General features: G+C 47.7%; 1 protein-coding gene across 2 annotated transcripts; it reads left to right on the top strand.

Moving 5' to 3' along the window:
- The first annotated feature begins 335,200 nt into the window (after positions 1 to 335,200).
- CTU2 (cytosolic thiouridylase subunit 2) lies at positions 335,201 to 1,108,385 on the top strand. Of its 2 annotated transcripts, none has more exons than XM_069635914.1 (15): positions 335,201 to 335,347; positions 380,912 to 380,986; positions 384,401 to 384,479; positions 459,900 to 459,959; positions 558,133 to 558,193; positions 576,772 to 576,881; positions 692,507 to 692,820; positions 776,097 to 776,232; positions 817,167 to 817,298; positions 893,993 to 894,084; positions 911,292 to 911,392; positions 977,745 to 977,901; positions 978,382 to 978,448; positions 1,058,364 to 1,058,422; positions 1,108,043 to 1,108,385. In XM_069635914.1, the coding sequence occupies exons 1-15, from the start codon at positions 335,277 to 335,279 to the stop codon at positions 1,108,113 to 1,108,115; spliced, it is 1,587 nt and encodes a 528-aa protein (XP_069492015.1). In that variant the 5' UTR covers positions 335,201 to 335,276; the 3' UTR covers positions 1,108,116 to 1,108,385. The 2 variants fall into 2 exon arrangements, with proteins under 2 accessions (XP_069492015.1, XP_069492005.1); XM_069635904.1 differs by having other exon boundaries at positions 1,108,034 to 1,108,385.
- Positions 1,108,386 to 1,153,433: the final 45,048 nt, after the last annotated feature.

The following is a 1,153,433-nucleotide window of genomic DNA, read 5'->3' as shown; positions in this document are numbered from 1 at the left end:
CTAATGGGGCAAAATCTGCATTTGAAGGAGCCAAGCATCTGAGCTGGAAGGTGAAGCCGGCCCCCACCAAAGGCCAACACTCAAGGCCACTGTCTGATCCAGTCTCTGCCGGGCTCATGGTGGGACAGGCCCCCTTTCCCAACAGAGAGACCCCCAGCAGCCCCAGGCAGAGAATCCAAATTTTCCACAACCACTACTAACCACTACTACATCAACTTCCAAAATGGCTGCCGCCACGCCTGAGTGCATACCTGGCTCTCAGGCAGAGAATCTGAATTTTCCACAACCACTACTACAGCTACAGCAACTTCCAAGATGGCTGTCGCCATGCCCGAGTGCATACCTGGCTCTCAAGCAGAGAATCTGAATTTTCCACAACCACTACTACAGCTACAGAAACTTCCAAAATAGCTGCCGCCATGCCCAAGTGCATACCTGGCTCCCAGGCTGCCTTGAGACTGCTACAGCCTGCTGGGGCAAAATCTGCATTGGAAGGAGTCAACCCCCTGTGCCGGAAGGTGAAACCCGCCCCCACCAATGGCCAACACTCAAGGCCACAGTCTGATCAAGTCTCTGCCGGTCTCATGGTGGGGCAGGCCCCCTCCCCCTACAGGGAGACTCCAAGCAGCCCCAGGCAGAGAATCTGAATTTTCTACAACCACTACTACAGCAACTTCCAAAATGGCTAACGCCATGCCCAAGTGCATTCCTGGCTCCGAGGCAGAGAATCCAAATTTTCTACAACCACTACTACAGCTACAGCAACTTCCAAAATGGCTGCCGCCATGCTCGAGTGCATACCTGGCTCCCAGGCAGAGAATCCGAATTTTCCACATCCACTACTTACAGCTACAGCAACTTCCAAAATGGCTGCTGCCATGCCCGAGTGCATACCTTTTCCTCAGGCAGAGATTCTGAATTTTCCACTATTACAGCAAATTCCAAGATGGCTGCCACCATGCCAGAATGCATACCTTGATTCCATGCTGCCCTGTGCCTGCTACAGCCTGATAGTGCGAAATCTGCATTTGAAGGAGCCAACCCCCTGCGCCGGGAGGTATTGCCGGCCCCCACCAAAGGCCAACACTCAAGGCCACTGTCTGATCCAGTCTGTGCTGGTGTCATGGTTGGACAGATCCTCTTCCCCAACAGGGAGGCCCCAGGCAGACAATCCGAATTTTCCACATCCACTACTACAGCTACAGCAACTTCCAAGATGGCTGCCGCCATGCCCGAGTGCATACCTGGCTCTCAAGCAGAGAATCTGAATTTTCCACAACCACTACTACAGCTACAGCAACTTCCAAGATGGCTGCCGCCATGCCAAAGTGCATACCTTGCTTCCATGCTGCCCTGTGCCTGCTACAGCCTAATGGGGCGAAATCTGCATTTGAAGGAGCCAAGCCTCTGTGCTGGAAGGTGAAGCCGGCCCCCACCAAAGGCCAACACTCAAGGCCACTGTTGATCCAGTCTCTGCCGGTCTCATGGTGGGACAGGCCCCCTTTCCCAACCGGGAGACCTCCTGCAGCGCCAGGCAATCCGAATTTTCCACAACCACTATTACAGCCACAGCAACTTCCAAAATGGCTGCTGCCATGCCCGAGTGCATACCTCTTCCTCAGGCAGAGATTCAGAATTTTCCACTATTACAGCAAATTCCAAGATGGCTGCCGCCATGCCCGAGTGCATACCTGGCTCCCAGGCAGAGAATCCGAATTTTCCACATCCACTACTAGAGCTACAGCAACTTCCAAAATGGCTGCCTCCATGCCCGAGTGCATACCTGACTCCCAAGCTGCCCTGGGCCTGTGACAGCCTCATGGGACGAAATCTGCATTTGAAGGAGCCAACCCCCTGCGTCGGAAGGTGAAGCCGGCCCCACCAAAGGCCAACACTCAAGACCACTGTCTGATCCAGTCTATGCTGGTCTCATGGTTGGACAGGTCCTCTTCCCCAACAGGGAGGCCCCAGGCGGACAATCCGAATTTTCCACATCCACTACTACAGCAACTTCCAAAATGGCTGCTGCCATGCCCGAGTGCATACCTCTTCCTCAGGCAGAGATTCTGAATTTTCCACTATTACAGCAAATTCCAAGATGGCTGCCACCATGCCAGAATGCATACCTTGATTCCATGCTGCCCTGTGCCTGCTACAGCCTAATGGGGCAAAATCTGCATTTGAAGGAGCCAAGCCTCTGAGCTGGAAGGTGAAGCCGGCCCCCACCAAAGGACAACACTCAAGGCCACTGTTGATCCAGTCTCTGCCGGTCTCATGGTGGGACAGGCCCCCTTTCCCAACAGAGAGACCCACAGCAGCCCCAGGCAGAGAATCCAAATTTTCCACAACCACTACTAACCACTACTACATCAACTTCCAAAATGGCTGCCGCCACGCCTGAGTGCATACCTGGCTCTCAGGCAGAGAATCTCAATTTTCCACAACCACTACTACAGCTACAGCAACTTCCAAGATGGCTGCTGCCATGCCCGAGTGCATACCTGGCTCTCGAGCAGAGAATCTGAATTTTCCACAACCACTACTACAGCTACAGCAACTTCCAAGATGGCTGCCGCCATGCCCAAGTGCATACCTTGCTTCCATGCTGCCCTGTGCCTGCTACAGCCTAATGGGGCGAAATCTGCATTTGAAGGAGCCAAGGCTCTGAGCTGGAAGGTGAAGCCGGCCCCCACCAAAGGCCAACACTCAAGGCCACTGTTGATCCAGTCTCTGCCGGTCTCATGGTGGGACAGGCCCCCTTTCCCAACCGGGAGACCTCCTGCAGCGCCAGGCAATCCAAATTTTCCACAACCACTACTACAGCTACAGAAACTTCCAAAATAGCTGCCGCCATGCCCAAGTGCAGACCTGGCTCCCAGGCTGCCTTGAGACTACTACAGTGTCAGAAAACGGCCCCGGGTTCGCAACATCCCTCCAGTTACCTTGTCCGCTCGCAGGCAGCAGCGGGTGCTTTTACCGGACGAAAGACGGGGGGGCGGTCGTTTCTCATCCACAAACTGCCTTTCGCAGACGCATTCGTCGGAAACCGTGTTTCCGACGCTTTGCGTGGAAGTTACCATGGAGATTACGGCAGTGGGCGCGTAGTTTCCCACGTGATTCTTTACGCACTGGGTCACGTGATCGACTTACTGCCGGTAGTCCGGTATTTAACTCTCCCACGCCCTCCAGTCGCTGCTTCTGATCGTGTTTGACAGCAGCTCTTGTTTATGCTTGGATTTTCTGGTACCTTTTGACCTCGGATTACGTTTTTTGGATTTCTCGCCCGGATTGCCCCTTCATATAGTTTCTAGGAATTTTGACCTTGGATCGTTCTAGGATATTCTTGCTCAGTGATTCTGTGTTGGTAGATTTTGGACCTTGGAGGCTGGTGACCGCTTTCTCTCTGATTCTTTCTTCTGGTTCTCCTCTCCCTGGGACTTGTACTAGCTTGCTTATTAATTTCTCTCCTATCTTGTACCACTGTCCTTTCATTTCCGTATTGTCTTTAGGCGTCCTCGTGCCGGCGGGCACAGGTTAGGCGCTGGACTAGAGACTTCCTAGCACTCTAGGCGTCCTCGTGCCGGCGGGAATAGGTAGAGGTGCTGGACTAGAGACTGCCTTGGCACCATAGGCATCCTCGTGCCGTCGGGACAGGTGATTGGTGATTTGGACACAAACCTCGAACTGGAGTGGATTCCGGAGAGACGACAAGGACAAGTCCTCGCCTGGGATATCGCACATCCTGAGAACACTGGTAAGAAACCTCCACTTCTCTTGCCATTTCTCTTTTCTCTGTACCTCTTGTTACCTTTTTGCTAAATACCTTTTTTCTTGTGGTCTCCAGAACTCATCAGTCTTGAGGAGCAATTTGTATGGAACTTCTTGCTTAATGCCATGTTTATCTGCAGGTTAGTCTTTTGATTATTGTACATTATTATTAGAGAGTTCAATATTAGCTGGTAATTAGTTGTACTTCTCTACAGTGACTTGGAGTAACCTGGATGTCCTCTAAATCGTGAAGCAGCTGCGGTTCCAACGAATTCACAACATCTTTCGATCAATTAGTTTCTCAGTCTGTCCTCTTGTACCCCTGAGAATCACATTGATAGGAAGAATAAATTACTCCACGTGTCAACAAGGAGCAGTTCGCCTTAGGGATCTGACAGAATCAGAAGCCTTCCTTATGGATACAACTAGTGACCCGTTGGCCGCCTTATTGCAATTAGTGGCCGACCTACGTGCTGATATGACAGCTGCCCATGCTGACACCCACCGACGCATTGATGAAATGCAGGCTGGGATCAGGGAAGTGGCCGTAGGTTCACCGTCTTTGGCTTCCGTGGGGACTGCAGGTCAGGCAGGGTCTTCAGCTAGACCAGGTTCTGCGCCTGTTTATATGGCCGCCCAGTTTCTGCTTGCTCCTCCCGAAAGATTTACCGGAGATCCTAAAACCTTTCGGACCTTCATTAATCAATGTAGGTTACATTTTTTGTGCCGGCCTACCTCGTTTCCTGATGCAACTACTAAGGCAGCCTTTGTTTTATCGAATCTCGGAGGTATGGCCGCAGTTTGGGCGAACCCATTATTGGAACAGGGCAGCCCGTTATTGTTTGATTGTGATGCTTTAATTAATGCTATGACTCGGGTATTCGATACGCGGTATAAGACTCAGGCCACCGATTTGGATTTATTGAATCTCCGCCAGGGAGACGCTCCTTTATTAACTTACCTAGCTAAATTTAATCAGTTGTCTGCTGAAACCGGGTGGCCAGAAGAAAAGAAGGCAGCCTTGTTCTATAAGGGGTTATCAGACTCATTGAAGGACACTATAGCCACGGTTCCGGTGGTTCCTACATCTTTCCCTGACTTCCTAGATTTAGTACTCCAGATTGACGCCCGACGGGCCGAAAGAAAAGGGGAAAAGAGAGTAACCCTGTCTAACCCTGCGGGTCTTCCAGTTCCCGTAACTGGCGCTGAAGAACCCATGCAAATCGGTGCAGTTAGAGGCCCGTTAACAGTGGAAGAAAGAGAAAACCGGAGACAAAATAATCTGTGCTTTTACTGCGGTTCTGCTAACCATTTACTTCGTGCATGCCCTAAGAAGCCCCGCAAGTCGGGAAACGCCAAAGCCCGGCAGTAGAAGGAACCCCTACTCTGAGCTGTTCTATGCAGGGTTCCTGTATATCTATGCCCTTTTATGTTAACATTACTCTGAGCTATCAACAGGCCGTGCCATGGAGTTCTGAAGCTGTCTTAGACTCCGGGGCTACTGGAAACTATATTGATGCCCAATACGTCCAAACATGGGGTATACCTCTTCTACCGAAGAAAGTTCCAGAGGTGGTTAATGCTGTTGATGGTTCTACTCTTCTATCTGGGCTAGTTACTGAACATACCATACCTTTGCAGTTAACCATTGGTGTCGAGCATTCGGAAACTATCAAATTGACGTCATTATGGCACCCCAATACAAATTGATTTTGGGGTTACCTTGGCTCAAGCTCCACAATCCGGTAATTAACTGGGAGACTGGGGCTATTGCCTTTAGCTCCCAGCGGTGTCTTCAAGTTTGTAACTCGGCAGGTTCGATACTTCAGCTCCTAGTCGGGCCCTATTGGATTCCGCAGTCACTGTTGGAGCAGTTGTTAACACTGTCCTGCCTGTCGAATATACACAATACATGGATGTATTCGATAAGGGTAAAGCGGAGAAATTGCCTCCGCATCGGCCATACGATTGTCCGATTGATCTCAAACCAGATGCTAAGGTACCATCGGGACGCATTTATTCTCTTACCCAAAAAGAGGATGCCGTCATCAAAGAATACTTGGATAAGGCTCTTGAGTTGGGTTTTAATCGTCCTTCACATTCTCCATTTGCTTCCCCGTTGTTTTTTGTGCCTAAGAAGGAGGGTGAATTAAGACCTTGTATAGATTACCGCGAGCTTAATGCAAGTACTATACGAAACCAGTATCCTATTCCTTTGATATCTGTCTTACTAGATCAGTTGGGTTCTTCAGAGTTCTTTACTGAATTGGATCTTAGGGGGGCTTACAACCTAGTGAGGATTCGTCGTGGAGATGAATGGAAAACGGCATTTAAGACCAGATATGGCTTGTTTGAGTACTTGGTAATGCCATTCGGGCTTTGTAATGCCCCGGCCACCTTTCAGAATTTTATCAACGACGTCCTTCGTGACATGATCGACAGGTTTGTTATCGTTTACCTCGACGATATACTCATTTACTCTCCATCCATGGAATTGCATGTGCACCATGTTTCGGAAGTTTTACAACGCCTGCGTGATCATCATCTTTTTGTGAAGTTAGAGAAGTGCATTTTTCATGTGACCCATGTTGAGTTCCTTGGATATGATATCACCAATAAAGGAGTGCAGATGAGCAGAAACAAGATCAAAGCTGTACTAGATTGGCCTAAACCTTCTACCAGGAAGGAGTTACAGTCGTTTTTAGGCTTCTCCAACTTTTACCGTTGTTTCATTAGACAGTTCTCTTATATATCCGCGCCACTCACCGAACTGACCAGCAACAAGAAACCTTTTCTATGGAACGATAACGCTCAACGAGCATTTGAGACTTTGAAAGCAGTTTTTACCTCTGCACCTGTTTTGTTGCATCCTAATGTCAAACAATCTTTCTACGTCGAAGCTGATGCTTCGGATGTAGCCGTAGGAGCAGTTCTATCCCAGCCTTGCTCTGATACGGGCGAGCTGCATCCAGTTGCCTATCATTCACGGAAGTTAACACCTTATGAGCAGAACTATACCATCACTGAACGTGAATTATTGGCTATTAGAGACGCATTTACGGTCTGGCGGCATCACCTTCTTGGTACTGAAATACCGGTCCAAGTATATACCGACCACAGAAACCTATTGGCCTTGCAATCTTTGACTTGTACTACTGCCAGGCACGCCCGCTGGCATGAATTTTTTTCTATGTATAACTTCACCTTGACTTATCGTCCAGGGGTTCTGCATTCCAAGGCCGACGCTCTGTCCAGAAGTCTTGGGGGTTCTGTTTCACGTCTACAGGATGGGTCTTTGATGTTACCAACACAAGTGGTGTGTGGATGTGTATTACAGCCCACTTTGAAGACGACGCTCCAAACCTGGGTAGCTAAGGAGCCAGCGGAATTAGCAGAATACAACATGGACGTCGTGCATGGTCTGCCTTACGTCCAGGGTCGCGTTTATATGCCCGATCATGACACTCGCTATGCGGCTATTGCATTATGTCATGACGCTGCTATTGCAGCTCATCCTGGTTCACAGAAGACACTTGAACTCCTCAAACGTTGGTGCTGGTGGCCTTCGATGCGGCGAGATGTCTCGCAATATATATCGACCTGCGCTATTTGTGCCCAATGTAAATCACACTCGGCGGAACCTATGGGGCTACTACAGCCTTTGCCAGTACCAGTGAAACCATGGGCGATGATCACTATGGATTTTGTAGTGGAGTTACCCTTGATCGATGGTTATGATACCGTGTGGGTGGTGGTGGACAGTTTTTCGAAAATGTCCTTGTTTGTTCCTTGCCAAGGTCTGCCTTCTGCTTCTAAGCTTGCAGAAATGTTTTTGCAACACGTATTTCGATTTTTTGGGCTTCCTGAAATTGTGGTGTCTGACAGGGGGTCCCAGTTTACGTCTCGTTTTTGGAGGCATCTCATGTCCTCATTGGGGGTCGATGATCGATGTTCCACAGCCTTCCATCCGCAAACGGATGGCCAAACTGAGCGTGTTAACGCTACTATGGAACAGTATCTCAGGTGTCTCATCCTTCAGCATCAAGAAACTTGGTTAACGGTCCTTCCCTTGGCGGAATTCGCATATAACAATTCGAGTCATTCGTCTACAGGAACGTCACCTTTTTTTGCCTTATATGGGCAACACCCTCGCACACTACCTCTGGACTGGGAGCTTCCTGCAGATTGTCCGGCTGTGCAGTCTTGTATCAAGGATCTGTCTGTGGTCCATGCTAGCGTTTTGGAACACCTAGTACAAGCTCAGAAGCAGGCCAAGTTATACGCAGATCGTAACCGCCGAGTTTCACCCGATTACGTTCCAGGCATGCGGGTCTGGCTTTCCACAAGAAATCTGCGCATCCCGGGGCGTCGGTGTCTGCTACCACGCTTTGTTGGTCCTTATGTTATCAAGGATGTCTTAAGTCCGTTGGTGGTCAGATTGGACCTACCATGCTCTTGGAGGATACATCCAGTATTTCATGTATCCATGGTTAAACCTTGTGTCGACCATACTAGGATAGTTACGCCACCGTCTCCGGTGATTGTTCAAGGCGTGGAGGAATATGAGATTAACGCTATACTTGATTCTAAGATTTCTCGTGGGGTCAGGTATTTTTTGGTGGATTGGAAGGGGTACGGTCCGGAAGATCGTACATGGGAACCGGAGCGTAATGTACATGCCCCTTTGTTGGTTTCCCAGTTTTTGGCCTCTCGGGAGCATGGGGGTCCTTTGGGGGAGGATACTGTCAGAAAACGGCCCCGGGTTCGCAACATCCCTCCAGTTACCTTGTCCGCTCGCAGGCAGCAGCGGGTGCTTTTACCGGACGAAAGACGGGGGGCGGTCGTTTCTCATCCACGAACTGCCTTTCGCAGACGCATTCGTCGGAAACCGTGTTTCCGACGCTTTGCGTGGAAGTTACCATGGAGATTACGGCAGTGGGCGCGTAGTTTCCCACGTGATTCTTTACGCACTGGGTCACGTGATCGACTTACTGCCGGTAGTCCGGTATTTAACTCTCCCTCACCCTCCAGTCGCTGCTTCTGATCGTGTTTGACAGCAGCTCTTGTTTATGCTTGGATTTTCTGGTACCTTTTGACCTCGGATTACGTTTTTTGGATTTCTCGCCCGGATTGCCCCTTCATATAGTTTCTAGGAATTTTGACCTCGGATCGTTCTAGGATATTCTTGCTCAGTGATTCTGTGTTGGTAGATTTTGGACCTTGGAGGCTGGTGACCGCTTTCTCTCTGATTCTTTCTTCTGGTTCTCCTCTCCCTGGGACTTGTACTAGCTTGCTTAATAATTTCTCTCCTATCTTGTACCACTGTCCTTTAATTTCCGTATTGTCTTTAGGCGTCCTCGTGCCGGCGGGAATAGGTAGAGGTGCTGGACTAGAGACTGCCTTGGCACCATAGGCGTCCTCGTGCCGTCGGGACAGGTGATTGGTGATTTGGACACAAACCTCGAACTGGAGTGGATTCCGGAGAGACGACAAGGACAAGTCCTCGCCTGGGATATCGCACATCCTGAGAACACTGGTAAGAAACCTCCACTTCTCTTGCCATTTCTCTGTACCTCTTGTTACCTTTTTGCTAAATACCTTTTTTCTTGTGGTCTCCAGAACTCATCAGTCTTGAGGAGCAATTTGTATGGAACTTCTTGCTTAATGCCACGTTTATCTGCAGGTTAGTCTTTTGATTATTGTACATTATTATTAGAGAGTTCAATATTAGCTGGTAATTAGTTGTACTTCTCTACAGTGACTTGGAGTAACCTGGATGTCCTCTAAATCGTGAAGCAGCTGCGGTTCCAACAAATTCACAACATCTTTCGATCAATTAGTTTCTCAGTCTGTCCTCTTGTACCCCTGAGAATCACATTGATAGGAAGAATAAATTACTCCACGACGTGTCAACAAGGAGCAGTTCGCCTTAGGGATCTGACATACAGCCTGCTGGGGCAAAATCTGCATTGGAAGGAGTCAACCCCCTGTGCCGGAAGGTGAATCCCGCCCCCACCAATGGCCAACACTCATGGCCACAGTCTGATCAAGTCTCTGCCGGTCTCATGGTGGGGCAGGCTCCCTCCCCCTACAGGGGGACTCCAAGCAGCCCCAGACAGATAATCTGAATTTTCTACAACCACTACTACAGCTACAGCAACTTCCAAAATGGCTGCCGCCATGCTCGAGTGCATACCTGGCTCCCAGGCAGAGAATCCGAATTTTCCACATCCACTACTACAGCTACAGCAACTTCCAAAATGGCTGCTGCCATGCCCGAGTGCATACCTCTTCCTCAGGCAGAGATTCAGAATTTTCCACTATTACAGCAAATTCCAAGATGGCTGCCGCCATGCCCGAGTGCATACCTGGCTCCCAGGCAGAGAATCCGAATTTTCCACATCCACTACTACAGCTACAGCTACAGCAACTTCCAAAATGGCTGCCTCCATGCCCGAGTGCATACCTGACTCCCAAGCTGCCCTGGGCCTGTGACAGCCTCATGGGACGAAATCCGCATTTGAAGGAGCCAACCCCCTGCGTTGGAAGGTGAAGCCGGCCCCACCAAAGGCCAACACTCAAGGCCACTGTCTGATCCAGTCTCTGCCGGTCTCATGTTGGGACAGGTCCCCTTCCCCAACTGGGAGACCCCCTGCAGCGCCAGCCAATACAAATTTTCCACAACCACTACTACAGCTACAGCAACTTCCAAGATGGCTGCCGCCATGCCTGAGTGCATACCTGGCTTCCAGGCAGAGAATCTGAATTTTCCACAACCACTACAACAGCTACAGCAACTTCCAAGATGGCTGCCACCATGCCAAAGTGCATACCTGGCTCCCAGGCTGCCCTGGGCCTGAACACCCTGATAGGGTGAAATCTGCATTTGAAGGAGCCAAGCCTCTGAGATGGAAGGTGAAGCCGGCCTCCACCAAAGGCCAACACTCAAGGCCACTGTCTGATCCAGTCTATGCCAGTCTCATGGTGGGACAGGTCCCCTGCCCCAACAGGGAGACCCCCCAGGAGCCCTGCAGCCCCAGGCAGAGAATCTGAATTTTCCTCAAGCACTACTACAGCAACTTCCAAAATGGCTGCCGCCATGCCCGAGTGCATACCTGGCTTCCAGGCAGAGAATCTGAATTTTCCACAACCACTACAACAGCTACAGCAACTTCCAAGATGGCTGCCACCATGCCAAAGTGCATACCTTGCTCCCAGGCTGCCCTGGGCCTGAACACCCTGATAGGGTGAAATCTGCATTTGAAGGAGCCAAGCCTCTGAGATGGAAGGTGAAGCCGGCCTCCACCAAAGGCCAACACTCAAGGCCACTGTCTGATCCAGTCTATGCCAGTCTCATGGTGGGACAGGCCCCCTCCCCAACAGGGAGACTCCCAGCAGCCCCAGGCAGAGAATCCGAATTTTCCACAACCACTACAAACAGCTACAGCAACTTCCAAGATGGATACCACCATGCCTGAGTGCATACCTGGCTCCCAGGCAGATAATCTTAATTTTCCACAACCACTACAGCAGAAACTTCCAAGATGGCTACCACCATGCGCAAGTGCATGCCTGGCTCCCAGGCTGCCCTGGACCTGCTAGAGCCTGATAGGGCAAAATCTGCATTTGAAGGAGCCAAACCCCTGAGCCGGAAGGTGAAGCCGGCCCCCACCAAAGACCAACACTCAAGGTCACTGTCTGATACAGTCTCTGTCGGTCTCATGGCTGGACAGGTCTCTTTCCCCAACCGGGAGACCCCGAGCAGCCCTGCAGCACTGCAGCGCCAGGCAGAGACTCCGAATTTTCCACAACTACCACTACAGCTACAGCAACTGCCAAGTTGGCTGCCGCCATGCCCGAGTGCATACCTGGCTCCCAGGCTGCCCTGGGCCTGCGACAGCCTGATAGGGCAAAATCTGCATTTGAAGGAGCCAACCCCCTGCACCTGAAGGTGAAGCCGGCTTCCACCAAAGGCTAACACTCAAGACCACTGTCTGATCCAGTCTATGCTGGTCTCATAGTTGGACAGGTCCTCTTCCCCAACAGGGAGGCCCCAGGCAGACAATCCGAATTTTCCACATCCACTACTACAGCAACTTCCAAAATGGCTGCTGCCATGTCCGAGTGCATACCTCTTCCTCAGGCAGAGATTCTGAATTTTCCACTATTACAGCAAATTCCAAGGTGGCTGCCACCATGCCAGAATGCATACCTTGCTTCCATGCTGCCCTGTGCCTGCTACAGCCTAATGGGGCAAAATCTGCATTTGAAGGAGCCAAACCCCTGCGCCGGGAGGTGAAGCCGGCCCCCACCGAAGGCCAACACTCAAGGCCACTGTCTGATCTAGTCTCTGCCGGTCTCATAATGGGACAGGCCCCCTTCCCAAACAGGGAGACTCCCAGCAGCCCCAAGCAGAGAATCTGAATTTTCCACAACCACTACTACAGCTACAGCAACTTCCAAAATGGCTGCCGCCATGCCCGAATGCATACCTGGCTCCGAGGCAGAGAATCCGAATTTTCCACAACCCCTACTACAGCAACTTCCAAAATGGCTGCTGCCATGCCTGAGTGAATACCTGGCTCCCAGGCAGAGAATCTGAATTTTCCACAACCACTACTATAGCTACAGCAACTTCCAAAATAGCTGCCACCATGCCCGAGTGCATAACTGGCTCCCAGGCAGAGAATCCGAATTTTCCACAACCACTACTACAGCTACAGCAACTTCCAAAATGGCTGCCGCCATGCCTGAGTGCATACCTGGCTCTCAAGCAGAGAATCTGAATTTTCCACAACCACTACTACAGCTACAGAAACTTCCAAAATAGCTGCCGCCATGTCCAAGTGCATACCTGGCTCACAGGCAGAGAATCCGAATTTTCCACAACCACTATTACAGCCACAGCAACTTCCAAAATGGCTGCCGCCATGCCCGAGTGCATACCTGGCTCCCAGGCTGCCCTGAGACTGCTACAGCCTGCTGGGGCAAAATCTGCATTGGAAGGAGTCAACCCCCTGTGCCGGAAGGTTAAGCCGCCCCCACCAATGGCCAACACTCAAGGCCACAGTCTGATCAAGTCTCTGCCGGTCTCATGGTGGGGCAGGCCCTCTCCCCCAACAGGGAGACCCCCCAGGAGCCCTGCAGCCCCAGGCAGAGAATCTGAATTTTCCTCAAGCACTACTACAGCAACTTCCAAAATGGCTGCAGCCATGTCCGAGTGCATACCTGGCTCCCAGGCAGAGAATCCGAATTTTCCACAACCACTACAACAGCTACAGCAACTTCCAAGATGGCTGCCACCATGCCAGAATGCATACCTTGCTTCCATGCTGCCCTGTGCCTGCTACAGCCTAATGGGGCAAAATCTGCATTTGAAGGAGCGAAACCCCTGCGCCGGGAGGTGAAGCCGGCCCCCACCAAAGGCCAACACTCAAGGCCACTGTCTGATCCAGTCTATGCTGGTCTCATGGTTGGACAGATCCTCTTCCCCAACAGGGAGGCCCCAGGCAGACAATCCGAATTTTCCACATCCACTACTACAGCAACTTCCAAAATGGCTGCTGCCATGCCCGAGTGCATACCTCTTCCTCAGGCAGAGGTTCTGAATTGTCCACTATTACAGCAAATTCCAAGATGGCTGCCACCATGCCAGAATGCATACCTTGCTTCCATGCTGCCCTGTGCCTGCTACAGCCTAATGGGGCAAAATCTGCATTTGAAGGAGCCAAAACCCTGCGCCAGGAGGTGAAGCCGGCCCCCACCAAAGGCCAACACTCAAGGCCACTGTCTGATCCAGTCTATGCTGGTCTCATGATTGGACAGGTCCTCTTCCCCAACAGGGAGGCCCCAGGCAGACAATCCGAATTTTCCACATCCACTACTACAGCTACAGCAACTTCCAAAATGGCTGCTGCCATGCCCGAGTGCATACCTATTCCTCAGGCAGAGATTCTGAATTTTCCACTATTACAGCAAATTCCAAGATGGCTGCCACCATGCCAGAATGCATACCTTGCTTCCATGCTGTCCTGTGCCTGCTACAGCCTAATGGGGCAAAATCTGCATTTGAAGGAACCAAGCCTCTGAGCTGGAAGGTGAAGCCGGCCCCCACCAAAGGCCAACACTCAAGGCCACTGTCTGAACCAGTCTCTGCCGGTCTCATGGTGGGACAGGCCCCCTGCCCCAACAGGGAGACCCCCCAGGAGCCCTGCAGCCCCAGGCAGAGAATCTGAATTTTCCTCAAGCACTACTACAGCAACTTCCAAAATAGCTTCTGCCATGCCCGAGTGCGTAACTGGCTCCCAGGCTGCCCTGTGCCTGCTACAGCCTAATGGGGCGAAATCTGCATTTGAAGGAGCCAAGCCTCTGAGATGACACGCTAGAAAACACGCGCTCACTTGAATACGCACGCGACAGTCAAAATCTCGCGCTAAGGAACACCGCACTGGAAACACAAGCACACTCCGATAGTTCAACAGTTTTAGTAGAAACACTACTTTTAACGAATTTTCAAGGAGACTGTTATTAAGATGAACAGATCTACAGTAGAAATAAAGTCACTTATCTCCTGAGCGAATTCACAAAGATTTCCTGCTTTTCCTATCTTCAAACGAATTCCTGCCAGCTGAAGACTTCTCCTGAACCCCCAAGAAAGTAGCCGCTCAACTGCTGAGATCTGAAGGATAAAATCCACCAGGCCTAATACTAAAGCAGGAGCAGCCACTGAACACGTCCTCTCAGATGGGGTTTTGATGATGAAAGGCACAGAGTGACAGTTTAGAATGTTCATTGTTGTTCAACATTGTCTTCTAGCCAATCAGAGCTGTCACTGTGAGGCTCCATCTTGCCTTGGGTCAGAACCAGGATTCTGAATCAACAAGTTAAGGCCTAACCAACTATAATGGAAAACTTCCCACCCACACAAAGCTAATCTGAAAAGGATAATAATAAAAAGGAAACTTGAATAAGAGAAGGAAACCTGACAGTACCCCCCTCCTAATGCCCAGTCTCTGGGCCTATCTTGTGTGGGTTTTTAGCATGAAACTTAGCCACTAAACGGGGGGCATGTACATCAACTGAATCTTCCCAAGATCGTTCCTCCGGTCCATATCCCTCCCAATCAATCAAATACTGCAACCTTCCCCTCACTTTCCTAGAATCCAAAATTTGTTTAACCACAAATTCCTCAGATGAATCCTCCAAAATCACAGGGGAAGGTGGTGTTCTGAATCTAGTTCCTGAACAAACTGGTTTTAAAAGACTAACATGAAAAGTAGGATGTACCTTCAACTGCTTGGGTAATTTCAATCGTACTGCCACAGGGTTGATGATTTTCTCTACCTCAAAAGGGCCCACAAATCTTGGACTGAACTTATTCTTCCCCTTAATTTTCAGGTATCGGGTAGAAAGCCAAACTAAGTCTCCCACCTTATATTCAGGTCCAGTTTTTCTTCTCAAATCGGCATATCTCTTATATTTCAACTTATTTTCTCCCAGAACCTTTTTTGCTCTATCCAAGTTATTTTTCATTATCAACAAACGATCTTCCACTCTAGGATTCCCGGAATCTTCCTCCAACACCTCAAAACTCAGAAAACGAGGATGAAACCCACGACCCAACAAGAAAGGGGACATAGAAGTAGCATCTTTTCCACAATTGTTGTAAGAGAATTCTGCCAACCACACCAAATCCACCCATTCCTCTCTAGCTTGTAAATAACACCTTAAAAACTTCTCCAATTCTTGATTTACTCTCTCCACTTGTCCATTACTTTCCGGATGATACCCAGAAGTCAAACTAACTTCCACTCCAAGTTTCTTACAGAAGGCCCTCCAGAATTTTGAAATAAATTGAGATCCCCTGTCAGAGATAACTTGACTTGGGAGTCCATGTAGTCTAACTACACCTTGCAAAAAACTATGAGCCAGTTTTTCCGCGGTAACCTCTCCCTCTATTGGTAAAAAATGTGCTTCTTTAGTAAGAAGATCGACCACAACAAGAATGGTAGTACAACCCTTATCTTGAGGGAGATCAACTATGAAATCCATAGAAATTGTGTGCCAAGGACGAGGAGGAACAGGTAATGGCTCCAATAAACCATGCGGCTTCCCAACTTGACTTTTCTCTTGTGCACAGACTACACAAGTTTTAACAAAATTCAAGGTGTCTTGGCAAATTTTTTCCCACCAAAAATTCCTTCGAACCAGTTCCAGAGTTTTTCTGAACCCAGGATGTCCTGCTAAAATGGATTCATGACAATTTCTCAAAACCTTTTCTCTCAACTCATCAGAAGGTACATAAAGCTTGTTATCAAAAAAAGGAAGATTGTCTTTCAACTTTCTAGCTGGATCCAGTCTCACCCACTCCTCCATCTTCTGCAAGGACATATTTTGACGAACTTCATTCAAAAAATCAATTTCTTTAATGGCTCCAGCTAACAAAAAACGTTCTTGAGCAATTATAGGTTCTGGTTCTATAATCTCTTTGTCTTCACTTCCAGGAAATTGGCGAGATAACGCATCAGCTTTTTTGTTTTGACTTCCGGGTTTAAAAGTCACAATGAAATCATAATCTGCAAAGAACAAAGACCAACGAAGTTGGCGTGGAGACAAAGTTCTGGCAGATTTTAAAAACAATAAATTTCGATGATCAGTAAAGACCGTTACTGTATGTCTTGCTCCTTTAAGAAAATGTCTCCATTCTTCAAAAGCGGACTTTATTGCTAACAGTTCCCGATCAGCAATTGTGTAGTTCACTTCAGCAGCAGAAAACTTTCTAGAAAAGAATGCAACTGGATGTATTTGACCAGTAGTTTCATTCCTTTGAGAAAGCACCGCCCCCAACGCTAAATTTGAAGCGTCCGCCTCCAAAAAAAAAGGTTTAGAAAGATCTGGATGAATTAGAATTGGACTAGAAGTAAATCTTTGTTTTAACTCTTGAAAAGCCTTTTCTGCTTCAAGGTCCTAGTCAAATTTCACTCCTTTTTTCAAAAGCCTCGTTATAGGAGCAACCAGCCGAGAAAAACCTTCTATAAATCTCCTATAAAAATTGGCAAATCCTAAGAAACTTTGTATTTCCTTAACCTTAGTAGGAGGGGGCCATTCAAGAACGGCTTGCACTTTTTTAGGATTCATTTCTAAACCCTTAGGTGAAATTATAAAACCTAAAAACTCCACAGAATCGGTATGGAATTGACTTTTTTCCAATTTGGCAAACAAATGATTTTCTCGCAACTTTTTTAACACCAAGCGCACATGTTTCTGATGTTGATCTAGGTCAGAAGAGAAAATCAAAATATCATCGATATAAACGACAACAAAAATATCCAAGTATTCTCTAAAAACCTCATCAATGAAAAATTGGAAAGCCGCTGGAGCATTACATAGACCGAATGGCATAACTTGATATTCAAACAGCCCAAATCTGGTCTTAAACGCTGTCTTCCATTCGTCCCCTTCCTGCACACGTACAAGATGGTAAGCTCCTCTCAGATCTAATTTTGAGAAAATATTTGCTCCTTGTATTTGATTAAGCATTTCTGAGATGAGAGGAAGAGGATACCGGTTCTTAATAGTGACTTTGTTAACTGCTCGATAATCTATGCAAGTTCTAAGCGAGCCATCCGGTTTTGGTACAAAAAATAAAGGAGAGGCCACAGGTGACTTAGAATGACGAATAAATCCTTTGGCCAAATTTTCTGACAAATATTCTTTTAAATAATCATTCTCTTTCTCAGTAAGAGCATATACCCTACTACTAGGCAAAATGGTTCCTGGCTCCAGTTCAATTTTACAATCAAAGGATCTATGGGGTGGTAATTCTCCTGCCACTTTCTCATCAAATACATCCCAGAAATCTTTGTAACACTGGGGAAGTTGACCCACTACAGCTCCCACATCATGACCTCCAATTCCAGTCTCAGCCAGAAAACTAGACACGGAATTACTTTGTTTTACCTCTTCCTCTAAGAGACTTCCTGAAAAGCAATTCTCTTTACAAAAATCGGATTGCATGTCAATTGTCCTAGCACTCCAATCAATTAGGGGATTATGGAGAGTAAGCCAAGGCATGCCCAAGATAATCTTCAACAAAGGGGCATCAATTAACTCAAACGAAATTATCTCTTTGTGACCTCCTGATAACTCCAAAGTTAAAGAACCAGTTCTATGAGTAATAGGACCAGAAGATAAACATGTACCATCAACAGCCCTAGTCTGCTCTACAACCTCCTTCAGAATAATTGGAATTCCCAACGATTTGGCCAGACCCCAATCCATGAAATTCCCAGTCGCACCCGAGTCAATCATTACAGGACCATTTCCCTTACACTCCAAATCAAAAAATAAGGATACATTTATGGTTATATGAGGAACCGCTGTCTGCACCGTATTAGCGATCTGTTGTACCTTGACTGCTGAGGAAGAAGTCTTCTTGGGAGTGTAAGGACAGTTTCCTAAAAAGTGCCCACCTCTTCCACAGTATAAACACAGATTATTATCTCTCCTCCTAGTCTTTTCCTCCACTGTTAACGGGCCTCTGATTCTTGGAGATGAATTATTCCCTTTGGGTTTACTCTCTATTTTAGGTCTATCTACTCTAAGTATAGACTTTACATCACTCTGACCATGACGTCTCTCTGCCTTCCTTTCACTCAAACGGAAGTCCAATTGAATAACCAAATCAATCAGACCTTCACAAGTAGGAGGGCGTTCTACTACTCCAGACAAAGCATCCTTTAACTCATCTCTAAGGCCCCGATAAAACAACGAGGCCTGTTTAACCTCGGGCCACTTGCTTTCTAACACAAGGGACTTAAATTGTGTTATATAAGCAATCAAGTCTCTATTACCTTGTTTTAATTCTAAAAGTTCACCATCTACTTCCAGAGATAACTGTCTTCTATCAAACATTTTTCGCAATATCTCTAAAAAACTGGTATAATTTTCTAAAACCGCACTCTTTTGACTCACCAACAACCCAGCCCAAGCAGATGCCTCCCCAGAAAGATATGACAACATAAATGTTATCTTAGAAGCATCCAATGGAAATAATTCTGGTCTACTCATAAAATGCAATTCACATTGTGTTAAGAACACCCTAAATCTCTTGGAATCCCCATGATAACGTTCTGGGGGCGCCAAAGGAACTGGCATAATTATACTCCTTACCCCTTCTGCCACTGAAGGCGCCCGTTGTATGTGTGGTAACTGATCTTCTCTTTCTAACTCAGGTGGAGAACCTGCGCCCCCTGAAACCTCATCCTCTCTCCTTTCTCCCCTCTGTTGAATTTGTGTAACTTTAACACTTAAGTCATCTACCTTTTGACTAAGTAAGGCATTTTCTTCCCGAGAAATGTTCAACTCCTCCCGTAACTCCCTAATCAAAGATCCTAACATCTCCATGGATTCGTCGGGGTTCATGACAGCTCGGGCGGACTAAATTATTGGCCTTTCATTCTGTCAGGCTGAGAGGTCCTGTATCCGCGGAAGCTGCTGAACCCCCGACAATCCCCCTGAGATGTATTTCCCAGAACTAGTTTTCAATACAGCTCTGTAAACTACACCCCAAAGGGAAAGGGGGAATGGGACAACAAAACAACACCAGGCAGACTGCGTCAAGGCTAATCAGTGCTGAACCTGCAGAGGATAAAGAATAACATATACACTTCCTTAATTCACTTACTTAACCTTATGAATGGGAAGTCATTAATCCTTAACTAATAATTGAGAATCCTACCTGGTTCTTCTCTTGAAATTTCTTAGAGAAGCAGATAAGAAGCTGAAAATCTCTCTTACTTGCGATACTTGAAATTCCCAGCAACTTCTTACATTAGGCAAGACTGGAAGACTTAGTTCTTTGTTTGTCTTTTTTCCAACATGCACTGGTAGTTCAATTAGATTTTCTTTAAAATGTTCTTTCTTGTCATTTCAAAACTTTTCAAACTATTTATAATTATCTTGAGTCTTTGAATCCTTGAAGAAAGAGGAAACACGTGCTAACTAACTGCACACGCAGGTTATTTCCATTAAAATTATCGATGAACTTCACATAGAAATCTTCCTGGTTGAAGAACACGCGCAAACGGATGAAGACGCGCGATCAAAATAATCCACACGCGCAATAATTCACACGCGCAATAGTCCACACGCGCAATAATGTTCTCCTGCGAGACACGCGAAATAAGAACACCCACGCTATTGAGTTCAAACGCAACGAAGTGATTCTCACGCGCAAAATCACTTGCGATGGAAAAAACACACGCGCACTCACATGGCACGCGACGAACAGATTCTCGCGCTTTGTACCCCCGCGCTAAAAATCACACGCGCTTTGTATTTCACACGCGCTTTGTACACCCGCGCTAAAAATCACACGCGCTTTGTATTTCACACGCGCTTTGTACACTCGCGCTAAAAATCACACGCGCTTTGTATTTCACATGCGCTTTGTACACTCGCGCTAAAAATCACACGCGCTTTGTATTTCACACGCGCTTTGTAGTTCTCACGCAGCGTATAGCTTTTTGCGCAAAGGATCACCCGCGCAATAAAACACACGCGCGTTATAAATTGCACAAGACCAACCTCTACTCGCGCTCGGAATACACACGCTAGAAAACACGTGCTCACTTGAATACGCACGCGACAGTCAAAATCTCGCGCTAAGGAACACCGCACTGGAAACACAAGCACACTCCGATAGTTCAACAGTTTTAGTAGAAACACAACTTTTAACGAATTTTCAAGGAGACTGTTATTAAGATGAACAGATCTACAGTAGAAATAAAGTCACTTATCTCCTGAGCGAATTCACAAAGATTTCCTGCTTTTCCTATCTTCAAACGAATTCCTGCCAGCTGAAGACTTCTCCTGAACCCCCAAGAAAGTAGCCGCGCAACTGCTGAGATCTGAAGGATAAAATCCACCAGGCCTAATACTAAAGCAGGAGCAGCCACTGAACACGTCCTCTCAGATGGGGTTTTGATGATGAAAGGCACAGAGTGACAGTTTAGAATGTTCATTGTTGTTCAGCATTGTCTTCTAGCCAATCAGAGCTGTCACTGTGAGGCTCCATCTTGCCTTGGGTCAGAACCAGGATTCTGAATCAACAAGTTAAGGCCTAACCAACTATAATGGAAAACTTCCCACCCACACAAAGCTAATCTGAAAAGGATAATAATAAAAAGGAAACTTGAATAAGAGAAGGAAACCTGACAGATGGAAGGTGAAGCCGACCACCACCAAAGGCCAACACTCAAGGCCACTGTCTGATCCAGTCTATGCCAGTCTCATGGTGGGACAGGTCCCCTGCCCCAACAGGGAGACCCCCCAGGAGCCCTGCAGCCCCAGGCAGAGAATCTGAATTTTCCTCAAGCACTACTACAGCAACTTCCAAAATGGCTGAAGCCATGTCCGAGTGCATACCTGGCTCCCAGGCAGAGAATCCAAATTTTCCACAACCACTACAACAGCTACAGCAACTTCCAAGATGGCTACCACCATACCAGAGTGCATACCTGGCTCTCAGGCTGCCCTGGGCCTTCTACAGCCTGATAGTGCGAAATCTGCATTTGAAGGAGCCAACCCCCTGCGCCGGGAGGTGTAGCCGGCCCCCACCAAAGGCCAACACTCAAGGCCACTGTCTGATCCAGTCTATGCTGGTCTCATGGTTGGACAGATCCTCTTCCCCAACAGGGAGGCCCCAGGCAGACAATCCAAATTTTCCACATCCACTACTACAGCAACTTCCAAAATGGCTGCTGCCATACCCGAATGCATACCTCTTCCTCAGGCAGAGATTCTGAATTTTCCACTATTACAGCAAATTCCAAGGTGGCTGCCACCATGCCAGAATGCATACCTTGCTTCCATGCTGCCCTGTGCCTGCTCCAGCCTAATGGGGCAAAATCTGCATTTGAAGGAGCCAACCCCCTGCGCCGGGAGGTGAAGCAGGCCCCCACCAAAGGCCAACACTCAAGGCCACTGTCTGATCCAGTCTGTGCTGGTCTCATGGTTGGACAGGTCCTCTTCCCCAACAGGGAGGCCCCAGGCAGACAATCCGAATTTTCCACATCCACTACTACAGCTACAGCAACTTCCAAAATGGCTGCTGCCATGCCCGAGTGCATACCTCTTCCTCAGGCAGAGGTTCTGAATTTTCCACTATTACAGCAAATTCCAAGATGGCTGCCACCATGCCAGAATGCATACCTTGCTTCCATGCTGCCCTGTGCCTGCTACAGCCTAATGGGGCAACATCTGCATTTGAAGGAGCCAAAACCCCGCGCCAGGAGGTGAAGCCGGCCCCCACCAAAGGCCAACACTCAAGGCCACTGTCTGATCCAGTCTATGCTGGTCTCATGATTGGACAGGTCCTCTTCCCCAACAGGGAGGCCCCAGGCAGACAATCCGAATTTTCCACATCCACTACTACAGCTACAGCAACTTCCAAAATGGCTGCTGCCATGCCCGAGTGCATACCTATTCCTCAGGCAGAGATTCTGAATTTTCCACTATTACAGCAAATTCCAAGATGGCTGCCACCATGCCAGAATGCATACCTTGCTTCCATGCTGTCCTGTGCCTGCTACAGCCTAATGGGGCAAAATCTGCATTTGAAGGAACCAAGCCTCTGAGCTGGAAGGTGAAGCCGGCCCCCACCAAAGGCCAACACTCAAGGCCACTGTCTGAACCAGTCTCTGCCGGTCTCATGGTGGGACAGGCCCCCTTTCGCAACAGAGAGACCCCCAGCAGCCCCAGGCAGAGAATTCAAATTTTCCACAACCACTACTACAGCTACAGCAACTTCCAAAATGGCTGCCGCCACGCCTGAGTGCATACCTGGCTCTCAGGCAGAGAATCCGAATTTTCCACAACCACTACTACAGCTACAGCAACTTCCAAGATGGGTGCCGCCATGCCCGAGTGCATACCTGGCTCTCAGGCAGAGAATCCGAATTTTCCACAACCACTACAACAGCAACTTCCAAGATGGCTGCCACCATACCCAAGTGCATTCCTGGCTCCCAGGCTGCCCTGTGCCTGCTACAGCCTAATGGTGCGAAATCTGCATTTGAAGGAGCCAACCCCCTGCACCGGGAGGTGAAGCCGGCCCCCACCAAAGACCAACACTCAAGGACACTGTCCGATCCAGTCTATGCTGGTCTCATGGTTGGACAGGTCCTCTTCCCCAACAGCGAGGCCCCAGGCATACAATCTGAATTTTCCACATCCACTACTACAGCTACAGCAACTTCCAAAATGGCTGCCGCCATGCCCGAGTGCATACCTCTTCCTCAGGCAGAGATTCTGAATTTTCGACTACTACAGCAAATTCCAAGATGGCTGCCTCCATGCCAGAATGCATACCTTGCTTCCATGCTGCCCTGTGCCTGCCTCAGCCTAATGGGGTGAAATCTGCATTTGAAGGAGCCAACCCCCTGCACCTGAAGGTGAAGCCGGCTCCCACCAAAGGCTAACACTCAAGGCCACTGTCTGATCCAGTCTTTGCCGGTCTCATAATGGCACAGGCCCCCTTCCCAAACAGGGAGACTCCCAGCAGCCCCAGGCAGAGAATCCAAATTTTCCACAACCACTACTACAGCAACTTCCAAAATAGCTGCCGCCATGCCTGAGTGCATACCTGGCTCTCAGGCAGAGAATCCGAATTTTCCACAACCACTACTACAGCTACAGCAACTTCTAAAATAGCTGCCGCCATGCCTGAGTGCATACCTGGCTCTCAGGCAGAGAATCCGAATTTTCCACAACCACTACTACAGCTACAGCAACTTCCAAGATGGCTGCCACCATGCCAGAATGCATACCTTGCTTCCATGTTGCCCTGTGCCTGCTACAGCCTAATGGGGCGAAATCTGCATTTGAAGGAGCCAAGCCTCTGAGCTGGAAGGTGAAGCCGGCCTCCATCAAAGGCCAACACTCAAGGCCACTGTCTTATCCAGTCTATGCCCGTCTCATGGTGGGAAAGGTCCCCTGCCCCAACAGGGAGACCCCCCAGGAGCCCTGCAGCCCCAGGCAGAGAATCTGAATTTTACTCAAGCACTACTGCAGCAACTTCCAAAATGGCTGCAGCCATGTCCGAGTGCATACCTGGCTCCCAGGCAGAGAATCTGAATTTTCCACAACCACTACAGCTACAGCAACTTCCAAGATGGCTACCACCATGCCAGAGTGCATACCTGGCTCTCAGGCTGCCCTGGGCCTGCTACAGCCTAATAGTGCGAAATCTGCATTTGAAGGAGCCAACCACCTGCGCCGGGAGTGGAAGCCGGCCCCCACCAAAGGCCAACACTCAAGGCCACTGTCTGATCCAGTCTTTGCTGGTCTCATGGTTGGACAGGTCCTCTTCCCCAACAGGGAGACACAGGGCAGACAATACAAATTTTCCACATCCACTACTACAGCTACAGCAACTTCCAAAATGGCTGCCGCCATGCCCGAGTGCATACCTCTTCCTCAGGCAGAGATTCTGAATTTTCCACTACTACAGCAAATTCCAAAATGGCTGCTGCCACGCCTGAGTGCATACCTGGCTCTCAAGCAGAGAATCCGAATTTTCCACAACCACTACTACAGCTACGGCAACTTCCAAGATGGCTGCCGCCATGCCCGAGTGCATACCTGACTCGCAGGCTGCCCTGTGCCTGCTACAGCGTAATGGGGTGAAATCTGCATTTGAAGGAGCCAAGCCTCTGAGCTGGAAGTTGAAGCTGGTCTCCACCAAAGCCCAACACTCAAGGCCTCTGTCTGATCCACTCTCTGCCGGTCTCATGGTGGGACCAGCCCCCTTTCCCAACAGAGAGACCCCCAGCAGCCCCAGGTAGAGAATCCAAATTTTCCACAACCACTACTACATCTACAGCCAGCAACTTCCAAAATGGCTGCCGCCATGCCCGAGTGCATACCTGACTCCCAGCCTGCCCATGGCCTGTGACAGCCTCATGGGACGAAATCCGCATTTGAAGGAGCCAACCCCCTGCGCCGGAACGTGAAGCCGGCCCCACCAAAGGCCAACAATCAAGGCCACTGTCTGATCCAGTCTCTGCCGGTCTCATATTGGGACAGGTCCCCTTCCCCAACCGGGAGACCCCCTGCAGCGCCAGGCAATCCAAATTTTCCACAACCACTACTGCAGCTACAGCAACTTCCAAAATGGCTGCCGCCATGCCCGAGTGCATACCTGGCTCCCAGGCAGAGAATCCGAATTTTCCACAACCACTACAACAGCTACAGCAACTTCCAAGATGGCTACCACCATGCCAGAGTGAATACCTGGCTCCCAGGCTGCCCTGGGCCTGATGCACCCTGATGGGTGAAATCTGCATTTGAAGGAGCCAACCCCCTGCGCCGGAAGGTGATGCCGGCCCCCACCAAAGGCCAACATCCAAGGCCACTGTCTGATCCAGTCTCTGCCGGTCTCATATTGGGACAGGTCCCCTTCCCCAACCGGGAGACCCCATGCAGCGCCAGGCAATCCAAATTTTCCACAACCACTACTGCAGCTACAGCAACTTCCAAAATGGCTGCCGCCATGCCCGAGTGCATACCTGGCTCTCAGGCAGAGAATCTGAATTTTCCACAACCACTACTACAGCTACAGCAACTTCCAAGATGGCTGCCGCCATGCCCGAGTGCATACCTGGCTCTCAAGCAGAGAATCTGAATTTTCCACAACCACTACTACAGCTACAACAACTTCCAAGATGGCTGCCGCCATGCCCGAGTGCATACCTGGCTCTCAGGCAGAGAATACGAATTTTCCACAACCACTACAACAGCAACTTCCAAGATGGCTGCCACCATGCCCAAGTGCATACCTGGCTCCCAGGCTGCCCTGTGCCTGCTACAGCCTAATGGGGCAAAATCTGCATTTGAAGAAGCCAAGCCTCTGAGCTGGAAGGTGAAGCCGGCCCCCACCAAAGGCCAACACTCAAGACCACTGTCTGATCCAGTCTCTGCCAGTCTCATGATGGGACAGGCCCCCATTCCCAACCGGGAGACCCCCTGCAGCGCCAAACAATCCAAATTTTCCACAACCACTACTACAGCTACAGAAACTTCCAAAATAGCTGCCGCCATGTCCAAGTGCATACCTGGCTCCCAGGCAGAGAATCTGAATTTTCCACAACCACTATTACAGCTACAGCAACTTCCAAAATGGCTGCCGCCATGCCCGAGTGCATACCTGGCTCCCAGGCTGCCCTGGGCCTGCTACAGACTGCTGGGGCAAAATCTGCATTGGAAGGAGTCAGCCCCCTGTGCCGGAAGGTAAAGCCCGCCCCCACCAATGGCCAACACTCAAGGCCACTGTCTGATCCAGTCTCTGCCGGTCTCATGGTGGGGCAGGCCCCCTCCCCCCCACAGGGAGACTCCAAGCAGCCCCAGGCAGAGAATCTGAATTTTCTACAACCACTACTACAGCAACTTCCAAAATGGCTAACGCCATGCCCAAGTGCATTCCTGGCTCCCGGGCAGAGAATCCAAATTTTCTACAACCACTACTACAGCTACAGCAACTTTCAAAATGGCTGCCGCCATGCCCGAGTGTATACCTGGCTCCCAGGCAGAGAATCCGAATTTTCCACATCCAGTACTACAGCTACAGCAACTTCCAAAATGGCTGCTGCCATGCCCGAGTGCATACCTCTTCCTCGGGCAGAGATTCTGAATTTTCCACTATTACAGCAAAATCCAAGATGGCTGCCACCATGCCAGAATGCATACCTTGCTTCCATGCTGCTCTGTGCCTGCTACAGCCTAATGGGGCAAAATCTGCATTCGAAGGAGCCAAGCTTCTGAGCTGGAAGGTGAAGCCGGCCCCCACCAAAGGCCAACACTCAAGGCCACTGTCTGATCCAGTCTCTGCCGGTCTCATGGTGGGACAGGCCCCCTTTCCCAACAGAGACCCCCAGCAGCCCCAGGCAGAGAATCCAAATTTTCCACAACCACTACTACAGCTACAGCAACTTCCAAAATGGCTGCCGCCACGCCTGAGTGCATACCTGGCTCTCAGGCAGAGAATCTGAATTTTCCACAACCACTACTACAGCTACAGCAACTTCCAAGATGGCTGCCGCCATGCCTGAGTGCATACCTGGCTCTCAGGCAGAGAATCCGAATTTTCCACAACCACTACAACAGCAACTTCCAAGATGGGTGCCACCATGCCCAAGTGCATAACTGGCTCCCAGGCTGCCCTGTGCCTGCTACAGCCTAATGGGGCGAAATCTGCATTTGAAGGAGCAAAGCCTCTGAGATGGAAGGTGAAGCCGGCCTCCACCAAAGGCCAACACTCAAGGCCACTGTCTGATCCAGTCTATGCCAGTCTCATGGTGGGACAGGTCCCCTGCCCCAACAGGGAGGCCCCCCAGGAGCTCTGCAGCCCCAGGCAGAGAATCTGTATTTTCCTCAAGAACTACTACAGCAACTTCCAAAATGGCTACAGGCATGTCCGAGTGCATACCTGTAGAGAATCCGAATTTTCCACAACCACTACAACAGCAACTTCCAAGATGGCTGCCACCATGCCAGAGTGCATACCTGTCTCCCAGGCTGCCCTGGGCCTGCTACAGCCTGATAGGGCGAAGTCCAGATTTGAAGGAGCCAAGCCCCTGTGCCGGCAGGTGAAGCCGGCCCCGACCGAAGCCCAACACTCAAGGCCACTGTCTGATCCATTCTCTGCCGGTCTCATGGTGGGACAGGCCCCCTTCCCCAACAAAGAGACCCCCAGCAGCCCCAAGCAGAGAATCTGAATTTTCCATAACCACTACTACAGCTACAGCAACTTGCAAAATGGTTGCTGCCATGCCCAAGTGTATACCTGGCTCCCAGGCAGAGAATCAAAATTTTCTACAAGCACTACTACAGCTACAGCGAATTCCAAGATGGCTGCCGCCATGCCTGAGTGCATACCTGACTCCCAGGCTGCCCTGGGCCTGCTACAGGCTGATAGGGCGAAGTCCAGATTTGAAGGAGCCAATCCCATGTCTGATCCATTCGCTGCCAGTCCCATGGTGGGACAGGCCCCCTTCCCCAACAAAGAGAACCCCAGCAGCCCCAGGCAGAGAATCTGAATTTTCCACAACCACTACTACAGCTACAGCAACTTGCAAAATGGTTGCTGCCAGGCCCAAGTGTATACCTGGCTCCCAGGCAGAGAATCCGAATTTTCCACAACCACTACAACAGCAACTTCCAAGATGGCTGCCACTATGCCAGAGTGCATACCTGGCTCCCAGGCTACCCAGGGCCTGCTACAGCCTGATAGGGAAAAATCTGCATTTGAAGGAGCCAACCCCCTGCACCTGAAGGTGAAGCCGGCTCCCACCAAAGGCTAACACTCATGGCCACTGTCTGATCCAGTCTTTGCCGGTCTCACAATGGGACAGGCCCCCTCCCCCAACAGGGAGACTCCCACAGACCCAGGCAGAGAATCTGATTTTTCCACAACCACTACTACAGCTAGAGCAACTTCCAAAATGGCTGCTGACATGCCCGAGTGCATACCTGACTCCCAGGCTGCCCTGGGCCTGCTACAGACTGATGGGGAAAAATCTGTATTTGAAGGAGTCAACCCCATGTGCCGGAAGGTGAAGCCAGCCCCCATCAATGGCCAACACTCAAGGCCACTGTCTGATCCAGTCTATGCCAGTCTCATAATGGGACAGGCCCTCTCCCCCAACAGGGAGACTCCCAGCAGCCCCAGGCAGAGAATCCGAATTTTCCACAACCACTGCTACAGCAACTTCCAAAATGGCTTCCGCCATGCCCGTGTGCATACCTGGCTCCAAGGCAGAGAATCCGAATTTTCCACAACCACTACAACAGCAATTTCCAAGATGGCTGCCACCATGCCAGAGTGCATACCTGTCTCCCAGGCTGCCCTGGGCCTGCTACAGCCTGATGGGGCGAAGTCCAGATTTGAAGGAGCCAAGCCCCTGTGCCGGCAGGTGAAGCTTTCCCCGATCAAAGCCCAACACTCAAGGCCACTGTCTGATCCATTCTGTGCCAGTCCCATGGTGGGACAGGCCCCCTTCCCCAACAAAGAGACCCCCAGCAACCCCAGGCAGATGATCTGAATTTTCCACAACCACTACTACAGCTACAGCAACTTGCAAAATGGTTGCTGCCATGCCCAAGTGTATACCTGGCTCCCAGGCAGAGAATCAACATTTTCTACCAGCACTACTACAGCTACAGCAAATTCCAAGATGGCTGCCGCCATGCCCGAGTGCATAGCTGACTCCCAGGCTGCCCTGGGCCTGCTACAGCCTGATAGGGCGAAGTCCAGATTTGAAGGAGCCAATCCCCTGTCTGATCCATTCTCTGCCAGTCCCATGGTGGGACAGGCCCCCTTCCCCAACAAAGAGAACCCCAGCAGCCTCAGGCAGAGAATCTGAATTCTCCACAACCACTCCTACAGCTACAGCAACTTCCAAAATGGCTGCCGCCATGCCCGTGTGCATACCTGGCTCCAAGGCAGAGAATCCGAATTTTCCACAACCACTACAACAGCAATTTCCAAGATGGCTGCCACCATGCCAGAGTGCATACCTGTCTCCCAGGCTGCCCTGGGCCTGTGACAGCCTCATGGGACGAAATCCGCATTTGAAGGAGCCAACCCCCTGCGCCGGAAGGTGAAGCCGGCCCCACCAAAGGCCATCACTCAAGGCCACTGTCTGATCCTGTCTCTGCCGGTCTCATGGTGGGACAGGCCCCCTTCCCCAACAGGGAGACTCCCAGCAGCCCCAGGCAGAGAATCTGAATTTTCCGCAACCACTGCTATAGCAACTTCCAAAATGGCTGCAGCCATGTCCGAGTGCATACCTGGCTCCCAGGCAGAGAATCAAGATTTTCTACAAGCACTACAACAGCAACTTCCAAGATGGCTGCCACTATGCCCAAGTGCATACCTGGCTCCCAGGCTGCCCAGGGCCTGCTACAGCCTGATAGGGTGAAATCTGAATTTGAAGGAGCCAACCCCCTGCGCCGGAAGGTGAAGCCGGCCCCCATCAAAGGCCAACACTCAAGGCCTCTGTCTGATCCATCTATGCCAGTCTCATGGTGGGACAGGCCCCCTCCCCCAACAGGGAGACTCCCACAGACCCAGGCAGAGAATCTGATTTTTCCACAACCAATACTACAGCTAGAGCAACTTCCAAAATGGCTGCTGACATGCCCGAGTGCATACCTGACTCCCAGGCTGCCCTGGGCCTGCTACAGACTGATGGGGCGAAATCTGCATTTGAAGGAGTCAACCCCATGTGCCGGAAGGTGAAGCCAGCCCCCAGCAAAGACCAACACTCAAGGCCACTGTCTGATCCAGTATCTGCCGGTCTCATGGTGGGACAGGTCCCCTTCCCCAACAGGGAGACTCCCAGCAGCCCCAGGCAGAGAATCTGAATTTTCCACAACCACTACCACAGCAACTTCCAAAATGGCTGCCGCCATGTCCGATTGCATACCTAGCTCCCAGGCAGAGAATCCGAATTTTCCACAACCACTACAACAGCAACTTCCAAGATGGCTGCCACCATGCCCAAGTGCATACCTGTCTCCCAGGCTGCCCTGGGCCTGCTACAGCTGATAGGGCGAAGTCCAGATTTGAAGGAGCCAAGCCCCTGTGCCGGCAGGTGAAGCTGGCCCCAACCAAAGCCCAACACTCAAGGCCACTGTCTGATCCACTCTCTGCCGGTCTCATGGTGGGACAGGCCCCCTTCCGTAATGGGGAGACCCCCAGCAGCCCCAGGCAGAGATTCCAAATTTTCCACAACCACTACTACAGCTACAGCAACTTCCAAAATGGGCGCAGCCATGCCTGAGTGCATACTTGGCTCTCAGGCAGAGAATCTGAATTTTCCACAACCACTACTACAGCTACAGCAACTTCCAAGATGGCTGCCCCCATGCCCGAGTGCATACCTGGCTCTCAGACAGAGAATCTGAATTTTCCACAACCACTACAACAGCAACTTCCAAGATGGCTGCCACCATGCCCAAATGCATACCTGGCTCCCAGGCTGCCCTGTGCCTGCTACAGCCTAATGGGGCGAAATCTGCCATTTGAAGGAGCCAAGCCTCTGAGCTGGAAGGTGAAGCCGGCTCCACCAAAGGCCAACACTCAAGGCCACTGTCTGATCCAGTCTAGGCCAGTCTCATGGTGGGACAGGTCCCCTGCCCCAACAGGGAGACCTCCCAGGAGCCCTGCAGCCCCAGGCAGAGAATCTGAATTTTCCTCAAGCACTACTACAGCAACTTCCAAAATGGCTGCAGCCATGTCCGAGTGCATACCTGGCTCCCAGGTAGAGAATCCGAATTTACCACAACCACTACAACAACTTCCAAGATGGCTGCCACCATGCCCAAGTGCATACCTGGCTCCCAGGCTGCCCTGGGCCTGCTACAGCCTGATAGGGCAAAATCTGCATTTGAAGGAGCCAATCCCCTGCGCTGGAAGGTGAAGCCGGCCCACACCAAAGGCCAACACTCAAGGCCACTGTCTGACCCGTGTCTGCCGGTCTCATTGTAAGACAGGTCCCCTTCCCCAAAAGGGAGACCCTCAGCAGCCCCCAGCCCCAGGCTGAGAATCTGAATTTTCCACAACCACTGCTCAGCAACAGCAACTTCCAAGATGGCTGCCACCATGGCCGAGTGCATACCTGTCTCCCAGGCTGCCCTGGGCCTGCTACAGCCTGATGGGGCGAAGTCCAGATTTGAAGGAGCCAAGCCCCTGTGCCGGCAGGTGAAGCTGGCCCCGACCAAAGCCCAACACTCAAGGCCACTGTCTGATCCAGTCTATGCTGGTCTCATGGTTGGACAGGTCCTCCTCCCCGATTGGGAGGCCCCAGGCAGACAATCCGAATTTTCCACATCCACTACTATAGCTACAGCAACTTCCAAAATGGCTGCCGCCATGCCCGAGTGCATACCTAATTTTCCACAACCACTACTACAGCAACTTCCAAGATGGCTGCCACCATGCCAGAATGCATACCTTGCTTCCAGGCTGCCCTGTGCCTGCTACAGCCTGATGGGGCGAAATCTGCATTTGAAAGAGCCAACCCCCTGCGCCGGAAGGTGAAGCTGGCCCCCACCAAAGGCCAACACTAAGGCCACTTTCTGATCTATTCTGTGCCGATCTTATTGTGGGACAGTCCCCCTTCCTCAACAGGGAAACCCCCAGCAGCCCCAAGCAGAGAATCTGAATTTTCCACTACTACAGCAACTTCCAAAATGGCTGCCGCCATGCCCGAGTGCATGCCTGGCTCCCAGGCAGAGAATATGAATTTTACGCAACCACTACTACAGCAACTTCCAAGACGGCTGCCCCCATGCCCAAGTGCATACCTCACTCCCAGGGCCTGCTACAGAGAAATCAGCATTTGAAGGAGCCAACCCCCTGCGCTGTAAGATGAAGCCGGCCCGCACCAAAGGCCAACACTCAAGGCCACTGTCTGATCCAGTCTCTGCCGGTCTCATGGTGGGACAGGCCCCCTTCCCCAACAGGGAGACCCCCAGCAGCACTACAGCCCCAGGCAGAAAATATGAATTTTTCTCAACCACTACAACAGCAACTTCCAAAATGGCTGCCACCATGCCCAAGTGCATACCTGGCTCCCAGGCTGCCCTGGACCTGCTACAGCCTGATAGGGTGAAATCTACATTTGAAGGAGCCAAACCCCTGAGCCGGAAGATGAAGCCGGCCCCCACCAAAGGCCAACACTCAAGGCCGCTGTCTGATCCAGTCTGTGCCAGTCTCATGGTGGGATAGGCCCCCTTCCCCAATCGGGAGACCCCCAGCAGCCCCAGGCAGAGAATCCAAATTTTCCACAACCACTACTACAGCTACAGAAACTTCCAAAATAGCTGCCGCCATGCCCAAGTGCATACCTGGCTCCCAGGCTGCCTTGAGACTGCTACAGCCTGCTGTGGCAAAATCTGCATTGGAAGGAGTCAACCCCCTGTGCCGGAAGGTGAAGCCCGCCCCCACCAATGGCCAACACTCAAGGCCACAGTCTGATCAAGTCTCTGCCGGTCTCATGGTGGGGCAGGCTCCCTCCCCCTACAGGGAGACTCCAAGCAGCCCAGGCAGATAATCTGAATTTTCTACAACCACTACTACAGCAACTTCCAAAATGGCTAACGCCATACCCAAGTGCATTCCTGGCTCCCGGGCAGAGAATCCAAATTTTCTACAACCACTACTACAGCTACAGCAACTTCCAAAATGGCTGCCGCCATGCTCGAGTGCATACCTGGCTCCCAGGCAGAGAATCCGAATTTTCCACATCCACTACTACAGCTACAGCAACTTCCAAAATGGCTGCTGCCATGCCCGAGTGCATACCTCTTCCTCAGGCAGCGATTCAGAATTTTCCACTATTACAGCAAATTCCAAGATGGCTGCCGCCATGCCCGAGTGCATACCTGGCTCCCAGGCAGAGAATCCGAATTTTCCACATCCACTACTACAGCTACAGCAACTTCCAAAATGGCTGCCTCCATGCCCGAGTGCATACCTGACTCCCAAGCTGCCCTGGGCCTGTGACAGCCTCATGGGACGAAATCCGCATTTGAAGGAGCCAACCCCCTGCGTCGGAAGGTGAAGCCGGCCCCACCAAAGGCCAACACTCAAGGCCACTGTCTGATCCAGTCTCTGCCGGTCTCATGTTGGGACAGGTCCCCTTCCCCAACTGGGAGACCCCCTGCAGCGCCAGCCAATACAAATTTTCCACAACCACTACTACAGCTACAGCAACTTCCAAGATGGCTGCCGCCATGCCCGAGTGCATACCTGGCTTCCAGGCAGAGAATCTGAATTTTCCACAACCACTACAACAGCTACAGCAACTTCCAAGATGGCTGCCACCATGCCAAAGTGCATACCTGGCTCCCAGGCTGCCCTGGGCCTGAACACCCTGATAGGGTGAAATCTGCATTTGAAGGAGCCAAGCCTCTGAGATGGAAGGTGAAGCCGGCCTCCACCAAAGGCCAACACTCAAGGCCACTGTCTGATCCAGTCTATGCCAGTCTCATGGTGGGACAGGTCCCCTGCCCCAACAGGGAGACCCCCCAGGAGCCCTGCAGCCCCAGGCAGAGAATCTGAATTTTCCTCAAGCACTACTACAGCAACTTCCAAAATGGCTGCCGCCATGCCCGAGTGCATACCTGGCTTCCAGGCAGAGAATCTGAATTTTCCACAACCACTACAACAGCTACAGCAACTTCCAAGATGGCTGCCACCATGCCAAAGTGCATACCTGGCTCCCAGGCTGCCCTGGGCCTGAACACCCTGATAGGGTGAAATCTGCATTTGAAGGAGCCAAGCCTCTGAGATGGAAGGTGAAGCCGGCCTCCACCAAAGGCCAACACTCAAGGCCACTGTCTGATCCAGTCTATGCCAGTCTCATGGTGGGACAGGTCCCCTGCCCCAACAGGGAGACCCCCCAGGAGCCCTGCAGCCCCAGGCAGAGAATCTGAATTTTCCTCAAGCACTACTACAGCAACTTCCAAAATGGCTGCAGCCATGTCCGAGTGCATACCTGGCTCCTAGGCAGAGAATCCAAATTTTCCACAACCACTACAACAGCTACAGCAACTTCCAAGATGGCTACCACCATACCAGAGTGCATACCTGGCTCTCAGGCTGCCCTGGGCCTTCTACAGCCTGATAGTGCGAAATCTGCATTTGAAGGAGCCAACCCCCTGCGCCGGGAGGTGTAGCCGGCCCCCACCAAAGGCCAACACTCAAGGCCACTGTCTGATCCAGTCTGTGCTGGTCTCATGGTTGGACAGATCCTCTTCCCCAACAGGGAGGCCCCAGGCAGACAATCCGAATTTTCCACATCCACTACTACAGCTACAGCAACTTCCAAAATGGCTGCTGCCATGCCCGAGTGCATACCTCTTCCTCAGGCAGAGATTCTGAATTTTCCGCTATTACAGCAAATTCCAAGGTGGCTGCCACCATGCCAGAATGCATACCTTGCTTCCATGCTGCCCTGCTACAGCCTAATGGGGCAAAATCTGCATTTGAAGGAGCCAACCCCCTGCGCCGGGAGGTGAAGCCGGCCCCCACCAAGGCCAACACTCAAGGCCATTGTCTGATCCAGTCTATGCTGGTCTCATGGTTGGACAGGTCCTCTTCCCCAACAGGGAGGCCCCAGGCAGACAATCCGAATTTTCCACATCCACTACTACAGCAACTTCCAAAATGGCTGCTGCCATGCCCGAGTGCATACCTCTTCCTCAGGCAGAGATTCTGAATTTTCCACTATTACAGCAAATTCCAAGATGGCTGCCACCATGCCAGAATGCATACCTTGATTCCATGCTGCCCTGTGCCTACTACAGCCTAATGGGGCAAAATCTGCATTTGAAGGAGCCAAGCCTCTGAGCTGGAAGGTGAAGCCGGCCCCCACCAAAGGCCAACACTCAAGGCCACTGTCTGATCCAGTCTCTGCCGGGCTCATGGTGGGACAGGCCCCCTTTCCCATCAGAGAGACCCCCAGCAGCCCCAGGCAGAGAATCCAAATTTTCCACAACCACTACTACATCAACTTCCAAAATGGCTGCCGCCACGCCTGAGTGCATACCTGGCTCTCAGGCAGAGAATCTGAATTTTCCACAACCACTACTACAGCTACAGCAACTTCCAAGATGGCTGCCGCCATGCCCGAGTGCATACCTGGCTCTCAAGCAGAGAATCTGAATTTTCCACAACCACTACTACAGCTACAGCAACTTCCAAGATGGCTGCCGCCATGCCCAAGTGCATACCTTGCTTCCATGCTGCCCTGTGCCTGCTACAGCCTAATGGGGCGAAATCTGCATTTGAAGGAGCCAAGCCTCTGAGCTGGAAGGTGAAGCCGGCCCCCACCAAAGGCCAACACTCAAGGCCACTGTTGATCCAGTCTCTGCCGGTCTCATGGTGGGACAGGCCCCCTTTCCCAACCGGGAGACCTCCTGCAGCGCCAGGCAATCCAAATTTTCCACAACCACTACTACAGCTACAGAAACTTCCAAAATAGCTGCCGCCATGTCCAAGTGCATACCTGGCTCACAGGCAGAGAATCCGAATTTTCCACAACCACTATTACAGCCACAGCAACTTCCAAAATGGCTGCCGCCATGCCCGAGTGCATACCTGGCTCCCAGGCTGCCTTGAGACTGCTACAGCCTGCTGGGGCAAAATCTGCATTGGAAGGAGTCAACCCCCTGTGCCGGAAGGTGAAGCCCGCCCCCACCAATGGCCAACACTCAAGGCCACAGTCTGATCAAGTCTCTGCCGGTCTCATGGTGGGGCAGGACCCCTCCCCCTACAGGGAGACTCCAAGCAGCCCCAGGCAGAGAATCTGAATTTTCTACAACCACTACTACAGCAACTTCCAAAATGGCTAACGCCATGCCCAAGTGCATTCCTGGCTCCCGGGCAGAGAATCCAAATTTTCTACAACCACTACTACAGCTACAGCAACTTCCAAAATGTCTGCCGCCATGCCCGAGTGCATACCTGGCTCCCAGGCAGAGAATCCGAATTTTCCACTTACAGCAAATTCCAAGATGGCTGCCGCCATGCCCGAGTGCATACCTGGCTCCCAGGCAGAGAATCCGAATTTTCCACATCCACTACTACAGCTACAGCAACTTCCAAAATGGCTGCCTCCATGCCCGAGTGCATACCTGACTCCCAGGCTGCCCTGGGCCTGCTACAGCCTGATGGGGCAAAATCTGCATTTGAAGGAGTCAACCCCATGTGCCGGACGGTGAAGCCAGCCCCCACCAATGGCCAACACTCAAGGCCACTGTCTGATCCAGTCTATGCCAGTCTCATGGTGGGACAGGCCCCCTCCCCAACAGGGAGACTCCCAGCAGCCCCAGGCAGAGAATCCGAATTTTCCACAACCACTACAACAGCTACAGCAACTTCCAAGATGGATACCACCATGCCAGAGTGCATACCTGGCTCCCAGGCAGATAATCTTAATTTTCCACAACCACTACAGCAGAAACTTCCAAGATGGCTACCACCATGCGCAAGTGCATGCCTGGCTCCCAGGCTGCCCTGGACCTGCTAGAGCCTGATAGGGCAAAATCTGCATTTGAAGGAGCCAAACCCCTGAGCCGGAAGGTGAAGCCGGCCCCCACCAAAGACCAACACTCAAGGTCACTGTCTGATACAGTCTCTGCCGGTCTCATGGCTGGACAGGTCTCTTTCCCCAACCGGGAGACCCCGAGCAGCCCTGCAGCACTGCAGCGCCAGGCAGAGACTCCGAATTTTCCACAACTACCACTACAGCAACTGCCAAGTTGGCTGCCGCCATGCCCGAGTGCATATCTGGCTCCCAGGCTGCCCTGGGCCTGCGACAGCCTGATAGGGCAAAATCTGCATTTGAAGGAGCCAACCCCCTGCACCTGAAGGTGAAGCCGGCTTCCACCAAAGGCTAACACTCAAGACCACTGTCTGATCCAGTCTATGCTGGTCTCATAGTTGGACAGGTCCTCTTCCCCAACAGGGAGGCCCCAGGCAGATAATCCGAATTTTCCACATCCACTACTACAGCAACTTCCAAAATGGCTGCTGCCATGCCCGAGTGCATACCTCTTCCTCAGGCAGAGATTCTGAATTTTCCACTATTACAGCAAATTCCAAGGTGGCTGCCACCATGCCAGAATGCATACCTTGCTTCCATGCTGCCCTGTGCCTGCTACAGCCTAATGGGGCAAAATCTGCATTTGAAGGAGCCAACCCCCTGCGCTGGGAGGTGAAGCCGGCCCCCACCGAAGGCCAACACTCAAGGCCACTGTCTGATCTAGTCTCTGCCGGTCTCATAATGGCACAGGCCCCCTTCCCAAACAGGGAGACTCCCAGCAGCCCCAAGCAGAGAATCTGAATTTTCCACAAGCACTACTACAGCTACATCAACTTCCAAAATGGCTGCCGCCATGCCCGAATGCATACCTGGCTCCGAGGCAGAGAATCCGAATTTTCCACAACCACTACTATAGCTACAGCAACTTCCAAAATAGCTGCCACCATGCCCGAGTGCATAACTGGCTCCCAGGCAGAGAATCCGAATTTTCCACAACCACTACTACAGCTACAGCAACTTCCAAAATGGCTGCCGCCACGCCTGAGTGCATACCTGGCTCTCAAGCAGAGAATCTGAATTTTCCACAACCACTACTACAGCTACAGAAACTTCCAAAATAGCTGCCGCCATGTCCAAGTGCATACCTGGCTCACAGGCACAGAATCCGAATTTTCCACAACCACTATTACAGCCACAGCAACTTCCAAAATGGCTGCCGCCAAGCCCGAGTGCATACCTGGCTCCCAGGCTGCCCTGAGACTGCTACAGCTTGCTGGGGAAAAAATCTGCATTGGAAGGAGTCAACCCCCTGTGCCGGAAGGTGAAGCCTGCCCCCACCAATGGCCAACACTCAAGGCCACAGTCTGATCAAGTCTCTGCCGGTCTCATGGTGGGGCAGGCCCTCTCCCCCAACAGGGAGACCCCCCAGGAGCCCTGCAGCCCAAGGCAGAGAATCTGAATTTTCCTCAAGCACTACTACAGCAACTTCCAAAATGGCTGCAGCCATGTCCGAGTGCATACCTGGCTCCCAGGCAGAGAATCCGAATTTTCCACAACCACTACAACAGCTATAGCAACTTCCAAGATGGCTACCACCATACCTGAGTGCATAGCTGGCTCTCAGGCTGCCCTGGGCCTGCTACAGCCTGATAGTGCGAAATCTGCATTTGAAGGAGCCAACCCCCTGCGCCGGGAGGTGTAGCCGGCCCCCACTAAAGGCCAACACTCAAGGCCACTGTCTAATCCAGTCTGTGCTGGTCTCATGGTTGGACAGATCCTCTTCCCCAACAGGGAGGCCCCAGGCAGACAATCCAAATTTTCCACATCCACTACTACAGCTACAGCAACTTCCAAAATGGCTGCCGCCATGCCCGAGTGCATACCTCTTCCTCAGGCAGAGATTCTGAATTTTCCACTATTACAGTAAATTCCAAGGTGGCTGCCACCATGCCAGAATGCATACCTTGCTTCCATGCTGCCCTGTGCCTGCTACAGCCTAATGGGGCAAAATCTGCATTTGAAGGAGCGAAACCCCTGCGCCGGGAGGTGAAGCCGGCCCCCACCAAAGGCCAACACTCAAGGCCACTGTCTGATCTAGTCTATGCTGGTCTCATGGTTGGACAGGTCCTCTTCCCCAACAGGGAGGCCCCAGGCAGACAATCCGAATTTTCCACATCCACTACTACAGCAACTTCCAAAATGGCTGCTGCCATGCCCGAGTGCATACCTCTTCCTCAGGCAGAGATACTGAATTTTCCACTATTACAGCAAATTCCAAGATGGCTGCCACCATGACAGAATGCATACCTTGCTTCCATGCTGCCCTGTGCCTGCTACAGCCTAATGGGGCAAAATCTGCATTTGAAGGAGCCAAGCATCTGAGCTGGAAGGTGAAGCCGGCCCCCACCAAAGGCCAACACTCAAGGCCACTGTCTGATCCAGTCTCTGCCGGGCTCATGGTGGGACAGGCCCCCTTTCCCAACAGAGAGACCCCCAGCAGCCCCAGGCAGAGAATCCAAATTTTCCACAACCACTACTAACCACTACTACATCAACTTCCAAAATGGCTGCCGCCACGCCTGAGTGCATACCTGGCTCTCAGGCAGAGAATCTGAATTTTCCACAACCACTACTACAGCTACAGCAACTTCCAAGATGGCTGTCGCCATGCCCGAGTGCATACCTGGCTCTCAAGCAGAGAATCTGAATTTTCCACAACCACTACTACAGCTACAGAAACTTCCAAAATAGCTGCCGCCATGCCCAAGTGCATACCTGGCTCCCAGGCTGCCTTGAGACTGCTACAGCCTGCTGGGGCAAAATCTGCATTGGAAGGAGTCAACCCCCTGTGCCGGAAGGTGAAACCCGCCCCCACCAATGGCCAACACTCAAGGCCACAGTCTGATCAAGTCTCTGCCGGTCTCATGGTGGGGCAGGCCCCCTCCCCCTACAGGGAGACTCCAAGCAGCCCCAGGCAGAGAATCTGAATTTTCTACAACCACTACTACAGCAACTTCCAAAATGGCTAACGCCATGCCCAAGTGCATTCCTGGCTCCGAGGCAGAGAATCCAAATTTTCTACAACCACTACTACAGCTACAGCAACTTCCAAAATGGCTGCCGCCATGCTCGAGTGCATACCTGGCTCCCAGGCAGAGAATCCGAATTTTCCACATCCACTACTTACAGCTACAGCAACTTCCAAAATGGCTGCTGCCATGCCCGAGTGCATACCTTTTCCTCAGGCAGAGATTCTGAATTTTCCACTATTACAGCAAATTCCAAGATGGCTGCCACCATGCCAGAATGCATACCTTGATTCCATGCTGCCCTGTGCCTGCTACAGCCTGATAGTGCGAAATCTGCATTTGAAGGAGCCAACCCCCTGCGCCGGGAGGTATTGCCGGCCCCCACCAAAGGCCAACACTCAAGGCCACTGTCTGATCCAGTCTGTGCTGGTGTCATGGTTGGACAGATCCTCTTCCCCAACAGGGAGGCCCCAGGCAGACAATCCGAATTTTCCACATCCACTACTACAGCTACAGCAACTTCCAAGATGGCTGCCGCCATGCCCGAGTGCATACCTGGCTCTCAAGCAGAGAATCTGAATTTTCCACAACCACTACTACAGCTACAGCAACTTCCAAGATGGCTGCCGCCATGCCAAAGTGCATACCTTGCTTCCATGCTGCCCTGTGCCTGCTACAGCCTAATGGGGCGAAATCTGCATTTGAAGGAGCCAAGCCTCTGTGCTGGAAGGTGAAGCCGGCCCCCACCAAAGGCCAACACTCAAGGCCACTGTTGATCCAGTCTCTGCCGGTCTCATGGTGGGACAGGCCCCCTTTCCCAACCGGGAGACCTCCTGCAGCGCCAGGCAATCCGAATTTTCCACAACCACTATTACAGCCACAGCAACTTCCAAAATGGCTGCTGCCATGCCCGAGTGCATACCTCTTCCTCAGGCAGAGATTCAGAATTTTCCACTATTACAGCAAATTCCAAGATGGCTGCCGCCATGCCCGAGTGCATACCTGGCTCCCAGGCAGAGAATCCGAATTTTCCACATCCACTACTAGAGCTACAGCAACTTCCAAAATGGCTGCCTCCATGCCCGAGTGCATACCTGACTCCCAAGCTGCCCTGGGCCTGTGACAGCCTCATGGGACGAAATCTGCATTTGAAGGAGCCAACCCCCTGCGTCGGAAGGTGAAGCCGGCCCCACCAAAGGCCAACACTCAAGACCACTGTCTGATCCAGTCTATGCTGGTCTCATGGTTGGACAGGTCCTCTTCCCCAACAGGGAGGCCCCAGGCGGACAATCCGAATTTTCCACATCCACTACTACAGCAACTTCCAAAATGGCTGCTGCCATGCCCGAGTGCATACCTCTTCCTCAGGCAGAGATTCTGAATTTTCCACTATTACAGCAAATTCCAAGATGGCTGCCACCATGCCAGAATGCATACCTTGATTCCATGCTGCCCTGTGCCTGCTACAGCCTAATGGGGCAAAATCTGCATTTGAAGGAGCCAAGCCTCTGAGCTGGAAGGTGAAGCCGGCCCCCACCAAAGGACAACACTCAAGGCCACTGTTGATCCAGTCTCTGCCGGTCTCATGGTGGGACAGGCCCCCTTTCCCAACAGAGAGACCCACAGCAGCCCCAGGCAGAGAATCCAAATTTTCCACAACCACTACTAACCACTACTACATCAACTTCCAAAATGGCTGCCGCCACGCCTGAGTGCATACCTGGCTCTCAGGCAGAGAATCTCAATTTTCCACAACCACTACTACAGCTACAGCAACTTCCAAGATGGCTGCTGCCATGCCCGAGTGCATACCTGGCTCTCGAGCAGAGAATCTGAATTTTCCACAACCACTACTACAGCTACAGCAACTTCCAAGATGGCTGCCGCCATGCCCAAGTGCATACCTTGCTTCCATGCTGCCCTGTGCCTGCTACAGCCTAATGGGGCGAAATCTGCATTTGAAGGAGCCAAGGCTCTGAGCTGGAAGGTGAAGCCGGCCCCCACCAAAGGCCAACACTCAAGGCCACTGTTGATCCAGTCTCTGCCGGTCTCATGGTGGGACAGGCCCCCTTTCCCAACCGGGAGACCTCCTGCAGCGCCAGGCAATCCAAATTTTCCACAACCACTACTACAGCTACAGAAACTTCCAAAATAGCTGCCGCCATGCCCAAGTGCAGACCTGGCTCCCAGGCTGCCTTGAGACTACTACAGTGTCAGAAAACGGCCCCGGGTTCGCAACATCCCTCCAGTTACCTTGTCCGCTCGCAGGCAGCAGCGGGTGCTTTTACCGGACGAAAGACGGGGGGGCGGTCGTTTCTCATCCACAAACTGCCTTTCGCAGACGCATTCGTCGGAAACCGTGTTTCCGACGCTTTGCGTGGAAGTTACCATGGAGATTACGGCAGTGGGCGCGTAGTTTCCCACGTGATTCTTTACGCACTGGGTCACGTGATCGACTTACTGCCGGTAGTCCGGTATTTAACTCTCCCACGCCCTCCAGTCGCTGCTTCTGATCGTGTTTGACAGCAGCTCTTGTTTATGCTTGGATTTTCTGGTACCTTTTGACCTCGGATTACGTTTTTTGGATTTCTCGCCCGGATTGCCCCTTCATATAGTTTCTAGGAATTTTGACCTTGGATCGTTCTAGGATATTCTTGCTCAGTGATTCTGTGTTGGTAGATTTTGGACCTTGGAGGCTGGTGACCGCTTTCTCTCTGATTCTTTCTTCTGGTTCTCCTCTCCCTGGGACTTGTACTAGCTTGCTTATTAATTTCTCTCCTATCTTGTACCACTGTCCTTTCATTTCCGTATTGTCTTTAGGCGTCCTCGTGCCGGCGGGCACAGGTTAGGCGCTGGACTAGAGACTTCCTAGCACTCTAGGCGTCCTCGTGCCGGCGGGAATAGGTAGAGGTGCTGGACTAGAGACTGCCTTGGCACCATAGGCATCCTCGTGCCGTCGGGACAGGTGATTGGTGATTTGGACACAAACCTCGAACTGGAGTGGATTCCGGAGAGACGACAAGGACAAGTCCTCGCCTGGGATATCGCACATCCTGAGAACACTGGTAAGAAACCTCCACTTCTCTTGCCATTTCTCTTTTCTCTGTACCTCTTGTTACCTTTTTGCTAAATACCTTTTTTCTTGTGGTCTCCAGAACTCATCAGTCTTGAGGAGCAATTTGTATGGAACTTCTTGCTTAATGCCATGTTTATCTGCAGGTTAGTCTTTTGATTATTGTACATTATTATTAGAGAGTTCAATATTAGCTGGTAATTAGTTGTACTTCTCTACAGTGACTTGGAGTAACCTGGATGTCCTCTAAATCGTGAAGCAGCTGCGGTTCCAACGAATTCACAACATCTTTCGATCAATTAGTTTCTCAGTCTGTCCTCTTGTACCCCTGAGAATCACATTGATAGGAAGAATAAATTACTCCACGTGTCAACAAGGAGCAGTTCGCCTTAGGGATCTGACAGAATCAGAAGCCTTCCTTATGGATACAACTAGTGACCCGTTGGCCGCCTTATTGCAATTAGTGGCCGACCTACGTGCTGATATGACAGCTGCCCATGCTGACACCCACCGACGCATTGATGAAATGCAGGCTGGGATCAGGGAAGTGGCCGTAGGTTCACCGTCTTTGGCTTCCGTGGGGACTGCAGGTCAGGCAGGGTCTTCAGCTAGACCAGGTTCTGCGCCTGTTTATATGGCCGCCCAGTTTCTGCTTGCTCCTCCCGAAAGATTTACCGGAGATCCTAAAACCTTTCGGACCTTCATTAATCAATGTAGGTTACATTTTTTGTGCCGGCCTACCTCGTTTCCTGATGCAACTACTAAGGCAGCCTTTGTTTTATCGAATCTCGGAGGTATGGCCGCAGTTTGGGCGAACCCATTATTGGAACAGGGCAGCCCGTTATTGTTTGATTGTGATGCTTTAATTAATGCTATGACTCGGGTATTCGATACGCGGTATAAGACTCAGGCCACCGATTTGGATTTATTGAATCTCCGCCAGGGAGACGCTCCTTTATTAACTTACCTAGCTAAATTTAATCAGTTGTCTGCTGAAACCGGGTGGCCAGAAGAAAAGAAGGCAGCCTTGTTCTATAAGGGGTTATCAGACTCATTGAAGGACACTATAGCCACGGTTCCGGTGGTTCCTACATCTTTCCCTGACTTCCTAGATTTAGTACTCCAGATTGACGCCCGACGGGCCGAAAGAAAAGGGGAAAAGAGAGTAACCCTGTCTAACCCTGCGGGTCTTCCAGTTCCCGTAACTGGCGCTGAAGAACCCATGCAAATCGGTGCAGTTAGAGGCCCGTTAACAGTGGAAGAAAGAGAAAACCGGAGACAAAATAATCTGTGCTTTTACTGCGGTTCTGCTAACCATTTACTTCGTGCATGCCCTAAGAAGCCCCGCAAGTCGGGAAACGCCAAAGCCCGGCAGTAGAAGGAACCCCTACTCTGAGCTGTTCTATGCAGGGTTCCTGTATATCTATGCCCTTTTATGTTAACATTACTCTGAGCTATCAACAGGCCGTGCCATGGAGTTCTGAAGCTGTCTTAGACTCCGGGGCTACTGGAAACTATATTGATGCCCAATACGTCCAAACATGGGGTATACCTCTTCTACCGAAGAAAGTTCCAGAGGTGGTTAATGCTGTTGATGGTTCTACTCTTCTATCTGGGCTAGTTACTGAACATACCATACCTTTGCAGTTAACCATTGGTGTCGAGCATTCGGAAACTATCAAATTGACGTCATTATGGCACCCCAATACAAATTGATTTTGGGGTTACCTTGGCTCAAGCTCCACAATCCGGTAATTAACTGGGAGACTGGGGCTATTGCCTTTAGCTCCCAGCGGTGTCTTCAAGTTTGTAACTCGGCAGGTTCGATACTTCAGCTCCTAGTCGGGCCCTATTGGATTCCGCAGTCACTGTTGGAGCAGTTGTTAACACTGTCCTGCCTGTCGAATATACACAATACATGGATGTATTCGATAAGGGTAAAGCGGAGAAATTGCCTCCGCATCGGCCATACGATTGTCCGATTGATCTCAAACCAGATGCTAAGGTACCATCGGGACGCATTTATTCTCTTACCCAAAAAGAGGATGCCGTCATCAAAGAATACTTGGATAAGGCTCTTGAGTTGGGTTTTAATCGTCCTTCACATTCTCCATTTGCTTCCCCGTTGTTTTTTGTGCCTAAGAAGGAGGGTGAATTAAGACCTTGTATAGATTACCGCGAGCTTAATGCAAGTACTATACGAAACCAGTATCCTATTCCTTTGATATCTGTCTTACTAGATCAGTTGGGTTCTTCAGAGTTCTTTACTGAATTGGATCTTAGGGGGGCTTACAACCTAGTGAGGATTCGTCGTGGAGATGAATGGAAAACGGCATTTAAGACCAGATATGGCTTGTTTGAGTACTTGGTAATGCCATTCGGGCTTTGTAATGCCCCGGCCACCTTTCAGAATTTTATCAACGACGTCCTTCGTGACATGATCGACAGGTTTGTTATCGTTTACCTCGACGATATACTCATTTACTCTCCATCCATGGAATTGCATGTGCACCATGTTTCGGAAGTTTTACAACGCCTGCGTGATCATCATCTTTTTGTGAAGTTAGAGAAGTGCATTTTTCATGTGACCCATGTTGAGTTCCTTGGATATGATATCACCAATAAAGGAGTGCAGATGAGCAGAAACAAGATCAAAGCTGTACTAGATTGGCCTAAACCTTCTACCAGGAAGGAGTTACAGTCGTTTTTAGGCTTCTCCAACTTTTACCGTTGTTTCATTAGACAGTTCTCTTATATATCCGCGCCACTCACCGAACTGACCAGCAACAAGAAACCTTTTCTATGGAACGATAACGCTCAACGAGCATTTGAGACTTTGAAAGCAGTTTTTACCTCTGCACCTGTTTTGTTGCATCCTAATGTCAAACAATCTTTCTACGTCGAAGCTGATGCTTCGGATGTAGCCGTAGGAGCAGTTCTATCCCAGCCTTGCTCTGATACGGGCGAGCTGCATCCAGTTGCCTATCATTCACGGAAGTTAACACCTTATGAGCAGAACTATACCATCACTGAACGTGAATTATTGGCTATTAGAGACGCATTTACGGTCTGGCGGCATCACCTTCTTGGTACTGAAATACCGGTCCAAGTATATACCGACCACAGAAACCTATTGGCCTTGCAATCTTTGACTTGTACTACTGCCAGGCACGCCCGCTGGCATGAATTTTTTTCTATGTATAACTTCACCTTGACTTATCGTCCAGGGGTTCTGCATTCCAAGGCCGACGCTCTGTCCAGAAGTCTTGGGGGTTCTGTTTCACGTCTACAGGATGGGTCTTTGATGTTACCAACACAAGTGGTGTGTGGATGTGTATTACAGCCCACTTTGAAGACGACGCTCCAAACCTGGGTAGCTAAGGAGCCAGCGGAATTAGCAGAATACAACATGGACGTCGTGCATGGTCTGCCTTACGTCCAGGGTCGCGTTTATATGCCCGATCATGACACTCGCTATGCGGCTATTGCATTATGTCATGACGCTGCTATTGCAGCTCATCCTGGTTCACAGAAGACACTTGAACTCCTCAAACGTTGGTGCTGGTGGCCTTCGATGCGGCGAGATGTCTCGCAATATATATCGACCTGCGCTATTTGTGCCCAATGTAAATCACACTCGGCGGAACCTATGGGGCTACTACAGCCTTTGCCAGTACCAGTGAAACCATGGGCGATGATCACTATGGATTTTGTAGTGGAGTTACCCTTGATCGATGGTTATGATACCGTGTGGGTGGTGGTGGACAGTTTTTCGAAAATGTCCTTGTTTGTTCCTTGCCAAGGTCTGCCTTCTGCTTCTAAGCTTGCAGAAATGTTTTTGCAACACGTATTTCGATTTTTTGGGCTTCCTGAAATTGTGGTGTCTGACAGGGGGTCCCAGTTTACGTCTCGTTTTTGGAGGCATCTCATGTCCTCATTGGGGGTCGATGATCGATGTTCCACAGCCTTCCATCCGCAAACGGATGGCCAAACTGAGCGTGTTAACGCTACTATGGAACAGTATCTCAGGTGTCTCATCCTTCAGCATCAAGAAACTTGGTTAACGGTCCTTCCCTTGGCGGAATTCGCATATAACAATTCGAGTCATTCGTCTACAGGAACGTCACCTTTTTTTGCCTTATATGGGCAACACCCTCGCACACTACCTCTGGACTGGGAGCTTCCTGCAGATTGTCCGGCTGTGCAGTCTTGTATCAAGGATCTGTCTGTGGTCCATGCTAGCGTTTTGGAACACCTAGTACAAGCTCAGAAGCAGGCCAAGTTATACGCAGATCGTAACCGCCGAGTTTCACCCGATTACGTTCCAGGCATGCGGGTCTGGCTTTCCACAAGAAATCTGCGCATCCCGGGGCGTCGGTGTCTGCTACCACGCTTTGTTGGTCCTTATGTTATCAAGGATGTCTTAAGTCCGTTGGTGGTCAGATTGGACCTACCATGCTCTTGGAGGATACATCCAGTATTTCATGTATCCATGGTTAAACCTTGTGTCGACCATACTAGGATAGTTACGCCACCGTCTCCGGTGATTGTTCAAGGCGTGGAGGAATATGAGATTAACGCTATACTTGATTCTAAGATTTCTCGTGGGGTCAGGTATTTTTTGGTGGATTGGAAGGGGTACGGTCCGGAAGATCGTACATGGGAACCGGAGCGTAATGTACATGCCCCTTTGTTGGTTTCCCAGTTTTTGGCCTCTCGGGAGCATGGGGGTCCTTTGGGGGAGGATACTGTCAGAAAACGGCCCCGGGTTCGCAACATCCCTCCAGTTACCTTGTCCGCTCGCAGGCAGCAGCGGGTGCTTTTACCGGACGAAAGACGGGGGGCGGTCGTTTCTCATCCATGAACTGCCTTTCGCAGACGCATTCGTCGGAAACCGTGTTTCCGACGCTTTGCGTGGAAGTTACCATGGAGATTACGGCAGTGGGCGCGTAGTTTCCCACGTGATTCTTTACGCACTGGGTCACGTGATCGACTTACTGCCGGTAGTCCGGTATTTAACTCTCCCTCACCCTCCAGTCGCTGCTTCTGATCGTGTTTGACAGCAGCTCTTGTTTATGCTTGGATTTTCTGGTACCTTTTGACCTCGGATTACGTTTTTTGGATTTCTCGCCCGGATTGCCCCTTCATATAGTTTCTAGGAATTTTGACCTCGGATCGTTCTAGGATATTCTTGCTCAGTGATTCTGTGTTGGTAGATTTTGGACCTTGGAGGCTGGTGACCGCTTTCTCTCTGATTCTTTCTTCTGGTTCTCCTCTCCCTGGGACTTGTACTAGCTTGCTTAATAATTTCTCTCCTATCTTGTACCACTGTCCTTTAATTTCCGTATTGTCTTTAGGCGTCCTCGTGCCGGCGGGAATAGGTAGAGGTGCTGGACTAGAGACTGCCTTGGCACCATAGGCGTCCTCGTGCCGTCGGGACAGGTGATTGGTGATTTGGACACAAACCTCGAACTGGAGTGGATTCCGGAGAGACGACAAGGACAAGTCCTCGCCTGGGATATCGCACATCCTGAGAACACTGGTAAGAAACCTCCACTTCTCTTGCCATTTCTCTGTACCTCTTGTTACCTTTTTGCTAAATACCTTTTTTCTTGTGGTCTCCAGAACTCATCAGTCTTGAGGAGCAATTTGTATGGAACTTCTTGCTTAATGCCACGTTTATCTGCAGGTTAGTCTTTTGATTATTGTACATTATTATTAGAGAGTTCAATATTAGCTGGTAATTAGTTGTACTTCTCTACAGTGACTTGGAGTAACCTGGATGTCCTCTAAATCGTGAAGCAGCTGCGGTTCCAACAAATTCACAACATCTTTCGATCAATTAGTTTCTCAGTCTGTCCTCTTGTACCCCTGAGAATCACATTGATAGGAAGAATAAATTACTCCACGACGTGTCAACAAGGAGCAGTTCGCCTTAGGGATCTGACATACAGCCTGCTGGGGCAAAATCTGCATTGGAAGGAGTCAACCCCCTGTGCCGGAAGGTGAATCCCGCCCCCACCAATGGCCAACACTCATGGCCACAGTCTGATCAAGTCTCTGCCGGTCTCATGGTGGGGCAGGCTCCCTCCCCCTACAGGGGGACTCCAAGCAGCCCCAGACAGATAATCTGAATTTTCTACAACCACTACTACAGCTACAGCAACTTCCAAAATGGCTGCCGCCATGCTCGAGTGCATACCTGGCTCCCAGGCAGAGAATCCGAATTTTCCACATCCACTACTACAGCTACAGCAACTTCCAAAATGGCTGCTGCCATGCCCGAGTGCATACCTCTTCCTCAGGCAGAGATTCAGAATTTTCCACTATTACAGCAAATTCCAAGATGGCTGCCGCCATGCCCGAGTGCATACCTGGCTCCCAGGCAGAGAATCCGAATTTTCCACATCCACTACTACAGCTACAGCTACAGCAACTTCCAAAATGGCTGCCTCCATGCCCGAGTGCATACCTGACTCCCAAGCTGCCCTGGGCCTGTGACAGCCTCATGGGACGAAATCCGCATTTGAAGGAGCCAACCCCCTGCGTTGGAAGGTGAAGCCGGCCCCACCAAAGGCCAACACTCAAGGCCACTGTCTGATCCAGTCTCTGCCGGTCTCATGTTGGGACAGGTCCCCTTCCCCAACTGGGAGACCCCCTGCAGCGCCAGCCAATACAAATTTTCCACAACCACTACTACAGCTACAGCAACTTCCAAGATGGCTGCCGCCATGCCTGAGTGCATACCTGGCTTCCAGGCAGAGAATCTGAATTTTCCACAACCACTACAACAGCTACAGCAACTTCCAAGATGGCTGCCACCATGCCAAAGTGCATACCTGGCTCCCAGGCTGCCCTGGGCCTGAACACCCTGATAGGGTGAAATCTGCATTTGAAGGAGCCAAGCCTCTGAGATGGAAGGTGAAGCCGGCCTCCACCAAAGGCCAACACTCAAGGCCACTGTCTGATCCAGTCTATGCCAGTCTCATGGTGGGACAGGTCCCCTGCCCCAACAGGGAGACCCCCCAGGAGCCCTGCAGTCCCAGGCAGAGAATCTGAATTTTCCTCAAGCACTACTACAGCAACTTCCAAAATGGCTGCCGCCATGCCCGAGTGCATACCTGGCTTCCAGGCAGAGAATCTGAATTTTCCACAACCACTACAACAGCTACAGCAACTTCCAAGATGGCTGCCACCATGCCAAAGTGCATACCTTGCTCCCAGGCTGCCCTGGGCCTGAACACCCTGATAGGGTGAAATCTGCATTTGAAGGAGCCAAGCCTCTGAGATGGAAGGTGAAGCCGGCCTCCACCAAAGGCCAACACTCAAGGCCACTGTCTGATCCAGTCTATGCCAGTCTCATGGTGGGACAGGCCCCCTCCCCAACAGGGAGACTCCCAGCAGCCCCAGGCAGAGAATCCGAATTTTCCACAACCACTACAAACAGCTACAGCAACTTCCAAGATGGATACCACCATGCCTGAGTGCATACCTGGCTCCCAGGCAGATAATCTTAATTTTCCACAACCACTACAGCAGAAACTTCCAAGATGGCTACCACCATGCGCAAGTGCATGCCTGGCTCCCAGGCTGCCCTGGACCTGCTAGAGCCTGATAGGGCAAAATCTGCATTTGAAGGAGCCAAACCCCTGAGCCGGAAGGTGAAGCCGGCCCCCACCAAAGACCAACACTCAAGGTCACTGTCTGATACAGTCTCTGTCGGTCTCATGGCTGGACAGGTCTCTTTCCCCAACCGGGAGACCCCGAGCAGCCCTGCAGCACTGCAGCGCCAGGCAGAGACTCCGAATTTTCCACAACTACCACTACAGCTACAGCAACTGCCAAGTTGGCTGCCGCCATGCCCGAGTGCATACCTGGCTCCCAGGCTGCCCTGGGCCTGCGACAGCCTGATAGGGCAAAATCTGCATTTGAAGGAGCCAACCCCCTGCACCTGAAGGTGAAGCCGGCTTCCACCAAAGGCTAACACTCAAGACCACTGTCTGATCAAGTCTATGCTGGTCTCATAGTTGGACAGGTCCTCTTCCCCAACAGGGAGGCCCCAGGCAGACAATCCGAATTTTCCACATCCACTACTACAGCAACTTCCAAAATGGCTGCTGCCATGTCCGAGTGCATACCTCTTCCTCAGGCAGAGATTCTGAATTTTCCACTATTACAGCAAATTCCAAGGTGGCTGCCACCATGCCAGAATGCATACCTTGCTTCCATGCTGCCCTGTGCCTGCTACAGCCTAATGGGGCAAAATCTGCATTTGAAGGAGCCAAACCCCTGCGCCGGGAGGTGAAGCCGGCCCCCACCGAAGGCCAACACTCAAGGCCACTGTCTGATCTAGTCTCTGCCGGTCTCATAATGGGACAGGCCCCCTTCCCAAACAGGGAGACTCCCAGCAGCCCCAAGCAGAGAATCTGAATTTTCCACAACCACTACTACAGCTACAGCAACTTCCAAAATGGCTGCCGCCATGCCCGAATGCATACCTGGCTCCGAGGCAGAGAATCCGAATTTTCCACAACCCCTACTACAGCAACTTCCAAAATGGCTGCTGCCATGCCTGAGTGAATACCTGGCTCCCAGGCAGAGAATCTGAATTTTCCACAACCACTACTATAGCTACAGCAACTTCCAAAATAGCTGCCACCATGCCCGAGTGCATAACTGGCTCCCAGGCAGAGAATCCGAATTTTCCACAACCACTACTACAGCTACAGCAACTTCCAAAATGGCTGCCGCCATGCCTGAGTGCATACCTGGCTCTCAAGCAGAGAATCTGAATTTTCCACAACCACTACTACAGCTACAGAAACTTCCAAAATAGCTGCCGCCATGTCCAAGTGCATACCTGGCTCACAGGCAGAGAATCCGAATTTTCCACAACCACTATTACAGCCACAGCAACTTCCAAAATGGCTGCCGCCATGCCCGAGTGCATACCTGGCTCCCAGGCTGCCCTGAGACTGCTACAGCCTGCTGGGGCAAAATCTGCATTGGAAGGAGTCAACCCCCTGTGCCGGAAGGTTAAGCCGCCCCCACCAATGGCCAACACTCAAGGCCACAGTCTGATCAAGTCTCTGCCGGTCTCATGGTGGGGCAGGCCCTCTCCCCCAACAGGGAGACCCCCCAGGAGCCCTGCAGCCCCAGGCAGAGAATCTGAATTTTCCTCAAGCACTACTACAGCAACTTCCAAAATGGCTGCAGCCATGTCCGAGTGCATACCTGGCTCCCAGGCAGAGAATCCGAATTTTCCACAACCACTACAACAGCTACAGCAACTTCCAAGATGGCTGCCACCATGCCAGAATGCATACCTTGCTTCCATGCTGCCCTGTGCCTGCTACAGCCTAATGGGGCAAAATCTGCATTTGAAGGAGCGAAACCCCTGCGCCGGGAGGTGAAGCCGGCCCCCACCAAAGGCCAACACTCAAGGCCACTGTCTGATCCAGTCTATGCTGGTCTCATGGTTGGACAGATCCTCTTCCCCAACAGGGAGGCCCCAGGCAGACAATCCGAATTTTCCACATCCACTACTACAGCAACTTCCAAAATGGCTGCTGCCATGCCCGAGTGCATACCTCTTCCTCAGGCAGAGGTTCTGAATTGTCCACTATTACAGCAAATTCCAAGATGGCTGCCACCATGCCAGAATGCATACCTTGCTTCCATGCTGCCCTGTGCCTGCTACAGCCTAATGGGGCAAAATCTGCATTTGAAGGAGCCAAAACCCTGCGCCAGGAGGTGAAGCCGGCCCCCACCAAAGGCCAACACTCAAGGCCACTGTCTGATCCAGTCTATGCTGGTCTCATGATTGGACAGGTCCTCTTCCCCAACAGGGAGGCCCCAGGCAGACAATCCGAATTTTCCACATCCACTACTACAGCTACAGCAACTTCCAAAATGGCTGCTGCCATGCCCGAGTGCATACCTATTCCTCAGGCAGAGATTCTGAATTTTCCACTATTACAGCAAATTCCAAGATGGCTGCCACCATGCCAGAATGCATACCTTGCTTCCATGCTGTCCTGTGCCTGCTACAGCCTAATGGGGCAAAATCTGCATTTGAAGGAACCAAGCCTCTGAGCTGGAAGGTGAAGCCGGCCCCCACCAAAGGCCAACACTCAAGGCCACTGTCTGAACCAGTCTCTGCCGGTCTCATGGTGGGACAGGCCCCCTGCCCCAACAGGGAGACCCCCCAGGAGCCCTGCAGCCCCAGGCAGAGAATCTGAATTTTCCTCAAGCACTACTACAGCAACTTCCAAAATAGCTTCTGCCATGCCCGAGTGCGTAACTGGCTCCCAGGCTGCCCTGTGCCTGCTACAGCCTAATGGGGCGAAATCTGCATTTGAAGGAGCCAAGCCTCTGAGATGACACGCTAGAAAACACGCGCTCACTTGAATACGCACGCGACAGTCAAAATCTCGCGCTAAGGAACACCGCACTGGAAACACAAGCACACTCCGATAGTTCAACAGTTTTAGTAGAAACACTACTTTTAACGAATTTTCAAGGAGACTGTTATTAAGATGAACAGATCTACAGTAGAAATAAAGTCACTTATCTCCTGAGCGAATTCACAAAGATTTCCTGCTTTTCCTATCTTCAAACGAATTCCTGCCAGCTGAAGACTTCTCCTGAACCCCCAAGAAAGTAGCCGCTCAACTGCTGAGATCTGAAGGATAAAATCCACCAGGCCTAATACTAAAGCAGGAGCAGCCACTGAACACGTCCTCTCAGATGGGGTTTTGATGATGAAAGGCACAGAGTGACAGTTTAGAATGTTCATTGTTGTTCAACATTGTCTTCTAGCCAATCAGAGCTGTCACTGTGAGGCTCCATCTTGCCTTGGGTCAGAACCAGGATTCTGAATCAACAAGTTAAGGCCTAACCAACTATAATGGAAAACTTCCCACCCACACAAAGCTAATCTGAAAAGGATAATAATAAAAAGGAAACTTGAATAAGAGAAGGAAACCTGACAGTACCCCCCTCCTAATGCCCAGTCTCTGGGCCTATCTTGTGTGGGTTTTTAGCATGAAACTTAGCCACTAAACGGGGGGCATGTACATCAACTGAATCTTCCCAAGATCGTTCCTCCGGTCCATATCCCTCCCAATCAATCAAATACTGCAACCTTCCCCTCACTTTCCTAGAATCCAAAATTTGTTTAACCACAAATTCCTCAGATGAATCCTCCAAAATCACAGGGGAAGGTGGTGTTCTGAATCTAGTTCCTGAACAAACTGGTTTTAAAAGACTAACATGAAAAGTAGGATGTACCTTCAACTGCTTGGGTAATTTCAATCGTACTGCCACAGGGTTGATGATTTTCTCTACCTCAAAAGGGCCCACAAATCTTGGACTGAACTTATTCTTCCCCTTAATTTTCAGGTATCGGGTAGAAAGCCAAACTAAGTCTCCCACCTTATATTCAGGTCCAGTTTTTCTTCTCAAATCGGCATATCTCTTATATTTCAACTTATTTTCTCCCAGAACCTTTTTTGCTCTATCCAAGTTATTTTTCATTATCAACAAACGATCTTCCACTCTAGGATTCCCGGAATCTTCCTCCAACACCTCAAAACTCAGAAAACGAGGATGAAACCCACGACCCAACAAGAAAGGGGACATAGAAGTAGCATCTTTTCCACAATTGTTGTAAGAGAATTCTGCCAACCACACCAAATCCACCCATTCCTCTCTAGCTTGTAAATAACACCTTAAAAACTTCTCCAATTCTTGATTTACTCTCTCCACTTGTCCATTACTTTCCGGATGATACCCAGAAGTCAAACTAACTTCCACTCCAAGTTTCTTACAGAAGGCCCTCCAGAATTTTGAAATAAATTGAGATCCCCTGTCAGAGATAACTTGACTTGGGAGTCCATGTAGTCTAACTACACCTTGCAAAAAACTATGAGCCAGTTTTTCCGCGGTAACCTCTCCCTCTATTGGTAAAAAATGTGCTTCTTTAGTAAGAAGATCGACCACAACAAGAATGGTAGTACAACCCTTATCTTGAGGGAGATCAACTATGAAATCCATAGAAATTGTGTGCCAAGGACGAGGAGGAACAGGTAATGGCTCCAATAAACCATGCGGCTTCCCAACTTGACTTTTCTCTTGTGCACAGACTACACAAGTTTTAACAAAATTCAAGGTGTCTTGGCAAATTTTTTCCCACCAAAAATTCCTTCGAACCAGTTCCAGAGTTTTTCTGAACCCAGGATGTCCTGCTAAAATGGATTCATGACAATTTCTCAAAACCTTTTCTCTCAACTCATCAGAAGGTACATAAAGCTTGTTATCAAAAAAAGGAAGATTGTCTTTCAACTTTCTAGCTGGATCCAGTCTCACCCACTCCTCCATCTTCTGCAAGGACATATTTTGACGAACTTCATTCAAAAAATCAATTTCTTTAATGGCTCCAGCTAACAAAAAACGTTCTTGAGCAATTATAGGTTCTGGTTCTATAATCTCTTTGTCTTCACTTCCAGGAAATTGGCGAGATAACGCATCAGCTTTTTTGTTTTGACTTCCGGGTTTAAAAGTCACAATGAAATCATAATCTGCAAAGAACAAAGACCAACGAAGTTGGCGTGGAGACAAAGTTCTGGCAGATTTTAAAAACAATAAATTTCGATGATCAGTAAAGACCGTTACTGTATGTCTTGCTCCTTTAAGAAAATGTCTCCATTCTTCAAAAGCGGACTTTATTGCTAACAGTTCCCGATCAGCAATTGTGTAGTTCACTTCAGCAGCAGAAAACTTTCTAGAAAAGAATGCAACTGGATGTATTTGACCAGTAGTTTCATTCCTTTGAGAAAGCACCGCCCCCAACGCTAAATTTGAAGCGTCCGCCTCCAAAAAAAAAGGTTTAGAAAGATCTGGATGAATTAGAATTGGACTAGAAGTAAATCTTTGTTTTAACTCTTGAAAAGCCTTTTCTGCTTCAAGGTCCTAGTCAAATTTCACTCCTTTTTTCAAAAGCCTCGTTATAGGAGCAACCAGCCGAGAAAAACCTTCTATAAATCTCCTATAAAAATTGGCAAATCCTAAGAAACTTTGTATTTCCTTAACCTTAGTAGGAGGGGGCCATTCAAGAACGGCTTGCACTTTTTTAGGATTCATTTCTAAACCCTTAGGTGAAATTATAAAACCTAAAAACTCCACAGAATCGGTATGGAATTGACTTTTTTCCAATTTGGCAAACAAATGATTTTCTCGCAACTTTTTTAACACCAAGCGCACATGTTTCTGATGTTGATCTAGGTCAGAAGAGAAAATCAAAATATCATCGATATAAACGACAACAAAAATATCCAAGTATTCTCTAAAAACCTCATCAATGAAAAATTGGAAAGCCGCTGGAGCATTACATAGACCGAATGGCATAACTTGATATTCAAACAGCCCAAATCTGGTCTTAAACGCTGTCTTCCATTCGTCCCCTTCCTGCACACGTACAAGATGGTAAGCTCCTCTCAGATCTAATTTTGAGAAAATATTTGCTCCTTGTATTTGATTAAGCATTTCTGAGATGAGAGGAAGAGGATACCGGTTCTTAATAGTGACTTTGTTAACTGCTCGATAATCTATGCAAGTTCTAAGCGAGCCATCCGGTTTTGGTACAAAAAATAAAGGAGAGGCCACAGGTGACTTAGAATGACGAATAAATCCTTTGGCCAAATTTTCTGACAAATATTCTTTTAAATAATCATTCTCTTTCTCAGTAAGAGCATATACCCTACTACTAGGCAAAATGGTTCCTGGCTCCAGTTCAATTTTACAATCAAAGGATCTATGGGGTGGTAATTCTCCTGCCACTTTCTCATCAAATACATCCCAGAAATCTTTGTAACACTGGGGAAGTTGACCCACTACAGCTCCCACATCATGACCTCCAATTCCAGTCTCAGCCAGAAAACTAGACACGGAATTACTTTGTTTTACCTCTTCCTCTAAGAGACTTCCTGAAAAGCAATTCTCTTTACAAAAATCGGATTGCATGTCAATTGTCCTAGCACTCCAATCAATTAGGGGATTATGGAGAGTAAGCCAAGGCATGCCCAAGATAATCTTCAACAAAGGGGCATCAATTAACTCAAACGAAATTATCTCTTTGTGACCTCCTGATAACTCCAAAGTTAAAGAACCAGTTCTATGAGTAATAGGACCAGAAGATAAACATGTACCATCAACAGCCCTAGTCTGCTCTACAACCTCCTTCAGAATAATTGGAATTCCCAACGATTTAGCCAGACCCCAATCCATGAAATTCCCAGTCGCACCCGAGTCAATCATTACAGGACCATTTCCCTTACACTCCAAATCAAAAAATAAGGATACATTTATGGTTATATGAGGAACCGCTGTCTGCACCGTATTAGCGATCTGTTGTACCTTGACTGCTGAGGAAGAAGTCTTCTTGGGAGTGTAAGGACAGTTTCCTAAAAAGTGCCCACCTCTTCCACAGTATAAACACAGATTATTATCTCTCCTCCTAGTCTTTTCCTCCACTGTTAACGGGCCTCTGATTCTTGGAGATGAATTATTCCCTTTGGGTTTACTCTCTATTTTAGGTCTATCTACTCTAAGTATAGACTTTACATCACTCTGACCATGACGTCTCTCTGCCTTCCTTTCACTCAAACGGAAGTCCAATTGAATAACCAAATCAATCAGACCTTCACAAGTAGGAGGGCGTTCTACTACTCCAGACAAAGCATCCTTTAACTCATCTCTAAGGCCCCGATAAAACAACGAGGCCTGTTTAACCTCGGGCCACTTGCTTTCTAACACAAGGGACTTAAATTGTGTTATATAAGCAATCAAGTCTCTATTACCTTGTTTTAATTCTAAAAGTTCACCATCTACTTCCAGAGATAACTGTCTTCTATCAAACATTTTTCGCAATATCTCTAAAAAACTGGTATAATTTTCTAAAACCGCACTCTTTTGACTCACCAACAACCCAGCCCAAGCAGATGCCTCCCCAGAAAGATATGACAACATAAATGTTATCTTAGAAGCATCCAATGGAAATAATTCTGGTCTACTCATAAAATGCAATTCACATTGTGTTAAGAACACCCTAAATCTCTTGGAATCCCCATGATAACGTTCTGGGGGCGCCAAAGGAACTGGCATAATTATACTCCTTACCCCTTCTGCCACTGAAGGCGCCCGTTGTATGTGTGGTAACTGATCTTCTCTTTCTAACTCAGGTGGAGAACCTGCGCCCCCTGAAACCTCATCCTCTCTCCTTTCTCCCCTCTGTTGAATTTGTGTAACTTTAACACTTAAGTCATCTACCTTTTGACTAAGTAAGGCATTTTCTTCCCGAGAAATGTTCAACTCCTCCCGTAACTCCCTAATCAAAGATCCTAACATCTCCATGGATTCGTCGGGGTTCATGACAGCTCGGGCGGACTAAATTATTGGCCTTTCATTCTGTCAGGCTGAGAGGTCCTGTATCCGCGGAAGCTGCTGAACCCCCGACAATCCCCCTGAGATGTATTTCCCAGAACTAGTTTTCAATACAGCTCTGTAAACTACACCCCAAAGGGAAAGGGGGAATGGGACAACAAAACAACACCAGGCAGACTGCGTCAAGGCTAATCAGTGCTGAACCTGCAGAGGATAAAGAATAACATATACACTTCCTTAATTCACTTACTTAACCTTATGAATGGGAAGTCATTAATCCTTAACTAATAATTGAGAATCCTACCTGGTTCTTCTCTTGAAATTTCTTAGAGAAGCAGATAAGAAGCTGAAAATCTCTCTTACTTGCGATACTTGAAATTCCCAGCAACTTCTTACATTAGGCAAGACTGGAAGACTTAGTTCTTTGTTTGTCTTTTTTCCAACATGCACTGGTAGTTCAATTAGATTTTCTTTAAAATGTTCTTTCTTGTCATTTCAAAACTTTTCAAACTATTTATAATTATCTTGAGTCTTTGAATCCTTGAAGAAAGAGGAAACACGTGCTAACTAACTGCACACGCAGGTTATTTCCATTAAAATTATCGATGAACTTCACATAGAAATCTTCCTGGTTGAAGAACACGCGCAAACGGATGAAGACGCGCGATCAAAATAATCCACACGCGCAATAATTCACACGCGCAATAGTCCACACGCGCAATAATGTTCTCCTGCGAGACACGCGAAATAAGAACACCCACGCTATTGAGTTCAAACGCAACGAAGTGATTCTCACGCGCAAAATCACTTGCGATGGAAAAAACACACGCGCACTCACATGGCACGAGACGAACAGATTCTCGCGCTTTGTACCCCCGCGCTAAAAATCACACGCGCTTTGTATTTCACACGCGCTTTGTACACCCGCGCTAAAAATCACACGCGCTTTGTATTTCACACGCGCTTTGTACACTCGCGCTAAAAATCACACGCGCTTTGTATTTCACACGCGCTTTGTACACTCGCGCTAAAAATCACACGCGCTTTGTATTTCACACGCGCTTTGTAGTTCTCACGCAGCGTATAGCTTTTTGCGCAAAGGATCACCCGCGCAATAAAACACACGCGCGTTATAAATTGCACAAGACCAACCTCTACTCGCGCTCGGAATACACACGCTAGAAAACACGTGCTCACTTGAATACGCACGCGACAGTCAAAATCTCGCGCTAAGGAACACCGCACTGGAAACACAAGCACACTCCAATAGTTCAACAGTTTTAGTAGAAACACTACTTTTAACGAATTTTCAAGGAGACTGTTATTAAGATGAACAGATCTACAGTAGAAATAAAGTCACTTATCTCCTGAGCGAATTCACAAAGATTTCCTGCTTTTCCTATCTTCAAACGAATTCCTGCCAGCTGAAGACTTCTCCTGAACCCCCAAGAAAGTAGCCGCGCAACTGCTGAGATCTGAAGGATAAAATCCACCAGGCCTAATACTAAAGCAGGAGCAGCCACTGAACACGTCCTCTCAGATGGGGTTTTGATGATGAAAGGCACAGAGTGACAGTTTAGAATGTTCATTGTTGTTCAGCATTGTCTTCTAGCCAATCAGAGCTGTCACTGTGAGGCTCCATCTTGCCTTGGGTCAGAACCAGGATTCTGAATCAACAAGTTAAGGCCTAACCAACTATAATGGAAAACTTCCCACCCACACAAAGCTAATCTGAAAAGGATAATAATAAAAAGGAAACTTGAATAAGAGAAGGAAACCTGACAGATGGAAGGTGAAGCCGACCACCACCAAAGGCCAACACTCAAGGCCACTGTCTGATCCAGTCTATGCCAGTCTCATGGTGGGACAGGTCCCCTGCCCCAACAGGGAGACCCCCCAGGAGCCCTGCAGCCCCAGGCAGAGAATCTGAATTTTCCTCAAGCACTACTACAGCAACTTCCAAAATGGCTGAAGCCATGTCCGAGTGCATACCTGGCTCCCAGGCAGAGAATCCAAATTTTCCACAACCACTACAACAGCTACAGCAACTTCCAAGATGGCTACCACCATACCAGAGTGCATACCTGGCTCTCAGGCTGCCCTGGGCCTTCTACAGCCTGATAGTGCGAAATCTGCATTTGAAGGAGCCAACCCCCTGCGCCGGGAGGTGTAGCCGGCCCCCACCAAAGGCCAACACTCAAGGCCACTGTCTGATCCAGTCTATGCTGGTCTCATGGTTGGACAGATCCTCTTCCCCAACAGGGAGGCCCCAGGCAGACAATCCAAATTTTCCACATCCACTACTACAGCAACTTCCAAAATGGCTGCTGCCATACCCGAATGCATACCTCTTCCTCAGGCAGAGATTCTGAATTTTCCACTATTACAGCAAATTCCAAGGTGGCTGCCACCATGCCAGAATGCATACCTTGCTTCCATGCTGCCCTGTGCCTGCTCCAGCCTAATGGGGCAAAATCTGCATTTGAAGGAGCCAACCCCCTGCGCCGGGAGGTGAAGCAGGCCCCCACCAAAGGCCAACACTCAAGGCCACTGTCTGATCCAGTCTGTGCTGGTCTCATGGTTGGACAGGTCCTCTTCCCCAACAGGGAGGCCCCAGGCAGACAATCCGAATTTTCCACATCCACTACTACAGCTACAGCAACTTCCAAAATGGCTGCTGCCATGCCCGAGTGCATACCTCTTCCTCAGGCAGAGGTTCTGAATTTTCCACTATTACAGCAAATTCCAAGATGGCTGCCACCATGCCAGAATGCATACCTTGCTTCCATGCTGCCCTGTGCCTGCTACAGCCTAATGGGGCAACATCTGCATTTGAAGGAGCCAAAACCCCGCGCCAGGAGGTGAAGCCGGCCCCCACCAAAGGCCAACACTCAAGGCCACTGTCTGATCCAGTCTATGCTGGTCTCATGATTGGACAGGTCCTCTTCCCCAACAGGGAGGCCCCAGGCAGACAATCCGAATTTTCCACATCCACTACTACAGCTACAGCAACTTCCAAAATGGCTGCTGCCATGCCCGAGTGCATACCTATTCCTCAGGCAGAGATTCTGAATTTTCCACTATTACAGCAAATTCCAAGATGGCTGCCACCATGCCAGAATGCATACCTTGCTTCCATGCTGTCCTGTGCCTGCTACAGCCTAATGGGGCAAAATCTGCATTTGAAGGAACCAAGCCTCTGAGCTGGAAGGTGAAGCCGGCCCCCACCAAAGGCCAACACTCAAGGCCACTGTCTGAACCAGTCTCTGCCGGTCTCATGGTGGGACAGGCCCCCTTTCGCAACAGAGAGACCCCCAGCAGCCCCAGGCAGAGAATTCAAATTTTCCACAACCACTACTACAGCTACAGCAACTTCCAAAATGGCTGCCGCCACGCCTGAGTGCATACCTGGCTCTCAGGCAGAGAATCCGAATTTTCCACAACCACTACTACAGCTACAGCAACTTCCAAGATGGGTGCCGCCATGCCCGAGTGCATACCTGGCTCTCAGGCAGAGAATCCGAATTTTCCACAACCACTACAACAGCAACTTCCAAGATGGCTGCCACCATACCCAAGTGCATTCCTGGCTCCCAGGCTGCCCTGTGCCTGCTACAGCCTAATGGTGCGAAATCTGCATTTGAAGGAGCCAACCCCCTGCACCGGGAGGTGAAGCCGGCCCCCACCAAAGACCAACACTCAAGGACACTGTCCGATCCAGTCTATGCTGGTCTCATGGTTGGACAGGTCCTCTTCCCCAACAGCGAGGCCCCAGGCATACAATCTGAATTTTCCACATCCACTACTACAGCTACAGCAACTTCCAAAATGGCTGCCGCCATGCCCGAGTGCATACCTCTTCCTCAGGCAGAGATTCTGAATTTTCGACTACTACAGCAAATTCCAAGATGGCTGCCTCCATGCCAGAATGCATACCTTGCTTCCATGCTGCCCTGTGCCTGCCTCAGCCTAATGGGGTGAAATCTGCATTTGAAGGAGCCAACCCCCTGCACCTGAAGGTGAAGCCGGCTCCCACCAAAGGCTAACACTCAAGGCCACTGTCTGATCCAGTCTTTGCCGGTCTCATAATGGCACAGGCCCCCTTCCCAAACAGGGAGACTCCCAGCAGCCCCAGGCAGAGAATCCAAATTTTCCACAACCACTACTACAGCAACTTCCAAAATAGCTGCCGCCATGCCTGAGTGCATACCTGGCTCTCAGGCAGAGAATCCGAATTTTCCACAACCACTACTACAGCTACAGCAACTTCCAAAATAGCTGCCGCCATGCCTGAGTGCATACCTGGCTCTCAGGCAGAGAATCCGAATTTTCCACAACCACTACTACAGCTACAGCAACTTCCAAGATGGCTGCCACCATGCCAGAATGCATACCTTGCTTCCATGTTGCCCTGTGCCTGCTACAGCCTAATGGGGCGAAATCTGCATTTGAAGGAGCCAAGCCTCTGAGCTGGAAGGTGAAGCCGGCCTCCATCAAAGGCCAACACTCAAGGCCACTGTCTTATCCAGTCTATGCCCGTCTCATGGTGGGAAAGGTCCCCTGCCCCAACAGGGAGACCCCCCAGGAGCCCTGCAGCCCCAGGCAGAGAATCTGAATTTTACTCAAGCACTACTGCAGCAACTTCCAAAATGGCTGCAGCCATGTCCGAGTGCATACCTGGCTCCCAGGCAGAGAATCTGAATTTTCCACAACCACTACAGCTACAGCAACTTCCAAGATGGCTACCACCATGCCAGAGTGCATACCTGGCTCTCAGGCTGCCCTGGGCCTGCTACAGCCTAATAGTGCGAAATCTGCATTTGAAGGAGCCAACCACCTGCGCCGGGAGTGGAAGCCGGCCCCCACCAAAGGCCAACACTCAAGGCCACTGTCTGATCCAGTCTTTGCTGGTCTCATGGTTGGACAGGTCCTCTTCCCCAACAGGGAGACACAGGGCAGACAATACAAATTTTCCACATCCACTACTACAGCTACAGCAACTTCCAAAATGGCTGCCGCCATGCCCGAGTGCATACCTCTTCCTCAGGCAGAGATTCTGAATTTTCCACTACTACAGCAAATTCCAAAATGGCTGCTGCCACGCCTGAGTGCATACCTGGCTCTCAAGCAGAGAATCCGAATTTTCCACAACCACTACTACAGCTACGGCAACTTCCAAGATGGCTGCCGCCATGCCCGAGTGCATACCTGACTCGCAGGCTGCCCTGTGCCTGCTACAGCGTAATGGGGTGAAATCTGCATTTGAAGGAGCCAAGCCTCTGAGCTGGAAGTTGAAGCTGGTCTCCACCAAAGCCCAACACTCAAGGCCTCTGTCTGATCCACTCTCTGCCGGTCTCATGGTGGGACCAGCCCCCTTTCCCAACAGAGAGACCCCCAGCAGCCCCAGGTAGAGAATCCAAATTTTCCACAACCACTACTACATCTACAGCCAGCAACTTCCAAAATGGCTGCCGCCATGCCCGAGTGCATACCTGACTCCCAGCCTGCCCATGGCCTGTGACAGCCTCATGGGACGAAATCCGCATTTGAAGGAGCCAACCCCCTGCGCCGGAACGTGAAGCCGGCCCCACCAAAGGCCAACAATCAAGGCCACTGTCTGATCCAGTCTCTGCCGGTCTCATATTGGGACAGGTCCCCTTCCCCAACCGGGAGACCCCCTGCAGCGCCAGGCAATCCAAATTTTCCACAACCACTACTGCAGCTACAGCAACTTCCAAAATGGCTGCCGCCATGCCCGAGTGCATACCTGGCTCCCAGGCAGAGAATCCGAATTTTCCACAACCACTACAACAGCTACAGCAACTTCCAAGATGGCTACCACCATGCCAGAGTGAATACCTGGCTCCCAGGCTGCCCTGGGCCTGCTACAGCCTAATGGGGCAAAATCTGCATTTGAAGAAGCCAAGCCTCTGAGCTGGAAGGTGAAGCCGGCCCCCACCAAAGGCCAACACTCAAGACCACTGTCTGATCCAGTCTCTGCCAGTCTCATGATGGGACAGGCCCCCATTCCCAACCGGGAGACCCCCTGCAGCGCCAAACAATCCAAATTTTCCACAACCACTACTACAGCTACAGAAACTTCCAAAATAGCTGCCGCCATGTCCAAGTGCATACCTGGCTCCCAGGCAGAGAATCTGAATTTTCCACAACCACTATTACAGCTACAGCAACTTCCAAAATGGCTGCCGCCATGCCCGAGTGCATACCTGGCTCCCAGGCTGCCCTGGGCCTGCTACAGACTGCTGGGGCAAAATCTGCATTGGAAGGAGTCAGCCCCCTGTGCCGGAAGGTAAAGCCCGCCCCCACCAATGGCCAACACTCAAGGCCACTGTCTGATCCAGTCTCTGCCGGTCTCATGGTGGGGCAGGCCCCCTCCCCCCCACAGGGAGACTCCAAGCAGCCCCAGGCAGAGAATCTGAATTTTCTACAACCACTACTACAGCAACTTCCAAAATGGCTAACGCCATGCCCAAGTGCATTCCTGGCTCCCGGGCAGAGAATCCAAATTTTCTACAACCACTACTACAGCTACAGCAACTTTCAAAATGGCTGCCGCCATGCCCGAGTGTATACCTGGCTCCCAGGCAGAGAATCCGAATTTTCCACATCCAGTACTACAGCTACAGCAACTTCCAAAATGGCTGCTGCCATGCCCGAGTGCATACCTCTTCCTCGGGCAGAGATTCTGAATTTTCCACTATTACAGCAAAATCCAAGATGGCTGCCACCATGCCAGAATGCATACCTTGCTTCCATGCTGCTCTGTGCCTGCTACAGCCTAATGGGGCAAAATCTGCATTCGAAGGAGCCAAGCTTCTGAGCTGGAAGGTGAAGCCGGCCCCCACCAAAGGCCAACACTCAAGGCCACTGTCTGATCCAGTCTCTGCCGGTCTCATGGTGGGACAGGCCCCCTTTCCCAACAGAGACCCCCAGCAGCCCCAGGCAGAGAATCCAAATTTTCCACAACCACTACTACAGCTACAGCAACTTCCAAAATGGCTGCCGCCACGCCTGAGTGCATACCTGGCTCTCAGGCAGAGAATCTGAATTTTCCACAACCACTACTACAGCTACAGCAACTTCCAAGATGGCTGCCGCCATGCCTGAGTGCATACCTGGCTCTCAGGCAGAGAATCCGAATTTTCCACAACCACTACAACAGCAACTTCCAAGATGGCTGCCACCATGCCCAAGTGCATAACTGGCTCCCAGGCTGCCCTGTGCCTGCTACAGCCTAATGGGGCGAAATCTGCATTTGAAGGAGCAAAGCCTCTGAGATGGAAGGTGAAGCCGGCCTCCACCAAAGGCCAACACTCAAGGCCACTGTCTGATCCAGTCTATGCCAGTCTCATGGTGGGACAGGTCCCCTGCCCCAACAGGGAGGCCCCCCAGGAGCTCTGCAGCCCCAGGCAGAGAATCTGTATTTTCCTCAAGAACTACTACAGCAACTTCCAAAATGGCTACAGGCATGTCCGAGTGCATACCTGTAGAGAATCCGAATTTTCCACAACCACTACAACAGCAACTTCCAAGATGGCTGCCACCATGCCAGAGTGCATACCTGTCTCCCAGGCTGCCCTGGGCCTGCTACAGCCTGATAGGGCGAAGTCCAGATTTGAAGGAGCCAAGCCCCTGTGCCGGCAGGTGAAGCCGGCCCCGACCGAAGCCCAACACTCAAGGCCACTGTCTGATCCATTCTCTGCCGGTCTCATGGTGGGACAGGCCCCCTTCCCCAACAAAGAGACCCCCAGCAGCCCCAAGCAGAGAATCTGAATTTTCCATAACCACTACTACAGCTACAGCAACTTGCAAAATGGTTGCTGCCATGCCCAAGTGTATACCTGGCTCCCAGGCAGAGAATCAAAATTTTCTACAAGCACTACTACAGCTACAGCGAATTCCAAGATGGCTGCCGCCATGCCTGAGTGCATACCTGACTCCCAGGCTGCCCTGGGCCTGCTACAGGCTGATAGGGCGAAGTCCAGATTTGAAGGAGCCAATCCCATGTCTGATCCATTCGCTGCCAGTCCCATGGTGGGACAGGCCCCCTTCCCCAACAAAGAGAACCCCAGCAGCCCCAGGCAGAGAATCTGAATTTTCCACAACCACTACTACAGCTACAGCAACTTGCAAAATGGTTGCTGCCAGGCCCAAGTGTATACCTGGCTCCCAGGCAGAGAATCCGAATTTTCCACAACCACTACAACAGCAACTTCCAAGATGGCTGCCACTATGCCAGAGTGCATACCTGGCTCCCAGGCTACCCAGGGCCTGCTACAGCCTGATAGGGAAAAATCTGCATTTGAAGGAGCCAACCCCCTGCACCTGAAGGTGAAGCCGGCTCCCACCAAAGGCTAACACTCATGGCCACTGTCTGATCCAGTCTTTGCCGGTCTCACAATGGGACAGGCCCCCTCCCCCAACAGGGAGACTCCCACAGACCCAGGCAGAGAATCTGATTTTTCCACAACCACTACTACAGCTAGAGCAACTTCCAAAATGGCTGCTGACATGCCCGAGTGCATACCTGACTCCCAGGCTGCCCTGGGCCTGCTACAGACTGATGGGGAAAAATCTGTATTTGAAGGAGTCAACCCCATGTGCCGGAAGGTGAAGCCAGCCCCCATCAATGGCCAACACTCAAGGCCACTGTCTGATCCAGTCTATGCCAGTCTCATAATGGGACAGGCCCTCTCCCCCAACAGGGAGACTCCCAGCAGCCCCAGGCAGAGAATCCGAATTTTCCACAACCACTGCTACAGCAACTTCCAAAATGGCTTCCGCCATGCCCGTGTGCATACCTGGCTCCAAGGCAGAGAATCCGAATTTTCCACAACCACTACAACAGCAATTTCCAAGATGGCTGCCACCATGCCAGAGTGCATACCTGTCTCCCAGGCTGCCCTGGGCCTGCTACAGCCTGATGGGGCGAAGTCCAGATTTGAAGGAGCCAAGCCCCTGTGCCGGCAGGTGAAGCTTTCCCCGATCAAAGCCCAACACTCAAGGCCACTGTCTGATCCATTCTGTGCCAGTCCCATGGTGGGACAGGCCCCCTTCCCCAACAAAGAGACCCCCAGCAACCCCAGGCAGATGATCTGAATTTTCCACAACCACTACTACAGCTACAGCAACTTGCAAAATGGTTGCTGCCATGCCCAAGTGTATACCTGGCTCCCAGGCAGAGAATCAACATTTTCTACCAGCACTACTACAGCTACAGCAAATTCCAAGATGGCTGCCGCCATGCCCGAGTGCATAGCTGACTCCCAGGCTGCCCTGGGCCTGCTACAGCCTGATAGGGCGAAGTCCAGATTTGAAGGAGCCAATCCCCTGTCTGATCCATTCTCTGCCAGTCCCATGGTGGGACAGGCCCCCTTCCCCAACAAAGAGAACCCCAGCAGCCTCAGGCAGAGAATCTGAATTCTCCACAACCACTCCTACAGCTACAGCAACTTCCAAAATGGCTGCCGCCATGCCCGTGTGCATACCTGGCTCCAAGGCAGAGAATCCGAATTTTCCACAACCACTACAACAGCAATTTCCAAGATGGCTGCCACCATGCCAGAGTGCATACCTGTCTCCCAGGCTGCCCTGGGCCTGCTACAGCCTGATGGGGCGAAGTCCAGATTTGAAGGAGCCAAGCCCCTGTGCCGGCAGGTGAAGCTTTCCCCGATCAAAGCCCAACACTCAAGGCCACTGTCTGATCCATTCTGTGCCAGTCCCATGGTGGGACAGGCCCCCTTCCCCAACAAAGAGACCCCCAGCAACCCCAGGCAGATGATCTGAATTTTCCACAACCACTACTACAGCAACTTACAAAATGGTTGCCGCCATGCCCAAGTGTATACCTGGCTCCCAGGCAGAGAATCAACATTTTCTACAAGCACTACTACAGCTACATCAACTTCCAAGATGGCTGCCGCCATGCCCGAGTGCATACCTGACTCCCAGGCTGCCCTGGGCCTGTGACAGCCTCATGGGACGAAATCCGCATTTGAAGGAGCCAACCCCCTGCGCCGGAAGGTGAAGCCGGCCCCACCAAAGGCCATCACTCAAGGCCACTGTCTGATCCTGTCTCTGCCGGTCTCATGGTGGGACAGGCCCCCTTCCCCAACAGGGAGACTCCCAGCAGCCCCAGGCAGAGAATCTGAATTTTCCGCAACCACTGCTATAGCAACTTCCAAAATGGCTGCAGCCATGTCCGAGTGCATACCTGGCTCCCAGGCAGAGAATCAAGATTTTCTACAAGCACTACAACAGCAACTTCCAAGATGGCTGCCACTATGCCCAAGTGCATACCTGGCTCCCAGGCTGCCCAGGGCCTGCTACAGCCTGATAGGGTGAAATCTGAATTTGAAGGAGCCAACCCCCTGCGCCGGAAGGTGAAGCCGGCCCCCATCAAAGGCCAACACTCAAGGCCTCTGTCTGATCCATCTATGCCAGTCTCATGGTGGGACAGGCCCCCTCCCCCAACAGGGAGACTCCCACAGACCCAGGCAGAGAATCTGATTTTTCCACAACCAATACTACAGCTAGAGCAACTTCCAAAATGGCTGCTGACATGCCCGAGTGCATACCTGACTCCCAGGCTGCCCTGGGCCTGCTACAGACTGATGGGGCGAAATCTGCATTTGAAGGAGTCAACCCCATGTGCCGGAAGGTGAAGCCAGCCCCCAGCAAAGACCAACACTCAAGGCCACTGTCTGATCCAGTATCTGCCGGTCTCATGGTGGGACAGGTCCCCTTCCCCAACAGGGAGACTCCCAGCAGCCCCAGGCAGAGAATCTGAATTTTCCACAACCACTACCACAGCAACTTCCAAAATGGCTGCCGCCATGTCCGATTGCATACCTAGCTCCCAGGCAGAGAATCCGAATTTTCCACAACCACTACAACAGCAACTTCCAAGATGGCTGCCACCATGCCCAAGTGCATACCTGTCTCCCAGGCTGCCCTGGGCCTGCTACAGCTGATAGGGCGAAGTCCAGATTTGAAGGAGCCAAGCCCCTGTGCCGGCAGGTGAAGCTGGCCCCAACCAAAGCCCAACACTCAAGGCCACTGTCTGATCCACTCTCTGCCGGTCTCATGGTGGGACAGGCCCCCTTCCGTAATGGGGAGACCCCCAGCAGCCCCAGGCAGAGATTCCAAATTTTCCACAACCACTACTACAGCTACAGCAACTTCCAAAATGGGCGCAGCCATGCCTGAGTGCATACTTGGCTCTCAGGCAGAGAATCCGAATTTTCCACAACCACTACTACAGCTACAGCAACTTCCAAGATGGCTGCCCCCATGCCCGAGTGCATACCTGGCTCTCAGACAGAGAATCTGAATTTTCCACAACCACTACAACAGCAACTTCCAAGATGGCTGCCACCATGCCCAAATGCATACCTGGCTCCCAGGCTGCCCTGTGCCTGCTACAGCCTAATGGGGCGAAATCTGCCATTTGAAGGAGCCAAGCCTCTGAGCTGGAAGGTGAAGCCGGCTCCACCAAAGGCCAACACTCAAGGCCACTGTCTGATCCAGTCTAGGCCAGTCTCATGGTGGGACAGGTCCCCTGCCCCAACAGGGAGACCTCCCAGGAGCCCTGCAGCCCCAGGCAGAGAATCTGAATTTTCCTCAAGCACTACTACAGCAACTTCCAAAATGGCTGCAGCCATGTCCGAGTGCATACCTGGCTCCCAGGTAGAGAATCCGAATTTACCACAACCACTACAACAACTTCCAAGATGGCTGCCACCATGCCCAAGTGCATATCTGGCTCCCAGGCTGCCCTGGGCCTGCTACAGCCTGATAGGGCAAAATCTGCATTTGAAGGAGCCAATCCCCTGCGCTGGAAGGTGAAGCCGGCCCACACCAAAGGCCAACACTCAAGGCCACTGTCTGACCCGTGTCTGCCGGTCTCATTGTAAGACAGGTCCCCTTCCCCAAAAGGGAGACCCTCAGCAGCCCCCAGCCCCAGGCTGAGAATCTGAATTTTCCACAACCACTGCTCAGCAACAGCAACTTCCAAGATGGCTGCCACCATGGCCGAGTGCATACCTGTCTCCCAGGCTGCCCTGGGCCTGCTACAGCCTGATGGGGCGAAGTCCAGATTTGAAGGAGCCAAGCCCCTGTGCCGGCAGGTGAAGCTGGCCCCGACCAAAGCCCAACACTCAAGGCCACTGTCTGATCCAGTCTATGCTGGTCTCATGGTTGGACAGGTCCTCCTCCCCGATTGGGAGGCCCCAGGCAGACAATCCGAATTTTCCACATCCACTACTATAGCTACAGCAACTTCCAAAATGGCTGCCGCCATGCCCGAGTGCATACCTAATTTTCCACAACCACTACTACAGCAACTTCCAAGATGGCTGCCACCATGCCAGAATGCATACCTTGCTTCCAGGCTGCCCTGTGCCTGCTACAGCCTGATGGGGCGAAATCTGCATTTGAAAGAGCCAACCCCCTGCGCCGGAAGGTGAAGCTGGCCCCCACCAAAGGCCAACACTAAGGCCACTTTCTGATCTATTCTGTGCCGATCTTATTGTGGGACAGTCCCCCTTCCTCAACAGGGAAACCCCCAGCAGCCCCAAGCAGAGAATCTGAATTTTCCACTACTACAGCAACTTCCAAAATGGCTGCCGCCATGCCCGAGTGCATGCCTGGCTCCCAGGCAGAGAATATGAATTTTACGCAACCACTACTACAGCAACTTCCAAGACGGCTGCCCCCATGCCCAAGTGCATACCTCACTCCCAGGGCCTGCTACAGAGAAATCAGCATTTGAAGGAGCCAACCCCCTGCGCTGTAAGATGAAGCCGGCCCGCACCAAAGGCCAACACTCAAGGCCACTGTCTGATCCAGTCTCTGCCGGTCTCATGGTGGGACAGGCCCCCTTCCCCAACAGGGAGACCCCCAGCAGCACTACAGCCCCAGGCAGAAAATATGAATTTTTCTCAACCACTACAACAGCAACTTCCAAAATGGCTGCCACCATGCCCAAGTGCATACCTGGCTCCCAGGCTGCCCTGGACCTGCTACAGCCTGATAGGGTGAAATCTACATTTGAAGGAGCCAAACCCCTGAGCCGGAAGATGAAGCCGGCCCCCACCAAAGGCCAACACTCAAGGCCGCTGTCTGATCCAGTCTGTGCCAGTCTCATGGTGGGATAGGCCCCCTTCCCCAATCGGGAGACCCCCAGCAGCCCCAGGCAGAGAATCCAAATTTTCCACAACCACTACTACAGCTACAGCAACTTCCAAAATGGATGCCGCCATGCCTGAGTGCATACCTGGCTCTCAGGCAGAGAATCCAAATTTTCCACAACCACTACTACAGTTACAGCAACTTCCAAGATGGCTGCCACCATGCCCGAGTGCATACCGGCTCCCAGGCAGAGAATCCAAATTTTCCACAACCGCTACTACAGCTACAGCAACAACTTCCAGGATGGCTGCCACCATGCCCAAGTGCATACATGGCTCCCAGGCTGCCCTGGGCCTGATACACCCTGATAGGGTGAAATCTGCATTTGAAGGAGCCAACCCCCTTCGCCGGAAGGTGAAGCTGGCCCCCACCAAAGGCCAACACTCAAGGCCACTGTCTGATCCAGTGTATGCCAGTCTCATGGTGGGACAGGTCTTTGGCCCCAACAGGGAGACACCCCAGGAGCCCTGCAGCCCCAGGCAGAGAATTCGAATTTTCCACAACCACTACTACAGCAACTTCCAAAATGGCTTCCGCCATGCCCGAGTGCATACCTGTCTCCCAGGCTGCCTTGGGCCTGCTACAGCTGATAGGGCGAAGTCCAGATTTGAAGGAGCCAAGCCCCTTTGCCGGCAGGTGAAGCTGGCCCCGACCAAAGTGCAACACTCAAGGGCACTGTCTGATCCACTCTCTGCCGGTCTCATGTTGGGACAGGTCCCCTTCCCCAACCGGGAGACCCCCTGCAGCGCCAGGCAATCCAAATTTTCCACAACCACTACTACAGCTACAGAAACTTCCAAAATAGCTGCCGCCATGTCCGAGTGCATACCTGCATACCTGGCACTGCAACAGCAACTTACAAGATGGCTACCACCATGCCAGAGTGCATACCTGTCTCCCAGGCTGCTCTGGGCCTGCTACAGCCTGATAGGGTGAAATCTGCATTTGAAGGTGCCCACCCACTGCGCTGGAAGGTGAAGCCGGCCCCCACCAAAGGCCAACACTCAAGGCCGCTGTCTGATCCAGTCTGTGCCAGTCTCATGGTGGGACAGGCCCCCTTCCCCAATCGGTAGACCCCCAGCAGCCCCAGGCAGAGAATCCAAATTTTCCACAACCACTAATACAGCTACAGCAACTTCCAAAATGGATGCCGCCATGCCTGAGTGCATACCTGGCTCTCAGGCAGAGAATCCAAATTTTCCACAACTACTTCTACAGCTACAGCAACTTCCAAGATGGCTGCCACCATGCCCGAGTGCATTCCCACCTCCCAGGCAGAAAATATGAATTTTCCACAACCACTACACAGCAACTTCCAAGATGGCTGCCGCCATGCCCAAGTGCATACATGGCTCCCAGGCTGCCCTGGGCCTGATACACCCTGATAGGGTGAAATCTGCATTTGAAGGTACCAACCCCTTGCGCCGGAAGGTGAAGCCGGCCCCACCAAAGGCCAACACTCAAGGCCACTGTCTGATCCAGTCTATGCCAGTCTCATGGTGGGACAGGTCCCTGGCCCCAACAGGGAGACCCCCCAGGAGCCCTGCAGCCCCAGGCAGAGAATACAAATTTTCCATAACCACTACTACAGCAACTTCCAAAATGGCTGCCGCCAATCCCGAGTGCCTACCTGGCTCCCAGGCAGAGAATCTGAATTTTCCACAACCACTACTACAGCAACTTCCAAAATGGCTTCCGCCATGCCCGAGTGTGTACCTGGCTCCCAGGCAGAGAATCAGAATTTTCCGCAACCACTACTACGGCAACTTCCAAGATGGCTGCCGCCATGCCCAATGCATACCTGACTCCAAGGGCCTGCTACAGAAAAATCCGCATTTGAAGGAGCCAACCCCCTGCGCTGGAAGGTGAAGCCGGCCCGCACCAAAGGCCAACACTCAAGGCCACTGTCTGATCTGTCTCTGCCGGTCTCATTGTGGTACATGGCCCCTCCCCCAACAGGGAGACTCCCAGCAGCCCCAGGCAGAGAATCTGAATTTTCCACAACCACTTCCACAGCAACTTCCAAAATGGCTGACACCATGCCTGAGTGCATACCTGGCTCCCAGGCAGAGAATCCAAATTTTCTACAACCACTCTACAGCTACAGCAACTTCCAAAATGGCTGCCGCCATGCCAGAGTGCATACCTGGCTCCCAGGCAGAGAATCCGAATTTTCTACAACCACTACTACAGCTAAAGCAACTTCCAAAATCCAAAATGGCTGCCACCATGCCCAAGTGCATACCTGTCTCCCAGGCTGCCGTGGGCCTGCTACAGCCTGATAGGGCTAAGTCCAGATTTGAAGGAGCCAAACCCCTGTGCTGGCAGTTGAAGCTGGCCCGACCAAAGCCCAACGCTCAAGGCCACTGTCTGATCCATTCTCTCCCAGTCTCATGGTGGGACAGGCCCCCTACCCCAACAGGGAGACCCCCAGGAGCCCCAGGCAGAGAATCTGAATTTTCCACAATCACTACTACAGCTACAGCAACTTGCAATATGGTTACCGCCATGCCCGAGTGCATACCTGGCTACCAGGCAGAGAATCCGAATTTTCCACAACCACTACTACAGCTACAGCAACTTCCAAAATGGCTGCCACCATGCCCGAGTGCATACCTGGCTGCAAGGTAGAGAATCCGAATTTTCCACAACCACTACTACATCTACAGAAACTTCCAAAATAGCTGCCGCCATGTCCGAGTGCATACCTGGCTCCCAGATAGAGAATCCAAATTTTCCACAACTACTTCTACAGCTACAGCAACTTCCAAGATGGCTGCCACCAAGCCCGAGTGCATATCTGGCTCCCAGGCAGAGAATCCGAATTTTCCACAACCACTACTACAGTGTCATGAGGCCTACCCCCGGGGACCCAGACCAAGTCCAGCAACCCCGGAAGCAGGCATGAAGTTATCCTAAGCAAGCCCAACAACCCCTGCTAGGGGCTATTTGGGTCCAGTCCTGGCGCCTGTGGCGAGTCAGTCCTGGCACCATAGATTAAAACTTACCTGATGCAGACCATGCTGCAAGAGCTCCAAGCCAAAAGAGGCTTGGAAGGGACTACTTTACTTAGGGACTATTTTTTTACTCGGGCAGGGCTGGGGAGGAATACTTACCTGGGACTACTTTGGAGGCTATTTAAACCACGCCCGAAGAGCAGCACCCGCTACGCGTTATTCTTCATCCAGCAGCGTAACGCTCACCGTGCCTGCAAGTCTGCATCCAGCCTTCTGCCACGCCCGCCTCGAGTTTGGAGCTCCTAGAAAAAGGGAGAAAGAAGGAGAAAAGGTTAGAACAAGAGCAATATCTTTGATCCTTACCTGAATTCCCGATCCATCGCGCCTTCGAGCTGGAAGAAAGAAGTTATTTTATGCGCGTCGCCTCGCCTGCTGCAGCGCCGCGCTGAACTCACCGGCCTTCGCAGCATCTTCACATTCCACCGCATCCTCCTGCATGTTCCCGCCGCACTCCGGCACCTAAGGAGAAGACAAGAACAGCAAGGTGAGCCAAGGGAATACACAGAGGAATATTAGTTACCCCCCATAGACTTAACTGATTTTACCACCGGGGGTACTATTCCTCTTCACGGGTCGGCGCAGCTTCCACTGCATCTTCGCCGAACCCGGGCCCCTAAGGGGAAACAAAAGGACAAGCAAAGGGACTAACAAGGGGAACCCTCCTCACCACAATAGACTTACCTGATTTTACCGCCGGAGGTATTTGTCGAACTGTGTTGGAAAATACAAATCCTTACCAGAATACTACCGGTTGCCACGAGGAACTCTTCATTAGGGTCAAGCTGCAACCTGCAAGGAATCGGACACGAGTGAAAGTCAGGCATTTGAACTCTTACGAACTTTATACTTACGGCGTCTTGCTGGGAATCTCGAAGTCAATATTGTTCTGGAACTCACCAATTCCTTCGAACCAGTGAAGCAACTGGTTATCAACGCGCCCCTGCTCTCAATGCAGGATGGAGAGCTCATCTTTTCAAACGATCAGAAGAATATTCCTACGGGCCAAGCAAACGAAGCTAGGTGGGCCAGTCCAGTCCGTCAACTCGGCCCTACACGTCACATTGGTGGAAACCGCAGCTGTCCAGTTCCGATCGACGCCTCTGTGGGAGCCAGGTCAGCGTAACAGACGGCTACAGTAACTTCCAAGATGGTAACCACCATGCCAGAGTGCATGCCTGGCTCTCAGGCTGCCCTGGGCCTGCTACAGCCTGATAGGGTGGAATCTGCATTTGAAGGAGCCCAACCCCTGCGCCGGAAGGTGAAGCCGCCCCCACAAAAGGCCAACACTCAAGGCCACTCTCTGATCCAGTTGTTGGTCTCATAGTGGAACAGGTCACCTTCCCCAACAGGGAAAACTCAGCAGCCCTGCAGCACTACAGCCCCAGGCAGAAAATCTGAATGTTCCTCAACCACTACAACAGCTACAGCAACTTCCAAAATGGCTGCCACCATGCCCGAGTGCATACCTGGCTCTCAGGCAGAGATTCAGAATTTTCCACAACCACTAATACAGCAACTTCCAAGATGGCTGCCACCATGCCAGAATGCATAACTTGCTTCCAGGCTGCCCTGTGCCTGCTACAGCCTAATGATGCGAAATCTGCATTTGAAGGAGCCAACCCCCTGCGCCGGCAGGTGAAGCCAGCCCCCACCGAAGGCCAACACTCAAGGCCACTTACTGATCCAGTCTCAGTCGGTCTCATGGTGGCACAGGCCACCCTTCCACCAACAGGGAGACCCCCAGCAGCCCCAGGCAGAGAATCCAAATTTTCCACAACCACTACAACAGCAACTTCCAAGATGGCTGCCACCATGAGCAAGTGCATACCTGGCTCCCAGGCAGAGAATCCGAATTTTCCACAACCACTACTACAGCTACAGCAACTTCCAAGATGGCTACCACCATGCCCAAGTATATACCTGGCTCTCAGGCTGCCCTGGGCCTGCTACAGCCTGATAGTGTGAAATCTGCATTTGAAGGAGCCAACCCCCTGCGCCGGAAGGTGAAGCCGGCCCCCACCAAAGGCCAACGTCTATGCTGGTCTCATGGTTGGACAGGTCCTCTTCCCCAACAGGGAGGCCCCAGGCAGACAATCTGAATTTTCCACATCCACTACTACAGCTACAGCAACTTCCAAAATGGCTGCCGCCATGTCCGAGTGCATACCTGGCTCTCAGGCAGAGATTCTGAATTTTCCACAACCACTACAACAGCAACTTCCAAGATGGCTGCCACCATGCCCGAGTGCGTACCTGGCTCCCAGGCCGCCTTGGGCCTGCTACAGCCTGATAGTGTGAAATCTGCATTTGAAAGAGCCAACCCCCTGCGACGGAAGGTGAAGCCAGCCCCCACCAAAGGCCAACACTTAAGTCCACTTTTTGATCCATTCTCTGCCGGTCTCATTGTGGGACAGGCCCCCTTCCCCAACAGGGAGACCCCCAGCAACCCCTAGCAGAGAATCCGAATTTTCCACTACTACGCTACAGCAATTTCCAAAATAGCTGCTGCCATGCCCGAGCGCATACCTGGCTCCCAGGCAGAGAATCAGAATTTTCCGCAACCACTACTACAGCAACTTCCAAGATGGCTGCCGCCATGCCCGAGTGCATACCTGACTCTCAGGGCCTGCTACAGCTTGATAGGACAAAAAACGCATTTGAAGGAGCCAACCCCCTGCGCCAGAAGGTGAAGCAGGCCCCCACCAATGGCCAACACTCAAGGCCACTGTCTGATCCAGTCTCTGCCAGTCTCATGGTGGGACAGGCCCCCTTCGCCAACAGGGAGACTCCCAGCAGCCCCAGGCAGAGAATCTGAATTTTCCACAACCACTACTACAGCAACTTCCAAAATGGCTGCCGCCATGTCCGAGTGCATACCTGGCTCCCGGGCTGCGCTGGGCCTGCAACAGCCTGATGGGGCAAAATCTGCATTTGAAGGAGTCAACCCCTTGTGCCGGAAGGTGAAGCCGGCCCCCACCAATGGCCAACACTCAAGGCCACTGTCTGATCCAGTCTCTGCTGGTCTCATGGTGGGACAGGCCCCCTTCCCCAGCAGAGAGACTCCCAGCAGCCCCAGGCAGAGGATCTGAATTTTCCACAACCACTACTACAGGAAATTCCAAAATGGCTGCCACCATGCACGAGTGCATACCTGGCTCCCAGGCAGAGAATCCGAATTTTCCACAACCACTGCAACAGCAACTTCCAAGATGTGTTGCCACCATGCCCAAGTGCATACATGCTCCCAGGCTGCCCTGGGCCTGCTACAGCCTGATAGGGTGAAATCTGCATTTGAAGGAGCCAACCCCCCTGGGCTGGAAGGTGAAGCCGGCCCGCACCAAAGGACAACACTCAAGGCCAATGTCTGACCCGTCTCTGCTGGTCTCATTGTGGGACAGGCCCCCTTCCCCAACAGGGAGACCAGCAGCAGCCCCTGGGCCCAGGTAGAGAATATGAATTTTCCACAACGACTGCTACAGCTACAGCAACTTCCAAGATGGCTGCCGCCATGCCTGAGTGCATACCTGGCTCCCAGGCTGCCGTGGGTCTGCTACAGCCCGATGGGGCCAAATCTGCATTTGAAGAAGTCAACCCCCTGTGCCGGAAGGTGAAGCCAGCCCCCACCAATGGCCAACACTCAAGGCCACTGTCTGATCCAGTCTCTGCCGGTCTCATGGTGGGACAGGCCCCCTTCCTCAACAGGGAGACCCCCAGCAGCTCCAGGCAGAGAATCCAAATTTTCCACTACTACAGCTACAGCAGCTTCCAAAATGGCTGCCACCATGCCCGAGTGCATACCTGGCTCCCAGGCAGAGAATCCGAATTTTCCACAACCACTACAACAGCAATTTCCAAGATGGCTGCCACCATGCCCGAGTGCATACCTGGCTCCCAGGCAGAGAATCCGAATTGTCCACAACCACTACTACAGCTACAGCAACTTCCAAGATGGCTGCCACCATGCCCGAGTGCATACCTGGCTCCCCGGCAGAGAATCCGAATTTTCCACAACCACTACAACAGCAATTTCCAAGATGGCTGCCACCATGCCCAAGGGCATACATGGCTCCCAGGCTGCCCTGGGCCTGCTACAGCCTGATAGGGTGAAATCTGCATTCGAAGGAGCCTGCGCCGGAAGGTGAAGCCGGCCCCCACCAAAGGCCAACACTCAAGGCCACTGTCTGATCCAGTCTATGCCAGTCTCATGGTGAGACAGGTACCCTGCCCCAACAGGGAGACCCCCCAGGAGCCCTGCAGCCCCAGGCAGAGAATACAATTTTTCATAACCACTACTACTGATGCAGCAACTTCCAAAATGGCTTCCGCCATGCACAAGTGCATACCTGGCTCCCAGGCAGAGAATCCAAATTTTCCACAACCACTACTACAGCAACTTCCAAAATGGCTTCTGCCATGCCCGAGTGCGTACCTGGCTCCCAGGCAGAGAATCCAAATTTTTCACAACCACTACTACAGCAACTTCCAAAATGCCTGCCGCCATGCCTGAGTGGATACCTGGCTCCCAGACTGCCCTGGGCCCGCTACAGCCTGATGGGGTGAAATCTGCATTTGAAGGAGCCAACCCCCTGCGCCGGAAGGTGAAGCCGGCCCCACCAAAGGCCAACACTCAAGGCCAATGTCTGATCCAGTCTATGCCAGTCTCATGGTGGGACAGGTCCCCTGCCCCAACAGGGAGACCCCCCAGGAGCCCTGCAGCCCCAGGCAGAGAATACACATTTTCCACAACCACTACCATACATGCCAACATTCAGACACAGCTGGGAGGGAGATTTCCAAAGGGAAATCGGGAGACCAACATTTCCCCATAGGAATGCATTGGGGCTACAGCTATTTCAGGCCGGAGACAGTGAAAAATAGCCCGATTTTTTTGCTGAAAATTCGGAGTCTCCCGCCTAAATCGGGAGGGTTGGCATGTATGCCACAACTACTGATACAGCAACTTCCAAAACGGCTTCCGCCATGCCCGAGTGCGTACCTGGCTCCCAGGCAGAGAATCCGAATTTTCCACAACCACTACTACAGCAACTTCCAAAATGGCTTCTGCCATGCCCGAGTGCGTACCTGGCTCCCAGGCAGAGAATCCGAATTTTCCACAACCACTACTACAGCAACTTCCAAAATGGCTGCCGCCATGTCCGAGTGCATACCTGGCTCCCAGGCAGAGAATCCGAATTTTCCACAACCACTACTACAGCAACTTCCAAAATGGCTTCCGGCATGCCCGAGTGCGTACCTGGCTCCCAGGCAGAGAATCTGAATTTTCCACAACCACTACAACAGCAACTTCCAAAATGGCTGCCGCCATGTCCGAGTGCATACCTGGCTCCCAGGCAGAGAATGTGAATTTTCCACAACCACTGCCACAGCTACAGCACTTCCAAGATGGCTGCCACCATGCCTGAGTGCATGCCTGTCTCCCAGGCTGCCCTGGGCCTGCTACAGCCTGATAGGGCAAAGTCCAGATTTGAAGGAGCCAAGACCATGTGCCGGCAGGTGAAGCTGGCCCCCACCAAAGCCCAACACTCAAGGCCGCTGTCTGATCCAGTCTCTGCCGGTCTCATGGTGGGGCAGGCTCCCTTCCCCAACCGGGAGACCCCCAGCAGCCTCAGGCAGAGAATCCCAATTTTCCACAACCACTACTACAGCAACTTCCAAAAGGGCTGCTGCCATGCCCGAGTGCATACCTGGCTCCCAGGCAGAGAATCCAAATTTTCCACAACCACTACTACAGCTACAGCAACTTCCAAGATGGCTGCAGCCATGCCCAACTGCATACCTGGCTCCCAGCCTTCCCTGGGCCTGCTACAGCTGGATATGGCAAAATCCGTATTTGAAGGAGCCAACCCCCTGCGCCGGAAGGTGAAGCCGGCCCCCATCAAAGGCCAACACCCAAGGCCACTGTCTGATCTATTCTCTGCTGGTCTCATTGTGGGATAGGCCCCCTTCCCCAACAGGGAGACCCCCAGCAGCCCCAGGCAGAGAATTTGAATTTTCCAGAACCACTACTACAGCAACTTCCAAAATGGCTGCCGCCATGCCCAAGTTCATACCTGGCTCCCAGGCAGAGAATCAAATTTTCCAAAAGCACTACTACAGCTACAGCAACTTCCAAGATGGCTGCCACCATGCCCAAGTACCCAGGAAGCCAGCCCCCACCAAAGACCAACACTCAAGGCCAATGTCTGATCCAGTCTCTGCCGGTCTCATAGTGGGACATGTCCCCTTCCTCAACAGGGAGACCCTGAGCAGCCCTGCAGCCCCAGGCAGATAATCTGAATTTTCCACAACTACTACAGCTACAGCAACTTCCAAGATGGCCACTGCCATGCCCGACTGCATACCTGGTTCTCAGGCTGCCCTGAGCCTGCTACAACCTGATAGGGTGAAATCTGCATTTGATGAAGCCAATCCCCCTGCTCCGGCAGATGAAGCTGACCCCCACCAAAGGCCAACACTCAAGGCCACCGTCTGATCCAGTCTCTGCCGGTCTCATGGTGGGACCGGTCCCCTTCCCCAACAGGGAGACCCCCAGCTGCTCTGCAGCCCCAGGCAGAGAATCCGAATTTTCCACAACCACTACTACAGCTAGAGCAACTTCCAAGATGGCAGCCACCATGCCCCAGTGCATACCTGGCTCCCAGGCTGCCCTGGGCATCCAACAGCCTGATAGGGCGAAATCTGCATTTGAAGGAATCAACCCTCTGCGCCGGAAGGTGAAGCCGGCCCCACCAAAGGCCAACACTGTTACGCTCACTTGGTCTCTGCGGAGGCATTGGGGCACGCTTGCTGTGCTTATATGGTGACTGGTGGTAATAGGTGATGCTGCTTGGAACTGCTCCTGTTGATTAGTTTTGGCGAGCACTCCATCCTGCTGCTTCTGGCAGGGGCGCTTGTATGATCTGGACCAAGTTCCTTCACTGTTCCCTTGCATGTGGTCATCCAGTCCTGCTGCGACTAAGTCACTATACTTCAGGGAAGTGTTCATGTTTGCCTTTGTCTTTCCTCGTCTGTTTTTGTTGTATTGTAAAGTTTGTTGTCTTGTATTGCTGTCCGTTCCCCTTTTGATGTTTGCTCTTTTGGTTTCGTCCCTTGCAGGTGATGTTTCTGGCCCGGCAGAAGCTGCAGAGCCCGAGGCGGCAGCCGAAGGGAACGAGGAACGAAGCTGCAGCGGTACAGTAGCTGGTAAATTGTTAACTAGGGAGCACGCGGGGTTCAAATGCAGCGCGGCCCTAGGACGGATGTTCTGACCTTGTCTTTCTTCTTCTTCACAGGGTCCAAGTTTGTGGATGCGGAGCGCGGTGCTGTGGCGTCGGGATCAAGATCACTGGATGTCAGGAGATGAGTTTTCAGATGAAGCGATGAAGCACCGCTTTCCTGGAGGTGAGTATGCAGAAGAACGCCTAGTTTCAAAGGTAAGTAATCTGGTCCAAGCGGCGGTGAGCGTCACGTTGCATGCGAGTGCACAGTAACGCGAAACACCGGCCTTAAGGATGGAGCAGCTTATATAGCTGTGCTTCTGAAGCCACGCCCACCAGGTTCAGCCTGCCTGCCACACCCTGCCACACCCGATGAGTCAGCACATGAGTATGTTCTCTGGAATAAAGGTTTTCAGCTCCTGGAAAGTTCTTGTAAAATAAAAGCCCTCCTGCACTGAAATAAAGTAAAAGCACTCCTGTACTGAAATAAAGTGTTCCTGCTCACATGTCTATATGAGCCTGGCGCCAAAGGTGCCAGGACTGAGTCCAGCCAGGTTCCGTGTGTTTATGGGTTCCAAAGGGACATAAGTGAGTCAAGTGATCCATTGCCCCCATCAGTAGATGGTTTGGTTTTTGTGTTCTGGGGCCTGTGGCCATGACAGCACTCCCCCTCAAGGCCCCTCTCATGCGTGGTTCCCCCCTGGGCCTGGTTTAGTGGGGTTATTGCGGTGGAAATGCCTGATTAATCGTGGAGCGTGGACATGCTCACTGGGTTCCCAGGTCCGATTGGGGTCCATAACCTTTCCAGTCTATAAGGTAGTATAACTTGGACCGGACCATCTTAGAGTCTAGGATCCTTTTGACTTTGTATTCTGGTTCTCCTTCAACTATTTCGGGATCTGGTGGAGTATCGGTCCTCGTACCTTGTCTCAATGGTTTTAGGAGGGAGACATGAAACACCGGGTGGATCCGCATGTGGGCCGGTAATTCAAATTTCATGGCTGCAGGTTTGATCACAGCCTTGATAGTGTAGGGTCCCAGATATCTGGGACGGAACGCCTGTGGTCCTTTCAGGGGGATGTTTTTGGATGCTAACCAAACCTTGTCTCCGACTTGGTAGTTGGGAGCTTCCCTTCGGTGTCGATCTGCAAACTGCTTCTGTTTCTCTTTGGCTCTGGCAAGATGCTCTGTTGCTTCCTTAAGAACCTTGGTGATGGTTTGGTGTAAGGTCGTTACAGCGGGCATTTCTAATGATTCGAGTGGGTCGAAAACGGATGTCCTTGGATGTTGACCGTACACTATGTAGAACGGGCTTTGTCCTGTACTGGTGGGAATGGAGTTGTTATATGCGTATTCTACTAACCAAAGTATGTCTTACCAGGTATCCTCGGTTTGTTGCAGCATACACCTTATGTATTGCTCGAGGGTTGGGTTAGTCCGTTCAGTCTGGCCGTCGGTTTGGGGGTGTTAGCTTGTAGATAACCGCAGTTCGATTTTGGCAATTTTACAACACCTTTTCCAGAATGCAGAGACAAACTGAGTTCCTCAGTCTGATATCATTATTGATGGGAACCCGTGTAGCCGGACAATGTGTTCCAAAAACACGGTAGCCAGAGTAGAAGCAGTTGGGAGACCTTTCAGGGGAATAAAGTGGGCAATTTTGAAAAACAGATCTACGACGAATAAGATGGTATTGTATCTGTTAGGAAAGATTTCATAATTGTATGTAATTTTCCCTCCATGTGTCAACCTCCAAACCTTTTGCTGCTGTTTAGACACCATTGACTGACTTTGCCAGAGAAGCACCTTCTTCAGCTGCACTCCTGGGCTTTCGCTCACTTTTTATGGGGAAACTGACATGCCTTTAAGACAGTCAGTACTGGGAGACTTTGTTTCCCTTAGTCCTTTCCTCATGTTGCAGCTTTTGTGCCACATGTAACAAGTGTGCAATGTATCTTACCATACAGCACACTTGGGTCTATATTCATTTCCAAAGGCCCTAAATACTCTCGCTGGACTTTTTAGGAACTGTGCAGATGTGTCAGGGACAGGACTGGTGGCAGCTATCTTTTCGCATTATTTTTAACCCTTTCCTGCCATGTTAACCGCGTTTGGCATGAATAGGTGGCCTGGCTCCAAAATGGCCATGCCACAAGGTTCTTTGTCCTGTCATTTGGCCATCTTGCCCCTTCACCTTCCCCAGGTCGTGTCGGCCCGGGCCAGTCCTTATTTGGTCATGCACTTTCCAGTGAATCCCAATGCTTTTGCAGGCTTCTGCATGCCTTGTGTGTGTGCCTCCAGGATGTGGGCTGGAATGTCTCATTCCAATACACATCCTGGGTGCCAGAGAGTCTGGAATGCCATGAATGACTGGGACCACCGTGATTGGTCCACGTATGGAGTGTGTGTTTGTGAGCAGATCTCCCATTGGGTCCTCTCCGTTTTGGCGCAAAGGGAACTTTGGATAAGAGGAGGCTGAAAATATCACTACCAGGTGGATCTCCTGAGTTCACACCAAACAAAGGATAGGATCCAAGTATACTGCAACTACGAAGCTGAGTCGAGGAACCGCTGGTGACCGGCTGGAAGGTTTGGCAACCTGAGCCCGCTGTCGTCATGTGGGACCCCTCTGCATCTGGTCTTCCTAGAAGGTCTGCGAAGACGCTTCGACCCATTGGAATAGTGGGACAAACTATTCTCGGCACCTTTATCAAACCCTGCAAGTAAGCTTTCTCAGAAGTGTCGCTGGGATAACCAGTGGACTGACCCTCTTACCCAGTTGCTTTGCTCTGTCACCGCCACCATTTAGAGGAGGGCATCAAAACTTGGTATACTTCTAGTTCTGTGTCCACGGCACCCTCACACTGATTTCTTTACACTTGGCGTTCCCAGGTCTGAAATGAGATGAGTGCGCCAGGACAGGAGTAAGGGCGGTGACCATGTTGCCCTGCCACGGCAACATCCTTTGCAAGTTCGCTGCATTTGTGACCCTCTTGCCCCTGAAGCCTGCTGCAGTGAAACTGAGTCAATTCATCCACCCAGAGCAGACATTGCCACTGTCCCGTTTGGGAATCATCGCTGTATCTCAGGAACTGAAAGGTTCCGAGATGTCCTTTTTGCTGCATTCGAACCTGCAAGCGAAGTGGACTGACCTGCTGTTAGGGAGAATTCTCTGTTTAGGCTGAATTGCCTAACCTAGTGAGTCCCCCAGCAGCTTTGCTGGATTTTTGGAGTTTGTTTTTTTTCTCCTGCCAAGAGTGAGACTCTTTTTCTCCCACTCTTGGACATGATTTATGGTGTTCCTTTGACTGTTAAAGTGTTTTATGGGCTATGGGGTCCTTTACTCCATAGGGTCTCATGTGTTTTTACTATGTGTGTTACACAGCACCCTCCGTGCAGTAACACAGGGGTGTCATAGTGACACCCCACCATAGACTCCATACCCTGGGACTGACTACTGTCTCCCAGGGCATGTAAAGTCACCATTGGCTTTACTAGTCCCAAATTATTAACAGAAACCAGTACAAACCATCATATTGTGGACGTACTGGTCGGGGCAATTCGACTGCCCCGGGGTCTGTTAGTTGAGGGGGCACGTCTCTGTCCCCCCTGATCAAGTTTTGGCTGGTGGCAGTGGATACTACTTTTTATATTCGACCGCAAATATTTCCCTATGGGATTTTCCCATTGTTCGAGGCTACCGACTTTAATTATTTAATTCTCATAGCCTCGAACATACCGCCGGTTTATTTATTTAAAATAAATCGCTGGTTGGTATTTTTTGCCAGGACTCGATTCTAAAATGGCGTTTGTGTGCTCTTCTTTGACTCCAAGCCAAGTCGAGCCCTTTGTTCCACTTTTTGGCGGGCTTCTCCACAGAAGCCTCCAAAAGTGGTGCCACTCTGTCTGGGTACCACAGGAGGTGTGGGAGGGGGTTTAGGCACCCTGGACTGAGTTACCTTGGTAACTCAAGTCGCACTCTTGTGTGATTGGCCCAAGTGGTGAGCCGGCCGGCTCACCACTTAGCATGTTTGATTGACAGCTAGGCTGAGTGAATGGGGGTATGCTGCATAAAAGCAGGGCTTTTGGGACTGGAACTTCAGGAGTCGCCACAGGACCTGAGAATCCGACGAGGGAGAAGCTGAGCCGACCTACCACGACGACACCACCGGTGGAGCCCTGCGGAACCAACTCACCACTTCCCGACGACTGAAGATCTCCCGGCTGGAGAGGCTTCTTCCCCTGACTGGTGGGCACAACCAGTTTACCTTCTTCTTTCCTTCGCACCCCAGACCGGTTTGTGGTCGAACTGCCCGTGCCAAGCACCTCGGCAGCCGGATAGCCACTTAGCACTGAACCGCGAATCAACGGACCGCGCCTTGTACCTGAGAAACTCTGCGGCTGGTTTCTTCCCTGGCAGTGCAACAGACTCCTGTCTTCCTCCCCGACGAGATCCTCTCTTCCCCCGGACGAAGCACCGACTTGCATCTGCTGCCAGGAACAACTGCCCCCGCTGGAGTGTTCTCACCACTTTAAGGTACCGTGTCTGCCAGGCCTCCCTTTCTAAAGATTGCTACAAGGTAATAATAACCCCTTAACCTTCTGGACTGGGCTGGCCGCCTTGACCCTCTAACTGGTCCCTTTCTTTGATCCAACTCCTTTTTGAACCGTTACAAGACTTTTGTGCACTGCAACCGTGTGACCTTGGACACATTTCGTTTTGATCCTCTTAAAGCAGATCCGGCCTACTGACTCTGAATTCATGGTGTTACTTTGCCTTCGTCTCTTGTTGTGTCCGTGAAAAAGTGTTGGGATCTGTTTCCATTTATTCTCTGCTTCTCTCTCCCTTTTAAAAACGAATTATTAGAGTGCCATCTACGTTAAGCGCTCACCGCTGTATGAAAATAAGTGGGGCTTTACTTAAGACTTGTCTAATATTCTTTTAAGGTAGTGTATATCTTTTAGTGACCGTGTTTTTGAATTGCTTACTATTAGTGTCTCTGTGTTTTTCTAGATGTGGTTTTAAATAAATAATTATATCTCTTTTACACCAAGCCCTGGTCAGTGTTTACTTGTTCTATTGTGTTCTCTTGACCTATTGTGAATACTCTGTATACTGCCTAACTCTTCTTGAGGGAAGTCTGACTGCTCAGCCACAGCTACCAAGTGAATCTGTGTGGTACAGACTGCTACCAAGTGGGTTTACTGCCAAACAACTGTAGTCCTAAATCTTTTGCAGTGGTCCCAGAGGGAACTGCACAGGTTTCTGCCTAACACTGGTGTACAGCGGTTGGATTTGTATTGAGTATACACTTTACAGTGCTTGTTGAACACTTTAGGACAACTAACCACAGAGCTTAGCACTAAAAAAGCTGATTTTCTAACTATGTCTGCTATGGAGAGTTATACCCTAGAATCATTGTCTGCCAAAACTGCTGATTGCTTAAAAGTATTGTGTAGACATAAGAATCTCTCTGAGGAGGGCAAGAAAATGGAACTTATAGAAAGATTGTTAGAAAACCAAAGTCTGGGTGGTACAGAGGAATCTACCCCCCCCCCCCAGCAAATGTAGAAAACAGTGATGGTATTGATCTGAATCAAAGTCTTGATAATGAGTCAGAAGAGGAAAGTGAACATAATGAAGTTAGCCACTCTGAGCCTCTGTCTGCCTTACCTACTGGGCCTATACCAGGTCCCACATGTAACCCTGCTTATTTTGAACTTGAAAAAATGAAGCTTGAATTAGAGTACAAAAATTTTATTGCTCAATCTGAAAGAAACCAAGAGCTAGAGTTCAGAAGAATGAATGCCCAGGCTGAGCAGAAGCAAGCTGAGTTAAGCCCCAGAGAAATAGAGCTTAATCATGAACTAGAAATGAAAAAGTTGTCTGTGGAAAATGCTTCTCTCTCCTCTGGTTCTTCTAGGAGTTCCAGTCCCAAAAGACCCCGGATGCCTAAGGAATTAGTGGGTATGTATGAACCTAAGTTGGATGTGTTGGATTGGTTAAAAATGTTTGAGTATAATCATGGGCTCCAGGACATCACAGGGAATGAGTTACTTCCCTGGTTGTTCTCTAGGCTTCCCCCTGTTGCAACTGATGTGGTAATGGAGTTGGGGGGAGGTGGATAAGAAGGATTATGAATGTGTGAAACTAGCTTTGATAGCTAGATTTGGGAAGACCCCTTCCCAGTACCTTAAGAGGTTTAGGACCCTCAAAAAGCATGATGGTATCCCTTGGGCTACCTGGGTGAGTGAAAGTTTGAAAAACTTAGAGGGATGGATTAAGAGTTACAGAGTTAACACTTATGAAGGAATGAAGAATCTTGTAATGTTGGAGTCAATTTATGATGCCTGCTCTCCTGAGCTCAGACAGCACTTGGCTGATTCAAAGGAATTAGATTCCAGGAAGTTAGCTAAGGCTGCTGACTTGTGGGTTACCAACAGGGCCACTCACAAGGATTCTTGGGCTACTCAGAAAAAGGATGAGGGAAAACAGGCAAAGAAGGACTCCAAAGAGAATTCTAATAATTCCAATTCCAAAGAGGGCCCCAAACAGAACCAAAAGGGTAAGCCACCAGGGAAACCAAATCAGGCTAGTGTACCTCCTGGTGCCAAACCAGAAGGAGGTCAGAACAAGCCACCATTCCAGAAAGCATTTGGTAAATGCTTTGTTTGTGCCTCTACTGACCATGTGAAAGGAGATCCCAGATGTAAGGGTAAACCTTCAGGGGTCCAGCTTGTCTCCTTAGCCTTCGCTCCAGAGGAGGAAGTACAAATGGCAAGTGGAAACTTTCTACTACTGGCTGATGAACCCATTGGAGTCTCAGCCAGTGTTTCTTTAGTGTCTCTGGGTTTGTGGGAACAACAGAACTTAGATGTCTATAATTCTATCGCAGATAATACTAAAGAGTATTATAAGGACAGTGTCCAGGTGAATGGTCAGGAGACTCCTGCCATTAGGGACACTGGGGCCAGCATAGCTGTGGTGGACAAATCGTTTTTTCAGGCTGAGGATGTTGCTTAGGCACCCACACGCCTCACCAAGTTAGCTGGAGGGCCTGTGCAGATGCTTCCCCAATTACCAGTTCTCATCCAGTGTAATGACATGACTGTGAAGGTACCTGTCAGCATACAAAGTGAGGTGCCAGGAAGGGTTCTGCTGGGTAATGACTTGAAAACTCTTGGAGTAGTGTCACATGCCCCCAGACCCCCTAGTAAAAGGTTACAGGAGCTCACCAGACCTGCAAGGGAGAGAACCATGAGAGGTACTCCCAAGGAGATGATGAAGAAAGAGATCACTCCTGCTCCACTGGAGATATCAGCTGCTGTCTCTAAGCAACAAGAAGCAAAGGGGAAACCTAAGACTTCTAACAAGAAACCAGCAGCTAGCACTCCAGTGCAGCCAACAAGGACTTCCCCTAGGTTGTCCAAAATTACACCAGTAACTCCCCCTCCAGCTGAGGCTGAGAGGGAGGTACAACCCTGTGTGGTTGAACTAGACTCTGAAGAAGAGCTAGTGGAAGGCCAGGAACTCATTGGAGATCTGGATCCTGTTGACCATCCTGAGCTGCAGTCTCTACTGGCAGAAGGGGGACCCAACAGGGAAACTTCAGTAAGGGACAGAGAGAAAGTCCAACTCTCTCTGGAAGGTCTTCGCCACCAGGCAGATGCTCAGGCTGAAGGGCAAGAGCCTGGGAAATAGAGGTTACACTGGGAAGATGGCCTCTTCTACAGTGAACCAACCGAGTCTGCCCCTGGGGACAACAAACGACTTGTAGTACCCCAAGAGAACAGACCACAGTTCTTGCAGTTAGCCCATGAGATTCCTTTGGCTGGTCACTTGAGTTTCAAGAAGACTAAGGAAAGGCTCTTACTCTACTTTTATTGGCCAAAGATGGGGGCTGAAGTAGATAAATACTGCAGGATCTGCCACACCTGCCAGACTTCTGGTAAGGTTGGCTCCAAGAATGCGGCACCTTTAGTGCCTCTCCCAGTTGTGGGAGTCCCATTTGAGAGAGTAGGGATTGACATTGTTGGTCCCCTTGATCCTCCAACCTCCTCAGGCAACAGGTCTATACTTGTTGTAGTAGACCATGCTACTAGATTCCCTGAGGCAATTCCTATGAGGACTGTTACAGCTCTGGCTGTGGCTAAGGCCCTCCTTGGTATTTCTACCAGGGCTGGGTTTCCTAAGGAAGTAATCTCTGACAGGGGGTCAAATTTTATGTCCCACTACATGAAAGCCATGTGGAAAACCTGCGGAGTTACTTACAAGTTCTCATTCGCATACCACCCTCAGACAAATGGGCTGGTTGAAAGGTTCAACAGAACCATGAAGAGCATGATAGGTGCTTTAGAGGACCCCCTTAAAAGAAAGTGGGACCTTCTACTGCCATGCCTTCTCTTTGCTTATAGAGAAGTCCCTCAGGAGAGAGTAGGTTATTCTCCCTTTGAACTTCTTTATGGTCATCCGGTCAGAGGTCCATTGGCCCTGATCAAGGAGGGGTTGGAGAGTGTTCCTTCCCCCCAAGCCAGTCAGAGTGACTGACTACGTGATAGGTCTCCGAAGGAGAATGTCACAAATGATGGCAGAAGCAAGTGATAACTTGAAAGCTGGACAAGCATTGGTCAAGCACTGGCATGACCAAAAGGCTAACATGGTTGAGTTTACTCAGGACCAGCTAGTTCTTGTTATGATTCCAACAAGGCAGAGGGCCATGCAAGACAAATGGATGGGCCCCTTCAAAGTTGTGGGTTAACTTGGAGAGGTCAACTATCTGGTGGACTTTGGCAACCCCAAGGAGGCTCCAAGTGTCTTCCACACCAACAGACTAAAAGCGTATGTCTCCCGACCTGATGTAGGAGCTTTGCTTCTAGCATCATCAAAGGAAGAAGAAGAGAGTGAAGCTCTTCCTGATCTCCTCAGAGGCTTACCTTTAGACGAAAAGATTGAAGGAGTAAATCTCTCTTCAAATCTGACACCTGAGCAACAGGAAGAGTGCAAGTCTATGTTAAATCAGTTTGCCTCTCTGTTCTCACTTTCACCAGGCTTGACCCCTTGGGGACAGCATGACATACTCACTGGTGACTGTCTGCCAGTCAAAAGCAGAGGATATCGAATGTCAGAAAATGTAACAACCCACATCAAAGGTGAGGTCAACAAGATGCTTGATCTCGGGGTAATAGAGCCCTTTACTAGTCCATGGTCTAGCCCAGTTGTGTTAGTACCAAAGGCAGGATCTAAAGAACTTAGATTCTGTGTGGATTACAGAGCTCTTAATGCAGTCACTAAGACTGATGCCCACCCTTTGCCAAGGGCAGATGAGTTGGTGAATAGACTTGGTGCAGCCAAATTCCTCAGCACATTTGACTTGATGTCAGGCTATTGGCAAATAGCTCTGACAGACCATGCCAAGGAGAAAACTGCATTTTCTACCCCAGTGGGCTTATACCAGTTTAAGGTTATGCCTTTTGGATTGAAAAATGCACCTGCTACATTTCAAAGGATGGTAAACCAGGTTCTGAATGGGATGGAGGACTTCTGCATGGCATACTTGGATGACATAGCAGTGTTCAGCAATTCCTGGGAAGAACATGTGGACCACCTGAGATATGTTTTGCAGGCTCTTGGAAAGGCCAATCTGACCATAAAGGCAAGTAAATGCCAGATTGGACAGAGTAAAGTGGTCTACCTTGGACATGAGGTAGGAGGTGGAGAAATAAGGCCTTTGCCCAGTAAGACTGAAGCTGTGCAAAACTGGACAACACCTACTACTGAGCCTTCTTAGGTCTCACTGGGTATTACAGGAATTTCATTGAGAACTATGGGTCCATAGCTTCTCCACTGAATGTCATCTCCTCTCCTAAATTCCCTAAAAAGGTTAGGTGGAATGAGGAATGCAATCAGGCCTTTGAAACCCTGAAAAAGGCTCTTTGCCAAGCCCCAGTACTCAGAGCTCCTGACTACCACCAAACTTTCATTGTGCAAACAGATGCTTCAAATGTAGGAATAGGTGCAGTCCTCAGTCAACTGGATGGGAAAGGTAGGGCGCACCCCATTTGCTTCATCAGTAGAAAACTGAAGGATCCTGAAACAAGGTGGGCAACCATTGAACGAGAGTGTTTTGCTATTGTGTGGGCTCTGAAGAAGTTTAGGCCATACTTGTATGGTTCTACTTTTGTCATTCAGACTGACCACCAACCCTTGAGATGGGTAATGCAAATAAAAGGGGAAAACCCAAAACTATTGAGATGGTCAATCTGCCGGCAAGGTTTTGATTTCACCCTTGAGCACAGGTCAGGGTCAGGGACAGGAGGATTTAATTCATCCAGGAGTGGATTAAATCCTCCTGTCCCTTAGTCTGGGGGGGGCGAGTGTTAGGGAGAATTCTCTGTTTAGGCTGAATTTCCTAACCTAGTGTGTCCCCCAGCAGCTTTGCTGGATTTCTGGAGTGTGTTTTTTTCTCCTGCCAAGAGTGAGACTCTTTTTTTCCCACTCTTGGACATGATTTATGGTGTACCTTTGACTGTTAAAGTGTTTTATGGGCTGTGGGGTCCTTTACTCCATAGGGTCTCATGTGTTTTTACTATGTGTGTTAACCAGCACCCTCCGTGCAGTAACACAGTGGTGTCATAGTGACACCCCACCATAGACTCCATACCCTGGGACTGACTACTGTCTCCCAGGGCATGTAAAGTCACCATTGGCTTTACTAGTCCCAAATTATTAACAGAAACCAGTACAAACCATCATATTGTGGACGTACTGGTCAGGGCAATTCGATTGCCCCGTGGTCTGTTAGTCGAGGGGTCACGTCTCCGTCCCCCCTCATCAAGTTTTGGCTGATGGCAGTGGATACTACTTTTTATATTCGACCGCAAATATTTCCCTATGGGATTTTCCCATTGTTCGAGGCTACCAACTTTAATTATTTAATTCTCATAGCCTCGAACATACCGCCGGTTTATTTATTTAATATTAAATCGCCGGTTGGTATTTTTTGCCAGGACTCTATTCTAAAATGGTGTTTATGTTCTCTTCTGTGACTCCAAGCCAAGTCGAGCCCTTTGTTCCACTTTTTGGCGGGCTTCTCCACAGAAGCCTCCAAAAGTGGTGCCACTCTGTCTGGGTACCACAGGGGGTGTGGGAGGGGGTTTAGGCACCCTGGACTGAGTTACCTTGGTAACTCAAGTCGCACTCATGATTGGCCCAAGTGGTGAGCCGGCCGGCTCACCACTTAACATGTTTGATTGACAGCTAGGCTGAGTGAATGGGGGTATGCTGCATAAAAGCAGGGCTTTTGGGACTAGAACTTCAGAAGTCGCCACAGGACCTGAGAATCCGATGAGGGAGAAGCTGAGCCGACCTACCACGACGACGCCACCGGTGGAGCCCTGCGGAACCGACTCACCACTTCCCGACGACAGAGAAGATCTCCCGGCTGGAGAGGCTTCTTCCCCTGACTGGTGGGCACAACCAGTTTACCTTCTTCTTTCCTTCGCACCCCAGACCGGTTTGTGGTCGAACTGCCCGTGCCAAGCACCCCGGCAGCCGGATAGCCACTTACCACTGAACCGCGAATCAATGGACCGCGCCTTGTACCTGAGAAACTCCGCGGCTGGTTTCTTCCCTGTCAGTGCAACAGACTCCTGTCTTCCTCCCCGACGAGATCCTCTCTTCCCCCGGACGAAGCACCGACTTGCATCCGCTGCCAGGAACAACTGCCCCCTAAAGTTCTCACCACTTTAAGGTACCGTGTCCGCCAGGCCTCCCTTACTAAAGATTGCTACAAGGTAATAATAACCCCTTAACTTTCTGGACTGGGCTGGCCGCCTTGACCCTCTAACTGGTCCCTTTCTTTGATCCAACTCCTTTTTGAACCGTTACAAGACTTTTGTGCACTGCAACCGTGTGACCTTGGACACATTTCGTTTTGATCCTCTTAAAGCGGATCCGGCCTACTGACTCTGAATTCATGGTGTTACTTTGCCTTCTCCAGCATGGGGTCTGGCATGGATTCACATGCTCATGAATATTCCCCGTCGTCAGGCTGGGAATCCTCGGTAAAGAAAAAACCAGTATCAGTTTCGTTTCTGATCTGTCTTTCGTAGTAATAACCAATCACTGGTCTCTGCGTCATACTGACCACAGCCAATGACTGCCCTCTACCTAAGCACCGCCTCTGGCAGCCATCTTCAGATTTTTACCGCACGTTCATGTGTTGGGATCCTCGTGCTATTGCTCTCGAGCGTTAGTGCTATTTTTTCGCGCTTTTTACAAAAAACTTCGATTCTTTCGGTCAAAAGAGCCTCAAGCTCCACCGATCCTACATCCGATCAACGGGGACCCGTGTCGGATTCATCTGTGCCCCTCAAGGGTGAAGATTTCGTCGAGCTACACTTCGGAGGACTCCAGAAGCTTCTCAGGCCCTGTCTCGGAGATGGCCCAGGAGAAGGGAAGCTCGACGCCCGGAAAGCTGTTCAGGGTCTGCCCTGGATGCCAGCTGCAGAACGTCTTCAAGGAGGACGAACACTCTTTCTGCCTTTACTGCCTTCATGAGGACAAGACGCACGTGGAGAAGGACTGTGCGTTTTGCGGCAACATGTCGGAACGGACCATGAAGGACCGCCATCAACGTCTCGCCAACTGGCTGGAGGGTAAGAGCCCGTCTGGCGAGAAGAAGAAGAAATCCGAGCGGTCTTCTAAGACCTTTGAGGGCGCCCCGGCGACGGGGGCCCAACATAAGGCCAAGCACCGCGAGTCCGCTGGCACCGGGAGCGCCGAACGGTCGGGCTCTACGGGCGCCAGGCAGGGCGCACCCTCCCCGGCACCATCAACCACGAGCCAACGCTCTGGGTCGGGTAAGAGGAAGGCCGAGCACCCGGCGAAGCTCCTGGAGAGGCCCCGGTCGAGCTCTAAGGCAGAGGAGGAGCGTGGCAGTGCCCCCTCCCTCAAGGATAAGGCGGTGAGCGCACCTAAGGTGGTGAAGGCCTTGATCCATCCGACCAAGCCCTCTATCGAAACGGTCGCGGCGGCCCTGGCTCAGCCTGTGGTGGCTGCACCAGTGGTGGCGACCTCAGGGCCCAGAATCTCCCTGCCTCCTCGGAGGGAGTCTTCCTTTGTGCCCATCGATAGGACCCCCGTGAAACCCTCCGTGGGGAAGAAGAAGGGGGGGCAGGGCGTCGTCGTAGAGTCGGCCTCAACCTCAGAAGAGGAGCTGATCGAGGTCTTAAGCCACGGCCTAGGCGTGGAAGAAGGCCAGCCCGTCGGAATGGACCCCGACGCAGGTGACGACGACGACATCGTCGAGGATACCGACGGGGCCCCTGCTCGCCCGTCGGATTCCCCTCTGCCAGCGCCGCAAGACAACTCGGCGGCCATTTTGTTGGCCATACAGTCCTTATGCTCCGAGATAACGACGAGGCTACCGTTACCGACGGAGGAACCTCTCCCGTCGGGGGATCCAGAACCGGGACCTTCTGGTGTTCCCCCTACCAAGAAAAGAAGGATCCATCCATCACCTCCTTTTCAACCGTCGCGCCCCTTCCAGCCCTCCTCCCCGTCCACCCGAGGGGATGATACGGGGACTGACACGGCAGCGACGGGTACAGACGACGAGGCATACGACGAGGATTTTCCGTCGTCGCCTCCCACCAGGGCCTCTCCGCCCGACGAGATCGGATCTTTCCACTCCATGATCTCCAGGGCTTCCGAGCTTTTCCAACTCTGCCCTGAGGAGAAGAAAAAGGAAGGCTTCCTTTATCAGCGGCGCGAGGCCAAGAGGAAGACGGTCCTCGCAGTGCCTCTGTTGGACGACATTTGGGATGAGGGCCTTTCCCTCCTCAAGAACCCTTCCACGACGCCAGCTAGAAGAGACCGGTACGAGAAAAAGTACCGGGTCCCGGACACGGCCCCCCTATGCCTCCGGGCGCAGCCTACCCCGGACTCCGTCGTCTCCGCGGCAGCCAGGAAGAAAGCGGGGGGGGGGTGCGGCCTCCACATCGACTTCCCCGCCGGACGGCGAGGGAAAGAAATTGGATACTATGGGGCGTAGAGTCATCTCGTCGGCAGCGACGACGATTAAAGCGGCCAACGCCTTGGCTATCGTGGCCCGCTACGACAGGGAGCTCTGGTACAAGATGGCTCCCCTGCTGGATTTTCTGCCGGACGACAAGAGGGCGGAGGCCCTTGAGATCCTGCAGGAAGGTGAGGTGGCCTCGGACCACGCCATCACCGTGGCGACGGACATCGCCGGCACTGGGTTCCGCCAGCTGGGCAACGGTGTTTGCCTTCGACGTCGTGGATGGCTCAAAGCTACGGACTTCCGGCAGGACGTCCAGACCAGAGTCCTGGACATGCCCTTCGACGGGAACAACCTGTTTGGGAAGACAGTGGACGATTCCCTCCAGGCCATCAAGGCGGATACTGAGACGGCCCGGGCCCTTGGAGTCCTGCAACGACGGACGCCCTTTCGGAGCGGCGGAGGCAAGGGCGCCTCCAAAGGTTCCGGCGGCGGTTTCGCTTCCTACCGTCAAGCGGCCCGCTCGTCGTCGCAAGAGGCCTACAGAGGACGAGGCAAGTCTAGCGGACCCCGCCGTCGTCGCCAAGGAGGTCAAGGCGGCAAGGCCTCGTCCAAGCAGGATTGAACCGGCCGTGGGGTCGGGCCCCCACCGAAGCACCCCGGTGGGAGGCCGGCTGGCGGGCTTCGTCAGCGTGTGGGAGTCCATCTCCACCGACCGTTGGGTGCTGGACGCCCTGGCCCGGGGCCACGCGCTCAAGTTTCAAAGAAGGTGCCCGCGCGTCCCCCCCGTGGCCAGGAAAGAACTTCACGTCCCTCAACTTCTCCTGGAGGTAAAGGCGATGCTCAGAAAGGGCGCCATCGAACTCGTCCCAAAGAGGCTTCGGGGCTCCGGAGTCTACTCGAGATACTTCCTCGTGAAGAAGAAGACGGGAGGATGGCGCCCCATCCTGGACCTGCGACGTCTGAACAAGTTCATCAAGGCGCAGAAGTTCCGGATGGTCACCCTCCAGCACGTCCTGGGTCAGCTGGAGGAAGGAGACTTCCTATCGTCGTTGGATTTGGAGGATGCCTACTTCCACATTCCCATCCTAAAGGGGCACCGCAAATTCCTCAGATTCGTGGTCCAAGGGCGTCATTACCAGTTCAAAGCCCTTCCCTTCGGACTACGGTCGGCACCCAGGGTATTCACCAAGTGCCTTGCACCGGTGGCGGCGCAGCTGCGCCGCGAGGGGATCCACGTCTACCCCTACCTGGACGACTGGCTCATCCGCGCCAAGACGAGGGAGCTCGCCGTGGTCCACACGGCAAGGACCGTCCAACTCCTCACTGACCTGGGATTCTCCGTGAACTACGCCAAATCCCACCTGGTGCCCGCGCAAGTCGCACTGTTTCTGGGAGCGAGGCTCGACACAGTGTCCCTTCTGGCCTCCCCGTCGGAGGAGAGGACCAGGACCATCTTGGGCAAGGTGCAACGGATGTTGGTGGCCGACGCGGCCAAAGTGAGGTCCATCAAGTCCCTCCTCGGGATGATGTCTTCCTGCATCTACCTCATTCCCATGTGCAGGCTCCGGATGCGCCCGTTGCAAGAATTCCTGGATGCGCGCTGGATCCAGACGACGGGCAGCTTCGAGGAAAGGATCAAGCTCGACGAGAGTTTCCGACGAGCGATACGGTGGTGGGGCACCCGCGCGCATCTGACGGCGGGCATGGACTTCCAGACCCCAGCCCACCAGGAGACTGTGACCACGGATGCCTCCCTGGAAGGGTGGGGAGCGCACACCGAAAATCTGCACGCAAGGGGACTCTGGCTCCCGACGGAGAAGTCCCTACATATCAACGTCCTGGAGCTCCGTGCAGTGTTTTGGGCCCTCAGGTCCTTCCTTCCGTCCCTCAAGGGCAAGGTGGTGAGGATCTTCACCGACAACACCACCACCATGTTTTACATCAGGAAACAGGGCGGAACCAGGTCCCCAGCGCTGTCCAAGGAGGCGCAGGACCTGTGGCATTGGGCCGTCGCCCAAGGGATTTTTCTGGTGCCGTTTCATCTGGCAGGGATAAAAAAACACCATCGCCGACTCACTCAGCAGGGAGCTGCGCTCGTGCCACGAGTGGGAACTACGGCAGGATCTGGCGGATCGCCTCTTCCGACGGTGGGGCACACCCCAGATCGACCTGTTCGCGACGGCGACGAACACCAAGTGCCGGAGGTTCGCCAGCAGGTTTCCCCAGACGAGGAGCATGGGCGATGCTTTCTCGTTCCCCTGGGAGGGCCTGTTCCTCTACGCGTTCCCTCCCTTGCCTCTGCTAATCCGGCTCGTCAACCAGCTCAAGAGGTCACGGTGCAGGATGATCCTCGTCGCACCTGCGTGGCCGAGGCAGATATGGTTCCCGGACCTTCTGGACTTGTCAGCGTCCCCGCCGATCAAGCTGCCGGCGGACGCGGATCTACTCTCCAGGGAAGGAGGCGCCATCCTCCACCACGACCCGAAGTCGCTGAACTTGCAGGCCTGGCTCCTGCAGCGCTAGAGTTTGGAGGATACGACATACCGGCCGATTGCAGAGAGGTTCTTGCAAAGGCCAGGGCGTCCTCGACTCTTAAATGCTACGGACACAAATGGAAGAGGTTCTCTGTCTGGTGCCACGCACAGAAGATTAACCCTCTACGGATTACGGCTCCCCAAGTACTGCCGTACCTGCTGACGCTGGCCAAAGCTGGTCTGGCACATGCGTCCATCAAGATTCATCTTGCTGCGATCTCCCGATACACCAGAACCACGGGCCGGACGTCCTTGTGGTCTCATCGTCTGGTGAAAGAGTTCATGAAGGGACTGTTCAGATCGTTCCCGCCGGTGAAGGCTCCGGCCCCGGCGTGGGAGCTCAACGTGGTGCTGACCAAGCTCATGGGACCTCCGTTCGAGCCTCTGCACTCGGCCCCGTTGAAGTTTCTATCGTGGAAAACAGTTTTTCTGGTGGCCATCACCTCCGCACGACGAGTGGGAGAGATCCAGGCCCTTTCCTGCAAGGCCCCGTACTTGACTTTCCACGACACGAGGGTAGTGCTCAGGACGCACCCCTCCTTCATGCCCAAGGTACCGTCGGACTTCCATCTCAACGAACCCTTGGTGTTACCTGTGTTCTTCCCGTCGCCTTCGTCGCCGGCTGAGAGGACTTTGCACTCGCTGGATGTAGCTAGAGCGCTGAAGTTCTACGTGGACCGCACGAAGGGTTTTCGGAAGACGTCACAACTCTTTGTGAACTTTGGACCTGTCAATCAGGGGAAGGCTCTCTCGAAGGCCTCCATCTCCAGATGGCTCTCCGGCTGTATCATGTGCTGTCACCGGTTGGCAAACCGACCGCTGCCTGGCCGTCCGAGAGCCCATTCCACCAGAGCGATCGCAGCTACCACGGCGTTCCTATCTGGTGTGCCCCTGCTGGACATATGCAGGGCTGCTACGTGGAGGTCGACGCACACCTTCACGAAATTCTACTGCGTCGACCGGGATTCCAGGGAGGAGTCCAGGGTCGGCCAAGCAGTGCTGCGCAACCTGTTCGCCTGAGGTGAGCCTGGTGAGGAGGTAAGATGCTTAATGTTGAGTTGATGTGATGCTTAATGTTGAGCCTTTGCCACCTCCAGTGGTTGTGCATGTGTGTACTGCTATGTATTCTTTATTCATGAGCATGTGAATCCATGCCAGACCCCATGCTGGAGAAGGAACAAGTTACTTACCTGTAACTGTTGTTCTCCAGCATGGGTCTGGCATGGATTCACATGCGAACCCTCCCGCCTACCCCTCTGCGGCTCTTCACTTGGTCATACTGCCACTTCACGTGCTTCCAAATCTGAAGATGGCTGCCAGAGGCGGTGCTTAGGTAGAGGGCAGTCATTGGCTGTGGTCAGTATGACGCAGAGACCAGTGATTGGTTATTACTACGAAAGACAGATCAGAAACGAAACTGATACTGGTTTTTTCTTTACCGAGGATTCCCAGCCTGACGACGGGGAATATTCATGAGCATGTGAATCCATGCCAGACCCATGCTGGAGAACAACAGTTACAGGTAAGTAACTTGTTCCTTTCTCTCTTGTTGTGTTTGTGAAAAAGTGTTGGGATCTGTTTCCATTTATTCTCTGCTTCTCCCTTTTTAAAACGAATTATTAGAGTGCCATCTACGTTAAGCGCTCACCGCTGTCTGAAAATAAGTGGGGCTTTACTTAAGACTTGTCTAATATTCTTTTAAGGTAGTGTATATCTTTTAGTGACCATGTTTTTGAATTGCTTACTATTAGTGCCTGTGTGTTTTTCTAGATGTGGTTTTACATAAATAATTATATCTCTTTTACACCAAGCCCTGGTCAGTGTTTACTTGTTCTATTGTGTTCTCTTGACCTATTGTGAATACTCTGTATAATGCCTAACTCTTCTTGAGGGAAGTCTGACTGCTCAGCCACAGCTACCAAGTGAATCTGTGTGGTACAGACTGCTACCAAGTGGGTTTACTGCCAAACACCTGTAGTCCTAAATCTTTTGCAGTGGTCCCAGAGGGAACTGCACAGGTTTTCTGCCTAACACCCCTGTGATCCCCATGTCGCCTCTAATCGCAGTGGCAAATGGCTCCATTGCCAGAGCATACAAAAGGGGGGAAAGAGGACATCCCTGGCGAGTTCCTCTAGATAACGTAAAGCTCTGAGATGTACTACCGTTAACTAAAACCCGTGCCTTGGGACCATTGTACAGGGCCGAGACCCACCCACAAAAACAGTGACCAAACCCCATTTTACGGAGCACTTTTCCCCATATATGGCCACTCCACGCGATCAAAGGCCTTTTCGGAGTCCAGCAAGAGGAGGTAAGCTTCAGACTCTCACAAGGACACCTCATGCATAAGGCCCAACGTTTTCCGGATGTTATCAGAGCCTTGACACCCTGGGATGGAGCCGACCTGGTCCCCATGGACCAGCAAAGGGAGGAACCTGGAGGGCCTAGTCGCCAAAATCTTGGCTAATATCTTGACATCGGTGTTGAGGAGGGATATGGGTCTGTACGACTGACATAGGGAGGGGTCTTTCCCTTCTTTCGGGATGACCACAATTAGAGCTGACATCATGGAGGGGGGGGGGGCAACCCGCATCCAGGGCCGCATTAAATACCTTCACCAAGAAGGGTGCCAGCGCGGATCGGAATACCTTGAAGAATCGGACAGTGAACCCATCATCTCACGGAGCTGTGCCACTCTTCAGGGACGCGATTGCATCAATCACTTCCTGAGAAGAGATGGGAAGCTCCAGGGAGGCCGAATTCTCTTGAGTAAGATGCAGAATTGGGAGAGAGTCAAAGAATCGGTCCACCTCAGCCCCATCCCCGGTATATTCAGAGGCATAGAGATTTCCATAATAATGCCTTAACTGCGCCGCTCTTTGCTCATCTCCCAGAAGCCTCTCACCCTCCCGATTGCAAAGAAAGTTGACTTGCCTACTTTTATGTAGCTCCCTCAGCCTCCATGCCAAAAGCTTGTCCGCTTTCTCACCCTTCCCCATATAGCGCTGTTTTAAGAACGCAAGTTTTCTCTCAGTCTGGCCTACAAGGAGGGCCGACAACCTCGCCCTAAGATTTTGGAGTTTCTCACGCTTGCCTGGACCCATCTGTGACTTCAACTTACCATCCGGTTGAATGGCAAAAATCTGCTCCCTCAACTTAAACTCTTCTCTAGTCCTTTCTTTCTTCCTCCTCGCTCCCATCTCTATCAGGATACCTCTCATCGTGGCCTTGAATGCATCCCACACATTTTTAAGTTCCACTTCCCCATTGTCGTTCAAGGAAAAAAATTCAGTGATAGAGGCCAATAGGGATTTCCTCATCTCCCCATCCATTAGCAGGGAATCATTACACACCCATATTGATTTACCTCGGGCCAACAGTGGAACACCCAATGTTACTCTAACAAGATCGTGGTCGGACCAGGGGATGACCTCCACTTTAAATTCAGAGATGTAGTCACAGATGGAAGAGTCTAAAAGCACATAGTCAATCCTGAAGAAGGATTGGTGCACCGCAGAATAATAAGTGTAAAGGGACTCACCATTACACCCAACGGGGTGCGCATCAACTAGACCAAGCTCCTCATTAACTCGGTGGAATACCTCTGCACATTTTGACTGGGACCTGAGATCTGGACAGGGTTTGGAGGATTTTCTGTCTTTGCTAGGATCCAGGACCATATTAAAGTCTCCCCCAACCACCAAAGCACCCTCTGCAAATTCTCTAATTTCTCCAGCATGGGGTCTGGCATGGATTCACATGTTCATGAATATTCCCCGTTGTCAGGCTGGATAAAAACACAGTTCACCCTGAGAATAAATCAGTAAGTGACGCTAAAATTATTTCTCCAGGGCCCCAGTTAGTAAGAATGGAGTTATACTGATTGAGGACGACCCCATTGATGTTGAACAGCTCTCTAAAAAAAGCAAGGATATGCTACTTCCAGTGAAAAGCATTTCTATTGCACAACCTCCCACAATCAATCGAACTGCTCCTACAAAGTACCCATGTACTGGCAAAATGCTCCCGGAACAACCGAGTGCCATACAAGCACATAAATTGACTATGAAAACCAAACAATCCAAATCTGATATGGGTGAATTACCACTAAAAGCACTAAAATCCAACCTAAGTGCATATTTTCCAGTAACTGGAAGAACCTGCACATCACACGATCCTCACCGAAATGAACGGAATCTCCAAATGCCTTCATTAATAGAGCCAGTGGGGCAACCGGGTCCAAGCCTGCTTCCAAAAAAAACATATAGTGCAGCCTGTATAACAGATCTAAAGAAAAGTATAATACCCCCTCTTACTGAAAAGCCTGCTTCAATGGCTATCAATGGAAGTAGCAAAGTCCAATTTTTACCAGACGAAGCGATGATTAAATCCTCGGAGGATAATGTAAATTTACAGAAACCTACCTTACCCCAAATTTCCGGGAACACGCTCTACCTACCGTCTCATGGGACAAGCTTTCCTAGGTCCCTCCCTCGGAGTGATTCAACACATCTCAATGACAACGTTGGCGAATCTATCCTAATATCCTTGAGAAAAGCAATCAATAAGGGTGAAATTCCTGTTGAGGCAATCGCACAGCTCTTCTCTTCCAAAGACTCTTTGCTACTCCCAATCGACACTCTACTCTCTAATATGCTACACCCCGAGCTTCAAAGTAATAACTTGCGGTCTGTGAGTGAACAGCTTTCAATGACTCTGTGTTAGGCACTCTGTCAATCATCCGCACACACCCCAGAACACCGCTAGCATTTCCGCTACACCTTCCTCTCACAACATTTCCAGGTTACGAGACTCACCTGCTTTGGTTGCCCCGCAGGACCGATTACCGCATGCCGGGTGCAATATGCAGGCCTGCCTGCATCCCTTTTTGCACTGGCAGTTGCCATGGAGATCGCACACTAGGAGGATCGGCAGAACGCTTCCGCATCGCCCAGCTGATTCTACCAGATCACGTGGTGCGTGGCGTCCGTCACGTGACAGCAGTATGCGTCACGTGATCAGGAAGCGCCCAATACAAAACGCTTGATTCCCGAAACAGTCCTCGCTTCTCAGCTGTCTTCTGGACCCTGTTTGGCGTTACGTCTTGTTTAGCTTCCTGGAAATACCTCGACCTCGGATTACTCACCTGGACTTCTTTTGGATTTTCCTTTTGCTTGTCACCTTGGAACTGTTACCTCGTTGCCGACTCTTGGACCGTCCTTCACACTGCACTTGGATTTCCTGTAACGCTCACCTGATTCTCGCAGAGGCGCCGGTCTTGACTGGGCGACTACCGTATCTTCAAAGGTGATGTGTAGCACCCGGTTGGCTCTTTGGGCTGGACCTCTGTGCACTGTATGCCTGACGTGTAGAGTAAGATGTCTGCAGATAGAAAATATGGGGTTAATGAACTGGGGTTATTGGGGTGTCCCTATCTCTTTCCTCTTCTCCTCTCCTGTAGACCCCCAAAGGTTAACACTCTCACCTTAGGTAAGTGAATGCCGAGCTCTCCATCTGCCTCGGGGCAGGGTGCTGTAACCAGTTTCTTCACTGGATAGGTAGCGCAGGCCTCTTGACTTCAGAGGACTGCTGTCCGTCGTTTACTGCACGAACGGTAAGTTTCGAGTCATTCAAATGTCTTTAAAGTCTTTAGTAATGATGTCTCTTGTTTTGCAGGGTTCCGGCGATGGCGGATGACGGGCTGAAGTGAGTTGAAGATGGAGCCCGTGTGATGAATAGAAGCGCCTGGAAGCACGTAAGTAAGCGCTTGTTGCCTGCTTCACGATGCGCTCTAACTGTCTTTTTATTTTGCAGGTACGAGTTCGGAGCGGCTGCAGGGTGCCGGAATACCCACTGGATTAGATGTGGAAAGGAGTAATGGCACGTGAGTATTAAAGTTCCCCAATGTCTTTAAACGCACCTTGTTTTGTCTTTCAGATGCGGGATGCAGCGCCGAAGGCCTCCGGAGCGTGCGAAGAGTTGGTAAGCTTTTGTCTTTCAGATGCCGGAATGCAGTATGAAGACCTCCGGAGCGCACGAAGAGTAGGTAAGCCTTTGCCTTTCAGATGCCGGAATGCTAACCTGTTCTTTCTTGTCTTTATAGGTGTTGCTGAAGACTGGATTCAGGATGGTAAGCCTTTTTCCTTAGGCCCAGGACCGGATGCAGAAGACACGATGAGCGTTCTGCTGCAGAGGGTGCAGAATAACGCAAAGCAAGATTCATCCACCGGGTGTGGTTTAAATAGCCTCCTGTAGTGCTTAGATGTCTCCTTCCACAGCCACGCCTAAGTAAGAAAAGAGTTCCTGGTAAGAAAAGAGTTCCTGCCTTCCAGAAGAGTTCCAGTGTTCTGAATCTAGGGAGTGGCTCCAGCCCCACGCAACAGGAAAAGTAGTTCCAAACAGAAGAGGATCAGAGGCTCAACTGGCAGGCAAGTAAGCAGCATGGTCTGCTGCAGGTAAGTCCACCCAAGCATTATGAGCCCGGCGCTTCCAGCGCTGGGACTGGGCATATTTATGAGCCTGGTGCCACTGGCGCCAGGACTGGGTCCAAAAGGTCCCAATTGGGACTGGTTGGCACTCGGAACCTGGGTTATGGATCTGCTTCCAAGGGAGTTGGGAAAACCCTGACCTTTCGGAAGCAGAGATCATGACAGTACCCCCCCTCAAGGCCCCTCCCAAACCGGGCTTCTCCGGGGGTTTTGGCTTGTCAGGAAATGTTCGGTGAAATCTTTTGATTAGACGAGGAGCGTGGACATATTCAGCAGGTTCCCAGGATCTCTCTTGGGGGCCGTAGCCTTTCCAGTCAATTAGGTAGAATAGTTTAGATTTGGAGATCTTGGAGTCCAGAATGTTTTTGACTTCAAACTCGAGTTCTCCATCAACTAGGATAGGTTTTGGAGATTTGGTTAGTCGGGTTTGAGGTTGCACGGGTTTTAATAGAGAGACGTGGAAGACCGGATGTATCTTCATGTGCGGGGGCAAGTCCAACTTGACCGCTACTGGGTTTACTATGGTAGTGATGGAATAGGGACCAAGGTATCTTGGGTTGAATGTGCGTGACCCTTTTAGAGATAGATATTTGGTGGATAACCAGACTTGATCCCCTATTTGATAGTGAGGGGCTTCCTTCCGATGTTGATCTGCTCCTTTCTTGTATTGTTCTTTAGCCCTTTGAAGGTGAGAAACAGCTTCCTTAAAGGCTTGGGTGATTGTAGAATGCAGGTAGTCTACTGCTGGTGTTTCAAGATCTTGGAGGGGATCCAACTCCGAGGTTCGAGGGTGACTGCCGTACAAAAGAAAAAACGGGGTTTTCCCAGTTCCCGAATGGACAGAGTTATTGTAGGCATACTCGGCTATCCAAAGGATATCTTTCCAAGTTTTTTCAGTTTGTTGCAGCATGCAGCGTAAATACTGTTCCAGAGTTTGATTGGTCCTCTCGGTTTGTCCGTCGGTCTGAGGGTGGTGACTGGTCGATAGTCTCACATCAATTTGAGCCGACCGACAGCAACTTCGCCAAAAATGAGAAATAAATTGACTACCTCGATCCGAAATTAGAACCGAAGGAAAACCGTGCAGTCGGACGATGTTTTCGAGAAATTCTCGGGCCAGAGTTGCTGCTGTTGGCAAGCCTTTGAGCGGAATGAAATGCGCCATCTTGGAGAATAAGTCCACGATTACTAGAATCGTATTGTATCCGGAGCATGGAGGTAGATCGGTGATGAAGTCCATAGAAAGCGTATGCCAAGGGCGAGGTGGGATGTCAATAGGGCGTAAGAGGCCTGCTGGTCTTTCCTTTTGACTCTTGTTTTGGGCGCATACTCCACAGGACATTATAAAGTCTCTGATATCTTTTTTCCAAGACGGCCACCAGAAGTAGCGCTTGATCTTTTCTGAGGTCTTGGCTATACCGGGATGACCTTCCATTAAAGAGTCGTGATAACAAGAGATTACTTTTTTCTGTAAATCTGTGCTGGGTAGGTATAATCGTTCTTGGAAATACAATAAGTTGTCCTTTACTGCAAAGTCCTTTCCCTGCAGATGCCAATTCTGTATGTCTGCTGGAGTTACAAGTTGCCTGGCTTTATCCTTAACTTCCTCTATGGATTCTGTGGCGATTACACCCAGAATTCTTTGTTCGGGAATGATTGGTACAGGTTTAGGGTTGATCAAGTGTTCTTCCACTCCCATCCGAGAAAGGGCATCGGCTTTACCGTTCTTTGTACCAGGTCGATAGGTAATTATGAAGTCAAACTCGGCAAAGAATAATGCCCAACGGAGTTGTCTAGAGGATTGGGCTTTTGCGGTTTTCAAATATTGCAGGTTTCGGTGATCCGTAATCACAGTAACGGTGTGTCGGGCCCCCAGCAGATAATGCCGCCAAGCCTTAAAGGCAGACTTGATAGCCAGAAGTTCCTTGTCAGTAATCGTGTAATTGACTTCAGGAGGCGAGAATTTGCGGGACCAAAATGCCACGGGATGCAACTGATTGGTTACCGGGTCCTTTTGTGATAGAACTGCCCCCATGGCAAGGCTTGAAGCATCAGTTTCCACGATGTAGGGGAGTTCGGGGCGAGGGTGTTTTAAGATTGGTGCAGAGATAAATTTAGTCTTCAAATCCTGGAAAGCTTGTTCCGCCTCGGTAGACCATTCAAAACGTTTGTTTTTCTTTAACAAGGCAGTGATGGGCTGGACTATTCGAGAGAACTCGGGGATAAACCTGCGGTAAAAGTTAGCGAAGCCTAACATGCTTTGCACACCTTTTACGGAGGATGGTGATGGCCATTTGAGAACTGCATCGACCTTCTTTGAATCCATACGCACTCCGCCAGGTGATAATATGAATCCCAAGAATTCAACTTCAGTCACGTTGAAAACACATTTTTCCAACTTAGCGAAAAGTTTGTGTTGACGCAATCTTTCGAGGACCATTTTCACGTGTTTCCGATGTTCAGATTCCGATGAAGAATAAACGAGGATGTCGTCAATGTAAACAACAACACACACATCTATGAGCTCTCTGAGGACATCGTTCATAAAATATTGAAAGGCGGCCGGGGCATTGCAAAGTCCGAAGGGCATGACCTGATATTCAAATAGCCCATACTTGGTGCGGAAGGCCGTCTTCCATTCATCGCCCTCTTTTACTCGTACCAAGTGGTAAGCTCCTCTAAGATCCAGCTTTGTATATATGCATGCTTTTCTGACTTGGTCCAGGAGTTCAGGGATCAAAGGTAACGGATATCTATTCTTAACGGTGATCTGGTTCAGGGAGCGATAATCTATGCAAGTTCTAAGGTCTCCTTCCTTTTTTGGAACGAAGAACAAAGCTGAAGAAGCAGGGGACTTGGAAGGACGAATAAACCCATTTGCCAGGTATTGATCCAGGTATTGTCGAAGGTGAAGGTTCTCAGGCTCGGTGAGGGGATAAATTCTACTACAAGGAGGAGTAGATCCAGGTATCAGGTCTATCTGGCAGTCATAAGACCTATGAGGAGGTAGAGAGTTAGCCTGATCCTTCCGGAAAACATCTTGGTATTCTAGGTATTCGGGAGGTAACTGGGGAGTCTCTGAAGTAATTGCTGCCAGTGCAACACCAGGTGGAGGGTGACAAGTAGAGACACATTCTGGAAACTGGACCGTTCTTGCTCGCCAATCGATCAGAGGATTGTGTTTCTCTAACCAAGGTATTCCTAGAATAATCTGAAACTGAGGGGCCTTGATCACATCGAACACGATCTTCTCATGGTGTCCATCTTGACTTACTAGCGTCACCTCTTGAGTGGTATGCGTTACTGGCCCGGAGGCTATCTCTGTACCATCCACCGTAGTAATGACGTCCTTTACAGCCCTGGGACAAAGAGTTAGATTCATCCTCAAAACCATTTCATGATCCACATAATTGCCGATGGCACCGCTGTCGACGTAAGCTTCAATTGCATGTAATCGATCCGGATTATCAGGGCTAATGAGGACCATAGGTATCACGAAATGCGAGGTCACGGAACTGGTTTTCACGCTCGGCAAGAGGACCTCTATTCTTGTCGGGCGAGGTCGTTTCCCTGCTCAGAGTTTGTAACTTTGGTAACTGCAGCTCCTACTGCCTTCTTGGCAGGTTTCACCGGACAGTCTCGAAGAAAGTGCCCTGAGTTTCCGCAATATAGGCATAATTGCAACTGTTTCCTCCTTTCCCGCTCCCTTTGTGTTAGAGGACCTTTCAGACCCCCTATTTGCATGGGTTCCCCGGAGTCTACTCCTTTGGAAGGAGTTGGCGGTTTGGAAAATACTCGAGCATCAAACTTGGAACGATCGGCCTTCCTGTTCTGCAGCCTGTGATCTATTTGAACGACCAAGTCTATATAATCCGAACAGTCTTGTGGGGGATTCACTACTTGGGCTAAAACGTCTTTGAGCTCTCCACGTAGACCTCTATAAAACAGCGTAATCCTTTTGTCCTCAGGCCATTGAGTTTCCACTATTAGTCTATTGAAAGATGCAATATAAGCCAAAAGGTCTTGATTACCCTGTCGCAACGATAGAAGCTCATTGTCCAAGGCCTGCCCCTGTGAATGTCTTGCGAACAGTTTTTCCATACTAAGCTGAAAGGCTTGAAAATCATGGAGAACCGGATCATCTTGATGAACTAGAGGGATCGACCAGTCTGCCGCATTGCCACTAAGGTACGAAAGTACAAAAGCTACTTTAGCTTGATCAGTTGGAAAGGCTGCTGGCCGGCATAAGAAGTGCAACCAGCACTGATTGATAAATACTGCAAACCTCTTTGGGTCACCAGAAAATCGTTCGGGCGGAGCCAGAGGTACATTCCCAGGTAGGTTGATCTGCACTGGATTCATAGAGGATGTTGAAGAAAGATTTGCCCCTGATGCGGGTAACGGGGTCTGTCCGGCTTGTGACTGTAGCACTTGTCTAGCAAGATTGTCTGTTCTCTCCTTGGAAATAATTAGTTCCCTTCTTAGAGCATTCGTTTCCTGACGAGCTGCATGCACTTCTGCCCTTAGTTCCCCAAGTAACCGGGCTAGGGGGTCAGTATCCAAGGTTTCCATAGCGCCTGGGCGAGAGTTTTGCGTCTGGCTTTGCGTTCTGTAACGCTCACCTGATTCTCGCAGAGGCGCCGGTCTTGACTGGGCGACTACCGTATCTTCAAAGGTGATGTGTAGCACCCGGTTGGCTCTTTGGGCTGGACCTCTGTGCACTGTATGCCTGACGTGTAGAGTAAGATGTCTGCAGATAGAAAATATGGGGTTAATGAACTGGGGTTATTGGGGTGTCCCTATCTCTTTCCTCTTCTCCTCTCCTGTAGACCCCCAAAGGTTAACACTCTCACCTTAGGTAAGTGAATGCCGAGCTCTCCATCTGCCTCGGGGCAGGGTGCTGTAACCAGTTTCTTCACTGGATAGGTAGCGCAGGCCTCTTGACTTCAGAGGACTGCTGTCCGTCGTTTACTGCACGAACGGTACGTTTCGAGTCATTCAAATGTCTTTAAAGTCTTTAGTAATGATGTCTCTTGTTTTGCAGGGTTCCGGCGATGGCGGATGACGGGCTGAAGTGAGTTGAAGATGGAGCCCGTGTGATGAATAGAAGCGCCTGGAAGCACGTAAGTAAGCGCTTGTTGCCTGCTTCACGATGCGCTCTAACTGTCTTTTTATTTTGCAGGTACGAGTTCGGAGCGGCTGCAGGGTGCCGGAATACCCACTGGATTAGATGTGGAAAGGAGTAATGGCACGTGAGTATTAAAGTTCCCCAATGTCTTTAAACGCACCTTGTTTTGTCTTTCAGATGCGGGATGCAGCGCCGAAGGCCTCCGGAGCGTGCGAAGAGTTGGTAAGCTTTTGTCTTTCAGATGCCGGAATGCAGTATGAAGACCTCCGGAGCGCACGAAGAGTAGGTAAGCCTTTGCCTTTCAGATGCCGGAATGCTAACCTGTTCTTTCTTGTCTTTATAGGTGTTGCTGAAGACTGGATTCAGGATGGTAAGCCTTTTTCCTTAGGCCCAGGACCGGATGCAGAAGACACGATGAGCGTTCTGCTGCAGAGGGTGCAGAATAACGCAAAGCAAGATTCATCCACCGGGTGTGGTTTAAATAGCCTCCTGTAGTGCTTAGGTGTCTCCTTCCACAGCCACGCCTAAGTAAGAAAAGAGTTCCTGGTAAGAAAAGAGTTCCTGCCTTCCAGAAGAGTTCCAGTGTTCTGAATCTAGGGAGTGGCTCCAGCCCCACCCAACAAGAAAAGTAGTTCCAAACAGAAGAGGATCAGAGGCTCAACTGGCAGGCAAGTAAGCAGCATGGTCTGCTGCAGGTAAGTCCACCCAAGCATTATGAGCCCGGCGCTTCCAGCGCTGGGACTGGGCATATTTATGAGCCTGGTGCCACTGGCGCCAGGACTGGGTCCAAAAGGTCCCAATTGGGACTGGTTGGCACTCGGAACCTGGGTTATGGATCTGCTTCCAAGGGAGTTGGGAAAACCCTGACCTTTCGGAAGCAGAGATCATGACATTTCCCTTAGACTCTTGAAAATACTTTTGCTACGTTCCTGTTCTCTGGCAGTTACGCTACGCCACCAAACCCTTCGTTCAGGTGGGTTAGCCTGCGACCACACGCAGCACTGGTCCCTGCAGGACTTGGGGCTGCCTCGCACTTGAGTCTCGAACCACCACTAGGTTTACCTTTCAACTTTCAACCCTTTTCAACCCTTTCAACTTGTTACACTCTGCATTGCATTACTGTTATTGCATGGTACTTAATATTGTTTTTCCTACAGCGGCTTTGTGGTTCTCGAGGCTCCGTGGATCCAGGCAGTGACATCTCCCACCTGTGGCCCCAAAGGTCGCATAGGGAGTACTTTTGGTTCCCCTGTGCGTCACTTGAGGACGGAGGTATCTTCGGTCTACACGACTCTCAAGTCAGAACAGACTGAGAAGCCGTATAGTCATGTTGGACCATGCAGGGATCCACGGATGAACCCATGGCCGCGCTAGTTCAGGCCATCACAGTATTACGCGCAGATATGGCCGCGGCAAATACGGTCATACACCAAAGGCTAGACTCCATACAGAGCGTACAGCATCCCCTCCTGCAGACCCCGAATTCGGGGATGCTGCCGCTCCACCCACACCACCTCCGGTGCCCAGCACCCCCGCCCTGGCTCCTGTAGTTCTCCCAACACCCTTCCCGTTGGCAGCCCCTGAACGCTATCATGCCGATCCCAAGAAATTCAGGACCTTTATCAATCAGTGTAAACTACATTTCTTGTGTAGACCTCTGGCCTTCCCTGATGCAACCCCCAAAGCAGCCTTTACCTTATCGCATCTGGCAGGTACAGCCGCTGCCTGTGCTAATCCATTGTTAGAGAATGACAGCCCTGCACTCTATGACTTCGACCTTCTCATGGCTGAAATGTCCAGAGTCTTCGACACCAGGCATAAGGTGCAGTCCAGGGACTTGGAGTTCCTCGAGTTAACCCAGAGCAGGGGTTCACTAATAGACTACATCACACACTTCAACCAGTTGGTCGCAAAGAGACCTCATGGCCAGAGAATAAACGGGCAGTGGTGTTCTACAGGGGTCTGAATAATCCTAGGAAGGATGCATTACCAGTGGTTCCCTCCTTGCCCACTCAGTATCAAGAACTCGTCGATCTGGCGCTGCAGGTTGACGCACGTCGATCTGAGCGCAGGGCCGAGTTGGGGTTCTCTCAGTCAGCACACGTCACTCCAACTGCATCCGTCTCAGAAGAACCCATGCAAGTGGGGGGGATACGGAGCCCCATTACCTCGCTAGAAAGGGAACGAAGGCGGGTGGACAACGCATGCTACTATTGTGGGTTAACAGGACATTATGTTAAGGAGTGCCCCCGACGACCAAATAAGCCTCAGGTTTTTCGGACTGCTCGGCCCTAGTTCCGGGGACTTGGACGAGTGCTCAACCCTCATCCTCGGCCACACCTCCTGCTTTTGGTCGCATACATCCCATTTTTGTGCAGGCCATCCTACGTCCCTCCTCGGGTGTTTCTCACTCAGTCATGATAATCATAGATTTGGGTGCCACGGGGAACTTTATGGACATTGCCTTGGCTCACACTCTCAATTTACCTTTAGTAGTTACGTCCCGACCCGAACCAGTACAAGCCGTGGATGGGACTGCTTTGATTTCTGGTCCGATCAAGCACCAAACTGCCCCCCTTTTATTGACCATTCAGGACATCCACACGGAGACTTGATTTTCATGCCCCAGTTTGGCATCATATTGGGAATACCCTGGTTACGTGAGCATAACCCACTCATCGACTGGAAAGAGTACTGTTGTCTTTGAATCGGAGATCTGTCAAAACTACTGTCTCCTGGATCAACAGGGGGTTGACACGCCGTCGCAGGCCCTGGGCACTATAGCAAATCTCACGGTGGAAGACAATGGGCCCATGTTCCCGAGCACACACACTATTGGGGTGATTGCCAACGGGGTTCCGCCTGTGTATGGGGATTACGAGAAGGTGTTTGACGGTGGCTCCTCTGAGGCGCTTCCCCCTCACCGGTCTTATGATTGTCCGATAGAACTAGTCCCTGACTCTGTCATTCCCTCGGGTAGTATCTATTCCTTATCCCCCTCAGAGGAACAGGCCTTGAAATTATACATACAGAAAGCCTTACAGCTCGGTCACATATGCCCCTCTCCTTCACCAGCCGCGAGTCCCATTTTCTTTGTCCCAAAAAAGGAAGGGGACCCTGTCCCTGTGTGGACTACAGCCGCCTCAATGCTATTACCAAAAAAGATAGATACCCGATCCCTTTGATCACGCCACTTCTGGACCGCTTGTCTCACGCATCCATTTTCACCAAACTACACTTACGGGGTGCGTACAATTTGGCGCGCGTCCGTGAGGGGGATGAGTGGAAAACCGCCTTCTGTACTCGCTATGGATTATACGAATACCTAGACATGCCCTTTGGCTTGTGCAATGCCCCGGCTACTTTCCAGCGTTTTATGAACGACATCTTCAGGGACATTCTGGACGTATTAATGGTAGTGTACTTGGACGATATCCTTATCTTTTCACGAAATCTGGATGAGCATGTACAGCATGTCCGAGAAGTTCTGTCTCACCTTAGGGAACATTCTCTATTTGCCAAACCTGAAAAATGCCAATTTCACCAGAGTTCTGTTGAGTTTCTGGGCTTCCACATCACTCCTGGAGGACTAGCAATGAATGAATCTAAGGTACGAGCGGTCCTGGAATGGCCGGTTCCCCAGACACTGAAGGCTTTACAGGCGTTTTTGGGCTTCGCCAACTTCTATAGGCGCTTCATTTCTTCATTTTCTGCTAATGTAGCACCTCTTACAGCTTTAACCAGTCCCCAGGTACCCTACCATTGGCAGAAAGAGCAGCAGGATTCCTTTGAGGCACTCAAAACCGCTTTCACCACAGCCCCGGTCCTCCAACACCCCAATCCTGAGCTCCCTTTTGTAGTTGAAGCTGATGCTTCTTCATTCGCCCTCGGTGCTGTCCTGTCACAGATCTGTCCTACCTCTGGCAAACTACATCCGGTAGCATATCATTCCCGCAGGTTCACCAGTACCGAGGCCCATTATACGGAGAAGGAGCTCCTGGCGATAATGGATGTCTTTCGGGTTTGGCGACACCACCTCCTGGGGGCCAGACATCAAGTCACTGTATACTCTGATCACCAGAACTTGCAGGACATGGCTTCATTGAAGTGTATCAATAGTAGACAGGTCAGGTGGCATCTTTTTTTTGCCACTTTTGACTTTCGCATCATGCATCGCCCTGGGGTCGCGCATGGTAAGGCGGATGCCCTATCTCGTTCTCCAGGCGGGGTCTCCCTGCCAAGTTAGAGAACAGAAGAAATCCAAATCTTGGAAAGCTGCGTCCCCTGAACACTGTCAATGAGGCAATAAGGGTGAGTTCTCCTTCTCCCCATCTCTTCCCTACTTTATATTCAGGCTCTATTTATTTATTTGAATTTTTTCTAGGCATTATTATGTCTCAAGATAGCATATCCATGTAAATTAAAGGTTCTTAATGTGTAGAAATCTTGTTAAAACTACATTATTCTCAATCTTGGTCTCACATGACATAATATTTCGGTACCAAATGTACAACATGAATCGAATCATTGCACTCTTAACAATTGTACCCTAGCAAGGTCAGTACCCACCTCACCCTCCCTACCCCACAGGCAAAGCCACCCTCATCATTGCCACCCACCTTCTCGGTCATCCGACCCATGAAGCGCGTGTCAGTTGAGGAACTTGTAAGGGGATGCCCCTCTTTAAGAATAGTCTGTTTTTTATAAAAAGTGATTTAACTTGGTTAATTATTCTTCTTTTGACCTTCTGTAAAAAGTAATTAATGCTTGATTAATTATTTGTAGATTAAAGTGAAAGAATTATTGAAGATTTATGCCCCTGATGAAGAGAATATGAATCTCGAAACGCGTTGGGCCAACCTGAAAATAATAAAAAAGATTCAGCATATGTCGGCAAGCCCTGCTAGGCCCCCGCGGGCCTCCGTGAGTCCTTGCCTGTGAAATTGTTTTTTGTTTTAATTGGCATTCGCGCTCTGAGCGCGCGTTGTGTGTTGCCTGCTCACCCCCACCCACTTCCTGGTCCTGGTCTCCCTTCCCGCCTTCCTGAATCTGATTGGCTGACTGGTCTTCCTCCCCCTGGCCTACTCGGCGGCTGCTCCCCCCGCTCGCCTCTTTGTGCAGCCGAGCGTTGGAGAGCAGTCGCCGGTGGCCTGAGGGATTCAGCAGACGTCGGCAAGCCCTGCCAGGCCCCCGCGGGCCTCTGTGAGTCCTTGCCTGTGAAATTGTTTTTTTGTTTTAATTGGCATTCGCGCTCTGAGCACGCGTTGTGTGTTGCCTGCTCACCCCCACCCACTTCCTGGTCCTGGTCTCCCTTCCCGCCTTCCTGCCCGCCCACCCCCCCTCTGATTGGCTGACTGGTCTTCCTCCCCCTGGCCTACTCGGCGGCTGCTCCCCCCGCTCGCCTCTTTGTGCAGCCGAGCGTTGGAGAGCAGTCGCCGGTGGCCTGAGGGATTCAGCAGACGTCGGCAAGCCCTGCCAGGCCCCCGCGGGCCTCCGTGAGTCCTTGCCTGTGAAATTGTTTTTTTGTTTTAATTGGCATTCGCGCTCTGAGCGCGCGTTGTGTGTTGCCTGCTCACCCCCACCCACTTCCTGGTCCTGGTCTCCCTTCCCGCCTTCCTGCCCGCCCACACCCCCCTCCCCTTCCCCTTCCCCTCCTCCCTCCGCCTATATCCTTCCCCTTCCTGGGCAGCCCCCCTACCCGGCAGCCCCCGGCTAAGGGCCCATCAGGCAAAGGGCGGCTCCTACGGTTGCGGCACCCTGTGTGTCTGCAGGTGTCTTCAGGGGACGCCAGGCGCCTGGACTCTCTCGCCACCTGCTCGTGTCCCATAGTTGTGGTAAACTTGTTTTTTTTCCCCCTCGCAGGATTCTCAAACTTAGGTGGCATTTGTACCTAATACGCACTCACTGTCTAAATGTGGTAAACTTGGTTTTTTCCCCCTCGCAGGATTCTCAAACTTAGGTGGCATTTGTACCTAATACGCACTCACTGTCTAAATGTGGTAAACTTGTTTTTTTCCCCCTCTCAGGATTCTCAGACTTAGGTGGCATTTGTACCTAATACGCACTCACTGTCTAAATGTGGTAAACTTGGTTTTTTCCCCCTCGCAGGATTCTCAAACTTAGGTGGCATTTGTACCTAATACGCACTCACTGTCTAAATGTGGTAAACTTGGTTTTTTCCCCCTCGCAGGATTCTCAAACTTAGGTGGCATTTGTACCTAATACGCACTCACTGTCTAAATGTGGTAAACCTGGTTTTTTCCCCCTCGCAGGATTCTCAAACTTAGGTGGCATTTGTACCTAATACGCACTCACTGTCTAATTGTGGTAAACCTGGGCTTGCCGCTCACTTCCTGCCTTCGTGCTCTTGCTTCGTCTGTCTCCCCCCCCCCTTTCCCCCTACTCCATGGTGCTCTCTATCTCGCCTATCTTCTCTAACTGCTTCTCTATTGACTATCCTGCTCTCCTCACTAAATCTGGTAGGAAAAAGTTTAAAAAGGACATCCTGGTCTCCAACCCAGGCCTCCCTATCGCTGACAACTACACTAGTGCCTGCTCCAAGGAAACTCTTACTGACATCCTCTTTTTCGTGCCCTCGCCTGACCTATGGACCCTTCATATGGTCTCTGTGCTCTCTCCTTTCTCCTCTTCTCCCATTAATGGTGGCACCCGTTGGGATGTCCTCTTGGCCTCCTTCCTCTCCTCTAAGGCCATCATTAATGCCTACGCTAATGGGACTGTCCTGGTCCAAGGCCCTCAGGCCAACCTTCACCTCTTTGATAGACGCTTCCCACGCCTCATCAACTTCCTTTCCTCTCCTGCTGTCCCCCCTCATCTGTCCTCGGCTACCTTGCCTCTACCCTCCCTCCCTGCCCCCTCTCTTGCTCCTTCTTCACCTCCCTCTTCTACACCTCCGTAGGGCGTACCTCTGATCTGTACCCCTCCCCGGAAATCCTTCAAGGATGGCAACCTTCTCCACATTGCCACACTCAACGCTCGCTCTGCCATCAGGCATTCCTCTGATATCTGTCACCTTCTTGAGGAACTGGACGTTGACGTCCTCGGTCTTACTGAGACATGGTTCACGGCCAGCTCTGTCACCAGCTTTGACACACTCCTACCTGATGACTACAAGATCCTCTCCTTGCCCAGACCCAACCGTGCGGGGGGGGTAGCCCTTATCTTCCCTGAGTGGATTCCTGCCACTGTCACTCCTACGCAGACCTACTCCTCTTTTGAATGTCTTGTCTGCCGACTCTCTCTCTCTCCTACCCATTCTCTTACCGTGGCTACTATCTATCGGCCACCTGGTCAAATTTCCTCCTTCCTCTCTGAGTGGGCTGACCTCTCCTCCTCACTCCTGTCCTCTACCACTCAACTCCTCTTTCTTGGTGACTTCAACATCCACCTAGATGCCTCCTGTCCCCCCACTGGACTCTTTCGTGACCTCTGCGACTCTCTCTCACTCTCTATTCTCCCGTCTGGGCCTACTCATTCAGCAGGGCACACTCTTGATGCTCTGATCTCTTCTGACCTTCCCCTCTCTGTCCCTCTCTCCACTCCTCTCTCCTGGAGTGATCACTTTCTCCTATCCACCCACCTCACCCTCCCTACCCCACAGGCAAAGCCACCCTCATCATTGCCACCCACCTTCTCGGTCATCCGACCCATGAAGCGCGTGTCAGTTGCGGCTTTCGCTGCCACCTTCTTGCCCCCACCTCCCCCTTCGGCTGACTCCCACCCTGACACAGCCCTCTCCTTGCTCCACTCTGCTATATCTGATACTCTTGATATCCTTGCCCCTGTCATGAAAATCCGCCTGAAGCCCAAAGCCAAATGTAACTCCTGGTATGATTCGGATCTCGTCACCCTAAAACGCAAGTGCAGGGTGGCAGAGAGGAAATGGCGTGCTTCATGTTCATCCTCTGACAAACTGGCCTGCCGCCTGCTCCAAAGGCAATACCGTCTCTCTGTTCTCACCAAGAAGAGAGCCCTTATCCAAGCCTGCATCTCTGCGGCATCTAACAGCTCGGCTGAACTCTTTAAAATCTGCAAGGAGCTTGCCAACCCTGCTGCAGTCTCTACCTCTCCTGTCCCCTCCCAGGCCCTCTGCACTGCACTGGCCTCCCACTTCATCTCTAAAACTCAGGACATCCTGTCCTCACTCTCCTCCTATCACCTCCCCCCCTCTCTTCCCTGCTCTTCCTCTGGCCCTTCTGCAGCCCTCCCTCCTCCCTCCTTCTCTGCCTTTCCCCTTTTTTCTGCTGACGAGGTTTCCAGACAAGTCCGATCTATGAAAGTCTCGTCTAAACAGATTCACCCCTGTTCCTCCAAAACTATCAAGGACCACATCGACTCCCTGGCTCCTGCCCTGGCTGACTTTTGCAACCACTCCTTGCCTCTGGAGTCTTCCCATCCCCCCTCAAGCACTCCCTTGTGCACCCTCTCCTTAAGAAACCCTCTGCCGACCCCTCCTGTCCGGCTAACTATCGTCCAATCTCCATCACTCCCTTCCTGGGCAAGCTCCTGGAGAAACTGGCCATCTCCCAGCTTAACCTCCATGCTGAAGCTGTTGACAGTCTCCATGACCATCAAACTGGCTTCAGAGCGGCCAGAAGCACGGAAACTGCTCTCCTGAACATCCGTGAGGACCTGCTCTTGAACCTCGACTCCAACACTCCGTGTGTTCTCATTCTGCTCGATCTCTCTTCTGCCTTTGACACTGTCAACCATGCCATCCTGCTCAACCGTCTCCGTGATAACCTGGGTATCACTGGTCAGGCTCTGGCGTGGCTGACCTCTTTCCTTTCCAATCGACCCTCCCAGGTCCAACTTGGGTCCTTCCTCTCTGACATCTTTTTCTCCACCTGTGGCGTTCCCCAGGGATCTAATCTCTCTCCCTGGCTGTTCAACCAGTATCTGGCACTCCTTGCCCACCGCATCGCCGCCCTCTGCCCCAACTTTCAGTGCTATGCGGACGATACCCAGCTCATTTTCAGGCTACCCTCGGCCTCCTCCTCTCCCTCCCTCATCTCTGACTGTCTGTCTGCTATCCAGGAATGGTGTGCTGCCAATGACCTCTGCCTTAATGCTAGTAAGACTGAGATCCTACTCATCGGCACACCCACTCCCTCCTTCCCTGCAGCTCTCTGGCCGGCCTCTCTTGGCCCTCTTCCTGCTCCTACCTGCAAGGCAAAAAACCTCGGGGTCATCTTCGACTCCACACTCTCCTTCTCTCCTCATATATCTGACGTCTCTAAGAAGTCACATTACCAGCTGCACCTCCTCAGAGGTATTCTTCCCTTCCTCTCCTTCCCCCAGAAGCTCACTGTCTCCCGAGCCCTGGTTCTCTCAAAGCTGGACTACTGTAACAGCCTCTATCGTAATCTGCCTGCCTCCACTCTCCGCAACTCATCCAGAACAGAACTGCAAGACTTGTCCTTGGCCTCAAGCCCAGGGACCGTATCTCTCCAGGACTGAAATCTCTACACTGGCTCCCAGTGGCTGCGAGGATTAAGTTCAAAACCCTCTGCATTGTCCACAAGGCCTTCTGGGGCCTGGGGCCTAAATACCTTCAACTCTCTCTTCCTAAATATCTTCCTTCCCGAGCCCTACGCTCATCCGTCTCCAACTCCCTCAGGGTCAGCCGCTTCTCGAAGCAACAAGCTGGGGGTAGATCTCTCTCCGCGGCAGGGGCCTCCCTCTGGAACAGCCTTCCTGCCTCCCTGAAACTTGAGGAGAACCATCTCCGGTTCCGGAAGCACCTCAAAACCTTCCTCTTCACTTCTGCTTTCTCTCTCCCTCTCCCCTGCTAAATTCTTCACCATAACTGCACTGATTCTGCAACTGGTCCACTCTCACCGACCTCGGTCCTGGGCCCAGTCACTCTTCACTTGCACTGCCTCCCTGGCAACCCCTGCACTGCGGGACTGTCTCTGTATCACTACAGCCCCCCCCCCCCCAGCACTTGTCTGCACTTACCTTGCACTTGCCACCAGCTGGCCCTATTTATTTATAATTTTATTTCTATTCTACTATTTGTACTGCACTCCCCCCCCATCCCCCTTGCACTTTTTCCCTTCCCCCTACCCCTGCACTTGCGCGGTCTGAATGACACCTGGCCTAGTAGGATCGTTGTCTGTCTTCCCCTTGTTCCCCCCTCCCTGCCTCGTCGCGCCTTGAAACACTTGTGTATAGGCGCGTTACAAATGCCTTATCATATCAAGACATCTTTTCCTCCAAAAACTAACAGAATCATTGTATGTCATTCTTTGGATGTAATGAACTACATATCACTGTCATTCTAAAAATTGTATACACTGTATGTGTGTAAAATATACAAAAAGTCTTCTTGAAACCAGTCAGACCTGTTTTTACATCTCCTTAGGCTTATTGCCTCATTGACAGTGTGCAGGGGACGCAGCTTTCCAAGATTTGGATTTCTTCTGTTCTCTAGTATATTCCAGCCTAGATACCAAGGCTGAGTCTTTCTCCCCTGCACCTCAAATTCTTGTCTGAAGTTATTTATCATTAAGCATTATAAAAGATCTGTCTTTAATTGTCATTAACAATTTAGTGTGCAAGTGCATTTCAGCAACTTCTCCCTGCCAAGTTACCCTGAGACTTTTCTCAACAAATGCCACGTGATTTGTCTTTGTACGCCTTCTCTCCCTTTGTTGGATTCAGTGCAGGAATGGACAAGAGGACACCCTGACCAACTGCAGGAGTGGGACCCGATTTACCATGAAGGGTTGCCCTTTGTTCACGATTGCCTGTTTCTACCCACACCCGACACCCGCAATTTGGCCCTCAAATGGTCTCATGACGCTCCCGTCAATGGACATCCCGGCCAGAAACGCACCATGGACTTCCTTAAGCGCTGGTGTTGGTGGCCCTCCATGAAGCGTGATGTAGAAAGTTATGTGAACACTTGCTCTGTTTGCGCACAATGCAAACACCGAAGGGGTTGTCCGATAGGACTACTGTTACCACTACCCATACCCCTGAGGCCATGGCACACGTTAACCATGGATTTTGTGACCGATCTCCCCAGGGTTCGCGGTTTTGATACCATCTGGGTGGTGGTGGATTCATTTACTAAGATGGCCCGATTCGTTCCATGTAAGGGGATTACCACAGCTCCTGTCCTGGCAGACTTGTTTTTTTGAATCTGTGTTCTCTTTGTTTGGGCTTCCCTCCGTTCTCATCTCTGACCATGGTTCTCAGTTCACCTCACGCTTTTGGCGTGCTTTGACTAAGCTGCTTGGCATTGATACATGCTTTTCCTCGGCCTACTATCCCGAGACCGACGGACAGTCTGAGCGGACTAATCAGTCCATGGAGCAGTATTTGCGCTGCCTGGTTATGCAGCAGCAGTCCTCCTGGCTGGGTGTTTTGCGACTCGCAGAATTCGCCTATAACAACGCGACTCATTCTGCTACGGGCCAGTCCCCTTTCTATGCCCTTTACGGTCAGTATCCCAGGGTATTGCCCGTTCCTGATTTTTCCATGGCTTCGAATCCTGCTGCTGCGGCTTGCCTTAGGGACCTGTCTTCTGTTCATGCCCGTACTCTTGCTCACCTTGGAGAGTCGAAGGTGGGTGTTGATGGGAAACACTTGGCTGCCCCAGCCTTTTCTGTGGGTTCCCGTGTTTGGCTGTCCTCTCGTCACCTGCGCCTGGTTGGTTGTCGCAAACTTCTGCCCTGCTTTGTTGGTCCCTATGTGATCTCTCAGGTGATCAATCCGGTGACTTACCGTCTGGTTCTCCCAGCTTCCTGGCGCATTCACCCCGTTTTCCATGTCTCCATTCTCAAACCCTGCCCCGATGCTTCCCGTCTCCGTTCCCCGGTGGCCCCGGTGTCCTTGTCCACCCCTGATGTGTTTGAGGTGTCTGCAATCCTGGGTTCTCGTTTCTTTAGGGGCCGTCTGCAGTACTTGGTGGACTGGACGGGGTATGGTCCAGAGGAACGTTCTTGGGTCTCGGCCGTGGATGTCCACGCTCCCCGACTGGTGGCCCGTTTTCATCTGGACCATCCATCTTGCCCACGGGGTTGTGGGCTCTTGGGGGGGGGGGGCTCTGTTAGGCACTCTGCACACACCCCAGAACACAGTTAGCATTTCCGCTACACCTTCCTCTCACTCGCACATTTCCAGGTTACGAGACTCACATGCTTTGGTTGCCCCGCAGGACCGATTACCGCGTGCCAGGTGCAATATGCAGGCCCGCCTGCATCCCTTTTTGCACTGGCAGTTGCCATGGAGATCGCACACTAGGAGGATCGGCAGAACGCTTCCGCATCGCCCAGCTGATTCTACCAGATCACGTGGTGCGTGGCGTCCGTCACGTGACAGAAGTACGCATCACGTGATCAGGAAGCGCCCAATACAAAACGCTTGATTCCCGAAACAGTCCTTGCTTCTCAGCTGTCTTCTGGACCCTGTTTGGCGTTACGTCTTGTTTAGCTTCCTGGAAATACCTCGACCTCGGATTACTCACCTGGACTTCTTTTGGATTTTCCTTTTGCTTATCACCTTGGAACTGTTACCTCGTTGCTGACTCTTGGACCGTCCTTCACACTGCACTTGGATTTCCCTTGGACTCTTGAAAATACTTTTGCTACATTCTTGTTCTCTGGCAGTTACGCTACGCCACCAAACCCTCCGCTCAGGTGGGTTAGCCTGCGACCACACGCAGCACTGGTCCCTGCAGGACTTGGGGCTGCCTCGCACTTGAGTCTCGAACCACCACTAGGTTTACCGCATTCTGACCCATTGGATAGGTAAGACCCTTTCAACTTGTTACACTCTGCATTGCATTACTGTTATTGCCTGGTACTTAATATTGTTTTTCCTACAGCGGCTTTGTGGTTCTCGAGGCTCTGTGGATCCAGGCAGTGACATCTCCCACCTGTGGCCCCAAAGGTCGCACAGGGAGTACTTTTGGTTTCCCTGTGCGTCACTTGAGGACGGAGGTATCTTCGGTCTACACGACTCTCAAGTCAGAACACTCTGAGTAAAATGATCCAAGGCGGAGAAACGGCTACAGGTATACTTACACAGACTTCTTTTGCGGAAATTTCTGCACAGGAGATTCCCGCGGCTGTCCCCCCTGCAATCCTAAAAACTACCACAAGATTCAATGATGATGCTCCGTATAGGAAAGGAGACTTTTCTCAACCCTTACATCTACTAACACAACCTCCTGTGGAAATGCATCACTTGATTGGATTTGAACCAATCACCCACGATCCGCGATCCGCAATCTCCTCCTTTAAATCCTTCTACTTTGCTGGGGTTACTCTTGCATATTCTACAACTAAGAAACTTGAAATTTGAAGACATCCTTAGAGTTTCACTAGCAAAGGTGAATAATAACCGCTTGATCTGCTATCTGTCGTCAGTACATATACTTAAATGTATCTGGTCATGCAGAGCAGACATTAGAGCCCAGGGTCTCATCCTTTCAACTTTCCTGAATGAATCTGCTGCCCTGGACTACTTAGCCTACACTCCCCCTCACACCAGAGAAAACGCAGAAGTTAATAATTCTGGGAACACAGCCCACGCTCCGAAAAAGTTTCTGACCAATGATTTCCTGACTCTTTTAGGTGAAAACAAACATATGACATTGCTTAAACCCATGTTAAAATCACTCCTAATCACCCAACCAAAGATTAACCAACAATAGCCACTGAAAACTGGTGGCCTACGAATTATGTCATGGAATTCATGTGGCTTCCGTAACTTTTTCACTTGGTTTAGCACTTTGCCTCCGGCTGACTATCCCACTATAATTTTACTCCTGGAAACAATAGTTTCCACCAATAGCCACTGGTGTTAGAGGGTTTTACTTCATATTGCTCACTGGCAACTCGTTCATTAACGGGACGACCTTCTGGAGGATTAGTGATTACAATAAACAACGCGTATGGAATTTATTCGAAATTACTATGGGAATCTGCCAATATTTTAGCGATTGCTCTGACACTTCCGAAACAGAAATGCAAATGGATTCTAGCTATAACTTTATATTGGAATCCCGCAAACACGCTACAGGATGCTATGTTTGATGAGTTAGATCAATGCTTTCAGACAGCTATGACAGAATTGGGTGATTGCGATATTCTAAAAGCGGGTGTCTTCAATTCAGATTGTTGTACTGGCCTTAAAGTGCAATCAACAAAAAGTAAACAATTAATGAAAAAGAGGGGCTCCCTTTGGATCTCATATTTTGAAGATTGGGACATTGACGTGATGCAAGCCCTAGGTAAACAAGATCACCCAACATGGAGTAGAGGTGATACTTCTTCAATGATTGACTACATATTTCTATCACATCATATTATGCAGCTGGCATCCCCGCTAGACATTAGCCCGATAATTTACAGTGACCATGCCCAGCTATCCATTTCCCTTAAGCTTGACTGCATTCTGTTACCCTTAGACCTTTCGATAGTCCATCTTGAAATCAATCATCCCTTTATATCACTCAGATGGAATACAATCGAGCACTTCTCTGCATATGTCTCAAAGCATATAGATGAAACCTTAAACAAGCAGATTACATCCACATCTAACATGGAGATAATCTGCTCTGGGATAGTTCACTTTGCATTACAGCACTTTCAGACTAAATATAAGCCCAAAATCCATAATCACTCTTATGATCCGACTATCAAAGCTCTAAAACGTGATAAGAATATCGAAAATACAAATATATTTTTTTTAAAAAGCAATCTGAAACCACCATATAGTCCAAGACAGCCCTCTTAGTGCCCAATGCCCAAGTAATTTGGCCTGGGTTATCCCCAGTCGTACTCCCATTCAGGAATGTGCACTTCCATTCCCTAAGAAAGTCCATCCATATCTGCCCTTTGTGATTAGATCTACCCTGCGGCTTACTGCAATAATCTGCCGTATTTGGATACTCCTCCCAGACCAGTGGATCCACACATCTTGCGTTTAGCCCTCCACATAAGATAACCGGGTTGCTACCCAAGTCGGTGTTCCAAGCCATGAGTATGGTATCCAATTGATCACAAATAGTCTCAGGGGATGAATCACCCGGGGGATCATATATACAAATAAGCAAGATCTCCCGTTGGGAACCCCCTCTCTCAGGTGGGGTCACCGCTACTGTCAGTACATTACCTCCAGATGTAGACTCACTAATCGGTTTGGGGTTATAGGCAGATTTTACACGAATCATCAAACCACCTTTAGGGCGGGCCAGCTCCCCCTTGGTGGCCATCTCCTGAAAGGTTACATAGCCATCAAACTTAACATCAAAAGTGATCCAGGTTTCCTGCAATATAAATATCTCATGTGATAATAGGATATCTTGAGAGCCACCATCATTTAGCCAGTGGTTGAAACCCTTAGCGTTCCAACCATTCACTGACCAATTTCAATCCCCAGCTGTTTTCAGGGCATTCATATTATTCAACCACTCCCACCCCTGATTATCATTGTAAACAGCTGTGGTCTTAATAGCATTCTCGGGGGCTTCCACCTTTGACCCAGTAAAAGTACATTTGGAGCAACCTTCAGTTTTAGCTTTCCTGGCTATAGGTATGTCCAAGACGTAACATAGGCAGTCCAATGATGCGTGTTGCAGACTGATCAGAGCAATAGTCACAGGCAGATTGCAGTGAATTTTAGTTAACTTTGTAACCAGGACTCGAAGAGGTTCCACAATTCAAAATCACCTGTGTTTAATATCCTAAGGGAGGGTATTTTGTTAAACAAAGATAAGAGAGAGGGTCGATTTAGCTGTCACCCATTAGCAGCTACCTTAGGTGCTATAGTCAAGGTTTTCAGTGGCAAAGGCAAATCTGAGGCTATCACCTCATCTTCAGCGCTGTAGATAGCAGGCACCGGTTTCACGAGGGGCGGGTGAGTAGCCTGTAGTGGCATACAAAAGCCAGCATCGTGTGTACCCACTGCTAGAGCCTGTGTAGAGCCTTTTCTATCCACCGCAGGTTGTGTTGGATTAGTGGAAACCTCTTCTATTAACCAACTGGTAAGGGTACCCACGGTCTGGTCCGACCGCCTTTTTCGCAGCACGGCTCTTTTACGCTGTTTATTTTAGATATTGGTGAGGCACGGTCGTAGGGTAGAGTTCAGGGGTGGGCCATCCCCATTCTGTGTGTCTCTCAAAGGTGGTAAGTCAGGGACAGCTTAAGGTTGTATCCTTGGTGATAGCCTCTTAGCCAATTTCACCTGTCATTTTGACAGGCACGGGGCAGCAGGCGCAGGATCAGCCAGCCCATTTATTAGTGAGGCAAGAGAAGGAGGCAATGGCGAGTCATAGCTCACCCCTGGGGCTTCTAAAGTTGCACAGGCCAGTATTTCCTTAGCGCGTTGGGGTTGTTTTTGAGTGGCTTCCCTCCATAGGTCAATGACTGGAGTTTTTGTAGGCGGTTTAAGAGCAATCAAATGTTTGTGTAAGCTGGCAATGGCGGCCCCCTGTAATTTCAAGTCTTCATGGATTGTTCCACACAATTTTAATAAAATATTTATAGCAAAATTTTAAATACCATTATTCTGATTCGTTGCTGATGTTTCATACGTACTGTTTTCTTCCTGGGCGCCACTACTTCCGGTAATACAGTATCATATAAAAGATTGGGGGTAGCTGATAGCCTTGCTGTCGCCCCTGAAGTAGGCAGTGGGGTATCCCCTATTTCAGGTGCCATAGAGTTCCCCTCCACCCTTTCCACAGGGAGCTCTGACCCTGGAGCCAGATCTGTTTTTTGCTCCACTGCAACTTGTTTGTCCTGCCCCTGCGGGGGCTGTGGCCCAAGTGGTTGCATAATTTGTTGGCCTTTATCCATGCCCCCCCTTCACCCCTCCTCCCCTCCGGGGCGGTAGAGCGTTCCTGGAGAGCATAACATAGTTGCAGTAAAGAATCATTGTCCAAGTCCAGTGGTAAATAGCTGTTTTCAGCTTCTGACAGAGGGGGAATAATGTCCGGACCAGGAGGGGCTAGGACTGGGACTGGGGACTTAGCTTGGAGGAAAATATCCATCAGGCCTTTTAATGGAACCTGCTCCTGTAGGTTAGCCCTTTTTTTCCCTACTTTACCCGTTTTCACCACCTCTTCACTTAAATCATTAAGTTGTTTGGCCAAACGTAGTCCATAAGGCTTCTTGCTCCTGAGCCCGCCGTTTTGCAGCGGCTTGCCGCTTTACCCGGCATTAGTAATTAGCAATTGAGTGGCAGTGTTTAATCAGTGCTAATAAATGCAGTGGGCTATAAAAACACGATGTCGTCACACTCCCTCCGCACAATGCACTTAGCAATAACCACGTTACTCTCTTTTCCAACTGTCAGCTCTCAACCGTGTGTTTACTCTTCATGACCAACTGCCAGAATCAACAATCCTCGTGGAAGTGACACCCGCAGATTATATTAAAAAAGGCTATGCGCCCACACAGCAATTATGCAGCGCGCATCAGTCACACTAATACAGGGAGTACCTGGATGTTTCCATGTACGTCTCCACCGGCTCCACAGGGAACACTGGAAACACACAGCGCGCTCCGCGTGAGAGGGGGTTTATTATTCCAACCCCTCTCCGGAGTAGAAAGTAGAAACGAAAGACAAACTGCTCACACATGTCGTGCAGCTCCTCTGGTCATTGGAAACACACTTCAGTCATAGTTGTAGACGCTCCTGCCTCCATGCTCCGGACACCAGACACTCTGCTCACACTCTGCTACGCTTCGCTCAGGGGGCAGATTTTGAAGCATTGTAAGTGTAGACAGAGGTGGAGCTTGGTGTCCAGCAGCAGCACAGGAGCACAGGGGGAATTGTAGTCCCTAGGCACTTGTAGTTTGCCAAATCCGCTGCTCGAAATTGCCGATTTATGCCGATTTGTTGCATTGTAAAAGTCTTTCCACCAAATATAAAGCTGCTAGCAGAGTCCTTCCAGCACACCAGACACTCTGCTCACACTCCTCTAGGTCTCTCAGGGTCTCTGCAGCTCTACTTGTCTTCCTCTGGCTTTGTGCACCTTCCAGCATCCCCAACTCACCACTTAAAAATAATAGAGTCAAGATGGTTCCAGGGCAAGCGCTCTTACAACGAACAAAAATATGAAATGACAGGTTTGCTCGGTTGACTTTATAGATCTTTTACTAGATATACATTGTTACATCACAAAGAGATGATTATGATCCACGAATAGTTCACAGGGATTCATCCTCAGATAAAAGGTTAGGTCTGCTAATTCACAAAGCCAGTTCAGTTACACTGTTCCCAAAAAATCACCCTGCTTATTCAGCAGTGTATTGTTTCCTAATTATATAAATTACTTTCGCAGTATCTCTGACAAACAGATCTATAAACAATCCAATATTGTGTCTTTAACAAGCAAGTCTACAAACAAGCAACTGCATGCGCATGGGGTTTGTCAAGGCAAGGATCTAATACGGTGATACATTCACAATGTGCATTACTGATTAGCTCATGATACATTCACATTAAAAGTGATCGACGCATATGTTCTTTTTTAGTTAGTCCTTGGAAAAGAGTTTAGAGAAAATTATTAGACCATGTCCGTATTCACATATTTTGCTTAGAAGTAGTAGCTGATTCTCCTGAGACTTATATTCTCTATCGCTTTTAGTTGTAGTGGTTCTCGTCCTGTTAATTTCTTTTTTAAGTGTATTCTGTCATCTTGCTGTACGGCAAAAACCGGCATTCTGCATGTATCACCCATTTATTTAACATGGATGCATTGCAGACAATACATTAAGGATAGTCCCATTGTGTGCCGCAAGGCACCAACCCTTCGTAGTAAATTATGTCCCAGTTTCATTAAGACCCTAGACCACAAAGCTACTTGGCTTGGTCAAGGATGGCCAATCAAGGTTTTTTCAAATGTGGGCACTGCAATATGTGCCAATATGCACTTCATAACAGTTTTCTCTAATATGAATAATCTTATAGTAAATGTCAAGACACCTTTCATCTGTCCTAGTACATTTGTGGTTTATGGAATTGTGTGTGTATGTAAAATGTTATATATAGGCAGAACATCTCAGCATGATTAGTAACCAGGACCAAAGCTACCAACATTTCAGCGAGATGTATCAAATTGACCACAAGAAGGACATTGTCAAACCATGGCCAAGAGGAGGTAACAGAAAACTGAAAATAAGAACATTGGAGGCCAGATATATTTCTAAAATGCAGACAACTATTGGTAGTTCGAACAAGGATAACATCTTTTTATGATGATGCAGTGGCTACCTATGAGTATGAGTCCATTAAGAATCATTGAGTGACAACATTGAAACAACAATCTGCAGTATGAATTATGTATATTTTGATTACACAATTTGGATTTTTCTTCATATATAGGTGGTACTTAAATGTTCATATCTGTCAATATGTTGATTTACTTAGCCAGTTTTGTTTTTATTAGTAATAAATTGAATGTTCAGTTGTTTGATTATCTTGATGATATAGAAGAATCTTGTAAATAGCATTTCACTAGTTTGTAACTGACAATTTAGTGTGATAGAATATCGTACATAACAATCTTTCAGTCGACTATTCTAATTATATATGAAATTCCTATTCATGTAATATAAATAGAACTTACTAGGTTCATTAAAACATTTATAATACAATTAACAAAATCAGTATAGGTATGTAAGATTGAAGATTAAGATGGTAACTTTATAGTATACTGTGCTAAATTACATATCACACGTTTACAAATTAGTTTTAGATTAAAAAACGAATACTTGAATATTTCGATTGTGGTGTAATAACATACTCTGGTATAATTTGTTATCCCGATTCGATGCAGGGTTACCATGCTTTCATTTGTTTACATATGACATCACATGCATTGCATGATGACATTATATATACTACAAGAACCTAACTTAAAGAAAATGGCAACTGTGTAAACACGCAGTATGACAGCATTTGCTGTTATTTGCAGACTACGGCTGGATATAGGCAGCTTAGATATCTATATATATATATTTTAAACTTTATTTTTGGTATTTTCAATTAGTCAACAATAATCAAGACAATGGCAACATAAAGAAACATGGAAGTAACATGTGCTTCGTTCCCCACGCCCCCCTCAGCCTCTTGCTTCTCTTGGTTGTGACGAAGCCTTCATTTAGTAGTCAATGACGATTTGCTTTCGCTGTTATAACCGGGCCTGGTGCCTGGGTTATGTATTCTAGGATTCTTGAGATGATTTCGGTGAGGAAACACTGTCTTCGGTGGACATCAAATAGGTGATGTATGGACCCCAGATGTCGGGGGTTTGTGCATGTAAAGGTAATAGTTTGAGAAAGTTCGACTCTGTGTCCTGACAATAGGTTATGTCTTTCAGCCATTGATGTACAGTCGGTGAGGGGCCCCTGCCCCATGACATTGCGATCCTTCTGCGTGCCAATAGCAGTAGCAATCCTCTGAGTTTCCGTGTGTGAGGGGGGAAGTGTTTGCTAAGACCGAGGAGTGTGGTTTTGGGATTGTGTTCTATGGACACGCCAATGATTGCGGCCGTTTTCTCGAGTATTGAATCCCAAAAGCGATTGATTGCTGGACAGTACCAGGCTAGATGGACAAAGTCGCCGATTGGGCGCCGCAGCGACCGCAGGACTGGGGAACTGAGGGGTGGTATTGGTGGGTTCTGGCGGGGTTGTGATACACTTGATGGGTGAATTTTAGGTGTTTAGTTTATGCCTTGTGTTTAGCGAAACTCTTTGGGTTTGTGCTAGGATGCAGTCCCATTCCTCATCAAGGAACGTCATCTGGAGGGATCTCTCCCATCTCAACTTGGGTGTCAATGGGTTTGGGGAGATTTCTGTTAGCAGTGATTTGTATATTACCGACACTAACTTGTCTTCCCCTTGTGATTGGATAACTCCGTGCAGCAGTTGCCAGGTAGTGGGCTGTTGTGGAAACGATGGCAGTATAGCACAGAGGGCTTGTCTAAGGTGGAAATAGATAAAGGTGTCAAGAGATGTGGTAGCTCTGCGGGTTTTGGCCTGTTGGGGAGTGAGGAAGGTCTCTTCAATGAATCGGTCACCCAAGGGTTTTAGTTTTAGTTTTTCAACCCAGTTTAAGTACGCCCTCTCTGTGGATAGGGGGATTCCAGGGATGAATTTTATCGGTAGGAGAGGGGGGGAGTACCTAGTCTGAACATCATATTTATGCGCAGTTTTTTTCCATATTGCTATGGTAGAAAGAACTGTGTTTAACGTGTTGTGTGGGGTGTGTGATTGGCCGAAGATCATTGCTCTGAGTAGGAAGGGGGATGCCAGGGCTCGCACCAGCTGGACGTGGGGCCGAATGAAGTGTGTGGCATACCAGTGCCCCAGGAATTGGGTTTGGGCTGCTCAGTAGTAGCGTTCGAAGTCGGGGAGTGCCATACCACCCTTCTTCACTGGCTGGATTAGTGATTTATATGCTATTCTGGCTGGTTTACCGGCCCATAGGAGTTCCAGGATCAGGCTCCATAGGCGTTGGAGATGTACTTGTGTTACTAGTAGGGGGAGATTAACGAAAAGATAGAGAAGTTTGGGGAGTATCACCATCTTCACCAATTATACTCATCCCCATAGGGTGAGTTGTAGAGATTTCCATCTGTCGATTTTTCCCTGAAGTGTTTGGAGTACTCTCTCGTAGTTATCTTGGAACAGGGTTTGGTGGTCTCTCGCCATTTGGATGCCCAGGTACAGGACGTTGGTGTGTTCCCATTTGAATGCATAGTCGTCTGGGAATTCTTGGGTCTGGGGAGTAAGCGGGAAAATAATCGACTTGCTATGGTTGATTTTTAGGCCAGAATAGTTGCCGAATTTGATTATGTCGCGGATGACATGCTTCAGGTTTGTAGCCAGGTCATGAATATAGAGGGCGATGTTGTCAGCGTACAAGGAAATTATTCATTTGTGGGGCCCAAAGGTGAGGCCTCTGTGTATGTGCTTGGCTCGAAGGTCGGAGGCGAGTGGTTCCATTACTAGTGCGAAGAGCACCGCGGATAGGGGACACCCTTGCCTGGTCCCTCGCTGAATGTCTAATCCCTAGGGTTATGTGAGATTTAGGCTGGTTGTATAAGAGGGAGGTTAACTGGATAAATCTTTTGCCGAGCCCCATTCTTTGTAGGATCTCGAAGAGAAAGGGCCACTCGACGGAGTCGAAAGCCTTCTCGGTGTCGAGGAGGATCGCTGCTGCTTGTTGTGAGGAGTTTAGCGCTTCCATGACCCCAAACATGTGTCTGATGCTGAACGTTGTTTCGGCCTGGTACAAAACCGGCCTGGTCTGCTAGTACCATCGCTGGCATCAGGGGGATCAGTCTGGAGGCCAGGATCTTCGCTAATATTTTGTTATCGAGGTTGATCAATGAGATCGGTCTGTAGGATCCACATTCTTCGGGAGGTTTATTGGCTTTGTGAAGTAGAATTACATTCGCTTCACGTAGAGTAGGGGTTAATGAACCTGTCTCTGTAGCCTCTTCATAAACACGTAGCAGCAGTGGTGCGAGAATTGGTGCAAATGATTTATCGAATTTCACCTGTTAGCCCGTCAGGGCCTGGTGCTTTGGTACTTCGTAAGTCTTTGATGACCTGAAGGATTTCCTCTTGCGTGATTGGTAAGTTTAAGGGTTCTCTCAGTGTTGCGTCTACCCAGTACAATTCAATGTCTGCTAGATATTGCTTTAGTTCCTCTTGGGTGGCAGTGTAGCTGGTTTTGTATAAGTTTTGGTAAAAGGCGCGGAATGTTTCAGCAATTTCCTTGTCTGTTTGCACCATAGTGCCATGAGGGTTTCGGATTTGTTCGATCTGTGTTGGTTTGCGGTCTGCTGCTATCAAGTTCGCGAGGAGGGCGCCTGGTTTTTGTCCTTCTCCGTACTGGCGAATGCGGTGGTTGTGTGATATAAATTTTATTTCACGCTCAGCAGTTGGTCTGAAGTTGTTGAGATCTTTTTTCAATGCTGCCAATACATGTGGTTCTGGTGTCGTGATCTGTAAGTGTTCAAGTTCTTTTAGTCGGGCCTCACTTGAAGCCAGTTCGCGTTTTATTAGTTTGAGGATGCCCTGTTCTTTGGTCAAACAGATCCCTCTTATGTAGCATTTTAGAGATTCCCTTAGTGTCCCGGCTGATGTCACCGAGTCCTGGTTGAGTTCCAGGAAGGAGATGATTTCCGCACAGAGTTCGTCAGTGAATACTTGGTCTTGTAGGGTGCCGGGTTTGAACCTCCAATGCCTTCTCCCCTCTGATGGGTCCGGTGGATTGCAATCTATTGTGACAGCTGAGTGGTCGGATATCGTTCTGGCAAGTATTTGGTTGTCTGTCAATTGGACTCGGCTGTGTGCGGAAACCAATATGTAGTCGAGAAGGGAGCTTGTCTTGTGGACCCAGGAGTGGAAGGAGTAATCGCGGGTTTCACTGTGTTGGCGTCTCCATATGTCTACCAGATTGTACGCCTTACAGATTTCGATCACTTGGAGGGCTGCTTTAGGGATGGTTGTGGATAATGGGTGGGACCTGTCCCAGCGAGTATCTAATGTAGTGTTCATGTCGCCGGCCCAAATGATTGTTGCGGACCTGGCCTCTCCCAGGTGTGTCATTACCCAATCAAAGTTGTTGCATCCATCTGTGTTTGGTCCGTAGGAGTTTATCATAATAAATTCTGTGTTTTCCAGGATCGCATAACTAGGAGTGATCTTCCTTTCTCGTCGTTTTTGGTAGAGATTACTTTGCATTTTAAGGATTTATGTATAAGGATTGCCACTCCTCTGGCGTATGAAGAGTAGGATGCAAAATATCTGTGGCAGCCCCAGAGTCGGGCCCAGTGGTTTTCTGAGCCTGGGAGAAGATGGGTTTCCTGAATCAATGCAATGTCTACTTTGTCTTCGGAGGTATTGTGACATCTTTCTGGATTTTGCCAGGTTATTGCCCCCTTTAATATTCCAGGTAGCTAACTTGAATGTGATTGCTGGTAGCCTATTTGGTGGTTTTTGGGAACAGGAAGGCGGTTGATCGCAGCAGGCCAGGTTGCTGCAGTAATATTCTCAGGTGTTAGGTTTCTTGTACGGAGGCTGATTTCGTCACATTGACTAGGTGATTTAGGGTATATACGGGGGGCGTGGACCCCGGGTAAGCACACTTCCATAACTTTGAACATAAACCCTCCCAATCATGGGCAACCCCCAACTTGCCCATCAGATTTCCCCAACCCATTTCCCAAAACTTAATTGAACTGTACTTGGGGCGCTTGGGAACTTCCAAGGTTGGGCGCACCTTGACATTCGTTGTGATTGCAAAAAGTCCAGGGGCTTTTTGAGCGGCAGGAGGCCGCCTGGGTGTAAACGATAGTGGGTATCATGGCGGGTCTCCTACGTCACGGTCTCTTCTTGGGGGTCTTGGATTGTTACTGGTTTGTTTGCACCCCAGTTTGTTGAGGAATGTGTTTGCCTCCTCGGGTGAGTTGAAAAATTGCGATTTGCCGTTGTGTTGAATACGTAATTTGGCTGGGTATGGCATGGAAAAGAGTAGTTTGTTGTCTTGCAGCCTACGTTTCACTGCAGTAAATGTTCTACGTTGCGCTTGGACTGCTGGGGAGAAGTCAGGGAAGAATTGAATGTCGTCACCATCGTATTGTAGCTTCCCTTTCTCCCTGGCAAGGCGGAGGATCGTGTCCCGGTCTTTGAAGTTGAGTAATTTGGCTATTATTGGGCGAGGTGCAGTCCCTGGGATGGGCTTGCTGGTCGGGACCCTGTGGGCTCTTTCCACTACAAATATATTGGAGAGCGCGGGGCTGCCAAATGTTTCTTTGCAGATGGTCTCCACAAAGTCTTCCATTTTCCTCGTGTTTTGTTGTTCTCTTACCCCAAGATTCCTAATATTATTCTGGCGGGAGCGCCCTTCGAGGTCTTCGTTTTTAGCTAGGACGGCTTTCATTTGGGATTCTAGTGTAGTTACTTTGGTGGTTATGTCCTCGGCATCAGAAATTCATTGTTCTGCGGTATCTAGCCTGTCTCTGTGCTTATCGAGGCGATGTTGCAGTTGATCAACTTTAGTAGAGAGGGAGTCCAGTTTATTGTCGATGTTTCCAATGCCGGCCTTTAAATCAAGAAGGATCTCCCTGATGTCTGTGGCATGGGCGGGGTCTTCGTCTTGAGGCATGGCTTCCTCTGGGCACTCCTGTCGATCGTGTGATTTTGGGGTTTTGACTATGGTTCCTGCTTCAAAAGTCAGCTTTCTTTGTGACTTGTCGGCTTTCCCCATCCTGGTGGCTTTGTTGTTTCCAAATGTGAGTGGAGCCTTGACCTTGGGTTTACTTCTGTGCCGTATCTGGTGGGTTTACCGGGTATTTTAGGGGAGCGAGCTGACTCTGTGGTGGCTGGCCGTAGCAGGAAAATGGGGCTCCCCGCCGGGCTCTGAGCGATTGCCTGCTGTTGTTGTTTGCGGTGGGGGGGGGCTGACAGTTGGTTTTCACCTTGTTCTTGTGGGGATTTTTTGATGCTGTTTGCCTGGTGGGAGGTCAGGCCTCCTAGGCTGGTGGAACTGCTGGCGTTTGATTGGGCTTAGGTTGCCCCGGTTGATCGCCGCCGTGAAGGGTTGGCGCGGCAATGTTTTTGGGGCAGTAGTGGCTCCACTCTGCGGTCTGTCTTATCGGGGGGGCGGTGCCGTCCGACGGTATGGGGGGGCTAGGTGGCCGGGTGTTGAGGCTGGCAGCCTGTTGACTGGGGCGTCAGGTTTTCTCAATCCCCCTTTGCTTCTCTCTGTGTGGGGCTTAGTCGCTGGGTAAGGGTGACTCCTTGGCGGTGGGTCGGGCTGTGACACAGTGTTTAGCCCGGAGCACCTAGTGTTTGTTGGGCTTCTCAGAAATATGGGGAGGGGGAAAGAGTCCGCTCACCTGAGCTTTCCTTCGGTGCCGTCCTGTTGTGCAGTCCGGTGCCGGTCTGCCGGATTTGTAGCTGTGTTCTACCAAAGCTCGGGGTCCACCCGGCTGAGGGGCCGTGCCGGAGCGCCACTCTCCCGCCTGATGCGTTGGGAGGGTGCGAGCCGCCAAGGCGGGATGGCAGTCGCCGGATCGTCTCCTTGTGGGGGGTCCTGTGCGGGGGGGTGGGGCGGGGGCTCACGATGTCACCGAACTCCGCGGCTAAGGGATTTTGGGAGCTGGTGCAGTGGAGCGGGCAGCTCCTCGCTGCTGTGGTCCTCCGGATGTTCCTGCGGGAAGCCGTCCCCGTGCGTCCCGCACCCAGTAGGGCCTGGAGCCCGCCCGGCAGCTGTGGGGGATCTCGCCACCCTCGGCAGCCTCAAAAGGGTTGTATTTCTCCCAGGGATGACACCCCGGACACTGGGGGGGTGGATGGCCCCTGGATCCGTTGTTTTAAACAGGATTAATGTGGTGCGCTCGCGGAGCTCACAACAGAGCCGCCATCTTGGTTGTGCTCTAGCGCCCTCTGTCAGCTTAGATATATTTATAAAACTATACTAAGTTACAAATAGGTCTGGGGACTCGCCACTTGAAATTACAACTCACCTTAGTCTGTTATATTTGTTCTAGTAATCGAAGGTGAAACAATGATGAAAATATTTTGAAATATAATGAACACCATGTTTTAAGACAGCAAGAAATAGTAGAAATAGATGAGTCTCTTACTCTAGTATTATGGACATACAACTTTTTCTTGACACAAGATGCAAGTCTTAGCAAAGAAAAATGGAATTTAAAATGGATAGAAGTGGAAGCATATGGTTTGGAATGTGTAGTGTTTAGAATTTCAGTGAATACAGTTGAGCTATTAATAACCTGAGAACAAATATGGAGACTCAAATATATCACTGCACACCTTCATTATACAAGTGATCCCTTTTTTGCCTCGTGTGTTACCTTCTATGTAATCGAATCAGTATAAATGAAAATGCTTTAAAGAATCTCGTGAAATAGTTTATTAAGATCAAAATCCATAAACCAGCGCAAACATACAAATATACACAGTTCAATATAAAAATACAGTTAATAGGAGCAGGGTAAAAAAATGCACAGTCCAAACTAATAACATACAATTTACGAAAACATGATGAGACAAGCAGCAATATAAAGCCTTGCATCTGGACAGGAAGAGAAGGGTTAACATTTGATATGAAACAATTTATATTAGATTGTCCACAATGCGTTTTGTTCTAATTCCATGCATTCCTCAAATATTCTAACAGGCCCCAGGCAATAATCGGTGGTTCGGTGCACAACAAGAACATAAGCGCCAGACGGCACTGAGTAAAATTAGCTTCTCTCAAGAGTGGGATAATGGTTCGTTTCTTGATGTCAAGATAACAAGAGCAAAACAAGACAAAGTGTGCAAGATCTTTTTTCACAGCACCACAACCTGGACAAGCAAAATTCTGCTCATACCCCTGCCGATTTTTCGTTTTATCTCTCAACAGCAGTAAATTATCTAAAAATACTTTGAACTCAATGTTTGCCTTGAAAAAGCGCAGTGGGAGAAAAACACATTGATATTGATATTTTATTCATATCGCGCTCGTAAACAAGTGTTTCAGAGCGCGACGAGGCAAGGGAGGGGAACAAAGAAGTACAAAACAACGATCCTACTAGGCCCAGTGACATTGAGAACGCGCAAGTGCATGGGAGAGGGGAAGGGGAAAGTGCAAAGGAGGGGGGCGAAGTGGCAAGTGCTGAGCAAAGAATACAGATAATACAGATAAATAATAAATAGTAGAAGCAACAAATAAAAGTAGTGTAACCAGCAAAAATAAATGGCAAGTTAATAAATGGCAAATAAATAAGAGGCGACAGACAGGTTGTGTCTGATAAGTGCAGAGAAGAAGGGGGACTGAATGGTTACAGATACAGACCCCTAGTGCAAGGGATTGCCAGGAGGCAGTGCGGGTAGGTGGCAGGGTGAGCAGGTACCTGGGCCCGAGAGTCAGAGGGTACGCCAGGTGCACGATGCCAAGAGCAGAGCAGCAGTGGAGAGGAGGAGCGAAGGCAGAAGCAAAGAGGAAGGTCTTGAGGTGCTTCCGGAACCAGATATGGTTCTCAAGTTTCAGGGTGGCAGGGAGGCTGTTCCAAAGGGAGGCCCTGGCCGAAAAAGATATCTACCCCCAGCTTGTTTCTTAGAGAAACAACTGACCCTGAGGGAGTTGGGAGGTAGAGGAGCGAAGGGATCGGGAGGGAAGGTATTTACGGAGGGAAAGCTGAAGGTATTTTTGACCCAGGCCCCACAAAGCCTTGTGGACGATGCAGAGGGTTTTGAATGTAATCCTTGCAGCCACTGCAAGCCAATAGATTTGAGGGCTGGAGATATACGATCGCAGGGTTTGAGGCCAAGGACAAGTATTGCGGTCCTGTTCTGGATAAGTTGCGGAGAGTGGAAGCAGGAAGATATAAAAAGAGACTGTTGCAATAATCCAGCCTAGAGAGAACTAGGGCTTGAGAGACAGTGAGCTTCTGGGGGAAGGAGAGGAAAGGCAGAATACCTCCTAGGAGGTAGAGTAGAAAGTTTGACTTTTTAGAGACATCAAAGATGTCATGTTGATGTCATTGCCATGTTGTTGGCATAACAGATGTTCCCATTTTTTGTGTTATTTGATGATTGTAATGATTTGCTGACTAATTGTACAGTGTAGTAGAATTTTGAAGGAAATTGAGAATTATTAATTAATTTGGCATAACTGAGAATATTAATGTTTGAGGCATAACAGAACTTCTCATATTCTCTGTTATTTGATGAATGTTATGATTTGATGTCCAATTTTACAGTGATTTCTACTCATGAAAGCAAATTAGGATTATTAATTAATTCTATCTATCTTTGGGAATGATTATGTCTGAAACCCTTGTAGAAGATCAAACTATATAACATTTGACTGATTGATACATTTCTAATAAATGCTAGATATCAGCTTAATCAAGTTAGGGCAGTTAATGTTAGGCCGCACAAAATGTAATGCATAAAGAGCCTGCACACAGCCATCTAGATGGGCATTTATTTGGTTAATACCTTTTAATGTTGAACTTGTGAGTGACAGTGCTAAAGTTGTAAAACTATATATTACATTGGACTGGATCGCCCCGACTGGATCACCCCTAGCACAGTCAGTCTTGTGATTCACTGTTTCAGCGTCCTCTAGACACATGACAAGCAGTGGGAAGACTTACATAGTATGCAAACCAGCAGCTCTTTTTACAAACACATGTGAACAAATGTAATGTTGTAGGCTGGGTGATGGGATTGGGGAGATCTGAACAGCCAGCTCCCATCACCCAGTCTGTGATGCAGGCCGGAGGTGGTAAGGAATTAAGGCCACCATGGGAAGCCCAGCTAATCTCTGGGCAAGACACCCCAATATTGTCAGGTTGGCAGAAACCCCAAAGCTGGGATAACCTTTCATGTCAGCTAAGGGTCTGGTGGAGGTATGCCACCTGAAACCCAAGGGAAAACTAGCAGCAATGGGCCCCTTTAGAGTGATTGCACCCCAGAATATACTTGCTGTAAGGTAAGGGAAAATGCATCATTCCCAAATTGCCTGATACTGCTTCTTTGTGAGTGTTGAGACCACTGGCTCCCAGGCTGCCCTGGGCTTGCTACACCCTGATAGGGCGAAATCTGCATTTGAAGGATCCAACCCCCTGCGCCGGCTGGTGAAACCTGCCCCCACCAAATGCCAACACTTAAGGCCACTGTTGGATCCAGTCTCGTGGTGGGACAGGTCCCCTTCCCCAACAGAGAGACCCCCAGCAGCCCCAGGCAGAGAATATGAATTTTCTACAACCACTACTACAGCAACTTCCAAGATGGGTGCCGCCATGCCCGAGTGCATACATGGCTCCCAGGCTGCCCTGGGCCTGCTACAGCCTGATAGGGCGAAATCTGCATTTGAAGGAGCCAATCCCCTGTGCCGGCAGGTGAAGCCGGCCCCCACCAAAGGCCAACACTCAAGGCCACTGTCTGATCCAGTCTCATGGTGGGACAGGGCCCCTTCCCAACAGCAGAGAATCAGAATTTTCCACAACCACGACTACAGCAACTTCCAAGATGGCTGCCGCCATGCCCGAGTGCATACTTGGCTTTCAGGCTGCTCTGGGCCTGCTACAGCCTAATAGGGCGAAATCTGCATTTGAAGGAGCCAATCCCCTGCGTCGGCAGGTGAAGCCGGCCCCCACCAAAGGCCAACACTCAAGGCCACTGTCTGATCCAGTCTCATGGTGGGACAGTTCCCCTTCCCCAACAGCAGAGAATCAGAATTTTCCACAACCACGACTACAGTAACTTCCAAGATGGCTGCTGCCATGCCCGAGTGCATACTTGACTTTCAGGCTGCTCTGGGCCTGCTACAGCCTAATAGGGCGAAATCTGCATTTGAAGGAGCCAACCCCCATCGCCGGCAGGTGAAGCCGGCCCCCACCAAAGGCCAACACTCAAGGCCACTGTCTAATCCAGTCTCATGGTGGGACAGGTCCCCTTCCCCAACAGCAGAGAATCAGAATTTTCCACGACTACAGCAACTTCCAAGATGGCTGCCGCCATGCCCGAGTGCATACTTGGCTTTCAGGCTGCTCCGGGCCTGCTACAGCCTAATAGGGCGAAATCCGCATTCTAAGTAGCCAACCCCCATCGCCGGCAGGTGAAGCCAGCCTCCACCAAAGGCCAACACTCAAGGCCACTACCTGATCCAGTCTCTGCCAGTCTCATGGTGGGACACATCCTCTTCCCCAACAGGGAGACCCCCTGCAATCCCAGGCAGAGATCAAACATTTCCACAACCAATACTACAGCTGCAGCAACTTCCAAGATGGCTGCCGCCATGCCTGAGTGCATACCTGGCTTTCAGGCTGCTCTGGGCCTGCTACACCCTGATAGGGCGAAATCCGCATTTGAAGGATCCAACCCCCTGCGCCGGCTTGTGAAACCTGCCCCCACCAAATGCCAGCTCTTGCCGAAGGCCATCACTCAAGGCCACTATCTAGTCCAGACTCTGCCAGTCTCATGGTGGGACAGGTCTCCTTCCCCAACAGGGAGACCCCCTGCAGCCCCAGGCAGAGAATCCACATTTTCCACAACCACTACTACAGCTACAGCAACTTCCATGGTGGCTGCCACCATGCCCAAGTGCATACCTGGCTCCCAGGCTGCCCTGGGCCTGCTACAGCCTGATAGGGCTAAATCAGCATTTGAAGGAGCCAACCCCCTCTAAAGTACTGTCAACCATGGACTCAAATTCTCTTAAATTCTTTACATTTGAGACACCATCTCTTAATAAATCACCTTAAATGTACTCATTAAAAATCTGGATATTGGCCCTCATCGCAAGTCCTTTAAAAGCGGCGGTAACAATAATCGCACCACCAATACCGCTCCACTGGCTCATGAGCCGGCACAAATACCGCCGACTGTAAAAGCAGATGGCGCTATTACAGCCGGTGCAAAAACAGCCAGCGCTATTACAACCGCCCATACGAGGCGCAAATACTGCTGCATCACAAGTCCATTCTCGGCAGTATTAGTGCCGAAAACCGGCACAAATACTACCGTAAACACAGCATAGTTACCTCCAGCCATCAGCTGGCGGTAAATGGGCACGGCAAGCAGAAAACAAGGCACAGGTGCAACCAATGCACTCCAAATGGCTACATAAGGCACCCCCCTACCCCAAACACTGTTTCCCACACCATGCTGCCATTAGCCACTATGAGCTAGCACAGGCAGTTGCTCATACGACTGGAAGCAGAGAGGCAGGAGGAGCAAGCCAGGGCACACTGGGGTGGAGGAGAAGGAGAAGAAGAAGAAGAGCACAAGCAAGGCGTGAAGGCCCTCACTCTGGACCCGCACTGACACCAAGTTGGTGACCCTGTACCGCCTCAACAGGGAGACCATTACTGATCTGCTCAGTACAATACATGAGGACATAGGGAACATGATAAACATCTGTACATCTGTGCCCCCATTGCTCTAGCTAGTGTCAGTATTACAATTCCTAGGTTCTGGCACCTTACAGCACTCTGTGGCCATGATGCATGTCATGGCACAACCCACATCCTGTGCAGTCCTTGCCCAGTTGATGGGTGCCCTCCTGCGTCAGGTGCAACACCACATCGCACTGCCCACCAGCCCAGGTCAATGCCATGAAGGCAAAGTTCTATGCCGTGGCCCAATTGCCCAATGTGATTGCAGCCCTAGACTGCACCCATGTTGCATTGGTGGCACCCCAGGCCCACAAAGCAGTGTACCAACATCGCAAGCACTACCACTCACTCAATGTGCAGGTAACCTGCGACCCCAACCCCACCATCACCCATTGCTGTGTCCGCTACTCAGGTTTCACCCACGACTCCATGGTTTTACGGATACATGGAGAGGCTCAGTGGGCCTGGATAGTCTGTGGGTAAAACTGTCAGCACCTATGCCCATTAAAGCACCTGACCAAATTGGAGAGGGGTGCAGGGGTTTTGGATAATGACAAAAGGCATGGCATGACAAGGAAATGCAAAACTAGTACACGGCCAGCTCCCGCACCAATGACAGGGGTACAGCCCTGGGAGCATGCACATTTTGAGCACACCTGGACAGACATGCAGATGGACACATACAGCCGCAATTCATTCCACACACATGACTACAGGTGTCAAGGAGTTCCCCCCTTCTCACCTGGGTCCGTTCTTTGCTGGAGTCCTTGGTTGCTGCCTTCTTGTGGACGGACCTGGTTTTGAACAAGGCTGCCTGAGTATCTTCCGACTCCAGAGTGCGTTCAGTTTCCTGGGCGCAGATCCGGGGAACTAGGAAAGGTGCAACTAGCACACGAGTCCAGGAAATAGGAGGAAAGGAAGGGGCAAGGAACAGGTAGATAGACAGGTACAAAGACACAATACCGCGAGCTACGGGACACACATCGGATCGCTATATTGCAATAGCATTGAAATGCGCGGAGCCGCAGAAGGCGTGGTCTATTAATAGAATACATTACGTCCAGCGCGTGGAACGAGAAAGGGGTTTCACGCTGGACGACCATGTTGGGAGTATTATGGAGTGCACGTCCCGTTGTGACAAGGACCCGGAAGTCCAAAAGGGACATGTTCTGTAGTTCATGACAGCATGCCTCCTCCGAAGACCCTTTCCTCCAGGTTTGCCCGGGTGTATGAGGTGAAATCCTATGAGCAACCGAGGGGCCTTGATATTAGAAATAGGTTCCCAGGTTCTTTCACTAGGAAGGTATCCTTTCCATTCAACCAGGTATTGAAGCTGGCCCCGTTTATACCTGGAATCGCAAATCCGGGATACCTCATATTCCAGTTGGTTGTCGACCAGCAGAGGAGGAGGTCTACAGCATTTCCGGGCGGATGAAATGTAGGGTTTCAATAAGGAGGTATGAAAAACTGGATGAATTTTCTTCCAGGAGTCTGGTAGTTTGATCCGGTGTGAGACGGGGTTAATAAGTTCCTTCATGGGAAATGGACCATAGTACCGGGGAGCCAATTTGTTTGGTCGTAGATGTCGGGGTAGTAATTTTGATGACAACCATACTTGGTCACCGACTGCATAAGAGAGGCCTGGTCTTATTTTGGAAACCGCATATCTCTTGGTCTGCGTTCTGGCCTTCTCTGAGTATTCTTTGGCCTCCTGGTGTATGTTGACGAGGGTTTCGATCCAGGAGTCAAAAGTAGGTACCGGTGTAGAATGAGGAAGAACAGACGGCAAAACCGATGGATGGAACCCTTGACTACAATAAAAAGGACTGGTTTTGAGCGCTGAATGTTCGGAGTTGTTGTAGGCGAATTCAGCAACGGGTATCAGGAGTGACCAGTCATTCTGGACCTTGGTGGCGAAACATCGAAGATACTGTTCCAGGTTCTGATTCGCACCTTCTGTGGCTCTGTTGGTTTGGGGGTGATACCCTGAAGAGAGGGCACGTTGAATTCCCAGAATTCGACAGAGATGTTTCCAGAATTGTGAGATGTATTGAGGTCCTCTATTAGATGTGATCTTGGAAGGAAGACCATGCAGGCGGAATATGTGTTCCAGAAAGATTCCAGCTAGTTCAGAGGAGGATGGTAGTTTACTGAGGGGCGTAAAATGAGCCATATGAGTGAACAAGTCTATGGTAACCATGATAGTAGTGTATCCTTGAGATGGTGGTAGTTCCACAATGAAGTCTGTAGCGATGAATTCCCATGGCCTAGTTGGCAGTGTTGGTTGCAGTAGAAGACCCGCCGGTCTCTTGTTATCATGCTTATTTTGAGCACAGACAACGCAAGCTTGGACGTACTGCTGTACGTCAGTCTTCATCTTAGGCCACCAGAACTGTCTCTGTATAAGACGGAGAGTATTAGTGATGCCACGATGCCCGGAGTGAAGTGTGTCATGACAGAGGTTTATTATTTTCTGTTGTAATTTCTGTGTAGGAATGAGCAGTGCATTGTCCTTGAATAAATATCCTTCCTTGGCTCTTAGATTCCATTGATTTTTCCTTGACATATCCTTCCATAACTCAGAGGATTGGGTTTGCGCTCGGATTTCTTCCAGGAGGTTGACTGCTTGAGCTACGAAGATCGTGGGGGAAAACATCTTAGGATATGCCTTATCTTCAGTGGTTACGTAGTCAGGACGTCGAGACAAGGCATCAGCAATCAGGTTATGTGATCCGGGAACATGAGTGATGTGGAACTTGTACTGGGCAAAAAAGTAGGCCCAACGTGCCTGACGACTATTTCTACATTCCAATGACTGTACAATCTGAAGATTCCGATGGTCCATACGTACTTGGACTGGATGTCTAGCTCCCAGAAGTAGATGCCGCCATTCAGTGAAGGCTTGGGGGATGGCTAACAATTCCTTTTCCAGGACGGAGTAGTGTGTTTCACTCGGAGTCAGGGTTCGTGAAAGATAAGCAATGGGGTGTTCCAACTTATCTTCTAATTTCTGTTTCAACACTGCTCCTACGGCATAATTAGAGGCATCCGTTTCCACTAGAAATGGTTGGCTTATGTCGAGTTGGGCTAAGATAGGAGCGTGTGTAAACTCGGTCTTTAAACGCTGGAACGCTGTGTCTTGCTGTGTGGACCAGATAAAAGGGGTGTCCTTCTTTAAGAGAGCAACGATCGGTTGAACAATCTCGGAAAAGGTGGATATGAACTTTCGGTAGAAATTGGCAAGCCCCAGGAAGGATTGAACTTGTTTCACGGACGTAGGAGCAGGCCATGCCAGAATAGCCTTTACCTTTGAAGGGTCCATACCAATTCCCTCTGGGCTAAGGATAAATCCTAGGTAGTGAACAGAGGTAACGTGAAACAAGCATTTTTCGGGTTTGGCTAAGAGTTGGTGTTCACGGAGTCTTTGAAGTACTGCCTTTATGTGTTCTTCATACCTTTGAGGGTCCTTGGAAAAGATCAATATGTCATCCAGGTATACAATGAAGAAGAGGAACAACATGTCAGAGAACACCCTATCCATAAAACTTTGGAAGACTGTAGGGGCATTAGCTAGTCCAAAGGGCATGACCAGGTATTCGTAATGGCCAAAGGGTGTTCTAAAGGCGGTTTTCACTCGTCTCCTTCCCGGATACGGATCAAATGATAGGCACCCCGGAGATCCAACTTGGTGAATATTACCGCGCCTCTTACAGCTTCCAGGATATCCGAAATCAAGGGTAGTGGGTATCGGTCTTTGAGGGTGCATTGATTTAGGCCATGATAATCGAGGCAGGGAACTGAGTTCATGGGTATCCTTTTTGGGAACAAAGAATAACGAAGCACCTGCTGGAGATTTTGAAGGTCTTATGGTGCCATTTTCAAGGTTGGTATCCAGGTATTCTTTGAGGGCCTTTTTCTCGGGTTCAGAAAGGATGAACATCCTGCCGAAGGGAATCACTGCTGAGGGTTCTGTTTCTATTGCGCAGTCTTCAGGCCTGTGTGGGGGTAAGGCCTGGACTATGGCAGTCGAAAACACATCAGTGTAACTCTGGTAGGCCTCAGGGACTTGTATGATATTGGAAACCATGAGTGGTGGTTCTTGGTCTTTATGCGGTTCTTTAGGGGGTGTTAATGAAGGTTCCAGGAATAGACAGTGAGACATACAAAACCCTGAGTCTAGGAATAGTGATCCTGCAGTCCAGTTGATATACGGATTGTGTTTTTGTAACCAGGGCATGCCCAATACCATGGGATAGTGGGCTGATTTAATGATGTCGAACCTAATCAGCTCTTGATGATGATTTATTGAGAGCTGGATCTCCTTGGTCTGCAGGTTAATGGGCCCTGAAGTGAGGGGTCTTCCGTCGATGGCTTCCACAGGCTGCAAGATACTTTGTGTCTCATACGGAATCTGGTGACTAGAAACCCAGTCATGATCAATGAAGATCCCCATAGCTCCACAGTCTACCAAGCCCAAAATGGGATAGGTCTTGTTCTTGGGGGGTGATAGAAATGCCTGTAGTATGACCAATTTGTTTTGTCCAGGAGGGTTCAAGGATAGAATTGATGTGGAGCAAACATCTCTCTCCCGAAGCTCTGCTCCATCTAAGATCAGGAGCTGGCATTTCCCGAACGCCGAGGGGGGGCTAGAGGACATTCCCTAACCAAATGTTTGTCCGAAGCACAATACATACACAACCCTGTGTGAATCCTTCTCATCCTTTCTTGCGGGGATATGGGTCCACGGAAGGCTCCTATCTGCATGGGTTCTGGTTCTGTGACTGAGCCTGTGTTTGTGTCCGTTCTGACGGTGCTCTCAAAGGACACCTTGGAAGAATTTCCCCTGGATTCCTTCTTTTCAGCCTTTCTTTCCTGGATACGGAAGTCTATTTGCATGGCGAGGTCCATTAGTGCCTGGAATGAGTTTGGTCGAGCCACTCTGGCCAACTCATCCTTAATCTCATCATTCAGTCCTCTCCTGAACAGGGTGAAACTCGCCTCAGAGGACCAATCAGCTTCCTTGGCCAATTGTTTGAATCGGGTCACATAAGTGAGCATACTTGGGAACCCTGCTGAAAGTCTAACAGACATTCCTGGGCACTATAGACCTGTTCAGGGCAATCAAACATGTTTTTAAGGGCCTCTATGAAGCCATCATAGTCATCTAGGAGGGCATCGCCGGAGTTAACGAGGGGTGTAGTCCAGTTTAAGGCATTCCCGGAAAGGTGGGAAATTATGAAACCCACCTTAGCCCTGGGAGTCGAAAAGTAATATGGCTTAAATGTAAAGTGGACCAAACATGAATCCAGGAATCCACGAAGGGTTTTTGCCGACCCATTGTATTTGTCGACAATGCCGCCCAACAAGACGCTTTCTTTTGTGGCCGAATCCCGGGATAGGACCAATTGTTTGAGTGCAGCGTTTTCCGCCTTTAGATTTTGGACCTCGGTTGATAGTTCTTGCATGCGACGCATCAGGTCCTGAACGGCGGCTTCCATGTCGCTATCGAGTTCGGTCGGGTGGCGTCTCAAACTGTCAAGGAGTTCCCCCCCTTCTCACCTGGGTCCGTTCTTCGCTGGAGTTCTTTGGTCGCTGCCTTCTTGCGGGCGGACCTGGTTTTGAACAAGGCTGCCCGAGTCTCTTCCGACTCCAGAGTGCGTTCAGTTTCCGGGACGCAGTTCCAGGAATCCCGGGAACTAGGAAAGGTGCAACTAGCACACGAGTCCAGGAAATAGGAGGAAAGGAAGGGGCAAGGAACGGGTAGATAGACAGGTACAAGGAAACAATACCGCGAGCTGCAGGACACACGTCGGATCGCTACTTTAAAATAGCATTGAGACACGCGGAGCCGCGGAAGGCGTGGTCTATTAATAGAATACGTTACATCCAGCGCGTGGAGCTAGAAAAGGGTTTCACCCTGGACGACCATGTTGGGAGTATTATGGAGTGCACGCCCCGTTGTGACAAGGACCAGGAAGTCCAAAAGGGACATGTTCTGTAGTTCATGACAACAGGTACCGCAATGCATCATGCATTATCAAAAGCAAAATCAAACAAAGTCCCACATCGCAGCACACAACAGCAGCACTGCCAGTGCCGTAACCATGTACACCCACCCTGCAATACTGACCCACTGCCCCCAGAAGCGTCTTGAATGCCGGAAGGCAACCCAGCAAGCCACATGCACAAGAGAAATACCCAGGCACAAGACAGCAACCAGGGACACATGTCACCAACAGAAACATCACAATACTTCTGCTGCAACGTAGGATGCATGTGATGGCAATACAATGCATGATACCAGTGACACAGCATGCACAGACATTGTATGGGCACATGCCATGGGATGAAGGCCCATATGCATGCACATGATGACTAGTTCCATGATGCTGTAAGTCCACCCCCACAAATAGTATCACAGTGACTAATGTATGTGCCTCTCCCCATGCAGGTGGCTCCAGGCACCTGCAGCTGCCTTGTCTAATGACCCCTGTGCATGATCCATGAACACAGCCCGACATAGCCTACAACCATGCACACAGCAGAACCCGTGGGTGCATTGAGCGCTCCTTTGGACTCCTGAAGGCACGTTTTTGCTGCCTAGATCATACAGGCGGAGCCCTTATGAACGCTCCAGAGAAAGCCGGAAACATAGCACTTGTGTGTGCCATGCTACACAACATCTGCATGAGTAGGAATGTGCCCCTGACGTGGACATGCCATCCCCAGAAGATGATGACATAGTGCTTGAGGCAGGGGTCACAGCAGGCAACGTCAGAGACGATGTGAGGGATGAGAGACTGGCTCGCCAGGCACTGTTTGACATTTCCCTTGAACAAGCCATGCACCACTGTGTGACTGTCACGTCTGTAAATAAACTCCACAATGATACAATCAAGAACGTCCTTGCATTGATGTATTTCAACTGTTTTATTCTAACTATGTGCCCTGCCTATCCCCTCCCCCTTCCTACCACCAATTCCACAGCACACTATCCCCCCTCCTACCACCAACTCCCCAGCACACTATCCCCCCAGCACACTATCCCCGTCCCACCACCAACTCCCCAGCACACTATCCCCCCCTGCCACCACCATCTCCCCGGCGCGGCCACCCATGGCGGCCAGTGTCGTTCACAGTCGGGGCCTCTTCTCCATGCCAGCCCCAGGTCATTTTGGGCACAGAAGGCCCTGTGATTGCTGTTGTGGCATGCCCTGTTGTGACCCCTTTGTGGGTGTCGTGGAGGTGGGTGGAACAGAGCCGGCAACAAGGTTCTGCTGACGTTGCAGTTCATTGCCCTGCCAAATGGCTTTCACAAGGGCAGACACCCTCCGTCAGTTCACGCACACGTTGGGCATATAGCATCAGGGCGGACATGGGGCTTGAAGAGAAGGGGCCCCCTTCGCAGAGGTGGCCTTCTTGCTCTTCCTTCTTGCCTTAGGCCTTGCCTTTGGCTTGGGTAAGTGACACTCAGTCAGACTCGGTGTTACCTGTGACCTAGTGACTTCAGCAGCAGTCATGAGTAGACCATGCGAGATCAACCCCAACTCCACTAGATCATTGCCTAACAAAATGTTAGCAGGTACATTGTCCTGAACCAGGACAGGAAGCTTTGCTGTCTTGTCTCCAATCATGATCGTGACTAAGGCTACAGGAGATCATTTGGGAGGCCCACGAGCTAACCTGGTAATTCTCAGAGGAGCACCTACATAGTCCTCTGGCCTGAGCAGGGTCCTGTCCACCACTGTCATGCTTGCCCTAGTGTGTCTCAAACCAGTAGAAAGCTGGCCATTTAGGAGGACACTTCTCAAAACCCTATGGGTATTCTGTGGGATTGTAGCCAGTACTTCTGTGTACTGGTCCGAGACCCCAAGGGACAGTAGGGAAATCTCTGCAGGAATGTTAGGCAAAGTTTGTATGCAGTACCCTCTGGGAACACTACACACAACTATGATTACAGGTGTAAGCAAACCAACCTTTGGTATAAGTCTGTACTACACAGTTTTGGTAGCGTGTTGAGCAGCTAGGCTTATCTCAAGAGGAGAAATGTGAGCAGTAATGATGTTATACAGAGGTCTACAATCACAAGTGTTCAAATAAACTCTTACACTCAAGTTTTATTTGATAAATTCTTATTAATTTATTTATCTGTCAGTTATAAAACATTCATTAGAAGGAGGCGATTATATAATACTATTCTCAAAACGGCTTGATCCACAGTGGGGGGTTCACAACTTTTTACTCCATGGAGAAGTACTTATATTATACAAAAAGAAGTTTAACAATTCGAAAGTGCCTATCTGAAAGGATATCCTAACTAGCAAACAATAACATACCATATTATTTCATTAACATATACTTACATTTTTTTACTCACATGTAGTGAAAATTCTCAATAAAAACAATCATAAAAAATGATCATATCACATAAAACAATTACAAAAGTAAAAAAGCAACACAAGTTATCTGTATAAGTGGGTCCTAATGGTACGATTTTTCTAAGGTCAATACAGTGTCAACAATTCACACTCAGATCCTTAAGCCACAGAAGAATCTGGTTGTTTCTTATTCTTTGATGTATTCAATAGGTTCCCAACTTGCACAAGTTTCTGTCCCTTAGACACACAGAATGTAAGACATTCTTCAGGGGTATAAAATGTCTTGTGTCGATTGTATTCAAAAAAGCTTCTAACATTGAGGGGATACCCTGCAGGTCAAAAAAGAAGGCACTAATTAGTACTGTATCTCTTTATATAGGTCATTTTAATTTAACCATTTAATAACCCTAACCCCCAAGGGTGCACGGTATATTATTAATCACATACCTCTCTGTCTCGTGGGATAATTGTCCCGGAGTCTCTTAAACCTTTAACTTGGTTTATAAATGGCAGGTTCCAATTGATTGTGGAAATATTTCCTTTGTTTTCCTCTAGCTCCCAACCTAGTGCATAATAGATAATCAGACTTAGACGTTTCTAATGTCAAAAATGTCACCCTAACTCACTTAATAGAAAACATGAGAAAGGGAGGGCCTTACCTAATATTGGCTGGGTCTTCAATTGTCCGCTTATTGTAAAACACCTACTGGGTGTTGCTGGTCTAAAGACACCCAAAATAGTTCAGGAATAATGCTTGTTGTTGTCTGCAAATAAAACAAACAAGCCACAACATTTGTCAGCTATGGAGGTATATAGAGGTACCCCATTCCTAACGTAGATGTCCAGAATCCCACTTACTTGCATATGAAAATGGTTTTCTCCACTCTATTCTTCTAATCCTCCCAGTGGAGTAGTATGCAGTACAGGCAAAACCACTCTTCTTAAGGTCTATCCAGCCAGATAAAAAACCCAAAAAGACAAAGAGACAAATAGCCCCCACCTCTAGGTTAAATAATTGAATAAGTATTCACTCTGTCTTATGGCCCCTATTTTTTTAAAAAAAGGCCTCTGAATACTCACATGGGCTTTCCTTTAGTTGTAAGCCACACTTTCTTTAAATGGAACTCCTGTTTACCAGCAGAAAAATGCCGCGAATGTAAATTCGGCACTTTATATGACGTCACTGCGTCATCGCGTATGCGTAAAAAAAATGTAATTTTTTATTTTTTTTATTATCCTGGGAATTGAAGTCCCAAGTGTATAATAACCATGAGGGACATCGGAAAATGGCAAATATCCTCCCAAGTGTCTAGATGCTTTTTTGAAATAAGCCTGTTTAATTTTATTTAGTTACATATAATGTTAGATGCCGGAGAATCCTAGTCTACTATTCACATGAAATATTCATTATGGCCTCAATTCCATATCAATCTACCCAGGATGCCAAAAGGAAAAGGACTCCTTAGTATGGGTAGCAGCCTATATTATATGAAGTATACACCTCACTGGCAGTACTGTATGTTACCAATAATTGTATTTTGAACGTTCCAGGAGACTCAAAGAGGTTGGTTAAACAGGTATTCAGTCTTAGAGGAAAGTCGAAGTTTCATTACATAGTGCAGGTCTTATCTCATGGAGCATCTACATATAGAACAAATATAGCATCTCTGGTGTGGAAACCATTGGTCTCTACTAATGTATACATACACACATATCAAATGTATCCCTTATGATGTGATCCCAGGGTATGTGGAGTCATCAATACTCTGTAACGCTTTATACAACAATTATGCGTGGACTCAAAACAGATGGGAACCGTCCACTATTCCAACATAGACTTCATAATGATTGCAGTTCAATTTCTACTGCCCAAGGATGATCCAGCACCTCAAAGTTGTTTTATGCGGTGTGCCATTCCACATTTTTGTTAAGGCCTTGGATATGGCTTTTTGTCAAAAAAATCCATTTTTGTTCCAAATGTAGCAATTTTTTATTGATCTCAATTTGTGAATGACCTTTAATATGTTTAAGTATCACCCATTCGAAATCATTACGGCCATGTTTTTTTTTCTAAAAAATGTTTTACAAGGGGAGCCTGTTCTACTTTGTTTTTTATGCAACTTTTGTGCTCAATCATCCTTGTCTTACATTTTCTGTTAGTCTTGCCTATATAGATCTTCCTGCAAGGGCATTTGATTAGGTAAATTACATTACTGGTATTACAGTTTGTCTGTTCACCGAGTTTCCACATTTTATCCGAACCCAAATCTACATTCTGAGTTTTAGTCGTTTGGGTGCACATTACACAATTGCACATGGATAATGATCTAAAACCGGGGGGAAGACCCCATATGTTAGTCTGTTGTTGTTTGCTCTTTTTGTTGACTATATCATTTCTCATGACTAGATTTCGTACAGTGGTACTCTTCTTGAATGCTACAAGTGGTCTACCTGCTTCTTTTGTCATTATTTTTTTCCAATTTCTATTGATGATGCTTTTGATTTTGTATGATAGATTACTAAATGTGTTCACTAACACAAGAGGTCTCTCTTTTGTCTTATCGTCTCCTTGTATTTGTTTGTCTAGTAAAGCTTCACAATTATTTAATAAACGCTCTTTTAGCTGCTCGCTTGACCATGGGTACAGGGTACCCTCGATGTACCAATTTATCAAAAGATTATTCGCTCCTCTTTCATAGGATTTGCTGGTACTGCTGTTCCTTTTCAAGCGCAAAAATTGCCCAAATGGCAAGTTATTTTTCACATGCTGGGCATGATGGCTGCTAAAGTGCAGTAATGCATTCTTGTCGGTATCTTTAGTATATGGCCTTACCAACAAACCTCCTTGGTCATGATATATACAAATATCTAAATAGTGTACTTGTTCATTACTGGTGACGCTAGTAAATTTCAAATCCCTATTTTGGTGGTTCAACCACTTGACAAAAGCTTGTGCTTCTTCCTCATTCCCTTTTCAGATGACGAAAACGTCATCTATATAGCGTAGCCAACAAACTATATTGTCTTGAAATGGGTTCAAATTGGTGTACACTACTGTTTCCTCTAACATATTGACATATAGATTGGCCACATTGGGAGCCATGGCTGCCCCCATTGCTGTACCCTCAAACTGTTTATAGAATTGACCCATGAACTGAAAAAAGTTATTGATAAATGCCATTTCAGTACACCATTTTATGAAGGAATTAGATACAGGATGCTGATCTTCTCTCATAAGTAGAGTCTCCTCCACAACCTCTAACATTGCTAGTTGGGGTATATTGGTATAGAGGGCTTGAATATCTAAGCACATCAATAGATTTTCATTTGGGTTGAATGCATTGCCTTCCATCCTTTTGATGGCATCTGTGGTATCTTTTATGTAACTTTTCATATTGGGAATAAAGGGTCTCAAGTAGTAGTCCACAAATTTGGAAAGTGGCTCCAACATAGAGTTAACACCAGAGACAATGGGTCTCCCAGGGGGTTTCGTCAGGTTCTTGTGTATCTTAGGGATAATGTATAATACAGGCATTCTACCATTCTCTCTGATCAAGTACTCTCCTTCTTGTTTACTAATCATATGGAGGTCAACTGCTCTAGTCACTTTCTCCTTGATTATGAGGATTAAGTCGCTACTGGGGTCTTTGTCTATTTTCTGATAGTGGGATCCATCAGATAGGAGGTTCACAGATTCCTCAATATAATCAGTTCTGTTTAATATTACTATGGCACCGCCTTTATCAGCTTGGCGAATAATGATCTTTTCATTGGTGCCTAGATTTTGCAAAATAATTTGTTCTGATTTACTGAGGTTTGAGTGATGTGGAATCCCTTTGGATTCTAAAATGTTTACCTCCTCCATTCCCTTCTCTCAAAGACCAAATATTCTGGGGAATAAGTACTAGAGGGAGCACAAAACGTGGAAAGATTTCTGAGACCACTACAATTTTGCCCTTTGTTGAAAGGGCTGTTGTCAAAAAAATCCCTTAGGTGTACCTTGCACATAAATTGATTGAATTCCACCCTAAATTCAAAGGGGTTGTGGTACTTGGATATCACAAAATTGAGTCCCTTGTTGAGCACATCTTCTTCTTCCTTGGATAAGTGGACAGCATAGAGATTTGCTACCAGCCCCTGTAGCAGCGTGTCTGCATCCGTTCTGGTGCCCATTGTCTCTGATGGCTGCCCCTTCCTAAAAAAAGACTGACATTGATTCTGTCCTCTTCTGTTGTTACCTCTAGGTCCTCTCCCTCGATTCATGTGTGTGTCTCCACTCGTACTCTGGGCATAAGCTCCTTGCTCGTTGTATTCCTCATACTCAGTGGAGCCCCCATCGCTAGAGCTATTGAGGTGTTACAAAAATGCACGGTTTTGCTTTGAATTGGGTCTTGATTCTCCAAATTTATAGGCCCTCATTACAACACCGGCGCTTAACCATGGCGATATTAGCACCATGGTTGGTGCCGGTGTTGTAACGGGTCCGCCATGGTTCAATGGGGAATTACCACCCCATTTCAAGGTTGGCGGGGCGGTAATTCCCCATTGAACCATGGCCCTTCCCCATTCCCATTTTCGGCCCATAGGGCTCTATGGGAATGGGGAAGGCGTTAAGTATGGTACCGCAAATTGCGGTACCGTACTTAGCACCAAGGTCCCTTTGCGGGTCCCTACTTTAACGGCTGGTCTAGACCAGCCGTTCAGGTCGGGTCCCGCAAAGGGACCTCGTAGGAAGGCGCTAAGTGTTAGACGGCGCCGCAGCCTTTTACGGCGCCGTTAAACACTTAGCGCCAGGGTCCTAATGAGGCCCATACTCTTTGCTGATGTACCCAAATGCTTTCTCATGTGTGACATTTTGTATATCTTTTTTCATTCTTTTCACACGTTCTGAGATTGTTTCTGTTTGAAAATCCTGCATTTCTTTTAGATGTTTCTCTAAGCCCTTTTCAATGCCTCGATGTCAAATCTTTTCTTCATTTCATCCTCTAGATTTTTAAAATCAATTTCTATCTTTTTAGCTGTTTCTTGTACTGTTTCTATGATTAGTATCAGCCAATCACTGCAACATTTTTTAGCAATATAGCTCCATTTCAACTTAAATTCTGGATTATCTATAAATAGTCTGGGTTCATTCCTGACAGTCAGACCTTGGGGTAATGCTTGGTTTTTGACATATTCCAGCTTAATGATAGCATGTAACTCAGTGTGAATTAATCTTTTCCTCATTTGCACAAGTTCATTCCATTGGTCATCTTTACTAAGAGCATCCAAATCTTTATTCAAGCCCACAATGGGCAATGATTCCATAACTTTGCGTACATATTCATCATTGTATGCTAAACATTTGTCTGAAGCCATAGTTGAGGTTCCCTGTTGTCTGATACCGTTATGCACTAGCAATAGGGGGAGGACATGTAAATAACCACGTGTGCCACCGAGACCCTATTGGTCTCTGAAAACAATATTCTCAAAACGGCTTGATCCACAGTGGGGGGTTCACAACTTCTTACTCCATGGAGAAGTACTTATATTATGCAAAACCGTACCATTAGGACCCACTTATACAGATATACTTGTGTTGCTTTTTTACTTTTGTAATTGTTTTATGTGATATGATCATTTTTTATGATTGTTTTTATTGAGAATTTTTACTACATGTGAGTAATAAAATTTAAGTATATGTTAATGAAATAATATGGTATGTTATTGTTTGCTAGTTAGGATATCCTTTCAGATAGGCACTTTCGAATTGTTAAACCTCTTTTTGTATAATATAAGTACTTCTCCATGAAGTAAGAAGTTGTGAACCCCCCCACTGTGGATCAAGCCGTTTTGAGAATAGTGTTTTCAGAGACCAATAGGGTCTCGGTGGCACACGTGGTTATTTACACGTCCTCCCCTATTGCTAGTGCATAACGGTATCAGACAACAGGGAGCCTCAACTATGGCTTCAGACAAATGTTTAGCATACAATGATGAATATGTACGCAAACCTATGGAATCATTGCCCATTGTGGGCTTGAATAAAGATTTGGATGCTCTTAGTAAAGATGACCAATGGGATGAACTTGTGCAAATGAGGAAAAGATTTATTTGCACTGAGTTACATGCTATCATTATGCTGGAATATGTCAAAAACAAAGCATTACCCCAAGGTCTGACTGTCAGGAATGAACCCAGACTATTTCTAGATAATCCAGAATTTAAGTTGAAATGGAACTATATTGCTAACAAATGTGGCCCTCATTGGCTGATACTAATCATAGAAACAGCACAAGAAACAGCTAAAAAGATAGAAATTGATTTAAAAAATCTAGAGGATGAAATGAAGAAAAGATTAGACATCGAGGCATTTAAAAAGGGCTTAGAGAAACATCTAAAAGAAATGCACAATTTTCAAACAGAAACAATCTCAGAACGTGTGAAAAGAATGAAAAAAGATGTACAAAATTTCACACATGAGAAAGCATTTGGGTACATCAGCAAAGACTATAAATTTGGAGAATCAAGACCCAATTCAAAGCAAAACTGCAGAATGCGTTTTCATAACACCTCATATAGCTCTAGCGATGGGGCCTCCACTGAGTATGAGCAATACAACGAGCAAGGAGCTAATGCCCAGAATACGAGTGGAGACACACACATGAATCGAGGGAGAGGACCTAGAGGTAACAACAGAAGAGGACAGAATCAACGTCAGTCTTTTTTAGGAAGGGGCAGCAATCAGAGACAATGGGCACCAGAACGGATGCAGACATGCAGCTACAGGGGCTGGTAGTAAATCTCTCTGCTGTCCACTTATCCAAGGAAGAAGAAGATGTGCTCAACAAGGGACTCCATTTTGTGATATCCAAGTACCACAACCCCTTTGAATTTAGGGTGGAATTCAATCTCTCCCTCACCTTTTGTTTTTCTCCGGCTCTATCAGAAATGTCGTCAGGCCTAGTACGGTAGTCGCCTGTCTGTTTCCATGTCATTCCCACTCTCCCCCTCCCTTCCTTATCTATGTCTTAGCTCTTGCACTATCTGAAATGTCGTCAGGCTGAGTACGATAGTTAATTTCACATCCTTACTGTGCATGGCCTGTAAGAATGTGGTTGTATTTTCCCTTGTTCCCTCCCTTGCCTTGAAGCACTTTGAAACACATTGTGTATAGGCGCGATATAAATATACGATCATATCATATCAATCAATTTATGCGCAAGGTACACCTAAGGGATTTTTTTTGACAACAGCCCTTTCAACAAAGGGGAAAATTGTAGTGGTCTCAGAAATCCTTCCACGTTTTGTGCTCCCTCTAGTACTTATTCCCCAGAATCTTTGGTCTTTGAGAGAAGGGAATGGAGGAGGTAAACATTTTAGAATCCAAAGGGATAACACATCACTCAAACCTCAGTAAATCAGAACAAATTATTTTGCAAAATCTAGGCACCAAAGAAAAGATCATTATTCGCCAAGCTGATAAAGGTCGGTGCCATAGTAATATTAAACAGAACTGATTATATTGAGGAATGTGTGAACCTCCTATCTGATGGATCCCACTATCAGAAAATAGACAAAGACCCCAGTAATGACTTAATCCTCATAATCAAGGAGAAAGTGACTAGAGCAGTTGACCTCCATATGATTAGTAAACAAGAAGGAGAGTACTAGATCAGAGAGAATGGTAGAATACCTGTATTCTACATTCTCCCTAAGATACTGTTACGAACTGCGCAACACCGCCCACCTCCCAGCGACACCTTTCCTGCGGCGGTGGCCTTTCCCGGGTGCACCCCTTCAGAGGCCGTGGCGCCGGGCTCCCCGTAAGAGGGAGGCGGCGCACGGCGTTCTGGAAACTGTGGCCGCGATGGCGCTGTGGTGGATCGATCCTCACCACCCCGGCTTCCTGGTCACGTGGGCAACGCCCACGCGTTGCTGTAGGAGCGGCCCGCCCAACCAATCATGTTGCCACTTCCCGGTTGCAAGGGTCACGTGATACGCGACGCCACTCACGTGACCCAGTGAAGAAGGGATCACGTGACCCAAGCACCGGTTCAAAAGAACATTGAAGCCGAGCTTCCGCGCTTCTCAGCTGTTTTCAGCATTTCAAGTGACGTTGTGTTTTTCCTGGATCTTGACCCTCCGGCTTTTGAACCCTGGCTTCTGGTGTTTCTGGACTGTTTTGCCTGCTCCTTGGATTTGGTTGCCTGAACTTTGCCTAGTGAATTTTGGGACTCTCTGGCTTGCATCATTGGACCTGCTTCTTACGGATTTCGGACTTGGCTCTTGGAACTTTCAAGTTTTACCTTCCTCGGATCTTGGACCCTTTGGCTTTGGACATCTCTTGGAACTGTTTCTGGAACTCCCCTTTGGCTCAAGGTTGTTTTGTTTGGACTTCGGCCCAACACCACGTTAAGCCCCTAAGTGAGGGGGTTCTGAACCCAGCCCCCCCCGGCTGTCTTCCCATCCTGGTTCTTCTCCATGTTAGGTAGGTCCCACTCCATTGTCTTGATTATTGGTCATTCCCAAGTTACTGCCTTGTACTCACACTCACCTGCTTTTCCTTTGAGCACCTGGTACCCGTGTTCCCGACTCTTTACACCTGTGGCCTCAATAACTGGTGAGGGAGTATATTATTCTCTCCTTCACTGGTGCTTGGGGACGGAGGTACCCATAGACATCGCAGAGGTTCGTAGTGACAGATACACAAGAACCTGACGAAACCCCCTGGGAGACCCATTGTCTGTGGTGTTAACTCTATGTTGGAGCCACTTTCCAAATTTGTGGACTACTACTTGAGACCCTTTATTCCCAAGATGAAAACTTACATGAAAGATGCCACAGATGCCATCAATAGGATGGAAGGCAATGTATTCAACCCAAATGAAAATCTATTGATGTGCTTAGATATTCAAGCCCTCTATACCAATATACCCCAACTAGCAACGTTAGAGGTTGTGGAGGAGACTCTACTTATGAGAGAAGATCAACATCCTGTATCTAATTCCTTCATAAAATGGTGCACTGAAATGGCACTTACCAATAACTTTTTTCACTTCATGGGTCAATTCTATAAACAGATTGAGGGTACAGCAATGGGGGCAGCCATGGCTCCCAATGTGGCCAATCTATATGTCAATATGTTCGAGGAAACAGTAGTGTACACCAATTTGAACCCATTTCAAGACAAGATAGTCTGTTGGCTATGCTATATAGATGATGTTTTCGTCATCTGGAAAGGGAATGAGGAAGAAGCACAAGCTTTTGTCAAGTGGTTGAACCAACAAAATAGGTATTTGAAATTTACTAGCGACACCAGAAATGAACAAGTACACTATTTAGATATTTGTATATATCATGACCAAGGAAGTTTGTTGGTAAGGCCATATACTAAAGTGTGATGATTCCTGCCCCTCCTGTCCCCAGCCCTCCAAGATGTCAGGCTGGAGCCAGGCCACAATCACCTACATGGCCCTCAAGGGCCTCTCCATCCCTCCAAAGACCCAGTTGGAGTCAGACTTGGCGCTTGTGGCACCAGACTCACTCCCTCCCATAGGATAACATTGAGGATTGGACTTGTAGTGCATTGATGGGGACAAGATGGATGCCCCCACATATTTCGGTTCCCAGAACTGCATGTGCGGTCTAGTCTTTTGGGTGTGGTTCAGCCCAGAGCCACCTGGGATACCCAGAGATTATTTAAGCCACACCCAGGCTGAGAAACATGCTTTGCGTTTTCTGCACCTGCAGCGTGACACTCACCGTGTTCGGATCGGTCTCCAGTAGGCCTGCATCTTTCTTCTGCGCTCAGCTCCTGCAAGAACACCATTAGGAACAGCCTTACCTTGTGGCGTTTCTGCCCATCAGTCATCGCTCCTTCTGGTCTACGGGCATCTTCGGCGGTTTCATTCCCATCCCAGCACACCGCTTCCTGAGAAAAAGGGAAAAGAACAGAAAAAAGGCATTAGAAAGCATTCTACAAATCTTCGCTTATTTTTAAATACTGTACGGGCTTCAAACGCTTACCTGAATCCCAGCCGCTCTGGGGGAACTCTGTCTCCGGAACTTCTCATCCATCTGCAAGAGGGAAAAGACACTCCAGGTTAGCGTGGAAACATCTAGAGGCGCTGCATACCGCGCTTACCCACCGCATTTGTTCTTAATAACCGGCATCCACGCTGAAAACGTCGTGGCACCTAAAAGACACAGAGAGCGCTCTGTCTGACAATAGCAAAGACAGGCGTATATATTTACAAAAAGCGTCATTAGAACCTACATGCTATAGGGGGCACACGTTTGTGGGGATTGGGTAGCAACGACTAACTATAGGTGCTGCTGCGATGTGGTTTGCCATGGCTGGAGGACGTCACTGGTTACCCTCGTGGGTTGGGCTGTGCCTGGCAGGTCAGCCGGGCTCATCTGGACGGTGTTGTTGTGCCAACCGTGACCAGTGTCAGAGATGAATGTCTTTCCTGACTTTCTGCCCTAGGGCCACGCACACCGCAGTCATTCAACATTGCAATATTATCTTCTCTGGTAAATCTTCCAATAGGTTATTCTACAGGTTAATGCAACACAGGAGGAATGCACCTAGAGTGGGGTCCTTTGGCAATACATCAATACATGGTTACCATTGTCCTGTTGACCGGGTATCATAGGTCGCGGGGTTGGATCTCAGGGCATGGGACAGGTGGTCCGCGTTATCATGTCTCGTTAGAAGTCATTGTGGATGTGTTCCTGCAGTGTTGCCATAATATTGGGTGTCCTAATTTTACAGGGGCCATTAACCTAAGGTGAGCCGGTGGGTCGTGGGGCCTAAGGAAGGGCGCCTTTGGATCTGTGTTTTAAGGCCGGGGTTTACTGCTGGGTTGTAAATAATTCAGGTGGCAGGCCGTGGCCTTGGGTGCTGCGGGGGAATGTGAATGTTTGAAGCGGCTCCAGCCGAATTGGGGGAGGTTGAGCAGAGCAGCACAGACCTCTGCTTTTTCGTCTGACAGGCTTCACTGGGGGAAGGGGGAATGGCCTTGCATGTGCTCTCAAAGGTATTTTCCTCATGTGTGGCAGATTTAGGTGGAAGAGACATAAACATTTACATAATATACAATACTCATTGAGTCTTTTCAAAGGTCACGTTTTTGACATTGCTAGTGCCATCCATATGGCCAATTCGAACATATTACTTATACGCTAAGTTTTTAACAACTACAACATTTTGTTACATGTCTATACATGTGCGTTAGTGAGGTAGCAGTAAGGTTGGTGGAGCACGCAGGGACAACCCACCAATGAGACTGACGGCAGTGGCACATGGTGAGCTTCGTCATACATATGGTGCATTTTCATGCACCCCTTCCGTGAGCTTTCAATATGGTTGCATTTGTCTTCCTTTGCACTCTAGCAGCATTAGTTCATTTATGGCGCGGGACCGTGGGGTGCAGTCTTCTTGATGAAACACATAACACGAAAAACCCCCGGGACGCTACAGGGATGTGGGTGCTTCATCCCTAATGTCATATAAGCGCACATTCTGCCATTTTTATGTAGTTTACAGGTTTTTAGTCAGAGGGGTCGTGGAGAGAAAAGTTTCACCAGAGGTGGTTTGCTCATTAGTATTTGGGGACTCTGCCTTTGTCAGGGGACCGTTTTACAGTTCTTTTCCACCCAGGCCCTGCTGGCCGGGTCATGCTGGAAACAGCGATACACTGCGGAAGGTGAAATGTTACAGTGTTGGTATCTAACACTAGCTCATGTCCGTCTGTTCGTGGGAACGGGCTCTCAGCGGATCTGCCAGAGAGCTGCGGCCACAGGGATAATTGAAACTCTCCAAGGGTGGGGGCCGCGCTGCGGTGAACAGCGCTCAAACCATCTTTATTTCACAAAATGGTTTTCAGGGCCTAGCTAAATTCAGCAGGTTTGGTCAATGTCTTCAGCCAGTGGCCCACCCACCACCTGGGCCCTGGTGGCAGGGGGACCCCTGACGAGCCATGGACTTCACCAGGGGAGAGGATGCAGGGGAGGGGGGGTCTCTTGGACCAATCCTCCCATACAAACAACAACAGACTAACCTATGGGGTCTTCCCCCAGTTTTAGGTCACTATCCATAAGGCAATTGTGTAATGTGCACCCAAACGACTAAAACTCAGAATGTAGATTTAGGTTCGGATAAAATGTGGAAACTCTGTGAACAGACAAACTGTAATACCAGTAATGTAATTTACCTAATCAAATGCCCTTGCAGGGAGATCTATATAGGCAAGACTAACAGAAAATGTAAGACAAGGATGATTGAGCACAAAAGTTGCATAAAAAACAAAGTAGAACAGGCCCCCCTTGAAAAACATTTTTTGGAAAAAAAACATGGTTGTAATGATTTCGAATGGGTGATACTTAAACATATTAAAGGTCATTCACAAATTGAGATCAATAAAAAATTGCTACATTTGGAACACAAATTGATTTTTTGACAAAAAGCCATATCCAAGGCCTTAACGAAAATGTGGAATGGCACAACGCATAAAACAACTTTGAGGTGCTGGATCATTATGAAGTGTATGTTTAAATAGTGGGCGGTTCCCATCTGTTTTGAGACCACGCATAATTGTTATATAAAGCGTTACAGAGTATTGATGACTCCACATACCCTGGGATCACATCATAAGGGATACATTTGATATGTGTGTATGTATACATTAGTAGAGATCAATGGTTTCCACACCACAGAAGCAATATTTGTTCTATATGTAGATGCTCCATGAGATAACACCTGCACTATGTAATGAAACTTCGACTTTCCCCTAAGACTGAATACCTGTTTAGCCAACCTCTTTGAGTCTCCTGGAACGTTCAAAATACAATTATTGGTAACATACAGTACTGCCAGTGAGGTGTATACTTCATATAATATAGGCTGCTACCCATACTAAGGAGTCCTTTTCCTTTTGGCATCCTGGGTAGATTGATATGGAATTGAGGCCATTATGAATATTGCATGTGAATAGTAGAATAGGATTCTCTGGCATTTAACATTATATGTAACTAAATAAAATTAAGCAGGCTTATTTCAAAAAAGCATCTAGACACTTGGGAGGATATTTGCCATTTTCTGATGTCCCTCAGGGTTATTATACACTTGGGACTTCAATTCCCAGGATAAAAAAAAAAATTATTTTGTTTACACGATGAGGTCATGACGCATAAGCGATGAGGTCATGACGCATACGCGATGACGCATTGACATCATATAAAGTGCCGAATTTACATTTGCAGCATTTTCGTGCTGGTAAACAGGAGTTCCATTTAAAGAAAGTGTGGCTTACAACTAAAGGAAAGCCCATGTGAGTATTCAGAGGCTTTTTTTTAAATAGGGGCCATAACACAGAGTGAATACTTATTCAATTATTTAACCAATAGGTGGGGGCTCTTTGTCTTTTTGGGTTTTGTATCAGGCTGGATAGACCTTAAGAAGAGTGGTTTTGCCTGTCCTGCATACTACTCCACTGGGAGGATTAGAAGAATAGAGTGGAGAAAACCATTTTCATATGCAAGTAAGTGGGATTCTGGACATCTACGTTGTGGCTTGTTTTATTTGCAGACAACAACAAGCATTATTCTTGAACTATTTTGGGTGTCTTTAGACCAGCAACACCCAGTAGGTGTTTTACAATAAGCGGACAATTGAAGACCCAGCCAATATTGGGTAAGGCCCTCCCTTTCTCATGTTTTCTATTAAGCGAGTTAGGGTGACATTTTGACATTAGAAACGTCTAAGTCTGATTATCTATTATGCACTAGGTTGGGAGCTAGAGGAAAACAAAGGCAATATTTCCGCAATCAATTGGAACCTGCCATTTATAAACCAAGTTAAAGGTTTAAGAGACTCCGGGACAATTATCCCACGAGACAGAGAGGTATGTGATTAATGATATACCGTGCACCCTTGGGGGTTAGGGTTATTAAATGGTTAAATTAAAATGACCTATATAAAGAGATACGGTACTAATTAGTGCCTTCTTTTTTGACCTGCAGGGTATAGAAGCTTTTTTGAATACAATCGACACAAGACATTTTATACCCCTGAAGAATGTCCTACATCTGTGTGTCTAAGGGACAGAAGTTGGGAACCTATTGAATACATCAAAGAATATAAAACAGCCAGATTCTTCTGTGGCTTAAGGATCCGAGTGTGAATTGTTGACACTGTATTGACCTTAGAAAAATCGTACCATTAGGACCCACTTTTACAGATATACTTGTGTTGCTTTTTTACTTTTGTAATTGTTTTATGTGATATGATAATTTTTTATGATTGTTTTTATTGAGAATTTTCACTACATGTGAGTAATAAAATGTAAGTATATGTTAATGAAATAATATGGTATGTTATTGTTTGCTTGTTAGGATATCCTTTCAGATAGGCACTTTCGAATTGTTAAACTTCTTTTTGTATAATATAGGCAATTATATAATAACACACAAATATACTTCAATACTATTTCAGAATTCTTTTCAAGAGGAGTAAAAGGCAAAGGTTATTAGAACTTGAAAGGTTACAATTATTCTTAGACAGTACAGATATTTTGAGTTCACCAGGAGAGGCACAGAGCACCCCAGACAAGATTCTCTATTTGTTATCGTGGACGAGCAATCAAGGCTTAAGCTCTCAGGAGGTGATGCGAGCTGGTTCTTAAGTACAGTGTAGTCCGCAAGCACCCACAAAGGAATGTCCACATACTATGTTAGTGATAACACAGTTCTTTATATAAATAAGGTTCAAGTTATATACACATACAATAACACACTTTGTGCTCAGACAATTCTAAAATAATAAATATATACAGTCTCAATGTGGTACCACAATTACTTCTTAGATTCCATTAAAATGCATCAAATGTAGACAGTTTCAAAATGGCATACAAATCAATTAATAAAGTGAACCAACAGTAGACCTAGTAGGAAAACAATTTGGTTAGACAATTGGCAGAATACTAGGCCCCTACCACCTGGCACAGTTCTGTATGAGGATCCCCCCACCTAGGCAACCTGTAAAATAAAGTATATTGACAAACCCAGTCCATATATTGTATATTAGAGTCTTATCTCCTTCTACAAATGTTCTACCACCCCTGGTTTAGCAGAGTTCAACATTGGGTCCTCGACGGATCCTTCTTGAGTGACTACCTTTAAGGCAGGAGCCATGGATCGTCGAGATCCCACGAAGAAAAGGTTGAACAAAGGCGGCGAGGCAGCAGCTTTGGTCCTGGCGGTGCTCGTTGACTATCGGTCGTGGACGTCCTGCGAAGATGAGGCATGCGGTGCACCTCAAAGATGATAGTTTGTTGCCACAAAGAGTCAATGAAGAACTTTGGCCCAGCAAGGGTGTCAGGCCATCAGTGTCTGGCATCGGCGAATGGGACGTGACCACGCCTGGCTTCTGGATCCTCGTTGGCGTCTGTGAGGTCTTCAGGTGGCGGGAAACCCACGGGCGGATTCTCCTCGACGGTGATGGACTTCAATGTCTGGGCGCTTTGCTTCGTGATTCCGCAACGGTCCCCGTCTCCGGTCAGCAGCCTTTCAAGGACTGACTTCCACAGAGCCTTGGCGAAGGTTAGCTGGTGCACGATGATCCCTCGTAGCTCAGGAAGCGGTCCCCTAGCCAGGTCCTGTCTTGGATCAGTTCCTTGATCGTCACGCAGCTTTCAGATTAGCGAAGGACAGCAGCAGCAATTCTTCTTCTTCCAGAGGGCCTTAAAGTTGAGCATCAGTTTCGACTACAGCTTCTGAACGATTTCCATCAGTGAGAGGCTCCCAGATATACTGTCTCATTCACTCTGCTGGGTCACACTCAGGCAACCAATCACTCGGAAGGGCATTCAGGCAGGCAGGCAGCCAATCAGGCTCACAGTGCATTCAGGCCATTCACTTCCCTCCAGACACTCACAACAAGGAATGTGTATTGGGACAAGTACTCAGCCATTCAGCACTCCACACTGCATTCATACCAGTTTCGGGCAGGGCTGTCTCATTCATTGTGTTTCATACCAAAAACCAGGCACCCATAACATGAAGTGCCTATTGGTCACAAACTCCATTCACCCAGTTCCCACCCCACGGGCATACCCACAACATACAGTCATTGGGAAGGCTCCAGCCAGTCTGGCCTGGACTTCCCACCACACTAGCATATATGGAACTTCCACCCAACAGCCAGTCAGGGGGAAGGAACAGAGTCAGGGCTTCCCAGGACTTTGGGAAAACAAGGTAACAGGTGATAGAAAGCAAGAGGCCACAATGGCCATCATGTCTCCCATCAGGAATCAACTGATTCCAGTGGCAGGGACTGGGTATCCCAAAATGGAGGATACTCAGAGAACCTGTCAAATTCAGCAAGGACCTGCCACCAGCCCATACCCTGCTCTGTGGGCCACACACAGGTGCCCAAAAACATACACTAGGGGTACATGGTTGTACCCCCACCGATGAGTGCCAAAAGGGAATCCCAAGGGTCTGATCACCATGACCAAAAAGAGGAAGAGCCGCACCGCCAGGAGTCCCACATGAACTCCTGCGTGGAGAACAAGACAAAACACATGATAAAAGGCAGAAAGGATACGGAGGCCCTGTCCCTCCGATGCATTTCTGGCATCACAGTTGCCCCCCCCCACTAAGGTTAGGGTGGTCTAATCTCCCACGAGATTGACAACCTCATCCAGACGGTCAACATACCTTCTGGAAAGGCCATCTGCATTAGCATGACTCTTCCCTGGTGTATGCTCAATGGTGAAGTCTAGCCCTTGCAGGCTAATGGACCACCTGAGCAGTTTCGATTTCCCCACAATACCATATATGGAACTTCCACCCAACAGCCAGTCAGGGGAAGGTACAGAGTTAGTGTCATGAGCACTACTCCCGAGGAACCAGGACTGGCCCAGCGCCCCCGGAAGCAGACCCTTCTTCCACCTCTCCAGACCCAGCAGACCCCTACAGGGGCCCTTTGGACCGTGTCCTGGCGCCTTTGGCGCCAGGCTCATAAAGGACTTCAGTCCCGGCGCCATAGGCGCCGGGCTCATATAGATAAACTGTGTAATAATGCTTGGGTGGACTTACCTGAGGCAGACCATGCTGCATACTTACCCAGAACAATCCAGTCTGGCTGAAGTCCCCAGCCATCAGGGCTGGGAAGAACTATTTCCTCTATTCAGGAACTCTTTTCTTACCTGGGTGGGGCCGGTGGAAGAACACACACCTGAAGCACTTCTCTGCTATTTAAACCACGCCCGATGGAATACACGTGCTTCGCGTTATTCTGCATCAGCAGCAGGACGCTCACCGAGTCGGCTCCTGCATCCTGGCTCCTGACACGCCCGCCAGCACCCGGAACACCTGCAAACAGACAAGAAAAGAGAAGGCGAGCATTAGAAATTATACTTACCGGAATCCGGCCTCAGCAATCCTACCTCCGACGATCCTGCAAAGGAAAGGTACAAGATTAGCAGCGCTCTCAAACGCTCGCACCCGCACCGCCTTGCCTTACCCATCCGTGGCCTCGCCGAACTCCACCACGGCCACGACGCCGGCAGCATCTCGGCACCTGAAAGACAGAAAAAGACAATCATTAGAAGTAAGCAGTCGCTTTTCTTTCACTTACCTTCCTCCACCTCGGCCACGACGCCAGCTACATCCCAGCACCTGCATAAGAGGAATACATGGTGAGCACTAACTAAGCACGGAGAACAAATACTCACCAAGAGACTTACCTGCTTTAGGTTTCTGGGCCCCGGCTCCTGTGGAGAAAAGACACTCATACTTACGGCTACCGCAGGAGAGACGAAAGGACACAGTGTCCGCAACTATTTCCCATCCAATGACGTAACTGGATCCTATGCACCCCTGTTCCTGAAGCAGGATGGAGAGCTCATCTTTACAATACCTAAGGTGAGAGCTCGCAGAAACCAAGTTGGGGGTCAAGAAGAGTGAGAAACGGGAGATTGGTGGGAACACATATCCACCCCAGCTGGTAATCAATCCCTTTTCTTCCACCTGCAGAAAACTTACTCTACAAGCCAGGCAATCCAAATTCGGAGGCCCCGTCCAGAGCATCTTCCGGGCCCTGCGCCTCACGATAGAAGAAACGGTAGCAGTCCAGTTCGGGTCAGCATCTCTGTGGGAATCAGGTGAGCGTTACAGAACGCGAAGCCTACCAATCTCATATCCAGGCGCTATGGAAACTTCTGATACAGATCAACTGGCCCAGCTACTGGGGGAATTAAGGGCTGAAGTTCATGCTGCTCGCCAGGAGACGAACGCCCTCAGGAGAGAGTTAATAGTGTCAAAGGAACGAACTGACGATCTTGCCAGACAGTTATTACAGAGCCAAGCGGGGCAAATCCTCTGCCCAATCCAGGGGGGAATTTTACCCCAGTTACTTCAACCAATCCCGTTCAAATCAACCTACCTGGAAATGTGCCACTGGCACCACCTGAACGTTTTGCTGGAGACCCTAAAAGATTTGCAATGTTCATAAATCAATGCCGATTGCACTTTCTCTGCAGGCCCGCGGCCTTCCCGAATGACCAGACCAAGGTAGCATTTGTACTTTCGTATCTTAGCGGCAGTGCTGCCGATTGGTCAATTCCACTGGTTACACAAGATGATCCAATCCTTCGGAATTTCCAAGCCTTCCAGACGAGTATGGAAAGACTTTTTGCAAGGCATTCCCAGGGGCAGGCCCTGGACAATGAACTCCTTTCCCTACGACAGGGCAACCAGGATCTCTTAGCCTACATTGCATCCTTCAATAGGTTAGTTGTGGAAACTGGATGGCCCGAGGAGAAAAGAATCACGCTATTTCACCGAGGTCTACGCGGCGAACTCAAAGACGTCCTGGCCCAGGTCGTAAATCCACCTCAGGACTGTTCGGATTATATTGATTTGGTGGTCCAATTAGATCACAGGCTTCAAAACAGGAAGGCGGATCGATCCAGGTTTGAAACCCGAATCTTCACTAAGACTCAGAGCAACTCCAAAAGTGTCGATGGCACCGAACCAATGCAGATTGGGGTTGTAAAGGGCCCCTTAACCCAGAAAGAGCGTGACAGAAGACGGCAAATGCAACTGTGTCTCTATTGTGGGAACTCGGGACATTTCCTTCGAGACTGCCCTGTAAAACCACCTAAGAAGACCGTAGGAGCTTCCGACAAGAATTCCGGGAAACGACCTTGCCCGACAAGCGTAGAGGTCCGCTTGCCGAGCTTAAAAACCAGTTCTTTGACCTCGCACTTCATTATGCCAATGGTCCTCGTAAATCCGAAGCAGCCAGAAAGATTGCATGCAATTAAGGCATACGTGGACAGTGGAGCTATAGGAAATTACGTGGACCGCGAGTAGGCTTCCAGGATGAACCTACCTCCTTGCTCAAAAGCTGTTAAAGATGTCATCACCACTGTGGATGGGACTGAGATCGCCTCCGGGCCGGTAACCCATACCACTACTGAAGTGACATTACTAGGCCAAGACGGGCATTGGGAGGTAATAGTGTTCGACGTGATGAAGGCTCCGCAATTTCAAATAATTCTGGGAATCCCTTGGTTGGAAAAACACAATCCTCAGATTGATTGGCGAGCAAAGACGATAACGTTCCCAGAGTGTGCACAAACCTGCTATCTACGATCAGACATTGGCCTAGCGTCAGTAAGGGCCGACAGTTTGCAATTACCGCTAGAGCAGTGGTCTTCAAACTTTTTTGGCCAGGGCCCCCCTGAGCAAAATTTGGGCAGGTCGGGACCCCCCAGAAATGCCAAATGGACAGTATATATTGCGCGCCGTCACCTGCTCCCATCAAAGTCGCTGGGCTCCCTCATCCCACTCCTACCCAGTCGCTGGTCTCTCCCCACCCCATCACACACCCAGGGCTCTCCCCACTCTGCTCCCATCACTATCCCATGGTTCCCGCCCATTGTGCTCCCACCATAGTCCCTCGGTTCCCCCATCCCGTTCCCAACACAGTCTGAGGGCCAGTGGCGGCTGGTGAATCTTTTTTAAGTGGAGGGGCATTAAGGGGAGGTTCGGGGGGGTTTCCCCCTGTGAATTTTTTTTTAAATAATAGGTTAAAATGTTGCATTGTAGAGCATACTTTTAACAAAAAATGGGTAAATAGCCAAACAGTTTGCAATTGTTGCTGGGAGTCCAGGGGGCAGGCATTGATATTTTATTTCTATCGCGCTCGTACACAAGTGTTTCAGAGCGTGACAAGGCAAGGGAGGGGAACAGAGGAGAATAAAACAGCGATCTTACTAGGCCCAGTGACATTGAGAACGCGCAAGTGTGAGGGGAAAAGTGCATGGAAGGGGGGGAAGTGGAAAGTGCGAAGCAGAGGAGAAACAGATAAATAACAATAAATAAATAATAAAGGCAACAAACAGTGGTAGTGCAGCCAGCAATTTGCAAGTGCTACGTTTAAGGCAGCAGACAGGGTAGGTCTGATAAGTGCAGGAAGAAAGATGGTTCTCCTCAAGTTTTAGAGTGGCAGGGCGCTGTTCCAGAGGGAGGCCCCAGCCGAAGACGGAGATCTACCCCCAGCTCGTTTCTTTGATAAACGACTGACCCTGAGGGAGTTGGAGGTAGAGGAGTGAAGAGCTCGAGAGGGGAGGTATTTGCGGAGGAATAGCTGAAGGTATTTTGGACCGAGGCCCCAGAAAGCCTTGTGGACAAGGCAGAGGGTTTTGAATGATAGATGTCCGGTAAAAAGATACCATCCCTGTCCCCTGGGCCCCACTGTTCCTAACACAATGAACATGATTATGTGTATATGCAAGGCGCTGCACATTCATACAGCAATCACTCTATCATTCACATGAGCATCCATCACCATACACTCACTCATAACGCATCCATACACATGTTTAAATAAAAACAATGAACATAAACGTACCTTCTGCATTGGCCTGTGTGTGGGTGCTGCTCCAGCTGCTCTGTCCGTATGTGCGAGGAGGCGCAGGAGCTCCCCCTCGGACATACAGACATGCAGTGCCCCAGCCAGCATTTCCAATGAGCTATGCAATGCTGGCGAAGCAAAACGCCCCAGCACTTGCATGGCTCAGTGAGCATGTGCGGCTGGGGAACTAAACTGAACTGTCAAAGGGAAACAGTGTTTCCCTTTGACAGTTCAGCCAGCCCAGGAGCACTCCATTAGCTGGATAAAGCAGCTGAGGGAGTGCTCACTGTTTCACTGGGCTGGCTCCTTAGCTCCTCCATAATGGGTGAGGGGCCACTATGCAGTTAGTAATGTTGACCATTGTTGCTGAATATATCACAATTTACTTACATTTTAACACAAAGCACCCCTTTGGGTACTATTGAAACAGTGGGCTTCATAACTACTCTGGCGGTAGCTGTGCCGGTAAAACCGGCACGGCTGCCATTGGAGTTGCATCCGGGTCTGGCACCCGCGAATGGGCAATTACTAGGTCATGCCGAGTTAGGCGGACATGATAATTGCCCTTTCGAAGGTGCCGGTAGATCCCCATTCCCATTTGAGCCCCATATGGCTCAAATGGGAAGGGGGAGCTCGGATGCACCGGCACTGTTAATAACGGTGCTGGTGCATCCGACGAGCTGAGGTCAGACCTGGCGGGGGCTGTCAAGCACCCACGAGCACAACTCTTACTATGGCGGAACGGTAGCAACGGTGCCGGTAGCTTACCAGCACCGTTGTTACTGGTCCGCCATAGTAGTAATGAGGCCCAGTCTGTGACTAAAGGACTGAATATCCATTTACAACTGTGGGCCACTTTTTCATTGTTGCCTGAGACAGTTTCATGCTTCAGCCCGCCCATGTGGGCCACCCCTGCCCATTTCTTCCAATCTAAAAAAAAAAAAAAAAAAAAAAAAAAATCTTTTTTCATGCTGAGCTCTCAGGGCCCCCCTGGGATGCACCCGCGGACCCCTAGGGGGTCGCGACCCACAGTTTGAATACCACTGCGCTAGAGTATCGAGAGTTTCAAGATGTTTTCCAAAAGGAACAGGCTAACACCTTACCGCCCCACAGGTCATACGATTGCCAGATAGATCTACTACCCAGTGCAACTCCTCCTTGCAGCAGGATCTACGCCCTTATCGAGCCCGAGAACCTTCACCTGCGACAGTACCTGGACCAGTACTTGACCAATGGTTTTATTCGAGAAGTCCCCTGCATCCTCGGCTCTGTTCTTCGTGCCAAAAAAAGGTGACCTCAGAACCTGTATAGACTACTGCGCTCTGAATCAGATAACGGTAAAAAACAGATACCCTTTACCTCTGATCCCGGAACTCCTTGACCAGGTGAAGGATGCTTGCATATATACAAAACTAGACCTACGGGGGGCTTATCACTTGGTACGGATCAAGGAAGGCGATGAATGGAAGATGGCGTTTCGCACTAAATATGGGTTATTTGAGTACCAAGTGATGCCTTTCGGACTATGTAATGCACCGGCCGCCTTCCAATATTTTATGAATGATGTCCTCAGGCAGCTCATTGACGTCTGTGTTGTCGTCTACATAGATGACATTCTTGTTTACTCCTCTTCGGAAGCAGATCACCGAAATCATGTTAGAACAGTACTTGAAAAACTTTGCCAATACAAACTATTTGCCAAACTTGAAAAATGTGTTTTCCATGCCACTGAAGTCGAATTTCTGGGTTTTATCCTGACACCCAAAGGAGTCCACATGGACTCGCGAAAGGTGGACGCTATTCGCAAATGGCCATCACCTACTTCTGTAAAAGGCGTTCAGAGCATGTTAGGCTTTGCTAATTTTTATCGCAGATTCATTCCGGAGTTTTCACGAGTGGTACAACCCATCACGGCTCTCTTAAGAAAGAATAAACGTTTTGAGTGGTCTGAAGAAGCTGAACAAGCCTTCCAAGAGCTAAAAGCCAAGTTTACTTCTGCGCCAATACTGAAGCACCCACGCCCAGATCTCCCTTATATCGTCGAAACTGACGCATCCAGCTTAGCAATTGGAACGGTCCTCTCACAAAGAGACCCAGAGACTAACCAATTACATTCCGTGGCGTTCTGGTCTCGAAAATTCTCGGCGCCTGAGGTTAACTACGCCATCACAGACAAGGAACTGTTAGCTATTAAATCCGCCTTTAAACCCTTTCGTCATTATCTCCTTGGGGCCAGGCACACCATCACGGTGATCACCGATCATCGGAATTTACAGTATCTGGAAACCGCCAAGGCTCAATCCTCTCGACAGCTCCGCTGGGCCCTGTTCTTTGCCGAATTTGACTTTGTGATTACTTACCGCCCCGGCAGCAAAAATGGCAAAGCAGATGCTCTTTCCCGGATTGGAATGGGAGACACCATTGTCAACCCAGAGCCTGTACCAATAATTCCTGAACAAAGGATCTTGGGCCTGATTTCTTCACAATTCATCGAGGACATTGAGGCAAAAGTTAAACAATTTCTGAACCCAACAGACTTGCAGAACTGGCTACAAAAAGGAATGGATTTCACTTTAAACAATGACTTGCCTTATTTGCGAGGACGATTATTCCTACCACATGCCGATTTGCAAAGGCAAGTAATCTCCTGCTATCACGATTCATTGATAGAGGGCCACCCTGGCATTGCCAAAACAGAAGAGAAAGTGAGAAGACAATTCTGGTGGCCTTCGTGGAGAAAAGATATAAAAGAATTTGTGGTGTCCTGTGGTGTGTGCGCTCAAAACAAGGGTCAAAAGAAAAGACCGGCTGGTCTTCTCCAACCATTAGACATTCCACCGTCTCCCTGGCACACCCTTTCTATGGATTTTATCACAGACTTACCCTCCTGCTCCGGGTACAACACTATTCTAGTTATTGTGGATTTGTTTTCCAAGATGGCCCACTTCATTCCGTTAAAAGGCTTACCCTCAGCTTCGGTAATAGTCAGAGAATTCCTTGAAAACATTGTCCGGTTACACAGATTCCCATCGGTACTAATCTCAGATAGAGGAAGCCAGTTTATTTCCCATTTTTGGCGTAGTTGCTGTCAATTGGCTCAAATCGATGTAAGACTCTCAACCAGCCATCACCCCCAGACCGATGGTCAAACTGAAAGAACTAACCAGACTCTCGAACAATATTTACGATGCATGCTACAACAGTCAGAGAGCAACTGGAAGGACATCCTTTGGATAGCTGAGTATGCATACAATAATTCCGTTCACTCTGGAACCGGGCAAAGCCCCTTCTACACTTTGTACGGAATTCATCCTCGAACTTCCAACCTCGATCCACCTCAAGATCTTGGAACACCCGCCGTGGATCAGTTACACACTGCTATTACCAAAGCCTTCAAAGAAGCTGCTGCACATTTACAACAAGCTAAAGAAAGGTACAAGAGAGGAGCAGATCAACACCGAAGCGAGGCCCCTCAATACCAGATTGGGGACCAGGTCTGGTTGTCCACCAAACACTTATCACTCAAAGGACCTCGCACTTTTAATCCCAAATATCTGGGGCCATATCCAGTTATGGCCATAATAAACCCAGTGGCCGTTAAACTAGGATTGCCAGCTCATATGCGAATACATCCTGTTTTTCACGTATCGCTTTTGAAACCCATGCAATCTGGAACCAGACTAACCAAACCTCCAGAACCAATTCAAGTGAATGGAGAACCTGAATTCGAGATTAAAAACATTTTGGACTCTAAGATCATCAGATCAAAGCTGTTCTACCTGATTGACTGGAAGGGTTACGGGCCTCAAGAGAGGTCATGGGAACCCTATGACCACGTCCATGCTCCTCGTCTAATCAAGAAATTTCACCGAACCTTTCCGGATAAACCAAAACCCCCGGGGAAGACAATTTTGGGAGGGGCCTTGAGGGGGGCTGCTGTCATGAGCACTACTCCCGAGGAACCAGGACTGGCCCAGCGCCTCCGGAAGCAGACCCTTCTTCCACCTCTCCGGACCCAGCAGACCCCTACAGGGGCTCTTTGGACCGTGTCCTGGCGCCTTTGGCGCCAGGCTCATAAAGGACTTCAGTCCCGGCGCCATAGGCGCCGGGCTCATATTGATAAACTGTGTAATAATGCTTGGGTGGACTTACCTGAGGCAGACCATGCTGCATACTTACCCAGAACAATCCAGTCTGGCTGAAGTCCCCAGCCATCAGGGCTGGGAGGAACTATTTCCTCTATTCAGGAACTCTTTTCTTACCTGGGTGGGGCCGGTGGAAGAACACACACCTGAAGCACTTCTCTGCTATTTAAACCACGCCCAATGGAATACACGTGCTTCACGTTATTCTGCATCAGCAGTAGGACGCTCACTGAGTCGGCTCCTGCATCCTGGCTCCTGACACGCCCACCAGCACCCGGAACCCCTGCAAACAGACAAGAAAAGAGAAGGTGAGCATTAGAAATTATACTTACCGGAATCCGGCCTCAGCAATCCTACCTCCGACGATCCTGCAAAGGAAAGGTACAAGATTAGCAGCGCTCTCAAACGCTCGCAGCCGCGCCGCCTTGCCTTACCCATCCGTGGCCTCGCCGAACTCCACCGCGGCCACGACGCCGGCAGTATCTCGGCACCTGAAAGACAGAAAAAGACAGTCATTAGAGGTGCCCGCTCTAAAGCGGCCACATTTCTTCCACTTACTTACGTGCTTCATCACGCGCGACAGCGGCTGTGTCGCCGGCAGCATCTCGGCACCTGTAAGCAGAAAAAGACAATCATTAGAAGTAAGCAGTCGCTTTTCTTTCACTTACCTTCCTCCACCGCGGCCACGACGCCAGCTACATCCCAGCACCTGCATAAGAGGAATACATGGTGAGCACTAACTAAGCACGGAGAACAAATACTCACCAAGAGACTTACCTGCTTTAGGTTTCTGGGCCCCGGCTCCTGTGGAGAAAAGACACTCATACTTACAGCTACTGCAGGAGAGACGAAAGGACACAGTGTCCGCAACTATTTCCCATCCAGTGACGTAACTGGATCCTACGCACCCCTGCACCTGAAACAGGATGGAGAGCTCATCTTTACAATACCTAAGGTAAGAGCTTGCAGAAACCAAGTTGGGGGTCAAGAAGACTGAGAAACGGGAGATTGGTGGGAACACATATCCACCCCAGCTGGTAATCAATCCCTTTTCTTCCACCTGCAGAAAACGTACTCTACAAGCCAGGCAATCCAAATTCGGAGGCCCCGTCCAGAGCATCTTCTGGGCCCTGCGCCTCACAATAGAAGAAACGGTAGCAGTCCAGTTCGGGTCAGCGTCTCTGTGGGAATCAGGTGAGCGTTACAGTTAGGGCTTCCCAGGACTTTGGGAAAACACGGTAACAGGCAATAGAAAGCAAGGGCCACATGGGCCATCTTGTCTCCTATCAGGAATCAACTGATTCCAATTGCAGGGCCTCGGTATCCCAGGTAGAACACCTCATATAGGAACTGTCTGGAGGGTAGTCATCCACTAAGTGTTACGTACTGCCTACTCAATATCAAATCTAACATGCAATGTCACAAATATAAAGAATTTCATTATATCATCAACCTAAATCTAATAAAAAAACATCTTTATTTATTAAATTCTTCCTTTATTAAAAAGACATTAAAAAATCAATTACATTAATCATACCAATTTTGTTAAAGTGACTCATGCAATACCATATGTAATATACCCAAAACATTTTTTTTACAAAGAGAACATTTGCAGGGTTTCTGTTGCCCTTAATATGACACTAACATCTGCTAGATTAATTAAAACATACGTTCATCTAGCACCAAAATCTCATACAATTGTCGGGTACCTATATCCAGGTTCTAAAATAGACATAAATGTCATATTCTTTTGTACTGCTGAATTTAGCAGTAATTACACACCCTTTATGTTTCGTTCTTGTCTGAGTCAAAAACCATTATAAGAACTTCTTCAGGGGAAATTCTTGTGCCAAAACAAATTGTTCTCGATGTTCAACACATCACCACTGGATGTCCAGCACAGAAAGTTCCAAAGGCAACTTCATTGTTTTTAAATAAACAAAAACCTGGGAAACAGTGCAAACAGCTATAATTAGCGCTGTTTATTTCATTCTCAAAAACTTCCCCCAATAGCAATCCATTGACTACAGGGGAACTTACAGCGAAATGTTTGAATTATTGCAAACAAGCGGTGGGATAGAGCACCTTCTGAGTAGGTAATGATCTATAAACAAAACAGGCAGAAAACAAAGAGGGAAAAGCTGTGAGCAAAAGTATTCCTTTAAGACCAATCTTATTAACAACCATTAAAAATATCGATGTAACGTCTCCATAGGTGGTGGAGGTTGGGTAAGTAAGGATTGGTTTTGTTGTAAATTACCGCCAATTCAAAAGATTCAACATACAAATTAGCCACTGAGTGGGCTACATTGCGGTGGCATGGATCTGATGGAATATTTTATTATTGAAGCTAAAGTAATTCTCTGTAAAGGCCATTTCTGTACCCCACAGTATAAAACTGTTAGGTTTGAGGTACTACATTCAATCTAAAGCTTATTGCATGTTGTACCATCATTCTAGTCAGACCAGCCAGGTATACTGTGATAGCCAAGCTATGGTTCTATCTGAAACCAAGACAACGTACCCAAACATATACACTAATGTGGACATCCGTAGGATCTCTCCCTACAGCCCAATATAAGAAGTGCTTTACTCTTCTTTTCAATCTTTAAAGACATTCATTATACAATACAATTATATAATCCATCAGCATCTGTACACTGGTGGTCAGTGAACACACACCGCAACAAATCGTTGTCACTGCTTCACACGACTTCCATTCTATGCGTAGTTCTTTACATTCGCGCTGCGCTTCTGCTGTTACTCGTCCCTTAATGCACTGCACTGGAAGAAAAGAGCAATAAGCATTCACTTTCCGAGTGGTCCTTATCACACGTAATAAGCCGGTACGCGCACAACAACATAACTCTATTCTTTACCTCAAATTGTGAGGCAGCGTTAAATTGGCCATCCAAGTTCTTTCTTCCTTGAGTTATCGACACCAAACATACAGCGAAACATTGCGAATATGACTTTATGCTACTCCTGCTTAGGAGAACGAGACGGCAGAGCTGCACGTTAGGAAGTCTACCCATCTACCGACTCCTGCGAAACTGACGTCCCGCAGTGGCGGCCAATTTGGAAAGGTGAATTCATTGCGATTTGCATTTGGTACGGTACCTAATTCTTATACAAAGTAGCAACTACAACAAAAGTGACCTCAAACAATGGCTTGCAGTATTTACAATAGTCGTGCAAACCTGCCAGGCTTGTGTTACCTCAACGTTCCTATACTCCATTGCAAGGTATCCAAACCCCCACCACGGTATTTATTTACATACACACTTCAGTACGGTAAATGTTGTAAATCATTTAAACGGGGCAACCTTGGAATACCATATCTCCCCCAATCATTAAGAATGGGTAAGTGCCACCATGCACGCACTTAACACTAAATGCACATCTATTATCAATTAGCATAGTGGCACCTATATATGTAATCTGCATGGTAAAGTGCAATTAATAAGAAGCTACTGAAGATTTAGCCAATCGAGAGTCTCTCAATACTAGGCGGATAAACAGGTCTGCTTTCGGGGACTGTGCAAGTATACTGTTCCGAAACTCTGCTTGTCTTGCCCTTTCCCTCCTCCTCCTCCTCCTCACCTGAAGTTATGGAGCTGTCCTTTCTTCGCCTTTCTTTCTTTGGCTTTGGATGTCTCCGGTCGAAGAGGAATGGTCTTCCTCGGTCGGAAGCCACCCTGATGCCCTTTTGTAGTTGGCAAGCAGGAGGGGCTTCCTTCCGAAGAAGTCCGGTTCTCAAGAGGACAAAAGCCCAATGCAGAAAAAAACCTCTTGATGGTAGCAGATCCGGAAAGGTAGGTACTCGAACTACGGGTCCCAGAATGCAACAGAGGAGGTCGGCGATTCCTACCCGTGTGGTTAATGGTCCGGAAAGCTTCTATAGCAGATGAGGATCACGTGGAACTCCGTGAAAAGTAGGAGCACACCCGGGAGCAGCAGCCGGGGGCAGCCCGATGGAAGACACGAGCCGAGGGAAACCCGGAGGAGACCTCGGCTGCAGCGAGAGAAGCGGCGGAGCAGGAAACCCGCCAGGACAGAAGGCAAAAGAACTAGGAGGCAAGGGAAAAAAAAGGAGGGAGCCGGGGGGAAAGCAGAGAGGGAGAAACTGGGAAGAGCCCAGAAACGAACGTATAACTCACGGAGAGGAGCACAGTGAGTTGCAACGCACAGAGAGGGGGAGGGGAGGGGTTAAGAGGGAACCGGGAAAGAAAGACTAGACCCACACCCAAACCAGGAAGAGGAAGGGCAATCATCGGCTATGCCGTAGCCAACGAGGCCAAAGGCGCCAGGTAAAGCGGCGCATGACAGTATGACCCCCCCCCCCCGAAGAGATGCCACCCGGTTTCCCCGGGTGGGATCGATGGAATCGGCGCACCAACAAGGGAGCATGGACATGTGATCTTGGCTCCCAGGAATCCTCCGTATGAGGATATCCCTTCCAGTGAACGAGATATTCCAGTCTTCCCTTCCGGTACCTGGAATCCTGTATGGAAGCTACCTCGTATTCCTCTGGGTCGACTCCTAAGGGGGGTTTTATGGTAGGGGAAGACCTCTCAAAGGGATCTGATCGATATTCCTTGAGCAGAGAGGAGTGGAACACCGGATGGATCTGTTTCATGTGATCAGGTAGGTGTAGTTTATAGGCTACTGGGTTGATCCGTTTGGAGATGGTGAATGGGCCCACGTAGCGAGGAGAAAGTTTTGATCTTTTCAACCAACGAGGTAAGTATCTTGTAGAGAGCCATACCTTGGTTCCTTCCTGCCAGGAGGCGGACGGCAGTCGATGAGGGTTGGCTTGATCGCAGTAACGTTGGCGGGTGTCTAACAGACTCCTTTTGGCTATCTTGTGGGCTTCAGCGATGTTTGTGAGCAAGTTATCAACCGAAGGAATGGATGTAGCCTGCAGATCGCCCGGTAATATAGCTTGAGGGTGGATTCCGTTGGAACAAAAGAATGGACTGAGAGATGTAGAACTGTGTTTACTATTGTTGTACGAAAACTCTGCCAAGGGAAGTAGCGCCACCCAATTATCTTGCTGATGATTTATAAAACACCGGAGGTATTGCTCCAGTGAGGCGTTCAGTCTCTCGGTCTGTCCGTTGGTTTGTGGGTGGAAACCTGACGATAACGCTCTTTGTACACCTAACTTGGCACAGAGAGTCTTCCAAAATTGAGAAGTATACTGACTTCCTCGGTCAGATATGATCTTAATTGGAAGACCATGTAGACGGAATATGTCTCGGATAAACACCGCGGCCATCTCGGTAGCAGTAGGCACCCCAGGTAGGGGAGTGAAATGTGCCATCTTGGTAAAAGTGTCAATTGTAACCATAATACATGTGCATCCTTCTGATTGCGGTAGTTCAACTATGAAATCTGTGGTTATGGTACACCAAGGTCTTTCAGGGATAGGGTCGTGATGTAACAAACCCAAGGGCCTTCTGGTATCATATTTTGACATACAACATGTGGGACAGGTCTGCACATAGCTTTGAGTGTCTCTCCGTAACCCAGGCCACCAAAACTGCCGTTGCAATAACTCGATGGTATTAGTGACCCCTCTGTGTCCTGCTACCGGACTGTCATGACACCATTCAAGTGCCTGGCGTCTGGTCACAGGATCAGGCAGAAACAACCTTTGGTTACGAAAGCACAGACCTTCTCTGTGAGCCACATCTAGAGGTAAGGGAGAATAAGAAATCGTGGCCCTTCTCACCTTTTGGAGAAAAGAGGATATCGCATTGATGATCCTTTTTGGATGGAACATATACTCCGGCCTGCTATAAACAACCCTGCCTGGCATAGGTTGACGTGAAAGGGCATCTGCTAGGACGTTTTTAGTTCCAGGTAGGTACGTTATGCTGAACTCGTACTGGGAAAAAAAATGTGCCCATATGGCCTGCCTGGAATTCACACACTCCATTTGTTGCAATACCCTTAAGTTCTTATGGTCCGTTCTTATGATGAAGGGATGAGCCGAGCCTTGGAGTAAGTGACGCCATTCTTCACACGCTGTCTTCATCGCCAACAACTCTTTTCAAGGACTGAATAATTTGTCTGGCTGGGTGTCAACGTCTTCGAAAGGTAGGCTATGGGATGTTCTAAACCCTCATGTTCCTGCAAAAGGACTGCCCCTAAGGCAGCCGCTGAGGCATCCGTCTCAACGATGACCGGTAGGGTTTGGTCGGGTTGATGTAGAACGGGTGCCGAGCAGAAGGCGATCTTGAGTTGGTTAAAAGCTTGATTGGCCTCCTCAGTCCACTTGAAAGGATGGGTCCCCTTTTTGAGAAGGGCCGTTATGGGTAATACTGTCTTGGAGAATCCAGAGATGAATTTCCGATAAAAGTTGCTCAAACCCAAGAATCTTTGAACATCTTTTACTGAATTTGGTGTTGGCCAATCTAGGATGGCGGTGACCTTTTTGGGATCCATCCGGACTCCTTCTCGTGACAAGAGAAATCCTAAGTAGGGAATAGTGGATACTTGAAAAAGGCATTTGTTAAGGTTTATTAACAGCTTGTGTTCTTGGAGCCTTAGAATGACCTGACGTAGATGAATTTGGTGTTCAGTCTGCGATGTAGACAAGGATATCGTCTAAATAAACAATGGTGTTGAGAAAAAGGAGGTCTGAAAAAATACGGTCCATGAACCTTTGAAATGCCGCAGGGGCATTAACCAGGCCAAATGGCATGACACGATACTCAAAGAGGCCGTCCGGAAAGCCGTCTTCTATTCGTCTCCCGCTCGGACCCTTAAGAGATGGTAGGCTTGTCGGAGATCCAGTTTAGAAAATATCGTTGCCCCCTGTACGGCTTCCAATGCATCCTTTATCAGGGTCATGGGGTACCGGTCTCGAACAGTGACACTATTGAGACCACGATAGTCTATGCAGGGGCGGAGCTCTTGAGAATCTTTCTTTGGGACGAAGAATAGTGAGGCCCCAGCAGGAGAACGGGAGGGTTGGATCAGACCGTTCTGAAGGTTCTCATCTAGGTACTTCCGCAGCACTTCCTTTTCTTTGAGGGACAAGGAGAACATCCTACCGAATGGTACAATCGCATCCGGAACTAAATCAATAGAGCAATCCTCTGGCCTGTGTGGGGGTAGTGCTTGAGGACCTTCGCAGTCGAACACCCCCTTGAGGTCTGTCAAGAAGGCTGGAATAGGAATGAATTCTGCAGCTGTTATAGCCATAGATTCTGCTGGGACCATGTCTATTTTGGCGAAGTTATTCTTCAGGAGGCAAGTTTGATTACAGTAGTCAGAAGAAAAGGCCATCTGGTTCTTCATCCAATCTATGACTGGATTATGTTTCCGGAGCCAAGTTATGCCCAGTATGACTGGAAAATGTGCTGCCTTTATTAGGTCGAATTGGATGGTCTCTTCGTGGTGCGTGACCGACATAGTCAAGGGAACCGTGGAATGAGTTATAAGACCGGAACAAAGTGGCTTGCCATCAACTCCCTCCACCTTCTGATTCTCTTCCATCTCTTGTGTCTCGATGCCCTTCCGTTTGGCCCAGGATATGTCCATAAAACAACCAGCGGCCCCGCAGTCCACTAGTGCTAGTTCTTCTAGTCTTCCATTCTTGGTTTGAAGCTGGATACCCATTACCATGAGTCGGTTATCATCAGAAGGCAAAGTAGTGGTAATGGCTAAGGTAACATAGGGACCTCTTGATGACCTCTTGATGTACCTCAGAAATCTTGGGGGTACAAGAGGGCAGTCCCATAATAAGTGTTTGGCCGAGCCACAATACATACAAAGGTTATGATCCTTTCTTCTCTTTCTTTCCTCCAAACTTAAAGGACCTCTCATGATACCGATCTGCATTGGTTCTTCATGTACCGTGGCAGGTGAAGAAGGTGAGGAGGAACTGGGAATAGGGGAATCCAATCTGATGGAAATGCTGCGGATCTTGCGGCGCTCAGACCGTCTTTCATTCAAACGGAAGTCAATCTGAAGTACAGTGGAAATCAAGTCGGAAAGAGTTGCTGGTCTAGGTGACCGTGCCAGTTCGTCTTTGAGTTCCTCCCTAAGTCCTCTGCGGAATATGGCATATTGGGCAGTGTCTGGCCATCCAGTCTCCGCTGCTACCCGTTTAAAGTGGGATATGTAAGTCAGCAGTTCAGAAGTGCCTTGCCGGATATCCAACAGCTCTTCACTGGCTACCTGGGCTGATTCCTGTTGTTCAAACGCAGCCTTGAACTGGGCGGTAAAGGCGCCATAATCCTGTCGCAGGGGACTGCCGCTAGTAACTAAAGGCGCAGCCCAGGCCAACGCATTGCCTGTAAGGTTAGAGATCAGAAACCCTATGCATGCCTTATCGGAGACAAAGGACTGAGGACGGAAAGCAAAATGTATTATGCAAGCTTCCATGAAGTCTTTGAACTTGGGAGGTGATCCATCGTATTTACCGGAAGTAAGGGGTAGTGGAGGTAATTCGGACCGCAATTGCTCCCGGGCATCAATGGTTTGTCTAAGAGTAGCGTTCTCATTCTTTAAAGTCTGCAGTTCTTGGGTCAAAGCCTGTACGGCATTGACAACTTCCTGCAACTGTTTGGCTGTAGCCATCACAATGTTTTTGTTGTGGCGTTGCAATCTCTCAATACTAGGCGGATAAACAGGTCTGCTTTCGGGGACTGTGCAAGTATACTGTTCCGAAACTCTGCTTGTCTTGCCCTTTCCCTCCTCCTCCTCACCTGAAGTTATGGAGCTGTCCTTTCTTCGCCTTTCTTTCTTTGGCTTTGGATGTCTCCGGTCGAAGAGGAATGGTCTTCCTCGGTCGGAAGCCACCCTGATGCCCTTTTGTAGTTTGCAAGCAGGAGGGGCTTCCTTCCGAAGAAGTCCGGTTCTCAAGAGGAAAAAAGCCCAATGCAGAAAAAAACCTCTTGATGGTGGCAGATCCGGAAAGGTAGGTACTCGAACTACGGGTCCCAGAATGCAACAGAGGAGGTCGGCGATTCCTACCCGTGTGGGTAATGGTCCGGAAAGCTTCTATAGCAGATGAGGATCACATGGAACTCCGTGAAAAGTAGGAGCACACCCGGGAGCAGCAGCCGGGGGCAGCCCGATGGAAGACACGAGCTGAGGGAAACCCGGAGGAGACCTCGGCTGCAGCGAGAGAAGCGGCGGAGCAGGAAACCCGCCAGGACAGAAGGCAAAAGAACTAGGAGGCAAGGAAAAAAAAAAGAAGGAGCCGGGGGGAAAGCAGAGAGGGAGAAACGGGGAAGAGCCCAGAAACGAACGTATAACTCACGGAGAGGAGCACAGTGAGTTGCAACGCACAGAGAGGGGGGAGGGGTTAAGAGGGAACCGGGAAAGAACGACTAGACCCACACCTAAACCAGGAAGAGGAAGGGCAATCATCGGCTATGCCGTAGCCAACGGGGCCAAAGGCGCCAGGTAAAGCGGCGCATGACAGTCTCATTGAGGCCACATTTAATGGTGTTAAATAAAAAAATCAACTGCTGTTCTTTGCCGTATAGTCTTATCTTGTCCTTAGGAGTAGTACCAAAAGGCGTGATCTGCAATAACACTGTCCACTTTAAAGAGTCATTAATGACCCATCACATTGAAATGCCCCACTAAGGGTGCAGTAAGTACTTGATTTTTAATACAACTCTTATGCTCTATAATACGTGTCTTAACTTTCCTTTCTGTCATTCCAATATAAAGTTTGTTACACCGACACCAGAATGCATAAAGAACCATTTGTGAGTTACAGTTAGTAAACTGTCGTTGGGCCCAACATCTCTCGAGTCCTAGGTCCACCTCCTTTGTTCTACTGGTGGAGCTAAAACAACTACACATACCACATGTTGTGTGCCCCACTGGTTTTGGTAAACCCCAGGATTCTATAATAGTCAATTGTGACTGATTAGATCTCGAGATATTATTTTTTGTCAAAAGATCTTTCAAATTGGCACCACGTTTAAATGCAGAGTGGCGGTTCTAAAGGGCAGTCATCACCATTAAGAATATGCCAATTCTTTTTGATAATTCCATTGACCTTATTCGACATTGAGTTAAACATGCTCACAAAAATGTTTGTTATTAGTCTATGTTTTCCTCTTAAAGTCTTCTTAACAAAAGAATTCGGATATCCCCTTTTTTCAATTTGGAGCACAGGGTCATTGCTTCAGACTCAAAAGTCTCTTTCACAGACCTATTGTGCTTCAATCTCAAGAATTGGCCTATAGGAAGATTTTCCCAGGGATGGCAGCTGTTAAAGAAGAGTAAAAAGTTCCTATCGATTGGTTTGTGAAACAGTTTCACTCTCAATACATTCTCTGATGTGTCCGCCCAGATCGTAATATCCAAAATGTTGATTTCAGTTGGACTACACACAGCTGTAAACTTCAAGAAGATGTTTTGTTCATTGATCCATTGTAAATAACTCAAGAAAGTTGCTGAGTCTCCATCCCAAATAATCAGGATGTCGTCGATGTAACGTCTTCATAGGTGGAGGTTGGGTAGGTAAGAATTGGTTTTGTTGTAAATTACCGCCAATTCAAAAGATTCAACATACAAATTAGCCACTGAGCGGGCTATATTGCGGTGCCATGGATCTGATGGAATATTTTGTTATTGAAGCTAAAGTAATGCTCAGTAAGGGCCATTTCTGTACACCACAGTATAAAACTGTTAGGTATGATTTTGTTCAGTCTTTTGGCCACCAGCAATTCCTCAATTACTGACAAGGTAATATCTTGAGGAATACACATATACAATGAAACAATATCCAAGCTCACCAGCAATTGGTTTTTACTGTCGAAAGGAAATTCTTCGATTAAATTAATAATCTCGGTTGTATCTTGAACATGAGAATACATTTCCAAAACAAAGGGTTTTAGATGCCTGTCTGCAAATCTGGATACAGGTTCTAGCAGGGATCTGTTCCCGACACAATAGGTTGACCGGGTGGTTTTTACGAGTGACTTATGTATCACTGGCAGGATGTAAAATGTAGGAACATTAGGTGCTGTCGCTATAAGGAGATCGGGTTCCTGTTTACAGATTCAACTGCGTTCCAACACTTTATTAATTTTAGTATTCATTAGAAGTTGCAAACGTCTTGTTGGATGTTCCTCAATCACTTCGTAAAATGTAGTGTCACCCAGTTGTCGATCACATTCATCTTTATTTGCTTGTCAGTCCAACATCACTATAGCCCCTCTCTTATCAACCTTATGCAACACAATTAGTTAATTATTCATTAGACTCTTGACAGCTAACCGTTCTACTCTAGTGAGATTCTGAAAGGGAGTTTGTTTACAGGAACCCTCCAATTGTGCTAAATCATGCAGTATTCTCATCTCAAAAACCATTGCTTCTGGTGTATAACTAAATGCAGCAGGGGAAAAAGACGAAGGATTTCGTAGCCCACTGGCATTTGTCTGAACCTCATCGGACTTGTCTTGAAATAATTGCCTCAGATGGATTTTGCGAAATAATTGCTGGGCTTAAACTCGTGTTCTAAACTTGTCATAACATAATGTTGGAACAAGGAGCACTGAATAAACCTTTATTCAGTACATTCACTTCGGCTTCAGTGAGTACATATGCTGACAAGATGACTAGTAGGTCTGATGGCTCAGTGTCTGGCATGGAGCATAGTCCCAATTGTCCCTCAGCGGTTCTTGTTCTAAGAAATGTGGCTGATGTTGCTGTGGGGGACATTGCCTACCATGATTCGGGTGATTAGAGCTCCTTCTATTTCCACTGTTTGATCTCCCCCTCCCTTGAAGCCGACTGTGTCTACCAGTATTCGATTGACCTCTTGCGTTGGACGTACTCATCACTAGAGCTCCCTGAACTATACAAGGTATTCCCGAAGCGTACTCTCCATTGTTGCTGAAAAGACCCAGATTGATTTCCAAAAGGGTCATACCCATCCTGGGTATACCTAAAAGCCTTTTCATACGCTTAATACATTATTTTGTCATGAAATTTTGAATTCTTCTATTTCTTTTAATATTCTGTCCAATCTTCTCTTGAAGGTCTCAAGAGGTACTAGTTTCTTAATCTCTTCCTCCATGGCTAGAAGATCACCTGTTGTTTTTAATGACATTCTCTGTGATCAGCATACTGCTCTTCTTAATTTGTCTAATATCCACTTTTAATTGTTTTTTGCACACCCATAATTGCTCTATCACTGACTAAGTTATTCCTATTATTTTTGGACAGTGATTTATTCTGCCTCTGATGCATATACTCTAAAGTACTGTCAACCATGGACTCAAATCCAGTCCGGCGTTAAGCCTTAAAAGCGGCGGTAACAATAATAGCGCCGCCAATACCGCTCCACCGGATCATGAGCCGGCGCAAATACCGTTGACTGTAAAAGCAGATGGAGCTATAACAGCCGGTGTAAAAACATCCGGCGCTATTACAGCCGCCCATACGAGGCGCAAATACTGCTGCATTACAAGTCCATTCTCTGCAGTATTAGCACCGAAAACCGGCACAAATACTGCCATAAACATGCCAAAATAAGGCACAGGTGCAACCAATGCACTCCAAATGGCTACATAAGGCACAACCCTACCCCAAACACTGTTTCCCACACCAAGCTGTCATTAGCCACTGTGAGCTGGCACAGGCAGTTGCTCATACGACTGGAAGCAGAGAGGCAGGAGGAGCAAGCCAGGACACACGGGGTGGAGGAGAAGGAGAAGTAGAAGAAGAAGAATAGCTCAAGCAAGGACGTGCAGGCCCTCACCCTTGGCCTGCACTGACACCAAGTTGGTGACCCTGCACCGCCTCAACAGGGAGACCATTACAGAGCTGCTCAGTACAATACATGATGACATAGGGAGCAGGATATACATCTGTACAGCTGTGCCCCCACTGCTCTAGCTAGTGTCCGTATTACAATTCCTAGGTTATGGCACCTTACAGCACTCTGTGGCCATGATGCATGTCATGGCACAGCCCACATCATGTGTAGTCCTTTCCCAGTTGATGGATGCCCTCCTGCGGCAGGTGCAACACCCCATCGCACTGCACACTACCCCAGGTCAATGCCATGAAGGCAAAGTTCTATGACGTAGCCCAATTACCCAATGTGATTGCAGCCCTAGACTGCACCATGTTGCATTGGTGGCACACCAAGGCCCACAAAGCAGTGTACCAACATCGCAAGCACTACCACTCACTCAATGGGCAGGAGACCTGTGACCCCAACCTCATCATCACCCATTGCTTTGTCTTCTACCCAGGTTCCACCCACGACTCCATGCTCTTACGGAACAGCACACTGCCAGGATACATGGAGAGGCACAGAGGACAATGGGCCTGGATAGTGTGTGAGTAAAACTGCCAGCACATATGCACTTTAAAGCACCTGACCAAATTGGGGAGGGGTGCAGGGGTTTTGGATAATGACAAAAGGCATGGCATGACAAGGAAATGTAAAACCAGTACCCGGCCAGCTCCCACACCAATGACAGGGTACAGCCCTGGGAGCATGCACATTTCGAGCACCCCTGGACAGACATGCAGATGGACACAAACAGCCGCAATTCATTCCACACACATGACTACAGGTACCGCAACGCATCATGCATTATCAAAAGCAAAATCAAACAAAATCCCACATTGCATCACACAACAGCAGCACTGCCAGTGCCGTACCCATGCACACCCACCCTGCAATGCTGACCCACTGCCCCCAGAAGCACCTGGAATGCCGGAAGGCAACCCAGCAAGCCACATGCACAAGAGCAATACCCAGGCACAAGACAGCCACCAGGGACACATGTCACCAACAGAAACATCACAATATATCTGCTGCGACGTAACGGGATGCATGTGATGGCAATACAATGCATGATACCAGTGACACAGCATGCACAGACATTGTATGGGTACATGCCATGGGATGAAGGCCCATATGCATGCACATCATGACTAGTTTCATGATGCTGTAAATCCACCCCTAAAAATATTATCACAGTGTCTAATGTATGTGCCTCTCCCCATGCAGGTGACTCCAGATACCTGCAGCTGCCTTGGCTAACGACCCCTGTACATGATCATCGAAAACAGCACGACATAGCCTACAACCATGCACACAGCAGAACCCGTGTGTGCATTGAGCGCTCCGTTGGACTCCTGAAGGCACGTTTTTGCTGCCTAGATCATACAGGCGGAGCCCTTATGTGCGCTCCAGAGAAAGCCGGAAACAAAGCGCTTGTGTGTGCCATACTACCCAACATCTGCATGAGTAGGAATGTGCCCCTAACCTGGACATGCCACTCCCAGAAGATGATGACATAGTGCTTGAGGCAGGGGTCACAGCAGGCAACGTCAGAGATGATGTGAGGGATGCGAGACTGGCTCGCCAAGGCACTGATTGACATCTTCTTTTAAGTCATTTCCCTTGAACAAGCCATGCACCACTGTGTGACTGTCACTTCTGTAAATAAACTCCACAATGACACAATCAAGAACGTCCTCGCATTGATGTATTTCAACTGTTTTATTCTAACTATGTACCCTGACTATCCCCTCCCCGTTCCCACCACCAATTCCACAGCACACAACCCCCTCCTACCACCAACTCCCCAGCACACTATCCCCCCTGCCACCACCATCTCCCCGGCACGGCCACACATGGCGGCCAGTGTTGTTCACAGTCGGGGCCTCTTCCCCATGCCAGCCCCAGGTGATTCTGGGCACAGAAGGCCCTGTGATTGCTGTTGTGGCGTGCCCTCTTGTGACCCCTTTGTGGTTATCATGGAGGTGGATGCAACAGAGCCGGCAACAAGGTTCTGCTGACGTTGCAGTTCATTGCCCTGCCAAATGGCTTTCACAAGGGCAGACACCCTCTGTCATTTCACGCACAGGTTGGGCATATAGCATCAGGGCGGACATGTTTGCACTCGTCTCTGCCCTGTTGCGCACCATCTGCCACACTACCCTCTAGGGGGGCCCCATGAATGGTATGCCTGATGGCCTGCAGGTGTACAGAGTACATGTGCCTGATCTGTGACTTTTGGCACTGCCTGTGCTCCATCTCTTCCTTCCTCTGGAGGATGGTGTTGCTGGGTGGTGTGTGCTGGATGGGAATGAGGCTGAGGAATGGCTCTGGGCTGTAATCCGGTGACCCATAGGATGGCATGCCGACTTCCTGCTGCAGTGTTGTGTTGCCCCGGTGGTAGTGAGGGCTCTCGGGGGGTTGTGTTCCTTCTTCGTGCTGTGACACAGGGCTGCTGTCCCCCTGTGCCTGCACTGTGGCCCTGCCAGCAGGTGTGGCCTCTGTGTGGGACTCTGAAGCTGCGGGAGTGGGTGCAGTGGGCCAGAAGGTGCCCCTGGTGGCCTGTGGTGTTGCCGTGGTGCCTGTGCTGGTATTTGCAGTTTTGGCCATGCTGGGCGGTGGTGTCTTGTGGAGGTCCATGCGCTGTGCATTGCCTGTGTGCGCCTCTGTGGGATAGTGGTGGTGGCAGGCCTTGAGGGCCTGGAGGCACCACCTCCAGATGGCCCTGCCCCTTCATCCTCCGCCGATGCCTCCGGTGATCCATGAGGTAATCCTTGAGTGCCTGTAGGGGGCATAGGATATTCCATCAGGCCTGGTTCAACCTTGTGCATTGGCATACAAGACACATTTGCAATGGAACACAGTGGGACCCCACACATTTTGACTGATGGGCATGGTTGGTCTGGGTACATTGCATGTGTGCACATAATTGTGGCGATGGTTGCGAAAATGTGCGTGCGACACATGGCAAGGTGGCCTATTGCATGTGTGTGGGGATGGCAGGATGTCCATGCTGGGTCTGATGATGTGTGCCATGCATGCATGTGGTCATTCATGGCCCCTCATTCCCTCCCCAGGAGCACACAACTTGAGGGTATGGGCATGGTGGCTTTGTCCATGGCACTGCCATGGCTCTACTGGGCGCTGCTGTGCAGCCAGCAGTGTTGTGCTGTGGGGTACTGTGATTGGCTAGCTGCACCCATGTCGGTGTAGAGGGACATGTACTTCCATGTGGGTCACCAGCAGGGGTGTAGTGTGCCTGGCACTGCTGTGTTACTCATGGATGCCCTTGCTGTCCTGCCCCATGGCTGTTGTGGATAGGGGGCTCATGTGGCACCCCATCACTTCGCCCTGATTGGCCTGCTCAGCTGCTGGGTCTGCTGAGAGTTGTCTCTGTCCACTGCGGCATCTTGTGCTAGGCTGACATTGGTGCATAGACTTGTGCTGGGGGAGAGGGGAGGAGTTTGACTCACCTCCTGCCTCCTGGCTGCTGGCACTCACCTCTACACCTCCAACTCCCTCAATGGCCTCCATGTCCAGGACCGTGCTGCACTTCTCCTCCCAGGGTGACTGGGAAAGTGGTTCCACTGTCCCACCTCCAGTTGCAAGGGACACCTGGCAGTCTTGGGACAGGAGTCCTCACACCCTGACCCTGAGATCATTCTAGCGCTTCCTGCAATCATCCCCATCACGTGGAACGCTGGACACCACTGTCACCATCTGGCTGATAGTGTGCCAGATGGCTGCTCTGTGCTTGGCCGCTGTCTTCCTGTGGCTGCTGCTGTACAGTTCCTCACCAGTGAGGGCCACCAATTATCCCTCACTAAACTGTGGCTTCTGTAAACGATTTTTGGCCACCTTGCCACTAGTTCCCTCCTGAGACATTTTGGATGACTTGCAGGTCCGGATGGCTGCAGGAAGTTGAGATATTAATGGATTGTGTTTTTCGAAATGGCCACCACGATGCTTCCTTTTGTGGCGATGATGCAATTTCAGCCAGCGCTAATAGTGCCTGGTTTGCCGGCGGTAGCACTATTAGCACTGGTTTTCCAGCTGCAGCCATTATTTCAGTGCAATTACGTCGGGCACTAATAGCGTTACCGGCGTATTCGAGGGGTGCATACATGCCAGGCTGTGTTATGGCACTAATTGCGCTGCACGACTCAGTGGTAACGCTATTTCCACCCGGCAGAAATTGTGCCGATTTACCACCCAACTCCTGATGAGGCCCATTATCTTTGGTCCAGGTTATATGATTTCCAGTAGTATTAAATGGTATTATTCCCCAACAAATCTGTTATGAGTCTTAACATCATTGTGCAAATAGGCAATTTGCAGTATTGCATGATCCCTTAAGCATGTACGAGTTGGTCTAAAATCTAAAATGCGCTCATACATTTGTCAGGTTGTCAGTATATAGTCAATTCTGAATGTTTCTCCCCATTAAACCGCGTGTATGGTACCATATCAGACCCTTCTTACTAATTGATAAATTGCCCCAGATCATATGTCATCATAAATGCCAACCAGTTTCTTGGATTATATTCTAATTCCTCTATAGAAGAGAGCAATGTTTTCACTCCTTAATTATTTTCCATCATTCTAAAGCAGTTTGCTTCAATCAGGTCTTGTTTCACAAATCTTTGGTCATTTAAATCCCCCACAAGAAGATAGCTTCCATTTATATTATCAAAAAGCCATCAATCTATTATCTTCTCAAATCTTTTTGTGATGGCTTCTGTCATGATAATGTGTGTTGGGTTGTATACATTCATAACCAATATCCTCTGACACGTGTTCTCATGTTCTGCTGAAATTACTATTGCCTGCATGTTTGGGTGGCTATCCAGGCAATCCAATTCCACAAGTGAAATACGATTAGGGTCTCCCATACCATTGTGTTCTGCTTTCTTCTGAATAATCGGATACCCTTCTAGATATAATACCTCTCAAGCATCCATGTCTCCTGTAATAAGAAGATGTCAGAGGATAATAAGTATTCTAGACCCACTATATTTCGAGTAAATGAAGCGAATCCCCTGGTATTTCAACTCAACCATCTTATGCCCATTTTATACAAGATGTTGTCTCTGGGTTTAATCATGCTACTGTATCCCAATCTTGATTCTCTTGGCATTGGCTTACAGAATTTTGGGTCATTTGGCAGTCCTTACCAAGGACTGCCAACACCTGTTCTGCCAACATGTTAATGTCCACCTGGGGCATCATGGGGGCATTTTCAGCTATATCATACAAATTACTAATTTTTCTTATGGGGGTTTGCTGTTTTCTTTATACTATATATCCTGCATCACTCAATTCTCTCACATGCCGTATCATTAACTCTGTACCACTATAGGGGAGATCAAATGCACCACCACCCAGTTCACCTCCATGTGGGAATGTGGCATCTCTACCAGACTAATATCCTTAGATGTTATCACTATCCGTGCATCACACGAATATAGCAGTGATAGTACATTATGTCTGTTTATGAATGGACTGCTTATTGGGGCTTCTGGTTCCCATATCATCACTCTACTGGACAAGTATTTGGTACCCCATTGTTCTTCCAATGCCTTATGTAACCCATTGGTAAATACAACTGGTTGTGACTTCCTCCAATCATTATGCGCATCATCTGTGCTTTTTCCTCTTCTGTTTCATTCATCATACTTCTACGTCCTGTCCCTTTTCCTCCATACTCTATGGGCGTTGCTCGGTAGGGACGGGAACAGAACCTTTTTCACCAGAAAAAAACATATTTTCCCCATTAAATTTATTTGCGCGCGTAGAGTGTGGCCCCCAGGAGCTTGCGCTCCCTTTACTCCACCCCCTGGCGCCACACCTCAGTCCTCATTTCTGCAGCAATGGGAGCGGACCTACCTCACCAACACCATGGTTGAGGCCTTTAAGTGGCACCGTAATTCCACACATGTTAAGTCTTCTCTAGGGATATTTGTCCCAATAATCTTACCTTTCTTTCTTTATTTTCTCTAGTATTGTGTGGTACACCATCCTCCAGTGCCTCGCCTCTCCCCGGCGCATGTCGGATGCAACGGTTCTTTCCCTGCATCAGACCTGCAGGCGCTCTGCCTCCGTTACCTGGACGAAGACCACAGCTGGGAAGGTTGTTCAGTGTGCAACGCACTTACACTGCGGTCTCTGAAGAACCGGTTGGCAAAGTGGAGAGAGCCGTTTGCCAGATCTCCTTTGGACCACATAAAAGGAGTACGTAAGGAGAAAGACAAAGAAGGTAAGTATCTTGTTCTCAAAAGCACCCTGCAAAGGCGACTCCTTCCCCGGGAAGCGACCTAGTGGGAGGGGCCTTGTAGGCTCTGTTACCGAGGCTCAGATAGCTACCAGCCTCCCAGTCCCTTACCTGAGGGGCCATGCGACTCTGACACCGGCCAGATCCTGAGGTGCTTTGCTCTAGTACCGGGCCTATGCATGAGGGGGCGCCTATACACAGTGATAAAGGCACTACCGGCCCCATGTGCGAGGGTGAACTGCCCACCGGGTCAACACCTCAGGTGCAAGGCAGGTCTGAGCCTATGCGATCAGGCAAACAGACAGAGGCCAAGCCAGTACCTCCATGGACTCGCAGGCTGCACGTGGGGTGGTACCCAACAAAATGGCGGCGCCTCCAGTCAAACTGGCGGCACATTCAAAAGCACGCCATTCCAGCGAACCCCAGAGGCCAGAATACACTACATGGGGGGAATGGTCTCCAATGTTCATGCAGCAGGTCACATCGTGCACTCCTACCCAAGGCCATCGGGGCAGGTGCGCTACACCCAGGACATTTACAGTGCAGGGAGATCTCAGCAGTACATGCCAGCCCCTACAGCTGTACCGGTGCAGGATCGTGCCTCGCCAGCGTGTGAAGAACACTTTTTTGATAAATTCCTCACACTCATGAAATCGCCACAAATGGGGAACATACTCAAGGGACTCATTCAAGACATGATCCCACCTATGCACCCTCAGCCGCCAGCTCCATTACTGCAACCAGCTTCTGGTACAGTCACTGGCTCGAATTACTGTTGTGGCCTTGCTGCAGCCCACGCAGCCTGCCAGCATGGCCCAGTTTCCGACTCCTGCGGTCCCCCAGCACGCGGCTCCCCTAAGTACGCCGTCCACAGACACTACAGACCCGTAGGACATAGCCGACCAGGTCGACATGGATTATGATGAGGAGCAGGACACCTCCTCCCCCTCTGCAAGGGCTTTCCATGACAGATTAGCCAGACTGGTGGAGTACCTGGGCTTTCCTCATCCACGAAAAGCAGCAGCCAGAGGCGGGGGTCCTAGCTGAAGTATGGACCATCCGCTCATTCACCAGATAGGGTATACCGCTCCAAAGGGATATGGAGGTCCTGGTGAAGAAGGGCTGGACAAAAACCCATTCTATGCAGCCAACCTAAAAGGGGCTGGATGCAAAATACAGGCAGAGGGCGATTCTCTCCTCCTGTCTGTGCACCAACAGCTGCACTCGTTGGTCATTGAGGCGGCATCAATGTATGCCAAACCTCAGACATCCATCACATCTGCATCCACTTTGGCCCTCTTAAGCAAGCAGGAAAAGGTCCTGGAGGCCTATGGAAAAAAGGTGTACTGCAACACCACTCTCCACCTGCGGCAAGCCAATGCAGATGCTATGCTAGCTCTGCAAATCAGAGATTATGGAGGGAGATTGCCGAATTCCTCCCAGACTTGCCGGTTCACAGACAGGCTTGTTTCAAGGCCGGTCTTGCAGAAGCCAAAATGGTGGCACAAGACTTAATGGAGTCCTCTCTGGCTCATATTGATACATCTGGTGGGGCCATCTGTGTGGTTACAGACATGAGGCGGACTGCGTGGCTCAAGGCCACCAGGTTGAATCCAGATGTGCAAGACCATATCCTCAACCTCCCATTTGAAGGAGGGGACTTGTTCCACTCTTCTACTGATAAAGATTTGGACAAGAAAAAGAACAGCTCGCAGACAGCCAAATCACTGGCTATATTGCAAAGCCGGTATCTAAGAGCTTTGGGCAGGGCCAGTCGCCGTCTGACACAAGTCATCCCTTTGGCAGGTTTAGGGGTTTCCAAGACCGCCATGTTAGCCCGAAAGGTCAGCCAGCCAACATTGGCACAAACAGCAGAAAATGACACACAAGGTCTTCTTCCAGTCCCCCTCCCAGGCACCAGCCTCAGAGGGAAAGAAGCAATGACTGGGTCATCAAGGTCCACAGCTCTCTGGTGGGTGGCAGACTTCCTCTCCACATTCATTCCTGGCAGACATGGTTCACGGACCCATGGATAATGAGTGGTATCCCAGGGCTTCCGGCTTTCTATACCACAAGTACCCCCTTTGTCCCGCCCTCTCACAGATTGGTACACCATCTCTCCTTGCAGAGATCCGCTCTCTGGTAGTGAGAAAGGCAGTAGAGGAAGTCCCCCCTCGCAGAGAGGCTCTGGGCTTTACTCTCGTATCTTCGCAATACAGAAGAATAACTAGGCAGGCCTGCGGGTCATCCTAGATCTGTCCTTCTTAAACCTTTACCTACCACTCCAAAAGTTCAATATGGTTACACCAGCACTGATAGCAGAGTCTCTGTGTGGGGGAGCCTGGACATGCTCCCTGGATCTAAAGGATGCATACTTACATGTCCCGATTTGGCAGCCCCACCACTCCTTCCTAAGGTTTTGGGTCATGGGCTCACACTTCCAATACCAAGGTCCTTCCATTTGGTCTCACTTCAGCCCCAATAGTGTTTACAAGACTCATGAATGTGGTGGCCACGCTACTTGGGTCAGAGGGCCACCATGTATACCCATACCTCGACGACTGGTTGGTTCACACAGAATCGCCAGCGGAGGTCAAGAATACAGCAGCCAGGCTAATGCATACGCTCTACGAACTGGGGTTCTCCATCAACCTCCAGAAGTCACAGCTCCAGCCTACACAGTCCTTGACCTTCTTGGGTTGCCAATGGGATACAAAAGCAAAGATGATATTCCCCACTGCGGAGAAGGTTGCAGCGATCAAAGCGGCAACAGGGCATTTCATCAGCAGGGCGGTGACTTCGGCACTGTGGTACCAGTACTTGCTAGGGATTATGGCAGCATACCTCCTAGCAGTGCCTCATATCAGTCTCAAAATGAGGAGGCTGCAGTTACATTTTTCAGCCAGGAAGCTGCTTCTCAAGCAACATTAATCACCATACCAATGCATCTATACCAGGACCTGCTATGGTGGAGGATTGACACCAATCTGATGGCTGGCAAACCATTCAGACAGCCCCAATTAGCATACACCATTATGACAGACTCCTCCCTTGAGGGATGGGTAGCCACTCTGGGCAACCACAGTGTGCATTGCCTATGGTCGAGAGAGGACCAGGGCAGTCACATCAATTTGCTCGAAATGATGGCCATATGGGTAGCTCTATAAGCTTTCCTCCCAATTATCAGTAACAGCCCAGTCTGCATTCAGATGGACAGCTCTACCTGCATGTACTGTCTCAACAAACAGGGGGGCACCAGATCACTGCCCCTCTGCAGGCTAACCATGGATATATGAGAATGGGCCTTAGCCAACAACATATGGCTCACGGCGATCCACCTTCCGGGGGAGTCCAACCTAGAGGCAGATAGTGTCCTGACTGAGATCTTCAGCAGGTGGGGGCAACCCCATATATACCTATTTGCCACCAAGCACAACAGGAGGTGTCAGCAGTTTGTGTCCTGGATGGGACGGGGCAGAGGCTCACTGTGGGATACCTTGCAGCTTTAGTGGGATGACATGTGGGCAGATGCATTCTCGCCACCTCCGCCGATCCACAAGGTCATCTGCAGTGTCAAAGAGGCACATCACCTATGCATCATACGCATCATTTTGATACCGCCACTGTGGCCTGCCAGACCATGGTTCTCAGATCTCTTGCGACTGTCGAATCAACCACCAATTCCTCTCCGTCTGGGGGCGCATCCACTGTTATCCCAGCAAGGGAGGGGGGAGGCGGTAGTGCACCCCTCCAAGGAGAAATTAGCCCTAGCAGCCTGGTTCCTGAGCACATAACATTGCAGCACCTCCAATTGTCACAGGTCAACCTGGAGATCATCCAAAGGGCATGAAGCGCTTCCACTAGGAACCAATACAGAAGCAAATGGACCAGGTTCTGCCTCTGGGCCAAGGAAAGAAGCAAATATCCTTTGGGGTCCACCCTCGATCAGGTGCTGTCCTTCTCTGCACATCTGGCATAGTTGGGGGTACAGATTGACGCATGCTGTACCTACCTGGCGGCCATATCCTATCGGGAGGATAGCTCAGGGGCAACAGAGGTTCGATCCCCGGGTCCGTGCTTAGAAACCTCTGGGGTATTAAGCGCGTTATAAATAACCTATCATATCATACCATGTCATACAAAAATTCCAGCAATAATGTTTTCTCCACCTCCAACCCTGTGGTCAAAAGACATCTGGCGGGATTAACCAGGTTGTACCCACCTGTCAGACGCCCGCACCCAGTCTGGGACCTCAAAGTGGTTCTGGGTGCCCTTGCGCTTAAGCCATTCGAGCCCATCTGTAGACATCAGATAGGTCACAATCAAGACTTTGCTCCTGGTGGGCCTTACCTCGGTGTGCAGGATCAGTGAGATTCAGGCGCTTGTGGCATCAAAACCATATAGTGCTTTCCATCAGGACAAGGTGGTGCTCTGTACACACTGCTCATTTCTCCCCAAGGTGGTGTCGTCATTTCACCTCAATGAAGAAATAGTCCTTCCAACTTTCTTTCCAAATTCGAAAGATGAAGCAGAAAAGGTGTTACATTGTCTCGACGTCAGGAGAGCGCTGAGATTCAGGGACGTCATTTCACCAAAATGCCTGGGGTAGCAGAAGTGACATCACATGACCCTTGACCTCTGATGACATCACAGGAAGAGATGTTATTTGACCCCACTCCCAAGTGACATCACGGGAAGTGATGCCACACGATCTATCACCCCTTGACAAAACAGGAAGTGACATCACATACCATTGTTCTTCACTGCACTAAAAAAAATACGGTTACTGTAACATGATATACATTCTGTAAACTGATGTACATATACAAATTGTGTCTTGAACCAAAGAGTTGATATGTAGAATGTATTTTGACTGACTGAATGTTAATTTATTTATTTGTATGAAATTTAAGTTATTGTTTTGTAAAGTTGATTTAATTCAGCTATATCAATAAAATAAAAAAAACTTATATATATACATTTCATAGAAGAATGGAACATCAGTGTGTATAGGCCCATATTACCAAATTAGTGTGAATGTAAGCAGACGTCCAAAGCCAAATGATGCCATGCAATGGAAAGAAAATACATGTGGCTGGTGCATGAAATGAAAGACAGTATGACAACAAATTCAACCCTTAGAAACTGAGCCAGAACCAAGCATATCTACAGTCATCCCCTGTCAGGATATGAAAGAAAGATTGTAGCAGGTTACATACATTTACAGGTGTTGGACATTTTCTGAAGCATTTTCACTTGTTAGACAGTTCTCAGATCTTGAGTGCAGCAAGGAATCCCTCGTTAATTTCCTTCCCTTTTGCCTAAAGCCACATGGAGACTGAGCCAACATAAGACAAGGCCTGTTCACAAGCCCGCATTCCTCACTAGCAGTTGTTTATGGTCCATGCTGGCTGCATGAATATGTGCCTTTTTTCCATATAAGAACACACTCAGGTTGGCTTTAATGCTAGTCATGATACTATAAGGAAACGTGTCCAAGCTGGTTCAGCCAGTATGCCAGTAGCCCCACATAGCATACTACTGTTAGCTTTACCATTAAAAATGCAAGCCATACTAAGCAAACATGTCCAAACTGCCTCAAATATAGGCCAGTCTAGACATGTAAGAACACTCATCATGCGTGTCACAATAGGAAATTGCTAGACTGACTGCATGAACATGCCAGAACATTCACACTGCCTTCTCCCCATGGGCACCCACCCAGAACATTCACACACAAACCCATTCATACCCATTGGCCCCCCATTCACGTACCCATACCCCTTCTCTCACACTGCATTCTCGGGTCCTCATTTCTATGGTGATGTTCTATCACCGACCTGTTAAATATTATTTATGCATGGGAGGGTAGCAGCTGAGCTTGTCGCAGGGAGCCAGTTTATATTTTTTAAACATCTCTGTGCCCCTCCATGTCAGACCCTTGTGTAAGGCTCTGGGTGTACGGGCGCCACTAATTGTGGGCACATGGTGCCACATACTTACCCATCTTGTTTGCAGTCTGGTAGTTTTTGTTAAAGAGAACATACACTTTCAGTTCATCGTTTCTTTCTGGGAAGTCTGTGATTTTCATGACGAAGTCTGCCATTGAAAGCCTCCTTCTCTTTCTAGTCACATTCGGTGATACCTGAGAGGGGTCTGTTTCCTCAAAGGGCGATCCTGCTCCTCTGCCTCCACCTGTCAGTTGTGCCTGGTACAGAACAAACCCCCCAGCATGCCAGGCCAACGCTCTGAACGTGATGCCAACATCGGCCTGTGCTACATGACACAGGCTGAACATCACAGCATGCCAGCTCTTACTGTTCCCCTGGGTGATGCTACGATCGCCCTGTGTCCGCCTTGCACACAAACAGAGCCACCGCGCATACCAGGCCAATACAGAGTCGGGACTCCTGAGCAAAGCCATGATCGGCCTGTGTCTAGCTGGCACAGGCCTGTCCTCTCAGCATACCAATCCAATGTCCAGGTCTGCATTCCTGGTGATACCACGATTGGCCTATGTTTGGCAATGCTCAGATCTGTACTCCTGGGCGATGCCGATGCCACGGCTGGGCAGTTTTGCACAGACCCATGCACAATCGGGCGATGTTGCAGGTTGTGCAGCGCGTGTGCATTGGCTAAAGATATTCTCGCAAACGCCCAGCATTTACAAAGAAAAATGCACAATGGCACTTTTCGAGATTTTAGCAAAGGGGGTTAAATGGAAATGTTTAAAACCATGAGTAAGCACAATAAGACATAATACAAAGTCTGGGTATTTCTGCGAAAGTACCCCCCCATATTCCTGTAAAAGAACATAAAAACTACCCTCGACCCAGATATACCCACAAATTACAGACCCATCACCACTGTCCCATTCCTACTAAAAATTCTTGATAGAGTGGCCTATCTACAAATCCAGGATTACCTTGAGACAAACCATCTACTAGGAATTCGCCAGTCCGGCTTTCGTCCACAACACGGGACAGAAACGGCCCTGGTCGATCTCAAGTGCCAGATAGACGACCTCAAAGACAAAGGTAAAGCTGGCATCCTTCTTCTTCTTGACCTATCCGCTGCCTTTGATCTGGTTGATCACAAAATCCTGTGCAACCATCTGTCATCGGCAGTACACTTCTCCCACTCCGCAATTTCATGGATCCAATCCTTCCTGGACAATAGGACCATGCGGGTCTTCTCACCCCTAGCAGCGGCCGACCCTATTCCTATTACTTGTGGTGTCCCACAAGGATCGTGTGTATCACCCACTTTGTATAACATTTTTACAAAGCCCCTATTGAACAAGCTGGACCATCTGGGTGTCACCTACACCAACTACGCAGACGACACCCAGATACTCCTCACCTTAACCGGCAACTATAATTCGGACGCCATTTGGATCAATGAAGTCTTCTCCATCATTCAGGCATGGATGGCCACACATGGCCTCTGCCTGAATGATGACAAGACTGAACTGCTCCTTGTCGGCTCACCCAACACCATTCGGAAACTTAGTCCTAGCTACACTAGCCTTACCATTGACGGCAACACCATCACTATCGCCAAGAGTGTAAAAACCCTTGGCTTTTACCTCGACACGAACACTAACCTAGCCAAACAAATTAATATGACTGCCTCAGCCACGGCCTACACAGGCAAACTAATCAGGGCCTGTAGACCGCTGATCTCCCCTAACAACTGCCTCACCTTAGCCAGAGCACTTATACAATCTAAACTAGATTACTGCAATAGTCTCTACGTAGGTGCCAACAAAACGGTAATCAATAAACTGCAAGTTATACAAAATAATGCACTCCGTGCCGCCCTGAATATTCCCAGAAGAGAACATATTTCGGCTACCAGAATCGCATGCAAATGGCTATCCATCCAACAAAAAATAGATCTAAAAACTATCTGCCTCACCTATAAAGCACTCCACGGCCTTGCCCCGCCCTATCTCACCAACAAATTCACACTAAGACAGAACACTAGAACCACTAGATCCTCTAATACACCACAATTGACTGTGCCCAAATTCTCCCTCAAAAGAGCTGGTGGTTCCAGCTTCCCAGTTCTGGCTTCACAACTTTGGAATACCATTCCACTGGATATCAAATCTACACCCACCTTCCAACCTTTCAGAACTAAGGTCATCACCTGGTTACTCAACAATTAACCTACCACGATTGAATGCATACCTCCTGCTTGATTGTATTTTGCACCATGCCAGCATATTACTGTCTATGCACGAATTGCTATATTACTGTCTATGCACGAATTGCTATCCTGTCTTGTATACCTTTGCTTCATCACTGTATAATTGTACCCTACCTTGCCTGTAACTCGAAGATTAAGCGCCCATATACCTTTGGGTCAGGTGCGCTATACAAATTAATAAACAAACAAACAAACAAACATGTGGTGACATTGCTGTAATAAACAGCATGGCTATTCTGTAACATTTGCCTGCAAAGTCCTGCAAATAAAAAGGGGATGGAACGCTTGGAAACGTGCACGAACATTTCTGTGAACATGTTGCCTTTTTATAATAAGTACACAAGCAAATTACACTACACACAGGAACTTGTAAACCGTTCGCCCAACTCTGGAGCAAGTAGGTATGAATTTGAAAACAAGGATAACTGTTTCTAAAACGTGTCCATAATCTTTTGCGATAAGCATAGAATTCGGTAAGCAGGAGTAGACATCAGCCAACGCACCACATAATGGCAGAAAACGAGACAATGCAGCTGTGTTAACAGTGCTTGTGGGCACTGGCAAACAGGCCACACCCACGTTTCAGTAATTCCACAAATTTGTGTAAAAAGTGCACCGACAATTTCTGTAATCTGAGTTCCAGGGAAGGCACCACTTTGCACATTTCGCTTTAAAAATGCACACACTTTTGCATACAAAGTGAGTGATGTTTTATATTTTTTTTTAAAAAGTGCATTGAATTCTATTGAACCTGAACAGAATTCGGAAAAGGTAGCAAGTCTTTCAGAAACGTTAGCATGACTATAAACAAAGAGAATTTATCTTAGTAAAAACACGTTTCGAATTTTGTGAAGTGTGCTTGCAGCGAACCTGAATCATGATACAAAGGCACAAAATAAACAACAGACTATTTTTAAGAGCGCAACGGCTGTTGCGAACCTCGCATTAACAAGTTCAATGCAAAAACTAAAACCCTACCTTGCTGTGATTAAACAATCTCCCCTGTACGCACCCGAGCTGGTGCTGCTCCTGTCTGCTCTCAGAGCTCTGCCCCTCAGCCCCGCCCGATCTCTGGATGAGCTCAACTCCAGAAGGATACATTCACAATCACAGACAGACACTGTAACCCCGCGCCCGCTGGCCAGGCATGGCAGCAGGCAATCTGGAGCTTGCACGCTTTTTAAAATAGTTTGTTGTAACAACAAACTATTTTTAAAAGCGTAACCTCCAGTCCAGGAACACTAGAACAACAGAGGTCGCACAAATATTCCAGAGGTTGCTGGGGAGACAGCAGAGGTCGCTCTTACGACCTCTGGCGACCCCCAAATGACGTCCCTGCTGAGATTCTACCTGGACAGGACAAAGGGCTTCCACAAGTCGGATGCCTTGTTTATCACATTCAGTGGTTTGAAACCAGTTGTCAGTCTTCAAAAGCCTCGATAGCTAGGTGGATGGTAATGGCCATCCAGGAAGCCTACGAGGGGCAGCACATGAAGATACCAGCAAACATGCATGATCATGCGGTCAGAGCCAAGAATACAGCAGTCGCCTTCCAAAGGCACGTGCCATGGCAAACAATCAGCAGCGTGGCCACCTGGGCTACCCCCTCAGCTTTCTGCAAGTATTATTGCTTAGACCCAGTGCTAGATCAGATGGGGCCTTCGGCCAAGCGGTCCTGAAGAACTTGTTTTCTTAGGGATTGCAACATCTCTCCTGCTTCAATCAGTGGTAATCGCCCATACAGTATGTAGGAAAGAGGACAGGACGTAGGAGTAATTACAAGTTACTCACCGTAGTGACTAACGTATTCCTAGTCCCTAGTCCTGTCTCCTTCAAACGTCCCACCATCCTTCCTCCTTAAAGAGCAGGGATGTTAGGCAAATTTAATATAGCTGATGCGTCATAGGGGACTGATGTGTGGCACCGGTGGACAGAGTCAAGTAAGCGCATGCTCCTGGGGCTGCGCCTCCACATGCAACTAAATTTAAAGGGAAAAAGACGTGGTAAAAAAGGTTCAGTTCCCGTACCATACAGTATGGAGGAAAGGGGACTATGGTCTAGGAGTCCATGGAATTGATATTGTTTACTGTAGTTAAACCAGGGACAGGTTTCCCACTCAGCCATGTGTCCATGTTTAGTGGCATTACATATCAGACTTCAGTAATCTCATTACATGCGTATGGCGGGATCCATTACTAAAAATTGTTCTAGAAACTGTGCACTTTTTCGCAATTAAGAGCTTTATTCAGAGTGCTGCCAGCAATTCTACTTATATGTTGGTCTCGTATTGTGCACATTTTGGAAGCTGCAGACAATAGTTTCAGTAGCAATCCTTACATAAAAAGAATCTCACTGCTAGGAGTGGTCAAGCCATGCTGAAGTATCAGCTGCTTCTGACCTGACGGCCGCAGGTCCCTGACCGGCCATAAAGGGCGGGAAGGTGGAGGTCCGGTGGGGTTAGGCATAGGAGGCAGGCAGGCTGCTCTCACAGGGCGAGGGCGGTCGGTGGGAGCCATCACTCAGGGCTCTCATGGCAACAGAAAGGTGGCCGGGGAGGGGGCATAAAGGCAAGAGGCAAGAAGGTGTGAATAAAGACAGCGGGAGGTTCGGCCCCCAGGTGCATAATAAAAGCAGGGATGTGAATAAATAAGGCAACCAAGGAGGTAGAGATCACAGTGAAAAACAAGCATACCCAGTTCGGGTAAGCTTGTTGGAAGGGGCAGAGGAGATCCTCGTTTTCTGTAATAAAACTCTCTGTTCCAATTGCAGTGCGGGCGAATCCTGTTGGCGGATTTGCGTAGTTAGGAAGACGCGAGTGAGCACTTCGCTCTGCCGGCAGCAAGGAGAGCCAGGACGCGGACTGGGGGTAGCCAATGATGTTGTATGCCGCGCAGGTCTAGGTGCAGCGGACCGGAGCCGGAGAAGAGCATGGGCGAACTGAGACACAAGGTTCACTAGCGAGGCATCCAGTTACCACTGAATGACCGAGGCTCGGTAAAGAAAGACAGGGTCCAGAAGGTCCAGGAGCCGGCCACCAGAAGGAGCCCACAGCCAAGCGGTGACATGCCCAGCCAGTAGGAAGAAGGCAACCGCGGCAGAGCAGGAAGCAGGAGAATGGGCAAACTGAAGAGAAGGACGCATCCGAGAGGAGGACCAGGCAAAGTCGCAATATTGTTGTGAGGTAAAGCGCGGCAAAGAGGGGTGAGGCACACCACATGGCAGAGAGAAAGCAGGCCTGGACAAGGGGCTGCAAGTCTAGAAGGTTCAGGCATGGACGGTAGGCTCGGGTAAAGGAGCCCAGAACTTTTTTTTTCAAAAAGAAATTATAAAACACTTTTCGCAGGCAGGGGCAGAGAACGCAGCTAAAAAGACATGGGGCTGGTGGGAGAAATACCGGCCAAAAAGTGTAATCTGGCAACTGTTCCGCAAGGGGTGCCAAACCCTCCATCACTTAAGAAGTGCATAGGGGCCCACTGGCGGCAAAGTCTGATAATACCAGCCACAAACAAGCAGTGTCAATGGTTTTAAGAGAACACACAAATGTCAGCACGCAAAACAAGGGCAACAGTTGCCAGGTCAGCCCAGTGAACAATAATACCGGCCACAGGAATCAGTGGCTACGGTTAGGCACAACCCAGAAGCTGGGGGGAATGGCGGAGGAGCAGCACCAAACAGAAAATGAGCTGTGTGCTTGGGTAAAAGCAGCAGAAAACGGCGGGCGAATGCGCCGCGGGACGCGGCATGGCAGGCGCCGCCCCTTAGTGGGGGCTGCCGGGCCAGAGACTCGCCCCCCCCCGAGCCTCAGCTTCCTGGCGGCACACGGGGGCGCGGGGGGAGGGGTCAACTCACGACCGCGGGGAGGGGGAGAGGGAGGGGGCCGCCCCGGAAGTGGCTGGGGGTACCTGGGATTGTTTGGGGGGGGACCCTACAAAAGGGTAGGATCGTCGCAGGAACGATCTCAGACGGAGTGGAGGAAGCAGTTGAGAAGTACCTCGCAGATCACGGAACCGGGCTGGGAGCAGAAGACATCAAGGAGTGCACAAGCTCTGAGGTAGCAGGACTTGCAGAAAAGCTGGCGAACGGCAAGGCACCGGGGAGCGACGGAATAACCAACCTGGCAATCAAGAACCTCCCACCAGCATCAATGGAACATCTCACAGAGATCTTCAATGCATGCATGAGGCTCCAGCACTTCCCGAGTTCCTGGAAAGAAGCAATGGTCATCGTTTTTCCAAAGGCCGGCAAACCACTGAGGGATCCAGCAAACTACCGCCCCATCAGCCTGCTTTCTGGATTATCGAAGCTCCTGGAGAAGGTCCTCCTCGCTCGACTCAGCGACTTCACCTCCGAAAGAAATCTACTAGCAAAGGAACAGTTTGGATTTCGAAAGGAGCATGCAACGACTCATCAGCTACTGAGAGTGGTGGACACCATCAGCCACGGATTCAACATCAAGAAGTCCACAGGAATCGTCTTCCTGGATGTAGCCAAAGCATTCGACCGAGTCTGGCACAAGGGACTGCTGCACAAGATGATTGGCCTGGGATTTCCGAACTACCTGGTGAAGACGATTGCAAGCTACCTGGGAGGCCGCACCTTCCATGTCGCCATGCGGTCTGAGATGTCCTCTTCACATCCCATCCGAGCAGGCGTGCCACAGGGATCGAACCTCGGACCCTTCCTGTTCAACCTCTTCACCAACGACATCCCGACAGATCTCCACAAGACGAACCTGGCACTGTATGCAGACGATGTTGCAGTAATCTCCCAGTCTTTCAGCGAAAAGGAAGTGGCGAAGAACCTGCAAGCTTCATTGGATACCATCGCAAAGTGGTACAGCGACTGGCGGATAGAACTCAACACCAGCAAGACAACTGCAACGCTGTTCACCAGAAAGAAGATCAAGGAGCACCCACACATCAGCCTCAACGGGGAGACCATCAAATGGGAGAGCAGCAGCCGCTACCTCGGTGTGACCCTGGACAGCAAACTCAACTGGGAAAGCCACATCGAGAATACTCAGCAGAAGGCAACAGGAAAGATGGCAGCGCTGTACCCACTCCTGAAGAGCAAGTCCATGCCCCTCCGGACAAAGATCAACGTCTACAAGGCGATCATCAGACCAACCCTGACTTATGCCTCCCCAGCATGGATGACCTGCCATGAGCGACACCGGAAGAGTCTTCAGTTAGTCCAGAACAAGGCCCTGCGGATATCGTCTGGAGCTCCAATCTTCACAAGGATAGCAGACCTTCACAGAGACCTGGACATCGAGATGTTGGATGAACATCTAGCGAAGCTGAGTAAGAACTTCTGCCAAGAACTGGATCAGAACCCGAACCCTCTGATCAGAAGACTCACTGCCACCACTGCAAACCCCTTCGACCGCTACCCGCGGCCCATCACTGCGAAGACCCAGTGAAACCAGCCCTACTGTGACAAGACCACACAGACCAAGAAGAATACAAACCACGACTACACACTCAACCCGAGAAGATGGAGTAATGAGGCTCAAGCCTCGGTATCCAAAAATCACCGCTGATGGATAAAAATCTATCAGCAAGAAGAAGAACAAGCGCAGGAACGATCTCTTCCTCCGGCTTCCTGCCCCCCTCCCACGTGTGGCACAAGAAGAAGCATTTTTACTCTTCTTCCAGTTTCCTGTTCCCCCTCCACGTCCGTGGACAAGAAGAAGCTTTTCTGTTCCAGCGGCGGTTGCGGTTTGGCTTCCCGTGGTTCCGGTGGAGGAGTGAGGAGTTCGGGCACCGTTGGCGAAGGTTACTGCCACGGGGAACGTTTCTGGATACGCGGTGGATTCGCAGGTAAGCGCGAGGGCGTTTGGTCGGATATGCTTGGTGTGGTATAGACGGGTTCGTAGGGGGCCGAATTTAGAGGGAGAGAGTTTGCAGGGAGGTACAGGCTGGCCCGGGTTACATCGCCGAACTGTGGGAAGTGGGCAGCCGTGTTGATGCTCATGGGAGCAGCGGTGCAGTCGAGTGGTTGGGCGGGGGCGACACGCAGTCTGAATGGTGGTGGGGGGGGTTCCGTGGTACGCAGCCAGGTGCTTCACTGCACGCGGCCGTTTGTTTGGCTGACTCCCATCCGCGTCCGGCGGGGGCCTCGCGGGTTCCGGTCTCGGAATTCCAATAATGTCATGGAATTAAATGTTGCCAAATGTGCGTAGAAAATGGCGGCTTATTGCGCATGTGAACGAGGTCTCTTGTTACGTGTGCCACCATGAAGCCTGAATCTTATAATGAAATTATGAGGTGTTCCGGTGTTCAGAGGTACAGGGGGCGATATAGTGCAGTTGTGAAGTGACCAGCTGCAACCCTGACAACTGCGGTTCGATCCTCAAGATCAGATGTAATTCATAAATTCGATGAGGGCAACAAAATACTTTGTCCCCATTGACTGTTATAATATATGCTATGAAAGACAAGGGTTCAGGGTGAGGGAAGCCCTTCCGCAATACGAGGGCAGTGCCTTCTTATAGCTTGGCGTTTAGGCGTCAGACATGGAGGCTTTCCAGTGGGGTCTCCCGAAGGCTTTCACTTTAGACAGAGGATGAAAAGGACCTCGGTGGTGGGGACAGTCAAAGGCTAAGGTTCTCAAATTCAACTGTTGCTACAGCCGGTCAAGTGGCACAGCGAGTAGAGCGCTCGCTTTGACACCGGTGCGGAATCTGCTAACGCAGGTTCGAATCCCGGCGGGGCCAAACTCAGCCTTTCATCCTTCCGAGGATATAAATGCAAAAAATGTTATCATGCAACAAGTGTCTCAAATAGGTGGGACTGCTCAGAGGCAAGGCGTGTGGCTGGGAAGCAAGGCACCACAACACAGGTTCGAATCCCGATCCAGCGCTTAAAAACCAATCTCGGATAGGAGGCGCTCTGTAAAAGGGCAATTATAATTATGGGTGTTCAGTCCAACATCTCAGTCGGGGGGAGCTGCGTTAGGGCAACCGTTGTGGAACTAAGAGGAGTATACAACGAAGGGAATAATTGGGGGTAGGGGTCCGAGTTTGCACATTAATAAGCGCTTCAGCAGAACGTACGGTGTAAATTACATATGGCAAGCAGGCGGTCGGACGGGGGTACTGATTTTATGCCCACCCAGGACACATTTGGGGGGAATGTTGAAGTTGGGAACGGAGGTTGCCCACACACAAGTGGCACAAGAAGAACCAATTTTGGGTCAGTATGCAGTTGTCCGTTCCAGGAGAAGCTGCAGGACTACCGGCTCCAGTGAGGGAGGAGGTCCCGTTGCAGCAACAAGGGCATGGAACCTGAATACGGTAGTATGGAAAGGCGAGCGTGGCACAGGCGGGAACAGAGCGTTTGCGGGAGAGGTGTTGTAAATGGGTTAGACGTTTATGGCCATGCTTACCGGGCTAGCGGCGGAAGCGGCGGCAGCTGGATGTGGTGGGAGGAATATCTACAGGGCTTGCAGAATGTTTACGCTGGCTGAGAAGGGGATGGGGCCTCGTGGTTACTTAGCCGCGCTAAGATTGCCATGTAGGGGGATTGTTGGAGTTGGGGGGTCGGCGCGAGGCACCGGTGGTTGTCGCGAGGTCTATGCGCCGCGGTCATTCCCTCTGTCTGCAAGTACAATGAGGTAGGGGGTGCCGCCACCGTGAACCCGATCTGTCAGGGTTGCCACACGAGGGGTTGTTGAAAAATGTCCACACGTTAGGGAAGGAAAAGGCGGTTGGTTGTACTGCTGGGGACGATGGCATGCCTACAATGCACCACGGTCGTTAAAGCAACAACCAGAGGGCTGGGGTCTGATAGCCCAACGAAGGTCTGGGATGTTAGGTGGTTAGAGTACATGGCAGGGGTGAGCGCCTCGTAGCACGAGCTACCACTGAGGCGCTATAGGGTCGTTTATGCATGATGTTGTTTGACCGGAGCGGGGCTGCACGCGGGTATGGACCGGTTTTGGTTTGCCAGTAGGGTGCCGTGATTCTCCAGACGCATGCAGGTAGTAGACATAGGACTTGCTACCGATGGTCGGGCCCAGGAGTGGCTGCATTGGGTGAAATGGGAAAACGAGCAGCTGCGGCTAAGTATGCACTGGTTTTCCGTTGTCACCTTCAGAAGGGCTGGAAGATGGCCGAGTTGCGAGCGGCTCATGTATTGATGGGAGCAGCAAGGCCACGCATGGAATGTTAAGTCAGGGAAAAATTTTCAAGTCATTTAATCTAAAGGTGAAATCATGGTCCTGTATAATATAAATACGCCACTCTCCTCTCAGTGATACAAAGTGCACAGGCTCAGGCGAAAAGCTGGGAATTTGTCGGACAGGCGACTAGGGTGCCTCGTGTGCGTTTTGCATATTTCAGTAGGGCAGGACTTAATGCGGCCGCCGTGCTGCGAAAGAATGCTCCAAGAGTTTTCTGCTGATCAGGAGCGTTTGTTGCATTGCACAGGAAGCATGTAGTGTGGGTTTTTCACCTTTCGAATGTTCTGTAAAGGTATGGTTGCAGCACAAGCCAAGCGGCGCCTTGCTCTGCATTTGGTTCGCCGGGTGCAGGCCCATGAATTTCATTACGAGGTGGGTTTCTGGGGTCACATCCAACCCCGGTGCACTAATTCCGGAAACATACCTATGATGTATTTGCTTGATGTCAATATGTTCGGTGCGAATACGGCCGCGTTCGCTGTGGGGACACCGCAAGGTGCTGTTTTATTCTAACAAACACATAATTCAGAGTAGCGCAAGCACACGTGGGTACAGGACGTCCTTTGTAGTAGTGCAAGGCACGAAATTATGAGGTTGTCCGGCAGGGTCTTTCAGGAAGCACTTCTAATGTGAACAGTTCATAGATTCACAAACTAAATGCTTGACATAAATTAGTTCGTTCTGCCGCGGATATATGGGAATAGTTACAAGGGGCACATACAATGACCTCCGCCATGCACATGGCGTTTAAAAATTCGGCAGGTGGCGCATGGGGAAACAAGGGTCTTGGGGTGATTATGGGATTGAGAACTAGGACGCCGGTCCAGGTTTTCCAGCCAATATCAGGGTTGATTAGGAAGGAGCAATGGATGGGGAATGTCCTGTGTGTTGCTATCAAGGAAACGGTTACACAGTGTTTCACGGGGGCAGGGGTTAACGGGTGGCACCAGGGAGGGGGCGCTATGCCTGGGCACCAGCTGGCGCTCTGAAATGAGGCCGCAGTAACTGCCCCTGGGGCCAGTTAACATGGAAAACATCTTCCCAGGTAAAAGAGAAAGGAGGGAGCGGGTCCAAACGTGGCGATGCATCGGGTATTATAGAGAGACAATGCGCTGAGAGCTGTGTAAGAGGCCGGTGCTCGGTATGCGAGGAAGGGGGAGGGGGTCAAAGTAGCGGCGAGCAAGGGGCAGGAGAGGTCAAATATTAGTATGGACAGGCGCGGGGGTAATGGCGGCATACCAACGACGCAGGGAAAAGAAGGGGGTGGGAAATATGAGGCAGTAGCAGCGTGCAGCCTGCGTCATGCGAGGTAAGTTCAAACATGTTGCCAGGACGTGGGGAGGTGCGCGCTGGAGAGACAACAGAACGGGACACGGGTAGTTGGGGGAACATGAAGGAGACAGGTTGGATGGTGAGGGGACTGGAGGTAGCAGCACAAACACGGTGGGAACGGAGGTGGGCCGAGTAAAGCAGCTCGGTAGGCAGACTGTATTTACTCACATGCACAAAGGCAATACAGCAGGTTTCTGCGCATTTATGGCCGCCGCGCAACGGGTATTATTTCAGGTATGTCGGCAGTTTGGGAAGTGTATGGCCGCCGCGCCACGTGTGGTGGTCCAAGCTTGTGGGCGCTAATTGGGTGCCCGCCACGCCAGCACCAAGTATGTTTATAGTATGGGGACACAATATTTGGTGTCAGGATAGGGAGCGTTCGTCTTCAATGTGGCAATGTCGCGGTGCAGTCATTGAAGTTAGGTATTCGATTTTGGTGCTAAGTTACCAGTGAGACTCAGACTGATATATTAAATAATCTCGACATCGGGTCATATTCAGCGGGTGGTTGGCGGGTATATCTTAATATGCTCAAAGGGTGCCAACAATGTTTGCCTGTGAGTTGCGAAGGGGGATAAGGCTGTCATATCAAGGAATTACGGGAGCAGGGGGCCGGGGTGCACTTTGGGTCTCGTTTTCGCGCCAGGCTCTGCGATGAACGCATCATTTTCTAGGTTGCACGCCCTCCCCATCCCACTTTTATGGTGCGGTTAGGTATGCGGGGGCGCGGGGGTGTCCAGCGCGAGGGAGGGTCCGGCTGGGATTATACGGATCCTCTCATCCCGGCAAGCAGTATTGAGGTAACTGGGGGTGAGACAGTGAATTTTAAAATAAAGGGGCAGTCCGCCTGGGCAACGATTAAACGGATGTTTCGAGACTGCTTTTAAGAATCCTGGTAGGGCTAGTGTGGGAACGGAACCCCCCACTGGAGCAGGGTAATTAAGTGCATGATTTACTATGATGGCGGCAGGTAATTTTCGCTGCTGGGCGCCCCGTACACCTTAGTATGCCTCGTGGGTAATGGCGCCTGCCGGAAGGGGCTATTTATGGCAGGGTGCGCCGATTGGCCCTGCACGGCTCGGCGATGAAAAGGTGTAGGTAACACGTTCATGGTTATGGGGCCTACGTAGGTAAAGGGGTAAAGCGCCCAAGCGAAAAAGACACGAGGTGCGCAGGTATAAATGATGAATAATGGAAACAGTCACAGCAGTATGCAGGTTGGTTAATGTCGTACCAATTGCGGTTGGGGGATATGGCACGTAATATGTGCACTGTAAAGCACTGTTACTACTTCTTTTCGTACACTTTAACCACCGGAGGGGATATAAAAAGGGCAGCACCCGCTCTCGATAAAGGGGTCAAACACCAGTGTGGGGCCAGTCAATGCTTCAGGAGGATATTACGTTGGAGTTTAAGGGTAAAAGCGCAATGCGGAGGAGGGATTTCAACAAGGGGATTGTCCACAAGGGGGGGGTGGTGGGTTAAGGGGGGCCGATTCCTCACTGTGCTTCCCCACTCCCACAAACATTGACACGCTAGGGTATGTGTAACTTTATCCTTCCTACCAATCGGTCTCCTCTATCCATACTCAAACATGTCTGCATTCGGCGAGTACTGGCCACGATGGCACGGGTGAGGGTAGGAGATGCAGGAAGGAAAAAACGGGGGAACTCTCTGCCGCCGGCAGCCCGCAGAGAGTCTTGGAGGAGTTACATTGCGATCCCTGTAGCAAAGCGCTGTCAGGCCCATAGGGGAATGCACAGCCAACAGATTAGACCTTACGGTGCCCCAGGAGTACTAGACTCAGGGGAGGCCCTGGGAAAAGGGGAGGGAGATAGGGGTCTTGGAAACCATTCCAAACCCAAAAGAGAGGGCCGGGGGGGGATCAAAAGAACGAAGGTCAAAATACAACAAAGGTATACAAGGGGAAGCCCCCCGGGGGGGGGAAGGAATTGGGGGATGAGGGTCTCGAGTAGAGGCTGTGTTAGAGAAGAAGTTGGGACTGTGAGTCTAAGTAGTATGGGACACTAGTACATATGGACATCGCAGGACGATGACTTTTTAGGCAGGGAGAAAGTGGTGGTGGGTCGGCACCGGAGGTCGGGGCCGGCCCGGTGTATGTATGTGATGTTGGGACACTGTCGGTGGTGTCTGTATAGGAACTTGCCAGTCGCAAGGCGCCAAGGGGCGGCCTGCGTTAGATAGAAGGGGACCTGGGGGACCCAGAGAGGGGAGGGGGCGGGCAGAGCTGCATTTTGGGTCAATGGACCAAAGTTAAGAGGAGAACTAAACGATATGGATGGGGGCAAGTGGCAATCAACGACAGATGAACACGGGGTAGAGAGAAGATAGACAGGGCCGGGGTACCCCAGAGGCGTCCGCACGACGCCGACGGGGAGGGGGGGGGGCGACCCTAGGTAACCTCACACGGAGTAGAAGAACCTGTGGTGTGGTGAATTACGGATCGTATGTAAGATAACTCCAAGACTTTATGCAAAATAAAGCTGCTGTGGCATTAACACTTCCAATCGTACAACTTGTCTCCACCTATTATTGCGTGCACAGGGAATGTGGAGGAGGGAAGGCCGGCACGGGAGAGAGGGTGGGAGGGGACCGGGGGGGAGCGGCTGGGGGGAGGTGCCGGCCTACACGATACCGGGGCTACAGGTTGGTTGGGTGGTGGGCGTGCAGTGGGGGGGAGGTGAATGGCGTTAGGATGCCCCCGCTACGGCGGGCGAATGCGCCGCGGGACGCGGCATGGCAGGCGCCGCCCCTTAGTGGGGGCTGCCGGGCCAGAGACTCGCCCCCCCCCCTGAGCCTCAGCTTCCTGGCGGCACACAGGGGCGCGGGGGGAGGGGTCAACTCACGACCGCGGGGAGGGGGAGGGGGCCGCCCCGGAAGTGGCTGGGGGTACCTGGGATTGTTTGGGGGGGGGACAGGAAGCCGGGGGGGGGGAAGACCCTACAAAAGGGTAGGATCGTCGCAGGAACGATCTCTTCCTCCGGCTTCCTGCCCCCCTCCCACGTGTGGCACAAGAAGAAGCATTTTCCCACCCGCCCTCCCTTTATGAAGAAATGTGTTGTAATGAATTTGCTTCCTTTTCAGGTCGCCCGGCGGAGTTACATTGCGATCCCTGTAGCAAAGCGCTGTCGGGCCCATAGGGGAATGCACAGCCAACAGATTAGACCTTACGGTGCCCCAGGAGTACTAGACTCAGGGGAGGCCCTGGGAAAAGGGGAGGGAGATAGGGGTCTTGGAAACCATTCCAAACCCAAAAGAGAGGGCCGGGGGGGGGGTCAAAAGAACGAAGGTCAAAATACAACAAAGGTATACAAGGGGAAGCCCCCCGGGGGGGGAAGGAATTGGGGGATGAGGGTCTCGAGTAGAGGCTGTGTTAGAGAAGAAGTTGGGACTGTGAGTCTAAGTAGTATGGGACACTAGTACATATGGACATCGCAGGACGATGACTTTTTAGGCAGGGAGAAAGTGGTGGTGGGTCGGCACCGGAGGTCGGGGCCGGCCCGGTGTATGTATGTGATGTTGGGACACTGTCGGTGGTGTCTGTATAGGAACTTGCCAGTCGCAAGGCGCCAAGGGGCGGCCTGCGTTAGATAGAAGGGGACCTGGGGGACCCAGAGAGGGGAGGGGGCGGGCAGAGCTGCATTTTGGGTCAATGGACCAAAGTTAAGAGGAGAACTAAACGATATGGATGGGGGCAAGTGGCAATCAACGACAGATGAACACGGGGTAGAGAGAAGATAGACAGGGCCGGGGTACCCCAGAGGCGTCCGCACGACGCCGACGGGGAGGGGGGGGGCGACCCTAGGTAACCTCACACGGAGTAGAAGAACCTGTGGTGTGGTGAATTACGGATCGTATGTAAGATAACTCCAAGACTTTATGCAAAATAAAGCTGCTGTGGCATTAACACTTCCAATCGTACAACTTGTCTCCGCCTATTATTGCGTGCACAGGGAATGTGGAGGAGGGAAGGCCGCCTCGGGAGAGAGGGTGGGGGGGGACCGGGGGGGAGCGGCTGGGGGGAGGTGCCGGCCTACACGATACCGGGGCTACAGGTTGGTTGGGTGGTGGGCATGCAGTGGGGGGGAGGTGAATGGCGTTAGGATGCCCCCGCTAAGAATTTGGGGCGCAATGCGTGGTGGATACACTGCGTGGCATGGACCAGAACAGCAAAATGTCACCTCCACTAATCGATGAGAGCAGTGGCAGTGAGTCAGGAGAAGCAGAAGAGGCCATCCTTTCCAGAGTGCAGAAGAGGAAAGCTGAAGCACTCAGGACAGCAGCAGGGAAAGCAGCGGATGAGGGCACAACGAATGAAAAGCAAGAAAGAAAAAAACACAGGTACTGTAAAAACTGCATTAGAAAAACTTATAATCAAAATGTTACGCTCATGCAGGGCTTTTTCCAGCAAGATGCGCAAAAGGGCGCTATGAGCAAAATAGAAAGGGTGACACTAGAAATGGGGAAAAGCAAGTAAACGCAGGGCCCATCTGACTCAGACACAAGCACTGACAGTAGCGGGATGAGGAGACGGATCACCTGCAAGCACGACTTAAAAAGAAGAGCATGATAAATAAAGGGAAGAAAAAAGAGGGCACTAGAGCCCATGTATTAGGAACATGCAAAACCAAAAAGCAAGGACAAAACGAGGGGAAGGGCAGAGCATTGGGGAAGACACAAGGAGAAAACGAAGGGCAAGTGACAGCCCAGGGCCAAAATGGGGTTGCAGACAAAACTATACGTGTTGCACTGGCACAGTACCTGGCCAGGCCCCAGGCAGCCAGGACGGGGGTGCTTCTGTGACTAAATTCGGGAGAGCATCAATGCGGAAAGACGTGCACAGAAGAACAAAAAAGACGATGGCATGGCACAAAGACGAAAAGGTTCAGACAAAAATATGGCTCAAAGAGTTCATAGACATCTTTTCACTATTGGAATACCAGGAGAGGGATTATGATGTCTGTAGGGAGGAGAAGAAGATGAGGACAAGGGGGTCAGCAGAAAAGTGATAGTACAGCAGACATTTGAGAAATCGATCAGCATTGTACATCCTATCCACCATGATAATGCAGAAATATCCGGAGGAGGGAATAGCTTTGTAGCATACGAGCAGAGGAATTTTAAGGTCCTCAAATCCCTTGGGGGAGACGCATGGCAGGAATAGGAACATGAATTTCGCATTTGCAAATGGATTGTTACCCAGACCTAGGGTGGGATGAGGAAGATTCCAGTATCTACATCTTTAACATACTGAAATAGAAATGGGAGCAAAACTCAGGGAGCTACCAAAGGAAAACTTATTGGCAGAATAATTACAGGGGTATCAATAACGGGTACTAGCAGGCAAGGGAGCAGTCTTTTTGGAGAAAGCAGTTCGGAAACCAGCAGAGCTGGCAGCATAGCATGCCACCCACTACTCAGTGCGGTGGGGGGGCCTGGTCAGCCCAGGGGCCACCCGCAATTTGCTGAAAATTTGAAAAAGGGTCTTGCAGCTGGGGGAAGGACTGTAAATTCAGACATCTGTGTGGTAGATGCAACGGGGACCACAGCAGTGCCAAATGCACCAAGGCAGCCACATCGGGCTCATACCCTAGAATTTGAAATCAGCAAAGGAAAACCCCAGATCTTGTACAGGGAAAAATATAGGAGGAGTTTGAACTGGGCAGAATGGAAGGACCATTTGGAAAAACACTGTTCCAAGAATTCATCTCTTCACTCCTGGGACTAGTACCTAAGAGGGAAGAAGGGGAAATCCACCACTTCTCTTACCCCCTGGGAAGATCGGTTAATGACGGCATCTCACCTCTAGAAGCAGCAGTGATATACACTGATTTCCAGGAGGCAGTGGAATTGGTCAGGGGGTGTGCAGGGGAACATGGCTGTCAAAAAGCAGACATTAAATCAGCCTTCTGGCTCCTCCTGGTGCACAGGTCATCATACCCGTGGCTATGTTTTCAATTATAGGTTAGTTACTACTATGACAAGTGCCTACCCATGAGGTGCGCAGTCTCGTGCTCATATTTTGAGAACTGAGCTCATTTATACAATGGGCACTCAGTAGGGTAATGCCAGAGGCACGAGTGGTGTATTACCCGGATGACTTTTTATTTGTAGGTCCACAGCATTCTGGTATATGCAAAAAAGCACAAATAAATTCATAGGCTTGTCAGGAGAGTGGGTCATCCCACTAGCGCGGGAGAAAACGGTGGCACCGGCCCAGACAATTCAGTTCTTAGGGATAGAAATTGACTCCAAAGAAGTGGTGTGCCGCATCAAGAAGGACAAGGTGACAGACTTAGCTTCCATCATGAAGGGGTTGAAGGCAAAGGATAAAGGAACGGTAGTACCTGGCAGGAAAGCTAAACTTTGCAGGGAGAGTAATACCACAGGGTTGGGTATTTCAAAGGAGCATCGAAATCAGAAAAAGAGGGGCCGCAAAGGAACACCACAGGCAGGCTGGGCACATGTGCTAAGAAAGACCTGGCAGTATGCGAAGAGTTTCTGAGGGATTTCAATGGCACGGTTATCTGCAAACGGCTATCAACCAGGAAGACAAAGGATGTCTGTTCACAGATGCAGCATGAGCAAGCAGGTTTGGAGCAATACTGGGAACTAAATGGTGCACAGAAGAGTGGACAGAAAGCTGGCAAGCCCTGGGATCGACCAGGAACATCACGCTGCTGGAACTATTTCCAGTATTGGTACCAGTATGCGTTTGGTACAGAGAGCTGCGTAACAAAGAGGTGGCTGTGTGGTCCGATAATATGGCAGTAGTGCAGGTGCTCAACAAAGGGAGCGCATCGAGCCCACTGGTGATGGAGGTGTAAAGAGCAATAACTATGAAAGCATTGAAGAATAACATAGTGTTGAGAGCCAGGCATATCGCTGGCTAGGTGAATTATGTTGTTAACGCCCTGTCTCGTTCGCTGTGGGGAGCATTCAGGCAGCTGAGGCTGGACGTAGAACAACAAATAAACAGCCACACCAGAGGAAGCATCGGCAGCGCTAAAAAGCCAACAAAAGAAGGAAATCACAACTCAAGGCAGGACACTGCAAAGAGAGAAAAAAACAGAAAAGGCAAAGAAAAGCCAGAGAGAGGGACTGGGCAGGTCATAAGAAAACTCGCCAAGAATGCTTTGGCCCAGAAAATGGGTAAGCAATATGATAAGTACCTACAAAACATAAAAAAGATTATTGAATAAAGCAAAGATATGTGAAGATTTCTGGAGTGGGCAATCCACACAGGTGAAAAGAAAAAGTTGGGCAGCAGCACACCTGGTGGCAGTGGCGTATGCAGTAAAAGTAGCCTCTTAATAAGATATGCACTCAAGGGATGGGCGAAGTTTGAACGGACCAAACCACCAGGAGGCCCCTGAATTTTGGGAAATTGGTATGCCTGTTGGCAGCACTCGAAACAACATGCACCAACAAGGTAGCGTTTGCCCTGGCATACTTTGGGGCATTCAGGCTAAGGGAACTAGTGGCAGGGGATGGGCTGGGGACAGGGGATCCTTAGCATGGGAACAGGGAGCATGACAATATATTTAAGAAAGTCCAAGGCTGACCAAATGGGAAAAGGGTGGTTGATAAACCTACAATGCATCAAAGAGAGTGGCCACTGCCCCAGATGCATCACACATAATTTCCTAAAAGTACAGCCAAGGGGGACAACTGCTGATACACGAAGACGGGAAAGCCCTCAGCAGGTACCAATTCCAGGCATTATTGAAGAAAGTGATTGGGAAAGTGGGCAGAGTTTGGCACACACTCATTCCAGATAATAGGAGAGGCATGGGATCCAGAGGAGTAAAAAGAATAGGGGACTGGAAATCCTGTTTTAAAAAATATGTGAGGGAAGAACTGATCTAATAGCAGCATGTTCTCCCCTGCGGATGACAGCCCATACAGATCGGCATGGATAGTGGGCCACTCGTTCGTGGCCTGGGCAGGGCAGTAGATAGAAGACGTGAAGCAAGGGTTACACTTCCCAAGAACAATTACCATCAGGTTGGAGATGCCAGGGATAAACTGGGAGGGTATCCACGAGAGACTGTCCCGATTTAATCAGCTTCAAAGACCCCCTGAATACTTGGCAATACATCTGGGGGTAACGATTTGACACTGATGGGAAGGGGTTATTTGCAGAGGGACATATGTGAATCACTGGACAGCATATCACACTGCTTTAGGGGGACCAAAGTATTTATGTCAGAAGTAGTTCCCAGGAGGAACTGGCACGGGGCAGAATGCAGAAAAGCAGTAGACACTTCTAGGAGGAAATTAAACAAAGCCCTTGAAAAATTCCGCAGGGACACAGGGCTATACTTAATCAGGCACGGTTTGTCTCAGAACAACCCTGACCTGTTTCACCAAGACGGGGTACACCTTTCACCAAAAGGGATGTAGGTATTTATGGATAGCATATTTAGGGCCCTGGCAGATCTGGGGTGCAAATAAGGGTACTTTTGGGGGAACCTGAGCAGCCGAGGCTCCCACTCAGGTTTGGCGGCACGTGTCTAAGGAGCGAATGCCAGTTGGTTTCATAAGAGGCACCAGCCAAGAATACAAGAGGAAACTTGAGAAGCAAAAGTCCAGCTTGCATAAACGCAAAGGAAGGACGTGCCTCCAGAGCTCGAAGAACAGTGGAAAGACCACTATCAACGAGTGAGCTCTGCAGAACAACATGGCTGGTGGAGTGCATCACTCCCCTTGGACACAAGGGGCCTCAATACGAGTATGGTAGTATGGCAACAACGGCGCCTGTATCGCTACCAGCACCATTGCTACCATAAAGCCATACTACGAGTTCTGCTCATGGGTGCCCTTGCAGCCACCAGGTCTGACCTGGTGGCCGTACCAGCACACGCGAGCAGAACATGATGGTAGCACCGGTCCCGTTATTAACGGGACCGGTGCTACCACCCTCCCCATTCCCATTCAGCCCTATGGGGCCGAATGGGGATGGGGAGTCTCTTATTACCGGCACCCACAAATGGGCAATTACCGGGTCCACCAAACTCGGCATGACCCGGTAATTGCCCATTTGCGGGTGCCAGACTTTTTCGCAAGTTTAGAGGTAGCCTGCCTGTATTACAGGCATGGCTACCTCCAAACTTGTAATGAGGCCTAAGGTGTCCAAAAGCACACCTTTTGGTTCTGGTTTTGAATTTTTGTTGTAAATAATAAAATCCTACGGCCAATCTTTTATGCCACACAAAAATGGTACACAGGGCCTGAGCACAAGTTGGGCAGTATCCCGGCTGGGGTACCGGCCAACTTTATTAGTTTCTATCCTTAATTGTTTCTAAACAATTTCTAGCCTGCAGGAAAGCTATGTGGTGGAATGCAGGGACAGGAGAGTGGGCAACTTTATGTTGATGTCGCCTCCTAGCAGGCCCTATTTTTAGGGTTCTTGAAGCTAAAAACATTGTACTGTGCAAGTGTTGATTGTAACTGTGACAAGACATCACTAGGTTGACAAATATGATGTAATATTTTGCAACATTGCACACAGACAATAGAACACAGTACCAGTATAGGAGTGTGGAGGTAACACACTATACTAACTTTACAAATGTGCCTTTTTGATGAAATGTTGGCACATTGCTAAAAAGTCACTTTAGAATTCTGCACTGTACGGACTATAACAGGCTTAATTAAGTGACCTCCTGTCACCAGTGGACATGTAATGCTATTTAAAGATGCACTAAATATCGGTAACATATGTGTCCTCTTTTTACAAAGCTGGTGACAAGGTTTATTGTTTATTCTTTCTATGTGTAAATCTTTCAGCTATCTACATTGAATTATCTATGCTTAAATATGCAGCCTAAGTAAAAAAAGGTCTCAACAACTGTTTTTCCAGTTTTTCCAGAATTTGGATTTGTACTTTCCTCCTATGATGCATACTTATGAAGATGTATTAAACATAATATGGAGATGTGTTAGAATTGTTACTACGGTAAACTACTGTAGTATAAATGTTTGAGGTCAGGACTACCCCATGTACTAAATATCCTTCCAGCCTTTATGTCCTGCCCGACCACAGGCTATCCCTCAGGTTACAAAAGTTATAGATATAGCGCTGCTATAATAGGGATCCTAACTTGGATTCACCCATACACTAATGTGAAACTTCTTTTCTTTTACCTGTGAGATTCTCGCACGTTTCCAGCTACACTCCTGGGGCGTCCCCTTCCCCGGCCCCCACCTTTGCATCCCTTTCAACTATCATGGAACACACACTCAGCTTCTCGGAGGAGCAAATCAATGATATGATCCAGGGCCCGACACTTTTCAATATGGAAGGGGCACAAGCACATCTAGATTCAACTGCCACAGGTGAAGACCTGCTTAACCTTAAGAAACGATGCTTCAGGACAGAGGTCGATGGACACTTTTTACGGGAGTACCTGCGAGCAAACATGGCACACCTAGGTCTACTAATACGTAATGAACCAGCACTCTTCTTAGATGACAGGGCACATATGGAAGATTTCAGCAAAATTGCCACTAAATGCAGTAGAGACTTAATGGCACTTACCATCACCACAGCCAAAAGAATACATACTAAAATGATGGGGGACTTGAAGAATGAGGAAACCAAGTTCTTAAATGATGACACCATTACCAACGCAAGGGAAAAACTCAAAGAAATCGATGCAACCCTTGAAACCTTCTCAGCACTAACACTGGAAATAAAACATAAGAAACTTGCTAAGGACATTAAAAACTTCAAACTGGAAAATGTGTATCCCTACCTTGCAATATACTACAAAGACACCAAGGAAAAGGAAAGAACGGCCAGACAGGGAGGCATGAACAGGAACCCTCGGAAGGGCGTATCATTCTCTGGCTCAGACAACTCGAGCTCAGGTTCGTCAGCAGGAGAACAAAGCAACTCCAGAGGCACCAATCCTAACTATGGCCTATTCCAACCACCACCCATGATGCTTTTTTTAGGGCAAGGGGGCCCCAGAGGCGGATTCTGGGCCCCCCCTCAACTTCAAATGCCATTTTACAACTAACCCCAATGGGGCCAACCAGGCAGGAGACGCAGGGGCAAAAGAAGACGCCAGACCTAATCCCGATATTCAACCTCTCAGGTACACCACTCTCCACAGAAGAAATCTCTCTCTTGGCGAAAGGCCTTTCATTTGTACCCACAAATACCACTGATTGGTTTAAATTGGATGGAGAACTCTCCACTTTCCTTCGCACTATTAGAAGAAACATGTTCTTCAAGGACAAAGATGGTCCCTTGGAAATAGAGGACACAGGACTTAGACCAAGAAGTGACTTTTACCCAAGAGACAGTGACATCCCTGCTACATATCTTGCATTTGAAAAATGCCTCAGACAAGAAATCAAAAAACTCAAGTCTACAAAAAATCATCAGAGAAACAACTTAACGATTGGGGAACATAAAGCCCTCAAAACCTTGTCCAACAAATCTGAAATCGTGATCAAAATGGCAGATAAAGGAGGAGGTATTGTTATACAAAGCAGAGAACAATACACGCTGATGGTCATGACCCTACTGAATGAAGACAACAACTATAAAAAAAACTCAATAAAGATCCTACCAACATGTTGAAATCAAAAATACAAGAAATGACAAAGTTTGCAGCAGAAAGAAACTGGATTACACACAAAGAAGAGGCTTTCCTTAACACCACCGAGGGGAGGATACCGGCGTTTTACGCCCTGCCTAAAATTCATAAAAACAGGACCTCACCTCCAGGGAGACCCATCGTCTCAGGATGGGGCTTCATACTAGAAACTCTGTGCAAATTTATCGATTTTTTCCTAAAACCACTATGCCAGAATACACCCACATATCTCAAGGACGCCATGACGACCATTACTATTTTTAAAAATCAGCCCTTTGACCCCACCAATGAAGAAATAGTCACCATGGATATCAAGAGCCTATACACCAGTAGCCCCCAGGAACAAGCAATGGACTGTATAAGACAACACCTAGCCCTACACATGACCCAGAGGAGAGTCCTGGCCAATTTTATATCTGAACTATTGGACTTCGCTCTAACCAATAACTACTTTTCATTCAATGACATTTTCTACCAACAGACTTGCGGAACTGCCAGGGGCGCGGCGTCCGCACCCAGCTTAGCCATAATTTTTATGGTCGAATACGAGAAGACCTTTATATTCAGTGATGCGAACCCATTCCACAACAACATCCGCCTCTGGTATTCATATATCGATGATGTCATCTTTATCTGGCACGGTAATAAGCAAGAACTGGACAACTTTCTTAACTGGACCAACAGCCAAACACAAGAAATTCAATTTACGATGAGCCACAATAATGAGAAAATCAACTTCTTAGATCTCAACATACTGGCCTCGGACGGCAAACTAACATGCTCCATCTTCAAAAAGGAGACAGACCGCAACACTACACTGCACTATAGGAGTAATCGTCCTAAAAGTCTCCGGGATAATCTGCCCTACGGGCAATTCCTTAAAATCAGACGCAATTGCATGGACACTAAGGACTTCAAAACGCACGCATCAGGACTTCAACATAAACTTGAAGACAGAGGTTACCCCAAAAAATTACTCAAGGATACCAAGAAAAGAGCATTCTACACACCAAGAGAAGTTTTATTGGTTCCTAAGGCCCACAACCGCAACACTGAAGACCCCATGGCTTGTGTCACCACCTTTAACGCCAACACATCCCAACTCAGAGGCATCATCAAAAAACTCTGGCCCATCGTCCAGCTGAGCTTGCCAGAAGAACCTTGACCTAGAATGGCCCTTAAGAAATCCAAAAATCTTAAAGATCTCTTGACTCATGCTAGAAATAAACACAAGGACTCAAGATCTACTCTTTGGAATATGCGGGAGATCCGCGGACACCATCCCTGTGGGAGTTGCTCAATTTGCAGTCAAACCAAAAAACTACGATCCTTCCCTATAGACGGCAAAGAATGGGAAATTCGCCACTTTTCTAATTGCAAGACATCCAATGTCATTTATCTCATTGAATGCCCTTGCCATCATAGATACATAGGCCAAATATCGAGGCCAGTGAATAAAAGAATAGGGGAACATAAGTCCAGAATAAGGTGTAGAACTTATAATGCACTCCTGGTCTCACATTTCCTTGAGTTTCAACACAACTGTGACTCCTTCAAATGGTGGGTAGTAGACAAATTGACGGACTGTTCCAATGCCACCAATGCTTTGAATTTCAAAGAAGCCTGGTGGATATTCAAGCTACAGACCATCTCTCAGGGTCTCAATGAACTTGCACCGTTTCAATATCTGTAACCATTCATATACACCCCCTTTAGTTGCCCACCCTCCTGTCCCTGCATTCCACCACATAGCTTTCCTGCAGGCTAGAACACTGTTTGCCCCCCCCTGGGTACCCAGGATACGCCCCCCGGCCATCCCAGGGCTCCCCTTCTGCAAGCCCGCCCACTAAGCTATATGAGCCACCCCTACCCTAGATGCCCTTCTCATTATCACTTTTTCGTAGTCCAAGTGACTCAGGCACCAGTGCTTGCCCCACTCGTCTTTCTACACCTGACAGGCAGTACAGCTGGAGATACCCCCTGTTCAGTACACTACAGGTTCCACTGCTACGCTCCAGCCTTGTAGCTCAATTTCTACTTTTATAATTCCCTTATTTGCATTTTTTCACTTGCCATTACCGCATCCTACTTATCTAGCCGGACCGCACATTTAGCTCTGGTTTCTTGACAACATCAGCTGCCGAGTTTAGACTACGCGCTGATCCGCGTCTATATTTCCTTGGAAACACGGCGCCATTGTTTGTGCGCAAGCGCGAGGCACAGATACAATCTTTACACGCATGCGCTCTTTACATACCTCACAAAGCTTCTTCCCATTCGAACGTGAGCTCCATTACTGTGCGGATTCAACGCGCGCGTTCCGACCCCAGCCTCGAGGTGAGTCCACCCAAACCTGACAAAGGGCCCCTTTTTTCTCCAAGCCTGAGATCCCCCCTCCACCCAGCAACCAGTACTTACAGGCAGGCTTTCCTGGTTTTTTGTCTCCTCTTCCCACCCAGCAGCCTCGATCTCCAAGCTCCCTTACCTTACAGACAGGAACTGAACTCCTGCCACTGAGACTCTAAGCGCACCGAGGGACTACTGCAGTACCACGTCCTGCTTTGCCCAAGCTACCAGGTACCCTTAGTGAGCCTCTCACATCACTAAACCACAATTAGGTGTTTCAGCCACATTTGACAAAACCCACTTTATGTGTTTTTTCAGACTGCACTACAGTGAAGATCCTGCATCCCTCAGTTAGCGGGCCACCGTATCTTATCATGAGAACTCCAACTATCAGCTCATATACCTAAACCTCCGAATACAAGGTCAGTGCCCGGGACCGGAGGGTTTTCCTCAGAGTGTAGCCTTTAACAGGCTTTTTAAACATTCACATATATGGTCCACTTCCTGGAACATCCAACAATATCTTTTATATTGTGTTTTAATCATAAGGAGACCTGCTTAACCTGGCCCCAGAAGAAGGCTGCCACCCCCTTACAGCCGAAACATCCTAGGCCATCGTGTCTTGCCCTTACATCATACAGACCAATGACCAGAATCTTCATTATCACCTTTATGTTGACGTCGCCTCCTAGCAGACCCTATTTTTAGGTTTCTTGAAGCTAAAAACATTGTACTGTGCAAGTGTTGATTGTAACTGTGACAAGACATCACTAGGTTGACAAATATGATGTAATATTTTGCAACATTGCACACAGGCAATAGAACACAGTGCCAGTATAGGAGTGTGGAGGTAACACACTATACTAACTTTACAAATGTGCCTTTTTGATGAAATGTTGGCACATTGCTAAAAAGTCACTTATGAATTCTGCACTGTGCGGACTATAACAGGCTTAATTAATTGTCCACCTGTCACCAGTGGACATGTAATGCTATTTAAAGATGCACTAAATATTGGTAACATATGTGTCCTCTTTTCACAAAACTCACCGAGCTGGTGACAAGGTTTATTGTTTATTCTTTCTATGTGTAAATCTTTCAGCTATCTACATTGAATTATCTGCGCTTAAATATGCGGCCTAAGTGAATAAAGGTCTCAACAACTGTTTTTCCAGTTTTTCCAGAATTTGGATTTGTACTTTCCTCCTATGATGCATACTTATGAAGATGTATTAAACATAATATGGAGATGTGTTAGAATTGTTACTACGGTAAACCACTGTAGCATAAATGTTTGAGGTCAGGACTACCCGCCCATACTAAAAGACTAATGGAAATACAGCAGTATTGAGCTCTACTCAAAAGAATGAACCAACTTTGAATTGCCGAATGACAGTAGAGAAGACTTTGAGTATCTATGTTCTACCCAGAATTACATATTAATTTGCAAACCATTCCCAATACAGATATAAGATGAAAAGCAAAAAGCGGGGCATATTACTAATAAGACCAAGCGGTCAAGACCGGACAGCAAAGTGTTCACTACTAAACTTCTTGGACACAGGACTGCAAACAAGTGGATCAATATATCTGATCTGCTAACCATGCTCAAACAAATTCCAATAGAGTACTCGATACTAATGATTTTGAATTTGTAGAGACGCTCGACTGTACTAACCCTAATGTGTCTCGCATTCAATGTTTTATTGCTGAAACTGCCCATATGATACATATGTATATATATATATTTATTAATGTGATAGTTTTGTACAAACGTAAAAAACTTTACACATATTTAAACCAATAAATTATAAACATTTTTTAAAAGATTTACAGAAAACCATTATATACCTAATATGCACATCAATTGAAATCATTGAAATCATTCCTTCATTAATTAAAACAACTGGATACACATAATTGTACATTCCGGCCAGGAAGACACACTTGAACACAATTCAGATTAACATACTCACATTCTAAAGATTTAAACAACCATTAACTAAAGAAGAGAGGCTCTCTGAGCACCAGGGGCCACCCTAGTACTTATTTTCATGCAAGTAGAGGCCTCCCGCCACACCTGGAAAAGTGCTAAATGCAGTTTGGAGTTAAGAGTATTCACACACTGATTCCAGAAATCTGCCTGCTCTATGAACTCTGGATTATGGAGAAACTCACCTAGATATTTAATACACTTTATTCTCATCCTGGGTCATAATGTTAGGACATGACGAGCAGTTTCCGGTTCAGTAGAGAGTTCACATATTCTACAATACCTTTCTGCTACAACTATACCCATTCCCGGACCTCTAGCTGCCAAAACAGGCAAATAATTGAAGCGTAAGAGTGGAATAAAAGGCCTCAATTGGTCCGACGGGCACAGATTTAAGTAGGGCTGCACCTTCATAAAGGTACAAAGAACACGTGTGATAAAGTTGTAGCTTTTCAAACTTTCAAGATGGATAAAGTTATTCTGCCAGTCCCACAGATTCAAGCGTCTGCGCATGCTGGCAAACAGATGCTCAGTTTCCCTGCCCCATTCAGGAGACCAGCTAATTTCTTCAATCAAGGCATTCATCTGCGTTTCCAGTGCTTTTTGTCTGCCAGCCACTAAGTCCTCCTTTATGGTCAAGAGAAGCCTGTTTGTAGAATTATTATTAAGCCGAATATAAAATTCCACCCGCTTTCTCAGAACAATAGACCTGAGAGAGGTGATTCCAAGTTCCAGCCTAATCATGGCCATAGGGATGCATTGAGGGAGGCCTAGGATTTTCCTCCAGAACTTACCCTCCACAAGTTGTTGCCATCCTATATTCATCTTAATAAGGGGGTCAAGAGCATACGTGACCATGGGAACCAAACATTGGACGTACAATTGGCATGCTGCCCAAATTGAAAACCCACTCTGTTCGCGCGTGAACTTATATATTAATGCTGTAAGTTGGGCAGCTTTGGTTCTGCGCACCTGAATGCATGTGGAATAATTTCCTTTGTGGTCAAATTCTACACTTAAATATTTGTACTTAAGAGTATATTTAATTTCATTCAGTCCCACCATCATGCGAGGCCTGGCCGCTCTTCCAGCAGAATATAATAGGAGGTTTGTTTTACTGTGGTTTATGACAAGTTCATTGGCCTCAGCATAACACCATAACTGCTCCGCGGATCTTAGGATCCCACTAAAAGTGTGGTCTAGGATCACTAAGTCGTCCGCGTACGCCAGTATAGGACAGTGGCAGGAACCTATCTTTGGGGGACAGTTATTAATCCCTGCAAACATTCAGGCGCATCAGATACAAACAGGTTATAGAGCCTGGGGGCCATCACGCACCCCTGCTTTACCCCTCTCAACTGCAAGATAGGTTTAGTCACGGCACCTTTATTGTCAAGCCGCACTTGTATAGTATTGTTCGTATGCAGGAGTTCCAGGTAATACAGCAGGGATTTATGGCAATCCAATTTCCTCAGTTTATTCCACAAAAGGGTACGGTTTACAGAGTCAAAAGCTGCCATAAAAAATCCACATAGAGTGCATATAACGGCGGGTTAGCACGAACCAGGGCTTTCGACCTCTGTGCATTCATAACAAACAAATTATGAGAGGTCGAATATTCAGCTCTAAAGCCACTTTGGAATTTATCTAATACACCCGCACCTTCAGCCCATTTCTGCAGTTCTTTAAGTATAAGAGCAGCAAACAATTTACCGGTGCAATCCAGCATAGAGAGCAACCGATAATTCTCGGGTTCAGATCTGTTGCCCTTTTTAAAAACTGGTAGGAGGATGGCGGCCTGCCAAGAAGTAGGAATTTGACCCTCAGTCAATATTTTTCCAAATTGGATTTTAAGGAGGCCAGCCTAGAAAGGGGGGTTGGTTCTCAACACCACATTGGAAAGGCCATTAGGCTCGGGGGCACGTGACGAATTCAATTCTTCGATTCTCCCTTGCAGCTCCTCAATAGAAACCCTGAACGGGGGGCATAGGGGTTTTGTAAAGATGGGACAATAGCTCTTGTTACTTATGCCACCGTTCCGACTTTCCAAATAGGCAGTCCATTCGGCACTACCTATAGGGTTCACCATATAGGTGGTCTTTTTCCCCCTTAGCCTCCCCCAGGACAGACCAGATTTTCCGGGTATTCTTACTACATAGGGTTCTAACCATATACTGCCAACTCTCCAGTTTCCTTTGCCTTTTGTGTATTTTTAACCATAATTGGTAATTAGATTTCAATTTCCGCGTTTTAATGGCTAAGGTATCTGTAGAGTGGAAACCCTTTCTGACAAGTCGGATGTCGCCTCTGAGCTTACGCTTCCTGTCTCTTATAGCTCGGTCGTAGGTGATCTCTTTCGTTACCTTCCCCACCATCAACCGAGCTTTACAAGAACCATGCATACCAGAAAAATCACTTATCCACTTCTTAATTTGTTCAGGTGACATTTGGTTAAACTGCTTGATCTGTTTTGTCCCCCATTCCCCAGTTGCCTTAGAGGCCTTAAGTACATTCTGCCCTGACCAGGAAATGCGATTTAATGAGTGGTTTACTATCAGATCACCCAGGTTGGCCTCACGCTCCAAAGGGGCGGAGCACCCCAGACTCATAATCAGGGGATCATGATCGCTCCATTCGCTTTCCTTGACCATCATATCTAAGACAATGGATGCAATCTCCGCACTGGTGAAAACATAGTCAAGGGTACTCCCAGACCTCCCATTACTCCAAGTATGCTTGCGAGGCCTATCGCTTCCTGTTCACCCATTAATTATTTCAAGATCCCAGCATTCGAAGAAGCCCCCTCCAACAATCCCCCTCCCTATCGGTAAATGTATGCTTCCAAAGGCTATCATGACTTAAATGCAGGTTATTACCAGTGCCACCCCCACAATTAATCCGACAATTTAGATCCCCAGCCACAATAACAAGATATTTCTCATTACTCAGCTTCCAATTGCCCAGGAGTTCGTGCAAAGCTTCTTGGATATAGTCTCTATACTTAGCACCAGGGGGGATATATATGTTTATTACCAACAATTCTTCTCATATAGTTTTTATCCTAAGGGACACTGCCACCGCAAATATAAAGTTACTACCCAATGGGATCATTTTGCTTTGGATCTTATTTGAAACCCCAATGAGTAAACTCCCATAAGGGCGTCCACGCGGACCTTTATGGGCCAAGATATGGTGCATAGAATAACCGTCTATGGCCGTAGGAGACAACAACCAAGTTTCTTGCAACAAAACAATAGGATACTTATTAATAAGGGCAAGAGAGTCTTTATCCGTGAGAAAATGTTAGTGGCCGCGAGTATTCCAACTCAATAAAGAATAATCTCATGGCTGTTGTAATACCATAGGCAGCGAATCTGCCAGCCATTTCAAAGTGTTCTGAATGTCAGCCATCTGAACCTTCTTTGTCAATAGTTGAGCTGGTCTACAGCCCTTATTCTTAGATGCCACATATTCCTCACTAGGGAGGGTGGGGTCTTCCTTCTCCTTTTTAGCATCAACCTCCATACCCACCTGCATTAAACACTCCTTATGGGTCCGGATCAATTGGGCTGAAGCCAGAACGCGATAATGTGGGGCTGTAACATTAGGGTTACAAACCCTAAGTGGTTCCATGAAGGAAAAGTCTTCTGAGCGTATAACACGCAACTGTGGGATCAGATGTAATTTGGTCAAGACCTCAGATTTGTTCAGCCACTTGTCCCTTTTCTTTTGATTTAGATTTTTAATAATGCAGATTTTGCTTGCATTGGGGTCATCTAATTTCATTTCCACTAGAGGTTTCCTCTTCCTCAGCTCTCCCGTTCATACAAGGTGTTGAGCATTTTGTGGATTCACCGATTATGCTGGCCAAAAGTTCTAATTCTGCGTCTTCCAGGACCATACTTGTGGCATCCTGTGTTGTGTTTGGGATTATCCAGCTTGTCAGAGTCCCAGATCCTTTTTTCGTGCGCTTCTTTGCTTTGCGACCCCTTTATTTTGCTTTTTTAGAACGAACAGCAGGCACATTAGTGGCTGGTAATGGGGAAGCAATTTCAACCACTGCATTTTTAGCGGCTTCCCGTTTCAATTGCCGACGTTGTTTTTTTATTCAGACGAGTTTTCTCACTGGCATCATCAAGCTCCTCCTGATTACACTTTTCCAGCGGAGCCACAGGTTCAGGATCCACCATTGGTGCAGAGAGTGTTCGTTGCACCCGCTCCATATTCCCATTCGGGTTGGGTAGCACTAGCTGGATAATGGAGTTTGTGTGGATCCTCCCGCACAGTTTTAGTAAAATCTGTAATGCAAATTGTACAGAAGCCATAGATGCCTGCAATTCAACTATAGCTGTGCTATTTAGGCCTTCAAGGGCCCCGCACCCCCCCTATCAGAGTGTTCCAGCACCTCAGGATCTATGAAAAGATTAGGGGAGGCCGATAGTCACCCCATGGTAGGTACTACTGGTGAGATAGGGGTGGGGTGAATAGGGTGAATACCTGACAGGTTTGAGGTCGAATTACCCATTTGTTTGGGGCTTTGTGTCCCTCCAACCCTCTGCGGATCCTCATCTGCAGGAATCAGGACCTGCGCTTCCCCCACTATTGGGCTTTTTTTTGCTGGTGTAGGGGGCCTATTTACTGTGGCCATCGATTTTTGAATGGATAAGCAGAAGTCCAATAGTGAATTATTATCAATGTCATTAAAGTTAGTAGAGTCAAAAGCTCCACTGTTATTATGTGGTGATGAGTGAGTCCCATCTTCAGATGCAGTTTTATCTACAAGGGGGTGTCACTTTTGGAGTGCTTTTCCCAAACATGGCCGGGATAGTTCCTTTGTCCGGTACATCACCCACCCCTTTCATCATACCGTTCTTTGCAACTTTGAGGGGTGGTTTCACCGTTTTTTCCAAATTTCCTTTGCGCAAATTATACCTGGAATTCGCAGATTTTGTTTTAGTCATTATGCTTTTGGTCGACACAGTTATACTCTGATCCCTTATAAGCACCACGGTCCGTATCAGAAAAATGATATAAATAGTGATGTGTAAGTGCCGCCAATCTTATGTGGACACCCACTCCGTGCATTTTACAGTCCACTAGCACTGTTATAACCGGATGGGATCAAAAAGGGAATACACCCTCTGCAGTCTCCCGTCCTATAGTGAATAATCACAATAACACATTTACAAATGTTTTCTCCTATTTCCTCTCTTTTTTGTACAATATATACAAATAAACAAATGAAATGATAAAACAGCTGCTCCTTTGCAAAAGTATTCAATTTTAACATGGAATACTAGGGGATTCTACCATCTGTTTTTTTTTTGCTTTACTTTATTGTGCATTTGGTTCTATAAACAAACCCTAAGCACATTGCATACATCATCATTGCATTGTTATGCAGTATATGGGTACATAGTTGCAATAAAATCATATTCATACGTTTAGCTCAATGAACAAATCGTAATAAAAGAGCAGGAGAGAAGACAGTTATAAAAGAAAAAGAACAAAATAGAAAAGACATCGGGGTTCCCTCAGAGCACCGTAGCAGCGTGTGCAAAAGTCTCTAAGGCCTTAAAGTTCGTTAGGCCACAATGGATATCAGTGCTTCCCTCCATATATTGTAAGCTGTAGCTGTCATCACCATTGATTCAGCACTGATAAAAATTAATTATCTTGCACAATATGACTGCTGCCACTTACAAATGATTTATAGATTTTCCTGTACTGAGGTCCCAGCACCAGGCAAGCAGTTAGCAAGTGGCGGCTGGTCTCCAAGCTCTTGCAACGCAGCCGACAAGTACGCATCTCCGGCGGCGCACCCTTCCAAGCCCCAAGATATTCGACTGTGGGCAGAATGTTGAATCAAAGGCATAGGATAAAACGTTTCAAGTCCCTGGGACAAGGTTTTTTTAAGTATGACCTGGGTGTTTCTGGCACAAAGGCCTGATGGGAATATTCATTATATTTCTTTTTTTAGAGAAAGATGGTCGACATTGGTGATTCTATCATAAATTTTAGTCTGTTTCTGTAGAGTAGATTCTACTACAGGCGAATTCTGCAGCAACGCTATTGTAAGATGTAGAGAGGCGAGATGAGAGGCTGCAGACAAACACAACTCCTCCACAAAACTATTGCCGGCTTGACCATCTTTAGGTGACCCAATTAATTTCATCAGGGCGTTTGTATTCACGTATGGCAAACACATTTGCAATATAGCAATGTGTGTTGAAGGCGCCAGAGAGCTTTAAGTGATACAAAGCCATACTCAAGTCTCTGCCTCAACCGGGGTGGCTGAAGGTACGTTGATGATGGCACATATGATTTTCCCCTCAATTGTGTCCAACCATCCTACCTGTTTCAAGGGGATTGATTACAGACCATATAACAGGCTAGGGTTATGCATACTCTGTATATCTCCAGCAGACCTTCAATGTTGTAGCCGCATTGGCTGTTTACAGAATGTTTTACTGCCAGCCATTTCCTCCAGATTTTCGTTGTAAGAATGTTACCATAATATGTGTCAGGAATGCTCAGGTCCAAGGTGCAGGAGCGATGCAGAACCAACCACCCCCTTTATGGTCTTGGTGCCTGTAAGTCAAAGCTTGCACAGGCCTCTTCGACCAGAGCGGGGAAGGAGGGTTAGGGTCTCATTGTTTTCGATAGGCAGGGGGATTGTAGGGTAACCGGATTGAGGGATAGTGAGAGGTTATGGATGGGATTGGGGAAATTAGGGTAAAGGCGATGATTTCACACTTTTTGTTAAGCCAATAATTTGGCTGGAAGTTTTGAGGGGTCAATTTTCCAACACCTCTACATGTAAAGGTGTTCCCCTGCACACATGGTTAAAGAATCTAACATGAACCTGTTAACCCCAACATAAAGGTTGACCATAATGCCACGGTGGAGTATCAATCAAAAATGTAGCCCATATACATTAGCATCACAGTTAGTCAACATGCACTTGCACAGTTAACTTTTTCATAGTCAGTGAATCCTGTCCTGCAAGAGCTGTCGAGTCCTGTGCCACGTCCCTGAAGTCTGTGGGTCCTTTTCACACTAGAAGAAAACAAAAGACAGCATTAGCGTATGCCTTTAAGTTTGGTGGTCACCCGCTCCTCACAACACATTCAACACACACACATCCCGCACTCGACCTGCGTAAGACCTCCAGGTTCCATTGGTGTGCGTTGCCTCACGTGGCTTGTAACACCTGATGATGTTTATCTGCCCAACACGGTCCTTCTTCAGACCGATCGTACATTAGCAAGACGCCCTTCGTTTCATGTGCCCATTGGGCTTAGCGTTCCACGAGGCGAAAACGCGTGGTACTTCAACCGAATACCAAGTTACCTTGATTGCACTTATCCTTTGCACCAAAATAATGCTTTCCCAAACACCCGCCCACTTAGCTTTAGTCGGCGGCGCAGGGACTCTGGAGGGGTTGGTAAATGCCCCCTGCGCTTTCCCCTTCTCTCCCACGAACTCCCGAAGTCAAGCAGTACTTATCTTTCAAGAGCGAGGGGCCGGATCGCTGCTCCGGAGGCTCTGGGCCCCTCACATGTGATTTCCTTGGAGCTCCTGGGTGCACGTCCTGTCTCCTCGGATTCTCGAGCACAAGCCCCGTGCCTCGGGGCTTGCGCATGCGCGTCGGCCTGCCACACCCAACACGGCTTCTCATTGGCCCGCGGGCCCGCAAGACATGCTGGGTAATGTAGTCCTGGGGTGCCTTTTGCTGGGTCTTCTAGTTTTTTAGTGTCTGTTGTCTGCAGAAAGGGCACAGCAGCCGTCTATAGGGCTGTAAGCCTTTAAACAAAGGTTTCTTCAATGTTTCAGGCCCAACAACCCCAATAGTCCTTGGTCCACGCCCTATCATGCCCCTGACAGCACTCCCCCCCACGGAAGGCAGGGCCTCCAGGTTTTATCACGGTAGTTTTTATGAAAAGTGCACAATAATCTTGGGGCATGTACATAATGAGAGGGTTCCCAGGAGCGATCCTCTGGCCCATAGCCCACCCAGTCAATCAAATAATTTAGAATGGCCTGGACCTAATATTCTGGTTCCCCTTGTACGAGCACTGGAGGTGGTTTTTGTGCAATAACGCCATGGAGAGCTGGTTTCAAAAGTGACGTATGAAAGGTGGGGTGAATTTTCATCTGGGGCGGTAAAGTTAGTCGAACTGCCACTGGATTAATAACCTTTTCGACACTAAATGGGCCTAAGTAACGGGGTTGCAATTTCTTGGATCCTGTTAATCGTAAATATCGGGTGGATAACCATACCAGGTCGTTTTTACGATACAATGGGCTGGGGCGTCGATGTTTGTCAGCATAGATCTTGTAGATATTTTTGGCCATTAAGAGATTTCCCTGTATCTCCTTCCAAACCTGATCTATTGCGACCCTCTGTCCTGCCAGTGTAGGCAGTTCTGCTTTTGCTGTTGGGACGGAATGAGGTAATATCCGTGGATGTCTGCCATTCAGGCAAAAGAAAGGGGATTGTTTTGTGGATGAGTGAGCGGCATTGTTGTATGCCAATTCTGCTAGCCAAGTATGTTGGACCCAGGTTGTCTCTCTTCCAGCGGCCAAGCAATGCAGGAATTGTTCAAGTCCCTGGTAGACGCGTTCGGTCTGGCCGTCCGTTTCAGGGTGATAGCCTGAAGATAACCCGACTTCCATACCTACGATGTTACAAAACTCGCGCCAGAACCTGGAGGTGAACTGTGGACCCCTATCTGTTATAACACGGCATGGGAGTCCATGGAGGTGAACCACATTCTGCAAGAACAACTCCGCAATCTCCTTGGCCATTGGGACCCCTTTGCAGGGAATGAAATGGGCCATTTTAGAGAAGGTGTCCACAACCACTAATATGGAGGTGTAACCTTGGACTTGTGGGAGTTGTACTATAAGGTCCATGTTAACTGTATGCCAAGGTACATTAGGAGTCGGCAAAGGCCAGAGAAGAGCTGCTGGTTTCTGATGGTCGGCCTTATTTTGGGCGCATATTGCACATTTCCGCACATATAGCTTGACATCGTGTCGCCACTTCAGCCACCACAAATGCCTCGCTACTAATTCTAATGTTTTAGCCTTACCGGGATGACCCGCTAGCGATGAATCATGGCACCCCGACATGGCTTTTTTTTGCAATGGAGTTGTGGGCAGGTACAAAGAGTGCGCATGATAGGGGAGCCCGTCTATAATAGCATGCAGTGGATCTTGTTTGCACCATTGGTGAAGATCTTGCATGGAAAACTCCTTTTGGACACTCTCAAAAAGGTTAGTGGTTAAGCTAACTATCCTTGTCAGAGGAACTATTGGCCGGGGTACATTTTCTACTTCTTTTAACCCTTTCTCCGGATAGCGTGATAAAATATCAGCTTTCCAATTGCTAGTTCCAGGTCTGTAAGTAATAATAAAATCAAACTCAGCGAAATATTGGGCCCAAAGCAGTTGGCGCGGGCTCAATGTCTTGGCAGTTCTAATAAACTGTAGGTTGCGATGGTCGGTGATTGACATCACAGTGTGACGTGCCCCCATCAAATAATGCCGCCATTCGCTGAAAGCTGCCTTTGTCGCCAATAGCTCCCAGTCGGCAATGATGTAATTTGCCTCAGCGGGAAGACAATTTTCTTGAATAATACGCCACAGGGTGTAGAAGGCCTGTCTGAGCGTCTCTTTGGGACAAAACGGCTCCTAGAGCATAACTAGAAGCATCCGTTTCTACCACGAATGGTTGGGATAAGTCTGGGTGCTTCAGTACCAGTGCATCGGTAAAGGCCTTCTTGAGCCGTTGAAATCCCTGCTCGGCCAGGGTATCCCAAACAAAAGGGCAACCCTTACATAGAAGTCTCGTGATCGGGGTAACCAATTCCGAGAAATTCTTGACAAAACGTCTGTAAAAATTTGCAAAGCCTAAAAAGGATTGCACGTCCTTTACATTGGCCGGGGGGCCCAATCGAGAATGGCCTGCACCTTCTTGCGGCCCATTTGTACGCCTGTTGGGGTAAGATAGTACCCTAAGAATTCCACAGTGGTCTGGTGGAACTCGCACTTTTCTAAATTGGCGTAGAAGTGATGTTCTCTCAACTTTTGTAAGACAGTGTGTACGTGCTGGACATGTTCCTGGAGGCTATGCGAGTAGATGAGGATATCGTCGATATACACGACGGCACATACGTTCAGATACTCATGTAGAACCTCATCAAGGAAGTGTTGGAAGGCGGCAGGTGCGTTACATAGACCGAATGGCATAACTTGATATTCATACAATCCGAATTTTGTCCGGAAGGCAGTTTTCCATTTGTCACCTTCGCGCACCCGCACCAGATGGTAGCGCCACGAAGATCCAACTTCGTATAGATAACCGCGTCCCTCACTTGGTCTAACAGGACAGGGATAAGGGGGAGCGGATAACGGTTCTTGATGCTTATCCGATTTACCCCGTGGTAATCTATGCAAGTCCGAAGTTCCCTGGACTTCTTCGGTACGAAGAACAGAGGCGAAGATACTGGTGAGTTAGAGTGTCTTATAAAGCCGTTTTGTAAATTGGCTGCTATATACTCTCGGAGGTGTTCATTTTCAGCCTCAGTTAAGGCGTATATACGACTGCAGGGTAATGTTGCCCCGGGCTCCAAATCTATTCGGCAGTCAAATGGCCGATATGGGGGTAAGGATTCTGCAACCTTCTTATTGAAGACGTCTACGAAATCAGCATATTCCGCGGGTAACTCCTCGGGGCGTACCTCTGGTTGGTTACCCGTGACGCTTGCAATGTGAAGGGGCGACGGTCCCAGATGCCTACAATGCTCTAGACAATAAAGAGAATCCAAATTGACCAACCCGGTGTTCCACTGCATCTGAGGATCATGCTTTCTTAGCCAAGGCAATCCCAAGATAAGCTCGAATTGCGGGGCGGCAATTATATCAAAGGCAATGTTTTCCCAATGGTCATTCCCACATTTTAACTCCACCAAATGAGTGCTGTGCGTTATTGGCCCAGAGGATAGAGGTGTACCAACTACTGTTCGCACGGGTTCGGGCTTGCTTTTTGGCTGTACCGGAATACCCAGCTTAACCGCAAACTTGGCATCTAGGAAATTGCCTGTTGCTCCTGAATCAATTAACATGGTAACCTCTTTATGCATCCCAGGAATCCTAGACACCCTTTTAGAGTGACATGTGGGGCGAAATTGGGACAGCCTTCAATTGGGGCCCTGCTTTCAGTCAGGCTCGACTGGGTGACCCCCACTACCAACGAGACGAGGCGTTTCCCTGCGTTTTGGGCTTAGTGGGGCATTCCCGGACAAAGTGTCCTGACTTCCCACAATACATACATACGCCATCTTTCCTCCTCTGTTCCTTTTCTTCTTTAGACAGGGGACCTCGAATAGAACTGATTTGCATCGGTTCATCTCCATCAGACTTGTCCACAGTCCCTTGCGACCCTTTGAACTGGTGCAAATGAGCTACCGGATGTGGCTCCCCTCTTCTCTCACCCCCCCCCCCCCCATCGTTCAGCTAAACGATGATCTAAGCGCATGGCTAGATCAGTCATATCTGAACACTCCCGGGGTTGGGGATCAATCTGAGCGATAAGGTCCTTAATGTCATCCCTTAGTCCCTGATAAAACAAGGACATGCTTTTGTTGCGTGGCCACTCAGCTTCAGCCACTAATCGATTGAACTGTGTGACGTAAGTCACCAATTCTTGATTACCTTGCCTCAAGGCTAGTAATTCCCGATCCTTACACAACGTGGCTGCCTTCTGATTAAATATCTTCTCAAACTCACTGAGAAAATCATCCCAGTCGTACAGGACATTATTTTCCTTCTGAACTAACGGGTTAGCCCATGCTGCAGCATCCCCCGTAAGATATGAAATGACAAACGCTGTCCTCAACTGATGTGACCGGAATGCTGCCGGTTTCGTGAGGAAGTGAAGACGGCATTGAGTTATGAAGGTAGAGAATTTCTGTGGGTCTCCTGAATACCGCTCAAGCGGTGCTAGAGGGACAACTGGGTCTGGGGTAACTTGTACCTGTACTGGTGCTTGACCCGGCAATGGCGAGGTTTGAGCTGCCAGACTGCGCACTTGCGCAGACAGGGTAGCATAGTCTTGTCTGGACGCAGCCAACTCCCCCTGCAAGTCCTGCAAGGCCTTGGCAATTTCTTCCATGACTGAGATGGGGCTGGCTACACCACTCAAGCGCCTGAATATTCCGTGGCTTTGTGCTTCTGTCAGGAATGCTCAGGTCCAAGGTGCAGGAACGATACAGAACCAACCACCCCCTCTATGGTCTTGGCGCCTGCAAGTCAAAGCTTACACAGACCTCCTCGTCCAGAGAGGGAAGGAGGGTTAGGGTCTCGTTGTTTTGGATAGGTAGGGGGATTGTAGGGTAACCGGATTGAGGGATAGTGAGAGGTTATGGATGGGACTGGGGAAATTAGGGTAAAGGCGATGATTGCACACTTTTTGTTAAGCCAATATTTTGGCTGGCAGTTTTGAGGTGTCAATGTTCCAACACCTCTACATGTAAAGGTGTTCCCCTGCATACATGGTTAAAGAATCTAACATGAACCTGTTAACCCCAACATAAAGGTTGACCACAATGCCACGGTGGAGTATCAGTCACAGGTTTAGCCCATATTCATTAGCACCACAGTTAGTCAACATGCACTTCCACACTTAGCTTTTTCATAGTCTGTAAGTCCTGTCCTACAAGAGCTGTCGATTCCTGTGCCACGTCCCCGAGGTTTGTGGGTCCTTTTCTCACTAGAAGAAAACAAAAGATAGCATTAGCGTATGCCTTTAAGTTTGGTGGTCACTCGCTCCTCACAACACGTTCAACACACACACATCCTGCACTCGACGTGTGTAAGACCTCTAGGTTCCATTGGTATGCGCTGCCGCACGTGGCTTGTAACACCTATTGATGTTTATCTACCCAACGCAATCTTTCTTCAGACCGATTGTACATTAGCAACACGCCCTTCGTTTCATGTGCCCATTGGGCTTAGCGTTCCACGAGGCAAAAACACGTGGGGCTTCAACCGAATACCAAGTTGCCTTGATTGCACTTATCCTTTGCACCAAAATAATGCTTTCCCAAACACCCGCCCACTTAGCTTTAGTCGGCGGCGCAGGGGCTCTGGAGGGGTTGGTAAATGCCCCCTGCGCTTTCCCCTTCTCTCCCACGAACTCCCGAAGTCAAGCGGTACTTATCTTTCAAGAGCGAGGGGCCGGATCGCTGCTCCGGAGGCTCTGGGCCTCTCGCGTGCGATTTCCTTGGAGCTCCTGGGCGCACGTCCTGTCTCCTCGGATTCTCGAGCACAAGCCCCGTGCCTCGGGGATTGCGCATGCGCGTCGGCCTGCCACACCCAACACGGCTTCTCATTGGCTTGCGGGCCCGCAGGCATGCTGGGTAAGGTAGTCCTGGCGTGCCTTTTGCTGGGTCTTGTAGTTTTTTAGTGTCTGTTGCCTGCAGAAAGGGCACAGCAGCCGTCTATAAGGCTGTAAGCCTTTAAACAAAGGTTTCTTCAATGGTTCAGGCCCAACAACCCCAATAGTCCTTGGTCCACGCCCCATTCCTGCCCCTGACAATATGAAGTCGAGGCTTTACATTTTATGGAAATCCAAATCCCAGATATTGGTACTCTTCGACTACATCCAAGATGTTATAGCCCAACAGCCACTTAAAAGCAGTTCTTTTTTTGGAATTCCTCCAGCCAGACACATGATCTTTGTTTTTGAGATATTTATTACCATGCAACTATCTCTGGCATCTGTTAAGTAATGATGGTTCGTTTAATCTGGTAACTGCTAACAAAATATTAGTTCTTGCTAGTAAGGGAGACTTCGGAAGACCTTATGGGGGCCTGGTAGTGGGTGTTTGTAAACATATACGATCCCCCCAGTGGGGCCTGCACTGAATCTAAATTTGAAACCCTCACAGTTATTTATTGATTTGAGTGAGGGAGATAATGGTGATGTGATAATTCTGGGCGGTGATCTAAACGCCTCCTGCATTTGTAATGCTAATCAACAGGAAGCCAGTAATAGCAATATTAAAAGTAGAAGTGTCATATTGCAAACAAAACCCAATAGAACCCAATAGAACAGGAAAATTGGGGTATGATTTCCTGAGTGATTGGGAGCTTGCCATGTTGAACGGTCGCACTAAGGGAGACATACCTGGCAATTTCACTTGGTTTAATGGTAAGAAAAAAGATACATACATCCCAGGCAGTGGACAGGGTTGATGAACTTAAAGTAAATCATGCTGGTAATGGTAAATCTTCACAAGGCAGCTAGAACTACCAGTGACCTGGGATACCAGTGGATGGAACATTTATGGAAATTGAATGTTGAAGAAATAGAACAATGGATACAGTAATTCACTGGAGAGGTTGCCATGGTCAGAATTAAATATATCGTTCATGATGCAAAGCCTCTAGCTGTTTTTGGTTCTAAAATTAGAGTCGCAGAAAGGCGCATGCGCCGCGCCATTTGCCACATTACTAATCCCAGTGATAACGCTACATGGCGTATGAAATTAATAGAAAGAATAAAAAATCGCTATCGTAACTGAATTAATTGGTGGCACATGTCAGGCATCAATGCATTTTGGCAAACAGTGGTAGCTGCACTTAATAGAAATAAAGGGGAAATTCGGTGATGGTTGGGTACAGCTAAAGGGAATAAAAGTAAGATGGTTCCTAATCCTATAAGTGAGTCACAATGAAGAACATTTAAATTATTTATGTAATAATTTTAAGAACAGACATTTTAGACTCCTCTCTATTAAATGATAAAACTATATCCAAAGGTGACACATTGTTAACAATTATGAAAATAAAAGCATCTAGGGCTGAACGGGTTAGCTAATGCTGCCTTAAAAAGTGATGTTGATGCTTGGTCTGGTATACTTGAAGTTTTGTTTAATAAGGTACTGCATACAGGATGCATTCCCAGTACATGGAGAAAAGCGATACTGGTGCCCATATTTAAGAAAGGCTCATGAACAGAGACATCGAACTATAGACTTTTATCGATGTTAGATAGTATAGGGAAGTTGTTTGCATATTTTCTTCTGGATGAGCTCACTAAGTGGGTCGACAGTGCCGGAGTTCTCGACCAATACCAGTAAGGTTTTAAGGTCGGCTCCTCTACAACTCATAATTTGAGGTTGTTAGACATGTTGATTGAAAAGACAAAGAAGCGTTAAGCCCCAGATCTCTATGTCTTGTTTGTTGATTTTAGAGCCGCTTTCGACTGTTAATAGAGATAAACCTTGGTCAAAGCTGGCTCATTACGGCTGTCCTCACTTTTTTCTTTACTTCTTGAGACTTGTACATGAGGACATCACTGTGCAGATTCGGCTGGACAGCAGAGAGACAATATCTGACCCGATTTAAACTAATGGGGGGGTCAAGTAGGGTTGTGTCTTGGCCCCCCTATTGTTCAACCTGTATATTGCAGATTTGCCCTCATGTCTTAAGCAAGTAGAAAGTTGTCCACCAAAAATTGGTATTTTGCATATGACTAGTCTCTTACATGCAGATGATTCAGTCATTTTTAACCATACTTATTGTGGCTTAAACTGGACCAATGGTGAGTTATGACAATACTGTTATGCTCACCTGGCTCACACAGGGGCGTCGGTCGGACCCGGACTGCTGCGATCTCTACCAACGTGATGCGTAGTGCAGAGATGACAGTCTGGACTGGCCCTCCTAATCTCGTCTGCTTGACCCGTAGAAGGATTCTCCTGCAAGTGGAGAGAGGAATTTAGCCACCTGTGGATTCTAGTGATGGCACCTCCCTGCTCTCCCCACTAATCACCTCCGAAATCCCCTTCCAGTACTCTCACCTGATATTCTTGAAAGAAGAGCTCTCCATCCTGCGTGGATTGCAGGGGTACATAGATACCAGTTGCTTCACTGGTTAGAAGATGTTGGGGGAGTTTCGGACGAGAGTTGACTCTGAGGTTCTTGGCGAAGACCAGTAAGTATAGAGTTCATAGAGTTCAATTTGTCCGATGTTCACTCTTGTCCCATTCCTTTCCTATCTTGCAGTGGAGTTCGAGAAAAGATGGTCTTGTGGCGGTAGATGGCATTCAGGTAAGAGTCTGTATTACCCGATGCTGTCCGGTAAATAATGCATGTATTTAACATGTTGTTTTCTCTCCATTTTCAGATGCAGCGTTTGAAGAAGTGGAGAGTTAAAAAATAATGCCTCCAGTGGTAAATCAGGTAAGTCTATGGTGGTAAGAAAGATTGTATTTGTTGGCTCTCTCGTCTCACCTTGTTATTTCTTTTGTCCCCAGATGCCAGAGCCCGGTGAAGAAATGATGGAGGCAGTGCCGGATCGTAAGGTGCTGTGAGGACTGTTGAGTATGGCATGGCGCTTCAGCGGGTGATGCGACGCGTGTAGAAAGAATGTCCTTTCCAGGTGCTGAGACGTGATGGTTTCGGAATCAGGTGAGAAACTGGAATAAAGTTTGTTTTCTAACCTTGCCTTCTGCTTTACTTCTTTTCTAGGAGCTCCGGATTCAGGACGGACGTCGCAGAGGTCTGGATGCTGACTTGCAGGCACGGTGAGCGTTACGCTGCTGGATGCAGAATAACGCGAAGCGTGTGTTGCTGGTCGGGCGTGGTTTAAATAGCTTCAAAAGTAGTCCCAGGTAAGAAGTCCCTAGAACCACACCCAAGTAAAAAACAGTCCCTGTAGTAAAAAAGTCCCTTCCAGGCTTCACGTTGGATTGGAGTCATTTGCAGCATGGTCTGCCTGAGGTAAGTAATGACTATGAGCCTGGCGCCTTAGGCGCCAGGACTGATTTCTACTATGAGCCTGGCGCCCAAGGCTCCAGGCCTGAACCCAGATAGCCCCTAGCCGGGGCTGCTGAGGTTTTAATAAATGTCTTGATGCCTGCTCCCGAGGCTGATGGGCTTGGTCCAGATGCCTGGGGGTAGGCATCATGACAGCACTCCCCCCCAAGGCCCCTCCTAAAGTTGTTCTTCCCCTGGGCCCTGGTTTGTCTGGGAAGTTCCGATGGAATCTTTTCACCAACCGAGGTGCATGCACTTGGTCACTGGGCTCCCATGACCTTTCTTGTGGTCCGTAACCTTTCCAATCGATTACCATCTTAGAGTCCAGGATATTTTTTACCTCGAACTCTGGTTCTCCATCTATCAGGATGGGGTCAGGTGGTTTGGTTAATCTTGTTCTGGGTTGAACTGGTTTTAGAAGTGAAAAATGAAAGACAGGATGGATCCACATATTAGAGGGTAGTTCTAATTTGACGGCCACCGGGTTGATAATGGCCTTAATGGTGTAAGGTCCCAAATATCTAGGATTAAAAGTTTGAGTTCCTTTTAGTGGTATGTGTTTCGTAGCCAGCCAAACTTGATCTCCAATCTGGTATTGGGGAGTGTCACTTCTAAGTTGATCAGCATTTTTCTTTTATTTCTCTTTTGCTTGTTTCAAATGTTCAGTTGCCTCCTTAAAGGCCTGTGTAATAGTAGAGTGCACATGGGTCACTGCGGGCATTTCTAAGTGCTGGGGCGAATCGAGTTCTGAGGTTCGAGTATGATGTCCATACATGGTATAAAAGGGGCTTTGTCCGGTTCCTGAATGTACTGAGTTATTGTATGCGTATTCAGCAATCCATAAAATTCCTTTCCAATTGTTTTCAGTCTGGTGTAGCATGCAACGTAGGTATTGTTCAAGAGTCTGGTTGGTCCTCTCCGTTTGACCATCGGTCTGGGGATGGTGACTGGTTGATAACCTCACGTCGATTTGCACCAATTGGCAACATTTCTTCCAAAATTGCGAAATGAATTGACTACCTCGTCAGAGACCAACACAGAAGGGAATCCATGTATTCGAACAATGTTTTCAAGACATTTTTTGGCCAAAATTGAAGCGGAAGGTAATCCCTTTAAAGGAATGAAGTGGGCCATCTTGGAAAAAAGATCAACAATAACCAGAATGGTGTTAAACCCATTACACGGAGGTAGATCTTTAATAAAGTCTAATGACAAGGTGTGCCAGGGTGCGGGTGGAATATCCAATGGTTGTAAAAGACCGGCTGGTTTTTCTTTTGACTTTTGTTTTGGGCGCAGATACCACAAGACAGCACAAATGATTTTATGTCTTTTTGCCAGGTGGGCCACCAGAATTGTCTTTTAATTTTAGCTCCAGTCTTTGCAATACATGGGTGTCCTTCCATCAGAGCATCATGGTAATTGGAGATGACTAGTTCTTGTAGTTCCTTGAGTGGTAGAAATAGACGCCCTTGTTAGTAAGGTAAGTCAATGATGACTGAATAATCATGGCCCTTTTTCACCCAATCTTGCAGGGCTGCTGAATCGAAAAGTTCTTGGATTTTTAAATGAATATCTTCTAGAGTGTGTTGAGTAGTTATACCAAGAATTCTTTGTTCTGGAATTATAGGCACCGGCTCTGGGTTCAAATATGCTTCTCCCATCCCAATTCAGGACAAGGCATCTGGCTTACCATTCTTGCATCCTGGTCAATAAGTGATCACGAAATCGAATTCGGCAAGGAATAATGCCCATCGAAGTTGACGCGATGATTGGGCCTTGGCTGTCTTTAAATACTGCAGGTTCCTATGATCGGTGATTACAGTAATGGTGTGCCTTGCACCGAGAAGATAATGCCACCAAGCCTTGAAGGCGGATTTGATGGCTAACAATTCTTTATCGGTAACTGCATAGTTTAACTCGGGGGCTGAAAACATCCTGGACCAAAATGCTACTGGATGAAGTTGACCGGTTTCCGGATCCTTCTGGGACAGGACAGCTCCCATGGCTAAACTGGATGCATCGGTTTCAACTACATATGGGAGCTCGGGGCGTGGATGCTTCAAGACAGGTGCCGCCGTGAATTTCAATTTCAGCTCTTGGAAGGCCTTTTCAGCCTCCTTGGTCCACAAGAAGCATTTGTTTTTTCGCAAAAGTGCTGTGATGGGGTGTACGACATGTGAGAGGTCAGGAATAAATCTGCAATAGAAATCCAAGCATGCTTTGTACCCCTTTAACTGAACTGGGTGATGGCCATTTCACAATTGCATCCACCTTTCGAGAGTCCATTCGGACTCCTTTTGGAGTCAGGATAAATCCAAGGAATTCAACTTCTGTAGCATGAAAAACACTTTTTTCCAATTTTGCATATAACTTGTGCTGACGTAGTTTACTGGAAGGCTGCTGGTGCATTGCACAACCCGAAGGGCATCACCTGATATTCGAATAATCCGTACTTGGTACGAAAGGCAGTTTTCCATTCGTCCCCCTTTTTTACACGTACCAGATGATATGCCCCTCGGAGATCTAATTTAGTGTAGATGCAAGCATCCTTTACTTGGTCTAGTAATTCGGGGATTAGAGGTAATGGGTATCGGTTCTTCACCGTAATCTGATTTAATGCGCGGTAGTCTATACACGTTCTGAGGTCACCTTCCTTTTTAGGTACGAAGAATAAAGCTGAGGATGCAGGGTACTTGGATGGACGAATGAAGCCGTTAGCGAGGTATAGATTCAAGTATTGTCGTAGGTGTAGGTTTTCAGGTTCTGTATGGGCATAGATCCTACTGCATGGAGGTTGCGCACCGGGTATGAGGTCTATTTGACAATCGTATGATCTGTGAGGCGGTAAGGTGTTTGCCTGTTCTTTTTGGAAAACGTCCTGGAATTCTAGGTATTCCTGAGGTAACGGCTCGACTGCGTTAGTGACTGTGGCCAGGCCTTTGTTCAAGGTTTTTTCCGGGTAACGTGTGCGCACAATCCGGGAAGGTTATTCTCTTCTCGCGCCAATCAATACAAGGATTATGTGTTTCCAACCAAGGTATCCCCAGTATTATTTGGAACTGCGGGGCTTTGATTAAATCAAACACAATAGTCTCTCGATGCCCATCTTGACCCAGCAATGTCATCTCTGTAGTGGAATGAGTTACAGGCCCAGAAGCAATTTCAGTTCCGTCGACTGTGGTGATGACATCCGAAGTGGTCTTTTTGCAGAGAGGTAGATTCATCCTAGAAGCCAATTTGTAGTCCATATAGTTTCCTACGGCCCCGCTATCGATGTATGCCCTTACTGCGTGTATACGTGATAGCTGCCTTGGGTCAATAAGAACCATTGGTATAATTAGGCGCGAGGTCTGAGTGTCCTTCTTCAAGTTCGGCAAGCGGACCTCTACGCTTGTCGAGCGTGGTTGTTTCCCGAGTCAAGCTCTGTTCGATTTTTAACAGCCACTCTAACTGCTTTCTTGGATGGTTTTATAGAGCAATCCCATTGGAAATGTCCTGCAACCCCACAGTACAGATACAATTGCATCTGCCGTCTCCTTTCTCTTTCCTTTTGAGTTAGGGGTCCCTTAACCCCTCCGATCTGCATAGGTTCTGATGTATCAGTTCCTTTGGGGTTAACATTAGGTTTAACCAATACCCGATTCTCGAACTTAGCTCGATCAGCCTTTCTATTCGGAAGTCGGTGGTCTAACTGGACCACTAAGTCTATATATTCTGCGCAATCCTGAGGTGGGTTCACAACTTGGGCCAAAACATCTTTGAGTTCACCCCGAAGTCCACGATGAAATAATGTGACACGTTTTTCTTCTGGCCACCCGGTTTCCACCACTAACCTATTGAAGGTTGCGATCCTGATTACCTTGTCGTAGGGATAAAAGTTCGTTATCCAGGGCCTGTCCTTGTTAATGTCTGGCGAATAGTTTTTCCATGCTCAATTGAAAACCCTGAAAATCCCGAAGAAAGGGTCATCCTGGTTGACTAGTGGAATTGACCAATCCGCTGCGCTACCACTAAGGTATGATAGTACAAAGGCTACTTTAGCTTGATCGTTTGGGAAAGCCCCAGGTCTGCATAAAAAGTGCAAGCGGCATTGGTTCATGAACACGGCAAACCTTTTCGGGTCTCCAGCAAAACGTTCGGGTGGAGCTAAAGGAATGCTCCCTGGTAGAACCACTTGCACAGGATTGCTCGATGAAACAGGAGTTGGATTCCCCCAAGTCCAGGTAGCAGTGTTTGCCCAGCTTGGTTTTGCAGCAGTTGTCTAGCAAGATCATCAGTGGGCTCCTTTGACATGATCAGTTCCCTCCTGAGGGCATTAGTTTCTTGGCGCGCGGAGTGCACTTCAGCCGTAAGTTCCCCTAACAATTGGGCTAGTTGGTCAGTTTCTGAGGTTTCCATGGCACCCGGGTGGGTGTTTGTAGAGAGGCTTCACGTTCTGTTACGCTCACCTGGCTCCCACAGGGGCGTCGGTCGGGCCCGGACTTCTGCAGTCTCCACCAACGTGATGCGTAGTGCAGAGATGACAGACTGGACTGGCCCTCCTAATCTTGTCTGCTTGACCCGTAGAAGGATTCTCCTGCAAGTGGAGAGAGGAATTTAGCCACCCGTGGATTCTAGTGATGGCACCTCCCTGCTTTCCCTACTAATCACCTCCGAAATCCCCTTCCAGTACTCTCACCTGATATTCTTGAAAGATGAGCTCTCCATCCTGCGTGGATTGCAGGGGTGCATACATACCAGTTGCTTCACTGGTTAGAAGGCGTTGGGGGAGTTCCAGACGAGAGTTGACTCTGAAGTTCTTGGCGAAGACCAGTAAGTATAGAGTTCATAGAGTTCAATATGTCCAATGTTCACTCTTGTCCCATTCCTTTCTTATCTTGCAGTGGGGTTCGAGAAAAGATGGTCTCGTGGCGGTAGATGGCATTCAGGTAAGAGTCTGTATTACCCAATGCTGTCCGGTAAATAATGCATGTATTTAACGTGTTGTTTTCTCTCTTTTTTCAGATGCAGCGTTTGAAGAAGTGGAGTGTTCAAAAATAATGCCTCCGGTGGTAAATCAGGTAAGTCTATGGTGGTAAGAGAGATTGTATTTGTTGGCTCTCTCGGCTCACCTGGTTATTTCTTTTGTCCCCAGATGCTGGAGCCCGGCGAAGAAATGATGGAGGTAGCGCCGGATCGTAAGGTGCTGTGAGGACTGGTGAGCATAGTGCGGCGCTGCAGCTGGCGATGCGACGCGTGTAGAAAGAATGTCCTTTCCAGGTGCTGAGACGTGATGGTTCCGGAATCAGGTGAGAAACTGGAATAAAGTTCGTTTTCTAACCTTGCCTTCTGCTTTCCTTCTTCTCTAGGAGCTCCGGATTCAGGACGGGTGTGGCAGAGGTTTGGATGCTGACTTGCAGGCACGGTGAGCGTTACACTGCTGGATGCAGAATAACGCGAAACATGTGTTGCTGGTCGGTCGTAGATTAAATAGCTTCAAAAGTAGTCCTAGGTAAGAAGCCCCTAGAACCACACCCGAGTAAAAAATAGTCCCTTCCAGGCTTCACGTTGGATTGGAATCATTTGCAACATGGTCTGCCTGAGGTAAGTAATGACTATGAGCCTGGCGCCTTAGGCGCCAGGACTGATTTCTACTATGAGACTGGCGCCAGAACTGAACCCAGATAGCCCCTAGCCGGGGCTGCTGAGGTTTTAATAAATGTCTTGATGCCTGCTCCCGAGGCTGATGGGCTTGGTCCAGATGCCTTTGGGTAGGCATCATGACAGATACGCAGTGGAAAATAACCTAACAATTAATTGAGAAAAAATTAGGGTTATGTTATTTGCAAATAAGTGCCTGAAAAGAACTAGGCTAATTTCACTGGATGGCCCAATTGAATACACAAACAGCTATAGATATCTCGGCATTGATGTAGATTCTGCGTATGGTTACCAACAAAGTCTGTAAGTAAAGAAAAGAAATGCAGTTTTGCTTACACAGACCATATACAAATTCAGTAAGCAAACTGCTGGTTTTAGCCTTCACGGAATATTACGGTTATATAGGCAATGCTTTTCTGCCACACTCACGTATGGTCTGGAGGCACTTACCATTGATGACTTACACTGATTAAATGTCCTTGAGGGCTATTTTTGGAAAGAAATTAGGGGACTGCCACTCTGTGTCCCAATGGCTATACTTATATTGGAGCTTGTCACCCTCAAAAGTAATGTTTTTATAAAACAGGGCGTTTTATATATAAAATCTATGACAAACCCTAGCTGTTCATTGCTAACAGTGCTTGGAAGCACGATGCAGCTAAAAAGAAATGGAACTGAAAGATATGTTTCAAGTGAAATTGATTTTTTCAATAAGATTAGGCTTTTGGCCTTGAGTGATCTATAAATGTTCGAAAAAGAAAAATGTATAACTCTAACACAAAAGTTCCAGAAGGATAGAGTTCCTTGTTCCAGAGGGTGGTTCCCTTCCCCTGGATTTCTCTTTCTCTTCACTCTGTTGCAAGTTCAAAGATATCAGTTCCTTGAGTTTCTCTTGATCAGCAACACAACTGGTACACAAAACAACTTGTTTCTTTGTCTTTATCTTGTTAGGATACGTGGTGTATTCTCCTGCCAGGCTTTCACTCCTCTTCTCTTGATACACGACAGGTAAACAAAACGGTATTAGCATACTTGGTCGAAAAATCTTTGACCTTTTACTTTTGACCAAAAAAAAGAGCACAAACAATTCGGTCAAATGTGAAATATTTTAGACCAAGTAGGCCCAAACCAACAAAACAACTAGGCTATAAGTCTGTATATCGGTAGGATACCTGCGGTACTTCGTTGTCAGATTTTCGCTTCTTTTGTCTTGATCAACGATATAACTAGTACACAAAAGAACTTGTCTGTGAGTTTTGTATCTTGGTGGAATACCTGGTGTACTTCTTTGTCAGGTTCACTCCTCTTTTTTTGCTCAACAATACAACCAGTACACAAAAGAACTTGGCTGTGAATTTGTATCTTGGTGGGATACCTGGTATACTCCTTTGCCAGGTTTTCACTCCTCTTCTCTGGTTTCACACAGCCTTTTTGGTAGTCCTGATATATCCTTCTCAGGACCCCCTTAGGTGATGTATTTCTTATACACTGTTCAGTTTGTCCTTGCCTGGTGTGCTTCCCTACCAGGGCTTTCTTATATGAACACACTTGCATTTACCTGTTATACTCTCCTGTCAGGGCTTTCTGAAATGAACATACTTGCAAATGCCTGGTAATCATCCCTTCCAGGACTTTTCCATATGCCCACACGTGTAGCTGCCTGGTATATTCTCCTGCCAGGACTTTCCTATAGGCACACACTTGTAACTGCCTGATATATTCTCCTGCCAAGACATTCCTCTATGCACACACTTGCAACTGACTGGTATACTCTCCTGTTAGCGTTTTCTCATAAGTGCGTTTTCCTGGTGTACTCTCCTGCCAGGGCTTGCACACACTTCCAAACTTGATATTCTCTTGTGTGCTGTTTTTTCTGATATTGTATCTGCCAGGTATATTATCCTGCCCAGGCTTTTCTTATATGTGTATTGCGTACACTCACAAACTTGAAAGTCTCTTACTTTTGTTCTGTTTTCCCTTTTAAAGAAATGCTCACTTGCTCTTTCTTTCATGTACTTCATTTGCTTCCTTAACAGTAATTTGGGTTTGGCATGGCTGCCAATATGCCCCCGTATCACTGCTTCCTTTGGGTGGACACACCAGCTCTTGTGGCCTACTCTGTTTCTCCGGTGGCACACCAGTGGTGGTCTTTCTGCACTTTCTTCCATTTCGCTGCTTCCATTCCTCAGCTTCTCTGCCTCTCGCGGTTCCTGCTGTGCTCATATGCTTAGTTTTGGACTTCGGTAAGGCAAACACTGCCTCTCAACACCTGCAAACGCCCAGGAGCCATGCGTCCGCTTCTGGTGTTCCTGCAGCGTGTTCTCTCTTGCAGTCAGCTTTCCTTTTCTTCTCCCCCAAGCCGGTTTGCTCCATGGAACTCTCTGCAGCCCCACAGTCTCTTGGTCCGTACTGAGAGGATCAGCCTTCTCCCTCCAGCAGCGCGCCTCAGTCTCCTGCTTCTGCTGTTTAAATTTGCTAGCCACAGGTATGCGCTCGCAACAACTAGAGCGCAGCCTGTGCTCTTGTTCTTCTTTTCCCTGCATTACTCAGCTCATCTTCCTCGTCCCAGTATTCTTGTAGTTATGGGAATGGATGCTGTGAGAAACCTGAGGCGTTTCTCTCAGGTTATTCCCGAGGATCGTTTGTTCAGGTGGCCAAAGGAGGGCCATCCCTCTTGGATCCCAACCCTGGGGGTTGGCGAGCGAGGGAGAATCACCTGGGCGGGCAGGGGGTCCTTAGAAACTGTGAGAGGAGTGCCCTTGGGCGAGATGCAGCATTCCAATTTTTCCAATACACCCCTACCCGATTTTCCAGCCGTCTTTATGGGATGTTGCCATCAAAATCCCCCTCTACCCCCCAGTACTTTCCCTTACGGAAAAGACAGAAAAAACAACAGGGGAACTCCAAATTACCTCTGAACCCCAAAATGAATTTTACCTCTCCACAACACTATAACGCCCATAATCCCATTCCCCCATTGAAATCCACAAGGACTGGGATGAGGAACAGGCAGATGGGAGCCATGAGGATTACCCATAGGAATCCATGGGCAATGGATTCCTATGGGCAGTCTCCACATTGTCCCGATAACGAGGTCAGTCAAAGTCGGGCAGGGAGGGACAACTATTCACAACTGACACCAATTAACTCTAGCTCGGAGTATAAAAGCAGCAGCAAGGAGAGTCTTCAGATAGTCCAGAACAAGGCCCTGCGGATATCATCTGGAGCTCCAATCTTCACAAGGAGTGCTGACCTTCACAGAGAACTGGACATCGAGATGTTGGACGAACATCTAGCGAGGCTAATTAAGAACTTCTGACAAGGACTGGATCAGAACCCAAACCCTCTGATCAGAAGACCCACTACCACCACTGCAAACCCCTTCGACTGCTACCCGTGGCCCATCACAGCGAAGACCCTGTGAAACCAGCCCTACTGTGACAAGTCCACACAGACCAAGAAGAATCCAAACCCATGACTACATACTCAACACGAGAAGTTGGAGTAATGAGGCTCAAGCCTCGGTATCCAAAAATCGACACTGATGGATAAAATCTACGAGCAAGTAGAAGAAGATGAGAGAGAGCATTGTGAGCGGGTAGGGGATGCTGGAAGGTACCAGAGAGCAGGAGAGAGCCCATGAGACCCTGGGAGGCCTGGCGGAGAAGGAGAAGGAGACAACTGCCCAAACACTGGCCCTGCTACCAGAGAGGAGGTTGCAGTGTGGAGGAGGAAACCATCCCTCCACAAGGCAAGACCAGGGACAGCTGGGGTGGCCACGAGGTACCAACAGTTAAACTCCTCCCCTGGGCCAGGAAGGTGAACCCAGGTCTCCGAGGGGCAGAGAGAGAGACCCTGAACTCCTACAAACATCCCCTTTTAGCTCCTGCAGCTCCCAATGACAAAGTCATTTTGGGGAGCAAAGGAAGTGGGAGCAAAATCAGCCAAGTGCATTTTGGGACTAGAAGTCCCACAACCTTTTTTTGTTAAAATTATGATTTTTGCAAGCAGGGTCCGTCTTGGAAGAGGGGCACCTTTGTGAACCTAGAAAGGGGTCCGAGCCCAACCGAGGGAGAACCTTGAGGAGCTTTAGGAATGTTCTGAGCCTGACAGAGGGAGACCCAGTGGTGAAACTATAAGACACAAATCAAACCTTCAAGACCAGCTGCAGAGTGTTCTGGCACAACGTGGGTGCTCATGTGAAAGACTCTGGCTGATCCCCTTTTGTTTTGAAGGAAACTACAGAAACCAGAAGGGCATAGGAAAGCCGCCAGAATGGGTAAAAGTGATTATACTGGAGGTCTAGTAAGATCCTCTTACAATCAAAAGACTTTGATCCACAAACTTAAGAAAGTAACAGGGAAGTGAATCCCGCATAGTGAAAGTAAAAAGGGGAAAGTGAATCCTGTGAACATTACAAGTGAAAGCAAAGGTGAAGTGGCAAGAATGAACCCAGAGGAGGGATGCCTGTAAAGAGGGGCAAAGTCTAAAGTCCCACGAAACAGTGTGTTGACAAGAGTCAGCCCAGCAGAGGGATGTCCACTATGAACTGTTTCAAAAAGACATTGACATTTGAGAGGGGTTTGCGCCCGGAAGAGGGGGACCCCGAGGTGAGGAACAATCAACTCAAGTGCAATCCGAAAGGAACTTTTTGTTTGTTGTTTTTTAAACCTTTCAGGCCCTTGGAACTAGGAGACTCAACCACTGATGGCCCTGATATTGATAGGTATTGTTTTGAGATTGGAGAAGGGTCGGCACAAAGAAGAGAGGGACCCAAGCCATAGTGAACCCGGTGCAGGGGGGCTGAAAGAATCGAAAGGGGTCTACGCCCAGAAGCGGGAGACACAGGGGTGAATCATTACCGCCCCACTACCGTGTGAACAGAACTGTACATTGAGGTAACAAGAAGGGTCAGCGCCCGGAAGAGGGGGACCCAAGGGTGAACCATTATCACCCTAAAGAACTTTCATTTGGTTAAAGGAACTTTTGTTCTGTTGTTTGAATAAGTTAGGCCCTCGAAGGCAAGAGACTTTCAAGAGAAACGACACTTGGCCATCGACAGTCCTGAGAACCTGATACTTGCAAAGGAACTGTCAGCTTGTGCTTGGAAAGCTCGAGCGTGTTAAGTGCACCGGACTGCCACCTAAGCGTAAGGATTGGCAATAGGTTTTTCTTAGAATAGGACCTTTTTATTTGACAAGACTGCCTTATTATTATTTGATGGTCGTAGCTTCCTCTTATCTTAGATTTAGATTTAGATGGTGTTTTTCCAACCTAACTACAGTTTAATAAACACCCTTGAACTGTGATCACTGTGTCTGCTGTCTTACTGTTGCCACCATGAGTTCCTCACAAAGCCCATTCTTGAGGATTTGCATGTAAAGTCTGGGTAAGTGTTCTCATTGATCTCTAGGGGCAAGCCAGCTCTGGATGACTTGTAGGTAGCGTCTGAGAAGGTGTTTTCATCAGTCTTAAAAGGTAAGTCAGATTCTGATGGCTTAAATACAGATCTTATGAGAAGGTTTTGAATACCCTTTCTAGGTGGGTGAGGGGAGGTATAACAATATGACATTAAGGCATTAGGGATGGATTGGGTAGCCTCTAAAGAAGAAGGGGGATACCATGTCTTGTCCAATAGTGCCCTGATACTCTCCCGGGAGTTTTCAACCCCCACATGATATTCCCTCAAATAGCCGCCCTCAGGGTCTGGATCAGGTAGCAGCTGCCATCCCCTGGCCACATGGGGAGAGGCCATCGCCGGGAAAGAAGTGATGACACCATTGGATTCATCACAAGAAGTACTTTCTCACACAAGCAGTAGTTAACGTTTGGCACCCTGTGGCAGCATAGCCTTGAAAGAGGGATTAGTACACAGTGACAGAGCAGCAATACAATACAAAAGAGACCACTCTTTAGCAAGCAGGGGCCATGTAATGTCAGTTGTAATGCCCCTGTGACAACCTGACCTCCTCTCTGCACGCATCTGCTCAGAGTTACGTCAGGTCAGTCACAGTTCATCTTGTATCAACAATCAAATAAATGACTTGCCACCGACCCACCAGCCGAAAAATGTACAAAGTCTGACTCTTTCATTCTTCAGCTCCGAGTTCTGCAGCTAATGGCTCTGTGTCCTGAGATCTCGGTCTGAGGTATCAGCTCCTGGTGAGCCATAAACCAACTTGACAGACACTCTAAAAATAGCAGTAGGATCAAAAACACACATTTGTAGGCGGGAGGAGTGCTTAAAAGGTAGTAGCCTACCACCTAAATCGGTAGGGTTGGCAAGTATGGTAACCTGATCTGCAGAACCTTCTCTCCAATGGAACAGAGCATGCTCAGGTGTCACAGGTGCCCTCTGACAGCTGCTGTGACAGCCAAGTCTCTGCAGTGAAGGTGTAGCATTTACGGTATGCACCCCTGTTCCCAAAACCACATGACTATGATAGTTACTATCCCAGTGGCATATATATTTATATATAAGCCATACCTCTGTTTAGGTATGGTGGCTAGTTTCTCTCATAATTATTCCAGCCACATCAAATGTATATCATACATGTTACAGCCCTGTGAGCTCAGCCTAGCTGTGGAAGGCTTATGTGTATTCTAGCCAGACAGCCTTATCCTGCCAAGTGACAGGGCAGGAAACATCCTTTTGATCCTTTGTGAAGTCGGATAACAGGGTCGGATAACACCCCTCTCCAGTCAGCCAGCGCCCCAGTGGGAGCTAGGCTGGGAAGCATGAATCAAAAGGCACACCCATCCCAAAAGGACTGGCCTCATGCCAGGGTGCTGCATAACAAAGTGCCCTTTGATGCTATCGACAAACAAAGGGGTAGGGTTAGTTTAGACAGAGGGAGCTCTGCCAGCTGGAGGAAGATTCCACCATCTTGTTTTCTCTCTTTATCTCTCTTCCTTCATGTCCCCTCCACTTACTTTAACACGAAGTACTTTGGGTGTGATGTCAGAAGGCAAAATCCTCTTGTTCCAAGAGAAGGGATTAGACACTTAAAGCAGGCTAAAAGAAGGGGCCTCACACTCCTTATTTGAATCGTCTCTGGACTTCAACCCTTACAGAAGATTTCGTTTAGAACATGTTGGGAGAGCAGTCCTTTTCAAAAGTCCTCCAGTTGTAAGGTCAAGACAGGTAGTCCAAGGCAGAGACAAGCTCTGACCCCTGACCATCCCCAGGGAACATTGGTGATGACCTGCTGCTGGAACAAGACTTGCCTCACTGCTACCCACACTGGTACCCAGGACCTCACTTTGCTGAAGGACCCCTACTGGTGTGTGCCAGCCTCCCCATGTTTGGGAGCCTGAGAAAAGGGCTACTTTTGCCCCTGAGACCCTGGAGTAGGACTTGCAGCACTGGAGAGCCAAGACAGCTGGGATTTCTGCCATTTCATCAGCAAACCACTGCGAACCGTGATAAGAGCCTGTTCGACTTTGTTTGAACCAACAGGACCCTCCAGGAGCTGCCCAACCTTCGAACCGATGTCCCAACAGGTTCGAACAGTTCACTGCCGCACTGTGCCAGCTGAAGCTTGAAGAAAGATTCAATGCTACCCTCGAAACCATCGAACCACGGGCCCCCTGTTATGATGCATTTCTCTTATTCCTCCTGCTGTTTTCCCAACAACTTCTTTCTCCTTTTCCCTTCCCTGTCTTATCCCTTTAGGATGTCAAAGCTTCAGAACTTCATGATGGTCTAGATTTGTTAGAAGTTGCTAGGTTAAGAATGTACAATTAGTCAATTAAGAGAGATGGCTTGATGAAGGTAGCTGCAGCCATATGATACCACTTACCTAACCAAATAAATGCCAGCATTTGGTTAATGGATTTCTTGGCTGGTGTCAGGTATTTCACTGGCGACGAGGACTGTTCTCCCTAACAGCAGCAGAGCGTGCAGGACAGCTGGTCCTGCGCACAACTGCCCAGCAGATCCCTGAAGTATTTGTCCTGCAGGTGAGAGCGTGGAGAGACTCCCTAGAGGATCACACAAAACAAGCGCCATGATCCCTGCGGTCCGCACTGCCCTGTGTTGTGATTTCCCAGCTCAAAGGTGAGGTGCGCTGCCCGTGACAAGTCATAACCAGCTGGAGGGGAGGCGTTGTAACATGTGACTTCCCCACGCAACGCACTGTTGACTCAGCCTGCATCAATTAAAATGGTTGGCACTGCCAAGAGGGCCGCCACGCCTGGAGTGGGGGTGCAACCCTAGAGCGCTGCCACGAAGGAGGAGCAGCATGCTCCTATGGGCGTCCTCCTCCCATGCGCGTCCTCTATGCTAGTGGAGTAGCATAGGAGGAAGCAAGTCAGGGGCAGTTAGAGGAAAGGAGCTCTACTTACAGCCCTGCGGCTTGGATGTTTACACGGAAAGCTCTGTGCCGGCGTTACTTGGCATGCCCATTGCCATAGTAACTATTTAATGCCCTGGGAAGCAGTACTGATTTGCAGTGAAAGGCATACAGCGAGCAGGCAGAGACAGTTAACATGTTATGATATTCTACAGAAGAGAGTGCTGATTGCTGTTTGTTGGGAGCAGGCAGACATGGACAGCGTTATATGAATGTATTCAGCAGAGAGTGCTGATTGCTGTTTGTGACTTTCAAAAAAAGGGGGGGAAACAAAGAAACCTTCCTCACTCCTTGCAATTCTCCACTTCTTCTGACTGTCCTAGAACAAAAAGCAAGGTTTTCTCTTTGTGCACTCATTCATATTCTACTTGTCTGCAAAAGAGGACAGTTTAAGAGTCCATAATGGCCAGCATACCAGCACCGGTCTTTTTCTTGATGCACCCTGGAGAACCACTCATCAAATGGAAGGAGTGGAAGAAAGATTTTTTAACGTTCATGTTGGCAGTTTATGGACCAAATTATTCAATCGACAGAAAAGATGCTCTCTTGTACCATTGTCTAGGGAGTGCAGGGCAAGATGTATTTAAGAGGCTTCCTGAACCTGTACAACCGAGTGATGCCAACTCCTGGAATAGCTTTGATATAAGTAGTAACCCATCTGAAGGTCCTCCCTCGCCGACACCCTTCACCAAGCCACTTTAGTTCCGGCTGGGGAAAAAGGTGTGTGCTGCCCAGTGCTTTCCACATTTCGTTTTTCCATCTGTACTATCTTTGGGCCTTTACCCTTCTTTTCTTGCTTCTTGCTCTGCTGTTTTTTAATTTCCCTCCCCTCTGAAGCCCCACTCTGAACCCGCCCCCCTCCCGCCCCAGCAACACGTGATTGACGCCTTGTAGGCCGTAGTATCTGTGGCGTTGCCCCGTGAGGGAGACGCGCACGCGGCGACGTGACGTTGCACGTCGCCGCGTGCGCCTTAAATAAACGGGGCGTTCCCGGCCGCGTCAGAGCGACCGGGGAGCCCGAAGCACACAGACGTGTCTGGTCTGAGTCTGTGGGTGGAGGGGCTCACGGGCACGCGTGGGGGCACCCAGAGACCCCCAACAGTGGCGACGAGTGTTGGATGCCCGGGCCCGGCGGTGAGAGCGATCCCAGATTATTTTTCTCCGACGACGAAACATCCGCGGATGTTTTGTCTCACGCTGTGGCCGCGGACCATACACGCGGCTGGCGGCCATCTTGCGCACGTGGCTGAGGAACTTCCGAAAGCTCCGGTTTGGAGTCGGAAGGCCATCCAAGCCCAATTTTTGGATTAGCTGACTGCGGGCAGCCTAACCCGCAGGCCCATGCCTGAATTTTGATGTTTTGGCCAATTTTCAGTCTGTAATGTCGTGTGGTAGCTGGAAGATGGACTGAGGTGGCTGGGCCTTCTCAGCCCACTCCATTTTTGAAGCTCAATTTTTGGAACATTTGGTTCAAGGACCCTCTTCAACCCCTTCATCATCACGTGGGTGATGGCATGCCCGCTCCTGAGATCCACGTTGGAACGAGACGCCTCGAGGTAGCTTCTTTAACCCTTTCATCATCAAGAGGGTGGTGGCAGTGTGGAGAGAGGTGCAAGTTGCGGCCCTCAGGACTAGAACGAGGGCGCCTGTGCGCTTGGGCCCATGAGTGATTTCGGCGCCCTGGAGGGTGCGACTGCCACGGCCTCGGAGGATTCGCAGGACGAAAGCCTGGCGGATTTGTTTCAACAGAATGCCCCACAGCCAACCCCACATCCTGTGACGTCTGGGCTGCCTACACCCACGGTTGGTGCCGCTCTTCCCCCGAACCAACCACCACCCCTGGCCATGGCCCAAGCCAGGGCGCAAGCGGCCTTGCAGCCCATTCCGGAGTTTGACGCTACGGGTCCTCCGTCCAGCCTGGGCCCCCGATGGAGAAGATGGATTGGACGGCTGGACATGTACTTTCGGGCCGCCCAGGTCACGGACAATGACAGCAAGGTGGCTACGATGCTGTATTCGGCCGGAGCAGCTGTGCAGGAGATATTTGAGTCGTTAACTCCGGTGGACAACTCCTATGACCAAGCCAAAGCCGCCCTCCTCGCGCATTTCATTCCCCTTGCCAACGTGGACTATGAGAGGTTCGTCATGCTCTCGGCCAGACAAAAGGAGGATGAAACGCTCGACACCTTCTATGGCCGCCTACGCCGCCTATCCCAAGGGTGTGCGTGGGGGGATGCGGAGGATATGATGAGGACCATGCTAATCCAGGCATGTTCATCTGGCAAGCTGAGGCGACAGGTCCTGAGAGAGCCCGGACTCACCCTGCCCAGAATCCTGGAGCTCGGGCGGTGCCATGAGGTGGCGGAGGCCCGTGCCAACAAGATGGAGGCCGGATCCCGCGCAGCGAGGCCGGAAGAGGTGTGCGCTGTCTGGCGAGGCGGCAGAGGGGTGCGAAGGCCCGGTGGGGCTCCCAGAGACAGAGCTGGTAAGCCAGTGGAGTCATGCCAGAAGTGCGGCTATGACCTCCCCCACTCGTCTGAGTGCATGGCAATAGGAAAGATCTGCAGACGCTGTGGGGTGCCCGACCACTTCTCGAGGGTGTGCAGGGCGACCCTGCCTGTACTGATTCCGAGGGGACAACCCCGTCTGTGGACCCCTCGCCAAAACCGCCCGCCCAATGTAGCTCAGGTGGAACAGGCGGGAGAGGAGACGCCGGCGGAAGAAGCGGAGGAAGAGGATGAGGAGAATATCTTCTTCGTCTCCAGCATGGAAGTCCTCAAGGGGAGGAGCAGGAGACAGCCGAGATGCGTCGTGGAGGTGAACTGCTCGCCGGTCCCGGTGCTGGTCGACACGGGGGCCTCAGTCAACGTAATGGCGAGAGGACATTATGCCGCGCTCAACCCACCCCCGAGGCTGGCGACGCCGAGAGCCCGCATTTTTGCATTTGGTGGGCGGGTGCCCCTGCCACTGGACGGTGCGTTTGTCGCCAAGGTGGAGCATGACGGGACGAAGATCAAGGCCCGCTTCTACGTGACTCCGGTGAGCAGCAACACCCTGTTGAGTTGTGCGGCAGCGGAGGCTCTTGGCATAGTGAGCTTCGCGTACTCAGTCTACTTAGAGGACATCAACGATCTGCTGGACAAATACGCTGACATCTTTAAAGGGATTGGGAGAATGAAGGGTGACCCCGTGAGACTCCACATTGATGGGTCGGTGCAGCCCGTGGCTCTGAAACACAGGCGGATCCCGTTTCATCTAAGGGACCAGGTGGACAGGGAACTAGACAACCTGGTGAACCTGCATATAATCGAAAAGGTGGAGGGCCCCACACCATGGGTATCCCCTATCGTAGTGGCGAGGAAACCAAAACAGCCGGACTCCGTCCGGATCTGTGTGGACATGAGGCTGCCCAACAAGGCCATCAGGAGAGAACGACACCTGACCCCGACAATCGATGACATCATTGCTGAAGTGCAGGGGGCCCGGTTCTTCTCTAAGTTGGACTTACGAGCTGGATACCACCAAGTTGTCCTCCACCCAGAGTCCCGATATATTACAACCTTCACTACCCACAGGGGGCTCTACCGATACAAGCGGCTGAGTTTCGGAGTGTCGTCAGCAGCCGAGGTATTTCAGAACTTGATCCGAGGCGCTCTCGCAGACCTGGAGGGCGTCCTAAACATTAGTGACGACATTCTGGTCTTTGCCAGGACGGAACTTGAACATCTGAGACATCTGGCCAAGACCCTTGAGAGGCTGCAGTCGCTGGGGCTCACTCTCCACAGGGACAAGTGCGAGTTCCTCCGCCCGACCATTGAGTTCTTTGGTTTCATCTTTAAGGAGGGCGGTGTATCTCCGGACCCCAGGAAGGTCCAGGACATCAGGACCGCGCGCCCCCCTGAGTCGGCGTCAGATGTGCGGAGCTTCCTGGGAATGGTAACATACTGTGGGCGCTTCATCAGGAATCTAGCCTCGAGGTCGGAGCCTCTGAGGGCCCTGACGAAAAAGGATACCACCTGGCAGTGGGGCCCGTTGGAACAGTCGGCGTTCGAGGACATCAAAGGCGCCCTGACAGCAGATGATACCGTGGCTTTTTTTTGACCCCGCCCTGGAGTCCGAGATTGTGGTGGACGCCAGCCCGTTTGGCCTCCGTGCTGTGCTCACCCAAGTGGGCAGAGATGGGGGGATAAGGCCAGTGGCATATGCCAGCAAAGCCCTCTCCGAGACCGAACAGAGATACTCGCAGATTGAACGCGAGGCCCTGGCTGTCTTGTGGGGCTGTCGGCATTTTCGGCTTTATGTGCTGGGGAGACCCGTGACAGTGGTAACGGACAACAAGCCGCTGCTTCCGATCATGGCCGGATCATCTTCAAAACCACCAGCCAGAATCGAGAGGTGGATGTTGGCCCTGCTGGAGTATATCGTCACCCTAATCTACCGGCCGGGTACCAACAATGCTGCTGACTACCTGTCCAGGCACCCGGTGGGCGGTGGAGGACCCGCACAAGACTCGTGTGCTGAGGAAGCCGATGACCACGTCAGGATGGTGGTAGAGGGTGCCACCCCCAACGCAATGCCGCTACCCGAACTGGAGAGTGCTGCGGCCAAAGACGAGTGTTTCCGCATCTTGAGGAGCTCGATGCGGTCGGGGTCCTGGAAGTCCGTGCTGGAATTGGTGGCAGGGCGCACTCAAGAAGCTAAAGTGACCCTCGAGCAACTCTGGAAGGTAAAGGACGAACTGTCCTTCACGGAGTCGGGCCTGCTGCTGCGGGGCGATCGCCTGGTGGTGCCGGGCTCCAAGATCCATGAAGTCATCAACCTGGCACACCAGGGACACCAAGGGGCCGCCAAGACGAAGGCGAGACTGAGGATGAAGGTGTGGTTTCCCGAGCTAGAGAAAAAAGTGGACGAATTTGTAGCGGCCTGTGTGTGGTGCCAGGCGGCCTCCCCAGTCCAGCGGGAGCCTGAAATCGAAGTAATGCCACGAGGGACCCGGCCATGGGAGGTCGTACATGCGGACTTCGGATCCACGGCCGTAGGCACTCACTTCCTGGCCATTGTGGATGAATACTCCCGATACCCTGAGGTGGAATTCGTCGAGTCGGTGGCATTTGAGCACGTGGTGGGCGCTGTGGAGAAAATCTTTGCCACCCATGGGTTTCCCGTGACTCTGTGCTCGGATAATGGGTCCCCATTCCAGAGCGCTAGGTTCTCGGAATTTCTGGAGAGCTGTGGAGTGGCGCACCGGAAGGTGTCCCCGCTGTGGCCCCGTGCGAACGGGGACGCGGAGAGGCTGATGAGGACATTGAACAAAACATTCCGGATAGCCCAGGGACAGGGCCAGCCCCTCCAGCGGGCGCTATACCAGTTCTTGAGAGTGTACCGCACCACCCCACACGCCTCAACGGGGGTGGCCCCGGCTGAAGTCCTGTTCCGAAGGTGCCCCCGAGGTCTCCTCCCGGAGGTACATGAAAAGGAACCCGGCGTAATAGATGACCAACGGGTGGAAGCGGAGCGACAGGCAAGGACACATCAAGAGAACATACGGCGGGGTCTTCGTCCGCAGCGGCTGGAACCGGGCGACGAAGTGCTGATCAGGAATCGGCATCCCCACGGAAAGCTCTCGCTCCCATATGAACCGGAGCCGCTGGACGTGGTGGCAGTAAAGGGATCGATGGTAACGGCCTCGGACGGGAAGTCGGCTGTCACTCTGAATGTGAGCTTCTTTAAGAAACTGGGGGACTCTCGAGCTGAGCTCCCGCCTGACCCGGATGAGACTGTCCTCCCGGATGAAGATACCCCCCGGGGGGAACTCGTGGGGTCGCCAGAACGAGGCACTGGAGCAGCTGGGACTCCTGCGGCTGAGGTAGGCGGGAGGTACCCCCAGAGGGCTGGGCGAGGGAGACCTGCCTATCTCGGAGACTATGTGCTGGGGCCGATTGTCTGTGGTCCGGAGTAAGGGGAATCGGGAGGCTGACATTAAAGGGGCATGGGCTCTGAGTTTGCAATTGTTATGTTGTGTGCAGTGCAATTTTTGGAAGTATCTGTTGTTGTTGTTCCTCCCGGAAAAAGGAGGAGTGTGGCGTTGCCCCGTGAGGGAGACGCGCACGCGGCGACGTGACGTTGCACGTCGCCGCGTGCGCCTTAAATAAACGGGGCGTTCCCGGCCGCGTCAGAGCGACCGGGGAGCCCGAAGCACACAGACGTGTCTGGTCTGAGTCTGTGGGTGGAGGGGCTCACGGGCACGCGTGGGGGCACCCAGAGACCCCCAACAGTATCCCATCTGAGGGTCCTCCCTCGCCGACACCCTTGACCAAGCCACTTTAGCTCCAGCTGGTGAAGAAGGTGAGTGTGCTGCCCAGTGCTTTCCACATTTTGTTTTTCCACCTGTACTCTCTTTGGGCCTTTATCCTTCTTTTCTTTCTTTTTGCTCTGCTGTTTTCTCGTTTCCCTCCTCTCTGAAGCCCCACTCTGACCCCGCCTCACTCCCGCCCCCGAGCCACGTGATTGGGCCTTGTAGGCCGCAGTATCCCATCCGAGGGTCCTCCCTCGCTGGCACTTCACCAAGTCACTTTAGCTCAGGCTGGTGAAGAAGGTGTGTGTGCTGCCCAGTGCTTTCCACATTTCGTTTTTCCATCTGTACTCTCTTTGTGCCTTTACCCTTCTTTTCTTGCTTCCTGCTCTGCTGTTTTCTCGTTTCCCTTCCCTCTGAAGCCCCACTCTGGGCCCGCCCCCGAGCCATGTTATTGGGCCTTGCAGGCGGTAGTATCCCATCTGAGGGTCCTCCCTCGCCAACACCCTTCACCAATCCACTTTAGCTTTGGCTGGTGAAGAAGGTTTGTGTGCTGCCCAGTGCTTTCCACATTTTGTTTTTCCCTCTGCACTCTCTTTCGGCCTTTACCCTTCTTTTCTTGCTTCTTGCTCTGCTGTTTTCTCGTTTCCCTCCCCTCTGAAGTCCCACTCTGGCCCTGCCCCCCTCCCGCCCCAGAGCCACGTGATTGGGCCTTGTAGCCGGTAGTATCCAGTCGGAGGGTCCTCCCTGTTAAGACGGATTTCTGAACTCTGACCTGGTGGGCTAGAGGTTCAGGAGGCCAGCCTAGTTTCTTGGAACAGGGTAACCTTCTGGACAAGCCAGGCCAATCAAGGTAACTTGGCAGCGGTCCAGACTAGGTCTCAGGAGGGGTGAGGGTGAGGAGGGTCTCCGCTTGAGGGCAGAGTCGATTCCAAGAGTTGGGAATCTCGCTAGTTTGCACTGGCAGTTGAAAGGAGAGGGGCCACTCGTGCCTAAAAATGGATCGAGGCGCTAGGGGCCACCGGCTAGGGTTGCGATTACTCACCGACTCCCGGCGCACTCCAGACCAATCTTCGGCAGTCGAGTCCACTTCGGTTGCATGCTCAAGTGTGGCAATTTGGCAGCTCTGCGGCTTTCAGCGAAGATACATCGATGATTCCCAAACGAGACAGTGGCGATTTCTCCGCTCCTGGTGGATGGATCAGGCCAGTTTTACTGCAGCAACCTTCAGGGGCAAGAGGGGCACAAATGCAGCGCACCTGCAAAGGTCATCGCCACGGCTGGGCAACACGGTAACCGCGTATGCTCCGGTTCTGGTGCACTCGTCTCACTTCAGACCTGGGAACGCCAAGTGTACACAATTCGGTGTGAGGGTGCCGTGAACACAGAACTAGCAGTATACCAAGTTTCAAGGGCTTCCTCGAAATGGCAATGGAGACAGAGGAAAGGTCCTGCGTAAGATGGTCAGCCCACTGGTTGGCCCAGGGATACTTCCAAGAAGGTTTACTTGCAGGTTTTGTTGATGGTGCCGAGAATAGTTGGTCCCACTATTCCAATGGGTCGAAGCATCTTCACAGACCTTCTAGGACGACCAGATGCAGAGGGGTCCCATGGGACGACAGCGGGCTCAGGGTGCCAAACCTTCCAGTGGGTCACCAGCAGTTCCTCGACTCGGCTTCTTAGCTTCAGGATACTTGGATCCTATCCTTCATTCAGTGAGAACTCCAGAGATCGACATGGTATGGCTGTTTGGGGACTTCTCTTATCCAGAATCTCCTTCGTGCCAAAATGAAGAGGACCCAATGGGAGATCTGCTCACATTCAGGCATACCATATGTGGACCAATCATGGACCACGGTGGTCCCAGGCATTCACAGCACTCCAGACTCTGTGGTACCCAGGATGTGTATTGGGGACAAACATCCCAGCCTACATCCTGGAGGCACACACACAAGGCATGCAGATGCCCACGAAAGCTTGCCGTTTCACAGGAAAATACATGCCCAAATAAGGACTGACCCAGGTCGGCTCGACCTGGGGAAGGCGAAGGGGCAGATGGCCAAAGGACAGGACAAGAAAACCTCGTGGCATGGCCATTTTGGAGCCAGGCCATCTATTTGTGCCAAAGGTGGTAATCACAGTTTACCTGGTAGGAAAGGGTTAAAATTATATGAAAAGATAAGCTGCCACCAGCCCTGTCCATGACACATCTGCACATCTCCTAAAAATCGAGAGTATCTACGGCCTTTGGAAATTACTAAGAGACCTAAGTGCACTGTACTGGAAGGTACATTGTACACTTGTTACATGTTGCAGAAAAGTTGCAACATTGGAAAAGGACTATGGGAAACAAGTCTCCCAGTACTGATTTTCTTAAGGGCATGTCAGTTTCCCCATAAAAAGTGAGCGAAAGCCCAGATGAGTGCAGCATAAGGCTGGGCTCCCCTGGCAAAGTCAGAATATGGTGTTAAACAGCAGCAAAAAGTTGGGGGGGTGCACAACTGGAGGGAAAATTACACATAAATGGAAATCTTTCCTAACACTCGCCCCTCCCAGACCAAGGACAGGGGGAATGAATCCACCCCTGGATGAGTCTCTGTTAGGCAGAAACCTGTGCAGTTCCCTTAGGGACCACTGCAAAAGATTTAAGACTACAGGTGTTGGCAGTAAACCCACTTGGTAGCAGTCTGTACCACCCAGATTTACCTGGTAGCTGTGGCTGAGCAGTCAGACTTCCCTCAAGAAGAGTTAGGCAGTATGCAAAGTATACAAAATAGGCACTCAGATACATTAATACAAGCAAACACTGACCAGAGCTTTGGTATCAAAGTATATAATTATTTATTTAAAAACACACAGTTTGAAACACTCCAGCACTCTTATTGTAAAAATATTCTAAACACAGTTACTATTGTAATATATACACCCCTTTTTCCTTATCAGATAAGTCACAGTAAAACACCACTTATTTTCATACAGAGGTGAGCACTTAACTAGATTGCACTCCAATAAGTTTGTGAGAAAGGTAGTGAAAATGACAGAATATGGAAAGGTACACCACTCTAAGATTCAGGAACACTATGAGCAAGGCAGAAGAGCAAAAGTCACTGGTGAGCCAAAGTCCAAAGGCTGGGCCCACTCTTAGAGAGAGCAGAGCGCAAATGCGCCCAAGATCGCACAGTTACACTAGGCTTAGAAAGTCTTGCAGAAGGTTCAAAACGAGTTTAGAGAGGCTTAGGAAAGTCTAGCCATGGTGTCCCAGGCTAACCCAGGTTCGAAAGCCGGGGGCTAAATCTACCCCGTACAGTCGGTAGCAAGGGAAGCCAGGCAGGACACGGTACCTTAAGTGGGAAGGATCCTCCAACGGTGGCAGTTGTTCCTGGTAGTGGGTGCAAGTTGCGTCGTCGTCCAGGGGAAGAGAAGATCTCGACTTGGAGGAAAGATGAAGGTCGTTGCACTACCAGGGCAGAAACCAGCCGCAGAGTTATCCGGTTAACGGTGGTACCTTTGTTTCGCGGTCGTGGTAAAACTTGGTATCCCGGTTGCCAGGGTGCTTGGCACGGGCAAGGCGGCCACGAGGTACGTCGGGAAAGCAAAAAGACGGTGAAACTGGTTATCCCCACCAGTCAATGGAAGAAGACTCTCCGGCGGGAGATCTCCTCTGTCGTTGGGAAAAGTGGTGAGACAGTCCAGCAGGGCTCCACCGGTAGTGGTGTCGTGGCAGGTCGGCTCAGCTTCTCCCTCGTCTGATTCTTAGGTCCTGTGGTGACTTCTGAAGTTCCAGTCCCAAAGCCCTGCTTTTATGCAGAAAACCCCCATTCACTCAGCCTAGCTGTCACTCAAACATGCTAAGTGGTGAGCCGGCCGGCTCACCACTTGGGCCAATCAGGATGGAGTGCGACTTGAGTTGCCTAGGCAACTCAGTCCAGGGTGCCTACATTTCCCTCCACCCCTCCTAAGTACCCCAGACAGAGTGGCACCACTTTGGAGGGCTTCTGTGGTGAAGCCCGCCAAAAAGTGGAACAAAGGGCTCGACTTGGGTTGGAGTCACAGAAGAGAACACAAACGCCATTTTAGAATCAAGTTTTGGCAAAAAATACCAACCGGAGAATTAATATTAATTAAATAAACCGGCGGTATGTTCGAGGCTACCGTAAATAATTAAATAAAGGTAGTAGCCTAAAACCATGGTAAATCCCATAGGAAAATATTCGTGGTTGAATATAAAAAGTAGTATCCACTGCCACCAGCCAAAACTCGATCAGGGGGGACGGAGACGTGCCCCCTCGACTAACAGACCCTGGGGCAATCGAATTGCCCCAGCCAGTACGTCCACAATATGATGGTTTGTACTGGTTCTGTTCAGAATTTAAGACTAGTAAAGTCAATGGTGACTTTACATGCCCTGGGAGACAGTAGTCAGTCCCAGGGTATGGAGTCTATACTGGGGGGTCACTATGACACCCCTGTGTCACTGCACTGAGGGTGCTGTGTAACACACATCACAAAAACACATGAAGCCCTATGGAGTAAAAGACCCCATAGCCCATTAAACACTGCTAGATTCAAAGAAACACACTCAAATCATGTCCAAAAGTGAGGGTAAAAGAGTCTCACTCTTGGCAGGAGAACAAAATGAACCCAAAAAATCCAGCAAAGCTGCTGGGGGACTCACTAGGTTAGGAAATTCAGCCTAAACAGAGAATTCTCCCTAACAGTCTCATGTTCAGGTCGGTTAAACATTCTGGACAACCCATCAGCATTGCTATGTTGGACACCTGGCATATGCTCAATAGTGAAGTCAAAGCCTTGCAGACTTATGGACCACCTGAGCAACTTTGGATTCTCTCCATTCATGTTCATTAACCACTTTAAGGGTTTACGGTCAGTTTTCACAGTGAAGTGTGTCCCATAGAGGTAGCGCCTCAGCTTCCTTAGGGCCCACACAACAGAGACACATTCTTTCTCTACTGTGGACCATCTGAGCTCTATGTCCGTAAGCAGGTGACTAATGAAGCCAATAGGGTGTTCCTTAACCTTCTCATCTACTTGTGATAGTACAGCTCCTATCCCAGTGTCAGAGGCATCTGGCTGCACAATAAAAGGTATTTGGTAATCAGGGACCCTGAGAACAGGGGCCTGGCACAAGGAATCTTTTAAGCCATTGAAGGCCTTCTCACACTCTTCAGACCAAGTTACCTTCTTGGGTCTCTTAGGAGTGGTGAAAGCAGTCAGAGGGGCAGCTATGGTGCCATAGTCTGCCATGAAAATTCTGTAGTAACCAGTGAATCCTAAAAGGGCTCTCACTTGAGTCTGAGTAGTGGGGGTAGACCAGTCTTGTACTGCTTGTACTTTACTGGATAGAGGCGGTATCCTCCCTCCACCTACATCATGTCCAAGGTAGACCACTGATCCTTGACCAATCTGGCACTTACTGGCCTTTATGGTCAAGTGGGCCTTCTGAAGAGCCTGTAGCACAATCCTAAGGTGTTTCACAACTGCTATATCATCCAGATATGCAAGACAGAATTCATCCAACCCATTCAACACATGATTGTCATGACCCTTGCCCCTGGCCCTCACTGGCAAGTCAGCCTTCCAGTTAGGAACAGGTCAAAGGCCTTAAAACCTCATCCAAGTCTCTCTTGGAGTCAGTACTGGCGCCTTTGGTGCCAGGCTCATAACCATCATGAAGACCAACATTAGAATGGGACTATTTACTTGGGACTATTGAACTTGGGGGGGGGGGGGTTCAGCCAACATGGAGGCACACACATAGCTCAGTTACAAGGAACTGAGCTATGCGGTCTAGTCTTTTGGGTGTGGCAGGCCTGGGACTACTTTACCTGGACTACTGTGGGTGTGGCAGGCCTGGGACTATTTTACCTGGACTACTTTACCTGAGACTATTTAAACCACACCCAAACAGGAGAACATGCTTTGCGTTATTCTGCTGTGGGCAGCGTAACGCTCACCGTGTCCAGTTCTTTGATGCCAGTTTACCTGAAACCAAGGACCTGCAGAGAGAGAAAGAACACTACGAAACTTACCTGGAACAGTATCCCAATCCATCGCTGTCTTCAGTTCCACTCACCTGAAGGTACGAACTCCATCATCCGGCACCGCATGCATCCTGGAATACCATAACCTGGAAAGAGGAGAAAGAAAGACAGCATTAGTAAGCGGTTACTCACGTTTCCTCCCGAATGAAGAAAGCCACACAATTCTTACCTGAGTAGCCATCTCCTGGTCAGTATCATTGCTGGAACATTACGGCGCTCGGCGAGGAACATCGCAACCTGCAAGGAGAGAAAAGACACAGGTTAGAAATATAAAAGGCAAAACAGCGCCGCGCATCGCGCATTACTCACCGGACAGCATCGCGCACACCGCGCTTTCGCCTACCGGCCCATGCTCATCTTCAAACTGCATGACAACACCAAAATCCCTTTCCATACCTAAAAGGAAAGAAGCAAGACATTATTATTTGAACTAAGGGGAACATAAGAACTGCATATAAAGACTGTCAAGCAGCAAACCTACGGAGTCGCAGCAGGCCTGGATTCCCACAGGGGGGCTTGCACCAATGAAGGAACTTGGTCACTGCTCGCCCCCACATCTATGCGCCCCTGCCACGAGGAGCGGAATGGAGAATCCACCGTTTACAATATTAAGGTGAGGAGAAGGCCCAAAGGGGAGGAAGGAGTTGAGGCCAAGGGAGGTGGGAAAACATAAAGACAATCTGGTATTGAATTCAGCTCTCCTATATTGCAGACCGATTTTTAAGCAGAGGCATTACCAAGGGACCAGGAGAGGGTTCGAGAGTGCAAATCATCCAACCAGGGCTGGGTGGCGTCCCCGTGGATACCAGGTGAGCGTAACAATGATCCACAAGCCTCTAGAAAGTGACAGGGGCATTCTTCAACCCAAAAGGCATGACCCTGAACTGGTAAAGACCCTCTGGTGTTGAGAAAGCTGTCTTCTCCTTGGCATGTTCTGCAAGAACTATTTGCCAATAGCCTGCAGTGAGATCAAATGTGCTGAGGTATTTGGAGGTACCCAAAGTATCCACCAGCTCATCTGTTCTAGGCAAAGGGTGTGCATCTGTCTTGGTGACAGCATTCAGAGCCCTGTAATCCACACTGAACCTCACTCAGAAGTACCTGCTTTTTGAACCAAGACCACTGGGCTGGACTAAGGACTACTATAGGGTTCAATTACCCCAAAATTGCACATTTTGTTGAGCTCCGTCTTGATGTAAGACCTTACTTTGTCTGACATCCTGTAGCCCCTACTTTTGGTAGGTACACTGTCTCCTGTGTCAATGTCATGTTTGCACTAAGGTGTCAAACCATGTGACTGTGAGAACAAGGGGGAAAATTGCCTCAGCAAACTTTTCCCCTCTACTTGTTGATCAGCAGTCAGATGAGGGGCCACATGGACACCCTCAATGGAGCTGTTTGAAGGACTGCTCTGCAACAAATCAGTCAGAGGTTCTGACTCCTCTTCCTCAACATCTGAAGCCAGCAGCAGTGCAGCGATTTCAACTCTTGGGATGAAAGCCTTCAGTCTATTCACATGAAACACTTTCAGAGCCTCACCAGCTCTTCCAAGGTCCACTAAATAGTTGAGCTCACCCAGTGACTCCACCACTGTGTAAGGGCCTGACCATTTGTCCTGTAAAGCTTGAGGCCTTATAGGATTCATGATCAGGACCTTCTGGCCAGGTGTAAAATTGACGAGGCAAGCCTTCTGGTCATACCAATGTTCCACCAGTGCTTGCCCTGCTTTGAGTTTCTCACTAGCCAGACCCATCAGGAGTACCATCCTTTTTCTGAGCCCTAGCACATAGTCTACTACATTGGTAGTAATGGGGGGAGTGGGCATCACCCATCCCTCCTTGACTAATGCCAAGGGTCCCCTTACAGGGTGACCAAACAGAAGCTCAAAGGGGCTGAAGCCAACACCCTCCTGTGGTACCTTTCTGTAGGCAAACAATAAACATGGTAGCAGAAGATCCCATTTTCTTCTTTGGGGTTCTTCCAGAGCCCCAATCATGCTTTTTAAGGTTCTGTTAAACCTTTCAAGCAGACCATTGGTTTGTGGGTGATATGCGGATGAAAACTTATAGGTGACACCACATTCCTTCCACATGGCCTGCATATACTTTGACATAAAGTTGTTGCACCTATCAGACACAACTTCTTTAGGGAAGCCAACCCTAGTAAATATGCCAGGTTAAGCTTTTGCAACTGATTTGGCAGTCACAGTCTTCAATGGGATGGCCTCAGGATATCTGGTGGCATGGTTGACCAGCACCAGGATGAATCTATTTCCTGCGGATGTTTGGGGGTAAAGGGGACCAACAATGTCGATCCTTACCCTCTCAAATGGTACTCCCACAACTGGGAGTGGTACCAGTGGAGCTTGGATTGTTGAGCCACTCTTACCAGATAACTGGCAGGTGGCACAACTCTTGCAGTGACTTTCTACTTGCACTCCCATCTTGGGCCAGTTGAAATGCATGGGTAACTTTTGCTTGGTTCTCTTGATACCAAGGTGACCAGCAAGGGGCACTTAATGCGCCAGCTGCAGGAGGAAGGGTCTTACAGCAAGGGGAACCACCAACCTCCCATGGTCTCCTTCTGTAGACTCTTTGAGCTCACTGTAAAGGAGCCCACCTTCCCAATAAATCCTGTGCTTCCCAGAAGGTTCACCCTCAAGCTGGGAGCAGGCCTGTCTCCTTAGGCCTTCCGGAGATGGGCACTAACGTTGGCCTTTACTGAATTCCTCTCTGTCAGGACCACCTTCTACTAACAAGTCTTTTAGTTCAGGATGGTCATTCGGATCAAATACTTCAGGCAACACCTCTACCTCGTCAGGTCCTGGTATTTGACCAACTACCTCCAACTCAGTGGTAGATGAGTTAGGGGGAATATTCTCTTTCCCTCTTTTGTCTTTTCTGACTCCTTTAGCCTTGGGTTTCCACTTTGGCTTGGGCACAGCAGTGGTCTTGGCCAGTGCTGCCCTCGTTTGAGACCTTGTGCAAGGTCTTTCTGCTGTATCTCCCACAAGCCCTAAGGCTCTGAGATCATTTCCTAGCAAGACCTTTCCTGGGACATCTCTCTGAATGCTCACTAGAATCCTGACTACTGTACCATTTAAAGTAGGATTTACAGGTATACTGCGAACTGGAGAGGTGGGCCATGAGCCAACCTAGTGGGCATTAGAGGAGCTCTGGCAACCTCCTCTGGGTCTACCAAGGTAGAATCCACTACAGTTCGACTGCACCCACTATCCCTAGGAGCAGGAGTATCAACTCCATCGATCAGCACACTGTCCTTAAAGTAGTGCTTGGTATTGTCTGAAATCCTAGCATAAGCCTCGGAGACTTTAGGCTCCCAGGAACCCAGGGAAACTAAAACTACCTCAGAATCTATCCCACTGGGGAAGGAGTCTGAGGAGAAGGATGCCCCTGTAATATCTTCTTCCTCATAGGAGGAGAAGGCCAGATTAGCGGATTGGACCCCCCAAGGTTTTGACTTTACATCTGTGGCCCCCCTTCACATGGTCACTTGCTCCACAAGCCACACAAGAGCCACTGGGTCTGTTGGCATAGGGAGGCTTGCTATAACCAGTTCTGTTTTGGAGGATAACCTCCACTACCCTGTGTGTTCTCATGTGACTTACCCCTATTTTTCTTTTTGTGGCCCTTCTGAGAGGAAGCTTTATCACGTCCCCCACCCTCCTTATCTTTGGGCTGTTTCCCCTCCTCCTGCTTACCAGGAGGAGTCTTGTCCTTATGGGACACTCTATGTGACACCCACAAATCTGCTGCAATGGGCAGCTTCTAGGATCTAACTTCTTTGAATCTGCCCAATGCTGCTTAAGCTCAGGCGAACAAGATGCAAAAATATGTTCAAGCATGACAAGCATGACAAATATGTCCAGCCAGTCAAGTTTTTTAAAGAATCAGTCACATTTGACACCCAAGCAAGTACTTCCTTCTTTCTTTCTATACTCTCTGAACCTTTTAAGGTATTGGGCAGGAATCTTCCCCAACTTCAAAATGAGAGTTTGCTTCAACATTGCAAAATCAACTCTCTCAGCTTTTGACATTTCCATAATGGCACTGCAGCCAGAATGGGGCAGTCTACTGAGCAACCATGCAATCATTTCAGCAGTTACAACCTCCTGAACTTCACATGCATACTCAAATGCATTCAACCAGTCCATAATGTCATTCTTCTCATCATACACACTGAGCAGATCTTTAGGAAATCTTGGATGAGAGGAGGACCCAGACCCATATCCAGATCACTTGGATCCATTTGAAGCTTGGCCAATTCCAACTGGTGATCCCTGTGTTTCTGTTTTTCTGCCTGCTCTATTCTCAGTTTATCTATGTAAGATTCAAGATACTTCTGATTAAACAGCAGTTCTTGTTTCTTGAATTCCAGCATGACCTCATCATAAGAGCTTGCAGATGAAACATTAGACATAGCATCCTCCATGTCATCATGGGCACCCCTGATGAGGCCAGCAACAGTACTGTCAGTTCTGCCAGTGGCAGCTGCTCCACCCCCTTCTGCACTTTCATCAGAGGCTATGGCATTGAGTTGCAACTTTTGCCATTCCATGACTCTGGATCATTTCCAATTTTGTTCCTTGAGCAGAGATCCCTCTCTCTGTAGACATCTTTCTCAATGTTTCTGACATAGAAGCATTTAAGGTCATAAAGGTACTTGTTTCCATTATATTAGATAGGTATATGGCCTTTTACAATTATCACTACAAAGTCACTATGTGTCCTGGATAGAAATAACTTGAAATGCCTTCACTAGTGTGCAACACTGGATACCTTCAGTCCTAGCCCATCGCTGTACACCAATTTGTTAAGATTGATTTCTGAACTCTGACCTGGTGGGCAGAGGTTCAGGAGGTCAGCCTAGTTTCTTGGAACAGGGTAACCTTCTGGACAAGCCAGACCAATCAAGGTAGCTTGGCGGCGGTCAAGACTAGGTCTCAGGAAGGGTGAGGGTGACTGAAAGACCTTAATGGACACTTACAAATCACTACCAGTCAGGTGTATGATATGATATGGTATTTTATTTATATTGCGCTCATACACAGGTGTATCAGAGCGCGACCAGGCAAAGGGAAGGGGAATAGGGGGGAAAACAAAAACAAACAATCTTACTAGGCCCAGTGACATTGAGAACGTGCAAGTGCATGGAAAAGGGAAAAAGGGGGATAGTGCATAGGAGGGCGGAGAGCATAGCATAGGAGAGACACAAGTTAAATAAAAAGTTAATAAATAAATAAATAAGGTGATCAAGAACAGTGGTAGTGCAGCCTGTGAGTGGCAAAGTGCAAGGTTAGTCAGATAGGGTATATCTGAGAAGTGCAGAGGAAGAAAGGGAGGGGACTGTATTGGTACTGATACAGGCCCCAGGGTAAGGGATGGCCAGGAGGCAGTGCGGGAGGGTGGCAGGGTGAGCAGGTACCTGGGCCCGAGGACAGGGGGTGGCCAGGTGCAACAGTGCAAAGAGAGAGAACAGATCAACAGGGGAAAAAAGGTGCATAGGCAGAGGCGAAGAGGAAGGTCTAGAGGAGCTTCCGGAACGTAGATGGTTCTCGTCAAGTTTCAGGGTGGCAGGGAGGCAGTTCCAAAGGAAGGCACCAGCCGAGGACAGAGATATGCCCCCTGCTCGTTTCTTTGAGAAGTGACTGACCCTGAGGGAGTTAGAGGGGCGAAGGGCTCGAGAGGGGAGGTATTTAAGAGGGATACATATACATTTATTTCAAGGCCTTTGAGTTTCAAACACACAAATCAAATCACAGTAATACTATTTTTTTTTTTTTTTAATATATTTTTATTTTATCTCAACCAAACAACATTACAACGAAACATAAATAAAACACCTCAAACAAATAAACCAAACAAACAAAAAATAAGGCACTGCAATCCCCAACCCTCCCCCCTATGAGCCTGTAGAGTGTCCGCCCTCAGTGTCCGTTCCATGCGGTGGGGCCTCATCGCTCTCAAGTCCAGCCGAGGCCGACCCCATACCAAACAGCTCAGCTAACAATAACTTCCATGCCTTGAGAGAGCCTGTTTCTTCCTCCTCCCCTGTCATACTGCCATCCTGCCACGCTGCCGTTTCGGCATCAGCCCATTTCTGGAGATCTCGCCACCAGACCTCCACTCGCGGCTTATGACATTTTTTCCACCCCATGGCTATCCTACGTTTGGCAAGCACATAGGCCAGATCTTTAAGTTTCTCAACATGTCGAAGCTTACGCGCCCTGGGATACCCTCCCAGCAGACAGGCCCAAGCCGAATCCACCTCAAGTGTGACACCCCTCCCTGCCAGCCTCCGCGCCACTTCACCCCAGTAGGTTGCAATCACTGGGCACGCCCAGAACATGTGTATCATGTCCGCATTCTCTTCGTTACACTTGGGGCACGCCTGGCGCCCATTATCCAGAAATTTGGAAATTCTGAGGGGGGTCATATATGCCCTGTGCGTAATATAGAGCTGTATCTGCTTAAACCTGGCGTTCCTCGATACCTTTTTGTGGTACCCCAGGGCGCGCTCCCACATCCCATCCGCCATCGGGGCCCCCATCTCCGCTTCCCATTCCAGTCTCAGGTGCCCCAAATCCTTCCCAACCTTTGTCATCAACATCTCGTACAACCTAGAGACCTCGTGCCCACCCTCTGATGCGTCATACATTATTTCCAGCGTGGCATCCGGTTCACCGGCCAAGGTAGTTTCGGGCCACGTGCTCCGGACCTCCCGGACCACCCTATGATATGTCACATATTGACCCCTGTGTAGCCCCGACCCTGCCTCCAGTTCATCGAACTCCATCAGGGTCCCATCCTGCCAGATGTCGCCCATAGTGATCAACCCCACTGACTCCCAGTATGTCCGGAGAATAGCTCTCAGCTGCCCGTCTTCTTTCGCTAGGGCAACCAGAGGTAACTGCGGCATACACTGCAAGGGGTCACCCATCATCCGACAGGCACGCCGCCATATGTTCCTGCCAAGGGCTAGCATCTCAGGACGCTCCCTCATCCATGAACCGGTCACCCAGATCACCTCCCGCAGATAGAAGGGGGAACAGTCTTTCCCTAGCAGCCTGTGTTCGGAGGTCTCTTCATCCGAGAGCCACCTGGCCACATATTGCAGTTGCGCCGCCATATAATAGGCCTCAAAGTTTGGCAGCTTCACGCCACCTTTCTCATAAGAGTTCTGCAATTTCCACAATGCGACCCTGTTGCGCGTGCCGTGCCATAGGAAATTCCTACATACACTATGTAACCTAGCAAAAAACTTCCTAGGTATCATATACGGGATGTTATTAAAGTAATGCAGGAGCCTGGGCAGCACCACCATTTTAAGCATAGCTCCCCGACCCATCATCGCTAAAGGCAATCTTTCCCAGAACCTCATACACTTCTCAATCTTTCCCACAGCTAGTTCGGTATTATGCCTGTGTTCTTCCTCGGTAGTGTGATACACGTCAATGCCCAGGTACCGGAAGGAGCTCGTCGCCCACGGGATCCGCAGCACTGGCAGCCTCTCCACCGGTATCCCCACATAACTGCCTAGCGGGAATAGTGCGGATTTCTGAGGGTTGACCGCTATGCCGGACAGCCAGGCGTACCTCTCCAATATCTCCAAGATATACTGCAAATTCTCTTCCGGATGTTTCAGGTATAACAGCATGTTGTCTGCATACAGGGATATAAGATGGCACTCCCCTCCCACCTCTATGCCCACCGGATCATACTGCTGCCGGAGGTAAATTGCCAAGGGTTCGAGGGCCAGTATGTACAACATTGGGGACCAAGGACACCCCTGCCTAGTGCCTCTGCCTAACTGCCATCTGTCTGACACCACTGCGCCCGTACGGACCCTAGCCAGGGGCGCACTATATAATAGCTCGGCCCACCTCATGTAGCCTGGTCCCAGTCCAAACCGCCCCAAAGCCGCCAGCAGCCACGGCCATCGAACAGAGTCGAACGCTTTAACCGCGTCCAACGCCACTATCGCCATTTCGCTGTCCTCATTGCACCCCCATTCAACCACCCTGTGAAGGCGTCTATGATTCTGAGTAATATTCCGATTCGGGACATAGCCCGTCTGGTCAGGATGGATCAGTTTGCCTATCACCCTCCGCATTCTGGCCGCCAGGACAGCTGTTAGGATCTTGCTATCCTGGTTCAGCATCGATAGGGGCCGGTAGGAGCCACAATCATGTCCCGGTTTATTGGGTTTGGGGAGCGGTACTATAATCGCCTCCCTGAGCGATTCTGGCAGCCGCCCCACCTCGAACGCTTCATTAAGCATCTCCAGCATGGGCGGGAGCACCTCCTCTCCATACGCTTTATAAAATTCACTGGGGAACCCATCCGCTCCTGGGGCCTTGCAAGTGGGCAGCTGCCGCACAATCTCCTGCAGCTCCTCCAGGGTGATCGGAGCATCCATCTCCTCTCGCTCTTCGTCACTTATCCTGGGCAGGCCTATGTCTTCAAGTACTACCTCTATCTCCTCCCGGCTTCCCCCTTCTCGATCCTCATATAATGCTTGATAATAATCCGCGAATGCCCCGTTCACCCCTTCCTGGGTGTCCTCCTCCACGCCCTTTTCAGTGATAACTGATCGGATCGGGGATCTCGGGGTCTCGCTCTTATACAGCCAAGCAAGAAGCCTGCCCGTCTTGTCCCCACCCGCATGCAACCTCTCAATGTACTTCCTGTAATTCAGGTTACAGAGCCTGTCCCAGTGTTCTGCGCACCTCTGCTGCAGATTAGTGACCGCCTCCGTATCAATCCCACCCTCCCCCAGCTCTTTCTCCAACTCAATCTCGGCCTTACGCAGATCAACCAGGACTCCACCCATTAATCCCTTGGACTTCGCAATGGCAACCCCCCTCATTACAACCTTAAAGGCCTCCCACAAAGTACCAGCCGACTTGACACTACCTGTATTCGCCTCAAAGTAAGCAACTATCTCCTCCCTCACGTCCTCCCTGAAGACTGGATCCTTGAGCGCTTCCGCCCTAAGGCGCCATGTTGGAATTCGCGCACGTGGGGGACAAAGCTGCCATCGCATGACCAGGGGCGAGTGGTCCGAAAGGACTCTCGCCCTGTAGTCTATCTGGTCGCACTCCGCGACAACGTCCGGAGTGGCGAAAAAGTAATCCAGCCTTGTGTGTAGCTGGTGCGGGGCCGAATAATGCAAATATTGCCTCACGCCAGGGTGTCTCGTCCTCCACACGTCTGCCAGGCCAAGGTCTACCAGCAGCGTCTGCAGTACCCTAGCTGCCGGGCTGGGCCTGACCACCCTGTCATCCGACCTGTCCTCCCTGGGGTTTAGTACACAATTAAAGTCCCCACCCCAAATCACCGGACCCCCATCCCTTCACCAAGTCTAGTGATCAGCGTCCTAAAGTACATCGCCGTGTCCTGGTTGGGAGCATAAGTATTTATAATACACACTACTTTATTTTCCACAAGCCCCCTTACCATGACCAGCCTCCCATCAGACTCCACAACCTCCCCAAGTAGCTTAAACGGGACATGTGGTGCAATCCAAACCAGCACACCTCTAGCATAGGCCGAAAATGTAGATCCCACTACTGTCCCTCTCCACTTCCTCCCCACCAGTTCCAGTTTATCCCTTGTCAGATGCGTCTCCTGTAACAAGGCGACATCTATCTTTTGCCTTTTTAGGTACAACATGACCTTGTTACGCTTAAGATAGCTGTTAAGCCCTCTAACGTTCCACGTTAGTATCCTAAGGTCCCCCATGATGTATCAGTAGCTCCCTCCTCCCTCCCAGGTCTGCTCGCCTCCCCCCCACCTCAAAGACCCCTATTTCCAGTTTCTCTCCCAGGCTCATACAAAAACTAACACACCCCACCCCCCTAACCCAACCAACTGCCCAGCTCCATCCCTGGATCTCAGGCATCCCCGTGTTCGGTTCTCTCTGGAGCCCAAGTAGAGAACCCGACAGGGTGTCACCCCACACACAGTGACTAACCTAAATTCAAACTGGGGTACAAAGAACAGCCCCTGGAGGCTCCTCTCCCTCGTATCCGTATCCACGCACACGGACCGTGTTCCAAACTCCCAACGCATACACTTCCACAACAAAGTCACAAAGACTATATTCCAGTCCCAATGTTCATAGCCCAACCGGGCCCGCAGCGTCACTTATCTCTTCCCGTTCCGTCCGCCGTCCGCTCATCTGGCTCCTGAGGACAGTTTTGTGCATCGAGCCACTCCACGGCCTCCTCCGGAGTGTCAAAGAACAGCATCTTAGTCTTGAAGAAAACCTTCAGTCTGGCCGGGTAGAGCAACATATACTTGTACCCAGCTGCCCGCAATCGCCTCTTAACCGCCCCAAAGTTCATGCGACTGCGCTGCACTTGCAAGGTGTAATCGGGGTAAGCAGTAATGGTCGCCTCTCCTCGCCGTATGGTGCCCCCCTTACGAAAGTGTTCAAGGATCCTTTCCCGATCCCGATAATTGAGGATCTTGGCAATCACAGGCCTAGGCGGGTTCCCCGGCGGTGGTCTCCTGATCAAGGCCCTGTGCGCCCTCTCCACCGCAAACCCCTGCGACAGGGCTCCCCCAGTGATCTCCTGCAGCAGCAAGTTCTCAATAAACTCCGTGGGATTCTGGCCTTCAGCCCCCTCCGGCAGGCCCACGATGCGAACGTTGTTTCTCCGGGCACGTCCTTCCGCCTCTTCAGCCCTACTTTCCAAGTTGCCCACCCGCTGCACCAGGGCATGGATATCGCGCTTATGTGCAGTGCAGTCCGCCACAGTAGGGCCCATCTCCTTTTCCAGAGATTCCGTGCGCTCAGCCAGGGCTCGCACATCCTGCCTCAGGAGGTTCACGTCCTCCTGCACCGCCCCAACCTGTAGTTCCATCGCAGTTTTCAATTCGGCCACAGCAAGTTGGAGCTTGGTCTCCCACGTCGCCTTCAGGTCCGCGATCGCCGCGAGGACCTCCTGGTTCGCACCACCAGCAGCCATCTCCTTGGTCTGAGCCTTATCCTTGCTCTTGGCTCCTTCCGGGCCGGGCGGTGTCTTGGCGTATTCGTCGAGCGTGGGCTGTTTATTCTTCGCTCTCAAAGGCTTGTTCGACATATCTCCAGTCAGGAGCGTCCTTCTGGCCGCGCTCAGGTCCAAGGCAGGGAGGCACTATGCCCATACACCACAACTCAGTTTGAAAGTCACAGCTCGCCCAACAATCTCAGGCACCGCTGTTGTCCGGCGCTCCCCCCAGATGGGCCGGGTCGCGCTGCCCCCTTCGTAACGCCGAGAGGGCGCACGTATGCTGTGGTCCCGGTCCACCGCTCCTTTGTCCCCTTGTCAAGCGACGGCGGCCATTTTGTCGTCCGTCGAGGTCTCGCCACAAGCGCTTCACTCGGCTCCTAAGTACACGTACGCAATGCGAGCCCGTGTAAAAATGTATCCTCGCGTGCAGCCGAACTTCATGTACACAGTCATCCCAATATTCGCCAAATCGCAGGGGTCCTTGCGCGGTATCAGTCGGATAATGTACGGATCAGCGGGAGCCCCCGTACAGGCACGTCTTTTCACATGGCTTCCAAGCCACGCCCCTTCAGTAATACTATTTAGACCAACTCAATACTATCAAAATACATATATACAAGACCAATGGGGTCTAAAGGGTTACCAAATGGGTGGGTCCACAACCTAAAAGGGGAAGGACACAGGCAGTGCAAATAGTCTTTAGCCCCTTCTACATCCCACACACTCCTAACTAAGAGGCAGTCCTATCCCTAAGAAGAGAGGAGCCAGGAGCCTAATGCTCAAAAGTACAGGCAATGCAAGCGCACGCAGTAATTCCAATGGGCAAAACGGCATCTCTTCAGGGGTCTCTAGCAGCTCAGGAAGGTGGGTGAGGCGATAAAGAATGGGTTCCCACTATTCGAGGAGGGTCTCCACTTGAGGGCAGAGTCATTCCAAGAGTTGGGAATAGTTTGCTAGTTCGCACTAGCAGTGGAACGGAGAGGGGCCCCCAGGGGCCACTCATGCTTAAAAATGGATGGAGGCGCTAGGGTCCATCGGCTAGGGTTGCGATTACTCACCGACCCCCGGCGCACTCCGGACCAAACTTCGGCAGTCGAGTCCACTTCGGTTGCATGCTCAAGTGCGGCAATTTGGCGGCTATGCGGCTTTCAGCGACGAAGATACAGCATTGATTCCCAAACGGGACAGTGGCGATTTCTCTGCTCCTGGTGGATGGATCAGGCCAATTTCACTGCAGCAGGCTTCAGGGGCAAGAGGGGCATAAATGCAGTGCACCTGCAAACGTCGTCACCACGGCTGGGCGACACGGTAACCGTGTATGCTCTGGTTCTGGCACACTCGTCTCACTTCAGACCTGGGAACGCCAAGTGTACGAAATTCGGTGTGAGGGTGCCGTGAACACAGAACTAGCAGTAAACTAAGTTTCGAGGACCTCCTCGAAACGGCGGTGGAGACAGAGAAAAGGTCCTGCGTAAGCTGGTCAGCCCACTGGTTGGCCCAGAGACACTTCCGAGAAGGCTTACTTGCAGGTTTTGGGGAAGGTGCCGAGAATAGTTGTTCCCACTATTCCAATGGGTCGAAGCATCTTCGCAGACCTTCTAGGATGACCAGATGCAGAGGGGTCCCACGCAACAACAGCAGGCTCAGGGTGCCAAACCTTCCAGCGGGTCACCCGCGGTTCCTCGACTTGGCTTCTTAGCTTCAGGATACTTGGATCCTATCCTTCGTTCAGTGAGAACTCCAGAGATCGACATGGTATGGCTGTTTGGGGGCTTCTCTTATCCAGAATCTCCTTTGCGCAAAAACGAAGAGGACCCAATGGGAGATCTGTTCACATTCAGGCATACCATACGTTGACCAATCACGGACAACAGTGGTCCCAGGCATTCACAGCACTCCAGACTCTCTGTCACCCAGGATGTGTATTGGGGACAGGCACCCCAGCCCACATCCTGGAGGCACACACACAAGGCATCCAGAAGCCTGCGAAAGCTTGGTTTTTCGCTGGGAAATGCATGCCCAAATAAGGACTTATCATTTGTGAACACTTCTTTCTTTTTTGTGAACCCTATACACCACTCTTTTTGTATTTAGTTGTAAGAATTAGCAATAGGTGTTTTTAGAATGGGCCCTTTTTATTTGACAAGACTCATTAGGACTGCCATATTATTATTCATGGTCGTAGTTTTCTCCCATCTTAGATTTAGGTTTAGATTAGGCATTTTTCCAACATACCTATACAGTTTAATAAACACCCTTGAACTGTGATCACTTGTGTCTGTCTATTCTTGCTACCATGTCTTCTTTACAACAATGAACTAACACTGGAGCCAGAAGAAAACGCTATAATCAAGAAATGCTTCTTCTCCTACACGCAGTAAAAAGGGTCCTACCTTTCCTCTCTTTCACCCATAAAATAATCACCCTCATAGCTCTCATCCTGTCTAGGGTAGACTATGCCAATAGCCTATGCCATGGGGTGCCAGAGCGATTACTTAAGAAACCTCAGCGCATCCAAAACACTGCAGCGAGACTCCTGCTCAAACTACCACGAAGAGAACACATTACCCAAGCACTGAAAATGCTACATTGGCTACCAATTAAACAGTAAATAAAATTCGAAGCAATGTGCATAATTCACAGAGCAATCCACAACCAAGGAGCAGAGTTCCTAAATAAGAACATAACCATCTACCACCTGACAAAACCACTCAGATCAAGCAACGACATTCGCCTGGAACCAAAACCATTCAACAATAGAAAATTTGGAGGATATTTTTTCTCTTACGTGGCATCAATAACCTGGAATAACCGACCAAAAAACATACACAGCACAAGGGATCATCTGGAATTCAGGAAATTACTCAAAACCTGGCTATTTGCTCCAGAACTTTAAAGAAACGACTAGGAACCACAAACCCATCGGGAAACTAGACTCCCAACGAGGAACCCACGACTTCACTTAATCCTCTTGATCCAGAGGGCAGGAGAAAGACACCCTTTCAACCCATGTCCACATACCGGTAGCACTTAGAGGAAACCTAGATAAGTAAGAGCCCCCACACTGATGGGTAGGAAAGGACCAACAATCCTCTGACCTAAACCACACAAACCCTGAATGGGAACACGCCTGCACTAGCCAGATACACATACCACTAGAGTAAAACAAAGAAACTCATAGCATCCCACTTATTCCTCCCTAACCGGAGGTCTAGGGAAGGACGCCCTGTCAACCCTTGTCCTCATTGTGACTATCTCACAGAGTAACTTAGATAAGTAAAGACCACGCACTAGATGGGCAGGGAAAAACCAGAATAACCCAAGCTAAACTTTGCTATCCCAGGACGAGGGAACTCATCAGCACCAGCCAGGTACACATCCCACTACAGTAATACAAAGGAAACTACCACTCTGCAACGTGCCTGCTAACTAGACAAACAATTTACAAATGCCAAACACACAGGATAACCATACATGCTGAACGCAGAAGCGCAAAGAAAAAGGCAAGAAAAGCCTGAACCTTCTGCATACACTCCTCATACTGGAACTCACACAACCACCTCTCTGCACAGCGATCCACACATTCTTCACCACATTGCAACAACAGGCGAACAACTCATAACCCAGCACAACAGCACATGGGAATTCGCACCAACCGGTGAACGCACTTAAGCTCGGCGAACAGTGCTAATCCAACTGAAGCGGCCAACAGAACATCACTACTCTCACTATCCTGTGCCCACTACACCCTACTAACCCCACCCACCTCCCTTTTCAGATCCGCCAGAGCGCCTGGGGACCACTTCCGGTGGTGATGGTGCACGGTAGAAATACCTTCAACATTAACATAAGTATAGCTAAGCTTGACAAACACTATGGGGGTCATTCCGAGGTTGGTGCTAAGGGAACAACGATGCTGGTAAAGGAATATCGGCATCGAATACCGCTGCGGGCTATTCTGACCAGCCCGACCGCCATTAACGGCATTGAAAAGTACGGTGCCGTTAATAGCGGTCTGGGCGCAGGCACGCGACCCACCATGCCGGCAATAGCGGCATGCCGTAAACTGGAGGAGATCACAAGGTAAGCGGACATGCAAATAACGGCTTCATGAAGGCGTTAAAAGTGCCTACCGGCATTGCAGACCTACCGTAAAATGCCATTTGCAGGGATCCCAAATGCCACAGGTGCACACAATCAGCACAGGTGGAGGCAATGGAGTTTGCCCCACTACAAAATGAGCACACCCACACACCACACCCATTACCACACCAAGATCAATACAATAGCAGCATCAACACTTCAGCTGGAGGACATGCATGCTTTGCAACACCAGCAACAACACCAACGATAACAGCAGGCACAACAGAGGAGACACAGCAGCAGAAGGAGGGTGAGACAGTCCCTGCATGCCCCACCAGTGCAGCCAGCTTAACCCCGCATGCAGCCCCCAATCCCAAACATCAGAGCCAGTCCCTCCAACCCAAACCCACAGCACAACCATACCCTGTACCGTCTGGACTGTGACACCATCAACACCATTGTGGACATGATATATGACTGTCAGTATCATAGAAATATCCACTGCCATCCCCCCTCTACTGAAGGTAGTGTCGGTGCTCCACCTCAAGCACACAACAGAATACATATCTCTACCACTGACTCCCCAGGAGATACTAGAAACAAAAGGTGGCCTCCAGGCCATAGAGGTGGTTTAACATAATCACAAACTATACCACCACAAACAGGTGGAGATGGAAGGTGACGCAAGCAAGATCTTCACACTTGTGGTGGCCCTTATCCCGGATCAACCACAGGAATGCTGCATGTCACCATGGGAAAAATCAGTGCAGAATGCCAAAAATTGCAGAGGCTACTGCCAACGCTCACCATCAGAAAATCCTACATAACACAACAAATCACTAAATTCACACAAACACAGAAATATGCGTATACAATGCATGAGCTACAATACAGTAGAGCACACTGTGTATCATCTTGAAGATGCAAACCGCACCATTATTCCATGGCACAGGACACACTGAGGGCCAGAAAATAGCTTGCATACAACCAGGGACATGTGCATGTGACCAACGATAATCTGCCGGCATGTGTGACTAGTACAGCTATCCATCATTATTTGCATGACATTTACCTTTAATTGCCTCTCATGCAGGTGATAGTGGCTAATCCTTGAAGCCGTGGCTCCTCACTCCTGTCTGAAACCCACAGAACAGGCACGAGGAGGACTACAATTGTTCCCAATTCCGTACCCGTATGGACATCGAGCAGACCTTTGGTCTGTTGAAGGCACAATTTCACTGCCTCAGCCGGTCGGGTGGGGCACTCCGCTACAGGCATGAGAAGGTGGCCAATATCATCATGGCATGTGTCAAGCTGCACGATATGTGCATCTGCCGGAACGTGCCCCTGCCCCCTGACATTGAACTGCTACCACCTGGTGATGATGAAGGGGAGGACGAAGATGTGGCTGGACATCATCGCGGTGGCGATGCACACGAGGGCCGTACTGTGCGCAAGTCAGTGAATGCACAATATTTGTGACACACATGGCAGCAGAGGGTGACATGATGGTTGGACAGAGGGCACTGGGTGTGGGGGTACATCTACACCATGCACTGTAACTGAATAAATGACACATGCCCAATAATGAATGTCCACTCAGGTCTTGTTTTTCACACAACCGGTGTATTAATGTAACAAAGTAAACGTAAGTGACAAAACCCTCAACCACCCTCACCCTCCCTCCCCCACAACTCCCCATCACTTTACTTTACTTTACTTTATTGCATTTGTAGTGCGCAGCCATAGACCCGTGGGTGTGAGGGCTGGGGCAAGACGGACATGACATGAAAACAAGCAGAAGCTGTTCTAGGACAAGTGAATGCCATAAAGGGGGTGTCAAGGAGGATACTAATTATAGAGGAGGTTTTTAGTCCCTTCTTTAAGTTGCTCAGGACTGAGGAACCTCTCAGGTCGCTTGGCAGAGAATTCCATAACGATGGAGCCACAAAAGCAAAGGCGCCAAGTTGCGCTTTTTTAGTTTTGAACCTAGGCTGGTGGAGAAGGTTATGGTTGTTAGAGTGTACATTTCTAAAGCAAGATTTCTTTCCAATGTAGCTTTGTAAATATGGGGGCATCGTTCCCATAAGACATTTGAAGGTAATGACAAGAACAGAGACGTCATTTCACCAAAATGCCAGGGGCAGCGGAAGTGACATCACATGACCCTTGACCCCTGGTGACATCACAGGAAGTGATGTCATTTGACCCCACTCCGAAGTGATATCGCGTGATACGATGGAACGTGACCTTTCACCCGTTGACAAGGAAGTGCTATCATATAGTATTGTACACTACAACAAATATGGTTACAATATCACTATAATGTGATGTACATTTCATACAAGAATGGATCGCCATATGTATCGTTAAGATCAGTGTGTATAGGCCTATATTACCAAATTACTGTGAATGCAAGCAGACGTTCATGACCAAATGATAATGATGTGTTATTATATAGCACTTACGCTTAAGCGCTTTATATAGAAAAAATATACACCCAATATCACCCAACCTGTGTTGGTACTCATTTATCGACCTCAGAAGGATGAAAGGCTGAGTTGAGGCGTTTAAGAACATCCTAAATCAGTGACTCACCCCCTGAAGTGTGCCTTAAATAAACCTTTAATGAGTCTAGCAATTATTGTATAGAATTCCAGAAAGACACATTATTTGTTATTCCTAATCTTTCTTATTTAGTGTCAGTGCTGTAAGTGTTAGACTTGTGTCACTCCTATTCTTCTTTTTTTAAGGGGCTTTAACAAGAAAGCCAGCCACTCTAGAACTAAAGAGCCACATGGTGCTGGCCACAGCCCATGAGCCTGCATTACAAAGAAAAAAATACTTTTTTTTCTATTTTTTTTTCTAGAGGTTGCAAGGGTGACCACAGAGGTCGCAGTTGCGACCTCTGGCGGCCTCTAAATGATGTCCCTGGACAAGAAGTCTGAAGGAGATACGAGCTTCCACAGGGAGCCAATGCAGGGCTAGCCGTGCTTCAGAGACATGGGACCGATAAGAGAGGCCAGCTACAAATCTAACCGCCCCGTTCTGAACTACCTGAAGTCGATTAATGGTAGATTTGCTGGAGCCTGCCAACAGACTGCAACGATAATCTAATTTGGCTCCTACAATGGCTCGAGCAATAGACTCAGCATTCAGTTTGGAGATGAACGGTCTTAAGTGGGCCAGCAATTTAATATAGTAGGTGGAGGATGCGACTGTGCTGGCTACGTAGGGCTTCATGTTAAGTGACTGATCCAGAACCACTCCCAAGAATTTTACTTTGGGGAGGGTGGAGATTTGAACATCCCCTAACTGGAAGTGCATGAAAGATGGGTCAAGTTTAGCTAAGATGCCCTTGGAGCCCACAACCATGAGTTTGGTCTTACCACGATTAAGTGCGAGGTTATTTAGCATCATCCACTGCTCAATGATGGAGAATATGCGATTTAGTTCACTCTCATCTAAGTCATGATGACCAGTGAGAGGGATGACACATTGTGTGTCATCTGCATAGTTACAGAAAAGTATACCCTCTTGAGTGAGATGAGCAAAGAAAGGCGCCATAAAGATATTGTAGATATAAGGTGATAAACTGGCTCCTTGCGGAACTCCAAAGAGTACCTGCATGGCAGGTGCCTTCGCCTCGTTGGCACACACTCTACTGAATCTATTTGAAAGGAAAGAGAGCAGCCATTTAGTGACGGCCTGGGAGCAATTGGCTACTGACATGAGCCTGTCCACCAGGATAGAATGATCGGCCAGGTCGAACACCGCAGATTGATCTAGGGAGATTAGGAGTGAGATCTGCTGGTTATCCAATCTCTGAAGGAGTTGAGATTTAAGGTCCAGTAGTGAGGTCTCGGTGCCAAAACCTTGTCTGAAACCCGATTGAAAGGGGTTGAGGATAGGGTGCGAATTGAGATGTTGAGCGATTTGAGAATATGCAACTCGGTCCAATATTTTTAACAGAAAGAGGGTGTTAACACACCCTCCCCACCCTCCCCCTCCCCCCACAACTCCCCAACACACCCTCACCCCTTCCCACTCCCCCCACAACTCCCCAACACACCCTCACCCCCCTCCCTTACCCCCACAACTTCCCCACACACACTCACACACTCCCCCTCCCCCCACAACTCCCCCACACAAGTCCCATTGAGTCCCCGAAGCCTACATGAGGCTGCCATGACAAGTACTCGGCACTCCCTGGCCCAGGGGGCGGCATGTCTTGTGGGCGCTGTGTACGGGCCGACCTGCGGAGCGGGCTTGTTTGCGTGGAACTGCAGGACGATGGTGTGGCCGCCTGCTGTGCTTGAGTGGCGGGATGCCCTGCCTCCATGGCATTCGCGATGCGGCCTAACACCTGCCGGAGGGCTGAGACCTCCTCGCAGAGGCGGCTGGTGTTGTCCGAGAAAGATCTCACCATGGAGGCAGTGTTGTCGGTGATGGATCGGCCTAGTGCGGCTAAGTCTGTACGCCACTCCTCTCTGGCCAGCCTGTTGGCCTGGACGAACTCACGTACAAGGGCAGTTAGCAGGTCAGCCCGCTGTGGCCCTGCGGGTGCACCTGTGGTGGCATTGGGCCCCTGGCTGTCATGCCCAGCCTGCTCAGCGTCTTTAGCCCTGAAAACTGGACTGAAGTGTCCCTCTGTGTGCTCATGACCGGACTGCTCTGGGGTGGTGGCGTTTCCCGTATCGAACAACGATAATTGGGGGGATGCCAGTGGAGTTGGGGTATGGACCAAATCCAAAAGATCGTCCTCCATGGGGACCCAGATCTCCTCCTGTGTGCATTCCCCAGTCAGGGGTGCTGTGGCTGCCACCTCCCCAGCCAAACTCGACTCCTCCGAATGTGGTGCCTCGCATGTGTCATCAGGCTGTCCAGTGGGTGGAGGTGGTGGTGGTGCTTTGCCCTCCACGGGCCTTGGTGGCACAGGTGCAATGGGTACCTGGGGTGGCTTGGATGCTGGTACATGGCGCCCCCTGGGTTGTCCCCTCGAGGTTGATAGTCGGTTGCTTTCATCCTGGGACTTCTTCCTGGGTGTGGCCTGTGCAGGGGTTGCGTCCTGGCCATCTCTGTCATGATCTGTGCCTGTGGGGGTGGAAGAGAGGGACGGCATGAGTGATGTTTTGATAGGCATCATACATACATTGGGACAATTGCTCATCCACACAATTGGGGGTAATAGGCATTTGTGTTTGGAATAGCACGTCATTTGATACTGAGTGGTTAATGCAGGTATAGGTCGGCGTCACTCATGTTGGCCAGGAACAGTGCTGTCTGACATGCATACTATTTTGGACATGCACGCTGTGTGACTCGTGGAATTTCCTACTTTGTGTGGTATGTGTCATGTACGATATTGCCTTGCACCAGGCATATGCATGTGTCTGTGATGCATCAGCCTACTTTGCGGGGAGTGTGTGTGTGTGGGCGACCATAGCTTGACTCTTCAAAATGACATTCGGGTTGACTTTCATCAGATTTGGCATAGCAGTGTTTACTTTGGACACTCACCTCCATCGCCCGATGTTGTGGTGCCACACACCATCTCGCCTACACCTTCGATGGATTCCATCACAATCATGCTTGCACATACGTCCTCCCATGGGGTGAGCTTTATCGGGGAACTGGGACCTCCTCCTGTTCCCATGGCCTGACTGCGATTGACAAGAGAGGATGTTGAGCACCCTTAGTCGCAGGTCGTCCCAACGCTTGCGACAGTCTTTTACTGTGCGTGGTGTGTTCCCCACAGCACTGACCTTCTGGGCTACAAGTGCCCAGATCTCTTTCTTCCTTAGCACTGCCTCTCTCTTCATGTTGCTAGAGAAGACAGTGGCAGCATGCTCCTGCAGTGTGTCCACCAGCATCTGGAGCTCATCCTTGTTGAAACGTTCTTTCCTCAGGCGGGCAGCTCCCTTCTTCAGGGCCTTCGGCATTGTGGTGTTGGAGGTGGATGTTTTCAAACAATCAGCAGTGTCCCAGGGGTCCTGTGTGGCGAGGATGGGAATGGATTGTGTTTTTAAAGATGGCCGCCGTGCTCCTTCCCGTTCCTGTGCGACGACGCTACTTCCGGTTCCGCTTATTAGCAGTGACTGTAAATAGCGGTGACTACTAACTACGGTCACCGCTAATGACGCATTGGACAATGTCGGTAGTGTTATCTGCACGATGCTTGATGCCGGTAAGGGCTTTTTGGGAGCCTTTTACAGCATGGCGCTAGATACCTTACCGGCATGGTGTAAAGCTTGTGCCCGCGAAGTCGTAATAGTCCTCTATTAGCGGACTCGTGCCAGCACGGACACGCTATTTGCGCCATGCCGGTAAGAGACGTTACTTACCTCCAAACTCGGAATGACCCCCTATGAAGTCAAGAAAAACAAAATATTGGCCAGGTACCATTTTGGGACCAGAGGACAAAAGAGCAGGGAGACCATTGAGGACTTTGTTACAGCATTGCCTGGTCTTGCAATAAAGTGCCTCTTCAGTCACTGCCATGATGAACACATTCGGGATCAATTGATGATCATGTGCACTGATCACAGAGTCAGGGAGGAACTTTGGAAAGAACTTGATCCAAACTTGCACAAGACTATAGAGATTGCCAAGCAATTGGAACACACAACACAGTGTATAAAGCAACTCAGCACAGAAACTGAGAAGCTCAGCGTTGAAAAGGGTCATGCATGTGTAAGCGCAGTCTCTGCTGGCAGGAGCAGCAAGTAGAGGAATAGGAAATTCAACGAGACCAAACCAACAGACTCCAAGAGACCCAAGAACCTGGGAGGAAGAAGAGAATACAGAGGATTTTGGAGAAACGAAGGACGAGAAGATGATTCGCACAGACGAGAGAATCGGGACTCTCAACAAAAAAGGTGCTTCCGATGTGGGAGTTTACAGCATCTTGCTAACTTTCGTAAATGCACTGCAGTGTATGTCGAGTGTCGTTTGTACGTAGCAAGAGGTCACCTGGCAGAATGTTGCAGGATGGCACCCACTGGAGGCAGTGTGCGTGATATGATATGATATGATAGGTTACTTATAACACGCTTAATACCCAGAGGTTTCCAAGCGTGGACCCGGGGATCGAACCTGTGTTGCTCCATGTCGTCTTGCTTCCAAGGCGAACACGCTGCCGCTGAGCAATCCTCCTATGCCTGCATGAGAATGAGGGTGACGAAGACAACTCTGTCTGCGAGTTTGTGGGAGGTGTGCATGTTATTCATGTCATAAAAGCCGCCACTGTCCCAGAACCAGCGAAGGTGGACCAGTGCTGGGCAATAGGAACACACAACGAGGACGAGGGACATCTGCGCTTCCCCACAGGGTAGCAGGCTCCAGCCCGGGCAGCCGCGTTGAGTGAGGCTAATGCAGGCCCTCTGCCTGGAAGAGAGAGTGCGACACCCGGCAACAGGCGAGAAACAAAGAAGCACCTAGAGCGCGCCACATGGGCAGCCCTGCGGGTCTGCACGCACAATCCAAGACAAACCTCCCTGATCCGTGGCAACAGGAGGGGCATAGCCTGTGACCACAGCATGCAGGGGCACTCACCCACAACGGTGGTGAGAGACACTGGGAAGCCCTCCCAGGCATATTCGGGGACCCAATCAAGGTACTCAGGGGGAAGGAACTATTGAGTGCTTGGACTTGCATCAAACAGATGCAGACGAATCATCCCACAGAGCTCCTCAAGCTCAATGGAACACCGGCAGAAGGACTGGGCAGAGCACTGTGAAACATCATACAACATATAACAAAGAATACCCCATGTGAGCAGAATGGCATTAGCTCCAGGGTGCGACAGGCAATGAGACCTATGCAGGACGTATCCACGGAGAAGAGTGACATGGAATGATAGACACAAGATTGGAACCCAACAGTGCAGTGGTCCGCAATGCGGCAACAGGGCCGAGCTGGGCTCTAGGATGGAGAGGAGCGGAATACCGGCAGGACACCTAGGGGGTGCAGACTCAGAGTCATTGCAGCCCAGAATCAGAGGAAAGCGGGCAGCAATCGAAAAGGAACACGGCGAGGAGGAGACGGCTCAGGCATACGCCACAACAAACAACAGTAAGAAGTCCATAGACATCCCCTGGCAAAAACCACTGGGCATCAGAGGGCTGAGGCGAGGCTGATGCAAGCAGGGTCCGCTTCCGTATAACAGGCGCGCCTGACCATAACGAGAAGGCAACAACACTACGTGTTGTAGGGAACACGCGTGAAACAAACAACGAAGTCCAGGGGCTCCGGCAAGTCCTGGGCGCACTGCGGCGCCCACTGTAGGTCCTCTGACCCAATAAAAAGTGGCCGGAATAAGGACACCCACACATTGGCAGGTGGAGGACTCCTTCCAATCACAGTCTTCACAGGGATGCAAGGTGCACGACACCCGAAACAACAGGGATACAAGTAGATCCCACCCTGGGGGGTGCACTCCGTGCATGGGAGGAAGGTCCCAGTAATGGTGTGATGGCAAGGGAGGGGCCGTAGGACAATAACACGTAACAAGCGACGCCTGAGCATGCGCAATACTGCCTACAGCATCCACATTGGGAGGGAAATGACTTATGGGGGCTGATCTGCCAGAGGCCTGAAAACTACTGATAGCTGCCTCCAAACAGGAGATCAGGAAGCCGGGCGAGTGAGGGTGGCTGGCAACAGGGTTCACCAACACAAATAAGCTGCTCAACAAGGAACAGCAGTAAAGGGGAACAGAGGGGGCTCGGACGGCCCATCAAACCACAGACTGAGTGTGGGGAGCGAAATAAGTGGGACTGAAACCCCAAGGGATTGCCTTAATGAGCGAAGGGAGCAATAAGCCCTTGAGTGAGAATCTTGGAGGACACATTCAGTGAAATGGGGCGCACAAAGGGCCGGGAGGAAATGTAACGTGGGAGGTCACAGTCCACCTGACAATTAATTCCGAAAGAAGACGAGAAGAAGACTGCGGAGAAGCACAACAGATCAAAGGGGAGCGAAGGGCCCAGGCGGGGGATAATGCCAAATAGGACAAAAGGAACAAAGAGTAAACAGACGAGTATACACTCCTTCACCAGGAAATCTGACAAAGGGCAATTGTCCCAGTCAAATTCAGCGATGGCTACAAGGTGTGCCACACAACAAGTGGGAAGCACACGTGAGGGTTCTATACTGGAAGCAATTGCTGCCCAGAAAGCGTCCCTGGGAAATAAAATGGATACAGCGATAGGGGCCCTAATGTTGTCCCTGGAGAATAAGTTAGACACAGTCATGGTGGATGTGGGCCTCCTCCGCCACGACGCACGTAACCTGAAGGATCGAGTGATGACAGCAGAACAGCAGGTGCAGCAAAACACCACAGATGTCGCAGTCACGCATACGCAAATGACGGAAGTGATGCAGAGTCAAGATCCTGGAAAGCAGAGCGGAGAATGCGCGAGGGAGAGCACGAAGGAATAACATCCATATAGTTGGACTGCCGGATGGTGAAGAAGGCAGAGACCCCACAGAGTATGTGGAAAATCTGTTGCTCCAGGAAATAGGGGTGGGAGTGCTGTCCCAGGGCTTTGTGGTAGAGAGAGCTCAATGAGCCCAGATCAAGAGGCAGGCACCTGGAGTCCCCCCAAGATCAATGATCGCCAAGATCATGAACTTTAAAGATAGGGCGAAAATACTAACATTCTCGAGAGAAGGGGGAGCGATCACGAGGAACTCTTCCAGAATCACCATATACCCAGACTGCACAGTAATGGTCCAGAAGCAGAGAGCGCGGTTCGGACCCACAAAAAAACGCATCAGAGCGGCTGGCATGCGCTACATGCTGCTATATCCGCCTAAAGTTAAGGTGATATACCAGGATATACTTTCTTCGAGACAACAGAGGAGGCACATATGGATGGACCAGCAGGGCATCCCCCAGCAAAGACCCAGGAATGCAAACAACGACGGGAATTCGCCCCAGCGATGATGAACAGCACTGAAACAGTAGCAGAGACACTTAAGATAAAGGAATTAAGCAAGCCAGAAGGAATTTAAGAGGCGCAACGGAGCCTGCTGCCGCAGGGGCTGACAGGACACGCAACCCCAGAGTGTTATTATGAGTTTGAGATGCCAGTTTTGGGGCATCACGCTGCTGCGGGCCGGTGCCGCTTTGGCGGGAGGAGCAAGAGAAGCAGCGGAGCCCGAGCAAGGGGAGGGTGGATGGGCGTTGGTTTGATAGTTATATGTATAGTTGTAGTTACAGTTAGTCGAGTGGTTGGTCCGGTGGTAGGCGGCACTAACAGTGGAGGAAGCAGCAAAAACAGGAATAATGAAAGTGGAGCTAAAAGCGGCAGAAATGAGGGGGGAAAGGAGCCGATGCTCAGAGGAACACCCCTGGCCAGAGACCCATGGAGTCGACAATACAGGTGGACACTATAGAGAAGATGATGATAACTGGTCTACAAGAAGTTGGATCACCCCATGTAGGAGCAGTGCAATGGAGACAGGGAGTAGAGGGCATACAGAAGGCTATGGGACGAAAGAGCCGAAAGACATACAGCGGCTATGAGCTCGAATGAGATAACGATTGCAACTTAGAATGTCAGAGGGGTCAACACCTATGTTAAAAGACTTAGAGTATATGCCTGGCTGATCAGAATGAAAGTAAAAATAGCAATGTGGCAAGAGACCCACTTAGCAAAGGAGAGACAGACCAAAGTGTATAAGAAATGGGGAGGCCAGATCTACAGCTCCAGATATTGAAACTATGCGAGAGGAGTACTGATATGGGTGGCCCCAGGGGTACCATTCCAGCTCGTAAAGCAGGAAGACGACTCAGAAGGAAGACTAGTGGTGGTGCATGGAATGCTGGAAAACAAGTAAGTATGCCTGATAAATACATATGCACCAAATCACGATGCAACAGAGTTTTTCTAAAACCTAGTGCCTAAACTGGCCCAGTATAGAGAAGCAACGTTCATCTGGGTGGGGGACTTCAACTGCACGTTGGACCCACTCCTGGATAGGTCAGATGACAAACACAAGAAGCCGGCACACCCAGCCAAGGTGCTACAAACGATCCTGACCTGATTGCAGCTGGAGGACGTCTGGAGAAAGGTACACGGTGGGGAAAGAGGGTACACACATTATAGTACACCCCACAGAATATTCACACGTATAGACTATCTATTTACGGGTACTGAATCTCTGAAAGATTTCACGGGGACAAATATAAAAGCATGCACACTCTCCGATCACACACCAATACTAGCAACATGGGCGCACACTCACAGAAGGGCTCCGATACCAACATGGCGGCTGAGGGCAGAGGCACTGAAGGAGGGCGAGTTCGAAGAATATTTGCATGATGTGATAGAGGAGTATTTTGAGCACAATGAGGGAAGCGTAGAGAGTGATGGCACGTTATGGGATGTTTTCAAAGTGGTAGTGAGGGGGCAGCAATAGGTTAGATGGGGGACTGAGAAGGGAGGCCCTGGCTGAGCTCGGCAAATTGGAAAAGGAGATAGAACAGGGGGAATATCAGGCAGGGATTATGGGAAAGGAACCCAGAGAACTACTGGCACTGAGACTGAGATGTGTAGAAGTTTGGGGGAAACTGGGAAGACTGGACTATGGGAAATACATACAGCGGTTGCATGCGGAGGGGGACAAACCAGGAAGGCTCTTAGCCTGGCTCACTAAGCAGGAATGTAAAAAAGACCCAATTAATGCAATACCCGATGAAGGCGGGACAGACGTTAGGAGCCAGCAGGGCATTAATATATTTTCTCGCTTTTATGAGCGATTGTATGCCCCTAACCCAGAGGTGCAACCGGGAGATATAGCAGATGCCCTGGCAGAGATAAGATTGCCGAAACTAGAAGAACAGGCCCAATTCCTAGATGATCCCCTTACAGTGGAAGAAATAAAGTCCATCATCACTGAACTTCCGTCAGGCAAATCCCCAGCGCCTGATGGGCTCCCGGTTGAATTATACAAGAAGTACAAGGGCACTATAGCATCAAGATTGCTTGATAGATACCAGGAGGCGTATGAGAGGGAACAGCTATCAGACAGCATGTCGGAATCAGTGATTATACCGATCATAAAACCAGGGAAATCACCGCTGGAGTGCACTTCCTGTAGGCTGATCTCCCTCATTAATCAAGACGTCAAAATCCTTACGGATTGAAACGGGTAATACCCACGCTGATCCATTTGGATCAGACAGGTTTCGTCCCGGGGAGAAACATGTCAGGAAATCTTCGCAGGCTCCACCACGTAGTGTACCGGACAAACCTCACTTGGGGCAAATGCGCTATAGCGTTGCTGGACGCGGTTAAAGCATTTGATTCTGTAAACTGGGGTGGCTGTTGAGTGTCCTTGCCCACTTTGGAATAGGGGAAGGGTTCCTTCAATGGATTAGGCTGCTGAATAAGGATCCCAGAGCCAGAGTTAAAACTGGATGGCATGTCTCTGAGGTCTGCAGGATACATAGAGGTACCAAGCAGGGTTGCCCACTCTCACGCATGTTGTATATATTGGCCCTGGAGCCACTAACGGCTTTTCTTAGAGCAGACTATGGGGACACAGGGATAGATATAGACAGAGTAGAGCACCAAATTTCGCTGTATGCAGACGATATGCTCCTTTTTGTAGGGAACCCGCAAGAGAACCTACCCTGCTTGCTAGAAGCGATTGATGTGTACACTCGGATTTCGGGAATAGCTATCAATAAAGAAAAGTCCTCACTGTTCCCCCTGGCTGATCTGAGATGTGTCCCTGCGGACCAACTCCCTGACCTGGGTCTTAGGTGGCAACGCACTCCTTCCGATATCTGGGGGTAGAAATACACCATGACACAGCAGACACACACAAAATCAACACGCATGCAGCACTGGACAGAACACAGAAGGCCATTGACTTCTGGGGGACACTTCTGCTGGGGATGATGGGGAGGGCGGCCCTCTTGAAGATGGTGGTACTACCACGTATGTTATATTATTTCACGAACAGCCCGTATAACATACCTAGGGCCTTCTTCATAAAACTAAATACAATAGCACGAAAGCTCCTATGGGGACAGGGGAGGTGCAGGATAGCTATGACGACTCCGCAAAGGGACTATGAAGCAGGAGGCATTTGATGGCCAGACTTTGAAAAATGCTACTTTGCAGGGCAACTGCAATTTGTGGTCAAATGACTGGGGGAAGAGACAACAATAGATACACTACTTTTCCAGCCAGCGCTGAAGCCATATTATCTGAGGAAACTGCCATGGATTGACAAATCATTGATTAAAACTTTACCAAACATGGTCAGACTTGCAATAACCCTGTGGGGCAGAGTGTGGAAACTCCAGGGGAGGAAAGATCCCTGTTCAACACAGATCCCCTTAGCAGGCTTTGTAGGCAAAGACACAGGAACTCTTGCAACCTATCGATCCCAGTGGGAGGCCAAGGGTGCAGCACAGATAGGAGATCTGAGAAAGGAAGGACAATGGGCGGAATTCCAGAACATTGTGGAGGACCACAGTATCCACGGAGGTCAATTTCCCCTACATGACAGCATGATAACAATGTTCAAGAAGAGATGGGAAGAATGGTCAGAGGAAGAGGATATGGAGGGAGGGTTGAACACATGGTACAACATCTCTCGAAGGAGGGCACATGGCCTCCAGGATCTATGAACAGTTGTTAACATCCAGTAATGCGCAAGTGCTACAGATAAGGGAACGCTGGGAGGGGGAGCTCCAGAGGCCCTTTAGCGAGCAGGAGTGGACCAGAGTGCTGAAATATCCAAAGAAAGTGTCCAGGAGTGCAGGGTTTCGGCAAGCACAATTGTACCTCATGCATAGGGCATACCTTACGCCCAGAAGGATGACCGTGATGAAACTTGGCCGACAAAGAGGCAGACATCTTGCATATGTTTTGGACCTGTCCAGTGATACAGACCTTTTGGGAGGGAATCAAAGAGAAAGTGGCGGGAGGAGGCATCCAGTTGAAAGTATGGAACCCCGAGTCGTACTTACTGGGCCTTTTTCCAAGAGGAGGCAGACAAAGAACACACCTGGCCAAAATGAAGGTCCTGGTGTGTATACTGGCTAAACGACAAATTGCAATGGCATGGACCTCCAGGGCGTGGCCAATTATAGACTCATGGTGGTCGGATCTTCAGAGGTGGACACTAGCAGAAATGGTGATGTGGACGAAGGCGGTGCAGAGGGGAGAAGTGGAAAGCGGACAAAAGATACTGGCATGGAATTCCCTGATGCAAGACCTATTTGGATCAGGGGCAAAGAGCAATATAGATGACCCCAGGAGCGATGACGAACATTAACTAGGCAAAAAGATAGACATATAGCGTCACCCAAATGGGTGAGGAGGAGTAACAGAAACGGATTTGTGAGCCGACCAAAGTACAGCGGTAGACCAGGATAACATGACCGCAAACAGCTCCATGAGGACAAAGCAGAAGCGGACTCCACAGCAAAAGTGCCAGTGATGTTTATGTTTTGTTTGTTTTCCAGCTCTTCAAAGCAATACCAGAAATAAAAGAACTCACCACAAGGGACATTCAGACAGTAGAATTTACTGATGACTCAAAATTAGATAGAGTGCGAATAAATCTCACATCCACTATCGCCAAACAGTTAATCATCGATAACAGGAGTTAATTTTACCATCTGGGATTTGAGTTACAAGGAACGGAAGAATCGAGTGAAAAAGAAGCAGAAAAAAGGAATGAACAGATTTACAACCTAGAAAACTCCTGCCAGTCTCAAAAGACACTATATGATAACCCCCGACAGAGGAACGTAAGCCGCAATGCAATCAACAGAGACAGTGAAAAAAAAAACAAGAGGAACAAAATTCCAGTAGACAACGAACAGAATATACAAAACATTACATCTGGAGAGATATGGAATGGTCACAAACCATGCATTATGAGACAGGAAACCAAGATCAATAACCATCAACCAAAGTTGTAAATCATCAAATCTCTATATTATCATGGAATACCCACGGAAATACCCACCTATTTACCAAACAAACACAAGACCTCGCCAAATTTGACATCATATGCCTCCAACAATCATGGATCTCCCATCAACCAACATGTGATGGCTACATCACTTTGATGAACCCAACCATAAAAAAGCTAGGGGTCCCCCATCGACAGGCCTATTGACCTTAATCAAAGTAGGAGCGAATTTAGAAATTGTGGAATCACTCAACATTCACGCTTGGATACAACTAACTATTCTTCGACAATTAAGGCCACAAAAGCAAAGAACAACGGACAAAGATCTACCGCCAACAATAGAGATACTCGGAATAGTAAACATTTACTGGAACCCGGCCACAATCTCTGATGAAGCTTTTATAGATCATGTATGTTCAGCAATCGAAGAAGCGGTAGCAAAATATACACGCATACATTTTATAGTATGCAGCGACTTAAACATTCACATGTTTGACAAGGCAGGAGCTGTACTTTTAAACCACATGCTATCTCCTCGAGCACTGCGGTAGAATAAAGAAATGGCGGCCAGAGCCCTGACCAGAGTAAACATCTTAGATAGAGATACATACCGACCGAGCCAGACACGGGCTCGCGGCTCATCCTCAGCAATAATTGACTATATTTACCTCTCAACACAAATTCATGAAAAAAATCAAGAATACCAAAACTATCAAATACACAAGCAGTGACCATGTCATGATGACCATCTCCTGGAACATGACAAATACTTAGAACGACAAACTTAGGTTGCCAGACCTTGCAGGGATGAACAGACTCAGAATAACCCAAGCGAATCAGAAAAGCTGGCCGGAATATTTGAGAGTCAAAGACTCAGCGATCTAGACAGATTGATCTATTCTTGGCTTCTATGCCCTTTCAGACAGCCGTCAAAACAGTTCAAAACCAGCACACAGATCCACCCCCATGCTTACAATCCATGCATTGCCGAAAAAAAGAAAGGACCCTAAAACAGATAAAACAGACGGCTCCAGTGAATTTTGAAAAGATTAGACAGGCCAAGCAACGCCACAGAAATTGGATAAAGAAAACAAGATCAACGCAAAGTCAACTCGACGCAGAAACAATGCTCTTATCACTCAACAAAAACAATACACAAGACCTATGGGGCCTTCTAAATCCTCAACTCCCAGGACTCCAGAGGATGATCACAGATGTACCAGAAATTAGCTGGATGACCAATTTTACGGAACTATACAAAGACCGGCCTAACACCAACCAGCAAACAGATGAAGTCCAAAACAAATGCTGGATCCTCGCAGGGGATACCGATGACATCGAAAGGGCAATTGTTAAACTAAACCCCTCCAGGGCACCCGGACCTGAGGGACTTTCTAATGATACAATCAAATCTAACCCCAGGATCTGGACAGAAATCTGTGGCAAAATCTTTACACTAATTGCCAAGACAAATACCATCCCTCGTTCTTGGTAACAAGCTGTCCTGATCCCTATATTTAAGCAGGATGAAACGAAAGACCCAAGGAACTACAGGCTGATAGCTCTCCTAGACCCTCTAGGAAAGATATTCGCCACACTTCTCCTAGAAAAGCTCAACAACTGGGCCAAAAAGGGAAACATATATGCCATCAGACAAACGGGCTTTGTAAAACAACTAGGAACAAACATCAACATCCTACTGCTCAATCTCGCTAAACAAGAAGCAACAAGGAACAGATCACAGATTTTTGCTGCATTCGTCGATCTTCAGCAAGCATTTGACCTAGTAAACAGAAACCTATTATGGAACAAACTACATCTGTGGGAATGCCAGAAACGACATATTAGAACCCATAAAGCAGCTATTGTCATGATCTCTGCTTCCAAAAGATCAGGACTTGCCCGACTCCCTTGGAAGCAGACCCATAACCCCGGTTCCGAGTGCCAGCCAGTCCCAATTGGGACCTTCTGGACCCTGTCCTGGCGCCAGTGGCACCAGGCTCATAAAGATGCCCAGTCCCGCGCTGGAAGCGCCGGGCTCATAATGCTTGGGTGGACTTACCTGCAGCAGACCATGCTGCTTACTTACCTGTCAGTTGAACCCCGGATCCTCTTCTGTTTGGGACTACTTTTCCTGTTGGGTGGGGCAGGAGCCACTCCCTAGGTTCAGAACACTGGAACTCTTCTGGAAAGCAGGAACTCTTTTCTTACCTAGGCGTGGCTGTGGAAGGAGACACCTAAGCACTACAGGAGGCTATTTAAACCACACCCGATGGATGAATCTTGCTTTGTGTTATTCTGCATTCTTTGCAGCAGAACGCTCATCGTGTCTTCTGCTTCTGATCCTGGGCCTAAGGAAACAAAGGCTTACCATCCTGGAATCCAGTCTTCAGCAGCACCTGTAAAGACAAAGAAAGAACAGGTTAGCACTACGGTCTTCAGTGGCAGTGCATCTCTTACCTGGTCCATCGGCTGTCACCAACGCCTCGCGCTGCATTCCGGCATCTGAAAGACAAAGGCTTACCTACTCTTCGCATGTTCCGGAGGTCTTCGCACTGCATTCCGGCATCTGAAAGACAAAAGCTTACCAGCTCTTCGCACGCTCCGGAGGCCTTCGGCGCTGCATCCCGCATCTGAAAGACAAAAGAAGGTGCGTTTAAAGACATTGGGCAACTTTATTACTCACGTGCCATTACTCCTTCCCACGCTGAATCCAGTGGGTATTCCAGCACCCTTCAGCTTCTCTAAAGCTCCGAACTTGTACCTGCAAGATAAAAGGGACAGTTAGTGCGCATCGTGAAGCAGGCTACAAGCGCTTACCTACGTGCTTCCAGGCGCTTCTATTCCTCACGCGGGTTCGATCCTCAACTCTCATCAGCCCGCCATCCGCCATCGCCGGAACTCTGCAAAACAAGAGATATCATTACAAAAGACTTTTAAGACATTTGAAGCGCCCAGAACTTACCGTTCGTGCAGTTAACGACGGACAGCAGTCCTCTGAGGTCAAGAGGCCTGCACCCTTATCCAGTGAAGGAACTGGTTACGGCACCCTGCCCCGAGGCAGATGGAGAGCTCGGCGTTCACTTACCTAAGGTGAGGACGTTAACCTTTGGGGTTCTACAGGAGAAGAGAAAGGGAAGAGGAGAGAGGCACCCAATAACCCCAGTTCATTAATCCCATATTTTCTATCTGCAGACATCTTACTCTTCGAGTCAGACATACAGTGCACAGAGGTCCAGCCCAAAGAGCCAACCGTGTGTTACACATCACCTTTGAAGATACGGCATTCACCCAGTCAAGACCGGCGCCTCTGCGGGAATCAGGTGAGCGTTACAGAACACAAAGCCTACCGCAAAACTCCCACCCAGGCGCTATGGAAACCTCGGATACCGACCAACTAGCCCAGTTACTTGGGGAACTAAGAGCAGAAGTGCATGCAGCCCGTCAGGAAACGAATGCTCTAAGAAGGGAACTGATTATGTCCAAGGAGCGAACAGACGATCTCGCTAGACAATTGCTACAGTCACAAGACGGACAAACTCCGTTACCCGCATCAGGGGCAAATCTTCCTTCAACATCCTCTACGAACCCAGTGCAGATCAACCTACCTGGGAATGTACCTCTGGCTCCGCCCGAACGATTTTCTGGTGACCCAAAGAGGTTTGCAGTATTCATTAATCAGTGCCGGTTGCACTTCTTATGCCGGCCAGCAGCCTTTCCAACTGATCAAGCTAAGGTAGCTTTCGTGCTTTCGTACCTTAGTGGCAATGCGGCAGACTGGTCGATCCCTCTAGTTAATCAAGATGATCCGGTTCTCCATGATTTTCAAGCTTTTCAGCTCAGTATGGAAAAACTGTTTGCAAGACATTCACAGGGGCAGGCCTTGGACAATGAGCTCCTTTCATTGCGACAGGGTAATCAAGACCTTTTGGCTTATATTGCGTCTTTCAACAGACTGATAGTGGAAACTCGATGGCCTGAGGACAAAAGTATTACGCTGTTTTATAGAGGTCTACGTGGAGAGCTCAAAGATGTGTTAGCCCAAGTAGTGAATCCCCCGCAAGACTGTTCGGACTATATTGACTTAGTCGTTCAAATAGATCACAGACTGCAGAACAGGAAGGCCGATCGTTCCAAGTTTGATGCTCGAGTATTTTCCAAACCACCAACTCCTTCCAAAGGAGTAGACTCCGGGGAACCCATGCAAATAGGGGGCCTGAAAGGACCACTAACACAAAAGGAGCGGGAAAGGAGAAAACAGTTGCAATTATGCCTCTATTGCGGAAACTCAGGGCACTTTCTTCGAGACTGTCCGGTGAAACCAGCCAAGAAGGCAGTAGGAGCTGCAGTTACCAAGGTCACAAACTCTGAGCAGGGAAATGACCTCGCCCGACAAGAATAGAGGTCCTCTTGCCGAGCGTTAAAACCAGTTCCGTGACCTCGCATTTCGTGATACCTATGGTCCTCATTAACCCTGATCATACGGATCGATTACATGCGATTGAAGCTTACGTCGACAGCGGTGCCATCGGCAATTATGTGGATCATGAAATGGTTTTGAGGATGAATCTAACTCTTTGTCCCAAGGCTGTAAAGGACGTCATTACTACGGTGGATGGTACGGAGATAGCCTCCGGACCAGTAACGCATACCAACCAAGAAGTGACGCTAGTAAGTCAAGATGGACACCATGAGAAGATCGTGTTCGATGTGATCAAGGCCCCTCAGTTCCAGATTATTCTAGGAATACCTTGGTTAGAGAAACACAATCCTCAGATCGATTGGCGAGCAAGAACGGTTCAGTTTCCAGAATGTGTCTCTACTTGTCACCCTCCACCTGGTGTTGCACTGGCAGCAATTTCTTCGGAGACTCCCCAGTTACCTCCCGAATACCTAGAATTCCAAGATGTTTTCCGGAAGGATCAGGCTAACTCTCTACCTCCTCATAGGTCTTATGACTGCCAGATAGACCTGATACCTGGATCTACTCCTCCTTGTAGTAGAATTTATGCCCTCACCGAGCCTGAGAACCTTCACCTCCGACAATACCTGGATCAATACCTAGCGAATGGGTTTATTCGTCCTTCCAAGTCCCCTGCTTCCTCAGATTTGTTCTTCGTTCCAAAAAAAGAAGGGGACCTTAGAACTTGTATAGATTATCGCGCCCTGAACCAGATCACCGTTAAGAATAGATATCCGTTACCTTTGATCCCTGAACTCCTGGACCAAGTCAGAAAAGCATGCATATATACAAAGCTGGATCTTAGAGGAGCCTACCACTTGGTACGAGTAAAAGAGGGCGATGAATGGAAGACGGCCTTCCGCACCAAGTATGGGCTATTTGAATATCAGGTCATGCCCTTCGGACTTTGCAATGCCCCGGCCGCCTTTCAATATTTTATGAACGATGTCCTCAGAGAGCTCATAGATGTGTGTGTTGTTGTTTACATTGACGACATACTCGTTTATTCTTCATCGGAAACTGAACATCGGAAACACGTGAAAATGGTCCTCGAGAGATTGCGTCAACACAAACTTTTCGCTAAGTTGGAAAAATGTGTTTTCAACATGACTGAAGTTGAATTCTTGGGATTCATATTATCACCTAGTGGAGTGCGTATGGATTCAAAGAAGGTCGATGCAATTCTCAAATGGCCATCGCCATCCTCCGTAAAAGGTTTTCAAAGCATGTTAGGCTTCGCTAACTTTTACCGCAGGTTTATCCCCGAATTCTCTTGAATAGTCCAGCCCATCACCGCCTTGTTAAAGAAAAACAAACGTTTTGAATGGTCTACCGAGGCGGAACAAGCTTTCCAGAATTTGAAGACTAGATTTATCTCTGCACCGATCTTAAAACATCCTCGCCCAGAACTCCCCTACATCGTTGAAACTGATGCTTCGAGCCTTGCCATGGGGGCATTTCTATCACAAAAGGACCCAGTAACCAATCAGTTGCATCCCGTGGCATTTTGGTCCCGCAAATTCTCGCCTCCTGAAATCAATTACACTATTACTGATAAGGAACTTCTAGCTATCAAGTCCGCCTTTAAGGCTTGGCGGCATTATCTTCTGGGGGCCCGACACACCGTTACTGTGATTACAGATCACCGAAACCTGCAATATTTGAAAACCGCAAAAGCTCAATCCTCTAGGCAACTCCGTTGGGCACTATTCTTTGCCGAGTTTGACTTCATAATTACCTATCGACCTGGTACAAAAAACGGTAAAGCTGATGCCCTTTCTCGGATGGGAGTGGAAGAACATTTGATCAATCCTAAACCTGTACCTATCATTCCCGAACAAAGAATTCTAGGTGTAATCGCCACACAATCCATAGAGGAAGTTAAGGATAAAGCCAGGCTACTGGTAACTCCAGCAGACATACAGAATTGGCATCTGCAGGGAAAGGACTTTACGGTGAAGGACAACCTATTATATTTCCAAGAACGGTTATACCTGCCCAGCACAGATTTACAGAAAAAGGTAATCTCTTGTTATCACGATTCTTTAATGGAAGGACATCCCGGTATGACCAAGACCTCGGAAAAGATCAAGCGCTACTTCTGGTGGCCGTCTTGGAAAAAAGATATCAGAGACTTTATAATGTCCTGTGGAGTATGCGCCCAAAACAAGAGTCAAAAGGAAAAACCAGCCGGCCTCTTACGCCCTATTGACATCCCGCCTCGCCCTTGGCATACGCTTTCTATGGACTTCATCACCGATCTACCTCCATGCTCCGGATACAATACGATCCTAGTAATCGTGGACCTATTCTCCAAGATGACGCATTTCATTCCACTCAAAGGCTTACCAACAGCAGCGACTCTGGCCCGAGAATTTCTCGAAAACATCGTCCGACTGCACGGTTTTCCTTCAGTTCTAATTTCGGATCGAGGTAGTCAATTTATTTCTCATTTTTGGCGAAGTTGCTGTCGGTCGGCTCAAATTGATGTGAGACTTTCGACCAGCCACCACCCTCAAACCGACGGACAAACCGAGAGGACCAATCAAACTCTGGAACAGTATTTGCGCTGCATGCTACAACAAACTGAAAAAACTTGGAAAGATATCCTTTGGATAGCCGAATATGCCTACAATAACTCTGTCCACTCGGGAACTGGGAAGACCCCGTTTTTTCTTTTATACGGTAGTCACCCTCGAACCTCGGAGTTGGATCCACTCCAAGATCTTGGAACACCAGCAGTAGACCACCTGCATTCTACAATCACCCAAGCCTTTAAGGAAGCCGTTTCTCACCTTCAAAGGGCTAAAGAACAATACAAGAAAGGAGCAGACCAACATCGGAAGGAAGCCCCCCAATATCAAGTAGGAGATCAAGTCTGGTTATCCACCAAATATCTACCTCTAAAAGGACCACGCACATTCAACCCAAGATACCTTGGTCCCTATTCCATCACTACCATAGTAAATTCAGTAGCGGTCAAGTTGGACTTGCCCCCTCACATGAAGATACATCCGGTCTTCCACGTCTCTCTATTAAAACCCGTGCAACCTCAAACCCGACTAACTACATCTCCAAAACCTATTCTAGTTGATGGAGAACTCGAGTTTGAAGTCAAAAGCATCCTGGATTCCAAGATCTCCAAATCTAAACTATTTTACCTGATTGACTGGAAAGGCTACGGTCCCCAAGAAAGATCCTGGGAACCTGCAGAATATGTCCACGCGCCTCGTCTAATCAAAAGATTTCATCGAACATTTCCTAACAAACCCAAACCCCCGGAGAAGCCTGGTTTGGGAGGGGCCTTGAGGGGGGGTGCTGTCATGATCTCTGCTTCCAAAAGATCAGGACTTGCCCGACTCCCTTGGAAGCAGACCCATAACCCCGGTTCCGAGTGCCAGCCAGTCCCAATTGGGACCTTTTGGACCCTGTCCTGGCGCCAGTGGCACCAGGCTCATAAAGATGCCCAGTCCCAGCGCTGGAAGCGCCGGGCTCATAATGCTTGGGTGGACTTACCTGCAGCAGACCATGCTGCTTACTTACCTGCCAGTTGAACCCCGGATCCTCTTCTGTTTGGGACTACTTTTCCTGTTGGGTGGGGCAGGAGCCACTCCCTAGGTTCAGAACACTGGAACTCTTCTGGAAAGCAGGAACTCTTTTCTTACCTAGGCGTGGCTGTGGAAGGAGACACCTAAGCACTACAGGAGGCTATTTAAACCACACCCGATGGATGAATCTTGCTTTGTGTTATTCTGCATTCTCTGCAGCAGAACGCTCATCGTGTCTTCTGCTTCTGATCCTGGGCCTAAGGAAACAAAGGCTTACCATCCTGGAATCCAGTCTTCAGCAGCACCTGTAAAGACAAAGAAAGAACAGGTTAGCACTACGGTCTTCAGTGGCAGCGCATCTCTTACCTGCTCCATCGGCTGTCACCAACGCCTCGCGCTGCATTCCGGCATCTGAAAGACAAAGGCTTACCTACTCTTCGCATGTTCCGGAGGTCTTCGCACTGCATTCCGGCATCTGAAAGACAAAAGCTTACCAGCTCTTCGCACGCTCCGGAGGCCTTCGGCGCTGCATCCCGCATCTGAAAGACAAAAGAAGGTGCGTTTAAAGACATTGGGCAACTTTATTACTCACGTGCCATTACTCCTTCCCACGCCGAATCCAGTGGGTATTCCAGCACCCTTCAGCTTCTCTAAAGCTCCGAACTTGTACCTGCAAGATAAAAGGGACAGTTAGTGCGCATCGTGAAGCAGGCTACAAGCGCTTACCTACGTGCTTCCAGGCGCTTCTATTCCTCACGCGGGTTCGATCCTCAACTCTCATCAGCCCGCCATCCGCCATCGCCGGAACTCTGCAAAACAAGAGATATCATTACAAAAGACTTTTAAGACATTTGGAGCGCCCAGAACTTACCGTTCGTGCAGTTAACGACGGACAGCAGTCGTCTGAGGTCAAGAGGCCTGCACCCTTATCCAGTGAAGGAACTGGTTACGGCACCCTGCCCCGAGGCAGATGGAGAGCTCGGCGTTCACTTACCTAAGGTGAGGGCGTTAACCTTTGGGGTTCTACAGGAGAAGTGAAAGGGAAGAGGAGAGAGGCACCCAATAACCCCAGTTCATTAATACCATATTTTCTATCTGCAGACATCTTACTCTTCGAGTCAGACATACAGTGCACAGAGGTCCAGCCCAAAGAGCCAACCGTGTGTTACACATCACCTTTGAAGATACGGCATTCACCCAGTCAAGACCGGCGCCTCTGCGGGAATCAGGTGAGCGTTACAGCTATATTCGAATACGTCAATCAGAATTACAATGTCCAAAGATGGCTCACTAACAGATACCATTACAACATGGAATGGATTGAAACAGGGCTGCCCTCTAGCAGCAACCCTTTTCAATTTATTCACTGCAGACTTTGAACAGAACATCTATACACCCCAGACGAACCCTCCGAAGCTGAACGCAACAACCCTAGCTTGCATAATGTATGCGGATGACATTGTCCTTTTCTCTCAAACCCCCAGAGGGCTGCAAATAGCCCTATGCAAACTTTAAGCATATATGGAAACAAACGGGCACAAAATAAATACCCAAAAAAACAAACGTTATGTCCCTTACACAATGTCATCCCACAAAACAGAATCCCAGAGCTCTGTTCCTTCATAAACAAAAACTGATAGAGGTTAAATCTATGAAGTATCTAGGTATATGGCTTAACCAATCTCCAGTAGAAAAAGACTGGGCCCATGTTACGAAATCCCCTCGCCTCGGTGCCTCCGCCGTATGGCAACGCTGGAGGTTACCATGGAGACGGGGACTCCCGTTCTCACAGTCCCGATTCCGTGGAAGTCATGTGACTTCACTGTCACGTTTACGGCGGGATAGGCTCCGCCCCCCTACACCTAAGAGGTGTTCAAAAGAAGCCCGCGGAGACCAGAACGCTGCTTCTAATTAGCGTTACTTTACCGGACTTACTTACCTTTGTGCTGATCAATTGACCTCGGAATTCCTTCACCGACCCTTCTTTGCCTGTTCCTTGGATTTGTCGACTCGGCTTCTTCGACAGTGGTCTCGCCCGTCTGCCGAACCCCTCGCCTCCGGGCACCATCCTACTCTTCCCTTCCGCTGTCTCTGCAGAGTATTTCCTTACCTCTACAATCCATTCCAGCCTTGCGCAAGCGGCACTGTGAACTCCCAGCCGCCCCGACCCTCCAACCTTGTGCAAGCGGCGCTGTGAACTCTCAGCCGCCCAGAGATCTCTATTCATCACGTCTTCATAGCTGCCTACGAAGAACTGCTGCCTTTCATCCTTACAGTAAGACTTTTCTTTCTTTTTCGATTTCCTTTGTCAGTACTGTTGTATATTCGTGGTTTGGACATTTTTCTCAGGATTGAGATTCGAGCTACTGTGCCTGCCCTGCTTTCCTTTGGATCAACTGGAATACTTCAACATCATAGTGATTACTGTGCACCTGAACGCTATCCTGAACCAGTGCACCATCCCGGACCTAGTTGCGTCCCTCGTGCCGTTCGGGGTAGTATCCCATACTAATTACCTATTTTCTATTTTATCCTGACGTTGATTTTCCTTTCTCTAACTCTCTCCTATTAGGGTAAGCTGTCCAACTATATTCTGTACATTCTGGGATTCTGTACGGGCATAATTAAGGTTAACCCAACATTTTCTTTTTCTCTTTTCTTAGTAGTTGCCTCTCGACTACTCTCCTTGATACCTTTTACCAAGCCTTATCAAGCCTCCTTTTCAGGTATTGTTCTCTCCTGCAAACACCGTATTTGTGTTGTGTTATCCAATCATTGCCTTGTAACAGTGTTTCCTTTTTTCCACAGCTTGGTATAGCGGTGTGGGTATCTCCGCTCTTTTGGGTAACCAATTCCTTTGCTTGTATTAACTCAAACAACAAAGGGGTGTGTTGCATTAAAGAGCTCATCAGGTTGAGGAGGTCTGGTTCTGGAGAGTTCAATATTTTGAACATACCAGTTTAGACTGAAGGCTTACCGGAGCTGCTCCCTCTACCCTAGTGTCCAAAGGTTGAGCAACGCCCCGGCCTGTTCAACTAGCGGTGAGTAACAGCCCAACACCTCAAATCCAAGGCGCTCTCATTAGCCCGGCAAGGACGTATACTCCATCAGAAATACGGGAAATTCTCGGCACGACCCCTTATTACATTCTAAAACCAAAAGGTGGCAGCCATTCTAATATATGGAGGCGAAACCATGATCAACATCATCCTGAGAAGCAAAAGCAGCCTTCAAGGGTATTCCAGAAATCATCTTTTAGTCCCATACAGGTCTTTCCACCATACATTAGTGAAGGTACGACCTTTTGCCAATAGAATATAATCAATGGTTGCAAAGAAAACTTCCCATATCTTTTATTCATCATTTTCGCTTGTGATATTAATCTTTTTGCTTTGTTATTCAGCTCGTTCTTCTATGGGTCTTCTTTTTTTACAGCCCTCAGTTGTACTCCTAAGTATCTTATATCACTACTTTGTTCTATAAAGTTGCCATTTAGAAACCATTTCAGTCTTTTTTTGACTTTCAATCTTCTGTCACCAAAAACTAATATTTCCGATATTTTAGTGCATTTATTTTCAGCTACATATTTTTCAAGTAAGTTTAAAGATCTTTGTAGGCCTATCATTGTCTGATCCAAAATGATCAGATCATCAGCATATAGTAGTCTTCCTACTGCTGTTCCATTTATTTTCGGTGGAAATGACAAGGTTTCTTCTGGAATTCTTTGTAAATCTTCTATATAGAAGCAGAACAATGTAGCTGTTAAAGGGCATCCTTGTTTTAGCCCTTTTCTTGTCATAATTGTTTTGGATAGGTTACCATGCTGATCTAGTTGTACTCTTATCGATGTATTTGTGTATGGATCTTTTATTGCTGTTAGGAGCTCTTCCGGACAGCCCTTATTCTTTAGATTTCTCCAGAGTAATTCTAGATTTATACTGTCAAAGGCCTGCTGAAGGTCAATACTCGCTAAGTATAATTTCTGATTTTTATCAAAAGTTCTTTTTTTCAGCAGTGCCAGTAAAGGTTTAAGTTACAACCCACTCTTTCAATAAAATTTGATTGCCCTATGTCATAGTACTCAGACTCCTTAATTCACTTCTTCCGCCTGGTCAAGATTAATGTGGCAAAAATCTCACCCAACAGTCCAACAAAGCAATTTGGCGATAATTTGACATATTCAAACGGTCCCCCTTTTTAAAAATGGGGACAATAATTGCAGCTCGTTAGGACTCTGGAACGCGGTCCATTTTGTTTATTCTCTTGAATAACATCTCGCAATATTCCGCCCATTTCTCTGGGTTTTAGGGCTGCATTTGATAGCCCGTTGGGGCCCGGAGCCCGCAAGATGCTTGCTTTGGTAATCAATGTCCTAATCTGTTCTTTGTCAAAAATCATATTCCACTCTTCTTTTATTTTGTGCTCTTCCATGTTAGATTCGGTGATGTCTCCTAAATCATTTAACACTTTTCCGAAGTGACTAATGCAGGCACTTTCTGTTTTCTGGTTAATTTGACATGAGGTTTTTACATGTTCTTTCTCATTTAATAAATCCCACAGATTTCTAGTGTTGCTATTATTAAGGGCTCTGCACATGTTTTTTGCATCATTCTGAAGAAGGATTATGTTGTGTGATTTTTGCCAATTTTTGTATTGTTGATTTCTTTTTCGTATCAGTTCTCTTTTCTGTTGATGTTTACATCTTTTTAGCATTCTTATGTCTTATCTTAATTTTTTCTTTTGTTGTGACACTTCTCTGTCGTAGATATGATTTTGCTTGAAGCGTGATTTCATTGTTTTCACATTTGTTTCTTTCAAACTCTTTAGCGTAAAACTGAATTCTACAGAGTTTGGATCCTCTGTTTGTAGTAATTCTAAGCTCTTTATAATTGTTGGTATGTCCTTTGGTTTTATTCTCAAACGATTTTTCCAAATTCCAAGTCCACCTTCACATCCCACCTCTGGTTTCTCGCTTTCTTGCCTTTAACTATCATTGCAATGATAATATCATGGTTGCTGTGTAAGGTTGGTGTCACACGTAGACTCACGGTCCTTTGGAGTAGATTTTCTGATGTGAACATGTAATCCAAAGTTTCATTTGTTTTGCCATTTGACCACGTAGTAGCTTGTGGTATATCTCCTAACATATTTCCATTTAATCTGTGGATTCCACGAGCTTCCATTTCTTCCATCCAGCTTTTTCCATGTGCACATTTTTTTCCTTTGTGACTGGTTTTTGTTTTTGCATTTGACCATTCCGCCTCAAAGCAGTTTGCGTTAAGGTTTCCACATATCATAATATAGATAGACTTATGTTTTTCTCTCATTTGGTCAATCCAGTCAGTGACTAGATCTATAAAGCTATATTGTTCTTTGTTTATTGGGTTCCAATACACGTTTAACACCAGTAATTACTCAGTTGTTTTATCCGCCTCAGAGTTTATCTGTAAGACAGTTAGCTGTATGTATGCACTTATATTCAATGATTCCACTACAGCGAGGTTGTCGTGATATACAAAGTGCCAATTTGCCAATCAGGGCTTTAGATGACAGCATTAGCCGCTGAAAGATAATAGTTTATTCAAAGTCTTTGCTAAATGCTGAAAGTAATGCTGAAAGTAATGTGTGATAGCACCTCCATTACGCTTTAGGGAGCTACAAGGAATATGCATGCAGGCCTAGTAGGGGTGACAGGTCACATTATGCATTGTGCATAGACAGGCAGGGCGGAGGCCCCAGTTCTGTAGCTAATAGAGACATTATTGGAGTGTTTGGAGCATTATGGAACCTATATAGCCCTTAGATAGCCAATCTTAAGCGCTATGGACACTAAGCTATGAGTGCATGCCTTTTAGGGCTTGCTCACATGGGGTTAATTGATTTTGGCTTCTCTTAGAATATTCTGCCTTTCTAACTGTAGCCCTGCATGCCTTCGTAAACAAATCCTGTTTCCCTGAGAAGGCCTGGTACGGCCTTGCCCACACGCTCATAAGGACATTCCAGTGCTTTTGCAGAGAGGGCTCCAAGGGAGGAGTAGGAGCGAGCAGGGAGCATCTCAGAGAGAGTTGGGTTTTTCCATGAGCAAGCCTATATTTTGCACAGGGAAAGTTCTGGAACTGTGCGTCATTGTGACTGACGGCACGAGATTACAAAAATGCATGCCCACATGAATCAGGTGGGAGATCGATCCGTGGACTTGGTTCGAGCAAGATCGAGTGTCCGGAACCTGATGCTCTGTCGGCACACTGCAGCACTGTCATCTGAGCGGGGCTGGCAGCAGCTAGTTTATGAGGGCCAGGGTCTCCCAGCGCTGATTGAAGGGGCGTAAGACTGTGTTTCTCTGTTTCTCTAAGTTCTATGTCTCTCTATATTTTGTGTTTGCTCTAATGAGCTTTGTAATCTTCGCTAATACTTGAATTCCAAAGTGTTGCTAAATTCACTGTTTATGCTTTCTTGTCTAATAAATGCTAAACATTTTGAAGGTGTCATATTTCATTAGCATGAGTTCACTGCTCAGCACGATAGAACCTGTACTTTGTGCTGAATTGGGTAATTTTTGCTCTCAAGGGCTGGTCCGGAGGAAGATTTTCCCCTTTTCAAGACATTTGGTGGCAAGCTTTGGTGGGATCGTGCAGAGCAGTGCCTTGCTATGAAATGATAAATTGTGTGAGAGAACACAGTGCAGATTCATGAGCAGGCTGTCGCATTTCCTTGGTCGTCTCACTGCAGCTCTGAGACACCCAATAAACAGCAGTTTTGTGTCGGCCTGCCGCGGCCGATAGCTTGTGTTGTTAAGACTTTCCCCTTCAGTAAATCAGTCATGGCTGACTTACTGCTTAGGAACGAAGCCAGGGAGCAGAAGGCGATGAACAAGCAGGAAATGGCTATGTTCAAAGCGCTCCGATAGATGGTGAAGAAAGATTTATGTTCACTTAGGAAAGAATTTTTTCATGCGGTTTCCCTTGACAAAGTTGTAATTTGGATTGCAAAGTGAGACGAAAGTTCTTGCTCTATTTTGGCATGAGGGCAGAGAAAAGAAAAATAGTTGCGAGGATTTGACATGCAAATTGTGAATAGTGATTTAAACATTGAGATCCAGCCCCAGTGTGCTAGCAAGTAGGGGGCTGTAATGTAAGGAGGCGAAGGTGCGACTTTCTTATAATGTATGTTTTTGAAGTGTTGACATTCCTGAAGATAAAGTGGGAATGAGCCGAGGTTCAGGAGAAAGAGTAACATCTGTGTTGAAAGCCTAAAGGGTTTTTTTTTTTTGGCAAATGTAAATTCCATCTGCGGGTGGTGCATTCTGTTTAAGGAAACACACTAAAATGGCTACATTGCGTTTTAGCTGTGCCATGCTTACAATGGGTGAGAGACTGTTATGCTTGAACTAAAATGGCGCTGGTGCGCAGTGTATTCTGGGAGCGCTCGGAGCCATGATGGATATTTACTTAATGCCACAGTGAAAAGCTGCACACATTTTGCTGAGTGTTAGATTCACGGTGCTGAGGAAAACATGCTTTCCAAACCTGGTATGCGGTCAAGGACATTTCTGCTGGGAAAGCTCACTTTGTTATGGTTTGTTACTGTTTTCCGCGGAGCGTGTTTGTAGAGGAGGGAGGCACTCTGCTCCTTGAGGGTGGCTCTCGATTGACCCAGCTGGCAACCGACGGCTGCTCATCAACTGCACAAGTACCATTTCCAGAAGGTTCGAGAACTGCCACCCCTTTGCGGAGTGTGTATATATGCGGAAACCCGGAGGTGGTCAGGTGAGACTTCAGCCGGAGGAGGACGCTTACGTCTGGCACTCCTGTGAGCTGTGGTGCTCTCGGCCTGGCTGTTCCCGGGGTCTTCCAGGTGCTTCTAGGCGAGATGAGGAATCCAGTTATGCTCACGGTGATGTATTTCCTTTTGAATTCTTTGTTTCTTCTGTGATTTATGTCTATGTTACGTCTGTGAGTTATTTCTCTGTTATCACTGGTTGCTTCAAAACTTTGAATAAATAGCCGTAAAAGTGCTGAATATCTTCTAAGAGTGTGTGGTTGCGAGTTATTGCGTCTGTCTGCGTTCAAAATATTTGCTCTATAATTGCATTGGTGATTTGTGTTTTTCCGTGCACTTTGGGGAGAGCAATACAGAGACTCACTTGAAAAAAAAAAGTGAGTGAATGGTATTTGGATTTTCGATTTTTGTGTATTGATTTGGAATTGCAGAATCAGTTTGCAATGGTTTGGGGGAAAAGACCATTTATATTTTCTAAATTGCCCCTAAGTTGCCCCTAGAGTATGACTGTTCCCACGCTGTGCCATGGATTAAAGTACTGTTGCTATTAAGTGATATATGTTTTGAAATTATAGTGACCTGTTGGCTGTGATACATGGTGAAAAAAGTTGTTGACAAATTAACAGCCCACAAGCAACACAGAGTGTGGGTTATTCATGCATAAATCCTGCAGGGAGCTGCACTAAAAATGACACTAAATGCACTATGGTTTGGCGCTGTAAAGGAAATAATTGGTTTTAGTTTGGCAATGGTACAACAGAATGAAAAAATCTGTGTGTGATAAGACAGCACAAAGATTCAGTGGGTTGCGGGCTCTTTTGAAAGATCGCAAATTGCATTGGAGTGAGTTTGTGAAGCCAAACTACAAAGTCACCAGAAAGAAACAGGATTTCACATGGGGCCTAGAGCAACAGTCTGTTTTTCAGCAGGCTAAGGACGCTTTGCAGAATTTGATCACACTGGGCCCCATGATGAAAACTGATCCTTTTGAACTGGAAATGTTTGTCTACAATGATGTTGCTGTGCAGAGCTTGTGGCTTGAAGATACCTTGCACAGAAATTCCTGTCATGGGCTGGCTGCGTAAAAAAGGACTGTGGGAGGATGCCGTGCACTGTCCAGTGAAATGGTGTTTACAGAAGCTGGCAGATATGGGAGCTTTTTTTTGAGTTGATGAAGCGGTGCTGAAAACAGTTAATCTGGATGAACTGTCTGAAACTAGTGCCTTCCATTGAAGCCGCCCCAGCTTATGAGTTATAGGCAAAGAGACAAGCTTGCCGTGTGCTGTATGGCACTGCCATGTGCACAGGAATGATAAACAATGGCCGACATTCCTGCATTCCATCCCCTGTGAGAGACACTGTCAGTGTGAGCAAAGAAAGAGGTGGGGGTGCAAAGCCGGAATGCTGAAACTGAACTGAAGGCAATAATTGGCGTGAGCGAGGAGATGAAAAAGAGCGCAATCTACCTTACACATGCTGACGTACGCATGCTTTCTGACACTGGCATGCAATAACAGAACTGATCAGAAGTAAGGAATTTGCCCAGTATCAACACTGGAAGAAAAAGAAATGCTGCATGCAGATGGCAGACTGGGCGCATTGCGCATTTGAACATTTGGGGTAACTGTGCACCTGTGAATGGGCTAAGAAAAGACAGCTGCCCATTTCAAGAGACATTGCCGTGCAAGCTGCATCCCGTGCCCCATCTGATGTGAAGTGAAGAGACATTGCCATGCAAGCTGCATTCCAGTGCCCCATGTGATGTGAACTGAAGTAAAGCGCTGTGCACTGGAGAAGAAACCTCTAGGCACTTTAAGAAGTGAAAATACACAGCTGGCAAAATGCAAGCTACATTGCCAGGGCTGGAGTAACTGACAAAGACATTATGGCGTTCCAGATGGAAGCAAAACTGACAAAGGTAGCCGTTTTGCAAGAAACAACATGCAGAGCGGGGCTTTGGAGTATAACATGAACACTGCACAATAGCCATGATCCAGAAGCCTCACGGATGAGTGCAAGAATGAATGATGTGTCGAAGCAAATAAAGAAACTGACTTGGACTATCGCTCTCAAAGGGGTGGCCCAAGAAATCAGCAGACACTCTTTGGGAAACTGACAAGTGGAAAACCAGAGGCTTTAAAAGCACTGGCTGTATGGAGTGATACCACTTTGAAATATGGAGTGATGCCAGTAGGGCAACCTAAATCAAGATCATGAAACACTGGAAGCAAGTTGGCGGCGCCTGGCATTCGTGATCGCTTTGGTGACAAAGAAAAGCATTGATCCATTGAGAAGTGCGACCTGGGTACTTATTATATGGCTTTTGCAAAATCACAGATCAGTCTGAAGTACCATTGACCAACTATGATCGCATTGCAAAAATGAATTTGTGATTAGCCAATTACACCCCGTATGGTTGAGTGTAAAAAATCCCCAAGTAACACAAAGAAGGGTGAGCAATAATTGTGGTAGCAATGATAAAGTGTGTAGTTACCTGATGAGACTTCTCAAGGCGGGGGTGGTGTTAAGGGAAGGGGTGGATAACACTGATATTGTAGTTTTGATGACATCCTAACGTGGATAACAATGATATTGTACTTTTGATGAAATCCTAACATTTCTGTTTGTATTTTGCCTAGGCAAAATAAACCAAGACAGTTGCTCGCCATGATTGGGGTAGACGTGTGCAATTGCCGGGTGACACTGATCAGTCAAGCAGACGCATTCTCAGAGAAAGCGGGTCACTGCGCGGTGCTATGTCAACTTTGAACCTGTCCTGCACCGCACTCAATGCTGCTAAAGTGCGTGACGCGTGAGGACATTTGTTCTGCAACCTGCGAGAAGTGTCCAACAGAATAATAACTTTTGCTGAACTGGCACGGTGCAGACTTGTCTAGTTGTCAAACATTTGATGCTGCACATTCAAATGACTCAGTTGAAGGCTTTAAATAACCCATTTGATATGTTTTGCCTTTCTTGTTTAAAGGACTGTGGACAATGGGTTGTGGACTGTGACATCATGCACCACAAACCGCTGTGGGAAACAGCACTTGAAAAAAAAATGGTTTTCAAATGCATTTTTGAGATGAATCTGAAAAAACAAAATGTTTTGATCTTCCAACTGAATTGCTTTAACCAGAGTTTTTGTTTTAAGAATTACTACAGTGAATGTAGCCAGGAGTATGATTTATGAATGGTGGGGGCAGCAGGATTATGCAAGCAGGAGCGTAATATATTTTGAGATAAAATGAGTGCGCACACCAAAGTTACCTGTGCGTAGGTTAAGGTTCTTAATTTGAAGGAATGCTGCCAAGTATATGAACTCTAATTTGAGATGGTAACTTTTGAAACACGAGGATACTTTTACAGCCAGCCTTAAGGCCGGTAAAGGAAACTAAGACACGCCATACTTGATTTTATGACAGAGTGTATGCACACGGTTTATGTTAAAAACCAACTGTTTTTATGGGGACGGCTGTCTCCAGCACACTGATGCAAGGGGTCACATTTTGATTGTAGACATTTAGAGTAATTCATTAGAAAAGCGCTACAAATGAGTATCCACATGGAACTGCTGGCGTACTGGCCTGGCCTGGCACATTGTCGGGCATCTTTTGTCACGGACTCATATGACTGGTGCTTATGAAATCCTAGGCCCAAACGTTTCAGTGAATGGATCCAACGATTTGTTTGATGTTTGATGTTTTTTTTCTGACCAAAGAACTGCAGCGAGTGTCCTCGCAAAGATTTTATGGACTATAACTTGACTAAATGCATTTCATACAATTGTACGATGAAACAGCCACTGCCGGATGGTAGTATGGTGTTTGTATCTAAAACTAATATTGTGTATGGTAGGCATCCCACTTGGAGAAGGGTATTCTCCAAGTCACACAAGGTAGAAACTGTGAACATGCTAGATTTTCCAGTAGTTAGACATTTAAATTGCAAACACGTAATGCACACCTCTATTATTACAGTGATACACTTAGATATAGATTTGACACGAAGCAGTGTTTCCTTAGTATTACCAAGCTGCTACAAATGAAGTCAATTTCTATGGCCCATCACCAAAGAGCGCGAAGCTAGGGAGCTAGATTCATTAATTGCGGAAGCAGCGGGGGGTAACAGGAGCTTTAAACGATTTTGACATAGAAACTGTGCGCAATAAGCTAGCCACTATGGGTTCTGATGCCAGCGCCGCTATAAAACCTATGGCCTAGTGGGGCCCATTGATAAGCCCTACCCTGCGCAACACTGCTACAAGTATTGGCCACCACTGCAGATGGCAAAACTTTAGCTATGAAGACATTTTTTCTGCCATAGGGCAGGTCAACAAGACTGCAAAATACACACGATGCATTTTATGGCAAACATTGTTAAATCAGCAGGTGTTGGCTTTTCGCTCCGAGTGGGGGTGACTATCCTCAACCCACTGGCACACAGAGCTACAGTTACCAGCAAACATATGGATTAAACTGCTTGCTTTTGATTGCATGAATAACACATGCCATGCTTTAATGCAAATTAGTAGAATTGTTTTTATTTAGATAATTTGGTGCCCATATGTTCACCTTGCTCATGAAATTAGATGGTTTTTGGTTGGGTTCTACTAACATGGGGGAAGTGTTTAATCACACAGCCCATAGTCACGTTTGAATCCCCTGGGATCAGGGGGGAGGGTAGACCCTTAGAGTGGAAGGATGCCAGGTTTAGAGTTGGTAACCATATATAAATGCAATAGTGCATGGTAGAATAGACTACACCAGATTGCCTTGATATTTTAACTGCATGCTGCTCTTTAACTGACAATCAGTTAAATGATTTTTTTTTGGTATTTTTGTGTAGGCCAGGTTTTGGCTAGAGTAAAGGTCCATGTTCACTTTGTGTACATTTTTGTTTAGGTAGTGTTTTTAGTAACCTTGCATGCCACGCTGACTAACCGCTAGAAGATAGCTTGCTTAAACCTCTTGCAAAGCCCCAAGGTTTTTTACTACCTCATTTATCACTGCACTACATACTATGTTGATGGGTACTAGCCAGCATTGTCGCCCACACTTTGAAAAGGGGTGGAATGTCGTGATATACAAAGTGCCAATTTGCCAATCAGGGCTTTAGATGACAGCATTAGCTGCTGAAAGCCAATAGTTTATTCAAAGTATGTGCTAAATGCTGAAAGTAATGCTGAAAGTAATGCTGAAAGTAATGTGTGATAGCGCCTCCATTACGCTTTAGGGAGCTACAAGGAATATGCAGGCCTAGTAGGGGTGGCAGGTCACATTATGCATTGTGCATAGACAGGCAGGGCGGAGGCCCCAGTTCTGTAGCCAATAGAAACATTATTGGAGTGTTTGGAGCATTATGGCACCTATATAGCGCCTAGATAGCCAATCTTAAGCGCTATGGACACTAAGCTATGAGTGCATGCCTTTTAGTGCTTGCTCACATGGGGTTAATTGATTTCGGCTTCTCTTAGAATATTCTGCCTTTCTAACTGTAGCCCTGCATGGCTTTGTAAACAAATCCTGTTTCCCTGAGAAGGCCTGGTACGGCCTTGCCCACACGCTGATAAGGACATTCCAGTGCTTTCGCAGAGAGGGCTCCAAGGGAGGGGTAGGAGCGAGCAGGGAGCATCTCAGAGAGAGTTGGGTTTTTCCATGAGCAAGCCTATATTTTGCACAGGGAAAGTTCTGGAACTGTGCGTCATGGTGACTGACAGCACGAGATTACAAAAATGCATGCCCACATGAATCAAGTGGGAGATCGATCCGTGGACTTGGTTCGAGCAAGATCAAGTGTCCGGAATCTGATGCTCTGTCGGCACCCTGCAGCGCTGTCATCTGAGCGGGGCTGGCAACAGCTAGCTTATGAGGGCCAGGGTCTCCCAGCGCTGATTGAAGGGGCGTAAGACTGTGTTTCTCTGTTTCTCTAAGTTCTATGTCTCTCTATATTTTGTGTTTGCTCTAATGAGCTTTGTAATCTTCACTAATACTTGAATTCCAAAGTGTTGCTAAATTCACTGTTTATGCTTTCTTGTCCAATAAATGCTAAACATTTTGAAGGTGTAATTTTTCATTAGCATGAGTTCACTGCTCAGCACAATAGAACCTGTATTTTGGGCTGAATTGGGTAATTTTTGCTCTCAAGGGCTGGTCCCGAGGAAGATTTTCCCCTTTTCAAGACAGAGGTTGCTTCCGTTCTTAATTAAAGTCATTAGTCCAGCTGACGGTATTCTAATCTCTCCGCTTTTTGCTGGATTGAACACTACAGTGTAGCCATCGACTAGGGGTTGGTCCTTGAGCCAAGACTCCTGTATACAGATGATTTCTATGTCACTTAATTACTGTTTTTTCTCATTAAATAAGTGCTGTTCCAGCTTCCTATCTTCCAAGTCTCTTCGTTATCAATCCACTTTCGCTAGGCTGCACTTTTTTTTTTTGCCAATGTGCCAGCCAGCCAATTCCTTTGTTGTGGATCTTTATTTGCACCTGGCTTTGAGGAAGGTACTTGTTCCATGATTGGCATACCTTTGATCATGATCTTAAGTTTATTTAGGTGATCTTTTTCCTTACTAAAATGTTGGTATGCGTCATTTTCTTTGTCACACGGATAGTTAGAATTCACTTGAGTTATTTCTTCTATACTTTTACTCTTTGTGGCTTCATGTTGAATACTTATTTCAGGTTTTTTAACATCCATGCATCTGTTTGTGTCATTAGAGCCTTCATATGTCACACTTTTCTCAATTTTGAATCCTAGCAATCGAAAAAGTTCTCTTGCTTCCAACATTATAGAAGCAAGAACTGCTGAATTTAAAATAATTTCATCTATATCATTTTCACTTTAATTTGGAAATCTCACTGTCAGTATTTCTTCTGATCTTATCGTTCTTAGTTGTGGTATATTTTGTAATATTTTCATGATTGTTGATCTGTTAAGGGTCAGACCATCTGTGGTTTTTGTGATTCTTTCTAACATTAAGACCCTGTGGTGTCTTGAATTAGTGATTTTGTTTTTGTTTGTCTGTTATTTCAATTTTTTCTGGTATCTTTGTTGATTTTGCATTTTTTTGTGTACATTTGTACTGTTTTGTGATATTGTTTTCTCTTTAGTCTGTTGGACCTTTTGGGTATCCGTTTCTGGCATTTTGATGTGCACATCTTGGAGTTTTCGATCACATCCCTCCCTTTTTTCACTCATTGTCAGGAATTCTAGTTCCTCTTTATTCATGTCGTGCGATGGTACACAAACCTGTGGTGTTTCATAAACATTAAAGTCACATATTCTCCTTTCTTCATTCCAATTTTCATTCGTATCTTCTGTTTCATAAACTGATAGATCCATTAGCTCTTGCATAATTTTATCAGATTCTTTGGTTTCCTCAAACAAAGTTTCTTTAGCTTTAGTTGATGGACCCTATGTTACTTTTGTTATGTGCATAGAGATCACCAGCATTACGGGCATTTTATCCACAATCTTTACAGACATCCAAGAGCAGCCCGGCTTTTGATTTGCTTCTGAGATTGTGAGCTTCCTGAGAAAACTTCTAGAGCCACACAATCTCTTTGCATCTTGTTTCTTTATATTTTTAGTTTTGCAGGTATGTTTGCCTCCGCTCTTTTTTGAGTTTAGCTTTTTTTCCTCTTCAGGTTTATTTGGGCCGCCTTTCTCAAAAACTGAAAATGAGTTTACCATAGTAATGTCTTCTCCCTCTTTTTCAGTCTCAGTTAAGATCTTTGTTTGTTCTCTATGACCTGATTCCTCTGGTATTTTTGCTGTTGGGGCACTGCCCGCGGGAATGTTTTCCTTTTCTTCTATCAGGATCACCGCATTGGAGTGCACCATATTTGGCAATTCGATATTGCTTGCAGGCAAGCCATTTGACATTCCGTCTCTGGTTCCAACTGGTTTTTCCAGAATGTTTGAGTGTTCAGCTAGAGTTTCTTTTTGCACTACATGGAAGTTGGATACAATTTCTTTGATTGCTTCTAGGAATATCCGCTTGTCCGATTTTGCATCCTGCAGCAGATCAATCAAGGTTTTGAGAACAACATCTTCCATTTCTTTCTCTCCCCTGCGTTTTTCTTTTAGCACTTCCATTACTGATTCCACGTAGATCAGCTTGCTATTCATCAAAGCCAGCAAGGTTGATTGATCTCTGCAGTTTTCATTCAAGTTCTCATACATTTTGAGAAACGGTGCCAAAGTTATTGCCACTGAACAGGTGATTGCTTCCTGTGTTTCTTTGATCCATTGCTGCTCTTTTAATTCCGACTCTTTGGGCTGTTTATTTTGTTTTAGTCTTTGGTGATTACGTCTTTTACTGTTTTCATTGCTTGAACTATTGCTTTCTGTAGTGCATGAAGATACTGTTGACTCATCGCATGTTTTGCGCCTTTCTATAGAGGATTCCAAATCCTCGAAGGGCTTTTCAGTTAGATCACATTTTGTTTGTTTTGTCTCAACGCTTGCAGCTTTGTTACCTTTTGTCATCTCTATTGGTTGGAGTGGATCAGGTTTTCTGTTTTCCGGGGCTCCAATTTTCTGCATGATCGAAATTATGTGCCTCTGCTGCTCTTCACTAGTTGTGTTACTCAGAGTGGCCATCAGTCTGGGCTATTTTGGAGCCCAGGAGTCCAGATCTTGCATATTTGTTTGTGATGGCTCTGCACACTTTATTGCGACATTGGTGATTTTTGCCAAGTTTGGCTCCAGCGCATTTTCTGTTGGCACTAATGGTCTTACTGTTTTCATGTTCTGACAGCCCATAGATGGCTTAACAGGTGTGGATGTCCATTTTTCCACCTGTTCTACGCACGCTGTTTCTGATGCCAGGCATTTGTCTGGTATCTTATGTTGCGTATAGGGAGAGGAAGTGGAATTTGTGTTTTTTATTGGAGCAGCTGACTCGGCTTGCTTTAGAAGGGTGCTGCACGTTACTTCTGAAGGAAACTCCTCAGTACATGGCAGCTGTTATCCGGATATTAGATCTTCATCTGTCAGCTCAATTCCATTTATTTCCTTTCCAGTTTTTTTCTAAAGGTATTATATCATTTGTGTTGTTTGTTTCTAGTGTTCCTTGTAGTTTCCCGGTGGTTGTCAGTAATTTCATTTTGAAATGCCATTGTAAGGAACCTATATCAGAACCAGAGTAGCTCCTCTAATTTGTTTCTCTTTGCTATATTCAAAGGTGTTTTCCACTGGTTTTCAAGTTCTTTTGTGAATTGCTATTCACATTTCTATCCACCTGAACTCCTGACATTTCCTTAGTTAACAACGGACAATCTTCGGTATGTGCAAATTTCCCATTTTTAACATGTAGGCTCTGCTGCAAATCCGAGCCAGCAGCTATGTCCGTTGTTTCAAGCGCTGCCTTCGGGCTTCCAATGCCTGAAGACGCTGCAGCACGCGAGTCAAAGGTGACTGCTCTCTGAAAGGACTCGTCTGGGGACACGGCCACGGGATCCACCGGCAGCTCTGATGGAACCCGAGAGCTCGTGACTTTGCACGCTTGAAGCTCCTCAGGGAAACAGGTGAGCCCTTGCTCCGGGGGGGGCTCGCCCAGCGCCGCGGGGACAGGCGAGCTAACGGCGGTCACAGCCACGGTAATAGTTAAGAGAGCCGGAGGGGGCAAGGCGAGCGATGCAGACAAAGGCGCGGCAGATCTAAGATCTGCAAAGAAGTGCTCGAACTCGTCTACGCCATTTGTGTTTACGGAGCCTGCACACAGCGCGGGCATGTTTGTGCATTTTATTGAGATATCTTTCGGCAAGCCATTCAGAGCATTAGAGCTAAAAACAACTGGCGAGCTGGTGCTTGCTTTTGTGTGAACGTTTCTAGCATCAGTAACAGTGTCAGGTTGTGCTTGTAGTTTATCAGTGCTGATCACTTTCATATTAGTTCATTGTTCATGTGCCCGTACCTGACTCCTGGTGCGGTGGCTCAGGGATTCTTGCTCCATGTCAGTTGTAACCTCTGAGTCTCCACTCCGGCGAACACTCAGCAAACACTGTGATGCTCCACGTCCGGAAGTGTTTTTTTTAAGATTTGAAATTCACTGCCACTATAGACAGATGTTAGGAAAGATTTCGTAATTGTAGGTAATTTTCCTTCCATGTGGCAACCCCTAAACTTTTTGCTGTTGTTTTTCACCTTGTTCTCGACTTTGCCAGAGAAGTGCAGCCTTCTGCCGCACTCCTCTGGGCTTTCGCTCCATTCTTACGGGGAAACTGACATGCCCTTAAGACAGTCAGTACCGGGAAACGCTGTTTTCCGTAGTTTCTTTTATCATGTTGCGGCTTTCATGCAACATGACACAAGAGGGCATTGTAAGCTAAGTTACTGCTCTCTTGGGTCTCTAGCCTTCTACAGGCCCTAGATACTCTTTTAGGATTGTAACTGATCGGTGCAAGTGATTCACGGACGGGAATGGTGGCAGCGATCGTTTCTTGTGTTTTGAGCTCCTTTTGGCGTTCTAAGCGCGTTTCTCGCGCTTAACCCAAAATGGTGGCCTGGCTCCCAAAATGGCCAGACCACGAGGCTCCTTTGTCCTGTCCGCTGACCGTCTTACTCCCTTCACCTTCCCCAGGTCGAGCCGACCCGGGGCCTTCCTTATTTGGGCATGTACTTTCCCGCGAAAAACGGATGCTTTCGCGGGCTTCTACATGTCTTGTGTGTGCCTCCAGGATGTGGGCTGGGATGTCTGGTCCCAATACACATCCTGGGTGCCAGAGAGTCTAGGGTGATGTGAATGCCTGGGACCACCGTGGTTCGTGATAGGTCCACGTATGGTGTGAGTGTTGATGAGTGGATCTCCCATTGGGTCCCCTCCGTTTTGGCGCGAAGGGAACCGTGGATAAGAGGGGGCTGGAAACACCACTACCAGGTCGATCTCCTGAGTTCTCACGAAGGAAGGAATACAGGAGCCAAGTATCCTGCAACCAAGAGGCTGGACCGAGGAATCGCTGGTGACCCGCTGAAGGACTGCTCCTCTGCACTGCTGTCGCCTTGTGAAACCCTTATCACCTTTGATCGAACCAGAAGGCCTGTACTGGTACTTCGACCCTTGGAATAGCGGGGACAGCTATTCTCGGCATCTTCACCATCTCCTGCTAGTAAGCCTTCGGAAGCGTCTATGGGCCATCCAGCAGACTGACCAGCCTACACAGGAGTCTTGCTCTGTAACCGCCGCCAGGTTGTGTAGTATTTCGAGTCCTTGTCACTCTCACACGCTTCGTACACTTGGCGTTCCCAGGTCTGAAGTGAGTAGTGTACATTTGGCTCAAATACACACGGCCGCTCCGTTGCCCTGCTGTGGTAACAAACTGTGCAGGTTCCTTCGTTTGGGACGTCTTTTACTCAACTCTGCTGCTGCAGACTCAACACGACGACGAGACGTCCCCTGCTCTTCTGAACCTGCCAGCGACTGAAACTGACGCGGAGAAGCCTGGGTCTGCTTGCATCGGGGACCGGTGAGCATAGCTAGGAACTGGTCGCCCTCCTGCAGGAGCCCATAGCTTTTCCTCGCTGTGTCAAAACAGCACGCCTTTCCGTACTCGCGCTCTGCTTCTGCCCACAGTGGAGGCTGCGCTTGAGTTGCGGAACACTGTTCTTCTTCATTTGTGCACTAAACTGAACTGCCTGATTTCCCTCGAAGAGACTCCCCTTTTGCCCGTTAGCACCAGCGTGTGCAGGTACTTTTGAGCACAAGGCTCCACTCTTTGTAGGGCTCGGACTTCCTTTTAGTTAGGTGCCTCTGAAGGCGGACTGGGTCTAAGCATTATTCCGCACTGCCTGTTTTCCTTCCCTTTTAGGTGGACTACACATTTCGTGCATCTAACGCTTGAGACTTGTTATATTTGTATATATTTTGTATTGGTATGGTATGTGTTGGTTTACTAGAGTTGTATTGTGATTTCTCGCTACGGTCATTGTTTTAAAGGCCTTGGAATAAATGTGTATATATTTTTCATATAACACCTGTTTGGAGTAGTTTGTAAGTGTCCTTGCTTTGTGTGCTCATTGCGGGCTTTCAGTCACCCTCACCCCTCTTGAGACCTAGTCTTGACCGCCGCGATCGCTACCTTGATTGGTCTGGCTTGTCCAGAGGTTACCCTGTTCCAAGTAATTAGGTTGGCCTTCTGAACTTCTGCGCCACCAGGACAGAGTTCAGAAATCCGTCTTAACAACAGACTTCCAGTCTTTCCTCTAGAAGAAGCAGGTCCTTGCAACAGAAAAGTAGAGATTCTCCTTCCTCCTTCAACACTCGGCAAACACTCTGCGACGCTCCGCGTCCGGAAGTGTTATTTTAAAGATTTGAAATGCAGTGCCACTATAGACAGACTTCCAGTCTTTCCTCTAGAAGAAGCAGGTCCTTGCAACAGAAAAGTAGAGAGTCTCCTTCCTCCTTCAACACTCGGCAAACACGTGCAGCATTTGTTTTCTCTGATCTTCACCATCACAGAAGATGAACCACCAGCAAGGGATCATCAACAAATTGGACACACACCACAGTTGAGGATGAAGGCAGTCAGGTCCCCACCATTTATGCAAAGGTGAACACCCCCACGCACTGCAACATGGCCAGGGGATTTGCCACACCCAGTGCCAGTATGCCGGCAAGGCTGGCAGCAACACTGTCAGCCCAGACGCCACTGCCCGTCACCATGGGGGCGTAACAGCAGTGCTTGGGCCATTTGACCCCTACATGGTCCCATCATTTGTGGGGCTCACTGGACAATATGGATCCAGAAGTTTGAAATGGCCATGGACTGCAAGGATATCACCACACCAAGGAAAATGAAGTCACACCTGCTGCTGAAAGTTGGTGATGATGTATTGCACATTTTCAATTCGCTGGTGATAGGCGACGGCACAGACACATACCAACTGGCCAGAGATCCTCTAACCGCACACTTCATGCCACAACTCAATGCAGACTTTGAGACTTTTAACTTCTGCACCACAGTGTAATCAGAAGAAGAGGCCCTAGATGCATACCATACAAGGTTGAGGCGGTTGACACTGTCCTGCAAATTCGTGGACAACGAGAAAGAGATAAGGCGCCAAATAATAAATGGCATGTCTTCTGAGAAACTGTGCAGAATGGTCCTGAGTGAAAGAAGGATCACATTGGCAAGGATACTTGAGTACGGATGCCAGAGGGAGCTGTTACATGCAAGAGCGGCCCAAATGGGCACCACCCTTCAGAAACTGCAGGTGGTGCAAACAACAGCGACAATTGCGCAGATAACAAACGGGACCTCACAAAGGGAGGACAACATCGAGATGCACAACTCGCCAATGATGGCAGCAGAGAATCCCCGGCCCAACAGAGTGTGGTTTGTGCGAAGGGGCATGGCATGGGAAAAGAAATGTCCTAGCACAAGGGACCATGTGCGGAGCCTGTGGCCGAAGAGACCATTACGCATGTGTCAGCAGGGCATCAGCATGCCAGAACCAATGCCCACAACCAACGCCCACAAAACAATCAACAAAGAAGAGGCACGCCTTGTAGTACGGACAACAATCCATCGACGGATGAATCAGGGGATGAAGACGAGGAAGCGGCAACAGCAATCGCAGCAGGACGAGTGAAGAAAAGAGGGAAGGTCCATCTCATCTTGGCACTGAACCAAGGCGGTGACACCCAGAAGAAGAAAAGGAAAAGGCCAAAGTGCCTTGTGAACATACAGGAACAAGAGACGTTGATGACCATCGACACAGGGGCATCAGTGAACGTCATTCCGACAAGCATGTTCTGAAACCTGAGCCCCCAGCCCACACTCAAGCACACAGACACCCAACTGTTCGCCTATGGCAGCAAGAAACCGCTCCCTATAGTGGGGCGATTCCGAACCACATTGAGTAAGGGTGACACAAGCATCAACTCCAAAATATACGTGGTCAACACTGGCACTGAGTGTCTACTCAGTTGGGAGGCCGTGGAAAACCTGGGACTCATCCAATTCATTTGTGACATAACCGATTCCACTGAGATCACCAGCCTACTAGCCAAACACCCGAACATTCTACAGGGCATTGGATGCCTCAACGGCAAACCGATCAAGCTCCACATTGATCAAACAGTACAGCCACAGGCAGTCCGACACAGAAGAACCCCCTTTCACATGAGGGACATCGTAGCTAAAGAACTGGGTGAACTTGAAAAGGCTGGCATCATCGAGCAAGTGACTGGCCCAACTCCCTGGGTTTCCCCGATGGTTGTCAACAAAAAGCCCAAACAACCCGGGGGGTGCGGATATGCATAGATATGCGCCTATGCAATGGCGCCATAAAAAGGGAGAGACAAATCACCCCAACTCTGGACAAGATCATCACGGACCTCACCGGGTCGAAGATTTTCTCTAAAATAGACCTCAACGCTGGCTATCACCAGTTCAAGTTAAATCGGGACTCGAGAGACATAACAACTTTCTCAACCCAACTGGGCCTGCGGCGCTATAAGAGGCTAAGCTTTGGGATCTCCTCAGCGGCAGAAGTATTCCAACAGGCCATCCAGGAAGTAATCCAGGGCATCCCCGCGTACTAAAACTCTGTGACAATATCCTCATCCATGCTGAAAACAAGGAGGACCATCTGTGCCGCCTCCTCGACAGGTTGGAGAAAGCAGCGCTCACGATACACAGGGATAAATGCGAGTTCCTGAAGGAGGAGATCACATTTTTTGATTATGTCTTCAATAAAGAAGGGATATCAGCTGACCCCCAGAAGGTAGCCAATATTAAAGAACCCTCCCCTCCAACCACACCCACGGAAGTGTGCAGCTTTCTAGGCATGGCCACGTACTGTTGACAATGTATCCCCAATCTGGCCACCATGTCAGAGCCGCTCCAAGAACTCACCAGGCAGAATGTCAAATGGGAATGGAGCCCACAATGTATGGAAGCGTTTCAGTGCATCAAGAAATCACTGCCAGCTGACACAATGATGGCTTAGTATAACCCAGCTTGGGGAAATCCTAGTGCAGAGGTCACGGACAGCGGAAACACAACTGATTGCATACGCATCCAGAACTCTAACACCGACTGAACAGAGGTATTCCCACATCCAGAAAGAAGCAATAGCGTTCCTGTAGGGATGCCCACATTTCCATATCTATCTTTACGGACAGAGATTCAAGACATTTACCAACCACAAACCTCTCCTCCCGATCTTCACAGGATCATCAGCACACCACCCGGCCAGGATAGGAAAGTGGTTACTGCACATGCAGCAGTACGAGTTTGAGTTGGTGTACCAGGCGAGGGTGGCAACCCCACAGACTTTCTGTCCAGGCACCCGTACCCGGCGACACAAGGAGAAGTGGACGAAGCAGAGGAGACAGAGGAACACATATGCCAAGTCGTCAATGTCACGAAGCCCAAAGAAGTCAGCATCGCAGACATCGTCGAGTGCGCAAGATGACCCGTGCTGTGACATCATCAAAAACACGATCATAGCAGGGGAGTAGAACTCTTTTCTCTGAAATGTTCACAACCGCACGCCGGCAGCCAGAGACTTCCTGACAGGGATGTTCCCTATGTGGCAGGAACTGTCCATTACCAGCAACACCTGAGCCTAAGAGGCACCCGGCTAGTGATCCCCTGCACTCTACAAGATAGGATTGTCTCCCTTGCACACGAGGGACACCAAGGGACGGTCCGTACGAAGGCCAGGATTAGACACCGGGTGTGGTTCCCGCACCTAGATACAAAGGTAGAGGACATTGTTGGGGCCTGCCTCCCATGCCAGGTCATGGGGCACCACCACACCCAGAACCGATCCAATCGGTGGAAAGCGGATCCTCGAGGTGGGACGCCACCAGTATCAACTTTTGTACTGTACAGGAGGGCATCTATCTCCTGTTAGCAATTGACGGTACCCCGAAGTGGATATAATCAACTCAACGTCAGCTGACACAGTCATCACCCTGGAGAAAATGTTCGCAAAGCATGGTCTACCACGGCATGTCACGAGCGACAACGGACCACCCTTTCAGGGGACAGACATGAGGAAATACATGGAAGAACTCCATATCCATAGCCACCACATGACCCCCCTGTTGGCCACAAGCTAATGGGGATTTGGCGAGATTTATGAGGACAATATCAACAAGGTACTACGCACCTCCAAGAGCTAAAACAATAACTGGAGGGTGGACCTATACTGATTCTTGAGGAACTACAGAGTCACACCTCATAGCTCCATAAATGTACCCCCGGCAGAACTCATGTACGGGACATTAGTAAACTCGTCCATTTCCCATCACCCGAGCAAGGGTTTAGACGATATTGACAGTGGACGGACCTGCGCAAAAAGAGTTGCAGCGAATAAGTACATGAGCCACAAGAGGAATGCCAGGGAACCCAGACCCAAAGTAGGTGACAGTGTATTGGTGTTGCGAAACCCCAAAATGTCAAAACTGGAGTCGAGATATGACCACCAACCATGGAAGGTGACAAAGACTGAAGGGTTGATGGTGACGGCAAGTAGAGGACAGCAAACCATCACGAGAAACGCCTCCTGGTTTAAGAACGTGCCAGAGGAGATGTGGATGTACGGAAGCAAGCGACCAGAAGGAGACGACGACCCTGCACAGCACCATCCGGCGCCAGTGATTGAGGAGGACATTCAAGGTGGCAGCCCAGGTGAGCCATCGGACGAAGAATATGCACCCGACCAAAGAGAAGGTGAGCAGGATGGGGAAGGTGAATCAGAGACAATCCCGGCCGCAGTTCCATAGATAAAGTCTGAGGGCCGCCCCAAAGCCCCAGCGAAGTTGCAAGACTATTAGTGGTGAAAGCCACAAAGACTGATGGGGACTTTTGTTCCGTAGAAGCAAGGGGAATATTTTGCCTGCATTGGACTTGAGTATGTAGGGGCGAGCCACCATGGTTAACTGTTATTGTTAAAGTTCTGTTCATTTGAAATACAGGAGGAATGTTGTATCCACCTCACGTCTCGTGTAACGCCATAACGTGAGGCGTAATAAAGGGTCCGCCCGCCAGAGCGGAGCACGACTAATATGCAGCATGATGTGTTTGATTAAGCTCCCGAATCGCACCCATGCTGACACCCTGGTGCGGCCTATAAGCAGCGCGTCCCCCGCCGGCACAGGGATATAACAGCAATGTCAAAGCTGAGTGCATACCCCAGCCCAGCGCAAGGCTATCACTGCACACCAAAACAGTCTCGTTCAGATCTTCCAGAGCGTCTAGAGACTGTGAAATGACAGTGATGCCCAGTAAACATCTTAATAACAAAGATTGCAGTGCTTGTTTGTTTTCAAAAATAAAGCTAGTACACGTGTTTATCAGTGTCGCCCTTTACCCACGTAGGAAACAAAACAATACTACCCTTGGCATACTTCTCAATCGACTGGCTGTGCGTCATTCCACACATGGTGTCCCCGTCCGTAGACTTCAATGGGATGTCAGCCGCCGAAAACAAAATCCTCTTTCACACACCATGGTAAAACACTGTTGAGCGGTATCTAATGCTTTAGCGATAGTATAAAAAGAAGACATGCAGATCATTGTGCACAACTGAGAAATTATATGTCTTTTGTACACAGTAGATAGCATGCGTTCCATGGTCATCAAATAAAACATACATGCCAACCCTCCCGATTTAAGCGGGAGACTCCCGATTTTCGGTGAAAAATATTGCTATTTTTCAGTCTCCCGCCTAAAATAAATGTAGCCCCAATGCATTCTTATGGGAAAATGTTGGTCTCCCGGTTTCCCTGATGAAATCTCCCTCCCAGGTGCCTCCATGTTGGCATGCATGATAAAACGAAATAATATAAGGCATCCCCTTACTGCTATAGCTACTAGTAGTAAACGCTGGTCTATTTTTGTCACTAAGCAACGCTAGTTGCATAGGAAAGTGAAGAATTATATTTTGTGTTTCATTTGCCACTGTGTCCAGATCTGTAAAGCGCAGAGGAGCAGCAGGACGTAACTTTCATAGAACGTAACGTGTAAGAGTCACGCGATGAGAATACATTGCTAGGTTCATTCCTCTAATGGGAACTAGTCTCACAAACACTGCCCCGACATTGCTAACACACAGAAACTGTCAGAACTTACGTTTACTGTTCAGCCATGTGTCAAGTGCATGACGAGGAGGGTGGCCAGTACTACCCAGAGCTTCAGGACCAGCAGCCCACGGTCAGGTGAGGAACAGGAGGCATAGATAATACAGATAGAATGGTAAAAAGGCTTTAACGTGCAATGGGTGGCATTGTGTATATTGCTCCTTTACACGTGTGCACAGTGCTGGTGCGTGACAGCAGCATGTTGACACGTACTGTTAGACACTCTCGCTATACACTTGTGCTCGGTTGTACACTCATAATCAATGATTTACTTGCATTCTCCTGTACATAGTAAATGGTTTACTTGCTAACCTATTGAGCTTTTTAACACCGCCCCTTAAAAGCGGCTGTGGCGAGTCTGTGGAAGCTTTACGATGTATGATACCCCTATGCTCGTCCTCGGCAGTGTTGCCACTTTTGTGTGAAGCCAAAACCGGGTTTGAAGCTCCGCCCACAATTTTAGAAACCACGCCCCTAGATTTGTAATCTAGTAAAATAGCATGGGGAGAGAAAACAATGCTTTTAGTTTTTTTTAACATGCTATATTTGTTTTGTTAAAGCAGTCTGCATTATTCAAATTAAAAATAAGTAAGGCTGAAGATGACATTGCACTAAATTATATAACGTACATTTTTTGACCATGGAGCAATGAAGAAAAGACCTGATTCGGACAAAATTGGATCCAGTCACTGTCCAGCTGCTCATATTTTAACAACATGTGAATTAAACAACTTGGACCATCTTGCCAGATGCATAAATGACATTGATCATTTAATTTCTTGAAATGTTATTAGTTTTAAAAACAGCTGTAACAACCTCCCTAGAAGATTTATATTAAGCTTTAAACGCTGGTGAATCATTGGAATAGCTCAATGAGTTAAGAACCTACATGACACACCTAGCTGCCGGTTTCACATAAATCACTGCAGCAGGCACATTAACCCATCAAGCAAACACTCCAAAATAATGTTATAAGTCACATGACTAAAATGTGACAGTGATTCTATGATAATTTTCTAAAGTGCACCCCAATAACCGAATGGTCTGTTGCAATTTTTAGAGGCATAGCCGTACTTGGGACTGATTATTTTCCTTTTTTACCCCTGTTCCTCAAAGCCTTTTGCAGGAAATGTCCTATTAGTAAATGCCCCCATTCAATATTTGTGTTTATACTTGTTAGGCATATCAGATAAGATTTTGAAGTGAGAGTATTTTACTCCGTATTTTTTTTTTTACAGTTAAGTGAAAAATATTTTTTTAGGGAGTAAAAATGTAAGGCACATTCCCAAAGCGAGTAAAACATATGTTTTAACTGTAGAACCGAAACAATTTGTAATACGTATTTCATTGTACCAAGTTATTCATGCACATCAAAAGATATATTTTCACCTCTTCAGATCAGGCAGTAATAGTCGTTTTTTCCTGTCGAACTATGTGCGCTAATGCAAATGTATCCGTGGACCTGTGCAGGTGAAAGCAGGTGAGAGACAAGTGTCTGATTACAATTTTAGCTAGGAGTATTTTTGAGAGTATTTGCCTATTTTTTTTAGAGTGCCTTTTAAGTTTCTCAATTAAACGCAGATCCAAAAGTAGCAGGCTTGAAGTTTGATGCAGGTATAGCGCTTGTAGGTTTTTAGCTATTTACCCGCCCATTCACTGCTCATGGCCATGCTAATCCCTATGGTCATTCCCACCCACTTCCGTCCCCTCCCCCAACACACTTTGAGCTAGCTAGCTTCTTTCCAATCATAGTAACTTGCTGTGTTATTCCCAATCATTCTTCTGAGAGATAATGGCTGAATTGGAGCTGTAAACATGTTACTGGTGTAATAAAAATGTTAACCAGGTCTGCCTTCAGCCACTTGAATTATGAGTAGTGTGTGTGTGTGTGTCTTTCACTGAAGTCCTGTGAAGACAAGCATTGGCAAAGCCAACCGTTTTGGTTTTTACATGGGCATTTGCCAGGTACTACTATTATATGCCCAGGTAATCCCAACGTTTTGCAAATGCTATCATTAATGGCCAGTTAGAGCCATCACAGCAGTGCCTGGCAAATGCCTTTTACAGGCCTACACAACAGCCTAAACTGTTGGCATTGCCAATGCTTGCTTTTCTTGGGACTGCCTGTTTCCGGGCATATTGACTGTGGCCAAGAGACCCCCCCAGACCTTTACTATATCGACTACTATGGATCAAATCTTCACATGGGAGGGGAAGGTGAACAACCATACTGTGACGAGGAAGATTAGCACTGGGGGAAATGGAGATTACCATGAGGAATTGAAACATTACCCGCACGTTCCTCATTCTCCATGTACTTACTGTCTAAAGTATGCCACACACTAGATCGGTCCGACCCCCGAATAAAACACATACAACTGAATGCTGCACTCCCAGTGAGAGAATTGATTAGCATGATTCATCAATCATGAACCTAATCCATTACAAATATGTATAGCTAAATAAGGGTAGCCTCCATCTTTCATTTGTCAATCTCAAGGCTGCCTTTGACAGCTTCCCAAGGCTAGGTTTGTGGGAGGCCCTATATGATAAAGTCAGCCCGCTGGATCTTTTGAAAGCAATAATTGATCTAAATGTTGACACTTCAGCAACAATAAAATGGGGTTTAGCAGGTGAAGCTTCTAGTACCTTTGGGGTTGAAAAGGGAGTTAAGCAAGTATGTACGCTTGCCCCCATAATTTTTAACATATTCTTCGATGGAGTGCTCAAGTATTTCCCGATGGGTAAATCAGATGCTTGAGTAATTGAGGAAGATTAGGGACTCCACAATGAAAACGAAGGACCCTATTAATTTACACCATTAATAAACACATCCTAGAGATTATTATGGGTTCGCTGTGTGGACTGATGACTAGCCTTCTGAATGGAAGATGAAACCTGGGGAGGGGGGGGACCTTGTCTGAGTAAAACTTTCCACTCTAGCACCATGGCAGCAGAAACCAGCTGTTGCTGTCTGGCCAGGTAGAGAATGCAAATACTGGTGTGGCACATTCAGGACTATTAAAGAAGGACCAGTGAACAACCTGAGTAGAAAGAGGAAACCAGGTCCTCCAGGGCAAAAATGGCATAATCGGTAGGATCCTGCAACAGGACGGGTTCCTTTCAAATGAGAGGAATTGATGGAAACTCCTTCATCACCTCCTGGGGCCAAGAAGTTGATGGATCCTCCGTTTTCAAGGTAAATGTTCTGGCAATCTGGACGTAAACCCAGGGAAGTAAGGCATCACCCCCCCCCCTCTGCCCCCGAGATGCAAAGAGAGATCTACAGAGACATAGCATACGAGTGATGTGAAGCAATGCTGCAGGTTTCAGTTATAGCTCCTAGAATGAAGGAAACCTCCTGCTCAAGGCATCAGCCTTCACATTCTCCACCCTTTGATGTAGATCACTGCAGGGTATAGTACATTTTGCTATACCCACTCTCCTAGTGAGATCAACCCTTGCCAGGGAAATTGAATGCGTCCTTCCCTGCTGGTTAATGTAGGCAATGGCTGCGATGGTGTTTGACCCTATCAGCACTCAGAACGTCTGACCTGAGTGGTAGAAATCCGTAATGTTCCCCTCACTACTTCCAGATGAAATGTAATGGATGGTCTAGGAGATGCCAACGCCTCTAGGTAGGAACATCCCCCTGGAGTTCTGCCCCACCACAAGCCGCTGGCACCCATGGTGACTATTACTGAGTCTGAAGGTAGAGGGGCAGGCAGGGAAGAAGAGAGCCCCTTGAGCCGATTGCTCCAGTTCAGACACCAGCACTGGAACATGGAAATCTATGGATGCTGGTCTCCAATGCCTATGCAATTAGGCAGCCAAGGTCTTAAAAGAAGTCGGGGTCATGAAAACCACAGGTAACCAAATGGCCTTTAACTCTGCACCATTGCCTCACAGGGGATACTTTCAGACTGCAGAATGTTTCCACTTCTTTCATAATAGTCAGAAACCTCTCTCCAAGGAGCTATGCTGTGCCGAGCTGGTTGAGTAATCATGCACTGATGAACGTAAGTTCCTAGGCAGGGTAAAGGTGAGATTTTCCTAGGTAGATAACAAACCATTTGGTGGTTCTCAACAGCACAAGTCCAATACATTTCTCATCCGCCCTGTATGAGCTAGTCCTCGAGGTGAGCAAACACTGCTATCCCCTACGGGTCCAGGTACCCCACCAAGAGAGCAGGAATCCTTTGTTTAGTCCATCAAGAAAGATTAAGTCCGAAAGGGAGGGCAGTGTACTGTACATGCTAGCCCCGGACTGAGACGCTCTGGTCGCTCTGATCCTCCAGCCAAGTAGAAACTAATAATTCTTCAGATCCAGTCATGCCAACCAATCGGTTAATGCCTTTAGGTCCAGAACCAAAACTCAAACTAAGGCTTTGGAACGAGGAATGCTCTAGAATTGCACTTTCTTGTGGCCTGGTATTGTAGAACCATATGTAATGCTCCCTTCCTCAGAAGATTCTGGGTCTCGTAGAGCAACGCCGATCTCTTGAGAGAGCCCTGGGGCCAATGGTTCCTGATTGTTCCAGTAATGTCTGAATGAAAATGAGATTATTGCGTTCCCTCTTTGAATGATTTCCTGAACGTGGGGGGGGGGGGAGGGGTTTGCAACTGTGACAAAATTACTGACTACGGCTCTGCATGCGTACAGTGATGAGTGGTGGTTAATCCGCCTACTCGGCCCACACTACTACTAAACCAGCAGTGATCCCAATAATAAAGGTGAAACGGGCACAACCCGAAAGATATGCCCACTTCACTGTGTGGTAGCGCAGACTGAGGGCGAACTGTATCTTCTGAGGGGTGTGACCTGATAACTTAAGTACAAGGGTTAAAAAATAAAAGAATGCCTAGTCAAGTCTATAAAAATATAGACCAGACAGAAATTCAGTCTGTAGTTGCCTTCTGTCAACTAATTATTTACAGTTTTTACCAGTGCTGATCTCCTTTATCTGGTTGCGGAAGTCATCCAGGAGAATCTTAGTGGTGTAGCAGCCAAACACATTGCTTCTCGTGGCCGTATGTGCACTGATGTATTTCTGAAGGACTGCATCGACCCGCTTGTCCAGTGGATCTTTTACTTCTGCCTCTTTTAGAGGCACGGGCGGTGCCCCATCAAGGATGAGTCTTGTAGGCAATGCTTTATCCTCGCCAGTTGGAGGATATAGTTTCACCATAAAACGACAAATGGCGATGCATTCAGGACTCTTCCAATCTCTTAACAGCTCAGCCTTAATGCCCTTGATAAACCTAAAGTCCCCTCTTTGCTGTTACTTGAAAGTACATCTCAGGTGGGCTGTCCCCATTCTCAGACTGCATACTGTTATTTTCGTGTTAATACCACGCCCATAGCCAAACATTTCCTGTAGACTCCTCTCCTGTACTTTGAGGCAGACTCAGAAGCAGTAGAAGATTAGGATTTGAGGAAAACTGTCTAGACACCCTCTTAACAGGAGGCTTGGGGAAGGAAGTGAAGAAGAGGAAGACACAGGACTCTGTTCAATGTACTTCCTCTTATCAGCATGTTTCCTCATAACTCTTTCCTTTTCCTCTCTGAATGGGCTGACCTGGCCTCTTCTCTCCTTTCCTCCTCCTCCTCCCAACTCCCCCTGTTGGGGGATCTTAACATCCATCTTGATTCTCCTTACTTTTCAGGTCCTTTCCACAACCCATGTGACTTTCTTTCTCTCTCCATTCTTCCTTCTGGCCTGACGCACACCGCTGGCCACACCTTAGATGCTGTTATCTTTTGCAGACATCCAGGTGCAGGCTGGTACCTGATAAGGTTGCCATATACACTGTCAACGTTGAGGATGTGTTAGAGTTGTTTTCTTTGCTGTTTGGAGAAAGGGAAGAACTCTGCTCCTTGAGGTTACTTCGGCTGGGGACAAGCAGTCAACCACCAATGTGCAGACACTAATGCCAGAAGGTTTGAGAAAATGGCACCCACCTTTGCAGAGGGCTTATAATGTGGTGCTTTGGAAAGGTCAGGCAGAAAGCTAAGGCCTCGGTCGGAGGGGGGACGCTTCACTCTGAGCCTGTTGGTTGCTGTGCTCTGTGCCTGGCTGTGTTACTGGGCTTTCCAGGCATTTCTGGCAAAATGCAGACAGAAGTTGCACCAACGGTGGTGTGTTCTCTTTATATTACTGTCTTTCCTTTGATTTATTTCTGTTGCAGTTTATTCACTTATGTATGCTCTTTAAAAATAAGTAGCTGTATAAGAGCTTACTTATCATCGTAACTGCATGTGTATGTGTGAATCATTGCATTGCCTACCTACGTCCAAGGTTTGCCCTTCAGTGTAGTGGTGATAAAAAGATATGTCTGTCTGTGAACTTTTTGGCAGGCAATACACTAGGTTTAACTGGTCGTGTTACCAGAGTCTGTCTTCCACCTTCACAATGGTTTTCTGTCTGACGTATAGTACTGCAAATGCAAAATATTTAACCAATTTTTTAACGGGGCAATGTCAGTTGCTATTTCAGTGTGTCATAGGTTTGGTTTGTGCCTAGACTCCAAAGATTTCTGTTATCCGTGTCCTATATTCCTTTTTTTTGGGCTTGTCTGTCCAAAACCACTGCACTGCATATTCCAACTGCGATGCCAGGTAGAAAGCTTAAAAGTCAGAATCCCCTAGAACGCCATCTTCCTATTGCTGATTGATCATGGGAGTTGTAATAAAAAATCTGGAGAGAACACGTTTTGAGACTTCTGCTCTATAACTTCCAAAATGCCTGGAATAATTTGTGTAGGATGCTTCACAAAGCCCTCATCCAGTTGCTGCTGTCTCTTGAACGAAAAGTTTGCTCTGCATAATATTGAACAGGAGCTCCACCACAGTGAACAAGAGTGGAGATGGTGAACAAGCCAGTCTCGCTCTTCTCTGCACACTGGAGCTGTCTGAAATAGCACTGCCTTTGTTAAGTCTAGTATATGGTTCATTAGACAGCAGTGTGAGGAGACCAAGCACACTTGGGGACACATTTGATAGACTCCAGGAGGTCAAACAAATAATTTTTGTAATAAACCCATGCACATGTGCTTTACTGACTAAGGGATGTAGCCTGGGGGGGGGGTGGGTGTGTGTGTGTGTGTGTGTGTGTGTGTGTGTGTGTGTGTGTTTGCAAGCTCAAGGTGCGAATTTTGCAACATGTTAGAGCCATCATTAACAAAGATTGCACATATCCAATGGCCAAGTTCTTTTCTAAATTCCACAATGGAGACCCGGCCAGTCTAAACATTCTTTGGTATCTACAAGGTCATTGTTGGCCCTAGGGGAGGGGATAACGAGAGAGTACTCCGGCATGAAGAGACAACATTTATCCTCGATTTTTGAGTGCAAGACACCCGTCGGTCATAACGTTGATGAAGAACTATACACATTTCTGGGGACATAAACCCGGATTATATTATATACAATGAATTTAGGAGAGACTATCAACAACTTTAAGGACCTGGTATTGAAACCTTCCCTGTACAGTTGTTCTTATGGGTTTCTTTTCCTTTCTTTTGGTTTATATATTTTTTAATTTATCACCTATTTTTAACCGTGGCTTACAAAAATATGTTTTCTCACACTTATATCCATTGTAAAAATGTCTGCATGTATGGTATAGAAGCCTGAGGGTAACAATGTTAGCAGTTTGGTACGTAAGCAGTTTTATCATTGTATTTCTGCTTCACATGAACAGTCCTTACCATTATGAAAGTTCGATTTCCTCTTTGAGCTAGAAGTGCTCGAATATTTACTATTGCACTAGACATGCTGCATTTTTTTAGCATCTCTTATCATGGTTCTCATAATGTTACATGTCGTACATTTATCATAGGAATGCACTACGCACTTTGTACTAGCTGTTTTTAAAATCATATGCGTCTTATTGTTCATAGGAATGTATGATGCACTTTATTATATGCAATCATTGTTCTAGGAAAATGAAATCCATTTATAACTTGAGCCAGGCTTTAAAAACCGTTTTTGTTTTCTAAATATTAAGAAACGGAATTGGAGCACTGTGCCCTTCATCCCATTAACCTAAATAGATATGCATGATGTAATATTTGCATATGTAGATTTATGATAACATTGAACAATGAGCATAGTTTTAACTGATCCGGCACTATGCACTTTGGTAGCCGCATTTAAGTTACAACTCTATGGAACTCAGTGTGCATTTTAACTTTTAAATGTCTGAATGATTGCACGATCAGAGGAATGTCGACCATTGGTATTTAACTGAACAATGTGTTAAATAACCATTTAAGGAGGCAATGGCTACTCCTCACTGATGAGCCCCAACAAGGGTGAAACATGTTTGGGGATGCTTGTGGTCTCGTGCTTGGGGTGGGGCCAAGCCTGATTTGCATATGGTCTTTTTCCTTCTGTAATGGCTTGGCAGGCAAAGAACGATGGTCTGGAGGGTTGCCCCGAGCAATGCCAGTGGTTAAGATTCAGTCTAAACCTTCCAGCCATCACCTCTTTGTTTTTGTTTTGGCAATGGCTAATCACCATGGCCTCAATTATACACAGCCTACTTGAATGCGCATGTCTATGTGAAATGCAAAAAAAGAAGAAAGAAATATTGCACTGCGCTTTTTCTAAAATCCTTCTTCTTTATAAATTATATGGGCATATATAAAGGCATGGAATTGTTTGCAAAAACACAAATACAATTAGTATCAGACAATATTGCAATGGAATAGGCTCGGAACACATATATTTGTGGGGACTTTGATACATTCGTGAGCACAAATCAACATGGCCACCAGACACAGAGTGTGTGGTTTGGTTTAAGTCACCTTTACTGTTTTTATCACTTGGGTGTTGTTTTAAAATGAACTCCCTCATGTGGAGGAGGTACTGTGAACAAGCCACTAGGTTGTGGCGAAACGCGTCAGGCTGCCGTCTGGTAAAGAACGTTACTGGGAGAATTTAATTTTCTTTTTAAAGAACTGTGGATATTGAAAATAAAGGTTGTTTATTTTGTACAACCCGCGCAGTCTTGTTGTTTTTTTTCGTCTGCGACAAATTGTTTTGGAACCCACAGTGAGGAGTGCTGCTCGGCGGATTGGCGTCCTGTATGCTATCCAAAATGGAAATATATATGCATCTTACTACATGCCAAGGAGGAGTGTAAATCACTGTGTGCATGTCTTTAATATTCTGTAGCATTTACTAGTAACTTGAGGGCATTCATGCCTTTTTATTCTAAAGTCGCATTTAGGATAATTTCATGGGTACATTAAATGGTGTGGCAGATATACATAACGCAAGGCTTTAGTTTTCAAGTGTAATTTATTAAGAAGTCGGTGGAGGGTGGTATCATCTTAGGAGGTAAACCGGTCTTTCCACCACAAAATAAAGCTACTGTTCTTGCGATGGGTCTAAAACAGGGACAGAACTCTTCACGTTGTCTGTTTTACCACTGTCCTTCCAACTTACCCTTCAGGTCCTTGGCGTAATGCTCTCTCCTGCCTTTATCAAGCAGGGGCCAAATTTGATAGAGGTCTCGAGTGTCCTTAGTTCTAGCGTATCATCTTTTTTTGTTGCGATATATTTCCTTGTGTGCACTGTGAGAAACCTGAAGGTGTCTCACCCGCTAGTCCCCGGGGATCTGTCATCCAGGTGGCCAGGACATGGCCATCGCTTTTGGATCCAGTTCCTGGGCGTGGACCAGTGCAGGAGGATCACCTGGGTGAGGGAGACGTGGTATCCCCTTCCGTGTAACACCTTTTCCCCATCCTACCAGGTAGGATACCTAGGAACTCAACCCGCCCCTTTTTCCGACACAAGCACTTTGTCACAGACATTCCATCGTGAGCGACAACGGACTAACATCAGGGCCATATACGTGACATTTCCCACCACCAGGGTCAGGCAAGGTCAGACAATTATGGATTATTACACACACCTGACTTCCATCACACTTCCCCACACGGATAAAAGGCACAGCACGAAAGCACACTGGGAGCAAGGCAAAACACATGAGGAAACAGCAGTTCCAAGATGGCACTTTACAGTTTAATGCAAGGAGAAAGACGGCGAGACCAGAGAGGGTTGCAAGGAGGGAAGTGCCCTTGACCTCTAAAGATCGCTTTTGTGAGCCTTGGAAAGTAAGAAACCTATGACCAGGAACTAAGGCTGATCAAACCTGCACAGTGTGTTGGAGGTACCTGGGGGTCTCCCGCATCGATAACCAAGGCAGGGAGGAGCGATTGCCGCTGTGGTACTTGCATTGGCTCCTACAACAAAGCAGCGTTGAAAAAGACTGCATAGCCGGTGAGTCGGAGAGACTGATACCAAACCAGCTTGTGTTTTGAACCAAGGTTGCAAGCGGCAACATTGTATAAAGAGAAAAGTGTGTGCAGCGTTTGTGAAGAGCGGCACAAACATAATTGGAAACCAAAGGAGTAGTTGAACACTATAATGGAACTTTGGCAGGCCAAGAAAAGATACTATACACAGAGTGGTCCGGCACCACGTGGGCGCTCATTCGAAAGTCTCTGTTAGGTATCTAACTGATGCTGAGTGTGAGAAAAGGGAATATTGCGATCAAAGTGGTTATGCAATGGGTCAAGCTAAACCCTGTGCATGTTCGAAAGACTTCGATAGTTTAATGTACAGCAGAATTGGTCCGAACCCGGCTGCTGGAGTCCTAATTGAGTGAAAGAAAGAGATCTGAGCCCGGCTGAGGGGCATCCGGGGTGAACTTTGAATCATCCGAGAAGGAATTCTCAGAACATTCGTTGTGAAACGGATCTGAGCCCGGAAGATGGGGATTGAGGGTGAACACCCAAATTGAACTGTGATAAAGGGAAAAGGATGTTTGCGTGTGTTTTTTGTACACCAGGCCCTCTGAGTGAAGAGACTTGCAAGAAGTAAAGAGGTTTGAACACAGAAGGTCCTGAACTGTGAAGATTGAACTATATTCACGTGCCGCAGAAGCCAGAGAGTGTGCTTTGCTCAAGTGAACCGTTTTGCCCCATGCTGAAAACATGGGGAAGGGAGGCAAACGGCCCGAACATCCTGACTTATCATTTTGTGAACACTTCTTTCTTTTTCATGAACATCACCCCCACATGATTTGTAAATTAGTAGTAAGGATTGGCAATAGTTTTTTTTTGTATAGGCCCTTTTATTTTGACAAGACTCCACTAGTACTGCATTATTATTATTTGATGGTCGTAGCTTGCTCTCATCTGTATATTTAGGTTTAGATAGTGTTTATCACCCCCTTGTGATGTTGATACCATGCCTTACTTGCAGCACTTTCTTCATGTTCTTTACCTCGATTTTACTTTTAATTTGGTCACAATATTTTTTGGTAGGTGTGTGTGTGTGTGTGTGTGTGTGTGGGGGGGGGAAGGTAGGGGGGGAGTTAGCGGTGGGGTGACATGGTGTGGTTGTTGTTTTGGGGACGAAGACCCCAATAACATTTTTTTTAAAAAGAACAAAAAAATTGGTCAAAATCAAAACGAGAAGTGCACAAAGAAAGGATATAGAAGGGGAGGAATACATGTCTAACCAGTTATAAGTATGCATGGTTTTTGCTCAGGTGTCATCTTTGGGGGGCAGAGAGGGGTGGTACCAATGATCATATGAACCAGATTGATTGCCACTCTAGCAGGTCTCCCCAAACCACAATCTCTTCAAAGATCCCAATATAGCCATCCACCAATAAGCAGACGATATTCAGTTGTACATGTGGTTAAATAGCTCTCAGGACATCACTCGCCTGTGCGATTACCTTGCCATCATCCAATCCTGGATGTGGACTGCCTACCTCAAACTAAACCCATCCAAGACTGAATTTGTCCTAATTAGTCAGCCTGCTAAACAACAATATGTCCAACAATCGCTCGATGATATGCACCTACAAGGATTTGATCCACAACTCTCGCACTCATCAAAATCCTTAGGCTTCACCATTGACAGCAGCCTGTTCTTTTAGAAGCGCACAGCCAAGAAGGCCCAAACAGCCTGGCTTGAGGAGGCAAAGTGAGCCCTCTGGGTCAGAACAGGTCCTTTACCTGCACTCCATTGTGTAACGCACATTTACTGTCACCCCCCCCACCTCCTCCCATTATTGTATGGCACATTGTGGTGTGTATAAATAATCTCCACTATTTATTGAAATCGGACCTTATGGACCCCCCAACCCTGTTTAATAACACTAAGACAACAGTGTACACTGGGACTTATGTACACCCCCTGGCCACCCTCTATGATACTGAGAAGAGGAAGAGGGATGGAGTAATGAAGATCACTAGACGCGGCAAGCCAATGTTGTGTTCTAGTCGTTGGAAGATAGCGGGTGCCTGGACATTCAAATATGGAACACCTGAACAAAACCAGAGAATCAGCGCTCCCGACGCTGGTTGGGACACAGGAGGAAAGCGAGCTGCAGACCGGAGAAGCTGGTGAGGATCACGTCCAAGGAAGTCAGGTGGAAGAGTGTTTGCTGGGCTGCCATTCCGAAAGCAGGAGCTGACTAGTGAAGGAGGCTGGGCAGGAACCGAGAAGCCAATGAGACGCACTGCCAGGCAGCAGACCGACAGCAGCGAAAACGTTGGCATGGGAGGGATGCCAAATCTGTCAGAGTAGAGCGGTAAACCCAGAGAAGGAGATTGGGATACCGGGGTGCTTCAGGGCGGATGCTCCGTGCCGTTAGTAAAGAGCAAAAACCCACACAAGGGAGCTGGGTCATGCAACACAGTTGGAGAAGGGTTGTGGCCCGACATATGAAAGATATCATTTTATGTATGGGTTTTTATGGTAAAGTTATCAAAATAATAAAGCGGGAATGAACAATATAATTACTTGGAAACAAAATTGAGTGAATGCTAATGAAGAGTGTGAAACTGGAATTTGCACTTGAATATTGAGAGGACTCAAAAACCCTGCAAAGAGTAAATTGGGCATTCACGCGGCAGGTTGAGACTCGCACACAAGTGAAAAGACAAAACACACTGGCAAGAGAGTAAACCAGGCATACAAGTCTGGGACCAGCACCTAAGTAGTTAAATCAAACCATGGCAGGAGACTAAACCAGGGATTGGAGAAACTGGGAATAGAATCCCTCCCCTCAGTGCTGAGAAAACAGCAGAAGAAGCCACCCCCCCTTTATGAATTGTGGACCAAAAGGGCAGAACCATACCCCTTTCTGAAAAAGGCCTCAGGAGTCCATAGAAAAAAACTGTTAGTGTTTTGTAAATTTAAGGAAGAGCCATCCCCTTTGGGACTGTGGAATATGAGAAGTGACCATTTGAATAACCAGAAAGACTCTAGGGGAAGGCAGGAACTTTATAAAAAAAAAATTGTTTTGCACCTTAGAGACTTTATATTTGGAACTTTGGAAGGAAACTGCAGGTGTTCAGCCAAGAGACATTCCCCATTTCATGTTAGACTGAGGTTAGTGTTTGAGGGTCAGCTTAGGATTTTGGGACAGGACAGGGAACTTTTTGCTTCAGACATCCTGACAGACATTCCTTAGTTTTATTGAGGCACGGAAAACCCTATTTGAGTTAGGAATAAGTAGAATTTCCCCAATCCCTCTTTACGTTTTGATAACAAAAGAAAATGCCACTGTATCCGAGTCTTACTCTTGATCCCTCACAGGTACTAAACGCACTAATGCAGAGATTGGCAACCTGTTACAGGTAGTAATGATTTACTGCCTTATTTGAAGGTTGAACTTAAGTAGTGGAACATTACCACCTGGTAAAGCATGCATGTGCAATTCTTAATATTGGCATCCGAATCTAATGTCTGGGAAGCTTTTAGTGCTGGCTCTTAGGTGGCGCTGAAAGTGCTACCCTTAAGCCCAAACTATTGTCATTAAAATAAGAGCTTTAACATAAGAGCTTCAAATGGGGGCTTTGAATGAGGGCCTGTAATGCTTTTCAATGGAGATGACATATGAGGATGGATACATAGTCTTTTCGTGTTTGGCTATGTGTCCACCAAGTTAATGTCCAGCTCCAAGTCCCATCTATATGATTTTCCACCCATCCCCACCCCAAACCACACCACTTTTTCACTCTTTCCTTGCATTTGTTTTGTGTGCTGATTTGGCAGCCATTTTTACTTCCAAAATGCCGGCCTCCATATGTTAATGTTTCTAAAAAGTGAGTTGACTTGTTTGATGCTTTAAAAAATATGTACTAGGTCTTTTAGGTTTTGTACTATATTTGTATTTATTTTGTATTAAAAATAAACATGTTACTATTATAGATTCATTTTGTTGCAAAATCTCTCTGAAAATGTGCATGTACTTATTTGTGGGTGTTGGTGCAGTGTTGTGATGTAAGCAGTACCTGACTGGTTGTGCAGTTTTGTGATGTCAGTATGATGTGATTGGGTGTTCATTCTGTACTTTTTTGCCCAAGGCAGCCATTTTCTTTTACCGAATCCTGTGGTTTGTTTTTTTAACATCCAAGTGCAATTCACAGGGCCATTTCACGTGATGGTGCAGGTATGGGGGTGCTAGTTTGGGTAGAGTGGGAAGGGAAGCTGGCCTGCATGTAGAGTGGCATTGGGTTCAGTCTTGTGGCTTAACAGAGTGTCCAAAATGTAAATTCAGCATCCCCAGCGTGTGCCTGAGTAATTTGTGTGTTTCATTTCTCTGACAGAGGCTCCTCTGTAAACGCCCTTTGGAACAGGCCCCTTTAAAATCTTTACATTGCAAATCATCCAGAGTGCTCATTGGCAAACCAGTTTCTCATGGAGTCCATCAGAGAAGGCATATAGGAACTCTGCAAAGACTGCTCTGGGGTCATTTAGCACCGGCGCTTTATCGTGATATTTCCTTACATGAGTTCCGATAGCGAAACATCCTCATTCAAGGTTATTTTGGTCAATGAACACGCCCATATACTATGTACTGAATATGTAGAGAAGTCAAGCGATGACAATTAAATTGCACGTTTTGCAGCCAAGTCAAGACATCTCACCAATTTGGAAAAAGGATAGTCTCTGCACATGTACAATGATTTTGGTTTAGAACGCCTCCATATGCAGCGTACCATCTTGCTATTCTCTTACTGGGTCACAATGTACTGTGTGCACACAATTCTCATGGAGCTGGAATGATAAAACGTCCATGGTAACCCTGTGGGGAGAGACAGATTGTGCCTTTTGTAGCAGAACACTCTCGCAGCGGCTGTGAAATGGTTAACTTGGAAACTGTCCCAAAGGTTACATAAAGCATGGAATACCCGGCTGCATGCAGGTTTACTCGCCTCTTTTAAATTTTTTAATGCCCCAACCCCTCCCCTTCCTCTGTATGTAAAAACATTGACATTTTATTTTTAAGATGCTTTTAGCTGATTTTTGGTGAGATAGCCTTTTGTAGTTTTCGTTTTACAGAAAAGGGAACCTGTAAAAAGCGGTATTTCATTTACACCAAAGTGTGGCTCATGCCAAAACGTGGTGTACCGCTCGCAGCGTTGTTGGACCCTCTTCCAAATGGTCCCAGTACATGATTGGAATGCGGCTAGGCTCCAGCGGCTGCCTGCTGCATTTGAAATGGAGCCTGGCTCCCTGCTCTAAGAAAGGGCTTTTGGGTGGTTAGTTACAAGCACAGCCGTCACCTAAGTATTTGCGGCTGCTCGACAGCCTTTGTCTTTTAATTTGCAATTTAACAGTGAGACAGAGCATCGACCGAACAGCAGCGCTCCATTCCAGTGGCCCTGAAGAGCAGACGAGGAACGGCGGCGCTTGCTGGGAGGAGCATTGTTCGCTGGCAGACTCTGGCCTCCGTTTTCCTGTAGTGAGAAAACCAGTAATTCGCACAGAACTCGATAAGCCCTGCGAGCTTATCGGATAAGAAAAGCAATACATCAAAGAAACCCTGTATTTTCTTTTTTTTGGGCCAGTTTATCTGATGTCTGATAATGCCACGCCTTTATTTAACAGATGTATTCTCCGAACTGCATGTTGCATACAAGTCATAAATAGCCATACACAGGGCAGTTTCTAGCCAACTTGGTACCCAGGGCGAAACATCAGAATGTGCCCCCCCCCTCACATTGGCACACGTCCCTCCCCAAACTACACCTCTGTTGTGAGACCAAACCCCTCCTCAATATGAATAAATAATTGCTTTATAAATTCTTCTGGTTGCATTGCTTTACAGAAGTATTCTAATGTGAAAACACTTTTACAAAGGTAGCGGGCGCCCCTCTCTCGCAAGAACAGACATGATAACCTGTTCAGTGGTTATTAACCACTTGAGAGTTCGCAGCCACTGCTTTTACTCACTGTGCCTTTCACAGATGGGTAATATCCATTTGCATATCAGTCTTTGTCCTGCCCAGGGGCAGTCCAGCACCGAAATACAATGGCAATTCCAATCTGAACGAGAGTACCACCAGCAACCCCATACACGTGTTTCACCCTTGTTGGGGATCATCAGTGAGGTGAAGCTGATGCCTCTCTAAGCACAGTGAGAGGGAGACCACGTCTGGTTGCCCCCAGGAGACCTAGGGTTACCAATCCCAGGTTCCTTAAAAAATAGTTTTACAAAGGTAGCGGGCGCCCCTCTCTCGCAAGAACAGACATGATAACCTGTTCAGTGGTTATTAACCACTTGAGAGTTCGCAGCCACTGCTTTTACTCACTGTGCCTTTCACAGATGGGTAATATCCATTTGCATATCAGTCTTTGTCCTGCCCAGGGGCAGTCCAGCACCGAAATACAATGGCAATTCCAATCTGAACGAGAGTACCACCAGCAACCCCATACACGTGTTTCACCCTTGTTGGGGATCATCAGTGAGGTGAAGCTGATGCCTCTCTAAGCACAGTGAGAGGGAGACCACATCTGGTTGCCCCCAGGAGACCTAGGGTTACCAATCCCAGGTTCCTTAAAAAATAGTTTTACAAAGGTAGCGGGCGCCCCTCTCTCGCAAGAACAGACATGATAACCTGTTCAGTGGTTATTAACCACTTGAGAGTTCGCAGCCACTGCTTTTACTCACTGTGCCTTTCACAGATGGGTAATATCCATTTGCATATCAGTCTTTGTCCTGCCCAGGGGCAGTCCAGCACCGAAATACAATGGCAATTCCAATCTGAACGAGAGTACCACCAGCAACCCCATACACGTGTTTCACCCTTGTTGGGGATCATCAGTGAGGTGAAGCTGATGCCTCTCTAAGCACAGTGAGAGGGAGACCACGTCTGGTTGCCCCCAGGAGACCTAGGGTTACCAATCCCAGGTTCCTTAAAAAATAGTTTTACAAAGGTAGCGGGCGCCCCTCTCTCGCAAGAACAGACATGATAACCTGTTCAGTGGTTATTAACCACTTGAGAGTTCGCAGCCACTGCTTTTACTCACTGTGCCTTTCACAGATGGGTAATATCCATTTGCATATCAGTCTTTGTCCTGCCCAGGCATCAGCTTCACCTCACTGATGATCCCCAACAAGGGTGAAACACGTGTATGGGGTTGCTGGTGGTACTCTCGTTCAGGTTGGAATTGCCATTGCATTTCGGTGCTGGACTGCCCCTGGGCAGGACAAAGACTGATATGCAAATGGATATTTCCCATCTGTGAAAGGCACAGTGAGTAAAAGCAGTGGCTGCAAACTCTCAAGTGGTTAATAACCACTGAACAGGTTATCAAGTCTGTTCTTTCGAGAGAGGGGCGCCCGCTACCTTTGCAAAACTATTTTTCAAGGAACCTGGGATTGGTAACCCTAGGTCTCCTGGGGGCAACCAGACGTGGTCTCCCTCTCATTGTGCTTAGAGAGGCATCAGCTTCACCTCACTGATGATCCCCAACAAGGGTGAAACACGTGTATGGGGTTGCTGGTGGTACTCTCGTTCAGGTTGGAATTGCCATTGCATTTCGGTGCTGGACTGCCCCTGGGCAGGACAAAGACTGATATGCAAATGGATATTTCCCATCTGTGAAAGGCACCGTGAGTAAAAGCAGTGGCTGCGAACTCTCAAGTGGTTAATAACCACTGAACAGGTTATCAAGTCTGTTCTTTCGAGAGAGGGGCGCCCGCTACCTTTGCAAAACTAATGTGAAAACACAGCTGTTGCTGCCCAAGTAAATGGTTTTTCTGTCACCTGCTCTTCGGGAAGGCCTTGCCTGAATGCAGTTTCAAACTTTCCGTACTGGCACACTGGTGTGAGAACAGCCTACAGGGGGCCGAGGGCCCACTGACCTGGCCCTGTGTTGCAGGTGTACCACCTCACTTGTATTTTGTAAGGGGCAATACTAGACTAACCATGTGAATTATTTTCTGATAGAAGGTTATAATTCCAAGATGGACAGTCTGGTACACTCTTATTGTACTCTTTCAAAATACCTCTCTGAGAGTGGGAAAGGGGACAAATGGCACCAATGAGGATGCCGGTATGCTTTGCATTAAATCACAGAGCATTTTAGGACTATAACAGTGATCCGAGATCTCTACATTTGATACACAAGTCTGTGATAAATGGATTGTATGTGTGAAACTCTGAATTCATAACTGATGTTTTGCTTGATGCTCACATCACGGTTCACAATACTCACCCTAACATTAAGTTTGTAACCATGAAACATACATGCTCATTTGGACAGTTTACGCTTTTGGATGAGAGTATAACATGGCTGGAACATCAGCCACTCAAGTGGGCTAGAAGGGCTCTTTTGCTTCTTGTTTCTGAAGAATTTTAGAGGGGGAACGGCTGGTTCTCAGTGTGGGCATGCCTAACTGCAATACAGAAATATATTTGGGGAATTATAGCTACAGACAGGGCAGGATACTGCACAAGAGGGACCCCATTCAAACTTTAGCCTGACCAGTAATAAGCTGATGAAGCGTTTTAAACAAAACCGGCTTCTAATGCATGGTAAAGAGTCCACAGTTCCTCAGCCGCTATCTCCTCACTATAACGCAGGTGTCTGGGGTTATTTCGGCAAACAAGAGCAGGCTCATGATTTATCTAACAGAGCTGACATTCGCATCTCTTAGTGCTGGCCTGCAGCTAGTGAAAATCACGGTGTGCCAGTGTAGAAAGGGCGTTTGGCCTAGTGGATTTACAATTTGAGGCAACATTTTTGATTCCTTTGTGTTTTTAAGTGTGGGCACAGTATGGCATGCTCGTCGGAGTCACATACACAAAACATTCCAGCGTGCTCTTTTATGGACTTTGGGTACATCAGACAAAAACAAGGTATATGTGCAGTTACATAAGGGAGCACCACATAGACGCCATTAACCAAAAGGCTGGTGACTTGTGCAGCACACAAATCATTGCTGCACACATATCACTGCATTGATTTGCCATGGATACTGTCTGCATGCTGACACGCAATGAACCCTGCTTTCCTAATCAAGGTGCCGAGTGACATTGAGTTGCCTGCTGGTGTGCGCAGTGGCTGGCTTGATTAGACCATTACAAGACCTTTGATGCTGAGAGGATGCATTTAGGCCATGTTACAAAGCAGCCACTAGAATACTTGCACAAGAAAATTTGAGTTAACTTTCCGAGGTATGCGCCATATCCAACTTAAAAGTAATATACACAAAAAAGTGCTTGGGTGTCAAATAAAGAGACATGGAAATAAAGACAATAGTTAAAACTTTTCTGTGTGGCACATTAATTCTCTTTGAAGAATGCATAGGTTTGGTCAGCTAACTGATACTTGTTCTGCCCTGGTGAATACAAATTCCCCATGTTCAGTTCTTAACACTGAAATGTTAAACCCATGCTGTGTAAAAACAATGGCTTGTTAAGTGAGCTGCACTCATAAATTGCCCCACTTGACAGACTGTCGGCACAAAGAATGAGGGGCACGGGGTGTGTGACCCCAGAGCATCTCACACACTGCTTTTGGAATATGCATGCTTTTGTTTGCATATTTCGAACGCATCGCAGTCTGCAGAGATCAACCAGTCGTACATAGCAGAGGAGCACTCGCCGTCACAGCAGGCTGCCCGCCCCACCCGGGCCAAGAAACAGGACTGGCCATACAACTCGTACATGGCAAATAAAGAACTAACTACTTACTCTAAATTATGCGGACATAGGATGTCACCGAGGAGATGTATGATCATATGGTGACTTTAGAAGGTCACAAACATTCAGGTGCCTCCAAAATATCTTTTTTAATGATAATGTTGATGTCACTTGCCACAAAATACAGACAGGAGGGGGCATTGACCATATATACATACGTGCACTTGTTTTGTGCTGGGGATGTATGAAGGTAAAACGTATCCTCTGTCTGAATGGTTCATGAGTTGATGCTTCATATCCTTGCGCAATCCGTTCCAGCTGAAAGATTTGTTCAATGTGTTTGAGCCCAACGTGGTCTTAGTTCCTGTGCCAGAGTAGAACGGCACTAAGCTTGACCCACCTCTGGTTAGTAAGTGCTCTAAAGTGATAGTGAGCAGTGCTGACAGTGTTTTGGCTTCTGTATGTATATATTCGGCATTTCCCAGGACTGCTATTTGATGGCCATATATTCACACCATTTTGTATCTGCTTTCATGACATTCCCACCTTTCATGTCCCTCCCCACCCAAAACACATCCTGTTGGGAACTTTGAGCTAACTTTATTAGGCCTCATCATCAAAGTTTGTGCTTGAAGTGTGTGAAAGTGTTTTCTGAAAGCAGTGTAATGTGAGATACAGTGTACTGGTGTGATAACACATTTTTATGTATTTGGCATTGGCCAGATAGTGCTATTAAATGGGCAGGTATTTGCACCATTTTGCATCTGCTTTCATGCATTCCCACTCATTTCATGTCCCTCCCTGCCCAAACCACATCCTGTTGGGATCTCTGAGCTAACGTTATCAAGCCTCACCATCAAGCTCATAGTGTTTGACAGTTTTTTCTTTTTCTTTTTAAACAGTCTTCTGAGAGTTAGTCTGCTGGTGTGATAACAATGTGTTAACCAGGACTGTCTTGAGATACTGTATTTAAAAGCATTATATATGTCTTTCTCTGGGGTCCTGTTAAAAACATGCATTGAGAATGCCAACTATTTTGGCTTGTGTAAATGTATTGGGCATTTGCCAGGTACTGCTATTAGATGGCCAGGTACTTGCACCATTTTACATCTGCTTTCATGAATAGCCAGTTAACAATACTATGCCAGTGGAAGATAGATATTTTCTTTTTTAAAGCCAAAACGATAGGCTTTGCCAATGTTTTTTGAACACTTTTTTTATATGAAATCGGCCGCAGTGAGAGCGCCACTCGTGTTTTCACATGACCACCATAGAAATGGTGGCTGGGGCCCCTTGCAGAGCTTTCCTCCATTTCATTGGCAGGCACGGGTTGATGCTGGTGGGGAGTGGGGAGTCTGATCTGTAAGTGCAGTTAGGGAGTGTTTTTTTTAAAAACATTTTTTTATTGAAGGGGAAGTTTGAAGTGTGGGGAGAGGGCTGCAGGCAGAGGGCAGCACAGAAGGTAGACCGCAGGTGCGAACAGCTTGATCAGAATTCACACATCTACCACTAGTTTGTGGCCCGCAATATGGTTGGATGTGATGTCTGCCCAGACTGTGCATTCTTAAGTAGAACAGTCTCTTCTTTTAAATGGAACCGTCCACTCTGTGGGTGGAGTACTGCCTTTTGCTGCATCAGCTGTTACATGTCAAGACCTTTGTCTTGGGCCTAACAGTTGATCAGTGAGTATTGTGATGAATCAAAGATATTCGTCCCTTCTCCCCAAGGGGGGGGGACCTCCCCCTTTGACGCCAGGGAGGAGAGCCTGCTCTGCAAGACCCTTCCTAGGGGTCTGGGCAAGTGGGCCTCACTGGGAGAGACTTCTTACTAGGGGACAAAGACTGCCGTTTCTGTGAGGTACTCCCTAAGGCATACAGCCTTGTAGCATACGTGGGACTAATTGTTACAAAGACTACTGTACCATATACCTGTTTGGCTGAAGGTAAAGCTGGAACCTACCAGCATGAAGAAGGAAATTACAATATCCCTTTAAGGCGAGTGGAGGAAGCGGCATTCTATACCGGGGAATCCCCCTTACATGAGCACGCCTGAAAGAGGCGGACCTAAGCGCATTCGCAGGCCCGCTACTTTTGAAAAGTGGCAGAGTGGGAAACCGAAGACCTAGCGTATCTAACAAAGGGAGAACTGTTGTACCGCAGAAAAGCGGAATCCTGCTGTAAGTGGTGGTGAAACCATGTAACTACCGTGGTGCGCAGGATGCCCAACCAAACACGCAGAGACTATCCGAGAAGGCAACAGGAAACGTGAGGAGAGGTAACTGAGAAATCGGGAAAAGCAGGTGGTCACCGGGGGAACATAAGACAAAAAACTGGTCCCAGTAGTCGCAAGGAGTTCTTGAATATAGACCTAGGTCATTGGAACTGTATAAAGCTGAGCAGGAGGGGATTGAATTAACCTGGCTGGGAAGTCTACGAAGGGTCCAAACCAGAACCTAATCACATAGGGAAAACACTATATGAGCAACAAGCTGCAAAGATGAGAAACTTTGACCTAAATCCTTGTAAGAGAGAAGGACAGACAAATTTGTTAAGTGCAGAAAGTGGTGACAAAGAGAAACCCATAAGTGTGGAAATATCGAGTGGGCAGAAACCCCAGCCAAGGTGAGGGAGGTGTGGGAGATCTAAAACCTCCAACCAACAAATGAGGAAGTATCACGAGAAAGTTTGACATAAATATTTTGCTAAAGAAAATATCAAAACCAAGAATGTTGTAGAGGAATTACAAGAGCTAATTCAAGCGATAAAGAGGGATTATTACTGAAGATCCAGCTAGAGAAATACTAACAAGATTAAAGACATTGGCCCTCATTACAAGTGTGGCGATTTGGGAAACAACGTGCCAGTAATTCCGATTACTGGCACTCATTCCGGACCATCGCGCTACGAGAGGGAATGCCGGTAACCACAGCTCCCAGTAATGGCAAACACTGAGCCACCGTTGCTGGTAGCACAGGTACCTGAAACTGCAGGAGCCTCGTGAAGCATAGCCAGAAGCTCGGGCACCGTGGAAAGAAGGTGGCATTGCAACATAAGTTTTCCCAGAAACACTGGCACAAAAATGACCGTGCCACCAGGAAAACCGTACCAGGAACACTCGCTCTGCCGAGAAGGCAGTGACCAGGCCCAGGTGTGCAGGAGCAGGCCACAGGCGCACCCAATTGACGCAGCTGCACACAATGAGCACAGGGACTGCTCAAAAGATCACACACACTTGCTCGAAAGATCTCTCTCTCGCACACACACACACTCTGCATGAAGGAGTGCAGCTCTATGCAGCCCACTGCTAACTGCAGCCCACTTCTCTGACAATGCCACTAATTGGATTAAATCATTCCTGGACGACAGACATATGAGAGTATTCTCCCCAACATCTTCAGCCGACCCTGCGCCAGTCGCTTGCGGGGTCCCTCAAGGATCGTGCGTATCCCCTACCCTCTACAATGTTTTCACTAAACCTCTGTTTGATGTGCTTGACTATCTGGGTGTCACTTACACTAATTATGCCGATGACACCCAGATACTCATCCCCATCATGGGTGATTACACGGTAGACTCGAAATCTTTAAATTACATCTACCATGTCATTCAAGCCTGAATGGCACAACATGAGCTCTGTCTTAATGACGACAAGACGGAGCTCCTCATCCTAGGTACACAGCAAAGACTCAACAAGTTGAACCCAATGTTCAGCTCCTTCAATATTGACGGAAACTCCATAAAAGTCTCCAAAGATACTAAAACCCTCGGAATTTACCTTGATTACACTCTCTCCCTCCACAGACAAACGAATGCAGTTGCAGCCGCCTCTGCCTACACATGCAAGTTGATCACAGCATGTCGCCCTTTCCTCTCTACTCAAAACTGCACAACCCTTGCTAGGACTTTGGTCATGTCCAAACTTAAGGCACTAACCAATGTAACCTTGACAAACTCCAGGTCATACACAATAACGCCATCAGAGCAGCCCTCAACATCCCCAGATCAGCTCACATCTCTGAAACTAGGAAGAACCTTCAGTGGCTGTCAGTCTCCCAAAGGATTTCACAAAAATCTCTTGCCCTGACTTAAAAATGCATGAATAACCAGGCACCTATCTACCTATCCTCACAGTTCACTCAATATACTCCACCTCGTTCACTAAGGTCTGCCATTAACCAGAGCCTACTGATCCCTAGGTACAAGCTCCAAACAGCTGGAGGGGTCAGCTTCCCAGTTCTGGCAGCCAAACTGTGGAACTCTATGCCTCTCACGATCAGAAACTTGCCCTCCCTGAACTTATTCAAACACAAAGCTAAACTTTGGCTAGTCACTTCAGACGACCAATTGACACACTGAAAACCTGATTACTTTGTATTGCTTGCCTAACCTGTAATGTGATCGTACTCCACTGTTTAATTTAATGTTCTTTGTAATGTCAGACTGTTATGGAACCACTGTTTGAAGATGTGCGCCCGGTAGCCTCCGGGCCTGGTTTGCGCTATACAAATAAAATAAATACAAATACAAATACAAATGAAAAGGAGGTGTAACAGGCCGACAGGCAGAAGAGGAGGAGGAAGATGCAGAGGAACAATGGGCAGCAAGTTGTGCCCCGGAGGCATGCACCCATACCCTGCAAAAGGGCCACACCCTGGTCCCTGACTGACAGACCCACACACTTTACCGCCTGAACAGGGAGACCATCCTTGCAATAGTGGACTTCATCCAGGATGACATCCTTGGCATCCGGACTGCCATACTATCCTCCCGCCCCCCGGTTGAAGGTGTTTTCTGTGCTGCATTTTCTTTGCCACAAGCACATTCTAGCACACAGTCGGGGAGCTACATGACATCTCCCAGCCAGCATTCTCAAAAGTGCTTATGCAGATCCTGGATGCGCTCATGTGTCCCAGCACATTGCCCTACCAACGACACAGGTGAATGCCACCAAGGTCCGCAGTCATGCCTAATGTATTGGGAGCACTGCACTGCACACACACAGAGCTAGTGACTGGTCACGCCACAGAGGTGTATCAGAACAGGAAGCTGTACCACTCCATGAATGTGCAGGTCGTCTGTGATGCAGACCTGACGATCACACACTTCTGCACATGCCTTCCGAGATAAACGCATGACTTGATTGTCCTGCGCAATAGCACGCTGCCTGGGTACATGGTGCTTGCGGTGGACACAATCACCATGCAAATGCAGGGACACAATCTGCACGCAATAGTGGGTGCCCACAATTGGCATGTACCACATGAGTACATGGAAGGACACATCAGCACATTCTCGCCATGGATGGACAGGCACATGTAATGCACCACTACCATGTCATAAATCAAAGCGTAACCTCACTTTGCCCCACCCACCACGAACCCATCCCAGGGAGTCCGATCCCACACATGTCCCGACCAGCATTACCTGGTAAGGTGATTGATGGGCCGCAAACAGCACAGACTCGGATGCATGTGCCACACATCCACATGAATGCACTGCCCAGTCACCTCAGTGGCACTGCCAACCCTCCTGTGTCCCTTTCCATGCAGGTGATTCCGGCTACCCCTTACTAACATAGCTGATGACCCCTGTGAGACATCAACAAAGCCACCAGGAAACAACGTACAATCGTGCTCCCATCAGAACAAGGTTGACAATTGAGTAGACCTTTGCACTGTTGAAGGCACGGTTTAGCTCCAGTGGACGAATATGGTGACGGCGAAGAGGATGCAGCTGCAGACATGCGACTACGCCATCACAGGGATGACGGGGATGGGCGTGCACTCATATAAAACTACCTCTAAGCATATAGCACCTGCACACGACGCATCGCACACACTGCATGAGAATCAGCGCACAACTAAAGCACTCCTATACACAAATTGAATGTCCAGACCTGAATTCAAATGCAGAACCATGTGTAGTTTTGCATGAACAAACAAACGTGCAGCCTCTCCCCAATACCCCCTACCCAACTCCTCCCTCCCCCGCCACTCCCCAAATGATACTCACTGACTAAGCCTACAAAACGCACCATTCCAAAAACAGCCCCTAGGTAGCATCAGTGTCCCTTCATGTCTCCAACCGGCTCACTTTCGTGGCTTCTTAACACCTGGCCTGCCCTTTTGAGGTGAGCCTGACAAACGCAGGGATCTGCACCTCAGGCTGCTCTGTTTTGAGCTGGCAGGCATGGTGATGGTTGGGTGGTGTGGGAGGGTCTCTGAACATGCCATGTCCCTGCTCTCTAGTGCCGCCTGCAGGGAATGGGTGAGGTACTCAGTCAGTGCCGAGATGGCCTTGTTTCATTCCCGGCCTTGTTCCTTTCCCGGACCCACTATGCGAGCAGGACCATTGTGCATGATGATCTTCCCAGGGCACGTGCATAACGGCGGCTGGTAGCATGCATGCTCTCCCGCATCAAGCTGGTCGCCTCACACATCAACCTGGTCTCCCACAGGTGCTGGCGCACTAGTCCCGCCATCTGCTCATGCCGTTCTTCGATGCGCCGGAGGTGTGCATACATGTCTCTGATGCTGGGGATGGGTGGTGGAGGTGGGCTGTGGATGTCGGAGGGGCTGAATGAGGGACGGTGGTAGTGGGGTGTGTTCAGATGTGCCCTCCATTGTGTCCCCTGCATCCTCATCTGTTGATGTGCCGATGTACATGGGAGGCTGGTGTGGGGGATTGGGAGGGGTGCGGTTATGGCTGTCCTGTTGGTGCAGCAGGAATTGTTGCAGGCTGTGTTTGTGTTGGGCCTGCAGGAGTTGCTGCAGGGGCAGGCGGCATGATCACTGGGCCTGTGCCTTACGTACGTGACAGTTGCTGGTGTTGCCTTTGCACCGGTTTTGCGTGGCGTGGCTCTCCTCTGTGTGGCTGTCCGTGAGGTGCTTGGTCCACCTTGATTGCTTTCAGATGATGTGCCTGTGGGGGTGAGATGGGCATGTCGTTAGTCACCTATGTGCCATCCTATGGCCTTGCTACATGCAGTTCAGACAGTGTGTGACATGATACCTGTGCATGATGTCTACAGTTCATGTATTGAAAAATTGTACGGTGTGTAAACACAAGTGTTACCAGGCGCCACCAGCAAGAGGGTGGTGGACATAGGTGGACAAATTAGGAGATGCGGCCGTACTGGGCCTTGTCAGTGTTACCATTGAAGTACAGGGAACAATGTTGTGCAGGGGAGTGAGGGTACCGGGATGGGAGGGGGTGTATTGCAAGAGGTGGGGGCCACGAGGGGCTGGGCACGTGTTGATGGGAGCCACAGGGGCAGTTGCAATCGATGTTACGGGGTAGAGGGGAGTACAGTGCAAAGGATGGGGTGGTTCAGATTTTGGCTACTCCAGGGAAGGGTGGCTGTGGGCAAGGGCTGGTGAGGGATGCTGGGGGTGACTGGTCGAGGATGGGCAGGCACCAGTGTGACTCTTGAGGGACCATGCGCAAGACAGCCTTTTGTATGGGGCAGGGGTCTTGGAATTGATCCTTGCGGTCACGGGGAGCCAGTGGAGTGATTCCAGGGCTGTAGGGAAGCAGTCCCAGGGCTTGGGGCCTAGGTTCAATCACGCAGCACTATTCGGGATTTGTATTAGGGGATAAAGGGGGTTACGAGTATAGTGAAGGAGGGCTGTTGCTGTTGTCAATCCCAGTTGGAACCTGGACACTGGAGACTTTGGGCTTCTGGGGGTAGGCGAGGTAAGGGAGGGTGCCTCTGAGGAGGTGGTGCTGTAAGTCGGACTTCTTGCCATGGTCTGTGATGTGCGGTTGCGACCTGTGGGATGAGGCAAAGGTGACGTCAAGGTTTGTGGCATCTCAGGTAGTGTGGGGAGGGGGTCTATGGAGGGTGGCCAGGTAGTGGTTGGGTAACAGGGCACAGGTGTCGCAATGAGGGGCTTCTCTGTCTTGCTGGGATTGAGACCGGAATCGTCAGCAGAGCATGTTGCATGATTGGCAGTCAGGCACTCATGTATGCGAGAGGATGGAGAGGTAGTACAGGATAGGAGTTTGAAGGTGGGCGGTCTGTCATCAGCATTACACTGGGAGTGGGGTGCAGTGGTGGTGATCGAGTGGGCCAGAGGGGCAGGGTAGGTATTGGGGAGCCATGGCGATTGAATTGTGCCCTGAGGGACGCCACAGGTGGGGAGTGAGGCGGTGTGGGGACGGCACTATTGCACTTGGGGATGTCGGTCTGACAGGTATGCGTGCAACCATGCCAGGGCCATCAGTAGGGATTGGATGCGTGCATGTATGCGAGTTTGTCACGGGTGCACATGGTGCATTCATGCCACCTGGGAGGGCGGGGGGTGCCTTTTGTATGTGTTGCTTCTCATGCCGTCAATGTCTGCACATGTACAGTACTTATGTGGGCATATGTGTGTTTGGATGTGTGGGGGGCGGCAATGTTTGTGTACCCTTGGCCAACATCCATGGTTCGTTGGCCACTGTGTGGGTTGGATGTGGTCTTGTGTCATACAGTTAGACATGTCGCTGTGTTTTCTTTTTGGTGTGGCACATTGTACTCCCTGCCCTCTCCAGGTGTCCCTGCTCCAGCTTCTGCGGCTAAGACTCCCTCGATCTCTTCAAGGTGCAGAACACTGCTGCACTTCTCCTCCTGTAGCATGAGTTTAATTAGTGAGTTTGTCCCACCGCCAGTGGCTAGGCATTCCTTGCAGTGGTCAGACAGCAGGTTGCCGACCCTCATGCGGAGGTCATCCCACCGCTTGTTGCAGTCACGTACTGTGCGGGGTACGGGTCCCACAGCTGACATCTTCTGCACCAGCTCCTCCCAGATGGCATTCTTTCTGATTTGTGTGCTGCAACAGTGGCCCGTTGCATGTTGTACAATGCAGTATGTCAGGATGGTTAGCTCTTGCTCAGTGAAGCGTGGCTTCGGCTGCCGTATTTCTGGGATCCGTGATGCCATGTCTGCTAGTGCAATGCCAGTGTCTGCGTGTCCGGGTGGCAGCAGGAACTGGGTGATTTTAAGTGGATTGTGTTTTCCAAAATGGTCGCCAGCGAACGTCCTGTTCCGGTTGGGGCCACATTGTTGTTGGTTCCGGTAGTGACATGCCATAAATGGTGCCACCGATTTTACATGACTGTTTCTCGTCATGCCGGTCGCACCGTGACTGGCATGCCGGAAATGCACGCTCCTGCGATGTTGTATTGTGCCTGTGATTACGGTTGCAGGAAACTGTGCCAACAGCTGCACGGAATCACAGACAAAATACAGCAACACTTGTAATGAGGGCCATTGATACAAAAAGACTGTTGGAATAGACAGGTACATAGGGGGATCAAGCCTGGAATTGCTTAGGTTTAATTTTAGGGGTAGGGTTATGGTAGAACTAGATTTGGACAGAGGACTTTTCTTTCTTTGGGACTGCCTGATAACAGACGAGCACATTTTAGTTCCTTTTAGATAGGTAGGGATTTCCTTAAGAATAGGGAAAGAGAGGCCGCTCTGTGATCATTTAAATAAAGTAATTTTCAAATGTCCTCACAGTCTGACCCCTTCTTCCGTCCCAGCACGGTACAGAATGGCTTGGAAAGCCTTCCAACGCAGGCTATATTATATAAAATAGTGCAGGCGCAAAATGTTCACTTGCCACTAGCCATCAGCTTGTGATATTTGACCCTTGGCGGGTAAGAAATAGCATGCTGTTTGTATGTGTATAATTATGATAAGTCCTTTATAACGCACCTGTACACAAGTGTTTCTAGGCGTGACAAGACAAGGGACGGTAGAAGGAGGGAGGACAAAGCAAACTATCTTACTAGGCCTTGTGTCATTCAGGTTGTCCAAGTGTGAGGGGGAGGGAAGAGAGGTGCCACAGGGTTGCGGGGAGAAGAGTGCAGTGGCAAAAAACGGTAAGTGCTGCCAGGGTGGTTGCTCAAGTAAGTGCAGGGAGGCTGGGGACTATAGGGCTGCAGATACAGAGGCCCGGAGGCAGTGCAAGGGGATACTGGTCGTGCAGGAGCTTGGTGCCTGTGAGATTCAGTGGGTGGTTGGAGAGGGGAATGTCTGAGATAAGAACATCCAGGGTGTGCCCCGCAGAGTGTCGGGCCAGAGGGGAAGAATAGAGAGAGTGAGAGTTTCAGACATCGCGAAAGAGCCCAGAGGAGGGGCTAGAAGCATCCAGGTGGATGTTGAATTGGCAAGTTACTTTGTATGGCAGGCTAGTATCTTGCAACTTGAAATTTGGCACCCTGAATATTGTACCTGCAGTCACTAAGCATTTGGTGTGGTTTGTTTGGGTTGGGACTTCACACTTTTACATTTTTGTTATATGCTTTGCTTTTATAATATGCGTTTTCTAAGACATATTGTAGTATCGTAACTCATCTCTGTTTCAGAATAGGAAAATGGCTCTACAGGCATAACTTGATGTAAATCACGCACACACAAAGCCATAAAGGAAAAGTAAATACATATTTCTCCAGCATTGGATCTTTCATAGATTCAGATGCTTGAATATTCCCCGTCGTCAGACTGGGAATCCTCGGTGATAAATTAAATAATAATAATAATTTTTTTTTTTAAATATATATATATTTCTGAGGCTTGTGGAATCTGCTTAGATCACATGCTGTGCATAGGCCGACATCTAGTGGAAGCTGCGGAGTATTACAGTTTGTTTTTCGAAAATCGAAAAAGGGCGTCGACACAGGGCGTGCCAGTAATACTATCCCTAGTGTGACGTCCACTGTACCCATGATCCCTCACGCGTCTAGGATCCCCAGATTGTTTTTTTCCGCCATTCTGGTCGGAAGCACTTCATCGGAGTTCCCTGGCTTTGCCATATTTACACTTAAAAATAATTCTAATTTGCCCCATTTTCTCACCCCTACGTCGACCAGCATCTCGACGCCGAACCGGGGAGGAGATCAACGTCGAAACCCGACGGATTGGGCCTTGAGGCTTCCGCCTCGGCTCGGGCCTGGGCCGCTGGCCTCGGCCCTACAGTAGGGAGAGTGGGGGGTGGTACACTTCCACACTCGGTTAGAAACACCTTCTTACCTACACACACTTGCCCGCTGCCCACAGGCGCGTATGGAGGGTACGCCCTTTCAGTTTTGCCCCAAGTGTAATAAAAAATACCCTTGGGTAGATAAGCACGCTACGTGCAACCTTTGCCTGCCCAGAGACCACCCCGAGGCGGGTTGCAGGGCCTGTAGCAGGTTTAAGACAAAAACTCTTAAGGACCGCTCCACCAAGCGTTGGGCCCACCACGCCAAGCTAGCAGCTATGGAGGCGGAGGGTACCTTCAGCGACGGCAGCGACGGCGAGGGCACCAAGGCGTCGAAAGACAGCCTAACGCACGTCCCCGGCCTCGGAAGGTCGTCCGTCCCGGCGACTATGGGGAAGTCCCCCGGCGACAAGAGCGTTACACATACACACGCTAAACACAAAAAACCCACCCGAGATTCGACGTCGTCGAAACCTCGGAAAGAGGCACAAAAGGAGCGGTCCGAAAGGACGTCCTCTGGGCGGTCCCGGTCGAGGTCGCCGCACGACGTCAGGCAAGCCTCCACACTTGCACATAGTGCCTCGCCCATTAACATCATGGAAGATCACTCGTCCGGAGACGAACACGGCTTCCATCCCCAGCCTGCACCCCAGGGAAGGGGTACATCACTTGGGAGTGAGGAGGGCCCAGTTTCGAAGCCTAGTTCGAAACACAGGGGTTCCACCTCCGATCCTCGACGCCAGGCGTCGAAAGATAAGGGAAAGGGTAAACACACTTCCACCCACGGGGAAGGGGGTAAGCAACAAAGGAAACAACCCTTGCAATCCCCCACAACAATAGAACTGACTTCCCCGTCCAAGTCTTCTCAGGGACAGTCCATAGAGAGTTCCAGCAGGGTCACCCCAAGCTCAAAACTCTGGTCATGCGAGGACATTGACAGAGTAATGTCAAGGATGTCCTCCTTAGCAAATTTCTTCGAAAGACACCCTGACCAACTACTAGCTTTAAACCCTCAGGAATCTTCTCCCTCAGGTTCAAGGGACCCTATCCCTTCAAATAAAAGGCCCCGGGTCGAGACACCAGTAAAGGCTTCAGAACCCTTCGAGGTCCAACCCTATTCTTGCCTTTTCCCTACAGGCCAAGGAGACTCTTCCCTTATAGAGGGCCAGGATTTTGAGACACCAGAAGATCTCGCAGTGTCAGATTATTACGGGGAGGACGAAGACGAGGATGAGCCAGAAAATAGCCCAGATATTTTCAGAATGGACTCACCAGTCGAAAGGGAAGCCCCAGTGTCTGATTCCCCAATAGATAATCAGCCCCTCCTGAATGAACTGCTCTCTCGGGCAGCTAACCACTTCCACATAGACACACAAGGTGTCCAAGAAGAGAGGGACTTCGCGGAGGAACTAATAGGGGAAAGGAAGACAGTAGCCCAGACCATTCCCATCCTGAAATCTATTCAACGCAGAATAGCACCATCCCTTGTCAACCCAAACTTGACAAGACCTGTAAACCCGAGAGTAGAGAAGCTGTTTAAAGCAGCCCAGTCGGACCCTCTATATATTAGAGGCCAACTTAAGCCAGACTCTCTAGTCGTAACTAACACCCGCAAGAGAGCTGGAACCCCATTATCTTCCTCGGAGGCTCCCCCCGACAAAGAAAGTAAGAAACTCTATGGTTTTGGTAGAAAAGTAGCTTCCACGGCAGCCTACCAAACCAGAATCGCGAATTCCACCACACTGTTGGCCAGCTACAACTGCCATCAGTGGGAAGAAGTGGCAGCACTAATAGATTCCGCTCCCGAACCCCTTAAGAGCCAGCTATCTCGCATTTGTGCAGAGGGAAGAAACGTCTCGGGTTGCATTTTAAAAGCAACTTTAGACGCCGCAGACAATGCGGGTAGAATTATAGCAGAGGGGACTGTCATCAAAAGACATGCTTGGTTGAGGCAGTCGGGATTCAGAGCAGAAACACAAGCTGCACTCTTAGACAAACCAGTGGAAAGTGATCTCCTGTTTGGAAAGGCAGTCGAGGACGCACTAAAAAACGCTAAGGAGGAATTCGACACCCTCAAATCCCTTGGCCAGTTAACTACAAAACCACCTAACCAAAGAGGGAACGGCAATTTTCGTCGCCCCCGCGGCCAAAATTCCAATAGAGGAAATAGCTATTCCCACACCCAGGGTACACAGTGGAACACCAACTCACAACAGTCTACCCAGGGGTATGGTAGGGCTAGTAGAAGAGGACGTGGTAGAGGCAGAGGCAGCCCCAGTAAAGGAGGCGGCACGCCTCCACCAAAGCAGTGACGCTCATTTCAGGGTCCCTTCCCATGCAACCCCAGTAGGGGGACGAATATCCAGCTTCACCCAGGCATGGGAAGGGATAACATCCGACAGATGGGTGCTGTCGACAGTATCCAAGGGGTACTGTATAGAACTACTGCAACGTCCCCGAAACCACCCTCCAAGACAAAAAGTCCACTCTTTAGAACATCAAAAGATCCTCCTCGAGGAAGTCTACAATCTGCTCCTAAAGGACGCGATAGAACTTGTCCCAGGACACCAGGTAAACAAGGGTATCTATTCAACTTACTTCCTTGTGCCAAAGAAAGATTTAACAATGCGCCCAGTATTGGACTTACGGCCTGCCAACAAGTATGTCAAGCCCCAAAAATTCCGTATGACCACGCTACAAGAGGTAATCCCACTCCTAAAAAAGGGGGATTACATGGCAACCTTGGATATGAAAGATGCCTATTTTCATATTTCTATGCTCCCGGCGCACAGAAAATACTTGCGCTTCAAGGTGGACAGTCGCCACTACCAATTCAAGGTACTGCCCTTCGGGATAGCTTCAGCACCAAGGGTATTCACCAAGGTACTGGCGGTGGCAGCTGCACACCTACGCAGGGAGGCAATCCCAGTGTACCCTTATCTAGACGACTGGCTCATAACGGGGGAAACCCCAGGAATCTGCAGATCAAACATTCAGAGGACTATCGACCTCCTCCACGAATTAGGCTTCTCTATCAACGAGAAGAAGTCAAGTCTGGTGCCAAGCACCTCAAAACAGTTTCTAGGAGCTATCCTAGATACTCAGAGAGAATTGACCTTCCCTTCGGAAGAAAGAATTCGGAATATACTTCTGCAAATTCCACATTATCAGTCAGGTCAACAGATAACAGTACGCAAAGCTATGCGGTTACTGGGCATGATGGCGTCATGCATTTACCTGGTCCCCCACGCGCGTCTGCGCATGCGTCCCATGCAGGAATGGTTGGCGAAACAGTGGTCTCAGGCAAGTGGTCAGTGGGACGATCTAGTGGTCGTTTCGCCAACACTCGTACAGAGCCTACACTGGTGGACAAGAGAGAATATCGCAAAGGGGAAACCCTTTTACGATCCCGAAGTACAGGCAGTGGTTACTACAGATGCATGCCTGACTGGGTGGGGAGCTCACCATCTCCACCACACAGCTCAGGGTCTCTGGTCTCACTCAGTAGCCAAGAACCACATCAATCTGCTAGAGCTTCTGGCAGTATTTCGTGCGCTGCAGGCGTTCGAGCCCCATCTACTGAACTTGTTGGTGCAGATCAGGACGGACAGCACGACAGCCATGTTCTATCTGAACAAGCAAGGAGGGACTCGTTCGCCAAATCTGTCCAAGCTTGCCCAGAAAATATGGATATGGGCACTCAGACGGAACATCTTCCTGTCATCGCAACATGTTCCAGGGGAGCTCAATTCCCTAGCGGATGCTCTAAGCAGAGACACCCTCCCAGAAGAACACGAATGGGTCCTTCACAGAGACGTAGTAGAAGATCTCTTCTCTCAGTGGGGTTTCCCCACTATAGACCTATTCGCCACAAGCGAAAACAAACAATGCCCAGGATTTGCATCCAGGTTCCCCCAAACGGACTCCCAGGGGAATGCCCTGTGGATGAACTGGTCAGGGATGTTTGCGTACGCTTTTCCACCAACTCCTCTCATCAGGAAGGTGGTGTACAAGATGAACAAGGAATCAATGACGCTCATCCTAGTTGCTCCCATGTGGGCAAGACAACCATGGTTTCCACACCTACGCAGGATGGCGGTGTGCGAGCCCATCAGACTCCCAGCCTGGTACAACCTTCTGTCCCAGCAACAAGGTCAAACACTGCATCAGGAACCCAACTCTATGAACCTAGCAGCATGGCTCCTGAAGTCATAGGGTTTGGACATCTCAAATTACCACAGAGGTGTATGGACATTCTAAAAGAGTCCAGGAAACCAAATACAAGACACTGTTACTTTGACAAGTGGAAAAGATTCGTTATCTGGTGCCAGAATAAACAAATCAACCCGGTTGATTGCACTCCTTCCAACGTTGTAACATACATGCTCCACCTGCTGGATGCAGGGTTGGTTTTTAACTCTCTGAAAGTACACCTGGCAGCCCTCTCGGCTTACACCACATCCCATAACAGGGTCTCGTGGTGGAAAGTACCAGTGGTTAAAGCCTTCATGGAAGGAGTAAAGAGACTTCACCCTCCTATTTCGAACCCACCGCCAGGATGGGACCTCAACGTAGTGCTAGCTAAGCTCATGGGGCCCCCCTTCGAACACATGCATAAAAGTAGTCTCAAACACCTGACTTATAAAACGGCCTTCTTAGTAGCCATTACCTCCATAAGAAGGGTCAGTGAAATTCAGGCTCTGTCAGTGCAAGATCCTTTCTTTACTATCCACAAGGACAAACTGGTTTTACGCACACACCCTAGGTTCTCACCAAAATTCATATCCAAGTTCCATGTAAACCAGTCCATCGAGCTTCCGGCTTTCTTCCAAAACCCACAAAGCTCGGCTGAGGTGAAACTACACACCCTAGATGTGCGTAGGGCGGTCTTATACTATGTAAATAAAACCAGACCGCTAAGGAAAACAGATCAACTGTTTGTCTCCGTAGCTACAGGCAGAGAGGGGGATCGCGTCTCTAAGGGCGCTATCTCTAAGTGGATTATCAACTGTATACAGCTGTGTTACTCTCTTTCTAAAAAGACTCTGCCGTTTACACCAAGGGCCCACTCTACTAGAGGCATTGGGGCCACTCTGGCTTTCATTGCAAATGTTCCCCTCGACACCATTTGCAAAGCAGCTACTTGGAGCTCTATTCACACTTTTACTCAGCATTACTGCATTGACACTCATTCCAAGACAGATACACAAGTGGGACAAGCGGTTCTAAGACACCTGTTTGCTCATGACCCTTCTCACATCCCACCTCCTGCTTCTGGTACTGCTCGCTAATCTATGCACAGCATGTGATCTAAGCAGATTCCACAAGCCTCAGAAGGGATACATTACTCACCGTAATCGTATTTCTGATGCTTGTATCTGCTTAGATTCACATGCGACCCACCCTTCCTCCCCTCCGAGAGAAGGCGCATGGTTGCTTGTAGTTCTTACCTTTCTGTCTATCTGCTTGGACTATCTGTACTCACGCTACTCCTCATGCTACCTCATGTCAGGAAAAACACAATCTGGGGATCCTAGACGCGTGAGGGATCATGGGTACAGTGGACGTCACACTAGGGATAGTATTACTGGCACGCCCTGTGTCGACGCCCTTTTTCGATTTTCGAAAAACAAACTGTAATACTCCGCAGCTTCCACTAGATGTCGGCCTATGCACAGCATGTGAATCTAAGCAGATACAAGCATCAGAAATACGATTACGGTGAGTAATGTATCCCATATATATATATATATCTATATACACTGCCACCTAGCAGTGCATGTACATAGCCCATTATGGCCTATGAGCCACTTCATTGTGTAGTCCCTCCACCTCACTTTGGTCCTTTATGGCCCCAGCCAATGAGGTGGCAGGGCTTAAGCTCCGCCCCCGGCAGCCATCTTCAGATTTTTCACCGCAGTCTATCAGACACAGGGAATCCTCAAGCTCTCTGAGCTTTTTCAAATTCTTTCTACTTTTGTGTGGAATATATTTGTAAAATATATTCCATCTTGTTCCCCTTCTTAGGGGCTTTTCTTTCCAATTAACCTTGGTGGCAAAACTTGTTGTTTTCCTCTCAAAATCGTCGACTGAACTTCTCTTCAGAAATGGAGGCACCTCAGGCTGTCAGGAAGCCTTCCCTGTTCAGGGACTGCACGAGGTGCAAGAAGAAATTGGTTTACTACAAGGACCCCCACGAGCATTGCATTTATTGTCTGTACCCACATGACATTAAAAAATGTGAGATTTGTAAAACTTTTTCCACCAAGACCCTTCATGACAGGCATAGAAGACTCCTTTCATACCTGGAATCCAGGGATCAATCTTCGGACGAAGAGTCTGTCAGAACAGCTCCTGTCCAATCCAGCACTCCATCTGAGAGGCAAACTTCAAAGAGAAGGGCCTCTTCAGTGGAAAGGAGTTCCTCTCCCAAATCCAAAAAGAGGAAGCTGGAATTGATACCCTTTCTGCCTCCAGTTGACCTATCAAGCCAGAAAAAGTCAGCAAAATCTGCCTCCAGAGGTAAGGAGGAGTTTGCAAAAAACGTGGGGGGGGCAGTCGTCGGCGGGTAAACCGCCCACGAATGAAGGGAAAGGTAAAGGCCCGTCATCGGCCATACCGTCGACGAAACCAGCATCGACGACGACGACGCTTAAGACATCGTCGACAGTTAGAACATCGTCATCGGACATGTCGACCGCGAAGCAATCGTCGACGAGCAAGAAACACCACTCGTCCACGAAGCATTCATCCATGACGCAGTCGTCCACGGAACACACTCCACATTCGTCAACGAAGCCCTCGTCGACGGGAAAATGTCAGTCGTCGACGACGAATCCCTCGTCGACGGGAAAATCTCAGTCGACAGCGAAGCCTTCGTCGACGGGACAATCTCAGTCGTCGACGGGAAAATCTCAGTCGGCGGCGAAGCCCTCGTCGACGGGAAAATCTCAGTCGTCGACGAGGATAACAGAGGCACCGCAAATTTCGGCAGTTACAGAGGAATTACTGCCTCTCACTCTTGAAGCTCCTGTCATTACAAGCAATATCATTGAGAAGAATATTGTAACTGAACCTCTGGTGCAGCAATTTTCACCTTTGGGGCACATGGCAGAACTTCCGGATATAATTCTTCAGGAAGAATTCTCTGATGCGGAAGTGGTGGAAGAGTCCATCGGTCCCTTACCGAAACAATACAGCCCTCCTTGGCACCCGTCCACGGGAGAATCCGAATATCCTCATGACCCGGTGCTCATGTTATCCGTGCAGAGGATTGTAGAAGAATTTTACAAACGGCAAAGGGAGAAGCAAATTCCGATTAATCCCATTCCTAGAGAGTCATCCCCGATTCCAGGCACATCGGGTTGCTCTCCTTACAGGAGTAGACCGCAAAAACGGATGAGATCACCTGCTCGAAGACCGAGGAGCAGCACCCACAGTGCTTCACCTACAAGAGTCCCGTCACCACAGTCATCGCACAGACCGCGATCTCCGGACGTAGATCCCACCATGGTACCGTCCACCATCTCGGTATCAGACTGGCAGGAGGATCCTTTTGGTGAATTTTCGGAACCAGAAGAAGGAGAAATAACTCAGGAGCCAGACGCACCCAGTGATTGGGATGACTACGTCGTCGAGAAGCCCAGGAGGAGAGACTCGCCGGGCAAGGCCTCACCACCGGATGATCTCGTCTCTTTCCACACCATAATAGGTAAAGCCGCAGAACTGTTTAAAATTCAGGTTTCTTCGGAGGAAAGGCAATCAGTGCTCTATGAGCACAGGGACAAACGAAGGAGGACAGTGACCACAATTCCCCTCCTCGATACCATCTGGGATTCCGGATCCAAGATCCTATCTACGCCCTTATCGACTCCGGCGTTGGTGTCCAGGCCAGAAAAGAAATATAAAGCTCCGGATTCGGCACTGCTTTGTTTAAGGGGTCATACGAAACCGGACTCAGTTATTACAGTGGCGGCCAGAAAGAAACTCGCCAACCCCTCCTCACCGTTGTCGGCACCACCGGATAAGGACGGACGTAAATTGGAAGCCATGGGCAGGAAAGTATCATCTTCTGCATCACTTACAATCAGAGCGGGTAATGCACTGGCCATGACCGCAAGATTCGATCGCAAGCTTTGGCTCCGCATGTCTAACTTGGCGAAACAATTACCACCGGAGCTCCAGGAGGAGGCAAAATCCATAATCGCGGATGGTGAAGCAACATCGGATCACATGATCGACGCAGCAGTTGATGTGGCCGAATCAGGCTTCAGGCAGATGGCGCACGGCACAGTGCTCAGAAGGCAGGCCTGGATGAAGGCTACTAACTTTAGACCTGAAGTTCAGGCGCAGATACTAGACATGCCATTTGACGGCCAAGATCTCTTTGGGAAAAAGATAGACGACCATTTGAAGGCAATCAAGACAGACACTGACACAGCCAGAGCCGTAAGGTTGGCGTTGAAAGCTTTCCTACCGGTTATAGTTGGTCAAGTTCTTACAGTCCAGACAGACAACACGACCTCCATGCACTATACAAACAAGCAGGGAGGCACGAGGTCTCAGATTCTGTCGCAAGAAGCCCAACAGCTATGGGCATGGGCCTTACGTTACGGGATACAGATCAGGGCAAAGCATCTTCCAGGAGTGGACAATGTCCTAGCGGACAGACTAAGCGGAGAATACACAGCGTCACACGAGTGGGAGTTGGACGAAAGAGAAACCCAACGGATATTTGCCTTATGGGGCCATCCGCAGATCGACCTTTTTGCCACCAGGAACAACAAAAAATGCAAGAGTTTTGCTTCAAGATACCCGGAACACCAATCGCTGGGAGACGCGTTCTCAGTGGATTGGTCAGGGAAGTTCCTCTACGCCTTCCCACCCATTCCCCTCATGTCGAGGGTACTTCGCAGGGTAAAAGAACAGGATTGTTCCTTGATTCTTATTGCACCCGATTGGGCACGGCAAGTCTGGTACCCGACGCTGCGACATCTCTCCTGCAAAATCCCGATTCGTCTCAAGTCACATCAATATCTACTGACACAACAGAACCGCAAGGTCCTCCACCACGACCCGAGGAGCCTGTCTCTCAAAGCGTGGTTCCTGAGCAGCGTAAACTGATGCACCTAAAGTTACCATCAGAATGCTGGGATATCATCAGGGCCGCTAGAGCCCCGTCCACGCGACTCACCTACACCAGGAAGTGGACCAGGTTTTCCAAATGGTGCGAGACCTCTGCGATCGATCCCCTCACAGCCTCGGTTGATCAGATTCTGCCTTACTTGTTGCACCTGGCAAAATCAGGGCTCTCACTGTCCTCTATCAAGGTCCATCTGTCAGCCATAGCGGCCTACACAGTAACCGCGGAGACGCAAGTCTTACTCTCCTTACCAGCGATTAAGATCTTCCAGAAAGTACTGTTGCGTACTTATCCGCCTACATCTACACCAGTTCCGGACTGGAGCCTCAACACCGTCTTAACAGCTCTCATGCAACCTCCCTTCGAGCCCATACATAGATGCGATATGAAATTCTTGTCCTGGAAGACATCCTTCCTGGTAGCCATCACATCGGCCAGAAGGATCAGTGAGCTGCAAGCTTTGTCTTCGGAACCTCCGTTTACCTTGTTCCAGAAGGACCGCGTCATCTTAAGGCCTCACCCGAAGTTCCTCCCCAAGGTACTTTCGGAGATGTCGTTCACTGAGCGCATTATTTTACCAACCTTCTTCCAGAATCACGCTTCGGAAGCGGAAAGGACATTACACTCTCTAGACGTTTCTAGGGTGTTGAAGTTTTACTTGCAAAGAACCAAGGAGTTCCGCTCCTCAAACCGGCTATTCATTTCCTTCTCTGGCCTTACCAAGGGCCAACATATATCTAAACAAAGTCTGGCACGCTGGGTATCGTCCTGTATCACCCACTGCCATCTTTTGAAAGGCGACCCTTTTAACTAGACCGCCGTCTGCGCACTCCACCAGAGGAAGGGCGGCGTCAACAGCATTCCACGCAGGGGTGGCCTTGAAAGACATATGCAGAGCTGCCACGTGGAGCACTCTGCATACTTTCGCAAAAGACTACTGCCTGACTGAAGATACCAACAAAGAAACTGCAGTTGGACAGGCAGTGCTCCGCCATCTCTTTGTATAAGGTAGGACCAGCCTCCTTTCCCACCTTTCCCGAAGTATGTAACCGTTGTGTTGCTGCATGGTAAAGGTTTGATCAGAAATATGTTTTCTGTATTTATGCATATCTGTTTATAATGGTGGCATGTTTTAACTGCTTGGTATTCTATTCAAGCATCTGAATCTATGAAAGATCCAATGCTGGAGAAGTCTTAGTTACTTACCTGTAACTGTATTTCTCCAGCATTGGTATCTTTCATAGATTCACATGCGCCCACCCGCCTCCCCTGAGAGGCTGCTCCTATGCTCGGCATCCATCATACTGTAATCTCTACGGTTCAAAATCTGAAGATGGCTGCCGGGGGCGGAGCTTAAGCCCTGCCACCTCATTGGCTGGGGCCATAAAGGACCAAAGTGAGGTGGAGGGACTACACAATGAAGTAGCTCATAGGCCATAATGGGCTATGTACATGCACTGCTAGGTGGCAGTGTGTGTATATATATATATATATATATATATATATATATATTTAAATTTTTTTTTTTTTTATTATTATTTAATTTATCACCGAGGATTCCCAGTCTGACGACGGGGAATATTCAAGCATGTGAATCTATGAAAGATACCAATGCTGGAGAAATACAGTTACAGGTAAGTAACTAAGACTTGGTAAAATAGGAATTGTTGACCTTTTTAATCCTAATGCTGCGTTGATAATTTGCAAATGTCGACAATACCATGACAGGAATAATATATCCTCAGCCTTTCAAGGCACCAACTAGTAGGAGGATTTTCCTAAACCCTATCTATATGTATAGCACTAACAAAGACTGACCCTCACCTAGTCTGCGGGGCTTCTTCCTTTGATGCCCTACTCCCCCAGTTATATGTGGCTTAGCTGTCAAGGCTTTACACATGGAAGTGGAGCATGGTGGTAAAAACGGTGCAGTGTAGGGCTCAAAATGTGCACTCTCCTCAAGCCTTCAGTAAGAGAGATGGTGTGCTGTTTGTACTTGTAGAATTGAACTGATAAGTGGTGTTTTTTGAAGATTTATTGTGTGCTATAGTTTACAACAAAACTTTTCTCGCAATCATATTACTTGCATATAAGTGGAGCTATACAACATTCCTAACTGTAGAACGAAAAACCTATTAAAATAAATACAAAGAGCATTTACAGCAAGATATCGCAACTATAAATTTAAAACCATTTTTAAGAAAGCTCAAAACAGCAATGTTTAAGGAGATTTCCTCAGCTCTTAAAATATGATCCCAAAATGTGTCTACAAGCAAAGTATCACTATGATGCGCAAAACTAAAAAAATAATAATTTCGCCAGAGAGTTAAAGGTCCACAGAAAATCAGAAGATATTGCAATGTTTCAACCTCCCACGAACAATACCGACATAAACGCTCAATCCTTACGAGATTATCTCTTGCTCGTAGGATTTTACGTGTAGGCGGGAAGTTACATTTTATCCTTAAAAGATCAGACCTAAATGATATTTAAGTACATGTATGTGAATAAAATCACAAGGTTTAATCTCTAAAATAGTTTGATAAAACAAATGATAATCTAAAATTGGTGCTTTATTAGCTATCCAATCTCCTTCCAGAATCTTGTTTTTCACTTTCTGAGGTTGAGACAGCAATTCTTCTCGTGTGGCTGAATTATTCAACAAAATGACCTCGCAATTCTTACTTCAAACCTGTAGTACATGGTGGTAATTTCTTAAGGGCTCCAAATTCAGTTTACGAAATAAGCTATCTGGAGGTGGTTCTATTACTTTACTGAACAGTTGTAAGACTTTCCAGTTAATAAGAGCCTGCATAGAATTAAAGCCCAATTCCTGCCTTATTATAACTATCGGAACACACTGCGCTAAAGCAAGTGTTTTCCTCCATATAAGTGCTTCCATTTTTACCAATGTGGCGCTTCTGGGCGGGGGGATAGTTTGTCTTGGAAGCAAGACAACGCAGCGGAACACAGGCTCGAATACTGATCCCGCGCGTTTATAAAAGAACAATTAGAATGATGATAATTCTAACATTATTTCTGCTCCATAAATAATTTTAGGCAGTATATTTTGGGGATAGTATTTAAGCAATGGTGCAGTTTTAAACTGACAAACGCTTATCAAGCAAACAAATGTGCACTGCCACTACATGAACAAATGCTCGAAATGTAGAGATTAGTAATAGTTTTGGGCATTTACTATAAAAGGTAACATCAAGGTATTTAAAGTGATCAACCTCCTCCATTTTACTGTCATTAAGAAACCAAGTCAAATTTGATTTCCTTTTAAAAACACTTTGGTTTCAATCTTAAAATATTAGTTTAAATAACATTTACTTTTAAGGTCTTACTCCAGTAAAAATGTATTCAAGGCTAATCAGCTCCTTTTGAAGGTCTATAGGTGTTTGATCACCAATAATATCATCTGTGTAAGCCAAATGTGAAAAACAGTAGGGGGAAAGAATGCACTTCGCCACAGCGCCAGTCAAATCTGATATTTAAACATGAAATAAAAAAGGGGGCCAAAATGCATGCCTGATGCAAGCCCTTATGCATATTGATCCAACTTGAGCAATTTCCTTGCTGATCCAACGTCACTTTACTTTTCTATCTTGATGGAGGGAAATCCGAATGCTCAGCAAGGACGACAGACGAACGATGGTAGCTTGCAACTTGAAATTAAGAATCCCTGGTGTTAGATTTAGTGGGACGCAATAAGGGAGTGGCTATGTGATCTATTTGTAAAAACCTATTCTTTATGTTTTTCATCTCTGCCTAATTGCTATATAATGTGCAACAGCAAAGCAACTTTCTGGGAGCAAATTCAGGGTAGTGTCTTCTGCAGAAGTCCCTCACAATGATTCAGTTCTTAGTCCCAAAACAAGTGCTAAGGTTTAAAAAATCGAGGGAAACCCAGCGTTCTATAGGTGTAAGCCCAAACGAATGCTCTTTGGTTATTGGAAATCTGTGTTATCCTTGTTTTGGAAGTTAGCACAAGCTTGCGCTTGTTGCTAACTAATGGGACAAAAATGAAAAGGCCTTGTGGTTAAAGGGCAAAAGAAACTTAGTAGAGCGAGCACAAGCCATGGTTCAACAGTCTGGGTGTAGGATGTGCAGGAAAATGCACCTGAGGGAGAAACGGAGGCTGTGGATGACGTAGTAGGTTTATGGATACATTAATCGGAACCTCTGGTATGGTGCAGCTAACTTGGTATCAGACCACACATTCCCAATAGCCAAGTGACTTGATGCCCCAATGGTTCCATCCATGAAGGTAGGCTTTGAATTCCTTAGCATCACAAATGAAGATGTCCGTGACTTTCAGCAGTTGCATGGCTCTGAACCTACTCGTGGCTAGTCCTTCAGAGTAGTTGTTGCTCCAACAAGATGTGCCAGTTTGGGTTCAGGAAGTACGTGTTGAAGGAGCAAGGAGTCCTACAGGGAGTTACCCCACTGGTCCCTTCTGGTCAGCAGAAGCATTTGGTTCTCCCTGGTATTCAGAGCCTGAATTCTGCAGAAGCCAGCTTTGTCCTCAGTTGCAGAGTTCAGGAGAGTTGGCACAGCAGAGGCTCCTTCTTTCTCTGGCAAGTATTCTTTACATATCCAACTGGAAGAGTTCCAGCCATTGACAATGGCAAGGTATAGAATATCCTGCACTATAGTACACTTGATAGGAAAATGTAGATTCAGCTTCCAATCCGACTTTTGGTGGCCGTTCAAACCGGGCTTTGTGCCACATTCAAACCTTCCTGACAAAAACACAAGACATGGATTCAGCCTTGGATCCCATGCACCTTATTCACTCAACTGGCCAGATCTGGCCTTAGCACCCCTGAGCTCCTAACCCGGAGTCTCAGGAAGGCCATGACCATATGCTTCTCACCTTTTTTCCCTTGTATCAACTGGACTTTGAAAACACTGTTGCTATTTTAGTGAAACCTACAGGTAACTTTGCTCCCTGTAAAAAAAAAAAAAAAAAGTCAGATCACTGCAGCACTGTCTCTTCCGACTCATATGGACAACAAGGGTCCTCGACACATGAAGTTGCATCCCCAGTGAGGCCTTTGATTAGGACTCACTTGGGCAAAGAGGTTGGTTACCTAATCTGGACAAGCAAAACATGTCGGACTCTCAGCGGTCGGTCGCAGTACAGGATTATAGACCTAATACCTTTCTATTTCGAAGTCTTCCAGCTTAGTTACATCTTTCCCTTAAGGAAAAGAGTATGTAGGGAAAGGAAACATATACTATGGCACACTGGATATATAATTAATTTATAATGAATATAATATTAGTAGTCTTACTCGGAAATTGAGAAACATGATTGTTGGGTGACATTCTCACACCCTAACTGGTCACATTATCATAAGAACTTGCTAACGGTACAACCGACACAGCTACACTGTTCTGCAACTTTATTGATCAGGATCGATCTTTTACTTAATTTAAAAAGCCATTTTGGATTTGCAGTCACATTTTCAATATTACAATTATAAACGCTATTGTTTGTCCGTTGTGGCTGTAAAACCTATCTTTTATGAGTTTTGCTTTATTTTTTCAGCCCGGCACAGAAATGTATGAAGTGCAAAGAAGGTTCTGCTGTTTTATTGATTCGAGCAGGCGATGCTTTTTGTAGGTAAGTCTGCTTTTTCATATGTGACATTATTTAGGGACTGGATCTGCTAACTTTCAAACCCAGTTGAGTTTGAAAGTCACAGATCCATGTACTTGCAAGACCCAGATCAGCTAGTACGTTCACCTACTCTCTTCAATCAATGTGCCTTCACACGACTTTCAAGTCCTCTGTTTTGCCCCCTAAAATTAGACAAATATTCCCAAAATAAAAAGCCGGGAGTAACATAGATGAAGGTATCGGTCCTTGTTGCCACCTGCACTGCTGTTTGTGTGTTCTGTAGGGCCATCAGTGGTGCATGCCATGAAGAGGAGCTATAACGTGATCAGAAGTGATCCCAGAAGATAAAATCTTAATTTATACCAAATAATCGGCACAAAGAAAGTAGGCGTTGCAACAGATAACAATTATTTTTTTTCAATTAAATATATTTTTGCCTGGTTACAAATACCCAGTCAACTATGAGAACCTTTTACTTAAAAATAAAATGCTGCCACCGTTATGTCTAGAACGTTCATCTTAATCACCCTTTCAGTCAGTTGGCCGTTTTTCAACACAGGCTAATCTGAAGGACAAGTATGACTTGCTGATGAACGGACACCTTTCCAGATTTCAAGTCTGTTCTTGGCCAAGGTTGGGACTTGTTTGTCATGTATGTGATCTCAAGTTGTCATTGGTTAATACTTGGAAATGGATGCCGTTCGCTAGTAGGATAGATTATTGGGCTAATGTGGTTACTGCACGTTTCTTTGTGTAATCTTCATGTTACAGCATTGTGTTTCAAGAGTATTTTTCAACCTATGCCTATCAATTTATTTTACGGTTTAAAGCGCGGTCTGAGCTTGAGAGCAGCAGTGCGCTGCACATAGTGTGGGTAGCTGGCATTTGGGCTGGTATCTTTTAACAGTAGCGCAGTACTGTGAGTTCTGTGCGTCACTATGTATGTCCATTGGAATTAGTGCTTGGTTAGGGGTTGTTGAAAGAGCCATGTTTTGAGAGATTTGTGAAATTGAGGAATTGTGGGGAATTCCGAGCCGGGATAGAGTTCCAGAGGGTGGGTGCATGACGAGACAAGAAAAGGATTGTTTGCAGGTCCTCTCTTTGCTGACGTGTTATGGTTCAAGCCGGTTAGTTGATTTGCTGCACAAGGAGCGTGTGCCACCAGATATGTGGAGCTTAGCTACCAGGTACGCTTGTGTACTACTTGTGACTGCATTGTAGATGATGCATGCATTCTTCAACAGTATACTGGCTTGGGGTGGAAGCCAATGTAGTTGGCATAGGATGGGGGTAATTCGGTCAAATTTCTGTGCTCTGGTAATAAAGACGTGCGGCAGCGTAGTGCACTGCTTTTAGGGGAGGCAAGTGAGGAGCTGGGAGCCCTGTCAGGAGAGCATTTCCCCCATTCATGTGTGAGACCACAAGGGCATGCACTATGGTCCGGAAGTCCTGCAGTGGGATGAAGGGTTGGATTTTTCGATGGGTAGAGCTTCTGAGCCAGGGTATTTGGGCCTTCTTGGCTGTGTTTTTGGATGCACCGATTGCTGTCAAAAGTGAGTTTGCTGAGTCTGAGTTGTGGATCAAATCTTTCTAGGCGCATATCACTGAGCTATTGTTGGACAGGTTGTTTTGGCCCGATGAGGACGAATTCAGTCTTGGATGCGTTTAATTTGAGGTAGGCAGTGGATATCTAGGACTGGATGATGGCTAGGTAATCGCAGAGAAGAATGATGTCCTGCACGCTCTTGTACAACTGAGTATCATCTGCGTATTGGTGGATGGTTACATTGGGATTTTTGAGCAGTGCGCGCAGAGGCTCCATGTAAAGGTTTATACTTGGACATGGATTCCATTAGCTAGTAGGATAGATTATCAATTTAGTAAGAATAATTGAGTTTGGTAACTGGTAGAGTTAGTATTGTTGTGAACTGTGTAAAGTACATAGATCCACTGAGTGGTGTGCAGATACTCTGGCATTTGTGAGGCTGGGCTACTCAAAGCCCTGGGTTACTGATGCCTCAACGGGCGATAGGTTTGGTTTAGTGGTTAACATGCTTCCTTTGAGAAGAGAGAGTTTTAAAGTCTCCTCTCTCACTTGGCTAAAATTGCGTGAGCTGGGAAAATGACTTAATCTGCCACAGTTGGGCGCAGTTAGAATTCCAGTGTTCCTGGACCATGTTCTACAGTCTGGAAATACAGCAAACCGACACAATCATTTACACCGTATCTATTTTAGTGTTTGTGAGTGCTGAGGTGCTTGTGTGAGACGGGTATGCCCAGACATGGTTCATAGGCTTTTTGGGCATAGGCATCCAAGCCACACCTCGCTGATGACACCCATTGAGGTTGAAACGTGTCTGGGGTTGCTTATGGTCTTGCACAAAAGGGAGGTGACCAAGCAGTGTACTGCCCCTTCCAGGGTGGGACCATGCTTGATTTGCATATGGCCTTTCTCCTTTCTGTAATGGCTTAGCAGGCTGAAGAATGATGATCTGGCAGGTTGCACAGAGCAATTGCTGGAGGTTAAAATTCATTCTAAACCTTTAATCTAGGGCCGCTTTTGTTTAATCTGAGGTGCATCTGTGAGTCGGGCAAATCCGCATTCAGAAACCATGTAACCTAATCTGCTGGTTAAGTAAATTACCCTCTGTGGGAAATAAATGTGCAAAGAAAATATGATTGAACAGAAAATAATCTAGGAATTACAAAATGTGATAATGCATGATAGAGTTATTATTTTTTGTTTAGATATAGGTTGGTTCTACTATTGTACTAAAGATGTTGAAACTGAAATCCACCAGTCTCTAGACCACAGGTAATTTCAAATGTCACAATCACTTATCAAAGCACTGTGGAAGGGGACACTGAGGGTTTCCATAGTGTGCCATTTATTCAGATATTTTCTTGCATGCTATTTTACTATGAGTTGACCTTTACTGCTCAGCTGCTGTTTTCAGTCCATCAGGGCACAGATGTTAAAGGAGGTTGCACATGCCCACCATACTAGATGTACAGCTTTCAACATTGCAGTGAGGAGAAGCGAATGCCGGCTGCCTTGCACCCAAAAAATCAGTCAATTTATCAATCCGGCACCTTCACCAGCACTGGCCTTCAACACACACATTTTCACTCTTCATTAGCACAACCCATAAATTAATACAACCAACAGAATAAAAGGCACACATTGCAGGCACATTGCTTCCAAGTTTGCTTTGAGGTTGTTCCCCCTGAGTTTCTCCACTAGAGAGATTTTTATTTGTAAGGCTCCCAATGCTCCAAATCATAGAACAGCTCCTTTTTGCCTTATCTCGAGTCAGTTTTTCAGGGATTCATGATGTTTGCCTTGTGAATGGATTAACTATGTCTAAAAAAAAGAAAATGTATCCAGTTGTTTAATTCTTGCTTCTTCTTTTTAAGGGACTGCTTTAAAGAGTACTTTATTCACAAGTTCCGGGCTATGCTGGGAAAGAACCGCCTGATCTACCCTGGAGAGAAGGTATCTCTCTCATACAAGTGTTTTCTAACCAGCCAGAGCATTGATTTATCTATTCCTTGATTTTTTTCACTTATTCAAAATGTATCAATTTGCTGTGTTGTGAGCTCAGGGAAAGGGGCTGGAGTTTTGTAAAGGGTTATTCAGAGACGCAGACACATGCAAGGGGCAGACTCGACCATGAGCAAATCTGAATCCCTGACGAAGGCGGTCTGAACCATGCAAGATGTCGTCTGGGCTAAAACTGCTCTAGAAGCCTTGTCTGAGACATAACTGTCTTCGGGGGAAATCGATATCCCTGTCTATGGCACAATGTACCATATGTTAATCGGGAGAGTAGTGGGCTATTGCTTCTTAAAGGATGTTGTGCTGGGAAATAATTGGGCAAGCATCAGCACATTTCTGAATCGTAATAAAAAGGAGGTGGACTAAGGCTGCCCAGATCACTAAATCATTTTAATTTGTTAATTAGTCCTCTTTCGTCATAGGCAGTGGTCAGATTGTCATCATTGACTTGAAGTTTAAATGCTTTTTAGCCACGTATTGGAGTGTGGAAGCTTCTCTGTAGCTTTGCCAGTATGTGACGATATCTGGTAGCAAAGAATGAATTATTCACATGTTAATCCCATGAGCTATTTGAATGTCGAAGTGTACGCTACGATATCCGTGAACCAGTTCCCTTATTCATTTTGTTGAAAAGAATAAGGTTTGACATCCCGTACCATTCCTCACAGCCACTACAGACTTCCACACAAGTTTAGAAATAAAACAGAGTGGAGAGTTGTAATAGAAAGAAAGAAATGGTGCCATATTGGGCAATTTGATTAAAACAAAATTGAATAGAAGACCTAAAGAATAATTATAGGGCAACAGATGCATATATCATATTCAGAAGAAAACCATGGTTTTGGGACAACAATGAAAAACGTGGAAACCACTAGCCCTCACAGAGAGAACAAAATGGATGAAAGGAATGTTGTCATTTTAGGTAACTTGAAAAGGCAAAATAAATAAATGAATAATGGATTTGTGGGATATCCCTTTGCTTCACACTAAGCACATTTGCTAAATAGGTTAAATGCACCTGCTTTAAGCAAAGAGAATAGTTGTAGCTTGGCACCTGCCTGGTTTACATCAACACAACAGAACACATTTAAAAATGCCAAATTTAGTATGTACAACAACCTTGCCATCTAGCATACCATCACTCTGTACGTTCCTAATTGGTGCAGACCAGGCAAGACAGTTATGATCCCCACACTTCTACCCTCCCAGGAATGTGTGATTGTGTCCCTTTGGCACATAAAATACTTATTAGTGGAAAACCCATTGGTGTTGTACTGGGATACTTACCCCGTCCGTGCTGCTTGGGTGTGTTGGCTCTTATTAAAATGGATTTCCAAAATCAGCCTCACAGGCGTGCGGTGGGCGGGGTGATTTTTAGAAGGGCAACCTACTTATGGTAAACATGGAAGACACAGAGGTTAGGTAACCCCCCATTCAAGGTAGGTGGAGGAACAGCAGTGATCGAACTGAGCGGGAGCGGTCGGGAGCGGTGCTCCTCTACTTTTCTAAATTACCATTTACAGCTCCTATACTTTTATTTTAAAAAGAAACCTTTCCATAATGGTTTCGTTTTAAAATAAAAGTGTAGGAAGAAGTTGAAACTTGCACTTTCAGTGCACTGCACTGAACGTTCCCTTAAACAGCAGGTGGAAGTGTCTGGGTATGTGTATTGTGTGTGGGAGGGGACGTGATGATGGGGTTTGTGGGGAGTGGGTGCAGGCCAGTAAGGAACATAGTTCCACTACTTCTTTTCGTACACTTCGACCACTGAGGAACAGTCAAGTCTTGGTCTCAGGAAAAGTGTGAGAGTGACCTACAATATGTCCTCCACACAGAACAACACCAATATTTCATGTTAGTCGGTAAGTATATAAAAATGCAATCTTTTATTAGGCCTCTCTGAATAAACAAATTAAGCATACAAAAATCATGGGTAAGTAATGTAATCAGAAACTGTATTTGTATATGTAATAAATATAATAACTAACTTAACCCCACAAAACCCTTGAAATTCAGCGCATTGGTAAAATCGATACCGGCTTAACTCTGCGCGTTCCCATTAACCTCCCCCATAATGTCATTTTGTATGGCATTGTACATTCCTTTCTTCATAATATATATATGTGCTTTTAAGCTGTGCAATGGGAACACGCCAAGTTGAGCTGGTCCTGAGATTCCCAATGTGCTGAATTTCAAGTGTTTTTTGCGTAAATTTACTCCCCTTAGTTTTTTTTTTTGTTTTCCTTGAATTTCAAGGGTTTTGTTATAACATCAGTTTTTTTTCGGCACCAATGGCCACAGCCTTCGTCTATTACCACTGTATCAGTATATTGTAAATCCATAACAGACCACTAGCCATCTCCAGCGGCTACGGCTCTGTGCTCTGTACATTTTACAAAACGTCATGGTTTTCTGCCGTTTTAAACTCTACCAAGCCACCGGCGATGGCCTTTGGCTTTGGGCAGTGATTTCTCACCCCGACCACGCTGTACCTGTGCATTTCTTTTCATAACTTTTTCCTCATATCTGTGGCTATAATTGCAGTGTGCTACTTATAGCTGCTGTAATCTGTAGTTTTCACATATCAGCAAAAATAAAATGCTCCCCTGGACTACCACTCACTCAACAATTGCCCTCTGCTCATGGCAAGGCCCCACCCCACTGACTCCCCTTTGCCACCCCACCCGTCTCACGTGTGATGCACTTTCCTTGCCCATTTTCTGTGATAGCCGTGATTATCTGATTGAATAACCGTGTCTATGGTGAAACGTTCGTGCTGCAAACTCGGTCCCCAGCCGACATCCAACACCCATATTTCACATGCTGCCCTCTCACCCCCCCCCCGTCCTTTCCCACCCACCCCATGATGCCATTTCAGTTTTCATGTACCATGGGGTATAGCCACGGCTATCTCTTGCATCAGGAAAAAAAAGATGGCTGCTTTTTCATTTCTGAAAATCTCTGCTGCAAAGCATCATGGGGATATAGTTATAATTTGGGGAGAAAGGAGGCACCTTGTTTCTGTCAAATATTTTATAAAACTTCTGGACCATATAACCACAAAAGCATTGCGAGTAAACGCTTTGTGGCTAAGTTGTTTTAGACCTGTGTGAGAAACCTGAAGATGTCTCCCTACCTATTCCCTGGGGATCCGCCATACAAGTGGCCAGGACACGGCCATCACTATTGGATCGAATTCGTGGGGGTGGACCAGTGAGGGAGGCTCACCTGGATGGGGGGATCCTTGGGGAGTGGGAATGGGAAACCGACGGGTGAGACGCAGTATCTCCCTTTTTTCAACACCTTTTCCTCATCCTACCAAGTAGGATATTCTTTTTTTTTTTTTTTTTAATCACTTTATTTAAAGATTCGAACAATAAACAAAGAAAAAACAATCTCCAGTACATTGCATCGTGTTCAAATCGCAAAATCTTAAAAGAAACTTAGAATAAACAGAATAATGCTGAACACATGAACCTCGATAATATTTGCAAAAAACAAATACAATTTGAACAAAAATTCCTGACACTCAACAATTAAGACAAACAACAAGAGACCAAAACATATAACAAACACATAACGGAACAGCTCCCCAACTCCAGAAGTATCAAAGCATCCCCAACCCAAGGAAGGGATTACCCCCCCAGGTTTGGATCCCAACCTTCAGCCAAATAGATCATTGAAAGGTCCCCAAAGTCGAGAGTAACGGCTTTCTCTACCTTGTCCAATGAGCAAAACTTTATCAAAGTTCGACAAGACCTGCATATCTGTTAACCACCTATCCACACTCGGTTTCTTCCTTGACTTCCAGACCCGTAGGATTTGTTTCATTGCCAAAACCAACCCTTGTTGGAGTATTTTTAAGAACGATGTTAGAGTGCAGAAATTGTTTGACCAACTGCCGGTATTTGCTTACCAGAGAAGCAAGAATCTTTGGGATGAACTTGTTTGGACAAGACCCCCCTTGAAAGAACCAAGCACCCAACGTACGGGGACATACCCCTGCCTACACTGCGCCAACTGCAATTTGGTAATTAAAGGGAACATTGTATATCATCCGAGCATCCAACAAGATTCTTCTCAAGTCATTTGGCACATGCGATAGTGTGAACACCATGTATGGAATAAAGTGCCCCTGTGGGAAATATTATGTTGGTCAATCCACAAGAGCAGCCAAGGTATGCTGGAATGAGCATCGCTCCTGCATTCGTAACTCGAATCGTAACTCAGCAGTGGCCCGACACTGGAACGAGAAACGCCACAACTTGACACAAATAAGGTTCTTGATCTTGGAAGTACTGAAAAAAGTCAATCCACATGAGGATTTGGGCCTTCGGCTCAACCAACGAGAGACATTTTGGATTGATAGATTGGGGAGCTTGTATCCCAATGGCCTCAATGAAGAGATTAACTATCATTGTTATATTTGAATTTGGTGTACTTCTCTTTTGGTTTATTCACACTGTTTTTGAATCTCCACAGGTGGTGTTTACATCACGTTTATGTTCCAGCTGGTTTTACCATGTGAAAGCACCTCTGACCTTAGCGTAATGACGGCAATGTTCTCTGCTGTTTAATGTCCTTGAAGTCGCTTGGACACCATAAGTATGTATCGGCTTATATTTAGCACCCGTTTGTTTACTTTGTAAACACAGAAAACTCTGAGCTGGTGCATCAAGGTCGTCACTCCCGGACATCCGTCTGGGACCCAAGGTGGCACCCATTGGTGTCACCTATTGCGGTTATGATGCATCTCTTTGAATTTCCACATAGGTATACACACAGTAATATTCTCTGCTTAATGCCCTTGAAGTTGTTTTGACACCATGAGTAGGTACTAGCTCACATTAAGCACCCATTTAGTTACTTTGTCAACACAGTACATATTGATCTGTTGCATCAACCCAGGTTGGGTCAAAACGGAGAGCGGCTGTGTGACTAGGTTTTCTATCTAGTCTACTGCTTCACTTGTCTTTACTGTTGCCACCATGAGTTCCTTACACCTGGTCCAAATCCGTCCAGCGGTTTGGGTTGTGCGGTGGAGCAAAAATTGAATTTTTGTCTGTGGAAAAATGAATAGGGACTAAGCCGAAAGTTTGTTTAAAAAAAATGTTTCCTAATAACTTTATTTTTTGTACAAATCTTTCCCAAACTTTCCAGAGGGGGATGGGGCGTACAAAAATCTGTTGCACGAAATTATTAGCAATTCATTTATTCGATTTCCTATGGAACTCGTGTCTCACCGTTACTCCGTTACTGCAGGGTTGCGACCGCCGCCCTATAATTTATATTTTTAAACAAAAAGTACCTGTTCTCCGAACGGGTTCTGTAGATAGACATGACAACACTCATCAGTTGTTGAAAATCAACGATCCTGTAGGTCGCTGTTCCCGTTGGCTTGTAGCTTGATGTGCATTGCACCATGAAGTAGACTGCTCTGAGAATGGGTGCGTTTGACTGGCTAACGTACCCCAGAGCAGACTTTGGGGGTAGAGGCGAGAGTTGGTGTGCTGCTGCATACTGGGACCTTATGTGCTCTCTCCCCACTTGTCGCATCACCCTGGTGTGGTGCAGTTAGTTGCAGTGCAAATATCTCAAACTGTGCATCCTAGTGCCTTGAAACTTGGTTTTCGTGGTCCCATAGGGGATCTTGAGGTTAGTTCCTTGTGTAGAGACCGGTCCTTCTACGACCATATTGATGTTTTGCCGTTTCCGGCAACCGTCTCATGTGTGGAGGTGCTGAAATCCTGGGAAAAGGGTGGGGTTTCCAAATGTCATGCAGCCAGTAATGCCGGAGGGTCCTAACAGGTAACTATTATTATTATTATTTTCTTTTGGTGCACATGCACCTTTACAAAATCAAAGGAATTCAAATAAAAACAAGTATTATCTCACAATTGGTCTCTTAACATATTCATGCAAACAATACTTTACAAAAGGTCAATAACCAACTAAGCTACAATAGGAATAAGGAGAGGCTAAAAGTAATAGGTCAGACCGAACAGACAAAACAATCTAACCTCATTAAACGACACAGGGATTGGGCCGTGCATTACAATTCCAACATCAATCCTGACTAGGGGAACCCTCTTTGCGATAAGAAATACAAAAGGAAAAAGGAAAAAAAAGGGGTGCAATATGCATAAGCTATGTCAATTTCAGATCATTAATAACAAAGGCATGTGTAGTTAAACAATCTGCACAAATGTAGTGGCAACAAAGCCCTAGTCGCAAAAAACATTCTTGCTATGAGTGCCGTGTAGGTCAACTCAATGTATTTGCCTTCTCCTAGAGAATACACATGTATCTGTAAAAGGTGTCAAGATGGCACATCCGCATACACCAAGTGTGGCAAAGTTAAACTGCAAGTTGCGTCTGAGGGGTGCAGTTAGAGCTCACAACCAAACGCACATTGTTGGTATTCTTTAGTGTATCAGATCAAACGATTACTATAACCTTTCATTCTTTTCCTCGAGTATTTGTTCAATAAGGGATACCAAAAGGACTGTCGCAAATATGATTGCATTGCTATGTCCCCACATACATCTCATCCAAGTGAGATTTCGCGATATTGTAGAGGTGCCATTTATGTACGCACCTAAACATAACATTCTTTGCTGTTCGAAGTTTGTACAAAACAAAAAAAGATGTTTCAGTGTTTCATGTCAGGTCTAGCACAAAATCGACAAGTGTCTTCAGGGAGGCAGCCGGATTCCTATACCAGTTTTTGGTTTGATGACCTGTGTGTATCAGGTGCAGTCTAAACTTTATTTAGACATTTCTCACTTTATTGCAAGGAAAGCATGTGATATAGGATCTACATTGGTTTTGTGCGTGTCTGAAGTTGGCATATTCTTCAAAAGAGGAATACCCAGCTATGGCATCAGAGTTGGACGCCCATTCATTTCAGGAAATATCTCTTTTTAACTGCAGTACGGCACTTCACGGGATCCTGTTGTGTCATATTAAGAGAACCGAGAAGGCTGGCCATGCGAGTATGAAATGGTGCCAGCAAGGCAGGATAAGACTTAACCAGCATTTCGTGTAGATCTTCAGACAACGAATTTGCAGGCGGAAACAACATCTTGATAAAATCAGGGCCGTCGCGAGTGGGGTGCAGGGGGAGGCAAACTGCCCCAGGCCTCGCGCTCAGGTGCTAGGTCAGGTGCTATTTGCAGATTTGCTACTGCAGCAGCAGCAGCAGCAGCAGCAGAGAGCAGAGAGAATATAAGTTTAAAATGTTTGCATGCAAGTGCAACTCACATCATGGGGTGGGGTGGTGGTGGAGGGGCATAGCCCACAGGGATAGAATGGGCACTGGGCAGGTGGCGCCGGCTGGACTGTACAATGTAACAACTTCCGAGAGATGAAAGCCAACCAAGCCAGTTACCTCTCATTCACATTGGACCTTGCTGCTAGCAGCCCAGCAGACATGCAGGAGGTGGAGAGGAGACTCATGAAGTGATGTGACTTCAGTGCTGTGAGGGCCTGGACTCTGGAGCGGATGGCTTCTGCAGTGGACTTGCGGCGCATTGTTGTTGCATGCCGGAGTTGTTGCCTGGTCTTCATGGACGAGCACTGCAGCTCCTACAGACAGTGCTGAGGACGTTGCGTGCATCAGCAGGTAAGGTGCCCCTACCTATTCCTCTCAGAAGAACTCAGCTGCTTAGTACTTGCAAACATCACACATGTTTGTAATCTTTGCAGTGCCAGCTTTAATTAACCCATTTGGAAGGTCGGCAAGGTCAGCCAATGCAATAGCAATATTCTTTCCTTTGCATTTACCCTCAATTAACAATGAAACCAGTCTTTCGAGAAAATGCTAAATTAACATTATCCAGAGCTGCAGACGTGGCCGAAGGGAGAAAATGCAAGGAGGATGATATGGGATTGTGTTCAGACTACCCAAATCAATGGCATATGCATGCATACAAATATCATGACTTCAATAGTGTGATCCAAGCTGGCAAACAATCGAACGTGAGACAGGTGGGGTAGTGGTACAGTGCATTGTGTGCCTGCTGCGCAGATATGCACGCAACTTCCAGGTAACTGGTTGGAATTTTGGTGGTGTCGGGTGAAGGATGGGTGGTGTGCACGCTCCTTAACTAATTGAAGTCTAGAATTATTCTAGTGTACTGACAAAGTTTTAACTTGTGGTTGAATGGGCTTTGTATAAGGGGAATATTTTATTTGGGCACAATATATTTACTTTCATGTTGGCATTTTCAGTTTTCGTAGACTTCACCTTTTATATGTAGTAAACTTAATTCCCTGTTAAAAAAAGGGGTTGTTTTTAGTGTGAGGTCTGTATGGCGTTTGTCTCTCCGGATGTTAACGTGTTAGGGGGGTATATGTTTCCTGAATAGGGTGTGAAAGGTCTGTTTCTACATGTATGTTTCATTTTCGCATGTGTTTGGCTATTTTGCGACTCTGCCCCAGGGGACACGAGACATGGCCAGTGGGTGTGACGATTGGCTTGGGGGTGTCTGGGGGCCACTAACTAGAGGTTGGGGGAAAGATAAGTAGAAGTGTGGCGGTGGCAAGGGGAACATGGTTGCATTTAGCTACTGTTTCGAACACGTCAGCCCTTTTAGTTAAAGACCACAGCCTTGCCAACCTGAAATCTGTGGCCCCAAACGGACATGGTTTAGTCCCTGCTTGCTGGTTTAAGCAAAACGCCATGCATATGCATGTTGCTTGGATGTTGGTGACCTTTGTCTGCACACTTTAGGCCATTCTGTGTATGTGTGACTTTTGGCAGGACGGTGCTGGCTGTTAGGCTTGCAGGGTCCTAAATGGTTTTTGCTGCAGCGATCTTCAAAGAGTATGGTGGTTGGCTCTCTCTGATGCGATTGGTGGGGGCCAGGGTAGGGGGTTTGATCTCCATGAGAGATGTCCTGGTGCAGTGTGGTTCTGGCAAACGTGAGTGAAGACGACTTGGGCACTTGATGAAAAGTAAGTTTATCTGGAAAGCAATAGCCCTTTGTCGCTGCTCTTGGCCAAATGTAGTTTTGGGAGCCTTTAGAAAAATACTTGGCGCTTTGCTCACTTGCAACATTGGCACGCAAAGTTTGATTTTATTGTATTGCGACACATTTAAAAGAATATAGTGTCTGCTCTATAAAAAATGCTTGCTATACGTTGCGCCTCCTCCCACACCCATCACCCCACCTTTTCTTTCAACTTCTGTGTAAATGTGTGTACCACGAACCACTAGTTTTGGTGAGCATTTTTAAGAGATCCTTCAGGTTGAGATATCCCCATTCTAAATGTCAGCGCTCTCCCTCCACACCCGGGCACATACGTAATTATGATAATCACAATGTGTAACATCGGAGGTCTTCAACAATCTGCTGTGGCCTGTGGTGGGATTTTCAGTCACAACCCTCAATGACCTGTTGCTGAGGGGTGTAGAAAACGAAATTGTGCCTGTTAATGTTGTATGACAGGAGGTGCCCTCCAATTTAGTTCTGATTTAACGTTGGCCTAGCATTATAAGGCTATGCGCTCTCATGTGGAAAAGGGGCTAGCCAAGGGGCCAGGAGCTGGTACCACCTGCAGTTTAAAGCTGCACCCAAGGTTGGTATGGGGAGAGTCCTTTTGTGACCCGCCTTCCCCTATGGGCAGGAGTCTGGGGAACACAATGTGATTGCCAATCTAAAAACAGTCGGGAGGTTCCAGCGCCTTGTGAAGATCTGCCCCAGAAAAACATACAGGAAGAACCACTCTTCATTGTCAAGAACATGCAGGCACAAAGACCCCCAGAGATTTCCCTTGCCGGGGAAGACTCGGCAAGACAGGAGAAAAGGAGAACCAATTTAATGCAACAAAACCTATCATTTTGGGAGTGTTGACAACCTTAACTCGGAAGCCCCCCTTGATGTCATACATTATGTCAGCTATGATGTCATTGCAGCTCATGGGCTCATCAACCCAGACAGTCACTGCCTTTAATTAGCAAGGAGAGCGTAAAGCCTGACAGCCAGCATAGCACTTGCACACTTGCATACATGCACACTTGTTTACAGTGCTACTGGCCAAGTGCAAAAAATGAAGGGGCCTCACCAAATGTTTTTCCCCAGGCCTCACCTCACCCTGTGACAGCCCTGGGTAAAATGATTTACCATTCTCCAGGCAAATTTGGCAGCCAAGGCATATAGACCCAACTCATGAATCAAAATTGGATTGGGTGAATACCTAGGTAAACCAAGCACAGCCTTCCATATTTTCCCCTGTATTTTATTTAGGATAGGACCTATTTCCAACAGACAAAGGTCCAAGTCATATAAGATTATGGCTTCAACCTTTTAGAAGGTAAAAGTCAAGGAGCGGTTGAAAAGAGAATTTGCATTGCCGATGATAAATTGATTTCATCTGGGCAATTAAATGCAATACTTTAGTATTCAAAAGTGCTTGCCATTTAGCAGCAGAGTTTGTATTAGATAAATGATAACCCAAGAAGGTCATGTCTGTGGCAACCGGTATGGGGTTGGAGTCAATGTGCAATTTAAAACTGCAGCTGTTTCTCTTTGCAGTGAACACCAAGATGTTTGATTTGGCAGAATTTATTGTGAGGTTGTTTAACAGATAATATTGATGGAAGTAGTTTAACTTATTTTGGAGGCCAAATGGTGTCGATCCAGAAGAATGAAGTTGTCTGCAAAGGTGAGCCAATTCAGACAGAGCCCGCCCAATTTCACAGGAAAAATATCCAGAGCATTCCATAAGGCGTCAATATCGGCAAGATACAGATTAAAAAGAACCGCTGCCAGGTTACAATCTCGCTTGGTGCCAATCTCCATCGGGATGTAATCCGAGAGCAGGCCAGAAAGATTGATACGCACCGTATAGGAGGTGTTTTTGTGCAAAAGTGCGATAAGCGCAACTTGAGCGTAGGGAATTCCATAAGACAATAGGTCAGAACAGTCGTTGGATTTCTCAGAATCGCCACACGTCTCTGATGTTACGTTTACATAGCAGCTGGACCATATTTTGATTATCGGTGAGATGACGCGCAAATCAGATTTTTTTTCAGGGTTGTTTTATATTTCGATATAATGAGTTTTTTGGTTACAAGATAGGATACAAGAGATTTTGCATTGCGGGAAGCACCTTTACGTTCACGGTTCTTTATTCGTTTAAGTTGGACAATGTCTGCAGAGTATTTGTTGGCTTGTATCGAGCCAACTAACTTGGCTGGCAGCAAAGAAAGAGTGAGAAGATGCAAGTGGATCATCATTAGATTCCTAGATGTAATTTTTTCTAAATTGGCAGCAGATACCACAGCATCTGGAACAACCCATAAGTCACGGTTCACCCAGGATACCAGTTTCCTGCAAACTGAGGCATTCCAGTGGACAGAAAGAGCATATCTGTCCGTCTGTGCCAACGACGTCGGCAGGAGGGTGAGAAAAGTATTGCAAGTAAGATGAAGATTGGCGCTTAGAATCCTGTGGTCACCTAGACGGGGATTAAGCGTAATTACTGGGTTGAACTGTGCTGACAAGAAGCTCAAAGCAGCGATGTAATCAATATAAGATCGAGCAAACCCTCTCTGCCATGACCTTTGAACAGTGCTCAGCAAGGGGGACAATGTAAGTGTCCCCAATCTTTCATAAATTGCACCCATATTTTCCCCTGTTGGACAGATTGAATTGCATAAGAAGACAAGACGTTCCTAAAAGGGTGAGTGTCATCCTTTGGTAGGAAGGAATTGAAATCCCCACCGATTATGATTTCATAGTCCGTATTCTGTAATTACCATTTACAAGAGCAGAATTTAAGGTAAAAAGGATGCTATCTATAGTTATTGTCAGGGATTCCAGTAAAGCAACACTAGCAATAGATTGGTAGTGACGCGTCCCTCAAGATTCAACTCCACAATAAGAAAGGAGTCAGAGGCGTGAATGCATTTCGCCGTGAATCTAAGAATGTTCTTGATCATAATTGCTAGTCCACCACTCGGCCGACCTGTGGCACCCTGCATTGCATGTGAGCAAATGGAAGAATAATCATCAAGATGGAAGTCTGCCGTGGACATAGTTTCTTGAAGAAAAATAATTGCAGGAAATTCTGCCTGCAATAATGAGTTATACCAAGAAAAAAGTTCTTTAGTCCACAACAATTCCACGAAAAGATAGAAATGTTCGTAAGTTATGAGGTCTTAGGAACCTCATTGCCATTGGAGGCAGCTTTAATAAGGGGTTCAAGCCAGGTTAAGCCTTTGAGTACATTTGTAAATGAGGCGAGGTGCTTTAGAATGTCCTTATTAATATCTGGAGTAGAGAGTACAGCGGGGCCAGATGGACCACGCTCTTGAAGCACAGGAATGGCAAGTTCAAGAAAAGCCCATGCTTCATCCATTGAAGGGAAAATCTGGAGTTGCAGTTCGAGGTTGGCCTTATGACCCCAAATTAATATAGTGATAATTTGCGTTTGTAATCTACAAAGCATTCGGTTGTTATTATGGTTGGGTAGTTTAACCCATTCCACATCTTTGGTGATTAAATTGCGTAGTGGAGGAATTTGATAAAACACATTCATTAGCTAAGATCTATTAATCCGGGAATCACCATTCAATGTGGGGTCGCTCAACCATCCAAGAATACATTTCATGTCAGCCGGCACATCAAAAAAAGAAGGGAAGCAGTTTCGGCAACAGTAGGAGGAGCAACTGAGGGGGTATTTACAGAATTAACAGTATGTTAAGTATTTGCTTTTGGCATAGGTGATCTCGTCTCAACACCTGGTGATGTTATCTGAATGTTTTCAGGGGGCCCAGTGGAGGGGAAATCCTTTGGGGCACCTGTATTTGTATGCGGGCTGAACAAGTCTGATTTAGAAACCATGTGATCAGAACGGCTGACGCAAGGAATAATGGCCTCAGGTTGCTCCACCGTTGACGCCTTCTTATTTTGAGATGCAGAAAATAAATGGTGTAGATGCGATTGAGTCATGGTGGCTGGCTGTTCAGTGCGACGTGGTAAAGGTGACAACTGCTGAGACCGCTGACTCTGCTTATGAGGTGGCAGGGATGTTAATTTGTTGGGCATTTCACTGATGTGCTCGGGCCAAGGAGATTTAGATCTGTCTCTTCAGTGGCCTTTACTGCAGGACTTTTTTACTCTTGTCATTAAGTTCCGTAAGATCCAAGGCAATTTCCTCGGAAGACAACGCAAGAGCTCGTTTTTTGGTGGATGAATCACTCTTCATTTGACCCATCATTTCTTTTTTGCATTCCGTTGGGGATGTGTTTTTAAGGGTCTTACAAGAAGAATTGGTCTTAGCAAGTTGGAGACGTTTCTGGGCTCTTAAGAACGATTTTCTTGCTTTACGGGACATAAAATGTTGAACTGACTGTCCCGTTTCCTTGTCCCTTGGCTGTTGAGGAGATTGCTCATTATTTTGGGATGACCTAAGCTGTTGATCTATAATCTCCGTGAGCGCAGAGGGACTGTCACGTGACTGTATTGGGTCGTCTGTGCTTACCGCTTCAGAAGTGATTGGAACGAGCGGTTTCAACTGTGCCTTATACAAAATATGTTTCATTTGGAAGAGTCTGTTATGCCGCAGTTTGGCCAGTTCTGTTAGGTCAGTCTTATCACTTTCTTGCGTGGGCCTAGGCCACGTGTGTTGTCCCTGTACTGCATGGGCGTAAGATTTAACACAATTTCATTTAGGCGAGTTTGAAAGAGAGTTTGACATGCCAAAACGTTCTTTCTGGACAAGTGGCGTGAAACGTGTGGCACGATTCTTGTGCCAATATGAGTCCTTCTAGTTTGCTTAATTTGGCTGTGATATTAGAAACAGACTCTTTAAATTCTCTAAGAGCGCAGTGCGTAGGTTCATGGCCTTTGTCCAAAAGATTGAGAATTCTTATCAAAACCGGAAAGTTCTGCAGAACCTGTGCATGAAGATCTATCGGAATCATCAGGATTCGAGGAAGGCATGAGAGGTGGATTTGAATGAAGATGTACAGATGGTTCCTTTGGGTAAGGTTGGGAGGGAAAGGAAGGAGAATCAGGAAGAGCAGAACCGTCGAGAGTTAGATTAGGCATTTCTGTGCCATTTGAATTCTCCATTGTGTCCACCGCATGGGGCATGGTGGATAAAGGATCAGGGGCTGAAAGGCAAAAGCCCATATGCGTGGTATTGTCAACTTTGTGAAAATGTACCTGTTCCCGGTATGAAGATGACTTTGACACCGCAGTAGAAAGGCCAAGGGACAAGCGCACACGCTTTCCGAGCTCATTCATGATGGCCGGGACGAGCATGGATGTGTCAGATATAGAAGCAAAACAGTTTTGCACATCCCTTTCCGCCCCGCTGAGCTCAGCTGGTGCAATACCATCACTGGCTGACATAACATTGTCATCATTAACATCTTTAATAGAGAATGTGAGGGTGTGGGGCACAGGAATTACCTCTTTGCACGACCCCCCCCCCAGTCAATTGACTGGTAAACTTGGGAGCTCGCAAAAAGGAGTCCTCGTCCATAAATTCTTGACTACAGGGAGGGGGGTTGTTCACTGACATAGACAGCAGAGACCTTTTACTGGGGGAAAACAAGGGAAGGGTCAAGTTGCTCAGTTTAATTGGAATAGTTTTACGTTGTGATTTAAGAAGTTCACACGGAAGTTTGCCGCTTCTCAAATTCCTTTTCATGATCGGGGATTTCAATTAAACTGTTGCTGCGACAAAGCCACAAAAAACAAAAGACAAAAGAAAAGAAAAAGGAGAAAAAGGAAAGAACCAAAGAAAAGAATAAGCCCAAAAAGGAAAAAAGTAATTCACAATTACTGACAGTATTACGTATTAGGAGGCAAAGACTGTAAATATACCCTGTGCTACACGGTAAAGCGTAAACCTAGAGGAAAAAAAAACTACCACCCCTACAGTCCAATTCCTCACAAAAAGCTGAGGTGTCTACGAGAAACCACGAGATTTAAAACGTGATCGTCAAACTATAGCCAGCATCTGAAAAATTAGCCTTCAGGCAGCAATCGCAAAAGAAAGTCCACTGAGCCACACTGTGATAACACACACGTGGCATAAACAGATTGTACAAGGAGGAGGTGAACTTACATATAGCCGGGCCCTCACCACCAAACCTAACAGCCCAACAGCCCACTTGCGTTCACTTGTAGGTGCGCACGCGGGTGCGCGAGGACGCCAATATTTGTGGGCTTGTTGGAAGCAGGGCGCAGGGCGGCGTGACTGCAGAGGCGGGTGCGCTAGGAACAAAGAAAGAGAAGTAAGTTGTCAGGGCGGGTGCACGAGGACGCCAATTTTTGTGGGCTTGTTAGAAGCAAGGGCGGGGCGGAATTGATGTCTTATTTCAGACCCATTACCCTGTTCCCCAATCTCTGGACTACCGACCAGGAGGCTTGATCGAATGGGTCTGCTTGCGGAACTCTGGGGAATCCCCCATAACAGGCTGCAAAGATGCCATTTAAGAAAGAAAGGTTAAATAGGATGGATAGGTAAGTAGAGATGACAGGTGCATGCTCCTTAATAGTTTGTGGTGAAAGGGGTCAATTGGAGTGCAGGATCAGTTGGCAGAGCAAAGAATAGTTATAAGTTCAGTGGACAAGGTGAGGGGAAGATGGGAGAATAGAGCAGGGGTTGGGTAGACGTGGAACAGTGGATATGGTGGTGGGAGAGATAAAGGGTAAAAATAGTGTTCCCTATTTTGGTGATTTTTATTGGAAAAGTATGAAGGCAAATTCATTAGTGGCCAGAAAGGGAGGTATGGAGCAGTTCTTTGTGGGGAGGTTGTGGGGGAGGGGGGGTGTAGGTAACTCATGGTGGCAACAGTAAAGACAGACACAAGTGATCACAGTTCAAGGGTGTTTATTAAACTGCATATGCAGGTTGGAAAAAGGCCTAATCTAAGCCTAAATCTTAGATGGGGAGCAAGCTACGACCATCGAATAATAATAAGGCAGTCCTGGTGGCGTCTTGTCAAATTAAAGTGCATATACTAAGAAAAACCAATCCTTATGCTAAATACAAACAAAGAGTGTGGGATAGGATTCACAGGAAAGAAAGAAGTGTTCACAAATAATAGTCAGGATGTGGTACCGGGACAAGGTAGGACTCTGGAGCACAGCACACGCTCGAGCTTTCCCAGCACAAGCTAACCGGTCCGCTCACCGCTTATCAGGGCCATCAGTGGTTAAGTCTCTGTTCTACACAAATTTCTCTTGCCTCCGAGGACCCGATGTCATCAACAAAATAATAAACAAAAGTTGTTTCTGCTTGCATGTTGGGTGATACCTTTTCCCCCCTGGATGCCCCTCTTTTGGGCTCTGACCCTTCTCGAATGTCTGCTTCCCTCCGTCTGGTTCACTGCGTCTTTTTAAACAGTTCACTGTGGACAACCCTCTGCCGGATTCGTTCTTGTCAACACACTATTCATTGGGACTTCAGACTTCGCCCCCTTTTATTGGCATCCCTCGGTCAGGTTCACGCTTGCCAACTTTACGATGTGGGGTTCGCTTCCCTTAGCTTCACAATCATCTGTCGGCCAAAGGCTTTCGACTGTACAGATGATTTTAGGAGACCCCTGTATGACCACTTTGACCACCTTCTCGCCTTTCTCCCAAGGCCTTCTGGTTATGGTAGTTCAACAGGGTAATTGCCCTGAGTTTCCAGAGTGAACACACGTGGTGCTTGACTCTTCTATACTGGCTTTCCCGTTGTGTATCAACACTTCTTTGTACTTTCTTTAATCAGCTACTTGCTACACTCGTTCAACACTGTTCGGTTTCTTATCTGCTCTCCCCCGACTCACCGCCTGTGATGAACATCTTGGCTTTTCTTGTCTCTGGAGTCAAGGCCGGTACCATGAGGCCAAGCGTCTCTCCCCGGCTTGGTTGTCAGCGGAGGAGGAGCCAGTGTACCATTGACATCTGCTGCAACACATGCTGGCTATTGTTCGCAGTCTTATGATTCCTTCTGCAGAGGTATCACAGGCCTTGGTCGGAAATGGCAAGGTGTCAGGCTCTGGGTTGTCGGAATTTGGCAGGAGCTGATGCTGGCCCCACAGACCCTCACCAGGAGTTCACCTCTCAACCCTAAAATAAAAGCTGAGCTGAGAACCCCAAGAAAGGGAAAGGGGAAGTGGAGAAAATAACAAATGAGATACTGCTGCCTTGAAACCTTCTGGTAGGCTCTGGTATCTGTGATAAAACAAATACGCTTGGTTACTTATGCATAATGTACATTTCTTTTCTTAAAATATTTTTCAACATATACTAACTTCTTTACCTCATTAACCTCTGTAATGACATGGAGGTTATTCATTCATATTGAAAACCCTGAAAAACTGTTGTAGTTCTCTTAATGAAACTTGCCGCCACAATGCCATTAATAGTCTCTTTAGAACTCTAAAGTGAATGACTCTTGCAAGTGCTTAACAGTCTTGGATATTCTTCACTTTTGCCTCATTACATTAAGCTCTGTAAAGTCTGAACCTAGATGCATAAATGAATGCAGTTTTTCTTGTAGTACATTTAGTGTAAAAGTTACGTGAAAATGAATATTCTTTAACTTTCTTGAATGCAGCTTCTCCCCCGCATGAGTTTATAATTCACACGCGCATATTCGACGAGAAAAATAAACACGCGCACGTACTGTTTAAACAACATGCGTTACAAAACTCAGAAAAAACCTTGTGCTAGTTTACTTGACCCGCGCTTAAAATTCACGTACACGCTCTTAGTTCTGATTGCACCGGCGCTCTTCTTTGAAAAAAGATCTTGCGCACAATTCAATAGGACACGCGTACTACCGCTCACTGCACACACGCGATTTATACGCGACGCTGCTAAAGACATGAAAACTTGTACTCACGCCAAAAACAATCTCGCGCACAGTTCATTTGGACACACGCACTATCGCTCTCCGTACCCGCGCGCTCCCTGATTGACGCTGCTGAAGATGCGAAGGCTCGTGGTAATGCCGTTTGAAATTATCATGCAGAAAACATCATTACAAACTTATCGCGCACAGTCTTATATCTTCTTTTCTTATTGCTTTAAACAGTGTTAAGAGTTCACTCGCTGTATAATCAAAAAATAGCTTTGAGGGGTTTGGGTCCTCCTAAGTATTCCATATCTATGACAGTAATCACCACAGCTGTGCTGCTTCGGAAAATCTTGCGTCGATGACATCGATACGCCGCCCTCGAGGACCTCCTCCGACGGCCGGCGTTGCTGGATGTTATAACTAGGACGCACGACGCCCGTAGCCTCAGTTCCTTTTTTTTCTGCGAACGTGTTCGCTTCAGAGATCTCGGCCCCCCTCGGCTCTTTGGAGTGTCGGTTCTTTATCGGTTCTTCGAACCTGTTCGTTTGTGAAGTTATCCTTCGTGATGTCTACCTCGTCTTCCACCCCGCGTCCAGGGGTGCAGTGCAGGGACTGTGGGTCAAAGATGTCGGTGACGGACTCCCACGACGCCTGCCTCTGGTGCCTCGGGGATGCCCATGACACGGATGATTGTGTCGACTGCCAGTCGCTTACGTCCAAAGCCTTGCCGGAGCGCAAGAAGAAACTGTCGGTAGGTAAGGTGTCCAAGCCTCGGAAGCCGAGGTCTGCGGGGCTTTCGACGGACGATTCGAGGGGCGACTCTCTGCATCATCGTCGGAAGTCCAGTGGGTCTCGGTCCCGGAGTAGGTCCCGCCACTCCTCTGCCTCTTCGAGGCACTCCCGGAAGCGCCGTCATCGGTCGCCTTCCCCGTCCTCATCCGAGGACTCTGCCCGTCGGCAGGTCGCTTATCCCACCAAGCATGCAACGCCGGAGGAATGGGCTTCCTTCGGTAAGAAAATGCTAGCGATTCTTGAATCGCAGGGCACTGGTCCGTCCTCGGCTCGGAGTGGGGTCGGTCGTGATCGGTCGAGAGACACCGCTCGTACGCCTTCGGGCTGGGGTGGTCGTCACGATTCGCGGGAAAGGTCCAGCTCGGACAAGGGGAATCGTTCTCGTCCTGCCCGTTCCAGGTCCTGGTCCTCGACGCGCTCAAGACCGTGTGCATCTGTGGTGTCTTTGAGGAAGACGTTGACGCCTGTGGCGCCGAGGTTGTCGACGGACTCTTTCGAGGGTCCGCCTCCAAAGTCATCGACGCCATTGGCGTCCAGGCTGTCGAGGGACACGCTCGGGACTCCGCCCTCGAGGCCTTTGTCGATGCTGTTGGCGCCGACACCGATTCACTCGACGCCTTTCGAGGCTGTTTCGACGGGGGTAACCTGGGGTACGGTGGAACCCCCTAGAAAGGCTCTGGCCAAGGTCAAGCATGGCTTTGTTCCCCATTCTGTGCCCTCTTACCACCATCTTGAGTACATTTCAGAGGTGGATGAGGGCTCTGATGATGGTAGGGTTCCTGATACGGTGCCAGATGAGATTCTCTCGGGCCATAGCCAAATTGAGGACCTGCGTCCGTCCCTGCATGACGCCAGTGCTCAAGACACCTCTCCAGAGGTGCAGTTTTGTAGACCTGAGCCTGGCACTCATGCCGACTCCTCGTACCGGCGCCTTATGTCTAGGGTTACCGAGTACTTGGGGTGGTCTGCTCCCCCAGGGGATTTTCTTCAGGATGACCTTACGGATATCCTCAGCCAAGGTCCACCAACTAAACCAAGGTCCACCAACTGACCCGGTACTGCCGTTCCATATGGCTCTACAGAGGAGGGTGGCGGCTGCTTGGACTGCTCCGGAGAGTCTCCCGGCAGTGGGCAAGTCTTTGCCGCGAAAATACCGCCCAGCCAGTAGCGACCCCTGCTACTTGACCAAGCACCCCACTCCGGAGAGTTTGGTGGTGCAGGCGGCTACGGCCCCAGCAAACCACACGGCGTATCCTGCCATCCCTCCTGGTAGGGACGACAGGCGTTTTGATGGTTGTGCGAAGACAGTGTTTTCTTCAGGGGGTATGGCGCTTCAGGCTGCCAACTCTGTATGTACCTTATCACGTTTCACGCACACTGTGTGGAACTGTGTTTCCTTAGTGGCTGAACATATTCCTGAAGGGGACAAATGGGATGGTTTCCTTGCTATGGTCCAGGATGGCAAGGATGTCATGTGTGAGGCCGTTCAGTCGGGTTTGGACATGGCAGATTGCGTCAGCCAGTCCATGGCGGCGAGCACCGTCATACGCAGGTTTGCGTGGTTGCGGAAGTCGGGGTTTGCTCCGGATGTGCAGGCCCGGCTCCTCAACATGCCTTTTGACGGGGAACATCTTTTTGGCAGCAAGGCTGACGAGAGCCTTGAGAGGTTGCAGACCTCCAAAGCTGCAGCAAAGTCGTTGGGCGCTGCAGTTCGGCAACCTCCGCCTTTTCGTCCTAGGGGACAGCAATGGAGGGGAGGTTCTTTTCATTATTACTCATCCTTTGGTAAAGCGAGAGGAGCTGCCAGTCAAAGGGGCCACCGTAGGAGTGCCAGAGGTGGAAAACAAGGTACTCGAGGTGCCAAGGCTGCTCGGGCAGTTGCCTCTTTGCCCTCAGGCAACGGCGCAGCCGCTTCAGCTCAGTCATGAGGCCATGTCCCATGGTTCGCCGGTTGGGGGAAGGCTGGCGCAGCATCTTGTAGAGTGGCGTGCCATTACTTCAGATGTGTGGGTTCTGGAGATCATAGCCGACGGCTACTATCTTCCTTTCCGGCAGAGGCCTCACGACAATCCACTGGGGAATCTCTCATTGAAGAGTCCGGATCCGCTCCTTACGCAGGAAATTCAATCCCTGCTGGAGAAAGGCGCCATAGAACTGGTGCCTGTAGCGGAGAGGAACAAGGGATGGTATTCCCCTTATTTTTTTGATTTCCAAGAAAGACTGGGGATTGAGACCCATCATGGACTTGCACGGTTTGAACAAACTCCTCAGGAAGGACAAGTTCAAGATGGTTACTCTCTATCAATTCCTCCAGGCCCTTCAACTTCAGGACTGGTTGGTGTCTCTCGACCTCAAGGACGCTTATTTTCATGTGCCGATCCATCCAAAGCACAAGAAGTACCTGAGGTTCGCGGTTGGCGACTCGCACTTTCAGTTTCGGGTCCTGCCGTTCGGATTGACCTCCGCCCCAAGGGTCTTCACCAAGCTCATAGTAATGGTGGCAGCGCATCTCAGGAAAGGGGGGGGATTCACGTCTACCCCTAACTGGACGATTGGTTGATCAGGGCGCACTCTCACGAGCAAGTCCTGGATCATCTGTCAGTCACCTGCCACTCCCTCCACAAGTTGGGCTTCTCCCTCAACCTAAAGAAGTCCCATTTGACACCAACTCGGAGGCTCCAGTACATCGGAGCAGTGCTCGACACGTCCCTGGGGCAGTGTTTTCCTCCCCAGGTGAGGGCTCATCACATTCAGCAGATGGTGCACAAGTTTCAGCTTGCCTGGAGTCTCGTAGCGTTCCAGTTCTTGAGATTGCTCGGCCTCATGGCATCCTGTATTCTTCTGGTGCCAGAGGCCAGGTTGCGGATGAGATCTTTGCAATGGGCACTCGAGCTCCAGTGGTCTGTCCCCTGGCAGGATATCGGCCCCTGTTCAGGTGCCGTCCTCGGTCGCCCAGGACCTTCTGTGGTGGGCCGTCGAAGGCAGTCTGATGAAGGGGGCTCCTCTTTGGCTACCCTGGCCGGAGGTGACGATCGTGACGGACGCATCCCTCACGGGATGGGGAGCTCATGCCAATGAGTTGACAGTCAGCGGTCGTTGGTCTCCGTCGGAGTCCAGACTCCATATCAATCTGTTGGAGCTGAGGGCCGTCAGGCTTGCCCTGAAGGCTTTTCTGCCGACTGTGCGAGGAAAGAATGTCCTGATCCTGACGGACAACACAGTGGCCATGCACTACCTCAACAAAAATGGGGTGCAGGGTCACTTCCTCTGTGCAGGGAGGCGATGCAGCCCTGGTTCTGGGCAATCCAGCAGGAAGTTTCGATCTCGGCAGTTCATCTGGCTGGAGATGAAAATGAGACGGCGGACACTCTGAGCAGGCAGAGCGTGATCTCTCACGAGTGGGAGTTTGCTCAGGAGATTCTCCTGGAGATCTTTGCCCTTTGGGGGACCCCTCAAGTGGATCACTTCGCCTCCAGTGTCAACCGGAAGTGTGAAAGGTTCTGCTCATGGGAATTTCCTCCAAAAGGAGCCTTAGGAGATGCGTTCGTGGTGGAGTGGTCTTTCCCACTGCTGTATGCGTTTCCTCCAGTCCCCGTCATCCCGCAAGTGCTGCGGAGGTTACAAAGGTTTGGTTCCCGGATGATCCTCATTGCTCCAGCGTGGCCCCGGAGGACGTGGTACCCGGACCTTCTCGACTTGTCCATCTGCCCTCCACATCGTCTTCCCTACCGAGACGATCTGCTCTCACGGGAGGGGGGTCAGGTTCTCCATCCAGAGGTCAGATCCCTCTACCTTCACGCACCTTCACGCTTGGTTTCTGAAAGGTTGGGGTATAAGGATTGGGACCTCCCTGAGGACGTGATGGAGGTGTTGCTTTCGGCCAGAAGGCCCGCAACAAAGTCCCTGTGTCGTTGCCGTTGGTGAAAGTTCTGCTACTGGTGCAGGGTTAAGAATGTGGATCCTTTTGCATGTGACATTCCTGTGGTTCTGTCTTTTTTGCTTTCTTTAGCCCACAGGGGCTTGTAAGTGGGTACTGTTAAAGGTTACCTGGCGGCGCTGTCCATATTTAAGTGCTCGTCTGAAGAGTGTTCTTATTTTAAAATTCCTTTAATTTCTCAGTTTCTAAAAGGGCTCACTAATGTGTTCCCTCTGTCACCTTTCCAGGTGCCCGGTTGGGATTTAAACCTTGTCCTCAAGTTTTTGATGGGTGCTCCGTTTGAGCCTTTGCATTCATGCCCTTTAAAACTGTTAACTCTTAAAACTGTATTTTTGGTTGCGGTCACGTCCGCTCGCAGAGTGAGTGAGTTACAGGCACTTTCAGTTAAGCCACCCTTCACTGTATTTCAGAAGGACATGTTTGTCTTTAGAGTTCGTCCTTCCTTTCTTCCGAAGGTGGTGTCGGAAATTTCATTTAGGATAGAAGGTTGTTCTTCCAGCATTTCATCCTCCTCCACATCCTGGTAAGGAAGAGGAGAGGCTCCATAGGCTCGATCATAGGAGAGCTTTAAGCTTTTATATTTCACGCATGTCCCGGGTCAGAGTGGACGAACAACTCTTCATTGGTTACGCTGGAAAGCGTATGGGACAAGCTGTGTCTAAGCAGACTTTGTCTCGCTGGATTGTTCTGGCTATTTCTGAGTGTTACCGCTTGGCGGGTAAGGACCCACCGGTAGGCTTGCAGGCCCATTCTACCAGGGGTATGGCTGCCTCTACTGCCCTACAGAGGGGTGTTCCTATTCGTAACATCTGTGACACAGCCACCTGGGCTTCGGTCCATACTTTTGTAAGTCACTACTCCTTCGATTCCATCCATGGGCAGGATCTGGCCTTTGGCAAGGTGGTCCTTTGCTCCGCAATTTGATTGGGCATTCTAAATTTCTTTTGTGTGGCACAAGTCTTCTGCCAGACTGACCAGACAAAGCCTTGTGGAAACGTAAGCTGCAATCGCATAAGAAATTCTGTAGCGGGGAAGGCAGAGAGGGAGCGATATGGAATATGTCGTCGGACCATCCCATCGAAAGAACGTTACCAGGTAGGAGAGTAACTTGTTCTTCAAGTCAATTAAATTCCTTAAGTATTGAACATTCTCTGTGAAAGTCTATAAACTTTTAAAGGAACAATCCCACCTGATGTCTTCAAGTTCTCTCAGGCACTGCAATCGGTTTTGTTACTACTTTAGTGGGTTTTCTCAACTCTGGAAAGGCCTTACTTAAGGAGCTTAATAAATGTACAACCAGCCACTGAATTACTATGGATGAAAGGCAGTTTAGAATCTTGCTCACCTCCCAAAAATCCAACCCATTATCCTTCCACCAATCAGACAAAGCAAACATATCATTGTTCCTTAAACTAATCAGATAAGGTTTCCTTCGCTCCATCTTGACTTGGGCAACCCACAATGTTTATACTTAAGGAAACTGCTTCTTATTTTTTGTGTGTGTGTGTGTGTGTGTGTGTGTGTGTGCGCCTGCGCCTGCGCCTGGCGTTGGGACATGTCAGGTAAATGGCTTTAGTGTTTGTCCGTCATCTGTCTTAGGTAACACAAATGCAATTTACAATTAAGAGTCCTAGGCAACCAAAAATGCAATTTTGAGGTTCTCTGCGACTAAAAATGGAATACAAAAAATAAATGACCAAAGGAAATGCCTGAACGACAGCTGTCTAGAACACAACCGCACACCGAATTAAGCAAAATCAAAAAGATAAGGCCTCACACATTTGGTGGGTATCCCAAAAATATTTGTCGTAGCCAGTTACATTTTAACTATTGGAACAAAAAACATTTAACCAAGAGCAAATTTTTACGAACATACAAAAATTCACATAAATCTCAACATGCAAAGCAATTGAAAAGAAAAAGCATGTGACAAACACATAATGTTGCAAGCACACCACAACAGAAATACACAATAAAGTGGTCAACCTAACTCCTATTTAACACCTAAACGCAAGGTTACATTCTTAGCCCGACATGCTTCGGGAACAAGCCCCATCTTCAGGGGGTAAACGGAGCCCAATTCCTAAAGGAATCCAAAAAGAATATGTAATGTTGAGAGTTATCAACGCAAAGTACTGTAATAATAAAACACGCATTGATAAATGTGACAACTGTTCAGGGAACACACACACTCCGAGACAAACTCAGAGACACGCTCTTCAAAACGCGCTAATGTCAGAGAATCCCTCCGTATTGTAAGGACTCATGGTGGCAACAGTAAAAACAGACACAAGAGATCACAGTTCAAGGGTGTTATTGAACTTTATAATGGGTGAGAAAATCTCCTAAACGAAACCTAAAGCTAAGATAGGAGTAAGCTACGATCATCAAATAATAAGGCAGTCCTAGTAGCGTCTTGTCAAATAAAAAGGGCCTATACTAAAAAAAAAAGCTATTTCCAATCCTTACCACTAAGTCACAAAAAGGAATGTGGGATAATGTTCACCAGAAAGGAAAGAAAGTGTTCACAAAATGAAGTCAGGATGGTACGGCTGGGTCTCCCGTCTCCACGTTTCTGAGAACAGCACACTCCTGGGCCTCTCCAGCACAGGGCTCACAGTTCCAGTTCCACTATATCCACCTTCATGGGTCAAGACTCCTCCTGCAAAAGTCTCTTGGATAGGAAGGCCTGATGGATCAAAACAACAAACGAACAAAAGTTCCTTCGGTAATCTTGTACCTTTGGGGTGATTGCTTTTCACACCTAGGATCTCCTTCCGCTGGTGTCAGATCCTCATTGCCAAATTCCCCTCCCCCCCCCTGTCGGGTTTACTACGGCCTCTCAGATATCGCTCGTAATCTTCGGGAGCTTTAATTTCCGTTTAGACAAACAACAATGTGTATAACCCTCTACCGGTCGCGGCCACACACTGCTTTCAGGTGTATTATTCTTCACCCCTCCTCGTAAAACTGTAAACAAACAAAAGTTCTTTGGGCGATTGCTCTTCGCCCCTGGGATCTCCCTCTGTCGGGCTTGGATCCTTCTTGAAAGTTGGGCCTCCCTCTGCCGGGTTCACTACCGCCTTCCTCAGAAAGCGTGGGTTCCCTTCTCCTAGCTTTCGTTCGGCATCCCTCTGTCGGGTTCACACTTGCCTTATTTCACAGTTCACAATCTTCTCAAAGCGGGGTTCCCTTCTCCTAGCTTTCTTTCAACCATGAGTCAGAGAATTTCAATTGTAAAAAGGATTTGATGTGACCTTTGTAGGACCACTGACATATCGTGTCGCCCTCTCCTAGGGCCTTTTGGTACTTGCAGTTTTCAACACTCCAGGGGGGAGCGAGAGTCCTTCGACTGAGCACTCCTATGGTGCCTGCCCACTGAGCAGCTGGCCCTACTCTGGGCTTTCACAAAAGTTTGCATACACAAAAGCTCTTTGTTTCAGGCTCTTGCGTTCATCAAATGTTGCCACTTGCAACCTTGGGGTCAACACACGTCTGTTTGTTATCAGTTTCCTCCGACTTACCGGCTGTGTTGAACCCGCTGCCTGGTCTTGCTTCTGGAGTCAAGGACAGTACCACAGTAGCCAGCATGCCTCTCTGCCTGTGCTATCTATGCAGTAGGCCCCTGTATACCGTTAACGTCCGATTCTCCACATACCAGCTGTAATTCCTGGTCTTATGATTTCCCTTTCGGAGGCTTCTCAACTCAGAATTGAAAAAGGGCAAGGGCAAGGATATTTCCTCCTTCGTCGTCCTTCCAGGTCTCGTCTCTTTTCTTCTCTGTTTGAACTGCCGGTTCATTGTAGCTGTCTCCTCGTGCGTTTGGCCTTGCTCGAAGTGTGCTTACATTCTCCACTTTTTATCCCTCTGGGGAAAGTAAAGGGTCATCAGATGTGCGTGGTTACTGTAAATTGCCTGACTCTGCCTGACCCTTGTGTTGGGTCATGTCAACTGAACGGTTTTGGTGTTAAACCGTTGTCTGTCACGGTGTAAGAAAGTGTTCATGTCGGAAAAGGGGGGAGTTAGAGTTTCTAAGTACCCTGTCAGGCAGGATGGGCGAGAAAGGGGCATCAGAAATGATCTCCCTCGTCCTAGGGGTTGTGGTGAACTCGGAAGGGTAGGTTTTGTAGGGTTTGTGAAAGGAGTAGGAGGGTTTGTGGGAGCTACAGTGTTTTGTTACTATCGACTGGGGATCCAAAAAATGATAATCAGAGGGATGGGGGAAGAATGATTAGGAGTACTCGGGTAGGAAGCCTGAAAGTAGGGTCTCTGGGAAGTGTAGTTCCCCACGATAACATTGTTCAGGTTCCTACTTGGTTTCACAGACAAGGAGGGGCTGTTGTATTCTGAAAGGGGAACATGACTGGGGGAGGGGTTTGACTTTTGAATAGCCTATAAAGGCCTCAAGAACTTTGTTCTCCTCCCTGGTGTAATACTGCACTTCACCTGGGGCATTTCCACAAGCATTACCCCGGTTTCCATCATCCAGCTAATCCTCTCTCGCTCGTCTGGCCCCAGGTTTGGGATCTGAGAGCGCCAGCCCTTGCCTGGCCACCTGAATAAGGGATTGTCGAGGTCTGCTCTGGACAATACCCTCAGGTTTCTCACAGTATGAACTGTACAAAATGACAACTCCTGCTAATTACTCACATACCTGTGTACTGTACTGAAGTGCCACAGGTTCACTCAAAGAGGTATTCACTGTACTTGTCTTCCCTCCAATAAAGAATGTGAGAAACCTGAGGGTGTTCTCACAAGTAGTCCGGGGTATCCATTGCTCAGGTGGCCAGGGAAGGGCCATCGCTCTTGGATCCCAACCCTGGGGGCAGACCAGCGAGGGAGGATCCTCTGGACAGGGGGTCCTACGGGACTGCAGGGAGGGTGTCCGAAGGAAAGACATGGTATCCCCCCCATTCCTTGCCCGAATCCATCCTACCTACCCTTCTTAATGAGATATTGTCACCCGAGTCCATCCTACCCCTCGACCTTCCATCACGAAAAGGGAAGATAAAATATCCTGGATGACTAGAGAGAACAAACCCTTTTACAACTCTTGACCCCAACAGTGTCTTTCCTACCTCAAAACCCATTATTCATGGTCCAAGTAAGAGGAAGAAAAGAGATGTACATGAGACCGGGTGAGAAGAAAGATCAAGCACAACAGAGACAGGACTGTGATATTAATATCAATTAATCTGTTAGCCATCTGTGCCACAGGAAATACTATCAAGACCCATGCTTGTATGATAAAACATCAGAGAGATGGAATACTCTGCCACAAGGGGAAGCTATCTCATTAAATAAAAACAAGGCTAGAGGATGTTCCTATCTTCGCTGTCGATCTCCTAATAGTATTATGGTAAATGGACTTAACCATCAATCTAATCTCCAATCCCATTCTACCTCATATCCCTTTCCCTTAGCTTTTATTGTGCATTTTCAAACCCAGTTCCTCACCCTCCGCCCCATTTCCAACAGATACTGGGCCGAGGAACAGGCCGGGAGCAGTTAAGATTTCCCATAGGAATAACCTGGTGAATGTAAGGGCAACCGTCTGTAGAAGGAACTTAAGTTGTCCCATTTACAGGCAGTCAGGCATTCACTAATTATCACTCACACCTGACTCCACTTGATTGCTTTTCCAACTATAAAAGGTGTGGTTCTTCACAGCTGAAGGAGTGCGCTGGGGACATTGGTTGGACCAGAAAAGCCAAGGAGCAGAGAGCAGCAGGATCGGCGGCTCAGAGGAAAGCGAGGTGCCGAGACGCTGGCCTGGTGTATCTGAGGGGCTGCAACGCAGCTAGGGATCCATGTCTCTAGAGCACCGAAGCGAAGCACCTTGCAGACTGCTGTCGGCAGTTGGAACATTGTGCATTCCCTTGGGAACTGTGCCGGCCCCAATTGTGTCCGAGGGCCGTGTGGTGAGTCATAACCTCACGCCCGCACAACCAGGAGGGATCGCTTGTCGCTGCGCTGCTGTCCGGATGAGTCCCGTAGAATTAAGCGAGAGAGAGGGAGATCAGAAACATGCGACTGACTGAAGCGGAGCGAGCGAAAGGAAATGCATAAAGCGGCATGGACCGTAAAAGAGGAAAGAAAAGAAAGCTAGTAAAGAAAGCAGCTTGAAAGAAGTGACGATGTCTAGAGGAAGTAAATAAAGTCAGGAAGCGGAGCACGCAAGGGACGCAAAGGAAAATGACTACATTAAAGAGGGCTCGAGCGATCTGAAACGGGAGAGAAGGGTGCAAGCGGCTCGGCAGAATGGAAAAGGTGCCAGTGGGCACGGAAAGGTAAAGGAAGTGCAAGTATGCACAAGAGAAGGAAGAGAAAGGTGCCAGTGGGCACAAGAAAGAAAGTGAAGAAAACCAAGGGGGACAAGAAGGGATGCAGAAAGCCCCTGAAGAAAGGTTTCTCACAGCAGCCAGATCCTCCCCCACTGGTCCAATAGCGATGGCCGTGTCCTGGCCATCTGGATGACAGATCCCCAGGGGCTAGTAAGTGAGACACCTTCTGGTTTCCCACAGCAGGTGGCAGCAGTATAATTATTTTTGGTTGCATTAGATTAGTAGTCAAATGTGCCTCTAAAATGGCCATTTGGTTATCCAAGGCATTTTAAAGTCCCGATCCTGGCCATTGGTCTGTGTGGACCAGGAGGAATGGCGTAAATTAATGTTTGGTGGATGTAGGCTCATTTTGAGCCCGCAAGGGTATCCTCAGTTTTTGTCCAGTGTAAACTGGATTGGTTTCTCTCAAACTTTTGAATCCAAATACACAAATCTACGGTTGTGCGTGGGCATTTGGCTGGCTGCCACAGCTTTAATGTTGCACACATGTGCATTGGTGGGCTAGCTCGGTCAGCCTTTGGATAAATGAGTATATCAGTGGGACACTCTGGGCATTGCTCAGATCAGTTTGAAGTGTACTTGGACCAGTGGGGGAGGATCTGGCTGTTGTGAGAAACCAGAGGGCATCTCACTGAGGGTCTGTCTCTTTCTCAGGTGGCCAGGGCACGCCCATCGCCTTTGGATCCAGACCCTGGGGGTGGGGGAGGATCACCTGGGGGGGTCTTCGGGGAGTGGAGGTGGGACATTGATGGGCGAGATGAGGTACCCCATTCCCTGGAACTCATTTTTCCCATCCAACCCTGTAGGATATTTAAAAACTCTACCTCCGATTCCAAGATGGCCGCTGTCTAAGGAACATCGTGGCTCCCGAGCTCCCGGACCCGCTCCTACCCTGAGGGGCCCACCGCACGCCTGACGCCGATCATTGCCCTCCCCGGCATCTTTCTTCGCTGTCGGCACCTTCTGACACCCCAATCGCCCAGAGGCAACACACGGGGACCTCGCTGGCTTGTGGGAGTGCCCCGCTACACCGACCCTCCTGAGGAGACCTGATCTTCACTGCACTCGGGCGCTCCTGCAGCGGCTTGGACCGGGCCAGGCCGACAGTGGAGTGGGTCCCTGGTGCGGGCCCTGTGGAGAAGCTCCCCACCAAGAGCAACATTAGAAGAGCCCAGGCTGAACGGTGTTACGCGGCAGAATGCGGCTCCGGATACCCCGCGCTGGACGCGGGAGCTACTGCTCTGAGAGGCGAGCGGGTGACGCTGGGCGGCGATGGGACGGGCTCGGGGGCCCCGACCGGAGTGGGCCTTCGCTGCCGGGCCCGGAGAAGAGAAAGTAAGTGGGGCGCATCTGAATTTTGGGAACCTTATACCGCCCCACCCCCCTGGAGTGAGACCCATAGTAGAGCAGCCAGGTGGCTGACTGAGGCCGGGGGTCGGAGCCCCGCGGGGAGGGGCCCCTGCGCCCCCACACCTCCCAAGCACAGAGGCACCTTCCCCTCGGACCTAAACCCACGCGGGCGGTCCAGGGGTCCATTGGAGCACTGAGAGGAGGCCGAGTCGGCGGCGTTTGGTCTGGGTCCCCTGTTTCGGCTGGGGCCGCGGCCCCCCAGATCATCACAGGACTAGACTCGACCCGCGTATAGGTGGGACCCAGCGGGGGAGCACGAGCGGCACCAGGACTGGACCGGGACCTGTGGCCCCTTACAGGAGGCTGAGTGGGGAAGAGGAGTTTGGGGGCCCCAGTGGAGACACCCACCTCTAGCTAGGATTAAGAAGCCCCCGCCCTTTCTTCGCTGCTGCAGGCTTCCAGGCAGGGCGAAAAACAAACCAAGCTAGCTTCAGACCTGGGGCCCACCATGTCCAGGAATGGAGCTAAGGACCCCCCCTCTGCCCTCAAAAACACCAGGAAGATTCACGAGGGCCCCCTCACCAAATTCTGGGCCAAAGATCAAGACCAAGAGGATGATCAACAGAGTAATAGCCAGGGGGAAGACTGGACGACACCCCAACGTACAGATCCTCACCCGGGGCATTATGACGGACCAGTCATCCACGCGGCGCTTAGGCAAGTCCTTGGCGAAGTAGTGGATAAGATCATGACAGCGAGTCAGAAGCAGATGGACGCTCTGAGGGAAGATCTGGCCGAGGGGCTAAAGGACATTGAACGGGATATCCATAATGTCAAAGAAAGGGTGGAGGATGCCAGAAAAGCTGAAAATCTTCTGGAAACCCTAGCACAGGCCCCTCAGAACTTAGAGTTACAGGCCGAGGATTTAGAGTACCCCTCTAGAAGAAGCCACATTTGAGTCAAAGCACTGCCAGAGTCCGTTCAGCCTCAAGACCTCGCACAAACTCTTACAGCCGTCTTCAGGGACCTCGTGGACATGGACACAGCTATTGACCTCCAGTTTGACAGGGTTCACAGAGTGGGTCCCCCCTGCCCAGAGCCAGGCGCAAGACCCAGGGATGTGCTAGTGCCATTCCACAGTTATGCCACAAAAGAGAAGTTCCTGGGAAACTAATAACTGATATGTTACTCACATTGACCCATCCTGAGGTATCGTTAACAGCACTATGCGAGGAACTTGACCAGTTTGGGCAGGTCGCTGGCCTGAAGGTAAACACTAATAAGTCGGAGATTCTTAACCTTAATTTACGGGCGGCTTCGATACAACATGTCAAGCACCAATATGCTTTCAGATGGGCAAGCAAGGGAATCAAGTACCTTGGGGTTTACCTCACCAATACAGTGGGAGAACTATATCGGGCTAATTACCCCCCTCTATTGGAGAAAATCAAATTGAAGCTAGTAGACTGGGGTCCTTTGTATATCTCGTGGTTGGGGCACATTAATGTCCTAAAGATGGTGGTGCTTCCATAGTTTCTGTACCATTTTGCTGCCCTCCTGATAGAGGGCCTGCGCTCCTTTTTTTAGAGTCCTACACAAAGCTACAAACCTCTTCATCTGGAATTACAAACGTCCCAGAATAGCCTCAGTTCTCATGAGATCTTCAACCCTCCGGGATGGAATGGGCGAGCCCGATTTCGATGCTTACTATATTGCGGACCAGATAGGGTACTGAGAGATTGGCAGAGAAATGACTGTGATAAACCGTGGAGGCCGATGGATAGGGCAATGGTAGCTGGGCAGCTGGAGGGAGCATTGTGGCTCTCTAGGGCGAATAGACCTCCCCAGATGTATTTCAGCTGAATCATCTCGCCCATAGGGGAAGCCTGGGACGTGGCAGTCAAACGGGCCCACATTACTACCTTCCCCTCCCCTTATACACCTCTGTTTGAGAACCCACAATTCTCCCCAGGTTGTAATAATCCGGCATTTAAGGATTGGTATGTTGGGGGATGCCGGATGTTGCGAGACATGTATGGGGATGGCAAGGTAAAAGACTTTGAACAGTGTAAAACAGAGTTTGGGTTGAAGGAGACCTATAGGTATGGATACATACAGCTGAGACATTGGTTATCCCAACCAGACCAGAAACGGGCAGGCACGCGCTCTCTAACACTGTTCGAAAAATATTTAGACACGCATGAGGGGGACAGGGATCTCTTGGCCTCCATATATAAATATATTAAGGAGGGGGAAACTTCCCCCGAATAGAAATTACATGAAGAATTGGAAAGCGGACACTGACACGGAAATAGAGGAGAGTACGTGGCAAGGCTTGTGGGCTCGGATTCCGAAGCTCACAAGGTCCCTCCAGATCCGGGAGATTTTGCTTAAGCTGATGTATCAATGGCACCTAACCCCGGTCAGTCTAAACAAGATGTTTGCTGGAACCTCACAACATTGCTGGAGAGATTGTGGGGGACGGGGGCTCTTGGGCTCACATTTGGTGGGAAATTCCTAAACTGAACACTCCCTACTAAATCGTCCCGCATAGTGTATATCACTATGATGATGTCTGCTGCAATGGTGTTGGCGCGCAAGTGGAAGTCGAAGGACCGCCCCCAAGAGTATGAGTGGGTAGCAAAAATCGGGTCGGTCGTGGCCATGGAATGTCTTACCTATTCCATACAGGTTCAACATATGAAGTTTATATCTGACTGGGCCGCTCTGCTAACTTTTCTGAAGCAAGGGGCACGCAGAGGCTGGTGCCCTAAAAGCATGTCACTACTTGCTATTATACTCCCTCAAGTAGACTCTGATCCCTGAATGCGAGGAAAGCCGAATCGCTCCAGGGTTCTCAAGGACAATGTTAAACAGACCTAAAGATTGGCATTGCCAGTACGATATCCTCGAGAGGGGGCAAAACTCAACATACTGCTCCTGGAAGGTGGGGGGAGGAGGAATAAGAAGGGAAGGGGGGAGTTTTGGTTTGGGCCTTTTCATTTTTGTTTTTCTATTTCGAATGGTTACTGTCTTAAGCAAAATGTTAATAAAAACAAGTTAAAAAACAAAACTCTACCCGCCCCCCACCCCCTTTTCCGACACCAACACTTTCTCACACCGTAACAGACAACGGACTAACACCAGAGCCGTTTACCTGACATGTCTCATCACACGGGTCAGGCAGAGTCAGGCAATTGTCAACAACCACGCCCACCCGACGGCCCTTTACCTTCCCCACAGGGATAAAAGGCACAGCATAAAAGCACACTAAGAGCCAGGCCGAATGCACGAGACTACAGCTATACCGGCCCGGCAATTCAAATGGAGGAGAAAGGGAGCGGGACCTGGAAGGACGTTGAAGGGGTAGCTGCCCTTGCCCTTTTCAACTCAGACCGCAAAGCCTCCGAGAGGGAAATCATAAGACCAGGAGTTACAGCTGGCGTTTGGAAAAACAGATGTCAATGGTGCACAGGAGCCTCCCGCATTGATAGCACCGGCGGGGAGGCGTGCTGGTTACCGTAGTACCGTCCTTGACTCCAGAGGCAAGACAAGCCAATGGGTTCAACACAGCCGGTGAGTCAGAGGAAGGAAGCACACGGTGTGTGTTGAGCCCAAGGTTGCAAGTGGCAACATTAGATGAACACAAGAACTTGAGAACAAAGAGATTGTGTGTATTTGAACTTTTGTGAAAGCCCAGAGAAGGGCCAGCTGCAGAGTGGTCAGGCACCGTAGGAGTGCACAGTTGAAGGACTCTTACTGGCCCCTTTTTCTTGTTGAAAATTACAAGTACCAGAAGGCCCTAGGAAAGGGCGACGTGAGATGTCGGAGTGGTCCTACAAAGGTTACGTCAAATCCTTTGTACAATCGAAAGTCTCTGAAGCACGGTTGAGAGAAAGCTAGGGGAAGGGAACCCCACTTTCTGATAAGATTGTGAACTGTGAAATAAGGCAAGTGTGACCGTGACGGAGGGATGCCGAAAGAAAGCTAGGAGAAGGGAACCCACACTTTCTGGTGAAATTGAGCAAATCATGAACTGTGTGGGGAAAGATGGCTATGTGAACCTGACTGATGGATGCCAAGGGGAAAGCTACTGAGAGTGAATCCTGCATTGAGGTAAAGCAGATTAAACTATTTATTTGACAAACGTGAGTCCGGCTGAGGGATGCCTGTGAGTTGTGGTGAAGAGACACCACACCTTTGAACATTGTGTAGATATGAGTGAACCCGGTCGATGGTTGTCCGCAATGGGGAGGAGTTTAAGAAGACATTTTGAATATTTCAAGGTGCATTTGAAAGGAAGTAGTGAACCCGACTGAGGGAGGCCCAAGTTGCAAGAAGGATCCGAGCCCGGCAGAGGGAGATCCAAAGGGCAAAGAGCAATCACCCAAGGTACAAGATTACCGAAGGAACCTTTGTTTATTGTTTTAATCCATCAGACCCTCTAATGCAAGAGAAGAGTCTTTGACCCCTGAAGGTTCTGGTATCGTGCAACTGGAATTGTGAGCCTCATGTTGGAGAAGTCCAGCCATACTATCCTTGCTTATCATTTTGTGAACACTTCTTTCTTTTCTGGTGAACATTATCCCACACTCTTTTTTGTAACTTACTGGTAAGGATTGGCAATAGGTTTTTTAGTATAGGCCCTTTTTATTGGATAAGACGCTACTAGGACTGCCTTATTATTTTTTGATGGTCGTACATTGCTCCCATTTTACCTTGAGGTTTAGTTTAGGCGTTTTTCTCACCTATTATGAAGTTCAATAAACACCCTTGAACTGTGATCACTTGTCTGTCTTTAATGTTGCCACCATGAGTTCCTTACACTGCCTACACTGCAATTCACATTCTGGGTGATGGAGGTACCCAGGAACGAAAATGGAGCACTCAAAAAGCTTCTCTGTCCTAGGAACCATATGGGCTACCATAGGGCAGCACACCAAAAAGAGTCTATAGAGGGATAAGTTCCACTGAACACAAAATGAAAGCCATAAATTCATAAAAGCTAGCAAAACGTTTAGGGGACTCGGTAAGAAGAGGAAACCTAAAAATAGAATTTTGCCCTTACCGCAAGCCTTCTCTCTTCATACAGTGTTGGCTGCACCACATGTACTCTCACTACTCTTTGTGTCTTCCCTCTCTTTTTTGTATTCCTAGGGACAAGCAGAGCTGAATGCGATGCAATTAATTTGGTTCATAACATCAGGAACGCACTGCTGTGCAAATCCTTCAGTAGGGTATTGACAATTGACCTTTTCCATGTATAAACTAATCCGTTTGAAGCTACAGTCAAGCACAAAGATGCTATGCCCCCTGGCAAGATGTTTTTGCTTTGCAATTGGCAAACTGAAATGGACATAGTCACCATTCTGCTTAGGCTTGTGTTGATTAGGCTGATGTGGGGCTTGCCCCTTGCCATTCCTGGAACCCTATAGCCCCTATTTGTACTTTGATAGTACTCTTCCCCATCTCCACAGACGTCTCAAGTCTAGCCTTGGGCTGGGGGTGCCAGTTTCTGTATTATTTATAATTCCCAGGTCTTGTCCTCCCAAGGCCTCCCAGTTGTGTGTGTACACTAGAAGAACAATGGAGCCAGGTGCACAGTCCTACATGCCCACATCCCCTCTTACGGCCCAAGGTAGAATGCAGGCCTGCACGTCCTTAAATGGCACTTTCTCAGAACTTCTGGATTGCTAAAACATCTGTAGCTGTGCAAGCATCAAGAGGCAGGGCTACCAAATGTGGACTATCCCTTTTTAAATTCCCTATAGATGCGCGTGTCCTCCAACAGTGTCTGCAGAAGCCTCCCCAGCTGGTGTGTGCTTGCATGGCTTTCTGGTGGCATGGGAGGTGTGGTGAGAGCTGGTGGATGTGTGACCTAGGACAACCCCAGGATTATGCACCCTGCGCTACTCACAATGTACCAATCTGGGAACAGATTTAGCGTAAGGCTCTGCTTTCCATCCATGATGAAGGACATGAGAATCCTTTGCGGATCTTAACTCTGGCAGTGATGGTTTGCCAGAGGTTCATGGGGTGTCCCCCCTTCCTCAAGGTAATTTGCACTGTATAAGATGAAATTCTAACAATACTTTGAGTCTTGTTTAATATAATTCAACATACCGCCTCAATGCTGGCCTTTGATAACTATAATTAATTAAAATAAAAATTTAATAATTACCAACGATTTAACGCATACTTATCTAACTGCCCTTTTGAGTTGTAGTTTGTCTATGGGAAAATTCTCTAGATCTAAAAATATTTTCACTGTTCAAGGTCCATTTTTTGAGACAAGTTGAGAAGTTGAAATTCACCGTCAATGGGCCTATGTGTATAAAAGTATCTCACCTGAAAGGTGTTCTGGTTGTCAATAGAATTCAGCCCTCTTTTTTTTTTTTTTCTTGGATTTCTTTGTTTGGAATAAGCATTTTATTAAACTGTGACGACTATAAAGGAGACAACAAGGGGAGTAAATAACTGCTCATCGGATGCTTCAATAAACTTAAGAAAACGTTTATTCTCTATTGAACATGGGGAACACTCGGCCACTAAAACATTGGGAGGAAAAACTATTGATTGCACAAGACACTAGATTAATATGAAATAGAACACCTTCCCAATATGTTACTGTGGCACAACAAAAAGGTGCAATTATATAATTGAGAGCAACCATGTTGGGGGTTGAATAGCCATGGGCTTGATGAAGTACCAAATAGGAAAATTCAGTCATGTTTTCAAGATAGCCACAATTCATATGTGTGAGAATAATTAAATGTCATGGTTATTAAGAAAATGACCAGATTCTCATGTTGGTCTATCATTGTACAGAAAGTTCTGCAAGAGCTTTGTCATTTAATAGACTAGCATACTTTTCATTGGTCATAGCTAAGCCAACTTTTTAAGTTGTGCCACTGGCCACCTACTCAAATCTGGATATTGATTGATTTGAAATAATACCTTATTGATCAATAATGTTTATTTCGACTGTAACAATACAGTTTAAAAAACATACAGAACCATAAAATAAAACAATACATTAGCATATAATGCCTATAACAAATTATGTATGCAAGTTCTTATCCAAAGTTAAGTTGATAGCAACTATATAATACAGAATAAAATTAATTATAGAATTAAGTATGTATATCAAACAAAACAAGTCGGTTTACATTGTTATACAAATAATCTATGTAGTATTGTGTAGGGCATTTGCAATCGCACATCATTTTTTTAACTAATTTTAAAAGCCTGCCTGAAAAGAGTTAAGAAGGCCCAGCCTACAGCAGGCAAATCAACTTTTAAAAGAAAATAACAAGCCGGGCGACATTGTCAAAATCCAGTCTCTTTCAGAATTAAAGTCCATGTTCTGAAGGGTTGTATAGCATCCGGTCTTTGGAGTATTGTGGTCCATCTGGAAGGAGGGTAATGCCTCTAGATGGCTTACATCACGGCCCACACCCTGAACTGTATTTAGGCCCCTTCATTGAGGACACTTATTGTTGAACCACTCCAATTCCAATCCTAGTACGAGGCAGGCCGCATCAGGACGGGACAGCTCTGGCTTGATGGTAGGTTTCTTAACCCTGAATAGCTGGAGGGGAACTTACAGATGGGCACAATCTCTATATTCCGCTTCCTACAATTGAAGGGGGCTCTCTCCGATCCAGACTGGGGGTGGGGGGTAACCTTTCCAGAGGTTTGACGTCCTTTGAAAAAACACTGGTTCGAATGGATTGTGTCGTCCCACGTATTCCTCATCTTTGATGTTCGATATCCAGCTTCAGCTGGTTTGGAATGTTTTTTCGGCAGAGGGGGCTGTGCGTCGATGGCATAGATGTCCCTCGAGGGCCTCCGTTTTGAGGATGATGTCATCGAAGGCATATATAGCACGTGCATCGCTGTTGGCTTCAGTTCTGTTTTTCTGCGAATGCTATCACTTCGAGAAATACAGCACGCTTCTTTACTTTGTAACAACATCATTACTTTGAGAAATCGAGAGTGTCTTCTTCGTCGACACCGAGAACCCTTAAGGCCCGGTTTAAAAAGTGTTGTGATTGTGGATTGAAAATGTCATTGACTGATCCTCATCGTATATGTTTTTGGTGCCTCGGAGTGGACTATAACACCTCGGACTGCTCCAAGTACCAGTCGATGACGGGGAAGGCAATGAATGAACGAAAGGGGAAATTGACAGTAGGTCAAAACCCCAAATCACCTACTCCGACCACAAAAACTTCGACAGACGAGAGGCGACTCTCTTCAGAGGAGAAATGTTTAGAGGTCGAAATCGAGAGTGGCTTCCACCACTCCTCATCGTCGTCGAAATCGAAGAGGAGGCACCATACGTCGCCTTCTTCGACTTCATCATCAGACACTTCCCCTGAGAGGGTATCTTGGCCCACTAATAAATCCACTCTGGCCGAGTGGGAGGCTTTCAGAGCAGGGATGCTAAAGATTTTTGAACAACTAAAAACCTCCAAGCCATGCTCCTACCGCGCCTTCGAAAGAATCCGGAAAGGACTCAACCTAAATCCTGCGGGCTCCGAGCCTGGGGCGAGTCTGATCCTCATCGTGAGCCGTTGAAGCCTCGATCCATGAAGTTTCATCGAAGGATCCATTGAGCCAAAAGCACAAGCATAATTTGAGGTTGAGGTCGTTCACGCCAGCCACACCCTGGACATAGACGTCGATGCCAGCTGCGCCATCATTGCCACTTGCGCCATCGATGCCGAGCGCCCCATCAAAGCCTATGGCACCAGCGTTGAATATATTCTTCATAAAACCTCTGATACCTGAAAAGACCTATGTGCCTCTACCAAGAAAGGACTATTTTAAGTCCCTTACTTATATATATGAGGAGAATGCATTCTCCGATAATGAGGCTCCATTTGGCCTCCAATTTGGTACGCCTAATGTACCAGAAAGTTTTATCTCACAGGTGTCAAGGTTGAGAGACCTTTATGACAACCTGCAGACGGCCAGTGGAGTAGACACCTCACCTGAGCTGGAGTTCAGGAGGCCAGAGGCTTGGGAGCATGCTGATGCATCGTGTAGACAGCTCATTTCCAAAGTAGTGGACTACATGGGATAGAGTAGGCCTCCATTGCCATTCAAACAGGATGATCAAACATCCTAGATAAGGGTCCCCAGTCAGATCCTATATTACCTTTTCACATTGCGCTGCAAAAAAGGGTGGCTATGAATTGTGAAACACCGGAAACCAATCCGGCTGTAAATAAAAACTTGACCAAGAAGTACCCCCCTTCCAGTAGTGATCCTGACTACCTAACACCCCACTTCAGAGAGTCTGGTGGTGCAGGCAGCTACTGCAACTTCTAAGCAAGCGGCAAACCCTACCAACACTCCAGATAGGGACGACAAAAGAGTAGATGAATGGGCAAGGAAGGTATTTTCTGCAAGGAGTATGGCGCTCAAATCGGCCAACTCCACATGTGCTTTTGCGAAATTTACATTCACTCTATGGGACTGCATTTCCATGGTGGCAGAGCACATGCCCGAAGGGGATGAGAGAGACTGGTTCTTAGCCATAATTAAAGACGGCAAAGAAGCCATGTGTGAGTCTCTTAAGTCAGGTCTGGATTATGCTGACCGCATCAGCAGAGCCATGGCTACTAGCACCGTTACTCGCAGATTTGCGTGGTTGAGGAAGTCTGGTTTTGCACCGGATGTGCAATCCAGACATGCCCTTTGACGCGTCTCACCTTTTTGGCAACAAGGCTGACGAGAGCCTTGAAGTTGCAGACCTCAAAGGTGGCAGCCAAATCTTTAGGTGCCACTATTAGGCAACCTCAGCCTTTTCGTCCTAGTGGACAGTCTTGTAGGGGGTAGACTGTTTCGCTACTACTCCTCAGTTGGAAGGGCAAGCGGAAAAGCCGATCAAAGGGGCCAAATAAGATTCCCTAGTGGTGGACGAGGGAGAGGTGCAATGCCAGCTCAAGCAGGGGCATCTTTGCCAGCTGCCACTGCATCGGCCGCCTCAAAACCTCTGTCTTGTGTCACAGTTCACCAGTGGGGGCAGACTATCTCAGCACCTAGAAGAATGGTGAGACATTACTTTGGATGCTTGTGCTTTGGAAACCATAGCCCATGGGTACTGCCTTTCTTTCATACAGGGACCTCTGAGCAATCCACTGGGGAACCACTCTTTGCGGATTCCAGATCCACTCCTTGTACAGGAAATGTTAACCCTGCTAGAGAAAGGTGCTGTAGAACCGGTGCCTATAGCGGAGAGGAACAAAACCCAAAAAGGACGTAGGACTGAGACCCATCTTGGACTTGAGATACTTGAACAAGTTCCTCAGGAAGGATAAGTTCAAGATGGTCATACTTTCTCAGATCCTTCAGGCCCTCCAACTACAGGATTGGATGGTGTATTTGGCCCTTCAGGATGCTTATTTTAATGTGCCAATCCATCTCAAGCACAGAAAATACCTGAGGTTCGCTGTTGGCGGTTCTCATTATCAATTTCGAGTTCTGCCATTATGGCTGACCTTGCCCCAAGGGTTTTCACCAAACTGATGGTGGTGGTGGTAGCAAGTCTCAGGAGAGGGGGAATTTACGTCTAGCCCTACCTAGACGATTGGTTGATCAGGGCGCGTTCTCCTGAACAAGTCCGGGATCATCTCAAAGTCACCTGCCACTCCCTTCACAGACTGGGCTTCTCCCTCAATAACAATAAGTCCCAAATGACACCTCAGAAACTCCAGTTCATCTGAGCTGTTTTGGAAACATCATTGGGAAAAAAGCTCTCCAACTAAGGTGAGGGGCGGGCTCAAGACATTCTACAGATGGTCACCAAATTTCAAAGTGCCCAGCGTCTCCGGCTTTGATTTTTTTGAGGTTGCTTGGCCCCATGGCATCCTGCATTTTTCTGGTGCCAGAGGCTTGCCTGAGAATAAGATCCCTTCAATGGGCCCTCAGGTCACAATGGTCCCAGTTCTCAGGACACATGTCAGAACTACTTCAGGTTCCAAGCAGGGTTGCACAGGATCTCCTGTGGTGGACCTGCGAGGGTAACATTCTGAAGGGAGAACCTTTTTGGCAACCATGGCTGGAGATAAGCTTAGTGACGGACCCCTCACTGATGGGGTGGGGAGCCCACACCAACAATCTGACAATCCATGGTCGTTGGTCTCCATCGGAGTCCAAACTATATATCAATCTTTTGGAGCTCGGGGCAATCGGACTAGTGCTGAAGGCCTTCCTGCCCTGATAATGACGGACAACACAGTGGCCATGTACGACCTCAACAAGAGTGGAGGTGTAGGGGCACTACCACTGTGGAGAGAGGCAATGCAGCTCTGGTTTTGGGCAATACAAGAAGGAATGTTTCGAAGGGATTGTGTCCTCCGACGTATTCCTTATCTTAGATATAAATCCTTCAGCTTTGCTGGCCTCGGAAAATTTTTTCGCCAGAGGGCGCTGCGCGTCGATGATCGCCGAGTCGATGACCCTCGACGGCCTCCGTGCCGACGTCGACGTCATCCTGCCTATAAAGGCCGCGCGCAGCGTCCGTTGCTCAGTTCCGTTTTTCCGCGCTTCGTTGTGCCTCGGAACACCGTTGCTCAGTTCTCGTCAAGATAACGTATATAATAACTACTATTTACCTCGATATCGATGGCATCCTCCTCCGACCCGACGACCCCTCGGTCCGGTTTCAAAAAGTGCCGAGACTGCGGGAAGAAAATGTCGTTGACGGACCCTCACAGGGTCTGTTTGTGGTGTCTGGGAATCACGCACCAGAGTTCGGAGTGTGAGGAATGCCTTTCCATGACGGCGAAAGCCTTGAAGGAGCGTAGGGGGAAGCTCGAGAGAGGTAGGTCAACTTTAACTTCCTCGAAAGCTTCTTCGGTAGAGTCGAGACGTTCGTCTCCTCACCATAAAAAACACTCTCGATCTAGATCACGAAGTGGCTCCCACCACTCGTCGACATCGAGACACTCGAAGAAGAGACGTAGGAGATCCCCTTCGTCATCTTCGTCGAGTTCTCCTGAGAGAGTTCATTGCCCCACAAAACGCAGCTCGCAAGCTGAGTGGGAGGAATTCAGGAAAAAGATGCTAAGCGTCTTCGAGAAAGCGGCCTCGTCCCCCTCGAAGACAGCTGAGGGTGATACCCCGGGTAAAAAACCCAAAAAATCTAAACGCCGCGAGTCGCAGTACCCGGCGGAAAAGTCAACCCGAAAGCGCCTCGAGCCATCGGGAGATAAAGCATCATCGACGCCATCGTCGAAAACTCCTTCGAAACAGAGGTCGGCGCCATCGACGCCGTTGTCGAAGGATCCATCGGCGCATCAGTCGATCGAGTCGACGCCGACGTCGACGCCGATATCGACGCCGGTGAAGGAAAGAACCACGGCTACTCCACAGCCAACGGTTAGACAAAAGACCTCCGACTCGACGCCGAGAACGTCGACGTCGTTCTCGAGCAGGACTCCGATCCTTTCGAGTTCTTCGAGGCCTAGTACACATTTCTCGACGCTTTTCACGGCGCCTTCGAGTACTTTCACGTCGGTGTCGACGACATCGACGTTTTCAAGGCCTGTGATGATGGCTCCTTCTGCATTGGAAATGGGGTTTATACCATTCCAAAAACCAATGTATCCCCCTTTAACCTCGATTTTTGAGGAAAGGGAGGATTCAGACCAAGATATTGATTTACAGAGGACCACATCACCAGAGCCAGAGACTTTCGCCTCTGAGGAAGGAAGATTAAAAAATCTTCAGGATGCACTTCAGGAAGCTAGTGGCTTGGACACTTCTCCTGAAGCAGAATTTATCAAACCAGACCCAGGAGAACATGCGGAGACTCCATATAGAGCTCTGATGTCTAGAATCATAGAATTTATGGGTTGGTCTGCACCTTCTCCTGCCTTTCAGCAGGATGACCTCACTGACATACTGGACAAGGGCCCACAGGAGGATCCTGTGGTTCCATTTCACTCTGCTCTACAGAGAAGGATTTTGACAAACTGGGAAACGCCAGAAATTATCCCGGCAGTAAATAAAAAACTGTCAACAAAATACAGGGTGGCTAGTTCTGACCCTGAATATTTGTCAAAACACCCTACTCCTGAGAGCTTGGTTGTACAGGCTGCAACCTCATCAGGCAGCACATCTGCATACCCCACTGCTCCGCAGGATAGGGATGACAAAAAGTATGATGCCATGGCTAAGAAGGTTTTTTCTGCCTGTAGCATGGCGTTAAAGTCTATTAACGCGACCTGTACGCTCGCTAGGTTCAGCCACACCCTTTGGGAGTGCGCTTCATCAGCGGCTGACTGCCTCCAAGAAGGAGAGGAAAGGGACGCATTTTTAAACATCATCAGGGATGGTAAAGATGCGATGTGCGAGACCCTACAAACTGGCCTAGATTCTGCTGACAGTATCAGCAGGGCCATGGCGGCAAGTACCACAATCCGCAGGCATGCGTGGTTGAGGAAGTCTGGTTTTGCCTCTGACGTGCAGACCAGGCTTTTGAATATGCCCTTTGACGGTTCTACCCTCTTTGGAAAGAAGGCGGATGACAGTTTGGAGAAACTGCAAACGTCCAAGGCAGCAGCCAAGTCATTGGGAGCTGCTATCCGTCAGAATACCTTTCGTCCTTCGGGATCATCGTGGAGAGGACGGTCCTTTCGTTACTATTCCTCATATGGAAGGGGCAGGGGACGACCGGCTCAAAGAGGCCAAGGAAGATTTACCCGTGGTGGACGGGGTAGGGGAAAGAAAGCCGCACCCGCAGGAGCAGGAGCCACTTTACCTTCGGCAACTGCATCAGCCGCTTCAAAACCACTCTGAGGTCTCCTCTCACAGAACACCAGTAGGGGGCAGGTTAACTCACCATCTGACGGAATGGCAGGCTATTACGTCAGATGCTTGGGCTCTGGAGACAGTGGCCCAAGGTTACTGCCTGCCCTTCCTACATATCCCTCAGAGTCATCCACCGGGGAACAACCCTTTGAAGCTTCCAGATCCGCTCCTCTTGCAGGAGGTTTTAGACCTGCTAGAGAAAGGTGCCATAGAACTGGTACCTGTAGCGGAAAGGAACAAGGGTTGGTACTCCCCCTACTTCATAATACCGAAGAAGGACGGAGGACTGAGACCCATCTTAGACTTACGGGAATTGAACAAATTCCTCCGAAAGGACAAGTTCAAGATGGTGACTCTCTCTCAGATCCTTCAGGCCCTCCAGCTTCAGGACTGGTTGGTATCTCTAGACCTCCAGGACGCTTATTTCCATGTGCCGATCCATCCCAGGCACAGGAGATACCTGAGGTTCGCAATTGGCAGCTCTCATTATCAATTTCGAGTTCTGCCATTTGGGCTAACCTCCGCCCCGAGGGTCTTTACCAAGCTAATGTCGGTTGTGGCTGCAAGTCTAAGGAGGGAAGGGATTCATGTCTACCCTTACCTAGACGATTGGTTGATCAGAGCTGTATCTTCGGAACAGGCTCAGAGACAACTGGATTATGTTTGCCACTTCCTTCACAAGCTGGGCTTCTCCCTCAATTTAAAGAAGTCACAGATGATACCATCACAGAGACTCCAATTCATTGGAGCAGTCCTGGACACTTCCCTGGGAAAAGCCTTGCCACCAGAGGTGAGGGCTCGAGATATTCTGCAGATGGTCATCAGATTTCAGAATGCCCAATATCTCCCAGCCTACGACTTTCTGAGGTTGCTAGGCCTCATGGCATCCTGCATATTCCTCGTGCCGGAGGCTCGCCTGAGAATGAGATCCCTCCAGTGGGCACTGAGAACTCAGTGGTCACAGTTCTCAGGAAGGATGACAGATCTCCTTCGGATCCCGGTCAAAGTAGCCCGAGACCTTCAGTGGTGGGCCTGTCGGGAGAACATCCTGAAAGGAGAAATGTTTTGGCAACCATGGCCGGAGATAACAGTAGTCACGGATGCCTCACTCACGGGGTGGGGAGCTCACGCCAACGACTTGACCATCAGCGGTCGTTGGTCTCCATCGGAGTCCAGACTACATATCAACCTGTTGGAGCTGAGAGCCATCAGACTAGCGCTGAAGGCTTTTCTGCCGTCTGTACGGGGAAGAAACGTCCTAATAATGACGGACAATACAGTGGCCATGCACTACCTCATCAAAAGAGGAGGCGTAGGCTCACTACCACTGTGCAGAGAGGCGATGCAGCTCTGGTTTTGGGCAATTCAGGAAGGAATCTCTCTATCGGCAATTCACCTAGCCGGAGAGAAGAACTTGACAGCGGACGCTCTGAGCAGGCAGAGCACAGTCTCTCACGAGTGGGAGATAGCTCAGGAAGTCCTTCAAGAGATCTTCGCCCTTTGGGGAACCCCTCAAGTGGATCTGTTCGCCACCAGTATCAACAGGAAGTGCGACAGATTTTGCTCAAGGGAATTTCCCCCGAGAGGAGCTCTAGGAGATGCGTTCGTAGTGGACTGGGAGTTCCCACTTCTGTACGCGTTCCCTCCGGTCCCTGTCATTCCTCAAATGATCAGGAGGTTGAGAAGGTTTCGGAAGACCATGATCCTAATTGCCCCGGATTGGGCCAGGAGAACGTGGTACCCGGACCTTCTAGACATGTCCATCTGCCCTCCAATTCGACTGCCATACAGAGAGGATCTTCTCTCGCAGAAGGAAGGTCAGGTTCTCCATCCAGCCATCAAGACCCTCAACCTTCACGCTTGGTGTCTGAAAGGTTGAGGTACAAGGATTGGGACCTTCCGGATGATGTTATGGAGGTGTTGCTTTCGGCCAGAAGGCCGGCAACTAAAACTCTATACCGCTGCCGTTGGAACAAATTTTGCAGCTGGTGCAGAGAAAAGAATATTGAACCCTTTTCTTGTGGTACACCTATGGTGTTGTCATTCTTACTTTACCTGGCTAATTCAGGCCTACAGGTTGGCACAATTAAGGGCTATCTCGCAGCGCTATCAATCTTTAAGCGCACTGCAGAGGAGCCTTCATACTTCAAAATTCCATTGGTAATACAATACCTAAAAGGATTAACTAATGTTTATCCCCCGAAACCTTTTCAAGTTCCCTTATGGGATTTAAACCTAATTTTAAACTTCCTAAAGGGTGCCCCTTTTGAACCACTACACTCTTGTTCATTGAAGCTTCTCACCCTCAAAACTGTTTTGCTAATAGCATTGACATCTGCTAGAAGGGTTAGCGAGTTGCAAGCCTTATCGTGTAAACCTCCACATACAATCTTTTACAAGGACAAAGTTGTTCTTCAGGTGAAGCCTAACTTCCTCCCGAAGGTAGTCTCGGAGTTTCACATCACTCAGAAGATTATATTACCTTCTTTCTACCCTCCTCCTCATCCGGGGAAGGAGGAAGAGAGACTGCACAGGCTGGACCCTAAGCGAGCCTTGAGCTTCTATATCAGCAGATTGGCTAAGATCAGACAAGCAGACCAACTCTTTGTAGGTTATGCAGGACATAAGTTGGGCCTTCCAATAACAAAACAAACCATCTCCAGATGGATTATTTTAGCCATTCTGGAGTGCTACAAATTGGCAGGAAAGGAGCCTCCTCAAAATCTAAGGGCTCATTCTACCAGGGGTATCGCAACATCCTCAGCCCTTCAAAGAGGGGTGCCAATTCGAGATATATGTGCGGCTGCCACATGGTCGTCCGCACATACATTTACCAAATTCTATAGCCTGGATTCCTCCTCTAGTCAAGAAACTAGATTCGGCAAGGCTGTGTTACACTCTGTCCATTCTGGAAGGGTAACATAACTTTTATTACTCCCGCCTCCAGTCACAATACCACTGCTATGGGAGTCTATCTAAGATAAGGAATACGTCGGAGGACACAATCCCTTCGAAGAACTAGTTACTCTTACCTTGTAACGTTCTTTCGATGGGATGTTCCTCCGACGTATTCCTTATCGACCCTCCCATCCATCCCCGCAGTATGACTTCCTGTGGGTTTGCAGCCTATGCTCCTTCAAGGTGATTAGTCTAATCCAAAAACATTACTGGGGACTACAAAACGGAACTGAGCAACGGACGCTGCGCGCGGCCTTTATAGGCAGGATGACGTCGACGTCGGCACGGAGGCCGTCGAGGGTCATCGACTCGGCGATCATCGACGCGCAGCGCCCTCTGGCGAAAAAATTTTCCGAGGCCAGCAAAGCTGAAGGATTTATATCTAAGATAAGGAATACGTCGGAGGAACATCCCATCGAAAGAACGTTACAAGGTAAGAGTAACTAGTTCCTCTATCGGCAGTTCACCTAGTCGGAGAAGAGAACACTGCGGCGGACGCTTTGAGCAGGCAGAGCACAGTCTCCCATGAGTGTGAACTAGCTCAGGAAGTCCTTCAGGAGATCTACACCCTTTAGGGAACCCCCCCGAGTGGTTCTGTTCGCGACAAGTTTCAACCGGAAGTGCGAACTGTACTTCTCCATGGAATTTCCCCCAAGAGGCGCTTTAGGAGACACGTTAGTGGTCGACTGGGAGTTTCCACTTCTGTATGCGTTTCCTCCAGTCCTCGTCATTCCTCAAGTGATAAGGAGGTTGAGAAAGTTTGAGAAACACATGATCTTAATTGCCCTGGATTGGGCCGGGATGACGTGGTACCCAGACATTCTGGACATGTCTATCTGCCCTCCAATACGTCTTCCACAAAGAGAGAGGACCTTCTCTCACGAGAGGAGGTTTGGCTTCTCCATCCAGAGGTCAAGACACACAGCCTTCACGCTTGCTTTCTGAGAGGCTGAGATACAAGGATTGGGACCTTCTGGATGACCTAATGGAGATTTTGCTTTCGGCCAAAAGCCCAGCAACAAAAGGCCTCATTAGAATGTGCCGGTCTGGTAATGTTACTGGTAAGCGTGCTGGCACTGTTGTTACCGGACCGGCACACTCTGAGTACTGTGGGCGGCTGCCGTCCCGCCCATCAGGTCAGACCTAGTGGTTGGGACGGCTGCCGCCCACAGACTTTGACGGAAGCACCGGCACTGTTGGACACGGTGCCAGTGCTTCGTCCTCCCCATTCCCATCGAGTCCTACGGGACTCTAATGGGGAGTGACATTTTCCGGCGCCTGGCTTCAGTGACCGCCAGGGCTGTAATGCTCTGGTTATTCCCCAAAGCCAGGCGCCAGAAAAAATATACAACTCCGGCGGCAGCCTGATGTTTTTACTGGCACAGCTACTGCTGAAGTTGTAATGACTCCCAAAGTCTTTGTACCGTTGTCATTGGAACAAATTCGGCAACTGGTGCAGAGAAAAGAATGTAGACCCTTTTCTATGCAAAACACCAGAAGTGTTATCCTTTTTACTATCCTAGCACTTGCAAATTGCTGGCTGCACTACCACTGTTTGTTGCCTTTATTATTTATTTATTGTTATTTATCTGTTTCTCCTCTGCTTCGCACTTTCCACTTCTGCCCCCCTTCATGCACTTTTCCCCTCCCCCCTCTCCCATGCACTTGCGCGTTCTCAATGTCACTGGGCCTAGTAAGATCGCTGTTTTGTTCTCCCCCCTTGCCTTGTCACACTCTGAAACACTTGTGTACGAGCGCGATAGAAGTAACATATCAATATCCTTAGCCAATCAGGGGCTCCAGGTTGGAAATATTAAAGGCTATTTGGCGGCGCTATCCATCTTTAAGCGCTCATCAGAAGAATGCTCATATTTCAAAATTACACTGGTGACACAATTTCTAAAGGGGCTCACCAATGTGTTCCCTCCCATCTCCTTTCCGGCTTCCAGTTTGGGACCTTAATCTGGTTCTAAAATTCCTAATGTGTGCACCTTTTGAATCTTTACACTTGTGTCCTTTTAAGGTTGTTAACCTTTAAAACCTTTTCATTGGTAGCTCTAACTTCAGCCCGTAGAGTGAGTGAGTTGCAGGCACTTTCGTCCAAGCCACCCTTTACTATCTTTCATAAGGATAGGGTTGTTCTAAGGGTTAAACCTTCATTTTTACCCAAGATCATTTCGGATTTCCATATAGGACAGAACATTGTCTTACCTTGTTTCTATCCGCCACCTCATCCTAGCAAGGAGAGACTACATAGGTTGCACCCTCTCAGAGCTTTAAGCTTCTATATATCTAGACTGTCAAAACTCTGCATTGATGATCAACTTTTCATTGGCTATATGGGCCACAAACTGGATCAGGCTGTTACTAAATGGACCTTATCCAGGTGGATCATTCTGGCTATCTCAGAATGTTACAGACTGGCAGGGAACGATCCTCCTAAAGGTTTAATGGTCCATTCCTCCAGGGGCATGGCAACCTCTGCAGCCTTGCAAAGGAGTGTACCGATATTAAAAGTATTTATGAAGCAGCAACGTGGTCTACAATCCACACATTCGCAAAACATTACTGCCTGGAGTCTGCCCTCGGTCAGGATGGGAGCTTTGGAAAACCAGTCCTGCATTCGGTTCATAAAAACCATTAAAACTAAATTCTACTCCCTCCACCAAATCCAACACTGCTTTGGGAGTCTATCAAAGATGAGGAATACATGGAAGGACACAATCCATTTGAAGAACAAGTTACTTACCACTGGTAACATTCTTTTGACTGGATGTTCCTCCCACGTATTCCTCGTCACCCTCCCAACCTACCTACAGTAGAATTTCCTATGTTATTACAGCTTTTGTTCCTTCAACGCTGAGTACGGTCGTTCCCGTAGTTATGCAGGTATTTCTACTGTAAAAAAAAAAAAAAAAAGAACTGAAGCCAACGGGCGCTGCATGTGCTATATATGCCTTGGATGACATAGAGACTGCGGCCCTCGAGGGACATCGAATCGATGCCATCGACGCACAGCACTCTCTGACGAATTTCTTTTCCGAAGCATCTGAAACTGGATATTGAATATCAAAGATGAGGAATATGTGGGAGGAACATCCAGTCAAAAGCACGTTACCACGGGTAAGTAACTTGTTCTTCTAACCACAAACACCTGGGGCCTAATAGCAATGCTCCACTGGGAACTATTACTGGCAGAGCATACAAGTCAAATGTCTGCCAGAGATCAATGGGTCTAGGTTCTTAGCATGGAGATCTCTAATGCGCTCTGGTCCACAATCTGCCAGAGAGCATCCCATTCAACAATGTCTCTATAGCATAAAATATAGGCTCTTATGTTGCTACACAGATGGCACTATCTCCCTGCCAAATTGGCTAAAATGAACCCAGGGGTGAATTCACAATACTAGAATTGTGAGCAGGAGGGTGGGGATTATTACCAAATGTGGTGGAGGTGTGCCCATATGCAGAGGTTCTGGCGAGATGTCCTTTCTTGGATAAAGGACTTGGATGGCATAGAGTTGACATTCTCACCCTTGCTGGTGCTTCAGGGAGTATCGGATTTGGATGATGAGGAACGAGACCTCAACCATGTGACACAGATTTTCTTGTTAGCTGATAGGAGTTGTGTTTCACAATTATGGAAGAGAAAAAAGATGCTGATGAAGGAGGAGGGGCTTCAGAGAGTCGGGGGACATATACAGGATGGATTATCTGACACACCAACTCAGTGAAACAAGGACAGGCATAGAGGCCCTTCTTTCACAAATATGGTAAGTAACCCAACACATGAGTAAATAAGTAGTGAGATAGTCGGAGTAGTCGTTGGTGTGGTCAGGCCCATTATAATAGTGTTGCATGAAATGGAGATAGGGGTGTGGCGGGGTGTAGTTTAACAGTGCAGCATGTTTTGACAAGTTAACTACTGGCTGTATAATTCTGTATTTTTTCATGCTGATAAGTACATGGTTTGTATTTTAAGTTTGGAAAAATTTGCTAAACTTCGATTGTATAAAAATAAAATAAAACTAATTGTTCTGCAGTTATTGTCTTGAAATGGCGGACAAAAAAGTATAAAACGTGAGATTCTTGCTTTGGGTACCGGCAGAGAGGACATCTACTTGCACATCCATATTTATTGGTTTTGAAGCAATGGTAATAGAGCATACACATTCATCATAACCTAATCAACAAGAGAACGCAAAACCCACTCCATTGTTAGCATAGTACATTACACCCTCGATCTGTTCCCATACATTATTCAGTTCCGTGTTCCAGGTCTGTTTCAATTTGCATCTTCCCATTTTTTTGTTTTCCCAGGGCAGCCTCTGGCTGCATATATGCGTTGTTCCATTAGCACACATATGTTTACATCCGCTACCCATTGTGCAAGAGCGGAACAACACTGGACCCCCCACAGTTTCGCTATATTTCGTTTGATCAATCCCGTGGCAGTGGAGAGAAATAGTTTCTCAAAGCGTGTCATTTATCCCTCCTCGTCAATACCCAGCAGCATCGTTTTAGGATCTCTTGCAACAGTGTGCCCCAGAACCTCGGTCAGTTTATTACAGCATTGTTGCCAGCATCCTTGAATCCGGGGGCATTCCCACAAGATATGAAAGAATGTGCCTTCTTCCTGCAGACATCGCAAGCAATTGGGATTGGTGGCACGATTCCATCGATACAGTGCAACTCGTGGCTAGTATACTCTGTGTAGGATTTTTAGCTATATCAGTCGGATTCTAGCAGAGATCGCTTTCTCCTGCGGGTTCATCAGTGCCGTCAACCAGTTTTCGGATTGTATCAGTCCAACATCCCCCTACCATTTGAGCTTTAAGTTACATAGTTCAGGTGTGGCAAAGGAGAATATGACATTGTACATGGTGGAGGTGATCTTGCTGGGTATATGCTCTATCACTATATTTCTCTCTAACGGTGTACACTCTGGCATATTGGATAGTTTGGGGAGATATGTGTGCAATGCATGCACTAATTGGAGGAAGCGATAGTGTTCTGTGGTGGGGAGGCCAAATTGCACATGCCTATTGGGTTTCCAATGTTGTCAATATAGTTCCTAATCGTGCAAAGATGATGGTATCAATTGGGGGATCCAAAACACCTTGCCACACAATAAACAGCGAAACTCAAACTAATATATCTGGGGTTGTAGAGATGTTGGGGTGGGGATGAGTTTGTTACCGTAGAAGTAACGAAAGGGGGGAATGTTAGGAAGGAACCAGGGTCCTCCCACACCCCCAAACGCTTTAGAATTAGGCAATACTTCTTTTAGGTGCTATAGTTGACTAGAGGGGGTAGGGGCACTGGGAAGTCTCTCTCATGCAGATATAATCACATACACAGACATGGGCAGGCTCTGAAGAAGGCAGATATTGTTTAAATATAAGGCACAATTAACTATTAGCTGAATACATTTGTAAATGTCAGATCCTATGCATTGTAAAAATCTTAGTACAGTAGATGCAAACTCCCCCTCCCTTCCAGGAAGAATGTGGCTTGTGCTAAAAATGAACTACAGGCTTCCGCGGTGTTCGCTAGCACTGGCAGAGCACAAAAAGTGACTCACCGGCTGTCTACTGTCCATCAAGAGTACATGCTGGCTAAACATTGGATTTACATGCTCGGTGAACAAAAAGCAGAAATTGGACATATTATGAGTATTAAGGGTGGGGGTGGGGGAACATACAGGGCCCAGAAAAACATGAGTAGAATCAGTGGGAATATGGAGAGAATGACTGGAAATTGTTTTTATATATAAAATGTTCATAGGTAGCAAAATGAAGGAAAGCATGCGCTATAGTGTATTCTTGCATAAGCTAGCAAAATGTAGAGCAGCATGTTCTGACAGAAACCTCTGACAATGAAGAAAGGGAGGCTTTGGAGCATCCCTTATATGGAAGAAGGATGGATTGGGATGGAGCCATGGCCCGTATCCAGTGACCTCACTACAGCAAGACAGGATTATATTAACCCCTGCCGGGGTCCACTTTGGCAGGGGAAGGAACGGTAGAGGGACAGGAGAAGACCGTTCAGGCAGAATAGTCCTTTGCTACCATCATCATTTTTGTAAGATTAAACTTGTTATGCTTACAAGATAGACTTTTGGCCTTATTTCCCTAGAGGGGTGTATTTATTCTGGTGTGACCGTAATTATGGACACCCTTACAAGGGGTGAGATTTGTTCAGTCTTGAGGGCTGAGGTGATAGTACCATGTGAGAGACAGGAGTTTATGTTGTTGACCCACTGTGGAGCATCGGTGGTGATGCAATTGGATGCGGCCTGAGGAGGGCATGCATCATCCAGGAAGTGTGCAGGTTTTTTCTTGGTAGTAAGGGTGATGAGGGTATCATTGTCGATGGGTGGAAGGTGTCCCAGGTGTTGGATTGTTTGGAAGTGGTGGTTGGGTGTGGGAGAACAGAGGGGATGGCTGTCCTGATGTTGTGTATTTTGGAGTTGAAGTAGTCCATGAGGGAGTTGCTGCTGGTTTGGAGACTGATTTGACAATGTTGAATATCTTCTGTGTACGATTGGTGGCTGAATGAGGTTCTTGTATGTAATGATTGACTTTTGCATTGCGTATGGCTGTTTTGTATTTGTTGCAGCAGAGTTTGAGTGGTGTTCTGCTGGCGGGGCATGGGTTCCTATGCCAGATTCCTTCTAGGTTTTTGGTTTCCTGCTTGATACAAAACCAAGGAAAGACATAGAGTGCACACCATCTGATTCAATAGATCTTATTGAGATGGATTTAAGTATAACTCCAAATTGGATCTTCAGTCTTAAGGTGCAGGGGCGAGATAACCTGCCCTGACACATAAGTAGGTAAGAAAAGTAGAAAAGAAAGAGTTCCCAAATAAGGGAACTCTCGTCCCCTGCACACTATCACAGGCTGAAAAATACAGCTAAACATTCAAGAGGTGGTTTCAACCAAACAATATTATCACGTTTTTGTAAATCAATATTCATAAAGTTACTGAACCTGTCTTAAAGATAAAATTAATGCACAATGTATGCAGAAAGCAATTCAACATAATATATTTATTTGTGTGGCCCAACGTTTTTCGAGGAAATCTCCCTTCATCAGGGGCAGTTTTTCAAAGATTTCTAAAAAGCAATGATATAGAGAAGTTCATCAATATGAGCTAATAAAAGTTCAACTTTATAACAGATTTCTAATAGTCTTTTCATATGAGTTCTTCTAATCATACAAACCCAGTCCTAACCTGAATAACCGATAGCTTACTAAGATACTGTATTGCATAACATTCTCTACTACCAACTACACATGTTTGTAATACCCACCCTATAGGGTAAAATGGTAACCTGTGAATAACACATCCTACTACTGCAGGGATCTGTGCTACAGTAAATGGTGAAAGGCTTGTAGACCTTCTGAGTGGATAGCAGCAGTGGGTGTCCCTTCTCCTCTAGGGACAACAGTAAAAATATGAGTAATATGGTGCTAAACCACCAACAATGGTATCTTCTTTAGGCACCATCGCTTATGCAGGAGTGAAAGCTCCTCTCCTATTCCTTAAGTGGGTAAGCTACACCTGGATGAACAATGTGTCAATTTGAGTGTCCCATAATGTTAATTCCAAAAGAGAGAGTGGGGGATAGGCTAACATGCAATGCATTAAAATACCATTAAATTAAAATAAGAAATATAGTTCTTGTATTTCCAGGGAATAGCCGTCTGTGCTTCTGAGTGCCTTTTGAGCAATGCGGAACGGCCGGAAAATGGCCACTATTTGTATCAGCATGCATTATCAGCATCATGATGTCATCATGTTGGTATTGGTATTGTCTTCTTACCCGTAATTTGGGTTGACAAAGCTAGTACTTTTGCACTCTGACATTAGATAATGTCATTTTCTAAAATGAGTTCATTGACTTTGAGTTTAATCCCCCATGCGGAGGGAAGTGAAGCAATGGAATGGTTCTTACTGAAGCATGAAGCGGTACAGATGCATACGGTTTTCGCCATGAAATTGATTAATCTTTTCTTTGCAACAATTATTTCAGATATGAGGGACAATTTTACTTACAAATATCGGGGACATCCATGGGCTCTTCAGAGGCCCCAACATATGCAAACATCTTTATGTTCCACTTTGAGAACAAATACATCCTTGAAAAACAGCCATGGTCTTCCAAAATAGTATTTTGGAGACAGTATATAGAGGATGTTTTTGGAACTAATGCAGTTCTTTGATTATCGCAATGAGTGCTGTGACTACATCAAATTCACCCTGGAGGTAGGGGAGCCTAGCATCAATTTCTTGGATGTCATGGTCACATATACAGAAGGATGATTGTTAACAAACATATAAAGGAAACTAACAGATGTGAATAACACACTCCATTTCAACAGCTTCGATCCCAAACACCTTAAAGAGAGCATGCCTTATAGCCAGTTTCTAAGACTGAAAAGGATATTCTTGAACACAGAAACCCTACAGAAAGAATATGACAACATGACTCATGGCTGAGAGATTCAAAGACCGTGGTCACCCAACCGATATCCTAGAGATGGCAATATACAGAACAGAATCACATAGGACAGAAGATCTCCTTAAACCTAGGTTTCAAAAAGAGAACACTAGGTTGATCCATACCCTAAAATTCTCATCACAGAGATACCAGGTTAGCAAGCTATTCAAAAAGAATTGGGACCTGATCGGATTAGATCCAGTATTATAGCGACTTTTCCCAGAACCACCCATGATGGCATTCAAGAGGTGTAAGAACTTGAGGGATACTCTAGTTAGAGCGGAGAGGCCCAATAAATCCTCACAAAGAACATTACATAAACCCAAATCTGGCACCTTTGCGTTTCCGAATTGTCAACATTGCTCCAGCATCATCAAAGGAGACCACATAATGCACCCGAACACTAGATGACTACGCCACATGCAATTGTAAGATCATCATCTACGCATTGAGATGCCTGTTCAGCAAATATTATGTGGGCCAGAGCCTACGAAAAGCTAAAGAAAGATGGACCGAGCACAAGTCTAATCTCAGAACTGCTAATATTAAATCGGCAGTTTATAGGTACTTACGAGACAACCGACACACCACAGCACAAATTAGGTGCGTCATTCTAGAGGTGCTACGTCCCCTCCCAAGAGGAGGAGATCTGGCCAAGAAGCTGGCACAGAGGGAACTATATTGGATTCACTTACATGATGCAATAACCATTTTGGGTATGAATGAAGAGTATTATCTAGGTCCTTATCTCTAAGATCGTGAACTGTTCTGTGGTCAGAGGACCTTATCTAGAACAGAGGCACAATTTGTGGGTTTCCCTTTCAAATGTATTATACAACAGCCGGTCATCACCCCTGGAGAGTTGATTTGTTGTGAGAATGTTAGTATGTATGAATCAGCACACATGAATAATTTGAAGTCTGAAGACATCATATGGGTACAATGAATCCCCTTTTCTGGGTTAATAGTAACATAGAATTTCTTCCATAAACAGGGTGGTTTGATTGTGCACTCTATTTAGTAAGATACCTGAATTTACAAGGCTGTTCGGGTGCTCAGATTGTGCACACTGTACAGCCAGACATCCAACTTGTAGATGTTGGTTCCCATTCCAAAACCCGTTTTTCAATACTCGAGACAAATTATCTGGGCATGTCAACGTATATCATCCACAACAGACCCAGTGGGAGTATGGGACATTAGGCAATAGAAAATAATAAAAGTTGTTAGATTGTGCACTCTACAGAGACAGGAACTTAGACACAAATACTACTATGAAATGTACCAGTCATTGTGGCAATTTTTATGTACGACCCCATAGAAACTGACATCTATGTGTTACTGTGTTTGATTATATGCTTTCACTTCTGTCTAAGAAACAGTAGTATCACATGGAGTTAGACATCTGTACACTACTGGCGGATTGGTGGTCTTTTACGATTACCTAGTGGAAAGTATGTCACTGATCCCAGTAGGATAGATAAAAGAAGGATATACAACAAAATAGGACTGGTTATTTAGAACACTTTTAAGTATTTAACAGGCCGCTTATACTCAGTGCTCTTGGACTGGGGCTCCAGTATTTAGATCACCTTAGATTTGAAAGTTAATATCACATGAATCTAGCGGAGAACATTCGCCTAGCGTGATTTCGAACGGCTAATGTTTACACTAGTGATGTCACAAATGTGAATGCACCGACAATGCACGCCAATACAATTTGCGGCCGTTCTGTGTTGCTCTACAGGCACTTGGAAGCACAGAGGACTATTCCCTGGAAATACAAGAACATGTAAGGTATTTTAATGCATAGTATGTTAGCCTATCCCCCTCACCCTGCACTCTCGTTTGGAATTAACATTATGGGACACTAAAATGGACACATTGTTTATAAAGGTGTGTCTTACCATCTTAAGGAATTGGAGAGGGACTTTCACTCCTGCATAAGCGATGGTGCCTAAACAAAAGACAAATATACATTGAGTGTGAGTGGATCACCAGGAATGAACTGAGAAGGTTTTTTGACTAATGCACGTTAGTTACTACCTTGTTGGTGGTTTAGGACCATATTACTAAGAGTCTCTACTAAGTAGAGAATTTTATGCAATACAGTATCTTAGTAAGCTACCTGTTTTGCAGGTTAGGACCGGGTTCGTATGATTAGAAGAACTCAGTAAAATTAGGAGTTCCAGAGAGGGACTCTACAGTCCACAACCTACCAGCGCCTTCAGACCATACCAATGGTATATAAGGCGCTATATAAATGCAAAGTAACATAACATAACATCACTTTATTATACATGTCCATTTGTGGTACCAAAAGGTACTTTTCATCTATCTACAGATTCTTTAATATGAAAATACTTTATTAGAAATCTGTTATAAAGTTGAACTTTGACTGTCTCTGCATCCCTACAGCCCCCCCCTCCCAGCACTTGTTCCCCCTCTCCCCTGCTAAATTACTACTGAAACTGCACTGATTCTGCAACTGGGCCACTCTCACCGATCTCGGTCCTCGGCCCAGCCACTATCCCCTTGCACTGCCTCCCTGGCAACCCCTGCACTGCGGGACTGTCTCTGCATCCCTACAGCCCCCACTCCCAGCACTTGTCTGCACTTACCTTGCCCTTGCCACCAGCTGGCCCTTATTATTTATCTTGTCATTCTTCTACCCCTGTACTGCACTTTCCCCTCACCCTTTCCCCTTGCACTTTTTCCTTCCCCTCTACCCCTGCACTTGCGCGATCTGAATGACACCTGGCCTAGTAGGATCGTTGTCTGTCTTTCCTTTGTTCCCCCCTCCCTTGCCTCGTCGCGCCTTGAAACACTTATGTATAGGCGCATTACAAATGCCATATCATATCATATCATTAGCTCACACTGATTAACTTCTCTATGATTGCTTTTTTTAGAAATCTTTGAAAAACTGCCCCTGACGAAGAGGGATTTTCTTTACCGCATTGGGCCACACAAATAAACATGTTATGTTGAATTGCTTTATGTATACATTGAGCATTAATTTTCTTTAAGATCGCTTCAGTAACTTTATGAATATTGATTTATAAAAACTTGATAATAATGTTTGGTTGAAACCATCTCTTGAATGTTTGGCTGCATTTTCCGGCCTCTGATAGAGTGCAGGGGACACGAGTTCCCTTATTTGGGAAGTCTTTTTCTTTATTTCCTGCTTGATACATACAGAGGAAGGAGCTGTTTTTGATGGTGGCTGAAACGTTTTTGTGATTTTGATTGGAGCAATTTTGTCAAGTTGCGGTGGGATGATGGTGTTTTAATGTTTGAGGAGAGTGGAGTGATGTGCGTGTGGGGAGGAGGGGGTAGTATGAGTGTTGCTAAGGCTGTGTCTGTAATGTGTTTGGATCGGCTAGCAGAGGGGTGAGTAGCCCTCAAAGGGGATAGTAAAATGGTCTCACCACGACACCAGATTCCATTTTCCATGTCGACCTGGTCGATCATAAAATACTCTGTAACCACCTCTCATCTGCTGCCCACTTCTCACCCTCGGGTGTCATGTGGATACAATCCTTCTTAGCCAATAGAACTATGAGAGTCTTTTCACTTACGGCTGCAGCAGACCCCATTCCCATCATTTGTGGTGCCCCACAAGGATCTTGTGTCTCCCCCACCCTTTGTAACATTTTTACAAAACCTCTTTTTGATAAACTGGACCATCTGGGTGTCACCTACACAAACTATGCAGATGACACCCAGATCCTCCTCACCTTCTCTGGCAACTACCAGGTGGATGTCACCAGGATTAACAAAATGTTCTCCATCATTCAGGCATGGATGGCCACACATGGCCAACATGACTGCCTCTACCACCGCCTACACTGGTAAACTAATTGGAGCTTGCAGACCTTTTCTGTCCATAACAGCTGCCTTACACTGGCTAGGGTGCTCATACAATCTAAGTTGGACTATTGCAATAGTCTCTACCTAGACCACCTAGCCCCCCCCATATCTCACCAACAAACTGTCTTTGAAGCCGAACACTAGAATCACTAGATCTGCTAACACTCTCTGCCTCACTGTGCCTAGATTCACCTCTAAAAGAGCTGGCGGCTCAAGTTTCACGGTCCTCGCCCCTCAACTTTGGAACTCCCTGCCGTTGAATATCAAATCGGCCGCCTCATTCCATCTGTTCAGGAAGCTAGTCATTGGGTGGCTATTAGACAAAACTAATCCAAAGCCCAACTAAGACCATGACTACTGTATATTTTGTACATACTATTCAAATGTTCTAATTGTATGCTCTAAATTATCGCTGATTGTATAGCCTGTACATCATTTCTAAATAATGTATAACTGCATATTCTGTATATTTTGTACCTCTGTAACCTGTCTTTAAGCACCCTTTTACTCCAGGGTCTGGTGCGCTATATAAATTAAATAAACAAACAAAACAAACAAACATGATTTTTGGTTGAAATCAAAAGGTGTGTGTATTAGGGAGTGGCTGGCTGGCTGGTAGGTGATGAGTTATGAGGTCATAGGGTTTGCGTGATGTGAGGATACTCTTTAGTACGGGTTGCTGCTGGTTGGGAATTACCAGGGTTGAAGTCGCCAAGGTAGATATTGAGGCAGGGGGAGTTGTGGTTGTTAGTTGTGAAGTCACTCTAGTGGGTGTGGAAGTTGGGATTGTGTGCTGGGGTTCCAGTAAACGAGGTGGAGAAAGGTAGGGAATGGGTGTGTTGGGAAGCAAGTGAGCGAGTGCTTCAAAGGATGGGGGTATGTGTGGAGTTGCTAATTGTGAGTGACTCTTTATATATGATGGCAATGCTACAACCTTGTTTGTGTTGGCGGTCATTGTGGTGCATTGGAGAGTGCCGTGGAAGCATGCCAGAGATGATAGGTGTGTGGTGGGGTATGAGCCATGTTTCTTAAGGAAGAGTATAACTGGGAAGTGTGTGCTCATGAGTTCATTGATTTTATGTGTGCGAGTAGTTGCTGAAGAATATAGTTGCATGCAATAAGTTGTTTTAGCAGAGTGCTGTATTGGAGTTTATTTCTGAATATTGTGTGTGTGCTTTGTATGAGGCAGGTTTTGTAGCAAACAGGCTAATGGGGAACACAGAATGAAAGAAGGGAAAAGATAAAAGCAAGAATCCTTGAAATCGCTCAAATTCCCAAAGTAACCTGTAAGTACTACCCAGTTAAAGCCCCTTCAGTGAATGGAAAGACTGTTCAAGGATTGTGGTTTTGGGCTCAGGGGCCATGTGATCAGCCAGTCGATCGATCCTGGATGGTTTTTTTTAGGTCCTCTGCAGGCAGCCTCAAGCAGCTGGAATGAGTGCCTCTGGTGGTAGTGTGAGGAGCTCTATGTTCCTCTCAGCCCAGTTCAAGCCCCTTCTGGTGCTTGATGAACATTCTTAAATATGATTTAAACCTAATGGTATATACGTGCAAAACTATACCATTGTTCAGTTTCAAAGTTAACATTGTTATGGCCTGGGTTTAGTGCTGCAGAATATCTGCCTCTGCAGTTGTCTTTGGAGCACATAAGAAGACTGAGACATAACAACCTTTGCAGTCGGATATGTGTGTGACATTTCAACCTTCAAAAGGCCCTTTTGCATGCTGTTTCTGCATCGTTGGTTCTTTAGTGGCGAAATGAATTAATTTATTTGCAGGCCGAGAGATTAAACATGACTCCACATAAAAAAAATGCAGGCAAATGTGACACATTTTGAAACCAAATAACAATACTATCTGAAAAGTAATTTTGTGGACGATTAGGAAAAAGCGGAGGATGGAATGTGTTTATTTCAGAATTACCATCAATAGCGCATATGTAAAGAGTCCCTTCCAGCCTTGCAGGAGAAGATGACTTAGAAAACTATCTAGAGATGCATAATTAAACGCTGAACACATCTAATTTTCTCAATGTTTCATCTGTGCTGCTAGCTGAGTTGTCAGATCCATAACCAAAGGTGTTTCTGAATCGCAGGGTGCACTTTAGTAGATGACATTTACAATGGACATTTGTTTCCACTATCTCTGTTATTAATGTTAATTGTTTATGTAAGTTCTGAGGTTTTGGTTATTGTATAGTATATAAATTGATTGTTTATTTGTTTTCTTTTTTTTTTTTTAAGTGCACATGTCTAATCATAACTTTAGGCACATATAAATATACACAATGAAAGAAAAGATCATAATTTCATTGTCGATTATATATACCATCAGTATTAATAAATCAAAGTAGATATATAAAACACACAATTAATACAAACGCATTTAAAACCATTAAAAACCCAATCAATACCTTACAGACAAGGCCAAAAATTCACCCCAAATATAAAAAGCTGCCACTGTAACAACCAAAGATTCTGCTGAATATATTGTTTCCCAAAACTGATTGGAGCTAACCTGATCGAAGTTGGACAATACATTGGAATACGCCTTAACATAGAGAGCTTGTAGGACCTGGCATTCCGTTAATATATGCCTAGCTGTCTCTATTGTTGAGTTACACAATTTACAGCCTCTATCTTTGACAGTTTTGTTTAACTAACGGCCCTAGTACTCAGGGGTTGGAAGTAGATTAAGACTTAAATAAGTTCTAAATCATCTCAACTTAACCTTGCTTAGCTATGTTAAATAAAAGCGGGAGTGTTAACCTTGAAGCTCTGAAGGAAAAATGTACTGTAGCGCTTTTTCTCCTGCAGCTTAGTTACGTTTACAACTTTGCCCCACTGGAGCAACCTTTTATGCAAAATAAGGGATCCATTGGGCAGGGCAAGCATTTGCTCACATGTAAGGACCATATTAGCCATATGAGGCATTACAGTGTCCCTCAAACCTTTTAGGAATCCCTTATTACTAGTGGAATCATTCCTTTCCGCCAGGAGTCCCATTAAGGTACAGTGCCCAGTTGGCCAGCCGATAAGTTCACTGTATAATTTACAGCGATGTATTAACCTCCAAATTTAGTACACCCCCAACTCAAACCTTACACCTTCCACTGGGACCACCTTTGGTAACCCTAAGATAGAGCAGACCATTCTCTCCTCTATATGTTCAAATCATTCTGCATAGGTCTCGAGCAGGACTTCAAAGTCGTACAACATGCCTGGTACAATGCTGGAATTATATATAGATAACAATCCCTCCACATTGTTTCTGCCTTTGTGCAACATGTAAACATGTATTTTTTTTATCATCAGCCACTTCTTCCAAGTTTTTGTTATGATCTGTTCTTCATAGAATGTTTTCGTTGATAAAGATTTTATAGGGAATCCTAAATTAACTTATTTTTCCACCACTTCCAAAGGGCGCTGTTCCAGTTCCATACAAACTGTTTTTTCAAACTATGCTTGTTGCTTATTAGCAAGACTTTTGTTTTTTATTTTATTGATGGTGAGTTTGTTATCTATAGAATAGAATTCCAGAGCAGTAATGGCCCTCTCCAAACTAATAGGCGTGCGATTGATGAGAACTGTGTTGTCTGCATAAAGCAACCATAGCACAAGTTCACTTCCTAAACGTTGGGGGGAATTGTGAACTGAGGCAAAAGCGCTGCCCAAATACGCAATGTAATGATTAAACAAGGCGTGCACCCCTGCTTTAATTCTCTGTTGGTGTTTATCTTCTTAGAAGCCCCTCTTGGTTCAGCACCCCGGAGACCTGTGTGTCACTGTATAATAGTTGAATGAAATACAAAAGTACAGGGTCCACTCCCCAAGCTTTAAGTTTGTGCCATAGGAGGGGGTGGAAACTGAATCGAAGAGCTTTTTGAAAAGTCTACGAAACAGAAGTACAGCTTTCCCTCCAGATCTTTAGAAGTTTCCCCTATCAGAAAGTCGAGCGCACATAAATTGTACATGGTACTATGCCGCCTTCTGAACCCTGTCTGAAATCTGCTAAGAAGGTGTTTTTTTTCTACCAACTGGGACAGGCGCTTTAGCAGTAGGGTCGCAAATAGCTTGGAACTACAGTTCAGCATAGCAAGTAATCTATAATTACAGGGGTCCTTCCTGTCACTGCTATTGTGCACCGGGACTAATAAGGATTCCCTCCAACTATCTGGTATTTGACCACTGGCCAAAATACCCTAGAATAGATAATAGATTTGAGTTGCCCAGAACTCTGGGTTCGCTTTAAACACCACATTTTTCCTAGTATCCGGCCTGGAGCCCTAGATGATTTCAAGTTGTTGATTAAAACTAAAATATCATCGGAGTCCCAGCTAAACGAGGGCCCGGCAGGAAGTTCTTCAAACACAACCCTAACTTCCTCCAACCCCTCATCCCAATATAAATGTGTGGGGTGTTCCATCCAGGTCTCTTCCTGCACCACACTAATCTCCTATGCACTAATATTGGTCAAATATTGCCTGTAGTAAGACCAAGAAGTCCTGTTATCATTCGACTTAGTCTAAGCCAGCTTTTATATTTGGTAGAGAGGGTGCTAAGCTTCTTCCCCTTCGTTAGGCTGGATATTCGATCATCCTTACAAACTTTAGCTCTTTCTTATCGAAACTGTCTTTTCTGCTTTTATATAGCAATGTCACCTCTCCTTGTATTAAGAACCTCTCCTGGCAGAGCTCAATTCAACACGTTGGCCAAGGAAGTCACCCATTGACCTTGGGTTCCAATTGTTCGTGCTCAGGCAGGATTCCAAGGCGCGAGGATCGAGAGTAATTGTAGCAGAAACTTCTTTGACATTGCTATCAAACCATATTATTCAATTACCATGCACATTGGCCCTACAATTAGGGTCAGTAAATTTGAAAATACGACTATAAGAGGGACTTCGTGTCAATGAGATTAAAAAATGATCACTTAGTTGTGTTTCCAAAACCACTATACTACTACAGCTAACACATAAATTGCTATCTAAAAAAATGTAATCAACTGTGGAAGAGTACCTTCCATTAGACCATGTGCAGTGTAGAGGCAAGCCCCTTAAAACATTTTTGTTCAAACACACTAGGTCCAATTCATTCCACAATTTCCCCCACGCATGGTCACCCCTGCGAAGCCTTCGGAATCATGTAAGACACTGACTCTTCCACCTCATTGTTATAATTGCCCCCTTGAGTTTCAAATAAAAGATATGCGTTAAAATCTCCTGCAATAACGAAGTTGCCATCAGGGCACTGAACATACCATGATAACACTAGCCACTCCACCCTGTCTTGGATGTTTTTAGAGACCAGGGCATTAGGGGGAACAATACACATTAACAATCAGCAGACCCCTGGTAGAAAGATTGCCACTAGGTATATACATGGGCAAAATATGCAGGGAGGTGTATTCACTATCAAAAGGTCTAATATTCAGGTGATTTTTCGCTCCCACTGGAAATGCGCACGAAGGACTCCCTCTATGATTAACACGGGCAGGGCAGCAAACCACTGTGTATGCATCCAAATTAAAAGTCAAGCAACAAAGTCTCCTGCAGTAAGAGCATTTCACATGACAAAAGAGCAGAGGCACCCGAGGGATTTATTAAAATAAAAGAGAGTTGTATCCATGTGTGTTCCAGGTGAGCCAAGTATACTTATCCTGTTTGCTGAAGCCTCACTATTGGTCACTTTCGAACGTACGTGATACCCATCTAGATACTTCCTTGAGTTCCCCTTTAGTAGGATTGACTGATGTGGCTGCCCTCAAAATATTCTTCTCCATCTGCTTAACATCCTCTCGTTTCCGGGTGCTCGATGACTTAAGGCAGCTGCACTTCATTGCACCTAGAAATAAGTGACGTGCTTATAATCTACTGTTAATTGATATCCCAAGTTGCTGAGTGATAATAACTCAACAGCGCCACCGCCGCTGCTGAAGTAAACTCTACTATAGCCCAATTAGTCGGTCTATCAAACTTGGGTAATTCAATACTGATTATACCTTCCGTGGTTATATTTTTCAGATGCTAATTTTGGCAAAAAGCTCAAATAAGCCTCTGCGGTTCTAAAAGGGGCTATAATTAGTGGTATCTAGTGTTTCCATCAAAAAGGTTTCCAACTGAACCTTTTCGATCGAAACATATCCATCGAAAATATATGCATCGAATGTACATATGTGTAGGGTAAATGGTTAATTGTATTTTCGTTGGAGTGGGTTTTTAAGGGTAAAAAACGAGGAGTTGAAGGGGACCCCCCAAAAAGAAAATACAAAGAAATGAATTTGAGGCAAATCTTTTTGATGGATAGGTTTTGATGCAAAAAACGTTTGTTGGAAAGGCCATAAACCACCCACAGGCCTTGAATTCGCCTTTCGAAGATATTCCGAATATACACTTGCTTCTTGCTGTTGGTACACTTCGGACAGCACAAATGGGACTTGTCCGTTGCTTAAAGCCATGGCTACAGGGGCCAATACTTAGTCTGGAGGGTTCACAGCCGATGCAAAATCCGAAGCAGCAACCACCGGGCACATTTTTATTTGGGCCCACTTGTACAACGACACAGTTGAGGTTGCTAAACTTTGGAAACCATCATCAATATTTCCTATAACAGGAATCTGATCAGAAGAGGCACCCAGATTGTTACGTGGACAGACCGTGCTTTTGTTAGTTGGAGAATCCCCTGTATTCGGAGGTTTTAGTGAGCATTGGTTGCGTTGAATCCTCCTCTTAGTTAGGTGGCCACCCTTGAACGGCTTCCGCGTCGCGGCCTGACTGTTGCCTTTACCTTTTGGCTTTGCCTTTCATCAGCAGCTGCATCTATTCCTGCCTCATCCATTTCCCCACTCACAGCTTCCATGTGCGCGACCATGCTCGAGTCCGATATATTTAAAGGAGTTACTTGATGTCTTAATGATGCCGTAGGAAGCGTAGATGGAATAAAAATCACAGCCAAGTGCTGACTTCCCACAAGGCATAGCCGGAATAATGTCCACAACACAGGCTAGTGTTTGTTTTAAATCGTGCTGCTCACTTGTGATAGCTAAAATAAAGCATCGACTGACGTGGCCACTGCATTCAAAATGCCTGAGTCACTGATGCTCTCTTGGTGGAGGGAGCCATTAAAATTATGAGGCTCTGCATGCTCTGTCTCGCTCTCATTGGTGAAAAAACGAGAAGATCTAGGCAGTAAACATTCCATATCCGGTGGTGCTGATAATTGAGTGCCAATCACGTTGTTACAGCAGTCATTAGAGGGCCTATGTCTTCAACACCTTCTTTCTGTAGCCCCAAGCACAGATTCAGTAGCTAGTTACTATTGGCTATGGGGGACGAAGCCGGTAACCCTTCTGAGCCACTTTCATCTTCATGAAGTAAGTTCACAGGGTTCCCAGAGACAGAATCACTTAGCTTTTATTATTCCTGTGCATCGCTCCTCCAATCGACAACTTATAGTCAGTGATTTCTGTACTGGTGCTTGCCATCGCAATCGTAGTCTGTTCCTTTGTCAAGTTGTATCCTGGGATTGCCACCGCCGGATACAAAGTGTTAGTACACTGGGATGTGCATATTGCTCGACGGCTCAGTTGCTTAATTTTTGTTTACTGCGCTGCAGAGCTCTGCCGGCCATATTTGCAAACTTTTTGTTTAGCCATGGATTGTCCTTTTGTTTCTTACAAAATTAAATGTGTCAAACAAGTACTTAAATGTACCTACTGGCTCCAACCTACAGCGGCAGCGCTCAGTCCTTGAGGTGTTCAGATTATATTATGCCTGCCGGCTGCCCTTCTGCCCCACGTAAACACACAGCGCACACCACACGCTCCGTGACGGTGTCGTTTTTTGAGCCCTGCTTTTCTGACCAGAATGGAAAGTAAGGAAAGACCAGCCGCTTTCTGATCCTCGCGCTGTACACCACAGTCCTCTCAGAACAACAGCACAGAAAAAACACATCTCACACTGTGCGCTCCGCTCCAGTGTTGGATTTTGACCCCTTGCCCTCTTCTGCATAGAATGGAAAGCAGGGCAAAACCAGCAGCTTTCTGATCTTAGCTCTGTACACCACAGTCCTCTCAGCTCGACAGCACAGAAACACACAGCATACACCAGCACAATTGATTATGCACAACAGGTCAGTGGGAGTATGTAAGTTGTTATAGTTTTTCAAAACAAAGAAAATGACTTGATAACCTTGTGCCAAAATGCCTAGTAGTCTTTTCCTCTAGGGAAAGGCGTAGTGTATATATCTGCCATTCATTTCTGCCATTCTATCCTGAAGACAATCTTGAAATCCTGACTAGTTGCCCGAACCATCTCATTCTTAGAGGTAAGACTGAGCAAATGTATTTCATACTATCGGCCATCTCATCTGAAAAAGTCTCAGTTTAAAAGTACCAGTCTTCTCAGATACCGGATTGAGGTCCAGTATATCTGTAACATTTCCTCACTGCCGTCTTGCCCAAATGCGAAAAGCACAGTCCCGCCATACTAATGCCCTAAGCCATCCTGCTCTTAAGTGATGCTCTGTTAATCTGTAGTGTTCTTATCCTTCTCTTATATCTGGAACAGGAAGCCTGAGCATACTTGTATTATTCCCCTTTGTTATTCCATCCTTGGGCGGGTGGAACAGCAGTCTGTGGGAAAGGCTACGCATCCCTGCACCAGAGATCCTGATTGAATTAGAATGTTTGCCCATATTAAACCATTGAACATTAGTGGAAAAAGGCATTGTATCCATGTACTAAATAATTTGATCATCCAGGCTGAGGATTGCGAAGATAATAGTTTTTTATTTCAAACCCCAGAACAATTATGCCTGAGTGCAGTCAAATTGCTGAAGTCATTAAATTATGGATGAGTAATTATCTGCCTTGTACAGTCTGTTCACTTTGCCTATTTAAGTGTGGAAGAATTTTAAATCCAGGTTGCACTTCCCTTTAGTCAGCCTGCCTGCTGCTTTAGTCTTGAATCTTATCTTCCTTCCTCCCACTGTCAATCCTGCTCAGTCTTTCAAATCTCTAGAGGCATAGTCATAAAGATACATTTCCATCATCTGAAGTTATAGCCCCACCTCTGACAACTCACAGTAATACCTCTTTTCAGTTGTGTGTTGTTTCTATACCTATTAGGCAAGCCAAACCTCTCTTTAAAAAATAAAAATAAAAAGCTTTCTTTATTGGCTTATATCATTACTTCCAGCAGTTGCTAAAGCAATGGAATTTCATGGTCAATCCTTGGCTGCATGATTTTCTTCCATCTGCTGAGGTTTCGGGTCCTTTTCAGGTAGATTGTCATCCTGCTAGAGGTGCAGAATATATCCTGCTTTCAGCCCCCTGACCTTTGCCTAGCCTCAGAGCTTGACAGTGTCACTGCACATATTGTATTCAACCTTTCAGCAGTCTTTGACATGGTCGATATGTGACTATCACATGCCTGACCCTGAGGGCCAGGCTTGATGTAGTATTTTCCTTCCTTCTTAGCCTTCTCTTGAAGAAGGAATAGTGAGACCAGTATCATTGGCCAAAGAGTTGCAGGAACCCCATGTGGTGAGATGAGCAGGAGAGCCGGGTATGCAGTCCTCTCCTAATGTTAATTCCCTTTCAAAACTACTGCCTATAAAATCTGGGCATTGTCACCCTCGGGGAAATTCATAAATTGGCTCCTGTGGCGGTGGGTCAGTGATCAACAGGATTCCTGACTACCGAGTGGTGTGCCATGATGTTCGGAGAACCTTGAGAGCCAAGAGATGGGGAACAGAAGCCCTATTGAGATCTTAAGACTGGCAAAGGATGGATTGTAACAAAAGTGCTCTGAGGGGAGTATCGCAAGGTGCCTACTGTGGCTTCAGGAGTTCAAGCTCCTCTCAAACAGTGAGATAATTTGGAGAGAGAAATGAGCGACCAAACTTTGAGACCTGGGTGTGCAGTGATTGTTCCAGGTTCTAGATATTGGATGGAATGAAATCGACGCCCGAATCAGACGACACAGGCTTGCCTTGGAAAGAAGACCATCTGTTGTATTCTACTGCCAAGTAGCAGACCTGCGAGTGAACTCTGGATACAGATGTGTGAACAAAACTAGAGGGTAGACCAGAGAGAAAACCTTGCGAAGGCAGTCCAGAAGGGAACCTGCATCCTGCAGTCCCGGACACAAGACTTCCTCCGTTGAACCTAATTGCAAAAGCTGGGCGAGATCGGATTTGAGTCTGATCGGTATACAAAGGGGAAGGGTTTATGTTTGTTTGGCAGCACGAACACAGAGTATGAGAAATGTGACATGGGCAAGAAGAAGGGAAGAGGACGTCGAGAAACTTGAAAAGACCAAAGATTGACGAGGGGGTGAAGAGATGGACCGTGGAGAAGAGGAAAGAAAATTGAAGTATGCTGCCGAATCCTGTGGCACAGTGGAGGAAACCAGGACATGATATGATATTATAGTGTATTTTATATAGTGCCTATATACAATGTGTTTCAAAGCGCTTCAATGCAAGGGAGGGAACAAGGGAAAATACAATGACATTCTTACAGGCCATGAACAGTAAGGATGTGAAAGTAACTGTCGTATGAGAGTGCCCTACACCCAGTGGTTGAGGACAGTGCAAACAGAGGAGGTTGACAAAGGGAATTGGGGCCTAGACTGGGGAGAAATGGAGATGAAAGAGGACTGGGCTGTAATGATAATGGGGGAATTGAGAAGGAAATCTTTTCCCTCAGCAGGTAGGGAAGCGAAGGAGTTCCTTGAGAACACAGATACGTCTCTGATGACTCAGAGGAGTTGTAAGCCCTGGAGGGTAATCACTTTTCGGAGATAGCCAAAGGCGGATCTCAGACTGATAACTGCTATTTGCATTCCTTTAAAGGGATATGGACTGGGCCTCAGATCACGCTAAAGAAGCCCATAAAAGATGCTTTGACACTTATTTCCTTTACCCCAACCCTAAGCACGGTTTTGTTAGAGCGTCTTGAGTTGCGTCTCTTATGCGGGAGCAACTAAGCTTTATTTCAATCCCTTTTCCCATTCCCTACAAAAGTTGGGATTAATGGTAGTGATTGTCTGAGAAAATTATATGAACTCTCTTGCTTTCTGGTGCCCCAACAGAAAACAGCCCATTCCTTTCTTGTTGAGAAACTGGTAGATAAAGCCTTTGTGGTCCTGCCCATCGACTGGTTCTGCTCCTTTTGAGAGGGACGAGCGGTCTATGGCACTGGTTATTTTCAGTAATTATTTCCACCCTCTGGCACAACCTATCCACAGTCAGGTTTTTATTCTTATGCTGATGAAATCCAGATCCCAGTCCATCTGGGAGTAAGTCGGCTTAACGTTTCCAACTGCCTTATGTGACAGAGCCAGTAAACTGGTCTTGTGCAGAGGGGATGGGAGCCCCTCTCAGCTGTGGGTGGGAGGCCTACCAAGGAAAGATCCAGAGCCAGTCCTACTCCTGAGGTGGACAGTGGCATTCAGATTACCCCAGTACCTGTCTCCCCCACCCTCTTGGGCCAGCATGCTTCTGTGCAGACCTCTTTGACAAGATGCTAGCCAATTTCTTTCTATCTTTTTTAGAAAGCCAACCACAATGCAGGAGACCGACAAAAAGCCTCAACTTGGAGAGCCTGGGTCGTGCACCCCAAGGATATACCAGAGAGTCCTCCACTCGACAGCCAACCAGCAGTTCACCAATTTCTGAATGAGGGAAAGCAATGGTGAGCGAGGAACGAATGCGCAGCACCTGCATGCAGCAACATGAACAGCCACAAAGTGCAGCCGAGTGATTGCAGCACAGAGACACAAACCCCATCGGCTACGCTGGACCACCAGGGACTTGTGGAGAACTCAAAACTCCTCACTCACTTGGGACTTATCCACCTAGCACCCCCAGATGGGGTTCGCTAACACAAACGGAGGCATTGGACTTTTCAGGCAGGGGGCCTGGGGAAGGATGATGGGAGAGTGAGGGGGAGGAGGAGGAGGAGGAGTAGGAGGAGGAGGAGGAGGAGGAGGAGGATGATGAGGAGGAGGAGGAGGAGCTTTTGTGGCAACTGTGGTTAGAAAGATTATTTTGAGGAGTGGTTGTGAAGAGGATGGTACTGAGTGAAAGGAGGTTTGAATAGTTGGAGAAATGAGGGTGCATTAGTGTGGAGGAGGGAGAGCTAGTGCGGAGGAGGACTTTGTGGTGGCGGAGAAGAAGGCCGTAGAGTAGTGGAAAGAAAGGTAATGTCAAAGGGTGGGAGCTAGACCAAGAGTGAATGAGAAATATTGGAGGAATAGAAGAATGGTTGGATGAGGGAGGCATAATGGATAAGAAGAAAGAATAGGAAAGGGATTACGGCCCACAAAGACTTAAATAAAATCCTTTGCGCTCCCCCTGAGACTTGGAATTATTCTTGTACCATCTGCAACACTTAGTACAGTCGAGTGTTGGATGGCAGACCATTAGCTGAAGCTTAACATATTCCAAGTGGATGTTATAGTGCAAGGGGCCAGATCGAGCACTGGGGATACCATTTTTGGTCACTGGAGATTAATATTTTGCCCACTCCTGCTTCTGTTCAAAATCTTGGTTTTCACTTTGACCAAAATCTCTCAATGTCCCCAGATCGGAATCTTTCTAGTCTTTGTTGCCTGGCATTGAAAACCTTACAAAAAAGCTCTGCTACAGTGTCGGAACCATCTCTGTTTCAGCTTTAGTTTCATAATGCTTAGATCATGGCTATTCCTTGTAATTGGGATTGCCCGACTTCCTCATTCAACGTTTACAGTTCTTTCAATGTATACTGTCCACTTACAGCATTTAACGCCCTCCCTGCACACCCTCTAAACCTCTGCTAACCACACTTTATTGGCTTTTATCTAGTGAATGGATGGAGGTCAAGATTGTGTATCTAGTCAATCCTTGCATGGAACGTCTCCCACTTTTCTTAAAACCAAACTTTCAATCTACTCCCCTACCTGCATGCTCAAGTCCTCCAGCAGTACCACATTTTTGTTGATCTAGTCGGGACAACTGGTCTATCTTGGGTCTTGTTCCCTCCATGTGTAACAACCTCCCTCTTGCTATTCGTAGTCTGAACAATTAAAGTTACCTGATCTCAAAACACTCCTTTATCCTCTTTGATTCTTTCTCTTTTTTTCCCCGTAGCCATTGGCATTGTACCATTTGATCACTGTGCACTCTATACATTTATATCTGTATCCTTCACTTATAAACAAAACACCCATGACGTTGTTTGTCAAAGGAGAACCAGTGCATAGGAATAATGTGTTTATGTGCATTTCCACTAAAGATGTTCACTCTTTAGGTCCAATGGCTCTATGCAGAAGTAAACAAAATGTCAGAGCCACTTTTTAAATATGTATGACAAACACATACATGAGTGTTTTTCAGGTGCAAATCCCTTGGACGAAGGGGCTAGATGATTGATTTCTTGCTGGAAAGTCTGCTGGATAGACCTTTTCAATGTCAGGGGTGCCTCTCAGGGAAGCACATCTGCAGTGATGCCAGAGGTTCAGTCCAGACTGTGTAGCTGCCCGACACTTAACTAAATCTAAAATAAATGACCTCTGTGGCCAGGCTGAAACCAAATATGGCAAATTATAGTTATATGTAACAGGTACATTGGCAGTAGAATAGTCTCTTGTACTGCCCTTGAGGTGGACCAAGATGGCAGTGGGTGAGGATGGAAGAGACATCCTCCAGGATGACAGAGAAGTGGACATCCCATGTATACCTTAAGAAGGGAAATGTAAAAAGAAAGATGTGAAATAGCAGCATCTTTGCTTTAAAGAAGAGAGGGACTTCCCTAAAAAAAAAATGGGCGAGTTGTCCTTGATGCCTTTTTTGGGACAAGGTGACCCCAGCCCTCACTCCGTCCCCCTTTCTTCCTTGCCCCATAACCATAACTGCTAACATCCCATGTTCTCTCACTCCTTCATTTTACAAAGTACTGGGCCTTTTACCAAGGCCTTCTGCGCCCTGGGTCTGCAATACTCCACACTTTCATTTTCGCCACTAATCCTTGATGCCTCTAAGAAGTCAAACTTCCAAATGCTCCTCCTCAGAGGTATTCTTCCTTTCCTCTCCTGCCCCCTGAAGCTCACTGTCTCTAGAGCTCTGGTTCTCTCCAGGCTGGACTACTGCAACAGCCTCTTCCTAAATCTGCCTGCTACTACTCTCCACCCTCTGCAACTCATCCAGAACAGGACTGCAAGACTTGTCCTTGGCCTCAAGCCCAGGGATCATATCTCTCCAGCCCTGAAATCTCTTCACTGGCTCCCTGTGGCTGAAAGTATCAAGTTCAAGACCCTTTGCATTGTCCACAAGGCATTCTGGTGCTTGGGTCTACAATATCTTCCACTCTCCCTTCGGAAATACCTTCCTACTCGATCTCTTCGCTCCTCCAACTCCCGCAGGGTTAGTCGCTTCTCCAAGTTGGGGGGTAGATCTCTTTCGACTGTGGCCTCCCTCTGGAACAGCCTCCCTGCCTCTCTGAAACTTGAGGAGAACCATCTTCGGTTCCGGCGGAAGCACCTCAAGACCTTCCTCTTTGCCTCTGCCTTCTCTCTTCCTCTTTCCCTGCTGATCTCTGTCTGTTTCGGCACCGGGCACCTGGCTACCCTTTGAGTTTGGGCCCAGATCCCTGCTCACCCACCCGCACTGCATCACTCCTGGAAACCCTTGCACTTGGGTCTGTATCTGCAAACCTACAGTCTCTTTCCTGCACTTATCTGACACCTGCTGTCTGCGCCTTATTCTTGCACTTGCCACCTGCGGGCCGCACTACCTGTTATTGTTGATTACATATTCAGCACTTTCCACTCCTCCCCTGCCCCTTGCACCCCTCTCTTCTGCACTTGCACGTTCTGAATGTCACTGGGCCTAGTAAGATCGTTGTTTTGTACCTCCCTTGTACCCCTCCCTTGCCTCATCATGCCCTGAAACACTTGTGTATGGGCGCGATATAAATAAAATATCATATCATATATTATGCAGAGCAACATTTGTGAATGGTAGTTATGGTGAGCGATTGAAGGATACATGGCTTCTCATCTCATTTCCTTTGGCGTTAAGAGTTCTAGGAGATTTTTCATTTTGGTGTATGAGGGGGCAGCAATCTTGTTGCCAATGCACATGCCCAGGTGGTTTAATGCTTTTAATGCACAGGTGAAGACTAGCAGAGTTGGCCTTGTCCCGTCTTGCAAAGGTGGTGATCCCAGTTGGACCCTATGTGACCACCAACAGTGTGTATTCTATGCCCCAGGAAGGGGGGGGTTGATTTCCCCACCCCCTCCCCCAGATGTGGCATCTAGCCAAGATGTGTGTGTGAGTGAGAGAGATATCAACCGGTTCACTGATCCCAGGTTCCTTTCTGGCTGAGGTAAACGTTATCATACAAGCGATGTGGTGCCATTGACAACCTATTTATGGGTTGCTTCTGAACTGATTATCCCCTTTGGGTGGTCAGCATACAGCCAAGTCCCAATCGTATTCCATATAGAAGAGTTGAAAATTATGAGAGACCTCATAAGAGAAACCTCTTAACATCTCATTTAATTTTACACAATATATTTATATTCATTAATTTAAAAAGTACACGCTTCAATGTACAATTTCATCACAAGTCTAAATTGTATAACCTAAGATTGCTTTTTGGGATCACTAACCTGGGCTCCCTATTGTCCAGCATAGATGGAATGTTTTCCTAAAAAATACTGCTTTTTATACCGTGTTAACTAGACATTGATGGTTTCACATAGCAATTAAGAGCCCCAAAAAAAGTAAAATAACTGGCTGCTCTGGGTTTGGTTATGGTCTCTGCAATTTGGATCAAACATTGAGGCATGTTTTCACCTCGTGGATCCAGGTCATGTTTGCCTCTGGATCAGGGTCACGAGGCCGGCCAGAGTGGTTGTGACACACTGTCACTATTTGTGTATAATCGTGACACTTTCTTTCTCTGCAGGTACTGCTCGCACTGTCAGGTGGTCCTGCATCTAGTTCCATGGTCCAGCAGGTGCAAGAGGTATGGTTTACTGCTTTTAAATGTCTACCCCTTCTGTAATCGAGCCATCAACGTCTGGCTCTTAAATCAACATTCATGTTCTCTTTACTTTTTTAGTGTACACTTCTGGTGATTTAATGTATGCTAAGGGGTTGTAAACATGCATTCTTTTTATGAAACAAGGTTACTAATCTAGATGTTAAAAGCACAGGAAGTTGTCTGTAACTACGTCTTAATGCACTAACGTGTATTAATACTATAGCAGTATATTTATGGTCAATAAATGTGCTCACTTTATTCATGTCCCAGTGTGTGACAACTTGCATACTATTTTTAGCGACAAACATGTTTTCTTATACCTTCCAACATACAAGTTGCCTGAACATACAAGTTGACCTTTAATTTCCTAACTGTTCATACAAATACTCATTCCAATCAACACCCTTAATGTCCCCACCCCCATTTTTTTGTTCCCTTTACTCTGGTTTGATAAAACATTATATGCTAGTATTTTCTTATTTGCAAATTTATAAGCGCACAACAGCCCTCGGGCATTGGGGCGCTGAATGTAGTGGTTGAAAACCAATCCATCTGTAAGTATTAGGAAACTTTGAATGTTGCTATCGGTTTATAGTGATTGTTTACAGCAAAAGTTTTGATAAAAAATGCATTTTATTTTTCATTTTGTTAATGGGGGTGTCCCTGTGATGCTGGAAATGCATTGGAGGGACAGGGCCTCCCTGTCCTTGTCCTGTAGTCATTTTTCATTTGTGTTCTGTATTGTTTTCTGCCCAAGAGTCCATGTGGGACGACTGGCAGTGCAGCTCTTCCTGTTTTTGGTTTGGTGTACAGACCCATGGGATACCCTATGGCACCCATGGGTGGGGGTGCAACCCTGTGCCCCTAGTGTATGTTTTTGGGCACCTGTGTGTGGCCCACAGAGCAGGGTATGGGCTGGTGGCAGCTCCATGTTGAATTTGACAGGTGCTCTGAGTATCCTCCATTTTGGGATACCCAGGCCCTGCCATTGGAATCAGTTGATTCCTGATAGGAAACAAGATGGCCCCTGTGGCCTCTTGCTTTCAATAGCCTGTTACCTTGTTTTCCCAAAGTCCTCGGAAGCCCTGACTCTGTCCCTTCCCCCTGACTGGCTGTTGGGTGGAAGTTCCATATATGGTGTTGTTGTGAAGTCCAGGCCAGACTGGCTGGAGCCTTCCCAGTGATTGTATGTTGTGGGTACACCCTGTGGGTGGGACCTGGATGAATGGAGTGTGTGACCAAAATGCACTTCTTGTTGTGGATGTCTGGTTTCTGGTATGAGAGACAAAGACTGAGACAGCCCTGCCCAAAACTGGCATGAATGCAGTGTGTAGTGTTGAATGGCTGGGTACTTGTCCCAATCCACATTCCTTGTTTTGAGTGTCTGGGAGGGAGGAGTATGGCCTGAATGCACTGTATGCCTGATTGGCTGACTGACTGCATGAATGCCCTTCTGTATGATTGGCTGCTGTGTGTGACCGAGCAGTGTGGATGAGACAGAATAGTATATCTGGGGACCTCTCACCACTGGAAATTGCTCAGAAGCTGAGTTGACACTTGAAGAGTAACTGGAACTGCTTATCCTCGACACCCAGCTGGAAGAAGAAGAAAAGCTGCTGTATTTGCTTCGACCCGATCCGAAAGCTGTGGAATTCGTCGAGGACTGATCCCATAAAGGACTTGGTTGGGGGCCCTCTTCCCGTGCTCTGAGGGACCATCAAGCACCGCTAGCCTTCGCCGAAGCTCCCTGAAAGTCAGACCCTCGAAAGGCTGCCGACTGGAGACAGGGACCGACGAGGAGAATGAAGTGAAACACCCGGACATCGATGCCTTTGAGGTCTATTTGTGTCGACCAGGGTTTGGAGTATCGCCGTAACCGCTGGAGGCCCGTCGAAGCCGTGTTGCCCAGAAGAGGGGACCGATTGATGCCGTACCGCCGAGGACCAGAGACGCCCGCTCCTTTGCCTAAGACTGTTGAATCGAAGGACTCCCTTGCCCGCACCGTCAACCGCTTTATCCCACCGGGGAAAGTCGAGGATGCAGACCCGCTGAGGAGAATCCGCAGGTGGGTTTCCCGCCACCCAAAGACCACAAAGACTTCGACGACTCGACGCCCTTGTCGGGCCACAGTTCTTCAGAAACTCTTTGCGGTCCTGAACTATCAATCCCCGAGGTGCCCCACACACCTCATCCTCGCAGGACGTCACTGACGAGCACCGTCTGGATCGACGCCATGGTCTCGGCACCCTCAAACATTTCATTGACGCCGTCAACGCCAAGTTCACCTTCTTCGACGCCTCTCGACGATCCGTGGCTCCTGCTTTAAAAGAGGCACTCAAGAAGGATCCATTGACACCTCTTCGAAGAACTCTGCTCTACCAGGTACATTGGGGGGGTAGACACATTATAGAAGGAAATAAGACTTATAGAACAATATATGGACTGGGCTTGTGTTGTATCTTTATTTTACAGGTTGCCCAGGTGGTGGGATCTCCACACAGAACTGTGTCTAGTGGTTGGGGCCAGTATTCTGCCAATTATTCTAACCAACTGCTTTGCTCCTATGCCTATTGTTGGTTGCCTCTATTAAGTGATCTGTGTGAATTTGGCCAGAGTATAGTTGATGCACTTTAATGAGATCTGATAATAATTGCGATACCACTTTAGAACTGGATATATTTACCATTGTTGATTTTCTGAGCACAAAGTGAGTTATTGTGATAGTGTACATAACCTTGAATATTAATTATATAAAGACTGTGTTTTAACTAATACAGTGTGTGGACATTACTTTGTGGGTGCTTGGGGGCGACACTGTACTTAAGAACCAGCCTACATCACCTCCTGAGAAGCTAGGCCTTGATTGCTCGTCCATTGCTACCGTAATAGAGAATCTTGGCTGGGGTCCTCTGTGCCTCTCCTCTACCATATAGAGAGCAGAAGTACAGATCCCCCAACCCCTGTTTATTTACCCCTTAACACCCATTTTAGTAAAAAAAAAACTACCTGCAAAAAAATGCATTTTTTTGATGCATTATTTTTCTAAACTTTTTGCATTCAAAACTATTTTTTCGAAACAATGGGCCTCATTACGAGTCCGGCGGTAACTGAGGCGGTAAAACTCGTATTACCATTCCGCCTCCGTGATTCCCGAAATTACCGGGGCATTACAACCCCGGTGACCCGGGAATTCCAGAGGCGGAATGGTGTAAATCCCCATTCCCATTGAGTCGCATAGGACTCAATGGGAATGGGGATCATGGAAACACTGGCACCATCTTGTGATGGTGCCAGTGTTTCCTCGTCTGCCTGCGGGCGGGCGGTGTTAAACCCGCCAGGTCAGACCTGGCGGGATTGACGCCTCCGCCTGCAGGAGTCGTGATCACTCGGTATGGAAACAACAGTGGCGGCGGGTTTACCGCCGTTGTTTCCATACCGGGTGAGTTGTAATGAGGCCCAATGCCTGGATACCGCTGCTATCTATTTATGATGTATGTCATAATAATATGATGTGTGTAAGGTTTATTTTATTTTTATAAAACATTTCACAATAAAAAAAGAAAACATTATGCCATCTCAGGGTTCGAATTTGAGATTCTAATGGCAGGAGCTAAAGCCAGCTCTTGGGTGTCAGGCATCACTGTGTAGGCCAGGGCTACCAGAGATGCTTCCTCAAGTTTTTGTCAATTTTGTATAAACCATTGTGTTTAAATGTGTATTAGATGTGTTCTAATTTTTCTTTATTAACATTCTCAAATACTCAAAGTTAATGTCACATGTACATGTTTGGAAGGCACCAGTTGGCCGTAGGAGCCAAAAGTAGCTCCTGGTAGCTGTTGGTGTCAAGGTGACCAGGCTCTATTATACTAGAAGTTGGAGCTAAATAGCTCCGAGCTCCCCTCCATTTCGAACCCTGCCGTCTCTCCTAGATCAGCATATATTGCGTTCACTGGGGATGATCTCATCAACAGTCAACATTATTTTAATTTTGTTGAAGATAGGACGATGAAAACAATGAGTCTCTAAAAGCTGATTAATTCAACCCTGTTTCTTGAAACTATTCTCTACTTTCTTTAGTAAGAAGAACAGTGGGGAAAAAAAGAGAAAAGAAAGGAGAAAATAAAACTTACAGGCTCACTTCATGAAACCTTTTGCAATTGTTACTAACACCAATGAATATTCTGCATGAAGATCAAAAAATCGTGGGCAATTAAAATCTGCTAGGTAATTACGGTACAATACCGGGGCCAATAAATGGCTCGGTTCACCCACAAAACCCAGTAGCAACAATTTGATATAAAGATACACAATTGAGATACCATAGGCTATACATTATGAGTGAATAGCAGTAATATATTATTCTAAAATAAATATAAAATTGCTAGTGCATTTTCCAATTATCCTAATTGTCCCGAAAGCTCCAAGCCCCAAAGGACAAAGTACAGGTAAGTATCTGTTCAAGTCAGTTTAATTGAGTTCCCAAAAATTCAATCAATGGGCTGAACTCAGTAGGCTTCCCTGGACTACGGTGTAAAGATGGGTAATGACTACTACTAACGTTTATGGGTCTAGGCGAAGCTGCAACCACCCCGAAGGGGCTGTCTTGTGAACCCCCACAGCAACATCCAGAATCGGGGGCACGGAGGCAGGTGGCTGCAGTTTGTTAATCCTACATGCCCGTAATAGAGATGCGGTCTGGTGGGAGCACAGAAAACATACTGCACCCAGTGCCCGGACTGACTGGATAACGAGGCAAGTGATTGGATCAGAGTCCAAGAACCCGGGACACTATCTCACAGAGCTGGCTGCACTGGAAACAACCCAGAAATGGCAGGTGAAGAGCTAGGTATCGCGTATAGGATTGGTCCTGGCTAGAAGCCGGTTAGGGACTCTAGTGACTGCTACTTAAAGGCCCTGAAAATGGCAGGACCAAGACACCAGGACCCAAACAAAGGACCCTCTCCAGAGGACCCACAGAGGAGGGCATACCAGTGACAGCAGCGAAGGAGCAGACAAAGAGGAACCAGCAATGGCCACAGGAGGCTCTACAGAGAAGGACAAATGTAGCCAGAGATGGTCCCACGATGGAAGATGGCTCCAGAAGGTGATCCACCACATCTCAGAATGAGCAGGTTCTGGTGGAGTAGTAGCAAGCCACTTAAGACTCCAGCCAGGCAGCATAGGCTCCCAGCCAGGACAGGAGAGCTTCCAGGGGGAACCAGGACTGCATGCACAGGATATCCAGCAATGATGGCCTGAAGGCAGCAAGGTATTTTCCAACAAAGCAGTAGTTGGAGATTTCCACAGCACGACAGTGCAGAGCTAATAGAGAAGGTGATTTCCGCATCAGGAGTCATCCACCTCGCCAGTGGCGCTTTTAGGTAAGTTCCAAAAAAAGATTGTGGGCCAGTCTCTCTCGGATGTACAAATTCACAGAAGTGCTGTCTAAACTAGCCCAGCAACCCACAGGCGTGCAGCGTTCAAGTTTGAGCAATTCGCACTGACAAGCCAAACTTCCAAATATTCATATTTATTTTTATTTCTGTAGCACTTGATGCTTAAGTGCCTCTTAATGCATAATCAGCGGTACAATAAGTGTGAAATGAACAATCTAGCCAAAAGATCAAATATAAAAAAGGTGGGTTTTTAGGCGTGTTTTGAAGAGAGGAAAGGAAGACTTAGAATGCAAAGGAAGGGGAATGGCATTCCAATTGACTGGTGCAAGCAGAGAAAAGGAACAAAAACATACACAAGGGGGGGGGCGTGGAACTGTTAAAAGAAAGAGGGACTGTGAACTAGGGGAGCGTGTGGGGGGAATATAAAGAGATGAGAAAGGCGATATGGCACTGGGCTGTAGAGGTACTTAACATTAATACAGAGGAAATTGAAGAGCAGACAAGATTCAAAAGGCAACCGTTGAAGAGTGTAATTCATAGAAGATAGAATCACCAGGGGACAGCATGCAGAGGACATGAACAAATGAGTGATCAACAGAACGAAGGGTATCAAGATGAAAAAGTAGGCAGACCAAGAAGAAGAGAAGAACAGTAGAAACATTGGGAGAAAACAAGTGAAGCTATAAGAAGTGTAGCAGCAGAAAAAGTAAGGAACCGACTAGTCTTCCTGGATATTATGCAATTAGAAACCGCATACACGTGAAATAATAGAAATGGGAGTAGAGAAAAACACTGAGGAATCAAAGACAACACCCAAATTCCGTGAAGATCAGGAAATGGATAAGGAAGAGGTGGATAAGAGAGAGAGGGGATAGAAAAGGGAGTATATTAGCAAGAAAGGAAAGAACCTCTGTTTTGGAGAGGTTGACGTGGCAACAGTGAGAGGATATCCATGCTTGTATGGTGAGAAGAGAGGCAGACAAAGAAGAATGGATAGAATCTGTAAAAGAGAAGGACAAAAAATGAGTAATTGGCATATAGATGATAGGAAAACCCAAGGGGAGAGATAAGCGGCCCGAGACAGGAAGCATATAGTGAGAATTGATGGGGGGCACCGTCGGCAGGATGGAGGAAGAGTGAACAGCCCAAGAAACTGAGAAGGTGCGGCTGAAGAGATAAGAGCCATGGACAGAGCCGTGAAAGCCAAGGTCAGCAAGAGAGGAGAGAATAGAATGGTTGACTTGTCGGAACAAGAAGAGAGGAGAGTTTAGAATAGCGCGAGGTAAGGAGTGAATTGGTGATCATTAAGAGAGCAGATTCAGTAGAGTGATGGGGCCTAAATCCAGATTGAAAAGTGGTAGGAGAGAGTGCAGATTAACGAAAAAAGGAACTTGGGAATTTACAATGCAGCCAAGAAGCTTGGAGAAGAAATGTAGAAGAGAAATAGGGCCATAGTTAGAAGGTAAGGAGGAGGGGTCAAGCAAAGCTTTTTTTACAATGGGGAGAATTGAGATGTGTTATGACTGCCTTTCTATACTATATTATGACAGGGACAACTCTAGGAGCTGTAGCTAAACCAGTTCAAGGTAGCAGTGACGAGAGGTCTAGGCTAAGTCTCAAGAGGTGGTGAGCTTTTAAAGGGTCCACAATGAGTACACACAATGGGACTTACAAATGACATTTAGACAGTCTGTATAAAAATACAGTTATTTATGGCTCACAACACTATGAAAAATGACTACTAACAGGTAGAAGTATCACACAACAGTAATAATAGATTACATATATACAGTCACCCGAAAAGGACACAATACAAATCAAACTCCTGTAAAGAAAGTGCAGATTAGTTTCATGTACTATAGGAGCACAGAAAATTAACCCTAACTTCAAAAGGCCTTCCCTAAATTGTCTGGGGCCTTATGCCCAAAAGTTCAGGAAAGTTCAGACACAGTTTGTGATGCAGGAAAAAATGAAGGCGGGGTCCAGTGAACAGTTCCAAGGGTTAGAGGAAAGTGTATTCTAACTAATAGAAGTGTCCCCAAGTTTCGGAAGGTAATGGCAAAGCCAAAATATAGCAAAAGTTTTATAAAAGTTAGGAAAACTTTTAAAGGGAGTTTAGGAGCAGGTAAGAACCGCTGTAACTCCCACACCCCATACTGCGATCCTTCCCAGGACTTGGCAGGTCAATGGAAGAAGGTACGAGGTTGCTTTTCTCGCAGTCAGCCTCAGTCCCTGATTCGCAGGGGTTGCAGGTTTGAGCTGATCTCTGATCGGTGTCTTTCGCTGGTGCAAGGACTCGCGGATGAAGAATAAAGAAAAACACGATGTAGGCCCCCTCTCGGGGCTGGATTCGATGCAGGTAAGCTGTTTCGGATAGGGGTCACCACAGCACGGCAACGCAAAGGGCCTCACTTGTCCCAATCAGGCTTTCCCCTCCTATCTCGCGTGCCCATGACGCTAGGGCTCAGAAATTTCACTGAGGTAGGTCTCGTAGGACAAGCTGAGGATCTCCCAAATCCCAGGGCTCAAGCCAGACAGAATGGCAACGTCGGCAGCACGGTAGCCCAAACTCTGAGCTGGTCAACCACAGGATGGTCCCAGGACACATCCAAAGGCTCTTCTTCGCAGGGCACCAAGTAGAAATCAGGAATGGATGTTCCCTCCACTCCAAGGGCCGCAGCTCCTTTGCAGGACTGCTGAAGATCACAAGCAAGACAGAGCTCCACCAGCATAGCAGCAAAAGTTAGTCACCAGACCTCCTTCAGTTAGGTATCCGGTTTCGTCACAGCTGAACAGGAGTCTTGGCTCCTTCAGGTTACTCCAGGATCTCTGTAGAGTGGGTGCAGGGGTCCTCTTCTTATCCTAAAATCCAGGTAAGAGAGACACAGACACACCCCATACCTCCCCCACACACACCACGCACACCACACACACGCCCCCCTCTCCCACCAGAGGACAGGAAGAAGGCTAAAGAACTGAAAATACTGAGTTTTAGTCCCGGGCAAAACAAAAAGTTACCCTATTGTACAGCATTGTAAGATGCTTTGTACAATGATACAAAGTTACTAAAAGTAGTAATAAAGTCACAAGACTAAGGGAAACAATGTTTCCCAATACTGACAGCCTGAAGGACATGTCAGTTTCTCCATAACAGATGAGCAAAAGACAGTGTATTGAAGCTTAAGGCTTCACTGCACTGTAAAAAGAACAGGTCAGGATCAAAGATAAAAGCAAAGAGTTTGGGGGTCCATGAACATGGAAGGAAAGGTGCAGTCAAGAGAGAACTTTCCTAATAAGGCATGTTTGAAAGAAGAAGGAACAGTTGCAGAGGAGAGCGACAAATTGAAAAGATCAGTGAGATAAGCAAGAAAAGGGGAGTAGAGCGAAGGAATCAAAGAAGGAAAAGGATCCTCTGGAGAGGAGGATGGGTGAGCTTTTCAAAGAGCATAGGAAACCTGGAAATCAGAAAGTGGAGAAAAAGAGGACATCAAAGAGGAAGGAGAAGAAGCATAAGAAGATGAAAGAAGAGGAGTAGGAGACTGGGAATAGATGCACGAAGAAGAGACATTGTTGAAGGGAAGTAATCCGCAAAGTCAAAAGCAGAAAGTGAAGGAGACCTGATCAGGTGAGGCAGGAGAAAGAATATGATTTAGGTTTGAAAAAGCCGACTGGGATGAGAAGCAAGTGAGGAGAAAAGGGAATTGATGTATTGTTGCTTAGCAGAAAGGAGCATGACATCGTAAGTGAAATGAAAGGTTAAGTATGCTGCTGCCCCAGTCTTGTACCAGCAGTGTTCGGCACAATACTAAGGCACTCCCAAACGTGCGCTCCCAATGTATGTGGATTGGAAAGTCTTTGAGAAATCAGTCAAGTCTAAACTGCATAAGGCATTCACCAGAGAAACCTTTGTGGGCCCTGAAAGAGCATATATAGGCAGAACAGTTATATTGGCCTTCTCTTGTGACCCAAACAAGGAAAGGCCACAAAGCAAAATGGAGGGGGGTAGGCCGTCTACTCTCTTTTCTACCACTGCACCATTGTGCTAAATTACCCTACCACAATGGTGGATATTTGTAACAAATCTCTTTTGCTCACCATTGATGAGATTGCACCTATGAGTAAATGCAAACCCCTAACCTCAAAGCTTTCAACTCCACCAACCGTGCAGCATTGACTGCCTGCAGAAAGGATTTATCACTATCTAATAAAGCACACTTCTCCACCTTGTCTAAAACTTACAAATAGTCCATACTCCATGCCAAAAGCTCTACGTACAATAATAGAATAGCGATAGTCAACTCGGGTACTCAAGAGCTCTTTGCCATACTGAGTACTAGAATCACCAGTTTCCCCTCCAGCCAACTGCTCCAAAGACGACATCTGGTGCACTAACATACAAAATACACTGCTGGACAAAGTTTCATCACTTAAAAAAAATGTATAGCAATGAAAAATAAACGTACCTCCTCAGAGTACTTACCGTGCCATAACCTACACCTCTTTAACTTCATTCCTGTCACTGAATTGGACGTAACCAAAATCGTCAAAGATCTAAAACCATTCAGATGCCAAGGGGACATATGCCCAGCCTGAGTCATCAAAGACTGTGCAGCAGATCTTGCGCCATTCATCTCATCGCTCAACAATACATCTTTCTCTTCCAGCATAGTGTCTTCTAATCTAAAAGATGCCTGGGTCCTACCACTCCTTAAGAAGTCTACCTTAGACCCCAATATGCCTACCAATTACCACTCCATCACAACTGTCCCATTTCTTCTCAAACTTTTAGACAGAGCATCTTATTTACAGATCCAAATGCGCTTGGAATCCAATAACCTCTTCGTGCTACGCCAATCTGGGTTCAGTCCAGGTCACGGCACGGAATCTGTACTACCAGATTTAAAGATCCAAATAGAGGAGTTCAAAGAGAACGGTAAACTTGCTTTCCTCCTCCTCCTGCTAGACCTCTCAGCTGACCTAAAGCAACAGCTTGCATCTCATCCTTTCTCTCAAACAGAACAATGATTGTTCTCCTCTTCTGCCTCGGCTCCCCCAGCCCTGGTTACGTGTGTACTTCCCCAAGCTCATGTGTCTCTCCCTCACTGAATAATATCTTCACGAAACCCCTCTTCGACCTCCTCGACATTGGGTATCTTGTACACTAAATATGCAGATGATACGCAAATCCTTGTACCTACCTCATGCACCAATGACACTGATTCCAACACACTGGGTGTGGTTGATCAAACTATTCAGGCTTGGATGGCACTACATTCATTATGCCTCAATGAAGACAAGATCGAGCTACTCCTGGTCGGATTGTACCCACCACTAAACAAACTTGATGGAGCATACAAATCTTTTATCACCAATGATATTACCATCCCAGTCTCCAAAGAAGTAAAAACCCTTGGGGTTTAGCTGGACTCCTCTTTGTCACTAACTAGTTAAGCACGATTTTTGGGGGTATTAGGAGGGCTTCACTGCGCCGTCGGTCAGTTGATTAATGTACACAGCCCATTGCTCCTGGTAACACCTAGAAGTTGAACCCCAAACTCCATGTAGTAAATTGCAAATGGTTTGGTGTTTCCAAATAAGCGCTGAGCACAAAGCACAAGTTGAGTATTTAAGTGGATATGTATTAAGTAAATTAAGTATGCCCCCTGGTTTTGGCACTGGGCCTTTCTCAAAATCAGACATTAGTTATACAAGCCAAATGGCTTCTTAGTTCAAATCATTATACCACTAAACTAATTAACGTCTGCAGATGTTTCCTCTCCATTGACAGTTGTCACAATCGCAAGAGCGCTCAATGTTTCCAAACTAGACTATTGTAACACCCTCTTCACTGAGACTACTACTCGTAACTTCAAGAAGTTACAGATCATACAGAACAATGCGTTCAGAGCAACTTTGAACATCCAGAAAAAAGACCACATCTCGCCAGCTAAAAGAAACACGCAAAGGCTGCCAATTCGAGAGCGAATTCTGTTCAAAACACTAACCACAAACACAAGTTTGACAAATCGCAATCTGTCAGACCAACACGGTCCGCCCAAATGGTCCTCCTTACCACCCCTAGATTCAGACTGCAAACAGTGGGGGGGGGGGGTCTCAGCTTCCCAGTCGTGGCCTCTTAGCACTGGATTGCTGGATTGGGAAGTTGCTAATTTCTGTGCAGAATTCTGCAGCACAAAATGCACAGTTTTTGACGTTTACATTTCACTCATTGCCTAACTTTCTGGCTTTATGACAAATGTATTCACTGGAGCTTTCTTTTTTAAACATTTTTTTAATTTGTATTTAGCAGTTATAAACATACATTGACAGCGTTATGCAAAATATTATTGTGCTGGGCTACAACAACAGACACAGTGGTTCATATTCCATTTGTCATATATTGCAGATTATTCTCCGCACCCCGTGGTGTGAATTATCCCACTTTGAGTAACAGTCTTCACAACAACATGCCAGTTCATCTCTCTAGGTTGTTTAGATAAGTACGAAACTCGCACCATATGTCCCTGGGCCTAGACCCACTAGGTAAGGTGTGTGTGTGTGTGTGTGTGTGTGTATGTATATATATATATATATATTAGTCACAATCTTCTGCCCAGATCAAGTCGGAGAACCAGTCTTGTTGCATTGGTGAATTGGCCTTTTTCCAGTGTATTAATATACCACGTTTAGCAATCCTGCACACCATGTTTAGGAAAGCTTGAATATGCTTTTCCTGAATGGTCCCTCCACAAGCCGACTAAAACCTCCACAGGATACCCCATTGCCCGTTATCCCCTTGCTTCCCATCTCCCTTTGAGTGTGCTATCCCACGTTAGGCCGAGCTGTGGGAATTTCCATATTGGCAGCCATTTGCAATAAGAGTGGGGCGTCCCTGTTCCCCGAAAGATGTCTGGCCACGCTCGTAGTGTTGTTTCAACCGGGTCAAAGGGACAGTCGTCAACATATTTCCTATCTAGCAAGGGAGTTCTAATGTCAGCCTTGTCGGCTGCCCTCTGTTCCAGTCTAACATGTGGATGCACAACTTCCATCCCATACAAGTATGTTGAGAATTGGGCTTGAGCAGTAAGTCAAAATACTTCAAAATCAGGTGCAGTGAATCCCCCCTTCTCATCTGGGCATGCCATGTCCACCTATTTGCAAACTGCCACTGGGTGCCATAGGAATTGAGCCAGCGTGCCGTGGAGCCCGGCGAAGCACTCACTACCTGGCTATATGGACACATTGGTGAACAGGTACAACGGTTGGGCAGGAGTATAATTGTAACCAATGCTAGCCAACCAGCTAGTGATAGCTGGGCAGACCGCCAACAGTGCACCCTACCTGCCACATAAGTATTGTGCGCTTTATAATTATGAGCTAGCAAAGATTCTTTATCTCTAGACACCCGACCAGATAGCAAAACCCATCCGGTGCCCACTTCAAAGGGTATATCCCAGCGGGTTTAACTGTCTGATCCGTAAGGGGGAACATTTCTGACTTTGAATAATTAATTGTTAAGCCTCAGGAGATCCCAAATTCAGTGATATCCTATATGGTTTATAGTCATAATGTCGAAAAAAAAATGTCGACAGACAGAAATGTCGAAAATAATAATGTCGAAAATAATAATGTCGACATCCTATACTTATAATGTAAAAAGTCATTTTTTCGAAAAAAAAATGTCGACATTTTTTTTTTGACATTGACTATAAACCCTTAAAACTATCAACACCTCACCCAACACCCCCCTGCCACCCCCCCCACACCCCCCAACCACCCTTTCACCCCTCACACTCAACACATACCATTTATTTATTTATTTATTTATTAAATAAATAAATAAACTAAAAAAGGATCATTTACTATGGGGGGGGGTCCCCCCCCAACCCCCCCTCACCCAACACCCCCCTGCCACCCCCCCCACACCCCCCAACCACCCTTTCACCCCTCATACTCAACACATACCAATTATTTATTTATTTATTTATTTATTCAATAATTAAATAAATAAAAATTGTATTTGCTATGGGGGGGTCCCCCCCCAACCCCCCTTCACCCAACACCCCCCTGCCACCCCCCACACCCCCCCAACCACCCCTCATACTCACCACATCATATATATATTTATTTATTTATTTATGCATGCACTAAGTTAAATTTCGAAAAAATATCGAATAATGTCGACATTTTTGTTTGTCGACATTATTGTTTTTCGACATTAATTTGTCGACATTTTGACTGTCGACATTATTGATGTCGACATTATGACTGCACACCATCCTATATTATCAGGTCCAGATTTATGCTGGGGTCCCTAACATATAGTAATATATCATCTGTGTATAATGAGATAATGTCTGGGGGGGCCCAATAGTCTGATGCCCCTCATCCTATGGCGCTCGCAAACCATGTCTGCCATGGGCGCAATTACTAATGCAAACAACAGTAAGGATAAGGGACAACCCTGTCTTTGCCTCTGCCAAACTGTATTGGGTTGGACAATGGCGAGTTCACTAGTACTCTAGACATTGGACGCTCGTACAGGAGCTTGATGAATCGCACCATGTTGTCTCCCACACCATGTCGAAGGCCTTTTGAGCGTCTAGCTCCACGACTACTGCTGCATCGTCGGCTTGAGGCGGGCCATGATGTGAAACGCCGAATGTTCAGAGACATGAATCTCCCTGGTATAAAGCCTACTTGGTCATTGTGCACTAAGTGCAACATATAAGGCAGAATTCTGTTTGCAATAATTTTGGCAAAAATCTTTGTATCTACGTTCTTTAATGATAGGGGTCTATAGGACCTGCATTCATTGGACGTTTGCCAGGCTTCAGCAGTATTGTTATAGTGACGTCCCGCAGCGTCTCCAGTAGGGCCGAGTTTCCCAGCACCACTTCCCACACCCCCAGCAAGTGGGGAGCCAATATTGGGCCACATGCCGCATAAAATTCAGCCATTAGGCCGTCCGGCCCCGGGGCTTTGCCTCTTGGAAGTTTGCTTATAACCTGTCACGACCTTAGCATCATGCTAAGGAACTCAGGCTCTCTTGCCCTCGCCACAGTATTTTAACAAGGCCCGAAGAGCCCTACTTTGCCCCTCTCAGATCCATTGGAGTCAGTCCTGGAACCTTTGGCATCAGGCTCACATGGCAGGTGTGGGTTTCAATGGGCAATGGACTAACATGGCAGCCCCCACAAGGACCAATGGGAAACTGCAACCAGCAGTCTAGCATCCAGGGCGGGGCCCGCCCCGAAGGCACCTGGGATACCTACTGGGTATTTAAACCACGCCCGACTTGAGGCACGTGCTTCGCGTTATTCTGCTCTAGCAGCGTGACGTTCACCGAGTCCTGCTCAGCACCTTGGCCTGCACGGGCGACAGAAGACGAAGAACCTCAGCCATCCTTCCCTGCCCAGCTTCAGTTCCTCCATCCATCCGGAGTCTTCTTGGACATCTTTATCTTCCCCCAGCCACATCCCTGGGAAGAAGGACGAGAATAAAGACATCAAGTAAGCTTATACCAAACCCTTCTGGAAGGCTATCGCCTCTCGAACATCGTCCACCGGCGACTGGTTCTGGTTGATCACTTCTTCCAGGACTCCTCCCGCGACCTGCAAGGAACAGCAGCACAGGTTAGACAACTTACAAGGACGCTCTCTGCGCAGCGCTTTCGCATCCTTACCCTTCCCGAGCTCTGCCACCAATATCCGCTTGTTTCCACCATCATCATTTCAGCAACTGCAAGAAAGAAGAAGGTTAATCGGAGTGACTACAATTACAGACATTTATTCTTAATACGAAAGGCTTGCCTAAAAGTGGAGTCGCAGCCGGTCTGCACTCCAGGCCCACGCCAGTGAAGTAACTCGGCGGAATGGGGCCCGGCGACAATGCGCCCCTGCCCAGAACGGCAGGACGGAGAGCGCGCCTTAACGAAAACCAAGGTGAGAGAAGTCCCAATGGGAACTGCAAGGGGAACACAGGGAGGTGGGTCTCGAGGGAAGGAGTAGTAGCTAAATCCACCTCTGTCTTCTAGAACTGACCCCTGGCAGCACAAACTCCGGAGAAGGTGCAGTGTTCCTAGAAGCATCCCTGACCAGTTGAGCGGCGTCCCTGTGGATACAAGGTGAGCGTTACAGAACGCAAAGCCGTACTTAATAATCCACCCGGGCGCCTACTACGGAAACCTCGGAAACAGACCAGTTGGCCCAATTGTTGGGGCAGTTACGCACAGAGGTACACTCAGCCCGACAGGACACCTTGCAGAGAGAACTAATTGTGGCCAAAGAACGAGCTGACGACCTTGGCAGACAACTCCTTCAATCGCTAGCCGGACAAGCCCCGTTGCCGGGAGTCGGCCCCTCAACGCCAACTCCAGCGAGAAACCCGGTCCAGATCAACCTACCTGGAACAGTACCATTAGCTCCACCAGAGGGATTCTCTGGGGACCCCCGACGATATGCGACCTTCATGAATCAGTGTCGCCTCCATTTTCTGTGTAGACCTGGGGCGTTTCCCACTGACCAATCGCGTGTGGCCTTCGTTTTATCCTACCTGAGTGGAAGTGCAGCAGATTGGTCGGTGCCGTTTATCAGCCGGAACGATCCCCTGTTACAGGACTTCAGAGGTTTTCAGCAGGAGCTGGAAAAGCTCTTTGCCCGGCGCCACCATGGACAGGCTTTAGATAACAAACTCTTATCCTTTCGTCAAGGACATCAGGATCTGCTAGCGTACATCGCCACTTTCAATAGACTGGTGGTCGAAGCAGATTGGCCAGAGAACAAATGGACCACCTTATTCCACTGGGGTTTTGCGAGGGGAGCTAAAGGACGTTTTGGTTCAAGTTGTGGAGTTTAGGAGGAGTCGGGCCTCCCTTGACCAAAGCCGAATGAGAAAAGAGGAGAGAGTTGCAGTTGTGCCTCTACTGTGGGAAAGCTGGCCACTTCCTTAGGGAATGTCCTGCTAAACCACCAAGAAGAACCGTTGGAGCGACGGATAAGGAGACCTCCGGTGAGGAGTCGGAAAATTGCCAAGCCCGGAGATTCAACTACAGACCTCCCATTTTTCTCTCCCCATGACCTTAATCATCCACCAGCAGCCATCTAGTATGCACTCATTGGAAGCTTATATTGATAGCGGAGCAGTGGGGAATTTTTTTTTTTTTTTAACTTCTTTTTATTGGTTTTACAACATAAAAGGGATGGGAGAGAACAAACAAAAAACAGAAACGAAAGTCCCTCTCCCATTGTCTTTCCCCCCTCCCTCCCCCCTCCCTCTCCCTAAAGGCAGCCGCATTATGTTCTTGGTCCTTTGCCGCCTCGGGGCCGGCGCCGGTCGTTGTCAAGTTCGTGGCTGAGGGGCCAGTCTCCCAGTGGCCTTTCTCCTTTCCTCGGAAATTTCCCTTGGCCTTGTCTTTGCGTGTGTTTGCTGGTCTTTCCCAGTTGGAGTTGCACTGTTCAGAGTCCGCACAGGTCACAACCTCTTCTTTTCCTTCCCCTTAGTTCTCTCCATTGTGAGTCATGTAGTGCCTCCCGACGTGGGCGGTTCAATTTCGTCGTTTTCTGTGTCCCCTGGATCGCTACTGTCAGTCGTATCGTCATCGCCTCCACTGCCAAGCAGGTCTTGCACCAGGGAGTTCCATGCTTGTAATCTGGCTCCGCTGTTGCTCTCTCCTTTTTGTGTAGCTCTCGCCCAGACTGCCGTCTCCGCTATTGCCCATTTTTGTAGGTCGGCCCACCATCCTTCCTTCGAAGGGCCTTCTCTCTTGTTCCATGCCATCGCTATGCGGCGTTTCGCTAGTATCGTCATTAAATCTTTCATTTTTGCCACATGCGTCATCTGCCGGTGCCCTCTTGGGAACAGGCCCAATAGGTATGCTGCTGGCGTTCTTGCTGGCATCTGTATGTCTGCTGTCAACGCTTTTTCTCTCACCGTGTTCCAGAAGTCTGCTATTTGCGGGCACGACCAGAACATGTGCACCATGTCGGCCTGTTCGTCTCCGCACCGCGGACAGCTCCGGGATTGTCCTTCTCCTATCTTTGACATTCTCTTGGGGGTTAGATATGCTCTATGTACTATGTATATCTGCAGTTGTCTGAACCTGGCGTTTCTGGACACCTTTTTTGTGTACATGAGGACTTTGTTCCATTCCTCGTCTTCGAAGGGTTGTTGCAGTTCCTCTTCCCATCTCATCCGTGCTGTTAGTGTCTTTTTGTTGGTGTGTCCCAGTATTTGCTCGTAGAGTCTGGACACCGTGTGACCTCCTTCGGATATATCGTACCATGCCTCTAATTCTCCTTCGGTGTCCTCGGGTTCTGGCATAGCGCTCCACCTCTTTTTTATTGTCTGGACTAGGCTATTGTGTAGGATGAATTGGCCCCTGTGTACATCCTGTTCATCCATCAGGGTCTGGAAGTCCACCCACTGTCCGTCACGCCACAGGTCCCCAATTTGGGCCACGCCTTTGTCTTCCCATTGTGCCCTGTACGTGGTCAGGCTGGCCACTCGGGTGTCCACCAGCCCCGCCAGTGGGATGTGTCTTGAGCAGGGGTCTCGTATGCCCTGTGTCTTCCAGGCTCTTTTCCATAGTATTCGGCCTAGTTGGGCTATTTTGGGCAGTTCTTTGGCTTGGGCGGCGTTGACCCATAATAGCTCTCTCAGGTGATACTTCCGGAGTGCTGGCCCCATAATTATTGCGTCTATTGAGGTCTCTTCGCCCAGCCATCGCACCACAAATTGGAGTTGTGCTGCCAAATAGTAATACTCGAAATCTGGGAGTTTGATGCCCCCCCACTCATAGCTTCTTTGTAGTGTGCTTAGTGCTACCCTGTTCCGTCCCCCTCCCCATAGGAAGGTTCTCGCTATGGTGTGTAGGCGCTTGAAAAAGGGCTTTGGTATGTTGTATGGGATGTTCGTGAAGTAATATAGGAGTCGGGGTAGGACTGTCATTTTTAGTAGTGCCGCCCGGCCTATCATGCCTAACGGCAGCGTCTGCCAGAATTTCATAGCCTTTTCAATTTTGTCTAAAGCTTTTTGTGTGTTACCTGCGTGTGTTTCCATGGTGTCATGATAGATCTCCACTCCCAGGTATTTGAAGGTGTTCGGGGCCCACGTGATGCCCAGAGGTGGTAATTGATCTGTCGGCACTGCGCGTAGGTCTGCCAGGGGAAACAGCACTGATTTTTCCCTGTTGACCACTATTCCAGATAACCTCCCGAATGCGCGCAGCGCCTCCAGCAGGTCCTGCAGGTGGGTGCGTGGGTTCTGTATGTAAAGGAGTATGTCGCCTGCGTATATGGATATCTGGTGTGTTTCCCCGTCTATCTCTATGCCTGTGTCTTTATAATCCATTCTTAGGAATACTGCGAATGGCTCCAGGGCTAGGATATATAACATTGGGGACAGGGGGCATCCCTGCTTTGTGCCTCGCTCTATGCTCCATTCTCTAGAGATTTGTCTACCCGTCTTGACTCTCGCTCTCGGGTCTCTGTAAAGTAGTTCTATCCATCTTGTGAACCCTTGGCCAATCCCATAGTGGGTGAGCGTCCCCAGGAGCCAGTCCCATCCCACCGAATCGAATGCTTTAATTGCATCCAGTGAAGCTACAGCACACTCCCCACCTTCTTGGTTTGTCTTTTCTATAACGTAATGGAGTCTACGCAGGTTCCAGGACGTGTTTCTTTCTGGCACGTACCCTGTCTGGTCCGTGTGGATCAGGGTGGGTAGCACTCTTTTCAGGCGGTTGGCTAGTGCCGCCGTCAGGATCTTGGAGTCCTGGTTTATTAGGGAAATCGGTCTGTAGGAACCGCATTCGAGGGGGGGCTTGCCCGGTTTAAGGATCGGGACTATTATGGATTCTGACATACTGCTCGGGAGTCTTCCCATCTCGTATGCTTCTTCTAATGTTTCTAGTAGTCTTGGGGCTATATCATTTTTGTATTGTTTGTAAAATTCCCCCGGGAGCCCATCTGGCCCCGGAGATTTCCCTGTCGGGAGCTGGGCGATAACCTCCGTTAGTTCCTCCACAGTGAGAGGGGCATCTAATGTTTGGGCCTGCTCCTCCGTCAATTGTGGGAGTTTGATTTCCGCGAGGGCTTCCCTCAGGTCCCCCTCCTCTGCCTCCTGGACCCTGGAGTATAAGTCCTCGTAGAACTGCGAGAACACCTCGTTTATTCCCTCTTGGGACCTTATCACCTCTCCTTCCCTGTTCTGAATTTCGTTAATTGGCTCCCGCTTAGTCTCCTGCTTAGTTAGCCAGGCTAGGAGTCTGCTAGGCTTATCCCCCTCAGCATGTAGTTTTTGTATATATTTCCCGTAGTCTAGGCGTCCCAATCTTTCCCAGGTCTCCACGCACTGTTGTCGCAGGGTGGTGAGGTTCTCTTGTTCCGCCCCCTTTTCCCCCGCTTGTCTCTCCGCTTTCTCAATTTTCCTTTCTATCTCATCTAGTTGTGCTAGGGTTTCTCGTCGGAGACCTCCCATTTTCCCCATCGCCTCTCCTCTGACTACCACTTTGAAGGCTTCCCATACCGTTCCTGTGCTCTCCACACTACCCTCATTATGTTCAAAATAGTCTTCTATCACGCTTTGGATGTGTTCCTGGAAGCCCGTGTCCAGTAAAGCCTCTGCCCTCAATCTCCATGTTGGTATTGGGGCTCTCCTGTGTGTGTGCGCCCACGTGATCGTCTGGGGGGCGTGGTCAGATAGGGTTCGCGCGTGTATGTATGCCTCAGTGAATTCTCCCAGTGTCTCCCTGCCCGTGAACAGGTAGTCAATCCGTGTGAATGTTCTATGTGGGGCACTGTAATGTGTGTATCCCCTCTCTTCCCCATGTACCTTCCTCCAGACGTCCTCGAGTCCGAGCTGGTCTAGTATCTGTTGTAGTGCTCTCGCTGGCGGTGCCGCTCTCTTGTACTTATCGTCCGACCTGTCCAGCCGGGGATCCAGTGTGCAATTATGGTCACCTGCCCAAATCATCGTTGCATTCCTGTACGGGGCCAGCCGGGGCGGGAGCGTTCTGAAGAAGGCTGTAGCGTCGTGATTAGGGGCATAGGTATTTACGAGGCATATCTCCCGGTTTTCTAGCATCCCATGGACTACCAGGATTCTCCCTTCTGTGTCTTTCTCTTGGTTGATGAGCTGGAATGGGACGCCCGGGGCGACCCAGGTTATGACTCCTCTGGCATAGTTGGAATACGTTGCACTATACATCTGGCCTCCCCATTTTTTCTTTATTTTGGCCTGTTTTTCCGCCGTCAGGTGCGTCTCCTGCAGCAGTGCAATGTGAGTCCTTGTTTTGTTTAGCCAGGTAAAGATCCTTAGTCTCTTGACGTATGCGTTCATCCCCCTGACATTCCACGTGACAATTCTTAAGGCATCCTGGTCTTTGTGGGGACTGGCGCCTGCGGCCTGCTCTTTCCCATGGGCTCGCTCGGTGTCTCATTCTCACGGTGCGTTCCTGCCGGGGATCTGTGTCCCTTCTTCTGGCAGTTGAGTTTTTTGTCTCGTGCCTCCCGCCATCTTTTTGTTTGCGGGTACTGTCCCCTGAATTTGTTTTCCTTGCTGATTCTTTGTGTGTGACAACTATTATTTCTTGTTCTGCTCTCCTCCTCTCTTTGTGGGCTTTGCCTTAACTTCCCAACTGTCATAACTGTTAACCTAAATAACGTCAACAAACGCCCAGCCTCCTCTCCTCTGCTCGGGCTCCGTCGCTTTCCAGGTGCCGTTTTCTCCTCCTCGGCCTTGCCTGTCGCGGCGTAGTGTCTTGAAACTGACACTATGAACATTGTTTCTGCTGGGGCCTCTCTGTGGGTCTTGGCGGTTCCCCTTCTCCAAGTCTCGTGCTCCCGTTGTGAGTCTCTTTGCTATGGGCTTTTCAACTTGGTGGCTGTCGGTTGCTTTTTTCATAACTTCCCGGTAGGGCATCTCTACCGTCTCGTTCTTGCTCCCGTAGCGTTAGGTATGTTTGTTGTGCTCGATTCTAATCTCTGTTTTGCTGGGGGTGGTTTCTGTTTCGCTCGTTCCTCTCTGCCGGCTGTGGAATCCCACACTGATCCATCCACTCCTGGGCATCGGTCGCTGTCTCGAAGATCTGTGTTTTCCCGTCATGCAGTATTTTTAGTTTGGCTGGATACAGCAGCATGAATTTCACCCCTGCCGCCCGGAGGCGCTCTTTAGTCTGCCAGAACTGGGCCCTCTGCTTTTGCACCAGTACCGTATAGTCTGGATATATTGTTATCCTGGCCCCGTTCCTTGTGATGTTCCCTCCTTCTCTCGAGAAAGTCAGGATTTTCTCCCTATCTTTAAAGTTCATAATTTTTGCTATCATTGGTCTTGGTGGTGCTCCTGGGCGCGGTCTTCTAGTCAGCGCTCGGTGTGCCCTTTCTACTACGAAGCCCTGGGACAGGGTCCCTGCCCCTACTTCTTGGATCAGGAGGTTCTCTATGTAGTCCGTGGGGTCCCTTCCTTCCTCTCCCTCCGGCAGCCCCACTATTCGTACGTTGTTGCGTCGGGCCCTGCCTTCTGCGTCTTCCACTCTGCGTTCTAGTATATTAATTCTTTCCAGTGCTTCCGACATTTGTGTTCGCGAGGCGGACACTTCCACTGAGTTACTCTGTGCTTGTTGTTCTACTGTTGTCATCCTTTCCGCCAGATTTCTCGTGTCTTGTCTAAGAAGTCCCACATCTACCATCACTGCATCTAGCTTTCCTTCTATCGACGTCTTTAACGCCCCTATGGCTTCCAGTATACTGCTTTCCACTTGCCTGATCTCTCCTTGCGTGGCATATGACTCCGGCATGTCTTTCTCCTCAGCCCCCGGCTGCTGGCCGTCGTTCTTCCGGGTGTATGTCTCCATGACTGTTTGTTTCCCTCTGCCGCTTTTAGGCTTGTCTGGCATGTTAATGCCCACTGCTCTTGGCCTGTAGTTGGGTCCTGTTCAGTTTGGCTCCGTTTGCGCTGCAGTGGGTCCCTTTTCAGTTCCCCCACTCGTTTCTGCTCTTCTTGTGTGTGTTACCTTGTTATTAAGCGATATCTCCCTGTGACTTTACCCCTTCTGTCCGTTTGCCGTGTCTCTTTCCGGTGTTCTCTTCCCCCTCTCTTTGGGTATTTAGAGTTGGGTCTCGGCTTCCCTGACCCGCTCTGCGGTATGTTTCTTGTTCCCTGGGCCTGGTTCCTGTGTCTCTTCGCTGCCTCTCCTCTCAGGATCAGCTAGTCACCTCTGCGACAGGGAAGGGCTCTTCTTCGGTCCGATCTGTGGGCTGCTTCCTGACCGTAGGTCTCGACGCCTTCCCCCTTCCTCGTTCGATGTCGCGCCGTTTCCGTGGTGCTGTCTCGGGCTTTCCCTCCCGTTGCTGCCGTCAGTGCCTCCTCTCGCTGTCGGTCGGGTGACGCCTCGATCCTGCTTATGCCAGGCGTTGATCTGCTGTCCCCCTCGGTTCCGCTCCGGACTGGCAGGTAAGGGCTCCTCTTCGGCACTCCAATCTGTCGTTGCTGCTCTCTTACGCGTCGGTCGGGGGAAGCTCTTCTATGGTCTGGCCGTTGTGGGTTCCCTCGTTGCTCCGCTGTCCCGCTGTCGCTGTCGCTCACCTCCGTTTCAACGCGAGGGAATCTGCCTCGGTTCGGTCTGTGGGCCGCTTTCCATCCGTTCTGCCTCGCTTTCCGATTCTCCGATTGTTCAGCTGGGCCTCCGCCGCTTCTGCATCAAGGGGGGGCTCTCTCGGTCCGGTCTTCGGGTCGATTCCCGGTCTTCACCACCTCGTCTCTCGGGGTCCCACGTCGCCCTGTTGACTCTCCGCCGTTATCTCTCACCTTCGCTCTTCTGGGGTTCGATCTGTGGGTCGCCCCTCGCCTCGCCTTCGCTTCTTCTCCGCTCAGGTTCTTCGTAGTACCGCCGGGATCCTGCTGCCGCTGCCGCTGCTGCTCGTCTCCGCTTCGGCTGGGAAAAGCTGTTCTCCAGCTCCGGTCCGCGGGCCTCTCCCCGTTCTCGAGCCGTGCCGTCTTCACCTCCTCCGGGTCGGTATTACGCGGCAATCCCTGCAGTCGGCGTCTCGGGTTTCTGCCACTCCGGTGGTGTTTCGGTCTTGCCTGCGCTGGACTTCGATCAGTTGTCTCGTCCGGTTCTGCTCTTGCTCTTCGGCCCTCTTCGTGCTTCGGGACGAGGTTCTCTTTTCAACGCTGCGCGTCCGCCATTTTGTTGGTGGTGCCGCGCGCTTCTCTCCCTTCTCGTTCTCACCCTTCTGGTCTCCGTTTTTCCTCGGGTCTTCTCCCGTGTGTGCCTTGGATCTTCCGACGCCTTTTCCTCGCGTTTGTTGTCTTTTTATTTACTGAAATACGCCTTTCTCAGGATCTCTGGTCGGATCTGGTGGGAGCTCCTCGGAGTCTGCTCACTCTCGCATGGCCGCCAAGCCGATTTCACCGGAGCAGTGGGGAATTATATAGATTAGGACGTTGCAGCAAAGATGGGGCTACCACTCTGCCCTAAGCCAAACACTGAGACTGTAACCACTGTTTATGGCACCAAGATCGCCTCGGGTCCTGTATCCGAATGCACCACCAAGCTCACTCTCCTGTGCGAAGATGGTCACTGCGAAATCATCACCTTTTGATCTTATCAAGGCACCGCAGTATTGGCTAATCGTGGGAATGCCGTGGCTAGTCGCACATAACCCACGGATCAACTGGCATGCTCGCGAATTGGTTTTTGCCCACGGCTGCACGCACACTTGCTACCCACAAGGACGGAAGGGGAAGCATGCTAGTTCTCCCGTTCGAGAGGGTATTGTAAGTGTCCTTGGAGGGGTCGCCACTCTGCCGATGCAATACCAGGACTTCCAAGACGTTTTCCAAAAGGAGCAAGCGAATACCCTGCCACCCCACAGGCCCTACGATTGCCAGATCGACCTACTACCTGGAGCCGGATTCCATGTGGGCGTATTTACGCACTCACTGAACCTGAAAACCAACACCTGAAAAGTACCTGAAGCAATACCTAGCCAATGGTTTCATCCGCCCGTCCAAGTCTTCGGCCGCGGCTCCGTTATTCTTTGTACCGAAGAAGGAAGGAGATGTGAGAATGTGCATCGACTACCGTGCATTGAACCAAATCACCATCAAGAACTGTTCTCCCCTACCGTTGATCCTGGAGTTATTAGATCAGGTCAAGGGAGCCCAGATTTATACCAAGTTAGATCTTAGAGGTGCCTACCATCTAGTGCGTATTAAAGAAGGGGACGAGTGGAAAACGGCATTCCGTACCAAGTACGGCTTATATGAATATCAAGTGATGCTGTTTGGCCTGTGGAATGCCCCAGCTGCATTCCAATACTTAATGAATGATGTTCTTAGAGAGCTCATTGATGTCTGCGCGTTAGTTTACATTGATGACATCCTCGTGTATTCGGCATCTGAGCAAGAGCACGTTAAGCATGTACAGGCGGGGGGGGCGCTAGCGAGCCCGACCAAGATGGCTGCAGGCCCGTGAGGCTCTCCAGCACCGTTTATATCCGGCATGGTATCCGGCGTTCCTCGGGTTGATATTTGTGTGTGAGCGGCAGAATATAACACAAGAATACATCCGGCCTCAGCAGAAGCTTTCCTGGGCGCATTCGGTGCCGGCGGAACGGCGAAGTGGCAAGGAGAAGTTGTGGCGGTCCTCTCTGCAGATGAGTGGGGGCGGTGCGGACCCGCTCGTTGCGGGGTGTGCCGGGTCCCCTGCTGGCTGCCGACGGCGAGTGCCGTGTGCTTGGAAGGCACAGTGGGATAAACTGTGTGGCACTATTGCTGCCCGGCTGGTGTGATTGTGGAGCCTGTCGTGGCGCTCCCCTCGTGGACAGCGGGGTGGAAGCGGGCCGCAGAGTGGTGCAGCGGCTCGGCGTTGGCGAGGTGGGGGCCTCCGTGGGCGCGGCGCTGTGCGACCTGAGCGCTCGCTGCTGGTGGAGTGGCGGGGAGATCGCACGCTCTAACGTGCCCGGAGCTGCGGATGGACGCCGCCGCGGGGCAGCAGTGATTGGAGGTCGGGACTGTGAGGAGCGGCTGCCCGCTTACATCTTCTGAAGCGGTGTGAGGTGAGGTTGCGCACCCAGGTCATTGGGGCACCTCGCTGGCCATAGAGGGGGCGGCCCTCCCCTGGGACTGGCGCAGACGGGGCTGGCCTCGACCTGCAGGGTCGGGGAGTGCTGAGCGGTGGGAGGCCGGCCCATAAATCATCTGGTGGAACGGTCATTGGTGCTATACTTGGGGGCGGTTGTCTGCCCATTCAGCTTGCCCTGGGGACCTGAGGCGGCCGGCGCGGTGCAGGACTATTCGGCGGGGTTCTTTGAGTGGGCAGTGCGGACACAGAGCTGGGACTGTTCTGGGCAGCTGCTGCTCGCTGATCCTGGAGGCGGCAAGTTTTGGAGGCTCACGGTGGCTGTTGCCCTGGGTAGCACTTGGCATACACTGTGTCTCACTCGCCTAGAGTGACTCAGTCCAGGGGTACAGTGGACTCCTTGTGGACGGGTGGTGCATTTCCCTGGTGCCTGGATTGGAGGCAGCGGACCTTGGTGTCGGCCATAGGGTCTGAGCCCAGCCCCCGGTGAGGGGGCGACTGGCTGGGGTCCGTGTGCCAAGCAGCTTATTCTGGTGACCCACTTCCTTACAGCCATGTCTAAATCTGGGAAAGGGAGTAAGCCACAGCTGAAGTTACACTTTGAGGCGCCTACGCAGATCAAGGCTTGCGGACCAGTGTCTGACTCGGCTGCGTCGACTTCCTTAGGGGTGGAATCAGACCCCGCAGCAGCTTTTCAGGACATTAAGGTAATGCTGATGCAGCTGCAGTCGGGCATACAGTCTCTGGATGGTAAGCTGGACACTCTGACTTGCAAAGTGGACCATATGCATGTCCGTGTAGACAAACCTGGGGAAAGACTGGACGAGGCGGAAGGTCGTCTGTCTGGAGTGGAGGATGTGGCGACCTCTGTCTCGGGGGAAATGTCTGTGGTCAGGAGGGCCCTGAAGGAACTTGGGGAGAAGCAGGAGGATCTTGAATCGAGATCCCGTCGGAATAATATACGGATTGTTGGCCTGTCGGAATCGGAGGGCCAGCGGAATATGGAGTCTCTGGTGGAAGAAATTCTGCGTGAGGCGTTGGACCCCGAAGGCTTCTCTCCGCTGTGTGTTGTGGAGAGAGCGCATAGGATCCCAGGTGGTCGGACACCGATCCCGGGGGCCCCGCCTCGCCCACTGATTGCCCGGTTACTGAACTATCGGGACAGGGACACCGCACTCCAGAAAGCCAGGGAGAAAGGTTCGGTGTCCTACAAAGGGGATACACTCCAATTTTTCCCGGATTTTTCAAATAAGGTGCAGGCTGTTAGGAGAACCTTTCTGGATGTCAAGAAGAGACTGAAGAACAAGGGCCTGAAATATGCAATGCTCTTCCCGGCCAAGCTACGGGTTGTCCACGAGGGTAAATCGCTGTTTTTTCAAACCCCGGCTCTACCAGACCACGGTTGAATGATGGGTAGCGCCGCCTGAGAACAGTGGGGTTCCTTAGTGCTGCAGCTACTTTTGGTGGCTGATGTTCAGCCTGAGCGAGTGACTACTATCTCGGTCTGGTGCAATGGAGGGTTGGGCTCGTAGTTGCCCCTTAAGCAAAAGCTGTTCGTACATGCATTGATGAGTGTTGGGGAGCTGGACTGTTTTGGGTTCCAGCATGGGTGGGGGGGTGCTTCTGTTGGAGTTGTTAGGGGGGCGGGGTTTTCACTGACAAGTTGGGGGGTTGTTGGTAGTAAGGGGGGGTAAGTGGGTGGGTGTGGGGGTTCAGTGGTACACACAAGTGTTGGGGATGTATGCGGGGCCAAAGCGGAAGTGGGGTGTTCTGTGTTTTGATGTCTTGAAAAGGCGCCGGTAAATTTTATGACCTGGAATGTCAGGGGCCTTAATGGCCTGCCCAAGTGTCAGAAAGTTCTGCAGTACCTGGAGCGGCATAAGGTGGGGGTGGCGTTTCTCCAGGAGACTCATCTGAGGGCAGCAACTGAATCTAAATTTGGTAAAACCTGTGGGTGCCACAGGTACTTTTCTTCTTTTCCCTCTTACTCCAGGGGTGTGTGCATTTTGGTGCACAGATCAGTGGGATTCCGAATGACCAAATTCTGAAGGGCAGGGTTCTGGTGGTACAGGGGGTCATTCAGAGGAGGCTATATACTATGATATGCTACTATGGTCCCAACCGGGATACGATAGAATCTCTTGATTGGGTGGAGAGGCAGCTTGGGACAATCCCCGAAGGGGAAATTATTTGGGCAGGAGGGTAGCTCTAGAGACACTCCACTAGACTCCGAGGTATGCTCCCTGTGTGGGATATCGAAGATATCTGGAGGGTAAGAAACCCGGGGGTGAATCAATTTACGCATTATTCTGCGCCGCATGGTTCGGCAGCCCGCTTGGACTATTTTCTGGTATCTAAAGCAATCATGGGTCGGTCTGCAGGGGTAGGAATTTTGGCCCGCACTCTCTCAGATCATGCTCCTGTTTTGCTATCTATCCGACTAGAGGGTCGGGAAGGGGCGAGGCCTCCTTGGAGGTTTAAGAGTGAGGCACTCACGGACGGGGTCTTCCGCGAGGAATTGGCGAAGGCTATAGATGCTTATTTTGACGGGTCGGTTTCATCTGCTAGTGTCCTGTGGGAAGGATTTAAGTGTGTGATAAGGGGGGAGTCTATCGCCAAGGAATTTGGGATTTTGAAGAAGTTACGGCGAGACCTGGCTGGTGTAGAAGAGGAACTGAGGGTCTTGCAGGAGGGGGCCCCCATCCCGACTAAAATCCAACAGGGGAATATTAAACGGAAATTGCAGGAGTTTTATACCCTTACTCAACGGGAGGTTAAATTTATGTGGGATAGGATTGCTCCTAGGAGATACGGAGAAGGGCAGACCCCGGGACGGTCGCTTGCGTGAATTACCCGATTGAGGGGCCGGGAAAACAAGGTAACGGTAATAACTGACAAGAGGGGGGTTGATCACTTTGAGGACGTGCGGATAGTTCGTGAATTTCAGGAATTCTATAGCCAATTGTACTGTTCCCAAATGTCGGCATCGCAGGCGGATATAGAGGCTTTTCTTGACGATGTGGGGATATATTGGTGTTCGGAGGAGCAGAGAGAGTGGCTGAATAGGCCAGTGACGCTGGAGGAGGTGGTTGAAACTATTAAACTACTGCCGGGTGGGAAATCTCCATGCCCGGACGTCTTTACGGCCAAATTCTATAAGTGTTACGCTGAGAAATTGGTGCCATATCTGCTACGTATGTATCAGGAGGCGGTATCTAAGGGTCGGCTACCGGATTCTCTTTGTGAAGCTGTGGTGGTTATATTGTTGAAACCTGGGAAACCGGAGGGAGACTGCTCATCGTATCGCCCGATTTCGCTCATTAATCTTGACAATAACATTTTGGCAAAACTTATTGCAATGAGGCTTGCACCGTTGATGTCAATTATGGAAAGGGCGGATCAGGCAGGGTTTATTCCTGGTCGATCGACCTCGTTTGGGTTGCGGAGGATGTTTGGTTTGGTGGCGGCGCTGCCTGCAGACGACCCGGTGGTAGCAGTCCTACTTGACGCCACTAAGGCGTTTGATTCCGTCGAATGGCCGTTCTTATTTACGGTTTTGCGTAGGATGGGCATGGGCACGTTCTTTATCTCCATGGTGTCACTACTGTATACCGATCTGGTAACGAAGGTACGGGTGAATGGGCTGACCACTGGGGTTGTACCACTTGAGAGGGGGATGCGCCAGGGTTGTCCGTTGTCCCCCCCATTATTTGCCTTGGCGATAGAGCCTTGGGCTGAATGGGTTAGGGAGTTTCATCATCTGCATCGAGGAGTTCAGCTGCATACCCATAAGGTAATCATATCGTTGTATGCAGATGATATGGTCCTGTTTGTTCGGCACCCTGAAATTAACCTAAACCCGATTATGCTGGATCTTCAGCGATTCGGTGACCTATCGGGGCTTTTGATAAACACGAGTAAGTCGGTCATCTTCCCGTTGACGGGGGGGGGGCATCCCCATTCCGAGACTCTTGGGGATTTCAATGGGACTTGCTGAGCACTCGATACCTGGGGATCACGGTGGCGAGGGAGGAGAGGGTGGTGTATACCGTGAACTATGTGGAGGCACTGGAGGCAGCTAAACGGGCAATGTCGGGATGGACCTCACTCCCGCTTAACCTATATGGTAGGGTCTCGGTGGTCAAGATGACTATTCTTCCTAGATTTGTGTATCAGTTCCTGAATGCGCGTATAAAAGTACCTCGAAAATATTTCCGCGACCTCCATTCATCGATAGTGCACTTCTTATGGGCTGGTAAAAAGGCTAGGGTATCCTGGGGGAAGCTTGTAGCGCCAGTTAGGGATGGTGGTCTGGCGCTGCCTGATTTTTGAGTTATACTATACAGTGGCACAGGCTAGCTTTCTCCGGTACTGGTATGGGATGGCGGCAGAGCACAGACACGTGGAGATTGAGAGGGCGATTGCGTCACCGGCGCTGCTACGGTCGGTCATCTTGACGGTCCCTGGCCGTTCGCGGGCCCCTCAGAACTTGGTGGAGCTTACATGTCAGGCCTGGTCCTGGTCCCTTTTGGAACATATGCCCGCTGGCGGTGTACTCTATTCGCCGGAACTCCCCCTTATATTCATCCCCGGTGTTCCCCTGACTAGTGAGGCCCGCTTTGTAGCTATGGTAAAACGATTAGGAGTGGTTAGGCTGGGGGACCTGTTTTCGGGTGGGAAGTTCATCTCCATTGATCAGCTGAAGGAGAAAGAGGCCCTTTCGGCGCTGGATGTGTTTCTGTATCATAGACTGAAGGTGACATTCCAGCGGCTGTTCCCATCTTTTCCCGTCCCGCCTCCAGTGGCAGGGATGCTCGATATGGTGGTAAGGGGAGTGTAAAGTAGTAGACGGTAGTCGGAATGCAGGGTTCACAATGAATGATTTATTGCTGAGTTAAACTTTCAAACAGCCTCTCATTATAAACAACAAAACATGCTTAAATGTGGTTCAGCAGGCTTTTTCGGAAAATGAGAGAATCAATTCAGAGTTTGCATGAATGTCCTCTTAAGCTTGGCTCCTATTTGAAAACAAAATGATCAGGTCACATAAATTCCTTTCCCCGGACACTAGCTTTCCATTCCTTCGCCAGCTGTCCAAATTGGATTTTAAAAAAACGAAAAAACAAACAGAGGGTAAACCCACAGAAACACTGTCCTTTGAAAATGGTTTACGGCCAGACTTTCCTTGTCAGTGAATCCGCTTCGGTAGTGTTCTTGGCGCTGCCGCTCTTTGAGCCTCTTCTGGCAGAGGGTCTGCCTCTTGATAAGGATCTCCGCGGTGCCGAGCCTTCAGCCTCCTAGTACGCCCAGTGTACATCACCTGGGGATTCCTTCCACTTCTCTGTGGTCTCAGGTCAGGGCTGCTGCTGTAATGAGAGACAGCTGATGAGTTTCCCGGGGCTTCTTTTAACTCATACTTTTCTCCTCCCCTCCCCTCCGCTTCCAACCGCCTTTCCTGCCCACTTCCCACACCTGCAGCCAGTTTGCCTTCACTCCTCCACCCTGCTCCATGCACTGTTTGTCCCACACCTGCAGCCAGCTTGTCTTCATACCTCCGCCCTGCTCCATGCACTGTTTGTCCATCCCAACCTGTACTGCTATGGGGGCATCTGTCACTGTACCGCATGACAGGGCTGTATCTATACCGCTTCCCTTTGTTCATTTTATCTTTTCCCCCACCTGGTCTCCATTTCCCGTGGTGTTTTATGGGACATGTTGTTTTGTTCTGTTTTGCTGATGTAACATTGTGGGTGCTGGGTCTGAAAGTTAGAATGGGGCTGTCTTTTATCTCCATTGCCAATTTGACCTCCTCACAGGGAGGTATAGGGCGGCGGGTGCTCTCTGAATTGTATGGTTTGGCCCTGAAGGGTAGGCAAGGGGAGGACATCAAAGGAGCTGTGGGAAAAATCACTGGGGAGGGACTTACCGGTCAAGGTATGGGAATACTGTTGTGCAATGACCAAGAATGGGGCGATTAACTCGAACTTCAGGTTGATCCACTTTAAATTCCTGCACCAATGTTATTACTCTCCGGCTCAACTGAAGGATTATTTCCCTCAGAGGTCAGGGGCCTGTATCAGATGTGGACAAGAGGCGGCGGGATTTCTTAATATGGCTTGGGAATGTGGGGAGCTGCTGCAATTTTGGCAGCAGGTGTTCGTGGTGGTTGGAGATATTGTGGGGCAACGGCTTGTTCCAGATCCCGTGCAGGCGCTACTGGGGTATACTGAGGGGATACCTAAGGAGACTAGGAAGCTGATAGGTCTCCTCTTCATCCTGGCAAAACGTTGGGTGGCTATGGGATGGGGTAAGTGACGGAGTCCGACTGTTGCCCAGTGGTCCAAGGACATATTGTATTGTAATGACATGGAGTCCAAATGGGATGTAATGAGGGGGACTGGCAGGGGTAACAGTCAAACGTGGGACGCTTACACGCTATACCTCCTTAACCAACCGGGAAGGGAGAGGTCCGTATCCCCTGCTGTGCGGGGATCCCCCGCTTGGTCTGATCTTGCGGCGGGATCGTCGCCACCCCCCTGAGGCCCTCTCCATGGATCTGGCGACTTAGACTGTGTGGCCTCGCTGGCATGGAGGTGCAGGACTATATGAATATAGAGTTCAGATTTGGTTGGACAATGAAAGTTACCTAAGGGTTGGTGTCAACGCCGCTTATGCGGCTCTTGGTTTTTCTGCGTTTCCTTCTTGTGTGTACCTGGGGGGGGAGTTACCTGGTTTGTTGTTTGTGCTGATTAACTGAAATGCCAATAAAGAAAGTTTTTTTTAAAAAAGCATGTACGGGCAGTCCTGGCCAAGCTCCGACAACACCACCTACACCTTTACGCCAAGCTGGAGAAGTGTTCGTTCCATGTTACGGAAGTAGAGTTCCTGGGCTTCGTCCTTTCATCTAAGGGCATACGAATGGACGCTCACAAGGTTGACGCCATCCTCAACTGGCCAGCACCGAATTCAATCAAGGGAGTCCAGAGTATGTTAGGCTTAGCTTTTTACCGCCATTTTATCCCCGGGTTCTCTCAAATAGTACATCCGATTACTTCATTATTGAGGAAATGCAACAAGACATTTTGTTGGACAGTTGAAGCTGAAAAGGCCTTACAGGAACTCAAGGCGAAGTTCACCACCGCTCTAATCTTGCGACATCCACGCCCAGATCTCCCTTATATAGTGGAATGATAACGGATGCATCCAGTATGGCAGTGGGAGCAGTTCTATCGCAAAGGGACCCACACACTGGCACACTACATCCAGTGGCCTTTTGGTCACGAGAGTTCTCGCCGCCGGAGCTCAATTACGCCATCACAGACAAAGAGTTACTAGCCCATGAGGCCACCTTCAAGGCTTGGCGACACTACCTGTTGGGAGCCAGACACACCATCACCGTAATAACAGATCACCACAATCTCCAATATCTAAAGGATGCAAAAGCTCAATCATCTCGGCAGCTACGCTGGGCCCTTTTTTTTGCAGAGTATGAATATGTGATCACATACCGACCTGGGGTTAAAAATGGCAAGGCTGATGCCCTCTCTCGCATGGGTATCGATGAGATGGCGCACGTACCTCCAGACCCCGTGGCCATTATCCCAGGGGACAAAATCTTGGGCATCACAACCATCATGACTCAGGACGAGCTTCTATATGAAGTCTGGCAAGTTTTAACTCGGGGGCAACTACAAAAATGGGGTTCCAGAAGGGAACACTACTGCATTAAGGACCAACTGACTTATTACAGAAACTGGCTGTTTGTACGGGTGAAAGAACTTCAAGAACAGGTCATCTCGGAGTACCATGACTCCCTCATGGAAGGCCACCCGGGAATTGCTAAAACCTTGGCTAAGGTGAAAAGAAGTTACTGGTGGCCAACATGGCGTAAGGATGTAATTGAGTTCATTTCTTCTTGCGGTATCTGCGCCCAGAACAAATCCTCCAAGCAAAAACCCGCTGGACTCTTACAACCTCTGGACATCCCATCGGCCTCATGGCACACGCTATCACTAGACTTTATTACCGATTTTCCTTCATGTCGAGGCTACAGCACCATCCTGGTGATCGGGGATTTATTTTCTAAAATGGTCCACTTCTTCCCGTTCAAGGGTCTGCCAAATGCATCCAGTCTCGCCAAAATCTTCCTCGAGCACGTAGTGCGTCTGCATGGATTCCCTTCAGTTTTAATATCGGATCGTGGTACCCAATTTCTGGATAAAGTGTTGCTCTTTGGCCCAAATAGACATCCGATTGTCCACTAGCCACCTTCCCGAAACAGATGGTCAAATGGAGAGAACAAATCACTCTCGAGCAGTACTTAAGCTGCATGCTTCACCAGGCGGAAGGGGATTGGAAGGATCTTTTATGGGTTGCTGAATACGCCTTTAACAACTCGTTGCACAGCAGCGCTGGGCAAACGCCGTTCTTTACGGTATATGGAAGACACCCTCGCACTTCCGAACTAGACGTCCCTATGGCCCTAGAAATGCCGGCCGTCATGACCCTCCACACGACCATCTCACAGGCTTTCAGGAAGGCTCAAGAACACCTGCAACAAGCCAAGACGGGCCAGAAGAGGTGCACTGACCAACATCGCACTAAAGCCCCTGACTACCAGGTAGGGGATATAGTGTGGCTAGCCTCCAAACATATACCTCTAAAGAGGACTCAGACATTTCGCCCACAGGTTTTAGGACCATACCCAGTTGATTCCATCACTAATCCAGCTGCTGTAAAGCTGGCACTGCCAGCCCACATGCGGATACATCCGGTGTTCCACATATCTCTTCTGAAGCCGGTCAAGCCGGGAACCCAAATAACTACTCCACCAGGACCCGTAAATTGTTCATGGGGAACCTGAATACGAAGTAAGGGACATCCTGGACTCCAAGTATGTGAGGACAAAACTCTACTATTAAGTGGGCTGGAAAGGATATGGTCCACAGGACAGTACTTGGGAGCCCAGTGAGTACATCCATGCTCCACGCCTGCTTCAACATTTTCATCGAGAGCATCCAAGCCGGGGCCGGACAGGAGAACCACCTTGAGAGGGGCCTTAGGGGGGGAGTGCTGTCACGACCTTAGCCACAGGCTAAGAATCTCATGCTCTCCCTCGCCACAGTATTTGAACAAGGCCCAAAGGGCCCTACTTTGCCCCTCTCCGGTCCCTTGGAGTCACTCCTGGCACCGTTGGCATCAGGCTCACATGGCAGGTGTGGGTTTCAATGGGCAATGGACTAACATGGCAGCCCCCACAAGGACCAATGGGGAACTGCAACCAGCAGTCTAGCATCCAGGGCGGGGCCCGCCCTGAAGGCATCTGGGATACATGCTAGGTATTTAAACCATGCCCGACTCGAGGCACACGCTTCACGTTATTCTGCTCTAGCAGCGTGACGTTCACCGGGCCCTGCTCAGCACCTTGGCCTGCACGGGCGAGAGAAGACGAAGAACCTCAGCCATCCTTACCTGTCCAGCTTCAGCTCCTCCATCCATCCAGAGTCTTCTTGGACATCTTTATCTTCCTCCAGCCACATCCCTACGAAGAAGGACGAGAAAAAAGACATCAAGTAAGCTTACTTACCAAACCGTTCTAGAAGGCTATCGCCTCTCGAACATCGTCCACCGGCGACTGGTTCTGGTTGATCATTTCTTCCAGGACTCCTCCCGCGACCTGCAAGGAACAACAGCACAGGTTAGACAACTTACAAGGACGCTCTCTGCGCAGCGCTTTCGCATCCTTACCCTTCCCGAGCTCTGCCACCAATATCCGCTCGTTTCCACCATCATCCCTTCAGCACCTGCAAGAAAGGAGAAGGTTATTCGGAGTGACTACAATTACAGACATTTATTCTTAATACGAAAGACTTGCCTAAAAATGGAGTCGCAGCCGGTCTGGACTCCAGGCCCACGCCAGTGAAGTAACTCGGCGGAACAGGGCCCGGCGACAACGCGCCCCTGCCCAGAACGGCAGGACAGAGAGCGCGCCTTAATGAAAACCAAGGTGAGAGAAGTCCCAAGGGGAACCGCAAGGGGAACACAGGAAGGTGGGTCTCGAGGGAAGGAGTAGTAGCTAAATCCACCTCTGTCTTCTAGAACTGACCCCTGGCAGCACAAACTCTGGAGATGGCGCAGTGTTCCCAGAAGCACCCCTGACCAGTCGAACGGCGTCCCTGTGGATACAAGGTGAGCGTTATAACCTCAACCTTTTCCGCGATCATGAACGGGGCATCAATTACTTTCCTAGCGCTTTCCACTAGCCTACACAGTGGTATCCCCTCCAGTAGTGTGTCAATGGCCTCAGCCCCGCTGAGTGGGGCTGCTCTATACAGAGATGCATAAAAGCGCTCAAATATTGTGAATATCTCCTGATCCGAGTGCTTGATTTCCCCTTGTTCTATCAGAACCCCTTCCACACACGAGGGACATTTTTCCGTCCGCACCAGCTGGGCTAACATCCTACCCGTTTCTTACCTTCACCATAAGGCCGTGCAGCTGCTGGTCTAGCAAAATATTTAACTTCCGTGTGCACATGGGTCCGAAATTGGTTCAGTGCGGAGCGTATTTTCGCCATAACTTCAAGGTCAGGCTTAGTTGCATTTGTGTTTTCTAGTGTTTTTAGCCGACGCTTGAAAGCCGCTTTATCCCGTCTAATGGTTTTAAGGACCCCAAATTCTTTGGAGATCACCATCCCTCTAATATAGGCCTTGAATGCTTGCCATTGTGCACCATCTGAAGTGTCCTCCAGCTTATTGTGGTGAAAATAGGTGCAGATATCCTCCCCAATGTCTGAGCTAAAGACCACGTCTTGAAGGGCTGCCGACTTGAAGCGCCACCTTGAGGATTTTCATGCGTCCACTCCCACAGAAATCGACAAGGTCACCGGGGAGTGATCTGAAAGGGGAGAATAGTGCACCTTGAGACTCTGCCCACTGTAAGGAAGGCATGGTATCAAACAGTAAGACAGACACAAGTGATCACAGTTCAAGGGTGTTTATTGAACTTCAATTGGGTTTTAAAAACTCCCATCTAATCCTAAATCTGAAGATGGGAGCAAGCTACAACCATCAAATAATAATGCAGTACTTTTGGTGTCTTGTCAAAATAAAAGGGCCTATACTAATAAACCTATTGCCAATCCTTACATCGAAATGCAAATAGTGTGGGAAACAATGTTTATGGAAAAGAGAAGGGTTCAAGAAATGATATGTCAGAATATTCAAGCCGTTGGCTTCCCTTACCCACGTTTTCAGCACGGCACAAGGCGGCACACTCGAGCTTAGCACAGTCCCTGCCTTCTCTAGCACGAGGATGCAGTTCAAAACTTAAACATCAGGGCCTTCTGTGCCAAAGTCTCTTTGTCTTTCAAAGTCTCTTATTTCAGAGGGCCTGATGCAATACGACAAACATCAACATTCCTTTCTTAGGATTTCACATGTACAAATTCTCAGGTGATTTTGTGTTCACCCCGGGTTCCCCTCTGCCGGGCTCAGACCCACTTTAACACAAAACCTTCAGTTGGTCTGCCTCTGCTGGGCTCGAAACAAATTCACATACTTTTCCAAACTTTCATCATAATCGAAGACTTTCGACTGTGCGCAGTATTTTGCTTGACCCGTCGCAGGACCACTTTGATTCATATTTATTTGTTCTCTTTCAATTGGTCTCCCTATGTTGGACTCGGCCCAAGTTTATCTACTGTTATTACTTCTCAGCTGGATACCTTACAGATACCTTTCGATTGAGCACCAACACTGTGCCGGACCACTCCCTCCAAAGTATTGTAGCTTGCTCTAAAGTTCAATCACTCATCAGCAGTTTAACTTCACTCGCACCTCTTATCACACGCGTTTTAACAATGTTCATTCCAGCGCTCGCTGTACAATGTTGCTGCTTGCAACCTGGGCTTCAACACAAACCGGTCTTGTATTGGTCTCCCCAACCCACACACAGTGCAGAATTGTTCAGACCGGTTTCCTGGTGTTAGGTTTTCTATCCTCAAGGTCTTTGGAAAGCAATGGTTTCTTGCCAAAAAAGGTCAAGGAAATTTCCCTCCTTGCGATCCTTTTTGTATTTTTCCATCTTTCCCCTCTTGCTCACTCGCCGTCTCGAAACTGCTGTTTCCTTGTGTGCTTTGCCTCACTCAGTGTGTGCTCTCGTGCTCCGCCTTTTATATGTGCGGGGCAGTGTAATGGAAGTCCGGTGTGAGTGATTGTCGATAATTGCCTGACCTGGCCTGACAATAGTATTGGGAAATGTCCGGTACACGGCTCGGGTGTTGGTCTGTTTTCCCTTATAGCGGGCTGTCCATGAGAAAGTGTTTGTGTTGTAAGGGTGGGCAGTGTCGTGGCCACCTGGATGACAGATCCCCGGGGACTAGTTGGTGAGACACCTTCTGGTTTCTCTCACCACCCAGTATCTCGGAATCAGAATCAGTATCTGATCGATACGAGAAGCCATATAGTGGGGAGAGGAATAGAACGTGTACTGGCGGTCATTGGGGTGCATCAGCCTTCAAATATCCCTCAGCTCTAGCTTCCCCATCTGTTCATTCAGACTGCGGCTAGCCTTAGATAGTGGTTTAGGAGCTGTCCCTATACGATCCACAACCTGGTCCAGTATACAATTTATGTCGCCCGCCCAAAGTACTGGGATCAGCGGGTATGTGCCAATGGTGTCGGCCAAAGCATCATAGAAATCCTGTGTGTCTACATTCTTGACGTATGAGTTGATGAGCTGTATTTTAGCCCCCCTCAAGCACACTCTGGGCCGATTTTGGGTCCCTTGGAGCCTGAATTTGAGTGTTTTGTGCATCAGTATCATGGCACCTTTGGATTGAGTATGATGTATGATGTAAAATACCTGTGGAGACCCCAGGAGGGTGCAATCTGGTGGTTGATTGCCGCCATAGCATGTATCTCCTGAAGGCAGAGAATATTAATGCTAGGTCTTTTGATATATGCTAGTATTTGCCAGGTCTTTGTGTAACTTCTCAGGCTCCTTATGTTCCAGCTTAAAGTTTAATCACCCCCATGGGTGTCTAATCACTCCATTTGGTGTCTAATCTGCAAAAGTAGCCCATTCCAGCAACATGACAATATCTGCGCCCTGCCAGTACCTCTCTATGCCCACATTTGTCTGCCAAAACACTTTTTGAACTTTTTTTTAATGCATCTTACCCCCATTGAACCCTCCCCTCCCCACCCGCATCCCCCTTCCAAACAGGGCGATGATGTCTGTCCCCATCCCAAACTTCGTAGGTACGCCTCTGAACTGGACGACCTTCAACAGAACTTTTCAACTTAAGAAAGCAACATTGCATGGGGGAGCTAGTACTTTCCCTCTCTTTCGCCCACGTTACCAACACCCACCGCTCATTGATCGGATACATTATCGATATAGTACACCAAAGACCTTACTGGTTAGCTTAAAAGCGGGGAGCGATGTCTTGGCGGTATCGCCATTATTTCAAAGAGCAACACCCTGAAGGAGCAACAAGTCACCTTAGTAGGATAGACTAGTGTTCGCCTAGTCTAGGTATGTAGGACACCCGTTGCTGCATCTTCATTGTTGTGGCATGGAAGGGGGATATTTGCTTCAATGTATTCAACAAATGTGGATATCCGCCAATTCATATCGGAGGGGACTTCTCTTCCTGGGCAGTCGTAAAATGTGGTTGCGGTCTCAGTAATTCAACAAGCGGATCAGAACAGGCCTAGGTGGGTACCCAGGCCTTGGTTTCGGAGCAGGTGACCTATGGCCTCACTCCACAACGAACGATGATGAAAACAGAGGAACCCCTAGTAGGTCCTTGGGGAGAGTTTCAACTGCCACTTCCATGTGCCCCTTAACAAAACCCTCAGGTAGACCCACCATGCGGATATTGTTGCATTTGCAGCGGGAATCAAGGTTGTTGCAGGGCACACCTGAGGCCCCTGGACATGGTCATTTGCGTTTTCAGTTCCACAATGTTATCCTCTGCAGTCCTGATGCAGGGTTCTGCCTCCGTCACCATAGCGCTCTCTTGCTCCATTTTGGCACTCACCGCCGCCACCTTGGTGTTGATGTCATCCTGTTTGCCACTGACATACGTGAAGCCAGATTGCATACTGTCCATTATCTGCTTTAAATCTGGCATTTGTGAGGTTCCCGCTGTAGCATTGTCTCTAGGGCTGTTCCCCGCCTCCAGTAGCGTTTTGGGCACCTGTTTAGTAAAGGAATCCATCTTGCTTTGCTTTTTATGGGCGCCACTTCCCTTTGCCAGGGTTGCAATAGTGTGCCGTTTGGGGCCGGCCCAAACCTGAACCCCAATTCCCTTGCAGGGATCTTTCTCCTAACCAGAAGTGTAGCAGCACCCGTCGTTTACTTCCGGCGGGGGGGACAAGGGATCCCCACCCAGTATCCAGTGGAACTGCGCTCCCCCCCCCCACTGCACAGCCTGTTATATCCACTTACAGGGTTCACAACTTGGGGCCAGGGACGTCTTCTCCATGTCGCCATGGGTGGGTAAAAGGGCGCAGAGGCAGGGTCGCTGTCTCTGGAACGCAATATTGTTTGCTCTCCGACACAGTTTGCAGCCTGGTTCCTCTAATGCTACATCAGTTATATATAATGTGGTAGGAGTGCGTTACTGTGTGGCGCGAGCCAGGAGCTTGGCAGCACAGGGGCAGTGAGTTTTTGCAAATTAACCGTGAACATTTGCAAAACAGTCTGGTTTTATGGGTTGCTTCAGCTGGGAGGTGCTAAAACATACAATATCAGTTATGGTGTCTTTGCTGCTTAAAATGCTTTTGCTGCAGGTACTCAGCAATACCGCCACTGTCCTCCAGTGCAGGTTAACCCTGGAGTCCAGCCTCTTGGTCTTATCTCCTCCGCGTCTCGCTTCTTCTCCAGTGGGTCAATCGCAGCCTCAGTGTAGAGCTCCTTCACCTGTAGCCTCGATGTGCACGCCCGAAGGGGGAACTACTCTGTGTCCATCAGTCAGCAGCTCCTCTCCTTCTTTTTAGTCCCCCAGGCCAAGCACACCCCTTAGGGGGCTCCACACTCTCTCTTCTGGCGGGCGAACGCGCCAGCAAAGATGGCATAGTGGGCGCCGCCCCTTAGTGGGGTTTGCCCAGCCGACCTCTTCCCCCACGACTCCCACAGGTCAGGGGGCGGGGACGGGGGAGGAACACGTCATCCCCGCCACCGGAAGCGGACGGGGGCGCGCGAAAACGCGGGGGCGGGACAGGAACCCGAGGGAGAAGCAGGCCCCATAAAGGCACAGGTTTTCAAGACAATAGCACATTCTCCCTCGGTTTCCTGCCCCGCCGTATCGTGGTTCTGTTTCCCTCACGGCATATCCTGCTCAAGAAGAGATCTTTGGAGTTCGTGTTTGGTTGCTGCAAGAAGTCCGGACGAGTTTTTCCAGTCTGCAGAGGAAGGTGCTTCGTTCCAGAAGGAGGGACAGGTTCAAGTCGGAGCGTTCGTGTCGCAGCACAGCGGAAGCAAAGGTACGGCCTAGTCAGAGACAAGTAGTTGCTGGGAGGGAATGTGCAGTGAGGCTGGACGCCGGGCATTTTACAGGAGTGGGCAGTAGTTCGGGTACCAGGGTCGGAGAGAGCACTATGCCATGTTGGGGAACAGCCTTGGGGGCGGCAAGCAGAACATGGGGGGGAATAGGTTTATGCGAGGCGGAGGAAATGTAGTTGGCGCATGGGAATGCAAACAGCGCCCGGAGTTACAAACGTGTCCTAGCGTTTCAAAATGGATCATGGCCTGATAGATGCAGGTGGAGGGGTGGGGAGAGCAGGGACTCCAGAATGGGGCGGCTGTGTGGGACAGGCAGGGTAGGGCCGTTGCTCCGAATTAAACTGCATTTGGCCAGGCAAGGGAGCAGGGGAGTGCGCAAAGGGAGGGGGTAACGTGACGGCGGGGCCATCTATAAGGGGGCCCTTCTGGCTCGCATGCAAAAAGCCAACAGTGCCCCGGGGCTAGAAAAAGAGAGGGATGCCGGAATCTGATCGATTGGGGGGGGGGGGAGCCAAGAGAGCGCGGGCAAAGAGGACGGGAGGTTCGCCGCGCTGATAATGGGCAACATGTTGCCACGGCCGGTTATGGGGCTGTATCCTCGTATCAGTTAACGCGCACGTGGCAATGGCGGCAGCACTCCATGGGCACGGTCACAAGGCGGTCTAGTGGGGCTGCTCGTTGTTATACAACGTTAGGGGTTCATTACTGGTGGCCACGGCGAGTTGCGCAAGGGGCTCGGCGAGGGAGCATTCAAGCAGATGCCCAAGGTCACAGGGTTGATGGCACAAGATTCGGACGGGGTGCGGGTATGCGGCCAGGGGTGGGGGCAGGGGACAGGGGGGCTTGGGATATGGCTGCGGTCCAGTAGGGGGGCGGGTTTTGGGCCCCAGGGATCGTTACCTAACAGCTGGACTAGGAGAGAGGTAGAGGGGGGGCTGCGCCGGCCTCATGTGAAGAACAATGGCCGCTTGGGGTGTCGGCGGGACGGACGGAGCTTTTGTTTATTTCGGGGGGTAAACTAGTAAATCCTCAATTTGTTCGTGGTGCTAGACGGACCGCTGGTTTTCCAGGGTGCGGGGGAAAGATGCACGGGGCAATGAGCAAATACCCATGCTGAAACGTGACCATGGTGATTTACTTTTAGCGGATTGAACTACACGGCAAGGTGCTGAGGGGGATGGTTAGTATTGGGAGAAAAAATGCATAATTGTTTTACCTAGAATGCACGTCGAATTAGGGGCGTATAGTTTGGCCCAATAATTGCTCAGCACAGGGGGTGTGGGGAGAAACGTTAATGGGGGAGAGATGTTGCAATATTTCGCTACGTGATGGCCACAGCCCCGTAGCGACATTAGCACCAATGTTTCATCAAACAGGGCCACGGTGCCGGAAGACACGGGTGCCAGAACAGTAGCATGAGGTATGTGTGTCTCGTGCTTCTAGGCTTTTGGCGGGGGGAGGAGTTTTTTCAATATGCAGTGGTCGAAGTGGGGCGGGAGCGGCGCATCTCCACTTCTTTTAATTCGGTTCTGCCGTTCCTTTCGGGAATTGTTTCGTTTTAAAATAGGGGTGTAGGAGGGAGGGAAAAGTGGCACTTGCAATACACGGCACCGGTTGCTCCCTTAGACATCAGACGCACGTGTTTTGGGCCTGGTATTGTGCACGGGAGGTGATGCGTCAAGGGGATAGGGGGGCGGAAGCAGTGGGAGCCAATAGGGAACATTGTTCCACTATTCCTTTTCGTGCACTTCAACCACTACAAATGGGCAACCGGCGGGTTAGTTATATTGCACGATACGTGCACGCCAAGGGGTGCGGAGACGGTCACATAGCAGCCGTTTGGTGGGGGAAGGGTTGGTGGTAGTCAGCCTCGGGGCCAGAGGTTATCAATGTGAAATGTTGCCAAAGGTGAAAGATGTAAGTCACAAAGCCACCGCGATGAAGCTAAGCTTCAGGTCACTAGGGGTGGTAACAGGAAGGTGGTACGCGGTGGTTAGTTGGGACCTCGGGAAACAATAACAAGTGCAGGTTAGACATAGCGCCACGAAACCTCACGGTTAGCGCTACGTTGCATTTCGGGTAAGCAAAACATGCCGCATGTGTCAAGGGCGGCAATGGAGCAGGGGGAAGGAGCACGGCGGTAGTAAGAGTAAGCAAGACCTGGGCGTTCAGATTAAGGGACAGAGTTAGAGGGGCGGCGGCTCAGTTGCACTGCAGGGGCGAGGAAGGGACAGAAAGGCCAGCAAGTGAAGGGGCCGGGTCGTTGGGCCAAGGAGATGCACCGGATAAGTTAAGGGGTACAAAGCAGCCACAATGTTTAACATTGAGCAGGGTCGTGCGGGTGCGTGGCGTGGACAATGTGATAGGGATGGTTTTAAACAGCAATAAAGGGGGGTTGGAGTTCATCACGTGGTTTCCGGAGTATGGTTGAGCATGGGTGTCAATAGGCAATCCGAATACTAGATAAATACGCCCTCACTTCATTGTGGAGTGGCCCATAGTACTACTAGGGTGCCGCCATTAACGCATGGCAATACATGTGGGGGGGGAAATTTACCACACGAGTTATAATGGTCCTCCTTGCTATGATCATAAGGGCAGAAATGTTTTACCGCTTAGGTGGGAAAAAAGTATCACTGGTGCCGCCACTAATACTGCCAAGGCTATGTTAATTATCGAATTTTGATCTTGTGCATAAGGGGGAGCATGGAATACTCAGGTTAGGGTGCCGCCATTCTCGCGGGGTCACGCTCGAGTGGTGTTTAAATTTCGTTCTTTGGCATTGCCGCCGCGGGGTCACGCTCGAGTGGCGTTTAAATTTCGTTCTTTGGCATTGCCTGCGCTGCGTCCACCATAGGAACGGGGTCAGTGTCCACACACGTGTTGACATAAAGATTTCTGTTTTGTTTTAAAAAAAAAAAAAAAAGTATGGCCACCGCAGAAGCATCAAAAGCATGCTACGGGAACACAGCACCAGCAAAGGTTGCGTAGCGGCCACTGGGTCATCAAGCCACAGCCATTGGCCCGTGTTGGGCCCATGCGCCTTTTAGCCATACCAAAAGGGGGAACGGGGATCTTGGATGCGGTGGGAAATGTTCAGGTGTAGTGGGCCACTTGGTTCAATGGCAGGGCAACGGGGGTCCCCATAGAAGGGGAATACAGCCATAACCCATAATTATTAAGGACGAGATATCGGGGGGGGTTATTAGCCAAATACGACTTCGTGAGGTTATAATACCAGCGGTTGCATGGGGGTGATGGGGCAATAACTACAGGTAAGCGTGAGGTACTCTACAGTGCTCAGAAGCTTGGGCGTGATAGGTCCTACCTGGGGGTGAAGATGGGCTGCATGGGTAACATACACCTGCCACGAGTCATTAGGGGGTAAATTGAACAGCAAGGGAAGGTCTTAAGGGGGATGGGCAGAAGGGAGTGAGATGGCACCTAGGGATAGCAAAGCCAAGGATTACCGTCGCGGCACATAAATGCCACTGAAAGATGCACACAGTATGTACCCCATGGTGACTCGAACATTTGTCTCACATAGGTCGACATGTCGGTACACGCAAGCACAGTCAATTCGGCCCTCGACGTCGTAGAGCTCGTGTTATCGGAAGACAGCCAGGCAATGGAGGAAGTGGCCGGATCATCTACTCCGGTGCGCGGAATGGATGCAACATCTTGGGCTGAATATTTAGCCCTAGCGGAGGTCCTGGGATGGCAGGCAGCTATGGCAAGGATGGGGGGCCCGGTAATTGCCAACCCAATCGCCACGCCGGGAGCAAACAACCCGGAAGGAGGAAGGACTGTACCGGAGAGCAAGGATCCGCCAAGCGGCAAAGGCACGGGCAGCCACGAGAACCCGCCAGCGGGAGTGGGACACGAGGGGGGCCCCCCACGAAAGCGTACGGCAAAGACAAGCGCGGGCCCACACGTAAAGAAAACAGAAAGGGACCTGGAGGAGGAACTCGCTGCATTAAAGGCACGGATGGGGTGACACCGGCAGGCCCCACAGGCATTTCCTGCCCCACAAGCACCCACCCCAACCACACAGCCGCCCACACCCCTGCCTAAGGCACAACCGAAGATGACCACTCCTCCGGACTGTCAGCCCGGGCAGTTTCCGAGCGGTGCGCCCATCGGTGGGGATGGTGAGTCGGAATTTATACAAAGAATTGTTAGGGCGGTGTTGGCGGCACAAGGGGCAAAACCCGCACAGGCCCCCACAATAAGCAGGGCACCTGGGTTGGTTAACACAGGAGCAAGCAATGTCTGGCAAGGGAGGGAAGAAGGGGTAATAGCCGGCACTCAGACCATTGGTACAACGACCAGCACGGGGGAAGACAGGCAGGGGAATAAAGAGATAGGACAACAGCCCTGTAAGGGCGACAGTCCTAAATTACCGGCGGCAACAGGCGGCAATTACTCTGCATGGTTGTTGCCTGAATGGGTTAAACAGGAAATTTGGGACGGCAAATTCATAGACATATTATCTCTCTTAGAACATGAAACGAAGGGCAACGACACCCTATGTGGAACAGGGGGGAGGGAAATAGCCAAAGCCAGGAAAAGAGTGAGGCCGGCAGAAACCCTTGAAAACTGGCTTGCGGCATTCAAGATATTAGCCCAAAACCCCCAACCAAAAGGACCCCAACTAGGGTCCTCACTTAATGGGATACAGGGCGTGCGTCATTCATGAATATAACAAACAAGGTGGCAATGAATGGTTCTTGAGGGACCAGCGTTTTCGTTTGCGAATGCAACACGACCCGAAACTTAAATGGAACCATAAGTCAGTGGAGGACTGGCTGGAGTCTTCCAGCGGGACAATTGAGCAGGCGGATGGGACCATAATTCTTGCGGGAGGCCGCACCAACCCTTTGACCAACTTGATCATCTCACCTTTGGGGATGGTACCAAAGAAGGAACAGGGGAAGTTTCGCCTCATACATAACCTATCACACCCCAAAGAAGGGTCGGTGAATGACGGCTTGGACATGGCGGATTGTTCAGTTACATACGCTTCATTCGATAAGCTTAGCTAGAGCAGCGGGAAAAGGGGCGCTATTGGCGAAAGTCGACATAGAGGCGGCATTCAGGCTGCTTCCAATCCACCCAGACAGTTTCTTCCTCCTAGGTTTCCAGTTTTAGGGACAGGTGTATGTTGATAAATGCATGCCAATGGGCTGCAGCATATCGTGCGCCTATTTCGAAGCATTCAGCTCTTTCCTCGAATGGGCACTGAATAAACTAGAGGGTAGGGGAGGGAAAACGCATTACCTGGATGATTTCCTGTTCGTGGGTGGGGGGGTAAGAATATTTGCGCAGCACTCCTCAAAAATGTCATTCTTTTAACGAAGGATCTGGGAGTACCTCTGGCGGGTGATAAGGCGCAGGGTCCTTGCACCAAATTAACCTATCTAGGGATAGAAATAGACACGGTGGAAGGGGCATGCAGATTACCGACAGAGAAGATCAAGGAATTCAATGGGGATATCGACAGGGCATTGTCCGGGGACAAGGTAATCATAAAGTCCATTCAATCGTTGGTGGGGAAGTTCAATTTCCCTGCCAGGGTAATTCCAGCTGGGCGAGTCTTTGCGAGACATCTGGCGGCTGCAACAGGGAGACACGAGAAAGGGTGGCACAAGATACGCCTGGGGGCGGGCTTGAGGGAGGACCTCAGAGTATGGCGCACCTTTTTAGGAGAATTTAATGGGGTATGCCTGTGGCAATCTCCTTGGATGGCGTGTGCACAGTTACAGCTGTTCACTGACGCGGCAGGTCGGGTGGGGTTTGGGGCGATATTAGGCAGGGAATGGTGCAGGGCCGACTGGCCAAAGGATTGGGCCAGGAAGGGACTGTGCAAAAACATCACCATGCTGGAACTATTCCCAGTGGTGGCAGCATTACACATTTGGACGCGTGAACTAAGTAATAAACGGCTAGTGGTGTGGTCGGACAATATGGCAGTGGTGCAGGCGGTGAACACTCATTCAGCAAGATGCCCTGCCACGTTGTGCCTACTACGCCACATGGTTCGCAAATGCCTCAGGATGAATGCAGCGATTAAAGCGCGTCACGCACCTGGGGCAGATAACACAGCGGCAGACGCACTTTCTCGTTCACAGATGACACGATTCAGGAAAGCGCACATGCAAGCTCAGCCCACCATGACTCCGTTTGACAAGGAACTATGGCAGCTAGTGAGTTGGGTCAAGGAATGAGGCGGCTCGCTTCCAGAGCGCTGGCGGGGAGCACATGGACTCGATACAAGGCCAACTACGATACTTTTTTGAAGAACACTAAACAGCTGGGGGGAGGTAGCACGGAGGAGAGGGTGGACTGTTTTGTGCTCTGGGCCAAGGGGGCGGGTAAATCAAGATCATGGCTGGCGGGGCACCTTAGCGCAGTGGCATTTCATAGCCAGCTGGCAGGCCACCAGGACCCAACAAAGGGCTTTTTGGTAAGAGCTGCACTAAAAGGTTGGGACAGGGGCAGGGGGGCCCCGGCACCGACCTCAGTGAGGAGGCCCATCGATTTTGAGCTCTTGCAGAGGGTCATGACAGCAACTGCAAATGTGTGCCACTCGCAATGCGAATGCATCATGTTTAAGGCATGCTTTGCATTGGCATTTTTTGGGGCCCTAAGGATCAGCGAGTTAGTGGCCAAAGCAAAGAATGATCAGAGCTTCAGAGCCCTATTATGGGGAGATGTATGTCATAAGGGAGGGGGGATATCGGTCACCATCAGAATATCCAAAACAGATCAGCAGGCCAAGGGATGCGAGCTAGCATTGGCCAGACTGGGACAGGAAGCGTTTTGCCCAGTAGAAAGCATGACAGCATATTTTGCAGTCAGGGGGGAGGAGCCGGGTTATATGTTCCGGCACAAGGACGGGACCCCACTTACTCAATTTCAATTCAGGCGTGTCTTAGAGGGGGCCCTGGCAAGGTCAGGGGTGAGGCCCCTGGACATGGTCATTTGTGTTTTCAGTTCCACAATGTTATCCTCTGCAGTCCTGATGCAGGGTTCTGCCTCTGTCACCATAGCGCTCTCTTGCTCCATTTTGGCACTCACCGCCGCCACCTTGGTGTTGATGTCATCCTGTTTGCCACCCACATACGTGAAGCCAGATTGCATACTGTCCATTATCAGCTTTAAATCTGGCATTTGTGAGGTTCCTGCTGTAGCATTGTCTCTAGGGCTGTTCCCCGCCTCCAGTAGCGTTTTGGGCACCTGTTTAGTAAAGGAATCCATCTTGCTTTGCTTTTTATGGGCGCCACTTCCCTTTGCCAGGGTTGCAATAATGTGCCGTTTGGGGCCCGGCCCAAACCTGAACCCCAATTCCCTTGCAGGGATCTTTCTCCTAACCAGAAGTGTAGCAGCACCCGTCGTTTACTTCCGGCGGGGGGGACAAGGGATCCCCACCCAGTATCCAGTGGAACTGCGCCCCCCCCCCCCCCACTGAACAGCCTGTTATATCCACTTACAGGGTTCACAACTTGGGGCCAGGGACGTCTTCTCCATGTCGCCATGGGTGGGTAAAAGGGCGCAGAGGCAGGGTCGCTGTCTCTGGAACGCAATATTGTTTGTTCTCCGACAGTTTGCAGCCTGGTTCCTCTAATGTTACATCAGTTATATATAATGTTGGAGGCGTGCGTTACTGTGTGGCACGAGCCAGGAGCTTGGCAGCACAGGGGCAGTGAGTTTTTGCAAATTAACCGTGAACATTTGCAAAACATTCTGGTTTTATGGGTTGCTTCAGCTGGGAGGTGCTAAAACATAAAATATCAGTTATGGTGTCTTTGCTGCTTAAAATGCTTTTGCTGCAGGTACTCCGCAATACCGCCACCGTCCTCCAGTGCAGGTTAACCCCGGGGTCCAGCCTCTTGGTCTTATCTCCTCCGAGTCTCGCTTCTTCTCCAGTGGGTCAATCGCAGCCTCAGTGTAGAGCTCCTTCACCTGTAACCTCGATGTGCACGCCCGAAGGGGGAACCACTCTGTGTCCCTCAGTCAGCAGCTCCTCTCCTTCTTTTTAGTCCCCCAGGCCAAGCACACCCCGCAGGGGGCTCCACCCTCTCTCTTAAGCAGGGCACACCAGCATTCGTGTCTCCGTCGGTGTGCTGCGTCTCGGGGCCAATCCGGCGCTGCACAGGCACCCCGTGCCAGGCACATAGCCTACCAGACCACAGCTTATACTGGGCTGCCAGCATTCACTGCGGGCTCGACTCGGCAGGCAACGGCAACCCCCAGCAGCGCGTCAGGAGCCGCCACAGCTGGTGGCACACTCAGGCCGCACCGGGTCTGGTGGTGATACTGCAGGCTGGAGTGGGGCCGCAATCTCAGGATTTGTTAGGCACTAGCATCAGCCTTCCTGGCGTGTCCGCTGAGCGTTTCACCCACCGGGGGGTCAGATTACAGGTCTATGGCGGGCTTGGGTGTTGTGGAATTTAAAGAGGAGCAGACATTTTGCAGGCTGCCAAACAGCACCCCTTCAGTGGAGCTTTCAATGCACAAAAGTGGTGGAACAATTTTAAGTGGTTAATCTGTTTGAAATCATAAATTCTTCTGTAAAACAATTACCTTGGCCGAAGAAGTACTGTCTAACACGAGTGGCAGCTAACGTTTTGGCACTCTGTGGCAGCACATTCTGGAAAGAGTGATTATTTCTGAGTGCACTATGACTGAGCAGCAATACAAAGGAGACAACTCTGTAGCAAACGGGGGCTGTGTGGTGTTGTGTTTAATGCCCCAGTGATGACCTGACGTACTCTGCACAAGTGTGCTCAGTTATGTTGGGTCGGTCACAGTTCATTTTGTATCATCAATCAAATAAATAACTTAACACCCACCCATCAACCGAAATCACACTAAGGCCAGCTCTTTCATTCTTCAGCTCTGTGCTATGCGGCTACTGGCTCTTTGTCCTGGGCCATCATTTCAAATTTCTTTTGGATCTCTAGCGGATGTTCTTTGTGTAGTGTTTTTCGGTCGAGAGGAGTGTTGGCAGCAACAATTAGATGTGTGTCCATTGGCTAAGGCAGAGATCGTTGTTGGTGCTTATGGGGACTAAACCATTTAATTAATGTATTGCTTTGAAGCCAGTTCGATTAAAGTATAGTGCTCCATATATTTAGGTAGGTGGTAAAATAACTGGCCAGGGTGGGCAGGGGGTGTTCATAATTCTTGACACTAGTGATCCTTCCTAAATACATCCTAAATACATGTGGTGGACCACAGTAAAATGAAGGAACACGTTGCGATATGGGTCTGAGTGAGTAAAGTTGCTGTTTCTGAGTTTTCTTTTTAGACAAACTAAACAGGCCAGCGTGTTCTGACGCACAATTGTTTTTAGGGATAGAGGTAACCCAGTAAGGTTTAAAGTAGACCGTGTGTCCTTCAGCCTCATGTGCTTTAAAAGTTGGACCGTCTTTGTTAGGCAGAAACCTGTGCAGTTCCCTTAGGGACCACTGCAAAAGATTTAAGACTACAGGTGTTGGCAGTAAACCCACTTGGTAGCAGTCTGTACCACCCAGATTTACCTGGTAGCTGTGGCTGAGCAGTCAGACTTCCCTCAAGAAGAGTTAGGCAGTATGCAAAGTATACTCAATAGGCACTCAGATACAATAATACAAGCAAACACTGACCAGAGCTTTGGTATCAAAGTATATAATTATTTATTTAAAAACACACAGTTGAAAACACTCCAGCACTCTTATTGTAAAATATTCTAAGCACAGTTACTATTATGATATATACACCCCTTTTTCCCTATTAGAAAATCACAGTAAAACACCACTTATTTTCATACAGAGGTGAGTGCTTAACTAGATTGCACTCTAATAAGTTTGTGAAAAAGGGAGGGAAAAAGACAGAATAGGAAGAGGTACACCACTCTACGATTCCAGAACACTGTTATCAAGGCAGAGAGCAAGAAGTCACTGGTGAGTCAAAGTCCAAAGGCTGGACCCACTCTTAGAGAGAGCAGAGCACAAATGCGCCTAAGATCACACAGTTACACTAGTCTAAGTCTTGCAGAGGGTTCAGAAAAGCGTTGTGAGAGGCTTAGAAAAGTTTAGCCAAGTTGTCCCGGGCTAACCCAGGTTCGAAAGCCGGGGGCTAAATCTACCCCGTACAGTCGGTAGCAAGGGAAGCCAGGTGGGACACGGTACCTTAAGTGGGAAGGATCCTCCAGCGGTGGCAGTTGTTCCTGGTAGTGGGTGCAAGTTGCGTCGTCGTCCAGGGGAAGAGAAGATCTCGACTTGGAGGAAAGATGAAGGTCGTTGCACTACCAGGGCAGAAACCAGCCGCAGAGTTTTCCGGTTAAAGGTGGTACCCTTGTCTCGCGGTCGTGGTAAAACGTGGTATCCCGGTTGCCGGGGTGCTTGGCACGGGCAAGGCGGCCACGAGATACGTCGGGAAAGCGAAAAGGCGGTGAAACTGGTTATCCCCACCAGTCAAAGGAAGAAGACTCTCCGGCGGGAGATCTCCTCTGTCGTTGGGAAAAGTGGTGAGGCAGTCCAGCAGGGCTCCACCGGTGGTGGGGTCGTGGCAGGTCGGCTCAGCTTCTCCCTCGTCGGATTCTTAGGTCCTGTGGCGACTTCTGAAGTTCCAGTCCCCAAAGCCCTGCTTTTATGCAGCAAACCCCCATTCACTCAGCCTAGCTGTCACTCAAACATGCTAAGTGGTGAGCCGGCCGGCTCACCACTTGGGCCAATCAGGATGGAGTGCGACTTGAGTTGCCTAGGCAACTCAGTCCAGGGTGCCTAAATTTCCCTCCACCCATCCTAAGTACCCCAGACAGAGTGGCACCACTTTGGAGGGCTTCTGTGGAGAAGCCCGCCAAAAAGTGGAACAAAGGGCTCGACTTGGGTTGGAGTCACAGAAGAGAACACAAACGCCATTTTAGAATCAAGTTTTGGCAAAAAATACCAACCGGAGAATTAAATAAACCGGCGGTATGTTCGAGGCTACCGTAAATAATTCAATAAAGGTAGTAGCCTAAAACAATGGGAAATCCCATAGGAAAATATTTGCGGTTGAATATAAAAAGTAGTATCCACTGGCACCAGCCAAAACTCGATCAGGGGGGACAGAGACGTGCCCCCTCGACTAACAGACCCCGGGGCAATTGAATTGCCCCAGCCAGTACGTCCACAATATGATGGTTTGTACTGGTTCTGTTCAGAATTTAAGACTAGTAAAGTCAATGGTGACTTTACATGCCCTGGGAGACAGTAGTCGGTCCCAGGGTATGGAGTCTATACTGGGGGGTCACTATGACACCCCTGTGTCACTTCACTGAGGGTGCTGTGTAACACACATCACAAAAACACATGAAGCCCTATGGAGTAAAAGACCCCATAGCCCATTAAACACATCTAGATTCAAAGAAACACACTCAAATCATGCCCAAGAGTGAGGGTAAAAGAGTCTCACTCTTGGCAGGAGAAAAAAATAAACCCCAAAAATCCAGCAAAGCTGCTGGGGGACTCACTAGGTTAGGAAATTCAGCCTAAACAGAGAATTCTCCCTAACAGTCTTCAGGCAGATGATGCATTGAACTAGTTTCTATACAGATGTTGCTAACAAACCTTTTGCTTAATGTGTCAGGTTACCTCAGTGTTTTTTCACAGTCATAAATAAGTCCAGGCAAGGAGAGAGTCGGGGAAGCTGCTTCTTTAGAGCACAGTGCGCATACAGACCATGCAATGCATTGTTTGCAACACGCCCCATTGGAGTCAAAGTTAGATAGTGGCAGACATTGGGTAGGAGAGATGTGCAAGCTTACACTGGTGCGCCTTCCTGTTATAGCACACCTCTCAGGTTACAAATACATGGACTTGTAGTCAATGTAGTAATGCATCTTTGTCCTCCATCATGCAGTACAAAAAGGCCTCCCTCAGATCTAGCAATATATGTGTGGCAGACAATTGGGCAAGCCAACAGGGTCGTGGTGAGGTGGTAACTATTCTTTAAAGCCACTCGAGTGCTTGTAGCACCAAAGGGGGTATTGCGAAAGAGCCATCAGGCCCCATTCCCTACTGTGAGAAACCGGAAGGTGTCTCACCCACTAGTCCCATGGGATCTGCCATCCAGGTGGCCAGGAGACAGCCATCACTTTTGGATCCAGTTCCTGGGGGAGGACCAGTGAGGGAAGATGAGGGCTCTTTGGGGAGTGGAAGTGGGACACCGGACGGCGAGATGCGGTATCACCTTCCCTGTCGCACCTTTTCCCTATCCTACCAGGATACTTAGGAACTCAACCCCCCCGCACCTTTCCGACACAAACAATTTCTCATGGACCGCTCACTCTGAGAGAAAATAGACTAAAACCTGAGCCGTATACCTGACATGTCCCAATACAATAGTCGGGCAATTGCTAATCATTACACACACCTGACTTCATCACACTTCCCCACATGGATAAAAGGTGGAGCACGAAAGCACACTTTGTCCAAGGCAAAGCACACGAGGAAGCAGCAGTTCCAAAATGTCAGTTTAATACAAGGAGAAAGACGGCAAGACCAAAGAGGGTTGCAAGGAGGGAATGTCATGATGCCCGATCCCGGGGAGCCGGTTCAAGCCCTGCGTCCCCGAAAGCGGACATCCAGTCCCCAAGGAAGGACCCAGCAACTCCATATAGGGGCCCTTTGGACAGTGTCCTGGCGCCTATGGCGCCAGGCTCATAAAAGACATCAGTCCTGGCGCCATGGGCGCCAGGCTCATTATGGATGTTCTTGGGTGCACTTACCTGATGCAGACCATGCTGCAGGATCCCGGCCTCCTTGAGGCCTGAAAGGAACTACTTTACCTGTGGGACTAATTTACCATCCGGGCGTGGTCGGGGAAGGATACATACCTGATTGGAGGAAGGATACATACCTGGCACTTCTTCCAAGGCTATTTAAACCCCACCCGAACAGCCACACGTGCTTCGCGTTGTTCTGCATCTAGCAGCTGGACGCTCACTGTGTCTGCTCCTGCATCCTGACTTCTGCCACGCCTGCCAGCATCCTGGATCACCTGCAAAGGAAGAGAAGAAGAGAACAGAAGAAGGAAAAGTCCTTACCTGCTAAATCCGCATCCCGGAGACATCTCGCCGACAATCCTGAAAAGGAAGACTTTTATTTAAAAGCTCATTGCGTCGATCGCTGCAGCGCCGCATTCCACTCACCTTTACTGGGCGCCTCCATGTTCAGCAGCGATCATCCGGATTCGCAGTCACGCCCCAGCGCCTAGGGAGAAAAAGACCAGAACAAAAGGTGAGAGAGAGAAGGGAATAAGGAAAGCTAAATCTCTATGTTAAGACTTACCTGCTGATTCATTCCCTTTTCATTTCGGGTCCGCGCCGCATCCTGGCATTTCCGGACCCCGGCCCCTAAGGGGAAAAAGAGACATTAGCGTTAATGAGCGAATGAAAAGACATTAACAAAAAACGCTCATTAAAGACTTACCTGATTTCTACAAGGATTTCACCTCTCATCTCGGGTCGGTGCCTGTTCCCTGGCATTCCGTACCCCGGCCCCTATGGGGAAAAAGACACTAGCATTAGTACATTAATGCATGGACACAAGGGGAACCTCTTATCAAAAAACTTACCTGGAAGCCAAGCAAGTTTGGTTCTCACCAATCCAAAAATCCAGTGAAGTAACTGGATACCAACGCGCCCCTGCATCAGAAGCAGGATGGAGAGCTCGTCCTTCCAGACCCTAAGGTGAGACGCTACGAGGAATCATAGAAAGGTTTCGAGGAGGGTGAGAGGGGAAAGTGGGAGGCTGATTGCATTACCCCGCAGACAGTTAATCCCCTATTTTCGCCTACAGAAGGATACTTCTGCGAGCCAGACAAGCCAGATTTGGGGGCCCGGTCCAGTCCGTCTTCCGAACCCTGCGCATCACCTTAGAAGAGGTCACAGCAGCGGGAACCAGGCCAGCGTCTCCGTGGGAGTCAGGTGAGCGTTACAGGGAAGTCCCCCTGACCTTTTCAGAGAAAACTGCTACTTTGAAGAGCCTTAGAGAATAAGAAACATAAGACCCAGAATCAAAGCTGAAGAAACCTGCATTGTGTGTCGGATGTACCCGGGGCTCTCCTGCATCGATGGTCAAGGCGGGGAGGATCGTTTGCCGCTGTGGTACTGTCCTTGGCTCCTACAACAAAGCAGCGCCAGTAAAGTCAGCACAGCCAGTGAGTTGGGGAGACTGATACCAGACCGGTCTGTGTTGATTGATTGATTTATTTATTTATAGAGCGCCTTACACCAAGGCGCTGTACAATGAAACAACAAACTACAGAGTAACAACAACAAATAACATTGGGAGCAAAAAATTAAAGTTAAATTAAAATTAAATTAAAGTTAAAAAAAGTTAGACACGGTTGCAAGCAGCAACATTGTGTAGAGAAAACGGAAGAGAACAGTGTGTGAAGTGTATATAACAAGTGACGCGAATATAATTAAACAGCAGATGAGTGACTGAACTTTTGAAACCAAGACAGCTACTATAAATGGAGTGGTCCGGTGCCACGTGGGTGCACAATCGAAGGTCTCTGTTAGGTAGCCAACTGAAAGGTGACAAATGTAAAAAAGAATTGTGAAATTGAAATGGTCCTGCATTGGGTCAAGTCAAACCCTGTGCACATTCGAAAGTCTTTGATAGTTGATGCTAACTGAAATTGGTCCGAACCCGGCTGAGGGAGACTAATCGTATTGAGAAGGGGATCTGAGCCCGGCTGAGGGGGATCCAGGTGAATAGTGAATCACCTGAATTGAATACTTGTAAGAGGAAAGTAACTTTTCATTTGTTTTGTCGTATCAGGCCCTCTGCCTGAAGATACTTTGAAAGGCAAAGAGACATTGACACCGAAGGCCCTGATGCTAATGATTGAATTGTATCTTCATGCTAAAGAAGCCAGAGATTATGCTATGCTCCAGTGAACCTCATTGTTCCTTGCTGAAAACGTGGGAAAAGGAGACCAACAGCGTAAACATCCTGACCTATCATTTTGTGAACACTTCTTTCTTTTTCATAAACACTACCCCCACACTATTTGTATTTAGAGGTATGGGTTGGCAATAGCTTTTTTAGTATAGGCTCTTTTATTTTGACAAGACACGAACTGCGTTATTATTACTTGATGGTTGTAGCTTGCTCTCATCTGTAGATTTAGGATTAGATGAGCGTTTACCATGCCCTTGTTGAAGTTCAATTAACATCCTTGAACTGTGGTCACTTGTGTCTGTCTTACTGTTGATACCATGCCTTCCTTGCACTACCTTGGGGAGACCTCGAAACCTGAGATTAGTCATTTGTTCTCAAAAATAGACCTCACCCTCACAAAGTCAGAACTTGTACTGAAGTGAGGGTACTGACATTCTACTGTTTAACAGATTTTCTGTTTTAGTGGAGGCTGATGTTTGCATTCAGTGAGTCGCAGAAGTAGAAGACCAATATATAACTCAGTCAAAAGTACTTTATTTCCGTGTGATGCCATAAAAGCAAAATAACATTCTCTGGATAAACCTCGGATCAGACCGAAGGTGCCCCAAATTCAAAGAGAACAATGTAGACCTGATATAGGTTAGCCAAAGGAGATAATTGGCACGTTCGCAGTTCATCAGGTCCGCGAGGGCTTCACAATTGCTCCCCAGCTGTTGGTTAGACCAGATCTTTGCCCAATATAACAATGTGTTAAGGACTATTAGATTGCAATGCTGCTCAAATCGAGTTCAATATGCACTAGCGGTATACATGCATTATAGACTAGCTTTTTCATTAGCCCAGCATTTGGTCAAGAAGTCCATGAGTAATCTGCCCACTTCTCGAAAGTTTAACTCCTGCCCACAACCACTCACCCCACCTGACACAAAGCCATTGATAAATTATTGCTTTGTGACAGTTGCCCTGAATGCCCCACCGACTCATTTCTGCCAACAATGTGTAGGTTATCATCTTTGTCCCAGGAGATCCTGCCTCTCCTACAAGGGCTTTTAATTGACTTCCACCCCAGCCTTTAATGAAACCTAAAATCGTACCTCTGCGAATATGTATTTCTACACTTGTGTTAGTGGCACTTGAAGGGTCAGATGCTACCAGTCCTAGGCAGACTGGTAGTAATAAGTCATTGAAGAACATTTCAGGCATGGGAAATTAGCCATTTCGTAGTGTTTGTCTCCAATATTTAACAGTATGATGTATTGATGTTTCAGGAAACGTGGGCCTTTTCGCCATTACTCATTAAGGGATATGATTGTTTCTTTGAAAGTGAAAAAGGTTACCTCAGACAAAGGAATAGTGGTGGACTTCAATGATAAATCAAAATCCAAAGGGCCTTTAAGGTGCAATGCTTACAGTGCTGTCAGTTTCTCACTTGCAGTGGAGGCTGGTGATTTTATCTGCAAATTTGAGTGGAGTAAATATTTCCTTTGAATGCTGGTGAGTGGGATCCTCAACCGCTGGACCTTTTGTTTTTTTGTTTTTTTTAAATGACAGAAAATTGTGCATTTTACAGCACACCTTTTGTAAAAAAATAAAAAAGGGGTAAAGCAACATACAATGTAAAATCTGTTTTGTAGGGTTACCCATGAAAATATCCAATAGATGCCAGGTCGGTCAGAGGGGCATTTTTCAATACATGTTCATAATAGCTTTTACTGCTGTACTTATGCCAGTGTAAAACATAATTGTGCTACCTGTACCTACTAATGCCAGCAATGCTACTGTAAGAAAACCTTTCGGTACTGGCTGTGACGATATATGGTCAGTAGCCCACGTGAAAATACACATTTGTTTTGGCCATAGTGCCAGTAATGCCACTTTAAGAAAACATGTGCTTGCTAGCTGTGCCAATAAGTAGTCCATATTCCAACCTAAGGATACTCTTATTAACCTATAATGGCAGTTATGCCACTGTAAAAAAATAAAAAAATGTTTATGCTGGCTGCACCAATATATGGCCACTATCCCCACATAAAAACACTCATGTTTGCTTTATCCATATTTTCAGTAATTTTATTAACAAAACATGTGCAAACTGACCTGCATCAATCTAAGCTGGTATCCCCACATACAGAAGCCTGCTTTTATCATAACGCCATTGTAATAAAAGATGCCTGGCTGCAGCTTTTGTCTTGTGATGCATCTAGGCTGCCGGCAGCTAGAGCACACCCCTCCACTAGCCCACCATCGGTCCAGTCTTGCACATACACATTAAACATACACTAATGGTGTACACATTAACAGACACATTTCTAAGACAGCATGTTTAATGAAAAACAAGAAAGAGAGAAACGTTTTTTCGTCTTGCTGTATTTGCATGTTTTATTGTAATTAATGCATCACTTTATTGCAGACCGCACTGCTACCCTTGCATACTTATTAACCTATAAAGGTAGTGTGAGGGGTCAGAAATGCAAAACGGACAACTTTGTAAAGGTTTTTCACAAGTAGCCATTTTATTTACTTAGAAGGGTGTGATAAACGCCTCGCTATCCCTAACCTAAAGAGGATTTCCCTGCATATCAAAATAATACTAAAGGAAAACACTCTAATAAAAGGAATTTGTCCCACACACTTACACATAGAACAAACTCATATGCGTAATATATGATAGTTCAAGTTTAGCAAAATAACAATTAGATTCAAACAAACTTTAGAATCAAGCTACCTTGTAACCAGGGTCGGATCACCCTCCCCCAGGTTCAAATAAGGATTTTCCAAATTAACGTTCCAGATAAGAAAGTTCCTTTTTGTAACCTAGCTCTGGTCTGAATGACGCAAACTTCTTTTCACTCCAAATTTCTTTCGCTTGGTATTTGACAGTTTGCACAAAACGAAAAAGACTTTGTCGTCACATTTGTAGTCAATATTTTAACTTCTTCTCCTTGAAAAAAAAACACCTTCGCAATTCTTCATCAACAACAATACTTTTGTCAGGATGGTTTCACCACAGTTTATCAAAAACATTGGTGGCCTTGCCACTTCTTTCCACCACAATCATTAACCACAATGCAGTAATTCAATGTCTTCTTCCTGGTCCGTTAACCTGCTGGGACTACCACTAATAATCCCTTTCCTGGTATACTCTCCTGCCAGGACAACACTCCTAAAGCTACTACAAGTACTCTGTGGCAAGGCATGCTTCAAACTAAGTCTTTGGCTTTCAGTAACATTGAAATTCACAGCTCTTTCTATGAGGATACAACATATTGATGCTGTTTGTTCCATTAATTTATTTGCCACATGCAATGCAGCTTATGTGTCTCTCCTCCTTGATATTCTACAAATGGAGGGTTTCTCTCCTGCAACTTCTGATTTCCCACATTTACACCACGTAACTGTTGACAATGCCTTTGTTATATTTGCGCTTCTTTGGCTAAGCAATGTTTGCTGTTATCTTGCTAAAATATTGCCTCTTCGTTATTCTGGGAATAATGATTACAATCTTTCTGTGATATTGTTTGTTCTTTACTTTGATAATGATGGTTCTAGTCTTTCTGAAGTATTACCCCCTCTTTATTTTGGCAATGCTGGTTATGATTTTTCTTAAGTATTGCCCTTTCTTTGCTTTGGCAATGAGGGATACTATTTTGTTTCATTCTCGCCCCTCCCAGCTCTGGCAGTGATATTTGTAATGTTTCCTCTTTTTCCTCTTTTCAAAATGTCTATAACACCAATATAACTTTCTTTTTCATTAGTTCGGTATTCAAATTGTTTCAGTCAGAGGGTGACTATGGAGCATCCCTGGGTTACCTAATAGAGCCAAACCCACAGGTCTGACAGCTTTGTCCATATTCTGGCGGCCAGTACCCCGTTTGGGGAAAAGGAACCTCTCTTGCTCCTTGTGCACTTCCGGTGCTTACCAGACCACGGTACAATATAAGGAGAGCTTCTCTCTCCCATGGCACAGTCTCCCAAAGCACTGCTTCTCGCTGCGCGACCTCTGCACTTCAAGTTTTCAGCTTCGAAGACCTCTCAAGGCCGAAAACCGCTTCAAACACAGCAGCGGTTCCAGCATCTTCGTTTCTCTGCTTCTGCTGCTTCTGCTGCAACTGCGTTTGGCAACTTATTATTTTTTTTAACATTTTTATTTTGAATCGGTTGCACCAGTGGAGATAGCACATAAGATACAAAGCATATATCTTGTCATAACACATTTGCCGTTTTAGGTAGTTCTGGTGAATGACTACTCAGTCCTAAAATGGCTATTGTGCTATTGTTACGCTCACCGGGTATCCACGGGGACGCCACCCAGCCAGTTGGTCGTTGGTGCCCTTCCCAATGATTCCCTGGTGTGGTCTCGGTGTCGATGGGATTCCGCCTGGAAATGAAGATTTTATTAGGACTGGGCGACCAAGGTAAGTTTTCCCCCACCTCCCTTGTGTTTCCAGCCCCTCCAGGTTCTCTTCTCATCTGGTTGTCGGAATCGGTGGGCTCTCCGTCCTGCTCTCTGGGCAGGGGCGCGTTGTCTTTTGTGGGCACGGGTAGGTCTTATTTCGATTGATGGCGTCGTAATTCTTGCATGCCTTTTCTTTGTTCTAAATGTCTCTTTTTTTTATCTCCCTAGGAGCACGGAGTGTCCGCTTGGAGAACTGGATATGCTGGTTCTCACTGGGAGATGATGGCGCGCTATAGAGCTATGATGCGATAATGAGGCGCTTTGCGTAGCGCAGCGGGGTCTTGTCCTCACTGACCTGTGCTTTTCTCTTTTCGTAGGTCGCAGCGAGTTCCCAGCGCAGATGGAGTTCCGGAGCTATGCCGGCCGAAAAGCAACCAACCAGGTAAGTCTTTAAGCGCTTTGTGGTTGTATTGTCTCCACTACCTCTTTAATGCTGTCTTCCTCCTTTTCTCAGGTCTTTCGATCCGGGCGGTGAACTCCACCAACAGAGCAGCTCAGGAGCTGCAAGCAGTGAAGGATGATGAATGCAGGTAAGATTCTGCTGCTAACAATGTTCTTGGTTTTTCTGCAGGTCCGGAATTTACCAGGCTCATGAGAAAGCTGGACACTGTAAGCGTCACGTTGCTAGAAGCAAAGTAACGCAAAGCGTGTTGTCTTGTTCGGGTGTGGTTTAAATAGCCACTGTAAAGTAGTCCAGGTAAAGTAGTCCCTAGGCCACCACACCCAAAACACTAGACTGCATAGGTTGGTTATAGGAATCAAGCTATGTGGATGCCTCCATGTTGGCTGAAAGCCTAAATAAAGTAGTTCCTCAAGCAGATGTCTTTCCTTACTGATGAGCATGGCGCCAAAGGCACCTGGACTGGCCCCAAGAGAGCCTGAGAAGTGGATGCCAGGCCTTATTAGTGATCCGAGCCCTGATTCCACCTGGCCAATGGGCTTGCCAGTGGGGATCAGGGCTGAGGGTCGTGACATTTTTGTATCTAGCGAAGTCAAAGGACAGTTAACAGTTCTCAAAGGTGCAGGGTTGGCCATTTTAAAAAGGCTGCGCCTGGGATTCTAGCCCCCATGCAACCCAATTTCTAAAATGCGAAGGGTGAGACCCAGGATAGAAGGTCGGGTTATGGAAGATCAGTGAGTTTTGGCACAGGCCGCGTGTGATTCCCTTGGATTTTAGTGCCCAGTCCCAAATACTTAGTGCTTTTGGTGGAGGCCAGGATCCCTGCCCAGGTCCTCCGCAGCGGGGTTGGAAAATGTGGAAGAAAGCGGAGGGGAAGCGAGAGTCGGGACTGCTCCAGCCCAACCCATTTTGGTGACCCATCCATCATGCACCAAGCCTGGAAGCGCGCCAACTGTAATGCCACTTGGCATTTACGTAAATTAGGGACCCCTAGACCTCCCAAGCGAGAGCTGCCCATCATTACTTTCTGGGATATTCTTGCCTTCTTACCTCTCCATATGAACCGAAGCATTTTCCTCTGCATACGCAGAAGGGGGGGCAGTGGGATTATGGTGGGCAGAGAGGAGCTGGCATAAAGGAATTGCGGGAGGAGATTGATCTTGCAAGCCGTAATCCGCCCGATTAGAGATATCTCCTGTGAGGACCATCGTTCAAGGTCCTTTTCCAATTCTTTGAAGAGAGGGGGGAACGCGTGTGGTTTTCCTTGCGCACCATACTTAGATTTAGTTCTGGGGATCTGACCCCTTTACAATACTCATTTGACATTTAGTCTTACGGATTGATTAACTGAAAATTCGGCCCTGATTTGAAAAAGGCTCTGAAGGAGCCGAAACATGTTCATGGGCTTAATCAAACTATTTTACTGTGTAACAATACAACACAAGTAAATGAAGTTTAACACTGGTGGCGCTGAGTCCTGAGTCTCTTTACTTTTTTCTACGGGAATTTCAATAGGTATGCGTCTTTTGGATGTGTCGGGATCTAGACTCCCACGTAAGGTATAGATTTCCTGTTCCATTGAATAGGGCCTAGGGGTTTGAGGGCCTCCAATTCCTGGGGTTTCAGGCCCACCGCTAGGGCCGCAGATTTTCCAAAGTTAATGGCGAACCCTGCAGCCTCTCCAAACCAACAAAGCTCTTGGAGAGAGGATATTGGAGAGAGATGGAAATCTGTTATGGACAGCAGCACGTCATCAGCGTAGAGCGAGATCTTATGCTGGGAGGTGCTGATTGGCAGTCCTGTAATATTAGGGTCCATTTGAATCCGCTGGGTGAATGGCTCCATTATCAGAGCAAACAGGAGAGGGGACAGGGGACATCCCTGTCTGGTTCCAGAGGTCAGGGGAATAGGCTCTGATAGATTGTGGTTAACCCAGAGCGAGGTTTTAGGGGATTGGTAGTTGGCAAGCACCCTATTACGGAAGCTTGGGCCGAAGCGAAGTGCCTCTAGGGTGCACTGTAGGAAGGACCAGTCTACTTTATCGAAGGCTTTGCAAGCATCCAAAGCGAACCGGGCCAGTTTGTGTGAATCTTGGGCCGCTATAGCCACTAAGTTTAGGACTCTCCGAATATCATCCCGGTTGACCTATTTATTATAAACCCTGTTTGATCTGCATCGGTCTATTTAGGAAGAATGGTTGGCAGGCGGTTCGCCAAGACTTTTGAATACATATTGGCATCAACATTTAGTAGGGATAAGGGTCTATATGAGCTATTTTCTCTGGGGTCTTTACCAGGTTTAAGCAGGAGGATGGTTACTGACTCTTGCATAGATGGAGTAATGGAGCCTGATGAGCCAAAAGAGTTAAAGAGGGCTGTTAGCGGGGCTATCAGTTGAGGGTGGAACACTTTGTAAAACCTCATTGTGAACACCCTGGGGCTGTAGGCTTTAGAGACTTAATGGCCGCCTCCACCTCCTCACCTGTAATCGGGGCATCTAATCCCTGCCTGTCGGGCTCTTCGAGTTGTGGAAGGGTGGCACCCTGCAGGTAGCTCCTTTGTTTCGCTTTGTCTCGGGGAGATGCCAACATCGTTTCGGAGAGGTGGGTTGCTGCCAACTGTAGCTTAACGTGTTCATCATAGTGTACCTTGCCATGTGGATCACGCAGGCTTATTATGGCGTTTCGTCTCTTCGCCTTAGCCAGTTTATCCACCAAAAGTCTATTCGCCTTGTTGTTTTTGGCATAGTAGCCTTGGTTGGTTTTGGCCAACAGATGAGCTGTTTCCTCTGCATAGTGGGCCTCCAATTTCTTCCGGGCTGTCTGTAGAGCACGATGAATCCTAGCCGCCCAGCCTTTTTTTGTGATGGGCCTCGGGTCTTTGGACCGCTTCTTCCAGCTCCATGCGGGTCCGTTGTTTTCGTTTTCGGTATGCTGCCCTGTGGGCGATCAGTTCTCCCCTAACTACGGCCTTCATGGCGTCCCAGGTGTTAGCTGGGGATGTGTCCTCTACCAGGTTCTCCTAAAAGTAATTACGGATCACCTTGGCTATAGCATCTCTCATTGGCATGTGATTCAGGATTGGATCGTTTAGACTCCAGCGGCGTCAGGGATGGCGTTTCATGGTTGTGTGCTCGAAGAGTTTGCTTGATTGGAGCATAGTCTTTGTCCCTATGGTTACCTTATCCACAAAGGTAAGGATCTGTGGGGAGGTCAGCAGGAGGTCTATCCGGGAGGACGTCCGGTGTACATGCGAGAAAAAGGAAAAGTCCTTGACACCTTGATGTAGCACCCTCCAGGAGTCCACCACCCTCACCGTCCGTCTGGAATAGATGGCGTCCAGTAGCGATCTTGAAGTCACTGGGGGATGGTGGATGCGATCTGTCCCACACATTGAAGTCCCCTACAATGATTATTTGGCCTTCGACAAAGGGAAGGAGTTTGCTTCCCAGTGCCTCTTAGAATGGATCCTGTCCTTCTTTGGGGGCATAGACCGAAATGAAAGAGTAAAGCTGGCCATATATGAAGCCTTTGATTGCCGTATATTGCCCTTCTGGACAACATAGTGGGTCTAGTGCCCTAAACGGAATCACCTTGGCTAGGAGTATGGCTGTCCCCCCTTTCTTGCTTCTGATAGAGGTCATGTAATGGAAAGGGAACTGCCTATTTTGGAGGCGTATGAAGTCCAACGGCAGCAAGTGCGTCTCCTGCAGCAAGACCACTGAGCCCTTTATATCCTGTAGACTTTGTAGTGTCGATTTCTGTTTGGGGGGAGAGTTCAGGCTCTTCACATTCAGCTAAATAAAGTTACATTTCTGGTGTGGTGGAGGTTCCTCTAGGGCGCTTGCATTCTGTGGGTGAGGGGGAGGGGCTGGGTGTAGCTCAGTCGCCATTCATGTTTTCTGTTTTCATGGTTCCATAGTGCAACCACGGTTTTAACTTAATCTTCCAACTTGAAGCTGTAACAGCAAACTTACAGGATACCGACCATTTCCTGTCAGTAATTTCCTTAACAAACTGAAACAAAACTGCCTACAATTCACTCCAAAGGCTTCCAGGTGACATCCACCTCGGAGTCGGGCATGAACCATGTGAAGCCTGCTGTAAATGTCTAGATACCCTGTGTTCCTTATTACTTTGGCACCCTTTTGACTGCCTGTCCAGGACCACTGGCCCAGCGGGACGCAGATTGCCGCCTCATTGGCCGCTTCACACACCTGGACTGCTGGGCTACAGGGATCGGTCACTTTGCATTCCGACCCTTCTGAACCCTTGACCAGGTGGTCTGTCTTGACTTAGGGGGGAGTTCTTCAGCACTGCTGCCATCAGGAGAGTTAGGAGATGCGCCATCCCTGTTTTCAGGTGGGGCAGGGTGTAGGATCATCTTTGCGTCTTCCATATGTCCAATCGTTCGGGAAACCCCTTTGTAGGAGAATTGAAGTGCAGTTGGGAACAGGCAGCGGTACCTGATGATTTGATCTCGAAGGAATAACGTCAAAGGTCTCAAGGCCCTCCGCTTCTGTATTGTTGCTACAGCCATGTCCTGGAAAATGTGGAGGGGGGTCCCCTGAAACAACAGCTCATCTCGGGAGCGACATATCACCATGATTGCCTCCTTGGTTGTGTAAAAATGGACCCGGGTGATCACATCTGGGGGGGAATCCATATAAATTCCTCGTAGAGGACGCAGTCTGTGGGTGCGATCCAGTGTAAATTGGGACACACATATATGCTAAGTTTTGTTCCGGGATCGAGGAGGGGACCCCCATATAGATGGGTTATTTTGTCGGGCCCTGTTTTCCAGATCCTCCTGTTTATATTCTAGGATCTCATTCCTGTCAGTCAGGGCCTGGATTTTGCGTTGCACCTCAAGAAGCGTTGCCGAGTGCTCTTGGGTTAGGTCATCCATCTCCCCCACACTGTGTTCAACCTCCAGCACCCTCTGGTCATGCAGGATCAGAATTCCGATTTGATGTCCAACATAAAAGCCTGGATATCACTTTTAGAAGCCAGTTGGCCAGTGCCCCCCCGGCAAGCTTGAGGCGTGGATTTAGGTGTTTCTGGTTTTCTTTCCCTTCTCTGCCGGGAGTAACATGGAGGAAATGTCAGTGCTTTTGGGGGTTTTAGGATGTTTCGACATATTGGTGGGATCCCGGTATGCCTTGATGGACCCTCCCCAAGATGTAGAAGCTAAGAGCTGCAGGAGGCTTTCCCGGACGGGGGTGGCGGGGGTGTCTGTCCCTCCCTGCCCCTATAACTCTGGACTCTTAAATGCGCAGCCAAAGTGCGGTAAGTGTCGTTGCGGGCTCCAGCCCTGAGTTACCTGCATATGAGGGGCGTCTCGTCTCTTCCGTGGGGCTAGGGCCCACGATACAGGGGGGGGGGCGGGCAGACCCTCCACCCCTAATTCCCTCATTCAGCTCAATATAGAATATTGCTTGCTCACTGTTCTTAGAGAGACACAACTTCACCTCACTGATGATGCCAAACAAGGCTGAAACACGTGTATGGGATTGCTGTTGGTACTCTTGTTCAGAGGAGAATTGCCTAGTATTTTGGTGCTGGACTGCCCCTGGGCAGGACAAAGACTGATATGCATGAAAATGTCTTCTCCGTGAAAGGGACAGTGAGCTAAAGACTTGGTAGAGTCTCTCCCAGGGGTTATTCACCCAAGAACTGGCAATTGGGCTGTGTTTGTGCTGTAGAGAGATTCCCAGACCCCTCCCCCCTTGTTTTTCAATATAGAATAGGGTTCCACTTGACTTCATGTACCACTCCCTCAGGGTAATGAAGGGAGGGTGAAAAGGGTAGGCTATTTTCTGGTTCCCCAGTTCATTCCATATGGATTAAGTTGTGACTTCCTTTGTTAGGGTCTAGGACCACTTCATATTGCTTTCGTTCTGTATCAGTATTGTGCTGCTTCTGGACTGCTGCCGTGGGTGCCTCTGAAGCGAGTATGGCTTCCCGAGGGTTTGTTCCGTTCAGGCTGGATCCCAAGTTAGGCTGCTCTCCCCTGCCTGGAGGTGTCAGCCACTCAATGGGGCACCAGGCCTTCGAACTGCAGGGGAGATGGTTGCACCCGCTTCGTGTCACGCCTGCGAGCCGGGGTTCGTACCTCTATGCAGTGCAGGGAGGGAGAAATCACCTCCTTCGCTTGTACTGTCAGGCTATGTTCCGGTAGCGTTATGGCTGCTGAAGGTCACCAGCTCTGGGATCCGTGCTGCTCGCTGGGGCTGGGGGGTGCCAGCATCAGGTCGCTGACTGGGTCTTTCCGGATCAGCAGTGTCCTTTTCGGGTGCGCCTCCTCTTCTCCTCACTGCGAGGTTCGCCCGCCATCTTGGCCATCAAACGCCGCTGGGCGCTGCATTCTTCGACTGCAGTCATGCACGAGGAATGTGCGTTAATGGCTCATATTATAGCCAACGGTGCACAAACCATTCCGGTCACTGTGGATGACTTCATCTGTCCGTTCCATGTAAGGAAACTACGTCTTTTTCGTTGCGATAGCGGCCTTCACGCGGAGGCCATTAAAGGAGCAGCCTCATCGATGGCACTGCAGGCCGTGCCCCCCCTTTGGCAACTTCTCTTACTGCTCTACCTCCTTGTTCTAATGGCCTGCACCTGAACGGGCTTTATATATTCAAATGTCCCGCTCAGGTGTGTGTCATTAGAACCACTAGACTGCATACTGCAGTTCTGTGCCTCTAATCCCCTCTTCCTCGTCCCTGTACTTTGAGCATCATGGGACTTGAAGTCCCTAATGTTCTGATTTACATGATTAAAGGCCTCAATTGTACAATAGGCCATCAAAATAGTAAGGTCTTTAGGGAAATTAGCTAGTGGGTTCTCCCACTTCTCCTGGTCTGGGACACCCCACACCCCACCCATGTGATCCTCCCGCAGAACACCATCCCTAGGGCCTGGATCAGGAAGCGTCTGCCATTCCTTTGTTCACATGACAAGGGCCCCAGACCGGGGTTCTTGGGATAATCGTCTCGGAATCATCACAGTAGTACCCACTGTAATGTTGTGCCATTTTCTTAGGATGTTCTCTCAGATGTGTTAAATTAATACTTTTGCGAACAGGTCGCAAACTTGCTGAGACAAACCTACTAAATCTAGCAGAACCCCACTGCACCCTTACCTTTTGACTGGGATTTTTATTTTGCATGAAACGCTAACTAATAAGATTGATGCATTTGTGTACATGCTTCCAGATGGAGAAGCACCATACTAGTATTTGCAAAATCAGTGACATAATTAGCATCTGAAAGGCTTGTGCTGTTTGAAATCCATGAATGCTTACATTGCATTGCAGAGATGTACTTTAACCAAATTCATGACATTTAGTTTATTTGAATTTTTGTTTACTGCTGGTCCTACCCAGAGGGCCTTGGAGCGCCTTCATGGTGTGGAAATAGGTATGTGTTGAGGCTCTTTCTAACAGTGGTGATGGACGGTGCAGTACGGATGTGAAGAGGTAGCGTGTTCCATGTCCTGGGTGCTCAGGGGGTAAACGCTTGTTTTTGTGTGCATGTGAGTTTGCAGAGTGGAATGTTGTAAGGAAGGCATGGTATCAAACAGTAAGACGGACAGAGGTGATCACAGTTCAAGAGTGTTTATTGAACTTCATTTGGGTTTGGAAAATACCTAGCTAATCCTAAATCTAAAGATGGGAGTAAGCTACGACTATCGAATAATAACTCAGCCCTAGTGGTGTCTGGTAAAAAATACAAGGGCCTATACTAAGAAACCTATTGCCAATCCTTACTTCTAAATACAAATAGTCTGAGAAACTATGTTTATGCAAAAGAAAAGTGTTCAAGAAACGATATGTCAGGATATTAAAGCCATTGGCTTCGCTTCTCCATGTTTTCAGCACGGTACAAGACGGCACACTCGAGCTTAGCACAGTCTATGGCTTCTCTAGCAGGAGGATGCAGTTTAAAACTTCAACATCAGGGCCTTCTTTGCCAAAGTCTCTTTGCCATTCAAAGCCATTCAAAGTCTCTTATTTCAGAGGGCCTGATACAACACGACAAACATCAAAGTTCCTTTCTTCTTAGGATTTCACATGTACAAATTCTCAGGTGATTTTCAGTTCACCACGGGTACCGCCCCGCCGGGCTCAGACCCCGTTTAACACAAAACCTTCAATTGGTCTCCCCCTGCTGGGTTTGCACCAAATTAATACTTTTCCAAACTTTCACTATTTCTTGCTTGCTTGGGAAGAGGGGCGGGAACTGTTGGACTTTGGTTTGTGGTGGTGATCGTGTATTTTTTTTATTTGGGGGTGCCATTTTCTTGTGCCTGTGCGATGATGGTGTTGTATTGATTGAGTAGGCTAGATGGATGTGTGTGCGGGGAGGGAGGGAGTGGTATGAGTGGTGCTAAGGCTATGTCTGTAATGTTTGTAATTATTGATTTTCTGTTGAGTTATGGAGGACCCAGACCTTTTCTGGAACTTTTGCTTTTGAACAAACCGAGAGGCATTTGGACGCTTTGCATCCAGGAGAAGGGAGTCATTCTCCAGGATTATTAACAGTGGGTGGACTTTATGGTATTTTTGTTGTAGCAACATGGATAGAGTAGGAGCATTTTTGACTGGGCCGGTGCCTTTTCCTTTTGACTTGTACAGAGCACCCGAGTTTCTTTAGTTCAGGCAGGGAAATCCCCTTTAGAGTTAGGGATAGATGGGTTTGGTTTCTCATTTAATAAGTATATAGTGATCACTATGGCACCACTTGATCAGTCTCTTCATTTCTTATCGCCACACAGTATTACGGGAATGCACAGGAGCGCCTGCTACAAGATTTTTAGCCTAAAGTAAACCAGCCAGCATGGTCGAATGGGCATACCCAGCTGCGGTATTTCATACTAGGGGAAACATTTTCTCCCCACAGCACAGTCGGACAAGATTAGCTTACCTTGCTGCTCACTGCAGCTGTGGGAGCACTCAGTTCTTCACTGGGCAGGCTTGCCTTCTCCGTAACGGCTGACAGGTCAGTACCCTATGGACGAGCTGCAACTTGTTTCTTGGGCTGTGAAGGCATCATGAAGTAGACACAGACAACTGAATAGAATTTTGAGATACAAACATTTATTAACTAAAAGGGAGGGTTGGATAGGGGCCTAACTGGTTGACCTATGCTAAGGTGGGCTTTCCCTACCTGAATAAAACGAATGATAGTCTGTGTGAGGAGGCCCAAAGCAAATGTCTGTCTGTGTCCAAAACCCATACCTGCCCTCACGTTTAATTGTATACAATGTGTATGGATGCCAGCATCAAATGAGAAGTGTGCAAATAAAAGCTCAGAGCTTTGTCGCGCTCTTAGGTGGAAAAGGTGTTTCCCTTCCCCAAGGTTCAAATAGTACACGTTACAAAAGAGTGGTTCCCTTCCCCCGAGCATTCAAGTTTTCGAATGATCTAAAATAACACTTCGGGTTTGTTTACCATTCACCAATTTATAAAGTAAAATTCCTCGCTTTCAGTTCACTCTGGTTTTCCTTTATACAATCACAACAATCACAAAATGGCTTTTCCTTAATTGGGTGTATTCGGTCTAGGCGCAGTTGTGGGACCACATGGTACACCCATTACAGGCCACGCAACTGATGCACCTTACTTGGATCTGTTTCATAGATACCTTGCTACAGTTTCAGCTTCACAGTGCGGCTTGACTTAGTATCCCAAGTGCCCATTGAGCTTGATTATTGCTTGTTTTGTCATGGTTTACTTGTTTAGTAGCTTTTACTTGCAAGACCAACATATGCTTCCCAGTACATTTTCCTGCTAGGAAACTTAGTTACTGTTATATTTCTTTTGCACAAACCATCCTTAGCGTCCCTGCACACTCTCCTGCTAGGAAACCTAATCGCTGTTTCAGGTTTCTTGATAAAAGCTTCTGCTGCCCTTGTGCCAGGTTTCTCTTGCATACAGGCTTTGTTACTGTTATCGTTCTTTTGCACAACTATTATTGGCTCTTGGCAATACTTGCTTATTTGACTCTTGGCAATGCTTGCTTTTACGGCTTCTCATCATGTTAATTACTTTTTCATATTGGTTTCTTTATATTCTGTTCAGGTATTCAAAATGAAATGTCTTTTGAACTAAACTGCTCATCCACTGTGTCCGGGGCCTTCTTTTCACCCAGGCGTACTCAGCAGCCTTCTCGTTGTCTGTTTTGCACTTTCTGCGGCTTTCGGAGAGCCGCCCCTGCTTGCGGTTTGCTCGTGCTTGTTCTCTCTGGCATACATCGTCTTCCACTGCTTACTTCAGAGCTCTGGTAAACTGCAATCCGCTGTCTTGCACCTGTGAGCGTTTGGGAGGTTCTCCAACGCTCCTGGTACCTTCGCTCCGTGCCGCACTGCTTTATCAGCTCCACCTCAGATTGCCAACAAGCCCCACTTGCTCTTTGCAGCAGATCAGTCTCTATACCTCCCAGCATCTTGGCAAGGTGCCTTCTCGCCACCACAACTTCTGCCCTGGAACTCTTCTTCAGGCTCTTCTCTGTGCTTCTTTCCGTTCCTCTCCGCTGAGCCTGTTTAAAGTTCCCGGCTCCATGATAATAAGTGCAACAACTAGACCGCTCATGTTTCTTCTTCCAGTCTGTCTTCTGTGTTAATGGTGGCCTCCTCTTCTCGGTACCTAAGTGGTGTTCATGTGAGTAAGAATCCAAAAAGAGAGGATGTATGGCTCTGGTGTGTCTCTTCCTCATCCCAGTACCTGACTGGTGTTTAATGGGAGATTATTTATGTAGAAAATAGGGATGGGATTTATAATAACCTACAAAGGTCTGGGTGATATTGGAATCATTAGAAAAGGGAAGTGGAATGTGCCTCAACCAAGGGTGCCTCATCCCAAAGTCTCCACCACACAGGTGATCTTCCCTCGCATATCCACCCCCAGGGTCAGGATCAGATAGTGATGGCCTTTCCCTGGCCGCCTGCGAGAAGGATTTATTGGGTTGGGGGGGGGAATAAGTGAGGATTCCCTCAGCTTCCTCACTGGGCCGCAAGCAAATCCTTGGATACTGATGTATTTGTATAATTATTTGCATGGTGATGACATGGATCCTCATTTTTGCATTCAGATAGAGTTCAGATAGACTGTTGTAGTAAAATGATGGACCTGCCGATCTGCAGCCAGTCATTCTGGTTAGGGCGATTATTTTTAATTTTTTTTTTTTTTTTAAAGCTGGGCACCTTGCTCTTTGCAAATTTGTACTTGGATGAAGAAAACAAGGAATGTTGAAGTATCTTTCATGGTTATTTGGATAGGTCTGTTAATTGAGTCGAGCATGGAGATTGGCTTTCAATCTACAAATGGAAGATTTGTTTTGGACATTCCTACTAAATCATTTCCAGTTCAAATACAATCTGTTCAATCGACAGATTGCTGTTTCATATGTGATTTCCCTATAGATCTTAGGGAGGAAAGTGACAATGATACTAATTTAAAATCTTTCTTGATGTACCCTTATTTTCAGAGGAGTTTGGTGAATTTACAAAATAATTCAAGGCACTTCCGTGTGAAACGGCACTTCAGTGTGAAACCTTAGCTAAACCGGCCAAATTCTAATGAAATATTACTTATTTTCTTCATGATATTGAAAAGAGTTTAGATTTAGAAATCTTTAGACAACTTTGCAGATTACAAATTGAATGCCTGTGCTAATATCCCTGAAAATGTTAGGAGTATTCTACCGCCTCTTAGTCATGTTCATATTCCTATTTGAAGGGGCTGTTTTGATAAACCTGGAAGAGAGACTAAATAATCTCTTAGCTGCTCTATACAAAGATCATTTTGCAACTTTTCTGAAATTGCTGTCACACTCCCAGTAAGGACACAAAGCATATGCATTAGAACACCAGGCACACCCTCCTATGTCAGTGTAGGAAGAAGCTCGACATGCAGGGTGGCTGGCTGGCGCAGGCATTTATTAGGAGTTGCCATGACCCACACCAGCATGGCCGCCAAGACAGAACCTATTATGGGACTCAAGATGGCCCCCGACAGACACGAAGACCTGACATCCCTGGTGGTCTAGTGTTAACACGGTGCAGCCCGAGGCTAAATCCACGCCCAGACCATACCCTGCGATTAGCGTTTCTTCTGCTGCCTGCTAGAGCAGTGTAATGCTTACCGCTCCTGTTTTCACGTGCACTGAGACTGTAGTTTACCTGTGCACGCCCAAACTCGCCTGCAGCCGTACTTAGCCAAAGACTTCATCGTTGGAGCTCCGCTTCAGCCTCCATCCTCATACTCCCTTGGAACTGTAGCTGATAGAGGTCCGCAGCAATCACAGATCCTGAAACCTATAAAACTACAGTATGATATGATATGATATGGTATTTGTAACGCGCCTATACACAAGTGTTTCAAGGCGCGACGAGGCAGGGAGGGAGGGAAACAAGGGGAAGACAGACAAACGATCCTACTAGGCCAGGTGTCATTCAGATCGCGCAAGTGCAGAGGTAGGGGGAAAAAGGGGAAAGTGCAGGGGGAGGAGGTGGGGGGGAAAGTGCAGTACAAGGTAAGTAGCGTAATAAAATAATAAATAATAAATAAAAAGGGCCAGCTGGTGGCAAGTGCGAGGTAAGTGCAGAGCAAGTGCTAGGAAGGGGGCTGTAGGGATACAGTGACAGTCCCACAGTGTAGGGGGAGCCAGGGAGGCAGTGCAAGTGGAGAGTGGCTGGGCCCTGGACAGAGGTCGCTGAGAGTGGCCCAGATGCAGGTTTAGTGCAGAATTCAGAGGGGAGTTAAGCAGGTTTAGCAGGGGAGAGGGAGAGAGAAGGCAGAAGCGAAGAGGAAGGTTTTGAGGTGCTTCCGGAACTGGAGATGGTTCTCCTCAAGTTTCAGGGAGGCAGGAAGGCTGTTCCAGAGGGAGGCCCCTGCTGCGGAGAGAGATCTACCCCCAGCTCGTTGCTTCGAGAAGCGGCTGACCATGAGGGAGTTGGAGACGGATGAGCGAAGGGCTCGTGAAGGAAGATATTTAGGAAGAGAGAGTTGAAGGTATTTAGGCCGCAGGCCCCAGAAGGCCTTGTGGACAATGCAGAGGGTTTTGAACTTAATCCTCGCAGCCACTGGGAGCCAGTGAAGAGATTTCAATCCTGGAGAGATACGGTCCCTGGGCTTGAGGCCAAGGATAAGTCTCGCAGTTCTGTTCTGGATAAGTTGCAGAGGGCGGAGAGTGGAGGCAGGGAGATTTTGATAGAGGCTGTTACAGTAGTCCAGCCTTGAGAGAACCAGGGCTCGGGAGACAGTGAGCTTCTGGGGGAAGGAGAGGAAGGGAAGAATACCTCTGAGGAGGTGCAGCTGCTAGTGTGATTTCTTAGAGACATCAGATATATGAGGAGAGAAGGAGAGTGTGGAATCGAAGATGACCCCGAGGTTTTTAGCCTTGCAGGTAGGGGCAGGAAGGGGGAGTTTCCTGCCAGTTCCCACCGAGTTTCCTGTTTAGAACAAACTTACCTGAACAAGCGATCAGCCGCTTCACTCATACTTTGCACCACAGCCAATTCAAAAAGACAGCATTTTGACAGCATTTTGCGAGACCCACACCCTTGGAAAGGATGAGAGAAAGAGGCTCGTTAAAGCGCACAGCGTCACCAGACAAGAACGAACAGTACGAAACAAGCCACGCTCTGTGCCGCAAGCTGCTAAAACTTCCAGGAAGACAAAGCATCGTTTTACAAAGACTTAACCTCCACTACTCACAGTGAAGCAACTGGAGTCTGATACTTACCTTGTGTATGAGCACGATAGAAATAAAATATCAACCAAAACACCTCCAGCCCACCTTCCTCCAAATATGGTGAGCACAACCGCCTGCGCCCAGCCAGCCAGCATACCTAAGGGGGACATAAGGGAGAAGTGGGGGGAAAGCTGGGAGACACATATTGAATATCTGCACTTATTACCCCTAGGTCTCATCCAGACCCCCTCGAACATTTTACCAGAGGCTCCGAGTTCTACTGGGTCCCTCCCAACCTCACTGTTCACTGGGGCTTTGGCTCTTCAGCGGGCCAGTGGGGGAAGGAGTTATCCAGTGAGGGTAACGCTTTCGGAACAGTACGGACCAGGCACTCCTGCAGGGCACCAGAGGTAAGCGTTACAATTGCCCATTGCAGAGGTAATATTCTTCAGCGATTTAAGACAGGAAAAGGGCTGTGCAGATGGAAGCATTTCAATTAAGACAGGCCTCTTGCCAGAAGACTATATCATATTCTGGAAAGTTAAGACCTACCTTGCCTCCATCTGCTTTGTTCGTTAGCATCAATGATGCAAATTGGATTGAGCATTTTACAAAGAGAAGCCTTTAAAAAAAAAAAAACAAATCATGTGTCTGACTTTCATTCTGAAACACTTGATCTTAACTCTGCCCTAGTGTTTTCCCATGCTTAAGTAGATGCAGGAAGCATTAGCCATTGCTGCATCCAATAACTCACCTGACTCCAATCTAATTCCTTAATCGTAATTTGAAACCATACACTGTGATTCTGGTTTTTCAGTTATCTTAAATATCTTGGTTAACTCATAATTCTTGCCACACTCCCCCAGCCCAGAAGTTAGCTTTAATTATCCCTGTTTTTAAGAACACTAATATATTGGATGCCAGTTTAGCTGATGGACTCAACAGTAAAATGGTTCAGCTGAGTAATCTATTATAGAATTCTAGATTTGGCTTTCTAGAATGAAAATCTCAAGACTACCAGTAGGATTTTGTGGATGGAGCGGGTGCAGTGGAGGAAGTAGTCTGCCTCCATTCGATCGCTGGCAAGTATTTTCTCACCTTAGATATCTGCTTTTTTTTTTACCTTTATGGACATTAACAAGGCCTTTCAGTACGTTAACAGAACAGATATTTTGGACATACAGACATCCCTTAACAGATGCTAAAAATGATAATCAAAATGCAATGAGCTCTAATCTGCTATGGTCATCTACTTGGATTCACCCTTGCATTCCCTGTCAAGCAGGGTTGCGTTTTGCAGAGACTTGAGGCTACCACAGAAGTAGTGACGTGTGGGTCCCATGGGTTGACTCATAATTTTATAGTGAAAGTAATGACGTATGGGTTTAGTGTCCGCCTGCACATTGGTGAGGCAAGCTGACGTTTGCGCAGTGTGTTTCAGAGACACTGACATCAATCGAGAACCGCCATATTGTTGTTACTTGTTACACGCCCCAGAGTTTTCCCCTCTGAACTTTGCGTCTCGATCTGTGACCCATGCAACCCCCTTGGTGCGGACAGTGAGTACAGAGTCCATTCCTAGCTGATCATTCCAAGCCAATATTTAAAAAGCCCTGATTTGCTTACCTCCTGAAAGTTAGGTTTCAGGCATAATACATTTGCTAAATGTTCCCCTATACAAACCAGAGATGTCTCCACAAAAACAGCAATTGTTTGGCTTTTTTATTTTTTTGCATGGCAATATTTTTGAGGGGACATTATTAAATGGAACCCATTAACTTATCTCCTTTTTACTTTTGTGGCTTCATATTTGGTCAAATCCACAGCCTAATCTTCAACATATGTCGATCTAGAGTTTGCTGCTTTCTGACATGCATTCTAGTACTAGATAGTTATCTTGTACACAAAAAAGAATAAACAAATTTAGCCTAAGCATTATAAATGGGAGATATTATTTATGCAGGGTAACAGTACATTAAATTTCAATCTTGCATGGGTGTCTACTTTGCATTTCCTCCCACTTAAATATAGTCTAGGCCAGGAAGAATAGTTTATCTTGATAGTGTGACGAATCCTATGATGTCCCTTTTCCCTGGGGGCGGGAGGAGGACCCTTTCCATGAGGACAGGGAGGTGAGGCCATTACCTTTAGTCCCCCTTGGGGTGTTGCTTAGCGGGAGGATCTCGTGGGGAGAGATTCCCCCTCTGGGATACAAGGAGGATATCGGGGAGAGACAAAGTATCCCCACCACTCACCCACCTCTTTTATACCTCCTCCCTTACCTTCCTCTACTCATACCACCTTCCCTATGTATTTCTGCCATCCCTTTCAAACAATATGGTACTGGGACGAGGGAGAGCAGTGTTGACCTGTTCTGAAGGCCCATGTCAATCCACTGTGAAGTGCGGCTCTGCACCTCTTCCTCGTTTCATCTGCAGAGAACTGGAGTGAACATTCTAGTGGTGGAACAAGCGCTATAAAGATGGAAGGACTGATGCAATAGTCAGTCCCTCCCCAGAGGCACCATGAGTGGAACGTGACGGTGAAGTCAGTGTCTCTTCCTGCTAACAAGAGGACAGAAGAGCCAAGACTGCAAGAGGCTGAGGATCCCAACGTGGAAGAACGCTGCGAGAAACTGTTGAGCAGGTACATGCAACCCGGCTCCCAAGAAGTGCTGGGAAACCGCATATGGCAGCGTGCCAACAGGAAGCAACAGCAAAGAACCGTCAGAAGACACAAGGAAGACATAGGGGACCTTGAGTCGGCATAAAGCTTTGTTATGGGTTGTGGGTGTCATGTCCTTACCTTCTCCACGTGTCCGGAGATGCGGTCCTCCTCGTTGCTCGTCGCCACTCTGGATCCGGGGCCATTCTCCTCCTTTCCTGCTTCACTCGCAGGGGCTGCTGGGTCGCCGCGAGTTCCCAGGTCCGCGTTCCCACGGTCACGTGCTTCCTCCCCACCGTCTTGGGATTCCACCTGCACAACGTTCCCTGAAGTGTGGATGGAGGTTGCCATGGCGCCTCCTAAAAGCTAGGCTGCGGGAATGCCGTTCTTTTGCTCCCGTGACTCGCACCGGTCACATGATCCCACAACAAGGAAGCACACCCTAAAAGACTGGGGCAACAGTTCCGTATTGCTTCTCAGTGTTCCTGTGAGTGGGGTTCTGTTTTTTTGCTCCTTGCCATTCCTGTTGCTGGTGTTTTTGACCTGAGCCTCGTTTTTTTGGACTGCTTTTGGATTTTCCCATTGGTTCCTGGTGCTTTGTTTTTTTGCTTCTGGCTTTTTGACCTTGGCTTTTGCTTCCCTGGATTGGTTTTGGATTATCTCTGTGTTCTGGCGCCCCGGACTTTCTTCTGGATATTTAGTGAACTTTTGGACTCTGGTTTCCATTTGGATTTGCCCCGGGAACTTTACCATTTGGAGTCGTACCTATTCTGCAACATTGACTTTTTGAACATTTATGTTCCTCTACCATTGTGGGACTCCTTGGCCACGGAACTTTTGTCATCAGCTGTACCCTTCTCCGTTCAGGAAGGGTTTTTTACTTCCTCCATGGTTTCCTTACATTGAGGTAGTCTGCAGATTATTGGTGCATAACCATGTCCTTTTCTTTTTAGCTGCTTGGGGATCCGGTGCTGCAGTTCCAGTTCGCCTGAGGCCCCAATAACTGCTTAGAGAGTTGTTTCATCCTCTCTGACTGGTGCTTCGGGACTGAGGTATAGTCCACTTGGGAGACCACAGCTTGACAGTGGGACCCCAAAGAGAGCGAGAAAGCCAAAAGGGTCTGAAGCCCGAATCAGAGAGCACCAAAGGGATCTGTGACCCAAGTAAGAGGGTCTGAGTCCCAAACGAGTGAAGCCAAACCAGTGGCCTGGGACCCGAATGAGAGTAATCAATTACACGTTATCTGGGACCCACACATAAGAAAAAGCTTTGAAAGGGTCTGCGATCTAAAACAGTGCATGGCAGGAGAGTACACCAGGGCTGCCTATTGAAACTGCTGAAAGGAGCCTGAGAAAGGCCAGGGGAAGGGAGCCATTCCCCCAACGTCATTGAACTGCCAAATACAGACCCAAAAAGGCCAGGGGAAGGGAATCCCCCCCCCCCCATTCTTCTGGACCAAGAGGACAGCAAGTCAATTTAGTACATTTTTTAAGTGTAAGGGACAGAAATAGGATTTTGACATTGGATGGTGGACTCGTTACTTTTGGACATTTTGACATTTTTCTTAGTATTTAGTTGAGACAGGGAAATCCCTCTTAGAATTAGGGATAGATGAGGGTTTTCCTTTTCTTTTTCACTTGAATAAAAGTCTTTGCCCCAAACCATGCAACTTCTGAGTCAATCTTCTCCTTCCAAACCCTTGAGAACTTCACTGGTAAGAATGAAAATACATTTTCTTTCGAATGGATTGTGTCCTCCCACGTATTCCTCATCTTTGACACATGTTGTCCAGCCTCAGCTACTTCGGCAAAAAAAATGTCGGCAGAGGGCGCTGTGCATCGATGGTGTTGAGTCGATGTCCCTCGAAGGCCTCTGTCGAGGATGATGTCATTGAAGGCACATAGAGCATGGCCCGTTGGCCTCAGTTCGGTTTTTCCACGACTGCGATAGCTTTGACGAAATTCGGCACGCATCACATCTTGTGACGTCTTTGTTAATCTTCGACATTGAGATGTCTTCATCATCGACAACGACGACTCCGAAGTCTGGTTTTAAAAAGTGTCGGGATTGGGGATTGAAAATGTCCCTAACTGATCAGCACTGTATCTGTTTGTGGGGCCTTGGTGCGTACCATGACACCTCTGACTGCTCGAAGTGCCAGTCTATGACTGGAAAGTCCTTGAGGGAACGGAAGGGGAAGCTGAAGGTAGGCAAAATTCCCAAAAAATGCCCTACCCGATCCATGAAACCTTCGACTGACAAGTCGATCAGCAACTCTTCTCGGAGGAAGAAGGCCAAGCGGTCCAGGTCGAGGAGATGCTCGCACCATTCTTCTTCATCCTCGAAGAAGTCAAAGAGAAGGCACCATGGATCACATGAAAGAGTTGCTTGCCCAACCAAGAAATCCACTACAGCTGAGTGAAAAGCCTTCAGGGCTGAAATGCTTTAGATTTTTGAATAGCAAAAACCTAGCCATGCTCCTACTGAGCCTTTGAAGTAAGCGGAAAGGAACGGTCTCGTCCTAAATCTTGCGTGCCCTCGAGCCCGGGAAAAAGGCCTGATCCACATCGTGAGCCTTCAAGGCCTCGATCCGAATGATCACTCGAGACATGGGCACAAGTCGAGGTCATCGACACCTTGGACGCCGGCGGCGCCTTCGACACCTGCAAAACCATCAACATCTGAAGGATGCTGATGGACAAATGCTCTGTCTGTGTATATTAAGGGCTAAAGTGAGTCCGCAATTGGTTACAGCACACAAATGGTGTAGAAATAAGAGGCTCTTGGTTAGATTCCACGGCTAGCAGTGAGGGGTTTCATGTGATAATGTCACTGCAAAATGGCAGTGTGGCAAAACAGTTGCCATAAAAAGGCTGTGGTTTTCGGCGACATTATCACTGTGAACCTCCGGGGCACCCCCTGCAGCCCCTGTTTTTATTTATTTCCCCCCAAAGGCGAGTGGGGGACAGCCCCGCTCCCCTTACAAATGGTCACCATACATAATGTCGCCACAACCTTTTCCCGGCAACTATATGTATGGCGTCCCATTTGTGTGGGGTCTTTATTACTGGATTCCCAGTCAGGGCAGTCTGTTGGTGTTGTCTCCAAGACTAAAGGCATTCTCCATTCCCACTACTGATGGCCTGGTATTAATGCTTGTAAAGCTGTCAGGGCCACCAAGACTAAAGGCATTCTCCATTCCCACTACTGATGGCCTGGTATTAATGCTTGTAAAGCTGTCAGGTTGGTGTTAAATACTAGACATAGAGACTACTCCACAACATCGGACATAATGAGGACAAACTCAAATTTCAATCCCTAGAGCATTGCCATGCGTATTTGAATCCATATCCAGTTCAGTTGATGCACATTTCTTAACGCACGCAGGAGTGGTTATTCATGTTGTGCTTTTGAAGCATGCATGCATGTTGGTATTCCCACCTGGTAGTTATTTATTACGGGAGCCGTCTGACAAATATGTGAATTTTGGTCAGGTCACAATGGATCAAAAACACACTTTGAAACTATGGCCTCTAACTTTGTACACTTAATAAATGTAATGCATTTCCTCTGCACTATCATTCCAATCAGCAATCAATTTATTCCCAAATCCCCCTTTTACATTCCTGCCCCTCCCAAAGTTAAAGAATGTGATTGCTGCCATACCGGCTCCTATTGCTAAAGAGTAACCTCCAGTTTCTGTCTCCATTTCTGATTGGCTTCGTACTTTTATGTGCCCTTAAAGATTGTGAATGTTCACAACTTGTTGAAGTAATGACACTGCTGTGCCATTTGTTCTATTTAAAAAAATAAACAATAAATGCATAAAACAGTCTAAATATTCTGCAAACATATCTGCCTTTCTTTGCCTACTCTAAACTTAAGAACTGGCAAGCATTAATGGTAAGCATGGTGACACATCTGAAGTGTTCATCCTCTATGCGAACATAAATTAATAACTTGTGCATTTTGATGAAACCCAACATGTCTTACCTTTATCGAATGCCTCTTCTCAGCTATGTTTGATGCAAGGATGATGATTTGGATAATGACTGGAAGGAACACAATGTTCTTGTTTTGTAACAGAAGAGGGGTCATCCGACAACTTAAAACAATTGGTAGGTTCTCTTTTTTTGCATTATCATTGTTAGATCAAGTATTCGGTATACTGGAGCCACTTGTGATGGGGATAGTAATGGTATAACAAACTGTCTGGCATTCAATAACCTCATTGAGCTATTTGGACTATTGTCCTGATTCCTTCTCTCTCTTCCTAATTCAAGACTACCTTTTTGAGCAAGTTAAAAACAGTCTCTCAGTTTTTTATAGTACTCTTTCTTGACTTGTGCAGAGTCATCCTGCATTCTATCATGCGCCCCAACATGGTGTCCATAGGCTATTCAATGGGCCAATCGCTAGATGCAGTAAACATGGGTGGACATTATGGTACTTTGCCTTTTCTTTTCTGCATGGGTTTAAAGGTGACCTTCCTGACTTTTCTCCACCACCCTCAGAGTCAGAGTATGGCCTAGCTCTTATGGGTTTCTCTTTTCTTTCTCCTTGGTCTCTCTCTCTCTCTCGCTCTCTCGCTCTCTCGTGCTCTCGCGCTCTCGCTCTCTCTCTCTTGCTCCTAGAATCCTCCTTGGGGTTCACCCTCAATAGATTTTCCACCTCCTCCATTCTAGCTTTCCCTCACAATGTTGTAAGTTTCCTTGTATTTTCTCTGGTATTCCTACCTCCTTCTACAGGCTTTAAGCCTCACCCCCTCCATTCTTGTACTTTCCCCTTCCCGCCTTTCCTTTCCCTTTTCTGTTCCATCTTGCCATTAAGGTCTCTTCCTTTCCCCACTAAATCATGCCCCCCACCTTTCTCCTTATGATGGTTTCTCTCCTCCTTCCCTTCTTCTTTCCTCTGACACTCCTCATCCTTCCTTTATCCCCCCATGTTTCTCCTCCCCCTGCCTTTCTTTACTTATGTTCCTCCCCCTTCCTTCCTTCCTGTTCTTCCTTCATTCACTGCTCTCATCTGCCACCTAACTTCCGCTTGTTTTATATGAATCGTTCCACTTTCATACCACATTGGTGTTTTAGATTGGCACATTAATTGTGAGATGTGCGGCAGCTATGCTCTGACCGAAAGCAGGTTGAATCATTGGTTTGGAGCCTTTGGACCACAATCTTGCCAGATTACTTGGTGGCTCGTCTGACTGACTAGCTGTTTTGTTCTCTGCAGAAAGGCTACTTCATTGACGGCTGCCATCGAGGAATTATTTGACAATCTTTGGTTGGCTTGTACTGAACAGCTTGGCTCTTGGAATCTTGCATCACTTTTTGTTGCCACACTATCGCTGAGGTCCCAAGTCTGATCTCTTTTACGTGCCTGCAGCCTTCCATAGTCTGAGGTGAGCAAGGTTTGTGGTCGCTCTCTTGAGCCATGCCCACAAACCAGGTACTTTGTCAGGTTTTGCTCACTCTTAATTGTTGATGGTCTGTGGAACCCCATGATCATGGGTTGGGAAATTCTACTAGGTAACCTCAACAAACTAGGGTCTTTGGGGGTCTTGACATAATTTCTCATGCCTTCCTGGAGCATATAGGATGTGTATGCCAATCTCTGAGGTTCTGAGGATGAGCGAAACCCTCTTGTACATGATGCAAGGGATCTGTTGGAGAACCTGGGGATCCCATGCGTACCACTGTGTCTGGCATAGCTTAGTGGACGAAGGTCCCCAACACTAAGGGCTCCTCAGCTCTCATCCTGAAGTCTCCAACATTTGTCCTAGTCCGTGTTCAAAGATGAAAATCAAGCTCTTCAAGGTCATATCAACTGAGTTTCCACGTTTGGATATCTATCTCATATTGTTCCCAGATAGCATACATGTCTGCCAGACTAATTGGTTTCTTATTGAGTGTTGCTTTACCCTGCTTTTCTATGTTGCATATATTCAATTTCTTCTGTGCTCATCGTCCTTTTTTCTTTTTGTTTTGTCTTAATGGCTCTACCACAGTTGGTCTTCTTGTTGCCAGGCCAGTCAGCCATTAGAGGAAGTGTCATTGGATTGGGATGGTGATGTGAGTAGTGATGAAGTGACCTACCTGGCTCTGAGAGTAATTGATGGGGTGACCCAGAGAACCGTCATCTGCTACACTGGCTCTAGCGGAAGAGCCAGTGAGATAGCTGAAGGAGTTGGTCAGAGAGCCAGATCTCGAGGTAGTATAACTGCAAGAAAAATATGAGGCAGAGGTGAAGATAGCAAGTTAGCGGGCAGAGGTAGTAAGTCACCTAAAGGAAAAGGTGACCCGAGATAAGAAAGGGGAAAGGGCTCTGCTGGAGGAGGTGGTGACAGACCAGGAGCAGTTTACACATAGCTAAGTAAACTAGACAGCTTGGTATTGGCTCTCCCTCCTGTGGAAAGTCAAGACCTTCCGACAGCTTTAGATCCACCGTTCTAGCACTGGTCTGATCCCACCTGGATGCCCTCCTTGTAGGCTTCCTGTCGTCCTCCCTTGTGCCCCTGAGAAGTGTCCTACACATGGCTGCACGCCTCATCAACAGTCTACGCAAGTATGGCAACATTAGCCTGGCCCTCATCGACCTTCATCAGCTCCCACTGCACGCACAAATCGCCTGCACGTCTTGCTGCATCATCTATAAGGCAGTCGCCCTCATGTCACCCTGCTACCTTGCGGAGAAACTCTGCATCTCCGACGGACAGCACACCACCAGAAGACAGTACGTGTGCAGACTTGAAATCCACCGCTGCAAAAATGAAAGGATTTGAAAACAAGCCTTCTCTGCCTATGCCCCAAGACTAGGGAACCTCCTCCCTGTCAGCATCAGACTTGCCCTCACGCTCCTACAATTCAGAAAAGTACTCAAGACCCACCTCTTCAAGGAGTCTCTTCTCAACACCTAGGCCATCACGTCACTCCCCCCACCCCCCCAGCGCTGTGCCACCCGACTTGCTAGATGCTGCCCGCCCCCTCTCCTCCCTGCCAACCTGTACAGCTGTACCCTTCCTTTGTGCCCCTCTGCGTCCTACCCCTGCCACTGTATATCTGTCCTGTTGTATACCTCTGTAAAGCACTCTGTTGCTTCTCAAAGCTAGGTCCGTGCTCAATAAATAACATAATAATAAAAATAATAATTAAAGCCAATTGTAAAAAGGGCAGAAAGAACAACTAGCCTGGGGAGTGTAAGGGTGCAGAAGTAAGGCTCTGACACAATGGTGGCATGTTTATGGGTATACATTTTTATTAAATAGAATAGGTTGGAAAAATGCCTCTCTATGCCTAAAGCTAATGGGGGTTTTCCTACCTCAAAGAAAACTAGTGTAATTGTCAGGAAGTTCGAAAATAGAGACTGTCACTGTCATGCCAACACCCTGCTCTGTCTACATATTCTTGTGGTATCGTAGGTGTTTGGTTCAATCTCCTGCCAAACATATGATTCAAGGGGATTGGGTCCTCTGACGTATTCCATATCTATGACAGTAATCACCACAGCTGTGCTGCTTCGGAAAATCTTTCGGCGTCCTGCGTCGATGACGTCGATACGCCGCCCTCGAGGACCTCCTCCGATGGCCGATGTCACTGGATGTTATAAGTAGGACGCACGACGCCCGTAGCCTCAGTCCTGTTTTTTCCGCAAACGTGTTTGCTTCGGAGATCTCGGCGCGCCTCGACTCTTTGGAGTTTGTTACTTTCGGTTCTTCGAAGCTGTTCGTTTATGAAAGTTAGTCCTTTGTGATGTCTACCTCTTCTTCCACCCCGTGTCCGGGATTCAAGAAGTTTGGGGACTGCGGGTCCAAGATGTCAGTGACAGACTTGCATGACGCCTGCCTCTGTGCCTCGGGGAGGCCCATGACACAGATGATTGTGTCGACTGCCAGTCGCTTACTTCCAAAGCCTTGCAGGAGCGCAAGAAGAAACTGTCAGTCGGTAAGGTGTCCAAGCCCCGGAAGTCGTGGTCTGCGGGGCTTTCGACGGACGATTCGAGGGGCGACTCTCCGCATCGTCGTTGGAAGTCCAGTGGGTCTCGGTCCTGGAGTCGGTCCCGCCACTCCTCTGCCTCTTCGAGGCACTCCCGGAAGCGCCGTCATAGGTCGCCTTCCCCGTCCTCATCTGAGGACTCGGCCCGTCGGCGGGTCGCTTATCCCACCAAGCATGTGACGCCAGAGGAATGGGCTTCCTTCGGTAAGAAAATGCTAGCGATTCTTGAATCGCAGGGCACTGGTCTGTCCGCGCCTCCGAGTGGGGTCGGTCGTGATCGGACTAGAGACACCGCTCATACGCCTTCAGGCTCGGGTGGTCGGCACGATTCGTGGGAGCGGTCCCGCTCGGACAAGGGGAATCGTTCTAGTCACGCCCGTTCCAGGTCCCGGTCCTCGACACGCTCGAGACTGTGTAAGCTTGTGATGTCTTCGAGGGAGACGTTGATGCCTGTGGTGCCGGGGTCGTCGATGGACTCTCTCGAAGCTCCGCCTCCGAAGAAATCGTCGACACCATCGGCGCCCACGATGTCGAGGGACACGCTCGGGGCTCCGCCCTCGAGGCCTGTGTCGATGCTGTCGGCGCCGCATTTGGCGTCGACGCCGATTCACTCGGTGCCTTTCGAGGCTGTTTCGCCGGGGCTACCCCGGGGCACGGTGGAACCCCCTAGAAAGGCTCTGGCCAAGGTCAAGCATGGCTTTGTTCCCCATTCGGTGCCCACTTTCCACCATCTTGAGTACATTTCAGAGGTGGATGAGGGCTCTGATGATGGCATGGTTCCTGATACAGTGCCAGATGAGATTCTCTCGGGCCACAGCCAGATTGAGGACCTGCGTCAGTCCCTGCACGACGCCAGTCGTCTGGACACCTCTCCGGAGGTGGAGTTTTGTAGGCCTGAGCCTGGCACCGATGCCAACTCCTTGTACCGGCGCCTTATGTCTTGGGTCACCGAGTACTTGGGGTGGTCTGCTCCCCCAGGGGATTTTCTTCAGGATGACCTCACGGATATCCGGTACCAAGGTCCACCAACTGACCTGGTACTGCCGTTCCATATGGCTCTACAGAGGAGGGTGGCAGCGGCTTAGACTGCTCCGGAGAGTCTCCCGGCAGTGGGCAAGTCTTTGCCGCGAAAATACCGCCCAGCCACTAGCGACCCCTGCTACTTGACCAAGCACCCCACTCCGGAGAGTTTGGTGGTGCAGGCGGCTACGGCCCGAGCAAAGCAGGCGTTGTATCCTACCATCCCTCCTGATAGGGACGACAAGCGTTTTGATGGTGTGCAAAGAAAGTGTTTTCTTCAGGGGGTATGGCTCTTCAGGCGGCCAACTCCGTATGTGCCTTGTCACGTTTCACGCACACTTTGTGGAACTGTGTTTCCTTAGTGGCTGAAAATATTCCCAAAGGGCACGAATGTTATGATGCCTACCCCAGGCATCAAGACCAAGCCCATCAGCCCCGGGAGAAGGCATCTAGACAGTTAGTAAAACCTCAGCAGCCCCGGCTAGGGGCTATCTGGGTTCAGTCCTGGTGCCTTAGGCGCCAGGCTCATAGTAGGAATCAGTCCTGGCGCCTAAGGCGCCAGGCTCATAGTCATTACTTACCTCAGGCAGACCATGCTGCAAATGACTCCAATCCAACATGAAGCCTGAAAGGGACTATTTTACTACAGGGACTATTTTTTACTCGGGTGTGGTTCTAGGGACTTCTTACCTGGGACTACTTTTGAGGCTATTTAAACCACACCCGACCAGCAACACACGCTTCGCGTTATTCTGCATCCAGCAGCGTAACACTCACCGTACCTGCAGCCTGCATCCAGTCTTCTGACATGGCCGCCTCGAATCCGGAGCTCCTAAAACAAAGAGGGAAGAAAGGGACAAGGTTAGAAAACGAACTTATTTCTATTCCACACCTGATTCTGGATCCATCTGGTCTCCGGACCTGTAAAGAACATCATTACTGCACGCGCCGCACCTCCAGCTGCAGCGCTGCGCCATACTCACCAGTCTTCACAGCATCCTTCGGGTCGGCGCTGCCTCCATCATTTCTTCGCCGAACTTCGGCACCTAGGAGACAAAAGAAAACCACAAGGTGAGCCGAGGGAACCAACAAATATAATTCTTACCACCATAGACTTACCTGATTTACCATCCTTTTGTGACTCTCCATATTTTCACGTGCCGCATCTGTAAAGAGAGACAAAACAACACGTTTTCCTTGTGCAACATTTACCGGACAGTGCCAGGTAATACAGACTCTTACCTGAGCGTCACCAGCTGCCACAAGAGCATCTTTTCACGAGCCAGCTGCAAGACAAGAAAGGAAGGGGGAACAAGAGTGAACATCAGACATATTGAACTCTATGAACTTAATACTTACTGGTCCTCACCAGGAACCTAAGAGTCAATACTCTCCGGAACTCTCCCGAGCCTTCAAACCAGTGAAGTAACTGGAATCGACGCTTCCCTGCAAATCCACGCGGGATGGAGAGCTCATCTTTCAAGAATATAAGGTGAGATTGCTGTGAGGGCATTTCGGAGGTGATTAGTTGGGGAGGACTGTGGGGGTGCCATCACTTGAATCCACAAGTGGCTAAATCCATCTCTCCACTTGCAGGAGAATATTTCTACGGGTTAAGCAGACAAGATTAGGAATGCAGATCCAGTCAGTCATCGCTGCACTACGCATCACGTGGGTGGAGACCGCCGCTGTCCGGGTCCGACCGACGCCCCTGTGGGAGCCAGGTGAGCGTAACAACGAACAGGATGGTTTTCTTGCTATGGTCCAGGATGGCAAGGATGCCATGTGTGAGGCCGTTCAGTCGGGTTTGGACATGGCAGATTGCGTCAGCCGGTCCATGGCGGCGAGCACCGTAATACACAGGTTTGCGTGGTTGCGGAAGTCCAGGTTTGCTCCTGATGTACAGGCCCGGCTCCTCAACATGCCCTTTGATGGTGAACATCTTTTTTGGCAGCAAGGCTGACGAGAGCCTTTAGAGGTTGCAGACCTCCAAAGCTGCAGCAAAGTCATTGGGCGCTGCAGTTCGCCAACCTCCGCCTTTTCGTCCTAGGGGACAGCAATGGAGGGGAGGTTCCTTTCGTTATTACTCACCCTTTGGTAAAGCGAGAGGAGCTGCCAGTCAAAGGGGCCACCATAGGAGTGCCAGAGGTGGAAAGCAGGGTACTCGAGGTGCTAAGGCTGCTCGGGCAGTTGCCTCTTTGCCCTCAGGCAACGCCGCAGCCGCTTCAGCTCAGTCATGAGGCCATGCCCCATGGTTCGCCGGTTGGGGGAAGGCTGGCGCAGCATCTTGTCGAATGGCGTGCCATTACTTCAGATGTGTGGGCTCTGGAGATCATAGCCCATGGCTACTGTCTTCCCTTTCGGCAGAGGCCTCGCGACAATCCACCGGGGAATCTCTCGTTGCAGAGTCTGGATCCGCTCCTTGTGCAGGAGGTTCAAGCCCTGCTGGAGAAAGGCGCCATAGAACGGGTGCCTGTAGCGGAGAGGAACAAGGGATGGTATTCCCCTTATTTTTTAATTTCCAAGAAAGACGGGGGATTGAGACCCATCATGGACTTGCGCGGTTTGAACAAACTCCTCAGGAAGGACAAGTTCAAGATGGTTAGTCTTTCTCAAGTCTTCCAGGCCCTTCAACTTCAAGACTGGTTGGTGTCTCTCGACCTCAAGGATGCTTATTTTCATGTGCCGATCCATCCAAATCACAAGAAGTACCTGAGGTTTGCGGTTGGCGACGCGCACTTTCAGTTTCGGGTCCGGCCGTTCGGATTGACCTCCGCCCGAGGGTCTTCACCAAGCTCATGGTAGTGGTGGCAGCGCATCTCAGGAAAGGGGGGAATTAACGTCTACCCCTACCTGGACGATTGGTTGATCAAGGCGCGCTCTCCCGAGCAAGTCCTGGATCATCTGTCCGTCACCTGCCACTCCCTCCACAAGCTGGGCTTCTCCCTCAATTTAAAGAAGTCCCACTTGACGCCAACTCAAAGGCTCCAGTACATCGGAGCAGTGCTCGACACGTCCCTGGGGCAGTGTTTTCCTCCCCAGGTGAGGGCTCATCACATTCAGCAAATGGTGCACAAGTTTCAGCATGCCCAGAGTCTCCCAGCGTTCGAGTTCTTGAGATTGCTCGGCCTCATGGCATCCTGCATTCTTCTGGTGCCAGAGGCCAGGTCGCAGATTAGATCTTTGCAATGGGCACTCAAGCTCCAGTGGTCTCAGTCCTCCGGCAGGATGTCGGACCCTGTTCAGGTGCCGTCCTCGGTCGCACAGGACCGTCTGTGGTGGGCCGTCAAAGGCAATCTGATGAAGCGGGCACCATTTTGTCTACCCTGGCCGGAGGTGACGATCGTGACGGACGCATCCCTCACGGGATGGGGAGCTCATGCCAACTAGTTGACAGTCAGCGGTCGTTGGTCTCCGTCGGAGTCCAGACTCCATATCAATCTGTTGGAGCTGAGGGCCGTCAGGCTTGGCCTGAAGGCTTTTCTGCCGACTGTGCAAGGGAAAAATGTCCTGATCCTGACGGACAACACAGTGGCCATGCACTACCTCAACAAAAAGGTGGGGTAGGGTCACTTCCTCTGTGCAGGGAGGCGATGCAGCTCTGGTTCTGGGCAATCCAGCAGGAAGTTTCGATCTCAGAGACGAAAATGAGATGGCGGACGCTCTGAGTAGGCACAGCGCGATCTCTCACAAGTGGGAGTTGGCTCAGGAGATTCTCCTGGAGATCTTCGCCCTTTGGGGGACACCTCAAGTGGAACTCTTCGCCTCCAGTCTCAACCGGAAGTGCGAAAGTTTCTGCTCGTGGGAATTTCCTCCAAGAGGAGCCTTAGGAGACGCGTTTGTGGTGGAGTGGTCATTCCCACTGCTGTATGCGTTTCCGCCAGTCCCCATCATCCCGCAAGTGCTGCAGAGGTTACGAAGGTTCGGTTCCCGGATGATCCTCATTGCTCCGGCATGGGACCGGAGGACGTGGTACACGGACCTTCTCGACTTGTCCATCTGCCCTCCACGTCGTCTTCCCTACCGAGACGATCTTCTCTCACGGGAGGGGGGGGTCAGGTTCTCCATCCAGAGGTCAGATCCCTCAACCTCCACACTTGGTTTCTGAAAGGTTGAGGTATAAGGATTGGGACCTCCCTGAGGACGTGATGGAGGTGTTGCTTTCGGCCAGAAGGCCCGCAACAAAGTCCCTGTACCGTTGCCGTTGGAGAAAGTTCTGCGACTGGTGCAAAGTTAAGAATGTGGATCCGTTTTCATGTGACATTCCTATGGTTCTGTCTTTTTTGCTTTCTTTAGCCCACAGGGGCTTGCAAGTGGGTACCGTTAAAGGTTACCTGGCGGCGCTGTCCATATTTAAGCGCTCGTCTGAAGAGTGTTATTTTAAAATCCCTTTTAATTTCTCAGTTTCTAAAAGGGCTCACTAATGTGTTCCCTCTGTCACCTTTCCAGGTGCCTGGTTGGGATTTGAACCTTGTCCTCAAGTTTCTGATGGGTGCTCCGTTTGAGCCTTTGCACTCGTGCCCTTTGAGACTGTTAACTCTTACAACTGTATTTTTGGTTGCAGTGACTTCCGCTCGCAGAATGAGTGAGTTACAGGCACTTTCAGTTAAGCCACCCTTCACTGTATTTCAGAAGGACAGGGTTGTCCTTAGAGTTCGTCCTTCCTTTCTTCCGAAGGTGGTGTCGGAATTTCATTTAGGCCAGAAGGTTATTCTTCTGGCCTTTTATCCTCCTCCGCATCCTGGTAAGGAAGAGGAGAGGCTCCATAGGCTCGATCCTAGGAGAGCTTTAAGCTTTTATATTTCACGCCTGTCCCGGGTCAGAGTGGACGATCAACTCTTCATTGGTTATGCTGGAAAGCGTTTGGGACAAGCTGTGACTAAGCAGACTTTGTCTCGCTGGATTATTCTGACAATTTCTGAATGTTACCGCTTGGCGGGTAAGGACCCACCGGTCGGCTTGCGGGCCCATTCCACCAGGGGTATGGCTGCCTCTACTGCCCTACAGAGGGGTGTTCCTATTTGTAACATCTGTGATGCAGCCACCTGGGCTTCAGTCCATACTTTTGTACGTCACTACTCCCTCGATTCCATCCGTGGGCAGGATCTGGCCTTTGGCAAGGTGGTCCTTTGCTCCGCAATTTGATTGGGCATTCTAAATTTCTGTATTCTAAATTCTTTTCCCACCTCCTTGCATTGGTACTGCTTTAGGAGTCTGTCATAGATCTGGAATACGTCAGAGACCCAATCCCCTCGAAGAACAAGTTACTCTCTTACCTGGTAACGTTCTTTCGATGGGATGGTCGGACGATGTATTCCATATCACTCTCTCCCTCCCTGCCTTCCCCACTACAGAATTACTTATGCGATTGCAGCTTATGTTTCCACAAGGCTTTGTGTGGTCAGACTGGCAGAAGACTGGTGCCACACGTTCTGGGAAAAAACTACAACTGAGGCTACGGGCATCGTGCGTCTTACTTATAACATCGGTTGTCGGAGGAGATCCTCGAGGACGGCGTATCGACGTCATCGACGCAGGACGCAGACGCCAAAAGATTTTTCGAAGCAGCACAGCTGTGGTGATTACTGTCATAGATATGGAATACGTCATCGGACCATCCCATCGAAAGAATGTTACCAGGTAAGAGAGTAACTTGTTCTTCTCTTTTCTTGGGGTTTATCAGGGTTCCGAACCCTCTCGTACTAATTTTCTTATGGGTGTGGTCCCAGACTCGCAATGTCCCTTCAGGGTCCCAGAACCTCTTTCTCCAATGTTTATTTTCACTCTAGCTCCTGTGTATCCTCCAACACCTCCTGGAAAACCTGCATACCAGTTTCCCTTCTCTTGATATGATATGATATGATATTTTATTTATTTCACGCTCATACACCAGTGTTTCAGAGCACGACCAAGCAAAGGGAGGGGTACAATGGAAAATAAAAACGACTGACCCTGAGGGAGTTAGAAATAGAGGAGCGAAGGGCTCCAGAGGGGAGGTATTTACAGAGGGATAGTTGAAGTTATTATAGTTGAAGGTATTTTGTACCCAGGCCACAGAAAGCCTTGTGGACAATACAGAAGGTTTTAAATGTAATCCTTGCATCCACTGGGAGCCAATGAGGGGATTTCAGGGCTGGAGAGACACGATCCCAGGTCTTGAGGCCCAGGACAAGTCTTGCAGTCCTGTTCTAGATTAGTTGTAAAGGGTGGAGAGTGGAGGCAGGAAGATTTAGAAAGAGGCTGTTACAGTAGTCCAACCTAGAGAGAACCATAGCTTGGGAGACAGTGAGCTTCTGGGGGAAGGAGAGGAAAGGCAGAGTACCTCCAAGGAGATTTGCAGTAGGAAGTTTGACTTTTTAGAGACATCAGAGATGTGTGCGGAGAAGGAAAGTGTGGAGTCAAAGATGACCCCGGGATTCTTAGTCTCGCAGGTAGGGGTAGGAGGAGGGCGAAGGGAGGCCGGTCAGAGAGTGAGGGGAAAGGATGGTCAAGGTGTACCAATGAGGAGGATCTCTGTCTTGTTGGCATTTAAAGAAAAATAAAGAGGTAGACCTGCACTATAGTCCCTGATCCTTCAGGTATTATGCAGCAAAAAAATATATATTGGATCAGTAGAACGGGTTGACTCTGGCAAGATTTAGAACATCTCAAATTTTATTTCAATTACTTCATTACAAAAAATGTATTTGATTTCATAAGTACTCTTAAAATTCAACAATTCATACCCTCATTCATAACCTAATACACTACCCATTCAGACATTTCAATCTAAAAAACACACCATGTTATACCCTACACTCAATGTTTTGCAGAGCATCCACTATTTTTCACTAACATATTCAACAGTGACCCAGTCCATAATATCAGGTGTCATTATATAGCTGGTATGGTGTTCAACCAGATGTCTTGTTTGTAGAAAAAACGTCGACACGTGTTTCGGTCGGAGACCTTCTTCAGGACGTCGGGCAAGAAGACAATGCTCTGCCCTATTCTTAGCTTGTATGGGCCAGAATTCAATCTAAAAACAATATATAAAGCCAGAATGTCAACCCTATTTCTTTCAAAAGGTGACGAGTTATTGTCACATTGTGTCAAAGTTAAATAAAGACAGAAGCCTTACTCACCCCCAAGATGCAATTCTTAGGATCGTGAAAAGGACCAAAGGAATTAATCCTCCACTGGCCTCGGTATATATATCGAGCCTGTGGAACCAACACACAACAAAACAAAACACTTAATATATTGGCCAGTGTCTTTATTTTTCTTAGATATGTCAGATATGTGAGGAGAGAAGGAGAGTGTGGAGTCGAAGATGACCCCAAGGTTTTTTGCCTTGCAGGTAGGAGCAGGAAGAGTGCCAAGAGAGGCCGGCCAGAGAGCTGCAGGAGCTGCGGGTGTGCCGATGAGTAGAATCTCAGTCTTACTGGCATTAGGGCAGAGGTCATTGGCGGCACACCAATCCTGGATAGCAGACAGACAGTCGGAGGGGAGGGGAGGGGAGGAGAGGAGGAGGCCGAGGGTAGCCTGAAAATGAGCTGGGTATAATCTGCATAGCCCTGAAAGTTGGGGCAGAGAGCGGCGATGCGGTGGGCAAGGAGTGCCAGATATTGGTTGAACAGCCAGGGAGAGAGGTTAGATCCCTGGGGGACACCACAGGTAGAGAAAAAGATGTCGGAGAGGCAGGACCCCAGTTGGACCTGGGAGGGTCGATTGGAGAGGAAAGAGGTCAATCACACCAGAGCCTGACTTGTGATACCCAGGTTTTCACGGACATGGGTGAGCAGGATGGCATGGTTGACAGTATCAAAGGCAGAAGAGAGATCAAGCAAAATGAGAACACACGGAGTGTTGGAGTCAAGGTTAGAGAGCAGGTCTTCACGGATGTTCAGGAGAGCAGTTTCTGTGCTTCTGGCAGCTCTGAAGCCAGACTGATGGTCATGAAGACAACCAACAGCGAAAGCCTCAATTGACACATGCTACATGGGCCGGATGTCCGAGAAGGTGGTTGGCAGTCTTGGGGAAGGCTTGGCTTCGGGAGGAGATGGAAAACTAAGAGGAGAGGAGGCAGTGATCACTCCAGGAGAGAAGAGTGGTAAGCGGAGTAGAGAGGGGGAGGCCGGAGGAGATCAAGACATCAAGTGTGTGACCGGCAGAATGAGTAGGGCCCGAGGGGAGGATAGAAAGGGAGAGTGAATCGCAGAGGCCACGAAAGAGCACAGATGAGGGAGAATCAAGATTAATGTTGAGATCCCCAAGGAGGATGAATTGAGTGGTTGAGGCCAGGTGGGAGGAGGAGATGTCTGCCCACTTGGGGAGACAAAAGGTAATTTAGCCAGGGGGCCGGTAGAGAGTAGCAACAGTTAGAGAGTGGCTAGGAGAGAGGGAGAGCCTGTAGATAAGGCATTCGAAAGAAGAGTAAGTTTGAGTGGGGATGATAGAGGCAGGAATCTACTTAGAGAAGATCAGCGCTACACCCCCTCCAGTCCGGTTGGATCTGGGGACGGAGAGGATCTTTTAGCCGTCAGGGAGGAGAGTGTCAAAACTTGTGACAGAGCTGGCCATGAACTCTTGATACGTACTAGCATTTCCCCAGCCTCTGCATTGTTCTCCGAGGCTGCAGCAGCTCCCTGGTGAATGGCTTGGGCCTGCAGTGGTTCTGCAGGTGTCTCTCTCTGCCCAGTTGCACCTCTTGCCTTGCAAGCAGTACACCAGAGCTGGTAGTGCCCTGAGGTATGTATGGGCAGCAACCAGAATGGTCCCTCCAGTTTGGACCGCATACAGGCTCTCCTCCTCACTTCACAGCTTCTTGCCCTTTGGCTTCTCTCTGCCTGCCCGGAGCAAGAGTCTCGCAGTTCCTCCTCCTCAGATCGTTCACCTTAGTCCCTTGCACACTACTGGTGCTCAAGGGTTGCCCCCCTCCCTGGGGAGCAGACTGGTCTTCTTGGTTACCCCAGTGAGCAAGACTCCAGCTTCCCTCAGTTATGCACAGGCTGCTGCGGTTGAAGGGTTCCCCTCTCTCTGAGTAATACAGTGGTCCACAGCCCCCTCTGCCGCAGCACATAATTGCTGCTCCTCCAGGGAAGACTTGACCACTTCTTCCTCAGTCTTTCCTCCTTTTCTACTCTGTTTGAACCAATGAGCAGCCGGCAACCACTAGAAGGTTCTGAAGAGTAATCTTCATTATTCTATTCCTCCTCCTTGTCTCAATATCAATCTTGGAACTCTTCCTTGGGTAGAATAGGATCTTCTTTGTCTCAATACTTGTTCATGAGGCTCTATCTAGGTAGTTCCTATTCTTCCTCGTCTCAGTACTTTTAAGGGGGACTGGTACAGAAGTGAAGTGACCAGGGGAGCGGTGTATGTGGGATGATGTTGTATTATCAGCAGTCTTAGTCGAGACTAACCTACTAGCTTGGTTGAGCTTACAATAGAAAATATAAACACTTACTGGGAACAGGGAAGGGGAATTTGGCTTGGGATAGGAGGGAGGTCCAATAAAGCAGAGGAATTCTGAATTCTCTGGGAATGGTCGTACCTAGTTCCAGAAGGTGTCTCCTCCCCCATGCAATCCTCTCCTAGTGCACCACCTCCGGTGTGACTATTGTACTGTGGACACACCCCCCTGGCCTCATGGGGAAGGTCTCCCCCTAGGCGAAAAGAGATGACATCCATAGATTTGCCACAGAATCCTGAGACAGAGAGGGAAGATGTTCCAGGTACGCTATACGCTTGGTGGACAGGAATAGGTACTTGCGCATGGCGAGCCGAGGAGGTAACTGGAGCTTGGAACAGTATGATGGTGTCTCAAAGTGTCTGGCTACTTCTAGCTTGCCTCACCAAACCAGGGTCCTAAAGCTCCTGTCACCTGACTGCATGTAACTACCCCCTTACAGATTCAATGCCCATGGGCTTGAAACTGAATCATCATGCCGCACTTTGAGTTGGCTGTCTAACCTACTTGACATTGCGCAACAAGCTCGTTCCTCCCCCCACTTCTCCCAGACAACATATAGTCCTGTGTTGTCTTAATGTCTTGCTCTCTTGTTATCTGTCCCTGCATGACCAAAGGTCATCTTACCATCTTCCTTCCTTGATTCCTATTCCTTCTCCCCTCCTCCAACTACCTTTCGTGCCTCTGTCGCAGTTCTCCAACTTCCTCTCTCCAAATGCCCCCCACACTTCATCTCCTCCATCCTCTTCTCCTCTCCTCTTTGGTCTTAATCATCTCCAACCTCTTCTGTTATCTCTGCTCCTTCTGGACCCTTCACTTCCTTTTGCACCCTTTACCTCCCACTCTTTTGGGCCCTCACACTCTTTCAGCCCCTCAGACTGCTTCATCTGTTCGGTTCCATGTGTTAATATCCCTACAAAAATATCGCCATACAAGAATATCACCATATTTTTGCACTGATATTAAGCCATGGCGCCTGCGGGGGCCAACCCTGCAAACTCCGGTCCCATTAACCCCATAAATTATCCCCCTAATAATATCGACTATGGCCTTACCCCACGACCATATATATATATGGCAATATTATAGGTGGGGATAATATTACCTGATACCATCTGTTCACCACTTGCTGCCGATGCACCACTTGCTCAACAACTCACCACTAACCTTTCTCTCTGCATTCATGTACCGGTCTATAAGCCCCCACTGCTGCGGTTTTAACTTGACGTGTGGCATCTATGAATCTGATTTGGCTAACTCTGGGGATAGGCGGGAGGATGAGCGGGCAAATAACTTAGTGTGTAGTTTTGATTATACCGGTTCGGTGCATCTTGATTTTGTGATTCGTGCGCTTCTGTGGACACAGGAAGTGGAGCCGCCAGGACTTCACCGTGATCCGCATTTGCTCGTTCAGTGAAGCGTCGACATTGAACATCTTTAGGGCCATCATTTAAAGGGTAGGAGTTCCAAAGTCTGTGAATAACGATAACCTGTGATTGACGTACACATTCCTAAGGGTCCCTATCAAAGATGATACAGGACTAATGTGTAATCTTCGCCAGCCCATCCCTGTGCTTTTATGGAGACCCATGCACTGTTCATGAACATTATATAATGACCAAGTGGAGGGGCCCGACCCCTGTGTCAACCCCATGGAAATGACCTGCAGGTAGGCAGGGGGCATCCACAAGATACTTAAACTCCCTAGACTTTGAGTGACTGGAAAATCCCAAGGATTGCCAGGGCAGGGGTCAGGACTTTTGAGCCCATTTAAATCCAGTAAATGTTTTTTGGTTTAATTTTTTGGGAATTCAAGTGGACGCCTTTGCGTGTGTTAAAAAGGCACCCAGTTGAAACCAAATGTTCTGGTACATGTGTCTTATTAGTCCCTACTCGGCTTTGGGACAGTGGGCCTCATTGCGAGGTTGCTGGTAGGCCGCCGGTAGTACTGGTGATACCTCACCTTACCGTTTCTACTGCCTGACATCCTGGTGCTACTGGGATACAGGCAGCAGAGGAACGGTAAGTTCCCATTCCTGTGGAGTCCCATAGGACCAGACAGGAATTGGGAACCCTGAAACTCTGGCACCATTAGTAACGGTGTCAGTGCTTAAGTGAAAAACCTGCCAGTAGGGGCCTGAACTACCAGCAGGTCACGCCGGCCGGTAGTTCACAGCCCCTACCGGCAGACTCGAAGTGAGCCGATCCGGAAAGGCTGCCAGTAAGGTTCTTACCGGCACCTTTATTTCCAGACCGGCTCACTTGTATTGAGGCCCATTGTATCCAAAAAGAATGGACGTGGATAGAAACGCTATAAAGTGTTGTTGCAAAGGAAAAGTACACAAATGTTCACTGTGTGTAACCATTAGCTCCCTTTCTTCAAGTGTCATTTTATTTGAGCACCCCGATCTCATAATAGAAATTGATCATGTATGCCTGCTGTTTTATATTTGATATATTTTTAAACCTATGTTTGCTACTTGCCAGATTGACCGCACTTTAAATCAACTCCATCTGACATATTTCACTTGTTTTTCTTCGTAGGGTTTGAGTCGTGCAGCCTCCAAAAAGCTACGCTTTGCTCCTGGAATTGTCCACGTGGATGGTAAGACTTATTTGTTCCCTCTTCTCTGTGCCTTCCCTTGCTCGTATTAAACTTAATTTCGAAAGTCAGAGAAAGTCAGGGACCCTTCACACCTCTAGCAATCTAGTGTTTGGGGAAAAACGAATCGTGAGAACTAGCTAGTCTGATGTTTGCTTGATAACGTGCTGCTAACATTTAAATTGAACCATCTAGCTGCTGTCATTTCGTATTTGTAGAGCCCTAAACTATCATTATAATAGTGTGTTAGCACTATGAGCAGTGCATATTTTTGTCTGACCTTGCATAGCACAATGATAGTGGTTGATACACATTACAATATTCCATGCACTGGATTACGGTTTCTCCAGGAAGCATTTGGCTACCAGAATGAGTTGGTTGGCGTAGCCTAAACAGTCTATGTTCACTAAGCACATGGACATGCAAAGATGCTGGTATCCTGTAATATTGGTACATTTGCAGCCACCGTTGAACGCAAATACAAAACAAAGATATGCAGTGTTTCAGAACTACTACTTGTCAGTCCAGCCCCCCACACCCTCACCCGAACCCCATACTTCTGTAGCTTTCCTTGGAAAGCAAGACTCATTTTTTAAAAAGAAAGCACACCATGAATGGACAGGGACTGACTATATACCAAATCTGTATACCTCAGTCCTTTAATTCCACTTGTGATCTTTATATGCATACTTGTCAGACCCTTTTTTCTTTTCTCTTCGCACAAATGACGTCTTAATGAAGACAAAGGTTGCACCTGCCCCCACACTTCCTCCCCGAGTAGGGCCTCTCCTGGCTTCCTGTTTACAAGCCTGTACACATTTTACAAAACATAAATAACACCTGATATAATGTGCTGCTGACATTCTGTTTGTCGACAGCTGAGTTCCGATTTCATCTATGAATCCTGTAATGCTTTCTGTGTTCACTATAGTACATAAAGTTTGTGTGTTAACCATAGCAAAACGTGTATCATTTTCAGCTTTCTTGGTGAATATATCGATCACATGCAATAACCAAAGTTGAAATTCATATTGATCTAAGCTTGTTTGCCTTGATGGCTATGCACACAGCTCAGTGTGTTATGCATTTTTTTTGCAGAGATCTGTGTTCATGTGCCAGATCATAGTTCCGAAATTTTGCAACGCTGATTCTCCTTTCCTCAATCTGAGGTTTATAAACTTGAGTATATAAACAGTGAAAGTATCACCTATTTTGCTATAAAACAATGCTTGCACTAGTAAGTACGTGTTATTCCTTAAAATATTATCATTACAGCACTCTGTCCTCCCCAAATGAGAGTTGTAAAAACTGGGCAGCGACCCGCAATGAAAAGCATAATGCATAAATCGGGAAAGGTGATTAGGTAGCCATATCAAGACAGCAAAGCCAAAATGTGAAAGCTCATATCCTGGCCTTTTCGCTGGAAAATACTGTGATCCTGCATAGGTAATTGTATCTCAATTTACAGTATTTTGTGTCTTTGGTGAATAGGTTTGTCTTTACACAATGAAATGTCATTGTTTAGCCAATTTCAAAAGAGCTTTCTGATGAATAATGCACCAGAACTGGGGACGCCAATGATGTAGTGAATACTACCGCAAACTAAACATTATTAGTTCTAGAATCAATGTGTCATAGTAAAAAAAAATCTTCATATGCATCTTTTTATTTGTGTGATCTTTGTGATTTTCATCAGCAGAGACCAATGCCAAAGCATTTTGAAGCAAGTGGTCCATCTTCAGGGCTGGCTCTATCAATAACATATAATACAAATGATATTCAATTACAGACCCTAGAATATCAAAGCAAAAGCTTAATTATCATCTATAAATATACATTGCTGACGAATGCCTCATTCCTACTTGTTCTTCTAGCTCCAAAAACTCTGGCCGGAGAGTATACCAGGGAAGGTATAGTCCGGGTAGACCGCCAGGTTTGCTGCCGCTCTTCGTATCGTGCCACCTTGCCTTGAGTAGGATAATATCTTCTCCATGTCCTTGTCATTTAGGACTTTTGCCATTATAGGTCGTGGAGGGACCACTGGCGGCGGTTTTCTGATGAGGGCCCTATGTGTCCTTTCTATCGTGAAGCCTTGAGAGGTTCCCAGGTCCGATGTCTTGCAGGAACATATTATCCACATAAGATGTGGGGTATGTTCCTTTGTCTCCTTCTGCTAGGCCTACAATACGGACGTCATTTCTACGGGCTCTCCCTTCAGCGTCCTCTGCCCTGCTTTTCAGTAGACAGACCTTTTGCTGCAAAATGTGGACCTGTGCATGATTTTCCTGGGTCATTGCAATGTTGTCCGCCAGTTGCTTTTCCAAGTTTGTGGTCCTTTCGGATAATTTCCGGACATCTTGACGTAGCAGACCCACATCAACTATGACGGCATCTATCTTTGCGCCTAATGAAGCTTTCAATTCTGCAGTAGCCAACAGGATTTGGTTGTTCGTCTCTCCCGTCTCCTTTGCTTCATCTTGTGTAACCGCCATATTGTAAGCGGGCACTTGCGACTGGGTTTGGCGTAACTGTCTATTGTTTGATTGCCCTTTGGTTTGGCCACCTTAGGAGGCTTTCAGCTTGCTTGTATACTGCAATGTTATGTTCAGAGCTTAAGTATTCCAATAGTGTTGCCGGCAAGTAGTGTGCTGGGTCTGACGTGTAGCTTTGCATGTCACTTGACTTCTGCCATGGCTTCACTTATATTCCTCTTATATTGGCTGGGACGATGTAGGGAGGGGTCTCCTGGTGCGTGGGCTTTCCGGTGGGATACTTTTCTATGCGATCCCAACGTCCCAGTGTCCTCTGGGTAGGCCAGACCAGTGAGTGCTTTTCCTTAGCCGTGTTTCCCGGGCCTACCACTCCTTGATGTTAATCTGGAGTGCCTAGGCTCTTCCTCTGTGGTTTCCTTTTCTTTGACTGCGGGGGGAAACAGGATGTGTCTGCGGATCGAGCCTTGAACATTTTGCGAGATTTACTGATTTTCGTTATTGGAACTTTCTGTACTTGTGCGGCGTATGTATGGGTGACCTGCCGGGAGCTCCTGTGCCTCTCTGCGCTGATTTGTGGGGGCCTTGGAAAACTTAGTATGGCTCTGCGTGGGTGCGCTATGTGCCGACTATGCGCCGAATGTTCTTGTGGTGCGCTGTTGGCTCACCTCTGCTTACTTGGTTTGTGGCCGGGCTTGCATCCGCCAGGTTTCTGCTTTCCAGAATACGCTTGCTGCAGGTGTTTCTCGTTGCCCTCTGCTATTCTGGTTTGGAATCAGACTGCAACACAGACACGCCGCCATTTTGGCTTCGCTCCGACGAGTCACGTAGGAAATCTTGTGGGATGTCGCACAGCAGATTCGCTGGAGGGGGCCGTCCCACAAGCAAGGAGCTTACTCCGCCAGAGTTTGGATAAGTTTCATTTTAATTTGAAGTTGAATCGAAGTGGCAAGTCTATTTCAACGGATAGTGTTGGATCAGGCAGGAGCTCTTTGAGAAGCCGTCTCACACCATGGCTGCTGGCCTCACCTCCCCAGTTAATGGTATTAGTATCACTAGTGTGACAACCTGATAGTTCGAATCCACGTGATTTGACTGAAGCCTAAATTATCGCGGCTGAAATGACCGAAACCAAAGTCTCTCTCTCTCTCTCTCTCTCTCTCTCTCTCTCTCACACACACACACACACTCACCCCCCGTCCCCCCCTCTGCACACCCTCACCCCCACCATAAACTAAACCAACTTACCTTCATCTTCACGCTGGTTCCCTGCAGCGCCAGTTCCCTTTCACTTCTGTGAAAGGGAACCAGCGCTGCAGGGTCCTTTTATTCTTCTTTTTTTTTTTAACCGAAGGCTGCGGGATGTCCCCCCCGCAGCCTCCGCTCACTATACCATAAAGTATAGTATGCAGGGGACACCCCCGCAGCCCCTGTTTTTTTTTGTTTTATGCTACCACCAAAGTTTCAAACTTTTGGTGTTCGATCCTTTGGTGGTAGCATTTTTAGAACATTTGGTCATTTCGACCTTTTGTTTTCGGTCATTTCTACCTAAACCGATAGTTCTATTATGACCTGGGTGTCATCAGCGCATAATTAGTGAATTGGAGATCCAAGGTCTTCAAGGAGAGTAAGGAGGGGCATGGTATATACGATGAACAAAGGGGCAATACATGAGCCCTGTGGTACAAGTGTAGCTTGCATTATCCACTGCTACTCGTGCATATCTGGGGCCCAAAAAAGAATTGATCCATTGGGAGGCCAATGGAGAGCACTGTGCCTGGTCCACCAATCTTTTGACAAGTCGAGTATGATCGATCAGGTCAAACGCCGCGGACAGGTCCAACAGCATGAGAAGTGCTGGTTTGCCTTTGTCCATGATGCCGGCAATGGTTGACTTAAGGTCGAGAGCGCCGTTTCAGTGCCATGTTTGGCCCTGAATACCGATTGCTTTGGGTTATGGAGCGTGTTCCTTTCTAGATGGTCCTGCAGTTGTAAATCAGCAACCCAATCCAGGATCTTTCGTATGAAGGGCACATCTGTAATTGGCCAGTAATTTTTGGGATTGTAAGTATCCATGGTGCTCTTTTTTAAGAGGGGCGTCGGCCATGATTCTTTAAGATCCCTGGGTACATTAGCTCCCTCAAAGGACATGTTGACAAGGCGAGTCACCCAGGGTGCCAGTGTTTTGATACAGTCTTTGAAAAGGCTAGATGGACAGCAGTCACCTAGGTAAGATGTGGGTTTCATATTAGCCACCATTTCATAAGTTTGATCCCCAGAGGAGGGTTTAAATTGAAAGGGCATCCGCACAGAGCCTTTCTGAGGAGATTGTGTTAATACATTCAGTGCGTTAGTCTGACCCAAGATGGTAGATGAAATTAGGTTGATTTGTGAATCGATGGATTTTTTTTTATGCCCTGAAGTTTTTAAACTAGGTTTGCTGTGTATTAACAGACACCAATCTGCATCCTTCTGTACAATGGAGGCCGCTTGGGACTTGCCTACAAACTCTTCCAGAATTGCAAACCGTTCACATGAGTTTGATTTGGCAGATTACATTCTGGTGTTATAGCTATCAGACTTTGCAGACATGATAGCTTGTTTAAGGCTGGCTACTGAATTTTTATAGGCAGTAAGATGCAGGGAGGTGTTTTTTTCTCTCCATTCTCTCTTAGCTTTACGTTTGTCACGACGTAGGCTGTTGGAGTCATCAAACCAGGAGGCTGTAGTGGTTTTTGTTTTTACTAGATGAGATTTCTTGGGTGAAAGGGCATCAAAAGCATGATTGAGTGTACTAGTAAGCTGGCTTGCCAGGTCATCAGTGTGCAGAGGTATCAATTTGCGTGGTAAGTGAGAGGAAAGCAAGTGAGGTGTCATTTAAAAGAAAATGTATTGTGAAAGCGTATTGTCGAGGATGCTTTTTTTGCAAAGTAAAAAAACAGGGGGGGGGGGACAAAACTACAGGTCATTTGATGGTGATCTGACCAGGGACACTGAATGACGTCCATGTCGGATATAGTAACACAATGAGTCAAAACCCAATCTAGGGTATGGCCAGCTTTATGTGTAGGTGTTGATTGATTGATTTATTTATTTATATAGCACTTTATACCAAGGCGCTGTACAGTGGAACAACAAAATACAAAATAACAACAACATTTAACAATGAGAGCAAAATTTACATCATGAATCATTCAACAAAACAGTGCAAAAAGCAATTAACGTAGGTGGGGGGGTGGAAAGGGGAGAGGGAAGAGGTGGGGGGAAGTAGGAGATGGACAGGGCGAGGGAGAATGGAAGGGAAAAGAGAGGATTAGGAGAGGGGAGAGAGGAATCAGATGAGGGTAAGAAGAGGGGAGAGTGGGGGGAATTGAAGAGGGCAGAGGCGAAGTTTTCAAGGAGGAGAATGGAGGAGGAGAGATTTAAGGGAAGTGCGAAATGAGGTGAAAGTTGTGGTAGAGCGGATTGTAAGAGGGAGCGAGTTCCAATGCAGGGGTGCAAGGAGTTGGAATGAGCAGAAACGGGAGGAAGCGCAAGGGGAAGGAGGAACAGTGAGAAGGAAATGGTCAGCGGAGCGAAGGGAGCGGGAGGGGGAGTAGAAGGAGAGGAGGGAGGAGAGATAAGGAGGAGCAAGACCATGGAGGGATTTGAAGACAAGGCAGAGAAAGTAGAGCTTTAGTTGTGAGTGGAAAGGTAGCCAGCCAAGGTGAGAGAGCGAGGAAGAGATGGAGTCACGGGAGGTAAGGAGACAAAGGGTACGGACAGCAGAGTGGCATATGGATTTTAGAGGGGTAAGCTGAGATGCGGGAAGTCCAAAGATTAGAGAGGAGCAGTAGAAGAGGCGGGAAAAGATGAGAGAGGAAATTAGGAGTTTGGTGGCGTGGAATGTGAGGGAGGGACGGATTTTGCGTCTATTGTAGAGGTGGTATCGGCAGGAGCGGGAGGTGAGTGAAATGTGTTGTGAGAAGGTGAGAGAGGAGTCAAAGAGAACGCCTAGATTAGTGATCGAAGAGTTGCTAACAGAGAAACTGCATTGTTGTCATTGGTATTATTGGCCCAGGGATTGAAATCTCCAAGCACGAGTACTGGGGTGTTAGCCGTGGTCATTTTATTAATTAGATTGATAAATTGTTCGTCGAAGTCGGGCGTATCAGAAGGTGGGCGATAATTGCAAGTAATTGCCATGTAGCTTAATCTTGGCCAGTGGACTTTCACAGCCATCCAAGGCATCATGGGGGTTGAGGTGCAGATTTGGGTGATTAGAGGCAAGTATAGCTACTCCTCCACCTCTACATACCAGACGGTCTGCTCTAAATATAGAGTACCCGGAAGGTAGTGCTTTAGTGGCTGAACTTGATGTATCTGTAGTAAGCCAGGACTCAGTGATGGCCATCAAGTCGCATCCTGTTTCGGTAATAACATCTGAAAACTCAACACCATGCTTTAACAATGAGTGGGTGGTAAGGAGTGAGAATCAAATTTTAATAGTTGAGAGATATTCCTCAACTGGTATGCTGGACTGTATGATGTGTGAACGGCAACAGTGTTGAGGGAGCGCATGAGTCACCAGGAGGTGAACCAGCGGGGGAAGGGAGAAACAACAAATAAAAATAAATGAAAAGGAATACTGAATAATAGAAACAGAGGTAGAGGCCAACCAAAGTCACATAAAGGAGGTTTAGGGACAATGGACAACATTCCGGGCCTGCCTTTATTCCTGCAAACCCCTGGCGGACCATTGATTGAAGTGGCAGGAACGGAAGGAAGGTTTCCTGCGTTACCTTCATGGAGTGTTTGGGGCAAATTTTGTGGCGGATAGAAATGACTAACCATTATATCATTGTTTGGGGCATGAGGGGCAACCAATATTTAGAAGATTGACAGAACCTTCGGATGCAGAGGGAAAAGGATTGAACGCATTTGAAGTAAGCATTGCCAAATTGGATAAACATTTTATTGTTAAGGAAAACAAGATTTTAGCCAGATATCACTTTGTCACTAGGGAACAACAGAAGGATGAATCTATTGAAGAGTTTATTACAGCGCTACAGGGTTTAGCCATCAAGTGAGAATTCGAACCTTGCAGGGAAGAGCATTTGAGGGAGCTGCTGATAATGAGTGTTTCGCACAACATATTCTGTCGAGTGTGTGGGAGGAAAGGGCACTTAGAAAGGTGCTGTAGGCAACGGACAAAATACAGAAAAGTGAAATCAGTTCATGATGCAACATCATTGTTGAATGGGATGTCTTATGATCCCAAAGATGAAGTGTGTATGGTGGATGCAAGCACAAGGAGAGCAAAACTGCATGCAGTGATTGAGGTGAATGACATGGTGGTCAGGTTATTAATTGATAGCAGGGCGTGAGAACATGGAAGGGTAGTTTTGGGTGATCTATGGGAGAAGTCGGTGGACCATGTTTATGGGCAAGTTCTCATTGACATTGTGGGGGAGTTTGAAGCACATTTCAAATTTAAGGAGTGTAGTGCAGTAGGTCTGGTAAGAGTAACAAGGAAAGGCTGGAACTTGCAGTCTTGGGACTCTGATGAATCCTGCGGAGTCCTCACAGAATCCCTGCCTAAAGTCTCCTTTAGCTCGGAAAGGGAGCCGCTACCTGATCCTAACCCTGGGGGCGGTATTAGCCGGGTGGATCACCTGAAAGGAGAAGGCTGCCAAGGGAATAGGATGACTCTGTTAGGGGAAACACAGTATTCATTTTCTTCAGAGGGTGAGATTTCCATAATACCGAAATACTTAATGGCTTGTTGCCAGAGTAAGGCTTCCCTTCCCAAAATTACCCAAGTTGTTAGTAGTGAAAACCCTTATGGTCTTGATGGGAATGGTTTATGTAAGGATCAATGCCTTAGTACCATTGCTTCTGATAATTATGATTCCCCCTTGGGTTTGAACTATGAAGTATAGAACCAACCATGAATCCCTCTAAACCCCTCCCCTAAATGTGTATTATATAAACTGAGGGAATCAAATAAGGTTAAACTTGAAGCCTTTGATATAAAAAGAAACCAAAACATTAGGGACTTCAGGTCCCATAACGCTTTAGGTACTGGGATGATGACGAGGGGCTAAGAGGTACAGAACTGCAGTGTGCAGTCTAGTGGTTCTAATGACCCACACCTGAGCAGGACATATGACTATTTAAAGTCCCTTCAGGTGCAGGCCATTAGAAGTAGTAGTAGTAACCAGCATCAGTAGGTGCAGACAAGGCAGAGAAATAGACACCAGAGACGCTGCTATGTTTTCAGCGGCTGACGGTGCAGAGAGAGTCGTAGAAGTCGGAGACCTGAAGTGCCGAGGCCACGCAGCGGGAAGCACTGCTAAACTCATAGACCTAGAGTCCTTTAAGACGAGGTAGCAATACTTAGAGGTGGATGGGGATGCAGAAGTTACTCAAACATCACTAATCAAAACGACTCAGGAAGTTGGCCGAACTGCGTTCTGTTTTAATGTCAATTATCTAAAACAGGGAGTACAACTACAAAGCACGATCTCAACACAATTTAGAAAACAGAAATAGCTTCTATATCAAAAAATCGTTATCACTGATGTCACTCTACGTGGCAAACTTCAAATACTTGTCTGGGAAAGTGATTGGCTCTCAATGAACATGTAAGTATACGTTCTATATAGCCGGGAGTTGTGATTGAGTGTTTGTCAGGTGGGCAATTAAGCTTAGCCCAAGTGAAAGGTCATCTTCGTTGTCACTAAACACACGACGATTCATTGCTTATACAAACTATAGGGCTCCTTAATATGTGGCCCTCTACAATTGGTTTGGCACACTCGTACCCTTCTGGAATATTCCCCACGCTATCAGCACGCAGGCTACCATCCCAAGTGCATGGAGGGTTGGCGTGGTCTTGCCTCCCCACCAATTAGCGCAACATCTATCATCGCTCCTACAGTCTGCCAGTCAATTAAGGCTTTGAAATTGGCCTTGCACTAGCTGTCTGCGCCTGAGAAATAAAGCGAGTGTGGCATTGCTGTCTCCTGGTTTCGGTGTAGCTTGACCCAAGCTATTTGGCTCAACCATGTGACTGGAGCCTTTTGCAGCATTTAATACTATTAAATGATGAACTCTTGACGCCTTTCAACACCTCCGTGCAGTAGGAGCCTTTATTCAAAAAGGCAAGTGTTGTACTTGAGCATGCGTAGATTCTCTGTTGTAACTGTTAGATCCACACCGTGGAACCTTTTGAGTCCACACCAGCGCGCTCTAAAAATAGAAAGGCTAGGAGGGTTGTGAAATACATGAGTCTCGGCGCACACGTTGGTCCGAGTACGGATGCAGAGAATCTATGCATGCTCAAATACAACACTTGCCTTTTTGAATAAAGGCTCCTACTGCATGTAGGTGTTGAAAGAAATCAAATTGTGGGTGGAACAACTCTCCTCTAATCGAAATCTGAAATTGCCTGGCTATTTGTGAGCCACTTGTCCATTGAAATTACAAATTGCACGGGCTACAATTGAACCAGTGCCTACTCATGCCTATATTAAATATATATGCATATGTGTATTGGGGTATACATAAGTATTAATACCATACTGAAGAAATTTACATGTCCTGAAGGCCATAAAATCAAGGGTTCAAGAAGCACTAGAGATAGTGCCCAATCTTACCTAAGGGCCGAAACATGTCGACTACAGTTAAGACTAGAGAACAACTGAAGTCTACCATCTAACAGCTACAATTTAATGTAGTCGTTTGTATTTATGACAACGAACCCCATTACAGATAAAGCTCGGTTTTTTAAGATAATGTGTTGAAAATGTATGTATTGTTTTAAGGTTTTTGATATTGAATACAAATTTGGCGATGAAATACAGATAAGAGTGGTTCATGAGAAATGTGGTTTTATAATCATGTCTAAAAAAAGTTTGTGTAGTAAACTTGTGTTTGAGTTGAAGGAGAAATTGATGTCCTTTGTGTTGTAGTAGAGCACATCACCTAACCTGACCTTTATAGGCATAGAGAGGGGTAATCCTTTTCTCACTTTTGCTATATTTGGTCCTTTACTATATGTATACATTGGTGCCTTGTTGCAACCTAATTCACTAGGTAGCCAGCCGTTATGATTACTTTACCCTACTTGCGTTGCTGCATCTGTACAGGTGTAAAATTACTTGCCATTTTCTTCAGTGCTTCTTTACACAAGCATCTTCATTTCGATCCTGAAATGTTGCTTTCTCCTTGATACTTCAACTTTCTTCTGGCACCCCAGCCAGAAAGGCACCATTTTTTTGTGCATTCATATAGGGTTTTCTCAATCGGTACCTTGTCTCGAAGGTTCTTTGTGGTATAGGCATTCTTACGGGTACTGCTCGTGTAGCCATTTCCGGTTTCCAACATATAGGCAACATGGGGGCTGACCTTTTGATGGGGGTACTTGGCTCCACCTCTACACTGCTATGAGAGACTGTGGGAGAGAGAAGCTTTCCTAATCCTATGCCCTACTCCAGTGGCTTACGAGTACCGGAGTACGTGAGACGCAAGACAGACTGCCTTTCAGAAAGGCATGCGCTGAAGGAGAGCATCCAGAGCTGTTAGAAGGTCAGGAGCCGACAAAAGAAGACATTGCAGCAGGTTATGCGAACGCACATGGATAGACCGGTGAGTTGGTCTTTGTTTGGTGACCCGGGGGCGCTCGGCAGTAGATCGCAAATATTTTGAATACTGAACTACTGAAAAAAAGCAATGTTGGTGTGATATTCATATTGAAAGAAAGAGAGAGGAGAACGTTCATAACTATCCTTGCCAAAGTAAAGAGGGGGCAAGATTTGAGCAAGACGACAACCAGCATTGCCTAAGCCAAAGGAGGGTAATTATAATTGAAAGGGGGAAATAGTTTTCCTAAAGAGAAGAACTGGAATAAGAGACATTACCAGCAGTTAACTGGTGTGAAAGTAGGAACTCAAAGGTGGCAGGAGAGACGCCCTCCTTGTAGAAAGTATCGGGGGGTAGAGGAACATAACCTGCATTGCATTTGGCAAACAAATCAGTGGAACCTAAAACATCAATGTGTATTCTGTAAGGAAGGCATGGTTTCAACAGTAAGACAGACACAAGTGACCACAGTTCAAGGGTGTTTATTGAACTTCAAAAAGGGTTTGAAAAACGCAAACCTAATCCTAAATCTACAGATGGGAGCAAGCTACAACCATCAAATAACGCAGTCCGCTTAGTGTCTTGTCAAAATAAAAGGGCCTATGCTAATAAACCTCTTGCCAATCCCTACCGCTAAATACAAATAGTGTGGGAAATAATGTTATGAAAAAGAAAGAAGTGTTCACAAAATGATATGCCAGGATGTTCAGGCCGTTGGCCTCCCTTCCCCACGTTTGCAGCACGGGACAAGGTGGTACACTCGATCTTGGCACAATCTCTGGCTTCTCTAGCACAAGGATACAGTACAAGACATAAGAATCGGGGCCTTCCGTGTCCAAGTCTCTTTTCCTTTCAAAGTCTCTATATTCAGAGGGCCTGATGTGACAAACAAATGATACGTTCTTTTCCTTTTCCAGATTATCACAAGTACTCAAGTTCTTAGGCGATTCGCTATTCACCTCGGATCTCCCTCAGCCGGGCTCAAATCCTTTCACCACAATGTTGGTACATTATCTATGCATCTAATTCTTCGTAGGGTATTCTTTCTCGGGTGACTCGCGGTTCACCCCAGATCCCACTCGGTCCGGCTCAGATTCCTTTTAACACAATGTTCATAACTTTACACAAACTTGCTTTAAACAAAAGCTTTGTAGGCTGATCTCCGTCCGGTGGACTAGGACCAACATTCTATATGCTTTCATCAACTATTGAAGACTTTCGAATGTGCACAGGGTTTTGTTTGACCCGTTGCAGGACCACTTTGTTTTCACAATTCTTTATCACTCTTCATATTTGCCACCTTTCAGCTGGATACCTAACAGAGATTTTCGAATGAGCACCCACGTGGTGCCAGACCACACTGTTCACAGCATCGTATCTTGGCTTCAAAGTGCAGTCACTCATCCACTGATTAATTGTGTTCGCGTTGCTTGCCACATACACTTCATACACTGTTCTCTTCTCTTTTCATTATACAATGTTCCCGCTTGCAACCTGGGCTTCAACACAGACCAGTCTATATCTGTGTCCTCAACTCACTGGCTGAGCTGATTTCACTGGCACTGCTTTGCTGTAGGAGCCAAGGATAGTACCGCAGCGGCACACAATACTCCCTGCCTTGACTATCGACACAAGAGAGCCCTGGGTACCTCCGACACACAATGCAGTGTTCTTCAGCTTCGATTCCTGGTTCTACGTTTCCTATTCTCGAAGATTCCTGAAAGTAACAGTCTTTCGTTGAAAAGGTCAAGAGTACTTCCCTCCGTGCAATCCTCTTTGGTTTTGCCGTCTTTCGCCTTGTTTTAAACTGCCATCTTGGAACCGCTGCTTCATCGTGTGCTTTGCCTTGCTCAGTATGCTTTCGTGCTACGCCTTTTATGCGTGTGGGGAAGTGTGATGGAAGCCAGGTGTGTGTTATGGTCAGGGATTGCCAGACCCTGCCTGACCATTATATTGGGACATGTCAGGTATACGGCTCTGTTGTTGGTCCGTTTCTCTCACAAAGAGCTGCTTGTGCGAAAGTGTTTGTGTTGTGAAAGGGGCCTGGGGGGTTGAGTTCCTAAGTATCTTACATAGTAGGATGGGGTAAAGGTGTTACAGGGAAGGGGATAATGCGTCTCGTCATCGAGTGTCCCACCTCCACTCCCTGAGGACCCCTCACCCAGGTGATCCTCCCGCACTGGTCCACCCCCAGGAACTGTGTCGAAAAGCGATGGCTGTGTCCTGCCCACCTGGATGACAGATCCCTGGGGATTAGCGGGTGAGACACCTTCAGGTTTCTCACAATTCTATTCTTACAGAAGAAGTTGGGAATGTCAATGTTGTTGAAAATCGAATACTTTTCTCAAGTTTGAAGTAAGCCTCGGTACAGAGTACTTTTAGTAGTGGTAGGGGTTATTATCCTGGCAGGCGAGCATACCAGGAAAGGGATTATTAGTGGTAGTCCTGGTAGGTTAGTGGACCAGGAGGAAGATATTGAAGTACTGCATTGTGGTGAAAGGTGGTGGGAAGAAAGTGGTAAGCCCACTACTGTGTTTATGTATAATGAACTGTGGTACAACCATCCTGTCAAAACATTGTTGATGACAAAGAAGAAATGTGAAAGTAGTTCTTCAAAGAGGATTTGTTTATATTGAAATATTGACTGGAAGCGAAGTGTGAAGACAAAGGGCCTCATCACGAGTCTGGCGGTAACCCTTAAATGTGGCGGTAGCGCTATTACTGCAAAATTTAAGGGTCCGCCAGATCATGGCTTTGACGGATTTCCCCCCAGCTCAAAACCGCAGCAAATGTGCAGATTTTCGGCGCGATTACAGCCGGTGGGAAATCCGGGAAATCCGCCGGCAGTAATAGCGCAAATTTTCCCCATTGGGCCCAATGGGGAATGAGGAATTCCCGAATGGGCCCAATGGGGAATGGGCAATAAATAACCCTTCCGCCAAACCCATGATCCGGCGCTAATAGTGTTTTGGTTTTGGCTTTGTGGAAACTTTGATCAATCATTTTGAACAGTGATAAATCGTGTCTAGCAATAAGACATTCTAAATGGCAAGTGAAAGATTCATGAAATGAAAGAAACTTTGCGTTGCCTTTGGAACAGAACATAGCTATTCAAATGAACTTTCTTGATTGGAACATTTGGTGTGGAAAATCCTGCATTTATCCTGGGGAAGGGGATCCGACCCTTGTTGCAAGGATACATGGTTATAAAGTTTTTCGCTGTCTCGCTTCCTGACAACACGAACCACGACTTGCTCGCCGAACCCACCAACTGACCAAGCTACCCAGCCCCACTGGCGCCCGGACTTGGGAGGACCAGACTACAGCTCTCCTAGAGCCCACTGCGATACTCAATTGGCCTTGAAAAAGACTTGGGTTGAAACGCGCGTCGGCTGTGTGCACTCAATTCTGTTGAATAATTGGCAATCATTGCCACATAGATGCTGTTTTGGTTGTGATAAACCAACAAAATAAAAAAATCACTTGCACCAATAACTAAAAACCACTGGCAAAACTGCAGCCTCTTGGACTAATTAATCTAACCAGCGCCCACACTGATCCATTGGTTTGTCATCCCCACCAATGGTTATAAAGTTTGTTTGAATATAACTGTTATTTTGTTGAACTTGTTTGGCCATATGATACCTGTCTGATTTTATTCTATGTATTCTATGTATAAGTGTTGGGGACAGATTCCTTGTATTAGTGTTTTCCTTAGTCTTAGTTTAATGGGTAGGGAAATCCTCTTAGGTTATGGAAAGGGAGGCATTTATCGCACCCTTATTATTTAATAAAATGTCTACTTGTGAAAAACCTCTTATCTACCTCGCATTTCTGACCCCTCACAGGACACACACACAGATTTGGGTATTAAGCTAGATCTGGACCATCCAGCTCAAGTACTGGTAGTAGAAAAGGAAAGGAGGAGTGGCAGACAAATGAGATAAAGGAATGGTATCCTGGCGTGTTTGAGGAAACCATTGGATTCTTGAATGATTTCGTACATTGTATCAAGTTTGAGGCAGGTGCTGTATGGGTGAGGGCTAAGGCAAGGACAATTTCTTTAGCTTTGAGGTTGAAGATAGAAGGCGAACTCAAGCACCTGTTGAGTGAAAGGATTTTTGAGGAAGTGGGTGGTGAGACTTTGTATTGCCCCAAGAGCTCTCAATAAGAGTGTCATACTGCTACCAAAGATTAGGGAATTGCTTTTGGACATTTCTGGTGCCAGTATGTTTTCCACGATAGAATTTAGGGCAGCATATCACCAGGTTCAATTGCATCAGACATCGGTGGATTTGGTGACATTCATAAGACCGTTCGGTTGATATAGGTGCAAGAGGATGCCTTTTGGTTTGATTTCTGCTTCGAGTATTTTACAGAGGGTGATGAATAAGTTGTTTGGTGGCATAGATGGGGTACACTGCTACCAGTATGATATATTGGTGTGGGGGAAGAATCAAAAGGAGCATGAGAGGTTGAATGTTTTTAAAATGTTGTGCGAGGCAGGTCTGACAATATCGCTGGAGAAGTGTACATTCCAGATGAGCAAGGTGCATTGCCTGGGGCATGAGCTATCAGAACAAGGTATGCAACCAAAGCTAGATACTGTGGAAGCCATAATGAGGATGAAGGCTCCCAGCTGTAAAAGTGAGGTGTTGTAATTTTTGGGATTGATAGAAAAGTATGGGAAATTTGGTTTAAAAAAAAAAAAGCGCATGAGGGCTTTGATTAGGCAGCATGTGAGGTTTGTTTGGAATTGGGGATGTGTGAGAGAGGTCTGAGAAATAAAGAGTTTGGTGGAGGCTCCAGTGTTAAATAATTTTAAAGATGAACTGGAAGTATATTTGTAAACATATGCTAGTGAAAATGGACTTGGGTGTGTTCTGATGCAGTAGGAGTGGGGTGAGACGCAGGCAGTGGTGTTTGCGTCGCATACTCTGAAGGATGCAGAGAAAAGATATTCAGTGGTGTAAAGAGAAGCGTTGGCTTGTGTTTGGGGAGTAGAGAAATTCAAGAATTATTTATGGGGAAGGGCGCCTTTTATTGTGCCGGATCACAAGCCTCTAGTGGCGATTTTCAGTAGGAAAAGGACTGGAAGCGATCTGAGGAGAATAATCCGGTGGATAACTGGAATGTAAGGCCTGAACTTTGAAGTGGAGTATATTAAAGGAGAGCGTAATATACTGGCAGATGCATTATCCAGGAATGCTGTTGAAGAGGCTGTTGTGGTAGAGGAAGGGCAGGACCAAGTAAAGAATGAGATCGAAAAATGAAATATTCACACATTCGAGGTAGTGAGGGAGAATGATTGGATTGACTGTTGTGAGAAAGGTGAGATATACAAAATAAAGTTGTGGAATTGTGCAAAGAGGTTGGCTGCATGATGAAATGGGATAGGAATTCAATGCACTCCAGAGGATAAAGCATGAATTAGGCACGGAAAAGAGGATGCTGTTCAGAGGGTATCGCGCAGTGGTGGCATTTGGGTATTTGTCAGACGAAAGGGCTGACCAAGCAGGACTATTGTTGCCCAGGGTTGCATGTAGATGTGGAGCAATAATTTAAGCAATGTGAGGGGTGTCGAAACAGTGACAATGTATTTTACCATTGGGTGCCGCCAATGAAGTTGGCGGAGGTGCATAGCTCGGTTTGGGATGTGGTGGCACTCTACATTCGAGGTCCTCTAGAGATAGCTATGTGATTGTGGCGGTTGACATGTCTAAACGGCATGAGATGTGTTTGGCAAGGGAGATCAGCGCAAGGAGAGTGGTACAGTTGCTGGAATCGATATTTTGGAGAGGGGGTTTCTTCGAAAGCTAATTTTGGACAATGAGCCACAGTTTGTAGCAAGGGAATGAGAATGGTGTGCAACAAACAAAAACCGTATTGTATAACCTAAAGGGAAATGCTACTGTGGAAAGATTTAATAGAATCCTTATGGATACCATCAGGATAATGATGGTCAAAGGTGGGGGATTGGGTACGCTCTGTAATGGAGATTTCCAATACCGATTGGCGCCTGGCTCATCATACCACTGCAGTCTCGTCTTTTGAAGTGCTTTGAAGAAGGAAGCTTGACAAGAGATTGAATCCAGGGTGGCTGAAAAAATACAGTGTGGGTGAAGTGGATGTACAAAATGAAGATGTGAATTAAGGAGAGTTTACGAAAAAGCTAAATAAAAGGTACAGTAGAATGAAGGATGAATTGTGTTTGTGATGTGCTCATGCCAAGGGGGCGGTAGTGAGAGTGAAATTGGGCAGACATGTAAACAAAGGGAGTTCAATGTTTTCAAAGCCTTGTGTAGGCAAAGAAGATTTAGGGAATTCTGTGAGATTGGAGAATGGTGAGATATGGAACCAAGAAAGGGTGGCTCTGATGCCAGTAAGTGGTGGTGTAGGAAGGTTTGGAGTAGATGTGTAGTGGACATACAACCTATCAGTGGCAACAATAATAAGCGACGGTGGTGTGCGGTTTATATTAGACACATTAGAATGTGTATGCAGCTCAAGAATGTAGAGTCAGAAGGGAGCCTGGAGTGTGTAATGCAAGAGGAGACGGTTCTGCTTTGAAAAGGAGAAGGGTTGAGAGGGATGGAAGAGCAGCTGAAGGAACTGGGGATGCTGTACTTGATCACTTAAAAATAAAGCTGACCTGTTTTGAATTCACTGAATTCCTGTACATGTGTACATAATATCAAGCGCTGATGTATTCGTTTGTGGAACTATGATATTTAGTAAATATAAAGTGAGCAGGTGTGTACCCTTAGGTGATGTAGGCACCTGCTTTGACTGACCAACACCGCTGACTATCCCTTGTTTAAGTGCCACCTATTCAATCTTCACCAGCCCCTGTTCTGCCCGTACTCTGACTCCACTTTCTTTGCAATCCTGGGAGGTAAAAGAATCCTAAATTATAGTGCAGTCTTGAATAACCAGATTAGAATCTCAAATCCATGCTATCATAACGTTGAAAGAAATGGTCTGTGTCATGCCTTACCATTGTGCAAATCCTCGGCTCCCCTTCATTAGTGCTTTTAGAATCTCTTTTGTAGGGACATCACATTCCCACTGCTGCCCTTAGTTTAAAATGGTGTAAAACTGAGCAAAATAGATTCTACACTAGCCAAAAATAAACATAGTATTCTGTAATATTCTACTGAATGTGTTGGTGCGACCAAACAGTAGCAGATGTTGCGATAGATTTTGATTAGCTGGTGGAGTATTATCACATCAGACGACTCCCAGTCGCATCCGCAGGGCTTCTGTCTTCAATTTCAAGTATTCTGAGTGACTAATCAGTTGAGTAAAGTGTAAACTCAAGGAATGTCATTTAGTTTGTCATCCTTCTCCTTGAACACACCCGTCTTGTAGCCTGTTTCCTTTTGTGTACTGCCTGATTAATGAAACCCACAGACCTTACAAAGTGTTTTCCTTTTCTTTGTAACTTTTGCCCGATTTTGTCTGCAGAGGGAGCCATTCTTGGTCAAAGCCTGGAGGTTAGAAAGCAGACCACATCACAGATGAAGTCTGTTCTGAAATCATCTGGATTCCCTTATCACATTGTCCCTTTGGAAGAGGTAGGTCAGATTTTGTGACATAGTTTTGTACCTTGTGGGAATACATTTTCTAAATTTTATATGATTTGAATTATTTAGCACGTAAATGGGTCAGGGTGACCAAGAACACATTCTCCTAACTAGTGGCACTCACTCTTTCCTTAGGGACCACTTAGAGCAAGGTGGCAGCAGAACCTCTTCCTGCCCAACTCTTTTCTCATGTCACAACCTAACCATTACTGGGGCCATGAAGGGTGTACATGTAACAAAGAACTAAAAGCACACAAGTCAGATATTTATAATTCGACAAAACCTTTATTAACTTTGTTCGTGTATTTGGGATGAACGCCTATCCTGGTATTAGGCATGAACGCCTGCCGCTGTGTGTGTTTCCAAGGAAAGCCCTGTAACGCTCACCTGATTCCCGTAGAGGCGCCGGTCTTGACTGGGCGTATACCGTATCTTCAAAGGTGACGTGTAACACACGGCTGGCTCTTTGGGCTGGACCTCTGTGCACTGTATGTTTGACTCGAAGGGTAAGATGTCTTAGGTAAGTGAACGCCGTGCTCTCCATCTGCCTCGGGGCAGGGTGCTGTAACCAGTTTCTTCACTGGATAAGGGGAGCAGGCCTCTTGACTTCAGAGGACTGCTGTCCGTCGTTTACTGCACGAACGGTAAGTTTCGAGTAATTCTAATGTCTTTAAAGTCTTTGGTAATGATGTCTCTTGTTTTGCAGGGTTCCGGCGATGGTGGATGACGGGCTGAAGTGAGTTGAAGATGGAGCCCGTGTGATGAATAGAAGCGCCTGGAAGCACGTAAGTAAGCGCTTGTTGCCTGCTTCACGAAGCGCTCTAACTGTCTTTTCATTTTGCAGGTACAAGTTCGGAGCGGCTGCAGGGTGCCGGAATACCCACTGGGTTAGATGTGTAAAGGAGCAATGGCACGTGAGTATTAAAGTTCCCCAATGTCTTTAAACGCACCTTGTTTTGTCTTTCAGATGCGGGATGCAGCGCCGAAGGCCTCCGGAGCGTGCAAAGAGTTGGTAAGCTTTTGTCTTTCAGATGCCGGAATGCAGTGTGAAGACCTCCGGAGCGCACGAAGAGTAGGTAAGCCTTTGTCTTTCAGAATGCAGCGCGAGGCGTTGGTGACAGCCGATGGCCCAGGTAAGTGAAGAGCTGTCACTGAAGACCGTAATGCTAACCTGTTCTTTCTTGTCTTTATAGGTGTTGCTGAAGACTGGATTCAGGATGGTAAGCCTTTTTCCTTAGGCCCAGGATCAGATGCAGAAGACACGATGAGCGTTCTGCTGCAGAGGATGCAGAATAACGCAAAGCAGGATTCATCCATCGGGTGTGGTTTAAATAGCCTCCTGTAGTGCTTAGGTGTCTCCTTCCACAGCCACGCCTAGGTAAGAAAAGAGTTCCTGCTTTCCAGAAGAGTTCCAGTGTTCTGAACCTAGGGAGTGGCTCCTGCCCCACCCAACAGGAAAAGTAGTTCCAAACAGAAGAGGATCAGAGGCTCAACTGGCAGGCAAGTAAGCAGCATGGTCTGCTGCAGGTAAGTCCACCCAAGCATTATGAGCCCGGCGCTTTCAGCGCTGGGACTGGGCATATTTATGAGCCTGGTGCCACTGGCGCCAGGACTGGGTCCAAAAGGTCCCAATTGGGACTGGTTGGCACTCGGAACCTGGGTTATGAATCTGCTTCCAAGGGAGTTTGGAAAACCCTGACCTTTTGGAAGCAGAGATCATGACAGCCCAACAGGGATGTCTTACGGAGGTTTATGCGCAGGCATGTAATAAGGGCTGTACAACCGCCTAATGCCAGAACAACAAATTCAACCAAAAGGGAAGCTGCACCCTCTCTAAAAGTAGTAGACATGGCAGAGCAGCCAGGCTTAATTTCAGGATGAAAGAAAGTTTGGTAGGGATAGTGAGTTAAGCCTCACAGTTCACCAAAGAAAGCACCCCAAAACAGGTATACTGATAAAATAGAATATATACTAGAAAGTAGATACACATAACAACAGTTCATCCAAACTTGTCATTAATTAAAGAAACTATCAATTTATTCAAAACAAAGTATTAAAAAATAGATTAAATTAAACAAATATGATATGCATAGCATGTAATTTAAACATAGCATAAAAAAACTTTAAAATAAAGTGCTAGTGACAGACAGATCTCGTAGTTGGATTACAAATATTCTGTAGGTATACAGGTGTAATATTAGGACATCGGGATAGGTTGTCAATACACTCTTCCACTGAGGCTTGACCCAAATTGATATAAATACTAATCTAATACAAGTTGTTACCCGGATGTAGTTCTCAACATGTTTCGGTTCCATACTTGAGTATGGAAACTTCTTCAGGAGGATATTATATAGTCAATGTTACTTTAGGGATGATCTCAGATGATCTCTCCTGTTTCGCAATTTGTAGAGCGTAAAAAGCAGATGACTGTAAATAAAGAACACAAAGAATATATATAGGTATAAGCTACGAGTGCTGTTTGACCTCAGAATATTATTATTTACGTACGGGCTGGGGTAAAGAAAAAGAGTATTACCTTGCCTGTTGTGTGGCTGTAGTCTTTTCACATAAAGGCCATATCTTCAATAATCCTTTGTTAAGATTCGAGTCTAAAAGTGGGCCAAATAGTCTGAAATATACATATAAATTTGTATAAGACTACGTTTTCGCTGTGGGATCTGCAGAGTTCCTGCTCTCTCTTTGCAATGTCCTATTGTTGAGTTAAATTGTGCTTTCCTGGATAGGCACGTTGTCCTTGGTGTACTGTATTATCGCTCTGCTTATGCCGAAGTAGTGTCCTGAATCGAAAGTAGTGGTCTCGGGTTGGCATTGTCAGTTTAGGAGCCGTAGTATCTATCCGTTAAGAGATACATGTTGAATACCTGAAAGCTACATTTTCCATCTATGAGAAACATGCGTGGATCACATGGAACTATGCTTACCTTGTTCTTGCTTTAAAGGTGGTATTTGACATGTTCAAAAATCCACATTACGTTTGTCCACCCTTTGATCAGTTGGCAAGATTCTGTTCGTACGTAGCGACTCGTTGGTAACAAATGTCTGTAAACATAACCATAAAGAGAGTCGTCTTTACTGTAAGCGGTGGAAATGTTTATCTACATATATTTTTTGTTATTAGTCGTGTTCTACTTTCCTCTGTGTGTGGCCGTTATCAAAATGCGTGTGTATCGCTATGTTTATGATTAAAATGATTGTTCGTATTCTAGTTCTGCTAGAAGTTTATATATAATTCTTACCAGCTGTGTATGGATCGCGGTGACCAACGCAGATTAGGATTCTATCCTGCTTCTTCTTAAGAGACTTCCAAATTTTGAAATGACTTTTTTTTAATTTTTTTATTTGTATTTGGTTTAATACAGCAAGAATTTAAACCTTTACAAAACCTTTAAAATTCCACAATTCAATCCTGTAAAAAAACTAAAGAGAACTTCCGATTGTACTTAAAAACAAATACTTAAACACATTTGGAAGTTACTCACGCAGAATTTCTCATGTAGCCCTTCTTTTATTTCCAGTGTTGTTGTTCAAACCGTAAAACACTGAAAAAAGCCAATGTATACCAAAATCGCAGCAGAAGAACACGGTGGCCTTGCTGGGACAGTCTATCCCTATCTAGGGTGTCGTCAAATTCTCCACTGGAGCACTTTTTTGTTTCTATACTCCACAACTTGTGGATTATCTATGCCTAGTAGGACTATCTGAAAACGGGTGGCCATTTTAGAAAATGTTTCAGCTGTGCTGTACCTTTGTTTTTAGTTAGTGGTGCCTTTGCCTCTGTATATAAAATATATAGCGCACTAGAAAATGGATAGGCTAAGCCTTGGTCATTAAATTAATGATCTTTAATTAATGGCAGGTGGTATAAAAACTTAACTGGTGCATTCACATAGATGGAAGTGCATGCTAATTTTACTGTAATGTGAAAGCAATTTTCGGCTGCTGTTAAACTATATAGATCTAATTTTGTGCCATTCTATGGCCTTGTTCAGTCCTTTTCTATCACTTCTAGTTTTGTAGATGAGCTCTTGCTCTTTTTGGAGTAATTTTTCTTTTTTGTTTGTTTATGGTTCAATTACACAAAGTAGAACCTTTACAAAGAAAAATTATTTTAAGAATCCGATAAACAGTTTACATTTGTTTTTCCTCGTCATTTACACATAAAAAGGAACATTATTAAAATGTACATCTATCTCATTTCATGAATAAAAAGTATCACATCTAACAGAAAATAACAACTAATTATTAAAACTAAGCAATTCTTTTTCTATGTACTTACACAAGTTAACCAATTCAAATATCAGTGGTTTATGAGTACCTAACATCATACGAGCCCATAGAAATTCCAAACAGTCCTCATATTCAATATTAACAAATTTCATCAAACGATTAGTTCTTATAGATTTGAAATGAGGACATTCAAGAATCAGGTGTTTCATCGTTTCAATGGGTTCATTGCAAAGAGGAAAGCGGCATTCAGTTATTTTAGTGTCTTCATTATGTTTCCAATTTGCAATTCTTTCCCTGCTATTTCTTTGTTATTTTTTGTTATTTGGCTTTCACCCTTCACCGCCCTCTGAACGGTCCATTTGAAGTCCTCGAAGCCGTGCTTTTTCTCCAAAAAGTGACCATCGGTGCTTGGAACTTTTTATTTTTCAGGCAACTTTTATGTTCAATTGTCTGGGTTTTGATTGTTCTGATTGTTTTTCCTACGTAGATAAGCCCAAATGGGCATGCGATCATGTAGACCTCTTTGTGTCCAGACTTTATTAAGACCGATGCCCATCTCTTTGGTTTTTGGTGTCAATTTGCACACAGTACACTGTCCACAGGGATGGTGTCCTGTAATTGGAGTTAAACCCTATTAGCTGGTGATGCTTGCCATCGGTTGAGTTCTCATTTTCAGTTTGTTATGACTAACACAGTTACCAATGGATGTCGTTTTTTCACACGCAAACAGTGGAGTGTCTAAATTTGAACCGGTAGTTTTGAAGATTTTCCAGTGCTTAAAGATGATATTCCGAATGGCTAGGCTGTGGTTTGTGACCGTGTTAACACAAACTATTCTGTCCTCATTTTTTTTTTTTAGTTTTTTTCTTCTGGAAGGGCAGCCCTGTGATTGTTAGAGGCCTGTTTGGCTGCTTTTTTAATTAGTTGTTTTGGGTATCCTCTTCTTTTCAGTTTTTTCTTCAGATGTATAGCTTCCTCCTCATATGATGCTGGGCAGCTGCTGTTATGTTTGAGCCTCAAAAACTGTCCATATGGCAGGTTATCTTTCAAATGTTTGATGTGATGGCTTGATAGTGGAGTAGTGAGTTTATTTCAGTACTTTTATGAAAAGGTTTCACTAGAAGTTTCCCTTCATTATGGTAAAGAGTCAGATCAAAAAAATTGATGGAATCTTGTTCTATCGTCATTGTGAATTGCACATTTCAGTTAAGGCGATTAAGACATTCCAGAAATTCTTTTACTTTTTCAGGGGTACCATTCCATATGACGAGCAGGTCTATGTAGCAGGACCATGCCATTATCTGTTGGTCAAATGGATTATTCACATAGAAGTATTGCTTTTCAAAGAACTCTGCATACAGGTTATTGAGGCTAAGAGCCATAGTGGCCCCCATGGCAGTTCCCTCTATTTGCTGATAGAATGCCCCTAAGAATTTGAAATAATTTTGTGTAAGTGCCAGATCGATAAACCACATAATAAATGTAGTGGGTACCGGATCGTGGTCTGTTCTTGTCAGTAAGATTTCTTCCACAGTATTGAGTGTCTCTTGTTATGGAATGTTTTTATAGAGTGAAACTATATCGAGTCCTATTAGATAGTTTGTGTCTCGGTTGTAGTCTATGTTCTCAAATTGTTTAATGACTTCCTTCGTGTCTTTCATGTAGTACTTTGTGGTCTTGCCGTATCCCTTTAGATAATGATCCACGAACTTTGATAACAGTTCTAATACTGAATTTATACCCGCGACTATAGGTCGACTCAGAGATTTACTAAGGGTCTTGTGGATTTTAGGTAAACAGTAAAAGCTCGGAGTGGAGGAATCTCTATTTATTAGGAAGTCACTTTCTTGTTGGCTGATCCATCCTCTTTCTTTAGCTTTTGTTACTTTGATTCTATAAGGTGGAGTCTTTATTTTGTAGGATCTTGTGTCCGTTTTTTGTAGTAGGTCTCGTTTTGCAGTTGTCTATTGCATTCATTTATATAGTCACTTTGATTAAGTATAACTATACCTCTGCCCTTTTTATTGTGATTTTGCCATTATTAGATAGGTCTTTTAGGGCTTCTCTTTCAATTTTGAAAGGTCTTGGCCTTGGTCTTTTCTAGTTTTTCCACTTCTGCTAGCACCCGATTTTCAAACACCAGAGACTCTGGTGAAAACAAGTGGGAAGGCGGATAGAAGGTCAATGCTTGACGTAATCCTGTACAGTTTTTTGTAGTAGTTCAGCTTGCTTCATTGTCTTGTTGAGCAAAAAATTCCTTTATATGGATTTTTCACATAAGTTTCTAGAAATCTGTACAAAATTCGAACGGATCGTGTTGCTTTGTGATTACGAAGCCTAGTCCTTTGTTTATTACTTGTTGTCCGGTGCGGTCAGGTTGTGGTCTGAGAGGTTCACTAGAAGCAATTCGCGCTCCGTGTGTATTTCTGGTTGTCGTCCCAGTTCCCTCTTTTGGGGCCTTTGTATAAAAAAGACCTTTGTGACATGTTTCGATTGGTTTACCCTCGTATGTTATTCAGGTTTACTCTACCTCTATTGGAGGTTTGAGCTGAAGTGCCTTCTCCTGGATCATCTGCCTCACTCCTGCTGGTGTCATTACTAGTACTGTATGACGTAGCATGAAAGCGTACTGTCCTGGTTTGGTTATTCTGACCATTTTGTTGGAATGATGGGTTTTTGTAACCATCTTTGACATATGAAAAGACTTTCTCGTGGTTATATCTTGGCAGGTCTTTTTTCAGCCTCTGGATGCGTTCTAGTGTGTTTTTATCTTTGAAGTCTTTCATTTCTTTATGTATTTCTTCTAATCTTTTTTTGAGAGTGTCTAGTGATGTTAGTTTTTTAAGGTCCTTCTCAATTTTTTCAGATTTATTTCTATTTTTTCAACAGTCTCTTTGGCGTTGTCGATAATTAAGATTAACCAATCCTGTCCACATCGGTTGGCTATATAGCTCCACTGGAGTTTAAGTTCTCCAGGAAAAGTCTTGGTTCATTTAGGACGATCAGCCCTTGGGGAAGAGACTTGTTTTTAAGATATTCCAGCATTATCGCACCATGACGTTCTGTGCGTATGAGTCTCTTGCATAATTGGACTATTTTGTCCCATTCATTTCTTTTGTCATGTTTATTTCCTAGCTCACTGTTATTAAGTATTGAGATTGCACTCATGAGAGCTGTTGCATAGTCGTCCCTATAGGACAAGGTTCTATCTTCATTCATAATGAAATGAGATTGGAGACTAGAGCCCTTGAGAGCAAGAAAACGCAGATTCCAATTTGAAACTCCACTCTTTTAAATGTCCTGTGTCAAAGCTGCCACTCTAGATACTGATAAAATATACCCTTTGTTAAACTAGCACATGAAATACCATTCAGGAAAATTAATAAATACTTTATGTGCACATGCCACAAGATGGAACCAATTTATGTATAAAAAATAGTAAGGGTAATTGAAAACTCACTCCACCCCTCAAACCACTAGCATTTAAGCACATTACCTTGTGATGGGCACTGTGCATATAGTCCTGTGCATATATGGAAGGGGAGGATAGAATAAGGAACCATAGACACAGTAGACCCTTGCATCCACAAAGTTATTATTAGTAGGACCCCAGTTGCAACACCAACCATGATGGTAGGTTTCCTAATAGAAATGATCCAAACGCACACTCTTCATTACGTGTGAAGCTAGAAGGGAGAAAAAAAGGGGTTCCACTTTAAAACATGAAACCATAGAGACAAGATTAGTCCAGACTTACAGTACCAGTCCCAAGGACTCCTTACACTCCTAGTAAAAGCAAATATATAAATGTAGTAACAATTGACATATACTAGCAAGGCAATTCAATGGCGGGTTTGCAAGGTAGGGCTTCAGAAACGCAGTTAAAACTATGAGCGCCACACAGGATGATGATACAGCAAACTTGTACAGCTAATCACTAGTACTGGATACATTCTTAAGGCAGACAGTGAGCCATTAATAACCAAACATGAAACAATGTAGCAAGGCACTTCCTAATATAAGTATGTAATTTATGACTTTAAAAATACAGCAGAAATAAGGAGGAGCAGCTATAATTTGAGTCTTTGGACCTAAACTTCAGGGACCCAGGAAACATGTCACTGTGCATGTAAGTACTTCGTAGAATCACATGCACAACTTTTAAAGGTAAGTGCTTTAAATTTCTGCACGGAACACAGGGCAAGGTCGGTAGGCTGGTCTGTTCTTGTGGTGAAAAGGCATGCAAGTCTATTACTCTCCACAGGTACAGACATGGCGGCAAACAACCCATGGGAACCCAGAGAAAGACCCCTTTGAAGAGATCCAGGGCCAAGGGCCAGACCCAGCAGCCTCAGGACAAGATTCAGGCCAGCAGGATTGACTCTAGTGCAAGTCAATGGGGAAAAAGTGGTTTGAAGAAACCTGCCGACATCTACCACCGACCACAGGGACCCCCGAGGGTACATATTGTGAATAACCCACCAATCTGGGTCACAGGGGGTAAGTACTCACTGCATTGGTTCTCGAAGATACAGCTCCTGTAACATGAAACAACCCAGTAAGTGGAACTCTTCTTTTACAGGGCAGGATGAGGATCCAGTCACCCATGGACTTGGACCCTGAGCCAGTGAAGGCCCCAAAGATCACACTGCTTTCCTAGGAGTGGGGGAGTGGGACCCACCACCCAGAAGTGAAAGCATTAACTTTGATGGCTCCAGAAGAATGAAAGTACCCGACCAAGGCAGATTCTGGTAGCTCGGTGGATAAAGGAGGACTGAGGTGGGGGGGGGGGGATTGCAGCCTAGCAGAAGTGGTTCCCGCATAGGAATGTTGGAGGTCTCCCAGAACAGCCCAGAGGAGCATATGAGGAGGGATGTCTGGGATCCCAATACCTTTCCTGAAGGAGACAAGCACCAGGTGGAAACCCTTGGTGGTAAACAGCAGAAAGTGTCAGTAAAATAATCCAGACAACAGTCCCAAGGTGAAAGACCTGGACCTAGAAGACGGAGGACCAGCATGAGGGTGAGGAAGGCAGAGGAATGATATCCAGCAGTTGAAAACCGGAACCAGAGCTTAGCCCAGGACATAGGGTCCGGCCAATATGGGCAGATATAGCCTTTAAAAATGCAGATGCGACCCATATTGGTAAAAGCTCTCCAAAAGGTAAGTACACTTGCTGATCTTCTGACAGTCCGACAGATTTCATTGCAGAATCAGGGATTCCTCCGATATCCCATACACACAGAAGCTGGCCTAAGACCAGCCCACAAGTCCTATGCAAGGGTTTAATGCAAAGGGATAGGCGGCCAGCCAATTGAGTTGCCCGAAATGGCGATGCCTATCCTGTAGTGTGGACCTGGATGATGAGCAGATTTTAGGGGCCAAGGGCTTATCTAAACCCTTCAAATTCATTGTGAAAGGTGCATTGTTGGGCTCGCAGAGTGCACAATTGCCAGTTGAGGCCTGTTCATGGTTTTGACAAACAGATGCCCAAGAAACAAAATGGTCAATGTTGGTATGCATTGGTAGCTGTTGCAGATGACTTTAAGAACACCCCGACTTCAAAAGATGGTTCACAGGATTTTTAAATTTTTTTTATAACTCAAGTGATTCCGAATCTTGACGATATGTGACAGAAATGTAGTGCACTAAAGGCTGTTTCGAATGGATTGAGTCCTCCCACGTATTCCTCATCTTGTGAAATTCGTATCCTGCCAGCTTCGCTGCTTTGGAAAATGTTTTTGGCAGAGGGCGCTGTGCACGAGACTGTGGCGTCGATGTCCCTGAACGGGCTCCGTACCTTGTCGACGTCATCATCAGTACAACTAGCTTGTGCCACGGCCGTTAGCTTCAGTTCAGTTTTTTCGATTTCTTCGCTCTCGAGAACGGCGCGCTTCGAAATTTTCTTCAGAAAATGTCGTCTTCATCTACCCCTTCTACACCCAAGAAGGGGTTTAAAAAATGTATAGACTGCGGTTCAAAGATGTCGATCACAGATCCTCACTGCATTTGTCTCTGGTGCCTAGGTTCAGACCATCGAACCGGCGACTGTGGCTCCTGTCAGTCGATGACAGAGAAGGTCCTTCGTGAGAGGAAAGGTAAACTGGCGGTGGGGCGGGAAGCTTCTAAGGCCTCCTTGGAGGCCTCGTCTAAAAGACATAAAAAATTGAGTGATTCGAAAGAATCGAATCGTCATAGGCACTCTAAGAGATCCCGATCTCGTAGTAGATCGAGGCGCTCTTCATCTTCCTCTTCAAAAAGAGTTAAAAGGAGCCATAGATCTCCCTCTCCATCATCCGATACATCTACCGAATTGGTACGATGCCCGACTAAGTTGGATTCCCCAAGAAAATGGGTAGATTTTAGAAGGAAGATGATGGAGGTCTTTGAGAATGCGGTCTCGACCCCCTCAAAGAAGCCTCAAAAGAGGCAGACCCCGGTCGCTCCATCGGACGACACAGGGAAGCCGGGAACTACTGTGGTAAAACCTAGTAGTATGGGTGAAACACATAAAACTCGAGTCGACGCCAAGTCGTCGAGGAATCCTCGAGAATCAAGTGTTTCCCCGACACCGTATAAAAAAACAGAAGTAGTTGAAAACATCTGCGACGCCATCGGTGCCGATGGCTTCGACATCGAAGCCTAAAGCTTCTTCGACTCCTTTATCGAAGACACCATCGGTGTCCTCGAAGACTCCTTCCATACCATCGAAGGTTCCTTCGATTCCTTCGACCAGAACTTCTGAACAAGACAGGAGATTTACTCCCTTACCAAAATCAGACTTCTTTAAGTCTATGGGCCTCATTACGAGTATGGAGGTCATGAAAAAAGGAAGGAGGAATGGCATTACCGGCATCGTTAACGGGTCCGGGCCATTACGAGCCGACAACCTGCCAATACCGCCACCGCCCATACCGTGCCCCTTCTTACCGGCATGCGCGCATACACGTGCCCCTTCACGGCGCCAATACCGGGTTGCCGTTAACAGGAGGACATCACAAGTTACGCCGGCATGCACTTACCGGCATCCCGATGGCAGTAATTAGGGTCTGCATGACGGCGGAAATACAGGCATCGCGGACCATCCGCAAATAGCAACCTGCAGTGCAGGCAACTGCCACAGGTGCACACAATCACCACAGATGGAGTCAATGGAGCTTGTCCTAGTACAAAAGGAGTACACCCACACCCCTTCCTACACCAAAATGATCCCACTAGCTGTTGCAATCATGGGGCTGGAGGACATGCCTGTACTGCTACAACAACCGCAACAACTACAGCTACGACAACAGGCAGCACAGAGGAGACGCAGGAGGAGAAGGAGGGTGAGATAGGCCCAGCAAGTTCCACCAGTGCAGCCAGTGGTACCATATAGGCAACCACCAATCACTCGCAACAGACCCAGTCCATTCAATGTAACCCCTGAGCTGATCTACACCCTGTACTGGTTGAACCGGGACACCATCACCACCAATAGTAGACATGATACACGACGACATCGTCAGCCTGATAGAAATCCGCACTGCCATCCCCCTCTACTAAAGGTGGTGTCTGTGCTCCACTTCCTGACCACAGGCACCTATCAGCACACAGTGGGCCAGCTGCATGGCATATCACAACCACTCTTGTCCCGCATGCTGACCCAAGTGCTTGATGCCCTCCTGAAGCATGCAAGCATCCACATTTACCTACCACGTACTGGCCAGGAGCTCGCTGACACCAAAGTAGGCTTCCATGCACTGGAAGGCATGCCCAATTGCGTTGGTGCCCTCGACTGCACCCATGTAGAATTGGTGGCCCCTCATGCCAATGAGGTGGTGTACCGCAATCGCAAGCAATACCACTCCATCAATGTGCAGATGGTATGTGACTCAAGCAAGATCATCACACATTATTAAGCCCGATATCCCAGATCTACACATGATGCCATGGTGCTGCGTAACTCCACGCTACCCCGCTACAAGGAGCGACATGCTGGACGACGCTCCTGGGTGCTTGGTGATTTGCCTGATTGGCCCATGGTAGTGCATCGGGGTTGTGAGGTGGGGGGGACGAATACTCCACCTTGGTGGAATTGGGGGGGTGCATACTCCACCTGGGTGGGAATGGGCGGTGAGTGGACAATGCACTCCGCGCTAAACACTGTTGACCTTGACCTGAACATCCCAACCCGAACATGACACATCAATGCCATACATAAAACCAATGCCGTACATCAATGACAACATGCAAAACGCACAAGCAGGCCATATTGCAGTACACAATGCATCAAATCAATCTGTGTGCATACATACAGGGACATGAGCATGTCAACACCAAATGGCTGCGGCCATGGCCGTGAATTCTAAAGGTGTCAGCTCAGATTGACTCACACATACCTCTTTGTGCTCCCATGCAGGTGATGGAGGCTATCCCTTGAAGCCGTGGCTACTTTCCCCTGTGCGGAATCCACCTAACAGGCACGAAGAGGAGTACAATCGGGTTCATACACATACCCGTGTCGTGATTGAGCAGACCTTTGGCCTGTTGAAGGCACGGTTCCGCTGCCTAAGCAGGTCTGGTGGAGCACACCTTTATGGCCCTGAGAAGGTGGCAAAGATCACCATGGTCTGTGTCATGCTGCACAATACGTGCATCCGGAGAAATGTACCACTGCCACCTGACATTGACATGCATTCACCAGGCGAGGCTGATGAGGATGATGATGGAGGAGAAGCAGCACCCCTGCCAGTACGTGATGCACAAGATGGCCATGCAGTACGCCAATCACTGATTGACGATTACTTCTGAACCACAGGGACGTTGATAGTTATGTGTCAGTGCTACACTGAGCACTGGGACCGTGTGGACATGTACACAGAGTGTGTGGGGAGTTGGGCACTGTGCACTATCATGAATTGAATGGACACACACGAAATGAAAAATGTCCAGGCACTAAATGATTTTCCACACAACGGGTGTATTAATGAACATTACAAAATAGTGCTTCCTCCCTCCACCACTCACACGCCCTCCCTCCTCCCCCCAAAAACACCTAAACACCCCCTAGCCCCGAATAAACACCCCCTTAATCCCCTCTACACCACCAACCCCACCTCCCCCCTCACCCATTGTCATCCCACACTATTTCCGGGATTTATTCGTGTCCGGGGGCAGCATTTCGGTCTGCCTTGCACTCCGCCTTGTCATCCGCACAGGGCTGGAGGGAGCGGGGGATGCAGGTGTGGACAATGGGGTGGATTCAGATGGGATTTGCACCACCGGTGCAGGTTGTTGGCGCTGCATGTGTTGGAGCATGCAGGTTAGTACCTGCGTGACGGCCCCCAAACTGTCACGGATCATGGTTGCACTAGAATTAATGGCCGCAATGGTCCCAGCATTGGCCTCACGGATCTCTCTGCGTGTTTCCTCACCGTCAGCCACATATTGGCACACCAGCTCGAGCATCGAGCCCTCCTGGGCCTCCACCCTTGACAGGCTTGCCTCGGTATCAGTGGGGGCTGTGGAGGTAGAGGGTGCTGCAACTGGGTGGGCCATTGCAGGGCTGGCCTCTGGGGTGGTTGTGAGTTCTGGACTGTGCAGTTGAACTGCATAATCCAGCATGGGGCTGTACAGTGTGCCCTGAGTAGCGTGTTGGGGTGTTGACGGGGGGGGCTTGGGGTGTGGGGACATTCCACATGGATTGTTCCATCAAGGTCCACATACTCCTCCACGTCACTGAGTGGGGCTGTGGCTTCTGCCTCACCCACTGAATTGTGGCAGCGGACTGGGTGCCATCAGCCTCCCCTTCAGCTGTGGTTGGCAGCTCAGTAGCCGCAGTCTCATCTGCTGCTGTGGTTTCCTCATGTGCCTGCCTGGGCTGTGCACGTGCCCTTGGTTGCACTTTGGCTCACGGTGCTGTACCAGAGGTGTAATGGCCAGTAACCTGTGGTCTGGCCCTGGATGTAGATGGCCTTGGGCCAGGGTCCTGACTTTCACCTTCTGCATCAGGGCCTGTGGGGGAAGAAGAGAATGCAGGGCATCAGTGATGGCGTTACATGCAAGATGCATGAGTTGGTGCTGTACAGTTTTCATTTCTCATGCATTGCAATCTTACAGGTCTGTCACACAGGGTACTTTCAAGGGGGGGGGCATATTGGCATGCCATTGTATTGAGGTTTGTGAGATGTATGACATGCAAATGGTCCCTGTGTGTTGGGTGTCTATTGGTAATGGGATTGGCACACAGCATGCATTTCATTGTGGCAGGGTTTGGGCCTCCATCTGGACATGGATCTGTATATGTGTGTATGATGGGTCATGCATTGTCTTGGCTTGGCTCACTTTCACATCAGTTGTACTACGTCATGGTTTGGCCAACTGGGGTTTGCAGGGTCACTCGCCTCCACCTCCAGATGTCGCGGCACCTGTCTCCATTTCCCCGAAGCCCTCTATGGACTCCATTTGGATCGTCGTGCTGCAGGTTTCCTCCCAGCGCATGAGTTTCACTGGTGAGTGGGCACTCCCGCCTGTGGCCATGGCCTCCCTGCGATTACTGTACAGGATATTCCGGACCCTGAGACGGAGGTCGTCCCATCTTTTTTTACAGTCTTTGACTCTGCGGGGGTGGTGCCAACCGCTGACACCTTGCATGCAACCTCCTCCCAGATCTCAGCTGGACCTCCCTTTTGAGGTTATTAGTGAAGACCTCATCTGCATGGGCAGCAAGGCTATCGGCCAGCATATTTAGTTCCTCATCAGAGAAGCGCTTCTTGCGCAGGCGGGGTGGTAGTTTTTCGGGTAGCCTTCGACATGGTGTATGCTATGGCCCTGGTCTCTCCTCTGTAGCACTGACTGCTGGATTGAGAGGATTGCAATGGATTGTGTTTTTAAAGATCGCCGCCGGTGCATTTCCCCTTTCCGACGCGATGACGTTACTTCCGGGTCCGATATTACGAGCCCGGTATTAGCATGTTATTACCGGGTCGTTATTAAGGGGTTGCTCCTTGGCGGAGGCGGTGTTGGCGGGTCCCGTGATGGCGCTTTCGGGGGGGGTTGGAGGGCCTTTAGCGGCATGGCGGTGTAGCCGTTACTGGCATGGGGGTTCGCGCATGCTTGCGCACTCGTAATCATCCGCTATTACTGGCGTCAAGGGTGCACGGATGCGCTAATACCTCCATGCCGGTAATGACTCCGCTTTTAGCGGGCATCTCGTAATGAGGCCCTATGCCTTCTATATTTGAAAAAAGTGGCTCTGAAGACTGGGAGGTTTCTCCTTTTGGAGTACAATATGGTACTAGAGAGGTCCCAGAAGAATTAATCGATCCAGAATTGAAAATGAGAGACCTGTGTGACACTCTTCACTCTGCTAGTGGCATTGATTCGTCACCTGAGCTAGAGTTTGCAAAACCTGACCCTGCAGAACATGCAGATTCGGGGTACAGGAGTTTAATGAATAGACTGGTGGAATACATGGGTTGGGGTAGAGCCTCACCCACCTTTGATCAGGATGACATGACTGACATACTAGATCGGGGCCCCCAGAAGGATCCAGTTCTCCCCTTTCATAGGGCACTTCAGGGAACAGTAGAAAAGAACCGGGAAGCTACTGACAATATTGCTGCAGTAAACTGTAATTTTCCTAAGAAGTATAGAACTTCTATTTCTGATCCTGAGTATTTAAACAGGCACCCCACTCCAGAAAGTCTGGTTATTCAGGCTGCTACAACCTTAAGACAGACTGCATATCCATCTATCCCTCCGGATAGAGAGGATAAGAAGGTAGATGCCTGGGCCTGTAAAGTTTTAACTTCGGGTAGCATAACTTTAAAGACAACTAATGTCACCTGTACCCTGACCAGGTTCACCCATACCCTGTGGGACTGTATTTCGGCGGCGGCTGAAAATATTCTGGAAGGCGAAGAAAGGGAAGGCTTCCTGAATATTGTCAAAGACGGAAAGCAGGCAGTGGGGGAATGTCTCCAGTCTGGACTGGATACTGCTGAAAGTATCAGCAGATCCATGGCTGCAAGCACAGTGCTTCGCAGATTTGCGTGGTTGAGGAAGTCGGGGTTCGCACCAGATGTGCAGGCCAGACTTCTCAACATGCCTTTTGATGGCCTGAGGCTGTTTGGTAGTAAGGCTGATGAAAGCCTAGAAAGACTACAGACCTCAAAAGCGGAAGCTAAATCTCTTAGCGCCTCCATGCGACAGCCCCAGAAACCCTATTCTGGCTCATCTTCCTGGAGGGGTCGTTTTTTTGGTACTACTCCTCTTTTGGTAGAGGACAGGCCTTTCAAAGAGGCAAGAGAAATGTCACTCGTGGTGGACGAGGAAAGACTGCAAAGCCAACCTCAGTAACGGCATCTTTGCCCTCAGCTGCTCCTGCAGCTGCCTCCAAATCACTCAGAGGCCTTATCACCCAAAACCCCGGTGGGCAGAATCTCCCAGCATCTGAAAGAATGGCAGGGCATTACTTCAGATGCTTGGGCACTGGAGACAGTAGCTCAAGTTTACTGCCTTCCTTTCTTAAAAAGGCCTCAGGACCATCCACCGGGAAACAACTGTCACAATTCCAGACCCGCTCCTGTTGCAGGAAATGTTATCCCTGCTAGAGAAAGATGCAATAGAACATGTACCTGTAGCGGAGAGGAACAAGGTTTGGTATTCTCCTTACTTTCTCATCCCAAAGAAGGACGGAGGATTGAGACCCATCTTGGACTTGAACAAGTTCCTCAGGGAGGACAAGTTCAAGATGGTAAACCTTTCTCAGATCCTTCAGGCTCTCCAACTCCAAGACTGGTTGGTATTATTGGACCTTCCGGATGCTTACTTTCATGTGCGAATCCATTCCAAGCACAGAAAGTACCTGAAGTTTGCAGTTGGCGGTTCTCACTATCAGTTTCGAGTTCTGCCATTCGGGCTGACCTCCGCCCGAGGGTTTTCACCAAGCTGATGGTGGTTGTGCCAGTGAATCTCAGGAGAGGGGGGATTCACGTCTACCCCTACCTGGACGATTGGTTGATTAGAGCACATTTGTCCGAACAAGCTCAGAAACATCTGTCGATCACCTGTCACTTCCTTCACAAACTGTGCTTCTCCCTCAATTTCAAGAAGTCCCACATGATACCATCCCAAAAGCTCCAGTTTATCAGAGCAGTTTTGGATATTTCTTCGGGCAAAGCCTCGCCTCCCGAGGTGAGTGCTCTCCACATTCTGCAGATGGTAACAAAGTTTCAGAATGCCCAGCATCTACCGGCCTTCGATTTTGTGAGGTTGCTCGGCCTCATGGCATCCTGCGTTTTTCTGGTGCCAAAGGCCAGATTGAGAATGAGATCCCTTCAATGGGCCCTCCGAACTCAGTGGTCCCAGTTCTTGGGGAGTATGTTGGATCTTCTGCAAGTCCCGAGCGCAGTTGCTCAGGATCTACTATGGTGGGCTTGCAACGACAACATCCTCAAGGGAGAATCTTTTTGGCCACCATGGCCGGAGATAACGGTAGTAACGGATGCCTAACTCACGGGGTGGGGAGCCCATACCAACGATCTGACAATCAGCGGTCGTTGGTCTCCATTGGAGTCCAAACTACACATCAACCTATTTGAGTTGAGGGCAATCAGACTAGCCATGAAGCCCTTCCTGCCCTCTGTACAGGGAAAGAATGTCCTGATAATGACGGACAACACGGTGGCCAGGTACTACCTCAACAAGAGAGGAGTAGGGCAGAGAGGCAATGCAGCTCTGGTTCTGGACAATATGAGAAGGAATCTCTCTATCGGCAGTTCACCTAGCCGGAGAGCAGAACACGGCGGCAGACGCTCTGAGCAGGCAGAGCACAGTCTCCCATGAGTGGGAGGTAGCTCAGGAAGTCCTTCTAGAGATCTTCGCCCTTTGGGGAACCCCTCAAGTGGATCTATTCGCGCCCACGGTAAACCGGAAGTGTGATCAGTACTGCTCAAGGGAATTTCCTCCGAGAGGAGCTCTAGGAGACGCGTTCGTGGTGGACTTTACCTTTCCACTTCTGTACACGTTTCCTCCAGTCCCCGTGATTCCTCAAGTAATCGGGAGGTTGAGAAGGTTAAGGGAAACCAGGATCCTAATTGCCCCGGATTGGGCCAGGAGGACGTGGTACCCGGACCTTCTGGTCATGTCCATCTGCCCTCCAATACGTCTTCCGCAAAGAGAGGATTTTCTCTCGCAAGAGGAAGGTCGGGTTCTCCATCCAGAGGTCAAGACACTCAACCTCCTTCACGCATGGTTTCTGAGAGTTTGAGATACAAGGATTGGGATCTTCCAGATGACGTAATGGAGGTTTTGCTTTCGGCCAAAAGGCCAGCAACGAACTCTTTGTACTGTTGTTGTTACCAATGTCGTTGGAACAAGTTCAGTAACTGGTGCAAAGATAAGGATGTGGACCCTTTTCAATGTGGCACCCCAGTGGTGCTCTCTTTCCTATTGCATCTAGCCAATCTGGGGCTCCAGATCGGAACAATTAAAGTATATCTAGCTGCACTGTCCCTTTTCAAGCGCTCCTTGGAACAGGTACCTTACTTCAAAATTCCATTGATAATTCAATTCCTGAAAGGGCTTACTAACGTATACCCTCCAGTACCTTTTCATGTCCCAATTTGGGATTTAAATCTAGTACTTAAATTTCTCACTTGTATACCTTTTGAGCCTCTGCACTCCTGTCCCTAGAGGCTTTTAAAATTGAAGACTGTCCTTCTTATAGCCTTAACATTAGCCCGCATGGTTAGTGAACTACAGGCTCTCTCATGTAAACCCCCATATGCTACTTTTTACAAGGAGAAAGTAGTTCTTAAAGTTAAACCATCTTTCTAACCAAAATTAGTTTATGACTTCCATTTGTCACAAAAGATCATATTACCAACATTCTATCCCCCTCCTCATTTGGGCAGAGAAGAGAGACTGCATAGACTGGACTCCAAAAGAGCTCTCAGTTTTTACATTTCAAGAATGTCAAAATTACGTCAAGACGACCAACTTTTTGTAGGTTATACAAGTCATAAATTGGGATTTCCGGTGACAAAAACTATATCCCACTGGATCATTCTGGCTCTAATTGACTGCTACAGATTGGCGGGAAAAGACCCACCGGATGGGCTGCGAGCCCATTACACTAGGGCGATGGCTACTTCTGCGGCTTTGAAGAGGGGAGTTCCTGCAGCAGATATTTGTTCAGCTGCAACATGGGCATCAATGCATACCTTCATCAAGCATTATTGCTTAGATGCCTCTTCCTCCAATGATAGTTTATTTGCCAAGGCGGTACTTCATGCCGTCCGTGAGAACAATAACTAGTACTCCCACCTCCAAAATTACCACTGCTATGGGAGTCTATCACAAGATGAGGAATACGTGGGAGGACACAATCCATTCGAAGAAAAAGTTACTTACCAACTGTAACATACTTTCGACTGGATGTTCCGACCCTGCAGTACATTTTACATTTCTTACACTTTCCTCTCACGAAGAGTCTATCAGTCATGAGGAACGCCTGGGTTTTCCTCGAATATTTCCTTGAAAAAACAGAACTGAAGCTAACGGGCGCGGCACAAGCTGTTTGTACTGAAGATGACATCAACACTGTACGGAGCCCGTCGAGGGACATCGACGCCACAGTCTCACGCACAGCGCCCTCTGCCCGAAAAATCTTTCCGAAGCAGCAAAGCTGGCAGGATACGAATATCACAAGATGAGGAATACGTGGGAGGAACATCCAGTCGAAAGAACGTTACAGTTGGTAAGTAACTTGTTCATCTCTCTCATCTCCTGTGGGCATCTATCCTTGGTTGGCAACTAGAGATCATTAGCACCTGCTCAAGGTAGCTTCTCTGACGCACAAATGCCTCAATAATGCAGCCCCTTGCTACCTTGTTGACAGATTTAAGAGATACACCCCCAACCGATCTACCAGAACTGCAAATTCCAACTTACTCACAGTCCCCAGATTTAAACGAACCAAAACTGGTGGTAATAGCTTCCAGGTGAAAGCAGCCCAACATTGGAACTCCCTGCCACCTACCTTAAGGACGCCTCAAACCTATCCCCACTTTAGGCGCAACTACATTCAGTGGATAAAGGAAAACAATCGTTAACCTCACCTATGCCTGCCATCCATATGTACATTTTGTAAATTGCATTTTAATGTTTCTGCCTTGTTCTTGTGCCTGTACTTGTAACCAAGCTGAGTATATCCGTGATGCTCCTGCGCCCTGATATGCTTGGGTCTGGTGCACATTACAAATGAATAAAACAAACAAAACAAAAATTTAGATTTCTATCTAGGGTGATGGCCTAATGGCCTTGGTCTTCTCTATCTTGCTCTCTCCTGGATTCTTCTAGTGGAACCTGTCCTGACAACTTCCCATGCTTTCTATTTCAATTTGGTCTGGGGCCTTTCCAATTGTCCAGTTCCTCTCCCTCTGGACTTCAATGCCCATGCGTATCTTTCCCTGATGTTCCTTCACCTTACTCCCTGTCCCCTCTTTGCCTTACTTTGCTCCCTCGCTCTGTTCTCTGTCTCTACTACCACCTTCTGTCCCTCTAATGATCAGTGTCTTAACTTCTCCTCCCCGTTCTCTGCTCTAATCTCAAAATCTCCTCTCTCATCTCCCCCTCTTTCCTCCCTCTTTCATTCACTTCTTACTCTTTGTCGGGCACTCTTTTTGCTCTCACTCATGTATTCCTCTTCTCTCTGTCTTTACCACGACCTCCACCTACTAGCAACCATTCATCAACTGTGGTACCATACGCTCACAACCAACACTTCACCTTCAACAATCTCTAACACAGTCCTATCAACACTCTGCTGCACCTCCTTTCTCCACCTTGTCTACTACTCTTTCCCCACTTTATCTGACCTTGCCTACTTCTGACTTTCAAAGGGATTTTATACCCGTAACTTCCTATGGTGGTCTTTCCCACCCCCTGCCGTTGGTTTGTTTGCTGACCTGTTTCTAGGGGCCAATCTGATCTCCCTATTTGCCCCGGGGCTATGCCACAATGGCAGGAAGCTTTAAAACCCTGCTTAGTCTTGCCCTTTTTCTATGTGTAGTGTTTGTTAGTCTCTCTGATGCGGGTTCCACTGACTGTGTCGCTGTTGTAGGTGACGCAGATAGGCAAGCGCTTTGCACAAGTCCTTTTGTGGGAGGACAATGACCGCCTTTCCCTAGAGCTGCGCACCGAACTGGAGGGGTTGCTGAGTGGAGACGGACCCGGCCTCATGTCCTTTAAAAACCCTGCGGGAGTTGAGAGGGACGCTGCGTGACAACAAATTCAGAACTTTTTGCCCGCTTGGAAAATATTAAGGCAAATGTTGCAAATGAGGAGTACAGGAAGATTACGCGGAATGTCAACCAGGAACTCTCCCGATATGGCACTCTAGCAGATTTACGCAGACAAGTGAGATTCGTCAAGGCATTGCTTGTCAGTCTTCAACTATCTGATCACTGTGGTTTCTGCATTTGCTTGCACTTATCTTGGTAGTGTGAGAAATCTGAAGGTGTCTCACCTGCTAGTCCCCGGGTGATCTATCATCCAGATGGCCAAGACACAGCCATCGCTTTTGGATCCAGTTCCTTGGGGTGGACCAGTGCATGAAGATCATCCGGATGAGGGTTCCTCGAGGAGTGGCAGTGGGACACCAGAGGGTGAGATGCAGTATCCCCTTCCTTGTAACACCTTTTCCCCATCTTACCAGGTAGGATACCTAGGAACTCCACCCCTGTTTCCCGACATGAGCACATTTTCACGGACAGCTCACTTTTAGAGAAAACGGATTAACACCCAAGCCGTATACCAGACATGTCGCAACACAAGGGTCAGGCAATTATTGATAATTACACACACCTTACTCCCATCACACCTCCTCACACGGATAAAAGGTGGAGCATGGAAGCACACTCTGAGCAAGGCAAAATGCACAAGGAAGCAGCAGTTCTGAGATGGCAGTTTAGTACGAGGAGAAAGACGGCAAAACCAGAAAGGGTTGTGTCATGGCCACTGGTCATGGGTCAGTTACTTCACATCCTGCAGGGTCCCAATGGACCCAGTCTTGGCGCCTTTAGCACCAAGCTCATTATAAAATGTGCTTTCCGCACAGACTGTTGAAGGCACGTGCATCTGGACAGGGCAGGGCCCTAGCAATGCATGGAAGGCAGGAGGAGTGGCAAGGTGGGGCCTAAAGGGAGTGGCTGCGGCCATGCTATATAAGCCAGTGTATCCTCAGACTCGAAACCCTCCAGCATCTTACCTTGAGTCAGCCACGTCATCGCTGGAAGCACTGCCACTGCTTCACTTCTGCAGCTACGCACGCATCTTAGCTGAGTCAGCCGTGCCATCGCTGGAAGCACTGCTATCGCTTTCCCTTCTGCAGCCACGTGCATATCTTACCTGGATCTGCAGCCCCTCGAGGGTGCCGCCCGGCATCCTTACCAGTCCCGAACTTCCATCAACACGGGATCTTCTTCCGACGCACCATCCTCGAGGTTCTTCATCTCCGGTCACGTGTAGGAGTTCGGAAACCGCCCATCAAGCACCGATCAGCTGCACCTGCAAGGGGAAAGGAAACACAAGGTTAGCACTTGCATAGGCTTTCATACCCTCAAGCAACGAGCTTCAGGTAGAGGCCACTTACCTCTGGTAGCTCCTCCGTTGTAGACTTTGTCATCACACGTTCCTGGGTCATCTTCAAACCTAAGGGAGAAAGAAAGGACAATAAAGGGTTACTGACAATAATCATGGAGGAAGATTAACACAATCAATATGAACAATAATCATAGTTACAAAACTTCTCCAGCATTGGATCTTTCATGGATTCACATGCTTAGAATATTCCCCGTCGTCAGGCTGGGAATCCCCGGTACATTATATAGACCCTTTCCCGTAGGAAAACTTTTTCGACGCTTATGCGTCCTATCCACCTCGTTTTGTATCTTGCGTGCCCGCGCCGTCAGGACGTCGTGATATAAATACAGGCCCCGCCCCGCGCTCCCTCAGATTTCAACCGTCTTTCAAAGTAGTGGGATCCTCGTGTTTACTACTAGTGAAAACTAGGTTGTTTTTTCTGTTTCGCTTCGGCGAAGTTCAAATTCTGGAGAATTATGTCTGGAAAAGCGTTATTTCGCCCGTGTGCAACATGTGGCCTCAAAAAAGTTTATGAAGGAGACGGCCACATGGACTGTATCTACTGTCTCCACCCGCACCACACGGCGGATACATGTGAGATATGCCAGGGTTTCTCCCAAAAAACCCTTAAGGACCGTAAAAGAAGGCTGGTCGACTGGCTTAATGACGGAGCGGGTGCCTACCCGGCTTCGGAAGTTGGCTCCACGGCCTCCAGGAGCAAGTCGGAGCCTCCATCAAAAAAGGTGCGGCCAGGGGAAATTCGCACTGAGGACAAGCATAAGGGGAAACATGCTGGATCTTCCTCATCACATAAAAAGCCCTCCTCCTCCTCATCATCTAAGACGGAGAGGCTAGCGCTGTCAAAATCCTCCTCAGGGGACCGTCCCAGGTCTTCCATGAGTCGAGATGCTTCAGCCGGGAAGTCGGCATCGAAATCGACGACTAAGTCTAAGGGCTCGACGACGACGTGCTCGTCGACCTCGGTGTCATTGACGATGCCTATTACCGTTCAGGCAGCAGCGGTTGGGATTCCTTCGTCGACGGAGACTCAGTCTATGGCTTGGCTGCCAGAGGTCTATGACCCGATTCCCCCTGAGGTCTTACTGCAGCCAGACACGGCCTGCTCGGTGGAAGGGGAAGGTGACACGGTTCTGCAGCCATCGGATTTAGGCTTACGGCCTTCCACGTCGACGACGACGATGAGTGCGAGCGGGGGTATGGTACCTATATCATCCACGTTACTGAACCCCCAGACGGTTTTGTCTCTGGATGTGCTTAATACTCTTCAGAAGCTCCTGCAATGGCTGGATACGCAGTTCCCCCAACCTGGGACGTCATCGTCACTTTTTTCTGTACCTTCCGTCGACGAGCAAACTTGTACCGCTCGCTCGACGACTAAACACCCATCGGCTCCCCAGGTGGTAAAAGATCGCCCTCGAGCTCAGGAGGAGGGTGAGTTGTCGGAGTCCGACTCTATACTGGGTGACTCGGGGTCAGACATCTCCCTGTCACCGTCGAGGGACCCAACATGGAATTCGGATGTAGAGTTCGAGTCTACGAGAAGCCAGACACAGCCATCTCCCCCGGATGATGTGGGAGCCTTCCATGCAATGATGGGAAAAGCTTGTTCCGAGTTCGGCAACGTGTGGCAAGAAGGTCTCAAGACGATGGGCCATCCGTTCTCGGAGCCAGCCATAAAGGGACGGATCGAGAAAAAGTTTAAAGCTCTGGAGTCCACTCCAAAATGTCTAACATCACAGCCTCTGTCTGACTCGGTTGTGTCAGCGGCAGCGGCTAGGAAGGCCAGGGTGCAGCAAAAATGTTCAACGCCACCGGAAAGCGAGGCTAGGAGGCAGGACGCCTTTGGAAAAAAGGTGCTCTCGGTCGGAGCGACAACAGTAAGAGCAGCCAATTCCTTAGCGATCGTGTCACGATATGATAGAGAAATGTGGCACAAACTAGCCCCTATCCTAGAACACCTGCCAGACGAACACCGGAAAGCAGCCATGTTACTGGTGCGGGATGGCGAAGAGGCCTCGAACCACGCTATTAATATCGCAGTTGACCTAGCAGAGTCTGGCTTCAAACAAATCAACCATGGAGTAGTGCTTCGTCGACAAGCGTGGCTCAAATGTACTACTTTCCGTCCTGAAGTCCAGTACAAAGTCCTTGACATGCCATGCGAAGGGGAACACCTGTTTGGCGAAAAGGTTGATGAAGCGTTGAAAGGGATGAAAGAAGACACGGATACTGCTAGGTCCCTCGGCGCCCTTCAAACGGGTAGAAACTTTCGTTCTTTTCGCCCCTTCAGGGGTGCTTCTGGAAACTCCCGCTTTGGAGCCTCGAGGGACCGTGGATTTAACAGGCCCTCTTACTCTTCACAAGGTTTCAGACGAGCGTCCCAGTCGGCACGTAGAAGCAGGGACTATCAAGCCTCCAGGCGGCGAGGCTGGGGTCCGTCGTCAACGAAGAACAAGCAAACCAGCAACCAATGACGGCCTTCGGAACGTCCTGTGGGGTCGAGTCTCTCATCACTTCGACCGATGGAAATGCATCACCACAGATCGATGGGTTCTAGACACGATTCGCATGGGTCATGCGCTGCAATTCAAAGACAAGCCTCCGCGTCTTCCTCCTTTATTCTCGACACAGCCCCACCTCCGAATCCTACGACAGGAGGCGGCGCTTATGTTGCGAAAAGGGGCGGTAGAGAGAGTTCCTGTGGCACAGGAAGGACAAGGAGTTTATTCCAGGTTCTTCGTTGTCAAGAAGCCAAACGGCAAATGGAGGCCCATTCTCGACCTGAGGGTACTCAACAAGTGGCTAAAGAGCCTAAAATTCAAAATGCTAAAGCTCCAAGAGGTTATCAGGTCGGTGCAACCCATGGATTATCTATCATCACTAGACCTTCAAGATGCTTATTTTCACATCCCAATACGCCCACGACACAGGAGATATTTAAGGTTCGTCGTCGGGAGAAAGCATTTTCAGTTCAAGGTCCTCCCGTTCGGGCTCAAGTCCTCCCCCAGGACGTTCACCAAGTGCTTGGCCCCTATAGCGGCCCATTTAAGAAAAGATGGTCACCACGTCTATCCATATCTAGACGACTGGCTGGTCAGAGGTTCGTCCAAGGAACAAACACGAGACAGTCTAAGGGCCACAATGTCCCTCTTACAGGAACTGGGCTTCGCAATAAACTTCAACAAGTCCTCCGTAGAGCCTTCGAGGACCTTGGTCTTTCTAGGAGCGGAGTTTCATACACACAGAAGCCTGGTGAGACCATCCAGCGAAAGAATTCAGAAACTTCAAAGCAAGGCGTCGGAATGGAGAGGCGGTACCAAGGTTTCAGTGCGCAAGTACATGTCCCTGCTAGGGACCATGTCGTCCTGCATTCCGTTGATAAACAACTGCCGTCTGTTTATGAGACCTTGCCAGAAATTTTTAGCGGACCGTTGGGCGCAGAGCCGAGGTCGCTGGTCCGACAGACTGGTCGTCGACGATCAACTAGTTCAAGCACTCTGCTGGTGGAGAGTGTCTACTCATCTAACAAAAGGAATGCCTCTACTGGAACCAGAGTTCCAAAAGACGGTGGTGACGGATGCATCGCTAAGCGGATGGGGTGCTCATCTGGATACGTTACAGGTACAAGGCCAGTGGTCGTTGCAGGAGTCCTCCCTGCATATCAACCTGCTAGAACTGAGAGCAGTGCGATGGGCTCTGAAATCTTTTCTTCCTCAACTGAGGAACTCGGTGGTGCGTGTCATGACGGACAACACCACTACGATGTTCTACTTGAGGAAACAAGGAGGGACACGTTCCAGGTCCCTATCGACGGAGGCACAGAAAATCTGGCATTGGGCCCTGCAACACAACATGCATATCTTAGCGTTCCACCTGCCAGGCATGAAAAATGTGGAAGCCGATGCCCTCAGCAGAGAAATGAACAAAGTTCACGAATGGGTGCTGAACGACCAACAACTACAACATGTTTTCAAGAAATGGGGACATCCTTCCATAGACTTGTTTGCGACGAAGAACAACAGGAAATGCCATCAGTACGCAAGCAGATGGCCTCAGTAGGGCTCACTGGGGGATGCGTTCTCCTTCCCGTGGACGAACAAATTCCTGTACGCATTCCCTCCATTTCCCCTTGTCCGGAGGACGTTGCAATGGATCCTCAGGTACCCATGTCGGGTAATTCTGGTGGCCCCGTACTGGGCCAGACAGGTGTGGTTTTCAGACCTGCTACACTTAGCGGTGGCGGAACCGATGAGATTCCAGAAGACCCCCGACCTTCTGTCTTGACAGGGGGGTGTCGTTTGGCATCACGACCCGGACAGCCTCAAGTTGACGGCCTGGCTCCTGACTTCGCCGAATTTGGTCAGCTAACGATTCCAGAGGACTGTCGGCGTATCCTGCAAGCGGCAAGAGCACCTTCCACAAACGCCTCATACGCGTACAAATGGAGAAGTTTCTGTCAATGGTGCGAGGATCAACCAGGTTTAGCCCCGCAATCGATTAAGCCGGAACAGCTCCTTCCATACTTGTTGTTCTTAGCTCAAAAGGGCCTGTCGGTATCGTCAATAAAAGTACACCTTGCAGCCATTTCCAGGTTTATTCGTCAGCGGCATTCGGCACCATTATTCAGCGACCGCCTGATTAAGCACTTCCTTAAAGGCCTCTTTCGGAGTTTCCCTCCAGAGAAGAAATTTCCGCCGGAGTGGAGCCTCAATCTGGTCTTAACGTCTCTTATGAAGCCGCCTTTTGAGCCAATGTCATCATCATCTCTAAAGTTTTTGTCGTGGAAACTGGCCTTCCTGGTGGCCATCACTTCAGCCCGACGTATTTCAGAAGTTCAGGCTCTAATGGTAGACCCACCATACTTACGATTTTTCAAGAACAAGGTAGTCCTAGCCACTAACCCAAAGTTCATACCAAAAGCTCCTTCGGTGTTCCATAAGCACTCCTCTATTGTGTTGCCTACGTTTTTCCCGGAGCCATGCTCGGGAGCGGAGCGCATGTTACACACAATGGATGTTAAAAGGGCCCTCAAGTTTTATCTTCATCGTACGCAACCGTTCAGAGAAACGAGACAGCTGTTCGTGGCCTATGGTTTGGGTGCTAGAGGAAAAGCCATTTCAAAGCAAGGACTGTCAAGATGGGTGTCATCTACCATTTCGTACTGCCATTCCAGGGCAGGGAAACCTCTTCTACGACGGCCAAGAGCTCATTCAACTAGAGCAGCAGCATCGTCGACGGCACTATGGGCCGGAGTCCCTCTGGGGGACATCTGCATGGCGGCTACCTGGGCGGCGACACACACCTTTACCCGCCATTACTGCCTGTCGCAGCAACATGCCGAAGATACCCGGATGGGACAGGCGGTGCTCCGACACCTATTCCAATAAGGTAAGCCCCGGCTGAGGGGTTGCATCCTGTGGAATTTATGACTGTATGTGGTTCGTTTTCCTATGTTAATGATTTCTAATGTATACATGATCATAGGGAACGGGCTTTGCGAAGAAAGTATATGGGTTTGCATGCACGCCTCCTCTTTGGGGGTGGTACTGCTATGTAATCTATTCTAAGCATGTGAATCCATGAAAGATCCAATGCTGGAGAAGGGAATAGTTTCTTACCTGTAACTCCATTTCTCCAGCATTGGTATCTTTCATGGATTCACATGCGCCCGCCTGCCTCCCCTGAACATGCAAACCGGTTTTCCCCCACTACTTTGGGGGCCGAAATCTGAGGGAGCGCGGGGCGGGGCCTGTATTTATATCATGACGTCCTGACGGCGCGGGCACGCATGATACAAAACGAGGTGGATAGGACGATAAAGGTCGAAAAAGTTTTCCTACGGGAAAGGGTCTATGTAATGTACCGGGGATTCCCATGAAAGATACCAATGCTGGAGAAATGGAGTTACAGGTGAGAAACTATTCCCTTACCTTCAAGACAGAATGTTCGCAGCCAGTTTGGACCTTCACGCCAAGGACCAGTGACGCAACGGGGTCCATTACAGCACCCCTGCTGGAAGAAAGCAGGGTGGAGAGCTAATCTTTCAATGAAAACGGGAGCAGAACCAGTATCCTGGGTCCTCGATAACGCAGTGGCTGGGGGAAGATAGCTGATCTACGGGAGCCAGGTCCAGGGAGGGCTCCAACCGCGCCCCAACGCCCCAGCGGAGACCAGGTGAGTGTAACGGGTTGCAAGGAAGAAATTGCCCTTGGCCTGTTCAGAGGAAGAAAATCGCTACTTTCACGAGCCTTTCGAGAATAAGAAACATAAGATCGGAATTAATGCTGAAGAAAGGTGCATTGTGTGTCGAAGCGACCTGGGGTTCTCCCGCATCGATAGCTGATGTGGAGAGGAGCAATTGCCTCCATGGTACTGTCCTTGGCTCCTACAACAAAGATGCAAATATAATTAAATATCCAAGGAGTGACTGAACTTTGGAAACTAAGGTGGATGCCATATACAGAGTCATCCGGCACCATGTGGGTGCTCATTCGAAGGTCTCTGTTAGGTATCCAACTGAGAGTGTGAACTGTGAAATCGAAGTGGTCCTGCAACGGTTCAAGCCAAAACCTGTGCACATTCGAAAGTCTTCGATAGCTAATACGAACTGTAATTGGTCCGAACCCGGCTGAGGGAGACCGTTGTGAAAAAGGGATGATCTGAGCCTGGCTGAGGGAGACTAATTGTGAAAAAGGGATCTGATCCCGGCTGAGGGGAATCCAGGGTGAACCGTGAGTCACCTGAGAAAAGATAATCTATAAGCATTGGAGAAGAGGATCAGAGGCCGGAAGAGGGGGATCCAAACCAAAGATTGTGGTCGCCCGGCTGAGGGGGAACCAGGGTGAAGTGAATCACCCGACTTGAATATTTGTAAAGTAACTTTTTGTTGTTTTGGTACCTCAGGAACTCTGAATAAAGTGACTTTCATACCTTAAGAGACTTGGGCACAGAAGGCCCTGATGTTGGTAATGGAACTGTTTCCTCTTGCCGAAGAAGCCCAACAGTGTGCTATACTCTAGTGAACTGCCTTGTCCTGTGCTGAAAATGTGGGGAAGGGAGGCCAACGGCCTGAATATCCGGACTTATCATTTTGTGAACACTTCATTTTTTTTCATGAAAATTTCCCCACAATATTTGTAAATTAGCAGTAAGGATTGGCAATAGATTTTTTAGTTTAGGCCCTTTTATTTTGACGAGACTCCACTAGGACTGCGTTATTATTTGATGGTCGTAGATTGCTCCAATCTTTAGATTTAGGTTTAGATAGGCGTTTATCACACTCTTGAACTGTGGTCACTTGTGCCTGTCTTACTTTGATACCATGACTTCCTTGCAGTAGCCAGTACATCTTCACAAATTCTGCAGCGCAGAATTTGTTAGCTGTCATTGTGCCTTCGGAGGTTGGTTTGGCTGAACTGTATCTGCTTGTGGGCACGATGGAAGGTGAACTTGGAGAATCCTATTGTAAGAGAAACCCTCTTGAAATCCTGGAGCATGAAAACTTTTTTCCGACCTCGACTGTTGGTCTTTTCCTGAATTCAAGTTGCCTTCTGTCAAAATATGACTGTGCTATAAGTTTCAGCGGACAGTACTTGCTTTTGTCCTTTCCAGGCATGATGAATACTGCTGAATTTCCATTCTACTGGTGTTCTTCCACTTTTCTACACCCCTTTTTTCCATTTCATCCCCAAGGTAAAAGAGAGAACATCACTCCATGTGATGCTGATGAAACTGGTGGATGCAGCCGGCTTGTTTCGACCGCAGTTAAACCTTGTGAAATGGTTTTTCATCATGAAATATTGTGGGTGTGTTTAATATATTTTGTGTTCCTCTGCAGGTGTGTTTTGTTTTGCATCTATCTCTGTACTGATGTTGCTAGTAGATATTTTACTTTTGTATGGTGTGATGCACTAGCTAAGACAATTGTTAAGTAGTCGGACGACCAGGTAGGTACATTGCCTTTGTCAAGCATTTGCATGGTATTGCTGGGCTTTTGGGACTCAAATTCCTGACTGTGCACAGCATTTCCTATGTGTTGTTCTACAAGCTGATTTTCTTTAACAGAGAAGCCCCTCCCTCTCCCAGGCTGCTCCAGTCATCCACTGAACTGGCCTACTCTTGGCTGCACCTCGTGGCTGTCATGTGCTGTAGGAATCCCATGGGGAACTGTGCTGGCAATGGTGTGTAAAGATTAGAAAAAGAGGACTTGTGCAACATTTTCTAAGTTTCCTATTTGTAAGTCTTGAGGTTCATAATGCAGTCAATTTTTCATTACACAATTGTGAACAAATGTGTTTCAATTGAGAGTTAGGACATAACATCCATGTTTTTTTTATATCACACCTGTTTCTAAGAGTCGGTCAACCCGTGTTTTGCTCTTGGCTTGCTTGTTTGGGATTTTTATGAAAATGCAGGTGTTCATTGTATTGTTCTTCCTCTTTCTACCTTTCCTGTACTGCCGTGCCCCCATCCATTAGGCGGTGTCTGTAGTGTGACCTAAAGGCTTGGCTGTGAATGGCCCCTTTCATGCCCACAGGAATCAAGGGCGCAGGGTGTTGGCGTCCTGCTGCCACTGCCATTTCTTCTGCTGTTGCTGTTCAGCACAAGTCCCTCCCACTTGCTGCCTGCTCACTGCCATAAGAGCTCCCTGTGTTCCCCGCCAGGGTGAAGCCCACGTGGAGTCAAGGGCACGGGTATTGGCGTCTTGCAGGGGGTGCTAGCTGACCTGAGGGGGATATGCACCCCTTAATTCCTGGTACTACTCCGAGGCTTGCCCCCTGGTGCTCACAACGTGGGATTAACTACGGAAAAGGTATTAACTGTGGGCTGTAGCCTAATGATGGGACACACTGTATTGCGGTAAAAGCTGAACTTGATTCTTGTGAGGCACCGACGCACTTCATAATCCCATCATACTCCCATTATGACAGCACTGATTTGCTTGGGAGCCGGATCAGGGAAATGCAGTGGAACTTGTGGAGACTCCAATATCACTCCCTGTATATGGACCAGGGCTCGATTTGGACTTGGTGGTTGGCCAGGGGCCCCAACAGCAAATGTTGACCCTAAATAGGCAACTACGAATCACTAAGCCATCTACCTTGATTTCTTCAGGTGCTGTAGTTCCAACTGATTTGGCTGTAACTGAATTTATGGTCCCCTTTGGGAAAGCCCACCTGTTTATGACTGAAATACAGCAGTTCCTTGGCATTTCCAGTGTTCTGGGTTCCCTGCTCCATGGGGTGGGGGCAGGCATTGACACTGTCACTGTCACTGAAACCAAGAACAATAGCATAACCCATGTTGTCAAAACAACTGCCAAAACAACCGATATTCCACCTGCTCCCCCATTCGTTACCCCAAATTGTCCATCTTTTGCTGACCCCAATGTAGAGTGCATGGAGGGCCCCAGGCTGGCATACACACCCCATACGTCCGACAACTGTGTATAGAGGGTCCTCCCAACGTTGCTGATGTTTGTACCATCACCTAACCCTGTTTACAGTAACCCTGGTTGCAGGCTGAATGCACCCGCCACTGCTCCCACCTTCACCACCACTGCAGACGGGCTGCTCCCCTAGTATTCCCGCCAACAGGCTGCAAGCGTGGTAGTGTGCTAGGAGGGCGTGGGGGGAGGGGAGTCTGGTTCAAGCACCAGGTACCGTCAACGTAGTTTTGCTGGATAATTTGCAGACCCAATCAACGAACACAAAGGGAGAAGCCTTCATCATCCCTGTGGAAAAAGGGAGGTGGGCTCAGGGCCACAGGCGTGTTGCTGCCACAGTCTTGCGCTCCCCAAACTGTTGACAGTCAAGAACTTGCGCCTTTCCCTAATGGAAGCTGTCGGAATGAAAGCCGAAGTCGAGCACCCCATGTCATCTCAGGGGGGTGATGATCAAGTCAAATGATCCACGGTCAGTGGATCCTTGGTTCAAGATCCCTGCACTGAATTACTTGAGCCAAGCAAGGAGTGAACGAGCACTGTAACGCAAACAGAGGTAATTCAAACAGGTCCACGTGCCCATAGGGGCAAAAGGTCCGCCTATAACCTAATTCCACCTGGCCTAGCACCCACAAGGTCCTCGCACCCAGTAGCCCCATGCCCATTGGGGCAAATCTGTAGCTTGCAAGGAAACGGAATCCCCAGGGTCAATAGGATTCTGGCGAAGCCAATCAATGCCCAGGATGAAAATCCGTCAAATTTAGCTAGCGAACCAATTAGGCCCAGAGGGGCCTTTGCATCCAGGACTGTATTTCTGCACGGTGTACCCAAATTGGTCACAAAGCGGCTTGAAGTAAGGGAAGCAATACGGAACACATGTTTTCATTGGCTCTGCTCAGTGAGGGGCTGTCATTTTTTACACGGGGAACATATTGTACACTGTTTCAGGACTTCAAACCCGGGGAACGATACATTCGACTGTATTGAGATAAGGCTTTGTGACACTAATGTGACTAGAGTAATTTTGAACACTATTAATTCGGTTAACCCACTTGTAAGCAGTGCAATCACAGTGAGCCATACTCCTGGGGTACATAGCAACTTGGGTTTATTGACTGGAGCAAATGCAGCCCCACTGGGATCAAGGTCTACTGGGCCTTTTGCACCCACGGCCGATAGCGGTGGATAGGGCTCGATTTAGTCTAACAATTCACCACATTGTGTAAAGAAGTTATTCGACTGCTAAGAGCATCTTGCTCCATCTCATCTTACTCTGCCCATGTCTGTAAAGGGTCGGTTACATATTATATGAAATGTATGCTTTGTTGTGAAAACATTTATGGCGTTAAGCCGAAATAAAGTTATGATATTGCTTGTTGTAGAGTCTTTCTTTAATGTAGAAATGATTTGCTTGACTCTTGCTAGTGTTTTTGGCAAGGTGCGTATCATGTCTAGATAATCTCACCCTCTAGCCAAGTGTTCCTCGTGGGCTAGCAAGAATACCCTTTTAGTGCTCTCCTACCAGCATTTCTTCCCATTCAGTTTTTTTGTCAGGCAGCAGTATTATTATCCACCAGCCAGGGGTCAACCTGTTGGACCAATCAGTGTTATCGAGGTAGAGAAATATTCACACAGGGTTCTTCAGTCTTTCTCCACTGGCCTCCACCAGTATCCGAGATATAGCTTTCAGCAAGCTTTTCAGTATCTCTGTCTGGATCTCTCCCCCTCTCTTGACAGGCTTGTGGGTTGTCGATAACCCCTTCTCCGATCCCTGGCATAGTGCTTGGGTTTGGCTTTCTATAGTCCTCTCTCTGAGCCAGCATTCTTTCCACCAGACCTCTACACATGGTCCTTATTCCTTCTCCTTCCCGACTCAGGTCCAGGTTATACCCTAACTGGGAATCCCTGGGCTCTCCTATAGTTCTACTGTTGCTGATGTTGTATTAACAGTCTTCTTCACTGCCAGTTTTTTTAATTTCCATTTTCTTCCTTTTATCCATAATAGTAATGTGTCCTTAACCCCCATTGTGTCCCCATGACCCCCTAAAATGTTTACACCCTACTCCAGGATGGGGCAGGATGAATGATTCAATATTTGGAAATCATGACCTCTGTTCTGGATTCCTGTTTTTTTTTTAAACTTTGCTGAGGGTTAAAGGTTGCTCCTAATTACCGTGATTGGATTATTCCCAATCTGGTTTATTGCTGATCAGTCTCTTTTGTTTCCTTAAGTTTGTTTGGTTAGTCTAATTCTCATTCCCTATCCTCCCTAACACTTAAGAGTTCCGAGGTGTTCTGTTGGTGATGGTCATCACTTGAACAAGTACAGTTTCTGCTTAGCGCTTAAGAGTCCATACCACCATTTTGAAGTCAGAAGGAATTAGTGTGTGAATTGCATAGGCCATCTGTGCAGAGTGATGACTCGCAGATGCCATCCCAGCAGCTGGTATCTGTTCAGGGAGATTTCAAGTGATTCGGAATTTCCCTATTGTGACAGTATCTTCTAGGTAAAAAGTCTTCTAGGAAAAAGGTCTGCTGTGAAAAATGCGCGTTGATTGGTATATTTCATGTATTTTCCATTTTCTATAGAATGTACGATGAGGTATTCCTTAAATATTTATCATGCACTTTTTGAAAATCTGTTATAATTTTGGTGTATTTTGAATGTAGATTTGTTTATCTGGATAGGTCTTGGACGAATATGATTTCTAAGTGCCAAATGAGTTATTTTGTCAAGTGCGACGGGGCCAGCATTGTGGAAGTCCACCTCAACCCACCAGTGTTGCTGAAGCGAGTGCAGGAGGACCTCCTCCCATCCCCACCTTCCCTATATGGAGCAGCCTACGCAGGAAGCAGCAGACACCGGCAGCAAGGCCAGAGAGAGTCCCGCCACACCCAAGAAGACGCTGACAGGGAGGAGGCCGGGATACACACAACGGTCAGCCCATGAACAGCTCTGCAGTACACGGCTATGATGTATACGGCACCAGGGGGTGCAGCGACAGCAACAACACTAGTGTGGCTCCGGCAGACCACGTCTGCTGGAGCATGCGTGAATACAAGGCCTCCACAAAGGCCTTAAACCACTGGCCCACCAGGGAACCCTATTATTTTAAAAGGAGGCACACAAGACAACCAAGCTATGGGGTCCCCTATAGGACTGCATGTCACAAACGCTGCAAAACCATGTTAAGTGGGTGGAGCTGACCAGCCCTTTGGAATCCTTTACACAACCTCCCCTGTCACACACCCTCAAGGAAGGTAACTCAAAGGTAAGGTAAATTGGCCAATCCTGGGAGGGTGGGGTATTTATGTAAGTGTGTGTGAGTGGCTTAGTGTGTGTTACTTGGGTGAGGACAGAATGTGGTGGAGGATGTCTGAGAGACCAGAGCAGGCGAGAGTGACAAGAGTGCAGTGGCTGTGGAGGGGGTCTGTGGAGTGTTTGTTTGTGAGAGGGGAGAGCGTAAGGAGTAGAGATAGGGTAGGAGTAGCGGAGCGGTAGTAATGGTAGTAGTAAGTGGAGATGATAGTAGTGGGAGTATCTAGTGAGGGAAACGTAGTAAGTAGTGGTTGAGGGCGGGGAAGGATACGCTTGGAAGCGGAATATGCAGTAGTGTGGTAGTTGGTAGTAGAGAGTGTTAGTGAATAGAAACATCAGGAGACTGAGGTAGTAGGAGAGGGAAAGGTAATAAAGGGAATGTATTATTAACTGAGTAGGAATAGCAGTAGATGGAGAGTAGTAAAAGTGACAGGGAGTTGGAGAGTAGGAGTTGTGGAGCAGAAGAACTGTAACAAAGAAAGAGGTAGAGTAGGAGAATGGAAACAGGTAACAGGAGGTAGTGACAATAATAAGTGAAGGACTTGAGAAGAAAAGTACGATCAAAGGGTATAGGTGGAAAGGTGGAGTGAGAGATCAGCGGGACACTAAGATGTTCTCCTCACACTGTACTAAAGTCTGTGTAGTGAAGGGCCAGGTAAGACAGTGCATGTAAGACGAGAGATTGACACCGGTTGAAAGAAGGCACCCTGCCTAACGACTTTACTAGAACACTAAGCAGGCTCGGTCATGGAAATACTAGAAGGCCCTAGGGAGTCGGGCAGCAATCGTCTTAAGGAAAACATCCTTAGTCGAAGTAGGAACATCTGATGGGTGGCACCATTCAATAGTACAAATATCCCTGTTGGCAGATGCCTGGGGTTAGGGAGGCGGGTAGAAAAGGCTAGGGAAGTGGAGATAGCGACACCCTTGAAACATTCCTGGAGCATCGGAGCGGTTATTTGTGGTGAGCACCCAGTCACAGAAGTAAGTTCATATTGATGATGCACACATACACTTTTTCCATTTTCTTCAAAGCAATGTGTAATTATAATAATAGATGCTTTATATAAAAATACTTAGTTCATTTGTTCTTGATTCATGGGAGTCTTTCTGTGATAAATATGTAGATATAATTTACAGATGATTGTAGAAATTAATATCTCTATTTCTGAGGCTTGTGGAATCTGCTTAGATCACATGCTGTGCATAGGCCGACATCTAGTGGAAGCTGCGGAGTATTACAGTTTGTTTTTCGAAAGTCGAAAATGGGCGTCGACACAGGCGTGCCAGTAATACTATCCCTAGTGTGACGTCCACTGTACCATACTGGTCGGAAGCATCTTGCGGAGTTCCCTGGCCTTAGCCATACTTTTGCTGTTATTATAATTTTAATTCTTATTCATTCCCTTCCCCACCCCAACGTCGACCCTCAACCTCGACGACGGCTGGAGAAGTCATCGACCGTCGACTGCTGCACGACGGATCTGGGCCTCGGTAGGCCGCTGGCCTCGGCCCGGGCCTAGTAGGCCGCTGGCCTCGGCCCTTACAAGTAGGGAGAGTGGGGGGTGGTACATACTCTTCACTCTTGATATATAGTTACATTTATATATATTCCTACACTTAGCAGCCCGCTGCCTTAAGGTGCGTATGGAGGGTACCCCTTTTCAATTCTGCCCCAAGTGCAATCGCAAATACCCTTGGGTCGACAGGCACGCCACGTGCAATCTCTGCTTGCCGAGGGATCACCCCGAAGCGAACTGCAGAGCGTGTAGTAGGTTTAAACCTAAGACACTTAAGGACCGTTCGACAAAGCGTTGGGCCCACCACGCCAGGCAGGAGGCCATGGCAGCGGAGGGCGCCTTCAGCGATGGCAGCGACGCCGTACTTTCGGACGGCGAGGGCATTACGGCGTCGAAAGACAGCCGACGAGCGCAGGTCCCCGACCTCGGAAGGTCGTCCGGCAAGGCGGCTATGGGGAAGACCCCCGGCGACGCAAGCGCTACACACCTAACACACACTAAACACACTAAGACCAACCGGACCTCGACGACGTCGACTTCCCGGAAAGAGGCACAAAAAGAACGGTCCGACTCGGTGTCCTCTGGGCGCTCTCGATCGAGATCGCCTCACGACGCAAGGCAATCATCCACTCTTGCCAAGAGTGCCTCGCTACACACACTAACGGAAGTTCGATCGTCGGGAGACGAAGACGACTTCCACCCCCAGGCCGCGCTCCAAGATACCGAGACCGCGGTTAACACCAGTGAGGCCCCACGCCCGAAGCACACAGATACCTTTCCAGACCCTCGACGCCAGGCGTCGAAAGTCTCTGGGGCCCCCAAGGGACAGGGAAAACATTTTTCCACGCACGGAGAAGGGGGGAAACAGCGGAAAGCACAGCCTTCCACCCCTGTAAAGCCTAAGCAGACAAGCAAACACAAGTCTACCCTTGAAAATAAATCACCTGCTAAAGTAATACCCTGTTCCAGGGAATGGTCCAGTGAAGACATAGACAGGGTTATGTCTAGGATGTCTTCCTTAGCTGATTTTTATGATAAGAACCCAGAACACTTTCTTTCATATAACCCTCAAGGGGCCACACCCTCAGGCTCCTCCGATCCCATCCCGCTAAGTAAAAAGCCCCGGGTCGAAAGACCTGAACCCTTCGAGGTTCAGCCTTACTCCACTTCATATTCTACTCCACTCCCCAGTTACCAGGGACAAGTTTTCCCTAGAGAGGACCAGGAGTTGGACATGATGGAAGAACAAACCGGGACAGATTACTATGCGGAGGATGAGGACTTGGAGGAGGGAGAAGATGAGCAGGAAATTTACAGAGTAGATTCCCCAGTACAAAGCGAAGCCCCAGTTACTGACTCTCCAGTTGATAACCAGCCCCTCCTTAACGAGGTTCTCGCCCGAGCAGCGGAACACTTCCACATCGACACCCACGGTGTACAGGAGGAAAGGGACTTCGCGGAGGAGTTTGTAGGAGAGAGAAGACCAGTCGCTCAGACCATCCCTATCCTCAAATCCATCCAACGAAGAATAGATCCTTCCCTGGTGAATCCGAACCTCACCAGAGCTGTCAACCCCAGAATTGAAAAGATTTTCCGGGCAGCCCAGTCTGACCCTCTGTATATAAGGGGACATCTTAAACCAGATTCCCTAGTGGTTACCAACACTAGAAAAAGGGCTGGCACGCCCTTATCTTCATCAGAAGCTCCTCCCGACAAGGAGAGCAAAAAACTTTACGGGTTTGGCAGGAAGGTAGCCTCAACGTCCGCCTACCAAGCAAGGATTGCGAATTCCACCACCCTGTTGGCTAGCTACAATTGCCATCAATGGGAAGAGGTCGCGGCGCTCATTGCCTCTGCTCCAGAACCATTAAAGGGCCAGCTGGCTCGGATCTCGGCAGAAGGGAGAGCCGTGTCTGGTTGCATTTTAAAAGCAACTTTCGACGCCGCTGACAACGCAGGGAGATTGATAGCAGAAGGTACTGTTATCAAAAGACATGCGTGGTTACGGCAGTCGGGATTCAAGACAGAAACCCAGGCTTCTTTAATAGACAAGCCAGTGGAACCCGACCTATTGTTTGGGAAAGCGGTCGAAGACGCACTTAAAAATGCCAAAGATGAATATGAGACTCTCAAATCCCTTGGCCAGCTTACCAACAAACCCCCTAACCAGAGGGGGAACAGTAATTTTCGTCGCCCACGCGGACAAAATTCACAAAGAGGCAACTATGCCCAGGGACAGGGTACACAATGGAATAACAACCAGCAGTCTACCCAGAGTTACAGCAGGGGTAACAAGAGAGGTCGTGGAAGAGGCAGAGGCAGCCCCAACAAGGGAGGTGGCACGCCTCCACCAAAACAGTGACGCTCAGTTCAGGGTCCCTTGCCACGCAACCCCAGTAGGGGGACGCATTTCCACCTTCACCCAGGCTTGGGAAGGGATCACCTCAGACAGATGGGTGCTGTCAACAGTATCCGCAGGATATTGTATAGAACTACTGCAGCGTCCCCGGAACCATCCTCCACGACAAAGAGTGCACTCCCTAGAGCATCAAAGGATTCTTCTCGAGGAGATCGCCATTCTGCTAGAAAAGGACGCGATAGAACTCGTCCCAGGACACCAGGTAAACAAGGGTATCTATTCAACTTACTTCCTTGTGCCAAAGAAAGATTTGACAATGCGCCCAGTATTAGACTTGCGGCCTGCCAACAAGTATGTCAAGCCCCAAAAATTCCGTATGACCACGCTACAAGAGGTAATCCCCCTCCTAAAAAAGGGGGATTACATGGCAACCTTGGATATGAAAGATGCTTATTTTCATATTTCCATGCTCCCAGCGCACAGAAAGTACTTACGCTTCAAGGTAGACAGTCGCCACTACCAATTCAAGGTACTGCCCTTCGGGATAGCTTCTGCACCAAGGGTATTCACCAAGGTACTGGCGGTGGCGGCTGCACACCTACGCAGGGAAGCAATCCCGGTGTACCCTTATCTGGACGACTGGCTCATAACGGGGGAGACCCCAGGAATTTGCAGGTCAAACATTCAGAGGACTATCGACCTCCTCCACGAATTAGGCTTCTCTATCAACGAGAAAAAGTCAAGTCTGGTGCCAAGCACCTCAAAACAATTTCTAGGAGCTATCCTAGATACTCAGAAAGGATTGACCTTCCCTTCGGAAGAGAGAATTCGGAATATACTTCTGCAAATTCCGCATTATCAGTCAGGTCAACAGATAACAGTACGCAAAGCTATGCGGTTACTGGGCATGATGGCGTCATGCATTTACCTGGTCCCCCACGCGCGTCTGCGCATGCGTCCCATGCAGGAATGGTTGGCGAAACAGTGGTCTCAGGCAAGTGGTCATTGGGACGATCTAGTGGTCGTTTCGCCAACACTCGTACAGAGCCTACACTGGTGGACAAGAGAGAATCTCGCAAAGGGGAAACCCTTTTACAATCCCGAAGTACAAGCCGTGGTAACTACAGATGCATGCCTGACTGGGTGGGGAGCTCACCATCTCCACCACACAGCTCAGGGTCTCTGGTCTCACTCAGTAGCCAAGAACCACATCAATCTGCTAGAGCTTCTGGCAGTATTCCGAGCGCTAAAGGCGTTCGAGCCCCATCTACTGAACTTGTCGGTGCAGATCAGGACGGACAGCACGACAGCCATGTTCTATCTGAACAAGCAAGGGGGGACTCGTTCACCAAATCTGTCCAAGCTTGCCCAGAAAATCTGGATATGGGCACTCAGACGGAACATCTTCCTGTCATCGCAACATGTTCCAGGGGAGCTCAATTCCCTAGCGGATGCTCTAAGCAGAGACTCCCTCCCAGAAGAACACGAATGGGTCCTTCACAGAGACGTGGTAGAAGATCTCTTCTCTCAGTGGGGTTTCCCCACTATAGACCTATTCGCCACAAGCGAAAACAAACAATGCCCAGGATTTGCATCCAGGTTCCCCCAACCGGACTCCCAAGGGAATGCCCTGTGGATGAACTGGTCAGGGATGTTTGCGTACGCTTTTCCACCAACTCCTCTCATCAGGAAGGTGGTGTACAAGATGAACAAGGAATCGATGACGCTCATCCTAGTTGCTCCCATGTGGGCGAGACAACCATGGTTTCCACACCTACGCAGGATGGCGGTGTGGAACCCATCAGACTCCCAGCTTGGTACAACCTACTGTCCCAGCAACAGGGTCAAACAGTGCATCAGGAACCCAACTCTATGAACCTAGCAGCATGGCTCCTGAAGTCATAGAGTTTGGACATCTCAAATTACCACAGAGGTGTATGGACATTCTAAAGGAGTCCAGGAAACCAAATACAAGGCACTGTTACTTTGATAAGTGGAAAAGATTCGTTATCTGGTGCCAGAATAAACAAATCAACCCGGTTGATTGCACTCCTTCCAACGTTGTGACATACATGCTCCACCTGCTGGATGCAGGGTTGGTTTTTAACTCACTGAAAGTACACCTGGCAGCCCTCTCGGCTTACACCACATCCCATAACAAGGTCTCGTGGTGGAAAGTGCCAGTGGTTAAAGCCTTCATGGAAGGAGTAAAGAGACTTCACCCTCCTATTTCGAACCCACCGCCAGGATGGGACCTCAACGTGGTGCTAGCTAAGCTCATGGGACCCCCATTCGAACCCATGCATAAAAGTAGTCTCAAACACCTGACTTATAAAACGGCCTTCTTAGTAGCCATTACCTCCATAAGAAGGGTCAGTGAGATTCAGGCTCTGTCAGTGCAAGATCCTTTCTTTACTATCCACAAGGACAAACTGGTTTTACGCACACACCCTAGGTTCTCACCTAAATTCATATCCAAGTTCCATGTAAACCAGTCCATCGAGCTTCCGGCTTTCTTCAAAAACCCACAAAGCTCGGCTGAGGTAAAACTACACACCCTAGATGTGCGTAGGGCGGTCCTATACTATGTAAATAAGACCAGACCGCTAAGGAAAACAGATCAACTGTTTGTCTCCGTAGCTACAGGCAGAGAGGGGGATCGCGTCTCTAAAGGCGCTATCTCGAAGTGGATTAGCAACTGTATACAGCTGTGTTACTCTCTTTCTGAAAAGACTCTGCCTTTTACGCCAAGGGCCCACTCTACTAGAGGCATTGGTGCCACTCTGGCTTTCATTGCAAATGTTCCCCTCGACACCATTTGCAAAGCGGCTACTTGGAGCTCTATTCACACTTTTACTCAGCATTACTGCATTGACACTCATTCCAAGACAGATACACAAGTGGGACAAGCGGTTCTAAGACACCTGTTTGCTCATGACCCTTCTCACATCCCACCTCCTTCTTCTGGTACTGCTCGCTAATCTATGCACAGCATGTGATCTAAGCAGATTCCACAAGCCTCAGAAGGGATACATTACTCACCGTAATCGTATTTCTGATGCTTGTATCTGCTTAGATTCACATGCGACCCACCCTTCCTCCCCTCCGAGAGAAGGCGCATGATTGCTTGTAGTCTTACCTTTCTGTTTATCTGCTTGGATTATCTGTACTCACGCTACTCCTCATGCTTCCTCATGTCAGAAAAAATACAATCTGAGGATCCTACACGCGTGAGGGATCTTGGGTACAGTGGACGTCACACTAGGGATAGTATTACTGGCACGCCTGTGTCGACGCCCATTTTCGACTTTCGAAAAACAAACTGTAATACTCCGCAGCTTCCACTAGATGTCGGCCTATGCACAGCATGTGAATCTAAGCAGATACAAGCATCAGAAATACGATTACGGTGAGTAATGTATCCCATATGTTAATCATTAAGCACAAAGAATTTTTGTTGTTGAGAATATGAAGACCTTCATGGATCCCAGGCTGAAGTACAAAGCAAATTAATAATGGACTTTCGAATTCTAAAGTGCACCTGAACCCAACGGACGAGACCTGACCTGGAGCAGGAGGAATCAACTAATTTCCCAAATGGGAATGTATTGGCCTTTGCCCTTCCTAATGTGAATGTGACACCAAACACCCACCCCACGAACCTAAGACCGACCACACTGGAGCAGTGGTGCAGCACAAAAACTGGATTTACGACATTTAGGAGGGTCTTTCAAATTCTCCACCAGTGGCAGAACTTAGAAAAGCAAACTTAGGCTTAGCAAAGTTATTCACAACCTCAGTTGAGCAAAGCCTCTCTTGTACAATGAACCAAGCAGCAAACCTGAACTAAGGAAGAAGGGGGCACTGTTGTGTAGTACAGTTAGAACTTAGCAGAAATAGTAAGTAACGTGACCCACACAGGTTATGTTTTCAAATGACAGTCTATATTACAATACAATATTATGGCACACTTAAAATATTGAAAGATAAGTACAAATATTTAGTTAAATATATACAGCTCTCAGTAGAGTAACCAATGTTGTTTACACACTGCTTTAAAATCACAAGCAGTTATTCTGACAATAAGTGCATTTACCAATGTAGGGAGAAAAGATACCATACACACATGAAAACATAGGTATTATAGTTATAGAGCACTACGCAATGTACTAAATCTTAAGAGGTCCAACCCTTGCCTATGCACAGTGTCGGGACGTCCTGAGTGATGAATTGAGTAGTCCAAGAGGGCCCACTAAGCTACTGCAGGTAATATACGGTAGATGGGTCAGCGCAAATGTAACAAGTGAAATAGGGACTACGTTTGAAGTCCAGTTGTAGTAAAAGGGGAAACTACCACTCCTGAGGTCCAAAAGGATGGCACACAGAAGTAATGCCCCCCAACAACTCTGCTCTGAGTCAGCCCCAGATATCACTAAGGTAAACATAACTTTGCTCCTAATGTCAACCTAATGGGTAGGGGGAAGTTCAAGGGGTATGTGATATCAGGCCCCCGAACCCTCAAAAAATAAGATTGGTCCAAAGTGACAGTAAATCGCTTGGGAAGACGTGCCTCCCCACTGTTATCGGGTTGCGGGTTCAAGGGTGATCACCACAGGTTGTCACTAGGTTCCTGTACAGAGCTAGGATGGTTTGGGGGGACCCCCAGATTCAGTCCCATGATGGATAGACAATCACAGATTACTTCATGGATGTATGTCTTGCATTGACCCCCAGAAGTGTCAGGAGGAACTCTGCAACAATGTGGCCAGACTACGGCCTTGAAGCAGAATTTTCTACTGGTTGGGGGTGTGGGGGGGTGTGGGGCAGCACAGGGCATTTACCAATATCCAAGCTGGATCCGGGCCTTGCATAGAAAATGCAAAGATGCACACTCCAATGACCGAAAACAGGCGATGTACATAAAGCAGGACAGGTGATTAGTTGGTCCCACCAGTCATAGGGAGGACAGCACCTCACAAACGTCTTCCCTGTTGATTAGCCAGCATATATCCTATCCAACAGTTTTCCTGCAGCACCTTTAGAGCATGTCTTACTACAGGACTCCCTCAAAGGGCATTTGCAGAATACAGAACCTCTTGCTTTAGCTGCCACTTCACCCAGGATCTACTACCAATTGAGCAGGCCTAACGCAGCCACATGAGGCTTCGGCCCCCCCCATGCCTTCCTATTTGTTCTTGCTTACCCTGCACCCTTGGTGGGCAACATAGCAGGGCTTCATACAACAACTGGCCAATTTTTGGGGTGTCTTTATTCTAAGCTATCATACAGGAAATAGTACAGCCATCAAACATAGACTTTCCTATATGATGATTATCGTTCCTTCTCCCAGGAAGGACATTCTCTGTGGTTACTCAAAACCCTTGCCACCTCGGAGTAGAGTGCCTATTAGTTAGAAGTCTTTGCTTTCAGGTGCATCCTATTCACTGTGAGGGGTGTAAGGAACTCATGGTGGCAACAGTAAATACAGTAAGTAAAGACACAAGTATTCACAGTTCAAGGGTGTTTATTAAACTGTATGCTGGTTGGAAAAACGCCTAGTCTAAACCTAAATCTAAGATGGGTGCAAGCGTCAACCATCAAATGAAAATAAGGCAGTCCTAGTGGCGTTGTCAACATAAAAAGGGCCTAGACTAAGAAACCTATTGCCAAACCTTACAACTAATACAAAAAGGGTCTGGGATAGTTTTCAAGAAAAGAAAGAAGTGTTCACAAATAATATGTCAGAATGCGGTAGCTTGGATCTTCCTACCCCACGTTTTGAGCACACAGTAAAGTGGGATCTTGGAGCACAGACTTGTCTTGAGCTTCCCGAGCATGAGACGATAGTTCTACTTGCAGCTATCAGGGCCGTTGATGGCAAAGTCTAGTTTCTCTTGAAAGTCTCTTGCCTTTGAGGGACTGACGTAAAGTTCCTTCAACGAAATTAAAGTTTGTTTCCTAGTTTTACTTTAGGGTGATGGCTTCACCCCTGGGTTCCTCTCTTCTGGGCGCAAACCCCCAATACTTGTATTAAATCAAGTCATGAATCAGTTCCCCTCTCAGTGAACTTTGGGTGATAGTTTTCCACCCCTGCAGCCCCCTTCGGCCGGGCTCGGATCCCAAATGACAAAGGGGCAGCGCTTCCTTGCCCCTTGTCTTGCAATAGCTATTGCTTCACAAATCTTAATGTCTTTTTAACCAATTCTTTTAGTCAACTTTTGGGGGGTGACTTTCCACCCCTAGAACTCCCTCCATCGGACTCGGACCCCTTTCAAATGTCAGCCTCACTCTTCCGGGTTCCCTAAGGCTTTTCTTTTGGGTGGTGTCTTTCCACCCCTGGATCTCCCTCCTTCGGGCTCGGACCCCTTTCAAATGTCTTTTTATACAGTTCCCGTGGACATCCCTCGGATAGGTTCACTCTCATCAACACACTGTTTCTTGGGACTTTAGACTGTCCCCCTTCTCGTCAGCATCCATTGGTCGGGTTCACTCTTGCCAACTTCACATTCACAAATGTTTGCGGGATTCACTTCCCTTGCTTTCTCAGTTTTTAGGTCAAAGGCTTTCGACTGTATGGAGATTTTGCTTGACCTCCTGTATGACCACATTGACCTAACTTGGCAGCTCTCCTAAGGCCTTCTGGTTTCTGTAGTTTCACTCATACAGGGATCGACCAGTCTCTCTCGAGTTGGCACCCACGTGTTGCTGGTTCCCTCTGCAGCTGGTCTCCCCTTAACACCTTTACAGTTCTTTGAACTCGATTGAACTTGCCATTTTGCGTCTTTCATTCACCACAGCCCGGCTCTTATCAGCTCTCCCCTCGACTCAACCGCTGTGATGAACTGCTTGGCTGTCCTCATAACTGGAGTCAAGGCCAGTACCACGGTAGCAGGAGTTTCCCTCGCTCCCGCTTATCGGCGTCGATACGCTCTGTCTACTTTTGACATCTGTTCTAGCACACTTGTGATATTGTCCTCGGTTTTACGATTCCCTCTCTGGAGGTTTCGCGGGTCTGCGTCGGAAAGGGCAAGGTTGTGTCTCCCCTTGTCAGCCTCTTGATATTCGCTTCCTTTCTCCTCCTCTTGAACTGCGGGACCTGGATAGATGTCTCGTTGTGCTGTATGCCTTGCTCGTACTGTTCTTTCTTACTCCACCTTTTATCTCTATGGGGAAAGGAAAGAGCAGTCAGGTGTGTGTGTTATTCAGGTTAATTGCCTCGCTTTGCCTGACGCTGGGGTTGGGACATGTCAGGTAAACGGCTTTGAGGTTAGTCCTTTGGTTTTTAAGGTGTGAATAAGTGTTTAGGTCAGGAAAGGGAAGGGTTAGAGTGTTAGCTTGTTCTACGGGATAGGATGGGGAAACAGTGCTATATGGATTTACCACGCTCGCAGAAGAGGGGATTTTGGTGAACTCGGAAGGCTAGGTTTTGGAAGGGTTTTGAACCAAGTATGAGGGTTTGTGAGGCAAACGGGAATGACCGGTATTATTAGTATGAAGTGAACAAGGGGAATTGTAGGATTGGTAGTGTTTTCTCTGAGCAGATGGAGAGTGCAGGATATAGTGTCTAGAGAGGCATGGAGAAGCAATTCCCGGAGTTGCGGGTAGGGAACAAAAAAACAGGGATTCTGGAATGTGCAGTTTTAAAGTGCAACAGGGTTTGGGCTCCTAGGGTATTTAACAGAAATGGAGGAGACGTCGGATTGGGACAGGAGAGGTCTAATGGGAGGAAGGGAGGTAGATGTAGTACAGCCCACGAAGATTTTAGGGATCTCACTCTCCTCCCCTTCATCTCCGGTAGAGTACTGCATCTCTTGAGCATAAACCCTACCCAGGTGATCTATTCTTGCTCTTTCGGTCCCAGGTTTGAGATCGTAGTGTGTTAGCCCTTCTTTGGCCACCTGATTAAGGGTTTCTCGAGGCTCGCTTGGGAAAATACCCTCATGTTCCTCATCGGGGTCAGAAATGAGGCAGAGACAAAGTGGTAATGTTTTCAACATCAGATATTTTTATTAAAAGAAAAGGATTGGATACAGGCCTTTCTGTCCCTATCCTAAAAAGAGTTTTCCTACCTAGGAAACTAAAACTAAAGATCTGTCTGTGTCTTGTCAAACGTATGCCAACTGTCCTTGTGCACAAAACATATCTGACACTCCCACTAAAAATGTACAACCAAAGGTATAAGGTAAACATCTCTGTTCTAGGTTTAGCCAAAAAGTGTACAAATGTAAAGCAAATAGAAAAAATACAACAAAATTGATATCTTCCAAGGAGATGTCGGTGGATCCAGAGTGTAGTTCCCTTCCCCTGGATTATTTCAGGAAGGATGCAAACATATCTTTTTCCAAACAACGTTTCCTTAAGGAAGGAGGGCATGAATGTCTCTTGCATATAACAATTCCTCAAGGCTTGCAAAGGTGTCCTTTACCCACCTCTTGTTTTCAAGGATGGCAAAAATGTTTTTTTACACAACTTCTCAAAGATGTCTTCCTGGTATACTCCCCTGCCAGGAATTCTTCAGAAGGTTCTTTAGACCCCCTGGCATACTCTCCTGTTAGGTATCTTTTCACATTTTCTTTTTCTTTCTTACCCTTTAAGTAGATTCCCTGGTGTGCGCTCTTGCTAGGAATCCTCTTATGGGTTTCATAAATCCCCTGGTGTACTCTCCTACCAGATATCTTTCCCCCAAAAGACTCCTTCTAATTTCCATGAATGTTCATTTGCTTATGACAATGCTTGCTCCAACTTTCCCCATATTGACATCTCAGGCATGAAGAATTGTGAACATTCTGTCTTTCTAATTTACTTGGTCGATCTTCAAAATGCACTTTTAATTGTTCATGTGCCTTTCAGTATGCCCAGGGGTTCCATTGGTATCTCAATGCGTTTCTGACCCGTGGCATGTCACTGCGGTGAAGTCTCAACTTTGGAATGGCATCTCACGCTTGGCAGACCCGCTTTCAGCTCTTGCACTCACTTCCCGGTAAAGTTGCTGATGTTTGGTGTGACGATGTCCTTGGCAGCCTTGCTGCTGTCTCTGGTACCTTCGTGGCTCTTCCACTGATCATGCCACGCTCCTCTAGGTCTACCGCTTCACCGGTAAGAAATGCTGACAAGCGGTAGCTTGAAAGCACCTGCCTCTTCCAGCACGGTTTGTTCCTGTGGTTCTGCTTCACGGTTTGCCCAACCTGCTTCTCTTCTCTCCAGTTCTGTTCTTGCCTCTGCTTCCTGAATGAAAGTGCAAATCATCTTTAAATGTTCTGCACATCTGATATACAGTGCAACAACTAGTCTACATGTTTCACTTAGGCTTTCTTTCAAACCTTACTAAGTCCTTCTTCCACGTCTCAGTACTTGCGTTGTTATGGGAGTTGGAGTCCATAGGATTAGGAGGATTTCTAAGTTGATTTTCGTTTGGGATTTATGTTTAGTACAAAACAATCCGAGACAGGAGATGTTATTTGTATGAAGTGTGAATGGTTTTCAACCTAGAATCTTTGTTAGGAAAGGTTTTCAGAGTTTTGTAACTTGTAGGATTTGCATAGTGACAACATACCATCAGGAATGTAGGCATCATAGGGGTGTCCTGATTTATAAGGGAAGAATACTGCATCCCTCCTGAGGGGAGTCGCCACGTTTCCCCGAAAGCCATCTCCTCCCATGGGATCCTCCCTCATAATACCACCGCCAGGGTCAGGATCATTTAGTGCCTGCCATCCGCTGGCCACAGGGGAGGATATCTTAGAATGGGGATCAGTGATGACTTCACAGGATTCATCACATCACCTTCAAGAGAAATATCAGTCGCTGACACAGAAATATTAAAAGGGGAGCTCCTACCTCAAGGGAATCAACATGTGACCTTTGCAGGTTTTTAGCTTCCATCTTTCCTTATGACCTTTACTAACTCCTCCAGTGATATGGCGGATACACAACTGAACCATGATACCACAGCCAGGCTTCAGAAGGTATACCCTTTAATTTCATGCCTGCTTGTACTCTACACACTTTACCTGGTTTAGCTATGACTACATCAGGAGGTTAATGAGCATAGGCTGGCATATAATTGGAAGATTGGAGCTCTGAGACTAGAAACTTGGAGGATAGCAGCAGCAGTTTGCAAGCGATCTTTGAAATTTGTATGCCCTCCCTGGGATCTCAAAAACAAAGAAAGTCTGTGGCATTTGGGGGTAGCATTTTTCTTTTTGGTCAGTGCTTGTCTCTAATGGTTGCTGACTTGACAACTGAGGATTTGTGGTTGCACTGTGGTTTCAACGTTAACAATTCCAGCCTCCAAAGAAGAAATGCAAACACTTATTAGGACAGGGTGGGCTAGAAAAGAATGGAATGTCTTTATCACCGGAGCATGAAGTGCACTAACTTTTACACTCGGGGATACATGACATCCTTCAACAAATGATTTATTTATACCAGGACTGTAAGAGGCTACTCCTTACACATGTAACAATTCTAAATAAAATTCAGCAGCTTTATATGTATAGTATATTAGCTCTGTTTTATACTCGCTGTCAGCCAACCACGTGTCTGGTGGATTCCTAATGCGCACAGGAATAAATGAGAACATGCAACAGAACATGCATATAATATTCTACTTGTTCTGGATGTCCTTACCTATTTTGATAGCTTCCCTCTGCACATTGCGGTGCCATCTGCATAAAGCAGAGTGCTCCTCACTCTTTATTTACTTAAACAAAGAGTACAGGGCACATGAATGCCAGCAAATGCTCCAAGCAGCTCTAAAGATCAACAAATGCAAGTGTCTTTGATAGTTTAGAATATCTTCCTAGCTATGTCTAGGCATGTGTTACAAAAAGGACAAGTTCAAATGTGCTTGTAGGATATGGAAGCTGCTCTTTTGATGTAGCAATAGCTACCCTCTTTTTATAGTGCGCATTGCACACATTACTTGTATGCAAATAAGCATTCATAATAGCACCTTACTCCACTTACTGTGATGCTATATGACGGATCTGAAGATATTGCTCCTTTTTCTAGTTTAGGAAACCCTTCACATCTGGCCAAAACAAGACTATACAAATCTTGTTTTTCCCCTGATCTTAACACTCATATACGACATAAACCAAGATACTGGTGCAAGGTAGAACCATCAACATATGTAAATAATACTCCTACGAGGAATAACGGAAGTGATCTCACGCAGGATAACTCTATTCCAACTGAGACGAGAAGGCTCCATAGAAATGGGCCGATCAGACCATAGAACTGCAAACAGCGGTCTAATCTTTTTCCCAATGGCAAAACCTGATGCACAATAAAAATGGAAGAAAGATGAGATGCGAGCAGTAGTAGTAATGGTAGTAGTAGACAGAGAAATAGAAGCAGTGGAAGTAGAGAGAAAGTAGAGAGAAGCAGTAGTAGGTGGAGTAGGAGGAGCTGTGGACATGGAGGGGTGAGAGAAAGCTTGAGGAGCAGGGGGAACATTATTCAGCAAACAAACAGACTGAACCACCCATGGCTGCTGAAGGAAGTGTAGAATCGGAAGGGGCTTACGGACGCTATCCCCAGAAAGAATCCACCTGGGTGGAGACATCGCAGACCCCAGCGGAGACCTGAGAGGCTTGCAGGTGCCGCAACCCACGTGCCGCCCGGCAATGAGACTGGTAACCCTTTGAAGTCAGAGAACTACAAAAGGAGTGTGTGGCTACCGGGAAAGGTGAAGGCCTGGGTGAGAAACTCGGGAACTGTACACGGGGAAAACGAACAAGGGTGGAGACGCTTCCGACCCTAGGCAGAGTGCTACAGCCACACAGATCTGGCAACTGAAGAATCTCCCGGCATAAGGACAACCAGCCTGGTAAAGCTGACGAACGGCAATGTGTGTTTGTGGCTAGCAAAGGGAGCAGGAGGTCTGGATGCCTCAAAACCATACAGACAACACACCCTGGTCCTGGGGGAGCAGTGATATAATATATATACAGAAAGGGGCCAACTCAGTGGCCACAGTGGTCTGCCCCGGGGGGTAACATACCAGTATGGGGCGGAATCTATAATCTCAACAAAACAAAGGTACTGGTATGCTAGGGGTTAGCCAGTGTGAAGTGAAAATAAATTAGAAATGTTCACCCGGTCTAAACCCATTTAACCATAATGGTTATAAATGTTGCATGCAAATGTGTGTACTAGAACACTCCTTGAAAATTAACAGATTGTTGGAGAGATTGATGTTAAAACTTTATATCAGAAAATTGGTGCATATAATAAAATAAAATCCAACTTGCAAGGACATATACAATCAAGAACATAAACATAAATCTCCCATTTGTAGATTGAGTGTGGAAACTTTCAAACAATCAAAAAATGAGAATTTGTACATCAAAGAAAAACATAAAGCAATTTTCAATATTAACAAAAAAACTGGGATGCTTGATTAAATCAGAAGCAAAAGACAAAAAGACAAAAACAGAGAGTAATAAATACAACTGCAACTCTATTCAACCTAATAAGAAGTAGAGCAAATGAGCAATGTTCATTAGTGACTAGAATCAATTCCCGAAGCTGAAGGTATTGTGTGTCGGGATAGGGTCTGCCAACGCTACAGGGGGAATGAATAAAAGTGAAATGCGGATGCTTCACATAAGTGACATGGTCCCATAAATGGATGATGTCGTATGAGCAAACACGGTCCTGGTAGTCCACAGATGTTTCTATGAGGGACCTTGATTCCCCTCTGGTTGAAGGAAGCGTTTCGGCGGAACAGAATCAGTAAAGAAGTACTTTTCATGTGAAGTGAATGTACTCAGCCTTCATCAGGGCAATAATTAGCAGGACCCTGCATGGGTGAAAAGGGGGCGAGAGGAAAAAAGAGAGAAAAAGAAAATGGTAGAAAGAGAAGGGGGATAAATCACCATAAATGAATAAAGATATGAAATCAAACAAACATAGAGGTGGATCTGTACAAAATTGTTGTGCATGCAAAATAGGAAATAATCAAGAAAACGGACATCGATCCTAGTCGAGTCTGAAATATATCTCATAGCCACATGCAGTCAAACCCCCATATAATGAGGGAAGCCTCTGGAGAAATTCAGATGAATCTCCCCCCAAAAAAGAGGGCAGAAAGAACAGATTGTGGCATTGGGTCCCCTTTGGAAGAGTAGTGCATGAGTCCCTGAACCCAACCCGCTGGTCGGCAAGCCAAGATCCATGTGGGTGAGGCAGGGTCGGCTGGAGGGGTAATGAATAACTTACCTAGGATAGGTAGTAAGGGTGGAACCCGTGTGGGGCTAGGTGGTTGAGGTATGAAAGGTGGCTAGTTGCTTGGGTGGGGGACTGAAAGAGTCCGCTGGAAACTCTTAGTAGTCCATTAGTCATCATCGCTGTCTGGGGCATCTGAGACCTAGGAGAAGGAGGTAGCCATTAATGTGTGCGGTGAATGAAAGACGTTAGGTGGAAAAGAGGAAGATTAGTTTCTGATGGGAAAGAGCTAGTCCGGAAAAGATTTTACCTGGACAGTATCTTCTCAGGAAGAAATGGAAAGAGAAGAGAAGAGGGATCGCCAGTTCATGCAGTAACCGGAAATATCTAAGTCCACACCAAAGCAGTCATGGACGAGACCTACAGTTGGTACGTTGTTGTTGTGGTGTTAGTCCCAGAGCATGATGCTGCAAGGGAAGATGACATGAGAAAAAGTGAAAATATTTAGTGTGAAAACTCAAGAAAGTGCAGAGCGGGCCAAAGGTGATGGCCAGGGCTGAGAATGGGGCACTCCGCTGAGTAAGACTGTCAGCCATGTGCTCAAGGAAAAACTTGCAAGATACAAAAGGGACTTGCCTGAATTCATAAAGAACAGCGCTCCTTAAACGTAGCCGAAAGGTGAAGAGCGCATGGAACAAAACCACAAATTGTCTTGCTCTCAGACGCCTGCCGTAGAAATGCGGGCTGAAGGCCAGGAAAAGCCGGAGAAAAACAGTTGTCCTAGCAACCGTGTAAAGCGTGACTCAGGGACGTAATGGAGGTTCTCAGTAGCTCGCCGCACCCAATCAGGAACTGCCTCAAGAGTGATTGGCAAGTAGGTGTGAGCTGAGGACGGCCAATGCAAGTGCTCGGCGGCCTGCCATGTGTGAGCGGGCTGGTGGAATGAAAGAGCCAAAATGTAGGTTTGCGCAGCCCCCAATGCGGGCCTGCCAGGAAGAGTGATTGGCAGGTGGGTGTGCCCATGGGCCATCCAATGGTGGCATGAGGGGGGCGGGGAATAACGAACCCAAGCAAGGTTCGTGAATACAAAGGATATCACCGCCTGTGAGGCGAGTGATAGTCCGTTATACCGTGCTCGCTCAGAGCAGAGGGAGAGATATTGTGTCTGGTAGGAGTCCGGTCATCTAGGACAGCACGTGGGGAAGTGTTGGAGTCACTTCTGATGTGTGCATGAGAGAAAGTCAGGTATGTGCCTGGGGAGTGAAACGCTGCTTCAGACCAGCTGCATGCGAAAAAGTACAGCAAAGTCATAATCCCTGGGAACCATGGGCACTCCAGAGAGACGGGATTCGTGGGGTCCTGTCATGGAGTGGAATGGGTGGTGGGCTCCTGCAGCGGGAGGCAAATGAAAAGTGCTGCTGGATACATCAGAAAGGAAATGGATGTGGGACCCTGGGATAGTGCCTGGGAGAGTCCCTAATCCAAGATGTCTTAATCATGCATGATACCTGCGAAAATGGAAAAATGGGTCACTCGAGACTCTATGGTCTTTAAAAGGGGGTTTGTTCATTAAGACCATTTTCCAGTGAATCAAGTCTGTAGATCCATCTTCTTTCCAACTCTGAGAGTCTAATTGGAATGTTCTGACCAGTATGAATTCTGTCAAGAACCCACCACAGAATGTCATCTGGGGCTTGGTGGTTGGCCACAAAATGTGAGACCAATGGGGAAGTGAGATTCTTGCATTGAATGCGGGAGCGGTGCTCCGAAATGCGGGTGCCAACTTTGCGCATGGTCTGTCCCATGTAGCGAAGGCCACATGGGCATTCGATGCAATAAGTAACTTGATTGCTTTTGCAATTGGATAAGTTGTTCAAAGTCCATTGTTGGGTGCCAATATTGAATGTGAGAATTTTCTTTGTGAATCTGCAAACTGAGCAAGAACCACAGGGGTAATGACCTGTGGTTTTGCGTAAATCCCAAAGGCCAGTGCGTGGTGGAGGTCTGGAGAAAGAAGAGTGAACCAAGTGTTCCCTAATGTTTTTCGCTCTCTTGAAGGCGAATCTGGGTATGGGTTCATCAATCAGTTGTAATCTCACTATTGGCCAGTACTTCTTAATAACTTTTTTTAATGAAATTGAAAGTGTTGGGACCATGTGTGACCACGCAGGTGAGTCTTTCATTTTTGTGTGTGACTGATACAGGCCTCGGTGAAAGCAAAGAGTCTCTGTTCGTGCATCTGGCTCTTTTGGAAGCGGTGTTCACCAGTCTTGTAGGGTACCCACATGAACGTAGTCTGATACCAATTGCGTCTGCATTGGCATAAAAATCAAGGTGGGTGCAATTCCGTCGGATCCTCAAAAATTGACCGTAGGGAAGGTTTTGTTTTATATGTTTAGGGTGATCACTCTGATAGTGCAGAAGGGTGTTGCGATCAGTGGGTTTCTTGAAAAGATTGCAAGCAAGTTTATTTGCCGGGCATGAGATCTCAAGGTCCAGGAAGTGTATCAACGTTGTGCTATGCTCCATTGTGAATTGAATATTGTTATCACAAGAGTTAAGCCATGTTAAGAAACTTTGGAGGGATGTGATATCTCCAGTCCAAATGAAGATAATATCATCTATATACCGATGACAATGGGAGATTTTGGCTTCCCACTGGTTGATCTGGTTATAGATGTATTGGTCCTCGAATGAGGCCATGAATAGAATGGCTAGACTGGGAGCAAAGGTCACCCCCATGGCTGTGCCTTTGATTTGAAGAAAGAACTGGTTGTCAAAGGTGAAGAAATGTTTGTTGAGGCAAAGGTCAGCAGTTCAATAATGAATTCAGGAGGGACTCGGTAAGATCCTGGTTGGGCATATTCGCGGATGAGATGTTCATATGCACAGTAAATGGCTCTGTCCTGTGGTATGGAAGTATATAGTGCCTTGATGTCCATAGTTACCAAGATCTGTTGGGAACTGTTAAATGGCAGATTTTCAAATATCTGGATAGTGTGCATGGTGTCCCTAAAGTATGATCTAGTTTTACTGCTTAAAGGTTTGAGAAAATGATCAATGAATTGTCCTAATGGTTCCAAGATGGAGCCGCACCCTGAAACTATGGGTCTCCCCGGTGGGTTTTGTGCATTTTTGTGAATTTTAGGGAGGGCATATAGGCAAGGTGTGCGGTTTGAAGATGTAGTCAGGAAATTGGATTCTTTGTCTGTAATCCAATCTCTATCACGAGCGTAAGAAACCATTTCAGAGATTGCAATTTTCATATCTCCAGAGGGGTCCTTCCTGAGTGTTTGATAACTGGTTCTGTCATTCAGTAAAGTCATAATCATGTCTGTATACTGGTCAGTTGTCATGAGGACAATGCCACCCCCCTTGTCAGCTGGTTTGATTATCATGTCCCTGTTGCTTGAAAGATCTTTCAAAGCTTGTCTCTCACCTTTGGTTAGGTTCTGCTGAAGTGTATGTTTGGTCCTTTTTAGTTGTCTGATGTCTTTCAGCACGCAGTGGAGCAGTGATCTAATGCATAAAACGCAACAAACCCCAGGGAGTAAATTCAAGACCCCCATAACTGTACCTGGGGTAAGATAAAGAGGTAACAGGTAGTGTTTGGAGGGGAGTAAACCTAACCTAATAGGAACCAGCCATAACGACAAACCGGCTCACATGGAACTGATAAGATCATCAATTAACCGATTTCTCATCCCAGTGTTTAGGGAAACCATTGGAAATACTTGGCAGGTTAGTGAACCAAGTACAATTGGCTAATGATTGAAATACACAGACCTTGGCAGGAGAGTAAATCAAGGCTGCAAATTGGCCAAAAGCCAGTTAAAGAGACTTATAAGGACTGTCGTATGGAAGTAAAGCTACCCCTTTTGAGCTGTGTGCACCTTTCTATTAGAGCATTTTTTGTTATTTTCAGTTGGAATTCCCATTTTAACACAGGGCTGCAATTCACCAACCAAGAACATTTTTTCCCTTTCCACGTTAATTTGAGTTTAAAGTGTGAGGGTCGGATTTGGATTTGCACACTGGACGGAGAACTTTACTTTTGGGCATCCTGACACAGACAGTTTCATTAGCTAGTTTTGTTGAGGCGGGGACACCGCTCTTAGTGTGTCTGAGTCATAACTCTGCAACCTTACAGCTATATAAATGAAGATATAAGGTAGTTGAGTGTTTGCATAACTTTAAAAACATTCTCACTCCTAGATGAGATGCAACATGTTTCTACACATCTAGTGCCTTGCTCAAGGGCAGGTTAAAAGGCGTCTAAGCACTTCTAGCAGCTTCTAAGTATTGCTAAGCTGAATATGACATCAGGTAACTATTCTTACTAGGCCTCGTAAAGATGTTAAATTCTTCACTTATGTATGTAAGGTCTGTGACGAATCACAGGTATTCGTCCCTTCGCCCTGCAGGGGAGCCACCTCCTTTGAGACTAGGGAGATGAGCCCGCTCTGCTAGACCCTCCGTCCAAGACTAGATCCAAGACCATATCTGCCTTTATGGGACTGCCAGCTATGAAGACAAATCTGTCATCCCTATATTTGGATTCAAGCAAAGTGGGAACAAACCAGCCATATAAAGGAAATGACCCTTTAAAAAGAGACGTGTATATACCCGACATGAGTAGCTATTGGGGGAGATAGAGCATGGTAGAAAGGGCAAGACCCCAACGTGATTACGCCTTGAGAGGCGGAGCAGAGCAACGTCGTGCAACCTGTTACTTTTGGACAACCAAGGAACGCCAGAGTGAGGCGCGGAGAGCTGAGGAATCTTTCAACGGGATAACCGTTGCCCGAACAGGAACTAAAGACCCGTACCAAGTGGTGGCGCGACCACAGCTGCATTGTGGTGGGAAGAGGGTCCAGATAACGACGCCAAGACCGCCTGAGGAGGGAGTGCTACAAGCCCCCTGCTGTCCATGTCCGTAGACTGCATTACGCTGCAGAGGAGCAGAGAACACTACACTGGCTAGACCAGATACAAAGAAGAGAAATCTGGAAACCGATTACCAGACTATGCGTGATCCCTGCAAGGTTCCCCTGCATCAGAAGAGGGACCGGTGACAACGGGAAAGGTGGGAGACTGCAGGGGCAACGTATGAGAAAGAGAAATGTTTCACAATCACACGTGTGACGTCAAACATTGAATTAACAGAATTGGAGTAATATGAAGTCCATACAACACATGTTGGGGAAACTTCTAAAAAGTGGAAGCAAATACCCTGGGAGGAAGGGAGAAATCCCGAGATACAAAGCTTTACGCGAGGAGAACCTGCTGAAAATCAGTGTAGCAAGTGTTGTAAAAAGAGACTGTTGAGGGGACAGAATCCGAAAAGAGATCATTTATTTTTTATTTTATGTTGTATTATTGTTACATGGTTGAGAAAAAGACTCCAACCATTCTAATCAAACACAAAAAAGAAAGAAAACAATTACATTAAAATACCGTCCTTTCATTCTAAAAATAATTCAGAAAAATTCATCACAAATTGATCAAATCCAACAAAACACTGTATAAAACATCATATATAAAACCATGATGCATATCTTCCTGCCATACAATAGATTACATCAGGTTAAGAACATCACTACAAAAATCTCTGAATTCAAGGATTTTATAAAATGTGTAATAGCTAAAACCGTAGAAGTCATATGACCCGATAAGCAGGCCTCCCACACAAACTCCTGGTCACCCAACGCTAAGAGTCCTGAGAATTTTTTTCAAATAGTTCCACCTATTACCTTGAATTCATGGAAAATAGATCAACATATGTTTAAGGGTTTCATATTCCGATGCAACCCCACTTCCAAATAACCATATTTTTCCAAGATTTTGTTTAGTCTTAAGCAGATTCCAACAAAAATGCCGGCGGCATACATGTCTTACTAGCTTTGCAGCATATAAGGCCAAAAAAGAAGCAAGTATTCACAATTTCTTATGTTTACTCTGAAGATGGTTAAACGAAGGATACAAATGGAGTTTCTCAGTGGTTTGAATCCAATCCTTAACCTGGGTAGGATTGTCCTTCAAACCCGTAAAAGAACTACCAATCTCCAGTAAAAGGGAGCTACAAAAAGAGTAAACTTCACCCAGCCAAACACTCGCCCGTGCCTCCATAATCACTTTCAAATACTGAAATAACGAGGCATTCAACGGGTACAGAATTTTCCTTACAAGAGATCATATTTTCCAATGGGCGCGCAAGGGTACAATACCCATTTCGTATCTATTTACGTCCATTGGAACACAGTTGGGTAAATGTAAGATCCTGTGCTAGATCAGGGCTTCAAGAGTAGGCAAATAGTCCAATATAGGCTGTGGGTAAATGTCACATCCATATAAGGTCTTGGGGAGAATTTAGCATTCATAGAACTTCAGAATGGGTTTCAGGGTATAGTTACCATATCTTAAATCCACCCTCACCGATTGATTGGCGAGGGATAAAGTACGTGTCTTAAGCCACTCTTGGAGACTTATATAACCAAGTTTTGATAGTAACAACAACCCGAGATAGATCAATGACTCCCAATCACCTCTTGACCGATGCTCCAATGGAAAGTAGACTTTTTCCTACCCCTTGAACATTGCGTTATTTTTGATTTTACTGGATTTATCTGTGGGGCATGTTTATTCACGTAAACCAAAAAAGCATCTATTAATGTTTGGAGCCCCACTGGTTGTTAAGAAGAAAGTCATCAGCATATGCCAACAAAAACAGCCTTAAATGATGGAGTTTGGGGGAAATGAAAGCAGATTTGAAATAATCACCAATATCGGAAAGATACAAATTAAACTGAAACCCACAAAAAGTTGGAATTTGGTGCGATAACGAACCCAGGTGATTTAAACAGACTTTTATTTTTGAGGTAGAGTATAGGTCAATTATCAACCTCAAAAGACCCAAAGGCACACCCCACCAATGTAACTTGGTCCACAATAATGTCTGGTCCACAGATTCAAAAGTAGATGCTAAGTCTATTGAGGCAATATTACAGAGAATCATTCTTGCCCTCACAGGCCAGATGTTGAATACTTTTAACGATTAAGTAGTTCAGACATGTCCCCATGTTCCGTCGGAATACAGTTTGTCATTTCCCCAACCTCCCCGTGCCCCATGCCATGATTAAAAATGGGACAGCAGAATAAGAGCAAGCACCCTGCTGTCCGCATCTAAAATTGTAATGGGTCTATAATTCAGCCGGGAGCTCCGATCTCCCTTCTTATAAATTGGCACCACATGAGCCGAAGACCAGGTTGGAGGAAAAAAGCAGGATTTCCCCACATCCTCAAACAGCACCGTCAGTGTAGTAGCCCAAGCTGCAGGATCTTTGTTTAAGAAAATATTAGAGCCTGTTCGGTCCGGGGGCCCGAGACACACTTATTTTCATAATGTCCTGTAGGACATTATCATGATTAAACAAAGATGGATTCAATTTGTCCATCGGGCCCCATTCAGGAAGAATGGACTCTTAATCACACTTGGGTTCAGAATAGATCGCCTGGAAGTGGGTAACCCAGTCACTCTCAAATACAGCGTTACTTTATTTACACGGTTGGGAAGATTCAAGGTTATTCATTAATCGCCAAAAAGGCTTTTGAGGATTTATTACGTACGGATTCAAGCATGGCCTCTGCATACTCCTGAATCTGTTTAACACGACTTTGTCGCAGCCAATTCATGTAAGCTTGACGCTGCCATTCTTTTTTTGGGAGAAAGGTCCGGCCGCTTCCACAACCACCACACCGCCTTTCTCATTTCATACTTTTTTCTGGCCACCTCTAGATTATAGCCATGAGAATGCCATGGATGTTTATTTAATTGTCGACGGTTCGCAAGCAATTGATGGGGCTCAATTAATTCCGTCATAAAATCTGCAAAATTATGCGCTGAGAGGGTATAAAATTTCCAATCCGCAGTATCTGAAATCAGGAAATTCACCAGAGTCATTAACCTTAGCCACAAGAGTAATATTCCAAACCAGGCGATTACCTGCCACATTTACTGTCAAGTCAGTGAGGCCCATATCTCCTATGTCTCCACAATGGGCTCCTAATAAAAGCATAGCCACTGACCTGGAGTGATCGCTTAACGGAGTAGGTATAATGGTCACCTGACTACATTTGTCAATCAGCCATTCTTCTGCAAAGAAGAAATCGTTGGTCTAATCATAGGGTCTATCCCCTTTTACTGTCCCATTCAATAAGTAAAGACCCAGCCCTTGCAAACATCCCAACCATTGTCTACCATTATTTTGCTTGTGAGAAAAGACTAAATGGGTCCCATCACATCACATTACATACACAATGTAGGATCGATACACTCAGAATGTAAGTCCCCAGCCAATAATATATGTCCATCCATATTATGCTCCCGCCAGACATAAATACAACTAACTAGATAATTTAAGATATCGGTTAATCCAGAAATGTTCTCACGTCAATAAACATTAATTATCAGAAGTTTCAACATCTGTCTTTGAATCAGGTTGACGTAAGTCATAATGACACCAAAGTTGAAATTAAGGGAGGACACTACAGAGATCAATTTTTCCCGATTCAACCTATGTTAATAGTCTGCCATGCTGTCCATCCTTGTCGGTTCGTTTGGCAGCCTGACAATCTACAGTGTATCCATCGAACTTTGGGGGAATCAATAGCCATGTCTCCTGAAGGCAGACAACCATATGGGATATAAACTCAAAACCTACGATGGTATAAGTAAATAATTTAGTACGCCCACGTGTATTCCAAGACATAATTGAAAATGGGGGCTCACCTGTCTGTGAAGTTGTACAAAGTGATGTATTATTTCTTTTGCATCACATTTAATAGACAAGACCAATCAGAGGTTACTTCTGAGACCATCATTAGATGCCTAAAACCCTAGATTTCCTTTCCCCTTTGTTGACCATGTACGTATTTATTAGCCGGTCTATGCACCCTTGTATCATCAACATACTGGGATAGATCAAAACCAAAGGCTCTCAATGTATCTAATGCTTGTAATACAAGATCATAAACAAGTTTAGAGGTAAAATACACAACACAAAAAAGCACTCTTAAGAGATCATTTGTAGAAATCCCCACAAAACTTTGGACTACTTTAAGCAGGCGTAAAATATTAGTTATAATAAAGTTCAACCATTTGGTCTCAGCATTACTTAAAAAATGATTCTATACTGGGTTTCAGGTTCACAGTACAATTGTTCCTGCTTTCACATATAGTAATATTTACCACCTAGAGCCCCGGGCCCAAAGGAGACAGCTCCAATGGGACACCTGCAAAATTTAAATTAACACTCAATTTTTGTCTATTCAAAGCACTAAAATAAGAAGCAGATGGAGGCTGTTGGCACACCCTTTCTGTCATCATTTGTGGGCAAATGCCTACAGAAACTCGAGTAGACTCCAAAATATTGCTGCCAACTGGCTGATGGAACGAAAACCAAAGAAAGTTGACTTTGCAGGGTGCAATTACGCACTAACTATGCTCCTATAGGATTTTGAGGAACTGTTACCAAAACTGACTTATTCAGTAAATTCATTAGAGACTGGGAAATGTGGCCAGGAACAGATGTTGAAGCCTAGAACATCTCTACTAAAGATGTAGGAGCATTTACATTAGCTCCTGTAGTCCTATATGGAGCTATTGCAGATGAAGACAAAAGTGATGATCCATACAGGGTTGAAGAACAGGCCCCACTTAAGTTGAAATGAGGTACTTCAACAGTGGAAGCAGACACCAATGTTGTTGGCGGCTCTAGGACTACCGGGGTAGGCACAGAGAGCTCTACAACCGCATCCAATGGTACTTCAGATCTAGTATTAGTAGAAGAATTCCCAAATAAGGTTTTTGAAAGCACTGTTTTCACGGTTGGTTGTGCTAACAATGTTCTTAGAAAGTGACAAGAGGATTGTCTATTCAACTTTCTTACTGAACAATTCTTAGATTTGTTTGTTTGAAGGCCCATCCGTTTTGTTGTTTTTAATCCAATGGAGGCCGGATGTGATAGAGGAGGAAGAGGGGCTACCAGGCCACCGATCCTCTGCGCTATATTTTCAAGAGCATCATCTATACAAATCACCTCCACGTTAGAGGTCAAAACCAGTGGGACTCCCACTTCTCCAAGTGATACACAGGAGCCACAGTCACTAAAGGCTGTCTACTCAACATACTTTCACAGTCAGAACTAACAGACTGCTCTACTGCACATTCAGGAATGACATTCACCAAGCAGCGCCAGAACCCTCTTTCAATGTTTCTTTAGCTGCTCCTACAGTATCCGACCCTGGAGCACCCATTGTTTGTTCTTTAGCATGTTCCTTGTATTCACAAAGTCTTTAATCAAGTAGAACATCTTTTACTGTCATGTGCAGATTAACATTATCAAATTTAAAAAGACGAGATTCCAATATAACTGAATTAGCCTTTGTTTCTACCTTAAGGCCCTCATATAATGATACCAACATACAAAAAACTTGATTTATCTCAATCGGGGAGTGAGCCACTGATGGATCACCTTCTTTATTACTGAGAGCCCAACAGGTGATAAAGAAGCCAATGAGGATAAGGAGGCGTCAAAATCAGGAACCTAACGCTTCCACAATTCTGGAGTAGAATCAAACTATAATCGTCAATACCGGAATGACACTCCACAGAAGGAACCAATTGTGGGCCATCAGCGGCCTCAGGTGGGCAGTGAACATTTCTCTTTACGATTTTCACAAAATACTTCACTTTAGATGGAAAGAAGGAAGTCATTTTTTTAGGGAGCTTTTTCACTGGTAGTTTATTTAGATCACCCAAAGAGGACGATTGGCCAAGTTGGGAAAATGCAGATGGGAGTGTCTTTACCATCATTCAAGTTTGATAAAATTGGGCAAGTCGTCAACCCTGGAGATGGGGCGGAAGAGGAAGATGCATTGCTGCCATCATTTCTTCATCAGTAATGTGATTAGAGTTTGTATGCAGGGGCATTCTAGTTTTGTCACTACGCAGGTTTTACATGAAATAAAGTTAATCAGTTTCTATTAGAACTTGTTTCTAGTTCAGGAGAGCTTGGCTGTATTATAAAGCACAACCCTACTGTTGCCGAATATACATATTAAAGAACACTACTGAAAAATGTAAATCAGAAAGCCAGCGTTCTATAAGCATAAAGCAGCTCCCCATGCAGAAACTCAGTTCGAATCTGTTATTCGGTGCACTTCTCCTCTATTGTCATGCACTCGAATACTCGCAGGGAAAGGCAGCTTACAGCTACCTCTGTGAACCTCCAAACCAGAACACCAAAACTACGCTGCGCACACCGAGTGCTCTGCGAGGGAAGGGTCTTTTTAACGTCCTGCCTCCTTTTCCTGAGTAGTAGACAACTAGGAAGGAATCCAACCAAAAGTAAGCTTCTCTCCCGTCGCCTCTCCAAAACACACTGCACACAAGAGATAATCTGGTACCAAGAAACCTATAAGAGGTGAAAACCATATTTGGCATAAAGTCATCCAAAACCCAGGGAAGATTAACCTTCAAGAATATAAACACTCTAGGACTAAAGACACAATGGTGAAAAAGTATTCCAAGGAAAATTGTCATAGAGCTGGCATTAAAGAAAGTACAAAGCCCATAAGTATATGGGGAGAGCTACAGGAGCTAATGAAGGAAGTCTCAAGTGACTAATAAGGAAGTTAACTGAAAGAAGCATATATTCTAAATGGAGACATTTGAGTATCAATAACCCCAGGATATAAGATGCAGATTAAAAGAGAAAGTCGCTGGAAGGCAGGCAAGAAGAGAGATGACCAAGAGAAGAGACATTCTTTTTGCCCATTTTGACTTATTCACATTAGTGGTAGGGTCAGGTAGAGTTGGATTTGGGATGGAGGACAGTTACGTTTGGTCTTCCTAACGACAGACCAGCACCTTTAGTTAATTTAGATAGGGTAATCCCCTTAGTAATAGGGAAAGATGGGCCTTTCTATCTCTAATTTCATTAAAGAAAGTAACGTATGCTTAATGTGTCTGACTCCTTCTTACGTCCCGCCACAGATCACAAAAGGTTGAAAGGTGAGCTTTTCCTACACCTGCTAATTCATTGCTTGGCCCAGTTGGGGAAGGTAGGGCAAAGCTCTCAGCTACATGTGGAAGGATGTGTCATCCATTAATTGCTTCTGATGTGGCATCTGGCTTCCAGAACACTTCATGTAGCTTCATTTCATCCGCCTCTTGCTACCTAGAACCTTCCCTGAACATGAGATCTTTTCCAAGAATCTTATGCATTGGTGTTTTGCATAGTTTGATTTCTTGCCTGGACTCTTCATCCAGGAATTTGTGATTGTGCACACCTCATGCCGATAACCATTCCCATGCACCATGGTGATGCTGTCACCTTGGGGGCTGCATAGAACATCTGATGTAGGCTAAAATAAGTTATTCTTATTTGGGCGTTGGCTCATTCCTTTAGCAATTCTTCTATAGCCCATCCGGCCTCAATAAGGGTGTGCATTTCTTCTTTGAAGGCTGGAATTGATAACTTTGTAACTAGAGTGCAGCCGTAAATCCTCGCTGCCAAGTCAGCAATCTTTATGAAGGTTGAATACTCAAACTTGTCTGTACGCTTACTATTGTAACTCTTCTTATGAAATATAAATGAACCCATCTCTTAGCCTATCACTATTAGTGGCCAGGAAAAGTGGAGTAAGCACTAAACTAAGTGTTTTTTAAGACTGGAAGACATTTTTCCCCTTCTGTAATGGCTTGGCAGACTGAAAAACGATGGTCTGGAGGGTTGCCCAGAGCTTTGCCCGTGGTTATGATTAATTCAAAACCTTACAGCCATCCCCTTTCTGTTTTGCCAAAGTCACCCCGACTGGGACGGGTATGCCCAGACGTGGGTCCCGAGTCTGCCGGGCCTAGAGATCCAAGCTACTCCTCACTGATGACGCCCAACAAGGCTGAAACATGTCTGGGGATGCTTGTGGTCTCGTGCAGAAGGGATGTGACCTAGCAGTTCGGGCTGGACTGCCACTTTTGAGATAGGACCAAGCCTGATTTGCATATGGTTTTTCCCCTTCTGTAATGGCTTGGCAGGCTGAAAAACGATGATCTGGAGGGTTGCCCAGAGCTTTGCCCGTGGTTATGATTAATTCAAAACCTTACAGCCATCACCTTTCTGTTTTGATATTTGAAAACTGCCATCCTTTTTAACATTCTTTTTCTGCTATAAAGGATCACAGTGATACTTAAATGAACGAAGAAATGGGTCAGTATTTTTTATTTATGTGTATGTATACGTTTATACCATGCCGAAAGCCTGCATGCATCTAGCACACAAAAACTAAAGTCGAAAACTTAAAGCACATGACAACACGGAAGATTTGTGCAATTGCACAACTGTTTAAATAAACAGGAAGGTCTTCAAGTGTTTATGAAATTGGGGTAGATTAGGTTCCTGCCAAAGAGTCAAAGGCTGGGTATTCCAGGCTTTTGGTGCCAAGGTAGCAAAGCATCTACCGTTATCCAAGACGCGTCTGGCTCTAGGACATGAAAGCAACCAAGTACTGGTAGATCTTAATATTGTGCTAGGTTCATGTTTGGGCAGCCTGTCGGAGATAGATAGGTGCATTACCCTAAATGTACTTATGGGCCAAAGTAAGTATCTCGAACTGCATACGAACTGCTACAAGCAGCCAGTGCAGTTCCTTCCTTATTTTAGAAATATCAAAAATAGCAAGGTCGAGATATAGATATATATATATATATATATAGATATATATTTTTTTTAACGATACGGATACCATCATTTGGTATGACTTGTAATTTCTGAATGCAGCTCTTACTCACACCCCCCAGTAGGACATTACAGTAGTCAGTTCTGGGAAGAATGATGGCTTGGGGAAGAGAAATGCAATGTTTTTCTGAGAGAAAAGGTGTTATCTGTCTCAGCAACTTAAGATGTAATGTGAATTTGTTTTAGAGGTAATTTGCATGTGCTTCTGCACCTAGTAATGCTTCTAAGTAGACGCCCAGAGTTTTGACTTTGTCGAGAACCGGGATCATGCAGTTCTTTGTTCATCGGAGCGTGGGAGAGCAGTCGCCGGTAGCCTGAGGGATCTGCAGGCTAAGGGAAGCCCTGCCTGGCCCTGCGGGCCTCCGTGAGTTTATTTGTTCAGAAAGTTTTAATCTGCTTTTGCGCTCTGAGCACGTTGTTGTGCCTGCTTCCCCCCTCCCACTTCCTGGTCCTCCTCTCCCTTCCCGCCTCCCTGTCCGCCCACCTCGCCCTCTGATTGGTTGCCTGGCTGCCTCCCTCTTGGCCTACTCGAAGGCTGCTCCCCCCGCTCGCTTCTTTATTCATCGGAGCGTGGGAGAGCAGTCGCCGGTAGCCTGAGGGATCTGCAGGGTAAGGGAAGCCCTGCCTGGCCCTGCGGGCCTCCGTGAGTCTATTTGTTCAGAAAGTTTTAATTTGCTTTCGCGCTCTGAGCACGTTGTTGTGCCTGCTTCCCCCCTCCCACTTCCTGGTCCTCCTCTCCCTTCCCGCCTCCCTGCCTGCCCACACCCCCCTCCCCTCCTCGCTCTGCCTATATCCACCCCCTTCCTGGGCAGCCCCCTCGGCTAAGGGCCCCTTAGGCAAAGGCCGGCTCCTACGGTTGCGGCTCCCTGTGTGTCTGCAGGTGTCCGCAGGGGACGCCAGGCGCCTGTACTTCTTTCTCCACCTTCTCCCGGCCCACCCCGTCTATTCCTGGTCACTTCTTTCGCATGGTGTCTTCACCTCACTGTGTCTCACAATTGTGGTAAACCAGGGATTTTTCTCCCCTCGCAGGATTCTCAAACTTAGGGTGGCCTCTGTACCTAATACGCACTCACTGTTCTGAAATGTGGTAAACTAGGGATTTTTCTCCCCTCGCAGGATTCTCAAACTTAGGTGGCCACTGTACCTAATACGCACTCACTGTACCTAATACGCACTCACTGTTCTGAATGTGGTAAACTAGGGCCTGCCGCTCACTTCCTGCCTGCGTGCTCTCGTATCGTCTGTCTTACCCCCTCACCCCCCACTCCCTCCTACTCCATGGTGCTCTCTATCTCGCCTATCTTCTCTAACTGCTTCTCTATTGACTATCCTGCTCTCCTCACTAAATCTGGTAGGAAAAAGCTTAAAAAGGACATCCTGGTCTCCAACCCAGGCCTCCCTATCGCTGACACCTACACTAGTGCCTGCTCCAAGGAAACTCTCAATGACATCCTCTCTTTCGTGCCTTCGCCTGACCTATGGACCCTTCAAATGGTCTCTGTGCTCTCTGCTTTCTTCTCTTCTCCCATTAATGGTGGCACCCGTTGGGATGTCCTCTTGGCCTCCTTCCACTCCTCTAAGGCCATCATTAATGTCTACGCTAATGGGACCGTCTTGGTCCAAGGCCCTCAGGCCAACCTTCACCTCTTTGATAGACGCTTCCCACGCCTCATCAACTTCCTTTCCTCTCCTGCTGTCCCCCCTCCTCTGTCCTCGGCTACCTTGCCTATACCCTCCCTCCCTGCCCCCTCTCTTGCTCCTTCTTCACCTCCACAGGGCGTACCTCTGATCTGTTCCCCTCCCCGGAAGTCCTTCAAGGATGGCAACCTTCTCCACATTGCCACTCTTAACTCTCGCTCTGCAATCAAGCATTCTTCTGATATCTGTCACCTTCTTGAGGAACTGGACCTTGAAGTCCTCGGTCTCACTGAGACATGGTTCACGGCCAGCTCTGTCACCAGCTTTGACACACTCCTACCTGACGGTTACAAGATCCTCTCCGTGCCCAGGCCCAACCGTGCATGCAGGGGGGGGTGGAGCCCTTATCTTCCCTGAGTGGATTCCTGCCACTGTCACTCCTACGCAGACCTACTCCTCTTTTGAATGCCTTGTCTGCCGTGTCTCTCTCTCTCCTAGCCATTCCCTTACCGTGGCTACTATCTATCGGCCACCTGGTCAAATCTCCTCCTTCCTCTGAGTGGGCTGACCTCTCCTCCTCACTCCTGTCCTCAACCACTCAACTCCTCTTTCTTGGTGACTTCAACATCCACTTGGATGCCTCCTGTCCCCCCCACGGGACTCTTTCGTGACCTCTGCGACTCTCTCTCACTCTCTATTCTCCCGTCTGGGCCTACTCATTCTGCAGGGCACACTCTTGATGCTCTGATCTCTTCTGACCTTCCCCTCTCCGTCCCTCTCTCCTGGAGTGATCACTTTCTCCTATCCTCCCACCTCACCCTCCTTACCCCACAGGCAAAGCCACCCTCATCACTGCCACCCACCTTCTCATCCGACCCATGAAGCGCGTGTCAGTTGAGGCTTTCGCTGCCACCTTCTCACCCCCCCATCCTCCTTCGGCTGACTCCCACCCTGACACAGCCCTCTCCATGCTCCACTCTGCTATATCTGATACTCTTGATATCCTTGCCCCTGTCATGAGAATCCGCCTGAAGCCTTTGGGCCAAATGTAACTCCTGGTATGACTCGGAGCTCGTCACCCTTAAATGCAAGTGCAGGATGGCAGAGAGGAAATGGCGTGCTTCATGTTCATCCTCTGACAAACTGGCCTGGCGTCTGCTCCAAAGGCAATAACGTCTCTCCGTTCTCACCAAGAAGAGAGCCCTTATCCAAGCCCGCATCTCTGCAGCATCGAACAACTCGGCCAAACTCTTTAAAATCTGCAAGGAGCTTGCCAACCCTGCTGCAGTCTCTACCTCTCCTGTCCCCTCCCAGTCCCTCTGCACTGCACTGGCCTCTCACTTCATCTCTAAAACCCAGGACATCCTGTCCTCACTCTCCTCCCATCACCTCCCTCCCTCTCTTCCTGGCTCTTTCTCTGGCCCTTCTGCAGCCACTCCTCCTCTCTCCTTCTCTGCCTTTCCCCTTTTTTCTGCTGACGAGGTTTCCAGACAAGTCCGATACATGAAAGTCTCGTCTAAACAGGCTCACCCCTGTTCCTCCAAAACTATCAAGGACCACATCGACTCCCTGGCTCCTGCCCTGGCTGACTTTTGCAACCACTTTTTCGCCTCTGGAGTCTTCTCATCCCCCCCCTTAAGCACTCCCTTGTGCACCCTCTTCTTAAGAAACCCTCTTCTTACCCCTCCTGCCTGGCTAACTATCGCCCAATCTCCATCACTCCCTTCCTGGGCAAGCTCCTGGAGAAACTGGCCATCTCCCAGCTTAACCTCCATGCTGAATCTGTTGGCAGTCTTCATGACCATCAATCTGGCTTCAGAGCTGCCAGAAGCACGGAAACTGCTCTCCTGAACATCCGTGAGGACCTGCTCTTGAACCTCGACTCCAACACTCCGTGTGTTCTCATTCTGCTCAATCTCTCTTCTGCCTTTGACACTGTCAACCATGCCATCCTGCTCAACCGTCTCTGTGATAACCTGGGTATCACTGGTCAGGCTCTGGCGTGGCTGACCTCTTTCCTCTCCAATCGACCCTCCCAGGTCCAACTTGGGTCCTTCCTCTCTGACATCTTTTTCTCCACCTGTGGTGTCCCCCAGGGATCAAATCTCTCCCCCTGGCTGTTCAACCAGTATCTGGCACTCCTTCCCCACCGCATCGCCGCTCTCTGCCCCAACTTTCAGTGCTATGCGGACGATACCCAGCTCATTTTCAGGCTACCCTCGGCCTCCTCTTCCCCTTCCCTCATCTCTGACTGTCTGTCTGCTATCCAGGAATGGTGTGCCGCCAATGCCAGTAAGACTGAGATTCTACTCGTCGGCACACCCACTCCCTCCTTCCCTGCAGCTCTCTGGCCGGCCTCTCTTGGCCCTCTTCCTGCTCCTACCTGCAAGGCAAAAAACCTCGGGGTTATCTTCGACTCCACACTCTCCTTCTCTCCTCATATATCTGACGTCTTTAAGAAGTCACACTACCAGCTGCACCTCCTCAGAGGTATTCTTCCCTTCCTCTCCTTCCCCCAGAAGCTCACTGTCTCACGAGCCCTGGTTCTCTCAAAGCTGGACTACTGTAACAGCCTCTATCTTAATCTGCCTGCCTCCACTCTCCGCCCTCTGCAACTCATCCAGAACAGAACTGCGAGACTTGTCCTTGGCCTCAAGCCCAGGGACCGTATCTCTCCAGGACTGAAGTCTCTACACTGGCTCCCAGTGGCTGCGAGGATAAAGTTCAAAACCCTCTGCATTGTCCACAAGGCCTTCTGGAGCCTGGGGCCTAAATACCTTCAACTCTCTCTTCCTAAATATCTTCCTTCCCGAGCCCTTCGCTCATCCGTCTCCAACTCCCTCAGGGTCAGCCGCTTCTCGAAGCAACGAGCTGGGGGTAGATCTCTCTCCACGGCAGGGGCCTCCCTCTGGAACAGCCTTCCTGCCCCCCTGAAACTTGAGGAGAACCATCTCCGGTTCCGGAAGCACCTCAAAACCTTCCTCTTTGCTTCTGCTTTCTCTCTCCCTCTCCCCTGCTAATTCTTCGCTGAAACTGCACCGAATCTGCAACTGGGCCACTCTCACTGACCTCGGTCCTGGGCCCAGCCACTCTCCACTTGCGCTGCCTCCCTGGCAACCCCTGCACTGCGGGACTGTCTCTGTATCCCTACAGCCCCCCCTTCCCAGCACTTGTCTGCACTTACCTTGCACTTGCCACCAGCTGGCCCTTTATTTATTTTATTCTACTTACCTTGTACTGCTCTTCCCCCCTTCCCTTCCCCATGCACTTTCTCCCTTCCCCCTACCCCTGCACTTGCGCGATCTGAATGACACCTGGCCTAGTAGGATCGTTGTCTGTCTTCCCCTTGTTCCCCCCTCCCTGCCTCGTCGCGCCTTGAAAAACTTGTGTATAGGCACGTTACAAATGCCATATCATATCATATATCTATTTCGTAAAACTGGAGTAGTTTGTTGAAAGGTTTGACCTAGGTTGATGGCATCCAAATATTAACAGCTCTGTTTTGTTGCTGTTGAGGCACAGCAAGTTGATTTGATCGACATTAATTGCTTAATAGTTCAATAGATGAATTGTAGGTTATATGTATCCTCTTTGTAAATCTCCTCAAGCTCAAGTAATAGTTGCATATCATCGGCGTAGTTCGTAAATAGTTTCCCATGTTGTCTAGAATGTCAGAGTGGTTTAATATAGATGTTAAATAATGCAGGGTACAAACTCGCACCCTGCAGGACGCTGTAGATTATCAGAGCTAAGTTGTAAGAAACATTTCCCCATCGTACAGCAGACCTCCTGTTGCCTAGAAATGACTGAAACCAGCAGATGGCATTTTCTCAGTAATGACCCATGGTGGTTAAGGTGGTTAAAAGGCGATCATGATCCAGGAGGTCAAAAGCCGCAGAGAGGTCTAGCAGTATCAAGAGACCTGTTCTCCCTCTATGCAAGCATATTGGACTTTAAGTCCAGCAATGCGCTCTCTGTTCCATGATGCTGTCGAAAGCCAGACTGCTTAGGGTGCAAAATAGCAGCGTCTTCAAGGGGTTTTTGAAGTTGCATGTGTGAGAAAGGCATTGTATCAAGAGATGACACAGACAACCTATTTCCAATTCAACAGTAGAATCTTTATTAGGTATCAGGATGGTGTAATAGTGGTGTAATGCCTAACTTGTCCTATAACTGCAGTGGGGATGTCCCTGCCTAAAGAGAACGAAGGGAAGTCTGTGTCTACAAGTCCAAATCAAAAGTCTATCCTTCCACTCACATCTAGAAATAAACAGGGTGTGGGGTTCTTCTAAATCAAGAAAATAGTGTTTGAAAGTAAAGTCTTGGCATAAAGTTCTTTTTGGGCTCTCTATCCCAAGTTTTACACAGTTCTAATAGTTGCTTGCCTCGTTAATGTTCTGCCAGTTCTTGAGGTTCCCTTCCCCAAGACAGCGTTTCCAGTTCATTTGATTCTCGGGGTTCCCTTCCCCAAGATGTCACTGTAGCACTCTACTAATTTCAAATGGTCAATACAAGAAAACAATAGTTCCACTTGACCCACATTCAGGCTTGCTTTAGTGTTAAATTCACAGTCCTCTCTGGTTTATTCACAGTGTCTTTTGCTTGCCACCATTTAGGGCTCCCTGCTCTAAGCATTGTTATCCGACTGCACGGTCCACCCATCACAGGTCACGCAACCATAAGTTCCCCTTGGCCTTGTTTGCCATCTTCACAGGCTCTTTTGTTTCGGGTTCCTAACTTCCCACATTAATGTTCTCTTTGGTTAGCGTCCCAATATTCTGCATCATTCTTTTGTTTCACCATAGACTTATAGTTCTTCTCCAGCATGGGGTCTGGCATGGATTCACAGGGTCATGAATATTCACTGTCATCAGGCTAGGAATCCGCGGTAAAAGAAAAAACTGTTTCACTTTCACTTACAAACTGTATTGCTCATTTATAGCAATCACTGTCCTCTGGATCATACTGCCCCCATCCAATGACAGCCCTCTCCCTAAGCCCCTCCTTTCGCAGCCATCTTCAGATTTTTACTGCACACTTCAGTGTTGGAGTCCTAGAGTTTTCTCTGCTTGCTATGTGAGAAACCTGAAGGTGTCTCACCCGCTAGTCTCCGGGGAACTGTCATCCAGGTGGCCAGGACAGGGCCATCGCTATTGGATCCAGTTCCTGGGGGAGGACCAGTGCGGGAGGATCACCTGGATGGAGGGGTCTTTGGGGAGTGGAAGTGTGACCCCGAAGGGTGAGAACGTGGGATGCCTAGAAGTTGATCCCCCACCCCAACCCCCACACCTGCCCATATGAACACTTTCTCACGTACAGTTTGTGAGCGACAACAGACTAACATCAGAGCCGTATACCTGCCATGTCCCAACACAAGGGTCAGGCAGAGTCGGGCAATTACTGATAGTTACATACACCTGACTTCCATCACACTTCCCCACACGGATAAAATGGGAAACACGAAAGCACACTCAGAGCAAGGCAAAACGCACAAAGCAGCAATTCCGAGATGACGGTTTAAACCGAGGAGATAGGCGGCAAGACCAGAGAGGGCTGCAAGGAGGGAACTACCCTTCACCTTTTCGGGGAAGAACCGTGACTTTCAAGAGGCCATGAGGGAAAGAAACGTACAACCGGGAATTGCAGCTGAAGAAGAGTGCAGTGTGTGTCGAAGGTACACAGGGCCCTCCCTCATAGATAGCCAAGGTGGGGAGAAGCGATTGCCGCTGTGGTACTGTCCATGGCTCTGACAACAAAGCAACTCCAGTGAATTCAGTATAGCCGGTGAGTCGGAGAGAATGATGGCAGACCAGACTGAGTTATGCTCGAGGTTGTAAGCGGCAACATTGTATGAGGAAAGATGACTCGTAGATGATTGAACTTTATGAAACCGAAATAGGTACCAGACACAGAGTGGTCCGGCGCCACGTGGGTGCTCACTCAAAGGTCTCTTTTTGGTATCCAATTAAGCGTGTGAGTATTATTGATCTATGAAATCGAAGTGGTCCTGCATTGGGTCAAGCTAAATCCTGTGCACGTTCGAAAGTCTTTGATAGTGTATGAACTGAAATTGGTCTGAGTCCAGCTGAGGGAGACTAATTGTATAAAAGGGATCTGAGCCCAGAAGAGGGGTATCCGTGGTGAATCGTGAGTCACCCAACAAGATATTGATTATATTTAATATTATTATTATCATTATTATTAAATGCGAACCCGACTGAGGGATGTCTAAAAACTGAAATTGGTCTGAGCCTGGCTGAGGGAGACTAATTGTATAAAAGGGGATCTGAGCCCAGAAAAGGATTATCCGGGGTTAATCGTGAGTCACCTGAGAAGATATTGCTGTGGCAAATGTGAACCCAACTAAGGCATGCCTGCGAACTAAAATTGGTCTGAGTCCCACTGAGGGAGGCTAATTGTATAAAAAGGATCTGAGCCAGGCTGAGGGGGATCCAGGGTGAAGAGTTAATCACCCGACTTGAATATTTGGAAAGGAACTTTAATTGTTTTTGGTACATCAGGCCCTCTGAATCAAGAGATTTTGAACGTAAGAGACTTGGGCACAGAAGGCCCTGATGTTGGTAAAAGGAACTGTGTCCTTGTGACAAAGAAGTCCAAGAGTGTGCTATGCTCTAGTAAACTGCCTTGTCCTGTGCTAAAAACTTGGGGAAGGGAGGCCAACAGCCTGAGCAGCCTGACCTTTCATTTTGTGAACACTTTTCTTTTTCGTGAACATTACCCCACACTATTTGTAAGTTCAATAAACACCTTTGAACTGTGGTCAGTTGTGTCTGTCTTACTTTGATACCATGCCTTCATTACAGCTACTTCTACATTTTTTCATGTTTTTAACGGAAAAAGGTTCTATTTTTTTTCTGAAAGAGCCTGTGTGCTCTCTTCTCCATCTGCCGACAGCGGGGATCCTCTGTCAGTGACTTTCAGCGCCCATCAAGGGTGAAGGTGGTCTAAGATTTCAAAAGGCTATCAGGCCTACTTCGTGCCTTCCGACCATGACGGAAGAGGAGGGAAGGAAGGTCCCTCTTCAAGCCCTACACCATGTGCAGGCTACGTAATGTGTTTGTTGAAGACAAACCCAGACCACAAGGAGGTGGAGTGGGAGATATACCTCGGGTTCTCCAAAAACATGACAAGGGACAGGCACAGTCGACTGGCAGCGTGACTGAATGCCAGGGCCTCTGCCCCATGCTGCGAGCAGGGTCATGCCTCACCTAGGACCGGCCGGCCTCATCTAGGACTGGCCGGTCTGAGGAGCGGTCTTCTCAGTCCTTTGTGGGTGCCTCATCCATGGGGGCCCAAGACAAGGCCAAGAACCTCAAGTCCGAATCCAACGGGTTCTCCGCAGAAGCTGGTCCCAAGGTGGACAGGGTGTGGTCAACATCACCCTCCGCCTCCATTGCCAGCTGGCAATCGCGTTCTTCCTCGAAAAGGAAATCCTCTAACCCTGCTAAACTGTGGGAGAAGTTTGAGAAGCCATGGACGAAGGAGAAGGCCGAAAAGCCCAAGCAGGCCCCATCGGCACACGATAAGACTACATTGACGATAGTGTTGGTGGCGGCTGCTATCACGACTGCTAAGTGAGCTCTGTGAAGGTAGCCCCCGCAGCTCAGAAGGAATCTCTGCCACCAAGGCGCGACACTGCTGCAGTGACTTTGGCAAAGTCTGCTGGCATGCGGGAAAGGGAGTAAACTGCCTCAGTCCCCGGTTCATGCCCTGCAGGGGATGAAGAAGGGGGGGCAAGTAGGCCCCAGAACAACCCTCCCAGGCCGTGGCCCAAGCCATGGAGGTCTCATCTACGGATGACGAGGACCGGGAGTCCTTGCACACAGTCCATGAGGACGTGGAAGAGGAGGATGACGGCGACACAGGGCCTAGTGTTCCTATCTTGCCAGCTCAGCCGAGGGATGTCTCTCTTGACATTCTGTCAACCCTTCACACCTTGTCAGCGATCCAGAAGAGGATGTCCCCGGGTCCAGTTCCGGTGGTCCCCCAGTCCCCCCTTCAGCCTCCAATGAAGAAGAGGAAGCGTCACCCAACACTGCCATTTCAGCCGCCACATCCGCGTCGGGCTCCTTCTCCCCCAACAGACCCAGACACAGGGACGGATACAGCCACGACTACGAAAGACGACAAGGATATCGTCGCAGCGGACGGCAAGTCTCCGTATTTAGATGCACTGCCTAAGGTGTCCCCACCGGCCGAGGTGGTGTTGTTCCACTCCATGATCTCCAGAGCCTCTGAGCTGTTCCAGCTTGTGCCCGAAGAAACGAGGAAGGAGGGTTTCTTGTAACAGAGGCGCGAGGCCAAGAGGAAGCCATTCATTGCGTTGGCCCTTCTGGACGACATGTGGGAAGAGGGCCTGGACCTCATGAAGAGCCCTTGCATGGCTCCAGCCAAATGGGATAGGCTAGAGAAGAAGTATCAGGTGCCGGACTTCGCACCCAAGTGCCAGAGATCGCAACCATCGCCGGATTTGGCGATATCAGCGGCCATGAGGAATTGGTCAGCTAACCCGTCCTGATCGTCTTCGGTCCCCCCGGATAGTGAGGGGAAGAAGATGGAGGCCATGGGAAGGAAGGTTATTTACACCGCAGCGTCAACTATCAAGGCGGGCAACGTTCTGGCGATCCTTGCCAGGTACGACAGGGAGCTGTGGTACAAGCTGCGGCCTATTCTGGAGTTCCTCACGACGATAAGAGGATGGAGGCAATCGCTCCTTTTCCAGGAGGGAGAAGTAGCTTCTGATCACGCCATTACAGTGGCATTGGACGTCAGTGACACGGGGGTCTGCCCTCATCATCAAGGCTGGATGAAGGCCACAAAGGTGTTGGACATGCCCTTTGACGGAAAGAACTTGTTTGGGAAGGTCGTCAGCGAGTCCCTCCAGGCCATCAAGGCATATACGGAGAAGGCCGGTTCCCTGGGCACTCTACAGCAGCATTGCTCTTCTTTTTCCTCCTCCAGGGGAAAGGCGAGCAGGTCTGCCGAAGGTTTCTCGTCGTATCATTAGCCTTTTAGATCCACGATTTGGGAAACCTACAGAGGTCGTTCCCAGGCCTATGGTAGTGGAGGACAGCATTGTTGTCGCCCGCAGGGCCGGACGTCGGCTCTAAAAAAGGCCTGAACCGGCCAGGATGTCGCATCCCAATATATGCACACCGGTGGGAGGCTGGCTGACTAAGTTCATCGGCGAGTGGAAGATCACCACCACAGGCAAATGGCTGCTGGATGCTCTCACCCAGGGGCACACCCTGGAGTTTCCACGCAGGTGTCCGTGGATCCCTCTGCGGATCCCTCTGATTAGCCATCAGGATCAGCACATCCCTCAGCACCTTGAAGAGGTACAGGGCATGCTGCAAAAAGGGGCGATAGAGCTAGTTCCCCAAAGGCTCCGGAGTCAATTGCAGACTAGACCTGCAACATCTCAACAAATACTTGAAGTTCAGGATGGGCACATTGCAACATGTGATCGGCCAACTGGAGGAAGGAGACTTCTTGACGTTGCTGGACCTGGAGGACGCCTATTTTAATGTCCCCATGCACAAGAAACACAGGACGTTTCTGCATTTCGTAATGCAGGGTCAGCACTCCCAGTCAAGGCTCTGCCTTTCGGATTGAAGTCTGCTCCCATTGTGTTCATGAAATGCCTGGCACCGGTGGCGGCCCATCAACATCTACGGGGCATACACGTATGCGGTCATATGGAGGGACCATCCAGCTACTGACGGATCTGGGATTCTCAATCAACTATCCAAAGTCCTGCTTAACACCATCGCAGAACGCGCTGTTCCTAGGAGCCAAGCTCAATACAGTGTTCTGCCTGGCGTCGCTCTCGGAGGAGAGGGTAGCGGCCATTCAAGGGAAGGTGCAGTGGCTGTTTTCGATTAAGACAGCCACAGTGCGCCCATCAAGTCATTGCTTGGCATGATGTTGTCTTGCTGGATGTCGTCCATGATGCCAAAGCCATGCTGGAAAAAAATAGTTACAGCTAAGTAAATTGTTCCTTCCTCACACATGCAGGCAATCTTATCGGTTTACCTTAAGTAGCAAGTAGGAATTTTCAATAGGCCTAAGATTTGTAGGGTCCTTTGAGTTGGGACCTGGTTGCTTCACCAGAGGAGTCACTGATTTCCTTGATTTCATCAGGCACACTGTTGTGTGAACAAGATGAGTTGACAAATCTTGGGAAAAATTGAGAGAATATCTTAATATTGGTTTATAGACATAATTTCGAAATCAAAAATTTCGAAAGTCAAAAAGTCGAAAAAAAATGTCGAAAAAAATAGTGTCGAATTTATTTTTTATGACGTTTTTTTTTCGAAATGGGGGGGGTTCCCCCCCAACCCCTGTTTTTTCTTTTTTTTTTTTGTTTTTACCTATTTTTTTATATAAACTAGAGCCCAAAAAAAAATATTGAAAAAAAAAATAATTCGACATTTTTTTTTGTTGACATTTTTGATTCGACATTTTTGACATTCGAAATTTTGTATTCGATATTATGACTGGACACCCTTAATATTATCCAAAATGTATTTATTTGGGACAACATCTCCAAAACACGAGATAGGGCGTAATTTTCTCAGTACGCCTTGCATCTCAGTTTTCAGTGATTGGGAGAAATGCAAATTTAGCAAGATTAGAAAGATGCTTAGCTTCTAAAGAGGTTTTACACTGGTCATCGGACGATTCGTAAGACTGGACTTAATACTGGACCTCCTCAATTTTCTGTGTGCGTTGCTAATTTTGTCTGCGAAGGCCTGTTGAGCCCTTATACAATCAGTAATAGATGGAAGAAAAGGCTGAACTTGTGCTTTGGGCTTTTCTGATGATCTCAGAATTTAAGGGTTTCTTTGAGTTGTTCTCTGCAGTCATTTTTTTAGCGTTAAGGATGTTTTATTTTGCTTTCAATGTGGCTAGCTTGTAGTTTTTATCTAGGCCCTTCCATAATATTTTATTATCCTCTGTTTTAGCTTTTAGCCAGGCCCTTTCAGCCTGTCGTTTTGGTTTTTTAAGAGCACCTAAATCCGGCGAAAACCAACTGTTGTGACAGAGACCATCTCTAACGGTCCTTTTCAGAGGAGCTAGTTGATCCAATTTGTTGGTCAATATCTTTCGATAGGAGGCAGCAAGAATGTCTGTTGAGTCCAAATCCTTAGTAGATTCCAGAACAATCTCAATACATTCTGAATGTTCGCTAGCTTTAATTCTACTAAGGACCCCTTTAGTTGGGTTAAGTTTTTTCTCTGGTTTGTCTGTAAAATTCCACAAATGAGTGATCTGACCAAACACATGGTCTAGTATTCGTAATGGTAATGTCTAAACTACGGGTTGCAACCAAGTCCAGTATCTTATTTGTTGTGGACTGTAAATTCAATATTATCCAAATTAGATTCTAATGTTGGGGCTTCCCAGTCAGTAGCATCTCCCAGCCATTGATTTAAATCATATAGTCAGATGGTTGAACAATTAGGCCTATTTAGCGCCCCTAAAATATGAGTGGTGATGTTGTTCAAGGTGAACATATCTTCAGGGGGAACAATAAAGCAAAATAAGATTTATACAAGTGTTATGGTTGGGGGTAAATTTAAGATGTAAAATTTTGCAGCCGTTACAGTTGCATGGCACCACAAACAGGTGAATATCCCTCTTAACCCGAACAGCAACTCCCCCTCCATTACCTTGAGCTTGGTTCTGAGAAAAGAACACGTATCCCAAAGGGACGGCTAGGTCAATAGTGGGCCCATTAAATTCCTTAAACCATATTTCCATGAGACAGAGAATGTCTATCATTTTCTAATATATAGTCATGAATATCTAAGGCACGTTTGTTCATAGATCTTGTATTTAGTAAAGACAACTTTATAATATTACCCCTGAATGTGTTTGCCAAGGATGGTAACTTGGGGTCACGACTGCAATCAGTAGAGACTAAGGTGGCCCAACCATCAACTGAGTTATTTGCCTCCAAAGGCACCATAGGTAGCATGTTAGCTACTACACGAATGGACACTACTGGGTCAATGGGAGAGTTAATGACCCCATGACTCTTTGCTCGCGTTAATACCCTAGGCATAGAAGGTGGAAAAATAAGGTTCCTTTGGGCCTGTAAAGGGATCCATGTGTTCATCTGCCCTGTTGAGGCCCGTTGCCCCTATCAAGGGTGGGGAGATCGCAACACTCTGATCCATCGATATTGCAATATCCGTAGCATGCGCGGTAACGGGTAGGGGGTCGGTCGTGACCAGCCAAGTGTCGATAAATAGGGCAGACAGACCTGGAAACAACAATTCCTTAAAATTCACCCCTGCGGTAAGCAGAGGACTTTCAACAGTAGCTGCTGAAGGCTACTTGTGAGCCATTTTGACGTACATGTGTACAATGGCTTCCTGAGCTTCCTTCTGTACAGCCAACAGAAGACTAAAACCGGTAGAACGGCCGTTGTTGGTTTCGTAAGTCAGTATAAAGATAACAAATTATGCAATGGATATTGCTCACAATGCAGCTAACTGACCAAATTTCAGAAAGCGTTCACCAAGATCCTAGACGACCTCCACCCGGTACTCCCCCCGCACAAATCGGCTTAGACACGCAGGTGTGTGACACGCCTGACTCTGTCTAAAAATAGAAGCAGAACTGCTGGGAGATGTAGTCCCCTACAGTGGAAAGAGGGTTTAGCAAGAAATTAGCTAGATTTAGCGAAGACATTTTTAAACTATTGTGTTGCTTAGTATGCTAGTAAAAAAGCAAGCAGTGTAATTCCCAATAGTTCCTACGATTTAGAAAACTATCTCATGCAGTTAACAATCAGTAAATAGTTCATTACAATTCCCTACAATCGCCACAAAGCACAAGCTGACAAATGTAATATCAACAAATGTTTAATTTGTAGCACTTTAATTTGTGAAATGATAAGGTTTTCCCGTTACAATGTCTCCTTTTTAAAAGACATATGACTATGGAAATTAGGTGCAAATATAACTTGTGTGGATGCAAAAATATTCTCGTAATGTAATTTTGCTTTCTTTCCAAAATAAAACATTTGATCACAAACAATGGTTCATAAGAAACATAACCAAAAACACTACATCCAGGATTGTGCATAGTTCTTTGTTCTGTCCACCCTTACAGAATAAGCCTACACCCAGGGAAATCCGGCCTCCAGATGAGACAATCTAATCTACGTTTTGCATCGATCTTGACAACACTGTTTCACATGCAATGTTTCAGTGTTATAGGTGTGTTTTCATTTTACAGCTACTCCAATAAATATTGCACATTTGTTTGACTTCAATTGGTCCAAAGTAGTCCTTAAACATGGCATAAAGTTCTGTGCATCATAAACTATTTATAGAAATGTACAGTGTCTAATGATGTCTGTTATGGAGGTACAAACTTTGTGTACTAACATCATCAACAGATAGTACCTTTCTACGAGCATCGGACCTTTAAAAACTAACCTCATTAATCGTAGCTTGAGCTTGGGCACAAACTTCACTACCAGAAAGGGAAGAAAAAGGATTTTCTCTTTTAAGCAAAAGGCAGACTGCTGACTGTGTGCAGGCAATCCGTTTCTCGTCCCATGGCCAATCAGCAGAAAGGAAGGTTTAAAATGGTGGTCTTCTCTTTTTGGGCCAGAGAGACTTTTGGATGTGGGAAGAAATCTTTTACCAGATTCACCTGTTCTTTCGGAAGGACTATAACAGTAGTAAAAGGCAATTGTTGGGACGGTTTCATCTTACCTTTTTTCATGGGATGAGAGGAACTGAGTACTTAATCCATAGCTAGGCAACAGGCTTTCTTGCAAGATTCCCTGGTTCAAACCGAGTTAGTGATGGCTGAGCAGTCAAGGGCAAGAGGGTACTGGGGCAGTGCCAGATACAATAAACATTATCCAAGCATCATTCAATAAATCCAAACCCCTGCAGACATTAAGAAAATATTTGATTTTCTGTGGAGCAAAGTAAATCCAGTTCTAGTCACAGGTAGGTAGCCATCCTGCAAGTGTTGTGAGGTTGGGAGACCAGTTAGGGTCACCAGCATTGTCCTAAGCCAAATGGGTCCATTAGGACCAGGATTTGCGGTTTCATGTAATAATGTCGCCACAAAAATCTCGCCATGCAAAAATATCGCCGAAAAATGGCCGTTTTTTGTGGCGATATTATTGCATGGAACATGCGGGGGACATCCCTGCAACCCCCAAACTTTTAGTTTTCTTTTTTTTTTTAAAACATTTTTTTTTTTTTGCCCCTGTCCCCATATATATGGTCACCCAAATAATATCGCCACAACATTTTCCCGGCGATATTATTTACGGTGACCATATATATGGGGATATTATTACCTGATACCGGATTTGCTTAATCCACAGTCAGTGTCCAGTAGGAAAGAATGGCCGAGACGGGCCAGTGGCTGAGCAGGATACTGGTCCTGATACTTCAGTTCCCCAAATGTTACGAATTGACCCACCCACATATGTCAGTCTTTGCGGTAGGTAATGTCCTGTGCTAACTAAGTGCTTGCTGCCTAAACTTTGAAAACTCAAGTTTCACCAGATACGTTCCTTGTGGACTGCATGGAAATGGAGAAGGGAAAAGAATTGATATCCTCCATTAGAGCTTTCATTTAAAGGGTATTTGTTTATTTCCTCCCCTAATCCTGAGTAATCGTTTCCCTTTCAATAGGGGGGACAAACATTTCTGTAGGAGAAAGCAACTAAGAATTCCTTGTGAGGCTAACAAGATAAGGCCGCTACCCTATATTCCCCCTGGGGATAGTAAAAAGCGGGAGTAACTCACAGGTGGGTCCTCCCTCATGGGAATGGTGACTGCGTTGCATGCTGGAACTCCTTAACACTCTTACCTTTGAGTCCCTGAAATTCTTAAGGCATGTAAGAAAAGCCGCTGGTAGTACCACTGTGTTATTGTGACACTCTTCCCTTTCTTCCGTTAAAACCAAATTCATTGTCTTATTGAAATACTGTGAAGAAGATTACATGTGCCGTACAAACTACTCCTAAGAGTACATCATGGAAACAGACAAGGGACTATAACTGTGCACTGGGGAGGATCAGCCATAAAACCAGACAAAAGACTACCCGAAAGGAGACCGAGGAAATGAGAGAAGTCAGCGTGAAGACGCACCTGCCCAGGAATTTCAAACCAAGCAAATAAGATGCAAGACATTTAAGCAAATCCTTGCTTAAAAGGACACAGTTGGAAGATCGGAGGAAGCCTCGGAATCTAGAGTGAGGCCAGACCAATGCAGAAGAGAGGATCTGGCCAACGATGGCGTGACCTCAGCGTGGTGGAACGATTGGTCTCTTAACGCCGAAACCAGTGAACCGGTGGTCCTGCGGAAGCAGAGCTGGGCCAAGAGGAGCTAGGAAAGAGTGAACGGCCAACCCAAAAAAGGGGCCCCAACTTCCCAGGAAGAACCGGTGACGTGGTACCAGACAACTGATTAAAGCATTGGGAGGGAACTCCCTCGTCTCAGTAGTTGTTGTAAAGCTGATCAAAGCATCAAGAGGGATCTCCGTAGTCTTAGCAATTTTTGTAAAGCTGACCCCAAAGCATTGGGAGTGATCTCCTTCGTCTTGGTAACTGTGGTAAAAACAATCAAAGGGAAGAAGGCTTCCGGAGGGTCTCCCTCCTCTCAGTAATGGTTTTAAAAGTAACCAAGATGAACTAAAACTTGGGAGTGATCTCCCTCATCGCAGTATTTGTTGTAAGAGGGAGCAAAGTGGAGTAAGCATCCTAAGTGCTCTCTCTCGTCTCAGTAATACTGGTGAAGATAACCAAAGACTCTGGAGTAGTCTCCCTCATCGGAATACTTATTGTAAAAGTAAGCAAAGTAAAGTACGCCTTGGGAATAATCTTTCTCATCAGAAATTCTTACAAAATGGACCCAAAAGTGATTGAACCACGCAAAGTAGAAGATCGGGGGCATTTAAATTGCCTCTGGAAGAAGCCTGGGCAGAAGCGCAAAGCCTAATAAGAATGTTAAGAAACATTGCCCCAAAAAGTCAAGTGAACCAGGAGAGGGGTGTCCTTCTCCTGGCACATGTGAAGGCATCATGAAGAAGGACACAGACAGCAGATTCAAATCGAAAAATGAACACTTTTATTAACTTAAATGTCAGGATGGAAAAAGGTCTAACTTGCCCTATAGCTTAGCTTAGTTTAGTTTAGTTTATTATTTGATAATGCGCTCCAAACCCAGTGGTAGCCGGGCGCAGCAGTCATAAGAATACTTAGGCTTAGGTTACATACATAGGATACATACAGAAGATGCATTACAAGTGTTATTAACAAATTGCAATACATATATACAAGAGATACAAGATGTGGGTGCCTCACATCACAAAGGGCAATGAGATAGTCTATAGTCTGGTTTCAGCAGTATCAAGGTAATTATATACAATGGTCCGGGCCTAGAGCAGGGGATCAGTTTGTTAGTCGTCTTTGGTCCAGAGCCAGCTTTTCACATTGCGTCTAAATCTAGAGTAGGGTAGATTCGCTTTCATTGCAGTGGGGAGTGCATTCCAGGCTCGGGCAGCTCTAACAGGGAAACTTGCTCCGCCCGCTTTGTTAGTCTGAATCTGGGAGTTTCAAGCAGGAAGAGGTTAGAGGCTCTAGTGTGGTGACTAGAGGATTTTCTGGTCAGTCTAGCCGGGATGTATGGGGGCGCAGTATTGTTTAGTCCTTTGTGGGTGAGAGATAGCGTCTTGAGGAGAACTCTGTCGCTAATTTTTAACCAATGATGGTCTTTCCTGATGTTGGAAATGTGCGCTCTGTGGGGTATGTCCAGGGCTGCTCTAAGAGCATTATTCTGCAGTATTTGCATTTTGTTTATGGCAGTTTTACTAGCTCCCGCGTATAGGGCGTTGCAGTAGTCTAATTTAGACATTACTAGGGCGTTGGCTAGTGTGATACAATTGGTTTTGGACAGGTAGGGTTTGCAGGCCCTGATTAATTTGCAGGTGTAAGCAGTGGTGGAGGCCAAGGAGTTGACTTGATTTTTGAGAGATAATGTGGAATCGAGGTAGAAACCTAGTGTTTTTACCTCAGTTGCCACTTTAATTATATTGCCATCTATGTTGAAGGCAAGATAATTAGGGCTGAGTTTTTTTAGGAACCCAGGATCAGTATCTCTGTTTTGTCATTCGGGCAGAGGCTGTGGGAGGCCATCCATGCCTGAATGAGCAGGTAAATCTTGTTTAGTAGAGCTGTGTCTTCGACAAAGTTGCCAGATAGCGGTATGAGGATCTGCGTATCGTCCGCGTAGTTGATATAAGTTACCCCCAGTCTGTCAAGATTGTCGAAGAGTGGCTTAGTGAAGATGTTGTACATTGTGGGGGAGACACATGAACCTTGTGGGACGCCACAGGTGATTTGTATTGGGTCCTCTGAGGATAAGGGGGAGAACACTCTCATCGTACAGTTGGCTAGGAAGGATTGTACGCAGGCTTTAGCTTCGCTTGAGAAATAGGCTGCAGACGCTAGGTGGTTGCATAACACTGCATGGTCCACCAGGTCAAAGGCCGCTGATAAGTCAAGTAGGAGGAGCATAGCTGTTTTACCTTTATCCTTCAACTCGTCGATTTGTGTCTTAAGGTCACTTAAGGCCGTTTCAGTACCATGTAGTGGTCTGAATCCAGATTGGCGTGATCTTAATAGTTGGTTTGTCTCCAGGTAGTTTTGGATCTGGAGGTAGGCTACTCTGTCAATGATTTTAAGGAGAAATGTGACCGTGGTAATGGGCCTATAATTGGTAGGGATAGCAGGGTCAAGGGTCTGTTTTTTAAGGAGAGGCAGTACCCAAGATTCTTTAAGGTTTGTGGGTACAGTACTGGATCTAAAGGGGGCATTTATTAATTTAGAGATGAAGGGTGCTAGGTCTCTAGCTGCGTCCTTAATAACTTGTGCTGGGCAACTGTTCCCTTGGCAGTTTGATGGTTTCAGGGATGATGTCACCTTTTCAGTTTCCAATATGGATATGTTGGTAAATCTGAATGGTTTGCAGTTACTTTGTGTAGCTGTTCTGGGTGAATCCGTCAGATGGGTGGTATGGGTTACAGTGGAACTCGAGGACGCTTTCTTCTTTGCATTTTTAGATTGTAAGGTTGTGATTTTATTAGCTAAAGCATTTTGGATGCTGGTTCACCATTGTTTGTCCTTGGGGACATTGTCTGTGGGAGCAATCTGGTTTTCCATTTCCCGGAAGATGGAAAAGAGTTCTTTGGAGTTAGAGTTAGCTTTACTAATTCTCTCATTAAATGTGTCTTTTTCGAGGGGATTGGGTCCTCCGACATATTCCATATCTATGACAGTAATCACCACAGCAGTGTGCTTCGGAAAATCTTTCTGCGTCCTGCGTCGATGACGTTGATACGCCGCCCTCGAGGACCTCCTCCGACGGCTGACGTCACTGGATGTTATAAGTAGGACGCACGACGCCCGTAGCCTCAGTTCCGTTTTTTCCGCAAACGTGTTCGCTTCGGGAATCTCGGCGCGCCTCGACTCTTTGGAGTTTCTGTTGTTTCTTGGTTCTTCGAACCAAGGTTGTCGAGTATAGTTTATTCTCAACTGAGCGTGTATGTCTCCAGATAGTTTGGAGTTTACGTTTTTGGATTCAGAGTTCTTTGAGGTGAGGGGTGAACCATGAGTTGAGATGAGATTCTCGTTTACTTTTACGTAGTTTGATAGGGGCAATTATGTCCAAGGCTTTGGACATAGTGTTATTGAATGTCTCAACTAGTGTATTAGGGTCAGAGTTAGCACTGCTAGCAGTGAGAGCTGGTAGGAGGAGTGGGAGTAGTTTTACAGCCGTAATTTCTTTTTTACTTCTAGTTGGCATAGGTGGTACTATTTCCGGGTTATCTAATTTAGGGGGCACTATGGTGGATGAGAAGCAGATGAGGTGGTGGTCGGTCCAGGTTTGTGGTAAGATATTAGAGATGGTAGTAGCACAGTTACGGTTGGCTATCCAATCTAATGTACGTCCTTTTATATGTGTAGGGGCTAGAACTTTTTGGGTGAGGCCATGATCGACTAAGATTGATTGGATGGATTCGGCCTGTTTGTCCTTACCATTGAATCCCAGGATAAAGTCAGCTAGTAATAGGAGCTGGGTAGAATCTTTGATGTTATTAGTGAGGAGGCTGGATAGGTCTTCCTCAAAGTTACCTAGTAGGCCTGGTGGTCTGTACACCAGAAGGACAGTTAATGTACTATTATTAGAGGTAGGTATTTTAGCAGAGAGAAGTTTGCAAGATGTAATTGCTGGGTGTGGGGTAAGTCTTACAGCTAACTTAGTTTTGGCAATGATGGCCAGGCCACCTCCCCTAGAGTTGGGCCAATCAACTCTTAGTATATTGTAGTTGACTGGTATGTAATCATGAGTGTGGGACCTGCGGCATCGTGGAGCCAGGTCTCAGTGATAGCGAGAAGATCTAGGTTATCCATAGCAAGTATGTCGGCAATTTCCATATTATGTGCTATGAGGGACCTTGCATTGATAAGGGGTCCTGATAGGGTAGGGGTTGTGATTTTTTCTTGGATGAGTCTAGGATTGGGAGGGTTGGGTCTCTTCTGGTTATGGAGAAAGACAGTTTGTATTTTAGGGCGCCTTTCTGGAGCTCGGGCAAAAGGGTTAGGGTCGGAGGCAGTTAGAGTTGACATAGAACCTGATGGTCTAGTTCTTTTGTTTTTAAGGTCATAAAGACGTGGCAGCCTCGCTCTAAGTCGCATGTTTCTCTCTTGCACGTTGCAAGGTGTGGAGTTAGTGTGGGCCATTGTTGTGGTGATAGTTAGAATAGTCCAGAGTAGGGAGCAAAGTGTGTATATGAGACAAGTCTTGGTAGTGCACATGTTGGGAGACAGATGGCAAAGGTGCACCTAAATTTGACGATCCCAGCAGCGACTAAAATGTACACAGCAAAAGGCACCTAAATTTGACAATCCCAGCAGCGACTTAAATGTATACAGCAAAAGGCACCTAAATTTGACAATCCCAGCAGCGACTAAAATGCATTCAGCAGAGTGCACCTAAATTTGACAATCCTAGCAGCGACTAAAATACATACCGCAAGAGGCACCTAAATTTGGCAGTCCCAACAGTGGCAAAAATGCATTCAACAGAGTGCACCTAAATTTGACCAGCAGAATCTTGGATGCTCTGGGTGCAAGTTGCTGTTGTAGTTGCTAGTGTGGCCAAAAGTTAAGCAGGTGATAGCAATCTAAATGCAGTTACTCGGAAGGCACTCTAAATGCAATAGTAGAAGCAGTCGAGCTAAATCAAGGGTACTGTGAATGTAAATCACTAATGTGACCATTAATCGGGACAGTTTCAAACAATCTAGATGCAGTTTGCTAGGCAGGCAATCTAAGGGCAATTGTTAAAACAGTCCAGCAGTGAACAAAGTTTTCGCATTCTATATGCCGTTTTCTGGTGTACCACAGGCAAGCGTGGTAGTAGAAGACAGTAGGGACATGTAACTAGGCGTTACGCCGCAATGTTATTGCCGTGAGAGTACAAAGTTACCTGGTGTGTGACGGACAGGGGGTATGGCAGACGGCAGACACAGGCACAAACAGGCTTCTAACAGGTGCTGGCCTTGTTACTGTGGGCCTTGAGGAGTGTGGGCCGGCTTTGCCTGCCGGCGGCCAATGGGGGGGAACAGGTAGGCAGCATACCGGAGGTGAGTGCTGGAGCCTCAGTAGGCCCTGTGGTTAGGCAATAGGGAGGTGGTCGGCCATTTTGAAAGATGCGAGTACCTCGTGTACTTGAATGGCAATTTTAATACAGCATCTGTATTAAAGTTTCGTTTCGAATGATGCAGGCTGTGCAGTAGCCTTGCCTTTCTTTAAAAATGACGCTGATCAGTGGCAATTGCGGATTCAGTAATTAAGAAGTCGATTTTTGACGAGCAGCGATACAAACTTAGCGCTTACCTTATTAGGAGGAAAGATGAAGTGGTCAAGCTGCAGGGTGCCCGCCGGGTGCCCGTTGCTCCTGCAAGGGCGGAGGCTGGTCCTGGGAGCTCCTGCTCTTAATGCTGGCAATGCAAGTGGATCCAGGCATCTAGTAAGTGGGATAGTAAGGTGGGATTTCCCTACCTAAAGAAAATTAAGGAATATTTGAGTCAAGAAGTTCTGTTACGCTCACCTGATATCCACAGGGATGCCACTCAGCCATGGCTGGAAGATTAGCACTCTTGAACCCTCTCCATTGATAGTGTGTTGGACGTGGATTGCACCTACAAAACAGGAGAACTGGATATAAGGCTTAAATGTCTCTCTTGGATTGATTCCCACCTCCCTCAGCCTCAAATTCCTCCCTTAAGTCTAATCTCTTTCCTCACCTTAATATTAGGTATGGTGTGCTTTCCGTCCTGCGTCTCTGTGCAGGGGTGTGTTGGAGGTGTGGGCGTTCTGCGACCTAGTTGCTTCACTCGTGCGTTGCCCCATGTTCGGGTCCAGACCTGCTGTGACTCCGATTTGCTTGATGAGGTAGGTATTACTGTTTGACAGTCTTTTATCTTGCCCTTTTCCTCTTTGGCCTTTTTGTTATTAATGTCTCTAGTTTTTTTCCCTCAGATGAGTTGGAGAGTTTTGGCGTTGCCGTGCTGTATAGGATGAGAATCCCAGCAAGGAAAGTGAATGCGCGGCGCTTTCTTGCCTTTTCTTTTTGCTGAGCTGTGCCTGCGTCGCTTCCTTTGCAGGTCGTTATGATGTTCCGGGCCGCTGTGATGTTCCGAGATCAAGGAGAGACTACACCTGGTTAGTGGTTTTCGTTGTCCTTGCGTGGCCGTGAGTGAGCGCTCACTAATAATGACTCTTTTTGTCTTTTTCAGGTTGCTGCAGCGTTCCAAAGATGGATTTGGCGTTGTGATGAAGAATCCCCGGATCGCGTATATTCAGGTGACCAGCTGGTGGTAGTTTGAAGATGGAAGATTCAAGACAAAGCCAAGCTGCTACTTACAGGTAAGCGCTGAATAATGGTGTTCTTGTTCTTCCAGATACAGGATTCAGCATGTGGCAGGATGCAAGAAGCACTGGAGATCAGAACTGCACACGGTGAGCTAACTGCAGAATAACGCGAAGCATGTGCTGCTGTTTGGGTGTGGCTTATATAGCCCAAGTAAAGTAGTTCCAGGTAAAGTAGTCCCAGGCCCAGCCACATCTGAAACACTAGACCGCATAGCTCAATTCTTTGGAACTGAGCTATGTGAGTGCCTCCATATAACTGAAGTCCCAATCCAAATGGCGTCCTTCACATAACAGTATGAGCCTGGCGCCAAAGGCGCCAGGACTGTCTCCAAGAGAGTCCTGATGGTGTTTTGTGGCCCTTGAGGCCACAATGGAAGCCTGTAACCTGGCCCCAACCGAAAGGCTGGTTTGGCCAGGATGACCAGGGGCATGAATCGTGAGAGTTCAACTGAAGAATCTGTCTGTGTCCAAAACCTATACTTGCCCTCAAAACTAATTTTATACAAAGTGTAGGGATGTCAAAAGAAAACCTTGTTTAACCCCTGAAGTTCTGAGCTTATTCCAGCTTGCAGCTTCTGTTCAACCCTCTTCCCCATGTGTGGAAATAGTTGTATGACAGTCTCAAAATTCTCCTTTGAAAATCCTGGAAAAAGGAAATGGTTTAAATTATGACCCAGGATTCTCATCCACAAGTTTAAAGCTGCTCCCAACAAAAGCTCTGGGGTTCCTTTCCCTGAGTTCAGATGAGTTTGCACTGTCAGCACTGGGGCTCCCTTCCCCAAGTTCAGAATAGTCCACAGTGGAAGCACTGGGGTTCCCTTCCCCAAGTTCAGGAGAGTTCACAGTGTAAGCATTGGGGTGCCCTTCCCCCAATTCAGAATAGTTCACAATGGAAGCACTGATTGCCTGTAGTACTTCAGTTATAGTTGGAGCTGGCTTAATCCCCTTCAATTTGTTCAGTGGGGTTCCCTTCCTACCTTTGTTTCACTCTGATATTTAGGAAAAAGCCATCTGCTTTGTTTTGATTCAATTTGATGTTTAAAGGGGTATTTTGTAAAGTTCAGCAAGGAAGATTTTTACCATTGAAATATTTGTTTCACAAAGCCGAACCATGCAAAACGGCTCCTTCTCCTTCAAAGTGCGTAGTCCCTTTAACAGTTTATATAATGGTTACTTTCAATTAACAGCTCAAACTGAGACTTTCGAGAATGTATTATGTTTCATTCAGACCCATGCAACCACTCTGCTACAATGTATACATTCACAATCACTGAAGAATGGTTCACATCGCTCGTGGTCAGTTTCACAATGGGATTCCTGACTTCTGAAACTCATCAGCTTATTCTGCAGACTTTCCGCATACCGCGCTGTTCTTGCTTCGATTTGGTTCCTTCCTCTGCCCCTGAGACACTCCCGCACTCTAGCAACGTCACGGGAAAACGAGCACTGTGCTTCTTTATTAGAAGGCCGGCCCTTCAGCATGACCTCTTTCCTTGCCGTGCAGTTGTGCTAAAGAACTCCTTTTCTCACGCAATCCTGGTTCGGATCACCAGCTCTTGCTGCCTCTGGTATTCCGACCCCTGTTACACAGCAGCTCTTAGAAGGCCGGCCCTTCAGCATGCCCCCTTTCCTTGCCGTGCCGTTGCGCTAGAAAACTCCTTTTCTTGCACAATCCCGGTTCGGATCACCAGCTCTTGCTGCCTCTGGTGTTCCAACCCCTGTTACACAGCAGCTCTGCATCCAACGGCTCCCAGCAGTGTCTCACCTTTCTCTCTCTCTCTCTGCTCTTTTGGTCACCCAGCTTTTATAGACCTGTGGTTTGTGAATGAGCTGCAGGTGTGAGTCCTCTTTCAATTGCCTGACCATAGTTAGGCTTATTAGTGAGACATGCCTGATCTTGATAGTAGTATTCCTTTGAGGCTCTCTTCCTTGTCTCAGTACGAAAGTGGTGTAAATGCATGTTAGTGTGTATGCCCCTTAGTTGTTTCTTCTTCATCTCAGTACTAGAGTGACATGACTGAGACAAAATAAGGAAAGCTGGTTTGCAATATCCCATAAAGGTTGGAGAATGATTAGGTGGGCTGTCATTAGGAAAAGCAGGATACCATGTCTCGCCCAAGGGCCCCTGCTCCCTGTCCCCAGGGCCCCTCCACCCAGGTGATCCTCCCTCACTTGTCCACCCCCATCTTCAAGATCCAAAGGCGATGGCCTTTCCCTGGCCACCTGCACAGAGGATTCAACTGGAATTGGAGTGTGAATACCCTCAGGTTTCTCACACATCCCAGTACAGCGTTGTTAATTCAGAAGTTAGGGCGATGGTTTCCAAACATATTCTCAAGAAGCCTAACCAGTGAACTAGAAGAAGGGGGTAATTTTCCTTGTATTCTGCATCTTTATGGAACTTGAACTCTCAGTTAACACTTTCAAACAAAATTCCCAAAGTGTATACCAGTGAACCAGGAGAAGGGTCATTCTGCTAGTTTTCTTTGTATATATACTGGTAGGACTAGAGTTAGGTAGTTTTGGACAGCGGACAGGACTTTATTTGAACAACCCCCTGACGACAAGCACCCGAGTTTTCCTTAGGCAGGGAAAACCTTTTTGAATAGGGCAAGTTAGGCCTTGCGTTCTTATTGTTTAATAAAGAAGCATTTATATCATGATATCTCTGTCTGACTCCTTCCTCCAGCACGCCAAAGCTCCCAAAGCTGTTCTGGGGCCCCAATTCACATTACCTCGGGTCACACAGGAAAAGTCTCTCTTGTTAAGGATCAATTCATGTGTGACTTCTGCAACAATAAGGGTGTTTTTCAAAGACCTCCTTTGGGAGCCGATGCCACCTGCAATGCCAACCCCCTCGTCTATCACTAGTGTGTACACGCCTGGTACAGACCTTTAGGGTTGCTCCTCAGCCTCAGATACTGTAATCATCTGACACTTCTAGGTTTCCATTGATGCCTATGTACATCACATAAATGTAGAAGGGAGAAAATCTGCCCTCCATTAGGGCTTTCCTTCAAAGGGTCATGGGGTGATGGAATTCTTAGGGATTACAGAACTCACTCCTCCTGCGGCGACTGCGGTTCTAGTGGCCGTTTTATCCACTAGATGAGATTGGTGTCCCCCATCCCCTGTTGCCAGACATTCTCAGAGGCAAGCGATACATTCAAACTCCAAAATGTTCCCTCTCTCAGCAAACTGCTAAATGCAAAATGTCACTTAATGCCAAATGAGAAATGTAGTCTCCTGAATGATCAGTAGTAGTGTCTGTGACATGTCACAGTGGCACAAGAATTATTCCAAGCCTCAGAGACAGTTCAAAGGTTTTTATTGATTTTTTCAATGGGCTCTTAGGCCATCTCTCTCCATCTCCATCTCCCTCTCTTGTGCTGTTTTATAAAGCACTGCATCCCTAACAAAGGTGTCCCTGCCCCCAGGCTTAGTAGATAGTGCTTGTTGACACCTACTGTCTAAGATCTGACTTAAACTGGATATGAGGACCTAAATGGTAATGTGCCTACTCTCTCTAACCTCCCTTGGGGACTTCCTAAGAAAGTCCCTACTCTATCCCGTTGTTGATGTTCTAAAAGGGATGTGCGAAATGTGACTTGTAGATGCCCTATATGAGTCAAACCCCTTCAGGCTCAGACTCTCTTCTCCTTTTTCTCCCTTCTCCTTCCCCAACTCCTCTTGCCTCTATATGCTCCTCTCACCACTTCTCTGTCTCTGACACTTCATGCTCCTGCTGGGGTCTCGTCTCTACCCTCTACCTTTAAAATGGGTAAAAGCTGGTGGCATGAGCTGTTTGCCTAAATAGACTTCCTGGGCTCCCGGTGTGCCAAATTGTCTTTTTCTGAAACATTTTATGTTGAGTAATTGGTTGTAACTGCACCTTGATGCCTGCAGGTTTAGCACGCTTTATAAATGTAAAAATAAATAAAAGATGTTACGGTCTACCTCCGATCTTATTACTTCCTCTTACTTATCCCACTCTGTCCACCACGCTACTACCCCTCCTCTACTCTCAAGTTCCTTCCTCCACTTGACTACCCCTCCTACACACTACTATTCCCTCCTTCCGTCACCCTCCTTCCGCTCAGTACCATACACTTCAGTTACTCCATACACTATATTTCCAAAGATCAATTGCCGCACTAGCACACACACTCACAATGCAGTACTACTTACACTCATTACCCAATACATAATCTTTCCAGAATTCACCTCCACAATCCGCTAATCCTTCCTTCCTTCCTTGGGCTGGTTTCTTCTTCCTACACCTCCTCTGACCTCACCCAAACAAATCGCACTTCCACCTTCCTGGTTAGCTTTCTGTCCCTGGACAATGTGTCTGTCTTCTCCTCCTAGAATAGGTTGTAAGTGGGAATGGCCTAAGCCCCGCCCACTTCTTCCACGCGGTCTGCAATGGAACAACATTAGAAGCCCGGAGAGCTGAGCAACTGAGCACATGGTTAGGCGCTGCTTGCGTTCTGCCTCAATGGTAAATTTTCAATGGGGTTTTCAACCCCGGTTTTAGTCCCCTGTGGTCTAGGGAATAGGCTTCTAATGTGAGTTTCTCACATTGTGCTGGTTATCGTTGCTTGGCTAGTTGCCATGTTCGCCTGGCTGCGCAGGTGTTCTCTCTCTCTTATTGGTTTGGGATGACGGTACTACATAGTTCCTGAGGGTTAGCTTCTCTAATGCGGATCTCAGTCTTGCTTAGCATATGGAGCGCAGATGGCACTGATAATGGTACCACTCTATTCGGCTGTGGCTCTTATCCACAATAACATTTTGAGGGGTCTGAAACAAACAGAAAGAGACTGACAAGAGTCTTTTGGTGGAGGAATGGTGTGCGACAATTGTGGACTGTATAGAAACACTCTCATAAGAGGGGGCAGGAATTGGGGCCCACTCAATTGCCACCACTCACCTCAGGGATGGAACTGGCTCTGGATTTCTCCCTGGTTGGCCTCCCATCCCACTAAGAGGGGTTCCCCTCCCATCTTGACCCTGGTCTTGTCGCACACTTCCATCCTTTCTCCTGTCTCCTCTTCTTCCCCCTCTCCCTTTTGGCTAACTGACTGGAAATATTGTGAGGGAAAATCTCGATTGCATTGCTTTGTACTCGTCCTATGTTCCACTGTGAATGAGAACAGCTATTAGGCCAAGAACAACCCCAGAATGAGAGGATTTGTGTATTCATTTCTGTCCATCCAAAATAGGGGGCTGCCGTCGGTCACCAGTTTAAATGTCTGGCTACTGAGGTAATAATGCAGGCTAAAAACAGCCTATTTGATTGGTAGGGCATCCAGTTTAGCTATAGAATAGTTCATTTTTCGGGGTTCTAATTTGCAGCTGATCTATATCACTAGTATTTTCGCCAAACAATACGGCTCCCAGACCCACAGAGGAGTCTGTCTGGAGAATTAATTTGTTAGCAAAGACTGGTATAATCCGAATGGAGCCCTCACACAGGTTCTATGTTCTTCCATCACCAGGTTTTTCTTAAGAGTTTTTAATGAATATCTTTGGCTGAACACTCCTCTTTATTTTTTATTTATTTATTATTAATATTTGGGGATGGTTCTCCCCAAGCCCCCCTTTCCCTATTATCTAGCCCCATTCCCCACAGCCCCTTATGGCTTATATCCCCTTACCCCCTCACCCACCCATATTTTTCAATGTGTTTTTTTTTCAGCCAAAGACTTGGCGAAAAAAGCCTGGCAATGTAAGCTCTCTTTAGTTGACCGATGGACATTTTGGCCTCAGAATCGCACTGGACAATCTTGGAATGGCCCTTTTCTAGTTTGTCATTAGGGGACCTGCGGTTGCTGAGAAGATGACGATGAAACTGCAGTATATTGTTTTTTTTTTTACATCAAAGCATGCTTTTCCTTAAAGAATGAATCAAAGTACTTTTGCAAGCCAACAATGACAATTTTCATTATAGATTAACGGCACAGACACATGCTACATGCCTCTAGGGTCATTTGCAATGCTGTGAGAACAGAGAAAACCTAATGAAATTCAAATTTTGACTCTTTTGTAATGAATAACACATCTTTAGTAAGCATGATGGTTTTGGCCAAATAACGTAATTTCACTCAATTTATTGAAGGAAAGACAGAGTCCTGCTGAATATTATGGATGTGGGTGTTAATGTGGCCTGGCTAAGACTTGGGAAGTCCTGGTAATATCTGAGACCACTCCCTTCCCCGATCGACTACTCCTCACCAAATAGTTGGTAGGCTGGGCAGTGTGCCCTCTCTTTTCACATGGGTGCACAAACCTTTTATGCAATGTGACAGGTCTCTCAGATATGCTCTATGTGCCGGATTAAACCCTGTGGCGGCACCTAGGCAGTTAACATTTCGGCCCCCCCTTGCAAATTATCTCCTAATAAGTTTTACATTTTGGATATTATAGGTAAAATGATTGGTAAATTGTGCCTTTTAGAGGCGCAGGCTTTTGACCGTGCGGTGTGTTCAGCCCTGGCGCACAAATACAAAATCCAAATTAAGCACTGGTGGGCGCCGGGGACCCTAAAAGGAGTGGGGCCCATAGGCCGGTGCCTACTTGGCCTAATTGGTAATCCTGCACTGACCTCCGAGTAACTGCTTGCATAACTTGTGAGAATACCCGGTCCCTAGAGCACCTCTTGTTCCCGAAAAGGTAGTTTTTTACCCAAAGGTAATTTGTGACTTTCACCTTGACCAGTAGATCTCTTTGCCTTAGATTGTAGATCTGGGAAGAAAAAGTTGTGAAATTTGTATGGGAGTAGGGCTCTTAAGTTTTAATTGTAACACTCTGAAAACAGTCTTCACTGGAGCACCTGCTTGTTATCTGGGGCGTTTCTTCACCAGGCCCCCAAGGCGTTTTTAGCTTGCTGGATTGTGGCAGGCATTCTTAAGATTCATAATCGCAAGAGGATTCCTGCTCCAAAGACGCATGGACACGTGGTCAGGGCAAAAGCATTAACAGTAGCAGTCTAAAGGCATGTTCCTTTTCAAGAGAATTTGCAATGCTGCAAGGATTCTAGGACAGCTCAGTGAGCTGCCTCAGAAATGCCTTACGTTAGGACATTTCCAACTGTTCAGCCTTCATTTGGTCAGCATCTTTTTTTTCATTCTTCCTAGGTGTGTTTGTGGTGTTTTTTAATCTCCCAATAGTATGGCGAAAAGGAGACTGGACATAGGTGTAAATGAAAATTATTCACTGCAAAGACCACTTTACACCTACCTTAACCCACATGCCCCCCTCCAACCATGTCTTTTAAAAGGAGCCTAGTACTCCTAAAAGGACTAGTTGTTGGAACCGGGAAAATGGGCGTAGGATGTCCCTGGCAGAATGCATTTATTGCCTGTATGCATATGCCCTGCTTGGATTATTAGTAAATGTTGCTGTGAAACAGGCTTGGGTCCTGTCCTCCTCCCGGCAGCAATACCCCAATATTATGGCGGAAAGGGGGTGTATGGTCTATAGCAGTACAGTAGCCTCTACGCTAAGTCAATGTTCACTTCCTACCAGGATGAATGGCATATCATAGAGAAAATGAAAGAACAACACACAATACAGCACATTTTGGCAATTTTAATCTAACCGGTGAAGCACTGGCCTTCAATTAGGGTTTTGTAGCCTTACCAACCTCACAATATACTGTGTTGAATCAGTGATGATTCCTCCCAGAAACCTGGTCTGGGACCCTCCTCATGTGGCCCGTGAAAGGCTGACACTTCCTGATCCCGACCCTGGAGGTGGTGTACTGCGGGAGGAACATATGCAGGTGGGGGGGACAGACCAGGAAGACTGGAAAACCCCCCTCTGTTTAACTTTCCCCGTAATCCTACACTTTTAATGGCTGTTTGCCAAATTGCAGAAGCTGAAAGAACTAACTTTGCTGAAGGGGACTACACATCCCATAATCCCAGAAGTACTGGGACGAGAAAGAGTGCTGAAGAGGCATGCTGCTAGTAGTAGTAGTCATGCAATTAAGCCTAACGGCCCACACCTGAAGGAACCTGAGGCATAAAAGGCCCCTCAGGTGCAGGCAATTGGAAGGAGCTGTAACTGTGACTGGAATGCGAGTTGTTGCAGAACGAGGCACGAGGTTATCAAACCAAGCAGAAGTGCGAGAACAGGAGGGATGCCAGAACGTGAAGACCGCAGATTTGACCAGCTTGTTCTGAGAAGGTCCTGTTCACCCAAACTCTGAAGTGCAGAGGCTGAGTAGCGGTCGACGTGCAGGAGTGCTGTCTCCACCCATGTGAGCCTGGTTGCTGAACAGAGGATTTGCAGTAGACTGAGGCAAGAAGCAGTGGGCAAGCCGTGAGTCTCAGAAGCGAGAGGGGATCTATTGACGTCTGGCCGGACCGGAGACACTTTTATTGTAGACGTTTGGTTCCCCAGTGGGCCAGAAGCAGTAGAAGTTGTGGCAGAAGTCGGGAAAGCAGTGCAACCCACAGTGTAAGTGTCGGAGAAGCCGGTGAGTGGAGCAAAGCATTCTAAAACCTTGCGCAAGCATTGCCGGCAACAGTATCCATTTCCCTGTTCACTCGGATAAGAATTAAAGCGAGTAGAAGTTGTTCGTTGAAGCTAAAAGACTCGAACAGTGGAAATGTAAATGTAGCACTCGCGTACAACGTGAAGTTGTTTTACGTACGTGAGAAGCTAACGTTCCGTAAATCCATTGTTCATCTATTAAGACTAACTAATCAAAGGAGTGGTTGCGTGCCCCAATTAAGGAGGGTGAACCCTGTGAAAACCATTATCGAATACCTAACCTTGACAATACAAGTATTACAACCTTTAACTTGCGAATACTACATGAGGTTGTGTGTGCCAAATTGTGATTCCCCCAGGAAGACTGAACTCTATCCTTCACTTTCACACAGGAATGCAATTTGATGCCAATCTTTAAACCTTAAAAACTACATGCGTGTGCCTAGTTGTGATTATTTTAAAGAAAGACTGTCTTCTTTTCTTTATTTTCATACCGCATACCTTTTGATTTATAAGAAGTTGAAGCATATAACTATTGAAGTGAACAAGCATTGCCCAAGCTAAAAGTCCCCCCCCATATTAACAGTGAAACCATCCTTTCTCAAATTTTTTTTTGGAACATTTTTTATTGATTTTTATAACCAACAACATTCACAAATCTTATCAGCATCTATCAACACATCTATTTGTTAGCTAAGTCTAATCTACCACTCCCCAATTTAGCCCATGCCACTCCCCATTTAGCCCATAAAATACGCTACAAGATAGTAAGAAATATCTTGTAGCGTATTTTAACATGCTGCATACCCTTCCCCCATTACTGGTTCCGTAACTTCAGTTCTTCCATTGGCCAGTAATGTCACAGTCAACGCTATCCATCGCTGGATATCCATGCTCGCTTCAGCCTTTTGTTCCTTCAAAGCCTTCCCCTATGCCACTGTTTCTGCACTGATCCACTCATCTAGTTCCCTCCACCATCCAGTTATGCTTGTTTCTTTTGCATCTTTCCATTTCATGGCTATACTATGCTTGGCTAGTATATACATCAGATCCTTAAGCCTATTTAGCAGTTTATCCTTCACATTTCTCCTGTAACAACCTAGCATGCACACTTCCTGCGTCTGAATGTCTATCTCAATGCCGCCCTGAGCTGTTTTTGTGCTACTCCACTCCAGAACATCTGCAAAAAGGACATCCCCAAAACATATGTTTAATATCAGTGTTTTCCACCCTGCATCTAGGGCATTCTTGTCCTTGAATGTTGCAATGACCGCAGGAGTAAGGTATGCCCTGTGCGTAATGTACACCTGTATTAGTTGTAGCCGGGGATTCCTAGAGACCTTTTTGTGGTAAAACATTATCCTTTTCCATTCACCATCTTCTAAGGACCTCCCCAGTTCCCTTTCCCATCTCCCTTTACTTTTCAGTTCGGCTCGTGATGTTTGGTCTAGCAATATTTAGTAAATTCTGGAAATGGCGTGTCCCCCCTCTACGACTGAGCAATAGTTCAACATCCTCATTCCCTATGGTCTCCCCGTGCTATCTGGCCACCGCCCCCGAACTGCCTTCATCACAGTGTTGTGCAATAGGAACTGTCCTGCATGTAGGCTGGTGGCTTCTTGCAACTCCCCAAACGTCATCCATCCTCCCTCCTTCCATAAGTCCCCCACTGTAGCCACTCCACACATTTTCCATTGTGCCCTTAATACTGCCCTACCATCTTGTTTCTCTCTCAGGATAGCCGCAATCGGTATCTGAGTAGAGAGCGGTTCTACTAGTCCCATGTTCCTGCATTTGGATTTCCTGCTTCACCAAATAAGGGGTACAAGTCAGTTTCCCAGAGGGCGTCCAGAGGAGGTCTCTCATATATCTCTCATATATCTCCCATGTATGACTTGTTGTAGCAGACCAGTTTCCTCTGTGGGATCGTCTGCCATCCATTGTACAACATGTTGTAGCTGACACGCCAAGTAGTGCTGCTCAAAGATTGGTATCTTCATCCCACCCTGTGCTAACGGCCTTTGCAATGTACTCAGAGCAACCCAATTCCTCCCATCCTGCCATAGGAACCCCCTTCACATCCTCTCAAGATCCCGGAAGTATTGCCTCGGTATATAATGAGGGACGTTTCCAAAGCAGTGCATGAGTCTCAGCAGCGCCACCATTTTTAATAACGCTGCTCTTCCCATTTCTGACAAGCGTAACCTGCTCCAGAACTCCATAGATTTGGCTAATACGCATTTAGCTTGCGCTGTGTTGAGCTCATGCTCCCATTGGGGTCATGATACATGCTAATATCTAGCTATGGCAAGGCAAGGGAAGGACCGGTAACTTCTCTTCAGTACGCTGTGCCAATGCAGCTAGCGGAAACAAACAGGACTTGTTCTTATTTATTTTAATTCATGTTCGCCTGCTCGAGTTGTCCAGTACCTCCAAGATGTAAGGGAGGATCCTCTCTGGGTCCCCGAGATGCAATAAAACATTGCCGGCGTACATGGACACCACGTGCCTCACCCCGGCTATTTCTATGCCCGTATCCCCATATTCCTATCGCAGATATGCCACCATGGCTTCAGCTGCTATTGAGACAGTGGCCAACCTTGCCTTGTGCCTTTGTGTAATTGTCACACTTCCCAGTACGTGCTCCCCGTCCAAACTTATCGGTTTGGGTATACCAAACTTACCCACCTCCTGGACTGTGGCCCAATCCCCATCTTCGACATGGTGGCATGTAACCAGTCTCAATACACTGAGTCCAATGCCTTGGTTGCGTTTAGCAAGGCCACCGCACATTCTGTGTTACTATCTGCCGTATTGTAAATTACATGCTGTAATCTCCTAAGGTTTCCTGCAATATTCCTGTCCGGTACATACCCCGTCTGATCTGGGTGGATCAATTTATGTATCACTTTGCGCAGTCTTTTAACAAGGATAGCTGTTAGGATCTTGCTATCCTGGTTTAGGAGCAACAGTGGTCTGTAGGATCAACAGTCGGTGCTTATTTTGCCCGGTTTGAGCCACGGAACAATCAGGGCTTCCCTCATGCTTCCGGGTAGAATGCAATCAGTGAACGCTTCGTTGTACACTTTTGCCAGTAATGGTGCCAGCATATCACTATAGGTTTTTATAAAATTTGCTCAGGAATCCATCTGTTCCTGGAGTTTTTCCTGTGGGGAGTGCTCTGACGTGGCTAGTACCTCTTCTGGGGTTATCGGTGCTTCCAACTGCTCTGCCTGTAGGGAATCTAGTCGGGAAGTGTTATAAGATCCAGGACGTCCTCTTTGTGCCTTTCCTCCCTCTCTTGTGGATCGTCATATAGCGCCATATGATATTCAGGAAATACCTTATTTATTTCTGCTTGTGTATGCACCTCATCTTGGTCTGTGTTCCGGATGGAGCATATTGGGGGGCCCGTGTCCTTATGCCGGCATAGCCAAGCTAGCATTCTCCCTGGTTTGTCCCCTTGAGCATGGCTCCTTTCCAGGTACTTTGCATAATCAAACTTGCCTAGTCTATCCCATTGTGTCATACATTCCTGTTTCAATTCGATTATCTCATCAATGTGCTCTTTGTCATGTCTATATTCCCTCTCACATATCTTCAGTTTCCCTTCGATGTTCTCCCACTCTCTAATAATGGCTTTCTGTACTCCTCCCGACTCAGCTATCATCTCACCTCTGATCACTACTTTGTACGCCTCCCAGACTGTGCTCACCTTCTGTACGCTTCCTTCATTAACAGTGATATACTCTACGGTACTCTTTCTAATGTGCTCAGCAAATGCTGTATCTCTTAGTGATTCGCTCCTCAGTTTCCAAGTGGGGATCAGAGGTCTTGGTGGTGACACTCTCATTTTGGCCACAAGTGGGGAGTGATCCGATAGTACCCTGGCCAAGTACTCCAGCTCTGAGAACTCCAACTCCTGCTCCTCCTGAGAGAACATGTAATCAATCCGTGTATATACCTTGTGAGGGGCCGAGTAATGGGAGTATCCTCTCTCATCCCCCAGTGCTGTGTCCTCCACAGGTCTCTCAGTTGTAAGTGCGTCAATAGCGCCCTCAAAAACTTTGTCAGGGAGGATGGCTTTTTGTGCTTCTCATCCGATCTGTCCCTGGTGGTATCTATAGTGCCATTAAAATCTCCTCCCCAGGGGGGGGCGCTGTTGAGCAGCCTGCAAGATGGCTGCCTGGTGCAAGAGCTCCGTGCCTAGCCGCCTTTTATCCGTTGACATCTGCGGTTCTGCTTTGGATCCTGTGTCCCTGCTACGATCCCCGCACTGCGGCCAACAAGCTCTATCCGCACGTCAAGTTGTGAGAGAAATTGGACCCTCGAAATCGGAGATCTCCGTCCCGTCGTGTCTCGCCGCCATTGGGCCTTCGCTGGGCTCTGTTCTCATCGTGGCCTGACCGGGTGCCTCCCGTCGGATTCGCTGCTGGCTGCTCTGCCCCTGGCACCTTGGGGCACACAATACATGTGTGGGCCGGTCCGCTCCTGTCCCGGCCCCACCAGACTGTCCTTCCCGCTGGGGGCTTAGACCGCTGCCATCCGTGGCACGTCGGGGGCCCGCCTGCGGCCTCGAGGGGCCTGAGCTGAGCTGCCGGGCGCGAGCCGGCGGGGACCGCTGTCGCGCCCTCACGGGGATTCTTCAATACCTGATTCACTGGCTGGACTGACCAAGTTCTCAACTCACCGGGCTGCTTTTATCGAGCCTGTGGCAGCCCGTTACACCGCCGGAGCCCGCTCCCTTCATCCTACTACCTCCCCCTCTGGTTCCGGCCATGTCGAGTCGTTCCAAAGGATCTGCTAAAGGGGGTGCCATGCACACATTTACTAAGACGGTCCTTCGGCCGGAGGTGGGCCACACGTCGCCTCCGCAGGAAGAACTTGACAACGACCCTAATCCGGGGGTGGCGGCGCCGGACCTCACTGCCATGATGGAATCAATGGCTAAAAACTTTGCCTCCTTTCATGAGAAGCTTGACGATATTAATGCGAATGTCGCCTCGCTCAAAACCCGTGTAGACCAGGCTGGATCTAGAATTACTGAAGCTGAAACCCGGATCTCCACTAATGAAGATGCAATACACGTACTTCAGGACACTGTGGCCACCTTATTGCACGACATGAAGAGCGTTAAAACAAAATGCGATGACTTGGAGTCCCGCTCCCGCAGACAGAAACAACCTTCGCATCATTGGGGTCCCTGAAACTGCCTTGAAGGGGCGCATGGAAGGCGCAGTCGAACAACTACTCAAGGACTTGCTGGGGGACCCGTGCTCTCCCCTTATTTCACAGTGGAGCGGGCTCACCGGGCCTTTGCCCCGCGACCCAGACCTGGCGATAGCCCCACACCCATTATAGCCAAGATTCTTAATTATCGTGATGGGGACCTCATCCTTCGCTTGTCACGGGAGAAAGGGGAGCTGCGACTGGAGTCTCACACTATCAGAATCTTCCCAGACTTTTCGGTGGCGGTGCAGCAGGAGAGACGTCAATTCCTCGGCGTCAAGAAAATGCTCAGGGAACGCAATGTACCATATGCCATCTTATTCCCGGCTCGGCTTAAACTCACTCATAAGGGCAAACTGTACTTTTTCACCGTCCATGATGAGGCGGTGAAATTCATCGAGATGGAAATACCGCTTCAGGGTTCTGGAGACGGCAGTGCGGACGCTAATTAATTGTGAATGACACGGATTGTGGACATTTATTTAACTTGTTTACTTGATCTGCACTGGAAAGGCTGCTCTGTTCACTGTAACGTTCTGCGCCTGCGATGACCCGCGCCCCTGCAGTCCTTACGAGCTGCAGCGTTAATGTGCATATCCTTATTGGCGTGTCTGCGACGCACTCCACAGAGCTAGACTTGCATTGTTTTGTTGTCCTACCTCAATTTCTGTCTTCCTGTTGCTCAAATGCAGGTCTTTAATTTCTCAGCGATATGCCCCGCTCTCCGTATATGGGATGTAGGGATGTACAATATTTGACTGTCGAAACTGTTTTGGTTTGTTTCGGAACCGCAGGGGCTCATGCGCAGTCCCCGATTACCCCCATTCGCGGGCGGGGCCTGTGTCGTGTACCCGCCACCACTGCTCGTTTTGCAACAGAGCCATTCGGCTCCAAGGGAGCTAACGCACGGCAACGGCACACCCCATTGCGATTGCACTGTTTTTTTTCAAACCTTTGGTATGGGTTGGCCCCAGTTGGGCCTCGGGGCAGATTGGGCCAGGTTGGGGACAGTCCAACTGCACGCAGTTAAGGGTGGGTGATGTTTACACTGCTGATCTATGGTTAGTGGTGAGGGTGGGGGGTGGGAAAGGGGTGGTTTTCCAAAAAGGCACTCAAGGTTTTGCGGCGCGCATGCTGAAGGGCCACCACATGCCCACTTGCTGTTCCAACTCTGGGAGCTCATTCTGTCACTGGAGCTGGGATGTTCACTGATATGTGGGTACTGTATGTGTAGATGCCTACCTCTGAAATGGCTACTGTCGTAATGTCCTGGAATATTCGGGGGTTGAGCAACCACACTAAGGCCCGTAAGATCGTGGCATATGCCAACAGACACAATTGCAAGATATTGCTTCTACAAGAGACGCATTCCGATGGACTCATCCCGAGGGCTGTTGCCCCGTCATGGGGTTCTGCCAGGTTCTTTACCTCCTACTCCACACAATCTAGGGGCGTTCTCACAATGATCCACAAATCAATCAAGTTTGTGCTGCATAAAAGCTACGTCGACCCTGAGGGTCGTTATGTTATAATACACTGCACACTAGTCAATAAAAAGTATTTGCTGGTTAACACTTATTGTCCCAACATAGATTCTCCGGAATTCTTTGACACTAACTACCATACTGCTGGGCTTTGTGGGGGTGCAGATCATATGGGGGGGATCTGAACCTTATACTGGACACTGCCCTGGACAGAACTGCCACGGCACCCAGAGTTCTGTCTGGTGCGGCGCGCAGGCTGCATGGCCACATGCAGTCGCTCAACATCTGTGATGCCTGGAGAACACCTCACCCCCAGCAGCGGGAATTACTCTTCTGTACACGATAGTTCGTCCAGGATAGATCTGTTCTTGGTCCCTAGAGAGGTCATGGGTAGGGTGGAGGATACACGCATTTTGCCCTGCACATTCTCGGATCACGCTCCAATCACATTGTCCTTAGAACTGGGAATTCCCATCCCAATACTCTGCACCTGGCGCTTTAAGTCCGAAGCTCTAAAAGACATTGGGCTTCATTACACGGTAGGCGGTAAGGGTTTACCGGTACTGGTATTTTACCGGTACCGGTAAATCCTTACCGCCTTACTACGAGGTCCCTTTGCGGGTTGGGGAATTGAACGCTTGCTTTTTGCAGGCGTTAAAAACCAACCCGCAAAAGGACCCAGGGAGCTAATTACGGTACCGCAATTTGCGGTGCCGTAATTAGCGCCTTCCCCATTCCCATTATGCCCTATGGGGCAAAAATGGGAATGGGGAAGGGCAATGGTGGAAGGGGGAATTACCGACTGCCAACCTTGGAATGGGGCGGTAATTCCCCTTTCCACCAAGGCGGTGCCGGTATTTTACCGGCATGAATCATGGCGCTAATAGCGCCATGGTTCTCCGCCTACCGTGTAATGAGGCCCATTGTGTTTAAATCTGAGATACTAGCTGACATTGAGTCGTTCTTTGAGCTTAATTCTCTTCAGGACACGTCCGCCGCGGTTAGATGGGAGGCCTTTAAGGCTTACATTAGGGGTATGTCTATCTCCCGGGAGGCTGGGGTGTTGAAAGCTATTCGAGCCGCTCTTGGGCGATCTCAGGCCAAACTGAAAAGGTTGGAGCAATGTTGCTCCTCCGGGACTGCCCCCACCATTCTGGCCCAAATCTCTGATGAGCTCCAGGTATTTAACACTCTAGCTACCAGCGAAATTCATTACTTCAGCCGCCCACAGGCCGCCAGGAAATATGGGGAGGGGGACAGGCCCGGGAAGATGCTTGCGACACTTGTGAGGGGAGAATTGGGCCATACGCAGATCACTTCCATCAAAGATCGAAATGGTGACGCTCAATGGGCGGACCAACGAATACTGGATATATTTACCGAGTTCTATAGATCCCTTTACTCCCAGCCCATAGAGCACACCGAACAACATATGCGAGAACTCCTCAACCAGATCCCCACCACAGAAATTTACCCACAGACCCGGGACCAGTTGGATGCCCCGTTTACGCTAGACGAGATAGTGTCAGCTATCTCAGACTTACCTAAAGGCAAGGCGCCGGGACCCGACGGCCTCACTGCATACTTCTACCGAGAGCACATAGCTATTCTGGCCCCCCGGCTGTTGGAGGTCTGGAATGAGGCACTCACTCCGAGCCGCTATCCTTCCCCCTTCCATGCGGGAGGCGGCCATCACGGTGCTGCTCAAACCAGGTAAACCTGAGGACGAGTGCGGGTCCTATAGACCTCTCTCCCTCATGAACCTAGACACAAAGATCTTTGCTAAGATCATTGCTAACCGATTTCTGCCTAATATGACGCACTTGGTACAAGAGGACCAAGCAGGCTTTGTCCCCGGCAGGTCCACCTCCCATAACATCAGGAGATTGTTCATTGTCATGTCCCATATAGATCAGGACGTCCAGGCCGTAGGGGTTACGCTGGATGCTCAGAAGGCCTTCGATATGGTCTCTTGGAAATACATGTGGCTGGTCCTCGAAACGATGGGCATTGGCCCTAACATGATAGGGTTCATTAAACTATTATACACTTCCCCTGTTGCGCGGGTACGAGTCAATTCACTAACATCCAAGATGTTCACGCTATTCAGAGGCACCAGACAGGGTTGTCCCTTCTCCCCGATCCTTTTTGCTTTGGTGATAGAACCGATGGCGGACTTTATCCGTGCACGTCACTCACGTAAAGGAATAAGACTGGTCGACGATCCTGAAATAATATCTCTATATGCTGACGATGTCCTACTATAAATCAGAGATCCCACAACCCATCTAGATCCCATACTGAGAGACATCACCCGGGTCGGCATCCACTCCGGATTTACGATTAACTATTCCAAATCGGAGATCTTCCCGCTCACTAAAGCTACCCTACAGCCCACCACCAAGTATCCCCTGCGCTGGGCCCCTGGGGGTGTTAGATACCTTGGGGTGCAGATATCCCTCACTAAACCCACCTTGCTTGCTGATAATTACTCAGCTGTAGCACGAACAGTTGAGACCAAAATTTCACGATGGGGCACTCTTCCGTTGTCCGTCGCTGGCCGACTATCTCTTATTAAAATGATTTTGCTCCCCAAGCTCTAATACACCTTTTGTAACATTCCCATATGGCCCGGGAGGGCTTACTTCATTAAATTGCATACGCTTTGTGCACAATTTCTCTGGCACTCCGGTGCAGTGCGCAAGAAGTGGACTGACATGGCACTTTCATACAAACGGGGTGGTATTACTGCTCCGGACCTAGTACTATACTGGATCGCGGCCCAGGCCCAGCATTGGTACCTGCGCCCACATGTCAAACTGGATCGGCTTGCCTCCGCTGGTATTAACTTAATGTCCTTAATACTACATCGACACTATGCACCTGATTCCCCTATCGACCCCATTGCTGCGACTCTGTATGCCTGGTCACGTCTGCTACACCCGATAAGTGGGCCCTCCCCATATTACAAATGGCTTCCCGTATGGTCCTTTCCTGGCCTGGAGCCCACGCTTGATATCGCTTTGGCCCGACACTGGGGTATCGGGCTCTGTGCGACTTCTATCCCGAAGGCAAATTCATAGATCCCCAAACTTGGAGACCGGGGCACACCAGATCCCCCCCTAGAGACTCTTCAATACTACAGGCTTCGCGCCGCGTTCCGTACCATGTGGCCCTCCTTTCCGGATTAGCCCCCAGATAACCTGGCGATAGCCTACATCGCCAAGTTGGGCGTTGCACGGGGCATCGTCTCTTCACTGTATCAAATCCTACAAGACATCATCCTCACTCCGGCTCTTGGGGCGCGCGACGGTTGGTCAGCTGAACTGGGTCTAGAAATACCTGATGAATTGTGGGAGGACATGTGCTGCCACACACAAAATGTTTCCCTCAATTTCCGTTTTCGTGCCATGCAATATAAGCTTCTCAATAGGCTCTACTATACACCACGCAGGACATCGGGGTTTGCTCGCTCTGAGGTGCACCTCTGCCCGCGCTGCAGGGCAGTGGATGCTGATCACTTACATATGTTCTGGACCTGTAACAAATTGTCCGATTTCTGGGACGGTGTCCTTCATACACTAAGTGCAGTAACTGAAACTGTAATTGATCCCGACCCTTTGGCAGTTCTTCTTTGGGGCCTGGGGGACTGATGAAACTAAGCACCTGAAAAAGTTTTTGAATATAAGTTCCATGATTGCCAAAAAATGTATACTTTAGAACTGGAAGCGCTCCTCCCCACCGGCCTATCAGAAATGGCTGGGTATGCTCACATGGTCACGGAACTGTGAGGAGGAATACCTGACTATGCTGCCCGTCCAATCTCGCCCCAAGAACATCTGGAGCGAATTTAATACGTATCTCAACAACCAAAGTGAGAACACGCCCGGATCTGGCTTGTCTCCAGTCTCCATCCATGCACCGTGATCTCTGCTGTGTCCTTCTGTATATGGCGATGCTCTGTACCACTGTTGGAACTATATTCTGTAATCACTATGATGTTTTATGCTATGCTTGATTTATTTGTTTGTTGCCTTGAAGCATGTGCCTTGTGAACCTCTGCCGACAAAAATAAAAGTAAAAAAAAAAAAAAAATCTCCTCCCCAGATTAGCTTCCCTCCTCTGAAATGTCCCAACCGTGCATACAAGGACCCGAAGAACACAGTGGCATCATGGTTCGGGGCGTACGTCACAGTGCAGATTTCTTTATTTTCTATCACCCCGTGTAACACCACCATACTCCCTTCATTATTTATCTTTGTAGTCAACACTTTGGATGGTATTGCAGGGTCCACCCTAGTGAGGATCCCCCTCGCATATGTTGAATACGTGGAGCTCACCATAACCCCTCCCCACGCCCTCTCCAAGCTTTTGCAATTTTTGTGAATCTAAGTGCGTTTCTTCCAACAACACTATCTCAACTTTGTTACGTTTGATGAATATATGCACACTCCTATGTTTCACATAACTATTCAGCCCCCTGACATTGCAGGTCATAAGTTTAACCGTACCTGCCATTAGTGACAATTCCTAGAGTGTCAGTGGGGCTGCTATCCCATTGCAAGCATCACTAAGAGTTTAATGCAACCTGTAGTCATACGTGCCGGGCTATCCACATACCTCCCTACCCCCTACCACCAACCCTACTGCAAACCAACTCCCACTTCAACTAGTCCCGCTATGCTATGCATGCAAGGACACTCCAGTTTCCGTCCCATTCAACCTGGTCACAAGACTAGTTTCCTGGTGCCCTTTGGGCGGGCCCTGTACAATAGCCATTAAACTACTACTACTTCTTCAGGGGGGTAGCGAGTCTGCTATAAGCGTTCCCACTACTGAGTTTCTGTAACTCTCTTTTGCTCCTGCAACTTCATGGCTTTTAAACAGCTTCCCAGTTACCTTAATAATTAATGCTGCACAGCGTACGTCCTGCTACCATACAGTATATACATAGTAATCTGCATAAGCCCCGCTGTTTCTGTCTGCACTGGTCGGTCTAATCTTGGGAGCGTTGGTTCTGATCCGCTGACTCCGGGATCTTCACACTGTCCATCCACTCCTGCACCTCTATAGGCGTCTCGGTGAGGGACTTCCCGTTATATAGCACTTTCAGTCTTGCTGGATACAGCAGCATGTCTTTTAAGTCTGCTTTTCTGAGCCTGGCCTTTACAGCAATGTACTGCGCTCTCATCTTCTGAACCTGAAAGGTATAGTCCGGATAAATTGAAATCTTGGCTGACACTCTTTGAATCGCTCCTCCTGATCTGAAGAAGGCCAGGATCTTCTCCCAGCACCTTGGCTCTCGCAGGTCGCGGGGGGGGGGGGGTGAGGGGAGGGAGGGGCAGAGGGGGCTCCTGGCGGCGGTCGCTTAACCAGAGAACGATGCGCTCTTTCAATTGGTAACCCTTGTGTGAGCTCGTTAAACTGTATTTCTTGGAGCAACATATTTTCAATGTAGGTGGTCGGGTCAGGCCCTTCCGTTCCTTCCGGCAGCCCCACGATACATCATTGTTTCTTCGTGCGCACCCCTCCGCTTCCTCTGCTCTATCTTGTAGTAGCTTGACCTTCTGTTGCAGGACATCTATATCTCTAGCTGCTTGCGTCTTTGCCTCTGTGTTTTCCATGACCTTTTCCTACAGCTTCCCGGTGCGTTCAGCAATGGCACAGACAACTTGCCTCAACAGTCCCACATCAATGTGCACTGTGTCAATCTTGGCCTCCAATGACATTTGCAGTACTGAGATGGCTTCCAGGATCTGTCGTTTCCCATCATCCCCCATTTCGCTCGAGGCAGCTGTTTGTGCTTGTTCCTTGTCTTTATCTACATCCTGGCAACTGGGCAAGCTCTTTGTGAATATGTCCAAGGTGGCCTGCTTATTTTTATTCTTGCTGCTCTTGGAAGTCATCATGCACAGCTTATATAAATTGTCAGCCGTGTGCGTAGAATTCTGGGATCTGTGCACCTATTGTGGGTGCTCGTGTCCTTCTGAATAACCAGCTTGAGGCTCTGTTCCCGCTGTGTACGGCAGAGCACGCTCTGTAGTATTGCCGCTGCACTGTTTCCTACCCATCCAGTGCTTTGATGTCCCTAAGACCTTCTTCCAGTGCGCCATAGGACTGTGTCACTGTAGCCCTTGCAGAGTCTATATGCTATGGAGCTCTTGTCTTCCACTGCGTTGATGCAGGTGCGCTTCAGGCTCACACCTTTTCCAAACCTTCACAGTGCCTATTAGGCGAACCTCCACCACTTGGGCACAACTGTTGCAGTGTTGGCTTGTGCCCCCTATCTGATTGTAATGTCGCTTCCCACTATAGGGAGGAGGATCACTGATCCAGGGGCTTTGCCACTTGCAGAGCACTTGTTAGTTGTATTAAGCCACCTCTTTATTGTCTGTGTGCCTACTTCGCTGATAGAGGGCCGTCAGTACGCTCCTCTCGAGAGACCTCTCAATGGGCTTATTAACTAGGTCTTCCGTATGTTTATTGAGTCCCACTGCACCCTCTTGTATCAGATCCTGTGCATAGGTTTCCTCAGCCACAGGGTGTCCCCTGCTTATCACTGCCGTATATGTTTGGCACTGTGCGCCTGCCCTCTACTAGCGGCTCGACCTGTGTTGTTCGTAGGAGTGGGAGTTTGTGCCAGCAGTCCTCAGCGTCCACACACTGCCCAGCGACTCTACTCTCCGGCAGCTGATACGTCTCCTTGCAGAGCCAATTGCAGTTTGAGTAGCACAGCACCGGCACACGCCCCTCTCTGCCGGCTGTCTAACGATGCTTCCTCGCAACGGCGTGACCCCACATCCACTTCCGCAACTTCGCATCATGGGACGATTGTCTCCAGGTGGTGTGTATCTGCTTTTTCTCACCGCCTCAGCTTCACGTGTTTAGGCTACATCTGTGCATCTGTTTATAGCAATTTCTAATCCACATTCAACCCAGTTACAGGGCATTTCCGTGTAGGATCCGCAGGAGCTCCGAATGAGGACATCTTCCTTGCATGGCTATTGGCCACGCCCCTATCCTTTCTCACAGTTAAGAAGCAATCCAATTATATTGTGAAGTTAGTAACAGTTCATTGGTGTAGGATACAAGTGTGCAAGCATTACCTGAAGCTAAGAGAGTGGCACAAAGGCTTCTGGGTAATTGATTGAGCTGATATCTGGCAGAAAGGTAAAGCAAGGTAAGGCAAAGGTGGGGAAGAGAAACTGGCTGCTTGTAAAGACCGTTTTAAAGTAGACACAACCTGTAGTGCCAAAGACTCTGGACGACAGAGAGAAGTGAGTCTAGGAGGCAAACCCAGGTTGTTATTGTGGCAGACAAACAAGAGAGGCAAAGAAGCTGCCCCTTTTGAAGAGAGTTCTTCAGAGGAAGAGTGCCTTGCCTTCTTTTTGAAGCACTTTAAAGTATGTCTTGTTGAAGCCTGTCTAGAAGTACACATCACTGAAGCTGTGGTAGTAGTCCAAACTACTGAAGCTGTGGTGTTAAATCCGATTTCCAGTAGATGCAACATTGTAGTAGTCTAATGAAGTGGAGCACTGTGAGACAAAGGTGACTGTTCTCATGGTGAATCAAATAGAAATTAAATTGTTTAAGTGGAAGCAGCAGCACTAAGAAGTCATCCTGACAAATATACCATTGTGAATTTATAAACTGTTAACCAAGAATTGTGTATCACTGAAAGTTGTGGATATTGCATTTCTTTTGAACTGTGGCAAGTCTCCATGAAGAGGTAACAAAGCACTGTGGCTGTGATTATGATTGATGGCATTTTTATTTTGGAAGTGGAAAGTGGACATTTCACCAAGGAGAAGTGATTTGCTATCAGTGGAACTTTGGTTGATAAACATTTGCCTTGACTGTGAAATATCAAGAACTGGCTTGATATGACAGTTATAACTCGACCTATACACAAGTGTTTCAAGGCGCGAGGAGGCAATGGAGGGTAAACAGAGAGGACAAAGACATCGATCTTACTAGGCCAAATAACATTGAGATCGAGCAAGTGCTGGTCTGGTGGAGAGGGGAAAAGAAAAGTGCCAGGGGAAGGGGAGGAAGGGCAAGTGCAAGTCACAAGATCAAAAACAAGTAGTGCGGCAAGCAGGTGGCAGTGCAGGGGTTAAATACAGACAAGTGTCTGAATAAGTGCAGGTAAAGGGACTGTAGGGTTGCAGATACAGACCCAAGTGCAAGGGCTTCCAGGAGGCAGTGCAGGTGTGCAACTGGGCGGACAGGGCCCGAATTTCAGAGGGTGGCCAGGTGACCAGTGCAGACATTTCTTTCTTTGGTTGAACACAATCACCCAGGACATTAGAAGGTTATTCAGAGACTGTGAATGTTGTTCATGCTATGTTGTATTGCCATATATTTTCTTTATGTATATGTTGCTTAGTGTGATGGCCAGCTGTCCTGTTAGTGTTTCCCCATAGCTTTGGTTAGGCAGGGAAATCCTCAGCACAGTAGGGATAGTGAGGCATTTTTTAGTAAATTACCTTTTAGAATAAAATGGCAAATGTTAATAAATCATCAAACAGTTGTCCGCATCACATTACTGACCCCTCACAATACATGGATGCATCTCCAAATGCTTGATGGTTCAGAGATCAAAGTATGGCGAAATACTGAAATGAGAGTTGGCGCTGTTCACATCTTAACAACCACAGTTAAAAAGTTGCAGTCCATTATAAATGTGAGATAAAGCGTGAACACATAAATGGGGCTCTAATTGACTTGCTTATGCGCATAGTGTATAGTTACAGCAAGCTATAAAGTTGCTGAAATTCTAACTTGACAAGAATAATACAATATGAGCCAAGTGTCTGGTTACATGCTCTATGGCTCCAGTTCAGGAAAAACATATGTGGAAAATTCCTTATTACAGTAGGCTTAACTGGCTCTTCATCCTCTGTTAAGTTTACTTCTGCAGGTCTAAAGAGGGCTTTCAGTTTATTCCTTGGCTTTGTTTGAATCTCCTTGGGAAGGAGGAGCATCAATGCAATTGTGGGGAACCAAAATACGCCTTAAGCCAAAATGACAAAACCTTGTTGAGTCAGACTCTGGGGTCATTTAACAAGCCCTGCGGATCAGTAACAATGGTGGTACACTGTCACTTTTACTAATCTGTGAGACTTTTGACAATTTGTCCCCTGGATTGGGGGAGCATGTTGCCTGCTGTTTCTGCTTTGCCTTATAAATGCGGCTGCATTCAAACCTGCATGTATTTTTATGCTGGTGGTAGTGCAGTGGATTCCTACATAATCGGTCTGAGATTTTTCTTGTGGTACATGCAAGCAGATTTCATTCAATGTATACATTATGAATCTTAGTGATTTACCTGCGGCTGAAATTACCGCGGTCAAATCGTTCGCATGAGAAAGGTGCGAACTACCAAAGGTTTGCACCTTTCTCATGCGAACACACATACAAACTCACACCCACACACACAACGCATCCATAACACTCCCCCACCCACACCCTCAGCACACGTCCACCCACACCCCCATCATAAACAAACCCCACTTACCTTGTCTTCACGCTGTGTTCCTGCAGCGCCAGTTCCCTTGCACTTCCGTGATCGGGAACCGGCACTGCAGGATCCTTTTCTTCTTCTTATTTTTTTTTTATACGGTAGGCTACGTGGATGTCCCCCGCAGCCCCTGCTCACTAAACCATGAAGTGAGCGGGGTGATGCGGTGGACAGCCCAGCAGCACCCGTTTTTTTTTTTTTAATGCTACCACCAAAGGTTCGAACTTTTGGTGTTCGAACCTTTGGTGGTAGCATTTTTAGAACAAAAAGTTCATGCAAACCTTTTGATGCAGGTAAATAGTCACAAACCTCCATTACAAATGTCTCCCACAATCGTTAATTGTGGAAGGCATTTACACTTTTCCAAAAACTTAGTGTAAAATTAAAGTGTGAAGGCAAGTTTGCCTTTTTTGCTTCTTACCTTTACACATTTTGTTGAAAGTAAAACATTGCAGGGAAGGGACCTTTTGCACTTACATGAAAATAGAGAATGCCCCACCCTGTCTGTCATCTTAGATAGGGATGGAATTGACAAATCAGGACTTCATTACATGGTTTTGAATAGGTAATCTGATTCCAAAGTCAAGACTAGCAGTCCTCTTCTCTTGCAAGTGTCTTCTTTGTGCCGAAGAAATGACCTCTCTATATGTATGTTGTGATCTTGAACATTTTCCATTTTCACTTCTGAAATGATTTCCGCTGAGACATTTTCTTTCCATATGTAGGCCTTTAATTTGCCTGGCTCAGTCTTGAAGTTCAATTCACCAGAGCCCAGGAAGAACTACAAGGAAGCTGTGGATGGATTTATAATAAACCAGCAGAGTTTGAACAGCACAAAGGATGAGGAATGGACGTCTTTGGTGCAGGAGAGACTTGATCATCTCAGTACAAAAGACCCAGAAGAACCAAATAGGAATGATACACTGCTTCACACCACCAAGGACCTGCCGCTTTCTTCCATGCACACCCAAACATTGATCAACCTATTCAACTCGGTGTCAACACTGACTGCCAAAGAGGAATTACTGCATACTCTACGGTGAGCCTTTCCCCAGATTTTAAACTCCTCTAGAATATTGCTTTCTTGCTTCTCCAAATAGTCTCCACAGATTTCATACAGTTCATGACTAAAAGAATACTGACTTAACATAGAACTGTCTTCTCCTCTCTTATGTGACTTGTATAGGTTGAGGAGGTGAGAAACCTGGGGACTCCAGCCTGCATATTTTTAGCCTGCATTCGAAGGTTCAGCTATTATGTGGTGCTTAAGTGCCACCTATTAACCAAAACCTTTGATCATACTACAGACAGGAAAGAGATGGGATGTGAGAAGAACACATAGCTTCTGGGTGCTTAGATATTTACCCACATGTGACTGTCTATGGCCATGCTAATCCTTGCCCAGCTCACACCTGCCCTTCTCAGCCCAAAACACATCCTCCAGGGATCTCTTTGAGCAACCTCTATCAAGCAGTAACATCAAGGCATGTAATATATAGGGCCCGGCAGTGTTATTTCTAATCAGTTTTCTGAGAGTTGATGGCTTATTTGAAAAGTAAATCTGCTCCTGGACTAATAATAAAAAGAATTCTTAACCGTGTGTGCCCCCAGCCACTAGATTTATAAGCAATATCTTGCTTCTGACATCCTGTTTACATACAATCACAGTACAATTTGGGTGTCATCTGAACAAGATGCCAAATGAGTGAAAGAGCTTGAAGAGTAGGTCAATGTCCTGGCTGTTAGGCAGATTTTTCATTTTTTTGCCAAACCCCCCTCTACCTGTGAGACCCACAGCACTTTTTGCTAGTCATTTGGACTTTTTTCTTATTCTCCTGAATGAGGGGAGGCTTGTTCTCCTCATTCATTTCATTTGCTCTGACCATGGGAACAATCTTCATTTTGTTTTATGGAGTCTTGCTTTCGTCCATACATTTCGAAGGCATCTGTGTTTCACTTTGGCAGCACACAGCTCATGTTGTGCAGTGTTGCTGGGAGCCCTTTGAGCTCTTCTTTTTATATTCTTTTATTTTACTACTGTTCACAAGGTAAGGTGGTTACTTTTCTATCCCTCTTAGCTTTTTCTTTTGTGAGATCAGCACACACCACCCTATGTGGAGTGTTGAGGGCGTGTTACCTTGTATCACCTTTCTCACTGCTCCTGCAACATTTCTGTTACAGTGACAAACATACACTTATGGCTGGTGGCAGTGGATGTGTTCTACCGACTTTTGTGCAATTTCTACTCACAGGCTGTCTCCACAGCTGCGGTTATGCAAGAAGGGTCACCATTGACCCAAAATGGTGGCTTATTTCCTTTATCGCCATTTCTTGTGTGCTAATCCTTTCTTGGTCCTTCATCTGCAAATCGGGTGGGGGTGGACCCGGTTTGAGTTGTGCCTTTAGCAGGAATCCTTTGTGAGGCCAGCAGAGGCTCCAGTGTGTCTGCGAGAACAGGAAACCGGAGGCTCCTGAAACTCTATTTTTTGTCCTCTGGTGTTCCTGAGAGAAACCAGTTCCCACTGGGGGGCCCTCTGTCCTAATTGGACAGCCACCCGCCCCTTTCTGTAAACTGCAGGGAAAGTTTGCATAGGATGAGTGTGAATGTTTCATAAAAGGTGAGGATCCTGAGGCAGAAGACCACTGGAACAGAAGAATCAAAGAAAACTGCATCCCCTTCCATCAACCGGGAATAGACCACTTCTGTCCTAACCCCGTTTTCTAATAGACAAAGGAGCTCCGAAGCGGGCGGCTACTTTCCTTTGGCTGGTGGGACCAATCGCATATAAGACGACCTGCAAAACAAGCTATTCCACAGCATTCTGCAACCTTCCTGGGCTGAAAACCGCCAGTACCCTGGGACCTCCAGCCATATTGGAGTGCATCGTCTTCCCGTGAACGAATCCTCCAAGAACTTTGAGGGGCTCCTGTTGGACCATCAGAGGCAAGACTACCTTCCTCAAAGTCCCCTCACCAGAGTGCAGGACCGAAGAATCGAGGCAGATTGACCAGGCGGTAAACATTCATCCTTGGAGCCTGTGACAAGGTGCCAAAACTACAGACCGACTTTGGAGTACAAAGAATCCTTTATTGTCAGACCTTTCCCTCGACTCCTACTGTGATATCCCTTCCAGAGACCCTCCTTTGTCACCATGACCAAGGAACAGGAGACTGGATCCATCGCTGCTGCACCGTGAAAGAATCCAGCTGCATCTTCTTTATAACTCCTCAGACTGTGGGACTCATGGTAGTACATACCTTGAGTCATTCTCTCGCTCCTTTGTTTGCTGGAGTGCTGATTCCGATGTTTGGGTGTTCACCATTACCGTTAGCCCAAGCCTAATGCTAATGCGCATATAGAGAGCCTTTCCCACGGTCCCTGAAACCTTTTTGACCAACACATGTCCTTTACTTGTTATTGAAGAATCGTCTGGAACTTTGCCTTTTCTGCATCTGTGCCTTTTCCTGCTTTTCCTCCAATCTGACTTTGAAGTAATCCTACCTTGATAGAGATGGACGGCTAAAGACTCAAGGCCTCTGAAAAGTAATAGAAGTCTTTTAAAAGTATTGAGCTGCTATTGTTGGTATTGCTTAACCTTTTTATTCCTACAACAGAACAATTGCTTAGTTGATATAACAAGTGATTGTACTCACCTTTGAACTGTGTTCAATTACATGTATAATTTATGGTTTACTCACCTGAAGTATTGCTTTGATGTTATATGGTGTTACTTAGTTTGAAATGGTACTTCTGATGCTTGTGAATCTGCTTAGAAGCACATGTTGTGCATATAGTCTGACATCTCATGGTAATCGCAGAGTATTGCATAATTTTTTCGAAGATCGAAAAGGAACTTTGACATGGGTGTGACTGTAACACCATCCCTAACGTGACATGCAGTGTACCCAAGATCCTTCACGCATTGAGGTCCCCCAGATTGTTTTTTTCCACCTTTCTGGTTGGTTCGCTTTATGCAGAGCTCGTGTTTCGAGAAATTATTGTTGTTTCCTGGGTCCTTGGCACATCCATCGACAGATTTCTTTGATGACTGTTCAAACATCTTCAATGGCTGTTCCTGTTTAGCCGTTTTGCAGACCTTTGCTGCCACAGGCGACTCAATGGCTGTTGTCTTCTTGGGTCTTCATGCTTCTCCCTTTTCAGTTGGGAGAGTGGGGACCCATTTTCTCTGGACACTTCTCTTATGAGAATGCCTTCTCTTTCCTTTACTTCTTCATCTTCCTTTTCTCGTCTGGCTGCTTTTCCACGCTACTATGGTGAGAACTCCTTTTAAGTTTTGCCCTTCCAGCAACAGGAAGTTTCTGTGGAAGGACACTTGCAGGGAGTTTAACCGTTGTCTACCTCGTGACCACGGCAAACATTGTTGCAAAACCTGTAAACTCTTTAGGACCAAAAACTTAAGGTCAGGCGCACCAAGTGGTGGGCAGCCTATGCGATGCAGGCCGAGAGTCACTCTCTGGCTGGCTCCTTGGACGAGGATTCCTCAAGCAGCCGCAACTCTGTTTTGAGTCCGAAAATGCTATTGTGGAGTCTGCTGACTCCCGTGTGAGAGTCCCCAGCCCTGCTAAGCATTCCGTCAGCACTGCGCTGGGGAAATCACACCCTGGCGACAAGGGCATGCATTCTCTTTCAAAGGCCAAACACACAACTCCTCAGCCTCCTTCAACAGACTCTTCGAAAAAGCCATTGGCACCCGTGGGCCCGTCTAGCGTTTTGGCATAGCCTACTGAACCTACAGTTTCAAAGCCCTCTGTGCCTCCGCCATCAAGAACGTCACAAGGTACCAAGACTTCTATCTCACAGAAATGCTTCTTTCTTCCAGCTCAAAGGCGCGGTGGATCCGGAATTTAGGTAAGGATCGAAGGTTTTGCTCTCATTCTAACCTTTTCTCCTTCTGTTCCTTCCTTTTTCTAGGAGCTGCAGACTCGAGGCGGGTGTGGCAGAAGACTGGATGCAGGCTTGCAGACACGGTGAGCGTTACGCTGCTGGATTTAGAATAATGCGAAGCGTGTGCTGCTCTTCGGGCGTGGTTTAAATAGCCTCCAAAGTAGTCCCAGGTAAGTATTCCTCCCCAGCCCCACCCGAGTAAAAAATAGTCCCTAGGTAAAATAGTCCCTTCCAAGCCTCATTTGGCTTGGAGCTCTGCAGCATGGTCTGCATCAGGTAAGCTCTACTCTATGAGCCTGGCGCCTATGGCGCCAGGACTGACTCTCCATATGAGCCTGGCGCCATAGGCGCCAGGACCGCACCCAAACAGCCCCTAGCAGGGGTTTTTGGGCTTGCTCAAAATAACTTGATGCCTCCTTCCAGGGTTGCTGGACCTGGTCTGGTTCCCCGGGGGTAGGCATCATGACACCGGGTCCCTACCTTCCTTTGGAATTACCATGATCAGAGGCTCCCCAAACAATGGAGGGGCCTTCCCTGTGTCCAAGGTGTCATTGAACAACTTGGCCAAGTGCTGTGCTTGCGACCCCGTGAAGATCTTGTAATACCCTGCTGTATATCCATTTTCTCCTGGAGCTTTACCCAGATTCACTCCTGATATTGCCCTCAGGACCTCCTCCTGTGTAATCTACATCTCCATTCCTGCTCTGTCCCTATCCAGTATGCTCGTAAGTGGCTCGTCTCTCAAATATCTATCTAGTTCCTCATCGGTCTTCTGTACCTCTTGCCCGTAAAGCTGCTCATAGAAGGCAGCAAATTCCTGGGCCACCCCCCCGGCCAATAAGTGAAGTTGCCCTGTTGCATCTCTGACCCCTGATACCCACCTCCCCAACCGTCAACCCCTCATCTTAGCTGCCAGCAGGGCGTCCGCCTTACCCCCTTTCTCGCAATACCTTTGTTTCAAGAATTGCAGGCTGTCCACCGCCTTCCCCATCGCCAGGTCCCGCAATTCGTGTCTACTCTCCCTTTCTAGCGCCCGGTCCACCTTTGTCTCCTCCTCCTCTTTGCCCTCAGCTTTCTTGAGCGTTCGGATCTCGCTCCTCAATTTGTCTGCATGCAACATCCTGATTCTCTTTTTTGCCGCCCCTTCCCTGATAAGGCAGCCCCTCCATGTCACCTTCGCTGCATCCCAAGTCATGCCTGGCTCTACCTCCCCTGTATCGTTCAAACTAAAAAACTCCTCAATCGCTTCCCGCATTTCTTTAGCAAAACACACATCCTTCAGCAGGTTGTCATTGCAACGCCATAAAGAATCCTATGGGCCTCAGTCCCGTCAGGACAATTCCCATCATGACCATGTCGTGTTCAGACCAACTGACTGAGGAATGTTCACTAAAGGTGACTGTAACGACATTGTTCGGTTTAATGAACCAATAGTCAATCCTAGTTCGCGTCCCGTGGACTGGGGAGAAGAAGGTATAGCGCCTCTCAGTGGGGTGTCCCACCCTCCATGCATCCACCAGCTCCTGGTCACGCATGTAGCCTAGGAGTTCCCCTTCTCTTCGCCCCATTTCCTCGCTCCCGTCCCGCTCCCTACTATTATCCAGAGCTCGTTCCGCCCACATATTGAAATCCCCCCCCACAACCCCGCCCCCCCCACGCCCACCCCCCAAGTAACAATAGGCCTTTCACTCGACTGAGTATTTCCTCCATGGCTTCCGATAAGAACTGTGCCTTCCCTGTGTTGGGGCCGTACACCACTGCTATAGTTAGGCATACCCCCTCCAGTGATCCTGTAACCAGCAGCTCTCTCCCCTCCACTCTTTTCCACACCAGAGGGTTCAAGAGCCGCACGCTGCAACCAGGTATGATACCGACCCCTCCTTTCTTAACTGGTCCCGAAGCCCAGAATGTCTGTCCAACCCGTGCCCCCGGGACGAGTTTTTCCTCCCCCTGTCGGAACCGTATCTCTTGCACCAATAACACGTCCATATCTTTATTTCACAGTTCCCTCCCCAGCAATGAGCGCTTAGTAGGAGCACCTCAGCCCGGCCCTTACCCTCAACTCTCACTGTTTGGGTATGTGTCGCCCTGACCCCACCTCCCCTTTAAAGCATAGTGTGGTATCCTCAGGAGTCATCTGTTCCTTGTACCCCTTCCCATCCCTCTCTCCTACTTCCCCCACTGGACCCTTCCCTCTCCCACCCCCACCCCCAACAGTAGGTTTCCCTTCCGAGATGGCCACCATACGATGGGCCACCAGGGGTATGTGCTGGTCCAGCCTGTCTTTCTGAATAACACCACATCTCCCCCCTACCTCCTCACATTCAAACACAACGGCCTGTTAAACTTTCACAGCCATGTCAATCCTCTATCACCCTTCGGAGTCACCCAAGGTGTTCTGTGGAGGGGTGTTAAGCGTTTTGAATTTCCTGCCACCCAGCATCTTTTTCTTGACGCTTTGTGGGCCCTCTGGACCCCACTGTTCTGCTGATGCCTCTTGTCGTCCCTTCCCAAACTTCGTTTTAGTCTTCTACCTTGAGGAACTGTAAAACTTGATCTGCCTCCTGATCACTGGTTACTCTAAAGTCTGCCTCCCCCTTCTCAAATGACAGCACGAACGGGAATGACCAGCGGTATCTTATGACTTTTTCCATCAGCCACTGCGTGAGAGGGCGACAGTCTCTGCGCCTGGATAGGGTGAGTCCCAACAGGTCTTGGAACGTCCTCATCGTGTCTCCTTCATATTAGAAAACTCCTGAGTCGCTTGGCCTTCTCCAGAACCTCCATCTTTTCCCGATATCGTAGGAAACGGACCACCATCGATCGAGGGCCCTTTCCTCCCCCTCTGCCTCCTCAGGGTGCCCTTTCCAGCTGCATCTCCTTTCCTCCTTCCCGGGCGAACAGCTAGTTAATCAGTCCTTGCACCTTCCTTCCTACCTCCACCGCGGATTCCCCTTTCTGATCCCTAATCCCCAGGATGCAATCGTTGTTCCGACGGTGCCTATATTCCAAGTCGTCGAGCTTCAAGATGGTTTCCTCCTCCCTCATTTCCAGGTCCGTCCGGCGTGCCTCGTACTTCATGTCCAGGAGGTCTACCTGCAGGTGGTTGTTTTCCATCCCTTCCAGTTTGTCGTCCAACTTGTCCACTACGCCCTTTAGGTCACATATGGAGGCCCGAATGTCCGTCCTGATCGCCTTTATTTCTTGGTGAATGGCTTTAAGGTCGTCCCTGGTGAGGGCCGTGGCGGGCGTGCCCCCTCCCGTTGCCATCCCTGCCTGGATTGGGTGGCTCTCCTCCTCACTGCCTACTGTGCTTCTCCTAAAGCGTTGGAGCAACTGCACTCCCGCCTGGGCCGCTCTTCTGTGACCCGGCTAGCTCGGGTGCTCTTCCAGCTTGGCCCCTGGCCCGTTCTGCCTGTGCCTGTACAATCGTGGGCCACACCGACCCCTCAACACCTCTGCTGCAATTCCTGCCTGGTTCTGCTGCGTCCTCGGGTTCCCACCTGGCCACCAGGTGCCATGTGCAACGTGTTCCAGTTACTGGGGCCTAGGCCTTACTCAGGGGGCCTGAGGTCCTAAGAGCCTCTTTATTTTCCGTAGTGTGGGCTGTACTGCGGGCCACCGGCCTCTACCGTCCCGGTTTCACCTTTCTGCAAGTCAGGTCACAAAGTCTTTCTCTGGTGTCTTGCTCCACTGACCAATGGAGTATATGTGGCCCTAGGCCAACTTTGCTCCGCAAGCGTGGGTGGGGGTCCCCTATATCTCTGTTAGGAGTGCCTGTGTCTGGCTATGCAGGGGCTCTGTTGCTCCTGTGTTTTTACTGTCTTTTTCCAGGTCTTGCGCTGTTCTGTGCGCTTTCACTTCGTGGGCATGTTGTTCACCACTCTACTAATGCTATGTCCTGCTTATTCAGCCCCGGGAGCAGGGGAAGTGACTTTCACTGGGTTTGTGTGAGGGACAACTCCATGCCATCAGTGTATTCCCTAAGCCCCAGCTCGTAGTATTGCCACAGGGGAGGGTGGTGTCATGATTCCTGCGCCTCATGTCCCCAGCCCTCCAAGATGTCAGGCTGGGGCCAGGCCACGATCACCTACATGGCCCTCGAGGGCCTCTCCATTCCTCCCAAAGACCCACTTGGCGTCAGACTTGGCGCTTGTGGCACCAGACTCACTCACTCCCATAGGATAACATTGGGGATTGGACTTGTAGTGCTTTGATGGGGACAAGATGGATGCCCCCACATACTTCGGTTCCCAGAACTGCATGTGCAGTCTAGTCTTTTGGGTGTGGTTCAGCCCAGAGACACCTTGGATACCCAGAGACTATTTAAGCCACGCCCAGGCTGAGAAACATGCTTTGTGTTTTCTGCACCTGCAGCATGACACTCACTGTGTTCGGATCGATCTCCAGTAGACCTTTATCTTTCTTCTGCGCTCAGCTCCTGCAAGAACAAGAACACTGTTAGGAACAGCCTTACCTTGTGGCGCTTCTGCCCATCATTCATCGCTTCTTCTGTTCTGCGGGCATCTTCGGCGGTGTCATTCCCATCCGGCACGCCACTTCCTAAGGGAAAAGAACAGAAAAAAGGCATTAGTAAGCATTCAGCAAATCTTCGCTTATTTTTAAAGACTGTACGAGCTTCAAACGCTGACCTGAATCCCAGCCGCTCTGGGGGAACTCTGTCTCTGGAACTTCTCATCCATCTGCAAGAGGGAAAAGACACTCCAGGTTAGCGTGGAAACATCTAGAGGCGCTGCATACCATGCTTACTCACCGCATTTCTTCTTCATAACCGGCATCCACGCTGAAAACGTCGCGGCACCTAAAAGACACAGAAAAAGAACTCAGTTCAATACAAATACGAAAGGGTCGCATCGCGCTCACTCACCTTCAGCGCTACTCATCTCAGCAGCACGTCGCCATCCCCGGACGCCGGCCATCATCTAAGGAAGGAAAGGAACGAAGTTAGAGAACTGTTCAAAAGACTCATTATACTTACCTGTCGGACTCTTGCCAGTGAAGAACTAGGCAGCCATGAGCCCGCATCAATCAACGCGCCCTTGCGCTGAAAGCAGGACAGAGAGCACACTTTCCAAGAAAACAAGGTGAGCTGTGGATCAAAGGGAAGGGTTGGACCCCGGGGAAGAAGGGGTTCAAGCACACAGAGACAATAGGGAGTTAAACTCTACCAATCCTGTGTTTCAGGCCCAGTCTCCAGTCGAGTAGACTCCAGGGAAGGGTTCGAGGTCATAAGAGGTCAGAACAGGCTGAGTGTCCCTGTGGGTACCAGGTGAGCGTTACAGGTGGGCCTTAATGCTTCCGTTTGCGCTCTCGTCCGGAGCCCAAGTCAACGGCTGGCTTCACGCGTAGGTGGCTTCCCCTGGTGCCTCCTCCGCCCGCCTCCCTCTCACCTGGCTTGTCGGGCCATGGTGCCTCTCCCGCCGTCTTCCATGTCTCTGTCGTGGAGGTGGCGGATCTGCTCCTGCTCTCAGAGCTCTGAGGATCTAGCTCACATGTGTTGGCACGCCTGCGTCACCAGGGCTCCTCTTGCTTTCCTGCTCCAGGCCCGCCCCTTGCTCCCGAATCTGGGCTCTCTGGCGTGGTCGGGCACCTCTCACGGCCAGCTTCCTCCTATGGGTGGCCACTTCTTGACCCCCTCTTTGTCAGAGGGAGATGCTGGTTCGTTGATTTGGATTAAATGTGGGACTCCCTTACAGACTGCTCCGCTGCAGCGTTCAGTGTGAAGCACAGCTTCTGGATGCTGAATATCGTGGTGCCTCAGATCGCTGCACCATCGGTGTCTCTGGGTGGGGCCGCGGCACACTTCCCCAGGCCAAATTAACGAGGGGTAGCCCTGCAAACTCTCGTACTACAGAGCTTGGACGGAGCTACAGAATTACACAGCCAACACGGTCCGCACCCCCTGGTGGTTTCCAGAAGACCATTTTTAAATTGTCATGCAGAAGGCGGTGCCTGATTCAGACTTCATTGAGGATTTCCTCAAGGAAAAAGTTACTGCTAGCTAAGCTATCCCGCTTCTTAATTCTATTAAAAAGTGCAATGCCAGCTCTTTGCTTACGCCCTCCCTTACTCGGGAAGTTAATCCATGGGTCGAGAAGATGTCTCACCCTGCGCCTTCCATTCGATTCTGTCCCGACTCCCTAGTCGCTACCATGACTAGAAAATGTGCAGGGTTTCCACTCTTTGTCTGAATCTCCCCCTGATAAAGACTGTGAAAACTTTACTCCCTGGGCAAACGTATCCCTTCTTCTGCTGTCTACAGTACTTGTATAGCTAACAATACCATTCTCCTTGCTAGCTATAGTGATATCCAGTGGAGACTGATACAAGAGAGTCTGCATAATGTACCAGAGCCTACTAGGTCACAGCTTCTGGCAGTGGTGCACGAGGGACGCCAAGTGACACAGAACATATTAAAAAACATGCTCGACTCCGCAGAGACTGCAGGAAAGCGTGCTGGCTGAAGGCACTCTTTTGAAACGCCATGCCTGGCTTAAAAATTCTGGGTTCAAACCCGAGACACAGGCTTTGGTTATTAATAAACCTATCAAGGACTCGGCCCACTTCAGCAAGGCGGTGGAAGAAAGAGCACAAGGCTTTAAAGCCTCTTAATCGGATCTCGGCCAAGCATCATGTTCAACGTGGGATCTTCAATACCTCTGTGTCCTTTCGCAGTGCCTATGAACTGGGGCATGTTCCTGGTATTTCGGCAAGTGAAACATCCAGCAGCTTTCAGACCCCTCAATAATGAGGATTTTGGTGAGGCAAAGGAAGAGGGAGAAATGAAGCAGCCAGAGGCTCCCCTGCCCCTGCCAGTAAATGACTCGATGATTCAGGTACCCTCCCGTGCTTCTCCAGTAGGAGGACAATTAACATGCTTGACCCACGCATGGGAGGGAATAACCTCAGACCAGTGGGTGCTCAAAACTGTAAGCAGCGGTTATTATATTGAGTTTCTCCATCAACCCTGATACCACCAGCCAAAGAGCAGAAGACTATATATAGAACATCTCCACATCCTCCTGGAAGAAGTACAGACCCTGCTGCAAAGGGTAGCAATCAAGGTTGTCCCATATCTTCAGGTAAACAAGGGTATTTATTCAATATACTTCCTTGTACCCAAAAAAGGATCAAACCATGCACCCTGCATTAGACCTGCGAACAAGTATGTCAAACCTCAAAAGTTGAGGATGACAACTCCGTAGGAAGTAATCCCCTTGCTAAAGCGAGGGGATTACATGGCCACTTTGGATGTGAAAGATGCATACTTTCATATTTCAATGTTGCAAGCGCACAGAAAGCCCCTCAAGTTCAAGATGGAGAACACTCACTATCTGTTCAAAATACTCCCCTTTAGCATTGCCTCACCCCATCGGTGTTTACTAAGGCACTGCCAGTGGTGGTAGCTCGCCTACGCAGACAGTCCATTCCAGTGTACCCTTATCTCGACAACTGGCTCATAACTGGAGACTCGCACAGAGGCGTGTCTGGAGAACACCCAAAAGACTATAGATCTTTTAATCAACCTGGGGTTCTCCATCATCGAGAAAGTCAAATCATGTCCCTAGTCAAGTCAAACAAAGTATGGGGGCTCTTATTCGGACCGAAGACGGGCTTGTCTTCCCCTACAATGAGGGAGTCCAAAACATGTTTTTAAAATTTGTTAGTAAGCATTTGGTTTTACAGTTATAAAAACCTTAAGCTTATACAAAAATTAAAAGAAACAAAAGCAAACAGAAGGAAATAGATTTCACGTTATCATTTTCATCCCATAGCCCACTTTAAGACATTTCTTTGTAGTCCATGTAAAAAAATAACAAAATCGTAAGACAAAAGAAACAAACATCCATAGAACTAGGTGAAGAAGAAGGTAACCAAACCAGGACTTCTATTTCAGCACCAGATCAATCTTACATGTCTAAGTGGGCTCATCAATGTGATATGTGTTTGAGAACACTTCTATAAAAAATCTAAGTACTGCTAGCACCAATTCATTATTACTACCTTCTAAGATCTCAGACCACCAGTGGTCCAAAGATCTAGTTGCGAATTTCCCCACAAATCTGCCCATACATCTATTTCTCTTAATGTTGAGGCTTGGACATTGCATGATCAAATGGTGCAGGGACTCCTTTTGTTCATCGCACCACCTGCAGCTGAGATCCCTCAAAGTCTGGATTTTCTTAACTTCTAGGATTTCTTTAGTCGGCATTAGGTTCATTCGAAAGTCTTATAAATTCCATTCTCTGTTGTCTGCATGGAAATCCTTTCAAGTATTGTCAATTTTTCCCTCTGTTACTAGGAGCTGTGTTTGTGTGGCAGTACAATCTGAGAGTGCTGGCATTTTCCCTTGTGTATATCCAATCCAAGTCTAAAAGTTTGCGTTTGACTCTGATAGGATTTGTTTTTAATACGTCTACTGAGACATTCCCTTCAGCTAGGATGGATAAACAATTATTTTTCCAGACGATCAAGATGTGTTCAGATTCTTCACATAAGACTTGATGTAGTAATTTAAAGCCTCCTTTCAAGTTAACAGACATTTCCGAAAGAAGGCAAGAGTTTTCCATTGGACTATTGCAAGAAGGGAAGGCAGTCCCAACTCTTCTCATATAAGGTTGATGGGGTGCATGCAGGGAGAGCCAGTAACTTTCGCCAATATACCCCCCCTAGCTTAGGCCAAAGATCTTTGGCTATTAGGAGAGTGGATTCTGAACCATAGGTTATAATAGGAATGACCTTGATGTTGTTGGTCTATTATTGTCTATTATTGGTTGCAGAGTAAACTTACAGTATTTTCTCAGAATAATTCTCCCCAGCAAAGTTAGATTTCTCATCTTTAATGTAAGGCTAAATTCCTGAGGCGCTTATATTTTGGTATTGCTGATCATAATCCCAAGGTAGACCACGCTTGTCACTTCGGGTATGATTACTCCCTTGATAAACCATATTTCCTTGTCCGATGTTTTTTGCTGTTTGTCCTGCAAAAGTAAGAATTCTTGACCCGTTCACCTTTAGGTAATTTCTGTCTAGGTATTTTGAAACCGCATCCCACTGTCATTGCAGGCCCACTTTTGTTTGATCAAGCAGAATGAGATCATCTGCATAAAGCAGATTACCCACAGCTGTGCCGGCCAATCTCGGTGGAAATAATCTAATGTTTTTAAAGGCTGATGGAATGTCTGAGATTAACTGATTAAAGACAAAAAATGTCAATCTCCACCCTTGTTTTAGGCCTTTTGTAGTGGGTATTGGATCGGTATGATTGCCTTCTTTGTCCAACTTAACCCGCATGCTGGTGTTTGTATGCAATGCCCTTAAAGCTTCTTGTAGGTCCAATGGACAGTTCCATTTCTGCAGTTTTTCCCAAAGTTTAGGTCTCTCAATTACATCGAAGGCCTGAGACAGGTCTATTGAGGCTAGATGTACCTTCTTCTTTGAGCTTGATTTGACAATGATCTTAATGTAGTTGATCAGGAATAGGTTTGGAGCAGTCCCCAATCCCTTATCAAATCCTGATTGCCATTCAACGTAATGACCTGTTGAATATCTCCAGTTTTAAGGGCTCTTAAAATAAGGGCACCAAAAATGTTACCCATCACATCAAGAAGGACGATAGGCCTGTGGTTAGATGGATCAGACCTATCACCCCTCTTGTAGATTGGTACCACTATCGATCAGCACCAAGAAGGGGGTATTTTCTTTGTTCTTTTAATCTCTTCAAATTGCTCATACATTATTTCCGACCACTCTTCAGGGTCTTCCTTCAGCTGGCAGTTTGTCAGGCCATCTGGCCCCGGGGCTGTTGAATTGCTCGCTGTTAAGATCAAGGCCTTGATGTCAATTTATTTTCTGTTGAGAATGACCAGGTGGAGTTATTAAGGCAGTCCTCAGCCCTGATTACCTCTTTGTACTTGAAGAGTGCTTCGAAATGGGTCTGCCAGGTTGCTGCTGATACTCAGTTTAGCAGCATTGAATGTTATGGTGTATTATAGTTGTTTAATATTTTCCAAATAGCTGACATATTTTTAGATCCAATTAATCGGAGCATCTCCTCCGAATCCTTTTGGTGCATTAACCATTTATGATTTTTCATCCAGTTCTTGTGACTAGTTTTCAGGTTTTTATATGACTGAGGAGTCACCTCCCTCCTTCTTGCTTTTGTCAAATCGCTCCTTAGAGCCTTTTTCTTCCTCATAATTTAAATATTGAAAGCATGAACCTTCTTAAAGTCGGCCCTTGGAAAACACCCATCAATCTCTTTAAAGGCCTCTAGCATGCTACTCCCTGTTGTATTGGACTGGTTTTGCTTATTCATACTAAGTCTATTGTGTCCCGGTTGCACATTTAAGTCCATAGTTGTTGTGTTATGTACAATATAGGACTAAGTTCCCAATGCGGTTGTGAGGATCTCATGATCACTATTCTCTGTTGGCCCAATTGAGAAATCTAATAGACTTCTAAAAATTATTTCTGATGCAAATAGGTAATCCAGAATGTAATGATCCTTCCCTTTGCTCCACGTTGCTTTTGCTGGAATATCTTCCTGCATGTTGCCATTGGCCATGAAGATATTTCTTTCCGCCATCACTTCTCTCCATAAGAACCCTCCGTACTCTTGTTTTAAGAAATTAATGAGACCATTTTTTAATAGTTTAGCATCTTTGTCAAAACAATGCATATTAAAGTCTCCACAGAGTACAATTTCTAGGTCAGGTTTTATGTCCCTTGCATTATCCATGATATCCATGATATCCACGATCATTGCGACAAAAGTTTTCGTCCGAAGGCCCTAACTGGCTCCAGTAAAGATTAAAGAGAAGCAAATTTCCAATCTGGTTAGGTATTCTAGGGCCAGTTGAGGCTTGAATCCATGGAGACTGACAGAATTTCTCAATTACTCGAGAATTTATGTTCTTTTTCAAGGCGATCAGTAGGCCTGCCATTGGGCGACCATGTTTCCTTTTATTGCAGGATTAATAAACATCACAAATCCTTCCAGCAGGGGTACTTCACACAACCACGTCTCTTGCAGACATATGATTTCAGAGAGTTCAAATATTGGGTTTCCCTGGCTGAAGAGATGGGGAAAAACCATGATGCAAGAGACACTGCTTTCCTTTGAATATGCGATTGCTCAAACACTGTCTCTTTGTGCGATGAGCTAGAGTTGCCAACTTGCGCACTTGCCAACCACGACCAGTTTTCAGTTCTCGCCTCTTATTTGTTGGAGCCGCCCCTTTATCGTGAGTTTAGAAGTGGTGTTGGGTACAGTTCTTGTTAAATGACCAAAGTTAATCGGGCGGGCTCGTTCATTGTTCAAACTCCCTCTAAGGCCTTGGTCTATATTGCGCTTGTTATATCTGTTGCTATCTGGAGTGATGGAGGTCTGGTATGTATTATCGAATGAACTATCGCCTCGTTGTTCCTCATCATCATAATCCAATAGATCAAAGCCCATAGACTAGAATGTCCCTGCTGCTCTCATGATCTTAGACATAATATCTTCAGAGGCAACATAGATTATCCCTTTGTCTAGTCTGTCTTTTTCAGGAAATTCGATCAGTTGAAGATCATTAGAAACAATCTTTCTAAGTGTGGGGATGCAGTGCAACAAGCGTAGGATATTAGCTCTGTTTAACACAATTTCCCCCTTTCTTCTATGGAAGTTCTCAGTTAGGAGACGATGTGTGCTAAAGTCCCCAGTTTTTTTTATCTGAAGGAGCCTTTCTAGTTGAGCTCTCCGTTTTGTACTGATACTTCTCCATCACTTAGCTATTTTGGCCGGTGTTGAAGATGTTTGCTCTTTTCTCCTCCAATGTTGTAAATACTTTTTCAATTTTTTAAAAAAATGTCTTTTATTGGTTTCATTACAACTTATATACAACAAACCAATACATCATAGAATATGCACAAAACCATATTTTATATTAACTTCCCCTCCTCCCCCCGTTGCCTGCTCACCACTTTGCTCTACTTCAGCCGCTTTTATGGGCTCTTCCATAACGTCCTCCTGTGAGGCGTCTTCATCCTCAGAATTCCCCCTTGTACTTTCAAACAAGGATGCTACTAGATGTCTCCAGCTTATTAATGTTTGTGCCTCCTCCCCACCTCTGTTTGTGGCATCCTGCCATACAACCGTTTCAGCATTAGCCCATTTCCGGAGATCTTGCCACCATGCCACCGCACTCGGTCTTTACTTCGCCTTCCAGCTCATAGCAATCTTCCACTTGGCCAGTATATATGCAAGGTCTCTAAGCTTACTTACATGTTTGAGGTTACGTGGTCTAGGGAACCCTCCCAGCATCCCTGCCCACAGGGAGCCCACATCATGCGCTATCCCTTTCTCAGATAGGAGGTGCGCAACCTATTTCCAAAATCTACTGACTTCAGGGCATGTCCAAAATGTATGCGCCATCCTAGCATTCACCTCCCTACATTTCGGGCATGACTGCGGTGCTGCATCCTTGAACCCGGGTATCCTCTCAGGGGTCATGTACGCTCTGTGGGTAATAAACAACTGGATTTGTTGTAGCCGAATATTTCGAGAGATTTTCTTATGATACCCTTGTACTCTGTGCCACGACCCATCTTCCATCAGCTCCCCCCCATCTTCTTCCCAGTCACGCCTCACTTTAATCACCTCCTTCCCTGTTCGGGTCATCAGTAACTCATATCCTAGAAACTTCATGCCCACCCTCCGATATGTCATAAAAGGTTTCCACTGCGGTATCAGGCTGCTGAGCCAAAACTGTCCCTGTACATTTATCCTTAATTAACTTAATTGATCTAGCGTACGTGATGTATTGCCCCCGATGTAGTCCTGCGTCTCTCACCAACTCCTCAAATTGTATTATCGCACCTTCCTGCCACATGTCCCCCAAATTGCTATGCCAACTGATTCGCAATGCCCTCTGAGCATCCCCCGCATTTGGCAATCAATCCTGTCTAACGCCACTAGTGGCATTTGTGGAGAGCACGGATCCGGGTTATTTAGTAGCTGGCAGGTTCTCCGCCATACTTTCTTCCCCACATCTAACAATCTCGACCTCCCCTTCCACTTTCCATTTGGTAACCACATCCATTCTTTTAAGATGTGTGGGGCACAATCCGCTCCAAGTAGTCTAGATTCCGCCGTGGATTCATCCGCTAACCACTGAGCTACATATTGCAGTTGGCTGGCCAGGAAGTATACCTCAAAATTAGGAAGTCGGATTCCTCCTAGCTCATAAGGATTTTGTAGTTTCCAAAGCGCTATCCGATGTCTGCTATTGCGCCATATAAACCCCCTGCACATGCTCTGTATACTGACAGAGGCATCTCGGTATCAGGTATGGGAAATTGGTGAAATAATGCAGCAACCTCGGTAGTACAACCATTTTTAGTAATGCTACCCTCCCTATCATGGTCAATGGGAGCTTGGCCCAAAATAACATACTGTTTTTAATCTTAGCCATTGCCTGTACCGTATTCAGTTCATATTCAATCTCAACTGAATGGTAACTATCAATGCCCAGATATCTGATTGACTTGGGCACCCACCCAATCTGTAACACAGGAAGTCTGTCCACTTGTACTCCTACGTATCTACCCAGGCGGAATATACTGGACTTCCCCGGGTTGACAGTAATGCCAGACAGCTTTGCATACTGCGCCATTACTTCCAGTATGTACTACAGGTTCTCTTCAGGGTATTGCAGATATAATAACCTATTACCCGCGTACATCCAGATGAGGTGCTGCCCCCCTTTAGTTCTAATCCCAGCTTCACCGTACTGTTGTCTAAGATACGCCACTAGGGGCTTGAGTGCTAGGATAAACAACATTGTGGACCAAGGGCATCCCTGTCTGGTGCCCCTGCCTAACCGCCAATGTTCGGAAATAGTCGCTCCTGTTTTGACTGGGGCCAGTGGGTCACTGTACAATAGCTGAGCCCATTTAAGATATCCCAGTCCAACTCCATACTTTTCTAACTTCGCCAACAACCAATGCCACTTGACAAAGTCAAAAGCCTTAACTGCATCCAATGAGATAATCGCTATTTCCTGTGTACTCTCTCCCCTCTGTCTGGTCTATAACATGGTGTAGCCGCCTAAGATTATCTGATATGCACCTCCCTGGGACATAACCGGTGGTTCTCCAGTATGGGGTCTGGCATGGATAAACATGCTCATGAATATTCCCCGTCGTCAGGCCGGGAATCCTCGGTAAAGAAAAAATCAGTATCAGTTTCGTTTCTGATCTGTATTTCTCAGTAGTAACCAATCACTGGTCTCTGGGTCATATTGCCCCCAGCCAATGACTGCCCTCTCCCTGAGCCCCGCTTCTGGCAGCCATCTTCAGATTTTTACCGCACGCTCAAGTATTGGGAGTCCTCGTGTTTAGCTCTCAAGCTTTAGCTGCGTTTTCGCGCTTTTTCAAACAGAATTTCTCATTTTTCAGTCAAATAGAGCCTCAAGCTCCACCGTCTCTACATCCAATTAACGGGCATCCGTGTCGGATTTTTTTCTACGCCCCTCAAGGGTGAAGATTTCGTCGAGTTACGCTTCTTGGGGGATTCGAGAGGTTTCTGCGGCCTACCCGAACATGGCCCAGGAGAAAGGAAGCTCGACGCCCGGAAAGCTGTTCAGGGTTTGCCCTGGATGCCAGCTACAGAATGTGTTCAAGGAGGACGAGCACTCGAAATGTCTCTACTGCCTTCATGAGGACAAAACGCACGTGGAGAAGGACTGTGCGCTTTGCAGGAACATGTCGGAACGGACCATCAGGGACCGACACCTTCGTCTCTCCAACTGGCTGGAAGGAAGGAGTCCTTCAGGTGAGAAGAAGAAGAAGTCCGAGCGGTCTTCTAAGTCCTGTGAGGGCGCCCCAGCGACGAGGGCCCAACGGAAGGCAAAGCACCGGGAGCGCCGAACGGTCGGGCTCTTCGGCTGCCAGGCAGGGCGCGCCTTCCCCGGCACCATCAACCACGAGCCAACGCTCTGGTTCGGGGAAGAGGAAATCCGAGAACCCGGGTAAGCTTCTGGAGAGGCCCCGGTCGATGTCGAAGGATTCGGCCGAGGGGGAATGAGGCGGTGACCCTCCCCCCAAGGTGAAGGCCTCAAGCACGCCTAAGGGGGTAAAGGCCTTGATTCACCCGGCCAAGGGCTCTATCGAGGAAGTTGCGGCGGCCCTGGCGCAGCCTGTGGAGGCTACACCAGTGGAGGTGACCTCGGGGCCCAGAGTCTCCCTGCCTCTGCGGAGGGAAGCCTCTTTCAGACCCATCGAAAAGACCCCCGTGAAGACCCCGGCGGAAAAAGAGGGGGGGGGCAGTGGCCATTGTGGACACGGACACAGCATCCGAGGAGGAGCTGGTAGAAGTCTTAGAGGGCCTCGACTAGGGCGTCGAAGAGGCCCGTCCCCACGGGAGAGATCCCGACGAAGGTGACGACGAGAGTGACGGCGGCACCGGCGAGGGTCCTAGTCACCTGTCGCGCCCGTCGCTTCCCGAGCCGCAGGATAACTCGGCGGCCATTTTGTTGGCAATACAATCCTTATGTTCGGCGATAAGGACGCGATTGCCCTTACCACCGACTGAGGATCCGGAACCAGGCTCGACGGAGGAGCCAGATCTGGGCCCGGCGGGAAGCCCCCCGAACAAGAGACGACAGATCCATTCAGCCCCGCCTTCTCAGCCCTCGCGGCCTGCTCAGCCTTTACCCACGTCCCCCGTCCCTGGGGATGACACGGGAACGGACACGGCCACGACGGGTACCGACGACAACGGCGGTGACGACGGGACAGAGCTCCCATCGCCAGCCTGGGCCTCCCCGTCCGACGAGATCGGATCTTTCCATGCAATGATCGCCAGGGCATCCAAGCTTTTTCAGCTCTGCCCCGAAGAGAAGAAGGAAGGTTTCCTTTACCAACGGCGCAAGGCCAAGAGGAAGGCAGTCCTTGCCGTGCCTCTGCTGGATGACATCTGGGACGAGGGTCTCACCCTTCTCAAGAACTGTCTGCGACACCTGCCAAGAGGGATCGGTATGAGAAGAAGTACCGGGTCCCCGATGTGGCCCCTTCGTGCCTTAGGGTACAACCGACCCCTTACTTGGTCGTCTCAGCGGCGGCCAAGAAGAAAGCGGGGGGGGGGGGCAAATCAGCCTCAACGTCAACTTCCCCGCCTGACGGCGAAGGAAAGAAGCTGGACGCAATGGGACGACAAGTTATCTCGTTGGCGCGGCAACATCGATTAAGGCGGCCAATGCCCTCGCGATCGTGGCCCGCTAAGACAGGGAGTTATGTTACAAGATAGCCCCCCTGTTGGACTTCCTACCGGATGACAAGAGGCCCGAGGCCCTGGAGATCTTGCAAGAAGGCGAAGTGGCGTCGGACCATGCCATTACGGTGGCAACAGACATTGCCAGCTAGGCAACGGCGTTTGCCTTAGACGACGAGGGTGGCTCAAGGCGACGGATTTCCGCCAGGATGTACAAGCCATGGTTTTGGACATGCCGTTTGACGGGAACAACCTGTTTGGGAAAACGGTGGATGAGGCCATCAAGGCGGATGCGGCTGTGCCAGCAGGGGATCCACGTCTACCCCCACCTGGACTACTGGCTCATCCGAGCAAGGACAAGAGAGCTCGCCGTAGACCACACAGCGAAGACCGTCCAGCTGCTCACGGACCTGGGATTCTCCATCAACTTTCCCAAATCCCACCTGGTCCAGTCGCAAGTCGCACTGTTTCTGGGAGCCAAGCTCGACACAGTGGCACGTCTGGCCTCGCCGTCGGAGGAAAGGACGAAGGCCATCCTGGGCAAGGTGCAGCATCTGCTGGCCACGAACGTGGCCAGGGTGAGGTCCATCAAGTCCCTCCTCGGGATGATGTCCTCCTGCATATATCTTGTGCGCCTGTGCAGGCATCGAATGCGCCCTCTGCAAGAGTTCCTCGACTCCCGCTGGATTCAAGCGACAGGTAGCTTCGAGGACAGGATCCCGCTCAACGAGACCTTCCGACGAGCGATCCGGTGGTGGGGCACCCACGCTCATCTGACAGCGGACACAGACTTTCAGACCCCATCCCACCAGATAACGGTGACGACGGATGCCTCCCTAGAAGGGTGGGGAGCGCACACTGGGGAACTTCACGCGAGAGGCCTTTGGCTGCCGGAGGAGAAGACGCTCCACATCAATATCCTGGAGCTCCGTGCAGTGTTCTGGGCCCTCAGGTCCCTTCTCCCGTACCTCAAGGGCAAGGTGGTGAGAATCTTCACCGACAACACCAACACGATGTTCTACATCCGGAAGCAGGGAGGAACCAGATCCCCAGCCCTCTCCAAGGAAGCCCAGGATCTGTGGCATTGGGCCGTCGCCCAAGGGATGTTTCTGGTGCCCTTTCATCTGGCAGGGATAAAGAACACCATCGCCGACTCACTCAGCAGGGAGCTGCGCTCGTGCCACGAGTGGGAACTATGTCAGGATCAAGTGGATCGACTCTTCCGACAATGGGTAACCCGCAGATCAACCTGTTCGCGACAGCGACGAACTCCAAGTGCCAGAGGTTCACCAGCAGGTTTCCCCAGCCGAGGAGCATGGCCGATGCTTTCTCGTTCCCCTGGGACGGCATGTTCCTACATGCGTTCCCTCCGTTGCTCTGACTCATCAACCAGCTCAAGAGGTCCCGGTGCAGGATGATCCTAGTCGCACCGGCGTGGCCGAGGCAGATCTGGTTCCCGGACCTTCTGGACTTGTCAGCGTCCCCACCGGTCAAGCTGCCGACGGACGCGGATCTTCTCTCCAGAGAAGGAGGCGCCATACTTCATCACGACCCTGAGTCGCTGAACTTGCAGGCCTGGCTCCTGCAGCACTAGAGTTTGGAGGGTACGATATCCCGGCTGGCTGCAGAGAGGTCCTTGCAAAAGCCAAGGCGTCCTCAACTCTCAAGCGTTACGGACAAAAGTGGAAGAGGTTCTCTGTCTGGTGCCGTGCACAGAAGATTAACCCTCTACGGATTACGGCCCCTCAAGTGCTGCCGTACCTACTGTCACTGGCCAAGGCTGGACTGGCTCACACCTCCATCAAGATAAATCTGGCTGCGATCTCCCGATACACCAGAACCACAGGACGGGCGTCCTTGTGGTCCCATCGCCTGGTGAAGGAATTTATGAAGGGACTGTTCCGATCGTTCCCGCCGGTGAAGGACCCTGCCCCGATGTGGGAATTCGACGTGGTGCTGACCAGGCTCATGGGGGCGCCATTCGAGCCGCTGTATTCGGCACCGTTGAAGTTCCTGTCATGGAAGACTGCGTTTCTTGTGGCCATCACCTCCGCACGGTGAGTGGGAGAGATCCAGGCCCTATCCTGCAAGCCTCCCTTCTTGACTTTTCACGACACAAGGGTGGTGCTGAGCACACACCCCTCTTTTATGCCCAAGGTGCCGTCGGACTTCCACCTCAACGAGCCCTTGGTGTTACCTGTTTTCTTCCCGCCGCCTTCGTCACCGGCCGAGAGGACTTTGCACTCGCTGGATGTGGCTAGAGCGCTGAAGTTCTATGTGGACCGCACAAAGAGTTTTCGGAAGACATCACAGCTTTTTGTGAACTTTGGACCTGTGAACCAAGGGAGGGCTCTCTCGAAGGCTTCCATTTCCAGGTGGCTTTCTGGCTGCATCACGCACTGTCATCGGTTGGCAAACCGACCGTTGCCTGGTCGTCCGAGAGCCCATTCGACCAGAGCTATCGCTGCTACTGCGACGTTCTTGTCTGGTGTGCCCCTGCTGGACATCTGCAGGGCTGCTACATGGAGGTCGACGCACCCCTGCACGAGATTCTACTGCGTCGACCGGGATTCCAGGGAGGAGTCCAGGGTCAGCCAAGCGGTGCTGCACAACCTGTTTGCCAAAGGTGAGCCTGGTGAGGAGGTAAGAACTGCTTAATGTTGAGTTTTGATGTAATGCTTAATGTTGACCCTTTTTCCTACCTCCCGTTGGTTGTGCATGTGTGTACTGCTATGTATTCTTATATTCATGAGCATGTGAATCCATGCCAGACCCCATGCTGGAGAAGGAACAAGTTACTTACCTGTAACTGTTGTTCTCCAGCATGGGTCTGGCATGGATTCACATGCGAACCCTCCCTCCTGCCCCTCTACGGCTCTTCACTTGGTCATATTGCCACTTTGCGTGCTACCAAATCTGAAGATGGCTGCCAGAGGCGGGGTTTAGGGAGAGGGCAGTCATTGGCTGGGGGCATATGACCCAGAGACCAGTGATTGGTTACTACTGAGAAAGACAGTTCAGAAACGAAACTGATACTGATTTTTTCTTTACCGAGGATTCCCGGCCTGACGACGGGGAATATTCATGAGCATGTGAATCCATGCCAGACCCATGCTGGAGAACAACAGTTACAGGTAAGTAACTTGTTCCTTTTAATCTATTTGCCATCACCGCCGTCAGTATTTTGTTATCTTGATTGAGCATAGAGAGCGGTCTGTAGGAGCCACACTCTGCCTCCGACTTGTTGGGCTTGAGCAATGGAATAATTGTTGCCTCCCTAAGGGACGCGGGCAGTCTGCCGACCTCAAAGGCCTCCGTCAACATGGCTAACCAAGGAGGGAGTAACTCCTTCATAAATACTTGATAAAACTCACTTGGTAGACCATCCGTTCCTGGGGCCTTACTAGTAGGCAGCGACTTAATAACATATTCCAGTTCCTCAAGCGTCACGGGCACCTTCAGGCTCTCTCTATCCGACTCCTCTAGCTGTGGCAGGGTCATTTCTGTTAGTGCTTCCATGATATCAGTCTCCCCCTCATCCTTAACTGCCGCATACAGTGCCTTATAATATTCATAAAAGCTTTCATTCACCTCTACCTGGGTATCTCGTATCCATCCACCTGCCCCTCTAATTGTCCTAATAACTTACCGTGGGGTCTCGCTTTTGTACAGCCATGCTAGTAACCGGCCTGGTTTATCTCCCTCGGCATGTTGTCTCTCTACATACTTCTTATAATTCAGGTTACACAAGCTATCCCAGTGCCCTCTACATGTTTGTTGCAATTGATTTATGACCTTCGCCTTCTCCGGAGATCCCCCGCCCCCTTGTAGCTTAGTTTCCAGTTCCCTCTCTGCCATATTCAGATCTCTCATGATGTTACCCTGAATGCCATTCGACTGCAATATGGCCGAACCCCTCATCACCACCTTGAATGCCTCCCACAGCGTCCCTGCGGAACTCACACTCCCAGTATTAAGTTGAAAGTACTCCACCATATCTTTTCGTAAGCCTTCTCTAAAAGCGGTGTCACGCATTGCCTCTGCCCTAAATCGCCACATCAGGATTTTTGCTCTAGGGGGTGAAACCTGCCACATCACTATCAACGGTGCATGATCATAGAGGACTATGGCTTTGTATTCTGTTATCATGGCACCTAGTAACTCGGGGCTAACAAACGCATAATCCAGCCTAGTACATAAATTCTGTGGAGCAGAATAATGCAAATACCCCCTATCCTGCGGGTGTTGCATTCTCCATATAACCTCCAGACGAAAGTCTCGCAAGATGGATTGCAAGGCCTTTGAGGATGGGGCAGGTTTCCCCCGTTTTTCATCCGATCTATCCAGTTCCGGATTTAACGTGCAGTTGAAATCGCCCCCCCAAATAACAGCACTGTCCATATATATATTAACACCATTCTCCCATATTCCTCAATGGTGGACTGCAGTAATCTGAATGGGACATGTGGCGCAATCCATGCAAGGACCCCCCTCGCGTATGCCGAATATGGCGCTCCTAGGTTCGTGCCTTTCCATTTCTGCCTCACCACCTCCAGCCGTTCCTTAGTCAGGTGAGTTTCCTGCAACAATGCCACATCGACCTTTAAACGCCTCAGATACATCATTACCTTGTTACGTTTAATGTAGGAATTCAGACCTCTAACATTCCATATCACTATACGTAGGTCACCCATCACATCTGTATCCTACTTCCATCTCTCCACTCTCTCCCTCTCAGGCTCCTCGCATGATCCGTAAATGCCGGCTTGTGTTCTGGTTTCCAAAAACAATTTGTGATTGCAGGCTCCCCCCATTTTCTTAACTCCAACTCCCCGTCCCACCTTCTCCCCTCCCAACAAAACTACCATCTCCCCACCCTCCCCCAACTCCCCAAACAAATGCCTAGCTACATCCCTGGATCTCAGGCTCCCCCACATCTAGCCCTTTTCTACGGTTCGCACCGATACTCAGAACTCATCAGGGTGATACTATTCTACTAATATCCTAACTACTAGCCTAAGCTACTGTGGGTGATGACATGCTTCTACTGATGTTCCTGCATATAGTCCATACACCACTATTCCCCGCTATGGAGAATCAGTCTATTACGTTCCACTTGTCATCTCACCACTGGCCCAACAATGTGGACCCTCCACATTCAATCATATCACATATAGCATGCCTAGCCATGTCCAAAGTGCAATACAGCACAGCGACCTATAATGTTCAGTCATCTGTTTTACTCTGTGCCTGGTCATCCGCATCTGCCAGGCAGTTCGGTGCATCCATCTGCGCTGTCGCTTCTTCAGGGGCGTTGAAGAAATGCACCTTGCCGTTATGAATTACTTTCAGTTTTGCCAGGTATAGTAACATGTATTTGTAACCAGCATCGCGCACCCTTCTTTTCACGGACACAAAATTCAACCGTTGTTTCTGTACAAAAAAGGTATAGTCCGGATAGGCCGTGATGGTCGCGGGATCCCACCTTTCCGAAAATGGTCCAATATCCTCTCACGATCTTTGTAGTTCAAGATCTTGGCAATCAGCGGTCTGGGGGGAGCCCCTGGTCTTGGACGTCTGGTCAGGGCCCTGTGTGCTCTTTCCACTGCGAATCCCTGAGAGAGCACGCCACCTTCGATTTCCTCATGGTCCGTCGGGTCCACGCCCTCCATTCCTTCAGGGAGCCCAACGATGCGACATTGTTTCTGCGTGCCCTCCCTTTTGCCTCCTCCGCCCTATTCTCCAGGTTATGCACCTGCTGTCGAAGTGTCGCAACCTCTCTAGCGTTGTCAGCGGTAGTATTTGTGTTAGTTGCAACATCCTTCTCCAGCACCCCAGTGCGTTCCGACAACTTTCTGATGTCTTGCCGCAGGAGATTCACATCTATGCAGACCACATCTATTTTTTGTTCCAACGAGGACCTCAGTTCGGCTATGGAAGCGTCCATCCTGCTCACCCAGGAAGATTTCAACTCCGCTATGGCATCTAGGATCTGGTGGTCATCCCACATCAGGGTCCCTTCTGCATGCGCATCTTGTTTCTTCACTTTAGCTTCTTCCGGCACGGGAGAGCCTTTGGCGAATCCCTCCATCGTAGGCTGTTTGCCTTTAACTTTACTGATCTTGGACGCCATGTCAGTCTCTGTCCCTTGCAGGCCTCACCAGAGGATGTTCTCGATGTGAGCTTAATCGTTGAGACTAGTCTACAGGTGTACCAGTCTTAACCTCGCCAATGTACTGCACACCCGCTTTCTGTTTTGACCGTGTTCGTGGTCCTTGGGTCCTCCACCGTGATCTTGCGAGAAGGCCACAGGCTCTTCCGTGTAGGTCCGTCTACCGTGCCTTGTGTGATCTAGGTCCCCTTATTCCTCGTGGGCAACCTAGTTCAAAGAGTAGTCTTACTCCGTCCCACAAACAACCAGTTCTATGTATTTGTATCTGTGGGGTATCAGGGTGCATCAGGGGGCACCACAGCACGAGTTTGTTGGTGGTACAGTTCCAGTGCTCATCCACACTCAGGCAGGGTTGTTGCCCTTAATCGCCTCAAGGAGCCAACCTATGCTGGTGTGATGTTCTACAATGCACGATGTTTATGTAACCACCGGACCAGTGGCAGCTGCCAGTTCTTTTTTTGGCTGTCCTTGCACAGGGCTCCTCAATGTCTTTCTGTATCCTGGTAGATGCATCTATTACATAGCCTTTGATATGCTGGGTGCCTCCATGCAAACAATCCACTCTCAGCAGTGACTACTTTCAGCAGGCTCCTTTCAGTCCTCTCCTGGGTCACTTGCACTGCACTCATCACTGGTCGAGTCCAGTAATTAATATTATGTGCCCCATACGTCTTCTGTAACTTGCCAGCTCTTTGTCATGCACAGTATAATTTCCCTGAACGAATGCCAGCGTTCATTGCCAGTTGCCAGGGCTGCAGTAATGAGGCAGCTGGCTCGGGGCCAGGATTTTACGCTACCTTGTAGCTCTGCTGGTAATATCCGTTTGTTGGTACCACGACGGAGTACCTCCTAGCCTGCCCGCCCACACCGTACCACTCAGCCAAGGTCACTCTGTAGCAGCGGGCGGGCGCAGCTTCCTCACCGCTCTCACTGTTCTGTCGCCAAAGGCAGTTCACAGGACTATGCAGGCTCTCACAATACAGCCCGCGCGTGCAGTGTCCTTTCTAGGTTGCTCACTGCATGCGCTTAGGTTCAGGTGTCAGATACTATTGTATCTCTACGATGCACCCGGCCGGCGCCGTGCAGCTCCTTGGGCACCTCCAACACTGATTGGATTGCAGTGCACTGTCCGGGCACTCGATCCGTCCCTGTCCGACGTTCTTCTTTTGTTATTAGGCAGCGGCCATCTTTTTCTCTGCAGCGATAGGGTCATTGAAGTCTTCCTCAGCACATAATGTCAGTGACGTTCCATGCCACCTCACCACAATGTATCCCCATATGCCTCAGAGTTTCACGTACACAATCCTTTAGTTGCAGCGGATTTGTAGCATTTTACATGCGGTTTTCAGCAGGATTGTATCTGGATCTGCAGGAGCCTCAGGGAAGACACGTCTGCCTACATGGCTCCTTAGCCACGCCCCCCTCCAATGTTGTAAATACTTTTGCTGTTTTTTTCACACATCCTTTTAATTTTATTGGCATACATTTTGAGGGTGGTTTTTCTTCTTCTGAATCAGATCTACTTTGAATGTGCCTCGTTTTAGGAGCCTGTGTTCTTGAGCAGCTCGGGGTAATCCATTTCACATGACCATGCATTGGTTCTTCGTCTGAGTCTGTTTCTTGGATCTTCATTCTCCTTATAATGGAGAGAACTTTTCGGGGTTGGTTGTTACCTCCCACTTTCTGTTTCTTAACTGTGTTAAGACACAATTTTCACAGGACTAGAATCACCATGTTCCGCCATCTCAGAAGACTTCATTTTCACATGGTCCTCTTGAACCCTCATTTGTACCTTACTTTGTTCTAATCGAGCGTTCTTCTTATGGTCCAGAATATGAGCCCATCTTTCCGTTAATGTAAAGGCCGGAGGGGCCTTGCAGAATGACTCTTCCTCTTGGGCTGTGGTCACTTCTATTCGAACCACTTTTTCTGGGTTTAGGTGTTCAGAGGTTCCATCATCTGTGTTAGACTCGTCTCCCACTGAGATGGTGTAAGTAGATAAATCCAGAAGACATTTCACTGAGTCATGCTCAATAGAAACCGGGTTAGTATCCTTCTGCTTTGGCAGGTCTCTCGTTGCTTTTTCAAATGCAGTGTTTTAGTGACTGCAGTAAGGTGGCATTTATTCACGCTTTCAGCTGTCTCAGTAGATGTCGATTTTAAACCTGTATCGGCACCCTTCTTAAGATGCAGTTGGTTATCGCTTGTCTTAATTTCGATTAAGTGAATGAAGAACATCAGTTTGTAATTTTACTTCCTTTTTCTGTTTCATCAAAGCTTTTTTTAGACGCTCCCTTTTTGTACTTGGAGAAGAGGTTTTATGGCCCGCTTCGTTGAGTTTAGTGAAAATGTCATATTTTCTTTTTTTCTTACCAGTTTGTAGTTGATTGATTGATATTTTATTTCTACTGTGCTCATACACAAGTGTTTCAGAACACGACTAGGCAGGAAAAGGGAACAGGGGAGAACAAAAACAACTATCTTACTAGGCCCAGTGACATTGAGAACGTGCAAGTGCAGGGTAGATGGAGAAGGGGGAGAAGTGCATGGAAGGGGGAACAAAAGGAGAGTGCGGAGCGAGAAGGAAAAAAAACAAAAATAATAATAAAATAATAAATAAAAAGGCAACAAACAATGGGAGTGCAGTCAGCATGTGGCAAGTGCTGGGTTTATGGCAGCAGGCCGTGTAGGTCTGAAAGTGCATGAAGAAAAGGGGAGGGCTGTATGGGTACAGATACAGACCCCAGTGCAGGGGGTGGCCCGGAGGCAGTGCGTGAGGGTGGCAAGATGAGCAGGTACCTGGGCCCAGAGGACAGAGGGTGGCCAGGTGCATGGTGCCGAGGGAGAGCAGAATCAACAGGGGAAAGGGGAGGAGAAGGCAGAAGCAAAGAGGAAGGTTCTGAGGTGCTTCCGGAACCGGAGATGGTTCTCCTCAAGTTTTAGAGTGGCAGGGAGGCTGTTCCAGAGGGAGGCCCCAGCCGAAGACAGAGATCTACCCCCAGCTCGTTTCTTTGAGAAACGACTGACCCTGAGGGAGTTAGAGGAAGAGGAGTGGAGTGCTCGAGATGGGAGGTATTTCCGGAGGGATAGCCGAAGGTATGTTGGACCCAGGCCCCAGAAAGTCTTGTGGACAATGCAGAGGGTTTTGAATTTAATCCTTGCATCCACAGGGAGCCAATGGAGATATTTCAGAGCTGGAGAGATACGATCCCAGGGCTTGAGGCCAAGGACAAGTCTTGCAGTCCTGTTGTGGATAAGTTGTAAAGGGTGGAGAGTAGAGGCAGGTAGATTAAGAAAGAGGCTGTTGCAATAGTCCAGTTTAGAGAGAACCAGAGCTTGGGAGACAGTGAGCTTCTGGGGGAATGAGAGGAAAGGAAGAATACCTCTGAGGAGGTGCAGTAGGAGGTTTGACTTTTTTGATACATCAGCGATGTGGGCAGAGAAGGAGAGTGTGGAATCAAAGGTGACACCAAGGTTCTTGGCCTTGCAGGTGGGGATATGAGGAGGGCCAAGGGAGGCTGGCCAGAGAGTGAGGGGAAACGAAGGTGATGGTGTGCCAATGAGGAGGATCTCTGTCTTGCTGGCATTAAGACAAAGATCGTTGGCGGCACACCAATCTTGGATGGCAGTTAGGCAATCAGTGATGAGAGAGGTGGAGGAGGTGGCCGAGGGCAGCCTGAAAATGAGCTCAGTGTCGTCTGCGTAGCACTGGCAGTTTGAGCAGAAAATGGCAATACAGCGGGCAAGAGTTGCCAGGTATTGGTTGAAAAGCCAGGGCGTGAGGTTAGACCCCTGGGGAACACCACAGGTGGAGAGGAAGACAGATGATAGGAAGGACCCAAGTTGGACCTGGGAGTGTCGATCAGAGAGGAAAGAGGTCAGCCAGGCCAGAGCCTGATCAGTGATGCCCAAGTTATCCCGGAGACGGTTGAGCAGGATGGTATGGTTGACCGTGTCGAAGGCAGAGGAGAGATCAAGTAGGATGAGAACAGAGGGAATACTAGAGTCAAGGTTGGAAAGCAGATCTTCACGGATGTTCAGGAGAGCAGTTTCCTTGCTTCTGCCAGATCTGAAGCCAGACTGATGGTAATGGAGACAGCCAACATAATCAGAATGAAGGTTTAGCTGAGAGATGGCCAGCTTTTCAAGGAGTTTGCCTAAGAAGGGGGTAATGCCTAAGAAGTTCTTCCACTGACCTTGATGCTCTAGTTACCTCAGGTTTTTGTGTACGATCGCTATTTCCTTTATTGGCAGCAAATCCAACCCCTTCATGTGTGGTAGCTAAAGGAGCTTTTGGGGCTTCTAAAATTCCCGAAGACAACTGCCTGTTGGCTTCACCATGGCTTCACCATAGCTTTTATTGATACATCTCAATCCACATGTCGTTCCCTTAATTTATTAGGTGAACAGGGCTTAACAGGAGGTAGCACAGGCGTATTTCTAATGTCCATGGTAACATGATTATTGCTAGAACAAGCCTGTTCAATCTACTTCTTGTGTTTGTCTTGTGTAGCTTATTCAATTAAATTATGTAAAATGGTCATGATTTATTCCGAATTGTGATCCAAATTCACTTGAATAGCCGTTACGAAGCCCTCGATAAAAATTAGCTTCAAATGAAACATTGCTATAAATGTTGATTGATCTCTTATCTGATCGTTGAGCGTTTCATGGAGATTCATATAAGGAGATAATGTCAACGTTAAAGCAGCGATCAGATTAGGTTTATTATAGTTATTTTTGTACAGCGACTTCTTTTGGTCCAATATCTCCTGTACCTCCAATAAGTCTTTATCTTTGTCCATAGTGCAAGAATCCTCTAAAGGGCCAATATAAGAATCCCGCTTGGAGGGCTCGAAAGAGGTCTGTGTCGCGATGGTTTTGCAGGAGAGGTTTTTCGGTGTCAAGATGGGGAGCGATCTGAGTGTGGACTCTTTACCTCTGTTGACAGTGTTCTCCCCCAAATTCTTCTCTCCCGTTTGCAATAGTTTATTCTTTGTTAATGCATTATTGGCTTTTACCTGGGGTGTTTGAGCTAAGTCAATGGAACCATTTTCGGTCTGTGTCTGCTCCTTAGCTCCGCTAGCTTCTTTGTCCATTTTGCGGGAGAAAATAAAACTGTTTCGATAGCAGCATGTCAGTAGTTAAGGTCAATGGTTTCCAAGCTGTTTTCGACTTCCCTTTCTGATATTTCAGTGGTGAGATCAAGCTGGGGTTTCTTTTCCCAAATTTATATATGTTCGTAGAATGGGAACCAGAGAAGGAAAGGCACAGTTCGTCAGCAGGAGAACCCCAGCCCATGTCTGCAGTGCTCTCCTCATTTTCACCAGGAGTGGGGAAAGTGTTAGAATCAAAATCCCCCGATGTATTTTTAGTTGCATTTTTTAGTACTTTAGTCGGTGAACTCACGTTAATATTAATATCTGGCACAAGTTCAATTGAGGCACTGGGCTGTAATGTATTGTCTGCATAGTTTGTTTGAGCACCTATTTGGACTCTAATTTCAATAGGGCAGCATAAGGCCTTATTTATTTCAATTTCGGGTGAATTCTGGGAATTCTGGGGCTCAGCTGGCTCACCCAAGAACTCTTTTTGGATACAACTCTTCACAACTCTGATTTCAATTTTCTACCAGCTCAGGCATGTCAGGACTCTCTTCGAACTCAGGTCTTGCGTCTCCCTCCATGTGATCCCTGTGATCAATAGCCCAAGGCAAAAGTACCACCACCTTTTTTTTTTTTTTTTTTATCCTAATCCCTTTTGCTCTAAGAAGGCTTTATGCGATCACACCACCCCCCTAATGTTCTGATGCGCAGGGTTCAAAGGCACAGATTTGCCCGCAGTCACCCCCACCAAAATACCAAAAGAGTTCGGAAGCTAGGCGATCAAACAGCTTGCAGCTCACAGCATAAAACAGGAGACGCAAAAAGGAAGGGTGCAGAAGCCGAGACGCAATACGGACACAATACGGAGGAGAGGTTTACTGCTTTAGCTATTTACCCATTTTCCCCTCCCTCCTATACCATAGTTTCACCTTCAAAAAATATTTTCCTCAGAGATCAAAATTCCTCTGTCGCTTCGTAATGCTACTGTAACAATATATGCGTTTGGAACGCAGTGTGGTAGCAAAGTTAAAAGTGGCATATTTAGTAATAGCTGCAAGTGCTTGCCAACTATTCAAACTAGCGGCGTTCGTGGTGAAAGTCCACTGGTTTACTCCCCTTTTAGTTATTAAGGGTTCCAGTACCCAGTACAACCACAATGCAACTGCGCAGGTGCAGTATTAACTTCTTCAGCGCGGGGTGTGGGGGCAACGTGCCCTCACTTTCTTTTTTGCCCACCTTAGTGCATCCAGCACACAGCACACGGAACATGGCTCTACTCAGCTCCTCGAGTTCCCGGGCAGGGCAGGAGCTGCTTTTCCGTAACGTATCACCTAGTTTCTCCTCTCACTCACTAGAGGAATGCACTAAAAGCTGTGCCACGCTGCACTGCCGTCTTTCCATAATCACGTAAGCAGCTGCCATCCCTCATGTGGCCAGTTGTAGTATGTGGCCAGTTGTTGGGTAACCGTACGGAAAGCCATGCGGCTGTTGGGGATGATGACGACCTGCATCTTCCTGATTCCACAAGCCCGTCTGCGCATGCGTGATATGCAGAAGTGGCTCTCGGGCCAGTGGTGTCGGACAAGCGATCAGTGGGACGATCTTGTGGTTGTCTCTCCAGTGGTGGTCGAACGAGAACCTTCTGAAGGGAAAATACTTCACCACCCCCACAGTAGAAGCCACTCTCACCAAGGATGCATCCCTGTCAGTATGGGAGCACACCTCCTGCATTAGATAGTGCATGGCATGTGGTCACAATCAGTAGCAAACAAACATTTAAACCTGTTGGAACTACTTGCTGCGTTCAAAACCCTGAAAGCCTTTCAAACACAACTACAAGGGAAGACCATTCTAGTCCTTACAAACAACACCTTGGCCATGTATTAGTTGAACAAACAGTGGGACACTTAATCTGCAGGGCTGTCCAAACAACCACAGAACATTTGGAAATGGGCACTCTAACACAACATGTTTCTCCCATCGCAACATTTTCCAGTGGATCACAATCAGCTGCCGACATGCTCAGCAGAGACTTGCAGCTACCCGCAGAAAACGAGTGGCACTTGCACAAACACATTTTACACAACATCTTTACGGAATGGGGTCATCCAGATATCGACCTTTTTGCAGCACTGGAGAACGCACAATGCCCAGACTAGGCCTCCAGGTACCCCCGGAGAAAGCTAAAGGAGAACAGTCTCTGGATAACATGGTCGGGGGAATTTGTCTATGCGTTTCCCCAAGTTGCTCTGCGCAACAGCCTAGTTCATAAGATGCACCAGGAACAAGTTACACTAATCCTGATAGCACCAATGTGGGCTTGTCAGCTGTGGTTCTCACATGTCATGACAATGTCACTTATCCCTCAGATGAAACTGCCTTGCCCATACAACATGCTGTCCAAGTTCCAAGGCACAGCACTACACCCATGCCGTCAAATCCTCAATTTAGCAGCATGGCTCCTGAACGCTTTGTGCCTAAATTCATTTCTAAGTTCCACGTGAACCAATCCATCGAACTTCCAACTTTCTTTCAGAATCCCACTAACTCAGCTGAAAAAAGCCTCCATATGCTAGATGTTGGGAGAGCAGTGGTGTATAACCTTGATAAAACAAAACCTCTAAGAAAGACAGAACAATATATGTCTCTGTTGCCACTGGTAGAGAAGGGTGCCCTGTCTCTAAGTCGGAAATCTCTAGATGGATAGTTAAATGCATCCAAATGTGTTACCCTCTAGCTAAGAGAGATCTACCCTTTACGCCAAGAGCACATTCTACTTGAGGCACAGGAGCTACTGTAGCTTTTATTGCAAATGTTCCTCTTGACTCTATTTGCAAAGCGGCTATCTGGAGTTCTGTTCACACTTTCACTCATCGTTACTGCTTAGACCCAGACTCCAGATTCTCAGGTGGATCAGGCAATGTTAAGACATCTCTTTGCTACCGTTCCTTCACACATCCCACCACCATCTACTGCTCCCTAGTCTATGCACAGCACGTGATTCTAAGCAGATTCACAAGCATCAGAAAACATAAATTACTCACCGTAATCGTATTTCTGGTGCTTGTATCTGCTTAGAGTCGCATTCGCCTACCCTTCCTCCCCTCTTGGAGTGGAAGGAACATAGACCTTTTGCACCTTCTTTTCTTCTGCACTCACTCACGCATTCCCTGAGGCTCCCTCATGGCAGAACAAAATCAACCCGGGGGGACCTTGATGCGTGAAGCATCTAGGGAACACTACATTTCACGTTTGGAATAGGGTTACTGTTAAGCCCATGTCGACATCCCTTTTCGATCTTTAAAAAAAAGATGCAATACTCTGCGATTACCACTAGATGTCAGACTATATGGACAGCATGTGAATCTGAGCAGATACAAGCACCCGAAATATGATTACGGTGATTAATGTATGTCTTACTTACCAGAGATTTAATTTGAACCTTAAGTATATAACATAAATAAACTATTTTACTATAACTACAAGTGTGTAAGAGTTTCTTTGGGACTATGTATTTTCTGAATTTATTGTACTTAACTACAGCTTGCATGTCCCTCCTAAAATAAGCCTGGCTGCTCTGCCATGCTTGAGTAGTACAGACTTATGCTAGAAGTTGGGGCCTGTATACCAAGGGATAGTTTTATAAAGTCTTACCACAGGTAGACCTTAGGAAAACTCCCCTAACGCTAGCACCAATAGTGTGTGTACTGTTCAGACTGTCTGCATCAAATTCTGTTATTAGCCTTTCTCCCATGGGCTGGACTGGACTCCTGGGGGCCGTGGCCAGTGTAGAAGACATCACAGCATGCCCAGTTTGCGGGTCTTAAGGTTGTGGTTGAGTGATATAAAGGAGCAAAAACAGTCTCATGAAATCAAGATCTGTGACTTGTACAGACCTCAGAAGAAACACAATATATACACACAGTAGCAATGCACATACCCAACCCTGTACTGGTGGATTATAAAAGTAGAACAGGAACTGGCAAGTATCTGCAACCTATATTTCTCTGTTGTCCTAGCTCTTCTCCTTCACAACAGGATGGGAACGCCTGCATCCGTAGGTGGGCTGAAAAAGATTGCTGTCATTTTTTTGGGTGTTTTAGAAGGGGAAGGGCCTACGTTCCGCGTGCGTCCCTCTGCACGCCGGGCCCAGACCTTACACTCACGTCACCCACGGTCCACACCCAGTTCCTGTTTTCCCCCCTACTGGGCTGGTCAGAAGTTTTTGCTGCGCTGCGACTCCCTTTTCGTGGTGTTCCTTTGGCTGTCCATCCCTTTTTTCATAGTGATTTGGTTCTTTATTTTATTCTTTCAATTTGTGATGCCTTATGTGACAGGTTTCAAGCAGTGCATTCTTTGCCGGAAGCATTTTTCAGCGGCCGATCCCCACCATGCCTGTGTCCGCTGTCTGGGTATACATCACTCGGAGCATCACGTGCATATTTTGCTGTGCAATTCACCCGAGGTCTCAGCATGCTCGTCTTCTCTCCATGTCCGAACTGGGACCTGTACCGAAGGCGACCGAGGACTTCATTCGGAACAGGAGGGAGGCCGATATCAGTAAGACGGGGGGGGGTGGGACTATACCTTCAGGTGAGGTACTAGTTTTGTCATCGGCTGTCGGTACCCAAGGGAAGACTGCCTTCTCAGTTCCGGAGTCTTCACGGGACCGTTCAGGGGGAATTCCCTGGCCTATTCACCTGAAAGTACCCCAGGCTATGAAAGCACTATTACCTCCAGGTGGGAAAGGGTCACAGAAGACCCACCAGGTACCGGAAGAGGTATTTATTCTGGACAAAATAACAACGGTACCAGCAAAACTCTCTATTGCCTCGGTACCCCGAACAGGCAAGGGTATGTGCAAAGAGGCTCACGCCTCCGGGGTTGATTCGGTTCATTCTGATTACCCTGTACCGGACAAAGCCGAAAGAAAAGGTTTTACCCTCAACTACCGCAGTTGAGCTTGCAAGCTTCTCGGTACCGAGGACATTTCATAAGTTCTCCTCATAAGAGGCATAAGCACGCTCATTCAAGAGCTAGTCCGGTACCGAATTCTCCATGAAAGCACAAATGGAAGAACTCTCCCGTAGCTTCTGTCTCGGGCTCGGTTCTGGAGAGCCAGAAAGACAATTCAAGTTTCTGACTCAGAAGACTTTGACGCTTCCACATTTTTTACTGTTCCATCAGAACAATTGTTCAGCTTTCCTGTGAGAGCTCACACTCCTCACATTTTGCCTCAATTTTCTCCTCAGTCTGAAGACAATTTAGGTCAACCTGCACCCCCAACTGGTTTCAACCAACATTCAGGTGCCTAGACCAGTGGTGTACAATCCTAGCCAACCGCTTAATAGGAATGACTCTTCTACTTCTCCTATCAGATTTGAATAACTTTTACCTAGCCCTTCCCAAATGGCAAACAACATCACTAACACTGTGCTGTAAACTATGCTTTCTGAGCCCTTCCTCAAGGTCTTGGCTCAACGCATCAAGGATGAAATGTCACCAGTACTACCTCAGGGATTGGTTTTAGTCGACCCTACTCCCGACCCTTTACCGGTACCAGGAGACAGTGTGGACCCTGCTCCTCCACCCCAAAAACAGAAAAGGTCAACGCACACTGACTCAGATTCAGAGGAGGACACCACTCGTCCACCCTCTAAAGTGTTCCATGACATTGTTCCTAAAACCATGCAGGCTCTTGACATCCTCCCAAAAGATAAGCCTGAAGCGGCTGGTGTTTTGGGGAAACTGCCATCACAGCAGATCCACTGCCCATGGAATTGTCCGTCATGGAGCAAGCTCTAGCTCATTGGGGGAAACCTCATTCCGATCCCCACATCTCCAAGGCTCTAGATAATAAATACAAGGTGCCCAAGAACAAACTCTCATACTCATGGGAAATCTTCCAGCTCAATCAGCAGTAGCCTCTGCTGCCCTTGGCACAAAGGGTAAAGGCCCTTCTCCAGCTTCAGTGCTTGACATAACTGCAAAAGCATGGGCGACCCAAGGTAAGAAGTCTTAAAACACCTTACCTTACAACTTAGGCAGATTAATACTGCTACAGTTCTGGTGGGATTTAATATCCTAAACTGGGAGATTCGGAACGCTTCACTGATATCCTACCTCAGGAAGCCGCAGATGAGTTCTCTTTCTGGATCTCTGAAGGCAGAGAAGCTGCTATGCAACAGCTTCAAGTCGTTAAAGACCTAACTGACACAACTGCTGGTGCAGTTACTAGTGCAGTCTGCATGCGGAGGCATGCCTACCGGTCTGCCTCTTCCCTTCACCAGTATATCCAGGAGAAGGTGCTTGACCTTCCATTCGATGGCAAAACATTGTTTGATCCATCTACTGATGAGGTCCTCCAAAAATGTAAGGCCAGTGTCACAGCAGCTAAAACTCTCAGCTCCATTCCGGTGAAGCAACCATATCACCAGACCTTCAAGGCATTTAAACCTTGTACACAAGGCAACAGTGGTTCTTCCACTTCTGCTAAATTGTACTACTGTTCCAAAAAGAGACGGTGTTGGCCTAAGAATAAATCGGCCGCTACCTCTGCATCAAATTCTGCTCAGGAGCAGAAGAAGTCTATTTGACTTTGCCTTGGACATGTACTTACCTTCCACTCCAACCATCATCCAGGAGCATACATCCTCGGTAGCAGGAAGGCTTTCCAACTTCCTCCCTTTTTGGAAAACCGTTACTCAAGAGGGGTGGGTTCTAAATATTATTCAACATGGTTACCGCCTTGCCATTCCGGCTACTGCACCTTCCTCTCCTCCAAATCTCCAAAAATCATCCCGGGAGCTCCTGGAAGAGATTCAAAGGCTCCTTCCTCTAGGAGCAATGGAATTGGTTCCCCAAGAGGAAATAGGTCAGAGATTTTACTCGTGTTCCTTCCTGATCCCAAAGAAATCAGGCGGGATCCATCTAGTTCTGGACCATTCAGACCTCAACCAATTTCTGTCTCTGGATACTTTCCATATGATAACCATTCCTCAGATTCTGGCTTCCCTACATCCAAAGGATTGGATGGCATATGTAGACCTACAGGATGCTTATTTTCACATCCCCATCTACAAACTCTTCCATCGGTTTCTGAGATTCACAATCAGAAGGTCTCATTACCAGTTCACATGTATACCCTCCGGGCTAAATTCTGCCCCCAGGGTTTTCACAAAAGTTCTGGGGTAAGTGGCAGCCTACCTTCGTTTGCAGACAGTCATCTATATCCCTACATAGCCGACTGGCTTCTCAAAGCCCATTGTCCGGAGGTATAGCTTCAGAAGTTGCAAATTACTTGCCATACTCTGTTCAACCTGGGGTTCTCCATAAATTTGACTCAATCCCTCACAAAGGATCCAATTCTTATGAGCTGTTAGAGACACCACTCTGCACAAAGCCTTTCCACCCTTCGAAAGAGTTGAAACCACTCAACAAACCATTGTTCCAATTCCCCACTGACCAATCACTAACAGTTTGGTGGTTTCAAAGGTGGACAGTCATAATGTCTGGAAAAAAAATGTCGACAGACAAAAATGTCGACAAAAAAATGTCGAAAAAAAAAATGTCGACTTTCTCTTTTTTTAATTATATATTTATTTTAGGGGTTTGGGAGCTAAAAAAAAGGGAAACATTAAAAAAAAATTAAAAAAGGGGGGTTGGGGGGGGAACCCCCCCCATATAAAAAAAAAATGCATTGAAAAAAAAGTCGACATTTTTTTTTCGACATTTTGACTGTCGACATTATGACTATAAACCGGTTTCAAAGGCTCTTGGGCCTCATGGCCTCTTGCATAAACCTAGTTCCCTTTGCAAGGCTCCATATGAGAACGACCCAGTGGCATCTTGCTCGCATCTGGAATCAGCTCTCGGATCCCCATGAAACTAAGATCCAAATTCCAGGCCAAGTTCAAGACACTCTGCGCTGGTGGAACTCCCCAGAGAACCTGCTAACGGGATCTCCCGTTCAACCTCCCCCTCACCACTAGTCATAACAGACTCTTCAGAGTACGGTTGGGAACTAAAAGCCATATTTTTCACTCTGAAATCTTTTCTTCCCTCACTTCAAGGAAAGGTGGTGAAAATTCAAACGGACAATACCACTGCAATGTTTTATATCAACAAACAGGGGGTACTCGCTCCCGCCCGCTGTGTCTCCTAGCAGAACAAATTTGGTATTGGGCCATTCAAAATCACATTTTCTTGTTGCTGTCCCATCTCGAGGGGGAAGAACGACGTCCTGGCGGACAAACTAAGCAGGTTACAGTATGCTCCGCACGAATTGAAGCTGAAACCATCAGTAGCACACATGATATTTCAGAAGTGGGGTCATCCACCAGTAGACCTCTTTGCCAACCAACACAACGCACTTTATCCGCAGTTTGCATCAAGGCAAGATCATGGCTCTACATCTGGATTGGTTGAAGCTAACACTTTATGCCTTCCCACCTCTTCCATTGATTCACAAAATATTGTAAGTTATTCTAATAGCCCCTTTCTGGCCTCACAAGATTTGGTTTCCAGATCTTCTGGAGGTAGCAGGGAGTTCCCCATTAGATCTTCCACTTTCGAGAGATAGTTTGACTCAACAGAAGGGGCAGGTTCTTCACACCTCCCCTCAATTGCTCAACTTGAAGGCTTGGTTCATGAAAAGCTAGCCTTCTCCCGCTTGCATTTGTCAGAACAAACCAATGCTATTATGACGGCCTCCAGGAAACCTTCCCCTAAGAAGCAATATCGTAGCAAATGGTAAAGTTTCTGTCACTGGGCCTTAGAACAAAACCTTAACCCTCGAAAGGCCTCCATTGATAATGTCATGTCCTTCATGTCTTACCTTGACACTGGTGTAAACAAGATAAAACGCGTGCAAACATTACTTATCAGCTATACCTGAATAGAGAACACAAGTCTTTTTCTCTTTCCCTCAAGGCCATTAAAAGGCCCTTTTACGTTTACATCCCCCTATTCGAGAACCTCCACCTCAGTTGGATCTCAACGTAGTCTTAGCAGCCCTAATGTAAAAACCATTTGAGCCTATGGCTTCATGCCATTTAGAATTCCTAACTTGGAAATCGATTTTCACTTAAGCTAGGATATATGTCTTCCTGTTTTTCTTCCTAAAACCGCATGCGTCTGCGGCAGAAGAAAAAATTGCATAATGTGTATGTAGTAAGAACTTTACAATTCTACCTTGAAAGGACCAAACCATTTAGAAAAGCAGATCAGCTCTGTGTTACCTACGGTGGACCTTCTCCTGGCAATAAAGCAGCAAAGGCTTCTATTGCTAGATGGGTTGCTCCTGTATTTCCAAGGCTTACAACTTGAAAGGGCTTGCGACTCTGCAGAGACTTCAGGCTCATACTAGAGTCAAGGCAGCATCTGTAGCCTTTACCAGGTTTGTTCCCATTGTAGAACTCTGTAAAGCAGCTACCTGGGCAACCCTGCTTGCCTTTTGCAAGCACTATGCTGTGGGCACATCGTCCTGAAATTATGTAAAATTCAGCCAAGAGGGTCTTTGCCACTTGTTTGCCTGAATTCTGTATCCTGTACATGCTGTCCTCTCAACCCTTGCTTATTCAAAAGCTTTTTCACAGGAACTGGGTGTGGACCGTTGGTGACGTGAGGGTAAGGTGTGTGCCTGGCGCGCGGAGGACTGCATGCGTGACGTAGGCCCTTCCACTTCTAAAAGTGACAGCTATCTTTTTCAGCCAGCTTTTACGGCACGCCTGCGAATGCAGGCGTTCCCAACCTGTTGTGAAGGAGGGAGAGCCCGGACTGATAGAACCTGAATCATCATGAAGGTCATTTTTCAGATGTCAAAAGAAGAGTTTAGAGTTGCAAATAGCTTCTTGCCAGCCTTAAATTTGAGTCTTGAGGCCTGAATTCCCTAGCAAGCTTCTGTGAGAATAACTGAACTATATCTGACAAGGAAGAACTTCTAGAGATGTTCTGATTTTCTGCACATAATTGGCACCCAAAAGAAATGTCATTCAGTTCAATGGGATCCTCATCAGGCCACTGAGACAGCCTTCAGCGCCCTGTCATTTCTGGTGTGACTAACCAACATGTTTAATGGTGTGAGGAGATATTATTCTATCCTCCATCCAATTCATTTTTTACAACCCCCTTGTTTGGAAGAGATATGTTGATGAGCGGAGCAGGTCCAGGTGGAGTGGTGTTTGTGTTATCAGTTTGTTGTAACCCAGTTTGCTCTCGGATGGTGACAGTATTCATATAGAATCTGTGGGGACATTTTTTTTTAAATCACATTTTATTGCCATTTTGTAACATAACATTGGACAGTGTATTCGTGAAAATAGTTTTAAATGGTACATGAACACCTCTACCTGTCCCCTATATGCATTTTATGCCTCCCCACCCTTCCTCCCCTTATAGCACACATCACATAAAACAACATTTAACCATATGAGGTTTGAGGAAGTGTCAGAAAATGACTGTTTGCACCCTAGGTTGCTTCTTTACTTAAATTAGTTACCATATTTTGCAAAAAAGGGTAACCACATTTCTCCAATCTTAATCCTTGATTCATTAAGTAAATGCGTCATATATTCCATTTTGTATAGTCCCCTGACTTTCCTCAGCCATTCCCCTTCTGTGGGGGCTTTGTCTCGCTTCCATAATTGTACCACACAGTACCTGGCCGCCACCATCATGGTGTGGGTCATGTGATTTCCCTGGTCTGCAGCTTCATTTGTATCCCATACCCCAAATAGGATGCCCCATGTTGATGGATCTCTTGTAATTCTATCGATTCCTTTGAGCCATGAGAGGACCTTCCTCCCCCATAGCCCCCCAAGTAGATTATATGGGTACATGCCCACCACATGTGGTGATAGTCAGCGCCAGGATGCCGGCATCTCCAGCACCGTGAGTCTGCGCCCGGGTACATCTTAGCCAGTATGGCTGGAGGGCAGTGCCAGCGGTGTATGATCTTAATTGCTTATACTGGGGAGATGCTGAGGATTGTCTGACCTTCCTACACATGGTTAGCCATAGATCGTCTGATATTTCCCTTTTGCAGGTCCTTTTCCCATCTTTCCCTCGCCACATGGCCCTGGAGAGGTACCGCCCTCAGGAGCACCTTATACAAGCATGCTATTCGGCCCTTTGTATCCCTATTTTTTATGAGTGCTAATTTAAACTGGGTGAGGTCTCTATGCAGGTTGTTTCCCCATCTTGTATAATTGAGAGCTCCCTTCAACCGCAAGTAGCGGAATGGAGAGAGTCGGCCCACCTGCAGAAGGTATTCCAAATTTCCCCATAGATAAGAATCCCCCCCTTGTCCCACGTCTGTCCCACTCTACTCAGGCCTGCCTCATACCATTTCTGAAACTGCAGGGGTTCCGCTATCTGGTTTCTCACTGGGGGGTTGGGGGGGGCGATGCAACTCACTGGGGAGGGCTATGTCGTGGTCCACCTTGTGATATTCCCTTCTTTCCAGATTATCCATAGCACCTCTAGAATGGGGTGACGTAGGATTCTACATGGGATCTCTCTCTGGGGTACCCATAAACACTCCCCCAGGGGGACTGTGTCCATAGCCACCCATTGCTTTTCTGACTGCGGCTCTAGATGGTCTATAAGTATGCGTAGCTGTGCCGCTTTATAATATGCCTCTCGGTCTGGAAGCCCAACCCCTTCCCCCTCTTCCTTTGCCATTGTGAGAAAAATAAAAGCTATTCTGGGTCTTTTCCTAGCCCACAGATATTTGAGAAGCCTTTGCTTGATCGTGTCAGTGTGTGAGGACTATTACTAGGAGCATCTGGAACAAAAATAGAAATTAGAAATTTGGGGAGGACCGTATCTTCAAGTAGTTAAGTCTAGCCATACACGAAAGGTTTAGCCTGGTCCAGCACTCTAGGTCTGTCTTGACTTTTTCTCATAGGGGGGAGGGAGTCATTTTTGTCGAACAAATTGCTGAGGTCCCTCGTGATCTCAACTCCTAGGTAGCAGAATCCTTCTCCCCTACATTGAAACCCAGCCCCTCATGTATGCTCTGTTCCGGTCCTTCCCCGGCCCAATCGTGTGTGCCACTGATTTGCTATGGTTAACATTGAACCCAGATAACTGTCCATACACTTCCAGCTTTTCTAGCAGTATCGGGAGGGAAGTTCGGGGATGGGTGATGTATAAAAGCGCGTCATCTGCAAAAAGGCTGAGTTTGTATTCCACCTCTCCCACCCTGATGCCTGAATGTCGCTCTGTGCCCTCACGGCTATTGCCCATGGTTCCATCACCAAGGCATTTGGGAGCGGTGACAGGGGGCAACCCTGCCTCGTTCCCCTTCCTAGTCTAAAAGGCAGAGGCTCCTCCCGTTCACTGCCACCCTTGCTCGGGGTCCTGAGTACCGACCTGATACCCAGCTCGCCCATCCCTCTCTCCCATTCCCACCTCTGCCAGGACCCCCTGCAAAAATGACCAGCTCACCCGATCAAAAGCCTTTTTGGCGTTGAGAGATCAGATTTGCGCTCCCTGCTCCCTAGCCTATGGTGACTGAAGTATATGTAGGGTTCTTTGAAGATTATCTGCCCCCTGCCTGTTACTGATGGAGCCCGTCTGGTCAGGGTGGATCAGCCTCAGGAGATGACTTTCCAACCTTGTTGCAGTTTAGCATCGATGATGAGGAGTGATCTGGGTCTGTACGCTTGGCAGTTGGTAGGATACGTACCCGTTTTTGGAAGTACTAGTAGCTTTGCCTCCAAAAAGGAAGGGTATCCCTGCCACTGTCACTAATGGTGTTGAATACCTTCGCCAGTGGGCCTGCCAGCAGTTCCTGAAACTGTTTATAGAAATCTCCAGTGTAGCCATCTTCCCCAGGTGCTTCCCTATGGCTTTCACTATCTCTTCCGCCATAACTTTGGCTTCCAAGACTTCTAATGCGTCAGTGGGGAGCTTCGGGATGGCCATGCCTTTCAAATATGTTTTAATCGTATTGTCCCATGGTCCTGGTGCCTCACTGTAAAATTCTCCAAAAGTACTCTCCAAAACGTCAGAGGATCCCTTCGTATGGGTCCACCAGCTTCCCTTCCCGATCTCTAATATTGAACTCCTGCCTGTCGCCTCTACATCCCCGGATCCTATTTGCCAGCATCGTACTCACCTGGTCCCCTTTCTCATAATTTCTTTGTTTGGTGTATATAACTTTCTTGATCACCTTCCCTATTAGTGTGGTATGTAGGGATTGCCTCTTATCCCTGATCTCCTGCAGTAGCACTGTTCTATCTCCCTTCCAGTCGTTCAACCGTGCCCTAAACTCCTGTATCTCTGTCTGCAGCTTACTCTCGATAAGCCCCCTTTCCCGCTTTTTCCCTGCCCCCTCCGCTATTAGTAGCCCCCTCATCGTGGCTTTGGGGGCTTCCCACACTAGGTTGGGGTGTACTTCTCCTGTGTCATTGGTCTTGAAGAATGCACATATATATTTTCCCATAAACTCTCTAAAGACCGGATCTCTAAGTAGGGTGACCTCATCCACTTGTCCCTTGAGTGCCAGAAACCTCCCACCAAATCCTCTCTTGACCTGGAGCTCTTTCGTCTGGAAGGACCTCGCCAGCACAATTCCCATCCCTTCCTTTTTGTGTTCTTTATTGGAGGCCCAGAACATCTGTCCCACCACCCCCTTCCTCAGTGGCTGTTCCATTCCCTGTTTAAAATGTGTTTCCTGTAGGAATAGGATGGACAGCCGGAGATTCCTGAACATATTGGACGTTGGCTACCTTTTATTTGGTGAGTTAAGTCCTTTGAGGTTAAGGGTTGCCATCTTGAGCTCAACCATTCCCTTTTTTGGGTTGTTTTCTTATGGCAGAGACTCCCACCTGGTCCTGGGCCCCCACTACCCCTCCCCTGTGTGTGCTATTTCCCTTCCATCCCTCCCCCCTCTTCCCCTCTCCCTGGTTGCCTTCCCTAGCCCAGAACGATAAACCCCAAACTAAACCATAAACTTTCAGGGTGTATAGCCCAACCCGGTAGAGACACCAGGATATCTCCAGGTCACCAGGATATGTGTGGGCTAGCGAAAGGCCATGCGTCCTCTACCCCAGTGGCTACTTAAACATGTAGGGGAACTTGTTCTTGTACAAGGCCCCTTTTCCCCTCAGTGTTGTCTTGCCCTTGGAGGCGGTGAGTGCTGGACCCACTGCTTTCTGTTCAGCCTCAAGCTCCCTTCTCTCCTGCGTTCTTGGGTTGGGCGAAAGCACTCTTGAAGCGTTCCCTTAATTGCCGTTGGCTCTCCCTTTCTAGTAGTGTTTCTTTATTTTGTAGTTCCTTGAGGAGGTTATCTGCCTCCTCTCCCCGATGTAGAACATAGTCTTCACCCTTAAACTTGAGTGCCAGGGCAAAGGGAAAGCCCCAACGATATCTCACCCCCTTTTCTTGGAGCCATTTCGTTAAGGGCCTGCACCTCCTGCGTTGATCTAATGTGTACATTGATAAGTCTTGATAAATTGTTACTTTGGCTCCTTCCCAGTCTATCATGCCCTTCTCCTTTGCCTTTTGGAGGATTTCTTCTTTGTCCCGTTAATGGTGGCATTTGGCAACCACTGAGCATGTCCCCCCTCCAAACACTGCACCTCTGTGGAACCTGTCAAATTTGAATTCTCTCTCCACCTTGGCCCCTACTAGCTTGCGCAGCATTCGCTGCAGGGACTTTTCAAAGTCTTTAGGTGATTCTGTGTCCTTGCCTGGGAATCCCCAGATACGCATGTTCACCAGCATGGGGTCTGGCATGGATTCACATGCTCATGAATATTCCCTGTCATCAGGCCAGGAATCCTCGGTAAAAGAAAAAAAAGTTTCACTTACATTTATAAACTGTCTTTCTCCTATAAACCAAGCACTGAGCTCTGGGTCATACTGCCCCCAGCCAATAACTCCCTTCTCCCTAAGACCCTCCTCTGGCAGCCATCTTCAGATTGTTACCGCATGTTCAAGTGTTTGGAGTCCTTGCGTTTCGCTCTTTGAGCTTTCTGCGTTTTTCAGTAGGAAAACTGTTTATTGTTAGGTCGAGCCTGTGTGCTCCATCGTTTATCCAACAGATGTAACGGGGGATCCGTTTTTCGGCATCTTTCATCGCCCCACAAAGGCATAAATCGTTAAGTGTTTTTCTTCTTGGAAGTTTCCAGAAGCCGATTAGGCCTACACTGTGCCGGATCATGTCTGAGGAGAAGGACGTAGCTTCCCTCTTCAAGCTCTGCACCAGCTGCGGTTTGCAGAAAGTTTCACGGATGATGAGCATTCCCAGTGCCTGTATTGTCTGCACCCCGACGCACAAGGAAGAAGATTGTTAGATATCCCATGGCTTCTCCATGTGCATGATGAAGGACCGGCACGTCCGACTGGCGACGTGGTTCAAGGCGAAGGCCTCTACCACGTGTGGTCCACAGGAGCATGCCTCCTCTGGATCTGGCCAACCAGAGCGGTCTTCTAAGTCCTTTGAGGGCGTTCGATCCGTGGGGGCCCAAAACAAGGCCAAGCACTGCAAGTTCGCTTCTGCTGGGGTCGCTGGGCAAGCCGGTCTTACGACGGTCGGGGCGCGTTAATCGTCCCCATCAGCCTCAATCTCCAGCCATTGCTTCAGCTCTTTGTCAAAGAGAAAGTCAGCTACCCCGGGGAAGCTGCGATAGAAACCAGAGAAGGCCAAGGTGCCCGTCTGGCCAGCTAAGGCCCAGGTGATCCAGGCCAAGACGTCCTCTTCTATCGAGATGGTTGCTGCCGCCCTCTCGAAGGCGAAAGGGGCTGACCCGGTCCAGGGTATCTCGGTGGCGGTCAGGGTGGTGTTCCCTCCCAGATGGGAGGCTTCGGCCAGACCAGTGGAGAAGACTCGGGAGAACAGGATGCCGGACCTCAGCCTGACCCCTCCATACCCAAAGAAAGGGGGAGGGGGGTGTGGAGGAGCTACAGGGCACGGATATTTCTTCGTCCGATGGGTAAGACGTTGTTTCCGTCCACACCATCCTGGAGGAGATGGGTGACTGCGACGAGAACGACGAGAAGTCACCCTCTGGAGGCAACGACGACAGGGCAGGGAGCGACGACACAGGCGCTGGGCCCAGCGACCCTGTCCCCCAGGCAGCCCCCAGAGGTCTCTCGACCCTCCACACACTGGTGTCAGAGATTCAGAAGAGGTATCGACGGCATCACCAGGGAGTCCATCGGTGATGACCCCGTTGACACCGGGGCCACCACTTCTGAAGAAAAGGAGAAGGCACCCTATGCCTCCACTCCAACCGTCACTGCTCCCCCTCCCCCGAGGGTCACAGGGACGGACACGGCTACGACAGACACAGACGATGACGGTGGGCTCTCTCCGCCACCAAGGTCTTCTCCGCCAGACGGAGTGGGATCCTTCCACTCCATGATTGCCTGTGCGTCTGAACTTTTTTAGTTCACCCCGGAAGAGAAGAAAAAGGAAGGCTCCCTGTACCACACTGGGAGGTGAAGAGGAAGACCATTCTGTCGGTACCGCTTGTGGACGACGTCTGAGATTGAGGGGGCTGGCGCTTCTGAAGAACCCTTACTCGGCCCCGGCAAAGAGGGACCCGCTAGAGAAGTAGTATTGAGTGCTGGAGTCTGTGCCCAAATGTCTGCGGTCGCAAACTTCGCCGGACTCGGTGGTCTCGACTGCGGCAAGAAAGAAGTCATCCAACCTGCTGTTGTCAACCTCTGTTCCCCCGGACGGCGAGGGGAAGAAATTGGAGACCATGGGACCGAAAGTCATTAACTCGGCGACGACGGCGGTCAAGGCCGCCAACGTCTTAGCGATCCTGGCCAGGTATGACCGGGAGCTATGGTACAAGATGGCTCAGATCCTGGATTTCCTCCCCGAGGACAAGCAGGTAGAGGGAATGGAGATCCTTCAGGAAGGCGAGGTGGCGTCGGACCATGCCATCAACGTGGCCCTGGACATTGCGGACACAGGGTTCCGCCAAATGGGAAACAGGGTTTGCCTTCGTCATCGTGGCTGGCAGTAGGCCACCAACTTCAGACAAGAGGTCCAGATGAGGGACTTTGCACTCGCTGGATGTGGCTTGCAGTTTCCGGAAAGCTTCTCAGCTTTTTGTGAAATTTGGTCCTGTGAACAATGGGAAGGTCTTGTCTAAGGCTTCCATCTCCAGGTGGCTCTCCGGCTGCATCACTCATTGTCAAACCGACCGTTGCCTGGCCGTCCGAGAGCCCATTCTACCATAGCGATCACTGCGACGACGGCGTTCGTGTCTGGTGTGCCCCTGCTGGACATCTGCAGGGCTGCCACGTTGAGGTCTATGCACACCTTCACGAAATTCTACTGTGTCAACAGGGATTCCAGGGAGGAGTCCAGAGTCGGCCAAACAGTGCTACGCAACGCTGTCCAGTCAAATGGTCGAATATATTTGATCGAATGACAAATTGGTCGAATCAATTTGGTCGAAAAAAAAGGTCGAATTTTTTTTTTAAAGTATTTTTTTTTTTGCTCTAGTATAGGTAAAAAAAGGTTAAAAAAGGTGTTTTAACACCAAAAACAGGGGTTGGGGGGGGGACCCCCCCAAAAAAAAAAAATAATAATTCGACCATTTTTTCGACCAAATTGATTCGACCATATTGTAATTCGATCAAATGCATTCGACCAAATGTCTGGTAACCCTACGCAACCTGTACACTTGAAGGTGAGCCTGGTGAGGAGGTAAGAGTAATTGCTCTGTTGAGCCTTGCCACCTCCCGTGGTTGTGTATGTATGTACTGCTATTTATTCTTTATTCATGTGAATCCATGCCAGACCCCATGCTGGAGTAGGAACAAGTTACTTACCTGTAACTGTTGTTCTCCAGCATGGGTCTGGCATGGATTCACATGCAAACGCTCCCTCCTGCCCCTCTGCGGCTCTTTTTGGTCATACTGCCACTTTATGTGCTACCAAATCTGAAGAAGGCTGCCAGAGGAGGGGCTTAGGGAGAGGGCAGTCATTAGCTGGGGGCAGTATAGGAGAAAGACAGTTTACAAACGAAAGTGAAACTGTTTTTTCTTTTAATGAGGATTCCTGGCCTGACAACAGGAATATTCATGAGCATGTGAATCCATGCCAGACCCATGCTGGAGAACAGTTACAGGTAAGTAACTTGTTCCTAATTACAATATCCAACCTACATCTACCCATACAGATCATTAAAGTTTCCCTATCTTTCCATATATTCACCCTCTCGATTGAATTTGGTTGATAGAAATTCAAGTACTTTCCCTTTTTGAGAAATCTCAATCAACCAATTCTCAAGTTGTGGCTTTTTTCTAGTCTCCCACACTTTTATTTTTTGTTTAATTGCCATCACAAAGCTCTGTCTATCCAATACGAAGAGTCAAAAGCATGTTCACATCTCCCCTCACTTGAAAGAAAAAGGACTGCCATAACAGTTAGTGGAAATGAGATATTTTGCACAACATCAATTCTGTCTAATATATCTTTCCAAAAGTCCACCACCCTACTAAAATCCCAAAGCATATGTAATAAAGACCCCTTCATATGTTGACAGCCCCAACAATGATCACTATCCAACAAACCCATTGCACACATCCCCCCTGGTGTCCAATATATGTGACCCACAACGCGTTGATGAACATAATGCAATTTCAGATCTATTTTAAACTTTGCAGCTACCCTCCATGCCCATTCCCGTTCTTTCAGTGACAAGTCTCGAAGGCGGAGTATCAAACAATTCACATACATCAGGTTTTCTGTTCATCAGTACATCTAACATCTGTTGCCTTTCAATCATTAATTGCGCTAAAGATCTATACCTTCCAAATGTCCTATTACCCAGGCCGTATTGTTCCACTAGCTCAACAAAGGGAACCATTTTCTCATCCTTCCATGTAGGCTCAATTTTTATAATACCCCTGCTAGTCCAGCTTCTCCAGTTTAACATTTTGTTATCAATTTGCACCCCGGGTTAAGCCAAATAGACGCTCCTCCATACATAAATCCTGTTCACATCCCAGAATCCATTCTACCAAAGCCGTTCTTGTTACAGCCACTGATTCCAATTTTACTCCCGAATTTGGCAACTTCCCGAAAGAATATAAACTATCTAAAGAAAAGGGTTTAAGTTTCTCTCTTTCCATAGTAAGCCGAAATGGTTCATATCCCTTCCCCTGCATAAAATAATAAGAGGCCCTTTTAAGTAGAAATTCTCTGTGATATTTTTCCAACACTGAATACCCAAAACCCCACTCTCTAACTTGCTGAATCATGATAAAACAGGGAATTCTTGGTCTTTTACCTACACCCCATAAAAAGTCCATACATATTCTATCAATGCGTTTAAGCCCTTCTTTGGTAAATGTCATAGGGAGCGATTGTATATAATATAAAATATTAGGTAGGAGCATCATTTTTATAGCATTTACCTTTGCCCAAAGGTTCAGAATCAAACGATCCCACTTACGTATACCCCTTGGCAAAATCTCAGTCAGTTTGTCAATAATAAAATCCACCATCCTCTTTGTGTCGCGCACAAGATAAATCCCCAGATATTTCACATAAGAGTTCACCCATTGACAGATCCAGTCTAATGATACCCTATTCAAAGGATTAACTTTAAGTGGGAAAATAACTGTTTTTCCTCAATTGACTCTATAACCAAACAATTTATTTATTTGAATTTGTACAGCGCACTACAGCCCAAAGGCATCGAGGCGCTGTTGCATGATATTTTCTTGTTTACAAAAAAGATTACTTGGTTCATGGTAGTTGCTCAAGGGTTACATAGAGCATAAGCTTAGTTGTCGTTACATTACATTTCCTCTGATGAGGAGTATAGTAAGGAAACACATACATTACAGATTTCAGATCCAACCTTGGAGTAGGCCAAAGAAGGGTTGCTATGTTTTGAAAAAAAACATCTTTTTATTGGTTTTATGCAAGCAATAATACATTGTGGCATTCTATTACATGCGCCAAATACAATTCTCGATTGCTTGACATTAAAGGAAACAGTAAACATAAAGAACAAGACTATAGAGTCTCTGTAGGGAACGGGGGAAGGGAGAGGATGGGACAGGTGACAGGGGTGGGATAAAGCGGTGCTGTTTACAGTTCGACTTTGGATTGGGAGGGTGCTGCTTCTCTGTGGCCATGAACCTTTAGTGGTCCTAGTAGGCTCTCTCGGGAGGGCGGGGGGAGGGGTAGGCAGATAGTAGCCCCAGGCCCCTATGTCTTTTTGCTCTGGATTCCCCTGGCTGTGCATTGTGTCTTACTCTTCCAACCTCCTCTTTAATCTTGCTTGTCCATCCAGCAGAGAGTGGGGGGCCTACTGGCCAGGCCTTGGTATTGCTGTGTGAAGTCCAGGAATGGTGCCCAGGTTTGGTAAAATTTGTCTCTGCTTCCAAACCGAAGTGCTGTTATTTTCTCGGCCGCTATTATGTCCCAACATTTTGCCCACCACATCTGGACTGCTGGTCCTTCTGGGTTTTTCCAGAGCCTGGCTATTGAAATCTTTGCCGCCGTTAGTAGGTGGGTGCATAGTTCTGCCCTGCGGCCCGACATGGGGAATTGGCCCTCGCCACTTGCTCCCAGTAGGACAACTCCGGGGTCCCATCGGATTGTGAGGCCGGTAATCGCTTTGACTTGGTCTAGCACAGATTTTCAAAATTGGGTGGCCTTGGGGCATGTCCATAGTAGGTGGTACAGCGGGCCTTTATCCGGATATCCTCTCCAGCAAAACGGGGAGATTGCTGGGTCCAATTTGAGCGTCTCCGGGGTTCGGTACCACCTGTAACATACCTTGAATGCCCCCTCCTTGTTAGATACGCATTTAGAGCTTCTGTTCGCTCTGGCCCAAATGTGGCCCCACTCCTCAGGTTCGATGGGCCTCCCTATGTCTTCCTCCCATCTGTGCATGCATGGTTCCTTGCAGGATGGGTCGGTTCTGTCTAGGATCTTGTAGAGAGTTGATATTCTTCCCTTGGGGGGGGTGTCGCTGTGAGGGTTTGCTCCAGGGCTGTAAGATCTCTGCTTCTGTGTTTTTCCATAACGCTGCTTGAGAGCCAGTGCCTCAGCTGTGCGTATCTGAACCTCTCTGTCTCCGGAACCTTGAATTTCGCCTTGCAGGCTTCAAAGTCTAGGGGGTTTCCATTCTCAAAAAAGTCTTGAACCTTCTCTAGCCCTCCTTCTTTCCATCTGTGAAAACTATTAGGTTTAGGGCCCGGCGTGAAGTCCGGGTTCTTCCAGATTGGGGTGAGTGGGCCTGTTGTGCTTTGGCATTTCCACAGTCGCGCCGCTTTCCTCCAGCTCCGAACTGTATTTTCGGTTGCTGAAAGGGGTTCCGTGCTTGTTCGACCTCTGGGCAGTGAGTTTATCGGGACTGGGCTCCAAGCTTCCTACAGCTCCAGCCAATGGGGTTTCGGAGTGACAGCGTTCCAGGCGAAGGCCTGCGATAGCTGCGATGCAAGGATATATCTTGCTACATCTGGTGCTCTCAGGCCTCCCCCCACCCTTCCTCGGAGCCTAATCCTCCTCGGAATTCGGGGCTTCTTTCCTTCCCATATATATTTCATGGTGTTCCTTTGCAGCTTCTGTACCGCTTGTTTCGGGATGGTCGCTGGCAAGGCTGAGCAGTGATAAAGCAGTCTGGGAATTAGGTTCATCTTCAGAGCTGTGATTCTCCCAAACCAGGAGATTTCCTGTTTCTGCCAGCGTATCGGGTCACTTTTGAGTTCTTTGAACAAAGGGGGGGAAGTGTGCTTTATATATTCTGTTGGGTTTGACTGGGAGCTGGACCCCTAGATAGGGCAGTTGCCCTTCGCCCAAGGTATTGAATAGTTGTTTTCCAGCCCAATTGTCAGAGTCCGAGTCAGGTGGACGCCAATCATTGTGGACTTGGAGAGATTAACCTGGGATCCCGACGCCTCCCCAAATTCCTTGAGTTCCGACCACAGTGCTTTCATGGACTCCTTGGGTTGGGCCAATGTTAACAGGACGTCGTTGGCATATAGGGCAGCTTTGTAGACTAGGTCTTTGATTTCCGGGCCGTGGATTGCCGAGTTGTGGCGGATTCTATTTGCGAATGGCTCCATGGAGAGTGCAAAGATGAGGGGGGAGTGGGGGCATCCTTGCCTCGTACCTCTCGTTATCTTGATTCTGTCCGACCTAGTCCCATTCATTCGGAGCCTGGCGGAGGGATGTTGATAATTGGCTAGTGTCCATTTTATAAAATTAGGGCCAACCCCATAGTGCCTTAGTGTTTCTTGTATATAGCCCCAGTCTAGCATATCAAAGGCCTTATGCGCGTCAAGCGATAGGACTATCATTTCCAGGCCCTTCCTGTTGGCGGATTCAATGATATTCATGGTTTGTTTTATGTTGTCGTGGGTGCTACGGCCGGGGATGAATCCGGTGTGGTCCAGGTGGATAATGTCTGGGAGTAGGGGTGCCAGCCTGTTCGCTAGAATTTTCGCAAATATTTGGGGTCATTGTTCAATAGGGTGATGGGTCTGTAAGAGGCACAGAGGTTTCGATCCCTTCCGGGCTTCAGTATGAGCACAGTTAGCAATTCCTCCATGGAGGGGCTAGTGGTTCCCGATGAGAGGAACGTGTTTAACAGGGCCGCCAGCTGGGGCGCAAGGATGTAAGCAAACTTCTTATAGAATTGGGCCATGAGCCCATCTGGTCCTGGGGTCGAGTTTTTTAATGTTGAGATAACATCGCTCACCTCTTCCACTGAGATTGGGTCTTCTAGGACTTTCAGTTGAGGATGCGGAGGGGCTGAACAGACACCTGCTAGATATTGGGATTGTGCAGATTTTGTTGTTGGTGGCCCTGTCATGATCCCCTTGTGGTGTGCTGTCATGATTTCCAGTTTATCTGCGTTGGAGTGGCGATGGATACCTTGGCTATCGAGGAGACATTGTATATTGTTTCTCGACTGGAGCTTTTTAAGTTTATGGACCAGAAGCCGGTTTGCTTTCTTACTGTTCACATAATAGAATTGCTTGGTGTAAGTTAATGCTCTGGCTGCTTTGTCCGCTAAGTGCATTGCAAGAATTAGTTTTGCTTTCTTGAGTTCGCGGCTCGCTTTCTTAGTTTGGCCTTGTTTGAAGATACGCTCCACTTCTACCACCTCCGCCTCAAGTTTGTTCTGCTGTAACTTATTCAGGCATCTGAGCCTCTCTCTGTGCACTCACCTGCGACGCCCCTAATGACAGGTTTCATTGTGTCCCAAATGATCGATTCCGGCGTGTCCCTATAGGTGTTCTCCTTGAAGTAATTCTTGAGAGCATCTGCAATTTCCGTTCTGATGGCTTGGAACGACAGAATTTGGTCTTGTAGCTTCCGGTATCACTGAGCCGGCTCAGGCAAACCTTTTACCCTTAGGTTCATTGTGACCGGGGCGTGGTCCGATAAAGCTCTGTGTCCAATTTGAATGGTTTCGACACAGGGGATGAGAGCACTGCAAAGGAGCAGCAGGTTGATCCTCGAGTGCCCATGGTGGTCATGAGAGAAGAATGTATAGACTTTCACCCCCATGTTGGAAAGTCTCCATACGTCTATGGTCTCGGTTTCTCTAAGAAATTCCGCCATGGCGAGAGCCTTGCCGAAGTCCTCCTTTGTTGGGGGAAGTGTTTTGCCCAGATTCGGGTCTGGTGTCAAGTTGAAATCCCCACCCATTATTAACTGGCCCTCTGTAAAGGTTATGAGTGTGGGAAGGAGATTTCGGAGGAATAAGCCTTGCGCGACGTTCGGGCAGTATATTGCAGCTAGAGTGATGGGAAGCTCCACAAAGAGGCCTTTCAGTAGTATATAGTGCCCCTCTGGGTCTCTTTTGACAATGATTTGTATTAGCGGCAGGTCTCGTCTTAGTAATATGGCTATCCCCCTTTTCTTTTGACCCACAGAGGCGAAATAGCGTCTTGGGTAGCGTTGGAATGAGATACGTTTTTCGTCTGTTGCCAAGAGTTGCGTTTCCTGTAAGCAGACAATGTCGGACACCAGCTGAGAGAGTCTGTGCTCCACAGATTTTCTTTTACGAGGGGCATTTAGACCCCGGACGTTCCAGGACGTCACTGAGAGTTTGCTATCCGGCCGGGCCATTTGAGATTAAGATGGTTGAAGGATTTGTCCTGCCCCTTTTGGATTGCGGATCCTTAGCCCCCCCCTCCCCGGAGGGAAGGGAGTCCGATGTTGGAGTGTTTCTGCTTCGAAGATCATCCTCCCTTGAGCTGTATTTCTTACTGAATGTCTCCCCTCCCCTTCGTGATGTGCCCTTGGTTCCCAGACTCCCCGCTCCCCCAACCGTAACAAATAAAAAAGAACAAGAGCACCAACAAAACCAAAAACAGGTATTCCGGACCAGCCTTCTACCAACGGGGCGAACGGCTGGGCCACAGCTACCAATTCGGTAAGAGGCCCGAAGACCTCCCTCCGTATCGGTGAAATTGCTGCAATGTGGGTTTGCGCTTCATTGGTTACTTTGGCGATTGGTGTAATTGTTGGAGGCTTACTCCTCTGGGCCCCAGAAGTCAAGTCTATTTGTGAGGCTCTGGCTTCCATCCCGAGGACCCCAGGGGGATGATATGGGCTCCCAGAGGCTCCAGCGTAGGGAGCTCCAAGAAGACAAGTTCGACAAATGTGGCCTGCGGAGAGGGTGCCATGGCACTGGAGGGTAGACTCAGCGATTATTCTGTTTTTTCCCTTTAGCCAAGGGGCCACGCACCCTGTGGCGACCCTCCACCCGGGGCCAGCTGCAAAGGGGTTCCCTCTCTGCTCCCTCTTGATTTGGATTTGAGTTCATTGAGGCTTCCTCTTCTGTGTCAGGGTTCAAGAAGGTTTCGGCTTCTTTCGGGGAGTTGATCTGCTGTGATTTACCTCCCCATGTGAAGGCAAGGGCTGTAGGGAAATTCCATTGGTAAGTGATTTTCCGCTCATGGAGCCAATCAGTCATGAGCCTGAGACCCTTTCTTTTTGCTAGTGTGGATGCCGCCAATTCCTGGAAGGGGGAGATTGATGAGTCTCTGAAGTGGATGCGCTCCATGGCCCTGGCTTCACGCATTATCTCCTCTTTGAGCCTGTAAAACTGGACTCTCACTAGTACGTCTGCTGCAGCGATGGAACTTTGTCTGGGTCTTGCCCTGTGCACTCGGGCGAGTTCTAGAGGGGAGTCATCTGGGAGGGTAATGATGAAGCGGAAGAGGTCACTTACGTAGGCGGGAAGATCTTTCTCCGAGATCGACATTGGAATTCCCCGCAGGCGGATGTTGTTTCGCCTAGAGCGATTTTCTGCATCTTCTTGCTTGGTTGGCCTCTAGTGCATCACACCTGGATTCTAGGGCCCTGATTCTATCTGGCCCCTCTCCGATCTCAAAGTTCTGTTCATACAGTGTGGTCTTGATTTCTTCCGTTCTTGATTCGATTTCCCCCACTCGCTTGTCCAGCCTTGCAATCTGACTCTTTACCTCCACGGTTCCTTTCTGAAATTCCTTGGTGAGAGCCGATAGGAGCTCTTGTAAGTCTGATTTTGTGACAGTTTGAGATGCCATGGCTGACTGGTTCTCAGGCGGATTACTTCCTGACCCACATTCGTTTGGCTTGTTTCTTTTGCTTTTTTCTCCCCCAGGCGTTGCTAGTAACGCTGTTATGTCTGTTTGCTTAGTCGCTTTGAGGGTCTTGGCCATACTGATACAGTCAACCATTATCTGGGTCTGGTAGGAGGGGATGGATTAAGCAGTTGAGGCCCTTCCCCGTTGCTCATGAGCTGCCGCACCCCTCGTTGAACAGAGCAGGGGGACCTCGTGGGCCCTTCAAATTGGTGACTTGCTGCACGATGGGCTGTCGGGGCAGTTGGCAGTCCAGGGCGGGCCAGGAGGTGTGTGGTGGGGAGTAGGACCCCCTCGGTATTGCTGGCCTCAGTAGGTTTCCACCTTTGAATTATGGCAGTTAGTGTGGGCTCCTACCCTGGTTACCGTAGATAGCCCTTAGGAGGAATGGCATGTCTGTTGAGCGCTGATAGTGTGGAGCTTTCTGGGGTAACAGGATTACATTACTTTCTCCAGGCCGGAACCTCCCCAAAGCTAGTGGTGGTGGTGTCTGGGGACTCCTGACACTTAACAAAGGGAGAGAGGCTGTATGTCGCCGTTTTGGGTGGATTAGCAGACTCCCCAGGAACCCCTAGGGGCAGAAGCTGGGATCGGGTGCTGGGAGTTTCGTGCAGTGTCTATGGGTGGGGGTCACAGAGCACAGCCCCTTGCTGCTGCTGCGTGTGGTCACTGGTCTCCACAGTGTTACGTGTGGCCGTTGAGCTGCAGCCTCGCACGGTCCGGTGGCCCCCGAGTGGAGGAGGCCCAGAGGCACAAGTGCTTCTAGTTGTTAGAGCGTTGTGGCAGGTGCCGCCCTACCTCTCGGAAGGCCCGGAGAAGACCGCAGGGCAATCGTGAGCACGATCCAGGGACCCTCCGGAGGCACTCTCCTGATGCGCTGCAGGTAGATGGAAGGATGCTTGACCCCGGAAATCCACCCGAGGCTCCGGGGGTGGCTTATTCCTCTGCCGGCCCAGGTGGAGATGGATGCGGGAGGGCCACTGCGCCTGCAGGGTGGGTCCCGCACACAGGAGATGACTCCCCTCCGTCTGAGGGTGTGCTGCTCCGCTGGTGCTGGCTCCAGACCAGAAGGAGGGACATGGATGAGTGGGTGTAGGGCCCCCCGCAGACTTGCTGGGCCACTGTCTGGGCATGGGGATAGATGCAGAAGCCCCCTTGGCTGCAGCCTCCACAGAGGCCAAGGAGCTCTCTCCCCCGTTGAAGGCTTGGTGCTGGCCCCACGGAATTCTCGGCCCCAGGCCTAAAGGGCTGTCTGGTCCGTGGGTCGGGTGTTCCTTTGGGTCACTTCGGAGAGGTCCCCTCCATGCTGGCTCAGGAGGAGGAGCAGTTCCTCTCCGTGGATGGCAGACGGAGGATCGCTGTCTAGTGGAGGCTCCCCGCAGCTCCCCGGTGGGGATCCCAGGCCAATGCCGGCAGGGGACCGGCTGATGAGGGCTACGCCCCCGCCCCAGGAGAACCGCAGTTATAGCTATCCCGGGGCTTTCTGCTGCTTGGTTGGTGTCCCCCAGTGAACAGATTCTGCACCTCCCGCAACTGCTGTGTGGGTGCTCTGGCGGGAAGGGAAGGCAATGCGCGGGGAGTCGGAGAGCGCTGCCCACAGGGGTCCCCTCATGCAGATTGGCAGGGCTGCAGGTCCGTTTTCAGGAGGGTGGCCAAGCGCCGGTCCATCTTGTTATGTTGTACCCGCCGAGAGCTCTGCTCAAGCCTCCCCCATCAATGGCAGAAATCGCCATTTTGTGTCTGCTCCCGTGGCGGGCTCCCCACTGCCCCAAACCAGGAAAATCAGCCGTTCATGGTGTCGTAGCCAGGCAGAGACCTCTCAAAACATGACCCTTCATTTACGCAATGCTTCAGAGATTTTTCCGATTCCGAAACTCAGGATTCACCAGGCATTGTGGATGTCAGCGTGGCACCATCCGGGAGCTCTCACAGAGCCTCACCGACCGCCATGGCTCCAAGCCATGCCCCCTATTTTTTTTAAAAACGTATTTTATTGATTTTGGTGAGAAAAGAAAAACGTGCAATACAACGAGAAATCAAACAGTGATTCAAACAAGGGAGGGGACGGTGCAAGGGGGACAGGGGAGGGGAAGGGCCAAACAGATCAACAACAGTCTTCATGTTGTAGCGAACTTACAGTGGACGGATGGGTTAGGTCTTGCGACCCAGAGTTTCAGGAAGCAGGAGGGGTCGCATACAAGGGCTGTCCTTCCAGTGCTGGCATCGGGGGATAGCGCCAGTGTGATGCTACGAGATTTCAGGGGGGTTTGTGGTCGGCGCTGAAGCGTATGTCTCTGAGGAGGGCCTTCCATGATTCCAGGGTGCCGCACTCGGTTTCGCCGCTTGACATGATTCCTTCTTGCCAGGCCCTGGTTTCAGCTACTGTCCATCTCTCGAGTTCTTTGAGCCATCGTTCATGCCTGGGGCCCGACGGCGTCTTCCAGGCCATCGCAATTGTTCTCTTAGCCAGGATGCATGAGATGTCCATTAGTCTGACAGTATGCTTGGACTTGCTAGGTCTCGGGTAATTCCCCAGGAGGCACTCTCCGGGGGTCCATTCGTACCTCGTCATTCCGGCGTCCATGCAAGTCTGTTTGGCTTTGGACCATAGTGTCATCATCTTAATGCAAGTCCAGAACATGTGGATCATGTCCGCTTTATCATTCCCACACCATGGGCATGCAGGGGAGGATGTCTTATTGAAGGAGGCGACCCTATGTGGGGTCATGTATGTCCTATACAGGACGTTCAGTTGAATCTGGCCGAATCTGGTATTCCTGGACACTTTTTTGGGAAATATTAGCGCTCTCTCCCATTCTTTATTCGTGATCGGGGTCTCAAGGTCCGCTTCCCATTTCGCCCTCAGATCTTCGCCTTTAGGGTTAGGTTTGTCGCATAGTCTGCTGTAGAGCCTGGAGACTGGTCTCCAGCCATCCGAGAGGTCATGCATTTCTTGAAGTAGAGGATCAGGGGAGGGTTCCTCCGGCCAGCCGGTCCATTGTTTCTTGGCAGTCTGTTTAAGGCGGTGGTACCAGAGGAACTGGCCCGGGGGTATTCCTTCGGCGGCCTTTAAAGATTCGAAGTCCCTGAATTCTCCTTCCTCGTACATGTCGCCCCATGTGTATATGCCGGCTTCTTCCCACCTCCTTGCTGTGGAGAGGTCTGCATCCGTTCGGCAGGTGTCTGCTAAAATGGGGTTATCCGGAGAGTATGGGTGTTGTACTCGCCTGATGTAGCAGGACCTGGCCCATATCTTCCTTCCCAGGTCAATCACTTGTGAGGTGACCAGGGATTGTCGTGTGGGGTGCCACAGGGTTTCCTTGGGGATCACATTGTTCGAGGATTGCCTCAATAGTTCCGTCTCAGCCGAAGGTTCGTCCGAGAGCCATTTCGTTATGTGACTCAGCTGGGCAGCCAGATAGTATAACTGGAGATCCGGTAGCTTTATTCCACCCTCTTTGTGTGGCAGGGAGAGAACAGATAGCGACAGTTTGTGCCTGTGGGGGCCCCAAAGGAAGTCCCTGATAATAGCCTCCAGCTTCTTGAAGAAGGGCGGTCGAACGTAATGGCAAATGTTCACGAAGAAATATAGGAATCGGGGGAGTACGATCATCTTGACTATCGCTGCCCTGCCCACCATGGCCAATGGGAGCTTGGACCAGAATTTTATAGAGCGTCGAAGACTCATGATGGCGACCTCAGTGTTGTGTTCGTGCGTGAGTAGCGGGTTATGGCTTACGTTGATCCCCAGATAACGGAACTTGACCAGTTGCCAACCTATTCCTATCACTGGGAGATTGCTTTCTGGAATGTTGCGTAGGCCCGCCAGGGGGAAGGCGGAGGACTTGCTCCTGCTGAATCGGATCCCCGAGTACTTCGCGTAATTATCTAGTACCTCCAGTGCTGTCGGTGCATTAACTTCGGGAGTGCTTAGGTAAAGGAGGACGTCATCTGCGTATAGAGATATTATGTGGTGTACAGTGCCCACCTTGATACCAGCGTCAAAAAACTGCTGCCTGAAGTATAGTGCAATCGGCTCCAGGCCCAGTATGTACAGCATGGGCGATAGCGGACACCCCTGTCTCGTTCCCCTTTGTATTTCCCAGGCTGCTGATACCTTTCTTCCCGTTTTCACTCTCGCCATTGGGGAATTATAGAGGACCTCGATCCACCTGATGAAGCCCCCTCCGAAGCCAAATCTTCTCAGGACCTCCCTGATCCATTCCCAGTATATGGAGTCGAAGGCCTTGATAGCATCGAGCGACAACACCGCTAGGTCCTCGTCCCTCTCATGTGTTTCAGCCATTACATGCTGTAGCCTCCTGAGGTTAGCAGTGGTGTTGCGCCCAGGTACAAATCCGTTCTGGTCTTCATGGACGATGGATCCCACCACTCTGGCCAGCTTGCGAGCGAATATGGATGTGAGTATCTTGGCATCGTAGTTTAGCATGGCCAGAGGGCGATAGGACTCACAGTCGGTGGGCGATTTGTGTGGCTTGAGCATAGGGACGATTATGGTTTCTTTCATGGTGTTGGGGAGAATCCCGTTCGTGTATGCCTCCTGGTAGACCTCGTGGAGAACTGGGGTGAGGATGGGCTCATACGTCTTGTAAAACTCAGGTGGGAGGCCGTCGCTGCCAGGGGCTTTGTTGTTAGAGAGGGACCTGATCGCCCCCTGTACGTCCTCAAGAGTGATCTCCATCTCTAGCTCCTCTCTCTGCTCGAGTGAGATGCGGGGAAGTTCTATCTCCTCAAGTGTGTCTATAATGTCTTCAGTAGGAATTTGCGTCTTGTGGGCATACAGTTCGGTGTAGAATTTGGCAAAGGCTTCATTGATCCCCAACTGGGTCGTGTGGGATGTCCCATCGGCGTCCCGTATCTCCACTGGGAGGTGTTTGGGGTGTTCCCGCTTGCAGAGCCAGGCCAGTAATCTCCCTGGTTTGTCCGATTCTTTGTGGGATCGGGTAGTGTGCGTGGTAAAATCGAATTTCTCCAGTCTTTCCCATGCTTGTTGGCATTCTGCACGGGCTTCCTTCAATTTATTCTCGGCCTCTGTGGAGTTGTCGTGAGCAGACTCTAGTCGGGAGATCTCAGCCTCCTGTGCTTCGAGCGTTCTCTGCAGCTGCCTGCGAGTACCGCTGGCTCTCGATATAATTTCCCCTCTGGTCACCACCTTCATAGCTTCCCATAATGTGCCCCAGGAGGATACCGACCCCATGTTGATTTCCAGGTATTCTTCCAATTTTACAGCAAGGTCTTCCCTGAACTCGGGATCTCCAAGTGCTGCAGTCGGCATCCTCCACATGGGGATCGGGGGTCTGGGGCCCCTCAATTGCCATAGCATGGTCAGTGGGGAGTGATCGGAGATCGTTCGCCCCAGGTACTCTGTAGATGCAGCGCATGGGGCGAGCTCCTTGTTGATAAACAGGTAGTCAATTCTTGTATGGACTCCGTGTGGGGCTGAGTAGTGGGAGTAAATCCTGTCGGCCGGATGGTGTTCCCTCCAGATGTCGACTAGATTGAGCTGCTCCAGAGTTTCCCTCAGGGCACGGGATGCAGGGTTGCTCGGGTGTGGGGGGGGCAGCGATCTGTCCGCGCTTGCGTCCAACACAATTGAAGTCCCCTCCCCATATGAAAGTGCGGTCCCGGTGCCGAATCAGTTTTGTAATCATTGTGGAGAAGTACGCCGGTGTTCCGTGATGTGGGAAGTAGGAGGTGACCAAGCAGACTGGGGTCTGTTCCATTGTGCCCCAAATCACTACGTATCTCCCTTCCTTATCTTGTTCACTTCCCTCCATCTGGAAGGGCACATCCGGGCTTATCCATATAAGCACCCCTCTAGCGTATTTGGAGTAGGGGGACCCTCTCACAGTCCCAGCCCATCGGTCTGCAATCTTGGACATGGCCTCCGTCGTGAGGTGAGTCTCTTGAAGGAGTGCAATCGAGACTTTCTTCCTTCTGAGATAGGATTGTATACGATTGCGTCTGAGGTATGAGCCCATACCCCTCACATTCCATGTCATCACAGTGAACTGTGCCGCCATCGGGTCTGAGTTTCGGATTTGATGCGGGACTCGGTCTCCGGAGTCCGGCTCTGCTTTAGTCCTCCGTAGGTGGGCTGCGGGGGGAATATCACTGAATTCCGGTCGTCGGGGCCGCGTCGTGGACCCATCTCGGTCTTTGTTGGCGAAAGAAGCATGAAGACTGTATAACTAATAAAACTAATAACAAAACTCAAACTGGTGCGCCCAGCGACTACAACATTGTTGCGGTGCTCAGGCGCTCTCGAGCCGTCGGAGCCCATCCGGGAGTCGGGCGCGAGCTGGGTCAGGCAGGTGCCCAAACCGGGTGAATTCTACGCTGGGGGTGGGGCGAGGGCCTGGCGGCGGAGCCGAGCGAGGCCGTTCCCAAGTGAAAAACTGAAGTTGGATTACCTTCTGTGTTCCAGCGTCATGTACGATAGTTCTTACTGTTACTCGGGGGTCGCTTGTGGGATCAGGGGGGGTTAGGCCTCATTCCGTGAGTTGTCCTTGCCATCCGCCAGGTTATTATCCTCTAGCCACATGTTGGCTGCCTCTGGATTATCGAGGAATACCACTCTCTCTTTGTAGACGACCCTGAGGCGTGACGGATATAACAATCTATAATTTAGGTTCAGTTGTCGGAGCCTAGCTTTTATCGGGACAAATGAATTCCGCTCTCTCTGAACCTTCTGCGTGTAGTCCGGATAGATGGAGATTTTGGAGTCCCCTCTTTCGATGGGGCCCCCCTCCCTGGATCGCCGTAAGATAGTTTCTCTGTCCTGAAAGTTCAGTATCTTAGCGATTATAGGTCTGGGGTGCGATCCAGGGGGAGGGCGCCTCTGGAGGGATCTGTGGGCCCTCTCGACCGAGAATCCCTGGGTCAGTTTGCCGGCCCCTATTTCTTGCAACAGAAGGGTTTCGACGAAGGATGTGGTATTTGCCCCCTCGTTCCCCTCTGGGACGCCCAGGATCCTGATGTTGCTCCGTCTGGCCCGACCTTCAGCCTCCTCCGCCCTTTCCTCCAGGAAGGCAACTTTCTTCTTCAGGAGGGCAACTTCTGACTTCATGGCTGTAGTGGCCGTGGATGTTTCCTCCGTCGACTGTTCGACGGTCGTGACCCTCTCCGCTAAGTTGCGAGCGTCTTGTCGGATCAGTTGGATATCAATTTTGAATTCGTCAATCTTAGAGTCTATATGCGTTTTTAGGGAGGCTATGGCATCAAGTATCTGAGAGTGGTTATCGGCGGCCACCCCTTCGCCCGTCCGGGCGACTTCAGAGGAGCCGGCCCCGGCTTGAGTTTGGGTCTTCACCTTGGTGGAAACAAAGGAGTCCATGGTGGCGGCTCTGGTCTTATTCTTGGCGGCCATCTTGAGGTGATGATTGCGGATATCCTAGGCCTCAAAGGATAGATCGCTTGCAGGGTTGCTAGTGAGGCCCTCTTCTTAGCCGAAATTTCGGGCCGTGAGCTGTGTTTTGCCCCTGTGTCTGGTTGTGCGACCCGCAGAGTCGGGTATCAGAAGAGTAAGGGTAGGCGGGAGGCCTCCCTCACGGGTGAAGCGGGATCCCGCGCACCCTATCTTGTGGGGCTGGATCGGTAAAGTGACCTGAGCCAGGCCAGTCCTCTGTCAGACGGGCGGCCCCCGGGGAAGTCGTTTTCTTTTCTCGTGCTTCCGCTTCTCCCCACCCGACCTGGAAGTCCGTTGGGGGAGGGATACCCCTCGTAGGCTCCGCTATGCGATGCGAGGCGCCATCTTGGATCCGATCAGGGCGGCAGGGGGGGAGAGCCGTTTTAGGGCCGCAGCTGCGTCTGGGGGGGTCCAATTCGGCCCAATGGTTATTCAGATGCAGAACCGCTTCGCCAAACCGCACATTCCTCTGCAAGGGCTGGGGCCGCACATGAGCCGGAGAAAAAGGATCAGGAAACGGCGTCTCGGCCGGAGCTCGGCAGATCAGCTACCGCTCGCCATCGGCGCCAAGCCACGCCCCCCCAAGCCATGCCCCCTATGGGTTGCTATGTTATACAAATAACATTGTCTTAATCACTTTGCGAAAGGCTAAGTGTGAGTCAATCCTCCTAATGTGAGGTGGGAGGGTATTCCAGTGGGTTGCGCCCATGGTGGGGAAGCTTGTGCCTCCAGTTCAAACTCTGAGTCTTGGGAATGGCAATTCTGTTTGTGTAGGCCACTCTGATGGGTCTGGCTGAGAGTGGCTTAGCAGTTCTTTGTGCCAGGTAGAGAGGAGCTATATTATGGACGCATTTATGAGTGAGGGCAAGCGTTTTAAAGATGATCCTTTCTTTGACGGGAAGCCAGTGGTCCGGTTTCCTGGTCTCAGAGATATGCTTCCTTTTAGAGATACCTGTAGCGGCCCTAAGAGCATTGCTTTGTACTGTTTGGAGCTTAGAAATATTTTTTCCAGAGGTCCCTGCAAAGCGGGCATTACAATAGTCCAATCGGGATCCTATTATTGCTCTTGCAATGGTGAGACAGTTCTGTTTAGAGAGGAAGGGTCTTGCTGTGTTGAGAAATTTGGAATGTTATGCTGAGGTACAAGCAATTGCATTGACCCGTCTGTCAATATTAAGGTTGGAGTTCAGAAATACACCCAAGGTTTTGACAACCTGGGAAACTTTGATTGGTGTGTTATCAATCAGGAAGAAACTATATTGTTTGTCCAGTCTTCTGATAGTGGCAGGGGATTCAATAAGCAGAAGTTCGGTTTTCTCAGTATTGAGGCAAAGCCAATTTTCTGCCATCCAAGTTTGGATAGTTGAGTAAATGGAGTTGAGGGTGTTCATGTTGGACTTGTAATCACCAGTAAGGGGGATAAGCACTGGAGTATCATCAGCATAATTAGTGTATGAGATGACCAGGGCGTCCAGAATGCTGAACAGTGGCCTTATGAATAGGTTATATAGGTTAGGCGAGATGCAGGATCCTTGTAGGATGTCACATTTTATGTTGCTTGGGTGTGCACAGGCTGAGTCTGAGAAGACTTTCATAACCCTTTCCTGAACAAACAAGATGATCCAAGCACAAGACTTGGATGAAATGGTGGCAGAGTGTGTTATGATCCACCAGCTCAAATGCTGCAGATAAATCAAGGAGCAACAGGAGCACAGGTTAGACTGCGTCACGGAAGTCATCAATTTGACAATGAATCCACCTCCTCTAACATACGTTTCAGGAGATTTCCCCCTTTCCTCTGGGTTTGTTAACACAATAGTCAAATCATCCGAATATGCTAAGATTTTAACTTCCCTATCCCTCACCCTCCAACCATGAAGGCCCAGTTCCTGTTTTATGAAGGCTAATAACGGCTCTAGGGCTAAATTAAACAAAACGGCGAAAGTGGGGACAACCTTGTCTGGTTCCCTTAAACAACTCATCATTAACCCATAACCTGTCTGAAATTTCATATTGCAAGGCTCCAATGGCATTGAAAAATTGAGGACTGAAAACCATTTGAATTAGGGTATAGTTCAAGAATGACCAATTAACACAATCAAAGGCCTTCTCAGCGTCTAAAAAAAAGAGAAATATCTCTTCGGCTATAGAATCCGATAATCCCATTATATCTAATAAGGTCCTAATGTTATCATAACCATACCTATCTCCCATGAATCCCACTTGTGAATAATCAATCAGGTCTCCTATATATCTAAGTAGCCGAGTAGCCAAAATCTTAGTGAAAATGTTGTCAACATTAAGCAAAGAAATAGGCCTGTGATTGCTGCATTTAGTGGTATCTTTTCCTGGTTTCGGTATCAAGGTGATTACTGCTTTTCGTATTGATGGACAAAGTGTCCCTCCCGAAAGAAACTGATTATATAAATTACATAGTTCTGGTATTAAAGGGGTACTAAAGGATCTAAAGAATTAAACCGGCAACCCGCCCATGTCCGCAGATTTGCCCAAATTAAGTTGATTGATAGCTTCACCATCCTCAAATACAGTGATCGGTGCATCCAGCACCATGGAATTTCTAGTTTGGGAAAAAATTTAGCTAGCTCACTTTCTTCAGTAATGAGTTCTTCTGAATAGAGAGAAGCGTAAAATGTTCTAAAACATTCACAAATGTATTTTCCTCTAAACACTATTTCACCCCCCCACCGCCCCTCACCATTCTCAATCTTCTGAATGAATGACCTTGCGGTTAAATTCTTTAACTTATTTGCCAATAAATGTCCTCCTCGTTCCCATTCCTCCCAAAATCTTTGTTTCATAAAATATATACCTTTTTCAGCTTGTCTATTTATGTCATCCTTAAGGTTCTCTCTAATTCTATCCACCCTTATTTTATCTTTCTTATTCTTGGATGAAGCATAACATTTTCAATAAATGTTAGTGAATCTACAGAAAGAGTGCACTTATTTGTTCTTTAACTGTGGAATGCGGTATGGGTTTTTAACTGTTGGACAGCCTTTGTTTTTCACTTATGTAAGCTCCTTGTAACCCCAAAAAGCTAAGGCCATTTTGGGCCTGGGACAATTTCTTTTTTTGGTGCTTTTTTCACCAGGATAGTTTTTCACAATGGAAACTGCAATTTTGCCTATGTGAACTGACTCAATGGCCCCTTTGTGTAAATAGGATCCAGTTTAAGTGGGATGAGATTTTGCCAGGCACCTCAATCCATGTTCCTTTTGTGTGTGCACCCAAAACCGGAATGAGGCTGACCTTCCCTGCTTGGAAAGCTGCAAATGATTGAATGGTTCCAGAGATGTAATTGGAGGGTTGCGGTCACCCCCAGCCTTGTATATTTAAGTTTGCATCTGCAAGTCCTGGCCAGACTGATTTGCATATAACTGGTCCCCTTTTGAAATAGCGCAGACGGGTTAAAAAAAAAGAACCGGTTGTAGAAGGTTGCCCAGAGCAGTGCCAGTCGTTTAGATTAATTCAAAACCTTTCACCCATCACTTTTTTGGTGACAGTATCCTCTGACCTGATCCAAAGGTTCACTGTTGTGGACCTTGTCTACTGCAGTCATATTCACCACCCTGTTGGGCATCTCATGAAGGCGCCTCCATCCTGGTCAGCATAGTTTGTCTGGTCCATCCATCACCAACGGCTCTGCTTGCACACCATATACGTGGAACCGGCACTGTCTCCGAAACTAAATCCTGACATTGGAACTCATTTGTATTTTATTTATTTGTATAGCGCACCAGGCGCATCACTTAGTTACAACATAAGAAAAACAGACAGAACCATAATTATTAAGTTTACAAGTATAATGATAGCAATGAGAGGACAAGCAGGTTATATATACATGTACAAATTAAGCAGAGAACCCAGGGCTAAATGTGCTGGGCGGCCAGCCAGGTTTTTGTAAGGTGTTTGAATCTCGGGAATGAGGGTTCTGCTCTAAGCTCATTAGGAAGCGTGTTCCAGAGTTTAGCTGCCAAGATGGGGAAGCTAATTCCACCTGATCTTTGGAGATTGAAATGTGGAACCTCAAGGCAGTTTAAATGAGCCATTCTGCGGTGTCTAATGGAGTTGTGGAGGGCAAATCGGTTGGCCAGGTAGCAGGGAGCTTGGTTATGAAGGCATTTGTGGGCAAGAGCCAGGGTTTTCAGGGAGATACAGTGTGGGACTGAGAGCCAGCGAATATTGCGTCTGGTGTCGGATATGTGTTGGCGCCTAGGAATGTTGAGGGCAGCTCTAATCGCATTGTTTTGGACAATTTGTAACTTGTTTAGGTTGCAGCAATTGGTGCCTAGGTACAGTGCATTGCAGTAATCAATCTTGGATAATACAAGAGTTCTAGCCAGGGTGACACATTTGGTTGCGGAGAGGAAAGGGCGACAGGCTGTAATAAGCTTGCATGTATATGCCGCTGCGGAAGAGACCGAGTTAGTTTGTCTGGTCAGGGATAGGGTCGAGTCAATGTAGATCCCTAGGGTTTTTGTGTCCTTGGCGGTTGGGATAATATTCCCATCGATGATGAAGGACTTGAACGCAGGGTCGAGTTTGGTAAGTTTTTGTGGCGAACCAAGAATAAGGAGCTCAGTCTTTTCATCATTGAGACAGAGTCGTGTTGAGCCATCCACGCCTGGATGACCTGGTAGATGACATTGATAGCGAGGGAGTCAGCCGTGTAGTCACCTGAGATGGGGATTAGTATTTTAAAACTTTATTTTTGCATTTTAGTAAACATGAGTACCAAAAAGCCCAAACAGTGGGCTGTTAACAAGCCGCCGAGTGTCCCCCTCACGCCCGCCCTCCCACCCTCCGACAGTCCCATCACCCAGCAGGCAGTTAACGCATTTACATTTACACAAGAGAAGTCTGTGGTGGCTGATCAGTTGTCCTGGCTGGTGCTGTGCTAGAGAGGAGGTACGAGATGTACGGGCCCCATATATCTGGGGGTCTTGCATGGTGAGGGAGTGTCTTTATGAATTCTGTTTCTGTTTCTTTGCAGTATATGATGTCCCTCTTCCAGTTCGCTAAGTTGCGGGGTGTGCCTCGTCCCCATGCCATAGCCACTCTTCTGCATGCCAAAACCAATAACAAGCTTGCCAGTGTCCGGACGTGTACCGACAGGGGTCTCGTTAGGCTGAGGAGTGCCACCAGTGGTGAGTGTCCCACACTCTCGCCGATTATTGTGTCAGTTTCGTCAAGCACATCTGACCAGAATTTGGACACTGGCGGGCAACTCCACGCTAGGTGCAGGAAATCAGCATCCCGGGACCCACAACGGTCGCAGGATGCATTGGACCCAGGGTGGTGTCTGTTTCTCTTGTTAGGGGTATAATAGGTTTGATGCAGATAGTTAAAGTGGATTTGTTTGAAGCGGGAATTGAGTGCCACTTTTTGTGTCTGTTGTAAGAGATAACTCCAGTCTTCATCAGGAATGGGGGTTTGAAGCGTGGTTTCTCATCTTGTCTTTGTTTTGGGGTTCGAGGGAAGAGTGTCCGCGAGCAGAGTTTTGTAGATGGAAGAGACTAGTTTGCCCTCCCCTTGAGCCTGAATGGTTTCATGCAGTAGTTGCCAGGTGGGAGGTTGTTGCGGGAAAGTTGGGATGAGGGCCTGCAAGGTGTATCGCACTCTGAAGTACAAAAAGATGTCCAGGGAGGACGTGCCCCCCGTTTCCCTCGCCTGCTGGGGTGTTATGAAGGTTTCTTGTATAAAGAAGTCACCTAGAGGTTTTATTTTGCATTTATCCGCCCAGTTCAGATACACTTTCTCAGCTGTGAGTGGGATCCCGGGGATGAATTTTGCGGGCAGAAGAGGAGAGTATCTAAGCTGAATCTTGTACTTTTGAGCTATTTTCCACCATACTGCGCAGGTGGATTGCACTTTGTTTAGCGTCGTGTGTGGCACTGCTTGATTGCTGATAATCACGGCCCTTAGCAAGTTGGGTGAGGCTAGTGCCTGTTCGACCTGTACATGCGGTCTTACGAATTGTGGTTCCTACCAATGACTGAGAAACTGAGCTTGTGCCGCCCAGTAGTACCGTTCTAAATCGGGTAGAGCTAGGCCACCCTTAATGACTGGAAACACGAGGGATGAGTAAGCCACCCTTGCAGGTTTGCCCGCCCATATGAGGTCTAGAACTAGGCTTCTCAGATAACCCAGGAAGCGCCGGGACAGCAGGATGGGGATGTTGGCGAAAAGGTATAGGAGTTTGGGTAAAATTACAATTTTTACCAATGAGGCTCGCCCCCAGATGGTGAACGGTAGCGATTTCCACCCGTTTACCTTGTCTCTTAATAATTTCAGTGTGCTTTCGTAGTTATCTTTCAGTATATCTTGGTGGCTTAGGGACACCTTAATTCCTAGATATCGGACGTGAGCTGTCTCCCACTGGAAGTTAAAATCGTCTTGGACTATTTTGGTTTTTGTGTTTAAGGGAAAGACGATTGATTTCGATTGGTTAATTTTCAAGCCAGATACCAACCCAAACTTGATTATTTCCCGCATTATCGGATTAAGGTTTTCGCAGGGGTTTTGCATATTATTAGCCGATGAGGACCCATTTTAAGACCTCTCTGGATATGACGTTCCCTAAGGCCCGCTGCCAGGGGCTCCATCACAAGGGCGAATATCATAGCGGATAATGGGCATCCCTTCCTAGTGCCACACTGGAGGTTGATCTGTGCCGAGCGAGTCGGCCTGAGCGTGATTGCTGAAAGGGGCTGGGTATAGAGGAGTGAGACTAGCTTGATAAACTGTTTCCCAAGTCCGAGCTGCTGTAGCACGGCGAACATAAAGGGCCACTCAACAGAGTCGAATGCCTTTTCGGCATCCAGCAGCACCGCCACTGCCTGCTGATTGGGGTCAAGTGCTGCCAGAACCCCAAACATTCTGCGTATCCCGAATGAGGTGTTTCGGCCAGGCACAAATCCCGCTTGGTCGGCGAGTACCAGTGCAGGCATTAATGGGAGAAGCCTATTGGCAAAGATCTTGGCCAGGATTTTGTTGTCCAGATTAATTAACGATATGGGGCGGTAGGATTTACAATCTTCGGGGGGCTTGTCTTTTTTGTGTAGCAGGATTACGTTCGCTTCTCTTAGTGTCTGTGGGAGAATGCCGGATTCGATTGCTTCCTCAAAGACATTTAGCAGGAGAGGGGCAACTAGAAGGGCAAAGTATTTATAAAACTCACCAGTTAGCCCGTCTGGCCCCGGGGCTTTGGAAGATGGTAGATTTTTGATGGCTTCTTGAATCTCTTCCAGCGTTATGGGCGCATTCAGTGGTTCACGGAGGTCCCCCTCCACCCAGTAAAGTTCAGTGTCATTGAGGTAGATGCGGATCGCATCGGAGTCCGTTGGGCCCCCGGCGCTATATAGGTCCTGGAAGAAAGCCCTGAACACCTCGACTATATCTTCTTCTTTGTGCAGCATATTTCCCTGCGGTGTCCAGATACTCTCCACCCGGTCGGCCTCCTGTCTGCCGCTATAAGGCGAGCAAGAAGGGCTCCAGGCTTCTGGCCTTCGCCGTATTGTCTAATTCTGTGGTTATGCCCCAGAAATTTGATCTCCCGTTCAGCCAGTTTTCTAAAGTCCAGAAGTTCTTCTTTCAGCCTTGCCTGGATTTGGTCTGAATTGTGTGCGACTTGCTGCTTTTCCAATTCCTTCAGGTGCGTTTCGCAGGTTTCTAGTTCGCGTCTAATAAGTTTCAGGAATCCGTTTTCCTTGGCTAGACAGACGCCTCTTACGTAGCATTTGAAAGATTCCCATAGCACTCCGGCAGAGTTGACGGTGCCTTTGTTAATGTCAAGAAAGGAGTTGATTTCCTCGCTTAGCTCGGTGGCGAATGTCGGATAGGCATGGGATCTAGGTTTGAAGCGCCATTGTGGAGGACGTGGCCTTGTGGTCGGCCGGTGACATTCGAGTGTTACCGTGGCGTGGTCTGAGAAGGTTTTGGGGAGTATTTGACATGCGCCCCATTACCAGCTACTGTGAGCGGAGACAGATAGTCGATGCGAGAATTCGTATTATGAACACTTGAGTGGTATGTGTAGTCTCTGGCTTCCCAATTCTGGGTCCTCCAAATGTCCGATAGGTCAAACGCTTTACAGATCTCCTGCGCTTGTAGGCTGGCTTTGGACGGGTGAGTTGTTGTTACCTTTGATTTATCTTTCTGTGGGTCGAGATGGGTGTTCAGGTCTCCACCCCAGATTATGGTCGCGTTTCGCACTTGCGAGAGGCGGATAGCACCCAGTCAAAGTTGTTTGCGCCGTCTGTGTTGGGGGCGTAGGAGTTGACGAACACCACCTCCTCACCCTCCACCATGCCCCGAATCCATAAGCACCCTTCCCTCGTTGTCCCTCTCTGTTTGGATCAGGCGAAACCCCAGTGAAGAGTGGAGAAGAATAGCGACTCCTCTGGCATAGGATGAGTATGAAGAAAAGTAGCGATGGCAACCCCAGCTGCGGGCCCACAGGTGCTCATTTTGCGGCAAGAGGTGGGTTTCCTGAATCATAGCCACCTCGACCTTGTGGCGTCTGAGTAATTGCAGGATCTTGCGTGTCTTAGCCGGGATGTTGCCCCCTCTAATGTTCCAGGTTGCTACTTTGAATGTACCAGTGATGATTTAAATGACACCGGAATGCGGCAAGGCTGGAGTCGGAGTTCGGGCACATGGGAGCAGCGTTAGGCGGGAGGGCCCGAGAGGGGCGGCGGCGGGGCTCAGGGTGAGGCCCGCGGTTAGGCAGAGGCGCACTGAGCACGTTTCGAACGACAACAACAAACAAATTTCCTTACATGGACAATCCCCCAACTCGTCCATTTGGAACCCCCCCAACTGGAACATAATGCGTGCTGTGCACGGGGCGCGGGTGGCCTTCCTAGGCACAGTCCTCAGCCTCCCGTTTGCAAAGGTTGTCCTGGTGGCATGATTACTGCTTACTTCGGGTCAGTAGCGCAGGTGTTTGTCACGCCGGAACTCTCTCTGCTCTTCCTCTGTTTGAGGCGCCGGGCGTTTGGTTTGCAGACTTGCATCCCCGCCTGTCGAGGTATAGTGAGGCTTCTTCTGGGGAGTTGAAGAAGTGGGTATTTCCCTCCATTTGAATGCAGAGCCTCGCCGTGAAGAGCATCGAGTATGTGATCTGGTTGGCGCGTAGTCTGTGTTTCACCTGAGTGAACGATCTCCTTTGGGCTTGGACAGACGGCAAAAAGTCTGGGAAAAACTGGATGTCGTCCCCATCGAAGTGTAATTGGCCCTTTTTGCTTGCCATTCTAAGGATGGAGACCCTGTCCTTGTAGCTCAGAAGCTTGGCAATGATCGGGCGGGCAGGGGCTCCCGGCGCCGGTCTCAAAGAAAGGGATTCTGTGGGCTCTTTCCACTACGAACATTTGCGATAGGATTGTGGGACCAAAAAGCTCAGTGCATAATTTTTTGATGTGTCCTTCCATTCTGACTGATAGTTGTCTTTCTCTGATTCCGATTATCCTGATATTATTTCGTCTGGAGCGGCCTTACAAGTCCTATTTTTTGGCGAGTACATTTTTCATTTGCCCCTCAAGCGTGGAGTCCCGGGAGGTGAGTGCTGCTGTGCCGTCGTCCAGATCTGACACACTCTGTTCGATGGAGTCGAGCCTGTCGCTGTTTGTTGAGCCAGTGTTGTAACAGATCCACCTTGGACGAGAGCGAGTCTATCTTGCTGTCCAGACCCCCTATCCCAGCTTTTAATTCCATCAGGATTTCCCTGATGTCTGTTTGTTGCTGCAATTCTGCCTCCGACTGGTTGTTCGGGGATTCAGGAGGGTGTTCCGGCATGGGTGTTTTAGGCGCTGGGCCTGCATCAAAGTTGAGTCGCTTCTGGGACTTGTCCGGCTTCCCCATCTTGAACTTGGCTACTGTGTTGGAGCTTCTGGTCAGGGCGTGGGTGAAGGGCTGAGATCAAGGCGCGCTGGTAGACGCTGCGAGTCAAAATGAAGGGGATACCGCGGCCAACTCGCCTGTTTTGCTTGCTTCTGTGGGTCTCCCCGCACCTCCCGCTCCGCCACCGTCTCAGTGCTGTCTGTGGGCGCTGCGACTCCGAGCGATTCCCCCCTTGCTGCTTTCCGCTGGAGGTGGCCGCGGCAGGTCCCGCAGATGGCTCTCGTCCGACTACGAAGGATTTTGGGCAAGCGGGCGGGACTCCTAGGCCCCACACAGGTCGCGGCGATGCAGGCCACACTACGCAGCGAGTTTCTCGCGGAAGGCAAGTCCGATTCACTCTGAATTGTCGACAGGGATGAGATGCCGTGCTCGGATATATTATTCTTGCAGATTTAGTAGTTTCGCCACAGGATTGCTGCGATTAAACAGGATTCATGCGTGAGGCAGCCGGGAGCTCACAGGGGAGCGGCCATCTCGGTCAGCCCTCTAGCGCCCTCTCTAGATGGGGATTAGTATCTGGGTGTAGTTGGTGTAAGTGACAACCAGATAGTCCAAGATATCGATGAGAGGTTTGGTGGACACGTTATACAACGTGGGTGAAACACAAGATCCTTGTGGCACGCCACAGGAGACGGGTGCAGGTGGGGCGGCTGCTAGTGGAGAGAACACGCGCATAGATCTATTGTCTAAAAAGGAGCTCATCCAGGTTGTGGCTTTATCTGAGAAGTGTGCAGCTGATTTAAGGTGGTGGCAGAGGATTTCAAGATTGATGAGATCAAAGGCCACCGAGAGGTCCAAGAGGAGTAAGAGAGCAAGTTTGCCTTTGTCTTTTAGATCTTCAATCTGTGTTTTTAAATCTATGAGTGCAGTTTCAGTGCCGTCACGTGGCCGGAACCCAGATTGCCTAAGTCCCAAGAGTTTGTTAGATTCAAGGTAATCTTGAATTTGTAGATATGCTGCACGGTCGAGGATTTTTAGTAAAAACGGGACCGTGGTGATTGGCCTGTAGTTTGTGGGTATACTAGCGTCCAGGGTAGGTTTTTTCAATAGCGGGATGACCCGCGCGTCCTTTAGATTGTCAGGTACGATCCTAGAGCTAAAGGAAGAGTTGATGAGCATAGTAATGAATGGCGCTAGGTCATGAGCTGCTTCCTTGATTATCGGTGCCGGGCAGTGGTCGCCTTGGCAATTGGTTGGTTTAAGGCTGGTGATGATCTTTTCCACTTCGGAAATGGAGAGTGGCGAGCAGCTAAAAGGAGTCGGAGAGTCTGGGATGGGGTGGTTTAGGGTGGGGATAGGGTTGGGTTGTGGGTTGGATTATAAGCTTGATTGTTTGTTATTGATTTTAATTTGGAGGGTGGCAATCTTGCCGAGGAAAGCCTCTTGGATTTTGGTACACCAAGTACTATCTTTGATGCAAGTGTCTGGTGCAGTGACAGGGGTTTCAAGTTCTTTTAGGATTCTAAACAATTCATTGGTGTTGGATTTGGCTTGTTCAATACGTTTATTGTAAGTGTCTTTTTTTAGCCTGGAATATGGCTTCCTTGTAGTTAAGGGTGGCCAGGAGGAAGCACAATTTGTTGGCTGGGGACTGGTTGCTTTTCGAATGTGATTCCGCAATTTGTTTTTCTTTGCGCAGGGTTCTGAGCTGGGGTGTGAACCAAGAGTTCAGGTGGGCTCGAGGTTTGGGTTTTCTCAGTTTGGATGGGGCGATGATATCCAAGGCTTTTTTGCATAGCAAGGTTAAAGGTGTCAACCATAACCGTGGGGTCGGAGCATGAGCGAACCTGGTCATTGAGAGCCGGGAGGACTGGGAGGAGTCTGTCACAAGTGATGTCACGTTTATTGCGGGTGGCAGTAGCCGGTGCAATGGTAGGGGAGAGGCTGGCTGGTATGGACTGAATGTTAAACGTAATTAAGTTTTGGTCGGTCCATGCATACTGTTGGTTAGAGATTATATGGATAGGACAATTGTGGGAGTCTGGCCAGTCTCTGCATTTGCCGCTGTTGTAGTTAACAGATGCTTTCCTTTAGTCTTAGTACGACTACTAAGCCTATTGCTGGTCCTGCTTTTCTGTACCTTGGGGCTTCACCTGCCAGCCTTCCTCCAAATCCCCTGACTGTGACATTTACTGCATTTGGAACATGGTTCCAGCAATAGTTTTAATTCATAGGCCTCATGCATGTCATCTTCAGGTCTAGGCCATCTTGCTTATAGCCAAGTCAAACATTTCCTCTGGCAAAACCACCTTCTTGGCAATAGGCAATCTGGGTTTCGCCCCAAGCACAGTACGGAAATGGCCTTGCTGGATCTAAAAATCCAAATGGACTCCATTCATGACTCTGGCAATCTAGGAATGCAGTAAATGCACCTGACCGCCCCACGCTTTAAAGCAAAAGATCTGGCAGCATTTGCTTCTGTGTCACAGCCCCCCACACCACACTATGGAACTCCCTACCCGTGCACATCTATAATGAGCACTCTATCACTACCTTGAAGAAACTTGGCAAGACTTGGCTCTTTGAAAAATACGAGTAAGAAATTTCATTCTATGCCTTTGCTATTTTCATATCATGTATTCTATCTACTCCAGTACAAAATGCAATGTTAAATGTCAAAAATAAAATAAATAAATAGATATCCTCTGGTGGGATCCCTCGTCATCTGCCCAAAGATTGCCTCCTTGCTATCTTTATTCAGATCCTAGTAACACTTTACTGGTTTCATCTTACAATTCTGAGCTGCTGTTGCTTTTGTACTTTTAGTCTGTTAAAGAGTTTCTAACAATATTTAAACACTCTTTAAAGCCGACCGAACCCTCTGCGGCAAAGCCACAGGTTACGCTGCCCGATCGACGCTCGCTATGACTACGCCATGCACCCTACGCCTCTACGATTGATGCCTTCTTGCCTTTAAAACTGGCCTACCGAATCCTCTGTGGCAAAGCCTCTGCAAGCCAAGGGCGTGGAGTTTTGTGCCACAGATGTTTGGTGCTAAAGATGCACAGCGCACTCCTTAATCCTCATGACTACAACAGCATCCCTCCAGCCTGCCGCAGTGCTGCCTTATACGCCCTAACCACTGCAGGTCCCTGGCCAACCCCGGTGCTCACACCTGCTTATTACCCGCCCATGGTAAGCCCTTATGCGCTGGTTTCGCTGCTCTTTATCCGTCTATATTGCGTCTCCTTTATTCACCTACCAGCCCTCCGCCCGCACCCACCCCAACGCCAAACTGCTCTCTGCATCCACTTACGCTAGCCTGCCGCAACGCCCGCCCATGCGCATGACTCCCCACTGGCCCCCAGCTACCTATGCCAGCATGTGCAATGCCCTCCTATGTGCTCGACTCACCACTGGCCCCCATCCACCTATGCCAACAAACTGCAATGCCCACGACTCCCCACTGGCCCCACCCACCTAAACCAGCATCGGGCAACGGCCGCCTATGTTCACAACTCCGCACTGGCCCCCAGTCACCTACATCAGCATCACCCAACGCCCACCTATGCGCACAACTCCCGAGCGACCACCAGCCACCTACAGCAGCAACGTGAAATGCCTGCCAATGCACACAACCTCTCGACTCCCACCAAATCAAATATACCAACTACGCCAACGACACCCAGATTCTCATCCACCTCTGCGGCATCCATTACCAAGACACCGCCAAAATTAACTGCATTTATGAATCTGTCCAATCCTAGATGGCGACTTATGGGCTTTGTCTGAATGACAATGAAACTGAGCTCCATCTTGTCGGCAACCCAGCCCACCTAGCGAACCTAGAGCCCGAATATTCCCACTTCCCAATTGACAACAACACTGTTGCAGTCTCTCCAGTAGTCAAAACCCTGGGCGGCCACTTGGACTTTACTCTCACTCACCAAGCATGTGAACTCCATCGCCTCATCAGCATATACATCAACGCCAGGCGCCCCTACCTCTCCACCGACAATTGCATCAATATCGCCTGAGCCACCATCTGCTCCAAGTTTGATTATTGCAACTCTCTCCTCGTCGGCATCTCCAAAGGTGACCTGCATAAACCCCAAACTGTTCAAAACAACACCCTATGGGCTGCCCTTGGCCAAAAAAAAAAATCAGACCACATCTCTCAAGCCAGGGGAGACGCCCATTGGCCGTCTCTCCTTCAAAGATCTTGCCTTGACCCACCGTTGCATCAATAACACTGCTCCCCAATACCCCTCAGAGCGTATCACCAAACCAACTTCTTCCAGACCCGCCGGAACTGCCTATTGTTAGGAAAGATTTCATAATTGTATGTAATTTTCCCTCCATGTGTCAACCCCCAAACTTTTTTGCTGCTGTTTAGACACCATTGACTGACTTTGCCAGAGAAGCACAGCCTTCAGCTGTACTCCTCTGGGCTTTTGCTCACTTTTATAGGGAAACAGCCATGCTCTTAAGACAGTCATTACTGGGAGACTTTGTTTCCCTTAGTCCTTTCCTCATGTTGCAGCTTTTCTGCAACATGTAACAAGTGTGCAATGTATCTTACCATTCAGCACACTTGGGACTATAGTCATTGCCAAAGGCTCTAGATACTCTCGCTGGACTTTTTATGAACTGTGCTGATGTGTCATGGACAGGACTGGTGGCAGCTATCTTTTCGCATTATTTTTAACCCTTTCCTATCATGTTAACCGTGTTAACCGCGTTTGGCACGAATAGGTGGCTTGGCTCCAAAATGGCCATACCACGAGGTTCTTTGTCCTGTCCTTTGGCCATCTTGCCCCTTCACCTTTGCCAGGTCGAGTTGACCCGGGTCAGTCCTTATTTGGTCATGCCTTGTGTGTGCCTCCAGGATGTGGGCTGGAATGTCTGGTTCCAATACACATACTGGGTGCCAGAGAGTCTGGAGTGCCATGAATGCCTGGGACCACTGTGGTCCGTGATTGGTCCATGTATGGAGTGTGTGTGTGTGTTTGTGAGCAGATCTCCCATTGGGTCCTCTGTTTTGGCGCGAAGGGAGCTTTGGATAAGAGGAGGCTGAAAACGCCACTACCATGTCGATCTCCTGGGTTCTCACTGAACAAAGGATAGGATCCAAGTATCCTGCAACACAAAGCCGAGTCGAGGAACCGCTGGTGACCCGCTGGAAGGTTTGGCACCCTGAGCACGCTGTCGTCCCGTGGGACCCTTCTGCATCTGGTCGCCCTAGAAGGTCTGCGAAGACGCTTCGACCTATTGGAATAGTGGGACCAACTATTCTCGGCACCTTCATCAAACCCTGCAAGTAAGCTTTCTCTGAAGTGTCCCTGGGCCAACCAGTGGACTCACCATCTTACCCAGTTGCTTTGCTCTGTCACTGCCACCATTTCGAGGAGACCCTTGAAACTTGGTATACTGCTAGCTCTGTGTCTACGGCACCCTCACGCCGAATTTTGTACACTTGGCGTTCCCAGGTCTGAAGTGAGATGAGTGCACCAGGACCGGAGTAAATGTGGTTACTTTGTTGCCCTGCCGCAGCAACAACCTGTGCGAGTTCGCTGTGTTTGTGACCCTCTTGCCTCTGAAGCCTGCTGCAGTGAAACTGGGCCGATTCCTCCACCCGGAGCGGAGAAATCACCACTGTCCCGTTTGGGAATCATAGCTGTATCTTAGGAACTGAAAGGTGCCGAGATGTCCTTTTTGCCGCATTGGAACCTGCCAGCGAAGTGGACTGAACTGGCGAAGTTTGAGTCTGCTTGCGTCGGGGACCGGTGAGTACTTCTTACCCCAACTGGTGGACCCTAGCGCAAGAGCCCATTTTTACACACGAGTGGCCCCTGGGGGCCCCTCTCCTTTCCACAGCTATTGCGAAATAGCGACTCCATCCTGCACTATCAAACTGCCTCTGCCTTCAAGTGGAGATCCTTCTTGAATAGTGGGAACTTGTTCTGCATCACCTCATCCACCTTTCTGAGCTGCTAGAGACCCTTGAAGAGACCCTATTCTGCCCATTGGCACAAGCGCGTGCATGTACTATTGAGCACAAGGCTCCCCCCTTCTTCGTAGGGCTTGGACTGCCTCTTAGTTAGGTGTATTATTGATGTTGAACTGGGCCTAAAGATAACCTGCATTGCCTGTTTCCTTCCCATCTAGGTTGTCGACATATTTCGTGCATTAAACCCTTTAGACCCCAATGGTCTTGTGTATATATATTGTATTGAGTGGGATGTGTTGGTTTACTTAGTGTTATTGTGATTCTTTTGCTATTTTACAAAGGCCTTGTAATAAATGTGTCTATATTTGTGATATAACACCTGTCTGGAGTAATTTGTAAGTGCCCTTGCTCTGTGTGCTCATTGAGGTCCTCAGTCACCCTCACCCCTCCTGAGACTTAGTCTTGAACGCCTGCCATAGCTACCCTGATTGGTCTGCCTTGTCCAGAGGTTACCCTGTTCCAAGAAACTAGGTTGTCCTTCTGAACCTCTGCCCCTCCAGGTCAGAGTTCAGAAATCCTTCTTAACACCTATGCCAACCTCCTGCACACACTTAAATTCATAAGAGTCAGGGCAGGATGATCCAGCTTCCCCGCCCCTGCCACCGCACTCTGGAACACCCTCCGACCCCACCTCAGAATGGAGAACTCTCCATCGTCAGAAAAAACTCAAAACCTTTCTGTTTAACTGAACTGATGTGACTTGCAACCCCCATGTGCATACCTGACTTGTACGTATCTGTAACCATGCTTCTATGCTCGCAGCGCCTTGACGCCTTTGGGTTTTTGTGCGCTCTACAAATGCAATAAATAAATAAAAGTATTGAATAGTCTTCCTTACCTCTGATTTCTTGCATGCTGGTTTAGATTAAAGTTGTTTCTTTTAGAAGCCAATTTATTGTTTTTAATGCATTCTTTCTTTTTTCAAGTAATCTCCTGCATTTGGTGCCATGCACAACTATATATAAAGACCTTATTTCTCAGTAAGGATGCTGTGTGGACTTTACTTTGAGTGTTTGTGTATGTAAGCTCTGCTTTACTACCACCTTTCTTGAAGAGTGAAGCCTGGATTGCTCTGCCATCTACTACTTTAGAGTCAGGACTGATGCTAGGGAATCACTGTACAGTGCGGGTTGGTCTTCAGAAGCCCTCACCAGAGGATTTGTGGGAAATCCCCCAAACAGTGATCTGTTTAGTTTTGATTCAAATAATGTATTCATAAACTATTAAGTACAATTAACTAGTCTGTCGCACTGGTAGAACTTCAGAAAGCAGTGTGATGTTTGAAAGTATTAAATGATTTGACCACTTTATTTGCACTGACATCATAGACCTTGCAAGACACAAGAGACATGTTGGCATACATTTGTTTTTATGTGGAATAACTCAGAACTATGAAATACTGGTCCTGCTGGCTGTTCCTGGAGGTAACATAAGGGGCCTGTGATGTTTGCAGAAGTGATAAACATTAAATCAATGTGCTTAGCACCGATGTTGGTACTGTTGTACACAATGCTGTAAATAGGTTTGACCCCAATCAATATTGCATAGAAATTTCTGTGGTGGAGCAACCATGAAACGGCTTAATTGTGTTTACTGTGTGACATTTAACCCAATTTTATCTGAAATTTCTATCTTTTGCATTGGAAAAGTGGAGAAACAGTTCCTTTTTGCCATGGTGCATAAAAAAGAAAAACTAGTTGGGTGCTCAGTGTTCTTGTCTTGGTTCAAAATAGTATCATACTAGGGTCCTAGGTACATTTGGAGCAGCCTTGGTTGCTACATTCCCTATCATGCTGGCAGAAAACAAATCGCAAAACCATTTCTCTCACTCAATTGCAAAAATCTTTATACATGGTTTAGGGCAAAAAAAAATACATTTGCTCTCTTACATAATACACAATGCAGCAAAACCTGCCCTAAGTTCATTTGCTTTATTATTAGCACTAGTGCAAATGTTAGATAATATGGCTCCTGGTGAACGAAGTGACATTCTATGAGAACGGAGAGACAAAGATATAACCCATTTTTTCCTAAAGGATCTAAGTCCTAATATCGCCTCTCGAAGAGCGATGTTGCAGAGGGCCGCCCAGTAAATGCCACCCACGGCAAGTATGCCCTTTCCCTCCCCCTTCCCCATAATGCAACACTGTCCCTTGTGCTCCCGCAATTACCTCACCAGCCCCTGCTCTACCATTGATTCTGGTCTCCTGTCCGGTGATTTGAAATGTGACATATTGTGCATCATCCTTTGCGCAATGCTCTATTTTGCGACTGGGTACATCTATGCCCATTTTAAAAAACTGAATGCATCTAAACGAAAGACTTATATACCAAAAGCAGTCTTTTAATACAACAAACAATAGTAACAAATAACTGCTTGGATATGTTCTAGATTCGAAACAGTCGTCGATGTTTTTACGTTTTACAAATCACTTCACAGATCGTTATCATCTCTTGCACTTACTACTATAATTGGTGTCATAAGCCATTCCAAATATCACAGCGCTAGCGGCACATGCCACTATTTTCAAGGGGTGGTATTGGGAAAGTCTGGTAAAATTCTCTTATCGGTGCTCTTTATCCCTAATGCTAGTGTGGTAGCCTCTCAGGAGAACCCATAATCACTCCTACTTCTACGGTGCAGCCTGCCATATCCCCATTTTGTTCATGCACTTTTAGTCGAATCGACCAATTACATATACAAATATGGGTGTGGGTTGATGTTGGGAGGGGGGGACGTGGGCTAGGGATGGAGGATATGGGGGACCCCATAACAAAAACAAACAAAAAATTGGTGAATTCAGGTTGACCAAAAGTGCTCAAACAAAATGCAAACTTTCAAAGAAGTCTTTCAAAACACATAGGACCTGTCTTGTGTCTGACATTTCCTAGATATAAAGTGCAGGTTTGCACGTGGCTAAGATGCTTGTATATTCTTTTTATCTCTTTGAATAATGTGATGTATTCTTTTGATATTACAGTACACACCTGATCCTTCATACGGCCAGAACACATGGATATGCCAAGGTGATGGTTGGAGACAGCTGTACACGCCTTGCCATCAAGTCTATGACCAACCTCTCGCTTGGCCGAGGGGCCTTCCTCGCCACAGACACTGTAAGATGCATACGTTACACTGAAGGTGCAGGGGATCATAATGGCGGGTGCTTTTTAATAAAACTGCCTTAGCTTTTATTTGTTGTATCATTATCTGTAGCGTAAACCAGAAATGTCATGAAATGAAAACCATACTATGGCCAACAAAGAACGCTAATAACAAAACAAATGGATTTCAGAAACAATGTATACAAAAATGATTGCATATAGTCATATAGGATTTTTACTGACCATTAAATATTATCTTGCAGCCAGTGTCTGCCAGGCGGATATTGTGATGGTGGTGGTTCGGACTTCCTGTTGATTACCTTTGAACATCACTTTCATGCCTTTTACCCAAGTCCTACTTAACAATAATTGTTTGGGTTTGGCTCTCAGTCCAGGCGATGTGATTTGGATCGCCATGAGCCTAAACGACTTTTGGTGGGTGAAAAGGAACTATGCTGGAACCTGACCATGTCCCTTTGCCCCCTATATTCACTTTAGAGACAGCCTGGAAGTACCAGAATTTGCATTGTCCACAAGGCCTTCTGAGTGTCAAGGATGGCACTCTGTCAAGAGTGGCACAGGGCTCCCAGGTAGGGTTTGGGTGGCTGTGCTGATGTAAGGTGACAGATAAGTACACACACAGCAGGAAACTCAACAAGAAAGAAAAGTAGGCAACTGTAGTTGTGAACAGAAAAGAGCAGGAAATACAAAGATACAAACAAACTGGATTCCCTCTTGGGGTATATGCAGATATGGAAAAAGATTGTTCCACGGACCTTTGGAAACTCCAGCCTTCTGCACGGATTACTATTACAGGGGCCCACTCTGTCTGCTCATGGCTGGGAACAACAGCTGTGGGTGTCTGTTAAACAGAAAACGTGACAAGGGAAAGGGCAGAGGTTGCCTGCCGGAAACTAACAGTCAAGCTCTGTACAAAGGATCAACATAAAACACAAGAGAGACAAGAACAGAAATAACCAGGGACAAGGAAGTCTAAGAGAAATCTAGCAGAAGGGAATGAAGGAAGAAACAGTACGATAGAAATGGGTAAACTAAAGGGGAGGACAGAGGAGTCAAGGAAGAGAAGGACAGGGATCAAGAACAAGGGGTTGCAAACAAGGAAGCAGGGCTGCAGTACCGAATGGTACAAGGTACAGAAAAACTGTAGTGGATTGCAGAGGACTGTAGTAGGCTGCAAGGCAGAGAGTCCAGAGGAGCATGACTGAGAGCTGTAGTAGGCGGCAGACAGAGAGCCCAGAGGAGTAGGGCAGCAAGGAGTGAACCCAAAGGAACAAGGCGTAGAGGCAGAGAGACCAGAGGGTCAGGGCTGAAAGCAGAAGAGAGTAGCAGGCTGCAAGGCAGGGAGCCCAGCAGAGCAGAGTAGCAAGGAGCAAGTTCAGAGGAGCAGAGCAGCAAGGCAGGGAGCCCGGAAGGCTATGGCTGTAGGCAGCCGAGTGTAACAGGCTGCAAGGCAGAAAGCCCAGAGGAGCAGGGCTGTGAGGCAGGGAGCCCAAAAGGCTAGGGCTGTAGGCAGGAGGGTGTAGCAGGCTGCAAGGCAGGAAGCCCAGAGGAGCAGGGCTGTGAGGCAGGAAGCCCAAAAGGCTAGGCTGTAGGCAGCAGGGTGTAGCAGGCTACAAGGCAGGAAGCCCAGAAAGAGCACTGGAACAAAAGCAGGAAAATGCAGCAGCAGGAACAGCATACAATTCCGAGACAAAAGGCAAAAAGGGGCTGGGAGGACTCTTGATGCAAGAGACTGAGCTCCTGCAGGCAGCTGCTTAAATACCGCCCTGCCCTGTACTGAGGCAGGCTAATTGGCAGCACCTGGAGCAGCACATCTGAATATAATCTGCCTCCTCCCCCTCTGGTCCTGAGATGGTGGAAGCAGCACTGATCCCTAGGGCTTCTGGGGATTGTGGTTCCAATGCTGACAAATGGGAATGGCCAGGAATTGATAGCTGTAGCAAGGTGCATTGTGGTACATGTAGTTAGTTGAGTTATATAAGAAGGCACCAAAGTCACGCAAATGGGAATTAAGTACCAAAGTGTGAATAGGGGTTGTTCCAAGTGTATTCTGAAGATGACTGAATAACAAATAATCCATGATGGTTGCCAATGTGTGCGCCCATGGCGCAGGCATGACAGTATGCCCCTCTCCAGGCTCCCTGAAGACTGACCAACAAGAAGAGCAAGACCAAGACCTGCCACACCGTGAAAAAGTCTTATACCAAAAAGGCACATCATGAAGCTCCAAAAACTGTTTAAAGCTGCAAGGTGAGAGTCTTGAAGGGAGGAGACAATACCAATGTTCCGAACCTTTGAGGTAGAAGTCAGAAAGGACACAGTCTTAAGGGCCCAAAACCCAACAGTGCGTTCATGAGAGACTGAAGATCTGCTGCAGGCTCCATGGCATATATTTCTTTGAAAGTAGTGGTTTTCCTTAAGGCTGGCAACGGTTCAGTGCTGAAAGGTGGAACCAGAGATAGAGCTGAATAGGTTGCTCTAGGAGGGTCTTCCAAATATTCAGAAGCAGCAATAGCAACATTAAGATTTGCAGCAGGGACTTCAGGAGTCACAAATGTTGCAGGGACACCCTGAGTAGCAGGGAGTTCAGAAGCCACAGCAGCCGGGAGATCATGAATGGCAGCCGGAAGTTCAGGTGCTGTAGCAGCTGGGAGTATAGGTGCCACAAGAGTACCAGCGGGCAGGGACGCAACTGAGACTGAAGGAGTACAGTCTGGTAGTTTAGGTGCTGCAGAGGCACCAGCAGGAACAACCGGAGCTGTAGCCTTAATAGGAGAGCTGTTAACTGGCGTTGCAACAGGTATTGTTCTTGTAGGCAGAGAGGAAGGGGGTGCTTCAACTGCAGTAAGAGTGATTTGAGATGCTGCTTCAGTAGCAGATTTAGGAGTACTAGCAGGAGGAGCAGCAGAGATTGGGCTTGCAGATTCTGTAACAGGTCGCATGGCTGACGGAGGATCAGGGAAGGGTAGGCTTTCTGATGGCTGGCCTTCAAAGTCTTGTGTGCTCCGGTGGATAGATGGGTCTGGGATATTGACTGTTGGCAAAGCTGGATTCCAGACAGGTACTGGGTATAGTTCAGGATCTGACACATGGTCTAGTGCACAAAAGTCCATAGAAGCAGAGTATCTCTCTGACTTGGTCACCTCTTTAGAGGCTGTAAGTGTGAGTAAAGGACTGCCATCAAGGGTAAGAACGGGACAATCCTTTGACTCAGCAGGATCTCCAGCCAGATGATTACACTTGATTTGTGGTATAAAGGCAGTGTGAGTGATTTGGCCCACCGAAGGAGTTAATTCTTCACTATCTGAGCAACAGCCTGAGTTACTGTGGCTAGTAAGTGAATGAGCTAAGTCAAACTTTAGAAGGTATGCATATGCCAAGTTCAGGTCTTCCATCTGCTCTGTATAAGTCTGTATCCTAACCTTCCAGGCCTTATCATGGCAATCTCTAAAGACAGAATGTCGGGGGTTGTGCATAGTGCCAGATGGTCTGGTAAATTATGTCCCTTGGCTAGATTCTTACTATGCAAATAGACAAATTCATCATAGAGGTCTTCGGTTTGTCTTTTAAGGCGTAAGAGTTGTTCTTGTAACATGTATGTTCCATTAGCCTGTTCTACAGCTTCAGAATCTGGTGTAGCACAAACTGTGGGTGTTGCAATAGGAAGACTGACCTTAGAGTTATCCTGGTTAGTAGTTACTGAGGAAGCATTAAGACAACCGATGGTCCGTATTGGTCTTTTGTACCCAGGACCAGCTGCACTAACCTCAGGATACTGAATGCCTTGTCCTGTTAAATGAGTGTTTCCAGCAGTCTGGGGAGGTTGTGTAGCTTGCCAAGCTGATCTTGAGCATATCAGTTTGGGAACAGCGTACTCTGGTTGAGAGTCTGCCACAATGAGTGCAATATCCTTGGCTTTAGCAGTGTTACGACATAGGTCCTGAGACAGGGCAGCCTGGGATAAAGGAATACAAGGTTTGTGTACTGGCTGAATGTCAAATGCAGTGTCAAAAGAAATGCCAGAAAACTCATGAGTGTTTTCCACTGGTTGGGCTAACAAAATCTGCAGGAATTCATTTTCTTGCTGTAGACTGCGGATCATAGTTGCAAATGTCATAGTAGGTCCACATAGAAGGGTCAGCAAGCCAGTGAGTGTAGTACTGTGCTTGTAAACCTTTGTTTATTAGGGCGAGTCTGTCTTTTAAAGTAGGGTTTTTGTTTGCCGTCCTTAAGAAAACTTTAGATTTTTGCAGAGGTTTCTTGAATCGAAAGGAAAGCATTTTTGGTCTGTGTGTGCCTTTCCTGCCTATGGAACAAGAATTCTTTGGCTCTTGCATTCTGTCAAGGAGGGCACTCTGTCAAGAGTGGCACAGGGCTCCCAGGTAGGGTTTGGGTGGCTGTGCTGATGTAAGGTGACAGATAAGTACATACACAGTAGGAAACTCAACAAGAAAGAAAAGTAGGCAACTGTAGTTGTGAACAGAAAAGAGCAGGAAATACAAAGATACAAACAAACGGGATTCCCTCTTGGGGTGTATGCAGATATGGAAAAAGAGTGTTCCACGGACCTTTGGAAACTCCAGCCTTCTGCACGGATTACTATTACAGGGGCCCACTCTGTCTGCTCATGGCTGGGAACAACAGCTGTGGGTGTCTGTTAAACAGAAAACGTGACAAGGGAAAGGGCAGAGGTTGCCTGCCGGAAACCAACAGTCAAGCTCTGTACAAAGGATCAACATAAAACACAAGAGAGACAAGAACAGAAATAACCAGGGACAAGGAAGTCTAAGAGAAATCTAGCAGAAGGGAATGAAGGAAGAAACAGTACGATAGAAATGGGTAAACTAAAGGGGAGGACAGAGGAGTCAAGGAAGAGAAGGACAGGGATCAAGAACAAGGGGTTGCAAACAAGGAAGAGAGCAAGGGAGCAGCAGCCAGGAAAGAGGGGGGCTGCAAACAAGGAAGCAGGGCTGCAGTACCGAATGGTACAAGGTACAGAAAAACTGTAGTGGATTGCAGAGGACTGTAGTAGGCTGCAAGGCAGAGAGTCCAGAGGAGCATGACTGAGAGCTGTAGTAGGCGGCAGACAGAGAGCCCAGAGGAGTAGGGCAGCAAGGAGTGAACCCAAAGGAACAAGGCGTAGAGGCAGAGAGACCAGAGGGTCAGGGCTGAAAGCAGAAGAGAGTAGCAGGCTGCAAGGCAGGGAGCCCAGCAGAGCAGAGTAGCAAGGAGCAAGGTCAGAGGAGCAGAGCAGCGAGGCAGGGAGCCCGGAAGGCTATGGCTGTAGGCAGCCTAGTGTAACAGGCTGCAAGGCAGAAAGCCCAGTGGGAGCAGGGCTGTGAGGCAGGGAGCCCAAAAGGCTAGGCCTGTTGGCAGCAGGGTGTAGCAGGCTGCAAGGCAGGAAGCCCAGAGGAGCAGGGCTGTGAGGCAGGGAGCCCAAAAGGCTAGGGCTGTAGGCAGCAGGGTGTAGCAGGCTGCAAGGCAGGAAGCCCAGCAGAGCTGTGAGGCAGCGAGCCCAAAAGACTAGGGCTGTAAGCAGCAGGGTGTAGCAGGCTGCAAGGCAGGAAGCCCAGAGGAGCAGGTCTGTGAGGCCGGAAGCCCAAAAGGCTAGGCTGTAGGCAGCAGGGTGTAGCAGGCTGCAAGGCAGGAAGCCCAGAAAGAGCACTGGAACAAAAGCAGGAAAATGCAGCAGCAGGAACAGCATACAATTTCGAGACAAAAGGCAAAAAAAGGGGCTGGGAGGACTCTTGATGCAAGAGACTGAGCTCCTGCAGGCAGCTGCTTAAATACCGCCCTGCCCTGTACTGAGGAAGGTTAATTGGCAGCACCTGGAGCAGCACACCTGAATATAATCTGCCTCCTCCCTCTCTGGTCCTGAGATGGTGGAAGCAGCAGTGATCCCTAGGGCTTCTGGGGATTGTGGTTCCAATGCTGACAAATGGGAATGGCCAGGAATTGATAGCTGTAGAAAGGTGCATTGTGGTACATGTAGTTAGTTGAGTTATATAGAAGGCACCAAAGTCACGCAAATGGGAATTAAGTACCAAAGTGTGAATAGGGGTTGTTCCAAGAGTATTCTGAAGATGACTGAATAACAAATAGTCCATGATGGTTGCCAATGTGTGCGCCCATGGCGCAGGCATGACACTGGGGCCTGGGACCGCTATACCTCAAACTCTCTCTCCGGAAATATCTTCCCACTCGAGCTCTTCATTCCTCCATCTCCTTGAGGGTCAGTCGATTCTCCAAGCAACAAGCTGGGGGCAGATATTTCTTCGGCTGGCGCCTCCGTCTGGAACGGCCTCCCTGCTGTCTCTGAAACGTGAGCAGAACCATCTCCGGTTCCAGAAGCACCTCAAGACCTTACTCTTTGCTTCTGCCTTCTCTCTTCCTCTCCCCTGCTGATCGCCTGTCTGATTCTGCACTGGTCACCTGGCTACCCTCTGAACTCAGGCCCAGGTCCCTGCCGTCCAGTTGCACACCCGCACAGCCACCTGGCATCCCCTGCACTGTGGTCTGTATCCCTACAGTCCCCTTCCTGCACTTAGTGGCACCTGTTGTCTGCACTTTTATTACTCGCACTTGCCACCTGTTGACTGCACTACTTGTATTGATTCCATAACCTGCACTTGCCCATTCTCCGCCACACCCCGGCACTTCTCCCCTCCCCGCTCCCTTGCACTTGCGTGATCTCATTGTCACCAGGCCTAGTGAAATCGTTGTTTTTTGTTCTCTCTCTTTTCCCCCTCCCTTGCCTCGTCGCGCCTTGAAACACTTGTGTATAGGCACTTCATAAATGCCACATATCATATCATAGAGGCATGCTGGATGGAACAAAGACTCACAGATAAGGTTGTGTATAAGAAATTGTAATCTTTTGCTCACGATTTTGAGCCTTCTCATTTATTTTGCCAATTGTATAATTCCCTGATTCATTTTTCCCCAGTGAAATCCAACAGTTCTGAGATGACTGGAGGCACTATTATGTGGCTCTTTGGGATCCCATATAGACTATAAAGGTGAAGATGATAGTCAAGCTTCCTGGATCAGTAGCATGACCCAGAAAGTGCTATGGGTTCTGGTTGGTGGTAGTGTAATGTAATATATGAATGGGTGCCTTTTTGGCTCATAGGCAGCCCTTTTCTATCTGGGGACGATGAAATGGAGCCTTCAGTGTTAAACCTAGTAATCATGCAAGTGTGCTCTTTTGCCCTTGCTTATTTAGGTGGAGATCTGAAATTACTATGTAGAGTCATTTTTACGATGTGATCTCTGGCCATGCGCTCAAAAAGAAATATGCGGGGTTAGCTAGGAGTGAATACAGTGGTTGGATAGCTGGGATTCCTCTGCAATCCATGGCTTACGACTTTAACAGGGAGGAGCCACTTGAACGTTTGTGTGGTGGCAATTACTGGTTAGCTAGCCACCAAATGTTGAAATGGTACATGTGTATGTGTATAATTAGTCCTTAGGGGTTTTCTCTACCCTGCAGTTTAAAGACAAAAGAAAATGGTTTATTCGAGTTTTCATTGTGCACAGGGATCAAAATACAGTACATACGACAACTGGCAACATTGTGCGCCGATGAATAGGGTGCATCAAACCACATTCCGACAATCCTTCCTAGCCCTCCCGGCCTATCCCATGGGGCCATTTGACCCCCTCTACCCTTAACCCCTCGCCCAATCAAGCCTGTCCCCAACCCTTTGTCCTACCTGGCTTATGCCCCCCCCTATCAAGGGGGTTTTAAGTCCGCAGAAGAGTGCAAATCATTTAGTAGCTGGCCCCAGTCCACCATCATCCCTTCCTCCAGCTCTGGGTCCCTAGATATCTGTAAAATAGCCCATTTCACCATCCCCCCCATCTGCGGACCGGCTCCATCCAGTGGGCCACTGACGGTCCCTGGGGCCTCTTCAGGCTATGGCACCCTGTCTTTTCACTAGCCTCAACATAAATCGAGCCATACGGTTCCTTGTTTTGCACTGTCCGTCCCCCTGCCCTCAGGAGAATGCCCCACAAACACACCTTCGGGCTACATTCAAACCTGGAACCCAGCAAACCGTTCACCTTCGACATCATTGCCTGACAATATCGTGCAACCCTTGAGCATCCCCACAGCATATGCCAGATGCCTGCCACCTTATCCCACATCGGGAGCAGTCCTGACTCGGGTTACTGTTCATAGCATGCAATTTAACCAGGGTCACATAAACCCTGTGCAGGACATTAAATTGGACTAGTTGGAACTTAGCATTCCTCGATACCTTCCGTACTTGTTCCCAGATTTTAATCCATTCCCCTACTGAAGTCTGTCTGCCCATATCCCTCTCCCAATTGCTCTTCACCACCAGCTCCCCCACTGGGATTTCACTCTGTACCGACAGGTAAATACGAGAAACCTTGGCCCTTCCGTTATCCTGTCTGAGCAACACCTTCATCAGCGGGCTTGTGCTTGGCTCCTCTGGGATCTCCTTCGACCTGGCAGCCAGTCGTCTGGACGCCGTCCCATATGTTAGTAAGTGTCCCTTTGGAACCCCATATTGAGTACTGCATTCCTCAACGGTATCAGCTTCCCATTTTCAAACCAGTCTCCCGTCGACCGGCACCCCTTCTCGCTTTGATCAGAGCGCCTCATCCTCCCCAGTGCCGACCAAAGCCTCGGGTGCACATTCCATGTCAGGTCCGCGCTATAGTGCCCTGTTGCATGCAGCCTCCCCAGAAGCTTCCTCCACAGCACCCTCACCACCTGGAATACATTGTTAGCTCCCTTCCCTCCCACCGTGCCCCACAGCAAATCGATTCCCTGCTTATGATCCAGAAGGGTCCCAACCAGTCCCGTCAGCAATTTCCCCGTGCATCCGCCCACCCTAGTATCGCCTGCAGTTGTGCTGCCATGAAGTGGCACTCATAGCAGGCGTGGGTGCCGCAAGGTTGCCAGTGAGATCCTCGTCCTCGCTGTACCCCACAACAATTCCGCTACCTTCTCATCTAGCATCTTAAAAACCACCACCTTAATGCCACATGGGATATTAGTGAAGTAATAAAGTAAGCTATGGAGTATGACCATTTTACAGAGTGCCACCCTCCCCATCAATGATATCAGTAACTTTTTCCAGAATTGGATCGAGTCCCCTATCCCTGACAATTCCCTGCCTGTATTGTACACACATCTCCTCCATATCATGGAAGATATGGTTTCCCAGGTACCGAAACAATTGCCCTTCCCATCTTATCCCCCACCTGGGAGGGCAGCTAGTTTGTGGCAGCGAAGACCCCTCCCCCCCTATGGGAACAGTAGGGACTTTTCTCTATTGATGTGTAAGCCCGACAGTGTCTGGAAATGACCCAGTACCGCCAGCAGCATTGGTATATTGTCCCTCGGGTTCCCCACATATAGCAACAGGCTATCCTCATATAAAGAGACTATGGCTCACCCCATCCCCCTCATGAATACCCCGCCTCACTCACCTCCTTACAGAGAAATCTTGCCAACCGTTCCATTGCCATGGAAAACAGAATTGGTGAAACACCCTGCTGTGTCCCCCTACCCAATGCTGTGACACCCAGTCGTTCGTTTTCACCCTTGCCATCTCTCTAGTGTATAAAAGCAATAGCCACCAGCCGATGTTTACCCCAAAACCCAAAAGCGTCCAATGATTGTTGCAACAATGGTCTCCCTTTATACTCTAGCAAACGTACCTGAATTTCTCAGGATCTCTAGCATGATGCACGACTGGTAGATTGGAAAAAGGACCCTACCACATGGTCACGCACCACATAAGTTTGTCCTTCTTGATGGAAGAATCAAAATCTGTGTCCGTGACCTCGTCCGGATTTTGCGGTCCACCCCCAGTCTCCATGGGAGCCGGTTAGCACTGATGAAGGAAGTGTGAGAAACCAGAAAGTGTCTCACCCGCTAGTCCCTGGGGATCTGCCATCCACGCTTTTGGATCCAGTACCTGGGGTGGACCACTGCGGGAGGATCACCTGGATGGGGGTCTTCGGGAAGTGGGACACCAAATGGTGAGACACGGTATCCCCTTCCCTGTAATATCTTTTCCCCATCCTACCAAGTAGGATACTCAGGAACTCAACCCCCCGACCCTCTCTTTCCTGACACAAACACTTTATCACAGTAAACTCACTGTGAGAGAAAACGGACTAACATCCAAACCTTTTACCTGACATGTCCCAACACAATGGTAGGGCAATTACTGATCATTACACACACCTGACCTCCATCACACTTCCCCACATGGATAAAAGGGCAGAGCACGAAAGCACACTCTGAGCAAGGCAAAGCACGCGAGGAAGCAGCAGTTCAAGATGGCAGTTTAATACGAGGAGAAAGACGACAAGACCAGAGAGGGTTGTAAGGAGGGAAGTACCCTTGACCTTTTTAGAGAAAGACTGTTACTTTGAAGAGCCTTCGAGAATAAGAAACATAAGACATGGAATCAAAGCTGAAGAAACCTGCACCGTGTGTCAGAGGTACCCGGGGCTCTCCCGCGTCGATGGCCCAGGCGGGGAGGATGGTTTGCTGCTGTGGTGCTGTCCTTGGCTCCTACAACAAAGCCGTGGCAGTAAAGTCCACACAGCCGGTGAGTCGGAGAGCCTGATACCAGACCGGTCAGTGTTAGAACCAAGGTTGTAAGCGGCAACGTATGGCGAAATCTGAAGAGAAGAGTGAGTGAAGCCTATGTGACGAGCAACACAAATAGAATTGAACAGCAGAAGAATGACTGAAGCCAAGATAAATACTGTGTAGAGAATGGTCCGACGCAACGTGGGTGCTCTTTTAAAGTAGGTATCCAACTGAGAGGTGGCAAATGTAAAAAGGAATTTTGAAATCCAAGTGGTCCTGCAACGGGTCAGGCTAAACCCTGTGCACATTCGAAAGACTTTGATAGATGAGTTGAACTGAAATTTGTCCGAGCCCGGCTGAGGGAGACTAATTGTATAGGAGGAAGGAACTGAGCCCAGCTGAGGGGGATCCAGGGTGAACCGTGAGTCCCACGAGAGAGAATATTCTCCGAACATTGGAAAAGGGGTTCTGAGCCCGGCTAAGGGGGGATCCAGGGTGAAGAGCGAGTCACCTGAATTGTGTATTTGTAAGAGGAAAGGAACATTTTGTTTGTTTTTTATATCAGGCCCTCTGAATCAAGAGACTTTAATAAGTAAAGCGACTTGTGCACAGAATGCCCTGATGTAGTAATTGAACTGTATCCTTGTGCAGAAGAAGCCAAAAAGTGTGCTATGCTCGAGTGAACCGCCTTATCCCATGCTGAAAACGTGGGCAATGGAGGCCAACGGCCTGAACATCTTCACTTATCATTTTCTTGAACACTTTTTTCTTTTTCATTAACACTACCCCACAATATTTGTATTTAGAGGTAAGGATTGGCAATATGTTTTTTTAGTATAGGCCCTTTTATTTTGACGAGACTCCACTAGGACTGCATTATTGTTATTTGATGGTCATAGCTTGCACCCATCTGTAGAATTAGGATTAGATAGGCGTTTATCATACCCTTGTTGAAGTTCAATTAACACCCTTGAATTGTGGTCACTTGTGTCTGCCCTTACTGTTGATACCATGCCTTCCTTACAGAAGGCATCGCTGAGGTGCGGCCGGAGACCGGAGGAAATGGTAAGGGGGTCCATAGGGTATGGGGCATAACACATCCTGGGGCATTCAAGAGATGACTGACCCAGGAGTGCCAATGGAAACTCTGCACAACCATTCTTTCGGTCTCATACTCCAGCAGCACAGCTTTGTCCCTCCTATGAAATAGAAGCAACATTGCCTAGTGTGCGTTTTGTCTGAGCCAGCGCAGACGGGATCCAGTTTTCCAGAGGCATTTTTGTAACTCTCAGAACTCTCTTGTGCGCTGTGACCTCTGGGAACAAATACCGCTTTCTCCTGTTATTCTGGCGTGACTGTTGCCTCTGCTCTACCCTTTACTGGGCGGCTTATCTGTGTAGGGAAACCCTTATATCATCCTCCTAGGGCGAAAACCTCAATTGGTGTGTCCTGCTTCACTTCCTTTGAACTGTGATTCCTGACTGACTAGACTCACCATTGCTGGATCTTTGTTGTGCAGTCACCTAAGCCTCTTTTCTTCTGCCTGCATGTGTTCAGATGGTCTCTCTGACCTCAGCTGAGCATCCAGTTCTCCTCCTGCAATGTTCAGGGTCTCATATCAGCTATCAACTATCACTGACCTTGCTGTTGCTAGTAGGACTCCACTCTACAGGCACTTCTCTAGAACGCTTCTGACTGCATTTCTTTATCTGGATCTCCTGTAGAGGGGTTTTCTGACTCGTCTTGGGGGGTAGGGGGGGTGTTCTATCCATCCTTAACTGTAGAGCTCTGGTTCTTAGCAAGTCCATCCAGCTCCAAACTGCTAGCTTCCTGTCTGGCAACGTCATCACTCATCTCTGCAAGTTCCTGTCCTGAAGTTTGGTGAGTGCAATTCATCAGCTGGACTACCTCTGGTGAGTCCTCTGATCACTCTTGAAGTCTTCCTTGGGTCCAAACTGCTTCCATTGCCTTCTGTGCAGACCCTTTTGATGTATGTATGATACAAAACAGATGACAGAGGAAATCCCTGTGTATGTGCCTTTACAATTTAAGATGTCATGTTCTGTTGATTTATATCCTGCACCACTGCTGTCTTCATGGTCTCCCGGCACTGGAAGGGAAGGCGGGCTGCGTTGGTTAGGGACAAAGAGGGAAAAGACAAGGATTTGTGCTTGGCTGTTGTGTGAAGAACGAGGAGCAACTGGAGTCTGTGCAGGTGTGTTTCCAAGGTGGGCTTTGGTGTGTTCACCGGAGGCGTATTGTTAACACATGAGACACGCAGGGTTTGTTTGACTTAACAGGGCGAGAAAGGTTGAGAAGAGAGGATTGCAAAGTTCAAAAGAGAGATGCACTCAGCAAGATAATGGGGCAATAAGACTATGCATAGACTGAAAGATGAAGAGTAGGAAGCGATTTAGCATGGAGAATTTTACAGCATCGTGTCTGCAGGTAGAGGCTGTAGCTCTGTGTCTATGGTCAGTGCAGTGAAGTTGAGAAGTTTAAGGGAGAGAAAGAGTAGACTCAAATACTAGTTGTTTCAAAAGCACAAGGGGAAATGATACATTTTGGCAGAGTGGTGGGTGAGGTGGGGTTGAATTGTCATTATGTTGAGAAGGTTAATCTAGGCAGCAGTGGCTGTAGTGAACTACGTCAGTTTTAGTTTGCTGTCTAGCAGAGCCACAAAGTTGCAATCCTTGGGAGAATGAATGAGGCCATTCAGGAAGGAAAGAGATGGGAGAGTAGGGTTAGCATTGTAGGCCACTTTCTGTGGTTAGATCTATATTCTAAAAAGTTATGTTTCGAATGTATTGTTTCCTCCAACGTGTTCCTCATCTTTGACATGTAATGTACAGCTTTGGCTGCTTTGTAAAAATATTTTCGGCAGAGGGGACCCTTCATCGATGGCGTTGAGTCGATGTCCCTCGAAGACCTCTGTCGAGGGTGACGTCATTGCAGGTTAAAAGTAGCTCGCGCGGTGCCTGTTGGCCTCAGTTCCGTTTTTCCGCAAACGCATTTGTTTCGTGAGAAACTCGGCACGCCTCATACCTGTGAAGACCTGGGTCTGAGTTGAAGAAATGTAAAGACTGCGGCTCGAAGATGTCCATAACCGACCCGCATCAAGTCTGCCTGTGAGGGCCACGATATGGATACGTGTTCCAAGTGTCAGTCCATGACAGGAAAGGCCTTAAGGGAACGAAAGGGGAAGCTTCATGTAAGAAAAGTTTCCAAACCCCTAAGTCCCGACCTGCTAGGCCTTCGACCGATTAGTCAAGAGGCGACTCTCCTCGGAGGAAGAAGGCCAAGCGCTCTTGGTCTAGGAGTGGTTCCCGCCACTCATCGTCTTCTTCGAAGAAATCGAGGAGAAGGCACTGCCGGTCACCTTCATCGACGTTTTCGACAGACGGTTCCCCAGAGAGGGTGGCATACCCGTCCAAAAAGTCTACACCTGCCGAATGGGAAGCTTTCCGTGTAGAAATGCTGAAAATCTTTGAAAAACAAGGTCATGCACTGACTGAGCCTTCTTTGGAAGCCGGCAAGGAGAGGCCTCGGCGGAAAACTTGCACGCCCTCGAGCCCGGTTTAACAGCGTGATCCACATCGAGAGCCCTCAAGGCCTCGATCGGAAAAGAAAGCGAAGCATCACTCGAGACATGGGGAGAGATCAAGGTTGTCGAGGACTTTGAAGCCCTCGACCCCTATTAAGCCATCAAGGCCATCAACGCCACTGTTGATGCCGAAATCGTTGATGCCAGCTGTGCCACTTTTGCCAGCTCAGCCACCAGTGCCTAGTGACCCTCCAAAAAAAGCATTGGCTAAGACAAAGTCGATGGCTTCGACAACGTCTAAACCAGAGAAGATATATACTCCTCTCCCGAAAAAGGATTTTTTCAAGTCCCTCACTTTTTTGAGGAGGAAGAGCATTCAGATGAGGAAGATCCCCCTTTTGGGCTCCAGTATGGTATACCAAATGTGCCTGAATGCCTTATTTCAGAGGACAGTAACATGCAAGATCTCTAACAACTTGCACAATGCTAGTGGCATTGACACCTCTCCTGAACTGCAGTTCGGCAAGCCAGAACCAGGGGAGCATGCAGATTTCTCATACAGACAACTCATGTCTAAGGTTGTTGAATACTTGGGCTGGTCTAGACCTCCAGCACCTTATGATCAGGATAATCTAACCGACATTCTGGACAAGGGTTCGCCTACTGATCCGGTTTTACCTTTCCATGTGGCACTTCAAAAAAGGGTGGCCAGGAATTGTGAGACTCTGGAAACTAATCCGGCAGTTGACAAAAATCTTACAAAGAAATACTGCCTTTCCAGTAGCGATCCCGGTTAGCCGTCAAAACACCCCCACTTCCTGATAGTCTGCTGGTCCAGGCAGCTACGGCTACCTCAAAACAGGCAGTACCTTACCATCCCTCCTGATAGGGACGATAAGCGTGTAGATGGATGGGCGATAAAGGTATTTTCTGCAGGGAGCATGGCATTAAAATCTGCCAACTCCACTTGTGCCCTTGTAAAGTTTTCGTATAGTCTATCGGAGTGTATTTCTATGGCAGCAGAGCATATTCCCGAAGGGGATGAAAGGGACGACTTCCTAGCTATTAAGGATGGCAAGGAAGCCATGTGTGAGTCCCTTCAGTCTGGGTTGGATTCTGCAGATAGCATCAGCAGGTCAATGGCTAGCAGCACCGTGATGCGCATGTTTGCGTGGTTGCGAAAGTAGGGTTTTGAACCTGATGTGCAGGCTAGACTTCTAAACATGACATTTGACGGGTCTCATCTTTTTGGCAGCAATGCTGACGAGAGCCTTGAGAAGTTGCAGACCTGCAAGGCAGCAGCCAAATCTTTAGGTGCCGCTGTTAGGCAACCTCCGCCTTTTCATTCTAGCGGACAACCTTGGAGGGGTAGATCTTTTTGCTACTACTCATCATTTGGAAGGGCCAGAGGAATGGCCAGCCAAAGAGTTCAACAAAAATGTTCTCGTGGTGGACGAGGTAGAGGTGCCAAGCCAGCTCAAGCAGCAGCCTCCTTACCATCGGCCTCTTTAACAGCCGCTTCAAAACCACTCTGAGGGCTTGAGTCTCAACTCACCCATTGGGGGGGGTCAGACTGCCTCAGCATCTAGAAGAATGGTGAGACATTACTTCAGATACTTGGGCTCTGGAAACAATAGCCCACAATTACTGCCTTCTTTTATAAAGAAGCCTCAGAGCAGTCCACCAGGGAAGCACTCTTTGAGGATTACGGATCCGCTCCTTGTGCAGGAAATTTTGATCCTGCTATAGAAAGGCGCTATAGAACCAGTGCCTGTGGCGGAGAGGAACAAAGTTTGGTATTCCCCATATTTTTTGATTCCCAAAAAGGACAGAGGACTGAGACCCATCTTGGACTTGAGATACTTGAATAAGTTTCTCAGGAAAGACAATTTCAAGATGGTCTCTCTTTCTCAGATCCTTCAGGCCCTCCAACGCCAGGATTGGTGTCATTGGACCTTCAGGATGCGTATTTTCATGTGCCAACCCATCTCAAGCACAGGAAATACCTCAGGCTCGCAGTTGGCAGCTCACACTATCAATTTTGAGTCCTGCCATTCGGGTTGACCTCCGCCCTAGAGTTTTCACCAAACTAATGGCGGTGGTGGCAGCGAGTCTCCGGAGAGGGGGGTGTTCACGTCTACCCTAACCTAGACGATTGGCTGATCAGGGTGCGTTCTCCCGAACAAGCCCTGGATCATCTCAATGTTACCTGCCACTCTCTTCACAGACTGGGCTTCTCTCTCAATTACAAGAAGTCCCATATGACACCTTCCCAACAGCTCCAGTACATCGGAGCTGTATTAGACACATCCTTGGGAAAGAGCTTGCCACCCAAGGTGAGGGCTCAAGACGTTCTTCAGATGGTAACAAAATTCCCAGTGCCCAGAGTCTTCCGGGTTTCAAATTCTTGCGGTTGCTCGGCCGTATGGCATCCTGCATTTTTCAGGTGCCAGAGGCCCGCTCGAGAATGAGATCCCTTCAGTGGGTTCTCAGAACACAATGGTCCGAATTCTCAGGAAAGATGTTGGACAGACTTCAGATTCCAACCATAGTCTCACATGATCTTCTGTGGTGGGCCTGCGAGATAAATATTTTGAAGGGAGAACCCTTTTCGCAACCATGGCCGGAGATAACTGTAGTGACGGATGTCTCACTCACAGGGTGGGGAGCTCACGCCAACGATCTGACAATCAGTGGTCGTTGGTCTCCATCGGAGTCCAAACTACGCATCAATCCTTTGGAGCTGAGAGCAATCAGACTAGCGCTGAAGGCTTTTCTGCCCTCTGATTGGGGAAAGGATGTCCTGATAATGACGGACAACACAGTGGTCATGCACTACCTCAACAAGAGAGGAGGTGTAGGGTCACTACCACTCTGGTTTTGGACTATTCAAGAAGGAATCTCGCTATCGCAGTTTACCTAGACAGAGGGGAGAACGCGGCGACGGACGGTCGGAGCAGGCAGAGCACCGTCTCCCACGAGTGGGAACTAGCACAGGAAGTCCTTCAAGAGATCTTCACCCTTATGGAACCCCTTAAGTGGATATGTTCATGACAGGTGTCCACTGGAAGTGCGAGCTGTACTGCTCAAGGGAATTTCCTCAAGAGGAGCTCTAGGAGATGCGTTCGTGGTGGATTGGGAATTCCCACTACTGTACGAATTTCCTCCAGTCCCCATAATTCCTTATGTAATCAGGAGGTTGAGAAGGTTCGGGAAACACTTGATCCTAATTGCCCCGGATTCGGCCAGGAGGACGTGCTACACAGACCTTCTGGACATGTCCATCTGTTTTCTAATGCGTCTCCCACAAAGAGAGGACCTTCTCTCGCGAGATGAGGGTCGGGTTCTCCATCCATAGGTCAAGACTCTCAACATTCACGCTTGGTTTCTGAAAGACTGAGATAAAAGGATTGGGACCTCCCGGATGATGTAATGGAGGTGTTGCTTTCGGCCAGAAGGCCAGCAAAAAAATCTCTGAACCGTTTCCGTTGGAATAAGTTTTGCGACTGATGCAGGCAAAAGAATGTTGATCCTTTTCAGTGTACAACTCGGGATGTTTTATCCTTTTTGCTTTCATTAGCATATAAAGGTCTTCAGGTTGGCACCATTAAGGGCCTCTTGGCAGCGCTCTCAGTCTTTAAGCGATCATCAGAGGAATGCTCCTATTTCAAGATTCCATTGGTGACTCAATTTCTAAAAGGGCTGACATATGTGTTCCCTCCATCTACTTTTCAGGTTCCGGTTTGGGACCTGAACCTTGTTTTGAAATTTCTGATGTGTGCCCCATTTGGACCTTTGCACACATGTCCGTTAAGGTAGTCAACCTTAAAGACAATACTGTTGGTTGCTATAACATCAACCCGTAGAGTGAGCGAATTGCAGACACTTTGCTCCAAGCCACCCTTTACTATATTCCACAAGGACAGGGTTGTGTTAAGGGTCTTGCCTAAGGTAGTGTTGGACTTTCATTTAAGTCAGAAAATTGTTCTACCGGCCTTCTATCCTCCTCATTCTAGTAGGGAAGAGGAAAGGCTCCATAGGTTGGACCCTAGGAGAGCGTTAAGCGTTTACGTTTCCAGAATGTCAAAATTGAGAGTGGACGACCAGCTCTTTGTAGGGTATACAGGACACAACTAGGCCAGGCTGTTTCCAAACAGACCTTGTCTAGATGGATCATCCTAACAATTTCTGAAAGCTACAGACTGGCAGGTAAAGACCCACATGAGGGCTTACGGGCTCATTCCACCAGGGGCATGGCTACATCGGCAGCCCTGCAAAGGGGTGTCCCCATTAACATCTGTGATGCCGCAACATGTTCATCAATACACACGTTTACAAAGCATTATTCTCTAGATACTTCCCATGCTCAAGATGTCGCTTTTGGTATGCCAGTAATTTATTCTGCCCTTTAAAATTTGTAATATTTAAATTCTTCACTCTCCTCCAATCATGGATACTGCTTTGGGAGTCTGTCAAAGATGAGGGATACGTTGGAGGAACATCCAGTCGAAAGAACGTTACCAGGGGTAAGTACTTGTTCTACTGTGTACTTTCCTGTATATTTTGTATTTACATCCTATACACAACTTTTTGATCAGGAGTATATTTGTAGGAAAATATTGGGCCTCATTCCGAGTATGGCGGTAAGGGATAGCGGCCACCGGTAACGAGACCGGTGGCGGTAATCCCTTACCGCCATACTCCGAGTTCCCTTTGCGCCCTCGCCCTTAACGCCTGCTTTGAGCAGGTGTTAAAGTCGAGGGCGCAAAGGGGCCTCCAAGCCAATAACGGTGACCGTAATAAACGGTCACCGTTATTTGCATCTTCCCCATTCCCATTGAGCCCTATGGGGGCTCATTTGGGAATGGGGAAGAGCCTTGGTGAATGGGGAATTACCGCCCGCCAACCTTGGAATGGGGCGGTAATTCCCCCATCCACCAAGGCGCTGCCGGTCCGGGTACGGCGTCAACCAAGGCGTTAATAGCGCCATTGGTTAGCGCCGTACTCGGAATGAGGCCCATTGTCTGGACGTTCTGTTACTGGTTCCATAGTGTATACTTTACCTTTAAACTAGTGGACTCTGGAGGGTTCTGTTGACTTATTTGGCCATACAACCATTTAGAGAGTCAGGACCTCAAGGTAAGCCATGTACCATGATGCATCTGGCCATTGGAAATATAGAGCCTGAAAATATCTCCTAAACAATTGCCTCTATGTGGATCATCTCATGGAGCCTCACGCTTGGAACCTGAGGTTTAGGCAATGGCTGAAATGGAGGCTCTGTATGCTCTTAAGTTTGCTCCTGAGGTTTTGGTTGTTCCTGTGGTTGCCAAAAATAAGTGGTGGGGAAGGGGGTGAGGAGATATCACTTCAGGTTGCAATGACTGAGGCCTCTGAGTAGACATGGCCTCTAAAGTAATAAAATGTAAGGATCTAATTGCCAGGTCTAGCATGAATATTTGTTAGATGGTCACCTCCTTTTGAAATGATCTGGCCTTTGCAGTTGGAATTGGCTGGATGGCAGAGCTTTGTTATGGAAGCCAATGTTTAGGTCCTGCACACCGGTAGCACAGGTAGCCTATGCATCATTGAGTTTGGGGTTGAACGTGGGGCAGAGGTCCAATATAAAGATGGACTCCCTTTGATCTAGTAATGGAAAAACTGGTTTGGCATGCTGTCGAAAGATGTGCTGCTATGAACCATCTAATTATCAACAAAGGAAAAACAAAGATAATGAAGTTTCATGGCAAACTAAAACCTAGTAATAGAAGATCTGCAAGTGGTCTATTAATAGACAATCGATTGAGATTGTAGAGCACTATAAATATTTGGGAGAAATTATTGACAATAAGCTCTGTTGGAAACCACACTGGCAAGAAACGAAGAGGAAATGTATGATAGCCACAATGCCGGAGAGTAATTTTATAGGTTGTCAAGGAGGCTTTTCTGTTGGCACCATTTTAATGCTACATTCTGAAAAGATTGTTTCATGTTTATTATACAGTGCTGAAATTTGGGGAAGTTGCTTTTTAAAAGAATTGGAGAAATTTGAAGCCAAAATATTACAGATATTGCTGAGAATGCTTAAGCATTTATCTCGAATATATACTATTGGAATGCAACTTAAGTAGTGTGATCAGCATAGAAGATTATAAGATGGCTACATTATATGTGAAACTGAGTAGATTAGACAATGACACGTTTATTGTTGACTTGATAAAACATTTTGAAAATTTGAATAATCAAAGATTTAAAAACAATCCATAGATGGTGTTGTACATATTTTAAATGAGCCAATCAAAATGTCTATTGTTGGCCATTATATTCTATTGTAAAAATCCAATGGTCATTGAAACGGTTGACATATGGTCACAATAGAGAACAAAACATGGTCAATCTAGCCACTAAAAGCACTAGCGGAATGTATTTAGAATTCTGGTCTGAGAAATGTTGTAAACCTAGTTACCAGATGGCTTTTCCTGATTGCAAAATGATTAGATGTTATCTGCTGTTTAAATTCAACATGTGCAACACTCTGGAAATTTTAGGAGCAAAACTGGGAATTCCAAAGAATTTGGATATTGCAGGCTATGTGGCTTGACTATTATTGAGCCAAAAACATTTTATGCGATTGTGAAAGTCTGTTGTTTCTGTGCACAAAATATCTATTTTCATATGATAATTCAAAGAATAATGGAAGCATAACTGATCTATGGGAAACACTGATGAAAGGTAATGATATGTATTTGATCTTTCATATGATGACATTTTTTGGTGTGGTCATATCTATTTTAAAAGAATTGTCATTCGGCAAGTTTTATTATGAGACATCTTTTAGATTATTGTTAAAGATTTGTATTGACGGAATGTATGTATTTTGTTGTCTATGTAATGCCTTGTTGGCTGTGTGCATATTACCAATAAATAACCTAACACCTACACTCTTTGATTCGTCTCCAACATACGGTACTCGCACAATCCGAAGAGATGCAACAACATGCACCAAAACGGAAGTGCCCGCTACTTCAAGTAATCAATTCTGTCTTGAGCCATAATGCTATTGCTGTTATGTTTCCCCCTCCACACAGTCAATACACACTTGCTACATAATCCCCTGCTATTCCATCCACCCTTATCACCACTTTTGCCATCTTCTAGTGAAAAACGGAATCCTGCCACAAAGGTTGTCTACCTCAAATGGAAGTGGACCATGCATTTCATGACCTGTGAGAGAAAGGACAAGCTTCACGCTCTTGTGAGCACAGATGGCAAATGGTGACTCCTGTGCCACAATGGGTGTGCCGTAATTGCCAGAGTAGATTTGAAAGCAACTCTATCGTCATTCACGTACCACCCCCTCAATCCTGACATGGACAACTGAGCCCTTCATTTTTCTGAGGTCATACAATTGGTACCAATTTCAGTTGGGTAATAATTGTATAGAGCACTATGTAAAGCACTCTGGCGAAAGTGCTACACAAGAAAAATATTACGAATGCCTAAACTTTAGCATCATTAATTGCAGTCTGGCCAGAAATGGCCACTGTATCCAGAAACACTCATGTGCAATAAATGTTCCTTAAGCAGTTGTGGCTGCGCAAATATAATGGATACTTGTCAACCCTTTGATAAGGAGGGTAGTGTCACATTTCAATGCAGATCAAACTCGCCTTTATTCGAAGCGCACTGGAGCTGATAAAATGAATGTTTTGAATAGTCAAAATATAAGAAAGCGAAAGGACATATATCAAATATCAGTTCAAAACTATGCATGCCTTTGCAAAGACAATAAATAGCATGGCTCAATATGGATTCAGTTTCACTGTAAATTGAAGAGGACTCCATGTCACCAGGGCAACAGATACTCAGCACTGACGAGGTTATGAAAATGCATTTTGGGACTTGTAGTCAGATCATTTTAACTGATGCCAATTTACTAAAGCGCCGGGTTGCAACGCTTTTAAAAAATAAATTGAATATGCCCCCACCATCGGAAAGCAGAGCTGTAAAACAGACCGTAGTTGAGGCTCAAGAGCGCACACTCGATCAGTAGCCTTTGCAACAGAAAATGCACATAACACTTAAAAGAATTAATGCAACCCTACATCCACCCCTTATGGGCCAGTGAAATAATATGTGCATAATGCAAATAGTTGAGCGCACATCAATTATAGGTACATTACCGCACTTGCACTTAGATTTCAGATGCCCCTGCTGCGCCTTAAGCGGTTCTGGAATTTAATGAGCAACAGGAGTGCTGCTCTGCCTGTTCCCGAGTGCAGCGCCTGGCTCGTATCCGAGAAATGGACCCTAGCAACGCTCTGCCTCCTTCTCATTATGTAAGATACACGTTACGTTCTAGCTTCTGTCGTGGTTGGTTCTGGTGACTAGGAAGTGCATGTCAGGCAGGGTAAAAGAGGCCAAATATGCTCCCGAGGGCGAATATAAGGGAACACAGACAACATTCTTTCCTGAGGTACCACAGCAGACAGCACCCAAGAAAAATGACAACATTATTGCAATAAAAACATGTTGAACGTGAAAATGTATACAATAAAAAGAAAATCACACAATTAATTCAAGGTAAAAGAAAAGCATACAGAATAACATAAAAAAGTGAAGAATATCAATTATCATAAATATTGTTTATTAATTTAGCAATTTAAAAAAAGACTATACACATGAGTTGCATGGTATCTTTCCCATTCAGAGATGGCTGCTAGTTTTGGCGTGTTTCCAGAGAGCGTCCTTGGAGACAGTCATCCAAGATGAAAGATTTCTGAGATGGGCAGGAATGGGTGGGATTAGCCATAGGCATTACATTGGCTAGGGGCAGGGAATGGGAGGGATTACAACTGTGTATCCCTCCTCAAATGTCATCCCCATTGGAAAAAAATTACAGACCCTCATTCAAAGCACATATTTGAAGCTCTTATGTTAATGACTATAGTTTAGCCAAAAGGTAGCATTTTTAGTGCCACCTAATAGCCAAACAAAAATTGGTGTTTTTCAGTAAATCCTTAGAACCTCAATCTTGGTCCAGTGCAGATAATCCCTTTTATTTTGGGAAACTGCTCTGAATTCATCTGTGGTTGGCCTTTCCTCCTTATGAGGATTATAGCTGTTCTGGAAACAATAATGTTTTTGCTAGATAAAATGATGATTCTGGTGAATTAGTTTAAAAAGATTTTTGATCATATGACTTATGATGCCCTTTGCAAACCCAGAATGAGAGAGATTCGGTTTCAGCTGTTCGGCCAGTGGCATCAGAATCCGGAGCCTCTGCATAAGCTTCTGAGGATTCCTCCAATGCTGTTGTCTGCTCCTCAGTGATGGAATGAGGACAAAACATCTTTCAGAAGTTTCCAGCCATCATTATAACCATTCAGTGTTAGCAACCATAGCGGCCTCAAGTTTATTTGGGTTGCTCCTTCCAGTGGCCTGCCAGTTCACAAATGTTGGTCTGTCGAGGATAAGAGGACTCACATAAATGTATTGAAAAGAAACTTGCTATTCAATTGTTTCTTCCTTCTCTTCAGGACAGGTTAGTTCAATTACATGGAGGCAACACCACCACAATGTTTCATCTAAACAGGCAAGCTCCCCATTCTTTGTATTTGATAGCAATTCAGCTTTGGCACAAGGCCATTTTGGACAGGTTTTTCTTTCAGTGGCCATACATGCACAGTGGTTGATCAACATTGAGGTGCTGCTGTTTCAACTCCAACGTAATGAGATGGTTGCCAGTTTACAGATACGAAATCTATAGATATTATTTTGTTGTGACTCAAGTAGACCTGTTTGCTACCAACCAGAATTCAAAGTGTCAGAGGTACGCATCATGAATGGGTAAGAGTCCATATTCTCTGGTGAATGCCTCCCTTCTGAATTGTTCTGACAAGTTTCTTCATGCCTTCTCTCTCTGATAAGTGTAATTCATAGGTTCAGGCTCCGCAAAAATACTGCATGGACCCCGAATTGGCCTGGTTCGTTTTCTACTCCTCTCTGTTTTTCATTTTTTGCAGAGTTTTTCTGAGTATTACTTGGAGGAAGATCCTTTTTCAAGAGACAGTTGATTCACCACTGCTCCGTAGTATTGCTCAAATTGAGAGCCAAGTTTAAGTTGTGCTAGTTTATGGTCTGGAATGGATTTCTTTGTCTAACATTGAAGCCATCACTGCAGCAAAGAAGGATTCAGCCAAAAAATAATACAAAAGCAATGGAATGCATTTTTGTCTTTGGGGTTTAGATGAGTTTTTAAAATGTATTTATTGTTCATTTTTATAAGGCACCTTTCGCTGACAAGCTGCTTCGGTACACTAAACATCAGTTATTGATTTGCTTTCATTGGCAAAACCTTGTAGCATTTATATATTTTGTTTTGCCAGTTCTGTCATTAACGATTGAATCTTGTAAGCCACTTTTGTGACCTATTTAAATGGCGGGCAGAATGTTTCTTGGGTGCTATTTTGATTGTCTGTTGCAGCCATATTTCCTTTTTAGGTACTCTCCTCTTTAATCGGTTTTGATTTATTTGCGGAATTTCTAATAAGAAACTTTTCAGCACTTGGCTTTCTGCAACTTATTAATCTTCTTTCATACCTTTTTGATTTCATTTACACCTTCTGGAGAGTATATTTATGGGGTTGTTCTGCAAGGAGCTAATAATCCCCATATTGTACCATGCTGATGAATTTTGTTAAGGGGAATTCTTCTTTTCATTTTTAAACATTTTGTAGGATTTCATTTCAATCAGGAAATGCATCTACTTGTTTTTCAGCCTAGTCCGCAATTCTTCAGGTGAAGAAGCTCTTTAAAATCTACATGTAGCTAAGGGTTTAAAGTTTTATTTAGACGCAATACAGCTTGTCTGTTAGTATAACCTCTTACTGCTGCTGTCAGTTTCTCCAGGGCATAGGAAAGCTAAGACCACTGACTCTAAATTGGTTTCCCTGTGTTTTAAAGTCCTACGAGTTGCATGCTGTTCAGATACTCTCAGTGTGCTTTTCACCAGATCCAAGGCAGTATCTGTAGATTTTCAGAGGCATGTGTCATCATGATCAGCAGGGGTGCACTGTGGGCTACTCCCCGTACTTTTAGAAATAAATGTAAGGAAAGCATGGCATCAACAGTAAGACAGACACTAGTGGCCACAGTTCAAGGGTGTTTATTGAACTTCAAAAAGGGTTTGATATACGCGTATCTAGGCCTAAAACTACAGATGGGAGCAAGGTACGACCAACAAAAAATAACACAGTCCTAGTGGTGCCTTTGTCAAAATAAAGGGCCTATACTAAAAAGAAAATGTTTGCCAATCCTTACTTCTAAATACAAATAGTGTGGGAAACAATGTTATGAAAAGAAAGAAATGTTCAAAATGATATGTCAGGTTGTTCATGCCATTGGCCTCCCTTCTCCACATTTTTGGCACGGGACAAGGCGGTTCATTCGAGCATAGCACAGTCTCTGGCTTCTTTAGCACGAGGATGCAGTTCACTCATTAGCATCGGGGTCTTTGGTGAGCATGTCTCCTTGTTTTTAAAAGGCTCTTCACTCAGAGGGCCTGAGGCAATCGAAATAAACAAGTCCTTCTCCTATTTTGACTTTGCACATGTATTCCCTTCGGGTGATTCACTATTAACCCAGGCTCTCCCCCAGCCTGGCTCAGATCCCTTTTTCACAATGTTCGTCACATTGCACCCCCCTTATCGGGGCTCAGATCCCTTTGACAACATGTTTGTAGTGTATTCTTTTCTTGGGCGACTCATGGTTCACCCTGGATCCCCCTCAGCCGGGCTCAGACCCCTTTTTCACAATTAGTCTCCCTCGGCCGGGCTTCGACCAATTTCAATGTACTTTATACATTGAAGCCTTTCGAATGTGCACTGGGTATGGCTTGACCCGTTGCAGGACCACTTCGATTTCACAACTTCCTCCCTGTTTTAACACAACACCTTTACGTTGGATACCTAACAGACTTTCGAATGAGCACCCACGTGGTGCCGCACCACTTTGTCTATGGTATTGTATCTTAGCTTGAAAGTTCAATCACTCATTTGTTGTTTTGATTATATTAGTCTCACACGCCACATACCCTTCATGCACTGTTCTCTTCAATATTCTTTATACAATGTTGCCGCTTGCAACCTTGGTTCCACATAGATCGGCTTGGTTTCAGTCTCCCCAACTCACTAGCTGTGCTGACTTCACTGGTGCTGCTTTATTGTAGGAGCCAAGGACAGTACCACGGCAGCAATCGATTCCCCCCCTCCCCCTTGACTGTTGACGCGGAAGAGCCCGGGATCTTCCGAGACACAATGCAGGATTCTTCAGCTTTGATTTCAGGTCTTACGTTTCCTATTCTCGAAGGATCACGAAAGATATGGTTGTTTTCTTTCACAATGAGCTGTCTGTGGGAAAGTGTTCATGTTGGAAAAGAGGGGAGGAGGAGTTGAATTCCCAAGTATCCTACCTGGCAGGATAGGGTAAAGGTGTTACAGGGAAGAAGATAACGCGTCTGGCCATCAGGTGTCCCACTTCCACTCCCCGAAGACCCCTCATCCAGGTGATCCTCCCGCACTGGTCCACCCCCAGGAACTGGATCCAAAAGCGATCACTGTGTCCTGACCACTTGGATGACAGATCCCCGGGGACTAGCGGGTGAGACCGGTTTCTCACAGAAAGCACTTTGCTGAATGTGTCCTTCAGGTTAATTGCTTCTTTAAGCCGCAAAGTCCCACACACATTCTTCCTTCCCTTGAAGCCTATTGTCACGATCCATGCCCTAAGCCTGGATAGCCAGGCCAGGTGGGCTACTTCTACCCCATCAGGCCCTCAAGGGCCTTGACATTTGCTCCCAGACTCTCTTGGAGTCAGTCCTGGCGCCTTTGGCGCCAGGCTCATATGCTAGAGCAGTAATCAGGGCCCATAAGGGCATTGCGCAACAACATGGATACCTCCACATGGTTCAGTTCCTAAACTGAACCATGCTGTTTAGCATTTTGGGTGTGGCAGGCCCAGTGATACCTGGGATGCCTGCAGGCTATATAAACCACACCCGAACTCCAGTACACGCTTTGCGTTACTTTGCATTCCAGCAAAGTGACGCTCATCGTGTTCTGCAGCATCTTCGAACCTCGAAAAGTCTGCACCTGCAAAACAAAGGGACATTGTTATTTTCAGCAGCTTACCTGAGATCCCACCGCAGACTGCAATCAGCACCCAAGGAACAGCAAACTTCTTGGATCTTCGAACCTGCAAAAAGAGAGAAAAGAGACATTAGACATTAACATCAAAGCTGGCAACTTACCTCTCAAGTCGCCCATCGCCCAGCACCGCTTAGGAGCCTCTTGCTTCGGTGAACGCAGCGGCCAACCGGAATAAAAGACAACAGGTTAGCAGAAGCACGGCACCATAGCGCTACGTATAGCGCCCACTTACCGCATCGAGGCGCTCCCGAAACACCATCACTTGCCGGTGAGCTCAAATCCAGCCAACGGCCCACAGCGGACTCTCGCGCACCTACCGGGAGAGAAAAGACATCATTAGTTCAAAGAAAGGCTTACAGAATAACAGTAATAAGACCTACCTGAGAGACTCAAAGGGGCAGCATCAGTGAAGTAACTCGATTGCAATCGCCCACAGAGGACAACGCGCCCCTGCCAAGAAGGCAGGACAGAGAGCTTGCCAAAGCCCAAAACAAGGTGAGGAAAGGCCCGGAGAGGCGCTGCGTGCATACCGGGTGTTGGGTGGTTATTTCCCCTGTTGCTCTATCTTGAACATTGCCCACCTGTTTTCCAGAAAGAACTCTCCGCCGATAATACCCGGGAGCGACAGAGAAGGGCACCAGGGTTCCGGTAGCTGGGTGGCGTCCCCGTGGATACCAGGTGAGCGTAACACCTATTAGCATATGGTGCCATCATTTCTCCAGTATTTATATTCTGTGATGACGTGTGTGGTAGGACTTTGCAACAAAGTCAGTGTCTAAATGTAAGAATAATGACTAATAACCTTCATGGTCATTCATTGGCAATTAGTCGATAGCTCTGTCATATACACCCCTCACCTTGCCATCCTCTGGTACTTATGCCGAAACACCAAATCACTGCATGGCAGCAACAGGGTTCCAGACAAGTTTTTATGGCAGGATAAATTGACTATCTGTACTTGAATCACTATGATGCTATTATTTTTTTACATTTTAATATTTTTCTTTTTCCTACAATTATTATCGAGCATGTAATTGTTTGAGTTTTTAATTCGTTCCCGACTATGCTCAAGGGGTTCTCTAGCCCCTCTAACCATCATAGAAGTTACTTCAAGTCTGCTCCCCAAAAACCCTTTGCATTTACAGATAGTTCCCCTTTGTCTGAATACTTGCAAGTTGTCACTATAATAAACGAAGATAATAAATAACTTAGCCTTTACACTTGTGGCTTTGTTTTCCTGCCACACTTCCATCTTAACGTTCATTCGACCCTATGCACTGCCTCCTTCTACCTTCTCCCATCTTTACCTCCATCTCTTGTGATTCTCCCCCCACTGTTCCAATCTTTACAACATTCCTCCCCTTTGCCAGTGTTCTCCACTCTTCCTATCTTTATTACTCTTATTCCACCTGGCACTCTTACATGTTGTGACAAGGTCTAGGCCCCCCCCCTGTCTAAAGGGAATAGAGACCCGTCTCAACCTGGGGCAAGAGGCCTACCACAGGGGTTCCTAGAGCCAGTCCTGCCCCAGAGGTGTGGTGGGTGTGGGAGTTGGGAGGGCCCCAGTCTCAGTCCCTTGTACTTGTGCCTTTGTTTTAAGTACCACTAGCTCAATACCGGTTGTGCACAATGCTGGCAAGTCTTTCTTTTTGTCACTTAGGACCACATTTCCCAGAAGACTTCAGTGGGACAAAGAGCGAGCAACCCAAACTAGAGAGAGCAGGTGAGGAACTGCATGACTGCGGAGTGATCGGCACATTAAACCAGCAATCCAGATGCTGTACTCCAACAAGACATGAACAATGAAACTGGTTGTACCGCCAGCTGGACTGCGGAACGGGTCACATATCAAAAATGGCAAAACAGCTGCTCTGAATAGTCCTGATCCTAACTATGGAAATTACTGCTCCTTTCACGAGCCGCCCATGTCAAATCCTGTTGGACAGACACACTTTGAAATGTACTATATTTTAAGCGGGCCTCCATTCCCAAACACTGGTGGTCTCGCTGTCTAAATGGGGTGGGGCATAAAGACCATTGTATCTGTTCTGACAATTATAGCCTGGCCCCTGGCGGAAAGGAAGCCAGCGGTTGGGCCGAGGGACCAGTTGATGGGGGAAGCCAATGGCAGGGACTGGCGAAGGATAAAAGGGGGCAGTTCAGACAGTTCAGTTTTGGGTGTTCTGGAGAATTCAAGGGAGGACTAAGAGAGCAATCTGAGGCAGGGCAGTGTAGTGGAGCGTGGAGGAAAATTTTAAAGAGCCTGTGGCAGGGTGAGGTATTGGTTGGTAAGAGAAAGTCATACTTGTGTGTGAGAGTGTGTGCAAGGTGAGTGAGTGAGATTAAGGTAGACTGTAGGGAGGGTGATTGTGAAGGGTAATGGAGTGAAAGGAAGGTGACTGTGGCGAAGGTGTCGGTAGAGTGGAGTAGGGGGTGGTTTTAGTAGTGCAGTGCGGAGGAAAGTGTAGTAGATAGGAAAGCATAAGGGATTGGGACAGTAATGTTGAGTAGTGGAGAAGGAAAAAGCAGTAGAGTAAGATCGGTTGGTTCAGGTAGGCAGCAAGAAAGCGAGAAGGGAACATTGGAGGGACAGAAGAGTGAGTGTGAGGGAGAGAGAGGAGAGACAGTGCGTCAAGTAGCTGGAAGCCGGGTAGGATGAAGTGAAGGAAGAGCAGTTGAAAAACCTTTTAGATTTTTGTGGGAACCTCTTGATAGGATTCACCTAGAAAAGTCCCTGATGGAAAAGGAGAAAGAAGGTGTTTGCTGGTAGATCACCACAATTAGGCAGAATTAGATATTGGGGGTTACTGATCTTTAGTGACAATCGTAGGATTTAAGGATGTCTGGATAAGGAAGGGACAAGCCCAGGCAAGGCGAGAGATAGAACAACCATTGCTTATCCCCTTTACAGAATCTGCAATAAAAACCCTTGAACATTATCTGCGAGTTGGTGTGTTCTTGCGGTCATCTGGGACAATATTTACTTATTTTCCTCCTGCTTGCACCCATTACTTATGTGCCTTCACCTCTTCCGATTCTTCTCCCCATCATTGCACTAGCACATGCCCCCTCCTGTTACTCTCTAGCTTTATTTCCCTCACCTTGTTCTTATTCGCCCCATATTTTCTGACATGCACTCCCCTTTGCTCCTCGTCCTCTCTTGACTACCATGCAACCCTTACTCCTTCATGCTTTGCCTAGCATTACATTAATCCTCCCTTTTTCCTTATCCCCACATTTGCTTTTATTCTCCAACCTTCCCCAGCATGGGGTCTGGCATGGATTCACAGGCTCATGAATAGTCCCCGTCGTCAGGCCGGGAATCCTCGGTATAGAAATAAATCAGAATCAGTTTCGTTGCTGATCTGTCTTTCTTAGTAGTAACCAATCACTGGTCTCTGGGTCATACTGCCCCCAGCCAATGACTGCCCTCTCCCTAAGCCCCACCTCCGGCAGCCATCCTCAGATTTTTACTGCACGTTCAAGTGTTGGGAGTCCTCGTGCTGTAGCTCTCGAGCTTTTGCTGCGTTTTCTTGCTTTTTCAGGAGATTTTTCTCATTTTTCGGTTAAATAGAGCCTCAAGCTCCACCGTTTCTACATCCGATTAACGGGGATCCGTTTCGGAGTTTTCTACGCCCCTCAAGGGTGAAGATTTCGTCGAGTTACGCTGTTGGAGGATTCCAGAAGTTCCGAGGCCTACCCCGGACATGGCCCAAGAGAAAGGAAGCTCGACGCCCGGGAAGCTGTTAAGGACCTGCCCTGGATGCCAGCTTCAGAATGTTTTCAAGGAGGACGAGCATTCATTATGCCTCTACTGTCTCCATGAGGACAAGACGCACAAGGAGAAGGACTGTGCGTTTTGTGGGAACATGTCAGAGCGGACCATGAAGGATCGCCACCTCCGTCTCGCCAACTGGCTGGAAGGGAAGAGCCCGTCAGGCGAGAAGAAGAAAAAGGAAGTCCGAGCGGTCTTCTAAGTCCTGTGAGGGTGCCCCGGCAACGGGGGCCCAACAAAAGGCTAAGCAATGCGAGTCCACGGGCACCTAGGGGGTGCCGAACGGTCGGGCTCTTTGGCTGCCAGGCAGGGCGCATCCTCCCCGGCACCATCAACCACGAGCCAACGCTCTGGCTCGGGTAAGAGGAAGTCCGAGAACCTGGCGAAGCTTCTGGAGAGGCCCCGGTAGATCGCGAAGATTCCGGCAGAGGGGGAGCGAGGCTCGGACCCTCCCCCCAAGGTGAAGGCCCCAGGCGTCCAGAAGGTGACGATGGCCTTAATTCACCCTGCTAAGACCTCGATTGAGGATGTCGCCGCGGCCCTGGCTCAGCCTGTGGAGGCTACACCAGTGGAGGCGCCCTCAGGACTCAGAGTCTCCCTGCCACCGCGGAGGGAGTCGTCTTTCAGGCCCATTGAGAAGACCCCCACGAAGTCCTCGTTGGAAAAGGTGGGGGAGGGGCTGGTGGCCATCGTGGATACAGACATGACCTCTGAAGAAGAGCTCATCGAAGTCGTGGAAGAGGCCCAGCCCATCAGGAGGGATCCCGACGAGGGTGACGACGAGAGCGACGGTGTTGCCGACAAGGCTCCTCAAGAGCCCTCGCGCCCGTCATTTCCAGCGCCGCACGACACCTCGACGGCCATTTTGTCAGCGATTCAGTCCTTATGCTCGGGGGTAAGGACAAGGTTGCCCCTTCCCCCGACGGAGGTACCTGAGCCAGACCCGACGGGGGAACCGGAGCCAGGACCTTTGGAGAGTCCACCGCATAAGAGGAGGAGGACGCATCCTACACCACCTCTCCTACCTCTGCGGCCTGCTCTGCCTTCCCCCCCGGTCTACTACCCACGGGGATGATGCAGGCACGGACACGGCTACGACAGGTACAGATGACGACGGAGGCGACGACGGGACTTGTCCCCCGTCGCCCCCTGCTCGGGCGTCCCCGCCCGACGAGATTGGATCCTTTCATGCCATGATTTCTAGGGCATCCAAGCTTTTCCAGCTCTGCCCAGAAGAAAAGAAGAAAGAAGGGTTCCTTTACCAAAAGCGCGAGGCTAAAAGGAAGACTGTCCTTGCCGTACCGCTTCTTGATGACATCTGGGATGAGGGGCTCGCCCTCCTCAAGAACCCTGCCATGGCGCCGGCAAAGAGAGACCGGAACGAGAAGAAGTACCGGGTCCCCGACGCCGCCCCCTTCTGCCTTCAGGCGCAACCTACCCCGGATTCGGTCGTCTCGGCGGTGGCAAAGAAGAAAGCTGGGGGGGGCATCGGCCTCAACATCAACTTCCCCGCCGGACGGCGAGGGCAGGAAGTTGGACACGATGGGACGATGGATCATCTCATCCGCAGCGACGACTATCAAGGCGGCCAATGCCATGGCTATCGTAGCCCGCTACAACAGGGAGTTGTGGTTCAAAATCGCCCCTCTGTTATACTTCCTTCCAGACGCCAAAAGGGCTGAGGCCCTTGAAATCCTACAGGAGGGGGAGATTGCTTCGGACCACGCCATCACGGTGGCAACGGACATCGCCAACACCGGTTTCCGTCATTTGGACAACAGCGTTTGCTTGAGACGACGAGGATGGCTCAAGGCCACGGATTTCCGCCAGGACATACAAACCAAGGTCTTGGACATGCCCTTCGACGGGAACAACCTGTTTGGGAAGGCGGTTGATGAGTCCCTTCAGGCCATCAAGACAGACACAGAGACTGCCCGGGCACTGGGAGTGCTCCAACAACGACAGCCGTCCTTTCAGAGCTCTGGAGGCAGACAAGGTGCCTCCAAGGGATCCGGCAGTGGCTCCTCCACTTATCGCCAAGCAGCAAGATCTTCGACCCAGGAAGCCTACAGGGGAACGCGGCAAGTCAGGTGGTGCCCGTAGTCGTCGACAAGGTCAAGGAGGCAAGGCGGCCTCCAAACAAGATTGAACCGACCGTGGGGTCGGGCCCCTGCCGAAGCACCCCGGTGGGAGGTCGGCTGGCGAGGTTCGTCAGCGTGTGGGAGTCCATCTCCACCGACCGTTGGGTGCTGGACGCCCTGGCCCAAGGGCACGCCCTTGTGTTTCAGAAGAAGTGCCCTCTCGTTCCACCCGTGGCCAGGAAGGAAAATCACGTCCCCCAACTACTGTTGTAAGTAAGGTCGATGCTCAAGAAGGGTGCCATCGAGCTCGTCCCAAAGAGGCTTCAGGGCTCCGGAGTTTACTCAAGGTACTTCCTCGTAAAAAAGAAGACAGGAGGATGGCGCCCCATCCTGGACCTACGACGACTGAACAAGTACATCAAGGCACAGAGGTTCCGTATGGTCACCCTCCAGCATGTGCTGGGACAGCTGGAGGAGGGCGACTTCCTGTCGTTGTTGGACTTAGAGGATGCGTACTTCCACATCCCCATTCTAAAAAGACAGTTCAAGGCCCTCCCGTTCGGATTGAAGTCGGCACCCAGGGTGTTCACCAAGTGCCTCGCACCGGTGGCTGCGCCTACAGGGGATCCACGTCTACCCCTACCTGGACGACTGGCTCATCCGGGCAAGGACAAGGGAGCTTGCGGGGGGCACACTGCGAAGACCGTCCAGCTGCTCACAGACCTGGGATTCTCCATCAACTTTCCAAAATCCCACCTGGTTCCGTCGCAAGTCGTCCTATTTCTGGGAGCCAAGCTCGACACAGTGGCGCGGCTGGCCTCGCCGTCGGAGGAAAGGACCAGGACCATTCTGGGCAAGGTGCAGCGTCTGCTGGCCACAGACATGGCCAGGGTAAGATCCATCAAATCCCTTCTCGGGATGATGTCCTCCTGCATTTATCTGGTGCGCCTTTGCAGGCTTCGGAGGAGACCCTTACAGGAGTTCCTCGACGCCCGCTGGATCCAGTCGACGGGCAGCTTCGAGGACAAGATCCCTCTCAACGAGACGTTCCGTCAGGCGATCCGGTGGTAAGTACCCGCTCCCATCTGTCGGTGGGCACAGACTTTCAGACCCCAGCTCACCAGGTGACCGTGACGACGGACGCCTCCCTGGAAGGTTGGGGAGCACACTCCGGAGATCTTCACCCGAGAGGCCTTTGGCTCCCGGAGGAGAAGTCTCTCCACATAAACATCTTGGAGCTCTGCGCGGTGTTCTGGGCCCTCAGGTCCTTTCTTCCGCCCCTCAAGGGCAAGGTGGTGAGGATCTTCACCGACAACACCACCACGATGTTCTACATCCGGAAGCAGGGCAGAACCAGGTCCCCGGCCTTATCCAAGGAAGCCCAGGATCTGTGACATTGGGCCGTCGCCCAAGGGATGTTTCTGGTACCTCTTCATCTGGCAGGAATAAAAAACACGATCGCCGACTCACTCAGCAGGGAGCTGCGCTCGTGCCACGTGTGGGAACTACGCCAGGATCAAGTGGATCGACTCTTCCGACGATGGGGTGAACCCCAAATCGATCTCTTCGCGACGGCGATGAATTCCAAGTGCCGGAGGTTCGCCAGCAGGTTCCCCCAGCCGAGGAGCATGGGCGATGCTTTCTCGTTCCCCTGGGACGGCCTATTTCTTTATGCGTTCCCTCCGCTGCCATTGCTGCTCCGGCTCATCAACCAGCTCAAGAGGTCCCAGTGCAGGATGATCCTCGTCGCACCGGCGTGGCCGAGGCAGATCTGGTTCCCGGACCTTCTGGACTTGTCAGCGTCCCCACCAGTCAAGCTGCCGACGGACGCAGACCTTCTCTCCAGAGAAGGAGGCGCCATTCTTCACCACAACCCGGAGTCGCTGAATTTGCAGGCCTGGCTCCTGCAGCACTAGAGTTTGGAGGGTACGACATCCCGGCCGACTGCAGAGAGGTTCTTGCAAAGGCCAGGGCGTCCTCAACTCTCAAGTGCTACAGACATAAATGGAAGAGGTTCTCTGTCTGGTGCCGTGCACAGAAGATTAACCCTCTGCGGATTACGGCCCCTCAAGTACTGCCGTACCTACTGTCGCTGGCCAAAGCTGGACTGGCTCACGCCTCCATCAAAATACATCTGGCTGCAATCTCCCGATATACCAGGACGACGGGACGGGCGTCCTTGTGGTCTCATCGCCTGGTGAAAGAATTCATGAAGAGACTATTCCGATCATTCCCGCCGGTGAAGGCTCCTGCCTCGGCATGGGAGCTTAATGTGGTGCTGACCAAGCTCATGGGGCCCCATTCGAGCCTATGCATTCGGCGCCTTTGAAGTTCCTGTCGTGGAAGACCGCTTTCCTCGTGGCCATCAGCTCCGCACGATGAGTGGGAGAGATCCAGGCCCTATCTTGCAAGCCTCCATACTTGACTTTTCATGACACGGGGGTGGTGCTGAGGACACACCCATCCTTTATGCCCAAGGTGCCGTCGGACTTCCACCTCAACGAGCCCTTGGTGTTGCCAGTTTTCTTCCCGTCGCCTTCGTCGCCGGCTGAGAGGACTTTGCACTCGCTGGATGTAGCTAGAGCACTGAAGTTCTACGTGGACCGCACGAAGAGTTTTCGGAAGACGTCACAACTGTTTGTGAACTTTGGGACTGTGAATCAAGGGAAGGCTGTCTCGAAGACTTCCATTTCCAGATGGCTCTCCGGCTGCATCATGCACTGTCACCGGTTGGCAAACCGACAGCTGCCCGGCCGTCCGAGAGCCCATTCGACCAGAGCGATCGCTGCTACCACGGCGTTCCTGTCTGGTGTGCCCCTGCTGGACATCTGCAGGGCTGCGACGTGGAGGTTGACGCACACCTTCACAAGGTTCTACTGCGTCGATCGGGACTCCAGGGAGGAGTCCAGGGTCGGCCAAGCAGTGCTGCACAACCTGTTCGCTTAAGGTGAGCCTGGTGAGGAGGTAAGAGTTGCTTAATGTTGAGCCTGTTGCCACCTCCTGTGGTTGTGCATGTGTGTACTGCTATGTATTCTCTTATTCATGAGCATGTGAATCCATGCCAGACCCCATTCTGGAGAAGGAACAAGTTACTTACCTGTAACTGTTGTTCTCCAGCATGGGTCTGGCATGGATTCACATGCGAACCCTCCCGCCTACCCCTCTGCGGCTCTTCACTTGGTCATACTGCCACTTTACGTGCTACCAAATCTGAGGATGGCTGCCGGAGGCGGGGCTTAGGGAGAGGGCAGTCATTGGCTGGGGGCAGTATGACCCAGAGACCAGTGATTGGTTACTACTAAGAAAGACAGATCAGAAACGAAACTGATACTGATTTTTTTCTATACCGAGGATTCCCGGCCTGACGACGGGGAATATTCATGAGCATGTGAATCCATGCCAGACCCATGCTGGAGAACAACAGTTACAGGTAAGTAACTTGTTCCTTACCTCACATGGTCCTCTCCCCTGCTCTTCTAATCTTTGCATCAATCAGGGACGTCATTTAGAGGTCACATGGGGTCGCAGTAGGGTCTCCCTTGCTACCTCTGGGAAAAAAAAGTTTTTTTTTTGTTTTTAAATACAAGCTCATGTGGCCAGGGCCATGTGGCGCTTTGCTTCTGGAGTGGCTGACTTTCTTGTTCAGGCCTCTTAAAATAAAAAAAAAAATGGGTTTCCACAAGTGTAACACTTTCAGCAGTGACCCTAAATACGAAAGAATAGGAATTACAAATCTAGACTCATTAAAGGTACACTTCAGGCTGTGAGTCACTGATTTAGTCTGTTCTTAAACACTTAAACTCAGCCTTTCATCCTTCTGAGGTCGATAAATGAGTACCAACACAGGTTGGGTGATATTGTATGTATATTTGTTCTATATAAAGCGCTTAAGCGTAAGTGCTTTATAATAAGACATCATTATCATTTGGCCATGGATGTCTGCTTGCATTAACAGTAATTTGGTAATATTGGCCTATACACACTGACCTTAACGATACATATGGTGATCCATATTTGTATGAAATGTACATAACATTATAGTGATATAGGAACCATATTTTTCGTAGTGTACTTAGGAACAATGCTATGTGATGCCCATTTCTGTTTTGTCAAGGGATGAAAGGTCGTGTTCCATCACTTCCCGTGATATCTCTTAGGGGTGGGGTCAAATTACATCACTTCCTCTGATGTCATCAGAGGTCAAGGGCGTGTGATGTCACTTCCGCTACCCCAGGCATTTTGGAGAAATGACATCCCTGGCATCAATCCCGCTCCTGGTACCACCCTTGCATGCTCTTCTCTGTATTTCGAGTCACATTGATGTGGGTAAGCTGCAATGGTTAAATTGCCAAATATTGAGTCCATAAAATCACTTCATCTCTGCATTTCTGTGATAATTGGTTTAGTGTGAATATGCTGGTGCCTCTTCATCTGGCACTTCTTTTTTTTCTATGTTTTTCTCTAGAACCTCCTTTTTTGAACTCTATGCTTCTTATGGGTGTGCTACACATGCTAAAACCCGGTGTTTATGTTGTGAATCATTTGTCCTCTAAAATCTAAAGCATTCATATTCTTCCACCTTAGATTCACTTGAGTGCACCATGTATTCAATTCCAAATGGTTGAATAAAATCCATTCCAAATTGTTGCATTTAAAAACATGTGAGCACCTATAATTTCTGCACCCTGCCCACATGCTCTCATACACTGGGGCAATATGAGTCATAGTTGCTTCTTTCACATTCATGTGAATGCTTGGTACCCTTCCTTTGTACATCATATCCTCAACCACCATTTGTTTTTTTTTAATTAAAATGTTTTGTTTGATTTTACAAACTTTTTGTTTATAATTCTGTCTCCATTTAACAAACAGCAGAGATATAACAATAAAAAGTATTATTAGATCGTTTCATTTCTTTGGTTCATTTAAATCTCTTTTGTGATCTCAGTCCAGAATTTAATTACTGTAATAATGAGCCATTGATCTTTTCCTTGTAACAAATTTGCCCATCTTTCTTCTGTCGTCATATGTTTATTCGAAATCTTGAAGAAATCTCTCTATAGGTTTTTCAGAGCTGGACAGACCATAATCAAATGAAATAAAGTTTCTAGTACTTTTGGTTCTTTACAGAACCGACAGACTGGGGATACAGTAGCTGTTTTATCCATCAGCGACAGGTAGTCTCGAGTTGGTAAGATGTTAAATCGAAAGTGCAAAAAAATCACAGATCCTGCGATCCGGAAATTGATTTAAATATTGAGGTAGTTCATTGAGGGCTCTTAATTCATTTCCACATTTAAGGTAGCGTTTGTATTTTGTTTGATCATCTATTGTTTTTATCCAGTCGTTGGTTTTTATTTTGCGTTTCGCATGCTGCGGTCTGTTTATCAGCATTTCATCTGTGATTTCTTCTATTTGCATTTTTCTTTTAATCTCAGAAGACCATTTCGAGAGAGCTGAAATGTGCAAGGCTTGTTCTTTTTCCTTGAGTATTTCCAATGATGGTATTTTATCAACCGATATTATTTTTCCATGCAGGTCCATCTGTTTCCACAAAACTATGGATTGGATGGACTGTAGTCCCAGCTCAAATCGGATTCTTGCTATTGGAAACGACTTGGGAAGTGCTAGAGTTTTCCTCCAGAACATCGCCTGACAATAATACCAATTGATTGCCTGCTGGTTGACTAGGGTTTCACTAGCGTAGGTTAATATCGGGATTACCTTTTGTTTGTACAACATGGTTGTCGCTTTTGCCGAGTACGTTCCATATTTCAAGTGAAAGAACCGCCCTTGTCTTGCTAATGATCTTGCTTTCCCCTTAATATGTTCTTTCCATTTGTTTTCGTTCTTGGAGGGGTTAATCAATGCACCCAAGTATTTTATTGTCTTGGTTGTGATAATTTCTTTGTTTTCTAGTTGAATTTTTGGGGTATGTTGAATCCTACTGTTCTGAGTAGAGAGTTTCATTACCTTTGTTTTGCAGATATTAATTTGCAAATCTTTTTCCAGCATGTATGTTTGTGCTTTGCCCAATGTTTCTTGTAAGCCCTTCACAGTTTTATCTAGTATGATGATATCATTAGCATAGATTAACGTTTGAATGGGCTCACTGTTGATCTTAGGTGGATTTGCTTTTCTGTTTTGTATTTTTTCACCAAAATCATTGGTATACAGGTTGTATAGGGGGGCGGCTAAAGGGCACCCTAGTTTCAACCCGTTCCAGGTGGGAATAGATTCTGTGACCATACCATCGTTCGTGAGCCGCACTCGAACAGATGTATTTGAGTAAAGTTGTTTTATTGGGTTCAGAACACAAGGAGGGCAGCCCCATGAGGTTAATTTGGTCCAAAGTTTATGCCTATTAACTGAATCAAAAGCCATCTTTAGATCTATAAAAAGAGCGTAGACTTGTTTGTTTCTGGCAATCGCTTCAGATTTTACCATGTTCAGCAACAAAAGGTTCACATTCGTTCCAATTTTGGTGACGAAACCTGTTTGTCTTTTTGCTTGTTTTCCATTGCTTGCTGCCCAGTTAAGTTTTTTTTTGTAGCCACGAAATAATTTTCCCAGTGGATCTAAGAGGGCTATCGGTCTATAATTAGCCGGGTTCTTTCGATCTCCTGCCTTAAAGATTGGAATCAATATAGCAACTGTCCAGGTATGTGGGATCTCCTTTGTCTTTTCTGTGAGGTGAAGAAGGTAGATAAAAAAAGTTTGCCCATTCTTCCGGAGCTGCTTTAAGATTATTGTTTGACAGGCCATCCGGACCTGGTGCTCGAGAAGAGTTTAGTGCCTTGATGGTATTTATTATTTCTTCTGCATCCCAGTTGAGGTTCCAAGAAAAATCATCTTCTTCACTGGCTTTTGTCGAAGTCTGCGAATTTTTGATTATATGGTCCTGAAAAGTGATTAACCCAGATGTGAGATTCGACTTCTTGAATCATAGTTTGTTTTTTCGGAGCATCATTCATCATTGACCATAAGTATCTCGTATTTTTCAATTGCAGAGCAGCAAGAATCGTTTCTGCATCGTTTTGTTTCATTATAGCTTTATTTGCTTTTAATGAGTTGGAATATTTTTGTTTTTCCTTTTTTATTTGAATTTTGAAATCAGGTTCTTTCTTTTTTTCCAGTTGTCGTAGTCATTTTTGATGTTGCTGTTTCTTTTGTTTGATTTCCATGTTATGGTGATGTCTATGGATATGGTTTCGTGTGTACTTGGACCTTGATCGTGAATATTGGTATTTTTCTAAGATCCATCCATAGTTCAGTTTTGAGCGATCTTTAAGTGGTGCTTCTTCGAAGGTACAGAGTAGTTCGGATACTTGATGTCGCTGTATTCGAAGTTTATTCAGCCCATTAGTAACTTCAAGTTCTGGTAAATTTATACGATGGACTTTTATTGTTTGGGCAGTCCACGAGATTGATATTTGATGATGATCACTCGGGTGTGGTGTATTCAACCACCATTTAAAAGCCTAGTGTGTGTAGATGGAGTTTGTACTCCTGCCTTTATTAAGCACGTTATATGTCCCATCAGTCGGCAATGTGGTGGGCTCTTTTCACAAAAAAAAGTTCCTTGCCTACATTCACAGAAGTCCCCAGAAGTTATATGGTGTGCAGTGTGCCCGATAGAAAATTCCTCACCTGCCTTTACAATGTGGTTACATTTTCAGAGACTGTTCTGCAAACCAGGCATTTCATGTACTTTTTCTTTCTTTGTTTCTAGGGCTTCTCTGATGACCGGCATGGAGATGTAGTGGTGGTGCGACCAATGAGGGATTACTCTCTGAAAGAAATCTCCTACTACAACCGTATGTTTGGCGTACAGACCGTCTTCATCCCAGCTCTTGACACAAAGTTAAGTGAATGACTGGCTAGATCTGAATCACTTGCTTCATGTGTCTCCTTCTCTGCTTTGGTAGGGTAGCAGAGTGTTTCATTGTTTTCATAGTTCCTGGTTAGAATTTGGCCAGCAGAGCCATGCCAGCCAGCTGTAACGCATAATGTCCCAATTTTGAACTGCTCAAAATATAGTGCCTGATGTAAAATGTGGCACCCTTATGACGCAGATGTGCACCGCTGTCTGAAAATACACCCACACTCGCAATAGAATAGGCTTATATACTCACCTCTGGCAATGTTAATTTACTATAGAAAATTATGATTTTTATTCTGGTTTTTCCTTTTCTGGCTGATTTAAATAGGATTTGCCTAATGGAATTTTTCTATATAGCTGCATCAGTTCCCCATTTCCGCATTATGATGGTGTAAATTGCACTTATGGCATCCCTTAGAAAGTAAAGTTGGAAGGCTCTGTTCTGAGCTGGGCCTAGGTTTCCCTTGCTGATCTGAACCTTCGGTACTTCACCTAGTGTTCTTTGAAAAGTTACCTTGAACTTCATGGCATTGCAACCCAGAGGACTTAAAATACTACCTTTTCCCAAAATCATAAGACTGGATTTGGTGTTGTTAAATAGTTATCGATTTCACGCTCAATTCTGAGCAAATATATTCGTTGTCTGCTTTGACACATAATAGAGCCTTTCACAGGGAAGTCTTCACGACTGGCAGAACAATCTCGACAGAGGACTGACAGTCAACGCCATCTTCAGGCTGAAAGGCACAGTAGGGAGACTGGGGGTAAAGGCATATACATTTAACCCATTGTAGAATGCCTTCATAGACATTATTCCATATTAATATCGGCTCCATATCCTTCATCGTTGGCGAATTAAAATACTCCATTTAAATTTTGCCATTTGTGTACGTTTCTGTGGAATGACATGCACGGGGTGTAAATTTATTGTCTTCTACAGGATTATCAAAAGGAGAAGTGTAGCTCTTTATTTAAATCAAATACACTTAAAGACCGCTGTACAAAATGTTGGGCGGCCTACGCAGTGCTAGCTGAGGCATCTGTCAAGCCTTCCCCCACAGCGGGAAACCTCAAGGCTGGCTAGGAGAGTCTGTTTTGAAAGCGAAACCAAAGAGCACACCGAAAGGGAAGCTTCTGGTTCCCATCAGCTTCTCCCCAACTCCTTAAGGCAGACGTCGGGCCGATCTATGGATACTACCTCTGGCCACATTGAACGGTGCACACAGAAAGCAAAAACACTGTTCGCACGAGGACTATGCAAAGTCGGTTGCTGCTTCGACACTGGCTAAATAAAAAATGGACAAACACATAAAACATGGACCCCTTCGGCGTTGATGCATAAGTCAGAACAGAAATGCTCAGACTCTAGTGGCGAACACTCGCCCCACGTTCAGAAACGTTCGGATATCTGGAAGCATACCTCTTTGTCGCCGAAAAGTAGTTCCAACAAAAATACACAAACACAATGGCTCTGTGTTAACTAAATGTGAGGGATCCCTATCAGACACTCTGAAGAATAAAAAGAATGATTCAACATTCAGATTCAGATGAGGACTAGTTTACTATTCCAACTTCCTCAACCTCTAATGTATGGATAAAGGAAAGGTCCCAGAAGACTATGGACAGGATTTCCTAATTGATGGAGTTTTTGCAAATACATCCACTTGAAGGAAAATAGACAGCAAGTGAGGAGAGTATCCTCATTAAAAAGATTAGGACTCGCAGAATACCGGTAGAAGAGAAACATATTGAGTAGAGAACTACTCTGAGGAAGAGGGCACTTGGAAGATCAGGAAATGGAGCCGGAGGACTATTCAATGCCATCACCCAACGTTATTGATCCTCCTATTACTACAGCCCCATCAGATGATCAGGGTTTATACAGTGATCTTTTAAAAAGACTGCAGACATGTTTAGGATTGATGCTCATGAATCTGAAGAGGATACAGACTTCATAGAAGAAATCCTTAAAATGAAAAAACAGATGGGTCAATATATTACTATATTGAAATCAATTAAAAAGAGGATAACGCCCTCTCTTGTTAGCCCAGCCGTTACTAAACCAGTCAACCCTCATGTTGAAAAAAGATTTTAAGCTTGCGCCCGGACACCTATTAAATATAAGGAGTCAATTTACACCAGCTTGACTAGTTGTAACAACCACGCCAAAGCATGCAGATATACCTTTAACGTCTACAGTTTACACCAGACAAAAAAAGTAAAAAGGTGTATGCTCTAGGAAGAAAGGTGGCTACTTTAGCATTCTGAAAGGTGGCTACTTCGGCAGTCCATCAGGCGCAAATTGCCAATTCTACTGCACTCGGAGCACGATGTAATAGAGCACAATGAGATGAGTTGCACTACCTCATCAAGGAAGTCCACAAACACCTGAAAAGTCAGATGCTACACATTATGCAGGAAGGAAAGCGATCTGTCAATGCAGTCATTATAAATACACTAGAATCCACAGAAACAGCTGGAAGACTAATTGCTAAGGGAACAGTAGTTAAAAGACATGCTTTGTTGCAGAGACGGTTATTAGTGTTAAGACAAACCATTGGACATGCCTGGAGGAAAATCTAGTGTTTGCGAAAGCAGTTCATTACGCTTTGGAGAATGTGAAAAGGGAACATGAAACTATCAAGTCCTTAGGGTACATTTCAGGCAGGCCCTCCCGAACGAGGGATTTTGTTACTAATAGATGCACTATTCATTCACAAACCTATCCAAGAGCTTCAAAATAGGGCACATATGCAGTTGGCTCAAGCACTTTGTTTTCTGGGCAGGATACGCAAAATATTACACCCTTAGGGTTCCAGAGACAGAATAGGCATGGTAGAGCTCATGATAGAAGCCAAATCCCAAGAGAGGCTGCCTATCAAAAAGTGACACCCTAATACACCTTCCCTCTCATGTTAACCTATTAGGGGATCATTTAACATACACCCACGCATGGGAGGCCATAACGTCGGACTAGTGAGCTTTATCCACCTTAACACAGGGTTATTGCCTTGCATTCTTGATAACACTGCACAGTCTACCCTCAAGAAAAAGAACACTGCTGTCGGAGCATCAGATTCTCTCTACAGGCAGAGAGGCAATCGTTAAATGAAAAGCGAGCAATAGAATAAGTGCCACAATGACAGCTAAACAAGGATATTCATTCACTGTACTTTCTTGTTCCAAAGAAAGACGAAATGAAAAGACCTGTTAGATTTTAGACCAGCAAACATATAAGTAAAGCCACAAACGTTCAGAATGATAACTTTGTTGGAAGTCATTCCACTTATCAAAAGAGGTGATTACCTGGTAACTCAAGATATGACAGATGCATACTTTCCCTAGCATGGGGTCTGTCATGGATTCACATACTCATGAATATTCCCTGTCTCCAGGCTGGGAATCCTCGGTAAAAGGAAAAACAGTTTCACTTTCACTTAAAAACTGTATTTCTCCTTTAGACCTCATACTGGCCCGATCCAATGACAGCCCTCTCCTCTGGCAGCCATCTTCGCTTCAGTGTTGGGAGTCCTCGAGTTTGCTCTCCAAGCTATTTGTATGTTTTTTTGTGTTTTTGATAGAAATGGTTATATTTTTGTTTCAAAGAAGCCTGTGTGCTCTTTTCTTCATCTGCCGGGGATCCGTTGTTGGTAAAGTTCTGCGCCCCTCAAGGGCGAAGATCGTCGGAGATTCTACAATTCCTTTGGGCCTACTTCACGCCCTCTGACCATGACGGAGGAGAAGGAGGGGAGGTCTCCTAGCCTTGCACGAAATGCAGGATACACAATGTGTTTGTGGAGGACCGGCACCTACAATGCCTCTACTGCCTGCACCCAGAGCACACGGAGGTAGAGTGCAAGATTTGCGGTGAAAACTATGAAGGACAGGCGTAGTAGGCTGGTAATGGCAAAACCCCAAGGTCTCTGACAGGTCTTCTAAGTCCTTTGAGGGCACCTCATCCGTGGGGGGCCCAAGACAAGGCCAAGAGCCGCAAGTCTGTGTCCACCAGGTTCGCCACGGAAAAGAGTCCCAAAGTGGATAGGGTGCGATCAGCATCACCTCCGCCTCCATTGCCAGCCTACCATCAAGCTCCTCTTCAAAGAGGAAGTCATCTACCCCGGCTAACTATGTGAGAAATCCGAGAAGCCGCGAACGGAGGAGAAAAAGGCTGAACAGCCCAAGCAGATTCAACTGGCACAGGCTGAGACCTCGTTGGCGACCCCGTCGGCGACTGCTACTGTCACGACAGCTAAGGGTGCTAATCCTGCGATGGTAGCTCCCACAGCTCAGAAAGTGTCCCTTCACCTAGGGCGCAACACCGCTGTAGTGACTTTGGCAAAGTCTGCAGGCACACCAGAAGGGATGAAACTGGCTCAGGCCCCGGTTAAAGACCCTCAGGGGGGGACAAGGGGAGGGGGGGTGAGGAGGCCCACGAAACAGCCCTCCCCAAAACCATGGAGGTCTCGTCTATGGACGAAAGTCAGGAGTCCTTACACACGGAGCACTAGGATGTTGGATATTCTGTCGACTCTACACACCTTTGTGTCAGAGATCCAGACGAGGATGCCTCCGGTACCTGTGGTCCCCCACGTCCCCGATCAGCCTCCAGCGAAGAAGAGGAAGCGTCATCTGACGCCCCCATTTCAACCTCTTCAACTTCGGGTCCTGTCTCCCTCAGCAGACCCAGGCACAGGTACAGATGCGGCCATGATGACGAAGACATCGTCGCAGGGCACGGTGAATCGCCACATTTGGATGCTCCACACAGTGTCCCCACCGGATGAAGTGGTATCCATGATCGCCAGAGCCTCTGTGCTTTTCCAGATTTCCAGAATCTGTTTGGGAAGGTCGTCGACGAGTCCCTCCAGGCCCTCAAAGCAGATACAGAGATGGCCCGTTCCGTTGGGCACTCTCCAGCAACACTACTCGTCTTTTTGCTCCTCCAGGGGAAAGTCAAGCAGGTCTTCAAAAGGTTTCTCCATGTTGTACCGACAGCCTTCCAGATCCTTAACGAAGGGAGCCTACAGAGGCCATTCCCAGGCCTACGGTAGCGGAGGACAGTGTTGCTGCAGGTGCCGAAGCAAGCCTGAACCGACCAGGACGTCGGGGCTCCCACTGGTGCACCCCAGTGGGAGGCCGGCTAATGGGTTTCGTCAGTGAGTGGAGAAAGATCACCACCGACTGGATGGGTGCTGGATGCTCTTGCCCAAGTACACACCCTGGAGTTTCAATGGAGGTGTCGGTGGACCTCTCCAGTTACCCGGCGGGAGCAGCACATCCCTCAGCTCCTGGAAGAGGTATGGGCCATGCTGCGAAAAGGGGCGATGGAGCTAGTTCCCCAATGGCTCCGGGGCTCCGGAGTCTATGCCAGATACTTTCTGGTCAGAAAAAAGACCGGGGACTGGATGCCCTTTCTAGACCTACGATGTCTCAACAAATACCTAAAGTGCCAAAAGTTCAGGTTGGTCATGTTGCAACACATGCTTGGCCAACTGGAAAAAGGAAACTTCTTGAGGTCATTGGACCTGAGGGATGCCTACTTCCACATCCCCATTCACAAGAAACGTCAAGTTTCTACGTTTTGTGGTGGAGGGACAGCACTATCAGTTCAAGGCTCTACCTTTCGGCTTGAAGTTGGCCCCCCAGAATGTTGACAAAATGCCTGGCGCCAATGGCAGCCCATCTACATCTACATGACATACACGTATACCCGTACCTGGACGACTGGCTGATTTGTGCCCACTCGCGGGAGCTGGCCGATAGGCTCACAGAGGTGACAGTCTGGCTACAGACTGGGATTCTCTGTCAACTATCCAGTGTCCTGCTTAACGCCATCACAGAATGCGCTGTTCCCAGGCACCAGACTCAATACTACCATTAAACAATAGTAATGCAGTCCTAGTGGAGTCTTGTCAAAATAAAAGGGCCTATACTAAAAAAAACTATTGCCAATCCTTACCATAAATGTTCTAATAATGTGGCGTAATGTTCACAAAATTATATGTCAGGATGCTCGGCCCGTTGGAATCCCTTCTCCATGTTTTCAGCACGGGCAAGGTGGGGTCACTCAAGCAAAGCACACACTCTGGCTTCTCCGGCATGAGGATACAATTCCATGTTCCCCCCCAGTTCAGGACCTTCTGTGTCCAAGTCTCTTTACTTCTTGCAAGTCTCTTGATGCAGAAGGCCTGCTGTATCAAAAACAACACACACATGTTATTTTCCTTTTTCCAGTATTCAATTTGGGTGTTCACCTTGGATCCCCCTCCGCCGGGCTCAGATCCTTTTCATACAAAATTTCTACGTTGGATCCCCCTCTTTCGGGCTCAGATTTCTTTCAAAACAAGGTTCAGAGAATTATTTTTCGAGTGACTGTTGGTTCACCCCAGATCCCCCTCTGCTGGACTCGGAACCTTTTCTTTCGGTCAATTAGTCTCCTTCAGCCAGGCTCGGATCAATTGTGACGTACATTAAACAATCGAAGACTTTCAAATCTGCACAGTGTTTAGCTTGACCCATTGCATGACCCCTTCGATCTCAATATTTCTTTCTGTCACACTCAGCGTCAGTTGGATACCTAACTGAGACCTTCGAATGAGCACCCACGTGGTGCCAGACCACACTGTGTATGGCATCTTCTCTTGGCCTCCCAAAGTTTAATTATAAAGTTCATGTGTTTTGTTTGGCTTCCTGTTGTATTCGCGTCACTCATCCCAAATGCCTCACACACTGTTCTCTTTATACAATGTTGCTGCTTGCAACCTTGGTTCAAAACACGAGCTGGTTCGGTATCAGTCCCTCCTACTCACTGGCTGTGCTGTCTTTTCTGATGCCGCTTTGTTGTAGGAGCTAAGGACAGTACCACAGCGGCAATTGCTCCTCCCCGCCTTGGTTATCGACGCGGGAGAGCCCCGGGTACCTCCGACACATTGTGCAGGTTTGATCAGTCTTAGTTCATGGTCTTCAGTTTTTTACTTTCCAAGGCTCATGAAAGTAACTGTCTTTAGAGGTCAAGGGTACTTCGCTCCTGTCAACCCTCTCTGGTCGCGCTGTCTTTCTCCTTATGTTAAACTGCCATTGTGGAACTGCTGTTTCCCCGTGTGTTTTGCTTCGCTCAGAGTGTGCTTTCCTGCTCCACCTTTTGTCCGTGTGGGTAAGTTTGATGGAAGTCAGGTGTGTGTAATGATCCGTAATTGCCTGATCGTAGTTTTAGGACATGTCAGATATACGGCTCTGGTGTTATTCCGTGGTCGCTCACGGTGAACTGTCTGAGAAAGTGTTCATGTCTGGAAAGTGGGGATTGAGTTCCTAGGTATCCTACCTGGTAGGATGGGGAAAATGTGTTAAAAGGAAGGCGTCTCACACTTGGGTGTCCCACTTCCACTCCCCGAAGACCCCTCATCCAGGTGATCCTCCCGCACTGGTCCACCACCAGGAACTGGGTCCAAAAGCGATGGCTGTGTCCTGGCCACCTGGATGACAGATCCCCGAGTACTAGTGGGTGAGACACCTTCAGTGTTCTCACACCTGGCGTCTCCCTCGGAGGAGCGGATACCAGCCATTCAAGGAAAGGTGCAACGGCTTTCGTCGACGAAGACGGCCACGTTGTAGGCCATCAAGTTGTTACTGGTCAAGATGTTGTCCTGCATTTACCTCGTCCAGCTCTGTAGGTTGGAAATGCAACCCCTACAGTAATTCCGACGCCAGCTGGATACAAGTGTCCGGAAGCTTAACAGACAAGGTCTCAACGACGAGTTCCGTCATGCGATAAGATGGTGGGTGTCTGCTCCAACATCGCCCAGTGCACAGGATTTCAAAACCCCCATACCAGGAGATGGTCACCACGGACGCTTCCCTTGAGGTCTGGGGAGCGCACACCGGACGTCTACACGCAAGAGGCTTGTGGCTGCTGGAGGAGAAGGATCTATATATCAACACCACTGATCTACGGGCAGTGTTCTTGGCCCTCAAGTCATTCCTACCGTCTCTGAAGGGCAAGGTGGTGAGGATCGTCAAGGATAACACCACCACTATATTCTACATCAGGAAGCAGGAGGTCACTTGATCCCCGGCGCTCTTCAAAGGAGTGCAGGACTTGTGGCGCTAGGTCTTTCGGACAGCGGTTGTTCCTCGCCCCTCTCCACCTGGTGGGAGTCTTTATTATTTTTTTTATTTACCATGTTATACAGAAGTTATTACAAACACATTTTTTAACACATGAAAAGAAAGGAAAAAAGGGAATACACATGCAAGGAGAAGGAAGCAGCAATTTTTAGTTTTTTTTGTTTTATTGGTTTATTTCAAACTTTTTAAAACAATTAAGAAATCAACAAACTTTCTATACATTTATATACATGAAGAGAAGAAGAGGTTAGAAATCCAAAATAAAAGGAGAAGGAAAAGAAATCCATAAAATATCAATCTCCAGAGCCAGCCATTGAGGAAGGAGACAAATTGCTCCACCTCTGTGATTGGCTTCAAACTTAAAAGATACATGTGTCACTATTAATCACATAAAGATACCAATAAAAAACCTGACAAGAGCAAAAACTACCAAATGATTTTCCCCCATTAGCAATGGTAGCAAAACAACGTATGACGATCAGTCAAACAAATACAAGTGGTTAGCAGATGTTTTAACTTTTCCGTTTCTGTAATTTTTAGGCAGAATCTACTCTGTTTCTCGACCAGTAGTTTGTGAGCAACTAACACCTCTCGAGTGGTATACAAATTTAGGCGTATTCTCAGGAAGCTTCTGCTAGTAGCTGAACACAGAAACTTCTTGAAGTATTTCGGCACCTGCATTGAGGATCTACACTCAAGTCCATCATTTTTCATCAGTGCCAAGTAGTTCATTTTAGCTTCACTCAATATCCATCCTGTTCTCCAGCATGGGGTCTGGCATGGATTCACATGCTCATGAATATTCCCCGTCGTCAGGCTGGGAATCCTCGGTAAAGAAAAAACCAGTATCAGTTTCGTTTCTGATCTGTCTTTCGTAGTAATAACCAATCACTGGTCTCTGCGTCATACTGACCACAGCCAATGACTGCCCTCTACCTAAGCACCGCCTCTGGCAGCCATCTTCAGATTTTTACCGCACGTTCATGTGTTGGGATCCTCGTGCTATTGCTCTCGAGCGTTAGTGCTATTTTTCGCGCTTTTTCACAAAAAACTTCAATTCTTTCGGTCAAAAGAGCCTCAAGCTCCACCGATCCTACATCCGATCAACGGGGACCCGTGTCGGATTCGTCTGTGCCCCTCAAGGGTGAAGATTTCGTCGAGCTACACTTCGGAGGACTCCAGAAGCTTCTCGGGCCCGGTCTCGGAGATGGCCCAGGAGAAGGGAAGCTCGACGCCCGGAAAGCTGTTCAGGGTCTGCCCTGGATGCCAGCTGCAGAACGTCTTTAAGGAAGACGAACACTCTTTCTGCCTTTACTGCCTTCATGAGGACAAAACGCACGTGGAGAAGGACTGTGCGTTTTGCGGCAACATGTCGGAACGGACCATGAAGGACCGTCATCAACGTCTCGCCAACTGGCTGGAGGGTAAGAGCCCGTCTGGCGAGAAGAAGAAGAAATCCGAGCGGTCTTCTAAGACCTTTGAGGGTGCCCCGGCGACGGGGGCCCAACATAAGGCCAAGCACCGCGAGTCCGCTGGCACCGGGAGCGCCGAACGGTCGGGCTCTACGGGCGCCAGGCAGGGCGCACCCTCCCCGGCACCATCAACCACGAGCCAACGCTCTGGGTCGGGTAAGAGGAAGGCCGAGCACCCGGCGAAGCTCCTGGAGAGGCCCCGGTCGAGCTCTAAGGCAGAGGAGGAGCGTGGCAGTGCCCCCTCCCTCAAGGATAAGGCGGTGAGCGCACCTAAGGTGGTGAAGGCCTTGATCCATCCGACCAAGCCCTCTATCGAAACGGTCGCGGCGGCCCTGGCTCAGCCTGTGGAGGCTGCGCCAGTGGTGGCGACCTCAGGGCCCAGAATCTCCCTGCCTCCTCGGAGGGAGTCTTCTTTTGTGCCCATCGATAGGACCCCCGTGAAACCCTCCGTGGGGAAGAAGAAGGGGGGGCAGGGTGTCGTCGTAGATTCGGCCTCAACCTCAGAAGAGGAGCTGATCGAGGTCTTAAGCCACGGCCTAGGCGTGGAACAAGGCCAGCCCGTCGGAATGGACCCCGACGCGGGTGACGACGACGACATTGTCGAGGATACCGACGGGGCCCCTGCTCGCCCGTCGGATTCCCCTCTGCCAGCGCCGCGAGACAACTCGGCGGCCATTTTGTTGGCCATACAGTCCTTATGCACCGAGATAAGGACGAGGCTACCGTTACCGACGGAGGAACCTCTCCCGTCGGGGGATCCAGAACCGGGACCTTCTGGTGTTCCCCCTACCAAGAAAAGAAGGATCCATCCTCCACCTCCTTTTCAACCGTCGCGCCCCGTCCAGCCCTCCTCCCCGTCCACCCGAGGGGATGATACGGGGACTGACACGGCAGCGACGGGTACGGACGACGAGGCATACGACGAGGATTTTCCGTCGTCGCCCCCCACCAGGGCTTCTCCGCCCGACGAGATCGGATCTTTCCACTCCATGATCTCCAGGGCTTCCGAGCTTTTCCAACTCTGCCCTGAGGAGAAGAAAAAGGAAGGCTTCCTTTATCAGCGGCGCGAGGCCAAGAGGAAGACGGTCCTCGCAGTGCCTCTGTTGGACGACATTTGGGATGAGGGCCTTTCCCTCCTCAAGAACCCTTCCACTACGCCAGCTAGAAGAGACCGGTATGAGAAAAAGTACCGGGTCCCGGATACGGCCCCCCTATGCCTCCGGGCGCAGCCTACCCCGGACTCCGTCGTCTCCGCGGCAGCCAGGAAGAAAGCGGGGGGGGGTGCGGCCTCCACATCGACTTCCCCGCCGGACGGCGAGGGAAAGAAATTGGATGCTATGGGACGTAGAGTCATCTCGTCGGCAGCGACGACGATTAAAGCGGCCAACGCCTTGGCTATCGTGGCCCGCTACGACAGGGAGCTCTGGTACAAGATAGCTCCCCTGCTGGATTTTCTGCCGGACGACAAGAGGGCGGAGGCCCTTGAGATCCTCCAGGAAGGTGAAGTGGCTTCGGACCACGCCATCACCGTGGCGACGGACATCGCCGACACTGGGTTCCGCCAGCTGGGCAACGGCGTTTGCCTTCGACGTCGTGGATGGCTCAAAGCTACGGACTTTCGGCAGGACGTCCAGACCAGAGTCCTGGACATGCCCTTCGACGGGAACAACCTGTTTGGGAAGACAGTGGACGATTCCCTTCAGGCCATCAAGGCGGATACTGAGACGGCCCGGGCCCTTGGAGTCCTGCAGCAACGACGGACGCCCTTTCGGAGCGGCGGAGGCAAGGGCGCCTCCAAAGGTTCCGGCGGCGGTTTCGCTTCCTACCGTCAAGCGGCCCGCTCGTCGTCGCAAGAGGCCTACAGAGGACGAGGCAAGTCTAGCGGACCCCGCCGTCGTCGCCAAGGAGGTCAAGGCGGCAAGGCCGCGTCCAAGCAGGATTGAACCGGCCGTGGGGTCGGGCCCCCACCGAAGCACCCCGGTGGGAGGCCGGCTGGCGGGCTTCGTCAGCGTGTGGGAGTCCATCTCCACCGACCGTTGGGTGCTGGACGCCCTGGCCCGGGGCCACGCGCTCGAGTTTCAAAGAAGGTGCCCGCGCGTCCCCCCCGTGGCCAGGAAAGAACTTCACGTCCCTCAACTTCTCCTGGAGGTAAAGGCGATGCTCAGAAAGGGCGCCATCGAACTCGTCCCAAAGAGGCTTCGGGGCTCCGGAGTCTACTCGCGATACTTCCTCGTGAAGAAGAAGACGGGAGGATGGCGCCCCATCCTGGACCTGCGACGGCTGAACAAGTTCATCAAGGCGCAGAAGTTCCGGATGGTCACCCTCCAGCACGTCCTGGGTCAACTGGAGGAAGGAGACTTCCTATCGTCGTTGGATTTGGAGGATGCCTACTTCCACATTCCCATCCTAAAGGGGCACCGAAAATTCCTCAGGTTCGTGGTCCAAGGGCGTCATTACCAGTTCAAAGCCCTTCCCTTCGGACTACGGTCGGCACCCAGGGTATTCACCAAGTGCCTCGCACCGGTGGCGGCGCAGCTGCGCCGCGAGGGGATTCACGTCTACCCCTACCTGGACGACAGGCTCATCCGCGCCAAGACGAAGGAGCTCGCCGTGGTCCACACGGCAAGGACCGTCCAACTCCTCACGGACCTGGGATTCTCCGTGAACTACGCCAAATCCCACCTGGTGCCCGCGCAAGTCGCACTGTTTCTGGGAGCGAGGCTCGACACAGTGTCCCTTCTGGCCTCCCCGTCGGAGGAGAGGACCAGGACCATCTTGGGCAAGGTGCAACGGATGTTGGTGGCCGACGCGGCCAAAGTGAGATCCATCAAGTCCCTCCTCGGGATGATGTCTTCCTGCATCTACCTCATTCCCATGTGCAGGCTCCGGATGCGCCCGTTGCAAGAATTCCTGGATGCGCGCTGGATCCAGACGACGGGCAGCTTCGAGGAAAGGATCAAGCTCGACGAGAGTTTCCGACGAGCGATACGGTGGTGGGGCACCCGCGCGCATCTGACGGCGGGCATGGACTTCCAGACCCCAGCCCACCAGGAGACTGTGACCACGGATGCCTCCCTGGAAGGGTGGGGAGCGCACACCGAAAATCTGCACGCGAGGGGACTCTGGCTCCCGACGGAGAAGTCCCTGCATATCAACGTCCTGGAGCTCCGTGCAGTGTTTTGGGCCCTCAGGTCCTTCCTTCCGTCCCTCAAGGGCAAGGTGGTGAGGATCTTCACCGACAACACCACCACCATGTTTTACATCAGGAAACAGGGCGGAACCAGGTCCCCAGCGCTGTCCAAGGAGGCGCAGGACCTGTGGCATTGGGCCGTCGCCCAAGGGATTTTTCTGGTGCCGTTTCATCTGGCAGGGATAAAAAACACCATCGCCGACTCACTCAGCAGGGAGCTGCGCTCGTGCCACGAGTGGGAACTACGGCAGGATCTGGTGGATCGCCTCTTCCGACGGTGGGGCACACCCCAGATCGACCTGTTCGCGACGGCGACGAACACCAAGTGCCGGAGGTTCGCCAGCAGGTTTCCCCAGACGAGGAGCATGGGCGATGCTTTCTCGTTCCCCTGGGAGGGCCTGTTCCTCTACGCGTTCCCTCCCTTGCCTCTGCTAATCCGGCTCGTCAACCAGCTCAAGAGGTCACGGTGCAGGATGATCCTCGTCGCACCTGCGTGGCCGAGGCAGATATGGTTCCCGGACCTTCTGGACTTGTCAGCGTCCCCGCCGATCAAGCTGCCGGCGGACGCGGATCTACTCTCCAGGGAAGGAGGCGCCATCCTCCACCACGACCCGAAGTCGCTGAACTTGCAGGCCTGGCTCCTGCAGCGCTAGAGTTTGGAGGATACGACATACCGGCCGATTGCAGAGAGGTTCTTGCAAAGGCCAGGGCGTCCTCGACTCTTAAATGCTACGGACACAAATGGAAGAGGTTCTCTGTCTGGTGCCACGCACAGAAGATTAACCCTCTACGGATTACGGCTCCCCAAGTACTGCCGTACCTGCTGACGCTGGCCAAAGCTGGTTTGGCACACGCGTCCATCAAGATTCATCTTGCTGCGATCTCCCGATACACCAGAACCACGGGGCGGACGTCCTTGTGGTCTCATCGTCTGGTGAAAGAGTTCATGAAGGGACTGTTCAGATCGTTCCCGCCGGTGAAGGCTCCGGCCCCGGCGTGGGAGCTCAACGTGGTGCTGACCAAGCTCATGGGACCTCCGTTCGAGCCTCTGCACTCGGCCCCGTTGAAGTTTCTATCGTGGAAAACAGCTTTTCTTGTGGCCATCACCTCCGCACGACGAGTGGGAGAGATCCAGGCCCTTTCCTGCAAGGCCCCGTACTTGACTTTCCACGACACGAGGGTAGTGCTCAGGACGCACCCCTCCTTCATGCCCAAGGTACCGTCGGACTTCCATCTCAACGAACCCTTGGTGTTACCTGTGTTCTTCCCGTCGCCTTCGTCGCCGGCTGAGAGGACTTTGCACTCGCTGGATGTAGCTAGAGCGCTGAAGTTCTACGTGGACCGCACGAAGGGGTTTCGGAAGACGTCACAACTCTTTGTGAACTTTGGACCTGTCAATCAGGGGAAGGCTCTCTCGAAGGCTTCCATCTCCAGATGGCTCTCCGGCTGTATCATGTACTGTCACCGGTTGGCAAACCGACCGCTGCCTGGCCGTCCGAGAGCCCATTCCACCAGAGCGATCGCAGCTACCACGGCGTTCCTATCTGGTGTGCCCCTGCTGGACATATGCAGGGCTGCTACGTGGAGGTCGACGCACACCTTCACGAAATTCTACTGCGTCGACCGGGATTCCAGGGAGGAGTCCAGGGTCGGCCAAGCAGTGCTGCGCAACCTGTTCGCCTGAGGTGAGCCTGGTGAGGAGGTAAGATGCTTAATGTTGAGTTGATGTGATGCTTAATGTTGAGCCTTTGCCACCTCCCGTGGTTGTGCATGTGTGTACTGCTATGTATTCTTTATTCATGAGCATGTGAATCCATGCCAGACCCCATGCTGGAGAAGGAACAAGTTACTTACCTGTAACTGTTGTTCTCCAGCATGGGTCTGGCATGGATTCACATGCGAACCCTCCCGCCTACCCCTCTGCGGCTCTTCACTTGGTCATACTGCCACTTCACGTGCTTCCAAATCTGAAGATGGCTGCCAGAGGCGGTGCTTAGGTAGAGGGCAGTCATTGGCTGTGGTCAGTATGACGCAGAGACCAGTGATTGGTTATTACTACGAAAGACAGATCAGAAACGAAACTGATACTGGTTTTTTCTTTACCGAGGATTCCCAGCCTGACGACGGGGAATATTCATGAGCATGTGAATCCATGCCAGACCCATGCTGGAGAACAACAGTTACAGGTAAGTAACTTGTTCCTTGTGGGACTTTCTTTTTTTACCAATGCAGGATTGGATATAAGGGACAGCTCTGAAGAGTCCAGATCTAACAGTAGACTCATGCATTTAGCCTTTCAGGCACTAAGGAGATTGTTGTTTATCAGTGAGGCATTAGTCCGCACTATTGTCAGCTGGGGTGCCGTGGAAGCAAGCAGGGTTTTGCTAAAGAGGGATAAAGATTTCCACAATGATACCGAGTAAAGAGAGAATAGGCTTAATTCGAAGCAGATACTCGCTGGGAGTCCTAGAATGCACTTCCAAAATGCGCCTTCCAAGATTTCCCATATTTGCCATGTAAGGTTTAGACTAGATTCAGCTACATACGAGAGAATTGGAATTACCTTTTGGATGTAAAAGGTAATCAACTGAGTCATTGAGAACTTGCCAAATCTTCAGTGCAGGATCATACTCTGGGCCGTAAGAATTTTTACTTTTTACTTTAAAATGTTGGCCCACTGTGTTTTAGCTATGATTTGGTTGATACAGTCTCCCAAATAAATGATTGCGTCAATGCGTTCTAAAGGTTCACGATTTAATAACCATCGGAAGCCTGGATTTCTTTCCCCTTAGCGCCCCCATTAAACACTAAGATCTTAGATTTCGTTACATTAACTCGTAATTCGTTTGAGGTCATATAGGACTGCAATGCATCAAAGCGCCTTTGCAGTCCTATTGGCGTTCTATCAATCAAAAGAAGATCTGCATAGATAATCCAAGGTACCAGGTTCTCATTGTTCTTGGGTGGGAATCCACGCACCTTGTTTTGAATTGTTTCTATGTCAGAGATATAAAGTTTAAAGAGGATGGGCGCCAGGGCACAGCCTTGCTTTAAACCCCAATTAACCTTAATTACTCTCAATAGCAACCCTTGGCAATTCAAACGCACCTGCATCATTGCGTCAGTATAAAGTGCTTCCACAGGCTCTAACAGCTTTAATGGGCACTGCCAATCTCTCAAATTGGACCACAGGCGTTCCTGGTTTACACTCTCAAATGCCTGCTCCAGGTCCATAAAGGTGACGTACAACTCACTCTTTCCCTTAATGGCCTGGAACTTAAGCACATTTAACTGAAATAGGTTCAAGCTGGTGCATATATCCCTAACAAAACCAGTCTGGCAGGCATCTTGCTGTCCTGAGTCACTAAACCATTTTGCCCGACGTTTTAAAATGATTGAGGCAAAGATTTCCCCTAGACTATCGAGGAGTAGGGCTATTAGTCAATAGTTACTCTGCTTTTTTCTTATCCCCTTTATGAAAATGGGTATGATCAGTGCCTTTTTCCAGCTGGGAGGAATTTGTTTCTCCTCCAAAACCTGGTATAATGGAGAGTGAGCAAATTTTGCCCACTCTTCCGAAGCCTGCTTGAGGGCATAGTTTGATAGACAGTCGGGTCCGGGAGCCCTAGAAGTACTTAATTTTAAAATGGTCTCCAAGATTTCCTGTTTTTCCAGTTGCCAGGTCCACCCAGTGGTCTTTGGAGGCAGACGGATAGCAGGCTTAATCAATTTACTTGTCAAAAGTAACTCGAAATAGTCGATCATTTTTTGTTCATCGACCATTTGGGTTTGTAGTGCTTCACGAAGAGTGGCTACTTTATTAATCCATTTCCATGGCAATCTAGAGTTCTTTTTGCTCAACACTGCTAGCATGTTCTCCCCCTCTTCCTGCATGCGTTCTGCTCTAAAGCTATGCAACCAATTATTAAATTGTTGCTGCTGCTTTTTTTGACAAGGGCTCGGTTAATTAGTGGCATAGATCAAGGCCCTCAAATCGGCTCTGTACCTCTTGCTTTCTTTCACCAGTCTACTATTAAATCTGTGTTTCTTAGCAAACTCAGGTCTATACCCGTATTGAGATGTCTGATCATATTTAGCTAAAAGGGAGGGATAATTTAGTGCTTCCTGATTTATTTCCTGTCTTCAATTTAAATCTTCGGTTATGTCAATGACATCCTGCCTTATTAGCCGAATTCTATTCCGGCCTTGGGAAACCTCGGTGGGCAAACTTTCCCCAGCACGCTTTGTTCGAAGGGGACGGCCCCAATGATTTCAAGGAGGGAGTGATCACTAGCCTCCATCGCCTTGATTATTAGGGATTGGACCTCTTGCTGAGTTTTACGAGACACAAAACAATAGTCAAATGTTGCTTTAGCTGTTTGTTTGTTTATTTATTTATTTATATTGCGCTCCCAACCCAGAGGTAACTGGCCGCATTACAAGGATATGCATTTACCTCGTTATACACAGAAGTAGTACAACTTGGGGAGAATGCTTTACATATGTAAATGAGCATAAAGTTATCGTTATTAATACACTAGGCAATATACATGTACAAATAGTCAAGTAATACAGGAAAATAAAGTTGAACATCATCATAATGGGCAAATTGAATAACACCAATATATATGGTTGAGGTTCTGGAGGACTAACAGTGTCTGGGTATGGTACGTCATTAGCAATGATCCAGCTTTTCGTGTCTTTCTTGAATTTATGGAAGGACTCGACGGCTCTTAGTGTGGAGGGTAGTGAATTCCACAGTTGAGCGGCCATAACCGGGAAACTGCTGCTGCCAGCTTTTTTGAGTTTGAACCTCTGTACTTTGAGGCATCCCGAGTTGAAAGATCTAGTAGTATGGACATGGCTATATTTGGTGAATTTTTCACTAAGGTATTGAGGGGCTGTGTTGTTGCGACATTTGTACGTCGGGGACGCTGTCTTAAATTGTATTCTCTCCTTGATGGAGAGCCAGTTGATGTTGCGTCTCGTTGTGGAGATATGTTGTCTGCGAGGAATGCTCAAGGCAGTTCTGAGAGCGTTATTCTGCAAGATCTTGAGTTTCTTGAGGGTATGTTTGCTGGCCCCTAAATAGAGTGCGTTACAGTAATCAATTTTTGATAATGGTAGAGCTCTCGCTAATGTGGTGCAGCTTTTTGTGGAGAGAAAGGGTTTGCAGGTGTGAATAAGTTGTGGCTGTGGCTGAGGCAGTTGCACTGACCTGTTTGCGCATATTCAAGGAGGAGTCGAGGTAAAAACCCAGTGTTTTTACCTCTTTGGCCACCATGATGACATTGCCATCAATGTTAAAGGAGCTGCATTGATCGCTCTCTTTTTTCATGTAGAGAGGAGTGGCTAAGAGGAGTAGTTTGATATTATCATCATTCAAGTACAGGCCATGGGTGGCCATCCAGGCCTGAATGATGAAGTAGATTCTATTTATCATGGCTAGGTCTTTGTCGTAATCGCCTGTTAGAGGTAAGAGGATCTGGGTGTCATTTGCATTATTCGTGAAGGTGACACTCAAGTGGTCCAGATCGTCAAACAATGGTTTGGTAAACGCATTGTACATAGGGGGCGATGCACATGAACTTTGATTGCAGGTATGTTTGGCAGGGATGTCCCCTGCAGTGATATTCAACATCAAAAGATCCCTAATTTCCATCTTTTGGAGCCACAAAATACTAGCGTGCTTTAAGTTAGCACTGTCATGCATGCTGGACGCTACGCTCGTAGGACAGCGAGACCGTTCTACTCCAAATGGAGGCTATTCGATACGTTACCGGGAAAACGACGTTTACACTTTTCACGTCGCTAACTTCACGTGACTTTTGCTTCGTCACGTGAACTACGGTATTACGTATTTAAGCAGCGTAGAAACTTCACTCGCTGCTTCTGATCGTCTCTATTGGCGTTGTGTAGCTGAACCTCTGATCTACATCCTGGCATAATCCTACAGCTACTTTTGGGCCTTCGATAGCGTGTGTTCCGCCACACGCTGATTCCTGGAGCTATCCCTTCGCGTGATAATGCACACGCGTTCTCTGTCTTCAATTGCGGCTGGCCAAGGCTGCGTGAATCCGGCCCGCGTGTAAAATCCACACGCGCTCTTTGTCTTCACACGCGGCTGGCCAAGGCTGCGTGAATCCGGCCCGCGTGTAAAATCCACACGCGCTCTTTGTCTTCAAGTGCGGCTGGCCACGGCTGCGTGAATCCTGCCCGCGTGTAGAATCCACACGCGCTCTTCGTCTTCAAGTGCGGCTGGCCAAGGCTGCGCGAATCCTGCCCGCGTGTAAATCCACACGCGCACGTTGTCTTCACACGCGGCTGGCCCAGGCTGCGCGAATCCTGCCCGCGTGTAGAATCCACACGCGCTCTTCGTCTTCAAGTGCGGCTGGCCAAGGCTGCGCGAATCCTGCCCGCGTGTAAATCCACACGCGCACGTTGTCTTCACACGCGGCTGGCCCAGGCTGCGCGAATCCTGCCCGCGTGTAAAATCCACACGCGCTCTTCGTCTTCAAGTGCGGCTGGCCAAGGCTGCGCGAATCCTGCCCGCGTGTAAATCCACACGCGCACGTTGTCTTCACACGCGGCTGGCCAAGGCTGCGTGAATCCTGCCCGCGTGTAGAATCCACACGCGCTCTTCGTCTTCAAGTGCGGCTGGCCAAGGCTGCGCGAATCCTGCCCGCGTGTAAATCCACACGCGCACGTTGTCTTCACATGCGGCTGGCCCAGGCTGCGCGAATCCTGCCCGCGTGTAAATCCACACGCTCACGTTGTCTTCAAACGCTATTTTCTTCTAACTCCTGCATCTGTGGAATTAACAGAAGGATTGATCCCTAAAGTGGCAAGGAAGCCTTTCAAGGATCATTGGAAGTGACTTTGAACTGAACTTTGGACGCTATCCTGTGGTGAATTCAACCCGTATCTAGCGTGAGCCTCGTTCCGTTCGGGATAAGTCTCCCTTACTAATTTTCCCTTCCCTGTCGTTTTGTTCTTCATTTCAAATCCATCAAGAGACTTCTGGATTGTTCTACCCAGAGATACAGGTCAGTGTGATCATTCCTGTCATTATCTAATTCATCATACTCAGGTTGGAGCAGTTATTCATGATACTTTAATTTGTCCTAGGCTGGATTACTATACCTTACCCACGCCCTTTCCAGTGATCCATCGCTCTGCCTGTTTTATCAGCCAGAGGGTTGTATCATTTGGAAGGTCTTTGTTGACTTCACGACTATCAAGTCGGGTGAACAGGGAACCGGAAGACCCTACCTCCTGTATCCTTTTGAGTATTGTATCCTTTTCAGTTGATACTTTGGTACATTTCTGACAAGCCCCCAGAGGGGTTTGCCTTTCGTGGTTCACACATCTGATGATCAATTCCCCCACCAATATTATGAATGGATCTTCCAACAGTAACCTTGTTTCTTCAATTGCTTTCATGACCGTGGACATGAATGGGTAACAGTCCACTTTATCGGAGTTCCAATACAAGTTAATCAGGACAAGTACATCAGGGTCCCTCAAATCAATCTTTGTCCCTTGAACAATCACTATTTGCACCCAAGAGTTGGGAGTTCTGTGCTTCAAAATTTGAATTGGCATATTCGTTTTGATGAGAGTCAGGAGTCGAGAATGGGATCTGCCCTTAGGCCCCTTCATAGTTGGATTCAGAAGGGAGCTATAACCTTCACACAAGGGTACCGTATGAATCCATGACCAATCTTCGTCAATTGGAGAAGACCAGCTACCAGAATTGGCAAACTCAACTGTTCTTGCTTCTTTGAGCTTCCTTGAAAACGTGATCTTCAATGGTTGATCCAATTTGATTGATAGCGTTTCTGCTTTGTTGAAGGTTTTGATGGCAAGCTTATTGTTTCCTTCCTCTGACTTACCAACCTTAAACTGTGCCCGGTTAGAGTTTTTGACCCCACTAGGATAATCCCTTCGTTTATACACGGATTCCCCGCTAGGTTCCTCATAAATTGGATTTTGCCTTAGCCCGAAGCCTAATGAACGGAATACGGGGGCAGCTTCCCACAGCATTTTCTTGACCAGCGCTGTAAGCACATGCAGCAATACCCAGTCGGTTCTAGCCTCTTTTATGAATTCCACCACAAGGATATCTTTGGAGGACAGCCACCGTAGTGCTGCATTATGGTGCAGCAAAATCATTACGTTGCCTCTTTTCAGAATTAGACCATCTTCCTCTTGAGATAAATGTGTAAGCTGGCCCCCGATGAAGGCAACCGAAAAAGGTTCCACCTGACTGAGCCTGGATCATCATTCTGCCTGGTAGAGGTTGGAGCAGGAGCTCCCTCTCCCATCCAGCTGCTGGGGCAGTTCCATGCAGCCCCAAGCACTGGTTGCCCAAAGGTAAGCCTGGAGGCTTTACAAATGGAGTTATGCACTGCCTTTGCTTCACCTCGAAAATCGTCAGTTTTATTTTTAAAAATAAGGCATCTAATTTGTGCTCCTTCTATACCTATTCCTAGCCCTTTGTGCATCCTGGGCTAGGGAAACGAAGTGTGCAGCACCCAAATACAGCATAGAAAAAACACAAGGTTTTTGCCGTTCCAAGATGGCCGCCGGTGCATTTCTGGCCAAATTCAACTCCCTCTGAAGCCCAGCTGCCTCCTGATTGGCCTCCTCTGGCCTGATAGCCTATCAAGGGGCCCCGGCAGGCATAAGGCAACCGAAAAAGGCTCCACCTGACTGAGCCTGACCGAGCATGAACGTACTCTGGCGTTTCTACTATATCCCTGTGCTATCCGCGGCATCACTAAGGTGAGCTCCCCACCACCCAACCTCCCATCCTTTGCCATCCCCACCTTAAGCTACTACCAACTCCCACACGCGTCCCACCACCTACCTTGTGTCAGCCTGAGCTCTATCACGCCCGACCTACTCGCTTCCCACCTACTGTCACCCGCGTCCATTATATCTTCATAACGGGCTCCCTACAGCCTTTTCCATACGCCTGCTGATCGCTGAACTACATCCAGAGACGCGTGTATCTCTCAAAATCGCTACGTCTCACGAGCCTCTCCCGGTAACTTAACTGCCTAAATATTACTGCTGCCTTCAATCAGGTTCCTAGCAGTGCCGTGACTAGGTCCCTGCCACTCTCCCGATTACCGCTTCATCCTTCAATTGTTGCACTGCAATTTCTTCCGGATCACCGTACACCATGAACCCCCCTTCGGATTTGCCAATGGACCTTGCTAATGCCGCAACTTGCTCTATAGAACTTGGCTAGTGCCATATATTGAGTGTTGAATGTGTTTTACACCATGGCCCTACTCTTACTTGCTATTGAACCATATTGATGCCCTAACTTGCATTGCAGAAATTGGCTAGTGCCATATTTTGAGTGTTGAATGTGCATCACACCACTGCCCTACCCAGAGTTACTAAGGCTGATGCCCAATTGCCTCTGTTAATCTCGGCGATATATACATACTGAACGGCAACCCACAACCTTACCTGCATATTCCACGCGCCAGTCCCTTAGTATGCTGGTGCCCTCTTTCAAAATGATGCCTCTTGCTGACGCCATCATACTAAGCTTGGCATGAGGCCCAACCACTGACTTCACCTTTTAAGAGTGATTCTCTGCCTCTAACATCAACACCTCTATTAGTTTGCCACCTACTTCAGTCACCTATTCCATAGAAAGTTATATCTCCACCATATACTAGTATGCTCCCTACAGCTACCAGCCAGACTGTCTACATCACAGTCCTTATACAAAGCATTATGCTCTACATCATGTTATTCCATACACTAACCCTTGGGAATCCACCCACCTTGACGTCCTCCCATCCTTCCAATAATACTACCACTAAACCATTCATAAATATAAAAGACTCTAAAAATCCCATACCAAGCAATCCCTGCCCAACTACGGCCAGGAACATACGCCTTAGAGCTAGGTTAGCCAAAATATACGAGCCTCCTATCCGCTCTCTTCCTACCATTATAGGAAAAAGGACTCCCAAAACTCTGCCCAGCCTAACGCCTGCAAGCACGAACCTAGCTCACAACTGTGGCCCCAGGCCAATAAACCGCACAGCCAAGAACGGCAAACCTAAAGCCTCACAAGCCCGACAACGACATTGTTATGAGCCCTCATATTAAAGGAGCTTTAATAAACTCCAGATCCTTAGTAGCACATGCCATGGAAATCGCTGACCTGATCCAGAGCGATGACCTAGATTTCCTCGCCATCACCGAGACATGGCTACACCCCGCTGCAGGTCCTATGTTTATGCTAGCAGTCCCTGACGGCTACACCATCCTGAGACAAGACGGACTAAAATCTAGAGGAGGAGGCATCGCTATTATCTACAAATGTAGCCTCTCTATGAGATTAGCCACCCCGATTGATGTCCACTCATGTGAACTATTATCAGTTAAATTACCACTGACCAATGCCCAAACCCTCAATATCCACCTGATATATCCCCCCTGGGCCCAAACCGGAACATTTGAGGAGGATATAAATAATATTCTGTCTAGCAATCTTAAAAATTCAATGCAAGTACTTCTACTTGGAGACCTTTAATATGGGTTTTAATGACCCGGCAGACCAGCCTGCCCAACCTACAGCAAACATCCCCTCAGAACTTGGATTCACCCAAAGAAGCAAAACACCCACCCACAACAAAGGTACAATACTTGACTGGGTGGCAGACCATAACTGCCTGGCCAACATCCTCTCCATCTCACCACTAGCTTGGGCTGACCACTACCTTGTCATTTATGCTTTCTACTAACAGACCCCCACCTCCACCCGTCCTTAGGGCTCCACCCACACTAACTAGAAAAAAAGAGTATTACTGTGGATAGGCTTATCCCGGCCTTACTCCCCACTCTCAACCGTTCCCCAGACAATACCGATCCTGAGAGCCTGGTCGAGGAATGCAACAAAATTATGACCACCTCCATGGCCCAGATCGCTCCCCTCAAACTTAGACCAAGCAGGCCGAAAACTCACTTGAATAAATGGTTTACACCTTTCCTAAAAAACCTAAGGCAACAAAAAAGAAACTGTGTGGTTGCCTGGAAAAAACTACCTTCAGAAGCTAACAAACTTAACGTCACCAAACTGTCATCCCTCTATAAAAAAAGAAATATGTCTAGCTAAACTAATATCCTTTGACATGCGCATATCCCAAGCCAAATCCAATATGAAGGAACTATTTACCATTCTTAAAGAAATAGAGACCCCTATAGCATTACCTGACACATGCACTAAAGATAAAAAATGGTGCTCAGATATCCAACATGCTCTAGCCAATAAAATATCCACCTTACAAAACAAAATTTCCAGTAAAAGAGCTTCTTTAAATGACCCTCCTCCACCCAAAATAACTGGGAATACTAATGCTGACCAATCCACCCGATTCAACTTCTCCAATGTTTCTATTCCTGAAGTGGGAAGAATTATTCTGTCCCTTAAACCCTCCAACTGTCAGGGCGATCAAGGATGCGGCCTGTGACCTATCACCCTTCATAACAAAGCTTATCAACGCGTCCTTCTCTGCTGGTATCATCGCTACCAACCTTAAACAATCCTGGGTACTCCCACTCCTAAAAATAAAAACACTTTAGATCCATCTACACCTACTAATCATAGGCCAATTACTACAGTGCCCTTCCTTTTAAAAATTCTGGACAAGGTAGCCTATATACAAATCCAAAAGCATCTAGAATTACACCACCTATTAGGAGCCAGACAATCACGCTTCCGTCCCCAACATGGAACGGAGACAGCCCTTATCGATCTCAAGACCCAAGTTGATGAGTTTAGGGATAATGATGAATCGGCTCTACTCCTCCTAGATCTTTCGGCTGCGTTCGACTTGGTTGACCACACTATCCTATGCAACCACCTTGACACAGCAGCACACTTCTCTGACAACGCTGTCACTTGGATCAGATCCTTCTTAAATGGTGGAACAATGAGGGTCTTCTCGCCTCTAGCAGCTGCTGACCCCATACCCATCACCTGTGGTGTGCCTCAGGGGTCCTGCGTCTCGCCCACACTGTACAACATTTTTACCAAGCCCCTTTTCGATGATCTGGATCATCTCGGTATCACCTACACTAACTATGCAGATGATTCCCAGATCCTCCTCCAGCTTTCAGGGGATTATGACAAGGATTTGGCCTTGGTGAATAGAGTGTACATCATCATCCAGGCATGGATGGCCACGCATGGTCTATGCCTGAATGATGATGAAACCAAACTCACACTGGGCACCCCTTCTAATATAAAAAAAAACTAGGATCTGACTATTCCTCATTCCTCATTCATAATTGATGGCAATAGCATTAAAGTGGAATATGAGGTAAAAACATTAGGCTTCTACCCTGACTCAACTCTCTCCTTCGCCAAACAGGTCAACTCTTTAGCGTCCTCCACAGCTTACACGTGTAAACTTATTCGTACCGGTAAGCCATTTCTCTCTGACAGTAGCTGCACCATCCTGGCCAGAGCCCTCATCCTGTCCCGGTTGGACTACTACAATGCCCTCTATCTCGTATCGACTAAAGCCACTATCAGAAGAATCCAAACACTAAAAAACAATGCCCTTAGAGCAGCATAAGGCCTTTCCAGAAGAGATCACATCTCCGAGAGCAGCCGACAGAATAACTGGCTCCCAACTAATGACAAAATCCTTCTAAAAACCTTGTCGCTCACCCACAAATCTCTCAATGCTACCCCCATCTACCTGGCTGAGAGATTCTACAAACAGACCTCCCTGAGACCACCCAGATCAGCTAACAGAGATCGCCTCTCCATACTTAGTTTCAAACGCTCCACTATTGGTGGCAACAGCTTCCCTGTGAAAGCAGCCAAATTGTGGAACTCCCTGCCTCCCACACTGAGAACAGACCAATCTTACCAAAACTTCAGAACCAACATCATTATGTGGCTGAAATCTAATGACCAGTAAATGATATTGAACTCGTGCTCAGCAAGTAGCTAGGACCCACTGCTACGGTATCTTACGCCTGTATGGAGTGTATCCCTCCTTGCTTCTCCCGACCGGTTACCCCTTGTGTACACTGCCTGTATACTTGTATTTATCTCTGCCCACCTGGAAATATCTATAAACATCTGTAAACCCTCGTATATACTGCTTCTGTAAGATGTCTGTATCATTTGTATATTATGCTTGTATTTTATGCTTTGTAAATAGGCATCATTTGTATTTACCTTCTTGTAATTAATGACTATGCAGATTTTATACCTTATTCGGTTGTAACTAAGCCTTGCATTTACTTGTAACTGCTGCGCCCTGTTACCCCTGGGTATGATGTGCATTATAAATAATAAAACAAACAAACAAACCACGTTCGAGGGAGTATATTAGAGACTCTCCTTTATGCCCTTTGTCAGTCTGCGAGTCATTCCTTGAGCCTTGCCCCTTGCCGTTAGGTGCAATAACCCTGGAGGAGCCATAGTCTCTTTTTTCACCAAAAGCCTCCGATCCGCTAAGGTCAAAAACTGCCCTTTGCCTACGCTGGGGCCCTTATTTTGATTTGATTTCAGTATCAGAGGGTGAATGTTTGGAAGTGGCTCGATATCTGTCTCCTGATGCTGGACCTCCACCAGAGATCTATTCCTTTGTAGGGTCTCTTCCGATGAGTCTTTCAAATATACTGAAAATTCCATGGAGAAAACGGAATCGTAAGAATCCACCTTCTTTAGCACCTATAAGATTAGGGGTATTGAACTGTGTACATGATTAGACTCATGTGGGATTTACCGGGTAATGGGTGCTATGGAATATAGGAATGCAGAGATTAGTTATAACCTAGGAGAGATGTGTGACTGCTGCATCCCAACCTGCCCTGATGTGAGAAACTGGATATTTAGAAAGGAGTGTGCGCTGTCACTATTAAGGTATAAAAAAGTACCACGATCAAGCCAAACTTCTGTTTGTAAAGAAAATACCAGCGTGAGATATGATACCTTTATCGGGTGACTTATTTAATTGTACACAAAAGATATTTCAAAAGCCCATTCAGGGAGCCAACATGTGTTTCGACCCACTTGAGTCCTTTTCGAGGCTGGGCCTATGTAGTGCAAAGTAGTACAAACGGTTTCAGAAGTTTGTGCCTGATTCTATTGCAATCAACCAACAAGTATTATGATTATCCAATGAATATGACCACGTTATTGAGAAAAACCCATATTTGTGACTGTGTACATGGTTTGTTTGGTAGCAAAGTCAGCTCTGCTCCTTTGTTTACCTCTTCAATCCTCTTAGTGATTGCTGAATTAGGCTGAAATGGCTCTTGAAAAATTAGATTTTGTCTTCTTTTTCAAGGGCAGATTTTTAGATTTTTTGCACTGCTCTAGCGCTTTCCGTATTTTGCTAAAGATGGCGTAATTAGCCTCAGGGATGATTGAATTGCTGGACAGCAATACAGATTCCTTCACCAGTAGGGCTCCAGCTGAACCATGTGGGGCCTCAGTGAGGTGATCTCCCAATGTTGGGTTTCGTGAGGGATTTCTCACCTCAACATCAGCTGCAGAAGGGTCCTCCGCTGTCTGAGCTGGCAAATTCATTGGGGGAAATAGCTTCCACAGCATAATTTATGTTTTTGTTTCCCTTTTTTTCTGGACCAGCACTTCTAACTTCTGCATCTGATTACTTCCCTTCTCCGGCAATGTTCTCAATGTTGCGCTAGCCCGATGCTCCTCCCAACTTACAACTTGTTTTTCTCTCTGGTAGGCAAGGCTTCTGATCCACTTTTGGGAATCCAAGATCGCTTCCATCATCGCCCTTTGATCAGACTGGTCTACACTTGGTAAATCACATAGACAGCTTTGCCATTTGATGGATTGTTCTGCTTCATGGTCAAGTCTGGTTTGGATTTTCGTGGAAAATGCTTCGAGGTAGATAAGTGGACCATGGCAAGGAGAGTTGCGTGGTCCTTGAAATCTTCAATTATAGATTCATATAGTTTGATGAAGGGTGCCAGAGAAATAGATAGAGCCGACATGATTAATGGTTGAATTTGTGACATCAACGAAACACCTCCTTGTGTTCTATGAAGATTGGTATTGGGAGAAAAAACGGAATTGTTTAGTGTCGATGAGACTGAATCTTGCGTGGAGTCCAACAAATAGCAGCCAAAATAGGTGACCGTATAGGGTTACTAGTTACAGGTGTAACCCACTCCAAGGGGGAGGAGTTAGCCATACAATGGTTCTCCCCTCCCCTTTTGTCAACTGAATCATTGGCGACTGTGGCCCCTTTCCTCACCAGCTGTTCCTTAGGGGACAAGAGAACAGAATTCATTTGGTTTACTCTCCCCTGCATGATGGGGAGGCAAGCTCTTTTAGGAGTTCTGATACGTGCGCAGAATGATTGTTCATTTTTCAGCTGATCTTGTTGTTGAGGGTTGCTTGATTTTCAGCTGATATTGTTGTTGAGGGATGCTTGAATAAGCGCAATGTCCTGTGAGAGGCGCAGTGCCAGCATCGAGCTTGATAGTGCTTTGAGGGATTTTGGTGGTTCCTCACTAGAAATTAACATAGATTTAGTTTGTGAGGCGTTTCTTTGAGGTACATTTGATTAAGTCAAAGTCTGGGTACCCTTACCTGGGCGGCCATGAGTAGTTCCACCTGTGTCACCGGATCAATGATGCAACTACCCTCTTTTGACTGGTTAATAGCATTTTCAAGAGTTCTCAGTGGGAGTTGGCATGGTAAAACCGAGTGGTCATATGCATTCATTATCGGTAAGCCAGGCACTTTACGGGGTTGACTTCCAAGGCTTAACACTTCCTTACATACAGACAGGGTCTTGGGTGAGTAATTCCCACCCTCCAAACTCAGCATCTCGTCGTCGGTGATGTCCAATCTCAGTAATGTAACTCGAGTTACCAAGTTCGAGAGAAGTGTTTTAGAAGATTTCAGGGTGCTCCCTGGGACAGAGTACAAGGAGAATGCAGGAGGTTCGCCCACCTTGGCCCGGGCAAGGGTGGAGGCGGAGGCAAGTTCTTCCCTGCGGGAAAGGGCTGGTGAAGGGGCTGACCCACCTCGGATGCGAGTTTGGAGTCTCATGCGACCTCTCGCTGTTTCTCCCTCCGACTCCGTCATTTCACAATATTCGCGTGACGGCACGAAGCAAGATGACTTTTCCGGCTGTTGACTGCTTCCTCCTGCCGTAAACTGCAGATAACTGCAAGTGTCTGCAGACTTGCTGCGCTCCGTTGGGATTTTATCATCCTCCTTCCAATAGATAGTGAAGAGAGACTTTGTCAGGGATTACAGACACTGTCACTGGTGCTGCCGACAACTGCAAAACTCTGCAGACTCCACCAACAGCAATTAGAATAAAATGAAGTTAAACAAGTTTTCCGGTCTACTAGCCGTGGGTGGCCAAGAGAAAAGCTATGTTTCAAAAAGATTTTTGGGGCTTAATTGCAAGTTGCTCAGGCAGGTGACTCCTTACAATCCCTGTCAATAGGCCAGAAAAGTCATTATTTGATTCACTGAGTTCCCAAAATGTCGCGGGTCACTGGATTTGGACGGAAAATAAGCCCCGACTGTCAACAAGTAAGCTCAGAAAAAAGAGATGACTCCAGGACTCAGCGCCAGTAGAAAAGTAAACGATTGCTTTAATGTACAATCAAAATTGAAAAGTTAGCCCTCTCCTTGGTGATTACACGTGTTTCGGCTCGCCTGAGCCTTTATCAAATCAGGGCTGACATGGATAAACAGAGATTACATCAAAGTATGATTCATACCAATGATCAAAATCAATGTAGACAGGATAAACAAAACAGACATGTGAAATTAAAATTGCAAAGCCATGGTACCATCATACCCCATGGTATGTCAAAATTCCAAGAGACATAAAAATAAGGGTTGGTGAAGGGAAGGATTGGAAGGGGTTGAGAAAACAAGTCATTGTAAACGGATATCACAAAAAGGAGAAACGAAAAATCAAAGAGGAAAAAAAAACAGTTCTATTGCTAATACATCTAATTGTCAGCACCATAAGCAAAGTAGTGTTTCCAGCAAGTGCTAATATATTAGCAAACCCAGTGGTGACACGATAAAGTCCATTTGACTGTTGTCAGTTGAATGATAACTGGGACAAATCCCCAAATTCATTATTCTGTAACAAAGCATTTGGCATATTCCTATATTAATGTATGTACATGATCAACCATTAATAAACTTAATGGAACGGGAAAAAGCATCCCATGTCTAGTAGGGAGTATGGAGCATGCAAAACACTGATAAAGGTACAGTGATGTATTGCAAGCTATGCGGTTTGTAGGGCGATTCCACCCTATTCTATAAGCTTCTCATTTCTATTTATAACTGTAGACACAGAAAAGTTATTAAATCGACGTTAAAAAAATGTATATGCCCGTCATAGCGCTGTAAAGTACTGGCTATGCCCGATGTATGCAATATTAGTAAATGTTTCAAAATACCAAAGAAATTACTGCACTTTTGCAGATCGCCATTGCGTGCAATCTGTATTGCTGTCACGGTATAGGGAGACTAGCCATAAGTAGCAGATCGTCACCAGTAAGGTCCTAAAGCATGCGATAGCGGGCCGTAAATACCAAATCCATTAGATGTATGGATGTTCGCATATATAAGATAGCAGAATAAGGGAAATTACCCTGCTGCTCAGAGTCAATCGCGTCGGCTGCACACCAGTAATCGGCAGCCAACACCATTTTAGAATCTCGGGTAGTGTTAGGTCTCCATGGCAACGCGGCCACGTGTTGTCATGGTGCACACGGTTGATCCTAGCAATGCTTGCTGGCTAAAAGGGCCGGCATTATTAAATCTTGCCGATTTGTAGTCAATCCTAATGCCGGCCGCCACCAAACTGCTGTATAAGCCCATTGCTCAGCGTGAGTTTGGTATTGGATGTCCTGCTAAGCTGAGTTACAAAATGTTTGTATTAGTAATGTAGAAATGCATTCACAATTCTTGCGTGTTGCTAAAAGGCATAATTGTCTCAATTAATGTTTTAATTAATTGGTCAATTCCGATCACATTAGAATACAACTACTCCGTTAACGCACAATTGCCTAATAAATGCCTGTTCATACTTCATATACACGTGTGAATGATGGCACTTCTAGTCCGTTAATGCGCAAATTACTTAGTCACTGCTTTTCAATGAAATTGGATGCATTCGTATGGAAGACAGTACAACTAATCCATTAGCACACAATTACCTAATAAATGCTAGTCATACTCCATCTATACGTGTGAATGACGGCACTACTAATCCGTTCAGGCACAACTTGTCTAGTCAATTTTTGTGTAAAATAAATGAAGTATATCTAATCAGTGCCCAAGTGCTTCCTATTGATCGTATTACACCGCTGATGAGGAAGAGCATTTAAGTACTAATATGATCCCTTACTAGTGTAAAGTGAATGAAGTACAGTTAATCAGTGGCCAAAAGCTTCCTACTACCCTACATACATCAAAAGAAATTATGGATAAGTGCATAAAATGCAATCAATCAATCAACCGATTAACCATTGCATAAGTTAAAAAGCATTTTGGTAAGTGATTTACAACAGACTGGCCCTACAGGAATGATACCATTTCCTTGTCACTATTAAGACCTGTTATGGTTGAATTAAAAAAACATATAGTACGCGCTTCAGGCTGTCTCAATGCCTTAAGCCCATCTCCTCCTCTTTTGTTCAGTGTGACATGCTGAAGACCTATAAATCTAATCTCAGATTTGTTGTGCATTTGATGACAGGTTTGCCAATGTTCAGCTAACGGCAGAGAAATATCTTGGCTACTGATCTTGGCCAAATGTTCACGAATACATGCTCTTAACTCTCTTTTAGTACTGCCAATGTAGATCTTTTTACAGACACAAATAATACCGTAAATAACAAATTTAGTTTTACAATTAATCCCTTGTTTTATTGACTATAATTTTCCATGGACATCCTTGAATTCAGTCGTCTGTTCATGTGCGTATCTACACTGTGCGTACATGCCACACTTTCTGAAGCCACTTAAGTTCCTATGGTGCCAGGTCGTCTGGCTCACATGCTTGATATCTGGTAACAGTGATGGACTGAGTATTGTCTTGCGTTTTCCAGCTCTCTTGAAAATCATGCGTGGCCTCTCCTCTACATACTGATTGATATGTTCATAAAGTTACAATAGGTACCAGTGTTTTTTGAGTATTTTTTTAATTTGCTGATGACCTCATACATTAGAGTTATGAAACACGGTCCTATTGGTCCATCTGTGGTTTTGTCAGATTTAGGTTGCAGAGTGTCACGCTGTTGCATCCGTTTAGTTTTCTTGTACGCAGACTTGACACATCTTTGAGAATATCCTCTCTTCTTAAAACGATGTTGTAACAGCGAGCATTCTTCTTCAAATTTAGTGTCCTCCTGGCAATTACGCCTGGCTGATATACTCACCTAATGGTATATTACGAATTGTCGGGTGATGATGACAGCTGCTCGATGGAGTGTAGAATTAACTACCCTTTTCCATAAAATGATAAAAAACACAACACATGTCTCATGGTTCCCCCCCCATGAAAAGATCCCAGAGTGCCTCATCGGAAATGGACTGATCTAAACCAGCGGCTAACCTGGCCGCTGCTTGTTGGGCTTTAGTCGACTTAAACTGAAATATCAAGCCATGCACAGTTTCCAAGCTTCCACTACAACATAACCTACATAGTCGTAAATGCCTAGGGGTATGATCCCATGCCCCTGTTACCTCCAATATTTTAACAGAGTTGGTTTTCAGCTTCAGCTAGTATCATATCTGTGTATTACCTACACATTGCTTGATATACTACAGGGTGTTAGTGCTGGCCAAGATGTACTTAATGAACAGTCAGCTATTATGTTTTGGTAGCAGCTGTTCAACGTACAGTTCACGAAAGTGTGCTTGAACCACCTTTTTCATGGCCATTTTGAAACGTGGATAAGACCAACAAATGGAGACCCCAGGGGCCACTGCCAACCATTTGTGCACAGATTGCGCAATACGATGCAATGCATTGCCCCGCGTGAGCAAGAATTTGCTCGAAGCTGCCTTAAAGATAATGGAGTTGAGCGTGCCATCTGCTGCATTGGCCAGGCACCAGAAGAAATTAAACAGAGACATCTGTAGTCTCGCTTTGCAAGAGAATATCTCAAGCTCGAGGAAGATGGTCTGTAGCGGGGTGCACTGAGGCAAGCAAAATAGTCTCTTTAGCATCATGGATTTGAGCACTGCAACTTGTGATCCAACCCCTGAGTGCCAGCATTTAGTATAGGATGGGTCTAACCTTAGCTGAATATAGCTGAGTCAGGATTCCGGCTTAGTAGCCCCCCCCAAACCTCTCTCCGATGCTTGCTAGTCTCCCAAATGATCCAATTAGCCGGGCAAATATGAACTTGACAAGGGCAAGATGAGAATTGCCCTGCAGACCTTCCTCTGCGTTGATCCCCAGGTACTTGTATTCCCTGACTACCTCAAGGGGAACACCATTGAGGTTCCAGGGAATAGTAAGCCTTTGACGCCCAGGTGAATGTAAGACCAGAATCCTGGTTTTCAGAATGTTAACCATAAGGTCCAAAGTGTCGGAGAACCACTTTAGGGAGTCAAATGATGCCTGCAATCCCGCTGGAGTTAGATCTGAAAGGATGATGTCGCCATAGCCGAGCCACTGTATGGTAAAATCGTCCAGCTTTGGAGGAATCGACTTAGAATTAACCAGGGCGGGCCCCATGTCTGCAGGGTACAAGATGAACAACAACGTGGTGAGATTAGAGCCCTGTTTCAGGCCCTGTGTCGTCAGAATTCGGATAGAGAAAAATCTAGTTTGATCCAGTCGGATCTTGACCAGAGTGTCCGTATGGAGCTGGATTATCCTGGACAAGAGCCCTGCTGGAACATTCCAAGCGAACAATTTCTGCCAAAGTTTATCCCGATTTACAGTGTCGAAGTGGCACTGTAATCTGTGAAAGCGATATATACGGGGCATTGTCGGGTCGACCATGCCTGTTGGATTACAGCATGCAATGCAAGCCAGTTAGTCGATGTGCTTGAGCCACGTTGGAACCATGTTTGATTAAGTGTGATGAGGTTAGCCTCAGTGGCCCAGAGGTGCAAGTCGTCGAGAAGCAGTCGAGCAGAGATCTTAGAAGCTACGTCGAGCATCGCCAGAAGACCGTAGTTACTAGGGAGAGAACGATCACCCATCTTCCAAATGGGGACTATGATGCTATCTCTCCAAGAACGAGGTATAAATTTAAACTTGCCAATGCTCCTAAACTGGCAATCCAGTGCCACGGCTCGGTTGCCCTCATCTTTCTTAACCACTTTGCTACAGATGCCATCGGGGCCAGGAGCACGCGAAGGACTAACTCTGGTAATAATCCTCAAGTTGTCTGCCGAATTAGTACAGTAATGTCATCTGGCTGTCATCAATGCCTCCCCATTTTCTTTTTCTAGTGATCCACCCAGGGTTTTCTCCACATGTTCAACCCAAGCAGATTCAGGGATACCCAGAAGATCACGCTCACAGAGGTCACCATTTACCAACTCCCAAAATCTGCAACCATCGTTGGATAAATCTGCCTCCACCATAGCCCACCAGCAGGACCACTCCTGATTATATCGATATAACTTTAGCCATTTCCGATATGCACGCTTGGCTTTATTTAGACGTAGCGCACGGATATTAGGCTCAATTTGAAATTTTGCGATTATACGCAGCACCCTGCGCAAGTCCCTCTTAGAGATTACTATGCCATTGTACTGATACCGGTGGTTACATCGGCGAGTACTAGATCTAATTCTCCGACTGGCGTTCTTTCTGAAAACATGATCGACCAAGGAACCAATCACTTCACCAAAGTCACAAATAACTTCAGGAGGACTGTGGCCACCACCATCAAGAACGTCATGATCGGAACGGCTGATAAGGGTGTCCAGTGAAGCTCGTAAGAATACTGAGGCCGCAGCCAAACTTCAAGAAATACGAGTTAAAGAGGAGTTCACCGTTAAATTTCCGGTAGGCACAAGAGCCAGTGGTGGTTCGGCAAACTTCAGGAACATGACAAGACCAGAATGATCACTCTTGAGCCGTGGACGAATTTCCAAGTCGACCACCAACCCTGCACCATAGGACTGGAAGCCATAGTCCAAAATGCTGCTAGAATTGGGTCCAGAATGGGTGAAATTAGGAGGATCATCCGAGTGGGTGGCATCATTAATCATTGCAAGTCCGTGAGAATAGAGGAGGGTCGCCCATTCCAAACCCCTGCTGCAGGAATGGCTAAGCGGACTGTCGTCGACGGGACAACAAATGAGGTGCATCCTGCTTAAAAGGGCTGGTAGAGGCCGGGATGCAGGAATTGAAATCACCACAAACAATGCATGCTAGGTGTGGGACTAACATTGCTGAGAATAGTTTCCAACTCCGACAAAACAGAACTATTTGGCAGTCTGTATGGTGGGTCATAGATGTTAATAATGACAATTTCCCTACATTCCACCTCTGGTGGGGTTGTGACCATGGCCATTAAAACATTGGGACTGCAAGTTTAGATTTCCACCAAAGATTTAGATGTTCCGGGCACCCACTAATGGGCCTCATTTGGGCCACCCATGGGGACCTTTAACAGCCTACCCTCTTCAAAAAGAAGTGCATGTCCATTAGTATTCCAACTAATAAACTGCATAGCACCTGGTATAGCAGGAGCTAAAGTGCTAGACATCCCCAACCCCTCAGAGCTGCTAACCAGGTCAGCCATGCCCAATTACACTCTCCCCCCCCCACTGTACCAACCCAGCCTCCACACCAGCAGGCAAGATGGCCGCAGAGGCAGACAGGCGGTAGAGGGTCGAAAAGCTGGTGTTCGATTCCACAGGGTAAAATCTTTTCCCATATTCACAGTCGATAGGCACACATTCATATCCGAACCGTTGAATGAAGCTACATGCTCAAGAACATAGTCCAATGTTTCGGAGTAGGGGGTAAAAGTGGACCACGGTTGTTGCTTTGGGGCAATTGTAACAAAGGTCAACCGTCCTGATATCGTTGCTCCATACAAAGCGAAGATGGATAATGCAGTGGAACAAGTGATCAATTTAGGAAGTGTTCCTTGTCCTCACCAAATACACACTGAAACAATAAAGCCATGGATTTAATGTTATTCAGCAGCTGATTGTGAGAGGCCAACCTCGACCCCGCCGGAAGATGGTGCAAACTAATTAGAGGTGTTACCTAACAGAAACCAGAGGGAACAATGTTACAGAAGCTAGGGAGGCTGCTGTTCTAGCTAAAGCAGTCAGACCACTCTCAGTAGAAGACTGGGCGAGGGCTGCTACCTTGGCCGGCGTTTTCATAGTAGCACACACAACATCTGAGGAGGGCTTGGCTAAGGCAGAGAAAACACATTTCACGTTTGTAGGAGCAGCCTTGACGGCTAAGCTGGTGTTGGTATAGTAGTATCCTTGAGACTTGCCTTAGTTTGGCTGGTTTTGGAAAATTGAGCAACCAGAATAGAGTCAGGCAGCAGTAAATCCAGACTACCACCCCCAAGCACCGCACGGTTGGATAGGAGGATGCTTTTCTCAGCAACTAACAAGGGCGTATTTGAGGGCACAAGGGGTTTAAAAAAGAGGCAGTAGTTCCTATACCCACCCTCTTCACACCCAGAATCAATCCAAATGTCCCTTTCTTTTCTTTTTTTCTACCAGAGGTTCATACATAGATACATTGCTGGTTCTCCCGTGCTGGCGTTTCCTTTGGCGAGATGGATTACGCCCTAGCTGGCACTGTTCTACCATTCCAAAGAAAGAGAATAAAATCTTGTAGCTCAAATCCCCTGTTAAATAGCCGGTCATCAGATAACCGTATGCATCTGCTTGGAATTATGGCATTTTGCATTTTCATAGTGGCTCATGCCAGACTCAACATGTGTCCAATACAACAATGGCTAGCGGAACACTGCCCACAATCAGAGGGTGAATGGGGGTGGTCTAGTGGTGGTATCGCACACACTGGCTTTGGGATTAAAATGGTCTACAAATGAAAACATGTTGAAAGTAAAACCTTTTGTCAACCTGCTAATACACATAACCATTACCACGGACGCTCTCTAAGAGGTTGGAGGGCTCATTGCTCACACCTGACAACTGAGGGAATGTGGTCTGTTCCACCAAATAAACGGCACATAAATGTACTGGAACTTCTAGCTATCAAGATGGCGTTCCACCTTCAAGCATCATGGGAAAAATGTCTTTCTTGCAACAGACAGTACAACATCCATGTATTACATCAACAAACACTGCGGAACAAATTTCCCAAAGTTTTCCATACTCTCAAACATTATTTGGAGTTGGTGTCTTCAAAGAGCAATACACCTCCACGTTCAACATGTGCTAGGGGAACACAGCTGCCTAGCAGACAGTTTAAGCAGAACATGGACACAAGAACACGAGTGGGAGCTAAACACAAAATTACTTGCACGTTTTTGCTCAATGGGGTCTGCCAACACTAGGCCTTTTTGCAACTGCAGACAACACAACGTGCCCAATTTATGCCTCTAGGTACCATAAGAGGGATCCCTCATGAATGCACTATGGATCTATTGGTCATGGATATTTGCTTACACTTTTGCACCCCCCGGCCCACCGCCCAGCAATACTCATTGTACCAATGTGGGCATGGTAAACATGGTATTCCCATCTTCTGAGAATGTCTGCATGCAGTAAGGAAGGCATGGCATCAAACAGTAGGACAGACACAAGTGATCACAGTCCAAGGGTGTTTATTGAACTTCAATTGGGTTTGAAAAATGCCTATCTAATCCTAAATTTAAAGATGGGAGCAAGCTACGACCATCAAATAATAACGCAGTCCTAGTCGAGTCTGTCAAAATAAAAGGGCCTATACTAATAAACCTATTGCCAATCCTTACTTCTAAATACAAATAGTGTGGGAAACAATGTTATGCAAAAGAAAAGTGTTCAAGAAATGATATGTTAGGATATTCAAGCCGCTGGCTTCCCTTCCCCACGTTTTCAGCATGGGACAAGGTGGAATACTTGAGCTTGGCGCACTCTCTGGCTTCTCCAGCACGAGTATGTAGTTCAAAACCTTATCAGTGCCTTTTGTGCCAAAGTCTCTTTGCCATTCAAAGTCTCTTATTTCAGAGGGCCTGATGCAACATGACAAACATTAAAGTTTCTTTTCTTCTTAGGATTTCACATATCCAACTTCTCGGGTGATTTATTTTTTGTTGTTTCACCCAGGGTCCCCCGCTGCCGGGCCTGGCCCACTTTAACACAAAACCTTCAATTGGTCTTCCTCTGCCCGGCTCGGTCCAAATTTTTCTACTTTTCCAAACTTTCTTTACTTCACCAAAATCGAAGTCTTTTGGCTGTGTGCAGGATTTTACTCAACCTGTCGCAGGACCACTTCGATTCACAATTACTCGTTCTCTTCTTGATATAACCTTTTCCTCAATTTCACTTTCAGAGACCTTCGATTGAGCACTCATGCAGTGCCAGACCACTCTGTCAAAGGTATGGTATCCTGCTTTTAAAGTTCAATCACTCATCAGCAGTTCAACTTAACAATGTTTGTTCCAGAGCTCGCCATACAATGTTGCTGCTTACAACCTTGTCTTCAACACAGACCGGTCTTGTATCAGTCCCCCCAACTCACCATCTGTGTTAATGTCACTAATGCTGCTTTGTTCTTCAAGCCAAGGACGGTACTGGGGCGGCTGACGTTTCTCCCCGCCTTAATTATTGACACGGGAGGGCCCATAGTATCTCCAACACACAATGCAGAATTCTTCAGCCTAGTTACCTGGTCTTACGCGTTCTATTCTCGCGGTTTCTGGAAAGTAACGGTTACCTGTCAAAAAGGTGAAGGGAACTTCCCTTCTTGCGATCCCCTTCTGTTTTGCCATCTTTCTTCACTCTTTCAACTGCCGTGTCGAAACTGCTGCTTCCTCGTGTGCTTTGCCTCCCTCAGAGAGTACTCTAGTGCTCCGCCTTTTATCCATGTGGGGAAGCTTAATGGAAGTCAGGTGTGTGTGATAGTCAGTACATACATCCACGTTTGTCCAACTCCGCCATAATTGCTGGAGCTAACATACATCAGCTATGTCGTATGAAGATTTTATACCATCCAACATCCCGAAAGGATCGGAATGAGACTTTCCGGTTTCCAAGCATTCATTCGCAGTATCCTGCACACCATTCAGTTCATTCAAATATAGCACTTTCTCTCCACAAGTCACCATCTGTGAAGTAGGAGTTAGTAACACTTCACTCTCTGGTTGCACTAGGTGTACCACTGAAGCATTGTATGGCAACTTAGATAAGTTGGGTATAGAAGGACCGGATGGCTCTACCGCCGAGTCTTCTTGAGTTTCCATTTTGTGGTCCTTCTCCAATACCTTCACATCCCTCTCATTCTCTTTCTTTGAGATGTTTTTATGACTTATTTTCTAATATTTAGCCATTGAGCATTTACGCAGCTTCCCATTTCTGGGTAGGGAATCCATTTTGATTTATACACAGAATTGTATACAACAATTTAGCACTCAATATCTTGACTTCCACCTTACAACTATATTTACATCCACCTTAATGCGATCTCATAGCTCATAGAGGGGTTCAAAGAATTAGTTTCCACAGTCAACCTACTAAGAGGAAACCACAATTTGTACAGTGACAAGAAGTAATACTCGTCAGAACCGGGCTATACTGCAAAAAGAAAATCGGACTCAAAGGCTCTAGGCCCACAGTTACCCTTTGCAGACAAGACCACTCTCACAGTGGCCTAAGTTTGGAATCTTTTCACATACAGGTTGTAAATAGAGGTGGGGCTCAAAGTATAATTCCCGCAGTCACCCCACCAGACAAGGTCCTCACTTTCTTTTGATGCACCAGGTGGCTGGTTTTCTATTATGTATGATACAGTACGGAGGCTCAAAGCCTGCAGTCACCTCACACACCCTACCTTTTCTCTTTGTGAACGTAAACACTCTTGATGTTGTACTGTTCTCTAGGCAGCACCTAACACGTTCTATGTGTCATGAGTACAGCACTGACCTAACGTTTTATCACAGTTTTTCCTTTAACCTGCAGCGCTCCTGTGACTCACAGAGATCACAAGCTTACTGGTACCTCACAGGCTTGTCCGCCCCTCGCATGAGCTATACTCGGCTCTAATGACTCATGAAATGTCACACAAAAAACCGTCACACTTTTACAGCTGGAATCTACCGAGTGCGCTATTTTCTCCTTAAGCGCTTTCTCAAAATCGGCGTGTGTAAAAGCACCTAAGCCCCTTCATGCGAGAAGAGCAAGGACAAAGCGGACACAAGTGCACAGTACACTTCCTCTCAAATCAGTCACTTCACGCTGCTTTAAACATCGGCAAGGCACTACTAAGTGCGCCTTCCATAACACGTGGGTATCCTCCTTTGTGGATCCACCCCGTATAGGCCAGCGCCACGAAGCAGTCCTTCAGGCTTAACCCACACCGCAAAGTCAGTCACTACTTCAAACGCTGCAATGGAATTCACGCATTTAATACGTTCGTCAACTCCAAATTGCTGAATAAGAAAGAAACGGTCTAATTCCGTCAGATGTTAGACTGAAAGTATCCTCACGTAGTTAAACAGCGACCCCTCGCAGTGCTTTTCCTAGGACACCAGATGGATATACTTGCACTTCGAGACTCACTGCTGGCACACCTCCCCGCGCTCTGCGCCTGCGCTGTGTGTATGTAGGCTGGAACTGCAATCCGTGGAAATAGAAAGAGGACTGGTCGTAGATGTTAGACAGTCTTCAAAACAATAAGGCACACGAGCAGCCACGTATAGAACCTCCTGCACTTGCTGCACAAAACCCACTGCTGGCACATCTTTACCTCAGCTTCTAGATCTGGTTGTAATTTTCTCCTAAGCTGTCTCGTATGTGTTTCAGCACATACGAGGGGGTTCCCCCCTCATTTGTTCCTTGAACGCCTACCAAACTACGTCTATCGTGTGTCTCCGCCCATGTGTTATATTCAAAGAATTCTGCCATTTTACGTTCCAGGTCCTCAAAGGCAAGCTGGTCCAAAAGTAGGCACTTGGGAATTACCAGTTCCATAGTCTGGATTGCGGTGTGAGCAAAGGTGATCGGGGCGTGATCCGAGATCGTTATGGGGTGGGTACCTATTTTTGTGATGCTCACTATAAGCGTGGCTGAGGCCCAAACGTAGACTATTCTGGAGAACGATTTATGGACATGTGAATAGTTTGTATATGCGATTACTTTGCACCTCAGGGAAATCCAAACGTCCCTGAGGGTCATTTGTTGGAACCGTGCATTGAGGGTGAGAGAGGGTGGAGGCTGGGCATATTTTGTTGTGGTGCTCCTATCCCTCGCTGGATCCCAGGCGATATTTAGATCCCCTAAGAAAATTGTGTCCCCCGAACTAACGTATTCCAGTTTGGAGATGACAGTTTTCAGGAACCCCTCTTGGCCTATGTTCGGAGCGTACATCGAAGCCACTGCGAGGGTGAGCAGGCCGAGTAGTAGAAACAGGAATTAGTCTGCCTTGACTGCAAAAGATTTCAGAATGTTCAGTTGTGTACCGCGCTTGAACGCAATGAGTACCCTGCCCTCTTCTCCCTGGCGTTAGCCTGCATGATCTTGGGGTATTACCCTAGCTTGAGCTTGTATCTGTCCTGTGTCCTGATGTGGGTCTCCTGGAGAGTTACTAGGTCCGGTTAATATTTGGATAGGAGGCGCTCCAGTTTTCGTCTTTTGACTTGGGTGTTCAAGCCCTGGATAGTAAGCATTAGGCATTGGAATGTGTTTCCGACATGGGGTGTATTTGTTCACCGATGCCCGACCTTTTGCAAACTCGTTCAGATCTAGTAAATGTTTTTTGTGTATGCCGTTACATCCCCTCCAGTTCCTATCCCTCTGGTCTCCCCCGCCTCTACCATCCCAAATATCCCCCTTCCCCCCTCCCTTTTCTGGTGTAGGTCAGCCGTGCTACTCTAACCATGGACTTCGTCCACAGAGATGTCCTACCAAAGTAACAAGGACCAAATGCGGGGTCTCCTAAAACCCCAATGTTGATTCTATCCCCGCCCCCAGGGACCATCACCTTGTCCACCTATGGTCACCCTCCCCAGGCTTTCTCCTGTGGCAGTTCGCCCATTGTACCTCATTGAGTGTCTCCACCATGTGAGTCTTCTCCTGAGATGCATGGTGCTTATCGCAGCCCTCTGACTGTCCGGCTTTTCAGATGGGGTTGCTACTCCGTCTTCTTGTTTCTTTTTGATCGTATTGTAGACCATTCCCAGCGCCTTGGTTTATTTTGGACAGTTGTTGTAGGTTCGCTCACTGAGTGCTCGTCTCCTCAATGCCCATCAGTTTTGCCCCTTCTTCCAACAAGCCGATCAGTCGCTGTTTCCGTTACCATTCAAACACCAACCCAAAGGACAAGTTCCACCTGTACCGAATGTCCTTGTCTCGGAGGGCTCTAGTGACAGGGGCTATTTGTTCCCTCTTGACCAGCGTTGTTTGGGACGTCCTGGAATAGTAAGATGTCATCCCCATTGTAGGATATCTGGTTTGCATTCTTTGCTGCCACCAGGATCTTTTCCTTTGTGGTGTAGTCATGTAATGCTGCCAGGAGGTCCCTTGGCCTCGCCCCCGGTTCTGTTTTGTGTGGGCCCACTCTGTGTACCCTGTCCAGTCGGACTTCCGCTGCAGTCTCCTCTTCCAGAAGGTCAGAAAAGATGTTGTGGACTGCCACCTTTAGCATCCTTTCATTGGTGTCCACCCTCTTCTCCATTTTGCTTACGTCTCTTTTCATTTCTTGCAGGGATTCTGCTTGATCCTCTCTCATTTTGTCTATTTGTGTTTGGACAGTGCCAGCTATTTTGTCACAAAGTCAGTGAAGAATTGTTTGAGGACCGCTTGAGTAACTGCTTGATCTTGAGTACCGGCTGCGAGGGATCATCATCGCTATCTGACTGTGCCTGTGTGTTTCCATTCGGTGGGCTTTGGGGGGGAGGGCAAATCACGTCCCCACATTCTCTGTATGCCGACCTCCTGGGCTTTTTGGTGTGCCTTTTGCGGGCACTGAGGGGTCTTTACCCCTGAATTTTGACATTGTCCCTCCTGGGGGGCCGGCTTCCCCTTTGTGGCACGAGGCTCCCACCCCTGTCCTTGCTTTGTTCCGTTTCAAAACACCCCCAGGGTTGGGTGGTGGTTGTTCCCAGGACTCTATGCTCAAAGGGAGCGAGGGTCCGAGTCTGTATTTGGTGAGGCGGCCGGGCCGCTGTGGACCTGGCTGGGGGTTATCAGGTCCCGTTCGCTCTGCCTGTTCCTGAGTTTGTGGGACACGGATTTGCACTGCCGGTGTCTGATATGGTAGGGGGGGCATTGTGCAGATGCATTGTTATTGTGGGTTGGATTGGGTTGGCCTGCTGGGCTGAGGCTGTGCCACGTACCGCTTTAATCGCCTGCTGCGCTGAGGCGGGCCACCGAGCTGAAGATATTCCTGTCAATCCCTTGAGCGCAGCTGGCCCGTCCTTTAACAGAACTCGCCTTGCTCGTCCTGCTCTTACCCGGGTGTCCACCTGGGTCCCGCTGCCAATCGGATTCATTAACATCCAGATGTCCATGATTCTTCTTTTCATATGCTTTCCTTAACTTTGATGTAGCATGTGTAAGGAAGGCATGGTATCAACAGTAAGACTTACAAAAGTGACCACAGTTCAAGGGTGTTTATTGAACTTCAAAAAGGGTTTGAAAAACGCCCATCTGATCCAAAATCTACAGATGGGAGCAAGCTACAACCATCAAATAATAATAATGCAGTCCTAGTGGTGTCTTGTCAAAATAAAAGGGCCAATACTAATAAACCTATTGCCAAGCCTTACCTCTAAATACAAATAGTATGGGAAACAGTGTTACAAAAAGGAAAGACTTGTTCACAAAATGATATGTCAGGATGTTCAGGCCGATGGCCTCCCTTGCCCACGTTTTCAGCACGGGACAAGGTGGTAAAATCGAGCTTAGCACAATCTCTGCCTTCTCTAGCACGAGGATACAGTTCAATCATTAGCATCATGGCCTTCCTTGCCCAAGTCTCTTTGCCTTTCAAAGTCTCTTCTTTCAGAGGGCCTGATGCAACAAACAAACAATACGTTATTTTCCTCTTAAGATTTCACAGTTCTCAATTTCTCAGCTGATTAACTATTCAAATCTGATCCTCCTCAGCCAGGCTCAGATCCTCTTTAATACAATGTTCAATTAATCTCCCTACACCGGGCTTGGACCAATTTCAATTTAACTTTTTAACTTTTTAACAGAAACCTGCTTTAACCAAAAGCTCTCAGCTGATCTCCCTCCACCAGGCTCGGACCGCTTCATCTACTTTGTCATCAACTTTCTTTACGCTATTAACACTGAAGACATTTTGATTGTGCACAGGATTTTGCTTGACCCGTTGCAGGAACACTTCGATTTCACAATTCTCTGTCACTCTTTTGCTTTTGCCACCTTTCAGTTGGATACTGTCATAATCTGTGCTGTGATTGATTATGGCTATGAGTGTTGTGATGGTGGTGATGTCACCAACATTCTAGGTGGAGTGTTGGTGTGATGATGTCACTGGGACCCTTGGTGGAATGTTGATGTATGTTTTGGGTTCTACTGGTGTCAGTTGGACCTGAGCTGCTGGGCTAGATGGATGTCCCAGTGCTTTCTCTACTTAATAACTAAGAGAATAAACCTACATGTAAACTACTTATTTTATGGTGTTCTTGATTGGCGAAGGAGGCTTAGTTTACATCACTGGCGACGAGTATGATCCTGCTGGGAAGGGGCACTAGGTGAGGAGCGCTGCCTTCCAGGGTGACATCCATCCAGCAACAAGGAGCTGCAGGCTGGGCGGTAAAGTGGGGTCCAATACAGTGGTCCAGGTTGGGGACCCGGAAGGTCCAGAGTCCAGGCGGTGCCAGGGGAGCTGGCCAAGTGCCTGGTAGGTCCCGAATCCAAGCAGCGCTGGGGCTGAGATGGCCAGTGCCTGGAAGGTCCGAATCCAGGCGGTGCCGGGGCTAGGTGGCCCAGTGTTTGGAAGGTCCGGTACCCAGGCGGTGCTGGGCTGTGGCGGCTCAGCGTCTACAGCTGCGTGTGACTGCTGCACTCTGTTGGGGCGGTTCAGAGCTTGACGGTAGTCTTGAAGCAGCGGTGTCAGAAGGCCCAGGTCGGAGAGTCTGCGGCTGCAGCCGTATTGGCACGGCATGCCGGTCTGGCCTAGGAGAAGCGGAGGTCGGGCTGCCATTGCCCTCCAGATCGGGAGTGTGCAGGTGCGGCGGTGGGGCCCAACAGGGAGGGCCCTGTGGAAGATTGGAAGAGGTAGTTCCGCAGGAGAAGCAGAGGTCTGGCCGCTATTGCCCTCCAGGTCGGGAGTGTGCAGGTGCGGCAGTGGGGCCCAACTGGGAGGGCCCTGCGGAAGATTGGAGGAAGTAGTTCAATCTCTGTTGTGGTGCTGTGCGTCTTGATTGGAGCGCACGTTGCAGCTGCGCGGTGCAGCACCCAGGCTTCTGGCATGGAGCGGTCTTGTTTCTGCTGGGATCTGGGCAAGCTGTGTGACGTGCGGTGCAGGACTGGCAGCAGGAATGGAGCAGCAACATAGGAGGCACCAGTCATCGGAGCGTTGGTGTGCCGGCCAGAGGCGTTTCCCTTCCGGTGTTGGCGGCAGTAATGATGACGTTGGTTGGAGGTGGGCCGGCTTTAGTGGGCGGAGGACAGGCATTCCAGCGGTCTAAGCTGGAACGCAGCGTTCACATGGAACGCAGCGTTCTACTACATGGACATGCAGGGGCTGAATACGGGTGCTGCGCCGCACCAGGAAGGAAGTTGTAGCGCAGGATGGTTCATGCTTCTGTGATTCGTTACGCTGGAGGGATTTCAGCAAATTTTGGGACAGAGAATGGCAAAGCGCGGACCATATTTGAACCTGGAGGTCAAGGAAAAGTCGGTGTCTTGCCACGAGTGGGGAGCGCAGGGAGTGTCAAGGAATTTGAGGCTATTTACCATGTGTGTCCTGGAATAAAGTGGGAGCTGCGTGGATACAGCGATCTTGACAGGAATGTTGGTGAGACGCCGAGCGTTGGATCCGGACCAGTGGGGAATAAGTAACGTGATGAAGGATCTGACTAGTCACTAAATAGAGGCACGTGTTTGGTGAGGCCGGTTTTATTGGTTAATGTTGTTTGTACTTACGTTGTGGCCTCTGGGTTGAGTACAATTTGGGTTGGGTCCTGGGTTGATGTTAGCAGTGTTGGGCCTGTCATGTATGTACTGATGTCGTGTTTATGTATGTGGCCTGCTGTTAGGACATGTCTTTGGGTTTTCACTATGGACGAGTGGGTGTGGGGTCCATGGGACATTGTAATGTTGCTTATGCAATGTTTTCTTTGCAGGTTGGCTGAAGTGGACATGTGGGTGGGGGTATGGCGCAGGGACTTTAGCGCCATGTCACTTGCATCCATTTTTGCATGTACAATTACTTGCCATCCATTTTGTGTTTTGCATTACAGGGACATGTTGGGGTTGGCGCAGGGTTTTTAGTGCCATGGACTTGATCTGTTATCGCTTACTGTGGGTTGTACATGTTGTCCTGCAGTGTTTTGTTTGTCGTATGCGTAGGGGTGTTTTCCCTGGTTATGTGTGGATGATGCCAGTACTTTTAGGGGCAGTAAGGTGCTGTCTGGTCATTTTGGGGGCAGTGAGGTGCTTCTACTTCATCACATGCTGGGATTGGCGCAGGGATTGTGGCGCAGATGATTTGAATTTATGTTGTGCATTTCATTGGTATTTTGGTGGTGGTGCAAGAACTTTGCGCCATGACGCTATTTAAAATGATTTTCATTGGATTCATATGTGGTCCTGTGTGTGTTCTGTTGGTTGTTTGTAGGGGCATGTCCCCTGGTTATGTGTGGATGATGCTGGTGTTTTAAGGGGCAGTGAGGTGCTGCCTGGCAATTTAAAGTGATAGTGAGGTGCATCTTAGGGTTTTAAAGGGGTAGTGAGGTGCTGCCTGGGAATTCAAGTGGTAGTGAGGTGCTGCCTGGTTAATCTAAAGGGCGGTTAGGTGTTGGTTATTTTAAAAGGCAGTGAGGTGCTGTCTGGTTGTTTTAGAGGCAGTGAGTTGCTGTAAGGTCATTCTAGGGACAGTGAGGTGCTGTCTGGCGTTTTTAGGGACAGTCAGGTGCTGTCTGGGTCATTTTGGGGTAGGTGCTGTCGGGGTCATGAGGCAGTGAGGTGCTGTTTGGTGTTTTTAGTCTGGGGTTTTTAGGGACAGTCAGGTGCTGTTTGGTGTTTTAGGGACAGTCAGGTGCTGTCTGGTTGTTTGTAGGGATGGTTTTAGGTGTATGGAGGTGCTGTCTGGTTGTTTTAGGGGCAGCATGGTTCTGTCTGGTTATTTTCTGGTGTGTTTAGGGACAGTGAGGTGTTGTTTGGTTGTTTTAGGGGCATATTCGAGTGCGCCCTGGTTGTTTTAGAGTTTGGTGTTCTTGGTGTTGTAGGGACAGTCAGGTGCTGTGTGGTGTTGGGACAGTGAGGTGCTGTCTGGTAGTTGTAGGGGCAGTGAGGTGCTGTCTAGTGTTTGTAGGGATGGTTTTAGGTATATGGAGGTGCTGTCTGTTGTTCCAGGGGTAGTGAGGTGCTATCTGGTAGTTTGTAGGGGCAGTGAGGTGCTGTCTGGTGTTTGTAGGGATGGTTTTAGGTCCATGGAGGTGCTGTCTGGTGTTGTGAGGGACAGTCAGGTGCTGTCTGGATCATTGTGGGGGCGGTGAGGTGCTGTCTGGGGTTTTTAGGGACAGTCAGGTGCGGTTTGGTGTTTTTAGGGATAGTGAGGTGCTGTCTGGTTGTGTTCCGGTGTTTTACGGACAGTTAGGTGCTGTTTGGTGTATTGGGACAGTGAGGTGCTGTCTGGTCGTTTGTAGGGGCATTTGGGAGCGGTCTGGTGTTAGGGACTGTGAGGTGCAGTCTGGTTGTTTTAGGGGCAGTGAGGTGCTGTATGGTGTTTGTAGGGATAGTGAGGTGTTGTCTAGATGCAGTCCATATGCTGTTAGGTGGGGTAGCGATTTAGGGACAGTGACAGTCTGGTAGTTGTAGGGGCAGTGAGATGCTGTCCACGTGCTGTTAGGTGGGGTAGCAAGGTGTGTTGATTTTAGGACAGTCAGGGGCTGTTTTGTTGGTTGGGCAGCGAGATGCTGTTGTTGATTTAAGGTTTATTTAGGTGCTGTGTAGGGCCCGGTTAGGGGTAGTTAGTGTTGCCATTGCTGTACTTAAGCGGTTCTGAGGTGCTGTCCATGTTTTGGGTAAGGGCAGCTAGGTGCTGTCTGGTCATTCAAGGGACAGTGAAGAGATGTTTGGTAATTTTGAGGGGCAGGGTGTGCTGCCTGAGTCTAGGTAAAGGGGCAGCCAGATGATCTCGGTCATGAGTTTTAGCTGCCTCAGTCTAGGTAAAGGGGCAGCCAGATGATCTCGGTCATGAGTTTTATTTTTGGGTTCCTTTCTCCTTTGTTGTTATTCAGCTGATTGATAGCGGAGTGTTGGGTTTTCCATGTTGTGGTTCATTCAGCGGGTAGTAGCTGAGTGGGCTCAGGTATGGGGAGAGCTTGTGGTTGAGCTAGTTTTTTCGGTTTTACAGTTAAGATCTTGGGTAGATCTTGGGGTGTAGGGGTTTGGGCTCAAGGGGGGTAAAATGGTTTCTGAGCTACAACATTTCTGGTAATTTGCACTTAGGGGGGGGTTTCTACCATGTGTCTAGTTGGTTTTATTGAAGAGAGGGGCAATTGTCATAATCTGTGCTGATTGATTATGGCTATGAGTGTTGTGTTGGTTGAAGAGAGGGACATATGTCACAATCTGTGCTGTGATTGATTATGGCTATGAGTGTTGTGATGGTGGGGATGTCACCAACATTCTAGGTGGAGTGTTGGTGTGATGATGTCACTGGGACTCTTGGTGGAATGTTGATGTATGTTTTGGGTTCTACTGGTGTCAGTTGGACCCAAGCTGCTGGGCTAGATGGATGTCCCAGTGCTTTCTCTACTTAATAACTAAGAGAATAAACCTACATGTAAACTACTTATCTTATGGTGTTCTTGATTGGTGAAGGAGGCTTAGTTTACATCAGATACCTTACAAAGACTTTCGAATGAGCACGCATGAGGTGCCGGACTTCTCTGTCTAAGGTATCGTATATTGGCTTCAAAGTTCATTCACTCATCTGTTGTTCAGTTTTGCTCACGTTGATTATCACATACACTTCATACACTGTTTGCTTTCTGCCTTCACTATACAATGTTGCTGCTTGCAACATTGTCTTCAACACAGACCGGTCTGATATCCGTCTCCCCAACTCACCCGCTGTGCTGACTTCACTGGCGCTGCTTTGTTGTAGGTGCCAAGGACAGTATCACAGCAGTAACGGATTCTCCCCGCCTTTACTATAGACGCGGGAGAGCATTGTGTACCTCTGACACACAATGCAGGATTCTTCAGCCTCGTTTACTGGTATTACGTTTTCTATTCACAGAGGTTCATGAAAGTAGGGGTCCCTTGTCAAAAAGGTCAAGGGCACTTATCTCCTTGTGACCCCCTTCTGTTTTGCTGTCTTTTGCCTTGTATTAAACTGCCATCTTGTACTGCTGCTTCATTGTGTGCTTTGCCTCGCTCAGAGTGTGCTCTCATGTTACGCTCTTTATCCGTGTGGGCAAGTGTGATGGAAGTCGGGTATGTGTAATGGTCAGTAATTGCCTGACCCTGCCTGACCATTGTATTGGGACATGTCAGGTATGCGGCTCGAGTGTTAGTCTGTTTGCGCTCATAGTCAGCTGTCCATGAGAAAGTGTTTGTGTTGGGAAAGTGGGGTGGGGGGGGGCAGTGTTAAGTTCCTAAGTATCCTACTTGGTAGCATGGGGTAAAGTGTTACAGGGAAGGGGATACTGTGTCTTGCCATCCAGTGTCCCATACCTACTCCCCGAAGACCCACCATCCAGGTGATCCTCCTGCACTGGTCCGACCCCAGGAACTGGATCCAAAAGTGATGCCTGTGTCCTGGTCACCTGGATGACCGATCCCCGGGAACTAGCGAGTGAGACACCTTCAGCTTTCTCACACATGCAGCCTTTGAGCTAGTAAACCTAGGATTATCATTTCCCTATGTTCTTAGGACATTTACAGCAATTTAGCCTCCTTGCAGCTATGTCTTGCAACAACTCATCATTTGCAGGCCTGCATCATATTTATCCTGGCGCGCCATTTCCTAAGATGGCACAACCGAGTTAAGCTTTCCTAAAATGTGTGAAGACTTAATCTGTACTAGAATGTATAACCCAGCAGTTAAGGAGCAGCCTAGCTGTGTAGTCGCAGTAATAAAGGTCTCAAATATGCCTCTTTCAATACATCAAACCACTAGTTCAGTATAGATTATCAGGTTAGAATCACTCACAAGGAAACTACATTTTTCATAAGCACATATATTTTGCTGGGCCTTGGGTTTTTAGATTTGCAATACCCACCACTCACTCTCTTGTAGAGATCTGGCAGCAGCCATAGATTGGTGTGGCACATGGGGTGCTTTAACTGCACTGTCCCTGATCGTTCTATTGGAACAAAGAATTCCCCCTGCTCTCTGCTGTACTTTTGTCAGCCTGTTGTATGCACGATCCAAATACTCAAAATCAGAACTCCAGATAATTGCACCATGGAACAATCTCAAACGAGTCTTGCCCCAGCTTGATCGCATGTTTCAATTTAATTCCTTTTATTGAAGCATGATGTATTTTCCGGAGGACCATGAGGAGCCAGTTGCTGTCATCTAGTCTAGGCCAAAAGTCTGGACAATATTATCGCAGTCAAATGTAGGTATGTACTTATTAAAGCTTCCCCAGCTGATGAAGTTGGGCTTGCTATCCTTGTGATACATTTTTGATGTGTACGGTAAAGGTGTGTTTTAATGCCCATTATAAATCCTTTGGATTTGGCATTGGACGCCAGAGTTAGGTGGCGCCCCTCAGTAATAGTATATCCCAGTTCTGGAAGGGCAGTTGCAGCTTGGAGGAGGGTAAGAAGTAGTAACTGTTTTTTAGGGATCCAGTCTTAGATGGTGCTGTGCTACCAAGTGCTAGTTAGAAGCCACCTAAATGCAGGAATGAATTACGTCCAGCAGATCTGAGGCTTACAGGTATAGCTCAGCCTGTTGGGGAAGTGAGCCAACCAGCCTTCTGAATAGTGTTGAGAGGGATGCCATCTACATGTACGAGACACTGGAGACACTATGTCGTCTTTTGTTTTCACCATGTGCACCTGCTAAGCGAGAATAACGAACATCAATTAATTCTATTGATGCTTTAGGTGATCACTTAATCAGCAGTGTTGGCAGGCCCGGAGAAGCAATGTAGGGCTCAGAAACTAGTCTAGTCTTTGTCCAGAGTTCAGCGACATGTCTTTGCGTTGGTGCAGAGACAATCGTATATCTGTATATAAGCATAGTTGCATGGACATTCGTGTGCATTTTATTTCAGTCAGGAACACGATAAAAAAAAAATGTCGGGAACATAGAAAAAATAAGCAACTGTTGTATAGGTGGCTTGCCCTCCATCTTCTACTAAAAGGTACTCCTGCACCAATGCCTATGCATAATGTAAAGAGATATCCATGTCAAGACATCGAACCCAGAATGCGAAATGTCACCCATAACTTGTAAATTGGCAGTTTTTATATGACGGCTCTGTTGGATGCCAGATTGTAAGCCTCCTAATAGTTGGTTTCTGTGATCTGTTTGATCTGTTGCCTTGCTTAACACTTTCCAGTTGCTTTAAACAGGAAAAGGAGTCCTCTATTTATGTGAAGGTTTTATATCAGATTGGGGGACTTTTTTAGGGGTGGAATGTGCACTAAGTGCCCAGAATTTGGTATTCAGAATGTGCCACGGCTTTCAAACGTAAACTCTTCCCTGGAAATATTCATTAGCATGCACAACAGAGAGTGGAAGAGGGAAGAGGGTGTCTTAGCAAGGAGACTCTTTTTAGTTTGGGGATTAGTTGGTGATGTCGCCACCTATAAGCCGAAACTATTGCATATTGCCTTAACCTCCTAAATATTAGGAAAATCGGGCACCTCCTTTCTTTCAACACCGCCAAGCATTTCATAGCCACTCTTGTCTTCTCTAAACTGGGCTATTTTGCCAGCATCCTCTTTTGTCTCCCCATCTATGCTTTCCTTCCTCTCGACAAGATCATTAACTTCGCTACCAGGACTCTTGGAACTTCCTCACTTCACTCCCACTTCCTCCTCATACCGTCAAAAGGCAAAATTGTTTTTGACGATGCAAAACCAGGCCAGATTTAAATTTCTTCTCCTGGTCCACAAATCTATTCACGATAATCTGTCCTCTGTCCAACTTTACAAACCTTCTCGTAATCTCTTCTCTGTCTTCTCGACTACCCTTCTGGCACCTCGCCCTCCATGTGCTTCCTCTCGCTTCTGCCTCTTCTCTCTTCTTGCTCCACTTGCATGGAATTCTCTTCCCCCAGACATCCGAGAAACAGCCCACAAGGATTTGTTCAAAACCAAACTGAAAGCCTGCCTCTGAGATTTCCCCCACCTCTAACCTGCCTCTGTCCCTCACTTTCTCTGCCTCCACTCTACCATTTCGTACATCCTGGTCACCGCCCTAATACAGCTGGCCGTACTGCCTACCTGCATTTAAAAATGTCTAATGTTGGTTGTCTTTAATCCACCCATGTATTGTCTCCCCGGTTACGGTTCCCTTTACTCCACTTCACAACCTGTTCAGAATGTCACTCAAACTCACCCCATTGTAAGAAGCTCACTGCTACTGACTTTTGGGCATCTATTGACTGCCCATGACCATGCTTATCCATATGGCCTTTCCCACCCAGATTCTGCCCCTCCCGCTCAAAACACTGCCTCATAGAAAATCTTTGAGCTTGCTTTAATCAAGCCTTAACATCAAACATTGCACACAAAGTGCCTGCCATTATTCTTTCAAAGCAGTCTTCTGAGAGTAATGAGTTAATTGGACCTGTAAACACGCTACTCGTGTAATACAACTCGCTTCACCAAGTCTGCCTGCAGCCGCTCGATTTATAAACCCTATGTGTGTCCTTCACTGAAGTCCGGTTTAAAACAAGCATTGGCTCAGTCAAGAGTTTTGGCTTGTAAGTGTTAGGCATTTACCAGGCATTGCTATTAGATGCACAGGTACTTGCACCATTTTCTCACCTTCTACCATTAATGGCCAGTTAATACCACTATGGCAGTGCCTGGCCAGTACCTTTCCCATGCCTACACAAAAGCCCGAACCTCTGGCATTGTCAGTGGTTTATTTTTCGAATTTTCTTTACAGCTCATCCAGAAAAGAAAGAACTCGTACCAGCTTGAGGCTGATTTTTGCCTGGGGCATTCCTCTGTTTATATACCACTAAAGTGAAAGGTTACTTTTTTCAGAAATGATATCGACAAAATTCAAGTCAAACCTCTGCTAAAAGGTGATTTGGTGTGCATTATAAAAGACGGGATCTGCATCTCATGAGCTCACAAAACTACACTTGGGGCCTCATTACGACCCAGGCGGTAAGTTACCGCCTGGGTCGTACCTTTACCACCATGGCGTAAACTACGTTTACGCCATGGTGGTTGGCGGACTTACCGCCCCATTCCGAGGTTGGCGGGGCGGTAAGTCCCCATTAACCCATTTACCCTTCCCCCATTCCCGTTTTTGCCCCATAGGGCATAATGGGAGTGGGGAAGGCGTTAATTACGCCACCGTAAATTACGGTGGCGTAATTAACAACAAGGTCCCTTAGCGCCATGGATTTTAAAAGCAGGTGTTAAATCCTCCATGGCGCTAAGGGACCTCGGAATCAGGCGGTAAGGGTCGGCGCTGTTTACGCCGCCGTAAACCCCTTACCGCCTGGGTCCTAATGAAATAATGCAACATACTTCTATGGTTGATGCTTGTGGTAAACTGAAGAGATGGATCTGTTATATTCACGAGGTGCTAACCTCTAAAAATTCAAGAGAATGCAGTGGATGTGGTGGGGATCCCTGAGGAGAAGATAAAGAGCCCTGATCTCTGAGATCCAAAGATTCAATTTTCACACCTTGGTAGCCTCCAGTTGTTGTGGATGTGTTAAAAGGGTCAATTTAAGATATTCTCGAGAGGGTCTTCTTGTACATGTTGTGTAGCATCTCCAGCGGACGCGTACCACCAGAAGTCAGGACATGTGCAGACTTGAAATCCGCCACTGCAAAAAGGAAAGAACCAGAAAACAACCTTTCTCTGCCTACACCCAAAGACTATGGAACCTCCGCCCTGTCCAATCAGACTCGCCTCATGCTGCTACAATTCAGAAACCAACTCAAGACCCACCTCTTCAAGGAGTCTCTCCTCAACACATAGGTCATTACGTTGCCCCTGTGCCCCCTGACTCACTAGACGCTGTCCGCCCCTCTGCTCCCCGCCACCCAATACAGCTGTACCCCTCCTCTGTGCCCCTCTGTATCTCCTGGCCCCCCAGCCCTGCTGTATATCTGTTCTGTTGTATACCTGTGAGAAGCGCTCCGTTGCTTCTCAAAGCTATGTCCGTGCTCAATAAATACCACAATAATAATAATAATAATAATAATGATGTGTAATGGAGGGAATGCATGTTAGTGTTGGCAATGTCCAACGATATAATTGCGGGTAGTTAGTAACCATGAGGAATGCAGAACAGGAACTGCAAGTGTATTCTTACAAAAGCACTGGTTTTGCACCTCCGAGGTGCAATTATCCTCTACTGCAGCATTTCCCAGACTGCAGCACCACTTTTCTAAATTGCTGAAAGTTTAAGGACACTTTTGCAAATTAGAAAAGTGTCAGAGCCTGATTCTGAGGTGTGTGTTATGATGGAAAAGTGCCGAAAGACACTTCTAATGAAGACATATTCTGCTGTAGTAGGGAGTGGCAGCAATAGATGAAGTTCGCCACTCCTGCAAAACCATGATTTACGACATGGCAACAGCCGTGCCAACCACCTCACAAGTAAGGGGCTGGCAAGGACTGTATTCAGAGGCCAAAACACCCTTCCTGCACCAGCCAAAAAAGGCGTTCATTAACAGTACCCTGGGAGATGCCGTTAAACTCCAGAGCACACTTTTTCCCATTATGAACATAGCATTTCTCAGAGTGCAGCACCACTTTTCTAGCTTAATGAAAGTTTAAGAAAACGTTCCTAAATTAGAAAAAGTACCTGTCTCTTGAGAAATGCTTGCAATGCCACTCGAGCACATGTTTCCCCTACAAACATTATTTTTAGCAGCTTTTGCTGCTGGAAAACACTGCATCCCCCACCCAACCACCAATAGTTCCACCCTCCTCAGAATGGTGGTGCTAGAAACTAGAGGGGAGAATGTCGGCTTTCCACACTACTTTTTACACAGGCTCCAAATCGGGTCCTAGGTGATTAGTGTAGCTGTTCATTTAGAGAAGAAAACGGTGCAAGGAACTACATTGTATAAAGCGCTGTGATGCACATGTACAGGAAAATACTAGTAGTGGCATCCCCGACTCCTATTATGATTGTGTGATCTGGGCATATTGTAGTTCTAAAGAAAGCCTGATAAGTTTAAACGTAGGCATGATCATAGACTACACCCTAGAAATTAAAATGAAGGTTAGCCAGTGGAATGACATTATGCAATTTTTTTTTTTTTTTTTAAACATGAAGCTTCTTTAACCTGCACAACGTAAAATGTAGCTATGCAATGCACACCTTTATGGGTTTCATAAGAAGATGCAACTACAAACATTTTTAAAAATTCAGACAGCCAAAAAACAAATACAATGGCCCCCAAAATCAAATAAGAAATTAACAATATAGTAAATGTATCCTATCGAGCATTACTCGATGTTCGTCAGTCCGTTTTATAGATGACCTGGTCTGCTGCGGGTGGCTCCAAGACACGAGCCCATTGATTGCTTCAATTTGTCTTCTATCCTTTTTTCCTTTTACCCACCTTCTCTTTAGTGGACGACTAGGGCGGCTCCTTAGTTGTCTAACTATATAAGAGTTCTAGGAGGCTCATTTCTTGCGTGCTGGAGGGGCAGGATCCCTTCCTTTTCACAGGAATTTGTTTCTTCTTTCTTGTTAAACACACCCTGCGCAACTACGGGAGGGCACTTGTGGGAGGGTTTTATTCCAGGAAGGAGTTCTTCGAGGCAATTAAAAAGGTGAGCCCAGGTCCTGACCCACTCCATTCATTGTTGCATGTCTTTCATACAGAGATGGTTTTATTTATTTCCATTTAATTTGTTTAGCACACGAGTTGCTCCCGAGACGAGCCCAGATCAGGCTCGTTACTTTTCGTGTTTGTTAAGGTGGTTTTTGCATAGTCCTTTGGTAAGGGCCGTCCGACCACTAACCTTAAGGTTGATCAGCAGAGCACAAGGCCCAAATGGGAACCCAAACCGCTCTTTAAATGATAGTGGCAGAGCAGTGAGGCTTAACTCTATAAAAGGGATTTAGGCTGTCACAAAGGCAACTTTTTCTTTTAAATTTTTGATTGTGTCATAGCCATATTCAAAAACAGTATCATACACACTTATGACTTTTAACACATACATCAATACGAAGAAATAAGAACATAACAATCGAGAAAATTAAAATAAAACAAATATAGATATCATATAAAATAAATCAAACCTCCAACATCGGCACCTCAACAGAGGGAGCCCCTCTACCCCCCAAACAGATCTGTTAAGAGAGCAACTACTTCGACTGTCAGGAGTGTTTCATTACCTGACGACTGTCTATCCCAAAAGATATCGGAATTCAACCATCCAGGATCTGAACAAATCTCTGAAATCTTACCAGTCTGAGACCACGTTCCTGGACAGTGCGTGAATAGATGTTTCAACGACTGCCTTTCATTATTATTGCACTTATCGTAAATGGGAGAGGAGTATTTGTCACTATTTCAAATTGAGCGAACTTCCAAAATTAAACACAGATTCAATCTAAATCTCAGGAACTCTGCTCTCGCCACTCGATCGGGAAACTTATTCAAAGAATGAGGGAGCCAGGATCTGGATTTATCAAAATGCGTATGCGACACTGATAGCTTTGCCATCGTCATTTGATTCGTCGTCCGAATCCAATCCCTTTGTTTTATACGCATTTTGACTTTCTCCGGATCCTGGATATTGAAAAGAATACCCATGAGAAAATGTCATGACACACCACACCAATATTGTATTGCAGGCCCGGTGAAAGGCACATCACTTATGAAGAAAGACAAGGGGCGGGAAGGGAACCCAACATTAAAACAGTTAAAATAGTTGTACAGGGGCGCAATGCCAATACTAAAAGGGTCACAGAATTTCTGGACATCTACGACATAGTGTTGAGGAAACTACAAAAGCACACAATGGATAGTAATGGTTCTAGAGGGGAGACACAATTCTGCAAAATAGCCAGAGGCCACCAAATGATTTTGCAGAAGGTGGAGAGCATGATATTACAATTCACACGTTCTAGTTCAAATTCTAGTCTTTGCCCTTACACACAATGGACCCAACCTAGATGCAGGCATGTAAGAGCCGCCAAAGCCACTTTAGAAGAGTTTCCGGGGAATAGAAAGTTCCCATAGAAATTAATGGGACAAAGTCAATAGGCAAAGGCATGTAATTCTCATTTGTGAATCACAGGTGCGTATTTGATGACAAACAACCCTGGAGAGGGCCATGGGAGACCTCGATGAGTTCCAGAGGTGGGGTCGAGAAACAGGAGCCCCCGAAGAAGATGCAGCACAGAAGGAGAAGCCCCAATGGAAACTAATGGAGAAATGCAGTTGAGATAGTCTGAGCCCTGAAACACAGGGACACCATCGAATAAATATCTTGAATAACCTACCACCCTAGGACCCAGAGGTAGGTACTCAAAATAAGTACCAGGATGATTTTATAACTTCAACCGGTAACTTTGGGGCTTCTTTTTTAAGTGCGGTTTACAGGATGCGACTTCCAAGGAACTTGAATCCTGGGCAAACGACTGTTGGGGAAAGATTTCTCTTTTAGCAAGTTTGCCTCCATAGTTCTATGGACCCTCAAACGTTTTGCATTTGTTTTTTAACCTGTCCTGACTTTTAACAGGGAAGTGGAGCCTTCAGCTTCACTCCGCTGACCTTTTGCTCATTTGTTATGGGGAACTGATCAGTGTTTCACTTTTTGTCTTTTATTTTTGAGAAGTTTTAACATTGCCCAGAGCATCTTACAATGCAGTGCAGTGGGGATACTTTTGCATCACCCTAGCTTTTCACACTTGGTATTTGTGGTCACTTTTATATGTGCCTTCCGTATGGAGCAATAAATATTGAAAGGCACTCTACGCCGACCATCGATGACAGCCAAGGTGCACAAAAAAACCTCAGTGCATGCTACCACAAAATTCTGCTGCATAAGGACTCGCAATATATCATGATTTTCTACAGCATTGGATCTTTCATAGATTGACATGCTTGAATATTCCCCGTCATCAGACTTGTAATCCTCGGTAAATTAAATAATATAAATTTATATATTAAAACTTTCCCTTTGGGAAAGAAAAGGAAAGAAAGCTACACCCACAGGCCCCTATAGGGCGTGTGTAGCCTTTCACTTGTGGAGTCCCTCCACCTCCTTTTGGTCCTTTAAGCCCTAACCAATGAGGTGGCAGGGCTTAGGCTCCACCTCAGTCCGCCACAGTGTTTTACAGTACAGGGGACTCCTATCGGCTCTCTGAGCTTTTTCAAAATGTTCATAGTTTCTCTTTATTTATTTATTTTTTTTACAACCAATTTAAGCTTTTCAGCTTTCTTCTTACAAGGGCTTCTTAGCCTTACTCTCAGAAGCCTGTATTTTTTCCCCACACACCCAAAAACGTCGTGTGTTTGGATCACTCTCTTCTCCTCATGTCTCAACAAGGCTAAACTGTCAAGGAGAAGACTTCTCTCTTCAAGGACTGTTCCAAGTGTGGCAAGAAGGTCATCTTTGTCAGGAACCCACACAAACTCTGCATCTACTGCCTCTACCCTCATAATATTCAGGCATGCAGTATTTGCCAGACCTTCACCAAGAAAACTCTGGAGGACAGGCACAGAAGACTAGTTTTACATCTGGAGAGTAGGCACATGTCCTCAGATGAGGAATCCTGCAAGACTGTACCATCCACCTCCTCCAGGCACACTGAGAAGTGAGTGCACAAAAGGAGAGCTTCTTCAGTGGACAGAACACACTCCCCACAAGCCAAGGACAAGAAGAGGAGTGGAAAGTCCTCTAATGAACCTTCCAGAACCCGGGAGGGTATGGGGATGGGAGATTCACAAAAGGTAAAGACTTATCTTTTTCTTCTCACTCGTCGGTGTAGTGGTCATCCACGGAGACTCCGTCCACGACCAAGTTAATCTCACCGTCTACTAAGAATGCACTGTCATCGATGGTTAAACCGTTGTCTACAGCCAAACCAGCTTCCTTGTTGACTAAGTCTTCACCGTCATCGAAGGACTCGTCGACGAAGCATTCGTCCACGAAGGAGTCATCGAGCAAGCACTCGTCGACGAAGAAGACATCCTTGTCGATAAAGCACTTGTCAACGGCTAAGTCGTCCACAGAGAGTCCATCGACGAAGCTTTCATCTATGTGTAGGTCATCGACGGAAAGCCCATCCGCCGTAATCTCATTAAAGCACAAGCAATCATCTACCGAGCTCTTCCCACCGTCAACGGAGGAACCATCGGCGGCCAAATACATGGTTTAACACCACTGTCTATGGAAGGATCTCCTGCGAAAGGGTCATCAAGGAGCTTTTTCCTCAACTAGATGACGTTTTAAGCATGCATTTGCAATTCGAAGGCCTAGAAGCGCTGTTTCCCTCTCGCCAATCGCTGAAATGAATGAGCTTCCAAATATCATTTTACAGGAGGTAATCTCAGAAGGGTAGGGACCTTTACCAGTTCAGCCCAAGGAAAATAGCCCTCTATGGCAACCTGCAATGGAGTATGCTGCAGACCCTTTCAACCCACGAGACAAAGGACGAGACACTCCGCCTAATCTGTCTCAGCAGACAGACAACGGCAACGCACTTCACCAGTGCTCCGCGATCGTAGCAGGTTCCCTACAGATCGCACGCCTCACCACCACCTAGTCATTCGACTTAAAAGGGATAGCCTCCAAGGGCGCGAACACCATAGGGAGGCGCCCAGAGCGCAGAGGAGGAGACATTCCCCATCGACCCGGGCGGCCAAAAAGAGCAACATCAGCTCCCTCGATATTGGGGCCAGAATCCCCTGCTCACTTCGAAGAGGAAGAGGGGGAACCTGATGACCCATTTAAGGAGTTCTCCAACTCCGACAGGCAGGAAGACGAGCCTGATGAGGGTGAACTGCCACAGGACTCGCCAGACGCAGACTCGGACAACTGAGAGTCAATGACCATTGAAAAACAAAGAAAAAGGGACTCACCAGGGGGTTCATCACCTCCAGACAATGTGGTATGTTTCTCCAGCATGGGGTCTGGCATGGATTCACATGCTCATGAATATTCCCCGTCGTCAGGCTGGGAATCCTCGGTAAAGAAAAAATTAGTTTTAGTTTCATTTCTGAACTGTCTTTCTACTAATAACCAATCACTGGTCTCTGGGTCATACTGCCCCCAGCCAATGACTGCCCTCTACCTAAGCCCCTCCTCCAGCAGCCATCTTCAGATTTTTACCGCACGTTCAAGTGTTGGGAGTCCTCGTGCTATAGCTCTCGAGCTTTTACAGCTTTTTGCGTTTTTTTTTTTTTCAAAGAGTTTTATCTCATTTTTCAGTCAATCGAGCCTCAGGCTCCACCGTTTCTACTTCCGATCAACGGGGACCCGTTTCGGAATTTTCTCTGCCCCTCAAGGGCAAAGTTCTCATCCAGCTTCGCTTTTTGGAGGATTCTGGAAGATCTTTGTGGCCTACCCTGCGTGGACATGGCCCAGGACAAAGGAAACACGACGCCTGGATCCAAGCTGTTCAGGAGCTGGCCTGGATGCGGATTGCAGAATGTCTTCAAGGAGGATGAGTATTCGAGATGCCTCTACTGCCATCACGAAGACAAAACGCACGTGGAGAAGGACTGTGCGTGTTGCAAGAACATGTCGGAGCGGACTATGAGGGATCTGCGTATCTGCCTCACCAACTGGCTGGAGGGGATGAGCCCAGCAGCAGGTGAGAAGAAGAAGTCCGAGCGGTCTTCTAAGACCTTTGAGGGCGCTCTGGTGAAGGGGGCCCAACAAAAGGCAAAGCACCGCGAGTCTGCGGGCACCGGGAGCGCCGATCAGTCGGGCTCCTCGGTTGCCAGGCAGGGCACACTCTCACCAACCCCATCAACTACGAGCCAACGCTCTGGCTCAGGGAAGAGGGAAATGGAGAACCCGGGTAAGCTTTGGGAGAAGCCCCAGTCGATCCTGACGGAGACAACCGACGGCGAGCGAGGCGGTGACCCTCCCCCCAAGGTGAAGACCTCAAGCATGCCCAAGGTCGTGATGGCCCCGATTCACCCGGCTAAGGCCTCTATCGAGGGAGTCATGGCGGCCCTGGCGAAGCCTGTGGTGGCTACCCCAGTGGAGGCAACCTCTGGGCCTAGAGTTTCCCTCCCACCGCAGAGGGAATCCTCTTTTCAGCCCATCTATAAGACCCCTGTGAAACCCCTGGGGAGAAAAGAGGGGGGGTGGCGGTGGCCATCACGGACACAGATACAGCCTCTGAAGTGGAAAGCGACGATGGTGCCGACGAGGAGCCCGTGGAGGCAGAGGATTCCACTCCCCAGCCGTCACGCCCGTTGCAGCTGGTACCTGGGCTACAAGACAACTCGGGAGCAATCTTGATGGCGATCCAGGCCTTGTGTACGGAGATTAGGACAACGTTGCCCTTACCCCCAACGGACGACCCAACGGAGCCTGGGCCGTCGGGAAGCCCGCCAAACAAGCGGAGGAGAATTCACCCCCCCCCCCCCCCCGCCCTTCCAGCCTTCACGGCCTTCGCAGCCTTCATCGCCTTCTCCTGATCCGAGGGATGATGCGGGAACGGATGACGACGGTGGTGACGACAGGATGGGCCTTCCATCACCACCTCCGCGAGCCTCCCTGCCCAACGAAAGTGGCTCCTTCCACGCCATGATCGCCAGGGCATCCAAGCTTTTCCAACTCTGCCACGAGGAACAGAAGAAGGAAGGTTTCCTCTATCAACGGTGTGAAGCCAAGAGGAAGACGGTCCTCTCAGTCCCATTACTTGACGACATCTGGGACGAAGGGCTGATGCTCCTGAAGGACCCATCCACGACACCTGCCAAGAGAGACCGGTACGAGAAGAAGTACCGGGTCCCGGATTCAGCCCCATGTGCCTTAGGGCGCAGCCGACCCCGGATTCGTTTGTCTCCGCGGCGGCCAAGAAGAAAGCGGCTGGGGCGACGGCTTCAACTTTGACCTCCCTGCCGGACGGCGAGGGGAAGAAACTGGACGCCATGGGACGGCGGGTCATCTCGTCAGCGGCGATGACGATTGAAGCGTCCAACGCTCTCGTGATCGTGGCCCGCTATGACATGGAGCTATGGTTTAAGATCGCTCCCCTGCTGGACTTCCTCCTGGATGACAAGAGGGCTGAGGCCCTGGAGATCCTACCGGAAGGTGAGGTGGCGTCGGACCACGCCATAACGGTGGCCACAGACATTACTGACACCGGTTTTCGCCAGATGGGCAACAGTGTTTGCTTCCACCAGCTTGGTTGGCTCAAGGCAACCGATTTCTGCCAGGATTTGCAGACCAGAGTTCTGGACATGCCTTTCGACGGGAACAACCTGTTTGGCAAGACAGTGGATGAGTCACTGTAGGCCATGAAGGCCGACAAGGAGACGACTCGGGCCTTGGGGGTTCTGCAGCAATGAAGGCGGCCCTTTTTCGGAACTCCGGAGGCAAGCAAGGTGCCTCCAAAGGATTCAGCGGTGGCCCCTCGACGTACCGCCAGGCGGCTCGCTCCTCTTCGCAGGAGGCCTACAGAGGACGCGGCAAGTCAGCAGGATCTCATCATCGTTGCCAAGGAGGTCAAGGCGGCAAGGCTGCGGCCAAGCAGGACTGAACCGGCCATAGCGTTGGGCCCCCACCGGAGCACCCGGTGGGAGTCTGGCTGCCGAAATCCGTCAGCGTGTGGGAGTCTATCTCCACCGACCGATGGGTGCTGGATGCCCTGGCCTGCGGGCACACTCTCGAGTTTCTAAAATAGTGCCCCCGCATTCCACCACGTCCCTCAACTGCTGCTGGAAGTAAGGGCGATGCTGAAGAAAGGAGCCATCAAGCTTGTCCCAAAGAGGCTCCGGGGCTCCGGAGTGTACTCGCGATACTTCCTCGTAAGAAAGAAGACCAGCAGCTGGCGACCCATCCTGGACCTTCGTCGTCTAAACAAGTACATCAAGTCCCAGAAGTTCCATATGGTCACCCTCCAGCACGTGCTGGGACAACTGGAGGAAGGCGACTTCCTATCGTCGCTGGACTTGGAGGATGCCTACTTTCCCATCCCCATTCTAAAAGGACATCGAAATTTCTTGAGATTCGTAGTCCAAGGGCGACACTATCAGTTCAAGGCCCTTCTCTTCGGATTGAATTCGGCGCCCACGGTATTCACCAAGTGCCTAGCACCAGTGGCGACGCGTCTGCGCCTGCAGGGGATCCACGTCTACCCCTACCTGAACGATTGGCTTATCTGAGCAAAGACAAGAGAAGTCTCCGTCGATCACACAGCGAAGACCGTCCAACTGCTCACGGATCTGGGATACTCGATCAACTTCACGAAATCCCACTTGGTACCGTCGCAAGTCGCCCTGTTCCTGGGAGCCAGGCTCAACACAGTAGCGCAATTGGCTTCTCCGTCGGAGGAAAGGACGAAGGCCATCCTGGGCAAGGTGCAACGGCTGTCGACAATGGACGTGGCCAGGGTGAGGTCCATCAAGTCCCAGCTCGGCATGATGTCTTTGTGCATCTACCTCATGCGCCTGTGTGGATGCGTCCACTGCAAGAGTTCCTCGACACCCGTTGGACGCAGGCTGCGGGCAGCTTCGAAGACAGGATCTTGCTCAACAAGACCTTCCACCAAGCGATCCAGTGGTGGGGCACCCACGTGTATCTGGCGGCGGGTATGGACTTCCAGACCCCGGCGCAACAGGAGACGGTGACGATGAACGCCTCCCTGGAGGGGTGGGGAGCTCACACTGGAGACCTCCGTGCAAGAGGCCTTTGGCTCCCGGAGGAGAGGTCGCTACACATCAATGTCCTGGAGCTCCGCACTGTGTTCTGCGCCCTCAGGTCGTTCCTCCTGTACCTCAAGGGCAAGGTGGTGAGGATCTTCACTGACAACACCACCTCGATGTTCTACATCTGGAAGCAGGGAGGCACAAGATCCCCAGCCCTATCCATGGAAGCCCAGGATCTATGGCACTGGGCCGTCGCCCACGGGATGTTTCTGGTACCCTTCCACCTGGCAGGAATAAAGAACACCATCGCCGACTTGCTCAGCAGGGAGCTGCGCTCGTGCCACGAGTGGGAACTGCGTCAGGATGAAGTGGATCTACTTTTCCAATGATGGGGCAATCCCCAGATCGACCTATTTGCAACGGCGACGAACACCAAGTGCCGGAGGTTCGCCAGCAGGTTTCCCCTGCCGGGGAGCATGGGTGATGCCTTCTCATTATCTTGGGACGGCCTGTTCCTGTATGCGTTTCCCACCGTTGCCGTTGCTGCTGCGACTCACCAACCAACTCAGACGGTCCTGGTGCAGGATGATCCTCGTTGCACCGGCATGGCCGAGGCAGGTCTGGTTCCCGGCCTTCTGGACATGTCGGCGTCCCCTCCCCCAGTCAAACTGCCTACGGACGCGGATCTGCTCGCCAGAGAAGGAGGTGCCATCCTCCACCACGACCCAGGGTCGCTGAAATTGCAGGCCTGGCTCCTGCAGCACTAGAGTTTGGAGGGTACGATATCCCGGCGGACTGCAAGAAGGTGCTTGCAAGGGCCAGGGTGTCCTCAACTCTCAAGTGCTATGGACACAAATGGAAGAGGTTCTCTGTCTGGTGCCGTGCACAGAAGATTAACCCTCTGCGGATTACGGCCCCTCAAGTGCTGCCGTACCTACTATCGCTGGCCAAGCCGGGGCTAGCTCATGCCTCCATCAAGATACATCTGGTGGCGATGTCCCGCTACACCAGGAACCCGGGACGATCATCTCTGTGGTCTCATTGCCTGGTGAAGGAATGTATGAAGGGATTGTTCCGATCATGCCGGTGAAGGCTCCGGCCCCGGCGTGGGAGCTCAACGTGGTACTGAGCAGGCTCATGAGGCTGCCATTCGAGCCTCTGCATTCGGCACCGTTGAAGTTCCTGTCGTGGAAGACAGCGTTTCTTGTGGCCATCACCTCCGCACGACGAATTGGAGAGATCCAGGCCATATCCTGCAAACCACCCTACCTGACATTCCACGAGACGAGGGTGGTGCTGAGGACGCACCCCTCCTTCATGCCCAAGGTGCCGTCGGACTTCCATCTCAACGAGCCCTTGGTGTTATCTGTATTCTTCCCGTCGCCTTCGTCGCCGGCTGAGAGGACTTTGCACTCGCTGGATGTTGCTAGAACGCTGAAGTTCTTCGTGGACCGCATGAAGAGTCTTCGGATGACATCACAGCTGTTTGTGAACTTTGGACCTGTGAACCAAGGGAAGGCCTTCTTGAAGGCTTCCATTTCCAGATGGCGCTCCGGCTTCATCATGCACTGTCACCGGTTGGCGAACCGACCGTTGCTCGGCCGTCCGAGAGCCCATTCAACCAGAGCGATCGCTGCTACCGCGGCGTTCCTGTCTGGTGTGCCCTTGCTGGACATCTGCAGGGCTGCTACGTGGAGGTCGACGCACACCTTCACCAGATTCTACTGCATCGACTGGGATTCCAGGGAGGAGTCCAGAGTCGGCCAGGCAGTGCTGCGCAACCTGTTCGCCTGAAGGTGGGCCTGGTGAGGGGGTAAGAGATGCTTAATGTTGAGTTGGTGTAAATGCTTAATGTTGAGCCTTGCCACCTCACGTGGTTGTGTATGTGTGTACTGCTATGTATTCTTATATTCATGAGCATGTGAATCCATGCCAGACCCCATGTTGGAAAAGGAACAAGTTACTTACCTGTAACTGTTGTTCTCCAGCATGGGTCTGGCATGGATTCACATGCGAACCCTCCCTCCTCCCTCCTACCGCCTCTGCGGCTCTTCTCTTGGTCCTACTGCCACTTTACATGCTACCAAACTGAAGATGGCTGCCGGAGGAGGGGCTTAGGTAGAGGGCAGTATGACCCAGAGACCAGTGATTGGTTATTAGTAGAAAGACAGTTCAGAAACGAAACTGATTTTTTCTTTACCGAGGATTCCCAGCCTGACAACGGGGTAATATTCATGAGCATGTGAATCCATGCCAGACTCATGCTGGAGAACAACAGTTACAGGTAAGTAACTTGTTCCTTTCATACAGTCATGGCAAAATCAGCAGAAATGTTTAAGATTCAGGTCGCTACTGAAGAAAAAGCATTGGTTCTCTATGACCACAGGGACCAGAGGCGCCGCACCATCACTACAATCCCTATTTTGGAAACCATCTGGCATGTAGGTTTAAAGATCCTTGCTACACCGCTCTCCACACCAGCACTAGTAGCTAGACCGGAGAAAAAGTACAGGGCCCCAGACTCTGCCCCTTTATGTCTGAGGCCATCCAAAAACGACTGTGTGATAACCGTTGCAGCAGAAAAAAGACTGCAAAACCCGGCTTCCCCCCCTCACTGCTCCACCGGATAAAGAAGGACATAAGATAGAGGCCATTGTTCGTAAGGTTTCACCAACCGCATCGCTTACAGTCAGGGCAAGCAACACCATGGCCATGATTGCTAGGTTTGACAGAGCGCTATGGCTCCGTATGTCTAAAATGGCAAATCATCTCCAGGAAGAATTTCAACAGGAGGCCAAGTCCATCATTGCAGATGGCGAGGCAGTCTCGGACCACATGATAGACACCTTGGTGGACACTGCTCACTGTGGTTTCAGACAGATGGCACACGGAACAGTACTTAGGCGCCAAGCCTGGATAAATGCCACCAGTTTAAGACCAGAGGTACAAGCCCAGATCTTGGACATGCGCTTCGATGGTCAAGGCTTATTCGGCAAAAAGATTGATGATCACTTAAAGGGAATCGAGGCCAACGCAGACACGCTAGAGCAATTAGCTCTTTAAAGGACAAAGACAAGGACCGATGCTCAAATACAAGTGTTATTGAAAATCTTTCCAGAGTCAGACGTCTTCCTCAAATACATAGCAGTCAGGGGGCAGGTACCAACAAGGTTACAATAGGTACAAAATCAGTGTGGCAAGAGAGGCTCAGGACAAGGCAGGAGCTATGCCAAAAAGAATTGACCCTTACCCAACGCACCTCCCGAATCTAACCCCGGTGGGAGGACGCGTATCATGGCAACTCGACCAGTGGAACAACATGACATCGGACAAATGGGTGCTACAAGTAATAAAAAGGGGGAGACACCATACAATTTGTACAGAAACCCCCACACCACCCACCACCAGAGAAAAATGTGATGTGTCTGCAACAGTTAAAAGTAGAAGCCACTACTACGAAAGTCTGCCATAGAAAGGGTACCCCCTCCCCAGAAGGGAAAGGGTTTCTACTCCCATTTCTTCCTAGTGTGAAAGAAAAAGGGCCAGTGGCTCCCGATCCTAGATCTGCGGGCCCTCAACACATTTTGTGCTGATTAAAGTTCAGAATGACTTCCCTACAATTGGTTCTCCCTTGGCTCAGAAAAGACAATTTCCTCGCCTCTCTAGACTTGGAGGACACAGAAAATGCCTCCAGTTCACAGAAAGCAACCAACGCTTCCAGTTCAGGGTGCTGCCTTGCTTAGCCCCGGTAGCTGCCCATCTCAGGCGCTCAGGAATCGAGGTCTTCCCTTACCTGGATGATTGGTTAGTGAAAGGAACCTCCCTGGACACAGAGTCTGCAGCAGTGGAAACAACATCACTTGTGCAGGACCTAGAGTTCTCAATCAACGAGGGCAAGTCCTCGCCTCTCCCTGTGCAAACAGCGATTTTTCTAGGGGCAGACCTTGACCCTCGAGTCCCCAGAGTACGCCCCCCATCAGACACGGTGACAACAATGCAGAATCTCATTGCATGGCTCAGAGACAGGATAAACTACTGTCAGACAATACAAGTCCCTTTTAGACATGATGCCATCCTGTATCTTCCCTATATCAAACTGCAGGTTAAAGATGTGACCGCTTCAGGAGGAACTGGACAACCAATGGGCACAATGCAGCGGGTCATGGGAAGACATTGTGCATCTCACTCCAAGTTTTCATAAGGCACTCAAATGGTGGGCCAGCTGCCGCAGTCTTCTGCAAGGTTTCCCTTTTCATTCCCCTACATCCGCCCTGCTACTGAGGACAGACGCATCACTCTCGGGATGGGGAGCTCATCTAGACAACCTCCAGGCCAGGGGAATATGGTCAGCAACAGAATCTCGCCCACACATAAATGTGCTGGAACTCTGGGCCATTCGATGGGCTCTAAAGTCTTCCCTTCCAGTTTTGATGGGCCAGATGGTGACAGTGCAGACGGACAACACCACATTGATGCACTACACGAACAAACAAGGGGGCACCAAATTGAACATTCTCTTGCTGGAAGCCCAACTACTCTGGAATTGGGCACTTCATCACAAAGTTCATATGAGAGCAGAGCACCTTCCCGGCAAGGACAACATCTTCGCAGACAAGCTCAGCCAGTATTTCCTACAATCACACGAGTGGGATATCAACAATGAAGATCTCGTCAGAATTTTCTGCATGTGCGGGAAGCCCAACATAGATCTGTTCGCAACTCACAAGAACACCAAATGTGTTCAGTTCGCTTCCAGGTATCCGGAAAGACACTCCTTGGGAGATGCATTCTCTGTACCATGGAAGGGAAAATTCCTTTGCGTGTTTCCACCAACACCCTTAATCTTGCGCGTACTGCGCAGAATGCTCGAGCAGCCCTGCACCATGATACTAATAGCCCTGATGTGGGCACGCCAGATCTGGTACCCGACGCTCCTTCAATTAGCGATCAAGAAGCCCACTTATCTCCGACCCCACTCGCACCTCTTATGTCAGCAGAAGGGCGAGCTACTTCACCACGACCCAGCAAGTCTATCCCTCATGGGCTGGCTCCTCAGCAGCGAATGTTTCACAACCTCATGCTAGATCCTGAGTGCTGGGATATATCACGGGCTGCAAGAGCCCCGTCTACTAGACAAACCTATTCCAAAAAGTGGAAACGGTTCAGAACATAGTGTCTACAGACTAACACTCATCCCCTCTTGGCATCTGTAGAGCAAATACTACCCTTACCTCTTACACCTAGCTAAAGAGGGTCTTGCAATATCTTCCATTAAAGTCCATCTCTTGGCTGTAGCCACTTACATAACCAAGCCTCATCAGCGTTTCCTAGTATCCCATCCAGCGGTTAAGACTTTTCTCAGAGGACTGACACGCTCTTTTCCGAGACGAAGGAAGATTGCTCCTCCATGGAGCCTTAACACAGTACTAGCCGCATTAATGAGAGCATCATATGAGCCCATACACAGTAGTGATTTAAGATTCATGGAAGACGGCTTTCCTTGTAGACATCACATCAGCCCGACTCATCAGGGAGGTGCAGGCTTTAGCTGCTGAACCTCCTTTCACCAATTTTCACAGAGCCAAGTTCGTTTTACGACCTCTACCTAAATTAATTCCTAAGATCGTGTTTGAAGCAATTCTGATGAAAAGTATTGTTCTACCTACATTCTTCTGCAATCACAGGACCACTGCCGAACGTACACTACATTCCCTAGGTGTGGCAGGAACGCTCAAGTTCTACTTAAACGGACCAAGGAATTCAGAACCTCTAAAAGACTTCATCGCATTTGGAGGACGAACCAAGAGCAAATGCATATCCAAACAGAGCCTTGCACGTTGGTTATCCAGTTACATTGCGCACTGTCATGAGCTCAGAAACAACCCAATGCCATCCAGCCACAGCACACTCAACCAGAGCGAGGGCGACTTCAACAGCTTTTTCAAGCCGGAGTGTCCTTACAGGACCACTGCAGGGCAGCCACATGGAGCACTCTCCACACTTTTGCCCGGCACTACTTCTTGGAACAAGACAGCAAGAATGAATCTGCGGTGGGACAAGCAGTGCTCCATTATTTATTTTCTTAAGTTAAGAGCAGCCTCTTGTTCCTTTTGTTGATTAACTGATTGACTGTTCCCACCGTCCCATAACGTGTTACTGGTAGCCTCATTTTGCATGCTACAAGTATTATTATATGATATACCAAACTTTGCAAAAAAAGTATATGGGCGGCTCTGAATTTTAGTTATAGAGGCGGGTCCCACATTTCCCCCCCGCCCCCCATAAACTGAATGGAGAAACACTTTGCGCACGGCTACAGGTCGAACGGCTGGATGGATTTTCACCAAATATGCGCTAGGACCAGGGGCTTGGGCCAGAAAGCGTGCTTTTGTGTGTTCGGTCTAAATCGGACTGGGAAATTTGTTAAAAAAAAATACTGAAATGTAGGTCCCAAGAAATTGGTGCTATCTGGGTCCGCTAGGCCTGCAGACAGAAGTGTCATTGGATCCCGGTACGGCATGGTGTCGGAGAAGTTTGGACGCGGCCAGTGGTTGGCTGGAGGGAAGCGTGCTGTGCGTCAACATTTTTTGGGAAAGCCGCCATGGTGTATCGGAAGACAGTGCTGCGGCGGCAGGGTCAGCAAAATGTACAGTACTTATTATTGCCGGCCATAAAGGAAGGAATGGTTGGGGGAGTATGTATTCCTAGAATTAGGATATGGTAATGAAGCTAGAACGATTAAGGTGGATAGCCACAACAAATGAGAAAGTAATCATTTTCTAGTAATAATTCACACAGATACTGGTGGCATTTTCCTGATTGAAATGCCATATTTGTAATATCATCGCTTCAATATCTAGCAGCAATGACCATCAAATAACCTATTTATCCAATTTAGAACTGAAAGATGCAAATCTTAGATTGTATTGTAATACCATACCAAAAGTTAGCAAATTTTGGAAAGAACCCAATAATGGTAAAAATAATACTTAAGTCATATGGTAATGCAAAGTGAAGTGTATCTTTTAATTACAAAGTCATTAGTGGGCTCAAAGCAGATGAGATGCTAGAACGCAGCGCTCTAAATGCCAAATTGGGTTGTTTAATGATGAATTCTGCAAGAAATTCTCCTGCAACATGATAATGAACAAGCTCTTCAGGATTTGCTGGGTCACTTCCGTGTGGTGCCTTTATGCTGCCTTGAAACCCTTCCGTGTTCCAGTGCCCATTTAATGATGCTGAAGCATTCGTCGTCCATCAAGGCAGCTGTAATAGTTCTCAATAAGGCATTGGATGCTATAAAGGTGCAATGTTGCTCTAATCGTTAGGCTGATTTCTCGTTATTAGATTAAGAGACCTTTTTTTATTTAAACGAGAAAAAAAATGATTTAGAAAGACTTCTCTGTGACCGGACAGAGGTGTCCTTTCTAAATCGAACTGGCGCCACTTGTCGGCATACGAGTGCGCGCAAGCGCTGACAGCCACGCCACGACCCGGAAGCGGCCTTGACAGAGAACGGGTATGTTGATATGTCTGTATGTGTTTGTTTGTGTGCGTGTTGGGTGTTCGTGTTTGTGTGTGTTTTGGGGGGATCTTGAGAGGGGGAGGGAGGTGGTGGGGCCTGAGCGAGGTGGTTTGGGCCGTGAACCCCCCAATTTTGAGTAAATCTGGGAAGAAAGGGGGGTGTGGCGGGCAAAGAAATGTCATTATTTCGGTTTTTGTAGACCACTTAAAATCATCCAAAAGAAAACGGTCTTTTGGTTAGGTGACCTACAAAAATCGAAATAATGACACAGAGCCGATTTCTCCTGGGGTTCGGTAACTGCTTGTGGGTGACGCGAGAGGAAATCCTCTGAGTTGTTTGCCCCGGCTAATAGGTTATTTGGAATTCATATTGTTGTCGCTGTAGGGTCCATTTTCTAATTTCTGGTGCTGGCCAGAGTGCCGGACCATTGAAAATGGCTACAGTGGTTTGTCATGTTATGGAGATTTTATATTTTATCAAATCATCACTGTGGTGATCTCAGAGGATCTCGGACCCACGCTTGTCCGAGGGTTCACATTTTATGTCCAGGCCAGGGTTTCTGTGTCTAATCTGTGAAATGGAGGTGATTCAGTGGGCAAGTAGAAATGGTGCATTGGGTGGGTGGGTCCAGATAAGTGCTCAAGCAGACCGTATCTGTAAGGAAGCTCAGTGCCTGGGAGTGGAAGGGGCGAGTAGAGATACACATTGTCTTCATTTTTGCAGCAACTGCCATAGATTTAAAGGATCAAAATGAAATAATGAAAACCTAGATATGCTAGGTTTGTGGTCGATGATGGTCATCAATGTGTTATTGAAACCACAACTTGCTTATCAAAACAAAGAAGTTAAACTGCCCAGAAGGAAGGAGAGTCGCTCTAATATCTTCTAAAAACAGAAGAATGTGAAATCATTGTGAAGGTTAGTTGTGACTTGTACTTTTAAAACGAAGAGCAGCCTAGAATGCTGTATCACATAAGATGCATGTTGAAAATATTATCGCTCCCTTTATAAAGAGGAACTGTCGAGAGGCGCTACTCAAGATGACGTGAGGGGTGCTGTGGTGTACCCCCACCACTGTTTTAGTTTTGTCCTTCAGAAAGTGGGATTTGCTCTGACATTTCGGAAAAATTGGAAAGCACCTGTCCCTGATATGGTGTTGGTCGATCTGCACAAGTAAGCCAAGTATTTGGGTTCTGTATATCACAATATTTAACACGATTATCAAAAGTAGTTCAATACCTGAAACATGGCACATGGCTATCATTGTCCCAATCCATTAGCGGGGGAATGGGAATGACCCTTGAATTGTATATAGATCGATTGTCCTAATGGACTCTATTAAAAAAGTATTTGGTGAGCTCCGTTGACCTACCGGAGAGAATGGCTGATTGATGGTAATGTAATCAACTACCATGAAGCAGGGTTCCAAAAAGCTGTTTGCACTATCCAAGGTGGTTTAAAAATGTTGTTATTGATCCACAAGCGAAATCAGTACATATATTCCTATTGATTCTACATCTGCTTTCGATGGTATAATGCTGCACACACTCTGGAAGACATTAATGGAACTTAAGGCCCTGAAAGAACTAGTGCATGTTAATATGGGTCTGTATTCAAGAAATACTTTTGAAGTCAGGTGGAACTTCAAAGGATAAGCCATATGTTCCTTCCCCATGAACAAAAGTTTCCGACAAGGATATGTTCTGGCACTAGCATTATTTTGCCTCTCCAGCAACGGCTTTGTCCCCACTACTGTGGATGCCCCGATAGTTGGTGGTGAAAATCTCATACTTATGCTTTTCTTTGCAGATGGTGTGGTACTCCTGTCTTCCTGTGGGCCTAAAATAACAGTTTAGTCTTTTCCAGTTGATAACGCTAGAAAATACCTATTAATACATTCAAATAAAATGGATGCACCGAAGGGGTGCAAGGCCGGTAAACTACAAATAACTGTTGGGGATGACAAAGTTCAATTGGTTTCCGATTTTGAATATTTGACCATAAGGTTAAAAAATACAAGGTCCTGGAAACGGAGAGAAAATTAAACTTTTGTTGTGTGCTCCATTTCTACCATTTTCATATCGAGTGCCTTGTTTGTCTGACAATGTGCTGTAAAACCAACTATGGGAGCATACATAGTACAGGCAGTGTCCTCCTTGGTTTATGGGGGCAGAAATCTGGGATTACCAAAACATTTGCAAATGTACAGATTATAGAAACTGATTTCTGAAAAAGATTTTGGAATTGGTTCTATGGCCCCCCATTACGAGGTCGACGTTAAGAATGACAGTAGTTCCGCCAGGTGGAAATTACTGTTATTGCCAAGGATTCCAAGCAGAGTTGTTGCCGAAACATGAGTAGGTAAGGTCGCGCACCACTCATTGGCGGTAACGGTAATTCCGCCGATGGAATTAGCACAAAAAAAAAACACCAATGGTAATTCGAGCAATTTTCAGCATAATTACTGTTACAACCATTTATTGATGGAATTTCCCCAATGTAATTCCACTGGTGGAATTACTGCCGAATGGAAGTCATTATGATGCAAACAGGAAGTTCTCTTACGGCCGTCTTGAAAACTCAATCCACTCTAAATCACCATTAAGGAAGTGCCATCCACCCCCAGAAGACGCAACAAAGAGGGGGTCACCGATATCTCCAGGAGGGTCACAGGAACCCATGATAACTGAGAGCCAGGAGGAGAAAGGGGTCACAGGTACCCCTAAGAGTTTAGTGAGACATTGGACAGAGGAAACCAAAGGAGTCACAGGTGCCCAATAAGCAAACGGAAGAGCAGATACCATGGGAGGATGGAGGCATCCAGCAGTTGATCAAAGTGGGGAGGGAGCCACCAAGGTGGTGGAGACGGATCAGGGAAATATCCCTACACCTAGAGAAATGTGATCATTTTGTTTTTTAGGAATATGAGACTTTTTGTTTGAACTCTGAAAAAACCTTTGAGGGACCTTTTAAAGACTGCCAAGAACTGTTTCTGTTTCTGTAAGAGAACTGCTATTAACTGATAACTATTGGATTCAGAACCAAGAGGGATTCCTGGGACGCCTGAGAGAGATTGTCGTGAACAACCCAGAGTGCAGAGCACTCAACCTATTTTCACATTTGGTAGGACCAGTTTAGTAAATAGGTTTCGACTGAGGACTATTTTTATTTTGGGCTATCGACAAGCACCTTAGTTTAGTTTTGTAGGAAGGGGACTCCCTTTTAGTAGTCGGGTTAATGAGGCGTTTTATTTTAATTTAAATAAAACTATGCTTACACCATGTCCTCCTGTCAGAGTCTTTCTTCTGGCTTGCCACACTGTGTGTTGTTTTTATGCTTTTGTATCCAAAATAGAGCAAAAGGAAAAATGAAAAAACAACATTATTTTAGGCAAAAAGGTGGATTCCGTGATTCGATTCTAATGAGGCTTTGAAATTAAGTAATTATTTTTTCGTTTTTCTGAGTATCTTCATTCTGTTTACATCTCTTGCCCCTTTACTCATTGCTCATCTGTTTTAACCTGTAAATCATCCATTTGGGATCTAGGCAACATTGACCGTGGATACCTTTCCTAACTTAGCTTCCTCAAATGATCCTGATTGTGCTTTGAATAAATAATGAAAACATATTTATTCCTCTTCATCTATAATTAAGTTCTTTCTAAGGCTGCAATGGGCTTGTTTAGCCCCAACATATAAAAGCCCTATCAAAAATATAATTTACTCACAACAATGATTCTATGGTGCCTCATAGATATACACAGCTTATTTGAACCCGGTACCTTGCACTGCTTTTAGATAGATTTCATATCTACACACTTACAGTGAGCTTTATTTTGTATTAAAAGTGGTCAGCCGACACGTGTTTTCAAGGCTAGAGTTTGCTTGTTATTGCCATCTCTTTGGAGCGTGGTATGTAAGTATTTTACAATGGCCTGCATCCAGAGGAAACAAACATATTGGCGCAAAACCGCCTCACACCAAACAGCCCCAACGGGCCATCGTAAAATACTTGCATACCACGCTCCAAAAACGTGGCAATAACAAGCAAATCCTAGCCTTGAAAAGGAACTTGAGGGGTCGAAACACATGCCGGCTGACCACTTTTAATACAAAATAAACATCACTGAACTAAAACTGTGTGTAGATGTGAAAGCTATCTAAAACCAGTGCAAGGTATCTGGGTACAAACAAGCTTCAATCCCAAGGAGAGGTGGGGGCAGCACCTCTACTAACCCGTGTAGCTAATAAATCTAGTCACCAGCAGAAAGCGATAACAACAAAAACATTTATTCAAGAGTTTAAACTAATAGAGTGAAGCGCATGTGGAGGCTATGATCTAGTGCCCAACTTTCTTTTCCTCCTAGATATACAATTTGTTAATATTTTTGATTCACAGTATTCAAATGATTTTGTTTTGAAACACATTCAGTATTATTTTATGGTGCACAGTATTCCACCAATCTCATATTCTAAATATACAATTTTTCAGTTTGATTACAGCATTAATCAGTTAATACACTTCATACAAATCATTGACCGTGGTGCAGGAGAATTATCCATGCTGCATAGTTTATATTTTTGTGGTTATTTTCTCTGACCCAGTTCTTTTTTTCTAAACTGAGGCCTTAGAAATGGGTAAAAAGCTGGTACAAAACATACAAACAACTGGACTGTTACATACAATACCAAGTTTTCATTGGGTGGATTGTGGTTTATTCTGCTGAGAAGTGGCAGCACCTACAAATTAGAAGAGGGAAAACGGAACTAGACCTCCCTCTTTCTTCCATTAGGAGAGCCCCTGTGCTGACACTGGCAACTACTGCTTGTCTTGACTTTAGATTTACAGTTACTTTATGTATGGGGGAAGACTCCATGGTTATGGTAGCTGTGCCCCTGAAGAGCATTTATTTCTGTGCTAGTTTTGTGGCACATGTAATCTTTGACATGTCACTTTCTGCCTGGCTTTCTCCTTGGCAAGCTGTTTTAATTTCATGCCTGTGCACTCTTCTAGGCTTCTTCGAAGGCAAGCGTTCACCGACTGACTGAGGATTTCATGACCAAGCTCCAGGCAGATTTTCCATCTACTGTGAGCACCGTATACAGGTAACCCCAACCCTGTGTCCCAAGGGGGTGGGCATTTCAAATATATTTGATTTGCATAGGTAATGTGTTTCTTTCAAATGATTGTCATAGTTGGTTGAGTGTATTGGTTGTGATACAGAGCAAGGCAAAAACATGGTTATTTTCTTTGTTAATCTTCTAAGCATAAGAGATCTTGCCCTTTTTGCCACAGGGACCAGATCCGCTAAAGTCCCAAATGTAATGGCAGAGGGTTATGCATACGACTTGTATTGCTCCCTTGCCCTGGTCATTTCTGCTCTAACCGAAGAAGGTGAGGTGGATGGGCTGCATCAGACCCAGATTGATTGCAATACAGTTTATCTTTTGCAATTGATGATCTGAAATGTCTACTTGAAGTCAAGTCTTGCAATTCTATGTTAATGGCATTTAAATCACTCCAGGCTAAGGGCCTACCCTTTATTTCTACAGGTAAGGCTTAAAAAAGGAATTCACTTGGTTTGATGATGACTCTACCAGGGTAAAGAAATCGCTCATGTAGGACTTAAAAACGACAGCATGTCATTCCCAAAACATAATGAAACCCAGGAAAGCTTATGTTTTTTCAGAATTAATGGTAAAAAAGGATTTACAACACAAGATGGTCAGTGAATAAAGCAAAGCTGCTGAGGTGAAAGATCTCCACCTTTTTTAATTTCTAATCGCCAGAGAGTTACGGTCTAATGATGCAACTGTGTCACCCCTGGGCTTTAAATAACCCTCAGTATCCGGTTTCTTATTCGGAATCTCTGTACACTTATAACAGTTTGATTGTGATCTGGTACAGCCTGTACCAAATCACTGGAGTACTGTTCTCTACTTGACTCAGGAAGAGGGAAATAAGCCTTGTGAAGCGTTGCTAGTGGCAAGGCTCGAGGCCCTCCCTTTCTCCAGCATGGGGTCTGGCATGGATTCACATGCTTATGAATATCCCCCGCCGTCAGGCCGGGGATCCTTGGTAAAAAAAAGAAAGCAGTCTTATTTAAATGCTTGAACACTGCCTTTCTCTCATTATCCAATCACTGGAGACTGGGTCATACTGCACCCATCCAATGATGATTGTCTCCTTGAGTCCCGCCCATGGTGGCCATCTTCAGATTGTTACTGCATGTTTCTTCAAGCAATTTTTTCATAATTGTTTTTTCTCGATGAAAAAAAATCCTATTTTTGTCCTAAATCTCTCATCTGCTGACTCGTAGTCAGTACCGGTAGCAGCAAACCGTTATTGGTGAAGATCGTCAACTACACCGTCAGATCTTCGTGGGACGGCCTAGTAAAACCTACTTCGTGCCTCACCATGTTGGAGGAAGGCAAGAGGAGTCTGTTCAGGCTTTGCTTCCGGTGTGGTTTGAGGAACATCTGCACGGAGGACTCACACACACGAGGTGCCTCTATTGTCTGCATCCTGACCATGAGGAGGACCAATGCAACATCTGCCAAAGTTTCACAGCCAAGACTAAGAGCGACCGTTACGGACAGTTGGTGGCATGGCTGAAGGAAGACTGGGCCCCTGACGTGGTCTCCGGGAACGTTCAGGCAGATCCCAGGTACAGTCGACCTCTTGGGGCCCTCTCCGTCGGGTAAAAGGTTGAGATCGGCTGGGGATGTATCCCTGCAGGTTGTCTGTAAGGTCAAGCTTAATGCTGATGAGCCGACTAGGGATGCCGCGGCTGCAGGTCCTAGGTCAGGGGCCCACGCACTCTCCATCACAATGCCCGTCCATGGTAAGATTGCCGGTGGGTGGGATATTGTCTGTGAGACCTTTGAAACATCGCCCTTTGTCGAAGGATAAACCAAAAAAGCATTCCTGTAAGGAGGGCATGTTAAGGTCCTCATCGACGTCTGCGTACATGATTTCATTGGCGCGATGCCCCGCAAGCAAAGACACCCCCATCAACGATGCCTTCGACCACGACTTCAACCAGGCCCCCGTCGACAGTTACCCCATAAACGACCATTGAGAAATCCAGGGTATCGCTGCCCCCAATGCTCTCGACCGCCACGGCTACTGCCTCGTCAACTGCCATTACTCAGTCGATAAAGGCATCAATGGTGTCTTCTGCTTTGAAGGAGGCGGCAAGACCAATGATCTGTTGCCATAAACATATTTTCTTCCCAGACCGCGGGGGTTTGGGGGGGGAGGTCAGAAGGAGGTCACTAGCGGCCCAATCAAGTACGAGTTCAGAGGACGAAACGTTGCAGGAATGCCTGGACACTGGTGGGAACTGCCCGATAGGCATGCAATCACCAATGCACGCTAGCTTAGTGAGATGTTTTTGCCCTCCTCTAGTACTCCACCTTGTGACACCGCCCACCCCCCACAGGCTACTAGAGATATGTCTCAAGATATTTTCACTGTGCTGAGTTCTCTGGTCTTGGAAATACAACAGCGGCTGCCACCAATAACCACCCCGTCTGGGAGCAACCCCAGGTATAGCCCTCCAAGGCCTCTGCACAAGCATTGCTCTGCTACTCCGTACCAGCAAAATGGGACAGGCTAGGGAAGAAATACATGGTGCCAGACCCATCCCCCAAGTATCTCAGATCACAGCCATAACTGGATTCCGTGGTGTCAGCCACAGCAAGCAGCCTTCTAAACAGTCCTCCAAATCTATGGTTCCACCAGACCAAAAAGGAAAGATGCTGGATGCAATCGGGAAGCGTGTCCTATACACAGTAGCATCAACCGTCAAGGCCGCCAATGCTCTGGCTATTCTAGCCCGGTATGATAGGAAGTTGTGATTTAAGTTGGTCCAGTCCTAGATTTCTTCTTGGAGGAAGAAAAGACAGATGCTTTCGCCCTTTTTCAGGAAGGAGGGGTGGCCTCTGATCACGCCATCACAGTAGCCATGGATGTCTCAGATTCAGGTTTTCGTCAGATGGTTAATGGTGTGGCACTCAGGTGCCAAGACTGGCTGAAAGCCACCAACTTTAGATCTGACGTCCAGGCTAAGGTAGTCGGTATGCCCTTTGACGGGGATAATCTCTTCGGAAAGGTAGTGGATGAGATGCTGCAGGCGATAAAAACAGACACGGAGATGGCAAGATCCATAGAGGCCCTGCAACAGCGTTGTTCCTCTTCCTTTCGATCCTCAAGGGGAAAGTTCAGCAGATCTTCCAGAGGATACGCTTCTACCTCCTGCCATCAGCCCTCCCGCTCCACTGCGCAGGAAGCATACAGAAGCCGGTCGCAGTTCTTCGGAGGAGGGTTGCAGCATCGCCGACGCCCGCAAGGCAAGACGCAAACACCCAAGCAAGCCTGACTCGGCCCAAGGCCAGTACCCCCACTTTTGCACCCCGGTGGGGGGTATCGTCTATCAAATTACATGAATGCTTGTAAGGACATCACCGGCAAATGGGTGCTGGACATACTTCGTCAGGGACACAGCCTGGAGTTCAAACACAGGTGCCCTCGTATTCCCCCTGTAGCGAGGAAGGAGCCACACTTGACCCAGCTGCTCTAAGAAGTGCAGGCCATGCTGGCAAAAGGGGCAATAGAACCTGTTCTCCTACGCCTCCGGGGCTCTCTCTGGAGTACACTCCAGATACTTTCTGGTCCCTTAGAAATCTGGAGTGTGGCGCACGATCCTGGATTTGCGACGCCTCAACAAATACCTAAAATCCCCAAAGTTCAGGTTGGTCACATTGCAGCAAGTGCTCGGCCATCTGGAGGAAGGGTATTATACGACTAGGATGGACCTGGAGAATTCTTACTTTCACATCCCCATACACCAGAAGCATAGAAAGTTCCTGCGCTTCGTAGTTTTGGGACGTCACTGTTAGTTCAAGGCTCTGCCCTTCGGGCTAAAATCGGTGCTAAGGGTTTTCACAAAATGTTTGGCCCCACTGGCGGCTCATCTGTGCCTCAAAGGCATACACATGTACCTTTACCTGGACGACTGGCTCATCCGGTCGTGTTCTCAGGACCTGGCGATACAGCACACTGAGGAGACAATGCGCCTACTGACGGAGCTCAGATTCTCCCTCAATTATCCGAAATCCGGCATAGTGCAATCGCAGGACTCTTTTTCTGGTTGCCGCCTCAACACTGTGGCATCCTTGGCATACCTCTTGGAGGGGAGGGTGGTGACCATTCTAGGGGAAGGTACATCGGCTATCCACAATGAGATCCGCAATGATCCTAGTGATCAAATCATTACTGGGCATGATGTCTACTCGCATCCATCTGGTCCCATTCTGCAGCCTGCTGATGAGGCCTCTTTAGGAGTTTCTGGACGCGAGGTGGCGCCAGGTCACAGGGAAACGGACAGACAAAATAATCCTCAACCTGGAATTCAGGTAGTCCATATGAGGAGGGAGTGGGGAGGGATACACTAACACCTTACTCAGGGTTCGCCGATTCAGACTCCCCCGTCCCAGGCAACAATCACTACTGATGCCTCTTTGGACGCATGGGGGTCTCGCACTGGTCAGTCACACCCGAGGGGCCTCTGGCTGCCGGATGAGAAAAATCTGCACAGCAGTGTACTGGAGCTACAGGCTGTGTTCTAGGTCCTCCGGTCATTCCTTCCTCTTCTAAAAGGTATAGTAGTGAGGATCTTCACAGAGAACACCACCACAATGTTCTACATAAGGAAGCAGGGCGGGACTTGATCCCCTGCTCTTTTGTTGGAAGCTCAGGCCTTGTAGCACTGGGCAATTCTTCAAAACATGTTCCTCGTCCTGTTTCACATGGTGGGCATCAAGAACACTGTAGCAGATTCCCTCAGCAGGGAGCTGCGGTCTGACCATGAATGGGAGATGCAGCAAGAGTAGGTGTCTGACCTGTTCAGTCAATGGGGCCGTTCCCAGATCGATCTTTTCCCCATGGCAGCAAACTTGAAATGCAAGGAGTTCGCCTGCAGGTTTTCCCAACCAGGGAGCCTGGGGGACGCCTTCTGGCTCAGATGGGAGGGTCCCTTTCAGTACTCCTCTCCCCCAACCCCCCCGGATTCCACTCCTGCGGCGGGTCATCAACACAATGAAGCTATGTCGCTGCAGGATGATACTCATCGCCCCAGCGTGGCCCTGCATAATCTGGTATCTGGACCGGCTCTGCCTGTCGGTGGCCCCCGGCCATAAGGCTGCCCCCAATTCTTGACCTACTCTCCAGAGAAGGAGGGACCATTCTGCATCACGACCCGGCATCATTGAACCTCACGGCTTGGCTCCTGCAGCCTTATTTTGGCCACTATAACCTTCCTATAGAATATAGAACAGTTATTGCCAAGGCCAGGGCATGGTCTACTCTGTCATGCTACGCTCACAAGTGGAAGCGGTTCACGGTGTGGTGCAGGTCACAGAACATTATGCCTCTGCACGTCACAGCCCCAGAGCTCCTGCAGTCGCTTGCCAAGACTGGGTTGGTCCACGCCTCCATTAAGGTGCATCTGGCAGCTATCTCTCGATACACCCGCTCGCCAGGCAGGCCATCCTTATGGTCCCACAGACTTGTCAAAGAATTCATGAAGGGTCTCTTCAGATCCTTCCCTCTATGAAGTCCCCTGCCCTAGCGTGGGAGTTGAATGTCGTTCTCACCAGGCTCATGGGGCCACCTTTTGAGCCGTTACATTAGGCTCCCCTGAAGTTTCTTTCCTGGAAGACCGTGTTCCTGGTAGCTATCACTTCGTCCAGATGGGTCAGGGAGATTCAAGCTCTTTCCTGCAAACGTCCTTACCTGTTGTTTCATGCTACAAGGGTGTTGCTTCATAATCATCCTTTTTTTACGCCTAAGGTTACTCCTGAATTCTACTTTAACGAACCCTTGGTGCTTCCAGTCTTCTTCCCAAATCCTGTTTCAGCTGCTGAACAGTCACTGCATACGCTGGACGTTGCTCGTGCCTGAAAGTTCTATGTGGCCCGCATAAAAGTTTTTTGGAAGACTTCTCAACTTTTTGTGAACTTTGGAGCCGTGAATCGGGGGAATGCCCTGTCAAAGGCGTCCATATCCAGGTGGCTCTCTGGCTGCATCATGCACCGTCATCGTCTGGCCAACAGACCTCTCTTGGGCCAGCCTAGAGCCCACTCCACCAGATCCATTGCTGCAATGACAGAGTTTCTCTCTGGAGTTCTCCTGCTGGACATTTACAGGGCTGCTACATGGAGGCCTACGCATACCTTCACGAGGTTCTACTGTGTCGACCGGGATTCCAGGGAGGAGTCCAGAGTCGGCCAAGAGGTGCTAAGCAACCGGTTTGCTTGAGGTGAGTTTGTTCCAGGTGTAAGTGTTTGTACTTCTGTTGAGCCTTGCCACCTCCAGTCGTTGTGTATGTGGTCACTGCTGTATAATCGTATTCATGAGTATGTGAATCCATGCCAGACCCCATGCTGTAGAAGGAACAAGTTACTTACCTGTAACTATTGATGCAAACCCTCCGACCTTGCCTTCTGTGGATCTTCTGGGTACATTCTGGCACCTCAGATGCTTCGAATCTGAAGATGGCCGCCAGGGGCAGAACTCAGTGACAATCATCATTGGATGGGTGCAGTATGACCGAGTCTCCAGTGAATGAATAATGAGAGAAAGGCAGTGTTCAAGCTTTTAAAGTAAGGCTGCTTTCTTTTTCTTACTGAGGATTCCCGGCCTGACCGCAGGGACTATTTGTATTTCTGTATTTTTATTGTACTTTATATAGCGCCTTTGTTCAAAGCGCTTTACATAGATAGGAACAACGGTACACAGTAATGATCAATAGTGCATGCCAACATTCAAACACTTCCGGTAACAGGCAATCAAGGACAATGAATCAGGTAAGCTTTCAGGGAACAACGGAACAGAGAGTAAGTAGTAATGGAGTGAAGAGACAGGGGAAGCATGTTCCAATGAAGAGGATCAAGGAGCTGAAAAGAACTAAAGTGGGATTGAGCACAGGGGATGCGGGGGACATTCAGCCTGAAAAGACAGGAAGAGCGAAGAGAGTGAGAAGAAGTGTAGAAAGAGAGACGAGAAACAAGATAGGGGCGAGCCCATAGAGAGATTTAAAAACTAAACAAAGAAAGAGAAATTTAAGTTGGGAATTAAAGGTTAGCCAACCAAGAGAGACAAGAGATGGAGAGATCGAGTCCCAATAGGAAAGAGGACAAAGTAAATGAATAGAAGAGTGATAGATTGATTTGAGAGGAGCGAGACGTGAACAAGGAAGGCCAAAAAGCGTGACAGAACAATAAAATAAGCGAGAACAAATCAGTGAAGAGATGAGATGTTTTGTGGCATGAAAGGGACGAACTCTGTGAATATTATAGAGATGAAAGTGACAGGAGTGCGATGTGAGAGAAATATGGTAGGCAAAGGAAAGGTTAGAATGGAAGGGAAGACCATGATTACGCGCAATGGGAGAAATAGGAAGAATGGAGGGAGGAAAAGAAATGGACAGAGAAGGGGGATGTGGAGGAAGAGTGTTAGCAGGAAAGAATAAGACCTCAGTCTTCCCTGCATTTAAACTGAGGAAACGAGAGGCCATCCAAGTTTTGATGGCAGAAAGACATGTTGAAAGAGTGTGATGAATATCAGGAGTGAAGGACGAGAAAGATAGAAAAAGCCGAGTATCGTCAGAATAGAAGTAATGCGATAGTCCAAAGGAAGAAATTATAGGAGTGAGTAATGAGGTATATAGGGAAAATAGAAAAGGACCCAGGACTGACCCTTGAGGGACACCGTTATCAAGAGGAGAAGGTGCAGAAGTGTTGCCACCCCAGGAGACAGAAAGAATATGATTAAATAAGTAAGAGGAAAACCAAGATAGAACAGAACCCGGAAGACCAAAGGAGGAGAGCGAGTCCAGAAGCAAAGAGTGATCTACTGTGTCAAAAGCTGCAGATAAGTCAAGAAGAATAAGTACAGAAGAGTGTCTAGAATAGCAGGCTGTAAGGAGAGAGTTGAGCACACAGGTTAAAGCCGTCTCAGTAGAGTGACAGGGGCGAAAACCAGACTGAGTGGGGGGAAGAAGAGATAGACCAGTAACAAACATTAAGATTTGTGAATAAACAAGGTGCTCTAGAAGCTCAGATAGAAAAGGTAGGAGAGATATAGGACGAACATTTGAGACAAGAAGAGGATTGGCCATAGTTTTTTTTAGAATAGGAATAATATTTGCTTGTTTGAAAGCAGAAGCAAAAGTGGAAGTAGAAATGCAGATATTGAATAAAGAAACAAGAAATGGTACAAAGAGTGGGTAGATTTTAGGAATGAGCAAAGAAGGAATAGGATCAGTAGGGGCGGCAGTAGGGTGGGCTTTGGCAACAAGAGTGCCACATCAGAGTCAGAAACAGGAACAAAATTAGAGATAAAGTTAGGAGTAGGAAAAAGTAAAGGAGAAGACTATTCATGAGCATGTGAATCCATGCCAGACCCATGCTGGAGAACAACAGTTACAGGTAAGTAACTTGTTCCTTTTTTCGCCCTTCACTATTCATCTGTAGGATTTAGCTATCTGGTGTTCAATCTTATTTAATTTTTCACAGCATCAGTGGAACTGTCATCAGTTTCTGAAATACAGAAGATGGCAATCATCTTACCAATGTATATAAAAAAAAGGACTAGGGCTGAACCCAAATAATACCATCTTATAGTGTCACTCAACTGGTTGTCCAAGATGTTTGAAGAGTAATATACCCCAGATATAAGTAACAGGTAGACGAAAAATATTGTCTGGGTCCTAGTACCGTTTTATGCAGGAAATGAACTGCAAAGATTTTATAAAAGATAAATATGTGAACAACCAGAAAGGTCACTTCAAGGGGCTGTTATCGAGTTAAGCTACCTATTCTATCTCTCTAGAGTAACACAATTGCAAGAAAGGTTGAAATTTGTCACAGCCCGGCCGAAGAAATCCCCTAAAAAATAGAGTTGCAGGTGAACCTTGGTTAGTTCATTCAAAATTGAATGAGGACCTTAATTCCCAATATCGCTCCCGATTTGTTACATACTTATGAAACTTATGAACCAGTTGTGACACTCACTGTTAGTTTAGTGCGTGCACTCTTGACCTATAAGTTGCTTAGGTCACTATCTATATCCAGTTACAGTGTCCTAACTGTTAGTTGATGACTATGGTGCTTTCTATTCCCTAATCGGAAACCTGCTTTTTTCCTTAAATGCCAACCCTTCGAAGTGTCAATGAGTGGCTAAGATTTTGAATTGTTGTTATAATGGTCAGACAAGATTGGTATCTTCTCTGCGTTCTTTTGGTCATGTCGACAAACAAACACTTGATCAACATCAGGTTAGCAATCAATCTTGAGGGAAAGATAAAAAGGCACATTTCTCTTAGGAAGAACACAAGTGATAAGAGGTACCTAACATACTCAAATGATTCTGCAGGGATAGTTATACCGTTCTAGCATACCTGTTGGATATATGTCCCCAAATGGCTTTCCTGGTAGTTTCCAAGATAAAATATACAATATGCAATCCTCGGTTTATAGTGATAATACCGAACGCAAAAATCTCGAAAACAAAAATATCGAAAAAAAAGGCCGAAAACAAAAATATCGAATTTTTTTTTATGACGTGTTTTTTTTCGAAATGGGGGGGTTCCCCCCAACCCCCTTTTTTTCTATTTTTTTTTTATTTTAACCCTTTTTTTTTACTTACCTGACCCCCAAAAACACATAAATAAATAAGTAAATTATTCGATATTTTTTTTTCGAGATTTTTGTTTCGAGATTTTTGTCGTTCGGTATTATTGTTTCGGCCTTTTGACTGACCACCGCAATCCTCTCCAGCTCGTCTCTCTTTCTTGAGTTGTTTACTGTAAATACATTTTTTATATATATAAATCTAATGAGCCCCATACTATAATAGCCTAACATGGGCCAGTCCCTATGATTAATCAAAGCTATCTTTGATTCCCTTACATGGTATTTGCCAAATGGTTAGAAATTACAGGGATGCAGTTAGTTTTTAAGTGATAAGGGCAAACTTCCTGTTGGATTTGCCGGTTCGAAAATCCCACTGCAAAGGGGATAATAGTTTAGAAGGATATTCAAAAGTGGACTAACATGTCTTTACTAATAGGTGATATCCAGTAGCACATTCATTCAGATATACTTACATTTAAAGTGTGTTTATTAAGCACACTGGGTCGGCAATCGGAGATGTTGGTAATCCCGCGGTGTGTCATAAGCAACCACCATTTTGTTTGTAAAGCCTATTTAAGGTCCAGTGACTTTGCACGTTGAATGTGTGACGTCACCCTTATTAATATAAGTAAATAATGGTGCTATTGGGCGCCAGCCTTCTGTCGTTATTCTCTTTGCCGTTTATTTATTATCAAAAGCTTCCCAAAACACTAGCAAATCAAAAATATTGTAAAAATCAGACCTCAAATTTTATGTGCTCACTATAAAGAAAAAGATGACATTACTCAATAACTGTGCCTGTTTCTGGATCTAAAGGGTAAATGTAATGTTTAAACGCTTCCTCCCTAGTTAATAGGAAACCCAACCTATATTGGATCGGCTCTAATACACATCATATTCTATCTTTTAGGTGTAACAGGGCTTAGTTAAAGCCTAAAGTGTTAATCAAACAGGTGGCACCAATTTAGGCATTGTGTCTAGCATCACAAGAATCGTGAAAAAACACCTAATCACACTGACAGTTGCTTCTCCAGCATTGGATCTTTCATAGATTCAGATGCTTGAATATTCCCCGTCGTCAGACTGGGAACCGAGGATTCCCAGTCTGACGACGGGGAATATTCAAGCATCTGAATCTATGAAAGATACCAATGCTGGAGAAATACAGTTACAGGTAAGTAACTAAGACTTCTCCAGCATTGGATCTTTCATAGATTCAGATGCTTGAATATTCCCCGTCGTCAGACTGGGAATCCTCGGTTCCCAGTCTGACGACGGGGAATATTCAAGCATCTGAATCTATGAAAGATACCAATGCTGGAGAAATACAGTTACAGGTAAGTAACTAAGACTTGTAAAATGAAACAACCGTATCCTAGCATTCCAATATCACTCTTATTCATACTTGAATCTGCAATGTCTCTGGTTGATAAAATCACCTTCCTTAAGGTGTGAAATGTCTAATCTGAAATGGGTACCCAAAATACCTCACTTCCAAAAAGGAATACGCTCCCTTGATATCTTGACCTATTTGTTCAGTTATGCCGAAAGGTCTTTACCAATTCATGACAGAACAGGGTCTCCCATAGAGACCCTTAAGCTCTCAATACCATATATTGATACATTACCTTGTTAGTTGGCTTATTTGCTGCTGGGTTATTCTGTACAGAATTTGCTGTTTCCTGATAGATAAGGGGTTACCATTAGGACCCTTAAACTCCCAACTCAATATCTACTGTATTTACAGTGTGTGAAGGATGGACACCCAGCCCACATCCCAATTTACTACCTACTAAATTTGTAGTCTGTGTTTGTAGGAAAACCATCAATACTATTCCAAATACTAATTGGTAAAACTAAGTGACTGAGCTGAAAGGTGCAGGGAATGTGTTGGCACTATTTATCAGTTCCCTTTCTTTGTGGTTATTGTTTAAAACATGTCTGGTTTAACATTATCTATTGTATATGTCATACAACATTGAACCTGCAACAGTGTGGTCCTGTTTCCCGAACAGTGCATGTTACATTGCACCGCCACTACTGTAAACAATTATTACAAAAACACTCCCATTTCATGATGCGAGTTCAGGCCCAATTGAATGTTACGAAATTGACACATCATTCCGGCTTCAGCTTGTCTGAGGGTCGATTCTCTGTCACCCCCTCTTACTCAACATGGTATAGATGTCAATCGTACAAAACGGATGTCATCCTTGTTTCCCATTTAATGCACAGAGAACGGAAATCTGGCATCATCATGCCCCCAATTGCTGAGGTGCTCTCTTATCCTTGCCCATAGTTACCGGATAGTCCAATGTAAGTGAGTCTGCCTATAGAAATGAGTCCATAGACTATACATTTGGATCTGCAGTTAATGAATTATCTAATGCTGTGTAGTTTGTCAACATGAATGTGTACCATTTTGGTTTCATTTGCACATACTGCATGTGCCACATTTAAAAAATAACTTCAAATCTCTGTTTAACCACATTCTCTGTACATTTGCTGCTTTCATGTATGATGGACTTAATACTGTTTTCAGTGTTGGCGCTCTTGTATGCACAACGGTGGGACCCTCTTGGATGTTTTCACATAAATCCTCATCTAAAGTTACAATTTGCCAGTGCTTTTTGAAGATTCTGTGTACAAGATGGCTCACTATAGAATATTGAGTAATCATTCTTACTCCTGTGTTGGTTGTCATTTCTCTGCTTTTTGGCTTCAATAAGTCCTTCCTCTGGGTGTTCAGTCTACTCTTTCTTGCGTTGTCTACTACTTCTGTTGTATCCACTTTGTCTGAATCTATTCGAAAATATCCTCACCTTATATCTGGTAGTCTGCGATGGTGGTGCAATTTCTTATTTCTCTAATGAATTGCCCTGTTGGAATATTCTTGATGACACTGGCCTCGTGACAGCCTGTAACTGAAAGTATCGAGTTAGTCTTTGTTTGTTTCCTAATGGTCCTTGTCATGATTTCCTGACCACTCATAAACAGGTGTACATACAAAAAAATCGATCTCCATACAATTATTAGTGTGCATGAACATAATTCCCAAATTGTTGCCATTTAATTGTTCAACAAAGTCATGTAATGTCTGACCATTACCCTGTCAGACCATGAAAACATAATTGATGTATCTTGTCCATGGCATTGAAGAATTGGACATTTTTAGGGAATTAAACATTATAAATAAAGTCTGAGTGAGAGTGAACTTGGAGATAAATCTACCTTTACCCCTGCTTTGGGACCTGAAAACATCATATATCTTTTTCACAAAGCTGTCACAAAGATATACATCGGATTGTTGGAAAGAGAAGCGACAATATGATGCAGAGTGAGAGGAAATTTTTGGAAGCACTGTGTAAGGATGAAGCAATCACCATCAAACAAAGTTGATATAGGAGGGAACAAAGTAATGATGGACAGGCAAGACTAAATTTGTATGGCAGAGGCTCATCTCTTACAATTTCTTCCACAGAGGAATCGCGGGTCTGGGTCAGAAAGGGCAAGGTTGCTTCTCTCCTTGTCACTATCTCTGTTCTCACTGCCTTTCTCCTCCTCTTGAACTGACGCCCTGGGATAGCTGTGTCATCGTGCTGTCTGCCATGCTCGTAATGTGCTCCACCTTTTATCTCTGGGGTGAAGGGAAAGGGCTATCGGGTGTGAGTTCATCTGGTCAATTGCCTGACTTTGCCTAACCGTCACGTTGGGACATGCCAAGTAACGGCCCTAACGTTAATCTTTTGCCTTTCATAGTGTGTGAAAGTGCTTGTGTAAGCAATTGGGGGAGGGTGGGTAGAGAGGTTGAGTGTCCTATGTACTAGGATAGGGAAGAGGGGTTAATAGAAGGGGAGAACTGTGTCTCACCTGTCTGTGTTACCATTCCACTCCCCGAGGACACCGCCCCCATACCCCCCCTATCCAGGTGGTCCTCCCGCACTGGTCCACCCCCAGGAACTGGATCCAATAGCAATGACCGTGTCATGCCACCTGGATGACAGATCCCCGGGGACTAGATTGGGGACACCTTCAGGTTTCTCACAATACCCACCTCCACAGGGAGGTTTATCCCGATGACAGGGTCGCAGACATATGCTAAATGGTTCAGTGTTTTCAGCTTTCCTGCATCTTCTGGGTCTCATGCCTTCCTATATTTGCATGGTGGTTGCACATGAGGACGCTCCAGTGGCTGCTAATTGGTCAGTAGTCAGTTTTCAAGCAGCATGACATACCTGCTTCTGTTTTCGAAGCAAGTGTTACGGGATCTCTTGTGGTGGGCCAGACAAGACAACCTGCTGAAGAGAGAGCCTGCACCGCAAATCTGGCCTCAGGAGACTGCAGTCATGGATCCCCCCATGAAGGGATTGGATCCCTCACCTGAATGACCGTACAGTGAGTAGGCTATCATCCCCAGCAGAGACAAAACTTCATATCCACTGCTTAAGCTTAAGACAATTAGATTAGCTTGATCTGCTTCCTTTCCTTGGTTCAGGGGAAAGGTGTCATGATCCTAACAGGGACAACAAAGTGGTTGTTCAATATCTCAACAAACACTGTGTTTCCGTTTCATTCCCCCTGTTTAAGGAAGGAAAGTAGATGGGTTTTGGGTGCTGGCGAACAATGTCTGGTGGGAACACTTCTTGCTTGTACAAAGAACATGGTGGCAGTGTTGGGTCTCTCACAAGTGGAAGTTAAGCCATGATATCATGGATGAGTTAGTCGACCAGTGGGAGAGCCTTCAGAGAGTTTCCTCCAAAAGGTGCACTGGGGAATAGTGATTGTGGACAGCAAATTCCGTCTTCTTTTTGCATTTCCACCCATACCGGTCATCCCTTTGGTTCTCTGGTGGTTGCAGAGGTTTGTGTCCACCATGATCCTGATTGCCCTGGATAAGGCTCAGAGAACATGTCACCCGCAACCTATGGACATGGGTATTTGTCCTTGGTACCTTTTGGGGAGGAGTACCGCATCGCCAAGGCGGGGGGTATATTCCTCCATCAGAACCTCAGCAACGTGTATCTACATGCTGTCTGCTGAAAGGTGGTTGTGTAAGGAGTGCTACCTGTTGGATAACGTTCTAGATATACTCTTTTCCCCACAAGGCCAACCACCAAGGCTGCCTATGCCTGCAGGTGGTATATATGTTTGGATTGGTGTTGGGAAAGAGACATTGACCCATTGGTCTCCGCCTCTGCTCTTATTTTGCATTCCCTTATTTCTCTGGCCTACAGAAAGGAACTGTGTAGAGGTACCTGGCAAACATTTTGGTTTCATAATGACCTTGAATCTAAAATGCTTTCTTTTCCATTCCCACATTATGCAGTCTTATAGTCTGACAAAACCAGTTCATTATTTCTGTGTTGGCTTTAAATCTGGTTTTGGCCTTTCTCATAGTGACTCATGTCGCACCTTTACATTTTTGCTCTTTATGCTACTAACACTCAGTGATTTTCCTGGCCGCCATCTCCTTTGTGAGAACAGTGCGTGAGCCCCAGACTTTGGTATGCAAAACTCCCTATATCTGTCTTCTCCGATGAGAAAGTTACACTTAAAGGGTGACCATCTTTACTTCCAAAAGTGGTCTCCAAATTTCATCTTGCATCTTCCAGTTTTATATCCTCTTCACCCTCCTGAGTCAGAAGGGAGGTTTTGTTATATGAATTCAACAAAAAGGCCTCTGTTTCTATACTTCCTGGACGAGAGACCTCAGAATAGATGATTATTTGGTCACCTCCTTTGCTAGGGCACCAGTTGGCAGACTCTGTTTCAAGGGATTGTGCTCTGCATTTGAGTGCTGCAACATAGATCTGGGTTGGAGGCATCTGAGGTTCTTAAGGTACATTCCACTACTAGCCTGGTGTTCTTAGGTCTTCCAGCTTTGGCTATTTGTCTACCTTCTATGTGGGTTTCTTTTCACAACATTTTTTTGCAAAACATTACTCCTGTTTTGGTTGGCTGTCCTTCATAATGTCCTAATATACGGGGTGGATCTCTTCTCCTTTCTACAGGTTTTTTTCTATACTGCTTTCAGAGTCTGACATGAACACAGAGCTGTCCTTTAACAAAGGTATCTTTTTTGTGGTGGTTTATCCCCTCCTAGCCTTCTCCTCATTCGGGGACCTCACTATATCTGGTTCTGCTGAGTGCAGGATGGAGGGGGCAGAACCGAGGTAATTGGGCGTCATTTGCAGAGCCATGCAGTCTCTGTGGTTCTAAGGCACTCAGCTCGAAGCCACTCTGCACCCCTGCTGGCTGAATAATTTCAGAGGATAAACTGGTTGCTGGAGAATATATCTAAATTGTGGAATCTGAAATATGGGGGGTGGGGGTAATCCATCAAAAATAAAAATACTCCAGAGAAGTAATTTGTTCTTCACTTACCAGTGCAAGTACCAGCATAGTGCCGGCCAGTGCATGAGGTGTATTTCGTAAAAGGGATATTGATTTTTCAAAGCAGTGTTAGGATTTCCGTTTAGTAACCTATGATACAACTTCCTTTTCTCATGTATTGTACATTATCAGAAAATCTTTGGATCAGTGTATAGCCCCTGTTTGATCCAGGGACAAACAATGTTCAGTTATTTGATATACTTGTACATGGTTAGGTACTAGATCTGTGGGTATCTCCCTGCTAAAGGTCCCATTACTGTACACATTATTAGATTTAATGAAGTGCCATTCACTCCCTCATCACCAGCCTTTTAGATGTGTGTTTAGGTCAGTCCCTCTGCCGTGCCTGAACCTGGGTTGTCGGCCTATGCTTGTGAACCTGCTATTTTAGAGGTTATTTGAACTGGGAGGCTTGTGTTTGCAGTGGACTTCAAGTGTGGAGAGTGTATTGACACATATCCTTCCTGACTTCCTCACTTAACTCCTTTGCTCTGTGATGGAAGTCTCATGTTCTGTTCTACAGTGTTCAGTAGTGACAGTGATATGATAGGTTATTTATAACACGCTTAATACCCAGAGGTTTCTAAGTGCGGACCCGGGGATCGAACTTGTGTTGCTCCGTGTCGTCTTGCTTCCAAGTCGAGCAGGCTGCCCTTGAGCTATCCTCCCGAGACCACTCCGGCAAGTGAGCTTGCCGGAGTAATTATTAAGTCTATACAAGGAAATGGGGTTCAAACAGAGACTCAAAGGGAGTCTAGGGTGTTAGAAGAAAATGAGACATCACCCACAGCCTCCATGCAGGTGGTCATTCATATTATTCCTTTAATCCTTAGCCAGCACTGGAGTCAATTTCTTGGACATACAAATGCACCAATATTGACATGATTGCTAAAGGTTGCGCACAGTGCTCAAGGCTAGGTCCCAACATTCTCCATGCAAGGTTATGCATTCTGCAGTACCACCTACCTGGTCCTCCTGGTCCTGCTGGACGTGTGAAACTCTATAGCCCTACTACAGAGGGCACATGTACCTCTAATCTGTTGGGCCAGTTTATGGGTATTTATGTAAGATAATTTGTCGCCAGTGTAAACTGTAGTGTACAAAATGACAGTACTGTTCAAGCAAACATATGTATTCCTGGTCCAAAGAAATTCCATACATGTTAGCACCTTACCTCTGTACATTCCTCACACTTTGTATGTTTATTCTGTTTCCTCTAGGACCAGCGAGAAACTGACTATCAATCCCAGAGAGGCAAGCTCAAATACCATCCCAGCGGACCAGTGTCTCTTTTGCATGTGTTCTCTGGACACTCATTTTGGTGAGTATGGGCATAGGTTCGGCCCTTCTCTGAGTATATGTACATTGCACTGCTTGCCTTTTCTTTCTTTAGATCCAGGGCTCAATCCAAGTGAACTGTACAGCATAGAGACACCACTTCAGAGCATATGAACATTGCAGATCTTCTCACCTTTTAAATAAATAGAAGCGTTCCTTTTGTTCCCTCTTGGGCCGAAGACTGTTGAATTGATTTGCTTTTTTAAAAACACATTGACACTTGCGCCTGAGAAAATGTGTGTCTTAAGTGTTCACTCCATTTGTTCAGAAGTTACAAGGCATCTGTTTGAAAAACAGGTGGAACACGTTGGTGGACTGTGTGAGAAACCTGAAGGTGTCTCCCGAAGTAGTCCCTGGGAATCTGTCATCCAGGTGGCCAGGACACGGCCTTCGCTATTGGATCCAGTTCCTTGGGGTGGCCCCTGTGAGGGAGGATCATCTGGAAGGAGGGTGGGGGGGTCCCTTGGGGAGTGGAAGTGGGACACCGACAGGCGAGATGCGGTATCTCCCTTCTTGTTATACCTTTTCCCCATCCTACTCTGTAGCATACTCTCTACCCTCCTCCCCATTTTCCCACACGAACACTTTCGCACACCGCGAAAGACGACGGACAAACACCATTTACCTAACATGTCCCAACGCTAGGGTCAGGCAAAGTCAGGAAATTTACTCAAATCAAAACACCTTACAACCCTTTCCCTTCCCCACAGGGATAAAAGATGGAGCACGAGAGCACAAGATGAGCAAAGCAGACAGCACAACGAGAGAGCTAACTCAGCACGGCAGTTCAAGAGGAGGAGAAAGACGGCGCAAATCGAGAGGTCACCAAGGAGAGATGTGACCTTGCCCTTTTCGACAGATGCCAGTGAAACCTCCAGAGAAGGAATCATAAGAACACAAACAATAGCCAGCGCGTGTTTCAGCAGATGTCAACGGTACATAGGCGCCTCCTCTGCTGACAACCAGGCCGGGGAAAGACACGTGGCCCAATGGTACCGGCCTTGACTCCACAGATAAGAAAGCGAAGCAGTTCATCACAGCCGGTGAGTCGAGAAGAGAGCCGATAAGAAAGCGAACTGTGTTGATCGAAAGTAGCAAGCGTCTGATTAAGGAGAGTACAAAGAACTATTGATACGCCAGGGGAAAGCCAGCATAGCAGAGTCAAACACCACGTGGTTGTTCACTTGAGAAGCTCTGGGCGATTACACTGTTGTTGAACTACAGTAACCAGAAGGCCTTGGGAGAAAGGCGAGAAGGGGGTCAAAGTGGGCATACAGGGATCTCGTAAAATCCACTGTATACTGGAAAGCCTTTGATTGACAGATGATTGTGAAACTAAGGGAAGCAAATCCTGCATTGTGGAGTTGGCAAGAATGAACCCGACCGAGGGATGCTGATAAAAGGGGGCAACGTCTGAAGTCCCGATTAACAGTGTGTTGACAAGTGTGAACCCGGCATATGGGTGTCCACAGCTAACTGTTTAAAACATTAAGATTTATGAGTGTTACAGATGAAGATTGTGTTGAAAGTCATAGTGAACCCGGCAGAGGGAGACTAACAATCGAGAGGGATCTGAGCCTGAACGAGGGGGATCCAAGGGTCAAAAGGCATCACCCAACGTGCAAGCTGAAAGGAACTTTTGCTTGTTATTTTGTTGAAGACAAACTGAGAGTGGAACTGTTAGCTCGTGCTGGGAAAGCTCGAGTGTGTGCTGTGCTCCAGAGTCGTACATTGTCCCATGCTCAAAATGTGGGGTAGTGAGACCCGACTACTGCATCCTGATTTATTTGTGAACACTTCTTTCTTTCCTGTGAACTCTATCCCACACTCTTTGTTTGTATTTAGTGTACAGATTGACAATAGGTTTTTCTTAGCATAAGCCCTTTTATTTTACAAGACACCACTAGGACTGTCTTATTATTTGATGGTCGTAGCTTGCTCCAATCTTAGATTTAGGTTTAGATTAGGTGTTTTTTCCAACCCGCATATACAGTTTAATAAACACCCTTAAACTGTGATCACTTATGTCTGTCTTTACTATTGCCACCATGAGTTCCTTACAACTGTAAGCTGCAGCTCTTCAACAAAGCTTTAGTCAGTGCTGCTTAAAGAATTGTCCTGGAAAATAACAAATGTGTATTTAATACTGTATGACTAAAGGATGAGCCACAAAAATATAACGTTCCTCTTACTGCATTGTCCAATGTATGTATGGGTTTGCTGGATACAGAGAGCAATTGGAGAGAGCCATGCTGGGTCTTAACAGTGCAGTTTTGACAAAATATTGCACATCCGCTACATAATGTCTCCACATGCATAAAGGCATTATCTTTGATCATACTTGTGTGATACTTTGTGGCAGTGGTCGCAATAGATTCATACTTTATTGATGTATTTTATGTTTTTTTCTATTTTGATTCATTATTTGCACATGGGCATACGTGCGTAATCGTTTAAGCAATGATATTGAACAGTATTTTAATTGCAAACTGTCAATTGCATACGATAATGTATTCTTTATATTTTAACATCTTAGTCAGAGTATGTTGATTTTGGACTTTGTTGAATTCCTCCTTTCATACGTGTGGACTTGGCAAATCTTCGATTTACATTGCTAGGAATGATTTAAGCACTTGGGATGCTTTATTTTTGCTGTGGTATAGGCCAAAGCCATCCTGGTCATCTCAGATTTCTTTCACCACTTGTTCTCTTAAATGGGGAACATGTAAATATTCTGCAAGATCCACCACACTTTTTTTTAAATTGCAATCTCAAATAATTTTCTATGAAAATCATCTTTGTAACCGTTGCGCTTACAGGTTATCTGTTTTCTTTGAGTATGATAGAGCATTATCACTGCTGGTCATAATGCATTCTTTTTTTTGTCAAAATCTTTTCCATTGAAATATTGATTAAACATTAAATTCATCAAATGTCATTTCAAGTGGTAACATAGTTAATCTCAAAAGCTATGAATCAACAATCTAGTCTGGTATCTTTTGCAATTCATCAGTTATATCGATTTCGGCAGCGTTTGTGAGAAGGCTAAATTTATAGTTTGTCGCTGCAATTGTAACAACAATTCATCTCTTAATCAAACATCAACATTTCATTTTAACATCTTTGTAATTCATCAAGTATATAGAATTTCATAAAAAGGTGTCTGACCTTCTATTGCAGCTGTTAATTTGTCCACTCCCAGAAGTTCCCAAACCTTTACCCACCAGTATGCTATGTTGGGACCCTCTATTTCCTTCCAAAATCGAGCTTGTGTAAGGCGGGCCGCCATAAGTAATTGAGTAATCAGGCGGGCAGTAGGGCCAGAGCGGGGGTAAGACCCATCATCTGGTGAGTCGCCTAACAGCATTACTAGCGGGTCCATGGGGAGTAGGATTCCACATATGTCTTTGATCTTTGACCTAATCTCCAGCCAATAAGTTTGAATGACCGGGCAGTGCCACCACAGGTGACCCAGATCTCCCTTCGCCCTGCAGCCGTGCCAACACGTATCCGGATATTCCGGGTTTATCACATGCAGCCTCTGCAGTGAGAAATACCAGCGATAGCAGATCTTAAGTGCACATTCCTTCACAGACGTGCATCTAGAGGTCTTATGTGCTCTGTCCCAGATTCTTTGCCATGATTCTGGGGGTATCTCAAGTCCTAGTTCTCTCTCCCATGCCAGCATATATGGGAGTTTCTCGTCTTCTGGGATGTTTTCTAGGAGGCAAGAGCAAATTGTTACTCTGTGAGCGTTGCCCTTCCGTGACCGTTAGTTCTAGGCCTGAGGGGGGCCTAGTGGCAGCCTTTTTGATGGTCGGGTTGGTAATCCAATGCCATAATTGTATGTATCTAAACCTCTTGGTCTCAGGGAGATTAAACTTCTCTTTGCATTGGTTAAAGGTCAGTGGGATATTGTCATCATAGAGCTCTTGCAGTCTCAGGGGTCCTTCTCTTGACCTGTTTTGATAGGAGTTGACCTGGAGCCCAGGGGTAAAGGCCGGGTTCTGCGTAATTGGGTAGAGGGGTCCCAGTCCTGAAGAGAATCCCCTTAGTTTATACTGTCTATCCCAACAACGGAGAGTTGCCCTCGTAGTTGGGAGGAGGGGCTTCTGGGAGGCACGCGCCTCGCGCGGGAGGAAGGGATGATGGGAGAGGGGTGCCCCAGAAAACAGTTGCTCAATGTCCTGCCACTTGGGGGGGGGGAGGGTCAACTGGGTTGGTCCAGCTCAAGATGGGGGCAATTTGGGTTGCCTGGTAATATCTTACTAAAGATGGGAGCCCGAAGGGTGTGGCTACGAGGGCCAGGTAGGAGGACGGGATCTGGAGGAGCTCCCGAGATCCTGAAATGATCCTGGCGAAATAGTGCATAACAACGTGCTTATGACTGCTGAAAACACACATGCCGGTGTGTGAACGGTCTGACTGCGCTTGGCGAACTTTTGGAAGGCGTGGGAGGAACGGTGGCAGAGTTTTGTGCGAAAAAGATAAGGAGCGCCGGAAACGAAAGACGATTCAAAATGGCCGATCAACGACCGGAACAAAGGAAGGAGCAGGCCGCACGGTGGTCGGGCGATAGAAGCGTACTGTGTGCGCATTTGTAACTTGTGCAGAACGCAGGTCCTCTGGGTCATGTCTAATAGAACAGTGAGACCGAAGGCGAAGCAGCCCACCTTGGACGACTTCGCCAAGACGTCCCCTGGTCCAGAAAATTCCAAGAGTAAGGATAAGTCACCTACAGGCGGCATGCCTGCGACGGGTACTAACCAAGAGGTCCTGGCTGCGATTGCGGACTTGAAGGCGATCTGGTAAGCTAAACTTGAACTGGCCGTAACTGAGCTGAAAACGGCATTGGACCTTAAGGTCGGTGAGGTGCAGGAGGAGGTGAATTTACTCCGGCAGGACGTCAGGTCCTTGGCGGAGCGCACTGAGACCCTCGAGAAAGAGGTGAGCCCGAACAGCGCGGATTGTGCCTCCCATAAGGCCGAATTGCATGCCTTGGTGCAGAGAGTGGGCAACTTGGAGAACAGGGCGGAGGAGGCAGAAGGACACGCCCGACGGAACAACATTCACATCGTGGGCCTGCCAGAAGGATCGGAGGGCCACGATCCTACGGAGTTCATCAAATCTATGCTGTTGTAGGAGACACCCGGAGGAGCCTTATCTCAAGGATTCGCGGTGGAACGTGCGCATAGAGCTCTAACAAGGAGGCCGCCGCCGGGAAACCCGCTTAGGCCAGTAATTGCCAAAATCCTTAATTACCGGGACCAGGAGAGGATATTAGAACACTTCCGTAAGGGAGGAACGATTACATGAGGAGCGGCAAACATAACGGCCTACCCGGACTATACCCTGACTGTGCAGCGTAGCCGCATGAACTTTGGGACGGTAAAGCAGAGATTGAGAGAGGCGGGCCATAAATACATGTTGCTGTATCCGGCGAAATTGAAAGTTTTTCAAAAACACAAAACTTTGTTTTTTGAGACTCCCGAGGATGCCATGGGATGGCTATACGCGCAGGGATGTCCCCAGAAGCCGGACGTTCGGACGGGAAGAGGAGATGGAGGAGATAAGTAGTGCACGAGGAGGGTCTACAAGATGGCGCGGAATAGATCTCTGGGACTTGATTATAGTCATTTGCGCAGCCTTAGGCAGAGAAGGTCAGACTGTTGCACAAGATATCATGAGCACTGTGACTATTGCTGTATTTAGGGGAGCCTTGCAGAGCGGATCTCTTTACCCCACTTAGTAACTTTAGTTAAGTGGCCATTAGGGCGACTTCAACCTACTGAGCTCTGGGCATTGTTTGGTGCTTGTGGGGGTGCCTGAGTTCCGAGGATGGAGCTGGGCAGCAGTTGGGGTGTGTGGTGTTGGGGAAGGGATGGGTAGAGGGTGGGGAGGGAAGTGGGGAGTTTGGGGCTTGTATAGTTATGGGGAGTTCGAGTTTGTACAAGAGGCTACAAGAAAAAGCCAGAGGGCTATATCTGTATCGCGTGGGCAGGTGGGATTTGCTGCACGGAAGGGGGAGGGATACCTATGAGCTATGGAGGATCTTAAGATCGTAACGTGGAATGTCAGGGGACTCAATAGTTACCTAAAGAGGAACAAGGTCATGATGTATTTGAAAAGACAGAAGATTGATATTGCACTGTTGCAAGAGACGCATCTGACTCGGCAGAAGTTGGAACTGGTGGGGAAGAAGTGGAGAGGTACTGTAGTGGGCTCTCTGAATTCTGCCTACGCTAGGGGAGTGTTGGTCTGGGTGGCACTGCATGTTCCGCTCCTACTTACACAAGAGGAGGTGGATACGGAGGGGAGGATGGTCTTATTGAAGGCACTGGTGGAGAATAGGGAGGTGTGCATTGTAAATACGTATGCCCCCAATCAAAATACGGCGGCATATTTTAGGACTCTGTGTACCAACCTGGGTGAATGTGTGGTTGGGGCGGTTATTTGGGGAGGGGATTTTAATTGCGTGCTGAACCCCAGGGTTGACAGATCTGATAAGATTGATAGGCCCACCCCAGCGGCCAGGGCATTGTAGACACTGCTCGACGACTTCGGGATGGTAGATGTTTGGAGGCTGAAACATCCTAATGAGGAACAATACTCGCATTTGTATTTATTTATTTATTTATTTGTATTGCGCACCTTGCCCGGAGGCTTGCGGGCGCATTACTCAGCCCTGCAACAACTGCATACGAGACTTGATTATTTTTTTGCCATGCCAGATGTGGTGATAGAGACCACCCAAATAGACTACAAAGCGAGGGTCCTGTCGGACCACTCGCCTCTGGTCCTGGGTTGGCAGTACTGACGTGGCGCCTCTGGGCTGAGGCGCTCAAGGATCCGGTACTTAGAGAAGATATCAGGGATGAGATCACACATTATTTCAGGAGAACTCTGGCAGTGTGGATTCGGCGGGCACGCTCTGGGAAGCCTTTAAGGTGGTATTGCGGGGTGCTGCCATTGCTAAATCAAAGGGCCTCCAGGGTGGGGTCGTAATGGAGTTAGGGGAAGCTGAGGATGAACTGGAACGGGAAGTCAATAGGGAAGGGGGGGATGCGTAACTATTACTCAAACTACAGCAGCGGTGTGCGGATCTTTGGGAAAGGCTCTGAAACCTTAACTATAAGAAGTATGTTGAGAGACAGCATGCAGGTGGGGATAAAACGGGCCGTCTCTTGGCGTGGTTATACAAGAGCGAAACCCCTAGGCCCCCGATTAGGACGATAACCAGAGAGGATGGAGAGGTAGCGGACACCCAAGAAGGAGTCAATGAGGCATTCTTAGACTATTACAGGGCACTATATGAGGACAAAGGGGGGGGGCAACCGAGAGGAGATAAGAGAAACTTTAAGAGATATGGGATTACCTAAGATTAGTGCTGAAGAAAGGGATGGCTGGATGCACCGATTACTTTAGAGGAATTGGAGGAGGTGGTGAAGCAGCTGCCCACCAGTAAGACCCCGGGTGCGGACGGACTCCCTAGCAAATTTTATAAAGCATATAGAGAGGAGGTACTCAACCAGCCCCCCCGCCCTTTCCACCCGCCCATGCTAGAAATGCTCAATGAATAGTTTGAGGTGGGCCGGCTGCCGGAATCGCTTAGAGAAGCGATAATAATACCGCTCCCTAAGCCCAACAAACCAGGGCATAGCTGCGGCTCCTATAGGCCCTTGTTAATGTTGAACCAGGACGGCAAGATATTGATGGCGGTCCTGGCCAATAGGTTGCGTAGAGTTATTAGTAAATTGATACATCCGGACCAGACAGGTTATGTCCCCAACAGAAATATAACCCACAACCATAGGCGACTCCACCGAGTGATTGAAGGGTTGAGCAAGAGCGAGGGTGAAATGGCGGTTGTGTCCCTAGATGCAGTCAAAGCTTTCAACTCAGTGAGGTGGCCGTGTATGCTGGAGGCCCTGAGGGAATACAGGATGGGGCCGGGCTATGTCAGGTGGGCGAAGTTGCTGTACAGTGAGCCGCTGGCTAGGGTATGTACAGGAGCGGTGATATCCGAGAGGTGGCAACTTGGCAGAGGCACCAGACAAGGGTGTCCCTGGTCCCCGATGTTCTATATTCTGGCCCTGGAGCCCCTGGCAGTGTACCTTCGACAACAATATGACATGATAGGCACATAGGGGGAGAGAAACACCTAATATCCCTGTATGCTGACGATTTGCTATTATATCTGAAATATCCGGAGGAAAATCTTCAATATATTCTGGAGGTAATGGAAAGGTATGCAGAACTGTCTGGCATAGCGGTGAACCCCCAAAAATCGAGCATGTTCCCATTGGGTAGCTACAGAGGAAACCCTCCGGAGCGGTTGCCAGTGTTGACGATACCATGGGCGGTTGGCTCCTTCCGCTACCTCGGAATAGATGTGTATCACACGGTAGACGAGGAACATTTGCATAACACCGAGGTGGCTGTGGGAAAAATCCGTATAAGTATGAAGCTTTGGGAGAAGTTGCCGTTGGCGATGATCGGACGGGGGGGGCGATGCTCAAAATGGTGGTCCTACCTAGGCTCTTGCATTTTTTCAGCAGTTCAGCAATATTCCGTACATGATACCTAAGAAGTTTTTTGCCAAGCTGAATAGTATGTGCAGAGACTTCCTATGGCATGGCACTCGGAATAGAGCAGCGCTATAGAAATTGCAGAATTTCTATGAAAAAGGGGGTTTAAACTGCCTAATTGTGAGGCCTACTATGTAGCTGGCCAGTTGCAATATGTGGTCAAATGGCTCTCTGATGAGGTAACTCCCAAATTTAGGCTGTTTGGACAGGACTGCACTCCGTTTTACCTGAAGGAAATTATTTGGTTGCCTAGGTCTGAAATGAAGGAGCGCCCGGGTATGATGTTGCTTGGGTGGAAGATGTGGCGTAGAGTATGTCGAATGATGGAGGACCCGTACCCGTGTTCCCCGCAGGTGCCGCTGGTGGCCTTGGCTGGGGAAGGCAAACAACTAAGGATGATAATCACGACCTATTGGGAGTCGGTCGGGCTGGTTACATTGGGGGATGTCTGGCAAGAGGGGGCCATTAAGGATTTTGAAGGACTAGGGGAAGAGGCGGGCTTGCATAGGGGCCAGTATGTCACGTATCTAAGGCTGGTGCAGAATATTCGTAAAATCTGGCCTGAGACTGTATTGGCGGAGGAGCCAGACGCCACTAAGGGGACAATATATGACATATCAGAAGGAGGGCATGAGATCTCTAGACTGTATGAGATGGTGATGACCCGGGTAGGGAAGGGATTGGCGCATTTGTGGCTGGATTGGGAAACAGAGGTGGTCATTTTGACTGCGCTTATGTGCCCCAGCCACGATATCTCTTGAATGGCCCACTTCTGTAAAGATTCTTTGGCGTCTTTTAGTAGAGGGGGAATGTTGACTTTCCATAGGCCCGGATAGGTCGGGGTCAGGAGCACCCCATGGTATGTCATTTTGGAGCTTTCCCATCTGAGGGAGTAGGTGTTATGTAAGGCGTTTAACATGTGTGATGGTTCAGATAGATTCAGGCCTATCGATTTTGTCATGTTTATCGTGAATCCCGATATCACAGCAAATTGGTCAAGCAGACCCATAAGCAGGGGGACTGAAGCTTGAGCGTCTCTCAGGAAACAGAGCACATCGTCTGCATAAAGTGCAACTTTGTGACATTGGTCTTCTAATTCAAAGCCCAAAATTTCAGGGTGTAGGCGAATATGTTGGGCCAAGGGTTCCATTGCTAGCGCAAAGGCCAGTGGTGATAGGGGACACCCTAGCCTGGTTCCTCTACTGAGGGGTATCTGGGGTGTCCACCGAGAGTTGACTCCATTCGGGTGGAGGGGATCCAGAAGTTTGAGAGTACCAGTTTAGAAAATTGTGGGCCAAACCCAAAGCCCTTCAGGACCAATTGCAAGTATTCCCAGGACATGCTATTGAATGCTCTATGGGAATCTAAGGATAATAGGGATAGAGGACCCGGACTGATGGAGCCAGGGCTATCGGGTCTATCGCTCTGCGAATGTTGTCATGGGCAGATCGACCCTGGATAAAGCCTGTCTGGTCCCTATCTATTAATGTAGGTCAAATCTCCCCCAATCGCTGCACTATGATCTTGCTATATAGCTTGGCTTCTGTATTGAGCAAGGCTATGGGCCGGTAGGATGAACATTCTGCTGGGTCTTTCCCTTGCTTTAGGATTAGGGTTGTGTTCGATTGTGCCATGGACTGTGTAACAGTACCTGTTTCCCAGCATACATTGAATAACTTTGTGAGATGCGGTATGAGGTCTTTACAGAAGGTTTTATAAAACTTATTTGTGAAGCCATCTGGGCCCGGAGCCTTGCCAATAGGGAGTGATTTAATAGCTAGTTCCACTTCCTCAGAGGATATTGGATCTTCTAAGGGTTCTTGAAGAGCTTGTGGCAGTTGTGGTAAGTCTGCCGTGTTTATAAAGTCTTTGGTGGATTGCGAGTCCCCTCTATGCGGTGCTGCATGTTCCCTGAAAAATTCCTCAACAATATGGCTTTTCCCCTCTTCAGAGTAGGTGCTCTTGCCTTTTTTTATCCCGCAGGAGGTCTATCCTATTCTGTCGTGTCCGTTTCCCTAGCTTGGCTGCTAGTAATTCATTAGCCTTGTTTCCTTTGGTATAAAAAAATGGTTGGGTACGCATCATGCAGTAGGCCGCCTTCCCCATATGATGTGCCTCAAGCGCTTTTTAGCCATTCGCAGGTCCCTTAATGAGCGCCGTGAGGGTTTCTTTTTTGTGTGTCTCCTCTAGTCTACGGGCTTCCCCCTCCAGTTGTTCTTGAAGTCATCTCCTAGCCTTCCCCCCGTTGTGCTGCTTGCTCGATAAAGTGCCCCCTGATCACTGCTTTACTTGCGTCCCAGACCGTGCACAAGCTCACATCGTCAGTGTCGTTCTCAATGAAGTATAGATCCAGGGATTCTCTAATATGGGCACAGATCACCGGGTCCTCTAGGAGGAAGTTGTTTAACCTCCAGGTAGGTCTCGTGTGAGGGGTAACTCGGGTGGGAGCTATAGTTAATAGAACTTGAGAATGGTCTGAGAGCGCCTTAGGGGGAATATCCACTTCCTCCACCTCATGGATGAGCGAATCTGATATAAAAAACATACCCAGTCTTGAGAAACCCCCATGAACAGCTGAAAAGTAGGTATAATTCCTCTCATCTTGGTGGCAGTACCTCCACACTTCAATCAGGGTGTGTTTTTAAGCAGGGAGGTAAGGGCTCTGAAGTTGTTCCTGTCATTTAATGTTGGCGGGAGCGTCTTGTCAACCAGGGGGTTGACCACAGCATTAAAATCTCCACCCAGGATCACTTCCCCCTCTGCATGTTCAAATAAGGCTTTCGACAATTTCATAAAAAACAGATCTTGTTTAGTGTTAGGGGCATATATAGAGACCAGTGTGATTTTACGACCATCCAGCATGGCGTTGCCCAACAGAAACCTCCCTTCCTCATCTCGTACCACCCCTTCAGTTTTAAGGGAAATCCCCCTGCGCACTAGGATGGCAACCTCTCGTTTCTTCACTCCACTTGTGGCAAAGAATTTAGTGGGGTAGAGCCTATCATTGAGGCAGAATTCATCTGCCGGACGTAAATGAGCCCCCTGTAGAAATAGAAATGATGCATCCATGGACTCTAGTCTATGGAAGAGTGCTTTCGGTTTCAAGGGGGAGTTCAGGCCTTGCACATTAAGGGAGATACATCTATAACTCGGGGTTGCCTTATTCCAGTCGCATGGGTTTTCGCTTCAAGTAAGCTCCCCCCCCCCCCAAGAAGGCCAAGGGCAAGGTACCCAGCCAGGTAGTTCATTGCAATGTAACCTGTAGGAGGTCTGTGGTGAGTGAGGTAATAACGCCAACTTAAAGGCTTCTGATTAAACTCAAAAAAATAATAATCAAAGTGATAACAGACAAAACAAAATAACCAAGTTATTTCCATCTCGGAATGTACTATTCCCACACCCAGAGTTAACTTTAACCAAGTGCGAAGTATGTCGGGCGCAATCCACTCAGGCGCCCAAGCCGATTACCATGTGGAAATTTCCAGTACCCCTAAGTACAGCCAAGCAAAGCATAAAGTGGTTTTAGGGAGCTGCGTAACTTACAAATTTATGTTGGGACAGTCCAGTTTCTCCCCGGTCTCTCGGCCCGAGGTTGAAGATAGGGTGCCCCTGGGTGCGACCAAAGAGAGAGAAGAAAAAGACATCTTCAGAGGCCCAAGAACCTCAGTTTGGCCATGACCAAAAAGCATCGGTAGCGCAGTAGAGACCTCCGGGGTGACCGTGTCCTCCCAGTACAGGACTTTAAATTCACTACGGTCAGGTCAGGTGGCCGCCCAGTCTTCCTGCTCGCCTGGTTTCAGGGCTGCTGTCTCCTCAGGGATAGTGGTTGTTTTATCTAGGCCAAATTCCTGACGCGGATTCGTCGCGGATTGGTGCCGCCGCTAAATTTTCCATCGTCCGGTTTTCGGCAAGGGGTGTGGAGTAGACCCATCTATATTCTGAGCATGCAGATTCAGCTCGCAGTTATCAGGCGCCTCCAACATCAGGGCTCTCGCTTCTTCTTCAGAGGAAATTACATAATGTTGGCTTTGGAAGGCAAATATCAGCTTACAAGGAAATCCCCAGCGATGGCAGACTTTCTGGGATCTCAGCCAGGAAGTTACCTTCTGTAGACGCTGTCTGCATGCTAAAGTGTAGGGGGCCAAGTCCTGGAAAAGTTGAACCTTTGTGCCTTGGAATTGTATAGAATCCGAATTCTTGGCTGCCGTCATGATCGCTTCTTTCTGGTGAAAAAAGTGTACTCGAGTGAGCACGTCTAGTGTCAGGTTCCTTTTAAGTTGGTCTGAGGAATATAGCCGGTGGGAAGTCCCCGCCGTGTCGCGTCCCCAAGTTCTCGGGATGAGGACATTCCAGCGCGCAGGCGGCAAAGTCAGCGACTCCCTCGCTCAGAGCTCGGATGGCGCGCTCTGCCATTTTCATGCTGCCGCCAGAGTTCGTATTCGAATACAAATAACGGGCTTCATATGATGCGTTTCTGTCCACGAATTTTGCCGCTGCATCAGTGTCTCTTCATAATCACCCGGTGGGTGAAATCAGGCAGGAATTTCCCATATAAAGGTGTTAAAGTTGCATGGCTTGGGCACCTTGAAGCGGAGCTCAAGGGAAGCACAGCCGCATGGTGTGCTGCCTAGCCACGCCCCCCCGTCATAATGCATTCTTAAAAAGATAATTTTAACCAGATCTATGATTTGCCTTTTCTATCACGGTCCACTGACTGCTTGGAACTGCTCTATGCTAAAAAAAGAAAAAGAAAAAAAAAACTTTAAAAGGAAAAATGCAAAGTGCACTTTGCCACATAACCTTTGCTGAATTTACCTAAAATCCAATTCTTTCCTGCTACTATAATGGAATTAGAAACTTTACATGTTTAGGATGTGATTCTGCTGCATATCACGTAGACTTAGTTTTCCTTGGTGCGTGTGTAGTTTTTCAAGATTCTTTGCAGTTTAAAATTATTCTGATTCCACTATTGTAAAGGCATTGTCCTTCCTCAAACAGATTACTCATCTTTGATATTCTATCTCCAGCACCAGCTGTCCTTGGAAACCTTATTCACCCTGGGGTGCGCAGCACAGCTCCACCAAGCGCCAATGCACACCTCACATCAGGGCTGGACTGGCCTATAGAGCACTCTGGAGATTTCCCAGTAGGCCTCTGCACCCTGGGCCTCTTTTGTGTGGTCTTTCCAAATTCTTCCATAGAAAAAGGGTTTGGTATGTTGAAAATGTGTAATATGGGGCCACTTTCAAAATTATTTCCAGGGCCTCTTTTGGTTCCCAGTCCACCCCAGCCGCACATTATGTTGGGCCAGTTTATATGGAGCTGCCATGTTCTGTGACCTGAGTTCCTTATTTCTTGGCACTCTGTAAGCTTCTGTAACAACACTTGGCTAACTTGTTCAACTGCTTCATACCTAACCCCAGGAAGGCCTCAGGCTTTAATTCCTGTGCATTTTGCTGGATACAAATGTCTTTCTTGAACTCCCAGAGGACCTGTCTATACTGTTTGAAGGAGGAACCCGATCCGCAGGATGCCGGATTGTGCCAAGCCATGCACCCTAATGTCTGTGAGATTGTGCTGCAAAATTATTCACTTTTTGCCACAAGGGTGGCAAAAGAATCCCTTCCGAGTCCCAGGGCTTGGAACGTAGAAAGGTGGTGGAGGATGAAGAACACACTCCTATTGAAAAAGGACAGGAAGAAAAAGAAACATCACAAGAGATCTCTTTGCCTAGCGCCTTTTCAACGCACCATTCTTCTACTTAATTGAAGCGAAGGAGTCATCACTACAGGCCAAGGGACTCCTTAGAGGATTTGACTCCAGCACCGCAGGTGCCCTTTTACCACCCAATCTTCTACTCTAGATGAATGGGAGGAGATTTGGCAGAAAATACTGGACCTTTTTGCCACGTTGCTGATTGCTACAGCGTCCTCAGGACCCAACAAACATGGAAGAGCTGGCATGGATTTCTCTCTGGACCATGACTGCACACCTATAGGCTCAGCTCTGGTTGCAAGAGCCGCATCTGTGGCCTTTTGCCGTGCTGCTCTGCATTTGGGCGTTGAGAGCTATGCGCCTGCCCCCCTCGCCATTTCACCAATGCCTGTACTGCCCAGAAATATGCCCTGCTTCCAATGGGCAAGTTCCTTTCTAAAATGTCTGACTTCTTTGAGTAGGGTGATTCTATCTTTTGGGATGGAACCCCATTGATTTGGTGGGGCATTGGACTTTCCAGAGGAGTTCTAAAGCGAGGGATTAGAATTACTGCATCAGTTTGGAGACATACAGGAGCCCAGCGGCCTTGGACACCAGCATGAAGCTGGACATCCTTCTGCGTCACCTTTGGCCATACTGAATGGTTCATTGCAGAGGGTGGTGGCGAATGTAGTGGAAATACTGCGGTTGTTGGGACCCACGAGTCCCAAAGTTCAATATGAACAGACCGAGATCCCGGATGAGGGCTCTCGGATAGAAAGGCTACTGCCTTGCAACCCAGCTGTGGAGGCCCCAGTTTTGATTGCCTGGGAGAAGCTGGCATCAACCCCCACGTTAGATGAGAAGCTTGTGAAAAAGCATCTCCAAGTGTCCTCTGATCCGGCTTTTCTCCCCACCCATGCGCGTCCCTGGAGTCTGGTGGTGCAGGCCACTGCAGAAATCTATAAATCCACCGCTTTCCTATTGCTATGCCTACAATTAGGGAGAGCAGGAGATTGGATGCTTGTGGGTGTTTAGGTGTTTGCTTCAGGGAGTCTGGTAGAAGTTAATGCATTTTGCCCCTTGGCAAATACTAATTTGACCTCTGGAGCTTATGGCTTCCTGCCTGCTGCAGCTTTGAGTACCCCTAGCTTGCTAATTACTGTGACGTCTCTCCACACTGCAGTACTCTGTTACAATGCATTAACTTCTGCTGCTCCCGCTGGTCTTCCTACTCCCCCCCCCTCTCTACACTTTCTCCAATCACGCTACAACTTTCCTATCCCTATCATAAAACTCACATCTCGAATCTCCCACTACTCCATCTCCCGTTCACATACATCCAACAAACAAACCAAGTGAGCTACCCATACCTCCCCTAACTCCTATCCACGTCGCCTCTCTTCCTCCGAAACTCAACTTCTCGACTTTCTTACTGCATCAACTGAATATAGCACTCTGGAATGTATGCAACAAAACGTTCACGCCAACTCTCCTACCCTAGATCTCCTCGCTATCACTGAAACCTGGATTTCTCCATCTGACACTGCTACTCTGATTGCCGTACATGACTCCAAACTAGCTTCCATTTACTCTCCTCATCTGACTAGCAGAGGGGGGGGGGGCCTCGTGCACCTACTCTCTTCCCGCCTCAATGCCTCACAAATCTCCAATGCCACATCCTCTCCTACTTTTTTTAAAAACATATTTTATTGATTTTCCAGCAAGTTTAAAAGCGACACCATGCACATGTTAACTTCACAGTGACAGTAGAATTTGAATCAACAATATCGTCCAAGTGGCGAGCGAACACCAAACCATTGTATTTCCCATATCTCTCTTACTAGAAACTACAAAGTCCAAGTTGGGTTTCCACTAGGATTTGTTATTCGCCTGACAGCACTAACCAAGTCATCTCCAGTTACGTGGTCTAAAACCATACTAATAGCATACATATTTCCTCCCTCGTTACCCTTCCCTCTGCCCCCACACATGAGAGAAGTATCAAAAGCAACACTATTTGTTTTCTAACCCTTTACATTTCACTAGCATTTCTTTTCCATGCAGTTGAGCCTCCTTCATGTCCAATGTTAACCTTTCATTCTATCATAACATCTCGGCAGGGCCACGACCTACGGGCCCCTTGAACTTCTTGCTAACAGCGGTGGGGGCCCTTCCCTTTAGCTCACTTTCTCCCCTGTCAATGCCCCCCTATGTGCTTTGTAGGGTTCCAGAAAGGGAAGCCAAATCATATCTATGTGAGAATGGGACTCCAGCAAGGCCGACGTAATACTTGCCATCTGGTAAATGGTGTGCGTTTCGTGAGCCATTCCCCTTTCGTTGGCAAAGTACTGCATTTCCATTTAACTGTTAGGCACACTCTTGCTGCTACGCTTATGAGAGAGGATCGTGCTTGCCTTTTCCGTCAGTTTCAATACCAAACAAAAGAAGCAACGGGGACAACCTCCTAGTAATGCCATCTATCGCCTAAATCCACCCCAGGATCTCCTTCCAAAATATCTGCACCCTTGCACACCCCCACCATTGATGCCAGTTACACTTATTTCACCACCCCTCGAACAGTGCGGGGATGTCCCCGGAAACATTTTAGATAGCTGTTGTGGAGTGAGATGCCATCTCATTAATAGTCTTCCATTGTGTAGTTTATAATGCATAAGATATAGATGTGCTCCATACCACTTTGTATATTATGGGCCACGTGTCTGGTTGATTTTGCAGTTCTAGCTCTATGTCCCATTTACACTCCGAGGTGGATTGTGTAAGGTGACCTCTAGTGAGAAGCGCCTTATATAATTGGGCAATCAACTCCCTTGTACCCCAGTGCTCGCTCAGGGTGTGTTCGAATTCTGTAAGGGGTCTTCGGAGGGAGTCACCCCAGCACGGGTCTCGCAGTACACTTCTCAGCTGCAGGTAGAGTAAGGGTGCTATCGTGGTGCCATGTAGTGCTTCTTCTAACTCCGCCTTAGAAATGTAGGTGCCCTACCGACACATCTGCTTTGCCCTTACCCAGACCTTCCTCATATTGGGGCTGAAAGCGAAGTACATCAGTCAATTGGTCTCGAATAGGGGGCGCCCAAATGCACCTTAGGGGAGACGGCCAAGATGTTACTCTCTTCATAATGGGAGTGAGATGCCATAGATGCCACAATACTGTTAAGACTGGGTGTTCTCGAATTTTACGTGGCATAGTTCGATATGGGACCAATAGCCATTCGCCCAGGGTGACAGGTGAGAATAGCTAATTTTTCAAGGCTACCCATTGTTTCTCAGAGATTTCCCACAAATGATCTGCAAGGATGCAGAATTGTAAGGCCCTATAGTATTCAAAGAGATCACGGTATCCCATGCCCCCCTTATCTTTTGGTAATATCAGGGTCGCATATGAGACCCAGGGTTTTGAATCTGCCCATAAATATGCTAAAAGGGACCGCTTGACCTCTGCATGAAATGCCTCGGGGACCGCTACCGGGAGGGATTGGAAGAGAAATAAAAATCTAGGAAGTTTGTTCATCTTGGTTGATGTATACCTTGCAGCCCAGGAGAGCGTTAGTTTAGACCATCTCTCTAAATCTGCTTTGATGGGGCTCCAAAGGGGTCTATAATTTGCATTGGATAAATCGGCCAAATTTTTCATGATTTCTACACCCAGATCTCTTCTTCCCTCCGTCTGCACTTGGAAGCCCCACTCTAAGACTAGTTGGGCTGGGAGAACTGCATTCAGCTGGAGCACCAGTGCCATCATTTTCTTCAGGTTTGCACAGAATCCTGATAGAGCACCATATTTCTTCAAGGACTCAAAAAGAGCGGGCACCAATTCCAATGGCTAGGAGATATAAGTCAAGATACTGTCCGCAAATAGCACCAACTTATATTCCCTCACTCCTCTTTCTATCCTGTGAATTTGGGGATTCGACCTAACTGCCCGCGCAAAGGGCTCCACCAGTAGGGCATACAAACGGAGGGGACAAAGGGCAGCCCTGTCGCGTGCCCCGTGTCTGATTAAAGGGCCCCAAAGCCACTCCATTGACCAGGACTTTGGCAGAGGCGTTACAGTGTAGCGCTAACGCACCAGACATCCACAGCTCACCCAGTCCCGCCCATTTCATTACCGCTTGCAGAAAAGGCCATTCGACTCTGTCAAATGCCTTTTCCGCATCGATGGATATCAAAATGGGGCAGTCTTCTCTCTTGTCGATGGTTGAAATAAGATCAAGGGCTTTGCCTACCTTTCACATAGCCGACCCGGTCGGTATGAAATAACTGAGGCAGAATTTGGGCCAAGCGGTTGGCAAGAATGCTAGCTTAGGTCTTTGCATCCGTATTTATGAGCGATATTGGGCGGTAAAATGCACATTCTGTGGTGTCTTTACCTTCTGTGGGTATAACTACTATTCTTGATTCGCTGAACGATGGCAGGGCTTGACTTGTTTCTAGGATTGAGTTAAATAGTATTACTGAAAAGAGGGTTAACGAATTGCAGTTGGCTTTATAGAATTTTGGTGTGTACCCATCATGCCCGGGTGCCAAGCTTGCTTTCATTTTGGAAATGGCAGTTTGGATTTCTTCAGTTGTTATTGGACCATTTAGCATGTCCTGATGGACTTGCAATATCGGCACATGGGGAAACCTTGACAAATAACTCTCAATTTCGGCCTCTGTTACCTTCCCTTCTGCTGAATACAGGGAGGTGTAGATTCTCGAGAAGCACACCATGATTTCTCGGGGATTCGTTAAGTCTATTCCTGTTTTGCTCTTAATTTTGGAAATTGCCCTGTCTGCCCTTTGTTTACGCAAGCGATTGGCCAACATGGTGTGGGCCTTATCGCCTTTTTCATAAAATGTTTGTTTTAAGTATCTCAGTTGTATCAATGCTTTGCCCTGCCAAACCTCCCTTAATTCCTTTCGGAGCCCCCCAATCTCTGCTAAAATTTCCTCTGCTTCTGCTGGCTGCGCAAGAAGATCTAATTTCTTGCGCATGATCCCGGATTTCGGCGCTCTCTCTCTCTTTTTAGCCTGATCCTATTCCTATGTGCCCCCTCTGCAATCAGGACACCCCGTATTGTGGCCTTCGCCGCCTCCCACACCGTGTTTAATAGCAGATCACCTGTGTCATTTTATTGCATCTGTGAGGGTTTTTTTAAATAATGGGTCCTTATGGAGGGTATGGTTACAGGTCCACCTATGTTCTGTGCAGTAGGAAGGTCCAAGATCTAATTCCAATCTCTCCTACTCTTTTAAATTCACCATCTGTACTATTGCTCTGCCTCACTCTCTTCACATCATCTCTATCTATCGCCCTCCTCGTCTCACTGGACCATTCTTCGATTAACCTGGGCAACTCCTTGATTCGCTTTCCACTTAACATCACCTCATTCTCTTAGGTGACTTTAACCTTCCATCTCCAATCACTTCTCAGAAATCTGAACTTCAGTCTGTTCTTAGTGAGCGCACTCTCCACTCTATCCATAACCTACCTAACCCCATGAGCGGTAAGTCTTTGGATCTCTTATTCATCTCCACCTCTATCTCAGCCACTAATAATACTGTCACACCAGCCCTATCTGATTACTTCATTGTTTCCACCACCATCTCCTTTCCACCCTCTGACCGCTCCTCACTGCTTGCCTCACCTATTAATAAAAGGACGTTTAAACCTTCTGCCATTTCTCTTTCTCTCAGATGTTCAGTTTTCACTCTCCTGCTTCACACCTGATGCCTCTTCCCCTAACACTGCCTTCTCCAGCTTCTAATCCTTACTGTATGATTAATTCTCATCTCACTTCCAACTGCTAACTTTCACCCCTAAATCTCAGCGTCCTCAAGCATGGGTCATCTCATTCATACGTTTTTTCCGCACAGACATGCATCGGATGCTGCACTAATGGAGGCATACCTACTTGCATGAGGACCTGAAATGCTTCCTCTCTTCCCTGAACTCTCAAGTCCTTTCTTGATAGAACGAACATTGATTTCTACCTCACCCTCATTGACTCTCACTCCAACTACCATTGCCTGCTACATGGCATCCTAAACACACTCCTAAACCTTTGACCATCAACTACACTCTCACAACTGTTGACCTAGCTGAATACTTTGCTGCCAGAATTTCCAAAATTAGAGACTGTCTCATGACCTTCCTCACGCTCCCTCTGCCATCATCCGCTGCCTCTATCTCCCACTTTAGTCACACTAAAACTGAAGAAGTTCTACCTCTACTGATGAAGCCTAACCTCTCTTGTACCCCATCAGACCTTCTTGCTCCGCAACTAGTCAAGCCTATTCCCCTTTTAGTGACCTCTCCCCACGCTGAACTCTTCAACCTGTCCTTTGCATCTTCTTGCTTTCCCTATATTTTCTAAACAGCCACAATAATCTCTCCCCTAAAAGGGGATCACTCAAACCCACCGGCTAATTTTTACCCTGTGTCTCTCCTTCTGCACTACTCTAAAGTGCTTGAAAGAGTTGGGTTCAACCGTTTTACAAATTTACACCCACAACCTTCGAGACCCCCTACCAGCAGGTTTCTGCTCCTATAACTCTACAGAAACTGCTCTCATGATTGTCTCCAACTTTACCACCTTTACTAAGCACTACAACCTATCCTCTATCATAATTCTCCTTGACCTGTTCCGTTGACACTGTCGATCACTCTGATCTCCTTAATACTCTTTCTGAATTCACAATCATGTAAATTCCACCTGGCACCATGCCAATTCTGTCTCCTGGAGCAACAGCAACTCTCAACTCCTCTAACAGTTGGTGTTCCACGAAGCTCTTTCTAGGGTTCTGTCCTCTTTACACTCTACACATCTGCTCTTGGAGCACTAATCTCCTGCTTTGGGTTCTCGTACCAATTCTTCGTGGACGACACCCAAATCGTCTTTTAGTGAACTCTCCTCCATTAAATATTGTATGGCTTTGTACTCTCATCTCTTCCGCTGCCTTTCCAGTACCCACCTGACTATCTACCCTGCTCTTCTTCAGCTAGAAACCTCAGCGTCATCTATTACCCTTTTCACACATCTACTTTCATCTCCAAAACTGCAATGGCAACTCGCCTAATCCTCATAAATTTTAGGAAAATCGGGCACCTCCTTCCTTTCTCATAACCGCTCTAGTCTTCTCTAAACTGGACCTCTTTGGTCTCCCCAACGGTGGTGTGTTCTGTCCTCTTAACAAAATCAGTGTCCTGGTAGCAAAGTTTATGAACTCCCTCACTTCTCAACTACTTCCTCATACCATCACCAGGCTGCATGGCTGATGATGAAAAACAGGTTCAGATTTACATTTCTTCTCCTGGTTCACAAGTCTATCCACTGTAAGGTACCACTGCATCTATCTTCCTCTATTCAACTCTAAAACCTTCTCGTAATCTACACTCTGCCTGCCTCCTCGACTATACTTGTGGAACCTTGTCCTCCCTGTGCTTCTACTCTATCTCTCTTCTTGCTCCACGTTCATGGAATTCTCTTCCCCTGGACATCCGGAAACAGTCCATACTGATTTGTTCAATACCGAACTAAAAGCCTATCTCCTTGCCTCTGAGTTACCCTCTTAACCTACCTCAAATCTGCCTTCTATCTAACATTTTTCCCTTGCATCTAACCTGCCTTGGTCTGTCACTTTCTCTGCCTCCACTCAAGCACTTCATCCATCATGGTCACATCCCAAACACAGCTGGCCATACCGCCTACCCTCACTTAAAAATGTATAATCTTGGTTCTCCTTAATCTATGAATGTCCACCCATGCATTGTCTCTGGTGACTGTTCCATTTACTTCCCTCCACAGCCTGGTCGGAATGCAACTCAAACTCACCCCATTGTAATGAACTTGCTGCTTCTCGTCAATTCTGATTTCTATCAAAAGAGCGTTGTTCATCCGTGTATATAAATAGAATAAATCTCAGAGTCAGTGCAGAATCTTGTAAGAGGGGATGGAGGGCTTGAACACCTTGGTGAAGGACTTCAAGAAAGCTACATGGTAGATTTTACAGTCTGGCCTTGACACAACTGATTGTGTGGTGCGTGACATGGGCACAGGGTTGGTGCCGGGTAGCTCTTGAATGCAAACTTCTGGATATGCCTCGAATGTTCAAGCGAAGCTGATGGAAATGCCCTTCGATGGGCACAACCACTTTATAGCTAAAACAGATGATTCCCTCAGGAAGATAAAGGCGTGGAAAGCCATCGCTAAATCTTTAGGCCTGACCGTTCAACATCCCTCCAACTTAGCCCTGACTGGTTGAGATTTTCGACCCTGCGCCCATAGTTGTTGGGTCAGGCAACCTCTGTCAAGCAGTAGCTAGGCTGCCCCACCGAGCAAGGCACAAGGGCGTGGAGCATGAGAGGTGAAATCGCTAAAGCGGTCCATGCAGCAACCCCGGATGCAAAGCCTCTGAGGTTGTCTTCAGACATGTTGCCAAGTAGGTTGAAAGAATGTCCCTTTTCATAGAGGTGTGGCATCACATCACTTCACTTGGGCCTTGCACATGGTAACTTCGAGTTAGTGCCCTCCTTTTGCTCAACATCCTGCCATCGACTCCCTCTGGGTGACGCCGGCCCCACTCCTGCTGGAGGAGATCCATCTGTTTTAGTGAAAGGTGTCATAGAACTGGTGCCCTTTGCAGAATGAGGCTGAGGCTGGGGCTGGTGCTCTTGACTTTCTGGTTCCAAAGAACAGGGGCCTATGCCCCATCATGGATTTGAATCTTTTGAACCTGTACCTGTGCAAAGACCAGTTCAAAATGGTCACCTTTGCTCAGATCCTGCAGGCCCTTGAACTACAGGACCGCTTGGTATCCCTGAATCTCCAGAAGGCCTACTTCCACGTGCCGATCCATAACAAGAGCCTGAGATTTACAGTGGGGGATGTCCCTTATCAGTTCAGGGTTCTGACATTCTTCAGCATCCAGGGTCACCAAGCTGCTAGCATTGGTAGCAGCTCGCCACAGGAGGGAAAACCTACATTTCTTCCTCCTGCCTGGACGACTGGCTCGCCATAGCTCGCTCACCAGACTAGGTGTCAGCACATCTGTACCGGGCATGCAATCCTTTGCACAGTTTGGGCTTCACCCTGAACTTCAAGATGTGCCACGTTTCGTCATCCCGGTCCCTCTGTTTTATCCAGCGTTCTTTGACACCTGCCTCAGCCAGGGCTTCGCTCTCGAGGATCGAATGGCAAACACCCTTCCTGTTGTACATCTCTTCCATTCCAGACGCTTGTGCCGGCCTCTGCCTTTCTACATCTACTGGGCCTCCTGCATCATGGTGATGCCAGAGGCCGGTTACGCATGAGGTCACTCCAGTGGCTTCTTCAATGTTAGTGGTGTCAATTCCAGGGCAACATGTTGGACCTGTTAGGATTCTCTGAGAAGGTTTATTAAGCTCTCTTGTGGCAAGTCCTGTGAGACAACCTATTGAGCATGGTTTTACTTTGGCACTCTTGGCCCTAACATACTATATTCACAAATGCCTCACTGAAGGGTTCGGGCGCTCACCTGCTAGATTTGAGCAGGCTTCGGGACCTAATGGAATCTCAGGAACATATCAGTTTTCTGGACCTTCGGGCGGTCAAGCTATCCAAGAGTGTCCTCACCTCCTCCCATCCCCGCCTCTCCTGGGTAAATGTGTGTTGGTCCTTACTGACAACATGGTGGCCACCTTTTTTGATGTGGCTTTTTCACTGCATACCCAAAAAACAGAGTTGTGTGAGGTTGTTGTTTCTAAGCAGGGAAGCAATGTGACTGTGGCTCTGTGCTCTGGAGAACAGGTTTGTCAGCGACTGAACTTATTGGGAAGAAAAACGTTTTTGCAGATGCTCTGAACAGACAGACTTTGGTCTCTCACGAGTGGGAGCTCTGCCAGGGAAATCTGGAAAAGATCTTTGCACATTTGGGGGGACGGTTTGTTCTGCTCCAGGAAGTTTCCTCTGCAGGGAGCTCTGGGGGATGCATTGGTTGTCACTTTAACTGTGATCGTTCCAAACTGGTGAAAGCAAACCCCATTCTGCAGGTGCGCACCTTAAATATATATTTTTGGGGTACCCCCTCATCTCCCTCAAACCAGAGAAAATAAACCCTTCTAGGGAATCGAAAGCCATGAGTCTGTCTTGAAGATGATAACAAGACTTTAATCTTTACAGATCATGATGATTCGGGAAATGGCAGAGGACTCTGCCATTTGCGGCCAGCATTCTGTCGTCGTTGCTGGCTCCCTCCAAGGTCCCCGAAGTCTGCTCCTGGGGCTGCAGCTTAAATACTCTTCATTTAGTCACTGGATACCCGCAGAGCTTCTCCAAACTTGTTCTTCTTGCCATACAAGGGATGCTGCAGTGTCTCCAGTGTTGCATGGCCAGGTTCCCTACTTTACATAATGCTGCATTAGCAGGAATACTTTGTTGCTCTTGTTTAGCATAATTTACTATGTTATAAACATTCATACATAAACACATCTTCACGCCATTCTCTCAGCACTTAACTCCATAAAATTATATTTGATGTGGTCCAATAACTGCTACAGAAAAACACTTTTCTAATACTATGTCGTGCTGATACTAAGTCTCCATTGGCCTGTGATTGACAGGACCAGTTGGTCAGCCACATTCTCTGTTCAAGCCTGCCTAGTCTATATTTAGCACAGCTTGACTTTACCGTGTGCTTTCACATTTGATTTTTAAAACTACACAGAATAACATTTACACGTGTTTTTCAACTAATTTATTTGTAAATTATATTTTAAATATTACTGATCTATATTTAGTGACTGGCCATGCCTGTGTGTGATTATTTTGCATGAAAAAAGCTTTCTCGGTGCTATAGTGCTTAGAAGTCTTGCCTCATTTGTAAAGCGCTTGGGGTGCAGGAAAGCACTATGCTCTTCCCAACACTGGGCCCAGCGGACATGGTACCTGGATATTCTAAACATGTGCATCTGCGCTCCCAGTCACCTTTCAGCGAAGGCTGGCCTGCCCTCCCAGTCGGGGGGCAAGTTAGTCTGCGCCCAAGCAGCCTGAACCTTCATGCTTGGCTGCTGAGAGGCTGAGGTACAATGAGTGGGACTTCAGATGACATCTTGGATGTATTCCTTTCTGCTCAGAGGCTGGCCCCCAAGTCCATCTATTTCTGCAGGTGAAGTACTTACTCAACTTGGTTCTTGGGGAGAAGTCTGGACCCTCTCACCTGTCCTACCTTTTCTGTACTGGATTTCCTACTTTCCTTGGCCTGACAGGTCTGCCTGCCATTTCTGTCTTAAAAAGGACCCCTGAGCAAGGCTCTTATTTCACGTTCCCCACTGTTCTTGCAGGAGTTGTACAAACCGTTTCACCCACAGCAGTTTATTTTTGCTTGTGGAATTTTAATTTAGTGTAGGTTTGCCTTATGGGAATTCAATTTGAGCACCTTCTTTCTTGTTCGTTAAAACTGATCACCCTTACAGTGATTTTCCTTGTGGGCATCACATCCAAGAGATAGGTTAGTGAGCTCCAGGGGTTTTCTATTAAACTTCTATACATGGTGTTTTCTAAGCAGAGTGAGACATGGCTTCCTGCCGTAGGTTGTATCAAACTTTCATCTCTCTCAGAAGATCAGACTTCCTGTATTTTCCCTCTGTCTCACCCTTCTAAGATGGAGGAATGATTCCATGTTCTTGACGTGGTGCAGGCCCTAAGGTTACTACATCTCTCAGACGATGGATGTCGGGTAAGATGACCAGCTCTTTCCCAGTTATGCTGGAACCCGTGCTGGCAGGGCTGTAACCAACCAGACCCTGTCATGGTGGGTCCTTCTCTGCATCTCTGAATGTTACTATCTATCTAGCTGGGAGGGAGGTGCCTGAGGGTCTAAGGTAGAGGTATTCAAACTCTGGAGGCACATTTATTAAAATGGAGCAATGAAAAAGTGGGGCATGGGGCGGCTTGCCCAATCAGCGAGGGGGTGTCGAGTCAGTGGCCCCCTCGCCCATTATGTAGGAGCCAGCCCAGTGAAACACTGAGCGCTTCCTCAGCTGCCTTTTCCAGCTGTGGGATCGCTTCTGGTTTGGCTGAACGGTGAACTGGAAACACTGTTCCCCATTGACAGTTCAGATCCCCAGCCGTGCCTGCTCAATGAGCCATGCAAGGCTGGTGCGATTTGTTTTTCCAGCCTTGCAATGCTCATTGGACATGCTGGCTGGGGAACTGCATGTCTGTATGTGCGAGGGGGAGCGCATGTGCAGGAACCAGGTAGCTCTTGCTTCCCGATTCCTTTTTCGTGATGCAGGAGCTGGAGCGCTGGAGAGGAAACACCAGGGCAGAAGGTACGTTTATGCTCATTTATTTTTTATTTAAATATGTGTATTGATGTGTGTATGCTTGTGCTCTGAGTAAGTGTATGGTGATGGATGCTTGTGTGAATGTGTGTGCGTTTGTGTTGGTCCATTGAGCTTGATTTTGGCGAGTGGGGGGCAATGGGGGTGTAAGGAGGGTTATACAACAAAGGAATTTTAAAAATACCTTTGTTGCCCTATCACCCTAGACAGCTGCCAAAATCCGCTCTCCTTCTGAGGCGCTGTTTAGCCCAGTGGACATGGATGGTATTTTCTTACTGAACATCTATCATAGATGTCCAGTAGAAATAGTATGCCTTCCACCTGGGCCCCCCAGCGCCAATTGCAAACTGCGACATTTGAACCCATTATTTAAAAATATTTCCTGGGGGAGAACCCCCCGAAACCCTCTTGATTGGTTCAGGCTCCCTCACTACTTTGTCACTATGGCATATATGGGGGAAATATTTATGCCCCTCCACTTAAAAAATTCAATAGCGCCATGGGACTGTGCTGGGAATGTGGTAGGGGAGCGCAGGGACTGTGGTGGGAGCAGGGTGGGTAGAGCCCAGGGTCTGTGATGGGGTGGGGAGAGCCCAGGGACTGGGTAGGAGTGGGATGAGGGAGCCCAGCGACTGTGATGGGAGCAGGTGGGGGATCCCAGGGACTATACTGGGAGTAGGGTGCGGTGACGGTGCGCAATAGTTCATAGCCATTTGTACTTGCTGTCCATTTTGCATTTGGGGGGGCAGCCTGCCCACCAAGTGCTCGGGGGCACAGGCCGAAAAGGTTTGAGGACCTGTGGTCTAAGGGCTTATTTGACCAGAAGCCTGGCTGCCGCCACTGCCCTGCAGAGGGGTGGAGGTGCTCTGTCTTGGACATTTGTCAAGTGGTAACATGGGAATCACTGCACATGCTTGCCAACGATTACTGCCTGGATTCCCAGCTGGGGCAGGATCTTTACTTTGGGTGAACTGTTCTCCAAAGATTTCAAGTGCAGGAAGTGTTTGCTCGCTCTCCTCCCTCCTTTAGAGTTGTATACTGCTATGGAAGTCCATCAAAGGCGAGGAAGCTGTGTGAGGGAGAAATCCATCAGAAGAACAATTTACTTACTTCTCTGGTACGTTGTATCTGATGGATTTACAGAGTCCTCATCACCCTCTCAACCAGCATAGCTTGTACACATCATCTGTTCTGTGGTCTCACTGCTTCTTAAGGGCGGAATTGAGGGTACGGGCATGGTGCCTCCATATATACTGGCCCACTTGTCATGCCTAGTTTGAGGCATGCATTGGTGCTGGGCAGAGACGATACTGAGACTTGCTGCACCCCTTTGATGGTGAAAATATTACCAAGGACAACTTTCATTCGAAAGAGAATGTCACATATGAGCAATATGTTGGAGCAACATCCTTCAGAAAGAACATGAGAGGAAAGTAATTTGTTCATTACACCTTTGGTCTTCTCAGATTTCCTCAACATTTTGTAAAAAAACATTTTATGACTTGTGCACTTGCTTTTGTCCTCCATTATCTCTACATTTGGGTAATTCCTCCTTTCTGCGCTACTTGATCTTGAGTGGTTCTTGTGCTTTTTCATCTTTGTGCTTTTTTGTGCACCACATATGTTCGTATTCAGTTTTTATTGGTTCAAAGTCTAGTTATTAAAACAGTTCATGTCAAAAGACGGTTTGCAGTCATTGGTTTTTCCCTCTGACTGTTAAGCACCTTCTGTATTGCTTCAATTTTGTTTATGAACGATATTATTCCTTATTGCCTTTAAACAAAGGGGTTGTCAAAGCTTGTGGCCTGTACCAGTTTCTAAAAAATATTTGTTTTGTTTCCACCTTTTGTTTTGTGTGTTTCAGTTGAACAAAACTATTGGCATTGATAAACGTAGACGGCAAATGTGTATGAATACACAACTGCCTTAACTTTGTGTTATTAGTGTATGCTTCTGACATTGTGATTTGCTCAAAGGTGAACATTTTGTATGTGTCTTAGTTGCAATTTGTTGCTTTTGTGCTGATTTCTATGTAGTCCCAGATGTCCAAATGTATGCTATTTTTGTTTGAAGTATGTGACTGTTTGTCTATTAGATACTTTAATACCTTTCACTTGTAATGTTGTGAACTTTATTATCTTTTTGTCCTGGTATGAAGCTTATTGAGGCATTTCAAGCTGCACTTGACACATCACAGTCACAACCTATTCCCTTTGCTAGTCCTTGTCGGCTTATTAGTTAGAATTTCTATGCTTTGGTCATGGATCGCCGAAGGTATGGTGTTAAAGGAAACCCTTAACATCCTGATATGTAAGTGATCTGCCAACAGGTACGTGCTGTACTGTACGATGCATAGTAATTCTTCTAGTAGGTTGATAGTTGCTTCCACAGCACTATATTGCAAAACATGTTTCTGTCCACCATCACGTATGCACTTCTTCCCCTGATCACACTCCAGGCTTTAGTCTTTTTTATGCTCTTTGCGTGATTTTCTCATGAACCCTTGGATGGTCCCTGATTCTCCTTTTTGTTTTTACAATTCCAGTAATCGTCTTCAAACTTTCACACTGTAATTAAGGTGTGAGCAGGTTTGTTGTCCTGCTTATTCTTACATTGCGTACTAGTAGTGCTTTCACTATTGTTACTGACTTAAGCCATCATTGCTTTTTATTTATTTAAATACTCTTTTGACAGCTCTTTTTTGTTGTTTTCTTTGCTTTGGCTATGCACTGGACCGAGGATCCCGCTGTTGCGCCGTCTTTTTCTACTAACCAGCTTACTCTTTACAGTTTCTCTGTTCTGAACGTTATTTATGTTGGTGTTCTGTGTATACTGGCAAGATTAGATTTAGTGGTCCTATGCAGCAATTAAAAACACCATCATAATTTTAGACCCTGAAAATTGCATTTGGTAGTCAATGTCTCTTGAATATTACTTGTGTAAAATAGCAGTTTTCTAAGAAAGCACTATTCTTCCAATGTCTGAGGATGTGGTTAATTATATTGCATTGTGCTCCCAGAGTATATCCTGAGATAGTTTAGGGGTCAGCAGCCTTTGGATTTCCAGATTGCTTTGGACTTCTAAACCCTTCCTTCAGCCGTATCCAGCATTGTTTCCGTGTTAATGAATCATGGACGTTTTTTCTAAACATCTGGGAAGCCACAAGTTGCAGAGTATAGGCTTTGTTTGGTTAAGTAATGGGGCCCATTTCTTCTCTCAGGAGCCATCATGAACCCATTAATATTTCATTTCTCTTGTATGATGGGGCCTGGTAGAACTTTAAGAATGACCTCAATTTTATTTTTCTTATTCAATCATTGTCCCCTCCCCCCCTTTTATGTGTTTATTTTGAAGCCCTGGCTCGGTTGGGTACCTAGCTTGCATATAGACTCTGTAACGCTTTTCCTGTTTCGTAAACGGTTTTCTTTTATTCTAATTCTGTATATTCAAGCATTCTTTCTGTTATTAATTGGGTTGTGTTGCTTCCGCTTCTAACAGTCTGCATACAGAATGTTTTGGTGTGTCTGTACATGTTTTCTCAGATGGCCATGACTTCCCATCTTTTTCTGAAACCTACCCATAACCAAGTGCTTACCAATACAATGAACTCCTTTTCTTAGGCAGTATTAATTCACTGGACTTATCAATACAGGCGTTACCATTGTACTTTCATCTGAATTTCAGGGTTTATTTTTCACCTCTCTCAAAAGCAGATTACCAAGGAAGTAATAGCCCTTTCAAGGGGATTGGGTCCTCCGACGTATTCCATATCTATGACATGTAATCACCACAGCTGTGCTGCTTCGGAAACTTTTTTCGGCGTCTTGCGTCCTGCGTCGATGCGCCGTCGTCGAGGACCTCCTCCGACGTCCGACGTCATCAGATGTGATAAGTAGGACGCACGACGCCCGTAGCCTCAGTTCCGTTTTTTCCGCGAACGTGTTGCTTCGTGAATCTCGGTTAACGCCTCGACTCTTTGGAGTTCTGTTCTTCGAACCTGTTCGTTTGTGAAACTCCTTTGTGTGAAGATGTCTTCTACTTCGTCTTCGACCCCGCGTCCGGGTTTCAAGAAGTGCGGGGAGTGTGGGTCCAAGATGTCGGTGACGGACTCTCACGACGCCTGCCTCTGGTGCCTCGGGGAGGCCCACGACACGGATGACTGTATCGACTGCCAGTCGCTCACGTCCAAAGCCTTACGCGAACGTAAGAAGAAGTTGTCGGTAGGTCGGGTGTCCAAGCCCCGGAAGTCGAAGTCTGCGGGGCTTTCGACGGATGATTCGAGAGGTGACTCTCTGCGTCATCGTCGGAAGTCTCGTGGATCTCCTTCTAGGAGTCGGTCTCGCCACTCCTCAGCCTCTTCGAGGCATTCTCGGAAGGGCAGACACCGGTCGTCTTCCAGGTCCTCTTCGGAGGACTCTGCCCGGCACGTCGCTTACCCCACCAGCCGTGCGACGCCAGAGGAATAGGCTTCCTTCGGGAAGAAAATGCTGGCGATTCTTGAGTCGCAGGGTACTAAGCCGTCCGCATCCCCGAGTGGGGTCCGTCGTGAGAGGTCGAGAGACATCGCAAGAGTGGTAGGCACGAGTCACGGGAGAGGTCCCGTTCGGACAAGGAGACTCGTTCTCGGCGTACCCGTTCCAGGTCCCGGTCCTCGACGCGTTCGAGACCGTGTGCACCTGTGAGGTCTTCGAGGAAGACATCACGTCTGAGGCGTCGACAGGCTTTCTCGAGGCTCCGGCTCCGAGGAAGTCGTCGAAGACGTCGACGCTCAGGTCGTCGAGAGACACGCTCGGGGCTCCGGCTTCGAGAGCTGTGTCGACACCGCCGATGCTGGCGGCGCTGCATCTGACGTCGACGCCGATTTCCTCGACGTCGATGCTCGGCGCCGATGCCTGTTCTCTCGACGTCGGCGCCGATTCGCTCGACGCCATCGACGCCTTTCGTGTCGGAGGTACCCCGTGGCACGGGGGAACCCCCTAGGAAGGCTCTGGTTAAGAGCAAGCACTCTCGGGTGCCTTCTTTTCGCCACCTGGAATATATTTCAGAGGCGGATGAGGATTCTGATGGCCTGGTTCCTAGTCAGGTTCCAGATGAAATTGTCTCGGGCCATAGTCAGTTTGACGATTTGAGGCAGTCACTGCATGATGCCAATGGACTGGACACCTCTCCGGAGGTGGAGTTTTGTAGGCCTGAGCCTGGCTCTCATGCCGATTCCTCGTACCGGCGCCTTATGGCTAGGGTTTCTGAGTACTTGGGATGGTCTGCTCCCCCAGGGGAGTTTGTGCAGGATGATCTCACGGACATCCTTGATGTTGGTCCCCCAACTGACCCGGTACTGCCGTTCCATATGGCTTTACAGAGAAGGGTGGCGACGGCTTGGACTGCTCCGTAGAGTCTCCCGGCGGTGGGCAGATCCTTGTCGCGAAAATACCGTCCAGCCAGTAGCGACCCCTGCTACTTGACCAGGCACCCCACTCTGGAGAGTTTGGTGGTGCAGGCGGCCACGGCCCCGGCAAAGCAGGCATCGTACCCTACCATCCCTCCTGATAGGGACGACAAACGTTTTGATGGCTGGGCGAAAAAAGTGTTTTCTTCTGGTGGTATGGCGCTTCAGGCGGCCAACTCCATTTGTGCCTTGTCTCGTTTCACACACACTCTGTGGAACTGTGTTGCGTTAGCGGCTGAACATATTCCCGAAGGGGACGAACGGGATGGTTTCCTTGCTATGGTCCAGGATGGTAAGGATGCCATGTGTGAGTCCGTTCAGTCGGGTTTGGACTTAGCTGAATGCGTCAGTAGGTCCATGGCGGCGAGCACCGTGATACGCAGGTTTGCGTGGTTGCGGAAGTCGAGGTTTGCTCCTGATGTGCAGTCCCGGCTCCTCAACATGCCCTTTGACGGTGAACACCTTTTTGGTAGCAAGGCTGACGAGAGCCTTGAGAGGTTGCAGACCTCAAAAGCTGCAGCGAAGTCGTTGGGCGCTGCAGTTCGCCAACCTCCGCCTTTTCGTCCTAGGGGACAGCAGTGGAGGTGTGGTTCCTTTCGCTATTACTCGTCCTTCAGTAAAGCGAGAGGAGCTGGCAGTCAGAGGCCAACGCAGGGGTACCAGAGGTGGACGACAGGGTACCCGTGGTGCCAAGGCCGCTCGGGCAGTTGCCTCTTTGCCCTCAGGTAACGCCGCAGCCGCTCCCACTGAGTCATGAGGCCATGTCCCATGGTTCGCCGGTTGGGGGAAGGCTGGCGCAGCATCTTGTAGAGTGGCAAGCCATTACTTCAGATGTGTGGGTTCTGGAGATCATAACCCACGGCTACTGTCTTCCCTTTCGGCACAGGCCTCGCGACAATCCACCAGGGAACCTCTCTTTGCAGAGTCCGGATCCGCTCCTTGCACAGGAAATTCAAGCCCTGCTGGAGAAAGGCGCCATAGAACTGGTGTCTGTAGCGGAGAGGAACAAGGGATGGTATTCCCCCGTATTTTTTGATTTCGAAGAAAGACGGGGGATTGAGACCCATCATGGACTTGCGCGGTTTGAACAAACTCCTCAGGAAGGACAAGTTCAAGATGGTTACTCTCTCTCAAGTCCTCCAGGCCCTTCAGCTTCAGGACTGGTTGGTGTCACTCGACCTCAAGGATGCTTACTTCCATGTGCCGATCCATCCCAAGCACAAGAAGTACCTGAGGTTCACGGTTGGCGACTCGCACTTTCAGTTTCGGGTCCTGCCGTTCGGATTTACCTCCGCCCCGAGGGTTTTCACCAAGCTCATGGTGGTGGTGGCAGCGCATCTCAGGCAAGGGGGGGATTCACGCCTACCCCTACTTGGACGATTGGTTGATCAGGGGGAGCTCTCCCGAGCAAGTCCTGGATCATCTGTCCGTCACCTGCCACTCCCTTCACAGGCTGGGCTTCTCCCTCAATTTAAAGAAGTCCCATTTGACGCCAACACAGCGGCTCCAGTACATCGGAGCAGTGCTCGACACTTCCCTGGGGCAGTGTTTTCCTCCCCAGGTGAGGGCTCTTCACATTCAGCAGATGGTGCACAAGTTTCAGCATGCCCAGACGCTCCCAGCGTTCGAGTTCTTGAGGTTGCTCGGCCTCATGGCATCCTGCATTCTTCTGGTGCCAGAGGCTCGCCTGCGGATGAGATCTTTGCAGTGGGCACTCAAGGCGCAATGGTCGCAGTCCTCCGGCAGGATGTCGGACCCGGTTCAGGGGCCGTCCTCGGTCGCCCGGGACCTTCTGTGGTGGGCCGTCGAAGGCAACTTGATGAAGGGGGCTCCATTTTGGCTTCCCTGGCCAGAGGTGACGATCGTGACGGATGCATCCCTCACGGGATGGGGAGCTCATGCCAACGGGCTGACAGTCAGCGGTCGTTGGTCTCCGTCGGAGTCCAGACTCCATATCAATTTGTTGGAGCTGAGGGCCGTCAGGCTAGCCCTGAAGGCTTTTCTGCCGACTGTGCGAGGAAAGAGTGTCCTGATCCTGACGGACAACACAGTGGCCATGCACTACCTCAACAAAAAGGGGGGGGCAGGGTCACTTCCTCTGTGCAGGGAGGCGATGCAGCTCGAGTTCTGGGCCATCCAGCAGGAAGTTTCGATCTCAGCAGTTCATCTGGCCGGAGACGAAAACGTGACGGCGGACGCTCTGAGCAGGCAGAGCGCGATCTCTCACGAGTGGGAGTTGGCGCAGGAGATTCTCCGGGAGATCTTCGCCCTTTGGGGGACCCCTCAAGTGGATCTCTTCGCCTCCAGTGTCAACCGGAAGTGCGAAAGGTTTTGCTCGTGGGAATTTCCTCCAAAAGGAGCCTTAGGAGACGCGTTTGTGGTGGAGTGGTCATTCCCGCTGCTGTACGCGTTTCCTCCAGTCCCCGTCATCCCGCAAGTGCTGCGGAGGTTACGGAAGTTCGGTTCCCGGATGATCCTCATTGCTCCGGCGTGGGCTCGGAGGACGTGGTACCCGGACCTTCTTGACTTGTCCATCTGCCCTCCACGTCGTCTTCCCTACCGAGACGATCTGCTCTCACGGGAGGGGGGTGAGGTTCTCCATCCAGAGGTCAGATCCCTCAACCTTCACGCTTGGCTTCTGAAAGGTTGAGGTATAAGGATTGGGACCTCCCTGAAGACGTGATGGAGGTGTTGCTTTCGGCCCGAAGGCCAGCAACAAAGTCTCTGTACCGTTGCCGTTGGCGTAAGTTCTGCGACTGGTGCAGAGTTCAGAATGTGGATCCTTTTGCATGTGACATCCCCATGGTTCTGTCCTTTTTACTTTCTTTGGCCCACAGGGGCTTGCAAGTGGGTACCATTAAAGGTTACCTGGCGGCGCTGTCCATCTTTAAGCGCTCGTCTGAAGAGTGTTCTTACTTTAAAATCCCTTTAATTTCACAGTTTCTGAAAGGGCTCACTATTGTGTTCCCTCCGTCACCTTACCTGGTGCCCGGTTAGGATTTAAACCTTGTTCTTAAGTTTCTTATGGGTGCTCCGTTTGAGCCTTTACATTCTTGCCCTTTGAGGCTGTTAACTCTGAAAACTGTGTTTTTAGTTGCGGTTACTTCCGCTCGCAGAGTGAGTGAGTTACAGGCACTTTCAGTAAGCCACCCTTCACTGTATTTCACAAGGACAGGGTTGTCCTTAGAGTTCGTCCTTCTTTTCTTCCGAAGGTAGTGATGGAATTTCATTTGGCCCAGAAGGTTGTTCTTCCGGCATTCTATCCTCCTCCGCATCCTGGTAAGGAAGAGGAGAGGCTCCCTAGGCTTGATCCTAGGAGAGCTTTAAGCTTTTATGTTTCACGCATGTCCCGGGTCAGAGTGGACGATCAACTCTTTATTGGTTACGCTGGAAAGCGTTTGGGGCAAGCTGTGACGAAACAGACTTTGTCTCGCTGGATTATTTTAGCCATCTCGGAGTGTTACCGCTTGGCGGGTAAGGACCCACCGGCTGGCTTGCGGGCCCATTCTACCAGGGGTGTGGCTGCATCTACTGCCCTGCAGAGGGGTGTTCCTATTCGCAACATCTGTGATGCAGCCACCTGGGCTTCAGTACATACATTTGTACGTCACTATTCCCTCGATTCCATCTGAGGACAGGATCTGGCCTTTGGCAAGGCGGTCCTTTGCTCTGCTATTTGATTGGCTATTCTAAATTTTGATTCTAAATTCTTTCCCTCCTCCTTGCTCTGGTACTGCTTTGGGAGTCTGTCATAGATATGGAATACGTCGGAGGACCCAATCCCCTCGAAGAACAAGTTACTTTCTTACCTGGTAACGTTCTTTCGATGGGATGGTCCGACGACGTATTCCATATCGCTCCCGCCCTGCCTTCCCCGCTGCAGAATTTCTTTTGCGATTGCAGCTTACTTTCCGCAAGGCTTTGTGTCTGACTGGCAGTTGACTAATGTCACACGTTCTGGGGGAAAAAACTACAACTGGGGCTACGGGCGTCGTGCATCCTACTTATCACATCGGATGACGTCGGACGAGGTCCTCGACGACGGCGCATCGACGTCATCGACGCAGGACGCAGAAAAAAGTTTCCGAAGCAGCACAGTGGTTCAAGCAGCCACTATTAATACAAGGCTGTCCAAGTCCACCTCAAATTTATCAACTGATTGGGAGTCATAAAAGTATGATGCCCTTGTGAAGGTCTTCTCCTCCAGTAGCATGGCTCTCAAAGCCGTGAATGCTTCATGTGCATTCGCGAAGTATATGCACGGCCTGTGGAGGATGATAGAGGAGGCGCAGAGCACATCCCGGCATGGGAAATGCAGGAAGGTTTTCTGCACCTGGTAGACAATGGAAAGGAAGTGGCCTGCCGGGCTCTGCGTGGACGCTGCTTATTGTGTGGTCAGAGCTATGGGGTCAGCAACAGTACTGCAAAGGCAGGCTTACATGCACAGTTTGGGGTTTTCTCCTAATGTTAAGGCGAAGTGGCTTGACATCGCCTTTGATGGCGAACACCTGTTTGGCCCTAGAGACGATGAGTCTTTGGAAAAATCTAAAAACTCCAAGCTACCTGAGAAATCTCTGGGCCTGGCTGTGCTCCAACCGCCCAAACCGTCTTTTAACTTCTCCAGAGGTAGAGGCTTTCAGTGGTACATCCAATTTGGGAGGAAGACGCAGCCCCCACAATCCAGTCGGGCGGAAATGTTTGCGGTGCTCCAGAAGGTCCAGGGGGGCCTCTAGGGATCAACAGATGGCAGCGGCGGGGCCGGCACCAGCCACAAAGCCGCTTTGAGTTCTCCCCCTCCCCCATGTTTTCTCAGTTGGAGGGAGGATTGGCGAGCACTTGCCTCAATGGCAGGAGACAACCTCTGTTGCCTGGGTATTGCAACCCGTCCAATGCATACCTCCAGACAGGCCACACCCCGCATCCTAACAACCCCAACAGGAGCTCCAGGACGAACTGTGAGCCCTGTTGTTGAAGGGTGCTGTGGAAGAGGTACCTCCCGAGCAGAGAGGATCGGGCTGGTATTCCTGGTATTTCCTGGAACCCAAGAAAGTGGTAGAACAAGTTCCTGGGGAAGGACAAATTCAAAATGATGAGGCTGCGAGAGATTCTTCAGGCTCTACAGACGCAGGATTGGTTGGTATTGGATCTGCAGGATGCATATTTCCATGTGCCCATCCACCAGAGGCACAGGAGATACCAGAGCTTCCTCATAGGAGACGGGCGCTACCAATTCAAGGTGCTCCCGTTTGGTTTGACCTCCGCTCCGAGGGTCTTCAAGCTGAAGGCAGTAGTGGCAGCTCATCTCAGGAGATCCAGCATTCGTGCTCCCATACGTGGATGACTGACTAATCTGAGGAAAGTCATTGGTGCAGATTATGTCTCACCTCAAAGACACCTGTTCGCTGCTGCGGAGGCTGGGCTTCTCCCTAAACCTTCAGAAGTCACACCAACGCAGAGGCTCCAGTTCATTGGAGCGGTCCTGTACACTCGAGAGGGTAAGGCTCTTCCCCCATCCCCTGAGGAGAGAGTCACCAGTGTAAGGTAAATGGTTGATCTGTTCCTTAGCCTATGTCATGAACCGTCGCCTGCGTCCATTCTGGACTTCATGGTACCTGACCCATAAAGGACTGAATGCAGTTATCCTCCCAACATGGCCGCCTGATATGGAACGCAGCTTGCCAGTCTTTGCGCTCCACTCTCCGCGTACTACTAAACAGACACGCCCCTGCGGCTCTGCGCGTCTCAACGCTACCGCTCGCTGTAGTTGGACATGTGTTGCCGGAGTTCACTCGGGGCTTTATTCTGAATCCTGTTTCCCGGTTCCTTGAATCCTCCTCCTTTCCTTTCCTCAAACTTACCTCCAAACTTTCCTGGATTTTCGCCTGCGCTCGAGTCACGGCTTTCCGTGCCTCCGAGCGCGGACTTTGTTCCTTCCTGGTTCCGTCCTGGACATCTGAACGTATCCTGCAGTTGAAACAACATCCTCACGCTGGAATCCGAAGACCAGCACACGGGTTTATATAAATCCCGGACCGTGCGAAAGAAATCACCAAAGAAGGTCGCAAACAAACAGGAAAAACAGCCTGCTTTCAAACCATCACAAATCCATCCACCAATCACTTTCAAAAACTGTACATATAACCCTATGACCATACTAAGCTTCCACACACCTACTGCCACTTAACAGTCTTCTACCAATCTTTAGCATCTTCCCTTTCCATGGCGGCCTGCAGGAGACAAAGAGTAGGAGTGAATGCAGCAGCGGCACCCGCCACCACCGAAATAAGGTAAGTAGAGGTGGTGGAGGGTGAAAAGAAATAATTGGGACGGAGGGTGGCGGGGGGCAATGGCGGCGGCGAGAGCCAGCCATCAGGCAGCTTGGTACGCAGGCTTGTACCAGCGGTTCAACCGTGCTCCTTGCCACCCGATTGGCTGGCTCCCCGCCCAGGGTGCTAATGGACAATTGTATACTAGAAACAAATATAAAAGGACGGAAACAATTTTCTGTCCCAAATACGGTTGTCTAGCATACAATAAGGTCCATAATAGATTAACCTTTATAACTATCCACAGTCCCCTTTCCAAGCCATGGATCATTAAAAATCCTGGGTGGTATGTGCACACCATCGCACAGGGCAGCCTTTCAACCCTTTTTAATTTCATATTTGTAACACTCCCTCAGTGCCTTCTTTCAAACACACATCCATTCCCCAATTAGTTCCAAAAACTGTACATATAACCCTATGACCATACTAAGCTTCCACACACCAACTGCCACCTAACAATAGTCTACAAATCTTTTGCATCTGCATTTCACTTACTTCTACAAAAACATTGTACACAATGCTCCTATAAATGCACATATGCATTGTGCAGTGAGATAAGTGCATAAATAGAAGGGGCAGTATGAATGGGCAAGTGCTCATGAGAACCCAGGAGGGAAATGCCAAGGTATGGCAAGGTGGGACGCCGCTTGCTAACTAGTGGAGCAGAGAAGTCCAAAGGGTGGGATGCATGTTATCCCTTAAACAACGTTTTTTGTGTCGATTTAGTAGGTTTTTATAACTGAAAATGTTTCATGATGTTACATCGCTGTATATGTATGTTATTAATAATTCCTTTTTTCATGTATATGAAAGAACTATAAACCTCCTTGTAAGCATATTTATTTCAACACATACTTTGTCATTATCAGCAGCGTGTGCTGGGGATGGAAATAATCGTTCATTTGCCTACGGCATAAGGCTCCACCATGACCCCAGCCAAACCACCTCTATTATTCACTGCACCTACCCTGCGTCCTAGCTCAGTGTCCACTATATCCTAATAATGTAACCAATGGCCAGTGCTCAAGGCTTGCAGCCATGGCCAGTCTCCAAATATGTGGGGCATGGGCTTCGGCCATGCCGCATTCCCCCATAAGCAAATCAGAGTATACATTTGCATTTGCCGAGGGCCAGGCCCACTACCCAGACACCAAATGTATATCACAAGTTTTTCTACTTAAATTCTTACATATAACACAAGCCATATTTCCCAAAAAATGCTTTTAGGTCCATGCTAATGCTCGTCCCACAAAGTTTGTTGTAATATAGTCCACCAATGCAGGCTGTAACCGCAAGCAGATTATTTATTCCCATTCAAACCTACCGCTTTGCCCATGCTGCATGCCCCAATAAGCAAATTACAATACACATTTCTCTTTGCTGACGGCCAGACCCATTGCCCAGACATCAATGTTATATCACTGTTTTGTGTACTTTCAAAAAAATTAAATACAGGACATATTTGCAAAACTATTCTTTGAAGTTCTTGCTGACACTCCTTGTGCATATTTTCTGCAATCCCAGCCAGCATTTCAACCTGTACCCATAAGCAGAATTTGTTTTCCCCGCTCAAACCTATCCCAATTTCAAAAAACTTTATCACATAGCCGGTATCTGGTGGCCATGCCCACTTTAACACCATTGCTAGTCCCTTGTGGTCATGGCCATTAGCCAGATTGTCCAGGTCATCGCCTTAGGCCATGACCCAGACAATCTGGCCACTGCCCATGGCCACAGGCTATACCTCGGTCAAAATAAAACATTGACACATTTGCAAAAGCATGCTTTCAAGTCCTTACCAATGCTCCGTAAATGAGTTTGCTATACATCTGCCCATCTTTTATTTTTTCAAAGTGTCAACATGTACGTACATAAAATGATCATATAACTTAGCCCCCACTTGACAAAATCCATTCCGACTTTGCACACCCACATTCAAGGTTAGGTCTATAATCTTTGTTGAAATCCAGAGTGCTAATGGCGTTTATGCACACTGCGACATGTCGCAGGTGGGCACACTCTCTGTCTCTGTTTCCCTCTCTCTCACTGTTTACTTTTCGATGAAAGAGGTTTGATGTGTCTCCACCAGATGAACTATAGTCATTCCTAAACATCAAAAAAATGTGAGAAACCTATTTTCCTGGGCACCACAGCAAGGTGTTGCATTTGCTGCAACTCACCAGACTGGGATAAATTCTTTTAACGGTTTCCCTACTGGCACGTGTACGGAGGGTCCCGTAAGGCCCAACATTGTGGGAGGTCCTGAGCGCTTGCTTCTCCATGCTTTCAGCAGCCCTCTTGCTGAGCTGCTTGACGGATAGAAGAGGCTGTGCTTTTACCTAGACTTGGTCGTTAGGGCTTTAACAAGCCTAAAATGCATTATTGGCAGGTTATGGGTAATATCCCTGCACCCCGGGCACCAAACTTTCAGCTGAGGGTGAACTCTCATATTGACTGAGCCTATTCACTGTTCTAAATTCCTGTTGGTGCCCAGCCACTCAGCAGCTGGAGCTCCCCTTAACAGACTGACCTTGTCATCATACGAGCAGGATGTTGCCTTCGAAGCACCTCATCCATTCGCCTTCCACATTTAATACTTGAATTTGTCGGGCACCGAAAAGTAATCTTTATCCAAGTCTCATTTATTGATGAAAGACGCTGGCACAAATTGGTTTATTTTTGTATTTTCTGCATAACAGTGATGTCAATTTGATCAGAAACGACTTAAAACTACACATTAGCAGATGGCGGAGTACATGGAAGAGAACAAGTGTTGAGCCTGTTTGAGGGTGTGAACAAAGTGGGATCTAGACACGGGACAACACAATTAACGAGTTACTTACAAAGGTAACAACCTGGAATGCAAGTGCTGCAATGGAGGAGTACTGCGCAGATATGCAAACTCCATTATGTTTTTCGAGTCAGGTAAAGAGGATGCGGAGGGGCTAGGTGGAGTTCCCGCTTTGGCCAGTAGGTGAAGTTGAAGCTGAGCTTCGAAGGCCTTTGGGAAGGCTGTGATATTGATGGGCAGAGGGTTCCAAAGGAGCAGGGCAAGTAGGGAGAAAGAGCAGACGCAAGAGGAGGCGGGGGGGAATTGGATAATGAAGTTCAGTGCATAGACAGATCGTTAGCCAGTTGCACCATTGATGCTTTGTACGACGCAAGTAGAATCTTGAAAAGGAAGAGGTTGTGCATGACAAATCAACCAGCATGGTGTCAGTAGGTAGAAGTTGAGGCGATTCTCGGTAGGTTCTAGAGTGTGAGTAGACAAGCTGAGGACTTTGGCTAGAGGGAGGGAGGAAAGAATAGTGTGGAAGATGGATTAGGCACAAGTATTAGTCTAGTTTGGGGAGCATGAGGAGTAGGTGAGAAATAAGCACATTTTCTGAAAATTGAGAAGGTTAATACGAGCAGCAGTGGTGGTGGTAGTGTTGAATTGTTGCAGAGGTTGCTATCAAAGGGGTCCCGAGGTTGTGAACAATGGGCAAGGGCGAGAGAAGTTCAGATGGGAAGGACATAGAAGAGGGTAGGCATGGTATTGGAAGCCATGGGAAAGATGGCTTATGTTTTGGAATAATTCACAAAGGTGCAGTGGAGAGCCATCGAGTGACAGATTGCCACGAGATAGTTGGTAATGCGTTGCAAGATGTTTGAGGTGAAGGAGGGAAAGGAGAAAAAGATTTTGTCTCATCAGCAAAGTGGTGATAGTGAAAGCCAACGAAGGAGAAGTCTTCCTAGTGAAGAGATATAGTTGTTGAAGAGCAGAGGTCCAAGGAGTGATCCTTGGAGGATGCCGGCAAAGAGGGGTTGGTTCAGAGGTTTGCGAGTTCCAGACATTTTAAAGGCATGACCTTCCAGGTAGGTGGCCCTCTAGGTGAGAGTGGATTTTCAAAACCCAAACATCTGGAGAGTGAGGAGCAGAGATGGTCAACAGTGTTTGAAGCAACACAGTTGTTCAAAAGGATGAGTATCGAAGAGAGTTTGGAGTGGTAAGCATCATAGAAAGTTGTAGACATGCATGGGTGCAGTCTCTGTGGAGTGTTTATTATGGAAGCCCGGCTGAAGTGGCTTTCGAAGGCCAGTATCAAGGAATTTAGTGATCCGGTGGAAGACCACCTGCTCAAGGTCATTTCAATAAAGGGGAACAAGAGAAACTGTGCGATAGTTCACTGGGATGTTTGGGTCAGCAGAGGGTTTCTTTAAAGGTGGGTATCGCAGTTGCAGATTTGAAGGAGGCAGGGTAGGGGCGAGATTAAAAAACTCAGAGATGAAGGCCAGTGATTTAGGCTGTCTGTGACTGAATTGCAAACCGGTCGATAGGAGCACTTAATAGGTTGAAGCTGTGAAGGATCAGTGCTAAGTCGCAAGGTCAGGTAGGGTAGAAGTAGTTAAGAGTGCAAGGGGTAGCAAGGAGAGGTGGTGGACAGAAGGAGAGAAAGAGAGGGAAAGAGTGTCACACATTTTAGAGGAAAAATAGTGTGCAAACTCATTAGCAGAAAGAGAGGAGGCAATTGATCTTGGTTTGGGAGTTGTGGGTAAATCTTGGAGTGTAGATTAAAGTTTGCGTGCTGATTGTGAAGGGAGGAGGTTAGGTTTGTGAAGTAGGGGGATTTGGCAAAGCCAAGTTCGGAGTTGAGGGCAGAAGAGAGAACTTTTGTAAGGTGGGGCTCTGTGAATTGTGCCAGGATCATAGGTCACAGTGCATGGTTGTTTTAAGGGTCTGGATCTGAGGTAAAGTTGGGAATGTGTGTGCAGGATAGCGATGGTCAAAGGGAGTAATAAGTGGAAAGTGAAAGTCATAAAAACCATGGTCATTGGAAGAGGGAAGAGAGAGGGTCCTCTCTTCAAGGTAAGGGGCAAGTGAGTCCTGCTTGAATTTCCTCTTGGTCATTAAAGAGTGGAGAGTGGGGACTAAGATGGTAAAGTGAACAGTGAACAGTGGAGGGATCGGAGGGAGAAGGATAAGTGGAAAGTCCAGAGGAGGAGAGTGAAGTAGAGAGAAATATTGGGCCAAGCAAGAGACTCTATTGTAGCAGAGTCATGAGGGGATATCTAGGTTTCTGTGCTAGCAAGAATGGAAAGTTGAGATTAATAAGAGTCGAAGTGGCCAGTGGTAGGACGGCTTGCTGCAGAGGGAGTGTGTATTCCAGAGGCCAAGCAAAAGAGGAATTGGTGGTGGGGAGAGAAGCAGGCAAGCCTGAAGTCCAGCCTGGTGATATCCTGAACCTTGAGGATATGAACGGAGACCAGAACCGGCAACTCTCCCGACCTAGCTGCCAAAAAAAGCCAACTCTGTAACCACAATCTCTGGACTCCCAGCCAGGCAACCAATGGCGAGAGCAGTAGTTACTAACAACGCAGGATTGCATGGAATGGTTAGTCTTTTTAAGCTGGGTTTTGAGGAGCAGGGTTTGCATACATTATTTGTTGCCACCTTGGTACCCATTGAATCCAACATTGTGTAGAGTACTACAATGTAGCTATCCTTGCCTAACTTTTGGGGATGTAACCTGGGTAAGGAATCCTTTCCGGGGGTGGGGGGGGGGGAGCCTAGAAACTTAGCCTTGGTAGAGGCCTGCTTTTCTAAACTCCTAGTAAGTATCCAAAACTGGTTATTTATCTGAAACTATTGTTGAACAATTAGTAGGATAGAATTGAACTGCTTGAGATTGTTTTTCAAAGTGTGTGTGTACCTTATAGTTTTATAGAGCTGATGCTACCTTCTAACAACGGTTTGGCCCAACCTTTGCCTATGTAACAGTATATTGTATTACAACTGTTTTTGATCCAAAGTGTGGTTGGTTTTTATATATGTATATATAGTTTTTACTTACCCATAGTGTCTGTAGCTTTTTGCGCAGGTGATGTTCATAAATAAGTATATTTTGGTGGTGTGGATAAATACGTAAAATAAGTATATTTTGGATACCTACCTGTGTAGAAAATCTATTGTCTGACAATTTGTATATTGGCTGTACATTGTACCAGTCTCCCGATCCCCTTAGTCTAAGCTCTAGTAAATGGATTCTGCCATGAAAGTCAGATCTGCCACAGAGTCCGTTTCAGGCAGCGTTCTGTGTTTTATAAACTGGTGCTGGTGGATTTATACCCAGACTGGCTTGGGTACTTTATTGATGTTACCTGCAATCACATACACGGTAGCCCCTGTATACTTGCTACTGGACATGAGTAATTGGCATGCCTGTAGTATGTGCAGTTGCAATGGAGTTTCAAAAGTGCCAAGCCGGTTTGTTCACCAAAAAGTGTAAACTCACTTTTGGTTGCCAAATTCATGACTGTCTACAATTTAGAGGGATGATTCATCAATATCTCAGGAAGATGACATTCAAAGAATTTCTAGCTTGCTGGTATAGAACTCAAGTTATTCTAATATTCGCATTGGTTGTTTTTTTCAATAAAAAACGGGAATACCTTTTGAAAATGAACAAGCAGTTTACAATTGCACAATTGTATGAACACAGACATCTGGGGCATTTTATAATAAATACATATAAGCCCTGTTTGCTTTTGACATAGTGACTGCTGGGATATACAATTATACAGCTACACGCAGTCAATGTCATTTTAATTGTCAGCCTGGTGAACAGTGACTTATTCCTGTTTAGGTCTTGTTTGAATTCAACTTGCCTGGGCTGAAGGTGCGCGCTAACAACCATTCTTTTGTTCCCTATCCAGATGTTTGGCACTTTTTTCTCAAGCACCGGAGATCTCCCTGGGGGTGTGTAGGGGAGGAGGGCGGGGTAACTGGGTCCGGTGCTTCAAAGGCAGCCTGCAAGATAATATAGACACTTCCCACCCCGGTCCTGAGTAAAGGAGTCTCTTTTTCAAATAGGCAGACAGCGGAAAGGGCTGGAGTCAGAGTACAAAGGCGAGAAGTAAGTCCACAGAAGGGTCCCACCTTCTTGGATTCTCCTGGGCTCTTAAAGTTCCTGTCCATTCACCACTTCCTGTAGACACGGCACTTTGGGTGTGACATCACCAGGCAAATGACTCATTTGGCAGCATCTTGGTTTGGTCTCCCTACAGAAGGGTAGAAGGGAACCAATCCACTGTAGCCTTTTGAAAATACATTGGGCAAGGTGACCCTACCCTTATGGGATTCATCTTTGGACACTCAAAAGAAGAAAGATTAGCTGGATCTGGTTTGGCATACAGTCTATCCTTAAGTCCTGTGCAAGGGAGGTGATGTCCAGTAGCTCAAAAAAGGAGACAAGCTCCTTTCTTTAACCACCCTTTTCCTTAACCGCAACAGAAGGCCAATTAGGGTGAAGGATGTGTGGACAAAACACTCTGCAGCTTGAATACTGGAACCTACTCTGCTCTCTGGTGATAATAGATTCATGCAGTTGCTCTCTAATGACCTACCAGGGTTGGAAGGGCAGAACACTGGACTCATCTTGCTCCTCTAGATCCTGGACTGGATGGCTCAGGAACCGGGAAGTCCAGGAATCACCCTGGCCATAGTTTAGCTCAAACTGTTTGAGCCACACCACCCCAGACATTGCCTGCACCAAGCTTCTTCGTGCCACTGTCCGTTGCTTCTTGTTGAACTACATTGCGTGTTGAATCCAGTCGCCAACCTGACACCAAATCATTTCCTCCGGATGCTGCTAGAAGACTGTCGCTGCACTGTTGAGCCCCCAGAACAAGACCTTAAAGTATGTGAAGTGGCTCTGTTCCCCTGTCCTGCATTGTAAGACCTCACTCTCTACCTTTATAAAAGACATGCTCATTGAACTTGAAGATTTGCTGTGGAAATTCCTGTGTATCTGCACCCTGCCACCAAAACCCACAACGCCTCTTCATGGGCGTAATTTTAGAAGGGGACGGGGGTGTTTGTCCCCCCCAACTTTCATGACACACCATGTTGTCCCCATTCATTTGGCTGGGGCACCTTTTCTTCAGATGCCATGTCCCCCCAAACATTTTCAGCAAAGTTACTCCACTGCGGCCCTAAGGTCTGCATTCTCTGTGTTTTCCTTTATGGAGGTTGTTTATTAGTGTTTTACTTAGTTGTGTGTACTTTTAGTTTACTTAGTTTTGTATTTTTATAGAGCCTTGATTGGACATTTTTTATTTAAGTACCACAATACTGTTGCTGTTTTAAATGCGACTGTGCTAGCTCACATCCCTTCTGAAGAGTATAGCCACTTCTGCGCCAGCCTAAAAGGCAAAGGAGATGTACCATTCATATTGTTACTGATTTCAGTTGTATGGCTGGAATCCCTGTTGCTTTAGTAATACTGTGGGGTCGAGTATGTGCTTTAGTGACTGCTCAACCCCCTACTCCTGCAGAACAGAAGTCATTTTGTCAGTCTTCATGCATGACAGGGTTTGTGTGTGAGAGGGTCCATTGTGAGCATATTGTCTGAATCTCCCCTCCGTGGTGCTTCCATGTATTACGAATCTTCATGGGTTTATATGTGCATGTGTAATCAAGAGGCCTGTATTGATGTGTACTCGAATTTCTGCGCACGTCTGAGTGTAGCTGCTCAGGTTTTCATATTTTTGCTGCATGCCCCTGCTCCAGGAAAGTGTTGGATAAAAATTTTGAAAAAGCATACACTTTTTAGAGATATGGATCTTGAATGCCTGATTTTGGGGAGATTTATGGCAAATCCAATGCAAAAATTGTGCAGGTTTATTTTTCCACTTGAAAATGTCCATGAAGCGGCACCAAATTTGGCATGCATGTTTGGACGAGGCCAGACTAATGACTTGGTGAACTTACATGAACGAGATGAAAAGTAAAAGTTGAAAACATTTTCTTATTTTCCTATGTAGTGTCACGTAACCTTAATTATGGTGTTGCTAAAGTGACCTTTTTTGCCTATAAAAATAAGTGCCCTCTTTTCAAGGTAGCTTGTCATTTACGTCATGAAAAAGTCTGAAAAACGATTAGCTTGGAAAAGGTTCCTACATTTCATGTTGGGTAGCCACCAACCCTCTTCCCCCCACATTGCAATAAGGTATTGGATGTTTGATGTATACATTTCCAGTATTGACTGCAAACATTACAAGAGTTTTAAGAGTTTGACACTTGGTCAGTATTTTTTTATTTATTCGTATTTGTATAGCTACAAACATGCACATACAAAAAAGAAATGTCAGTATTGGCTGACCCATGTCAGGAAATGACCTTGTGGTCTCACAAATATATAAAAGTGAAAGCAAGAGAAATAAACCGTTCTATACATGGCAATTAACCATGTATTATGGACCACTAAGGCCACTGCAGGGTTCTCCTTTCATGGTAGTAAACAACTAGGCCAAGTGCTACATGTTGCCTAACAGCCCCTATAAAACACGTGGTCAGGTAGAGCTTGTAAATATAGAAACAACGATTTCTCCAGCATAGGGTCTGGCATGGATTCACATGCTCATAAATATTCCCCGTCGTCGGGCTGGGAATTCTCGGTAAAAGAAAAAACAGTTTAATTTTCGTTTAAAAACTGTATTTCCCCTCTATACCAATCACTGTCTTCAGGGTCATACTGCCCCCATCCAATGACAGACCTCTGCCTAAGCCCCTCCTCTGGCAGCCATCTTCATATTTTTACTGCACGTATCAGTGTTAGGAGTCCTCGAGTTTGCGCTCTGAGCTATTTGTACGTTTTTCATGTTTTCGCCGGTAAAAGTTCCATTTTTGTTTCAAAGGAGCCTGTGTGCTCTTTGCAAGAAATCATTGCAGCGGACGGTGAATCGCCACATTTGGATGCTCCACATAGTGTCCCCACCGGAGGAGGTGCGGTCGTTGCACTCCATGATCACCAGGGCCTCTGAATGAATTCAGCTGGTGCCTGAGGAAAACAAGAAGAAGGGCTTCTTGTTTTAAAGGTGCGAGGCCAAGAGTAAGACTATCATGGCAGTGTCTTTTCTGGATGATGTTTGGGAGGAGGGTAAGGCCCTCCTGAAGAACCCTTGCACAGCTCAAGCCAAGCGGGATAGACTGGAGAAGAAATATAGGGTGCTGGACTCCGCGCCCAAGTGCCTGAGGTCGCAACCTTTGCTGGACTCGGTGGTGTCGGCAGCCGCAAGGAAACTGTCGACTAACTCGTCTTCGGCCCCTCTGGACAGCGAGGGGAAAGGGATGGACACCAGGGAAAGAAGGTGATTTACACCGCAGCGTCCACTATCAAGGCAGCCAACGCACTGGCGATCTTGACCAGGTATGACAGGGAATTGTGGTACAAGCTAGGACCGATCCTAGAGTTCCTCCCTGACGACAAGAAGAGAAGATGGGAGCCCTCACTCTCTTCCAGGAAGGGGAAGGGCAAGCGGCGTCGGATCCACGCCATCACAGTGGCATTGGACATCGCCGACACATGGTTCTGGCAAATGGGGAATGGTGTCTGCCTTCGGCGACAGGGTTGTATGAAAGCCACTAATTTCCATCAGAAGGTCCAAGCGAAGGTGCTGGGCATGCCCTTTGATGGGGAAAATCTGTTTGGGAAGGCCGTCAACGAGTCCCTCCAGCCCATTAAGACTGATACAGAGACAGCCTGTTCCCTGGGCACTCTGCAGCAGCACCGCTTGTCTTTTCGCTCCTCCACGGGAAAGTCGAGCAGGTCCTCAAAGGGGTTCTCCACGTCATACAGACAGCCTTCCAGATCCTCAATGCAAGAAGCCTGCAGAGGCCGTTCCCAGGTCTATGGTAGCAGAGGACAGCGCCCGCAGGGCAGGACGCTGGTGCTGAAGCAAGCCTGAACCGACCAGGACGTCAGGGCCCCGCCACTCATGCACCCCGGTGGGAGGTCGGTTGGTGAGCTTAGTCAGCGAGTGGCGAAAGATCACCACCGACAGATGGGTGCTGGACGCTCTCGCCCAAGGACACACCCTGGAGTTCCAACACAGGTGTCCGCGGTTTCACTCTGGTTCCCTGTCCGGAGCAGCACATCCCTCAGCTTGTGGAAGAGGTACGAGCCATGCTGCGAAAAGGTGTGATGGAGCTGGATCCCCAACTTGATGCCTGGTACACTCCTAGGAAGTGCAGGGCTTGTGGCACTGGGCCGTCGGACAAGGGATGTTCCTCGTCCCTCTCCACCTGGCGGGGGCTGAGAACACCATTGCAGACTCCCTCAGCAGGGAACTGCACCGCTGCCATGAGTGGGAGCTTCGTCAGGATCAGGTGGACCGGCTGTTCGTCAAATGGGGCAGGCACCAGATCGATCTGTTTGCGACGGCGGCAAACTCCAACTGCAAGAGGTTTGACAGCAGATTCCAGCAGCTGAGGAGCCTGGGGACGTGTTGTCCTTCCGGTGAGGGAAAGGGCTGTTTCTCTATGCATTTCCTCCGTACCCTCTCCTGCTACAAGTCATCAACACACTCAGACAGTGTCAATGCAGGATGATACTCATCGCCCTGGCGTGGCCGAGGCAGATTTGGTATCTGGACCTTCTCATCCTGTCAGCGTCGCCTCCAGTCAAGTTGCCAGTGGTTCCGGATCTTCTCAGCAGAGAGGGAGCCGCAATCCTTCATTACAAAGCAGGATCGCTCAACCTGAGGGATTGGCTCCTGCAGTCTTAGTTATGATGGTATGATCTGCCAGTGGACTGCAGGGCGGTCCTGGCCAAGTCCAGGGCATTGACGACCTTGTAGTGCTACTGCCATAAGTGGAAGCGTTTTGCTTCCTGGTGCCAGTTGCAGAGGATTACCCCTCCTCTGAGGGGCACAGCCCCACAGATCCTTCCATACTTGCTATGCCTGGGAAAGGCTGGACTGGCACACGCCTCCATCAAAGTACACCTGGCTTCTATCTCCCACTACACCAGGTCCCCAGGAAGATCTTCGCTTTGATCCCACCGACTCCTCAAGGAGTTTCTCAAAGGACTTTTCCGATCTTTCCCGCTGGTGAAGGCTCCTGCCCTGGCGTGGGAACTTAACATGGTCCTGACGAGGCTCATGGGGGGCCACCTTCAAGCCTATGCATCAGGCCCCACTCAAATTTCTCTCGTGGAAGACGGTTTTCTTTGTGGCCATCACCTCTGCCAGATGTGTGGGTGAGATGCAGGCCCTATCCTGGAAACAACCGTACCTGGCTTTCCACAAATCGAGGGTGGTGTTGCGTACGCACCCCTCTTTCATGCCGAAGGTTCCATCGGAATTTCACCTTAACGAGCCTTTGGTGTTACCGGTTTTCTTCCCGATAACCTTTGTCGCCGACGGAAAGGGCCTTGCACTCGCTGGACATAGCTCTTGCCCTGAAGTTCTAGGTGACGCACAGAAAGAGTATTCGGAAGACTGTTCGTGAACTTTGATCCTGTGAACCATGGGAAGGCCTTGTCCAACGCTTCCATTTCAAGGTGATTTTCCGGCTGCATCATGCGCTGTCTTCGGTTGGCAAACCGACCGCTGCCCGGCTGTCTGAGAGCCCACTCCACTAGACCGATCGCTACAACGACGACGTTCCTGTCTGGTGTGCCCCTGCTGGACATCTGCAGGGCTGCTACGTGGAGGTCCATGCACACCTTCACGAAGTTGTACTGCGTCGATAGGTATTCCAGGGAGGAGTCCAGAGTCGTCCAGGCAGTGCTACGCAACATGTTTGCTTGAGGTGAGTCTGTTGCAGAGGTGTGGGTTATTGCCTCTGTTGAGACTTGCCACCTCCCGTGGTTGTGTAATGTTGTACTCCTATATATTTGTCATTCATGAGCATGTGAATCCATGCCAGACCCTATGCTGGAGAATGTTTGTTACTTACCTGTAACTATTGTTCTCCTGTATGGGGCTGGCATGGATTCACATGCAAACCCTCACTCAGGCCCTTCTGCGGCTCTTCTTGGTCATACTGCCACTTTACGTGCTTACCAAATCTGAAAATGGCTGCCACAGGAGGGACTTTGGGAGGGTATCCCTACAAAATATCCCCACCAAAAATATTGCCGTAGATATGGTCGTTTGTCTCGCCATAGGTGATATTTTTTTGGGGGTAATTTGTGGGAGCAGGGGTTGCGGGGTGTCCCCCGCACATTTTAAAATAATACTGGGGTTGCGGGGGTGTCCCCGCAGGGTCCATGGGTCAATATCGCCGCAAATAAATGGCGATATTTGTGTATCGCAATATTTTTGCCGGGATATTAACACATGGAACCCTTAGGGAGAGGACTGTCATTGGATGGGGGCAGTATGTTCCAGAGGACTGTGATTGGGTTAGAGGCGAAATACAGTTTCAAAGTGAAAGTGACACTGTTTATTCTTTTACTGAGGATTCCCAGCCTGACGACAGGGAATATTCATGAGCATGTGAATTCATGCCAGACCAATGCTGGAGAACAATAGTTACAGGTAAGTAGCCTTATCATCTAAGATCGTCCCAGATGTATTGAGATTGGAAGAGTTCTCCAGCATGGGGTCTGGCATGGATTCACATGCTCATGAATATTGCCCATTGTCAGGCTGGGAATCTGTAACTGACGGTTTGGAACGTTTTATGTCACAGCTAACAGTAGTAGAAATGCCTACTAGTGACCATAACTTACTTTTAATAGAAATCCCACATACAGAGATTTTGAAAAAACACTCAATCTATGATGAAGAAATACTTACTAACATCAAAGGTACGAGGATACAATGGTCTTATACCAAAACAAAACAATTTACTTCGGTACTGTATAAAGATTGGGGATTCATGTCGAATGAAGAGAAAATTACAAATCTGTCCGTAAATGGATTTACTGATTATATAAACACGATTACACAAAAAATATGCTCAAACAAAGTAAGTAATACTAAAAGAAGGACTCGTATTCATGTGTTTGATAACCAGACCATAGTCAAAAAAAAAGAGTTGAGACAAGAAATTCACAAGTTGAATAACGGTACCGATTCCATATGCGAGAAAACTGAGCTTGTGAATTCATGCCAGACCAATGCTGGAGAACAATAGTTACAGGTAAGTAGCCTTATCATCTAAGATCGTCCGAGATGTATTGAGATTGGAAGAGTTCTCCAGCATGGGGTCTGGCATGGATTCACATGCTCATGAATATTGCCCATTGTCAGGCTGGGAATCCTCAGTAAAAGAAAAACAGTTCACTTTCACTTAAAAACTGTATTTCTCCTCGCGCGCACCGAGAAGGACGACAAGGAGTGTTGACTGTGGGAAAGGCTGCTGGAAACAGTGCCGGGGTGAACGCGACAGCGCGGGTCTGATTGTAGCGTGCAGCGTTGCCGACGAACGAAGGAAAGTGGAAGGAGGACGTCTTGTAACGCAACACAGGAAGCTGCCTGGAGGTGAATTGTGAAAAGACTGGCATAGACTGTATGCAGAGAGCGTGCCAGTTAATAGCCACGAGCGAGTCAGTTAATAGGCACTTAATGGACTGCCTGATTACAAACATACCAACAATTTGATAACTCTTTTCTTTTCTATAGGCAGCTGCTATTGGTCTGGTGTGGTGTGACACTCCCCCGCTAATCCCACTTGCTTGCTATAATTACCCAAGGTGCAGCGCACCTGCGCGCGCACCGAGAAGGACGACAAGGACTGATGACTGTTAGCTGTTAGCAATAACACGATAGCTATTCCTACATTAGAATATATTTGAACAGAATTCAGTCTTAAGACTAGTGCAGGTAAGGAAAAAAGGTAATTTTTGACTACGGTTGCGAAAAGGTTGTATTGTTGTTAAAAATGAAAAATAAGAAATCTAAACTGCCAACTGTCATGAAAGACCCACGGGCGGACTATTTTGCGGCAGTATCCACGCGCAGAGCTAGCTTAGCTAGGGCTGTGGCTTTACCACTCCCCCCGCAACGGCCCGATGAAGAAGAAAAACTAATTGCATGTGCTATTAACTGTTCAAATAACTTGAAAATAGGCAAGGATAAGGGAATTGAGGAGTTATAACTGAATGTTAACTCACAATCCTTGTTTGCTGAAGAACTAACTGACCTCTCGCAAAAAGAGGTTTTGAAAGAATTGTGGTCCGAGTTAGCCAATACACAAGGGGAAGTAGGCTCAATTGAGCAATTGGCTGACGACACCCCTAAAGTATTTAGAACAGCTGACTTAGAAACCTTTCAACCGGACGATACTTCTGTTTCAATAGTCTCCAATGGAATGGACTCGAATAATGAGTTAGCTTTGGACAAGTCTGACAATACTGATATTTACACACTGATGGAGATTTTTAATCGCTTAATTTTAAGTGAATTAAAAAGACAAACATGTCTACTATTACAAATTAACATATCTGTCCAGCAGGTACCGGTTAAGCTGAATTAAATCTTAGCTAAACCACTAATAAAACCGGCAGCAAAACCTGCAACCGGTAAGAAGCCAGAAGACGCTCTTATGAATTCTGAAAAAATATCTAATCCTGTAACTATTGTTATAGAAGACTCGTAGAAACAGAGTAACCCAAATAAAACAAACTTGGCGGGGTCCAAGACTACGGTATTAGCAACTGAACTTTGCCTCCATCCAAATGTGGAAAAATTAGGAGGAAAATTAAATATATCAAAAAAAATAAAAAATAAAAAGCTAACACAGATGCAAAATAAAAATTTCTCTAAAACATCGCGTACATTTTTAAGAGATGTGAATTTCAAAAACATGATAGAAACTGAACGGCAAGATCTGATGGGTCCGGACAAGTTTAAAATTGCAAAGAAACACACAGATACGGAAGAGACCACTAGTGTAAGAGGTGAAGAGGCTAAAGCTAACCAACTCTTGCAGCAGGAAGTTTATCATGAATCTGAAAAAACCATCTCTGAAACTATGAAAAAAAAAAGAAGGAATCCTTAGATATCGCATCACAGCTGTCGTCGTTAAAAACTGGCATGGCAGATATCTTTGAAATTTTTAAAGCCAACGCGATGATACCTATTGCAATACCGAAATCTAAAAACCCGACAGCTGGGAGTGATAAGTTTCCGGTAGGCAATACTGTAGGCCCAATTACAATTTTTGAAGACTACAACACAAAACAGGTGTTAAACTCGAATATAAGTCTTAAAACTAGATCGCCTGGTGTGACTACACCAACCTCTGCAGGGTGTATGTGGCAACAAAATGAAATGCTAACTTCTGATAGTGAAATTGTGAATGCTCTTTTAGAAGATATTGATAATAAAACGGAACTAAGCAAGAAGGAGCACATTAATAAAATCGAAGAAGTGAACAGTAAATGTGCAAATGAGACGGAAAGCGAAAAGGGTCTTAACCAACAAGACATTACTAAGATAGTAAGAAAAATTTTAGAAGAACATAATAACAATAAAAATTCACTAGAAGAAACAAAACCTGGTCTAGAAGTGAGAAATACACAAAAACCGTATGAAAATTACGAACAGGACGACAAACTTCTAGATTTGAAAAGTCCAGCCAAGGCCGAATTGCCAAGCCTAATACTCACTACGTTATTTCCAGAAGGTAGAAAGATAATCTTGAACCGCCCTTATATCATGTCACTATTTGCAACGATCCCTGCACTTGGAATGATATCCCCTGCTGAAATTGTATTGGTGGACTTTATTCATAGAAAAAGATTGCACTATGTCCGACTGGTAATTCCATCAGCGCTAGTCAGAATGTTGCTGTTAAGAGGCCGAAACTTTGCAATGTAAAGGGTTCGACATATATCAATTTGTTGACCCTGACCTCAAGCAAGGTGGGGACTATGCCTCATATGGGAAAGAAACGTATCCTAATTCAGAAATAGCTAAATCATCGGAAATAGCTGATATACGCACGGAGAAGGTGGAACTAAGAGGCCTGACCCTGGCCTTGAAAAACGCAATCGAATCGCTGAAGGTTTTGGCTAAGCCACTTTAGCAATAAAGATAAAGTCTCCATAGCATCCTGGAATTCGAGAGGTCACGCTCAGTTGTTATGTAACACAGAAGTAACGGATTATTTGAGTAATTTTGAAGTGGTGCTTATTCAAGAAACTTGGGCACCTACGCAATTAGCTTGGGAGAATTATTACACTTGGCAAATATCCGCTGTCAAAGGCGAGAAAGGAAGACCTATGGGTGGTCTCCTCACTGCTTGTAAATTTACCATGGAACCCGCCAACATAAATGTATGGGCAGACCTAGAGGTTTTTCTAGCAGTGACTTGTAACATCAGAATAGGAGACACCCGTATGAATGTATGCATCATCAATATCTACTGGAACCCTCTTAAACACACCGAAAGTCAATTGTTAATTGAATTAGACAGTGTAAAACATACAATTGATGTATGGAGGGAAACAAAGTCCAACAACGTTGTGTTAATGGCTGGTGATCTAAATGCTGACTGCAATCTTAGTAAGGCAGAGATTAATGAGCTGCTATGGAATATAGATGGTGCAGACAATAAATCCAAATCTATGTCATCTAGCAATAAACGAAGAGGCGCAATTTGGATGAACTTTCTGGAAGTGATGGGGTTAACAAAAATTCATAATGACAAACAGACATGGCATGTTAGGGGTTTTTGCTCTATAGTAGACTATCTTTTTGTAACTGACGGTTTGGAACGTTTTATGTCACAGCTAACAGTAGTAGAAATGCCTACTAGTGACCATAACTTACTTTTAATAGAAATCCCACATACAGAGAATTTGAAAAAACACTCAATCTATGATGAAGAAATACTTACTAACATCAAAGGTACGAGGATACAATGGTCTTCTACCAAAACAAAACAATTTACTTCGGTACTGTATAAAGATTGGGGATTCATGTCGAATGAAGAGAAAATTACAAATCTGTCCGTAAATGGATTTACTGATTATATAAACACGATTACACAAAAAATATGCTCAAACAAAGTAAGTAATACTAAAAGAAGGACTCGTATTCATGTGTTTGGTAACCAGACCATAGTCAAAAAAAAAGAGTTGAGACAAGAAATTCACAAGTTGAATAACGGTACCGATTCCATATGCGAGAAAACTAACCAAATAAAAAAAATGAAAAAAAGCATCCAATAACTAGCTAATTGCTCAAAGTGTATAGGGACCAAACTGATGGAGAAAAAATGCTTGCGGTAATTTATAGCAAAAACACTTCCAATTTCTGGTTACTGTTAAATGATACTTTGATTACGCAAAAAGAGATTCTTTTCACGCAAATTAGTGAAGACATATGGAAAAAACACTTTGTAGCTTTATATGAGACGCCCTGTGATGGAAAATTATCTGAAACTAATCTTATGAGAAAAAATGAAAAGGTTATATGGGATCTGGATATATCCCCATTCTATATATCGAAGATGATTGGGAAAGCTAAAAAATCGGGAGCCCCCAGGCCAAACAACTTATCTAGTTTGATAATGAAAACGGATATTTACCTGTGGGGGGAAATTTTACATATACTGTTTACCGACATAATTGTTAACAAAGTAATCCCAGAATCGTGGAAGCTTGCTATTGTGATTCCTATTTACAAAAAGGGCCTAAGGTCTGCCCCTGAAAGTTACAGGCCTATTGCAATATCAGACCCTGACTATAAGATTTGTATGTCAATCATACTAAAAGATCTGGATGAATGGATTATCAGATGTAATGTTCTTGATATCAGACAAATAGGTTTCAGGAAAAAAATGGGCACAGACTGTGGTGGTTTGGTCTTGAAAAGTTTGCAATCAAAAACTCTCAGAAAACAAGGTGCCTCAATTTTTGTGGCAGCGATGGATCTCTCTAAAGCTTTTGACCTGGTGGATCGACACATACTATGGGAAACATTAAGAGATCTATCTATTCCTCCTCATCTTCTTGAAATGATTATAGAGTTATACTCTAACACAAAAATCAAAATCAGACTTAGCTCTGAAGGGAAGTTATCCTCCGAACAGCTAATTCCTAACGGATTGAGATAGGGCTGTAAACTTGCTGCCACTTTATTCAACCTTTACTTTTGTAGAACTGGCAAAGAAATGCAATGCAAGGGCTTGATAGCACCCAAATTAGGTCATACCTCCATAGAATGGTTAGCCTACGCCGATAATTTTTTACTTTTGGATTGCACCAAGGTTGGTCTGCAGAGACTCATAAATGCTTTTGTGCTGTTTATCTCCAGTATTCGGTTAAAGATCAATGCAGATAAAACAACTATTATGTGCCTGGGTAAGACTTGTAAAAATCATTTGCAGTTATCTTGGTCTTGTCAAGGAAAAAAAATCACCTGCCAAAAGTCTTTCACATATCTAGGATATCATTTTGTAGGTAATAGCTCTACAGTGATGGTGAAAAGACTGTTAAGAACTAAAGCTGACAAGATTTTAAGACAGATGCGTAAATTTGATGGGAAATTTGGGAGATTTACAGCTATACCGTTAAAACTATTTTACATCATCATGAGCTGGAAAATACTGATTTGATAAAAAAAAACTGGAAAGTGTCAACTGAAAAGGGGTTTTATACTTCATACCCAAGAATATTTCAATCGAAGTAATCAGATATGAATTTGGTTTACAGTCTCAGAGATCCATTATTGCTTGGAAAAAAATACTATTATGGAGAAAATGTTCACTCACAAATATCAATTCTCTATATACATTAGCGGGGAAGGATGCAACTAATGTCTTTTGTACAAAATTGAAAGAAGACACTGAAGAAATACTGGGGAATGCAGGGATATCGTTTGAGCTGCTAGTAAATAATCCGCTGAAAGTAAAAAACATTTTGAAATGTAATGATTGGCAACTGACGCTTGATGCAGTAGCACAATCGAAAACAACGAATCAAGTATATTCATGCTGGAAACTCAAACCACGATTGGAATTTTATTTGGAAAAATATCTGTCAAGAAATTTTAGAAATACTTTTATGAGATTCCGTTTTGATGTTCTTAAAACAAACTATGTTTTAAAAAGATGGAATATGTTAAAAGATGAGTGGAGCTGGTGTAAATATTGCAAAAAAGAAGGGGTTGAAGAAACCGTGTTGCACCTGATTCTGTCATGCCCTGCACTACTGAAGGAACGAATACAATATTTTCAGCAATTCATTAGACACCTGCACTGTGTAGACATGGACTTGTTATGGTTTCAGATTCGACATATCTCAACGGTATTGAAACTTAGAATCATATCTTTTTTAAAGAACTTCTGTGCACTTTCATGAAATGTTATACTAACTTTGATATGTAAAACTTGAATTTTATGAAACTACGATTTTAGGAAAATTCAGATGATAATTTAACATTGGTGATTTTAAACTGGTTGTTTATGTAATATCTATTATGTGATTTTTTTTTATGCGATTTTTATTTTGTAAAGGTTTATACAAACCATATACAAATAAATAAATAAAATTTCTCCTCTAAACCAATAACTTTCCTCTGGATTATACTGCCCCCATCCAATGACAGTCCTCTCCCTAAGCCCCTCCGCTGGCAGTCATCTTCAGATTTTTACCGCACACTTCAGTGTTGGGAGTCGTTGAGTTTGCTCTGCGAGCTACTTCTATGTTTTTTCGTGTTTTTTGACAGAAAAAGGTTCAATTTTTGTTCCAAAAGAGCCTGTGTGCTCGTTTTTCCATCTGCTGACAGCAGGGATCCGTTGGTGGTGAATTTTAGTGCCCCTCAACAGAGAAGACCGTCAAAGTGTCCAGAAGGCCATTGGGCCTACTTCGCGCCCTGCGACCATAACAGAGGAGAAGAAGGAAGGAAGGAAGATCCATCTTCAAGTCCTGCACCAAGCGCGGGCTACGGAATGTGTTGGTTGAAAACGAGCACCTGCAATGCCTCTACTGTCTGCATCCAGACCACAAGGAAGGAGAATGTGAGATCTGCCTCGGTTTCTCCAAGAAGGCAATGAGGGATAGGCATAGTAGACTGGCGGCGTGGCTGAACGCCAAGGCCTCTGCCCCGTTCTCCGAGCAGGGTCATGCCTCACGCAGGACCGGCCAGTCGGATGAGCGGTCTTCTAAGTCCTTTGAGGGTGCCTCAGTCGTGGGGCCCCAGGACAAGGCCAAGAACCGCAAATCCGGGTCCACTGGGGTTGTCGCGGAAGCGGCTCCTGTGGTGGAAAGGGCGCCATCGACATCACCATCCGTCGCCATTGCCAGCCGGCAACTGAGCTCCTCCTCGAAAAGGAAATCGTCTAACCCGGGTAAGCTACGGGAGAAGCCCTATAAGCCACGGGCGGAGGAGAAGAAGGCCAAACTGCCCAAGAAGGCCCAATCGGCGCAGGATAAGTCTTCATCGACAATGAGCTGGTGGTGGCTGCTCTTACGAAAGGGAAGGGGGCTGCCCTGTGAACTTAGCCCCCTGCAGCGCAGAAGGCATCCCTGCCCCTGAGGCGCAAAACTGCTGCAGTGACTTTGGCAAAGTCTGCTGACACGCCAGAGAAGGGGATTCCGTCTCTGAGCCCGGTTCCAACCCCTCAGGGTGGAAAAAAGTGAGGGGGACAAGGAGACCCTGGATCAGCCCAAGGCCTTGTCCCAAACCATGGAAGTTTCCTTCATGGACGACAAGGACTTGGAAGAAGATGACGGCGACAACGGCGGCACAGTGCCTAATGTCTGATCTCTCTGGACATTCTGTCAACCCTCCACACTTTGGTGTCAGAGATTCAGAAGAGGATGCCGCAAGGCCCGGTCCCAATGGTCCCCCAGGCCCTGATCTGCCCCCAGCGAAGAAGAGGAAGCGTCACCCGACAGCCCCGTTTCAGCCTTCAACATCCTCATTGGGCTCTCTCTCCCCCAGCGGACCTAGACACTGGAACGGATACGGCCACGACGACGACGGACGGCGACGGCCATATCGTTGCAGCAGGTGGCGTGTCTCCGCATCCTAGGGCATCCCCACCGAATGAGTTGGGGTCGTTCCATTCCATGATCGCCAGAGCCTCCGAGCTGTTCCAGCTTGTTCCAGAAGAAACCAGAAAAAGGTTTTTGTGTAGCAGGGGCTCGAGGCCAAGAGGAAGACCATCATGGCGGTGCCCCTTCTGGACTATGTGTCGGAGGAGGGCCTTGCATGGCTTCGGCCAAATGGGATAGGCTGGAGAAGTAGTACCGGGTGCCGGAATCCGCACCCACGTGCCTGAGATCGCAACCATCGCTGGATTCAGTGGTTTCCGCAGCCACGAGAAAACGGTCGGCTAACCCGTCCTTGTCTTCAGTCCCCCCGGACATTGAGGGGAAGAAGATGGACCCCATGGCAAGGAAGGTGATTTACACCATGGCGTCTACCATCAATACGGCCAACGCACTGGCGATACTAGCCAGGTACGACAGGGAGCTGTGGTACAGGCTGGGTCCGATTTATGAGTTCCTCCCTGACGACAAGAAGATGGAGGCCATCACTCTCTTCCAGGAAGGGGAGGTAGTGATATATTACGCCATCACAGTGGTGCTGGACATTGCCGACACAGGGTGGGTCCGGCAGATGAGGAACAGTGTCTGCCTTTGTCACCAAGGTTGGATGAAGGCCACAAATTTCTGCCAGGAGGTCCAAGCGAAGGTACTGGACATGCCTTTCGACGGAGATAACCTTTTCAGGAAGGTTGTCGTCGAGTTCCTACAGGTGGTCAAGTCAGATACGGAGACGGCCCGTTGCCTGGGTACCCTCCAACAGCACTGCTCTTCTTTTCGCTCCTCCAGAGAAAAGTCAAGCAGGTCTTCAAAAGGTTTCTCCTCATCGTACTGTCAGCCTTCCAGTGCCACGACTCGGGAAGCCTACATAGGCCGTTCCCAGGCCTACGGTGGCGGAAGACAGCATCACCCTCGCCCATAGGGCAGGGCGCTGAAGCAAGCTTGAAACTGCCAGGACGTCGGGCCACCACCCGTGCACCCCGGTGGGAGGCCGGCTGACGAGGTTCGTCAGCGAGTGGGAAAAGATCACCACCGACAGATGGGTGCTGGACGCTCTCGCCCAAGTACATACCCTGGAGTTTCAGCACAGGTGTCTGTGGATCCCTCTGGTGGCCCCTCAGGAGCAGCACATCCCTCAGCTCTTAGAGGTGGTAGGGGCCATGCTGTAAAAAGGGGCGATAGTGCTATTTCCCCAGCGACTCCTGGGCTCTGGAGTCTATTCCAGATAGTTTTTGGTCAGAAAGAAGACAGGGGCTGGAGGCCCATTCTACACCTATGACGTCTGAACAAGTACCTCAAGTCTCAAAAATTCAGGATGGTCACGTTGCAACACGTGCTCGGCCAACTGGAAAGAGGGGACTACTTGATGTCGCTTGACTTACGCCTTCTTCCATGTCCCCATTCACACGAAGCACCAAAGGTTTCTATGCTTTGTAGTGCAGGGACAGAATTACCAGTTCAAGGCCCTACTTTTCGGCTTGAAGTCGCCCCTAGAGTGTTTACGAAGTGCCTGGCACTGGTGGCCGCCCATCTGGGTCTACTGGGGCTACACAGATGCCAGTACCTTGACGACTGGCTCATGAGAATTGTGCCTTGGACACGCACAGGTGACCGTCAAACTGCCGACGGATCTCAGATTCTCCATCAATTATCCAAAGTCCTGCTTGACACCATCGCAGAACGTGCTGTTCCTAGGAGCCAGACTCAATACGGTGTCCTGCTTGACTTCACCCTCAGAGGAGAGGGTAGCGGCCATTCAAGGGAAGGTGAAGCAGCTCTTGTTGATGAAGACGGACGCAGTGCGAACCATCAAGTTGTTGCTCAGCATTATGTCGTCCTGCATGTATCTCATTCGGCTCTGCAGGTTGCAGATGTAACCTCTTCAAGAGTTCCTGGACGCCCGCTGGATACAAGTGTCCAGAAGCTTTGCGGACAAGATCACGCTAGACAACGAGTTCCGTCGGGCGATAAGGTAGTGGTGGGGCATCCGCTCAAACATCGCCCGGTGCACGGGTTTCAGAACCCTCCATTCCAGGAAATGGTCACAACAGATGCTTCGCTGGAAGGGTGGAGAGCCCATATAAGGTGTCTGCATGACAGAGGCCTGTGGCTGCCGGAGGAGAAGGATCGCCATATCAACATCCTAGAGCTACGGGCAGTGTTCCGGGTCCTCAAGTCATTCCTTCTGTCTCTGAAGGGCAATGTGGTGAGGATCTTCACGGACAACACCATCACAATGTTCTACATCAGGAAATGGGGGGGGCACTCAATCCCCAGGTCTCTCCAAGGAAGCGCAGGACTTGTGGCACTGGGCTGTCGGACAAGAGATGTTCCTCATCCCTCTTAACCTAGAAGGAGTCAAGAACACCATTGCCTCAGCAGGGAGTTGCGCTCATGCCACGAGTGGGAACTTAGGCAGAACCACGTGGACCGCATTTTTGCCAAGTGGGGCAGGCCCCAGATCGATATGTTTGCGATGTCAGCGAGCTCCAAATGGCAGAGGTTTGCCAGCAGATTCCACCAACCGATGGGCCTGGGGGACGTGTTCTCCTTCCCGTGGGAAGGGCTGTTTCTGTACGCGTTTCCTCTGTTGCCTCTCCTGCTATGTGTCATCAATGCACTCACAGTGCCAGTGCAAGATGATACTCATTGCACTAGCGCGGCTGAGGCAGATTTGGTATCCGGACCTCCTCGGCCTGTCAGCGTCACCTCTGGTAAAGCTTCCAGTGGTTCCGGATCTTCTCACCAGGGAAGTAGGCATAATCCTGCATCACGACCCAGGATCACTGAACCTGAGCTCTTGGCTCCTGCATCCCTAGAGTTTGGAGCATATGAGTTGCCGGCGGACTGCAGGGATGTCCTCGCCAGGGTCAGGGCATCGTCGATGTGCTACGGTCACAAGTGGAAGCGTTTCGCTACTTGGTGCCAGTCTCATAAGATTACCCCTCTGAGGGTCAAGGCTCCACAGATTCTTCCATACTTGCTAGCCTTGGCCAAGGCCAGACTTGCGCACGCCTCTTTCAAGGTGCATCTAGCGGCTATCTCCCGTTACACCAGGCCTCCAGGAAGGTCTTCACTTTGGTCTCATTGACTCGTCAAGGAGTTCCTCAAAGGACTTTTTCGATCTAAACGTGGCTCTGAAGTGGCCGTGTTTTGCTTTTCAGACATGTGTAATGACCTCAGAATTGCTCACTATTTATGTTTTTGAACTCGGAAAGGCAATAATGTACACTTAGACAATTAGCTGGAAAATAATTGGCTCTTTACATGCCCTTTACTCACACTCAATACATAAACATATGACTAGGGAATATATGCAATTGATTACGCATGAATACATGAACAAGAACGAACACAACAACTATACATCACTGTTAGGGCAGTTGTAGGACAAAGCTTCATCTCAGCCATGACAACACTACCCAGTCCCAAGGCAGGTAGGCACAGAGATCACGCAACAACTTACAGGGTCTGGAGCGGGGCGTCCACCCTCTCAGGAAGACTTCAACACCCGGGGTTCCAATTCTTGGTCTCCTCATTCGGACCTTCTCCTCTTAAGGGGAACGAATCCCCGCCCCTCATAGGTTGCAGACTGCCCCTGGCCGAAGGGCAGACAGCAAGCATGAGAGGCAAGAGTGGAAAAACCCAGCTCGTCTTCCGCGCTCTCGTTCTCAGCACCTCTTATAAATGCACCTGCACATCTCTGACTCCCCTCTCGGCTCGTCCTTGAGTAAACAATACGCAAACGAGTCTACACAGTGAACTCATCTACTTCACACTAAAGTATTGCTACCACTGCAGAAATCATGTCTGCCTCCTAACTGGGCTCGCAGAAACATAGACTTTCATTGCGGTTTGGGAGTGAATGGCACCATGATATTTAGCTAATTCTTTCGCACAAGCACTACAGGCTTCTCTCAATTTCCTCTCGTGGAAAACGGCTTTCCTTGTGGCCATCACCCTGCCAGTAGGGTGGGTGAGATACAGGCCCTATCCTGCAAACAGCCATATCTGACTTTTCACGAATCGAGGATGGTGCTGCGGGTGCACCCCTCTTTGATGCCAAAGGTTCAATCGGAATTTCACCTCAACGAGCCTTTGATGTTACCTGTTTTTTTCCCGAAACCTTTGTCACCGGCTGAAAGGGCCTTGCACTCTCTGGATGTTGTTTGTGCCCTGAAGTTCTATGTGGCACGCACAAAAAGTTTTCAAAAGACTTCACAGCTGTTTGTGAACTTTGGTCCTGTGACCCATGGGAAGGCCTTATCCTAGGCTTCCATCTCAAGGTGGATCTCCGGCTGCATCATGCACTGTCATCGGTTGGCAAACCGACCACTCCCCGGCTGTCCGAGAACCCACTCCATCCAGAACTATCGCTGCGACAATGGCGTTCCTGGCTGGTGTGCCCCTACTGGACATCTGCATGGCTGCTACGTGGAGGTCCACGCATACCTTCACAAAGTTCTACTGCAGCGACAGGTATTCCAGGGAGGAGTCCAGGGTCGGCCAAGCAGTGCTACGCAACCTGTTCGCTTTGGCAAGTCTGTTCCAGAGGTAAGAGTTAATTGCTTCTGTTGAGCTTTGCCACCTCCTGGGGTTGTGTAAGGTTGTACTGCTGTGTATTTGTTATTCATGAACATGTGAATCCATGCCAGACCCCATGCTGGAAAAGGAACAAGTTGCTTACCTGTAACTATTGTTCTCCAGCATGGGTCTGGCATGGATTCACATGCAAACCCTCCCTCTGTCCCCTCTGTGGCTCTTCTTGGTCATACTGCCACTTTACATGCTCACCAAATCTGAAGATGGCTGCCAGAGGTGGGGTTTAGGGAGAGGTCTGCCATTGGATAGGGGCAGTATGACCCAGAGGACAGCACTGTCCAGTAATATGCACAGTTCCACAAGGCTTCATCGTGTCTCTTCTCATCGTCAACCTCTACATGGAGCCTTTGAGGAAACTCCTTATTAACACTAATATAAAGATACACTGGTATACAGATGAAACACAGCTTTTTGTCAATGAAATCCATTTACTCAAGCACTGTCTGTCCCTCATCTAAGCCTGGATGTTAAGCATGTACCTGAAGCTCAACCCTGCAAAGACCAAATCATTTCTCTTAGGAAACACTCCAAGCATCTAGAAGTCTAGAAATGGCTGATAGATGTATAGCTTAGCAAACCCATGCCTCAACTCCTTTCATTCAAAACACACATCGCCATGAAGACCCAACAAACATGATACCAGCTTCCACTCCTCCACGAAGTTAAGCCTTTCATTCCTGCTCCAAGTTTAAGAACAGTTGTCCAAGTCCTGGTCATCTCCCACTTGAACTTCCAGAAGGCACAGATGCTGCAGTACGCCTCATCATAGGACTAAGGAAATTCAACCACATCAACTCTTCAGTGAGCTGTACTGGCTACCCTATCAAGCATGCATGTTCAAGAATACCTGCATCACCTACACAGTAGTCGCAACCAAAACAATTCTCTACTTGGCCGAGCACCTCACCATCTCCAGAGGCCAGCACACCACCAGAAGCTACAACATTGCCAGTCTGGAAACAAAAAACTGCAGGAGAGGAAACCACCAGGAAACAGTCCTATTTCTGCTACACACCATGTCATTGGAACAGGTTACCAACACAGATAAGACTGGCCCACTCCATGCTACACTTGGACTTGAAGAGCCGATACTTACAACATCTCGCCAATCAGTAATCGTTCCACTGAACCCTTTCCCCTCTGAAATTCCCTGCTCTGCTGCACCCCACTTATAATCCCTGGGTGTGTCGCCTTTGTACAGTACTCTGTTGTTTCACTGCTTGCTCCACTCTAAATCCCAAATATTCATGCAGAAACCTCTGGTCAATTATCTGTGTCTTATGTTGTGATGATTAGACCGTGGATATATCGTTCCAACTACACTTGTAATCAAAAGGAAAACCAAAAATGTTTGGCATGCATATATACTACACCAATTTGAATAATGTATTTCAATATTGTGAAACAAAAGTAGGTATCAGTCTTGTATACAAAAACTTTCCCAGGCCAAAAGTGAATTCCTAGGTTGATGCACTCATTTTATAAATGTACGTCTGCATTTGTAGGTGAAGCACATAAGAGTGTCTTAGGCAGAGCGTGATTCTTTTTTTCATTCACCTTCCGCTATTCTCTTTCATGCAGAAGAGGCCTCCGCTTTCCATGCCACGTTAGTGTCTGAACGTTTTTCACAGAGGCCAACACCTGCTCTTTCACCTGCTGTAGAACAGTGCTGCATGAATCCCCTGGAGGAGGCTGAGCACTGTGGCATCCTTTCCAAAAGCTGTGGATCCTCACCCAGGTAAACCAATTACTCCCAGCACCCACTACCTTATAGTCAGAACATTATAATAAAAGTAGTGGCACCAGAAATATATTTTCCTGCAACACCATTTGATTGTCCTCCTTGATCAGTCACCAGTATCTGTGTTGTACTGCATTGTAAATGCAGACAGTGAAATGTGCCTTGTCATTTTGTCTGCTGTGGCTGTGCTGTTCGGCCATATAAATAGCATCCTTAGTCTTCTATCAGTATTAATATATGCACCCTGAGACTTCTATCCAGTACATGAACTCTCTATACACCTTAACCACGCAATCACTGAACTGGCACACCCCCGTGCTCTTCTATTATTTGTGGCACCCATGAAGTCCAACTTAGGACATAAAGGGGGTGGGGACTTTGGGGGGGTGTTTTCTCTCGCTCGCTCTGTACTTAAGCCGTGTATAACCTAGACCCTTATGCTTCAATCATTGATAGACTCCATTTCTCCTCTTTCAGAGCTGATGTGAAGTCAGTTTTCCTCAAGCTTCTCTGCTATGGTTGCAGGTTGACTGTTAAAGATATGGTAAGTGAAGGTTTATTATGGAGCACTACCCATATGCATGTACTGCAGGCAGTTTCTATTTCTTTCCCACATCTAAAGTGTTCAGCCTTTTTACTGTCTGCTCAATTCTTGCATTTTTATTTTGGGTCCCCTTTGGCTAGTGTCCCATTCACCGTCTGTCTACTTTCAAATGTTGCTTGTCTTAGGAGAGATTCATTTTTGGGACTCGCTCTCCTTGCTGTATGCCAAACCCATTGTGTCTGGACTGGTGCCACAGTATAGGTCCCTGTACACATCACTTGTATAGGAGTTGATCCACCTAATAGTGCCCCATGTAACTGTTTGGCCAGGGACTCGAATCTGAAAATGCCCTTTCCCTCATCAGAAAGCAAACCGTTGTTCCACTGTACCTGGTTTTGCATTTAGATTCACTGTGTGCACTAGCACTTTGGAGCATCTCATGTGCTCGATGGAATTACCGATAATGATCTCAGACCCAAATCACAGACAGACTCAAAGAATATGGCAAAGCGCTACTTTATTTTCAGCTCAAATAAAGTAGGGCAATTTGGCGAACAACAAATTGTAGTCCACATGCTCACACTTAAGTTTCGATTATACAGAGGCTTTAAACCTCAATATGCGTCATCTATGATGTCATACTACGTGGCAAATGGAAAAACCTATTGAAGGGAGGGATTGGTTAAGGGAACATATTTTGCTATATATCATATGTATTAGTAATGTCACTGGATGCCCCTTATCTGGTAGGCACACCTTGAACCACCTCTAAATACATATAATACAGATTATAGCAGAATAACAGCAGTGGATTGGTCTGTGCAACATTGTATAGCATGTTGCTACATAGACCCTATGATGGTTGGCATTCTCTCCCAACCTTGGACTTTCAGCTTGTTAGCAGCACGTTAGCTAAACAAAACTGTGGTGCAGAGAACAACGTCCGACTACTACCCACTTGCCCAATTAGTCCATCATTTCTCATCGGTCAGGCCCGAGCAAAGGCTTCTCCTTTGTAGTTGACCTTGCAGCCTGTTCTCCGCTCTGAGACTTTCAAGGAAGTGCAGGTACACCATTATCTTCATCTAGAGCTTAATGAATAGTGACTTCTGAATCAAGTGTGAGGAAACTACGATTCTGTCCATTTCGACCTTGTATTTAGTGCTATTTAATTCAATTAGGATGGGGTGTCATTACTCCTCTTGGCCTATGGAGACTTGGTTGCTTTACCTCACATAAGCTTTGTGCATTCTTGACTGTCCAGTACTTAGCACTTACAGATGTTTTCTTCTTTGCTTGATCTAAGAGAAATATTTCTTATGTACATGGCTTATCCTCTTGATGCCATTTGTGCCTTACAATTATTCCTTGATGTAGCATCCTTGATCCCAGGCCAATAGACTCCTCTTTAATTCATTACACAAAGCTGTTTTTCCAACCTCTCCTGACTCTGCAGTCCTGGTCTGTCTCTCATGTAGCTTGATTGGTTTCAACACAAGTCCGGCATCCATCTTTTTCTTATGGCTGCTTCAGTCACGTTACATTTTCTTCTACAGCAAGCCTCTATATGTCTCATCTACCTTGCGTTTCAGCGTATTGTGAAATACCTGAGGGTATCTCACATAGTGAACCTCTAGAAACCCTTATTCAGGTGGCCAACGAAGGGCTGATCCGCTCAGATCCCAACTCTAGGGGTGAAAGAGCGAGAAAGGCTCACCAGATGGGGGAGCACAGGGTTTTACTCGAGGGAATAACCCAAGGGAAACTCAGTATTGTACCGGAGAAGGAGAGGAGGGCGAGAGCCCTAAAACCTTTGTAGGCTGTATTACATCTGCCTCCCTTCCTCCCATTAGATCCCTCCTGTCCCAACCTGACGTCCCCTCCATATCTGGTAAATACTTTAGGAGCACGAACCTCATTAGACCCGAAAACCACATCTCAGAGAAATCCTGCTTTACGCTTTCTACCCAAATACTCCCCACCATTCTTCTTCCCGTCCCTCTGATTATTACTTTCTTCCCTCCCAACCTGCTCTGATACAAACCCCCTTGTTTATTTTATGATAATAAATCCTACCAGTCCCATCCCTCTGTCACTTTTCGACTTCCTAATTGAATGTGACCAACAACTACAGTTCCCACAAACCCTCTTAGTCATTGCACAAACCCTACAAAAACCACCCTTCCGAGTTAACCAATCAACCCTCGTCTTATAATACCCTTTCTCCACCTCACCACATAGGAAATTCCAAAACACTGACACCCCCCTTTTTCCGATACGCACATTTTCGCACAACATGGAAGACAACGGACAAACACCAGAGCCGTTTACCAGACATGTCCCAATACAAGGTTCAGGCAAAGTCAGGCAGTTGACCTAAGTCACTCACACCTGATGGCCCTTTCCCTTGCCCACAGGGATAAAAGGTGGAACACAAGAGCACATGACAAACTAGGCAGACTGCACGACGTGAGACCTAACTTGGCACGGCAGTTCAAGAGGAGAAGAAAGACGGCGAATGCCGAGGGGGTGACAAGGGGAGAAGTTACCTTGCCCTCTCCTATCAAGGCCTGTGAAACCTCTGCAGACGGAAGCATAAAACCGCGAATAAAGGCTAGCGTGTGTTGCAGATGTCGATGGTACACAAGACCCTACCCTGCTCTGCTGTTAGCCAAGCGAGGGAGAGACGCTGGTCTCTATGGTACCAACCTTGACTCGAAGGAGGAGAAAGCCAAACAGTTCATCACAGCCGATGGGGAGTCAATAAGAACCCGGCTTTGTTGAACGAAAAGTAGCAAACCGATAATTTAAACTTTGGAATGCTTAAAGGAACTATTGGGAAAGAGGGGGAAACCAGATGCAGAGGAGGCAGGCATCACGTGGGTGTTCACGCAGGAAACTCTGGGTGATTACCCAACAGTAAAAAGACTACCATAACCAGAAGGCCTTGGAGAGAGGCGAAGAGCGGTCAAAGTGGTCATGCAGGGGTCTCGTAGGCTCCTCTGTGCCGTCGAAAGTCTTTGACTGACGAAGAACTGTGAAAGCTAAGAGAAGTGAATCACGCATTTTGAAAGTTAGCACATGAACTGTGTATCATGGAAATTGGCAAGTGTGAACCTGGGCGAGGGATGCTACTAAAAAGGGACGGAGTCTAAAAGTCCCATGAGGAATTTGTCATAGAAGTCGACGAGAGTGAAACCGGCACAGGGAAGCGGACAACCAAAAGTCGGCGAGAGTGAACCCGGCAGAGGGAAGCCGACAACCAGGGGCAAAGGCCAAAAACCTGGTTAAATAGACATTTAGATTTATGAAAGTGTGAACATTGCAAGGCAAGGGAAAAGGGAAGTGTCCCTCTTGTTTTCTAGGATCCGAACCAGGCTGATGGAGATCCAGGGGTGGAAAGTTACCACCCAAGGTTCGAGAAAAAAGGAACTGTCTTGTTAATTTGTTGAATAAATCTGATGAGTCAGCACCCAGAAGAGGGGGACCCAGTGGTGAAGCCATCACCCAAAGTGTAGAACAGAGCTTTGTGTTTGTTTGTTGAAAGTATCAGGCGTCGAAGGCAAGAGACTTTTCCTTATAAAGAGACTTAACCATGAAGAACCCAATAACTGATACGGAACTGTTAGCTCGTGCTGGAAAGCTCGAGCGTGTGCTGTGCTGCAAGGTCCCACCTTGTCCCGTGCTGAAAACGTCGGGAAGGGAGACCCCTGGCAATCGCATCCTGACTTATTATTTGAACACTTCTTTATTGAAACCCTATCCCACACTCTTTCTATTATTAGTTGTAAGGAATTTGCAATAGGTTTTTCTTAGTATAGGCCCTTTTATTTTGACACAACGCCACAAGGACTGCCTTGTTTTTCATTTGATGGTCAGCGCTTGCTCCCATCTTAGATTTAGCTTTAGCGTTTTTCCACCCTGCTTTCATTGTTCAATAAACACCCTTGAACTGTGATCACTTGTGTCTGTCTTTACTGTTGCCACCTTGAGTTCTTTACAGTATGTACATTCACTTAGTCTCTGCTCACTTATTTCTTTGATACACATGATTTCTTCATATTCGGTTACATGGTTCTCTTGTTACTTCAGTTACATCTTCATTCTTTAAGTATTTGCAAATATCGTTTCAGTGCGTATGTGTCTTTCTTTCATGACGTCAATCCGCCCTCGTCTGATTTCACTTACACCTCTTCAATGTCCAATGATGTGTGCAGACATCCTTCCACCCTTTTAGTGCGAGGACACATTTAGTATGGTTGTCTGAGTGCATATCGTGTCTCATACACTCCATGCGGTATTGTAACAATACCTGGTGTCGCACATAGGGCTCTTCTACCGCTGTTCCAGTATAACGGAGGGGGCGGGAGCTAGAGAGGACTTCTACATCTGCTCCTCTACAACTGTGTTTAGGAGAAGCCTTTCTTGACTTTCTAAGACAGTCTTCTTTGTATATCATCTGTGTCTTATCTTGTACTTACTCCACCTTGAATGTTTTGCCTAGTGTTTACTCATCTGAGATTGCCATTTTCTCGCTTTTTTTCTTTTTTTTTAAAAAATGTATCTTTATTAAATTTTGAAACAAACAGTGCACAACATATACCAAACAGTTGAAACATATCCAAATTGGGTACTCACTCCTACCCTCCCCCCATCCATAGCATCATAACCATATGGTAATTTTAATCACTTTCTTAAATGTATTATCTACAATGGGTGTTTGACACTGTGATTTGTTGTTGGTATCTTTGCATTACTAGATTGTGCTATGTTTTCCAAGAGAAGATCATTGCTGATCTATTTTGGGTATTAATTAACTCCTTTTGGCTGATAGTGTTCTCTTCTGTAATGGAGATTGCTGATGGTAATGCAGTCGCCTGTGCCAGTCTTGAATGCAGTACTGTCCAGGCTTATTGTATTTATCAGCAGCAGTAATTTTGCCACTCTAACCTGGCGGAGCATATTTTAACATCTGTTGTAATTTCTTCTGTAATGGGTTGTATGCTACTGCCAGTGATAAGTGGAATACCTTCTGAGGTGATTATTTGCTGTATATGACTGATTTCTCGCAGTGGGTGTTTATTCATTGAGGTTTTTCAGTAGCGACAACCTGCCGCCGGCTCTTGGTAAGAGATGAAACCAGGCAACAAGGATATTATTGTTTTCTAGGAACATAGGATCTCACGAAAGGCTAGATGATCCATAATGGCTCTGATGTTGAAAGGAATTCTGTTTAAGAGATATGTGCCCAATGTAGTATGGGTCAGTATGGGTCAGTGTCACAACGTAGAGTAGAATTAATGAATGATAGGACACAGAAGTAAAGTTTAAAGGATAGGTTTATGAAGAACTTGAACAAAAATGTGGGCCAACTTAAGTCTTTTTCCATAACAAAGTGGATCCTGACCCTGGGGATGGAGAAGTGAGGGAGGTTCACCTGGTTGGAGGGTCCTTGGGGATTGTGAGTGGGGTGCCCACAGGTGAGACATGGTATCCCCTTTTCCATATTGAACACCAACCTAACCCTCCCATGGCCTTTATAGGCTATTGTAAAACCTCTGCCCTCCTTTCCTCACATTTTACCTCTGACAGTTCTGGGACGAGGAAGAGGAGTGATGAAAACTAAAACCTGATTTCACCACTCTAGTACTGGGATGAAGATGTCTGTAGCTTGCTTTAAAGGTCGGGCATGCCCCTTTATAGTCAGGTAAGCCCAATTGAGAGTCCACACCTGCAACCTGTCAAGTGACTGCAGGTGTATAAAGAGAGGCCAAAGAGGCAACAAAGTGAGCAACAGGGAGGCCTGTGTGGGAGAGACCAGCAGGGGGACCCTTCTCGTGAGGAGGCAGCTGTGGTGGGACCTGAGAGGAAGCCAGGACACCGGTCGAAGTCCCATAGGACCTGTGGATCCCAGGACAAGCTTGGCCGTTAAGCTGCCACTGTTGTTGTAGCCTCTGTGTTGGAGAGAGAGCAGCTGGCAGGTGTGAGCGAGGAAGAAGGAAAAAAGGATGCCGCCGGCACCCGTGCCGAGGTTGCAGAGCTACTTGTGTGTTGAGAACAGAATCCAGAGTGCGAGCGGGGCTCGTAGAGGCTGGCCCGCTGACCTGAGAGGCAGAAAGGAAGAAGAAAAGCCACCAGAGAGGAACGCTCAGGGCCAGTGAGTGTCAGAGAAAGTCACTCAACACTGGGGCACTACTAGAGGGCTAAGCACAGGCAATTAAGTGCCGTAGGAGCTATATTGAATCCCGAAATTAATGAAAACTTTAAACAAAGCTAATTGAATACCGAACTAAATCAAACTTTGAAACAAAGCTGAATTACGTATAATGAATATCGAACTGAATGGAAACTTGATACCAAGCTAAAGTAAGGTTACTGAATACAGAACTGAATACAACTTTATGGGCAAAGCTAATAGCGGATGAAAGCCAAAAGGGAAAGTGCCCATTTTGAAAGCAACATAGGAAAAAGAGATCAAGTGTGAAAGAATGCAACAAAAAGATGGGGCATGAAAAAGACCAACACTAAGTGAAATGTATGAATGAATACAGTGCGCTAAGGCCAAAGACTGGCAAAACGTGTGTGACACGTTATGATAAAGACAAGAGGCTAACCATCAGAGGCCAGGAGAGTGTGAAACTGCTGGCTGTAAGGAACTCATGGTGGCAACAGTAAAGACAGACACAAGTGATCACAGTTCAAGGGTGTTTATTAAACTGGATGCAGGTTGGAAAAACGGCTAATCTAAACCTAAATCTAAGGTGGGAACAAGCGTCGACCATGAAATGAAAATAAGGCAGTCCTAGTGGCGTGTTAAATGAAAAGGGCCTATACTAAGAAACCTATTGCCGAACATTACAACTAATACAAAAAGAGTGTGGGATGGTTTTCAAGGAAAGAAAGAAGTGTTCTCAAATAATATGTCAGGATACGGTAGCTTGAGTCTCCCTTCCCCAAGTTTTGAGCACAGAGTAAGGTAGGATCTTGGAGCACAGGACAGTTCTCGAGCTTTCTGTTAAGTATGAACATCCGGACAACCGCAAGTTAAAGGAACTGTTTATTTTAAGTTATATTTATAATGAAAGGACCTCCAGCTGCATAACACTACAACCAGGCACATAAGAAAGCAGCAACAGATTCACTTGGAATGCCAACAAAAGTAAACAGCAGTATAATAGCAAAATGGAATGTTCTCTTACAGTATGACATACCTCCATTCCAGGCTAAATTGAATAGACAGGGCTGTATTCTTTCCATGGCAATACTTGCTTTCCATTGTTTTTGAACACAACATTTAAGTTGCTTATATTTCTATATCTTGAACCTACATCTTAATTGATATATATATATATATATATATATATTTCTGATGTTTGTTAATCTGCTTAGAATCACATGCTGTGCATAGGTCCGACATCCAGTGGTCACTGCGGAGTATTGCATTTTGTTTTTCGTAGTCGAAAAAGGGGACGTCGACAAGGCGTGTCTGTAACACTATCCCTATAGTGACGTGCGTTGTACCCACAATCCCTCACGCGTCGAGGTCCCTCAGATTGTTTTTTTACGCCCAGCTTCTGGTCGCCTTACGCGGGGCTCCTAGAGAGACATTGCAAATACTTACTACGGACCTCGGTCCTTAATTATACTTATTATATTGTTAAAGATCCCTCCCCTCGACGTTAGCTGTGAAGCTGTTTCTCCGCCGAGCAAGTTTTCGACGGAGGGGAAGAGACGGAGGAGATCCTTCGGCGCTGCCGAACACGTGGCCTGGCCTCGCCGGCCAACATACAGTAGGGAGAGTGGGGGTTCGAACTTTTATCTTCTCTTTGAGAATGTCTTTCTTTCTCCCCTATCTTTCCCTTGGGGTTGTTATCACCAGTTATTATTGCCTCAGCTATGGAGAGGACACCTTTTAAATTTTGCCCACGCTGTAGGGGCAAATACACTTGGAAGGACAAACACAAGCTCTGTAATCGTTGCTTGCCCCTCGATCATAAGGAGGACAGCTGCGCGGCCTGTAAGCTCTTGAAACCAAGAACTCTTAAAGAACGAAAAGTTAAGAGGTGGGCGGACTACGCTATGTCGAAGTCAGTTTCCTCACCCGCCGCCGCTGTTACAGAAAGTGACGAGGAGGATGATAACTCGACGTCCGTTACGGAAGTCATTAACCCCCAGAAGGAGCGCTTGCGCTCCTTCACGTCCGTCCCCGGCCCCGACGGGCTCGGCTCACGCCCTGCTTATGGGGATGAACACCCCGGCGACAAGGACGCACATAGACCCCATAGGCCTAAGCACACAACCCACAGCTCTTCTTCGTCGAAGACGAAGGATCCATCAGCGCCGAAGGGGACGCAGGGCACTCCGGCGTCTACCTCAGACCGTAAGGGTCTCAAGCCCCACCCGCAAACGCAGCCGCGACCAGCGATTGGGCTTTCATCAAACACGGGCGCTACCTCAAAATCATCCGACGTAACGCTCCATAGAGCGGCCGTCGAGGAACAATGCGTAACGCAGGCAACGTCGACACCAGAGCCCTCTACTGACAAACTCGTTGTCGAGAGCCTGGCGAGAATTGTTTCCGAAGACAAACGTAAGCGGACGACGAAACAAACGTCGAATACCGCACAAAAAGCTATGGAAACGCCGAAAAAGCGCAATAGTAGCCAGGAACTGCCCCCTTCATCTAAGGGCACTTCTGAACTACCGGAGGGCTTTTCAGAGGGCGACGGAAACCTTTCTTCGACGTTGTGGGAGCGTTCTAAGCGTTTTGAAGGTGAAGACACTGATTTCCCCCCTCTAGACTATTCAGGGGTCCCCCATGAGACCCTTGAAAGACTCCATTCTTGTATGGAGAAAATGGAAAGGTTTTTGGGAAGCCAAAACCCACCCACACCCAAAAGACCAAGAGAATGGCCCCAGGATGACCCTAGGGTCAAGATTCCTAGGCTGTTTCCCCCTTCTACAGACGTATATGTCCTCACTGAAGAGGAGCAATACCTCCAGGAAGATAAGGAGTGTTTGGGTGGAGAGGAAGAACATGAGGAAGAGGGGTTTGAAGAAGATTCTTACACTACTGCAGGAGCTTTTGAAGAAGATACAGCTACCTCGCAGCCCTGGCAATCCCCATCAGTGCAGCCTTGGCAATCCCCATCAGTGCACTCAGACCCTGATGTCTTTCACCCTTCTCCTCCCAAGGATTCACCTATTGGAAACACCTCTCCCATAGATGACCAACCTTCACTTAATGCACTATTGCGCAAGGCAGCAGCACATTTTGAAATAGACACAGGGGAGACTCTTCCTGACATAGACTTTGTAGAGAACGTTATTAAAGAAAAAGCCCCTGTTAGTCAGTCTATTCCGCTCCTGGCTTCTATAAAGAGAAGAATAACTCCTTCCCTTTCCAATCCTGCCTTAGTCAGAGGGGTCAACCCTCGGATAGAAAAGCTCTTCAGCCCTTCGTCCTCTGACCCTTTGTACATCAGAGGACATTCTATTCCGGACTCCCTCGTAGTTACTAATACAAGAAAAAGAGCGGGGGTACCACTATCCACTAGTGAGGCACCACCTGACAAAGAGGGCAAGAAGCTCTATGCACTTGGGAAGAGAATCACGACCTCCGCCGCCTACTCAACTAGGATTGCAAATAACAATTCCCTACTAGCTAGCTACGCAGATGCACAGTGGAGCAAGCTGCGCAGCGAAGCAGAGGACGCACCAGAACCCCTGCGTTCACGCCTGTTAGCTATAATCTCAGAGGGAACTATTGTAAACCAGGGCATCGTAAAGAACTCCTTGGATGCCGCAGAGACGGCTGGCCGTTCCCTGGTTCAGGGAATACTTCTCAAACGCCATGTCTGGCTGCGCAATTCAGGATTTAAGCCGGAAACCCAGGCTTCCCTGATAAATAAGCCCATAGAACAAACACATCTGTTTGGGAAAGCAGTTGATGAGGCCCTAGAACATGCGAAGAAAGAGTTTGATACCATCAATACTCTTGACCAAATTTCTAGGCCCCCTAACAGACGCAGCTATGGCAATAGACGCTCCTTTCGTGGCCAACGCCAGCAGCAAAACCAACAGCAATTTTACTCTGCTACCAACTGGCCCTCTAACCAGGGTAACAACACCCAGTTCAGTCAAAGAGGCCAACGCCGTGACAAAGGAAGAGGTCGCGGCTCCAGCCCCAAAGGTTCCACGCCCAATACCAACAAATGACCCGAAGAATCGGGTCCCCTCCCATGCATCACCGGTCGGGGGCCGGCTAACATCGTTCCTTTCAGCATGGGAGGGAATATCGTCAGACCGCTGGGTATTATCCACCATAGCCCACGGATACTGCATCGAATTCAACGGTTCCCCGAAGTACAGACCCCCACGGAACAGACGCATGACACCGGAACACCTCACCATTCCTCTTCAAGAAGTAGAAGAGCTACTGAAAAAAGAGGCTACAGAGGCTGTCCCCCTATCTCAGGTAACAGAAGGTATTTATTCAGTGTACTTCCTTGTACCCAAAAAGGACTTAACCATGCGCCCTGTATTAGATCTGCGCCCAGCGAACAAGTTTGTCAAACCCCAAAAGTTTTGTATGGTGACCTTGCAGGAAGTAATCCCACTGTTATCACAAGGGGATTACATGACAACACTAGACATGAAAGATGCATACTTTCATATTTTAATGTTGCCAGCGCACAGAAAATACCTCAGGTTCAAGATAGAGAACAAAAACTACCAGTTCAGATTACAACCCTTCGGGATAGCATCAGCACCAAGGGTATTCACGAAAGTACTGGCAGTGGCAGCGGCCCACCTGCGCAGGTTATCCATCCCGGTATACCCTTACCTCGACGACTGGCTCATAACAGGGGATTCTTACGAAACATGCTTCTCCAATACCCAAAAGACCGTAGACCTTTTGTCCCAACTGGGCTTCTCCATCAACGAAAAGAAGTCCAGCTTAGACCCCAGCCAAATCAAACAATTCCTAGGGGCTCTAATTCGAACAAAGGACGGCCTCGTCTTCCCCTCCAACGAGATGGTCCAAAACATGCTATTTCAGATCCCCCATTATGTGGCAGGTCGAGAGGTGATGGTACGCAAAGCAATGCGCTTGCTAGGGATGATGGCGTCATGTGTTTATTTGGTACCTCACGCGCGCCTGCGCCCAATGCAAGAGTGGCTTTACAGCCAGTGGTGTCAGGCCAGCGGACAATGGGACGATCTAGTGGTGGTCTCGCAGGCCTTGGTTCTCTCGCTACGGTGGTGGACAAAAGAAAACCTGTTATTAGGGAAAACTTTTGCCACACCCGCAGTGGAAGCCACTCTAACCACAGACGCATCCCTTACAGAATGCGGGGCTCACCTATCCCATCAGACTGCTCACGGAGCGTGGACTCCGAGCTTAGCATCCAAGCATATAAATCTGCTGGAACTACTAGCGGTGTTCAAAGCACTGAAAGCCTTTCAGGAACACCTACAAGGAAAGACAGTGATGGTCCCCACAGACAGCACCACAGCCATGTACTACCTCAACAAGCAAGGGGGCACTCACTCTCCAGGACTGTCCAAGCTGTCCCAGAATATATGGAAGTGGGCTCTCAAACACAACATGTTCCTACTATCACAACATGTACCAGGGGAACTCAATCTGCTAGCAGACAAACTCAGCAGAGACTCCCCCTGCCCGAAGAGTACGAATGGCAATTGCACGAAGACATCGTCTTAGACGTCTTCACGCAATGGGGGTTCCCGGAAATAGACCTGTTCGCAACTCTGGAGAACTCACAATGCCAAAGTTACGCCTCCAGGTACCCCCAGAAACAGTCCAAGGGGAACGGTCTGTCGATTCAATGGTCAGGGAAATTTGTTTACGCCTTTCCCCCGACTCCCCTTCTCAACAAAGTGGTGCACAAGATGCACCAGGAGCAGGTTACCATGATACTAGTGGCCCCAATGTGGCCCCGGCAGCCATGGTTCGCTCACTTGATGGAGATGTCCCTATCTCCCCCAGTGAAACTTCCCTGTCCGTACAACATGCTGTCACAGGACAAGGGCAGGACACTGCATCCATGCCCTCAGACCATGAACTTAGCAGCCTGGCTCCTGAGGTCATAGAATTTGGACATTTACAACTCCCGCAGAGATGTATGGACATCCTCAGGGAAGCCAGAAAACGTAATACTCGCCACTGCTGTTCTAGCAAGTGGAAAAGATTTGTCATCTGGTGTAGAGGTAAGAGCATCAACCCGGTTGACTGCTCTCCCACTAACATTGTTCTGTACTTGACCCATTTATTGGATTCAGGTCTAGTCTTCAATTCCATTAAAGTCCACCTAGCGGCACTTTCTGCATACACCACTTCCCAACTTAAAGTGTTGTGGTGGAAGATACCAGTTATCAAGGCCTTCATGGAGGGGGTAAAGAGAATACACCCTCCGATAGCTAACCCAGCTCCCGGATGGGACTTAAATGTGGTACTTTCTAGACTCATGGGCCCTCCTTTCGAACCCATGCACAAGGCAACTCTTAAAGACCTCACTCTTAAGACTGCTTTCCTAATAGCTATCACCTCCATTAGGAGAGTAAGTGAACTACAGGCTCTTTCTGTACTAGACCCCTTCGTAACAGTTCACAAGGATAAGGTGGTTCTACGCACACACCCGAGGTTTGCACCAAAATTCATCTCGAAATTTCATGTAAACCAGTCAATAGAACTACCAACATTCTTTCGAAACGCTTCCAGCTTGGGAGAAAAAAGTCTGCATACACTAGATGTACGCAGAGATGTCTTTGTCTCTGTGGCAGCAGGAAGAGAAGGAGATGCAGTTTCAAAGTCCACTATATCTAGATGGATTGTTCAATGCATCACTCTCTGTTACACTCTTGCTAAGAGAGAACTACCCTTCAAGCCAAGAGCACATTCCACTCGAGGCACTGGGGCTTCCATAGCGTTCATTGCAAATGTTCCCCTTGAGTCCATCTGCAAAGCGGCTACCTGGAGTTCTGTGCACACCTTTACAAAACACTACTGTCTAGATGCACACTCTAGATCTGACTCCCAGGTGGGACAGGCAGTATTAAGACATCTTTTCTCTACTGTTCCTTCTCATAACCCGCGGCCAACTCCGGGTACTGCTCGCTAGTCTATGCACAGCATGTGATTCTAAGCAGATTAACAAACATCAGAAGACAATGCATTACTTACCGTAAAAGCATTTCTGATGGTTGTATCTGCTTAGATTCACATGCGCCCACCCTTCCTCCCCGCTCGGATGGAAGGAACTTAGACATCCTTTTCTACATTTCTCTCTTTTCTGTACTCACTCACATCTAGAAGGCTCCCTCAGGGCAGAAAAATACAAACAGAGGGACCTCGACGCGTGAGGGATTGTGGGTACAACGCACGTCACTATAGGGATAGAGTTACAGACGCGCCTTGTCGACGTCCCCTTTTTCGACTACGAAAAACAAAATGCAATACTCCGCAGTGACCACTGGATGTCGGACCTATGCACAGCATGTGAATCTAAGCAGATACAACCATCAGAAATGCTTTTACGGTAAGTAATGCATTGTCATATATATATATCGTCTCATAAAAGCTACACCATAACACATCTCCCTCCTTTATTTTATTCCAAAAACATCATCCACCCCTTTTCACAAAAGCAACAGGATTCAAGTTCCACACTTGTCCTCCCACTACCCGAATCGCTCCACACAGCACAGCAATTACCTTTACAGGATCGGAATATAGTGCTTTTCCTTTCTTCTTCAGCACCCTTTTCTTTATCCTCACCATGTCTCCACATTCAATTCTCAAAGTTTTCTTCCCTCTCCTTGCTTTCTCACGCGCTACCCATTCCTTCTTTTTCTTTTTCAAATCTTTGCTCACACCATCTACCACATAATCACTTTCTCTGCTTCTTCCCAACCATGGAGGACTGACCACTGTGTTTGGTTTACGTCCTCTCATTAACTCGAAAGGGGTTATTCCCAGAAATGAATGAGGTGACATGCGCAGACAAATAATCCTGTCCTGGATTGCAACTTTTCTATCACATCCTGTTTCAGTTGCCATCCTAATACTTTCCATGATACATCTATTCATTCTTTCCACACACCCATTCGTCTCCGGGTGATATAACGCAGTCCTCTTGTGTTTGATTCCAGCCTCTTTGACATATTTTGCAAAACATCCACCAACAAATCGAGGACCATTGTCAGTCAGAATGCTTTCAGAGACACCTTCCCTAGCAAATATCTGCTATAACTCCTTTACTAAGAAGAAGAGACAAGACACACTGACTACCCCTCTCTCTAAGGTCTTTCGACACTACAGATACAGGTGCGAAGGTGCTGTTACATAAATCTACAGCGATTACCTTTTAGGAGAACAAATTATTAAACAGAAACCGTTGAATTATAAAGATATAAATCACTTTAATAGTTGGTTTAAAACCACATTTTTTTTAAAAAACTGTACATTAATAGGCTTTTTCATACATCACTCATACCTTTCATACCAATTCATTTGTTCTGTAACATAAGGGTTCGGCAATTTACATTTTCTTTAAGCATATTGGTTGTTGGTAGTATGCATGACATTATAAAAAGCACAATTGGTTTTTCTATAGGTCGACATATGTTTCGGCCCCTTTCAATAGTCCCATCGTTGTCTACGGTGGTCTAAATCGTCATTATTGGGCCATCTTCAGGACAGTGATGATTTTGTGAAAGCTTACAGTCTTCACCCTTTTTCATATGAAAAGCCAAATCTAAAAACATAAATTAAACATATATTACATTGTGGAATGGTCTGATCTCTACTAGTTATTATCAAGGTGATGGCTTGATTTCTATGCCAAAAGGACTGCACCAACCTGTGGTCGAAAAATTATTGTAGACCACAGAGCTAAGGTTGTAGGGTATCTTCTGTATTACCCCTTTTCTAGGACCCTGTCGAGAGGGAACACAAAGAGGGAAATGACTACCTTGCGTGTTTGTTCAATCAGCACACAAGTCAAAAACTTTGTTTTGACATCTGAAAGGGAACTTACAGTTGACACCTGGATATGGATGAATCTTCAGGTTTCTGTACTCCAATGTCACGTTGTTAGTTATCTACAAGTTGGAGCTGTTTGCATCGGCAACTTCAAAAGTTGTGCCTGCAAAAGAAAAGCATGTTAGATGAACTAACCTGCTATGATCATGTCATTTTTCTTACCAGAAGCAGTGATTTAAATGCTTTTGCACCATTTGTGACTTTGAGACTGTGACTTGAAAGCATGTGTATGTTATGTTATTTTGAGGTACTTTTACTACCGTGACAGTTTATTTATGCTACGCATAGAAAATCTTTCGATTACATTTGATGTGCTTGATGTAAAGCTCCAATTCTAAATATGGAGATACCGCTTATTTGTGGTTATTGTAACCAGAGGCCCCCACTAAAGGTGAGTCAAGGTTTTAATTACTTTGGATAGGGTTGCAAAGTTGTTAAATCTAATGCATGGATGAGGTCTTTATATTAGGACCTTCCTAAACCATGCCTCAGTGTACCCGAACGGCCCGTGCACAAGCACAGGACACTCTGGCACACCGAAACACAGTGCACGGGCATGTCCTGTTATCGCTGATATAGGGATAACTGAGAAAGAACATTTTGGACTTGCTAATAGGACGCGCGGCAAACAGAGTATATTTACCCCTGGCCGCGAGGTTGCAAGAAGCCTTTCACTCGCTACTGCGAGAAAGAAACACTAGTACTTACTTGTGTTATTTGTTTGAAGAATACGGCATTTTCGCTCGAACAGCGTCTTCTGGCGTGTAAATGAATCAATCTGGCAGAAGGGAGGGGCTTGATCTTTTAAAAGATCTCGTGTTACCGAAAAACGTGTTGTTAACGCAGAACTCAGCCGTAATAATGAGGCCATATGTAAACGTGCAGCACAGTGCTAGCTCGCTATGGTTATCAAGGGACCTGAAATGCAACAGGTACACTTACGAGCAGGAATGTGGCTTTTATTCGGATAGCACATGCTATACAGTATGTCATAATTACAGTTATAAATAGACATTTCTGTGGGACAAATTTCTCATAAACTAATTAATCTTAGCTTCTCGACAATGCACTGATGTAAGGCAGGAAAAAAGTGCTACTTTATTTAACCCATCAGTCCATATATCTTGGGAGTTACACGTTACATTGTATATTATGGACACTTTGATATAAATATATTCTATACTTAAGTATCACAAAGTTCTGCAATTCGCAAAATTTATGCGAAAAAATCTGGAGCATACATATTGGCTGTGGGACTATTGATTGTATCTGTTGCCCACCCATAAAGTGTTTAATGGGATCGGGAGCCGCTTGCTAAATGACAGATGATTAAATTAGACATGGGTGACTCACAGATGTAAAAGGGTCAGGGTCTTTTTCTTTGTTATTTACAGAAAGGCACTCCATTCAACGGCTATATTTAACCCATTTTGGACTGTTCTCAAGTTTTAGATCCATTTTTGTTCAGCTTGAGTTAAGATTTTATCTTTGTCCCCATTGCGACGGGAGATTTGGATCACCTGTATGACACACCATAGAAAGTCTGTACATTTATGTTGTTTTTTGGAGAAATGAGCCACTAATGGTTTATTTTCTACTGCATTACGAATACAAGATTTGTGCTCGTTAATCCGTTGACGGACAGGCCGTTTTGTTTTGCCTATATATACCAAGTCGCATGGGCATATGATGGCATATACTACCCACGATGTTAAGCAGTTAGTGAACTCTCAGTTCGATAGTTTGGTGACACAAAGTGATTTTTTTGAGAGTGGTTGTTTGTGCACACACTGAACAATGTCCACAACGATGGTGACCAATTACAGGCGGTAGGCCCCAAAGGGATGTTTGTGCGAATTTCTTGGATTTAGAAGGCTGATAAGAATGTACCAGATTGTCTTTTATATTTGATTGTCTTTTGAACGCAAACCTTGGAACCGGGGGATTGAAGTCTTCCGTATAGATCATCTTCCAGTGTTTGCATATAATCTTTCTATAGATATTGCTAATCGGACTATATGTGCTTACACAGGTTATCTTGTCCTCTTGATGTTGTTGTGCTAGTTCTAACGTACTGGTGCGATTCGTATGCAACGCTCTTTTGTATGCTCTGCATCGTTCTTTGGGGGTATCCTCTCTCTTTAAGTCTTAGCTTCAGGTTTTTGGCATGTACTATGTACTGTTCTACATCTGTACAGTTTCTGTGGATACGTAGGAACTGGCCATATGGTAAACCCTCTTTGAGGCTGAGGGGATGAAAACTTGTGTAGTTCAGCAGAGTGTTTCTGTCAGTGGGTTTTCTATAAAGGACTGTTTTGATAGAGCCTTCTGTGGTTTTTTGCATTTCCAAATCTAGGAACGGTATTTTATTAAGGTCAATGTGAATCGTGAATTGGATGTGAGAATTCTGAAGATTACTGATGAAATGAGGCTAGTTGCTCTGAGGTGCCGCTCCATATCAGACAAATATCGTCGATATATCGTAGCCAATTTTTAATATAAATTTGAAAAGGGTTATTAGGACTGTATATGGATTGTTGTTCTAAATTATCCATATGCAGGTTTGCCAGGTCTGGGGCAAAAGTAGCTCCCATACTTGTCCCTTTAAGTTGATTGTAAAAATGATCTTTATATAGAAAAAAATTCTCTGTCAGAGCTAGCCTGATGCATTCTAAAATGAATGCTGTTGGAATCTGATTAGGCTCCTCAGGACCTCCCCCTCAACAATTCTTTCGGGAAAAAGGGCAACGCGGCCGCAACAAACAACAAGGCCCCCCGCGGATGAACACCAGGAACTGGCAGGGACCAGCACAAACTTGGTAATTCCTATCTATAACTTATCTTCACATGTCTTCTCCTCTACTGAAATAAGTGTCTTATCAAAGGGATTGTCGTTTGTTCCAACAACACAAGCCAAACCTTTTGAAACAGAAGTCGAATTGCAGAAATTTTACAGATTTATACGTCTGAAATACTTCTTCAGAAACAAAAATTTGACCCCTAAAGAACCTACCACCACGGGATTTAGAACACCTTCGAAATTTGTACCCACTAATGCTATGGTTAGCCCAGCAATAGTAGCCTTCGAACAAAAGATCTCCTGGGAAATTCAAAAAGTGATAAAAAATAAAAATAACTCAAAAAACAATCTATCAAAGGGAGAAAGAGAAGCATTAAGAGCCCTACAAACCAACGATAACCTAATAAACCAGCGGACAAGGGTGGGGGCATAGTGCTGTGGACTAAAGATCTCTATGAGACTGAAATAATTAAACATCTTAATGATACATCTTCATATAGGGAGCTTTCAGCTGACCCAACCCCTCGGTTACAAGAAGAAATCAACAGTCTCATGAAGTATGCTCTTGAAGAAAACTGGATAGATCCTGAAGAGCAAGAATTTTTGGTAAATCAACATCCTACCATCCCGGCCTTCTATTTAATCCCAACAATTCATAAGGATGAGAAACAACCCCCTGGCAGACCAATTGTAGCAGCCATAAATTCCATCCTAGAACCTTTGTCAATGTACTCCGATTGGTTCTCGAGACCATTTGTCCCCAAAATGAAATCGTATGTAAAAGATACGACTAGTATGATTAAAATGCTAGAAAACATCCATTTAGATTCAACAGATATTTTAGTGACCTTAGATGTGGTGAGCTTATACACCAACATCCCACAAGATAACTGTCTCAAGGTGATGGCTGAATACTTAGAGAGACACACCGAGACCCTTAATCAGGTTCCAACAGCATTCATTTTAGAATGCATCAGGCTAGCTCTGACAGAGAATTTTTTTCTATATAAAGATCATTTTTACAATCTACTTAAAGGGACAAGTATGGGAGCTACTTTTGCCCCAGACCTGGCAAACCTGTTTATGGATAATTTAGAACAACAATCCATATACAGTCCTAATAACCCTTTTCAAATTTATATTAAAAATTGGCTACGATTTATCGACGATATTTGTCTGATATGGAGCGGCACCTCAGAGCAACTTGCCTCATTTCATCAGTGGTTGAATCTTCAGAATTCTCACATCCAATTCACGATTCACATTGACCTTAATAAAATACTGTTCCTAGATTTGGAAATCCAAAAAACCACAGAAGGCTCTAACAAAACGGTCCTTTATAGAAAACCCACTGACAGAAACACTCTGCTGAACTACACAAGTTTTCATCCCCTCAGCCTCAAAGAGGGTTTACCATATGGCCAGTTCCTACGTATCCGCAGAAACTGTACAGATGTAGAACAGTACAAAGTACATGCCAAAAACCTGAAGCTAAGACTTAAAGAGAGAGGATACCCCCAAAGAACGATACACAGAGTACAAAAGAGCGTTGCATACGAATCGCACCAGTACGTTAGAACCAGCACAACAACATCAAGAGGACAAGATAACCTGTGTAAGCACATATAGTCCGATTAGCAATATCTATAGAAAGGTTATACGCAAACACTGGAAGATGATCTATACGGAAGACTTCAATCCCCCGGTTCCAAGGTTTGCGTTCAAAAGACAATCAAATATAAAAGACAATCTGGTACATTCTTATCGGCCTTCTAAATCCAAGAAATTTGCACAAACATCCCTTAGAGGCCTACCGCCTGTAATTGGTCACCATCGTTTTGGACATTGTTCAGTGTGTGCACAAACAACCACTCTCAAAAAAATCACTTTGTGTCACCAAACTATCGAACTGAAAGAGTTCACTAACTGCTTAACATTGTGGGTAGTATATGCCATCACATGCCCATGCGACTTGGTATATATAGGCAAAACAAAACGGCCTGTTCGTCAACGGATTAACGAGCACAAATCTTGTATTCGTAATGCAGTAGAAAATAAACCATTAGTGGCTCATTTCTCCAAAAAACAACATAAATGTACAGACTTTCTATGGTGTGTCATACAGGTGATCCAAATCTCCCGTCGCAATGGGGACAAAGATAAAATCTTAACTCAAGCTGAACAAAAATGGATCTACAACTTGAGAACAGTCCAAAATGGGTTAAACATAGCCGTTGAATGGAGTGCCTTTCTGTAAATAACAAAGAAAAAGACCCTGACCATTTTACATCTGTGAGTCACCCATGTCTAATTTAATCATCTGTCATTTAGCAAGCTGCTCCCGATCCCATTAAACACTTTATGGGTGGGCAATAGATACAATAAATAGTCCCACAGCCAATATGTATGCTCCAGCTTTTTTCGACATACATTTTGCGAATTGCAGAACTTTGTGATACTTAAGTATAGAATATATTTATATCAAAGTGTCCATAATATACAATGTAACGTGTAACTCCCAAGATATATGGACTGATGGGTTAAATAAAGTAGCACTTTTTTCCTGCCTTACATCAGTGCATTGTCGAGAAGCTAAGATTAATTAGTTTATGAGAAATTTGTCCCACAGAAATGTCTATTCATAACTGTAATTATGACATACTGTATAGCATGCGCTATCCAAATAAAAGCCACATTCCTGCTCGTAAGTTTACCTGTTGCATTTCAGGTCCCTTGATAACCATAGCGAGCTAGCACTGTGCTGCACGTTTACATATGGCCTCATTATTACGGCTGAGTTCTGTGTTAACAACACGTTTTTCGGTAACACGTGATCTTTTAAAAGATCAAGCCCCTCCCTTCTGTGATTTATTTACACGCCAGAAGACGCCGTTCGAGCGAAAACGCCGTATTCTTCAAACAAATAACACAAGTAAGTACTAGTGTTTCTTTCTCGCAGTGGCGAGTGAAAGGCTTCTTGCAACCTCGCGGCCAGGGGTAAATATACTCTGTTTGCCGCGCGTCCTATTAGAAAGTCCAAAATGTTCTCTCTCAGTTATCCCTATATCAGCGATAAGAGGACATGCTTGTGCACCGTGTTTCGGTGTGCCAGAGTGTCCTGTGCTTGTGCACGGGCCATTCGGGTACACTGAGGCATGGTATAGGAAGGTCCTAATATAAAGACCTCATCAATGCATTAGATTTAACAACTTTGCAACCCTATCAAAAGTAATTAAAACCTTGACTCGCCTTTAGTGGGGGCCTCTGGTTGCAATAACCGCAAATAAGCGGTATCTCCATCTTTAGAATTGGAACTTTACATCAAGCACATGAAATCTAATCGAAAGATTTTCAATTTTCTATGCGTAGCATAAATAAACTGTCAGGGTAGTAAAAGTAGCTCAAAATAACATAACATACACATGCTTTCAAGTCACAGTCTCAAATTCACAACTGGTGCAAAAGCATTTAAATCACTGCTTCTGGTAAGAAAACTGACATGATCATAGCAGGTTAGTTCATCTAACATGCTTTTCTTTTGCAGGCACAACTTTTGAAGTTGCCGATGCAAACAGCTCCAACTTGTAGATAACTAACAACGTGACATTGGAGTACAGAAACCTGAAGATTCATCCATATCCAGGTGTCAACTGTAAGTTCCCTTTCAGATGTCAAAACAAAGTTTTTGACTTGTGTGCTGATTGAACAAACACGCAAGGTAGTAATTTCCCTCTTTGAGTTCACTCTCGACAGGGTCCTAGAAAAGGGGTAATACAGAAGATACCCTACAACCTTAGCTCCGTGGTCTACAATAATGTTTCGACCACAGGTTGGTGCAGTCCTTTTGGCATAGTAATCAAGCCATCACCTTGATAAAAACTAGTAGAGATCAGACCGTTCCACAATGTAATATATGTTTAATTTATATTTTTAGATTTGGCTTTTCATATGAAAAAGGGTGAAGACTGTAAGCTTTCACAAAATCATCACTGTCCTGAAGATGGCCCAATAATGACTATTTAGACCACCGTAGACAACGATGGGACTATTGAAAGGGGCCGAAACATATGTCGACCTATAGAAAAACCAATTGTGTTTTTTCTAATGTCATGCATACTACCAACAACCAATATGCTTAAAGAAAATGTAAATTGCCGAACCCTTATGTTACAGAACGAATGAATTGGTATGAAAGGTATGAGTGATGTATGAAAAAGCCTATTAATGTACAGTTTTTTTAAAAATGTGGTTTTAAACCAACTATTAAAGTGATTCATATCTTTATAATTCAACGGTTTCTGTTTAATAATTTGTTCTCCTAAAAGGTAATCGCTGTAGATTTATGTAACAGCACCTTAGCACGTGTATCTGTAGTGTCGAAAGACCTTAGAGAGAGGGGTAGTCAGTCTGTCTTGTCTCTTCTTCTCCTTTAATTCTCCATGTTCACAGACGTGACCCCCCGAAAACAAAAAATTTGGGAGTACCCATTGTTATACCTAATCCTTTACTAAGGCCTCTCCGGCGGTCTCTCTTACTATACTAAACTCACACCAGCGTGAAAATAGATCAACTAGAACAAATATAAATTTTCCTCTTCCTGCCACATCTCTCCAAACTCCACCTGGTACTTCTACCTCTACAAGTGGTTGTTGTCTAGCCACTTCTCCTTTTCCAATCTTTGTTCACATAGGATACTCAGCCAGTCTTCTTTCTATGTCCCTATCAAGTCCAGGCCACCAATAATCGTTACGTAAAACACTTCTGATTTTTCCAACTAATCTGTCCATAATCTTTTGAAAAACTGCAGCAGCAGATACAAGTCCAAAAGGCATGCATTTGAACAGGAAAACTCCCTCATGGGTGACAAATGCTGTGAGCTTTCTGCATTGTTCTTCCAATTCTACTTGATGGTAAGCAAAAGCCATGTCTAATTTCGAGAATACCTTTCCTTGCCCAATTCTCGAAAGCATCTCTGACAGATTAGGTAGAGGATGGCGATCTACTAACACACACTTATTGAGTTGACGTAAGTAACGCACAAGTGGAGCTCACCTGAGCTTTTCTTAACTACCACTAGTGGAGAAGTCCAGTCTACCCCTCCTGTTCTTTCAATAACACCTGGTTTCAACAATTTCGCCAGCTCCTCTTTAACTCCTTCTCTAATTGCCAAAGGTACTGGCCTCAATTTTGCAACCACAGGGATACGCCCTTTTCTTAACAAGATTTGATGCGGATGATGTTTTTGGAATAAAATAAAGGAGGGAGATGTGTTATGGTGTGGCTTTTATGAGACATATATATATATATATATATATCAATTAAGATGTAGGTTCAAGATATAGAAATATAAGCAAGTTAAATCTTGTGTTCAATAACAATGGAAAGCAAGTATTTCCATGGAAAGAATACAGCCCTGTCTATTCAATGTAGCCTGGAATGTAGGTATGTCATACTGTAAGAGAACATTCCATTGTGCTATAATGCTGCTGTTTACTTTTGTTGCCATTCCAAGTGAATCTGTTCCTGCTTTCTTATGTAAACTACACCATAACACTTTCCCCAGCACAAGACGACCGTCCTGATTTCAACTTCTCAGAAGCCTCGACGGCCAAATCTCCTTTCAACAAAAGACTCTTGCCTTTGAGAATCAGTAAAATAACAAACAAACACAAAGTTCCCTTTCATGATTTCTTTGGGTGATGGATTCACCCCTGGGTCCCCCTCTTCTGGGCGCTGACCCTTCACAAATCGTATTCCATAAATCTAGAACAGTTCCTTTTCTTAATGGACTTTGAGGGATGGCTTCACCCCTGGATCTCCCTTGTTCGGGTTCGGACCCCTCTCGACTGTTGGCCTCTGTCCCGCTTTCAACAAAGTCTTCCTCTATCGTTTTCGTACAATTTTATCATTTTCATACAGTGTCTTTTCATCAGTTCACTGTGAACCTCACCTTTCTCTGGTTCACTTGATCAGGGTGATAATGGTTTACCCCTGGAACGCCCACTCTGGGCGCAGACCCCTATCAATTTCCAGCCTCCCTTCACCGGGTTCACTATGGCTTTTCTCGTTGCAAATCTTCTAAACAGTTCCAGCGGATAACCCTGGGCTGGGTTCACATTTGTCAACACACAGTTTCTTGGGACTCTAGACTTTTCCCCTTTCTTGTCAGCATCCCTCATCCAGGTTTGTTTAGCCAACTTTACTTTCATTTTCAATGTTTGCAGGATTCAATTCCCTGGCATTCTCTACAGTTCTTAAGTCAAAGGCTTTCGACTGTACAGGGATTTTGCTTGACCTCCTGTATGACCACTTTGACCTAACTTGACGGCTCTCCGACGGCTTTCTGTTAACTGTAATTTCACTCAGACTGGGATCGACCAGATTCTCTCGAGTTAGCACCCACGTTGTACTGGTAACCTCTACAGCTGGTCTCCCCTTTAATACTTTTACAGTTCTTTGAACTTGGTTCAAGTTGCCACTTTGCGACATTCATTCACCACAGCCTGGCTCATATTGGTTCTCTCCTTGGCTCACTGGCTGTGATGAACCGCTTGGCTTTCCTCGACTGGAGTCAAGGCTGGTACCACGGTAACAGGAGTTTCTCTCGCTCCCGTTTGTCAGGGTCGACACGCTCTGTGTACCATTGACATCTGTTGCAGCACACTTGGGCTATTGTCCTCGGTTTTACGATCACCTCTGCGAAACTCACCTCTGCAGAGGTTTCGCAGGTCTGCGTCAAAAAAGGTAAGGTCTTGTCCCTCCTTGTCAGCCTCTCGATATTCGCCATCTTTCTCCTCCTCTTGAACTGCCAGGCCTGGATAGCTGTATTGTTGTGCAGTCTGCTTTGCCCATACTGTGCCTTTTTGCTCCACCTATTATCCCTGTGCGAAAAAGGAAGGGTCGTCAGGTGTGTGTGATTTAAGTCAATTGCTTGACTCTCCCAGACCCTTGCGTTGGGACATGTCAAGTAAACAGATTACCTATTAGTCCATTGTCAGTGGTGTTGTGCTAGAGTGCTCGTTTCGGAAAAGGAGAAGGGCAGTGTTTGTGAATATCCTACGGAAGAGGATGGGGAAAAGGTGTTCTGTGGAATGATAACCCTTGTGTTAAAGGGGTTTTTGATGATCTCGGACGGGGGGGTTTGGAGGCTTTGTGAGGTAAATGGGAATAGCTGGGATCATGAATTGAACACAAGGGATTGTGGGAACGGTAGTGTTTTACCAAGGTAGACTGGGTGTTCGGGAATGAATTATCATAGGAACGTGAAGAAGAATGATTGGGAGTAGTCGGGTAGAGAACAGGACAACAGGGATTCTGAGAGAGCTGGTTTCTGAAGGTGAGGGAGTTTGGAATACTAGTTTGTTTACCAGAAGTGTTGGGGTGATTGGATTTTATTAAGGGAGCTTCTTTATGTGGAAGGGAGGTAGAAGTAGAATAGCCAAGGAAAGCCTCAGGGACTTTGTGTCCCTCACCTTCCTTTGCTCGTCCACCCCAGGGTTGGGATCTGAGAGTGTGAGCCCTTCCCTGGCCACCTGAATAAGGGATTCTCGTTGGACTTGTTGGGAGAATACCCACAGGTTTTTCATACTGCACATAGAGCCAAGAGGCCGACAAAGAGAAGCTAAGTGAATGTGAATCTGTGCACAGGGTTAAGTACAGAAGAACCTGTGGGTTTTGGAGATACTAGGGTTCCTGGTTGCATGACCTGTGATGGGTGGACCGTGTGGTCTGATAACTGCGCCTAGACCAGTGAGTCCTAAATTGTGAAAGTCAAAGACATTGTGAAATACACCAAGAAGAAGCACTGTGAGTGAACTGGTAAGGCAAACCAGAAGGAGGGTCAAGTGGACCTATATTTGTGTTAAACTTTGAAAGACTGAAACAAATGTCAGTTGCTATGTTGAAATCTTGGGGAAGGGAACCCTGAGGTTTGATGAACTGCAAATGCTGTCTTGAGGACAGAGCCTCAAGACCATTTTTCTTTTGTACTGTGTTGCCTGGAAATTGGGGAAGGGAACCCTGAGGATTTGCGGAACCGTTTTGAACTTGGGAAAGGTAATCCCGAGACCTTTGTGGAACCTTCTTGAACTTGGGGATTGGGAGTGGAAAAGGAAGCTGAGAGCTGGAAGAAGCTCAGAACTTTGCATTGATCACCATTTCTTTTATTATTGACATCCCTACACATTATTTAGCGTTAGTTGTGAGGGCAAGGATAGGTTTTGGACACACAGACTTTTAAGTTGAACTCTTTGACTCAACTTTCCTTAGTCTCGTTCGGGTAGGGAAATCCCACCTTACCATAGGGCAAGTTAGACCTTCTACCCAGGGACGTCATTTAGGGGTCACCGGGGGTCTCCCTTGCTACCCCTGTGGTCTCCCTTGCTACACCTAATTTTTTTTAAATTTAAATAACTTTTTTCAATTTTATTTTAAATGCAAGCTCCTGGGCTGTGGCCAGCGCCATGTGGCTCTTTGCTTCTGGAATGGCTGGCTTTTTTGTTCAGGCCTCTTAAAAAAAAAATTTTTTTTTAAAAAAAACAGGGGTTCAACACTTTCAGCAGTGACCCTAACTAAGAAAGAATAGGAATACCAACTAATTTGTCTTCCTGGAATTCTATACAATAATTGCTAGACTCATTAAAGGTTTATTTACGGCACACTATCGGGGGAGAGTCACTGATTTAGTCTGTTTTTAAACACCTCAACTCAGCCTTTCATCCTTCTGAGGTCGATAAATGAGCAACAACACAGGTTGGGTGATATTGTATGTATTCTATAATATGGGCCTATACACACTGATCTTAATGATACATATGGCGATCCATTCATGTATGAAATGTATATCATATTATAGTGATACCGTAACTGTATTTTTCTTACTGTACTTAGGAACAATGCTATGTGATACCACTTCCTGTTTTGTCAAGGAGTGAAAAGTTGTGTTCCATCGCTTCCTGTGATTTCACTTTGGCGTGGGGCAAATGACATCACTTCCTGTAATATCACTTCGGCGTGGGGCAAATTACATCACTTCCTCTGATGTCATCAGAGGTCAAGGGTCATATGATGTCACTTCCACTACACCTGGAATTTTGGTGAAATGACATCCCTGCTTCTACCATCCTGAGATTTGATTCATTAAACCATTTTGTTTTGAACTTTGAATCTGTTTTCTGTGTCTTGCTTTATGAAGCTTTCACACTGGTTAAGGGTCTACGTGGCAATGCCCTTCTTGGCAGTTCCTCCCGTTCTGGAGGCACCGCGTCTGGTCGTTGCTCCATCTCTATGGTTCTGGAAGTGATGATGGCGACGTAGCATACATGGAGCACATCACCCCCCATGACCACAGTTCCTTTTTATGTGTTCTTAGCTCAGAATTCCGTTTTCTCTGGAGACACTGTGAAATTATGTTCTGTGTCCTCCTGTGCCTGGTGCCCCTAAGTCTTTGGTATTCATGGGCAGTATGGATTTGTAATGTGAGGATGTGTCTCACAGAACCACATAATGTGTTTGGGGGGTCTGGAGAAACAAGCATGACATCATGCAATGTAGTCTCTGACCAGCATTAAGCCCCATTGACCTTAGGTAACAGGCTGCAAATTTGGTTCTAGGTCCCGATACCCTGCAAATCTTCAAGGGGGAAATATTTGGAGTTGTAGACCAATGGCCCTGCTCTTGAAAAGGAGGAAGCAATGAAAAGCGGAAAAAGAGGTCCCACTCGGGAGTGTGTTGAACAACTACTTGTCCTCATTGTTCACAAAAAGAAACAGATGGCACTCAGTTCGAGGAGTGCAACGCGCCAACGGACTCCCAATAGGGTAAGATATCCTTTCCCTCTAAAGGTGTGTCTAAAAAGCAAGTAGAGGAGTTCAAAAAACAAAAACTCGACATATTTGCCAAGGCCTCGACACTGAAGGCTGTGGCGGCAGTGGCGAAGGGACCTGATGCCCCTTGAAATGCCAGGAGAGGTACCCAGGATAGTACTGGTCACATGTCAAGGGTACGGCCCCCTCCGGTGAGTTGAAAGATTTGGGGGTTCTCTCACCACCAACCCATCAACGTCTACTTTGGTCCAAGTCATCAACACCATTTCGCAAAATAAAATCAAATAGAGAGCTAGGCTTCTGAATACAGGACTCTTAGGGGAGTTTTCCTAAAGTCCTACTGATAGTAAGACTTTAGTAAGCTATCCCAGTCGTTTGTAGATCCCCAACTTTTAGTATCAGTCTGAACTAACTCAGGACCTTGGTAGAGTGGCAGAGCAGTCAGGCTGATCTTAAGAGAAGATGTGAACTGTAGGTAAGCACACTGAATCTAGGTAGACAGGCACAGCAAAGAACACTTATAAGTTACATGAAAAGTATTTCGAGGGGATTGGGTCCTCCAATGTATTCCATATCTATGACAGGTAATCACCGCAGCTTTGCTGCGGTGATTACCTGTCATAGATATGGAATACGGCGTCAGACCATCCCATCGAAAGAACGTTACCAGGTAAGAAAGTAACTTGTTCATTTATTATATTTACACCAGACTCACTTTAAATACTTCAGACCTTTATACTAGAACACTTTGGAATTCTTGATAATACACTTCAAAGGGCATTTTCACTTTTGTGTTTGTTCACCGTTACATTTGAAGCAACATTACAAAGGGAAAAGACAGTGGGGGTCATTACAACCCAGGCGCAAAGGGATACCGGGCACCGGTAAAGACACCGGTGCCGGTAATCCCTTTACGCCCTATTCTGAGGTCCCTTTGAGGGTCCTTCCTTAACGCCTGGTTTTAGCAGGCGTTAAAGACGGGACCCGCAAACGGACTTCAGAGCTAATAACGGTACCGTAATTTACGGTACCGTTATTAGCACCCTCCCCATTCCCATCGAGCCCTATGGAGGCTCAAATGGGAATGGGGATTGACATTTTCAATGGGGATTTACCGGTCCCACAAAGGTCGGACTAGACTGGTAAGTCCCCATTGAACCAGGGCGGACACGGTACCGGTAATGGTGCTAGTCATGGCGCTAGTGGCGCCATGACTAGCACCAACTCGGAACGAGGCCCAATTTTACCGTATTATCTGATATCGAGCACTCATGCGGTTTTTAACGGTTTATACGGTAATGTATTTGCTCTGCAAACACATATAGTAATGTCACTTAGAGGAAAATGATTAGTTAGTGTAATATGAGCTTAGTTCAAGGTTCTAGAGACGGTTTCTTCACCTAGTAAGTCATTTAAGTCCCAAAACGCAACCCCAGCTAAAGGCAGTTCGGCGAGGGCTTGAAGTATCGACAAGCAGCAAATTACAAAGAGTTCCTGTGGATTTCATCCAGTTTCTAGTGTTATTGAAGCAGCAAATTATCAACTAAAAAGGGAGACCTTAAAATGGACCCAAGAAGGGGACACAAGCAGCGGCTTGGGTCTGAGCTAAGAGGGGGTTGCCCTGAACACCTCTACGTGCACTCCAACGCTCCGGAGCGAATTCTTGGAATCGGGCATGCAATACCTTTTTCCCCACAGTACCTTAGGTTAGAAGAAAATGTTTGCAATGGATGCTCCGTGATTTTGCAGCTCTGGACCAGGCCTCTGGATTCCTTGGTCTGATGACTGAAGGCAGGACAATGGGCGGGATTGTCATGCCGCCGTCTTTTGGTGGTCGCTGGCGGTTATGGAAGGCTTGGCGTTGGCGGCGCCATTAGATTGTTCCGTGTTTTTTCCTTTCACTTCCTGGTTTGACGGTCTAGTCTTTTTCTCTTGTTCCTGTATTTAACCACGCCCTCCCCTGGGCTCTGTGCGTTGCAACTTTGTTTCCTGTGCCTCGTTGCCGTGCTACTTTGTTTTCCGTACCTTTTTCCTGTTGCCATTTTCCGCAGTGTCTATCGCGGTATCCTTTCGCTCTGCTTCTCCTCCTCCCTTCCTTTTCCCTGCCTTCCCGTCCTTTCGGTCCTCTTACCCTATGGGGTTTCTCCTCTCCCTCCTTTCTCCCGGATCACGTTCCTGGTTCCTGGCGGTGCTTCCATTCCGGTCTCTCGCACTGCTCCTTGTTCAGTATCAGCATCTCCGGACTCTCCAGCTTACTGCTGCACCGAGAAACTTACCTTGATTCTCCTGCTCCGGTTTTTTCCTGCATTCCCGGGCTCACAGTCATCTCTTCCTGCACAGCATCGTTACCAACTACATCCGTAGAGAGGTTTTTTTAAGCGGCTGCTTTTTTCCTCTCATCTTGGTTTCTGCGGGACGGGGGCCGGCTGCTTCCCTATTTATCAGGGGATCAGGGTGGCTTCTTCCCGCGGACGGCCGTACCGCTTCACAAAGAAGAAGAAGCCCAAGAACAAGAGCTCCAGACGAGAATCCGTTCCGGAAGAGACAGGTGAGGATAAAGGGGAGGTGGACATTGATTTATCAGATTTGGAGGATAATACGCTGGTTCCCAGCATTCGTGACAGGGATCTCTCAGCAGCAGTCTCGAGGGACCACCTGTGGCACGAATGTAAGCAACTTCTTGGTTTACTCTGTGGTTTTGGCGCCTTTTCTGCAGCACCAACAAAGGACACAGATTATCCAGTGAATCTTCTTCACTTCCTGCAGTCCCGCACTCTGGTGAGGGGGTCTGGGCGAGTTGTATCGGATCTCTAGAGTGTCCTTACGGGTTTAGCAAAGATTTGGACATATTCAGCCTTTCCACGATGATGCACTTGAAAAGGGCAGCAGGGCTCTTGGTATTGGGGTTCCGCAGCTCTGGAAACTCCTAAGACCTTGGGAAATGGCTTGTTTCAAAGTTCGTCTTGGGACTGGTTGTTTCCACCAGCCAAAGGGAAGGAGTCGTCCTCTTCGGAGCTCCTCTGTCGCACAGAAAACGGGGTCAGGACAGCAGTGGTTGCTTCATGCTGTTGCAAAGGATCTGCAGGCGTCTCTGGTTGTCTTCTTCGGTTACTTCAGCTTCAAGTGGTCGACTTGCTTTTCACTCCATAAGCCTCGCCTTTTATACAGTTTCAGCACACACTCCTCAGCTGTCTCTCTCAGCATTTTACAGAAAGGGGCGTTTGGCTGTCCAATCAGGACAGCCAGACCCCCTGTGGGAGCTGGACCTATTCAGGCACTCTGGCAGACAAAGGACAGGGGGGTGGAAAACTCTTCCCCCACTTCCTGTCTGCCCAGACAATCTGGAGTCTAGGCAGGGATACACAAGGGGTCCCGCCAAAGGCAAAGCACACACACCCAGATTGGTGGAAGAAGGGCTGACAAAGAACAACCACGCTATTAATCGTGAAGAAAGGAGGGTCGCAAGTTGGTACTTGGGTTCCCCTATTGTGCACCAGTGAGACTATGGCCATAGCCTGCGGTACCAAAGAATACACATTGGTTGGTAGCACACGCCCACTGCCACTAGCCATAAATAGGCAGTGATCATAGTGTACGAAAAGAAGTAGTGGAACTATGTTCCCTGCTGGCCTGCACCCACTCCCTACAAACCCCATCACCACGCCACCTCCCAAACGCAATACAAACTGCCAAACACAAGCACCTGCATTTTAAGGGAACATTCAGTGCAGTGCAAAGAACATGCAAGTTTCAACTTCTTCCTACACTTTTATTTTAAAACAAAACCATTCCGAATGGTATAAAAGTATAGGAACAGTAAAATTTAATTTTAAAAAGTAGAGGAGTACCGTTCCCAACCGCATCCGCTCACTTTGAACACTGTAACTAGGTGATTGTCTATGTGACTAAAAAGTCACAGGAGCAGAGAGAAGGGAGATACTAGGTATCCCTTTGGCACTCCACTGAAGGTGGGGTGTGCCAATCTGTGTCTATAAAGGTTTGGGAGAGATACTAAGTACCCTTAAGAACTGTAGTTACTTGAGGATATAAAAAAATAATCTTAAAGGGAGACCCTAAGGGTCCCCAGCAACACTGCGCATAAGGAGCTGTGTGCTGCAGTAGTAAAACACAGATGCCTTTAAGAGCTATGGACCAGACAGACTCCATAATACAGGTAGAATACAAAGAAAAGAGTTCCAAAAGAGAGAGCCCACAATAATGAATGAGCGAAAAAAGGCTCCACTCGTTCAGGATTGAAAGAAAAAGGTCCAGAATTCCAGCAAAAAGGGCTGGTGGTTCCACTAGGAGAGGGGATAAAGTATAAAAATGATAAATCTTCCTAATAAGACCATTGTTTTTTTTTTTTTTTTTTTTTTTTTTTTTTTTTTTTTTTTTTTTTAGTATTTGCTCTTTATGTTGTGGTTGGTGACCCTATACCATTGGTAATGGAGTCCCCAATTTTCACTCGAACTTATTGAATGGAATTGATCGGATGATGTAGATATTTTGAACTCCTATGCGGAATTGTAGGATGCAAGCAGGATCACTACCTCAGACATTGATGTGTAGCAGGCCTTCCCTATGTCACCTAAATGAATCGCAAGGCTTCACAGAACAATTGAAAAGGATGTCGACGTGCTGTGTCTCAGGGCGTTTTCGTAGGCCTTCATTGGCAAATTCACTTGCCCTTCAATGCGACCATAGCAGCCCTCATTTTTATTTTTATTCGGTATGGCAACACCCAGCTCCGCTCCTGCAGTAGACAAAAATAAGGCCGGGATGTATAAACCAGTGCCCTCAGACGTACATTTTTCTTAGCATCCAACCACAGGGAGCATGTTGGCACAGTGTACCATGGTTAATGTTAAGTCTTGTACAGCCTTTCTGGCTTTGCTCCCTGACATGGAGAGCACGCCATTGATGCTATGAGGAAAAGAAAACTCCCAACCAGTGGTATGGCCCTCAAGTCTATGTCTTCTTTGTTGACAAAATACATTCATGTGTTATGGTTGGTGGTATCGAATGCTGCAGACCATTACCCAGAAGGAGAGATGCTGGAAGGTTTATCTGCATTGGTTGTTGATGACAAAAATGTATTGTGTCAGGCTCTACGGTTTGGATTAGCTGCAGCTGCCTGTTTAGGTACTTCCATGGGATCTGCCTCAGTCATGAAGGGATTTTTATGGATGAAGACTTTTGTGTTCACCACCGATCTGCAAGCAAAGTTACTTGGCATGCCATTCGACAGGACTAGCTTAGTGGCACGAGAGCGGACTAGTTCAGACTCTAAGGCCAATGCAGCGGGGGGGGGTGTTGTTAAGACTCCTCCCCAGCGAGAGAGTCGGCAGCATTGCACAGATGGTTGACATTTCAGTACGTATGCCTGCTACCAGCCTCAACTTTCCCATTTCTACTGGGTATCATGGCATCCTGCATTTTCCTGGTGCTGCCGTCGTGATTGAAAATAAGATCACCCCAGTGGCTTCTCTGAAGCCAGTGGTCCCAGATTGTGGATGACATGACAAACCTTTTGCTCATTTCTAACAAGGTTGTTTGAGACGTATGATGGAGCATTCAGATTTCATAATGGGGTGGGGGGACCATTCTGGCAACCATGACCGGAGGCCACAATTGTCATGGACATGTTTTTATGTTTTTAAAAGGCTGAAGTGCTTATCTGGGTGTTCTTGGGGTAAATGGGCTTTGCTTCTTGGTGTAGTCGAGCTGTCACATAAGCCTGTTGGAGACTAGCTCTGATGGATGTTCTTCCTTGGATAGTGAGGGAAAAAAGTGTTGCGATACTGTTGGTTGGCACCATGTATTCCCTCAACAAGAGTGGGTGTCTGCTACTGCCTTTGTCTAGGGAACTGTTGCAGCTGAGGTTCTGAGCCCTATAGAACAAGAACTTGATCTCAGCTGCTCATCTAGCAGGGGTAGAGAATGTAGCGGTGGATACTCGGAGCAGTCAGTGCTCGGTCTCACATGAGTGGGATCTTTGCATTGAAGTCTTATATTGAGGGGTCCCCAAAAGTCAAAATTCTCAACAGAGTAAAAGCGAGAATTTAATGCCAAGGAGCATGAAGTAGCAATGTAAAAAATCAGTGGTTCTGGGAGCTTTGGTAACTACAGGGTAATCCAACGCTCGTATGGCTTTGATGGGTATCTTGACTGTTTGAAACCTATGTACTGTGACAATCCATGCCCCTTTCCATGAGGCTAGGGAGGTGAGGCCGCTAACCGATAGTCCCCCTAAGGGTGGTAATATGCAGGAGGATCTCATGAGGATGGACTTCCCTCCTGGGGACAAGCATGTACATCTATGACACAGCCCTTTTTCTCCCTACCTTGCATGGTGAACACATCAACTCACCCTGCCTTACCTATCGTACAGTCTGAGAGAATGTTTTATTGTAATGTGGCAGACAGTCTAACTATGATAGGTACTGGAATGAAGAAGAACCCAAGAACGCTACCGGCAAGTGTGAAGAGTGTTCGACCAGCTGTTGTCAATTAAACTGATGTTACGCTGGGGAATTTTCAGCTACTTAAGCTTAACAGTAAAGATTAACAAGGAGAGTAACCAACATTTGGAAAGAGAAGTTGGTGAGCTAGGTGGCCGCCAAAAAGCCTATTAGTTGGAAACAGGGCGTTTGAAGGCTGTGTCAAAGCAGCAGGGCAGAGTGAAGAGAGCAAACCGAGGGATGCCAAGAAAGCGTCTAGTCAGGTTGGCTGGGAGTCGACAACCTTGAAACTGTAAGTCAGTGTGCTGGTGACGTGACCTGTGGTGGGTGGACTGTGCGGTCCAAGAACTATGCCGAGACCGCCAGCACTAGCCTACTGTGAAATTCTGTAGGCAATTGTATGGGAAGTACCAGGAACTGTGGTGGCTGCGCTACCTGTAACGGTTTGAAAGTTTGGTCCGAATCTTGCGCCCAGACCACCAGTAGTAACGGCTGCAAAATCAAGCGTGCTGAAGATCAAAAGACGAGAGAGAGAACAAAACCCACGACCCCTGGTGAAACCGCTGAAGAGTTCCCTGAGAGAAGGTAACAGGAGCAGTAGTAAGTCCGGGAGGGAGCCGGAAATATTTTAGAAAGCGAAAACAGAAGAGGGGAAGCAGATCATTTTGTGAGGCAACTCCATGGTCAGTTCCATAAGACACTGGTATTGAAGAGTAAAGGACTCTGTGAGCCTCTTACTCGTCCCAGTGGGGGCAGGTTGAAGGACAGTGTTTAAGGCCAACAATACATCTGTGGAGAGAACTTAGAGAATTGAAAAAGAAGCTAAAATTTAAATAACTCAAGAAAACAGAGTCCAGAAGAGCTCGGGAAGTCTCACCCTCTTCCTGTTGGGGCAAGTTAAAAGACTGTGTTACTGTGTTCAAGGCAAGAAAAACCTGCTAAAAGCAGTGTATGAACTAGAAGGAAGCCATTCTCCCTAGTTGGGTTGGGAGAAGAACTCTTTTTAGTAATTTGGGGAAAACCGGAATTAAAGAAGCACGGTAAGCAGAAGCCAGCATCCTTTGGAGGTTTTCTCAGAGTGCATCGGGACATCAAGACCCCCCCCCCACTCTTTCTTCGTAGCTGAGTAAGGATACATACGCTGAAGAACGTTTTTTGTGTCAACAACGGATCACTGTTTTTTTTTCTCCCCCTTTTCTATTCGCCAACGTAAAAAAAGGACAAAACCCTTACCACCCCTACACAGGGTAAGGGAAGCAAGAAGAAACGAGATAAGAAGACAACTTTTCAATCCCACATCAATCCCACAAGCTAGAAGAAAGGAGGCATTCTCCTAGCCATAGACATTTCGACCCAGGAGAAGGGAGACATTCTCCTGGGAAGTGGTTTTGTTGGTTCTGGACTTTTGTATTTTAGTGGTAGGGATAGTTTAGAAGTTTGGACCAGGGCAGATTATTGTTATTTTTGAAAATCACAGATTTCGTAAACCCGGGTTTTAGATTTGTTGAGGTAGGGAAAATCTCCTGTAGAGATATGGAGAGATAAGTTTTTGAATATTATAATATAGATTTATAGCTCAACCTTTAAGAGCCTGGTCAGACTCCTCATTCTATGTCACCAGTACTCTACAATACATTTAGGATTGGTATATTGCCGTGGCCTCGCTGAACAGTGCAAATTCAGATAAATGTTATCATTGTAAAGAACGGGTAGAAAACCTGGTACATTTCATGATATTAAGCCTGTTATTTATAGCCTTGAGAAAAAGATATCTCGCGGCATTAGAGGGACCCCACAAGCTGTTGCTCTATGCCTTGGAACTGACAATGAATTGACTGTATATTCTGTGGCAAATAACTCTACAAAGCATGCTCGAGCAGACAAGCTATGATAAAACTGGCAAATGGATTCTCATCATCAGCGTAGACTCGTAAAGCACTTTGTATTTCAGTATTTTAACTGTTGGGAGTTTTTATGCAATTTAGCACTGGTCACATGGGGAAAGAATTGCATTTTATAATTGTACATCATGGATTTGTGTATTTATGTATATGCGGACTGAATGACGTTTTGTTGATTAAGGTCAATAAACTGAACAGAACAAATAGACCTGTTCCCAACCAGGGATGACAGCAAGTGTGAGCTGTTCTGTTTGAAGGAATTTCTCCAGAAGAGCATTGGGGTATGCGTTGCTAGTGGATTGCAATTGGTCTCCTCTACATGTTCCCACAGTTTCCTGTCATTCAATGCTTCTCATGAAGTTGATGAGATTCAGGTCCACCATGATTTCCTCAGAGCCTAGCCCAGGCCATCAGTACCCTGATCTCCTGTAGATAGCAATCTGCTCACCCCGACTCTTCCCTCTGAGGATGGGTGCTCCATTCTAACCCTCCTTTCTTAGCCTGCGTGTATGGCTGCTGGACGCTAGGGTACAGGGACAGGGATTTCCACGAATATGCCCTGCTCTCTGCACATATACCTACCACTAAAGCCATCTGTGCGTACAGATGGAGGACGTTTGGTGAGTGGTGCAGAAAGGGGGATCTGAACCCTTTTATTGTTCTACCTCTGCAATGTTTCAGTTCTTCTTAGGCTTATCTAGATGAGGTTTACAATTAAATGCAGTTAAGGTTGATCTTGCAACAATCTGTGTGTAATAACACCAGAGCAGAACTTGTATTTTACAATGTCGGTGCTAATTCAGTTCTTGAAAGGATTTGAGAAAGCTTTACTCCAAGATAGTAATTCTGGCTTTGGACATTAACTTTCTTTTATTTTTTAATTATTTTTGATTTATAATCACTTGGTAAACATGAAACAATACAAATTATATAGTCATCAGTAGGACTTTATCGCACCACAAAGTGAAATCAAAAGACACGTTAATGGACAAAGTAAGTTGGTCAGCTCACACAAACCTATGACCTTGCATTGTTTTTGGCAAGAGCTAAATGAAATCCGACCAAATATGATTGGGGCAGCTGATGCCCGAAAAACAAAGTAATATACTGTTCCTCATTATCGTTCACACAAATGACATCTTGCAAGCATATTTCACATGTGCGCGGCGCTTTCCAAGACCACCTAATCAAGATCGTCCCTTTTGGCTTGTAGTAATCCCAAATTCATAAATCGGCGCTTAACATCTTCCATCTTACCCGTATAACCTTAAACACAATCCTGCACAGATAAATTCAGCTGTTCTCCCAATATATCCGTCAGTGTAATATTAATTGAGTGAGTGCCAGTATTCATTCAGCTTAGAACAGGACCATAACGTGTGCAATAAGGTAGCATTTGCATTGTTGCATCAGGGACGTTCTTCCACCATGTCGCTCTGAAATAGGTCTTTTCTGGGTGGGGAGTAATACAATCTGTTTAGAAGTATTGACCACTTCCTGCATTTGTGCGCTTGTCCACAATATTGTATTAATTATTAAATAGAATCTCGTGATATTTTTGATAGAAGATTTAATTATTCCGATTACATAGTCATATTAGCCTTTGCAGACACATGTTTTGACCCTTCGACAACTTTGTTGGTAATGGTTTGGATTAATCAAAGATTCTGGTCATAAGTTGTCAGTTTCCTCTGGTGATAAGGCTCGCGGAATGCTGATTGCCGCTCCAGGAGGACCATCCGGGGGGGCTGAACTACATATTATATAGATGCTGACCTCTTATTGCCAGATATATTGGATCACCATATTAGCATTGTGGATCACCATATTAGCATTGTCGCAGTGCTCACGTGAATATTATCTGACCATCACAGTCTATGATTATTTGAAAGACACCTAATCACCAGAATCTTTGATTAATCCAAACTATTTTTGCCACGCCTTGAGAACTGTGGGGGTTCCTCAGAGAGCATTGACCATTGTGATTTTAATGCCGCCCGCATTCGGAGGTAGTATAGAACTTGCAATGGACTGTCCCATATAAATGTTATTGGGTAGTTCCATTACATGAAGCGACCAGCTACATGTAGGTCTCCAATCGTGAGGATACCAGCTGCTCTCCAGACCTTTTCAATGACCCCATCTGAGAACTAATATCGTCATCGCCCACATGGGAAGTCGTTTGTCATACATGGGCACCATATTGAGTTTTTTATTAAGTTTCCTCCACGCTTTCCAGGTCGCCTCCACTGGATTTAATGGATGGGCAGGTTGATACATACCACCCACGAGTAACGATGATAATAAGACCGGGCTGACTCGTGCTTTTTTTAAACAGTGTGAGGCAAAGCATTACTGTCCATTGACCAGTATGTTGCATGATGTATTTGCTCCACTAGATAATTTAACTCTAGGTCAAAGGCGTTAAATCCTCAATCTTCGTAAGGTCGGGCCAATTTTGCCCACCTCTTGCGGACCGGACCACCTGAACAGACGAATGAGGTACATATTGCCTTGAGGTCCTGAAAGAGCACCCGGCCTGGCCATAGCGTATGCTATGGAACATATGCAGTAATTTTAGTACTATTAGACTCCCTGCTGGCGACATTGGTGTATTTACCCATCTCTGAAGTTTGGCTGTCGTGGCACTCCTATACACTTCATAGTTTAAGTCCTTTGCCAATTCAGGAGAGCGAGTTATTATTATTCTTAGACACCAAATAGACTGTTCTGCCCGCTTTAACCCAAACGTGTGCTTTGGTAGCTTCGTGCCGTCTGTTAAAGGGAATATTTCTGATCTGTTATTGTTTAAGTGCAGGCCAGAATAGTTGCCAAATTCCACTAGTGTCAATCACTCCCGCTAGGTTAGTTTTAGGGTCCTGAATATATAATATAGCTTCTGCCTTCCCACCTATCCTGATGCCTGTGCTTTGATGTTTGGTTCGTATCTTATCCGTGAGCGGTTCAATTATTAAGGTGAACAGCAGAAGGGAGTTAGGGCATCCCTACCTGGTTCCACAGCCCAATTGTGGTACTTTGGAAACTTGCCCATTAGTACGGACCCTAGCAAAAGGCTGTGCATTTAACAATTTGACCCATGGGAAGATCCTAGACCCAAACTCATAATTGGATAATACCTGGGAAGAGGAATTTCGAAATTCCGTATCACACGTTTTATTTGCAGGTCTATAGAAACTGCCACTGCTTGCAGTTCTGGGGGAGTCTGTGCTATAATATTATGTAATCGTCTCAAGTTTAGTGCTGTGGAGCGACCCGGTATAAACCCTGATTGGTCAGATTTGACAAAGTATGGCATCAAGGGGGATATCCTAGTTGCTAACACATTTGCACGTTTTAGCGTCTGTATTTATAAGGGACAATGGCCTATGGGACCCACATTCCTCTGGGGCTTTCTCTGGTTTAAGTAACTACATTGTAATGGCTTATCGTACCATCTCGGGGTAGTATTCCCTTCATTAGTGCCTCTTCCCATAGTTGCAACAGGTACAGGGACAGTATTTCTTGATATTCCTTATACAATTCTGCCTCTAGAATGTCTGATCCTGTCGCTTTTCCATTTGGTAAACCCACTATGGCTGCATCTATCTCCTCTATCGTAAGAGGCACCTCAAGGGCCTTGCTCGCCTCCCTCAACAATAGGATAGTCCGTATCCTGCTCAGCAGGGCGCTCCCTTTTGGCTGATATAAAGCCAGATAGAAGTCATAAACATTTTTATTAATATCTTCATCGGTGTGTACTATCGGCTCATCCCGTTTCTTATTGTGGGATACATGTGCATTCCCAGGCTCAGATTTATCTAAACAAGCTAATGTGAGGCTTGGCCTATCTGGGTCCCCATATTTCCAGACTAGCATTGGCCTGTCCATAGGTTATAGTTCCCTATGTGCAATGTCTCAATAGGTATCTAGTGTGGTTTTGAACTTATGACGCAGCTCTGGAGTTGGGTGACGCTCCCATCTTTGCTGCAGGACTTTAAGTGCAGCCTCCTTAACTCTTAAGGACCCCAGATTCTGTCGACATGGCCACTCCTCTTACATATACTTTAAATGCTTTCCATAGCATTGCAGCTGATGAAACCGATCTTATATTATCAAAGAAGGAAGTCACATGTTCAAGTACGTTCAGCGAAAATGTCGGGTCAAGGAGATCAGCAGATTGAAACTGCCAAGATGAGGGGGGGGTGTTATCCATTGATAACTGCATGGTTGAAAGCTCTGGGGAATGATCGGACAACGTGCCCGGAGGTTTTGCACAATGGGTTATGCTATGGAGTGATGTGGTGGATATCAACGACGTGTCAATTCATGAGTACATAACATGTACAGAGGAGTGAAATGTGTACTCTGTGTCCGTGCTATGTAATGTTCTCCTCGTGTCTAAAAGACCCAGCGATTGCATACTAATAAGAATTTCTTATGCCGCTCTAGTTAATGACTGAGCAGAAGAATCTGTGCGGTCAAGTGGTGTTGTGTTTTATATGGCGTTTAGGTCCCCCACAGTCCCCCCGCATACATAATCTGCCAACGTATATGTAGCACACATTGCAAACACTGTTTGTAAAAGCTCAGGACATCTTCATTTGTTCCGTAAATATTAATTAGGCAAATATCTTTCCTGTGCAAAATACTATGATTTATGTACCCTCTTCATCAACTCTAGTCGCTAAATGTGTAAAATTCAGTGAACAATGTATCAATATAAGAGCTCCTCTGGAATTTGTGGAACACGATGTATAATAGCGTTGCGGACCCTACTTGGTGCGAGGTTAAGCGCCTGGCAGTCTAAAGCGTGTGTATGTTGCAAGAATAACATCCTGGTGCTCTTTCTATTGGCGTACAAAATTATCTTACAGGCCTTAATCGGCCTACCCAATCCCCGAAAATTCCAACTGAGGAAGGTGACTAACTGTTCTAGCCACCAGCTTGTGCCATAGGTAAATAAGAGTTCCATTACTCAAAGTGTGTAAAGATAAGCAAAAACTGTGTCCGACCATGTGGGTCACCAAGTGAATTTTGAATTGACCCATACCCTGCGTTTCTGGCTCCCTCCCTACCACCCCAATGCTCCCCAAACTGTGGCAGTGCCTGAATCCACCCTCTGAATTACCAAGACCAAACTTTTGCACATGCAAGGGGGACATCTGTTACCATCTAGAGCGGGCGATGAGCCATTGTTTTATTATAACACAGAATATACGAGTGAAGTCTGTAAGCATTGACATTACTATAAACGCATATATAAGAGCCATATAATGACAAAATACAATCAGGTAGACTTCAAGAGGAGGACGAGCCCTCGTATCGAGGTACACACAGTGGAATTTAAGCTTCAATAAAGGATATGGCTTCGGACGGAACTGTAAAGAAATGGACTTTGTTGTTATGTTTGAACTTAAGTCTAGCCGGAAACAGCATAGCGTAAGGTATGTTTCTTTCTCTCAATAGCTTTGTTACGCCGACAAAGATACGCCTTTCTCGTTGTACTGCGACGGTAAAGTCTGGATATATATGAACACTGTGCAATTCAAATCGTTGTTCTTTCAAGTCTCTCACTCAATGTAGAATCCAGTCTGTGCTTCTATACAAAAATGACCCAAATGTTCGGGATCACCTCTTCCACATGCGGATCACAAAACTATCAGACAATGTTGCGCCTGGCCCAACGATATCAGCACTGTTTGCCAGCTCTAAACTGATCTCAAGGAGAAGCTGCCATATTGGCTTAGCTGCTCCACAGCACCCTTTGGGACATTAACTTGATATTGGCTTTTCTAATGAGTTATCCTTTTGAACCTCTCCATTCATGTCTCTTAAAGCTTCTTACATTAAAAGACGTTCTCCCATTATCTGTCATTTCTGCTAGAGGGGTTAGTCAACTTCAAGCTCTAACGTCTAATCCTCATTACCTTTTTTTTCCCCCAAAGAGCTGCGTACATTAGTCCAACTTTCTTTCCGAAACTAGGCACTGACTTTCATTTGAGTACACAAGTCCTCCCTCTTCACCCTTCAAGACGGAGGTTAAGCTTTATAGGTTAGAATGCAAGATTGCAAGTGGGCTCTCAGTTCCTACATTCCCAGCATGACAGCATTTTGTAAAGATGATCGGTTGTTTCTCTTTGTAATAGATTGTATCCTCCCACATCTTCCTCCTCTTAGATATATTTATTCCTGCTTTAGCAGATCTCTGAAATGTTTGAACAGCACTGGGCGCCATGCGACATTGGCGCTGAGGTCCCTCTGCATGCTTCTTCCTTGAGGATGCATGTGACATTGGTGTTTGTATATGTAGCTCACACCACACCCAACTGCCTCAAGCCCTTTTCTTTCATATGCTCAGCACACTTCTCTGAACATTCATATCACAGCTCAAGAAATGCATTCTACTTCAATCCAAATTTCTCGACTCTCCTTCGAGAATGTCGACCCTGAAACACTGGTTTCAAGAGACGTGAGGACTTCAACGCTAAAATGTCGTTCACTGATCCTCACAGAATCTGCCTCTAGTGTCTTGCTACCGGGCATGAAATAGGCAATATCTGCTTGTTAGTCAATGTTTACTAAGGCTTTAAAAGAGAGTTCCTAATTGACTCTCAGGCGCTTGATGTTCAAATTGCCCAGTACTAACCCTCCAAAATCAGAATCTTTTGAAGGGAGGAGCTCTGAGGTGATGGGGAATCCCCATAGAGACCCAAAAAGAAAGCTAAAAATATTGAAAAGGGTCACCCTCAAGAAGACCTACGCACTCTTTCTCAATGAATCCCTCACCCGTCAGATGCCACCGAGGAGTCTCTTTAAAATCTATTTTAAAAGAATTTGAAGAATTCTATCTAAAGATGATAGCAGATACCTTACCTGTCGCACCTTGTGTCCCCTTTCCAATCCGAAGAAGAAATCTGATACCACTGCACCCGACAAAGTCAGCAAAGACTCTGATAGACACTCGGCCTGCGCGCCTAAGAGCCTGTGCATGAAGTCTGCCTCAAAGGCTCTTTGAGCCACTCCAACATAGTCAAACGCCGGTGCTCCTTCATACCTCGATCACATCTGCGTCCATTTTCAAGGACCTGTCCCCATTGAGGACAGACTCGACCTTGATGTTGTGGTATGCTCAGCAATCAAAATCTGACTTCATGCAGTCGTTTCAATGCATAGTTGATGACGACGACCACATATCCCAAGGCTTTCCCTCGTGCGGACACTGCACATTCAGCATATGGTCTCTTCAGTGGGTCCTCATATCTCAGTGGTCACAGTTCTCAGGCGACATGATGGACCTACTTCAGGTCCCGGACAAAGTCACACATGACCTCCTGGAGATGAGCCAGCAGACGGAAAGTGATGGCATTTGAAACATTTTTGGCAACCATGGCCAGAGGTGACTGGTTGCAAATGCCTCATTGAGGGGCTCGGCATGCACCCGAACAAGCTGACGGTCCAGTGGAAGTAGAACCGTGCAGAAAGGAACTCCACATAAACCTGTTGGAGCTGTGGGCTATCAGACTGGTGCTGATGGCCTTTTTGCCTTCAATGAAGGGGAAACTGTACTTCTCATGATGGACAACTCAGTGGCCAAACACTACCTAAACAAGAGAGGAGGCGTGTGGTCACTACCCCAGTGCAGGGAGGTAATGCAGCACTGGTTTTTGGTGTTAAAGAACGGGATTTCCTTGTTGGCCATCTATCCGGTATAGAGAACACTATGGCTGACGCCCTGAGCAGGCAGCGCTGGGAATTACCATGTATGGAGTTGTACCAGAAATTCTTTTGAGATCTTCACTCTCTGGGGAACCACTCAGGTGTATTTGTCTGCATCCAATTGCAACAGGAATTGCAAGCTCTTCTGCTCCAGAGAATTTCTCCCGAGAGGAACAGTGGGGGACGCGTTTGTGAGCGACTGGAATTATCCACTTCAACATCAGTTTCCACCAATCCCTGTTATCAGGCGTTTAAGGGTTGGAAAAACCACAATCCTAATTGCCCTGCATTGGGCGAGGAGGATGTGGTACCCGGACCCTTCTGGATATGGCAATCTTCGCTGCACTGCATCTTCCTCCAAGAGCATACTTACTCTTGCAAGGGGGAGGCCTGGCTCTACACCCGAGCATCAACACCCTTAATCTTCATGCTTGGCTAGTGGAAGGCTAAAAAACAGAGATTGGAACCTCCCTGAAAGTGTTGAACGCCAAGAAAGTGTTGCTTTCAGCCAGAAGGCTGGCGACTAAAGCTCTAGGTTGGTGCCGCTGGAAGAGATTTTGCAGCTGATGCAGAGCTTAGTATGCAGATCCTTACCTGTGCAAAACACATCTATTCATGTAATTTATTTTGTACCGTGCAGGGGGGTACTGGTGACTACAGTAAAGGGATGCCTGGCTGTGCTTTCCAGTTTCAAGTGCAGGCCTGAGCAAGGGGTCATACTTAACACTGCCAATTCTGATACAATTTCTGAAAGGCCTGTGAGAAACCTGAAGGTGTCTCCCTGGCTAGTCCCCGGGGATCTGTCATCCAGGTGGCCAGGACATGACCATCGCTATTGGATCTAGTTCCTGGGGTTGGACCAGTGAGGGAGGGCCACCTGGATGAGAGGTCCTTGGGAAGTAGGAGTGGGACACCGACAGGTGAGGCACAGTATTCCCCCTTTCAACACTGTTTCCCCATCCAACCACATAGGGTATTCCAAAACACTGCCCCCACCCCCTTTTTCCGAAACAAACACTTTCGCACAACTTGGAAGACAACGAACTAACGCCAGAGCTGTTTACCTGACATGTCCTAATACAAGGGTCAGGCAAAGCCAGGCAATTGACCTAAATCACTCACACCTGACGGCCCTTTGCCCTCCCCACAGGGATAAAAGGTGGAGCACAAGATCACATTACGAGCAAGGCAGGCTGCACATCGTGAAGGCTAACTCAGTTCGGGAGTTCAAGAAGAGACGAAAGACTGCGAATACAGAGAGGGTGAAAAGGAGAGAAGTGACCTTGCCCTTTCCGTGTGTTGCAGCAGATGTCTACGGTACGTGAGACCCTTCTCCGCTGATAACCAAGCCGGGGAGAGACGATCGTCTCAGTGGTACCAACTTTGACTCCAAAGCCATGCGGTTCATCACAGACGGTGAGTCGAGGGGAGTGTCAATAAGAAACTGAAATGTGTTGTACGAAAAGTAGCCAAAGGCTAATTTGAACTTTTAAAGATACGATTGAGAAACTAGGGGAAAACCAGCAACAGAGGAGGTCAGCACCACGTGGGTGCTCAAACGGATACTCTGGGCGATTACCCGATGGTAGAAAGACTACCATAATCAGAAGGCCTTAGGAAGAGGCGAAGATAGGTCAAAGTGGTCATACATGGGTCTTGTAAAATCCTCTGTACCGTCAAAAGTCTTTGAATGGCAGATGATTGAGAAAGCTAAGAGAAGTGAATCCCCGCATAGTGAACATTAATACATGAAATGTGTTGCGTAAAAATTAGCAAGCGTGAACCCAGTAGAGGGATGGTGATGAGCGGGGTGAAGTCTAAAGTCCCATGATAGACTGTCTATAACCATCGGCGAGAGTGAACCCGGCAGAGGGAAGCCGACAGCCAAAGGCCGGTGAGAGTGAACCCGGCAGAGAGAGACAGACAACCAAAACGTAGTGAGAGTGAACCCGGAAGAGGGAAACCAGTACCGAGGGGCAAAGCCTGAAAACTTTTTAAAAGGACATTAAAATTTGTGAAAGCATGAAATAGTGTAAGACACAGGGAAGGAAAGTGTCCCCCTTGTCAATTGGGATCCGAGCCCGGCCGAGGGAGTTCCAAGGGTGGAAAGCGATCATCCAAAGTTCACTGAGAAGGGAACTCTCTTGTGAATTTGTTGAATATAATATTGTGAAGGGTCTACACCTGGAAGAGGGGGGACCCAGGGGTGAAGCCGTTACCCAAAGTCTTTGTGAAGCAGAACTTTGTGTTTGTTTGAATACATCAGGCCTCGAAGGAAAGAGACTTTTTTTTTAAAAGAGACTTTACCATCGTAGAACCTGATAGCTGGAACGGTCGGCTCGTGCTGCGAAGGCTCGAGCGTGTGCTCCAAAGTCCCACCTTGTCCCGTGCTAAAAATGTGGGGATTTTGATACCCTATCCCACACTCTTTCTGTAATTAGTTGTAAGCAATTGGCAATAGGTTTTTCTTAGTATAGGCCCTTTTATTTTGACACAACGCCACTAGGACTGCCTTATTTTTCATTTGATGGTCGACACTTGCACCCATCTTAGATTTAGGTTAGGTGGTTTTCCATCCTGCATTTAAAGTTCAATAAACACCCTTGAACTGTGGTCACTTGTGTCTGCCTTTACTGTTGCCACCCTAATTCCTTACAGGCCTTACCAATATCTTTCCCCAGTACCTTTTTTAGTGCTGGCCTGGGATCTAAACCTTGTCCTGGCTTCTTAATGGGAGCACTTTTGGAGCCTATGCACTCTTGCCTGCTCAGGTTCCTCACATGGAAGACTATTTTTAAAAATGACTATTAAATCTCTACTCACTGGGCGAACTACAGACTCTTTCCTGCAAATCCACTTCATTGTCTATTCAAAGGTTATGGTAGTACTCAGAATACGTCCCACCTTCCTTCCTAGTATCTCTGAATTTCACCTGTCTCAAAAAGTTTACTTGCTGGTCTTTTACTCTCCTCCTCACCCTCCCTCCCAAAGAGAAAGAGCAGCTGCACAGGCTAGACCCAAAAAAGGGTGTTATGTTTTTACATCTCTTGAACTAGACAGTGCTGGATTGAGGATCAACTCTTTGTTGGCTTCCAGGTACTAGATCAGTAAAGGGGTGACAAAACAAACACTATCGAGATGGATAGTATTGTGTGTGTCTGAATGCTCTTTCATGGCAGTGCATGAGATTTCCAAAGGTTTTAAAGCGTACTCGACTGGAGGGATGGCTGCCAATTTGACTCTACAAACAGGAGTCCCAATATTGCAGATCTGACATGCCACAACAATATCCTCGATGCATACTTTCACAAGGCCCTCCTGCCTGGACACCGTTTGGTCAGGACGCCCGTTTTGGTATGGAGGTCTTGAAAAATAAGTTATATGACCTTTGCTTCGGGGGTCGCTTTTCCCTCCGACATAACAAAACTGCTATGGGAGTCTACCCAAGATGAAGAATCCGTGCGAGGACACAATCCATTAGAAGAGCAAACTACTCACCTTCGTTAATGTTCTTTCTGATGGATGATCCTCCCCTACTAATATCATGTTGGCCTCGAGAAAGAAGCGCATTGAGGTCTCAACGGCAACGTCGTGCAGCGCCTGCTGTCAATGTTTCAGAGATCTGCTGAAGCAGGAAGAATATATCTTAAGATGAGGATGCTGTGAGAGGAACATCCATCAGAAAGAACACTACTGGCGCTAAGTAATTAGTTCTTCACTGAAGCTCAATTTGGGAAGTGCTGTGACTAAGTAGAGCGTTTCCTAGTTGATAATCCTTTGCATTTCCGAATGCTTCTCTGTTGCAGGTAAGGGAATTCCTCAAGGTCTCCGGCCCCATTCCAATAGAGGAGTTGCTGCAACTTCAACATTACAAAGATGGATCCAGCTGGCAGACATTTGTCGGACCTTTACATGGTCATTCTTACATACGTTTTCCAAGCATTACTCTTTGGACTCAAACTCTGGAAAGGAAGCCTATTTTGTGAGTGCTTCTCTTCTGAGCTTTCTGGTTTGATTGTGCACTTGCTCCTCCTCCAGTTATATCATACTGCTTTAAGAGCCTATCTTAGATCCGGTGTTTGCAGGAGGACTCCATCCATTAGAAGGAAAAGTTACTTATCCCAGGTTTGTTATTTCTGATGGATTCTCCTCCCACAGATTGCTAATTAACTTCCTATCCGGCCCTTCAAATTGAGAGCTCAATGTAATTTAAAAATAGAAAGGTTCTCCTTACATGTGTGTTTTCCTTTGCTGCTGAGCAGGGAGGGAAAACGACGGGATAACTGAGGCGATGGGGCATAATGTGCTCACTATATGCTGTGGCGTCATCACTTCCAGGACCATAGATGGTGGACAGTCTGAGGTTGATGCCGAGCTGCACTACGCCTCCTGCTGGAAGAGTTCCAAAGGCGGCAGCTGCTGCATAGTAATATGAGGAATCTATGCAAGTGGAATCCACCAGAAAGAATGTTACCAGACACAAGCAATTTTTCCCTTCACTCTTATCCATATGTTCGGAGAAGGGAATAAGAGGCTTTGAATTAGGGTCTTTGACAGAGTGTACGGAGGGGGGCTGCTGTTACGCTCACCTGGTACCCACAGGGGCATCGGTCGGACCCGGACAGCTGCGGTCTCCACCAACGTGATGCGTAGTGCAGAGATGACTGTTTGGACTGGCCCACCTAGTTTCGTCTGCTTGACCCGAAGAAGTATTCTTCCGCAAGTGGAGAAAGGGATTTAGCCACCCGTGAATTTTAGCAAGGACCCCCCCGCTGCTCCCGATCTCCCCACTAGTCACCTCTGATATTTCCTTTTAGTAAGCTTACCTTATGTATTTAAATGATGAGCTCTCCATCCTGCTTGGCATGCAGGGGCGCGTAAATACCAGTTACTTCACTGGCTTGAAGGTACTGGAGGAGTTCAGGCTATTGACTCCGGGGCTTATAAAGTTCAAAAGATTTCAATATGTCCGATGTTCACTCTTGTTCCATTCCATTTTTAGAATTGCACTGGGTCCAAAAGAATATTGTCTGGAGGTAGCTGATGGCGTTTGGGTAAGTGTCTGTATCTCCCAACACTGTCCGGTAAAGTTGCCTGAGTTTAATTTGTTGTTTTCTCTCCCTTTATAGGTGCGGCATATGAAGATGTGGCATGTTAAAGGGTAATGCCTCCTGTGATAAATCAGGTAAGTCTATGGTAAGTGATAGACTTTGTTCCAAGTGATGGAGACAGTTGTGACAAGGGTTGGGATTCAGTTATATAGGGCTTGATATTGGTCTTAATATGTTTCTGCCCACATCTATTTCTGGCAGGGAATATTTCTTGTCCGGGTTCATCCTAGAATTAAGGTGTTCGTAATCTTCTGAGAAACAAACTCTCCTTAATGACAACACTTCAGGGTTACGGTGGTGGTCAATCTGGAGTAGGGTTTAATAAATGCCTATAATGCAGTGGGTGCTCGGGAAATGTCGGTCAGAATTTTGGAGGATCTTCATGTAATTTGGCTGCTGCAGTGACAGGCCATATGGGGATGCTGCTGTTTTTTCCTCCGATTTGTAGGTGATTTTAATGCGCTTATGGTTAATAAGGAGTTGTCCATTAGCTCAGTCTATGGTATTCCAGGAATGCCTTTGAAGAAAGAGATCTACTAAACAGGATCAGGCCCGCTGGGAGATGTTTACCCAAGGTGTCACTTTGGTCAAATTCCCCTTCTTCTGGAGTTGTAGATTCAGTAAGGAAATCCCCCCCCTTCCTCACATGATGTGCTGGGTTCTGGTGTAGGTTCCTTCTTCTCTCTCCGGATTGGTATCTCTCTTTTTTTTTAGATAGGGTCTGCCATTAAAGGAAGCCACCTTGACTGCCTAGAAGGCAGGATAGGGACTCAGTTCCCAGAACAGTCGATTTAAAGGGGAAAGAGCCGTTGGGCATAAAAAAAAACAATGGTGTGCGATATGGTCCTCGATATTCAGAGTGGGAGGCTGGTATTGCTGATCTCGTTTGTCTGTCTCCCAGTCGAGTAATATGTGAATACTGTTGATACTCCAATGAGAAAGAGGGCAAGGCACAAAGAGCTCCGGTCAAACACAGAACGACAGGAGGGAGCGGAAAGATAAGAGCTAGGAAAGGAACTCGGCTGAACCGCTCGCAAGCGATAATAGAAGCAGGTAGTACTGAAGGCAAGCTGCGGCGGCACCGGACAGAAAGAAGTAATCCAGCTACCACGAAGCACAGTACAGCAACAAACACAGGTAAGCGGGAGGAGAGAAAAAAGGGAAGCGGTTTCAGTAAACGGAAGGTAGCAGAGAGAAGCTCCAGAAGATCATGAGCCAGCAGAAGGGGAAAAGCGAAAGACTACTGGCATGGGAGCCAGAGCAGTGTGAAGGAAAGAGGAAACGGAAGCGAGAGGAGTAAATAAGACAGGAAAGGAACAGAACGGGAAGAGCACTGACAAGAGGAAAACTCTGAGAGCGTGAGCAACAAAGCTTAGCAAAAACACCTAACAAGATGCAACGTGCTGACCGCCGGGGAACGTACTGAATTAAAGGTTCCTGGCGATGGCCATGATGAAAAAAGACTAGAACGCGCATGGATGTAAGAACGTGATGGCACATTCAATGGAGTCTGCGTTTCCACCAGTTCCACAACTTCCAGCCTCCTGGACTCGTGACACAAGGTCACTGTTCATTAGATGGGTGAAGGCTGTCCGATAGCTAAAATAATTTGTGACAGTATGCCCCCTCCTGTGCCACACCCTTCCCGGCTTCCCAGGATGAGCCCTATGATATTTATGCACTAACAATGGGGCATGAACAAAGAATATAGGTTCCCACGAGTTTTCAGAGTTGGGATAGCCTTTCCACTTGACCAGATACTCCAGCCTCCCTCAGCGATAACGTGAGTCACAAATTTGGGAGACCTTGTATTCTCTCTGAGTGGGATCAACTGGATATCTGAATGTGGGAACTGGACGTGTCATGGTATCCGGTTCATAAGGACGTAGCAAAGAGGAATGGAACACAGGGTGGATGCGACTAAGACCGCTGGGAAGACGCAAGTGGAATGCCGCAGGGTTGATTTGAGAGAGAATCTCGAAGGGTCCAATGAATCTAAGCGATAGCTTGGTTGGACGGACCCACCGAGGAAGATATTTAGTTGATAACCGCACTTTTGAACCCACAGACCAATCTGGTGTCTGGCATCTGTGTTTGTCTGCTTGTGTCTTGTAACACTCTTTTGTCTGGCTAAAGTGTGAGCTTCTGAGAGACAAGTAAGGTTGTCTTCCAGTGATGGTATGTTGGTGGTAGGTGGTACCAAGGGAATCACAGACCTGGGGAGGAAACCAAATGAGACAAAAAAGGACTCATACCCAGGGCGGAATGTACAGCGTTGTTGTGCGTAAATTCAGCCGAGGGTAACAAAGACCAAAGGTATTGTTCCATGATACCATTTAGCCATTCAGTTTGTCCATTGGTTTGGGGGTGAAAACCTGAGGGCAAAGTCAGTTCAACCCCCAACCTACCAAAAAGGGCCTTCCAAAAACAGAAGGTATATTGACTCCCTCGATCAGATACTACCTTTTGGGGCAGTCCGTGAAGACGTAATATGTCCTTCAGAATAACATCAGCCATCTCGGATACGGACGGAAGCGCTGGTAACGGTGAGAAGTGTGCCAGCTTTGTGAAGGAGTCGACAGTTACCATTATGCAGGAACAGTCTTGTGTAAGAGGAAGTTCTACTACGAAGTCTGTGGAGATGTCGGTCCTAGGACCCGGAGGCACAGGACTGTGTTCCAAAAGGCCTAGAGTTTTTTTAAAATATTTATTTATATGGTTTCAAAGAAACCTTTACAAAATGCATACAATGATACCAAATATTTCATAAAACATTACAATTAATGAACTTTTACAAAGGTAAAAACAAAAGACAATAATAACAACACACATTAAAATACTGAATCCCAGAGTTCAGTTCCAATTTCTTTTTTTTTTTTTTAAAACACTGTATCTACCTTGTCGCCAGATATTATACATAAATTCATATACAGGTGTGATTTAAAATCTTATTTTTTAAGAACAAAACCTTTTTATCAATTCAGCAAGTCAATATACAATTGAGTTTCAGAAAACGAACCACCGCCAATTGCAGTGGAATTTTGTTGTCAAAAAGCATACGTTTCCGCAACAGTTCCAAATCTACATTTAAAGGGTCGGGCACAAATCTTTTAAAACTACAATATCCCCCCCGGACCAGTGCAGGAAAATCAATTAAAAGATGTCTTAAATTCTCAATAGTCTGACTACTCTTACAATGTCTGCACATTGGTGCTGCTTCATTCGGAATAGCTCTAGCTGACAACATCCCTCCAGTAAGAAGTACATTAAAGCAGAATCGCATAAATGAATTCCTCCACCCTTTCTGAGGAAATTAATTAAGATATGGTTCTGGAGTACCCAAACACTTATAATAAGAAACCATATGACCATACAACTTGTATTGTGTGAGTTTCTGCATTGTTCTAGGATTTCGGTAGACAATAAAACATTTTTCGCAGGATCTGCGCTTCCAATTTAGTTAAATCAATTTTGCCATGAATGAAGGGAAATTCCATGCCATAAGCGATTTTGGGAATGATTTTTAGCTTGTAATATCTCAACAGCGGTAGACAAGAAAAGGCCCCAAACTTACGGTCTACTATTCGCATTTGGGTAATGCATGTTTTAATTTTCATCCTATAATGGTTAATAGTTAAGCTGCAGTTTGGAGTATCACTAACAAGCAGACCAAGATAGATCATGATATGTCTAATGTCCAACTTCGTCTTATCCATAAACCAATTTTTCTTACAATGCTTTTTCTTTTGTGTAAAGCAAAGAACATTCGATTTAAGGGCATTAACAGCAAGACCATTTTCTGTCATGTACACAAGGAAAGCATTTAGCAGGCGCTGTAGCCGCAATGGTGTTCGATCGAAAAGAAGATCATCGTCGGCATAAGAACACCAACTCATTTTTTTGCCTTCCGGAGATGGCTCAACAAAAGTGGCTTTTTGCAAGCATGGACCAATGTCTACTGTATACAGATTGTAAAGGGTTGGGGCAAAAATACAACCCTGTCTTAGACCGTTGTAGGTTTTAATCGGTGAAGAAAGCAAACCATCTTTATTTAGGTGAATCTGTACACTAGAACCTTTGTGGAGATGTATAAGAACCTCCAGCAACTCTAATGGCATGCCCATTCTGGGTAATTTAACCCAAAGATTCTCACGAATAACAAGATCAAACGCCAGAGAGAGATCCATGCTTGCAAGGTAAACCGGCACCGCACCCTTTTTTCCAGCCAATCTCTTGTAAAAGAGTTATCAGCAAGCCTCCTGACATTGTGCCAACTTTTTTCCTGAAACCAAACTGTGCCGAGGACAAGATGGAGTTATCAGAGGACCATTTTTCAATTTGAAGGAGAACAAGACTCGCAAAAATTTTAGAATCGGAATCTAAGAGCGCGATCGGCCTATAGTTAGATGGTAGGGTTCGATCACCCTTCTTATATATGGGTACAATAAAGCACGAATTCCAGGTCTGAGGAATCAATTTTGTACGATCAATGCCTTTAAATAAGATTGCTAGAGCTTTGGCCCAAGTATCCGGATCCCCTTTCATTAAAATGTTAGATAGACCATTAGGTCCCGCTGCTCTCGAAGAACTAGCGAGTACAATTCTCTCCCTTATTTCTGCAAAAGAGAAGTCAAAATTCCATTTAACATTGCCTAAAGATTTTGATGGAAATGGACCTAATACACTTTTGGAATAAAGATTAGAGATGTGTTTTGCCCAGACCTGTTCACTAATTGGATTGAGACCATAATCGATGTTAGCGGCAGGTGTGCTGTTGACCAATCGCCAAAATTGGCGTGCTGAGTTATGAGTCAATGATTGCAACTTTTCCTCATTATCTACCTGATACATCAGTCTGCGAAGAGTATTCTTAACTTGCCTCACAAGGGAATCGTAATTATGTGTATGTACTTTAGGAACTTTTGTCTTGCGTGGCATAATTACAGATTTATCAAGGAGTTTTTTGAAATAGCAACCTACATTTACTTGGGAGAATCTCTCCTGTTTTTCCTCCTGTGTAGTTAAAAAATAATAATTTCAAAAAAGCAGATTACAAGCGACCACATTGTCCTCATGCCAAATGATCCTGTTCCTGCCCTAATTAATAGCCAACTCTATCGGCAAATAGTCGGGAATCCTAAAATCTCTCACTATCTGCAATTCAAGCTACAACATTCCATGATCACTCATCCAAGTTCTACAAATCTCAAATTTTTTAACTAGATGAAATACCACTTCTGAACCAAAAATATAATCATTAGCAGATACCCTATCGCCAGAATACCAGGTTATATAGTCTAACTCAACCCTTGACTGCAGATGCACAGATCTTAGACCCCAAGATTTTAAAAAAACACATTCCACAGTTTTGCATCAAAATTCTTGTCGGGTAAATGGAAGTAAAGTTCATTTCTACAGGGCCTATCCAGGATTATGTTTGCAGGCACTACATGGGGATCTTCTGTGTCATCTATTAAGGATTTCATATTAGTGTTGAGGTCACCAACCACCACTAATTGCACCCCAGGATAGAGTAAAACACAATTTTCCATGATTGATTCCATTTTTACCAGAAGAGTGTGCGAACCATGCCCTGGGGTCCAGTATACATTCCATAGTAGTTTTATTTCATCCCCAATAAAATGCCCAACGCAAAAGGGGGTTCTCTATAGATTTCTATTACCTGAAGGCCACAATTGATCTTAATGGCTATGAAAATGCCCCCAGATGGACGCCCTACAGGGCCCTTTGTAGCGAGCAAGTGAACACACTCATATCCGTCTAAATGTGCTGCACTAGACATCCAGGATTCCTGTATGCAAATTAAATGTTTCGACTTCAGTTTGCAGCATAACTCAGAGGAGGAGGACAAATATGAATGCCCCCTCGAGTTCCAACTAATTAAAGAAAGTGTGTTCTCTGAACCTAAAAGTGCTGATTGAGTGTTTGTAATTTTGAAATCGAGTCTCAGAGACTCTGTGCCAGCCATCGCCAACTTGTTTCTTGCTCTGATGCATTTTCTATGGTCTTTATTTGGAATGAACTCCCTGGATAGAGGGGCCTGGAAGCGTCATTTATGGCGCAATCGGCCAGTTGTTGTGAGCCGTCACCAAAAATTAGTACATCAAAGCCTCTTCTATTAAATTGGTCTAGTTCAGATAATAGTTTCTGAAACACCAGGTGTGAATGAAGAACAACCCTCACATGGTCAAAACATTGGGGATGAATGAAATCGACTCTCTTAATATCAGTGCAAGCAATTCCCGCCAGAGATGGTATATCATTTATGAGGGTGAGAATTCTATTTCTATTCAGTGCTGGTTGCCTGCCACAATCAAAGTGGATAAAGGAGAATGCTAGGGAAATCCAGGTGACCTGGCTTCCTCCACATTACATTGCTCAAATCGGTATCCAAAATGTCTTTTGGTTGCCTTGCATCAGCAACACCCATCATTGGGGGCAGATTTGGCGGGGGGGCGCCCAATACTCGGGGGGGGGGGGGGGGAGGAGGGGGGGATTTTGAATCAGGAATCCCCAGAGTCTCTCTGGGAGGAGGAACCATGGTTCTGAGTCCATGAGACTCTTCCCCTGACTCAAAGGATTCGACTGGAAGACTCATTTTTGGGGGGGGGGTGAAAGGCTTCTCCAATAATTTCTCTATCGCCTCTAAAGTCTGCCCCTCCTTCTCCACTTCCACGTCTACCAAATGCGTTGGTTTTAGAGATGTATTAGTCTTTACACTACTCCATTGGTTCCGAAGGGCTTTTTCCACAGCACTACAAATCATTTGGGTCAAATCGGTATGTGATTTGTTTGCAGTGCCCCTTATTTCTTTCTGAGGGGACACTACCACTGGTTTCTGAGGTAGGATGGGAAGTGGAGGGATATTCTCCCTTTTTTCTACCTCTGATTCCAACTTCCGGGGCACTGACAGGGAGTCGGACACTTTGGTCCTTCCCTCCATCGGCAGTTCTGCACCCTTATCTATATGTAGCACAGGTTCTGACCCACCTCCCCCTATTTCAAGATCAATTACTTCTATGGATGTAATTATATTAGAATTGGGTGGATTTGCTCTTGGCTTAGAGAAGAGTCCATATGTTTCTTTCTGGAGCAGGCATGACAGAGACCTATCTAATGATTTCTTGCGTTCCCCCCAGCCCCCCTCGGGACCTACTGGGTCCTTAAAGAGGGAGGGACCTACCTTGTTGTTTGAACTTTTTTTATGGGTCATTTCTTCCGAAAGAAGATTAGATGGAGTGGAGTAGGCAGCGTTACCGGTGAATGGCTCATTTCCTTCCAGCATTGCTGGTTTTGCCTGATCCACTTCATCCCTGATAAAGTTTCTCCAAGTATGCTTGGCAAATTTGTTGCACTGTGTTTTTGCGAGCAACGAGAACGTTTTTTTATTTTTCTTATTTTTTGGCGAATTTATTTTTGCTATGCAGATAAATCCCTTTTCCCACCCGAAAACATCTTTGTTGGATGAGACGGATCCGTCTCTGGCACATTCAACATCCGAGGAGGGAAGATAGGTGAATGAACCGTACTATCGGTTTTGTAATCAAGATTATCAATGAAAGGTACATGCACATGCGAGGAGGGCTTTAAGGAGAAAGAAGCCATGATTTCCGATGTTTTTCTTTACTCAGTTAATTGGCGCTCTGAAAGAATCCTCAATTCTGTAAAGCCCAGTGAGTGTTTTTTTAGTACTTCTAACATTTGTCTCAAGAGATCTGGGACCACCTGATTCTGAGACATAGGCTCTCCACCAGTTGCCAACTCCTGAATTGAGGAATTTTCCTGAAGGTGTTGTTGAGAAAGGTTTTGCATATCCGTATCCGCCGAAAAAAAATCGGGCGGAGTGTCCAGAAAAGAAGAAATAGGTGCATTATTTAAAAAAATTTCCGGGGCAGTGCCGAACAAGCAAGAACTGAAAGCTTCGTCCTGTTTACAAGCAACAGAACCCCCGATGGAAAGCATAGAAGAGTGTGCCATAGCGACCCCCTCCGAATCACTTGGTTCTGGAGGTGAGGGCGGCAGTGGCATATTCATTGCCATGCGTAGGGTATTTTTGTAAAGATTAAAGGAGCTGATAATATGTCGTCGTACATTCTGAGCCCCTGTCCTTTAGAGCCCCTCATATTGGGGGCGGCAGGATTTGTACGATTATAGACATTTTCAAAACTATTACGCCTTCTAGACATCGTAAAATGTAGTATAAAATGCAATATAATACACAATAACCCTCCACCGCACTACACCACCGGCGAAGGCCTTTAATTCACTAAATACGTCTACTCTATCAGGCAGCACAATACAACTATACCTTCATCTCTGCCAGCGAAGTGCACAAGAAACCCAAAAGCCACAGATTTAAACAAATTTGCCTCTGCAGGTGGAGCGCAGCTCTAAAATGTAAACAAGTTACACATTTGCATTCTCAGGACAAAAGAGTGGCCGCAGCGCAGCCAAACAAAACACACAGCTACTCAAGAGAAGGGTTCAGGGGGTGCTTATACCACACAGCCCACCACAGAGAAAAACACCTTCTCAGTCCACAGAAGTCCATTCAAAATCAGGGCAATACAGATCCAGCGCAGTCCAGGCGTCGCAGACAGGCACTTCTGGCAAGCACTTCCGCAAGGCGCTATAGATTTATCCCGATAGGCCTCTGCAGATAGTGCGTGGCTCACAGAGAAAAAATGCCTTCTCAGTCCAAAAAAAGTCTGTTAGAAATCGGGGCAATGCAGATCCGGCGCAGTCCAGGCGAAACCGTCTAGCACTTCTGGCAGGCACTTCCACAAGGATTCAATCTACCTAAAAATAAAGCTGATCACCAAGAACAATGCAGGAGGTGACCGCCTTAAAAAGGGAAACAAGGTCTTGTTTGTCATGCACTAGACACAGTGGCTTTTGGGTCAAAGACTATCAGCCCGCAGTCCCCAAAGCCAAGCAGCTCACTGGCTACTCTCGTGCTACAGACAAACGTAGGCCTAGAGGTCTTTGTGTTTGGTTCTTGCTGCTGATGCATACCCGGCAAGTCCTGATGTAGCTTTTTGTTTCTTAATCCATCCTGGGCCAGTAAAACGTTCTTTTAAGCAGCTCTAAAGTTCCGGCATGTCCTCTATGGCCTGTGGCTAGGGAGTCATGACACCACTGGAAGGCTGATCTGCGAAGGTCTTCAGAAGATAAATATATTCTTTTCTTATAAAAACTAAGACCCTCCCTTTCCTCCAACTCTGGGGAAACCAGCGGTTTCAGTGATCCTACTTCGGTGGGGGTGGCCTCCTTAACTTGCTGCTAGAAGGACGATACTGTGGATATGATTCTCAGGTTCGGGAACATAGATTCCTTGATATATTTTTGGCCTTGACTGTTCTTACGTGAAGGTGCGTCGGCCAATACATTTTGTGTTCCTGGAAGGTACGTGATGACAAATCTATACTGGGAGAAGAAATGTGCCCGCCTTGCTTGGCGTGTATTGATGCATTCCATTTGCTGGAGGTCCTGGAGATTCTTATGGTCTGTTCGGATAAGGAACGGTTGCTCTCTGCCCTGTAAAAGATGTCGACACTCTTCTACGGTGGTGGGAGACTGCCAATCCATAACCGCCGATACCTTGCGTGGGTCCATAGTGACACCCTGATCTGACAAAATGAACACCAGATAGGGTATCGTTGAGGCTGAGAGCACACATTTTTCAGGTTTGACTAACAGATGGTTGACGTGGAGTCTGTGTATCACTTCTTTAACATGGTTAGGGTGTTCCTCTTTGTCTTGTGAGAAAACCAAAATGTCATCCAAGTACACTATAGTTGTATGGCATACTAGGTTGGCGCAGAGCCTGTCCATAAACTTTTGAAAGCTTGAAGGTGCGTTAACTAGCCCAAACGGCATCACTTGGTATTCATAATGACCGAAGTGGGTGCGAAACGCGGTCTTCCACTCATCTCCAGATCTTATGCGGAGGAGATGGTAGGCACTCCTTAAATCAAGCTTCGTGAAGATAGTTGCTCCCTCTTCTGCCTCCATTATGTCGGATATCAGCGGCATGGGGTACCAATCTCGGATGGTAACCTTGTTTAGACCTCGAGAATCAATACAAGGTCTCTGTTCCCTGGTATCCTTTTTAGGGATATAGAAGAGTGAGGCTTCCACCGGGGACCGTGAAGTTCGGATCAACCTGTTGATAAGATTGGCATCTAGATAGTCTCGTAATGCCTTCTTTTCTGTGACAGACAAATGAGTACATGCTTCCAAATGGGACCAAAGCACCAGGACTCGGGTCTATGGCACAGTCCTCTGGTCTGTGTGGTGATAATTCCATGGGGATAGATTCAGTGAACACTTCCTGAAATCCCTTAGGTACCCGGGCAGACAATGGATGCAACATGGTTCAGTTCTGGCTATGGTCTTGAGTGTTTCTATGTCGATTCCAGAAAAACAGTTTCTTCTGCAGAATGGTGAATGAAAACTAAGCAGGTTTTCCGACCAGTTGATAGTAGGGTTGTGACGTCACAGCCAAGATATGCCCAATATGACTGGAAAATGGCAGCCCAGATAATGTCCAGTGTTACTTTCTCGGTATGCTGCATGATGGTCATCTTCAGTTCTTCTGTGGAATGAGTGATAAGACCGGAACTTAATGGTTCTCCATCCACCAATTCCACCTTTTGGTCTTCCTTCTTTTCGGCACGCCATAAGCCTTCTTTCTCAGCCCAGAGAGTGTCCACAAAATTCCCTGCTGCTCCACAGTCTAGTAAAGCCAGGGTCTCAATCTTTCTATCTTGTACATACAGCTGAACAGAAATGACCATAAGGCGAGTGTCCTCAGAGCAGGACGGATGGAGATGGACAATGTGGTGTAGGGACAGGAGCTGAGGCCTCGGTTGTTCGTCCCTGTTAATACCGAGGACACTTGTTTCCCGACCTTCTAGGAGGAACTTCAGGGCAATCTCTTAGCAGGTGAGATCTGGACCCGCAATACATACAAAGATTGCCCTCTCTTCTCCTTTGCCGCTCCTCAGGGGTGAGAGGGGCTCTGGCGGTTCCAATTTGCATGGGTTCCTCCTTGTCTTTGATCGGACGTGAGGCAGGAGGAGCACTAGGTTCAGGGTACAGGGGTTCTTCTTTCTTTTGGACTCCTTTCGGATACACAGGACTCAATCTGGAGGACTCCTGAAAGGAGTTCCGACAAGGTAGAAGGTCGAAGGGTGCGAGCCAACTCATCTTTCAATTCTTCTTTTAGACCCCTGCAGAATATCGAGTACTGAGCTTGTTCAGGCCAGCCGGCATCGGCTGCCTGTTGCTTAAATGTGGTAATGTAAGTTAGCAGGTCCATGTTACCTTGACGGATGTCTAGCAAGTCTTCACAAGCGACAAAAGAGGTTTCGGGTCTTTGGAAATTTTGACATAGCAGGTTCACAAAGGCTCTGTAGTATTGGAAGACTTGGTTAGCCTGTGTCACCAACAGGGTAGCCCAAGCTAGGGCGTTTTCTGTCATGTGGTTTATCATAAACCCCACCTTGGCATGGTCAGAAGAGAAGGTGCCCGACCTGAAGGTGAAGTGTACCCCACAGGCTTCAATGAATTCCTTCACCACCTTGGGTGAGCCGTCAAATTTTCCCGACACCAATGCCATGGGAGGTAGATCAGTCAAGTTTTGATCTCAGGCAGCAATCAGCTGTCGCAGAACAGCATTTTCAGATTTCAGATTCTGTACCTCAAGATTCAGGCCTTGGACTGCAGCCACCAGCTCCTGGACTTGTTCGGCTGTAGCCATGATTGGTTCCTGGCGTTGCGATCTGTCATTTTGGTCGAATTCCCCTTCTTCTGAAGTGGTAGATTCAGTAAGGAAATCCCCCTCCTCCTCCTCCTCCTCCTCACCTGATGTGCTGGGTTCTGGTGTAGGTTCCTTCTTCATTCTCCGAACTGGTATCTCTCTTTATTTTTTATGAGATGAGGTCTGCCACGAAAGGAAGCCACCTTGACTGCCTAGAGGGCAGGATAAGGACTCCATTCCCGGAGCAGCCAATTCAAAGGGGAAAAAGCCGTTAGACATAAAAAACCCTGTGTGAGATATGGTCCTCGATATTCAGAGTGGGAGGCTGGTATTGCTGATAGATCTTGTTTGTCTGTTTCCCAGTCGAGTAATATGTGAATACTGTTGCTACTCCAATGAGAAGAGGGCAAGGCACAAAGAGCACCAGTCAAACACAGAACGACAGTCGAGGGAGCGGAAAGATAAGAGCCAGGAAAGGAACTCGGCTGAACCGCTCGCAAGCGATAATAGAAGCAGGTAGTACTGAAGGCAAGCTGCGGCGACAGCGGACAGAAAGAAGTAATCCGGGTACCGCAAAGCACACTGCAGCAACAAACCCAGGTAAGTGGCAGGAGAAAAAAAGGAAAACGGTTTTACTAAACGGAAGGCAGTGGCGAGACGCTGCGGGAGATCACGAGCCAGCAGAAGGGGGAAAGCGAAAGACTACTGGCAAGGGAGGCAGAGCACAGTGAACAAAGGAGGAAACGGAAGTGAGAGGGGTAAATAAGACAGGAAAGGAAGAGAACGGGCAGAACACTGCCAAGTGGAAAACTCTGATAGCGTGAGCAACAAAGTTTAGCGAAAACACCTAACAAGTTGCAACGCGCCGACTGCCAGGGAAATCTACTGAATTAAAGGTTCCCGACTGTGGCCATGTTGAAAAAAGACTAGACCGCACATGGATGACCGTGTAAGAATATGATGGCACATTCAATGATTCAATGGAGTCTGCCTTTCCACTTGTTCCACAACTTCCAGCCTCCTGGACTCGTGACACAAGGTCACTGTTCCTTAGATGGGTGAAGGCTGTCCGATAGCCAAAATAATTTTACTTCTAGATCTGGTACTAGGTCACTGATCATAATTATATTAATATTAACATCCAGTAGCCGGCGCGGTTTGAAGATATATTGGCCATATGTAGAATGTGGCCATTATTGCTCCTTTGATGAAAACTTTTTTAGCAGTTGGTTTGGATTGATCTCTGTCAGTACATCAAAGGGCTATAAAGTGTTGTGATCTTGTAATAGTGGCTAGAGTATTTACAGTAATGGAAGCTCTCATGTCATAGCTGCTCACCCTCTGTAGTTATTTTCAAACTGTAAACCTCTGCGAAGTCCCTTGCCTTATTTTGGGGACATCTAGTGGAGTGCCGATGGTATGGGGAAGAACCAATAGTCAGCCCTGCTTAGTTCTCAGGATGGGGCAGGGGACACCACATGCACAACCAAAATGCTACTGGCCCTTTGAATGAGAAGATCTGCAAAGAAACACCACTTACCACGGACAATGCAGACCTAGTGATAGCGAATTATAAACTTTCCCCTCACTGCTCCAGTGTATGTCCACCAAATGGAAATACACCACCACTGCAGAAAAGACACCAGGCATTCAAACATGCTCGAGGATGCACTGGGGCATGCCACAACAAGATTGGGTAGAGCCACGGCGCAGTTCTGAGTGCTACATGGGTGCACCCAAAGTGAAACTGGAATTCCAAGGTGGCAGACCAGGACTTTAAAACCTTGGTCAGGGAAACAAGAAATCCAGCCAAACCACCCCCCCCCCCCTTGCCCAATTTAAAAATGAGCAGTGCAGCCACAAACCAGCATTTATTTCACTACACATGTCTAGGCCTTTTTCCAAAGCTGCTAGAAGGAAAGGAAACATCAGGGTGTACAAGACTTGTGCAGAGAAGTAGTTGTGTGGGTGTTGGGGGAAGGTTGCAGTTGGACTTTGCAATGACTAGGCAATAAAGGAAGTGGGAGAAGGAGGCCAGACCGGGACAGAGGAAAGACAGAGACGATGAGAGACAAGAGGATAAGGAGCATCAGGTACTATCAAGATGTAAATGGTCGGAGGAGGCTGGAAAGCAAGAGACAGCATCAAGCTATTTTGGGCTGCTAGAAAGCAGAAGCAGGAAGGGAGGAGAGTGCATGCATTGTCCAAGGCAGGGTGTTGGGTGAAACCCGATCAGGAGGGGTTAAACCTGTGGTTGGAGGAGGAACAAGCACGTGGTGCAGCGTTGAGGAGTGCCAGTGCCAGAACGGAAGTAGAGAGGAGGTACTGAGGGTAGGAATTGGGACCATAGGGGAGGGAGTTGATAAGGTAAGGCTTTTCTAAGCTCCTCTGTGGAAACTGAGGCCGGCAACCCTGGTTGGCTCTGTCTACCAGCAAAAGCACTGCCAAGCATCCCCCATACATCTTAAAGAATTCCAAAGGGGGATTTTCCATGGGGAAGGCCTCGTCTGAGGAAGGCTTTGTATGAGACCATTGATTTCCAGCAGTGTAATGGGCTCATCCGGTTCTGCTGCCTGGGCTGGAATCAGATGTGGCATATCAATCAGGCTATGTGTCTACTCCACCGCTCGAACGTCACTTTGAGTGTCTTCAGTGTCCAATTACAATACCTGATAAAAGTCGGCTAACGCCTCGTTAATTTCCTGTTGGGTATGCACCTCTATCCCCTCTTGGTTATGTATAGACATGATTAGTGTCTGCGTGAGTTCATTCCGGAAGAGCCACACCAGGAACCTACCTGATTTATCACCTTCTCTGTGCAAGTTACTTGCGTAAATGCTAAAGTCATAGTTACCCAGAGCTTCCCATTCCTCTGTACATTTCACTCTCAAAGCACTATGTGCACCCTCCTGCCCAGCGGACCTCTTCTCGCACTTTCTATCCATTGTATAGACTTTTTAGAGTCCTCAAGAAATCTCAATGTGGTCCGCACCCACAGGCAGCCGACAGGCACACACCAGGCATTACAACCTTGAACGCCTCCCATTTTACCCCCACATTTCCAGCAGTAACCCGATTTAGTCTCAAAATAATTATCTCCACCTCCAACCTGTCCTTGTAGGTCCCGTCCCTTAGCCCTGAACCGCCATAGCGGCACGGCCAGCCTGACATCCTGTACTTGGATCAACAGCAGCACCAGGGAATGATCCGAAAGCACCCTTCCCATAAATGAAACATCCCCACACAAATGCAAGTGTTCCCTGGTCATGATGAAATGCTCAATCCTTGTATACACACCATGAGGGTTAGAATGAAAGGAGTAGTGCCGTTCTAGCGGGGTTTCACTGTCCACACATCAATCAGATCAAAGGCACCCAAATGTCTTCCAGGGACTGCAATGCTTTGAACGTAACCATAGATGCAGCATACCTATCCATGCCTAGTTCGCAATTCGAGTCACTCCCCTATATCCAGATAGCCCACCCATAGTTACCACCCTGACCCAGGAGCATGGCGAAGAAATCTGCAGTGTCCAAGTTGGGAGCATAACAGTTAACAAAGCACAGCTCCCTGCCCTCCATGGACCCCCACACAATCGTGTACCTCCCTTAATAGTCTTGATGTACCTTCTGTACAGAAAGCGGGACGGTGCTTGAAACCAAAATCAGCACCCCCCTCGCATAGGCAGAGTAAAAAGGCCCTTGTCCACCCCACCTCCGAAGCAGAGCATTGAGTCGGTCAGAGAGAAGATGCGTCTCCTGTAGGAATGGTATGTCCGCCCCCAACGAAGGCTACCAAAAAAGGCTCCTGACTAAGCCTAGTCTTCACTTCTCTTTCCTCTCCAGGTCAGAGCAGGAGTTTCTGACCCCCCCCTGTTAGCTGCAGGAGCAACACCCCCACTTCACTCGTCCCCGGAGGGATCGAGGTAAGCCCTTATGCCTATTAGGAGCTTTCCGCTCTAAATTCTGCCATCTGCCATGCTACGGTGAATATCTTCCACTCTGATTTGTGCATCAACTGGAATTTCTTATCCAGCCTTCCCTGAGGCCGCTGAATTCAAAACATTTCAATTGCCTTATTTGCGGCATCAGAAAAACCATGAGCATCAACTTTCAAAAATGGCTGCCGCTGCTCTGGTGTCTGCTTTCCCAGTGATTATCACAACCACTGCCATCTGATTGGCCAGCCGTCCTCTTTAAGCCAATCGGAGGGTACCGGCAGGAGTTAGCTGGCCCCCAACGAAGGCTACCAAAAAAGGCTCCTGACTGAGCCTGACCGAGCGTGACCATGCGACCGGTCTATCCCCTTTCGCCGACCAGCCACATCAGGTCCAGCAATCAATCGCACCGATCCAACTCAACTAACGCTTGCCCCTAACTCGCACGGTAAGACGCAAAGTGACACTGCTTAGCTTCACCCATCTACAACTATCTTGATCTATCCCTCCAACTCTACCCTTACCTGCGCAACACACAGCACTCCACCGTATGTCTTGCCCCGAAATGGATTGCCACGCAAAAAAAGTTCTCTTATTGCCTGCACCACCTCTTACCCACACGCTTATGCCCCGCAAGCCTGACTCCACCACCAGGGGATACGTGTTATCACCGTACTCCGCAGACCGTGGGCACACTTCCTGTACTCCTCTCAACCTGTACACGTGTTCACCGGCTGTATTCTCACTGCTAAAGCTCAATAAAGTGTCTATGGTTGTTGAAATCTCACTGTATCACTCAATAATGCTTCTATGTATGCACTGACCATGTTGTGCCTGTGATATTGTAGTGCTCCTCTGAGTCGCAGCAGCCCGCACCTACTTGCGGTACTGATATAATAGGTAACCTGTAGCCTACTGCACTATGCTAATATCCCTTTTGTGATTTCTCGTGTGTCATGATTTCTCGCCACCACTTGTTGTTATCTTAGGCGGCCTTGATACGCCTCTGAGGCACTATTAATAGCTGCTCTGCCCCACTGCCATGTGCTGCTAAGAAATCTCATGCTAATACTGTTATACTGTTGTGATAGTGCTGCTTAATTCTGTAGCTAGCCTCACTGTTGCACCTGTGCTAATTACGCCCGGCCCATTGTTACCAATACTAATGCACCTGCGGCACCCTATGTGACGGTACTGACTGCCCCTACTGCCTGCTGCAAGCTCAACGCCACACTGCCTGTAGCAACGTCACTTTAGTGGGTATATTATATACCTCCATATAGCCTATCATCAGCGGAAGAGCCAACCTCAACAACTGCGTACCCGAAGCAAATACCCCTCTAGGATCCCTACACTGAGCCACCCTTAGGATACATCAGTCTTCAGCGGCACATGGAGCATGCATCCAGCCCTATGTTCAGTATGGCCACAATAGCTCACATGCACATTACTGGGCATAGCCCAGGGCACATCTCAGCCACTATAGTACCCTCCAACCTCACTAACATCCCATCCACCTACTTCCTACCATCTTTCTTCACCTCGCCTAAACTACATCCGGACAGCCTCACCATACCACCCAAACTAGTTAAACGCCCCAGATCCATCGACTCCAGAAACAAACTCCTGGGCCTACGCTGCAGGTATACTCCAAACCCCACCCGACCATGAGTATACCATGGCGCCACCAAGATAACTAGCCCTCCCGAGACTACCACAGGACTGACACCAGTCCCATCACCACCCACCTTGCCCAAGGTCACAGAAATCACCACAACCTCCCACCTTGGGAATGTAAAAACAAAGGTAAATGCAGCGCCAACCAACTTGCAATGTGCGCTGATCAATGCCAGATCCCTCCCAGCACATGCCACAGAAATACATGACCTTATCACGAATCTTGACCTCGATATTTTGGCCATCACAGAGACCTGGTTAAACGAAGCCGCGGGTCCCGCCTTATCACTTGCCATCCCACAAGGACACTCTATCTTTGGGCAAGACAGGCACACAGCCAAAGGAGGAGTAGCAGCCCTCACAGTCAAAGACGGCCTAACAATCAGACAAACTCCCTCAAACCTCGGGGAGAACCGCGATTCCCTCGCAGTTAAAATCTCTATCTTCCCCCAACTCCACTCTTACCAGCCTACCGCCCTCCAGGTCCCAAAGCAGACTTCTATGACATCCTCATCCACCTTCTAGGTGAAAATCTGAAAGCCTCTAACAAAACAGTCCTCCTAGGCGACTTCAATCTGGGACTCAATGACCAAAAAGACAGACCCTCCAAAGCCTTGGCCCAAGCATTATCTGAGCTTGGCTTCTGACAAAAAATCCTCACACCCACCCAATGCAAAGGGCGCACCCTTGACTGGGCAGTAGACCACAACTGTGATGTAGACGTTAGTTCCAACACCCCCATCACTTTATACACTTCCTCGTTCCTACCCACGTCAACACACCCATATATCTTAGCCCCATTACACCTGGTGTAGCCAAAGGTGCATGGAATCTCACTAAAGAAAGAATCCTCCCCCACCTACTCACTCTAACCATCAACCTCCCAACCTAATCAGACCCATCGGTACAGGCAGATATCTACAACACAACACTACAAACTGCCGTTGACTTCATTGCTCCACTACAAAACACAAAAGCAAAAAAAAAAAAAACACTTTAATACCTGGTTCTCTGCTGAATTAAAAGAACTACGTTCCTCAAAACGTAGAGCACTCAGCAAATGGCTAAGATCCCCACAGGAATCTATGCTATCCTCCTACAAAATGTTGGCCAATGAATATAAGAAAGCCATTCTTACAGCCAAATCCTTTTCCTACAATGAAAGAATCACCAACGCCACCTCTGAATCAAAGGAGTTCTTCGCAATCTATAAAGTATAATCCACCCCTGCCACTAAATCACAAGAAATAGCCAAATACAAAAATTAGTGTGCCACGGTACAATCGGCGCTTCTAAACAGAATTTAACTCTTTCAAAAGAAGATCCATGAGCACCACAAAAAATCTCTCTAAACATATCTTGCAGGCATACCTCCCTGACAGTAAGGTCACCCAAGACAAAATAAAACCCTTCTCCTTCAGAGATTTGACTGAGGCTGAAGTTGTAGACCTTGTCAACAAAATTAAACCTTCCAACTGTAAAGGAGATGCCTGCCTAGCCAAACTAGTTCAAGACTGTGCAGAAACACTAGCCCTGTTTCTAAAAAAAAATGTCATCAACGCCTCATTCAAGTCCAACACTGTCCCAGCCAGCCTCAAAGAGGCGTGGGTTCGCCCACTTCTAAAAATAACTTCACTGGACCCTGAAATAGCCAATAACTACAGGCCCATCACCACTGTCCCATTCCTGCTCAAAATCTTGGATAACGTTGGCTACACGCAAATCCAGCAATTTCTGGAGGAAAACAAGATTCTAGGCAAAAGGCAATCGGGCTTCAGCCCAGGCCATGGGACAGAATCTGCCTTACTCGATCTCAAGATACAACGTGTTTATTGGCAAAGGCAAACCAGTACTTCTCCTCTTGCTAGACCTGTCAGCTGCCTTCGATCTTGTCAACCATGATATTCTCGGCAAGCAACTAAAAAATGCAGCCCACTTCTCCCCGCAAGCCACAGAATGGATTGCGTCCTTCCTCAATGGAAGACTCATGAGTGCCTCACCAACAACCATACACTGTGGTGTCCCTCAAGGCTCACGTACTGCACCTACACTGTACAACATCTTCACCCTCCCTCTCTTCATTGACTTGGATCGTTGTGACATAGCCTACCCTAACTATGCCGACGATACACACGTACTACTCCTCCTAACTGGCAACTATGATGAAGACTCTGCTGCCCTAACCAAAATCTACACAGCCATTCAAACTTGGATGGCAGCCAACGGCCTCTGTCTCAACGGAGATAAAGCAGAGATCCTAGTGGTAGGCACCAAAGAAAGGCTCAGCAAACGGTCCGCGCTTTATAGCGCTTTCAGCATCGACAATACCATTATCACTGCCTCATCAGCTGTGAAAACTCTAGGAGTATACTTCGATGCTTCCATGTCTATGACATGCCAGGTCATTGCCATAGCCGCCTCCGCTGCCCTCACCACGAAAGTCATCAATGCGGTCAAAACGTTTCTATCAACCAGTAACTGCCTATCAGTTTCCAGAGCCACAGTCGGCAGCAACCTCGACTATTGCAATGTCCTCTTCCTAGGCACCTCTGCCAAAAACCTCAACAAGCTCCAAATTACACAAAACAATGCCCTTATAGCAGCATTGAGTATACCTAAAAGGGAACACATCTCGCAGGCAAGAAAAGATGCACACTGGCTACCTGTAAAAGTATGCATTCTTTTCAAATCCATGGCCATTACACACAAATGCCTCTCACTTAGCGCCCCCCTATCTCTCAGAAAGGATCACCCCCAGCTCTTCATCCAGACCCACGAGAGCGCATCTCACTAACCAAATCTATGTCCCCTCAATCAAAAGGTCCAAAGCAAGAGGCTCCAGCTTTCAACACCTAGCACCCAAATACTGGAATGCCCTCCCCACTGAACTAAGAAATGAAAAGTCTTATACAGCCTTTCCGCAAAATGCTTGAAACCAAACTGTTCAACTAATCATGTTATGTATCTGTAACCGGTAACATTGTCCCAGGTTGGTATGCTGTTTCTCTGTAACCATTGAACACGTAACCTCCCAAGGGTGTCTGTACTGTTTTGCACTGTCGATGAGGTTAGTAAGGCTGCACCATGCAAGTATTCTGTAACAGCGCCATGATGCCCCATGGGCCATTGCGCGCTTTATACATTTAAATAAATAAATAGAAATCCTCGATATTCCCAGGTACTCCCTGACACTGCATCTTTTGACAAAGGCATTCAGTCCCTGTATGTTCCAGGACATGCATCTATGTCCCTCCGCCATTAGAAAATGGGAATCCCATTTACACACCCATTCCGACTGGGTCACAAAACTCAGAATCAGCAGTCCGTGGTGTCCATATCGAGGGCTGTCCAAATAGCAATCCTTCCATGTCACACATTGATAAAATCACGCAGCCTGCACACCCTCTCACCCACTCCATCTTTGCCCACCCATTCAATCACATAACAAACTATAACCGAAACTGTGTAACCATAACTGAACAGCAGTGTTTGCGACAGCATTAAGCCATCCAGGAGGCCCTGAGGAAATACATGCCCAGAAGCACGCCAGAAACAGCAGAGAGGGTCCAGAAAGCCTCACAGGACACCCTTCATTGGCTGGCTGGGTGCCTGGATGGCTAGCAGTATGCAGGCAACTTTGCGAACACCACCAGCCTAGAACTCCCTAAGGGCCAAAGAGTGTCCCACAAGCACATAAACCCGGGAGCCCCGTCAAGCTTTTCCCAGCAAAAAAGGTCTCAGTTGGCGGGACACGCCTAATCAGTATCGTAAGTCAATGTGAGAAGCATACCCAGGGCACATCGCCCCTCCGCTTAGGTATGTCATGTCCTGGCTTCCCTGCTGTCCAGAGTGAGCACCAAGCTTGTCTCCCGAGCCACAGGGAACTGGTCGTTCTTCCCAATGTTATCATTAACTCATAGCCTTTTTCTTTTCTTTTCCGGAACCATTTTCAGCACCCCTCTTTGCATCCATCGGTCGGTTCCTACTCTTCCGCATCCAAGGTGCCTCCCGGATTGCTCTGACCTTGAGTGTATCGGCCCTGTTGTTGCAGCCATGGTCTCGCCCGGTTCATGAAGAACCTTGGACTTGCCCTTCAACATCACCTTGAGGTTTGCAGGAAATAAGAGCATGTACGCCCTGCGGTGAGACTGGGACGCCCTTGTGTAATCTGCACAGACCGGCAATAGCCTATTACCTCCATAGATTGTGCCACCTTCTCAGGTATGTCGCAGGATCAATTCCCTGTCCTTGAAGTTCAAGATCTTAGCTATCACTGCATGAGGAGGGGCGCCCGGAGGGGGGTCTTCTGGTAAGAGCATGGTGTGCCCGTTCCACCACGAAGCCCTGAGACATTTTACCAGAGCCCACTGATTGTAGCAGAAGGTTTTCCACAAAACCCATAGCATCTTCACCCTCTTCTCCTTCCCTTTCGTTTCAGCTTTCCAAGATCTTGGTGGGTTCCTGCAGTTCTTGTACCTGTCTCTGTAGCATATAATTTACTTCTGCAATGTCTATCCCCTGTGCAGTCATTATCTGTCAGATTGCGCAGTCTTGCCTCAAAAGGGACACATCTGTTCGTACCTCCCCCACTTTGGTCTCCAGGGACATCCTAAAGGCCGCAATGGCCACCAAGACTGCCTCATCCTGGCCTTCTCACCTAGCCGAACTGCCTGAACACCCATCCAATGGCTGCATATATGGAAAGGTCCCTGTCTGCATATGCTTGTGTAGAGTAAATCTGTCCATTTTAGCTTGCCTGTGTTGCGAGCTCACCTTCCCCCGTGTATGGCTTCTTCCAGCACTTCAGCAGGAGTTCTTCTAACAGAGTAACCTTCAGGATCTTCGCCAGTCCGTTCCCTTCTTAGTACAACTCAGGATGCACTCGCCAGCAAGGTCACCCAGGTTTCAACATAGGACCACCAGATCTACCAGGCTGATTGGCAGCTATCCTCAGAGAGATAGGAGCCGCATTTCGCCATGTACATCATCTGCCACACAATGACCCAGGCACGACCCACCAAAAGCAGCTCCTCATTCTCTCTCACAGACTTGGATCCAGGGTGTATGGGAACAGGAGTACAAGGACTAAAACGTACCCATGAGCACCTGTATTGTAACTCACAGCAACCTGAGGACAAAGACAGCCAGGAAGCAGGCATCAAACGTGCTCGAATCATGATTTGAAGTAGTTAAACTGCAGAAATATATGCCTCCTTGCCATGATTTGAGGACGTTTGATGCCTTTGAGCCTAGAGGACACACCGAAGCTGCTTTTGGCACTCTACCACCACGCTAGCAAAGGGCATTGTTGACCCAGCTCGAACTTTAAGCTCTGCAGTGCAACCACGGCCTTCAAACCACCTCTTCGAACTGCAAGCATCTTCGTTGCCAATCTTTGACAGCCGACCAGACCATGGGAGATCCTTTGAACTTTACCCTTTGAACGCTGCATCCGAGCTGCTTGACTCGAATTGAGCAGCCAGTCACCAGCCTCTTTGCGGTCGAACCGACTGTCGAACCGAACCGAGTTGCCCTCACAATCCACACAGCCTGGATTGCAAACTGCACAAGCTCTTGTTCGACCTCTGCTCGACATCCGCACCCTGTCTTCAACAACATGACTGCTGTACCTGAACCGCATGTTTGAATTTGATTGCCCCCACACCACTATCTGAGCTCGTTGTTGCCTCAGCTGAAACTACAAGATCTTTATTGCATCTGCCATCTTCGAGCCGCAGCACGACCTGCCCGCATCTTCACTGCTGAGCTTTATTGCCAGTCAAACTGACCCTGGTGGACCATTGCACTCTGATCCTCGCACGCTGCATGAAACCGGTCGAACTGGACTGTGCATCAAGTCAACAACCTCTTCAAATTGACTGTCGACTCAACCCTGGTAGCCCTCACAATCCGCAGCCCCTTGAACACTTTATCAAATCGATCCAGTCAAGAACTGTGCATCCAGTCACCAGCATCTTCACAGTCTAAGCAACTGTTGAACTGACCCTGTTGCCCGCATGATCGCCACTTCAAGCATCACAGTCGAATCGCAGTGAGCTCCAGTTGAACCCTTACACAACACTGTTAAAATGGATTTCTGAACTCTGACCTGGTGGGCAGAGGTTCAGGAGGCCAGCCTAGTTTCTTGGAACAGGGTAACCTTCTGGACAAGCCAGACCAATCAAGGTAGCTTGGGGGCGGTCAAGACTAGGTCTCAGGAGGGGTGAGGGTGACTGAAAGACCTCAATGAGCACACAGAGTAAAGGACACTTACAAATCACTCCCAGTCAGGTGTAGATATATAAAAAAAAATATATAAATTTATTTCAAGGCCTTTGAGTTTCAAACACACAAATCACAGTAATACTTATTAGACCAACACAATCCTATCTAAATACATATATACAAGACCAATGGGGTCTAAAGGGTTAATGCACAAAATGGGTCCACGACCTAAAGGGGAAGGAAACAGGTAGTGCAAATAGTCTTTAGTCCCTTCTGCATCCAACACACTCCTAAATAAGAGGCAGTCCAATCCCTAAGAAGAGTGGAGCCTAATGCTCAAATGTACATGCAATGCAAGCGCACGTGGTAATTCAAATGGGCAAAATGGGGTCTCTTCCAGGGTCTGTAGCAACTCAGGAAGGTGGGTGAGGCGCTGAAGAATAGGTTCCCACTATTCAAGGAGGGTCTCCACTTGAGGGCAGAGTCGATTCCAAGAGTTGGGAATAGTTTGCTAGTTCGCACCAGCAGTGGAAAGGAGAGGGGCCCGCAGGGGGCACTCGTTGGTAAAAATGGATGGATGCGCTAGGGGCCACCGGCTAGGGTTGCGATTACTCACCGACCCCCGGCACACTCCGGACCAAACTTCGGCATTCGAATACACTTTGGTTACAGGTTCAAGTGCGGCAATTTGGCAGCTCTGCGGCTTTCAGCAACGAAGATTGTGATGATTTCCAAACGGGACAGTGGCGATTTCTCCGCTCCTGGTGGATGGATCAGGCCAGTTTCACTGCAGCAGGCCTCAGGGGCACAAATGCAGCGCACCTGCAAAGGTCGTCACCACGGCTGGGCGACACAGTAACCGCGTATGCTCCGGTTCTGGCGCACTTGTCTCACTTCAAACCTGGGAACGCCAAGTGTACGAAATTCGATGTGAGGGTGCCGTGAACACAGAGCTAGCGATATACCACGTTTCGAGGGCCTCCTCGAAAACGGCGGCGTAGACCGAGCAAAGGTCCTGCGTAAGCTGGTCAGCCTACTGGTTGGCCCAGGGACACTTCCGAGAAGGCTTACTTGCAGGGTTTGAGAAAGGTGCTGAGAATAGTTGGTCCCACTATTCCAATGGGTCGAAGCATCTTCGCAGACCTTCTAGGACGACCAGATGCAGAGGGGTCCCACGGGACGGCAGCGGGCTCAGGGTGCCAAACCTTCCAGCAGGTCACCAGCGGTTCCTCGACTCGGCTTCTTAGCTTCAGGATACTTGGATCCTATCCTTCGTTAAGTGAGAACTCCAGAGATCGACATGGTATGGGTGTTTGGGGGCCTTTCTTATCCAGAATCTCCTTCAAGTCAAAATGAAGAGGACCCAATGGAAGATCTGCTCACATACAGGCATACCATACGTGGACCAATCACTAACCACGGTGGTCCCAGGCATTCACAGCACTTCAGACCCTGTGCCACCCAGGAGGTGTATTGGGGACAGACACCCCAGCCCACATCCTGGTGGCACACTCACAAGGCATGCAGAAGCCGAAAGCTTGGCGTTTCGTGGGAAAATGCATGCCCAATTAAGGAGTGACCTGGATCGGCTCAACCTGGGGAAGGCGAAGGGGCAAAATGGCCAAGGGACAGGACAAAGAACCTCGTGGCATGGCCATTTTGGAGCCAGGCCACCAATTCGGGAGAAATATCTAATTATAAGTTGTATAGTGGCTAAGAAATGCATTCTTCAAAGTTAGAAGAGTCCCTCTCCCCCTACATTTCAGAAGTGGTTAAATCTGCTTACCTGGTCTCGAAACTGTGAAGAAGAGTATCCTAACATGCTTCCTATTCGCTCACGCCCTAAGAACATTTGGACTGCTTTCAATGGCTATCTTCACATCCAAGAAGAGAGCTCTTCCGAGAGTGGATCTTCTCTGACCTCACAATGACATGTGCATCATGATTTACTGCTCCCCCACCTGTTGTAAAACCGATTTTTCAATTACTGTATTCCTCCATGTGTACGCTGAATGTATTGCTCGCTCTGATGGATGTGTTTGCTGTATGCCTCTGCCTACAAAACTAAAAGTAAAAAAAAAACAATGACATGAAAAGATAAGCTGCCACCAGCCCTGTCTGTGACACATCTGCACATCTCCTAAAAAATCCTTCCTTCGAGAATATCTAGGGCCTTTGGAAATGACTAAGATACCCAAGTGTACTGTACTGGAAGGTACATTGTACACTTGCTACATGTTGCAGAAAAGTTGCAACATTTGGAAAGGACTAAGGGAAACAGTCTCCCAGTAATGACTGTCATAAGGGCATGTCAGTTTCCCCATAAAAAGTGAGTGAAAGCCCAGAGGAGTGCAGCAGAAGGCTGGGCTCCCCTGGTAAAGTCAGCCTATGATGTTAAACAGCAGCAACAAAGTTGGGGTGTACACAACTAGAGGGAAAATTACACATAATTGGAAATCTTTCCTAACAAACCCAATTCCCCATCTAAAACAATGCGACTGCTGTACTCAAAGCTCGTTGAACCGAATGAACAGCATCAAGAAACTTGGTTCAACACTGTCGAACCATCCGTGACTACAGAAGGTATTATTGACTGCTAATTGCCCCCTTGGTCCACCCTTGGGCATTAGAGACTGGTTTGGTCACTCTTAATCCCTTCTTGCACCTGAACATATCCTTTTTAACAAATATGCTTTTACTTGAATTGCACCTCTGATTCAATACCCAGAGTGCTACATCTTTGTATCTGTATATATTCTTTGTTCTTTCCTCAGTGGTGGGTTTTGTAGTGTTTCCTATTTCGTTATTTTTGCAGATGGTGTGTTTCATTAAAGTATATCTATATTTTTTATAGAACCTTGACTGGACATTCCCTTTATTTTGGACTGTTGTACTATTGCTATTTAGATTGCTACTGGATCACATTCACCCCCTCTTGAGAGTATAGCCTTCCCTCTGCCCGCGTTACCAGAAAATGTGAAGGATGTATTGCCCGGCTGTGCCTGTTTTGCCTTTGATTGGGATCGCTCGTGGTTTGGAGCAGTTTGAGAGCAGAGGGTGCTTTAGCCGTTCTCCAGCATGGGGTCTGGCATGGATTCACATGCTCATGAATATTCCCTGTCGCCAGGCTGGGAATCCTCGGTAAAGAAAAAATCAGTATCCGTTTAGTTTCTGATCTGTCTTTCTTAGTAGTAACCAATCACTGGTCTCTGGGTCATACTGCCCCCAGCCAATAACTGCCCTCTCCCTAAGACCCGCCCCTGGCTCCTGCAGCACTAGAGTTTGGAGGGTACGATATCCCGGCGGACTGCAGAGAGGTTCTTGCAAAGGCCAGGGCGTCCTCAACTCTCAAGTGCTACGGACACAAGTGGAAGAGGTTCTCTGTCTGGTGCCGTGCACAGAAGATTAACCCTCTACGGATTACGGCCCCTCAAGTGCTACCGTACTTACTGTTGCTGGCCAAAGCTGGACTAGCTCATGCTTCCTTCAAGATACATCTGGCAGCGATTTCCCAATACACCAGAACTGCAGGACGGTCATCCCTGTGGTCGCATCGCTTGGTGAAGGAGTTTATGAAAGGACTGTTCCGATCGTTCCAGCCGGTGAAGGCTCCAGCCCCGGCGCGGGAGCTCAACGTGGTGCTGACCAGGCTCATGGGCCCGCCATTCGAGCTTTTGCATTCAGCTCTGTTGAAGTTCCTGTCATGGAAGACAGCGTTCCTTGTGGCCATCACCTCCGCACGACACGTGGGAGAGATTCAGGCCCTATCCTGCAAGCCTCCATACTTGACTTTTCACCAGACGAGGGTGGTGCTGAGGATGCACCCCTCCTTCATGCCCAAGGTGCCATCGAACTTCCATCTCAACGAGCCCTTGGTGTTACCAGTTTTCTTCCCCTCGCCTTTGTCACCGGCCGAGAGGACTTTGCACTTGCTGGATGTAGCTAGAGCGCTGAAGTTCTACGTGGACCAAACGAAGAGTTTTCAGAAGACATCACAGCTGTTTCTGAACTTTGGACCTGTGAACCAAGGGAAGGCTCTCTCAAAGGCTTCTGTTTACAGATGGCTCTCCGGCTGCATCATGCACTGTCACCGGTTGGCAGACCGACCGTTGCCCAGCCGTCCGAGAGCCCATTCGACCAGAGCGATCGCTGCTACCACAGCTTTCTTGTCTGGTGTACCCATGCTGGACATCTGCAGGGCTGCTACGTGGAGGTCGATGCACACCTTCAGAAAATTCTACTGCGTCGACCGGGATTCCAGGGAGGAGTCCAGATTCGGCCAAGCAGTGCTGCGCAACCTGTTCGCCTGAAGGTGGGCCTGGTTAGGAGGTAAGAGTTGCTTAATGTTGAGTTTATCTAATGCTTAATGTTGAGCCTTGCCACCTTCCGTGGTTGTGCATGTGTATACTGCTACGTATTCTTATATTCATTAGCATGTGAATCCATGCCAGACCCCATGCTGGAGAAGGAACAAGTTACTTACCTGTAACTGTTGTTCTCCAGCATGGGTCTGGCATGGATTCACATGCGAACCCTCTCTCCTACCCCTCTGCGGCTCTTCACTTGGTCATACTGCCACTTTACGTGCTACCAAAACTGAGGATGGCTGCCAGGGGCGGGTCTTAGGGAGAGGGCAGTCATTGGCTGGGGGCAGTATGACCCAGAGACCAGTGATTGGTTACTACTAAGAAAGACAGATCAGAAACGAAACTGATACTGATTTTTTCTTTACTGAGGATTCCCAGCCTGATGACGGGGAATATTCATGAGCATGTGAATCCATGCCAGACCCATGCTGGAGAACAACAGTTACAGGTAAGTAACCTGTTCTCTACTCGCCCTTCAGGGTAGAAGTCATTTCATTACAGTATATACAGAAGTGGGTTGGCACACTCCTTTCTGACATTGCATGATCTGAACCCTACTTCTTGGTCTGAACTCGATGTAGGCTTTCCAGGGGTCACGTCCTTCAAGACCCACTCTGGTGTTCAGTCACCCGGGTGGACGAATCACAAGATGTCAGCAGGGAAAGCTAATAGTGGGGTCCCTACGTTGTGGACTCACCTGGGCTTCCTCCTTTTTTCTCCTTTCTCACCTGTCTGATCTCACAATAATTTCCTTGATACCCCCTCCCAAATTCTGCTTCTACCTAGGGCTGACCTGTCCTGCCAGAACCTTTCTGTTCAGTCTAGAAAATGGTTCTCTGTCATAGCCTCAGTCTTCACTTTACTTCCTGATGTTCCACACGTTGCTGCTACCTCCACCTTGGGGAAACCCTTCACCACTATCACTCTTTCCCTATGATGTTATATCTTCTGTTTCACTCCCGGCTTCTGATGTTATCACCTCCTCCTTGGGTCTTACCACTTCCTCCTGCACCACACGTATTATCACCTCCTCTCGACTACCACTGATAATCTCCTGATATTATCATCTCCTCTGGCACCTCCTTAGCTTTCACTACCTACTCATTATTATTATTAGGATATTTATTGAGCGTGGACCTTGCTTTGGGAAGCAAATGCGCACTTTACAAGTCATGGGGGAAGCAGATGGCAGTGGATAAAACAAAGGAGCATAGAGCTAGCAGAGGGGAGAGGGAGCCATTTCACAGCAAGGGATCTACAAGCACCCTCAGGAGAAAATAAGGGTAGCTGATCCCCCAGACTTGTCAGCTGGGCAATGGGTGGTGTGTGGACCCGAGTGTTGGGGAGGAGCCATTCTTTGAAGAGGAGTGTCTTGAGCACTTTTCTGAAATGTAAAAGTGAGAGGGCTGCTACATCTGAGGGACTCTTGCTATCTCACATCCTCTGAAATGATAACCACCTCCTTCACCCTCTTGGCTGTTACCACCTTCACCTGCTCTCCAATGCTGCAAATACTCCAGTGTCCTCCATTTATCCAACCTTTTCTTTCTCCAGCACTCTCCAGTCTCTGCCTCCAATCTTGAGTTTCCTGCAACACACATTAAGCAATTGGGACTGGGTGTTTTTATACTTTGTTCCTGTCTTCACCTGGGTAAGGTTTCTTTTGAGAGTCTGCACCGATTACTGGTAATTGGGTGAGATCTGGGATTGGATGTTCCTCGTGAGCACAGTTGGAGCTGGTTTGGGGGTCAAGGGGTTGTACCAAACCTATAAGAGGCCTGACTTCTACCCTGAATGGTGGTTGTCCCCCCTCTGGCCCTTCCTGGTGCTATGTGCTGGGCTGAACACTTTTGTTTTTCCAGTTTGTGAATTAGAATCTTTAACCACATAATCATCCTGATTTGTTTTTTTGCCTATTTCATTGTGTGTGTGTGTGTGTGTGTGGGGGGGGGGGTGCAGTTGGAGGGGCGAGTAAAACATTATATCCTCAGCTTGTAACTCTTGGCCAGGGAACAATGCTTTGGTAATCTTTCTTTCTCCATACTGAACCTTGACGACTGTTTAGGAAGTTGCAAACTGATAACGTTATGTTGGCGACACAGCAGAGTTCACTGCATGTCTAACGATCCTTATGAAATTGCTCATTTGAACTAAAAAGTGAAGCTGCAACAGTTAAAAAAGTTAAATAATAATTAAATGAAAAGGAAGCTTTTCACCTGTAGAAATCAACATATAGGGAGCTTGCATTCACCCATTTCATGCTCAGTGGCCTGCTGGGACTTTTGCCCGTAGAGGACAGGGCAAAGCATTGGTCAAACATTGGCCAGGGCACGGGCCAGAATCCCAGTCATTTTACCAAGAGGTCTACCTTGCTGTCTCCAACTAACCCAAACCTCTTCTAACACAGTCCAAAATGAAATCCTGCCACCCCCCAACCACCCACTCCACTGCAACCTGGTTTTGACGTGGCACCAGGCCTTCTGTATCTGAGTGATGCAACCCTGCAGGGGATTATTCATGATGAAACGAGGAGCAGAAAAGATGAAAGGTGGAGTGTGGATTCCTCAAACAAATGTGCACCAATTGATTTTTCCAGATCACATAATATGGTTAAAGTGGGAAATCTAGTTTTCTCGGGTCTCAAATTGCCACAGTTGAAAACGTACCCACCATACTTGGTTCAAGATAAGTTCAAGATCATTGAGTTCCTCCACTTGATACAACTGTACCTGAGCTATGTAAAATAGCCAGTGTGGAGCTCTGTTTCATTAACCTGAAGGTGAATCTCTGTGGTACCATTGGTTTTCCTTCCTTTGATTGCTGTTTAGGCCTGAACGTAGCTTGCCTTTCACATATAGCACTGACAAACTTGTGGTCCGTATCCCTCCTTTCACAGTATCTCGCCCAAAGCGCACATTTACTGTTACTCTATGTATTGCATCCATTAATCCATGTTCGATTTCAAAGTATTGTAATATAAATCGCCCCATTGCAAGGATCTGCTGATATTGATTGTATTTGTTGTTTTTTGTATTTTTTTGCAGACTTCACTGGAATCCTTGCCTCCATATATCCTCTTGCAGGCTGAACAACGGAATCACTGGTAAATAGATAAGTCTGTTATGTCAAAAATCATCAGGGTCCTCACAGTGCTCCTGTCGCACAGACATAGCATTTCCAAGAATCAGACTTTAGCCCAGCTCTGTTCCCTACAGTGAAACCCCATGCAGTGCATTCCATTAATAAGAACAGATCTGCCCCTTACAATGAAGATTCCCCCTGCTAATAGCGCAGGGAGTTCTTGATTCTATTAAAGACAAGGACGCGAGCATTATGCTTCATCTTCTCGTTTATTTGCTCTCCAGCAGTTTCAACAAAGTCAATAAAATAAACATTTTTTTTTTTCAAACTTCCTTTAAAAACTTAATTTCCCATCAACCCTAGGTCCCTGTTCCCAGTGTCCTGGTCATGTGACCCAGTCCTTCCTCTTCCTGTAACCTCCTCTTCTTTGACTGCTTTTCAACTGGAATCATAACCAATACTGAACTGTCAACTTGTTCCGGAAAGTCTCTGAACTGTAGACCTCAGCGGAAAACGATCCCTCGCCTTCTAACTTGCGATCTTGATCAACTTGTCTCGTTCTTCTCTTGAACTTCTTCAGTTGTTCTTCGAATCGTCTCCTAAGGCGGAAACAACAATACGTGTTAGGGCGGCGGATACACACCCTATTCTGAGAGGAAAATCTTGTTATACATTCAGATACATAACACAGTACATTACTTTGTCCCCCCTCGGTCTCTCCTTTGTATCTAGGGCGGGAAAGTAATGCTCGCCTCCTTGTCTTTAATAGAATCAAGAGCTCCCTGCGCTATTAGCAGGGGGAATCTTCATTCTATGTCAAGACGGAGGCGAGCATTATGCTTGTTCAAAGCTTCTTACCATAGCTTCTGCTAGTGTGCTAATAGGTTTAAAGTAAAACGTTCTGAACGTATTATCACTAGCCCAATCAGCTGCTTTCAGTATATCCTGTAACGTTGCGCCCTGCTTCAGCGCTATGGATGCTCCTGCTCCTCGCACTGAGTGTGCTCCAAATTTCGCCATGTCTATACCTGCTAGCGTCATAACTTCTCTAACCCACCTCGCTATGGTGGCTGTTGCTACGCTTTTATGCGGCTTCCTGCGCGCGATCAGCAATTGCGTCGTCCCCATCGGCCTTAGCTCAGCTGTCTTATGCACGTACTCTCTTATACATGCGGCCACGCACCATTTAGGATGCTCTTGCATATACGGGTACGATATTGATGCAGAATCTGTCTTCGTCCTCCTGGCCAGATGAAAAGTCACTCCATCTGGGCCGTATACCATTCTGTCTATATCAAGGGCTCTGACATCTGCTACTCTTCTACAGGAAATCGTGCACAAAAGCATTGCTAGCTTTTCTGACAGTCTACCTAATGACAAGTATCTATTACTGGGCCAGTCTGCTAGTAGCCGTAATACTACTGTAACGTCCCATAGGGACTTGTATCTTGGCTGCGGCGGCTTCCTAAATCTAATCCCTTTTAGAAGCCTAATCACCGCTACATTCTCCCCTACTGGGGTTCCCTCTATAGGAGTATGACCTGCTGATATTGCGGATCTATACACTCCTGCAAAAGCTCTGCTAGAAAATTCAGAATCTCTACTAAAGGGGCAGAAACAGGATGAAAACCTCTCCTCCTGCACCACCTTGACCATCACCATCTGCTCCATGCTGCGTCGTAGCTCCTTCTAGTCGACGGAGCCCATGACTCTGCGATGAGACTCGCAGCCTCTGCCGAAATTCCTGGGAGATTCCAGCGTCTCCTGCTATCATGCACGCCATCAGCGGCAGCGTCCCCTTCGCTCTCAGAGGGTGATACAACCCAACTGGGTCCGTGAGAAGGTCTTCTCTTTGTCGCAATATTCTTGGATAGTCTGCTATTAGTTCCATCAGCGCTGGAAACCATACTTGCGACTTCCATATCGGGACTACTATTATCAGACTCACTGCCTCCCTGCATACTTTCGTCAAAGCTCTGCTTATCATTACGAATGGTGGAAACGCATAGAGTATCTCCTCCCTCCAGTCTTGGAGGAAGGCATCTGTCCCTGCTGCTGCTGGGTCTAACCTCCAGCTGAAAAATCTGCTCTTCTGAGCGTTCAGTCTGGACGCAAACAGATCTGTGTGAATCGGTCCCCAGAGCTTTTCTATCTGTAGAAAGACTGTCCTGTCTAGTCTCCAGTCGCTGGAGTCTGTGAGATGTCTGGAGTTCCAGTCCGCCACTACATTCTGGGCGCCTGGTAAATATTCTGCTATCACTGCTGTCCCGGTCTCCAGACAGGAGTGCCAAAAGTCCTTGGCTATCTCTGCTAACAATCTGGACTTCGTGCCACCTAAGTGATTTATTTATCTGACTGCCGAGATGTTGTCCATCTTCAGCAGTATACAAGAATTCACTTTGTCTTTCGTGAAGGCTCTGATTGCAAAAGAGCCTGCCAATAACTCCAGGCAGTTTATGTGCAGCTTGAGTTCCTCCGAACTCCATCTGCCTCCCGTTTGGAGCTCCCCACATCGGGCCCCCCAGCCTGCTCTGCTGGCGTCCGATTCTATCACTATGTCTGGGCGATCGCCGAAAATGGCTGTGCCGTTCCATGCCTCCATGTTCTGGAGCCACCACTCTAGCTCTGTTCTGGACTCTTGGTCCAGCGGAACCTACTGGTGATAATCGAGCCCCTGCTGCAGGTGTCTTATCTTCAGCCTCTGTAGGGCTCGATAATGCAGGGGTCCTGGAAAGATCGCTTGGATCGATGCTGCTAACAGGCCCACAATCCGTGCTATCGTTCGCAGAGATGTGGTCGGGCTGCCGAGACAGTTCCTTATTTCCCTTTTTATGTCTCTGATCTTCCTGCTCGGCAGCTCCAGGGCCGCTGTCCTGGTATCTATGATAAAACCTAGGAATTCTATCCTTTTTGTTGGCGCCATTTCCGACTTCTCTATATTCACGAGGAAACCCAGGGAAGTTAAGAGATTCACTACCCAGCTGGTCTGGTAACGGAGAATATCTTTGCTGCTCGCCATTATTAGGATATTGTCTAAGTAGATGATAATCCGTATTCCTTTCTCCCTGATCGCCGCTGCTACTGGCTTCATCAGTTTCGTAAACGCCCAGGGAGCGGACGCCAACCCGAACGGCATCGTGGCAAACTGCCATAATCGCCCGTCCCAATCGAAGGCCAGGAAAGATCGGTATTCTTTTTCTACTGGAATCGTGAGATATGCATCCTTCAGGTCTATTCTGGCCAGCAGTCGCCCTGTTGAGTGTGTCTCTCAGCTGGTGCGTCCCTTCCATTTTGAAATGGTTGTAGACTACCCACTTGTTCATGTCCTTTAAATTTATGACTGGTCTCACTTTTTCTTTTCTGTGAACCAGGAACATATTGCTGATGAACTTCGGAGCCCTGCATGGCTCGATAGCTCCCTTCTTCGCTAGGCTCTGCAGTTCTGCGTGTAACAACTCTCTCTCTACTCTTGCTGTCACTATAGGTCTGGGGGCATTGCACTGGGTCGGGGTCTGGTTAAAATGTATGTGTAAACCTCTGACTGACTGCAGCACCCAAGCGTCGTTGGAAAGCGCGCGCCAGTTTTCCCAGTACTTCGCTGTCCTCCCTCCTACTGCAGGATATACGGATGCTCTCACCTGTTGGGACGTACTGTCCTCTTCCTTGACCTCTTCCTCTCTTTCCTCTGGGGAAACGGCCTCTGGGTTGGAAGAAGGTGTCTGGTTTCTTATCCTCCCAGTATTGTGCTCTGTTTGAAAGAGGCCTTCTGGACGTTCGATAGCGACCGGCCGCTCGGCCTCGGTATCGACCGGTCCCTCCAAAAACCCTTCCGGGGAAAATCTTTCTTATTGAGGCCTGTGCTTTTTCTAGCGAGGTGTAGGTCCCTACGAACCTCCCCATCTCCTTTCCGAATGTTAAACCAAAAAGCAGGCCCTGAGCCGCTTCGCCCGCCTCGTAAGAGGATAGGTCTCCTAATTTCTGGTCTATTTTCAGGAGTAGGCCTCTTCTGCGCTCTGAAGATATCGCACAGTTTGCGTTCCCTAACAGACATACGGCTCTTTGAGCCCAGTTTGCCAGTACTTCCGGGTCGATCTCTTCCCCTGTATCCTTCGCTCGTTCTGCCAGGTCCATAATCTATGCCAGAGGCCTAGCTAGATCCAGGACCTTCTCCTGGCAACTCCTCCAGGAGCGGTCGATCCCTTTTCTCGGATCTTTATTTGACTTAGCTACAAAGGCTAGCATTTTGGGGTCTAATTCCGGTGCTTCTGCCACCTTTCCTGGGAGTTCCGGTCTGGGGCATTCCACCCTCATCCTTTGCCTCACCTCCTTTTCCAGTGCTTTTCGAAGCCTCTGTGTCATATATCGCGCCACTCTCGGAGAGAGCACCCATTCTGAAGATTTCGGGTTTCTGATCTCCTCTGGCTGAAACATGTCAGAGGTTTCCTCCTCTATTGTTCAACTTTCTCAGCTTCTTTTTTGGAGGTGTCAAGCTCCCGTCATCTCCTTCTTTCTCACCTTCCTCCTGCGAGGATGTCGGAGATTCGGCGGGTTCCTCTTCTAGAGGGACCTCTTCTGCTGTATCTCCCATATTATCTTCCCCTGGGTAGGGGGTCATGAGGCATGGCACCCCCGACTTGGACATAAAAGCTTCTTTCAGCCTAAGGAAAGCGTCGGATGCCTCTGGGGCCTTAAGATCTACCCCGTCAAGTTGGCCCAGGGGGTCAGAAGAGTTCCCGCTCTTCCGGGCCTTAGTACACCCCTGAGGGCCCTCTGGCGCGGCCCTTGTGGACGTGCTAGGTCGTGGTGAGGTGCTTTTATCTTTTTGGCTCAGGAAAGATTCGATTGTGTACAGGCGTTCCTGCAGGGGTCTAACCCCAAGACCCACTGCCTCTATGAGTGATTCGCCTAGCACATCTTTGAAGCTTTGAGCTAAGTCCTCTGAATATGTGGCTTCTTGCTCCTCCTCACTCCATTCATATTCAGCCATGATGTGTGTGCTGGCTGGTGCCCTGTAATACCTGCGTAGGTGTCTTGGCACGTCCACTAGTCACTCTCTCCTGAGGCTGCACCTGTGCTGCAAGGCAGTTTCTATGATAGTGAGTGCAGGGCACTGTAGTAATGAGAAAAAGCTCTCACTGAGCTGTAACGCTGCAATATTTTGCTTTGAATTATTTTCTTTGAAGGCTCCGTGCCTCCAGGTAAAACTATTCACGAGTGTCACAGACGGGAGACCGGAGCGCAATGCCCGCGAAACACTCCGGAGCGTTTCCGGCTCCTCCTTCCCAAGGGAGGGGGCCGAGCGCTCCTCCAATCCTAACACCGGTCTCTCGGCGTTAGGCTCCACCCACGCGAAGGTGGGGGCTGTGAGCGGAGCTCTGTTCGAGCTCTCGCTCCGCCCCCCCAAGGGTGGGGGCCGCTGCCACGCTCGCGTGCGAGCGGGCCGCGGCGCTGACAGGCTCGGAGCCTCTGTCCTCCTCCACCCGAAGGGTGGGGGTCAATCCTTCGCTCGCGGACTGCGAGCGTGAGGCGAGGAGACCCTCATAGGCTCCTCTGGGTCCGCTCACGGTTCCTTCGCGCTGCAGGCGCTGTGAAACCGGAACGTTCTGGTGCCACCCCTGATGTGCTGGAAATGCAGCACAGGGCCGCCGCGTTAGCAAAACCACATACTCCGAACTCGGAATGATACGCTGCGCGGTCCCTGCCTTCACAGCTCATATGCTCATATACAGTTCTAAAATATAAACTAAAATACTATCAAACCCTCATACAAATGCTGTAGTGTTACGCAGCTAGATGAAAAGGGTACTTATCTCTGGAGAGCAGGAAAAGAAGAGGAGGTTACAGGAAGAGGAAGGACTAGGTCACATGACCAGGACACTGGGAACAGGGACCTAGGGTTGATGGGAAATGAAGTTTTTAAAGGAAGTTTGAAAAAAAAAATGTTTATTTTATTGACTTTGCTGAAACTGCTGGAGAGCAAATAAATGAGAAGATGAAGCATAATGCTCGCCTCCGTCTTGACATAGAATTGCGCATAGAACACTGCATTTCCAAGCAATAGACTACAGTGCAGACCTTTTTCCTTTATTCAAACCATTCTATAAACCCTTGAGTAATTACAGCTGGTATTTCGCTTACAATGCATGGAAAGGACCAAGCAGTGCATTTTGTGAGCACTGACTCCTTCTCTATAGTATTCCCCTCACAAGGTAGCATAGCTTTCTCAAGCAACAGAACTGAGCACTAACTTATTTCCTTTTCTACGTCCAGTAAACTAAGCACTGCATACCAAGTAGCACAGCCTTGTCCCAACAGTGTAACCGTCCCAGGAAGTACTGTGTTACCAAACAACAAATCCAAGTGCAGACATGCTTCTTACCATGCACTAACAACACTGCATTGTGAATCAACCGAAAACAGCACAGGACAAATCTATTGGACTCCTAGATACCTCATAGCTATACTTGTTTCAACTAATAGTGGATTTCTTTGCATGAGGTCCAAACACACATGCTCCTTAAAATACCCACAGCTCAAAGCACACTGCTTTGTCAAATGGACCATTCTAATGGATTGCTTCCTCCCACAGATACCTCATCTTTGATCTTCTATTTCCAGCGCCAGCTGTCTTTGGAAATGTTTTCACCTCCAGGGGGCATGGCACGACTTTAGGTTCGCTGTGCCTGGCACCTAGGCACACCCTTTCGCTGGACAGGACGTGGGTGCCAGTATATATGGAGGTGTCGTGCTCCATGGCCTCTGTTCCTTTTTTGCACACTCGGCACACTTTTGGAAAAAAAACTTTGCTTGAATTGTTGCTGCATCATGCTATATGATATGATATATGATAGGTTATTTATAACACGCTTAATACCCAGAGGTTTCAAAGCGCGGACCCGGGGATCGAACCTGTGTTGCTCCGTGTCGTCTTGCTTCCAAGGCGAGCACGTTACCCCTGAGCTATCCTCCCGGGAGGAGGGTGACTAACCCTCAAAGGCCTTGAGCTTCAGGCACTTTTCGGACTGCGGTAGGAAAATGTGTGTGCCAGATGCCCATAGGGTATGCCTCAACTGCCTTTGGAGGACCAGACCAATGAGGTTTCCAGCTCCTGCCAGTCAATGTACCCAAAGGCCCTCAAGGTGAGTGCCACCAAACCTTTGACTTTCTAGCACAAACAGGGTGGTAAGAGGGACCCCTTCGAAGTCCTCTACATAGAAAACCAAAAAGACAGTGGTTGAGAAGCCGATATGTCCAGCCATATAAATCCCCTTTCACCAGAGATTCTTCCAGGCATCATTCTTCCTCCTCCAGAAAGTAAATCATTGCTCCTGCTCCAAAGACACCTCCAAGAACTCACTACCTGCACAGGACCCTTCCTCACCTAGACCCTAGAGTAATGGGGACATTTCTGACAGCAGATGTTGGACATCTTTGCCACTGTGCTGACGGCTTCCGCCTCTGTAGTGCTCTCTGACCCCACTATGCAAAGTGAAGCCAGCAGAGGTTTCTTGGTGGACTGCAACCGTATGCTGTTGGCTCTCTTCTGGTTCCTCTGGTGGACTTGGCACCACCACAATCCTGTACGGCTCTGTCTTTGGGCATCAAAGCCCAGGCTCCACTCTCCTCAATGCCGTGCTTCCCTGGAATATGCCCCTCCTAAGAGAGGCCAGTTCTGTTGAAAATGTCAGCAATTGTTGATGAGGAAGAGGATGCCATAACCTTTGGTTTTGAACCAATGTATTTAGTGGCAGCTGAGAATTTCCCTGATGAGTCCTACAGGGAGGATATTCTAGCAGATTTTGCTTCTGACTTGCAAGCAGCCAGTGGCTTCAACACCTCTCTAGTTCTAAATATCCTTTCAGGGCTGCACAAGCATCAGGTTATTGCAAAGATAGTGGGGACATTGGGATTTTCTGTACCAATTCTCTGTGGAACTGCGGTTAAGGAGTGCGGTGGCTCCATATATACCAGCACCAGAGAAATTAGAAAAGAACTCCGGGACATACCAGTATGGTTGTAAGTGTGGACCTGACCCTAACCCAGAATCTAAATCTAGCAATCAATAAAGTGGGGTCAGGTAATGTGTGGTGACTTGCAGTAGTGGGGAAAGACAAGGCGTGAGTCACAAGTTCTACAATAGAAAAATGACTAACTATCTAGGACAAACTCATTCAAATGTTACACTTTTTATTCCAAAATAGAAAAGTTAAAAAACAACCAATAGACTACAATAAATTGATACATAACTCAAAACAAATTCATAATACATATACATTACAGATAAAGTGCAATAAAGGGCTACTTTCTTATGAAGTGCTATTGTGACTTCCCTAATAAGGACTGTTTGCAATCAATAACAAATCAAAAACTTGGTTTGTTCAAGGTGACTTATCGCACACAATTTCATTTGTTTTGAGGCTCAATGTAACTTAAGTGGCCCTCGCTCTCGCTCAACATGTTTCTGTTCCTTAATCCTATAATTGGTGAACATTCCTCAGGAGCTTATCAGGTAGTCGCAAATCAATTTTGGTACTCTGAAAATGGTACCATGGTAATTCATAAGCAAAAAACAGTAGCTAAACTTTTCATCTCTCACGACGCTTGAGAACCGCACACTGCAAAAATACAAAAAAACAAAAAAAATAGCCTAGTGCTATACATTAAAAAATGAACAGGTGAAAATTACTTGGCCTGCCCCTGAGAGCGGCTAGAAAAGTTTACCTCTCAGGGCGTGTATGGCCGGTTTCTCCATGTTTAGGCCCCGGTGTTACTTCTAAGAGTAAATCGTAATCACCATATGCGAATGCACGTCATAAAGTGTATTAAGGAACCGCCTCCTTTGTCACTCATCACAACCACAACCGCAGAAGGGTTTCAACTGTCACATTTCAAATTCACTCACTATTCAAAAAGCCTTTCTGGTCGAGATTCCCTTTCCGGAATGACAGCTTCTGCACACTTCCCTCTATGGGAGTTGCTCCTATTTGCCAGGTGTTGGTGTAGTAGGTTGCAAAATGACCAAATCTACAGGGGTTAAATAAATAAAAGGCACTTTCTAGCATTCATGTGTTTTGTAGGATGTCTACAATCCCTGTATGTTTTAGTAAGCTCATGAATCACTAAAGGATCTTTCTTGCTTCAAGTCATCTTGCAATAGTTTTAGAATATAAGTGGAGCACAGTGTGTTTCTGTATAACTCCTATATAACTAGCCAGCCATGTCCAGCGTCAGGGTTCCCATGGACGCCAGGCAGAGCAGACGCAGAACCACAATGGCCCTTGCCCACCCTGTTAAAAAAACATAAGAAGACAGTTATTCAATGATGAGTACTCGGTGGGAGGAAGGACTAATCATCAGACGGAACATTAATTTAAGATAAATGATTTGTTCTTCAGACATGACCCTTGCAGTGTACCCAGCTGAGAGAACAGAGCATGCATTTCCATTGTACATGATCCACCTTTACTGTAAGATTGTAGATGTTGCCCATACAGATACTGCAGTTGTGGCACCACACATGGCATCACACAAGGGCACAGGCTGGATTTTTGCCTAAACATCCACTCTAGAAAGCGCACTTCGAAGGGATTGTGTCCTCCGACGTATTCTCCTTCCAGCTTTGCTGGCCTCGGAAATTTTTTCTCTAGAGGGCGCTGCGCGTCGACGTCCGCCGAGTCGATGTCCCTCAACAGCCGCCATGTCAACGTCATCCTGCCTATAAAGGCCGCGTGCAGCGTCCGTTGCTCAGTTCCGTTTTTCCGCGCTTACTCAGTGCCTCAGAATACCGTTGCTCAGTTTCGTAGACAATTTATCCTATTTACCTCGAGATATTCGATCCGTACTCGATGGCTTCCTCGTCGGAACCGACGACCCCTTGGTCCGGCTTCAAAAAATGCAGAGATTGTGGGAAAAAGATGTCGCTGACTGACCCTCACAGAGTTTGTCTGTGGTGTTTGGGAGCTGAACACCATTGTTCGGAGTGCGAGGACTGTATGTCCATGACAGCTAAGGCCGTGAAGGAGCGTAGGGGGAAGCTGGAGAAAGGTAAGACTTCAAAAGCTTCTTCCTCGACGAAGTCGAGACATTCGTCTCCTCGTCACCATTCGCGCTCCAGGTCTCGGAGTGGGTCCCATCACTCCTCGAGATCGAAGCACTCGAAGAGGAGACGTCGAAGATCCCCTTCTCCGTCCTCCTCTTCCTCTGTTTCTCCTAAGAGAATCCCTTGCCCCACGAAACATAGTTCCCGGGCTGAATGGGAGGAATTCCGCAAAAATATAAGCGTCTTCGAGAAAGCGGCCTCGACCCCCTCGAAGACTGCCGAGAGCGATGCTCTGGTCGAAAGACCCGAAGGTCAAAAACGCAGCGAGTCGCTGTACCCGGCGAAGGAAGCTTCTCGAGCGCGTCACAAACCCTCGAGTAAAGCTATGACCTCAAAACCTTCCTCGAAGGTTCCGTCGACGCCATCGACGAAGGTTCCGTCGACGCCGAGGTCGGTGTCTTCGACGCCGTTGTCGAAGGGACCCTCGACACACGGGTGTGTCGACTCAACGCCATCTTCGACACCGGCGTCGACGCCAAGGAAAGTCACGGTTACGACGCACCCAGTGGCTATCCCCAGGTCCTCGATGGCGTCGAGATTGTCGACTTCCTCGAGCAGAATCCCAATTCTATCGAGGACCTCGAGGCGTCCGCCTTTGTTTTTGACGCCACGCCCGAAGCCTTCGGCGTCGACGAACTCGACGTTTTCGAGGCTGATTACGACAAGTTTGGCACCCTCTGCCTTGGAGATGGGTTTTACACCCTTTGTGAGTTCAGAACAATTGAGAACTATGTCCTCAATTATGGAAGAGGGAGAACTATCCGAACAGGAAGACACATTTGAGTTGCAGGGACCTGCAACCCCAGTTCAAGAGGAGTTATCCTCAGAAGAACGCAGGTTAAAGGATCTCCATGATTCCATACATGAGGCAAGTGGGTTAGACACTTCCCCTGAGGTGGAGTTCGCTAGGCCAGACCTGGGGGAGCATGCTGAAACCCCCTATAGAGCCTTAATGGCCAGGATCACAGAATTTATGGGGTGGTCAACACCTTCACAGGCTTTCCAACAAGATGACCTCACGGATATTCTTGACAAAGGTCCACAGGAGGATCCTGTAGTGCCCTTTCATAAAGCTCTTCAGAGGAAAATCATGACGAACTGGGAAACCCCAGATGTAGTCCCGGCAGTAAATAAAAAAACTGTCTACTAAATACAGGGTATCTTCTGCAGACCCGGAGTTTTTGTCAAAACACCCATCCCCAGAAAGTCTGGTGGTACAGGCAGCATCTTCTACTGACGTCAAGACTGCTTACCCTACCGTCCCACAGGACAGGGACGATAAGAAATATGATGCTATGGCAAAGAAAGTTTTTTTCGGCATGTAGCATGGCGTTAAAATCTGTTAATGCTACTTGCACCATATTCAGCCATACACTTTGGGTGTGTGCTTCTACAGCGGCTGACTGCATCCCGGAGGGAGAAGAAAGGGAGGCGTTCCTAAATATCATACAGGACGGTAAAGACGCTATGTGCGAATCCCTCCAGACGGGCATTGATTCGGCTGACAGTATCAGCAGAGCAATGGCGGCAAGTACAACAACCAGGAGATTCGCTTGGTTGAGAAAGTCTGGTTTTGCCCCAGATGTGCAAGCCAGGCTCTTGAACATGCCATTCGATGGCTCTTCTTTGTTTGGGAAAAAGGCGGATGACAGTTTAGAAAAACTGCAAACATCAAAAGCAGCAGCAAAATCCCTAGGCGCTGCAATCCGTCAGACACATTTTCGTCCCACAGGAACCTCTGCGAGGGGCAAGTCCTTCCGAATGCAGAGTAGAAGCGAAAGAGGTAGAGGACGACCGGCTCAAAGGGGACAAAGAAGAACTACCCGAGGTGGACGGGGTAGATATTCAAAGGCCGCAGCAACAGCAGGTGCCTCTTTACCATCGGCATCTGCATCAGCCGCCCCAAAAACACTCTGAGGACTTCCCTCACAGGACACCTGTAGGAGGCAGGTTAACTCAACATCTGGCAGAATGGCAGGCTATCACGTCAGATGCTTGGGCATTGGAAACAGTTGCCCAAGGTTACTGTCTGCCTCTCCTACGCATACCTCAGAGTCATCCACTGGTGATCAGCTCTCAGAAAGCTCCAGATCCGCTCCTCTTGCAGGAAATTTTGGACCTGCTAGAGAAAGGTGCCATAGAACCGGTACCTGTGGCGGAGAGGAACAAGGGCTGGTACTCCCCTTACTTTCTCATTCCAAAGAAAGACGGAGGACTGAGACCCATCTTGGACTTGCGAGAATTGAACAAATTCCTCAGGAAAGACAAATTCAAGATGGTAACTCTTTCTCAGATCCTTCAGGCCCTTCAGTTCCAGGACTGGTTGGTATCTCTGGACCTTCAGGATGCTTATTTCCATGTGCCTATCCATCTCAAACACAGGAAATACCTGAGGTTCGCAATTGGCAACTCTCATTATCAATTTCGTGTGCTGCCATTTGGGCTGACCTCCGCCCCGAGGGTCTTCACCAAGATAATGTCGGTAGTGGCGGCAAGTCTAAGGAGGGAACGGATTCACTTCTACCCCTACCTGGACGATTGGTTGATCAGGGCTGTATCTTCGTAACAAGCTCAGATCCAGCTAAATCACGTTTGCCACTACCTTCACAGACTGGGCTTCTCCCTCAATTTAAAGAAGTCACAAATGATACCATCGCAGAGACTCCAGTTCATCGGAGCGATCCTGGACACTTCCCTGGGAAAAGCCTCGCCACCAGAGGTGAGGGCTCAAGATATTCTACAGATGGTTACCAAGTTCCAAAATGCCCAACGTCTCCCAGCCTTCGACTTTTTGAGGTTGCTAGGCCTCATGGCATCCTGCATTTTCCTAGTGCCAGAGGCTCGCCTGAGAATGAGATCCCTCCAGTGGGCACTGAGGACTCAGTGGTCACAATTCTCAGGAAGAATGACAGATCTTCTTCAGGTTCCCGACAGGGTGGCTCGAGACCTTCAGTGGTGGGCCTGTCAGGAGAACATTCTGAAAGGAGAACAGTTTTGGCAACCCTGGCTGGAGGTAACAGTAGTAACGGATGCCTCACTCAAGGGGTGGGGAGCCCACGCCAACGACTTGACCATCAGCGGTCGTTGGTCTCCATCGGAGTCCAGACTACATATCAACCTGTTAGAGCTGAGGGCCATCAGACTTGCGCTGAAGGCGTTCCTGCCAGCTGTACAAGGGAAGAATGTCCTGATAACACAGTGGCCATGCATTACCTCAACAAAAGAGGAGGCGTAGGATCACTACCCCTGTGCAGAGAGGCTATGCAGCTCTGGTTTTGGGCAATCCAAGAAGGAATCTCTCTATCGGCAGTTCACCTAGCCGGAGAGAAGAACTTGACAACGGACGCTCTGAGCAGGCAGTGCACAGTCTCCCATGAGTGGGAACTAGCTCAGGAAGTCCTTCAAGAGATCTTTGCCCTTTGGGGAACCCCTCGGGTGGATCTGTTCGCCACCAGTGTCAACAGGAAGTGCGATCTGTTCTGCTCAAGGGAATTTCCCCCGAGAGGAGCTCTGGGAGACGCGTTCATAGTGGACTGGGAGTTTCCGCTTCTGTACGCGTTCCCACCGGTCCCTGTCATTCCTCAAATGATCAGGAGGTTGAGAAGATTCCGGAAAACCATGATCCTAATTGCCCGGATTGGGCCAGGAGAATGTGGTACCCAGACCTTCTAGACTTGTCCATCTGCCCTCCAATTCGACTTCCACTCAGAGAGAACCTACTCTCACAGAAGGGAGGTCAGGTTCTCCATCCAGAATCCAAAACCCTCAACCTTCACGCCTGGCTTCTGAAAGGCTGAGGTACAAGGATTGGGACCTCCCTGATGATGTTATGGAGGTGTTGCTTTCGGCAAGGAGGCCAGCAACAAAGTCTTTATACCGCTGCCATTGGAACAGATTTTGCAGCTGGTGTAGAGAAAAGAATATCGACCCCTTTTCATGTGGTACACCAATGGTTTTGTCCTTCCTACTCTATTTGGCGAATTCAGGCCTTCAAATTGGCACCGTTAAGGGCTACCTCGCAGCGCTATCCATCTTTAAGTGCACTGCGGAAGAACCATCCTATTTCAAGTTACCCTTGGTAATACAGTTTCTAAAAGGATTAACTAACGTTTATCCCCCAAGACCATTCCAGGTTCCCCTATGGGATTTAAACTTAGTCCTAATTTTCCTGATGGGCACACCTTTCGAACCACTCCATTTTTGTTCGTTAAGATTTCTTACCCTTAAAACTGTTTTATTAATAGCACTTACATCTGCTAGAAGGGTGAGCGAGTTACAAGCTCTTTCTTGTAAACCCCCTCATACAATCTTTCACAAAGACAAAGTTGTCCTGCAAGTGAAGCCTAATTTCCTCCCAAAGGTGGTTTCTGAATTCCATATCACTCGGAAGATTACCCTGCCATCTTTCTATCCTCCTCCTCATCCGGGGAAAGAGGAAGAGAGGTTACACAGGCTGGACCCTAGAAGGGCTTTAAGTTTTTACATCAGTAGACTAGCCAGGATAAGACAAGCAGACCAGCTGTTTGTAGGCTACACAGGTCACAAGCTGGGGTTACCGATAACTAAGCAGACCATTTCCAGATGGATCATTCTAGCCATTTTGGAATGTTATAAACTGGCAGGAAAAGAGCCCCCTCAAAACCTTAGGGCTCATTCGACCAGAGGTATTACAGCTTCATCGGCCCTCAAAAGAGGAGTGCTGGTTAAAGACATTTGTGCGGCCGCCACATGGTCGTCCGTCCATACCTTTACACGATTTTACAACTTGGATTCCTCCTCCAGTCAAGAGACTAGGTTTGGAAGGGCAGTATTGCACTCTATTCATCAATAAAAGGCAGCATGAAGTCAGTACTCCCACCTCCAATAATAGAATACTGCTATGGGAGCCTATCTAAGATAAGGAATACGTCGGAGGACACAATCCCTTCGAAGAACAAGTTACTTCTTACCTTGTAACGTTCTTTCGATGGGATGTTCCTCCGACGTATTCCTTATCGACCCTCCCATCCATCCCCGCAGTTCTACTTCCCTTGTTGTTGCAGCTTATGCTCCTTCAGGGTGATTAGTCTAGTCCAGACAGAAATACTGTGGGCTACAAAACGGAACTGAGCAACAGACGCTGCGCGCGGCCTTTATAGGCAGGATGACGTCGACGTCGATACGGCGGCTGTCGAGGGACATCGACTCTGCGGACGTCGACGCGCAGCGCCCTCTAGAGAAAAATTTTCCGAGGCCAGCAAAGGTGGAAGGAGATATCTAAGATAAGGAATACGTCGGAGGAACATCCCATCGAAAGAACGTTACAAGGTAAGAATTAACTTGTTCTTTTATGCAGCTTGTCCTTCTACCTGGGTTAGATCTGCTCGAGGTTGCAAATACTTCTCTGGACTTTCATCTTTTTTTAAACCATAGCTCCTTCTCCTAACCTAGTAGAGGCGTTCCAATGAGTAGGACCAGTATCCTCAAAGGGGCAGGAGATCCTTTCTTCATGGGATTGCATGCATGAAGCAGGAGATCCTGCCATGTGTGCACATCCTCATAGAGGCAACATAGTGTGACCTTCAGTGTTACTCCTACAGAAACTATTCAGTGGTAAAACTAATGTCATGGGAGTTGGTGTGTCCTGGAAAGTCTTGGTTGTGTATGGACGGATTTTTGAATTTGATTTTGAAGTAAAGTTGATGATATTTGGTATTCTTTTCGTACTTGGTTGTATGTTCAGTAACTGAAATGTAGATTACCAATGTCTGGGGTGAACAAATGGTTGGTGTTCACATGTATCAGTGTTTATTCATCTAATGTCATATGACTGACAGTTTCATCTAGGTAGAGTCAGCCGTTGTCTCGAGCATCTGACCCAAGCGCTGTTCAGGCTCTTATCGCTTATCACAAGCATACAGACCACTGCATGAATCCTGTTGCTCAGGCAGCAGGTAAACCTATAAAAAGTGCCTCAGATTATCCATACTCGATGCTTTGCTTATTCCATACGTTGGAAGGAAATGCAGCAGCCTGTTTGATTCATAATGCATTAAGAATGGGAATTCTAGAAGGCGATATGACTAGGCTCAATCTTCAGCTTGGGTCTTTCATTAATTGACATGCTTTTAATATTTCCCAGTCATTCCGCTGGTATCAGGAAACACAATAGCAATATTGAAGTCATACAATGCATAGCCTATTAACTCCTTTGCTGAGGGCAGGAGTCCATAGGCTGTGCCTTGTGGCGTGTCGGAAGGAAGAGTCAGACACTTGAAGGACATTTTATGGGTTCTTTTATTTAGACTATAAGAAAAAGGCCTAACTTTCACTATCGCTAAAGGGATTACCCTGCCTATCTAAATAACTAAAGGTGCTCGTTTGTCGTCAGGAAGTACAAAACAAATGTCCTTGGTCCACACCTTACTCTACCTGACCCTACCACTAATATTCTTTTGGCCTAATTTGAGTTTTTCATGTCTCTTGTCTCCTGGTTTTTTCTGGTCTCCTCATATTCTCTTGATAGAAATGTCTCTTTCAAACATAAGTTTCTTAAGACAATCTTCTTGGATATTCTCATGATATATCCTTCTGGAGCTCTTGTAGCTGTTCCAAAGAATTCCTGAATATTGTATTCTCTTTAGTGATAAGCTTATGACCACTTTCCTTCACAGTCTCACATTCTTGTCTTTGGTTGTATATCTATCTTACAGTCTTTAAATTCAACTTCTCCTAGGTTTGATATGACTTTATCCAATCATATTCTCCCCCTCTCCTAGGTTCTCTGAATTGGAGTATACTTCTCTTCTCCAGCATGGGGTCTGGCATGGATTCACATGCTCATATATATTCCCCGTCGTCAGGCTGGGAATCCTCGGTAAAGAAAAAATCAGTTTCAGTTTCGTTTCTGAAATTTCTTTTTTCTTTCTCCTAATAACCAATCACTGGTCTCTGGGTCATACTGCACTCAGCCAATGACGGCCCTCTACCTAAGCCCCTCCTCTGGCAGCCATCTTCAGATCTTTACCGCACGTTCAAGTGTTGAGAGTCCTCGTGCTTAGCTCTCGAGCTTTTACCACGTATTGCGCTTTCTCAAAGAGTTTTCTCTATTTTTGTCGGTCAATTGAGCCTCAAGCTCCACCGATTCATCATCCGATTAACAGGGACCCGTTTTCGGAAACATCTATGCCCCTCAAAGGCGATTTTGATGTGGACTACGGAACATTTTCTCAGACATTGGGCACTCCTTGTGTCTCTACTGCCTTCACTCGGACCAATCGCACGTGGAGGAGGCGTGTGCGTTCTGCAAGGATATGTCCTCCCGCACCATGAAGGACCGTCACAAGCGGTTCTCCGATTGGCTGGCGATGAAGAACCCAGCGGCAGGTGAGCCACGGCAGCATACTTCCTGAGCGGTCTTCTAAGACCTTTGTGGGTGCTCTGGCGACACGGGCCTAACATAAGGCAAAGCACCACGAGTCCACGGGCACCGGGAGCGCCGTTGGTACGGGCGCTGCGGCAGCCAGACTGGGCGCAGCATCGCCAACGCCGTCCACCATGAGCCAACGCTCCGGCTCGACGAAAAGGAAGTCGGACCACCCGGGTAAGCTTCTGGAGAAGGCCCAGTCGACTCCGACAGAGAAAGCCAATGGGGAGCGAGGCATTGTCCCTCCTCCCATGGTGAAGGCCTCAGACGCGCCTTAGGTCGTGAAGGCCCAGATTCACCCGGCTAAGGCTTCAATTGAGGGAGTGGTAGCGGCCCCAGGGGAGACGACCCCCAAGCCAAGCGTTTCCCTACCCACCTGGAGGGAATCGTCTTTCCTGCCCATCGAAAAGACCCCTGTGAAGCCTCTGGCTGAGAAGAAGGGGGGGGGGGGCACGGTAGTCCTGCCGGACTCGGATATCTCCTGCAAGGATGAGCTTTCGGGCCTTAAGGCAGTTATTGACAAGAAGTTCGTCGAAGCCAGGTCCTACGGGAAGGACCCCGACGAGGCGGATGTGAAAAGCGACGAGGGAACTAATGAGGGGCGGCAGGACGGCGAGGCACCGGAGGACACCACGCCGCTGCCAACGCTCCCGTTGCAACCACTGCCACCACCGACGGACAGGTAGGACATCCTACAAGCCCTGCACACCCTGTGCTCAGAAATAAGGACAAGGATGCCCTTGCCTCAAGGGGGTGATCCGCGGCGCCTGACCGTCACAGGACCCTCCACCCAAGCAGAGGCGAGTCCATCCACTCCCCCCCTGCCATCCTACACCTCCAACCCCTCCGCCGAGGGACGAGACGGCGACGATGGGGACGGACAACAGCGGCGACGACTGAACAGATCTCCCGTTGCCGCTACCGCGGGCTTCTCCCCCCGACGAAATTGGCTCGTTCCATGCCATGTTTGCTAGGGCCTCAGAGCTTTTTCAGCTCTGCCCGAAGAACAGAAGAAGGAGGGATTCCTTTATCAGCGACGAGAGGCCAAAGGGAAGACCATGCTCTCGGTCCCGCTGTTGGACAACATCTGGGACGAAGGGCTGTCCCTCCTGAAGAACCCATCCTCGACCCCGGCGAAGAGAGACCGGTATGAGAAGAAATACCGGGTTCCAGACTCTGCACTGATGCGCATCAGAGCGCAGCTGCCCCTGGACTCAGTGGTCTCTGCGGCGGCCAGGAAGAAATCTGCAGGGTCGGCGGCATCGACTCCCACTTCCCTGCCAGATGGGGAACCGGACGACCATTAAGGCGGCCAACGCTGTCGCTATCGTGGCCCACTACGATAAGGAGCTGTGGTTTAAAATTGCCCCCCTCCTGGACTTCCTCCCAGATGACAAGAGGGCAGAGGCCCTTGAAATCCTACAAGAAGGCGAGGTGGCTTCGGACCTTGCCATCACGTTGGCCACGGACATTGCCGACACCGGGTTCTGCCAGATGGGCAACAGTGTTTGCCTTCGCCTGCGTGGTGGGCTCAGGGCCACCGACTTCCATCGGGATGTACAGGCGAGGGTACTGGACATGCCCTTCCATGGGGACAACTTGTTCGGCAAGGCGGTGGACCAGTCATTGCAGGCCATCAAGGCAGACACTGAGACGGCCCGTGCCTTAGGCACACTCCAACAACGAAGGCCGTCCTTTCAGTCCTGCGGATGCAAGACACAGGGTACCTCCAAAAGATTCGGTGGCAGCTCTTCTTAGTACTGTCAAGCGGCCCGTTCTTCGTCCCAGGAGGCCTACAGAGGCTGCAGCAAGGCTGGAGAACATCGTCGTTGTCGCCAAGGGACCCAAGGTGGTAAGGCCTCGGCAAAGCAGGACTAAACCGGCCGTGACTTTGGGCCCCCATCCGAGCACTCGGTGGGAGGCCGGCTGGTGAACGTCAGCGTGTGGAAGTCCATCTCCACCGACCGTTGGGTGTTGGATGCCCTGGCCGACGGACACACTCTGGAGTTCTAAAGGAAGTGGCCCTGTTTCCCACCTCTGGCCAGGAAAGAAAACCACATCCCACAGCTGCTACTCGTCCCAAAGAGGCTCCGGGGCTCTGGAGTATACTTGCGGTACTTCTTCGTCCGAAAGAAGACCGGCGGTTGGCGGCCCATCATAGATCTCCACCCCCTCAACAAATACATAACATCTCAGAAGTTCCGGATGGTCACCCTTCAGCACGTGCTGGGACAGCTGGAGGAAGGCGACTTCCTGTCATCGCTGGACTTGGAGGATGCCTATTTCCACATCCCCATTCACAAGGGGCATCAAAAGTTTCTGCGCTTTGTGGTCGAAGGGCGGCAGTATCAATTCAAGGCCCTGCCCTTCGGTTTGAAGTCAGCCCCAAGGGTCTTCACCAAGTACCTGGCACCGGTGGCGGCAACGCTGCGCCTGCAGGGGATCCACATCTACAACATAACTGGACGATTGGCTCATCTGAGTGAAGTCAAGGGAACTCGCCGTCGAGCACACACCGAGGACCGTCCGCCTGCTCACGGAGCTGGGGTTCTCGATAAACTATGCAAAGTCCTGCTTGGAGCCATCGCAGGACGCTCTGTTCCTGGGAGCCAGGCACAACACGGTGGCGTGCCTAGTTTCACCGTCGGAGGAAAGGATAAAAGCCACCCTGGGCAAGGTACAATGGCTGTTGACCATGGAAGTTGCCAGGGTGAAGTCCATCAAGTCTCTGCTCGGCATGATGTCGTCATGTGTCTACCTCGTTCGGCTGTGCAGGCTGCGGATGTGGCCACTGCAAGAGTTCTTCGATGTCCGTTGGATGCAAGATGCATCGCCCTTAACGAGACATTCCGATTCGGTGGTGGGGTGTCTGCGTGCATCTCACGGCAGGCACAGACTTTCAAACCCCAGCGCATCAGGAGATGGTGACGACGTACGCCTCCCTGGAGGGATGGGGTGCACATACCGGGAATCTCCACGCAAGAGACCTGTGGCTCCCAGAGCCGTGTTTTGGGCCCTCAAGTCATTGCCTCCGTCCCTCAAGGGCAAGGTGGTGCGGGTCTTCACCGACAACACCACCACGATGTTCTACATTCGGAAGCAGGGGGGCACCAGATCCCCAGCTCTCTCCAAGGAAGCGCAGGTCCTATGGCACTGGGCCGTCGCCCAGAGGATGTTCCTGGTACCCTTTCATCTGGCAGGAGTGAAGAACACTGTTGCCGACTCACTCAGCAGGGAGCTGCACTCTTGCCATGAGCGGGAACTTCAGTAGGATCAGGTGGATCTACTGTTTCGACGATGGGGCAATCCCCAGATCGATCTGTTTGCGACGGCGACGAACACCAAGTGCCAGAGGTTAGCCAGCAGGTTTCTCCAGCCGGGGAGCATGGGGGATGTGTTCTCATTTCCCAGGGACGGCCCGTTTCTCTATGCGTTCCCACCATTGCTGTTGCTCCTGCGACTCATCAGTCAACTCAGACGGTCCCGGTGCAGGATGATCCTTGTTGCACCGGTGTGGCCGTGACAGATATGGTACCCGGACCTTCTGGACATGTCAGCGTCCCGCGTCCCCTCCAGTCAAGCTTCCGGCAGATGCAGATCTTCTCGCCAGGGAAGGAGGCGTGATTCTGCACTACGACCCGGGGTTGGTGAACCTGCAGGCCTGGCTCCTGTAGCGCTAGAGTTTGGAGGATACAAGATCCCGGCGGACTGCAAGGAGGTACTTGCCAAGGCCAGGGCTTTTTCGACTCTTAAGTGCTACGGACATAAATGGAAGAGGTTCACCGTCTGGTGCCGTGCACAGAAGATAAACCCTCTACGGATTACGGCCCCTCAAGTGCTGCCGTACTTGCTGTTGCTGGCCAAGGCGGGGCTGGCGCACGCCTCTATCACGATGCATCTGGCGGCTACCTCCCGCTACACCAAAACTCAGGGGCGATTGTCGCTGTGGTCGCATCGCCTGGTTAAGGAGTTCATGAAAGGACTATTATGCTCGTTCCCGCCGGTGAAGGCTCCGGCCCCGGCGTCAGAGCTCAATGTGGTGCTGATTAGGCTCATGGGTCCTCAGTTCGAGCCTCTGCATTCGACACCTCTGAAATTCCTATCGTGGAAGACAGCGTTTCTGGTGGCCATCACCTCTGCACGACGAGTGGGAGAGATCCAGGCCCTCTCCTGTAAGCCTCCGTACTTGACATTCCACGCACCCCTCCTTAATGCCCAAGGTGCAGTCCGACTTCCATCTCAACAAGCCCTTGATGTTACCTGTTTTCTTCCCGTCGCCTTCGTCACCGGCTGGGAGAACTTTGCACTAGCTGGATGTGGCTAGAGCGCTGAAGTTCTACGTGGACCGCACAAAGAGTTTTCGGAAGACATCACAGCTGTTTGTGAACTTTGGCCCTGTGACCCAAGGGAAGGCCCTCTCCAAGGCTTCCATTTCCACATAGCTCTCTGGCTGCATCACCCATTGTTACCGGTTGGCAAACCAACCATTGCCTGGCCATCCGAGAGCCCATTCGACCAGAGCGATCGCTGCAACTACGGCGTTCCTGTCTGGTGTGCCTCTCCTGGACATCTGCAGGGCTGTTACGTGGAGGTCAGGGCACACCTTCATGAAATTCTAATGGGTCGATCGGGATTCCAGGGAGGAGTCCAGAGTCGGCCAAGCAGTGCTGCCCAGATTGTTCGCTTGAAGGTGAGCCTGGTGAGGAGGTAAGAGATGATTAATGTTGAGTTGTTGAAATGCTTAATGTTGAGCCTTGCACCTCCCGTGGTTGTGCATGTATGTACTGCTATGTATTCTTTTATTCATGAGCATGTGAATCCATGCCAGACCCCATGCTGGAGAAGGAACAAGTTACTTACCTTTAACTGTTGTTCTCCAGCATGGGTCTGGTATGGATTCACATGCAAACCCTCCCGCCTACACCTCTGCGGCTCTTCTCTTGGTCCTACTGCCACTTTACGTGCTACCAAATCTGAAGATGGCTGCCAGAGGAGGGGCTTAGGTAGAGGGCAGTCATTGGCTGGGGGCAGTCATTGGCTGGGGGCAGTATGACTCAGAGACCAGTGATTGGTTATTAGGAGAAAGACAGTTCAGAAACAAAACTGAAACTGATTTTTTCTTTACTGAGGATTCCCAGCCTGTCGACATGGAATATTCATGAGCATGTGAATCCATGCCAGACCCATGCTGGAGAACAACAGTTACAGGTAAGTAACTTGTTCTTTCTACTGTTCACTTGACAGTCGTATCTCACAACACTTATTACATGTTTTTTGTGGTATGTTCTCTGCACGCTTCCACCCTGTACTCATGGGGCCTTTCCCCTTTCATCCCAAGGAATTTGTTTCCAGTCTCTCTTTACTTCCCCTACAGGGTTATTCATTACGTCCTTTATCAGCTTCTCATAACTCCAGTTAGGCTGGTTTATTGTTTGTATATCTCATCTTTAAAACTGGGACGAGTTTCTCTACTCATATACTGTTGCCCTAGCTGCCTCCAGCTTCTCCCTTTTTTCTGGGACCTTTGTGTATTCGGGGGAACCTTGCAGGGCGCAGCACTCGTCCGGATAATTGACTTAGTTGTGTGGCTTCTCGGTCTTCGTTTTCACAGGTTTTCCGTTCTCGGCTTCCCTGCATGCTGCTGCAGTCTACGCACGCTGGCAGTAGAATGCTATTAATGCTCCCAGTTACGATGATCTCTGCGCCATTAGCTGGGTGTTTCACCCACCACAATATGGTTGTGGTCACGCCAACACCTTGCACATTACTCCTCTTCTCCTTCTGCCAACGGCCTCCCCTTGCTGGACATTCCGATCCTCTGGCGTCTCAGGTTGGCGTTCTTCACCTTTCCAAAAGTCAGAGGGCTCTGTGGCTTGCTTCTGCTCCACCTCTCCAAGGCACGCTTACATCAGGGGGGCTCTCCCTGCACACCATAGATGCTCTCTCCTCGTACTCCTCTTGCCCCAGCTAAATACATGTCTCTTCTTAAAGAGACCTCTTCTTATCCTTTAGATGACTGGTTCGCTTCAGCATTGCTTCCAGCCAAAGCCAAATGTAAGGAGCACATATTATTCTTCTCAGCAGGCAGTCACATTTATGCTGATATGGTGCTTGGTCTAGGCAGTTCCTCATGGGAACGAGAGTCCTTGTCCCCTAAGGGGGAGTCACTCCCAGTGAGGTCCCACTTGCCAAGACCCCTAGGGAGGCTCTTGCAGAGCGGGCTCAACTCCCTAGCCTCATAGTGGGTGGCTCCCCCTTGGGGAGAATGGACCAGTACCTTTGATTCGTCACAGCCCTCAGAGTTCATTTTCAGATTCTTACTACATATCACGTGCATGGAGATCCTATTAATAATTTCCGGAGTATTTCAAAATAAAATCTTGTATTTGCCATAAAGACTTCAATCTGAGCCTTTCTAAAGCTTAAGCTGTGTGAGAGACTGTGCTGCTGTTTTTATCACCTTGCCTTCTGGAAGCAGCTCTTTTTTTTGAGTGAACTCGGCCTTCCACCTTTTTGGAGATGTCAGACACTGAAAGAAGGCCAAGGAAAGGACCAAAATACCCATATCTAAGGATTGCAGAGATTGTGGGAGAAAATAACTTTTCCATTAAACACCCATACAAATACTTCATGTATTGCTGGACTCTGGATTACAACTCTGACAAATGGTCCATCAGTAAAATGATCCTTCATAAATCTGGGTAATATGTGCAGACATTTGGGGAACGTTATACCTTCATCAGGTGAAGAATCCACATAGGTATCTCCTGGGGCTCTTGAAGAGAAACTGAATTAAGGAAAACCTCACTGACCATGAGAGCCCACTTGGAAGACAGGTACAAAAGGGTTAAGGGCATGCACATGACCAAGACTCAAACATCTACTTAGCACTCGACAGTCCCATCCTTCCCTAAAACACTAATGAATGGTCAAACATTGGGAAAACTAAAATGCAAGAAAAAGAACAGAAAAGAATGAGTTTACCATCTACATCATCAATGACGGTCCCGTCAGCGTCACTCTTAATGGCCAAGAATGTGCTTCCATCAGTTAGCACCTATGTTTAAGAGCCACAGTTCAAGAGAACACCTACAACATCATTGGATCATCAATGGAAAATAATTCCTCACGCCAGTCATGCTGAAGGGATGCAGTACGAGCCCTGTTAGACCCCTTAACCTGTTGCCGCAGGAAGATCAGAACTGGTTAATCCTGACCTGCTATTTGCCCAGACCGCTCGTCACCTGTGTCCACAGAGACTGGGAGGTCTATCCCAAAGCCAGAATATGCCATTGAGTGCAAGAATGACCAGCGTCTATGGAGGCAGCAATGATGCCATGTCAACCCGACCGAATAATGTTTGGGACAGAATTTCCCCTTTTCCGCTAATGGACAGACCTGGACCGAGTTAGGAAAGAAATCCTCAAGCTGGAAAAACATACTCAAATGAAGCTCTTTCTCTGGGTGGTGGTACAGAGCCTAGAACAGACTTAAGGGGCCAGTTCAGCCTGACCATTTGATTTCCAAGACCCCCGGGCCCTGCCAGAGAACTCCAACTATTGTATGGCAAGAGCTGGGAAACCATATGCAATATCAGGAATATGTTTAGGCAAGCCAAAGAATAAGGGGAAGTCCTTTATTCGAGGCCAGTAAATGGAGTAAGAGGGATGCAGGGATCTTGAGGAGGTTCCCGGCTCCATGGTGCCAACCCAAGAGAAAATCTACAGGATTTCACAGGGTCTCGTCCCCATTTTCCAACACTATTGCATGCCAGATGTATGTGATTATTTCGATAACGTGAAGGGAAGGACATCAAAGGTAGTTAGAGGTTGATGTTTTAGGAGGGCCAGACGAGTAGGAAGGATAAAGAAAAGTGCAAATTAAAAAGGGGGGTCCTGGGAGTCTCTCTGCCAGACATTAGGCCTGGTTACGAGAGAATTACCCAGAGTCTTTAGCTCACTATCTTTCACAGAGAAGAAATATCCCAAACATATCAGTCTTTGTCCTGCCCTGGGGCAGTCCAGCACCGAAATGCTAGGCAATTCTCCTCTGAACAAGAGTACCAACAGCATCCCCAGACACGTGTTTCGGTCTGGTTGGACCTCATCAGTAGGGAGGAGCTGTGCCTCTCTAAGAATAGTGAGCAAGGGGTCCACGTCTGGATTCCCCTAGTAACCTAGGGTGAGACCCAAAGTTACTTAAATATGCAAATTAACAAGGGGGTCCTGGGAGTCCCTCTGCCAGACATTAGTTGGGATTGGAGCCTCAGGGGAAACAGCAGTGCAGGTGTGTCGTAGTTCATGAGCCAATATGAAGATGCGGAAGCACTCGTAGGACTTGAAGACTACCTTTTGATGGTGCATCGAAGGAGTGTCTGGATACCAGACATTAGATATGCAGGTTACAAGAGCTATTCCAGATGAGGCCAAACATCTGTCAAGAGTAACCCGGCTGTGCCTGCCAAGTCAAGGGAAGGGAGCACCAGTATTGTTCCCTGCACACATCCCAGCAATCCTTCACTGTGTGAGTGTAGAGTTCAAAAGCAGAGCCTTAGTCTTCCTTTTGAGGAGGGAGGGAGTCCTCCTAGTTGCTTTGTTGCAAATCCTTGCATTTAATAAAGGTATGCAAAGATATGCCTATTCTTATACAGATCTTGGTGTCTTGAGTGTACATCCAGCTTCCACTCATACACATTGCACCATTCATGACAAAGTCATTGTCAGGCCGTGTTATCAGCCACCAGCCTGGGGTCATCCTCTTGGGCCGCAGTCCTCCATAGACTGTTTTTTTAAAATTTTTATTTGATTGTACATATAGTCAAATATAGACTTTATACAAAATCATTATAATTCCAATTAAAAAACGACCAAAACATCAATAAAACCAATCACTATACAGAATATTCAAAATTTCCACTAAAGAATAGAATTTGACACCGTAAAACATATTAAATCATCACCACTCATAAAGCGATCTTACAATTTGATGAGAAAAATTAAAAACATTATTTCTGTATTTAATTAAATATTGTCTTCTAACTGATACCAAACTCTCACAATACATAAATAAATGCCTAAATGTTTCTAAAACATTATCCCCACATAGTCGGCACATGCGTTCTTGTCGTGGTATACCCATCCATGCTCCTGTTATTTCATAAGTAGCCACACATTTAAACTTAACCAACATATACTGGATAGGCACATAGATAATTTGGTGCTGGCCTAGCTCATCCGTGTACTCCATGTGTTCTTTACAATTTTTCTTTAAGGTCAGATCAACCCACGCTTGTTCTCTATCCGCAGCCTTTAGTCTCCTGTATCTGGTATTTGTAACTACCAATTATAGCTTGCATGGTCCCACAAGCTAAAACATCAGTTCAATGCACTATACTACTATTGATCATCTTAAAACAACTATTACGCATAGGCATTTCGAGGGGATTGGGTCCTCCGACGTATTCCATATGTATGACAGTAATCACCACAGCTGTGCTGCTTCGGAAAATCTTTCTGCGTCGATGACGTCGATACGTCGTCCTCGAGGGCCTCCGTCGAGCCGACGTCACTGGATGTTATAAGTAGGACGCACGACGCCCGTAGCCTCTGTTCTGTTTTTTCCGCTAACGTGTTCGCTTCGGAGATCTCGGCACGCCTCGATTCTACTGAATCCTGTTCTTTCGGTTTTCAAACCTGTTTCTTCATTGAATATTGTATGATGTCTTCGGCTTCTTCCACCCCGCGATCCGGGTTTAAGAAGTGTCGGGTGTGCGGGTCCAAGATGTCGCTGACGGAAACGCACAGCGCTTGCATCTGGTGCCTCGGGAGGACCATGATACGGATGACTGTGTCGACTGCCAATCGCTCACATCGATGGCCTTGCAGGAGCGTACGAAGAAGCTGTCGGTCGGTAAGGTGGCCAAGCCCCGGAAGTCGCGTTCCACTGGTCTTTCGACGGATGATTCGAGGGGCGACTCTCCGCATCGTCGTCGTGAGTCCGGGGGTTCTCGGTCTGGGAGTTGGTCCCGCCATTCCTCTGCCTCTTCGAGGCACTCCAGGAAGCGCCGTCACAGGGCGCTTTCCTCGTCCGAGGACTCCGCCCATCGGCGGGTTGCTTGTCCCAACAAGCATTCCACTCCTGAGTCCGTTCAGTCGGATCTGGACATGGTTGATTTGCGTCAGCCGGTCCCTGGCGGCAAGCACCGTAATACGCAGGTTTGCATGGTTGCGGAAGTTGGGGTTTGCTCCTGATGTGCAAGCCCAGCTCCTCAACATGCCCTTTGACAGTGAACATCTTTTTGGTAGCAAGGCTGATGAGAGCCTTGAGAGGTTGCAGACCTACAAAGCTGCAGCGAAGTCGATGAGCGCTGCAGTTCGCCAACCTTCGCCTTTTCGTCCTAGGGGACAGCAATGGAGGGGAGGTTCCTTTTGATATTACTCATCCTTTAGTAAATCGAGAGGCGCTGCAAGTCAAAGGGGCCACCGTAGGATTGCCAGAGGTGGAAAACAGGGTACTCGAGGTGCCAAGGCCGCTCGGGCACTGCCGCAGCCGCTTCAGCTCAGTCATGAGGCCATGTCCCATGGTTCGCCGGTTGGGGGAAGGCTGGCGCAGCATCTTGTAGAGTGGCGTGCCATTACTTCAGATGTGTGGGTTCTGGAGATCATAGCCCACGGCTACTGTCTTCCTTTCCGGCAGAGGCCTCGCGACAATCCACCAGGGAATCTCTCTTTGAAGAGTCCGGATCCGCTCCTTGCGCAGGAAATTCAATCCCAGCTGGAGAAAGGCGCCATAGAACTGGTGCCTGTAGAGGAGAGGAACAAGGGATGGTATTCCCCTTATTTTTTGATTTCGAAGAAAGACCGGGGATTGAGACCCATTATGGACTTGCGCGGTTTGAACAAACTCCTCAGGAAGGACAGGTTCAAGATGGTTACTCTTTCTCAAGTCCTCCAGGCCCTTCAACTTCAAGACTGGTTGGTGTCTCTCGACCTCAAGTACGCTTATTTTCATGTGCCGATCCATCCAAAGCACAAGAAGTACCTGAGGTTCGCGGTTGGCGACTCGCACTTTCAGTTTCGGGTCCTGCCGTTCGGATTGACCTCCGCCCCGAGGGTCTTCACCAAGCTCATGGTGGTGGTGGTAGCGTATCTCAGGAAAGGGGGTATTCACGTCTATCCCTACCTGGATGATTGGTTGATCAGGGCAAGCTCTCCCGAGCAAATCCTGGATCATCTGTCCGTCACCTGCCACTCCCTTCACAAGCTAGGCTTCTCCCTCAACTTAAAGAAGTCCCACTTGACGCCAACTCAGCAGCTCCAGTACATCGGAGCAGTGCTCAACACATCCCTGGGGCAGTGTTTTCCTCCCCAGGTGAGGGCTCATCACATTCAGCATATGGTGCACAAGTTTCAACATGTCCAGACTCTCCCGGCGTTCGAGTTCTTGAGTTGCTCGGCCTCATGGCATCCTGCATTCTTCTAGTGCCAGAGGCCAGGTTGCAGATGAGATCTCTGCAATGGGCTCTAAAGATGCAGTGGTCACAGTGCTCCGGCAGGATGTCGAACCCCGTTCAGGTGCCGCCCTCGGTCGCCCAGGGCCTTCTGTGGTGGGCCGTCGAAGGCAATCTGATGAGTGGGGCTCCATTTTTGGCTACCCTGGCTGGAGGTGACGATCGTGACGGACGCATCCCTCACGGGATGGGGAGCTCATGCCAACGAGTTGACGGTCAGCGGTCATTGGTCTCCGTCGGAGTCCAGACTCCATATCAATCTGTTGGAGCTGAGGGCCGTCAGGCTTGCCCTGAAGGCTTTTCTGCTGACTGTGCGAGGAAATAATGTCCTGATTCTGACGGACAACACAGTGGCCATGCACTACCTCAACAAAAAATGGGGGGGGCAGGGTCACTTCCTCTGTGCAGGGAGGCGATGCAGCTCTGGTTCTGGGCCATCCAGCGGGAAATTTCGATCTCAGTAGTTCATCTGGCCGGAGACAAAAACGAGACGGCGGACGCTCTGAGCAGGCAGAGCGCTATCTCTCACGAGTGGGAGCTGGCTCAGGAGATTCTACTGGAGATCTCCGCCCTTTGGGGGACCCCTCAAGTGGATCTCTTCGCCTCCAGTGTCAACCGGAAGGGTGAAAGGTTCTGCTCGTGGGAATTTCCTCCAAAAAGAGCCTTAGGAGACGCGTTTGTGGTGGAGTGGTCCCTCTCAGTGCTGTACGCGTTTCCTCCAGTCCGCGTCATCCCGCAAGTGCTGTGGAGGCTAAGGAGGTTCGGTTCCCGGATGATCCTCATTGCTCCGGCATGGGCCCAGAAGACGTGGTACCAGGACCTTCTCGACTAGTCCATCTGCCCTCCATGTCGTCTTCCCTACCGAGACGATCTGCTCTCACGGGAGGGGGGTCAGGTTCTCCATCCAGAGGTCAGGTCCCTCAACCTTCATGCTTGGCTTCTGAAAGGTTGAGGTACAAGGATTGGGACCTCCCTGAAGACGTGATGGAGGTGTTGCTTTCGACCAGATGGCCGGCGACTAAGTCCCTGTACCGTTGCCGTTGGAGAAAGTTCTGCGACTGGTGCAGGGTTCAGAATGTGGATCCTTTTTCATGTGACATTCCTGTGGTTCTATCTTTTTTGCTTTCGTTGGCCCACAGGGGCCTGCAAGTGGGTACTGTCAAAGGTTACCTGGCGGTGCAGTCTATATTTAAGCGCTCGTCTGAGGAGTGTTCCTATTTCAAAATTCCTTTAATTTCTCAGTTTCTCAAAGGACTCACTAATGTGTTTCTGCCATCACCTTTCCAGGTGCCTGGTTGGGATTTGAACCTTGTTCTGAAATTCCTTATGGGTGCTCTGTTTGAGCCTTTACATTCTTGTCCTTTGAGGCTGTTAACCCTTAAAACTGTGTTTTTAGATGCAGGCTTTCAGTTAAGCCACCCTTCACTGTGTTCACTTAGAGTTCGTCCTTCCTTTCTTCCGAAGGTGGTGTCGGAATTTCATTTAAGCCAGAAGGTTGTTCTTTCGGCATTTTATCCTCCACATCCTGGTAAGGAAGAGAAGAGGCTCCATAGGTTGGATCCTAGGAGAGCTTTAAGTTTCTACATTTCACGCATGTCGCGGGTCAGAGTGGACGATCAGCTCTTTACTGGTTACGCTGGAAGGCTTTTGGGACAAGCTGTGACTAAGCAGACTTTCTCTAGATGGATTATTTTGGCAATTTCTGAATGTTACCGCCTGGTGGGTAAGGACCCTCCGGTAGGCTTACAGGCCCATTCTACTATTCGTAACATCTGTGAAGCAGCCACATGGGCTTCGGTCCATACTTTTGTACGACACTACTCCCTAGATTCTATCCATGGGCAGGATCTGGCCTTTGGCAAGGCGGTCCTTTACTCTGCAATTTGATTGGGCATTCTAAATTTCTATATTCTAAATTCTTTTCCCTCCTCCATATACGTTGGTACTGCTTTGGGAGTCTGTCAAAGATATGGAATACGTCAGAGGACACAATCCCCTCGAAGAACAAGTTACTCTCTTACCTGGTAACGTTCTTTCGATGGGATGGTCCGACGACGTATTCCATATCGCTCCCTCCCTACCTGACCCGCTACAGAATTTCTTATGCAATTGCAGCTTACGTTTCCGCAAGGCTTTCTGTTGTCATACTGGCAGTGGTTTGGTGCCACACATTCGTGGGAAAAAACTACAACTGAGGCTACGGGCGTCGTGCCTCCTACTTATAACATCCGGTGACGTCGGCTCGACGGAGGCCCTTGAGGACGGCATATCGACGTCATCGACGCAGGACGCAGACGCCAAAAGATTTTCCGAAGCAGCACAGCTGTGGTGATTACTGTCGTAGATATTGAATACGTCGTCGGACCATCCCAGCGAAAGAATATTACCAGGTAAGAGAGTAACTTGTTCTTCTCTATTCAGCTAATACTTCTATATCTCCTAAATTATTGCTTCATTTGCCCACACCTCAACACCATATACCAGCTGCAATCTAGTTTTGGCCATATAGACTGTTTTTCTCCATCTGATCTCTGGTGCCTGTGAGAGTCTGAGACGGTGCTCTCAGTAGGGCCGTGTCCCCCTCACTCCCTATTGGGTGCTTGTTCTTTCGAGCAGTTGAGTAACAGCCATCAGTAGCTTTAGTTTCTCTCCCTCTCTTACTTTCTGGATGCTCATTCTCCTCTCTGGACTGCTGTTATAACTGTGCCAATTCCTGCTCTCACTAGCTCTCTGTAATAGGGCATTGAATTACAGTGATTGAACAATAACCTTTGGGATTGTTTCTCCACTTTGCTTTCAGATTCTCAAATGATGTGAATGTTCGATCTCCCTGTCCAGACTAGTAGGCCAACTATGACATTGGTGTGGACTGAGAGTCTAAACCCTCGGCCTGCCATTTTGAAACGAGTTTTAAGTGTGTTTAGCATTGTGCAGCTCTGCTCTGTGCTGATAAATTCAGTATTAACCCTTGTTAGTTTTGATGAGCACCTCTGGCCTATTAGGGAACAGGATGTCTGGTTGACCTGGGGACACCCAGAGATGTAAGACTGTTTGCTTTTTACACAGAGGCAGCGGGGGTTGTTAGGGAGAATTCTCTGTAAGGCTAATTTCCCAAACCTAGTGAGCCCCCAGCAGCTTTGCTGGATTTTTGGGGTTTATTTTTTTCTCTCCTGCTAAGAGTGAGATTCTTTTGCTCCCACTCTTAGACATGATTTGAGGTGTTCCTTTAACTTCCATGTGTTTTATGGGCTATGGGGTCTTTTACTCCATAGGGTCTCATGTGTTTTTTTTTATGTGGGTTACACAGCACCCTCCGTGCCGTAACCCAGGGGTGTCGTAGCGACCCACCAACATAGATTCCATACCCTGGGACTGACTACTGTCTCCCAGGGCATGTAAAGTCACCATTGGCTTTGCTAGTCCCAAATTATGAACAGAAACCAGTACAAACCATCATATTGTGGACATACTGGCTGGGGTAATTCGAGTGCCCCGGGGTCTGTTGTTCGAGGGGGCACGTCTCCGTCCCCCCGATCGAGTTTTGGCTGGTGGCAGTGGATACTACTTTTTATATTCGACCGTGAATATATCTCTATGGGATTTTCCCATTGTTCGAGGCTACCAACTTTAATTATTTAATTCTTATAGCTTCGAACATTCCACTGGTTTATTTATTTAATATTAATTCATTAATTCACCGGTTGGTGTTTTTTGCCAGAACTCGATTCTAAAATGGCGTTTGTGTTCTCTTCTGTGACTCCAACCCAAGTCGAGCCCTTTGTTCCACTTTTTGGCGGGCTTCACCACAGAAGCCCCCAAAAGTGGTGCCACTCTGTCTGGGTACCACAGGGGATGTGGGAGGGGGTTTAGGCACCCTGGACTGAGTTACCTTGGTAACTCAAGTCGCACTCTTGTGTGATTGGCCCAAGTGGTGAGCCGGCCGGCTCACCACTTAGAATGTTTGATTGACAGCTAGGCTGAGTGAATGGGGGTGTGCTGCATAAAAGCAGGGCTTTGGGGACTGGAACTTCAGACGTCGCCACTGGACCTAAAGAATCCGAGGAGGGAGAAGCTGAGCCGGACTGCAACGACGACACCACCGGTGGAGCCCTGCTGAACCACCTCACCACTTTTCCCAACGACAGAGGAGATCTCCAGCCCGGAGAGTCTTCTTCCTTCGACTGGTGGGGATAACCAGTCTACCTTCTTTTCGCCTTGCTGGAGCATCTCGTGGCCGCCTTGCCTGTGCCAAGCATCCCGGCAACCGGGATACCACGTTTTCACCATCACCGCAAACCGAAAGGGTAGTACCTTTGTACCGGAGAACTCTGCGGCTGGTTTCTTCCCTGACAGTGCAACGACCTTCATCTTTCCTCCACGACGAGATCTTCTCTTCCTCTGGACGACGCTGTGACTTGCACCCGCTGCCAGGAACAACTGCCCCCGCCGGAGGATCCTCTCCATTTAAGGTACCGTGTTCCGCCTGGCTTCCCTTGCAACCGATTGAACGGGGTGTATTAAATCCTCGTCTCTCGAACCAGGGTTAGCCTGGGACACCTCAGCTAACTTTTTCTGAACTGAACTAAACCTTTCTCAAACTACCTCCACAAACTTCGAAGACTCTGTGTAACTGTTTGATATTGGGCATCTTTCGCCTGGCTCCCTTGAAAGTGGGCCTGGCACCTAAACTTCCTTGCTCACCAGTAGACTGTGCCTTCCTAACTTGCTGTGGTTCTTTAAAAAGTGTTTTGTGCGTGCGCTTCCATAATTCTGCTTTTCCCTCCCCTTTTTATTTAACTTGTTGGAGTGCTATCGAACGTTAAGCGCTCACCTCTGTCTGGAAATAAGTGGTGTTAACTAAGACTTGTCCAACAAGTAATCAGGGATGTACATTTGATAATAGTGATTGTGTTTTGAACTTATCTTACCAATTTAGTGCTAGTGTGTTTTTTATAAGAGTGTTAAATAAATAATTATATACTTTTACACTCAAGCTCTGGTCAGTGTTTGCTTGTGCTATTGTATTTCTGTACCTATTTTGTATGCTCTGTATACTGCCTAACTCTTCTTCAGGGAAGTCTGACTGCTCAGCCACAGCTACCAAGTGAATCTGTGGTACAGACTGCTACCAAGTGGGTTTACTGCCAAACACCTGCAGTCTTAAATCTTTCGCAGGGGTCCCTAAGGGAACTGCACAGGTTTCTGCCTAACTGGGGTTCTCTGCCTGTCTACTATCACAAAGCCTAGCAGGATCAGCAGCTTACTGATACATAGTGTCATGACGCCAACCCCCGGGCATCCGGACCAAGCCCATCAGCCCCGGGAGCAGGCATCCAGATATTTATTAAACCCCCAGCAGCCCCGGCTAGGGACTGTCTGGGTTCAGTCCTGCCGCCTTAGGCACCAGGCTCATAATAGGAATCAGTCCTGGCGCCATAGGCACCAGGCTCATAGGGGGTCATTACGACCCAGGCGGTAAGTACGCCAACTTTACCACCATGGTGTAAACTACGTTTACACCATGGTGGATGGCGGATTTACCGCCCCATTCCAAGGTGAGTGGGGCGGTAAATCCCCATTTCCCATTTTACCCTTCCCCATTCCCATTTTTGCCCCATAGGGCATAATGGGAGTGGGGAAGGCGCTAATTACGCCACCGTAAATTACGGTGGCGTAATTAGCACCAAGGCAGTTTAGCGCCTTGGATTTTAACGGCTGCTAAAAGCAGCCGTTAAAATCGGAATCAGGCGTTAAGGGTTAACGACGCCGTTAACCCTTAACGCCTGAGTTGTAATGAGGCCCATAGACATTACTTACCTCATGCAGACCATGCTGCAACTGAATCCAAGCCAACGTGAGGCTTGGATGGGACTATTTTGTTACAGGGACTATTTTTTACTCGGGTGTGGTTCTGGGGAACTAATTACCTGGAACTACTTTGGAGGCTATTTAAACCACGTCTGTTCAGCAACACACTCTTTGCGTCATTCTGCATCCAGCAGCGTAACGCTCACCGTGCCTGCAGTCAGCATCCAGTCTTCCGCCACGCCCGTCTCGAATCCTGAGCTCCTAGCAAAAGAGGAAAGAAGAAGGAAAGGTTAGAACAACGGCATTATTTCAATCCTTACCTGATTCCGGATCCATCACGTCCTCGAACTTGAAAAGGACATTATTTCTGCTCGCATCGCCAGCTCCAGCGCCGTGCCATACTCACCAGTCCTCACAGCATTTTTCGATCCGGCGCTGCCTCCATCATTTTCTTCGCCGAACTCCAGCACCTGGGGGAAAAACAAAAGAAACAACAAGGTGAGCCAAGAGAGCCCACAAATACAATCTCTTACCATCAAAGGCTTACCTGATTTATCACCGGAGGCATTACTCGTTAATACGCCTCATCTTCATTTGCCGCACCTATAAAGGGAGAAACAACAAGTTAAACTCATGCAACTTATACCGGACATTGTTGGGTAATACAGACTCTTACCTGAACGCCATCAGCTGCCTCCAGGCAATATTCTTTTGAACCAGTTGCAATTCAACAAGGGAATGGAATAAGAGTGAACATCGGACATATTGAACTCTTTGAACTTATAAACCCCGGAGTCAATATTCCTCTGGAACTCCTCCAGCACCCTCAAACCAGTGAAGTAACTGATATCTACGCGCCCCTGCATGCCATGCAGGACGGAGAGCTCATCTTTTAAAAACATAAGGTGAGATTACTAAAGGAGATATCGGAGGTGACAAGAGGGGAGGACGAGAACAGTGGGAGGGGGCCATCACTAAAATCCACGGGTGGCTAAATCCCTTTCTCCACTTGCAGGAGAATACTTCTACGGCTCAAGCAGACGAGATTAGGCGGGCCAGTCCAGACAGTCATCTCGGCACTACGCATCACGTTGGTGGAGACCGCAGCTGTCCGGGTCCGATCGACGCCCCTGTGGGAACCAGGTGAGCGTAACACATAGCTGTACTTCAAATAGGGTTTATTACGGTTATTTACAGGCTTAGGCCAAATACATTATGAAAAGCAACGTTAAATACTGTTCAGCTACAGGATGGATTCTTCTTCTTTACAACATTTACGTTTTATCAATACACACAAGATAAAGATTAGGCTTTGAGCTCAGCCTAATAGAATTAAATAACTTTCTCAGGATATATATTCTCTAAGTTCAGTTTAGTAGCTCCAATGCTCACTAGAATTGGGGTCTGGGCCAGCTAAAGATTACCCAAAGGTGTCACCAGGAAACTGGTAATGTAGTCTCTCCTTTTGCACATTTTCCATCCGTACATCCCTGAGTGCTCTGTTCCCTAAATCCACAACCTCCTCTATCTCCCTGATGGTCCACATCAGCCTTGTTCCTACTATGCATCTCTTCTTCCTTCATCCCCCATACTCTGGCTGCATCTACTGTATTGCCCTGAATAGACTTCCAAGTCAGAAGTCTGGATCCTAACTGGATCCCCAAATCCCGTAATGGTCTGCCTCCTCAACGATGAATCTACTCCTACGCCCCGTCCCGTTTCCTCCATCCTGTATTGGTGTCCCTTACTAGGGACGGGAACTGAACCTTTTTATCAGAAAAAGAACACTTTCCCTTTAAATGTATCCACGCGCGTAGTGACGCGGCTCTGGTAGCATGCACTCCCCTAACCCGCCGCCACACCTCAGTCCTCTTTTCTGCGTTGACGGGAGCAAACCGCTTTCACCAGCGTTCCTGGATGAGGCCTCAAGCCTTGTAATTCCATGCTTTCCCTAATCTTTTTCTTTTTTCTACTATTCAGGTTTAGTCTGTCCATGGCACATGTTGGCCGTGGCTGGCTTCAGCAGGTGCCCGTCGTGCAATGGTTCCTTTCCCACCTCGGATCCGCACGTGCTCTGCCTACAGTGCCTTGGGGAAGACTGCGAATGGGAAGGTTGCTCAGCGTGCAGCGCTCTCACGGCCCGGTCCTCCGTAACCGGCTTGTGCGGTGGAGAGAGTTATTCTCCAGGACTCCGCCGGAGAGCATTAAAGAATACGTACACAGGAAGACCAAAAAGGTAAGTATGTTCTTCTCAAAAGCACCCCGCAGGGACGACTCCTTCCCGGGGAAGCCCGTTGACTGAAGGGTCAGTCGGACCCTTGCACCGGCAGGAAGGACACCGAGGCTCTTGTAGCTACCGGCTTAATGGCTGATGGGTTTAAGGCTCCTACCGGTTCCGGCACCGAAGAGCCTACTGGTTCTGGGACACATCCCAAGGCGCTCAATTCTGTTACCGGGCACACACTTGAAGGGGCGCCTACATGCAGTGCAGACAGCACTACCGGCCCGAGGGCCAACAGCCTACCAGGCCTACGCCTCATGTGCAGGGTGGGGCAGAGCTGATGCGTTCAGGCATGCAGGAAGAGCCCAGGCCCGTGGAAGGCACGGACAAGATGGCAGCGCTAACAGACAAGATGGCGGCCAGGGCCAACCCCCAAAGGCGGGAAACTATCCCAACCAGGAAAGAAGCCTGCCAACAAGGTGAACCACAAAGGTGCAAATCTATGGCCAGGGCAGATTGAGTTCATATGACTCCAGTCACTTGGACCACCTCATACCCGACCTTCACGGGGCAAGCACGGTAGAATGAGGGGATGTACTCAAAAGGTGGGGGCAGGCAATAGGCCTTTATGGCACTGTTGCAGGAGCAGAGCCGGTGCAGGACTGCTCCCAGCCTGCCTGCGAGGATCGTTTCTTCGATAAGTGTTTGACCTTTATGCGGTCTCCGCAGATTGGGAACATCTTTAAAGCCATAATTCAGGACATGCTGCTGCCGACACCGCCACCTCAGCCGGTGCCTGCGCAGCCTGCACCTCAACCACCACCGCTTCTCATGACTCTGGTAGCTCCGGTCGCAGTGCCTACACCTCCTGGGTCAGTTCCAGCCACGGACCTAAGGTCTATGGACCCAGAGGGCCCCTTCTAACGCAGGTGACCAGTAAGTCACCAATGGCTGGCTTAGCTGAATTCCTGGTATCCCTCAGCCCCAGAAGGAGCTCTTGGAGTCTGGGGTACTTTTCGAAGTACTCACCATCAAGATGGAATCCAGATCTGGCATCCTATTGCTTGAAGACATGGAGGCTCTGACGAAAAAGGGTTGGCTCAAGTTCCACTCCACTCAGCCAGTAAATAAAAGGCTAGATGCAAAATTCAGGCAGGTGGAGGGCAACACTCTGCTCTTGTCACTTCACCCCCAGCCACTGTCGTCCGTCATTGTGGCGGCTTCTATGAACGCCAAGCCTCAGAGTTCTTCGACAACCACCTCAACTTCAGCACTACTGAGCAAGGAAGAAAAAATGCTTGTGGCCTATGGGAAGAAAGTGTACTCAAATGCAGGTCTCCACCTCAGACAGGCCAACGCTGATTCCATACTAGCCGCTGCTAAGCAATGGCTGTGGAGGGAAATTGCTGTCTTCCTCTGGGACATTCCAGCAGACAAACACACTCCTTCACTCTTAGCAGGGATACGTTCCTTTGTGGAGAGCGAGGTGGTGGCGGAGGATCCCCCTCCCTCAGCACGGGCAGGGCTTTTACTCCTGCATCTTTGCTATTCAAAAGAAGAACGAGGCCTGCCTGTGAGTGGTCATAGATCTTTCCTTCCTAAATCTGTCCCTAACTCTGCAGAAGTTCAAAATGGTGATGCCAGCTCTTATAGCGGAGACACTGCGTGGGGGGGGACTGGACGTGCTCCCTGGATCTGAAAGACGCATATTTGCACCTCCCCATAGTGCAGTCTCATCGGTCCTTCCTCAGGTTTCGGGTGATGGGGTTGCACTTTCATTACAAGATGCTGCCGTTCGGCCTCAATTCAGCGCCAAAGGTATTCACAGGACTGATGAATGCGGTGGCAGCCCTGCTCAGGTCGGAGGGCCTCCATGTATATCCTTACCTCAGCAACTGGTTAGCCCGAGGGGGGTCCCGCAACAGGTCAGGTACTCGGTGGCCAGACTCCTGAATACACTCTACGAACTGGGGTTCTCGATCAACTTTTAGAAGTCACAGCTCTACCCTACACAAACACTGGTGTTTTTGTGGCTGCTGTGGGATATGCAGAAGCAGAAGATGTTCCCCACGGGGGAGAAGGTGGCAGTGATCAAATCTTCTGTTGCTCACTTCCCCAGCAGGACAGTAACTATGGCCTGATGGTAGGAGCACCTGCTGAGAGTACTGGTGGTATGCCTCCTGGCTATCCCTTACACCAGGCTGTGAATGGGGAGACTGCAGCTGCATTTTTCAGCATCCTGGGACCAGGAGTCCGGTCATCAAGGAGACCCGGTCACTATACCCGCTCACCTACAGCAGGACCTCACGTCACGTGCTACGGGCAAGATAAAAACCTCATGGTAGGAAGACCATTCAGACTGCTTCCAGCAAATCATACTATGACTCACTCCAAGGGTGGGGTGCTACCCTGGGCAAACATTCAGTACACGGTCTGTGGTCCAAGACGACCAACAAAATCACATCTACTGGCTGACAATTATGGCCATTTGACTCGCACTCAAGGCATTCCTCCCATTAATCAGGAGCAGTGCAGCTTGCATTCGGACGGACAATTCTACCTGCATGTACTACCTCAACAAGCAGGGGGGAACCAGATCCCTGCTCCTATGCAGGCTGGCCCTCAGCATCTGGGAGTGGGTGATTCCGCGGTGCATCTGCCAGGAGAATTGAACCTGGAGGTGGACAGACTGTCAGTTGGGCTCCGACAACTATGAATGGCAACTACATTACCCTTTTCACCTTAGAATTAATTTTGTTAGAATATGAGGGCCAGAATAGTACTTTGGACAAAGGACGTTTTCGCTTTGGACATCTTGACATCAGACAGGCAGTTTTGTGTCAGTTAGGAAAATACCTCTTGGAGTAGGGACAGAGAGGCATTTCCCAACCCCATTTGTGTTTCAATAAAAGTTGATGGCCAAAACCATGAGTCCCGTGTCTGTGTCTCATTCCTGGCTCCCTACAGAATACTCTAGTAGAATACCAGACTATTTTCTCTACCAGTTATAACCACATCACTTTTGGTTCCTTCAACCCCAATCCCTTTAGAAACAAAAATAAAGTGAATAGAGAAATTCAATTTGGTTTTAAGACATTTGTTGGCCCTCGACCCTCACAGAGGACCCTCCTCAAAGACCTCTGGGTATTTACAAGAATTTGCCCCAGGGCATCAAGATGATGTTCCCAGACTCCTCGGGACACCAAGACTGTGGGATGCCTGCAAACTTCTATTCAACCTGGAAAGGTAAGGAAAGTAGCTTCTACCCACAAAGGCCTTGTGGAGAGGAACCCCACAAACCTTTCTCCCTCCAGGATTGTGGAAGCCACTGGTCCCCACACTCCTCATGTGTTGGAGTGTATGACATTTATCTTGTCCTGAACATGACCTACCTACTGGTGGCTCAGCAGCATCTTTTTTTGGGGCCTAGTGTGATGGTTGTTCAGGGGTATGTGGTTTATTTGTTTCCTCGTGCCTGAGAGGAGCCCTCATCCTCTGCAACACCCATTTGTCTACAGCTATTGCAGAGTGCTTGAGATACACAAACTTTGAGTCAGCCAGGTGCTGACATAACCCCGTATAAAACGCTTGCAAAATATATTTCAACATTGAGGTTGTAAAGTCTGTTATAGGGATACCCAATGTTACCCATATACAAGCCAGTTGACTGGCTCATGGAACCATGCTCCCAGATGTCCTAACTTTCTTGAACCTCTCAAACTTCAGATTTTGAGTAGTGTCCTCCCAAACATTTTTACAAGAGCTTCGTTCATGTGAATTCCCTGGTCTTTTTCATTCGACTCAAGAATTGCATCTCATCCATTCTGAGACAGGCTACTAAGTAAACAGACCGCGTTGTCCTCATTACTTCTTTTGTACAATTTACATGCTAGCTCGAAAGAAAACACAAGGCAAGTTGTCTGCCTCAGCCACATACACACCAACTAGTTATTAAGGAAGGCAGGGACAAGAGTGTGGATCAGCACCCTTACCTGTCCCGGATATGCTGGAAGTTGTCACCTTAGTTGCTTCCAATTAGAACTTTTTGAGTTTCATCTTTTAGGCTCTTGATTTCCTTCTCTGCTAGCTCAGTCTCAAATCTCCTTCTTGAGAGCCAACCAGTCCCTTTCTATTCTCTAGCATGTTGCTTCCTAGCCAGCTCAGCTGTCTGTGGAGAGCAAGTTCCAACTCCTTAAGTCACAAGGCTTCAGATGCACTAGAGGTGGTGATGTAGAGGGCAAGGTATGTGCCAAGGCAGGGGAGTTGCTAGTACTGGAAAAGACCTGGGGTTACGCTGATGTCGGAACTGTTGGGACTGGGGGCTAACTAGTCTTTTGGCTGTAGCTCCTGAGATTCTATCCGGGGCTACAACCAAAAGATCAGGGGCTATAGCCCCCTTAGCCCCCCCTAGCAACGCCCCTGTGCCAGGGTCCATGGATATCCCCTCATCTTCCTCTTTTTAAATTGCTTCACCTTGTTGGCGCTTCCAGATGGAATGGAGCAGTCCAGTCTTTGTTGCCCCGCTATCTTCAGGTGCCTGGTTTTGCAGAACTCTCGCAGTTCTTTAACCTTAATGGCAGCCAGGACAGACAGCCTCGACCCTTCAGAGTGCTTCCAACATCCCACCACATCCACCAGTTTTTTGTATAGCCTTGACTATCCAAGGGACAAGCACACTAGAGCAGTCAAGTATTTTGCTGCCAAGGTATGCATTGGAAATTCTGAGCGCTAAACCTAGGGTTGAGGAAAATCACTGTTTTCACAACCAATTGTTGAGCAATTCTTTAAAGGCCTCCTTTGATTTGACTGGGTTCCAAACTGATTGTATCACGTGACTCTGCAGTATGCTAGAGACACCAGCGCATCCCTTGAAGCCAGTGCTTAATGGTGACAGTTACATGCTGGAAATCTGCCTTCACCTTGGCTATCATGTTAGCAAGAAGAGACACTGCCATCCAAGTTCTCTCTGTCAGGAAACCCTGTACTAAGTTCAGCAGGGGGATTGTGGTGCTTGGAAATGCACACACCATTTCTTCTGAGTCGGCCATCGGAGTTCCACTTCAATCAAATGGCCACTTTACCCACGTTTTCCGAGCCTCTTCTAAGCTGGCTGGGCATGCTTTACACCCTTGCGATGCAAAGAAGAATTTTCTTTGACAGTATTGAGATGGAGGCTTTCTCAAAATTCAATTAACTTTGTTGTTTTGGGCAATCGAATCCCCTTAGGGGCAGCCCTTATCTAATAGGGTGATCTTCAGGTGGAAATTGCATGCAAGAAGTCTTGTTATTTAGCACCAAACAAACAATTTCAAGGGCCATTAAAAAACCCTTCCAATGGAGGCAAAGCTACAATCGCAGCTTTTCATATTGGAGTTCAGATAAGAGACCACCACAAACCTTAAAAAGACACTGCATGTGGATGCCATAGCGAAATCTATGATCGGCCCAGCACCGCTCCAGCATCTTTTCCTGTAAATTGATGCCTCTTTTCTCTACCACCTTTTCATATGTTTATTCTTTCATGTATTCAAAGTATTTAAATTCATGAAAGATCCAATGCTGGAGGAAATTTAGTTAAATGTAACTCTAGTTTTCCAGCGTTGGTATTATCTATAGATTAGCGTGAAATGCAAACATCCCCAAGGCGGGGCGAGTTGCATGGCTTGTATATGCAACACAACTGCTTATGCGTAGCGTATGTGAAGATGACTTCTAGTGGCAGAGGCAGGCCTGGCTCCAGGAATTTTCATTTGGGTGGCCAGGTTTGTGATCGGGGTGGGGGTGGGGGCACTTTCCATTGGGCGTGGGTGTAAGAGTACGTAAAACAAAATGCTGGCATGGACCCAGATTTCTCAGATCTGTGAGCCAGCAAAAACATTTCTTTCCAGATGTGTAAAAATATAGTTGCACCGCTCTATAAAAAAACAGTACAGAGCAAAAGAGAAGCAAGGACAATAGTTTTGCAACATCAGTCTACCTATCTCCCCTTTCTATCATATCCACTTCTCCTTTCACCCCCCAGTCACCTTTCATCAGATCCCCTTGACCACCATACCGATTTACTTCCACTCCCACCTACCCCCAAAAAACCCCACCATGTCTTTCTTGGGGTAATCAAGGGTGATGCCTCCTCCTCTGCAAGGGCTGAGCAGCAAGATCCCTAGTCTTAGTTCTCAGATGGTGTGCGCCCAACAATGCCTCCCTGAATACTGTGGCTACTCCCAGCAGGTCCTGGAGGAGGTGCTTGTGGACCTGCCAGCTTGCTGTGAAAGACAGCCCCCCACCCCCTCCAGAATACTGAAGCAAGGGATAGGACATTTTGTTTCTTGTTGCATTTTTGCAGCACATTTTAATTGAGGTGAGTGCACGAAGGTATGCTAGCATGCAGGAGAGAGAGCCAAGGTTGGGGGGAGGGGATCAGGAGGCAGACTGTGCAGGAAGAAGGGTTTCCGGCCTCATGGTATCGCTCCTGGTGGGGCATGGCTGGGAGGAAGGGCCCTTGCTCCCCTGCGTTGCCCCTGCACATCATTGTCTTGTACATACTGGTTATAATATGCAATTGTCCATGATGGCTTTTTGTTTGATGTGCTTACTTTGATTTGCTATTGAATTTCACTATTTATTTTATTTTTTTATTGTTTAATCAACATGAGATTTTTACAATATTACAATCAGGGATCAACTAAACCGTGATTGGATCAATCAACGTTTGCGTTGTGTTGTTACTTGTTTGTAGCAGTATCACTTTCAACAAGTCGGTGGTTTCTATTAAAGCAGATTGTTCACAATGTGTTCCAGAATCTTCTTTGTTGCGATTTGCCGATTAGTTCTGTCACCGTCTATTAGCCTGTTCCACCAAGTCGGGGTATGTCAGCTCTGAATAGACTAGACTAGATAGATATCGTAGTCTAATCGCTCGTGTCCCTGAACATACCATCAATAGATGTTGAATAGTTTCTTGAGGATGAGGCGATGTATCTTGGCAAAAGTGGCAGATTGATGTTTGCGAGCGACCTCTAATGTATAGAATTACGTTGGTTTCTAACAAGTTTAATCTCGCTCTTAGTATCAAGTTTCGAGCCAACCTGTTGGGTCATTTCTTGATGTAATTTTGCAATTCATTTAACTTTTTTGTGTTATGAGGTAGATGTGACGTCTGTTTATTTTTGGCCACTGTTTCTGTCATTTCAGGACTTTGATTGTGCGCAGAATTCTGCACGGATTTTGAATGAGTTCTTCTTCTTCTTCTGATGCAATGTTGTCTAATAGTTCGTTCGTTTTCCTTTTGCCAGTTTGTTAATAGTTCACATCTGCCCGCTTGCATTTCTCTGTTGATCATTTTGTAAATTGGGTTACTGCCAGCCATTCTACACTTTCTATTCAGCATTATGGAGTTACATCTGACAGTGCACTCAAGTGATTGTAAACTCAATTTGCGCCTGAACGCGACTCCAGATGTAGAATTTGGCAACTTTAGGACACTATTTTGTTCAATAAATGTGGACTGATATTTTCCAAGAAAGATGTGCATGTTCTTGGCAGGTCCTAACCCCTGCGCTGCCCATCTCTTAAACCATAAGTGAGACTTCTTTGGAATAGCTTATACTGTGAACTGAATCACTTCTAGGGGCACCTAATTTTGGCAGGTAAGGTACAGTATGATTAAATGATTTGTCCAGGATCACACATCCAAGCTGAAGTTGGTACAGATATGTTTTGAAGTTTGGTCATAGTATGACTTAAAATAATACTCCATTGTAAACAGATTAATAAAAACAATTGACAACTCACATTTATACATCATTGTAGAAACGGGTTGATGACAAGGGGAGTAATTTTGTTTTGAATCCATAATTTCACACAGAGAAACAATCTTGTTTGCAGTATTTTTGCAAACTTTTTATAGTTTCCACCAAGTACTGTAAAAGTAGAGAACAACACTGGCAACCATCGCCTTTGCTCTTCACTTTTCCACTATGGGTCTTAAAAAAGTTTAAATCCTTCCCACAATTAACAGTGGTTTCTTTTGGAATCTGCCTGCTTTAACCAGGGTGTAAAAGTCAGGTGGATTCCATTGCCAACATAAAAATACATGAAGGTGGAAAACCAATCCGATTTGGCAGGAGAACAGGTAAGAGCAGGTGAACTTGTTAAGTCTGATCTGATCTCAAACTTCACCTGCCAAATCATACAAATCCCGCTCCCCTCCCCATTACTGGTGGGGGCCCACAGCAAATTTCCATTTCCGGCACTCCATAAACAACCAGCACCCATGATTTACATCATACTTTCCAAACATGACCCGCAATACACATGATGTATTCTGTATGCATTCAAACTCTCTTAAGTTACTCAATTTGTATGAGGTTATCAATTCCGTACTTATCAATTTGAATCGTGAAAAGTTCTGGCAGGGCAGGCTAGGCATCCATACAGACAAAGATACATTCTATTTAGGTCGGAAGTGGCAAGTACGCATGAGAAGATATGAAACTGGTCCCTACCTGCCATGCTGGCCGTGTCATTTTCAGGTAGGGGCTTGTTGGACCAACTCAGTGAGGTGCAGCTTGATTCCCTAGGCATAGCATACAAGGCACCCACATCTGGGTATATACAGTTTCACCGAAGGAGACAAACTGAAACCAACACGCATTGCCAAAGCCAACACTGTGGGCTTTTTGATTAGCCATGAGGCCATAAAATGGGAACAGCTAAGCCAAAACTGTTGGCTTTTCTTATTTTAGACAGGGCTCCACTACAAGGAACAGAGGCATCGATGCTGATATTGCTTAAAAAAGCAACTGGCTGAAGACACACAGAGATTGCTATCAGAGGAGGAGCTTATTTACAGAGGCAATTAAGTAATTAAACACTCAAAAGAATGCTTAGATAGAACACTGGCAGATCCTATACAGCACAAAGATTGGTGTTACTTTGTGATAGAGCTTACTCAGAGTTCCTAAAGGGTACGTTTTGGCGGTGAGGGGCAGGTAGTGGTAGTAATGCTATAGGCATTCACATAGCCATTGCTAGTCATTGGATGGGTAAATTACCAAATTCACCCATAGGATCGGTCTTTCTCCTCACATCCTGTCTCCATCCTATCTGTGTTCCGCTTACAACCTAGTAGGCAAAAATAAAAAAGGATGGATGTAAGTCTCTGAATCAATCATAACCACTGGCATTGCTCTGGTCAGCCCTCCATACCATTGTCTGCAAATCAGCCTTCACTCTGCCACTAATCTGAGCAGCCCTGCACAAGCTGCTAGACCACAAAGCTTAAAAATGCCCATGGTTGCTTGTGTGTCAGTGCAGAGGGGACATGGCCTAGCAATTGAGACTGAACTGCACCTTTTAGTGGCAGAACCAAGAGCCATTAGCTAATGGCTTGTCCCCTTCTGTGATGGCACAGACGCACTAAAGAATGATGTATGTTGCGCAGGGCAATGATGGTGGTAATGTTTGATTCAAAGCCTTGCATCTATCACTTTTTGATTTTACTACTCTCCCCCTCCATAACTACATTTTTGTTACTACCAACCTTATTTTTTCACTTGTGCTGAAGGAGTTCATGCAGCAGATATGCTTTCACTGTAGTTTGTAAGGCTCCCCAATCGATTGATGCATCTTCATTTATTGTTTGATCTAGTTAACCATTTTATTAAACATGATGTGAAAAACTGCTATAATCCCACAAAAAATAAACCTACTTTCAATTACCGAAAACAACTTTAACGTTCGAGAAAATAGTTGTGGGCAAAGTGTGCTACCTCATTTAGAGGTGTGAATGGGCCTTATTTTGTATTTATTTTTATTTGTTTATTTACATCTCGCCAAAGCCCGCAGGCATCAGGGCGCAGACGTAAAGACATATAGACTAATTCACAGAGTGTTTTCCAATGGTGTTTTGCCATTAGAAAACACTTCTGTAAATTAGGGCCATAGACAAACAGAAGTACTGGACAGCAGGTTCAATATCACGGTGAACTAGTCATTTATTTAAACAGAAGTGTTTTCAGTTTCTCCCTGGAAATCAGGTAGCTAGATTCTAATCTTAGGGAGCTGGGGAATTCATTCCACTTGGTTCCAGCTTTTATTGCAAAGGATCGTCCAAGTCCATTCGCTTTTTTTGGACATGTGATTTGCACCAGCCCATGAGTTTCAGATCTCAGGGCCCTACCTGGTTCATATGTGCTTATTTGTTCTTCCAAATAAGCAGGAGCAGAGCCATAAAGGCAGTGGTGAACTATGGTCATTGCTTTGAAGGTCATACGGTCATCTAAAGCTATCCAGTGGAGAGTTTTCTATCCTCTGTGATGTGTTCTCTTCTTGTTTTCCTTGTGATGGTTCTTACCACATTATTCTGGATAGTCTGACATTTCACGATGCGGCCCTTATTAGCTCCAACCAGAAGGGCATTACCATAATCTAGTACAGATAGGATAGTGGCTCTAGGAATGGTGGTACAATTTTTTTCACTCAGATCCGGTCTAATACGTCTGAGTAGCCTCTGGTAATACTGAGTTTTTCTTTAAGTACGCGACATGAGCATCTGCCCCAAGAGATGCCTGCAGGTAAACCCCTAATGTTTTAACCTTGTCGGAGACCAAGATATTTGTGTCTTTGCTAAAGGAAGCATAGTCGGAGTCAAGTTTAGCCCTAGCCTGTGATGATCCAAATATCATGAGCTGCGCCTTGCTTCCGTTTAAGCAGAGCCAGAGTATCTTCATCCAAGCCTTGATTGAGTTATAGATGTGGGCAATCTTGTGTTGGTTGAATTATGGCACCCACTCAGTTCAATTACTAATTGGGTGTCATCAACGAAGTTGGTGAAAAATACTCCAAGGTTGGTAAGGAAGGTACATAGACAACAACACCGTAGATATAGGTTGAACATGAGAGGGGATAAACTAGCCCCCTGAGGTACGCCACAGTTAATGAGGCGGGGCATAGAAAACTGATCTCCCCAATGGATTTTGGAGCTCTGTTCCGCAAGAAAAGAAGACACCCAATCTATTGCATCCTGATAGCATCTGCCAGATTTTTCTAAGGCCTCATGGAGTTTCTGATGGTCAAGCAAATCAAAGGCTGCTGACAAGTCCAAAAGTACTAACATTCCAGCCTTTCCTCTGTCCAAGATGTTGAGCCTTTTAGTTTGAAGATGAGTAGGGCGGTTTCCGTACTATGTGATCCTCTGAAGCCCGATTGTGTGAGTGGAGAAGGTTGTTAGCGTCCACAAACGCTTGAAGTTATCTAGTTGCTGCCTTGTCTAAGATCGTTAATTGAAAATTGCAATTAGTTATCGGGTGAAGGTTGGAAGGGTCGCGTTGGTCAAGTCCCGGTTTTTTAACTAATCGAGTGATAGTAACCATTTTAATTTCTGCAGGGACCTTATTATCCCTGAATGACGCATTGACCATTCTGAGGAAAAATGGAGCAAATATGTCAATGTTTCCCAAGATCGGTTTAGGAGGCAAAATATTCTCTGAGCAGGCCGTTTGTCTGATGGAGGTGAGAAGTAACTTCATGTCCTCTAGGGAAAGAGGGTTGAATTTAAATGTATTCTTGTTTAAAGGAGTAGGATCCAAATTCCCAAGGGTTAAATGTGCCTGGGTGGTCACATGGCAGGAGCTTATAGTCTCACGTGCCTTGTGGTTTTTATTATGGAATGCAAGTTGAACCTTCTCACAGTCTTCCTGTGAGGGTTGGAAGGGGGAGATAGGGAAGAGCGTTTTTCAACTGATTTCAGAATTTGAAATACCTTGCCCATGGAATTGTTGGCTGCAACAATCTGTTTGTTGAAAAAGTTTTTCTTTGCCTTTTACTGATTTTTCTTTGTGTTGATTCTCCAATTCGTTCCAATGTCCCTTATTAATTTCTGAGGGGTCTTTTACCCACTTTCTCTCTAGTTTCCTCTTATCTTTTTTTAGATTGTTGGTTTCTGCATTAAACCATTTTTGGTGGTTTAAGTTAGATCTAACCTGTTTGTGTTTCAAGGGAGCATGGAGGTCGATAAGTTGTTGGAATTGACTGTTGTACTCTGTCACAATCTTGTCGCAAAAGAATCATCTGAGGTTGAGCTCATGATGTTAGTAATACCTTGTGCTAAGATGTGAGAGGTGATGTTTTTATTAAAGTTCCTGCTAAGAACTTTGGTACATTATCCAATTTCCTGATACTATCTTTAGGTGTCATTACAGTTCGACTTGTTCTTTGAATGGTGATTTCCACGTTGTTAGAAATTACCAGTCTAGTTGATTTCCCTTACTGGATGGATGTAGGTTCGTTGTTGACCACCAGGAAGCCGATAGATTTTAGGTCATCTTACTGGTCATTTGTGCTTTCATGGCTGTGGGGCATACATCGATGGCCAGGGTGCAGTGCAGCCTCTCTGAATGCTAAACTCTCTGTGGTTGCTGCTGCAAGTTAAGAGCAACCCCCATGTCCCCCTTGCCATCCTGATGACTGGAAAATATTCAAGGCATGCACATTTATGGTAGACACCATTGCTGGATACTGGCCATCTAATTTTAGTAATGCTTTTGTTTCACTCCACACACACCTTCCCTTCTAATCTTTCACTTTGCTTAGTATTTCCAGGTCTGAGATGAAGAAAGAAATTCAGGAGTTCTTGCTCTCTGATGATGAAAGCAGTGACCCACCGCAAACATGACTGTAAGCTGGACAAGACACAGAGCGTGATCTTTTCTACTTCCATGGGGATTACTTTCTGTCGGTTCAGCAATTCGGCAATCGGAAACCATCTCTGCACTGGCACTGAAAATGCATCTGGAATGTTCCCAGCTGCATGTTTTTATGACATTTGTTCCTACAATGCATGGTCTCCTTGTTTGGAGATCGCAATCTCCCTTTTACAAATGCTGACAAACAAAATGTGTGTTTATGTTTTTTAATGCAAGAAATAAATTATTTTTTAAAATGCTTTTTGTTTTCTAAATGTTTCTAAAGAAATGCAGATGTTCATCAGTGATTTCTTCCTTGACGTGGGCTATGTAGGGGCTTGAATTGGGCTTTTATGCCCACACAGTGCTGCTGAGTGGGCATTTACAGATTTTGGGTGGGCCTTGCCTGCCCAGGCCCTACCATGTCCACGCCTCTGTTTTAGAGCCCTTGGAGACCATGATCCGGCCAAGTCTAATGAAAGTTCTGGGATATTTGAAAAGTGGATTCAAAGATGGTGGAATAGATGTGGGCAACTGGGTAGCGAGGTACTGACATGGGTTGGGAGGGGCCGGGATTGGGGGATTCTGAGTGAGGGGAGGATGTGGCTGGGCAGTACCTCTCCCTCTCTCATCTCTGATTGCCTAACTGCCATTCAAGATTGGTGTGCCGCCAATGATCTCTGTCTGAATGCCAGCAAGAAGGAGATCCTCCTTATCGGCACACCTTCACCATCCTTTCCCCTTACTCTCTGGCCGGCCTCCCTTGGCCCGCCTCCTAACCCCACCTGCGAGGCTAAGAACCTCGGGGTCATTTTTGACTCCACACTTTCCGTCTCTGCCCACATCTCTAAGGTCTCTAAAAAAAAGTCAAATTACCTACTGCACCTCCTCAGAGGTACTCTGCCTTTCCTCTCCTTCCACCAGAAGCTCACTGTCTCCCAAGCTCTGGTTCTCTCTGGGCTGGACTATGTAACAGCCTCTTTCTAAATCTACCTGCCTCTACTCTCCGCCCTCTGCAACTAATCCAGAACAGGACTGGGAGACTTGTCCTTGGTCTCAAGCCCTGGGATCGTATCTCTCCAGCTCTGAAATCTCTCCACTGGCTCCCAGTGGACGCTAGGATTAAATTCAAAACCCTCTGCATTGTCCACAAGGCTTTCTGGGGCCTTGGTCCAAAATACCTTCAGCTATACCTGCGCAAATACCTCCCCTCTCGAGCTCTTCGCTCATCTACTTCCAACTCCCTCAGGGCCAGTCGTTTTTCAAAGAAACGAGCTGGGGGTAGATATCTGTCTTCGGCTAGTACCTCCCTCTGGAACAGCCTCCCTACCACTCTAAAACTTGAGCACCATCTCCAGTTCCAGAAGCTCCTCAAGACCTTCCTCTTTGCTTCTGCTTTCGCTCTCCCTCTCCCCTGCTGAACTGCTCTCTTGGCACCGTGCACCTGGCCACCCTCTGTCCCCTGGGCCTAGGTACCTGTTCACCCTGCCACCCTCCTGCACTGCATCCAACCACCCCTTGCACTGGTGGACTGTATCTGTACCCATACAGTTCCCCACACCCCCATTTTCTTCTTTTTTTCTGCACTTATCAGACTTACCCAGTCTGCTGCCTTAAACACAGCACTTTCTGACTGCACTACCACTGTTTATTGCCTTTACTGTCTATTTATTTGTATTTATTATTATTTATGTTTCTTCTCTGCTCCGCAATTTCCACTCTCCCCCTTCCATGCACTTTCCCCTTTCCCTTTCCCATGCACTTGTGCGTTCTCAATGTCATTGGGCCTAGTAAGATCGTTTTGTTCTCCCCTGTTTCCCTCCTTTGCCTTGGCGCGCTCTGAAACACTTTGTGTACGAGCGAGATTCAAATAAATTATCATATCATATCATATACCGATAACCAAGACTGGTTGTATGCCAGTACTGCTCCCACACATATGATTCAGTGAATGGGTAGAGTGAGGCTAAACCTAAGCAATATGAATCTGCCCCAGGGAATATGAGGTGCATCCGAAGCAGATGTGGCAGTATCTGGGCATAGGAGACTAATGTGGCCATATCCGGTTGGCCCAGAGGGTCACATGTGGTCCAGGTGTAAAGGCAGTCTGCTGGTAACATGAGGATGACTCTGAGGCTTTGCGTGACCATATGACTGAGTTAACAGCATTGTGTTGCTAAATGGGCAACATTTGGTTACATCTGTCATGTGACAAGTCGTCAGAGTTCTAGTTTAAGGTGGCTATGTGCTTTGTCTGGATGGTTCTTAGTTACTCTAGAGTTTTTAAAGTGTCCCCCACACCTTGAAAATAGTCACCGAAGTTAGTGCCTTGGTCACCTTTCTATCTTGTATTCTCACTGGGTTTGTGCCCAGGCCACTACTCTGCCTGATCTTCATATATTAGTGACTAGCGTGCTCTTCTTTTCCCTGCCTTTTTCTTAGCCAAAGTGTTGTCCATTTGCCTCCCTACTTTCTCTTTGGTCGGGGCTTCTGCCAGTTTTCCTTCCACTCTCTGTGGCCCATTCTCTCGCCGGGGCCCATTCTTTGCTTTTACGTGTGCTGCCTTTTTTATGGGCCACAGCTTCTGCCTGTACAGGGGCCAAATCTGTGTCCTCCTCCTCTGCGATAAAGGCATGCTCCCAGACCTGAAATTCAGCCGTTATAATTCCATGTTCTTACATAGCTCTTCATGCAAGACTCCTCCAGCTTCTAAGCGCTTAGAAATGTCATAGCAGGTTGTATAGATGAAAGTAACTAATTCTCTCTAGGTGCTCTCTCATCTCACATCATGCAAATTGCCTTTCACCAGATGTTTGGTAAGTGCCTCGCAACAGCAAAATAGCGTAGATATTATGATATTGAAAAATGTTGTGTATCATTAGAATGATGGGGAAATCTGGGGTGTAATAGATGTTCTTTTTTGAGAATCGGGTCTTAAAAAAGTGTGCAGACCCGAATGTGTACTTTCTGTTGCAATGGTTTGTAATAATTGATTTGAATGAGTTGTATGTTTACCTGCCTATTGCAGTCTTACACATATAAAGCAGATTTCAGAAATGATTCATGGGGTACTGCCAATTCCAGTCAGAATATATAAAACATTAAAATAATGTAGTTGTGTAAATCGCGCAAAAATCGCAGCTTAGATCAATCGAAGGCATAGTAAAAACAACTGAAATAGCGTGCAAGCACATCAGAATGTTTGTACGTATTCCCTCTGATGCATCTCTTGTTCACCCTCCCTGAGTCCAACATCTGTGGGGTGAAACTGGGGCCCGCCCTCTTGTATTTAGTTTTAACATGGAAATGCCCCCTGGCTCGTGCTTGAAGCACAATCAGACCACTGCAACTTGAGCATGGTTCCTGAACCCGATCTATTAACAAAAGAAGGAAGGTATCCTCTGCCTTAATGGGTTGAAGAAAGAGAGGACGCGGCTCTGTAAGGAACAGAGCAAAATACAGTCCTGCTCACCTGCCTCATGCTAGGATCAGCTCCCATTCTGATGCAAAAAGCAATACACCAGTGTGCAATGTGCATTGCAGAGTTACCCTTCCCTCTCTAAGTGAACAACGTTTACACCAGCCCTTACTCTGAAAGGCTCTCCCACTTTTCAAACCAACTACCAGGGCCAGCTTACCAGCTCCTAGTTCTTGTATGTCTCCCCAAATGTGATCTGATCTGCCTGGGTCTCCCCAAAAAGTAAATCCAATTGTAATTTGGATCTCACCAGAAACACACTTGCATCCAGAGAGTTATTAAAACTACAACACAAATCTTGCAACAACTTGCCACAAACTCAGTGAACCCTGGTGGGAACCTCACAGTAAGTTCATAGTAAATGCACAAACACGTCCTCCTAAATAGATTAATAAACAAATGAATATTGTCCACACAATATGCATAGATCTTCATAAAACTAAAAAAAAAACCCTTAATTCTAGGCATAGCCGCAAACGTGACTCCAATGCATTTCGATGTACACACATCCTTCATCAGTGAGATGTTTGCAAACAATGTTAAAGAGTATGTGATTAGAACAGAGCCAGCCATCTATATTCGACTCTTATATCACATGGATATACAGGTAGAACACGTAAAACGTAGATCCTACCTACCTCAACTGTGTATTATCTAAGGGAGCTGAAAAGGAAAGCGGATATCCAAGGTCAACACAATTCCGTACCAGTAACCATCATCATGATGTTAGGAGTACAGTATCAATTTAGCTCTCCTTGAAAACAGAAAAGAAACACTGCTCTACTTCCCACTGGAGCACCCAGGAGATTAGACGTTCTCTGCACTATGAAGAAGCCTGGATGCTACACACAACCCCACTACACACAACTTGAGACCCTGGAATCATGCCTTGTGATGACAATTATTTGCCTACTGTGCCTTTTATCAGATTGAAAGGAGACGGTGCAAGCTAAGGTTACAGCTGCAGGGAAGAGGAAGTATGAAGTCTGCTTGGGGATAGATGTAGAGGCCACAAGTAAAACTAGGGTAGTATTGACCCCAGTCCAAACAACAGTCTGAAGTGTTTTAACGAGTGATTGCCGAATGCGCACGTGCACGTTGCTGTTACCCCAGGATGCTGAGGGAAAGCTATCTGGTCAACATTTGCAGGAATACTTTTGGCCAGTGGAATGCATTATTATTTTTGCATTTATTTTTTATTCTGGTGTTTTGTGGAATGCTGTATGTCTGTGTGCGATCACATTCTAAGTACTTGTCCTCCTGCCAAATCAAAATGGCTGTAGTTTTCATAAAGCACCAAGCGGTGACACCAATTTTTGGGTGGTAAAGCAGTGAGTGCCCTTTTTGTAGTCCAAAACACCTGGAGAGCCAAAGGTTGCAGGCCATGTCCTTAATCCCACCCCAGAAGTGACTTATTCAAGATCGGGTCATGAAGGAAGAAAGAGACTTGCAGTAATGTAATGTTTTGAACTCCTGTCTGCTGCCAAGGCTGGGGCTTGAGCGAGGGCACCGCCGACAGTGCAGGTAATTGTGGATTCATGTTATGAGGGAATGAGCAAGTGCATGCTGAAGGTGGGGGAACAGAGGGGTTAGGGGGCGCACGGAGTGTGACATTGGGGCAGTACCCCAGCACTGAGAACCACATTGGGCCGGTTGCGGCACTAGGGGAAGGGGGGGGACATTGAGGCAGAACTGTGACTGTGTGGGTCACATGGAGCAGCGCTGTGGCAGTGAGAACCACATGGGTGAAGAATTGTGCTCCAAGAGGCACACAGGGCTAAGTCAGAGTACTGAGAGGCACTGGGGTAGAATTGGGCACAGAGCCACCTGAATAGGTGGGCACGTGCCCCAGGTCCACACCCTGGCATGGTGCTCCACCAAAAGTCTGTACACATATTTTTCAGAACATAAATAGCACGTCTTGATATTGTTTAGTACAGGGTGCAAAATCTGCACTCTCCACTAACCATTGGCTAGTCACAATTGACTTTTGTCAAGTAAGAAATGGTGTGCTGTGTGTATGTATAAAATTTAGTTCGGGAGTGACTTTACAGCTGGCCCTTTTCCCCTGGTAGAGTAGGCAGCTGAGGAGGCCCAACAAGGCTGAAACACGTGGCTGGGGTTGCTGTTGGTGCTCTTGTTCAGAGAGGAATTGTCATAGCATTTCGGTGCTGGACTGCGCATGTGGCCGGGACAAAGACTGATATGCAAATGGATTTATTTCCCATCTGTGAAAGGTACAGTGAGCAAAAAGCGTGTGCTGCAAACTCATCTCAGAACAGGTTATCATGCCATGTTTTTTCTGGAGAGGAGCGCCTGCTACCTTTTTTGAAATAGCTGAGGATCGGAAGCTGCTGCTGCATGACTATAAAAATGAATGTCTGATTTAATCATTTAATCCTGTAATGCATTCTTTGGACACTGTAGCAAAACATATGTATCATCATTTTTCTTTGGGTAATATATTGATAACATGCAGTAACCAAAGGTAAAATGCTTATTGATAAGCTCATGTGCCATGGTGGGTTTCCTTACTCATTCCAGGTTCTCAAAACATTGTGTCAATGTTTCAGGACCCAGAATGAGTAAGGACAGATCCAGCATCTATGGCGACTGTGGAGGTCTGAGCACAAATGATTGGTATCCATTATTGAGCAAGAGTCGTGCTCGCATAACAGTGGTTGATTAACAATGGTGATGTGTTTTTGTTTTTGCCACCTTGAATGCAAATCAGTAGGGCACTGTCAAATATCGGGTACAGCAAGGATCAAATTGGGCACGGCACCTTGGAAGCTTGGGGAATAGTTCTAGGTTTGTACCACCATATGCATACAAGTAGGCCTGAGTAACCATGGTTGAAATGCAGAAGGACCTATTGGTGCCATGGACTCTGCAAAAACGTGCACTAGCTTCTGGCAATGTTTTAGTCTCAACACACTTGTGCCGGTTGCCATCTTAGTCCGTTTGTGCATTACAATCGCTGCAGGCAATTGTTTGGAGGCGGCTGCCAGGAAGGTTCTCATACACATTGCAATTGGAAAAATTGAAAGGGTCGTTTAAACATTGGCTATTTAAGCCCTACTGCACGTGTGAAAAACTCTAGACTGTGCAGGGTTTTTCTCAAACTGTGTCTTTTTTAATCTTACATCTTGAAATTTCTCTAAAATAGCATCACTGTTTTTTTCATACTGGATCTCACTTATTAGACTTGTGCTCAAAAGTTTGGACACTCTACAAATTACATGGAAAACATTGGGTGAATAAAGTGACCCTGCTCTAAATGCAATTTCCCTCCACTGCTAACGAGAGCTGTTTCCCAATGGGTGAGTATGTGTCTGTTGTTTCACATAGGTCTTGTAGATGAAGGGGCCTGTGCATGACTGAGATCCTTGCACATGTGGGGGACTCTGTTGTTTCTTTCTTTCCATGTAAAAGATCTGTCCCGTTCTGCGTGTCATTTTCTTTGTTGCTCATTCATCATGTGACCACCATCCGATGAAGAACTCTCTGGTACTTTGAAAGTGTATGTATCGCGACATGATATTCTCCATGAATCTAATAGAAGGTGTACAAACGTGTTTTTTTGTTTTATAACATTCACAGTAAAATGGCTTTGTATCACTGGAACACCATGGCTTCTTATCCGGCCAGGGACGCAATTCTTGCAGTTTCAGGGGCAGAGACCCCAACAAGACACAACCTTCCACTGGCAGCCGCCTCTTCCGGCACTGTCCACCCTCAACTGGGTTTGGTTGACATTATTATATTTGCTGCTCCTTAAGACGTACATACGTTCCACTTTCTAATTCCTGGCAGTCCTAAAATTGGGTTTTGGTGGAGCTGTATCAAATGGGTTCCGTCCGGTTATCACTAATCTACTGTTATGATATCGTCATGGCCGAGGGATCAACAGATCACTGGAAGCAAAGCGATTCAAGAGTTTTGTTTTCCAACAACAGAAAACTAAAAGATTAGAGTTAACAAAAGCACCTGATGCTTTTCTTTAGGAATCTTGTCCTCACTACTTCCCTCTCTCACTCAGACCCTGTCTCCTGGCAAGGAACAAAACAAGGCACTCAGTCTTTGGGGTTTTAAATGCGTCACACTTTATTGCTGGCCGTTGGCATGTTGCACGTTTTGTGTAGAGGCTACCTCGGGCCATTTGTTGGAATACTGCCGCCGCCACCACCACCACCACCTTGTTCTCTGCTTGTCTTGATGGGGAGCCAGGTGTCAGAAACTGTATCCTGGTGGGCCCCGCGGTCGTTAGGCTTAACCCCTTAACAGGCTGTTGGGACTTACTCTCTTACCAAGCTAGGCGTTCCTCTCGTTTCACCTAGAGCTCTCTTGCTTTGTCTTTGTTTAGTCACCTCCACGTTACTATCTCTGTTTGCCTCTGTCTTTCACCCCCTCCTTCTCTGTCCTCTCATTCTTTTCTCCTGGACATTCCTCAAGGCTCTATGCTTTCCTCCTCCATCACTCTTTCCTTCACTTCTGGCTTGTAATAAGCTGCAGAACCTCTGTTCTACCCTTTTGACTGCTCCTCCTTTTTCCTTTCTGTTTGCTTCGCCTCCAACTATGCTGCTTCTCCTCTCTAGTGTTCCCCCGTCCTTCTCCCGAATGCTCCATGTTACTTCTCCCACGTTATCTCCTTCACTTAGTTTCTTCTAATTGGTTTTGTCAACTTCTCTCCCTACTGAAGTCACCTCTTCTCATTACTGATGGTTTTACCATTTGCTCCTCCCAATTGCTCATCTTATTTACCTCCTTTCCGCCTCTCTCTGCTGATGTCCTCCCCTGCTCTTTCTACAGACTGACCCCTCAATTGCCTTCACTTCCTTTGCATCTCTCCCCACTGAAGGTTCCCCACTGCCAGACTGAGCCACTCCACCGCCTCCTCCTTTGTACTACTTTCCTGCTCACCACTGAGCTGTGAACTGTTCTCTTGTCTCCAGCATCTGACTCCAGTACTTTTCTTTCCTTCCTGTCCCCTTTTTAAAAGCTTGTACAAGAACCTGTGTGCTGTCTAATTGATTAAAGATTGCAAGCTGGTGCCTATGAAATGTTCAATAAAAATCAAGCTGGTTCCTGCATATGAGCAAATGTGATTGGTCTTGCTTTAGGAACTACAAATAATGAATTTATCAATCTGTGAGTGTGATCTTGTGCAGATGAGCTTGCCAATGGTTACATCAAGCCTGGGTGCCATCTTGGCCTCCGCATGCCGTGTTTACAGGCACCCAGAGTCCTGATTTTGTTTCTTCTTTGACCAGTAAGCCATCTCTGGTGTGTGTAGGGCTCTGTGTGCTCTCTCTGGTGGGAGCTCACAGACACACAGATTACATTTGTTTATTTTTGATGCCATGCAAACCATGCCTCTGTCTTTACATGTTGAACTCTGCGTTAGCAGGCTCGTTGTGCGGTGAAACAGACAGATAAGGTCCTTGTTCAGAATAAAGGGGCCTGACTTAGCCCAATTATTTGTTCTTCTGAAAGTCCATGGCATGTTTTCTTATTAACTCCCTGGCTTTTCCTCATGTTATGGGTGTTATGAAAGATTTTATTTTTGTGGTTCTTGCACTCTAATTTTGCAGGTCCACTTAGGATTTTGCTTCATTGAGTCTTTTTATGGTTTACCTTTGTGTCCACAGGAACTTCTATTTAATTCCCCCCTTCACTGCAACCCTTTTAACAGTGTGCTGCACATAGTACCCCATATAGTTACATAGGTAGGGGTGCTTTTTCAGTACCCTGCGTCAAAGGGTGATTCTGTATACCTGAATTTGTGTTGTGTAGTAGGATGACTGCAGCTGTATTAGGTTTTGACTACACCTAGGTTGTAGCCATGTTTACCACATTCACAGCCCAATGCATCTATAGGGTAGCCAGTGGGGTGCTAATTGACTTTTATTCAACCCTGATCCATGGCATTTAGATTCATGGCCTGTGTTGACCATGAGGAAGTGTCAAAATGGACATTGTGCGGATGAAGGCTCGGCCTGATCCCAAATAGGCAACCCTGGTTTAGGGTTAGACTAGTACAAAGTAATCTCAAGCTCCCCCTCCCCTAGCCCCATCTCAACAACCCATCTTGCCTGTGCAGTTGGCAATTTTCAGTACCAGCCTGATTGGCTGGCTGCCAAAACGTGCTGCCTGGAACTCGATGGGTGGGCTGGCGTAAGCTACGTGGCAGCCTCTGTGCATTCCTCAGATCCATTTCTGATCCTTACCTGAAGACGGCTGTGAAGGTGAGCTCCTGCGGAGGACCCTAGTTTGGCTATATGGGGTGGATCAGGGGTACTCTGTGTTGCGCATCCCATATCCAGGACTCATCCTTTGCTTCATGCCATCTTTTTTCCTGGTTGGACTAGCTGCCCTTGTTGGACTCTAACTCGTTTTGGCCCAAGTGCCTAAGGCACACAGTCTTTCTGGCCTGTAAATCTGAATGACTTGCTGCTGCTTGATTTCAGCTCTGTCGTTGCTCCCCTTTGGTCACCTTCATCCATTGCCTGTCTCAGGGAACCATTTTCTTGCTGAGTGGAAGTACTCTGCTGGGCTAAACAGTGGTCCTCGCTGCATTCTGAAGTGCTCCTATCACAGTTATTGGTGTGTTTTATGACACATGGGTCATCGCTCTGGGTGTCATCTTTGTGTTTTGCTCGGCTGGGTTTTGGGCTTGAGTGACAACACCAAGATGCCCCAATTGCTGCTAGCCTAACCTAAATGTGACACCCAAATTCACCTGTGCACCTGGCATTCCTGGCTAACCAGAACTCTGGCTACATATCCCTGGGTATTTGATGGGAGGGTCCGAATCCCATGGTGGTTCCTTTTTACATGGGTCCCATGCGCCTGGGAGTAGTGTTCTGAATTCACCCCTTCTACATTTGATCTCCAGTGTCTGCAGTGTGGTTTGTGTGCTTTCTGAAACCAGTGCTTCCTGGCCTGCTGATTCTCAAAGAATGGGCTTAACTCTTCTTTTGGGGGGGTCCCTTGGGCTCCCCTGCTGACTAGTTGCCTTTCCTGATGTACCGGGGTGGGGAAAATCAGAACCCGACCAACATTTACCTATGGGATTTGATCCCATGCCTTCCTTCAGGGGAAAATGTGCAAGCTCCAAAAAAGTGACTTTAAAAGGTACTTCTCTGGACTGAGACATTTTACCTGGTTCCCTCTTGGGGCCTTGAAGTTTCTGGAACTTCAAATAGAATTTTAGCTAGTAGCAGTGAGTTTATATACATTTTTGTAAAATAATTAATTGCAGTTCACTCTTGCCCATAGGATATCATGGTATTAAAGCAACCGGTTGTGATTAATGTCAGTAATTATTCTGAGGGGTGTACTGGGACCTTTGTAGGCTCAATCATGTGAGTCTAATTTTATCTAGTTTATTGGCCTTCTAGACCAGTTTCTTATTCTGTGTTAGCCTTTTACCTCCTTCCTTTCTACAAATCATCTAGACCTAGTACTCCCATGATGAAGTAATCTATCACGGGCCTGATTCCGAGGCATGCGTACAATCAGAAATGTTTGGTTTAGGGATAGAGCAACACCTTATGTGCAAATTGTTTTGATAGTAATCAAGTCTTATTGGAAATGATGCAAGTCTCCACTGCCATGCCTTCTCACCGTATGACCTGGAAACAGCCCTGTCATATATTGTCCAGCGACCCTTGTGCAGGGAGATTCTCGGCTGGCAGCACCATTTGTATGCTGGAATAAAAAGGCGTGCAAATCCAGCTGAAGCTACCACCAGCACATCAAAGCTAACTAACCCATCCCAACCCCCTTCCTTTTCAGATCTGCCTGAAGACCATGAAAATGGCAGCGGTGCGCAGTAGAAATCACAATAACTGTCATGACCCTTGCCCCTGGCCCTCACTGGCAAGTCAGCCTTTCAGTTAGGGCCAGGTCAAAGGCCTTAAAACCTCATCCAAGACTCTCTTGGAGTAGGTCCAGGTGCCTTTGGCGCCAGGCTCATAACCATCATGAAGACCAACATTAGAATGGGACTATTTACTTGGGACTATTTAACTTGGGGGGTGGGGGGGGGGTTCAGCCAACATGGAGGCACACACATAGCTCAGTTAAAAGGAACTGAGCTATGCGGTCTAGTCTTTTGGGTGTGGCAGGCCTGGGACTACTTTACCTGGACTACTTTGGGTGTGGCAGGCCTGGGACTATTTTACCTGGACTACTTTACCTGAGACTAAACCGCACCCAAACAGCAGTACATGCTTTGCGTTATTCTGCTGTGGGCAGCGTAACGCTCACTGTGTCCAGTTCTTTGATGCCATCTTACCTGAAACCAAGGACATGCAGAGAGAGAAAAAACACTACAAAAGTTACCTGGAACAGTATCCTGTCTTCAATCCATCGCCGACTTCATTTCCACTCACCTGAAGGTACGAACTCCATCATCCGGCACCGCATGCATCCTGGAATACCATAACCTGGAAAGAAGAGAAAGAAAGACAGCATTAGTAAGCATTTACTCACGTTTGCTCCCGAATGAAGAAAGCCACAATTCTTACCTGGATAGTCATCTCCTGGTCAGTATCATTGCTGGAACATTACGGCGCTCGGCGAGGAACATCCCAACCTGCAAGGAGAGAAAAGACACAGGTTAGCAATATAAAAGGTGAAATAGCGCCGCACATCGCGCATTATTCACCAGACAGCATCGCGCAAACCGTGCTTTCGCCTAATGGCACATGCTCATCTTCAAACTGCATGACAACACCAAAATACCTTTCTATACCTAAAAGGAAAGAAGCAAGACATTATTATTCGAACTAAGAGGAACATAAGAACTGCATATAAAGACTGTAAAGCAGCAAACCTACGGAGTCGCAGCAGGCCTGGATACCCACAGGGGGGCTTGGTCACTGCTCGCCGCCCACATCTACGCACCCCTGTCATGAGGAGCAGGACGGAGAATTCACCTTTTACAATATTAGGTGAGGAGAGGGCCCAAGGGGGAGGAAGGAGTTGAGGCCGAGGGAGGCGGGAAAACATAAAGACAATCTGGTATTGAATCCAGCTCTCCTATATTGCAGACCCATCTTTAACCAGAGGCCTTACCAAGGGACCGGGAGAGGGTTTGAGAGTGCAAATCATCCAACCAGGGTTGGGTGGCGTCGCCGTGGATACCAGGTGAGCGTAACAATAACACTTTGAGAGTGCAGTCATGTTGTGATCTGAGGGGTTATGATTTTGTATGTTATGCTTTTAAGAATTGTACCATGCACTGCTGCCATTTGCATAGTTTTCAGGTGCTCTGAAAGCAATGGGATGGATTTGGTTAAAAAGCAGGATTGCAGTGCTTTGTGTTGATATTGCAGATTGACATTACCATGAACTCTGTGCATGACAGCCTTACGGTGTGATATGTTAGGAGCATTGAGGGCTTTCTGTCCAGAGAGGGAACCTCACCCCTGCAGTGTGGGTGTGCCTTGGCTCAGGTTTGGTGTGTCGGTTGGTATTAAAGGTGTAGTTTTGTTGGATGGAGTCTGGGGAGAGTGTCTTTTAAAAGCCATGTGTGAGGGTCTTGAGTTTGCATGTGGAGAGTAAGGTTGAGAAATGTAGTTAGTCGATAGGGCATTACATCACTGTTGGTTGCGTTGTGGTGAGAGGTGCTGCACTTCTTTGTGGTTGCAATAGGCAGATGTCCTGTGTTTGCTTTTGATATTAAGGAAGATAGTGGAAGTTGTACCCCTAGAGTTTTTGCAGTGTCTGAAGGGGTTGACATTATCTTGGCATCCGTATCTTTCTCCAAGTGCAGTTGGTTGCTTTAGAAAGGGGCAGTTGGGAGTGGGTAGCAGTTCCTTAAAGTGCGTCTGTGGGAGGGAGTTGGTGCTGTTTGAGTGTTGGTTAAATTCTATTAATGTATTGGAAAGCCATTTATGTTTAACAAACCCCTTGAAATTCAGGAAAAGATTAATGTGCGAATTTCCTTTGGTAGCTTGTTCCAAAGTTTGGCCATCATTTGTAAGAAGGTGATTTGATTTTGATTTTTTTCATTTCTTACACGCACCAAATAGAGAACCTGCATTCGGGCGCAGATGTTAAATATATCAAAGATAGCCATGGGAACATGATTGCGGAAATGGATACGACTTTTATTTAAATAGGTACGTTCTCCAGCATGGGGTCTGGCATGGATTCACATGCTCATGAATATTCCCCGTCGTCAGGCTGGGAATCCTCGGTAAAGAAAAAAATCAGTATCAGTTTCGTTTCTGATCTGTCTTTCGTAGTAGTAACCAATCACTGATCTCTGCGTCATACTGACCACAGCCAATGACTGCCCTCTACCTAAGCCCCGCCTCTGGCAGCCATCTTCAGATTTTTTACCGCAGGTTCAAGTGTTGGGATCCTCATGCTATTGCTCTCGAGCGTTAGTGCTTTTTTTTCATGTTTTATCTCAGAAAAAAATTCTCTTTTTTTCGGTCAAAAGAGCCTCAAGTTCCACCGTTTCTTCATCCGATCAACGGGGACCCGTGTCGGATTCGTCTACGCCCCTCAAGGGTGAAGATTTTGTCGAGCCACGCTTTTGGAGGACTCCAGAAGTTTCTCAGGCCCATCTCGGACCTGGCCCAGGAGAAGGGAAGCTCGACGCCCGGAAAGCTGTTCAGGGTCTGCCCTGGATGCCAGCTTCTGAATGTCTCTAAGGAGGACGAACACTCCCTTTGCCTTTACTGCCTACATGAGGACAAGACGCACGTGGAGGAGGACTGTGCGTTTTGCGGAAATATGTCGGAGCGGACCATGAAGGACCGCCATCAACGTCTCGCCAACTGGCTGGAAGGAAAGAGCCCATCAGGCGAGAAGAAGAAGAAGTCCGAGCGGTCTTCTAAGACCTTTGAGGGCGCCCCGGCGACGGGGGTCCAACAGAAGGCCAAGCACCGCGAGTCCGCTGGCACCGGGAGCGCCGAACGGTCGAGCTCTACGGGCGCCAGGCAGGGCGCATCCTCCCCGGCGCCATCAACCACGAGCCAACGCTCTGGTTCGGGTAAGAGGAAGGCCGAGCACCCGGCGAAGCTCCTGGAGAGACCCCGGTCGAGCTCGAAGGCCCCATCGGAGGGGGAACGAGGCGGTGACCCTCCCCCCAATGAGAAGGCGGTGAGCGCACCTAAGGTGGTGAAAGCCTTAATCCACCCGGCCAAGGCCTCTATCGAGACTGTCGCGGCGGCCCTGGCTCAGCCTGTGGAGGCTACACCAGTGGTGGCGACCTCGGGGCCCAGAGTCTCCCTGCCACCGCGGAGGGAGTCCTCTTTCATGCCCATCGACAGGACCCCCGTGAAACCTCCGACGGAGAAGAAAAAGGGGGGGCAGGAGGTCGTCGTGGATTCGGCCTCAACCTCTGAGGAGGAGCTGATCGAAGTCTTAAGCCACGGCGTTGGTGTGGAAGAAGACCAGCCCGTCGGGAGGGACCCCGACGTAGGAGACGACGAGAACGTTGAGGGTGCCGACGGGGCTCCTGACCGCCTGTCGGACTCCCCTCAACCAGTGCCGCAAGACAACTCGGCGGCCATTTTGTTGGCTATACAGTCCTTATGCTCGGAGATAAGGACCAGACTGCCATTACCACCAACGGAGGAACCGCTCCCGACGGGGGACCCGGAGCCAGGCCCTTCTGGGAGCCCTCCCCCTAAGAGAAGAAGGATTCATCCTCCACCTCCTTATCAGCCATCGCGCCCTGTTCAGCCCTCCTCCCCGTCCACGACATGTGGGGATGATACAGGGACTGACACGGCCGCGACGGGTACAGACGACGAGGTTTACGACGAGGATCTCCCGTCGTCACCTCCCACCCGGGCTTCCCCGCCCGACGAGATTGGATCGTTTCACTCCATGATCGCCAGGGCATCCGAGCTTTTCCAGTTCTGCCCGGAAGAGAAGAAGGAAGGTTTCCTTTATCAACGGCGCAAGACCAAGAGGAAGACGGTCCTCGCTGTACCTCTACTAGACGATATTTGGGATGAGGGCCTCGCCCTCCTCAAGAACCCATCCACGACGCCGGCTAGAAGGGATCGGTACGAGAAGAAGTACCGGGTCCCGGACGCGGCCCCCTTGTGCCTTCGGGCACAGCCGACCCCGGACGGCGAGGGAAAGAAGTTAGACACGATGGGACGCAGAGTCATCTCGTCGGCAGCGACGACGATTAAGGCGGCCAACGCCTTGGCTATCGTAGCCCGCTACGACAGGGAGTTGTGGTACAAACTGGCCGCCCTGCTGGATTTCCTACCAGACGACAAGAGGGCGGAAGCCCTAGAAATCTTGCAGGAAGGAGAGGTGGCGTCGGACCACGCCATTACGATTGTGACGGACATCGCTGACACTGGATTTCGCCAGTTGGGCAACGGCGTGTGCCTTAGGTGGCGTGGATGGCTCAAGGCTACTGACTTCCGTCAGGACGTGCAGACCAGAGTCTTGGACATGCCGTTCGACGGAAACAACCTGTTTGGGAAAACAGTGGACGATTCCCTTCAAGCCATCAAGGCGGACACGGAGACGGCCCAGGCTCTTGGGGTTCTCCAGCAACGGCGGCCGCCCTTTCAGAGCGGCGGAGGCAAACAGGGTGCCTCCAAAGGTTCCAGCGGCGGATTTTCCACCTACCGTCAAGCGGCTCGTTCGTCGTCACAGGAAGCTTACAGGGGACGAGGCAAGTCAGGCGGACCCCGCCGTCGTCGCCAAGGAGGACAAGGCGGCAAAGCCTCGTCGAAGCAGAATTGAACCGGCCGTGGGGTCGGGCCCCCACCGAAGCACCCCGGTGGGAGGCCGGCTGGCGAGCTTCGTCAGCGTGTGGGAGTCCATCTCCACCGACCGTTGGGTGCTGGACGCCCTAGCTCAGGGTCACGCGCTCGAGTTTCTAAAGAGGTGCCCGCGCGACCCCCTGTGGCCAGGAAAGAACATCACATCCCTCAACTTCTCTTGGAGGTAAAGGCGATGCTCAAGAAGGGTGCCATCGAGCTCGTCCCAAAGGGGTTTCGGGGCTCCGGAGTTTACTCAAGATACTTCCTCGTGAAGAAGAAGACGGGAGGATGGCGTCCCATCCTGGACCTACGACGACTGAACAAATTCATCAAGGCACAGAAGTTCCGGATGGTCACCCTCCAACACGTCCTGGGTCAACTGGAGGAGGGCGATTTCCTGTCGTCGTTGGATTTGGAGGATGCTTACTTCCATAGTCCCATCCTAAAGGGACACCGAAAGTTTCTCAGGTTCGTGGTCCAAGGGCGTCACTACCAGTTCAAAGCCCTTCCCTTCGGATTGAGGTCGGCACCCAGGATGTTCACCAAGTGCCTCGCACCGGTAGCGGCGCAGCTGCGCGGAGAGGGGATCCACGTCTACCCCTACCTGGACGACTGGCTCATCCGAGCAAAGACGAAGGAGCTTGCCGTGGAGCACACGGCAAGGACCGTCCAACTACTCACGGACCTGGGATTCTCCATAAACTACGCCAAGTCCCACCTGGTGCCCGCGCAAGACGCACTGTTTCTGGGAGCGAAGCTCGACACAGTGTCGCTTCTGGCCTCTCCGTCGGTGGAAAGGACGAGGGCCATCTTGGGCAAGGTGCAGCGGATGCTGGTTGCGGACGCGGCCAGGGTGAGGTCCATCAAGTCCCTCCTCGGAATGATGTCTTCTTGCATTTATCTCATCCGCCTGTGCAGGCTCCGGATGCGCCCGTTGCAGGAGTTCCTGGACGCGTGCTGGATCCAGACGACGGGCAGCTTCGAGGAGAGGATCACACTCGACGAGAGTTTCCGACGAGCGATCCGGTGGTGGGGCACCCGCGCGCATCTGACGGCGGGCATGGACTTCCAGACCCCCGGCCACCAGGAGACAGTGACCACGGATGCCTCCCTGGAAGGGTGGGGAGCGCACACCGAAAATCTGCATGCGAGATGCCTTTGGCTCCCGACAGAGAAGTCCCTCCATATCAACGTCCTGGAGCTCCGTGCAGTGTTTTGGACCCTCAGGTCCTTTCTTCCGACCCTCAAGGGCAAGGTGGTGAGGATCTTCACCGACAACACCACCACCATGTTCTACATCAGGAAGCAGGGCGGTACCAGATCCCCAGCCCTGTCCAAGGAGGCGCAGGATCTGTGGCATTGGGCCGTCGCCCAAGGGATGTTTCTGGTGCCGTTTCATCTGGCAGGGATAAAAAACACCATCGCCGACTCACTCAGCAGAGAGCTGCGCTCGTGCCACGAGTGGGAACTATGACAGTATCTAGTGGACCACCTCTTCCGACGGTGGGGCACTCCCCAGATCGATCTGTTCGCGACGGCGACGAACTCCAAGTGCCGGCGGTTCGCCAGCAGGTTTCCCCAGCCGAGGAGCATGGGCGATGTTTTCTCGTTCCCCTGGGAGGGCCTGTTTCTATACACGTTCCCTCCATTGCCATTACTGATCCGGCTCATCAACCAGCTCAAGAGGTCACGGTGCAGGATGATCCTCATCGCACCTGCGTGGCCGAGGCAGATATGGTTCCCGGACCTTCTGGACTTGTCAGCGTCCCCGTCAATCAAGCTGCCAGTGGACGCGGATCTTCTCTCCAGGGAAGGAGGCGCCATCCTCCATCACGACCCGAAGTCGCTGAACTTGCAGGCCTGGCTCCTGCAGCGTTAGAGTTTGGAGGATACGACATACCGGCCGACTGCAGAGAGGTTCTTACAAAGGCCAGGGCGTCCTCAACTCTTAAATGCTATGGACACAAATGGAAGAGGTTCTCTGTCTGGTGCCACGCACAGAAGATTAACCCTCTACGGATTACGGCTCCCCAGGTACTACCGTACCTTCTGACGCTGGCCAAGGCTGGACTGGCGCACGCGTCCATCAAGATTCATCTTGCTGCGATCTCCCGATACACCAGAACCACGGGGCGGACGTCTTTGTGGTCTCATCGTCTGGTGAAAGAATTCATGAAGGGACTGTTCAGATCGTTCCCGCCGGTGAAGGCTCCGGCCCCGGCGTGGGAGCTCAACGTGGTGCTGACCAAGCTCATGGGACCTCCGTTCGAGCCTCTGCACTCGGCTCCGTTGAAGTTCTTGTCGTGGAAAACAGCGTTTGTTGTGGCCATCACCTCCGCACGAAGAGTGGGAGAGATACAGGCCCTTTCCTGCAAGCCACCGTACATGACTTTTCACGACACGAGGGTAGTGCTCAGGACACACCCCTCCTTCATGCCCAAGGTGCCATCGGACTTCCGCCTCAACGAACCCTTGGTGTTGCCTGTTTTCTTGCCGTCGCCTTCGTCGCCAGCCGAAAGGACTTTGCACTCGATGGATGTGGCTAGAGCGCTGAAGTTTTACGTGGACCGCACGAAGTGTTTTCGGAAGACGTCACAACTTTTTGTGAACTTTGGACCTGTCAATCAGGGGAAGGCTCTCTCAAAGGCCTCCATTTCCAGGTGCTCTCCGGCTGTATCATGTACTGTCATTGGTTGGCAAACCGACCGCTGCCTGGCGGTCCGAGAGCCCATTCCACCAGAGCGATCGCAGCTACCACGGCGTTCCTATCTGGTGTGCCCTTGCTGGACATCTGCAGGGCTGCTACGTGGAGGTCGACGCACACCTTCACGAAATTCTACTGCGTCGATCGGGATTCCAGGGAGGAGTCCAGGGTCGGCCAGGCAGTGCTTCGCAATCTGTTCGCCTAAGGTGGGCCGGGTGAGGAGGTAAGAATTGCTTAATGTTGAGTTTGATGTAATGCTTAATGTTGAGCCTTTGCCACCTCCCATGGTTGTGCATGTGTGTACTGCTATGTATTCTTTATTCATGAGCATGTGAATCCATGCCAGACCCCATGCTGGAGAAGGAACAAGTTACTTACCTGTAACTGTTGTTCTCCAGCATGGGTCTGGCATGGATTCACATGCGAACCCTCCCGCCTACCCACAGAAGATTAACCCTCTACGGATTACGGCTCCCCAGGTACTACCGTACCTTCTGACGCTGGCCAAGGCTGGACTGGCGCACGCGTCCATCAAGATTCATCTTGCTGCGATCTCCCGATACACCAGAACCACGGGGCGGACGTCTTTGTGGTCTCATCGTCTGGTGAAAGAATTCATGAAGGGACTGTTCAGATCGTTCCCGCTGGTGAAGGCTCCGGCCCCGGCGTGGGAGCTCAACGTGGTGCTGACCAAGCTCATGGGACCTCCGTTCGAGCCTCTGCACTCGGCTCCGTTGAAGTTCTTGTCGTGGAAAACAGCGTTTGTTGTGGCCATCACCTCCGCACGAAGAGTGGGAGAGATACAGGCCCTTTCCTGCAAGCCACCGTACATGACTTTTCACGACACAAGGGTAGTGCTCAGGACACACCCCTCCTTCATGCCCAAGGTGCCGTCGGACTTCCGCCTCAACGAACCCTTGGTGTTGCCTGTTTTCTTGCCGTCGCCTTCGTCGCCAGCCGAAAGGACTTTGCACTCGATGGATGTGGCTAGAGCGCTGAAGTTTTACGTGGACCGCACGAAGTGTTTTCGGAAGACGTCACAACTTTTTGTGAACTTTGGACCTGTCAATCAGGGGAAGGCTCTCTCAAAGGCCTCCATTTCCAGGTGCTCTCCGGCTGTATCATGTACTGTCATTGGTTGGCAAACCGACCGCTGCCTGGCGGTCCGAGAGCCCATTCCACCAGAGCGATCGCAGCTACCACGGCGTTCCTATCTGGTGTGCCCTTGCTGGACATCTGCAGGGCTGATACGTGGAGGTCGACGCACACCTTCACGAAATTCTACTGCGTCGATCGGGATTCCAGGGAGGAGTCCAGGGTCGGCCAGGCAGTGCTTCGCAATCTGTTCGCCTAAGGTGGGCCGGGTGAGGAGGTAAGAATTGCTTAATGTTGAGTTTGATGTAATGCTTAATGTTGAGCCTTTGCCACCTCCCGTGGTTGTGCATGTGTGTACTGCTATGTATTCTTTATTCATGAGCATGTGAATCCATGCCAGACCCCATGCTGGAGAAGGAACAAGTTACTTACCTGTAACTGTTGTTCTCCAGCATGGGTCTGGCATGGATTCACATGCGAACCCTCCCGCCTACCCCTCTGCGGCTCTTCACTTGGTCATACTGCCACTTCACGTGCTACCAAATATGAAGATGGCTGCCAGAGGCGGGGCTTAGGTAGAGGGCAGTCATTGGCTGTGGTCAGTATGACGCAGAGATCAGTGATTGGTTACTACTACGAAAGACAGATCAGAAACGAAACTGATACTGATTTTTTCTTTACCGAGGATTCCCAGCCTGACGACGGGGGAATATTCATGAGCATGTGAATCCATGCCAGACCCATGCTGGAGAACAACAGTTACAGGTAAGTAACTTGTTCCTTTTAATCTTTTCCTAAAGAGTTCCAATGAAGGAGAAGCTCGGATGTCCCAGGGTAACTGGTTACAAATCTTTGGTCCAAACACTGCGAACCTCCTGTCTCCTTTGTATACCTTTGTGATCCGAGGCACACACATCAGGAGTTTGTCTTCAGAACAAAGCTTTCTTGTTGGTTGAGGGGGTCATTCTGAGTTGGGCGGTAGCCATGGTGCTATTATCACCATGGCTGCCTCCCATACTGGGTCCGGGCTGGTTCAATGGGGACTTACCGGGTCATTCCGACCCTGGAGGACCCAGTAAATCCCCATTCAACCAACCATTCCCCATTCCCATTGAGCCCCCATAGGGCTCAATGGGAATGGGGAAGGCGCTAATAACGGGCCCGCGAATAGCAGGCCCGTTATTAGCGCCCTGGTCCCTTTGCGGGACCCGTAAAGGACGTGTGGTCACGTCCGGAACTGTATGATCTGCTTACAGCACAATGTGGGCAAGGGGACAGTAACTCCAAGGGGAAGCTTTGGGCCCCCTTCTGTTCCCTTCGAGGTCATTCACTTTGATTTTATTGAGATGGAACGGTGTAACAATCTGAAATATGTTCTTGTAATTATTTGTGCTTTTAGTAAATGGGTCGAGGCTTTCCCCGTTAAAGATGCTACTGCCATGACCACTGCAAAGACTATGGTAAAATAATTCTTTCCTCGATTTGGGCTCCCAAGGGTAATCTGGTCGGACAATGGTCCTCATTTCGTTGCAGCAGTAATTTTGCAGATATGCACAGCGTTACATATTGAGAAACGATTTCACTCAGCCAGACATCCTCAAAGTGCTGGGTTGGTGGAAAGACATAATGGTATCTTAAAGAATAAGCTTGCAAAAACATGTGCCAATACCAAATACCAGATGCCTTACCTATTGTAGTATTAGCCATGCGTACCACACCTCAAACTAAGACTGGGCTTTCTCCATTTGAGATAATGATGGGGAGACCTGCTAACATTTGGGGTCTCCCAAAGCCTAAAGCCCTGAGAGAGGTGGAAAATGTATTGCTTGTAGACTACTGTAACCAGGTAACTAAAAACCTGTATTTCATTTATCACCAGGTTTATTCAGCTTTACCTGTACGGTTCACGGGCCCAGGACACGATATTCAGCCTGGAAGTTGGGTCCTAGTGAAGGCCTACGAAAGGTCTTCCTGTCTCGCTCCTCGTTGGAAGGGACCCTACCAGGTGCTGTTGGTCACCCAGACAGCAGTGCGGGTGGCTGGGAAAAAACACTGGATCCACACGACGCATGTCAAGAAACTTCCTCACCCGACGCCACACGTTACAGAAGAAGCAGAACCCCTCGCTGATGCTACAGTCTCTGATCTTGGAGTAGCAAACAGCGCTATGAGTGCGTCGGAGAATTTCTCTGAGCCCGTGGAGCTTGGGGAACAGTCCATTTCGTCTCTGCACGCTTTTGAAAAATCACTTCCGGAAAACACTGTTCCAAGTTCTGCGACTTCCGTCGCCCCCGATACGTCGCTTCCCTCAGGAAGTGACGACACCTTATTTTCGGATCAAACAGTCTTGGGTACCACCTGGTATAACCATTGATGAAGAAAATAGAACTACGGCATGGGTCTTTCCGTGCATTTGGGAAAGAGAAGTGATTGAAAGTTTTTCTTTTGTATAAGAAAGTTTCTGTTGAACAAAAGGAGGAAAAAAAAAGGGGATTCTGCTGGCTAGGGTTGGGAAGGACTAAGAAGTCGCGCGACCGTAGTGTCGCCAGCAACGAACATTGGGGTCGTCGAATGAGGAACTGCAATGCCTGCCACCTCCACTGCTGCTCCCCGCACTGGACTTGTGAATAGGGGGGGTGACCAACTTGGACAATGAACAATGTGCCTGGGCCCCGAAAACGTATTGCTGTATTTTGTTAATGATAATTGGTATTTGTGCAATTACTGCTATAGGACTTTGGTACTTTGAAGAAATTTACCCTCTAAAACCTCTACTGCCAATCGAGATTGCACCTACTGCTTTGACTCCCTCTGTACACCTTCACACTCTGTACCCTAGAGACTCCCAACATAGACGAAAGTATCATAATAACACTTTAATGATAGTAATGAATGCAACGCATGCCATTTTTAATAAGAGTAATTGTTGGATTTGCACTCATTTACCGCAACATGGGAACAAGGGGCTAGGATGGTATATTCACCCTTTACCTTTAACGACTGCTTGCTATGCCTCTCTTAGAGCACTATTCTTTGGCCGTTGGAATGATAGCATCTCAGGGAACTTTGATGGAACTAATTTGAATGATTTCGAGAAACGTGAATTAACTCCCCTGGGATGCTCGCTTTTTGCAAATAGAAGTAAACCTAATGTCGCTTCTATTAGGCCATCTGATAAACTATCTCTTCCCTTTTAAAACTCTAATTTCCTTTAAAATGGCTCCGATAGGCAATAAGGACGCCGTGCCTCCTTCCTACTCTATAAATCATAGCCCTGATTCAGTCCCCTTTTGTGTACAAAGAAATGGCACTCGGCCAATGGGAGATTTTGAAGGTTGTATGAACATTGTAAATTTGACTGGAGAAAACAGGCCTCTGTATGTAGGGGGGCCTGTTTATTTTGTTTGTGGTAGTTTAGCATTTCCCTGGTTGTCCAAGGATTGGCAGGGAACCTGTTATTTAGGAATCCTGTTACCTGGGGTATTTGTAGCTAGTACGTTGGAGGTTTCTAAGGCTCGCCCACGGCGGGACGAGAACGGAGATACCCCTGGGCAAGTATTGGGAGATATAGCAAAATCAGTTGTGCCCTTTTGGGGGCAGATAACAAACTCTGAGAACATTAGGGGATTAGCAAGGGTATTGGAGAGAACGATCAACCGGACCACGGACATACTCTACAATATGACGCTAGAACAAAAAGCAATAAGATTGGTAGCACTCCAAAATCGGATGGCATTAGATGTCATTCTGGCAGAACGAGGTGGAATATGCAAATTGGTGGGGTCCGCTTGCTGTGTTTTCGTACCAGATTCCTCGCCGACAATTTTTAAAGCATTACAGAACTTGCATATCCTTAGTTCTGAAGTGCATATCCCTGTAGGAGATTGGAATCTTAGCACTTGGTTTTGGGATTCTTTACGATCTTGGGGCTGGAAGGTGCTTTCTGTCATTCTGGTTATTTTGGGGATCCTGCCATTCCTTTGTTGTTGTTTTCAATGTCTTCCGAGTATATGTGGAATGCTAGGGGGATGTTGTGCTCAGGCAGTGAGCACAGTAGGGCACAGAATGTATGCCCCAGATACAGCATCTAAAGAGTTCGTGTTACAAGAGGTTCTGATGAACGACCTAATGGCTATAGACATTACAGACAATAATTCGGGATGTATGGATGACAATGCATGGAGTTATTTGCAAAAGTATTAGAAATGATATTAGCACTTGGCATAGGCCAAAAGGAGGGTCTGTTGGAATTGAAATAATATTATGCCTCCTTTCGCAGTAATTGAATGTGTATTGGCCTACGCCAAGTTGTCTAAAATATCATGTGAATAGACTCCGCGGCAAGGTCTTGACCTTAACGAAAGTAATGCAAGTTGCCATCTTGGATTTAGCCGCCATTTTAGGTTCTCTTGTAAATGTGGAAGTCACCCTGAACATCAAAATGGAGGCTGAATGACATTCTGGGTGAGATTCTGGCCGTTGTGACCTCCGCACACACGAATAATGAATATGCCTGCAGGCCACTTGTCGGGGTCACGACCTGAGACCTTGTCCTATTGCTGACCTATGTGTAAATGAACAACAATATCAGCGAAACTGATCAAAATGCATACATTATAGGATTGACCTGGCAAGGAACCCTAGGCCTGATCCCAAGAATGGTTAACCCGCGAGACGGTTGGCCAAGGGCTGGACAAACCATATAAAAGACCCAAGTATTCCAATGTACGGTCTCTCTACTAATGTATCGAACCCTCGTTGAAGTTTGTTACGTTACTCTGAGAGCCGAATAGCTATCCGTTTGTCAATTGACTTTGGTAACTGTTGTAGCTTTTAAATAAAGCACTTGTATGTCCTTTGTAACCTGTGTTGGTGTGTTTCTTTTGGGCTTCCCAGCCTCATATCAATTTTTATGTTTTCACAAGCTATGCAAGGCTGGCGAAGCAAAACACCCCAGCGTTGCATGGCTCAGTGATCATGTGCGGCTGGGGAAATGAACTGTCAAAGGCAAACAGTGTTTCTCTTTTCGCAGTTCAGCCAGCACAGGAGCACTCCCTCAGCTGGAAAAAGCAGCTGAGGGAGTGCTCAGTGTTTCCACTGGGCTGGCTCCTTGGCTCCTCCATAATGGGTGAGGTAGCCAGTGGGTGGACACCCCTCAACCATTATGGATGAGCTGGCAGGCTTGGACTGGCCTATAGGGCGATGACCGTACCAAAAATGCAAAATGCTAGTGTAGGCCAGTCAAAATGGGCCACTTTTTTGGTCAATGTGGGCCAGTTTGAGGAGTTACTTCACTATGCAGCTAGTAGATTTGACCATTGTTGCTGAATAAATATTCTTTAAATATCACCATTTGTTTACATTTGAACAAAAAACAACCCTTTGGGTACTATTCAAACAGTCTGTGACTAAGGGACTGAATATCCATTTGCAACTGCTGGCCATTTTTTCATTGTTGTCTAAGACCGTTTTATCGTCCAGTCTGATCATACGAGCTGCCCCTTCCCATTTCCTCTAACCTAAAAAAAAATAAAAAATAAAAAAAATATATGTGTGTATATATATATATATATAAGAGAAGTTGTGCACTTCACCCTCATATATATATATTTTTATTACATTTCATGCTGGGCTCTGACGCCCCCCTTGGGGGGGGGCGCGCCCCACAGTTTGAAGACGTCTGCCCTAAAGTGACCCAGCAACACTGCTGCACTCGCTTCACCTGCTACATCCCTTCATTTTTGCACTGTGGGATGCATGATTCTCGACACCACTTCCCCCTGATCTCAAAATGGTCGTTCAGGAAATTGGCAGGGAGCATGTCAGCTTTCCACACCACTTCAGAATTGGGCCCTATACTGTGTTTCTTGGAGCATTGTGGAATCTATGGCTTATGCACTTGCTGTGTGTCCCTGTTTACTTGCTTTGTTTGCACATATTTTAAGGTACTTATTTGACAGTGTCTTTTTTATTCTAATGCCAAACTAAATGCATTATATATTTTTACAGTGTACAAATTAATGTATAGTCTATTTTATTGTCTGTGTATGGGACTAATTTAAATTTGGTACCCGCCCGTCCCCTCTTAAGAGTTAAGCCTGGGCCACTCGAGAAGGATTATGCTAAACCACTGAAGGGATCTGCTGATGTAGGATTCACTAGATTAAGTTGACCCCCCCTACTTTGATATCAGAGAGGACTAGTTTAGGCTCCTGAAGCTGAGGAATTGTAACGTATAACTATCTTCAGCCTATAATTCAACCCAGTTTAGTCTTGAGGTACAATTTGTAGGCCGGACACCTTTTGGGGATTCGCTGTTTACTCTTTCAGGTCTGACCGACATGGAAGACTCAGCATTAATTAGGTTGGGGGGGGGGGGTATTTAAGGGTAGTGATGCACCGGGTAGCTTGGGGAAGGGGGGCTCCTCTGTCATCACACAGCCTTGGACATAATTATAAATTATAATTGTTCTTTTATAAAGCGCTTATTAATGGGAAAGGTTTCTAAGCGTGAGCCCGGGATTCAAACCTGTGTTGCTATGCGTTGTCTTGCTTCCAAGACAAATGCGTTCCCCCTGAGCTATCCTCCTGGCCTGGTTCTTGGTCACAGCATGTGCCAATGTGTTACTTTTGACAGACATTAATCTCATCCGGGACCACAGACCGTGATGTTCATGAATACAAAACACATTGGTTTTATATTTGGAATGCTTAGTCTATTGGATACTAATATTTAGCCTGCTCATCTGCCTAAATGTAGGGGACAGATCCTAGAGACTGTCAAATTAAATGACTAGGGAAACCTAGTTTTTTTGGCATGTCAGTCCGCACTACTAGACGGGTACATGCGATCGATGTTGATCTATCACATCACATGATGTCATGCTGAGTTGCATGTACGATTGGTCACTTGCTCCTATGCGATGCCTTGTCATGATGCATATCTGGGCGGTCTGTTACCACGCCTTGTGGTGTGCCCGGAGTGAAGGTGTATAAGTGCCCACAGCACCGAGTTGCAGGCATGATGTTGGTGCTTATGATGGTGGGTTGTCATGCAGAGGTTGGCATCCTTGTACATGAAAATCACATGGCCATAGACAGCCCATGTGGTAGGTCATGTAAATCATGAATGGCAATGTGTGTGCCGGGCTGCATTCCATTCTATGCATGTGCATGGTAGTTGTTCCAACATATCATGTGGCTTACATTTTAAGGCACCTGTCTGGCATCAAAGGCCTATATGTGTCCATCAGTTGATACTTGACAGGCACATGCCTTCACACTTCCATCATTGTGCTGTGGAGTTGCACAGACATTGGCCTGCCTGTGACCAGGATACATGCACAGTTCTCGACACCCGTGTCATTTGTCTGATAAGGTTAGACATGCCAGCTACATCGCACAGCCAGATGTGACATGATGGCTTTGTTGCAACATGTGTAATGTGATAAGTATCTGAGACAGTGCTGGTTCAGTCTGAGCATGCATGGCCACAAACCTTTAACCCAGCATTGTGGTATGATGTGCATATACAGGGACTGCATTGCATACGTGACCACCCATGCTGGAGGCATTGTTGTGGGGATTGATCGTTGCACATACATGCCACTCATGGGCCTTTGATAACCTTTCTCACCATGTCCAAATACTGCGTCTCAGGATATGTTCTAAGTGCTCAACATTTGCACATACACAGCCACCCCACCAGCATGGTGGTTGGAGTGGGAGCAAAAGGGCAGGGACATGCCACTGTAATGCAGCTGACGTGCAGCTCTCAAGCCTCACTCCCTGCCTCCCCATCATCCTCTCTCATACATTACTGCTCGTCTGCGATACAGGAATGCTATACTGCTACAAGTCTCTGCCTCAATGCCAGTGACAGAGAGCCTACTTATTGGGACCCCTGCTCCTGCTTTCTCTCCCACACTCTGGCTGCACTCAATGGTCCCACTCTGCTCACCCTCTTGTGGGTCAATGGACCTTGTTGTCATCTTCAAATCCTCCCTCTCCTCTCTTCACTTCACGGGCCTTGCCTAGAAGGCCCACTTTCATCGGAACCTTCTCAGAGGCATTTTCCCTTTCCTCCAGGACCTCAATGTCTTCAGTTCTCTTTTCCAATCCTGATTTGTGCGTCATCTATTGACCGTGGTGTTGTCTGTGGATGTGGGTGGCTGACTGTTGCCATGTAGTGTCCTTCAGCATTACAATGTTACTTTTCCCTGGTGTGTGTCGTGACATGACAGTTGCATGGCCCATTAATGTGCGTTTACGCCACTTTTGTACATCCATGTGTCCACTGACTCCAACAACAGGACCGCTAGTGGGGAGTGGGATGGGGGGAGATTAGTCAGCAAATTTCATGCATCTGTTGCTTACAGCTCATTGTGTGTGAATGCACAATGTATGATGCCTGCATGTCCTGCCATTTGTATTTGTTGTTTTGTGCACTTTGATGCACATGTGCATTTGTGTTTCGTGGCACATGGCTTAATATGTCTTTCTCTGACCATGTGCAGTTGATGATGCACCAGATGCTGAGGAGGAGGAGGAAGAACAGTTAGTGGTGTGTCAGACCACCAGTGGAGAACGTGGTGTTGTACGCCATGAGAACCCACTGGTGTTGCAGACCATCCTCAGTCATGCTGTGGACTCTTCAGACTCAGCTGGATTTGGTGCTGAACCAGATGTGTATGCCTCAAAGAGGGCGAAGGTGAGTACCCAAATGGGCGGATCAGATGGGGCCCATGAGTCTGTGGCAGTGCGGCTGGCTTCACAGGGCCAGTCAGTGGTGGGCCACTCGTCTGCGGTAGTTACGGCTGCAAGGTTGCTCTCCCATGAATTGTCATTGGGTCCTGGGGCTGATGTCCAAGGAAGGATTGCAGAACTGCAGCCAATGATGGGGGCACCAGTGTAACGGGCATGGTCCCTTGCATCAGGCCATTGTGGGCCCGCACATGTGGTGGAAGTGTGAACGCTGCGGAGACAGAGTGGGAGCAGCAGATGTGTGCCACCATCAGACATGGTAATGTGTTGGACAAAATGTCAGAGGGCATGGATAGGATGGCCAAGACCATGACCCCACCAGCAACCCGGGTAAAGCAACAGCTGCAGGTCATGCAGTCCTCATGCCTCTTCCACAGACTGTGCATGGAGGCCAACAGCAAGGGCCGACGGGCTGATCTGAGGTGTCTGCAGGGGTACCTGCGTGCAGATGCTTTGGCACACAGAGATGCTCTGAGGCTTTAGATGCAGGCCATGAGTACTGCAATCCATGAACTCTCAGCCACAAGTACACTGATCCCTGAGGAGAGAGATGCCTTCAAGTAGACACTGTCTGAGCAACTCCATGCATCACGGGTGAGTGCGCATACACACTATGTAGCCATCCAGGAGGACATGCATGGAGACTTCACCAGCCTTACTGTGCTAGTGCATTCAATCGTGTCACGGCTGGCAGTGCAAGGTGAAGATCAGACCTTGGCACTGTGTGGTGGGGCTCCAACACCACAACCATCTGCAGATCAACCGCAGTATGGGGGTCCCAGCACAGACCAGCCTCCTGGTCTACCATTGCCGTGAGGTCGATGAGCCCATGAGGGGGAATTTTTATTTATTTATTTTTTCCACTCATGTGGCTATTGACATGCACCCTCTCCCCCACCAGGATGGACTTTTTCTTTTCTACATGACCGGTGTGGTCTTTTATTTTTTGACCCCTTGATTCGGCATGGAAACTATTTTCTTGTTTTTCAATTCCTCTGGCCCGGATGGGGGCATGTGTTTTTGTTTTGCCCTTTCCATGGTAGACTTTTTTTTTCTATTTTTGTTCCCTTGAGATGTGCAGTTTCCGTCTCAAAGACACAATGAATGCAGTTGTGGGCATGCAGCCATGCACAGTGGTGTCGGCTGCCTTGAGGTAAACGGGATGGGATGTGCGTGTAACATTGGGTATATGGAATCTTGATACATATGTGCTGTATGCATGATTGTGAACTGTGGCTGGTGAAATGCAATGTCACATGTTATTGCAGTTATCCTGATTCATCCCATGGGAGGTCCACACTGTACCCTTTCACGTCCCCAGTCCCCATTCCCTCTGCCAGTAACTGGCCCGCCTTTCACGTACTTGGAGTTAGTTCCTGATGAAGGTGATATGGGAATCACATCATACCAGCTCTGTCAGCAAGTAAGCATGTGCACTGTCTCTCGTGTTGTCGGTATTATTGGTCGCCATGTTCTTTGCATGAAGGACACATGTTCACTAACTAGGGGGGTGAGGGTGTGTGGGGTAATCCTTGAGTCCCAGTCAATGTCTGTCCAGATGTGTGTCTATTCACATATGTGTGTATGTGCAGTTGCATTTATATGCAGGTGCATTGTTTTGGTGGATGAACTTTCACAATAGACACAATTAATGGAAGTGATTGAGCAGCACCCGTCGCACTTTAGCCATTGGCAGTATTTCATTAATTCTGGATGTTCGTACTAATTGACGGCATGCATTCTCTGTGCATCTGCACTCTGTGTATTTTGGATCTCCATCACTTGCCTCACTAACCTTGATGATATCTCCTTACTGCCACCCCTATACCCCCCCTTGCCCCATGTATCCTACTGGGCCCTCAGGCGTGATCCCTGTGCACACTACTCTTTGACCTGTGCCACTTCCCAATCCACTCCCTTGTCCACTTACATGACCTGCCCTGCCACTGTTCCACTTGTACCACACACGTCCATTGTCCGGTCTGCTCATACTCTGCTGCACTGCTTCATGACTAGCCTCTAGTAACACAATTCTGGCCATTTGTGTACATTGACTCCACAGGACAGGTTTGTCACACTTGTGAATATCTGTACAACCTTACATGCAGCATGTGTACCCCTGTCAGACTGCTTCTCTGTTACCCAATCAGGTCACTTTTTATGCATTGTTTGTTTCTGTTGGTTATCTATACCGTGTGTTGCATGTTTGTTGATTTCCATTCCTTGTTCATCTCATCCAGCACTGTCATTGAGTGCACATTGTGGGCCCATGCATGTGTTACATTCTCCACAGCTTGTCTTCATCTGTCCTCCCTGTGTGAGTTGCGAGTGCACCCTGGAATCCATGCACACTTAATGGAACAGTCTCACTCAGGGTGTGTGGTCTGTTGCGGGTTTGGGGGGGTGGGTGAGTGAACAGCTGCGTGTTGTCCTGGGGTCCATACAGTGGTGTCTAACAGGGGTGAATGTTGGTTGGTGTAGTGCATGGGTATGTGGTTGTAGGCACTTCTTTGTGGTGATGTAGCGTACATGGGTTTTTTTCTGCTTTGCATGGCATGTTGGGTGTTAACAGTGGTTTGTCTGATGTAGAGCTGCTGATTGACATTTCACATGTGCCCATTCTTTGTCAGTCTGCCCTTCTCCGTCACCCACATTTGTCCTTCATGGCCCACGACATGTGGTACTTTTCATCTCTGTTCCTTCCAGGCTCTCTGACCAGGCTGCTTCTTGCAAAAGTGTTCATGTCTCTGTCTTCCTCTCTTGGACAACTTCTCTCCACCCTCACCCACTGTGATGTTAGACATATCCATTCTCATCTACACTGCAGTGCGAGTGCGTGATTTTCTTTTCCTTGTTTTTTCTTCCCTCTCCTTTCTCCCCCCCCCCCACCCCCCTCAAGCTGGGCAATCGTCACTCTTGTGTCCTGTCTGGTGGTCAGTCATAATGTAGAATGCAATAATGTAGAAAGTCAAAATGTAATTTTTTTTTTTAGAAAACAATAATGTCGAAAAAAAAGTCAAATTTTTTAGAATTTTTTTGAAATAAATATATATATAATTAAAATGTGTTGAGTATGAGGGGTGAGAGGGTGGTGGGGGTTGACCGGGGGGTGTTGGGTGAGGGGGGATGGGGGGGGACCCCCCTAGTAAATGATACTCTTCTTGTTTATTTATTGATAGTGCTAATTGACATTTTTTTTTTACATTTTTTTTTCTAAAAATTGACTCTTTTCATTATATGTATAGGTTTTCGACATTATTGTTTTCTACATTTAATTTTTCTACATTTTTGTAAGTCGACATTTTTTTTTCTACATTATGACTATAAACCGTCCTGTCTCGCTCTTGCACTCTGTCTTCCTCTGACACTGGGTGGTCCATGCCTATTTTCTTGTTCCATGCATGAGTTGTCATGGATGTCCAGTATCTTTATGTTGCTGTGATGCATGTCTTTGTGATTTGAAAATTTACTTCCAAGTGTGATGCAGTGAATGCAAGCCAGGTGGGTACCCTGTGCAGGTAAGCGAAGGGCACTCAGGGTGTCAGTTTTGTTGTGGTTTGTGGCAGGGAGTCTGGCATTGTGTGGGGTCACTTTTCTTTCACTTGTATTGAGGTGAACGGGTCCAACTTCATAGGTGCATGTGAGAAATGGTGATAGAAGGCTGGTGTGTCTGTGCCTGCTGTTTTCTCAAGCCAATCAAGGTGGCACTGGATGCAGGCTCATAGTTGTGAGGGAGGCTGTCACTGCAGGGCCTTTGTTGGTGAGTTGTCATGAGGGTGGCAGGCCCGGCTGTTTGTGTGCTGTGATACATGGTGATGGATGGGATGGCGAATGTTTCCTTGCACTTTTCGCATGTGTCTTGCCTGCCACGTGGCGTCCCATACAATGCTTTTTCAATAATCGTGTCTACCCACGCAGGCAGTCCAATCTTGATCCTTCTTCCCTTTCTGGGGGTGCTGTCCCAAGACAAATCTACACACATTACAGCATTGCTGGCCATTTGTGGGATGCCATGTTCTCCAAAGACACCAGGCACACACCATTGCCCAGAAGTGATTGTTTACCATGGTGAACATGTATCATGCACGGTACACCAGCAGATTTTATGAGGCCTGTTGACAGCTGCTGAGTGCATCTCAGTGCTCTCTTCAGTTCAAAGCACATTTCACCCAATTCAATACAGTTCCATTGAAGTCTTCCTTCCCTTCCACTTTTCGGCTGCCTGCTTCCTTTTGTGTGCCAGTGTCCTTGGCCTCTATTTCTCATTGCGGTCTCATATCTGCGTGTGTGTTTCAGGCAGGTTTCCTCGGCGTCCTGCCTTCCAGTATGATAGCTGTCTCTGTGAAATGCTGCCTTCTGCCAGATCTGGTCTTCTGTGCAATTGGTGATCCTTTTCAATCACATCTTCTTGGACTTTGCATCATCAGCTACCCGGCCAGTGCACTTTTCCAGTGCCATGTTGTTGAGGGGATGCCATATCGTGGCATTGGCCATACTTCCAAGGTGATCCTGGGTTTACATCTGTTAGGGTGGACCCCCAGGCAGGCAGAGGAGGGCTTTGCTAGGAGTCCGCGGGTGCAGAACTCATAGAAGGCCTAACTCCTTCCCAGCTGAAAAGAACGTAAGGTCCAAACAAGTAACTGGGATTTATTACAGCCAACAACCCACAGGGATCTCATGTACGGCAGCAATTCCGGGCACCTCTCAGCGAAACCTGGCTCACAGGCCAGTTTGGATAGTGTGTGGCATCACACTTACGTCACATTCCAGGCCCTTTACCAAAAATCTAACTTCACTCAGGATAAGCTGTTGCGTGGTAGTTCCCATATATTAGACCATATAGAGGCTTGTCCATTGGACAAGGCCATGTCCGGCTCAGGCTATCCCCCAAAATTGTTACTATCCCCCAAAATTGCTACTACATAATTGTTAGTGTGCAGACCCCATGATTGGTCAGTGATCCCAGCTACCCACCCCTAGGGCCATGCATTTTGATTTGTGGACCTGTGGGCCTGCAAGCCTGGGACAAACTCAGTTCCCAGCCCACAGGAAAGCTTTTTATGGTGCATGTGCAACTATGTGTCAGTGTCATAACCGTGTGTAGCACATCATTGTCGTGAGCGCGCTCCGTCCCCACTGCAGAACTGTAGCTTGAGTGTAACAAATTTGTTGCGACCATTGTCTGGTCCATGAGACGGTTGCCTCTTCCCAGCCACTAAATCGTGGCTCCTCATCAGGTCGGCCGGATCACATGCTTGGAGACCACGTTTGTGAACTCTGGAGCTCTGAATGATTCTGTATTTTGCAGGGAATGGGCCTCTTCTGCAGGTGATGTTACTTTGGTTCAGAGTGTGGAATGTCACTTGTAACCTTGGCAGTGGCTTTGTTCCAGCTGCAGTGGTACTGCTTGCACGGCATTCTGTGCTGTTTCAGGTTTTCCTAAAACGGTTATGGCCTACTACGATTTCCTAAACCATGGTCTGGCCTCCACTACATATGCTTTCCATAGTGTCCATAGATTTGTGCATTATGGCTGTCCCTCGAGTGCTCCTGTCATTCCATAGTGTTATTTACATATAAGCATCTGCAAGCATTTATACGTTCCCTCCTTGCGTTGCTGCTGCAAGCTAATGACAAAAATAATAAACATGCAGACAGTATGTGCAGGTCACTGTCCTCTAACTCCTAGAACTGTACACGTGTGTTCTTCGTGTAGTTGGTTGTGTGAGTGTCCTGAATGTGTGGATGGCACGTATGCTTCATTTCTGACACATCTATGTCATTGTGGTGTCTCAAACGACTTGCGGCATGGCTTCTCTGCGCTTTAGTCGATTATGTCCATGTAGCAGTCTCCATCTCCCTCTTGTGTGTGTTCGTCCACTTTGGGTAGTGTTTGCATGGCTCCTGAGTTATAGGGTATCTCTCATGGTAGGAATCCATTGGGGGAGCAGTGGGGATTGGTGTGAGCTTGTACGATCAGCGGCCATATTGTCTTTGCTACTTCTTCCTGTTCGAAGGTCTTCCGAGACGGGAGGCATATTCTGACCTTCCCTCTTCACATGCTCTCAGTGGTCTGTTTTTGGTGGTCCCTTCAGTGTCATACTGACTGCGTGACCAGATGCGAGCATTCAGAATGTCCAGTCAGCATGATAATGGGTAAGTGGTCCTTCACTGCATGGCACTCGAGGGGGTGGGGGGGCAGTGTAGGTGTTGAGGGTGGGTTGGGTAAGGTGTCACTGAGTGGGGTGTTCATGTTGCATTGGCGTGAGAAGGGGGGGGGGTCTGGCTGCATCGGTGCCGGGACACATGGTGATGGGTGGCTGTTCAGTTATTGTTTACATTTGTTGCATGTCACTCGGGGTGGGGGTACATGTTGCTGTATGTTGGGGTACATAGATGTGTTGCATGCCCTCACATTTTTTTTGTATTTCTCTAAAGAGGTATTTTGCATGGGAATATGGTTGCGGTGATTGAAGATGAAGTTGCTGTATGCGTGTACAGGACACAGCATCAGGGTTTGGTGGTTTCCTGGCCAACAGAGGTGGACATCCATGGATTGCACAGTCTAGCTGGTGCAGGCACACAAGGGAAAAGGTGAGACGTGCATATTTCTGGCAGTGCACTTGCATTTTTCTGGATCAACATGACAGCTTTGATGGGAGTGCGTATTGTGCCCATAATTTTTGACAGGGAATGAGTTGGCCACTCAACCTGTTTATTGTTGTGGGACACGCATAGTGTCCAGGGGTTTCCTCTCATGTCTTTGTTGTTTGCATTCATTTTGTACTATACCTTCCTACTTGTGGTCTGAAGTGTGTTTTGGTTTCTATATGCACAACTGTTGTTGTCGTCCATGTGACGGTGGTCAGAGACTTTGTTGCTTGTGCTTTTGGGTGTACTACATGGTTCAAGTTGCTATGACTGTGTTGGTGATTTGTCAACAGCCATACAGATTAGGGGCAAGAATCACAGAGCGTTTCCCTATGGGATTGTGCCATTATTTAACGCTTTTGTGAATCAGGCCCTTGGGGTGTATCAACCACTTTTTCTCACTTACAAATTGGCTCATACTCACTGGTATGCAAAGTCTCCCTATCGACAGTATGTATGGAACAGGTGGAATCTCGCCCCCCTGCTTTCATGCTCATATCAACATGAATAGGTTTGAGCCTGTAGTGCACATACAATAGTATTTTGAGTGGTTGATTGGAATTGGTGAACACAGTGCTTTTGATGTCCATGAATGACTAGTTGCTAAGAATTGAAGTTGATGAATTTTTCTTTTCCAACATGTTTTACTTGTTTATATATTTTTCCCATTTGTACATTTATTCTGCCTCCAGAATCATTTTACTCCTAACTTTGCAAAGTGTGAGCGGTATACTCCGACTTATCAATCTTATCTGGGACTCAGTTTGTGAATTTTGCTTTATGTCTAATGGACGCACACAATTTTGCCCTCCCAGAGACACATTCTCAGGGTGTTGTTGTGGGCACGGAGGATAGGCCCCAATTCATCATTGATTGTCACCTGGGAAGTGGCTTCATTGTGTGTGCTCCACATGGGCTGGTTTTTATGTGAAGTATGATTGCACCAGCTGGGTGCGTGCAGCCTCTCCGCATGCCCTTTGGCCAACCATCAGCAGGGTATTGCCTGTGGGTGCGCACAGTGTTCCACTGGTACCCCACGCTGTGTGGTGATGCAGCCACTATGATTTTACATACTACCGGTGGTGCATATAGCAACACCCCACCAGAGTGGTCAAGGAAGCAGAACCGTGACTTCAGCACTCCAAATGTGCTCTCTACTATGGCCCTAGTGGCTCCATGTGTTGTATTCCATCTCACTTAAGCTGGTGCTGTGGGATTCCGGATTGGTGTCATCATGAATGTTGACAGCAGGTAGGCACTGTCCACTGTAATTGTGTACATGATTGTCATTTATTGTCAGGGTCTATTGTTCAGTGTGTCACATGCATGCATGTGCATGACCGTTCATATTCATCAATGAGCAATACAGTGAGATGTTTTCCTGATGCAGTGGTGACTGGCAGAAGATGTGTATCATGTGTGCTGTCTTGAAAATTGGCATACACTTCCATGATGGTTTCATTAGCATCACACACTATCTGCACATCAATGGCTGCCAGTGCTTACAATTGCAGTAGATGTGTGCAGTCATTCTGGGAGGATGTAGCGCAACATGTGTGCAGTCAGTTGCACCTAGTACACTGGGGAAGTGTGCTACTGCATACAATACCTGGATTACAGTCTGCCTTTACGCCAGTGTTCGGGGCATATATGTGCCTGCGCACACATGCTTTTATGCATAATACCTGTGTAGACAGTGGGATTGGGTGGCCTGCGATATCCCAACGATTGCAGTGGTTCACTGGAAGGACGCAGTTACAATACAATGGAGTGCAGTCTGCACTTTTTCTAGGGGAGCACATGGTGGGTGATGCCAAGTCATTTTAGCACTCCCTTATGAGGTCTAAGATTATGAGGTGGGGGAACCTGTGCCTGGTATATACCAGGTCATCCGGCATCCCAAACAGCATGGTATGAAGATCCGGGCCCTGGGCATCCTCCTACTCCTGCGGGGTCAGTGCATGATAGCTCCTACTATTGCTGGGTTCATCATGGTTCTAGACGTTGCTTTAGTGTGCATTGCATGCTTTATTGGCATTGGTTCCTACGCACATTGAAGTTTACACCTGCTATCATGTGGTGAATGGATCACAGGGTTTACGTGTATATTTTCACGATGGAACATTCTGCATTGAAATCCATGACTACAGTTGTATTTGTGTTGGAATGGGCGTGTGATTGCTTAGTTGTGGACCATCCCTCAATACGCCCACATTTTCACATGCGCTTCATCATTCTGCATCTGCCACCCCTTATTCCCCTATTTGGGTCGCTGCGTACGACCAGCCCACTCTGCTTGGAATCTCACACAAAGCACTCGCAAAGATGTGCCAGCCTGGCGCAAACACCACTCAAGTCCAGCACTGTCCAGCACTGTAAAAAGGTTTTTTTTTTTTTTGTGCAAAGTCCCGATTTTCCATGCAGATAATGCCATGCATTAGGGCCCTATTCCTTTGTATAGGCCACACTTAACTTTCTCCCCTATTTAAGACTCTTCCATTTACCTTGCTATTTGTATTTTATTAGATTTGTAGAGCGATTCCACCAATGCCCTTGACAACAGAAACTGCAGCTGTGCAAAATAATTATGAAAATGATTACAAGGGGTAAGAACAGCAGTTAAGAATGAGGGAGAGACAGAAGAAGGTGTTTTACTAGAGTCCAGAAGAAATTGAAAGAAAGGGAAGCACTGATGGAACAGAGGAAGGGTATTTCACTGCCTGGGGGTAAGGAGCGACAGTAAGAGGGGTCACGTGAAGGCTTAGGGACAGAGAGAAGAAAAACATTGAGCCTGAAAAGAGTGAGCATAAAAAGATGCAAGAGAACAGAGATAAGCAGTGGCAAGAACGTGCAGGGATTTATAAATAAAGTAAAATAGAAGGTAAAGGTCAAATGAAAGAAGGGACGCAGACAGAAGTAAGGGAGGAACAAGGGGGCAATTGAATGGATAGCTAACTTGAAGACTAAGTGTAGAGCAGTTAGATAAGAAGTAGGAAGGCCAAGCAGAAGAACAGAGTAGCAGCTGAGCCGGAAAAAGATGAACAAGTAGATTAGGAGTTTTGTAGACCAGAACAAAAGAAAAGGACGGACACAGTGGAAATTATGAAGATAACAGGCAGATCAGGCAGTATTACATATATCAAGGGAAAATGAAAGAGAAGGATCAAAGATTACTCCAGGATTAGAAGGAAAGACACAAAGGTGGGAAATGGAGACCAGAATGAGGAGTGGGCGAAGCAGGTGGCAAATAAAGAACCTGTGTTTTTTGAAGGATTAAGATGGATAGTGGACTGCTGAGAGGCTTCAGTGTTGTGAAGAGATGGAATGAATGAAGAAAAGGAAAAGAACATTTGTGTATCATCAGCATAGAAGTGACAAGACAGATTAATAAAACTGATCAGAGCCGAGCAGAATAGTGTACAGAGAGTAAAGAATGATACTGAGCATTGCGGAACACCATAGAGAAGCGAAGGAGGAGAAAGTTGACTAGCCCAGAAGATCGAGTATGAGCAATTTGAAAGAGAAGATTCAAACCACCTTAGGACAGACCGAGATAGTCCTAATGAGGAAAGAGAAAAGCAAAGGATAGCTTGATCAACAATGTCAAAAACCACAGAGAGGGCAAGGAGAAGCAGAAAGTAAGGAGCTAGGGATGTGTGGTAGCGCAGATTCCTTGAGTGGGTCGGACAAAATCCAGATTGGAGAGGGGAAAGTAGTGAATGAGGGGGAGAAGAAAAGAGGCAATTTGAGAGTATACAATCCACTAGAGAAGCAAGTCCAGTAGGGAGATTGATCAAAACTATATGGTAAAGAAGAGTCCAGAAAAGGCGTTTTGGAAAAATGATCACATGCTTAAAAGAAGACAGGGAGATAGAAGAGGCAAGCGAAAGATTGACTAAAGAAGTAAGGTAAGAGACCAGGAGTGGACAGATATAAGAGATCAAAGCTGAAGGAATAGGATTAAGAAAGGAAGCAGTAGGGTGAGCCAGATATATAGAAGTATCTGTGTCTGTTAATAGAGAGAAAGAAGGAGAAAGACGAGGTAGAGGTCATAGGAAAAAAGGTTGAAGGAGAACTCAGCAAAGGGGGAAAAAGAGGAAGGAGCAGAAGAAGATGAGGAAGAGGAGGGGCAAAGAGTAGTGATCCCTGATTTGCCTGACTTACATACTGGACAAATCCCACTTTGTCCCATTTTTTCTTTTTTTACCCTTTTGGATTCACATGCTCTTGAATATTCCCATCATCAGATTGGGAATGCTCAGTAACATTAAAGCAGTTTGCCTTTACATTTTTTTTAAACTGCTTGTGTCTTTAGTGCTCTATTAGAGCCATTTTGGGTCATACTGCCAACAGCCAATTAGATAGGTCCGCTTAGCCGCAGCCCTGGTGGTAATCTTCAGATTATTTCTTTACTGCAAGTTAAGTGTTGGGAGTCCACGAGAATTCGCTCTTCTAGAAATTTGATAATGTGTCTATTTTTGTGCATTTTTTCAATCAAATCTTCCGGTTGGGTGCTGCATCGCTTCTCGCCTAGGCCAGCAAAGTTTCAGCCCATTTCATTGCCTCCAGAGTTCCAATCGTCCGTCTGAGGCCTTCAAGAGTCCATGAAGATGAGGGACACAAGGAAGAAAATCCTATTCAAGGCCTGCTCCACATGTAACCTTATGAACTTTTAAATAGAAGATCTTCATGAGCAGTGTCTTTAATTGGACCACAACTTGACCAGCTGAACCATCTGCAGTTGTTTCCATTCAAGACCCACAAGGACCACCATTACGGGTTAGTGGCCTGGTTGGTTGAAGGTGCTGGGGCCTCTGACAATAGCTATGCCTCTGCCAGGCACAGCATAGACCCCCCCCATACCACACTCCCCTCTAACAAGAGGTCAAGGTTCCATTAAGAATCTTCCCTGGGGAAGAGGTCAACAAAGGGGCATGGATTAGACACTCTGGTTGCCCCCTAGTTGACAACTCCATATTCCTACGGTCACCTCTTTGACCACATCAGCGCATCGACCGCTTTGTCATCTAAGCACTCAGAAAAGCAGCACTCGTCCATGACTACAGTTCCTTCGTCAACAGCATTTTCGTAGATGACTCACAGCCACCCCAAATCAACGACAGTCCTCATTATCGACAACCATCACTCAGTCAACGACTTAATCATCCACCTCATCGTCGATTAAGAGAACTACATCAGCCATGAAAACCGTTACTTCCAACCACTCGACGACAACCTAGTTTTCAACAATAACTTCATTACTATCCAGACTTATGCTGTTGCCAAGTATTCCTGCATCATCAACAGCTCCTGTGCAAAGGCCCTTAGTCTCCATGTTCCCAAAGGGAATTGCTGTGGACAGGGAGGCCGCATCAGACTTGTCTTATCATCCAAGACAAACTCGTGCATCTTAAGCTCAGGCACTGTTTTCATTGGCTCTTTATTCACCGGCTACAGTCCCATGTCCATCTACGGCCCCTCCTGAGTTGCTAATGCAGCAGGGTGCAGAGGCAGGGGTTGTAGCCTCTGACGAGAAAGTGGAAACGGCGACTCCTCTTGCTAACCTGCTGCCTCCAGCTCCACCAAGTCCAGTCCTTACTCTACCACAAGGCCCAGCGCATCCTTCTCCAGTGGCACCTACCCTGATGGGCATTCCTTCCAGCTCAAGAGATGTGTCAATGGTTATACTATCCACACTACAGACACTTGTATTGGAACTCCAGCAGCGGCTTCCTACTCCAGTTGCCATTTCCAGTATAACCTTGCGAGTCTGCTGTAAGGGAAGGCCTGGCTTCTCCTCCACCTCCCAGAGGCTCCACTTTTACCACCAGTGTGTCATGCTCACCTGATTCCCACGGAGGCGCAGGTCTGGCTTTGAGTGCTGATGCTTCTTCAATGGTGAAGCGCAGGACTCTGAAGATGGACAGGTAGGGCCCCTCTACTCTGGCTTCTCTGGCTCGTAGGAATATTCCCCTGTGCGTGAAAAGGGTGTATTACCTAATGACGGAATAATGCTCAAGCCTCCCACTTCCTTCCAACCCTCCACGATACCCTTGCACGATTCCCCGTGAAGTCTCACCTTAGGGTCTGGAAGGATGAGTTCTCCATTCTGCTTCTGATGCAGGGGCGCGTTGAAACCCAGTTACTTCACTGGATTGAGGTTTGATGGAAGTTCAAATAAGCTTGACTATTCAGGTAGGCGCTGTAAGAGTTATGTTGCAAGTTCAAAAGTTCAAGCTTGATAATAATGTTCATAGTCTTATTGCAGCAAGCGCTAACGCTTATGTCTTTTTCCTCTTAGGGGCCGGGGTCCGGAATGCCAGGAAGCGGCAGGACCCGAAATGAAATGGGAATGACCCAACTGGTAAGTCTTAGAAGGAAACTGAGCTTTTCCTATTCCCTTCCTTCTCTCACCTTGTGTTCTTGTCTTTTTCTCTCTAGGCACTGGGAAGTGGCTGCGGATCCGGATGATCGCTGCTGAAGATGGAGGTGCCCAGGAAAGGTGAGTGAAATGCAGCGCTGCAGCGATCGAAACGAAATGCTTTTAAAAAGGTCTTCCCTTTCAGGATCGTCGGTGTAATGTCTCTGTGGTACAGCTTTAGCAGGTAAGGTCTTCTTTCTCTCCAATTCTCTCTTATCTCCCTTTGCAGGTGACCCAGGATGCTGACAGGCGTGGCTGAAGTCCAGATGCAGGAGCTGACACGGTGAGCGTCCAGCTGCGAGGAGCAGAACAACGCGAAGCAAGAGTTGCTGATCGGGTGTGGTTTAAATAGCTTTGGAAGAAGTTCCAGGTATGTATCCTTCCACCGATCAGGTATGTATCCTTCCCCGACCACACCCAGGTGGAAAGTAGTCCCACCGGTAAAGTAGTTCCATTCAGGCCTTAAGAGGGCCTGGATGTAGCAGCATGGTCTGCATCAGGTAAGTGCACATTGAAACACTTGAACACATGTCTAGCTTTATGAGCCTGGCGCCTAAGGCGCCAGGACAGGGGTCCAACATGAGCCTGGCGCCTAAGGCGCCAGGACTGTGTCCAAAGGGCCCCAGCTAGGGCCGCTGGTACTTCCCTGGGGGGAATGATGCCTGCCTCTGGGGTTGCTGGGTCGGACTTGGCTCCTTGGAGGTAGGCATCATGACAGTACCCCCCTCAAGGCCCCTCCCAAGGTTGTTCCCTCCGTGGGTCTTGGCTTGTTCGGAAATCTCCGGTGGAACCTTTGTATTAATCGAGGTGCGTGAACATGGTTACTAGGCTCCCACGATCTCTCCTGAGGTCCATATCCCTTCCAGTCAACAAGATAGAAGAGTTTTGACTTAAACACCTTGGAGTCTAAAATATCTTTAACTTCAAATTCTAATTCCCCTCCAATTTGAACTGGGTCTGGAGGCTTGGACAGTCGGGTCTCTGGTTGTACTGGCTTCAAAAGTGATGCATGAAAAACTGGATGAATACGCATGTTGGACGGTAAATCCAGTTTAAAGGCCACGGGATTGATTATAGCCTTGATGGGATAAGGTCCTATGAATCTGGGATTGAAGGTTCGCGGGCCCTTGAGGGGTAAATGTTTCGTTGCTAGCCATACCTGGTCTCCTACTTGGTAAGGAGGAATTTTACTTCGGTGCAAATCAGCGTTTTCTTTATACTTTTTCTTGGCTTGCTGTAAATGAGTTGCAGCTTCTTTGAAGGCTCGGGTTATTGTGGAATGCAAATGATTTACTGCGGGCATTTCCAGGGTCAGAGGTGGATCTAGGTCAGAGGTCAGAGGATGGTGACCATACAAAGTATAAAAAGGAGTTTGTCCGGTTCCAGAATGCACTGAATTGTTGTATGCATATTCTGCGATCCAAAGGATGTCTTTCCAATTTAACTCGGATTGGTGTAACATGCACCGAAGATATTGCTCGAGAGTCTGATTGGTTCTCTCGGTTTGTCCGTCGGTCTGGCGGTGGTGGCTGGTGGATAACCGCACATCTATTTGTGCTAGTTGGCAACACTTCTTCCAAAAATGGGAGATAAATTGACTTCCACGATCCGAGACTAATATGGAAGGGAAACCATGTATGCAAACTATATTCTTCAGAAATTCCTTGGCCAAGGTGGAAGCTGAAGGCAAACCTTTTAAAGGGATAAAGTGGGCCATTTTGGAGAATAGATCCACAATTACAAGAATAGTGTTGTAACCAGCACAAGGAGGCAGGTCAGTTATAAAGTCCATTGACAAGGTGTGCCATGGTGCCGGTGGAATATCCAAGGGTTGAAGTAGGCCGGCTGGCCTTTTCTTCTGACCCTTGTTTTGGGCGCAAATTCCGCAAGACAATACAAAAGACTTTGTCTTTTCTCCAAGAAGGCCACCAGAAGTGGCGTTTGATTTTTTCCTCGTTTTAGCGATACCAGGGTGTCCTTCCATTAATGATTCATGATGATGGGCAATAACAAGTTCTTGCAATTCTTTACTTGGCAGAAACAACCGCTCCTGGAAGTAGGGTAAATCATCCTTAACGGTGTAGTGAGGACCCTTTTGACTCCATTCCAGTAAGGCTGAAGAGTCTAGAAGTTGTTTTACTTGCGTTTGGATGTCCTCAATAGTTTGCAATGAAGTTAGGCCTAAGATTCTTTGTTCAGGTATGATTGGCACAGGTTCTAAACTCAAATTGGGTTCTTCCATGCCAATCCGGGATAAGGCGTCTGCTTTACCATTCTTGCAGCCAGGGCGATAGGTAATTACAAAATCAAATTCCGCAAAGAATAGAGCCCATCGGAGTTGTCGTGAAGATTGAGCTTTGGCCGTCTTTAAATAATGTAAATTTCTGTGGTCCGTAATTACGGTGATGGTGTGTCTTGCCCCGAGAAGGTAGTGACGCCAAGCCTTGAAAGCAGATTTAATAGCCAGTAACTCTTTGTTGGTAATTGCGTAGTTGATTTCAGGAGGAGAACATTTCCTGGACCAAAAGGCCACTGGGTGTAGTTGGTTAGTTTCTGGGTCTCTTTGCGACAGGACAGCTCCCATGGCTGAACTGGATGCATCGGTTTCCACAATATAAGGGAGATCTGGGTGCGGGTGCTTTAATACAGGTGCAGAGGTGAATTTGGTTTTCAGGTCCTGAAAGGCTTGTTCGGCCTCAAGAGTCCATTCAAAGCGTTTGTTTTTCTTTAGGAGAGCTGTGATGGGTTGGACTGTTCGGGAAAATTCCGGGATGAATCTTCGATAGAAATTGGCAAAGCCGAGCATGCTCTGAACTCCCTTCACCGAGCTAGGAGGTGGCCATTTGAGGATGGCGTCCACCTTTCGCGAGTCCATTCGGACACCTTGTGGTGTCAGGATGAATCCGAGAAACTCAACTTCTGTGGTATGAAAAACGCATTTTTCGAGCTTTGCAAATAGTCTGTGCTGGCGCAATTTCTCAAGAACTGCCCTAACATGTTTTCTGTGATCGGATTCTGAAGAAGAGTAACCAGGATGTCGTCAATATAAACAATGACACAGACATCGATAAGTTTCCGAAGAACATCATTCATAAAGTACTGAAAGGCGGCAGGTGCATTGCACAAACCGAAGGGCATCACCTGATATTCGAAGAGCCCAAATTTGGTGCGGAATGCAGTCTTCCATTCGTCGCCTTCTTTTATATGTACCAGGTGATAAGCTCCTCGAAGATCTAACTTGGTGTACACACAAGCGTCTTTCACCTGGTCGATAAGCTCAGGGATCAGGGGCAGAGGATAACGATTCTTAATCGTTATTTGATTTAGGGCGCGATAGTCTATACATGTTCTAAGGTCGCCCTCTTTTTTCGGCACGAAGAATAAAGCTGAGGAGACTGGAGACTTGGTCGGGCGAATAAAACCATTGGCTAGGTACTG

The sequence above is a fragment of the Ambystoma mexicanum genome, chromosome 1q (assembly GCF_040938575.1).
Source record: "Ambystoma mexicanum isolate Mex_15411 chromosome 1q, UKY_AmexF1_1, whole genome shotgun sequence".
NCBI classification, from domain to species: Eukaryota; Metazoa; Chordata; class Amphibia; order Caudata; family Ambystomatidae; genus Ambystoma; species Ambystoma mexicanum.
The sequence above is the reverse complement of the archived record's forward strand: the minus strand, read 5'-3'. Positions and strand labels throughout refer to the sequence as shown.

Bases quoted from the DNA above. Each gene is read 5' to 3' on its own strand.
- CTU2 (XM_069635904.1), top strand. From the start codon at position 335,277: ATGTGTCAAGTGCATGACGAGGAGGGTGGCCAGTACTACCCAGAGCTT. The intron at 380,987-384,400 runs GTAAGTCTGCTT...CTTCTTTTTAAG, and splicing joins GCAGGCGATGCTTTTTGTAG to GGACTGCTTTAAAGAGTACT. The intron at 978,449-1,058,363 runs GTAAGTGAAGGT...ATTTTTTTGCAG, and splicing joins GGTTGACTGTTAAAGATATG to ACTTCACTGGAATCCTTGCC.